The sequence below is a fragment of the Haliotis rufescens genome, unplaced genomic scaffold, assembly GCF_023055435.1.
Source record: "Haliotis rufescens isolate VD_foot unplaced genomic scaffold, xgHalRufe1.0.p SCAF_12, whole genome shotgun sequence".
NCBI classification, from domain to species: Eukaryota; Metazoa; Mollusca; class Gastropoda; order Lepetellida; family Haliotidae; genus Haliotis; species Haliotis rufescens.
The window spans coordinates 20,270,802-21,273,442 of record NW_025963802.1 but is presented as its reverse complement, the minus strand read 5'-3'; the positions used below and the strand labels follow the sequence as shown (position 1 = coordinate 21,273,442).

General features: G+C 39.5%; 5 protein-coding genes and 3 long non-coding RNA genes across 12 annotated transcripts; 4 read left to right on the top strand and 4 right to left on the bottom strand.

Annotated features, from left to right (window-relative positions):
* Positions 1–98,795: 98,795 nt before the first annotated feature.
* Positions 98,796–632,863, top strand: LOC124150005 (tyrosine-protein kinase receptor torso-like). Its single transcript, XM_046521879.2, has 23 exons — positions 98,796–99,187; positions 153,281–153,494; positions 226,569–226,658; positions 260,786–260,842; positions 291,456–291,534; positions 298,727–298,953; positions 301,651–301,780; positions 330,809–330,907; positions 372,000–372,076; positions 377,452–377,620; positions 379,620–379,837; positions 411,789–411,900; positions 412,170–412,223; positions 444,179–444,333; positions 461,268–461,487; positions 520,302–520,486; positions 551,163–551,271; positions 601,986–602,084; positions 602,323–602,384; positions 602,740–602,954; positions 603,638–603,775; positions 612,563–612,718; positions 632,424–632,863. The coding sequence occupies exons 2-23, from the start codon at positions 153,360–153,362 to the stop codon at positions 632,794–632,796; spliced, it is 3,159 nt and encodes a 1,052-aa protein (XP_046377835.1). The 5' UTR covers positions 98,796–99,187; positions 153,281–153,359; the 3' UTR covers positions 632,797–632,863.
* On the bottom strand, positions 220,864–222,584 carry LOC124150006. The gene is made up of 4 exons (XR_006863191.2): positions 222,427–222,584; positions 221,999–222,175; positions 221,365–221,455; positions 220,864–221,039 (listed from the first exon to the last, which is right to left on the bottom strand). It is a non-coding gene; the product is annotated as an uncharacterized LOC124150006 (long non-coding RNA).
* LOC124150007 lies at positions 368,380–377,442 on the bottom strand. Its single transcript, XR_006863192.2, has 4 exons — positions 371,230–377,442; positions 370,960–371,051; positions 370,494–370,689; positions 368,380–369,913 (listed from the first exon to the last, which is right to left on the bottom strand). It is a non-coding gene; the product is annotated as an uncharacterized LOC124150007 (long non-coding RNA).
* Positions 632,864–660,696: 27,833 nt separating the features above from the next.
* On the bottom strand, positions 660,697–982,203 carry LOC124149999 (SH3 and PX domain-containing protein 2A-like). 5 transcript variants are annotated; one of them, XM_046521873.2, is made up of 13 exons: positions 981,908–982,203; positions 980,969–981,055; positions 976,919–976,999; positions 919,570–919,645; positions 832,327–832,403; positions 814,170–814,267; positions 787,461–787,615; positions 769,125–769,235; positions 739,529–739,646; positions 719,988–720,258; positions 717,150–717,272; positions 679,989–680,084; positions 660,697–662,054 (listed from the first exon to the last, which is right to left on the bottom strand). In XM_046521873.2, exons 2-13 carry the CDS (start codon positions 981,032–981,034, stop codon positions 660,840–660,842), a joined length of 2,487 nt encoding a protein of 828 aa, XP_046377829.1. In that variant the 5' UTR covers positions 981,035–981,055; positions 981,908–982,203; the 3' UTR covers positions 660,697–660,839. The 5 variants fall into 5 exon arrangements, with proteins under 5 accessions (XP_046377829.1, XP_046377827.1, XP_046377828.1 ...); XM_046521871.2 differs by having other exon boundaries at positions 980,969–981,052; XM_046521872.2 differs by having other exon boundaries at positions 980,969–981,052; positions 981,792–981,914.
* On the top strand, positions 662,438–663,288 carry LOC124150003 (nuclear apoptosis-inducing factor 1-like). The gene is made up of 2 exons (XM_046521878.2): positions 662,438–662,693; positions 663,165–663,288. The coding sequence occupies exons 1-2, from the start codon at positions 662,527–662,529 to the stop codon at positions 663,286–663,288; spliced, it is 291 nt and encodes a 96-aa protein (XP_046377834.2). The 5' UTR covers positions 662,438–662,526.
* LOC124150001 (putative nuclease HARBI1) lies at positions 663,301–666,048 on the bottom strand. Its single transcript, XM_046521876.2, has 4 exons — positions 665,091–666,048; positions 664,581–664,703; positions 664,277–664,411; positions 663,301–663,949 (listed from the first exon to the last, which is right to left on the bottom strand). Exons 1-4 carry the CDS (start codon positions 665,642–665,644, stop codon positions 663,703–663,705), a joined length of 1,059 nt encoding a protein of 352 aa, XP_046377832.2. The 5' UTR covers positions 665,645–666,048; the 3' UTR covers positions 663,301–663,702.
* On the top strand, positions 839,653–841,049 carry LOC125378229. Its single transcript, XR_007220114.1, has 4 exons — positions 839,653–839,850; positions 840,208–840,273; positions 840,613–840,673; positions 840,919–841,049. It is a non-coding gene; the product is annotated as an uncharacterized LOC125378229 (long non-coding RNA).
* LOC124150000 (uncharacterized protein KIAA1958-like) lies at positions 909,281–911,807 on the top strand. Its single transcript, XM_046521875.2, has 2 exons — positions 909,281–911,189; positions 911,559–911,807. The coding sequence occupies exon 1, from the start codon at positions 909,443–909,445 to the stop codon at positions 910,577–910,579; it is 1,137 nt and encodes a 378-aa protein (XP_046377831.2). The 5' UTR covers positions 909,281–909,442; the 3' UTR covers positions 910,580–911,189; positions 911,559–911,807.
* Positions 982,204–1,002,641: the final 20,438 nt, after the last annotated feature.

The following is a 1,002,641-nucleotide window of genomic DNA, read 5'->3' as shown; positions in this document are numbered from 1 at the left end:
CCAGTGCAAACCATACGGAACAAGATGGCGTTAAATAACATACCTAAATACCAGTAGATTGGGTGGGTTAGGAATGATTAATAATACCTAAATACCAGTAGATTGGGTGGGTTAGGAGTGATTGATAATACCTAAATACCAGTAGATTGGGTGGGTGAGGAGTGATTTATAATACCTAAATACCAGTAGATTGGGTGGGTGAGGAGTGATTTATAATACCTAAATACCAGCAGAATGGGTGGGTTAGGAGTGATTAATACCATACCTAAATACCAGTAGATTGGGTGGGTTAGGAGTGATTAATACAATACCTAAATACAATTAGATTGGATGGGCTAGTAGTGATTAATACCATACCTAAGTACCAGTAGACTGAATGGGTTAGGGGTTATTAATACCATACCTAAATACCAGTATATTGGATAGGCTAGGAGTGATTAATATATTACCTAAATACCAGCAGATTGAATGGGTTAGGAGTGATTAACACCTTACCTAAATACCAGTAGATTGGATGTGTTAGGAGTGATTAATATATTACCTAAATACCAGTAAAATGGATGGGTTAGGAGTAAAGTTAATACCCTACCTAATTATCAGTAGATTGGATGGGGTAGGAGTGATAAATACCATACCTCAATACGAGTAGATTGGACGAGTTAGGAGGACATTTAATACCATACCTAAATACCAGTAGATTGGATTGGTTAGGAGTGATTAATACAATACCTAAATACAAGTAGATTGGATTGGTTATGACTGATTAACACCATACCTAAATACCATTTGAATGGATGGGTTAGAAGTAACGTTAATACCATACCTATATACCAGTAGATGGGATAGGTTAGGAGTGATTAATACCATACCTAAATACCAGTCGATTGGTTGGGTTATGAGTAAAAAATGCTATACCTAAATACCAGCAGATTGGATGGGTTAGAAGTGATTAATAATATACCTAAAAACCAGTAGATTGGAGGGGTCAGGAGTGATTATTACCATACCCAAATACCAGTAGATTGGATGGGTTAGGAGTGATTTATATCATACCTAAAAACCAGTAGATTGGATAGGTTAGGGGTGATGAATACCATACCTAAATACCAGTATATTGGATGTGTTAGGATTGATTAATAATGTACCTAAAATCCAGTAGATTGGATGGGTTAGGAGTAAAATTTATACCATACCTAAATACCAGTAGATTGGATGGGTTAGGAGTGATTAATACCATAACTAAATACCAGTAGATTGGATGGGTTAGAAGCGATTTATACCATACCTAAAGAGTAGTGGATTGTTGGGTTAGAAGTGATTAATACCATGCCTAAATACCAGTAGATTGGATGGGTTACCAAGGGATATATATATTTCTGTTAAGGTTCGTTTTTGAGGCTTTCATGAAATGAGGACAATTTTTAATTCTACTCCCAGAGCACATTTTCGTTTCTCTATCGAACCCTTTTGTCCTACATGCCCTTTTGCCAGTGTGTTGTATTTTATGCCGCCCTGAACAGTATTTCGGTTATAATACGGTCTTTCACCTTGGTGTAGGTAGAAAGCCCAAAACGACATTCTTGTAAAACAACGAGCACGGGTATGCTGCTGACAGACGCAGTCATAATATACCCACAACTTCACTATCAAGCCATCTCACGGCTCTCACTTGTGTGGGCGTGTCTGTCTTTGCGTCTCACGGGAAGTATGTCAACTAAGTAGAAGGTCCTTTCCTATCGCAAATATCACTTGGCAACTATCTGATGGCGAAATATATCTACACGTTCGTATAATGTGGGTATTTATCATTACTGTCTTTTCCAAAACGTTTACTGTGCTTGACAGTTTTGAGTCCTCCTCTTGAGAAGGCAAATATGCGTGCCACGCCGGACAAATTTGTCTTTTGTCTTGTCGGCCCAACGAAATAACTCTCGGGAACGTCCGGGCAACGTCTTGCCATACTGTATGCACAGAACGTTTGATAGTAGTCCTTAGTTGGTTGTTATTCCGGACCGTCAAATATTTAGACATGACTCTGTAATTGGTAAATACTTTGATGTAATAAAACAACTTGAGTCTTTGTCACAAGGAGTTTTGCAACATTTGCAGTCAGCCATCCTCAACGAGCAGCGTAACAATGTCCATTGTATTGAACATTTGCAGTCAGCCATCCTCAACAAGCAACGTAACTATGTCCATTGTATTGAACATTTGCAGTCAGCCATCCTCAACGAGCAGCGTAACTATGGCCATTGTAGTGAACATTTGCAGTCAGCAATCCTCAACGAGCAGCGTAACTATGGCCATCGTATCAAACATTTGCTGTCAGCCATCCTCAACGAGCAGCGTAACTATATGTCCATATTGTAGTGAACATTTGCAGTCAACCATCCTCAACGAGCAGCGTTACTATGGCCATTGTTTTGAACATGTGCAGTCATCAATCCTCAACGAGCAGCGTAACTATGGCCATTGTATTGAACGTTTGTTATCAGCATTCCTCAACGAGCAGCGCAACTATATGTCCATTGTATTGAACATTTGCAGTCAGCATTCCTCAACGAGCAGCGCAACCATATGTCCATTGTATTGAACATTTGAAGTCAGTATTCCTCAACGAGCAGCGCAACTTTATGTCCATTGTATTGAACATTTCCTGTCAGCCATCCTTAATGAGCAGCGTAACTATGTCCATTGTATTGAACATTTGCAGTCAGCATTCCTCAATGAGCAGCGCAACTATATGTCCATATTGTATTGAACATTTCCTGTCAGCCATAGTTAATGGGCAGCGCAACTATATGTCCATATTGTATTGAACATTTGCAGGCAGCCATCCTCAACGAGCACCGTAACTATGTCCATTATATTGAACGTTTGCTGTCAGCCATCGTTAACGAGCAGTGCAACTATGGCCATACTGTATTGAACATTTGCAGTCAGCCATCCCAAACGAGCAGCGTAACTATGTCCATTGTATTGAACATTTGCAGTCAGCCATCCTCAACGAGCAGCGTAACTATGTCCATTGTATTGAACATCTGCAGTCAGCCATCCTTAATGAGCAGCGCAACCATATGTCCATATTGTATTGAACATTCGCAGTCAGCAATCCTCAACGAGCAGCGTAACTATGTCCATTGTATTGAACATTTGCAGTCAGCCATTCTCAACGAGCAGCGTAACTATGTCCATTGTATTGAACGTTTGCTATCAGCCATCCTCAACGAGCAGCGTAACTATGTCCATTGTATTGAACGTTTGTCATCAGCCATCCTCAACGAGCAGCGTAACATGTCCATATTGTATTGAACATTTCCTGTCAGCCATCCTCTTCGAGCAACGTAACTATGTCCATTGTATTGAATATAATAATTGTCGTATAGTAATGGTCAGACTACATGGTGAATGTAGTACAGCAATGGTCAGACTACATGGTGACAGTAGTACAGCAATGGTCAGACAACATGGTAATAGCAGTAGAGCAATGGCCAAACTACATGGTAATAGTAGTACAGCAATGGCCAGACTACATGGTGATAGTATTACAGCAATGGCCAGACTACATGGTAATAGTAGTACAGCAATGGTCAGACTACATGGTGAAAGTAGTAAAGCACTGGTCAGACTACATGGTGAGAGTAGTACAGCACTGGTCAGACTACATGGTGATAGTAGTACAGCAATGGTCAGACTACATGGTGATAGTAGTACAGCACTGGTCAGACTACATGGTGATAGTAGTACAGCACTGGTCAGACTACATGGTAATAGTAGGACAGCAATGATCAGACTACATGATGATTGAAGTACAGCAATAACCAGACTACATGGAGATAGTAGTACAGCACTGGCCAGACTACCTTGTGATAGTAGTATAGCAATGACCAGACTACATGGTAATAGTAGTACAACACTGGTCAGATTACATGGTAATAGTAGTACAGCACTGGTCAGACTACATGGTGATAGTAGTATAGCAATGACCAGACTACATGGTAATAGTAGTACAGCACTGGTCAGATTACATGGTAATAGTAGTACAGCACTGGTCAGACTACATGGTGATAGTAGTACAGCAATGGCCAGACTACATGGTGATTGGAGTACAGCACTGGGCAGACTACATGGTAATAGTAGTACAGCAATGAACAGACTACATAGGGATAGTCGTGCAGCAATGACCAGACAACAAGGTGATAGTAGTACAGCACTTGTCAGACTACATGGTGGTAGTAGTACAGAAATGGTCAGACTACATAGAGATAGTAGTGCAGCAATGGTCAGACTACATAGGGATAGTAGTGCAGCAATGGCCAGATTACATGGTGGCAGTTGTACAGCAATGGTCAGACTACATAGGGATAGTAGTGGAGCAATGGTCAGACTACATACGGATAGTAGTGCAGCAATGGCCAGACTACATGGTGACAGTAGTACAGCACTGGTCAGACAACATGGTAATAGTAGTACAGCAATGGTCAGACTACATGGTGATAGTAGTACAGCAATGGCCAGACTACATGGTAATAGTAGTGCAGCAATGGCCAGACTACATGGTAATAGTAGTACAGCAATGGCCAGACTACATGGTGATAGTAGTGCAGCAATGGTCAGACTACATGGTGATAGTAGTACAGCAATGGCCAGACTACATGGTGATAGTAGTGCAGCAATGGTCAGACTACATGGTGATAGTAGTGCAGCAATGGTCAGACTACATGGTGATAGTAGTACAGCAATGGTCAGACTGCATGGTGAAAGTAGTACAGCAATGGCCAGACTACATGGTGATAGTAGTGCAGCAATGGTCAGACTACATGGTGATAGTAGTGCAGCAATGGTCAGACTACATGGTGAATGTAGTGCAGCAATGGCCAGACTACATGGTGATAGTAGTACAGCAATGGCCAGACTACATGGTGATAGTAGTGCAGCAATGGTCAGACTACATGGTGATAGTAGTGCAGCAATGGCCAGACTACATAGGGATAGTAGTGCAGCAATGACCAGACTACATGGTGACAGTAGTACAGCAATGGCCAGACAGCATGGTAATAGTAGTACAGCAATGGCCAGACAGCATGGTGATAGTAGTACAGCAATGGCCAGACAGCATGGTGATAGTAGTACAGCAATGGTCAGACAGCATGGTGATAGTAGTACAGCAATGGTCAGACAGCATGGTGATAGTAGTACAGCAATGGCCAGACAGCATGGTAATAGTAGTACAGCAATGGCCAGACTACATGGTGATAGTAGTGCAGCAATGGTCAGACAGCATGGTGATAGTAGTACAGCAATGGCCAGACAGCATGGTGATAGTAGTGCAGCAATGGTCAGACAGCATGGTGATAGTAGTACAGCAATGGCCAGACTACATGGTGATAGTAGTGCAGCAATGGTCAGACAGCATGGTGATAGTAGTACAGCAATGGCCAGACTACATGGTAATAGTAGTACAGCAATGGCCAGACTACATGGTGATAGTAGTGCAGCAATGGTCAGACAGCATGGTGATAGTAGTACAGCAATGGCCAGACTACATGGTAATAGTAGTACAGCAATGGCCAGACTACATGGTGATAGTAGTGCAGCAATGGTCAGACAGCATGGTGATAGTAGTGCAGCAATGGTCAGACTACATGGTAATAGTAATACAGCAATGGTCAGACTACATGGTGATAGTAGTACAGCAATGGTCAGACTACATGGTGATAGTAATACAGCAATGGTCAGACTACATGGTGAATGTAGTGCAGCAATGGTCAGACTACATGGTAATAGTAATACAGCAATGGTCAGACTACATGGTGATAGTAGTACAGCAATGGTCAGACTACATGGTGATAGTAGTGCAGCAATGGCCAGACTACATGGTGATAGTAGTACAGCAATGGTCAGACTACATGGTGATAGTAGTACTGCACTGGTCAGACTACATGGTGATAGTAATACAGCAATGGTCAGACTACATGGTGAATGTAGTGCAGCAATGGTCAGACTACATGGTAATAGTAATACAGCAATGGTCAGACTACATGGTGATAGTAGTACAGCAATGGTCAGACTACATGGTGATAGTAGTGCAGCAATGGCCAGACTACATGGTGATAGTAGTGCAGCAATGGTCAGACTACATGGTGATAGTAGTACAGCAATGGTCAGACTACATGGTGAATGTAGTGCAGCAATGGCCAGACTACATGGTGATAGTAGTACAGCAATGGCCAGACTACATGGTGATAGTAGTACAGCAATGGCCAGACTACATGGTGATAGTAGTACAGCAATGGTCAGACTACATGGTTGATAGTAGTACAGCAATGGTCAGACTACATGGTGATAGTAGTACAGCAATGGTCAGACTACATGGTGATAGTAGTGCAGCAATGGCCAGACTACATGGTGATAGTAGTGCAGCAATGGTCAGACTACATGGTGATAGTAGTACAGCAATGGTCAGACTACATGGTGAATGTAGTGCAGCAATGGCCAGACTACATGGTGATAGTAGTACAGCAATGGCCAGACTACATGGTGATAGTAGTGCAGCAATGGTCAGACAGCATGGTGATAGTAGTACAGCAATGGCCAGACTACATGGTAATAGTAGTACAGCAATGACCAGACTACATGGTGACAGTAGTACAGCAATGACAAGACTACCTTGTGATAGTAGTACAGCAATGGCCAGACTACATGGTAATAGTAGTACAGCAATGGTCAGACTACATGGTGATAGTAGTACAGCAATGGCCAGACTAAATGGTAATAGTAGTACAACACTGGTCAGACTACATGGTAATAGTAGTACAGCAATGGCCAGACTACATGGTGAAAGTAGTACAACAATGGTCAGACTACATGGAGATAGTAGTAGAGCAATAGCCAGACTAAATGGTGATAGTAGTAGAGCACTGGTCAGACTACATGGTGATAGTAGTACAGCAATGGCCAGACTACCTTGTGATAGTAGTACAGCAATGGTCAGACTACATGGTGATAGTAGTACAGCAATGGTCAGACTACATGGTGATAGTAGTACAGCAATGGCCAGACTACATGGTAATAGTAGTACAGCAATGGTCAGACTACATGGTGATAGTAGTACAGCAATGGCCAGACTACATGGTAATAGTAGTACAGCAATGGTCAGACTACATGGTGATAGTAGTACAGCAATGACCAGACAGCATGGTAATAGTAGTACAGCACTGGTCAGACTACATGGTGATAGTAGTACAGCACTGGTCAGACTACATGGTGATAGTAGTACAGCAATGGTCAGACGACATGGTGATAGTTGTACAGCAATGGCCAGACTACATGGTAATAGTAGTACAGCAATGGTCAGACTACATGGTGATAGTAGTACAGCAATGGCCAGACAGCATGGTAATAGTAGTACAGCACTGGTCAGACTACATGGTGATAGTTGTACAGCACTAGTCAGACTACATGTTGATAGTTGTACAGCACTGGTCAGACTACATAGAGATAGTAGTACAGCACTGGTCAGACTACATGGTGATAGTAGTACAGCACTTGTCAGACTACATAGAGATAGTAGAACAGCAATGGTCAGACTACATGGTGATAGTAGTACAGCAATGGTCAGACTACATGGTGATAGTAGTAGAGCAATGGCCAGACTACATAGTAAAAGTAGTACAGCAATGGTCAGATTACATGGTGATGGCAGTACAGCACTTGTCAGACTACATGTTGATAGTAGTAGAGCAATGGTCAGACTACATGGTGATAGTTGTACAGCACTGGTGAGACTACATGGTGATAGGTGTACAGCACTGGTCAGACTACATAGAGATAGTACTACAGCAATGGTCAGACTACATGGTGATAGTAGTACAGCACTCGTCAGACTACATGGTGAGAGTAGTACAGCAATGGTCAGACTACATGGTGATAGTTGTACAGCAATGGTCAGACTACATGGTGATAGTAGTAGAGCAATGGCCAGACTACATGGTGATAGCTGTACAGCAATGGTCAGACTACATGGTGATAGTAGTACAGCACTGGTCAGACTACGTGGTGATAGTAGTACAGCACTGGCCAGACTACATAGTAAAAGTAGTACAGCAATGGTCAGACTACATGGTGATAGTAGTACAGCAATGGTCAGACTACATGGTTGATAGTAGTAGAGCAATGGTCAGACTACATGGTGATAGTAGTACAGCACTTGTCAGACTACATAGAGATAGTAGTACAGCACTGGTCAGACTACATACAGATAGTAGAACAGCAATGGTCAGACTACATGGAGATAGTAGTAGAGCAATAGCCAGACTAAATGGTGATAGTAGTAGAGCACTGGTCAGACTACATGGTGATAGTAGTACAGCAATGGCCAGACTACCTTGTGATAGTAGTACAGCAATGGTCAGACTACATGGTGATAGTAGTACAGCAATGGTCAGACTACATGGTGATAGTAGTACAGCAATGGCCAGACTACATGGTAATAGTAGTACAGCAATGGTCAGACTACATGGTGATAGTAGTACAGCAATGGCCAGACTACATGGTAATAGTAGTACAGCAATGGTCAGACTACATGGTGATAGTAGTACAGCAATGACCAGACAGCATGGTAATAGTAGTACAGCACTGGTCAGACTACATGGTGATAGTAGTACAGCACTGGTCAGACTACATGGTGATAGTAGTACAGCAATGGTCAGACGACATGGTGATAGTTGTACAGCAATGGCCAGACTACATGGTAATAGTAGTACAGCAATGGTCAGACTACATGGTGATAGTAGTACAGCAATGGCCAGACAGCATGGTAATAGTAGTACAGCACTGGTCAGACTACATGGTGATAGTTGTACAGCACTAGTCAGACTACATGTTGATAGTTGTACAGCACTGGTCAGACTACATAGAGATAGTAGTACAGCACTGGTCAGACTACATGGTGATAGTAGTACAGCACTTGTCAGACTACATAGAGATAGTAGAACAGCAATGGTCAGACTACATGGTGATAGTAGTACAGCAATGGTCAGACTACATGGTGATAGTAGTAGAGCAATGGCCAGACTACATAGTAAAAGTAGTACAGCAATGGTCAGATTACATGGTGATGGCAGTACAGCACTTGTCAGACTACATGTTGATAGTAGTAGAGCAATGGTCAGACTACATGGTGATAGTTGTACAGCACTGGTGAGACTACATGGTGATAGGTGTACAGCACTGGTCAGACTACATAGAGATAGTACTACAGCAATGGTCAGACTACATGGTGATAGTAGTACAGCACTCGTCAGACTACATGGTGAGAGTAGTACAGCAATGGTCAGACTACATGGTGATAGTTGTACAGCAATGGTCAGACTACATGGTGATAGTAGTAGAGCAATGGCCAGACTACATGGTGATAGCTGTACAGCAATGGTCAGACTACATGGTGATAGTAGTACAGCACTGGTCAGACTACGTGGTGATAGTAGTACAGCACTGGCCAGACTACATAGTAAAAGTAGTACAGCAATGGTCAGACTACATGGTGATAGTAGTACAGCAATGGTCAGACTACATGGTTGATAGTAGTAGAGCAATGGTCAGACTACATGGTGATAGTAGTACAGCACTTGTCAGACTACATAGAGATAGTAGTACAGCACTGGTCAGACTACATACAGATAGTAGAACAGCAATGGTCAGACTACATGGTGATGGTAGTACAGCAATGGTCAGACTACATGGTGATAGTAGTACAGCAATGGTCAGACTACATGGTGATAGTAGTACAGCAATGACAAGACTAAATGGTGATAGTAGTACAGCAATGGTCAGACTACATGGTGATAGTAGTACAGCAATGGTCAGACTACATGGTGATAGTAGTACAGCAATGGTCAGACTACATAGAGATAGTAGCACAGCACTGGTCAGACTACATAGTAAAAGTAGTACAGCAATGGTCAGACTACATGGTGATAGTAGTACAGCAATGGTCAGACTACATGGTGATAGTAGTAGAGCACTGGTCAGACTACATGGTGAGAGTAGTACAGCAATGGTCAGACGATAGGGTGATAGTAGTACAGCACTGGTCAGACTACATGGTGATAGTAGTACAGCAATGGTCAGACGACATGGTGATAGTTGTACAGCACTGGTCAGACTACATGGTGATAGTTGTACAGCAATGGTCAGACTACATGGTGATAGTTGTACAGCACTGGTCAGACTACGTGGTGATAGTAGTAGAGCAATGGCCAGACTGCATGGTGATAGTAGTACAGCAATGGCCAGACTGCATGGTGAAAGTAGTACAGCACTGGTCAGACTAAATGGTGAAAGTAGTACAGCACTGGTCAGACTACATGGTAATAGTAGTACAGCACTGGTCAGACTAAATGGTGAAAGTAGTACAGCACTGGTCAGACTGCATGGTGATAGTAGTACAGCAATGGCCAGACTGCATGGTGAAAGTAGTACAGCACTGGTCAGACTACATGGTAATAGTAGTACAGCAATGGTCAGACTACATGGTGGTAGTAGTACTGCACTGGTCAGACTACATGGTGATAGTAGAAAAAGCACTGGTCAGACTATATGGTGGTAGTTGTACAGCAATGGTCAGACTACATGGTGATAGTAGTACAGCACTGGTCAGACTACATGGTGATAGTAGAACAGCAATGACCAAACAACATGGTAATAGTAGTACAGCAATGGCCAGACTACATGGTGATAGTAGTACAGCAATGACCAGACAACATGGTGATAGTAGTACAGCACTGGTCAGACTACATGGTAATAGTAGTACAGCAATGACCAGACTACATGGTGACAGTAGTACAGCACTGGTCAGACTACATGGTAATAGTAATACAGCACTGGTCAGACTACATGGTGATAGTAGTACAGCAATGACCAGACTACATGGTGACAGTAGTACAGCACTGGTCAGACTACATGGTAATAGTAATACAGCACTGGTCAGACTACATGGTAATAGTAGTATAGCAATGGTCAGACTACATGGTAATAGTAGTACAGCAATGGTCAGACTACATAGGGATAGTAGTACAGCACTGGTCAGACTACATGGTGATAGTAGTACAGCAATGACCAGACAACATGGTGGTAGTAGTACAGCACTGGTCAGACTACATGGTAATAGTAGTACAGCAATGACCAGACTACATGGTGATTGAAGTACAGGAATAACCAGACTACATGGAGATAGTAGTACAGCAACGGCCAGACTACATGGTGACAGTAGTACAGCAATGACAAGACTATATGGTGATAGTAGTACAGCAATGACCAGACTACATGGTGACAGTAGTACAGCACTGGTCAGACTACATGGTAATAGTAATACAGCACTGGTCAGACTACATGGTAATAGTAGTATAGCAATGGCCAGACTACATGGTAATAGTAGTACAGCAATGGCCAGACTACATAGAGATAGTAGTACAGCACTGGTCAGACTACATGGTGATAGTAGTACAGCAATGGTCAGACTACATGGTGAAAGTAGTACAGCACTTGTCAGACTACATGGTGATACTTGTACAGCACTGTTCAGACTACATGGTGATAGTAGTACAGCACTGGTCAGACTACATGGTGATAGTAGTACAGCAATGACCAGACAACATGGTGGTAGTAGTACAGCACTGGTCAGACTACATGGTAATAGTAGTACAGCAATGACCAGACTACATGGTGATTGAAGTACAGGAATAACCAGACTACATAGTGATAGTAGTACAGCAATGGCCAGACTACATGGTGATGGTAGTACAGCAATGGTCAGACTACATGGTGATAGTAGTACAGCAATGGTCAGACTACATGGTGATAGTAGTACAGCAATGGTCAGACTACATTGTGATAGTAGTATAGCAATGGTCAGACGGCATCATGCTGGCGTCAGCCTAAGGTCAAGTCCCAACTACCCTCAAGCATTCTTCATTTAACCCTAAAGTATTACGTTACATGGTTAGCCTGCAGTGTCGCACACTGCTTCCACAACGTCATGCTTCAGTGACCAACCGGCCATTCCGCAACCATACAACTGAAAAAGTTAAGTACCCTCTGATATCTTTCCATGAGTAATGAAACCAGTGCAGGAATGAAATTACTGACAAAATGAGTTCTGATAAACGAATGTGACCTGTAAGAACAACCCTCTGAAAATAAGAAATCAATGTCAGCTGAGGTCACGATATTGTTGCACAACCATCGCTGATGTTTCACCCCAAAACAATTTCCTCGTCGTCACGGCGTTGTTCTGGAGGTCGGCTGTCACTGCCCGGTAACAATTAATGGGGTTATCAACTGAGGTCTTGTGGCGCGTGGGTGGTTGTTGAAATGGGGGACAACAACTGGTTCCAGGACATCTCAAATGAAGTGATTACCCGTGAGATTCCCTTGCATGGTGACCAGGTAAAGCTTGCAAGAGGTGCGAGATGCGCCCCAAATCATTCCGAGCCTACCCAATAAGAACCAGTTGTTCGGAAGTTCCTGGGCGTATGGACCATGTCCCTGTGCATCAAAACCCACAGTCGCCCATACGTGACATGGAGCAGTAACCTGATTTCGTCCAAAGGATGAATTCTCCCTCAGGTCAAGGGAGATCATCCAAACCGTGGCAGGTCCTTCACAGCTTTGACCATGTTTTCTCACCCATTGGCCGATTACTGTGTAACATCGACCAAGTTAGACACCCGACTACTTTGGAGACAGCCCTGTGGAATACATTCCTATTACTAGCATCTTTGATATCCCCCAATGTTCAAAATGAATTATTAAACTTTGAAAGACAGTGGATTGAAACACACAAATTTGATACCTGAATATATTGCATTTTGGATTTCTGATGTCATCGTGAAACATAAACGGTCATATTCTACGATAGAACACAACTCTTGTAATAATCATCACTGTCATTATACAGATTCAATTAATGGTGACATGTTATTATCCATTTTATTACACACCTGTAGGTGCGAAACCCATTTGAAATAACTGGTATCAAACATATGTGTGAGATCGAATTCCAGGCCCGTGTTTGGCTACTCAATGGTGATGATCTTAGGTCAGATTATGACGGACTATACTCTTTTTATCTTTTTTAAGTCATTGGTAAGTTACTCGCACTTCTGTCGAATATTCAAATACGTCTGTGTTGAACATTAAAGTTTAGAGTGTTACTCCTTGGATGCCACAGCGACATATTTGTCCCTCCTCATCAAACCTCACTTCGAAGTTGAATAAATTAAAAATGCACAATCACACATCACTACACAGTTATGAATTCTGTGGGAAATTCCCTTTTCTGTGATATCATCCACTGTCATTTTAGGGAAAGCAAAATTACTGAAAGTGACTACTGAAGATTAGGTACATTGTAAATCTCGCCATTCACGTTCGTGCATTACTAAATCACCATTAACGGCGTTAACATCCCTGAATTCATCATACATTTTAGAATCTAATGGTCTCTGTCACCAATACAAACAGTGCGCAGGTTGTCAGTTTGTTTCTGATTAATTACATGACACATTTATATATATAAACTCTGCAAAAAAGAAACGCACAGGAAGATTTTAGGAATCTATTGTACCTAATAAAGTCGATATATATAATTTAGTATCATAGATACAAATAGGAAATGTTTTAGCTCGATGGTCACATGTTGTCGTTGTACAAAGGCATTGAAAACTGTTCATTGTCACGTCACACAAGGCCACAAAGTTGTGCTGAATTAAGTATCTCGTGTGACCGCCCCGGGAAGCAATCATTGGCCGGTTGTGGGAGTGTCTGTGGCATATTCTGACGTTGACGTTCACGTCGATCGAGTTCATCCCAGAGAAGTACGATTGGATTGAGATCTGGAGATCTCGACGGCCAGGGCAAAACGTTCATGTTGGCATTATGAAGGTAGTCTACCGTGACACGAGCTGTGTGCGGTGGAGCCTTGTCCTGTTGAAACAGCTCCCTCTGGCGGTCAATGATTGGAAGAAGGTGGGGTTGGAGAATTTGATTCATGCAGCGATTTGCTGTCAAATTACCCTAAACCACAACCAAGTCAGATTTCCTTGCGAAGCATATGTCCCCCCCGCCAAATTGTCGAATTCAGGTACACAATGTGGAGTAAAACGCTCATTTTGACGACGGTAAACACGTTGTCTTCCATCTGGCCGATGAAGATTCATCGCTAAACCACACTCGTCTCCAGTTTCTTAAAAAATTAAAAGCCACTACCACGAGTTATGAATGCCATAACTTGCACGTGCATTTTGCTTTTCTGTTTTCCTCTATGACATTTTTTAACAAGTGTGAAAACAATGCCGGTTAGGACATTGCAAATTGCAAATGGCTGCGTTTTGACGCACCGTTTGTCGAATATCAGGCCACCAACATTTTCCAATAACATATACACAGTAAAAAAAGTGTTGCACCCCCTATACTTTTTCATGGAGGGGTGTTTTGAAAGGGTGTAAAGATAACCGAATTAATATTATAACCAGGATTTCGTGTATACCAACAAACCAGTGTATTGTCTATACAATGAACTTAAATGGGGTATTCCATGACCTTATGGCATGTAATAATCTCATGCTGAACTTTTACGAAAAATGAACGAACAACGAAGACGCATTAAGTATGGTGACATCTCAATAATTTTTAGTGACCAAATTCATCCAATAGGGTAAGAATGTCATATGGAGATTTGACGAACACAGTAAGTCAATATCGAGAACTTCCACCAAGCACTTGGATCACAGCTTGAAGTCTTCGTCTCATACTCCTCACCAGACGTTGGCAGCTGCTGCCACTCCTCGTGTAATGCTGCTTCCAATTCACGCAAGTTCTGTGGAGGAGGGTCCCGACGATAAATCAGGCGTCCCAAAATGTCCCATACATGTTCCAGAGGATTAAGATCTGGACTCATTGCTGGCCATGGAATCTGCGTCAGAGCATTGTTGTGGATAACCTGGGTCACAGCTCGTGAACGATGTGGTCTGGCATTGTCATCCATGAATATCGGTCTGGTGGCCAGTGGATGATTGTCAAAATGGGGCACCACAACTGGATTCAGCACCTCTTGGATGTAGCGCTCCCCTGTCAAGTTGCCTCGTATGGTCACTAAATCAAGCTTACAATCAAATGAGAAGCATCCCCAGACCATAACAGATCCACCTCCATATGGTACAGTTGGCATGATGTTTCTTGCAGTATAAGCTGTTCCAGGACGCCTCCATACTCTCACTCTGCCATCCACAACATGCAGAAGGAACCTGCTTTCGTCCGACCAGTGGACTCTTCTCCAGGACCTCAAGTTCCAGTTCTGTCTCAGTCTACACCAGGCTAGACGTAGTCGTTTGTTGTTGTCTGTGAGTTTAGGTCGCTTGATAACCCTTCTGGACTTCAACCCTGCAGCTTTAAGACGATTTCTCACGGTCTGGGTACTGAACTGTTGACGAGGAAGCCAAAGACGTTTCAAGGTTGTGCTTGTAGCAAATGGATGACGCCTTACCACCCTCAACAACGCTCTTTCATCTCTAACTGTGGTCTTACGTGGTCTGCCAGAGGGTCTGCGATTCCTTACATCATTAGTTTGTGCGTGTTTTCTGACCAAACGGCTTATTGTTGAGTAGTGATGTCCGGTTCTTCTGCCAATCTCCTTGAACGAAAGACCTGCTCCATGAAGGCCAATAATCTGCCACTTGACTGCTTCTGACAATCGTCTACCCGGCATTGTGGGTTACAATAAACTGGGCTGTCAGAGAACATCTTTTATAGGCGATGTTGAGCTTAAGAAGATACTGCAATCTGCAAATGTCATGCACCATGCAATTCACGTGCTGATTGCTACGTTTTGGTGATCATCTTCCCTCCGAAAACATTACACATTTAACATCAGATCCCCAAGGAATACCTACCATTAAAACCAGAGTCGGGCGTTTTAAATGTTGTGATGTATCAAACGTATTAATGTGGGGGTGCAACACTTTTTTTACTGTGTATATATCCAATATATATGCCGCATGTTTTGTGAAGTCAGGTTCAATAACCTACGTACTACCTATGCGTTTCTATTTGTGCAGAGTATATACGATCCCTCGATCAACGAAAATCCTCCTGAAAATCTCGCGTTGTGTACAGGCCACTTCGTAAAAGTCGGTCACCGGCAGTGATGTTTGGTAATTTCTTTGAGGTGAAACTTTTTAACTCGGCATCCAGCGGGTTCTATGATCCTATCTTGTTTGTATTGTCATCATCGCCTTGGTAATCTACAGCTATAGAGAAAACATTTTGTGTAAGGTCACACATTATTTAGTAGTAGGCAGTACGTCGGGTGACGTCAATAACGACCATTGTTTTATGTATTAATGCGCCACTGCGATCATGAGAATACACAAAATGCATCGATTCGATGCCAAAAAGGTGCGATGTTTAGGATGTGTAAGAAACAGATTACTGCACGCGTGCTGTTTCTCAGGGGGTGTTTATCATTTTTTCCGGTGTATATGCTTACAAGCAGCTGACTCTGTGCTGCGGTTTTGTAATGATACCACGACCCCTGTGTGCTGACTTGACACATATATGGCTTCATATATGGAGCCCTTGCAAATAGGAATATGCACAAAATCAAAAGTGAGTGGAACGCGCGTTGTCAATTCTACAGCTACCACCACCATGCTACAACTGAATTCAATACGTGCACTCCTGATTCAGTTTAACTACACAGAAAACCATATAAAGCATTGCTGCACGAGCTCATGCTATAGTTGTAGTATTGTGCAAGTTGGTCAATGTAAAAGTAAGCAATAAAGTTAAAATTCTCTTATGTATAATTAGTAATTTGAATTCCCTTTCTTAAACCACCTGCGCGATTGGAAATGCTTACATCATATACCTGCATAGCCAGACAATGCATGTCCCCTGACACACCCAGTCCCAGTGTCGCATGAATGGATGTGCACGTCATGCAGTGCCAGCAATAATAGCAGAAAGGACGGCTAGAATTCGTCGCCTGAACAAAATATCCTTATTCTTGAACCCCTATACATCATTATATTCTCATTAATTGTAATAGCATTTGCTCGAAAAGTGTTTGGAATATAACATGAACAAACAAGTGCACTGAATGGATACTCGGCAGTTAAACATTGTCATACACAGCGCGTTGTAATACTTATCGGTTTGATGTCGGAATAATTGTATGTCACATTCCCTAGACATCCAGTTTTCAAAAACAGGGCATAAATTACATGCTGTCAAGATGCAAAGAATGTTATTTATTCTTCATTAATGATCAAAACGTACTAAAGACGGCAAAGTTCACATCTCCTATTCTATACTGAAATTTGTATCATTAGATGTATGCGTGATTGAGTTGTGTAGTTCCATGCCATGAAGATACGAGAAGCTTGCAGGACGTAGACGTGTATGTCTGCATATAAGACATCGTGCATTCTAAAAAATAGAAAGAGAGGCCTAACATCACTTATTTATTAATACGCAATACCCTATTATTCATAACACATTCTACGCGTGAAGATCCGGGTTTAAAACAGATCTTTGTAGTAAAAGCAACTAACGGTGCATGCTATCCTATCCCAAATGCGTAATAGATCATTTCAATCTACAGATGTCATTTTATAGCTGAGTCTGGCGTTAAACAACAAACAAAAACATTTAGGTATGACAGAAACCGATGACCGTGGGTTCGAATCCAGGTTCGCCCTGATTACGTTTCTGTTTGTGATCACCATACACGTGCTTGTGGGTTTTATCAAAGTGGTACACGTCTGAGACCTGCATCACTTCGGGCTTTCCTCCCACATTATGCTGATACGCGGTCATTTATTGGAATACTGTTCAAAGCGGCGTTAAACCCAACTCACTCACTCACTAACACGCTGTAATATTATTAAAACTGAAATTATGTTCGAAGCGACGAAAAAACAAAATGAGACACTCACTCACTCACAGGTCTACAGTAACCTTACAAACTTGCCTATTTTTATGGATGTTGTAGAAGTAATAATCTAGCTACACTAGCAAAGCGTTAAAATGGCGTTAGTCACACGAATGCTCAAGAATACATGAACTGGATAATGTTTTATTCTTATAACATATGGATTGTTTACAACTAGAGTCTCAGACCAATTGTATTACTAAATCAAAATAGTAAACATAATCCAATATATCTACACAATATGTTGGAGAGAATCAAGGGGTAGAATTGGTTCAAAGCAATATATTGGATCGTTTATATATATAGTCAGTTCTCAGTCAGTTAGTATAGGATGGAAACCCATCCATGCTAGCAATAAGACCAGAATGTTGTCTAAATCAACAATCCTTTCTTATTTTAATTCGAACTAGACGGAACATTCATGTTTTCTACAGAACTGTATAGATTTTCCGTCTTATATACGTCACAGTAAAGAACAACCATCTTCATAATTTATACATGAAAGGATCTGTACATTATTTGCCACACTGATTTTGATATTAAACATGTGAAATGCAGAAAGACCCAGAGTATGAAAGGTTACCATTACAGATCTGATTCCTACACATGAGACTTTTCTTTCCAGACCTTTTTGACATTCTGAGCACTTTCTTATTGAGACCACAAGACAAATGAACAATCGATACATTGAACCACGACGAGTTAAGCAAATTGCAGATGCCCATTACATTTGATTACATTTGATATAATATAACAGCAGTTCTATCAGTTCCTGGCACCGACAACCCGGTTCCAATTGCACGCACTGTACTCATTTTCAGATAGGCGTGGCATAATCTTTACGAGGTCTGACTGTCAAAATACTTTCGTGTGTTGTTTTTTTGCCACTGATACAGATGGATCACCCACAGCAGCCCCGAGTCAATGCCACCTGGGATAGAATGTATTGGATGATCAAAAACTAGTTCGGGACTACCACTCTTTGGCAAGTGTGCTCTGTACCTTGTGTACCAGTGCACTCGATGTTGAGACCTTACCAAGTCTTCCAAAGGACACGATACGGTCGTTTGTTTACCATCTCTTGTTTTTGGCAATATCTATATATGTAAGATTTTCCCCACGACACGAATACTTGACTTGACTGAATTGCGTTTTTTATTCTCAAATTGCAAATGGAGAATTCACGACTAAAGATATATTTTTAATGTACACTCTACAAATGATAAGTTGTAATCTCGAAAACAGCTACAGCTGAGTGAGTGAGTAGATATGATTTAACGCCGCCTTTCGAAATATTCCAGCAATATCACGGCGGGGGACACAAGAAATTGGCTTCACACATTGTACCCATGTCGGGAATCAAACCCAGGTCTTCGGCGTGACGAGCGAACGCTTCAACCACTAACCTACCCGACCGCCCCAGCTACAGCTGAACTGACATGCTTATCTTCATATGATGTACTTCGATAGGCATTTAGCTTAAAGAACACAGAGACACGAAACTGTTAAGGATGACATCTCCTTTCTTGTTGTAATGTCAGTAATGTATTTGTTGTGGACCTGAATGCAACTTTGTTGTGGTCCTTACCACACAAATAATCATCAATTGTAGGCGTCGACGAAAATACGCCATGCGAGATACCTTATCAAAGGTTTAGCGATCCAAGGTATTGCCTACACCGTATATATTATGAACACACTAGTGGGTGTAGGCCAGACAGCCCATTGCCATCAGAGGAGAGCAATCAACAGTTGATTACCAACTGTTGAGTCGTACAATGCCTGCAAAAAGTAATAAAAACTCATCATATCTGCTGGGAGTTTTTTAAATCTTTTTTATAATAATTGTGAAGCCGAGAATCTGAATCAACATCCCAAATACAGGTCATGTATTGTACCTTTCACCTCTGAAGAAATAGATATTGTTGGTGTGAGTCAGTCATGATAGGTACACGCCTCAGTGACGAGCTAGGATTGAATTTTATAATAGCAGATACCTGCGCCAGACAATTGAACAGAAATTTCAAATACGAACCCGTTATCACATATACACAGCATTTATCTTACAGAATGTGGTTGTTTGACGATTATACGATGGTTCGTTGATAAATTCTGAGCCACATAGAGAAGGAATTGCAAAATAGTGATTTTTTCTGTCGTAGGCATTAAATGATGTCACAATGATAGATCCACAAAACATTGAGTCAATTTGCTTCACTGTAACCAGTCAGTAAAATAAGCAGGGGTCTGTGGCCTTTGGAATCTTGTGAACCCAGGTTTCATGCATGAGCTTTACTCACAACTGAAAATCACGAACACTCATTACAGAGCTCCACTTTGTGAGAATAATAATTTGTTTTCTTGTGGAAGCGTCGACAATAAGTTTTATAATTTCAGGATAACAAAGTTTACTACAGTGCCTGCGTGGAAAATGTATCCATTAAAATGTCCATTTATCCAGATGCGCATATTAAGTTCCAAGGGGAACAACTCTTGGTGCATTGCGTGGAAAACGAAATGTCTAAGGGAGACAACTCATGATGTGTTGCTTCGTAAATCGAAAGCTGTTTTGCTGCATTATAAGGGAAAGGTGATTTAATCCAGGTTGGCTTGAATGTTCAACAGCCTCTTGATTTTATTCGCCATTGAGGAAGCAGCATTTTTTTTCAAAAGGAGGCGGTGAAATTCGAAGTTAAAAATGCCAGTGAAGAAATTGTTGAGGAGCACCCGAAAGTGAATGGTGAAGAAACCTGGGGAGGCAGTGGGACGGAAGCGGACGCGGCAAGCGAGACAGACACGTCCTAAAACCACAAGTTCCGTTTCAAAGAAAACCGGCCCGACGGACGTAGACAGCGTGGCGCCGGTCCCGGTCCTTACTGTAGCAATAGGTCTAATGAATACATCTTTTAAAACAAGTTCAGCAACCCATGCTTGCCGTTAAAGGGGTACTGATCTAAAGCAATTCCCTGGGACTGGCATCTTCCCGAGGCAAGGGAGTTAGCTGACTGTAAAAGTCAAGTTTCCACCCTTGCCGAACTAGGCTGGAATTCTGGAGATACATTTTGGAGAAGGATTATGTCCATTTCATCATGTTAAAGTTAACGTTGATTATAGCAAATATTTTGGTGATTTAGTGATACCCCATGATGTCAAAAACAACAAATCAGTTCATTGTACGGATATTCAGTGTTTCTCAACCGTATTTAAGGTCAAAACTTCTTATGCGATAAGTAGTGTGAAGACAGAGAGCTGGATCCACACCTCACTTACATGACTTACAGTGCCCAGACTCTTTCTCACCCGACAACATCTTCTGGGAAAACATGTTCACACTTTGTAGAGCACTTTGCGTCAAGTGAACAAGGTGTCGTAATGCAGGTTCACATGCAAACGTAGATCGTGTATGTACCTGTTCAAGGACAGATTGGGCAGTCCTCATTACACATGCTTTGAACATTCACTATCGCTCAAAAGTTCAAAGTGAATGTGAAATGTGTTTGAAAGATTTAGATAAATATACACATTTAAATGTACCCAACCCGTGAAGATCCGTGGTAGGATAGGTCTTCAGCAACCCATGCTTGCCGTAAAAGGCGACTATGCTTGTCGTAAGAGGCGACTATCGGGATCGGGTGGTCAGGCGCGCTGACTTGGTTGATGCATGTCATCGTATCCCAGTTGTGTGGATCTATGCTCATGATATCAGTCACTGGATTGTCTGGTCCAGACTCGATTATTTACTGACTGCCGTCATATATCTGGAATATTGCAGAGTGTGGCGTTAAACAACAAACAAACAAACATCTGGTTTTAAGGGGTTTCAAGACCCTTAACCTTGGTAACCATGGCAACAAGTATTGCAACATCAGCAAAACATTTGACATCAAAACATCAGTGGAGAAGAATATCACCATAGTGAAACATAAGAGTCAGTAAGACCTAAATTTTGGTACAATAGCTGCATGGTCCTTTTGATTCCTAAGGCAGATATAGAAAGTGCTTTTCGGCTCCTGATTGATTCTCCTTCTGATTTGGATTTACTTCGTCTTAAACTAGTATAGGCAATGGGGGTTCTAGCTCACTTCCACTGGAGCCAGATTTATACCCAATACCTATTCTACAGAGGTAATTTTGAGTAAAAAGGATGATGTAATTAACGATCGTCATGAGACTAAGCTAAATTCAGAGCTCCAGATAAGCTTTTGGCGTTGTTGGTATTTTACCCATGCATTTTAAAATCATTGGGTATCAGTAATTCTATCTGGGTTTTCAAATTTCTGTTACCCACTAGTTTTTACACATGTGGGTATTTAAGTTAAATATTTAAAAACACTATTCATCTAGTCCCTGCAAACTGGTGTCGTGTGGGTTCGAGAGCTTTATAGGACTCAAAAACACCACGATACTTCCACAAGAAAGTGTGATGGCAAATGATCATGATGAAACTGTCATAGTGGAGTTTGGCAAGGTTGACGGAATTTCAAAATAAGTTGCTGATTTGCTAATCAAATACGCAGGGTTACTACACAATATTTTGATGATACGCACAAGTTTTATTTTTGTAGCGTTTCTGTAATGTTCGTATTTGATACGCTTGGATTTTATTTTACTGCGTATTTCTGCATTTCTGATGCATATTTTACGCAGATACACAGCTTATCTGGAGCTCTGTAAATTGAAATGGAAAGGTCTCAGGCTCACCACCACCTGATCCATTTTCGAACCCTATCAATGCTTCTATACTACAGAGGTATTTTTAGTGCAAAAACGATGATGCGATTCAACTATCGTCATGAATCGTATTAAAAGAATCATCAATATTAATTAATAATGTATAAAATTCACTATAGCCCATGATTATGTCAACGCGCATGTTGACAGGGAATTAGCTCTTGGGGGAATAAATATTGTTAGTGCAAAACGATGATGCGATTCAACTATCGTCATGAATCGTATTAAAAGAATCATCAATATTAATTAATAATGGATAAAATTCACTATAGCCCATGATTATGTCAACGCGCATGTTGACGGGGAATTAGCTCTTGGGGGAAAAAAGAACAAATTCGACAGCACCGTCCCGGAACGCTTTATGCACAACATGTAAACAATAAACAACAATTGCACAATGAGCGGAATACCTGCTCTGACAACACAAACACAGCGATGAGCGGACCTTCCAGCTCAGGCACACATTTCCTACGAGCGGCACATCCTGCTCGAGGTCGTCCCTAAACCAGCACTCGGAATACCAAGCTTGACTAACACCATGTAATGGTAACACATATATAGTAATGAACAACAATGGACAGACAAAGAGACAATGACCTTGCTTTAGACATTGGACATATGGGCGTGATGAACCCACACAGTTCAGGGGATGACCAATTAAGGCAATAAATGCCATACTATAAAAAGCAGTAGTTAAAAGGAAGTGATATGGTAGTCCAGGCTGACTGACAGTCAAAATACAATAAAATGTTGGTGATGATTAACAATTGGGATTAGTGTCTTGGTGTCATAGTGTCATATACATGTCATGGCTACAGGGTAATTAGCCTTTGGAGTCAAATGTATTTCAGACAATGGTAGTAGTAAATCAGTCGCTATGACAATTATATTGGAAATTTATAGGAGCAATACAAAAATTAGCCACTACGGCTAAGATATCTACAGATGTGGCCAAGGGTTGGTTAAAGAAACAAGTGATGTAGCAAATATACATACCAGACACACGTTATATACCGAGGAAGAAGTTTGATATTTTTACAATGGTGACAATTCATCAGGGTGACCTCTTGTTTCTACCCCATGATAACATATTAATACGCTTTAACCGTAGTGGAAGCGGCTAGTCGGTACAAAGAGGCTGAACCATTAACCTCAAAGGAATCAACAGAAGTAGCTAATGCACTAAAAGTTGTTTCAAAAGTAGATCCTGGTCGCGAGTTTATGGGATCAGTAACTAAACTATTAACAAAGCACGTGTCACAATAAGGTGTGTTGAAAAAGAGAACGTAGCCAAGCTATTGTTGAAAGATTTAACCGGACATTAGCCGAACGTTTGTTTAGATATCAGTATGGGACTGAAATGAAATCAGATGGATTAAGATCAACCGAATGGGTGACACGATTATCAGCTGTTGTATCAGTGCTGAATAATGAAGTAACGAGATTAATCAGAAGAAACCATCCTATGTGATTAGAATTAAATCTGTTAATCTTCAGCACTGAAGAGAGGCAAAGAACAAAAACTTCCGGGTAGAATAAGAGTAAGATATTTATACCAGCCCGGTGGAACTCGAAGGAGGCTAACGACATGCAACCGATCTGATTTGGTCTCTTAAGATATATAACATTGGTCCGTTGGTTATGAAAGAAGGAGAGCCTAGTGTTTATTATCTTAAAGGTGGACCGTGCAGGGGATTTGTAGGAGAAGAGTTGCTCATAGTTCCCAACGATACAGTATTACCGCCCTGAGTAACCATAAGCATAGGCAGTTACACAATCCTTATCAATCCATCTCTTTGTATCTAAGGGGGATAATGATGTCTTGTTCATTCTTAATCCATATATCCTGTGATTGACACTTCTTAAAGTGTTCATCTCGTGTATGAATGTTCTACCATTGAATAATGCTTCTTTCTACTGTTCGTGTTTGATATGCTTTTTTACCACATACTTCTTAACACCCTTAGCTTTTCTTATCGTATTAACCATAAATCTTTCTAAAGCTAATGGATAACAGTTGTGGATATTCTAAGTCAACTTCTAGTATGTAGCCTTTATCGGAATCCGTGGGGATATTATTCACATCGATATTGTGAATATATCATTCACATAGACCCACTCAAACCCACCCGTGGTTGACTCATAGCCCATACATACAAATAGTTGTCATGAAGATATAATATCTGCATATCGGGTTTACTCAAATCATATCCTTCTACTAATTTATTATTAGCCTTAGAATACCTTTTCGCCGTCATCCATATACCACCTCTTAATCCTTTTCTCAAGAAACAAGTGCATATCATAATTGGTGAGTAATTTTAGTTCTACACCGGTCTTCTTCAACAATGCATCCCATGATAGTCCGGGACTGGAATAGTACCATGCCGGATCCAATCTGTAATTTTTTAAATAGGTCTTTCTAAATATCTCGAATATATCAGAGTAACAGTACATCGTTTTCTAAGTACAGATCGTGATAATCACCTAAATTCTTACAACCTAATATATCCCCCACCGTCAGAGCGTGTTCATAATCCGCATCGGTTGTTTTAGATTCTGTTAAGTTACTACAGGATGATTCAAGGGGTGGTAGTTTAGTTTCATCGAATCTAAACGAATTATCCATATATTCGTAAGGATATACACCTTTTCTCAACAATAAATGCAGACACCGATCAGTATATTGATTTGTAATAGCAAAGTCAAAGGGATTTTTCGCATTAGCTAAATTGTCCAGGGAAGATAACAGAAACTGTACGGAGTCTATGAATCTAGGTCCATTACTTTGTTTTGTTCTCGCTTTCCCATCCTTGTCCGTATAATGTATAGTTTTAGTCAACAAGAATGAGATATATCTTTCCATATTATTAGAAATGCACTTTAAGCCGCCATCGGTCTTTGAGATAGCTTGCATAATGAGATGAGAATCATATCCTCTAAGGTTATGAAACACAACAGGGATGGATATTGTTTGCGAATTCTATTTTAGTTTCAAGTTACACTCGTTATGCACAGCTCCCCCATAATTACCGGTTACATGACAATGATCTCTTATGGAATCCCCATTCAGGGGTTTATTACAAACATGACAACTCGTTGACTTCTTTTGGCCAACCAATCATCCCTCGTCATACACATGGGTTTCTTACGCAATAAATAAATTTTCCTCTTTTAAATTTTAACTAAATTTTAACTCTTTATATTTATATGTATAATGATAATTCCTATCTTTTTCGATCAGAAAATTTGTTTTGGGGATAGCTCGAAGGCCTATCCAGATTTTTGTCTGCGGGAAACTTCGCAGATATTATCATCATTCCGGAACAGTCATCGTCTTTATTTTTTACATTAATTATGCCTTTTTTCTTCTTATAATACGATGGGAAATCTATATAAGATCCACCTTTCAAAGGTACATAATTTGCTATATCTAAATATAAAGTATCAATTTTATCCACACCCCAAACCAAACCTCTCTTAGTCCAGCATTCTAAAGTTTCTTGTATCCGCTGAGTTGATGAGCTTATAGACACAGATTCGGTTATAACTTCTTGGTTGCCCCTGAAATAAGGTTCGGTATATTCGGCGCTATCATCTGCATTATTTTTACTCAGTGACATTTTAACCGTTAGCTGGTATTATATACTATTTAAATCATCTAACTCCTCATTTATTTTGCTTGATACGGTGGGTTTAACATCATTAACATCCATGTTGGAATTAACATCCATCTTCCAACCTCTTAGATATTTACCAACGCCAGCTGTGGGCACAAATCTTAACTCAGTGGGTTCAACAACCGGTTCAACAGCGGGTTCAACAAAATTCAGTAAAGCAATCAATTCAGCTTTTCTCATTCGTGAATAACCTCTCAGCCCACTTTTTTTTGCTTGTGCTTTGAGTTCTCTTACAGCCTGGGGTTTGTATTCCAAACCAAGTAAGGTAAACAATTCAACTTTTCTCATTCGAGAGTAACCACGTAGACCACATTGTTTTGCCAAAACCTTCAACTCTCTGACAAAAACCATTATGATGTAATGATATATGGAAAATGAGTCAAATATCTAAATGGTTATTTTTCATATATCTAAACACTTATTCTCCCCAACCTATTCCTCTTGTTGATGTAATCCCTCTTCCTTACGTAAATAATCTGGTTCCTGATCTTATCAGCGCAGTGTTTCTTGCATAAGCAGTAACAACTTTTGATCCCTATTTCATAGCGACTGATTTACGACACCCATTGTCTGAAGAACATTTAATTGCAAAGGCTCATTACCCTGGAGCCATGACATCTATATGCCTTGAAACACTTAATTGCTGTTATTTATAAGATGCTAATCCTAATTGTTAATCCCCATTTTTGTGTACATCGACAGTCTGCCATCCTGAACGAGATGTGCAAGTATGTCACTGATGAATTACTGTTTACATTTATATTTATTACTTACTCAATGTCAGGTCACTTTGGCTATATAAGCCTTGGTCCAGAGAGATTATTTATATATTGAAAAGAAGGGAAAAAAGAAGAAGAAAGGTCTTACCCTGAGCCTAGCTAGGGTTAGGCTGGGTGCTCCGGGGCACCTAGACAACAACCACTACCACTATGTGCTGACCTGGCACATAGTGTGTTTTTATGCATATATCTACATGTATACTGAGTCAAATTAAAAACTTCACATTTTTAAAAGTAATCCCATATATGATATCCAACGGACAAATGTATCAGAGAAGGTAATTTTAAATCATTAATGTCCAAAGAAGGATTTTAATTAACGGTGGTAACCATAATTTGTTCCAAACACCTACGGTATTCGGTAATAACATCAACAGTTTTAATCATAAGTCCCAACCACGAGAACCTGATGGCACACAAGTTCAGTAGCGTGTATGGCCACCATGTGCATTGACAACTGCCACACAATGCCTCCGCATGGACCTTGTGTATCTTGTGAACACATGATTGGGAAGACGACGCCATTGTTGCTGCAAAATGGTGCCAAGATCTTGCAAATTCTGTGGTTGGTTCTGGAGAGTGCGCAGGCTTCTGCCAAGAGCATCCAAGACGTGTTCAATGGGATTGAGGTCAGGAGACCTTGACGGCCAGTCCATGACGTTGACTCCCGCATTCTGAAGGTAATATCCTTGTCAAAATTGCTGTGTGGGGTCTGGAATTGTTGTGTTGGAAGATCAAACCGGGTCCATGTGCTGCCATAAAAGGCAGAAGTTCTGGTGCCAGTACCTGGTCGCGGTAAGCAGCAGCATTGAGGTTGCCACGGATGACAAGTAGCCTGGAACGTGCATTGCCACAGAAAGCACCCCACACCATGACACTTCCGCCTCGAAATCTGTCAACTTCCTGTACACAACACTGGGCGTAACGTTCATGACGGCGCCTCCACACCCTCGCTCTACCATCAGCAAATCGAACATTAAATCGGGATTCATCACTGAAGACGACTTGATCCAATTCCTCTGAGTCCATCTTAAGTGTTGCTGTGCCCACAATTGACGTTGACGTCTGTGTAATTGAGTCAGAATTGGCCCGCAGTATGGACGTCGTGCTTGAAGGTGAGCAGTTCTAAGATGGTTTCGAACAGTTTGCGCACTCAGTCTACCCTTAAACAGTTCGTTTCTGGTTGATGTAGCCGTCAAAAATCAGTTACGGAGGTGACGTAAGACAATCTGACGATCCTCTGCATGTGAGGTCACACGTGGTCGACCTGGCCGAGGGCGATCAGCGGTGGTATCCTGCTGTAGACGCCTCTGTAAATCATAAACAGTCCATCGACGACAACCCATCGTCCTTGCGACTTCAGCTACGGACACCCCTGTCTGCAACATGCCGATGGCACGTTCATGTTGCACATTTGAAAGGCGTGGCATGACAAATGGCCGTAAACACTTTTGTTTTCTTGTGTTTTTCTTTTTTTGTTTATGACTGCTAACAAGTATGGCTGAAAACACATGCGGTACTATGGGCACGTGACCAGTTGCACGTGAAAAACCACTTTTGCTACTATAGTGCTGTGCACATGATTTTGATCGATTAACCTGCACAAAAACGGGTGTTATATGAAGACAATACGTGGCCATTACTGTTTAAATACACAATACGGGCCCACAATGATAACTGGTCAAAATGTTAAAATTTTAGGATTGTGAAGTTTTTAATTTGGTTCAGTATATAAAGTAAAACTGTATATACCGCAAGCCATCATCTCTCACTTCCTGCTGAGAACCATACGTTGGCCTCTTGCAAAAACGAGTATGCAAATTATTCATTAACCAACGTAAGACCAACGCGCGTTGTTACCTATCCCACATACAGGACATGTGTAGTTAATGTTTCCCTGTGTAATGTTATAAGCATGAATTCAATATAGACCCATGCAACGCCTCCTGCAGAATAATTGGCTTCCCCATAAGTGTAAATCTACACAGATTCATTGTTGTTATACACCTATCACATCATTTGTCTAAATGCAAATCAGTCGAGTCTCTACTCAGCCAAAGTGTCATGGTTTTTAATAGCTGAGCAGTCAGGGTCATTAATAGCTGATAAGACTCAGCAATATTAATAGCTGATAAGACTCAGTGCAACATAGCAACTAAGTGTGTTGCCAGGTCATAGCCGTCATGGTTATTTTTAGCTCAAAGCTGATGCATTTTAGCTCATGGCTTATGCGTAATAATGTAGCTAAATATAGCTACACCAGTCAACCCAAACATTATACATGCTATCTCGCGGTCATTGTGATCCTCTGATGGTGTATAAAACTGATTTATTGTTGGCCTTTTACCAATTGGGTCAAGTGTCTTTCCATAAACTAGGAAGTATTCATGCATGGCAGATTCATCATCCTTAAACGTTTGAATTGAATGGTTTTGTTTACAAAGTTCATCATTAATAAAATCTAATCTCAGCATCCTCCTTCTTGACCATTGTGACTGGGCTGTTTCGATTTGTTCTAATGCTTTATTACATCATTTCCGCTCCTCTTCAATTTCTTTAGCGTTTGATTCTCTCATAGTAGAAAATAAGAAATTACTCCCCAAAAAAAGCTAGAGCATTAAAAATAGCTCCGCCGACCATCAACGCAATTGATGGCATTTTTATGTTTATAAAATATTCAAATGTTTAATTACTTCATTATGTCTTCTGGGATCAGCCCTTGTTTGATTTGCATATCTTTAGAAGCCATAGCTAGGCCTACATCTAGGACCATCATACCGATATCATAACCATTAAAATCTAGCTTGGGTGGTGTGGCTTTAGTAATCATTTTAGCTATACGGACATAGCCAATGGCCAAACCGCTAACCACTGCTGAATGATACGCAGCGTTTACCCACTTTTTACCGTCTGTAACTGGAGTAGTCATGCTTTTATAACATTACATGAGGACTTAACTCTAATTGAACCTCGACAGGCGGTGGTGTTTTCTCTTCTCAGGTCTTAAAAAACAACCATACCACCGCTTTAACGCCTATCACATAGGGAGCCTAAGTTTTAATCAGGTGTGTACTATGTTCAGTGTGAGCTTTTGTCTTCCTCGCTAGCGCACCCTTTTTACCAGCTGCGACCTTTCGAGGATTCTTAATCACTCTGACTTGTGCTGATTGAGCAATTGGAGCTTGTGGTGATTGTGTAATCGGTGTTTCGTCGTTCACTTGTGGTGTCACTTGTGGTATTTCCGCCTCCATTTTTAGTAAGTGGCCACGTATGTTTAAATTGACAATACTTAGTCGTTATTAAAGTGGTGGTCAGCGGCGCCAAGAACATTCTGTATCTACAGAGCTCCAGATAAGCTGCGTATCTGCGTAAAATATGCATCAGAAATGCAGAAATATGCAGTAAAATAAAATCCAAGCGTATCAAATATGCAACGAACATAACAGATACGCTACAAAAATAAAACTTGTGCGTATCATCAAAATATTGTGAAGTAACCCTGCATATTTGATTAGCAAATCAGCATTCCGTCAACCTTGACAAACTCCACGATGACAGTTACATCATGAACATTTGCCATCACACTTTCTTGTGGAAGTATTGTGGTATTTTTGAGTCCTATAAAGCTCTCGAACCCACACGACACCAGTTTGCAGGGACTAGATGAATAGTGTTTTTAAATATTTAACTTAAATACCCACATGTGTAAAAACTAGTGGGTAACAGAAATTTGAAAACCCAGATAGAATTACTGATACCCAATGATTTTAAAATGCATGGGTAAAATACCAACAACGCCAAAAGCTTATCTGGAGCTCTGATCTATGATAAAACTCACAGCTTACTGTGCTTAAAACGTGTTCAATGAATGGGTCTTTCTTGAGAGATTCGCATAAATAAGGGCGATTTTCTGCTTGGATAGGAAGAAACGTACTACTTAAAACTGTGTATATTTTTAACATAGCTTAACCTATTGTTTTAGTCATGGTAGCTCACGTGCATACAGTTTTTTAATTTCTTCATCGATGTAATTATTTTTTTCAGTGGTATAATTTTCTCCCAAGTATTGTTAGCATTTTGCACCAGCTACCAAAGCCGCGAATTTTTCTCGATGTTTATCTGTAACTACAGGTTCTGGCTCATCTTGGAGCAGTTGTTCAATAAGTTCGTCGCATTCCATAATGTAATACCCTCGCCGATATTTAAGTCTAACAAAATGAAATATGACATATCCAATACAGCCCGAAATAATAAACTGTTGCAAAAGAATGAGGATTTCAAACCACATTATTGCATAATCGGCACTAACATTCTATTTATCACATTTTCATATATTTTGCTATTTTTCTGTTATATTTTTCTTATATTTTGATAAATTTTTGCTAAGCAATTGCATAAGCAGCTGGTTGGTCAGTTTTTAATACGAGTTTACAGTGCTTCGATTCCGTTAACAGTTTTCTGACTTTATCTCGCTCGAGCTTGGTAGAAATAACATCATTTTCGCGTTGACATTTCTCAAATGAATCTCGGTCTTTGCAATAAAACAAGGCTACCATTATGGTCTGCTCTCTGAGATCTTTGTATTTTTGAGTAAGTAGCCAAACGTCCGAAGAATGCTTAATATGAAAGCATAGCTTTCTTTTTGGTTAGTTCTTTACTCACACTGCAGTCGTCTATTATGAAAATGGTTGATACTCCTTTGTATTTTTCATGACACACTCGTAAACAGTCTTGTAAACCATCGCCCAGATCTACTTTGTGCACCCCGGGATCATTATCTCTTGATTGGTGTGTTTTATTAACTTTTATAGTCGGGCTCAGAATAATAATATGGTGAAAATCATTCTGATAATGACTTTGTAAAATATCAAGAATAAAAGCTGTTTTTCCGCAACCTGTTTGCCTGCAGATTATAGCGCAGTGCGGGTTTTTTTATGTAAAAGATTATTAATAGATCTCTTGCACGAATCTTTCATTCTGTATATTAAGTTGCGACCGTGTGAACTTCTAGGCCTGTTGTGTTTCTTTTCCATTGGGTCAGGCTTGTAAGATGGGAGAGAAAGCACAACGGTTTTTCGACCAATCAGAGGGGCGCCCAAGGCAGAGACGGTCTCTGCCTAGCGTCTCATTGGTCAGATTTCGATCCTGTTTTGTTTTTTTAGTCTCTCGAAGTGGTGTATGTTGATCCACTTTCGGTCTGTGGGTTCATGGCTTCACGTATGGAAGTGAGTAGGTTATGGTACTCTCTCCGAACATGTCTGTCTTCCAGATAAAACGCCAACAGCCAACACAGCGTGACGAACATCATGAACAAAAACAAATGGTCCTTACGAATGATCTGATAGGGGCAATGCATCCCAATTTTCTCCCCCCCCCCCTTCCCAGGCCATTGTCCCATAGTCAGTCCTTTCTGGGTGTCAAAGTTGAGGTGTTGTTGGTTTCTGTAATTCAAGGTGAACCCTCGCACTTTGCAGACTGTGCTGCGCGTTCCATCGGGTCTTGGCTTCATTAACTCATAGCCATAGTTTTAGGGACCTCCTGACACAAACGTCTTGATGGTGTTTCCATTCAGTTCGTCTGTAAACTCACCCAACGAATTGCCCAGCTTTGGATTCTTTACTTTGGGTTGATGAATGTAAATGATGCTGTCCGTGTAGAAGTACAAGGCCCTGCGACCCACCAGGGTGAGGGCCTCATACAGCTTGAGACGTGCTTGTGCGGTGACCCAAGCAGCCATGGTGGCATTGAAATGAGGATGAGGGGTTTGGAATTCTTCCTTGCGTGTATAGGTCACTTACACCATATGTTCGTTGATGACGGTGATATCGTCGGTGGTATTTCGTTCATCTCTCAAAAGAGCAAAGTACTGGTTCGTTCATATAGACGGTCTGACTATAGTCTAAGCGCTGTCCGAACTTGCCCCAGATCAAATTAAGAAAGAGCTTGGTCTGAGCGCGGAGTCCTGGGTTCTTCTTGATGTTGTCCTTGTCCAATCGGATGCCTTCTTTCCCTTGATGTAAGCATCGTGATCAGTACACCCCTCGGTGTATCCACTGGCTTCGAGATTCTGCTTGAAAAAACGGTCGATATAGGAGACAAAGAGTCCTCCTTCCTGGGTGTTAGGGTCATACTTCTCAAAGATGTCGAAATGCCAAGCTTTGTAGATCTGAAGCACTTTGTAGCCATACTTCTCCATAACTTTATGGAGTTCTACAGTGGTGTACGTGCCCACCTCTCTTCGTCCGTGTGCTCGCAGGGCGTGTCTGACCGGGTATTGGCACACATGTGGCACAAAGGAGTGAGCAGTTTTCTACCCGATCTGTAGGGCAGTAGCTGATGGTAGAGCTGTCTCGAGTGTAGGACATGACATTGGATGCGACCTTTCAGATCAAACAACTTCTCCACAGGGGGTTGATGTAGAAAAACGGTCGGGTGTCCCGTGGGAAACTCTCCGGTCTTGCAAATGTGCGGATAAAGCGAACAGATATTGATATACTTGATGGTTTCACCTTTTTGGACTTCGTAGCACAATCGGGTGGCATTGGTTCGTCCTCCATAGAGGGTTTAGCGGCCAAGGTAGGTTGGTACAGTGGGGGCCCTGCAAGAAAACGCGCAAAGCTGGGTCTCACCATTGCTGGTCTTCCAATTTGTGCTCCCACAGGGTGACGATACGTTTCACATCAGGGTGTTGGTTCAAGAGACCCAGGCGATAGTTGGTGTAGGTATGACGTGCTCCCATCAATGTACCCAGGACGGCATGAGGTTCTCCACGTTCGGTCTTGTAACAGGAGCGGCACCCAGAAACAGCTTATGAATTCATAGACAGTGCCTGTCGCTGGATCTTAGCCATCCACACTGTAACGATGTTTACCCTCTCCGCACATGAACACCTTTTCACCTCCATTCTTTGCATGCTGGATGTGCAGATCGGGGTCGGTTTCAATGAGATAACATAACCAGTTCATACAGGCATTGGAATATTTTCTCTTGGGTTGGTAGCCTTTAGGTGGAAGAAAGCCTATGGTTTTGGGTTTCAGATCGTGTTTTCGGAAGGTTTTCATGCTGAGCGCAGGGAGTGTCATCACCTCTACAAAGGGATCCATGCGATCTGTTCTGATGAAGTTCTGTCAGAAGGTAGCACATCCACGTCTCAAAATAACGACATCACTCTGGGGAGTAGGCTAAGAGTTCTTCTTGCAAGTCAAACATGGCTCATTCTTGAACTTTCTTGGTATGCCACTGGAGGAAGGCGGTGTGTTCTGTGGGAGACATGCCATCGGGATCGCACATGTCGGCTGATGGATAGGGACCTCTGTAGGTCTGGTTGGCTTCGGTATTGAACAGCTGAGGAAAGTACCCTTTCTTCAGTTCATTCAGTTCAAAGGTCTCTGAAAATGTTTGCAGCGCCCAGGGTAGAAAATTCAAACTGTCTTTGAAACACAACCGTCCCACGGTCGCCTGTAAAATCTGTAGACCACTCCAAATCTTGGTTGGGAGTTTCACCAGATGTGAACGCATGCCCTTCATAATCAAGTGCAGATCATATCCTCGTGCATTATGAGCAATCGTATAAATAAGGTCCTCCTTCTCAGGCGGCTGGACGGGGTCTTCTTCTTCTTCGTCTCCTCCTCCTCCTCAAACAGGGAGGGCGTGTCCACCTCCATGGCATCTTCCCCTTTCCCCTCCCCTCCTTGGGTGATGGACATCGCTGACGCTTGAAGGGGGATTGCATGAGAGGGTTCCGTCATGTTTACGTGCATCCTCCTTCTGTTGTTTCTTCTTCTTCTTCTGCTTGGGTTTTTTGGCCAGGGTCATCAACCAGGCACACACATCTTCTAGTGTAGTGGGGCCTTGAAACACATTCTTGCGGCTGGGACCATAACCTTCTTGTCTCCTTTGACAGTCTTCGCACAACTCCTTTGTCACTTGACGATGCATCGTCCGCATCCTAAATGCCCCACGCACGAATTCGGGATGTGCACCCCTGTCTCTTGCATGCATTCAAAATCATAGAAGAGGTATTTGATGTTGTCTCATCGGACTTGGTTGTAGCATTCCTCCTCCTCCTCCTCCTCCTCCTCCTCTGCATCACCGGCTTCATGGAGGGGAGTGACGTAGCAGTGATGGTCTGGGGTCACAGGTTCTCGACACACTAAGCATGGACGTCGCTCATCTGAGCACTTGTGATGGGTCATGGGTGTCTTAAAGACGCGGACAAGCTGAAAACAGGTCGGGCACCTGTGAATCTATTGACAGGCGCTGGGTTTTCCTTCTGACTGTGACTGGAGATGTTGGGTGTAACAGCGTTGATTTTGGAACCATCGTTGACATGTCAAGCAAGGGATCCCATGATCTTCCTTGGGTCCGCAGTCGCCGGAGTGGAGGCAGTGGTGGCAGCGGTATTGCTTGGTGCAGGGATGTTTTTCGGGACAATCATAACTGTGGCCGCAGAGTTCGCAGTAATGGTTAGACTTATAAAAGGCTGCCATGGAAGTGATCACATCCTAGTGGTGATGATGATGGAATAAATGCAGCACGGTGGCGTTGGGTGGAGCCTCATCACACTTGTACATCAGTCTGCAGTCCATATCTTGACTGTAGATTTTCAGTTGATAGTTCATTTGGGCCAAGGCACGTCCCACGTGCCTTTAGCGTTGGCTCGATCCATTCTCATCAGTTTCACTCTGGTATTCGCATTCTTGGGTCAGAGGTTTGGGCTTCTGGGCATAATGCCGTTCCACCACAAGGGCCCTTGCCAAACATAATTGATCTTGGTTCATGATCTGTACAATGCCCTTTTTGCCTGCTAACCACGATTTCACTCCAACCACGTTTTTAGTGAGTGAGTGAGTTAAATTTTACATCGCATCGGCAATATTTCAGCCATATAGCGATGTGAACTAGGTTGAACAAGTTAGGCATTTAGATTATATATTAAAAGCTGTCATCGAAGGACAGTACAACAACCAGCAATATATCACAAATTATAATTTTAAAACTAGTTTTAGAGCAATAAAATAATCAGATACAATATAAACGATACAATATAAAAACGGGCTGTAGATCGCCAGCAACCAAAGTTAGGCCACCATACTAGGGACCATGGGGACTTACGGTACTTCTGCTACCTACATGGTACCCCAGCAGGATTTACACCATCCCTCTGGCCACTGGCGATTGTCAGACAGATTAGCCAAAGAGTTAAAATCAACAAAAATACTACGATAAAAAGCACAGAGAAAGGAAATGATACGTTGAATGATACTGGACTTACGTACCTTCCCAGGGGGACAATTGTTTTACGATACTTCAACCCCCTGTGAAGATACAGCCACCAACAATCTCAGTTATGATTTCATTTCACCAAATTAAAATTCATTTACTTTATACTATACATATTATTATCAAAATTTATCTATTAATTCTATTTCTTTTAAAAACCCGATGATTAAATGAGCACTGATTTGATTAAAAAGATCCTTTATAGAGGACACTTTGAAATATTTATCCCTTGTGATGGAAAAATCAATACAGTCAAGCAGGACATGCTTGACAGTGATTCTTTCATCACAAGGGATACAAAATGGAGGATCCTCACCTTTCAATAAAAATTCATTTGTATACCTGCTATGGCCAATACGACATCGTCGTAGTATGACCTCCTCAAATCTGGACTGACAACCCAAGTAGGTATAACCAATAGTGGGTTTAATTTCATGTAATTTATTGTCTACTTGGGCGTCCCACTTCTTCTGCATTAGATCTCTGATGTAAGATCCAATGACAGGTTTATAATCACTTTAAGGTAAAAGAAGTGGTGTCACAGATTTGTTGAGAGCTGCTTTTGCAGCAGTATCGGCCATTGTGTTCCCAACAATACCAACATGGCTGGGTAACCAACAAAAAACGATGTCGCACTGGCCAGTAGCAAGAACATTTAATAATTCAATAATGTCAATTAAAAGTGGATGTTTACAAGACTGATTTTTAATTGCCTGAAGACAAGAAAGAGAATCAGAAAATATAATAAATTGCTTATGTTTGGAATGTTTACTTATGTACTCTAATGCTGTTAATATGGACGTCACGCCGAAGACCCGGGTTCGATTCCCGACATGGGTACAATGTGTGAAGCCCATTTCTGGTGTCCCCCGCCGTGATATTGCTGGAATATTGCTAAAAGCGGCGTAAAACCAAACTCACTCACTCACTCACTGTTAATATGGCCTTGGATTCGGCCGTAAAAATGGAACAGTTATCTGGAAGTCTGGAAGATATAGTCCTGGATCCAATGATGGTGGCGCTGGCAACTGCGGCACCATCCTTAGATCCATCGGTAAATATAGATTTATAACTATCATATTTGGCTCTTAACTGATTATACTCTTGTTGATAAATAAGTTGATTTGTTTCAGATTTCTTCAATTTAGTTAATGATAGATCCACCTCTGGCTTAACTAACTGCCACGGTGGAGACGACAAAAGACGAGTTGGGGCTATATTTTCAAGTGTTATGTTAGCAGCAGAAATATCATGTTTGATTCTTATACCAAGGGGTGGAGTAAGAGACGATTTTGTATTATAGAGATCGGAATAGAGAGGATTAAAAACACAATGGAAAGCTGGATTGGAGTTATTAGACTGTAATTTGGAAATGTACTGTAAAGACAATTTAATGCGACGTTGCGTTAGTGACGGTTCATCTGCCTCTGCATATAGACTTTGAATCGGAGAAGTTCGAAAGGCTCCAAGGCAGAGCCTTAGGCCTTGATGATGAATTGTATCTAATTTTTTTAAATTGCTTTTACAGGCTCCACCATAGATGATGGAGCCGTAATCAAGTTTAGAACGAATGAGGGCTCTGTACAGTTGGAGGAGGGTTTTCTGATCCCCTCCCCATTTGGAATTTGAAACTACTTTTAATAAATCAAGAGCCTTCAGGCATTTGGTCTTTAAATAGTTAATATGCGGTAGAAAGGTCAAGTGATGGTCAAAAATAATACCAAGAAACTTGGCCTCCTTGACAACTTTGATCGGAGATCCATCTAAAACTAAATCAGGGTCATTATGTGTCCTATATTTCCTACAAAAATGAATGCAGTTGGTTTTAGCTTTGGAAAACTTAAAACCATTTTCGAGACACCATTTATGAATCTTATTTAAACATAATTGGAGTTGCCTTTCAATAGTACGCATGTTTTTACCACGACAAGAAATGTTAAAATCATCCACAAAAAGCGATCCATCAATTGAATCAGTTAAAACCTTTGATAAACTATTGATCTTAATGCTAAATAGTGTGACAGACAAAATACTGCCTTGTGGGACACCCTGATCCTGATTATAATGATCAGACAGGGTAGAACCCACGCGGACCTGAAATTGCCTGTCGGTTAAAAACTCAGATATGAATTGAGGCAAACGGCCTCGTAATCCAAAATCGTGTAAATCTTTTAAAATACCATGTTTCCATGCAGTGTCATATGCTTTTTCTAGATCGAAAAAGATAGACACTGCATGTTGTTTATTTATTATTGCATTTTTAACAAATGATTCTAATCGAACCAAATGATCGATGGTACTTCTATTTTTCCGGAAACCACATTGTATGTTTGTTATGAGATTGTTGGTCTCTAAGTACCAAACTAAGCGATTATTAATCATGCGTTCCATGGTTTTGCAAACGCAGCTTGTTAGTGATATCGGTCGATAATTTGAAGGGTCTGTATGATCTCGCCCAGGTTTGGGTATCGGGATAACTACAGCATCACGCCATGAAGGTGGAAATTTTCCAGATGTCCAAATTTGATCAAAAATAGTCAATAATGTTACTAAAGATGATTCTGGTAAGTGTTTCAGGAGTTGATAATGAATATAATCAGCTCCGGCAGCCGTATCGTGAGCTTGTTCAAGTGCTGTAAGGAGTTCATGAATAGAGAAAAGTTCATTATAATCTTCCCCGTTATCTGATTTAAAATTAATATTTTTCTTTTCTTGCTGTTTTTGATATTTTTGGAATTTAGGATCATAGTTAGACGAGGAAGAATGTTTAGCCAAAGTTTCACCAAGCTTGTTTGCAATATCAGATTTATCAGTTAGTAGGACATCCCCATTTTGTAGATGGTGGATACTGGATTTTGAACCCTTACCTTTAATTTTCTGAATCATGTTCCAAACTTTAGACATGGGCGTACGTGAATTGATTTTTGAGACATACGTTTGCCAAGACTGGCGTTTATTTTGCTTAAAAGTACGTCTCGCTTTAGCAGTTAACATTTTAAATTTATTCAAATTATGCACCATAGGAAGGCGACGGAAATAATTCTCAGCCTTTTTCCGTGCCTTCCTTGCTTGCTTGCAGTCAGTGTTAAACCATGGTTTACGGATGTGTGGATTTGCAGAGGACTTCGGAATACATTCATCAGCAATTTTGTTGAGTTCATCAGAGAATAATTGAACGGGGTCAGGAACGTCGATAAACATATCGGGTGTTAATTTGCTTGAAGACAGTACTTCAAACAAAGGCCAGTTTGCTTTCGAAAAATTCCATCTGGAGGATGGCGGAACATCAGTTGGTATAACAGGTTTTAGAATGGTTGGAAAGTGGTCACTTCCACAGAGGTCATCGTGGACTGACCACTCAAATTCATTCAGCAGATCTGGGTCTGTAATGGACAAATCAAGTGATGAGTAAGTACCTGTACCAGGATGTAGATAAGTTTTCGAACTGTCATTAAAAATGCATAAATCATTATTAGAAATAAAATCTTCTAGAATCTTTCCCTTACTACTTGTATGGACACTACCCCAGAGTGGATTATGCCCGTTCAAATTGCCCATTATGATACAGGGCTTAGGAAGCTGGTCATAAAGAGCTTGAAGATCACTTTGTTGAAGTGAAGAAGACGGAGGAATGTAAAGGGAGCACAAAGTAAAAACGACGTGCAAGGTGATGCGTGCTGCAACAGCTTGAAGAGGGGTAGTGAGAAGAACCGGACTATGAATAACGCCTTGCCTCACAAAGATGGAAGAACCCCCAGTTGCCTTAGCTCCTGGAGGAGAAAAGAAATGATATGAATCATATTTTCTGATATTGAGTTGATCAGTATTTTTCAAGAATGTTTCTTGTAAACAAAATGCTGATGGCTCCAAATCTTGAGTCAATAACTGCAAATCATTATAATTATTCTTAAGTCCTCTGCAATTCCACTGTAGTACATGGCTGTGACCATTCATGGTGGTTCAACCGGTGAACGCGAGCGTGATGGAGGGCCACTCCTAAGAACAGGGAGTGTAGGGCTGACCTCCATGTCCAAAGGTTCAAACTGATTGTGAACCTGGACAGGGGCTGAGAGGGAAGAAGGCACCTCCAAGTGTTGGAGGGCCTTGGTCTTTTTCCTCATCTGTCTCTTTTCATGTCTGGTTTTATGGGCAACGCCCTGGACTACTTCATTTTCCGTAACAGATTCTGGTTCGGATGTTATGTCTGGTTGTTGTGTCAGTTGGACATCTGTTTGTGTTTCTGATACTGAAGTTGATGGTACAGAGACAACTGGTTCAAGAATGATCCAATCATCATTGACCCAACTGATTGACGTTTGGCAAGACATAGAGACACTGGTCGGCTTAACAACGGGTCGATGAGGAGAGGAAACTGCAGCTGAATAGGTAACTGTTGAAGTAGCTGAAGAAGAGATAGGAACTTGTTTTTTGGCTTCGTGATATGGAATGTTATTAGTGTGTTTGATTTTCAGGATCTTTGATTCACGCTCAAAGACAGGGCATGACTTGGAAGAGGCTACATGCTCCCCGCTACAGTTTGCACACTTGAGAGTTTCAGATGTGCACTCGGAACTCTCATGAGCTCCACTGCAACGGAAGCAAATGGTCTTATTCCTACGACAGGACTTTGCCCCATGACCAAAGTTTTGGCACTTAAAACAACGGAGAGGGTTCGGTATGTATACCTCCACTACAATATTGAAATATCCCGCTTTAATGGATTTCGGAACAGTCGGACAGTAAAACGTAAACAGGTACGTATTTGTGTTGATAATAATGTTTTCTTGCTTTCTGGTGAAACACTTTATAGCCGTGACGCCTTGACTGGTAAGTTCAGCTACAATTTCCTCTTCACTCATGTATGAAAGACATCGAGCTCTATCTCTAATAATCCCTCTGCTTGAGTTCAGTGTCCTATGCACCGAGACAACAACCTGAGTATTAACAAACTGCTTGAGACCTAGCAGATTGACAGATTGTTGCCTCGTAGCACATTCCACCAACAGTGAACCATTACGGAGGCAAGTGACATTTTTAACTTCTCCATAGACACCTTGGATGCCCTTGGAGATAGCAAAAGGGTTCAGCTTCAATGGAAGACCGTCTGCAGAAGCAATGACGATAAACCGTGGCCAAGAATCAGAACTGTGTGAAGACACTTCTTCATCAGACTCAATATGTCTACGTTTGTTTGCTTTAGAAGAACCAGATTGATTGTGGAGAGACATGATGTGATAATAAAATTCGACAACCCTGCTCCCCACCCGCCATGGAGTGTCAACAAGGACGATGCTGCAGTGGAAGCCAGTCTGCGACACCAGGGCTACAGGGGTGTTATACTCCAGTACATAAAGACATGAATAGCTATGATAACTAAAAGAACAAGTGCCAGGCTGGTTCTGCCCATAACACGCGTCTCAAGAAACACAGAATTCAGGGGTCCGTATAACCAGATTGGCCCATGAGCCACCGCCTTCTGGCATAGGACTCTAGGCAAAATTTGTATTGTCAATATAAAATGTTGTACAAACAGCATCAAAATATTGCAAAAGCAAAATACATTCAACGTGAATATTTTCCATGCTCAGGGCATGGCGTGACCAGCCGATTGATAGAATCGGGCCCATTCTACCACCCGTCTAGGCGAAGTAGGGGTCAAAGTGGTGTGTTGGGCAAAAGGAACACCGGTTCCTGGCTCCAATGCCCTCAACCACCAGAATCCCGTCCTCCGCCGACACAGGGGCGCAACCCACGGCAAACAGGTTGCCCATTTTAGTCGCCTCATACGACCAGCAATGGGAGGCTGTGGAAATATTCTGCCCCGGTTCCACACGGGGGAAGAGCGATTAGCGTTACCCAGCACTCACCACGAGGAGGTTGCTCTTCACGAGTGCCAACCACGTTTTTAAGATGGTGGCCACCACTGCCTGATCCTAGCCTCTGCTACATGTACTAAGTTCACAACCATGGTGGCATCGATGGTAAGGTCTTGGTTGGACTTTTGAACCTTTTCCTCTACATGCAAGATATCTTGACCATGGCCATCTTCAAAGCGGCGAAATGGAATCCGTATGGCGGTGTTCAAAGCAGGGTGTTGGATACCTAGACCAATACAATCCCCTTCTGGCCTGACATCTGTTGATAGAAGTCCTCTATCACCGTGTCAAATAAAGGGGGTAGCTCTAGGGGAAGGCGGTCCGGTGGTATGGTTTCCAAGTAGTCTGGGTTCAATGTCAAACGATAAGTATGGTTAGCGCTTCTTAACCATCTGGATCAAGTCGTTCATCCCTCTCCAAACGATACGGTGTACTCTGTTTGCCCGTCATGATGACTATGAGTGCCTGATGAACGTCTGCCCTCATGTATATGGACAAACAAGAAGGTTCGGGTCTCTGATTGGTCGAAACCTCTGACCAATAAGACCCTAGGGTTTTTGACCAATCAGAGGGCGCGCTCGTCCTCTTCTGACCTCTTATTGGTCGAAGTGGGGCTGTAAAATCCATTTCCTATGGAAAAGAAACACAAAGGTCAGTCCGTTTTGGAAAAACAGGGCTGAGGCCGGCCGACAGAACGGATCAATTAGCGAGTTTTGGACCAATCAGCGTGCAGCATGTCGGGTGCACCGATATTCGAACCAGTCCTTCTCCTATAAAAAGGGATCCCTCGAGTGGAGTGAGTGTCACTTGTGAGTCATTCCCTATAGTGAACCATGCCAAGATGATGAACCATGCAGACATGCCATCAAGTCTTCCCGACTGGAGGATACACCCCGGCTACATTTCCCGGAGGAAAGACTCAAAGTAGGAGTGCCCCAGCTACATCCACTGGAAGAGGAGGAAAGGCTCCCCGTCAACAGCGACCCATGAAGGCTGCTTGTCAGACCTACCCGGCTACATCCCCCAGAGGAGGAAAAGGTACAGAAGGTATTAATATACGTATAGTGTAATCAGGGACGATGTCACCATCGGAGGAGTGGGTCGAATGGTCGAATGGTGCACCATCAGAGTGGATAGAATCATTGGCTCGTGCTGACGAGTTCAAGCCAAAGCCAGAACACCACAAGACACCATGCTACAACTGTAGCTACTTTGGTCGTTGGCCGCCATGCAGCTACCACTGAGTCCAATGGTCAAAGGATGACGTTTCCGGTTCCCGTTCCTGTTTCTTTTTTTTCATCCTCTTTCCTTCCAAACAGCCCTTTTCAGGCCATCCATCTCTCCCGAAAGATCGCTTTTCATCTTTGCTTTGACTACCTTCTGCCGCCACCACCACCCATCAAACCAAAACAGAGAACCTGCCTCCCTCCTTCCGCCTCCCCCCCCCCCCCCCCCCCCCCCCCCCCCCCGGAACCGGAAGTGCCGCCATCTTGGATGCGCACGCCTCCCGGAACCAGAAGTTCCGCCATCTTGGATGCGTACGCATTATTCACAATGTTCTCTTTGCGCATGCGCAGAACCACTTCCGGATACTAAACTCCTGTCCCCTACTACTACTGATAATATTCAAATCGAAAGTTCTCAATTCCAGTCAAAGATGAAAAATACAATAGTGGTAGAACAGAATCTTTCTCAACTTAACAATATAAAAAGTTAAAGCGGGGTATTATCTCAAAATGTCTGTGTTACATGTAAAACATCAACCTGTACATACCAGTACCAGATCGTTTCATATATAATTTAAGACAAAGTCTAAAAGATATGTATTTTCAAAAGTGGCACTCTTCACTAGGTTTACACAATAAGTTAAAGCATTTCACCTGTTTTAAATCATTCATTCTGACCGAAAAATATCTTTTGGATATAAATGTTAAGAAATTCCGAACAGCACTATCCCGTTTCAGATGTAGTTCTCGTGACCTTCTTATAGAAAAAGGTAGACATTTAGCGATACCAAGGGAAAACAGATTGTGTAAATATTGTACTTGCCAAGAGATAGAAGATGAATACCATTTTTTGCTAGTCTGTCCATTGTATGCAAATATCAGAAAACAATACATACAAAAATATTTTTATCTGAATATATCCTCATGTCATCTCAAAATGAAACATGAAGCAATCTTTCAATGTATATATATCATGCAATGAACATCAGATCCTCTGCATTATAGATGTGATATTTTGTTACGATATAAGTAATTCCTATTGCACCCATTGCTACTGTATGTATATATGTACTATAGGCCTATGCCCTTTTCAGTACTTGAAATAAAGATAAAGATTGACAAATGTCCCGGATCAAAATGATCACAACAAGGACATGAAAACCATTAGTCGCGAAACACATACAATTCGGAAAAACGCACCAAGTGCATTAACAAAAGAGCCATGGAGCTGCACGTACTGCACGTGCAGCAGCACTATGAAGGATATTAAAGTGCAGGGTTTTTGATTGCCTGGCATCTGCGTCAAATGAACAGTGACAGTTGAACAACATGCAAAGATTAACAGAAGAGCAAAGAAACAACGTCATAGGCCGCTTGCAGGCAGGGGAATCCCGATCAGCTGTAGTCAGGGTTTTAAATGTAGCGCCCTGTGCCATCACAAGCCTATGGGGTCGGTTTCAACAGCATAGTCAACACGTGATCGGCCAAGGTCGGGAGGACCAAGAGTAACCAACCCCGCCCAAGATCACTACATTCGACTGTGCCACCCACGTGAAAGGACGACCACAGCCACCTTAACCCTATCCCAAATACCCGGACTGCACAGAATCTCCGTCCAGACCGTACGAAAATGTTTAAGAGCAGCAGGTCTACGAGCAAGACTTCATGTTCGACGCGTCATATTGAGTCGACAACATCGTCAACAACGTCTTCATTAGTGTCGTCAACAAAGGGTATGGCCTCAACTGCAATGGAGAAATGTCTGGTTCAGTGAAAATTCAAGACTTCTCCTCCGTTGAGGGATTAAAGACAAGGGTCTACAGACGTCGTGGAGAACGTTACGCCGGAAGCTGCGCACAAGGAGTGGACAGGTTTGGTTGGGGTAGCGTTATGATGTGGGCGGCTATCTCCTCCAGGACAGGTTTGGTCCATATCCAGGCCAATCTTACGGCTCAACGATACATCAACGAAATTCTCCTACCTCACTTCCTCCAAAATGTAGCCATCGGCAACGATGTATTTCAGCAGGACACGCTCGACCACATACAGCACAGATCACAAGGTGGCTCATGGGCCAATCTGGTACTTTCGACCTCTGAGTTCTGTATGTCTTCAATTTCTTGTCATGGGCCGGACCAGCCTGGCATTTTATTTGATAGACAAATACAGCTATTCATGTTGTTTTTACTGGAGAATACCACCTCTGTATCCCTGATGTTTGCATGTTGGAGATCCGGTGCAATATAACATCGCTGTTTGTGGCACTCCATGGTGGGTGGGGAGCAGAGGTGTTGAATAAATTACTTTCATCATGGCTCACAACCACTCTGGTTCGAACCACAATGAAAAGAAGAGACGTCTGGAAACTGAGATTTTATCATCTGATGATGATGTTTCTGTTATACCAAATAATAATTCTTGGGCACGTTTTTTTAGTAGTTGAATCAAGAAATGAATTACCACTAAAAATAAATCCTTTTGCCATATCTAAAGCCATTGCAGGTATTTGTGGTAAAGTTAAGAATGTTTCACAGCTCCGGGGCGGTTCTCTTTGCTGTCTCTGCGCATAGAACGTTGAACTCGAGTCGGGGGATCATCCGCATCAGAGGCCGTTGTCTGGCGGAAATGACAGAAGATGATATTATCAACGAACTCAAAGATCAACATGTCACTTCAGTGAAACGTTTTACTAGAAAGGACGGAGAAAACATTATCAAAACAAATACTTATTTGTTCACATTTTCACTGTCGACCATACCACAATCAATTAAGGCAGGTTATTTTAACATCGGAGTGGAGGTGTATGTCCCCAATCCACTCCGATGTTACCAGTGTCAGAAGTTTGGACACGGCTCCGAATCATGCGATCGGCCGATTGTTTGTCACCGTTGTGGTGGAAATCATGATGCTTCAGATTGTACAGCTGACCCCAAATGTGCTAATTGTAAGGGTAAACATGTTGCATCTTCGAAATCCTGTCATCTTTTGAATCATGAAAAGGAAATTTTAACAGTCAAATGTCAAAACAACATTTCTTTTCAGGAGGCTAAAAAAGTCGTCACCTCCATCAGCCTTAAACCTATGCTGCTGCTGTCTCTCGACCTTCTACCACAAGATCTATAGAATGTCAAACTGACTTGACATGGGCACACTCTGAACACCCTGTGCCTATGGTTACAACATCAGAGAGTCAGACAAATGATTCAGATAATCAATCATGTGGCATCTCTCCAGCATCTCAGGTTGTGACTCAGACTATGGCCCCACCTAAACCAACTCCTGAATTACCAGCAACTATCAAACCATCGACTGAAATGCCCCAAAAACAAATGAAGAAACAAAACAAGAAAATTACTACTAAGATCCCTACTCTCACTGAAACATCTGTAGATGTTCATAATTTCTTTGATCCTCTCGAGATGGATGTTACTCCATCCTCCATGAGTGGTGACTATAGTATAGTTCGTATCATTCCTTCTCTCCTCCGGGCGATAAAGCTACTGGAGGTGCTACTATTTTGGTGCGGCGGGGCGTTGTTCACAGTCCTGTTCCGCTTGACACAAATCTGCAAGCAGTTGCAGTTAGACTTACACTGCATATTGCCTTCACACTTTGCTCCTTGTACATTCCACCTTCTTCAAATCTTCAGCAAAATGATCTACAAAAACTATACGACCAACTCCCAAAGCCCTGCGTCATCATGGGTGATCTAAATGGGCATAATCCTTTTTGGGGGGAAGTGCAATCATTAATCAAAAGGGAAAAGTGATCGAGGATTTTGTTTCCGATAATGATCTATGCATCTTTAATGATGACTCCGACACGTACTTACACCCTGCTACTGGCACAATTCATCTCTAGATCTGTCTCTGACGGATTCAGTTTTGTAAAACGAATTCTCCTGGTCAGTCCACGATGACCTATGTGGAAGTGACCATTTCCCCAGTACTTAAACCCATTAATCCCACTGATGATCCACTTTCACCTCGATGGAATTTTATGAAGGCTGATTGGCTTTTATTTCAATCTTTTTGCAAAGATAAATTACAACCTACGTCTTTTTAGAATGTTACTGACCCGATTCAGTTGTTCTCAGATCAACTGAATAAAATTGCTGATGAATCAATTCCTAAGTCCTCTGTCAACCCACGTGTTCGTAAACCATGGTTTGATGACACTTGCAAACAAGCTAGGAAATGTCGTAAGAAGGTGGAGAAACACTTCCGTAAACATCCCACTGTCCATAATTTAAACACTGTCAAAATTTCAAATGCTAAGGCAAGACGTCTATTTAAGCAAAGTAAACATCAATCATGGAGGAACTATGTCTCCAAAACAAACACTCGTACTCCTATGTCCAAGGTATGGAACATGATTAAAAAGATCAAAGGCAAGGGATCACATTCTACAATTAACCATATAAAGGATGGTGATACTATACTAACTGATAAATCTGCTATTGCCAATAGACTTGGGAAAACTTTATCTCAACATTCGTCTTCATCAAATCACGTTCCTGAATTTCAAAAGTATCAGCTCCAACAGGAAAAGAAAAAAGTAAATTTTACATCTGATAATGGTGGAGATTACAATGAAGTATTTTCACTAGATGAGCTATATAGTGTCTTAGGGCAAGCTCATGATACAGCAGCCGGAGCTGATAATATTCATTATCAGCTACTGAAACACTTGCCCGAATCATGTCTGGAAACTATGTTGACAATATTCGATGATATTTGGACTTCATGGCATAATGCCATTGTTATCCCAATACCCAAACCTGGGGGGGATCATTCTGATCCATCGAGTTATCGACCTATATCTCTAACTAGCTGTGTTTGTAAAACTATGGAACGCATGGTAAATAATCGATTAGTGAGGTACTTGGAAACAAATTATCCTCTTACCAATATACAATGTGGTTTCCGGAAAAACAGAAGTACTATCGATCATTTAGTGCGTTTAGAATCGTTCATTAAAAATTCCATTGTAAATAGACAACATGCTTTATCGATATTTTTCGACTTAGAAAAAGCTTACAATACAACAAGGAAACATGGTATTTCAAAAGATCTTCATGATTTTGGATCAAGAGGCCGTCTGCCTCATTATATATCACAGTTTTAAACAGACAGGCAATTTCAAGTCCGAGTTGGTACAACCCTGTCTGATCATTATAATCAGGATCAGGGTGTCCCACAAGGCAGTATTTTGTCACTTTATTCAGTATAAAAATTAACAGTTTGTCAAATGTTTTAAATGATTCAGTTAATGGATCACTTTTTGTGGATGATTCTAATATATCTTGTCGTGGTAAAAATATGCACACAATAGAAAGGTAATTACAATTATGTCTAAATAAAATTCACAAGTGGTGTCTAGAAAACGGGTTTAAATTTTCCAAATCAAAAACTAATTGCATACATTTCTGCAGAAAATATAAGCCACAGAAGGACCCTTGAACTATTTCTGAATGGCACCCCTATCAAAGTTGTTAAGGAGGCCAAGTTCTTGGGACTTATTTTTGACAACCACTTAACTTTCCTTCCACATATTAAATACCTTAAAGCTAAACGCCTAAAGGCACTCGATCTATTGTTATCTAGATTTGTTGAAAGTTGTTGCTAACACAAAGTGGGGAGGGGATCAAACAACCCTCTTACACTTATACAGGTCACTGATCCGGTCAAAACTTGATTATGGGTCCATCGTCTATGGTGGAGCCTGCAAAAGTAATTGACAAAAACTAGATACTATACATCATCAGGGCCTGAGGCTTTGCCTTGGAGCCTTTAAAACGTCTCCCATTCACAGTCTATATATAGAAGCAGATGAGCCTTCTCTTAAACAACGCCGTCTAAAATTATCTGTACAATACATCACTAAATTATTTTCTAATCAGTCAAATCCAGCTTTTGAATGCATATTCAATCCTCTCTACGAAGATCTTTACAATAAGAAATCAACACTCACTCCACCACTCGGAATTAGAATAAAATTTGCAAAATCAGCTTCAAATATTAAACTCCAAGATATAGCTCCTACTCAACTTTTCTCATCTCTTCCTTGGCAAATGGTAAAGCGAGAGGTAGACCTGACTGTAACAAAACTAAAGAAATCAGATACTAACCAATTAATTTACCAACAAGAATACCATCAATTAAGAAACACTTACGACACTTATAAATCTATATTTACAGATGGATCCAAGGATGGTGGCGCAGTTGCTAGTGCCACTGTCATTGGATCCAGAACAATATCGTCACGATTACCTGATAACAGTTAACCATATTTACAGCAGAAGCTCATGCCATTTTGACAGCACTAAAATATATCAGTCATCAATCCAAACATAAACAATTCATTATTTTTTCTGATTCACTTTCATGCCTTCAGGCGATTAACAATATGTCTTCGAAACATCCACTTTTAATCCAAATTCTTGAATTATTTAATGATCTTGCTACTGACCAATATGACATCGTCTTTTGTTGGTTACCAAGCCATGTTGGTATCACTGGTAACACAATGGCCGATGCTGCTGCTAAAGCAGCACTCACCAAATCTGTGACACCACTTCTGATCCCATACACTGATTATAAACCTGCAATTAGATCTTACATTCGTGATCTGATGCAAAAGAAGTGGGACACCCAAGTAGGTATCAATAAATTACATCAAATTAAACCAAATATCGGTTACACCTACTTGGGCTGTCAGTCCAGATTTGAAGAGGTCATTATGCGACGATGTCGTATTGGCCATAGCAGATATACAAATGAATAATTCTTGAAATGTGAGGATCCTCCGTTTTGTGTCCCTTGTGATGAAAGAATCACGGTCAAGCATGTCCTGCTTGACTGCATTGATTTTTCGTTTACAAGGGATAAATATTTCAGTGTTAAAACCATTAAGGTCTCTTTTAATGATGTATATTCTCGTTTAATATTATGTTTTTTTAAAGAAATCGAACTCGTTCATAAATTTTGATGTGTTTAACGTATTATGTTACATATTGGTAGTGCTAATTAATAACTTAGATTCTTAGTGGCTATACCCTCGAGGGGGGTTGAAGTAGCGTAAAATTATTGTCCCCCTGAGAGGGTATGTAAGTCCCATTCAGAAAGTGTTTTTATGCATGCCAGAATTTTAAAACGTAGAATTTTTGTCATTTTAGTATAAGGCTTAACTGGTAAACTATCGCCAGTGACTGAAGGGTTGATATAAATCCAGCCAGGGCCCATGCAGGAAGCAAAGGTACTGTAAGTCCCCATGGTCCCTGGTATGGTGATCTCTCTTAAGTTACTGACGATCTCTAGCCCATTTTTATATTGTGTTGTTCCTTTATACTTAATGCTTTTAAATGTTCCGCAACTAGTTTTAGATCTTATCTGTGATATTCTAGTTATCATACTCTCCTTCGATGACAGATTTTTATAAAGTTTAAATATATGTATATTTCATGTATAACTTCTCGTCACGATATGGCTGAAATATTGCCGATGTGACGTAAAACATTAACTCACTCACTCACTCTTCCTAACTATGAAGGTCCACCTCATGAGATGGATCGGCGCCTTCGACGTCAACCACGTGTTCAACAGACACTCCAGGAACTTCGAAACATGCTCCAGCAGATATGGACAGATATCCCACAGGACGCCTGGTCCATGCCATGAGACGAAGATGTGTTGCTTGCATCGCAACCAGAGGTGGACACACACGCTATTGATTTGTAAATTGACATTTTGGCATGTTCATGTTTGTTGTTGTTTTATGAAATCACACATTTTCTGAAGTCAGTATGGCAAATTAAACCATTTGACCACTTACAGGAGTCTTTTATCTGTTGCAAACCGAAATTGTTTCAGATTTGGTAAAAACCATAAGTTTGCATTAAATGTTATACAATGTCACAGGAACTTTTGTTGTTCAGTATATTATCATGGTTAGATACAAGTATCTACAATAGATAAGTATCCTATTGTCATTATAAATGTCAGAGCTACTTTAATCATTAGACTCTTGGGCCTAATTTTAGTGAAGAAACTTTATATAACAGTATAGATCTGACAGATACTAAAACTCTATATCACTTGACTTGCAACCATGATGAACATGTTGAATAGATGACAAGTATATTTAAAGTTAAGATACCTCATAAGTTTCCTATCACAAAAGATTTTAACATACATATATCATCTGACAATGTAAGCATCAATATCCATGTCCATGTACCAGTATCGCCATCTTCCCGAGGCAAGGGCGTTAACTGACTATAAAAGTCCAGTTTCAACCGTTGCCGAACTAGGCTTGATTTTCCAGGCTCGATCGTAGCACCACCGGTGGCTATTATGAGTTATGCCCCTTCTGTTCCTTCTGTTTACCAGTCCGGTTCTATCTCTCATATCACTTGCATTTGCTTCAACCAAAATGGCGGCGCAGCTTCGTGCAGTTTGGACAACATTCACACAAGAAATGTAATAAGTCAGAGCACCCAGAGCGCACCCGCGCTCCCAGACCATACTGCCATAAACCTCTACCCCCATTCCCCCAGACACAAGGACAACTGTCACAAGCGTGCAATGTCTGACCCTTTCCCCATAGTGAATCATATTGAAATGTTTTTACCTTGTACTTACCGACCTTTTGTTGAAAAAAACCAAAACAACATTGCAAACATATGACATACACAGTTATGGGTTTTCGGTCCACTTATGCAAGAAAGGTTAAAATAACATCGATTGCTACTTGTACACAACACCATAAAACTGTAAAATAACTACAAAGTCTGAGTTATAAGACAAATTCTTTGTTATTATTATCATTAAATTTCCAAATTGTAGTACATACATGGAATCAAGTCACAAAAACGCAACTGCTACAGAAAAGCATGTATTCCATGCAAAAGTTGACTTTTATGCAAGCCCCATGCATTTCACTATCCAAGAATGGGTATAAAAACATGTGCGTTAACGTGTCTTTCTTCAGTGCTGGCTGCATGTCTAAAATTAACTCGTCATCTGTGGAACTGTCAGTGTTTAACCTCTTTGCAAGAAGAGAACATCTGAAATGCTTGAGATTTTTTCATGGTCACTTATCAGTTGTGCACCTTTGACATCGGTCGATACGTCAAATACGATACGTCAACTGTTCCATGACTATTCCGCCCACCTGTGAAGAATAGTGGTTTGATTATTTCAATGAGCTCTTCCTTCGGCGTGTTCTTACGAATGCGAGGTTGCCTAATGCCTCCACCCATGGGCGATCTAACTTGGGGGTACCGACCATCACGATCATATACCGAAAATCCCACAAGTATAGCCCAATCTTCTTTTGATGCCATCTCTGCTTGGGCTTGCTTTCCTGCATGCCTAGTTAGGTTGGCTACGTAGGATGGGCCTAGCTTCCCTTTACTTTTCCGCAATCTGCTGGGGACCGCATCCCCTCCCTCAGTATCTTTATCATTGACCTCTGCCCTTCTGTGTAGTGTCATACGTCTTCGTCTGCAAGAGCTGTCTTTCTCTGTGCAGTGGTATCCAAAGAAGTAGCATCAGCTTCATCATCGGTCTCGTTGCTGTGCTTCTTTCTAGCGAAGTCTTTCGTGGCCAGACGGTCCCCTTTGATAGGTAGATAGTCACTGAGTTTGTCCTCTTCTATGACTACAATGACTGCGATATCAATCTGAAAACATAATTGTTATCTTTAATACAAGAAGTGACAGGCCTACACGGTTTCAGTGTTTACGAGAGTCTGGCATTATGCAGGAGTCAGCTAATGAACCCATCCCATTCCACCCTTCCTAGGGACCAAGGGATATTGTTAAACAGTAATATCGGTTGATTGTGGGGGTAATGTAATCAATGAGGAATGGGAGTTTCAAATACACACGCCTGAACTCTAAAGTGAACAGTACCAACATGTACGAGGGGTGTTCATTAAAGATTTCCCCTAAACCACTTAGGGTTATCATATTTGGTTGCAATTTCAAATGTGTAATGATACATGTATCTATGGGTTATGTCTGAATTTGCAGCACCGAACTATTAATCTTACCACTTTTACAGGTGTTATGATCGAGTAGGGTGTGACAATGGAGACAGTAGAATACCGAGCAGTGATTAGGTTTTTATATTTGAAAGGTCGCACACCAAAAGAAACTTTCGATGAAATGAAAGCAACTTATGGGGAAGATGCCCCATCATATAACGTTGTTAAACACTGGCATCGCCAGTTCAAGTGTGGTCGGACATCTGTGGAAACAGCTGCCATTCCTGGTCGCCCCCATTCAGCCATTGATGAGGACACTATCCATCAAGTGGAGACCGCCATTTTAGCAGACCGACGTATAACTGTTTGCGAGTTAGAACAAGATGTCAAGATCAGTGTAGGGTCTGTGGAAAAAATCATCCATGACAATTTGAATATGCATAAGGTGTCTGCACGATGGATTCCCAGGCTGCTCACACCTTTCCAAAAGCAGGAACGAGTCAATTGCTCAAAGGATCTTTTGGACATGTGCCAATAAAACCAGGCAAACTTTTTTGACAGACTTATCACACCGGATGAAACATGGGTCCATTACTATGATCCTGAGACTAAAGTTCAGTCGATGCAACGGAAGCATGTGGAGTCACCACCCCCAAAGAAGGCACGTGTCCAACCCTCTGCAGGCAAGGTCATGCTCACGGTGTTTTGGGACCGGCACGGAGTAGTGATGATGGATTCCTTGGCAAAGGGTACCACAATTACAGTAGCTTATTATGCTTTACTGCTGCGGAAATTGCGGGACGCTATCAAGCTTAAGAGGCGTGGCATGCTGACCAAGGGTGTCCGTCTCCTGCAAGACAATGCTCCAGTACACAACTCTCATGTTGCCCAGACAGAAGCGCCGTCCTGTGGCTATGTTATCCTTCCACATCCTCCTTACACCATCTGACTTCCACCTCTTTCCAACCATGAAGTCATTTTTGAAGGGAAAACGTTTCACAGATGATGAAATACTGATTTCTGAAGTCAAGTCCTGGTTTGAGACGCAAAATGAGGGCTTTTACAAGCGAGGTCTCCATAGTTCGACACGATGGGTGAGAGGGGATAACTCTTGGTTGTTCCTATGTGGAGAAAGACTAATACCTATGCCAAGTTTCATTCCACTAGGTCCATCGGAAGTGGGTCAGGGGAAATCTTTAATGAACACCCCTCGTATAACTCTGGTGGATGCAAATAGCGTGGGGACACAAGCTTTTTTGTTATATCATTTCCTGGTTTAAAATGGCATACATGTATGTATATTTGAATTAGTTTAGAGTAAAACTGTCCCATTGCTCGTCTGCATTACAGATCAATACATTTACGTTTATTCAGCACACAAATCAAACGTGATGCAATTTTAGCCCAAATCTCCAATTATTTTTTTCGAGTTCTCAGCCATGACTATTCCGCCCACCTGCAAAATTTGCACAAGTATCATTCACCCTCAATTTGCATGTATGCCAAGTCAACCTTATCTGCTTTCATTTTAGAGATTGTTTCACTTGGGATTCCCCATTTCCTCAAGAAACTCCACAGAGACATGTTCCTGCAATGTACAAAAGGGTAGCATTAAACGGGTTGTTCTAAAAAAACAAATCATCGGGATAAAAAGTGCATAAGTAATAAAAATGCACTAGAAATGCAGTACCTATACCTCAAACCAGAGATACCAGTTAGTCCACAATTATTAGTTATACCTGTAGTAACTTAGGGGAGAAGTCCTAAAGAAACGTTATTATAAGTCTCATCCCAAATACTTTGAAGCTGTCCTATTAGGTGAATTCGGACTAATGAGATGTCGTACTAAAGAGAGGTCGGAATAGTGGGAATTCCCCAAACTGACATGGACTCTTCTTAGAGGTGACAAAGTGACATTACCCTTTTTTTAAACTGACAGACAAGAGTTCTACAAAAGTGACAAGTAACAAGTAACAAATGGCATCTTGACAGAGTAATATAGGACAAGCAATAATGACAAATGGCATTTCTTTGTGTTCCGGATGCAATCAGGGCTTGAGCACCAGCTGACGTGTGCGTGCTACGCAGCTAATTAGGCCAAGACTGCATGACATTGTATAAATCTTTTATTGTAATATGCATGAATTGATAATTATGTATAGTACTATAAATCCTCGCATAATAGCCTATACATGCTATTATTTCGTCAGTGAGTTCCGTTAGTTCGTCGATTACACTAAGTCTAAAGCCTTTCTTTTCACTCCTGTGGTTGTAGAGATCAACGTTGTTTGGGAAGGGGTAGCCGTTTTCCAGTCAACAGCCCAGCCTTGTTAGAAGTGGAACTAAGTTGGCGATATTTAGTAATTAGAAGTGAGCTAGATTAGTAAATAAAAAGCTATATAAGGTTGTCTGCATGATGTCTTAAATAGTCACTTCCGCAAGTATGGCCGGATAAAATGTTAAATAATATTTGATTTACAATTCAGAGACTCACTGACTAACGTTTCTGACTCTACTGATGTCTGCTCCAACTCCGTGAACGGGTGCCTGGCGGGAAGCTAAATGCTTACAGCGCGCAGCGGATGTAGTTATGTGTACACACTGAAGCCCATTCGTCACCACTCGCCCCTTTCGTAACCTGCAAGAAGACTCGTCCCCCTATCGATGAATGTTATGTGCGAAAATACGACAAACCAATCAGAATGAGCGTATGATTTCAAGTTCTTCGTCAAAGAATCCCTCAGAAATAATTTTTGATTTTACATATGTCTTGCATCTAAAAATGTACCCAAGACACAGTTAAATGTGTTCAATCATACTGTATAATTCCGCATGTCCTGATATGCTTTAAATTGCATCTGAAATATATATAATATATTGGGATATGCCCCTTGGCGCTAAGACGGAACCCGGTCGCAAAAATGGCCATGAGAGGGGCACGAGTCGCTATTCGGCTTGTCCCGGAATAACACGAGTTGGTCACGAATGACTGAAGCCTTCCGGTCCGGATTGGCTGTGACGTCAGTAGTATCGGTAGATACGGTGTACTGGAAGTGCACGCGTGCCGCTATATTGGATATATTCCCAATACAATAGTACAGCGATACCATTATTTTGCATTAACATGATTAACGTTATTATCACAGTGAATTACAATGAAAAAACCCAGAACCAAGCCAATATTTATACAAGAATGCCTCCACACACAAAAAACGTAATGTACGTATTAGGCTATTATAACTATACATCAATGATTCGGCCCTGCCATTTAAAAAGAGAGACGTTTAAAAAGGAAAAAGATACACTGCTTAGTATTTAGCACATTATACGTGTGTACACGTTGACACAAACTGGCCACTGGGGTTGCAAATATATGGATGCTATAGACACCGTTGCCATAGTGATGTCCCCAGTAAATTGACTACATGTGGCAAAAATAAGCTCTTGGGGGATTGTCCTTTTCAATACATGACATAAAAAATTATGACATGATATATGACATGACACAGTGGTCACTGTATGTGAGTGACTATACAGTTCACTCTATATAGGCCTTCTGTGCGTGACTATGGGCACTGTATAATTATGTGAGTAACCATGCAGTGGTCAACGTGTGTGTGTGGTAGCTGTGTATGAGTGGGTGACTTTTCATTTGTCATTATGTGTGAGTTAGCCCCGATGTAGCACCCAATCAGCACTACTAATTCTCTGCTAATGGCTCATCAACCAAGCAGGTGATGCCTACTTTAGAATCAAAGCTCAATCTCCAACCTGTCGATTGCCAGGGCACTGATCTGGAAGTAATTCTGGTCACACCTGGTATGTCAATTTGAAACGAAAAGTATCTCGCATAATATAGAGGCATACAGTGAAAAATGATCTGACCAGTGGAAGTATTTGGCCGTCGCCAGAAAAGTATAGAGGTACACAGGGGAAATTGATCTCACCAGTGGCGGGTATGGGCCACCGTAGAAAACAGACTTTCCTCGATAACGCCAAAAGATGACAGAGAGTTTAAACATGAAGGGGTCATAACCCCGCTATTCTTAGCCGTAGGTTATTGTAACTCAGGTCACTTGGTGAGAATATAGCTGTGGATAAGGATAATATTTTTTCGTAGTGTTTTGTTCCCGAGGAGTGAGTGAGTGAGTTAAGATTTATAGTCACATCGGCAATATTTCAGCCATATCGTGACTAAATCAAGTTGTACATTAATAATACATAAATATAGACATTAAAATCTGTCGACAAAGACAGTAAAAACACTAGACTATCACAGATGTAGATTTAAAACTAGCATATCATCATAAAAAAATTTCAATTCAAAACAGTACACAATAAAAATGGGCTATAGATCACCAATAACCAAAGGAAGGTCACCATACTAGGTACCATGGGGACTTACGATACTTCTGCTACCTACATGGTAACCCAGCAGGATTTACACCATCGCTCTGGCTACTGGTGATTGTCAGCAATGTTAAGCCAAATAAAAAAACAACGAGAATTCTACGATTAAAAACATGGAAAACGAAAAATACTTTAAATGAAATAGGACTTACATGTATGTACCCTCTCAGGGGGAGAATTATTTTACGTTACTTCAACCCCCTTTGAAGGTACAGCCACTAAAAATCACAGTTATATAATCATTTTACCAAATTAAAATGACATGCTTTTTACAATACATTTGATCAAAATTTATCTATTAATTCAATTTCTTTTAAAAAAGCAATAATTAAATGAGTACTTACCTTAAAAAGATCCTTCATAGATGAAACCTGGAAATAATTATCCCTTGTGATGGAAAAATCAATACAGTCAAGCAGGATCCTCACCTTTTAACAAATATTCATGAGTATAACGAGAATGGCCAATTCGACATCTCTTAATACGACTTCTTCAAATCTTGACTGACAACCCAAGTACGTATAACCGATATTTGCTTTTATTGCATGTAATTTATTTATACCAACTTGAGTGTCCCACTTCTTCTGCATTAGGTCTTTGATATAACATCTAATAACAGGTTTATAGTCACTGTATGGTAGAAGAAGTGGGGTCACAGATTTGTTGAGAGCTGCCTTTGCTGCAGCGTCGGCCACAGTGTTACCCGTGATTCCAACATGACTTGGCAACCAGCAAAAGACGATGTCGTATTGGCCAGTTGCAAGGTCATTATACAATTCTAAAATATCTAAAATGACACGATAATGAATCTGAAAAGATGATGAACCGTTTACAACTGTAATGTTTTTGGATACATTCCAAAGCAGTTAATATTGCTTTGGCTTCAGCGGTGAAAATTGAGCTATGATCTGGTAAGCGGGATGATACGGTTTTGGATCCAAGACCAAGACAGAGTCGTAGGCCCTGATGGTGAATCGAATCTAACTTTTGTAAATTGCTCTTACAGGCTCCACCATAAACGATGGAGCCGTAATCTAATTTAGAGCGGATCAGAGACCTATACAAGTGTAGGAGGGTTGTCTGATCACCTCCCCACTTTGTATTAGCAACAACTTTCAACAAATCTAGAGCCTTCAGGCATTTAGTGTTAAGATAGTTAATATGCGGCTTAAAAGTTAAATGGTGATCGAAAATGAAACCCAGGAACTTTGCCTCTTCTACAACCTTGATAGGAGTGCCATGTAAAAATAGCTCTGGATCTTTATGATGTTTGTATTTCTTAACAGAAATGTATACAATTGGTCTTAGCTTTGGAAAACTTAAAACTGTTTTCGAGACACAATTTTTCGATTTTGTTGAGACAAAGCTGCAACTGTCTCTCGATGGTACGCATATTTTTGCCACGACATGGAATATTAAAATCGTCCACAAAAAGTGAACCATCAATGGAATCATTTAAAACCTTTGACAGACTATCAATCTTTACGCTAAACAGAGTTACAGACAAAATACTGCCTTGTGGGACACCCTGATCCTGATTATAATGGTCAGACAGGGTGGAACCCACACGGACCTGAAATTGTCGGTCTGTTAAAAACCGGGATATAAACTGAGGCAAACGGCCTCTTAACCCCAAATTATGTAGATCTTTTAAAATACCATGCTTCCAAGTGGTATCATACGCTTTTTCTAAATCAAAAAAGATTGATACTGCATGCTGATTATTTACAATTGCATTTTTGACAAAGGATTCTAAACGTACCAGATGGTCAATGGTACTTCTATTCTTACGGAAACCACATTGTATGTTACTTATAAGATTATTAGTTTCCAAGTACCACACCAGTCGATTGTTTACCATTCGCTCCATGGTTTTGCACACACAGCTGGTTAGTGATATTGGTCGATAATTAGATGCATCAGTATGGTCCCTACCAGGTTTAGGTATGGGTACAACTATTGCATTACGCCACGAAGGCGGAACATTTCGTGACGTCCAGATCTGATCAAATATATCAAGAAGTGTCTCTAAACATGAATTAGGCAAATGCTTCAGGAGCTGATAATGAATATTATCATCTCCCATTGCAGTATCGTGGGCTTGACCTAAGGCAGTATTTAGCTCGTGGAGCGAAAATACCTCATTATAGTCTTCTCCATTTTGAGAAGTAAAAATCAACCCTCTTCTTTTCCTGTTGTTTCTGAAAATTTTGAAACTTAGGATCGTAGTTCGATGATGAAGAGTGTTTGGCCAGCGTTTCGCCCAATTTATCTGTTAACAGATGGTCACCATCCTTGAGATGATGGACACTCGATTTTGAACCTTTGACTTTAATTTTAGCAATCATGTTCCACACCTTGGATATAGGCGTGCGAGAACTAATTTTAGAGACATAATTCCTCCAAGACTTACGCTTATTTTGCTTGAAGGTACGGCGTGCCTTGGCACTTGTAATTTTAACATGATCTAAATTATGTACAGTTGGATGTCGGCGGAAATATTTCTCAGCCTTTTTCCTTCTCTTCCTAGCCTGTTTGCACTCCATATCAAACCATGGTTTTCGAATGTGTGGATTTGCAGAGGACTTTGGAATGGTTATGTCGGCAATTTCATTTAAAATATCAGAAAACAACTCAATAGGATCAGTTGCATTCCTGAACACATCAGGCTTCAACCTACCAGTACAAAGTTCCTGAAAGGAAGGCCAGTTAGCTTAAGTAAAGTTCCACCTTGATGTTGGTGGAACATCAAATGGATTATTTACTGTTAGAATAGAAGTCATTGTGAACCGACCACGTAAATTCGTTTAAGAGATTGGAATCAGTAAGTGACAAATCTAAAGCGGAATAGGTACCAGTAGCAGGATGTAAGTATGTACTTGATCCATCATTGAAAATGCACAAGTGGTTATCGGAAATAAAATCTTCAAGGACCTTACCTTTAGGATTAACGGCAACACTTCCCCATAATGGATTATGTCCATTTAAATCACCCATGATCACGCATGGCTTAGGGAGCTGGTCATATAAAGATTGAAGATCCGATCGATGAAGCACAGAAGAAGGTGAAATGTACAGAGAACACAGTGTAAAGGTTATGTGCAAAGTCAGTCGGACAGCAACAGCTTGCAGATTGGTATGAAGTGAAACAGGGCTGTGGATCACTCCCTGCTTCACCAAAACAGAAGATCCTCCAGTAGCTTTAACACCTGGAGGAGAAAATAAATTATAGGAACTATACCGACGTAAATCAAAGTTGTCAGTCTGTTTGAGATATGTCTCCTGGAGACAGATTGCCGATGGGTTAAAATCTTGTATTAATAAATGAATTTCATTAAAATTGGTTCTAAGACCTCTGCAATTCCACTGAATCAGTGGATTCATAATGTTCAAGTTACTTGTGGGTGAACAGGAGATCTACGTCTCCCATTTCGAGGCGACTTACTTCTGTTGCGCCCATTAGGATGAGGAGAGACATCCATGTCCTCCAAAGATTGATATCTATTATAAATTTGAATAGGGTCACGGTGACCATTTGGTACACGATCTGATTGTTTTGAGTAGTCAACGTTTTTGTTTTCACTTTTAACAGCGGTTGGTTTTGTTGACGGTTCTTGCACTTGTGCTAATGTTGCCATCGGTGCTGTTGACACTGGAGCTGATATATCAGCTGTTTGGGATGATGAATTGGATTGTACAAAAGAATAGTTTTCTGTCGAGACCCATGTTATATCTGTCTGGCATTCAACAGACATGACTGATTTGGTAGGGATGCGTGTCACACCTGCTGAGTAGGACACAGCTGAGGTTGGAGAAACAGAAGCCATGATCAAACGCTTGGCTTCCGGGAAGGTTATATTCCTTTCATGTTTCAGTTTTACAATTTGATGCTGAATTTTGAATTTTGGGCATGACTTTGAAGCCACATGATCACCTGAACAGTTTGCGCAATGAGGATTTTTGGAACATTTTGAATCAGTATTGTGGTCATCCTCACCACACTGATGACATATCTTGCGACGGTTGCAAGATTGTGCACCGTGCCCGAACTGCTGGCATTTGTAACATCGAAGCGGGTTTGGAATGTATTGATCCACTTCAATGTTAAAATATCCCGCTTTTATATTTATGGGACGAGTAGGCTTTGCAAATGTCATGAGGTAAGTGTTTGAATTGAAGATTGCGTTATCCCTTTTATATGTGAAACGTTTCACATGTGTCACTCCCTGATCTCTCAGTTCATCAGCTATTTCGATTTCAGTCATATCAGAGAGACATTGTTCCCTATCTCTGATTATACCTTTGCTAGAATTCAAGGTTTTGTTGGCTGAAATCAACACTGGAGTGGAAACTAAATGTTTTGCAGCTAAGAAAGTTGTTGATTGTTTTGCCGTTTTGCATTCAACAAGCAGCAATCCAGACCTAATCTTTTTGACATCCTGGACATCTCCAGCAATGCCATACAGTGCCTTAGAAATGGCAAATGGATTTAATTTTAACGGTGTACCATCAGTGGCGGAAACCACTAAAAATCTAGACCAACTACCCGAAGAACGTTTCATGGTGGTTGTCTACTCATCTGAGGAATATTCCAACGAACGTTTAGTTTTTTTGGTTTAGCCATTTTGAGTTTATAAAAGGTTCACCATCCATGCTCCCCACCCACCATGGAGTATCACAGGGACAATGCTATACGCCAGTGGATCTCCAACTGGCAGCACCAAGGATACTGGAATGGTATACTCAAGCTGACAAATTAAGTAAAACTTAATGTAGTCCACCGGATTGGCCCATGAGCCACCGCCTTCTGGGCATAGGACTCTAGGCATATGAACGATTTGTCAATTAAAATATCAAGTTCTGTTACATAAACAATTTGTCAAGACCTAAAGTATGAAGGAAATTCGAATTCAAATTTTGTGCAAATAAAATAATGCACAGGGCTCGACATGACCAGCCGATTGATAGAACCGGGCCCATTCTACCACCCGTCTAGGCGAAGTAAGGGTCAAAGTGGTGTATTGGGCAAAGGAACACTGGTTCCTGGAACCAGTGCCCTCAACCACCAGAATCCCGTCCTCCGCCGACACAGGGGCGCAACCCACGGCAAACAGGTTGCCCAATTTGGTCGCCTTTTACGACCTGCAATGGGGTGCTGTGGAAACATTCTGCCCCGGTTCAACACGGTGGAAGAGCTATTAGCGCTACCCAGCACTCACCACGAGGAGGTTGCTCTTCACGAGTGCCTTGTTCCCGAGGAACCAAACTATTCCAACACAAATATCGATATATTGAAACTGCATACGTTTCGGTTTTTAAAAAAAACGTAAGAAATTATGAAATCGTACTTCATGAAAAAGGAAGTAATAGCGAAATTCATGGCCCTATCTAACCCACTAATTAGTCCCCAGATTCAATCATTCCAAAGGATTTCAAGGTAGGGGAGGAGAATTTTGGACGAATATTTACAAAATTCAGGAATTAAGTTATCTTCACCAGCTGCTTTATTATTTTTTAAGTTTGCAATGCTTTCTGGTATTTCTGATAGTTAACTGACAAAAAAAGTTGTCAAATGCATTCGATTCGTCGATATCATAACATCTATCCTCGTTCTCTGTAGAAGTTGAAAATAGATCCTTGAAATAGTTAAACCAATCATCAATTGGAATAATGTTTTTGTGTACAACAATTAGTATTTACGTGATAATGTAAACACTATCCAATATGTGGAAAGTTCACTTCGGCGTTCGTGTTTGCATATTTTCCAAAACATTCTAAACGAATCTTGGGTTATCAGCGACTTTTTGGAATGACCCTTGATGATTTGATGAAGGACAGATACTCGTGATCATTAATATGCTATTTGTGAAATTCATTTCTCTAAGTAAATATCCGAAATTTAGATTTCGAAACATCTGTAAATAACGCCGTGAATTGTGATTTAGTAATGTGTAAACAATGGCGACATTTACGATCAATCAGAGGTCAATTTGAAATTTTGCTTTGCCTAAAATGACAGTGGATGATATCATAGAACAGGGAATTTCCCACAGAATTCACAACTGTGAAGTGTATTTGTGTGCGTGATGTATGTTGAATTTTATAGCCGCGACTGAGCCAATATTTCGATAAAATCACCCGACATAGATAATAAATTGCAAAAAATGAAGGTTTGTGGCGTACAGGGCGTATGTGGGGGGAGATGCGGAGGTATTGTGAACATGACATGCGTACATTTCCATTAAATTTTAACGATACAGCCGATTTCAACATCGGCCAAGATGTCGATTGACGTATTTTGTCTATTTATAAATATGGTCCGGTGTTTCACTAATATTACTATCCTGCTTCAGGGGCCTGTGTTGTGGTACTGTATTCTAAAGGTGCTCCCCCTCGTTTTCGATTCTCTCATAAATATTCATGAGGGAATATTAAGAATCCCATATGAAGACCATCTGAGTGAGATTTTCCACAAGATAAACATGTGAGCACACAACGCTTTCGTCACGCCCAAGACCCGGTTCTATATTGTTTGTGTACCACTCTGTGGTACAAGGCGTTGGTTTACAGTTGACATTATGCAGAGCTAAACGACAAGTAGATCTAAACGAGTGTGAGGGGCTTGTAAACTTAATGAAAATAATAATGATTTACTGAGACTCCACCAAGATGACTGTTCAAGATTTATTCTTGCAGCCCGATATGCAAGAATTTCTATTAGCAACAGAGTCGGGTTCACATGGGATGTGATAGTCCTTAGAATAGTCATGCCTGGCCATGTCAAGTTCGTGGTGGCCTGTGGGGTGGCTAATCCCGCTTACCCTTACTTATAATTACTTACTTACTTACTTTGGAGATTTAACGTGCGCTTTCCGACTGATGCGTATTTCGCACACGGGCCCGGTCAGGCCATTTAATGTGTTTCCGAAAGGGGCGAAAGTGGTCTGTGCAACCCAAGAGGGGGGTTTAGGGGTTGCTTATATAGAATTTGGGAATTTTGAGATTTGGAATAGATGCCGATGGGATTGGGGAGGAGAACTAAGGGAGCTGGGTATGGTGGATGTTTGTTTGTTTATGTGATTTTGATTTGGTAGGTTATTGTGTTTTTAGATGCGTTTTATTAGTTCCGTTTTTATTAAGAATACGCCTAAGGCCTTGAAGTTTTCTAGTTTATTTTGTGGGTTTAGTATTGCTTCTAGAGTTAGAGCCTTGTTTAGATTGAGGGTGGTTTGTAATGCGGTTCGATGTGTTAGGTAGTGTGTGCAGTGGATGAGTGCGTGTTCTGGGGTTTCTGGTTGTTTGCAGTGTGGGCAGTTACCTGTAGTGTGTTTTTAAAAAAAATGTAGGTGGTTATTTAGGTTGGTGTGTCCTGTTTGGAGTTTAGTGATTACTCTGTCGATTTTTTTGGATGGATGGAGAATTTTTGGTTTGGTTAGTGGTTTGCTGAGCACTTTTTTGATTTGGCTATTTGAGTTTAGATATAGGTTATGCCATTTTTTGGTGATTTTTTGCTTGTTTACACTTTTAATTTCTGATTTTGAGATGGGTAAGTTTAAGCTTATTTCTGGGATTTTGAGGGATAGTTTAGCTGCTTTATCGGCGTTTTCATTACCGTATATTCCTACGTGGGCGGGTATCCACAAGAATGTTATTTGTTTGCCTGCCTTAGTTAGGTCGTTGGAGCTTTTAAGTATTTGATTTATTAATTTAGGTCGGTTTTTGGTATTTTTGTTTTGGAGGGCTTGCAGTCCACTTAGGGAGTGGGTAAGTATTAGGATTTTTTGTGTTTTTTGGATTCTTGATTATGGAGGGCTGAGGCCATGCCCATTAGTTCTGCCGTGAATATTGATTGGTTGTTTGGGAGTCGGAAGGATTGTGTGGTTTTAGTTGGTTGTGTGGTATGGACTCCGAAACCTGTGTGTTTGGAGGTCGGATCTGAGGATCCGTCCGTGTAATGAGTGAGTTAATATTTAAAGTCACATCGGCAATATTTCAGCCATTATAGTGACTATATCAAATTAGACAATACATCAATTTAGAATATAAACCTGTCGACAAAGGACAGTAAAAGTACTAGTTTATCACAGATGTCGGTTTAAAACTAGTAAATGATCATAAAACTTCACAATTCATATAATACAATACATTACAATACAACGTAAAATTGGGCTATAGATCACCAGCAACCAAAAGGTAGGTCACCATACCGGGGACCATGGGGACTTACAGTACCTTTGCTACCTGCAAGGACCCCGGCAGGATTTACACCATCCCTTCAGTTACTGGTGATTATGGACAAGTTTAGCCAAAATTAAAACAAACAAATATTCTACGGTTAAAAACCTGGTATATATAAATTACTTTGAATGAAGAGGGTTTACGCACCCTTTCAGAGGGACAATAATTTTACGCTACTTCAACCCCCATCAAGGGTACAACCACTAACAATCTCAGTTAAGAATTATATACTACCAATTTATAAAATATATAACTGTAGACATCAAAATTTATTAATCAATTCAATTTCATTTAAAAATCCAAGAATTAAATGAGAGTTTAGGTTAAAAAGATCCTTGAGTGATGAAACGTTGAAATATTGATCCCTTGTGATGGCAAAATCAATACAGTCAAGCAGGACATGCTTGACCGTGATTCTCTCATCACAAGGGATGCAAAACGGAGGATCCTCACCTTTCAATAAATACTCGTGGGTGTATCGGGAATGGCCAATACGACATCGTCTTAGAATGACCTCTTCAAATCTGGACTGGTAGGTGTAACCTATAGTTGGTTTAATTTCATGTAACTTATTGATACCTACTTGGGTGTCCCACTTCATTAGGTCTCGGATGTAATATCTAATAGCAGGTTTATAATCACTATAAGGGATTAGAAGTGGTGTCACAGATTTGTTGAGTGCTGCCTTTGCAGCAGCATCGGCCATTGTGTTACCAAAAATACCAACATGGCTTGGCAACCAACAAAAGACGATGTCATATTGGCCAGTAGCAAGATCATTATGTAATTCTATTATTTCAAGTAAAAGTGGATGATCATAGGAAATATTCTTAATAGCCTGAAGACAGGAAAGGGAATCAGAAAATATGATGAACTGTTTATGTTTAGATTGTGTATGTATATATTTGAGAGCTGTTAAAATTGCCTTAGATTCCGCAGTGAAAATTGAACTGGCATCTGGTATTCTTGATGATATGGTGTTGGATCCAATGACAGTGGCACTAGCAACTGCTCCACCGTCCTTGGATCCATCGGTGAATATAGATTTGTAAGTGTTATAGGAGCCTCTTAGTTCATTATATTTTTGCTGATAAAGTAACTGATTTGTATCTGATTTCTTTAGGTTGGTTAACGTCAGATCGACCTGTGGCTTTATAAACTGCCAAGGAGGGGAAGACAAAATTTGAGTAGGAGCTACAACTGTAAGGTTAATGTTAGCATAAAAAATGACAGGTTTTATTCTTATTCCAAGTGGAGGAATAAGCGCTGATTTTTTTCCATACAAATCCTCAAAAGAAGGGTGAAATACGCATTCAAATGCAGGGTTAGTTGGATTGGAATAAAGTTTTGTAACATATTGCAATGCTAATTTTAAGCGACGGTATTTCAGGGACGGCTCGTCGGCCTCCACGTACAGACTACTAATGGGAGAAGTTCTGAAGGCACCAAGGCAAAGCCTCAGACCCTGGTGATGAATGGTATCAAGCAATTTTAAATTACTTTTACAGGCTCCACCATAGACGACGGAGCCATAATCTAATTTAGAGCGAATCAGCGATCGGTACAGGTGGAGTAGAGTTTTCTGATCCCCAACCCATTTTGAATTTGAAACTACTTTCAGCAAATCTAGGGCCTTTAGGCATCTATTTTTTAAATATTTGATGTGAGGTAAAAATGTCAAATGTTTGTCAAAAATTATACCCAAGAACTTTGCTTCGTTGACAACCTTAATAGGATTGCCGTCCAAAACTAAATCTGGGTCTCCATGAGGCTTGTACTTTCTACAAAAGTGAATACAATTTGTTTTTGATTTCGAAAATTTAAAACCGTTTTCTAAGGACCATTTATGTATTTTATTTAGACATAATTGTAATTGTCTTTCTATAGTATGCATATTTTTACCTCGACAAGATACGTTAAAATCATCCACAAAAAGCGATCCATCAAGTGAATCATTTAAAATTTTCGAGAGACTATTTATTTTAATACTAAACAAAGTGACAGACAAAACACTGCCTTGTGGGACACCCTGATCCTGATTATAATGATCAGACAGGGTAGAACCCACGCGAACTTGAAATTGCCTGTCAGTTAAAAACCCGGATATAAATTGAGGCAAACGGCCTCGCAATCCAAAGTCATGTAAATCTTTTAAAATACCGTGTTTCCATGCAGTGTCATATGCTTTTTCTAGATCGAAAAAGATAGACACTGCATGTTGTTTGTTTATTATTGCATTCTTAACGAATGACTCCAGTCGAACTAAATGGTCAATGGTACTGCGATTTTTACGAAAACCACATTGAATATTTGTTATTAAATTATTAGATTCTAAGTACCATGTTAATCTATTATTGACCATGCGTTCCATGGTTTTGCAAACGCAGCTGGTCAATTAAATAGGTCTATAATTTGAGGGATCAGTATGATCCCGGCCTGGTTTTGGTATGGGAACAACTATGGCATCACGCCACGAAGAAGGAAATTTACCGGATGTCCAAATATCATCAAATATTAACAGTAGTGTTTCTAAACATGATTCTGGTAAATGTTTTAGGATTTGATAATGTATGTTATCAGTTCCTGCAGCAGTATCATGAGCTTGCCCAAGGGCAGTATGGAGCTCATGAATGGAAAATATTTCATTGTAGTCTTCTCCATTATCAGATTTAAAATGGATGTTTTTCTTTTCCTGCTGCTTTTGGTATTTTTGAAATGTTGGTACATAGTTAGTCGAGGAAGAATGTGTTGCCAAAGTTTCTCCAAGTTTATTAGCAATATCTGAACTATCAGTAAGCAATTCATCCCCATTTTTAAGATGGTGGATGCTGGCTTTGGAACCCTTACCTTTGATCTTTTGAATCATGTTCCACACTTTGGACATCGGGGTCCGTGAATTTATTTTTGTAACATAGTTCTGCCAGGATTGACGTTTATTTTGTTTAAATGATCGTCTGGCTTTAGCATTTAAGATTTTGTATTTATTTAAATTATGGACCATAGGATGGCGACGGAAATAGTGTTCAGCTTTTTTCCGTGCCTTCCTAGCTTGTTTGCAATCGTTTGTAAACCATGGTTTGCGGATGTGAGGATTTGTAGAGGACTTAGGAATACAGGTATCAGCTATTTTATTCAGTTCATCAGTAAATGTTTGTATAGGATCAGGTATATCAGTAAAAAGAGCAGGTGTTAATTTGTTGGAAGACAGTATTTCAAACAAGGGCCAATTTGCTTTGGAAAAGTTCCATCTGGTTGAAGGAGGGACGTCAGATGGGATAACAGGTTTTAATATTGTTGGGAAATGGTCACTGCCACAGAGGTCATCATGGACTGACCAATCGAATTCATTAAGTAGATCAGAATCTGTAAGAGATAAATCAAGGGATGAGTACGTACCCGTTTCAGGATGTAAATAGGGTTTGGGAAGCTGGTCATACAGCGCTTGGAGGTCATTTTGGCGCAGGGTAATAGATGGGGGAAGATAAAGAGAGCACAAAGTAAAAACAATGTGCATTGTGACACGTATAGCAACAGCTTGGAGAGGGGTAGTAAGAGGAACAGGACTGTGGATGACGCCCTGCCTCACCACAACAGAAGATCCCCCAGTAGCTTTGTCACCTGGAGGAGAAAAGCAATGATATGAATTGTAATGTCGAATATCTAATTTATCCGTTGTCTTCAGGAACGTTTCTTGCAGGCAAAATGCTGATGGTCTGAAGTCTTGAATCAATACTTGTAAATCATTAAAATTATTTCTAAGTCCTCTACAATTCCACTGTATGATGGGATTAAAACTCATGGTGGTTCAATGGGCGTTCGAGAATGGGAGGGTGGACCACACCCAGACACTGGTCGAGAAGGAGTAACCTCCATCTCCAGAGGTTCAAACGGATTATGAACCTCCACAGTGATTGGTGAAGAAGGAGGCACCTCCAAATGTTGGAGAGCCCTGGCCTTTTTCTTCATTTGTTTTTTTTCCGTTTTTGTCAAAGGCGCAACGCCCTTGAGTGTTTTCCCCTGTATTTCTGACATTTGGTCAGTTTGTATGAACTCTGTTTGTGAAGAAGCAGACATTGAAGTAGGGGTTCTGATCTGGCTGAGGTTAGTTGACACGTCTGAAATGATCCGTTGATCATGTAACCAAGAGATGTCTGTTTGGCATTGTGTTGAGGTTGTGAGAACTGTCTTGACTGGAACAGGAGTGGAGACTGCGGCGGAATAAGATTTTGAAACAGTTGTTTGAGACGGGGACTGAATGAATTTTCTGGCTTCATGATAAGTTATGTTTTGAGTGAATTTAATTTTCAGAATTTTGGATTCATGGTGAAACATGGAGCACGATTTAGAGGAGGCAACATGTTCACCAGCACAGTTGTTACATTTGAGTGTTTCATTAGTGCACTCAGAGCTCTCATGAGCCCCTGCACAACGTACGCATACAGTTTTGCGAGTGCATGATTTCGCACCGTGTCCAAATTTCTGGCACTTAAAGCATCGGAGTGGGTTAGGCACATACACCTCCACTCCGATGTTAAAGTATCCAGCCTTGATAGACTGTGGTAAATTCTGAAGGTCAAAAGTGACAAGATATGTGTTGGTTTTTATGATTAATTCATCTTGTTTTCTGGTGAAACGCTTTACAGCAGTAACACCTTGGGATCTTAGCTCCGCCACAATCTCTTCTTCACTCATGTCAGCCAGACAACGAGCATAATCTCTAACGATGCCCCGACACGAATTCAGTGTCCTGTGCACCGAGACAACAACCTTGGTGTTAACAAACTGCTGTATACCCAGCAGATTAACAGATTGCTGTCGCCGTGCACATTCAACTAGAAGTGAACCGCTTCGCAGGCGTGTGACATTTGTAACAGTTCCACAAACACTCTCAATACCTTTGGAAATAGCAAAGGGATTTAATTTTAATGGGTTACCATCAGCAGAAGTAATAACTAAGAACTTCGGCCAAGAATCATCATTGTGAGGTACTGCTTCTTCATCAGAAGAAACAGAGTCTACATGTCGACGTTTGTTGGTCTTGGATGAACCAGATTGAGTGTGGTGAGTCATGGTGTAATTTATAAGATTCGGCATCCCTGCTCCCCACCCGCCACCGAGTGTCAACAAGGACGGTGTTGCAGTGGAAGCCAGACTGCAACAACAGGGCTACAAGGGTGCTATACTCCAGAAAATACAGACTTGAAAAGCTGTGATATCTAAAAGAATACATGCCAGGCTGGTTCGGCCCATGACACATTTCTAAAGAAAACAGAAAACAGAGGTCTATATCACCAGATTGGCCCATGAGCCACCGCCTTCAGGCATAGGACTCTAGGCAAAATACATTATATCATAATTTAGATGATAATACTCCTGACTAAACGCTATGTGGAATAATGATGGTCTTGTGAAATGCAAATTTCCATGCACAGGGCATGACGTGACCAGCCGATTGATAGAATCGGGCCAATTCTACCACCCGTCTAGGGGAAGTAAGGGTCGAAGTGGTGTGTTGAGCAAAAGGAACACCGGTTCCTGGAACCAGTGCCCTCAACCACCAGAATCCCGTCCTCCGCCGACACAGGGGCGCAACCCACGGCAAACGGGTTGCCCAATTCGGTCGCCTTTTACGACCAGCAATGGGGTGCTGTGGAAATATTCTACCCCGGTTCCACACGGAGGAAGAGCTATTAGCGCTACCCAGCACTCACCACGAGGAGGTTGCTCTTCACGAGTGCCCCGTCCGTGTAAATGTGACACCAATTTGGCCAATTTTCGTGTATGTATGCTAGTGTGGTAGTTTTAGCTATGTTTGGGTCGGTTTGTTTATTTATTTGGCTAGCTAGTGTTGTGTCTATTTTGGGTATTTTAAGTTTAGGGGTAAAGATATTTGATTGTTTGCAGTTTTGTTTAAGATTTTTAATTTGGTGTTCATTTAGGTAGTTTGTTATTCTTTGGGATATTGGGGTAAGTAAGGGGTGTTTACGAGCTAGAGCTTGGTTTTTGGGGCTGATGTTTTGGTTTATTAAGTTTTGGATGAGAGGGTTTGATTGGGACGCGGCCCAGAAATTTAAGCTTAGTTGTTCCCTGCGTAGACTTAGTGGCATTTCTCCTGTTAAGGCCTGAAGTGAGGTGTAAGAGGTGCCATGTTGGGTGCGTGTAATTAGTTTGAGAGCCTGATATTGTATTGAGTCAAGTTTTTTAGATAGAGAGTTGTTAAGGGTGTTGTATATGGCGCAGCCGTAGTCTAGTTTTGATCTAATTAGTGATATGTAGAGAGAGAGGAGGGTATCTTTGGATGCTCCCCAGTTAGAGCCAGTTAGGCATCTTAGGGTGTTTAGGTCTTTACTGCATTTAGTTGTTAGGTTTTGGATGTGAGCATCCCAGGTGAGATGTTCATCGAAAATAAGTCCTAAGAATTTGGTTTGTTTTTTAAATTTGATTGTTTGATTGTTTAGCTGGAGGATTGGGGAGGCGGGTTTCATGTTTTTATGTTTGAATACTATTCCTGTTGTTTTTTCTGAGTTAAGGGAGAAGCCCTATTTGTCAGCCCATTGTTGTATTTTATTAAGAGATTTTTGGAGTAAATTTTGGACCATGTTCATGCTTTTAGTGCGGATCCAGATGGCTCCATCATCCGCGGATTTTGATGTGTTTACTTTAGGGGATAGGCCCTCGAATAGATCGTTTATCATTATATTGAAGAGGGTGGGGCTGAGGATACTGCCCTGTGGAGTACCATTTTCTAGGGGACATTGGTCCGATAGAGTTTGGTCTATACCCACGGTTATTTTACGATTGTTTAGGAAGTCCTGGATGTAGTTTATTATCTGATCTTTAAGTCCTATTTTTTTAAGTTTTTGTATTAGCCCATCGTGCCATACCATGTCGAAAGCTTTAGAGAAGTCTAAGAAGATGCCTGTGGTATATTGTTTATTTAGTTGTCCTGTCTTAATACCGCTTACCCTTCTGACCGCCCCTCTTAAATAGTGTCTCGAGTGCATTTAAAACAAAAGGTTGGTGCAACTGAGACAAGGATCGATTATGTGAGATAGAGATTACTACACGAGTGTCTGTCAGATACCATTGATCTTACAACGAGTTGTTTCAAAAGGTATCTAACGAGCGAAAGCGAGTTAGAAACTCTTTGTAACAACGAGTTGTCCCATGGCCAAAAGTTTTATATGCTGATTGGCAAAGCTAACACCTATTGTTTAACTGCATGCTTTGATTACCCTGCATACTCTCCCAGCACATGAACTGACAGAACTGCTTAGACCAGCAAAGAATAAATATAGAATAAATATAATATTAAATCAGGTGAGTTAAATAGGTTATTATCTCCATTTTGTGTTGTATTGAAATAATAAAGTATTTTTAAAGTGTTATATTAAGTAAACTAAATGTATGTAATCTAATGTTAATGTTGGTTATGTCTAATTATTTAAATCTGCATAAAGTAAGCTAAACAACCATAATGTATCACTAAAATATATTCTATCATTTCAATGAAATATGTGTGAAAGTGTTTTACTTCTAGAATGTTTTAAAAAGCTTTGTGTGACAGTTGGGAGTCACACCCTTGTATCACCTACAGGGTATGCATTGCATTGTTTATATTAGTTTAAGACTTCAGATGTAATCTTAATGTCATGACCACATTTAATGCAATATTATAATATCATTAATTTCTGTCTAATAGTATATGTAAATACAGAATGTGTAAGCGTTATGTACTTATATTTTGTATATATTATACAGCCAAATGAAAGTGAAGGAGTTATCCCCCTTGTGAGTATTGTGATTACCGTTGATGATAATGTTTTACCTATTATTTATTTTGTAATTATGTATTTCAGGGTGTCTGATATCTTAAATCTTTCATCTCCCTACACAAAGGGCATCGCAATAAAGACCTCAACCCCGTAGCATGTGTTTGTTCACTGTGACAAGACATACACTAAACTGCTACATTAACACATAGACATAAATATTACAGTTGCTTATTTAACGGGTGAAGATGAAAACTATATTTGATGGGGATTTATCACATGGGTTCGGTGTTTGGCACATACTAACGCTTAGTCTAGTCTTACTATTTTACAATATCATTAAAATCAGATCTTGATCTACGTTACCTCTAATGGGTTGAACGAGAACTAAGGTATGACTTTGATGAGATTGACTTTTTTCATGAAGACTGTGTGAGAGGCGGCCGCTAATTTCAGTATTCAAAATATAAATGAATCAAACGTAGGGAATATTCTAGGAAAAAAGCTGAAAGTATCACAATGTCACGTAGAAACTATTGGAATGAATTGTGGCTTGTTTGTTTTTCATAATCCGTTATCTGTCACGTCAGAATGGCTACTTGCTAATGTAGATGCAGTGTCAGGTGATAAGTTTACCCACACATGGAGAGAAGATGTTGGTCACATTTTTGGGTTTGCAGTTAAAGGGAGGTAACTCATATAGCATTGCCTCCTCAAAATGAAATATAGTTCAAAATAGTATATGATAATGGGTTTAGCCAAGGGACCGCCCAATCTGACAACGAAGTATGTGTGGGTTCTTGAGCCTCAATCATACGTCAGCTTTCTAAAACGATTCGGCTTCTTTTCTTTAACTTCACTCAACCAAATCGAGTAAAACAAACTCTGAACAGAACTCAAATATACCCTCGACAGTACACACATTTGGTTGTAGATTCACAACAATATTATAGGCGGCTACTTCGTTGTTTTCGGAACTCCCACATAGTATTCGTTTTGGATATATAGAAATCGGATATGCTTCGATGGATTGTTTGTTCACTATTTTCACCAGTGTCGAAAACTGAGAGTCCTCGACGCTTATTGGCTGATTAGAAATTTCACCTGACGCGCCCTTCTATATATGGCGGTGTCCTCAGATCTTCACATAAAGAGGTGGTATAATATGATCTCATTTTTAGTCAACCATTTATATGTACAGAAAATCACATACCTGCTAATTATTTTGCACGAGAACAATCTCGGATTTCACATTTCCTTCGGCCCCGTACTGCTTCCAGCAGAGGTATTAACCTGCAACCTCGGGGTATCGCGGTACTTGTCATGTACGCTGAACGGAACAAAATGCACTCGCTAATCTTTATGATTATTCGTGTTCTCTATATTAGATGTCATTTATTTTATCTAACAGTGCATATTTTACTGATAAAAGTTCACTATTTTACATCAGTAGCCCCGGGTAAAAGCCGGGCCTCGCGCTCAGTGTGACAAGGGAGAGAACTCCATCGTATCGCGGTACAGATAAAAGTTGTGTATCGAGGTCCGAATTGGACAAAAAGAGGACATACTGCTACAAACCACTTAGTATGATCATGCCAGACATCAGTGATTTGTCCAGACATGTGCAAAGATAGCACAGGTAAAATTCTAAATGTGTTATCAGTAATAGGTATTCAATGCATTTTTACCGAAAAGTAAGATTTTATTTTTTTTAAATGGAATACAATAGTTTGTCACAAAATGGAATTTTTTTAACAGTCAACAATAAATATATAAAAAGCATGTCTTCATCAGATGAATTATGCCGAACTTGCTTTCTCTGGATAGGCATTGATTGTTCTGTTACGTTTATTTCTACCATGTTTTTTTTGTAAATATACATTTGTTTCTAACTAAACCTCACCACTTTTCAATGGCAACCTTCATTTGCACAAGATCCCGCATGGCGGATTTCCCTGTTAAAGTCCCGAAGTTCTTTCCTGAAGTACATATAGATGTTGGTAATTTTACACAGGTAGATAGATCACAATAGTGCGAGTGTCAATGATTATGTCAAATGGTCACCACAACTCTTCAATCACTGTACTGACTTTACTGTCACCACCAAAGCTGAATTATCGGTAACGTGTCACTGTTAACCCACACTCAGCAACTATTCTCCCGTGATTCATGTAATGCACCTGGTAATAACTCTTTCAAGTTTGTATGTTATCTGATAATTAAGGATAATTACATGATGCCTGTTACATTGGTAATGATAGTATGCAAGGGTTAATAGCCAGATCTGTGGAAACGACACCAACTGTAATTGATGAAAAGTGTTAAATATTTGGTAGAAGTATTGTTCATTGCTGTCATGTGTAATATGAACAGAGGTGGCGAGTAACAAATAAGAAATGGTATGGTTGAGATTGGAAATACAATATGACAGATGTAGGTGTTCAAATATATTTAGAATATATGAGTATTCAGTAACCTTATGGAGTTATAATTGGGCAAGAAATGCTTATAACAGTAAAGCACCAACACATAGGGAGGGAAACAGATGAGCGAGTTCCATTAATGATTCAAAAAGATTCTGCTCTTCAGTCAAACACTTAGTTGGGAGAAAACATGTTTATCATTAATATCAACACAGACACCTGGTATTAACATGTTAAAGAACTATTTTTTCTACAGCAACCCATTTCATTTGAAAATTAGAGTTTGATATAATAAATCCTTCTATTGAGGATATTACCTTAAGTAATCATTAGGTTAAAATGGGAAAAGTTACCAACTATTGGCAATGTAATACCAGAATTATTTAAGCACTGTAGATTTTGTCAAAGCTTTGACTCTGTAAACGGTGACACGCCCTTCGTACTTCTTAGTCTGGAGGAATCAGCAGGAAAATGTTGAAATGTTTACAAGTTATATATGAACAAGTACAGGCTTTTGGAAGGAGCAATGGTAAGTATTCTGAAGATTTTGAATGAACTTTACTGGTTAGATAAGGACGTGTAGTAAGTCCTTTCCTCTTTACTTTTTTATCAAGAAACTGCCAAAGGAAATAGAAAATACTGCATATAAGATATACCCTAATATTGTTGGAATATTTGTTCTATTATTTGCTGATAATGATTTCGAGTGCTATACAATCACAAAGTGCTAAACAATGTTGTGAAAGATCTTGTTTAAGTGTTAGCAGCACACATTCTAAAGTAGTTGTATTTAAGAACTGAGGTGTGTTGAATCGGCTTTATATGCCAAAGCCTGTGTCAAAGTGACATCACACAAAGCCTGCTCTTTTTTAAACACATCCAGGAAGTCCCAGACGTTTGGGAGGTGTGCTGAAACATTAGCTAACATCCTGCAGTGCCAGCCGCACAAAAAATACAGTCAATACTTATAATTCAATTCGAAAACGAAAACATACAATAGTTTAACCAAAAAGAGTTGTTTATATCAAAGCAGACAAAAATGACGAGATTAATAAAAATTCCAGGTGTAGGAATACACCTGTATATGTGACATGAATCAGGTGATTGTTAAACTTATGCACATAATTTGACACGCCTACAAAGCCAGTAGCCAATCAACGGAGAATAGGATCAAAACAATATTCATAGAGCCTGTGAATAAAGGCAAGAGGCGAGAAGAACTGCAATAGTCAGAATGTAACTAATCGGAACAAATATGTCCGGGAAAGGGCGGCTGTTTCAAATGACATGGTCATTGTATTGTGTTTCAGTGATCAGTTACTATATTCAGATGCTAGTGTGGTGTGTAAACTTCCGGTCCGGTACACCACGGACGGTGATGGTATGTGACCAAAACTTCTGTATTGTTCTATGCTGTGAAGGCACTACGTAGAACTTTCCGGTAACTGGTCAAACTATGTAAAGGGACAAGAGCGTGTTTACGTATCTCTCACGCATTTCATCACATCGGAACCAGTTTTCATGCGAGGTTCGCTCATCAACCCCGTATTCCCTGCCGAGGGTGGCCCCTATTATGTTTCTAGGTTTGTCAGCACCATACCCGTGCTCGTGGGTTTCACCGAAGTGGTTAAACGTCTGAGACCTGCATCACTTCGGGCTTTCCTCCCACATTAAGCTGACACGCCGCGATATAACTGGAATACTGTTAAAGGCGGCGTTAAACCAAACTCACTCACTCACTCAATATCCAACGCTAAATATGTTCCAAATGCGCTCTGGAAATTGTGAAATAATGTAAATTTGTGTCGCAAAGCTGTGATAAGAGATAGAAAATTATAAACGCAGGTTCATCGTGATGCGTTAAAATTTGGTGTATATATTTATGTAGATATCATGTGTATGTGTTGTAGATGAGTCTGTTGCAACAGAACAACACACGTCACCGTGGCAACACAATTTAAGATCATCCGAGTTTGAGAGAAGTATATATTTCATAACCGTCCTGCGTTTGTGATGTGATTAGCTATTCTGCTCAGTTGCGGCTAGTCGAGCTCTACCGCCTGCAGGTCGATCATATTTAATGAAACCATCACATTTACGCATTCATGTTGCATTTTTGTACGTGTCGGTTCTATAAACATGAGAAAATGAACCTGATTAACATGGGCATTTGACTGGCAAACAGGGAAGTTTCTGGAGTGTGAATAAGCAGCAGCTCATCTGAGAAACTGGAAATTAAGGTATGTGTCTGATGAAACTGGTATTTATTATTCTATTTTGTGCTCTGTGTGCATTATCAACTGGGAAAACGAAATCGCATAGATAAAAGATCTAGACAAACTGGTTCTTGACATATTTCCCATGAAATTGAACAATTTAAAACTCCAACCGGAAATTTTCACGTGATTTGAAGAAATGCTATTACATGCAAACCACTTTTCACATGACCCCTTTTCTACGAGGAAAAGAGTGATCAAGGACCTTTTCAATAAATTCCTTCCTCACACATAGTGATGTCGAACGACAATGCCTTACAGGCATTGCATGCTAATTCTGTTACAGGAAACGGTAAAAAGCTAAGTTTTAACCATGGTATGTACTTTGCCATTCGTAGATATATTACAACAACATTGTGTACTTAAAACGTCTAAAGTTATAGCCGGGAGACTATACAAAGAAGGGGTGGGCACTAATTTGCGCTTTATGTACAATATATAGTCAGGGAGACTATACAAGAACTCCCTGAGTCTTTACATTATATGTGGTATACTTTCTGCGTTGTCACTAAAAGTAATCACACATAATAATGTAACGGGATTGTGTATGTATACGGGAAGACCAGACACAGTAGCAAATTCGAAGTTTGTGTCTGTTGATGGAAAAGCAGTATTTGTAATATAATAGATTTAGTAGTCATATTAATAGGGTAAAGGGGCTACTAGTTATCTGGTTCTATTGACATAGACGTTCGGTACTGTTAGGATGGTTATCAGATGCCGAACTATCATCATGTTTCCATGTTCAATGGAACACGTGATGTCACTTGTCAACCTGTAACCAAAACACATTCGGCACATATCATATATGTTGGAAACTAGTTGTTCAGGCACAAAATGGTATTCAACGCAGGTATTCACAGGTAGTCTGTGTTTTATTTGTGTGGTAGAGGAATATTAATGACATGCTGTAAATAATTGTGATAATTTGACATAAATACAAAGGTTTATTGGACAGATATCAATTATCACGGACGACTATGTTAAATACCCTAGTATATATCAGCAATTATGTTTTGGCGAGGCGGGTATTGAAGAAATAGGGAATGAGATGAATCTACTGACACTACTACATGGACATTGTCACCGTGTTGTAAATCTACTTTTGTCATGGTCTAGTGACTGCACCGTTTCCCCGCTTTATATCCGACACCGTTCAGCAAAGTCCGGCGGTCGTCGTTGTACAGTGTCATTGCATTCTAAAGTAGGGAATTAGTGACTCATATTTTGTTCTGTTGTAATTTAATGGCACACTCTTACCTTGTTTTGACTTTTGACTTTGATTTTTGTTATCTCTTATATGTTCGCTACGTTCTTCATGTTTTTGTAACTATAAGGGGAATGTGTATGTTCACTCGTGTTTCTCATGTATTTATTGTCATTTTTGTCTCCTCAGTAATTGTAAATAGCTTGTAAATCAGTAATGATACCATTGGATAGCTTATGTTCACCGCTTTATTTTTATCCCCCGTCCAACAAAGTTGGCGGGGGATATAGAAACGGGCTCCGTCCGTCCATCCGTCCGTCACGTTTCGTTTCCGGAGCATAACTCAGAAACCGTCCAATATTTTTCATGAAACTTTGCAGGTCTGTCAAGTACATGCTGAACTGGTGCCTTTTGCTATTTAGAAATTTTAGAATGTTTCATTTTTTTACGTTTCCATGGCAACAAGATGGACTTAGGTTCCAAACTCTTCTTTTTTTACAATTTCCATGACAAGTTCCACCTCGGTTAAAAAAGGTTAGGGTTTGTTTAGATTTAATTATGTCATAAAATCTGCAACAGGGGCGGGGGATATAGCCACGTTAGTGGCAAACTCTTGTTATACTTACATCTTCCGTATTGATATAGTAGTTACTTAGCTTTTCGCGTTTTTCACACACGGGCTATAGCCTTTGATTTATATCTCTATCTAGCTTGCAGAAGGGAACAGGCTGTATCTCTTTGCTTTGTCGAGAGCTAGCTTCGCCAGTGTGTCTGTTTTTCTTTTTCCGCGAATGTCTATGTGAGGCGGGATCCAACGTAGCTCGACCGGTTTCCCTTGATCAGATAGTTTTGTATATTTGTATAGAATGTGCTTTGGGTTTGGAGCTATGGATATGGATTCCGTAACCAGCACTGTTGTTGATAGGGTTCTTGGATCCAACATAGATATGGATCCATCGTATATATGGGCCCAGCTTTTGCAGGTAGTTTGAATTTTAGTGACAGCCACTGATCGTAGTAGGGATGGGGTTTTGATTTAGTGACCTCTGATGTGAAAAACAGTGTCAACTTTGGGAGTTTCAAAGTCAAGGGAGGGTGTAACTCTTTGTAGTGACTTTCCCAGATGGCTTTTATGAGGGATTTGTCCGAGCTAGGGCTTCATCTCGGGTGTTGTTTTCTTGCCATATTTTTAGCATTAGGGCTTTGTATTGTATTCTGTTGAGACGGCGCAAGACATTGTTTGATGCTGTGTGAAAGGCCTCACAACAATAGTCTATTTTGTATCTGATTAGTGATGTGTAGATGTCCAGCTGAGTGCTGAAATTGCCCGTAATATGTACAGGTCCTTATGACATCTGTTTTCAAGATGTTCTATGTGTTTGTTCAAAGTAAGGTGTTGATCTGTGATCACCCCTACAAATTTGCGGATTTTTGGAATTTGCTTTGCCTCTTTGCGATATAAAAGTCTCTGTCCCCTATCCTTTGAATAGAAATCCACAGTTTTCCCACTAGAAATCCGCATGGACCCCCATTTATTACCTCATTCATCTTCTCCGTCCAGGGCTGACTGGAGTTTTTTCGGATTTGTGAAATATCTCTGTGCTTTACCCACATTGCACCGCCATCAACGAGTTAAGTAGAAAAGCTGACCTGATCCAATAAATCATTGACCATGATGGTAAACAACTTGTCTTATAATGCTGGCTTATGGCGTGCCGTCGTCCAGTGACATATTATCAGACCTGTCTTGCAGGAAGCTGTCTATGAAGTTTGCCATGTTCCCTTCTACTCCTTTTTGTGCACGTTCGGTGAGGTGTTCGTCTTGCTATACCATGTCGAAGGCTAATCTGATTACAGTAATACTGCGGCTAGGTATTGTCTTTTAAATGAGCTTTCTATTTTTCATTTTTCGTCTTAGTATAAAATCTGGACATGTCCCTTCCTGAAGCCGCTTTGATAAGGTTTGTTGTGTTTAGCGGTTTTAAGGTGATGCATTTGTCTTTTTGTGACTTTTCATGTTTCCATGCTTTGTGGACTTCTCTTTTGGACCATATTGTGTTGTACAACTCAGTGGGTAAGTTTTTGGTATGATCAAGGAGATTTTTCAATATCTTGTAACTGGTTGTATCAGAACCGAGTGCAGTGCCTTTTTAGTATATTTTAAATTGTTTGATAGGCATTAATTAGAAGTTGACGGATGACAAGATAGACACAATTTTGATGGATAACAACTTCTTTAATACTGGGAAAATACCTGCTTCACCAGATCTGTGACATCCTTACTAAAACCAAATCGCAAACCCCTAACCTCACCAGAGCTGAGACTAAAGCTATTAAACAACTCCGAGATGACAACACCATCAAGATTGCCCCTGCTGACAAGGGCAAGGCCACAGTCATCATGGACACTAACCACTTCCATGAGTGAACAACATCCCCAAAGACCCCACCACGTGCACCTACTCCAAGATCAAGAAGGACCCAACCGCCAAACTCCTTCGCCAACATAAAACCCTCCTCAAACAACTGTCAATCACCCCCAACCACCCTATGCCAGAGCCACCATCAAAATCCACAAGAACCCTCCTAAAGCCCGTCTACTTGTGTGTTCCCGAGATACTGTCTTCTACAAAACGGCCCAACACCTAAACAGAATCCTTGCCCCCTTAGGAAAAACAGCCGACTCCTTCATCTCTGACTCCACAGACTTCTGCTCAAAACTCAAGAACATCACCGATCCAGATCAAATCATCAGTTACGACGTAGTAGACCTCTTCACCAACGTACCCATAGATTACACTCTGCAAATTCTCCGCCGTCGCATCACTGAAACTCCTCTTGAAACCAGCCTATCCACCGAATCCATCATCGCCCTCACCACCGCCTGTATCTCCTCTACCTACTTCACCTTGGGCGACGAGTACTATCAACAAATACACGGCCTACCCATGGGATCCCCACTCTCTCCTTTCCTTACTGAAATCTGCCTGACCTACTTCGAACAGCAAGCCCTCACAACATCCAACCTATTTGCTGGTACAGGAAAGTTGACGACACCTTTGTCATCCTAAAACAAGACCAAAACCGAACCCTGCTACTACAACATCTTCACCAACAACACCCCTGAGTACAGGTCACCATCGAAATAGAAAAGGACAACCGACTACCCTTCCTAGATGTCCTCGTCTCCAGAAGCCCAACAAACAGAATCCAAACCAGTGTCTACCGGAAGCCCACCCACACCGACCAGTGTATCCACTTCAACTCTAACCACCCTCTTAGAACCAAGACTGGCATCATCTCTACCCTCACCAAACGAGCCATCAACCTTTCCTCTGCTGACCCCAAACCTGAGATCGAACACCTCCGCAAAGTCTTCACCCACCTCAATAATTATCCACCCACCTCAACAATTATCCACCCACTCTCGTCGACAAAGTCATCGCCTCTGTACTCCATCCCACACCCAGACCTGCGACCCTTAAACCCGAATCAGCGCCCTTCCGCATCGTCCTTCCATTCATAGGAAAAGCCTCCCACACCATTAGCCGCCTCCTCAAACAGCAAGCCAACATCGACACCCACTTCACCAGCTCCAACTCCCTCAACACCCTGCTAGGAGCCAACGGCAGGAACACAACCAAACCCCAAGAGCCTAAAGGTGTAGTGTACAAAATTGACTGCTGCTGTGGACAATCTTACGTAGGTGAAACATCCCGCCCAATCAACACCAGAATGAAAGAGCATAAAACCTCCACCATCAAATCCGACAGCAAATCAGCCATCTCGGACCATATCAGCAACTGTCCCAATCACATCATCAACTGGGACAACGTCTAAATCCTCGCCAACAACCTCCATGATTTCACTAATTGAAAACTAACAGAAGCAGTCCACATTCGCCGCCACAAGCCATCAATCAACAGAGATCAAGGCTATTTCATCCAATCCGCCTACTATGAACTCATCAAACAATACTCACTTATCCTGTTTATTGTCTACATGTCCCTATTGGCTTCCACCTATGTGTTCTCTGTCCAGCGTGTTGTGACAGCATCATCCCTTTGTTGTCAACACCTACCAATGTTATCCCACTCATGTATGCAATTGTTGTTACTGTTAATCCTCCATGCACCTACTATATATATTCTGTACTATGTCCCTCATACCAGTCTTGTTTGACAACGGTATAAGGATCTATGCCGAAACGTCGCTTTTCCCAGTATTAAAGAAGTTGTTTTCCATAAAAATTGTGTCTATCTAGTATATTTTAGTAAATGGTATATTGTAGACCAGATGTTTGCTTTACTGCTGTTTTGCTGCCTGATGAATAAGCATTTTTTTCCGGTTGGAATTCCTTGCTGCAATTAATGGTGCGTTTTTTCGGTTGAGGGGGCTTTTCAAATTTATTTTTCAGCTGAGACAATAATTGCAGAAGTCAGACTTTGGCAAACAAGATCTTGATCATCCGAGGTAATTTTTGATCTGATCAACAGGTCATCATCATCATCATCATCATCATCATGTTCAGTGAAGACAAATATGACAAATGATTATAGTTTATTAAAGTTAAGGTTTTGTCGCCACGATGACCTGAAAACATAATACATTCTTCATAATCCATTTCCTCACATTTCCCAAAACTGGATTTATAAATAATTTATATTACAGTTTTATTCACGTTTGACAACTATAATACTAATGACAAAGTAAACACAATTTATAGACAGACATTTCTTTCAAGATGACCTTTGACAAAGTGGACACAATTAATGGATGGCAACTTCTTTGTTTTACATATTAAGATATCTGTACGACTGTTTTCTTATTTGGTTCTCAACAGTGGAAGAGTTAGACAATTCCAAGAAGATTTTTGATTCGATCAAAGCTTTAATTTCATTTACAATGAATGTGACCATAATGAGGTTTCATTTTTGGACGGACAGCCTCCGTGGTCTTGTGGAAGTGCATTGCCCAGTTGTGACAGCATGCAGCGTATGCCTGCCGACACTCAACTGTATGCGGTACAATCAATATAAGCTAAACAACCTGTAAATTATTTGTTAAATAAGCAAACGGTCATATCAATGAATCCTTATTAAATGAACAAAGCGAAATGTATTTTGTAAAGTGTTGTTGAAAGATTGTGTATTTCTTAAGCAGGAATGTTACAGTAGAACATTTTAGTATCTTTGATTGTCACCTTTCTTTTTGTCATTTGTCCTAGAAAATAAATGTGCTGAATATATTAAAAAATGAAATATATTATAAAAATATATTGAAGTAATTCTTCCTTTATTTTTTTCACACTAGTACGTCATGACAACCAGTTGCTGAGGTGCAGTATGTTGAAGCACCTTTAAAAAAACGTAAAACCTCAGTCTGAACGAATATATGTGGAACCTTTTCAGTTCAGTTGCGTTTACAATAGGCACCCTAAATAGTAATGCAATTTGTTTGTTTACTTGTTTAACGGCGCTCTCAGCAATTTTCAGCCTGGGCCACACACTCCAGTGAACACGTATCTAAACAATTGGGACACGATGACAAGCATCAACCAAGTCAACGATCCTGATTTGTCTCTTACGACAAGCATAGTTGCCTCTTACGATAAGCTTTGGCTGCTAAATAGTCTAACCAGAAATGTCTACATGGGCTGAATACAAAGCCCACAGGCAATATAAATACTACTGAATATAGACACCCACACCCCTCTTTAGGCATTATGTACAGTAGTTACGTTTTATTAGGCTGAAGATAAACCCCATAGGTGGGCATTATAAATAGTATTGATATTTTATTGGGCTGAACTTCGGACCAGCAGACGGAATCAGCAGGTCACACCGTGTAGTCAAATTTGCTCACACTTGAGCAATAACAGGCAGTAAATAGGGAAATTTGATTGTGGGAAACTTCATCAGGTGAATTACAGATAACATTTTACCTCATACAAATGTAAGAAAGTATAATGATACTGTTACTAAAAGAAATTTTCCCTCACCCAAGTGTTGGTCTGGAATGTGTCTGAGCTCCAAACTAGATGATTTTAGTTTTATGAATTTTGTTACCTCAGTTGATATCATTGGTTTAACTTAAACATGCTTACCTAATTCAAATTTACTGTCTTCAGTGAATTTGATGTATTCTTGAAATATGGTGAACGAATCTCAAAGTTCGGAAGTCTGTCGGGTGATGTTATAGTTCTGATCAGAAAATTCCTTTCTAGCTGTATAAAGTAGACAGAGATATGTGAAAGCGGCATATTGTTCGATAAAGATATGTCTGGATCACAAAATGATACGTGAAATATTTATTGAGACTCGACGATATGCAGGTATTTCAAGTGAAAGTAGAATTTGTCAGTGTTGCAACTTAAACAAATCATTTTGTTTTTGTTTGCGCCACATATTCGGAGCTATTTCGTAAGAAAATTAATACGTTTAGCAATTCTTTTTTCTCTAATAAACTTCAATGTACTCAACAGAAAATGCCATCCATTTGCGAAACGTATCAATGTATATATTTCAGGCTATGGATTTTAGAAAATCTGTGGGATAAACGTTTGTTTGTAATGCAAGACACTCAATAATGAACAATTTGTAATGTACTATAGGCCTGTGTCCTTTACGTATGTGAAATAAAGATTGATTGATATTGGGTGCAAAGATATCGAAGTAAGTGATCGGTTTAAACGACATCTCCCTAGGGACGGGATTTTAGCTTAAATTATAAAATGCAAAATGTAGTAAACAAATAATGAAATTTGTACTTTATATACTAAAATTGATTGGGGAGGACATGTGGAAAACGTGTGTTCTACACACTGTTTGACCTCTTTGAAAATGTTTGCAAAGGTTACTCCTTCAATATTCCTGCAATTACAATTTCACTAACTTGTACACTTTCAAAGGGGCATTCACATGGTACAACTAGTTGTATACAATTTGTTGCATGCAACACATTGCACCGTGTGAACAGGCATGTAGGTCCAACTTTTGACGTATGCAACTCTGAGTATGAGACGTGAGTTGTACAAATAGGATGTGTTCTGTTTTCAAGCGACAAGTTGTATGAACGCAGCCAATCAAGACGCGTATGAAAATCACCTGATATTTACACGTCAATTTGTAAATAAAAATGGCGACTCCGATTCACGTCGGTAACTTCTGCTTTTCGGTATACTAAGTGTCACTACTCAATAAAAGACCTATGAAAAGTATCTACGTAGAATAGCACTGTAACAAATTATACATTGTGACATTTGCATCGGTCTAATTCACCAGGGTTAATTAAAGTATTCATAGTGTTATTTAAAACGACAGTGACTGTACACTGTAGTGTAGACACAGATGAGATTAGGTCCATAATACGTTGTAAAATACATCATACACACAAGTACACATCACAGTTTTGGATTCTGTGATGTCATTAACAACTATTTTAGGTGTCCAACGAAAATATTGCCATTTCACCAATTCCCCGTGCTAAATGTGATTATTTTTTCAAATAACGTAGATCTGTAGTATATTTGTAAGACTGTACACCATGCTCAGGTACCTGTACGACCCGCACATAGACTGGGAGGAATATCAAGAAAAACGACATCTGAACTGAACGATGATTTTTTTTAGGTACATGGTCATGACGTCACTCCCGATGCTGGGGCATGTGACGCATTGGGTAGAAGCGCGTGCACATTGGCGCTCACAATATGTAAACAAACCTAACACAACAATAGCCACATGAGAAGTTCAATTACAAAAACATTGGGTGTCTGTTCTTTGTCAACACCAATCATTATTCCGAAAAGACTCCAATAACCCTGTATTCGTTTTCGAAACATAAAAACTCGGGACAGAACATCCATGTTGGATAATGTTGCAAAATCACGGTTCTTTTCGCGTCAGGCGAGATACCTGTCACATCACATGTATTTCACACTCAGCTACGATACAAACATCCCTGAACCCCATTATACCACTAACATTCAATTGACACATTGTCAAAGTCACTAATACAAACGGTCCAGTCAAATTCTAAAATATACTGGCTTGCTATGAAGCTCACCTCATCATGTTATATATTATTTGAAGAAAAAAGTTGTGTCACTTAAATACCTTGTTTTGTATGTTATATGTTTTACTTCAGTTTTGTGATATATTCTACATGTATGATGGCCATAGTTAGGCAGTACAGAATGAATGAAAGTGTTGTGTGGATGAAAGTGGGAAAATACTCAGAATCTGTTCATGTGGTTATTTTGTAGCAAGAAAGAGGATTGTCTCTCAGACACATCCAACGCAAGTCTAGAATGACAAGTCCTAATTGCCCTCAGCCCTGGGTCTGATTAAAAACATTGCTCTAGGCGCCATTTGGATTTTTTATATATGTATATTTTAAGAATGATACACTTTTTGTCTAGGACCACATTTTAATCTACTACCTGGAATCTAATCAGGGATTTTGAAACATTGTTTTATAGTAGTTGACCTAATTTTGCCATACGCAGAGTTTACTTTGCTCTTGCATATAACACATAGAGAAAGATGTTTTGTTTAAGTATTGAGCTGGATGACAACAGGTTTTAACTGTGTTGGATGTGAATTGCTGTGACGTAATAGCAAAGACATGTCAATGTTCGACCAGGGCTACTGTGCATCACTGAGGTGAACTTTCGATCTGTCCGAAGTCGAAGTCGCAAATACAGTATACACACAATCTTCAAAGACACATACACTACATGTTACATACCTGATGTGCAGAGTGAAACATCGTACCACGCAATTTCAGCCGAGATAGCGATGCGTTCGTTAGACGTCAACTAGATTGCGTCATGTGATCACATAAGCTCCTCCCATTGTAGACTTAAGACTACCATAGGTTTAAGGGCACAACAAATGTTTTGTGCAGTGGATCTACCTCCAACTATAAAATTACGCAGATATGTAGAATATTAAATTGCCTATCTGATGATGTTAATTTAACTGCAAACATTAAACCGGTTTGAAAAAAAGACACTGCTAATTGTTCTCCAATGGATGTGTATGCTTATACGAAAAATAGCTTGCGAAAAATCATGAACATTTATTTACCTCTATTACATCAAAAGACCTCTCAGAGATTTCTGTACACGCACAAAGAAAAGGGGGCATAACTCCGCTATTCTTAGTACCAGGTCATTTAACGCAGGTCACTTGGTGAGAATTTACCGTGGATAAGGGCAATATATTTTCGTGATGTTTTGTTCACGAGGAACCAAACCATTCCAACTCAAATATCAATTTTGAAACTGTACAGGTTTAAGTAGAACACAACTCATAAGAAATTACGCGCACCTTTTGAATCGTAAGACATCACATTTCTGTACATCAAAAGACATAAAAACAATTCCACGACCTAGACAATTATTTCTGAAAGTGTTTTAATATATTTAACAAAAATATTATCCATTGTTTAAGTAATATAGTCGGTTTTAATTGTAAAATAAAATGAAACGGCTGTTTATTAACCTGTTTATATGAAGTTACAGTATTGAATATTACATTCAAAAGAAAATACGTACATGTTGCAGTTTCACTTACATTTCATCTTTTAATACTTGTCTAAAGGTAAGAAATGTCCTATATGACACAAAACGTGTCGATTTCCTATGTAAACAATGTTAAAAAACCAAGGAGGTTATCAAAGGTTCGAGAAATGTGTAGCCTATATCTACGTATTATATGATATTGAAGATTGATATCCATAGTGAAAATAATCGAGGGACAAAACAATGTACAAGATTCGCTAAATCAAAATCATATCACGTATGTTTTTTTTAAATGAACATGTATATACCAAGCTGTAAATACATTTCTAATGTCGCATTTATAAAAAAGATATGAAAGAAAATGTTTTATTTAATATTACAGGTATATTTTCATCAAAGGTCTAAGTAAGGCAGGCAAACGCGTAATTCAAGGTGAGACAAAGGTGTACGTTTTCTAGTGGTTATAGTGTAACAAATTTGTTCAGATTTTTTTATTGGGGTGAAGATGGTTTGTGTTTGACATCTTAATTCACAGTTGATTATTTATTTATACAGGTATACAGGTACCTTGAAGTGCTGTTGAATGAAAATCAGGATATAATGCTACAGCTGGATAGTGCATGGTTTGTAAATAACTTGTCAACATATGTTACCAAAACAAGAAGATAAACTATCATTTTCATCTATTTATGTGTCATCCACATAGTGTGGTGTTTGTTGGGACAACTTCTGTGTAATTTACTACCATTTTAATAGCATGAGTAACAGAATTTGTTAGAAATGGATCAATAAATTAACACCTTTGACCTTTGGAACACAAAGATCGCCCATTATGTCACAATGACCATCGCCACCGCATGATTCATTGGAAAAATAGTGCCAGAACACGCGATGAAGTAAGCTAATCAGAATGCAGGAATTACAATGAACTTAACGAAATTTAATTATTGCACAAAAGTATAGTGAACTAGTCTTCATTGGGAGTTTTGAAAATTATACTTTTGAATTAAGTCCGGGTTTCAAAAGCCTAACTAGCGCCTAAAAGAACTAACGCAATACGGGTCATCCAATGAAAGGACCCTGAAACGTGCATACAAAGAATACAGTGGTTGTTATCCATAAACTAGTGTCACGTTTTCCTCATCAGTCATGTTTCGTTTTGAATATACGCGCCGGAAGTGGAGAGTTGTCCGGGGAGACAACCCTGTCTACTTTTCCTTAGGGGTTTGTAATATAGCCTGTACATGACTATTTTCTCCCGCTTTATAATACATGCTACTGACTATTTTACTAGTTAACTTGATTATCCAGAGAATGACGACTCTGACACTGACAGTCAATTTGATTAGGCGATTAGTCAAATTGACTAGTCTCATTAGTCAAACTGAATAGTTGCATTAGTTAAATTGACTTGTCACATTAATCAAAGTGACGAGGCTCTTCTGGCAACTTCACTTGACTAGTTCCTTCAGTCAAATTGATTAGTCACATTAGCCAAACTGATTAGTTGCATTAGTAAAACTGACTAGCCACACAGGTCAACATGACCACATAAGATTGTCATAATGACAAGGTACATAATTCTAATTAACGAATATCTTCAGTCAACTTGACTGGTTATATGAGTCACATTTACCATAATGACCTACTACATAAGTCACATTAACTTACCACATATATATATATATTGTTATTGTTTTTGTATTTAAGGGCAAATAATGATAAATGGGCATTTCACATCCCTGTCAACTGTTTTAGTCATATCACAGCGAGACAAGTGGAGTCAATAACCTTGTCCAAGGATACAACACAGGGACTTGCATGATATTGCCTCATGAAATGGAAAAATCGAACTGATTATTGATAACAAAAAGTGTTACAGGCATACTGTCTGTCAAAGAGTATTGATTTTCCTACAAAATAATCGGTATTGACCAGGATGATCATACTGCGGTCGAGACTTCCCCCTTCCCACACCCACACCCACACCACACCCACACCACACCACACCACACCACACCACGCCCACGCCAACACCACGCCCACACCAAACTCACGCCCACGCCAACACCACGCCCACACCAAACCCACGCCACACCACACCCACACCACACCACACCACACCACACCACACCACACCACACCACACGCCAACACCACGCCCACACCAAACCCACGCCCACGCCAAAACCAACACCACACCACACCACACCACACCACACCACACCACACCACACCACACCACACCCACCCTCACCTTCACATACACCAACACCCACCCATCCACCCCATCCCCATCCTTTCATTGAAATCAACTGTCCCATCCATTACGTCTTACTTGGAAGACGTAAAATCTCACAGCAGGTCTTACAAGGATACAGTAAGTAAGGAAAGTAAGACCACCCTTTGTATATTCAAAGCCGCTCCTGGCTTTCAGTACCTGCTGAAAGCTAAAAACCCGGTACAGAATAATGGGATGACGTCACCGGAGATTATAATTTGTGTTTCCAAGTGTCACGAACCTCCTAAGTCGGTGGATCTTCAATAATTGGTTAATTAGGTTGCGCAATTGTTGTTTCACTAAGTGACCTTGTCAAGATGACTAGGTTCTTCTTTCAGTGTGGATTAGGTATCTAAATCCAGAACTTTTAGACGCATGATTAGATAAATGACCTAATGCACTGCTGTCTGATGGCCATAGCCTTCTCTTTACGTCGTATACCCCTCCTGGTGAATTATCTGATTTTGCGTTCTATATCCGTGTTTCCTTATCCTTATGAAGCATCGATAGCGTGCTTGGATGACTTTCCTCGGGTAGTTACACATATGGGCATCAAAGGATGCGCAGCGTACATTGAGCGTGTCGCCTTCTGGCAGCTGCATATCAGACACTCTCATAATGTTTAATAGATAGACGTCTTCAATGTTAGATCGTTACCATCAGATATCACATAGAACAACTGACTGGCGGCTACTACTGATGAGGCAAAGATTTTTCTGTCACATACATATCAGGATAATAAGCTGATTAATTTTTCGGGTTCGATCATGTACCAACTTGCACAGATATTAGTCAGGGACTACAATGGATATTTAGCATTATGTCTTTTCTAAAACATACTTTAGTCACGAAGTGGACGATATTTGGGTACAAATTCACAAACGCAGTCGACCTCTAAAATTGTTGACAATATATCATTGTAAATGTTGACTGCATATGTATTGTTGAAACTGATTTTCTCGTTTCAACCTGCCTATTAAAATGATTTTAGTACCATGAATTTCAATTTTCAATTAAAATTAAACAGCTGGTAAAGTTTGTAAACAAGTACACACAATTAAAATGTTCATACTGCATTAAGTCTGCAAGATAAGCAGAAATTATTGCAAAACGCATTTCCGATGGACCAAACTAAGAACATATTGTTTTGCTGCCATTTCCGCTGTTGACTGCAAAGGCAATTTAGACTGGGACACTGACAATCTGAACTGCATCTTAGTCTATGTTTTGAATTATTTATGTTTCTGAATTGCTTGATGTAAAAACTACATTGCAAACTCTGATAGCATCGCCATAATATGCAAGATTATGAGTGATTTTGAAAGCACTTCCAACGAATACGTTGTAACCCGTTTTGAGGCGCTATTGATTAAACTCAGATAGCGATCAGTGGTATATGATATGCATGGGTTTAATAAATATATACATAGTATTTATCCATATTCATGGGATTTTATCGAAGACAATGAATTTTCCCGGAAAAATCGTGAAAAAAATATTTATTCACCCCTCCGGTCGGTCCCTAAGGGGCGACTGTCCTTGTCCTATGAGAAATCATGTGGTCAGGCTCACTGACATGGTTTATGTATGTCATCGTATTCAAATTGCGTACATCGATGCGCATGATGTCTGGTCCAGACTCGATTAGTTACAGACCACCGCCATACAGCTGGAATATTGCGGCGTTAAACGACACATATACATACCAAACAAACATTGGGTATGAATGGGTAGGGCGGGATATAAATTTCCTCCGTATTAGTGCAAACGGATTCCACACCACATATAATTAAAAAGGAAAAATAAACGATGAGTGGGAGTTTTTTGTCGTACAATCAAACACTGCAGGAGAATACACCACGAGGGGACAAACGATAGAGTTCTTAGTTCACATATCATTCAATACCTTTATGACAATAATTCTCAAAACTTTGTTAAAAACACTAAGTTCATGCTTCTGACAAGGGTTTTCAAAGTCAAGTTGTGCTTTCTTAGCCTTATACCTGTGTAATTGCTCTTATTGACTTCAATGAATGCTGAAGATGTTGAGTTAACGGTGGGGCAGTATCCTATTCAAGTTGTTATTGGTCCTCAGTCTTGTTGTGTCGTGATTCAAGTGATATAAAGAGAAACACCTAGTTGTGAAATTATGTTGTCGTTGAAGTCGCCAGTCCTGGTACCTTCTGGTGATGCATTCGTGGCTGCTATCCATGTTTTCTGCTTGTGGGAAAGTCCACTCAGAAAAGAGTATACTGACTCCGAGCCGATCAGTTCTTATTTTAGCCCCTTAATGCCGAGCAAAACCCGGAGCCTCCGGTCTCCGGGCGGACGCTCTACCACTAGACAACGGAGACGGTAAGTGGCATCTATACCGCGACTTTTCGCTATGGCATCGCATAGCGTCACATTTCTCCACATCATCCTCTGACTTATGTAGTATATGCAAGTAGTTTAAGAAGTACGCACACACTTTATAAGTGCAACTATCTTGAACGCCACTTTAAACACGATTTCACCACACCTTCTCTGATTTTTAAGGTGATTGCTCCCCGAACCTAAACATATCATTGGCTTCATATAGTTAATTCCGCTTCACTATTATAAATAAGTTAACAGGTTGCAGGAGTCATGTTCTAATCATGCCTTTATTTCAATGAAAAGGCATTGTTAATAGTTTTCGCTGTAACAAAAACACACGACCTTATTGTTGACAGTACTTCTTATTGAGTGCATCAGTCTGCAATGGCGCCTTTTTGCTCCCGTAGGACTGCAACCAATGTTTCTCATGCAGAAGACTACATTCAAAACGACGATATCAGACGACATGGTAACTGTGCATCTTCCACCTTCGATGACCAGACACAAAAAGGATCCGGGTCCCTACTATATTTGTTTGTTTGTTGTTTAACGCAGAACTCAGCAATATTCCAGCTATATGACTGCGGTCTGTAATTAATCGAGTCTGGACCAGATAATCCAGTGATTGATATCATGAGCATCGATCCACGCAATTGGGAAACGATGACATGCGTCAACCAAGTCAGCGAGCCTGACCCCCCGATCCCGTTAGTCGCATGGGTTGCTGAAGACCTATTCTATCCCGGATCTTCACGGGTCGTCCCTACTATATGAGGTGTCTCTATCATACAGACATCTCGTCGTCCACGGCATCCACGTCAATTTAAAAAGAGGATATTCCTACTAGAGTCTGCATTGATGATACTTCTGAGGAAGTCGCCAAACTGCCAGTGGCACGGTGGCAGCGATCATGTTCTACCATGGCTATCCCATGGTATTTATAATCGCCAACAGCCACAACTAGCCATCATTATTCCACAACCCATTATCCCCTTTGAAGTTCCAAGGCATCAAGGAAAGTACACTTTGGCCACAGCCTTTACCAAACAGGCCACTACAGCCAACCACCTTGATAGACCCAAACAATTTAACCACTTTGAGACAGTACCATCATCTCTACAAGAGATTCACGAGAGGAAGGACCTAAATTTAGCTTTGTGTTGGTACCTGATGCTTTAATCTTCAAATCATGCACCATACAAATTTGGGATGGGTAACAAAAGGTAAGGTTGGGTGCGGATAAGATATTGCAGAAGAGTATTAGACATCCACAATTTCATAGCCGTTTGCGTCTGATGATCAGATTTAGCACAGAGACAGAAGGCAATGCTTTCTGTCCTTTTCACATGATGTTTTCAGGACAAGCAGATGAAGCCATTGAACAACTCAGGGGCAAACATGGCAAGTAACTATTTTTATGAGCAAGTAATTTTAGTGGCGGTAGGAACTGTTGAAAATATGTTTGTAATAATTGTCAGTAGCAACACATGATTGAACTACTTTTAAAAATGCCAGATTTGAAGTGTAACAAGGGGAGTTTTAAAGAAAGATTTTGTACTAGTACCAGATTTATCTGCCCTTGTGTACATGGACATGGCACCCTTGATCATTTTCTAAAAGGCTGACTGTACCTGTTAAAGAGCAATAATGTTTTGCTTTCTGGACCGAAACAGGCCTCTTTTCAAGACATTTAACATTCATGCATGCAATTACATTAATTATAGCCGCTGCCGCTTATTTGACCCATTGCACTGCTTTTTACATTATAAACGTAAAACTGTATGTTTTAATATATTTTACAGATTAATCATTAATCTCGTTTGTTCATTTACTGATTTCACAAAATAATTTTCTTTGTTAACCTCTGCGTTTTAATTTGGAAATCACCTTGTAACACTACACTATTTATAGTGCCAGGAAGACCGGGTTTGCCATTCCCTCTATGGCATTTTATCCCCTTGGCCTTGTTTGCGCCAATCAAAACGCTACATCAGGATCTAGATCAACTATGGTGCTTCTGGAAAGAGATGAGGAATGACAGGCATATTTTGTATTATCAGGGACATTCAATATGCAACAACTGTAATGGCTGCGGTTGGGTGCACCAACATTGTCGTTTCTAACACGTGTGCTCAAAGTGCAAAAAGACCCATCAAAACTATCTGTGTTCAGATTTCAGCCAAACTTCAAGCAACAACAAGAGACATTTACTGAAAGCATTTTCATGCTTAGATAATACATATCAACTGAAAAATTATTCAATCACTGTGCTATTTCCATGACTGGTAACTTCATTCAGGGGCTCGAGCAAAGTTTTCAATTAGGCATAGAAAATCCTTCAACTTCTTCTACAGTGTGTGGTAATTTCCTGTCTATCAGAGGGTCCAGAAACATCAGATTGAAGCGGGAGTAGCAAGAGAAAGGGTTTGGCCCTGTTAACCGCCTTTCCTTACTATCGTGTGCGTTCGCTGGGCCTAGTGGAGGGGAAATACTCAAAGAGGCAACACCTTATTGGCACTGTTATGTGCAAGACCGACCTCGCTGATTGCTGCATGTTCCTGCCGATTAGTCCATCCCTGTGGCTCCTCCATGGCATTAAATAGCAAGGTCGATTGTTTTACTTGACACGCCTCGTATTTGGATGCAGATCAAGCTCGTACATAGCTGTGATAGTGGTGCCTTCATCTGCTCATGTTTAAAATATGTCAAGTACAAAGGTCAAGAACGAGGTTACCCATAACTCCTTCTTTATTATGACCTCCCGAGAGCATGTCAGTCAACCAGTCCTGTCAGTACGAGCAGTGATAGATCTAGCTACGTGGATCACAATGGCAATGCTTCAAACTTGAGTTTCTCTCATGATGAAGTGGAGAATGTGAAACATAAGCATGAAATTCCCAAGCGTTACAGAATTCCTAAACGATCTTAAAACAAAACAAATCATAGAAATGAAAGGTTTTATTCAGAATCGTCTCGCCCAAGTGAGCATATCTTGAGTTGTATACCGAGAGTGAGTCGATAGCAACGATATGTTTACCAAATCTAATCATTTTCGCAAACCAAATTGTGACCTAATCAAACCTTCACAGAAGAGGGGGGCGTTCTCAGTTATGAAAGTTTATGCAGTTTGAAACGAGACTTATCCCAACGATGATTATCTGCGGTTTTCGATCAGCAAATTAGATACAGACACGTAGGGTTTACCACCTCATTTATCAAAATTCTTTCACAGTAAATTCTCAAACCTTTTGATAAGATAATGTGTTAAATGAGAAGATCGCAATAATCAGGATAATCAACAACTGCAAGCCATGGGTGGGTGAGGGAGTGAGTGAACAGTAATACAGTTATGCGTATCAGCTTGTAGGAGGAAAGCCCAAAGTGGTGTAGGCCTAGAGGTTTACCATTTAGAGAAACCCACGAACACGGGAATGGTGCTGACATACCTGGAACAATAATCGGAGCGAACCGGAATTCGAACCCACCGTCATAGATTTCGGGTGTGTTCATTGTTCATTGTTCATCATGTTTTCGCACAGTCTGCTCGGTCAAGCCACGTGAGTGTGCTATCTCATTTGACCTGTCCGACACCTCTATGAAAAACCTGAAACAAAAAACTTTAGTGAGCTGTTGAGAAACGAAGACAAAACACAGCATTCAGAATTAAACGCCTACTGGTTTTTTTAAATATTAGAATGTTACAAATGCACGTGATAATTGAACACGTTTCATTATACGAAAGATCCGCCCATGCAATGTTAAACGGGAGCATCTCAATCGAACGCAACCAAATTCTGTGAAAACTTAATTGGACCTATACCCAACAGTTGGCTCTGATCAAATTGATCAATCTACACGACATCTTACAGAAATATTTTGAAATATTATCCGCATTGAATCTACGCCCCGTCAGAAGAATTACCAAGTCTCTGAAATATAGGCATTCAAGAATGCCGTCAGATTGCAGTGTGCAATGTGGTTGTCACATTAACTTGAACCCAATATGATATCCTATCAATGCTGGCCGATAGGGATGAACCGATTGCCTCGTCTTGATACCTTATTGCTAAGGAGATAAATGTTTTGGAATTTGTTGATTTGATACAGTTAAAACATTTTAAGATATGTTTTACTTTTTATCCCAAAATAGAGGAGCTTCAAAGATCAGTCTGAACTACTTGACAAGCGTTTGGTAGACAGTTTATGACCATGTTCAAAACTGATTTATGAAAACCTATAATATCGCGTATCGTTTATGTCTTTGTAAAAAATACAGTTTGTTCTATTTTTACATGCGAATTAAAATATATGTAATTACCAGATTAGAAACATCCACGAAACGCGTTTTGATCTGCCGTCACTGTGCTCATTAGAGATCCGTGAATCCTAACAGTTGTAACATTACCAGCATGATGTAGTTACTGGCGGGAACATCAAACTGATTTACAGCCGTTATTTCTCTACCCACCTATCAGTCTGACATGAAACAGTTTCAACGCTAAATATACACACATCATATTCCGCGGTACTTAAAGGTTGAACGTTCCTGCCACACTAAGGGGCACCTACTGACATGTGTACTTAACGAACGAATCAGGTAACGTGACATGAAAAAGTGTAAAGTGCAAGGACGTTTCGCGCTGTTGCACTTCTCGTTCTTCACAAATGAAAACCACGAGGGCCAGAGAAGCTTCTGTGCATTTGTTCACGTGATGTCCAGAAGGCGGGGTCTAACAGTACATTTGATGGGAGTCACAATGTGTCGCTACTGGTTAGAGCAATTCGCAGGCCATATTTGTGCTGCCTACACTTAGCCGAAGTGAACATTCGGTTCCGTACAGGTCATTTATTGATCTGAAGAAATTACCCAGGGAAAAAGAGTGCGAAGGGTTAAGGCTCTGCCGACCATAAATACACTTCAACAAACTTAAGCTTATAGGGACACTTAGGCATTGTAATGTGATGTGTATGTGACATGTTTGACACTACTGGATTGCCAACAAACGGATTCCGATTATGCACGGTATTTCACTTCCTAAAGTTTCAACAAACCTGTGACGTCAAGATTTACTGAAGTATATAAGAAGAGGATTATACATACTTGAACGTGCGTACCTAGTGACAACGATGTTGTTTGGTGAGTAAATGATTTATCATTATTCTTTGCCGCCTAGAGGTCGTCTGGCCCTTAACCTGTTGTAAACCATGTCCTGTATGTCTTGTTGTAGTTCTAATTAGGTGGATCCTATTGGTTCCATGTTTTCCCGTGGCCCGTTTAGTTTTTTGGACGCGAAGAACGATCGCTAAAACAAGCTTGGTAACAATTGAACTGTCAATACTTGACAATAATGAGTCGAATAAACTTACGGTTAAGTGAAATAGGCCACCAACTTGTCTTTACTTGCTGGTATGGGTAAGGGAAAGTTTGTATAATCAAGAAACAATAGTACTGTCAAAAAATACTTAGTTTATTTCGATGACTTGGGAAACACGACACAAGTCAAGATGGCATGTGAAATGAAGTGTGCCACAGGTCGCGAGCCTGGAATGCCATGTTCATGCCTGGACCCAAGTATTGAGTGAGTCCCCTAGACTTAACAGACCCAGGGAAATTCCTCGTTTACATTGGGACTGAAATATTAACAGCATAGTGATCAAAAGAAAATAGAATACGTTTCGTCTGCATTCTATTTTTAAACATTCCCTACTGTGCCTCTGCTTTGGACTCCTGGAAGGGACTTTGTTGTGTTGTAGCATTGTCTATCGTCCAAAATCAAGCAAAGTCCAGCAAAACGCGTACGTGACTATCACACAACACAATCTTGCCCTTTTTGAATATTGTTTTATCTAAACTATGAAAGCGCAGAAATGGTTGTACTCCTTTCAATTTCAAAGATTATAAAACAGTTAAAGTGCAATATCGGCTGCATTTAATCAAAATGAATATAAATCTTTGATAATTTCTTTAGAAATTATTTCATGTATCTTTACTGTTATCAGTGCTGTTTTCATAAACAATTTTATTTTGAAAGCAAGAAACAAACTCCTCGTCCTTCTATTTCAATTAATTCTGGTCCCTAAGTCTTAACTGCTAGACGCTTAACCGAACACTAACAAAGCAAAACAAAAATCCTTTGTGGACACTGGTTGGTTGCGTTTTGTTTTTTGGTTAGGGTTATCTAATTAAGACATGGCACCATCTCATGAGTAATGATATAATAGTGTTATTAAAATAATATATGCAAAGGTCTGGTCCAGTTTATACTTAAAAGTTTTCACCCAATCAAATGACCGCTGACCTAATTAATATGTGACTTGTGCAAATTGATCTGGCATATACACATATCTGACATTAACATAAAACCCCAAAGGTAAAATTTGTTCCAATTCAGCTTGTAGCTATAGGACTTAGAGATGTTTCATGCTCAGCCAATAAAATGACAGTTATACGTCTTTTCAATAATCTATATGTTTAATTAGGCGTCAACATTGCAATACGACAATGTAACATGTCATCATCGTCAGGGTATCACTTGAATGATGATCACGTGAGCTCATGTTTTGGCGTGTTATTTCAGTTGCAGCTTGACTATATATATATATATATTTAAAGTAATAATAAGCATAAGCGTTACTCTAGCAATAACATTGGTACAGCTGGTCGCTATTGCCTGATATCTTTTAGGTATGGAACAATATAACCAGTCACCGTCGAGGCCCCCACGCTCGCTCGGAAAACTATATTGACCACTCACAGTATGGCATATATGATATATGTATCCATTCTCTGTCAACTAAAGTTCGTTTCTAGGCATCAATAACGGTAATCTGACCCCGGTTACTGTAAATCACGGTGAGTTTTTCGATCTACAGATCACTTCACATATGATTTCGCAGATTAATGTACACAATATTGAATTAAATTTTGAATAAAAATAATAAAATAGGTTACAAACATAAGTCCAGATATACACGGGATACTGGTAACCATTAGTTATACGTCCCATTTGTCATACACCTTTAAACAACATAGGTCATGGCTGAATGCACTGATTGGTCTACCCTATTTTACCTAAATATTAGAATGGAGTGATCCATTAGAAAAGTGATCTATATGAGTGAATTTATATCCAAGGAATATTCGATAATGTAGTAAAATAAACACATAAATATATATAAATTCTTTATTATTATTATTAACAATGAATATCAGTCTTTGTTTAGCATAATATCAATAGCACTGTTCGTCTAAATTGTCTTTGCTTAGCACAATATCAGTAGCATTGTATGTTTGAATTGTCTCTGTCTTACTCCAACCCTGCATAGAAGCCTGCAGGTCAAAACATTACAAATAATTAACCTACCAATATCTTATTGTTTCATAAATATTGTTGCAAGACAAATAAACTAAATTCAACACAGCCTTTTTGTCAGATCATAACATTTCACAATACCACTCGGACTTGGCAATTAGTATCTTTACCTTGGTCTATGTTGTACTGCATTTAGGGCTGGTCCATTACTCAGTAGGTGTTGTCTTAATTTATCCTTTCCTGTCCTCCTCCCAAACTGTGTAACAACTGGGTTTATAGAGGTGTGTGACAAATGGGACGTGTAACTAATGGGATATAACCTGAATACTTTGTGTAACCAGACAGATTAATTTGCGTACTTCAGTAAAGATTTGTTGACCTGATATTTCCCGTGTTACGCGCACACGGCACACGGTAGTGTCTTTGGGGTGGGGCCAAAAAATATCAAAAATCGTTATGGCGTGTATGAATGTTAGACCGTACATATATGCTGTGATGCGTATCTGATACGTTTTCTAAATTATCTCCCAACGTATCGTGCATATTTTCATCTGTACATACAGAGACACGACCTGTTTCTTGAGCCCTGTAATATAATAATACATCAAGTCAGCTATAGAGCCTTGTTGCTCAACATGAGATCTGTACTGTAGTAATAACAGTGTATTACGCGGACACGTTGACTGAGTTACATGTACTCGCACTATAGCTGAGAATTGTTGGAAGCGGATTAAACTCAACCCAATTAGTGGTTAGATTACCTGCACATTACTGAACGTGTTCGTGCTCACATTTTTCAGAACATCTATCATGTCCAGTATACGAGGTTTTGGCTCACCTAAGCTTGTCTTGTCCGGGGACAACATCGTTTGTAAAATTTTAAACATATCTTCTCCCCAGAAACCACAAGACCAATCATGCTGAAACTTCACATATTTGTTCCCACATATTTGTCACGGCTGGCCTAGTCGTCTGAGGTGTCGCAATTAGCTGTGCAGAGTTGCATACCTTGGCACGCCCGAAACCAATGATAGTGGCCCCAATTATGTTTCTAGGTTTGTCAGCACCATACCCGTGCTCCTGGGTTTCACTGAAGTGGTAAACGTATGAGACCTTGCATCACTTCAGGCTTTCCTCCCACATTTGGCTGACACGCCGTGATATAACCGAATAATGTTAAAAGCGGCGTTAAACCCAACTCACTCACTCACTCACTAATCCTGACTCGAGGTAATTTCCTCTGAAATTCCCTCTGAGGAATGCATCAATGCATCAAGAATCAGTCAAATTCATTAGAATTACCGTTATATTTGCTGATCTTGTACTCTTAGTAATATTGATGTCATTTATGGTCTATTTCTACCAGGTGTCGTCATTTCTTGTTTAATTTGAATCTGTGACACTATTACCGGTGCTTCCGGTTTGTCACTTCCCTTTTATTGGATAATGGCGTCTCTTCTGGTCCATTTCTACCAAAAGACGCCATTTCCTGATTAGATGGACCTTGTACTGCTACTTCCGGTGCTGACGCCACTTCCGATTATGATGTAATTTCCTGTGATGACGTCACTTGCGGTTCTATCTCTTCAGGTTCTGACGTTACTTCCGGTCACTGGAGGCAGTCGGATCGTCGCCCCCCTTTTTTTCGATTGAAGGGAAAACTATTGTTTGATGATAGTTTGCGCGGCAACAACAGGCCCAAGGGAGTATATGCCCTCTAGGTCCGGTTGCACGTCACGCAAGTAAAAACTGGTGAAGGTGTTTTGTGAGGCCCACTGGCAGCCATACACTACTTGTTCTGCTAAGACTGATGTCAATGAAGCGGGACTCGTAGCTAGAGCTCTGATTTCATGAGCCGAGCAGGATCCAAGATGTGGGGTGGAATTCTGTGCCTGTGTATAACTTGCTGCAACGGTAGCCTTAAGCCAGCCCGCATTCGTAGCCTTGGTGACGTCTTTGTTGGAATCAGGCTTGCAGGATATAAAGAGTCTCCTTCGATGGCGTCTGTGTGGGTCTGTAGCCGAGAGATAGAACTTGAAAGCTCTGATTGGACACAAAAGTCTGTCTGGGAGATCCACTGTCGGTCTCAAGGCGGGAATGGTATAGCATCTATGGCCGCAGGTACCCATGGTGGTAGATTGATTTTTGCTACAAAATATGGTAGCAATCTTAGAATGATTGAGGTCCAATGTTGGTCATGAGTGAGACTAGAATTGTCCAAGGCATGGAGTTCTGAAACGCTAGCTGCTGTCGCCATGGCAAGGAGGAAGGATGCTTTCCTGGATTTTGCGAGTAAGATGGCCCTAGCCGTGGGTTCGTAAGGTTCCATTAAAACTGTTGACAACACAACGGATAGATAAAACTTTGGGAAGATACGAGGTGTGCGAACATCTTCTAGCAGAAAGGATCGCTTTAAGCTGGTTAGAATGGGATGGTTTCCAATTGAGAGTCTGTCATGTTGAAGTACAGATTGAAGAGCCGATCTGTAACCTTCTATCGTCCCATTTCGGAACTTATTGTCCTGACGTAGTAGAAAGTCCGCTACTGTCCGTGGATATGAGGATGGATGATTTGGAGAGACGTATCTTGCATGCCAGGATGGTGTAATAGATGGCCTTTATTTCCTTGCTAGTTGATATGAAGGATCCACTCTCTGGTGCAACTGATGGAGTCAGCTCATCCACTTCAGTCGAGTCTCCGCTCATGTCGGGACATGACGAAGCGTGGAAAACTGTGTTGTCAGTGAACCAATGTCAAAACCCTGGTAGATATAAAGGCACGCCCGTTCTGTATCGATGAGCGGTCGTGGGAAGACTTCAACAATGTATCAGGTAGGACAGGCTGTCAGATCGTCACGTACGAATCGTTTCCATCCCTTGGGCGTCGCATAAGCGTTCCCGTTGTTATATTGGGGGACGTTGGGGCGTGGTGTCTCGTTCACTGCGCGTGCAGGATGTCAACTGTAGTTTGGGAATCAGCCACATTGATGTACAGCGACAGGCGTCTGGTCGAGTGTTACGCATAAGCGATCATGCAAGCCAGCCTGTACAAATACACTGCATGGATCCCATTAGGTCAGATGACCTGATTACGTTCGAAGATGTTTACAGTCAGAGTTTTTGACACGCGACATGTAATTCGTCCTGCGCAGGAAACTGTACTCCTTATGCTGAGTCAACTCTGTTCAAGCTCGACATACGGCCAATAGCCTGTGAACCTTGTGGTTGACAGGCCAGTGGTGTGTCCGAGTTTTGATTAGAAACTGTGACATTGCCGGTGTAGGGGCATGTTGATCCCAATGAAAAGTGTGACGACTGATCCGATGTTGTGAATGATGACCCAGTTGAGGGTCTTTAGGTCGATTATCATCCTCATGTCGGTAGTATTCTTTTTCCGAACTGAGTTTTCAGTATGGGATGTTTCTTGAAATGCATTTTGAATCTGTGAGCCACGACATCTAGAATCCAGCGGTCGGACATAATCTGCTTCCAATTTTCGGTGTATGACAGAAGATGCCATCCCACTAGCCCCGAAGTCGGTATTATCTTGAAAGACGGTAGGCGTAAATCGCAGTCCATAGACATAACCATGTCAAAAGGGTACAAACGTTGGAATGGATGGCAAGTAAGTTGGCAAGTAAGTTGGCAAGTAAGTCAGCATCTGCGTTCACCTCTGCCACCCGATCTGCCCTGGTGATAGAATCCTCGTTTCTTGTCGTCGGACTGACGAAAAGATTCCTGAGAAGACTGACGCTTGTCTTCCCCCACCACGGTTGCAACAAATCCTTCCCGGAGGGAACAAACTTCTTCTTAAAAAGCTGTTAATATGACGAGTCCTTCTGATTCCAGGAACGCTTCTCGGGATGGGAAGATCCATGTGCCTTGGCCGCTAGGTTGATAGTTGATGCTTGGAATCGTTCCGTCGTATCTTGTCTGACCTCGTTTGTGACATGTCCCAATTTGCTGTTGAATGTATGGGGGGCAGATAAGTCTTCCTGCATTCTGACTGTAGTGTCTAGTAAGCTGTGGATGAGTCCGACTTGATCTGTCCCAATAGTCATAGGAGTCTCTCTGGGTATGCCTTCACAATATGTTTGTAATGGTGGAATGATGTGTCTGATTCCGGCTGGCTGGACGCTTGGCTGGTCGGTACGGTCAGCCGGGGTAGTCTGGGGTGTGTTGCAAAGACAGATGTCTGTCCCCCATGTGGTCTCTTGACCGGGGGACTCTTCTTCGCCAGAGCTGTGTGTCTACTCTTCATCATCTCTATATCTTCGTTTAAGGCTGAGAACCGAGTCTCAAACATGGCCTTCATCATCTCCTGCTGTTGCTTGAATAGTTGTTGTATCAGACTCATGGAGAGCGCAGGAGATGAATGTTCTGCTGGAGCAGGAGCAGGAGGCGCTGGCGTAGAATCAGAGGCTTGATTGGTGTCAGCTGCCGCGATGACTTCAACTATTCTCTTGGCGGCTTCACGCCTTTCAGCTCTAGTTACAGCCTCAGCTTACTTTATGAAGGCTTTCTTAGATCTTTGACGCACTGCTCGCCTCTTGCCTCCTCTGTACATATCACCTCTCTGCACTTCCAGCAGCTACTATGAGGATCTCCCGTGATCATAAAACGACCACACTTCTTGCAACCAGGAGTAGAGGGAGACTCCATTACAACCTCACAAACACACTTCACACAAGCTTATACTTACGTGAGTACCATCGTCACTACAATTAGTAGCTCTTGATATGACTTAATATATCTGTTCTAATAGAGCACAGGAAGGAAGGAGGTTCGCGCCATTAAGCACGTCATAGCTTGGGTTGCTATAGTGCTATATTGGGAACAACTAATTGTGTGTGATTAGCAGTGAAGAAGGCGTCTGTTGAAAATCTGAAAATTTTAGTTAGTGTGACTAAAGCCAAAATACAGAATTGATGGCAAAGATGTAATAGGGGTAGAGGATTCGCAAGAATTTCAAGAGTTCACTTTATTCGTTGTGGTTTTTTTTCAAACTTTAGCCCGAGTAATGAAAGCATGCTGTCCTTTGACACCCATCTTGGCAAAATCCTCCGACGTTTCGTATTTGAATACAGAAAAAAATTAAGATAACACATGTTTAAAGTCTTCCATGGCAGATATGGAAGAACCAGATAAATTGGGAATAACAGATCCCTTTCGTTTGTAAGCTGTAAGCTGTAAGCTGTGGTGTATTTCCTACAAAGGGAAACTGGAAGCAACTGGTTAATAAAACCATTTTTGAATGTGAAGAAAATATGTGGCGCAGAAAAGTTTCTGTCAATACAGGTCTTTCACGCTTCATGCTAATACACACAAAGCTTACTCACCATATATTATGGCAACTAGCATATCTGTACCCAGAACAGAGGTCAAGTTTAAAATTTTGTGTTAGAGTTTCATCACGAAACAAAACTTCCAGGGACTGTTTATTGTGTAACAAGCATGCCTTTGATTATGATAGTCACATCATATTACATTGTGAAGCTCTACTGCAGGAAATAAATAAACTTTTTTCAACTTTTATTGATCTGCTTGATGTTGAAACCTATGTTCAGTTGGGATTACAAGATTAAGAAGATATGTTGTCATTTTTCTTTGGTGCTGATACTCACTTCTCACAAAGTATTGATATAATTACATGGGAATCTTTTAAACTGATATTTTCTGCTTATGTTCTTACACTAAAGCCTTACCTTGATTATGTCATCTGATCTAACCTTTTGTACTGTGTGGATGGCATGACACTGGTGCTACTGTCTTGCACTGTATATATGTACAGGTAATATGAGTTTGTGTGAATACGTTTGATTATTTATGTATAATCTTCGGATTAACTTCTGGAGAAATAAAGAATCTCTCTCTCTCTATACGTAGATCACAGTGATGGGAAAATGAGCATTTCCTGGCGGCACAATGTATTCACATTTGAGGGGTCCCGCTATTTAGCGCCCGGAAACGTCCCACCAGAAGTGCTAAACTAACGCTTAGTCTCTGAGAATATATAATTTTGGTAGAAACAAATTATTCTTAAATATACTGAAAATGAGCCCCAGTGAGATGGGAGATTCAGAACCTGGTGAAAATGTTCATTTACGGCTCTTTCATGACAGAAAGAGCTGGGCGGAAGGGAAAATAATATGGTTTAGAAACTGTGAGGCAGACTACAGGTGTGCGGGGGTAAAATATTGAAGTGCAGTCAGTCAATGAAACATGCATTGTATGATCGTGAGAATATCCACTCTTAATGTCGTACGTGGCGCTAATTAGTAGGAAGAATGATACTTAATAATAAACTTTTATCTATAATTGTGTTCTTCTATTAATAGTAATAAAGTGTCATTAATGTGCATGGCATTATCACGTTGAAAACACAAAAAATGTAACTGATGTTTTAAATGAATTCCATTGACATCGACTACTCGGGTGGTCAGCAGATTAACACCTGGCTGAAGTTGCGCTACAGTTATTTCGTTAGTTCGCTAGTTACTCGGGATGCGAGCTTGTATGAAGCGTAAGTGTTGGTTGGTTCATTGGCAAGTGAGCAAAGGAAACGATGGGGAACTAAGTTTCAATTTCATTGATGATATTCACTCAGTTGTGGTGTATAAGTTTGACGTTTGGAATTCGTCTTTGTCATTACGACTAATAATCAGGGTAACGTACGTTTTATTTCGACGGGGGTCGTAACGTTGCTTGGGTAAAGAATAATGTATGTTTGTAGTGTCATATCCTGCATATTATTTCTTAAACAAAATCTTTTTCCGTGATAGCTATTATGTAAATTGTGTATCGTGATAGGTGAATTCCAAACTTATGAAATTGTACATGTAATGAAGGAAAATGAACATGTTTATCCTTGTTAAATTCTTATTTGAAACATCGCTTTCAAACTGACAACGGCATGTTTTATTGATTGATTACATTGTGCGTATTGCATTATTTAACTCCCAGACGTTACCGGACGTTCGATAGTAGAACCTGTTATAGCCGTTGTTCATCCATGCAACGAGAGACAAGTTTAAAGATCACATAAAAAAACATATTATTAAATCTGAACATATGTATATAAAATTATATAGATTTTAAATTCGGTTTCACACTAAATACAATGGATGAATGTAGTTTTGCTACGTTCCTGCTCTCAGACTGAGAAACAACCAGCAAATCTGAAACAAAAAGAGAAAAAGAAATTGAGTAGAAAACAGCCACCTATTGTCCCTTCACCTTCAGCGGTTACTTTACAGAACTCCTTTGGGCCTCTGGACATGGAGGTTACTCTGTCCTCACAGGACAGGCGGGGGAGTAGTTCCTCCTCACATTCACGCGAGCGATCTCCAATTGAGCCACCATGACTCAATTGTCTAATATAATGCAATGGAATTGCAGAGGACTTAGGCATAATTTTAATGAACTGCAGTTATTAACAATTGATTTAAATCCATCAGCAATTTGTTTACAAGAGACGTACCTTAAAAATACAGATAAGTTTGATTTAAAGCAATATAGTTCATATCATTCCTTCTCTCCTCCAGGAGATAAAGCTACTGGAGGTGCTTCTATTTTAGTGCGGCGGGGCGTTGTTCACAGTCCTGTTCCGCTTGACTCGACTCTGCAAGCAGTTGCAGATAGACTTACACTGCATATTGCCTTCACACTTTGCTCCTTATACATTCCTCCTTCTTCAAGTCTTCAGCGAAATGATCTACAAAAACTATATGACCAACTCCCAAAGCCCTGTGTCATCATGGGTGATCTAAATGGGCATAATCCTCTATGAGGAAGTTCAACCATTAATCAAAAGGGAAAAGTGATCGAGGATTTTGTTTCCGATAACGATCTTTGCATTTTTAATGATGACTCCGACACTTACTTACACCCTGCTACTGGTACCTATTCATCTTTAGATCTGTCTTTGACGGATTCAGTTTTGTTAAATGAATTCTCATGGTCCGTCCATGATGACCTATGTGGGAGTGACCATTTCCCCACGGTGCTTAAGCCCATTAATCCCGCTGATGATCCACCTCCACCTCGATGGAATTTTGTGAAGGCTGATTGGCTTTTATTTCAATCTTTATGCAAAGATAAATTACAACCTGCGTCTTTTCAGAATGTTACTGACCCAATTCAGTTGTTTTCAGATCAACTGAATGAAATTGCTAATGAATCAATACCTAAGTCCTCTGTCAACCCACGTGTTCGTAAACCATGGTTTGATGCTAATTGCAAACAAGCTAGGAAATGTCGTAAGAAGGCGGAGAAGTACTTCCGTAAACATCCCACTGTCCATAATTTAAATACTGTTAAAATTTCAAATGCCAAGGCAAGACGTCTATTTAAGCAAAATAAACGTCAATCCTGGCAGACTTATGTCTCAAAAATTAACTCTCGTACCCCTATGTCCAAGGTATGGAACATGATAAAAAAGATCAAAGGCAAGGGATCAAACTCTACAGTTAACCATCTGAAGGATGGCGATACTTTGTTAACTGATAAATCTGCCATTGCCAATAGCATTGGGGAAACTTTATCTCATCATTCTTCTTCATCTAATTACGCTCCTGAATTTCAAAAATTTAAGCTCCAACAGGAAAAGAAAAAAGTAAATTTTACATCTGATAATGGTGAAGATTACAATGAGGTATTTTCACTACATGAGCTATATAATGCCTTAGGGCAAGCTCATGATACAGCAGCAGGCGCTGATAATATTCATTATCAGCTGCTGAAACACTTGCCCGAATCATGCCTTGAAACTATGTTAAATATATTCGATGATATTTGGACATCTGGGATGTTTCCAGCTTCATGGCATAATGCCATTGTTATCCCCATTCCCAAACCTGGGCGGGATCATTCTGATCCATCAAATTACCGACCTCTCTCTTTAACTAGCTGTGTTTGTAAAACGATGGAACGCATGGTAAATAATCGATTAGTGTGGTACTTGGAAACAAATAATCTTCTTTCCAATATACAATGTGGTTTCCGGAAAAACAGAAGTACTATCGATTATTTAGTGCGTTTAGAATCGTTCATTGAAAATTCCATTGTAAATAGACAACATGCTGTATCAATCTTTTTCGATTTAGAAAAAGCTTACGATACAACATGGAAACATGGTATTTTAAAAGATCTTCATGATTTTGGATTAAGAGGCCGTCTGCCTCATTTTATATCCCAGTTTTTAACAGACAGGCAATTTCAAGTCCGAGTGGGTACAACCCTGTCTGATCATTATAATCAGGATCAGGGTGTCCCACAAGGCAGTATTTTGTCTGTCACTTTATTCAGTATAAAAATTAACAGTTTGTCAAAAGTTTTAAATGATTCAGTTGATGGATCACTTTTTGTGGATGATTTTAATCAATCTTGTCGTGGTGAAAATATGCACACAATAGAAAGGCAATTACAATTATGTCTTAATAAAATTAACAAGTGGTGTCTAGAAAACGGGTTTAAATTTTCCAAATCAAAAACTAATTGTATACATTTCTGCATAAAATATAAGCCACAGAAGGACCCTGAACTATTTCTGAATGGCACCCCTATCAAAGTTGTTAAGGAGGCCAAGTTCTTGGGACTTATTTTTGATCATCACTTAACTTTCCTCCCGCATATTAAATACCTAAACGCTAAATGCCTGAAGGCACTCGATCTATTGAAAGTTGTTTCTAATTCAAAGTGGGGAGGGGATCAAACAACCCTCTTACACTTATACAGGTCACTCATCCGTTCAAAACTTGATTGTGGCTCCATCGTCTATGGTGGAGCCTGTAAAAGTAATTTTAAAAAACTTGATACTATACATCATCAGGGCCTGAGGCTTTGCCTTGGTGCCTTCAGGACGTCTCCAATTGACAGTCTATATGTAGAAGCGGATGAACCTTCTCTTAAACAACGCCGTCTTAAATTATCTTTACAATATGTCACTAAATTATATTCAAATCAGTCCAATCCAGCTTTTAATTGCGTCAACAATCCTCTTTACCAAGATATTTACAATAAAAAGTCATCTCTTGTTCCACCACTCGGAATCAGAATCCAGTCTGCCTTGTATGCTTCCAATATTAAACTGCAAGATATAGCTCCAACTCAACTGTTTTCAACACCTCCTTGGCAAATGGTACGGCCAGCGGTTGACCTTACATTAACAAAATTAAAGAAATCAGCTACTAACCAATTAATTTACCAACAAGAATACCATCAATTAAGAAACACTTACGACACTTATAAATCTATATTTACAGATGGATCCAAGGATGGTGGCGCAGTTGCTAGTGCCACTGTCATTGGATCCAGAACAATATCTTCACGTTTACCTGATAACAGTTCAATATTCACAGCAGAAGCAAACGCCATTTTTACAGCACTGAAATATATCAGTCGTCAATCTAAACATAAAGAATTCATTATTTTTTCTGATTCACTTTCGTGCCTTCAGGCGATTAAAAATATGTCACCCAAACATCCTCTTTTAATCCCGATTCCCGAATTAATTAATGATCTTGCTACTGGCCAATATGACATCGTCTTTTGTTGGTTACCAAGCCATGTTGGTATCACTGGTAACACAATGGCCGATGCTGCTGCAAAAGCAGCACTCAACAAATCTGTGACACCACTTCTGATCCCATACACTGATTTTAAACCCATGATTCGATCTTACATCCGAGATCTTATGCAAAAGAAGTGGGACACCCAAGTAGGTATCAATTAATTACATGAAATTAAACCAAATATCGGTTACACCTACTTGGGTTGTCAGTCCAGATTTGAAGAGGTCATTATGCGACGATGTCGTATTGGCCATTCAAGATATACACATGAGTATCTTTTAACTGGTGAGGATCCTCCGTTTTGCATCCCTTGTGATGAAAGAATCACAGTCAAGCATGTCCTGCTTGATTGTAATGATTTTTCCATCACAAGGGATAAATATTATAGTGTCAAAACAGTCAAGGACCTTTTTAATCAAGTTAATTCTCATTTAGTATTGCACTTTTTAAAGGAAATTGATTTAATACATAAATTTTGATGTACATAATATGTTTTTATATATTGGTAGTGCTAATATATAACTTAGATTGTTAGTGGCTGTACCCTCGAGGGGGGTTGAAGTAGCGTAAATTTATTGTCCCCCTAAGAGGGTATGTAAGTCCCACATCATTTAATGTATTGTTATGCATACCAGAATTTTAAAACGTAGTTTTTTTGTCATTTTAATCTAAGGCTTAACTGGTAAACTATCGCCAGTGACTGAAGGACTGATATAAATCCAGCCAGGGTCCATGCAGGAAGCAAAGGCACTGTAAGTCCCCATGGTCCCTGGTATGGTGTTCTCCCTTTAGTTACTGACGATCTCTAGCCCATTTTTATATTGTGTTGTTAATTTTTTCTGCTTTTATATGTTCCTCAACTAGTTTTAATACACTCTGTGATATTCTAGTTATTGTACTGTCCTTTGCTGACAGGTTTTTTATACATTATATATACTTATTTGTTCTTAATGTATTAATTCTCGTCACGATATGGCTGAAATATTGCCGATGTGACGTTAAATATTAACTCACTCACTACGGTCCTGCTACAAGGCAAGAATTGAACAAAACTTGTTTCAAGACCACAAGGAGAGATTTATAAAACATAAAGGCTTGCACATGCACAGATGTATTATTTTGCAACGTTAGGGGAGAAAACTCAATTAAATATCAACATGTTCCAAAAAAAAGAAAAAAATCAAAACTTATAATCATGAGAAATAGGGGCAAACATATACTAGAAGGAATGTTCACGAAATAACTGTATAGTTTGTGTTGAGAAATAAATTAATCTGAATCTGACAAGTTCAATTGAGCGAGTTATTTCATAACATTAGTCTATAGATTTCAAGATATATTTTGAATAACAGTATCAATATTAAAATAAAACTTCAACGCATTTTATCTTGCTATTGATACTGTGAGACGGAGAGAGTCGCGAAAAGAGATACTCTACGAACAATTAAAAAGAATATTAGCTTTGGCACTCTTGAGGGTGCCAAGTCCTCCTTCCCCTGAATCCGGAATTCAAATCTCAAAAGCATATGTCCGAAGTCACTCTACAAATGCATAATAGAAGTTGAGTGGAATATCTGAATAAGGCGGATCCCTGGCCCAACCCACTCGCCAACAGAACGAGGAAACCAAGACATATCTAATGAATCTTTCAAAAGAATGTCGGGACAGATATTGCTGTCAGCAATAATTGATATATTACTAATATTTTGCTTCCTCACATAGATTGTTGTAATGTCATAACAACACCCTGTGCCAAAGTGAGTGTGTGAGTTCACGAGTGAGAGTGTGAGGTTTCATGCCGATTTTAGTAGTATTTACCCATCACTGCGGGAGGACATCAAGTATGTGAGAAATCCAACCTGGGCCTGTGACCAGCGATGGCTTTACCCACAGTATAAACAAAACACCCACCCACACCCACACCCACACCCACACCCACCCAACTCCTAAAACCAACATTTTCTCATGTATACGTGTATGTACGAACACTACTGCCTAGAAGTTCATTCCCCTTACACGCATGGGCAACGCGTTACGCAATCCGTGTGCACCCCGTTGGTCACTCGCGTGGAACCCGTCGGCTAAGCGTGTGATATACACCCGTGTGCAACGCGTGACATTCATTACAGGGGGGAACAAACTTTTGATCAAAGGAGGACCCATGTTAAGCTGAAATTGGAGGTGGTAACAAGGAGATAATATTTTATTTGTCGATTGTGTTGGGCTTACAAGCAATAATTGTCATTTGTGGTGACATGTAAACATAAAACGTCTCATTTAAAACATGAAGTACGAACGATAGTAAATAATAATATTCAAATCACATTAAAATACAATGATAATAAGATACATATGTAATCCTAAAGCCTGTGTTCCACATTCATAGCCAGGAGGAAAACTGATTAAACAAAGAGAAGAAGCTTGCTCTTACATATATGTAGAGACATCATCTGAATATGACTATTTATGTAATGTTACGATATTGTACCTATCATCACGAATTAATAAAAAAAATGGGCATAAAGTTCACGGAGACGAAGGCTATAGATACTACCATATTTGATAACATTTAATAATACATTCAGTTATTGATATATTAAATTGATTTGCGACATCAATAAACATTTCATGATAAAATAAATCAAATTTGTGATATGTGAAATATATGAATTATTGATATAAAATAAGGAATAAATAGTGAAAAGGCGCCCTTGGAAATATTGTTCTTTGTGGATTGTATTAAGTAACACGATTGCATCACGGTTACAGTGTTAATTGCTCGTATTTTTTCTGCGCTATCATTTCTTTCATCTTATGAAAAACTGTTTAAAAATGGCAACTTATAATTAACCAAAGTCATAATACTTACCCGACCTGTGTTTATTTATCTCTCTGTCATTATTATCGTTAACATGTTTCTTCTTTTATGTGTATATACTTATGCCATACATTGTACTGATTAAGGAATGACACATCATCGTAAGATATATGTACTCAATAATAGGTGCAGCACAACCGTACTTTCATTCTATAGCACAGAAAATCGTTACTCCGAATTACTGTGTAACGGTTCACCCCTTGTCTTCAGACGTGTCATTCAATCAAAAAAGTCAGGTGTGACAGTTATCACAATCTCATCGGTTATAAAGATTTGATACGTGCCGACTGACACTCTTGATGGGTCAGTGATTGAGACTACAGTATGTACGTATGATTTACATATGCTTCGGTCGTTTGAAGCCAGAAGGCAGGGGTATTCACGGGAAAGAAACCTACTCTCGCAGTTGAGCTGAAACGTCTCTCGCGGAATAGAGCTGATCAAGATATCAACTCTGCACACCAGAAACTGACTGAATTCATACAGCACGAAATGAACATCAAGTTAATGAGAATTAGAAGTGAACAGGGTGATAGCAACAATAAACTCTTCTGTAGAGTTTCTGGAAGAAGATTGGCCGCCTTGGTTTAGCAAATGACAGGAAATCGACTGATGTTATCCCCATTGAAACGTTAGACCACGACGGCTCCCGTGATAAGTGATACTGACGCTGAACTAGACCATTGGAAAATTCGTACTGCACGCTTTATAACGGTACCCAGAACTAGGACTTCGACCAAGTTCAGCAGTTCGCAAGTGAACGTGTGTAGCGACCAGAACTGGGATACGACCAGAACTGGGATAAACAGTCCACAATTTCGCAAAACCCCATTTACTGCGGTAATGCTTTCGGTTAGCTCTAAAACACATGGCGATATATATGCGGAATATGATTTAGTTTATATTTTGGGTGGGACCGTACTGAATATGATCTTCTGTATATTTCCATGTCCCATTCCAAATAAATAACGCACATTACATTCTTCACTATAAATTGGAAACATCTTCAGGTATTATTATTATTTTGTTATTTTGTACTTGACAAATATTCACACGCCTTTCTGTGCGGCAATTCACATTTATGCACAAATGTCAGTGTCTGTGCGATATTTCTTTTAACAAATTATGTTATAATTAGATCAATAATTGAAATCAAGGATGTGTTTCTACATCACATTGTGGTCACAATAGTATATAGAATGGAATGGAATCGTCCATATTAAAAAAGTAAAGGCGGTGCTTGAGGGGTTTCTGAAATATTTCGGATTGTGGCCGTTAAATAAAAGAGCCTCGACACATTATGCATTCCATTTAGATTTTGTTTTGTTTGTAACTGTAAACAATTTTCCGTAATTCTGTTGTTTGTGGCCCAAATTAACGTGCGTTCTCCTCCAATCCCACGATGTGAATAGAAATGCAAAACATGTATCCTCATTAATTTATTTAATGTAACTGTGCTGAAGGGAATCCTTGTAATTCACACATGAGTAGATGTGAGAAATCATATTTATATAATTTCAAAACAATTATTTCACTTGCCTCTGCATTTAGACAAGCTCTTTCCACTTCTTTTAATTAGTTCGATGGGTTAATTGTATATGGTTTGCCAGAAGATTGAGGCGAAAATTACACAAGATGAAAGTGTTTTATCATTCCTCTTTACAAAGTTACGGGAAAGTACACAGGTACATCGGACATAAAATATACATTACTCAGAATGAAACGCGGGGTGTCAGACATGTTATATACATCATTATAAATGAAAGACGCGGGGGAGTTTGTATATCGGATATAAACTATACATCACTCAGAACGATAGATAACGATAGAGGGTTTGTATCGGATGTATTATATTATACATACTTCAGAAAGCTGTAGATGCAGACCAATGTAAGCTTTGAAACATGCTAAGAAGTATGCAAGCTGGATATTGACGATTGTTTCAGAATGGCATTCTACCCACATATACAAGTTAGTGGTAACCTCAAATACCTCCTTAACTTAACCCTATCACATATACATGATGCAGGTAATGCGAGCTCAGAAGTTTGGTGTGCAAATTTATAATAAATGTATAAATATAAATGTATAACTAACAGATATAAGCGGTAAGACGGATATGACTCCTCATGCATGCATGCACCGGTAATCCAGACCTAACAGAAAGGAGTATATAGTTACTCCATAGTGTTTTAGGAACCAGGCAGCTTCGATTTGAAATAAAGGAAAGATATATTGAAGCAAGTCGAAATAATATATTTATATATCTAGCCTAAAATCACGATGATCCATGGACAGTGCATTGTGTATGTCTATGTTGGGCATTGCTTAAAATATACCCACCGCTTCGCTTGTCATGTTAGGCGACAATCGATGGTTGGTTGGTTGGTTGGTTGTTTAACGCCGCACTGAGCAATATTCCAGCTATATGACGGCGGTCTGTAAATAATCGAGTCTGGACCAGACAACACGGACAATCCAGTGATAGACATCATGAGCAACGATCCATGCATTTGGGATACGATGACATGCATCAACCAAGTCAGTGAGCCAGAACACCCGATCCCGTTAGTTGCCTTTTACGAGAAGCATAGTCGCCTTTAAGGGCAAGCATGGATTGCTGAAAAGACCTATTCTACCCCGGGTCTTCACGGGCACCACAATCGATGGACCGGGTGGGCATGCTTGTATAGTGACTTCGTTAATTGTGTGTCATGTACCCCGATATAAATACATGTAAATAAACGATTGGTTTAAGTATGAACAACGTCCCACGCCGACATGTACGATGTCTCGCAATCAACCAAATAACGAACCTGACTACCCGAGGCTCGTTAGTCGCCTCTTATTATACGATTCTAAGCCGGACTCCCCATCCGATCATGGGAATATTACCTGCATGGTCAGCTTTGCTGTTACTGGTTCTTGCAGTAAAATGTTGGTCCACATGGGCAGAGAGCAAAATAGTGATTGATATTATAAGCAAACATCCAGCACGTCGGAGGACGTTGAACCTCCGATCCATGAAGTCACCTAGTAAGACAATTAAAATTAAGCATGTGTTGCTGGGGACCACTTCTACACGAAATCAACTGCCTGAGTGGTCTAGTGGATAGACGTCTGCATAAGGAGTGAGTAAGTGGGTGAATATGTATTTACACTGCTTTTAGCAGCATTCCTGGAGTATCATGGCACGGGACACCAGAAATAGGGTTTACTCATTGAACACATGATGGGAATCGAACCCGGGCCTTCGACGTGACGAGCGAACGCTTTCACCAATAGGCTAACCAATCGCACCCCTGACAGCGGAAGGTAAGGTAAAATACACGGAATAAGATAGTACCCGTGCTTGGCGATTGGCTTTACGTGGATAAACGTGGATAAACACAGTACATATTCTGTTTTACAAAACTCATGTAAGAATCCATGTATTACCTTCACCCTCACTCGGTAAATACAAGAATTTCTGAATTCTGACACTCCTTGTGTAACACACTTACTGGTATAATACTCCCTATAAAAGTACCACTCATGACCTCCCTCAATATTTGCTAAGTTTGTGGTCCTAATCACTTTCAAAAGCTAAAATTAATTATAAATATTCAACAGTTAATAAATTTTAAAGGTGTTATGCCGCTTCTGCATGGTTTGATTACAGTAATACAAGGGTAAATATCTAATCGATAATTAATAAAAATCAGCTACAAGTATTCCATTATTTGTACATGTGAAAGGGCTATCCCATTTCTGGTCAAAGGGACATGAGTGATTATTGTAGATAGGTCTCTTTTAAATAGCAGTATTGACCCATTACATTAAGAGTCTGCTCATAAGTGCGAAATATTATTTACTATCATCAACCGACAAGAAATCTTAAAATTCCATTAAATGTAGATTTTAAAGGCATTATCCCACTTCTGGCCAAGCTGATATGAGTCATAAAATAGTAAAAAATCTCTTAAAATTAGTATTATTGACCCATTACATTCAGACCTTTGTTCATAGGTTTGAAATGTTATTTACTATCATCAACCGACAAGAAATCTTAAGATTCCATTAATTGTAGATTTTGAAAGGCATTATTCCACTTTTGGTCAAGGTGATACGAGTCATAATATAGTCAAAAATCTCTTAAAATTAGAAATATTGACCCATTACATAAAGATTCTGCTCACAAGTGCGAAATATTATTTACTATCATCAAGCGACAAGAAATCTTAAAATTCCATTAAATGTAGATTTTAAAGGCATTATCCCACTTCTGGTCAAGCTGATATGAGTCATAATATAGTAAAAAATCTCTTAAAATTAGAAATATTGACCCATTACATTCAGATTCTGTCCACAAGTGCGAAATATTATTTACTATCATCAACCGACAAGAAATCTTAAGATTCCATTAATTGTGGATTTTAAAGGCATTATCCCACTTCTGGTCAAGCTGATATGAGTCATAATATAGTCAAAAATCTCTTAAAATTAGAAATATTGACCCATTACATAAAGATTCTGTCCACAAGTGTGAAATATTATTTACTATCACCAACCGACAAGAAATCTTAAAATTCCATTAAATGTAGATTTTAAAGGCATTATCCCACTTCTGGTCAAGCTGATATGAGTCATAATATAGTCAAAAATCTCTTAAAATTAGAAATATTGACCCATTACATAAAGATTCTGTCCACAAGTGTGAAATATTATTCACTATCACCAACTGACAAGAAATCTTAAGATTCCATTAATTGTAGATTTTAAAGTCATTATCCCACTTCTGGTCAAGCTGATATGAGTCATAATATAGTCAAAAATCTCTTAAAATTAGTATTATTGACCCATTACATTCAGATTCTGTCCACAAGTGCGAAATATTATTTACTATCATCAACCGAGAAGAAATCTTAAGATTCCATTAATTGTAGATTTTAAAGGCATTATCCCACTTCTGGTCAAGCTGATATGAGTCATAATATAGTCAAAAATCTCTTAAAATTAGAAATATTGACCCATTACATTCAGACCTTTGTTCATAGGTTTGAAATGTTATTTACTATCATCAACCGACAAGAAATCTTAAGATTCCATTAATTGTAGATTTTGAAAGGCATTATTCCACTTTTGGTAAAGGTGATACGAGTCATAATATAGTAAAAAATCTCTTAAAATTAGAAATATTGACCCATTACATAAAGATTCTGTCCACAAGTGTGAAATATTATTTACTATCATCAACCGACAAGAAATCTTAAGATTCCATTAATTGTGGATTTTAAAGGCATTATCCCACTTCTGGTCAAGCTGATATGAGTCATAATATAGTCAAAAATATCTTAAAATTAGAAATATTGACCCATTACATAAAGATTCTGTCCACAAGTGTGAAATATTATTTACTATCACCAACCGACAAGAAATCTTAAAATTCCATTAAATGTAGATTTTAAAGGCATTATCCCACTTCTGGTCAAGGTGATATGAGTCATAATGTAGTCAAAAATCTCTTAAAATTAGAAATATTGACCCATTACAGTCAGATTCTGTCCACAAGTGTGAAATATTATTTACTATCATCAACCGACAAGAAATCTTAAGATTCCATTAATTGTAGATTTTAAAGGCATTATCCCACTTCTGGTCAAGCTGATATGGGTCATAATATAGTCAAAAATCTCTTAAAATTAGAAATATTCACCCATTACATTCAGATTCTGTCCACAAGTGCGAAATATTATTTACTATCATCAACCGAGAAGAAATCTTAAGATTCCATTAATTGTGGATTTTAAAGGCATTATCCCACTTCTGGTCAAGCTGATATGAGTCATAATATAGTCAAAAATCTCTTAAAATTAGAAATATTGACCCATTACATTCAGACCTTTGTTCATAGGTTTGAAATGTTATTTACTATCATCAACCGACAAGAAATCTTAAGATTCCATTAATTGTAGATTTTGAAAGGCATTATTCCACTTTTGGTCAAGGTGATACGAGTCATAATATAGTCAAAAATCTCTTAAAATTAGAAATATTGACCCATTACATAAAGATTCTGTCCACAAGTGCGAAATATTATTTACTATCACCAACCGACAAGAAATCTTAAAATTCCATTAAATGTAGATTTTAAAGGCATTATCCCACTTCTGGTCAAGCTGATATGAGTCATAATATAGTCAAAAATCTCTTAAAATTAGAAATATTGACCCATTACATAAAGATTCTGTCCACAAGTGTGAAATATTATTCACTATCACCAACTGACAAGAAATCTTAAGATTCCATTAATTGTAGATTTTAAAGTCATTATCCCACTTCTGGTCAAGCTGATATGAGTCATAATATAGTCAAAAATCTCTTAAAATTAGTATTATTGACCCATTACATTCAGATTCTGTCCACAAGTGCGAAATATTATTTACTATCATCAACCGAGAAGAAATCTTAAGATTCCATTAATTGTAGATTTTAAAGGCATTATCCCACTTCTGGTCAAGCTGATATGAGTCATAATATAGTCAAAAATCTCTTAAAATTAGAAATATTGACCCATTACATTCAGACCTTTGTTCATAGGTTTGAAATGTTATTTACTATCATCAACCGACAAGAAATCTTAAGATTCCATTAATTGTAGATTTTGAAAGGCATTATTCCACTTTTGGTCAAGGTGATACGAGTCATAATATAGTCAAAAATCTCTTAAAATTAGAAATATTGATCCATTACATAAAGATTCTGTCCACAAGTGTGAAATATTATTTACTATCATCAACCGACAAGAAATCTTAAGATTCCATTAATTGTGGATTTTAAAGGCATTATCCCACTTCTGGTCAAGCTGATATGAGTCATAATATAGTCAAAAATCTCTTAAAATTAGAAATATTGATCCATTACATAAAGATTCTGTCCACAAGTGTGAAATATTATTTACTATCACCAACCGACAAGAAATCTTAAAATTCCATTAAATGTAGATTTTAAAGGCATTATCCCACTTCTGGTCAAGGTGATATGAGTCATAATATAGTCAAAAATCTCTTAAAATTAGAAATATTGATCCATTACAGTCAGATTCTGTCAACAAGTGTGAAATATTATTTACTATCATCAACCGACAAGAAATCTTAAGATTCCATTAATTGTAGATTTTAAAGGCATTATCCCACTTCTGGTCAAGCTGATATGGGTCATAATATAGTCAAAAATCTCTTAAAATTAGAAATATTCACCCATTACATTCAGATTCTGTCCACAAGTGCGAAATATTATTTACTATCATCAACCGAGAAGAAATCTTAAGATTCCATTAATTGTGGATTTTAAAGGCATTATCCCACTTCTGGTCAAGCTGATATGAGTCATAATATAGTCAAAAATCTCTTAAAATTAGAAATATTGACCCATTACATTCAGACCTTTGTTCATAGGTTTGAAATGTTATTTACTATCATCAAGCGACAAGAAATCTTAAGATTCCATTAATTGTAGATTTTGAAAGGCATTATTCCACTTTTGGTCAAGGTGATACGAGTCATAATATAGTCAAAAATCTCTTAAAATTAGAAATATTGACCCATTACATAAAGATTCTGCTCACAAGTGCGAAATATTATTTACTATCATCAACCGACAAGAAATCTTAAAATTCCATTAAATGTAGATTTTAAAGGCATTATCCCACTTCTGGTCAAGCTGATATGAGTCATAATATAGTAAAAAATCTCTTAAAATTAGAAATATTGATCCATTACATAAAGATTCTGTCCACAAGTGTGAATTATTATTTACTATCACCAACCGACAAGAAATCTTAAAATTCCATTAAATGTAGATTTTAAAGGCATTATCCCACTTCTGGTCAAGCTGATATGAGTCATAATATAGTCAAAAATCTCTTAAAATTAGAAATATTGACCCATTACATAAAGATTCTGTCCACAAGTGTGAAATATTATTCACTATCACCAACTGACAAGAAATCTTAAAATTCCATTAAATGTAGATTTTAAAGGCATTATCCCACTTCTGGTCAAGGTGATATGAGTCATAATATAGTCAAAAATCTCTTAAAATTAGAAATATTGATCCATTACAGTCAGATTCTGTCCACAAGTGTGAAATATTATTTACTATCATCAACCGACAAGAAATCTTAAGATTCCATTAATTGTAGATTTTAAAGGCATTATCCCACTTCTGGTCAAGCTGATATGGGTCATAATATAGTCAAAAATCTCTTAAAATTAGAAATATTCACCCATTACATTCAGATTCTGTCCACAAGTGCGAAATATTATTTACTATCATCAACCGAGAAGAAATCTTAAGATTCCATTAATTGTAGATTTTAAAGGCATTATCCCACTTCTGGTCAAGCTGATATGAGTCATAATATAGTCAAAAATCTCTTAAAATTAGAAATATTGACCCATTACATTCAGACCTTTGTTCATAGGTTTGAAATGTTATTTACTATCATCAACCGACAAGAAATCTTAAGATTCCATTAATTGTAGATTTTGAAAGGCATTATTCCACTTTTGGTCAAGGTGATACGAGTCATAATATAGTCAAAAATCTCTTAAAATTAGAAATATTGACCCATTACATAAAGATTCTGCTCACAAGTGCGAAATATTATTTACTATCATCAAGCGACAAGAAATCTTAAAATTCCATTAAATGTAGATTTTAAAGGCATTATTCCACTTCTGGTCAAGCTGATATGAGTCATAATATAGTAAAAAATCTCTTAAAATTAGAAATATTGACCCATTACATAAAGATTCTGTCCACAAGTGCGAAATATTATTTACTATCATCAACCGACAAGAAATCTTAAGATTCCATTAAATGTGGATTTTAAAGGCATTATTCCATTTATGGTCGAGGCAATATGAGTCATAATATAGTCAAAAATCTCTTAAAATTAGAAATATTGACCCATTACATAAAGATTCTGTCCACAAATGTGAAATATTATTCACTATCACCAACTGACAAGAAATCTTAAAATTCCATTAAATGTAGATTTTAAAGGCATTATCCCACTTCTGGTCAAGGTGATATGAGTCATAATATAGTCAAAAATCTCTTAAAATTAGAAATATTGATCCATTACAGTCAGATTCTGTCAACAAGTGTGAAATATTATTTACTATCATCAACCGACAAGAAATCTTAAGATTCCATTAATTGTAGATTTTAAAGGCATTATCCCACTTCTGGTCAAGCTGATATGGGTCATAATATAGTCAAAAATCTCTTAAAATTAGAAATATTCACCCATTACATTCAGATTCTGTCCACAAGTGCGAAATATTATTTACTATCATCAACCGAGAAGAAATCTTAAGATTCCATTAATTGTGGATTTTAAAGGCATTATCCCACTTCTGGTCAAGCTGATATGAGTCATAATATAGTCAAAAATCTCTTAAAATTAGAAATATTGACCCATTACATTCAGACCTTTGTTCATAGGTTTGAAATGTTATTTACTATCATCAACCGACAAGAAATCTTAAGATTCCATTAATTGTAGATTTTGAAAGGCATTATTCCACTTTTGGTCAAGGTGATACGAGTCATAATATAGTCAAAAATCTCTTAAAATTAGAAATATTGACCCATTACATAAAGATTCTGCTCACAAGTGCGAAATATTATTTACTATCATCAACCGACAAGAAATCTTAAAATTCCATTAAATGTAGATTTTAAAGGCATTATCCCACTTCTGGTCAAGCTGATATGAGTCATAATATAGTAAAAAATCTCTTAAAATTAGAAATATTGATCCATTACATAAAGATTCTGTCCACAAGTGTGAATTATTATTTACTATCACCAACCGACAAGAAATCTTAAAATTCCATTAAATGTAGATTTTAAAGGCATTATCCCACTTCTGGTCAAGCTGATATGAGTCATAATATAGTCAAAAATCTCTTAAAATTAGAAATATTGACCCATTACATAAAGATTCTGTCCACAAGTGTGAAATATTATTCACTATCACCAACTGACAAGAAATCTTAAAATTCCATTAAATGTAGATTTTAAAGGCATTATCCCACTTCTGGTCAAGGTGATATGAGTCATAATATAGTCAAAAATCTCTTAAAATTAGAAATATTGATCCATTACAGTCAGATTCTGTCCACAAGTGTGAAATATTATTTACTATCATCAACCGACAAGAAATCTTAAGATTCCATTAATTGTAGATTTTAAAGGCATTATCCCACTTCTGGTCAAGCTGATATGGGTCATAATATAGTCAAAAATCTCTTAAAATTAGAAATATTCACCCATTACATTCAGATTCTGTCCACAAGTGCGAAATATTATTTACTATCATCAACCGAGAAGAAATCTTAAGATTCCATTAATTGTAGATTTTAAAGGCATTATCCCACTTCTGGTCAAGCTGATATGAGTCATAATATAGTCAAAAATCTCTTAAAATTAGAAATATTGACCCATTACATTCAGACCTTTGTTCATAGGTTTGAAATGTTATTTACTATCATCAACCGACAAGAAATCTTAAGATTCCATTAATTGTAGATTTTGAAAGGCATTATTCCACTTTTGGTCAAGGTGATACGAGTCATAATATAGTCAAAAATCTCTTAAAATTAGAAATATTGACCCATTACATAAAGATTCTGCTCACAAGTGCGAAATATTATTTACTATCATCAAGCGACAAGAAATCTTAAAATTCCATTAAATGTAGATTTTAAAGGCATTATTCCACTTCTGGTCAAGCTGATATGAGTCATAATATAGTAAAAAATCTCTTAAAATTAGAAATATTGACCCATTACATAAAGATTCTGTCCACAAGTGCGAAATATTATTTACTATCATCAACCGACAAGAAATCTTAAGATTCCATTAATTGTGGATTTTAAAGGCATTATTCCATTTATGGTCGAGGCAATATGAGTCTTAATATAGTCAAAAATCTTGTAAAATTAACAGTATTAACCCATTGCATTCACATTCTACTCACAAGTGCGAAATGTTATTTATTATCATCAGCCGAGAACAAATCTTAAGATTCCATTAACTGTAGATTTTAAAGGTGTTATCCCATTTATGGTTGAGCGAGTAAGTGACTATGGTTTTATGCTGCTTTTAGCAATATTCCAGCAATATCACTGGGGGACACCAGAAATGGGCTTCACTCATTGTACCCATATTGGGAATCAACCCAGGTCTTCGGCGTCACGAGTCAATGTTTTAACCACTAGGCTACCCGACCGCCCCCACTTATGGTTGAGGTGATATGAGTGATAAATAGAGGTTATCACGCGAGTGTGTTTTGGGATGGTAAATATCCTGTATTAGGAATAAACATTGTATTTAGTGAGCCTTGGCTTGTTAAATACATAGTAATTGATATTTCTCCAGATTCCCGATGGTTAATTCTGACTTGATCCCCGAATGACAAGGGCGATGCCATGTTTGTTTATAAACAGTGAAAGTAGTCCCAACTTGACCTTTGACAATTGCATCTCTATCCGCATATGACCCCAACGGATATCGTTTTTATCCATTGGCTTTATTCTGCTGAGAAACCTACCCATTATATGATAATACAGTATAAAATCTCATAAAATTAGAAATATTGACCCATTACATTCAGATTCTGTCCACAAGTTTGAAATGTTTTTTACTATCATCAGCTGAAAGAAAATCTTAAGATTCCATTAACTGTAGATTTTACAGGTGTTCTCCCTTTTTCTGGTCAAGGCCATATAAGTAATAATATATACTGAACAACAAAAGTTCCTGTGACATTAAATAAGATTTAATGCAAAGTTATGTTTTTTACCAAATCTGAAACAATTTCTGTTTGCAACAGAACAAAAGACTCCTGTAAATGTTCAAATGGTTTAATTTGTCATACTAAATGTTTCTGAATCAGCTCCAAGTCATATGGTCTATGGCGAATGTGGTAGATACCCGTTATATATTTGTTCATATTTACGTTTACTCAGATACTGGCTCAAAATAACAGAGATGTCGCTGGAACGAATCCCAAGAAAATGCTACGAAATGATTGTCTATCGTGAAAGTGTTGGTTACGTAACCTGGGCATCAAACATTAAGCATTTACTCTTCTCTCTCGGATTTGGATATGTTTGGCTAAATCAAAGCGTTGGAGACAAAATGTATTTTCTTAGCTCTTTTAAGCAGGTAGCAATTGATATGTTTACTCAAAACTGGAGGTCGTCACTAGATAACAGTACACGCTACGACGTCTATAAAACCTTTAAATATTGTCTAACACCAGAGGTTTACCTGCATACTATAACAGAGATAAAAATTAGAGACACATTTATTAAACTCAGGCTAGGGTTAAATGATTTGATGTGCAACAGGGGTCGCTTCTCCTCTATTCCTAAGGATATGCGTTTTTGTCCATTCTGCGAAAACCATATTGAAAACGAATTACACTTTTTGTTTATATGTCCAATTTACGACAACCTAAGATTGAAATATATGCCTGATATCACTAAGAACCACTATTCCATGAACAAAATATTATCTTTTAATGGTATCCCTAGTAAAAAATTAACTAAGATATTACAATACATCTATCAAAGTCTACGAGTGCGTAGTAAATTACTTAGTAAATCCGATATGTCCAGAAATAATTAGTTGTTTTGAAACTTTCGCATCTAGATCAGGAGTATCTACATTTCATTTTTGTCTGTTTGTTTCTACTAGAAATGCATATACATTTAAATTGTCAAATTGTCATGACATGATGAGTATATTACTGATAGATCCTTTTGTATTGAACGTCGTATGGCTGAAAGCCTTTGCGACGTAAAACTTCATATTTCCATTCCATTCCTTTTGTATTTTATACTACTACTGCTGCCACTGTGGTTATTACCACTGTTATTACAATACCTCTATTACATGTCAAGCATCATATTAGTTATCCAATAATTATATAATGCGCTGTACAGCTGTAAATGATATTGTTTATCTGTATGTGTATATGGGCCAATGGCCTTTCATACAATAAAGATTGATTGATTGACTTCAGAAAATGTGTGATTTCATAAATCACTTTCAAAACACTTTCAAAACACTTTCAAAGACATGTTAGGAGGGCTTACTTTGATCAGAAACATTATTCTTCAAGGTCAAATTGTTGGTTCTCAAACTTGCTCCAAGAGAGCATTGCTACCTTTTATTGGTGCATTCTCACGCAATTTATTTGGTGCCGCCCTGACAGCGACGTGAACATAATACGACAACATATCAATATCTTATCAAACAGAATGAGAGCTGAAGAAGCAGCTTTTAATGTGTCACAGGATTACATGGGTTCGTACATATCTAAGGCTAATGACAGAATGGATGGTTTGAAGCAAGGTATAATTCAAATAATTCCAGTAAAGTAAAATTATTTTTTTCTGCTACAACATTAACAATATGAGCTTATGACCTTGCTTAAATTTACACTGAAGTTCTCACACCCTTCATAGAGATAGTTCCTCCTTGGAATTCAAGTATCAACAATCTCCTGAGCAGTAAGAGATCTGAACAGACAACTACTCAGTAGTAATTAGGGAATCATCTTATGACATGTTTATGGCTAGTGTGTCAGGTCAGTGCTAGCAGTAGCTTGCCTGTATTCAGTTGTTTGAGCCCTCAACAGACCAATGAACCCTTCAGTATAAACTATCAATTTCCACTTTCCCCAGTTTGGCTTTAGCAAGTCTAGAAATAGACAAATACACATATCCATGGAAGGTGGTAATACATCAATCTATACAGATGTTCACAGGTCATAATCAACCTATGACATTTTATACACAATATCATCATACAATCTACACTTAATGGAATGTTAAGATTTCTTCTTGGCTGATGATAGTAAATCACATTTCAAACTTGTGAGCAGAACCTGAGTGTTATGGGTCAATATTTCTAATTTTAAGAGATTTTTTGCTATTTTATTACTCATATCCCCTCGACCAGAAATGGGATAACACCTATAAAATCTACAGTTAACGGAATCTGAAGATTTTCTTTTGGCTGCGGATAGTAAATCACATTCTAGCTTGTGAGCAGATTCTGAATGCTATGGGTTAATATTTCTAATTTCTTGTCGGTTGATGATAGTAAATAACATTTCAAACCTATGAACAAAGGTCTAAATGTAATGGGTCAGTATTTCTAATTTTAAGAGATTTTTTTACTATATTACTATTCATATAACCTTGACCAGAAGTGGGATAATGCCTTTAAAATCTACAATTAATGGAATCTAAAGATTTCTTGTCGGTTGATGATAGTAAATAATATTTCACACTTGTGGACTGAATCTTAATGTAATAGGACAATATTTCTAATTTTAAGAGATTTTTGACTATATTAATACTCATATCACCTTGACCAGAAATGGGATAACACCTTTAAAATCTACACTTAATGGAATCTTAAGATTTCTTCTTGGCTGATGATAGTAAATCACATTTCTAACTTGTGAGCAGAACCTGAATGCTATTGACCAATATTTTTAATTTTAACAGATTTTTTGCTATTTTATTACTCATATCCCCTAGACCAGAAATGAGATAACACCTATAAAATCTTCAGTTAACGGAATCTGAAGATTTCTTCATGACTACTGATAGTAAATAACATTTGAAACTTGTGAGCAGAATCTGAATGCAATGGGTCAATATTTCTAATTCTAAGAGATTTTCTACAATATCATTACTCATATAACCTTGACCAGAAATGGGATAACGCCTTTAAAATCTACAGTTAACGGAATCTGAAGATTTTCTTTTGGCTGCGGATAGTAAATCACATTCTAGCTTGTGAGCAGATTCTGAATGCTATGGGTTAATATTTCTAATTTCTTGTCGGTTGATGATAGTAAATAACATTTCAAACCTATGAACAAAGGTCTAAATGTAATGGGTCAGTATTTCTAATTTTAAGAGATTTTTTTACTATATTACTATTCATATAACCTTGACCAGAAGTGGGATAATGCCTTTAAAATCTACAATTAATGGAATCTAAAGATTTCTTGTCGGTTGATGATAGTAAATAATATTTCACACTTGTGGACTGAATCTTAATGTAATAGGACAATATTTCTAATTTTAAGAGATTTTTGACTATATTAATACTCATATCACCTTGACCAGAAATGGGATAACACCTTTAAAATCTACACTTAATGGAATCTTAAGATTTCTTCTTGGCTGATGATAGTAAATCACATTTCTAACTTGTGAGCAGAACCTGAATGCTATTGACCAATATTTTTAATTTTAACAGATTTTTTGCTATTTTATTACTCATATCCCCTAGACCAGAAATGAGATAACACCTATAAAATCTTCAGTTAACGGAATCTGAAGATTTCTTCATGACTACTGATAGTAAATAACATTTGAAACTTGTGAGCAGAATCTGAATGCAATGGGTCAATATTTCTAATTCTAAGAGATTTTCTACAATATCATTACTCATATAACCTTGACCAGAAATGGGATAACGCCTTTAAAATCTACAATTAATGGAATCTTAAGATTTTCTCTTGGCTGCTGATAGCAAAGCACATTTCTAGTTTGTGAGCAGAATCTGAATGCAATGGGTCAATATTTCTAATTTTTAAGTGAGTTGGGTTTAACACCACTTTTAACATTATTCCAGTTATATCACGGTGTGTCAGCTTAATGTGGGAGGAAAGCCCAAAGTGATGGTGCTGACAAACCTAGAAGCATTATTGGGGTGAACCGGGATTCGAACCAACCATCATGGTTGCTGGCGGATCCAAGGGACGCAACTCTGCACAGACACGGCCACCTGTGCCCCCTCTAATTTTAAGAGATTTTTAACTATATCATCACTCATCTGCCCTTGACCAGAAATGGGATAACACCTTTAAAATCTACAATTAATGAAATCTTAAGATTTCTTCTAGGCTGATGACAGTAAATAACATTTCAAACCTGTGAGCAAAGCCTGAACACTTTAAGTCAAGGTTTCTAATTTTAAGAGATTTTTTTACTATATTACTATTCATATAACCTTGACCAGAAGTGGGATAATGCCTTTAAAATCTACAATTAATGGAATCTAAAGATTTCTTGTCGGTTGATGATAGTAAATAATATTTCACACTTGTGGACTGAATCTTAATGTAATAGGACAATATTTCTAATTTTAAGAGATTTTTGACTATATTAATACTCATCTGCCCTTGACCAGAAATGGGATAACACCTTTAAAATCTACAATTAATGAAATCTTAAGATTTCTTCTAGGCTGATGACAGTAAATAACATTTCAAACCTGTGAGCAAAGCCTGAACACTTTAAGTCAAGATTTCTAATTTTAAGAGATTTTTTTACTATATTATTATTCATATAACCTTGACCAGAAATGGGATAACACCTTTAAAATCTACAATTAATGGAATATTAAGATTTCTTCTTGGCTGATGACAGTAAATAACATTTCAAACCTGTGAGCAAAGCCTGAACACTTTGAGTCAAGATTTCTAATTTTAAGAGATTTTTTTACTATATTATTATTCATATAACCTTGACCAGAAATGGGATAACACCTTTAAAATCTACAGTTAACGGAATCTGAAGATTTCTTCATGACTACTGATAGTAAATAACATTTGAAACTTGTGAGCAGAATCTGAATGCAATGGGTCAATATTTCTAATTCTAAGAGATTTTCTACCATATTATTATTCATATAACCTTGACCAGAAATGGGATAACGCCTTTAAAATCTACAATTTATGGAATCTTAAGATTTTCTCTTGGCTGCTGATAGCAAAGCACATTTCTAGTTTGTGAGCAGAATCTGAATGCAATGGGTCAATATTTCGAATGTTTAAGTGAGTTGGGTTTAACACCACTTTTAACATTATTCCAGTTATATCACGGTGTGTCAGCTTAATGTGGGAGGAAAGCCCAAAGTGATGGTGCTGACAAACCTAGAAGCATTATTGGGGTGAACCGGGATTCGAACCAACCATCATAGGTTGCTGGCGGATCCAAGGGACGCAACTCTGCACAGACATGGCCACCTGTGCCCCCTCTAATTTTAAGAGATTTTTAACTATATCATCACTCATCTGCCCTTGACCAGAAATGGGATAACACCTTTAAAATCTACAATTAATGAAATCTTAAGATTTCTTCTAGGCTGATGACAGTAAATAACATTTCAAACCTGTGAGCAAAGCCTGAACACTTTGAGTCAAGATTTCTAATTTTAAGAGATTTTTTTACTATATTATTATTCATATAACCTTGACCAGAAATGGGATAACACCTTTAAAATCTACAATTAATGAAATCTTAAGAATTTCTTCTAGGCTGATGACAGTAAATAACATTTCAAACCTGTGAGCAAAGCCTGAACACTTTGAGTCAAGATTTCTAATTTTAAGAGATTTTTTTACTATATTATTATTCATATAACCTTGACCAGAAATGGGATAACACCTTTAAAATCTACAATTAATGGAATATTAAGATTTCTTCTTGGCTGATGACAGTAAATAACATTTCAAACCTGTGAGCAAAGCCTGAACACTTTGAGTCAAGATTTCTAATTTTAAGAGATTTTTTTACTATATTATTATTCATATAACCTTGACCAGAAATGGGATAACACCTTTAAAATCTACAATTAATGGAATATTAAGATTTCTTCTTGGCTGATGACAGTAAATAACATTTCAAACCTGTGAGCAAAGCCTGAACACTTTGAGTCAAGATTTCTAATTTTAAGAGATTTTTTTACTATATTATTATTCATATAACCTTGACCAGAAATGGGATAACACCTTTAAAATCTACAATTAATGGAATATTAAGATTTCTTCTAGGCTGATGACAGTAAATAACATTTCAAACCTGTGAGCAAAGCCTGAACACTTTGAGTCAAGATTTCTAATTTTAAGAGATTTTTTTACTATATTATTATTCATATAACCTTGACCAGAAATGGGATAACACCTTTAAAATCTACAATTAATGGAATATTAAGATTTCCTCTTGGCTGATGACAGTAAATAACATTTCAAACCTGTGAGCAAAGCCTGAACACTTTGAGTCAAGATTTCTAATTTTAAGAGATTTTTTTACTATATTATTATTCATATAACCTTGACCAGAAATGGGATAACACCTTTAAAATCTACAATTAATGGAATATTAAGATTTCTTCTTGGCTGATGATAGTAAATAACCTTTCAAACCTGTGAGGAGAATCTGAATGCTATGGGTCAATATTGCTAATGTTAAGAGATTGTTGACTATATTATTACTCACATCCCCTCAACCAGAAGTGGCATAAATGTTATGCTTTCAAGAATGAAAGGAATCTTGAGAGTTTTGTTTTCTGAACATTGTCAATCACATTTACAACCTTTGAGAAACATGTACTTTGACAATAAGCTTTGAATATGAAACTACATAGTTTTAAAAAAAGCTTCGTCCCCTTCACAGCTGTAATAGGCTAACTGATCATCATGGAGGGACTGACTGCACAATGTATGACATTGTGCTAGGTCTGTATCTGCCTTGATAGAAACCACAGAAAAAAGGTAAAAAGTAAAGGTATAATGACTTACCTACACATTCTCGTCTTTCAAAGAAATATTATCTTAGAAACTTCAGCCACTTGGCCTTCAACAGCAAGGACCAGACGACCATTTTGATCAAGTTGTAAAGGGAGGATAACTCTTACTGTTGCTTTGTCTTGCAAATTTTAATGTCAATGATGACAGAGCATGAGATAACAAGTTCTCTATTAGTAATGGGTTTATTAAATATATGTTATCTGTCTTAAGTTGGTAATTTTGAAACCTTTCTAAATATTTCAATCATATTAAATAATATCATTTAGATTCCATATGGTCTCCCCAGAAATATGAGGGCATTTTGCTGGCAAAACGGTTTTGAAAGCTTCAACGTATATATGTCAATAAGCTACCAGGAATGGTTCAATGAGTTTCCCAGTTATTTTAATACTGACCAGGAAGGAGATTTTATCATACCGGTTATTACATATGTATTTTTTCCTTTAAAACAATGAGAAAAAGAATAGTGTTGTGGGTGAATCAAAGGAACATTAAAGAAATCTTTTTTTAACAAGAGAAATCTTTTTCAACAATTTCTACTCTAATATTTCTATATGTAATTAGTTTCTTTTATTTTTTAAGTTAGACTTCTAAGATGAAGCACAAACTTTCTCACATCCTGCATCTGCTATGCCTGGAAGCAGTTACATGTACCTCCACCATTAATATAAGAAAATAGTTGCTTTTATCATCATGTACACAATAATCAAATGGAGTGATTTTGAATAATTGTTACCACTAAAATCTAACATGATAATGATAGTAATATTTACAAAAAATGACTTTGGGACTTGAGAATACAAACAAAAATACACACATCAGTTGCCAGAGGGCTGTGAGGTGATGGGGCTTAGAAATCCCTTGAACAGTACAAATTTAACTGTACCCCTTTCAACTCTGACATGTTGAGTATTCATTGTTTGATGTTAAATGACACACTTAGTTATATTCAAAATAATTAATATTATTATATTGATGTACATACCCTCCCACATATATTTTGTGAACATCATGGCCTATTGTACAATGTCATGAGTATTTATTCCTAGACATTTACCTGCTGTTTTACTGTGTATGAGAAGAAATATGTCGAACTCTCATAACTCTTGCAAAATTGCATAACACAAACATCCTAGGAACTTGAATTATTACGCTTGTATCCCCACCAATGAGTGGCATAACAACTTTAAAATACATAAATTAGGGAATAATTTTATTTTCATTTGGCATTTGCATTTTTGTAGGAAACACTGTGTTCAGAAGTGGCCAAGATAGCTATTTAACAGAAAATTTACTCTGTTATTAAACATGTCACCACCTCACAAAGGTTATGATATGATAGACAATTAAATAATACATTTGGGAGTGATATCATGGTTAGAAATTAAACATGGCAATGGGCAGTAATTACAGATAATAAGCAACACGACCATATTTACAGGAATTGCATTTTGTCATGAGCGATATTGTATTCCGCTTTAGTTCCGCATTACCACTTTTATACGCTGCTATATTTAGCTGCAAATGTCGGACATCGAGTCAGTAGCATTGCCATTGGCGCACTTTGCAGAACGGAGTAAAAATACAAAACACAAGAAGTACAATTGATTTTGCTCTTATTAAATGTTTGTCAATTAAACACATAGTTGCATGCCACAGATATAATTCTCTACGGTGTTTATCCCAGTTCTGGTCGTATCCCAGTTCTGGTCGCTACAAACGTGTGCGTAACGGTTCAGCTGAGACTGATCAGCTCAATGTATCGGATCTGAACTGTACATCTGTTTTCCTGATGTCGAATTTTATGTCAATGTAGCCAGGTCCACCTTATAGTTACAACGCACAATATTTGAATTTAATGTCTGTTTATTAGTAGAATTACTAATAAGAATTTGTGAATAACAGGGTTAGATAAGGGCGGCAGTTCGCTAGCCTGCCTCTGACAAGAAAACTTGGAATATCTCGAGGCAGAAAGTAACTCAAGCAGCGTGCTTGGTGATGGGTGTTTTATCAAAAAAACTCGGCCAGGCAATAACAACCGAAATGTGAATCTTAGTTTGTGCGGAAACGGAATAAGGAAAACATTATTAAAACATAGATTCCACTTGCTCACACACTCCCCTGCTAAACCACGATGGTCTCCATCAAAGACAATCAACATCAAATTCGAACAAATATCGAACTATTAATACTGAACACTAGATTAAGAATCCTGAGAAACTTACTGGGGCGGAATGTAAACTGGTCAATCGTTAACTGATTGACAAAGTCCTGAGTAATGTCACTTCAACACCAATTTCGGCTCGTAAAATGGATTAGAGTTAAGTGAGTGAGATAATATTTAAAGTCACATCGGCAATATTTCAGCCATATCGTGACTAAGCAATTTATACTTAAAAAACAGTAATTTAGACTATATAAAAACCTGTCAGCAAAGGACAGTAAAATTACTAGACATCTCACAGATATCAATTTTAAAACTATACTAGCCACATAAAGAAACTGTGCACGGAGAAAATATATCCTGGATTGAAATACAACACAGCAAGAACAAAATGATGCAGACTCTGTAGCAGCTGAATGATCGGACCATAAGAAAATGTCAACGGGACCTGAACAACATCTGTTACGATGACGTCAGAAGATCAAAATGGAGTAGGGGGTCAAACGACAAAGTCACAAAGTCAATAACAGGTATGACCACCCTGTGCGTGAATCACAGCAGTGCATCGGCGACGCATGGAGTCCACCAAATGGGCATGGAAGGCCTGGGGAATGGCCTGCCAAATCCTCCTCAAATACTGTGCCAAGTCACGGACGTTATCTGGATGATGTGGAAGACGACGCAGACGACGCTCCATTTCATCCCACACATGCTCTATTTGGGAGAGATCTGGAGAAATTGCAGGTCATGGCAGTAACATGACATTGTTATGGTGAAGGAAATCCATTGCGACCCTAGCCGGGTGAGGACGAGCGTTGTCCTGTTGAAATGTCAATCCCGGGCCATGACGTTGCAGGAAAGGAATGACCACAGGCCTCAGAATCTGATCTCTGTAGCCAACACCGGTGAGATTGCCCTTAACAACCACCAAAGGGGTTCAGTGCCGTGCTGTTATCCCACCCCAAATCATCACAGAGCCACCTCCAAAACGATTCCTCTCCACAAGACAGTTGCGTGCATAACGTTCTCCCAAACGCCGGTAGACACGTTGGCGCCCGTCACTATGGGAAATGTTGAACCTCGATTCATCTGTAAAGACAACGTTGATTTCGCCACCATCTTAGACGCTTGACTCGATGACGGTGTGTAAGGATAGGACGTATGGCAGGGCGTTGTGGTCGAATCCCGTCCTGACGTAAACGATTCCTGACAGTGTTGGGATGGATACGGCGCAGTCCAGGAATTGTCTGAGACGTCGTTACTGCCGTTTGGAACCTGTGTCGGAGATGTGTAACTCGAATCCATCTGTCCTGTCTTGGCGTCGTTACTCGGGGACGTCCTGAACGTGGGTGGTCGGCAACGTCATTTGTGTTCTGATAACGCCTCACCAATGCCGATATCGTGTTACGATGGCATTGGAAATGTGTTGCCACCTGTTGTTGCCTCATTCCAGCTCGGATCATTCCAATGGCTTCATGACGCTGTGCAGCTGTCAATCTTGGCATGATTTGCTTGTGTCTGCGCCTGAGAAGTTTTGAATTTTTAAATGACCACAGATCATGCTTTCCAAAGTGACAGCGAATTTTGAGTTGCACATGCTGTGTACAGCTGCACAGGATGCACGTGCAGTAACACATTGCACGTCCATAGGCCCCCATCAATGACGTCATATCCCATGGCACGTGCATGAGCGTTTGAATGTCTCCAATAATTGCTGTGTTCAAACCTTTCATATATGGCCGGTGTGCCCTTATATCTATATTTTCTCCGTGCACAGTTTCTTTGTGTGGCTAGTATAGTATGTGACCATAAAAAGCTATAACTAACCCGAACAATTCATTGTAAAAACGGGCTATAGATCGCCAGCAATTGAAGGTAGATCACCATACTAGGGACCATGGGGACTTATAGTACCTTTGCTACCTACATGGACCCAAGCAGGATTTACACCATCCCTTCAGTCGCTGGCGATTGTATGCAAGTTTAGCCATTGATTAAAACAAACAAATATACTACGATTTAAAACCGATGTAAGAATAAATCTACTTTGAATGACGTGGCCTTACATACCCTCTCCAGGGGACAATCATTTTACATTACTTCAACCCCCTTCGAGGATACAGCCACTAACAATCTCAGTTATTACATTTATTCTGCCAATTATAAAAAGTATATTATACATGTATGCACAACATATTGATCAAAATTTATGGTACAATTCAATTTCTTTTAAAAAACCAATAACTAAATGAGAACTGATATTAAAAAGACCCTTTATAGATGAAACATTGCAATAAGTATCCCGTGTGATGGCAAAATCAATACAGTCAGGCATGCTTGACTGTGATTCTTTCATAACAGGGGATACAGAACGGTGATCTTCACTTTGTAACAAATACTCATGTGTATATCTGGAATGGCCAATACGACATCGTCGCATAATGACCTCTTCAAATCTGGACTGACAACCCAAGTAGGTGTAACCGATATTTGGTTTAATTTCATGTAATTTATTGATACCTACTCGGGTGTCCCACTTCTTTTGCATTAGATCTCGGATGTAAGATCTAATCACGGGTTTAAAATCAGTGTACGGGGTCAGAAGTGGTGTCACAGATTTGTTGAGTGCTGCTTTTGCAGCAGCATCGGTCATTGTGTTACCAATAATTCCAACGTGGCTAGGTAACCAACAAAAGACGACGTCGTGCTGGCCAGTCGCAAGATCGTTATGTAATTCACGTAAAAGGGGATGTTCAGATGAAATATTTTTAATGGCCTGAAGACAGGAAAGGGAATCAGAAAATATAATGAACTGCTTATGTTTAGACTGAGTATTAATATATTTGAGAGCTGTTAAGATTGCCTGTGATTCTGCTGTAAAAAATGAACTGTCATTTGGTAATCTGGATGATATTGTTCTGGATCCAATGACAGTGGCGCTAGCAACTGCGTCACCGTCCTTGGATCCATCAGTAAATATGGACTTGGAAGTGTTGTAAGAGCTTCTTAATTGATTATATTCTTGCTGATACATTAGTTGGTTAGTGTCTGATTTCTTTAGTTTAGTTAAGGAAAGATCTACTTGTGGCTTTACCAGTTGCCACTGAGGAGACGACAGTATTTGAGTGGGAGAGATGTTATTGAGGTCAATTTTTGCAGCAGATATTTCAGGTTTTATTCTTATTCCAAGGGGTGGAGTGAGGGATTGTTTCTTTTGATACAGATCCTTATACAGAGGATGAAAAACGCAGTCATATGCTGGATTAGATTGATTGGAAAATAGTTTTGTGACGTATTGTAATGATAGTTTATATGACGTTGTTTTAGAGATGGCTCATCGGCCTCCACGTACAGACTATTAACGGGTAAAGCCCAGAATGCATCAAGGCAAAGCCGTAGGGCTTGATGATGTATTGTATCTAATAATTTTAAATTACTTTTACAGGCTCTACCATAGATGATGGAGCCATAATCCAGTTTGGAGTAGATAAGGGCTCTGTAGAGTTGGAGTAGGGTTTTCTGATCCCCTCCCCACTTGGAATTTGAAACAACTTTCAACAAGTCAAGGGCCTTCAGGCATTTACTTTTCAAATACTTTATGTGCGGTAAGAAGGTCAAATGGTGATAAAAAATGATGCCCAAAAACTTGACCTCCTTTACAACTTTAATGGGATTATCATCTAAGACTAACTCTGGGTCTCTATGAGGTTTGTATTTCCTACAAAAGCGGATACAATTAGTTTTTGATTGTGAAAATTTAAAACCATTTTCTAACGACCACTAATGGATTTTATTTAGACATAATTGCAGCTGCCTTTCGACAGTATTCATATTCTTACCACGACATGATATGTTAAAATCATCCACGAATAATGATCCATCAATGGAATCATTTAAAACTTTGGAGAGGCTATTTATTTTAATACTAAACAAAGTGACAGACAAAATGCTGCCTTGTGGGACACCCTGATCCTGATTATAATGATCAGACAGCGTTGAACCCACGCGGACTTGAAATTGTCTGTCTGTTAAAAACTTGGATATAAATTGAGGCAAACGGCCTCGCAATCCAAAATCATGTAAATCTTTTAAAATACCATGTTTCCATGTAGTGTTGTATGCTTTTTCTAAATTGAAAAAGATAGACACTGCATGGTGGCTGTTGATAATTGCATTTTTAACAAATGACTCTAACCAGACTTAATGGTCAACAGTACTTCGATTTTTCCGAAATCCACACTGAATATTGGTAATTAAATTATTAGATTCAAGGTACCATACTGATGGATTGTTAACCATGCGTTCCATGGTTTTGCAAACGCAACTAGTCAATGAAATGGGTCTGTAATTAGAGGGATCAGTACGATCCCGTCCAGGCTTTGGAATGGGAACAACTATAACATCATGCCATGATTAAGGAAAGTTTCCGGATGTCCAGATTTCATCAAATAATGATAGAAGGATTTCCAAACATGTATCTGGTAAGTGTTTTAAGAGTTGATAGTGTATGTTATCAGCTCCTTTAGCAGTATCATGAGCTTGCCCAAGGGCAGTATGAAGCTCATGAATTGAAAATATTTCATTGTAATCTTCCGCATTATCTGATTTAAAATTAATAGATGTCTTTTCATGCTGCTTTTGGTATTTTTGGAATTTAGGGGCATAGCAAAGTGTGTAAAAATATGAACTAATATGACTATTGTGAAACTGAGCATAACCAGGTGTTAGTAGATCAAGGCGAATGTCCATGACCTATGACACGTTGACGACAGGTGAAAACAGGTGCTTGAAACCCACATGCATGTGATGTGTCAGTGGTTAGTGATTTGTGAGTGGCATTGTGGGATAGTTAATCATCGTCAAAATATCAGAACGTAAGAGTTACATATTCCCTTCTCAAACAACAACTTACATGTCATTATTATTATGTACATAAACATAGCTGTTATTTTTATTGTTGTTTTGATAACTTTTTCCAGGCTAATTTGCATAATGCCTATAGCCTGTTTCTGCCATGTCAATTTGGACTTAGTTTAATTTTTGAATGTTGAAAGTGCCTACAAATTACCTCCTGTAAAGTACATTTTGTATTGAGGACTGAGATAAAACCAGCAAATCCAGACTAGTACTTTTCCAGTTGTTTTGTTATTTCGTATTTACATCTACGTAATGCTTTGTGTTGATTATTAAATCCAGCAAAACATTTTTTTTTTCATTTCCAAGAGTACTTTAGGCTACCCAACCGCCCCCAAAAGGATTATGAACCTCGACAGGTGTTACAGCAGGAGAAGGCAACTCAAAGTGTTGAAGTGCCTTTGTCCGTCTTCTCAATTGCTTTTTCTCACTTTTCATCAAATGGGCTTCGCCCTGAACTTTTGAACTAACCTTAATACTATTTGGTTCTGGTGATTTAGATTGCAGATTCTGTGTTGATGGCATTTTCTGAGTTTCTGTCTGGGAAGCAGATGAGGATTGCGTTTTAGATATCTCAGTAGCTTCATGGATAATAAACTGGTCATCGTTGACCCAAGAGATATAAGTTTGACAAGCAAGGGAACACTGTCGTGGGTTTGATGGCTGGATTCAGGAAAGAGACTTGCAGCAGAATAGCTTTTATTGGAAGGGGTTTGTGACGGAATTTGAACTAACTTTTTGGCATCTAAATAAGAAACATTTTGGGTATGTTTTATTTTTAATATTTGGGATTCATGGATAAATATTGGGCAGGATCTGGACGAGGTTACATGCTCACTGTCACAGTTGGCACATTTGATCTGATTTGTGCACTCAGAACTCTCATGAGTCCCACTGCAACGCAAGCACCTTGCCTTCCGAGTGCAAGTTTTGGCCCCGTGTCCAAAGTTTTGACACTTGTAACCCCGGAGTGGATTTGGAACATAAACCTCCTCTCCAATATTAAAGTAACCAGCTTTGATAGATGTTGGAATTTTTCCAAGGCAGAAAGTGAAAAGATACGTTTGGGTGTTGTGTGATATTGCCATCCTCAGATTTTTGGGTAAACTTCTTAACAGCAGTGACTCCTTAGTGCTTTAATTCAGAAACAATCTCATCTTCTGTCATATCAGAAAGACATCGAGCGCGGTCATGGACAATGCCTCTGCTGGAATTCAGTGTCCTGCGCACCGAAACAACAACCTGGGTGTTAACAAACTGCTGTAGACCCAGCAGATTGACAGATTGTTGTCTCCGTGCAAATTCCACAAGGATGGAATCAGAACGAAGACGAGTGACATTTGTTACCTCTCCACAGGCACTTTGGATGCCTTTAGAGATGGCAAAAGGATTTAGTTTAAGTGGACTGCCATCGACAGATGCGATGACAATAAATCTTGGCCAATAATCTGCAATCTCATGTGATAGTTCTTCATCAGACGAATAAGAATCGACATGACGACGTTTGTTTGTTTTGATAGAACCAGACGAGTTGTGTTGAGACATGGTAGAAGTATATTATTCAGCACCTCTTCTCCCCATCCACCATCGAGTGTCAACAAGGACGGTGCACAGAGGAAGCCATCCTGCAACACCAGGGCTACAGAGGTGTGATACTCAAGCAATATCAACGCAGGTAGCTGTTTCTGTCAATAGATATAAAGTCAGGCTGGTTCGGCCCTTGACTACAAACTGAAGACAAACAGAACCAGGAGGTTAATAAAGCCAGATTGGCCCATGAGCCACCGCCTTCTGCCATAGGACTCTAGGCAACAATTGGTGATATAATTAGTTGTATCAATGTTCAGTACGAGAACACTTTTGGTAAGATATATATTTGTCAATATTCGTGCTTTCCATGCTCAGGGCATGGCGTGACCAGCTGATTCTACCACCCGTCTAGGTGAAGTAAGGGTCAAAGTGGTGTGTTGGGCAAAAGGAACACTGGTTCCTGGCTCCAGTGCCCTCAACCACCAGAATCCCGTCCTCCACTGACACAGGGTCGCAACCCATGGCAAACAGGTTGCCGAATTTTGTCGCCTCTTACGACCAGCAATGGGGTGCTGTGGACAAATTCTACCCCGAGTCCACACGGGGGGAGGGCAATTAGGGTTACCCAGCACTCACCACAAGGAGGTTGCTCCTCACGAGTGCCTGAATGGATTAGAATGCTTGCCAGCATTTACTCTTGGAGACGGACACAGCAGCAGCGGTTCTTGGTGGGGGATAACATCACCAGCTTCTGATGTTGTAACACCCCATGGAAGTACACACACGTCAAAGTCGCTATCGGCGCCCGAAGAAAGGCTCTCGTTATCACCAAAACCATCACTTTCAGAATCCATAAGGGTCTCAAAAGTGTTATCTGGCTTGGTGGGCAGTTGCTGATACTGACCCCGGACCACACGGGGAGACCGACGATTCACAGTTTTCGTTTCACCATATCCATCAGCTGGTTCAACCACATAGACACCAGAATCAAGTCTCTCTACAACTTATAGACACAACTGTCCCAAGCATCTTGAATCTCATTCCGACCTGGTGGACGATTCCGCAACCACACTCTTTCACCAGCAGACAGAGGTAATTCCTTAGCAAGGTGATCATGAGCATCTTTCCTTGCAGCAGCCTCTACCTTCATGCGCTCCCCTGCTTGTTGGTATGCCAGGCGAAGACGAAGTTGACGTAAGCTGACATAGTCCTCAGGAGCTTCAGAAAATGACTCTTTCTCATTGCCAAGAAGGATATCAACAGGGAGCCTTGGATCATGCCCAAACATAAGATAAAAGGGTAAGAACCCAGTTGATACATGTAGTGTTGAGTTGTAGATGGAAACCACTTCTGGTCAATGTTCTGGCAATCTCCTTTCTGTTTTGGTGGCAGAGTTCTCAAGAGATCATGCATGGTGCGATTGAATCTTTCACATTGCACATTGCCCTCCGGTTTGTATGGCATCGTGCGGCTCTTGTGAATTCCTTAAACCTTACAAAGCTGAGCTATGATGTTAGACTCAAAATTCCGGCCTTGATCGGAATGTATGCAGAGAGGTGCTCCATATTTCTAGATCCATTCACGAACCAGAACCTTGGCAGCGGTGATGGCAGTTTGATCCTTGGTAGGCACAGCTACTGTGTATTTGCTGAAAACATCTGTCATGATAAGTATGTTTTCCTTGCTATCAGATGATGGCTCTAAGAGAGTGAAGTCGATTGCAAGAATCTCATTTGGTTTTGAGGCTATAAGGTGATTCATGGGACTCCTTATCGGCAAGGGTAGTTTCGCTTATCCACATCGTTTACAGGACTTGCAGTGACTCTTAATGTCCTTGGACATCCTTGGCCAAAAGCATCGTGACCTAATCAGACTTGTGGTATGCTCCTCACCCTGATGAGCACACTGATCATGTAGACTGGTTAATACTGTCTTCTTGAGTGCCTGAGGGAGTACCAATTGCTTCAGCTTCCCTTGCTTTGGGTCAGTAACATGTCAATACAGCAAACCATTCTCTACTTGGATCCTGTATTTCTGTCTGAGGAGCAGCAGCACATCCTGACTTTCCCTTTCACGTTCTGCCTTTGTGTGAGATCTATCCTCCTTCCAATATTCTACAAATTTGCTGATTGTAGGATCTTTCTGCTGAAGTTCCACTAACTCAGTTGATGAGTATCCAGGCAAGGTTGACTGTGCGTTGCAAGAGACTACAGTGGGCTTTGTTCAGATTGTACCTCAACTATGTGAGAACTGATGATGAATTGACTGGAATATCTGAGCTTGACAGCCTTGACAGAGCGTCGGCAGCTTGATTTGATCGTCCTGGGCGAAACTTAATTTCAAAGTCAAACTGAGCAAGTTGTGCAGCCCACCTTTGCTCTACTGCTGCCAGTCTTGCTGAGGTCTGAAGGTAACTCAAAGGATTGTTCTCAGTTAAGACAACAAACTTTGCTCCATCTTGATCCTGCATGTGCACTGCCCCTGCCCTTGTAGACTAGCATCTTTTTCCACAATGAAAGGCTTTGCGAAGTTGGCGTAACCAAGCACAGGCAAAGAAGTGAGTTTCTCCTTGAGTTTGCTGAAGGACATCTGACAATCATCATTCCAAAGGTTCCTGATCTGCTGGTTGCGTGCTGTATGTGAGGTAGCTTTGGAAGCCTTACCGACTAGCTCATGCAGCGGTTTAACTATTTGGGCGAATCCTTTCACAAACCGTCTAAAGTAACTTTAGGAATGAACAGAGCTCCTTCACTGAGCTTGGGATCAGGATCAGTTGCAATGCCTTGGGATGAAACCACATGGCCCAAATATTTCACTTCACTCCTCAAGAAATTGTATTTCTGTGGTTTAAGCTTGAGTCCTTGCTGCCGCAATCTGTTCAGAACTCTATCCAATCTTTCCAAGTGTTCTGTGAGGGACTTTGAATATTCAATGAGATCATCCAGATACACCAGTAACTGGAATAACAATGTCATGTCTCCAAATGCAATCTGCATAAGCCTCTGGAAGGTGGGAGGGCTATTACACAACCCGAATGGCATCTGTATGTACTCAAACAGTCCCATGGGTGTGATAACTGCAGTCTTGTGGCGATCAGCCTCATCCATAGCAATCTGATGGAAACCGCTAGCCAAATCTATTGTACTAAACCATTTGGCTTTAGAGAGAGCATGGAATGATTCTTCAATACGCGGCAGGGGAAATGCATCACAAACTGTTTGGGAATTCAACCGACGATAGTCCACGCAAAGTCTTAAAGAGTTATCTTTCTTTCTCACTAACACGATAGGTGAGGCATATGGACATTGTGAGTCTTGTATGATACCTTTGGCAAGAAGTGACTTGATATGTTGTTTCACTTCCTCATATTGTGACGTAGGAATGGATCTTTATGGCTGATCAACTGGCATTTCATCAGTGGTATTAATCTTGTGTTTTACTGTATCTGTGCATCCCAGTTCTGTGTCATCAGTTACAGACAAGTCTGAATGTTTACGGAGAAGGTCCATGAGGGCTTCCCTCTCTTCAGGCTTCAGTCCACATTTGAGAGATCAATTAAGTCAAGAGCAGGATGACTGTCCTTTGTGTTTGGCTTGGTAGTCAACCGATGTGTGATTAACTCCTCATCTGGGGATACTCTATCAAATTCAACCTCTGCTTGATTTGGCAACATTGTTACTTCTCTGACCAGACCAATCTTTGTTCCACAGCGTCATGAACCCATTGGAATGATCCGAGCGGGAATGAGGCAACAACAGGTGGCAACACATTTCCAATGCCATCGTAACACGATATCGGCATTGGTGAGGCGTTATCAGAACACAAATGACGTTGCCGACCACCCACGTTCCGGACGTCCCCGAGTAACGACGCCAAGACAGGACAGATGGATTCGAGTTACACATCTCCGACACAGGTTCCAAACGGCAGTAACGACGTCCCAGACAATTCCTGGACTGCGCCGTATGCATCCCAACGCTGTCAGGAATCGTTTACGTCAGGACGGGATTCGACCACAACGCCCTGCCATACGTCCTATCCTTACACACCGTCATTGAGTCAAGCGTCTAAGATGGTGTCGAAATCATGTTCGCCAACCTCGAATAGGGTGGAGAAATGTTGTCTTTACAGATGAATCGAGGTTCAACATTTCCCACAGTGACGGGCGCCAACGTGTCTACCAGCGTTTGGGAGAACGTTATGCACGCAACTGTCTTGTGGAGAGGAATCGTTTTGGAGGTGGCTCTGTGATTATTTGGGGTGGAATAACAGCACGGCACTGAACCCCTTTGATGTTGGTTCAGGGCAATCTCACCGGTGTTGGCTACAGAGATCAGATTCTGAGGCCTGTGGTCATTCCTTTCCTGCAACGTCATGGCCCGGGATTGACATTTCAACAGGACAACGCAATAGATTTCCTTCACCATAACAATGTCATGTTACTGCAATGGCCTGCAGTTTATCCAGATCTCACCCCAATAGAGCATGTGTGGGATGAAATGGAGAGCCGTCTGCGTCGTCTTCCACATCATCCAGATAACGTCCGTGACTTGGCACAGGATTTGAGGAGGATATGGCAGGCCATTCCCCAGGCCTTCCATGCCCATTTGGTGGACTCCAAGCGTGGCCGATGCACTGCTGTGATTCACGCACAGGGTGGTCATACCTGTTATTGACTTTGTGACTTTGCCGTTTGACCCCCTACTCCATTTTGATCTTCTGACGTCATCGTAACAGATGTTGTTCAGGTCCCGTTGACATTTTCTTATGGTCCGATCATTCAGCTGCTACAGCGTCTGCATCATTTTGTTCTTGCTGTGTTGTATTTCAATCCAGGATATATTTTCTCCGTGCACAGTTTCTTTATGTGGCTAGTATATATGGATGTTAATGCAAGAAGCGCTGTTGTGAAGATAAATTTAAATACATTTGGCACATTAACATATTTCAACACCTTTTTAACGGTAAAATTAGATAATTTAAACGTCAGTAGCATATAACCGTTTCAATTAAAAGGTCTACAAATAGATGTATTACTTATAATAGAAAGTCCAGAAGGGTATTAAGTAAAGTACCGTAACTCGTTACGAAAAAATGATCTCTTGAAATTTAATATTGGACATTTCCCCACACCCCACTTTTTGTTTGATTTTGGTAAAATTTAACAAGAGGATGTTTGGTGGGGAATTTGAGGTATCTTGTCAAAGGGTGTTATTCTGTCATTACCCACTATTTAATTGACGATATTTGAAATGAATATAGACTGACATGTTGTCTGACTGCAGATAGGATTTGTTATCTTAACAATCACTGGGGGTTTCACATTAAGGGTTTTGATTTTTACAATTCCCCAAATTTTCCTGCTGAGTATTGGTGCTTAGTGATGTCAAAGGTAACATGTTATCATTAGAGGAAATTGGTAGTGAATACTTAATAACATGTATACAAGATATCTTCAGGAGTTTGACCCTTTCTTTCTCTGTGTGTAATTCTGATGGAAAGAAGTCACTCAACCAGTTCATGCATTCCATGGTAAAAGAAGATCAGACTTGGTTAGAATCCGTGTTAATCTGTGACAACTTCCCACCGGTGACATTTTAGTGAACGTGGCAAGTGGTGATAAAGTTTGATATTCATTTTATAATAATCTGTTAAACTGTACATAAATGTGTGTATTAAATCATAAAATTCAAAGGGATTGGTCCCTACACCCATCAAAATCTTAATGAATGAACATTAGTTTATTGTATGGATAATTTAGAGATCTCACTAAGAATATGTTTTGCATGCATGGAAGATGGGATTAAGGGAGAAGGGAAATATTTTCCTGAACGTTTCCAATAACTAGTAGAGGAAAATGGAAATGGCTGATCCTGTAGGGAGCGTCAAATCCGTCATAGATGTGACAGATCTCACTGGGTAACATTAAACAGGCTCATTACCTTGTGATCATGTTAACTTTTTTCTTAGCAGTTTAGAAGAAGAGAAGAAATTTGAAGTGAACTACATTGGAAAATGAAAGAAATTAATAGTCAATGTTTTTATCATAAAAAATCTCTGTTCAGTAAACATCAGTTATTATTTTAGTATTTTCAAGAGGAATCCCAAACCTTCTCTTACTCCGTTATGATAACTTATGTCAAAGTGAAAACAAAAAAACATTAACGTGCAACAAAACATTTTCCATGGACTTGTTTACTTGCTTAGTGTTGATATACATGTGTTCAGGTTAATTAAAACATATACTGTAACAGCTATAAATTCGTTCCTTTGTGAATGCGTGTAATACTTGCATATTGGCTCCCCAGTTCTTATAATGCTTCGTATGATAACAAATTTGTGTGTTTAATTAACCTATACTCTCAGGTCAGTGACTGATTTCAAACCGCATGTCTTTGTGTTACACAGCCGGTGTCCCAAGTCTCGTGTTGTTTCGCCCTCGCGATCAACGTTATCACATTTTAGGTCATAGACATCCTCTTATACACAACAGATGCGTTCTGGACATATTTTCTTTCGGCTCCATAGTCTGTACGGTCTTAAAAAATTGGGTTTTGCTATGTATGTGTGGCCAGTGTATCCACAATTAACTAGAATGTTTCATATCTACAAACATGTATATGCGTCAGTGTGGTTTATCAACACATGTATAACGCTTATTCACGCTTGGTGGCAGACTGAAATTGAACATTATGATAGGGTCAACATGGATAATAGATATAACTTTATTTGCTTTTCTGGCCACAGACCGTGGCACATGAAGATCATACATAAATATGTTTAAGTTACGTGGGCAGGAGGCTAGATTATTTACAGCAATACAGAGCAAATATTGTGTTCAATAAAAGAAAACGTTGATAGATGTTTTTTAACACACTTATTTTGTACTATTAAACAAACTACAATATGGGGTCATTTAATCCAAAGTACCAACTGTCAATCGTCTCAACAGGACCATAACTTTTGTTATATATCGACTCCCTATCTCTATGTCTAAAGTTGTTAATCGGTAACTGCGGTCCAAATGTTTCAACTTATTCATCTATTGTTGCAAACTTGACTGATTTGTTTACACGATGAAAATTCTAATTGATCACGAACAACTGAGGCAGTCAAGCACCTGTATAAGAATAGTAAAAGCAGCCATGTTACATATACACTGTCCAAAAAGCTGGCAATTTATTTCGCCGCAGTATAAGTGAAAAAAATGCTGATGTGACGTGACATTTAAACTTACAGACAATACAACCCGTGTGCAACCCGTTGAGCACCCGTGTCACATGCGTGTTGCACGCGTTTCTCAACGCATGTTAGGGGAATGAACTTTTAGGCTGTAGTGTATGTGATCATATTCTTAATAATGATGTTCTGTTTTTTACGCACATATAAAACTCATCTATTTTTCTTTGAAGAATTTTCCTGTTCTGCTGTTAAGAAGATTGAAGACGGATTCGAATTATTGTTCTAAGTTTTAAAAGAAAAGAAATCACATTCAAATTTGTTAATAAAATTCGTGCCTAGCACTTGCGTGTGTTCTTTAAACAAGCAGCGGTGACATGTAGGTTACAATCATTCCATGAGATGTATGGATGTTATATTTTTATTGCTAACTACTAGTTTTAGACATCATCTGTGATAAATCTAGTTATTTTACTGTCCTTCGTCGACAGGTTTTTATTTCGTATAATTATGTGTATTATTAATGTACTTCTCGTCACGATATGGCTGAAATACTGCCGATGTGACGTTAAATCTTAACTCACTCACTCACTCATGAGATGTATGTCAGCTTGATATTGAAAGACAAAACAATGGTATTTCGGTCTTGACGAGTATTATTTACACAGAAAGAAGATTGGCCAAACTGTTGTTAATAAATCTATAAAATCACATATATCTGTACCTGTATTGTTGCAGCAGCCTGACGGTGGATGGGCAAAGTAAACATCCTTGATTGAATTGTCATCTGACAGAGAAAGAAACCTTTTCGCGAACACCGGTATCATCACTATTTGATAGTGATTCATAAACATATGCTCGTGACATAGTCGGAATTGTACAGTGGACTCTTTTCTCTTTTATAAGATTTCTTTTGATAATGGGAATGGTTCTTTTTGTCGGTTCTATGTATAATACATTATTCTTTACTCAATACGTGATATATGTGGGTACTTACATTACATGAACGTGAGACCCGTGAAGATCTGGATTAGAATAGGTCTTCAGCAAGCCATGCGTGCCGTAACAGGCGTCCATGCTTGTCGTAAGAGGCGACTAACGGGATCGGGTGGTCAGGTTCGCTGACTTGGTTGATGCATGTCATCGTATCCCAATTGCGTAGATCGATGCTCGTGATATCAATCACTGGATTGTCTGCTTCGATTATTTACAGACCGCCGTCATATAGCTGGAAAATTGCTTAGTGCAGCGGTAAACAACCAAACATAAACGTGACAATTACTTCTAATGATAGACTGTAGCGGTCTCGATTGTATCATGATAACATGTACATAATGTCTGACATAAACCTAAACAAGTAAACAAACAAAAGGAATCAGAATTGACTCCAGTAAAGTGATAAAAACGATACCAGAGTTGTTTAAACATCAAGCTAGAGAAAGAAAACATATCTGGTATTTCTTTTCTTTTGTTAATTCCTGTTTGAAATTGTAAGTATATATGTATTCAGCTACCTGTATGAAACAGCTACCCCCGTGTGAAACAGCTACCCCGTTTTCTTATGTTAACCATGACCTGCCAGACCGATATACACCCTACAGTGAGTTAACAGACATTTGGGGCTTCTTTGGTTTCTGTTTGAGGCGGATATGATTTTGGAGTCAATGCCTCAAGACATTCAACACCTTTATCTCTGAAAGATGTAGCCAAACATTTTTTGGGAACCCAGAACACATTGTCTTTCAGAAGATCCAGTGTGCTGTGTGCAAGGATTGTTTTATTTGCAGCAAATCCTGGGGACAAATTATTTTTTGTCTGTATTCTTGGGAACAGATGATTATTTTCCACACCACTTGTAACAAATATAAAGAAAGGGTTTACGTACGCAATTATATATTTAAAGTGTTGATTCTGTGTATTAAATACGATTTTTACGTCCCGCGGTACCGCGTTGCTGAGTCCCGAATAACCTCTAAATAGACTCCAGAATCCCGCGTTCTTAAAAGTGGCTTTGCAGCCTCACTCTCATTAAATTTCATTGGTCTAATGCCATTCGACGACGTCTTCTTCCAAATCTCTTTTTAGAAACGGGTCACACGGCACGCGACAAACTGAAGTTCCAGTGGAATATTTTCTTTAACTGGGAGCACATGCCTTCAACAGACTTCAATTCAACGGGTATCCGTTTTCGGAAGCCTGTCACACAAATTTATCGATATTAAAACAATATTCTCAATGTTCAGTAAATCCTTTCGTTGGTACCTTGTCATTTTTCAATAATATTTTCATCGTGAACATAGCGAGAAGATGCACTTGTCTGTCGAGAGTGTGGTCTGTGCACGCTGGCTGATTGCGTTCACACACGGAATAACGTGGTCCGATATTGACAATGTACTTTTATAGTCGCTCACAGTTTAACTTTGTTTTAAAATACTTATGAATAGAGAACTGGCGCAACTCCCAGTTGTGTTAGTTGAAGGTAAGTCCCCGTTATTCAGACAGATAATCAGAGCTCCAGATAAGCTGCGTATCTGCGTAAAATACGCATCGGAAATGCAGAAATACGCAGTAAAATAAAATATAAGCGTATCACATACGCAACGAACATTACAGATAATCTACAAAAATAAAACTTGTGGGTATCATCCAAATATTGTGAAGTAACCCTGCGTATTCAAATAGCAAATCAGCAACTTATTTTGAAATTATAAACGGGCATTCAGTCAACCTTGCCAAACTCCACGATGACAGTTACATCATGATCATTTGCCATCACACTTTCTTGTGGAAGTATCGTGGTATTTTTGAGTCCTATAAAGCTCTCTAACCCACACGACACCAGTTTGCAGGGACTAGATGAATAGTGTTTTTAAATATTTGACTTAAATACCCACGTGTGTAAAAACTAGTGGTTAACAGAAATTTGAATACCCAGATAGAATTACTGATACCCAATGATTTTAAAATGCATGGGTAAAATACCCACAACACCAAAAGCTTATCTGGAGCTCTGGATAATATCGATTGTGTCAGGCATTGGACTAAATTATCTCTGATCTTCTGTTTATTAATAGCGAACAATAAGCAAGAAAAACAAACTTATGAGACGATGATAGGTGGGCTTCATACTGCTAAATGGCCAACTTAAAGCAACTATCCAGAATAAAGGGGCTCGCGCTCGTTTATGACCTCACTACGGTACTTTCAGATGTTTGTAAGATTTCTCACCCGAGCATAACTCGTTAATTGTTCAATATTTCTTTGTGAATCTCTGTATTGCCATCAATCAAGTGAAGAACTTGTGCTTTTTGTTTTGTATTTCACTGACATTCATGAATTGATGACGATTGTTTTCTGGTATTTTTCTTTAAAAGTCTTTCAATGTTACCATTCATGAATGCTCAGTTGAACATGGTTGAACATTTGTGGTTAAATCTGTACCATGGTATTCCATGGTGAAAATGAATGTTTTGCATGGTGTTCCATGGAGATTTTAGACTACCATTGAGATTTTAGACTACCATTATGAAGAAATAGACTGCAATGGCTTAGCATGGTATACCATGGCAATTGTAGTCTACCATGGTAAAACAATTAGCATACCATGGTGTTTATAAACTACCATGATAAAACAATCAGACTACCATGGCTTAGGATGGTGTACCATGGCGATTGGAGATTACCATAGTAAAACAATGAGGCTACCATGGCTTAGCATGGTATACCATGAAGATTGTAGACTACCATGGTAATACAATCAGGCTACCATGGCTTAGTATGATATACCATGACAATCGTAGACTACAATGGTGTGGTCCTGAGTGGAACCACGTGAATGGTCACTCAAAAATCGATACAGTTGGATGCAAATGAAGAAGGAAGTAACAGTACTGCAGTTTAGCTAGATATGATTAAATCAATTTAAAAATGCCTTTATCTCCAGTGTATGCTTTTCATTACCTGCACAACAAAACTAATGTTGCTGTTTCTTTCTTTGTTACAGGGACGCTCACATGTAGTGACATGCATTTGGAAATGACATCTTCTGATGTTCTCAGAGCTTTTTGACTGACAACTGAAGTATGGATATGATGTTCATTCTACATATTTTGAGTGTGATTGGTGTTGGAAATTTGTTGTCTTGGAGATGTACCGGTGAGAAAATATTCATGGAATACTTTGTGAAGGCGCAATGTCAGGCAAGGTGCAACAGATTGGTAAGTGTATTCATGTGTCCAAATAACATTGATGAAATGCAAACACACCCATATATCACACAAAGTCAAACATTATTCACATTTATTATTCTATCACAATAGCTGAGATATTATCACAACAATAAGCATGTTGGTTATATAAAGACCTGATTGCTTCTTTTCTTGTTTTCTTTTATACAGACTGTTTTTGAACATCAACATTGAATCTATAGATAGTCAGTGGTCAATATGAAAAAATAAATAACAATATGGTTTATTTTATCCAATTTTTCATTCACATAACACATATTCATAAAATTGGCATTCTAGTTCTGTTGCTTCAATGAAGTTCAACAGCAAAATGCAAAGACTTCAGAAGTAATATTTACTTTTAGAAATCCAAGTTAAGAAGCTATAATACTTTGCCCTGGTCAAGTATTTGACCTTAATGCTGCCAATATGCCCACTGAGACAAAAGATAAACCAGAAGAGGTATAAAGTTCACAAACATGAAGGCATGGAAAGGTCCAGTAAAAATGCTGCTTTACAGGATTTTTGGAGGCGAGCAGCGTATCCAAGGTTCGTATGGAGTGGCTAGTATAGCAGAAAGGACGACTGATAAATTCCACTTCGGGAAGATCTGTGGAATACGAACAACCTCTGGGATGAATGCACGCATGAGTCTGTTAAGCACCAGATGAGTTCCAATCAACAATCCATCCCTGGAAAACGGAATGGAGGGCGGATCTATATCCTTCAATAGTTCCATGTCAGAAGTTATTTTCTGTCATAGGTGTAAAAGGATATTCGCAACCATGAGAAATTGAGAATGTGATATTTGTTAGACCACATCTGTGTCTCCACTGGATGAATTTGTCTCATCTGTTGTCGTAAGGGTGAGTGGATGACGATCTCCATGATCTTGTAACATCAGTAGTGGCAGCTTGAGAGAACCCGCAGGCCTGCATTCTCTGGGAGATACTTTCCAGCCGATGAGGTGGAGGACAGGAAGATTGGTGTAAAATAGCCTCGACCTGGGTTGATGTGAGGTGGAAGAGGAAGTGGCTCGTCCATTAGGAGCAATAGTAGTCTGGGATACCATGTCCTGCTTGGTAAAGTTTGAGCAATGAGGATGACAGTGCAATTAGTCACTTCAATCTTCTGTATGACCTTGTCTAGGAGAGACCATGGATGGAACGCGTAGGCGAACAGGATGTCCATCCATGGATAGTGAGTGCATCTATCTGGAGAGCTCTTGGATCTGGAACAGGGCTGACGTAGACCGGAAGTTGATGGTTGAGACAGGTCGCAAAGAGGTCCAGATGCGGGGTGTCCCAAATGCAGGTTATCCAGGTAAAAACGTCTGGGTGAAGAGTCCACTCCATGGGTACGATCCTCCCTCTTCGTGATAAAGTGTCCGCTGGTATGTTGAGTTTGCATGGAATATGTTTCGCTTCCATCCGGCAGTTGAATGAGTCGGTTTAGGCAAATAGCGGAGTAGTTTCCGTCATCAGTGAACGGGACTTGGTTCTGCCCTGTTTCTGAATGTCGGCCACCACTGTCGAGGTAATCGGAATGGATGATTTGATGAGACGATCTTTCCAAGTCTGGAGAGCATAATGGATTGCTTTCATCTCTCTGTAGTTTATGTGTAGAGCTTTTTCCATCTCAGTCCATGAACCCTGAACTTGGAGGTAATCTGTGTGAGCTCCCCAATCTGAATCCGAAGTGTCTGTGAACAGGTGGTGTTCGGGAGCTGGTAATGTGAGAGGAATCCTGGACATGACATGATCTCGTTGAGTCCCCCAGATTAGATCTTGGCTCATGTGGAGAGGTATGAGTACCTGTGTATCCAAGGTCCGAGATCATAGGGAGTTGATCCAATTCTGCAGTGAGTGTAACTGTAATCGGCCTCTGTGAGTCATCTTGTAGTGAGGACAGCATTCCCATGAGAGACATCCACCATCTGATCGACCTGGTAGGTTGGTCTTAGGCTGAGTTGATCATGGTGATGGACTTGAACTGGTCCTCCGGGGGGGCAAAGATATCCCATGCGCAGAAGAAATCTGGCTCAGATGTAAACTATGTCTTGTACCTGACAAATCTCTGGTGAGGAGCCCCAGATAAGACATGAGTTGGGTGAGGAATGTCACATCCTGACTAAGCTGGGTGTGTTCCTGATTGGCGGCAAGGAAACCCTCTAGATAGCCATGAAGTCGTACCATCTTTAAATGGGCAAAGTTGATGACTGGAGCCTTTATTCTAGTGAATAGGCAAGGGCCTATTGATATGCAGTTTACTGCAAAACGGAGGTACCTTTGTGACGTGCGGTGAACTGGCACATGGAGACAAGCATCCTTAAGGTCGAGGCTGATAACCAAATCTCATGTTCAAATGATGAACGTAGCTTCCTGACTGATTCCATCTGAAATCTTGGAGGCAGGATCAGGTACTTCTTGTTGAGTGTTTTGAGTTTGATGATCATTCTCATCTCAGTGGAGTTCTTCTTTGGAACTAAAAACACCGGGGAGTAGAACCCCCTAAAAGAATCTGTCAATGACTTGTCGTAACGCCGGCATGCCTGGTAGGTTTCTTTTCCTGGCAGGATGTACTTCTTACAAGGCGGTTTATGGTAGGAGGAATCCCTGGCCGGTTCCCATGATCTTTTAGGAGGGAACTGCGATCCATGCGCCTTGATTCCAAAGTTGATTGCAGAGACTTGGAATCTCTCTGTCATGTCTTGTCGGACTTCATCCAAGATCGTGCCCACATGTTGTTGTTAAACAACATTGATGATGTGACTGGCTGTGACATAACTGTCTGTTTAGCATGCTTGCAGACAGCCCAAGATGTGACTTGAGACAGGAGTTGTTGTCGCTGAAGCCATAGAAGCTGGGAGGCAGTCCAGACTTGGCGAGGAACCCATTCAGATAAGTACTGATGTCCATAGAATAATTGTTGACGGTAGATAGGTCCTTGACTCGGCTAGCTGGGAGAGGAAGTTTGGTGTTAGGGGTCTTCACTATTTTGCTAAACTCATCATCAAATGGCTGTGTTCCCGGGAACAGTGATGCATGAGTTTGCTACAGCTTCTTCCTCTTAGTTGGGAGGGGAAGTTGGTCATCATGACAGAGCTTCTGCATCATCTCGATCATCTGGTAGAGGATCCTGGTGGTATAACTTGGCCAAGGTAGAGTACGGTGAATATGAGATTTTGATGAAGGAACATGGCATCAAGCATATTCAGGCATTCCGGAGGACACGACTGTTCTGTCCATGGCTGTGTAGTCGGCATGAAATGGTAGCTGGGGTCTATCATATCCACGAATGATAGTGCTGACCCATATTCCTGCAGATCAATGCTTCCATGGAGGCCTGCTGTTGGGCTAACAACTTCTCCAGGGTGCTGATCTGGAATTCCAAGGCTGAATCTGGTTGGGGTGTCGAAGGGGTAGACGGCGTAGAGATGGTCTCCTTGGTGGAAGATAGGATCGAGTCCGCCTTCTTCTTCGCAGCCTCCTTTTTGTTTGACGGTCACCTTGACTGAGGAAGGGACAGCGGGTTTGATAGTGACATGATCTTGCTTCTTGGATGCAGACAGCATTTATGAAGAAAAGAAATTGATAATTTGTGTTATATTAGTAAGCTGTGTAAATGGGGATGTTTCAAGAGTTTGCCTCAGTTTGATAGCCACACTTGGACTTCTCAGGAATGACATGTGTTTCCTTACCGCTGGGAAAGTTTGATGACACATTGATCTCTTATGTCAAAGGTCAGTGTCATGTTTGTTTGTGGCCTAACTTGTCTTTTGGTAGGGGGTCTAAGTTGGAAAAAGGTTGTTCATGATCTACATATACTACATTTTCTCTAAATTTCCTTTTTCTACAGAAGTTTTAGCAACTCTTATGCATATGGTAGTTATATCATTTTCATATTTTTGTCAATGTTATATTGAATTCCACCAAAGGTCGTCACATTTGGTTTATATGCTGAATAGCTCTTTGAAATGTCTTTAAAATATTTGTCACTGATATTGAAGGTCAAATTCACTTTCAGGATAAAACACTCTAAAGTGACAACTCAAGAGGGTTTGAAGTGTAAGGTCAAGGCAATAGGTGAAGGTCATTCATAAAGCATTTTTTTCATTATCACTAAAATGCCTATTTCTGGAGATATTTTTGAAGTACATGTATTATGGATGTAGTTCTTATATTATTTGAAAACACATATTTTAGCAGTGGTTACAAGTCACAGTGACCTACTTTCAATGAGGAGCATAAGCCATATTTTCATTGTTACATATAATTCTGGCTTAGGGCATCATAATTGGTTTATTTTCTGGATAGCCCTTTGGAATTGTTTTTGAAATAGTCGCTACTGATATTGAAGGTTAAATTAACTCTTGATGTCTTTCAGTAAAAATTTTACAGTAACTGAGAAATAGCTCACTGTAGTACAATGAAATCTGGTACCGGTACATGTCACCCTTAGGGTGGGGCATATTTTGTTTCGAACTTCAATGAAGCTAGTATATCTAGATATAATAAGTACTAGTACCGTTACAAATATTCTTATCATCTTACCAGGACCAAAGGCCCAAGTGAGCACATAGTCGATGACTTTATACTTTTTCTCAGGACAAACTGGAAGTCTGAACGTGAAATTTAAGGATATCATCACACTAGAACTGATGTTTGTTCATTAAATACACTTAAAAGAAACATCTAAAAAGAAATATATATGAAATTAAAAAATTGTCTTCTCCAAAAGTTAGTGCCTACAGATCACAGCTTTCAGAGGATATCTGGAAGGTTTCTGGAAAACGGAAACCTACACCTTTTTATGCTGTGGGAGGTCACTAAGGTGACTAGTCAAATTGTTCCATACGTAAAAAAATACTAGAATAGCAATACGCTGTAGTAATGTGCTACATGTGGTTATTATTATTCAAAATATATATATAGTAAAAGGTGCAACTGAAATAACAAGATATTGGAAAATATTGTTGCTAAAACAATTTCAGATAATTTCAGATACAATTTCTTCTGACCATTTCATCAAAATTCATTGAAGTTGTATCATTGTGTACTTTTTAACTGAATCACCAGTTGATTGGGAGAAAACGTGTGCCCAGCTGATTGCTGTTTCTGGTTTAGTTTATGAGAAAATACACATAGCAATCGTAATCACCGCATATAAAACAATACCTTGGAGAAAAGGAAATCATCATATCCAGTAATGTTTTATATCAAATTTCTTATTTTATTGACCAAGTTTGTCACCTGAATTCACTGAAGGGATATGATGTGTTTTCTTAAAGCGCACAACACTCAATAAATCTTTTTTACACTATAAATCATAAACAACTACTATTCTTATCTTTTTTTCAAACTGTGAAACGTACATCATAGATCATGTTAGGTAAGCAGAGCATGTACTGTTGTGTTGGTCATCTACCCCCAATGACTCCACCTCCGGTAACACTCAACAGCAGGAGACATTGCCAGTGCCGAGAGGACATCACTGTCCTCTGACAATGTTGATATTCTAATTTTTCTGAAAAAGAACCTGAAATTGAATTATTCTGACTGTGAAGTACATTGATTATTTTCTGGTGTTTGAATTTTGAAGTTTTCTGTTGTTTTGAAATTTGAAGTGTTTTCAAGGAAAAGTTGGAGAAAGTTCTACTTTAGAGCATAACAGCTTCAGTAGTCCTGTTATAATAAAGAATTTTGACTGTTCCAAAATCATGAAGGTCCAATATTGACATGCTTTAAGTCTTGAAACTTAATAAAATTTGGAGTACTGTTATCTGTTTTTGTTGTTGTATGGTTGCGAATCGAGAAACATATCTCATCGTGACCAGAATATTGAGATGTGTATAGTATCGTGACCTTCCTGTGTCATTGCTGCCCTAGTTACCATCCAGCTGCCTAACCTATTACCAGAGCTGATTGAACAATTTCTGATGAACTTTGTGGTGCACTGTCATTCAAGCTTAGGCTTAAGCTGTGCTACCATGAGATCCTACTCAGCAGGCATTCGATTTAACTATCTCGAATCCCTGGATCATTGAACAGCTTATAAGATTACAGACTATTTTAAAAGCAAATATTGACAGTAGCGAGTGGCTTCGCCTAGGTGAACACTACCAAGCTGACTGTCGTATATTTCCCGATGAATGTCAGTATGTCACGTGATTGCGTTGTGAATTGCGTGGAGACATACAGAACTACTTTAGGGGAATTCCTCAATGTCTAAAAATAACATTAAAAATAATTAGGGAAAACTGAGAGCGACATTGATTTAGGCTATGAATGACAGATCGGGAGTAGTGCACTTTACCGGGTGCACTTTTTCAGATCCAATTAGCGCTGTGGGGGCTCGAACGCGCTTCGCTGGCTCTGCTTATTAATGTGTTAATTAGCCAACGCTCTACCACTGGACCACAGGCACTATCACATGTAATCAGTGCTCGTTTAACTGGTCATTAGAGTCCCCATTGACATGCATGCGTATTTCAGTAAACAATGAATTGCGCATGCGTGTGACGTCACGGTCCACTCTCCCATTCATCTTTTCTTGAAACCACACCCGCAATTGTTTATGTCAACATGACCGACCAATGGTATTAACCGGATTTACGCTTGAAAAGGTAAGAATTTATGGCTAACCCTTGCCCAAAGCAAGCTAACCCTAATGACCGAAAAGGGGTTTGGGATCGTAAAGACGTGTAAGTTTCCCTAAGACCGAAAAAACGGGTGTTGGATCATAAAGACGTGTAAGTTTCCCTAAGATCGAGAACGGGTGTTTGATCGTAAAGATGTGTAAGTTTCCCTAAGACTGAGAACGGGTGTTTGATTGTAAAGATGTGTAGGTTTCCCTAAGACCGAAAACGGGTGTTGGGTCGTAAAGCGAGAGTCACCAGAGCGTGAGGCATGTTAACGGTATAACGAGACAGCGTTGGCACTATAGCGCAGTAATTGAGCGGATTGTAGAGCTCGGGCTGCGCCTGGTAAACTGCATTGTTGCCGACAGATCATGTATATGTCGGGTCACTGAAATGAAGCTTCCATTTAAAGCTATAACAGAGAATGCTCGACATGCCAAAAGAAATCACCAAGCTCCACACTATCGTGCCTCAGTAAATTCAACCGCGCTGCCTCAAGCGGTAATCCCCATCATCAGCAGCCGTAGTATGACTCAAACACACACCAAACGTTCACAGAACGTTAATATGTGTTCATTTTCAGCATGAGCCGGGTCTGGATATCTTTCCAATTCCAAAGCTACTTTACTGGGTGCAATTTGTATTTCAAGCGAATGACATTGCGGTAGCCGCCATTTTCTGCCGTTTGTAAAACCAAGGGATGTCACTCCAAATGGAATGTTTGGGACGGATGACGTCATGACTCACCGCATTGATGTAGTTCGTTTTCAATAATTAAAGTCTGATGTTTAATGGATTGTTTTGTTATGATTTATGTATCTGTCAATATAAGGATTGAAGTTGTTATTTGTTGACGTTCATCAGCTGATGAAGACAGTGCCTCACGTCAGCAAATTTACCATGAAGGGCTTCTCGCATCATGCAATTTGCTCACGTGAGGCACTGTCTTCATCGGCTGATGAAGGACAACAAATACAACTTCAATCCTTAATTCAAGACACTCCTTGGATGGCTCAAACCTGGAGACTTCCTATTACGTTGGAAATTCTTATATGTTCAGTACTCAGGCAAGGTTTATTTTAACGGTTGACTACTGTGATGTTACAATCAGTGTTCACCTTAGCATTCTACACATTTCTTAGATGTGGAGACATCATACTAACATCTGCTGACATACCAGGTCATGTGATTCAATTTTTGGGAAGATGGTGATCTGATTGTTTCGTTTGATATGTTAGAGTAGGGAAACCTTACATTTGCTTGTGCACAGAGAACTATTGCTGGTCTTTATTCTTTGCCATAATGTTTCTATTGTTTGCCTTACCCTCCATGTACATGTTTCAGTAAAATTTCATCTGTAGCACTTTTGTCTAATTTACTATTTTCTTGGGGATTCTCATCTAATAATTCATGCTGTTCGTTACAAGTCATGTAATTAATAACTTATCATTATGGCCTTAATGTCCTTCTATGAACCTCATTAGGATAATCTTACCCGCATAATAATAGTAAATTCTTTACTTTATACATTTTTTTGCAAGTGCAATTCAAATTTTGGTTATTACCGCATAGCCAACTGTCATGATTTCCTCTGGTAGCTCACAGTGGGTCCCAATCCTTGGGCGCATTTAAGCTCAAATATGTATGTATGTTTTCTAAGGTGCTATTTGATGTAGCCAAATATGCTCATGACTTTTCTATATCTGCATGTGTTATGCATTTGTATTTAGCTTCATCAAACCTAGGTGGGCATGATTGAAGCTCAATCATGTAGCACTTCATTTTTTAGGTAAGAATTCCCCAAATGCCAAAAAATCTTATATGTATTTCATGTAAAACATTTTTGTATCTTTTCCCTTGTTTGTTGGTCATTATATAAATTAAAATTTCACATTAAACTACGAGCGTTTAAATAATTTTTTATGTGACCGAGAATGCACTTCGCAAGTAATCAAATGTTATTAGTCATGTCAGTTTGGGGTAATTTCTTTTCAAAGGGAGGCTACTCTTAAAATCCTAAAGCAAAGAGGATGATTGTAATTTAATATTAACCAATTAGTTTGAATAGTTCAGCACACAAATAATTAGGTCTTTCAGGTATAACAGTATAGCTTCAACAAGCATGGTACCAGATATATGCTAGTATATCGTTATTATGGCAGAAATCAACAGTCTTGATACTCTCAATTGATGTTTATTGTCCGTTATTCCTTGACAATAATAAGTGGAAAGCTCATTCATTTGGATCTGTTAACATGCTTTTCCTTTGAACGTTAGTGTTGAATAAACAGTGTTGAGGTTCAAGAAACTAGAAAAATAACAAGAAAATGTGTTAAGTTACAGTGTAAACAGTGAATTGGCTAAGTTGTTACAAATACAAAATTCTACAAATATTATATCATTTGAAGATAAATGATAGCTTCAACATTACTTTAGATGTACACACATTGTATAAATATGAATAAGCAGGTTAAAAACTTACATCTGTGTTCTGCAATAGTTCATGACATGTTTCTCCAACATGGAGACCTTTCAAACTGAAGGTGACAGTGGATGAGGTCACATGACCAGAAACTAATCCCATGATGCAACACAACTGATTATAAGTCACAAAAGCTTTTGCCTGAACCTTGGATCAAACCCTGGACCTTTATGCTGCTAGTCATAGGCAAACAAAAGACATTGGCCAAATATTGGATCCGTCTCCACCTTTTCCGCATGTAGACATCATTCTTCTGGAATTGGCCAGGAGGTGGTACAGACACGCTAGTTTTCATCTGTAGGAGATGATTTGGAGTAAGTGGACATAGGTCATCAGGACTGTCAGATACTGTGGTTAGTGGCCGGGAATTGACAATTGCCTCAACTTCGCACATTAAAGTTCGGAACGATTCTTCATCCAAGCGTTCATTGAAATCCTTCAAGAGAGAAGTCAGGGTTTTTCTAACTGTTCTGATCATCCGTTTCCAGATGCCACCCATGTGACTGGCCGATGGAGGGTTAAAATTCCTTTTGATGCTACTTTTCAACAGGTCGGATTTGATACTATCTTGATCCATTTGTGACACAGCCTTCTGTAGTTCTCGTGAAGCGCCCGTGAAGTTGGTGCCATTGTCACACCATATCTCTGAGACTTGTCCTCTACGTGCTATGAAGCGTCTTAGAGCATGAATAAAAGAGTCAGTGTCAAGTGAATTTGCCATTTCAATGTGCACTGCTCGGCTAACTAAGCACGTGAAGAGTGACCCATAGCGTTTTACGTACTTGCGTCCATCTTTGATAACAAAGGGTCCGTAAAAATCCACACCGGTGAAGGTAAAGGGCGGAGCAGGATTGACTTTCCTAGATGGCAAGTCAACCATTTTCTGATCACATGTTGAACCATGCAGACGTTGGCAGGTAACACAGTGTGACAAGACGTTGCGGACAGCAGAGTTAGCCTTTATAATCCAGTAGGTTTCTCTCAGCATGGAAAGTACATGGTTACTCGTCCTGCATGGGCTTTCTTTATGTGCTGGTCTGTAATGATCAGTGACGTCACGTGACTTCTGTAAGGAAGTATAACTGGGTGCTTCATCTCCTTGAGGATATTAGCTCTGCCAATGCGACCCCCGACTCTGAGAATTCCACTTTCAAGGAATGGGTCAAGTTTATACACTGAACTTGTCCTTGGAACTCGGCCTCGTGTACCTTCACATCCTTGAAGCAGTTCAAACTCTTTGCTGAAGTGTATTGTCTGCACAAATTGAAGAATACTCTTCTCTGCTCGACTGAGGTCCTCCACAGAAAGAGATCTGTTGCTTTTAGCATGCTTCTTATTTTTGTATTGATGTTCATCGCTCCATGACTTGAGCGAGTCAAACAATCTGTGATATATGGCTACAGCACGCTTGAGACGATACCAGCTGGAGTAATGTTCCATCAATTTATATACAGTGTTGTGAGAGCAGTCATCCTGTGATGCATCGGTTGCTGTGACTGTTTCTTCAAGCATCTTCTCATCATGGATAAGAAGTGGCTGTACTGGCCATTCTGATTCTGGAGAAGAAAGAAATTTGGGCCCATGAAACCAGTTCATACAGGTAAGCAGGTGTGATGCAGATACACCTCTGGATGCAATATCAGCCGGATTGCTTTTTGAATCTACATACTTCCACTGAGTAGGTTCTGAAAGGTCTCTGATTTGCTTGACATGGTTGGCGACGAGGACTGGAAATCTCTTTGTTTCATTGCTGATATAGTGTAACACCATCGTTGAGTCTGTGTGGTAAGTGGCAGTTCCAGTTCCTTCATTAACAGTTGTCCGATGTGAATAGACACAGTGGCTGCAGTTCATTCCAACCTGGGAACAGTGATAGTTTTCACTGGAGCAAGCCTAGACTTTCCAATCAAGAAAGCTGTGTGAATATCGCCTTCATCGTTAGACATACGCAGATATGCTACACAACCGTATCCAACAGTGCTTGCATCGGAGAATACATGTAGTTGAACAGAAACAACATGTCCAAAATCAGCAGGTTTGAGACATCTGTCAATCCGTAGTGTATTCAAATGGTGAAGCTCTTCTATCCACTGCTCCCATGATGCCTTGTATTCCACGGGTATGTCATCATCCCATCCGAGCTGCTTGTTGATGCACAGATCCTGTAAAATCTTCTTGGCTGGTAACAAACCGGTGCAACAATTCCTAAAGGATCGTAGAGTGACGACATCGTAGACAAGAGTCCTCTTCGTGTGAATGGCTTACTCTTCAGATGAACTGAGAATCCAAAAACATCACCGCTGATATGCCACTGCATCCCTACAGCAGGTTCAACAGGCAGTTCGTCATAGTCTAAATCACGTGTTTGGAGTTCTTTTGAGTGATGTTCCTGTGGTATGGATCTGAGAAGATTGCCACTGTTAGCTGTGAACTTAGTAAGCTTGAAGCCACCTTCTGCACATGATTTCTGCAAAGAGTCCACTAAGTCAATAGCTGCCTCTTCCGTACATTCCAATTTGAGACAATCATCAACAGAAAAATTGTTGCAGATTGTGTCAGCAGCAAGGCTGCCATACTCCTCTTCAGCTTTCTTTGCAGCAGCTTTGAGAGCAAAGTTGGATATGCTGAGGGAAGAAACTGCTCCACAAACGTGAACAGCCATCCTATACTCATGTAGCTCCGAGTTCAAGTCACCCTTTGGCCACCACAGACAGCGTAACAGATCATGTTGATGAGGAGGAACACGAACTTGATAAAACATGGCTTCAATATCAGCCATGAAGGCAACTGGTTCATTTCTGAATTTGGTAAGAACACCTATCAGCGAGTTCGTGAGATCAGGTCCTTGCAAGAGCCTGTCATTTAAAGAAAACCCTTCAAACTTTGCTCTGCAGTCAAATACTACGCAGATTTTTTAAGGCTTTTTCAGATGGTATACACCATGGTGTGGCAGGTACCAAACCTTTCCTGGTACAGGTGCCAGCTCATCACTTGGTACCTTGTAGGCATATCCATTGGAAAGAAGACTATCCATAAAAGCAGTATAATGTTCATGATACTCATCATCGTGTAGCATTTTCTTCCTTTGCCACATTGCTCTCTTCTCGGTTTGCTTTCTGTTGTTGGAAAACTCAATGTCTGGATCCCTGAGAGGTAATGGCGATTCAAAGTGGCCGTTAACTTCCGCGATGCCTTTATTTGCCATGTCGATAAACTGTGTATCCTCTCTAGAGAAACCACGTTCACCAGGTAACATTCCTGTGTCCTTGGGATTAAAATCCATTTCGAACATATTCAGTATCACATCTGGGTTGAACTTGATATGAAGCGGCCCACTGACAGTCCATCCATGTCTGTAGAGTACGGCGAAAGGACCTTCACCTTGAGATGGAATCACTTGCTGAGGTTGAAGTGCAAGAGGACAGTTACTACCAATAAGAAGACCAATATCCAGATGAGGTAGGTATTTGGGCAACTTGTCAGCCATAGCACACAGATGAGGCCATTTCTTCAGAATGTCAGGATTGGGAATCTGACTATGACTTACAGGTATCTCCTCTCGAGTGAAAGTTTTGGGAGCGTCACTGCATTATCACCAATGAGATCTGACACAAGAAGATCTTCCACAACATGCGTACTCACAACATGAAGCCTGTGCATAGTCCGAAGTTTCAGTGAAGATTCTGTAGATGTAGTCTCAAGTCGCTGTCTAAGATCCTCCGTTATAAAGCAGCCAGTACTCCCGTTGTCAAGTAGTGCATAGATCTTCACCAGCTTGTCACTTCCCTTTAGTTGAATCAGAACTGGAAGAATAGCTTGTATCACAGTATCTGAAATAACAGGTTCAATGTTGTTGCATGAAGATGACACAGACTTCTCTTGATCTGGAGATACAAGAGAATCACAAGCTTCAGAAGACTTCTGATCTATGTTCTTACTTGCAGAACGGAAGTTCTCATCATGCAGTATTGTTGGATGACACTTTCCACACTTCTTACAGCTTTGTTTCTTCATACAGCCCTTTACCATGTGATTGAATCCAAAACATCCAAAGCACATTTTCTTCTCTTGAAGATATGTCCTCCGTTCACAGAGAGATTTCTGACCAAACTGTTTTCAGGATTCAATGTCATGAGGTTCAAACTGTCTACACCAGTCACGAAACTACTTGACTTGGCTCCATCTTTCTTTGAACTCTTGCCTTGTTTGGATCCCCAGTGAACTTGACTCTTGGATATAGCTTCCTTTCCAAACACAGGCTCCTTAGCAGATCTAGAAGCAAACTCAATGAAATGCACAAGATTTTCAAAGTCAACAGCCCTGTTGCTATGAAGTTGTTCTCTGGTCACATGATCATGCCCTTTATTCTGTAGATGCACTGGCAACTTCAACACAACAGCTTGCAAGTTAACAGAATGATTAAGAACAGTCATGTGTGACATAGTCTTCATTGCATGAAAACACTTGATGAGGAAGTGAGAGAATTGTTTAAGTCCATGACAATCATCATGCTTGATATGAGGCCATGATAGAACTTGATTAACAAAGGCAGTTGAAACTTTGTATGGGTCACCATACTCACTACTCATCAGGTCCCTGGCCTTAGTGTGTCCTTTGGTTCTCCCTCAAGCTGCTGCTCCAGGTAGGAGAGTCGATCTGTAGAGCTGCCAGTGTGAGGAACAATACGGGCATCAAAAGACATGATAAATGCACCATTCTGTAGGGTCTGTAGGGTCACCTTTAAACTTTGGCACCTTAGGCTGAGGTAACAACATAGCTGTTGCCATCTGTCTATGAGCTTGCAAAATCAGTTCATTCTGATCATGTAAATGCTGGGATGTATCTTCTGTCCTAGAGCTTTCCATACCAGGACATGTACACTTTGAAACGGATGGTTGAAAGTCAGAAGCATTAGGGTTAAACTCTTTCTGATGCACATTATCGTCCAAAGTTTCATGTTTGAATACAAGATGAGGTCTTTTGTCAAAATGTTTCATAATGGGGTTACCAATTTCAACAATACTGGCATCTGACAACTGGAGCTTAAAATCAGCACTATATGAACTACCCACTCCAAGACATTGGGGCATGTTGCCAGGAGATCTTAACATATCAGGCACAGTAGCTTTGATATCAGGCATAGAAGGCTTGACATCAGGCATGGAAGGCTTGACATCAAGAATGGAAGGCTTGACATCAGGCATGATAGGAGGGACACTAGGTCTTGATGCTACAGAGATCCTATTATCATGATCAACTAAAGTGTCAGACACATAAGGATTACACTCCACTACACCAGGCATATTAGTTCTTGTGTCTGCTTGTGAATCACCATAGACTTTCTCACGTGCCTGAGATTTAGCAATTTTAATGTCTAACTTCAAAGATTGCAATTTCTTAGACTCTTCAAGTAAAGACTTTTCAACTAAAAGTTCAGCCAACCTTGCACGCTCCTTTGTATATGCTGACCTGGTTGAACTCCTGGAATGTCTTGATGGCTTGAAACTTTTTGGTGACTTGAATTCTCTAGAAGACACACTTTCAAGGTGATCCGCCAGCACATTCTCCATGCGAGTAATCCAATTTTCTACTTCACTACGAAACTGTAGAATGGAAATCTCCCTCTCCTGGTGACGCATCTGCTCTGAACTCTGAAATAAGCTCTTCATAATAATTTGTGAAACATACAGAATACCTTCGACACAAGTCTTTAAATTCAACAAAGGTAAGCTTAACAACATGCAAATTGTCACTACTGCTACTGAACAAGAGTCTAGAAAGTTCTGTTCTCTTCTTAGTAAGAGAAGAGAGAACACCAGTCAGTCTGTTTTTCAACAAACGAATCTGTTCAGCTTTCCCTTTCTCAGTAAGTGTCCTTTGACGACCAGAACGACGCAGAATGTTCTCACCACCAGAAGCACTATCCTCCTGAATGTCATTACTCACTTCATTACCTTGTCCAGTCTCAATCACACTTGCACCTTGAGCTTGCTGTTTCTGTTCTGTAGCAGTCTCATCACCACTATCTATCAGCATCCTTTCTTCTGTGTCTATGCCTCTGTTGTCATCTAGAGCGTTGTCGTTGGGCAATACACTGTTAGGATTCATGATGTTGCAACAATCACAAAACTTCAATGAAAATTCACAAAATTCAAAATCCAAAATATGTGCAGTCTACGTTCTACAGTCTACACAATGTCTTCCAAAACATTTAGATGCAGGGAAGATAATCTTGAACTATATTATGGCAGAAATCAACAGTCTTGATACTCTCAATTGATGTTTATTGTCCGTTATTCCTTGACAATAATAAGTGAAAAGCTCATTCATTTGGATCTGTTAACATGCTTTTCCTTTGAACGTTAGCATTGAATGAACAGTGTTGAGGTTCAATAAACTAGAAAAATAACAAGAAAATGTGTTAAGTTACAGTGTAAACAGTGAATTGGCTAAGTTGTTACAAATACAAAATTCTACAAATATTATATCATTTGAAGATAAATGATAGCTTCAACATTACTTTAGATGTACACACATTGTATAAATATGAATAAGCAGGTTAAAAACTTACATCTGTGTTCTGCAATAGTTCATGACATGTTTCTCCAACATGGAGACCTTTCAAACTGAAGGTGACAGTGGATGAGGTCACATGACCAGAAACTAATCCCATGATGCAACACAACTGATTATAAGTCACAAAAACTTTTGCCTGAACCTTGGATCGAACCCTGGACCTTTATGCTGCTAGTCCAGTGACATAACCAACAGACCATTGTTAAGGCTGATATATGTACATGAAATTCATAACATTTTTGCATAACAGATTTGCAACATAAATTATACATTCTGCACTAACAATCGTAACCTGTAGTAATGTTTGTTGTTTTCTAAATTGTTTCGCCATGGTTTTCTATTTATTTCTGATCAACCAAATACGAACTTTAAACTTTAACCTAGAACAAGGCATGCAACTATTACTATTAAGCAAAACAAAACATCACAAAGTCTCTTATATGTTGATGTTTTTATTATAGAAAAGAACATGAACCATCCATATATGTTGTAGAATGGCAACTGCTGAAATGAACCTTTTATTTTCCCGGCATTTACAAAGCAAATGATAATTTCATGATAGAAATATTTCATATAAGGAATTTTTATTTTTGTTTGATGATTGTTCATTGTTGTCTGAATACACAAAGTCAATAGTACCTCAATTAAGAAATAAAGTTTGCCCTATCCCCATGTATAGTGTAATAAAGTATGGTTTTGCTCTGAACTATTATTGCTAAAGCACTGATGGGCTGTTCCACTTAACAACCAGTAACATTTTGTTAAAAAGACAAGTGTATTATGGGTCCGATCGAACACAATGTAAACATAGCCGACTTTTCGGTGTCATTGGTGTCACTGGTTATTATCCCCCGCCACGAAGTGGAAGGAGGATATGGGAATGGGTGCCGTCTGTTCGTCTTTCTGTCCATCCGTCTGTCCATCTGTCCATCACATTTTGTTTCAGGAGCAGAACACAAAAAACATGAGGGATATCTGAACCAAACTTGGCACAAAGATAGGTCTAGTGGTGAACTTTTAAATTTTTTTATTTTTTGAGTTTCCATGGCAAAGACTTTGACTTAGGCTGAAAATCACCAAACTTGGCACAGGTCACGAAAACCTTACAATATTTCTTCCAAACTTGGCATATACATAGGTCTGGTAGTAAACTGGTGCCTTTTGATAGTTTGGGAGATGTTTCCTTAGCAAGAGCATAACTCGGAAACCGTTTACATATTCTACAAAAACATCTACGCAGGGTTGTCTGAGAACCCTTACCATAATTACCTAATTGAGATGTATACCACTTGACAAATGAACTTGGTCAAGGTATATGGTGAATTATTGTGAAAACATAATTTACAAGTGGCACCCGAACCAGCCTACTTCCTCACAGTGGGTACCAGTAACATGAACAGTGGCACCTGAACCAGCCTACCTCCTTGCAGTGGGTAGTGGTAACATGAACAGTGGCACCTGAACCAGGATACCAGTAAGATGAATTATGTCGCCCGTAACATGAACAGGGGCACCAGAACCAGCCTACCTCCTCACAATGCATGCCGGTAACATGAACAGGGGCACCCGAACCAGCCCACTTCCTTGCAGTGTAAGTTTGTAGGTGTGTTTGATGTTTTGTGTTTCACAGGAAAGCTGAAACTTGAAGATTTCTTTAATGTGCAGAAAATGACTCAACTTATTCACTCTTCAATACACTGTCTTGGAGCTACACTGGACTTGTTGTTTACTGATCTGTGCTGTAGCATTCCAGACTCCAGTCTACGACTCAGATCATGAGATGATTGGTGCTGCCCTTCTCAGTACACCTCATAGTGGCCGCTGCCCTCTGATTATTGTTTAAGTAATAACACAACTCATTACTAATACAGTTACATATTCTATCTAAAACTGCAGATGGCAAAACAACACCAGTAATAACTTTTTTAGTGCTGCAATTACGCCATTTACAAAAAGGTCCAGTGAACACAGTTCACAGGGGCTAATGCACTGCGCACAACCGGACATGTAATATTGGCGGGGGATATGAGTTTTTCATGCTTGTTGTGAGTTGATGTGTTTCTGTTGTAAAAGTTTGTTTCCACCAAAAGTTAGCAGACTAAAGCAGCTGCAAGCCATGAAATAGTTACTTCACCAATTTGGTTGATATTGCGTCACCATGGGACGAACATAGCGAAGGAAGGGCAACAGAGGTCATTCTGTTTGATTGCAATATGTTGCTAAATGCTCTACACTGAGCAACAGGTGTACATGTGGTTATGAAACTCTTCAACGATTGCTCATAGACAGGAGCTGATAATGAAATTCAGTGCACATTGGTGTCTTGACCAGAGTCAAGATGTCAAAATGGCAGCATACATCGTGTACGGAAACCTATATGTTACAGCGGTATAACGTCTAGGTAATGACGACGAATACTTGTTTGGGGGTTCATGGGATTTATTCGGTCTGTTCATATCAGGGATATGGAGATCCCACCACAATATGGCTATGGATGATAATTCCCTAAAACATAATATAATAAGGTTGAATTAGTAATATACAATTACAAGAATCTATAACATGTATAATTAAACAAACATATTACATTTACTTGTTACCATGAGCATGAATTTAAGCATATATAATCAGAACAACCATCAGCTCTCTATATATTACAGCTACAAATCCCATTTATATGATACAATACACCTAAAAATACAACAATATATACATACAACTATTAGCACATAAATACCAACCTCGTCTCAGGGACGCAGGCTCATCACGTCAGTGCCAACAGTATGGCTTTATATGTGCCTCTATGCCTAATAATGAAATGACACAATTAAGTAAAATGTATATAATAAGCACACAGACGCTTTCTCTCTCTCACACATTCTCTCACACATTCTCACACACACACACACACAGTAATATAAACCTAATATTTATATGCACTACATCAGTACATATTTACTAATACTTTCCTAGAACTATGTACATAATCATCAACTAACTCATACAAGACTTAGTGTACTAAAATACTGTACAATATATTATTACATTTATAGCTGTAAGCTATAAATTATTGCTAATGATAAATCTATTCTAATAGGTACAGCTTCAAGCTATAAACTATATAAATTACTGAAAGCACCTTATAACAATATGGTTGCTTAACATTAAGTCATGGCTAGTGTAATTAGTATCACACTACTCACTTACGTATCATGACTTTGAAGAATAAGCAATATATTTACAACATTGCGTATCATGTGGATCATACTGCAAATTATACTATATAAGAAATATGCAATTAAAATGATAAAAGTGTACTCAACAAGACTAAAATATCAGATCCTAACCTCCTTATGATGAATATAAATACTAAAGAAGTCTAAATTAACTTACCCCAGTCAGTGCAGTGCAGTGAATCATGCAGAGTTGTAACGCAGCAGTGACCAGAGAAGAGAAATATTGAAGTGTTTAAAGCTAAAAACCTGGTCACATGCTACAGAAACAATAGAAAAGGCAATCACTGGCCAAGCTGTGGCTGGACCAGATCACTAAAGACTTTACATAACTATCCCCCTTACTTTACCTAAGGATTAGTAGAGAGTGCTCAGGTTAGCTTAAGGACCTATTACCATACTTAACTCAATTATTTACCTAAGTTTAAAATATGTAAGTTAAAATACATACTTTTTTACATTCTGCTACATTCTCCCCTGTCAGGAAAAACGTCGTCCCGACTTACAATTTCACATGGCTGGGTTGGTAGAACCAGTAATCAAAGATAACATGGCTCTGTATGCGTCTTCTGGAAGATTCTGCAAGAGTCCATCTTCGGCCAAGGTCTTGAGAAATGATGCTCTGCATTTCCAATCTGTTGATGTTGTTGGTACCATACTCTTACAGTAATCTCCACTCGTCATCCATGCAGGCTTGTGACGCTCTCTCAAGGATCTCCTAGGTGGCGGAGTTGGGAGAACTCTCCTAGGTGTCCTTCTTGGTGGTTCCGGTATCAGATCTTGTAATGGTTCCTGTTCCACGTTGATTTCCGTCTCAATCTCAGCTTGAGATACATTGCCTGCTGTGACCTCAGCACCCTCTCCCCTCGTCAAATCCATGGCATCAGTGGAAACAGATTCTTCTGGTCCATTGGATCCACTGGGTTCCATGTCTTCAATAACAGGACAAACATTGGGCGGAATGTTGGTCTCTGACAACTTGATGGCTGGGTCAACAGGCTGTGAAACTGTTAGCAGCATGGGGTAATCATCATCAGAATCACTTTCCGAATCTGACGGATCGGGCAACTTGTGTTCTTCAATCCTTTTCTCCATGCACGTCTTCCTAGGTTTAGGAACAGGAACAACTGGTGTATAATCCTGAGGCGAACCTAATGAACCAACTGGCAACAGCAAGTTCCTATGAAGTGTTCTGAATCTTCCTTCTCCATTTTCCTTCTGTACACGGTACACAGGAACATCTGGATTAGGTTGATCCACAACAACATAGGTGTCATTTTCCCACCTGTCTGCCAGTTTGTGCTTCCCATCAAAGGCAAGCTGTTTCACTAGGACGCGGTCCCCTGAACTAAGAGTAGCCCCTCTGATCTTGATGTTGTAGAGATCCTGTTGTCTTCCTCTCGCTTTCTCAGCTGCCACTGTAGCCAACTTGTACGAGTCTGAAAGGCGTTGTCTCAGTTCCTTGATGTAGTTGGTCTTGGACTGACTTCCTGGAGGCTCACCAATACCAAAAGCTACATCCACAGGCAGGCGCGGCTGTCTTCCAAACATGAGGAAGAAGGGACTCTCTCCTGTTGACTCATGTCGTGTAGAGTTGTAGGCGTGGACAAGTGGTGCAACGTAGGACTTCCAGTTGGTCTTCTGGGATGGCTGTAGGGACCCCAGCATACTGATTAAAGTGCGGTTAAATCTCTCAGTCATTCCATTTCCTTGTGGGTGATATGGTGTTGTCCTACTCTTGTCAATTCCAGCCAATTTACACAGTTCCTTGATAAGGTTGCTCTCGAAGTTGGCTCCTTGATCCGAGTGCAGTTTGAGGGGAAAGCCATAGTGAACAAAAAAATTGTTGAAAAGGACTTCTGCTGTGGTTTTGGCAGTCTGGTTCCTAGTTGGAAAGGCTTGGGCATATCTTGTGAAATGATCTGTTAGTACAAGAATGTGCTGGTATCCTCCTTTAGACATTTCAAGGGAAAGAAAGTCAATGCAAACTAGCTCCAAAGGCTGGCTTGTGGCGATAGATGTTAAAGGTGCCCTGTTCTCTGTAGGTTTTCTTCTGATGCACCTACCACAAGTCTTAATCCACTGATCCACGTCCTTTGCCATGCCTGGCCAGTAGAACCTGTCTCTGCACAATGCCAATGTTCTGTCTCTTCCCATGTGGCCAATATCATCATGTAATCCTGTCAAGACGACCTTGATGAAGTTAGCAGGCAGAACCAGTTGTTTCTTCTCAACCCCATCATGAACAGTTACACGGTAGAGAACTCCATGGCAAAGTAAAAGATGGTTGAATTCCCTGGACAGAGCTACTGGTATGTCTTCAGGCATGTTGCCTTGATGAATTCCAGCAATGACCTTGCGGAGAACTAGATCCTTATCCTGAGCTTTCCTCCAGTCCCTGAGAGACATAACGGCGATGTTCTGTTTGTTGTTGTCATCATCTTGAATAATTTCAGCAGATAAACACAAACTTTCCACATAAATTGGTGTCTGGCATCTGTTGCAAATAGCCTTGACGGATGTTGCAGCCATATCTTCTGTTTCCGGTTGTGGCAATCGTGAAAGTGCATCAGCATCTGCATTACTCTTGCCTGGACGGTACTTGATGTCAAAGTTGAATGAGGATAATGCAGCCAACCATCTGTGTCCAGTGGCGTCCAACTTTGCTGAAGTCAACACATACGTAAGGGGGTTATTATCAGTCATCACCGTGAAGTTGTGTCCATACAGATAGTCATAAAACTTTTCTGTGACAGCCCACTTCAACGCCAGGAACTCCAGCTTGTGTGCGGGATAATTCTTCTCGGCTTTGTTGAGACCTCTGCTGGCATATGCAATGACCCTCTTATGACCGTCTTGTTCCTGGTACAGTATTGCACCTAATCCATGGTAGCTGGCATCAGTGTGAACTTCAAATGGTAAAGCATAGTCTGCATAACCCAAGATGGGTGGAGATGAAAGAACATCTTTCAGTTGTTGGAATGCAGCTGATTGTTGTTGGCCCCATATCCACTTTGTCCTACTGTCTGTGTTCTTCTTGTAATGTTTCTTCTTCACTGTGGGAGGAAGTAACTCTGAAAGTGGACGGGCAATACGAGAGAAGTTCTTGACATATTTCCTGTAATATCCAGCAAATCCGAGGAATTGGCGGACTTCTTCTGAGTTCTTAGGAGTGGGCCAGTTAACAATCTTCTCAATCTTGGCAGGGTCTGTTTGGATCCCATCAGAAGATACAATGTGACCAACAAACTTGACTTGTTCCTGAAAGAAGTCACACTTTTTGGCAGCTAACTTCAGTCCACTCTCCCTCAGACGCTGAAATATCTTCTCCAGACGTAAAAGATGTTCTTCAAAGGAATCAGAAAATACAATCAGATCATCAAGATAAATCATGCAGATCTCCAAATGCAGTTCTCCTAGCATGTGCTCCATTTGCCGCTGGTAGGTAGCTGGTGCATTAACAAGTCCAAAGGGTAGCCGATTGTATTCATAAAATCCCAGTGGGCCGACTGTAAATGCTGTTCTTGCCTTGTGCTGTTCATCAACCTCAATCTGATGATATCCCGACTTCATATCCAAGACTGTAAAGAATTTTGATCCTGCAAGACGATCAAAAATATCTTCTATTCTTGGCAAAGCATATGCGTCTTTCACTGTTCGTCGGTTCAAAGATCTGAAGTCAATGCACATTCTCAAGGAGTTATCAGCCTTGCGAACAAGAACAACATTAGAAGCCCATGGACTGTGTGATCTTCTGATGATACCACATGCAAGCAGTTGTTGTAGATGGTCCTTCACCTCTTGGAACATTGAAGGTGGAATTCGTCTATGTCGTTGCTTGAATGGCGTATTATCTGTCAGTTCAATTCGGTGCTTGACTTCGGTATAATGTCCAATATCTAAGTCTCCAGTCGAAAAAATGTCACTGTATTTCTTCAACAAATCTTCTCCAAGCTTCTTCTGTTCATCTGTGACCTTGGGAGAAATCTTGACCTTGTCCAGTGGGTGTTCTTTCTTGTCAGATACCACTTGTTGCAAATCAAAAGGGGCTATCTTCTCAATCTGGACTGGTTGAATTTCGCAGATGATGGACTTGGGAGATACAACCACTGTCTGGTTTGTCAGGTTGGAAAGTTGAACTGGAACTTGAACCGTCTTCTTGTGTTGATAGCGGAATAAAGCTGGTGCTATCTCAAGTCCCGGTGATATGGAAGCTCTTTTAGTGGGTTGTATTATGACACAGGTGTCTCGGTAAGGCAATTCCTTGTAGATTGATGTCCTTACTGTCACAGTTGTATTAGGTGGTACCACTAATCTAGATGTTTCGCAGCTTCTCATTAGTCCAAGTTTCCCATCATTCCTAATCAACTCTTTGTCTTGCAGAACAATGCACCTAAATGCAAGATACCAGGGGGTGTGCATTTTGCTGTGCTGAAGGAAATTGGGTCCCACAGCTTCCCTGCAAGACTCAAGAACAGGAATGAGATAGTTGGTTCCCAGTAAGATAGGTACAGTCATATTATACTGACTGTCTGGGACAACCAAGAACAGACAGGTAGAAGAATGTCCAGGAGACATACCAAATGTTTCAACTGAAACTTCAACATAACCCTTATACGGCAAACTTTCACCATCTGCACATTCTATGTGAATAAAGTCTGAAAGAGGTTTTATCTCCAATGAAGATAAATACTCACGATGGAATGTCTCTGGGATGGTTGAAACTGATGAACCTGTATCTAACAGGGCTTTGTGAGAAATGCCATTGATATTAACCACGGCTTCATTTGCTGTCCCAATCAAACCAGCCGGTAGGTTAGGACGAACAAACTCGGTGGGGCTCTGTCTAAAAGAACATAATGTCTGCCCCTTGACATTGGCCCTCTCCCATTTAAATTACCACGCCTCAAGTGGTCAAGCCTGACCCTACAACCCCTTGAAATATGTCCATACTGTCCACATCTGTAACACTGTACACCGGATTGCAACTCGAAGTCTTGAGGCGGTCTTATGGTCATGTCAAAATCTTGGTTCCGTGATTTGGGAATAGAGTCATCAGTAAAACGGACTTGTCTGTTTTGCTGGAGCTGTGGTGAGTGACTGGATGACATCTGGCTCATCTTTGTCTCCATGTTGTCAATCTTAGCAGACAGCTGGTTAACCATGCCAATCAACATGGATACTTCTGATGTTGGCTCAGGGTGCATCAATGCCTTGGCTGGGATAGGTTTCTTCTGGGTCTCCAGTTTCCTCTGTTCCTGGTCATACTCAATCCGTCTCACAGCAACACGAAGCTTGTCAAAATCGTTAATCGTGTCAAACTTGTGGCCAGAGGAGTCCTTTAAATCTTGCCTGAGTCCGGACCAGAAAACAGTGCTGAGCACGGAGCTCGACCTGTCCTGCTGAATGTGACCTTGAGTAACAAGCCTGTCAAGCATGTCCTCAAGCCTACAACCCCACTTAGTGGCATCTTCTTTGTCACCTTGCCTTGCACTATAAAACTGTGCCATCAGAGCCTCACCTTGCTCTGTGACCGAAGAGCTGTACACATCTTAAGTTTAGTAAGAATGGAATTGACTGAGGCCGAATGACCAAGCCTCATAACGATGCGTGCAGCATCCCCTCTCAGAGCTCTCCTAAGATACTGCTTAATCTCTTCTTCAGAGAAAGATAAATCCGTTGACAAACTGTCAACTTCATACAGCCAAACATCAAAAGGCGTCTCACCTTTAGCTGTAGGGTCACCAGAAAAAACAGACACCCGAGGTGGCTGTTTAACACTGAGTGAACCTGTTAAACTCTGGGTGGGTGGAGTTGAATGGGAGGCAGAAGGGCTTGCTGTAGCTCCCTGAATGGCAATCATACCAGTTACCCATTCCCTAAGTTCATCTTCAGTTTTGCCTTTAGGTATCACACCTAACTTCTTGAAACTTTCAAGGAAGGAATCAAGTTCTTTAGATGATAACTGAGACATGGTGCGAGCAAATATCAAACTACAAGACAAAGCAAACTAAATGCTGACAGAATGTTGTAATTATTGAAACGCAGCGCAAGGATGTGAAGAAATCCACAAGTACATTGTTTGTATGCTAAATGATTACATATTGACTAGTTTGGATGTGTTCTACAACACAAAGAGAAATAATTTGTAAACTACGTAGTACTTGGCTTTTGTTTTAAATTTAAATTTAGTAAATTAGTAAAATTTTAATGTGCACAGATTAGTAACCCATCATATTTACAACCCAATATACAGATTCGAACCCAAGTGTACACAGATAGACTAAAGGACAGATATAGGACAGAAGAGCAAAGATGTGTGGTGCTGTGCCTTACCTAATGAACCAGTGTAATACTAAACACTATTTAATATGAAGGAGGTTAGGAATTACATACTTACCCAGAAATCAACAAAAATTATTACTGGAACTAACTCGGCAATAAACGCTTTTAAGGAGTATGCCGGATTACAACTTCTGATCAAATTCAACAATTGAACTGGCTTAAACTAAACTAAACTAAACTAAACTAAACTAAACTAAACTAAACTAAACAAGAATAACTTTACATGTTAATACATACCAGTTACGACAATGAGGAACTAATTATGAAAACTAATCAAGACTAACTAACATGTAAACTAATTAATCTAAACTAACTAGTCTAACATGACAGGTTATAGTAAATGCTAGCAAAGTATGAAGGCAGCAGGCTATACAAAAGTGCTGTAAATACTAAACCCAGTCACAGACTGGTCAATCACAGAACAAAAATGTATTCCGCACAACTAGTAGATGTGAACATCACAAACATAGTTGTATACTAACATGGACTTATATTACATGTAAATCACCAATATGAAGTCTTCTGAAACAATCTCAGATGATGATTACATGTTTATAGAATGAAGGTTACTAAGTGCACAGTCTTTTCTCACTTTATAAGAAACGTCAAAGATGAAATGTCTGCTCAAATATCACTTTGAGTAAATGCCAAGTCAATCACAGAGTCATATCCCACGGGACACATATCACACATAAAGTCAATGGGAGTCACAATCTAACATGGGACATCCTTGAACTCACTGTCACTGTTGTGGTTCATCTTGGGCTTCTCCTTCAGACAGACCGTCAGATCCCACCAGGGATGCCATTGTTACAGCCGTATAACGTCTAGGTAATGACGACGAATACTTTTTGGGGGTTCATGGGATTTATTCGGTCTGTTCATATCAGGGATATGGAGATCCCACCACAATATGGCTATGGATGATAATTCCCTAAAACATAATATAATAAGGTTGAATTAGTAATATACAATTACAAGAATCTATAACATGTATAATTAAACAAACATATTACATTTACTTGTTACCATGAGCATGAATTTAAGCATATATAATCAGAACAACCATCAGCTCTCTATATATTACAGCTACAAATCCCATTTATATGATACAATACACCTAAAAATACAACAATATATACATACAACTATTAGCACATAAATACCAACCTCGTCTCAGGGATGCAGGCTCATCACGTCAGTGCCAACAGTATGGCTTTATATGTGCCTCTATGCCTAATAATGAAATGACACAATTAAGTAAAATGTATATAATAAGCACACAGACGCTTTCTCTCTCTCACACATTCTCTCACACATTCTCACACACACACACACACAGAGTAATATAAACCTAATATTTATATGCACTACATCAGTACATATTTACTAATACTTTCCTAGAACTATGTACATAATCATCAACTAACTCATACAAGACTTAGTGTACTAAAATACTGTACAATATATTATTACATTTATAGCTGTAAGCTATAAATTATTGCTAATGATAAATCTATTCTAATAGGTACAGCTTCAAGCTATAAACTATATAAATTACTGAAAGCACCTTATAACAATATGGTTGCTTAACATTAAGTCATGGCTAGTGTAATTAGTATCACACTACTCACTTACGTATCATGACTTTGAAGAATAAGCAATATATTTACAACATTGCGTATCATGTGGATCATACTGCAAATTATACTATATAAGAAATATGCAATTAAAATGATAAAAGTGTACTCAACAAGACTAAAATATCAGATCCTAACCTCCTTATGATGAATATAAATACTAAAGAAGTCTAAATTAACTTACCCCAGTCAGTGCAGTGCAGTGAATCATGCAGAGTTGTAACGCAGCAGTGACCAGAGAAGAGAAATATTGAAGTGTTTAAAGCTAAAAACCTGGTCACATGCTACAGAAACAATAGAAAAGGCAATCACTGGCCAAGCTGTGGCTGGACCAGATCACTAAAGACCTTACATAACTATCCCCCTTACTTTACCTAAGGATTAGTAGAGAGTGCTCAGGTTAGCTTAAGGACCTATTACCATACTTAATTCAATTATTTACCTAAGTTTAAAATATGTAAGTTAAAATACATACTTTTTTACATTCTGCTACATATACACCTTCCACCATTATGTATGAAAATTACCATACAAAAAATGCAAGCTTCTGGCTTCTCCAAAACTGCTTCATTTTTGTCCTGGGTATTGCTAGATGTATCCCCCGGGACCGTGTTATGGGTTTTCGGATGCTTAAGAAACATTCGTAGTTTTCTTGCTAATCACAAGAACAACCTTAAAACATGTCAATCACTTATGAAAGACAACTTTATCTTAAAATCAAGCCATCATCTGAGTATTTATAATGTCTGTGTGACGCCCAAACCCTCGTTATAGCAGGAGTTCTCATATCAAACATGGCCGTCCGAGAACATATGATCCAACGATATTCACAAGAAGTATCAAACAATAGTTCATTGTTCATAATTCAAAGGACACAGCCTCCATTACATCAGGAGTAATAGCTCCCACCTCCACAATACTATGCATCTAGGATGGCTGATGTTTGAAAGAAGTGAGGTTTACCGCCTTGCACATATGTGCAGCTGGTTTGGAAGATGGGATACTATAAGTTTCACAACTGTTTTAATTGATAGTTGATAGTGATGAGGACTTCTTTTGAAAGGTTAACATTGATAGTTTGATGTTTGCTAAAATACAGGATTTATGGCAGTGATGTTAATAAAGGTAGTATTCTAAAGGTAATTTTTATCAACATTGTATTTATTTGAAAGGGGGATTGTGCTTTATGGTCAGAACACCATTTCAATATAGCTCTAAATATGAGCAAATTATTATCTGCCAGACTGATGTACAAAATATAGTTTGAGAAAGCATTTGACCAAAGTGGTGTTGAGTCAACATTACTTGTACAACCACTTTCACCTAGCCTGATTCCACTGCCAAAAGCAGAGAAACAGTCAAATTGTAAAAAGACCTTTGCTACTGAAAGGTCAAGGAAGCTAAAATGGTTGTGACACAAGGCTTGAAACTTAAAAGATTTAAATAGAAAAGAATATGAGAGTGAATATGAAAATATCTCAGAAATTGCTATATCAATCTTTTTATCACTGAGGAGTCCACAGGTCAATAGTACCATGCATATACTAAATGTTTTCATACATCACATGGATGTTTCACACCATACATTGTGCTTTAAAGTTAAGGGAATATTACATTGATGTCTTTGACTGCACTCTTATATCAAACAGTATACAAGGCAACTAAAACCACCTTATAAAACTCATAACATACTACATGTACTTTGGGTTCACTGGGAATGAACATGGTGAACAGTGCCCTGTAGTTTTGCTTGTTTTGTCCCCCCGAGATTGCCTTACAGTATTCTATAATCATACCAACAACAAAGACTTCAGGTTGAGGGACCATGTCCAGCAATTGCAGTTTACACAAACCATGATTGATGTCATTGCTTAAATAGCAGCCACGTGAAACAAAGCCTCTGGAATGTTTATTGCTTCAAGTGTCACTCCATCAGAAGAAGTACATTTGTCTCCATGACACATTTCAAGCTTGGCTTCCTTGATTTTTTATCCTTGTGAACAATCATACATATCCATGTTACGGATATAGGTATGTAGAAAAAATTACAAGTCTGCATAGATATCTTTTTCTTTCAGGCTGTCTCAACAGCAAATGCCATTGTTGCATATAAGTACAGTTAAGGAAGGATCCTAGTCAGAAATGAAAATAATTAAAATTTGGATTATAACAAAATGTTGACAAGATCTATCAAGTATGACAGTTTAAAAATGAAATGAAAAAGTGATGTCCCCATGCTTGTTTGGAAGTAAATCATTGTTAAAAGAATAACCTATTTTAAATATTGTCCAAATTTCACTTGTAGTGGCCATAAAATTTCTGAGTCCCGTGATAGGATACGAACCATGGACCTTCTGATCCGAGGTCGGACGCATTGTCCACTTGACCAAAGAGGTTAACCCCCATCAGCAAGCTGACAAGGTAAGGATGTCATCTGTGGGATGACTGCACGCCCAGCTACATACTCCCCCGTCAACAGAAGGCACGTAGGGTACTGAGGCTTATTTTGTTCAAATTTGATATGAACATGCTCAGCCAAACGTTGGGTGCCAATGTAGCGGCCATAAAATTTCCGAGTCCCATGATAGGATACGAACCACGGACATTCTGATCCAAGGTCGGACGCCTTGTCCACATGACCAAAGAGGTTAACCCCCATCAGCAAGCTGACAAGGTAAGGATGTCATCTGTGGGATGACTGCACACCCTGCTACACATTCTTCTAATGTCACTTTTATTGATAGAAATTTACTGATCAATATGAAAATGATCTTTTAATTCTGCATACAGTTGTCCAATTTTATAAGAATGATGAGAATAATTGATGTTGTTTTTTTAAATTGCCACATTTTTCCGAATCATGCATGATAATCTTATTATAAAGAGTTCATCATGTTTACCAATAATAGCCCAGAAACTCCATAATTCCAGTCTAGTCCGGCAAGTGTGGAAACTGGACTTTTAGTCAGTTAACTCTCTGTCCTCGGGAAGATGGGCAATTTATGGCACACATAAAATGATAAATGTTCGCTTTGCCTATGGAGGTACTCATATGGCAACTTAAAATTTTGTGTTGATGTAGTCTCCCATGATACTTAAAACTTCACTACCCTCCTGGTATTAAAGAGTGCCGCTGTAAGGAGCTCCACTGTGTCGTGTTACCTCTTCTTAAAATGTGGATACCAGTTTCTTCTTGGTTGAGTACTTTCTGGAATGTCTACTGTAATTGTATAAGAGTGGAACGAGGAAAATTCTTGTGCTCAAGTGCCTGTGCTGTGACAGCAGTTATGTCGGGACTTATTGTTTGCGAGGTTTCATGGCTTTTTAGAAGGAAGCAGCGTTTCTTCAAATCCCCTCCTGCCAAATCCTAACAGTGATGGGAATGAATTTTGATCAGAATAAGTTTTGTAAATACCATATTCACATAAATAATTTTATATAAAAAACATTTCTTATTATATTATATTTTACTTTCATTATCGTTTGTTTCAGTGAGCAAATTACCTGTTCATCACCGTTCATGTCCATAAGAGTTTTATGAACATTATCATTACTATGCAAAAGACATTCGTTAAGCCTTGCAATCTCATCATCGAAGCAGTCAGACTTAGGCCCAGTAAGACAAAATCGTCACCAAACCATCCAATATCAAACATACCATATTTTCTATTTGATGCTCTGGTGTTTATTAATTTCGTGAAAGCCATTTACCCGGCCTGTGTTAGAGACCTTGCTTGTATTGGGGACCAAGAATCTAATAGAGGACATATCGATATTGTATACAGTAGTTATGGGTGATCGGCAGCCATTTTTTAAGGATCAATATGTAGGCAATCAATGTATTCATATGTAGGTCGTCGGTGTAAAAAGGCTTGATATATTTAAAAGAGATTCAGTAGGCTACCTCTTTTTAACCAATCAGAATCAAGCATTCTTCAATGTCATGGTAGAATACATTGTTAGGTGTTTTTGTGTTCATCATAACACCATACAGTCACTCTGAGGTTGGTACACCAACACTGGTAACACCAGGGACCTACTTCGTTCTGGCGTCCACCAGTAATCAAAACCATCTAGTTCACCTGCAAAATAGGATTGAGACTGCAAAGTTGACATCCAACAGCATCCTTGGAATCTTACATCAAATTAGTGTAAGGACTGTGAGGCTGTGACCAGAATGTCCAGCTGTTCATCCAATTTTGCAGCAACATATTTGAACTGCATGCCAAGCATGGGCAAGACAACACCTGAGGTTCAGGTCACAGATGAGTCCAGGTTTTGTCTTGCTTAAGGGTGTTGGGAGGCATCACTTCAAATCACATGACCCCTCTGGTTGTCATCGAAGACAGTTTGACAGGTGTATGGTACCATGACAAAGTTATCAGTCCTAATGTCATCCTGTTCCTTCAGACCAATAAATGTAACATCATTTTCAGGGTTTGCCTTAGCATCTTAAAACTTCGGGTCATTTTGACTCTCCAGCTGACATGGAGTCAGAGTTTTGTAGTTGTTTTGCCTTCTCACTATACACCCACAATGAAGGCACACTTCAAATGAAACTGGCCCTCTTCTTTTCACTACAATCCCTTGAAACTATTTCTGGGTAAAGGTCATGACATAGACCTTCCTAAAAAGATCTCTCACATATATCTTTAGCATGAACTCTTCAATCAACTTCTGGATGCATGAGGTCGAGATGTGATCTTGGACGACGCCAAGTAACAATTTAGCAGGTACCCTGATGTGTGTTCTTATGGCAGAATAGGAACCACGAAACTCTAGTCTCTATAGTGCAACCTGCCATTCTTGCTAAGCCGTCTTAAAGGCCTGGACAGCTTGTTCAGCTAGGCCATTGAGGTATGATGAGGAGACACAAAGGCAACTCTGCTTATCGTAAACGTGACTTACGGGATCGGGTGGTCAGGCTCGCTGGCTTGTCATTGTGTCCCAATTATGTGGATTGATGCTCATGATGTCAAGCACTGTATTGTCTGGTTCAGACTTGAGTATTTACAGACCGCCGTCATATAGCTGGAATATTGCTGACTGCTGCCTTAAACAACAAACAAACAAACAAAACAAGTGTGATGCATGCCAATTTTGTTCATACATCTTGCAAATTGTTGCCAGGTGAAACATGTTCCATTATCTATGACAGTAGTTATTGGCGGTCCATATATAACAAAGGTACCCCTCTGGCTCTCTACTATTGCACTGGTTACAGATGTATTCAGTGAAAATACATCTGTACACTTTGAGTGAGCATCACTTAGGACCAAGAACATCTTCCCCATATAGAGGCCTGTACAGTCAAGGTGTAGCCTGCTCCATGGCTGTTCAGCCAGTCCCAAAGGAGTGGCCTAGCTTCAGCAGGTGATAGCTTAACTTTGCTGCTATACACTGCAGGTCCTACCTGTCACTTTAAGAGCTGAATCCATACCAGACCACCACACAAGTCCTCCAGCAATAAATTTAGTTTGTGACATGGCTGGAGGAGCTGCATGAAGTTCATCCATTACTCTAGAGCAGTCTTGTGGATATTTATTTACTCACCCAGTTCAACCTTAAGAGCACCCCATCTTGAGCAATCGGTTCATTCTTCGACTTGAAGTATGGTTTCAAAAAGTCATTAGATGGCATTTTGTCATGGAATCCACTCAAGATTCTTGAACCGTGATAGTGGAGGGTCCTTGTCCATCCATGACTTGATTTGTGTGATGTTCACTGGAAATGCCTCTTTATTTTTCAACAACATGATTGTTTCGCCGGGTATTGGTGGACTGACAACTGTCTTTGGAGTGGTAACCTGCTCAAGTCAGCATTTGCTAGTTTAAAGCCAGGTTGGTAGATAATGGTGTTGTGATATGATCCCATTTCGTTTTAGATCATAGATTAATATCTGGTTCGTTTCTGGACGAGTTACGATTTTAGTAGGTATTCATCTCTCACATGTCGATGACGCAATGTTGCTCACGTTTATTAAAAGTTTAAATTGAAGACTTGTTGTGTTCTGCCATTGACAGAAGCTATTACATGGTGGCAGCGGTGCAAAGAAGTCTACGCATCACCGACTCGATTTTGTTCATGCCTTTTGACATGTATTGAACTGTATGTACGTATCTGACAGTCGGCGTGCTGTTTCGACTACGCGCCATGTGGACTGAATCATGGATGTCACTGTGACCGTAACTATTCCCAGCTTTGTGCATGTAACCAGTAACTATCAGTATTTGGTATACAATCAGAACATTTCACGAACGAACATTGTACCGTAGCATATTTCTTCAGTGTGACTCATGACCTTTTTACTGAGTACACACTCCTTAGCGCCAAGTTTTCTTGTGAAGCGATTGTAAAATCACCATGGCAGAGTCAATACCGTCACCTTGCATGGACTGGTCACACCCGGACAGAGGTCAAGCTTTTAAGGAATTTAAGCAAACTAGTGAACTTTGGTTTAAGATTAAAGGTATCAAGCCAGAAGATCAACACAGTTACATTATTTTATAGTCTGGCAAGGAAGGTCTTAGAATGTTCAACACATGGAATCTAACTGATGAAAATTTAAACAATCCTGAGAATTAATGGCAAAAGTTTTTCTTCTCATATTGAACCTTCTGAAAATTTCAGAATTCATAGATTAGAGTTTCTTCATTAAAGGGTATTTTAATGTTGTTCGAGGACCATTTTGAAGAGATACTGAGGTGTTCTATAACCCTAAGATTACAAAAGTGGGATTGACTATCGAGGGCATGCCTAATCAACTATATAGTCAAGCATGTCAACAATGGGATGAGATTAAAAAACTCTCTTCTATAAGACGAAGCCCAGAACTTAACACGGTTGCAAAAGATCTGGCTCTTGGGGATGTATCGCTGGCTGAATTCCTTACCTCGAAGTATGTGCTGTGGACCGACATGCAAACCACAGATGATGACCAACTACATGGTAGTGGGCAGAGAATAGAGAATGCTAGTGAGGGTGTTACTATACAAATAATGAAGAAGGCCGAAACAGCTGGTAAAGTAAACTTATATTTGTATGTGATTATGGATGCCAAACTTAATATACAAAATGGAAGATTATTGCAAGAGATCTATTAATAATCTTTTACCTAAAGAACCTCACTGCACTATCATCTGCGGGCAAACACCTTTTATTCTAGATATTTCACAAAGCCAGTATCACAATTTTTTTGCCCATATTATTATTTTGTGTCCGACTATAAATGTTAATAAAACATACCTATCAAGAGATTGGGTAATGAAGGATCCCGAGGTGCACAAAGTTGATCCAGGTGATTGTTTACAAGACTGTTTACGAGTATGCCACAAAAAATCAGGAGAATCAACCCTTTTTATAGTAGACGACTGCAGTGCGAGTAAAGAACTTACTAAAAAGAAAGATATGCTTTCATATTTAGCATTCTCCGGACAACATTTGGAGCATAGTGTTTGGGTAATACATCTCTGGCCTGAATGATCTCAGAGTGCAGACAAGAAGGGTTGCCCTGTTTCATTGCAAAGACCAAGATTCATTTGAGGAATGCCTATCCAAAAATGATGTTATTTCAACCAAGCTCGAACGAGATAAGGAAAACTGCTAGCAGAAATGAAGCACTCTAAACTTGTCTTAAAAACTGACCAACCAGTTGCTTATACAATTGCTTAGCAAAACTTAGCATCTGCTTAGTAAATTTTAGCAACTGCTTAGCCAAATTTAGCAATTGCTTAGCAAAATTTAGCAACTGCTCAGCACATTTAACAATTGCTTAGCAAATTTTAGCGACTGCTTCGCAAATTTTAGCAACTGCTGAGCAAAATTTATCAATTGCTTAGCAAATTTTAGCAACTGCTTAGCAGAATATAGCAAAATATAGCAAAATGTGGTAAATTGAACACATGCAGCCATTGATATAATAATATGGTTGGAAGAGGTCCTGATGCAGTGGAAAAGTTCCTAGAATATCTACAACATGAAGAGAGAATAATCAGGGAACATTAATCGTGTAAGAAACCCATGTGTATGATGAGGGATGATTGGAGGGCCTATAAGAAGTCAAAGAGTTGTCATGTTTGTAATAAACCCCTGAGGATTCCATAAGAGATCATTGTCATGTCACGGGTCATTATCAGGGAGCTGTGCATAACGAGTGTAACTTGAAACTTAAAATGAATTCTCAAACAATACCAATCCCTGTTGTATTTCATAACCTTAGAGGATATGAGTCTCATCTCATAATGTAAGCTATCTCAAAGACTGATGGTGGTTTAACATGCATTCCTAATAATATGGAAAGATATATATAATTCTTGTTGAATAAAACTATATATTATACAGACTAGACTAGGAAAGCAAGAACAAGACAAAGTAATGGACCTAGATTAATAGATAGTGTATAGTTTCTGTTATCTTCCCTGGACAACTTAGCTAATGGAAACAAACCCAATGACTTTGCTATAACATATCAATATACTGATCAGTTAACTCAGCATTTGTTGCTGAGAAAACGTGTATATCCTTTGAGTAAACCTACTACGCACATATTATGTCTCGATGCCAACAATTTGTATGGATGGGCTATGAGTCAACCTTTACCGACGGGTGGTTTTGAGTGGGTAAAAAATATCGATGGGAATAATATTCCCACAGATTCCTATAAAGGGTACATACAAGAAGTTGACTTAGAATATCCAACAGAGTTACACAAAGACCATAACAGTTATCCGCTAGCTCCCGAAAGATAATGGTTGATAGAGATTGGATGTCAGAATATCAACATAACTTGATGGGAAAGACAAGGGTCAGCTCATGTAGAAAAACTTGTACCAAATTTGATGGAAAAAAAGTATATAGTCCACTGTAGAAATCTCCAGTTAAATCTATCATTAGGCTAAAGAAAATACGCAGAGTTCTTAAGTTTGATCTAAGACCTTGGATGGAGCCCTATATGAGACTGAACACAGATTTAAGAAAGATGGCTTCTAGCAATTTCGAAAAGAACCTATAAAAGCTCATGAATAACTCAGTATTTGGTAAAACTATTGAGAATCTAAGGAAGCGTGTTGATGTTAAATTGGTCAGATCTAATGAGGAAGAAAGACTAGTCCATCTTTTAACAGAAGTAACGTATTTGATAATGACTTAGAGGCAGTATATATGCGGAAGAGTAATATGAAATTCAACAGACCGGTGTACATTGGTATGAGTATTTTTGACTTGTCAAAACACTTAATGTATGACTTTTATTACAATGAACTTAAGAAGCAAAAGGGTGATAGTGTGAGGTGTTATATACCGACACAGATTCTTTGTTAATGGAAATACAAACCAAGGATGTGTATAAAGATATGGAAGAAAAAATAGATATGTACGATACGAGCGATTACCCAAAAGATAATTGCACAGGGCAGTAAATAAAAAGGTGTTAGGTAAGATGAAGGATGAATGTGCTGGGACTCCTATAGCGGAGTATGTTGGATTAAGACCTAAGATGTATTCTATAAAGAAGTTTGATAATGAAGAGATAAGAATAGCTAAAGGTGTTAAAAAGTATGTGGTAAAAAAGCAGATCAAACAAGAACAGTACCATATTTTCTTCGTAATGGAGAAAACACGACTCGGAGGTTTTGGTAGAGAATGTAAAACCTCGGGAGGAGGGATTTCCCGACTCCCGAGGTTTAACATTCTCTACCAAAACCGAGGAGGAGTTCAATCCGGCTTAGAAACCGTTAAACGTTTAGAATTACTGTAAATTTAATTGTCTCCCATTTAGGGCACTATAACAGGGATTTACTACCTCGCTATTGCCAGGATATGCGTATAGAAAGAACCCAAACCGTGCACGTGGGATGCATGTGGTAAGAACACGTGGTTGTCTTTCTCAGTTGAGTTCGAGATGTCGAGCGGGGAGGAAGGCGGAGACCTATTTCTGGAAGTAAGCGAGCAGCAGATTTGCGAACAAACTGGTAAGTTTAGTTCAATGTATAGGACAGTCCTTTACCAATATTTTATGATTATCACTGTTTCGAATATTATCTGTGAATAAAATGAAATGCCCTTAACAAGCGTATAGAAATGGTTAATTTTTACTATAAAAATGTATTTTGATGTAGCCATATTTTCTAAAGTGGCTTAATGCTTTATAGATGTTTAGAACATACGGTTGTATACTTTGTTGTAATTAACTATAACATATTTTTTAGGGCACCGAAGTAGTGCTGTCCGCATCTACAAACGCACCAGCGACGATCTAAAGTCCAAGGCTTCAGACATTATCGGAAGGAAGATTCCTAAATAGACGGAGACACCAACTTCAGTGACTGAGACAACTACTTCCGCAACTGAGACAGCTGCTTCTGCAGGTACTTCGGCAGGTACCTCTGTAGACTCATCGACTGAGGCAAGTCTGGAAGGTCTATCCCAAAAAGGGTCTCTCTACTTTACATTTAACTTTCATTAAAGGATGTTACTGGTTGTTGTTTTCTGTTGTCTTTGCAGAAGTCAGGGTATGTGCCTTTAAGTAAGACCCTGTGAAATCAGTGTGTATCGGGAATGTATTTTTTTCAGTGGCGAGACCTGGTATGGAGGTCTTACCTTTTTACAAAGACCCTGGGATGAGGTTTTACTAAATTTACAAATACCTCATCCCAGGGTTTTGGTAAAAATGTAAAACCTCTTCCCAGGTTTTACCATTGGCAGAAAACACATCTTTTCATAATGGCGATACCCACATAATAGGTTTCTTCAGTACAGTGCACGCTTTTTTTCTGTGTAGAAGGGGGTGCATATTATACATGCCATCATGAGTTTGTATTTTTTTGTCCCCAATGCAAAGACACTTCATGAGCACATAACACTGGAAATACCATGTCAACAAATCGATACTGAAGTGCGCAAATTAATCATGTAATTACACTGTCTAGTTATAAAAAGTGTTCATTGTATATCTGGACTTAGGTTTGTAACTTATTTCATTAATTATATTCAAAATTCCTTTTAATATTGTTTTAATTAATTTCAGCGAAATCGTGTGTGAAGCGATTGGAAGATTGTACAACTCACCGTTATTAACAGCAACCATGGTCAGATTACCACTACTGACGCCTTGAAACAAACTTTAGCTGACAGAGAATGGATACATATATCATAAATGCCATACTTTGACCCGTTAAAAGTCATATTTGTGTAGTTTGACGATTCTATGTCAGCATGTAGTTATTGCGATCACGTGTGTGGGAGCCTCGATGGTGACTGGGCAATTTTTATATAAAAAAATGACTGGCAATAGCGATCAGCTGCACCGAAGTGCTATGCTTAGGGTTATTATTACTTTAAATATATTTAGTAAAAGCTGCAACAAAATATATAGATATTGGAATATATTATTCCTGATAAAAAAATAGTTTCATGTAAAATTTTCCCCGATCCTTTAAAGTTATATCATTAGGTAAGTTTAAACCGAATCACCGGTAAATTCCAAGAAAATGTATGTACAGCAGATTGCTGTTTCCGGCTTAGTTTACGTGAAAATACACAAGGTTATCTTAATCCCTGGATGTAAAACAATGGCTAGCAGAACAAAAAATACAATTTGGACATGTCTGGTGATACTTTTATCTCAAATTTGTACTGACCAAGTTTCTTATCACCGGTTTGTTTACTGGAATTTGCTGAAGGGGTACAGTGTAATTTTTTTCGGTGCACAATATTGGAAAACAATTTTTTACAAAATACTGAATCCCCTAGAGAGGGGTGCACACTATACTCAAGAAAATATGGTATCAAGAAGCATTATTCAATGGAAGAACATTCAAACATGAGATGTATACTTTAAGAAGTTACAATCACAGGATATTTGGATTAAGAATGAACAAGACATCATTATCCCCCTTCGATACAAAGAGATGGATTGATAAGGATGGTGTAACTACCTATGGGATGGTGTAACTACCTATGCTTGTGGTTACAATATTGGAAAACAATTTTTTACAAAATACTGAATCCCCTAGAGAGGGGTGCACACTATACTCAAGAAAATATGGTATCAAGAAGAATTATTCAATGGAAGAACATTCAAACATGAGATCTATACTTTAAGAAGTTACAATCACAGGATATTTGGATTAAGAATGAACAAGACATCATTATCCCCCTTCGATACAAAGAGATGGATTGATAAGGATGGTGTAACTACCTATGCTTGTGGTTACTTAGGGAGGTAATACTGTATCGCTGGGGACTATGAGCAACTCTTCTCGTACAAATCCCCTTACGATAATATAGAAAAGGTTGGCCTTCTTTCATAACCCACCGACTAATGTTATATATCTGAAGGGACCAAACTGGATCAGTTGCATGACCTTGGCCTCCTTCGAGTTCACCGGGCTGGTATAAATATCTTACATATACTCTATCCGGAAGTTTTTGATCTTTGCCTCTCCGTGGTGCTGAAGATTCTGAAGTCACAGATTTCATTTTCATCGCATCAGATGGTTTCTTCCCATTTAATCTTGTTACTTCATCATTAACAGCTGATAATCATGTCACCCGTTCCGTTGATCTTAATCGATCGGATTTCATTCCCATACTGATATCCAAACCAACATTCTGCTAATGTCTGGTTAAATCTTTCAACAATAGCTTGGCTACTGTGGCCCTCTTTTTCACCATGCCTGACTGCAACATTTAACTTTCTTAATAGTTAGTTACAGATCCCATGAACACGCGACCGGGATCTGGTTCAAATAACTTAGGCCATTTTAGTGGTCCGCATTTATATATGCGGCTCAGTGCATTAGCTACTTCTGTTGAATGTTTTGAGGTTAATGGTTAAGCCTCTTTGTACCGACTAGCTACGTCTTCTACGGTTAAAGCAAATTTATATGTTTTGCATCTTACCTTATCATGCGGAAGAAACAAGGGGTCACCTGATGAACTTCATTAGTTATGGAAATATCAAACTTTTTCCTTGGTATATAATGCGGTGCTGTTAAGTATGTTTGCCATATTACTTTAACCAATCCTTGGCAACATCTTGAGATACACTACATTTCAAAAGTCACTTCCCCTGTATCGCGAAACTATTTCGCTATACGTTCGCGATAGTGCCGTGAAAGTATCGCAAAAGTGACTTGAAAGTGGCGCGATAATACCATGAAAGTGGCCAGAAAGTTGTGCGCTAATGCCGCGAAGTTTCGCGTAAGTGGCGCAAAAGTGCCGTGATAGTGTCGCAATAGTGCCGTGAAAGTGGCGCGATAGTGCCGTGAAAGTGGCGCGATAGTGTCGCAAAAGTCGGTAATGGTGCCGAGAAAGTGGCGCCATATTGGTACAGTGCATGTACACTTCAGAAATGCTGTCGTGCGTTACTTCCCCATGTACGAGTATGTCGGATGTATGTTCAATCTAACCTGGAGCTATACTCGTATAAGCCTGTTGCTCGTGTTATATTTAAAGAGGTGTAGGTGGTAGGTACATTAACAGTATAAAGCTTTACATGGATATGTTCTTAAAACTGTATTTTTTCCGCAAGGATGCATGACCTATTCTATATTAATCAATAAGAAATTCACTGACAAATGTTTATATTCCCTGATGTGTGTAACTCATTTGTATAAGTTATCAATAGTCTTCGGAATTGGGAGTAGTGTATGAGAACGCAATTCCCAGTGGTGCCTGAATACACTTTTTTTCTAGATTCACCCCGGTTTTGGTCCTCAGTTCATCTGATTCATATACAATAAGGACTTGCGTTCGTCCGAAAATGCCTGAAATGCTGAGTGTTAACAGTGGCCATCACAGTCTCTGTTTAGCATTTAGCATTCAGGATATATGAAAATACATTTCGGTTTGATGTGCTTATGAAAACGGAATAACTTTCCTCAAAACTAAGGAGAAACCAGGTGATACACGGATGATACATACATATAAGGAAGAGAATTTATGGATGGTAACTTTATTATGAGGAACACAATGTTTCGAAGTAATATTTACTCCTTCATCAGGTGAAGGAGTAAGTATATACTCCGAAACATTGTGTTCCCCAAATTAAAGATGTCTTCCTTATGTGTTGAACTTGTAAATGATTTTCAAAGACATGAGACATAGACAGTTTTAAAATGATAGGTCAAATACTGTGTTGTTTATCTGTTCCACATAGTGGTAAGTTGTAAGATGAGTTTCTTCTTGTTAATCAGACAAACTACTGCTACACTTGGTTTGTGCAAAAGTTGATGCACGTATACACGTGTCGAGTGTCTCAGATACGCAGGGTCTGCTTACTTACTTACTTAAATTTGGACTTTAACGTGCACTTTCCGACACATGCGTATTTCGTGCACGGGCCCGCCAGGCCATTTAGTGTTTGGTCGAAAAGGGTATGTCCGAGAAGGTGGGGCAACCTAGGGGGGCTTTTAGGGTTGTTTCCTTAATTTGGATAACAAATTTGGAATTTTGAAATATGCCATGCAAAAGGTGGAGGGGGGACTAAATGTAGTTTTAGTAGTTGTAGTTCTAAGTGTGTTTTTGTAGGTTTAGAGTTTTAAGGTTTATTGGCAGCTTGTTTTTTGTACTTTGTTAGATGCGGCCGAGTAGGCCTGTTTTGATTAGATATATGCCTAGTGCTTTAAAGGTTTGTAAGTCATTTAGGGGGTTTAGTACCGTTGCTAGTGTCATTTGATTGTTGCAGTTTAGTGTGGATTGGAGTGTTGTTCTATGTTGCTGGTATTGTGTGCAATATAGTATTACGTGTTCAGGGGTTTCTTTTAAGTTGCAGTGGGGGAATTTCCCAGATTGGTGTTTTTTTAATTTGGTGTAGGTGGGAGTTTAACTTAGTGTGGCCTGTTTGTAGTTTAGTTATTTCTGATAGTTATTTTGCCACTTTTGTGTTACTTTTAGTTTAATTTTTGTACATTGGTAGGTTGATGCTTACATCTTCTAATTTTAGTGCTGATTTGGCTGCTTTGTCTGCGTGTTACACTCCAACGTGGGCAGGGATCCGTACTATTTCCATGTCTTTACCTAGTATACGTAGATTGTTGGCGCTTTTAATTATCTGTTGAATTAGTTTTGGGCGCTTTTTTGTGTTTTAGTTTTTTTATAGCCTGGAGCCCACTTAATGAATCTGAAAGGATTAAGGTTTTTGGTGGCAGGGTCTGCAGATATAGTTGTGATTTGATGAATTCTTTATTCTCTAGACATTCGAGAGCAAACCAGACTGCAGCATTATTCACAATGAATATACTCAGAATATCTACTCCAATAAAAAAAAAGCACCCCACAGTTTATTATGTAACTTATAGCGAGACAACTCGGATTGTTAATTACATTGTCTTCTCACAATGCTAAGCAGGTGCACGAAATAACAAGAAGAGTCATGCGTTATATAACATCATAAACGTGGAGGATGAAATCCACCTTCCAGCAAATTGTAGGAGTAGGGTAGATTCAGCTGTGCAGGCAATTGAATAGTAGCGTTAACCAGTGGCATTTAAGATGTTTTTACATTTAAGAACATATGTAATACTCATGGTCGTTAGGACGGAAGCGCAACAGATATGAACGATATCGATAGGTTTGTGCAAGGATCAAGGATAACCATCTATTTGCGACACAAGATCTATACTGTATTTTTCAGTGAGTATTTGTACGTGGGCCTATGGCTATACTGAAAAATAAAGAATTGAATTGAAATAAAGAATTGAATTGAATTGACACAAGATCATATTTCTTCGTCAGCAACATCTCACATATCCTGTGGTATCGTGTTTGCTTAGAATATAGAACAATGACTTCAAACACATTACACTATGCAGTCATTTTGTCGTCTTGTTCTTAACATTCCTTCACTGAAATAGGATTGCTACGCAGTATTTAATTAACTTGTTATGTTGGATTCGAGACCAGAGAACATGTTATGTATCGATACCGGTTGTTTATTAATGTTCACTAAAGGAGGGAGGGCTACAATTGACAAGGACCTCTTGGCTACAGGTCATGAAAATATGTTTCTCATGTCGTTGTGTTTAGTTATACGTGTGCGCCTGCACTAATGAAGTAAGTGAATGTTAAGAAGACGAGATAACATGTACCTGTATCATCTATCACACAAAACAATGTAGGTATGGTTCGACACTGTTTTATAAAGTTTTGTAAAACAGATAGGACAAAACAAGCAAGTGCTGGCTTCTGTTGCTGCCTCTCCGAAGATCTGAATAAAAAGGTTATCATACTCATTGCCACATATTACGTTCTAAAATAGGCACATTTACAACGCGAGATTGTTGGCTCATTTTTTATGCACCACGCCATATATTTAAGGAGAGTAGGACATTTCCCCCACACTGACAGTCCCCTACTCGGACATTATCCCGTACTGACATTTCCTCACATTGAATATATTAATAATTTATATTACAGTTTCATTTACAGTTTGACAAACTATTATAATATAAACATGAAAAGTCATCATCACATGTCAAGTTCACTACATGTCACCAGCTGGAAGTGACATGGGAAATAGATTTTACTCTTTGTTCAGCTGTCCTTCATTTAAAGACACATTTGACAAAAAAAATGCACGAACTGGTTGAGTGACCTCCTTTCATCAGGTTGAAAGGATTACCCACAGAGAAAGAAAGGATTAGAAATCGACATGCTATTACGTATTCACTACCAACGTCCTCTAATATTAAACTGATACCCTTGGTATCCCCTAATGAGATCATGTATACCTTGTCACACCCGGTAATTGTTAAGATCACAAATCCTATCTACAGCGAGGCAGTCTATACATGTTTCAAATATCCTGTTATAATTAAGGATTGACTGTGTATTTTTTTCGGTTCATTGAGGTATGAATCGAAAAACCGATGTGCAAACTGTATGAATCTGCGTAGCGGATTCTTTCAAAAGTTTGCACATCGGTTTTTCGATTCATACCTCAATGAACCGAAAAAAATATAAAGTCAATGCTTATAATTAAATTGACAACGTTAAACATGTTTTATCTACAATAGTTTAACCCAAAACAGTTGCATATATCAAAACAGACAAAAATGACGACATTGATAAACATTCCAGGTGTAGGAATATATACAGTGACGTGACATGTATCAGGTGATCGTTTAATTTATGCACATAACTTAACACGCCTACACAGTCAGTAGCCAATCAACGGAGAGTGGGATTAAAACAATGTTCATTAGACCTGTCAATTAAGGCAAGAGGCAAAAAGAACTGCAACAGTCAGACTGTAACGAACCGGAAGAAATATGTCGACCGAGAGAAGGCGGCTGTTTCAAATAACATGGTCATTTACTGCGTGATTCAAACATTACTTCCCTGATTACGGTAAAACTCAGTTAGAGAAATGCTAGTTAGACATGAAACCCGAAGACATGAAAGTTGATCCGAGACGAGCGGGGAAAAAACAGTCGAGAGAGCCTGCACGTTTGCTGTTTCATTCGTTTTCGGTTTCAAACGGTTGTTTGGAAAATGAATATGCATGAAAGTCGCTAAATGTCCTGTGCATGACGATACACGTCTGCAGAAAGGGAATTCCCTCGACTGTAATATTGGGATTCCCCGACATTCCGCAGTAATAAAAGTAGTGCGCCGCGGTGGGCGTGGCTTAATTTTTTACATTCATTGGGAAATGAATGCAATAACACGTGACCAATTCAGCTAATCAGAATGCAGGAATTTCCATGAACACAACGAAAATTTAATTATTTAGTGGTGAATGCTAGAAAACACATCATGAAAGATATCCTGAGACGCCTCCAAATGTCCACTTCATAATTCTTACAAAAGTGATATTCTACAGTAATAACATTTGAAGGCTAATCCACAAATACCATGGCATCAATTGTTACGGAGTGGTGACCAGCATTCGTATATGCAAAAATTGCAAAAATCAAACTGCCGAGGATAGAATGCACTTTAAAGCGAGCTGCAATCTTCTTTCGGATATTAGATATTCGTTAAGGAGGTATTCATAATAATGAAAATTATTATCGAAATAAAATCAACTAAATTATCATTTTTAAAGTCTTAAATATTCTAGATTATGTCCCTAACTTACATTTAGCATCCGACAGTTATAGTTATAATTCACCCAATATGCTGCTGATAAGACAATAATATTTGAATGCGCCCTGGATTTAATTGGAGCATATGTTAACGTTGTATAGAGGTCTGACGTAAATTGACTATCGCCTGTCTGTAAAGTGTGACCCTCATGACGCCCTTATTTATTGTCACTGTCTTACTTAAACCATTCGAGTGACCCCGGTTTTCATTTCGTGTGACGGTGAGGCATTAAAACATTCTTACAGCCCTCACATACTTTGATTCGTCTCGATAAACATATCAATACAAAGCTTATGTAATCGGTAACGATGTAGTCTCACTAATAGGACTAACAGACGGGCGCCAAGCTTTAATGACAATACCCTAATTACTTCATGATATACATGACGATGAATGAGCGGCGACAGTCGGTTCAAATGTGTGCCTTTGTTGTCTATGCGTACGCTTATAGCACCTGGTCGTGTTTAAAGAACAGTTAACATTTTAGATATAATGGAGGGTTTACTACTGCTAAGCCCGAACGTAACGGTTGTGACAAGCATGATGATACATAAGCGATAATTCAAATACGAATGTACATATGTTGCTCTTTCTAAATAAGCACATTTACATTTACAAGCAAACATAATTTGACACAGTGTCATGATATTGCTGAATGGTTGCTTGGCCACCCATAGCAGGTGTTGGGTTGTCTGCAGGGCGTTATCAGGCGCCCTATGTTTTTCTTCTTAGGTGTCAGGCGACCCCCAGCATTCAGCTGCATGACCAGGGTTTCTGTAGCTTTTTGTTCCGTCTATACATGCGTGTCTGGTCGGACCCCGCTTGCTATTATTAGAATGTCAGCCTTCGACCTAGTTGGTTGTTTGGGATCCTGTGGAGCTGAAACCTCTGCTCACCATCGTGAGCTTCGCTCACTTGCCTGTGAGACGGCCCCTATAATCCTCTATTGTTTTACCGATCAACACGCTTCATTGGCTATCGTTTTACAAAAACGCTTGGGGTGTTCTCACTTTGCCAGCAGCTATTATTCTAGTTTAAAAATCAGTAGCCCGTGATAATCCTGTCATAGCGACTGATTTACGACACCCATTGTCTGAAGAACATTTAATTTCAAAGGCTCATTACCCTGGAGCCATGACATCTATATGCCTTGAAACTTTTAATTGCTGTTATTTATAAGATGCTAATCCTAATTGTTTAATCCCCATTTTTGTGTGCATCGATCGTCTGCCATCCTGAACAGGATGTGCAAGTATGTCACTGATGATTTACTGTTTACATTTATATTTATTACTTACTAAATGTCAGGTGACCTTGGTTATATAAGCCTTGGTCCAGAGGGAGAGAAGAAGAGGAAAAAAAAGGTCTTACCCTTAGCCTAGCTAGGGTTAGGCTGGGTGCTCCGGGGCACTTAGACAACAACCACTACCACTATGTGCTGACCAGGCACATAGTGTCTTTTGTATGTATATATCTACATGTATAAAGTAAAACTGTATATACCGCAAGCCATCGTCTCCGACTTGTCACTTCCTACTGAGAACCATACGTCGCCTCTTGCATATACGAGTATGCAAATTGTTCATTAATCAACGTCAGACCGCCACGCGTTGTTAATTCCTACAAAGAGGGACAGGTCAGCCGAAATTGCCTAGGCAGAAGGCGACCTCTTAAACACCTAATGCAACAACAACAACATAATCCCTACAACTATGGGGATTAACACTATAGACTGTTTCACTTTCACAGACTGACTATAGCCAGACTACAGCCTGTCTAGGTAGATATAACACAAAAAATGTATGTTGTAGTATAGGTTTTTATTAATTATTAATTAAAAATTACATTTATGTACAGATGTACAGATTTTCAAGACAATATAATACAGTAGTTTGTATTGATACAATAAAATGTATGTAGTAGTTTAGGTTTTTTATCAAATATTAATTAAAAAATCAATTTATGTTCAGATGTACAAATTTTCAAGACAAACTAATACAATATAGCTTGCAAAATTTATGTATGGCTACAGCAAAATCACTTAGAGTCCGACAAGGTGAGAAACAGCATCGCCATACTCGATGGGAGATTTAACACCAGCTGCGAGCAGTGCACTGTGCCTCGTCTTCTTGTCTTGACTCTGAACTTATGTCCACCATACACTAAACTCTGTCCGCCTCGCGAATTAGGGATGAACTTAACGTTTACCTGTGCATTTGCCATTTTGCAATAAATTCTCAAATGGCACCTCCATATATATACAGTGTATATACCCGTTATTTTAAACTCACTCAATTTGTCTGTTTGGAAAAGTATAGTTATCAGTGATTTATGTTCACATCAAATAATTTAGCCATATCTGTTAAGCTGAACACAGTTCACTTCACTAGTTAAGTTTGGCTCACAGTGGGTCACAGCTAAGTCATCAAGTAGCTCAGATAATCAGAACAGGCTATAGCAGGCAAAGTGAGAGTAAACCAAACGCTTTTCGCAATAGAGTGATTTGGTTTTCTTTTGACACTGTTTCTGGTAAATATTCCCTGGATAGAGAAGATATTGGCGACATGGGTTCCATGCATCGTTTGATATTTTTAAACAATTCAATTCACTAATTTGAGCTCGAACATATGTTTCAGAAAGTAAGAGAGGTTCTGATTACTCGCGAGTGTGTTATCGTATATGTCCAATTGGCTTGTTATAAGCTATAAGCTATAAATGTTTCGCCAACAGATGTATTCAAACTTCAAATGGTAAATTTCGAAATTCAAGCGTCTATACTGACTGCACTAACACCCGCCAACAATGTTAGTGAAATATTTAATATGCTACAGTTTCATAATAAAAGCGACCCAATCCTTTCCATATTCAAAAGAAAATCTCTGCTAAAAGCATTCTGACTGTATCGTGAGCATGTGTCACATATCAAATAGTGATGGTATCGGGCGTTCGTGAAATGTTAATTCAATGTAAGTGGAAAATAATACAACACAATCGTCTTGCCCCCTACCATCCCAGATAATATTTCCCCCGGGCCCCTTTCAAGGATGTTCTTTTAAACACATACATGCGTATCTAAAGAAAGAAGTCTGTGTAATTCTGTAATAATAATATTGCATATATTTAAGGCAAAGCCCGTACCTTATATACCTACATTAAACTGACACTTTTGCTACGTACACGTGTCACAAAATGAACCCATTAGACCACTTCAGAAATTGATTTATGAAATTGCGAAATGTCCGCGTCCAACGGGTCGATGCGTATGTGAACCAACTATTTAATTATCTGTTTTAGAACATTGAAATGTTTCTAACACTGACAACAGGTATAATAAGTGAATAGTTAGAAGGGGCACTACTTATCAGAACAAATCACTGAAATCAGTGAGTGAGTTGGGTTTAAATCCGCTAATCTCTAGCTTCTTCTCGGCAGTCTGACATTGGCCGCTTGGACACACCAGCTGCCGTGAGTCGATTTTGCTCGCTAACGCAACTGAGCTTGACAAGAGACTAGGCTACCATCTGCAAGGACAGCTAAATAATCTTGGAGGCAATATTTGTTTTACGCATTTTTCAACACTGATTGGTTACCTGTGATCTATGAAGATTTGGACAAAGGGCGCATGTTAATAAATTTCTTCAGCCTAAACAAACAGATAAAAAGAAAGACAGAAGCTCATCGGATGTCGTTATTTGGAAATACCCCTGGTGGTTATGGTTTATAATAAGAAAAGCATCCCTGCAGTGAAAGCATTTTCGGATTTCGGATTGCGTGGGTAAACTACTCCCTTGTTGTCATCCATGTTTTCAGGTATAACCCTACGCTTGTGTATTTGTCGTCATTCAGTTGATGCTCAGTTAATTTATTACAGGTATAATTACTGGAGGCACCACTTATAAAGGTTCCCATTAGGCATTTCGTGTGTCTGGGGTATTTATTCAATTCACATCAAGGTTTAAACGGAATCCCGGTTTGAAGTGAGATGATATGTATGTTATATAATATGCACGTTTCAGCCCAGCAAGAGGAGTGATCACTATCATTCCTCGCCATCAAAGGATCAGCAGAAATTACGTTGATTGAATAATCACTATTATTTTGCACAGTGGATTTGTCAAAAGTAAGCGTTTACATGTGTATGTTTACTAAAGCAGACGGAATACCCCAATATCTTGGCGTGAAGTGCCGATGTTAAAACAACATACTTTGTTCAAAGCCGATATAACGTTGATTGATTGCTCATTGTTATCTAACTCAATGGATTTTTTTAAAGAACTGTGGACATTATGAAAACAGTTGTCACGTGGGCTTTCTCAGCTGACCTTTGAGACTTGACACCTATGTGAAACAACTGAAACAAACTAAGTGATCAGTTGAGAAACCAAACACGGGTTATAATATTTGATTGTTACAGAGACACGTGACATCCAATAAGTTTCTTTGTACAGCTGTAGATGTGTGGAATATTGTTCCTTTATGTGAATATTTACGGTTGCATTCCTCGAACAAGGCAGCTCACTAAAAATATACATATAACTTTGGTAGGTTGTAATTATGATATTTACATTTTGTTTTCATTCATTTGCTGTAGCATTGAACAGAATCATTCTTGTTCCTCTACGTCTTGGTATGGAAGTTCTTCGATGCGCGATAGACGTTGTTTTCACAAGTCTTTTCCTTTGTATGCGTGTATATGTTACAGTCAATGTGTAAAATATGATTCACTCAGGCAATCTATAGAATGTCTAAATATTTCAGGCGATTGACTGAAAAATCTGTTCATTTATTTAACAGATTGACTAAAAATGACTAAGACGGTCAAAAGGGCTTAAAAACATCACAATAGATTAATTATGCTGGGATTAGAATCCAAACAATATAGAAATGTACTTTTTATATCCTTACATTTTCAGTCACTTGGTGAAGATATTAAACATAAAAATGTTTAGAATTCGTCATCATAATAATAAAGATGGGCATATTTTTCAGTCACTTTGTGAAATAACTGAATATCTAGGCGTTTAATAAATTTCCTAAGTGAAACTTTTGCACATTTTGACTGTAAAAATATAAACACCATAAAATAAGCAATGGGCAGGTGAATTATTTTCTTTGTGTTGCAAGTCAATATCACACAATTACCAAGCAAGTGACTTATCAAAACACCGTCACCATTAATGATGCCACCCACAAAGATACCTACATTTCCTTATTATTTCCAAAACTGTATTTCATTTTATTGATAAATGTGACCATACTGAGTGACAAACATTCATGCACAAAACATTAGTTGGTTATGAGGTTTCCTGACGGTCATTTTGGCCGACACATGATTGTGTTTAATTCTGTTCTATCTTTTTGTTGCCGTGAAAATCACCTCAGCTAAATAAAAGTGACAACTGCGCTTACGAATGGTGCAGCACAGGTCGCGAACTAGTCTAGAGCTAGTCTAGAGCTCTGCTATATCATCCGGGTACTCACAGGGAAAAACAATAAACAAAGGCAACAGCTCTCAGGGAATTGCTTTAGGTAATTGGCCATTTAACAGTATTCCAGTTATTTCACGGCGTGTCAGCTTATGTGGGAGAAAAACCCGAAGTGATGCAGGTCTCAGACGTTTACCATTTCGGTTAACCCCACGAGCACGGGTATGGTGCTGACAAACCTAGAAGCTTAATTGGGGTGAACCGGGTTACGAACCCACAATCATAGGTTTCTGGCGTGCCCAAGGGACGCAACTATGCACAGCGAATCGCAGCGCCTAAGACGACTGGGCCACCATGCACCCCACTGAAATCAAAATCGGGGCACCATGTTATAAATCCCGAAGACGTTCAAATAGCAGTTCATGGAAGATTTACATCTACTCATCAATTCTAAGAAAAGTACGTCTAATTGATTAAAATTTCTCAATCAAATCCAGTTATAATCAGCCTGATCAGTCTATGTAAATACATACATGTATATTCTAGTGTCTTCCTCTAAAACACGAAACCAGCTCTTCCCTAATTTTTTTTCAGAAGCTTCATATAAAGTTGTGTTATTTCAATGTGGTAACTGTACATGTATATCTTTGACTTGCAAATACCTGACTTGCATTTGCATGTGTTTGTGATGAATACGCTCTAACCTGATTCATGAGTATGATTCATTAACACATGCTTATGATATAGTCGGAATGGAATGGAAAAGAAGTAAATTATGGAAATGGTTTTGTTTATTTTGTTTCCAATAAAAAGCGTATTCTTTTACAATGTTAATAATCGTCCACACATCAAGAACAAGTCACTGTGTAATACAAATACCTAAGGACGTAATATTTGTGAAGGACTTCGTTTATCATAGGAAATCTTTAATAACCAAACGAATTTGTCCAGACTATTTCACATTATATTCAGAATGAAACATCACGAAACATTATGGGATACTAGACATGCACAAAACATTAGTTGGTTATGAGGTTTCCTGACGGTCATTTTGGCCGACACATGATTGTGTTTAATTCTGTTCTATCTTATTTGTTGCCGTGAAAATCACCTCAGCTAATGTGTGTACGAGTATTTGTGATTGGAGTCAGACCACAAGATCACCTTACATTTGCAGTCAAAATAAAGTATAGATATCGGTATTTGTAAAAGGAAAAGAAGCTTTACACCATGATCTTAAATAATGCAGACTAGCATGCCATGGAAAATGTAACTCAAAATCAGTCACTGAAAAAAGTAATACAATATATTGTACCGTACATTTAGCACAACTGTCACAAGATAGCGTGACTATTCTGTCTCGAAAGTAGCGCGAAAGTGGCGTGAAAGTGTCGTGATAGTGTCGTGAAAGTGGCGCGAAAGTGTCTCGAAAGTGGCGCAATAATTTGTAGTAGCATTGTTGGGGTATGAATCTGAGTGAGCCAGAACCCCCATTGCCTATACTACTCACACAGATTGTACTCAAGTGAAACCAATGACACAGATTGTATTCTAGTGACATAAATCACATATTGTACTCAAGTGACACCAATCACACAGATCGTACTCCAGTGACACCAATCACACAGATTGTACTCTAGTGACATCAGTCACACAGATTGTACTCTCATGACACCAATCACACAGATTGTACTCTAGTGACACCAATCACAGATTGAACTCTAGTGACACCAATCACACAGATTCAACTCAAGTCACCAATCACACAGACTACTATATTGACACTAATCACACAGACTACTCTAGTGACACCAATCACACAGATTGTACTCTTGTGACATCAATCTCACAGATTGTACTGTAGTGACACCAATCTCACAGATTGTACACAAGTGACACCAATCACACAGATTGTACACAAGTGACACCAGTCACATAGATTGTACTCTAATGACACCAATCACACAGATTGTACTCTAGTGACACAAATCACACATTGTACACAAGTGACACCAATCACACAGATTCTACTCAAGTGACACCAATCACACAGATTGTACTCTAGTGACACTAATCACACAGATTGTACTCTAGTGACACCGATCTTACCAATTGTACTCTTGTCACACCAATCACACAGATTTTACTCTAGTGACATCAATCACACAGATTGTACTCTAGTGACATCAGTCAGACAGATTGTACTCTAGTGACATCAATCACACAGATTGTACTCTAGTGACACCAATCACACAGATTGTACTCTACACTGATTCTCAGCTAAATGGTATATTTCACATATCAAATGTTGAGAAATATATTTCTTAATATTGAAAAACTTTTATTTTCAGTAAAAACAATATTCAGGCTTTCAGAATCAATCATTGGTGGGGGGACTCAAATGACATCAGAGTTTTTTTTAATAATAACGGAAATAACATATGTCAAATGTCCTATAGTCAGATATGTTAGACTGCATGTTATTGCAATCAAAATATATATCACACAGCATTTATAAACTTGCAAAAAGTGGTATTGTCATTTGAATAGGACTACATATTGTATTATTTTCAAACAAAGTCATTGCCTAAGGATCATTTGTCTCCAAATAGGACAGTGTCGCGGACACCTGTTCAAGAAACACATTTTCTACAGATATTAGCAAATAATAACAGACACGTATTGTCTATGAAAGGTTGTTCATTTTGCAAAAATAACTTGATAACAAACATTGGTACAAATATCGAACAAACTACTCACCAATTCCCTGGCCTTCAAGAATTGGTCTACTGAGAACACAGCAATAATCTTCAACTGCAAAACCTGATGTATCTGATGACAACCTGAATCAACTGCAAAACCTGACGTATATGATGACAACCTGAATCAACAACGTCTGAAGTTGAAACATTTATAAGAAAGATGAGGTTTATATTTTCTCCATATGACATTAAGCAGAAAACTATAACTGTGGTATCTGCCCCACAAAACACAGCCATCAAGGACACTCAATTCATGTTTCCTTTTCACAAAAGGACTGAATGACTCCTCTTGATTTATGCTTGGCCATCCAGAAAGAAGGAAATTTCTCACTCTGGAAAGGGTTAGATCTCTGTCTGTCCATTGTTTAATTTGCCACGATTTCACAGGAGAAGTGTCAATTGCTTCCTGTAAGAGGATTGTGTCCCAAGGTAGAGGTGGATTTGGTGGTGTGTATGGTAAGGGGAGATGACTCATACAGTCGGCATTCGCAAGGGAAGTACCTTTTCTGTACTCAATTGTATAGTTATATGCAGAGAGGGTTAATGACCAACGTTGAATACTTTCGAGGTGTTTGTGATCTGACAACAGAGTAAAGGAATGCACGTAGATATACTGATGGAACTTCTTAGTTCCAAAGATAATTGCTAGAGCTTCACGATCCAATTGAGAGTAATTCTTTTCTGCTTGTGACAGGGACCTGGATGCGAATGCTATTGGTTTCTCTACACCACCATCAGTCTGATGTGAGAGAACGGCACATACCCCATAGGGAGATGCATCACACGCCAATACAAGTTTCTTATGGGTATCATAATGCGTCAAGAGATCACAAGAAGACAAATGTCCTTTCACCATGTTGAAAGCTTTTTCCTGTTGAGCTCCCCATGACCATGTAACTTCTTTCCTGAGAAGCCGACGCAAGGGCACTAAGGTAGTGGCGAGATTAGGCAAGAAACGCTGATAATACTGCACAAGGCCAAGGAAAGAATTTAAGTTCAGCAACATTGCGTGGAGCTGGAGCCGAAACTATAGCCTTCACCTTTCCGTCAAGGGGATGCAAACCCTGCGCATCTATTTTGTGACCCAAATACTCTAATTTGCACTTCTGTGCGTTCAATCTGAGACCAGCCTTGCTAAGTCTGGATAGGACTTCCTTCATGTTTTCCAAATGTTCCTGTTCAGAGGCCCCGGTGACAAGAATATAATGCAAGTAGACACAGACATGAGGAATGTCTTTGAGCAAGCACTCCATAGTTCGCTGGAATACAGCTGGAGCTGCCGATATGCCATAGGGTAAGCGCTTGTACTGATAGAGGCCACGATGAGTGTTTATAGTCAAGAGCTTTTGCGACTCCTCGTCAAGGGTTAACTGTTGGTAGGCTTGACTTAAATCAAGTTTCGTGAAAGTCTTTCCACAAGACAAGGATGCGAACAGATCTTCGATCCGTGGAATGGGGTAAACATTAGTACGAGCGACCTTGTTGACAGTTAATTTGTCTCCGCAAATTCGTATGTTTCCATTGGATTTAACCACTGGTACTATTGGAGAAGCCCAAACAGAATATTGCACTGGCTTGATAATACCCTGTTTTTCAAGGCGTTCAAGTTCATTGTCAACCTTCTGACGAAGAGCGTAAGCATCATTCCTGTGCTTAAAAAATCTTGGCACATTTGAGGTGATCTCAATAGTGACACATCAGAATAAGAGTTCAAAATGTCTTGTAATCCTTCATTTCTCACACTCAAAATTTTCCCCCAATCTAGTCTGATGGCCTGAAGCCAATCTCTGCCAAGCAAGTTCTCGCCATCACCTTCCACAACTGTCAGCCGGAGAGTAGCCGACTGATTTCCATAATTTACTTTAACGTCTGTAGTACCTACTATCGGTATTCTCTCTCGGTTGCAGGACCGAAGAATAGCATTGGTCTCACTTAACTTGGGCCTGTCATCACCATCCTTCCACACAGAATGGAAAGTACTTGAACTGATCACGGAAGTTGCTGCGCCAGTGTCTAACTCCATAGCTAGCTTTTTCCCGTTAACTAACACTTCAATGAGATAGGGCTCCACTCTGTGTTGCTTACCACTCAATTTATTTTGAGCATGTCGAGTTTCTACCTTGAAAAGTCCATATTCATTGTTCTCGTCTTCCTGAGAAACATCGTCAGTACGATTAGCATGATTAGTGGAAGATCTGTTGTCGTTGTTATGGTTACCACGACCATGACCACGGCCCCTATCAAATGCTTTTTGAGGCACTGTGGTTGAAATCTGGGAAATTTGTAAAAAATACAAAGTGAATGTTCATTTGAATGCCTTCTCAATATGGGCGACGTCACGTGCAGCTACGTTGTACTGGCGCCTTGTTTTGCCAATAGCGACCGGTTCATCAATAAAGCAAAGCACATTGTCAAATTCTATCCAAATTTCATCAGGATGAGATGGCCACTTGTACGTACAAGTCTTGCCTTTGTCTTGTGTTTTCTCCATGAAAGTTATTTTGGTATCACCGTCATCTATGTCAACTTCGAGAACCTTCCCGATGAACCTGTTACCAACATATATGGCAGCCACAAATCTGCCAACAGCTGGGACAGCAGGTACATGTGGTGCAGCAGGCACAGCAGTTGCAGCAGGTACAGGGGATACAGAAGCCTGTGTGGGCTGCAGTATATGTGTTTCCTGGGATATGGTTTGGTCAACAGGGTGACGGCCCCAATCATCACATAAATCATTGCCGCTTAGACAACCTGTACAGTAGCATGATACAGTTCTTAAAAAAAAAGAACCCAATTCTGCTGCATGACTGTGTGCAACTTCATTGTTAGAGGGGGCGGTCGGGTAGCCTAGTGGTTAAAGCGTTTGCTCGTCATGTCGAAGACCCGGGGTTCGATTCCAGACATGGGTACAACGTGTGAAGCCCATTCTGGTGTCCCCCTCCGTGATATTGCTGGAATATTGCTAAAAGCTGCGTAAAACCATACTCACTCACTCACTCACTCATTGTTAGAGGTAGATATGTCCTGCGCAGCCCTCTCTGCTTCAGCAGTAGAGTAGAATCTATATTGGATTGATTTTTGATCGTGTCTCGCCCACTCATAAATATGGTGGGCATCTTGAATTGTCGCTTTTTCTTGTTTTACTGCGTCGGATGCCTGGCATTTACATGCACCTCCTAGTCCATCACAGGGACTTTTCCGTGGCCACACTCAAAATATTTCCAACGTGCCTCAAGCCCAAACAGCTCCTTATGTTTCAGAATGACATTAAACATGTACCGATTTCAGTACTGTGATGACGGGCTATCATTCCAATAGTGAACATGCGTTGCATAAGGGAAAGTGGTTTTCAGTTCAGGTAACATCAGTTTGAGGATTGTGAGTACCGCAGTCGAGTTGTGCTTATTGACATCAGACACACAGATAAAGTTTTTGTGTTCCAGTTTGTCCGACTTGTAGTATACCACTAAAGGGTGAAGCGTGACATTGTTGGGTTCCAGTATGCACTTTGGATTTCATCCATACTGGAACATGTAAAGTTCTCAGCAAAGTCCATTTGTATGATGATATGGCCATCTGGCAGTGTATCCTTCAATTCATGGATAGCTGCATATTGCAACTTGACTCTTCAAACGTGGTCACGGAACTCACCATATTGAATCAGCATATAATTCTTGAAGTCAGTGGCATTCTTTGTTATCTTCACCACCTTCATTTTCTTTTTTCCCACAACATCCACACGCTTCCACTCATCATATTCTAGGTCATCCTGAATGGTTTCAAGCATCTGATCCATTGCGTCCACGGATACACTGTCATACGCCATATCCGGTGATTTCGGAACTTGTAATCCAACACTTCTCAGACATTTGATTTTCATGGCCATATTCTGATGTTTGTTGCATAAGCAAGTGTTTCTTGAAATTTGTGATGTGAGCAAGATGTATCTTGGGGGTAGCTTACAGAATGATGCAAATGACAGTGTCATATTCTGGTTTTCAATCTTGAACTTAGCATACACCTCAGACAGATAATCATTAATTATTCTTGTTTGATGTTTGACACCATTTAGGCTCTTGGAATCTTCTTTGCCTGGCATACACACGCTCATATCATCTCTCTCCATGAATGAGACAACTTATCTCTTAATCTGCTCTCTTACGAGAGTGAGACAGGCTCTTCCTCGAATCTCTATTACCTTAGAGGTTGTACGAGTTAAACGTCTTCATGACAAGCCTGTAGCCTTGTTCAAACCCGACACACACCTGTACTTCTCAAGTACTTTCCCTCCAACAAGAGATGTCATCACATTCACTTTGCTTTGATTTTTGTTGGCTGCAACACTTTCTTTAATTTTTCCAATAAATACATCAGCCATTGTTAATTGTCTCACAACAGTGGCTGGCAATTGACTGGGACTCACACTGTTTTCTTGGAGATCATTTCTGGTTTTTGTTGAAGGTGTTGCTTCAGACTGTCGTTGAAGACTGTCTGTCGTCTGATCCGAGCTATTTTCAGTATTGTTCCCTTCGCGGTTACTCTGTTTCGGTGTCCCATACTTCGCCTTCATCCTCTGATATACTTTCTTCCATTTCTGTTGCTTCTTTTTGTAGCTAGAAAGTTGTTCAGTCAACCTGGGCGTGACCTTGACTGCCGAGATGCATCAGTACTGCTTGATACTGTGTCGACCTGGTCAGTTTTTGCATCAACGACCACATCTATGACGTCAACTACGCTGGGGTTCTGGGCCGGAAGATCGAAATCTAGCCATAATCAACTCTAAAATCTCTTCGCTTTCGTGAAGCTACAGTAAGACTGGTCACGGGATATTGCTATACTGGGACTCTCAAATAACAAGAAAAACCTAGAAATGTGTATACCGTAATCACACTAGTAATTTATTAGATGCTGAAGTATAGTATAGTTGCACAAAAGTACTTTACATTTAACAAATTTAATAACTCTAATACTTTAATATTTCATAGATGTACATTATAATTTCTACAAAAACAACAATAACTCATATCTTAAAATATAATGGTAAATACATAAATACATTCTATAATAAATTTGCGGTTGCACTGTCATACACCTTGTGTTCAAGTCATTCACTCCAAGTGGATCAGGTCACCAACGTGATCTGTGTACTCAACTTCACGGATGACGTTGTTGACGAGATTGTCTTACAGAGCCTGAAGACGGTTGTCAATCAGCCGGTATCTTTTCTTTCTGGGTGGTGCTGACCAATGGGCTCCAATTCGTTGAATGGCGACTTCTACGTTGGATTGTTCTCTTTGAAATAGCGTAACAACTTCAAAAATGTTCAGATGGCTCTTCCTGGCAAGTTTGTTGAGTTTGTGATACCACCCCTCGACGTTATTGTTAGTGCGAATGGTTACCAAAATGGTTCCAGATCTCAGGTCCGAATTTGCGTCCTTCCACCCACGTTGTCGTGACGTAGTCCATGAAGGCTGCGACCTTGGGACCCGCGGGACTGTCAGCGATGGCTTTGAGCCAGATGTCATCGACCTTGTCCAAGGGAAGCAGAGGCAACAGCCCCTGATCAAAGTGTTTGGAAAGGCACTCCGTACAGCATTGTGGGCAGCGATTTCAAAGTCTAACTGGAAAGTTCTTGGATAGAAGTAACAATTCTGCTGTTGAGCCATTAGACATAAATGTTCAAATGTCCTGGTGTACGTATCTTCGGACTTGTTCGGGAGCAGACAGTACACAAGGGGGAACATGTGGCCTTGGAATTCACCATGCAGTGTGTAGATCTGCTCGAACAGTCATGGAGCCGATGAGAAGGTGCGCACCAAACACTTCATCTGCTGCACACAGGTGCACTTTGTCTTTAAGATTATTATCATCATGATCATGTGCATTATTTTCTTACCTGCAAAGCCGCTTGAAGAATGCCGTTTTCAGTGATCACCTTGCACGGTATCAACCATGGTCACTCGAACTTGTGCGTTAGCCATTTTGACCATAGATAAATAAGTTGCACTCTTTATATATACCATCAAATACATACTGTATGTATTCTTAAGAAACAACTCTCCTCTAAACTCATCGGTATCATAACCCATATCAACTAAGAAACTAATTGTTTGTTCAATTAAGAAACTGATCATCTCTTCTCCTGTGTTTAAACATCCAACTGTATTATCTTTTACGAAACGACTCTCTAGTAAATCTCCTCTCCTCTCCTCTCCTCTGTTTGAACAGCACGGGCGCTAATCTAAACTACGGTAATCCGGTGTTTACTCATTTCTCGCTTTCGTAGGACAAATACCCCAACTTGGGTTTTTCGCTTTACTGATACTAGGGAAAATTGGATTTTCGCTAACCAGGCACGACACCTACGCTGGCACCTTGTGCTAGTTTCTGTGTTTTCTTTCGATCCCGGTATGCTTTACTATAGAGTTTATTCCTTTCTCGAACTGCTTTTTTTTTCTTTGTTTGCATTTGATCAATTGGTATTCTGTAACCTTTGACTCAAGCACGTTCTTTGGCTAGATATTGACTGTCATTTCGTTTCTTTCTTTTCTTGATACGCCTTTTGGTTTTCTGCATCTGTTTTCGCCATTTTCTAAAATCAAGCATAGAAAAAAACATGCTGAAACAGTCGTCGAAGTAAAAGAGATGTTTGTACTTATGAAATAGCCACCTTTTAATAATTTTCATACTTTATTCTTTGTGAAATATGCTAATTTCATCAGATACGTTATATAAATCATCAGATACATTGGCTGGTATTTAGGTGTTTAGACAGGAGCTTGAGTAAAATGTAGTACTTAGCCTATCAATGAAATGTATATCGACAGAAAACATCAGTAGAATGTTGTCTTCGCTTCAGAAAAATATCTAATCATTAAATTACATTCGTAAACTACGTTAGGTTGGCATCAGATAGGTTAGGTTTGAAAACATGCTCTTTGGGAAATGCTAAGTTACAGTAAGGGATTCATTTTTTTCATCCTAGTTAAGAGTAACTATTTTATCAAATAAATATAACCTATGGGGTGGCTTTCAATTCAGATCACCCATTTACAAAGATTACTTACCAGTTTGTAATGGATTGTTGAGAACCGAAACCAGGTTGCAGGACGTTCTTGACTGAAAATCGTAGGTGGAGAGGTGACACGGCGCGCATGTGCATTGTTAAGATTCAACTTATTGAGATTACTGAAGTTTGATGACCATCTTCTGATAGTGCTGGTGTTTTCTTACATATCTGACAAAATTGTATCTGATGACAACTTTGCGAATTGGTCAGATGTTTCGAAAGTATAATCATGTCAAGGTTTGGGATGGACATTTCTTATAGGTGACACGTTGTTTTATGAAAGTAACAAACACAACATGATATATTTTAGTTTATCAGGTGTGTGCGGGAATGAATCATGCTAACATATCTGATGAAAAGTTTCATACCCAGCAGGTATAATTTTGTGATTTTGTGATTCATGTTTTTTTTTTTAGTTGTTTAAGAAATTGATGATAAAAAGTGTTAAGACTATGCTTAAACAAATCATATCTGACACATTGTGTTAAAATGTTTGTTTAGTTGGTGTGTAACTCGTTCACACAAAAGTGACCAACGTATCTGATGGTAAAATCGGGGACAATAGAATATTTCTAGCCAAAGATAGTTTATCAGAACCATTGCTTGAAAACTGCTGGTAATGATGATGTATAATCATTATGCAGGAAAAGAAAATGTAAAGTGCAGTAAAAATGTGCAGAATATTTAATTATTCAGCCGTTAAGTCACACACTGAGCACGGGCACAAGACTCAGAACGACTTTATAAGCAACAATATAGACTGGTGAAGATACAAACTGAACGAAGTACATCAACATGTGTATGCATTTAGCCGTTCAGCTTGAATTATATGATTTGTAACAGAAAATATATTTTCAGCTAAGATATTACCCATGTTTTACGCAGGGGACAGCACAATTGTGTAATTTACCATTTAGCTGAGAATGAATGTCTAGTGTCTAGAGTCACACAGATTGTACTCTAGTGACAACAATCACACAGATTGTACTCTTGTGCCACCAATCATACAGAGTGAACTCTAGTGACACCAATCACACAGATTGTACTCTTGTGACCCCAATCACACAGATTGTACTCTTGTGCCACCAATCATACAGATTGTACTCTCGTGACACCAATCACACAGATTGTACTCAGGTGACACCAATCTCACAGACTGTACTCTCATGACACCAATCACACAGATTGTACTCTCATGACACCAATCACACAGATTGTACTCAGGTGACACCAATCTCACAGATTGTACTCCATTGAGCACCAGATTCACACCGATTGTACTCTAGTGGTACCAATCACACAGATTGTACACTAGTGACACCAATCACACAGATTGTACTCTAGTGACACCAGTCACACAAATTGTACTCTAGTAACACCAATCACACAGATTGTACTCTAGTGACACCGATCTTACCGACTGTACTCTTGTCACACCAGTCCCCCAGGTTGTACTCTAGTGACATCAATCACACCGACTGTACTCTAGTGACACCAATCACACAGATTGTACTCTAGTGACACCAATCACACAGATTGTACTCTAGTGACACCAATCACACAGATTGTACTTTAGTGACATCAATCACACAGATTGTACTCTAGTGACACCAATCTCACAGATTGTACTCTAGTGACATCAATCACACAGATTGTACTCTAGTGACACTAATCACACAGATTGTACTCTAGTGACACCGATCTTACCGATTGTACTCTTGTCACACCAATCCCCCAGATTGTACTCTAGTGACATCAATCACACAGATTGTACACTACTGACACCAATCACACAGATTGTACTCTAGTGACATCAATCACACAGATTGTACACTAGTGACAACAATCACACAGATTGTACACTAGTGACACCAATCACACAGATTGTACTCTAGCGACACCAGTCACACAGATTGTACTCTAGTGACACCAATCACACAGATTGTACTCATGTGACACCAATCACACAGACTGTACACTAGTGACACCAAGTGCACAGATTGTACTCTCCTGACACCAATCACACAGATTGTACTCTAGTGACACCAATCACACAGATTGTACTCTAGTGACACCAATCACACAGATTGATCTCTAGTGACACCAATCACACAGATTGTACTCTAGTGACACCAATCACACAGATTGTACTCTCCTGACACCAATCACAGAGAGTGTACTCTCCTGACACCAATCACACAGATTGTACTTTAGTGACATCAATCACACAGATTCTACTCTAGTGACACCAATCACACAGATTGTACACTAGTGACACCAATCACACAGATTGTACTCTAGTGACACCAATCACACAGATTGTACTCTCCTGACACCAATCACACAGATTGTACACTAGTGACACCAAGTGCACAGATTGTACTCTCCAGACACCAATCACACAGATTGTACTCTAGTGACACCAATCACACAGATTGTACTCTAGTGACATCAATCACACAGATTGTACTCTCCTGACACCAATCATACAGATTGTACTCTCGTGACACCAATCACACAGATTGTACTCTAGTGACATCAATCACACAGATTGTACTCTAGTGACACCAATCACACAGATTGTACTCTAGTGACACCAATCACACAGACTGTACTCTCCTGACACCAATCACACAGATTGTACTCTAGTGACACAAATCACACAGATTGTACTCCAGTGACATCAATCACACAGATTGTACACTAGTGACACCAAGTGCACAGATTGTACTCTAGTAACACCAAGTGCACAGATTGTACTCTCCTCACACCAATCACACAGATTGTACTCTAGTGACACCAATCACACAGATTGTACTCTCATGACACCAATCACACAGATTGTACTCAGGTGACACCAATCTCACAGATTGTACTCCATTGAGCACCAGATTCACACCGATTGTACTCTAGTGGTACCAATCACACAGATTGTACACTAGTGACACCAATCACACAGATTGTACTCTAGTGACACCAGTCACACAAATTGTACTCTAGTAACACCAATCACACAGATTGTACTCTAGTGACACCGATCTTACCGACTGTACTCTTGTCACACCAGTCCCCCAGGTTGTACTCTAGTGACATCAATCACACCGACTGTACTCTAGTGACACCAATCACACAGATTGTACTCTAGTGACACCAATCACACAGATTGTACTCTAGTGACACCAATCACACAGATTGTACTTTAGTGACATCAATCACACAGATTGTACTCTAGTGACACCAATCTCACAGATTGTACTCTAGTGACATCAATCACACAGATTGTACTCTAGTGACACTAATCACACAGATTGTACTCTAGTGACACCGATCTTACCGATTGTACTCTTGTCACACCAATCCCCCAGATTGTACTCTAGTGACATCAATCACACAGATTGTACACTACTGACACCAATCACACAGATTGTACTCTAGTGACATCAATCACACAGATTGTACACTAGTGACAACAATCACACAGATTGTACACTAGTGACACCAATCACACAGATTGTACTCTAGCGACACCAGTCACACAGATTGTACTCTAGTGACACCAATCACACAGATTGTACTCATGTGACACCAATCACACAGACTGTACACTAGTGACACCAAGTGCACAGATTGTACTCTCCTGACACCAATCACACAGATTGTACTCTAGTGACACCAATCACACAGATTGTACTCTAGTGACACCAATCACACAGATTGATCTCTAGTGACACCAATCACACAGATTGTACTCTAGTGACACCAATCACACAGATTGTACTCTCCTGACACCAATCACAGAGAGTGTACTCTCCTGACACCAATCACACAGATTGTACTTTAGTGACATCAATCACACAGATTCTACTCTAGTGACACCAATCACACAGATTGTACACTAGTGACACCAATCACACAGATTGTACTCTAGTGACACCAATCACACAGATTGTACTCTCCTGACACCAATCACACAGATTGTACACTAGTGACACCAAGTGCACAGATTGTACTCTCCAGACACCAATCACACAGATTGTACTCTAGTGACACCAATCACACAGATTGTACTCTAGTGACATCAATCACACAGATTGTACTCTCCTGACACCAATCATACAGATTGTACTCTCGTGACACCAATCACACAGATTGTACTCTAGTGACATCAATCACACAGATTGTACTCTAGTGACACCAATCACACAGATTGTACTCTAGTGACACCAATCACACAGACTGTACTCTCCTGACACCAATCACACAGATTGTACTCTAGTGACACAAATCACACAGATTGTACTCTAGTGACATCAATCACACAGATTGTACACTAGTGACACCAAGTGCACAGATTGTACTCTAGTAACACCAAGTGCACAGATTGTACTCTCCTCACACCAATCACACAGATTGTACTCTAGTGACACCAATCACACAGATTGTACACTAGTGACACCAATCACACATATTGTACTTTAGTGACATCAATCACACAGACTGTACTCCAGTGACACCAGTCACACAGATTGTATGATAGTGAGACCAATCACACAGATTATACACTAGTGACACCAATCACACAGATTGTACTCCAGTGACACCAATCACACAGATTGTACTCTAGTGACACTAATCACACAGATTGTACTCTAGTGACACCAATCACACAGATTGTACTCTAGTGACACCAATCACACAGATTGTACTCTAGTGACATCAATCACACAGATTGTACTCTAGTGACACTAATCACACAGATTGTACTCTAGTGACACCAATCACACAGATTGTACTCCAGTGACACCAATCACACAGATTGTACTCTAGAGACACTAATCACACAGATTGTACTCTAGTGAGACCAATCACACAGATTGTACTCTAGTGACACCAATCACACAGACTGTACTCTAGTGAGCATCAGATTCACACCGATTGTACTCCAGTGACACCAAGTGCACAGATTGTGTCACTTGATGTGCACCGGTGTGAGGTCACTTAGACAGAGAGAAGTAGGCAAGACAGAAGTGAACTAGGCGGAAATGAACTAGGCAGAAGCAAACTAGGCAGAAGTGAACTTAAGGCAGTAGTGAACTAATCAGAAGTGAACTAGGAGAAGTGAACTAGGCAGAAGTAAACTTAAGGTGGTTGTGAACTAGACAAAAGTGAACTTGGCAGAAATGAACTAGGCAGAAGCAAACTAGGCAATAGCAAACTAGGCAAAAGTGAACTTGGCAGTAGTGAACTAGGCAGAAGTGAACTAGACAGTAGTGAACTTGGCAGAAGTGAACTAGGCAGTAATGAACTAGGCAGAAGTGAACTAAGCGGTAGCAAACTAGGCAGAAGTGAACTAGGCAGTAATGAACTAGGCAGAAGTGAACTAGGCAGTAATGAACTAGGCGGTAGTGAACTTGGCAGTAGTGAACTAGGCAGAAGTGAACTAGGCAGTAATGAACTAGGCAGTAATGAACTAGGCAGAAGCGAACTAGGCAGTAGCGAACTAGGCAGAAGTGATCTAGGCAGTAATGAACTAGGCGGTATTGAACTTGGCAGTAGTGAACTAGGCAGTAACAAACTAGGCAATAGCGAACTAGGCAAAAGTCAACTTGGCGGTAGTTAACTTGGCAGAAGTGAACTAGGCAATAGCGAACTAGGCAGAAGTGAAATAGGCAGTAATGAACTAGGCAGAAGTGAACTAGGCGGTAGTGAACTTGGCAGAAGTGAACTAGGCAGTAATGAACTAGGCAGAAGTGAACTAGGCGGTAGTGAACTAAGCGGTAGTGAACTAGGCGGTAGTGAACTTGGCAGTAGTGAACTAGGCAGAAGTGGACTAGGCGGTAGTGAACTTGGGAGAAGTGAACTAGGCAGTAATGAACTCCCTTACAAAAAAAAAAGGCCAGAAAAGATGCATCCGAGACCGCCTTAATAATTCCCCGCAAGGCACATTTTTACCTTCTCTGCAGGGTCTTAAGGACGTCTCTAGATATTCCCGGCAAATGTCTCCACACCATCTCGGCAAACTACTCCAACTTGCAGCTTGCTGAGAAGTATCCAAGACTTCCTTACAGTACCTACTGAAGTAGTCTCCGATACTTCCTCAGAATTAACCCTATATGGCTAATTAAATATGCTTTGAACCATCTCGGCAAACCCACTTAGGAAGTCCCTGATTATTCTCCACAAACGTGTGTGACATAATCAAAGATGTTTCTAATGCATCCCCACAACACTTGCAAGGAAGTCTCCGAAGCGTCTTCGCAAACCTATCAGGGGTAATCAAATATGCTTTGAACCATCCCGGGAAACCTTAGGAAGTCCCTGAATAGTCTCTACAAACTATTATTAGGCAATCAAAGATGTTTCTGAAGCATCCCAGCAAAACTTGCAAGGAAGTCCCCAAAGCATCTTCTTAAACCTATCAGGGGTAATTAAATATCCTTTGAACCATCCCGGGAAACCTTCTTAGGAAGTCCCTGAATAGTCTCCACAAACTATTATTAGGTAATCAAAGATGTTTCTGAAGCATCCCAGCAAAACTTGCAAGGAAGTCCCCAAAGCATCTTCGCAAACCTATCAGGGGTAATTAAATATGCTTTGAACCATCCCGGGAAACCTTCTTAGGAAGTCCCTGAATAGTCTCCACAAACTATTATTAGGTAATCAAAGATGTTTCTGAAGCATCCCAGCAAAACTTGCAAGGAAGTCTCCGAAGCATCTTCGCAAACCTATCAGGGCTAATTAAATATGCTTTGAACCATCCCGGGAAACTTTCTGAGGAAGTCACTGATAAGTCCCCACAAACTTGTGTTATGCAATCAAAGATGCTTCTGAAGCATCCCCGCAACACTTGCAAGGAAGTCTCTGAAGTGTCTTCACAAACCTGTCATGGGTAATTTAACATTTCTTTGAACCATCCCGGCAAAGTTCTAAGGAAGTCTCCATAACAAACATGATTCAGAGACATTTTACCTTTCCATCATTTTCAGTAATACAAAAGATGTGCTTACATCATAATCTAGTCTTTCAACAGCATCCCAGAAGTGTCTGTGAAACATCCTTGCCAAACCTGTACTGTCAAAAATAAGATAACGAAGTTGTATAGTATTCTCTTTATTTGGAGTAATAACAGCAATAACAAGTAGCCAGAGGTGGACATCATCAACAGAAGATATCATTATATGGTAGCCATCATATGAAAGTGGAAGTCATCATATGAAAGTGGAAGTCATCCTTGTCCTGGCAGGGGTCGTCATGGAAGCTGTCCTTCAAGAGGCTGAAATGGGATCAAATGTTATTGTATATCAGTGACATAATGAGTGAGTGAGTATGGTTTTACGCCGCTTTTGCGCAATGTTCCAGCAATATCACGGCGGGGGACACCAGAAATGGGCTTCACACATTATACCCATGTCAGGAATCGAATCTGGGTCTTTGGCGTGACGGGCGAACGCTTTAACCACTAGGCTACCGGACAGCCCCCATCAGTGCCACTAACTAGTTACTTTATGTCAGACGTCAAGGAGACGCATTAAAAACTATTACAAAAATTACTTTTTGGGGGCTGCAAAATTACTGATGTTATGGTGAATGAAACAAACCATGGCTCATTCACTTGAAGGCATTCCTTAGCGTGCAGATCTTCTTGCTCCCCACAAAGTTCTAGTTGTTTTTTCTTTGCCGGTTTCAGAACTGATGAAAACAATAACATGTTACACTGGATGATAAATCAAAGCTTTATAATTCATGATACAGTAAAAATAAATTGCAAACAAGATAAGAGCATTAAAATTGCACTCAGGTGAAATGGTTCCAGTCCAAATGTATGATGATTTAAAAGTTACAAAACCTACCACTTGTACCAAAACTAGATTTTAAATGATGTCAATTAGTTAACATCTTGTGATTAGATATTCACTTAATATTGATATGTCCATGTAAGTTGACCAAAGCATTACACATTCAAATGTCATTGTGTTCTAGAAAAATGTAAAAAATGGTTTTGACATTTACAAGTACTCATATTTGCTCAAAAGTTAAACACAGGAAGGATATTTAGATTGTAACACCTACTGATTCCTTACAATGATTCTGATATTAAATTATAAAAATTAAACCTTTACCTTACAAGTCTGTGTGTGCACTTGGTAAGTACCAGTTAGTTTCATAACTTATTTAGTTACAGTTCCATTAACCTGAAATGAAATTTACCTGACACTTAACAAAGATACTGACCTTCGAGTACCACATCGGTGTCGGTAGCATCGTAAAAACACCAAGTTGCTGGCAACCAGGCAGCAACTGGCTTCTTCTTGATCCCTTTTCATGAAACAGGCACATCAGCAGGAGTTCACGTCTTCCTATGAAGTATCGTTCCTTTTTTGTCTTAAAAAATCACCACAAGGAAGGGGGCTGAAAAATCAAGTTGCATTCATTAATAACCTAAAACTAAAAGGCGGGTATTGCTGGTCACAAAACAAAGTTGACACTGGCAACTTTGCCAAAATTTCAACAACCTGGTGCCAGTCCAAAACGTAATTCTAGATCTATATCGCGATGGCGATGGAGCATGTCGACGGGGAAAACGATAAGACCACAACATTTACTGGGAACATATATCTATTTCAAACAAACGTTACAATACATGAGTTTCCCTTACTTACGAGTTCTTAAAAAAATATCAACCAATATCCTCGTTATAAAACAGCAGGTTACAAAATGGCGGCAATTCCCGTACTAATTACCATACAACTATGGACATTTGTTTGTAAAAAAAACTAAGTTTTAATTTCAAATACAACTTAAGACAAATATAGTTTAACATAATACAAATATATAATTTGTTATCTATTAATTCAATAAATTTATAAACTTATGACAACAGTCTGCGATCATATTTCACATTTCAGTGACCAGATACATAATTTGTTTTGAAAAAATACTATTTATCTCAGTCCCACATCGGTGCTCTCGGTAAATTTTACGGAGAACCACGATGTGATCAAAACATGAAATCTGAAAGGCCTGCGCAATATTACAAAATAACATCTGCGCCTATTTCTTTTTCATAAATAGTCCCAAATTAGATGAGTAAAGGGTCTAATATTGAAGTTTCTAACTGACTTATTCAGTTTGAGGTTCCAAATTAGAACATAAATTTATGATTTATAAATGGAGCTTGAAAAAAGATTTCTCTTTCAGCGAATGCTAAAACTAAGTTCAATATCTAAGTGAGAATTGGTTTGGATCGGGGGTCGTTTCGGTGGATTTATTTAGTATAATTGTTATGGAGACAATATAGAGGGCTATATGTAAAAAATATATTTATGTAACACAAACAGATCTAAAGTGTACCTACTGTTTGTTCAGGAGCACACGTTGTCATCCTTGCTGAACTCAGAGTCGGCGTAGATTCTATCTCGATGAAGGTTTGGTGACTCTCTTTTACAGTTTTTGATTCTCTTTCAAATTATTATTTTTTATCGATAGATTAAAATATTATTCACTAGATCTATTTCCCGCAATGTTATTGAAAATAGAATTCTCCGACACACACTTTGACAATGGGTCCACATCGAACAAGTCAAAGAGCAAAATAAAAACGTGTCAATCAAATCTTTAAATATATTTTACAAAGTAATAAATGAAATCAACAAAATTATTTATCTGTCTAAAAGTTGTCAAACTTAGATATAAGTTATCATTTCCATCTTTTCGTGCGATCGCGTGTGATGTGAGTCAAATGGCATCGCGGCTTTTAATACTTTATCGCCTCGATTTCTCCACAATGTTTAATGCCAAAATATATGCAAGAAAAATCTTTGTCTCAGCTCGTAACCTGGCACGATACATCCACGAAGTTTCATATTTTTAATATAGATCGCGATTTCCTGCTTAAAACATTCAGAACAACACGATTTAACAAAAACCTTTCGTCAAAGTCTGATATACACAAGTACCGTTGCTGTAATTGGTTGTATTAGGTCACGTGCTCAATTTGACCAATCACGAATCTTATAGCAGATTTCGGCAAGAAAGCGTCACCAGAAACCAATAAAATAGCATGTTAAAGTAATGTAAATACTCAAGGCGAGTTGACTATCGTGTAGATGACAAAATAAGCGTTGAAGATAATGGTGTGTCACATGGTACGTGTTATTCAAGGAGGGGGGGGGGGGGGGGGGTGAAGAGGGACCACACCCCATGGACAGAGTGATGTTTTTGAATTTTCTGATTGAACATTCATTCTAAGTATAATTTAACTTGAATAAACAGTATGACAGTCACTTGACTTGTATTTGAATTATGATTATAACCATTAAAACAGCCAATCATGTATTTCCTGGCACCCCTAAAAATGTAATGCCACACTTAATTTGGCATAATTGTGCCCATTGGCAAACTTAAAATAAATTTAATTTCGATCCCTGTCATGTATATCTTGAGCCACAAATCAGCCACTATGTCTACAAGTAATATTACTTTATGTTGCCTTTTCTTATATACCTTTTTCTGAGGAGACTGTGATATGGCACAAGGACACTGTTACTTTCTGATTGGAATTTATGAATATATTGTACATTTCTTTCTTTTTTCTGATTATTGCATACTGATAATTCCTGCATTTGTTATAACTGTATTTAATAGAAATATACCTCGAAGCATTAATTGTGTTGGGTATTTAATTATTAATGTCCTTGCTGACATATATAGGATTTCTAATTCATTGCATGTGATTGTATAAGATAAGAGCTTTAGTATTATCCTTAAAGAAAATTCAAAATAAATAATAATGATCATGTCATCTCTTCCAAGCAAGGGACCTAGTTTTCCGAGATCTTGACTAAAGCTCAATGTATTGATCTGTATCAATTGAAAGAAAGTCTTTGAAAGGTATACACTTACAAAAGTCTTCATATAGTTTTGGCTAGTGAGGATGCATTCACATCATCATTGCAAACCGGTTATCAAGTTGCCTTGTGAGGAAGTCTCTGAATAGTCTTTGCAAAGTTCTTTCGAAGATTTCCACAAGCAAAGAAGACTCCACAGTATCTTTTCAATTTTGTTTGTTTGTAAAGAAGTCTTCGAAAAGTCCCCACAAATGTTTTTGTGGGGTCTTCGTTAGTGAGAATGCACTCAATACATCCTTGCAAACAGTCAGCTATTTTATTGCCTTATGAGGAAGTCTCCGAATAGTCCTCACAAAGTCTTTGTGGGGTCTTTGCTAGCGAGGATGCACTGATACATCTTTGCAAACCTTCAGCTACTTTATGGCCCTTCTGAGGAAGTCTCCGAATAGTCTTTGCAAAGTTGATTTGAAGGTCTTCGCTAGCGAAGACGTATCCGAGACATCTTAAGAGATCTCCTAAGACATCCCCTGCTAGTGGAGATGCACTAGAAACGTCTTTGGTAGGTTAATGCCTTTGTGGGGAAGTATTTGATTAAATCCCAGAATAGTCTTCGATGGGTCTCCGCAAAGTCTCGGCTAGACGAGACCATAAAAATTGGCTAAAATTCCACAAAAGATGCATCAGGGCGGTCTTGGGGCGGTCTCGGATATATCTTTTCTGGGTTGTTTTTTTGTAAGGGCTAGGCAGAAGTGAACTAAGCGGAAGTGAACTAGGCAGAAGTGAACTAAGCGGTAATGAACTAGGCAGAAGTGAACTAGGCGGTAGTGAACTTGGCAGAAGTGATCTAGGCAGTGATGAACTATAGGCAGAAGTGAACTAGGCAGTAATGAACTAGGCAGAAGTGAACTAGGCAGTAATGAACTAGGCAGAAGTGAACTAGGCAGTAATGAACTAGGCAGAAGTGAACTAGGCAGTAATGAACTAGGCAGTAATGAACTAGGCAGTGATGAACTAGGCAGAAGTGAACTAGGCAGTAATGAACTAGGCAGAAGTGAACCAAGCGGTAGTGAACTAGGCAGAAGTGACCATGTTTCAGTCTATCTGGTTTCAATCATTCCAACATCCACACTCTTGTGCATCACAGGGGACTCACAATGGATGTTATTTGAGGTGAGGTGAGGTGAAATGGTGTTTAACGTCGCGTCCAAGATTATTGCACTTATATAGCGACGTGCATGTACGTGTATGTGGTTATGTGGCTGCTTGTACTAGTCTGGACTGATGCCGATTTATAGTGCTAGCTCACTGAGATACCATGCCGCAGTTTAACATGAATACCCCACTCAGACACAGTATACTGACTCCAAGCCAACCAGTCCTTGTTTTAGCCCCTTAATGCCGAGCGCCAGACAGGGTAACAACAAGTACCATCTTTTAATGTCTTTTGGTATGACGTGATCGGGGATCGAACCCCGGACCTTCCGCTCTCCGGGCGGACACTCTACCACTAGACCACGGAGGCGGTCAAATGTTATTTGAGTGGATTCTTAATTTTTCTGTGTATTGGACACAATATTTTGTCTTTGAAATATCCCTTATGAACCCTTGATTCTGAAGATTTTTTTCTTAAAAAATGTAATAGTCTGTGGTTTCAAACTTGGTAGAATGTCCTTATAATATTCAATTTTATCTCAAAGATTATTTTCCAAAATTGTCAAAATTAGTTGTACAGTGTGGATTACACAGAGCAATGCTTCTGTTGTGATGTACATATTACAGGCTTTCCATGCAATTTTTGGAATTGAATTGTGAGAATAAATTATTCCAACATAAGCTGGTATTTATGATTTCCTGATTTATGATTATTTTTGTCACTATCCCCATTCAACTTTGTGGACTGGAAAAAAATGTTGTGGTCTAATCATTTATACTATTTTAAAATTTGTGTGTTACAGTTTGGGCAGCAGCCAAGACTCGCAGCAACAGAATTCTTTGATGTCTATCCATCTTACATCTGTATTGACAGTCCTTTCAAATGCAGTCAGGTATGGCATTCAGTGTAAACTCCTTGATCAGGAAATGCCAGATAGTCTGATTCATGGCAGGTTCCGTCATTTGTTGAATGATGTCATTTTGATATCTGGTGTGGATGCTCACATAGCTGGACTCCAGTGTGACACGCCATGTCCATAAACACCACAGATACGTGTTCTTCTGTATGCATATTTTAAAATAGTTTATCTTTGCTGGAGGCATGTAATGCTTAATAGTGTAAAACATGAAATGACTGAGTCGGCAAAGTAATGAAAGTGACAACACCTAGCCTATCATGCATCATGAAATATATATGCAGTGGCCATACCTTTGAAACTCAATAATAGATTTGCAAATGACAGCACCAAGACTGTAGGGCTTAGAGTGACAGTATTGAAGAACACTGAATGCTTTCTACACAAACGCATCCTTCTAACCTCAAGGAAATCCAGGGAAGGAGATTCATTCATGACGAGGTTCAAATCTGATTTTATGGCTGCCTTGTCGTAAACCTATTTTTGGCCATTACTCAGCCATGTCTTACATGTGTAGTAAGAAATGGACTGAGGTTGGCGTCTAGACCTGGTAGTATGCCGGGGTTTCTGACGTAATCTTCAGTGAATCCATTTCAGAACTGAATATATATTAAGTCTTTGAAAGGCATTTAGAAGTGATACACATAAGGAAACAAATTTATGAATGTCAACTTCTTTATATTGAGGAACACAACTTTCAGAGTATATGCTTACTTCATCAGGTGAATGAATGATATGAGGCAGAGCATATATACGAGGGGCATTCACTAAGTTTTGCAACTTGAGCATTTGTGTTTACACAAACAATGTCAACTTGTGGCAGGTGTGACACTAGTTATAACATCAGGTTGACATGTGTCATATCAAGTTCCAGACACAACAATAAGTTAGATGTGATGGCTTCATTCACCTGAGGGTGCACATGGTCAGAATCATTGATTCTCTCAAACATGAACAACGCTCTGTAATAAAGTTCGTTACCAAGGAGGGATGCCAAGCAAAAGAAATCCATATGTGAATTATGTGAATGTGGATTCGAACAGTTAAATCACCCACCCTACAGCCCAGATTTAGCCCCCAGTGACTATTTCCTGTTCTGGCAAATGAAATCTGCCCCATGTGGTAGACGCTTCCAGGATGACGAGGACATAAAGGCTGCCACAGTACTGTTAGAGGGCCAATCTGCGGATTTCTATAAAAGTGGTATTAAAAGCTTGAAGGACAAATGGAATAAGTGTATTGAAGTGAATGGAGAATATATTGAAAAATAAAAGTGCAAAAGATATTCTGAGACTTGGTCTTATATTGAAGTTGCAAAACTTATTGAACGCCCCTCGTATGTACATGTAAGAACAACAAAAGTAATAAGATAACAAATGGTTGAAACTTAACAAGGGAAGCCCACAGATAATTGGCATTGATAGGTGATTAGCAATAGACAGTGGAAACCAAGACTTAACAGTAATTAGCGCTGATACATGTAGTTATGGACAACTGGAAGCAAGGACTAAATTATCAGTGATTGGTAATTACCCCCGGCCTCCCGTTTGCCCATTGTCCATTGCCAATTACCAATCACTGGTGTGAGGGGTGTTGTAGGTCGTAATGGAGTCTCCCTTTACTCCGGGTTGCAAGACGTGTGGTCGTTCATGATCATGGCAGATCCTCATCAGACCTGCTGGAAGTGCAGAGACGTCATGTACAGAGGAGGCTAGATGTGAGCAGTGCACCAACATCTAAGAAAGCCTTCTAAAAAGTAAGCTGAGGCTGTAACTAAGGCTAAAAGGCATGAAGCGGCCAAGAATAAAGTTGAAGCCATTACGGTTGTTGACTGATCAGACCCCTGACTCTACCCCAATGCCTCCTACAACTATTCAAGCAGAAAAACATCTCCTGCAATCTCCATGAACCTCATACAACAATTATTGAAGCAACAGCAGGAGATGATAAAGGCGATGTTTGAGACAAGGTTTTCTGCCTTAAACCAAGATATGAAGATGATAAGAATAGACAGACAGCCCTGGCTAAGAAGAGTTTCCCGGTCAAGAGACCGAGTAGTATAGGTAATGGGGGTTCTGGACCACTTCCACTGGAGCCAGATTTATATACCTATACTGCTACTACAGGTGGCATTTTTTATGTCAAAATGATTATGCGATTTAATGATAGTCATAAGTCATATTAAAAGAAACATCAATATTAATTAATAATGAATAAAATATACTATAGCCCACGAGGATATTGGAAAGGTGTAGGAGCAATAAAAAAATTAGCCACCACGGCTAAGGTATCTAAAGATGTGGCCAAGGATTGGTTAAAGAAACAAGCGATGTGGCAAATATATTTACCGGCACCGCGTTATATACCAAGGAAGAAATTTGATATATTTACAACGAATGAAGTTCATCAGGCTGACCTCTTGTTTCTTCCCCACGATTAGGTAAGACGCAAAACGTATAAATACGCTTTAACAGTAGTAGATGTGGCTAGTCGATACAAAGAGGCTGAGCCATTAACCTCGAAAGATTCAACAGAAGTAGCTAATGCACTGAGCATATATAAACGCGGACCACTAAAATGGCCTAAGCTATTTCAAGTAGATCCCGGTCGCGAGTTTATGGGATCGATAACAAAACTGTTAACAAAGCACGATGTCGAAATCAGGCATGGTGAAAGAAAGGCCCACCGCAGTCAAGCTATCGTCGAAAGATTTAACAGGACATAAGCGGAACGTTTGTTTGGCTATCAGTATGGGATCGAAATGAAATCCGAGCGATTGAGATCAACCGAATGGGTGACACAATTATCAGCCGTTGTATCAGCGCTGAATAATGAAGTAACAAGATTAATAGTGAAGAAACCATCCGATGCTATTAAAATGAAATCCGTGACTTCCGAATCTTCAGCACCGAGGAGAGGCAAAGAACGAAAACTTCCGGATAGAGTAAGGGTAAGATATTTATACCAGCCCGGTGAACTCGAAGGAGGCCTACGTCGTGCAACCGATCCGATTTGGTCTCTTAAGACATATAACATTAGTAGATTGGTTATGAAAGAAGGAGAGCCTATTCTTTATTATCTTGAAGATGGACCGGGTAGGGCATTTGTACGAGAAGAGTTGTTCATAGTTCCCGACGGTACGGTATTACCGCCATAACCATAAGCATAGGTAGTTACACCATCATTATCAATCCATCTCTTTGTATCTAAGGGGGATAATGATGTCTTGTTCATTCTTAATCCATATATCCTATGATTGTAACTTCTTAAAGAGTTCATCTCGTGTTTGAACGTTCTACCGTTGAATAATGATTCTTTATACTGTTCGTGTTTGATATGCTTTTTTACAACATACTTTTTAACACCCTTAGCTTTTCTTATCTCCCCATTATCAGACTTCTTTATAGAATACATCTTCTACATACAGGTCTTAATCCTACATACTCCGCTATAGGGGTCCCAGCACATTCATCCTTCATCTTACCTAACACCTTTTTATTTACTACGCTGTGCAGTGGATTATCTTTTGGGTAATCGCTCGTGTCGTACATATCTATTTTTTCTGCCATATCTTTATACACATCCTCGGTTTGTATTTCCATCAACAAAGAATCTGTGTCGGTATATAACACCTCGCATCTATCGCCGTATTGCTTCTTAAGTTCGTTGTAATAAAAGTCATACATTAAGTGTTTTGACAAGTCGAGAATACTCATACCGACGTACACCGGTCTGTTGAATTTTATATTACTTTTCTGCATATGCAACACGGCGTTATCGTTATCGAATATCTTGCTTCTGTTAAAAGCCGGACTGGCTATAAGTTTCCTGAGTCTTTCTTCCTCATTAGATCTGACTAATTTAACATCAACATGCTTCCTTAGATTCTCCATAGTTTTACCAAATACTGAGTTATTCATGAGCTTATACAGATTCTTTTCGAAATCGCTGGTAGCTATCTTTCTTAAATCTGTGTTCAACCTTATATAGGTCTCCATCCAAGGGCTTTGATCAAACTTTAGAACTCTGTGTATTTTCTTAAGTTTCATACCTAACGATAGATATAACTGGAGATTTCTGTAGTGAACTATATATTTTGTCTTATCCATCAAATTGGGTGCAAGTTTTTCTACGTTAGCTAACCTACTATTACCCATCAAGGAGCGTTGATATTCCGACATCCAATTTTTATTAACCATTAATCTTTCGGGAGCTAGCGGATAACTGTTATGGTCTTTATGTAACGAACTTGGATATTCCAAGTCAACTTCTAGTATGTACCCTTTATTCGCATCCTTCACATCGATATCATCGACCAACTCAAAACCACCCGTGGGTAAAGGTTGACTCATAGCCCATACGTACAAATTGTTGGCGTCGAGATATAATATGTGAGTGTCAGGTTTACTCGGATCGTATCCTTCCACTAATTTATTATCAGCCTTAGAATATCTTTTCACTGCCATCGATATACCCCCTCTTAATCCTTTCTCAATAAACAAGTGCATATCGTAATCTGTGAGTAGTTTTAGTTCTACGCCGGTCTTCTTCAACAATACATCCCACGATAGTCCGGGACTGGAATAGTACCATGCCGGGTCCAAGCTGTATTGTTTGAAACATGTCTTTCTAAATATCTCGAATATATCGGCGAGTAACAGTACATCGGTTTTTAAGTACAGATCGTGATAATCGCCTAAATTCTTACGACCTAATTTATCCCAGACCGTCAGAGCGTGTTCATAATCGGCATCTGTTATTTTAGATTCTGTTAAGTTACTATAGAATGATTCGAGGGGTGGTAATTCAGTTTCATCGCATCTAGACCAATCATCCATATATTCGTAAGGATAAATACCTTTTCTCAGCAACAAATGACGAGTTATCTTATCGGTATATTGATTTGTTATCGCAAAATCATAGGGATTGTTCGCATTTGCTAAATTGTACAGGGAAGATAACAGAAACTGTACGGAGTCTATGAATCTAAGCCCATTACTTTGCTTTATTCTAGATTTCCCATCCTTGTCCCTATAATGTATAGGTTTAGTCAACGAGAACGATATGTATTTTTCCATATTATTAGGAATGCACGTTAAACCGCTGTCGGTCTTTGAGATAGCTTGCATAATGAGATGTGAATCGTATCCCCTAAGGTTGTGAAACACAACGGGGATGGGTATTGTTTGAGAATTCATTTTTAGTTTCAAGTTACACTCGTTATGCGCGTCTCCCCGATAATTACCAGTGACGTGGCAATGATCTCTTACGGAATCCCCATTCAGGGGTTTATTACAAACATGACAACTCGTTGACTTCTTATAGGCCCTCCAATTATCCCTCGTCATACACATGGGTATCTTACGCGATAAATTTTCCCTGATTATTCTCTCTTCGTTTTGTAGATATTCTAGGAACTTTCCCGCTGCATCGGGACCTCTGTAAATCATGGGCGTGTTTGTTTTCCCATCATACCTTACAACTATATATCCAAACCCACGAGGAATATGTTCTTGAGTTTTATACGTAAAACTATCTTTATTATCAGTATTGCGTTCAGTATTTTCTATGGGTTTGATAAGCGCTTCGAAGTCGGCGTAAATTACATACGGTACTGGCATTTGATTACAATAATGTTCAAATTTTAATATATTTTTTCCCTCTTTAGGCATATCGATCCTGATAGCGGTCTGTCCAACACCTCTACAGTCTTCTTTATGCGCTTCTAATAGATCTTGTCTGCTGTACCCATGTAGGCATCTTTCGCAGAAATATTTCTTTTCCTTATGTTTTGTTTGATCGTATAATAGCCTGTTTTAACTCTTTATCCATGTATAATGATATTTACCATCTTTTTCGATCAGAAATGAATTGATTCTGGGGATATGTTCCGGAGCGGAGCTTATCCTGTGTACAACAATTCTTTTAGAATGTCCGAAAACATTTATAGCTAAATTATTTTGCTTTTCCACCTTATCAATTTGTGATATTGGTGTAGGTTCGTCTATACCATCGAAGTTGAGTCCATCGTTTTAGGGATAGCTAGAAGGTCTATCCAGATGCTTGTCTACGGGGAATAATGCAGATCTTATCATTCTTAAACAATCATCGGATTTATTTTTTACGTTAATTATGGCTTTTTTTCTTTATTATAATACAGGGGTAAATCTATATAAGATCCACCTTTGAAGGGCATATAATTTGCTATATCTAAATATAAACTATCCCTAACCCGAACCTCTATTAGTCCAGCGTTCTAAAGTTTCCTGTATCCTCTGAATTGATGTATCTAATGATGCGTTTATAGTATCGGATTCGGTTATAACTTCTTGATTGCTTCGGAAATATGGTTCGGTATATTCAGTGCTATCGTCTGTGTTACTTTTACTCAATAACATTTTAATCGTCAGCTGGTATTTTATACTATGTAAATCATCTAACTCCTCGTTAATTTTACTTGATATGATGGGCTTAATATCGTTAACATCCATGTTGGAATTAATATCCATCTTCCAACCTCTTAGATATTTACCAACGCCGGCGGTTGTGGGTACAAATATTAATTCTTCTTGTTGTTGAATATTATCATCATCATTATGTTCAATATCATTATTATCTAGTAAAGCGATCAATTCAGCTCTTCTCATTCGAGAATAACCTCTCAGCCCACTGTTTCTCGCTTGAGCTTTGAGTTCTCTAACAGTCTGGGGTTTGTTGTAATCCAAACCGAGTAAGGTAATCAATTCAGCTTTTCTCATTCGAGAATATCCATGTAGACCACGAGGTTTTGCCATAGCCTTCAACTCTCTGACAAAAACCATTGTGACCATGGTATATATACAAAATGATTCATTTGTCTAAATGGTTGTTTTTCATATATAAATACGTATTCTCCCCAACCTATTCCTCGCATTGATGTAATCGCTCTTCATAGCATAAATAATCTGCTTCCTGACCTTATCAGCACCGTGACTCTTACATAAACTGTAACTACATTTGACTCCAATCCCACATACAGAACAAACGTTATTTTTAAAACCCTTTCTGATGTTATAAGCGTGAGGGCCACAGTAAATACCCACAGATGGCTTCTGACATTGAATCGATTTCCCCATGAGTATATATTTGCACAGATTCATGGTTATACACATATCATATCATTTGTCTAAAAGGTAAATCACATCTACACTATTGATTAGGCAGTCAGCCAACGCTATTTATAGATTAGCTGTCATGGTGATTTATTGATTAGCTGTCACTCTGACTCCCCTAACTAGGTCATGGTATAGCTGACAATTGCAACAGCTGATAACCCCACTATCACAAATGCGACCTCGCAGTCTTTCTGAGCCTCTGACGGTGTATAAAACTGACTCATTGTTGGTCTCGATATTGGGTCAAGTTTTTTCCCATAAACGAGGAAGTATTCGTGCATGGCAGATTCGACATCCTTAAACGTTTGAATTGAATGTCCTTCCTTACACATTTCTTCATGAATAAAGTCTAATCTCTTCATTCTCTGCCGTGTATATTGTGACTGAGCTGCTTCGAGTTGTTCTAAAGCTTTGTTATGTCGTTTACGCTCCTCTTCAACTTCTTTAGCGTTTGATTCCCTCATACTAGAAAATAAAAAATTACTCCCCGAAAAAGCTAGAGCATTAACAATAGCTCCACCGACCAACATCGCAATTGTTGCCATATTTAATAATATAAAATATTCAAATGTTTAATTAATTACTTCATTATGTCTTCCGGGACAAGTTTTTGTTTGATGAGCATATCTTTTGTAGCCATAGATAATCCAATATCCAGAATCATCATACCGATATCAAATCCATTAAAATCTAGCTTGGGAGGTGTGGCTTTAGTAATCATTTTAGCTATACGGGCATAGCCAATGGCCAAGCCGGTGACCACCGTTGCGTTTACCAACATTTTACCATCTGTAACTGGAGTAGTCATGCTTCTTATAGCATTATATGGGGGCTAACCTCTAATTGAACTTGTTGTTGTGGCATCGGGGGTGACGTTTTCTCTTCTCCGGTCTTATAAAACAACCATACAGCCGCTATACCAGCAACTCCTACTAGTGCCCATGTCTTAATCGGATTAATATTTGAATTATTTATTAATTTCACTTTCCTCGCCAGTCCTCCCTTCCTCCCAGCTGCGATTTTCAAAGGATTCTTTGTCACTCTGGCTTTGAGTATTTTCTCATTCACATGTGGTGCAATCTGTGTTTGTGGTATTTCCTCATTCACTCGTTGTTCCGCAATCTGTTCCTCGTTCACAATCTGTGGTGTCACCTGTTGAGTCTCCATTATTATAAAGTGGGCACGTATGTTTAAATTGACAATACCTAGCCGTTATTAAAGCTGTGGTGAACGGAGCTAAGAACATTCCGTATCTATGATAAAACTCACAGCTCACTGAGCTTATAGTGTGTTCGATGAATGGGTCCTCCTCGAGAGATTCGCATAAATACATGTGATGTTCTGCCGGGATAGGAAGAAACGTACTAGCTACGACTGTGTATAGTTGTAATATAGCCGACCCTATCGTTTTAGTCATAGTAGCTCCCAGTCTAGACTCGTAACGCGCGTACAGTTTTTTAATCTCTTCGTTTGTCATGTTATCAATTTCTTTCGATGGTATAATTTTCCCCCAAATATTGGGAACATTTTCCACTGGCTACCAAAGCCCCGAGTCTTTCTCTATGTTTATCTAAAGATTTATCAACATGTTGATCTACATGAGATTCTTTGAGCATTTGTTCGATGAGTTCGTCGCATTCCATAATGTAATACCTAAGGAGATATTTAAGTCTAACATAATATAATATGGCATATCCAATACATCCCGTAATAATGAACTGTTGCGAAAGAATGATGATTTCGAGCCACATTTTATGTCATATTAACCGCTAATATTCAATTTATCGTAATTTGCTACATTTTGCTTCATTTTCCTATATTTGCTATAATTTTGCTATAATTTTGCCATAATTTTGCCACATTTTGCTAAGCAATTGCATAAGCAGCTGGTTGATCGGTTTTTAATACGAGTTTACAGTGCTTTGTTGCCGATAACAGTTTTCTGACTTTATCTCGTTCGAGCTTGGTATAAATGACATCATTTTCGCGTAAACATTCCTCGAATTCCATAGCGCGTACTTCGTGGTGAGGTATTCACCCATCGATACACTCCCGAGAGACAGATCTTTCACGACCCATTAACTTCCGGGCTTCGTTTTATAGAAGGGAGTTTTTTAATCTCATCCCACTGGTGATACGCTAGCATTCCTTGGCTATATAGTTGATTAGGAACGCCCTCGATAGTCAATTCTACTTTTGTAATCTTGGGATTGTAGAATTTCTCGGTATTTCTTTTAAACGCATAGGAGGGGTCCTCGAACAACATTAAAATACCCTTCAACGACCTCGTGGGGACGTTTAGATTGATATTCCACATCATATCTTTTTTGTCCCTTGTAATCTTTTGATGTCGAAGCACGCGATCGAACAAAATGGCTAAACTTCCTGTATACTGGTTACGAATTTGTCTGGCTAATTCGGGATCTGTTATCATATCGTACTCCAGCGAGATATTGTCAATGGAATAGCTAGCATCTTCACCAGCTCTGATTACTCTGCCGTAGTCATTAAAAGTGAGTTTGTATTCTAACCTATCGCCTAGGGATGCTTGATAAAAGGGCATGTGGGAATCTAGTAATTCAAAGTCTAGGGGAATATAGAATCGGTTACCTAATGCGTCGGCAACAGCCTTATCTTTTACGACCGTACCATCGCCATTTTCAGTGCCCACGTGCAATCTCAATGTGTTCCGATTACAAATACCTTTGTACTGTAAGTTTTCCCGCTCTTTATCCGTTCTCCAGAGATCCATGTAACAATAGTATACATCGCTATCGTTGATACTCAAAACCTCATTACGGCTAATTTTAATCGCGATTTTCTTAACGATAGCACGACCTATGTTCTGAACGGGCTCCCTGTTAACGTCAGTAGAAGTCAAAATAATCCTAAATGCTAGTCGGACAGTTCCCGGAACTAACACATCGTGTGCGCCGAGATTAGGAAAGCGAACCAGAAGCGTTTGATTCTGATCGATGGTACTAGGGTTATTAGTTATAGTTACAGACTGACGAATTGCTTTGACCCCTAATGGATCTCAAAGTCTACGTTGTGGGTTTAACTTGCGTCCGTATTGCGAAGACATTGTTATATTGAAATTATATAACCATATGTTTAATATAAAAAATGACTGATATTGATCTAGATAATTACGATAACCCGAATCCAATCGAAGAGGGTACTGAAGAAAACCAGCTTTAGTGGCATGAATCTTATGGATGAACTTTTGAACCCAACCGTAAATGATGAACTTTTAAAACCAGCCGTTGATGATTATTACGATACCTTTAAAGATGATAGTCCTATTGGTCATGAGTATTCAAAGTTTACAATAGATAGTAAAGGAATATTGCGACTGCGTGGCTCTCCGGATATTGATCTTATGCATTATCGTACTCGTAAGCCCCTAGCCTTGTCTACGATAGTCGGTAAACACGGCATCAGCATTGTTCGTGATGAATTAGTTTTTGTGGACTACCGACGAGAAAAACTTCCCGCGAAGACTACTAAGGTTCTTAGGACTGTGCGTACTGAACTCAGTAACATAGATGATTTGGAAGCTTCCTCGATGGTGGCCTCGGACGGACTCGGAGAAATCTTGGTCACCATTGATGATCCTCAGTTAGAGGTATCACCATCCTTAGAGTTCAGTATTAGGGAATTACAAGGTCTTGATAAGGCAATGCAAACAATGCGGGGAGAACTCATCAATAATATAGCCAAGATATCCGAAATCGACAAGCATATAGCTTATGAGAAAACAAAACTTGAACAGGCAGGCGATGAGTTCAGTAGACGCCGCGTAGCGGAAAGATTGCGTAACTTAGAAGATGAAAGATTGGCCCACCTCGAAGCTGCTTACAGTAATAGAGAGGCACTTCGTTCGCAAATCAGTCGAATTCGAGAAACTATCGATCGAGTCCTCAACAATGACACTACACTGGCCGATAAAATTAAAACATTGTTCAGAGAACAGGGAATAACAATTGCCAGTATTTTAACCGCGTTGGGATTTATTATATCGACTTTGACTCTCGCGTTAACCGGTGGCACAGGTGGTACAGGTGGTAGTACACCGCCTACGTCGGATGGTATAAAAGAGTGGATAAAAAAGCATTTAAAAGCATTAGGTTCAGCACTGGGAAAGCTCGCTGAGAAAGCCGCGGCCGCACTTCCCGGTATAATAGAAAGTGTTGTTTCCTGGCTATTGAATTTTTTAGCTAAGACCACCACTTGGCTTAGTCAAAACTTGTGGGCACTGATTGTAGCAATTGCAGGGCTGTTGTACGTATCCGCTAAGAACTATTTAACCTAATCAGTTCGCTAAGAACTATTTATCCAAATCAGTTCGCTAACCAAATCATGAGTAAACCAGCCGCGACTCCACCTAATACAAGCGCTGTTTTTTCATCGATATGTTGTTGATTTTTAGCCGCAATATGTGGTGTCACTTGTGCGTCAGTAGATGTTTGTGAAACATGTGGTGTTTGTGGCTTGACTATTCCCTTTTCACCTGTGATTGTTTGCGTTATTAATTCGGCATTCATATCTGAATTTATACCTGGTTTTTGTTGATCGGTAGCGACAACAATTTTATTATTATAACCTATCACATGACCGATCTTAAGTTCCATATTACTCGGAGACATGTATAGCCCCGGCGCATAAACGTAGTCCACTTTGGATTGAGCGTACTGTAATACATCTTGATAATGCTTTATAGACGATGGTATGTCAGCTGGTGAATTAATAGCGTGCTCCACGTTTGCGACAAACTGTTTTTGCGCATTGAGTGCCGTCCCAGAACCGATAATTGACGTTCGTGTTTGCGATTGTGCACCGAGAATTGCCCATACATAAGTTCTTATCGATTCATTAACTCTTTCAAATCCTGGGTTACTAAAATTATTTTCCGTTTTATCATTAAGAAATTCATTCCAAGCGTCTCCAGGTGGTTGCTCAACCTTTTGGACAGTGAAAGCAACACCACCCTTAAAGTTCATACGATCATCTCTCCACTCGTTACTCGAGAGAGCAAAGCTCAGAAGGAGCCAACCCCTTTTCAGTAAATCATCGCTGACTTCTTTAACAGAGTGTGCACCAGCGTATGGAATACCTAGACCATGGTTAACTCCACTCAGATGCCAATCTTTACTCGTAGAAACATTAAATTCATTACAAATACATTCGAAGGCCGTCTTATCATAATGATTATTTGTGGAATTCCACGCTGGATCCAGCGGTAATGGAGAATTAATTTCTTTAAGTATAAGTCTAATCTGATAGTACACGTGAAATAATATAACAGACTTATATAGTTTAAATCCTGGGGCATTAACAGATACGCCACATCCCGTTGTGGCACACCATATGGCAAAGTTTAACTGATTCTGCCAAAATTGCATCGGATGGTGATACCAGTTGTGTATGATTATATAGCTAGTTGCCGTGACTCTGTACTTTTCAAAGATATCAGGGAATTTAACGAAAAATTCAGCACCAGAGGCAGTTACTATAATCGATTGATTAGTAATGTAAGTTGATTTCATATTTAAGTTATGATATAGTATCATTGTATATTTAATATGTATGTTACACTCCCGGGAATAACAAATGGTCAGTCTATTCAACTGCTTCGTACTATCGATAACTCGGATGGTCAGCTTGAAGTCGCTCTATGCGATGTAACGTATTACCCTCGGTGGACCAATATAAATGCTGCGAAAAGAAATAATGAGATGATTATATTAGATGAAAAAAATATAATTGAAAAATTCATTATTATACTTGATGGGTATTACAGCGTATGCTCACTCAATGATGAAATTTTTAAGCCTAATGGAATTAGTCTAACACAAGATGAGTCGAATGGGACAGTGAAAATCAACACTGGAGAAAAAGGTGTACGGATTTTAGGGAACTTATCAGCTACACTTGGATTTGTACGCGGAATTTTATCAATATACAGATCAACATTTGATGGAGATACATTGCCCGATTTAGTTCCCTATAAAGAGTTGTGCATCCATCTTGATCAAATCAGTACGACAGATAATATTCAACTAGAAAGTCCCTCAACTCTGCTCAGATATATTCCAGTGAAAAATGAAAAATACAATAGCGGTAGAACGGAATCTTTCTCGTATTACAATATAAAAAATTAAAGCGTGGTATCATTTCAGACCTCAAAATTTCTGTATTAGATGTAAAACACCAACCTGTACATATAGGATACTTAAGTGTAACACTCCATATTATAAATAATGGTTGATTCCATATTTAAGTTATGATATAGTATCATTGTATATTTAATATGTATGTTACACTCCCGGGAAAAACAAATGGTCAGTCTATTGAACTGCTTCATACTATCGATAACTTGGCAGGACAACTCGAAGTCGCCCTATGCGATGTAACGTATTACTCGCTGTGGACTCAATATAAGTGCTGCGAAAGAAAATAATAAGATACATATAGCTGATGGAGTTAGTTTTGCCGAAATAATTACTATACCTGACTGGTATTACAGCGTATGCTCACTCAATGATGAAATTTTTAAGCCTAATGGACTTAGTCTAACACAAAATGAGTCGAATGGGTTACTGAAATTAGACACTGGAGAAAAGGCGGCAATGATTTTTTTGGACTTATCAGTTACACTTGGATTTGCACGCTTAATTGGCACAATATACAAGACATACTCACAGGGGGTTAATTTGCCCGATTTAGTTCCCTATAAAGAGTTGTGCATCCATCTTGATCAAATAAGCACGACGGATAATATTCAACTAGAAAGTCCTTCAACTCTGCTCAGATCTATTTCAGTGAAAAATGAAAAATATAATGGCGGTAGAACGGAATCTTTCTCATCATTACAATATAAAAAATTGAAGCGGGGTATTATTTCAGACCTCAAAATTTCTGTATTAGATGTAAAACACCAACCTGTACATATAGGATACTTAAGTGTAACACTCCATATTATAAATAATGGTTGATGCATCAGGCCCTGGAACGCTCAGACAATGTAATACAATTGCGCTTTCCGATCTCGGAGACACAGAAGGATTCGGTAAACCCGGTACCGATGGTAAGTTATATGCTTTACACTTACACGATAATGTATACAAGCGGAAAGAAGTTACATTCACGGGTAATCTAGAAGATTTAAGCGATGTTGACGTTGTTAGTAGACTCCTTAAGAAAAACACTTCGTACAATCTTACTCACAATGATGATAATAAATGGACTATGGTCGAAGCAAACATCGAGTGGCTATTGAATATTGTCATTACCCCACCGTATGCGATGATGGGTAAGGCACATAATTTAACAAAAGATAATAAATAGGTGCATCGTACTCGCGGCTTATATCCCATCAAAACGAAAAAGTGTGTTAGTCTCTCCCCTGCCAGAAAACCCAGGTCATATGTTATATAGTCGTCCGGCAATCCAAAATGTTAGTTTAAATTTGGTTACTGAATTCTGTGAAATTAAAGTTAACTTGAGTGTAATACCTAATCTTTCTACTCTTATTATTGAAGTCTTGTTCGGAGATGTACCGGTAGATGCCTTCGAAATATTACCAGGTCTATTGATTAAATGGCTCAAGAAACACGAGTCAATGTTGCAGTATTATTCATATCGGAGTATCGCCTGTTGCAACCCTCGAGGGGGTCCAAATTATTAAAAGTGGCAGTATTTCTCTTACTAAGATATTCTTGCCGTATAATATACATTTGATAAGGTTGATGTATACTCTCAAAACATTTAAGCAAGACCAATTAAAGACTATTATATGATCGTAATATACACTATGGGTTTATATCCAGCGCTTGATGAAGCATTTGAAAAGATGGATACTGTTGATGGATTTCGATTACATCAAATAAGCGACATAAAACATCGAATAGAGAAGGATAGGGAGTTGAGACTTGGATTGTATAAAAAGTATCGCAGAGCCGTGAATGCTCTGGACAGAGTTGACACCGCGCTTGTAGCAGCTGGCATGGGACTCGGTGTAGCAGGTGTTAGTTTATTATCAACTATAATCGCTGCGTCTATCGTGCTCGGCATGGAAATAGCGGCTGGAGTCTCAGGACTGGCAGGAATAGCGATAAAATTCATTTCTCGTAAGTTGCAAAAGAAAGCATTAAAACACGATAGTATTCGGATACTCGCCGAAGCAAAGTTGAACAGCATTGAGGATCATATTTTGACAGCAATGGTCGATTGTAAGATATCCGAGGATGAGTTTCTTTTAGTGCTGTCTGAACTCAGCAAATACAACGCAATGAAGCAGGAGATTCGATCAAATTCTCGTAAGACCAGTGGTATTAGCGAAGACGAGAAAAAAACAGTTCATAGAACAGGGGAGGCAACAAGCGCGTCAATTATTCCGTGCCAAAACCAAAGAACTGGTTGGAGATTAGAAATAGATTGCTTACTATCGTTAGATCACATTTAGACAAATGCTAACATAAATATATAATAATTGAGAAAACAATCGAAAAAGCTATTAAATGAAGAGAATTACCACAAGGTTTTTATTATATCAGTGATGTCAAACCAACCAAATACGGTTATCAATTGTTTCTTATCAATTTACAAGAAGAGTGTAGTTATATAGTCTGGTCTCCTAGTAAAATGAACGAAGAACTTAATAAAAATGTTGAATATCGCTTTATTGATAAAAATAATAAAGAATATTTTTATTACCATTTAGGCTCATCTAAAGCAATGATTGGCCCCAGGTATTGGTGGGCTGGAGTCAATTTAACTTAATCTCATGACGATCATTGAATCGCATAATCATTTTGACATAAAAAATGCCACCTGTAGTAGCAGTATAGGTATATAAATCCAGCTCCAGTGAAAGTGGTCCAGAACCCCCATTACCTATACTACTGACCGCATGGGGGACAGCCATCTGTTTTTGCAACACACATAGGGCCTACCCCAGCCAACCAAACCGATCAGCCGACCAGCCAGCCAGGCATTTAACAAAGATATGGAGATGATTAAGAAAAGATAGACAGCTCTGGCTAAGAAGAGTTTCCCGGTCAAGAGACCGTATGGGGGACAGTCATCTCTTTTTGCAACACACACCTACCCAAGCCCACCGTACTGACCAGCCAACCATCCAGACCAGCTGTCCAGCCAACCAGTCAGCCATACAGTAGGCCGGCTGACCAGCTGGGTATAAGCTTGCAAGCTTTTCCCTACTGTGATGTATGGTCAGCTAAATATTCGCTTGGGTCCCAGCAGGGTACCGCAACACCATAGTCCCCAGCTAAGACACCAAATGGTTGCCGCACAGACTCCACGGAAACCCAGCCGACCCCCCAACAGACCGTTAAGACACTGCATGGACACCAAGGTAAACCTGCTGACCATCCAGCCGACCATCCTACCGTATGATCACCATCAACCGACGGTATCCAAGCAAGCCGCACGGACCACACAGGACTGGCCAGCCGACCGAGATGAAGATTACTGTACAGGCTCTGTTATACAAAGGCAGCTATCACAAGCCTCAAGGACCTTAATCACCCGGAATCCTGGATACCAGCGGATAATACCTGCTTCAGGGATTACGGATCTGTCCTTGCTATCCAGATATTCAATGGACATTTGGCGCTTATATCAACTGGTTTGTCACCGGAATCAGACACATCAATCCACCATTACAGACATCATATGAAGGCATACCTGGAGAGACTCCTATTAGGACAGATCAAGTCGGACTCATCCACAGCCTCATAGACACCAGTCAGTGTCACAAATACCAGGAAAGATTCGTTCAAGAGCTGTTTCCAGCCAAACCAAGAGGTGGATAATGTCACTACCAATTTCTGCTCCCAAGACATTCAACAGCAAATTGGGACATGTCACAGACGACGTCAGACAAGATACAAAGGAACGATTCCAATCATCAACTATCAGCCCAGCTGCCAAGGCACATAGATCTTCCCATCCCCTGAAGCATTCCTGGTCTCAAAATATTGCTGTTATTGTACTTAATTGACATGCGTTGATGAGGTAGCAATTTAGGATATGTACTGCATTATACTTGCTTGGGAACATGATGGAATAGTTAAAAGCTATGAAACAGGATGAGTATTGGAAGGTTGCAGTTTTGGAATCAAGAAGTATTTGCTGTTCTACAGATGGTTTCTTGAGGTAGCATTTATCTCCGCTGATAACGTATATGAATCTGTACTTTTGAATGTTGTGTTATGTCTTGCCACGAACCCTTTATACTTAGCCAAGATAGGCACAACAGGGTTGAGCTCACAAGGCCTGTACGTAAGACAACGTGACCGTGTTGTACCGCCAGCGCATATGTCTTGTACTTTACTGGTTTCTTATTCAGCCGAATTTTCTTCATGAGTTGAACTTTCGTTTCAGATGGTCTGAAGTCGGCAATGTCATATATTCCAGTATGGTTGCCTTCAGACTACTCATGTTTGGGGCGACAGTATCTGATTCCCGGACGTTATATTAACTGACGTTATCAATGACAATGACACTGACCTTGTTTAAAATGGGCAATAGCTGATGTTCCAACCAGTCTATGAACACATCACACCCTATAATTTCCTTATGAAAATCACCCAGGTTTTTTTTTCGCCTCGGAAATTAGCACACATCCACCAATAAGCCCCATATCATGGGTTGCGGCGTGCAAAACAATGACACGATTGCATTTACCTGATGGTACTATGGGTGCTTTATTGTCCATCTGCCGATAGCCACATGCAGTCAGTGGAGTGATTCATCAAGGTAAATTATCTGGACGCCCTGACTGTCGTAGTTATGAATGGTCTGGAGGGAATGTGATCTCATAGACATGATAGAATATTTTCCCCTGAAAAGTGCTCGTCATCGCCCCATGCAGTGTATCGAAATCCCATCTCTTGGAGAGCAATAGTTAGTGCAGTCCGGGAAACATTAATTGTATCTTTAATTTCCCCCAAAATTCTACTACAAGTCAGGGTTACCTTCTTCTCATAAAGTTTGTACACTGTACGCCTAATCACCCTGTATCAAAGCTGTCTAATATCCTTTTACGTCACGGTTTTATTTTTGAGACCACCCGTATACCTGTTTTGTTATATTTATCAAACCGAAGACTTGATCGTATGAATTAAAAAACCCATAGCAGTTCATGTTTGGGTAGAGTCCGTTTCAGACTGTGATCATTGCACTTAGAATAAATGTTAACTTCCTGTTTTCGTTCGAATTTCTCTCCTCTCATCTTGTCGATAGGACTGATTGTGACTGAAATACTTCAAACCACAGGTAGGTCAATCGGTAGTTACTCGATATTTCAATAACAACAGTCTGTGAAAAATTATATCCTTTTTTTAACAGGCAAAAATCATTTTTGTAGCATTTCCGACAGTACTTTAAGAAGAAGATTCGTTTCAACAAGTGTCAGTCTTCTCAGGAATCTTTTCGTCAGTCCGACTACAAGAAACGAGGATCCTATCGCCAGAGGTGAACGCAGATTCTGACTTCCTTGCCACCCATTCCAACATTACAGACCCTTTCGACCTGGTTATGTCTATGGACTACGATTTATGCCTTCCGTCTTGCAACATAATGCCGACTCGGGGGCCAGTGGGAGGGCGTCTTTTGTCATATGCAAAAAATTGGTAGCAGATTACGCCCGACCGCTAAGTTCTAGACGTTGTGGCTCATGGATACAAACTGCATTTCAAGAAGTATCCTTTCCTATTGGACGCAGATTTTATCTAGTTGGAGCCAAGCCAGCGGCAGCAGATCTGGCTGTCAGGAAGCTCCTGAAGAAGCAAGCCATTCGGAGACTAACAGAGACAAATAAGATCTAGTAAAATCCTAGATATTTTTTGTATTTGTATACTTATCCTGCATTACTCCTTAATGCATATTACTGCTTGTTCTTGACAGAGAAAAGAGCTGTGTGATGGTCTTTGCTTGAAAAAGTTGTTCCAACTAGCTGAGAGGCCAACCCTATCATGCAGCTCCCATGTGACCAAAGGAAGTGACGTAACAGATCCTCACATTACTCTGGAGTCTGGACATCGAAGGAATTGTGGTGAGGTAGGTCTGACAAGAACTCTCGGTTAGGTCGAGACTGGAATACCGAGCCGTATGCAAGTGGGGCATGAACCTTCTGGTCCAGGGCTTACGCCAGGGGAGGTCGAAAGGTGACTGGCGACGAATGTGTTTGATCGCCAGAACACCTCTCCATGATGGCCAGTAGAGCTCAGTTGCTGTGTAGCGCCATGGTGGAGGCGATTGCCCGGGTCTCATGTGTGTTGTTGGAGCCTGGGGGTCCAATCCTGCGGCCTCGTAGGCCTGGAAAATGAAGGCTCATAGCAAGAGGGTGATCGTGTTGTGGCTACCTTCCGCTTGCGAGGTCACAGCTCTATGGCATTCCTTGGATCGTCTGATGGAGCAACAGAGTGCTCTAACCGGATATAGACGGAGCTCTAGTTCATCTACCGCTCGCACAATCAAAGAAAGGGGAGGGATGAGGAACGATCTATCTGGCTGTCATGGGAATTGATTCTTGGCGAAGCAGTCCCAGCACAGTCCAAGCTGCACGGCTCCGTGTGTTCCATGCACAAAGCGGACGTGTGTGACGTCCATGCGGGTAGCTCAATGACAAGGACTGCTGTGGCAAGCGCCAGTAGGAAGACCATTTGTTCATCAGATTGAAGGATGATGTTGCTTCGAGTGGCTCGAAGGCCACGTCTCTCAGCGAGTTGTGAATGACATTCAAGCCCCAAGCTGGTGTACGAGATTTCGCCTTTTGGTCTTCCAGCCTGAATGAGCGGAGCAGAGCCTGTAGTTCCGGGATTTACGTCATGCGCCGATCTTCCGGAACTGCCAGGACAGAGTTGAGCGCCACAAGGTAGGTCATTATGGTACTGCCCTTGAGCTTATGCTTGTGACGCAGATCGAGCATGAACTGAGCCAGGAATTGAGGCGATGCAGATGTGGGATCTTGTTGCTTGCCCCTGCAAAAGCTGTCAGCAGATTTGGCCAATCTGGAAGTGGCAGTGGGTTGGCGTCGGACAGCTCTCTGAGGTCGACGAACCAAGCTCTCACTGGCCACCAGGGCGTGACCAAAGTCAAATCGAGGTTCTGTGTCGATCTGCCCTTCTGGACGACTTTTGGAAGGAGTACAAGTGGCGGAAAAGCGTATATTTTTAGTCCTACCCCGGGGACATTGAAAGCGTCGACTGCCCAAGCCAGTGGATCCAGGACCTGAGATATGTAGGTCGGAATCTGGTAGTTTTGGCTGGTGGCGAATAGGTCTATGTTGGTGAGACCGTGGTCTCGACAAACAAGAGCGAAGGCGTCAGGGTGAAGCTTCCACTCTGTGGGAGCGACTTTGCCTGGCCGAGATAGAGCATCCACTATGTGTTGAACCTGGAACTGAATCAACCAGGTGAAGCAATTGGAACGTCTGTTCCTTGGTTCCGTAAGCACCATATGACGGTTATGTTGTCCGTTGAGATGGAGAGCCAGGCATGTCTGAGGGCCTGCTTCCAGTGAGAGATGGCCAAGATAATTGCCTCCAGTTTGAGGTTGTTGATGTGCCATAGGCGCTGATCGGCAGACCACAGCCTGAGGCGATCTGTCCCTTCAGGTGTGTGCCCCATCACTGCATGGGCACGTCTACGAATAGAGTGGTTGTAAGCCCTGTCAAGCAGACGCCGCCTAAGACATTTGATTCCACCGTCCACCCCCGGAGATGCTGCTTGAGATGTTCCAGGAGGACGATGGAACATCTGAACTGGGCGCAGTTTGAGCCTTCCTCTGTAAGTCAAGTCCTGCACTGAGGTTAGGAGGCCAAGGAGGACTTGCCATTGGCGCAGAGTGCGTGGTAGGTGGAGAGCTGGAGTCAGGTGCGCCTGCATGCGCTCCCACCTGTCTCTGGGTACGGGGAAGAGATCGAGGTCCATCAGGAAGAGGCCCCCGATGAACTGAATGCGATTTGAGGGTGTCAACTCTGACTTCCTGAGGTTGATCTTCCACCCCAATAGGTACAGGAGCCATGGGGTGAAGTCCCTGTGGCGCAGTAGAGTGACGGTGTCCCAATGATTCAGGAGACAGTCGTCTATGTATGCCTCGAACTGAATGTCCCGGAGATGGAGGTACGAGGCTATCGGCTTGGTAAGCCGTGTGAGTAGCCACAGTGCCGAAGAAAATCCAAATGGGGGAACCGCGTGTATAACCTCTATCGCTTTCTTGTCCAGCAGCCCCAAGATGTACTGGCTTAGTACTGGCTTGGTAGCTGCTGTTGAGTAGGGGGTAGGTGGCTATGGGCGACGACGTGAGCGGCGGGTCGTCTATAAGCGCTAGCTTGTACCCATGTCGGAGGATGTTGGTGACATATGGGTCCCCCAGGATCTCACAGTTCTGCCAGAACCGACCCAGTCTCCCACGTTCTGGAGTGTCGACTATTCACTTGAAGTCCCTGTGGTCGGTGTTACCCAACTTGGAAGGGCCGCGGCTGGACTGGTATGGGCCGCGGCGGGACTGGTATGCGCCCGGTGCCTTGCCTTTTCCTCTGCCTCTGCCCTGAGAGGTTGAGGTGGTGCTGCGTCACTTGGGCTTGAGGGTGTTGCAGCTGGTATGAGCCAGACTGGGACCCCTCAGCAAAGGCTGGCTGTGACACCCTAGTCAGGGTCTTGAGAGCTGTCTGTTCTTGGGCGAAGGCTAAGACTCGGGATCAAGTCATTGATGTACAGCAACAGGCTTCTGGTCGAGTGGTTGCAGTGTAACGCATAAGCAATCATGCAAGCCAGTTTGTAAAAATACACTGCACGTATCCTGTTGACCTGATTACGGTCGATGATGTTTACAGTCGTAGTTCTTGACATGTGACATGCCAGTCATCCTGCGCAGTAAACTGTAACCCCTTATGCTGAGTGGACTAGATCAAGCTCCACACACGGCCAATCCCCTGTGAACCCTGTGGTTGACAGACCAGTGGTGTGTCTGACTTCTGAGTAGGAACTGTGACACTGCCAGTGTAGGGGCAAGTTGATCCCCATGATAAGAGTGACAACTGGTCCAGTGTTGTAAACGATGACCCAGTTGGGTACCCGGAAGCATATGACGATTCTGTTGAACACCGAATCGGTCATTGGGTTGTGATCGTCAACTGTAGTCCAGACAATATCTACCAGACGCCGTAGTTAGGGAAATCTTTGAGTGTAGGTTCGCTTTCTCCGAGGAAACGTTCAACCAAAGTTGATAGATGAGGAGAATTGGCGGGAGATTTCCACAGAACCGTCACCACGAGGTAAGGCGCTTCCAGGATCCTGGGAAGTGTTCGAGCGTTGTTGTATGGATGCCAAACAAGTGTCCGTGTTGGAGCGCCGTTGTATGGACGCCAATCAAGTGTCCGTGTTGGAGCGCCGTTGTATGGATGCCAATCAAGTGTCCGTGTTGCAGCGCCGTTGTATTGACACCTATCAAGTGTCCAGCGACCACTCTGGTCTCAGTAGGTAGTTGGCCCTGGGGATCTGACAATCTCATAGGCCTGTAGAATGAGAGCACATAGCCACAAGGATATCGTGGAATGGCTAATCGTCTGTCTGCGTGGTTGTCCCGGGTGTGCGTCTGTAGAGGCGCACTTAGGAGAGGCGCAAGGATAGGCGCAATCAGAGACGCTAGGCTAGACGCTGTTATGGACGCTGTAGACAGTGCTTTTGTAAAGGCATCTGTATAGTTGTCTGACGAGGCACTGGCCACTGTATTGGCGCTGTTTAATGGAAAGGCGCTATCTGTATAGGCGCTAGTAGAGGCGTCTGCAGAGGCGCTGTGGATGGTGCTTGTAGATGCGTCTGTATAGGCGCTGGGGCAATAGGCGTCGGCGTCTGTTGTATGGCCCGCAAGTACTGGTTGTACTTGAGGAGAGGGGCATCCATCATAGGCGTCTGGGCCGTAGGCAGGGCGCCTGTTGGGCGCCATGCGTCTGGTGGACTGGATAGGCGCCGTTAAGATAGACACAGTAGTGGTCGTCAGGGAGCTCTTGGTAGAGTGAGTGAGTGTGGTTTTACGCCGCTTTTAGCAATATTCCAGCAATATCACGGCGGGGGACACCAGAAATGTTCTTCACACATTGTACCCATGTCGGGAATCGAACCCGGGTCTTCGGCGTAGCGTGCGAACGCTTTAACCACTAGGCTACCCAACCGCCCCCTCTGGGTAGAGACTGAGACCATGGGAACGACATTATGGTATTAATGAAGGTCGGGGAGTTGTTGTACGAGATAGCCAATCTGGTTGTGGGCGTATACTCTGATAAGTCAGACATCTGGTGCCAGTATTTTCCTGTTGCGTTCTCTGTTTCCTGGACATATGGAGGTACTGTCTGAAGCTGTGAGGGTAAGCAGAGACAGTCTGTACATCTGTGACCCTGGTGACATTTAGATGTACAAAACAGTCACAGGGGGTGGGGATCCCACGCCGACATATTACACTGGCACTTTGAGCATGAGGGCATGATATCTGCAATGAAGCAGTGTCAAATCACAATGCATCCCCTCTCGATTATGTATGCTATAATTTGTTTATTCCACTGTGTGGGTTTATAAAACAATTATTACGACAAACGTAAGACAACATACAAAACGAAGACAAAATACTTGTGAGGGTATGCCAGTGGTGGGGTACAAAGCAAGAAGAAATTAGAACGCAAGTCAGTTAATACTGTGCAGGACGAATTACATGTCACATATCAAGACCGACTCTAAACATCTTCGACCGTAATCAGGTAAACTGACCAAGTGGGATCGATGCAGTCTATATGTACAGACTGGCTTGCATGATCGTTTATGCGTAACACTACAACCACTTGACAAGATGCCTGTCACTGTACATCAATGTGGTCGACTCACAAACTACAGTGGACATCCGATGCCTGCACGCACAGTAAACGAGACACCATGCACCATCGTCACTCGATATAACAACTGGAATGCTTATGCGAAGCTCAAGGGATGGAAACAATTCGTATCATACGATCTTTCAGGCCAAGGAACCTTTTTTATATTCAATCTGTCCTACACGATACATTATTGAATTCTTCCCACGACCGTTCCTCGATACAGAATGGGTGCGCCTATGTGTCTAACAGGGATTTGGCATTGGTTAGCTGACAACACAGTTTTCCACATTTCGTCATGTCCCGACATGAGGGGAGAATTAACTAAAGTGGACGCGTACGAGCTGTCTCCATCAGTTGTCGGATGGAAGCGAGACATATTCCCAGGAACTGAACATCCTTGCCCACAGCCTTTCAGGCCAAGGGAGAATAGTGGCAACAGAATGGACCTTACATCCCCAGATCTTTGCTTGGATAACAATATTATGGGACACACCACACCTAGATCATTTGCCACCGGCAAGAACCATCAACTCCAGTTTATGTCAGCCCAGTTCCTGTCCCAAGGGCTCACCAGATCAATGCGCTATCGAAGGATTGGTTGGATCTATTTGAATAAACATTCCCACCATGGTCTTTCCTAGACAAGGTCATCCAGAAAGTGGAGAAGACGAATTGCATGATAATCCTGATAGCACCAATCTAGACAAGCAAAACGGGGTTCCCCAGATTATTAAGTCTACTAATGGAAGAACCTCACCAGTTACCTCTCCATCAAGATCTGTTTACGACAGCCCAAGTGAAATGATCGATCATTCGTCTCACATGTGTGTTATGTAGCCGGGCGTGGTGTCATGTGTCCAGCCACTGGGCTGCTAGTCAAAACATGAGGCAGTTCTTGAAGATGATGATGATTTTATTCTTTTGTAGTAGATGGTGGGAGGGAAGCTGTAAACAAGAGTCCTCCCTCCATAAAGAGTTCATGCAGAATATGTTATAATTTAATTTAAGCCAAAAGGAAACAGATTAATTTATAGGGATATGTTGGGGAGCACATGGTTGAAGACCATGTGCTCAATTAATGTAACACAAAATGTGTGAGCTGGCAAACATTTAGATATAACAAATTAAATAATAATGCAATTAAATATATTTTACTTTAATGATAAGCTGTGATACCCTTTCTATGAATATAATTGTTTCTAAAGCAGGATGGAAAGAGATAAGAATATTGAAATGTTTCTCACCTGTAAACAAGAGTCCTCCCTCCATAAAGAGTTCATGCAGAATGCATGAGGAGGGCAGGTGAGAAAGGAAGTTTAAAGAAGTGGACCAAAGGGCCAATCAGAAGAAAGGTAGCATCTGACAGATATTAAAGGAAGTCAAGATGCTTCAGTCACATAAAGTGGTGGACATATCTAAAAATAGATAGGGGGAAGTCCAGGTGAAGCTGGAGAAATTACAGAGGCTGCAAAAGGGTATCAGGTTGGTGTTAGTTGGCTGACATTCAACTGCAGACAAGGACAACATATAATGAACACAGAATGAAGTGATGGTGATAATAGATGAACATGTATATATATATATGTATAGAACGAATCTAAGGGGGTTATAAGTGGGTGGTACTTATGTGGCTATAACTCATTCAGAGTTAGCACCACCACCCGGCTACATACACCCCCACTTTGGGAAATGGCGACCTCGCCATTAAATAGCGGCAATGTATAATTACATCCTCACACCCAGACACTTTGTTTTACAACAAACTGCCCATCTGTCATCCACTTTGGCTTTGTTCGGGTTCGTCCAACTCGCCGAGGTGGTGGCTGTGGAGTTGACGGTCCTGAGCCAGGGATAGAACTGGTTGTTGCAGTTGGTGCTGGTGTGGATGGTGAAACTACGGGTGACACACTTGCAAATGGGGGGCTGATTGGTGGCAGTGCTGACACTGGGGATGATACCGACACTGGAGAAGGAGAACTCTCAATATCCATGTTGGTTGTTGAGATCTCCAGTGTTGTGTCAGTACTTGTGTCCTTAAGCTCGCCAGAAGATGGTGTTGAAGTAGTAGCAGTCGTCGTCGATGTCGATGGTGTGCGCCGTGGCCTGGGTATGGGCTGACCATTCGTACCAATGGGAAGGAGTAGATTACGGTGGAGTACACGACATTCTCTGGTTCCTTCCTTATGAACTTTAAACACAGGAATGTCGGCATGAGGTTGAGAATCAACCACGTAATACTCCTCTTCCCACCGGTTAGCCAGTTTTTGCTTCCCACGTATGTTGGCGTTACGCACCAATACAACGTCACCAACCTTGAGTGTGGCTCCGCGTGCCTTAAGATTATAGGCTTTGCGTTGTTTAGCCTGAGCCCTTTCAAGGTTTGCAGCTGCAAGCTCATAGGCAGTGTGTAATTTGCGCTCTAGATCAGCAGCAAACCGCGTATAAGCTGGTGATGAAATATTGGCCAGTGATGTACCAAAAGCAGCGTCAACAGGCAGCCTAGGTTGTCTGCCAAACATGAGGAAGTAGGGAGTGAACCCCGTTGACTCATGGAGGGAACAGTTATAGGTGATCTTTCCACTTTGCCTTTTGCTGCTCCTCCAGAGTGCCGAGCATCCCTAAGAGCGTCCGATTAAACCGCTCACATAGACCATTACCCATTGGATGATACGGAGTGGTCCGCGTTTTGAGAATACCCAATATGCTGCACAGCTGTTTGATGATATCACTCTCAAAGTTCCGGCCTTGATCAGAGTGCAACTTCTCTGGAATGCGATAGTGAACAATGAAGTGATCAAACAGTACTTTGGCTGTAGTACGTGCCGTTTGGTTGCGAGTGGGAATGGCAACAGCATATTTGGTGAAATGGTCCGTAATGACCAGGATATTCTCATAACCACCAGAGGAGGGCTCCAAGCTGAGATAGTCCATGCACACCAACTCCATAGGTTGAGTGGTTTGGATGCTAACTAATGGTGCACGCTCAGTTTGGTTAGGAGCTTTACGAAGTATACACCTCTGGCAGCAGCGAATCCTTTTCTCCACATCTGTGATCATTCCCGGCCAGTAAAACCGTGTCTGGAGAAGAGCCACGGTCCTGTCCCTACCAAGATGTCCCATGCCGTCATGTAGATGGGTAATGACCTCATCTCTTTTAGACTGAGGAACAATCAATTGATAGTAGGGTACTACACCATCTGAAAGTTGTTGCCTGTGGAGATGGCCATCTTTGACAGTGAGTGAGTCCCACTGCCTGAGAATGGATGCAGTGTCCCGGTCCATGTATTTGAGAGCCTCCTTGGTTGGACGCGTACCATTACGGATGAGTTCCAAAATCGAACAGATTGAGGAATCAGCTTGCTGATATGTTCTCATCCGTTGGCTAGCGACAACGTCAGAAGGTTCCATACCTTCGACCGCCAACATACAATTCATCACCTCCTGATTGAGGGAGAGTGTCTCCACGGCACATGATGAGATGAGTTGCCCATTACAGAGAGCAGACACACTTTGAATGTCCATGGACTCACGCGGCAACCTGGACAAAGCATCTGCATCAACATTCCTTGCACCCGGAACATACTCAAGGGAGAAGTCATAAGTAGCAAGTTCTGCGAGCCAGCGATGCCCAGTTGCATCCAACTTAGCAGAAGTTAGGACATACGTGAGGGGATTATTGTCAGTCTTTACAGTGAATGAGTTGCCATACAAGTAATCATGAAATTTCTTGGTGACAGCCCATTTTAGAGCCAAAAACTCTAACTTATGAGCAGGGTAATTGCGCTCGGCTTTGCTGAGACTGCGACTTGCATAGGCAATCACTCGCCTTTGATTGTCTTGGGATTGGTACAGTACTGCACCCAAGCCATCCCAACTTGCATCGATGTGCAATTCAAAGGGCAGAGTGAAATCAGCAAAAGCCAAAACGGGAGCACAAGAAAGCCTGCTAATAAGCTCCCTGAAAGCTGACTGTTGAGCATCCCCCCATACAAATGGTTGGTTTGACTTGATCTTGCGCTTGGATCTCCCGCCATGACCAGCAAGCAAACTGGTTAGTGGCTTGGCAACTTTAGCGTAGTCTGGAACAAAACGTCTAAAGTAGCCGGAGAATCCAAGAAAACGACGAACATCTTCGACATTACGTGGAATTGGCCAGGTCTTCAATACTTCAATCTTCTCAGGGTCTGTTTTGATACCCTCCTCGGAGATTACGTGACCTAGGTACTTAACGGAGGTCTGCAAGAATTGGCATTTTGACGGCTTTAGCTTGAGCCCGTTCTTGCGCAATCTTTGAAAGATTGCTCGTAATCTCTCAAGATGCTCATCAAAGGTCTTAGAAAACACAATGATGTCATCGAGATAAATGAGGCATTGGAGAAGATGAATGTGGCCAATACACCTCTCCATCAGGCGTTGGAAAGTAGCTGGAGCATTTGTCAGTCCAAAGGGCATAGAGTTACACTCGTAAAACCCAAGTGGGCCAACAGTAAAGTCAGTACGGGCCTTGTGCTCCTCATCCACTTCGACTTGCCAATATCCACTCTTAAGGTCAAGACAAGAGAAGTATTTTGCCCCGTGTAAAGCATCAAGAGTTTCCTCTATCCTTGGTAGAGCATATGAATCTCGAATTGTGCGACTGTTCAATTTTCTAAAGTCAATACAGAAGCGCAGACTCGAGTCATGTTTGCGAACCAGGACAACAGGCGAGGCATATGGACTAGCAGATGGACGGATAACTTTAGCATCTAACATCTGCTTTATATGGTCCTTGACCTCTTGATACATCGAGGGCGGAATACGTCTATGTCTTTCCTTAAATGGAGTCTCATCTGTGAGTTCTATTCGATGGGTGACCAAGTCAGTATGTCCCATGTCCATATCAGACTTGCTAAACACATCGTCAAACTCATTCAGTAGAGAGCGCAATTGAGTTATTTCATCTGGAGTGTGATTATCACCCAGAGAGTCCAGTTCAAATAACTCTTTTGGTAGTTTGGTAGGTACAGAGCCAGTATTACTGACGCCATCCTCAGGGGATAAGCCGTCCAACACAGTAACTTGTTCCAAATGACAAAGTACTGTTTTGGCTGGAATTGTCACAGCCTTGGTTGACGGGTTAGCGACCTCAACCTTGACCCGTGTTGTTGAGTGGGTAGACTGAAACCCAACAACACCAGTAACGAGGGTAAGTGAACCAGGAAGAACGGACTGTGTGGCACAAAACTCCATACCAATCTGTGGAGCACTACCCCTGCAAATACCTGTTATAATCTGGTTGCAAGACGGGGGTATGGTTATAGATTTAGTTGTCCGCACATTCTCAGTTCGGTTCAGGTCATTCCAACGCCTACTGAGCCACTGAATAGCCATGGTCCAAGGAGAAGAACTCCTAGATACCCTGTCACCAGGGTTGCTTTCACAAGCAGCACGCAGGACATTGGTCCCCAGGATAAGAGGTACCTGAGAGGTGAAGTCGGTAGTGGGCACCACAAGAATGAGTGCGGGTACCTCCATCACTTGACCCATGAAGTCAGGAGGTATAGCAATCCTAGCCTCAACATACCCCAAATAGGGTAGCTTGGCTCCCCCAGCTCCATGCACCTCTAGTAATGAGCTGATTTGGTGGAGTGGCAAGTGAGGGAGGTAAGCTCTGTAGAAGTTTTCAAAGATAGTGGTGACCATTGAACCAGTATCTATCAAAACATCACAGGCATGCTCCTCTACCTTCACATGCGCAATGTTTGGGTGCCCAACTAAATTGGAAGGCACCTTTCGTTGAGCGCTTTGGTTAGAGTCCTCAGACCGCTCCATAACTGGGACTCTTAGAAGTTTAAAGCAGGGCAATGCTGGTGACCCCTTTTGAGCCCTGGCCTTCCACAATCAAAACAGAAAACTGATGATTGTTGTGGAGGGGGTTTATCACCGACCTGCTTTACTAAAGGTTTATTTGTCTGGGCACCTCTGTAGGGAGCTTGGCCTTGACTCCTGGTGGGTGGTTTGTAAGAGGAGGCTTGAGCAGACCTGAGCTCAAGAGAGTGAACTTTGTCCCCGATAGACTTTAGACTCTTATCAAGGTCTTTAAGCCTAGAGAGCACATCCTCCATCTCCCGACCACATGGTACAGTAGTGGTAACGGGACACTGATGTGCCTCCTTAGGGGTAAGCAGTTCCTCCTCCACCCGACGTACAGCAAGCAGCAGTTGGCTGTACTCGAGACCAGAGTCAAAGTGATGACGAGTTGCCTGCTTCAAAGCATCCTGGGACAACCCCATCCAGAAACGGCTTCGAAGCAAGGTCATGGCAGCATTTGGTGGGAGCATTCCTGAGACTTCGATCTTTGAGATCAAGTCACGAAGTCTACAACTCCAAGCTGCAGCAGACTCGTTTATTTCCTGGCGAGCTGTGTAAAAGCGCTCCATGAGCGTCTCGCCAGGCATCACATTGCCAAAGACAATGTCCAACTGCTCTAAGGCAGAATCAAGGGTTGCCTCAGCAGGGAAACCACTGAGAAGATCTGCAGCAGAACCCTTGGCTGCTCTCCGCATGGCATTGAATATGGTGGTGTCAGAGTGAGCATTTTAACGTCGACACCCCAATATTTCAAGGCGCCACTGACTATATTTCACATCACCCTTTGCCCTATCCCCTGAAAATGTTGACAACCGGGGACTTGGTGCATTGATTATTGGCATGTACGAGGTGTGTGATATTGGCATAGTGGAATGCGGAGTTGCCAGGAACTGACTAGGCTGAGCAGTTGGAGTGTACCCAGGGTATAGAATGGGCATGGGTACATGTCTGTTGGACCAAGCCTCATTTGGTGCCCCAGTCGGACGTGTAATGACACGCGACTGCTGTGAGTAAGGGGTTGATGAACCCTGGGATTGATTATAGCTAAAGAGTGACCCGTAGGGCCTAGGCAAAGATTTCGGCAATTCTATCCTAGGGCTATGGTCTTGTGGGGGTATTGTCCGCTGGGAAGGCTCCATGGGTGACCATATATCAGACAACAAAGGAGATCCCAGAGGTGAATGTGTTAGCAGTGACGGTAGCCCAGGTGTATATGGTTGGGGAACAACCCTTTGGCTATCCACAGGAGGTGGAGGCACATGTGCACATCTCCAGACCCAACATCAGCTACATAAGTGGTCTGAGGTGGATGTGGATTAGCGTCATCTGCTAGACGGTAGAGTAAACTAGTACGGACTAAGGGATCAAGCTGATGGATGAAATCCGCAACCTGATCAACCTGTGATCTAACATCACTGTCCGACTGAGCCATGATGTGTATGATAATACAAGTATGACAAACTTCCAAAAAGGCAACAAGGATCCTATACGTTGGGACCCAACAACAATATTATGAACCGAGGCGATCGCAAAGTGCAAAAACTCCTAAGTATTAGGAAACCAAGTGCAGGGCTCCTACAAAAGCAAGGATACAAGATGGACTATGGTGTGATATGGGTAGACTTACAACTGCGGGGAACTAACCACTACCCCAGGTAAGCAACAAAGTTCAGTAACAATGCAAGTAGCCAAACAACAATCAGGATGTAGTCACCTGAAGGACAACTTATGCATGTACTGAGGTCAGGTAAAATGAAACACTAGCCAGATGATCCCAATGGAAATGAAATAATCAAGCAAGCAAAGGCTACGGTGTGAGACTAACCTGGCAACAACTACAAAGTCATCCCAGATACAAGAAGTAACTGCAAGTACTACAGACCAGACAACCACCGGAAATAAGTCAAGATGCAGCAATAACTGAGTTGTACATACAGAAAGTAAATGTAACAGTAGATACTGACTGAACTCCACTGTCACATATGTAACTTACATATGAGGGGAAACTATACAAATATCTCACATCACAGATATACTGTTCCTTGAGATAATAGATATGCAATTGAGGGAAATACTGAGGACCTAATCACTGATGGTGTTCAAATATTTCAAACAGAAGATCTGATATGACTGATGATAGTGATGAAGCCTATAATGGGATATGGTATATGATGAAATGAAGAAACAACACAAGACAAGACAAAATACTTATGGTAAACATGTTAGTGGTTTGCTGAAGAGAGATATGTCCACACGGAAGGAAAGACATCAGAAACAGCATGGAAAAAGAAGTACTGAGGATAGAGTCTGACACAGGTAAAGTAAGAAGGGTATCAATGCAAATATCAAAAGTATTGACAGAAAATATATCAAGTAAAAAAAAAACAACTTTGGATTTTGAAATTGAACTGTTTAAGTTAAATGTTAAATAATTTCAAATATAAATTTGGAATCAAAGTCAAATAATTACCAACTACACTTAATATTAACCTGAAATTTTGATCAGTGGTGAAATTTTGAATAGATATGAACTCCAATTAATTTTTCAGAATAAACTTGTCAGCGAGATGAAAATGAATCTATACTATATATATATATAATTTAAATAAACACTGTAGACATAGAAATGTGGTTGAAATAGAATTTGTACTATAATATAATCAATACTCTGTAAAAGTCAATAGGATTATAAATTTCAAACAAATATAAACATGATAAACATATAATATATATCACAGGATAAATAGAAATATACACGGTGGATCACAAATGTCTCGATAGTCAGGCTCAAAAGTCAATGTCCTGAATTTGTGAAACACAAAAAATCAAAAGTCACAAGGTCCATACACTTCATGAAACAATGAGGAATGAACTATTCATTCACATAAGTGTATAAGATGTCCTTGGAAACTGCATGAACTCTTCTATGTTGAATTCCATCTAATGAATGATGAACTGCCTCTTCTCACTGTACAAGTGATGGTGCTGATGAAACTAGCAGCCCCACGTTGGGCGCCATTTTGTAGCCGGGCGTGGTGTCATGTGTCCAGCCACTGGGCTGCTAGTCAAAACATGAGGCAGTTCTTGAAGATGATGATGATTTTATTCTTTTGGAGTAGATGGTGGGAGGGAAGCTGTAAACAAGAGTCCTCCCTCCATAAAGAGTTCATGCAGAATATGTTATAATTTAATTTAAGCCAAAAGGAAACAGATTAATTTATAGGGATATGTTGGGGAGCACATGGTTGAAGACCATGTGCTCAATTAATGTAACACAAAATGTGTGAGCTGGCAAACATTTAGATATAACAAATTAAATAATAATGCAATTAAATATATTTTACTTTAATGATAAGCTGTGATACCCTTTCTATGAATATAATTGTTTCTAAAGCAGGATGGAAAGAGATAAGAATATTGAAATGTTTCTCACCTGTAAACAAGAGTCCTCCCTCCATAAAGAGTTCATGCAGAATGCATGAGGAGGGCAGGTGAGAAAGGAAGTTTAAAGAAGTGGACCAAAGGGCCAATCAGAAGAAAGGTAGCATCTGACAGATATTAAAGGAAGTCAAGATGCTTCAGTCACATAAAGTGGTGGACATATCTAAAAATAGATAGGGGGAAGTCCAGGTGAAGCTGGAGAAATTACAGAGGCTGCAAAAGGGTATCAGGTTGGTGTTAGTTGGCTGACATTCAACTGCAGACAAGGACAACATATAATGAACACAGAATGAAGTGATGGTGATAATAGATGAACATGTATATATATATATGTATAGAACGAATCTAAGGGGGTTATAAGTGGGTGGTACTTATGTGGCTATAACTCATTCAGAGTTAGCACCACCACCCGGCTACAGTTACATACTATTGTTTTAGTTTGAGAACTGAATAGAGCTTGTGAAGTCACACTCTGAAATTATTTGAATGATTTAAAAACAGAACCTTTGACATACTCTCCCTTTCAAATGGAAGTGTTCATTTTAGGGTAGCTAGAGATATAGGACTAGGTTGTACTGCTTTAGACAGCATTTGGGATAAAATATGAATAGATAGATATTGATGAGGTCAGCTGTCACTTGATTTGGTAAAGCCAAGATAGTTCATGGTACAGTTTCTTATGAGAAGGTTTTGGTGCAATAAGTATTTGACAATATGTTTCACAGGAAGATTTTCTTCATTGCAATATGTTTATATTTCAGTGTTCACTGCCATGTGTTTTTCTTCACAATGACGTGTCATCCTGCCTTAACATTTGTGTAAGTACCAAATTGTTTGTCAGGAAATACAAAGCCTCTCAAAAGTTTTTATCAAGTTTGCATATGAGGGGATTTTACCCTTAGTTGAGATGCATGATATGCCAAGATTCAAACGACAACATTTTTTGTGCAAGCTACCAATTGCAAGGTGCTGGTGAGCCTATGATTGCATGACACAGTGTGTAATCTGTCCGTTTACTTTTGACATCTTCTTTGAGCCAGCAGCAAGGATGAGCCTGAGACACTTAGAAGTGTTCAGTGTATTTCTGGCTTTATGTCTTTAATCTCTTTCATCAATTGTGTTCAAAATTGCATTCAGTAGTGTTACAATGATTTTGCCTGAACTTGTGAAGTGATCGCGCCAACTCACCGCTGTTTACAGAAACCACAATCAATTTAACGCTTTAAATGCCTTAACATGAACCTTAGTGGTCAGAAAATGGACACATAATTCACAAATAGCTTTCACTAAAATCAAATTGTGCCATTTGTTTATTGTTGTTCTTCTCAGACACAACAAGAGCTAGCAAGGATTCTAAAATGACGTAACTGGAATCAGAGTTGTTCATGCCAGTGTAAATAAAAACATTAAAAATCTTCTATTTGTAAAAAAAGGCCTAGATAGGTGAAACTTTATGAAGATGTGTAGGGCAATAATGTAACTTGGTGAATGGAAATAGGACTTTTATATAGTGGAAAGTGGTTACCCGGGGTAGGTATCATTTACTCAGCAAAAACAATGCAAAGAGATGATATTTTGGTAGTATGTGTAGAAGACAAAGTCAAGTAACATCACCACAGGCCCGAAATTTATTCATACCAGCTAGTACCAGGTTTTATAATATGTTTTGTGATAAATAATTGTTGAGCATTTATTCGCTAGAGCCACATTTATGTTAATTATGTTTGTGATGCTCTTATTTATTTGATGTGTTTATAATAAGCTGAGACCTTGAGCTAATGTTATCCAAATGGGATAATGCAGTGTATAATAATATTAATAGGTAATATGTTGATAAGATAATAGTGTTATCTTATCTTACTTTCACAATCTCATTAAAATCAGACCTCAGTTCTTGCTACTGCTAAACGAAGATCTGAGGACATCCCATTAGGGGTCACGTCAGAACGACCTTTCATCCGACCAATGAGAGCATCGCTTACCAGATTATGAAAGTGACAGTTGGAATGTGATTTCTAATCATGCAACCTCGAAAACTTTAACTGCAAACGATAGTTACGGTTTTAACGACTGAATCCATACAATCTAGACCATCTATAAGCCATTCCAGAATGTTCTTTTGTTCAGGTTTCAAATTTGTAATCGAGAATTTGTCAAAATATGTTTCGAAGTGTAGTCTCCAATTTGAAATTAGTGCCGAAAAGCATGAGAAAGCTGCCTTCTGATTGGTCATTCCATTGGTCGGTCAAAGTTCGCCAAGGGCGGTCTGACATGACCTGTAATGGGATCTTCTCAGATCTTTGTTAAGCGGTAGCGAGAACTAAGATCTGATTTTATTGAGATTGCTTACTTTCATTACTTGCTTGGTTTGAATGCAGTATGACAAATTATGATATTTAAAGGATATATTTCTGAATTATCTGCCTTTGTTCACTGGTCAAATTAAAGAACATTGGAATTTTTCCTGACAGAAAGTCAAGTCAGCACATGAAATGGGATGTTAATTCCTGTCATCCGTCCATCTGATTGTCTGTCCATTATTAACTTTTGCATTTTTGACACTCACTATTTTCTTGTGTGTGCTAGAGGAAGCATTTATATTTTTGGTTTGAGTTTTTCTTTAGCACGCCTTTGATTGTAGTCATACTGTTGTCTTTGTCTTCAGTTATTGTTTATGTTGCTATTTACTAGTGATTCTTCTTTGAAGAAGTTCTTGTTTATTGTTTGAGTAAAATTCACGTAAGTATTTAGAAGGGTGATGTATTGTTAGACCAGTATAGGTGTGGCCTTAATGGCCGCTCATGGGAGTCCAGGAACCTTCCCCTAACCAAAAGGCAATGAGGGGTACAGACTGAAGTGGGGTCAAGCATTTCAGACCAGAGAGACCCAGAAGAAGGGAATCAACTTTTATGCCATGTCCGCGACAAGCTCCATGACAGACACAGAAGCATTCCCCAGCCAAATGGTCACAAGAGGAACTGATTGAAGCAGGATCAAGCATCATTGAAGTGAGAAGTGCAGAAGTTATTACCTCCACGGTACTGGCACTGGCAGGGGATGGGTTTGCAATAGACCTATAACTGTGGGTCCCATTGAAGATTTTCCCCAGATTAGCATTTGTCAGTCGACTTCGCGACCCGCACAGGTCGGGAGAAGAGATTTTAAAGCATTCAACTGGACCTGAAAGGTCACTGTATGGATGCGGTGGAAGTGAGGAGGAAGAAGGCAATCCAAGAAGTGTCCAGTATTCAGAACAGTTACCAGCAGTTTTCACACATCCAGCCAAGCCAATCGGGTACCTTGTGCGAATGAAGCCAATATTTCCCCATGTGAGGAATTGGCCTGCACCTTAAGATCATGAACCACACAGGGACCAGCCAGACTACAAAGCGTTGTTAGATCACAGTTACAACCATGGTTACCACCAGAGACTAATGTCTTACTTATGGATACAGAATCTGGCAATGGGAAAAACAATTTTCTTTCCAACATTTGATTATGAACCGGGTCATTCTTTGGCAGAGCTTACTTGAGCAGATCTACTACCTTATGACGGATCTAGGACCTATAGTGTAGAATGCCATGCTGCCTCGATATCAATACACATATATGCCCTACTCTTCCTTGGTCCAGATACACTTCAGTAGTTACCAACCAGGCACCTGAGGTCTTCAAGTATCAACAGTGGAGATAGTGAACCTCTTCCCCCAGTGATGTTGCAGAGGGGTTTAGTGCAGTAGATGGAACATTCCACAAACACATTCTGCGGGTTGTGAGGTATTCATTTCTGTCCTTGACACTCATATGGCGATGATATACGGACAAGATTTTCACCCCTGTGGGTGACACCGGGGTGTGTCTGTCCCTACCCACAGCAGCGGCATGCATGTATAGTGAGACTTTGGCACTATGGTTTTCCTTGTCCTTAGTCGTGCAGAGTTAGTAGCAGTGTAAGTTTCAGTGTATTAGAGGTGGAAAAGAAAGGTAAAGTTGCATAAGGCCAAGCTGACTGGCCAAGGCTATTGTATTAAACAATGGATGGGTCAAGAAACAATAGAAAAAAGAATGGAATTACCTGTCCACCCTTAAACTGAAATACCTAGGACCTAAAAGAGAAAAACTGAAAACTAGCCAAGTGGATGATACTTGACCATCGACAACTAATGGTCAATCAACCTGAAATGGACCCAAAGTTAAAATATAAAAAAATGAAATAAACATATAGACGCGTCTTGCCTGAGGCGGCCCAGGGACAGCAGAGTCCACGGGCTCCAGGGAGTGTTCTAGTTCGAATCCCACTGCTGACTCATGGCCCTTTGCGTTGTGTTTTATTTGATGTTAACTGTCTGTTTTAACCGTGAGTCAGCTAACTGGGGACACTCCTGTGAGACTCTGTAGTAGGTATAATGCATCCGGCGGGTGAAAAAGGACAAAAAGACCAGTTGAAAATCTAATGAATTTTTAATACAACAAAAGTAAACTGATTAACAAAATATAAAAGTAAGAAATCCAACAATCTATTCCTACCCTAAACCTACTTAAACCTAACCCTACTTCTCCCCGACGGAAACCCCCTTACACAAACTATATAAATCAATCTACCTACATCCTCATTTCTTCCCCACCCAGCTACATCAAACCTATTCTTAACTAGTGAGACGTCTTCTTAAACAAGAGAATGTAACTAACTGTCCCCGCACCCAAGTGGACTTGTGTGTCGGGGAATCCCGACCTCTTAAGACACTGAATGCTGCAGTACCAGGTCCTTATATACCACTAGGCTGACCCTTGACCCGATTAGGGAAAACTCCTGTCGTACAGCTGTTGGCTCCGCGCATCATAGCTCGTGGCGGAACATACAACATGCGGCTCGAGCACTCAAGTAGGAAAACACCCACCCCAAAACGACCAAAAGGAAACAGTTTATGGCCAAAACATGAGTAATAAGAGAGATAATTGACTACAAGATACTTACAACGTCCAGAGGTACTTATATCGAATTTATAGGATATTTCTTATAGGTTCTAAAAATAGCCACCCGATGTCCCTTACTTATGTTAAATTACGTGGTCTCCTACAAATATATACAACTGCCTGCCACAGTTGGACACCAGTTGGGATACCACTAGATGCTGCCTACTGAACATTGTCAGATGGATAATCATGTACCACCTGGGATCTAGTTGGCACATGATTGCCAACTGAGACACTGTCACCAGCTAGGACACAGATCAGGGGTCAGATCTACTAACTCATCTGCCTGACACAGTCGAAAGAATGAAGTGAAGCAAGATTCCAGTTCATCACCAATGGATTCTCCTTTTTTGTGGTTAATAGAAGAAATTCACCATCTTATGTTGGGTTTCAAGTCGAAGGTGAAGGAAGAAGTTATGCTACTGTAGTGGACATACAATTCCTGAGTACCAAGATTTTAGACCACATGTTTCCTTATCTGAGGTCAGATGCCTTGTACGCACCCAGCTACACGACAAATGTTGGCATAAACAGGTGGCCATGGACCAGTTTTCCACCTTGACACAAAGGAACTTCACTCTACTGTCATAGCAACTGATTTGGAAAAACTTTGTCTGAATGAACATTTAATTGTAAAGGCTTATTACCCTGTAGTCATGACATGTATAAATCTAGAATCACTTAATTGATGTTGAAAAGAAGACGAAGAAGTCCTCGGCAGTTATTCAGAGCATTTAATGGCAGTTAGTTCATCATCATAGGCAAGGCATGGCAGTTTGTCAACACACGCACACGGACTGCACGTGGACACATAAAAAAGTATGAACCGGGTGCATACAACTGTCGAACCGGAACGGAATGGCAGACAAACAAAATCACACCTGATGACATGCACACAGCATCAGCAATAGGCGAACAGCCCCACCATCCCTACCATCATTGAACAGCATTCATTCATTACTTTATTACAAAGCCACCCCCAAATTTAGAACAAAATTTGGAAAATTTGGAAAAAGAATAAAGTAATTCCCTTCAGGCAAAGTCAAAATTATCATTAAGGCAAACTGCATTAATGTCAATTCTGTTCAATGGCACCAAAACAAGGTCAGTCATTGGCAATACAATATAAAAGTCACATTTCAAAGGCACAGATAATCAGTTATCATCTGGTCATTCTGGGAGTCTGATCAGTCGCGTGACTGGTCGCGTAATGTCACAGTCACCCATCGTTACTGTAGCAACACAAACTCTGCCGTCACAACTGGGGTGGATCTTGGAAACTCTTCCAACTAACCAGGTGGCATGCACATTTTGTAGGTCAACTATAATCACAACATCCTTACAGTCAATGTCTCTCTGATCCTTCTTATCAGAAACCCATTTGCTTCTTAACTGCAAGTCTGGCAAATAATGTCTCAAATGATGCTTCCAAAAGTGATCTGCAAGGACCTGACTATAGCGCCACCTGCGCCTTCCTATGATTTCACTGGCAGGGTAGACCACCTGTGGAAGGGATTGATCCAGGCGTCCCATCAGCAGAACATTGGGGGTAATGGGGTCTATGTCACGCACATCACTAGACACATAACCTAATGGTTTAGAGTTCAAAATGCCTTCAATTTCAGCAAATACTGTTTGAAGTACAGGATCAGTGGCTGATTGGTCTCCCAAGATTACCTTGAGTCCATCCTTGATGCACTTAATCTCCTGTTCCCATGCACCACAGAAGTGTGGAACACTTGGTGGATTAAACCGAAAGGAGATTTTCTGTTATCTAGCTGTCAATTCAGTGAAGGAGTCATTGCAGCCCATGCCTCCTCAAGCTCTCTCTGACCGCCCCAAGAATATGTGCCTCTGTCACATAAAACTTCATAAGGCTTGCCACGTCTTGATATGAAACGTCTAAGTGACATCAAAAATGAATCAGTGTCCATTTTGTCCTATTTGTCAAGATAAACAGCTCTTGTTGTCATACATTTGTAAAGAATGCCCCATCTCTTTTCCAATCTCCAAGCAATCTTCACCATCAGAGGGCCAAAACAGTCAATTCCAGTTGAATAAAAAGCTGGCTTAAATAATCGAAGTTGTGCTGATGGCAAATCAGTTCTGCACTTGCGTTGATACTTGCGAATTGCCTCCCTTCCATGTATGATCCAGAAAGTTCTCATTTCCGCAAGCACCCAAGCATCATACCGGGTACTCCTTTATAAGGGGTTGGGTCATGGCATGCTTTGGATCCAACACTACAGGGTGCTTCACGTCTCCAGGTAAGTCTTCAGATCTGTGTAGTCTTCTGAATACACGGATAATCTTGTGGGTTGAATCATAAAAAGGATCAAGCTTCAACAACCGACTTCTGGAAGGTACGAGTTTCCCAGATTCCAATGCAGTAAATGCAACTGGAAAGCACTATCGCTGAGCAAGGCTGTAGAGATGCATTTCAGTTTGTGTTCTGGTATCAGCATCATCAGCCGCCCCATGAAGCACCTACATAGTCTTGGTGACGAGATCATTCCAATCTGTACAACTGTTGAGATCAACAGGTAGATCAACATTCAATGCAGACATCATGCACCTTGTTTTCTTTTCACTGTCATCTACAGTGTCTGGCTGAATTTCAATTGGCCACTGGTCAGAAGATAGATGTAAGAAGGTAGGACCATTTCTCCATCGGGATTGATCATCACTTATATCTATCAATTTCTTGCCTTTCAAGTCATCTGCTGGATTGGATGCAGTGTTGATGTAATACCATTGAGAGGATTCAGTAAGGGTCTGTATCTCCGCAACACGTGTTCCCACAAATACCTTATAACGGCAAGAGTCAGACTTGATCCATGTCAATACTGTTGTTGAATCACTCCAAAGCATGATTCTGTGGATTGGCAATGTAAGTTCACTGGACAATACATCTAACAATTGAGCTCCTGCAAGAGCTGCACATAACTCCAACCGGGGCATGGACAACTGGCGCTTTGGTGCGACTCTCATACGTGCTTGCAGAAAACTGACATGAATATCACCATCATCAACAGTCCTCATGTATGCAAACAGCTCCATATGTCCGCTCAGTTCTCAATGTAGCATAACAACGTGGAAGTCGCACTTCACTGACATTTGGAAGCTGCAACTCTCAAGTCATCCATCCGTCATATAGGACACCTTGTTCAATAGTTGCATCCCAGTCTCTCTTAACAGCCCACAGGTCCTGAACAATACACTTAGCTACGGCTAAGAAAGGCACCAAAAATCCAATAGGATCGTATTGGCCTGCAAGTATGTGATAAATCACTCTCAAGGTCAGTGAATCATGTTCTGTTAGCTTCTGCTTGTAACCCAGCTCATCAGTATTGATGTACCACAACAAATATAAGGTTCTCTCAGACTTATCATCTCCACCCCTGTTCAACCACATCTTGAATGAATCTGAACGGTCCTCGGATGGGACATCTTGCACAACAGAAGCATCATTACTGGTCCACTGTTGAACATGAAATCCTCCATCATCCAACAGATTCCCAATATCATGGAGCAAGGTTCTAGCATATTCACTAGTGTGCACACTGTCCAGGCAGTTGTCGACATAGAAAGCTTCCATAACAGATCTCTTGACATGTTCTTTGCCCGACCTGTGGTTCTTTACATGCCTCTGTGGGGCGAAAGGAGCGCATACTGGACTGCACGTTGTTCCAAATGTCAGTACTTGCCATTCATAAATGTCTGGTTCACCATGACATCTCATGTCATGCCACAGAAAACAAAGAAGTGATCTGTCCCTCTGCAAAAGTCGCACTTGATGGAACATAGCCTTTATGTCCCCAGCAATGGCAACAGAATGCTGTCGAAATCTCAAAAGAACTCCAAGTAGGGATGGTCCCAACTGTGGTCCAGGTAACAATTTCTTGTTGAGATTTTTACCGTCATGTTCATAAGAGCAATTAAACACCAAACTGTTTACCATTTTGTTCCACAACATGATGAGGAATGTACCATGACTCGGACGTCTTCCTGTCTTCCTTGTCACTAATAACTTGTACTAGTCCAGCATTAACTAACTTGTTAACAAGACCACTGTGAATTTCTGCCCTTGCTGGATGATTCAGTAAACAGCGCTCCATACGTTGAAGGGGACCATGGGTGGCCCAGTTGTCTATGGCGCCGTGTTTCGCTGTGCAGAGTTGCATCCCTTGGGCACGCCAGAAACCTATGATTGTGGGGTTCGAATCCTGGTTCGCACCGATTATGTTTCTAGGTTTGTCAGCACCATACCCGTGCTCGTGGGTTTCACCGAGGTGGTAAATGTCTGAGACCTGCATCACTTCGGGCTTTCCTCCCACATTAAGCTGACACGCCATGATATAACTGGAATACTGTTAAAAGCGGCGTTAAACCCAACTCACTAACTCACTCACCCATACGTTGAAGTGTTGGGATCATATCTTCTTTTGAAGCCTCAAACACTGTGTCCTCGATCTCAACAATGGAGTTGCATATCGGTAAACACCATTCACTTCCACTCTTTGAGTGTCAGTTTCTAGAATATGCATGGCAAGGTTATCCTGCTTTGACCTTATCACATCCTTCTTCAGATAAGGCATCATATCCATTTTCCACAATGCCTGAACGTCACTCATTAGACTAGTAGATTCCACCTCAGTGAATAATACTGTTTGGGTCCTAACTTGCTGCTGTACATTTTGTGTTCCTTGAAGTGACCAGCCCAGTCTGGTATGCACAGCGATTGGAGAACCACTTGGTTCACTTCTAACTGGCTCTTGAGGTACGATCAGTTCAGCCAAGTCTGAACCAATCAGAATGACTGGTTTAGCATTGTCAATATGGCACAAAGGTTAGTCTCTGATATGTGCCCACTGTTTCTGGAGTTCAGCCACTGGGTATGTATATTCAGATAAAGACAAGTTGCTCGATGTGAAGGCATTTAGCACATTGTATCTTGTTTCTGGCATACCCTTTGCAGATACCTGAACATTCACAGACTGTCCACTGCACAGATATGGCTCATGCCGAATTGTTGTAAGCAAAATGGTATCTGGTTTCTCCAAAAGATCAAGAGACTTCACAGCGGATTAAAAAATCATGGTTCTTTGAGATCAGTCATCAAGGAGTGCGTAAGCATTCATGCTTCGGCCTTGTCCGTACAAAGTAACCTCAACAACTTTCAACATGGTACTTAGGGCGTGGATGGCTGATCAAGATATACTTGTGCAGACAAGGAAGAGGTCTTTGAAAACATCACCTTCTGTGCAGTCATATGCCTGCATGCATCATGCATGGCAGTAAGATGCAACTCGGTACATCGTTGACACGGTGTCTTTAGGTTACAGTCCTCTGGTTTATGTTTTCTTGCACATCGAAAACATCGATCTCTCAACCAAGATTCAACTTCCAGATCAGAAAGCTTCTTAAACTCTGGGCATGTATTCAGAAAATGATCAGCTGATATACATTTAGGACAGTACCCCTTGTACTTTGGTTTGACCTTGACCTGTTGACCCTGTTGTCTGCCATTTGAAGCATTTTGTTGAGTGTAGAATGTTGATGCAGAACTTGTTTCATTACTTTGTTGGCTAGAGACAACTGTATGTCGAGACATTCGCTTATCAGACTTCATGGAGTCAGTCCTAGGCACTGCTTGATGAGATAATCTCTTGGCCCTTGATTTTGGCTGTAACCACTGGTCAAGGTTGGTCAAATTGTATGTTGCATTAGAACCAGAATCATACAGTCCCTGTTTAATACAGTACAGTACTAAAGTTATCACGCATCCCATGTGGAAGCTTGGAGATCAGAGTTGACACATGTGAAACACAATACAGTTCAGCTCCACTCTGCATGGATTTCAACATCTCAACTAACGACTGTATACATAAGGCAAAGTTCTCAAAGGCATCATAATCTCCAAACCTAATTGGTGGACTGTTAAGCAAGGCACTTATCTCACTCTGAATCCACTTGGCCCGCACTACTATGTGCGTTGCAATTCCTGCACAGCTTTTGTGTAAGGAGTAGGGTGAAACATGAAGACCTCAGCAAGCTGTCTTGGTTTATTACCAAGTTTATCTAATAATAGTTGATACTTGTAAGTTTCAGTCAGGTGAGGATGAACATCAGCTAGTGTCTCAAGTGCCATCTTCAGTAAGATAAAGTCTCGTTCCTTACCACTCTTGAATTCTGGTAGAGTAGGTTTAGGAATTCCATACACAGATGAAATCAGCATTGGCAATTCAACACTGGGAACATCTGAAGCAGTTGTGGGCTGAGGTACAATAGCAGGTGATTGATTGACATGGGAATCCTTATTCTGTCTATGTGCAAACACATCAGCACTTGGACGGAGAGTGTGATTATGGTCTACATATGAATGTTCAATTTCACGCTTGATATGTCTATCAGTGGTTGGTTCACCTTGATCAGTAAACTGCGTTGGGTATGTTACCTCAGTGTTAAGTTCCCTGGGATAGGATGTCTCACTCCTTTATCCTATCACCACTGTCAATCATTGATGAAATTAACTTTGCTTCTTTATACCTATTCTCAGCTTCTCTTAAGTTTCTTTCTTTAGCAACCTGTGACATCCTACTTTCCTTTTCTTTCTTGATAGTTCTCTCCAATCTCTCTAGCTCATGTCTAGTTTCGGATGCTTCATCCTCCATATGCTTAATGTGAACAGCTATATCTCTATCTTCTTCTAACTGCTTCTAAGTTCATCAAGTTCATGTTCAGACGTTTGCTTATCACTTAGTCTTGACAAAACAGACGAACAAGTAGAATGTGCACTTCCCACACTTATTTCCGATCGTGTAGTCATTATTTCATCAAGTTCATGATTCATGCCAACTACATAATCTGACAAATAGGCAGGTGGTTGTCTGGGCCTGGACGAAAACTAGACGGGGTGTCCCTCCTGCCAGCACGACCGTGTTTCACCGGGAATATCATTGTCATCACTGTCAAAGTTCATAATTAGGCACTGTACTTACATATCCAGCTAGCGGGACCATGAAAACAAGACGAAGAAGTCCTCAACAGTTTTTCAGACCATTTAATGGCAGTTAGTTCATCATCATAGGCAAGGCATGGCAGTTTGTCAGCACACGGACAGCACATGGTCACATAAAAAAGTATGAACCGCCTGCATACATCTGTCGAACCTGAACGGAATGGCAGACAAACAAAATCACACCCGACGACATGCACACGGCATCAGCAATAGGCGAACAGCCCCACCATCCCTACCATCATTGAACAGCATTCATTCATTACTTTATGACAGATGTTTATCACTAATAAGATGCTAATCCTAATTATCATAATTGCGGCCCAAACTGGACGCATGTGAGAGCGCTCTCCCAAATGTATGGATTTTTCGTAAATATTTGACAAAGCAAACATAAGAAGAAGAACATACGCCTTCCCCAAGAACTGAAGATAAATATAATAGATACCCGCGGTTGTACGTTTGTATTTTGTTGTACAGAGGAGAAAATACCATCTTGACATAGATATATGAAGAAATCTGGCAAGCAGGTTAGAAGCACAAGTGAGATACGAAAACCTTCAGGGTCACCTACAGATTCTCTGCCACCGAGAACACCGAGGCAGCTAGTACAGTCTACCATACAGATACCTTCCGTCTTTACATTTGAAGCCAGTGCACCTGAACATACATCTGAAAAACCGGACACTGAACCGGTAAGTGAGAAACAACACTGTGATCAAAATTAAAATCTCTCACAGGACAGTTTTTCTATGAACATGTGGGCTAATCAGAAGGATATATCGTATCCATCAACAATATTTGATTTTATTAATGATGCTTCCATTGACATTCTCACAACTAAACTCAGCAGAGCTCTCATGTTGCCCCTACTCCAAGACAAGTTTGCCAAGTTATTTAAGAGTGTAGCAAAGGATTTTATCGAAGGCCGAGCCAGAGATATTGTACAACCGCTAAAGCAAGCAATCATTGATCTTCGACATGAACTTGAGATGAAAACTGATGATCTTGTGCAGTACAGTAGAAGAAACACTCCACGAATTAGTGGCGTACCTGAATCAAAGGAAGAAAACACGGAGGCATTAGTGTTGGAGGTCCTCAGAGACTTACCTCGACTTACCTCGACAGATGCTACTGAGTTGGTAAGAAAAACATGGCTAGGAACAGACAGGTCATCATAAAATTTGTCAGCTATAGAAACAGGAACAAAGTAATTTCTAACAGAAGAATGCTGAGACAAGATAGAAGTTCAGTCTATATAAACGAGGACTTAACCAAGCATCAAAGTAAACTGTTCAAACTGACCTGAGACTTAAATGCAAAACAACTAATTTCTTCCACATGGACTTATGATGGCCGAGTGTATGTTGAGGAACAACCCGAGGGTGTTATGAGGGTGATTCTGTGAGAATCTGACCTGGACAGATATCGTTGATGTTATTGAGAACTTACATTACATTAGATTTGTACCCTGCACTGTATAGCTTCAGTTACAAGTGATTCGTACTGCGATGCAACAGTGATAGTTAAGGATCCACCAAAGCATATTTATCGTAATCTCATCAAAACTAACTACTGTCTCGTGTCTACACAATGGAAAACACTCCATGTATCTGTTGTAACTGTTAGTAAAGTCATGTACTATTATTGTATATAAACTTACCTGTGTCTCTACTTTCTGCCAGCTTCCCTGTGTATTCCTACTGAAACCTTCCTGTACCCTTTTCCTACTGCTTTCTGGTGTACACAGTTTTATGATGACTAACTGTCCTTGCCATAATTTCTTGTCAAGATCTGCATTGCCCGTTTTCTTAAATATGCATGATATTTTGTTCTTGCAGTTATCTGACTATTGTCAATGTTCCCAATATCACACAACCACACACCTATGAGAAGTATGTTTATATTCATCTTGCTGAATGGGTAATGATATAATTCCACACCGTCTGGTGATTGGGGTTTTCAATTGTATTTTGTGTCAAAAGAGCCAGCGTTGCACACATAAATTCAGCCTAGGTAGTACTTCATTCACTGTATCTTTTCTCAGCGAATTTTACAAATTGTGTGATATACTTCATGTCGAATCCAGAGTGGGCAGTGTGTTTGTATTTCTTTGTGTCATGCAAGCTCAGATCAGAAGCGCTAATGTAACAATTGTTATTGTTGCTTATGCTAGCCTGGGATGTTCATCAATGGTTTCAAATTATTTATGAGAGGAAATGGCTTACCGAAATGATATAAATAGTTTGGGTAGAATTCAAACCAATTAGAGATTAGTTCACATGTAGTTATGTATCACAATGACTTATGTTGTCAGAGAGCTGAAAGCTTTGGCAAAAGCAACGTGGTCTACGTGGATATTCTCGAATGAGAAAAGCTGAATTAATTGATTTCCTAGATAATAATAAATCAGTTGGCGATGTTGATAAACCCACTGTTGTTGATAATGATGAGTTAAAATTTGTACCCACAGCCGGCGTTGGTAAGTATCTAAGAGGTTGGAAGATGGATATTAATTCCAACATGGATGTTAATGATGTTAAGCCCATTGTATCGGGCAAAATTAACGAGGGGTTAGATGATTTAAATAGTATAAAATACCAGCTGACGGTTAAAATGTCATTGAGTAAAAGTAACGCAGACGATAGCGCGCTGAATATACTGAACCTTATTTCCGGAGCAATCAAGAAGTTATAACCGAATCCGATACTATAAACACATCATTAGATACATCAATTCAGAGGATACAGGAAACTTTAGAACACTTGACTAATAGAGGTTCGGGTTGGGGTGTGGATAAAATCGATAGTATATATTTATATAAGTAGCAAATTATATGCCTTTCAAAGGTGGATCTTATATAGATTTCCCCCTGTATTATAAGAAGAAAAAAGCCATAATTAATGTAAAAAATAAAGGTGATGACTGTTTAAGAATGATGATAAGATCTGCATTGTTCCCCGTAGACAAAAATCTTATTTGAGTGAATACCTTTCAGATTACAGCATTGTTTGTTTTACCGAGACACACCTAGATGACAGTATTAAAAATGAAGACTTGAGCTGGGAAATTTATTTTAACCGGTATGAAAAGACAGAAATATGTTTGGAGGTGGTGTTATGATATATGTAAATAAGCTGTTATCTTTTAAAAGAAGACATGAATTAGAAAACATGCAAGATGAATCGATATGGATTCAAATATGCTTACCTCAAAGCTCAATTTTATTGTGCACTGACTACAGACCAGAACATAATTCAGAGAATTTTTGGACTCGCTTAGATGATAGCATTGAAAATGCCCTGGATACTGTAAATCTTGAAATTAATGCGAGCGTGAATTAAATGTGAAAAATATGAGTGGTCTTTGCTCGCATTATTAAACATCACATTTATATCAACAATAAGACATTTTGGATAGCAGAAATACCAACTTAGACATACGCTGAAAACGAACAACTATGTATTCCACATCACTGTTTATTGAGCAGCACTTGTAACAAGTATATAAATAATGTCATTCAAATACTAATTACATCCTGTGAATTGTCACTGCTGGGGTCAAGACAAGAGTTTTACTCACTTATGTCATCACTGATGTAAGTCCAGACAGACGCCACCCATGCAACACGGTGTCCTTGTTCTTTGCGACTGCGTCACAGGTCGACATGAGCCAGCGCGCATGTATTGTTTTAGCGGAAGTACTCTACTCTACTCTAATAAGCGGTGCTATTTGGTGTGTGATTGGATTAATGTAAGATTGGATTAAGGTGAGGATTCTATTGTAAACTTGACAGAGGACAATTTTTTTAGATATAAATCCACTGATGCTTTAGAGGAGGGGCGCTAATACAAAAACTACAAAAAATATGTCTTAAAGGTCAAATAATTAACTACATCCAAAGTTTCCTAACAAACCGCAAAATCACCGTGGGCATAGACCAAACGCTATCGGACCAATGTCCGCTAGAAAATGGCACTCCCCAGGGCAGCATCCTAAGCCCCACACTCTTTAATATTATGATTAAAGATCTATTTGAGGGACTATCCCCCAAAGAAAACACATCAACATTCGCGGATGATGGAGCCCTCTGGATCTGCACTAAAAGCATTAAAATGGACCAAAACTACAAAAATCTCTAAATAAAATACAAAAATGGGCTGACAAATGGGGCTTCTCCCTAAACTCAGAAAAAACCACAGGAATAGTATATAAACACAAAAATATGCAACCCGCCTCCCCAAACCTCCAACTAAACAACAAACCAATCAAATTTCATAAACAAACTAAATTCTTAGGATTAATCTTCGATGAACATCTCACCTGGGATGCTCACATTAAAATCCTAGTAACCAGATGCAGCAAAGACCTAAACACATTAAGATGCCTAACCGGCTCCAACTGGGAGGGCCTCTAAAAATGCCCTCTTCTCACTCTATATATCACTAATTAGATCCAAACTAGACTATGGCAGTGCCATTTACGACACCCTAAACAACTCTCTCATTAAACAACTAGACTCAATCCAGTATCAGGCCCTAAAACTAATCACACGAACTCAATATGGCACCTCCTCCACCTCACTCCAGGCCTTAACAGAAGAAATGCCACTTAGGGAACAACTTATCCTAAACTTCTGGGCCGCGTCCCAATCAAACTCTCTAATTGAAAACTTAATAAAAAGCAATATTAAACCAAGCCCCAAATTAAAAAAAATCAGACCTCAGTTCTCGCTACCTCTAAACAAAGATCTGAGGACATCCCATTAGGGGTCACGTTAGAACGACCTTTCAGTCTGACAGTTTGAATGTGATTTTAAATCATGCAACCTCGAAAACTTTAACTGCGAATGATAGTTACGGGTTTAACGACTGAATCCATACAATCTACACCATCTATTAGCCATTCCAGAATGTTCTTTTGTTCAGGTTTCAAATTTGTAATCGAAAATATGTCAAAATATGTTTCGAAGCGTAGTCGCCAATTTGAAATTAGTGCCGTAAAGCACGAGATAGCTGCCTTCTGATTGGTCATTCAATTTGTCGGTCAAAGTTCGCGCAAGGTCGGTCTGACGTGACCCGTACTGGGATGTTCTCAGATCTTTGTTTAGCGGTAGCCAGAACTAAGATCTGATTTTAATGAGATTGAACCAAGCCCTAGCCCGGAAAAATCCACTACTTACTCCAATTTCCCAAAGAATAACCAATTACCTAAATGAACACAAAATAAATAATCTTAAACAAAACAATAAATCATCCAATATCTTCATTCCAAAACTTGAAATACCAAAATTAGACACAACACTAGCTCATACACTAAATAAACAGACCGATCCTAACATCGATAAAACCACCACACTAGCATACATACACGAAAATTGGCCAAATTGGTGTCACATATACACAGACGGATCCTCAGATCCGATCTCAAAACACACAGGTTTCGGAGTCCACATCGCACAACCAACCAAAAACAAACAATCTTACCGACTCCCAAACAACCAATCCATATTCACGGCCGAACTCATTGGCATGGCCTCAGCACTACACAATCAGCAAACTAAAAAACACCAAAAAATCCTCATCCTAATTGACTCCCTCAGTGGACTACAAGCCCTCAAAAATAAAAACACTAAAAAACACCCCAAACTAATAAATCAAATACTCAAAAGCTCAAACAACTTAACTAAGGCTGGTAAACAAATAGAGTTCATTTGGATCCCCACCCACGTAGGAATCTTTGGAAATGAAAATGCAGATAAAGCAGCAAAATTATCCCTTAAACTCCCAGAAATAAGCTTACACTTAAACTTACCCAGCTCAAAATCAGAAATCAAAAGTGTCACTAAACAAAAAATCAACAAAAAATGGCAAAATATATACCAAAACTCAAATAGCCAAATCAGGAAAGTACTAAAAAAAACTAAACCAAAAATACTACACCCATCCAAAAAAAATCGACAGAATAATTACTAATCTACAAACAGGCCACACCAAACTAAATAATCTCCGTAAAATAGTTAATCTACACACAACAGGAAACTGCCCACATTGCAAACAACAAGAAACACCAGAACAGTACTCATTCACTGCACGCACTACCAAACACACTGAACAACACTACAGACCACCCTAAATCTTAAAACCGCACTTACACTAGAATCAATCCTAAATCGACAATTTCTTTTAGAAAAATTCAAAGCCTTAGGCATATACCTAATTATAACAGGACTAATTAGTCGCATTTAAACCCCAAATAAAAGATTAAAACCAAAACTACCTAATCGAACAACCACCCAACACACACAGCTCCCTTAGTTCGTCCTCCCCCCACTCTTGGCATTCATTCCAAATCTCAAAATTTCAAAATTACTATATAAGCAACCCCTAAAACCTCCTCCTGGGTTGCACAAACACACTGTTCCCCTTTTCGGAAACACATTAAATGGCCTGGCCGGGCCTGTGTGCGACATACGCTTGCAGTTGGAAAGCGCACGTTAAATCTCCAATATAAGTAAGTAAGTAAGAGGAGGGAGTGTCGCATTTTGGGCTGGGGTCAGCGGTCGCATTCTTTTGGAGACGCATTAATTTCACGATTTACAGTATTTCGTGCAAGATTACTATTGTTAGTGACATAAATGAAAATATGTTATCATCTAGGAGTTAAATGTAAATGAATTACTAAATAGGAAAAATCTACACAATATCATAACTGAGCCTACCGGAATTACTGACTATCCAGTAGTTTATTGGATCCTATTATTATCAGTGAAGATATAAACATCATCGACAGAGGTGTAATTGATTTTGATAGTAAAATTAGCGACCATAGGGCAATTTACATTGAAATAGACACTAACTTGCAAACAAAATTAGCATATAAAACAGAAATTTCATGTTTTAAAAACGGTGACCATGATAAACTAAATTTACTCATTGAAAACACTTGCTGGAATGAATTATTTAGTCAAAATTCAAATGTTGATGAAGCATGTAGTCTGTTCTATAAATATTTGAATAAATATGTTAAAATATGCATTCCAACCAAAATAGTAACCATTCGTCCAAAGGACAAACCTTGGTATGATTTCAGTTAAGAGTAGAATTCCAGGAAAAGAGAAAAATTAAAAAAGAAGCCTACAAAAAGTAATAAGGAAAACGACATTCGGGCCTATAAAAATCAGAGGAACAAAGTAAATAACATGAAACTTCACACTAAAGGACATTTTTATTCAAACCTCGATGAATTGCTATCAGATTTACATGCAGAAAACAAACAACTGGAAAGTTTTAGGTTATATGTTGTGGAAAAACAATGGCTCAGCTAACATCATAGCCGCTCTTAAACAGTCTGATACGGACGAACACCCGGCAATTTTTACTGATATTGAAAAGGCAGAGAAACTGAATAAATATTTTCAATCTATATCTAATGTCCATGACACAAGAACAACTATGCCCGACTTCACATTTCGTACAGAGACAGAGATGAACAACATAGTCTTATCTGAAAAAAGAAATTGAAGACATTATACAATGTTTGCCTCTGAACAAAGCCTCCAGACTAGACAAAATTTGTCATAAATTATTAAAGAAAACTGTATATTCTATTAGCTAAGCATTATGTTTACTGTTCAATATGTCACTACAATCAAGTATATTTCCCCCAGTGTGGGAAAAAAGCAAACGTAATGCCATTATTTAAGAAAGGTAATCACACTATCATTTCTAATTATAGGCTGATATCACTCATTAGCTGTATAGGAAAATTGTTTGAGAGAGTTGTGTTCAAGCATTTATATATTTACTTTCATGAGAACAAATTGTTGTACAAGTACCAATCTGGGTTTCAGGCTGGTCACTCAACTGTCCATCAACTAATAGAACTTTATCATCAAATTTGTACAGCGTTAGATAACAAAGAAAACTATTGTATCGTATTCTGTGATGTATCAAAAGCCTTTGATCATGTATGGCACAGTGGGCTTGTGTATGAATTAGAGAGGTATGGTATAAAAGGCCAATTGTTACAATGGCTTACCAGTTACATAAGCAATCATAGCCAAAGTGTATTTGTCAATGGGGAAATATCCAAACCAAGATACATGAAGGCTGGCGTGCCACAGGGGTCCATGCTCATGGTCCTTTACTCTTTATTGTTTATGTAAATGACATTACTGATAAATTACTGTATGACAAGACTGTTTGCCGACGATACATCGATTGGCATGTCATATCCAGTGATAACAGTGTACTGGAACGTTCCTTAAGCACAAATTTAGCAATCTTAAGTGAATGGGCGAAACTTTGGCTAATAACTTACAATCCTGAAAAGACTAAATCTGTTTTATTCTCTCGCAAAGACAACATTGGAGGTCTAAAACTATATTTCAAAGGAAAAGAAATCAGCTCTGTAAATAGTCATAAGCACTTGGGTGTTATACTTGGAGCCAGTGGCAAATGGTCTTGTCATATAGATACCATAATAAAAACAACTTCCAAGATGATTTACTCGATGAGAAAACTCAAACATCTACTTCACAGAAATACTATTAACAATATATATACGCATGTGAGGTATGGGATGGTTGCACCGAAGGACAAAGTGAGAAATTAGAACAATTACAATTAGAAGCTGCACGCATTGTAACTGGTCTACCTAAATATGCCCCAAGCATTCATTATATTACGAAACACGTTGGGAACCCTCAGTTGAGCGTAGAAAGAAACGTAAATTTTGTCTTTTCTTCGAAATTAATCATAATATGGCCCCTTACTATCTAACAGATATTCTACTAAAAAACATTTGTTGCAAAAAACTCATACAGTCTCAGAAATTCTGAAAACATCAGTGTTCCTCTCACAAGACAAAGACATTCGTGTGAATCCTTTTACCAATCATCTATCCGATTGTGGAACTCTATTCCGTTATCAGATCTAAATTCTACGATTTCTTGTTTTTAAAATTCTTTACAAAAGCACCGCCCCACGTCACCTGGGTACTTTGCATATGGAAAAAGAAAATATGATATCTTACACACAAAACTGTGATACATGTGCAGTCAATTGAATTATGATTTATATAAAATTGGTATAAAAGATCACCGGACTGTACATGTTCAAATACATGTGAAAATGCATATCATTATCTCATGGAATGTACATTGTTTAGACATCAGCGTGAAATTATGTTTAACAGCCTTAAAAATATTGTTCATAACATACCTGTTGATGTACACCTACTGTTATATGGCAATGCAGATCACGTTACAGAAAATGAAGATATAATATATATATATTTAAGGCAGTACAACATTTATATACATGTATGAACAACTAAAAGATTTGTGTAAAGAACTGTTCATTCAACAATGGATCTCTCCCCTTCAAACTCTATCTCTCTCATTTTATGACTCTTCTATAGTGTTGTATGCATATAAATGGAATTTTAAATTGTGAAATTTTGTAAATACTAGGGAGAGGACAATTTAAGTTGATAGAACTTGTCCCCAAATGCCGTTCACTCCTTGTGAATAAATATGTTTAAATCAATCCTAATTGTTAATCCCCATTGCTTTGTACAATGTCCTGTCATAAGAACTATACATCCAATAAGAACTACAGTTTTAAACAACAAAAGTCTTGTGGTCAGGGCTGTAGGTGCTAATTACATGTACCTTTATGTTAATGGACTGGACGCTTTTTACTTTCATAAGAACTACATGATACTTGATGTCTGATTATGCGCCTTATTCTACTTCTTGATATAAGATAACATAACAGTCATACATATAATTTAACGAAGTCAAAGTCATCCATATCTTCATTAATGTTGTCATATATGCTCTCCATAAACAACTAGGTCATCAAGTCAAACACGTTTAGCATAGTAGCTCACGGCATCCAGGTTCTGCAAAGTAGTTTTTCTTGTCTTTGAAGTTGAATTTTCAGTTTTTCAAGACTGCTCATTCTCTCTATAGACTTGCTTTCTCAGGGGTGGGGCAACCCTGAAATCAATCTGACTCAACTTGGCATGGTCACACTTCTCAATGGAACTGATGATGTCATAAATTGGGTGATTATAAGGCAAGGATTTGTTGAGTTGGGAATGGAATCCTTCTAAGTTGTTGTTTGTTCATGGCCCAGTGGTCAGGTAGTGGTTCCATCGACTGATAGGGAAGAACCATAGTCAACTGATGTTGCCACATCATAGTCATTTAACTCCTCACTGTGTGGCACACCTCAGGAGTCACTTACATGGCTTCTATCCATGTGTCCTGCACCAGGTTGACAGGGAGGAGAGGACATCCAGCTGCACTCTGAATCAAGTCTTGGGGGTATAGTAATGTAAGGCCAAGAGTTTGAGTCTTTCTCAATATACTGTAAATCTTGAAATTAACGCGAGTGTGAATTAAAAGAGTAAAATGCGAGTGGTCTTTGCTCGCATTAATTAACTTAGCAATTATGTCTCCAAAATGACTATCAACAATAAGATGGAAATACCAACATGAATATTAAAACAAACACGGTTTATTGAGCAGCAACAAGTATATTACAATGTCATTCGAAGAAAAGGAATTACACAATAGGCATCCAGTGAGTTACACTTCTGGGGTCAAGAATTCTACCCACTTGTGTCAACTAGGCATCATTGACCACTCCAGCAGTCCAGACAGATGCCACCCACGCAACACCTCATCAAAGGCTGACATGACCCGACGGGCACCAATAGGCTTCATCGCACTCCTCAGATATACAGTCTTTGTCTTGTCATCTGCCTTCAAGTTTGTTGACACCTTCTCCTCATACCAATGCAAATTGTTTATGCGCTAGATAAAGGCAAATTATTTATGCACCAGGGAAGTGCAAATTGTTTTTGCTTCAGGGAAGTGCCAGAACTTGCTGTGCAACCAACAGTGGAACCAGTTAAAAGAGACAAATTCTCAGTGCTACATCTTCCATGACTCAGTGATACGAGATTGCTGACTGGTTGTTATGCCTGTCCCGTTACTCCATAACAAGTAATTTTTAGTGGTTTTTACTCATTCCTTTTGAGCGCTATGCATGTGCACTCTTCTGCGTGGAGTTAACTTTTCTTGTGTTCACGTGCAAAATGGTCTCCGAGCAGGCCATGTCTAAACCGCCAGATCCCCCCCTCCAGGGGTGAGACTGAACAGTAAATGGACTCATATAGCATATTGTGGAACCTTTAACATCCTGTCGTAATACTACGGGCTAAGGACAACGTTCAATGTCGCAGAGATACGGACACCGGTCAATGCCTATACAGTATACTAAATTGAAAGTTATGCTCGCTATACCAAGCTCTGTCACGTGAGATTTATGGAACTCCACACTGCCCATACTTAACAAGAATTAAAGATCACGAAACTACTGTGCCTAATCAAAACAAAGCTAACGATGCAAGCAATGGGGTGTCCAAAAACCCAGCATTTGTTGATACCTCTTTCCAGCCATTAAATGCTAATACGCCATCCTCCCACACAATTTCAGAGCTTTCTCGATTTTTATTGAAGAAAGACCTCCTTCTGTCCTGGCTCTGGTACTAAAACGATCGACCTGAAGCTTACGACATTTGGAAGGCAGGATTCATCAGCGTTATGGATGAGATGCAAGTGTCTCCTATTGAGGAACTAGACTTACTGTCAAATGGCTTGGGCCTGAGTCAGATAAACATGCCCTCAGCCTAAGAGCTGCGAATGTTCACGATCCTCGGAGAGGGCTAGACCGTGTGTGGGAGAGGTTGGACAAAAGGTATGGCTCTCCTGAATTTCTTGAATCTGCATTAAAGACTAGACTAGCCAACTTTCCCAGAACCACCAGCAAAGACAAAAAGAAGTTGTACACATTGTCTTATCTACTCTCTGAAATTGAAGCGGTCAAACAAAATGTGAAATACAAGCCACTCCTGTCCTATCTGGACACCTCTTCAGGCATAATACCTATTGTTAGCAAGTTGACTTAGGCCTCAAAGAAAAATGGACAAACCAAGCCTTCAAATACAAGGAGCGTCAAGGAGTTCCATTCCATCCATTTTCAATTTTTGTGGACTTTGTGAGAGAAGTCAGTAAGGTCAAGAATGACCCCAGTTTCGCCTATGAGAATGGTAACAGTTTCCCTCCCAGGAGAGAAAAACCCTTTGAGATGGAGCAGCATTCCAGAACAACAGTATCGTCTGTTACGTCTGAAGTGTTACGAGAAACAAAATCTGATGAAACTAAATCCGACTTGCGATGCCCATTGCATCATACCAGACACACTCTCAACCAGTGCAAAGGTTTCAGGGAAAAATTGTACGAGGAGCGAAAAGAATTCCTAAGAAACAATCGCATATGTTATCGATGTTGTGCTTCTACCAGCCACATTGCGAAAATGTGCAAAGATTCTTTGAAGTGTTTGGAGTGCAGTAGCTAGAACAAATGCAACTGCACTTCATGTAAGAAGTGAACTCGAGATGGCTCGAAACAGATTACCCATGGTGGATGACGGTGGGGAGAAAGTGACTTCAAACCAGGGTGTGAAGCATGATCCAGTCACAACAAAATGCACCCAAATTTGTGGTGAAACTTTTAGGGGCAAATCCTGTGCCAAGACTGTCCTAGTAAAGGTATACCCTAAGGGACAACAGGAACTAGCTGTGAAAATGTACGCTATGCTAGACGACCAGAGTAACGTCTCCCTAGCCCGTTCTAACTTTTTCGATCTCTTTGATGCAGGAGCTGACAATGTTCATTATACTCTCTCATCATGTGCCGGCACAGTAGAAACCTTTGGCAGGAGAGCAATGGGTTTTGTGGTTGAATCACTTGATTCTAGTGCCAGATCTCCCTAGCCTGATTGAATGTAATCAAATTCCCAGCCACAGTGAGGAAATACCTACACCTGAAGTGGCGAGACATCATTCCCACCTCATAGACATCGCTGGACATATCCCTCCCGTTGAGGACTCTGCCCACATCCTCCTGTTGATTGGAAGAGATATTGTACAAGCGCACCATGTGTTTCATCAACGCATTGGGATGGGAAATGCCCCCTACACAGAGAAGTTGTGATTAGGTTGGGTCGTAGTAGGAGAGACCTGTCTCGGAAAAGTGCACCAGCCTGACTAACTGTGAACGAGACCAATATCTTAACAAATGGCCGAGCTTCAATCTTCAACCCATGCCCAAATAAGTTCGACATAAGCAGTCATATTTTGGGAAGATGAGCAAAGTGAGAGATCAATATTCGAAGTGACAAAGGATGATGAAAAGCCAGGATCTTCCATCGAAGACAGAGAATTTATGCAAATCATGGATAATGAGATGTTCAAGGGCACCGAGGGAAACTGGGTGGCGCCTCTTCCATTTAGGTCTCCAAGACCAAGCCTGCCAAACCATAAGCCGCATGTGGTAAAGAGAGCTAAGACCTTAGATGGCAGTCTTCGCAGAGACCCAATTAAGAGACAGCACATGGTTGACTTTATGCAAAAGGTCATAGACAGCCAACATGCAGAACTTGCTCCTCCTCTCAAGAACACTGAAGAATGCTGGTACCTGCCCCTCTTTGGAGTGTACCATCCGAAGAAACCTAACCAAATACGTGTTGTATTTGATTCTTCTGCTCAATATGAAGGCATGTCCCTCAATTGCGTGCTCCTCCAGGGACCTGACCTAACAAATAGCCTTGTTGGGATTCTCCTTCATTTCCAAGGAGAACCTATAGCCATCATGGGGGATGTACAACAGATGTTTCTTTGTTCCATGTCTGTGAAGATCATCGGAACTACCTTCGGTTCCTATGGTACAGGGAAAACGACCCAAATAATGAACTAGTTGATTACAGGATGAAAGTGCATCTCTTTGGCAACAGTCTGTCACCAGCCGTAGCTACATATGGACTTTGGAAAACTGCCGAAGCAGGGAAGGAAATCTATGGAGAAGACGTTCGCGACTTTGTTCAGAACAATTTCTATGTCGACGATGGACTTGTATCCCTACCGACAACTCACCAGGCTATTGATCTCATGACAAGGACACAACATGCCCTACATGCATGTGGAAATCTGTGTCTCCACAAGATCGCTTCAAACAACTCAAGTGTGTTTGAGGCCTTTCCTGAAGATGATCGGGCTAAAGACTTAAGTTTTGAACTGGATTCACTTCCTCTTCAGGGGACCCTAGGAATGGCATGGGACATTAACTCCGACACATTCATATTCAAAGTGACACATGAAGGAGTATTGTCCATGTTAAATAGCTTGTTCGACCCTTTGGGATTTGCTGCTGCAGTGATCATCAAAGGGAAGATTCTCCTCAGAGACCTGATTTCCACCAAAGTTGATTGGGATGAATCCCTACCCCGAGAAAGTCAACATGATTGGGAGCATTGGAGGGACTCTTTAACCCGTCTTGAAGACCTCCAGATTCCTCTCACCTTTGTTCCTCACTCGCTCAAGTCTAGGATTAGGAAAGAAGTGCATGTTTATACAGATGCCTCAGAGAAGGCAATTGCTGCAGTGGCATACCTGCGGACCACAAGCACGGGGATGGACACTCATGTCGGGTTCATCTTAGGAAAGGCCAAAGTTGCCCCATCTCATGGTCATACCACTCCACGTCAAGAGTTGTGCACTGCAGTACTTGGAGTCAATGTTGCTTCTCTTGTTTGCAAAAGTTTGGACATACAGACAGACACAGTTTGCTACCATACAGATAGTCGTATCGTCCTTGGATACATACGCACCCAAACCAAACGATTCTCAGTTTACGTCAGCAACAGAGTATCTCACATTAGGAAACTGTCGAGACCGGAACAATGGAACTATGTTCCCACCGAAACTAACCCTGCAGACCAAGGGACAAGATAGGTTCCTGCTTACTTATTGGGAGAGAGCACTTGTATTAAAGGCCCTTCACAGCTCGTTAAGGGTCAGCAACTTGAAGAAAAAGTCTCCCACCAGTCTATCCCAGGAAAGGATCCAGAGCTTGTATCAGATGTAAATGTCCTCACCACTCGAGCTGCAGAGGGTGGTCACTCACTTGAATCTCATAGGTTCGCATGATTCTCAAGCTGGAACAGACTCATCAAGACTATGGCTTGTCTTAGGCAGCTGGCACTTCACCTTCAAAGAAGTGAACACAGTACCCAAGATTCATGTGTTGGAATCGTAGCCCGAAAGTCTTGTGCAAGAGCTCAGTGTTTCGTTATTCAGCAGATTCAATTTGAAGTGTATAAAAAAGAGATCAATTGTCTCAAGTCCAAGACTGCATTGCCTAAGGACAGTCATATACTAAGACTTTCTCCTGTTCTTGACAAAGATGGCATGCTCAGGATGGGAGGTCGTCCGCAATATGCAGATATTGTCGCAAACCAGAAAACTCCTCTCATTCTACTGGGAAAGCATCATGCTACTACTCTACTTGTTCGTCACTTTCATGAAAATGTGAGACACCAGGGTCGTCATCTAACAGAAGGTGTATTCAGATCAGGTGGGTTTTGGATAGCTGGTGGAAAGCGTGTGATAAACTCTCTTATTCACAAGTGCATCAAATGTCGTAAACTTAGGGGTAAAGGTGAATATCAAAAGATGTCAGATCTGCCACCTGATCACTTGACTCCCAGCCCTCCTTTTACCTGTGTCGGTGTGCACACCTTTGGACTATTGTGTCAAGGAAAACAAGAGGCCGACAGGCACACAACAAAAGATGGGCTATAATGTTTTTGTGTCTTGTGACAAGAGCTATCCACATCGAGGTAATCGAGAATATGGGCTCATCTGCCTTTATCAATGCTCTCAGGCGTTTTATGAGCTTTAGGGGCAATGTAAAACAATTCAGATCAGACCATGGTACAAACTTCATCGTGCGACTGATATCTTGAAGTGGATGCATTGAATGTTGAGGACCAAAGTTTTCAGGGATTTCTCAGTGATAGTCGAACAGAGTGGATCTTCAACACCCCATATTCCTCACAAATGGGAGGAGTATGGGAGCACATGATTGGGCTGACACGGCGGATTTTGGACTCCATGTTAGATGATATGACGCAGAAGGAACTAACACATGAGGTTTTGACCATGTTCATAGCTGAGGTGTGTGCAATCATCTACGTGGGTCCTATTGTACCCGTTTCTTCTGACCCTAATGATCCCTTTATTCTTACACCTGCCACCCTTTTTACTCAGAAAACTGATCATGTCACAGACTCTATGGAGACAATGGATATTAAGGACATGTACAGAGCTAAGTGGAAGAGGGTGCAAGTGCTGTCTGACACATTTTGGCATCGCTGGAAACATGATTATCTTCACACCATGCAACCAAGAAGGAAATGGACGGAGGATAGGCCAAACATTTGTGCTGGAGATTTTGTTCTTCTGAGAGAAAAGAACATTGCCAGGAATGAGTGGCCTGTAGGACTGGTAGAACGATGTATTCCAAGCTTGGACAACAAAGTGAGAAAAGCTATTGTGCGTGTGGTGCAACAAAGCAAAGTATCAACTTACACTCGTCCCATATCTGAGATGGTGGTCTTGTTGCCGTCAGAGGATAGGATCATGTGAAAAATGATATGTGACATTAACTGTTGCTTAGTGGACGTAGTGCTAGTTATCTCAATGATATTATCATTGACAACCCCGGGAACATTTGTTAACATTTTGTATAAGCATCATTTCAGTTAATGTGTTTGGTATTTCTATTGACTTTTCACAATGTCATTAGTAGTGACATCTAAGTTTAGATATCAGACAGGGAGTAACAAGTTATTTTTATTCACTCACTCCTTTTTAGCGGTATGCATGTGCACTCTTCTGTGTGGAGTTATCTTTTCTTGTGTTCATGTGCAAAATGGTCTCCGAGCAGGCCATGTGTTTGGATTCTCACCCGGTTTCGTTAGGTGATAAACCTCGCAAGCCGTAGGCAATCATAGTGTGAGTAATGTCATTACTGTACTACCATTATGCATATGCTCTTGTCAAATCTGACTTCTCATTCACTGTTGTGTATTATCTTAATGATGTTCGGTAATCTATGTATAGACTCTCACATCTCGACATTCCCTTTCACATGCATACGCAATATAGAATATTGACATTGTAGTTATTGGCTGTTTTGTTTGTTTCAGCCATTTACCCTGTACAAGAGTCGAGAACACGAAATACAACCAAAGTTATGCCAGTAACTCGAGTTTATCGTTTCTTGAGGCTCCCGACCCGTGGTTATCTAAACCGCCAGATCCCCTCCAGGGGGGAGATGGAACAATGCCTAAACATAATTCCATATGGAATCGTTATGAAAACTTCACACTTCGATCTTAGGTCACCGTAACACGTCTTGTGACTGTTCACACAAATTACTGCACAGATTTTATCTCATCCAACTAGTTACAATATAGTTACAGATGACCTTCCTCGGAGCGGTCATCCTAGGGTCACCACACCTCGACAAGATCGGCAGATTACCCGTCAACACCAGCGACATCCGTTCCTAACTGCAAGTGAAAGTCCTCGACAGACCATAGAAACACATAATCGACACATTAGCAGGGACACTCAACCTCAGATGTCGCCGGCCAGCACGTTGTCCTGTTCTCCAACCACGCCATCAACAAGCACGACTTCTGTGGGCACAGGGTCATCACAATTGGCGTCATCGTGAGTGGAGGCATGTCATCTTCTCTGATGAAAGTCGCTTTTGTGTCTACCATGCAGACAGAAGAGTCAGAATTTGGCGGCGTCGAGGTGATCGTTTTGCTGACAGAAACATTGTGGAAAGGGATCCATGGGGTGGACCTAGCGTGATGATATGGGCAGGGATTGGACTTAATGCGAGACTTGGACCCATGTGCTTTCTGAATGTTGGTCAAGGTCGGGGACTTGGCGTCACTGCTCAGCGGTATATTGACCAAGTGATCAGGTCCACATTGTTCCATTTTTTGCACAACATCAACAACACATTTTCCAGCAGGACAACGCTCGTCCCCATGTTGCCAGAGCTACCATGGCCTTTCTGCAACAACACAACATCCGTGTTCTACCGTGGCCAGCCCTCAGCCCTGATCTGAACCCCATCGAACACAGTTTTAGTGGAATCCTATGTCTACTGGACAATTGTTTTCTCAACATGCTCAATATGGATAGTAACTGATGTGATGTAGATATTTTGCTGGGGATTTTGACAATTCTACAAGTCATGACTGCGGAAGAATTCAGTTAACTCACATACGAGGGTAATGAACTCAGTATGGTCATCTGATATTTTTTTGCCATCATTGCTGAAGTATCTCATTTGGTGGACAAGTTTCTTGAAGTGCTTTTCATTTGTTTCCAAGCTCTTCTTATCCCTAGCCTCAAGTTTTGTGGACACAGACGGCCCACAGACCATGGTGGCTTACATCCAGAGACCTGGGGGAACGAGGTCGATTGATTTTGTGAGCGAGACATTACATTTGTTTGCCTGGATAGACTCAACCAGCTGCAGATTGAGACAGAACTAACAAAGAGAACTCACCGTACTGTTCAGCCACAAAGAGGGAGTGAGGAGCATGGGATGTGAAGATCAGATCAGTCTCACTATTGACAGGTAATGTGTCACTGTCCGTGAGAGGAGTAAGACGGCTGTTGGGTCAGCCCAGGATTGCCTACTCACACCTGGTGTGGACTTCATTGTCAGTTGGGTAGGAGTTAGAACTGGACTGGGCAGGTCCATTCATGACATTTTACCAACCACTGGAATGGGACCCAGTCTTGTGTTTACCCCTAATCATAATCTACAGGGCATGAGCATGAGTCATGGTAGTCATCTTATTTTGAGAAGATTCTCGGTGACCTCCAAAGAATGTCATGGCCACCAGAAACTTAACTGTCAAAACATTGAATATTTAATTTATGATTCTTAAAACATTTTCATTGATAAATAACGTAAACACTTCCTTCTTACTTGCCACTTACAATTTGTCAAGGTCATATCAAATGTCATTCACACATTTATAGACTTACAAACAGTAATGCAGACTTTATGTAAATATGTGCTACGGTAACATTACAATGGTTTCAATTTGAAATTTTCTTGCATTTGGGCATGCATTTTCTCAAAACAGAAGTTAACTGTAATTGATCAGACAACTTCTTCTTTTCTCTAACCAGTGTACTGCAAAAGATAACATCTAGGATCAATAATGAATATAGATACATATTGCTGAGGCCATCTATCACCTAATTTGGTAAAGTGAAATGGTGGAAAACTTTTGGGGTATTCAGGAAAAGGCGGTGAGGGGAACGCTTCTGTTTTGCAGGATTTTCCTTTCTTGTTTTTGATATGAACTATCAAAAACAAACAGTATCCATAACCTGAGATTACACTTGAACATTGTGCTGTTATATTTGTTTATGGAATGACATTAATTTGAGCTTATGTTTTGACATGTGGATGTTTGTAGAAGACCAGTATCTGTGATTCCAGTTGTGAGTTCTTCTACCAAAAGCTAAAGGAAAGGAAAGGAAAGGAAAACATGATTGGTGAGTAGAGAAGTATTTTGCTTGTGCACATGTTTGTGTGATAATTACTAAAAATACAAAACCTCTATTACGTCAGTGCCAGAAATAATGTATTATTGCATCAAATTTTCAACAGATATCCTCTTCACTGTCAAGTGCCCATAACTAAACTGGGCGGCAAAAGAAAGTATACCGGAAGGTCGAGTTCCATGATTGACAAAAAAATAACAAAAAGAGGTTTTGTTGTGAATTATAATATAATCTAGGGAGGGGTAAAAAATGATTGATCAACCACAGTTTGAATGAAATTGTGCAATCACAGGTAATGTAAGCTCAAGATAAACAATGGTGGGGTAAGAAATTTCATTTTCAATAGTTGCCGGAAATGTCACCAAAATTGTCAGACACATTACAAGTTCATTGTCGACACAGTTGCCTTCAATAGCATGTATGACCTCCAGCTGCCTCAATGCATGCTGTGATATGCCGCCTCATCGATGACGTCAGTCTTCTGATGACATGGACTGGAATCTGTTGCCACTCGTCTATCAGGGCCTGCTACAATTCTTGTCTGTTGACTGGAGGCTGATGGCATGCTCTAATCTGTCTGTCAAGATGATCCCACAGATGTTCAATAGGATTCATATCGGGTGAGTGGGCAGGCCAGGGCAAAACGTCAACGTTCTGCTGGTTTAAAAAGTTCCAAGTCAGTCTTGCAGTATGGGGCCTGGCATTGTGGTGTTGAAACAATGTCCCCTGCTGTTGGTTTTGTAAGAACAGAAGCACAACTGGCTGCAACACTTGGTCACAAATACCGCCCCACACCATGACACCTCCCCCGCCGAATGGATGGACCTCTCGAATACACGCCTGAGCCAAACGTTCCCCTCTGCATTGATAAACTCGTTCTCTGCAGTCATTTCGAAACAAGTTAAACCGACTTTCATCAGTAAACAGCACTCGACGCCAATTTCTCACTTGCCAGCGTCAAACCTGCCTCGCCCATCGCAGTCTCAGGCGTCGATGTTGAGCAGTCAGTACCATTCCTCGGAAAGGACGATACGCTTGGATTCCAGCAGCACGAAGTCGTCGTAGTACTGTACGTTGGCTAATGGGATGTCCCAATACTGTTGCTGCCGTTGCCGTTGCCGTCGCTGTTACAAATCTGTTTCGTAGGTGAATGAGCCGTATCTGACCGTCTTCCAGTGGTGTTGTCACTCGGGGTCGTCCGGTTCTAGGCCTGTCCTGTGTCGTCCCTGTCTGCCTGTACCGTTGAATCAGCCTGGCTATTGTCAATGGTGTCCAACCAAACCTTCTGGCAATTTGGACCTGTATTGCCCCCATTTCGGCCATACTGATGGCTCTCTCTCTCTGCTCCTGTGACTGTCGTAGCATTTCTTTTGTTTGCTTTCATCACGTGTGGTTATACCCTGCAGACGAACGCATTTATACAGCTAACATGCACATGCAGTTTGTGCCATAGACTGGAAACCTGTTTCACCTTTTTTTGGCACCACACGGTGGCGTGTTCGGGTGAGGTGTTTTTAGGTACCTGTTCCTGGGCAGTCATATTCCCAATACCCACTTTCCACTAGTTATCGCTGTTTTTAGGAAAATTACAAATTGCCAACCTTTTCCCGCTTAGTTTAGTTGTGACACTAATAGTAACTTCCTTCCTTAGACTCTCAAGCATGCCAAAACTGGAAGTCCTCACTTCTTCTTGTGTGTGCCATCCCAGTGACCATCCCAACATTATGAGAAAGTTTTCTTGGCCAGTGGGACACATCACGGGAAGCATGTCACGTCATGGACGAATGCCTCAGAGTTGCAATGAGCAACACGACAACGAAGTGCACAGTGTATTACGTCATTACGTCATGCTAGCGATGTTATTATATGGGTTATTATCCCCCGCCACAAAGTGGAAGGGGGATATAGGAATGGGTGCTGTCCGGCCGTCACATTTCGTTTCCGGAGCAGATCTTGAAAACCGTACCATATTTCTTCACCAAACTTGGCACATAGATAGATCTAGTGGTGAACTAGTGCCTTTTGATAGTTTGGGATTTAAAAAAAAATTTTTTTTCGAGTTTCCATGGCAACGACTTTGATTTAGACTGAAAATAGCGGTAGTCCTCGTTTCCGGAGCAGATCTTGAAAATCGTACCATATTTCTTCACCAAACTGAGCACATAGATAGATCTAGTGGTGAACTAGTGACTTTTGATAGTTTGGGATTTAAAAAAAAATTATTTTTCGAGTTTCCATGGCAATGACTTTGATTTAGACTGAAAATACCGGTATTCCTCGTTTCTGGAGCAGATCTTGAAAACCGTACCATATTTCTTCACCAAACTTGGCACATAGATAGATCTAGTGGTGAACTAGTGCCTTTTGATAGTTTGGGATTTTAAAAAAAATTATTTTTCGAGTTTCCATGGCAACGACTTTGATTTAGACTGAAAATAGCGGTAGTCCTCGTTCCCGGAGCAGATCTTGAAAACCGTACCATATTTCTTCACCATATTTTGCACATTGATGGGTCTAGTGGTGAACTGGTGCCTTTTGGTAGTTTGGAAATTTTTTTTAAAGTTATTTTTCGAGTTTCCATGGCAACGACTTTGATCTAGACTGAAAATGGCGGTAGTCCTCGTTTCCGGAGCTGATCTTGAAAAATGTACTATATTTCTTTACAAAAAGGCCCAGTGAACATAGTGCACAGGAGCTTATGCATTGCACACACCCGACATGTCATATTGGCGGGGGATGTGAGTATTTCATGCTTGTTTTGTGTTGGCCTTGTAAAAGGTTTTTAAGTATTAATTGACTATAGTCTGGAAGTTAATTTAAGGTAATGACGTTTACTACAATATCTGAAAACTATTGGACCTACTCCAGTCAAAGTTGGTATGAGATTATTAAACAGTCATACATAACTGGATATTACATTTAAAGATAATCGGTGCATGAATAAAAAATCGGTCTCTTTAGCTATCACTATATATCATCAACAATCAGACCTGTTTGTCACGGGTGGAACGAGCATTCATTGCAACAGCCATCTGCATAATGCTACCCCTGTGTCACAGGGCCATATGACACAGTTGAACCAATCAACTCTACTCGAAAGGTTGCACGGGAATCATGCACTAGCACTAGCTGTTAGCATTAGATTTCATGATGTCTCAGCGCAAGCATCTTTCTGCTGATGCGAAAGGTTTCGTTGTTAAAATATTTGAATACTTTAAGGCTGAAAGTGAAAGACGTTCGCCCTTCTTTGACATTTCAAAGTACATGAAAAGAACAATTCATGCGTCCCAGCTTCCAAAACAAACCGTAGTTAAGATTTTGAACTCTCATAAAAACACATGCTCCCCTGCACATCCCTTAGGGGGCATCTCAAAACAGGATAGGAAATTAAAGTTAGATTCCTTTGATAAGAAAGTTGTCAGGGACGTGATTCGGCGGTTAACACGAGAAAATGAATTTATTTCAACACTAAAACTAAAACAAATTCTCCTAACAAATCATGACTTAGATATTTCCAAATGGACCATTTGTAAACTCCTTTCCAAATTTGGATATCAGTACAAAATGACGAAAGGGTCGAAACTAGCAATGTGTGAACGACCAGATATCATTCTATTTCAACACTAAAACTAAAACAAATTCTCCTTACAGATCATGACTTAGATATTTCCAAATGGACCATTTGTAAACTCCTTTCCAAATTTGGATATCAGTACAAAAAGACGAAAGGGTCGAAACTAGCAATGTGTGAATGACCAGATATCATTCGTTTGTGTGAGACGCCCAACGCTATCACCGTATTCGTGTGTGCGTGATTCCCGTGCAACCTTTCGAGTTGAGTTGATTGGTTCAACTGTGTCAGATGGCCCTGTGATGCAAGGGTAGCATTATGCAGATGGCTGTTACAATGAATGCTCGTTCCACCCGTGACGAACAGGTGTGGTTGTTGATGAAATATAGTAATAGCTAAATAGACCGATTTTTTATTCATGCACCGATTATCTTTAAATGTAATATCCAGTTATGTATGACTGTTTAATAATCTCATACCAACTTTGACTGGTGTAGGTCCAATAGTTTTTCAGATATTGTAGTAAACGTCATTACCTTAAATTAACTTCCAGACTATTCCTAAACAACATGTTTCCAATTATCACTTGACTACCTAAACTACATGTTTCCAAGTATTAATTTACTACCTAAACTGTATGTTTCCAAGCCAGATTTATATACCTATGCTGCTACTACAGAGGGAATTTTTTATCTGAAAATGATGATGTGATTCAACAACACATACCATTATTTTGAACAAAGTGATATTTACTAGAGCACATATTTTGTTAGGGCTACCCAAGTTTCGGATATTTTTTTTTTCTTCGAGTCAAAAAAACGTGTCCTCCAGTATCTACAAAATAGGCAGGTCTAGACAGCAATGTATAGCAAACTACAATCCCAATACTACGAAGAAAAAGCTAGCATGCAAACCCAAAATAAAAGCAACAAGCACGAAGAATTTCCATTTAAACATTTGGTAGCCCAAAGTATATAGAGCAACAAATTTCGAGCACACACAATGGAGCAAAAAACAATGGAGGCAACATACCAATGTATGGGCCTATGAGCCACAAAATCTGTAGCACCCCACCTATTGCTAGAAAATGCATACCAGAGCAATCTGGTACCAGATATCGCCAATGTCTACATTTGTAGACGATTTGTACGCGTTTGGCTATCTACATCGCAAAGAATGTGTATACAGAAGGGGAAAATTGCTATGTACAACAGGAGAAGATAGTTCTGCACAATATATTGTATCGAGAATCTCTACAGCAGTGTGCAATTCGTCTATAGGTATTTCGGAAACATCTATCTTTGCTACAAACAAGCCTCAGTTTGTAGCAAAGATAGATGTTTCTGAAATACCTATAGACGAATTGCACACTGCTTTGCCAGATTTGGAAAGACAACTACTAGCACACGGCTATGGTTTGTATTCTATAGACTACACTAGGGACTTTTCGGGTACACTAGATAGAGAAGCTCTTGTCGAATATCTCTGCAAAGAACATGGTTTCCGAGAACAAGGCGACCTCGCAGCAGCTATGCAAGAAAATACCCCAACTATTCTCGCAAATACAGATAGCGTTGGAAAACACGTTTGTACATGGGTACACACCTACAGTGGCTATACAACAAGGACGAAGTTGTACAACAAAGTCCAATTTCGAAGCAGGAGAAATACGAGAACAACTTGGTGGACATATTGCAGACTATGTAGACTGTGCAAACAAACATTTGGGCAAGAAATTTATACACCCACAAGTAAAAGCTAGAGGCTGCACACATTTAGAAGTTTATTTGTATGCTTGCAAAGACGAATTGTGAGATACAGAAACAGAAGACTATTTGGTGGAAGATGCTCTACGGATCTTTTCCCAGCAAACAACCCTTTGTTTGTAGTACAACCACCCGCAAAACAATGAGAAAATCTTGCTAGTTGACTAGATCCTTGCTTTGTGCTAGCAGATTGCCCACAAGGAACTAAATTTGTAGCTTGGTATGCGAATACAACAACTGGAGGAATAGCTGGAGTACCAATTTGTCCAACAACTAAGTCTGTAGAAGACGACAGAAAATTGAATAGAGCTATACGATGGGCTACAGGAGATTTTGGTTTCCGAAACTGCCCAATATTCCAGGTAGAAATTCTATCTGCAAATGAAGAAGGTGTAGAACTAGGTCCTCTATGTTGCTATACAAAAGCAAAAGATACAAAAACTATCTTGTATGCATATATACAGCCCTACTCGTTCGCTACTGTCTTTCTCTGGGTTGTTTTCTGCTGTATTCGCATTTTCTTCTACATGACAAATGTCTCTTGGAATCCAGCAAGTTTCTCTTTCGAATTTGTCTACACGGCTTTCTACAAAGTCGTGGCAGTTGTCTAGCACTTTTGCAAGTTGCTTGTTCGACCAAACTGCACACACACACACACACACACACACACACACACACACACACACACACACACTGATCCTTGAGAAATTTCGAACATCAAGTTACTTGACTCTGACATTTGACCTTGAATGACCACCAACGGAAATATACTGTCTGAAATATATGACTTGAACCACTTCAAAGCTACATACATCTTCCCGAGGCAAGAGAGTTAACTGACTTTAAAAGTCCAGTTTCGACCCTTGCCGAACTAGGCTGGGCTTGATCCTAGCGCCACCAGTGCTATTACGAGTTATGTCCCTTCTAAGACGCTCCTAAAATGCATCAAATCACGTGAGCACCTTGATTAAAAACATGAAAAGATTTGGAAAATATCAGTTGAAATCGAGTTGCAGGTGCACATGCTTTGCAAATCCTGCAATCGACCGAAATCTGCACAACAGTTTACGAACCGGATTTTGTTGCGCGATTTTGATTGGACTATGCATAGACTCATTGGTCCAGCCAAAATGTAACTCCATAATACCAGCCTTGTTCGGCCTAAAATGTTGTTTGTAACAATAAGGTAACAGAACGAGTTTTTGTTAACTATCCAGGGTAATACCAGATATCAAAACTCATTCCTGGCACAAATGTAATAGAGGTTTTGTAAGAACGGGAATTCTGTCAACTGGAAGCATCTTTGTTATTATCTTATTAAAATGTTACAATCACAAACCACAGTACAGCAATGGCACCAGGTGCTTCCAAAACAGATGAAACAAATAACATGTAACATCTATGTTTCTGCATTGTTTGTTTTTCCATCTGTTTCAAATTTGGACATTTTCACAATCTCTTCTGATACTACAAATAAGCAGTATTTGTTTGCATATATCATCTTGAAAGACATCAAATATATGTGGTCTGTAAAGAAGATATAGATTATTATGTTTTGGATGCTGCTGCGGCCCACAAATGTGAAAATTCTTGATGTTTCATTGTAATCTTTTCCTGTTCTTTTGCATATTCTTGTTACATATTTTTTAAGTTTATGCATCTAATGTTGCAAATATTCCAGGGAAAATTCAGTTGAGCTGTAGAGCCTTGTTTTTTACTTGATTCTGAATAATTTTGACATGCATAATGTGAAATATTGTCTTAAATAACTGTAAAGGGATGACCAATGGTTGTTCTGTTTGTAGAATCATCATTAAATTTTTCATGTTAGACATTTTTATTACAGACACTCATATTGCTCGCAGTGGTCTTTATCTGGTGGATCCAGTGATCACATGTACATATTCTGCTAAAGGTCCTCCAGGGAGGAAGGATGTGTATGTTTCATACTTGAGGTGGAATGTTAAAGATAGAGACAGCAATACCTCAACAACGATACCTCTGTGTTTTCTTGTGTCCATGCAGATCACCACTGCAAGTGGTGACCTCTCACCTTGGAGACTGTTGGGAAAGGTAGGTCGGCTCCATAATCACATGGCCATTAGCCTTAGAAATTTGTTGCCCTGTGTGAAATAGAATTTGCTTTCAGATTTTGCCAAAGCATTTCTTTTTTGCGAAGATGAGTGAGCTTATGCTGTCAATAAGCACTTTACAAAACTGAATCTGCTATGGTATGTAGGTCAGAAACAGGGTTATGTGACATGTCAAATTCATTTGTCACATTATTCATAATAAAAGTTTTAAAATATAGTGAGTGAGTGAGTTGGGTTTAACGCCGCTTTTAACAGTATTCCAGTTATATCATGGATTGTCAGCTTTAGGTGGGAGGAAAGCCTGAAGTGATGCAGGTCTCAGATGTTTACCACTTTGGTGAAACCCACGAGCACGGGTATGATGCTGACAAACCTAGAAACATATTCGGGGCGAACCGGGATTTCGAACCCACAATCAAAGGTTTCTGGCATGCCCAAGGGATGCATGTCTGCACAGCGAATCAAAGCACTTTAGACGACTGGGCCAGCTGTGCCCCCTTAAAAATATAAGAAAGGATATCTTATCAGTGTAGCGGGCCTTAAACTGTCCAAGTCCTGTGATAGGATCTTCTGATTTGAGGTCTGATGCCTTGTCCAAATGACCAAAGAGTTTAAACCCATCAGCAAACTGACAAGATAAGGATTTCATCTGTGCAATGACTGCATACCCTGCTACATTCTCTCCCATCAACAGCAGGCACATCCCAGCATAATATTGACGATAGGCTACCTCTTCTGGTGAGGAAACAGTGTATTTATTGAATGCCTGATTGTCTTCTCTCATTGATGAATATTACTTAGTTAGTAAGGAAGCCTAACCCGATAGGCTAATAAACATGTGAAAGAAAGAAAGACCACACGGACACCAGTCTGGATACCGCTAGATAATGCCTACCTTTCTGCACATGCCATATATGTCAACCTGCTAGGAGTCTGATCTTGGCTTATCTAAACCAAGATGGACAAAGCTCAGACCTAGAAACCGAAAATTTCTTTTCTTCTAATTGAGACTTGACTCAGTCTAGTGGATGAAGAGTCCTTGCAATGGCACAAAAGCCTTCCATTTATGGAGCTTTAGTCAAGGTAGAATGAGCCTCAATGATGGTCTTTGCCACTCTTTTTGAGTACCCTTTAGCCACAAGGGACTTCTAGAGATGAACCAGAAGCATAGATGGAGGGTTTCCAGCGAGGGAGAAGGCATAGGCGTTGAGACTCTCCCACAATATGACCAGAGTCCCACGCCTCTTGAAATTGCAATTGGGTAGACGAATCTGGGCAGTTGCGTGTTGAATCTGAAACCCTGTTGACAGCTGCGCCTTCTGCCACGAAAAGAACTCATTCTAGCACTGATGAGAACATTCCGAACAAGTATTACCAGGTTTACAAACACCACGACGGTCACAGCATAACCCATGTGGATCCCAGGGTGAAAATATGACATGATTCTTGCAAGCTGGACGTTTAATCTGGTCTTCACCATAATGTTACAGGGAAGTACATGTGAATGCACTATCAGAAGTAATGGAAAAAAACAACTGTATTTTCTACATGATAAAACATCTCCACACGGAGGTGAAGAGAAAGGGAATGATGTGGCATAGGGTGTCAGGTGATCAGACCGCTTACATTAAGATGCATGGGATTGTAGTGAGTGACCCATTTGTTGGGTGATGACTTTGGTGATGTGAGGGGTGTTCAGGCAAATTGTTTTAGAAGCTGGAAACTTTGTCTTAGGATGTTTACACACAAGGATCGAAAGAAGAAGGAAGAAATATATTGTGTGAGATAGAATAAATATAATAATTGATATTAGGAGACAAATTAATATTCAAAAACATGACAAATTTGCCTTTACTGCTGTTGAAACAAAATTTAAGAATTTTAAACATATTTGCCCATCTTCAATTCATTCAAGAGAAAATATACACCTATAATATACACCCTAAAGCTTTGAAGCAGCACCGACTTCAGAGTCGCTGAAAACATGTCATGATCATTTCGAGTCAGTTGAAGGGACACAGAACAGTGCAAAGAAGATTGATAATGCCCTCTTAAATACATTAGAAAGAATTGCCCATTTAAATATTCAATCCATGCACACAGCCTACTTAAAAACTAAACTTAATAACTTTTTGAGTGAGTGAGTTAGTGAGTTGGGTTTAACACTGTTTTCAACAGTATGCCAGCTCGATGGGAGGCAAGCCTGATGTGAAGCGGGCCTTTGACGTTTATGACTTTATAAGTTGTGGCCACATTTATATGTAAATTTGACAGCTCTCTCTCTCTCTTTCTCTCTCTCTTTCTCTCTCTCTCTCTCTATCTCTCTCAAGCTGGTTTCCTCAGTCTCTCCTTCAGCTGATATATATTTAACATAATCATGTTTACACAATATGGTTGCAAGTGAAATCCATAACGTAGACTGCACGACCCATTAGGAGCCAAAGCAAGTCACCAGTCTGTATCTATAACTAATAATCCAAGTACCATTGATTAGAATCAGACACTTCTGGTTTGTTTTCCTCATCCTCATCACAACATGGGTCGAGCAACCAGTATCGTGGCAGTTAAGCCATTTTCCACGATTGTGTGCTTCACCATCGCAAGATCACCAAGGACAAAAGTGATATGCTGTAGAACATCAGTCTAAAGGTCTCTCATCTTCTGTTATTTTTTTCAGACAAACTTCAGCTTCATTCCTGCCACCAAACTCAGTGCAGGATTGCAGTTCCGCTTCAGTGTGACTGCTGTGGCAGAAAATGGCACCATAGATGTAACAAAGGTGACCCACTGGGCAGTCATGCCTCCAGGTAACATCAGACATAGTTAATGAATTCTGTGTTATGACTTAGTCTTTACACTTCTTTCAGCAAGATTCCCTCCATATCACCAAATGGGCTTCACACATTGCACCCATTATTGCCCAATGCTCTTCTCTGTTCAAGAGTATATCTGTGACCTGTTCCATGCAACAGGACCACATGTAAATGATACTGATGCCAAGGAAACTGCTCTTGAACTTTTTGAGCGCTAAATTTGAAGTTTTGAGGGTTTAAGCCATCAGACATCACTATTCCTAACCTTAATGTTAAGGAATGAAACAAACTTGCTTTTTTATTGTTATTTTGTGAAAACATGGAGAAAAGGTCCAAAAGTTAAAGGTTAAAATTTGGACACTCTCTCAAGATTTGTTCATGATACAGTTGTAAGATTTAAAGACAAAAACATTTGTCATTTATGTGAATATGGGTTTGGATTTTATCCTTTCATAGTCACTTGGGTATGGATTTAGCTGTTTGTGTATGAATATAGAGACTGTACAACATGTTTTTGGTCACAACTAAGACACTGACACATGTGATGATAAGTTCTTTATTGCTGACACAGTATTTTAATTTTAAAAACCAAATATGTGCATGTGGTTTTGATAACAATTATGACACATATATTCAATTTTAAGTGAAACTGTTTGGTATTGAATGAAAAAATGAAAAATCATACAAAATCAATCAACCACAAGCTGGTTACTAAGCGCCCTAATCATCTCAGCTTTAACATTGTGTAAGTCATATTTTATACAGTGCTACGGATTGCGAAATATGGTGATATTATAAAAGTGGTTACCGATCTTCTCAACCTTTTTCTGCCATATTGAACTTCATGCAAATTTTGGCGTTTTTTTTCTTATGCACTCATGTCACATACTCGTAACTATTTTAATATCGGACAGACAATTTGAAAAAGAAATCTGATCAGACTGCTCAGAAAGCTTTACTTGTCCCCACTGTAAGTTATTGACGTAAGAGTACAAATGTTTAGTCCACAATGGAAGGTTTTTGTTCAAGTAATGCATATGTTTATCGACTGTGTGTCATGGCAATTCAGCACAGTGCTAGAGATGAAACGACAGTGCAGATTGTCTTTCTGTTTATGATGTTGATTTACAGAAAATATTCAAATCAAAGATGTGGAAAGATAGCTATGATCGTTAATATTAAGGTTGTATTGTGTATATTTATGGGGAGGAAGTTCATGATCAAAACCTAAACATTGAATGTCCAAGCCCAAAGTGATCGACAGGGCACATTCACATCATATCTGTGCTGCTATTTCTTGTCTACCGGTTGTCTTACATGCTCGCCCGTCTAGACAAATAACTGCTACTTTTTTATATGAAATGACTAAGAGTCATGTGTTATTGCTCATACTACCTGATTGTGTGAATGACTTGCCCTAACTGTTTCACATTTTGTCACAAAAGGACATTTCAAAAGTATTGCCACGACATCTAACGTGAGACGACGCCATAGGACACAATTTTTTCAGTGTAAATGTGATTTCTTTTTTTGTTATATATAGTTTTATTTATGTTTTTTTTCACTCTGCATTATCTAAATTATGACATAGTACTAATTACTTTGCTTTGTATCCTTAGTATGAAATAGATTTTTAGTAAAATTAATATTTGTCTAAGAGGAAAATCAAAGCATTCTTGAGGTTCTTTTTTAACCATTTTAATTTGTATATCTTCCCTCCAAGCTGTAGTTTAGCTAGGCCAAAAGAAAAAAAGGAAAGACATAATAACTGAAAACCATTTATGTAAAAGATTTTGCTGGTTAAAATTTCGAAGTTCAATACCAAGAATATATTTTTCCTTTTATGACAAATAATTCCATTACTTTCATTGACCTACGATCATTATCTATTTCAAATTTTTCCTTCAGTAGAATCTGATGGAATGGGAAGCCACTGAAGTAAACTATCACATATGTCCTTGAATGTACATGTACATACCTAGGTGTAAATACACTTCTAAAATCGTGTTTATAAAACAATATGAAAGAAAAAGTTGTATTTCATGGACTGGCCATACAAGTATATTTTGAGCAAAGGTCTAAGTAAGACAGCCAAGTGAGGAATACTAGCTGAGACGAGGATGTATGTTTTCTAGTGATCAAAGTGAAAGTGAGTTTTGAGCACATGAACTGTATATACATTGAACTCTACTTTAATCAAAGTCATTCACATTTTCGTAATTTTCTCTTTCACTTAATCTAGATATTATTTATAATTGTACCGTAAAACAATAATACTGCCTTCTTTCACCTGTACTGTGCAAGTTATCGTTTCCTTGTATTAGATATAGCCTACTCTACTCTTCTTGAGCTTTCAAATTCAAGTATTAAAATTGTCCAATTACATCTCGTTTAAAGCTTTATATAAGTTAGATTTAAACCATTAACAACACATCATGATACCCGAAGTATCAATAATTGGTATGTGTGATTGCACAAAGAAGCAATGACATATAGCGTCCGAGTAGCGAGTGATCGAATATAGGTTTTTTTAATAGATTTGCTGCCCATGAAAATGTTTCAATGATTTTGATTGAATCTACATGTACTTACTCTTTGGTGGTATTACATTAGTATAATCTTGTTAGTTATTAAGAAATAATAATGATGTCTGTTATTGAGCGATGTCAATTTGAGTATTGTTACTACTGTTTAGCGAAGTGATATAGGTATATGAATCTGGCTCTAGTGGAAGTGGTCAAGAACTGCGTATAAGTTGAATCACATCATCACTTTGACATAAAAAATTCCCTCTGTAGTGATTCAACAATCGTCATGACTTTAAACTAAATTGTAATTAAAGAATTCTCTATTATTTTTACTCATACGCATACCATTATTTTGAACAAAGTGATATTCAACATTTTTACTAAGTTCTTCATTCATTTTACTAGGAGACCAGACTAAATACTCCTTTCTGAAATTGGAAAGAAATAATTGATGGTCGTATTTGGTTGGTTTGACATCATTGATATAATATATACCTTGTGGTAATTCTCTCCATCTGATAACTTTGCCCCTGAGCATAAATGCTTTGATAGCTTTTTCGAGTTCTTCCTTTGTAGGTTTGTAATACTCCATTATTATATTTTTATGTAAGCATTCGTTTTAATGTGATCCAACGATAGGAAGCAATCTATTTTTAATCTCCAACCAGTTCTTTGGTTTTGGCATGGAATAATTGACGAGCTTGTTGTCTCCCCTGTTCTATGAACTTTTTTTTCTCGTCTTTGCTAATACAACTGGTCTTACGAGAATTAGATCGAATCTCCTGCTTCATTGCGTTGTATTTTGTGAGTTCTGACAACTCTAAACGAAACTCCTCCTCGGATATCTTACAATCAGCCATTGCTGTTGAAATATGATCCTCAATGCTGTTCAACATTGCTTCGGCGAGTATCTGAATATTATCATGTTTTAATGCTTTCTTTTGCAACTTATGAGAAATAAATTTTATCGCTATTCCTGCCAGTCCTGAGACTCCGTCCGCTACTTCCATACCAAGTACGATAGGCGCGGCGATTATATTTGATAATAAACCAACACCGGCTACACTGAGTCCCTTGCCGGCTGCTACAAGCGCAGTGTCAACTCCGTCGAGAGCATTCGCAGCTCTGCGATACTTTTTATACAATCCAAGCCTAAACTCCCTCTCCTTCTCTATTTTGATGTTTTATATCACTTATTTGATGTAATCGAAATCCATCAACAGTATCCATCTTTTCAGATGCTTCATCGAGCGCCGGATATAAACCCATAACGTATATTATTATATCATATAATAGTCTTTAACTGATCTTGCTTAAATGTTTTGAAAGTATACATCAACCTTATTAAATGTATATTATACGGCATAAATATGTTAGTAAGAGAAATGCTATCACTGTTATTACCTTGGCCCCCCCTCAACGGTTGCAACAGGTGATGCTCCCATATAAATAATACTGCGACATTGACGTTGATGTTTCTTTAGCCATTTAATTGATAGACCTGGTAGTATTTCGAAGGCATCTACCGGTACATCACCAAACAAGACTTCAATAATAAGCGTAGAAAGATTAGGTATAGCACTCAAGTTCTGTTTTATATCATTGAATTCAGTAACCAAATTTAAATTAACATTTTTTACTGCCAGACGACTCAATAACATATGACCTGGGTTTTCTTGCAGGGGAGAGACTAACACACTTTTTCGTTTTGAGGGGATATAAGCCCTGAGTAAGGTCCCACTATTCATTATCTTAGTTAATTGATGTCCCTTACCCGTCATCACATATGGTGGGGCAATGACGATATTCAATAGCCACTCAATTTTTTCTTCGATCATAGTCCATTTATTATCATCGTTGCGAGTAAGATTGTATGAAGTGTTTTTATTGAGTCTACTAACGTCGACATCAATTTAAATCTCCTAGATTACCTGTGAATGCAACTTCTTTCCGCTTGTATACATTATCTTGTAAGTGTAAAGCGTATAACTTTCCATTGGTACCAGGTTTACCGAATCATTCTGTGTCTCCAAGATTGGAAAGTGCAATTGTATTACATTGTCTAAGGTTATGCGCTCAAGAACCAGATGAATCAACCATTATTTATAATATGGAGTGTTACATTCAAGTATCCCATGTGCACAGGTTGATGTTTTAAATCTAATACAGAAATTTTGAGATCTGAAATAATACCCCGTTTTAACTTTTTATATTGTAATGATGAGAAAGATTCCGTTCTACCGCTATTGTATTTTTCATCTTTGACTGGAATAGCTCTCAGCAGAGTTGAAGGACTTTCAAGTTGAATATTATCCGTTGTACTGATCTGATCAAGATGGATGCACAACTCTTTATAGGGAACTAAATCGGGTAATTTATCTCCATGCACTGTTTCGTTGGGTAGTATTATTGTTTTTCTTCTAAAAAATCCAAGTGTATCTGATAAGTACGCTTAAAATCAGCTTCCCATTCGACTCATTTTGTGTGAGACTATGTCCAAAAGGCTTAAAAATTTCATCATTGAGTGAGCATACGCTGTAATACCCATCAGATATAGTGCGCCAGTCTATACCTAGTATTAACTCATTATTACCTCTCACATCGCTTATATTGGTCCACTGCGGGTAATACGTTACATCGCATAGAGCGACTTCAAGCGACTTGGCGATAAAATGGTGTATGATTGGTTCCACAATCCAATGCAATTTTGGCAGAACCAGTTAAACTTTACCATATGGTGTGCCACAACAGGATGTGGTGTATCTCTTTATGCCCCAGAATTTGAACTAAATAAGTCTGTTTTATCATTTCACGTGTACTATCAGATTATACGTATACCCCGGTACTTAAAGAAATTAGTGCCCCATTACCGCAGGATCGAGCATGGTATTCCTCAAATAATCCGTACAATAGGTTCACGTATGAACGTATTTGTCAGGAATTTAATATTTCTACGAGTAAAGATTGGCGTCTGCGTGGAGTTAACCATGGTCTAGGTATTCCATTCGCTGGTGCACACTCTCTAAAAGAAGTCAGCGATGATTTACTGAAAAGAGGTCGGCTTCTTCAGAGCTTTTCTCTCTCGAGTAATGAGTGGAGAGATGATCCTATGAACTTTAAGGGTGGTGTTGCTTTCACCGTCCAAAAGGTTGAGCAACCACCTGGAAATGCTTGGAATGAATTTCTGTATGATAAAACAGAAAATAATTTTACTAACCCAGGAGTTGTAAGATTTAATGAATCAATAAGAACTTATGTATGGGCAATTCTTGGTGCACAATTGCAAACACGAACGGGAATAATTCGTTCTGGGACTGCGCTCGATGCACAGAAACCGTTTGTCGCAAACGTAGAGGATGCTATTAATTCACCAGTTGACATACCATCTTCTATGAAGTGTTATCAAGATGTATTACAGTACGCTCAATCCAAAGTAGATTACATTTATGGGGCAGGGCTATACATGTCTCCGAGTAATATGGAACTTAAGATCGGTCAAGTGATTGGTCATAATAATAAAATTATTATTGCTACCGATCAACAAAAACCAGGTATAAATTCAGATATTAACACCGAATTAATTACGCAAACAAACACAGGCAAAATGGCAATAGTCAAGCCACAGTCGACATAACAGTCATCTACTGACGCACAACCACAAGTGCTGCCACATATTGCCGCTAAAAATCAACAACATATCGAGAAAAAAAACAGCGCTTATAGTAGGTGGAGTCGCGGCTGGTTTACTCATGATTTGGTTAAATAGTTCTTAATGAACTGATTTGGATAAATAATCTTGAACGGATAAGTACAATAGCCCGGCAAACGCTACGATCAGTGCCCACAAGTTTTGACTAAGCAAAGGGGTGGTCTTAGCTAATAAATTCAAGAGCCAGGAAATTATACTCCCTATTATACCGGGAAGTGCAGACGCGGCTTTCCCAGCGAGCTTTCCCAGTGCTTCTCCTATAATGCTTTTAAATGCTTTTTTATCCACTCTTTTACATCCTTTTATTCACTGGGTGGTGTGGGTGGTCCACCACCACCAGTTAACGCGAGAGTCAAAGTCGATATAATAAATCCCAATGCGGTGAAAATACTGGCAATGGTTATTCCCTGTTCTCCGAACAATGTTTTAATTTTATTGGCAAGTGTAGTATCATCGTTGAGGACTTGATCGATAGTTTCTCGAATTCGACTGATTTGGGAACGAAGTGCCTTTCTATTACTCAAGGCAGCCTCAAGGCCGGCCATTCTTTCATCTTCTAAGTTACGCAATCTTTCTGCAACGCGGCGTCTACTGAATTCATCACCCGCCTGTTCAAGTTTTGTTTTCTCATAAGCTATATGCTTGTCGAGTTCGGATAGCTTGGCTATATTATTGATGAGTTCACCCCGCATTGTTCGCATTGCCTTGTCAAGACACTGAGTTCAGAAATTACCTAATAAAGGCTAGGGGCTTACGAGTACGAGAATTCATAAGGTCAATATCTGGAGAGCCACGCAGCCACAATATTCCTTTATTTGTGCAGCAAACAACAACAAACAATGGAATATAATATCATAATTTATTTACATTGGCGACAAAGGGGGGCTACCTCGGTTGCTGGTGCTAGTGGGTCGTAAACCCGAGTGATAGGAATAGAGAAAGAGTACCCCGAGGATCGTGGATCCTGGGTTGATAGCTTGTTAGTGGGTCGTCAACCCGAGTATTGTTGTGGATTAATCTGGGATCTAGGATCCCAGTATTAGTGGAGATGTACCCTTGGAGGTCGTGAAGCCCCGGGTGTTAAGTTAGGGAGAGGTATATGGTATGAGTTGGGGGCTACAGACGCCCTGCCTGATGGAGCAACCAAGGCAGCCTCACAAGGTGGTATGAAGGGGATGGATGGTGGGAGAAGCATAAACGAGATGGCTTTGATAGAAACGAGAATGAGCGGATGGTAGGTGAAGGGTTAAATAGACTTTGGTGAGTGACGTCAGAAGCATGGGTTTGCGCATGCGTTGCCGACAAAGAATTGAATTGTGGGATAGGTAAAGTGTAACCTGATCCATAGCAGAAAAATGGAGTACGATGTACAAGTGATGACAGTTCATAATAAAATATACAACGTTGTAGGATACATAAAGCGCAGGAAGCTGTGGCTAAGGTACTAGTTGTTTGTGCACAAACTAAAATAATAAATTTGACATTTTGTGCAGCAAACAACAACAAACAATGGAATATAATATCATAATTTATTTACATTGGCGACAAAGGGGGGCTACCTCGGTTGCTGGTGCTAGTGGGTCGTAAACCCGAGTGATAGGAATAGAGAAAGAGTACCCCGAGGATCGTGGATCCTGGGTTGATAGCTTGTTAGTGGGTCGTCAACCCGGGTATTGTTGTGGATTAATCTGGGATCTAGGATCCCAGTATTAGTGGAGATGTACCCTTGGAGGTCGTGAAGCCCCGGGTGTTAAGTTAGGGAGAGGTATATGGTATGAGTTGGGGGCTACAGACGCCCAAAGAGAGGTTGTGTAGCAACCGAGTGCCCCCAAGGAATAATATGTAATGACTTATAGCATATAATATGTAATGACTTATAACAAGTTTAATAACATCAGTTCTTGTACACGTGCCGTATAGTCTGTATCACAGCGAGCACTGGGGGCAGTAGCAAGGGTATGGAATTTATGGCACACTGTCTGTATATCCTCACTTTGCACATAGTGGATTCCCAATACTGTGCTCTACACGGTTGGGTACTACAGACACTACAGAAGAATCCTGAGATGATTTGGCACAAAGAACGATGGCACTAATAGTCATGAATAAACATGGGTTGAGAACTATGCTTCACAACCATCTAGATATATACACAGACTGACGAGGTAGACTACGGCGCCTCGACAGGTCGAAGTCGAGTCTTTGCATGCCGCACGGTACATAGGGAGATCTGGGCTTGGCGCAAGGTAGCTTCGGGGGTTCGTATGTACCGAGTAAAACAGTCAGAGCTCCACCGTCCTAGAGTCTTGATGAGGTGGTCCTCTAGATGAGCTTGAGCTGCCGTTGTGGCCGCGCCGATCCTGAAAGAGTGTCCTGAATACCCACTGGAACTAAAACCGGCGCGACACAAAATAATGCTAAGCCATCTCAGAAAGGTATTCCTGGTAATGGCTGTAAAGGAGCTGTCCACAAAGAGGGGGTCGGTGTTACATGCCCCACTCTGTCGTGTGATCCATACGAGTTGTGTCAGGCTGCGAAAGGGGCACACCAGGTTCTTCGTAGCGAACAATGAAATATGTACGCCTTGACGAAAGGGGTCGGTCTTGGACACTTTGAGTCGTAAGATGCACCTGGCACGATTTGAGTCGAATGTGATGTCTTCTACGCAGATGTTGGCATCGACTTCGAAACTGGATGAGCAGGTAAACTCGCCACAACGTAAAAATCCAAAGAAAGCAATGGTGCACATAGTCTCCATATTCAAGTCATTGTAAGGTCCTAGCACGCCCTGTCTTAGGAGAGTGACGATCCGACAGAGAATGTCATAGGTAATGGGAAGCCTCTTACTCTTGACGGGAGATTGTAACTTCTTGTATCCTCTCATCAAAGTCTGGATACGGGCGAAGGCACCAGAGGCTGGGGAATCGAACACAGTATGTAATCCGGCTTGCAAGTAAGTATACCTAATACCCGCCAGGTATGTTTTCACTGTCGTATAGGCAAGCTTAAGGACCCCGAAACAGTGGGCCAGAAAGTACTGGAGGTACGTCTCTTGCACTGGGGGCAGAGTGTCGGCTTCCATTGGAAACAGGTACACACGGATCATGAACTTGATGTAGCACTGTCCCCTGTGGCGCAAGTGTGTCTGGTGCGAGGGGTAATGGCGGCGGACCACAGGGTATTCAGATGGGTATTCAAATCCAGATGACTTGTGAACTGGGAGGGCATGGTGTGGCATCCTTCTCTGCTGATGGCGCTAGACTTCGGAATGTCTTGAGCTGCAAACGAGAGAGCGCATCAGCAATGTAGTTATGAATGCCAGGGATATGTTGTGCGATGACGACAAAGTTACCCTTAGCAGCAGTCCAGGTTAGTGTTCTCATTAAAGACATAATCTTAATACATTTGGATCTGCCTTTCCTAATGATATGAACTGTTGATATATTGTAACAGCGAAAGAGCACACGTTTTTGTGACCATCTATGTCCCCACAAGATGGCTGCCACAACAATGGGGTATAATTCCAGGAAGGCGAGGCTGTGCTCTACGCTCAATCCACTTAACAGTTTCGGAGGCCATTTGTCGGCGAACCAGGATCCTTGGAAATAACCCCCAAAGCCTACATTAGCGGCCGCATCCGTGTTCATGTCACAGTTAGAGGTGGCAGTACAGTCATGGAAGAATGACACTCCATTCCATTCTTTCAAGAAAGTGGCCCGCATGTGTAGGTCTTGGCGGCAGGCATGGGATAAGTACACATGATGGTGGAGTTTTCTCACTGTCTTAGAAAGGTCGATCAGGTAGGATAAGAAGGAACGGCCAGGGATAATGACTCTGCATGCATAATTTAGATGCCCCACTAGTGACACCAGTTCCCATTTGGTACACTTTTTCCGTCGAGAAAACTCGTCGACCAGTGCTGAAATTCTGGACAGCTTGTCTCGTGGTAGCTTAGCAGTCATTGAAAGCGAGTCGAGGACAATTCTCAGATATTCGATGACTGGAACGGGACCTGCTGACTTATGTTCAGCTAATGGTATTTGGAGTAGCCTAAAGAGTTTGCATAAAGTGTTCATGGTATTTTGGGCATCGGCAGTTGGCGCATCGATGGTGAGGACGTCATCAAGGAGGTGGAGAATATGTTTGACGTCATAATTGTTATGCAGAATCCAGCATACTGCTTCTGAGAGGGAGTCGAAAAGTTTTGGGCTTGATCTGCATCCGAATGCCAAACGTGTATAAAAATAAAACTCTTCTTCCCACTTGAATCCAAAGAACGGCCAGAACTTGGGTGCAATGGGTACCTGTTTAAAGGCGTCGGAAATGTCAACCTTGCACATCAAGGCCCCCGGTCCTTCTTCCAGAATAAGCGATATGGCGTTGTCAATGGTCACATAGGACAGGGATCACGAGTCTTTGTCAATTAGTTCATTTACACTTGGGATGTCTGGCTTGTCGTGAGGGGCTGATAGGTCCAAAATTAGTCTTTTCTTGCGGCTGTACTTGCCTTCGGCTAAACCTAGGGGACTGACTCTATAGATGGGGTAAGGTGACTTGGTGAAAGGTCCGATCACGTATCCCCTTGCCACTTCTGACTGGACCAGTTTTGTGATGGTAGAAGGCTCTCGTCGGGCACTCAGGTTGTTGGGACACTCGACAGTTGTAGTAGGCAGAGGAGCGATTAGAGGGTCAAAGCCCAGTGTAAGTCCATTGATTAGTTTGTTGGAGGAAATCTGGTTTGGATGAGATGAGAGTTCATATTTTAGATGGGTCACATTGATTGGTGTTAGGTTACCGGGTCCACGTGATAGTAGGGGAGCCAGCCCGTCTGGAGTCGGTCATGTCTTATGCTTCCTCTCCCTGCAATTCTGTTTTCCGTGGCTTGGGTCCTTACACAGAACACACACATGTTCGAAATAGCAGGTTTGTCGCTGGCAGCCCTGGTCATTGAAATTGTTGCACACTTCCCTGCCGTTGATGCGTACTTTGGGTCGACCTCTGGCGTCGACTTTTCCTTGGCGGTAGCTTGTTGAGGCCCTGCCAAACTGCCCGCTTGGACGTCTGATCCTTGGGTCCATGAGATTGGGGCATCCCTCCGAAGTGTGGGTGATGCTCTGGCATGATTGACAGGACCTTGCCCTCTGTCCTGTGGAACACATAGTATATATTCGTTTGTCCACCATGTCCCACCTAATAGGCGTACCTTTTTCTGCATAGGCTGCTACACGTGCGGCGAACAGTTTATGGTAGTCATAATGATTTGTCTTGCCGGGAAAGAGTTTAGCCAGTCCTACTACGGTCTGTTCGTGGTCGTCCAACTGTGCACGTAGTTCGTTGTTGTTTTCACAGTACACGTTCTTGTAAGCAGTGAATGCGATGATGAAGTCAGGTAGTGACAGAGACCTTCCTGGCTTGGTATCTTCACGTCCCTCTGTTTCACGTTCGCTGATGTCGAGATCTTGCTGTAGTAATAATGCCAAGTTGACGTATTTACCTTGTTTGATTTTTGTCTTGAGGTGGGCTGGAATGGTGTTGATCGGTGGCAGGGAGTCAGAAGGGACGGCCTGTGGCATCTGGAGGGTTGTTGGCTGATGTGTTGTTGTAGAATCCCCTTTTAACGAGTAGATAAGTGCTTTCAGTTCACGCACTTCATCGCGGAGAGACTTGTCATTCGCCATGTTGTTTACATCCGGGCATCTGGCAGGCATGTCGGAAAGCATGGGGGAGATGTCGTTACTGTCGTAGATTGAACCCGTGTCGACCGGAATGTGTGTTCTAGCTGCTTGGGCTAATTCGTTGACAGAAGGTAATAAGCTGCTAGCTGCACTTGTTGATGGCTGGTGATGAAGGTTGTCGTGTTGAGCCTCGTGTGTCGTATCATGGGTGTCGCTGATCACTTCGACTAATCTGCCACTTGACACGTTCTCGTTGTAAAGCTGGAGGAGGAATTTTCGAGTCCACGAGGTAGGCACTTTCATTCCCAGCTGTGATAGTCGGTTTCTCAGGTCGGCCGCAGTCAAATACGGGGGTGTTGCCCGGCTAGGTCGACTGGAGCGAGGTGTGAGGTCGCCATCTTGTTTGTTGTGATCTGGGGTCAAAGTTGAGCCGCTGACACTTTTGCCTTTACGAGGTCGTCTAGACGAAAGGGGTTGTTTCCCTCTCCTTGCAGACATGTTGGCCCAGAGTAGGACAATAGGCAACACGGTAATGGATGTCAAAATGACAGCGAGATTAAGGCCAATGACGAGAAGCATAAACGAGATGGCTTTGATAGAAACGAGAATGAGCGGATGGTAGGTGAAGGGTTAAATAGACTTTGGTGAGTGACGTCAGAAGCATGGGTTTGCGCATGCGTTGCCGACAAAGAATTGAATTGTGGGATAGGTAAAGTGTAACCTGATCCATAGCAGAAAAATGGAGTACGATGTACAAGTGATGACAGTTCATAATAAAATATACGACGTTGTAGGATACATAAAGCGCAGGAAGCTGTGGCTAAGGTACTAGTTGTTTGTGCACAAACTAAAATAATAAATTTGACATCTATCTATCGTAAACTTTGAATAGTCACGACCAATAGGAGTTTCCTTTAAGGCATGGTAATAATCATTAACGGCTGGTTTTAAAAGTTCATCGTTAAGATTCAAAAAGCTGGTTTCATCAGTACCCTCTTCATTTCTACTCGTGTTATCAAAGCTATCTAGATTAAAATCATCCATTTTTATATTAAACATAAGTAAACATAATTTTAATATAACAATGTCTTCGCAATACAGACGCAAGTTAAACCCACAACGTAGACTTCCATTAATGGTCAAAGCAATTCGCCAGTATGTAACTATAACTAATAACCCGAGTACCATTGATCAGAATCAAACACTTCTGTTTCGCTTTCCTAATCTAGGCGCTCACGATGTGTTAGTTCCAGGAACTGCCCGACTATCATTTACAGTTAGTTGAATTCTACCAACGCCAGCATAGAGCTCGTTCAAAACATAGGTCATGCTATTGCTAAGAAAATCGCGATTAAAATTAGTGGTCATGAGGTTTTGAGTATTGACGATAGCAATGTATATTTCTGTTACATGGACCTCTGGAGTACGGCTAAAGAGCGGGAAAACTTACAGTACCAGGGTATTAGTAATCAGAACACATTGAGACTGCATGTGGGTGCTGATAATGGTGTTAATACCATCGTAAAAGATCTCGCTGTTGCTGATGCATTAGGTAACCGATTCTATATTCCGCTCTACTTTGAATTACTAGATAGTCACATGCCCTTCTATCAAGCATCCCTAGGTGATAGGTTAGAATTTGGAACTCACTTTAAATGACTACAGCAGAGTAATCAAAGTCACTGGGGATAAAGGCTTGCTATTCTATTGGCAATATCTCACTGAAGTACGATATGGTAACAGATCCTGAATTAGCCAGACAAATTCGTAACCAGTATCCCGGAAGTGTAGCTATGTTGTACGATCGCGTGCTGCGACACCAAAAGATCACAAGGAATAAAAAAGATACGATGTGGAATATCAATCTAAACATCCCCACGAGATCGTTGAAGGGTATTTTAATGTTGTTCAAGGACCCTTCTGAAGCATTTAAAAGAAATACCGAGAAGTTCTACAATCCCAAGATTACAAAAGTAGAATTGACTATCGAGGGCGTGCCTAATCAACTATATAGTCAAGGAATGCTAGCGTATCAACAATGATATGAGATTAAAAAACTCCCTTCTATAAAACGAAGCCCAGAAGTTAACGCGGTCGTGAAAGATCTGTCTCTCGGGGATGTATCGATGGGTGCTATGGCTTGACATGCGAACCACGGATGATAACCAACTACACGGTAGTGGGCGGAGAATAGAAAATGCCCGCGAGGGTGTTACTATGCAGATAAACGAAGCTCCAGGAATCCGATGGCAAATTAAATATATATTTGTACGTGATTATGGACGTGCAACTTAATATACAGAATGTAAGATTTGTGCAAGCAATCTATTAATAATCATTTACCTAAAGAACCGCACTGCGCTATCATCTGCAGGCAAATGGGTTGTGAAAAAACAGCTATTATTCTAGATATTTTACAAAGTCATTATCGGTATGTTTTCGACCATATTAATTTTTGTGTGTCCGACTATAAACGTCAATAAAACATACCTATCAAGAGATTGGGTAATGAATGATCCTGGGGTGCACAGAGTTGATCTGGGTGATCGTTTACAAGACTGTTTACGAGTATGTCACGAAAAATACAAACGAGAATCAACCCTTTTCATAATAGTGAGTGAGTGAGTGAGTATGGTTTTACGCCGCTTTTAGCAATATTCCAGCAATATCACGGCAGGGGACACCATAATGGGCTTCACACATTGTACCCATGTCGGGAATCGAACCGGGTCTTCGGCGTGACGAGCGAATGCTTTAACCACTAGGCTACCCGACCGCCCCATGCACGGACGAGACAAATTGTTTATCATGAACGCACAGCATGGTTAATGCTCATCGACACACAACTAATTATCGATGCGACAGGACAACTGCATGCGTCAGTTGAACTGCGATCGAAGTGGTCGACGTATAGTTTAGTTACAGAGCAACTCGCAGTATACAAGGTAACTAAAACTCCATGTTTAATACTCTTCGACCCACCAGTAACTATTGATGCGACAGGACAACTGCACACGACAGTTGAATTGCGATCGAAGTGTAGACGGTATATAATTTAGTTTCAGAACGACTCAGCGTATCCAAGGTAACTAAAACAGCATGTTTAATGCGCTTTGACCCACAAGTAAGGATCGATGCGACAGGACAACTGCACACGTCAGTTGAACTGCGATCGAAGTGGTCGACGTATAGTTTAGTTACAGGGCAACTCGCAGTATACGAGGTAACTAAAATAGCATGTTTAATGCTCTTCGACCCACAAGTAAGTATCGATGCGACAGGACAACTGCACACATCAGTTGAATTGCGATCAAAGCGTGGTCGGCTTATAATGTAGTTACAGAACGACTCGTCGTATCCAAGGTAATGAAAAATAGCATGGTTAATGCTCTTCGACACACAACTAATTATCGATGCGACAAGACAACTGCACACGGCAGTTGAATTGCAACGAAGTGTGGTCGGCGCATAATTTAGTTACAGAGCAACTCGCAGTATACAAGGTAACTAAAAAATACGAGCAGTACTTCTTGTCTGAGACAATGTCGAAGGCGACCTGATCAAGAGGCTCGTAAGTCTAACTAGACATGTAGCGCAGAACGATATCGAGGTCCCAGGCCGGCAGTCGGAATTAATGTGACTCATCTTCAACCATGAAGTCACGTAGAATTTTCTGCAATTCCGGTATTTTAGTGAGCCTGTCGCCCGTAGGAGACGGTTCGTCTAGGTAGAAGGCAACCCTGATCGCCTGCCGATGGAGCCATTCTACGACCGTCTTCATGATCCGTGTGATGAAGTCTTCCCCCTACCGGCAGCTCGTCTAAAGGTAGTAGGCTCCGACGATGGTGACGGCGGGGGAAGGGACCTCACTACCTCCCCCGCTGGCTCGCTGTCGACAGCATAGCAAGCGGTTGTAGCTGGTGACGAACAGCAGTGTCAATGGATCCCAAATGCCTGTCTACTACAAGAATCTTGGAGGGCGCTGGTTTCTTGAAGAGTAGCCCCCAATCAAAGTCCCTACTCATGGGTGACGAAAACGCATGCCATAGATCAGGTAACGCGATCGAACAGGTGGTTTGCTGAAACTCTGCCCCGGCAGAGCAGAGGCAAGTTCTGGCCCATATCGTGAGCCATGGCTCTGAAGACATCGGGAGGAAAAGACTGAAGAGATAGCGGCGTTCCTCCAACCTTAAAGCCAGCACACGTCGGTTTGTCATCATCTTTTGATAACTCAGGCAGAAAAGTGAGATAGCCAAGCCATAGCCAGGCTGTCGTCACAATCCATCGTCGACGTCGATTGTGTAGATGTAGGTGAAGGTACTGGTGTACTGGTCGATGGTCCATGGACCCCCGACGTAGTCGAATCCTTCTTGGTCGACGCCGTCGAGGCGAGTACCGCCATCGTGATCTGGGCAATCGATCATTATCTCTACCACGCTGATCTTCCAATAACTGGGGATGAGGGCTACGATCTCTAACTGTAGAAGTACTACGATCCCCATCGTAGTTATCGTCCGAATCGAACTCCCGACGACCTCGAAGGCGACGAACGTCCTTGTGTCATTAACGGTCTCTCGACGAGGCACTCGACCTGTCGTCCCAGGGCGGGAACGACTTGTAGAGTGGGATCTGTGTTCACTGTTGACCTATCGTCGTTGGTAGGACGAGAGATGGACCGACTGGGGACCGTAGTCCCCTCATGGTCCTCGTCACGAGCCGGTCCCGTCGTAATGGGAGTGGCTGAGTGACGCTCTCGATCAACCGATTGACGAAGATCAGTTGTGCGGGTAGTATCATCAGCAGGCGAACGGTCACGTGTCTTGTCGAAAACATAAGTTGACTGGGGCGGGTCGTTATCAACTGATTCCTTGGGTGTGGCCGACGCGCCACCCCCAGGGCCAGATGTAGAGGCTGCAGGGATCCACCCGATGACCTACTCTGCTTGTAGCGCTGGTCAGTAGCCCGCTTCGCCAACGCACGAAGATACCAATTAAAGTTTATTAAAGTGATCACATTCTTTACAACGTTTATCCCACGAACACGTTGAAAATCCGTCCTTAATTATGCAGGAAGGACAATACTTGTGAGGATCTACTTTAGACAGTATACTTTGACACGAGGCAGAAAAGCCCAACATGTTGCCACGTGTATAATCAAGTCAAACAGTGAAACACGTGTTGAACACAAACAATGGATTACCAAGGATTACATTCCAGGAGTCTACAGGTAAGACATATTATTATTACTGTATTAGAACAACAACTGTAGACACATGATAAGTACTAGTAGAATACAAACTAGCAGTCTATCACAAAAGTCCTTCTCCAGCGACCAGCTCAGAGGCGCGCTTCGAGATTTGTGGCATGTCATAGGGAGGTGCGTGCGCAACCAGACGGAAACAAGTTTATTGTTTACATTCCAGCTTCTGGCTTCCTTTTAACGTACGACTAGAGGTATGAGATACCCATTTGTACGACTGAAAACAGACTAAAACAATATATTAAAATTTGAACATTATTGTAATCAAATGCCAGTACCGTATATAATTTACGCTGACTTCGAAGCACTTATCAAACCTATAGAAAATACCGAAAACAATACTGAATGTAGTTTTACGTACAAAACTCAAGAACATATTCCTTGTGGGTTACGATATATAGTTGTAAGGTATGATGGAAAAACAAACTCGCCCGTTGTTTACTCCGTACAGTTTCTGTTATCTTCCCTGGACAATTTAGCTAATGCGAACAATCCCGATGACTTTGCAATAACAAATCAATATACCGATCGGTTAACTTGTCATATGTTGCTGAGAAAAGGTGTATATCCTTACGAATATATGGATGGTTGGTCTAGATTCGACGAAACTAAATTACCACCCCTTGAATCATTCTATAGTAACTTAACAGAATCTAAAATAACCGATGCCGATTATGAACACACGCTGACGGTCTGGGATAAATTAGGTTGTAAGAATTTAGGTGATTATCATGATCTGTAGTTAAAAACCGATGTACTGTTACTCGCCGATATATTCGAGATATTTAGAAAGACATGTTTAAAACAATACGGCTCGGATCCGGCATGGTACTTGTTATGTGCAAGAGTTCTCATATATCATTGTCCTGTTTTCGTTCATTGTTTATCTTCAGTTATAGGCACTATTCCAAGTTAATTTGTGTATAACATTTGTGTTTACGTGAGTAACAATTTAATAGACGTAGGGATTATGTTTATTTGCCGTAAATTACCTTAAGTTTGTATTTCGATGACGGACTGCACAGAGCGACATGCCAGGCTACCGGGCCGCGCCATTTTGAGATCATGACGTCATCGATATTTGTGTTCCCTCGGTTACCTTACAATTATTGCATAAAGTGACGTATTTTAATTTCCTTTACTTCAGTCAGTTTCTTAATTGATTATATTAGTCGTATGCTTTGTGTTATAAAATAATATCTAAGTTAATATTCGTTCAGTGACCAGCTGTGACGTCACTTTTTGTTTACCGTTAGAGCCGATCAGCTGTTTGTGACGTCATTTGCTGTTTTTTCCGGTTAGATGAGTGAGTTTGAGAGAAGGACTGAACGGAGTCGGTCGCATGAGATTGTAAGTATGTATTAACACGCTGCCACCAATTCATTTTTGGCGCTGTTGGAGATAATACATTGTGTATGTATTAAGTAGAATAGTATATATATATAAATATTTATTAATATAGTTTGAGTGGTTAATTCATGTAAATAAACTACAGTTGTATTGTTGAACAAAGATATCTTGTTCTGTGGTTATTTGGAAAAGGCTAACTGTGACATCATGTATAAAAAAGCGAACCCCCCAGATCCGTCACAGTTTTTGGTGTCAGAAGTGGGATTAATTAATGAATAACAGTCTTGGGGAATTCATATTTTTGAATAAATATTGATAAATAACATATTTTTATTCTTCAACTATCAACAAATCTTGGCCATTCATACTTAATACATTACTTTGTTCTGCCATGGATAATAATTACAATCTTAGGTCACGCTCAGTTGTAGCAAACGCTCCTGAGAATGTCGAACCTCATGAGATTCCTACTTGTCAGGATTTTCAAAGTGATGACGTTGGTGGTTTGCCTCGTCCCTCTAGATCCTATAGTGAAGGATATATTGGTGTACCTGATAGGCAGTCCTATGATCATCCAGGACCTCAGCATGGCTGGTCTAATCCGTACATGACTACTCCAAATACAGAACCATTCATGGCGACTCTTTTAATTCAATTGTCTGACTCTGTTTTGAGCTTGGCGGACTGTGTAAACGCAATGCCAGTCAATTCAAACACAAACTCTGCTGCTGGTGTAGCGCGGGTTTCGTTGCACTTACCAATTGCCAAGTTCAATGGCAAAAATGATTTTGCAGCTTTTGAAGCGCAATTTAAACTTTTAGCCACTCAGTCCAAATGGGATGATTTTCAATCAGCCCAGATGATGGGATGTGCCATGGAGGGTATAGCCCAGGAGTTCTATGCTCGTTTACCTGAACATGAGCCTCAGAATTACCAGTGGTTGTGTAGAGCTTAGAGACAGCGGTATTGTTCTGTGCTGCCTGATGTGCGCAAGGAACAGTTACTCAATGGCGTCCGAAAATCAAATGAAAAAATTGAGGATCTAAGTGATGATCTTTGGCGTTTGTCTTGTGAGGCATATCCAGATTTTCCTTATGAGTTGCAAGAACGCATGGCTCTTGATGCTTTCAAGCGAGCAGTGAGTAAGGAACTTCGTTTGCGACTTGTCGACCGTGGAGTTTCTTCTCTACGACAGGCAGTTGAAACAGCACAGTTGTACGAGTCTGTTGTTGGCACTTCGGGGTCACATCACTCTGTGCTGGCTGTCAGTCCTTACCCATCTGCTGAGCGTCGTGTCAGATTTAGTTCTGAAAATGAAAGTAAAATTAATGAGCATTTGGAAACAAAGTTGGATACTCTGACAACTCAATTACAAGAATTGCAGAAAACAGTCAGCCAACTGGCTCAGCTGAAATTCAGTCAAGGCGCTGAACAATACAACAGAGGTCGCCCTCATTTGAGGCAGACCCTAAGCTTGCTATCAAGAAGTCCCAGTGTTGGACGATCTCGTTCAGCAAGTCGCACACGATCCAACTCTGTGTTTTATAGTTGCGGACACCCGGGCCACTGGGCAGCCGAATGCCCTAAGAATAGATCTGGCTCCCATTCGGGAAACGCCAAGCCACCAACCCGGGCTTAGGTCGGGATTTGGTGGAAAATTGTGTGCAAAATATTACCACAAAACCAAAACCTATGATAAATGATCAAGGGGAGGCACCTCCTAACATGACACAGGTCAATATTAGGCCTTGTTTTCAGATGGGTGATGAAGGTCATCTGATCAATATTGATATTAACGGGAATTATTTTACCCTGTTAATTAATTGACACAGGAAGTGAAATATCACTTATCTCACCTTCTTCTTTCCGGCGACTATCGAGAGGCATTTCCCTCAGTCCTGTTGATCTGAACTTGCGAGCAGTGAATGGAACGCCCTTTCCTGTTAATGGCATTTTTCAAGCTCCAGTCAGGTTATCTGAAAAGACAAACCCAGTTAGGGAGGAATTTATAGTGGCAGAAATTGAGAATAGTTATGAGGTGGATGGTATCTTGGGCATAGATATAATGCGCAAAGCTGGTGCCGTGGTTGACTTAGCCAATAGTAAAATAAAATTGTACGAAAATTGGCTACCTACATTTCAATCACAGAAAACAGCAATTGTCGCTGAAAATGTGGAATTGTCACCACAAACAGTATCTTTTGTAAAACTTAACCTGCCTTCAAGGTCACTAACTTCCTCTACTACTCTAGTTGAACCATGTAATGAGGTGTTAAATCCATTAGGATTACTTATGGGAAATGGTATTGTCAATAAAGCACGATCAGCTGTTGTGAAAGTTATTAATACAACTGACAAAACAATTTCTCTCACCTCTGGAAAAATACTGGCTCACTGTCACTCTGCCAAATCTGTCAATGAACTTCAACCTGGAAAGAAAACAAGATCAGTATGTAAGTTAAGCATACAAGGCACAGAGATTCCCAATTATCTTGCGGACCTCTATGATAGAAGTTCTAAAGATTTGAACGAGCTACAGCAACTTAATTTAAAAGAGTTACTTTGTAAACATGAGCACACATTTGCTAAGGATGATGATGATCTTGGCCGCACTAGTTTGGTTCAACATACTATTGACACGGGCGATGCTCGACCAGTCAAACATGCGCCACGACGCCAGTCATTTGCAAAACAAGAGGCTGAACGCTCCGAGATTGCCCGCATGTTAGACCAAGGGGTGATAACTCATTCCACTAGTCCATGGGCATCTCCTACAGTCTTAGTGCAACGTCCTGATGGCCGTTACCGATTTTGCTGCGATTTCCGCGCTCTAAATTGTTTGAGCAAAAAAGATGCCTATCCGTTGCCAAGAATAGATGACTGTATCGACAGTCTCGGAGGTGCAAAACTGTTCTGCACAATGGATTTTCAAACGGGATACTGGCAGGTAGAGATGCATCCCAAAGACCGAGAAAAAAAAGCTTTTGTGACAAGATCAGTCTTGTACGAGTGGACTGTCATGCCATTTGGTCTATGCAATGCACCTAGTGTATTCGAGAGGATTATGGAGACTGTCTTAAGAGGTATGCAGTGGATAGAATGTCTATGTTTTCTAGATGACATAATCGTCTTTGGTACCAACTTTGAGCAGACTCTAGCACGTCTTGAATCTGTCTTTGACAGACTCAGAGATGCGGGCCTTAAGCTAAAGCCAAAGAAATGTCACCTCTTTCAGACACAAGTCAAGTTCTTAGGACATGTCATTTCCTCACAAGGCATCCACACTCAACCAGATAAGATAGAGGCTGTACAAACCTGGCCAACGCCAAAGTGTAGGAAAGACATCCTCAGGTTCCTTGGACTTGCTAATTACTATAGGCGGTTTGTAAAGAATTTTGCCAAAATAGCAAGACCTCTTACCCGTTTGACCAGTCAATCAGTTGATTTTGAGTGGAGCAAGGAAGCTGATGTTCCATTCATGCAGCTAAAGCAATCACTCATCTCAGCTCCTATACTTGGATATCCTCGAGTAGACGGTCATTTGGTGATTGATACTGATGCTTCAGGTGAAGGGCTTGGCGCAGTGCTATCTCAAGAGCAGGAAGGCCAAGAGGTTGTGTTGGGATATCTCAGCAAGACCTTCTCACCTGCAGAGAGAAATTACTGTGTAACAAGGCGTGAACTCTTAGCAGTTGTCACCGCTTGTAGGCACTGGCATCCATATGTATTCGGACGACCTGTGATCGTTCGAACTGATAATTCAGCAGTAGCCTGGGCTAAAAAGATAAAGAAGCCTGTAAATCAAATGGCTCGTTGGCTTGAAGAATTGGGCAACTACGACTTACATGAGGTACATCGTCCTGGGCAAGTTCACTGGATCGCTGACGCCCTCAGTCGTAAACCTCCAGGTCCATGTTCACAGTGCAAGAGAGAAGATGGTACTTGCTGTGATCCGCCATTGTCACATCCTCATTATGTGGGGCAATCACCAGATCATAATCTGCAATCAAAAGTTTGACATTGACCCAGAACAAATGAAAACATTGCAAATGGATGACCATGAGATCTCAATCATTTACAAGGCTAAAGAGGCCAATATTAGGCCTGATTGGGAAGAAATCTCAGGTAATTCTGAAGCATGTAAAGCATTATGGGGACAGTTTAACAGACCTTCTATCAGAAATGGTGTTTTGCATCGCAAATTTGAGACCAGTGATGGAAAACAATGGCATTGGCAAATCATTGTGCCTGAGACAAAACGTCAGTCGATAATATATCACACCACCATGATAGCCCGATAGGTGTCGATCGCACCCATGGCAAGATCCAGCAGTCATACTACTGGGTTAGAATGAAGCATGATGTAAAGAATTATTGTCGTCAGTGTGATAAATGTGTCGCTAGAAAACATCCAGCAAAATGTCGAGCACCCATGAAGGAGTATCTAACCGGATCTCCCATGGAGCGTCTCACGACTGACATAATGGGTCCACTTGAATGCACTAAGTCCGGGAACCGATTCATTCTGGTTGTCACGGATGCATTCATAAAATGGACGGAGGCGTATGCGGTGCCAAACATTGAGGCAAAAACAATAGCCGCCAAGATTGTTGAGGAATGGGTGTGCCAATTTGGTGCTCCAGCTTTGCTGCACAGTGATCAAGGGAGACAATATGAAGCTCGTCTTTTCCAAGAGATGTGCAAATTGCTGGGTATGGTAAAAACGAGAACCACAGCTCTAAGACCTCAAGCCAATGGTCAGGTCGAGCGGTTCAACCGCACACTGAGCGCCATGCTAAGCATTTATGCAGATGGGAAACCCAGAACATGGGATCAACACCTTCTGTTTGTAATGGCTGCTTATAGGTCATCAAAACATGAGTCTACTCACTTCAGTCTGAATGAGCTAGTACTGGGTAGGGAGGTACGATTTCCCATTCATTTGTTAACAGGGAACCCTAACTCTACCAACATGGGGGTTGATGAGTATGATTCTGACTTGCAGGAAAAGTTTGATCATGCTTTTACAACTGCTTGTTCCCACCTGAAACATGCCTCAGAGGTGCGGAAGAAGAGATATGACCTTCATTCAAAACAATCAAACCTGCGAGTTGGTCAACCTGTTTGGTTATACAACCCAAACAAGACTATGTCAAAAAGGAAGAAATTTGTCACTTGTTGGAAAAAAGGTTGGGTCATTACAAAGAAAATTGATGACATTACCTTTAGGATCCAAGAGTGTCCAGACAATACACCTAGGGTGGTACATGTTGATAGACTAATACCATACCAGGGAAACGATCCGCCAACTTGGTGGATCTGTTAAGAATTATGATGAAAGAGTTATGACAAAATCAATTACAGATTATTTCTGATAGACATAATTACATAAAATAAACTTGAAAATTTCAAAAATGGTCGCACTAAAGATGCTGACCTTATTTGCCTTGCCTGTTCTTTTAATCTCTTTAGAGATTTATGAAAGATTTGAGCTTGTTTACTACATCAATAGTAGAGATGCATGTTGGATGCATGGTACATATAAGTATGCAGATGATGGAAAAGTTAAATAGTCAAGATAGTACCATCGAGGTGTTAGTGGGAGATTTAAAATTTGTGCTTGTCGGAAGCTTTCCCCACTAAACTTTTGTGTTGCTATGTTGAGTAAATAATTACTAGATATTTTTGGTGTTGGACCAAACCTAGGAATTATGATAACTTATAGTTTTGAAATGTTTTTATTGATGTTGGATTGTGTCAATATGATACAATAGATTTATCCCTATTATTCTAACAGGTATATGGAAGACCTTGAAGTCAAGGTAGACGACAGGGAGTTGGGGGAGTTAGATGGAGACATTGAGGGGGCGCCAGGGACAAATTTCATTAAATTTCGTCCAGGCATGACCTGTCCTGTGTGCAGGGAGGGAAACTACAAAAAGAAAAACCACCTCGATTCTCACTGGGCGCAGGTGCATCTGAGATTTCAGAAGCACTTTGCCTGCCCTCAGAGTGGTTGCCGAACAATTAAATCAACAAAAAGGGCCCTAAAATTCCATGCCGCAAATGTGCATATGAAGACAAGATTGATAAATGCGGAAGTTGAAAAGTTTTGTTCGGGGGCCGAGATAACAATGGAGACAAATGAGAACTTTATTGACCCTGGGACATTTGCCCTGTCCTGGCAAAAGTGGAGGCCACGAGGGGGTAGAGGTGGGACCAAGCAAGTGGCCAAACCGGTACAGAAAACCAACAGACCTATCAGCACCCGTTCCAGGGACTCCAGGTTCAGCATCTCTGGAAGCGAGCCTCCGAGGTCGCATTGCTGCTCTTGAAGAGCACAATGTGGCCCTGGAGAGTGCTCTAGCAGAGGCAAGGGCGGCTACTATGGAAGTCAGCATTAGATGGCCCAAGTTCGAGGACATACCGGACAGGAAGATAGACGAGTTTGTGAGAGACGGTTGGGAGAGTATGAGGGTGTTGCAGGCGGCAGAGGCGAAGAGATTGAGAGGAGAGAGAGAGCAGAGACGGGCAGCAGACAATGAAATCAGGAAATTGAAATGTTTTAAGTGGTGATTGTAAAATTGATTGTATGTGATATTGTTGTGATTTATGTGATTCTTTAGTATTCATTGTATAATAATTGTAAGTATAAAATCAACCGTTCTCTTATATGTGTCTCATTATCGCCCTTACAATATATCTTATTCTTATAACATCAGATTATTCATGTGTGCTAGAGTCATCATCGGGGGAAACTGATAATTTCAATCTCCAGCATGTTCAGTGTTTATGACAGATATTTTGTACTTGTTTCAGATAATTCTCCTTGTAAATGATATGTCCTGAAAGTATATTAGTATAAACTCGCGGACGAGTTAAGATTTAAAAAAGAAGGGATATTGTTATGTGCAAGAGTTCTCATATATCGCGCGTAACATTGTCCTGTTTTTGTTCATTGTTTATCTTCAGTTATAGGCACTATTCCAAGTTAATTTGTGTATAACATTTGTGTTTACGTGAGTAACAATTTAATAGACGTAGGGATTATGTTATTTGCCGTAAATTACCTTAAGTTTGTATTTCGATGACTGCACAGAGCGACATGCCAGGCTACCGGTCCGCGCCATTTTGAGATCATGACGTCATCGATATTTGTGTTCCCTCGGTTACCTTACAATTATTGCATAAAGTGACGTATTTTAATTTCCTTTACTTCAGTCAGTTTCTTAATTGATTATATTAGTCGTATGCTTTGTGTTATAAAATAATATCTAAGTTAATATTCGTTCAGTGACCAGCTGTGACGTCACTTTTTGTTTACCGTTAGAGCCGATCAGCTGGTTGTGACGTCATTTGCTGTTTTTTACAGCAGATGAGTGAGTTTGAGAGAAGGACTGAACGGAGTTGGTCGCATGAGATTGTAAGTATGTATTAACACGCTGCCACCAATTCATATTTGGCGCTGTTGGAGATAATACATTGTGTATGTATTAAGTAGAATAGTATATATATATAAATATTCATTAATATAGTTTGAGTGGTTAATTCATGTAAATAAATTACAGTTGTATTGTTGAACAAAGATATCTTGTTCTGTGGTTATTTGGAAAAGGCTAACTGTGACATCATGTATAAATAAGCGAACCCTCCAGATCCGTCACAGTACTATTCCAGTCCCGGAAGAAGACCGGTGTAGAACTAAAACTACTCACTGATTACGATATGTACTTGTTTATTGAGAAAGGATTAGGAGGGGGTATATCGATGACAGCAAAAAGGTATTCTAAGGCTAATAATAAATTAGTGGAAGGATATGATCCGAATAAAAACCTGATACACACATATTATATCTCGACGCCAACAATTTGCACGGATGGGCTATGAGTCAGCCTTTACCCATGGGTGGTTTTGAGTGGGTCGATATAAATGATATCGATGTGAATGAAATCCCCACAGATTCCGATAAAGGATGCATATTAGAAGTTGACTTGGAATAGCCAAATTCATTGCACAAAGACCATAACAGTTATCCGCTAGCTCCCGAAAGATTAATCGTTAATAAAGATTGGATGTCAGAATATCAACACTCCTTGATGGGTAATAGTAGGTTAGCTAACTTAGAAAAACTCGTACCAAATTTGATGGATAAGACAAAATATATAGTTCACTACAGAAATCTCCAGTTATATCTATCGTTAGGTATGAAACTAAAGAAAATACACAGTTCTAAAGTTTGATAAAAGCCCTTGGATTGAGCCCTATGTAAGACTGAGAGACAGAATTAAGAAAGATGGTTACCAGCAATTTCGAAAAGAACCTATATAAGCTCATGAATAACTCAGTATTTGGTAAAACTATGGAGAATCTAAGGAAGCGTGTTGATGTTAAATTAGTCAGATCTAATGAGGAAGAAAAACTCAGGAAACTTATAGCCAGTCCGGCTTTTAACAGAAGCAGGATTTTGGATAACGACTTAGCGGCGCTGCATATGAAGAAGAGTAATATAAAATTCAACAGACCGGTGTAAGTTGGTATGAGTATTCTTGACTTGTCAAAACACTTAATGTATGACTTTTATAACAACAAACTTAAGAAGCAATACGGCGATAGGTGCGAGGTGTTATGTACTGATACAGATTCTTTGTTGATAGAAATATGAACCGAGGATGTTTATAAAGATATGGCAGGAAAAATAGATATGTACGACACGAGCGATTACCAAAAAGATTAATCCACTGCACAGCATAGTAAATAAAAAGGTGTCAGGCAAGATGAAGGATGAATGTGCTGGGACCCCTATAGTGGAGTATGTCGGATTAAGACCTAAGATGTATTCTATAAAGAAGTCTGATAATGGAGAGATAAGAAAAGCTAAAGGGGTTAAGAACTATGTAGTTTAAAAGCATATCAAACACAAACAGTATAAAGAAGCAATATTCAGTGGTAGAACTTTCAAACACGAGATGAACTCTTTAAGAAGTGTCAATCACAGGATATATGGATTAAGAATGAACAAGACATCATTATCCCCCAGAGATACAAAGAGATGGATTGATAAGGATGGTGTAACTACCTACGCTTATGGTTATGGTGGTAGTACTGTATTGTTGGGAACTATGAGCAACTCTTCTCGCACAAATGCCCTGCCCGGTCCATCTTTAAGATAATATAGAATAGGCTCTCCTTCTTTCGTAACCAACCGACTAATGTTATATATCTTAAGGGACCAAGTCGGATCGGTAGCGCGACGTAGGCCTCCTTCGAGTTCACCGGGCTGGTATAAATATCTTACGCTTACTCTATCCGGAAGTTTTTATTCTTTGCTTCTCCTCGGTGCTGAAGATTCGGAAGTCAAAGATTTCATTTTAATCGCATCGGATGGTTTCTTCCCAATTAATTTCGTTACTTCATTATTCAGCGCTGACACAACAGCTGATAAACGTGTCACCCATTCGGTTGATCTTAATCGTTCTGATTTCATTTTGATCCCATACTGATATCCAAACAAACGTTCCGCTAATGTCCAGTTAAATCTTTCAACGATAGCTTGACTACGGTGGGCCTCTTTTTCACCACGCCTGAGTTGAGTTGATTGGTTCAACTGTGTAATATGGCCCTGTGACGCAGGGGTAGCATTATGCAGATGGCTGTTACAATGAATGCTCGTTCCACCCGTGACGAACAGGTCTGGTTGTTGATGAAATATAGTGATAGCTAAATAGACAGATTTTTTATTCATGCACCGATTGTCTTTAAATGTAATATCCAGTTATGTATGACTGTTTAATAATCTCATACCAACTTTGACTGGAGTAGGTCCAATAGTTTGTCAGATATTGTAGTAAACGTCGGTACCTTAAATTAACTTACAGATTATAGGATTTGAGGAGGTCATTTTACGTCGTTGGCCATCAAGATATACACATGAATATTTATTTAAAGGTGAGGATCCTCCATTTGGTATCCCTTGAGATGAGGGAATCACAGTTAAGCATGTCCTGTTTGACTATTGATTTTTTTCGTAACAAGGGATAAATATACTCAATTTTATGGTGCTCTATTAACTTCTATGAAATTGAGCTCAACTTTGGATGTGTATCCTTATGGTTACCTAATATTTTTGTCAAATCATTGGATTTTAGTGTTCAGTAGTTATGTAGAGTTGTGTTTATATTAATGCTGACAGCAACTTCTGTTAAGTGGCTATCATTGTTGACACGTTGGCTTCTTAACCTGGTGAGCTACAATGCTTTGGCACTATTTGTTCATGTAAAGCAAACACCTTTTTAGTTTAATACTATTTTGGGGAGCACCTCTACAAAAAAAATATTTCATTGTAAATTCTTTGCATTTAACTGATACTGAATATTTTTTCTTTTAATAAAGAACATATCATTTAATATTGATTGTAACATTATTAAAAGTAAATTTGAGTAGTATTATTACAATCTAATGTGTCATGCATATTTCCTGCTGAATATTCCTTTAATCCCTGCAGCCACCTCTGAACCTCAGGAGCCAAGAGAAGTCCGAGTTGTGAACCAGGAAGTCAGGCATGGTAAAGTTGCTGCTCTGGTTAGATGGAAGCCAGGCAAAAGTAAGTAATGATGGTAGTTGGAATTTAATATTACCACCTAATTCTTATTGTAGAGAGTGGACAAGACTCTGGGATAGAGACTGTATTTGTACAGAACAATGAGAAGTCTGATGAAGACTAGACCTGTACAACAGAGAGTGAACAACAAGTATTGTATGCAAAATTATGGATTCGTTTACATGAATTGACAAGATCTAATTATTATACCCCTGATCTAAACGGGCGGTGGTATATTGTTATATCAAGGAATTCCTTTATTGTGTGTGACTGATAAAAAAATTGAAAAATAGATGCTTTTCAAAGTTGCTGAACACTTTTCCTATCTATAGGAGAGGTGCAGTGCAAAGTTTCTGAAAAAATACACATTTTTTTACTTAGAATATTTTTACTGGGACATTTACATTTGTGCGACGGATAACTTAAAAACTACTTCATGGATTCTATTCCAATTGGGGGTACAATTTCTATATCAATAGGAGAGGTGCAGTGCAAAGTTTGATTCTTAAATATTGCTTTGAAGTCAGGGGTATCAAAGGGTAGCTACTCTAACCCTGGTCTATGAAACGTCACGTTTGTTTATAGTCTGCTTGGCCTGTCATAATGTAGCAAAGTGCAGTCAGAAGTACGCACAGCGAGTTTCTCAATATTCCCTATGGTTAATTTTGACTCGCTGCTAATTTTGTTTGTAAACACTGAAAGTAGTACCAACTTGACCTCTGATATTTGCATCTCTGTCTGCATGTGACTCCAATATCAATATCAGTTTTGTCTGTTGGCTTTATCCTGCCAAGAAACCTACCCATTATGTGATAAATGATTATATATGCTAGAAAATATCTATGAACACATATGGTCTACCAAGAATGCCAATAAGTAGTATAGGTAATGGTGATTCTGCCGCAACCCCACTGGAGCCAGATTTATATACACTACATTTCAAAAGTAACTTCCCCTGTATCGCGAAACTATTTCGCTATACGTTCGCGATAGTGCCGTGAAAGTATGGCGAAAGTGACTCAAAAGTGGCGCGATAATACCACGAAAGTGGTGAGAAAATTGCCGCGAAAGTTGCGCACTAATGCCGCGAAGTTTCGCATAGGTGGCGCAAAAGTGCCGTGATAGTGCCTTGATAGTGCCGTGAAAGTGGCGCAATAGTGCGGTGAAAGTGGCGCGATAGTGCCGCAATAGTGCCGTGAAATAGGCGCGATAGTGTTGCAAAAGTCGGTAATGGTGCCGAGAGTGGCGCCATTTTGGTATAGTGCATGTACACTTCAGAAATGCTGTCGTGCGTTACTTCCCCATGTACGAGTATGTCGGATGTATGTTCAATCTAACCTGGAGCTATACTCGTATAAGCCTGTTGCTCGTGTTATATTTAAAGAGGTGTAGGTGGTAGGTCCATTAACAGTATAAAGCTTTACATGGATATGTTCCTAAAACTGTATTTTTTCCGCAAGGATGCATGACCTATTCTATATTAATCAATAAGAAATTCATTGACAAATGTTTATATTCCCTGATGTGTGTAACTCATTTGTATAAGTTATCAATAGTCTTCGGAATTGGGAGTAGTGTATGAGAACGCAATTCCCAGTGGTGCTTGAATACACTTTTTTTCTAGATTCATCCCGATTTTGGTCCTCAGCTCATCTGATTCATACACAATAAGGACTTGCGTTCATCCGTAAATGCCTGAAATTCTGAGTGTTAACAGCAGCCATCACAGTCCCTGTTTAGAATTTAGCATTCAGGATTAAATATATGAAAATACATTTCGGTTTGATGTGCTTATGAAAACGGAATAACTTTCCTCAAAACGAAGTAGAAACCAGGTGATACACGGATGATACATACATGTAAGGAAGAGAATTTATGGATGGTAACTTTATTATGAGGAACACAACGTTTTGAAGTAATATTTACTCTTTCATCAGGTGAAGGAGTAAGTATACACTCCAAAACATTGTGTTCCCCAAATTAAAGATGTCTTCCTTATGTGTTGAACTTGTAAATGATTTTCAAAGACACGATACATAGACGGTTTTAAAATGATAGGTCAAATACTGTGTTGTTTATCTGTTCCACATAGTAGTAAGTTGTAAGATGAGTTTCTGCTCGTTAATCAGACAAACTACTGCTACACTTGGTTTGTGCAAAAGTTGATGCACGTATACACATGTCGAGTGTCACAGATACGCGGGGTCTGCTTACTTACTTACTTAAATTGGGACTTAAACGTGCGCTTTCCCACACATGCGTATTTCGCGCACGGGCCCGCCAGGCCATTTAGTGTTTGGTCGAAAAGGGTATGTCCGAGAAGGTGGGGCAACCTAGGGGGGCTTTTAGGGTTGTTTCCTTAATTTGGATAACAAATTTGGAATTTTGAAATATGCCATGCAAAAGGTGGAGGGGGGACTAAATGTAGTTTTAGTAGTTGTAGTTCTAAGTGTGTTTTTGTAGGTTTAGAATTTTAAGGTTTATTGGCAGCTTGTTTGTTGTACTTTGTTAGATGCGACCGAGTAGGCCTGTTTTGATTAGATATATGCCTAGTGCTTTAAAGGTTTGGAAGTCATTTAGGGGATTTAGTACCGTTGCTAGTGTCATTTGATTGTTGCAGTTTAGTGTGGATTGGAGTGTTGTTCTATGTTGCTGGTACTGTGTCCAATATAGTAATACGTGTTCAGGAGTTTTCTTTTAAGTTGCAGTGGTGGCATTTCCCGGATTGGTGTTTTTTTAATTTGGTGTAGGTGGGAGTTTAACTTAGTGTGGGCTGTTTGTAGTTTAGTTATTTCTGATAGATATTTTGTTACTTTTGTGTTACTTTTAATTTAATTTTTGTACATTGGTAGGTTGATGCTTACTTCTTCCAATTTTAGTGCTGATTTGGCTGCTTTGTCTGCGTGTTCGTTGCCAAACACTCCAACGTGGGCAGAGATCCGTACTATTTCTATGTCTTTACCTAGTATACGTAGATTGTTGGCGCTTTTAATTATTTGTTGCATTAGTTTTGGGCGCTTTTTTGTGTTTAAGTATTTTTATAGCCTGGAGCCCACTTAATGAATCTGAAAGGATTAGGGTTTTTGGTGGCGGGGTCTGCAGATACAGTTGTGATTTGATGAATTCTTTATTCTCTAGACATTCGAGAGCGAACCAGACTGCAGCATTATTCACAATGAATATACTCAGAATATCTACTCCAATAAAAAAAGCACCCCACAGTTTATTATGTAACTTATAGCGAGACAACTCGGATAGTTAATTACATTGTCTTCTCACAATGCTAAGCAGGTGCACGAAATAACAGGAAGAGTCATGCGTTATATAACATCATAAACGTGGAGGATGAAATCCACCTTCCAGATTCTTCGTCAGCAACATCTCACATGTCCTGTGGTATCGTGTTTACTTAGAATATAGAACAATGACTTCAAACACATTACACTATGCAGTCATTTTGTTGTCTTGTTCTTAACATTCCTTCACTGAAATAGGATTGCTACGCAGTATTTAATTAACATGTTACGTTGGATTCGAGACCAGAGAACATGTTATGTATCATGTCGTTGTGTTTAGTTATATGTGTGCGCCTGCACTAATGAAGTAAGTGAATGTTAAGAAGACGAGATAACATGTACCTGTATCATCCATCACACAAAACAATGTAGGTATGGTTCGACACTGTTTTATAAAGTTTTGTAAAACAGATAGGACAAAACAAGCCAGTGCTGGCTTCTGTTGCTGCCTCTCCGAAGATCTGAATAAAAAGGTTATCATACTCATTGCCACATATTACGTTCTAACATAGGAACATTTACAACGCGAGATTGTTGGCTCATTTTTTATGCACCACACCATATATTTAATGAGAGAAGGACATTTCCCCCACACTGACAGTCCCCTACTCGGACATTATTCCGTACTGACATTTCCTCACATTGAATATATCAAAAATTTATATTACAGTTTCATTTACAGTTTGACAAACTATTATATATACTATAATATAAACATGAAAAGTCATCATCACATGTCAAATTCACTACATGTCACCAGCTGGAAGTGACATGGGAAATAGATTTTACTCTTTGTTCAGTTGTCCTTCATTTAAGGACACATTTGACAAATAAATGCACGAACTGGTTGAGTGACCTCCTTTCATCAGGTTGAAAGGATTACCCACAGAGAAAGAAAGGATTAGAAATCGACATGCTATTACGTTTTCACTACCAACGTCCTCTAATATTAAACTGATACCCTTGGTATCCCCTAATGAGATCATGTATACCTTGTCACACCCGGTAATTGTTAAGATCACAAATCCTATCTACAGCGAGGCAGTCTATACATGTTTCAAATATCCTGTTATAATTAGTGGTGAATGCTAGAAAACACATCATGAAAGATATCCTGAGACGCCTCCAAATGTCCACTTCATAATTCTTACAAAAGTGATATTCTACAGTAATAACATTTGAAGGCTAATCCACAAATACCATGGCATCAATTGTTACGGAGTGGTGACCAGCATTCGTATATGCAAAAATTGCAAAAATCAAACTGCCGAGGATAGAATGCACTTTAAAGCGAGCTGCAATCTTCTTTTGGATATTAGATATTCGTTAAGGAGGTATTCATAATAATAAAAATTATTATCGAAATATAATCAACTAAATTATCATTTTTAAAGTCTTAAATATTCTAGATTATGTCCCTAACTTACGTTTAGCATCCGACAGTTATAGTTATAATTCACCCAATATGCTGCTGATAAGACAATAATATTTGAATGCGTCCCGGATTTAATCGGAGCATATGTCAACGTTGTATAGAGGTCTGACGTAAATTGACTATCGCCTGTCTGTAAAGTGTGACCCTCATGACCCTTATTTATTGTCACTGTCTTACTTAAACCATTCGAGTGACTCCAGTTTTCATTTCGTGTGACGGTGAGGCATTAAAACATTCTTACAGCCCTCACGTACTTTGATTCATCTCAATAAACATATCAATACAAAGCTTATGTAATCGGTAACGATTTAGTCGCACTAACAGAACTAACAGACGGGCGCGAAGCTTTAGTGACAATACCCTAATTACTTTATGATATACATGACGATGAATGAGCGGCGACAGTTGGTTCAAATGTGTGCCTTTGTTGTCTATGCGTACGCTTATAGCACCTGGTCGTGTTTAAAGAACAGTTAACATTTTAGATATAATGGAGGGTTTACTACCCTTACGCCCGAACGTAACGTTTGTCACAAGCATGATGATCATGTCAAGGATACATAAGCGATAATTCAAATACAAATGTACATATGTTGCTCTTTCTAAAAAAACACATCCAATTTACAAGCAGACATAATTTGACACAGTGTCATGATATTGCTGAATGGTTGCTTGGCCACCCATAGCAGGTGTTGGGTGGTCTGCAGGGAGTTATCAGGCGCCCTATTTTTTTCTTCTTAGGTGTCAGGCGACCCCGGCATTCAGCTGCATGACCAGGGTTTCTGTAGCTTTTTGTTCTGTCTTTAAATACGTGTCTGGTCGGACCCCGCTTTCTTTTATTAGAATGTCAGCCTTCGACCTGGTTGGTTGTTTTGGATCCTGTGGAGCTGAAACCTCTGCTCACCATTGTGAGCTTCGCACACTTGCCTGTGAGACGGCCCCTATAATCCTCTATTGTTTTACCAATCAACACGCTTCATTGGCTATCGTTTTACAAAAACGCTTTTCGCAATAGAGTGATTTGGTTTTCTTTTGATACTGTTTCTGGTTAATATTCCCTGGATAGAGAAGATATTGGTGACATGGGTTCAATGCATTGTTTGATATTTTTAAACAATTCAATTCATTAATTTGAGCTCGAACATATGTTCAAGAAAGTAAGAGAGGTTCTGATTACTCGCGAGTGTGTTATCGGATATGTCCAATTGGCTTGTTATAAGCTATAAGCTATAAATGTTTCGCCGACAGATGGATTCAAACTTCAAATGGTATATTTCGAAATTCAAGCGTCTATACTGACTGCACTAACACCCGCCAACAATGTTAGTGAAATATTTAATATGCTACAGTTTCATAATAAAAGCGACCCAATCCTTTCCATATTCAAAAGAAAATCTCTGCTAAAAGCATTCTGACTGTATCGTGAGCATGTGTCGATAAATCACTATCAAATAGTGATGGTATCGGGCGTTCGTGCTTCTAGCTTCTTCTCGGCAGTCTGACATTGGTCGCTTGGGCACACTAGCTGCCGTGAGTCCCTTTTGCTCGCTAACGCAACTGAGCATGACAAGAGACTACGCTACCGTCTGCAAGGACAGCTAAATAAACTTGGAGGCAATATTTGTTTTACGCATTTTTCAACACTGATTGGTTACCCGTGATCTATGAAGATTTGGACAAAGGGCGCATGTTAATAAATTTCTTCAGCCTAATCAAACAGACAAAAAGAAAGACAGAAGCTCATCGGATGTCGTTATTTGGAAATACCCCTGGTGGTTATGGTTTATAATAAGAAAAGCATCCCTGCAGTGAAAGCATTTTCGGATTTCGGATTGCGTGGGTAAACTACTCCCTTGTTATCATCCATGTTTTCTGGTATAACCCTACACTTGTGTATTTGTCGTCATTCAATTGATGCTCAGTTAATTTTTTACAGGTATAATTACTGGAGGCACCACTCAGATTAACTGATAAAGGTTCCCATTAGGCATTTCAGCCCGGCAAGAGGAGTAATCACGATCATTCCTCGCCATCAAAGGATCAGCAGAAATTACGTTGATTGAATAATCACTATTATTTTGCACAGTGGATTTGTCAAAAGTAAGCGTTTACATGTGTATGTTTACTAAAGCAGACGGAATACCCCAATATCTTGGCGTGAAGTGCCGATGTGAAAACAACATACACATGTACTTTGTTCAAAGCCGATATAACGTTGATTGATTGCTCATTGTTATCTAACTCAATGGATTTTTTTAAAGAACCGTGGACATTACGAAAACAGTTGTCACGTGGGCTTTCTCAGCTGACCTTTGAGACTTGACACCTATGTGAAACAACTGAAACAAACTAAGAGATCAGTTGAGAAACCAAACACAGGTTATAATATCCCGAAACGATAAATATATTTTGAAATATTTGATTGTTACAGAGACACGTGACATCCAATAAGTTTCTTTGTACAGCTGCAGATGTGTGGAATATTGTTCCTTTATGTGAATATTTACGGTTGCATTCCTCGAACAAGGCAGCTCACTCAAATATACATATAACTTTGGTAGGTTGTAATTATGATATTTGCATTTTGTTTTCATTCATTTGCTGTATCATTGAAGAGAATCATTCTTGTTCCTCTACGTCTTGGTTTGGAAGATCTTCGATGTGCAATAGACGTTGTTTTCACAAGTGAGTGAGTGAGTGAGTGAGTAGTATTTTATGCCGCTTTTAGCAATATTCCAGCAATATCACGGCGGGGACACCAGAAATGGGCTTCACACATTGTACCCATGTCGGGAATCGAACCCGGGTCTTCGGCGTGACGAGCGAACGCTTTAACCACTAGGCTACCCGACCGCCCGTTTTCACAAGTCTTTTCCTTTGTATGCGTGTATATGTTACAGTCAATGTGTAAAATATGATTCACTCAGGCAATCTATAGAATGTCTAAATATTTCAGGCGATTGACTGAAAAATCTGTTCATTTATTTAACAGATTGACTAAAAATGACTAAGACGGTCAAAAGGGCTTAAAAATATCACAATAGATTAATTATGCTGGGATTAGAATCCAAACAATATAGAAATGTACTTTTTATATCCTTACATTTTCAGTCACTTGGTGATGATATTAAACATAAAAATGTTTAGAATTCGTCATCATAATAATACAGATGGGCATATTTTCCAGTCAACTTGTGAAATAACTGAATATCTAGGCGTTTAATAAATTTCCTAAGTGAAACTTTGGCACATTTTGACTGTAAAAATATAAACACCATAAAATAAGCAATGGGCAGGCGAAATATTTTCTTTGTGTTGCAAGTCAAAATAGTGTAAACGAAAATCACACAATTACCAAGCAAGTGACTTATCAAAACACCGTCACCATTAGTGATGCTACCCACAAAGATACCTACATTTCCTTATTATTTCCAAAACTGTACTTCATTTTGTTGATAAATGTGATCATACGCCCTTATACTGTCAATAAAAGTGACAACTGCGCTTACGAATGGCGCAGCACAGGTCGTGAACTAGTCTTGATCTCTGCTATATCATCCGGGTACTCACGGGGAAAAAACAATAACAAAGGCAACAACTCTCTGGGAATTGCTTTAGGTAATTGCCCATTTAACAGTATTCCAGTTATATCACGGCGTGTCAGCTTATGTGGGAGGAAAGCCCGAAGTGATGCAGGTCTCAGACGTTTACCATTTCGGTGAACCCCACGAGCACGGGTATGGTGCTGACAAACCTAGAAACTTAATTGGGGCGAACCGGGTTACGAACCCACAATCATAGGTTTCTGGCGTGCCCAAGGGACGCAACTATGCACAGCGAATCGCAGCGCCTAAGACGACTGGGCCACCCATGCCCCCCACTGATACCAAAATCGGGGCACCATGTTTTAAATCCCGAAGACGTTCAAATAGCAGTTCATGGAAGATTTACATCTACCCATCAATTCTAAGAAAAGTTTGTCTAAATGATTAAAATTTCTCAGTCAAATCCAGTTATAATCAGCCTGATAAGTCTATGTAAATACATACATGTATATTCGAGTGTTTTCCTCTAAAACACGAAACCAGCTCTTCCCTAAGTTTATTTCAGAAGCTTCGTATAAAGTTGTGTTATTTCAATGTGGTAACTGTACATGTATGTCTTTGACTTGCAAATACCTGACTTGCATTTGCATGTGTTTGTGGTGGATACGCTCTAACCTGATTCATGAGTATGATCATTAACACATGCTTATGATATAGTCGGAATGGAATGGAAAAGAAGTAAATTATGGAAATGGTTTTGTTTATTTTGTTTCCAATAAAAAGTGTATTCTTTTACAATGTTAATAATCGTCCACACATCAAGAACAAGTCACTGTGTAATACCTAAGGACGTAATATTTGTGAAGGACTTCGTTTATCATAGGAAATCTTTAATAACCAAACGATTTTGTCCAGACTATTTCACATTATATTCAGAATGAAACTTATCACGAAACATTATGGGATACTAGACATGACAGTCATTTTGGCCGACACATGATTGTGTTTAATTCTGTTCTATCTTATTTGTTTCCGTGAAAATCACCTCAGCTAATGTGTGTACAAGTATTTGTGATGGGAGTCATGACCACAAGATCACCTTACATTTGCAGTCTAAATAAAGTATAGATATCGGTATTTGTAAAAGGAAAAGAAGCTTTACACCATGATCTTAAATAATCTCAAAATCAGTCACGGAAAAAAGTAATACAATATATTGTACCGTACATTTAGCACAACTGTCACAAGATAGCGTGACTATTCTGTCTCGAAAGCGGCGCGATAGTGGCGCGAAAGTGTCGTGATAGTGGCGTGAAAGTGGCGCGATAGTGCCGTGAAAGTGTCACAAAAGTGCCGCAATCTTGTAAAATGTTATCGCGCAATAGTTTCGCGTTAATGGCTCAAAGGTGGCGCGATAATTCCGCGTTAGTGCCGCAATAGTGGTGAGAAAATTTCGCGAAATTTTCGTAAAAATAGGGGAAGTTACTTATGAAATGTAGTGTACCTATACTGCTACTACAGATGGAATTTTTTATGCAAAAACGATGATGCGATTCAACGATAGTCATGATATTAAACTAAATTGTAATGAAAATATTCTCTATTATTTTTACTCATACGCATACCATTATTTTGAACAAAGTAATATTCAACATTTTTACTAAGTTCTTCGTTCATTTTGCAAGGAGACCAGACTATATACTCTTTTTCGAAATTGGAAAGAAACAATTGATGACCGTATTTGGTTGGTTTGACATCACTGATATAATATATACCCTGTGGTAATTCTCGCCATTTCATCATTATGTCCTGGAGCATAAATGTTGTTGACATTATTATATACTTATGTAAGCATTTGTCTAAATTATTGTAGTGTGATCCAACGTGATCAAGCAATCTATTTTTAATCTCCAACCAGTTCTTATCTCTCTCTCTTCCGAATAGGTAGTGGAAACGTCCTGTGCTGTTCCTAAAGAACAGAGAAAACAGCTCACCCAAACGCACCCTTATTCTGCGCATGCGCACCGGAACCATGTGACCAAGCCCATTAACTCATCACTCTCTCTTATTTCCTACTTAATGGTCGGAACACATCAGTGGAAAGAGGGGAAGGCCAGGAGGGTACTCATTTGTATGAGTCAGGATAAGAATAAATGATATTTTTACTCTAAAAAATACATATTTTATCTTATCCTGACTCATACTTATTGCTTGAATCTCACAGTAGGTGGTGGGTTCCACCTGTATGTGTGATTCAAGTCGATCTGTTCTATAAACCCCATAGGAACGTTGTTAATCTTCTGTGTAAATTCTATATTGGGGACCACCTTCCTTTTTTGTGAGCAGCAAAATGGAAGTAAATCATATAGATTTGTGGATTTATAAGGTTTCTAAGATTAAAATCTTGTTCACCTTAAATAATTAAAGTGTTAAGAGAAGAGCGATAATCTTAACACAATCATTTCCCACTCATGTGCTGAATTACATAGTAAAACAGGGGGCATGGACTCTCAGTCGTTGGTTATGGAACAGTAACCTGACGTCAACAAGTCTACGTGATATTGGGTGAGTGTGATCTTCTAATGTCGTCTGGTAGGATTCGTGAGTAGTTGTGCCACAACTAATGGTCCGAATTGGTGAATACCAGCTAAGTCTTCTGTAGCAAGGTCTCTGAGGTAGTGATTGGCGAAAACTGTATCTGATTTTCAGAAACAGCCTTCCATAATAGTTGTTATGGAGCAGTTGCCATGAAGTGCCAAAGTTGAGGCTAAGGCTCTTACTTCGTGAGGGTTGGAGACTGAAGGGGGGTCCAATCCCACTGCTCTGTATGCTCTGAGAATAACAGCTCTCATCCAAAATGAGATACCATATTTTCTTGAGTATAGTGCGCACCCATGTATAATGCGCACCCCCCTCTAGCGGGTTCAATATTTTAGAAAAAAAGAAATTTGAATATTATGCGCAGAAAAAAATTACACCGTACCCCTTCAGCGAAGTCCGGCAAACGAACAGGTGATGAGAAACTTCGTCAGTAGAAATTCAAAATTTGAGATAAAAAATCACCAGACATGTTGATTTACCGTTTAAATTGTATTTTTTGTTCAGCTAGGCATTGTTTTATATCCAGGGATTAAGATTACCTTGTGTATTTTCTCGTGAACTAAGCCAGACACAGCAATCAGCTGTACACACGTTTTCTTGAAATCTACCGGTGATTCGGTCAAGACACACCCAGTAATATAACTTTACAGTATTCTAATGCAAGGATCGGCAAAAGTTGCATCTGAAACTATTTTTTCATCAGGAATAATTTATTCCAATATTTACTTTTTAGCTTTTACTGAACCATATTTAAAATAATAATTACCCTAAGCGAAGCAGCTGATCGCTATTGCTGGGTATTATTTTTTACATGGAACCAGTCTGACCAGTCACCGTCAAGGCTCCCATGCACGTGATCGCGTGATCGCGAGAATTATGTGTTGACATAGAATTGTCCAACAAAAACAAATATGACTTTTAACGAATCAAAGAATGGCATTTATGATATATGTATCCATTCTCTGTCAACTAAAAGTCGTTTCTGGCTGCCGTAGCTAATGCCAGAAGAAATAGGGTTTTCTGCGTCAGGTGTTCAAAGTCGGCCTGTTGGAGCGGTTAGTATGCATCACTGGTTAGGTGATGTAGCACTATAGTTAGGTCCCATGCTGGGGCTCTAAATCTTTTCTGTTGGTCTTCAAGTCTGAAGGATCTGAGTAGGGCTATCAGCTCGGGAACTTTAGTAAGTTTTATCACGTTAGCCATTGTCAGTACAGAACTGAAAGCGGCAAAATAAGTGCCCAGTGTCGAACCTTTAAGATTCCTTGTACTTCGTAAGTGACATAGGTAATCTGCTACTTGTGGTATAGTAGCTTTGGCTGCAGAAAAACCCTTTGATGTTGCAATCTGGTCAAAACTTTTCCATTTATCGTCATAGAGATTCCTCGTTGATCTACGAAGTGCTAAGGAGACTGCCTTAGCTGCTCTCAAGGAATACCCACTTTTAATGAGACTGCTCTTGATATGCTCCATACGTGAAGTTCGTATAGATCTGGGCCCACTTGCACAAAGCGATCTTAGCTCTAAGACTATTGTAAGACTATGCTAAAGTATGGAAGTTACGATCATCTTAGCGCTAATATCACTTTGTGCAAGTGGGCCCTGGTCTTGGATGGACCTGATTGGAGTGGGGATGTAGCAGTAGATTTGGCCAGTTTGGAAGTTTTAATATTGGATTTCCTGCTAGTTCGACAAGATCTGGAAACCACGTTCTCGCCGGCCAGTAAGGCGCTAACAAAAGCAGTTGTAGGCTGCTCTTGTGTAGGATCTTTTGTAATATCTGTGGGTATCACGGCTGGTGGAGGAAACGCATACGCGTTTAGTCCCTCCCATGCTATTGACAGAGCATCGACTGACCAAGCTAGTGGGTCTGACACTGGTGATACAAATGTTGTTATCTGATTTTTGTATCTGGTTGCGAATAGGTCTATCTAATGGGCAACCTTTTTCTTTTATAACCAGTTGGAATGCTTCTGGGTGTAGCTTCCATTCTGTTGGTGATGGTTTGGCTGGTCTGGTGAAGGCGTCTGCTAAGACATTTGCCACTGCTGGTATATGTCTTGTCTTTATTGTTAAGTTCAGATTGTCTACTAGCTTGTAAAGTTGAAATGTCAACTTCAGGAGGGTCAAGGTTTATATTGCATACCACAGTTGAATTGTCTGTTCTGATCACCAGACGTTGGTTTCTTAACTGTGGGGCCATATAGGCAGAGAATAATTGACGTGCTTGTTGTCTCCCCTGTTCTATGAACTTTTTTTTCTCATCTTCACTAATACCACTGGTCTTACGAGAATTTGATCGAATCTCCTGCTTCATTGCGTTGTATTTTGTGAGTTCTGACAACACTAAATGAAACTCCTCCTCGGATATCTTACAATCAGCCAGTGCTGTTGAAATATGATCCTCAATGCTGTTCAACTTTGCTTCGGCGAGTATCTGAATATTATCATGTTTTAATGCTTTCTTTTGCAACTTATGAGAAATAAATTTTATCGCTATTCCTGCCAGTCCCGAGACTCTGGCTGTCAACATTACTCAGATACGCAACTACCGATATCACGAGTAGTGGAAACTAACTTTGGTTGTGACGTAGCGAGTCTGTCTGTGTGTCCCTCTCGCTGATGAGACAAGCGCACATGGCTGTGTAATTTTCCAGTTGAATGGTGTGGATTAAATATTATAGAAGCCAGAAGGAGTTTGAGTTATCATGGTAGCAGAGCGTGGTTATGAGAGAGTGTGAGTAGAGAAGCTTGAAGAATTACAGCGACAGCGTGAGTAAACAAACAAAAGAAAATGGCGTCGGGCAATTACAGAATGCCACCCGTGTTTACGGAATCTAAGCGATACGGGAGGTGGGTTGAAGAAGTCAGAGTGTGGCAGACAGTGACAGACTTGCCTGAAGATAAACAAGGGCCAGCTATAGCGCTATCATTACCTGAGAATGAAGGTGTCATTTTGATACGTGACAAGGTATTCAATGAACTGGGTGTTGGAATGTTGAACAAAAAGGAAGGTGTCAATACACTGATATCTTTTATGGATGATATTTACAAGAAAGATGAACTTTCAGAAGCATATGATGTGTACACAGAGTTTGACAGGTACAAAAGATCAAGAGATCAGTCTATGGACTTATATGTCACTGAATTTGAAAAGCTATACATTAAAACAAAAAAATTTAACATGAGCCTTCCAGAATCAGCGCTTGCTTTCAAGTTACTAGAAAACGCTTGCCTTGAATATAAGGACAGACAATTTGTTCTCACTGGTGTCAACTACGAAAATCATACAACATTGTTTAAACAAACAGCCATGTCCTTAAAGAAATTCTTTGGCAAGCAAGCGATGCCGCCATCAGAGGGTAGTGGTGCTATTCAGATAAAGACAGAACCAACTTATGTCGCAACCAACACAACCAATGTTGAGGAAGAGGAAACTGCATACTTTACTCGAAGTAGAAGGGGTAGACGTGGATATGGTTTCTTTGGCAGAGGAAACAATAACCATTCCAGCAGATCACAGGCAAGAAACAATGATGGACGCAGATTCCGAAGTGAACCATATGACAACCAGCGAGTACAGAATCCAATTGGACATGATGGACGTCCTCTTCGATGCAAGGTTTGTGAGTCAGTTTATCACTTCATCAAGGACTGCCCGGACTCATATGAAAATATGGAAAAGAGAAAGTTTCAAGACAAACAAGAAGAATTTGTGTTGTTTACTGGTAATAAGGGTGAGGAATTACAGGTTCTTGTTAATGAATCTTTAAACTCTGCAGTCTTGGACAGTGCATGCAGTTCTACAGTTGCAGGTGAAGCTTGGATGAACTGCTATATAGACACACTTGAGGATGACAAAGTGAGACAAGTAAATAGAACCAAAAGTGACTCTATCTTCAAGTTTGGGGGAGGAAGACTCCTCAAATCTATTGCAAAAGTAACTTTCCCATGTGAGATAGCAGGTGTCAACTGTACAATAACTACTGATGTGGTACAACTTCTACTTGGAAAACCAGCCATGAAAGCGGCGAAAGTTGTACTGGATTTAGAAAATGATAGAGCCTCGATTTTTGGAAAGGAAATCAACCTGCAATGTACGTCGTCAGGGCACAACTGTATCCCGATATTACATTCTACAATGCACGTGAATCAAACCTTCGAGGTCCTTTATTCCCAAAGTAGGCAGTCAAGGCAAAAGAAAAAAAAAAAGATTTTGAAATTGCATAGACAGTTTGCGCATCCATCAAGTAGACGACTCTTGATGCTGCTGGAGGATGCTGGGATCAAGGACGATACTAATCAGGCACTGGTTGATGAGGTAGCTCAGGAATGTGATGTTTGTCTCAAATTCAAGAAGACACCAGCTCGACCAGTTGTTTCTCTCCCTCTTGCGACAAAGTTTAACGAAGTGGTAGCAATGGATCTGAAGTTTTGGAAGACCGGTGTCTACTTCCTTCATCTCATAGACATGGCCACAAGATTTAGTCTGGCTGCTGTCATAAGGAAGAAAACTCCAGAGGTCGTCATTGATCAAATTTTGAAATTATGGATCGGGAGCGGACTAGGCACACCCAGGAAATTTCTAGCTGACAATGGTGGAGAATTCGCTAATGAAGAATATAGGGACATTGCGGAAAACCTGAATGTGGAAGTAATGAATACAGCTAGCTTTAGCCCTTGGCAAAATGGGCTCTGTGAAAGAAACCATGCTGTGGTTGATGACTGTGTCTCAAAACTTATGACTGACAACCCACGACTTGATCTAGAAACTGCACTGGTGTGGGCGATTAATGCGAAGAACTCATTACAGATGGTGCATGGATGGAGTCCTTACCAGCTTGTATTTGGAGCTAACCCAAACCTGCCATCGACTCTTGTTGATAGACCACCTGCATTGGAAGGTACCACTGTAAGTGAAATGTTTGCAAAACACCTAAACTCACTACATGCTGCAAGGAAAGCCTTCATTGAAGCTGAATCATCTGAAAGAATTAGACGGGCTTTACGACATAACATCAGGCCATCAGAGTCAGTCTATCAAACTGGTGATAAAGTTTACTTCATGAAGGAAAAGCAATGGAAAGGTCCCGGGAAGGTGCTGGGTCAAGATGGGAAAACTGTGTTCATTCGTCATGGAAGTACCTATGTTAGAGTCCCCACATGTCGTCTGTTAAAAATGGGTCAAGAATTTGAACAGTCCGATAGCCAAGACAGTGTTGACAAAGAGACCAGCAGTTCTGCAGATGCATTGCCACTTCAAACTGAAAAGACCAAGAGTAGTCGGACCAGTTCTGCGATGGTGGAAAGGGACATGCTATCAGAGGATGAACAGAGTCCATCAAGGAGAAATAGCCCATCTGAGGTAGTTGAAAATCACACAGCTGATGGTTTACCAAATCTACCAAAGCTTAATGACAAGGTGAAATATATTCTCAAGGAAGACCATATGTGGAGGGAAGCGGAAGTCATTAGTAGAGGAGGAAAAGCAACTGGAAAATACCGTGGGCGGTTTAATGTCTGTGAAAGAGGTGAATCAGATATGAAATCAGTGAATTTTGAAAAAGATGTCAGTCAGTGGCAAAAGGTTTAGGAGTTTGAAAGAGAAACTGACAGCAACATTGAAGAAGTTAATATTGCATCCTCCCGACATGATGATCAGTATGTCACACGCACCAAGGCATTGGAGCTTGAAAACTGGAAACAATTCAAAGTGTATAAAGAAGTACCTGATCAAGGGCAGTCAGCTATATCCACTAGATAGGTGGTGACAGAAAAGATGGATGGAAACAAGAAAGTAGTGAAAGCAAGACTGGTAGCTCGTGGGTTTGAAGAAGAACAAAACATTCAGAGTGATTCGCCAACAGCTGGGAAAGACACACTTAGGGCAGTTTTGGCTATGGCATGCTTAAATGTCATGGCAGTGTAAAACAATAGACATTAAAGCTGCTTTCCTACAAGGAAAAAAGATTGACAGAGAAATCTTCCTGAAGCCTCCAAGAGAATCTGATGGTGATGGGTGCTTATGGAAACTAGAAAAGTGTGTTTATGGTCTGAGCGATGCTTCAAGAACCTGGTATTTTAGAGTTTGTGAAGAATTAAAGAAACTGGATTGCAGACAATCAGAAATTGACCTTGCCTTATTCTACTGGTATGACAATGCAAGCTTTCTGGTCTATTTCTTATGCATGTGGATGACTTTATCTGGGCAGGAACAGAATACTTCGAGAAGAGAGTGATTGACGAAATGAGCCAGATGTTTCAAATAAGCAAACAAGCACATGGAATATTTAGATACATCGGACTTGAGATTCACCAACAGGAAGGAACCATTACAATGGACCAGCTATCCTATGTAGAGAATCTGACAAAGATTCCTATAAGCACAGCACGAGCCTCTAAGAAAAGTGCTCATCTGACAGATGAGGAAATTACACAGATGCGAAGCATTATTGGCCAGATCAGTTGGATCGCTAACCAAACCAGGCCTGACATCATGTTTGATTCCCTGGAGCTGAGCACAAGCATCAAAGAACCAACAGTAGAAGACCTGATAAAAGCCAACAAAATTGTAAAAAAGGTGAAGTCTGATGACTGCAAGATACGTTTCCAAAACATGGGTATGCCATGTGATCTGAGACTTGGCGTTTTCAGTGATGCCTCATATGGAAATCTTAGTGATGGAGTATCCAGTGCAGGTGGATATATCATTTTTCTGATTGGAAAAGACAGAAAATGCTGTCCTCTTGCATGGAAAGCCACAAAGATACGAAGAGTAGTGAGGAGTACTCTTGCTGCCGAGGCCCTGGCCATGGTGGATGGTCTGGATTCTGTTTGTTATTTAGGCCATCTCTTGAGTGAAATCCTGCACAATGGATCTAAGAAAAATGTTGTGCCAATAGACTGTTATATTGACAATAAGTCACTTTATGAAAATGTGCACTCCACCAAGACCGTCAGTGAGAAGCGTCTCCGGATAGATATAGCAGGCATCAAACAGATGCTACAGAGAGGTGAGATCTCTAAGGTAGTATGGGTTCAATCCTGTGACCAGTTGTCAGATTGCCTAACAAAGAAAGGCGCACCTTACATGAAGCTCCTTGAAACCATCAAGAGTGGACAACTCATGATCACAACAACATAGACTTGGTGAATCTGGAACATTTAGTGAAAATTGTATTTTTGATCATGTTTGTGACAATAACAACAAAAGGAAAAGAAGAAAAAAATGTGGACTTTATTTTAGTATTTTTAAATCAATGTCACTGTAAATAACCATATTTTAAATTAGTGCGCTTGCTCGTCATTTTAAAAGAAAAGGGGAATTTGTCAACATTACTCAGATACGCAACTACCGATATCACGAGTAGTGGAAACTAACTTTGGTTGTGACGTAGCGAGTCTGTCTGTGTGTCCCTCTCGCTGATGAGACAAGCGCACATGGCTGTGTAATGTCAAGTTGAACGGTGTGGATTAAATATTATAGAAGCCAGAAGGAGTTTGAGTTAACACCGGCCGCTACTTCCATACCAAGTATGATAGGCGCGGCGATTATAGTTGATAATAAACCAACACCGGCTACACGAGTCCCATGCCAGCTGTTACAAGCGCAGTGTCAACTCCGTCGAGAGCATTTTGAATTGAGTTGAATATTATCTGTTGTACTGATCTGATCAAGATGGATGCACAACTCTTTATAGGGAACTAAATCGGGTAATTTAATTCCATGTACTATATCATTGTGATGTATTAATCTTGGTCCTCCTCTTACAAATCAAAGTGTTTCTGCTATGCCCAGGGCAAGAAGTAAATTCTCTTCTCCAGCATCCCATTAGACTCATTTTGTGTGAGACTAATTCCGTTAGGCTTAAAAATTTCATCATTGAGTGAGCATACGCTGTAATACCCATCAGGTTTAACAATACTTAATTCACCTATTAAAAACCAATTATTTTCCAGCATTTATATTGGTCCACCGTGGGTAATACGTTACATCGCAGACAGCGACTTCAAGTTGACCAGCCGAGTTATCGATAGTATGAAGCAGTTGAATAGACTGACCATTTGTTATTCCTGGGAGTGTAACATACATATTAAATATACAAAGATACCATATCATAACTTAAATATGAAATCAGCTTACATTACTAATCAGTCGATTTTAGTAAGTGCCTCTGGTGCTATTTTTTTTGTTAAATTCCCTGATATCTTTGAAAAATACAGGGTCACAGCAACTAGTGGTAAAATGGTGCATGATTGGTTCCACAATTCGATGCAATTTTGGCAGAACCAGTTAAACTTTGCCATATGGTGTGAGTGAAGGATTGAGTATGGTTTTACGCCGCTTTTAGCAATATTCCAGCAATATCACGGCGGGGGACACCAGAAATGGGCTTCACACATTGTACCCATGTCTGGAATCGAACCCGGGTCTTCGGCGTGACGAGCAAACGCTTTAACCACGAGGCTACCCTACCGCCCACATATGCCCCAGGATTTGAATTAAATAAGTCTGTTTTATCATTTCACGTGAACTATCAGATTAGACGTATTCTAAAAGAAATTAGTGCCCCATTAGCACAGGATTGAGCATGGAATTGCACAAATAATCCATACAATAAGAGGGCCTTCGAATGTATTTGTCAGGAATTTAATATTTCTACGAGTAAAGTTTGGTGTATTAAAGGAATTAACCATGGTCTAGGTGTTTCGTACAGTGGACAAAGAACTGTTAAAGAAGAAAGTGATGATTTAGTTAAAAAAACTCATCAACCATTCAATCCATTTAAGTTGTTACAGAAAAACAATCTTTTTGTAAGATTGCATAATCTTTATCATGGCTGGGAACTTTGAGTAATGATTGGAGAGGAGATCTTATGAGTTTTAAGGGTGGTTTAGCTTATATTGTTACAAAATTGAACGATACCGCAAACGCTTGGAATGAATTTCTTAATGATAAAACAGAAAATAATTTTACTAGCCCAGGAGTTGTAAGAGTTAATGAATCAATAAGAACTTATGTAAGGGCAATTCTTGGTGCACAATCGCAAACACAAACGGGAATAATTGGTTCTGGGACGGCGCTCGATGCGCAAAAACTGTTTGTCGCAAACGTAGAGGATGCTATTAATTCATCCGTTGACATACCATCTTCTATAAGGCGTTATCAAGATGTATTACAGTACGCTCAATCCATAGGAAGACTATGTTTATGCGCTGGGACTATACATGTCTTCGAGTAATATGGAACTTAAGATCGGTCAAGTGATAGGCTATGATGATAAAATTGTTATTGCTACCGATCAACAAAAACCAGGTATAAATTCAGATATTAACACCAAATTAATAACGCAAACAAACACAGAGGAAACGGGAATAGTCAAGCCACAGACATCGAAACAGCCATCTACTGACGCACAACCACAAGTGTCACCACATATTACAGCTAAAAATCAACAACATATTGATGAAAAAACAGCGTTTATAGTAGGTGGAATTGCAGCTGGTTTACTTATGATTTGGTTAAATAGTTCTTAATGAACTGATTTGGATAAATAGTCTTAAGCTGATACGTACAACAGCCTAGCAGTTACTACGATCAGTGCCCACAAGTTTTGACTAAGCCAAGTGGTGGTCTTTGCTAATAAATTCAAGAGCCAGGAAACTATACTCCCTATTATACTGGGAAGTGCAGATGCGGCTTTCCCAGCGAGCTTTCCCAGTGCTTCTCCTTATGCTTTTAAATGCATTTTTATCCACTCTTTTAAACCATTTTTATCACTAGGAGGTGTACCATCTCCTGTACCGCCTGTACCACCGGTTAACGCGAGAGTCAAAGTCGATATAATAAATCCCAATGTGGTTAAAATACTGACAATGGTTATCCCCTGTTCTCTGAACAATGTTTTAATTTTATCGGCCAGTGTGGTATCATCGTTGAGGACTTGATCGATAGTTTCTCGACTTCGACTGATTTGTGAACGAAGTGCCTTTCTATTACTCGAAGCCGGGTCGAGGCGGGCAATCTTTCGTCTTCTAAGTTACGCAATCTTTCTGCAACGCGGCATTTACTGAATTCATCACCCGCCTGTTCAAGTTTTGTTTTCTCATAAGCTATATGCTTGTCGAGTTCAGATAGCTTGGCTATATTATTGATGAGTTCTCCCTGATTGTTTGCATTGCCTTGTGAAGACCTCGTAATTCCCTAATACTAAACTCCGAGGATGGTACCTGTAACGTGGAATTATCGTAGTAGGTATCCAAGATTTCTCCGAGTCCGTCCGAGGCCAGCTTCAAGCTTTCTTCCAAATTATCTTTATCTATAGCACCGAGTTCAGCACGCACAGTCTTAAGAACCTTAGTAGTCTTCGCAGAAAGTTTTTCTTGTGAGTAGTCTACAAAACCTAATTCATTACAAGCAGTGTTGATGCCATGTTTACTGGCTATCGTAGACAAGGCTAGGGGCTTAAGAGTACGAGAAGTCATAAGAACAATATCCGGAGAGCCACGCAGTCGCAATATTCCTTTACTTTCTGTCGTAAACTTTGAATAGTCACGACCTATTGGGCTTTCCTTTAAGGCATCGTAATAATCATTAACGGCTGGTTTCAAAAGTTCATCGTTAAGATTCATAAAGCTGGTTTCATCAGTACCCTCTTTAAAATCATCCATTTGTATATTGAACATAAGGTTACATAATTTCAACATAACAATGTCTTTGCAATACGGACGCAAGTTAAACCCACAACGTAGATTTCGGGATCCATTTGGGGTCAAAGCAAATAGTCAGTCTGTAACTATAACTAATAACCTGAGTACCATTGATCAGAATCAAACACTTCTGGTTCGCTTTCCTAATCTCGGCGCACATGATGTGTTAGTTTCAGGAACTGCACGACTATCATTTACAATAAGTTTGAATTCTGCAGACGCTAGCAGAAAGCTTGTTCAGAACATAGTTCGTGCGATTGTTAAGAAAATCGCAAATAAAATTAGCGGTAATGAAGTTTTGAGTATTGACGACAGCAATGTATATTTCTGTTACATGGATCTCTGGAGAACGGGTAAGGAATGGGAAAACTTACAATACCAAGGTATTTGTAATCGGAACATATTGAGACTGCATGTAGGTGCTCATAGGTGTGATAATAACGTCGTAGAAGATAAGGCTGTTGCTGATGCATTAGTTAACCGATTCTATATTCCCCTCTACTTTGAATTACTAGATAGTCACATGCCCTTCTATCAAGCATCCCTAGGCGATAGGTTAGAATACAAACTCACTTTTAATGACTACAGCAGAGTAATCAAAGCCACTGAAGATGGTACAAGCTATTCTATTGGCAATATCTCACAGGAGTTCGATATGATAACAGATCCTGAATTAGCCAGACAAATTCGTAACCAGTATCCCGGAAGTTTAGCTATTTTTGCACAATCTTGTGCTTCGACTTCGAAAGTTCACGAGGAAAAAAAAAGATATACGACGTGGAATATCAATCTAAACGTCCCCAGGAGATCGTTGAAGGGTATTTTAATGTTGTTCAAGGACCCCTCTGATGCATTTGCAAGAGATACCGAGAAGTTCTACAACCCCAAGATTACAAAAGTACAATTGACCATCGAGGGCGTGCCTAATCAACTATATAGTCAAGGCATGCGAGCATATCAACAGTGGGATGAGATTAAAAAACTCCCTTCTATAAAATGAAGCCCAGAAGTTAACGCGGTCATGAAAGATCTGTCTCTCGGGGATGTATCGATGGCTGAATTCCTTACCACGAATTATGCGCTATGGCTCGACATGCGAACCACGGACAATGACCAACTACACGGTAGTGGGCGGAGAATAGAAAATGCCAGCAGGGTGTTACTATACAGCTACCAAAGCACCAGGAAGCGGTTGGTAAATTAAACATATATTTGTACGTGATTATAGACGCGCAACTTAATATACAGAATGGACGATTAGTGCAAGCAATCTATTAATAATCTTTTACCTAAAGAACCGCACTGCGCTATCATCTGCTGGCAAACGGGTTGTGGAAAAACAGCTTTTATTCTAGATAATATACAAAGTCATTATCGGGATGTTTTTGACCAAATTTTTATTTTGTGTCTGACTATAAGCGTTAATAAAACATACCTATTGAGAGATTGGGTAATGAATGATCCCGGGGTGCAAAGAGTTGATCCGGATAATCGTTTACAAGACTGTTTACGAGTATGTCACGAAAAATACAAAGGAGAATCAACCCTTTCATAATAGACGACTGCAGTGCGACTAAAGAACTTAACAATGAGAAAGATATGCTTTCATATTTGGCATTCTCCGGTCAGCATATGGAGTAAACATTTGGGTACTTACTCATCTCAGAGAGCAGACCAAATGGGTAGCCCTGTTTCATTGCAAAGACCGAGATTCATTTGAGGAATGTTTACAAGAAAATGAATGTGATTTATACCAAGCTCGAACGGGATAAAGTCAGAACACTGTTAGGGGAAACGAAGCATTGTAAACTCGTATTAAAAACTGATCAACCAGCTGCTTATGCAATTGCTTAGCAAAAATAGCAACTGCTGAGCAAAAATATAGCAACTGCTAAGCAAAAATATTGCAAATATAGCAACTGCTAAGCAAAAATATAGCAAAAAATAGCCAATATATCAAAAATACGATAAATTGAACATTAGCGGTTATTATGTAATAATGTGGTTTGAAATCCTCATTCTTTCACAACAGTTTTTTATTATGGGCTGTATTGGATATGCCATATTCCATTATGTTAGACTTAAAAATCTCCTTAGGTAACCGGTATTACATTATGGAATGCGACGAACTTGTCGAACAAATGCTCAAAGAACCTGATCAACATGCAGATCAACATGTAGATAAACATAGAGAAAGACTCACGGCTTTGGTAGCCGGTGGAAAATGTTCCCAATATTTGGGGGAAAATTATACCACTAAAAAAATTGATAACATGACCGACGAGGAAATTAAAAAACTGTACACGCGTTACGAGTCTAGACTGGGAGCTACCATGACTAAAACAATAGGTTCGGCTATGTTACAACTATACACAGAACATCGCATGTATTTATGCGAATCTCTCGAGAAAGACCTATTCATCAAACACGCTATAAGTGCAGTAAGCCGTGAGTTTTATCATAGATACGGAATGTTCTTAGTGCCGGTGACCACTGCTTCAATAACGGCTAGGTATTGTCAATATAAACATAAGTGCCCACTTATTAATAATGGAGACTCAAGTGACACCACAACAGATTGTGGAAACACCACAAGTGAACGAGGAAATAACACCGATTGCGCAACAGATTGTGGAAACACAACAAGTGAATGAGGAAATACCAGCGACTGCACAATCACAAGCCAGAGTGACTAAGAATCCTCGAAAAGTAGCAGCTGGTAGGAAGGGTGCGCTAGCGAGGAAGTCAAAACTAATACACAATACTGAACAACATAATCATTCGATTAAAACTTGGGCTCCCTATACACTGGGGGTTGTTGCTATAGCAGCAGTATGGTTGTTTTATAAGACTGGAGAAGAGAAAACGTCACCAGCGATTGCACAATCACAACAACAAGTTCAATTAGAGTTAAGCCCTCATATAATGTTATAAAAGCAATGGCTACTCCAGTTACAGACGGTAAAATGTTGGTAAACGCAACGTATCAGTCAGCGGCTTGGCCATTGGCTATGCTCGTATAGCTAAAATGATTACTAAAGCCACACCACCCAAACTAGATTTTAATGGTTATGTTATCAGTATGATAGTATCATATATGATTGGCAATGGCTAAAAAAGATATGCTCATCAAACAAGGGCTGATCCCAGAAGACATAATGAAGTTATTAAAAATTTGAATATCTTATATTATTGAACATTTGAATATTTTATATTCATATAAAACATTTGAATATGGCAACAAATGCGATGATGGTCGGTGGGGCTATTGTTAAATGCTCTAGCTTTTTCGGGGAGTAATTTTTTATTTTCTAGTATGAGAGGAGGGGAGTGTAAACGACATAATAAAGCATTAGAACAACTCGAAACAGCCCAGTCACAATGGGCCCCGAAATAGGATGTTAAGATTAGATATTATTAATGATGAACTGCGTAAAGAGGGGCATTCAATTCAAACATTTAAGGATGTTGAATCTGCCATGCACAAATACTTTCTTGTTTATGGAAAGAAACTTGACCCAATACCGAGGCCAACAATAAGTCAGTTTTATACACTGTCAGAGGCTCAGAAAGACCGCAAGATAGCGTTTATAGTTTTGGGATTGACCACCGTGACTATTTTTAGCTATGTTCTATTGCGTGTCAACCATTAATAATAACCCTGACTACTCAGCTATAACGCTGACTGGCTGTTCAGCTATGACGAGCTGACTGTGGTCTATTTTCAACTAATCTATAAATAGCGATGACGACTATGACTCAACAGTGGAGATGTGATTTGCCTTTTAGACAAATGATATGATAGGTATATAACCATGAATCTGTGCAGATATACACTCATGGGGAAGTCAATTCAATGTAACCGATGGTGTGTGGGTGTTTACTGTTGTACCCATTCATATTACATCAGGCAAGGATATAAAAATTACTTTTGTTCTGTATGTGGGATAGGGGTCAAAGGTAGTTACTGTTTATGTAAGAGGCACGGCACTGATAGGGTCAGGAAGAACGTTATTTACGCTAGGAAGAGAGATTACATCAACGAGAGGAATAGGTTGGGGAGAATACGTGTTTAGATATGGAAATATAACCATTTAGACATTTGACTCATTTTGTATATAGCATTAAATCATAATGGTTTTTGTCAGAGAGTTGAAGGCTTTGGCAAAACAATGTGGTCTACATGGATATTCTCGAATGAGAAAAGCTGAATTGATTGATTTACTCGGTTTGGAATACAACAAACCCCAGACTGTTAGAGAACTCCAAGCTCAAGCAAAAAAAAGTGGGCTGAGAGGTTATTCTCGAATGAGAAAAGCTGAATTGATCGCTTTACTAGATAATAATAAATCAGTTGGCGATGTTGATAAACCCACTGTTGTTGATAATAATGAGTTAAAATTTGTACCCACAGCTGGCGTTGGTAAATATCTAAGAGGTTGGAAGATGGATATTAATTCCAACATAGATGTTAATGATGTTAAGCCCATCGTATTAATTAAGGAGGAATTAGATGATTTAAATAGTATAAAATACCAGCTGATGGTTAAAATGTCATTGAGTAAAAGTAACGCAGACGATAGCGCTGAATATACCGTACCTTATTTCCGGAGCAATCAAGAAATTATAACCGAATCCGATACTATAAGCGCATCATTAGATACATCAAATCAGAGGATACAAGAAACTTTAGAACGCTGGACTAATAGAGGTTCGGGTTAAGGTGTGGATAAAATCGATAGTTTATATTTAGATATAGCACATTATATGCCTTTCAAAGGTGGATCTTATATAGATTTACCCCCGTATTATAAAAAGTAAAAAGCCATAATGAATGTAAAAAATAAAGGCTGTTTCAGAATGATGATAATTGTTCCCCGCAGATTCTAAAATTGCATATAGGCCTTCTAGCTATCCCCAAAACGACGGACTAAACCTTGATAGTATAGACGAACCTACACCAATCTCACAAACTGATAAGGTGGAAAAGCAAAATAATTTAGCTATAAATGTTTTCGGACATTCTTCTGAATAAGCTCCGCCCCAGAACATATTCCCAGAATCAATTCATTTCTGATCGAAAAAGATGGATAATATCATTATACATGGATAAAGAGTTTAAGCAGGCTATTATGCGATCAAACAAAACATGCAAGATGCCTGCATGGGTAAAGCAGACAAGATCTATTAGAAGCGCATAAAGAAGACTGCAAAGGTGTTGGACAGACTGCTATCAGGATCGATATACCTAAAGAGGGAAAAAATATATTAAAATTTGAACATTATTGTAATCAAATGACAGTACTGTACATAATTTGTGCTGACTTCGAAGCACTTATCAAACCTATAGAAAATACTGACTGAAGCAATCAAGAAAGTTTTACGTACAAAACTCAAGAACATATTCCTTGTGGGTTTGGATATATAGTTGTAAGGTATGATGGGAAAACAAACCCGCCCGTGATTTCCAGAGGTCCCGATACAGCGGAGTATCTACAAAACGAAGAGAGAATAATCAGGGAAAATTTATCGCGTAAGAAACCCATGTGTATGACAAGGGATGATTGGAGGGCCTATAAGAAGTCAACGAGTTGTCGTGTTTGTAATGAACCCCTGAATGGGGATTCCGTAAGAGATCATTGCCATGTCACGGGTAATTATCGGGGAGCCGCGCATAACGAGTGTAACTTGATACGAAAAATGAATTCTCAAACAATACCTATCCCCGTTGTGTTTCACAACCTTAGAGGATATGATTCACATCTCATCATGCAAGCTATCTCAAAGACTGACGGTGGCTTAACGTGCATTCCTAATAATATGGAAAAATACATATAATTCTCGTTGACTAAAACTATACATTATACGGACAAGGATGGGAAAGCTAGAACAAAGCAAAGTAATGGACTTAGATTCATAGACTCCGTACAGTTTCTGTTATCTTCCCTGGACAATTTAGCTAATGCGAACAAACCCTGATGCCTTTGCAATAACAAATCAATATACTGATCGGTTAACACGACATTTGTTGCTGACAAAAGGTGTATATCCTTACGAATATATGGATGATTGGCCTAGATTCAACGAAACTAAATTACCACCCCTTGAATCATTCTATAGTAACTTAACAGAATCTAAAATAACCGATGCCGATTATGAACACGCTCTGACGGTGTGGGATAAATTAGGTTTTAAGAATTTAGGCGATTATCAGGATCTGTACTTAAAAACCGATGTACTGTTACTCACCCACATATTCGAGATATTTAGAAAGACATGTTTAAAACAATATGGCTTGGATCCGGCATGGTACTATTCCAGTCCTGGACTATCGTGGGATGCATTGTTGAAGAAGACCAGTGTAGAACTAAAATTACTCACCGATTACAATATGCACTTGTTTATTGAGAAAGGATTAAGAGGTGGTATATCGATGGCGGCGAAAAGGTATTCTAAGGCTAATAATAAATTAGTGGAAGGATATGATCCGAGTAAACCCGACACACACATATTATATCTCGATGCCAACAATTTGTACGGATGGGCTATGAGTCAGCCTTTACCCACGGGGGGTTTTAAGTGGGTCGATGTTCATAATAACGATGTGAATGATATCAGTGCGGATAAAGGGTACCTACTAGAAGTTGATTTGGAATATCCAACAGAGTTACATAAAGACCATAACAGTTATCTGCTAGCTCCCAAAAGATTAATGGTTAATAAAGATTGGATGTCAGAATATCAACACTCCTTGATGGGTAATAGTAGGTTAGCTAACTTAGAAAAACTCGTACCAAATTTGATGGATAAGACAAAATATATAGTTCACTACAGAAATCTCCAGTTATATCTATCGTTAGGTATGAAACTAAAGAAAATACACAGAGTTCTAAAGTTTGATCAAAGCCCTTGGATTGAGCCCTATGTAAGACTGAGAGACAGAATTAAGAAAGATGGTTACCAGCGATTTCGAAAAGAACCTATATAAGCTCATGAATAACTCAGTATTTGGTAAAACTATGGAGAATCTAAGGAAGCGTGTTGATGTTAAATTAGTCAGGTCTAATGAGGAAGAAAGACTCAGGAAACTTATAGCCAGTCTGGCTTTTAACAGAAGCAAGATATTTGATAACGACTTAGCCGCCCTACATATGCAGAAAAGTAATATAAAATTCAACAGACCGGTGTACGTTGGTATGAGTATTCTTGACTTATCAAAACACTTAATGTATGACTTTTAATTCAATGAACTTAAGAAGCAGTACAGCGATAGATGCGAGGTGTTATATACCGACACAGATTCTTTGTTGATGGAAATACAAACCGAGGATGTGTATAAAGATATGGCAGAAAAAATAGATATGTACGACACGAGCGATTACCAAAAAGATAATCCACTGCACAGCATGGTAAATAAAAAGGTATTAGGTAAGATGAAGGATGAATTTGCTGGGACCCCTATTGCGGAGTATGTAGGATTAAGACCTAAGATGTATTCTATAAAGAAGTCTGATAATGGAGAGATAAGAAAAGCTAAGGGTGTTATTAAGTATGTGGTAAAAAAGCATATCAAACACAAACAGTATAAAGAAGCATTATTCAATGGTAGAACATTCAAACACGAGATGAACTCTTTAAGAAGTGTCAATCATAGGATATATGGATTAAGAATGAACAAGACATCATTGTCCCCCTTAGATACAAAGAGATGGATTGATAAGGATGGTGTTACTACCTATGCTTATGGTTACTTAGGGAGGTAATACTGTATCGTTGGGAACTATGAGCAACTCTTCTCGTACAAATGCCCTACCCGGTCCATCTTTAAGATAATAAAGAATAGGCTCTCCTTCTTTCATAACCAACCAACTAATGTTATATATCTTAAGGGACCAAATCGGATCGGTTGCGTGACGTTGGCCTCCTTCGAGTTCACCGGGCTGGTGTAAATATCTTATGCTTACTCTATTCAGAAATTTTTGTTCTTTGCCTCTCCTCGGTGCTGAAGATTCGGAAGTCACAGATTTCATTTTAATCGCATCAATTATTCAGTGCTGATAAACGTGTCACCCATTCGGTTGATAATGTCCGGTTAAATCTTTCAACGATAGCTTGACTATGCCTGATTTCGACATTGTGCTTTGTTAACAGTTTAGTTACTGATCCCATAAACTCGCGACCAGGATCTACTTGAAATAACTTGGGCCACCCGGGTCTTCGGCGTGACGAGCGAACGCTTTAACCACTAGGCTACCCGACCGCCCGGAAAAACAAGAGATCAGCCTGATGAACTTCATTCGTTGTAAAAATATCAAACTTCTTCCTCGGGATATAACGCGGTGCCGGTAAGTATATTTGCCACATCGCTTGTTTCTTTAACCAATCCTTGGCCACATCTCTAGATACCTTAGCCGCAATGGCTAATTTTTGTATTGCTCCTATACCTTTCCAATATCCTCTCGGGCTATAGTAAATTTGATCCATTATTAATTAATATTGATGATTCTTTTAATATGAATCATGACTATCGTTGCATTGCATCATCATTTTTGCATAAAAAATTCCATCTGTAGTAGTAGTGCAGGTATATAAATCTGGCTCCACCGGGGTCTCGGCAGAATCAGCAATACCTAGACTACTCAATAATAGCCTGGTCAAATGACAGTGTTTAAAAAATATTCTTTCCATAAAAGGCAACTATGCTTGTCAACTTGGTTGATGCATGTCATGATATTCGAATCAGGTGGATCGATGCTCACGATGTCAATCATTGGATTGTTTGGTTCAGACTTGATTATTTACAGACAGCCGTCATATAGCTGGAATAGTGCTGAGTGTTGCGTTAAACAACAAACAAACAAACAAACAAACAACAAAATATCTTATACAAAGCTTAATATACAATAGCACTAACACGGTTATGTAAAACCTTATACTTTCGCTGGATAAACCAGAGCTTACAGTCTCAGTTTCATGACAAGAAATGTGCGAGGCAGTTATTCGATTTCAAACCCGCAACATATTTAGAGGAACCAATCATGAAATAAAATGCAAAAGAGTTTATTAACATATAGTAACACCGAGCCACAAAAGTGCATATATCTATCAACTGTATTACAATGCCACAATGAATATTCCTTGTGTATTCTGTGTACCCTAACTGGTTCTTGCCATTTCAGTCATTCCACATGTGCTGAGCACAAGCACTGATCACCTGGGTGCAAATCATGGGGGCGCGGAAACAATACACAAAGTCAAACAGCAATAATTCCTGTACATTTGCTCTGCAATGAGTTATAGAAAATTACTACCAAGACACTAACACCATATTTACTTGACAGAAAATTGAAAGGCACAAGAAATTACCTGTTAAACCCTACTCTACTGTGTGTGTGACCTCCGGACAAGCTTCTCTTGGTCTGTCTCGAAAACAGACGTTCTATATTTATAGAGGGTCCAGGGGAGGTAACTCCTCATATTCGGAAACTTGCTCCGTTCGCTCAAACTGTCCCCACCCTAATCCACAAACACACCGATGCCCCCTCAGGAAGAGATATGCATCAAAATGATCAAAAGTTGACTGACAGCTACATGTCAATCATCGGATTTTGTTCCATCATCCTCCTTCCAAAGAGAAGGTAGGCGTCAAAACTCGCCTAATTTATCAACAGCCACATATTTATCCATCACAGCTACAGTATATATACAGTGTGTACATTATTCCATATTTCAAATGAAAGATACATGTGGATATGCGGATACAAACATATACGGGTACTTTACAAAACCAGTGTGTACATTATTCTGTATTTCAAATGAAACATACATGCGGATACAAACATATACAGTTACTTTACAAAACCAGTGTGTACATTATTCTGTATTTCAAATGAAACATACATGCGAATTCAAACACATACTTTTATGTTACAAAACAATGTGAATACTATTTTATTGTTTTACATATACGTGATACGAAAAAATGAAATACTGAGTCTTTAAACCAAAAAGATCGAAACAAATTTACTTGCACAAATTTTAGAAAGTGAGAATGAAGCTTGCCTTAGAAATTCAGAACATATTATCCGTTAATCCTTTGATCACTGTTTTTTGCAACTCAACTGATCAATGTTCTCTTGCTGTGTTGCCATGAACATATCATAAAACATGTAATGCACTCACTACAAAAGACCTGGATTTTTTAGCCAGTCTCAGATTGAAAAATGTGACCACCATTAGCGTTGATCACTGCCACACATCTCCTGTACATTGAGTGGATCAGACGATTTGTGAAGGCCCTAGGGATCCTCCTGCACACATCCAGAGCAGCTGTGCATAGTTCATTGGCAGTTTCAACCTCATCCCACAAGTGTTCGATGGGGTTCAGATAAGGGCTGAGGGCTTGGCCATGGTAGTACACGGATGTTGTGTTGTTGCAGAAAGACCATGGTAGCTCTGGCGAGCTGGAAAATGTGTTCTGGATGTTGTGCAATAAATGGAACAACGTGGGGTCTGATCACTTGGTCGATATACCGCTGAGCAGTGATGCCGTGTCCCCGACCTTGACGAACATTCAGAAAGCACATGGGTCCAAGTCTCGCATTAAGTCCAATCCCTGACCATATCATGAGGCTAGATCCACCCCATGGATCCCTTTCCACAACGTTTCTGTCAGCGAAATGATCTCCTCGACGCCGCCAAATTCTGTCTCTTCCGTCTGCATGGGAGACACAAATGCGACTTTAATCAGAGAAGATGACACTCCTCCACTCACGATGACGCCAATTGTGATGACCCTGTGCCCACTGAAGTCGTGCTTGTCGATGGCGTGGTTGGAGAACAGGACGACGTGCTGGTCAGCGACATCTGAGGTTGTTGGAACGGAGACATCGGATCACAGTTAATGTGTCGATTATGTGTTCCTATGGTCTGTTGAGCACTTTCACTTACAGATAGGAACGGATGTCGCTGGTGTTGACGGGTAATCTGCTGATCTTGTCAAGTGTGGTGACCCTAGGACGACCGCTCCGAGGAAGATCATCTGTGGTCTGTGTAGCATTGTATGGATGCAGGAGACGGTAAATTGTGGTTATGTTAACGTTGAAATGACGGTCGACCTCTTTGACAAACTCTCCAGCTTCCAAACGTCCGATAGCCTGGTTCCTCTGAATTTGAGTAAGGCGTGGCATTGTTGACCAAGGAGTGGTAGGGCCAAGAATCGGCCACAGTTTTATGCCCACCACAGTTCGTGACAGTTCATGCATTTTCGATTTTGCGAGAAATGGGTGCATGATACCCACATATTCATTGAAATGGTGCGTTTTGGCAATTCGTTTTTTATATTGCGTTTTTACTCGGGGCTTCCAAAATGCAACCAAAAATATTGATAACACCATCAAGCTTCACTACATGCTAAAACTCGTATCAATTTATGGTTCCGTGTTTGTTACCTATTTGCTTAAAACCACTTGTGTTTCTTTTGCATGTGAGTATATATAAAAAGTAAGTATTCATTGCCTGATGCCGCACAACAGCACACCTGCCATGCGATAGTGACCTGTAAACAAACCAGACAATCAAGTGATCGATGGACCAGAAGATCCAGTGACAGTATGGTGTATTTACTGATATTGTTGAAACTATAAACAATGTTAATTTGGAATCAAAGATTCTCTAGCTTATAAGTACAGAAAAATGTTTCAGAAATAGATCCGAGTTGGCAACACCTTCCCAGCAGCTGCAATTCAGGACAATGCGCAGTCGTCGGAAAATCCGAGTTGAATGTCTGTGTCATTGTCCATATTTAAATCAATAAAAAACGGTGGAATACTTTCCTTCTGCAGACCATCATTTTGCCTGAATTCTACTTCTATGTTCAGGACATGTTTGCGCAGTTCTGCCACAGAGATGGTGTAACAGTAACAATATCCTCGTTCATGAGTCATTGCACATCCTTCAGCTGAAAAGATGTGTTTGTAATTGCTACATCTTTAGCTCACCAGGTCTGGGGGACCAAGGTGAGCATATGCCATACTGTGGCCGTGGTCCGTGTATGTCAACAATTTATTCAAACTACTTCTTCTTCTGAACCAAAAATTGGAAATTAACGTTATTTGACTGGAAGCATCCCCAGGTAGTGGGGATTCAAAATTTTACAAATGGTGAGGCTGACTCCCCTTGGAGGGTAAAAGGGGTAATTTGGTTATATTGCTTTAAGCGACTTCTTCTCTGGAACTAAGAGATAGATATCAACCATATTTGGTTGGAAGCATTCTCCGATGGTGAGGATTCAAAATTGTACAAATGGTGGGGCTGACCCCCCAAGGGGCTGAGGGCCATATCCAAATAGGGGTAATTTGGCTATATTGCTTGAAACTAGTTCTTCTCTGAGATAGATATCAACCATATTTGGTTGAAATCATCCCAAGGTGGACTCAGTTAAGATCACCACTGTAAAACCATATGTACAATTGCTGAGTTTAATGAGAGGAATGCACATATGCTACCAGGACTGGCCCTTCTATTCATCTGTCTGGCACTCACAAAGGAGTTAGAACCTTGACCACAACATGCAAAACAATCTTATTCCCACCCTATAATTAACAGATACATTGTATACATTTGTTTGTTATGAAGAGAATAATACATTTATGCCAATAGGGTTCCCCTGGGATCCAGCCTTGTCTCTGGAAACTTAGATCCTGGATCATAACATGGAAAAGGTTCGGATCGTTATGCTACATTTGTATCCAGAGAAATACACGTTCATGCTGTCAGATTTGCCATCCACCTATTTTAAATGCTGACAGGGTCAAAATTACGAAATATTTGCAGTATTATATATGTGTACAATGCTAATGTATATTTTGTCATGATTGCTTAAATATCCAGGTGAGCGATAGAAGCCCTATGGGCCTCTTGTTTTATATATTTCCCCAAATCAGTTTAGTTGGATTTAGATCAAAGTGGTATATGGTGGAAGACTGATCACCTCTTTTAACATGGTTTCAATTTGGTAGACTGGAGGTGTTTTTTTCACAAGATAGATCTAGTATAGAATGGATTTTGTTGCTTTCACTGAATGGTCAATATATTAGCTTTAAGCCATTTGACCATATAATCTTTTCTTGATGAAGATGTGGGACATTCTTTTGGGGATCTATGCAGCTATGATTAGGCACATTATCCATCACAATTACACATCTATTTGGCAAAGCTGGGTTCAGTTGTTCAGTCACATTTTCAATGAACACAGTTGAATTCATTTCAAAATAGTCGTCTCGTCCATGAGTAGATCGCGACCGAAAACCAGATTACACTCAGGTACAAATCCTAAAAGTGATCCATCATGTAACACAATGAATCTCTCTCCTGTTCCAAGGGGTATTTTCTGTGTGTATGTGGGATCTGGATGCTGCCATTGATAAGGGGATGTAGGATTTGCATTGACCCATGTTTCAAGCCATACAATTTCAAATACCTGTTCCCATTTCTGTCCAATTGCCCTTAGATTTTTGGTATATTTAGATATTCTCATTGCAAAAGTGTCACCCCTCTTACTAAGTGTTATATTTACATTGTTCAAACCTTTGTATTCTTAACCAAACTTTTGCTAATAGTGTGCCTAGACACAATAATTTCATATTGTTCTTTTAGGATTTCCTTAAGCTTTCTGGATGAAATGGGTACATTTGTTCCTGTGAAATATACGAATGACATCTCTCAACACTCGCGTGTAATAACTGTCTAGTTTTCCCTTCTTGGGTTTTGGGATGGCCCCCTTTGATTCCTCATCTGCAGGTTTAAAATGGTTATCAGGGGATATGGTTCAGAATAAAGTCCTTTTAGATATGGTAGTTGCATGAAATGTTCCCTTTGTGAAACAAGGAAGAGATATCAAAGTTCTTTCCCTTTTTGATTCACATTTTGAAAAACGATCCGCTTACAATTAAAATCCTTTTGACAACATATTTCCACATTACACAATATTTCTCGCCTATACCGATACTGCCGTCACAACTAGAGGTGTAGGGCGACCTAGGGTCATGCTTGCAGAAAGCATGTTTCACACACCTTATGTCATTGTTGTGAGATGTTAAATCGTCTGTTTGTATTTCCAACTACAGGCTCATGCCAATGTTCACACAATTACATGATAACAGTGAAGTAAATATTTTTATTCGGACATGAAAAATTACAAAACTGGTGTTTGTCCGATGAATGTGTGTTTAATGGAAAATAATTGTGAAGAACTGTGTGCCACAATGATACCTGATGGACTACAATTGGCGATTGTCCTGGATGGCAATAAGCAATTTTCCAGTTTTGCCATTTAGAGTTAAGACACGGGCTTGACAACATGTAAACAGATGATATATCTTATTTACTTTCTTCAGTTGTGATTTTAAGAAAATATCAAGTACATTCTCATCCAAGACTGTATCGCAGTTGTAGAGGTATTTATAGGATCGTGGTGTGACTTACAGGGTATATTCATCACGAATTGGTCACTTTGTGTGAGTGTGTTGCCAGCTTGAACCCTGATTATTTGGATGTTTACGATCTAGGTTCACATCTCAAACACTCAGATATGAACATTAACTGTGATCCTTTAATTTCCTTTTACAAGGATACTCTAATAATCTGTCACACAGTCCGGAATTTGGTATATATGATGTATTTAATTACTTGGTGTCGTTCAGGCCCGATTATAACAACAGAAAGCTTCGCGCCTTCAAGTCTTTTCAAGATTATCGCTTGTTTGCTGATGGACATGTCAACAGCGTGGAGTATGTATGTTGATGCCACCGACACCGTTGGTGTTTTTAAGGCATTTTACAGAGCCAACACAGCAGGACCAGACCTACTTAAAGTCTGACTTCTACAACCTATGGATTGCTGTTGACAAGCTGAATGTTGACATTAAGACTGGAGGGTGAGTCAACTGGTAATCTTGAACATTGAACTGGACTGAATAATGATGGTTAAAAATAAATATTTTGTCGGCCATCGAATGCATTGCATAATGATTAATACTTATGGTCAAGCAAAATTCCCCTTCAGTTTCAAAAGTGACAGAACCACTTGGGAACAATGTGCATATAAGTAGGTATGATTTTGCAGTAGATCCCTGCCAAAATTTATGTTTTTTATTTTATGTAAGTTTATACATAATACTGTAAAAGCAGTTATTGATACTGCTTATGCATGATGTTATATTTTACCTGTATGTTACAATATATTCAAACATTCCTTCTTCATAAGAAATAATTACATGCAGAAATTTTTATATTATTTCATAACTGATGGGGCTTGTAGGCACATAGCTGCAACCCTGTTTGATGTTGAAGCTTTCGAGAGAAAGAGTGTCACTGATGGCACATCCTTATGGATTAAACGACCAAGATGCCTTGATGAGCCTGTGCCTCTTGATCATCTATAAGTCAAGAAAATCAGGTACAAAGTAAAGAAGAAGAAGAAATGTAGGAACATATTGTAGATTCCTCTGTAACTAATAATGTATTCTTTCTGAAATATTGGTTTTGAATGAATGGCGAATCTCACTCGAGTGTCTTTTGATATGAAATATATCAGCAAGAGTTGATAGCGTCGGAGTAATTCCACTTTTATCGACTCGTGTTGCTATATTTGATATCAAAAGACACGAGGGTGAGATTTTATTTATCGCTCCACATCATTCTTCCAACTTTTTCAGTTTGTAGACAGTAATAAGCAGTGTCTTAAGTGAATAAAGTTTTGCTAACAGCTTCAGTAGCAGAGCCATTATTGTTGCAATTTCATTGCAGCGATGCCTATACAATGTAGATATCGTTTGCCAGTTTTGGATGATAAATCACAAACAACATTACATAAAGAGAGATATCTTTAATCAGCTGCTAAATAACCCATCTCATATGTGTTGCAGCTTTGGACAAACACTTGAAGCCATGAATGGTTACCTCTGCCAGGAAAATTTTGATCCTCGCCCAATAAATGACCGATCAGATCCATCACTGGAACAGATGGCTAATTTTGCAGCCTCCCTGAACCAGGTGGGAATCACCTATTCTATTTCAGTGTACAACATGTATCAGTAACTAATCAGTGATCATAGTGAACATTGACATGATCAATGTTAAGTATTCACATATAATGTTTTGGAAAAATAATTTATGTAGATTGTCTCACTTTCAAACATCATGAAATCTATGATCAGATACTGGTAAAATAACACACTCAGTATCAATATACATTCCCTTTTGGATAACATTTCTAATTTGTAATTCTGAAAAAATATGCATTTTTTTATGTTCATTACCCAGATGTATTTTATATTTTTTGCAGAGAACTTATGACAAACTTTCATAATTGCAGATAAATCCTAATGCCTGTGCCTTGGAAACCCTACTTAATCCAACTGACAGAGAGACTCAAGGGACAAAAATGAATGAGAAATGTGCTGCCATGTCCCTAATCAACAAACTAGAGGCCTTTGACTTGCCCCTGGACAGTGTTTTATCTAAGGATGTAGTTGATAAACTGAAGTATTGTAATGATGACATTAATTACATTGAACATGAAACTGCAGGGCAGAGTGAGAATCCTACATGGTCAGTTATGAGAAAAGGCATGGTAACAATTTGCAAGTTTAAATGTGTGTGCACTAGGGCAGACTCATTTGAAAAAACAGTAATATTGATTGTTCAAAGTTAGTTCAATGTTTGCTCCATGACAGTATTTATACTGGTTGCATTGAATATTGCAATGTACCATTTTCTCTTGTGTGGGATAGAAAAAAAGAAAGTAAGGCCAGAGAAATGTATATACAGATTGAGAGAAGGAGACATAAAAAACTGTCTGTGCAAATTTAAAGGTTTGTTGATTGATAAAGGACATCCTTTCCTTGGTACTTCAGTGGAAATTGCAAAGAAAATCATCATAATAAATAACTAGAGATTCTATGTCCATGGGCTTTGAAAGACTGTGATCCTAAAATTGCTGCAAAATGTAGGAGATGTTACCTGAAAGATGGTAATTGGTATCTTAAAGATGATAGTGATTATTATTACCAGATTCAGGGCCAGTTAGGTATATGGATTTCAGTCCTGTGATTTGGTAATATACACAAGATAAAGGTATATGTGCTATTAATGTGCCTTCTTGTGAACATTTCTTTGATTGTATTATTAGCAAAATCAATTTTTTTATTTTTTTTAAATTACTTTCTTCAATATTTCAGGCTATAAAAAAGTAAAACATGGTGCAGATTGATCCATGTGCTGCGTTTTCTAGTAATGTGAGAATTTGAAACACCAAATAAATCAGATAGCTGTTCCACATCATTAGCACGTCGTAGTCGCATGAGGGTGATGATGAGTTCCTCATACAGAGACAGAATTCTGGAAGGGCCTCTGCTGGATTTTTGCTGCAATGCAAAAACCTGAAATTGTACACAATGTACAAGTAAAAAAATTAAACATAATACTACGTCAGCACCATTTTCAGTCTACACTAACATTATAACAAACTATAAGGAAAATAACTGATTGATTGCCTGGTTAACCAGAGTGTGAGTATTCATTGGATGGTTTAGAACTGTTTGAACAATATAAATATCTTGCAGTATTAATAATATGTCTCAATATTCAGATAGATTCAGACAGATTTTTTACAGTGTTAGTGATCAATCGTTAATCATAATTTATTGATCACTGGAACATTACCATAATAAACTGAATATTTCTGATGCATACCCCTGAATGGAATGGTAAAGATCACATCATTTTATTTGTTATGTAACTGGGTACAAACTGACATGAACACTGATAATATAACTCACTCCATGGGCCATCTTGCTTTGTCTCCTGTGATAACAATATAAACCTGACATTTTTGGTTACAATGCCTCCCCAAAGACATACTAATGTAATACTTTGGGTATGTTAGATATGTTGGTATTTTATGATGTATATACATTCTGTCACAATAATATGTTATAAATGTACCTTTGTAAAACTTGCGGATTTGTTGTTTCTGATGATGTTATCCACAGTTAACTTTTTAATAACTGTTTTGAGGTTCTGCAGCGTCATCTGTGTATGTGCTGATGTTCTCAAAATACAAGCCAGTAACTGTGGAGGCGTCAGCTGTAGATTTGACAGTGTAGTAGGTGTCATTGGTCCAACAATGATCTTCTGACATCTGTTTAAAAAGATGAACATACTTGGACCTAAAAAATTATTTATAACCAAACATATACTGTCAGAAGCATGTAATTTACTGTTTTTTAAAGTTGAGACTTAAAATCAAGTCAGAATATCAGAATGAATTATTTAAAAAGTAACATGCCAGCTCTGTCTTTAAATTCATTTAAAAAAATATGTTCCCTGTTTTTGATTCCTCAAGAAGACAACTATTCATAATTATGTCACTCATTCAGTAAAAAATATACTAGGTTTTCGATATGCTTACATTTGGTAGTTGAGACATCACTCCCTTCAACTCTCTTCTTGCATGGGGTGTCAGAGGCCCCGGGATCTGCTTGCCTTTGACGAAGTGGTGGCCTGGATTTCAAAGGCGTGGAGTGCATAAGTGTACACAATGTCATCATTTCGGATATCGTGTTTCTGGGCTTTAGATCCTTGTCTGAGAAATTCCTTATATTAATCACTAACAATATTTATAATTTTAACATTTTGCTGGAGGAAAACATGACTTGCCTCAAATTCATAAAATACTCACCTACGAAGTGTTTTGAACAAATACGGATATGCCATGTGATGCTTTGGGCATAAATTCCCACTCGACCACGGGCCCTTGACCACCTCAAACAGTTTCGGAAAAGGAGTTAAATATACATTTTCAATGTCCTGGCGGCCCTTGCATCTGTGTTAAGGCATTTTCGGCTCCCCTTTCCGTTAACATCAGATAGTGGTCGGTATAGTTCTCAAGCATGTCAAAAGTTTGACAGCAGTTTGTTTGATGGTTTGCCCGTGGTCACATGGTTTTGCAAAGGGATGTCACTCTAACAGACTTATTTCGCAAAACTGGAGACTGGCTTATTGTCCTAGGTGGCAATTGTCCTGGATGGCAATTGTCTGGGTGGCAATTGTCCTAGATGGTGATTATCTGGGTGGCATTTGTCCTGGATGGCAATTGTCTGGGTGGCAGTTGTCTGGTCATCAATCGTCCTGGATGGCAATTGTCCGGGTAGCAATTATCCAAGGTGGCAATTGTCCTGTATGACAATTGTCTGGGTGGCAATTGTCCTGGATGGCAATTGTTTGGGTGGCAATTTTCCTGGATGGCAATTTTCCTGGTGGCAGCGTCTGGGTGGTAATTGTCCTGCTCTTTTCTTGGACTATGATGTACAGCATTCATGTAGATTGTGTTATAATGACTAGGAAATATACAAACTTGGTCATCATACACAAATATTTCATTGTAGGATGTGATCAAGTGTTTTCTATGCACAGATACGATGTTTAAACCAAATTGATCCAATTTTACAGAGGGTGGCTGCTTCTTTAAGCTCTACTGGATGGGTGATGGGGATATTAAAGATTCCTTTCAAGCAAGGGATGTACCGGTAAGTTATTCTTGACAGATTCATTTTTGGCACTATACCTATTTCTTATCGATTATCAGTTATCTCAAATCATCTAACATTAGCTAGACTTCATCATTCACACATGACAGAGGGAAAAACTGCAGATCAAAACATTCCTGGAATTTGGGAGGTGCCATTTTGGCTACTGATAGGAGACCCATGCATGTTCATAAACAGATATAATTCCTCTTTTCAATTTTGGCCCCTATATTCAATTGCTTTGGTTAGCCATCCATTGAATTGAGAGTGTCGCCTACTTGAGTTCCTCATATCTAATTGAGTTTATCTGTGCAGTGTGGCAGTGAATATTGCTTTTGCATATTGTAACTGTATTAATGATGAATGTAGCTGACAGAAATTTGTTGAGGTGTTCATAAAATGACAATTTCTTTTTGCCTATGGAGTTACTCCCATGATAATTCAAGTGGTGTTGTGTTGTAGTGGTGATCGCCCTAGATATTGAATTACCTCCCTTGTTCTGTTTATACTTAAAATTCCATCCGAGTGCTTGACATCTTTGTTACTCTCCATGGCCACTCTGAGGAGCTCCACAGTATTGTTACTTCCACAAACACGGCCATCTTCCAGTCGCTTCTCACTAGAGTACATTCTGGAACACCTACTGTGCCTATAAGAGCGAGCTGTGGAACATTTGAGGCCTCTTTAATATGACCTTCCTTGCGCCTATCTACTTATCAATTTTGGACAAGATGCATATTAGAAAACAACTTTTCTAACTGTTTCCATCACATCGATTACTCTATTCAAATTGGACCCCATACCTCATCGTAGATATTCACATGTGATAATTAATTGACATTCGTTTAGTGCACTGAGTTGTTAAATAGGGCCCGTAACTAGGGCTGACACATCATTTGATCATCGTACCATATATTTGACCCTTTGTAATGCCTTATATAATCGTAAGACTTATCCTGGGAAATTCAAGACTTTTCTGATTTCACAATCTAATTCTGTATGTACGATTACAATCGGACTGTAGCAGCTGTTAATTTGTTGGCAATTTTTTGGCAATTTGTTTTCACATAGAAAACAGCTATGAATCACTTCATATTCAGGTGATTGTTTTGACCTTGGTTAAGGTGAAGGTTAGATGGAGTTGAAACTCAAAATGATTGCAGTCTTGGAGTTGTTCTCTCTTTAAAGATTCCCCAAACAAGTCCATGTGCAGTCGGAATCAGTCACTCATTATCTCTCCCAGCCTAACCTGAGAAACCTAACTTCTGTAGTTTCACTGATAATATACCCTCGTTAATCTTAAACTAGAAACATAATTACTAATCTAATGTATATAACAATTTAGATTTTATAGTGCGAAAAAGCCCAAAATAACTGTGCTGTGATAACTGCAGTGGCAGATCCAAAGGGGTGTTATGGGGGTGGCCAGCCCACCTTTTTACATTTGATGACATTTGTATGTGCATTTCCTAGCATGATAACATGTTGATGTGGTTGTTAAAGTAAAATTATTGTTAATGGTTTACATGTAGTGTTTGTAATTTTGGGGGTAGGCTTTTGGCTGGGACCCATCCCTCACTGAGGTTACAAATAGCCTTAGAGGAACCCCGCCTTTTTTAAGACCCTTGAATTGGCCATGAACTATGTATCTGTTAACTAAAGCACACATGTACACAGGAAAGAAGTCAGGTTTTCCCGACGTGCACATGCTTTGAAGGGCTAGATACCATTATCTGCACAACTGATTATGGATAGTTGAAATGAAGAGGATGTCTGTTAAAAATCTGATTATGGGATTTATTGGCTATGGTATTCATAGGCATTATAGGATTTCTGTTTTAAAGTTGTCTTGCATTTAAGACATGTTTCCCAAAACAGAAAGTGATTTCATTTAGTTTGAAGTGCTTTTAACTTTGTTATTATGTAAGGACATGACCCCCTTTAGTAAGGTTGTGATATCTGGCATAATAGCCAAACTTGAAATTAAGACATGAGGTGTTATTTTGATGAAATGGTCGTGGAGGTGGAGGTACAAGGGGCTGGTGCAGGATCAATATCAGTGGAAGATGGTCATGCACCCAAAACATGGATCACTGGACCAATCATTACTATCCATTCTGTTACCAGGTGATTTTCTAATTGAAACGCAAAGCTTACCCATGCAGCTATCAGTTTGTAAAGAACTGATTTGTGAAAATAGTAAATCCCACACAACATCAATGAATAATTATGTAAAAATATGTTTGAAACACCAAGTCAATGCTCTCACGAATGCCTTGAAGTACCGTAAGTCACTGTCAAATGTCTTGTAAGAGGCATGTGCTCTTGAATCCTGAAAGTGTTGACAGGTGGCAGGAATTCAGTGTTTTCAGATAGATATTCTACCCACACTGGGCAAGTAGATAAGAAGATTAGGAGGTCATAAAAGGCCTCGAATTACTCTCATCTCACTCCTATACAGCCAGCCTTCAGGAAAATGTACATCACAAAACTTCTCTAATGTTGCAGTCTGTCCTGTTCATTGATACACAAGCTCCTTCCCAGTGTATGATAGCTTGGTATCCTCCCAATACAGTCAAGGGATCCTCCCAATACAGTAAAGGGAGCTCTGCAAGCGTGCAAACAAAGATACTCAAGCTTGTCCTAGCAATAGCCCATTTGTGGAGCTGGCTTATCTTATCGCTGCCACCAGTCAAAGCTCCCAACTGTGATATGTGACCACAACCATGCTTGGAGTTGAACTTGCAACCGACTGACCATTAGGCGACAATGTTTTTATTTCTTGGTTTACGGATTTCAAATTCATTTCAAAAGTAGGGTAGGCCAATTGAAAAGAAAAGAAAAAGCCTCTCAGATTTTTGTTACTTGACTTTTGTCCTAAAAGGTTAGGTAGGTATAAAAACAAAATATATTCTTGAGTAACAAAAGTAAATCAACTCAATCTTTCAAGAACATTTTATTATATCCCTGGCACTCAGCTTCTGCACAAATTGCAATATAACAATATTCATGTCATGGGTGGAAATGCATGAAAGACGCCTCTATTTTGGCAGCATGGGCGACAATTATATCTTTCAACACCAGCCAACCAGAAGATTTCTGCTGTAACTCCAAGTTCACAGAGACTCTTGTATGATAGACGAAGCCAACATTTATCAAGGAAATTATCTGCTTGTAAAATATCTTTGCTATCTACATGTTTGGCTGTACACCATTTGAAAGGTCTAATTAATCCTATTGTTTATAAATATGAAAGTTATGTGTAGCATATTATTTAAATAGTTCATTTACAACTTAATTAAGTTCTTTTTAAATTAAAATAATGTAACCCAGATTAAGGTCCATGGAACCAAAAATTTCACAATTGACGGAAAAAATAAGATTTCATAAAATCTACTTACCTATTTCTCTTTTATTTTCATTTTTCACGTAATCGGAAAATCATTTAAAAAGAGTTGCAAATAACATCTGTCATCACCCATTTCCCGATAATAGTGGCTGTCCTCTCACTAACATTGAGGAAATACCTCCGTTTTTGAAGCTTCGTATGAATAACACGTACGTCAAAGTCTGCCATGTCACTATCCATTAAAAAACTCATATTGTTTCACCGAGATAATGATAATACGGTTAACATCCACTGGAGTCTTTTCCTCCATGCGATTATATTGGATAAAAATTGGTTTCTAGTGACGCTTTCTTGCCGAAATCTGCTACAAGGTTCGTAATTGGTCTAATTTAAACATGTGACCTGAGGCAGCTAATCAAATTACAGCAATGGTACTGTACTTGTGTATAATAATTTTCAGATTTTGACGAAGGTTTTGGTTAAATCATGTTATTCTGAACGTTTTAAGCAGGAAATCATGACCTATATTAAAATATTAAAAATATGGAACTTGATTGATTTATAGTGCAAGGTTATGAGATGGGACAAAGATTTCTTATGCATATCATTTGACTTGCATTACATGCGATTGCACGAAAAGATGAAAATAATAACTTAGATGTCAGTTTGGCAACCTTAAGATATAGTTTTGTTGATGTTATTCATTACTTTGTATAATACATTTAAAGATTTGCTTGAAACGTCTTAATTTTGCTGTTTGATATGTTCGATGAGGCCCTGTTGTTGAAGTGTGTGTCTGAGAATTTTTTTCTTTAATAACATTGCGGAAAATAGTGAATAAGTTTTTATTCTAAATTGAAATGAAATATATATTTCAGACATTGCAAAATGTGAAAGATATATAAATGAATGATATGACAGATAAGTTAATAAAATTTTATACTATTTTGACATGACTTGGGCGGTCTACCTGCCTGCGGTGTCTTTTGTACCGGCCACAGGGCTGAAAGAGTTAAACTGGTCACCACTGCACTTTGCGCTGACAAGCTTTGATGGTATTAGAGAAGGATCCCAGCGAGAAATATTACAGTGACTTCCCTTTGCTTTACACTCGCAGAGGAAATGAAATCTTTTTTTTGTTTGAACTTTGTATTCATTTTTTTAAAGTAAAGATTGGCGGTTATGAAAAAAGGAATAATTTGTATTTGTATTTTTTTTCAACATTTGAACTTTGAAAGAGCGGTGCATTGGTAAACCAAGTAATTAAAAAAATGTTGCCTTATGTTTTCAAACAAGTGATGACTACCATGATGCTGGATATGTTACCCCATCTAAATTGTTCTTTGTTTGACAATTTGAAATTCTATTATATTTCAACTATCATGTAATTGGTATAGTAAGAATGTAAGTGGGAAGTTGCGGTAGATTCATTTGGGAAATCTAGTCAGTTGTAAACCTTTTCAAAATTCACTATGATTTTGCAAAGACATAAAAAAAATATAAATGCAGCTGCATTTGTGGTTAGAGGACAAATTTCAAGATTCTTGTAATGGTTGCTTTCACACTGATGGCAGCGATGTTACCAGGTGTGTACCAAAGGTGTCAGATGCTGAGAAGGAGCTTGAGTGATACTTAACCAAGGGAGATAACTCTAAATGAGACTTCCAGTGCAGGTAGGCCAGTTAATATTGTACATGGGCTTCATTTGCTGGCACTGACCATCACTTCAAATAAACCTACAAAAATATCTACTGCCAAGTAACATCACACCTCACAAAAACACCCTTTTGAACGCTTTGACTTTATGAAAAACACAGAAACAGCATAAACCTGTTCAAAGGTAAATGCAACCAATGTGTTGGAAACGACAAACAAATACATTCTTTCATACTGTTTTACTTGACACATATATTCAGGCTAAAATGTCTTGTTTTCCTATGTTACATGTTTATGCTAACTTAGTCAAAAAGAAGTGCTAAATATTATTAAAACTGAATTATACTAATATTGTTTTTGTGTTGTGTAGGAATGGCCTGAGTTTAAGTACGAGCTGGTAAACTTAATGTTCGGTCGGAACTACAGTGTCCAAGTGCATACGTTTGACAGATTTTATAAGGTCAACAGTAAGCCTGCCACAGTTCGCTTCCAAACCCTCAGCTGTCTTGACCATACAAACCATAGTTATACTATCTGCGGTAAGTATCCTCAGTAAACTTTCTTTCAACCTGAAATTTTGGGGAAGGAATTTTGTTAAGACATCAGAATGGAAAGAAAGTTAAGTTTTGTTCATCATTTTGAAGGAAATGAACTTTTTTTCAAATGTTCTACACAGAAGTTCCATGGCCAAGAAAGTTAAAACTGTTTGTGAAGGAGTGTAAAAATTGTGTTATTACAAGATTACATTATTTTCTGGTTTCTGGGATAGTTTGTAAAGGAACTTTATGCTGTTGATTTAGACTCTTGACATAAAGCAATCTGTTTACCGTAAATGTTGTTAAATAAATGGAGGGTACTGAGCCAAAGATTGTGTTGCTGAACACAGACTTTTACCATTTAATCCACTTTATTAGTATAATGAATAGGGGTGGGTGTAGGTCTCATATTAACTGTCATAATACTATTACAACAGTGAAAAAACAGTCATATTAACAGTTATATTGACACTATTGCAATGGTATTGTGATAGCATTATACATATCATACCTTTCTTTTATGATAATTCTTTTAGTAGGTTGCTAGGGTATTGTGTGACAGAGTAAAGCTAGGTTGCTCTATTTCCTGTTTGTGAGTTGGCTATCAATGATGAGCCTCTGTACATCATGGCTCTTTGTATCAGACTACCATACTTGTATATAGCTTTAAGAATTTAGATCAGGGTTAAACAATGATTACTTCACCAAGACTGAAGGTCCAAGTGAGCATATGTCTTGTGGGCAGTCTCTCCGTCTGTTCAACTGTTGTGTGCTGTCTATGCTACATTATACAACTATGCCCTTAAAAAATGTAGGTGATACTCGGAAATAACTTTAAATTCCCAAATCGTAAGAGAGATTAGTTTTTAGTAACATACTGAACCACAAAAGAAACATCACTTCATGAAAGTAATTCATGAAAGTTTCCCATTGAAATATCAATGCCTTTGTTTTAGGTATCTCACTTTTTACATTAATCTGTATCAAAATTTAATGTTAGCGGCCAAACGGTAACATAAATATGTGTATAGCTTTAAGAATAGCTTTTATAGCTTTATTTCAGTGATGAGGAAAGTTCACCTATCCAACTCCCTCAAGCTGTATGGTACAATATTGCTTTTCATTTTGTGTCTTGGGGTTTAGAGTTCCACTATCAGATTACAATGTCTTCATTTGAATTTAAACGAGACGAAACCTGTATGGTATATCCTGCTTAACACATGAAACACAGCTTTTGGAAAATACATTTTATGACTTTTTTAAGACCATGGGATGTAACTCCCAATGGAATTTTAGAGGTAGATGATATCACAACAAAAGCAACACTTTGTGTTAATAGAGTTTGATTTAAATAATTAAAGTTTTGTGTTTAAATGGATTGTTTTGTTATGATATTTGTGTAGGCTTGTGGTATAAAACCTAATGCGGGTCTCATAAAACCCCATGTACCCCTCGTGATCCTTATATTACTAACCTGTAAAGAGGATCTCAGTGATCAAACTTAAACAATGTGCACCTGATGGTTGTCTTCAATCAAGTGGCAGATAATTAAACTGGGAGTAATGTAGCTAGAGACATGTTAATGTGGTAGGAGGTTATAGTAGGCATGCATGTCGCCACAATGAGTTAATGGTTTCGCATTGGAAATGTGTGGTGCAAAGCAATGATCTTGCAAGTACTTGCAAGCACTTTTCTCATTGTTAAATATGTTTATCGCCTTTACTTTGTCATTATTGTTCAAAATGTAATTTAATTTGGTACATGCATAGAAATGTAGTGAAAACATGTTCTATCTTTAACACTATATTAAATTTTGATGATGTTTTGAGCATGCTCTTAAATTTTCTCAAAAAACAAATTTGGCTCTTTAATGACATTTTAAACTGTTGCCTACTTATTGAGGTGAGCTACATTGCCATGGCACTATTTTCATCTTTCATAGTATAAGATAGCCTGAATAAAAACATCGTCTTATTCTCATGCAATTGATTATATGATACAGAGCCTGATCCAGTCCGCAACCTCTCCACAACTATCGGCCACACATTCATGAACTCCAAAGGAAGATGTTTTGTTAATGTGACGTTGTCATGGTTGCAGCCTCTGTACGTGTCCAGTTATAATACTATCAATATGTTTGTGATCACATGGCACAAGAAACCACCCCTGCCTTACAGTGCACAGATTGAAGCTCACCACGGGGAGACAAGACTTTCAGGGGTAATGTATTTTCATTGCTTGATATGCCAAAGGGAAGCTACAGGCTCCCAAACAGGGTATGCCAGTGCTCATAAAGATAAACAGAAAATGAAAGTGAATTAAATGCCTTAAGGTATGCAGGAGCTTGTGGGCTATTAAAATACTAGTTATTATGACAGGTACCATTGCTTGGCTAAATGCAACTGCCACTGCCAAGCCCTGGTAGCATATTTGGCAGCTGCTACTTCCAAGCCCTGGTAGTATAATTGGCAACTGCTGCTGCCAAGCCCTGGTAGTATATTTGGCAATTACCACTGCCTGACCAAAAAAGCAACTTAAAGTAAAAAGCATATGTCACAATTTACTGATGCCAGCCCAAATGACAACTACCACTGGTGGGCCACAATATGTGGAAATAATGGTTACCAAACATAAGCAATACTTGTATTGTCCACTGAGAAGGTGACAGCTCTGAAAAGGTTCCTGCAAAAAAGTAGGTAACCATAAAACAAGTAACACCTAGAAAGTAAGTTGATTTGTTATTAGCACAGGTACCCCACAAGAGCCATGCGTAGGAGCAACTAAGTGTATCCCATACCAATGGCCATGCGAGATGCAGGGATAGCGTTCCCACCATGCTTGACTTGTATGGAAAATTTACCTTTAATGATGCTATTCCTAATTACTTTATAAACATTATCAGGGCATGTAATAGATTGTCAGTGAAGACACCCAGTCTTTTCTCCTGAGGTTGATGCCCTCCTAGGCATACTATGTCCTGTCTGATGCCATGATCACTATTGTTCCGCCAAGCTATTTTGTCAATTCTGTGATTAATGTTCTTCTGCATGCCTTCAATTTTGCTGGAACGCTAGCCTCGTGCCAGTAGTGCTCAGGAAGTATCTTGGACAAGATGATTCTGGAGTTGGGCAGATGGCGCTGTATCCTAAAGATTGACGCCACCATGTCAATTTACAGTTGGCTTCACTTGACTGCTCACAGATCATTGGAGCCAAGATGATGGTCATGGAGCTGCGCTGTGCTTCCTTGACCTGCACATAAAGGATTGGGTCGGGAGCAGTGTACCACATTCAGTGTAATTGTGGACATGCTTATATTGGCTCAACATCAAGGCCACTCAAAACCCAAATTAAAGAACATCAGAACTCAGTTTCCTTTATGAGACTTTTTCCCTGACAACCCGAGCCACAGCATCCAGTGCGACAAAATTAAATTAAATACTAATCTCAAAGACTTCGAGATAAGATAACTCCAAGAAGCAAATCTACTAATTCCCTATAAAGCGCCTGTAAAATATTACCCTAACAACTATGCATTTTACTACAAAGCAAACATGAAGCACTCATAAAAATAATATCTCTCACCCAGTACCGTATATGACCGCGTATAAGCCGAATTTTGAGAACCAGAAAAAAGATTCTGTAGAAAGGGGTCGGCTTGTCCACGGGATACACTTTCATGACAGTATTTTTCAGATTGTGATCTGTCAGAAACATCACCTGAATGACGGTCCGATAGATTACAACTTCCCGAAAGTTTGGATGTTGCCACGATTAGAGCCATTATTGTTATAAATTATCAATAAAGTTATTATTATACACCAATGTTGTCATTATTAAAAAAATGTTATGCATGTTACTACTTCCGATAATAAGTTTTCAATTGAATGTTCAAAGTTAATCGTTCTTCATAAACTCCACAATCTTTACATGTAACAATATATGTAATTCACAGCTATAATATATAATCCCCAGATGCAATCGCCAATAGCTATTACGTACGTTTTGCAAAGTTCATAAATTGATAGTTAACAAGTGTCTACCTTTATTGAAAGAGGCAAATATACAACAGTTTACTGTATCGGCGAGTTATTCCGTTCGCCATTTGCAAAAACATGTGATCAGCTGTTTCCTGTGACGTCACAAACGGTGACCACTGTGATTGCTTCCTGTTGTTTAAAAAGCAACACGGTACACAAGGAAATGAGCACTGATAATAACGGGCCGATTGGTATTGTCATGTTCAAGTTGTGGGTGCTTAGCGATCGTGTTGGGAGTAGGGGCTTAATTCCTTTGTTTTTGAGAGATTAGTTTAATAAACTGGAGAAGCCTGTGAGTAAGTGATGGTCATTTATGTGTTCATAGTATGATAGTTTGTTTAATTCAATTGGATTAACATACAATAATGGTGTAAAGGGGGTTATAAAAGTTGGTTTATTTTTACTGACTGACATTCTCATTATGAGTTTGAAATGAAAACGCCATGCTTACGATGCTGAATTCAAACTGCGAGTCTTCACTCTAGCTGATATATTTTCACACGGGTTCATAATTCTATATACACCGATTCACAAAATGGCGCTTCGTTGTTGATGGCAGTCCGACTTCACAGTGTTTTTTGCCTTTCAATTCCTGGTTCGGCTTATCTGCGGGTCATATCATTTTCTTTCGGTACATACTCTAGGCAGTCAATTCACTACAGTCCTGTCCTGTTGCTGGCAGACATTTGCATATGACGGAAACAGAATAATAAAAACTTCTTTTAACAGGAAGAAATAATTATTTCTAAATGTTACTAACATTAGGGTAATCCAAAATGATTGTAAAACTGATTGTAAATTTATCAACCCTCAACCCACAACACAAGGTGATGCACAGTCTATGATGCATTCTCAAGTTCAGTTATTGAACATCACTTCAGAACTGATCGTTTGTACTCTCCTAATTATGTCCTCTGCTTGCCATTTTGGATCGTCAAATCCTATGTGGAAATTATGATCGACTATCAAAACAATGTCCCCAATGGCTGGTTCTTTGTAGCCCACTTTGTAGTAGCCTGCTTTGACCTTGGCACTAGGGTTGGAACATATTCTCTGATGAATCTTCTGCAAAATGCTAATACGACTCACTGTGTAAACTCAAATCTCTGGTGAGACTTCTTGACTCAAGATCCCTGTGGTACCTCTGCTGTAGCTATTCCCATCATGATATGGTTTGGTGTCTGGGAATCATTTGTGGGATCTGCATACACTGTTGACATTTCATTCCTTGTCAAAGTTTGTTGTCCTATGGCAAACTCGCTTCGTCTGATTGATTAAGCTTTCATCGAATTCCTCCTTGATGGGGGCCTAGTGGTATATTGAATTTTCACTTTACATTGTGTAGCATACCAAATTCTTCTATGACTTTATGTCCATCCACCATCAATTTTTTAAACTCTCAATCTCAATATCTCAATATGTACTCCTGTAACTGTTGGGCATGCACTTTCACATGCCACCCTATATCAAGGAAACCTTTAAACCAAATTGTAATGAAGATATTCTCTATCATTTTTACTCATATGCATACCATTATTTCGAACATATATATATTCAACGTTTGCAAAGTTCTTCGTTCATTTTACTTGGAGACCGAATGAATACTCTTTTTTCTATTTCACAACTGTAAAGAAACAATAGATAACCATAGTTGAATGGCTTGACATCCATGTTACCGTAATATATATGCTTGGCAGCAATTCCCAACATTTTCATAATTTTGTCTCGGCGCATAAATGTTTCAGCAGCTTTTTCAAGTTCTTCTTTTATTGCCTTGTAATCGTTCATTGTTATGCACTTATGTGAACAATTATCTAAATAGAAATGTGCGTGCGTGTGCGTGCGCTAGTCAAGACTGATGCCGATTTATTGTGCTCGCCCACTGAGATACCATGCCGCAGTTTAACATGAATGAATACCACACTTCGAAAAAGTACACTCAGACTCCGAGCCGACCAGTCCTTGTTTTGACCCCTTAATGCCGAATGCCAGACAGGGTACCATCTTTTAACTTCATTTGGTATGATGCATCCGGGGATCGAACCACCGACCTTCAGCTCTCTGGGCGGACTCTCTAGGAGGTCAAGGCTGTGCAACTGATCCAGTTTGGTCTCTTAAGATATATAACATTAATTGATTTGTTATGAAAGAAGGTGAGCCTTTTTCCTATTATCTTATAGACGAGCCTTTCAGAGGGTTTGTGTGAGAATAGTTGCTTATGGTTAAAGTATTAAGTAACCATATGCAAAGGTAGTTACACCATCCTTATCAATCCATCTCTTGGTATCTAAGGGGGATAATGATGACTTGTTCATTCTCAATATCCGTTCATATATCCTGTGCTTGTCACTTCTTAAAGTATTCGGCTCATGTTTGAATGTTCTACTGTTAAATAATGCCTCTTAGTACTGTTCATGTTTTAGTTGATTTTTAATGAAACACTTCTTAACACCTTTAGCTTTTCTTATCTCATCATTGTCAGACATCTTTATAGTCTTCGGTCTTAATCCAACATACTCTGCAATAGGAGTTCCAGTACCTTCATCCTTCGTCTTTCCTAATACCTTTTTGTTTACTGTGGTGTGCAATGGGTTATCTTTTGGGTAATCGCTTGTATCATACATATCTATTTTTTCTGCCATATCTTTGTATACATCATCAGTTTGTATTTCCATTGACAAAGAATCTTTATCAGTATATAACACCTCACATCTATCACCATGTAGCTTCTTAAGTTCATTGAAATAAAATTCGCATATTACCGGTAAGTGTTTTAAGAAATCAAGAATACTCATACCAACATATACTGGTCTGTTGAATTTTATGTTACTCTTCCTCATGTAATGCCACTAAGTCATCATCAAATATCTTACTGCTGTTTAAAGCTAGACTAGCTATTAGTTTCCTAAGTCTTTCTTTCCTCATGAGATGTGACCAATTTAACATCATCAAGCTTCCTCAGATTCTTCATAGTTTTACCAAATACTGAGTTATTCATGAGCTTATGTAGGTTCTTTTCGGAATCTCTAGTAGCCATCTTTCTTAAATCTGTGTTCAGTCTTATATAGGACTCCATTAACAGCTTTGATCCAACTTTAAACTCTATGTATTTTCTTTACTTTCAAACATAATGATAGATACAGCTAGTGATTTCTGTAGTGGAATTTTGTCTGATGCATCAAATTTGTTTTTTCAAAGTTAGCTTTCTCAGTCTTACCCATTAAGTTATGTTGATATTCAGACATCCAGTTACTATTAACAAGTTATCTTTCAGGAGCTAGCAGATAACTATTATGGCGTTTATGTTAATTGTGGGGAATTCTAAGTCACCTTCTAGTCAGCACCCTTTATCAGAATCTTTGGGAACATTATTCACATCAACATTGTCTTCAAACTCAAAACCACCTGTGGGTAAAGGTTGACACAAAGCCCATCCATACAAATTATTGGCATCGAGATATTTATTATTGACCTTAGAATATCTTTTCGCTATCATTGATATACCACCTCTTAATCCTTTCTCAATAAACAAATGCGTATCATAATCAGTTAGTAGTTTCAGTTCTACACTGGTCTTCTTCAGCAATGTGTCACAGAGTTGTCATAAGACATCATTCTCAGAATTCACATCATTGCAGAGATAAAAAATAATGTGGCAAGGCTAGGACTATAGGTCAAAGATCTGGATACGATGAAACTCCGCGTGGATGATATTGAACAGAGTGTGAACTGTTAGTGCTAGCTATGAAGATTTTAAAGCCAACAAATCAAAGGTAGAGAAATAAATCAATATGATGAGGGCCCAACCTGATAAGCACAGTCCAGTCTTTGAAAAGCTCAAACTTGACAATGTCAACCTTCGGGAGTCTGTCGTTGACTTACGATGTAGGTCCATGCGTGACAATCTTGTGTTCACAAACATTCCTGAAGCCCCTCTGCAAGAGTTCGAGAAGGTCAAAAGGGACTTTATTAAGCATGAGCTCCATATGGATAGTGATTCTATTAAATTTAAACGGGTACACAGGATCGGGCGTAAAAACTATCAAGCAGGACTTGATGCATGGCCCCGCCCACTCATAGCCAAGTTTCTGTACACTCATGAGAGAGATGCAGTTAGGGGGCAGCTGAAAGGTTGAAGGGTACTAATTACAATATCAACGAGCAGTTCCCGGAAGAAGTGGGTAAATACAGATGGGATGTATTAATGCTACTACTGAGGGAAGCAAGGAGTTCTGGCAAGAGTGTGTACGTATCTGTAGACAGATTTTTTATTGATAATGTACCGCAGAAACCTGCTATACCAACCCCGTATCAGGCCCCCCAGCAGAGTTCATCTGCACAACCCAAGCCCAGCCGCAATTAGGAATACGTTGGTGGACAGAAGGCGATCACACCATGTCACCAGCCTGTCACCAAATATGCCCAACCACATACAGCCAGTGTGACTGCCTCTTACAGCGACGTGTACAGGCATAACCATGTACTGCAGGATATTCCGGTGAGGCAATTTCATTCTGTATGCTGTAGAGTATCAAATACTGTTGGTAACCGCGATAGCGGTCAAGTGTGGACCACATGGTGTGTGACCCAGTGTCCATAGTGCACAGGGAGGAAACTTTTTATAATGTTTTATGTCAAACCCCAATTGGGATCACTAAGACACTCCCTGACTCCACTGTATCCGCTGATGACTCTGTTTGTATGAAGTGGGTTGGTGATGAAACCCCACATTATCACCATACCGCAAAACATGACGCTGTCGATGCGATCGAGACCAGTAATGTTGGTTGTGCTACCCTCAGTCGCAATGTTGAACTGGGACTGAGAAGAACGAAAGATTATGCCGTAAATATGAATAATGTTTCGCAATATTGATGACTCTAGTTTTAACACTTCCAACTATGGGACTCCTAAACTGCCCAAATTACACCATTATACTGTAGATGCATCTATACCACCTCTAAGCATTACTAAGGATAATATCCAAGCTTCTGACAACCGCCCTACCTCTTTGCACTTTTTAAATTTGAATGTATGTGGAATAAGGAGGCGATTAGAATACCCCGAGTTCATGGATCTAATTGATAACGATGATATACTAGGCTTCCTGGAAACCAAAACTGATATATTGGATGATATCCATATTGAGGGTTACCATGTCAATCTCCAACATAGGAGCAGTGCTTTAAGAAGATCAGGAGGTGTCGGTTTTGCAATAAAAGAAATATATGCTAAATATGCCAACCCAATTGAGGAAATGTGTGAGTATATTCTCTGCGTAAAAATTTGATACCGAGCAATACCTGTATTTAGGAGTAGTATATATTCCACCCGAAAACTCTAAATACTTTAATGAAGATGAATACTATAAACTTGAAAAATCCATATTACATACTCTATCCTTGAGTGATTATGTTGTACTGATGGGCGATTTCAGTGCTAAAACTGTGTGACTATTGTACCATAGAGAAACACTTACTTGATAAGTTGGATATAGACATAAATTATTTGAGATCTGAACTCAAACCTGAAGTAGTACTCGATGATCTTTCTCTTCCAAGGGTTAGGTCGTCAAAAGGTACATCACGAGTTAATAACTCGGGTGCAAAATTGATAGAACTATGCAAGAATCAAAACTTATTTATATGCAATGGGTGTATGGGTCAAGATAAAATGGTTGGGAACACTACATGTCTGGACAAGAGTGTTGTAGATTATGTAATCTCATCGACAATGTGTTTTCCTTTATTTAAAGATTTTGAAATTAAGAGTTACTGTTAATTGTTTTCTGATGTACATTGCCCAATAAGGTTTTCTCTAGATAAATCAAAATGTTTTTCAAAAAAGAGAAAGCAAAAACCTTGGTTCGGTCACAAATGTAAAAAACAAAGGAACGACTTCCGTGAGGCTAAAAAGAAATTTAAGAAAACTAACACTATTGAAAATCGAAAGCTTTTACGAGAGCAATCGAAGGCATATAAGAACATAGTCCACGTGAATTCTGAAACCCTCGGAACAAAAATAAGAGTAAGGTAAATAACACTAAACCTGACATCGAAACATTTTTTGAATTGTATAAAGATATAAATAAAGACATGAATACAGACACAATTATTGATGAAGAATATCCAAATACTACTATGCACGATGATGAAATGCTCAATAGTGATATCACAATAGAAGAAACATCCCCAATAACTCCCCTCTGCTGACTTTGTCATCCTACATCCCAACAATGACCCCAGAACTCTATTGGACCACCTGAATTCCCACAACCCACGAATGCAGTTCACCATGGAGGAAGAAACCAATCGACAGCTCCCCTTCCTTGATGTACTTGATAATAACGACAAACTCTAGACCACTGTTTATCGGAAACCTACCCACAGAGATCAATACATACACTATGCCTCCAACCATCCACCTCAAGTCAAAAAAAGGAATTGTCTCAACCCTAGCAAGGTGAGCTCACAACATCTGTTGCACGAAGCAACATCTCACTACTGAACTAAGCCACCTCAAACAAGTATTTACACAGTATCACCTCTATCCTGAGCAACTAGTACAACAGACAATAAAGAACATCACCAAGAAATCTCAGAAATCCCCACATCAACAGTCTGCACCCTTTGTGATCAGCCTCCCCTACTTTGAAATAGTTAGCCACAAAATCCAGAGACTCTCAAAGAAACAGACCAAAATTGATGTAGTTTTCAAGAGAAGTCATACCATTCAGAACACAATTAGAGCCACAGGGAAACCACCATCCAGCCACAAGCTAGAACCATCAGGAGCAGTGTACCACATTCCATGCAATTGTGGACAAGCTTACATAGGAGAAACATCCATGACCCTCAAAACCCGAATAAAAGAACATCAAAGCTCAGTCTCCAAAGATGACTCTAAATCAGCTCTATCAGACCACATCCGTGACAACCCAAGCCAAAGCATTCAGTGGGAGAGAGTCACAACCCTCGCCACCAACCCCTAAGATTTCAAGATCAGGAAACTACAAGGAGCCATCAACATCAAAAGACTCCATCCGTCAATCAACCGTGACCAAGGCAAAACATACCCCCGACGTACCGTCAACTCATCAAAGACCCCAAAGACCCCAATCAGCCATAATAATATTTATGCATCATTTCATATAATTATAGTTTAGCAAGTAATACTTATCATCAGGTAAAATGCATATATAAAATATCAGTAGTTTCAGTTATAGCTTTTTAGATAGATGCTAGCATAACGTAACGGGAGCGCATCTCCTAGACATACTATTCAATAAGACAAGAGTTATGACTACATAGTTTAATAGATTTGAAGCTTTTAGATAAATACTAGCCTAAGGTATCAAGATCCCATCTCCCAGTCATAATATTCAAAAAGACAAAAGATATGTCTACATAGTCTTATAGATTGCCTTGAACTATTTTATTTAAGTAATTCTGTCATCACCTATATTAGAACATTCAGCAATTACTTCAATTTAGACTCATTAAGGATTAGCCCCCATACAAGCTCATCTATAGTGACACCATAATCTCTTTCCAAGCAACAAGATTAGTGCCAGTCCAACAGGATTAACAGGATTAAGTATTCCTCTCTGTCTAGCCATTCATTAACCATAGGGCACACCCCATCGTGTATCAACCAATCATATTCCTTTTTATTGTTCTAATTTTTGTTAAATACATACAGAAGCAAAATGTTAAGCAGAAGGGGTTTGACACTCATACCAAGCAGACCTCTCTCCCACAGCCCAGAGGGTTGTACCAACTCTCTGTTGCACCCTCAGCTATATTCTAAGATATTTTAAATTGTTCATTGTTAATCGTTCTTGTAAATAAAATTGTGATTAGTCTCCTGTGACTCCGGCTCTTTGCTGACTAATTCCCCAAAGAAAACCAGCACACCATTTGGAAGGTTTTGTTCATCATAATAATTTGGTGGAGAATCATCGATTTCGGAACCACGGAGCCCAGGAACTAACTATGACCAGCTACAAGAACCCATTGGAGGACATGTCCAACCGTGATCATCTGATGGAATAACAAGCAAGCTGCATCCACCTCTGACCTCAACACTGGATTAAAGACAATCAACTCCTCCAATATTGTAAGTACAGCATTACATTGTTGATTACTTGTCTTTCTTTAATTTAGAACGTTACATACTAATAGGTGCCATATATGGAGTCTGGAATGGAAAGTATCTTTGAAAGTGAAATTCCAACAGTGTCTTTAGTTACGCCCCTTGCCAAAAGTATAATTCAGGCAAAATTTGGCACAAAAACAACAAATTGTTTAGTAGATACAGGGGCATCCATTTGCTGTATTTCGTCTGCTTTTCTGAGCACAGCTTTTGAAAACCTTACTCTTGGAAACTCACCCTTTCCACAGGTTAAAGGTGTTGGCGGCGAATTGCATAAAGTGTAAGGTACAGTTGTGTTATATTTTGTCATTGAGGATCAGGAATTTTCTCAAAGATTCTATGTTCTGCCTATACTACCAGAGGCAGTGATACTAAGTGAGAACTTCCTTGATGATAATGATGCACTCTTAGATTATAGCTGTCATTCCTTGATACTTAACAACAGCACCTCAGATAGGCAATATATCATTTCATAGCCAATTCAGTGCAAGAGATTTGTGGATTAGCAAAAATAATAGATCAGATTTACATACCCCCTCAGAGTGAAATTCATTTCAAGGTTAGACTATCAGAGACCAAAGAGGATTCCCTCATCCTCATTGAACCAATTGCTTCCATCACTTCTCAATCTGAAGTAGCAGGTGGTAGAACTCTTTCCAAATTGAAAAGAAAATTGCTACGTTTAGGCTTTCCCAAGAAGAAAAGGTTCTAGACAAGGGTACAGTTGTAGGCAAATTTAGTTACATTGAGAAAGACTGTTTTTTAAATAGACTCTGACCAACCATTCATAAATACTGTTAACACTGACAATGAGAAGAGAGACTCCAGGGACTATGTTAAAATTGCACAAGAATTAGGATTTGATTTTACCAATACACAACTGACTCCAGACAATGACACAGACTACTGTAGACCATATCGCCAATCTCCCCATCTCCAAAAAGTCACTGATGAACTTATAGATGATTTTCTGAAGTATGATTTGATGGAGGAGTCTACTTCTATGTATTCAGCTCCCATTATCCTAGTCAAGAAACGTGATGGCTCATATAGATTTGTTTGGGATTACAGAAAGTTAAATTCTGTCACTTTACCAATGTCTTGGCCTCTTCCTGTTTTTGATGATGTTGTTGATCACATCTCCAATGCCCAAGCTAAGATCTTCTCAACTTTAGACCATGCAAATGGCTTCTTTTAAGTGCCATTACATGAAGATTCAAAGCATAAAACTGCTTTTGACCCGTGAAGATTCCGGGGTAGAATAGGTCTTCAGCAACCCATGCTTGCCGTAAAAGGTGACTATGCTTGTCGTAAAAGGCGACTAACGGGATCGGGTGGTCAGGCTTGCTGACTTGGTTGATGCATGTCATTGATCCCAATTGCGTGGATCGATGCTCATGATATCAATCACTGGATTGTCTGGTCCAGACTCGATTATTTACAGACTGCCGTCATATAGCTGGAATATTGCTGAGTGCGGCGTTAAACAACAAACCAACCAACCAACTAAAACTGCTTTTGTTACCCATCAAGGCCTTTATCAGTTCAAACGTTTGCCCCAAGGTTTGACAAATTCTCCACTTTGTTTTCAACAGCTCATGAGCAAAGTGCTAAGAAAATCGCTTTTTAAGGTTGCACTGATTTACATTGATGATTTGATAATTTACAGCAAAAACTTTGAAGAGCATCTCCAACATTTGGATCAAGTATTTTACTATCTGAAACAGGCAAAATTAACACTAAAGCCATCCAAATGCAACTTTGCAACAGACAAAGTTTCTTTTCTGGGTCATGTTTTATCATGTGGAGGTGTTCAAGTTGATGACAAAAAGATTGAAGCAATTAAAACCTTTCCAATGCCCAAATCACAAAAGCAGATTCGCTCCTTCTTAGGCCTCACAAACTTCTACAGGAAGTATGTGAAAAATTACGCTCACATAGCGCTTCCACTGAATGCTTTGCTAAAGAAGATATCAGAGGCAGGAGTAGGAAAGAAACCAAAGTTCCAATGGTCACTTGAATGTGATCAGGCATTCAATACACTCAAATATGCTATGAGTAATACACCTGTTCTGGCTTATCCAAATTTTGACAAAGAATTTCTTCTCGCAACTGATGCCAGTGATAAGAGCATAGGTTTTGTTTTGAGTCAAAAAGATGAGAAAAATAATGAACATCCAATAGCTTTTGATGGTAGAGCTCTTCATGGCAGCGAAAAGAACTGGAGCATTACAGAAAAGGAAGGCTTAGCCCTAGTTGAAGCAATTAGATCATTTCGTCCATACCTTACAAATTCCAAATTCACAGTCTACACTGATCATATATACTCACAAGCAAAAGAAACGCAAGTCGAGTATGCAGTATACATGTTATTTATTTTCAACAGGAGAGACAAGAAATACTAATAGGGCAAGATTGACAAAATTTGACTGAAGACACTTTAATGGATTAAAAGGCAGATGACATAATTGTTTTTTCAAATGTTAAGGGCTTACACACAGTTTTGGGTCGATACCCAAAATGTCAGTCAATTACATTGAGTGGATCAGACGATTTGTGAAGGCCCTAGGGATCTTCCTGCACACATCCAGAGCAGCTGTGCATAGTTCATCGGCAGTTGTAGGGACTGGGCACACATTTTGCAGACGCCTTTGAACCTCATCCCACAAGTGTTTGATGGGGTGAAGATCAGGGCTGAGGGCTGGCCACGGTAGAAAACGGATATTGTGTTGTTGCAGAAAGGTCATGGTAGCTCTGGCAACATGGGGACGAGCGTTGTCCTGCTGGAAAATGTGTTGTTGATGTTGTGCACAAAAATGGAACAACGTGGGGTCTGATCACTTAGTCGATATACCGCTGACCAGTGACGCCATGTCCCTGACCTTGACCAACATTCAGAAAGCACATGGGACCAAGTCTCGCATTAAGTCCAATCCCTGCCCATATCATGATGCTAGGTCCACCCCATAGATCCCTTTCCACAACGTTTCTGTCAGCGAAACGATCACCTCGACGCCGACAAATTCTGACTCTTTAGTCTGCATGGGAGACACAAAATCGACTTTCATCAGAGAAGATGACACGCCTCCACTCACGATGATGCCAATTGTGATGACCTGTGCCTGCTGAAGTCATGCTTGTCGATGCCGTGGTTGGAGAACAGGACAACGTGCTGGTCGGCGACATCTGAGGTTGTTGGAACGGAGACGTCGGATCACATTGTCCCGGCTAATGTGTTGATTATGTGTTCCTATGGTCTGTCGAGCACTTTCACTTGCAGTTAGGAATGGATGTCGCTGGTGTTGATGGGTAATCTGCCGATCTTGTTGAGGTGTGGTGACCCTAGGACGACCGCTCCGAGGAAGGTCATCTGTGGTCTGTGTAGCATTGTATGGATGCAGGAGACAGTAAATTGTGGTTATGTTAACGTTGAAATGACGGGCAACATCTTGGACAGACTCTCCAGCTTCCAAACGTCCGATAGCCTGGTTTCTCTGAATTTGAGATAAGCGTGGCATTGTTGACCAAGGAGTGGTAAGTCCAAGAATCGGCCACAGTTTTATACCCACTACAGTTCGTGACACTTCGTGCATTTTCGATTTTGCGAGAAATGGGTGCATGATACCCACATATTCATTTAAATGGTGTGTTTTGGCGATTCGGTTTTTTTGTTGCGATTTTACCCAGGGCTTCCAAAATGCAACCAAAAATATTGATAACACCATCAGGGTTCACTACATGCTAAAACTCGTATCAATTTATGGTTCCGTGTTTGTTACCTATTTGCTTAAAACCACTTGCTTTTCTTTTGCTTGTGACTTTGGCATTAAAATGGCTGAAATCCATCAAGGATGCCACAGGTAGGTAAGGGCGATAGTCTTTGGAACTTTCTACCTACACTTTTGACATTGTTCACCGCAGTGGCAAAGCCAATGGGAATGCCGATGCTCTCTCACGTAGGGAATATGAGGAAAATATTAACTGTAATGATCAGTCTTCTCAGTAACTTCAATTCAGCAAAGCAAATCAACTAGCAGTACCACAATCTTGCCAAACACACATTCCTCCACACAGGTCACACAGACAACTCAGACAGAGGATATTTGCACACCTATTGTTAATCACTTAGAATCAGACACACAGACAACACATTGGTCAGTCACCTTTGAATGTAATTTGTGAACTTTTGGCAATTAAATTTACAAAAACCAGCCCATACCATCCTCAAACAAACAGCTGTGTAGAAAGGCTCAATTCTTACATCAATCAATCACTAAGAGCCTATTGTAACAAGTCTCAAAATGATTGGCCCTGTTTTATTCCTGGCATCTTGATGGCCTATCGGATGGCCCCAAATTCATCAACACAAAAATCCCCATACGTTATGCTTTTTGGCCGAGAAATGAGAGCTCCACAAGATGTAGCATTAATTCCAAAAGAATATTTAGGCCACAATAACAAAAGTTATCTTTCAAATTTGCCTGAGGAGCTGGAAATCACCAGAACAATTGCAGCTGAAAACACTGCGTGGGCTAAGGTAATGTATTCTGAACAATATAGTCGAAAGGCTAAGGAACCAGAATTCGCCCCAGGTCAAAGAGTTTGGCTTTACTGTCAAAAAGTTGAAAAAGGCCTTTCCAACAAATTAACCAAGAAGTGGTATGGTAGCTATAATATCATCCATACAGGTCCAAATTATACCTACAAACTACGCCGAAGTTCTGACAACAAAATACACAAACCACTGGTCCATGCCAACTGTCTGAAGCCATGTTTTGATCCTGCTGATCGTCCACAGTATCCTCCAGAACCATACCTCAATGACACCAGTAACATAGATTCAGGAGTCATGGATGACAATGAGGAACCAGTCAATGATACTCAGGTTGACAGCAACAATTACCCATCAACAAGTTCAACTTACCAAGCCACTGATCAATCACCTCCACGACAGAAAGGTAACAAGGTCAATTCCAAAACTAAGGCAGGCACTTCCAGCAACAAAAATTCGAAGCAAAAGACCCCAACAAAGAAGAAAAACCCTGCTCCAAATACAACAGCAAAACCTGCAGGTTCCAGCACAACAATTACCAAGGAAAATCATGCCACACCAGGTCCTAGTGCTCCAACCAAGGTAAATGAAAAGGTAAACAAAGGGAAAAGAGGAGTGAATAGTAAGCATCACCAGCCAAAATGCAGAAAACAACTTGACAACAGCCAGGTACAACCTCCAAGTCAGAGTCCAACATCAGGTAATCAAACCAAGGATATCCCTCAGGTTTCCAATCCAGAGGACATCCACTCGATTGTAAGTTCCAAGAGAGCAAATGGTAAAATCTACTGCAGAGTGAAATGGAAGGATCAAGAAAGAGGAAACACATGGGAGTATGGCAGCAGCATTCCAGACTCGGAGAGAATTTCACATAAAAAAGAGCATGTCAGGTAAACGTAGGAAAAAGCTCCTCCAAAAGCATAAGTTCTTCAATCAGCCTAATCAAGATTCCAATGTGAATTCCATTCAACCCAGCTCACAAACACCTTGTTTCCAACCATACTCTAAACATTTGAGACAAATATCTCATGTTGTGGAAGAAGTAATAGGAATCGAAATTACCACTGATAACGACTGCTATGTAAAAATACATACTTCGGATCCCACATATGCACCTTCTATGGTTTACTTTGAATCTGTCTGCCTATGTCTTATAGCAAATTACCTAACTGAAAGTTGGAATGATCTCCTTGACGTCACAGATGAACTAATGCCAGAGCTTTTTGACCCATTCCCTAGACCATACCCACCCATATATGATTCCAAGAAGGTATATGACTGACAACTAGACTGTGATGTCATAGTGTACAAAACATATGACGATACGAGCCCATTCGCACCTTATTATTTGGATTACACAAATCATGTTTCAACGAGATGGGTAGGTGACTTACTGAGAAGAATACAAGCAATGCATGAAGAGAGTTATGGGCAATGAAATTATTCAAGGAGACTGCTACGTTATGACCTCACATACCCATAACAAAAATAACCATGATTACCACACACACTATTTTGAAAGTGTTCCTCCCCACCTTATACAGCGCTACCTCGATGACAAGGAAGGATATCGCTGAGTGGTTAAAACTCTATGGACACAAACCTCAAGATTATGCTCCGTATCATGTGTCTTAACTACTAATCTATAAATCCTAAAGGGTTATTTTTTTCCACATATAGAAAGGGGAAACATCAACACATTTAGATACCGTGCTACAACCACATGCCAAAGACCCAGTTTACCATACCAGGATCAACACCCTATATATGTCTGTAGATGCCAAATGAACATATTCTTGACCAAATTCAAAATCTTCTGAATAAACGGTGCAAATCCCTAAAAGGCTATTAGCTGTCTCTTGTTATGTTTATTTGTGTCAAGGTTTTTTACTTTGGTTATCTAACCTCACTAGTTGTGAACAAATAGCATCAGCCTGATCACCTGTGTTATATGTGTCACAACAAATTTTGAGCATTGACCTGATCAACCAATCTCAAAAGCAAAGTGAAACGAGCCAACCAAAGTGAACCATAACGAATTGAAATGAGTCAAACCGAAGCAAATCAAACCATAACGAAGCGAAATAACCGAATTGAACCGAACTGTATTGCGAATCAAAATGAAATTAACCAAACCAAAGCAAACCATACTGCGAATCAAATCGAAACTGTACTGAAGCGAATCAAATCGAAACTGTACTGAAGCGAATCAAACCATATCGAAGCAAAATAAACCGAATTGAATCGAACGAAACCAAACTGTATTGCATTGAAACGAACGAAAATCGAAGCGAAATGAATCAAAGTGACACAAACCGAATTGAAATAACGCAAACCTAACAAACTGAGATGAACCAAAACAAAGAAAAGGCAAACCAAAAAGTTACGAAAACTAACAAATAATTCTAAAAAGGATATACATAAGTTCCAACACTTTACTGATTGTATACCTTATTAGTGTAATTAATCAATGCACTTGTTATATGCACATGCACATATATGTATATATAATGTATCTAATGGTTGTATCCAAAAATAGAAGGATATCATTAATCCATGATATATACTTAGTGTAATTTGCCGCCAATACATTCTTCCTGGTCATGACACCATTTAGTAATAATTTTGTACTGATTTTTTACATCATAATTATCATATTTGTTTTATTTTCTACTTATTACATACAAACTGAGGAAGTATGGATATTTTTTATATATGACATATTATTTGAACATGCTAACTCTCTTTTCTTTGTTTTCCATGTAAAACCTCTATAACGGATAATGGACACAGCCAACTATCCTAAACCTCAAACCAGGATGTGGAACTACGAGGGGTGTTCATTGAAGATTTCCCCTGACCCACTTCTGATGGACCTAGTGGAATGAAACTTGGCATAGGTATTAGTCTTTCTCCACATAGGAACCACCAAGAGTTACACACTTCTCCCATTCTTTTATGCAACTATGGAGACCTGGCTTGTAAAAGCCCTCATTTTGCGTCTTAAACCAAGACTTGACTTCAGAAATCAGTGTTTCATCATCTGTGAAACATTTTCCCTTCAAAAATGACTTCATTGGTTGGAAAGAGATGGAAGTCAGATGGTGCAAGGTCAGGAGAGTAAGGAGGATGTGGAAGAATTTCATAGCCACAGGACCGCGCTTCTGTCTGGGCAACATGAGAGTTGTGTACTGGAGCATTGCCTTGCAGGAGACGGACACCCTTGGTCAGCATGCCACGCCTCTTAAGCATGATAGCATCCCTCAATTTCTGCAGCAGTGAAGCATAATAAGCTCCTGTAATTGTGGTACCCTTTGCCAAGAAATCCATCATAACTACTCCGTGCTGGTCCCAAAACACCGTGAGCATAACCTTGCCTGCAGAGGGTTGGACAAGTGCCTTCTTTGGGGGTGGTGACTCCACATGCTTCCATTGCATCGACTGAACTTTAGTCTCAGGATCATAGTGATGGACCCATGTTTCATCCTGTGTGATAAGTCTGTCAAAAAGGTTTGCCTGGTTTTTTTGGCACATGTCCAAAAGATCCTTTGAGCAATTGACTCGTTCCTGCTTTTGGAAAGGTGTGAGCAACCTGGGAATCCATCGTGCAGACACCTTATGCATGTTCAAATTGTCATGGATGATTTTTTCCACAGACCCTACACTGATCTTGACATCTTGTGCTAACTGGCGAACAGTTATACGTCGGTCTGCCAAAATGGCGGTCTCCACTTGATGGATAGTGTCCTCATCAATGGCTGAATGGGGGCGACCAGGAATGGCAGCTGTTTCCAAAGATATCCGATCACACTTGAACAGTGTTTAACAATGTCATATGATGGGGCATCTTCCCCATAAGTTGCTTTCATTTCAACTAAAGTTTTTTGGTGTGCGACTTTTCAAATATAAAAACCTAATCACTGCTCAGTATTCTACTGGCTCCATTGTCAAACCCTACTCGATCATAACACGTGTAAAAGTGGTAAGATTAATAGTTCGGTGCTGCAAATTCAGACATAACCCATAGATACATGTATCATTACACACATGAAATTTCAACCAAATATGATAATGGTTTAGGTGAAATCTTTAATGAACACCCCTCGTATCTCAAGGCCTCCTACATCACCCAAAAACCACCAGTACAGAGTGCCAAGACAAGCCAGCTCAACATCCAGATTCCCTGATGACAGCAGAAAGAACTTTTACATTATGTTTCCTTATACCAAAGAGACTCTATAATAATTGCTATTTACTAAACTACCAGTTTAACTTAATACATTGTCCATCTAAGCGGAGGGGAAGTTATCATGATATAACATTTATACTAAGTTTTCCTATAATAATTAGATCCACATCAAGTGCTTTTATGAGTTATCATGGTGTAATATTTATACATCATTTCATATAATTATAGTTTAGCAAGTAATACTTATCATCATATATAAAATATCAGTAGTTTCAGTTATTGCTTTTTAGATAGATGCTAGCCTAAGGTTACGGGAGCGCATCTCCTAGACATACTATTCAATAAGACAAGAGTTATGTCTACATAGTTTAATAGATTTGAAGCTTTTAGATAAATACTAGCCTAAGGTATCAAGATCCCATCTCCCAGACATAATATTCAAAAAGACAAAAGATATGTCTACATAGTCTTATAGATTGCCTTGAACTATTTTATTTAAGTAAATCTGTCATTACCTATATTAGAACATTCAGCAATTACTTCAATTTAGACTCATTAAGGATTAGCCCCCATACAAGCTCATCTATAGTGACACCATAATCTCTTTCCAAGCAACAAGATTAGTGCCAGTCCAACAGGATTAACAGGATTAAGTATTCCTCTCTGTCTAGCCATTCATTAACCATAGGGCACACCCCATCATGTATCAACCAATCATATTCCTCTTTATTGTTCTAATTTTTGTTAAATACATACAGAAGCAAAATGTTAAGCAGAAGGGGTTTGACGCTCATACCAAGCAGACCTCTCTCCCACAGCCCAGAGGGTTGTACCGACTCTCTGTTGCACCCTCAGCTATATTCTAAGATATTGTAAATTGTTCACTGTTAATTGTTCTTGTAAATAAAATTGTGATTAGTCTCCTGTGACTCCGGCTCTTTGCTGACTAATTCCCCCAAGAAAACCAGCATGCCATTTTGAAGGTTTTGTTCATCCGAACAGAACCATAATAATTTTACTGGCTTCATCCTTTGTTTATGTCACTGACTTCATCAATGATTGTCATCACTACCCTTGTGTGTACATAACAGGCTTCTCTACTCCAGTATAACAATATCTACTCTACTGTATAAACATTGTCTCCTACTTGTATATATACTTGCCAACCACATTCTGTAAATCACATGCTTGATAACGATGTTAGAACCTACACCGAAACGTCGCTCTTAATTGTAATAAAGAAGTTGTTCATCCATAAATTCTTATCCTTACTTAGTACTCCAACTTGTAAATGCCTATCAAAGAAGTTATGAAATGTTATGCCAAGGTAAACATAGCTATCTACTATCTCGAGGTGTTTTCCACCAAACATGAATTGGAGTTTACTTTGTTTAGCAGGGCCACTGCCAAATATAATAATTTTTTGTTTTTGAAATGTTAACATCTAGTTTCCATTTAGTGCAGTATATTTTAAACGAGTCAAGGGTTTTCTGTAAATCGGTGGGGCATCTACTAAATAAGACTGTATCGTCAGCATACAGTAAAGTTATAAATTGTAATAATACGTTTGCGTCATCACCAAGATTATAATCAACATTTACACCATGACACCATGTTCCAAAAGAGACTGCTTGAGGTCATTTATGTACAATGAAAATAGTAATGGGGATAAATTTTCCCCTTGTCTAACTCCGGAAAGGCTTGGGGAAAAAAGCTGATATTTCATTGTTTACAACAAGACATGATTTAATACCGCTGTACAAATTTTTAATTAGGATGAGAAATTTACCACTGACGCCACTTTTCAACAGTTAGGGCCAAAGACCTATTCTCCACACTTTGTCAAAATCCTCGGTGAAATCTATAAAAGCACAATACAACTTTTGTTTGTTATACTTAAGGCTCTGCATTAACATATTAATGATAAACCTGTTGTCAACTGTTGAGTAGTTTTTCCTAAATCCAGCTTGTGCGGGAGACAGGATGTTATTGTTATCAGTGAAAGATGACAATCTTGTATTTACCGTAGTATTCTCGTAAAAATTGAGATTGGTCTGTAAGAGTTTGGGTCTAGTGGGTTACCTTTCTTTTTAAATACTGGCTTGATCACACCGGTTAGACATGCATCTGGTATTTTTCCGGTATTGAACATGGCATTAAAGTAATTAAGATATACGGGAGCTAATAATTCTAAGGAGTTTACTATATACTCATTTTCAATGTGATCTATACCACAAGCTTTGTTATTTTTCAGGCTTTTTACAGCTTTGCGTATTTCTTCTATTGTGATATCACTATTGAGCATTTCATCATCGTGCATAGTAGTATTTGGATATTCTTCATCAATAATTGTGTCTGTATTCATGTCTTTATTTATATCTTTATAGAATTCATAAAATGTTTCGATGTCAGGCTCAGTGTTATTTACCTTACTCTTATTTTTGTTCAGAGCGTTCCAGAATTCCTGTGGACTCTGTTTTCGATTGGCTCTGTATAGATTACGTAAATCGTTTCTATGTTTCTTGATATGTTTGTCTAGGCATTTCTTATAAATGAATTTCTTCCAATCATCTTTTTACTCGTTACTCGAAAGAGCATAGTCCAGACCAAGCCACTCCCTTTTCTGGGGCATCAACTAAAATAATTGGGTGTGTGAGGTCAGTTACGTCTTTACTACTTTAGGATAAACCATTCCAGTCTTGTACTTGCATTTCTATTAAGAGTGCTTGTCATATTGAAGATATAATTTAGTGTCTTTGAGTATTTAATATGTATGTTACACTCCGGGAATAACAAATGTGCAGTCTATTCAACTGCTTCATGCTATTGATAGCTTGAAGATGCTCTCTGTGGTATGACATATTACACACAGTGGACCAACATAAGTATCACAAGTATCATAAGTTATTATTAATAGCTAAAGACTATCATGCTATATCTGATGGATATTAATTATTATGTATGCGCATTCAATGACAAATATTTGAAGTCTTACGGATATAGAATTACACTAAATGAGTCAAATGGAACACTGGCTTTAAGCAGTGAAAAATATTCTATAGCACTTGATACAGACTTGGCAAATTTACTTGTATTCTACAAGAAAAAGAAAGTGGAACCCAACACAATAGTGCGAGGAGTTAAATTACCCAATATAGTTCCCTATCAAGAGCTGTGCATCGATTTTGATGAGATTTGTACAACAGATAATATTCAGTGCGAAAGTCCTTAAACTCTACTGAGGGCTATTCCAGTCAAACATGAATAATACAATAGTGGTGGAACAGAATCCTTCTCATCATTACAGTATAAGAAGTTAAGACAGGGTATTATTACAGAGCTCAAATTTTCTGTTTTAGATATAAAGTATCAACCTCTACATAAAGGGTGTTTGTATTATAAATGGGTGGTCGGGTAGCCTAGTAGTTAAAGCGTTTGCTCGTCATGCCGAAGACCCAGGTTTGATTCCCGACATGGGTACAATGTGTGAAGCCCATTTCTGGTGTCCCCTGCCATGATATTGCTGGAATATTGCTTAAAGCAGTGTAAAACCATACTCACTCACTTGTATTATAAATAATATTTGATACTGCTGGCCCTGGAACGCATCACCTCAGACAATACAATACATTTTCACCTTCTGATCTTTGAGACACAGAAGGATTTGATAAACCTGGTATTGAAGGTGAGCTATATTCTTCACACCTTTAAGAAGGGGTACACAAGCGGAAAGAAGTTATATCTATGGCACCTATTTTTGTTGCACCAACTCAAGGAGATTTCAATGATGTTGTGGTTAGAGACCCGAGAAAAAATATCTTTCTTAATCTTGTCTTCATTGATGATAATTAAATGGATTATGCTCAAACCAAAAATGGACTGGCTACTAAATATCACCATTGGGTCACTACCCGGTATATGTTATGACAGCGGTGAAGGTGCATAATTTAACTAAGACAATGATTAGTGGGATTATGCTTGTGGTCTATATACCTTCAAAATATAAGAGTGTGTTCCCAACTCCAATACCGGAGAAACCAGGCTGTATGTTAAGGAGTCGTCCAGCATTCAAAGAAATTAGCTTAGATTTGGTTACTGAATTCATTGATGTATTAAATAACTTGAGAACTATGCCTCAAAGCCCAACACCTTTTGGTGGGTGCTCCAGAAGAGGGCCAAAGGATTAAATGGCAAAAAAACATGAACACCAACATTGTGTTATTTTTATGTGCCCATGCAGCATCATTTACCCATGTAACCCTTGAAGGTGTCCATTCACCTAAGAGAATGGCACCCAGGAGCCTTTTGCTCACTAAGATATTTATGCCCTATAATATACATCTTATAAGGTTAGTCTCAAAGCATTGTCACTTTGCCAATTAAAGATGCTTGAATAAAACAATATTATATATTATGGATTTATATCCTGCACTTGATGAAATATCTGGAAAGATGGATACTGCTTATTGATTTCGATTACATCATATAAGTGAAATAAACATCAACTAGAGAAAGAGCCTGATTCTTTAATTGGATTATGTAAAGAGTTGTGAATGTTCTTGATGGAGTTGACACTGCACTTATAGCAACTAGCATGGGGCTAGGTGCAGCTGGTGTTGGCTTATTATCAATTATAATCGCTGTGCCTATCATATTTGGCATAGAAGTAGCAGTTGGAGTCTCAACTGGCAGGAATAGCTCTTAAATTTATTTCTCGCCAGATGCAAAAGAAAGCACTAGAACATGATAGTATTTGTGTGCTGGGTGAAGCAAAGTTAAATGAGGATCATATCTCAACAGCACTTGCCGATGGCGAGATAATAGTTTCGTTTAGTGTAGTCAGAACTTACCAAATACAACACAATGAAACGAGATTCAATCCATTTCTTGTGACATTAGACCAGTGGCATTAGTGAAGATGAAAAAACAAGTTCTTAGAACAGGGGAAACAACATACATGCCAAGCATTCTGTGCCAAAACTAGAGATTAAGAATACATTGTTTCCTCGATATATGATGGCATCTTGAGAAATATTGATGTGATACATAACAATCCACTGATTGTCATCATGTAGTTGATAAAACTTAAGGCATTTTCTGTGCCTGACCTGACCTTGGTGCCACCGTCCCTTCATCGTCAATACTACTATTTGTTCAAATTAATCACGAAAGTGCATTGTAGGGACGAGCTAAGACATGTAAGCATAGCAAAAGTTTGGTGTCGCTGGTTATGTGAGGTGAGTTGTTTCTTGTCCTACAAGTAGCAAATTTGTTTCCACCATTAATATTTGCAGACTGCAGCAACTGCAAGCCATGAAATAGTGTGCTCACTGAGTTTATTGTGCTACTTGATACCATAACCAACGTCAATCAATGACCTTGGGTGTGATGTGGCATTTCCATGGGACAAACATGGCGGAGGAAGAGCAACAGCAGCCGTTTTGTTTGACTGCTGTTTATGTTCAGACTACCTCAGATGAAAAGATTAACAAACAATGATGTTTTGTGGGATATAATGGGCAGAGTGTGGATGATGCAGTCGGGGGCGATAAGCAAGGTCCTACCGCGGACTAGAAATCGCATACAGACCCTATCGCGGGTCAAGTTGTCCCTCCACCGTGCTTGGCAGACAGGACCCACAGCAAAGATACTGTCACTCCCCCCGCGGAAACAGCGGGCAGAAGAATTTGGGCTTCCGCTGTAATTAGCAGGCAGCCAGAGTATCATACACCCACCAGCATGGTGTTAAACCAAATCCCCCGACTGCACCATGCCCACTGTACCAAATTTATTGAAATAGAATAACAACAATAAGAACGATACATTTATAAACTTGATAAGACTTTGTACAATGTTGTTCACTGTGGAAAGAAGGCGCAACCTGACAATTGGGGTGGTTTGGGGGTGGAGGGTGGGGAAAGAGGTGAAATGCAAACCGCCGGACGCGTTGTGTTGTGTTGTTAGAATGACTTGACAGTTGGGGAGTAAAAGTAGTGACGTCACGAGACCACGTGTAGTGACGTCATGGGAGAAATGACGTATGTTGCCATGGGGAGTATTTTTGCGGGTCTTGTGAGAGGAGAATGTTTGTAAACAAATGGTGGAAAATGATAAATGGGAATAGTTACTAGTATTGGTTATGCGGAGCTGACCATAAACCGATTTAGCTAAATAATGCTAAATCATAATATTATTAAATGCAGTACACTGAGCAACAGGTGTATATGTGGTTATGACATTTTTCAAGGATTGCTCATTCCTTTTCCAGAGAGACTTAATTCGTAGGTAATAATATTTAAATATTTGACAAGTTTAAAGAAACTCTTTCACCAAAATTGATATGGATGAGACATCTTGCTTGTTTGCATGTTACCAAGGATACTGGGGAGGGGTTTTGAACAGAGCCATGATGTCAGTCCATTATGACTTATCTCAAAAAGTGTACTATAATACAAGATAAAGTACGGTTGGCGCCTTTGATCTTTTAGGTAGGCATCTTGGAACATGCATCTAGTGGATGTTTCTTGGAAAGAAGTGACTGCCCTGCACATGCACTAAGGTATTTGGCACAATATGCAGTATTCTAACAACTATTTAGGATGGCTAACCACGTAGAAGCCGCTTGTTAATAAGACGATTCAAGATCGGACAGACATTCAACTGTCATCACTAGGCAAATGTTTGATAAAATACATATGATTGACGACTCGCTACAGAATAGCCAATAGAATAGGCATATCACATAAGAGAGTTCAAAACATTTTGAGGAATGAACTGGTCATGAAATGCTCCAGGTTCATAATCTCTTGTGAGAACTTATTTTACTTTGAAGCAGACCTAACTGGTTTTGTTTAGGGATTTGTTACCATGAATGTGTTTTAGGTTCACAACTGTCAACCAGAGACTAAACAATAGTCAAAGTTGTGAAGAAGAATATAGCAAAGTCTGTTCCATCAGCTGAAAGCTGATGGCTTCAATGTTCTAGGATTTCATGGGGTCAATACAATGCTAATCTGTTTAAGTAGATTTTCACCTCTTCACAAACTTGAAGAAAGAACTGGTTAAGCATTTATGTAAAAGTTGATATGTCAATTTTGCTGTGGAGGACATTTTACACCACCTGGCAGATTCTTTGTGCACCAGTGTGATCTAGGCACTTCAGCATCGTTGGCAAAAGTGTGTGGTCCTCAGAAGGGATTATGTTAAAATATCGTTAGGAACCAAATCCATCAATGCAGTCCATAATAGTTAGGCTCAGAACTTTTCAGCAACCCCTCATAAGCAGTCGTTGTAGTCGTCCCTGATTTATCACTGAATCATGGAACATACATTTCTAGACATGAAAATAGATATACTATTGTTTAGGAAAAACGATATACTGCCTGTACACCAGTGTGACCATTAAAGGTGATGGCTTTACTGGTTGACGGTCTACAGACTTGACAGGAACACATACTGCTTGTCTGGCGCATGCCACATTTACTATCCATTTAACTTTGGACTGGGTCAGCGCACCTACCGGGTGAGTGAAGAATGATCAATTGAAAAAGTTTTCCCTTAGGGGCTGATCATTGGACAGCCAATAATTGTGCCTTGGAGGACTTATCTGCTTTGAAAGTGTGTAAGATTAAGAGTTACAAGTTACATTCATTTTTGCAGATTAGGTATCATTGATGAAAATTTCTTTCTTGTTTCATATTTGTATATTAATCCTGATTATTTATGCAAAATTGATTAAGTATCTATGTCACCAGCAGCTTGTGTTATATAACTGTTTCTATTGACATTTCAGGGTGTTGACATTTCAGGGTGTTGACAACCTGTTAAGGTCTTGTGGCAATGTAAATCAGGAAATTAAAATAACTAGACTCTCATGTAAATAGCATCACAAATATGTGGATTATCACTAACTAAACACTCACATTTTTCATTTCACTGACCTTAAACTTTGAAAACAGTATTTTTACCTCTAGTAACTTTTAGACTCACTAGGATGATAGCATTGAAAATGCCCTGGATATTTCATGCAAGGTTACCATCATTGACACAGATGAAAATATGTTATTGTATAGGAACTTATATGTAAATGAATCCATAAACTGAAAAATCTACTCAATATCATAACTGAGCCTATCAGTAGTTTAATATACCCCGACCTAAAATAGTGGGGGTACATTGTTATAACAAGGAGTTCTGTCTGTCCTTCCGAGATTCTTAGATAGATAGATTCTTTTCAAACTTGGTGAACACTTTTTATACCTATAGGAGAGGTGCAGTGCAAAGTTTCATTTTGATAAGTTGATTTTCTGAGAAAATATTGCTTTTTTCATGTTTTGAACTTAGAAATATGTTGGGCGTGGAAATTATGGGTATTAGTGAACCCTGCTCACTTTTTGTCTTGTTGGATCCTATTATCAGTGAACATATCAACAGTGGTGTGATTAATTTTGACAATATAATTAGCAAACATAGGTGAACTAACATAGAAATAAATACTAATTTCCAAATGAAATCAGCATATAAAACAGAAATTTCATGTTTTACAATGGTGATTATGATAAACTAAATTCGCTCATTGAAAATACTAGGTGGAAAGAGCTATTTAGTCAAAATTCAAATGTTGACAAACATGTATTCTCTTTTATGAACACTTGAATAAATATATTAAAATATGCATTCTAAACAAAATGGTAACCATCCGTCCAAGGGACAAACCTTGGTATGATTTCAGTTTAAGAAGAGAATCTAGGAAAGTGAAAGCTTAAAAAGGAAGGCTGACTAGTGTAAAAAGGTAAATGACATTCAGGCTTATAAACATTAGAGGAACAAAGTAAATAATATGAAATGTCAGGATAATTATTTTTATTCAAACCTCTGTGAATTGCTATCAGAATAACATGCAGAAAACAAAACCTCTTACTGGAAAGGTTTACACTATGTTGTGAAAATCTCTGGCCCTAAAAACAGTATGATACGGGCGAAACTTGACAATTTTTAGTGATATTGAAAAGGCAGAGAAACTGAATAAATATGTTAGATCTGTATCAAATGTAAACAATTCAAAAACATCCAAGCCTGATTTCACACTACATACAGAGACAAAGATGAACAAACTAGTGATTTCAAGAAAAGATGCTGAAGAAATAATAAAAATGTTTGCCTGTGAACAAAGCGTCTGGCCAGACAAAATTTGTCATAAATTATTAATGAAAACTGCATGTTCTATCCGCAAAGCATTATGCAAAGACAACCTTGACAAATATATTTCAATGGAAATGAAATCAGGTCTGTTAATAGTCATAAGCACTTGGGTGTTATTCTTGAAGCCAGTGGTAATTGGTCTTGTCACTTCCAAGGTGATTTATTCAATGAGAAAACTCAAACATTTACTTTATATTTATTACTCATGATGTCATTTCTGGAGATTTGAATATGCGCTCACAACTTTATGACTTGATATATTGGACAAAGTTACTTTTGAGAGGGGAGTGTCCAGTAAGTTGTTCCCCATAGATGTAGCCGGGCTATGCAGATAAATGCAGTGGACAAAAGCGGAAGAGATTAAATAGCTTTTTGCACTTTTTATAATTATGCTACTGTTAGCATTCCAAGTGAGTTTCGAATGAATAATGGGGCCAAGATAATGATATTGTTCAACCAAATCAATATTTTGGTCTTCTTTTTCTGAAATCTATAATCATTTCCTTTTTCTTTTTAATATTTAGAGTAAGAAAATTAATCTTGCACCATTGGACAAATTTTGAAATTTGGGAGCGATAATCAGTTTTAGGGAGCTTTATGAATGCTGCGTCATCTGCAAACTTTAAATTTACTGATACTGTCATTTGTGTATAAAATGAATAAAACAGGAGAGAGCAGACAATATTGGGGGCACCAGTAGATGAAAAGGTCACAGATGATTTGATACTATTTACAGTCACAAGGGGCGGTCGGGTAGCCTAGTGGTTAAAGCGTTCGCTCGTCATGCCGAAGCCCCGGGTTCGAATCCCGACATGGGTACAATGTGTGAAGCCCATTTCTGGTGTGCCCCGCCCTGATATTGCTGGAATATTGCTAAAAGCGGCATAAATCCAAACTCACTCACTCACACTACAGTCACAAACAGGTCTGTTCACAAGAAAAGATTCTATCCTTTTAATAATATGAATTAGCAGACATGTTAGATAATTTTTGCATAAGCAGATGTTGCTTTATGGTATTAAATGCAGAGGAGAAGTCGACAAACAAGATATGTATAAATGAATGGAAGTTTCACAATCTTTGTATATATTGTTTAACAGTGTAAGAGTGGCATCCTCGACTCCTCTCCCGGGGCTGTAGGCAAACTGACGTGGATCAAGTGAATGTTCTATCTGTCTAAAAAGTAAAATTTTAACAATATGTTCTTGGCATTTCATAGGTATTGATGTTAAAACGGGTCAGTAATTAACAGAAGGATTCAGAATTTTTGTAACAGGGATAACATAAGATGTCCTCCAAAGTAAAGGAATAACATTAGTTTCGACAGAAATTTGACAGATGTTTTTGAAAATATTATTCAGTTGATTACGACATTTCTTCAACACCATACTGCATAGATTATCAGGACCTGTAGCTTTGCGGACATTTATTTTAGAAAATGATTGTGGCACATCACAAGTAGTTACTTCTAGTGTTTCACAATCGGATAAAGCATTTCTAAACAACATTTCTTTTTCTTTACTGAAGTCTGTAGTGTCAAAGCGAGAGTAGAACATATTCAACTCATTGGCAAAGTTCAAGTTATCTGCAACACTTATTTCTGCTTGTTTCTTATCTGTCTCAATTATTGTCTTAACGCCCTTTCAAGCCCGTCAAAGATCACAATCAGCAAACTGTCTTTCTATTTTTGACTTGTATTGAAGTTTACATTAATCCATGGCATGTGATATTTCTTTCTGAACAGATTAAACCTTCAACTTGTCCCCAACACAAAAAGCTCTTTTCTTTCCATTTAGTATTGACTTAAGTTCTTTTGTCATCCACGGCTTATTGTTCAGAAAGATCTTGATAGTTTTTGAAGGCACAATACAGTCAATACAAAAGTTTATGTAATGAGTGACAACATCAAGCAACTCGTCAAGGTCCGTGCTAGATTTCTCAAACACATCCCAAGCTATACAATCAAAGCACCCTTTCAATTGATCAAGAGAATGTGATTTCACTGAGTTTAATGTTGGTTTGTCGGATTTTAATTTTTTCTTTTAGGTAGGGTCTAAATAGACTGAATTGTGATCAGATGTTCCAAGTGGAGCTTTGGCATTAGATTTGAAAGCGTCCTTGACATTAGCGTACCACAGGTCAATCGTCCTATCTTTCCTCGTTGGGGCATGTAACATATTGACTGTAGTGAGGCAATGTTTTCTTGAGACTGCAGTAATTAAAATCCCTTAGAATACATTTTAGTGCATCAACATAGAGGTCATCATGTTTATCCACACGTTTATAAATAATGTCAGCAGCCCATACACAACACTGACAAATATCTGTCCAAATTCTCTTGAAGATAGAAGGGTCATAATGAAACAGACAGTAACTCCACATCTTCGGTACACACCATGCCCCTTACTATAACGTGATTATATCACCTCTGGTTTACATATATACACACGCCATCTCCGATAGATTTTGCTGTTATGTTGAGGTCTCTATCATTTCTGAATGGTGTTTCGGAAACCATCAATTTTGAGACTAGAGTTCTCTATGTCAGCGTTTAACCAAGCTTTAGTGAAACAAAGTAGGCAGCTTTCTTGGAATTCATACATAAACTTCAAACAGGCTTGTAGTTCATTTAGTGACGTCTTAGAGAATGCACATTTGCCACCAAAATAGTAGGTCATGGAGATCTGGTTTTGCGTGATTTTATTCTTTCGCCTCAGTCTGTCTCTCTTACCTCATTTACGGCACAAGCCTGTCCTTTCGTCCTGTGTACATTATAAGGGTAATAACATATGCAAGTCTCTGACATTGGTGTATCCAATAAGCTAGAGTAACTGTTCCCTTTCGGAGCGTATGGTGATAGAGGCACGATGGCTGCCATGTTATGTTGTGAAAACAACAAAATTAACAATATCATCACTGTCACAGTGATAGTAGTCCTTTTCCCTATTGTAAATAACTGCAGATACAAGAATGACTTAGCAGCAATCACAATAAGCACAATATGCATAAAAATCATTGAGCGTTTTCCAACCGTGTGTGTCGCCACAGTGCAGCGCCACCTCAATCAACTTTAAGATTGTGAGAATATGCGGGAAATTCCAAACTTGACCCACCTGTTTGTAAAATGGACTTGTTCGACATTTCCAGGGTGGATTCTGTTCAGAGAGTCATCATTATGAAAATTTTGGTAAATATTTTTAAAACTTGTACATTTTATCAACATAATGTTGATATTTCGTATGAGAAATAAACCACTTGTGGTTGTTGTTTATCATACAATAAAACACTGCAGGGAGAATAAACTGATCGGGGGCTGCACACCTCATGGTTTATTCTTTCTGCAGTGTTTTATTGTATGATAAACAATTCTCTCTTGTTGTTATTTTCTTAAATATCAAATGTTCATAAGACCACACTACACATGTGAGATATGGGATGGTTGGGTGAGAAATTAGAACAATCACAATTAGAAGCTGCATGCATTGTTAGTGGTCTACCTATTTCATTATCAGACCGAAATTCTAAGATTACTTGTTGTAATGCTTCTTTTTAAAGCACCATCCAATGTCATTTGCATGTGTTAGAAAACACGTGCAGTCAATTAAAGTATGATTTATACTGAATTGGTGTAAAAGATCACCTGAACTGTACATGTTCAAATACATGTGAAAATGCATTGCATTATCTCATGGAATGAACATTGTTTAGACATCAGCGTGAAATTATGTTTAACAGCCTTAAAAATATTGTTCATAACATACCTGTTGATGTAAACCTATTGGTCTATGGCAAAACATAGTCATGTTGTTACAGATAATGAAGCTATGTTTAAGGCAGTCCAACAAAATATATATATGTGCTACTAAACAATTTCATTCAACAATGCATTTCTCTCCTCCTTCAAACTCCCTCCTTGCCTCCCCCCTCACCTTTTGCATCGTATCATATTGGCCAAGATAAGGTATTGAACTGGCCTTGTTTTCTGTTCTAAGCACAGATTTTGCAAATATTGAATGATTTTTTTGTCTTCCTCTAGCAACAAACACACCTGGTACTACCTAATCTTCACATGGATTCAGAATACCTTTTATCAGTAAAGGCTGTCAGCCAGGGCGGCAGAACATCGGCCACAGTACTCCTGGTACTTGGTGAGTGCATAATTCCAACGTATACCGGTACACAAATCTCATTACCAACTGCCCAAAGCTTGATGCATAATTTTCTGACATCTGAAATAATATAAGAGCTGTGCCCATAATGAAAATGGTCAATAAATAAACATTGTTTTGGAAAGGACAGTTCACTTTTATTTCTTGTGTGTGAATGTCTTGAGTTAATCAATACAGTAATCAGCTGCTGCATGAAATGGTTGATTTGTCAGATATTGTGTAATACCTTGTTGTGGATACTGTTTCAGGAGCTCCCTACAAAGGCATTATGGGTATGGCAGGAAGTAGCAATATATCAATAAGTAAGTAACCATATCTTTATACCGTTTGATGCCCACTCTCACAGGTGATGAGTCCAACAATTGCAACAAAACTGTTGGGAAATATATGGGAGTCTTTTGTGGCAGCCTGTTGATGGTGGTAAAATGATGAAGAAAGGTATAAGAGATTAAATAGTAAAATAAAGTGTAACTGCTTAAACCAGTTCATTTACTATAATTTAGAAGTAACTTGTATGCTATGGACTACTTTAAATAATGAAATTAATGCGAAAAATGTGAATGTCCTGAAGCAATGCATTCTTACCTATCATATTGGAGCTTTAGTTCAGGTTCTCTGCCCAGAAACATGATAGGCCATAACAAAGTGCCCAATAAACAATTTAAGGATTAGATGGTTTGCTTCTCATGAAGTAACTTGTCAAATATGGTCAGAATTCAGTATATGACATGGTAGGACAGCCTTGTTGTGAACGTGTTTTCTTGACATTCAGAAGATATCCCTGTATAGATTAATAATATTTGAAGCCCCTGTCATGCAGGATCATTGCTATAGGATGTATAAAACCTCAGTTATTCTATAAGTGCTGAAAAATCATGGTTAATGCATACTGCATGGAAAATACAAATCACACTAAACTGTGAATTAGGAAATATATCTTTGGTTTAAATTGTTACATGTTGACTTCCAAATTGAAACAATAAATTAACCCACATATCTATACATAAAAGAATTCAGTGTTAAACCAACAAACAACAAAGAAATTGTATACAAGTAACAATTATATTATTAAATTAACTAGGTATACAAATCAATACAAATTATTGCACTGCTATTACAATTTTAGTACACAATAGAGTGGCAGTGCAAAATTCAATGGCAGTAAAAAATACAAAAGCAGTGCATTGTGATAGCAATAAGTCAGTGATAATAATATTTCACCTAGCAACAACAGTGGTCAAGCTTCCATACAACCCTAGGCTGGATATCCAAGGTGAAAACAATGATCTTCACACGACAACTGGTCTTGATGTAATGTGAGATGTAATGTGATACATGCTCTTGACCCATTATATATAGTCTAAATACCTTCCGAAAGGTTCTATAAAGTGCTGAAGTAGTCTAGCTGTTCTAAAAGATTCCAGATTACACTTTACTCCTAAAGCATCTAAATATAGTAACTTCCACACCACTACTTACATTAGATAGTACTACATTCCTGACAACTAACATTTTCAAAACACAATGCTATGAGCTTCTACTGAATCTCGATAGAAATAATTACAACACTACACTGCCATGTAACATAATATTGATTGTATGTTAAAAGATGTAAAATGATTATGCTGTACTTTGAGATTAAGAAATATACTTTCAGATGAATACAGGTATTCACAGAGTATCATTGATGCAAAATAAATGTTCTGTCACTTGTTTGCTTGGACGACATTACGTCATTAATCAAATTAATTCGCACAACAACAAGTACCACAACATAGGCAAATATGTAGGTATTGGTTAGGCCACCGGATCTCGAATCGAATCTTTGAAATGGTCCTTTAAACAATGTCAGTTTTTGTTGAGGGTATCATAAAGTTGTGTAACTAATTTTGGCAGTTCAACCAAAAATATTTTTTTAATTTGAAGTTTACACTATATACGTTTTTTTAATTGGATGATAAGTTGCTCAACTGACCGTGAAATTGACATTCATAAGTGTATGAACGACACAATTTGATGTTCATATGTTTTTCATGAGACCGTGTTCTTGAAATAACGTAAACACTGGCGGACTACTTCCACATTCCTGGGAAAACCCCTGGGAATTCCCTAGTACGAATACGTACAGAAGCGTTCTTTGTGATCATTTAGACCCTATAATGTTGAACTCAGCGTTTTAGTATACATTGAGAAACATCAGAGTTTGACTGCACAGTCGTTCACAAATATCCTCCCTTCAACCCATCCTACTGAACAAAACGAAGAAATGCAGATCCAAACTATGGTAGTATCGACTCGATCTGTATCTAGGCCGGCAGTGACCGCCTACAGCAATCTATGAGTTTATTTTAGTGTCTATTTGACACATCTTTAATCACCTTTCAATGATCGGCCAATTGATCGATGATTACTAAAACATGTAACCTAGTTCATTAGCAACTCCCCAAATCTCTCCTGTCATGTTTATCGTGTCGGCCATCTTGTACTTAATGTAAATCTATTACGATGCGCTGTCATTGTGACTGACATACTGAGGTAGTTCTTAACAGACCTTTCTCATCTTATGGTGATATTATTTGAATACATGTGTTTCATAAGACGTTTCTGAAGAGCAAGTTGTGCATCCATACGCTCATGTCACCTCTCTTTTTGAGGAACTATTTTATTCCGCGATATAGCTGGTTGTTGTATGGCTGTCAGTGTAAACATGAAGTCACATGTACAAAATAAAATTTACCTTTGAGGTAAGAAAATGTAATTTACTTTCACTTTGGTTCATATTCCAATGAACTCACTCAAAATGAAAGTAAATTCTTAATTAGTCTCAACCATGTTAGTACCATAAAAATTTCTAATGATGAAGACAGCTCCTCATTTGCTTCTGGTGCATTGCCATGGTTGATGATACCGTCTTCAGGACGGAGTAAAGTGTCCTCACAATGGTCTTGAATCTTTGATGCAAATCATCTGGACTCTTGAATTGGGTTGAGTTGATGTGGCAAAGTCAATGAAATGAGCACCTGTTGAATGAAATGTCCAACCTATTGACTTTTATTCATGCTATTTCATGAAATTATTAGGCAATAATTGATAATTTGGCCAAGCATGAGTTCTAAACTGCTTACGTGTATTTGTTGTGTATTTTGTCTGGGGCATCTAGGACATTTTTACCATCCTCTGTCATGCCCCTGATTGCTGAAGCCCTTGTTTTCTTTTGCCAGGTAGCCCCCATCAATTAGACATGGGGCGAAGTTTGTGTCCAATGAGTTTAGGAGATAGTTTCCGAATCTCCATCAAATTTACTGTCTCTCTCTTCAGGCACTACTGCTTGTGCGTCGGCCATACTGATGAACTTGTTTAATATGTTATCCAGGTGGTCTTCCATCTGACCTGTTGACCATGTCACATGTGACAGTCTGTGTGACACTTTGTCAGACATGTCCATTGAGACTTATATTTGTAGTTGTTGTATGTGACTTCCTGTCATCTACACATGCGCAGTAATTATCTTCTCAACAATCATGCTTGTTGATGATCAGAAACAAACAATCCAGATATAACTGAGAAAGTTGAGTGACTATCTAGATGTATTTGAAGGTTTGGGGTGCCTACCAGGGACTAATGTAATCAAGCTGAAAGCTGAACACACTCCAGTGATTCCCATCCCCGAAAACTTGCTCTTGCATGCTCTTCGTCCCAAAGTCAAGGTGCATCTAGACAGAATGGAGAGCTCAGTTGTCACAGTGAGACAAGTAGGCCCAACTGAGTGGGTGGATGGCATGGAGGTAGTGGTGAAGCCAAACCAAGTTTAGATTTGTCTTTAGTTTGTAGAGAACACAACCCTATGAAGACCATTGAGGAAGTTGTAGTTCTTATGCTTAAGCTACAGTGTTTTGATGTTTCGTAATTGGATGCAGTTTCCTGATTTTGGCAGATTTATTTAGATGAAGAATCATCAAAGCTGTGCACTTTCAGTACCACCATTGAAAGGTATAATTTCATGAGAGTGCTGTTGGTGTTAAGCCTGCACCCAATATGGTAAAAGATTTGCCAGGTGTTGAAGCTAAAATGGATGATATAGTGGTGTGGGGTGTGGGCAAGACTTCTGCAGAGAGTGAGAGAGAATAACAGTTAAAGAAGTTCGGAGGCACTAGGACGGTCATGCATGGCTACAACTGCATCATTACAGGACTGCATCAGGACTAGAGCTACATTGATACAAATCATCTAGTATTGCCTACATCAAGTCTTCCCAACAGCCGAATATAAACAAAGATTCAGTTCAGTGATTTTATCTAAATGTCACATAATGCCTTTCAACCCTCTAAAAGTGAACTGAATGGGCCAAACCAATACTGTTGATGCCTGTTGATCAGTTGTATTTTAATGGATACATATCAGTCATAATCTGCATGCCCTCATAAGCATGACAACATCAACATTGGTACGGGGTAGCTTGGGGTCCTCAGATCAACTTGAGAAAATTTGATTTGACTGCAGAATCTAGTCAAGTTAAGATCCTATGTAGTTAGATGAAGTAAGAGTATCCGACAGTATCAAGTTAAGACCAGATGTTGTTAGATGAAGCAAGAGTATGAGATAGTCTCATGTTAAGATCACATGTAGTTAGATGAAGTAAGAGTATCAGATAGGCTCACGTTAAGATCACATGTAGTTAGATGAAGAAAGACTATCAGATAGGCTCACGTTAAGATCACATGTAGTTAGTTGAAGTAAGACTATCAGATAGTTTCAAGTTGACACTTCCGACTCCGTCAAATATGGCGGAATAATCATAAACAATAATTTATCCTGTAAAGAAAGAATCATGACATGTTGCTCAAAAGCAAGAAAAAGTGTTAATTCACTACGATCACTCGGCCTCAACGACTCAGACCTCCACCCAGTTGCATGTGTCAATATATGGAAAAGAATGATTTTATCTACAAGCTTTTATGGATGTGAATTGTTACCAGCCTTTTACGGTAAAGAACTTGAAATGATTGAATGTACACAACGTTACTTTGCTCGTCATATACAAGGATTTGGTAAAAGACATCCAACCGATTCGTCTATTTCTAACTTGGGAATGTGGTCAATGAATGGCTACATTGATAAATGTAGACTACAATTATTAGGAAGGCTCTGCAATAACGATTGTAACTCAATAACAAAAGACCTATTTTGTGCTCACATTGCTACCAACGCTTTTGTCAATATTAGCCGTCCAGTAAGCATATGCAACATCCTTCTATATACTGCTAAAAAATACCATTTGGATAACTATATAAAGGGATATACTGATAGCGGTTCGTTCCCAACAAAATCGGCTTGGCGAGCTCTTGTAATCAGACGTCTATCAGAGAATGAACAGTACATCTGGAGAGAGAGACTAGCACAGAGACCGGATCTTTCACGATACCATAAAATTCATAAACGGTTACAAATGCATGTTCTTTATAATGTAATGTATCTCTATCCACATCTAAGACAACCCCTGCAACTTTGTATTAAAATCGGATCAAGAGCAAAAGTGTCGAAAGAATGTAACCATTGCAATAGACATTGCTATGACTATGATTGCCATATTGTTTTGCACTGTGAAATGTTTATGCCTGACAGAAATAGTTTCTTCTCATGCCTAATTGATAAACTTGATGTAGATGTATACGTGAAAATAGATATGCTTGACGATGATGATATGCTTTCTTTCTTTCTCGGGGCAGATGTCCATGACTTGACAAACGAACTTGATTACGATACTTGGCAAAGCATCATACTGTCTTTCTGCCACTTCATATGGAATTTAAAGAAATACCTTATGTATATCTACTAGATACCTTACTGCTCTCAAAATGTACATTGTAAATTGTTTATTCATAGCAGTGTATAACATGATTTCTTTGTATATAGTCAAGTAATTTAATTGATGTATTGTAAATAATGTACTTGCCCATGTAAAATCTTCGGATTCAACTCTGGAGGAAATAAAGAAATTCATTCATTCATTCATTCATGTAGTTAGATGAAGTAAGAATATCAGATAGTCTCATGTTAAGATCACATGTAGTTAGATGAAGTAAGAGTATCAGATAATCTCAAGTTAAGGTCAAATGTAGTTAGATGAAGTAAGACTATCAGAAAGGCTCATGTTAAGATCACATGTAGTTAGATGAGGTGAGGTGAAATTGGGTTTAACGTCGCGTCCAAGATTATTGCACTTATATAGCGACGTGCATGCACGTGTGTGTGTGTGGCTGCTTGTACTAGTCCGGACTGATGCTGATTTATAGTGCTAGCTCACTGAGATACCATGCCGCAGTTTAACATGAATACCCCACTCAGACACAGTATAGTGACTCCGAGCCGACCAGTCCTTGTTTTAGCCCCTTAATGTCTAGCGCCAGACAGGGTAACAACAAGTACCATCTTTTAACGTCTTTTGGTATGACGCGGCCGGGGATCGAACCCGGGACCTTCCGCTCTCCGGGCGGACGCTCTACCACAAGACCACAGAGGCGGCAGTGTAGTTAGATGAAGTAAGACTATCAGATAGTCTGATGTTAAGATCACATGTAGTTAGATGAAGTAAGACTATCAGATAGTCTGATGTTAAGATCACATTTAGTTAGATAAAGTAAGAGTATCAGATAGTTTCAAGTTAAGGTCACATGTTGTTTGATGAAATAAGAGTATCAGATATTCTCATGTTTAGATCACATGTAGTTAGATGAAGTAAGAGTATCAGATAGTCTCAAGTTAAGGTCACCTGTAGTTAGATGAAATAAGAGTATCAGATAGTCTCAAGTTAAGATCGCATGTCCTTAGATGAAATAAGACTATCAGATAGTCTCAAGTTAAGATCACATGTAGTTAGATGATGTAAAAGTATCACATAGTCCCATGTTAAGATCACATGTAGTTAGATGAAAGATCACATGTAGTTAGATGAAGTAAGAGTATCAGATAGTCTGATGTTAAGATCACATGTAGTTAGATGAAAGATCACATGTAGTTAGATGAAGTAAGACTATAAGATAGTCTCATGTTTAGATCACATGTAGTTAGATGAAGTATGACTATCAGATAGTCTGATGTTAAGATCACATGTAGTTAGATAAAGTAAGAGTATCAGATAGTTTCAAGTTAAGATCACATGTTGTTTGATGAAATAAGAGTATCAGATATTCTCATGTTTAGATCACATGTAGTTAGATGCAGTAAGAGTATCAGATAGTCTCAAGTTAAGGTCACATCTAGTTAGATGAAATAAGAGTATCAGATAGTCTCAAGTTAAGATCACATGTCCTTAGATGAAGTAAGACTATCAGATAGTCTCGAGTTAAGATCACCTGTAGTTAGATGATGTAAAAGTATCAAATAGTCCCATGTTAAGATCACATGTAGTTAGATGAAAGATCACATGTAGTTAGAGGAAGTAAGAGTATCAGATAGTCTGATGTTAAGATCACATGTAGTTAGATGAAAGATCACATGTAGTTAGATGAAGTAAGACTATAAGATAGTCTCATGTTTAGATCACATGTAGTTAGATGAAGTAAGAGTATCAGATAGTCTCATGTTAAGATCACATGTAGTTAGATGAATTAAGAGTATCAGAAAGTCTCATGTGAAGATCACACGTAGTTAGATGAAGTGAGACTATCAGATAGTCTTAACTTAAGATGACATGTAGTAAGACGAAGTAAGAGTATCAGATAGTCTCAAGTTAAGGTCACATGTAGTTAGATGAAATAAGAGTATCAGATAGTTTCATGTTTCATCACATGTAGTTAGATGAAATAAGAGTATCAGATAGTTTCATGTTTGAGCACATGTTGTTAGATGAAATACGAGTATCAGATACTTATGTGAAGATCACATGTAGTTAGATGAACTGAGACTATCAGATAGTCTCATATTTAGATCACATGTAGTTAGATGAAGTAAGAGTATCAGATAGTCTTATGTGAAGATCACATGTAGTTAGATGAAGTGAGACTATCAGATAGTCTCATGTTTAGATCACATTTAGTTAGATAAAGTAAGAGTATCAGATAGTTTCAAGTTAAGGTCACATGTTGTTTGATGAAATAAGAGTATCAGATATTCTCATGTTTAGATCACATGTAGTTAGATGAAGTAAGAGTATCAGATAGTCTCAAGTTAAGGTCACCTGTAGTTAGATGAAATAAGAGTATCAGATAGTCTCAAGTTAAGATCGCATGTCCTTAGATGAAATAAGACTATCAGATAGTCTCAAGTTAAGATCACATGTAGTTAGATGATGTAAAAGTATCACATAGTCCCATGTTAAGATCACATGTAGTTAGATGAAAGATCACATGTAGTTAGATGAAGTAAGAGTATCAGATAGTCTGATGTTAAGATCACATGTAGTTAGATGAAAGATCACATGTAGTTAGATGAAGTAAGACTATAAGATAGTCTCATGTTTAGATCACATGTAGTTAGATGAAGTATGACTATCAGATAGTCTGATGTTAAGATCACATGTAGTTAGATAAAGTAAGAGTATCAGATAGTTTCAAGTTAAGATCACATGTTGTTTGATGAAATAAGAGTATCAGATATTCTCATGTTTAGATCACATGTAGTTAGATGCAGTAAGAGTATCAGATAGTCTCAAGTTAAGGTCACATGTAGTTAGATGAAATAAGAGTATCAGATAGTCTCAAGTTAAGATCACATGTCCTTAGATGAAGTAAGACTATCAGATAGTCTCAAGTTAAGATCACCTGTAGTTAGATGATGTAAAAGTATCACATAGTCCCATGTTAAGATCACATGTAGTTAGATGAAAGATCACATGTAGTTAGAGGAAGTAAGAGTATCAGATAGTCTAATGTTAAGATCACATGTAGTTAGATGAATTAAGAGTATCAGAAAGTCTCATGTGAAGATCACACGTAGTTAGATGAAGTGAGACTATGAGATAGTCCTAACTTAAGATGACATGTAGTTAGACAAAGTAAGAGTATCAGATAGTCTCAAGTTAAGGTCACATGTAGTTAGATGAAATAAGAGTATCAGATAGTTTCATGTTTCATCACATGTAGTTAGATGAAATAAGAGTATCAGATAGTTTCATGTTTGAGCACATGTTGTTAGATGAAATACGAGTATCAGATACTTATGTGAAGATCACATGTAGTTAGATGAACTGAGACTATCAGATAGTCTCATATTTAGATCACATGTAGTTAGATGAAGTAAGAGTATCAGATAGTCTTATGTGAAGATCACATGTACTTAGATGAAGTGAGACTATCAGATAGTCTTAGTTTAGATCACATGTAGTTAGATGAAGTAAGAGTATCAGATAGTCTTATGTGAAGATCACATGTAGTTAGATGAAGTAAGAGTATCAGATAGTCTCATGTGAAGATCACATGTAGTTAGATGAAGTAAGAGTATCAGAAAGTCTCATGTGAAGATCACATGTAGTTAGATGAAGTAAGAGTATCAGAAAGTCTTATGTGAAGATCACATGTAGTTAGATGAAGTGAGACTATCAGATAGTCTCATATTTAGATCACATGTAGTTAGATGAAGTGAGAGTATCAGATTGTCTTATGTGAAGATCACATGTAGTTAGATGAAGTGAGACTATCAGATAGTCTCATGTTTAGATCACATGTAGTTAGATGAAGTAAGAGTATCAGATAGTCTCATGTTTAGATCACATGTAGTTAGATGAATTGAGACTATCAGATAGTCTCATATTTAGATCACATGTAGTTAGATGAAGTGAGAGTATCAGATAGTCTTATGTGAAGATCACATGTAGTTAGATGAAGTGAGACTATCAGATAGTCTCATGTTTAGATCACATGTAGTTAGATGAAGTAAGAGTATCAGATAGTCTCATGTTTAGATCACATGTAGTTAGATGAAGTAAGAGTATCAGACAGTCTCATGTGAAGATCACATGTAGTTAGATGAAGTAAGAGTATCAGAAAGTCTCATGTGGAGATCACATGTATTTATATGAAGTAAGAGTATCAGATAGTCTTATGTGAAGATCACATGTAGTTAGATGAAGTGAGACTATCAGATAGTCTCATGTTTAGATCACATGTAGTTAGATGAAGTAAGAGTATCAGATAGTCTCAAGTTAAGGTCACATGTAGTTAGATGAAATAAGAGTATCAGATAGTTTCATGTTTCATCACATGTAGTTAGATGAAATAAGAGTATCAGATAGTTTCATGTATGATCACATGTTGTTAGATGAAATACGAGTATCAGATACTTATGTGAAGATCACATGTAGTTAGATGAAGTGAGACTATCAGATAGTCTCATGTTTAGATCACATGTAGTTAGATGAAGTAAGAGTATCAGATAGTCTCATGTGAAGATCACATGTAGTTAGATGAAGAAAGAGTATCAGAAAGTCTCATGTGAAGATCACATGTAGTTAGATGAAGTAAGAGTATCAGATAGTCTTATGTGAAGATCACATGTAGTTAGATGAAGTAAGAGTATCAGATAGTCTCATGTTTAGATCACATGTAGTTAGATGAAGTGAGACTATCAGATAGTCTCATATTTAGATCACATGTAGTTAGATGAAGTAAGAGTATCAGATAGTCTTATGTGAAGATCACATGTAGTTAGATGAAGTGAGACTATCAGATAGTCTCATGTTTAGATCACATGTAGTTAGATGAAGTAAGAGTATCAGATAGTCTCATGTTTAGATCACATGTAGTTAGATGAAGTGAGACTATCAGATAGTCTCATATTTAGATCACATGTAGTTAGATGAAGTAAGAGTATCAGAAAGTCTCATGTGAAGATCACATGTAGTTAGATGAAGTAAGAGTATCAGATAGTCTTATGTGAAGATCACATGTAGTTAGATGAAGTGAGACTATCAGATAGTCTCATGTTTAGATCACATGTAGTAAGATGAAGTAAGAGTATCAGATAGTCTCATGTTTAGATCACATGTAGTTAGATGAAGTAAGAGTATCAGATAGTCTCATGTGAAGATCACATGTAGTTAGATGAAGAAAGAGTATCAGAAAGTCTCATGTGAAGATCACATGTAGTTAGATGAAGTAAGAGTATCAGATAGTCTTATGTGAAGATCACATGTAGTTAGATGAAGTAAGAGTATCAGATAGTCTCATGTTTAGATCACATGTAGTTAGATGAAGTAGGAGTATCAGATAGTCTCATGTTAAGGTCACATGTAGTTAGATGAAATAAGAGTATCAGATAGTCTCATGTTTCATCACGTGTAGTTAGATGAAATAAGAGTATCAGATAGTTTCATGTTTGATCACATGTTGTTAGATGAAATACGAGTATCAGATACTTATGTGAAGATCACATGTAGTTAGATGAAGTGAGACTATCAGATAGTCTCATGTTTAGATCACATGTAGTTAGATGAAGTAAGAGTATCAGATAGTCTCATGTTTAGATCACATGTAGTTAGATGAAGTGAGACTATCAGATAGTCTCATATTTAGATCACATGTAGTTAGATGAAGTAAGAGTATCAGAAAGTCTCATGTGAAGATCACATGTAGTTAGATGAAGTAAGAGTATCAGATAGTCTTATGTGAAGATCACATGTAGTTAGATGAAGTGAGACTATCAGAAAGTCTCATGTTTAGATCACATGTAGTTAGATGAAGTAAGAGTATCACATAGTCTCATGTTAAGATCACATGTAGTTAGATGAAAGATCACATGTAGTTAGATGAAGTAAGAGTATCAGATAGTCTGATGTTAAGATCAGAATAAGTTCGATGAAAGATCACATGTAGTTAGATAAAGTCAGACTATCAGATAGTCTCACTTTAAGATCACATGTAGTTAGATAAAGTAAGAGTATCAGATAGTTTCAAGTTAAGGTCACATGTTGTTCGATGAAATAAGCGTATCAGATAGTCTCATGTGAAGATCACATGTAGTTAGATGAAGTGAGAGTATCAGATAGTTTCAAGTTAAGGTCACATGTTGTTTGATGAAATAAGAGTATCAGATATTCTCATGTTGATATCACATGTATTTAGATGAAGTAAGAGTATCAGATAGTCTCAAATTAAGGTCACATGTAGTTAGATAAAGTAAGAGTATCAGATAGTTTCAAGTTAAGGTCACATGTTGTTCGATGAAATAAGCGTATCAGATAGTCTCATGTGAAGATCACATGTAGTTAGATAAAGTAAGAGTATCAGATAGTTTCAAGTTAAGGTCACATGTTGTTCGATGAAATAAGCGTATCAGATAGTCTCATGTGAAGATCACATGTAGTTAGATGAAGTGAGAGTATCAGATAGTTTCAAGTTAAGGTCACATGATGTTTGATGAAATAAGAGTATCAGATATTCTCATGTTGATATCACAGGTATTTAGATGAAGTAAGAGTATCAGATAGTCTGAAATTAAGGTCACATGTAGTTAGATAAAGTAAGAGTATCAGATAGTTTCAAGTTAAGGTCACATGTTGTTCGATGAAATAAGCGTATCAGATAGTCTCATGTGAAGATCACATGTAGTTAGATGAAATAAGAGTATCAGATAGTCTTATGTTGAGATCACATGTAGTTAGATGAAGTAAGAGTATCAGATAGTCTGAAATTAAGGTCACATGTAGTTAGATAAAGTAAGAGTATCAGATAGTTTCAAGTTAAGGTCACATGTTGTTCGATGAAATAAGCGTATCAGATAGTCTCATGTGAAGATCACATGTAGTTAGATGAAATAAGAGTATCAGATAGTCTCAAGTTAAGATCACATGTAGTTAGATAAAGTCAGACTATCAGATAGTCTCACTTTAAGATCACATATAGTTAGATGAAGTAAGACCATCAGATAGTCTCAAGTTAAGATCACATGTAGTTACATGAAGTAAGAGTATCAGATAGTCTCAAATTAAGATCACATGTAGTTAGATGAAGTAAGTCTATCAGATAGTCTCATGTGAAGATCACATGTAGTTAGATAAAGTAAGAGTATCAGATAGTCTTATGTTGAGATCACATGTAGTTAGATGAAGTAAGGGTATCAGATACTCTCAAGTTAAGATCACATGTTGTTAGATGAAGTAAGAGTATCAGATAGTCTCATGTTGAGATCACATGTATTTAGATGAAGTAAGAGTATCAGATAGTCTGATGTTAAAATCACATGTAGTTAGATAAAGTAAGAGTATCAGATAGTTTCAAGTTAAGGTCACATGTTGTTAGATGAAATAAGAGTATCAGATAGTCTCATGTAGAGATCACATGTAATTAGATGAAGTAAGAGTATCAGATAGTTTCAAGTTAAGATCACATGTAGTTAGATTAAGTAATTAAGAGTATCTGACAGTATCAAGTTAAGATCAGATGTAGTTAGATGAAGTAAGAGTATATCAGATAGTCTCAAGTTAAGATAACATGTTGTTAGATGAAGTAAGAGTATTAGATAGTCTCATGTTAAGATCACATGTTGTTAGATGAAGTAAGAGTATCAGATAGTCTCATGTTAAGATCACATGTAGATAAATGAAGTAAGAGTATCAGATAGTCTTATGTTAAGATCACATGTAGTTAGATGAAGTAAGAGTATCAGATAGTCTCATGTGAAGATCACATGTAGTTAGATGAAGTAAGCCTATCAGATAGTCTCATGTTAAGATCACATGTAGTTAGATGAAGTAAGAGTATCAGATAATCTCATGTTCAGAACACATGTTGTTAGATGAAGTAAGAGTATAAGTTAGTCTCATGTTAAGATCAAATGTAGTTAAATGAAGTAAGAGTATCAGATAGTCTTATGTTAAGACCACATGTAGTTAGATGAAGTGAGAGTATCCGACAGTATTATTATGGAATGTTCGGATGAACAAAACCTTCCAAATAGCGTGCTGGTTCTCTTGGGGAATTGGTCAGCAAAGAGCCGGAGTCACAGGAGACTAATCACAATTTTATTTACAAGAACAATTAACAATTTAAAATATCTTAGAAAATAGCTGAGGGTGCCACAGAGAGTCGGTACAACCCTCTGGGCTGTGGGAGAGAGGTCTGCTTGGTATGAGAGTCAAACCCCTTCTGCCTAACATTTGGTTTCTGTATGTATTTAAAAAAAATTAGGACAATAAAATGGAATATGATTGGTTGATACACGATGGGCTGTGCCTTATGGTTAATGAATGGCTAGACAGAGGGGAATACTTAATCCTGTTAATCCTGTTGGACTGGCACTAATCTTGTTGACATATTTACTGGATGCTTTGAAAGAGATTATGGTGTCACTATAGACGAGCTTGTATTGGGGCTTATCCTTAATGCACTATAGACGAGCTTGTATGGGGGCTAATCCTTAATGAGTCCAAATTGAAGTAATTGCTGAATGTTATTGTAATATAGGTGATGACCGATTTACTTAAATAAAATAGTTTAAGGTAATCTATAAAACTATGTAGATATATCTTTTGTCTGGGAGATGGGATATTGATACCTTAGGCTAGTATTTATCTAAAAGCTTCAAATCTATTAAACTATGTAGACATAACTCTTGTCTTATTGAATAGTATGTCTAGGAGATGCGCTCCCATTACCTCAGGCTAGCATCTATCTAAAAAGCTATAACTGAAACTGCTGATATTTTATATATGCATTTTACCTGATGATAAGTATTACTTGCTAAACTATAATTATATGAAATGATGTATAAATATTACACCATGATAACTCATAAAAGCACTTGATGTGGATATAATTATTATAGGATAACTTAGTATAAATGTTATATCATGATAACTTCCCCTCCGTCTGAAAAAGTTTGGACCCCAAACGTGTAAAATAAAATAATTATGGCTCAGATGGACAATGTATTAAGTTAAACTGGTAGTATATTAAATAACAAATATTATAGAGTCTCTTTGGTATAAGGAATGTAAAAGTTCTTTCTGCTGTCATCAGGGAATCTGGATGTGGAGCTGGCTTGTCTTGGCACTCTGTACTGGTGGTTTATAGGTGATGTAGGAGGCCTTGGGATAGTTCCACATCCTGGTTTGAGGTTTTAAGGATATTGGCTGTGTCCATTATCTGTTATAGAGGTTTTGCATGGAAAACAAAGAAAAAGAGAATTAGCATGTTCAAATAATATGTCATATTTAAAAATTATCCACACTTCCTCAGTTCGTATGTAATAAGTAAAAAATAAAACAAATATGATAATTATGATGTAAAAGATCAGTACATAACTATTACTAAATGGTGTCATGACCAGGAAGAATGTATTGGCAGCAAATTACACAAAGTATACTAGCCACGTAAAGAAACTGTGCACGGAGAAAATATATTCTGGATTGAAATACAACACAGCAAGAACAAAATGATGCAGACGCTGTAGCAGCTGAATGATCGGACCATGAGAAATTGTCAACGGGACCTGAACAACATCTGTTACGATGACGTCAGAAGATAAAAATGGAGTAGGGGGTCAAACGACAAAGTCACAAAGTCAATAACGGGTATGACCACCCTGTGCGTGAATCACAGCAGTGCATCGGCGACGCATGGAGTCCAACAAATGGGCATGGAAGGCCTTGGGAATGGCCTGCCATATCCTCCTCAAATCCTGTGCCAAGTCACAGACGTTATCTGGAGGATGTGGAAGACGACGCAGACGGCGCTCCATTTCATCCCACACATGCTCTATTGGGGAGAGATCTGGAGAAATTGCAGGCCATGGCAGTAACCTGACATTGTTATGGTGAAGGAAATCTATTGCGACCCTAGCCGTGTGAGGACGAGCGTTGTCCTGCTGAAATGTCAATCCCGGGCCATGACGTTGCAGGAAAGGAATGACCACAGGCCTCAGAATCTGATCTCTGTAGCCAACACCGGTGAGATTGCCCTGAACAACCACCAAAGGGGTTCGGTGCCGTGCTGTTATCCCACCCCAAATCATCACAGAGCCACCTCCAAAACGATTCCTCTCCACAATACAGTTGCATGCATAACGTTCTCCCAAATGCCGGTAGACACGTTGGCGCCCGTCACTGTGGGAAATGTTGAACCTCGATTCATCTGTAAAGACAACATTTCTCCACCATATTCGAGGTTGGCGAACATGATTTCGACACCATCTTAGATGGTTGACTCGATAACGGTGTGTCAGGATGGGACGTATGGCAGGGCGTCGTGGTCGAATCTCGTACTGACGTAAACGATTCCTGACAGTGTTGGGATGGATACGGCGCAGTCCAGGAATTGTCTGGGATGTCGTTACTGCCGTTTGGAACCTGTGTCGGAGATGTGTAACTTGAATCCATCTGTCCTGTCTTGGCGTCGTTACTCAGGGACATCCTGAATGTGGCTGGTCGGCAACGTCATTTGTGTTCTGATAACGCCTCACCAATGCCGATATCGTGTTACGATGGCATTGGAAATGTGTTGCCACCTGTTGTTGCCTCATTCCCACTTGGATCATTCCAATGGCTTCTTGACGCTGTGCAGCTGTCAATCTTGGCATGATTTGCTTGTGATATGCTTGTGTCTGCGCCTGAGAAGTTTTGAATTTTTGAATGACCACAGATCATGCTTTCCAAAGTGACAGCGAATTTTGAGTTGCACATGCTGTGTACAGCTGCACAGGATGCACGAGCAGTAACACATTGCACGTCCTTAGGCCCCCATCAATGACGTCATATCGCATGGCACGTGTAGGAGCGTTTGAATGTCTCCAATAATTGCTGTGTTCAAACCTATCTTTCATATATGGAGGGTTTGCCCTTATATCTATATTTTCTCCGTGCACAGTTTCTTTATGTGGCTAGTATAAATTATGGATTAAAATTATCCTTCTATTTTTGGATACAATCATCAGAGTGAGTGAGTGAGTGAGTGAGTGAGTGAGTGAGTGAGTTTGGTTTTACGCCGCTTTTGGCAATATTACGGCAATATCACGGCGGGGGACACTAGAAATGGGCTTCACACATTGTACCCATGTCGGGAATCGAACGTCTTAGCCGTGATTTGCAAACGCTTTAACCACTTGGCTACCTGACCACCCCACAATCATAAGAGACATTATATATACATATATGTGTATGTGCATATAACAAATGCATTGATTCGTTTCGCTTTGAGTTTCGTTTGGTTCAATGCGATTGGGTTTGGTTTCGTTCAATTCGGTTTATTTTGCTTCGGTACAGTTTGCTTCGCTTCTTTACGGTTTGATTGGCAGTATGGTTTGCTTCGTTTAGGTATGGTTTCAGTTCGATTCTCAGTATGGTTTGCTTCGCTTCGGTACGGTTTTAGTTCGATTCGCAGTATGGTTTGCTTCGCTTTGGTATGGTTTCGGTTCGCTTTGGTTTGAGTCATTTTGATTAGATTCGCGATATGGTTTGAGTCATTTCGATTCGTTATGGTTTGCTTTGGTTTGACTCATTTCGATTCGTTATGGTTTGCTTTGGTTGGCTCGTTTCACTTCGCTTTTGAGATTGGTTGATCAGGTCAATGCTCAAAAATTTGTTGAGATACAAATAACTCAGATGATCAGGCTGATGCCATTTGTTCCCAACTGGCGAAACTGGTGACCCATAGTGAAAAGACTGGACACAAGTAAACATAGAAACAGCTAATAGCTGTTTAATGATTTGCACCGTTTATTTAAGAGATTTTGTATTTTGCACAAGAATATTTTCATTTGGCATCTACAGGTATATATGGGGAGTTGATCCTGGTATGTTTGAAGGGGACGACAGTCTGGGGTTGTAACATGGTAGTAAAAGGTGTTGATGTTTCCCAAGTCTTTATGTAGAAAAATAACCCTTTTGGATTTATAAATTGGTAGTTCATCTGGATCATATGGAGGATTATCTTCTCCACAGGACCACTTACAGAGATCCTTCCAGCTATCATCAAGGTAGCGCTGTATGAGGTGGGGAGGAACACTTTCAAAATAGTGTGTGTGGTAATCATGACCATGCATCTTTGTTGTTGGTATATGAGACCTTGACATAGCATTCTCCTTGAATAATTTCAATGCCCATAACTCTCTTTATTGAATTATCTACTTGTCGTAGGTGTTTTGGAATATACGGATATGGTTTGACATCTAATTCTACGCATGGTTTGGTGTTGTCTTGCTCGACTTTCCCTGACATTGTATTCCCTGACAGAACATTGACTGATTTATTGTCTTGTGCTGATTCCTTATGGTCGAAAAACTTATGATTCTTCAGTGGAAGTTTTCGTCGTTTTCCTGACATACTTCTTTTGAGGTGAAATTCTCTCAGAATGGAGTCTGGAATGCTGCTGCCATACTCCCATGTGTTTCCTCTTTCTGGATCCTTCCATTTCACTCTAGTAGATTTTGACATTTGCTCTCTTAGAACTTACAATTGAGTGGATGTCCTTTGGATTGAAAATTGGAGGGATATCCTTGGTTTGATTACCTGATGTTGGACTCTGACTGTTGTCAAGTTGATTTCTGGATTTTGGCTGGTGATGCTTACTATTCACTCCTCTTTTCCCTTTGTTTACTTTTTCATTTACCTTGGTTGGAGCATTATTTTCCTTTGTCATTGTTGTACTGGGACTTGCAGGGTTTTCTGTTGTACTTGGAGCAGGGTTTTTCTTCTTTGTTGGGGTCTTTTGCTTTGAAGTCTTGCTGCTGGAAGTGCCTGCCTTAGTTTTGGAAATGACCTTGTTACCTTTCCGTCGTGGAGGTGATTGATCAGTGGCTTGGTAAGTTGAACTTGTTGATAGGGAATTGTTGCTGTCAACCTGAGTATCATTGACTGGTTCCTCATTGTCATCCATGACTCCTGAATCTATGTTACTGGTGTCATTGAGGTATGGTTCTGGAGGATACTGTGGACGATCAGCAGGATCAAAACATGGCTTCAGACAGTTGGCATGGACCAGTGGTTTGTGTATTTTGTCGTCAGAACTTCAGGGTAGTTTGTAGGTATAATTTGGACCTGTATGGATGATATAATAGCTACCATACCACTTCTTGGTTGATTTGTTGGAAAGGCCTTTTTCAACTTTTTGACAATAAAGCCAAATTCTTTGACATGGGGCGAATTCTGGTTCTTTAGCCTTTCGATTATATTGTTCTGAATACACCTCCTTAGCCCGTGCAGTGTTTTCAGCTGCAATTGTTCTAGTGATTTCCAGCTCCTCAAGCAAATGTGAAAGATAACTTTTGTTATTGTGGCCTAAATTTTCTTTTGGAATTAATGCTACATCTTGTGGAGCTCTCATTTCTCAGCCAAAAAGCATAACATATGGGGACTTTTGTGTCGATGAATTTGGGGGCATCCGAGAGGCCATCATGATGCCAGGAATAAAACGGGGCCAATCATTTTGAGACTTGTTACAATAGGCTCTTAGTGACTGATTGAAAGATGAATTGAGCCTTTCTAGACAGCTGTTTGTTTGAGGATGGTATGGGCTGGTATGGGTAAATTTAATTGCAAAAAGTTCACAAATTGCTTTGATCAGTTTGGACATGAAGTTCTGACCTCTGTCTGAAATTAAGGTCCTTGGAGCGCCATAGCGACAAAATATTTCTCTGACGAGAACATCTGCTACTTCTTTGGCTTCTTGGGTCCGAAGTGGGAAGGCTTCACACGATCTAGATAATGCATCTGTGATGATCAAAATGTACTTGTACTTGTCTGGTGTTGTTGGCAGGGGACCGAGAATGTCAACGTGCCATCGGGTGAAGACCTCTTCTACAGGTAGTGGACGGAGTGGTGCCTTTTTGCCATGGTAGTGCCTCTGTTGACATACCTCACACATCTGGACATAAGTAGCAATATCGCTGTACATTTTGGGCCAGTAGTACTTAGGTCCCATGGTGTTGTGCATCCTTTCTTTCCCATGGTGGCAACTGCCAAACTCTGAGTCATGATAGGATTGCAGAACTTGATTCCTGAGGGTTCTTGGGACTGCCAGCTGTTTAATGAACTTGTCTGCATGGCCTTTCTGTCTTTGTGGAATGAATCGGTACAGGATGCCTTCATCAATTTCAAAAGTATTGCCTTCGATAAGAATCTTTTGATGAAATTTTTCATCTTCTGGAAGGACATCATCCTCTTTGTAGTCAAAGATTTGGATGAAATCTCGACAAATCCTTTGTAGGTGATGTAAATTTGGATGTTCTTTTATACTTACTTCAACCATTGTGTCTTGTATAATATCAGCATTTGTAGCATGTAATGCTGCAACAACATTAACTGGTACTGACTGATAATCCTCTTCATATTCAAAGGTGACTGACCAATGTGTTGTCTGTGTGTCTGATTCTAAGTGATTAACAATAGGTGTGCAAATATCCTCAGTGAGTTGTCTGTGTGACCCGTGTGGATGAATGTGCGTTTGGCAAGATTGTGGTACTGCTAGTTGATTTGCTTTGCTGAGTTGAAGTTACCGCATCTTCTTCTGTCTGATCATTACAGTTAATATTTTCCTCATATTCCCTACGTGAGAGAGCATCGGCATTCCCATTGGCTTTGCCGCTGCGGTGAACAATGTCAAAAGTGTAGGTAGAATGTTCCAAAGACCATCGTCCTAACCTACCTGTGGCATCCTTGATGGATTTCAGCCATTTCAATGCTATATGATCAGTGTAGACTGTGAATTTGGAATTTGCAAGGTATAGACGAAATGATCTAATTGCTTCAACTTGGGCTAAGCCTTCCTTTTCTGTAATGCTCCAGTTCTTTTCGCTGCCATGAAGAGCTCTACTACCAAAAGCTATTGGATGTTCATTATTTTTCTCATCTTTTCAACTCAAAACAAAACCTATGCTCATATCACTGGCATCACTTGCGAGAAGAAATTCTTTGTAAAAAATTTGGATAAGCCAGAACAGGTGTATTACTCATAGCATGTTTGAGTTTGTTGAATGCCTGATCACACTCAAGTGACCATTGGAACTTTTGTTTCTTTCCTACTTCTGACTCTGAGTGCTTCTTTAGCAAAGCATTCAGTGGAAGCGCTATGTGAGCATAATTTTTCACATACTTCCTGTAGAAGTTTGTGGGGCCTAAAAAGGAGCGAATCTGCTTTTGTGATTTTGGCACTGGAAAGGTTCTAGTTACTTCAATCCTTTTGTCATCAACTTGAACACCTCCACATGATAAAACATGACCCAGAAAAGAAACTTTGTCCATTGCAAAATTGCATTTGGATGGCTTTAGTGTTAATTTTGCCTGTTTCAGATAGTAAAATACTTGCTCCAAATGTTGGAGATGCTCATCAAAGTTTTTGCTGTAAATTATCGAATCATCAATGTAAATCAGCGCAACCTTAAAAAGCAATTTTCTTAGCACTTTGCTCATGAGCTGTTGAAAACAAAGTGGAGAATTTGTCAAACCTTGGGGCAAACGTTTGAACTGATAAAGGCCTTGATGGGTAACAAAAGCAGTTTTATGCTTTGAATCTTCATGTAATGGCACTTGGAAGAAGCCATTAGCAAGGTCTAAAGTTGAGAAGATCTTAGCTTGGGCATTGGCGATGTGATCAAGTACATCATCAAAAACAGGAAGGGGCCATGACATTGGTAAAGTGACAGAATTCAACTTTCTGTAGTCCCAAACAAATCTATATGAGCCATCACATTTCTTGACTAGGATAATGGGAGCTGAATACATAGAAGTAGACTCCTCGATCAAATCATACTTCAGAAAATCATCTATAAGTTCTTCAGTGACTTTTCCGAGATGAGGAGATTGGCGATATGGTGTACACTTAACGGGTGGGTGGTTGCCAGTGTCAATGATATGTTGGTGCATGTCAGTCTTTTCTAAATCTGCAAGACTCGTTGAAAACATGTCTTTATTTTGTCCCAAAAATCTAAGTAGTCTGTGTCGTTGGTCTGGAGTCAGTTGTGTATTGGTCAAATCAAATCCTAATTCTTGTGCAATTTTAACATAGTCCCTGGAGTCATTGTCCCTCTTCTCATTGTCAGTGTTAACAGTATTTATGAATGGTTGGTCAGAGTCTATTTCAAAAACAGTCTTTCTCAATGTAACTAAATTTGCCTACAACTGTACCCTTGTCTAGAACCTTTTCTTCTTGGGAAGGATTCACAAGCCTAAACGTAGCCGTTTTGCTTTTTGTTTTAGAAAGAGTTCTACCACCTGCTACTTCCGAATGAGCAGTGAGGGAAGCAATGGGTTCAATGAGGATGAGGGAATCCTCTTTGGCCTCTGATAGTCTAACCTTGAAATGAATTTCACTCTGAGGGGGAATGTAAATCTGATCTATTGTTTTTGCTAATCCACAAATCTCTTGCACTGAATTGGCTATGAAATTGATATATTGCCTATCTGTTGGTGTTAAATATAAAGGAATGACAGCTATAATCTATTACTGCATCATTGTCATCAAGGAAGTTTTCACCTAGTATCACTTCCTCTGGTAGTGTAGGCAGAACACAGAATCTTTGAGAAAATTCCTGATCCTCAATGACAAAATCTAACACAACTGAACCTAACACTTTATGCAATTCGCCCCCAACACCTTTAACCTGTGGAAAGGGTGAGTTTCCAAGAGTAAGGTTTTCAAAAGCTGTGCTCGGAAAAGCAGACGAAATACAACAAATGGATGCCCCTGTATCTACTAAACAATTTGTTGTTTTTTGTACCAAGTTTTGCCTGAATTAACACTTTTGGCAAGGGGCGTAACTAAAGACACTGTTGGAATTTCACTTTCAAAGTTACTTTCCATACCAGACTCCATATTTGCCATGACACCTATTAGTATGTACCGTACTAAATTAAAGAAAGACAAGTAATCAACAATGTAATGCTGTACTTACAATATTTGAAGACTTTTTCTTCCTTTGTTGGTGTCTTTGGAGGAGTTGGTTGTCTTTAATCCAGTGTTGAGGTCAGAGGTGGATGCAGCTTGCTTGTTATTCTATAAGATGATCACGGTTGGACATGTCCTCCAATGGGTTCTTGTAGCTGGTTGTAGTTAGTTCCTGGGCTCCGTGGTTCCAAAAACGATGATTCTCCACCAAATTATTATGGAATGTTCGGATGAACAAAACCTTCCAAATGGCGTGCTGGTTTTCTTGGGGAATTAGTCAACAAAGAGCCGGAGTCACAGGGGACTAATCACAATTTTATTTACAAGAACAATTAACAATATTCCTAGAAAATAGCTGAGGGTGCCACAGAGAGTCGGTTCAACCCTCTGGGCTGTGGGAGAGAGGTCTGCTTGGTAAGAGAGTCAAACCCCTTCTGCCTAACATTTGGTTTCTGTATGTATTTAAAAAAAATTAGAACAATTAAATGGAATATGATTGGTTGATACACGATGGGGTGTGCCCTATGGTTAATGAATAGCTAGACAGAGGGGAATACTTAATCCTGTTAATCCTGTTGGACTGGCACTAATCTTGTTGACATATTTACTGGGTGCTTTGAAAGAGATTATGGTGTCACTACCCTTATCAAAATGAAATGTCATTGAAAACTATTTTTTCCCCATTTATTTTTGTACCATTGAAACTCCATTTAAATGCCATTTTTCTTTCCTGTGGGATGGTTTATGCCCACTATGTACGATGTGTTGCTATGTGTAATACACCATTGACTTTCCATTTAAATACCATTTTTTCTCTCAAAACCACTAAAACTCCATTGACTCTCCATTTATTTAAGCCAAAATATTTATATTACCTTTTCCCTATATGGTAATATGCTAAGTACCCTAAAAATGGTATTTAAATGAAAAATAACTGTAAAATAAATGGTACCATTTTAAAAACAACCTGAAAATAAATGGTACCATTTAAAAAACAACTGAAAATAAATGGAAATTAAATGGTGTTATTTTTTAAGTAAAATAGCATTTAAGCAGAAATTAATTATTCTACTGGCTTAAAATCCTGTTTAAACTATGAATACATGAATGTCTCTCCTTTGGCCCGGCAAAATACAATGCCCTATAGAACCAATGCACGGCAGCGGTGACAATTATATTTGCATACAAATATATATAATGCAACAAATTGGATAGGCAGTTTGAACACATGAATTTACCATTGTACTTCCCAGTCATCGCAGATGCACCATCTGATCCAAGACCCACTTTTGTGGGGGGACACCACGTTTCTCCAATTCATCCAAAATTGCCACTGCAATTCCTTTCCCTGTCGTATCTGTGCACTCAATGTTTGTGAAAAAATGAGTGCTAGGCACCATATCTTCTATTATTTGGCAATAAATAACAAGGCTTTTGTGGTTGGTGATGTCTGTACTTTCGTCTGCCAAAGCAGTAACAAACGGTGATTTTTCTAACTTAATCCGCAATTCGTCCTCAATCACATCAGACATAGATTTTAGGAGATCATTGGCAGTGGTAAGCGAATCATAGTTGACTTTATCCTCCTTGAGAACTTTAATATTTTCTGTTTCAAATTCATGTAAAAAGTCAATAAAACTTTTAAATTTTGTCAGGGGGACGTTTTCACAAGCTAACCAGTGTACAGATTTCAACAAGGCGACAGCTGCTTTATCTTGTTTTGCTGTCATAAGTGCATGTGCTACCTGCAAATCTTCACGATGTTTCGGAGTCTGAATTGACAATTTATGATCATTATTATTTATATGCCTGGTTAAGGTACTATTTTGGAAATTTCTGCACTTAGCGTTATGTGTCATGACATTTGTTTTACCATTTTCGGTGCAAATTTAAGCTTGCAATACATGAAGTCGCTTTCCTTATCGTATAACAACCACGAGCGGTGTGCAGTTAGCCAATTTGACTGGAATGTTCTTACTTTCTGTTTTCTGACAGGTTCTTTGGTTCACTGAGACTCGCCGTGCTCAGTTTCACTTGTCTCAATTGTATCATTCTGACCAAACATCGATGACAAATATTTTGAGAATGTGACAGCTTTGCTACCTTTCTCGGCGGCATGGCGACTGCTAGAGAAATTATCAACAACAGAAACCGAAGTCATATACAAGCTTGCTTACGATTGGTCACTTGCTTATTGACAACTAATCAGCTATCGTGTTTTAAAGAAAAACGTCGCACATGCGTATTAAGTCATTTTTAGACCAGGACTTTCCATGGAAAATCGATTGACCAAAATCTTGTTTATGCACGCATTTAGACAAAAGAAAACTTTGTTAAAAACGTTGATATTGATTTTCCACAAAAAAAGGACATTAGTGTTTCATGAAAACCTTGCATCCTGGAGGACGCGCGTATAAAATTTTTTAATGCGTCAGAGACGTGGGACGCAGAGGTAGATTTATCCCTGATTAAATAATGCAATATTTGACGCAATCTGCAATTATTTTCAGAAACTCATATATAATTAACATGAGTATTACAGGGTACATGTGCATACATTATCATCTCAGTTGTTTTCTAGTTTTGGTCTCTTTATATTACATATTGTACATGTACATCTTTATGTAGCCATGTCCATGTATACCACTATAATATATATATATCCAAAAATGAGGTAAATGTTCACTCGGTGTACATGTAATATATAATAAAATAATAAAGTCCACGTTAGTCCATCATCTTCTTTATATCAGTTTCAGACATAGTACTTTCGCTGTCTCACGACAGCTCTTCAGTGTAACTCTGATGATGGACTAACATGGACTTTATTATTTTATATATATATATATATATATATATATAGTAATAATTAAATAAGTTGAGTAGGATTGAACAGAGTTTTAATAGGCTAGCACTTTCAACTTGTACCACGTACGAGTCTTATCAGGCCATAACGGAATAACGGACATGAAGTAGTAACATATAGTTACGTGACGTCATAACATTTAGGAAACTATGACGTCACAATACCAAGGTGACAATGGACAAATAACTTACGCCTTTACATTTAACTTACCCCCGGGTAGGCGCGTATTTATGAATGAAATGTTGCTCTTTTTGAAACAATGTAGGTTCATGATCAAAATTTAGCTTATATAGCGGGAAAACTAAAAAGTTGCCGTTTCCACATGCTTCTAAATGTTCACTGAGTGGAATCGTGCGGTTGTGTGGCTGCTTTATTTGTGAACGGTGAAGATTCATTCTTCTTTTTAATTTAAGTTCTGTCTTTCCGATATACTTTTCATTGCATCCACTGCAAACAATCAAGTAAATAACATTTCTAGTATCACAAGTCATATTTTGTTTTACAGTAAATTTAGTGTCCTTTGTAATTTGGACTGAACAGCCTTTAATTATAATGCTTCAAGTTAGGCAACGTTTGTCACCGCACTTAGAAACCTGTGGAGTGATGACAACAGAATCAAATTTAGAACTTGTCAAAATCTTTCTAAGATTTTTGGGTTGTCTTTGGCTGTTGATAATTTTGTATTTGCTCAATATCTTCTCCATTCTAATACTTTGATTCAAAATAGGCAGGTATCGTTGAACCATGGATAATGTCTTTTCATGATTAGGGTTGAAGGTAGATACTAGAGTTAAATTATTCCCCATATTGTTTTCTTCAGATTTTTCTCTCAGTTTTAGTTGCTTAATACTTAGCGCCTTCTGTATGCTATCTTCAATTAGCTTTGCGGGATAATTTTGATGCAGTAAGTTCAGCAAAGTGGGTAGTTTTAACATCATTCCCGGAAACAATGGTACAAATACGTCTTGCGAGACAGTAAGGGATATTTCGTTTTGTATGATACGGGTGACATGATCCGAAATCCAAATATTGGTGCGTATCAGTATCTTTATAAAAGATATCAGTTTGTACAAATCTCCCAGATATTAAATTGATTCTTACATCGAGAAAGGTTAAACTGGATTCGCTTTTTTCCATAGTGAAATTTAGTGAAGCATTAAGTTAATTTAAAATTTCATGAACAGCTGTAAGCTGACTTTCACTGGTTTTTAATATGATAAAACAGTCGTCTAAAAACCTTTTCCATGAATATTCAATTTGTTCTTTCATAGATTCACCAAGAGTATCTCTCACCTTATCATAAAACATATTCTCTAAAAATCCAAACACAAGGGTTGCATAAGTAGGGGCTACCTTAGTACCCATGGCTACTCCTTTCTTTTGTGAATAATAAGATCCATCAAAATAAAACATGTTATTGGTAATAACCAACTTCAATGCATCAATGATAAACTCATCCGAAAATCTATCTGATATTTCATGGCGGTATTCTTTCAGCCAGTATCTGATAGCTTCCAGTCCGAGCTCAGTTTCAATATTACTATACAAACTAACAACATCAAAACTAACTAACATAGATCCTTCCGGTACCTCAGTAGGTAATTTACATAAAAAATCAATGTCATCTCTGAGAAAACTTTTTACATGTTTACATAAAGGCTTAAGAATAATATCTATGAAATTGCTAAGACGCTGAGTACAGCTCTCGGGTCCTCCCACAATTTGTCTAAATGGTAAATCTTCGGGATTTTCAATAGAAATAACTTCACAATTTTTATCATTAATTTCCTTTTGAATACATTTACTTTTATGTACTTTGGGTAGGCCATAAAAATTAGCGGTTTTAGGTTCAAAATTGGTAAGATAGTCCTTTTCTTGGTCTAGAATTGCTATAATATTGATCATCATTTAAAATGAACATTATCTTTCTTTGATAAAATGATTTATTCATAATAAGAATAGCACCCCCTTCATCGGCTTCTTTAATAACGATGTCTGTATTATTTTTAAGATTAGTAAGGCCTTTCAATTCACATTCAGATAGGTTTTGTTTTGTTTGTTTTACATGAATAGGAGCACTTTCAAGTCTATCACAAAAGTCTTCCAAATATTTTTCTCTCCCGCATGGAGGTATAAAACTGGATTTTTCTTTTTCACCAGACTTTCACCATATTTCCTATTGCCTGCGTCATAATCCCATAGTGCTTACATAACTCTTGTCTTATTGAATAGTATGTCGAGGAGATGCGCTCCCATTAGCTTAGGATACTAGATAGTATCATATATATATACATACATGATGTATGTTGCAGTATATAAATATACTAACTGTGCATGCTTCAACCTCTCTGAAAAATGCTTCAGTAATAAATGGTGTGAGAAATAAATGGTATTTAAATGAAAAAAAATGCCGAGTTGGTTGTGTTACCATTTATATTTGATTTTGGAGAACATTTAAATTCCATTTATCTCAAAAATAGTGTTTCAATGGCCTAAGACTACCAGTAAACCTCCATTTATAATATACTGAATCAAATTAAAAACTTCACATTTTTAAAAGTAATCCCATATATGATATACAAAGGACAAATGTATCAGAGAAGGTAATTTTTAATCATTAATGTCCAAAGAAGGATTTTAATTAACGGTGGTAACCATAATTTGTTCCAAGCACCTACGGTATTCGGTAATAACATCAACAGTTTAAGTCCCAAGCACGAGAATCTGATGGCACATAAGTTCAGTAGCGTGTATGGCCACCATGTGCGTTGACAACTGCCACACAACGCCTCCGCATGGACCTTGTGATGCTTGTGAACACATGATTGGGAAGACGACGCCATTGTTGCTGCAAAATGATGCCAAGATCTTGCAAATTCTGTGGTTGGTTCTGGAGAGTGCGCAGACTTCTGCCAAAAGCATCCCAGACATGTTCGATGGGATTGACGTCAGGAGACCTTGACGACCAGTCCATGACGTTGACTCCCGCATTCTGAACGAAATTCCTTGTCAAAATTGCTGTGTGGGGTCTGGCATTGTCGTGTTGGAAGATCAAACCGGTTCCATGTGCTGCCATAAAAGGCAGAAGTTCTGGTGCCAGTACCTGGTCGCAGTAAGCAGCAGCATTGAGGTTGCCATGGATGACAAGAAGCCTGGACCGTGCATTGCCACAGAAAGCACCCCGCACATGACACTTCCGCCTCGAAATCTGTCAACTTCCTGTACACAACACTGGGCGTACTGTTCATGATGGCACCTCCACACCCTCGCCCTACCATCAGCAAATCGAAGATTTAATCAGGATTCATCACTGAAGACGACTTGATTCCAATTCCTCTGAGTCCATCGTAAGTGTCGCTGTGCCCACAATTGACGTTGATGTCTGTGTAATTGAGTCATAATCGGCCCGCAGTGTGGCCGTCGTGCTTGAAGGTGAGCAGTTCTCAGACGGTTTCGAACAGTTTGCGCACTCAGTCTACCCCTAAACAGTTCATTTCTGGTTGATGTAGCCGTCAAAAATCGGTTACAGAGGTGACGTAGGACAATCTGACGATCCTCTGCATGTGACGTCACACGTGGTCGACCTGGCCGAGGGCGATCAGCGGTGGTACCCGTTTGCTGTAGACGCGTCTGTAAATCATAAACAGTCCGTCGACTACAACCCATCGTCCTTGCGACTTCAGCAAGGGACGTTCCCGTCTGCAACATGCCGATGGCACGTTCACGTTGTACATTTGAAAGGCGTGGCATGACAAATGGCCGTAAAGACTTTTGTTTTCTTGTGTTTTTCTTTTTTTGTTAATGACTGCTAACAAGTATGGGTGAAAACACGTGCGGTATTATGGCCACGTGACCAGTTGCACGTGAAAAACCACTTTTGCCACTATAGTGCTGTGCACATGATTTTGATCGATTCACCTGCACAAAAACGGGTGTTATCTGAAGACAATACGTGGCCATTACTGTTTAAATACACAATAAGGGCCCACAATGATAACTGGTCAAAATGTTAAGATTTTAGGATTGTGAAGTTTTTAATTTGCTTCAGTACATAAATGGTATTTAAATGGTACCCTAAAAAAATGATTTTGATGTTCTCCACAATTCCGAGTATAAATAAATGGCATTAAAATGGTATTTCAATGATTTTGCCATTTAAAATGAAAGTAAATGAAAAATAAATTGAAAATAAATGGTGAAAAACCATTTCTTTTTGCTAAGGGTATAGACGAGCTTGTATTGGGGCTAATCCTTAATGCACTATAGACGAGCTTGTATGGGGGATAAACTTAATGAGTCTAAATTGAAGTAATTGCTGAATGTTATTCTAATATAGGTGAGGACAGATTTACTTAAATAAAATAGTTCAAGGTAATCTATAAGACCATGTAGATATATCTTTTGTCTGGGAGATGGGATATTGATACCTTAGGCTAGTATTTATCTAAAAGCTTCAAATCTATTAAACTATGTAGACATAACTCTTGTCTTATTGAATAGTATGTCTAGGAGATGCGCTCCCATTACCTTAGGCTAGCATCTATCTAAAAAGCTATAACTGAAACTACTGATATTTTATATATGCATTTTACCTGATGATAAGTATTACTTGCTAAACTATAATTATATGAAATGATGTATAATTATTACACCATGATAACTCATAAAAGCACTTGATGTGGATCTAATTATTATAGGATAACTTAGTATAAATGTTATATCATGATAGTATCAAGTTAAGATCACATGTTGTTAGATGAAGTAAGAGTATCAGATAGTCTCATGTTAAGATCACATGTAGTAATATGAAGTGGGATTGTCAGATTTAGTCTCAAGTTAAGATCACATGTAGTTACTTTTTGAGAGGTTAAGATAAATTCCATCTTCCCGAGGCAAGGGAGTCAACTGACTCTAAAAGTCCAGTTTCCATCCTTGCTATACTGGGCTGGAATTTCTGGGCTTGATTGTTATGCCACCAGTGGCTTTTACGAGTTATGTCCCTTCTATGCCCATCCTATTCACAATCAGATTCCACCTCCTATATCTCTTGCATTTCAACAAAATGGTGGTGCCCAATCAAGACGATCTGATTGATTAGGAAGAGAATATATGGATGTCAACTTCTTTATTATGAGGAACACAACGTTTTGGAGTATATGCTTACTCCTTTATAAAGAAGTTGACATCCATATATTCTCTTCCTTATGTGTATAACTTCGAAATGCCTTTCAAAGGCCTGATCTGATCAATTATCATCAAGATATATATTGTAATAAGACGGGTCCTACCTCGTGAAGTGCATCAAATCATTTCAGCACCTTGATTAAAAACATGAATAGATTTGGAAAATACCTGTCGACACATCTTTTGCAAATCCTACAGTTGACTTAAATCTGCACGTTGAAAGCCATGTTTACAAACCGGATGTTGATTTCGTTTCTAGATTTTGATTGGACTATGCATAGACTCGTTAGTCCAGCCAAAATATAACTCCATAATTGCAGTCTAGCTAGTATGGAAAGGGTGTATGCTGGACTTTTACAGTTAATTAATTCGCTTGCCACGGGAAGATGGATGAATTCTGGCTTCTACCTGCCCGCTGGGTCTCGTTAGCTGATGTGAGTCAATTTGCCAGCTAACACAACTGACCATGACAAGTGACTGGGCTACTGTCTGTGAGGATAGCAGAAATTCACTTTGAACTCTGAACATTGATTGGTTAACCATGATCTTTGAAGATTTTGATATTACATAGGGTGCATGTTAATTAATTTCCTCCAACTAAACAGACAAAAAGAACAGTGAAAGCTTATAGAATGCTAATATGTGGAAATACCCCTGATAGTTATAGTTAAATCAAAAGAGTATCCCTTCAGCGAAAGCATTTACAGATTTTTGATTACTTGGATGATGAGATGACTGAGTTGGATTGGATTCCATTTCTGTTTCATAGCTTGATATTTAATCATGTCATGTCATAATGTTATGTCAATAGATCTAGAATAGTAAAGATAAGCATTTAATTTATTTAACGTCGTAAATAAAATTGTTATTGTCTAATTCTGACTAACGGATGTAAACAGAACAAGAACATAATGTCATCAGTATCCTCAGCCGTTTTAAATATGTGCATAAATCAAACCATGTATATGTAATATACCTCATTATACCAAACAGTTTGGTGAGTACAACTGACATTATGACAGATGACTGCAAAATGAAACCTCATTTGAACCATAAATTAACTTTTAAACACAAAATCTAAAAAAAACCACCTCAATACCACAAATCACCAGTTCAGCATTTCCCTGATACAAAGAAATGAGAAACATTTGAGTTATTCTCTCGAAACAATCCCTTCCGTTGTTTGATAGGGATAAAAATGTCTTCCTTACTCCAAGTGGGGTAATTTGCAACTCACTGAAAGAGACAGTGCATTTCACATGAAAAGAACTATAGGTTTTATTTAATGTGAAAACATCAATTCAATTTTATTTTCACATACTCACATGCAATTAATGTATGCCCAAAGGAATATTTACATTTGGGAAATATGTAATGTTGTTTGTAAACTTGTTCTCAGACACACACCTGGTGAAGAGTGTGGACAAGAACGTCTACATGCTCGCCCTCCTGCCCGCCTGCCTTGCCTGTGTGGCAGCACTCATGTTCTTTATCTACCATAGACATTTCAAGACGAACTTAACCATGCAACAGACAAGATGTTCAGCCAAACAGGTATCTGAATTGAAACATTGATGTAGTATTTGTTTTGTGTTGGTAAAAGTGACAGACAAATGAGAGGTTTATGGTCTCAAGTTTAGGCCTCAAGCAGGCCAAAATATAAAATTACAGGTACGGTTATAGTTTTCTTTTCTTCAAGGAAATAACATTTAGAGCGGTAGGCAGCAGTATCCGGACAGCGGTAGTAGCTGGACACTCACCAAACATTTAACAGGCAAGCATAATCCGTTTTCCTCATAGGCCATTTACAAATTTGTCAGCTGGAGATAACTCTCTAAACAAACCATCCACGATCACCTTTCAAACATGATTGCCAGGCCCCTACATTTTCTTTCCTTATCGCTAAGCAACGCTGTTTTTGGTTTTAAGTTAGTGTATTACAAACGACTCATTTGTATTAACTTTGGTGTAGATTAAGACTTTAAGTAAATGTAACGACATTCCACGAAAGAAGACTCGAAAATTCAGTAAATATACTCAATATACTCACACCCAAAAGAAACGCAAGTCGAGTATGCAGTATACATGTTATTTATTTTCAACAGTAAAGACAAGAAATACGAAAAAGGACAAGATTGACAAAAATTTGACTGAAGACACTTTAATGGATTAAAAGGCAGATGACATAATTGTTTTTTTCAAATGTTAAGGGCTTACACAGTTTCGGGTCAATACCCAAAATGTCAGTCAATACCTGGTGTGACCACCATTAGCATTGATCACTGCCACACATCTCCTGTACATTGAGTGGATGAGACGATTTGTGAAGGCCCTAGGGATCCTCCTGCACACATCCAGAGCAGCTGTGCGTAGTTCTTCGGCAGTTGTAGGGACTGGGCGCACATTGTGCAGACGCCTTTGAACCTCATCCAACAAGTATTCGATGGGGTTCAGATCAGGGCTGAGGGCTGGCCACAGTAGAACACTGATGTTGTGTTGTTGCAGAAAGGCCATGGTAGCTCTGGCAACATGGGGACGAGTGTTGTCCTGCTGGAAAATGTGTTCTTAATGTTGTTAAAAAAATGGAACAATGAGGGGTCTGACCACTTGGTCGATATACCGCTGAGCAGTGACGCTGTGACCCCGACCTTGACCAACATTCAGAAAGCACATGGGTCCAAGTCTTGCTTTAAGTCCAATCCCTGCCCATATCATGACGCTTGGTCCACCCCATGGATCCCTTTCCACAGCATTTCTGTCAGCGAACGATCACCTTGACGCCGCCAAATTCTGACTCTTCCGTCTGCATGGGAGACACGAAAGCGACTTTCATCAGAGAAGATGACTCGCCTCCACTCACGATGACGCCAGTTGCGATGACCCTGTGCCCACTGAAGTCGTGCTTGTCGATGCCGTGGTTTGAAAACAGGACGACATGCTGGTCGGCAACATCTGAGGTTGTTGGAACGGAGACGTCGGATCACAGTGTCCCGGCTAATGTGTCGATTATGTGTTCCTATGGTCTGTCGAGCGCTTTCACTTGCAGTTAGGAACGGATGTCACTGGTATTGACGGGTAATCTGCCGATCTTGTCGAGGTGTGGTGACCCTAGGGTGACCGCTCCGAGGAAGGTCATCTGTGGTCTATGTAGCATTGTATCGATGCAGGAGACGGTAAAATGTGGTTATGTTAACGTTGAAATGACGGGTAACATCTTGGACAGACTCTCCAGCTTCCAAACGTCCGATAGCCTGGTTTCTCTAAATTTGAGTTAGGCGTGGCATTGTTGACCATAGAGTGGTAGGTCCAAGAATCGGCCACAGTTTTATACCCACTACAGTTCGTTACAGTTCGTGCCTTTTTCGATTTCGCAAGAAATGGGTACATGATACCCACATATTCATTGAAATGGTGCGTTTTGGCAATTCGTTTTTTATGTTGCGTTTTTACTCGGGGCTTCCAAAATGCAACCAAAAATATTGATAACACCATCAGGCTTCACTTCATGCTAAAACTCGTATCAATTTATGGTTCTGTGTTTGTTACCTATTTGCTTAAAAACACTTGTGTTTCTTTTGCGTGTGAGTATAGTACTGTTCAAGAGATGTCCATGTACTACCTTGCTGAAAAAAAGGGAGTACTTGGACATTTTCATTTTAAATATTCAGTTAAGTAACGTCTTTACATTTCAACATATAATACTTTATTTTTAGTGTACATAGTGATATATAAATTAATAAACCTTAATGCATGATTTATAAAATAAGATGGAAATGAAATCTTTATTTGCGTATATATCATAACAAAGTAATTATATATAGATGTCTACATTCAACCTATTCATATAATAAAGTAGATTTTCTTCAAAAACATTCTTAATAGTCTTTTTTTTATTATTTATTATTGTATTTTAATTTTACGGATTTTTAAATATCTGTAGAATCTATTCTATTTATTCAGATCTGCTAATATATTTTACGACAACATTTAGGAAGTAATGAAATAATAATTAATAATTTATGCATTTGTATAGCGCAGCATTCACTGTGCATAAGTGCTCTGTCCGCTCAAATCTCTAAAAAGGCGGTTGAAGCAGTCACCAGTCACAAAATTTTATCCAGAAAAGCTGCTCTATCTTATGTTATTCCTCAAGCTAGACTCTGTGATAAAAATAACAAAAAGTGCCAATGGAATATCAAAAAGTTGAAGAGGATCAACTGGCCCAATGGTTATACAAATTTCAAAGATTTGGTATGATCGTGTCAAAGTAGACTAAGTTCGTTGTAATAAAAGTCATACATTAAGTGTTTTGACAAGTCGAGAATACTCATACCGACGTACACCGGTCTGTTGAATTTTATATTACTCTTCTGCATATGCAACGCGGCTAAGTCGTTATCGAATATCTTGCTTCTGTTAAAAGCCGGACTGGCTATAAGTTTCCTGAGTCTTTCTTCCTCATTAGATCTGACTAATTTAACATCAACACGCTTCCTTAGATTCTCCATAGTTTTACCAAATACCGAGTTATTCATGAGCTTATACAGATTCTTTTCGAAATCGCTGGTAGCTATCTTTCTTAAATCTGTGTTCAACCTTATATAGGGCTCCATCCAAGGGCTTTGATCGAACTTTAGAACTCTGTGTATTTTCTTAAGTTTCATACCTAACGATAGATACAACTGGAGATTTCTGTAGTGAACTATATATTTTGTTTTATCCATCAAATTTGGTACGAGTTTTTCTACGTTAGCTAACCTACTATTACCCATCAAGGAGCGTTGATATTCCGACATCCAATCTTTATTAACCATTAATCTTTCGGGAGCTAGCGGTTAACTGTTATGATCTTTATGTAACGAACTTGGATATTCCAAGTCAACTTCTAGTATGTACCCTTTATTCGCATCATTATTATGAATATTATCGATATCATTACCTTCGATCCATTCAAAACCACCCGTGGGTAAAGGTTGACTCATAGCCCATCCGTACAAATTGTTAGCGTCGAGATATAATATGTGCGTGTCGGGTTTACTGGGATCGTATCCTTCCACTAATTTATTATTAGCCTTAGAATACCTTTTAGCTGCCATCGATATACCACCTCTTAATCCTTTCTCAATAAACAAGTGCATATCGTAATCTGTTAGTAATTTTAGTTCTACACCGGTCTTCTTCAACAATGCATCCCACGATAGTCCGGGACTGGAATAGTACCATGCCGGGTCCAAGCCGTATTGTTTGAAACACGTCTTTCTAAATATCTCGAATATATCGGCGAGTAACAGTACATCGGTTTTTAAGTACAAATCTTGATAATCGCCTAAATTCTTACAACCTAATTTATCCCAGACCGTCAGAGCGTGTTCATAATCGGCATCTGTTATTCTAGATTCTGTTAAGTTACTATAGAATGATTCGAGGGTTGGTAATTCAGTTTCTTCGAATCTAGACCAATCATCCATATATTCGTAAGGATATACACCTTTTCTCAGCAACAAATGACGTGTTATCTTATCGGTATATTTATTTGTTATCGCGAAGTCATCGGGATTGTTCGCATTAGCTAAATTGTCCAGGGAAGATAACAGAAACTGTACGGAGTCTATGAATCTAAGCCCATTACTTTGCTTTGTTCTAGATTTCCCATCCTTGTCCCTATAATGTATAGGTTTAGTCAACGAGAACGATATGTATTTTTCCATATTATTAGGAATGCACGTTAAACCGCCGTCGGTCTTCGAGATAGCTTGCATAATGAGATGTGAATCGTATCCCCTAAGGTTATGAAACACAACGGGGATGGGTATTGTTTGAGAATTCATTTTTAGTTTCAAGTTACACTCGTTATGAGCGGCTCCCCGATAATTACCCATGACGTGACAATGATCTCTTACGGAATCCCCATCCAGGGGTTTATTACAAACGTGACAACTCGTTGACTTCTTATGGGCCCTCCAATCATCCCTCGTCATACGCATGGGTTTCTTACACGATAATTTTTCCCTGATTATTCTCTCTTCATTTTGTAGATATTCTAGGAACTTTCCCGCTGCATCGGGACCTCTGTAAATCACGGGCGGGTTTGTTTTCCCATCATACCTTACAACTATATATCCAAACCCACAAGGAATATGTTCTTGAGTTTTGTAGGTAAAACTACTATCTTGATTATTATCTTGATTATTTTCTATGGGTTTGATAAGCGCTTCGAAGTCGGCGTAAATTACGTACGGTACTGGCATTTGATTACAATAATGTTCAAATTTTAATAAATTTTTCCCTCTTTAGGCATATCGATCCTGATAGCATTCTGTCCAACACCTCTACAGTCTTCTTTATGCGCTTCTAATAGATCTTGTCTGCTGTACCCATGCAGGCATCTTTCACAGAAATATTTCTTTTCTTTATGTTTTGTTTGATCGTATAATAGCCTGTTTAAACTCTTTATCCACGTATAATGATATTTACCATCTTTTTCGATCAGAAATGAATTGATTCTGGGGATATTTTCCGGAGCGGAGCTTATCCTGTGTACAACAATTCCTTTAGAATGTCCGAAAACATTTATAGCTAAATTATTTTGCTTTTCCACCTTATCAATTTGTGATATTGGTGTAGGTTCGTCTATACCATCGAAGTTGAGTCCATCGTTTTGGGGATAGCTAGAAGGTCTATCCGGATTTTTGTCTACGGGGAACAATGCAGATCTTATCATCATTCTTAAACAGTCATCGGATTTATTTTTTACGTTAATTATGGCTTTTTTCTTCTTATAATACGGAGGTAAATCTATATAAGATCCACCTTTGAAAGGCATATAATTTGCTATATCTAAATATAAACTATCGATTTTATCAACACCCCAACCCGAACCTCTATTAGTCCAGCGTTCTAAAGTTTCCTGTATCCTCTGAATTGATGTATCTAATGATGAGTTTATAGTATCGGATTCGGTTATAACTTCTTGATTGCTACGGAAATATGGTTCGGTATATTCGGTGCTATCATCTGTGTTACTTTTACTCAATGTCATTTTAATCGTCAGCTGGTATTTTATACTATGTAAATCATCTAATTCCTCGTTAATTTTACTCAATATGATGGGCTTAATATTGTTAACATCCATGTTGGAATTAATATCCATCTTCCAACCTCTTAGATATTTACCAACGCCGGCGGATGTGGGTACAAATATTAATTCTTGTTGTTGATTATCATCATCATTATCAACATTATCAATATCAACATCATCAATAGGTTGATTATTATCTAGTAAAGCGATCAATTCAGCTCTTCTCATTCGAGAATAACCTCTCAGCCCACTGTTTCTCGCTCGAACTTTGAGTTCTCTAACAGTCTGGGGTCTGTTGTATTCCAAACCGAGTAAATCCATCAATTCAGCTTTTCTCATACGAGAATATCCACGCAGTCCACTTTGCTTTGCCATAGCTTTTAATTCTCTGACAAAAACCATTGTGGTTGAATGGTATATGCAAAATGAGACAAATGTCTAATTGGTTGTTTTCATATATCTAAATACATATTCTCCCCAACCTATTCCTCTCATTGATGTAATCTCTCTTCCTAGCATAAATAATCTGGTTCCTGACCCTATCAGCACCGTGTTCCTTACATAAACAATAACGACCTTTGACCCCTATCCCGCATACAGAACACGTATAGTTAATGTTTCCGCGCCTGATGTAATAATTGTGTATGCCGCAGTAAAAAAAATCAACACAGCGTCGGTTACAAAGGGTAGTCTTTCCCATGAGTGTAAACTTGCAGTTATTCATGGTATATACATCTATCATATCATTTGTCTAAATGCAAATCACAGCTACACTGTGAGATATTGATTATGCTATTTATAGATCGCTCTAAACTAGGTCATGGTTTATGCATAGCCACAGCTGTCACTCTGACTTATGCATGGTATAGCTGAAAATCAATAGAGAAGTCAATCCAATAATAATAAATGCGACCTCTCGGTTCTTTTGAGCCTCTGACGGTGTATAAAACTGACTCATTGTTGGTCTTGGTATTGGGTCTAGTTTTTTCCCATAAACGAGGAAGTATTCGTGCATGGCAGATTCGACATCCTTAAACGTTTGAATTGAATGTCCTTCCTTAATCAGTTGTTCATGAATAAAGTCTAATCTTAATGTCCTATTTCTGGCCCATTGTGACTGGGCTGCTTGGAGTTGTTCTAAAGCTTTATTATGTCTTTTCTGCTCCGAACCTCTCATACTAGAAAATAAAAAATTACTCCCCGAAAAAGCTAGAGCATTAACAATAGCTCCACCGACCATCATCGCAATTGATGCCATATGTATAATAATATAAAATATTCAAATGTTTAATTACTTCATTATGTCTTCCGGGATAAGTCCTTGTTTGATGAGCATATCCTTCGTTGCCATAGCTAATCCAATATCCAGAACCATCATTGGTATGTCATATCCATTAAAATCTAGCTTGGGAGGTGTGGCTTTAGTAATCATTTTAGCCATACGGGCATAGCCAATGGCCAAGCCGGTGACCACCGCTGAATGATACGTCGCGTTTACCAACATTTTACCGTCTGTAGCTGGAGTAGTCATGCTTCTTATAGCATTATATGAGGACTAACCTCTAATTGAACTTGTTGTTGCGGCGGGGGTGACGTTTTCTCTTCTCCGGTCTTATAAAAGAACCATACAACCGCTATACCAGCAACTCCTACTAGTGCCCATGTTTTAATCGGATTAATATTTGAATTATTTATTAATTTTGCTTTCCTCGCCAGCCCTCCCTTTCTTCCTGCAGCTATTTTCAAAGGATTCTTAGTAACTCTGGGTTGTTTTTTTGTTTTCTCATTCACTGGTGGTGGTTCCTCATTCACTTGTTGTTGTGTGTTCACAATCTGTTGTTCCTCGTTCACAATCTGTGGTGTCACCTGTTGTGATTGTGTTTCCGCAATCTGTTGTGTCTCCATTTATATTATTAAGTGGGCACGTATGTTTAAATTGACAATACCTAGCCGTTATTAAAGCTGTGGTGAACGGAGCTAAGAACATTCCGTATCTATGATAAAACTCACAGCTCACTGCGCTTATAGCGTGTTCGATGAATGGGTCTTTCTCGAGAGATTCGCATAAATACAGGCGATGTTCTGCTGGGATGGGGAGAAACGTACTAGCTACGGCTGTGTATAGTTGTAATATAGAAGACCCTATCGTTTTAGTCATGGTAGCTCCCAGTCTAGACTCGTAACGAACGTACAGTTTTTTAATCTCTTCGTCTGTCATGTTATCAATTTTTTCAATGGTATAATTTTCTCCCAAATATTGGGAACATTTTCCACCGGCTACCAAAGCGGCGAGTCTTTCTCTATGTTTATCTAAAGATTTATCTAAAGATTTATCAGCATGTTGATCAACATCAGATTCTTTGAGCATTTGTTCGATGAGTTCGTCGCATTCCATAATGTAATACCTAAGGAGATATTTAAGTCTAACATAATATAATATGGCATATCCAATACATCCCGTAATAATGAACTGTTGCGAAAGAATGAGGATTTCGAACCACATTTTTATGTAATATTAACCGCTAATGTTCAATTTGCTACATTTTTGCTACATTTTTGCTACATTTTGCTACATTTTGCTATAATTTTGCTATAATTTGCTAAGCAATTGCATAAGCAGCTGGTTGATCGGTTTTTAAAACGAGTTTACAGTGCTTCGTTGCCGCTAACACTTTTCTGACTTTGTCTCGTTCGCCCTTGGTATAAATGACATCATTTTCGCGTAAACATTCCTCGAATGAATCTCGATCTTTGCAATGAAAAAGCGCTACCCATTTGGTCTGCTCTCTGAGATCTTTCAGGACAGAGTTGTATTTTTGAGTAAGTACCCAAACGCTATGTTGAGTATGCCGACCGGAGAATGCTAAATACGAAAGCATATCTTTCTTTTTTGTGAGTTCTTTACTCGCACTGCAGTCGTCTATTACGAAAAGGGTCGATTCTCCTTTGTATCTTTCGTGACATACTCGTAAACAGTCTTGTAAACGATCGCCCGGATCGACTCTGTGTACCCCGTCGTCATTCATTACCCAATCTCTCGATAGGTAGGTTTTATTAACGCTTATAGTCGGGCACAGAATAATAATATGATCGAAAACGTCCCGATAATGACTTTCTAAAATATCTAGAATAAAGGCTGTTTTTCCGCAGCCCGTTTGACCGCATATGATAGCGCAGTGTGGATCTTTAGGTAAAAGATCATCAATAGATTGCTTGCACGAATCTCCCATTCTGTATATTAAGTTGCGCATCCATAATCACGTACAAATATATGTTTAATTTACCAGCCGCTTCCTGGAGCTTCGTTATCTGTATGGTGGCACCCTCGCTAGCATTTTCTATTCTCCTCCCACTGCCGTGTAATTGGTCATCGTCCGTTGTTCGCATGTCGAGCCATAGCGCGTATTTCGTGGTGAGGTATTCACCCATCGATACACTCCCGAGAGACAGATCTTTCACGGCCGCGTTAACTTCCGGAGAACGTTTTATAGAAGGAAGTTTTTTAATCTCATCCCACTGGTGATACGCTAGCATTCCTTGGCTATATAGTTGATTAGGAACGCCCTCGATAGTCAATTCTACTTTTGTAATCTTGGGATTGTAGAACTTCTCGGTATTTCTTTTAAACGCATTGGAGGGGTCCTCGAACAACATTAAAATACCCTTCAGCGACCTCGTGGGAACGTTTAGATTGATATTCCACTCCGTATCTTTTTTGTCCCTCGTGATCTTTCGGTGTCGCAGCACGCGATCGTACAAAATGGCTAAACTTCCCGTATACTGGTTACGAATTTGTCTGGCTAATTCGGGATCCGTTATCATATCGTACTCCAGCGATATATTGTCAATGGAATAGCTAGCATCTTCATTAGCAGATCTGATTACTCTACCGTAGTCATTAAAAGTGAGTTCGTATTCTAACCTATCGCCTAGGGATGCTTGATAAAAGGGCATGTGGGAATCTAGTAATTCAAAGTCTAAGGGAACATAGAACCTGTTACCTAATGCGTCGGCAACGGCCTTATCTTTTTCGTTGGTATCAACACCATTTTCAGCACCCACGCGCAGTCTCAATGTGTTCTTATTACAAATACCTTGGTACTGTAAGTTTTCCCGCTCTTTATCCGTTCTCCAGGGATCCATGTAGCAATAGTATACATCGCTATCGTCGATACTCAAAACCTCATTACCGCTAATTTTAATGGCGATTTTCTTAACGATAGCACGACCTATGTTCTGAACGGGCTCCCTGTTAACGTCTGTAGAAGTCAAACTAATCGTAAATGCTAGTCGGACAGTTCCCGGAACTAACACATCGTGTGCGCCGAGATTAGGAAAGCGAACCAGAAGCGTTTGATTCTGATCTATGGTACTAGGGTTATTAGTTATAGTTACAGACTGACGAATTGCTTTGACCCCTAATGGATCTCGAAGTCTACGTTGTGGGTTTAACTTGCGTCCGTATTGTGAAGACATTGTTTATATTGAAATTATGTACCCTATGTTTAATATAAAAATGACTGATTTTGATATTAATGACTTTGATCTAAGTACCTTTTATGATCCGAATCGAACTGAAGAGGGTACTGATGAAACCAGGTTTAGTAGTCTTAACGATGAACTTTTACAATCGTCCGTCAATGATTATTACGATGCCTTAAAAGAAGATACCCCAATAGGCCGTGACTATTCAAAGTTTACGATAGATAGTAAAGGAATATTGCGACTGCGTGACTCTCCGGATATTGATCTTATGCATTCTCGTACTCGTAAGCCCCTAGCCTTGTCTACGATAGCTGCTAAACACGGCATCGGCACTGTTCGTGATAAATTAGGTTTTGTGGACTACCGACGACTTTCCGTGAAGACTACTAAGGTTCTTCGAACCGTGCGTGATGAACTCGTTAATACAGATGATTTGGAAGCAGCCTCGATGGTGGCCTCGGACGGACTCGGAGAAATCTTAGATACCTATTACGATAATTCCACGTTACAGGTACCATATTCAGAGTTTAGTATTAGGGAATTACGAGGTCTTGACAAGGCAATGCGAACAATGCGGGGAGAACTCATCAATAATATAGCCAAGATATCCGAAATCGACAAGCATATAGCTAAAGAGAAAACAAAACTCGAACAGGCGGGCGATGAGTTCAGTAGACGCCGCGTAGCGGAAAGATTGCGTAACTTAGAAGACGAAAGATCGGCCCGCCTCGAAGCAGCTTCCAGTAATAGAAAGGCACTTCGTTCACAAATCAGTCGTATTCGAGAAACTATCGATCAAGTCCTCAACGATGACACTACACTGGCCGATAAAATTAAAACATTGTTCAGAGAACAGGGAATAACCATTGCCAGTATTTTAACCGCGTTGGGATTTATTATATCGACTTTGACTCTCTCTTTAACAGGTGGTAGTACAGGTGGAGGCGGATCACCTCCTAGCGATAAAAATGGTATAAAAGAGTGGATAAAAAAGCATTTAAAAGCATTAGGTTCAGCACTGGGAAAGCTCGCTGAGAAAGCCGCGGCCGCACTTCCCGGTATAATAGGGAGTGTTGTTTCCTGGCTATTGAATTTATTAGCTAAAACCACCACTTGGCTTAGTCAAAACTTGTGGGGGTTGATCGTAGCAATTGCAGGGCTGCTGTACGTATTCGCTAAGAACTATTTAACCAAATCAGTTCGCTAACCAAATCATGAGTAAACCAACCGAGACTCCACCCACTACAAGCGCTGTTATTTCATCGATATGTTGTTGATTTTTAGCCTCAATATGCGGTGGTACTTGTGCGTGTGCGTTTGTAGATGGTTGTGCATTAGTAGAAGTTTTAGCGATAGTTGGTGTTTGCGGCTTGACTATTCCCTTTTCGCCCGTGATCGTTTGCGTTATTAATTCAACGTTAATATCTGAATTTATACCTGGTTTTTGTTGATTGGTAGCGATAACAATTTTATTATTATAGCCTATCACTTGACCGATCTTAAGTTCCATATTACTCGGAGACATGTATAGTCCCGGCGCATAAACGAAGTCCACTTTGGATTGAGCGTACTGTAATGCATCTTGAAAACGCTTTATAGACGATGGTATGTCAACTGGTGAATTAATGGCGTCCTCCACGTTTGCGACAAACTGTTTTTGTGCATCGAGCGCCGTCCCAGAACCGATAATGGACGTTCGTGTTTGCGATTGTGCTCCGAGAATTGCCCATACATAAGTTCTTATCGATTCATTAAATCTTACAAATCCTGGGTTAGTAAAATTATTTTCCGTTTTATCATTAAGAAATTCATTCCAAGCGTTTGCGGTATCGTTCATTTGTATAAATTTTGTAACAATATAAGCCAAACCACCCTTAAAACTCATAAGAGAACCTCTCCAATCGTTACTCGAAAGTTCCCAGCCATGATTAAGATTATGCAATCTTACAAAAAGATTGTCTATCTGTAAGAATTTAAATGGATCGAATGGTTGATTAGTTTTTTTAACTAAATCATCGCTGACTTCTTTAACAGTTCTTTGTCCGCTGTACGGAACACCTAGACCATGGTTTGCTCCTTTAATGCGCCAATCTTTACTCGTAGAAATATTAAATTCCTGACAAATACGCTCATATGCGGACCTATCATAATTATTATTTGTGGAATTCCACGCTCGATCCTGCGGTAATGGAGCATTAATTTCTTTAAGTATACGTCTAATCTGATAATACACGTGAAATAATAAAACAGACTTATTTAGCATAAATCCTGGGGCATTAACAGATACACCACATCCCGTTGTGGCACACCATATGGCAAAGTTTAACTGATTCTGCCAAAATTGCATCGGATTGTGAAACCAATCGTGCACCATTTTATCGCTAGTTGCCGTGACCCTGTACTTTTCAAAGATATCGGGGAATTTAACGAAAAATTCAGCACCAGAGGCAGTTACTATAATCGATTGATTAGTAATGTATCTCGATTTCATATTTAAGTTATGATATAGTATCATTGTATATTTAATATGTATGTTACACTCCCGGGAATAACAAATGGTCAGTCTATTGAACTGCTTCATACTATCGATAACTCGGATGGACAACTCGAAGTAGCTCTATGCGATGTAACGTATTACCCACTGTGGACCAATATAAATGCTATAAAAAATAATAATAAGATGAGTATACCAGGTGAAAACAATGGTATTGACAGAGAACTCATTATACCTGATGGGTATTACAGCGTATGCTCACTCAGTGATGAATTTTTTAAGTCTAATGGATTGAGTATCACACAAAATGAGTCGAATGGGACAGTGAAAATATACACTGGAGAAAAAGGTGTAATTATTTACGAGTACTTAGCAATTACACTTGGACTTGAACAGTCAGCATTATTACCACCCAAAAAAACAGTGACTGTATATGCATTACCCGATTTAGTTCCCTATAAAGAGTTGTGCATCCATCTTGATCAGATCAGTACGACGGATAATATTCAACAAGAAAGTCCTTCAACTCTACTCAGATGTGTTCCAGTTAAAGATGAAAAATACAATAGCGGTAGAACGGAATCTTTCTCAACATTACAATATAAAAAATTAAAGCGGGGTATTATTTCAGACCTCAAAATTTTTGTATTAGATGTAAAACACCAACCTGTACATATAGGATACTTAAGTGTAACACTCCATATTAAAAATAATGGTTGATTCCATATTTAAGTTATGATATAGTATCATTGTATATTTGATATGTATGTTACACTCCTGGGAATAACAAATGGTCAGTCTATTCAACTGCTTCGTACTATCGATAACTCGGATGGACAACTCGAAGTCGCCCTATGCGATGTAACGTATTACCCGAGGAAGACCAATATAAATGCTGCAAAAAATAATAATAGGATAAATATATTATCCGTACTTGGTACTGTCAAATACATTACTATACCTGATGGGTATTACAGTGTAAGCTCACTCAATGATGAAATTTTAAAGCCTAATGGAGTTAGTCTCTCACAAAATGAGGCGACTGGGACAGTGAAATACAACCATTCAGATGATATAATTGTATTGGGCCAACCAGGTAGAGAGGAATTTAGTCGCTTAGATGGTGCACATCCTTATATTAAATTACCCGATTTAGTTCCCTATAAAGAGTTGTTCATCCATCTTGATCAAATAAGCACGACAAATAATATTCAACTAGAAAGTCCTTCAACTCTACTCAGATCTATTCCAGTGAAAAATGAAAAATATAATAGCGGTAGAACGGAATCTTTCTCGTCATTACAATATAAAAAATTGAAGCGTGGTATTATTTCAGACCTCAAAATTTCTATATTAGATGTAAAACACCAACCTGTACATATAGGATACTTAAGTGTAACACTCAATATTAAAAATAATGGTTGATGCATCAGGCCCTGGAACAGTAAGACAATGTAATACAATTGCGCTTTCCGATCTCGGAGACACAGAAGGATTTGGTAAACCCGGTACCGATGGTAAGTTATACGCTTTACACTTACACGATAATGTATACAATCGGAAAGAAGTTACATTCACGGGTAATCTAGGAGATTTAAGCGATGTCGATGTTAGTAGACTCCTTAAAAACACTTCGTACAATATTACTCGCAACGACGATAATAAATGGACTATGATCGAAGCAAACATCGAGTGGCTACTGAATATCGTCATTACCCCACCTTATGTGATGATGGGTAAGGGACATAATTTAACTAAGATAATAAATAGGTGCATCGTACTCGCGGCTTATATCCCGTCAAAACGAAAAAGTGTGTTGGTCACCCCCCTGCCAGAAAACCCAGGTCATATGTTATATAGTCGTCCGGCCTTAAAAAATGTTACTTTAAATTTGGTTACTGAATTCGAAGATATTAAAGTTAACCTGAGTGCAATACCTAATCTTTCTACGCTTATTATTGAAGTCTTGTTCGGAGATGCACCGGAAGATGCCTTCGATATATTACCAGGTCTATCGATTAAATGGCTAAAGAAACACCAACGTCAACGTTGCAGTATTATTCATATCGGAGCATCGCCCGTTGCAACCCTCGAGGGGGTCCAAATTATTAAAAGTGACAGTATTTCTCTTACTAAGATATTCTTGCCGTATAATATACATTTGATAAGGTTGATGTATAGTCTCAAAACATTTAAGCAAGACCAATTAAAGACTATTATATGATCGTTATATACACTATGAGTTTATATCCGACGCTCAGTGAAGCATTTGAAAAGATGGATACCGTTGATGGATTTCGATTACATCAAATAAGCGACATAAAACATCGAATAGGGAAGGATAGGGAGTTGAGACTTAGATTGTATAAAAAGTATCGCAGAGCCGTGAATGCTCTGGACGGAGTTGACACCGCTCTTGTAGTATCTGGCATGGGACTCGGTGTAGCGGGTATCGGTTTACTATCAACTATAATCGCCGCGCCTATCGTGCTCGGCATGGAAATAACCGCTGGAGTCTCGGGACTGGCAGGAATAGCGATAAAATTCATTTCTCGTAGGTTACAAAAGAAAGCATTAAAACACGATAGTATTCGGATACTCGCCGAAGCAAAGTTGAACAGCATTGAGGATCATATTTTGACAGCAATGGCTGATTGTAAGATATCCGAGGATGAGTTTCGTTTAGTGCTGTCGGAGCTCAACAAATACAATAAAATGAAGCAGGAGATTCGATCAAAATCTCGTAAGACCAGTGGTTTTTAGCGAAGACGAGAAAAAAAAGTTCATAGAACAGGGGAGGCAACAAGCGCGTCAATTATTCCGTGCCAAAACCAAAGAACTGGTTGGAGATTAAAAATAGATTGCTTACTATCGTGTGATTACATTTAGACAAATGCTAACATAAATATATAATAATGGAGAAAGCTATTCAATGGAAAGAATTACCACAAGGTTTTTATTATATCAGTGATGCCAAACCAACCAAATATGGTTATCAATTGTTTCTTATCAATTTACAAAAAGAGTGTAGTTATATAGTCTGGTCTCCTAGTAAAATGAACGAAGAACTTAATAAAAATGTTGAATATCGCTTTATCGATAAAAATAATAAAGAATATTTTTATTACCATTTAGACTCATCTAAAGCATTGATTGGCCCCAGGTATTGGTGAGCTAGAGCCAATCTCATGACTATCGTTGAATCGCATCATCATTTTGGCATAAAAAATTCCATCTGTAGTAGCAGTATAGGTATATGAATCCGGCTCCAGTGGAAGTGAGCCAGAACCCCCATTACCTATACTACTAAGTTTTTTTCTTCCCTAATTCAACATTATTTTCAATTAGGAGATAAACATACTGTGTTTTCAATGTAGAGCAAGGTTACCTGTAGATTTAAGCATGCTAAATTGAATTTGGAACTGAACATGCAGCATGAGGTTTCAAATGTTAAATTTAACACCATGTAATCTACAAGGAACCTAGCTCTACATTGACAACACAGTATGTTTATCTCCATTCTACCATGACACTATAAAACGTGCAACCTCTGGTGTTAGCGAATATATTGAGTGAAGCGGCATGGTTTGATTCCAGTGTTTTGAATGAGTTATTGATCAGAATTTACGGATTCACTGTTAACAGCCTTTAACAAATGATGGTGCTCTCTATGCTCAAGGAGTTTGTTTATGCAGTAATACTTCACTCAAATTTATGACAGGCACTGAAAGCATGTAGGATGGCAATGTTGTAAGCTAACCTGTGGTGGGGACCCCTATTATGACATATCGCTCATTGTGACGCAGAAGATATGATGTCACAGCCCTTGCAGAGACCACAACTTTGCAGTTTGTAGCCTATTTATGAACATATAATTATTTAGATATGTCTACTGACAATGACTGTTAAGAAGTACTATTCCAAAAATATTAGCCTCTAAAGTGGTGCAGCTGTCAAAATAGGCTGTTTCAATCAGAGGGGGTTTATTGTGATTTGATACCTCCGACTGTCCAATCAAAATAAAGTATGTTCCAAATTCATGGTAGAATATTGCTTTAACAATATCTCATCGAGAATATAACAGGGACTTAAAGTTCTTTGAATAACATACCAGAAAATATTGTTCATTTATGGCATTCTATTGGAAGAAAAGATCTGCCTATTTAAAGATATATTTAATGCTCAAACGCACCAGTAAGCATAACAACATGTACTAACTTTTGACATCTTTTGGTATGACAACGGCTTTAAATTTCTGCTCTCCAGACAGATATTTTATCCACAAGATTATGGTCCCAAAAACATGGGTAGCATGGACATTCCTGAGTGTTATTGTTCTGTTGCATCGTGATGGTGATTTATGACATTCTGCTATATGTGTATTGTTGAAAGTAGCTATAGCCTTACTCTTTACGGTAATATGGTCCATAGGAACTGAACCCGCTCTATGGCAGTGTTGGGAGTGCAGGAAGCTTCCAGGAGGAACTGACAACATTGATAAGTGATGGCTATGAAATTGACCTAGCACGAATACACTTCATTAAAACACTGGGTGAGGGAGCATTTGGCAAAGTGATGAAAGCTGATTTGGAGTCACCTGACTATAAGAGGGACTCTGTGAAGAGGACAGTTGCAGTGAAAATGCTGAAAGGTGAGATATACTACATGGATAGGATACTTTACATTAATGTTGTAAGCCCTGAGAGGATTGTAGGACAAAAGCCCTCATTGACATAATCCCCTTAGGACAAAAGCCCCTTGGACAAAAGACCCTTGGACAAAAGACCCCTTGTATAAATCTCTTTGAGACAAAAGCCCTTATTTGACAAATGGGTCAAAAGCCCATACATTACTTACTTACTGTTGGAGATTAAACATGTACTTTCCGACAGTATGGGTATTTCGCACACAGGCCATTTAGTGAGGTGGTCAAAAGAGGTATTTTCGAAACGAAGGCAACCCGGATGGACTTAAGGGTTGTATCATGATATAACATTTATACTAAGTTTTCCTATAATAATTAGATCCACATCAAGTGCTTTTATGAGTTATCATGGTGTAATATTAATACATCATTTCATATAATTATAGTTTAGCAAGTAATACTTATCATCAGGTAAAATGCATATAAAAAAATATCAGTAGTTTCAGTTATAGCTTTTTAGATAGATGCTAGCCTAAGGTAATTGGAGCGCATCTCCTAGACATACTATTCAATAAGACAAGAGTTATGTCTACATAGTTTAATAGATTTGAAGCTTTTAGATAAATGCTAGCCTAAGGTATCAAGATCCCAAAGATATATCTACATAGTCTTATAGATTACCTTAAACTATTTTATTTAAGTAAATCTGTCATCACCTATATTAGAATAACATTCAGCAATTACTTCAATTTAGACTCATAAAGGATTAGCCTCCATACAAGCTTGTCTATAGTGACGCCATAATCTCTTTCAAAGCACCCAGTAAATATGTCAACAAGATTAGTGCCAGTCCAACAGCATTAACAGGATTAAGTATTCCCCTCTGTCTAGCCATTCATTTAGCATAGGGCACAACCCATCGTGTATCAACCAATCATATTCCTTTTTATTGTTCTAATTTTTGTTAAATACATACTGTAGCAAAATGTTAGGCAGAAGGGGTTTGACGCTCATACCAAGCAGATCTCTCTCCCACAGCCCAGAGGGTTGTACCGACTCTCTGTGGCACTCTCAGCTTGTAAATTGTTCATAGTTAAATGTTCTTGTAAATGGCTCTTTGCTGACTAATTCCCCCAAGAAAACCAGGACGCCATTTGGAAGGTTTTGTTCATCCCATAACAGTCCATAATAATTTGGTGGAGAATCATCGTTTTCGGAACCACGGAGCCCAGGAACTAACTACGACCAGCTACAAGAACCCATTGGAGGACATGTCCAACCGTGATCATCTGATAGAATAACAAGCAAGCTGCATCCACCTCTGACCTCAACACTGGATTAAAGACAACCAACTCCTCCAAAGACACCAACAAAGGAAGAAAAAGTCTTCAAATATTGTAAGTACAGCATTACATTGTTGATTACTGTCTTTCTTTAATTTAGTACGGTACATACTAATAGGTGTCATGGCAAATATGGAGTCTGGAATGGAAAGTAACTTTGAAAGTGAAATTCCAACAGTGTCTTTAGTTACGCCCCTTGCCAAAAGTGTAATTCAGGCAAAATTTGGCACAACAACAACAAATTGTTTAGTAGATACAGGGGCATCCATTTGTTGTATTTCGTCTGCTTTTCTGAGCACAGCTTTTGAAAACCTTACTCTTGGAAACTCACCCTTTCCACAGGTTAAAGGTGTTGGTGGCGAATTGCATAAAGTGTTAGGTTCAGTTGTGTTAGATTTTGTCATTGAGGATCAGGAATTTTCTCAAAGATTCTGTGTTCTGCCTACACTACCAGAGGAAGTGATACTAGGTGAAAACTTCCTTGATGACAATGATGCAGTAATAGATTATAGCTGTCATTCCTTTATATTTAACACCAACAGATAGGCAATATATCAATTTCATAGCCAATTCAGTGCAAGAGATTTGTGGATTAGCAAAAACAATAGATCAGATTAACATTCCCCTCAGAGTGAAATTCATTTCAAGGTTAGACTATCAGAGGCCAAAGAGGATTCCCTCATCCTCATTGAACCCATTGCTTACCTCACTGCTCATTCGGAAGTAGCAGGTGGTAGAACTCTTTCTAAAGCAAAAAGCAAAACAGCTACATTTAGGCTTGTGAATCCTTCCCAAGAAGAAAAGGTTCTAGACAAGGGTACAGTTGTAGGCAAATTTAGTTACATTGTGAAAGACTGTTTTTGAAATAGACTCTGACCAACCATTCATAAATACTGTAAACACTGACAATAAGAAGAGAGACAATGACTCCAGGGACTATGTTAAAATTGCACAAGAATTAGGATTTGATTTGACCAATACACAACTGACTTCAGACCAACGACACAGACTACTTAGATTTTTGGGACAAAATAGTGACATGTTTTCAAGTCTTGCAGATTTAGGAAAGACTGACATGCACCAACATATCATTGACACTGGCAACCACCCACCCGTTAAGTGTACACCATATCACCAATCTCCTCATCTCCAAAAAGTCACTGAAGAACTTATAGATCATTTTCTGAAGTATGATTTGATCGAAGAGTCTACTTCTATGTATTCAGCACCAATTATCCTAGTCAAGAAACGTGACGGCTCATGTAGATTTGTTTGTGACTACAGGAAGTTAAATTCTGTCACTTTACCAATGTCATGGCCTCTTCCTGTTTTTGATGATGTTGTTGATCACATCGCCAATGCACAAGCTAAGATCTTCTCAACTTTAGACCTTGCTAATGGCTTCTTCCAAGTGCCACAGGTAGGTTAGGGCGATGGTCTTTGGAACTTTCTACCTACACTTTTGACATTGTTCACCACAGCGGCAAAGCCAATGGGAATGCGGATGCTCTCTTACATAGGGAATATGGGGAAAATATTAAATGTAATGATCAGACAGAAGAAGATGCTGAGAAAAGAGTCTTCTCAGTTACTTCAACTCAACAAAGCAAATTAACTAGAAATACCACAATCTTTCCAAACACACACTCATCCACACAGATCACACAGACAGCTCAGACTGAGGATATTTGCACGCCTATTGTCAATCACTTAGAATCAGACACACAGACAACACATTGGTCAGTCACCTTTGAATATGAAGAGGATTATCAGTCAGTACCAGTTAATGTTGTTGCAGCATTACATGCTACAAATGCTGATGTTACTCAAGACACATGGGTTGAAGTAAGTATAAAAGAACATCCAAATATATGTCATCTACAAAGGATTTGTCCAGATTTCATCCAAATCTTTGACTACACTGAGGATGATATCCTTCCACAAGATGAAAAGGATCGTCAAAAGATTCTTATCGAAGCCAATACTTTTGAAATTGATGAAGGCATCCTATACCGATTCGTTCCACAAAGACAGAAAGGCCATGCGGACAAGTTCATTAAACAGCTGGCAGTCCCAAGAACCCTCAGGAGTCAAGTCCTGCAATCATACCATGACTCAGAGTTTGGCGGTTGCCACCATGGGAAAGAAAGGATGCACAACACCATGAGACCTAAGTACTACTGGCCCAAAATGTTCAGCGATTTTGCTACTTATGTCCAGACGTGTGAGGTATGTCAACAGACCAAGAGGCACTACCATGGCAAAAAGGCACCACTCCGTCCACTACCTGTAGAAGAGGTCTTCACCCGATGGCACGTTGACATTCTCGGTCCCCTGCCAACAACACCAGACAAGTACAAGTACATTTTGATCATCACAGATGCATCATCTAGATGGTGTGAAGCCTTCCCACTTCGGACCCAAGAAGCCAAAGAAGTAGCAGATGTTCTCGTCAGAGAAAATTTTTGTCGGTATATCTACTACAGAGTGAAATGGAAGGATCCAGAAAGAGGAAACACATGGGAGTATGGCAGCAGCATTCCAGACTCCATTCGGAGAGAATTTCACCTCAAAAGAAGTATGTCAGGAAAACGACGAAAACGTCCACTGAAGAATCATAAGTTTTTCGACCAAAAGGAATCAACACAAGACAATACAACAGTCAATGTTCTGTCAGGGAATACAATGTCAGGGAAGACAACACCAAGCCATGCATAGAATTAGATGTCAAACCCAGGGGTCTGGAAACCGTCATATGCGCCGGACATGTCAGATTGGGAATCTCAAATGTCCGGTTTAAAATATTGCTTACCGGATATTTAAATTTTTCTGTCCGGACATTCTTAAATTTTGACCGGACTTGATCAACAGTTAGGACTGAGCCGTTTCCGTCTGCAGTTGTAACACAATGAAGATAATCTACACTGACAAGCTTTATTTCTTTTGATTGCTGTAAATACATCGTACCTACATGATAGTCCAAGCGGTCAATCACTGTAATAGGCAATAAACTGAGTTGACACTAATTAATCGAGGATTAATTACTGAGAACGTTAATTTGAGTGAAAGGTGTTTACAACTGTACATAAATACCTTGCATCATCGATGTACCTAATTATCCTAAAAAATGCTATGATACGTAACTTCAGACAAGAAGCGAAAGCGTGACGACAGCCAGTCGACCGATGCAGATTAGTTGAGCGGATCTGCCAAACCCTCAAAGTCTGGACGATCATTTTGTATGTCGTGGCTAACAACTTTCACTTAGTTGACATACAATGAGGTTTTGCAGATTTTGTTGTTTTCAGTAGCTAATCGTATATTGAATCTTGATTGACCACCTTTTTGCTCTCTGTGACAATCGATATCAATTTTTTTTATGGTCAATAATTAAGTACAGATGAAAAAAGTATTCAAATATCGTATTTTCTTGAGTATAGTGCGCACTTTTTTTCGAAAAAATACAGATGTGTAGAAGGGGGGCGCATTATACACAAATTATGAGTTTGGATGTTTTTTTCCCCCATGGAAAGACATTACCGTGAGCATGAAACACCGGAAATACCATGTCAACAAATCCATACTGAAGTACGCAAAATAATCATGTAATTACACTGTCTGGCTATAAAAAGTGTTCTTTGTATATCTGGACTTATGTTTGTAACTTATTTCATTAATTTTATTCAAAATTCCTTATAATATTGTTTTTATTAATTTCGGCGAATTCGTGTGTGAAGCGATCGGAAGATCACACAACTCACCGTTATTAACAGCAACCACGGTCAGAATACCGCTATTGACGCCTTGAAACGAACTTTAGTTGACAGAGAATGGATACATATATCATAAATGACATACTTTGACTCGTTAAAAGTCATATTTGTTTTTGTTTGACGATTCTATGTCAACATGAAATTCTCGCGATCACGTGCGCGTGAGCCTTGACGGTGACTGGTCAGACTGGTTCCATGTAAAAAATAATACCCGGGAATAGCGATCAGCTGCTTCGCTTATTATTATTTTAAATATGTTTAGTAAAGGCTGCATATAATCAAGAAAATAATGGAATATATTATTCCTGATAAAAAAAAATAGTTTCAGATACAATTGTTGCCGATCCTTGCATTAAAAATCCTATAAAGTTATATCATTGGGTGTGTCTTGACCGAATCACCGGTCAATTCCTAGAAAACGTGTGTACAGCTGATTGCTGTTTCCGGCTTAGTTTACGAGAAAATACACAAGGTAATCTTAACCCCTATATATAAAACAATGCCTAGCAGAACAATAAATACTATTTAAATGGTAAACAAACATGTCTGGTGATTTTTTATCTCAAATTTCGAATTTGTACTGACGAAGTTTCTCATCACCCGTTCGTTTGCCGGACTTCGCTTAGAGGGTACGGTGTAATTTTTTTCCGCGCATAATATTCAAATTTCTTTTTTTCCAAAATATTGAACCCGCTAGAGGGGGGTGCGCATTATACATGGGTGCCCACTATACTCAAGAAAATATGATAACTATTGCTGTCAACGATATTTTAGTAATTGTGATTATATTATCTTGTTTTTAAATAATCTTTAGTTTAAAAAACCCTTTTTCCCGTGAGGTCACGTGATAACCAAATATGGGATAATAGTCTCGATCCAAATGTTACATTGCGTACACTAGAGCAGATATAACTCATGAATAATAATTAGACCCTTCACTATGTTAACAGATCGTTATTATAACAGAAACAAACGTATGTTTTCCATGTAAACTAATGTCCGAAAGAAATGATACCACACATTTTTCTAAATATTTTATTGTGAAGAGTTAATTTTCGTCTGAAAGGTACTTTTGCATATCCTACGTTCCAAACCAAACGTTTTCGGTCAATAAAACCGGGAACATTTGATCAATTGAGAAAAAAGCGTGCAATTTGCCCAAATGATGTTCCCGTAACACAAAATGCACGTGCATATCTACTGTCTAAAACTGCTGACCTGACACGTTGGGATCACAGCAACAAAAAGCACACAAAAGAAATGCCATGTTTGACAGCGATTGAGAGAGAGAGAGAGCCGTAGGAATGCTCCAACAGGGAGCTACGCACCGCGACGTCGCCAGAAGGTTAGGACGTGCGCACATAACCATCACCAGGTTAATGCAGCGGTTGCGTCAAACAGGTCTGACAGCAGACAGGCCGAGAACCGGGAAACCACGGGTGACCACGCCTATTGAAGACCGCCACATCCGGGTACTTATGGAACCGCTCCGTAACGGCGATGTTAACAGCATGGACGGCACTGGAACACGTGATAAGTCGATAAGTGTACAGGAGACTGCGGGCACATGGTATCCGAGCACGTCGCCCCTACCGTGGAGCGTTCCTGACACCTCAACACCGACTGACCCAGAACTTCCTAGTAAACGCCAACATTCATGTTTTACCATGGCCGGCATGTTCAGCTGGCATGAACCCAATCGAACACATGTGGGACATTCTCGGACGCAAAGTCAGGAATCGCCCTGTGCCTCCAGTTAACCTCCAGGAATTGGAACAATGCCTCCTCCATGAATGGCAACGCATCCCCCCCAACGTCATCAGACGTCTGACGTCATCAGCCTGTAGACGTGTACTAGCGTGTATTGACGCTCACGGTGGACATACAAGGTACTAACGTGACTTTGAGACGTGTGTTGTGACATTTTCCACACTTGACTCATCAACTGTGTTCAAATGAAATTTTCATTTTGGACCCCCCTGCGTCTTTACATGTCTGTTCTCATGATTGTAAAGGATTGATTACAATGAATTTTTGTACACATACTGTGAAAACATTACTCACAAGTCATATACCAATTTGAAATGTATGTATCGTTTAGTTTTTTTGTAATGTCCTTTCAAACACGTGGTATCGTTTCTTTTGGACATTAGTTTATATCTAAAATGATATTATTTGTTATTAATTGTCTGGTGAATTTAACAACTTAGATTGAAATAATTCATCATATTAAGAATACGTAACAACTTGTAATGTGTGTGAAAAGTCGTACTAAAATATGCTATTTGAAGGGGGTGTGGCCTAAATGCAAATGTCCGATTGGGATTTTAAATTTTCCGGACCCCTGGTCAAACCATATCCGTTTATTCCAAAACACCTACGAAAAGTAGAGGGTCATTTAATAAAGAGAGTTATGGGCATTGAAATTATTCAAGGAGACTGCTATGTCAAGACCTCACATACGAACAACAAAGATGATCATGATTACCATACACACTATTTTGAAAGTGTTCCTCCCCACCTCATACAGCGCTACCTTGATGATAGCTAGAAGGATATCTCTGACTGGTCCTGTGGAGAAGATAATCCTCCATATGATCCAGATGAACTATCAATTTATAAATCCAAAAGGGTTATTTTTCTACATAAAGACTTGGGAAACATCAACACCTTTTACTACCGTGTTACAACCCCAGACTGTCGTCCCAATCAACCATACCAGGATCAACTCCCCATATATACCTGTTGATGCCAAATGAAAATATTGTTGACCAAAATACAAAATCTCCTGAATAAACGGCTATTAGCTGTATCTTGTTATGTTTATTTGTGTCAAGTCTTTTCAGTTTGGGTCACCAGTTTCTCCAGTTGAGAACAAATGGCATCAGCCTGATCATCTGAGTTATTTGTATCACAAATTTTGAGCATTGACCTGATCAACCAATCTCAAAAGTGAAGTGAAACGAACCAAACCAAAGCAAAACATATCGCTAATCGAAATGAGTCAAACCAAAGCGAATCAAACCGAAATGAACCGAATTGTATCGCGAACTGTATCGCGAATCGAAATGAAATGTACCAAACCAAACCAAACTGCGGATCGAAACGAAACCGAACCGTATTGCGAATCGCAATGAAATTAACCAAACCAAAGCAACCCATACTGCGAATCGAACCCAAACCATACTGAAGCAAAATAAACCAGAATGAAATGAACGAAAATTGAAGCGAAACGAAGCGAAGCGAAACAAACCAAACTGAAATAAAGCAACCCTAAATGAACCAAAACAAAGAAAAGGCAAACCAAAAAGTTACAAAAACTAACAAATAATTCTAAAAAGGATATACAAAAGTTGTAACACTTTACTAATTGTATACCTTATTAGTGTAATAATCAATGCACTTGTTATATATGCTATATACTTGTATATATAATGCATCTAATGATTGTATCCAAAAATAGAAGGATATTTTTTTTCCATGATATACTTTTGTAATTTGCCGCCAATACATTCTTCCTGGTCATGACACCATTTAGTAATGCTTGTGTACCTAATAATGTACTGATTTTTTTTTACATCATAATTATCATATTTGTTTTATTTTCTAGTTATTACATACAAACTGAGGAAGTATGGATAATTTTTATATATGACATATTATTTGAACATGCTAACTCTCTTTTCTTTGTTTTCCATGTAAAACCTCTATGACGGATAATGGACACAGCCAACTATCCTAAACCTCAAATCAGGATGTGGAACTCGGTTCATTCTCAGGACGACGACCCCCTGTGTCGTATGAAAACAAACTAGCAAAAAGTGAGGTCGTCGTCCTGCGAATATTTTAATCCGCCAATCTAGTTGAACAATGGGTATCGAGTGTTATTTTAACAACTCAAGCAAGTAAAAAAGTGGAAATGGATTTGAAACGAACGAATGAAAGACAATAAGGATGGAATATTGATTTATTTACAAATAATTAGAATGTATATGTACAAGATGACGTACAAGTCATGGGCAATTAAGACAGTTTGAGAAGATGAGACACTGAGTCAGCAAAGAAAATTACGCTGACTTCATTCTGGATCAGTCTGGTCTTCAGTTGATCGATTCTGCGTTGTATATCACAGAACTTCTTCTTTTTTGGTGGGAGACATGGCCGGCCTGGTACTGTAGCAGATTACACTCTGTCTTCTGCTGTTCAGCTCCTAGAAATCTTATCAGCTCAAAGATGTTGGGAAGGGCTTTGCCGATGACTTTCTTTAAGCGTCCATGCTATCCCTCCAGGTGGTTATTGGTGCGAGGGCTGCCGTTGTTGAAATGGTTCCAAGGCTCCTGCTCTGTCTCAACCCATCTTGTTGGCGACGAAGGCGTGGAGGGTGTAGAGCTGGTAGAAGAGACGTGGAGTCGCGTAAAAGGTTCCATCTCCGTAGATGGTGTCGGCTGCACACAGAAATCCAGTCATTCCTCTTCCTTTTTCCAACTTGGTAGGTGTAGCCACCAGTACAAAGGTATCTACTGCCGCGTGCAGTTGGAAGAAACGTGTACTGTACCTGCACGTTTGCCATATCGAGAATGATGACAGACTACCTTACTTACTTACTTACTTTGGAGATTTAACGTGCGACAGACTACCATTTTTCGGAGATTTATAACAGAGTAACTGTTGAGTCAATCAGTTGAGTAAATGGTACTCACTAGATTATCAAAATCGGAGTTCATCAATTCAGTGAACACATTTCAGTTTTTGACACTAACCAAGGAGTTAATCCCCTCCTAAATCAACAGCACACATCAAAGGCGTACCGCCGGTCGTCGTCCTGCGAATGGAAAAATTCGCGGGGTCGTCGTCCTGAGAATACTCCGTGGAACTCAAGGCCTCCTACATCACCTATAAACCACCAGTACAGAGTGCCAAGACAAGCCAGCTCCACATCCAGATTCCCTGATGACAGCAGAAAGAACTTTTACATTATGTTTCCTTATACCAAAGAGACTCTATAATAATTGTTATTTACTAAACTACCAGTTTAACTTAATACATTGTCCATCTAAGCCATAATTATTTTATTTTACACGTTTGGGGTTTAGCCCCAATACAAGCTTGTCTATAGTGACACCATAATCTCTTTCAAAGCACCCAGTAAATATGTCAACAAGATTAGTGCCAGTCCAACAGGATTAACGGTTATCTCCCAAAACCCCTACATCCCATTTCCCCTACAACCCAGTTCCCCTACAATTAGTTAAAACAACACGCGGCATTTACCTGTCTGGCATTATGAACTCACCTAAAGGAGAGATTAATGTCTGGAGTAGAGGTAGTAGAAATGAAAGGGGTAGAGCTTTAGGGGATTAGGTGAGTGAGTGAGTGAGTTTGATTTTACGCCGCTTTTAGCAATATTCCAGCAATATCACGGCGGGGGACACCAGAAATGGGCTTCACACATTGTACCCATGTCGGGAATCGAACCCGGGTCTTCGGCGTGACGAGCGAACGCTTTAACCTCTAGGCTACCCGACCGCCCCTTAGGGGATTAGGGGACTTAAAGGAAAGTTTAAAAAAAAAAGAATTAATGAAAGTGTAATGAAAGATGCCTGTATGATGAGAAGACAATTTTTAGAAATTACAAAAATAACAATAGGAAGAAACAATTACAACACTGAGAAACTGAGATGGGACGATTTACAGTTGAGATGGCTAGGTTTAGTATATAGATACTTGAAACTGACTAACATGACGCCCCTTTCGGAAACACATTAAATGGCCTGGCCGGGCCCGTGTGAGAAATACGCATCAGTCGGAAAGCGCACGTTAAATCTCCAAAGTAAGTAAGTAAGTAAGTAAGTACTAACATGACGCGTCACAGGTCCCGTACTGTACACAACCCTCCGCGCCTACCAAGCTCGGTTCGCTCACCAGCTTAAACTGCACGGTTGTCAATCACCCAGGCCCCTGGGACTGACAAATATGAACTTGGAAATGGAGATGGCGGACTTATGTCAAGAAATTACAATTGTTGAGAGTTTGCCCAATTCTCAAGAGAACCAGCCCAGTTCTCGAAAGGGTCATCCCAACCCAAATGAAGGGAATCCCTTCACTTTGGTCACCAGAAAAACTGCCAAAAAAGCAGCAAACTTGACTTATAGTCAAGCCGCGCTAAATGTCCCTGACCGTCCCAGATTCACGTTCTCAGGAACTAAAAACAAAGAAAATATTGATTATAGTGCCCTATGGGCTCAAGGCATGCTTAAACGCAAACAGCCTCAATCTAGCCAACCTAAGGCTAAAATAGTACAGAAAAGACAAAGAATGGTCTCATCAGAATCAAAGACACAACAAAATAGAAGACCACAAACCAAATAGGAAAAAGTAGTCTTTAGCGCAGACTTCTCCCAAGATCTTAATAAGATCCTAACAGCTCAAGATATTGCCAAAGAGCTGAAGCACAACAATATTATTCGAATAAATAAGTGTGGAAGAGGGTATGTTGTTGTCGGGGACAACCTCACAGAGTCAATCGATATGCCCAAAAGCATAAACGGGATCAAACTAAAATGGGATACCCCAAAGTGGCCCAGCAATGTCAGATGTGCGGTACATCTAGACAAAAAAATTAATGACGACGAGCTTTATCAAATTGTCTGTCAAGCCTAAAAGAAAGTCACTCAACCTACAATCCTGTTGGCATTCAGTATCAAATCAATGGGCACAAACAACACACGGGTAGTAATACTCACATTACTTGGTCAGTCAGTCCCCGGCCACCTTAATCTAGGTGGTAAGGACATAGAAACTATGCCATACAGGAAAAGGTCAACCCAATGCACAAACTGTATGCTCTATGGACATACAAAAACATCATGTAACCAGCCTACCAAGTGCAAAAAGTGCTCCCGAGTTTCTTGCAAAGAAAACTGCAACACATGGTGTACAAACTGCAGCAAAGAGAGCCATTCATCCTTGGCGCCGAAATGTCCTAAGCGCTTGCTCATCAGCAAACGTATAAATAAAATACCTACTCAGCAATCTGAATCCAAATCTATTCAACCCACTGTGGTCGAAAAAAACCAAGACTACTGATCACTCTACTGAGCAACAATGGAATCTGTGAGCACTGAGCAAACAATCGAATCAGTGAGCACTGATCCGCCTGCTAACAGGCACAAAGCCACTGCAAAACGCAAGGGGGAAAAAGACCCAAGCTACCCAATCAAACCCCATGTCTTCTAATCCTCAAACTGAGGAACACAGCAAACGAAACAAGTCAGACAAAGAAAACACCAACTCATGGTAAACAAAAGGCTCAGAACAAAAACAAAGTTGTAGAGTTCATTGCCACGACATTGATCCAAATTACAAGCAGAAAAAAAATGAACAACGGCAGTCACACACATTATGACCATGTCCACAACACGTGGAGTTCAATTGATCTCACAATTGCCAACAAAAACCTCGCCTCACATTGCCAATGGCAAGTCCATGATGACACTGGGGGAAGCGATCACCTTCCTATACTCACCTACATAGGTATAGCCCACCACAATTAGAGGAACAGCCCAACCCTCAGCCCACATGGGATTATGCAAAGGCTGATTGGCCTAAATTCAGGAAGGAATGTATATCATTCAAGTCCTCAGAAATTGCCTTGGATGATCCTGATCTTTTTTGCCAAAATCTCACCTCAGCAATTATTGCCGCAGCTGAAAAATCAATTCCAAGTAAAGACCACAAAACTGGCAAAACTCTGGTACCATGGTGGAACAGGGAAATAGCAAAAGCTAGGAGAGTGAGAAAGAAAGCCCTTAATAGGTCAAAAAGGGATAAATCAGCCTTCGCCCAAGTCCGAGCAGCCAGGACAAAAGTAAGACAACTCATAGACGATTCTAAAAAAGAAAAAGAGTCATGGCAGACCTTCTGCAAATCCCTTAATGAGAAAACAAATGCTAAAACAGTCTGGAGCAAAATACAAAATACAAAAATTCCCAAGTTAGCCAACGCCCATACAGTCAAAGAAAAGGCCAACATTCTAGCTGAGCACTTCTCATCTGTCAGCAGCAACACAAATTGCAGCGAAGAATTCAAACAGGAAAAAATGCTTATGCCCAAGATCTCAAAACGGCTGCAAAGCAAGCATCTGGTATACAATATACCATTTACTGTGACAGAGTTTGATGATGCAATACAACATAGAAAAGGCACAGCACCTGGTCTTGACACAACCAGCTATGAGATATTGAAAAACCTACCTGATCAAACCAAAGGCTTACTCACTGAGTTGTATAACACGATATGGTCCAAAGGAGAAGTCCCAAAAGCATGGAAACATGCTGCAGTTATCCCGCTGCTAAAGCAAGGGAAAGACGAAGCCCTACCAAACTCTTATCGACCGATCTCACTAACCTCAAACATGTGCAAAGCCATGGAAGCCATGGTTACGAAAAGGCTCATGCATCTCCTTGAAACTGGCAACCACATAAAACCTGACCAAAGTGGCTTCAGGAAGGAACACTCGTGTCTAGATCATATTCTAAGACTGGAAAATGAAATAAAAAAAGCTCAATTAAACAGACAATAACTAGCCGCAGTATTTCTGGACTTCAGCAAAGCCTTCGACATGGTATGGCATGACGGACTCCTCTCAAAACTAGCACAAAATGGAGTAGAAGGGAACATGGCAAACTTCATAGACAGCTTCCTGCAAGACAGGTCGCTATCAGTTAAAATAGGGAACAATCGATCTGATCCTATGGCACTGGACAATGGCACGCCACAAGGCAGCATTATAAGCCCAACCCTGTTTAATATCATGATCAATGATCTTTTTGACCATGTAAACTCTCCTACCCAAACTTCTAAATTCGCTGATGACAGAGCAATATGGGTAAAGCACAGAGATATTTCACAAATCAGAAAAAAACTCCAGTCAGCCCTGGACGGTGTAGATCAATGGTGCATTAAATGGGGATTCACCCTTTCAAGTGAAAAAACTGTTGGAGTTCTATTCAAACGCCGTGGGAAAGATGCTATGATACCCCGTGTCTCCATAAAAGGCAAACCTATCAAATTCGAAAAATCTGCAATATTTCTTGGGGTGATCCTTGATCAACACCTCACTTGGCGCAAACATATAGAATATGTGGAAAACAGATGTCAAAAAGACCTGAACCTGTTATGGGCATTTCAGGCACATCTTGGGGCACATCGAGGGACACTCAGCTGGACCTCTACAAATCTCTTGTCAGATCAAAAATTGACTATTGTTGTGAGGCTTTTCATTCAGCATCATATACTGTCTTGAGGCACCTAGACAGAATACAATACAAAGCCCTAATTCTGGCCACAGGCGCAGCAACAGGCACCTCACTAGAAGCACTACAAGTAGAAACGGGAGAACTCCCATTGAAACTAAGAAGAGAGCAGGCAATATTATCATTCTGGGGACGAACATCAAACCCTTTGGTTAAAAAGATATGGCAAGACAAAAACACTCGAGATGAAGCCCCAGCTCGAAAAAATCCCTCACTAAAGCCATCTGGGATATTAGTACGTGAACTCATTCGAAGTCACAATTGTGATGACATTCAGCCTCCAGAAAGTCACTACAAAGGGTTACACCCTCCCTGGACTTTAAAAACTCCCAAAGTTGACACTGCTTTAACATCAGAAGTCACTAAAAGAGAAAACCAAACCCTACTACAATCAGTAGCTATCACTAAAATTCAAACTACCTGGGACAGCTGGGCCCATATATACACTGATGGATCCAAGAATCCTATCAACAACAGTGCTGGTTACAGGATCCATATCCACAGCTCCAAACCCCAAGCACATTCAGTTCGCTTGCCTGATGGTCAGTCAGTATTCACGGCTGAATTGAGGCAATTCATCATGCACCCAAACTCATATCGAAACTTCCGGAAACAAAGGCAGTCATCCTATCAGACTCGCTAAGTGCACTTCAGGCCATCAGTGGCAGAAACTCAAACTCCAGGCCAAACACAGTCAACAATATTCTATATACAAAACTATCGGACCAAGGGCAACAGGTGGAGCTGTGTTGGATCCCCTCTCACATAGATATTCATGGAAATGAAAAAGCAGACTCACTGGCGAAGCTAGCTCTAGACAAAGCGGATATACAGCCTATTCCCTTTAGTAAACTAAAGATAAAAAGCAAAATCAAAGCCTCCATAGCAGAAAGATGGCAAGCCAAATGGGATGCAAGTAGGATCGGCAGATGGCTATACAAAATTCAACCCAAGGTCCAACAAAAGCCAAACTCATACTCAAATGAAAGGAAAATTGAAATTGCTATCTCACGCCTCAGACTTGGTCACAAAAAGCACTATGACAAAGTTTGTTCATCTTGCAATCAGGCTGAAACCATTGAGCACGTGTTACCAGAATGTCAAGACCATGCCCCAGGCCGGGCTAGGTTAAAACAAGAATTGCAGTTAGATCCGCTATCTGTCATAGATCTCCTAAAGCCAAGCGATGCAATAGCGAAGTCCAAACTAACTCTATTTTTGAGAGATGGACACCTACTCGAACGTATATAAACAGAGCAGCCAAGGATAAAAATGAAATCACATCAATATAAGAAAATAGAAATCATATCAATACAAAAATGGAAATTATGTGAACACCAAACTCACAATAGATATGTGTACCCTTCTCACACACACGAGTCCCAAAGAGGGACAGGTCAGCCGAAATTGCCTAGGCAGAAGGCGACCTTTTAAACACTTAATGCAACAACAACAACTAACATGACATCAACATGGCTGGTCTTCACAATGTTGAGTTTGTTATGTCACAGAGAGGAAAGCCCTTAGTCCTATTTGATGGTTATCTTCACACTAAGAACGTAGAGAGACTGACTTGCGTACACTGGAAGTGTGTCAAGTCCACATGTAGAGGAAGACTCACGAGATTCTATACATGGATGGAACGTTCACTCCCTGCCCTGGACTGTGGAATCAAGTGTACATCATCCATGCAAGACTCGGAGCCACGACCTATCCCCTCATCTTCGCCTTACTCCCCGACCGTCAGACAGACACCTTCTCAAGACTCTTCAGGCTACTCAAGGATGAAGTTCAACAGAGACTAAACAGACCACTTGCCCCTTCATGCATCCAGACAGACTGTGAGATGGCTGCTATTCGTGCTGTCCAAGTCGTGTTTCCTACTGCCGATGTGAAGGGATGTTTCTTCCATTACTGCCAGGCGATATGGAGGAAGGCCCAGGATCTGGGACTAGCTGTCGTGTATCGAGAAGATCCTGAAGTCTGCAAGTGGATAAGAAGAGCAGCTGGCCTACCCCTACTCCTTCAGAACAAGATCCAGGACACGTGGGTTGACGCAATGGACAACACACCAGATGTACCAAGAGCTGTCGCCTTCAACGACTACATCATCACTATCTGGGTCGACCACGGAGCACGGTTCCCCCTACCACTGTGGAACCATCACGGTACAGGTCCCAGGACGAACAACAACCTTGAAGGCTTTCATAACCGACACAACCGAGGTCTCCCTCACCGACATCCCAACATCTACCGATTTGTGGAGGTAGTCAGGAAGGTGGAACAGGCAGAACGAACTAAGATTTTACAGCTCGACTTTGGAGCAGCTCCAAGAGGCAGGAAGAGAGGTGGAGAACCGTCGAGAGGTGAAATGCAGTTTCTAGATATGGTTGGCCATCTCCTCAGGCTGGGATAAAGAGAGAATTGAACATTTGAGATGAAATTTATTATAATGTATTATGAATTTTGAAAAATGAACATTTTATTATAACGTATTATGAATTTTGAATAATATCGTAATCGTAATTAAATATTTATCTCAATCTATTCGTGTTTCTTGGGTTGTTCCATTGTATGAAATAGGTAACAGACTAGGGATTAGCAGTGCCATGGACCGTGAACTTTGTTGTCTTAAGCTGTAGGGGAAATGGGATGTAGGGGTTTTGGGAGGTTACCGGATAAACAGGATTAAGTATTCCCCTCTGTCTAGCCATTCATTTAGCATAGGGCACAACCCATCATGTATCAACCAATCATATTCCTTTTTATTGTTCTAATTTTTGCTAAATACATACTGTAGCAAAATGTTAGGCAGAAGGGGTTTGACGCTCATACCAACCAGATCTCTCTCCCACAGCCCAGAGGGTTGAACCGACTCTCTGTGGCACCCTCAGCTATATTCTAAGATCTTGTAAATTGTTCATAGTTAATTGTTCTTGTAAATAAAATTGTGATTAGTCTCCTGTGACTCAGGCTCTTTGCTGACTAATTCCCCCAAGAAAACCAGCACGCCATTTGGAAGGTTTTGTTCATTCCATAACAGTTGCTTAACTATTTTCGATGGAGATTTTGGAATTTGAAATATGCCATAGCTAAAGGTGGGGGGACTGGGGAGTTTGTGTGGTTTTGAGTGTTAGTAGATTTCGGATTTTTGTTTTATTTGTAGATTGTTTGGAGTATTATAGACAATGACAGTTCTTGACCACTTCCACTAGAGCCAGATTTATATACTTATACTGCCACTACAGAGGGAATTTTTTATGTCAAAATGATGATGTGATTCAACGATCGCCATGATTCATATTAAAAGAATCATCAATATTAATTAATAATGGATCAAATTTACTATAGCCCACGAGGATATTGGAAAGGTATAGGAGCAATGCAAAAATTAACCACCGCAGATAAGGTATCTAAAGATGTGGCCAAGGATTTTCTAAAGAAACAAGCATTGTGGCAAATATACTTACCAGCACCGCGTTATATCCCGAGGAAGAAGTCTGATATTTTTTACTAAGTTCTTCGTTCATTTTACTAGGAGACCAGACTATATACTCTTTTCGAAATTTGAAAGAAACAATTGATGACTGTATTTGGTTGGTTTGACATTATTAGAGACTTGTGTATGCATTCGTTTAAATGTGATCCAATGATAGTAAATGTCGGGTTCTCGAATAAAGACATCAGTCTTCTTAGGCTTCATGATTCTTTAATATTGACAAGCGTCGGCATTGCATGTACAGATCTCAACATGTGGTCAAGCCAAGGGAGCTAATTCACTTTCACCCAGCTGCATACGGCTAAATACATATACGCCAAATAAGCTAACTCCACATCCTCCTTTCTGAGCTATTAAAGTCATTGATAAGCCTATTGTTACAAACCAGAAAATAACTTGTGAATCTGAATGACATTTTGAGTATTTCGCTAAACTAAGTTATCAACCTCATCTGTCAAATATTCATTCTCACATACAATACTTTTGACAAAAGAGTCTTTTCTAAAGAGCGAATGAATAAAGGTCAATGATTCAACATAACTGTTTAACCTCGTTACATTCACATTGATGAACACTAAACTTAAACAATAAAACTGGATTGATCAGAGATCAAGTCTCTGGGGAGGTCTGGAAATTCTTCCAACTCTGGTTTTAGTGTCTGAGTGTCTGTTTGGTGTTCCTGGTGAACACTGGGTTGTGATGTTGCAGTCCATATTGTGGTTGACCTCAGAGTCACAAACTTTGTCTCTTGAAGTTTCCAGTGTTGGAATCTTGCGTAGATCTGATTGGTTTCTTTGTACTTCCACATTTGGTGTGTTCACGATGTAGGATCTGGGGGTATCTGCTTTCCGAACAACTTTGCTCTTGGATTTGTTCAACCAGACAGAGTCGCCTGGATTCAACTCTGGGAGTGTTTTCACTCTGTGACGTAGATCATGGTTGTGTTTTGTTGCCAACTTCTGTTTTGAGTCGAGGTCTTGAAAGCGCTCGTGGTTAACACTTGTCGGCTGTAACTGAATCGGATGTTTCGGCAGACATGTTCGCAGTTTTCTGCCCATCAACAGTTCACTTGGAGATAATCTGCCTGTGAGAGGGGTTGTTCTATATTCCAACATAGCAAGATGAGGGTCTTCAGCTTTCCGCAACATTTTTTTACATGATTGCACCGCACGCTCTGCTTCACCGTTGCTTCTTGTGTACAACGGACTGCTGGTCACATGACTGAAGTTGTATTTGCTGGCGAACTCTCGAAATTCTGCTGATGCATACTGAGGCCCGTGTTCGGAAATAACTGTTTCCGGTATTCCATGTCTCGAGAATATCGACTTCAGATTGTTGTTGACGCTGGTTGAGGTTGTTGAGGACAGCTTAGCTATTTCAGCATATCTGGAGAAGTAATCAACCACAATCAGATACAAGGTTTTGTTCAGTTCAAACAAATCGGTCCCTACTTTCTGCCAAGGCCTTTCAGGTAAGGGTGTGGGCATCAGAGGCTCTTTCCGGTTTGGTCTGTATTTCGAACATACCTTGCAATTCTAAACGATTGACTTTAACTCGGTGCTAAGTCCTGGCCACCACAACGATGTCTGTGCTCGTTCCCTGCACTTTCGTATCCCTTGATGAGCTGCGTGGATTTTTTCCATCATTTCTGGGCGAAGTGTTTTGGAGATGACCAATTTGTTGTCCTTGAGAAGTAAGCCATTCACTACTGTCAGGTTGTTCCGAAACCTGTATAACCTCTTTTCCTCCCCCTGAAGAGAGTGATATGCAAGCCATCCATTTTGGACGAAACTGAAGATCCTAGGATATTCAGAATGCTGCTCTCTTGAGATTTGTTGCAGTTTTGCATCTGAAGCTGGTAAGTAACTGATAACAATTTCCACATACATTTCATGTATGTCTTCCAGTTTCTTTTCTGTTCTCAGTGGTATTTCCTCCACTGGAGCTCTGGAGAGGGTGTCAGCTACAGTCAAGTTCTTCCCAGGGGTGTAAAAAACTATGTAGCTGTATCTCATCAGTTGCATCCTAAACCGCTGTAGTCTAGGAGATAGGTCGTTGAGGCACTTGGATCCCAGGATTGCCACTAATGGCTTGTGATCTGTTTCCACTTGAAAGTGTTTGCCGAGAACGAAGTCATTGAAGCGTTCTGTCGCCCAGGTTATGGCCAATGCTTCTTTTTCAATCTGGGCAAATCGCTGTTCTGTCTCCGACAGCGATCTTGAAGCAAACATCACAGGTCGCTACGACTCATCTTCCTGTTGCTGCTGCAGCTCAGCTCCTATGCCATAGCTTGATGCATCCGCTGAAATCCTTGTTTCTTTCACAGGGTCATACATCGCCAATGTAGGAGCTTGACATAGCTGTGACTTAATCCTGTCAAACAATATCTGTTGAGCTTCTCCCCACAGGAAAGCACTGTCCTTGTGCAGGAGGTCCCTCAGAGGCTTTGTGTTCTCCGCCAGGGAACTTGAGAATTTGGACATCTGGTTTACCATGCCAAGGAATCTCCTCAACTTGGTTAGATCATTTGGTTGTTTCATGTTGTCGATCACACTAACCTTCTGAGGATCTGCTTCGACACCTTTTTCACTGATGATCTGTCCCAGGAAATGAAGTTTGGTTTTACCAAATTCACATTTGGCCTTGTTTAGGGTGATTCCGTTATCAGAGATCCTTTTCAGCATGTTGATCAGACGTTTATCATGTTCTTGTTGTGTTGTGGCGTAGATGAAAATATCATCAATCAGGCAGATGACACCTGGCAAGCCTTCAAGTATTTGTGACATCTTGCGTTGGAATATTTCTGGAGTGATGAAGGTTGTTAGTTCTGATGATTTTTCAGACAACTTGATTTGATAGAATCTGGAATTTGCGTCAAGATGAGAGCTTTGCATCCTTAATCTGTCCCAAGATGTGATCTACTGATGGCATTGCAAATATTTCCCTTTCGACACTGTTATTCAGCTGTGTAAGGTCTACTCATATGCGCACACCAGTCTTTCCCTTGGGTACCACAACCATTCCCGAGCACCAGTTGGTTGGTTCTGTGACAGGCTCAATGACAGCTGCATCCTGCATCTTCTGAAGTTCTTGTTTAACGTTTTCAAGTAGCGGGATTGCAACACGTCTTGATGCGTTCAGTGAAAAAGGGTCAGCATCCTCTTTCAACTGGATGTCATACTCACCAGGGATCTCACCAAGTCCTTCAAATATTTTGGGAAATTGTCCAACCACATCTTCAGTTGTGACTGTGTCAATGAACTTGATAAGTTCTAATGTGTTGATTGCAGGTCGTCCGAGGAGAGGGCGTTCTAGACCTTTCACAACGTAGATATCCTGGGTGGTAAGTTTTCACCTATCCTCAACTGCGAGCTGAAAACTCCTAACACTTCCAGTCTGGATCTCGCTGGGCCTAACAAACGTTTGTTGCACCTTTCAGCTGATAATACGATTGTTCAGGAATGGCAGTTACATTGGCCCCGCAATCTACTTTCAGCCTAAGTGAAGTTCCGTTGACGGAAGTGTTTGTCATCCATGGTCCATTGTTGTCGTTTCTGGACGCAGGCTCATTCAGTTCTCCGACAAAAATTTCTTCAACATCATCGCCATCAATGTTGAAATCCGTCACACATTCATCTACCTTTTTACTTTTAAGGCAGACTGAACTACAGTGTCCTTTTTTCTTGCACTTATGGCACTCTGCATCACGGGCTGGACATTCATTCCATTTGTGAGATGGTTTAGCACCACATTTCATGCAATAAGGTTTTTTAGGCTTCCACGGTCGTTCATTTGTCCTTTTCTTGTAGAAATTCTGAGTTTTTGAGACCTGGTATCTAGTAGACTTGTTTTGCTTCGAAAACTTTCGAGACTTGATTGCATCTATGGAAGCATTTGACATCTCTGATTTCCTGAGCTCTGACTGCTGATAAGTGATCATTTCCTTCTGACGAGCTAACATGACAGCTTTAGCTAAAGTCAGTTTATTGTCACTCTGCAATTTAGCACTTAGTGAAGTATCCCTGATCCAAACTACAATGCGATCTCGGATGAGGTCGTCATGCAAGTCACCGTATTCACAATGGCAGACCAATACGTGAAGAGAGTTAATAAAGGAATCTACTGTTTCACCTTCTTCTTGAACTCTTCCATTGAAGACTGCACGTTCATAAATCACATTTCGAGAGATTACAAAATGACTCTCAAATTTTTATCCAGCACAGTCTGATATGACTTAGATTCTTCAACAGTTAAGTGAAGTGCCGATAAAATGTCATCACCTTCATCCCCCATGTGATAGATAAGAGAATTTACTTGGACCTCTTCTGGTTCTTTGTGCAACGCTGACGACTGTCTGAAACGCTCGAACCTTCTTGACCATTTCGGCCACGTTTCTGGTTTAGTAAAATCAAACTGTTCGGGAGGAGAAACCCTATACGTCACTACAGGAACTTGTAACTGAGCTAGCCCTTGCCCTTCGTTATTAATTCCAACCTCAGCCATTTTACGCCAGTTTCAAACTTTTGGTTCATACGAGTCGAGATCAGTCTTGGTAATCAAACGTACATACTTTTGCTATTCGAGTTCATAGTGGGCTATCCGTGAGGAAAACATCCCACTCCTGACACCATGTCGGGTTCTCGAATAAAGACATCAGTCTTCTTAGGCTTCATGATTCTTTAATATTGACAAGCATCGGCATTGCATGTACAGATCTCAACACATGGTCAAGCCAAGGGAGCTAATTCACTCTCACCCAGTTGCATACCGCTAAATACATATACGCCAAATAAGCTAACTCCACAGTAAACAATCTATTTTTAATCTCCAACCAGTTCCTAGGTTTTGGCATGGAATAATTGACGCGTTTGTTGTCTCCCCTGATCTATGAACTTTTTTTCTCGTCTTCGCTAATACCACTGGTCTTATGAGAATTTGATTGAATCTGCTGCTTCATTGCGTTGTATTTGGTTAGTTCTGACAACACTAAACGAAACTCCTCCTCGGATATCTAACAATCAGCCAGTGCTGTTGAAATATGCCCCTCAATGCTGTTCAACTTTGTTTCGGCGAGTATCCGAATATTATCATGTTTTAATGCTTTCTTTTGCAACTTACAAGAAATATATTTTATCGCTATTCCTGCCAGTCCTGAGACTCCGGCCGCTACTTCCATGCCAAGTATGATATGTGCGGCGATTATAGTTGATAATAAACTAACACCAGCTACACCGAATCCCATGCCAGCTGCTACAAGCACAATGTCAACTCCGTCGAAAGTATTAACAGCTCTGCGATACTTTTTATACAATCCACGTCTAAACTCCCTCTCCTTATCTATTCGATGTTTTATATCACTTATTTGATGTAATCGAAATCCATCAACAGTATCCATCTTTTCAGATGCTTCATCGAGCGTTGGATATAAACCCATAATGTATATTATTATATCATATAATAGTCTTTAACTGATCTTGCTTAAATGTTTTGAAAGTATACATCAACCTTATTAAATGTATATTATGCAGCATAAATATCTTAGTAAGAGAGATGCTTTCACTTTTATTAACTTGGACCCCCTCAAGGGTTGCAATTGGTGATACTCCCACATAAATAATACTACAACGTCAACGCTCGTGTTTCTTGAGCCATTTAATTGATAGACCTGGTAATATCTCGAAGGCATCTACCGATGCATCACCAAACAAGACTTCAATAATAAGCGTAGAAAGATAAGGTATAGCACTCAAGTTCTGTTTTATATCATTGAATTCAGTAACCAAATTTAAACTAACATTTTTTTATGCTGGACGACTCAATAACATATGACCACAGGAGTCCGTATCTAAAAATAGACGCCCTCATGCATATTCATGACCATCTCCACACGCGAACCCGAAGGTGTCCACAGACACCACATGTTTCACAGCCATCTACTGACGCACAACCACAAGTGCCACCACATATTGACGCTAAAAATCAACAACAAAACGATGAAAAAACAGCACTTATAGTAGGTGGAGTCGCGGCTGGTTTACTCATGATTTGGATAAATAGTCTTTAACGGATAAATACAACAGCCCGGCAATTGCTATGATCAGTTGCCCACAAGTTTTTTCTAAGCCAAGTGGTGGTCTTTGCTAATAAATTCAAGAGCCAGGAAACAATACTCCCTATTATACCAGGAAGTGCAGATGCGAGATTTCCCAGTGCTTCTCCTAATGCCTTTAAATACTTTTTTATCCACTCTTTTACACCACCCTTATCACTAGGCGGTGTGCCACCTCCCATACCACCTCCACCGGTTAATGCAAAGGTCAAAGTCAATATAATACATCCCAATGCGGTTTAAATACTGGCAATGGTTATCCCCTGTTCTCTGAACAACGTTTTAATTTTATCAGCCAGTGTAGTATCAGCGTTGAGGACTTGATCGATAGTTTCTAAAATTCGACTGATTTGTGAACGTAGTGCCTTTCTATTACTAGAAGCCGCTTCGAGGCAGTCTTCTAAGTTACGCAATCTTTCCCCAACGCGGATCTACTGAATTCATCGCCTGCCTGTTCAAGTTTTGTTTTCTCATAAGCTATATAAGTTTGACTATATCATTGATGATTTCTCCCCGTACTGTTTGCATTGCCTGGTCAAGGCCTCGTAATTCCCTTATATTGTACTCAAAGGATGGTGGTACCTGTAACGTGGAATTATCGTAGTGTACTCACACGCAAAAGAAATGCAAGATTGACAAAAATTTGACTGAAGACACTTTAATGGATTAAAAGGCAGATGACATAATTGTTTTTTTCAAAGGTTAAGGGCTTACACAGTTTCGGGTCAATACCCAAAATGTCAGTCAATACCTGGTGTGACCGCCATTAATAAGCATTGATCACTGCCACACATCTCCTGTACATTGAGTGGATCAGACGATTTGTGAAGGCCCTAGGGATCCTCCTGAACACATCCAGAGCAGCTGTGCGTAGTTCATCGGCAGTTGTAGGGACTGGGCGCACATTGTGCAGACGCCTTTGAACCTCATCCCACAAGTGTTCGATGGGGTTCAGATCAGGGCTGAGGGCTGGCCACGGTAGAACACGGATATTGTGTTGTTGCAGACAGGCCATGGTAGCTCTGGCAACAAGGGGACGAGCGTTGTCCTGCTGGAAAATGTGTTGTTGATGTTGTGCAAAAAATGGAACAACGTGGGGTCTGATCACTTGGTCGATATACCGCTGAGCAGTGATGCCGTGTCCCCGACCTTGACCAACATTCAGAAAGCACATGGGTCCAAGTCTCGCATTAAGTCCAATCCCTGCCCATATCATCACGCTAGGTCCACCCCATGGATCCCTTTCCACAGCGTTTCTGTCAGCAAAACGATCACCTCGACACCGCCAAATTCTGACTCTTCCGTCTGCATGGAAGACACAAAAGCGACTTTCATCAGAGAAGATGACGCGTGTCCACTCACGATGATGCCAATTGTGATGACCCTGTGCCCACTGAAGTCGTGCTTGTCGATGCCGTGGTTGGAAAACAGGACGACGTGCTGGTCGGCGACATCTGAGGTTGTTGGAATGGAGACGTCCGATCACAGTGTCCCGGCTAATGTGTCGATTATGTGTTCCTATGGTCTGTCGAGCACTTTCACTTGCAGTTAGGACCGAGGAAGGTCATCTGTGGTCTGTGTAGCATTGTATCGATGCAGGAGACGGTAAAATGTGGTTATTGCAGGATATATTTCAGCGATGGCCCACCTCCCTGAGGAAGGTGGGCTATGTTGAAAGAATGACAAAGACGCAACAGTGGATTTAATGGCCGAGGGTGTGGAGGTTCTAAAGGGCTACCCCAAATTAGAAATGGAATAAATAGTATTTATGTGGCGACTTGAGTCGCCAAACATATTTGTTAATATCTAATTAATGCTAAGGCCCAAATGGCGGAAATGTCACAACCCGACCACAGCTGCGGGTCTAAATGGGAGCGAACGCCGCCAGGCCAAATTTAATTGTTAATATATACTTAATGCTACGGCCCAAATGACGGAAACGGCGCAACCCGACCACCGCTGCGGGTCTAAATGGGAGCGAACGCCGCCAGGCCAAATTTAATTGTTAATATATACTTAATGCTACGGCCCAAATGACGGAAACGACGCAACCCGACCAACGCTGCGGGTCTAAATGGGAGCGAACGCCGCCAGGCCCAGCTATGTGGCAACTTGCGTTGCCAAATATAATTGTTACTAGATTCCCGAGTGAAAACCCGGGAAAGACTGGGTTCCAGCTGGTAAGAAGGTAACCCAGTCTGGGTTCCCGCTGGAAAGCAGGTAACCGGAAACCCTAATTAGTATATATGTCAATATAAATTATGATAGAGGAGGTAGCCCAGATGAACCACGCCACTTAGCACCAAAGTGCTACCCCACACCCCACGGCCGCGGATGATGATACGCGTGCCCGCCATGATTGCCTCATAAGAAAGATGTCTTACCTTTATAACTACCTACTTGAAAATTTGGACCAAGGCATGATCGATATCCTTTACGAAAGCTCCTATCCCTTTACAACTAAGGTGGATTCCCTCCCACTGGAACCAGGACCGGTCAGTGGCCACAATTTTAGGATGGGGGATACATGAGAACTTAGGAAGGTCGCGGAGATGATTGGCTAACCGCCTATTGAGGAGCTGGCTGGTCTTCGTGGAGCCCAAATCGTTGGATCCCAAGTGTATTACGACAGCTGAAGGGCTGCGCCGCGTTGCCTCCACCTGAGCGTCGATCACCCTGTCCAGGTCATTCCACTGCAGTCCGCCCCTTGCCAACCACAAGATCTTTTTGTGGGGCACTAGCTCCGGGCGCTGTGGGGACAGCTGTTGCCTCGCCCTTGTCATAAAGCTTGAGCCCACCATCCAGACTGGAACAAATGTACTATAGTAGCATTTGGCAGTTATTAGTTATTTTCCTTTAGTTCTTGTTAACTAACATGAATAATTATGTCACAGGAAGACGTATATACGACTGATAGCATTCTGACTTCCACCTGCCGTATTGCTGGATGAGAATAACTTTCAGTACCTATTGAGCTGAGGGCCAAGGCCTTTTTTAGGACCGCTTGGAACTGATACCTGGTTAGCGGTGAATGATCAAAGTGGATAAATGCTGGGGCGGGGCCAGATGGGCGCACATTTAAGTATGCCTTAAGGGCAGCCACTGGGCAGGGTGATTTACCTGGTGTCGGCTCTATACCCACTGAATTGCCGTACCCATGTTGGTCGCCTTTTGAGTGTGGAAGGTGGATAGTAGCTTTCTCTGGTTCGCCTGATATACTTACGTTATTGATGGAGCAGCCTGGCTGTGATATCTTAGTTGGAACTAGTTCACTTACTCTAAAGAAGCCAAAGAAGGCTATACAATAGACAGCTCTGAAAAGGCATACCTCGTATGATGAGGAACAAACCTGTGTGAGATTGTTGATGACCACCTTCAACAGATCCAGAGTAATAGGTTTCCTTGTGTCCTGGCGCCCTCTTGACTTGTACATACCTGTTATTAGTTTAGTAACCAGGAAGTGATTGGTACAGTCTTCCATACCTTTAAATTTATGGTTGGCGGATATACCAGCGATATATGTTTTTACTGTGTTGGGAGAATGGTTGGTGACTGACAAATGAGCAATAAAGTTTACGACCTGATCTAGGGGGACTGGCCACGTTTCCGGAAGCTGATGCACCGATCTGAACTGCTGCAGCACGTTGATGCCTGTCCTGTAAGTCGACCAGGTATTTTCAGATAGTGACTGTAGTAGTAGCCTGTCTACTTCTTGCTTCAGATGTGCCATATGTTGTCTGGAACCGGCGTTGGCGCAGGCTCTGCTTCTGGTGCTACTGCCCGGAAACGATTGAACTGAAACCTCGAGAGTGCATCGGCTATAACATTGGAATTAGTTGCAATGTATTTTGACTTAAACAAAATGTTATAGTTAAGACAAAGGAGGATGAGGCGGCGGAGAAGATTCATCACCCGAGGGGCTTTGGTTGATTGCTTGTTGATGATTGCCACCACTGCCTGGTTGTCACAGTAGAACAGTATTTTCTTGTTCATCAGCTGTGTTCCCCATAGCTGAATGGTGCGGGCGATGGGAAAGAGCTCCAGAAAGGTCATGTCAAGTGTTGTCGCATCCTTAACCCAATGGTCAGGCCATCTACCGCAGAACCATCTGCCCTGAAGGTAGGCCCCAAAACCTATGCTCCCTGCTGCATCTGTGTAAAGCTGAAGGTGAGAGTTGTCCACCCACAGCTTGTCCTGAAATACTGATACACCATTAAAGTTCGTGAGAAATGTAAGCCACATTTGAAGATCCTGTTTTACCCATTCTGTGATTCGAATATGATGGACAGGTTGCTTACCTTGGCAGAGGAGGTCGATGAGTCTTCGACAGAATGCTCTACCCATTGGGATGGCCCTACACACAAAATTGAGCTTACCAATGAGTGACTGTAATTCTTTCTTTGTTGCCTTTGAGTTTGATGTGGCAAGTATGTGCCGAATTTGGGCTGTGATTTCACTGATCTTACCTTCCGGTATTCTCACCTGCATAGCTAGCGTGTCTATTTCGAGGCCCAGAAATGTAAGTTGAGACACTGGGCCTACTGTTTTATCCTGGGCAATGGGAATACCAAGCTGAGTTAGCATTTCTAATGCAGACTGCAAATAGGATTGGCATTATGTTGTGCCCTGCTGTCCCCCCGTCAGAAAGTCGTCAAGGTAATGCATAATCGGTATTGCTGGGATACGCTGACTTATGCACCATTGGAGGAATGAGCTGAAGGTCTCAAAAATAGCACATGATATCGGGCATCCAAACGGTAAGCATTTATCTAAGTAAAATTTACCTTTGAATTGGATACCCAGCAGTTCGAAATCATCCGGGTGCACTGGTATAATTCTGAATGCTGACTTGATGTCGAACTTTGCAAGCAGTGCTCCCTTTCCCAAGTGTTGCACCATCTGTACAGCTTCATCGAACTTGGCATAAGCGACGGAACATGCTTGCGGATCTATGTGGTCATTAATTGACCCTCCTTTGGGATAAGACAGATGATGAATTAGACGTAAATCATCGACTTTCTCACCTTGGCATTGTTGTGATTCTGCCTGTTTCTTTAGGATTAGACCTACAGGGGATACTTGCAAGTTAACAAAGGGGATAGTGATAAACGGTCCTGCCATTCTGTTAAGATCCAGTTCTTTTTTAAGCTTTTGTCTAATGATATCCTTCCTATCTTTATGGGTTGCGGATTGTAAATTACCTGCTAGCCGACTATGGCATGTACCTTGGAACTCGAGTTGGAAACCAAATGTAAAACCATCGAGCAAATATTGCGCATCCTCTGCGTTTAACTGAGAATAACGACACAACCATGGTGTTAACTTATCTAGTTTGACGGGAGTAGGAGCCAAAGACCTTACCTCTAGTTCCTCTGGTTGACTGCCTTGGGCCATTAAAGCGTGGGCTTGAGCCATTAAAGCGTGAGCTTGAGCTATTGATTGAGAGGGGGGGTCGTGTGACTCCCTGTCCTCGAAAGCAGGTCGACGCCCCATGAGCTGTTTCGCCGCACTTGCTGCATATGTGGGAGTACGCGCAGCTGTACTTTTTACACCCATGAGGTTTGTTGAATGCGTAGCATAGGTTAAGTGCAGGGTCTGAAACACTTGAAGCAGTCAGCTGACCGAATGAACCACCTACCTGTTGATGCCCCGACTGTGGGATCATGTATTTTAGCCATAGCTCACCTTCAATTTTGTCCCATTGTCGTAGAGGGTTTCTAGCCATCCTATGTCGAAATTGCTGGTCGTATAGACACCAGGCATCCGGTCCACATCCGGTTCAGTGCCGCTGAACGGATTGTTTCCATGTACGATTATAGGCTTTGCACTATCCGTAGACTGAAATGTTTGGCAAGGTATATGTTCATGTAAATATGGAAAGCGGATGTCCAGCTTCCCAGTGTTATTTTTCTCGTTGGCGCTTTGACAGGTTTAAATAGCACATTACCTGCAGTATTGGTTACCATAGTAAGCGCTTCGCTCTCCTCGGTGCTCGCGTCGTTGGGTAGAAGTGTCCCGATGTCCACATACTCACCTCGCCATACCCTTTCCCTTGTTTGTTGTTTGACGTGTGCATCGATAAACTCTGAGTTGAAGACGAGGGATTCCCCCGACGGACGATTTTCATTGGCTGACGTGTTCGGTATTGACACGTCACCCTGAGCCTCGATCTGAAAAGGCGGGTTAACCCCACCTGGACCCCAAGCATCGAGAGAATGTGAGGGAATGTCAGCACTGATGATGCTACGTTGTTGGCCCATGTTATTGGCCCCCGATTACCCCAAGAGCGCCCAGATTTGTTGCAGCTGCTGCGCTACTGATGCGTTTTGATGATTATGCAAAACGTGATCAGTTTGTTTGGGCGCAGGCGCGGTGGAAGCCAAAATGCCAGATGGTATTGACACACGATTATTTATGAAATATTGTAACTCACCGTCCGCTGTAGCACTTGGCACGATGGGGATCCCGTTCACCTCTCTTGGGGGTGGGGTGACAACTCGTGCCTGTTTGGCCCCTCTGACCAAGCGATGGTTTATGGCGGCTCTTCTTTTTGCGGGCATATCTATCAGATAGATCTATCAACGGTTGTGATAAGAGTATGACTAAACGTCAGCGAAGCTATAAGATAGGTCTATCAACGGTTGCGAGAAGGGTATGACTTATCGTCAGCGAATGTAGGATTGAAGGATGAGAGAAAAAACGTAAAAACGGAGAGAAAGTGGAAAAGCGGAGAGCGACAATGCGATGTACCACGGATGAACAGCTGTGCGAAAGTGATGAGTAGAGATGGTTACGTAATGAAAAAGCAGTGATTACGTCACCACGAGATGGTTACGTAACTTGCGAGGACACGCGCGTGCGATGACATAGCAGGAAGTAAGTAAAATTGTAAACATAAGATGATATACCTGCAATAAAAACATTTAGTCGCTAGTACTAAATGTAATTATGTTAACGTTGAAATGACGGGTAACATCTTTGACAGACTCTCCAGCTTCCAAACGTCCGATAGCCTGGTTTCTCTGAATATGAGTTAGGCGTGGCATTGTTGACCATAGAGTGGTAGGTCCAAGAATCCGCCACAGTTTTATACCTCCTACATTTCGTTACAGTTCGTGCATTTTCGATTTCGCAAGAAATGGGTGCATGATACCCACATATTCATTGAAATGGTGCGTTTTGGCAATTCGTTTTTTATGTTGCGTTTTTACTCGGGGCTTCCAAAATGCAACCAAAAATATTGATAACACCATCCGGCTTCACTACATGCTAAAACTCGTATCAATATATGGTTCTGTGTTTGTTACCTATTTGCTTAAAAACACTTGCTTTCTTTTGCATGTGAGTATAGGTATCCAAGATTTCTCCGAGTCCGTCCGAGGCCCAATTCGAGCTTTCTTCCAAACTATCTTTATCTATGGCACCAAGTTCAGTACGCACAGTCCGAAGAACCTTAGTCGTCTTCGCAGAAAGTTTTTCTCGTGAGTAGTCTACAAAACCTTATTCATTACGAACACTGTTGATGCCATGTTTTCTGGCTATTGTAGACAAGGCTAGGAGCTTACGTGTAAGAGAATTCATAAGATCAATATCGAAAAAGTCACGCAATCGCAATTTTCCTTTACTATCTATCGTAAACTTTGAATAGTCACGACCAATAGGAGTTTCTTTTAAGGCATAGTAATAATCATTAATGGCTGGTTTCAAAAGTTCATCGTTAAGATTCAATAGTGGTGATAATACCATCGTAGCAGATAAGGCCGTTGCTGATGCATTTGGTAACAGATTCTATATTCCGCTCAACTTTGAATTACTAGATAGTCACATGCCCTTCTATCAAGCATCCCTAAGCGATATGTTAGAATATGTACTCACTTTTAATGACTACGGCAGAGTAATCAAAGCTACTGAAGATGGTAGCTATTCTATTGACAATATCTCACTGGAGTATGATATGATAACAGATCCTGAATTAGCCAGAAAATCCGTAACCAGTATACCGGAAGTTTAGCCATTTTGTACGATCACATGCTTCGACACCGCCAGGAACAAAAGAGATACGACGTGGAATGTCAATCTAAATGTCCCAGCGAGATCGTTGAAGGGTATTTTAATGTTTGTTGAAGGACCCTTCTGAAGCATTTGCAAGAGATACCGAGGCATTCTACAACCCCAAGATTACAAAAGTAGAATTGACTATCGAGGGTGTGCCTAATCAACTATATAGTCAAGGCATGCGAGCATATCAACAGTGGGATGAGATTAAAAAACTCCCTTCTATAATACAAAGCCCAGAAGTTAATCCGGTCGTGAAAGATCTGTCTCTCGGGGATGTAATGATGGCTGAATTCCTTACCGCGAAGTACAATGACCGGCAGTTTGGGGAGAATAGAAAATGCCAGTGAGGATGTTACTAAACAGATAACGAAGCCTCAGGAAGCAGCTGGTAAATTAAACATATATTTGTACGTGATTATGGACGCAATAATCTTGTTACTTCATTATTCAGTGCTGAGACAATAGCTGATAATGGTGTCACCCATTCAGTTGATCTTATTCGTTACGATTTCATTTCAATCCCATACTGATAGCCAAACAAACATTCCGCTAATGTCCGGGTTAAATCTTTCAACGATAGCTTGACTACGGTGGGCCTCTTTTTCATCACGCCTGATTTCAACATCATGCTTTCTTAACAGTTTAGTTACTGATCCCATTAACTCGCGACCGGGATCTACATGAAATAGCTTAGGCCATTTTAGTGGTCGGCATTTATATATGCGACTCAGTACATTAGCTACTTCCGTTGAATCTTTAGAGGTTAATAGTTCCGCCTCCTTGTAGCAACTAGCCACATCCACTACGGTTAAAGCGTATTTATACGTTTTGCGTCTTACCTTATCATGGGTCAGCTCGATGAACTTCATTCGTTGTAAAAATTTCAAACTTCTTCCTCGGTATATAACGCGGTGCCGGTAAGAATATTTGCCACATCGCTTGTTTCTTTAGCCAATCCTTGGTCACATCTTTAGATACTTTAGCCGCAGTGGCTAATTTTTGTATTGCTCCTATACCTTTCCAATATCCTCGTAGGCTATAGTAAATTTGATCCATTATTAATTAATATTGATGATTCTTTTAATATGAATCATGGCGATCGTTGAATCACATCATCATTTTGACATAAAAAATTCCCTCTGTAGTAGCAGTATAGGTATATAAATCTGGCTCTAGTGGAAGTGGTCAAGAACTGTCATTGTCTATACTACTTTTGGTTATTTTAGATGCGGCCGGGTAGATCTGTTTTGATTAGGTATATGCCCAGTGCCTTATCTTATGGTGTTGTATGCAGTGTGCCCTGTTGTGTGCTTGTGATTAATGTCAGTGCTTGGTATTGGATGGAGTTCATTATTGTTCAATTCTGAGTTTAGAGTGTTGTAAATTTAACATCCATAGTCCAATATTGATCTAGTTAGTGATTTGTATAATGATCTTAGGGTATCTTTGGAGGCTCCCCAGTTGGTGCCAGTCAAGCCGCATAGTGTGTTTAGGTCTTTTGTCTATTTGTAAGTTTTTAATGTGAGCATCCTGGGTGCGGTGTTCATCAAAGATTAATCCCCCAAATTTAGGTGTTTTTTTTAAATTTATGTGGTTATTGTTTAATTCTAGTTTAAGTGTGTTCGCACACATATTTCTTTGTTTTAATACCATCCCTATAGTTTTTTCAGCTTTTAGGGAGAAGCCCAATTTATTTGCCCATGTTTGAATTTTGTTTAATGCCTTCAGCAATAATTTTTGGGCCCAGTTTATGCTTCTGGTGCGGTTCCAGAGGGCTCCGTCATCAGCGTATTTAGAAGTTTGAATTTTATTAGATATTCCTTCGAATAGGTTATTAATCATGATGTTGAACAGTGTTAGAATGCTGCCTCTAGGGGACATTGGTCGGGTAGCATTTGGTCTATTCCCACGGTTATTTTGCAATTTGTTAAGAAGTCTTGTATGTAATGTAACGCCGGAAGTGGGGCTAAGGTGAACACCTGACCAGCACCCAGAATTTTCCCGGCACGTTACAAAAACAAACAAATGTTAAAGTGACTTACAGGTCCTCTTAAGCGTAAAGACGCTGTCCGGACGCAAGCAATAGGCAATATACATTCTTAAAAAATAGAACAACAAGGGTTAAGCTAAAATATTTATTCAACCACACTAATTCAATATTCAGACATTTCATCTACAATATAATAGCGAAACCACATGAAAAATTAAGGGGGTTTCCCTCCATACGTGAGCACTGAGCACTTAATCACTACAAAATAGGAGACACTTCTATAACATCAAAAATCACCAAGAATCTAGACTATAAATTCTATTCAATACCATCCAACACCCAACCACATGTAACAGAGCACATGTTGCCCGCCCTGCACGTGCGTCCCACTTCAACTCCTGAGAGGTGTACACTCTTTCCAAACCAAATGCTGAACCCCGAATCTCCGTGTCAGTCACAACTTATAGCCTTGAATGCACCACGTGATCTCTATAATTGGCTGCCAGTCATGTGAAGGCTTTTCACTCAACCGGAGATGGCCGAACTAAGACGGACACAGCCAATCGTCGTTACACATGACACGGACACATTCTTCTCCATCTGATTGTCAAGGAGCAGACCAGTACATTCCGAGAGCAGGGGAGTAGGTTTGTCAGGTGTCACCTTGACTTAGTGTAAGATGGACACAGCCGATCGTCGTTACAGTAACTTATTATTAGCTCATTGGGTCCGAAGGATCAAGGTGAGCTTATGCCATACCATGGTGACACATTGTCGTCTGTCGTCCGTCAATCAGGTGTTGGGGATTCAAAATTGTACAAGTGGTGGGGCTGACCCCCCAAGGAGCGTTAGGGCCAAATAGGGGTAATTTGCCTATATTGCTTTAAACGACTTCTCCTCTGGAACTAAGAGATAGATATCAACCATATTTTGTTGGAAGCATTTTCCGGTGGTGAGGATTCAAAATTGTACAAATGGTGGGCTGATCCCCCAAGGGGCTGAGGGGTGGGGCCAAATAGGGGTAATTTGGCTATATTGCTTTAAATGACTTCTCCTCTGGAACTAAGAGATAGATATCAACCATATTTTGTTGGAAGCATTCTCCAATGGTGGGGATTCACAATTGTACAAATGGTAGGGCTGACCCCCTCAAAATTACGAAATATTTGCAGTATTATATACATGTACAATGCAAATGTATATTTTGTCATGATTGCGTAAATATCGAGGGGAGCGATACAGGTCCTATGGGCCTCTTGTTTGTCCTTTCAGTCCTTGAGTTTTAGAATTAGCCTGTTATGCCACACCATATCGAAAGCTTTTGAGAAATCTAGGAATATACCCACTGTGTTTTAATGTCCTGTTCCAAGCAAGCTAGATTATCTAAGGTTGAGCCATTATTTTGCATAAATTTGAGGTTAGGGAGATTGGTCTGTAAGAGTTAGCCTCGTTTGTCGGTTTATTTGGTTTTGGAATTGGTATGACCAGAGCCTCTTTCCATGTGGTAAGAACCTGACTGTTTTGGAAGATTAGGTTGTATAGTTTTAGAAGTGATTCCAGAACATTTTGGGGTAGTTGTTTAATTATTTGGCTAGAAGTTACATCTCCTCATTGAAGTTGCTATTGCTACTAATGGCTGAGAAATAGTTTGCTAGGTTGTTTGATTTTGGTTAGGGTTTGTTGAATTATTTATGTTTGGTGTTTTTTTGGTAGTTGTATCCCTCGTGTTATTGCGTGTATTTTGCACCATTCAGTTCTTGCGTCTGTTTGATGGTTTATTTCCTTGCAGAATTTTTCACAATTTTTGGCCTTTGCCGTTTGGACTAGATTTTGTACTTGGTGATTAAGTAGATGTGCTCGCTTTAGATGCTTGTTTAGCTTTGTTAAATGCCTTTTTACATATTTTTTTTTTCTGACTTTTTATATTTCCTCGGTCCACCAAGGTACTGTGGTTTTGCCTATTTTGGGTATTCTCTAAGGGATAGTTTCCTTTGCTATGTTAATTATGCATTCAGTTAAATTTAGGAAGTATTTTTCGGGGTTATCATTTTCTAGGTCTGCTGGGTGTACCTGTTCACATAATGTTTTGAATTTGTCCCAGTCTGCCTTATTGTAATGGAATTTTGGTTCTTGGGGTTCATCTGGGTGTTCTATGTTTATGTTTCCTATTGTAATGTGAATCGGAAAGTGGTCGCTACTGAATAGCTCTTCATGCACTTCCCACAATGTGCTTTGGGCGACATCAGGGATACATATTGTTAGGTCTATAGCCAATATAGTGTCATTTTTTTTATTATGTCTAGTTAGTTCATTATTGTTTAGGAGTATTAAGTTTTTTTCTTCGATCCAGTCGGTGATTAGTTTACCGTTTTTGTCTATTTTATCTTCCACGACCCAGGAGGGGTGATTGCGTCGAGGTTCCCCAAGAAAAGGGTGTTTTTTTAGATTTAGGGTTTCTATCCTCACTTTTAATGTGTTTCAGTATCCAATGGTAGATGTTTACTATGTTTATTTTTTTGTTCTGGTGACTTATTTGAAAACCATTTGCTTCTAGATTTGTTTTATAGGTATTTCTTAAAAGTTTATGTCCTCCCTGACATATATGATTAGGTTCTTCCTGGACAAGTTTTGTCTCTTTCGAGTCTTACCAGATTATAATTGGGAAGGGTGAATGTTGATTTTCTAAATTTAGTTTTTACATACATGAGCTATCAGCTGTTTATATAAGTAAATGTCTTTATAACAACATTAAATAAATGTTGTAAAAACACCCACAGGTTTAACCGACTTGTAAAATCAACCATTGATGAGGGATGCCTCAGTATTAATTTAAGAAACATCTAAATGATGTCTATACTGAACGGTAATTGATGTCATTTAAATTGCGTAAACTAAATGTCATTTAAATTCTCTTATCCTGTCCATCCACACTCATGTTTCAATCATATGCTCAGTCTGGAAAAGGAAATAGAAAAGCTCAATTAAACAGACAATACCTAGCCGCAGGACTTCAGCAAAGCCTTCGACATGGTATGGCATGACAGACTCATCACAAAACTAGCACAAAATGGAGTAGAAGGGAACATGGCAAACTTCATAGACAGCTTCCTGCATGACAGGTCGCTATCACTTAAAATAGGGAATAATCAATCTGATACTATGTCACTGGAAAAGGGCATGCCGCAAGGCAGCATTGTAAGCCCAACCCTGTTTAACATCAAGATCACTGATCTTTTTGATCATATCAACTCTCCTACCCAACCTTCTAAATTTGCTGATGACAGAGCAATATGGATAAAGCACAAAGTCCAGTCAATCCTGGATGGAGTAGATCAGTGGTCCAATAAATGGGGGTTCACCTTTTCAAGGGAAAAAACTGTGGGAGCTCCATTCAAATGCAGGGGAAAAGATGCTATGATAGCCCTTCTCTCCATAAAAGGCAAACCAATCAAATTTGAAAAATCTGCAATATTTCTTGGGGTGATCCTTGATCAACACCTCACTTGGCACACGTATACAATATGTGGCAACAGATGTCAAAAAGATCTGAACGTATTACGGGCAATTTCAGGCACATCTTGGGGCACTTTGAGGGACACTCAGCTGGACCTCTACAAATCACTTATCAGATCAAAAAAAGACTATGGTTGTGAGGCCTTTCACTCAGCATCAAATACTGTCTTGCGGTGCAGCAACAGGTACTTCACTAGAAGTACTACCAGTAGCTACAGGAGAACTCCCATTGAAACTAAGAAGAGAGCAGGCAATGTTATTGATCTAGGTACGAACATCAAACCCTTTGGTGAAAAAGATATGACAGGACAAATAAATCCGAGATGTCTTCACAGCTAATCAACAACTACTAGCACAGATTCATTCAAGACCTGTTTACAACCAAACGAAAAGGTTGATAATGTCATAATTGATATCTGCTCACAAGATATTCAACGGCAGATTGGGACATGTCATAGACGAGGTCAGACAAGACACAACTGAACAATCCAGGTGTCGACTATCAACCTAGCTGTCAATACACAGGGTTCTTCCTATCTGCGAAGGGATCAGAAGGACTCGTCATATATACCGCCACCTAAGAAGAAGTTTGTTCCCTCCAGGTAAGATTCGTTGCAACCGAGTCGGAGGTATGACATACATCTGTCTTCTCAGGACTCTGAGGCCAGTGGGAGGGCGTCTTCTGTCATACCCGAAAATTGGAAGCAGATTACGCTCAACCGCTGGGTTCTAGACGTAGTGGCTCATGGATAGCATTTCAAGAGGCATCTCATCCTGACATCTCAGGCCGTCGGCCATAGATTCATCTAGTGAGAGCCAATCTAGCAGCAACAAATCTGGCCATCAGGAAACTCCAAAAGAAGCGAGCCATTCTGAAACTATTGGAGATCAACAACACCAAAGGTTTTTTTATTCTAGGCCTCCTAGTCAATCCCTCCAGTCCCAGACCACTCTGGTTCAAGACATCGTACACATCGGAGTGCGTTTCAAACTCCACAAGGGATATCTATGTCCACCAGAGAATCGATTTGTCAAGACTATTACGATGATTCAATCCCTATCAATTCAACCCAGCAGGTCTTTAAGGTGGTGGATGTCTCTTCTAGGCAACCTAACATCTCTACAGGATATGACCTTCAGAGGAAGGTTGACATTTCGTCCTGTACAGACATGGATCAACTCACTACAATCCCACACCTAATAGTTCAAGACTCAGTTCAAGACTCAGTCCCTACTTATTGCATTGGATCTGCATTGGTGGACTTACAGAGAGCAAGTGATGAGTGACATTCCTCTGACTTCTCCAACGCCTGAACACCATCTATTACAGACGCGTCTGATTCGGATTGGGAGCCCATATGGACGATCTCATGGTACAAGGATCTTGGAACACGGTTAGAGGATTCTACATATCAACTGCAGGGAAACGAAGGCCATTTATTACACCATCCTGTCATGGGAAATAGGTCTCTTCCAATCATCCATCCTCATAGCCACGAACAACACCATAGTAGTGGCATACATTCAGAATCAAGGACCAACCAGATCCAGTTCTCTGATGATGAAGACTACAGGATTGTGGCCTTGGCAGTCTCCATCAGTTGCCGGATAGAAGGAAGACATATTTTCCGGTAAGCTGAACATGCTTGCCGACAGCCTTTCCCGTCAGGGGAGAATAGTGGCAACAGAATGGACCTTACATCCCTTGATCTTTGCTTGGATAACCAAGTTATGGGACACACCACATCTAGATCTCTTGCCACTTGCCTAAACCATCAACTTCCGGTTTATGTCAGTCCATTTCCAATCTCATTAAAATCAGATCTTAGTTCTCGCTACCACTAAACAAAGATCTGAGGACACCCTGTTACGGGTCACGTCAGCCGACCTTGCGCGAACTTTGACCAACCAATGGAATGACTGACAAGAAGTCGACATTAGCCAATCAGAAGGCAGCTTTCTTGAGCTTTACAGCACTAATTTCAAATTGGCGACTACGCTTCGAAACATGTTTTGACAAATTCTCGATTAAAAAATTGAAACCTGAACAAAAGAACATTCGTGAATGGCTAATAGATGGTCTAGATTGTATCGATTCAGTCGTCAAGCCCATAACTATCGTTCGGAATACCCGCATGATTAGGAATCACATTCCGACTGTCACTTTCATGATCTGGTAAGCAAAGCTCTGATTGGTCGGATGAAAGGTCGTTCTGACATGACCCCAAATGGAATGTCCTCAGATGTTTGTTTAGCGGTAGCAAGAACTAAGATCTGATTTTAATGAGATTGGTCCAGTTCCCGATCCAATGGCTCACCAGATCGATGCGCTATCGATGGATTGGAAGGGGCGATTTGCATACACATTCCCATCATGGTCTCTCCTAGACAAGGTCATCAACAAGGTGGAGGAGACGGATTGCATGATAATCTTGATAGCACCAATCTGGCTCAGCAGAGCGTGGTTCCCCAGATTATTAAGTCTATTAATGGAAGAACCTCTCCAATTACCTCTCTGTTGAGATCTGTTATGTCAGACCAGGTCAACATTTTCAACGACAATCTGTCCAGCCTACATCTAACCGCCTGGAAGTTATCACGCAAAGATGCAGATATCCGGGTACTCTTGACTTGCATCTGAAGCTGTCGAAAGATCATTCATCCTCTCTTATATATGACAACATATGGGATAAGTTCATCCAGTGGAGAAGACAACAAGGGATTAATCCTAATATAATGTCCATGCCTATGATAGCGGACTTTCTACAACATCCATGTCAGGACAATAAGTTTGGACGATAGAAGGTTACAGATCGGCACTTCACTCTGTACTTCCAACATGACGGACTCTCAATTGGAAACCATCCCATTCTAAACAGACTATTGAGATCATTCATACTAGAAGATGTTTGCACACTTCGTATCTTCCCTAGGTAGAATCTATCTGTTGTGCTATCGGCACTTTCAACAGAACCTTAAGATCCCCTGGCTGAGGCCACCTGACTCCAAAAATTCAGAAAAGCATCCTTCCTCCTAGCCATGGCGACAGCAGCAAAAGTTTCAGAACTTCAATTTTCAAATTCTACCTCTCAGCTACAGACCCACATAGACACCATCGAAGGAGACTATTGATATCCTGCAAGCCTCTTTTCCAATAAGGACACTTCAAGGACACAAGTCTCACTTCATGGACATCCCTTGGTGGAACAAGTGGTGTCTATGTGTCAGTGGGCCTCACAAAACACCGTCACCAGCTTTTACTTCCGTGACGTGCAGCCAGACCTAGAGGGCATATCTCCCTTAGGCCCATTGTCGTGGCGCAAACTATCATCCACCAATAGTTTCCTCCTTCTATTAAAAATGGAGGGTGGGGTGGGGGGATTTATTTGAATATCCTGTCTGTTAGGTGTAGTACTGATTAGGAACACCTTGAGTATCAACTGCTTCAAGAACTAGGTGCAGATGACCGGAAGTTACATCAGGATGTTACATCAGGACTGGAAATAACAGTACAAGGTCCATCTAATCAGGAAATGATGACTTTTGGTAGAAATAGACCATTAGAGGCGTCATTATCCAATAAAATGGAGACAAAATGAGGAACAGAAACTCCTTAATGAGTAACTTCAGCAATTCGTTGCAATATGGTGTATCAGAGTCAAAGTACAAGACTGTCAGATTAAAAGGTTTAAATAGCACTGATGTAATTGGTCCCCATCATAAAAGACTTTGACGTCAGAAAAATACAACTCTTTTCGAGTTCCTGTTCTGCCACTGACTGAAGGTGCATTTTCTACCTCATTTTCTGATGTAGATGTTGGCATCTTAGGGATTATATTCAGAATGGTCTAGATATCAGGCTCTGCTATCTACTTGATTGAAAAGAAGCATTATCAGAATTAATGTAAGCAATATCGTGTGTATAGCTACCAAGTGATAAGGAATAGTTTCAAATGTGATACAAATCATAACTATCACTAAAATTACGGTTCTCATTGGAATCACCACACAGCCGCTATTGGAACCAACAACATAGGCAACCAAACACATTCAGTCATGTCTCCGCATTGTGCTGAGCTACAACAAATACCAGCACAACAGCACGCGAAACCTTGGCTGTTGAGAAGAGAAACGGGAAAGTATTTTAATCAGCGCTTGTTTCCAGAGAATGTAATTCTTATTAAGAAATTTATGCACATTTAACATAAATTATATTTCCCCTTTAATACAGATTATATATTTTCATAAAAAATGTATTTTGTATGCATTATCGATGTATTTTGATGTGAGTCGAATGGAAAGCTTATCCATCATAGAGATTATAAATTACTGCACCCATAAGTTCATTAACTGTTAACATCTTAGAGCTAGATCTAGTATTTGCCAAATAATTGTTGATATAACTGATCTAATAAAAAGTTCTGTCTGGAATTCGTCTTTGCAATTGGCACTTATGCAATAATATTAATTTATATGCTTTTTCTTAACATATACCGGTGTGTGTTTTGGCTACCACACACTTGCCAAGATTGCTGGGATCTGGTGGGCAGATGGGCGAGATGTCAGATATTTTCGGCGTGTTCGGAGACTACTGCCCTTTTATAACTGATACAAGAAACAATGTCTCCGACTTACGATAACAAATTGCATATGAATACTGGTTGCTCAAAGCCATTGATTTTATTCTTAATAGTCAAGACTTCAAGTAACCAAAATAAATTACTTCACATGTCGCTTGTTTATTTATCACAGCCATTTCTCGCAAACTGTTTTTCCTGGAAAAGGTGTTGTCAATTAACTACGATCGTTTTTTGACGGATACAGCCAAAGGGATTTCAGGTACCCTAAGCCGGTGTGCACATATTCCGTGGTCGATTGCTGTCAAATCCGTACTGCCAGTTTGTTAGAAATAAGTCATCAGTCTGGGGATTGTGATGCATAAGCAGCCTAAGGTTGTTGTTATTGGTAGCTCCAATCTGTATCACACCGATGACCCTTTTTCTCTGCTAAGGTGATACTCTTGGCTTGATTGTTGTGAATTTTTGTAAATTCCGATGCTAATTGTTCATGTCGCAGTGCTATAATATACTTACACTGATTAAAGATCATTCTGCACATGATTTATATTTTTTTATTCTTTTAAAGTAATTTGTTACGAGTTTGAGCAATCAAATTACATTTTTCACCAGGGATAATATTGGCTGTTGAAACATATCAAGTCGAAGTCTTTATAGCAGTGTTTTAGGCCTCCGGCCCAGAGTATATGTTATAAGCATGAAAATTTATCTGATACATCACTATATAATATTTACACATGGATACATAGAGCATCAATAAAACACAAGGGACTACAAAGTAGCTCAATTATCTCCCTTTGACTGTTAACATGGTCAAGACATGCTTTGCTCACTGGTGTACTGCAAGTCTATTGTTTAATATTTTTGTAAAAGTTTGCCAATTACAGACAAAAAAGAGTTCACTCTATAGTTGATTGGACTGAACTTTTAACCATTTTCATAAAGAGGGAAAATAATAGTCTCAGCCCATGCTGAATATCAACTTGTCAAATTATAGATTCATATTATGCAGCATTTTATTGAAAACTTGGACTTACCATATTCGATGTAATAAGCACCCCACTAGCACCAATTCCTATTGATCATTGTACACAAAGACTTATTTATTTGTGTAAAATACGCACTCGTGTGTTATATGCACCCTTAATTACAGGCAAATAATTCTGGAAAAATATATCTGTCGTGAATAATATGCACAGATTTTTCTTTTATATCATTTCTGGCTGTCAGCGAAATTGCCACGAAATTTACGATTTTTCAACTCTTTTTTTTTTTCACCAAAATTATATTGTAATAAGAGACCCCTATTTCTAATTTGAGAGCACCTGGGCGCTTATTACGTTGAATACGATGTTCAATTTTGGAATATTTCATTAACCCTGTCAGTTTGCACTAAACTGGGTGGCAAAAGAAAGTATAGGTCGAGTTCCATGATCGATAAAAAAATAACAAGAAGAGGTTTTGTTGTGAATTATAATATGAATGAAATTGTGCAATCACAGGTAATGTAAGCTCAAGATAAACAATGGTGGGGTAAGAAATTTCATTTTCAAAAGTTGCCTGAAATGTCACCAAAAAATTGTCAGACACATTACAAGTTCATTGTCGACACAGTTGCCTTCAATAGCATGTATGACCTCCAGCTGCCTCAATGCATTCTGTGATACACCGCCTCATCGATGACGTCAGTCTTCTGATGACATGGACTGGAATCTGTTGCCACTCGTCCCTCAGGGCCTGCTGCAATTCTTGTCTGTTGACGGGAGGCTGATGGCGTGCCCTAATCTGTCTGTCAAGATGGTCCCACAGATGTTCAATAGGATTCATATCGGGTGAGTGGGCAGGCCAGGGCAAAATGTCAACGTTCTGCTGGTGTAGAAAGTTCCGAGTCAGTCTTGCAGTATGGGGCCTAGCACTGTCGTGTTGAAACAATGTCCCCTGCTGTTGGTTTTGTAAGAACGGAAGCACAACTGGCTGCAACACTTGGTCTCTGTACTGCACAGCGTTCAGGTTTGTCTGTATAATCACCAAATCAGTCTTCTGATCTCCACAAATACCGCCCCACACCATGACACCTCCCCGCCGAATGGATGGACCTCTCGAATACACGCTGGAGCCAAACGTTCCCCTCTGTGTGGATAAACTCGTTCTCTGCCGTCATTTCGAAACAAGTTGAACTGACTTTCATCAGTAAACAGCACTCGACACCAATTCGCATCTCAGGTGTCGATGTTGAGCAGTCAGTACCATTCCTCGGAAAGGACGATACCAGCAGCACAGGGTCGTCGTAGTACTGTACGTTGGCTAATGGGATGTCCCAACGCTGTTGCTGTCATTGCCCTCACTGTTACAAATCTGTTTCGCAGGTGAATGAGCCGTATCTGACTGTCTTCCAGTGGTGTTGTCTTTCGGGGTCGTCCGGTTCTAGGCCTGTCCTGTGTCCTCTCTGTCTGCTGTACTGTTGAATCAGCCTGGCTGGCTACTGTCAATGGTGTACAACCAAACCTTTTGGCAATTTGGACCTGTGTTGCCCCTATTTCGGCCATACCGATGGCTCTCTCTCTCTCTGCTCCTGTGACAGTCGTGGCATTTCTTTTGTTTGCTTTCATCACGTGTGGTTATACCCTGCAGACGAATGCATTTATACAGCTAACATGCACATGCAGTTTATGCCATAGGCGGGAAACCTGTATCACCATTTTTTTGTCACCGCACAAGCCCCGTCAAAGGTTGCGCGTTCGGGTGAGGTGTTTTTTGGTACCTGTTCCTGGGCAGTCATATTCCCAATACCAACTTTCCACTAGTTATCGCTGTTTTTAGGAAAATTACAAATTGCCGACCTATACTTTCTTTTGCCGCTTAGTTTATTATTATTTTTATCATAGTCTTTATTCTGAACAGTTAGTTCTTCTAAAAAACTATTTCTGCTTGTTGTAGAATTCCATGTAACTGTTACCAAGAAGAAAAAAATATGTATTTGGAAAAATGCTGATGATGTTTCTTTTGACATAATCTTTTTCTTTCTTTTTCATGTATAATATTCATGGTATTCTTATAGAACATGAATGTTCAATGATGGTTTAAATTAAAATTTTATTTTATCTTTAGACAAATTATTTTAGGAAGTGTTCTTAACTTATGTCTTCTTTGTAAGATTTGGTAATTTCCCCCAAACTCAAAATAGTCTAGGAAACATTATTCTGATCGAGTGATGATACTGGTTTCTTCTTATGAAGACATCTTTTTTTGTTCAAATCAATGTCATTTTATTGCATGTTTTTGAAAAATATTTGATAATCAAATTTTACAAAATGTTCATAATTACCCCTGGTCACTATTTACACTGAGCATCATTGTCCATGGTTTAGTGCCCGGAATGGTAGGTTCGTGGTTCGATCCATGTCATACCAAAAGATGCTAAGTATTGTTACCTTTCCATAGTGCTCAGCAGTAATTTAAGGCGATAAAACAAGGACTGGTCAGCTAATGTACTCTGTATTGAGTGGGGTATTCATGTTAGAAGTGCAACATTGGGAAAACGGCATCAGTTCAGACTAGCGCCAATATATCACAAACCCGACTCAAACTCACACGAGTTTACTCAGATGATGGGAGACAAAATACAAAACTACTAGGATGACAGTGGGAACGAAATGCGAATTACGTGAAAAGAATACAAACGAAATGTGATTCAAATGCGATAAAGAAAAAAGAGCAAATAAACATAGTGTTGTGACCACTTTCTCCTCTTTCTTTAATGTCAATGTTGATCACTAGAAGTGTCTTATTGCATCAGCCACTCTCCAGAACTTTGCCAGGCTGTTGGGTGTCGTGTCCTTGTGGATTGTCTGAGTGGCTGCACTGGAACCTGTCTTGGGTTGTTCTGAATCTCATGGTGAATGATGTCTTTGTCCTCATCACTATCCTCATCAGTGCTGTGAGGATTGTCCTTTTCATTTAAGCCTCTTATTGGCTCATTAGTTACCACAGATTCTGTTGACGGTTTGATCGGGTAACAGCAGACAATGGGAACATCGTAAGTTTTTGATTGGAATTGAGTCTTTGTGAACTTACGAAGTTGGCATTTGCAATTTTGCAATGTTGACAACCATGTATTTGTCTCTGGCATTTGTTTTCTCCTTCTCCCCTTTTATATATACAAGATCGCCAATTTGTATGTCTGATCGATCAAACAGAGTTTTGCCATGAGCCTTTGACTTATTGCTATATTGGTGGTTGTTAAGGCGGGTAAGATGCTGTTTCATGATGATGTCACTATCATCAATTGGTAGCTGTGCGCCAGTTATTTGGTACCGCTGATTGAATACTTCTCGGTTGGACATTCCACTCTTCCTCAGTCGGTTAAGATTAGCTGTTGCAAGTGCGAGAGTGGATCGAGACAAAGGACCTCCCTCTGGAGAGAGGTTTAAGCATTCTGGGCCAAGTTCAGAGATTACCTTTTCTGCAACCGGATTCTTGTTGGGGTTTTTGCAGGAGCCAATATAAAGAGTTTTCCCATGTTTTGACAGAACAGGATCTTTGACCAGAGCCTGAGACCCAGGTGCTTGATCAACTCTTATGATGAGTCCACTTTCACCCAGATTGCGAATATCTGCACAGAGACACAGAAGGGCGTCACATAGTTGGTCATGTTGCTCATTTTCCACGAAACATGTGAGAGTTAACGAGGATACTGTTTCTCGTAAGACAAAGATAAGTTGGCCATATCTTTTCATGATATCAGCTGCATAGGATGACCCAATGGTTGAAGGTGGAGTGGTTGAGCTTTGCATAAACAACTGTGCTGGAATGGTTTTGAGGGACTCACATTGATGGCAGGAGGAAGATACTTCTTGTAAGGCTTTGTCGAGGTCCAAGGCATGAAAGTACGAAAAAGCTGTTTTGTTTGGTAGATGCTTGGGCGGCTGAAGCGGATGTGGATAGCAGTCAGCAGACCATGAAGAACTGCTCTTGGGACAACCACACGTTCTTGTACTTTGTTGAAAGGCAAAGTGTCACGCACCACCAAAAGGCCATCTGAAGGAATGCACACTTCATTGAAATATTGCTTAAAATCTGGGATATTTGTAGCCTTTTTACTGGGTCTCGTGCCTTGAGTTAAGTGAGAAAGTGTTCGATGTAAATCTGGACACTCAGGTTGTGTGACATGCCAGGCAGTTCTGCTTGTAAAAGGCATGCTTATTCCTCCTTCAATAACTCCTTGACTGTTAACTCTCGAATGACAGAGTCTGAAAATTCATTCACAAACTTGCACACCTGACATCGTTGATCATTGCATTCCATGGGATTTCTGGTACTGTAGTGGGAGGAGATGTTAGTAGCTCCAGCGATGTGTGTAATCAGTACATTGTAGCGACTGATGGTCGACAGGAATGTGGTCACTCGTGAACTATTTGAGAACTCTCCTCATTGAAGTTTCTCAAGTGCTCGAACACAGGGCCGACTATCAGTGAGGATTTGAGTTTTCTGAGGGGAGGCCATGATGTATGGGGCGAAGTGTTTCACTGAAGCTCCTATTGCTAATGCTTCAACTTCACAGGGTACCCATGTTACCTGATAATGTTTCAGTTTTGCGTTATAAAATCCAGCCAGCATGACCTTGTCATCTCTGGTAGTATACAAGGTAGATGCGATTAAATGAGATTTCACGGATGCATCAGTGACAATAGTGAGGCTATCAGTAGGTCTGGGTATAGTGATGCATTTGTGATTTTGTAAAGAGTCTTGAGCCTTTTTGAAGGATGTTAGTGAAGTATCAGAACATCTTATTTTTTCAACCGATGATCGTCCAGCAGTCATCAAGTCAAGAGGATGGAGAAGATCTGCATAGCCTAGTAATACTCTGCTCATAGCCTTGTAGGCACCGACAAATGAACGTAACCCCTGGATGGTTGTAGGTGGTTCAATCGAAGCAAGGGCAGCTATTCTGTGACTACTTGCTGTCAATGTACCATTTCTCCAAATCCAACCAAGTATTGTGGTAGACAGTGGACAAATGTGCACAAGTTGTTTCGATGGAGAGCATCAAGAACAAGCCTCCAGTTTGAGAGAACGTCTTCAGGTGTATTCCCTCCACAAAACAGTTTAACTACTAGTCAATCCTGAACAAGGTGGCCTAGAACTCGACACATCAATTCTTCCAGACAGGTTTCTGATCCCGGCATTCCCATTGCACTTCGTGTGTAGACTCTAACGCCTTTATAGGGAGTACTGACACCACAAAAGCCTACAGAGGAGTGAGATAGTGCAATCTGATATAAGGCTTGCAACAGGTCAGTTTTGATGAGATATTTCCACTTCTCTATCTCATGTAGGACATTGTCAACATTGGGCATAAGCGCTGGCTGAGGTTTGATGTACTTCGCAACTTCACCAAATAACGTAACCAATCTGTAGCTGTCATTAGGTTTTTTTACTGGGAAGGATATGTTGAGATACTCAACGTTGATATTTACTTGTTTTGGTTTGGCAAACACTCCAATGTCTTAAAGTTCATCAAACTTGTCTTGGAGGGCATTGAGCATATCTTTGTTATAGTGAGGAAGCCTTCCCTTACGTTGTGGTGGGAGAGAGGGGCCCATGTTGACAACAGCCTCTAGCTTTCAACTTGCACTGTTGTACTTTGACACCTTTGGGTTGAAAACATCATCAAACTCCCGGTGCAGAGCAGCAAACTTATCAAATATTTCAGAAGATAGACACCCATCAGGATTGAGACACACAGCAGCAGAGTGTGGACCAGCAGCTTGATGGTGAGTCACAGATTGACGTTGAGTGTCTTGTGGTGTTTCTGGACTTACAATTGGACGGATTTGACAAAGGTGTTCATTACATTTGAGAACAATAGGTCGAGCTTGTTCAGGTTTTTTGTCTTGATTACTAGGACAGTCAAATCTGGGCTCTAAGGCCCAACTGGTATCGTGATCTGCCCACTGTATGGAGATCGATGAACTGGCCCGGGAGAATGGAAGTTTGAACTGGAGGACCTCTTGAGAAGGTATGCTTGAGTGCGACGTATGGTAGCATGACGATTTGGTTGTGGACCATAATGGATGACCTTGTGACCTCTGATGACGATTTGTCATTTAGCAGGATGAGTTGTGATGTCATTTGTGACATGGAAAGGATTACCAGCAAGTACATCGACGTCTAACTGTTTAACAACGAGGGCATCAAGTGTGAATGTGTCATTTTCTCTTGTAAGGGTATAATGGACTTCCCCAATGACATCAAGGGGTGTTATTCCATCAGCCTGGCGAGCCATCTGAAATGCAGGTGTTATGGGTAAGTTAAAAGCCTTGGCAAATGATGCTTGTACCATGTTTGAAGTTGCTCTGGTATCAAGGGTTAACCTCACTGGATGTTGTTCATAATAAGTATTGAGGAAAGGAGACTGAATTCATAACGTCAACACGGCTGGCGGTTGGTGTATCAAGTAATGGGATTAAAGTAAAGTCAATGTTAGATTTGGCTCCAATCACATCATCTACTTGCAAGTCAGGTTCTTCCTCAGCATTGGCCAATCTTGAATTGCTAAACAGTTGGCGTTTATCAGTGTCAGGAAGCTAACAGCATGTTTTCAGGCAGTGAGTAATTTAGGCTGGCCTACCTGCTGTCTTGCATAGGATGCAACTTTTGACAACTGGTTTGTTCTTTGAAAAGTTCTGCTTCTGGAAACAGGAATAGGCAGCTGAATGCAGAACCTTTGAGTCTTCAATGCTTTTCAGTTCATCCAGGAGAGAGAGCAAAGCCTGAGGTATTTCTGGCTTGATTGATAATCTAGTTTTGTGACGCAATTCGGGACCATACTATTGTTTTACAAGATTGGGCAATTGTGGATGGATGAGAGAAAGCCAAAGCACAACAATAGTATTTTCAAATGTTGGGGTCAAATCTTCATCTACATCTGGAACAAGACTGTGATGTGTTATACCGCCTTGAGTGGTAAGAAGATTGTCCTCGAAAAAGGCTGTGAGACGCTGGAAAAGGTCTTCATGGCATTCTCCAGGCATGAATTTAATGTCAGAGAGGTTAAGGAAATTAGCACCGGTTGACTGGAAGCCATAATGCTGGCAGATTTTCTGCCAAATGTCTCTCACTGATGTTGAATTCTTGATGATTGTGTTGCGGTTGATCACATTGCAAAAGTTGCATATTTGATCCAACATTAGATCAAGATGTACATTTTTCTTGGCTGCTGTTTTGCATCTGGCTTGAGGTATATCTTCACCATCATCTTGTAGGCCCCTATTTGGATGTGTAGTTTTTTTCTTCTCCCATGAAAAATGATCAGTCAAAAATGGAGCAAAATTGACATCAAGTGAGAGAATATATACTATATTTTGACGCCAGTTTTCAAGAGATGGGATTGTCTTATTTTTGGTTAATTGCCATTGTTTTGGAGTGCGAGGGGTAGCCATGATTACAGTCAATGCTAAAGAAACTTTTGGTGACCAAGTTGATTGATTTTCACAGAACAGGAACGGTGTTCTTCACAGGTAGCGGATTCAAGTTACGACCGACTTGAATGTTTTTCGTCGATCGTTTCAGGGCGAGTGAAAATGCCTTTTCAGAAGGTAAACTGGCTTATTGTGTGTATTCTTACTTGGAGGTAGTTAGGGGTGCCACCACGCCACTATATCACAAACCCGACTCTCCAACTCACACGAGTTTACTCAGATGATGGGAGACAAAATACAAAACAAGGATTACAGTGGAAACGAAATGCGAATTACGCGAAAAGAATACAAACAAAATGCGATTCAAATGTGATAAAGAAAAAAGAGAAAGTAAACATAGTGGCGTAGTACAAGCACCCGCACACAGGCACACACAAAACCCCTCCCCTCACCTCACCTCACCTGTTGTTATATCTTTCTTTCTTCATTGCATAAATCTTTTTATAACACACTATACACTACTGCCTAAAAGTTCATTCCCCTAACACGCGTTGAGAACGCGTGTAACACGCATGTGACACGGGTGCTCAACGGGTTGCACACGCGATTCACACCCGTTGGACACGGGTGTGCAACGGGTGTGAATCGCGTGTGCAACCCGTTGCACACGCGTGTGCCACGCGTGTAACACGGGACCGGGTTCCAGTTGAAGTTGACAAATTTATCAAATGAATAGTGAAATAAAACAAAACAGTGAGATGTGAAATTTGAGTTAATGAGCGGCCATTGAGCTGTGTTCACCAGACCGTAAATACAAGGTCGGCCCATCTTAATTAGTGTTCGGTTGCTAGACTTTTATGGCATGAACCATTCCACTAGGGTCCAGTCTAGCCATTGTGGCTAGCCGACAGTAGAACAGTAGTGAATTTAGATGCGAGTTTATTGCTAAGAAACCCCCGTGTTGACACGATTGTCGCGGGTTGGTAAATGTTCGCCATTAATAAAATAATTGTTTGTGGATTGCGAACATATTCATTTGCCCACACGAGTCATTCCATTTGATTGCAAATATAACGTTTTTCGTTCGCCAAATTTATGCTTTAGACAGTTCAATTATGACATAGCCGTCACCACTACTAATGTCTTATTATTTCATGTAGGAATATGTCCCATTTCCCCACACCCAACTTTCTGTGTTGTATTTTGAAAAATAAATAAAAGAAGGTTTTGTGTGGGACACTTTTATACTAATTATAAGAGGATGTTGTAAATGAATATGAACAGCCATGCTGTCTGACAGTTGATAAAATTTGAGATCTTCACAATCACCGGGTGTGACCATGTAGACAGAATCTCGTTAGGGTTTGTGATTTTTACATTTGCCCAATTACCATAGTGAGTATTGCTGGGGATACCAAACGTAACAGTTTATTATTAGAGGTTGTGAGTACCTATACCACGTAGATAGGATATCTTTAGGATTTTAATCCTTCTTTGAGGGGCATTTAGAAGTTGGAGTACTACGTTAGGATAAGATTTATGGGTGACTTTAATCCTTTCTTTCTCTGTGGGTAATCCTTTCACGTTCATTTGAGGAAGTCACTCAACCAGGTCATGACAGGTCGTGAGTTTACTTACTAACTACTGTGAGCGTTTTTGGCATGACATCTTTTCTTGTATAAACATAGAAACGATGCTCACTCACTCACTGTTAATCTTCTGCAGTTTGCTGGCAAAGTGGGGATAAACCTCAGTGTCAAAGACGATCAAACTTAGTTCGAATCCTTGTTTATATGTGACATCTCCCAAATGGGGACATTTTCATAAACTTGGCAAGTGATGATGAATTTTAATATTAATATTATTATAGTTTATGAAATTGTTAATAAAACTTTAATAAAATTGTGCTTCACTCTCACGAAAAATATATTGCCTGTGAGTAAATTTATTTGTCACGTTACATCGGCATTTTTCAGTGATATTGGGACTACATGAAACATGGCTGGTTTTACATTTCTGATACAGGTGCTTGACTGACTGAGTAGTTCATGATCAATAAGATATGTTTAAATCAGTCAAGTTTGCAACAATAGATGAATAAGTTGATACATTTGGACCGCAGTTACCGATTAACAACTTAAGACATAGAGACAGGGAGGAGATATATAACCAAACCTATGATCCTGTTGAGACAGTTGACAGTTAGAACGTTGGATTAAACGACAGTAACTAATTTGAACATTCCCCAGTTATATCATAAAATACATCATAACCCATAACAGTCCGAGAGACAGCTTCCAGACATATACTAGTATTGAAGGGACAATCGCTTTTGACAGTTTAAAAATAAACTCACCTTAAGGTGCTTGGCAAATCAAAACTGACCTCCCTGAATATGTTTTTTAGGTTTGACAGCAACTATGCTTGTGGATTTCAGAGATAGACATGATTGGTTAGCTAGATGTTATTACAATAAGCGAAAATGTCTTAAAAGTCCACAGTTGGTTTAATAGTACAAAAAGTGTGTTATAGATCTATCAACGTTTTCTTTTATTGAACATAATATTTGCACTATATTGCTGTAAGCTGTAAATAATCTAGCCTCCCCATGTACGTAACTTACATATATTTATGTATGGCCAGAACAGCAAATAGAGTTCTGGTAGATAGGTACCTCGGAGATATGCGCTTTCCGACTTAAGCCTATCTCGCACACGGGGAAGCACTTGTACTATTAGGGTAAAAAAGGGTAATGATTAAATAAAGAAGTGCAATCTATTTTCTATATATATTTGTAGATATGAAGCATTCTAGTTAATTGTGGATGCACCGGGCAGACAGAATTGTGTTTATTTCCAGGCCATCCTGATCGTCGTTTACTACTATAAGGTGTATGGTTGGAGGCAAGATCAAAGGCGCCGCACAGCATTTATTAGATAACAGACGGGGTCGTCCGTTTCGCTTTGAACAACCACCCCACCTGTCTGTAGGAGTTATATAATCGGTGCGCAAATAATTGTGTCAAGTCCACTGCCGGGCTGATGCGGTGTCAGTGTCAGCGATGAACATGAATGCTCAAATTATAGACTTGTAGCACTCACAAGTTGCTTAGCCAAATTATTTGAAAAGTGTATATTCAATTCTCTGATAACAGGAAATATAACCTTAGGAAAAGATTCAACATACAAACAATCAAATGTAGAACACAGTCCTATGCTTATTATCATTTTTTCTGGATATGATCAACCTGCGGAACCCTCTATCCGATGAAGTAACTAATGCTCGCTCATTAAAAGAAATCAAATCCTTAATTAATCGTTCTGATGCAATTATTAATAATTTTGACTTCAAATATTTTCATAGATCATGCCAAATTGTCCACTGTCGCCTTAGGCTCGGCTGCAGTGACTTAAACGCTGATAAGTTTAGACGACATGTATCAGACATACCAGACTGCACTTGTGGATATCACCTTGAAGATGCAATTCACTTTTTCTATAACTGTTAAAAAATACGATAATATCAGAAACACTGTGTATTTCTACACACATGGGTATGGTCTAAAAATAATATTACATGGCAGTAGTTAAGCAGTTCTACAAACATGACTCTTCTTAAATCAGTTCATGACATCATTGTCAAAAGCAAAAGGTTTGAGTAGCTTAAGTTTATGCATGTAGTAAAGGAAAACTGCATTACCTTATTTCAAAGACACCACTTGCTTGCTTTCATTTGTGCATTTTGTATGTTTATGTTCATCACTCTCTTATATATATCCAGCGGTTGTTAAGTTGTTACCTGGAGAGGTATTACATAAGCATGTTTTGCTTTTTTACCGATACAGATTTCTTTTGAAATAAAAACACGTTTAAGCCAACACAGCTAACGGTAAAACACATGATTGTAAACTATTCAAAAAGGGGCACTAATCTCTGGCTTCTTCTCGGGTGTCGGACTCAAACTCATTTATTCTTAGAATAACATGACATACAATTATCTACAATTTTTATTATGTACAATTTAATAAAAATAGGATACGTGGATACTAATACAATTTACCAATTGTATTGTACACATTGTTAAGGAATTTAGATAGGCCTTTAAGATTTCTTACACTGTTAGTGGTCATAATTTTCTTAAATGTTTGGAAACTTAAGATATTGCTTATTTAAGAGTTCATATCGCCGTTGGTGAAAAGCTTCACATCGGATTAATGCAATTCATCTCCCACGGCGATAGAATCACAGAGTGGACACTGGTTGTCTTCCCTGGGAATGTTCAGCCATCGACCAGTTTCAACTGGTACTCCTTGGTTAGAAAGTTCTGACTTTTAGTATTGGGAGAAATATTGATTTTGAGAGCAGTAGATATTTCGCAAATGAAGGTTGATTCTTCAGGTAGCACGACCTTTGGATTTCCGCTTGGGCTTACTAGCTGCCGTGAGTCAATTTGCTCGTTAACGCAACCGAGCGTGACAAGAGACTGGGCTACCAGTCTGCAAGGACAGCTAAATAAACTTACGCATTTTTGAAAACTGATTGGTTACCCGTGATCTATGAAGATTTCAACAAAGGGCGCATGGTAATTAATTTCTTCAGCCTAAACAAACAGACAAATAACGGCGAAAGCTCATCGGATGTCGTCATTTGGAAATACCCCTGATTGTTACAGTTTGATAATAAAAAAGTATCCCTGAGTGAAAGCATTTGCGGATTTCGGATTGCGTGGATGATACAATTACTACTCCCTTGTTGTCATCCACATTTTCTGGTATAACCCGACACTTGTGTATTTGTCGTAATTCACTTGCTGCTCAGTTAATGAATTTATAACATGTATACTTAGTTGTAGCACAACTCAGATTACCCGATAAAGGTTCAAATTTGGTCTTTCTTGTACGTGGGGTAATTATTTAATCTAAATCCAGGTTTGAAGTGAGGTGGAATGTGAGTTATGCACGTCGCAGCCCAGCAAGTGATGTATGATCAGTTGCTTTACTTTTTTTGTAAATCAACTGATCATTCCCAGACATCAAAGGATCAACAGGAAATACGTTGATTGATTAATTACTGTTATCTTGCACAGTGGATACGTCAAAAGTAAGTGTTTACATGTGAAGGTAGGGTTACTAAACCTAGGGAATACTCATATCATGGCGTGAAGTACAGATGTAAAAACAACATACAGTCAAGTCTCGTTAATCCGACACTCGTTAATCCGACGCTCGGCTTTATCCGACACAAATGATGGGAACCGATTGATTCAGCGCTATTTAGTCCCGTTAATCCGACATTCTCGCACTCCGACTCCGACACACCTAATTTGCAACGAATTACTGAAATCACTCATTAATCAGTCTCGTTAATCCGACACAGTGGTCAGCGTACTCCGTGGTCATCTGCCCGCGAGTACACAACCCCGTGTTTTGACACGCACCGGCTGCAGAGATTAACTTTAACAATTAACACTAGATGCCAGGATCATAAAGAATTTCAAGCTTTATTATAAGAAACAAATGAAATTACACCTCGACAATGTTGATGCTGAAGGACCATCGAATGTACTTTGTTCAAAGGGTAACCGATAATACACTGACTAGTTGTTCATTGTTATCTAACTCAATGTATGTTTTTAAGAACCGTGGACATTATAAAAATAGTTGTCACGTGGGCTTTCTCAGCTAACTTGGCACCTATGTGAAACAATTGAAACAAAATAAGTGATCAGTTAAGAAACAAACACGGGTTATACTATTCGATACATTTAAATAACGTTTAAAAACGATATATTTAAATATTTTAATATATTTCATATATATTCCAAATATTGTTTCCAAATATTGTTTCCAAATAATTATTATTAAAGTATTTGATTCTCACATAGACATTTTACATCGAATAAGTATTTTTGTACAGCTGCAGACGCAATGGATATTGTTCCTGTATGTTGATATTCCCGGATACATTATAACTTTGGTAGGTTGTTATAATGATATTTGCATTTTGTTTTCATTCATTCGCTGCAGCTTTGAACAGAATCATTCTTGTTCCTTTCCGTTTGGTTGGGAAGTTTTTCGATGCGCGATAGACGTATTTTCTTTTGTAAGCGTGTATATAGTACAGTCAATGTGTAAAATATGATTCACTCAGGCAATTTATTAAATATCTAAATATTTCAGTCATTTTACAAATTGACTGAATAATCCATTCATTTATTTAACCGACTGACTAAAAATGATAAAGACGACCAAGAGAGCTTAAACACATCACAATATATTAATTATGCTAAGAAAAGAAGCCAAACAATACAGAACTGTACTTGGTGATGGTATTAAACATATTTGGAATTCGTTATCATATTAATAAAGATGGACATATTTTTCAGTTAATTTGTGAAATAAACTGAATATTTAGGCGTTTTAATACATTTCCTTAGTGAAATCTGTTTACATTTTGAATGTAAACATATACACACGGTAAAATAAGCAATGTTCAGTGAAATATTTACTCTGTGTTGCAAGTCAAAATAGTGTACACGAAGATTGCACAATTACTAAGCAAGTGACTTATCAAAACTGCATCACCATTACCGATGCTCCCCACAAATATACCTACATTTCAAAAACTGTATTTCATTTTTGTTGATCAGTGTGACCATACGTCCTTCTACTTTCAATTAAAATGCGCTTACGAATGGCGAGCACAGGTCGCGAACAAGTCTAGATTTCTGCTATATCATCCGGGTACTCACTGGGAAAATACAGTAATGCACAGGTAACAACTACTCCCGCGGAATTGCTTTAGATCAGTGTCCTTTGTACGTTGAAATACTATATATTGTGAAAGACAAAATGATGTATCAAGGATCAAGTAGAAGATACATTGACCGTTGCGCTGGGAGTTTATTCAACAGACCCTGAAAATAACACTGCTGTATCTTATTATTTATTTTAGATGATGCAGGCAAAGCTCACTTCTCCTGGCGGCCATTATCAAACGGCCAGCTAAAACACAACCCCGCGCTTACGTCTACAGGTCTCTTCCTGTAGTACAGTAATTAGTATTCTCTCCCTCAAGTGTATCCTCAATGATATAACCCACCCTCATTAATTACATGCTGCTCTTTTCCAGCCTCACGGCTATGGAGCTGTGATAAAGAGTCCAAGTCATCATAAAGTAATCAGGGTCCAATAAAAACAATGCGCCGCCAAACCTCATACATATTATCACTGAAAGTCGTACTACAGACGGTTAATGTCAAATCACAATAAAAGCATTTCAATTGCAATAACATGTTCCAGGACCATGTATTCTCTTAATTAACACCATCGGATTTAGAAGCAATGGTCGTATAAAACAAAACAGATCTATTTAATCGCAACAGTATTCATGTTATTCCCACAAAATCACATAAAGAAAGGAGACATTAGGAAATACATGTGTATTATCATTTTTCGTCAGGATAACAAAATTTTCTCTCCTTGTTACCACCTCCAGGTTCAGCTTAAGACGGGTCCTCCTTTGGTCAAAAGTTTGTTCCCCCTCTAATGAGTGTGTCACGCGTTGCACACGAGTGGCGGACGGGGTGCACACCCGTGTGCAACGCGTTGCACACGGGTCTCACACGCGTGACCAACCCGATGCACACTGGTTGCGTAACGCGTTGCCCATGCGTGTAAGGGGAATGAACTTCTAGGCAGTAGTGTAGGTGTTTGGACCAAAGTATGGTCATCACATTATTTCCTCATAAATCAAATGAGCTACAGTACCTTGTGGCTCTATTTTAATAGGTATTCAAAACCCTTCCTTGTGTCTTAACCTTTTTTTCTGAAACATGACAAGATTTCGCAATATTTTATTTGAACCTTTCTTAGTACCTGCATGGCCTAGTGAATAGAGCCATCTGCGAGGAGTGCAGTTCTTTAGTCCCATGACTGCATCATGCCTAAAACATAAAAAGATACCATAACTGGCACTCAGCATTAAGGGATTGGTCAGCTCAAAGTCAGTGTAAGTGTGTTTGAGTGGGGTATCCATGTTAAAGTGTAGCATGATATCTCAATGGGCTACCACTATAAAACCGGACTTGCACAAGCAGCCACACACACGTCGCTTGAAATACTCAATGTGATTATGATATTTTGTTTAACTATTTAAAATGGTCAGAAAAAAATAAACTGTTTTCAATTTTTTTACAAATTTTGACTGACTGTATTATTTTCTAGATCATGCCACTGAAGATGAGAGACGGAGCCTTCTCCTTGAAATTGAGGTCATGAAACAGTTTGGAATGCATCAGAATGTTGTGAGCATGATTGGCTGCTGTACAACTGGCAGTCGTATCTGTCTTGTAATGGATTTTTGCCTGCTTGGAGACTTACGGAATTATTTGAGAGACTACAGGGAAAAGGTAAACACACATTATATACCTCCAGTGACATCATCTCATTGTTCTCCAGTCGGATTAAATCTCAAAAACTGAGACGTTATAACATCCCCAGGATTTTGTATTATATCCTGGAGATTTTATTAATACAACTTCAACTACAATTATATTGTAATATATGAATGTTTCTCACTAGAATTTTTTTCTTTTGCATTTGAAACACAATGTAATGAAATGTAAAATCAAATGACAAATGTTTTCTTTATATTCCCTTGGATTCGAGTTTTAAATCTCATAAAAACACTCTAACATGTTTTATCCTAAACATATAGACTTGTATTAAAAGTGTTATGTTTGGATTCCTAAATTGGAATGCAGAGGTTAACCCAGAAAGATGTATTTACAGAAGTAAAATGCGAAATCAGTAAATATCTACACAAGATCAATGAACATTCAACAAATTATATTATAATAAAAAAGATTAGGTTTACAATCATACAAGAAAATAAAATTGATCAAAATATTTGGCAGCAGCAATGAAATAATAAGGAGGATACAATCTTCACTTTCTAAAATGACCAAGAGTAGTTATCTTTCCTTCTGGATCCCGATTCCACCTGTCAGGGAGAAAGTTACTTGCGGCAAATTTGGCCATATGCAAGTTACTAGCCAAGAGGGCCAACAATCGGACACCACCCACGGATTCTACTCACCAGTATTCCTGGTCCCAAAGAAGAATTCTTCAGAAATGCGCTTGATCATATATCTAATAGTCCTAAACCAAGATTATTTGGAGAAACCTCCCAAGTTCCAGATGAAATCCATCAAGAAGTTAAAGAACACCTTAAGATAAGCACACTGGATGATAAGACTAGATCTCCAGGATGGCTATATCTTCACGTCTCCATCCACCAGTTCCACCAGTTCGAATCTTAGAACTACATTGGTGGCTCACTTGTCAGAATGTCATGCCCGGACTCACATATCCCCCTCCTCTACATCAGCTCTACACAGATGTGTCAGGAGAGGGATGGGGCGCCCACATGGATGACATTACGGTACAGGGAAAATGGTCCACCCAAGAAAAGGAGTTACACATTAACTGCCTAGAAATGTGGGTGACGTATCTAGCACTAGAAGCATGGCTAGATCATCTGCACCACTCTTCAGTAAAGCTTGCTAGAGACGACTTGACCATGATTGCTTACATACAGCACCAGGGAGGCATGAAGTCTTGAGGCCTACTCACACGGTCGGCCCATCGAATAGATACGCCGAATTCGACCAAGTCATATATCGTTTGAGTGATTAATCGAACAAAAGGGACAAATCGGCCGCTTGAAACCGCATCGATTGTGTTGCAAATGTGTAGAGTATGTTCTAGCTGATCGGCAAATTCGATGTGGTGCGGCCAATCAAATTGTGCTTTGAAGTCACATGATATTTGTTTACACACAAGCGGGAAACATGGCTTTATCTGCTGTGAAGAAACCATGCCTCGACTTTTCAAGAGAGGAGACCAAGTGTTTTTTGGCTCACTATCTCAGTCACAAAACCCTGTCAAATGTCTCAAGCCAGGATTATTCAAAAAGAGACAAGAGGAATGCTGCACTGATGGCGATAAGCTTGGCATTCCCGGAAAAGTCACTAATGAGTGAGTATGCAGACGACGTGTATTTTCAAATTTGTTGACAAATGTGATGCTGTGAGCTCTTGCACCTTGTAGCATGAAAGAATAACATGTACGATACAAATTTCCCTAAATGCCCTATTCCAAATATGAGCTGTCTTTGTACCTATGCTATGATAGGTGGAGCAAATATGTATGCAAAGCGGTGTGTCTGTCTCTGTAAAGGGGTGGAGGGTGGGGAGACACACCCCCTTGTTTATTAAACTTTCTGATTTGTCAGATTTCTACTTAGCATAACACGCCGTGATATAACAGGAATAATGTTAAAAGCGGCGTTAAACCCAACTCACTCACTCTACATAGCATAGGGTCTGCAACAGCTCCAATTGGTTTAAATACATGTAGTATCTTGCCCCATCATCGAAATAAATGCATACACTATCCAGACACTATCATTCTAACCCGGAATGGGTATGTAAAAATTGTTGAAACAACAATTAATAATAATACTGAAATGTTTCTGCATATCTGATCAGCTGACTAAACCAAGAGCTGTTAGGATATCTTGGGACACCCTTAGGAGAGAGATTTTCATACTTTTTGCACAATGTCTCTTTAGATAAATCAAAATTTGAAAATACAAGCAAATATTTGGAATTGTGACTCAGTTGTGGCCAATACTTGTAACTAGGCATGTGGTACATACTGAAATATTTGCAAGACACATTAAAAAAATGCTGATGCATTTTAACACAGACTAGCTAGACATTAAGTGGAAGTTTCATAAGCTGGTAATCATATTCTGGTATCTGAGTATAATAAGTGAAGTTTGATTTCTTTTAGATGATCAAGTGACAGAAAAGATTGCGAATATTCGCATATCCTACCCGAGGGAACTCAAGAAACATCTGGTAAGCAAGACAAGTGTCTCCACAACAGATGATGTGTACATGCCTGTACAGGATCACTTTGAGACCTGGGTCCTTTCTTGCATCCTCACATGAGGCAGCGTGCATCTGTAAAGAGCTTGACAACACAGGTACATGTGGTTTATGATGTTAAAGTTATTAATACATAATTTTGAGTTCCCACACATTCTAGAGTGATTTGAAGGAACCAATTCTATTAACTTAGTAATAGTCCATATTTAAGTTTTAATACTTAAACAATTTGTTTTATGGAATGAAAACATGCATATATTTCAAATTGAATACAACATTTGGTTTATTTGTTCCCAATGTAAACAGAGGTGATTATTTACAATTATCATCATGTACACTCATCTAAATGTGTAGAACATACCACATTCTGGATTGCACATGTACCATACTGACATTGGGTCAATGTATGTAACATACTGACACAGCTCAATGTTCAATACTCATGCAGCTCAATTTACCATACTGACACAGCTCAATTTACCATACTGACACAGCTCAATGCACAATACTGACACAGGTCTATTTACCATACTGACACAGCTCAATGTACCATACTGACACAGGTCAATTTGCCATACTGACACAGCTCAATGTTCAATACTGACACAGCTCAATCCTCGATACTGACACAGCTCAATGCACAATACTGACACAGCTCAATGTACAATACTGACACAGCTCTTTGCTCAATACTGACACAGCTCAATGCACCATACTGACCCAGCTCAAAGTACAATACTGACACAGCTCAATGCTCAAAACTGACACAGCCCAATGCATAATACTGACACAGGTCAATTTACCATACTGACACAGCTCAATGTACAATACTGACACAGCTCAATGCTCAATACTGACACAGCTCAATGTACAATACTGATGCAGCTCAATGCACCAAACTGACAAAGGTCAATTTACCATACTGACACAGATCAAAGCTCATTACTGACCCAGCTCAATGAACAATACTGATGCAGCTCAATGCTCATCACTCACACAGGTCAATTTACCATACTGACACAGGTCAATTTACCATACTGACACAGCTCAATGCTCAATACTGACACAGCCCAATGCATAATACTGACACAGGTCAATTTACCATACTGACACAGCTCAATGTTCAATACTGACACAGCTCAATGTACAATACTGACACAGCTCAATGCTCAATACTGACACAGCTCAATGTACAATACTGATGCAGCTCAATGCACCAAACTGACAAAGGTCAATTTACCATACTGACACAGATCAAAGCTCATTACTGACCCAGCTCAATGAACAATACTGATGCAGCTCAATGCTCATCACTCACACAGGTCAATTTACCATACTGACACAGCTCAATGCTCAATACTGATGCAGCTCAAATGACCATACTGACACAGCTCAATGCACAGTACTGACACAGGTCAATTTACCATACTGACACAGCTCAATGTACAAAACTGACACAGCTCAATGCACATTACTGATGCAGCTCAATGTACAATACCGACACAGCTCAATGCTCAATACTGACACAGCTCAATGTACAATACTGAAACAGCTCAATTTACCTTACTGACACAGCTCCATGTACAATACTTATGCAGCTTAATGCATAAAACTGACACAGGTCAATTTACCATACTGACGGACACATCTCAATGTACAATACTGACACAGCTCAATGCACATTACTGATACAGCTCAATGTACAATACTGACACAGTTTAATGTACAATACTGACACAGGTCAATTTACCATACTGACACATGTCAATTTACCATACTGTCACAGCTCAATGTACAATACTGACACAGGTCAATGTACAATACTGACACAGCTCAATGCACAATACTGACACAGGTCAATTTGCCATACTCACACAGCTCAATGCTCAATACTGACACAGCTCATTGTACCATACTGACACAGCTTAATGTACAATACTGACACAGCTCTTTGCTCAATACTGACACAGCTCAATGCACCATACTGACACAGCTCAATGTACAATACTGACACAGCTCAATGCTCAATGCTGACACAGCTCAATGCATAATACTGACACAGGTCAATTTACCATACTGACACAGCTCAATGTTCAATACTGACACAGCTCAATGTACAATACTGACACAGCTCAATGCTCAATACTGACACAGCTCAATGTACAATACTGATGCAGCTAAATGCACCAAACTGACAAAGGTCAATTTACCATACTGACACAGATCAAAGCTCATTACTGACCCAGCTCAATGAACAATACTGATGCAGCTTAATGGTCATTACTCATACAGGTCAATTTTCCATACTGACACAGCTCAATTTACCATACTGACACAGCTCAATGCACAATACTGACACAGGTCAATTGACCATACTGACACAGCTCAATGTTCAATACTGACACAGCTCAATGTACAATACTGACACAGCTCAATGCTCTATAATGACACCGGTCAATTTACCATACTGACACAGCTCAATGCGCAATACTGACACAGCTCAATTTACCATACTGACACAGCTCAATGCACAATATTCACACAGGTTGATTTACCATACTGACACAGCTCAATTTACCATACTGACACAGGTCAATGCTCAATACTGATGCAGCTCAATTGACCATACTGACACAGCTCAATGTACAATACTGACACAGCTCAATTTACCATACTGACACAGCTCAATTTACCATACTGACACAGCTAAATGCACAATACTGACACAGGTCAATTTACCATACTGACACAGCTCAATGTTCAATACTGACCCAGCTGAATGTACAATACTGACACAGCTCAATGCTCTATAATGACACAGGTCAATTTACCATACTGACACAGCTCAATGCACAATACTGACACAGCTCAATTTACCTTACTTACACAGTTCAATGCTCAATATTCACACAGGTCAATTTACCATACTGACACAGCTCAATTTACCATACTGACACAGGTCAATGCTCAATACTGATGCAGCTCAATTGACCATACTGACACAGCTCAATGTACAATACTGACACAGCTCAATTTACCATACTGACACAGCTCAATTTACCATACTGACAGCTCATTGCACAATACTGACACATGTCAATTTACCATACTGACACAGCTCAATGTTCAATACTGACCCAGCTCAATGTACAATACTGACACAGCTCAATGCTCTATAATGACACAGGTCAATTTACCATACTGACACAGCTCAATGCACAATACTGACACAGGTAAATTTACCATACTGACACAGCTCAATGTTCAATACTGACACAGCTCAATGTACAATACTGACACAGCTCAATGCTCTATAAGGACACAGGTCAATTAAACATACTGACACAGCTCAAAAAACAATACTGACACAGCTCAATAAACAATACTGATGCAGCTCAATGCTCAATACTCACACAGGTCAATTTTCCATACTGACACAGCTCAATGCACAATACTGACACAGGTCAATTTTCCATACTGACACAGCTCAATGTACAATACTGACACAGGTCAATTTACCATACACACTGACACAGGTCAATGTACCATACTGACACAGCTTAATGTACAATACTGACACATGTCAATTTACCGTACTGACACAGCTCAATGTACAAAACTGACACAGCTCAATGCACATTACTGATGCAACTCAATGTACAATACCGACACAGCTCAATGCTCAATACTGACACAGCTCAAGGAAAAATACTGACACAGCTCAATTTACCTTACTGACACAGCTCAATGTACAATACTGATGCAGCTGAATGCATAAAACTGACACAGGTCAATTTACCATACTGACACAGCTCAATGTACAATACTTATGCAGCTCAATGCAAAATACTGACACAGCTCAATTTACCATACTATCACAGCTCAATGCTCAATACTGACACAGCTCAATGTACAATACTGATGCAGCTCAATGCACAATACTGACACATGTCAATTTACCATACTGACACAGCTCAATTCACAAAACTGACACAGCTCAAATTACCATACTGACAGAGCTCAATGCTGATGCAGCTCAATTTACCATACTGACACAGCTCAATGTTCAATACTGACACAGGTCAATTCACCATACGGACACAGCTCAATGTGCAATACTGACACAGGTCCATTTACGATACTGACTGACACAGCTAAATATACAATACTGATGCAGCTCAATGCTTCATACTCACACAGGTCAATTTGCCATACTGACACAGCTCAATGTACAATACTGATGCAGATCAATGCACAATACTGACACATGTCAATTTAGTATACTGACATAGCTCAATGTACAATACTGACACAGCTCTACAATACTGATACAGCTCAATGCACCATACTGACACAGGTCAATTTACCATACTGACACAGCTCAATGTACAATACTGACACAGCTCAATGCACAATACTGACACAGGTCAGTTTGCCATACTCACACAGCTCAATGCTCAATACTGACACAGCTCATTGTACAATACTGACACAGCTTAATGTACAATACTGACACAGCTCTTTGCTCAATACTGACACAGCTCAATGCACCATACTGACACAGGTCAATGTACAATACTGACACAGCTCAATGCATAATACTGACACAGGTCAATTTACCATACTGACACAGCTCAATGTACAATACTGACACAGCTCAATGCTCAATACTGACACAGCTCAATGTACAATACTGATGCAGCTCAATGCACCAAACTGACAAAGGTCAATTTACCATACTGACACAGATCAAAGCTTATTACTGACACTGCTCAATGAACAATACTGATGCAGCTCAATGCTCATTACTCACACAGGTCAATTTTCCATACTGACACAGCTCAATTTACCATACTGACACAGCTGATTACACAATACTGACACAGGTCAATTGACCATACTGACACAGCTCAATGCTCAATATTCACACAGGTCGATTTACCATACTGACACAGCTCAATTTACCATACTGACACAGGTCAATGCTGAATACTGATGCAGCTCAATTTACCATACTGGCAGAGCTCAATGTACAATACTGACACAGCTCAATTTACCATACTGACACAGCTCAATTTACCATACTGACACAGCTGAATACACAATACTGACACAGGTCAATTTACCATACTGACACAGCTCAATGTTCAATACTGACCCAGCTCAATGTACAATACTGACACAGCTCAATGCTCTATAATGACACCGGTCAATTTACCATACTGACACAGCTCAATGCACAATACTGACACAGGTAAATTTACCATACTGACACAGCTCAATGTTCAATACTGACACAGCTCAATTTACCATACTGACACAGCTCAATGCACAATACTGACACAGCTCAATGTACAATACTGACACAGCTCAATGCTCAATACTGACACAGGTCAATTTACCATACTGACACAGCTCAATGCACAATACTGACACAGGTCAATTTACCATACTGACACAGCTCAATGCACAATACTGACACAGCTCAATTTACCATACTGACACAGCTCAATTTACCATACTGACAGCTCATTGCACAATACTGACACATGTCAATTTACCATACTGACACAGCTCAATGTTCAATACTGACCCAGCTCAATGTACAATACTGACACAGCTCAATGCTCTATAATGACACAGGTCAATTTACCATACTGACACAGCTCAATGCACAATACTGACACAGGTAAATTTACCATACTGACACAGCTCAATGTTCAATACTGACACAGCTCAATGTACAATACTGACACAGCTCAATGCTCTATAAGGACACAGGTCAATTAAACATACTGACACAGCTCAAAAAACAATACTGACACAGCTCAATAAACAATACTGATGCAGCTCAATGCTCAATACTCACACAGGTCAATTTTCCATACTGACACAGCTCAATGCACAATACTGACACAGGTCAATTTTCCATACTGACACAGCTCAATGTACAATACTGACACAGGTCAATTTACCATACACACTGACACAGGTCAATGTACCATACTGACACAGCTTAATGTACAATACTGACACATGTCAATTTACCGTACTGACACAGCTCAATGTACAAAACTGACACAGCTCAATGCACATTACTGATGCAACTCAATGTACAATACCGACACAGCTCAATGCTCAATACTGACACAGCTCAAGGAAAAATACTGACACAGCTCAATTTACCTTACTGACACAGCTCAATGTACAATACTGATGCAGCTGAATGCATAAAACTGACACAGGTCAATTTACCATACTGACACAGCTCAATGTACAATACTTATGCAGCTCAATGCAAAATACTGACACAGCTCAATTTACCATACTATCACAGCTCAATGCTCAATACTGACACAGCTCAATGTACAATACTGATGCAGCTCAATGCACAATACTGACACATGTCAATTTACCATACTGACACAGCTCAATTCACAAAACTGACACAGCTCAAATTACCATACTGACAGAGCTCAATGCTGATGCAGCTCAATTTACCATACTGACACAGCTCAATGTTCAATACTGACACAGGTCAATTCACCATACGGACACAGCTCAATGTGCAATACTGACACAGGTCCATTTACGATACTGACTGACACAGCTAAATATACAATACTGATGCAGCTCAATGCTTCATACTCACACAGGTCAATTTGCCATACTGACACAGCTCAATGTACAATACTGATGCAGATCAATGCACAATACTGACACATGTCAATTTAGTATACTGACATAGCTCAATGTACAATACTGACACAGCTCTACAATACTGATACAGCTCAATGCACCATACTGACACAGGTCAATTTACCATACTGACACAGCTCAATGTACAATACTGACACAGCTCAATGCACAATACTGACACAGGTCAGTTTGCCATACTCACACAGCTCAATGCTCAATACTGACACAGCTCATTGTACAATACTGACACAGCTTAATGTACAATACTGACACAGCTCTTTGCTCAATACTGACACAGCTCAATGCACCATACTGACACAGGTCAATGTACAATACTGACACAGCTCAATGCATAATACTGACACAGGTCAATTTACCATACTGACACAGCTCAATGTACAATACTGACACAGCTCAATGCTCAATACTGACACAGCTCAATGTACAATACTGATGCAGCTCAATGCACCAAACTGACAAAGGTCAATTTACCATACTGACACAGATCAAAGCTCATTACTGACACTGCTCAATGAACAATACTGATGCAGCTCAATGCTCATTACTCACACAGGTCAATTTTCCATACTGACACAGCTCAATTTACCATACTGACACAGCTGATTACACAATACTGACACAGGTCAATTGACCATACTGACACAGCTCAATGCTCAATATTCACACAGGTCGATTTACCATACTGACACAGCTCAATTTACCATACTGACACAGGTCAATGCTGAATACTGATGCAGCTCAATTTACCATACTGGCAGAGCTCAATGTACAATACTGACACAGCTCAATTTACCATACTGACACAGCTCAATTTACCATACTGACACAGCTGAATACACAATACTGACACAGGTCAATTTACCATACTGACACAGCTCAATGTTCAATACTGACCCAGCTCAATGTACAATACTGACACAGCTCAATGCTCTATAATGACACCGGTCAATTTACCATACTGACACAGCTCAATGCACAATACTGACACAGGTAAATTTACCATACTGACACAGCTCAATGTTCAATACTGACACAGCTCAATTTACCATACTGACACAGCTCAATGCACAATACTGACACAGGTAAATTTACCATACTGACACAGCTCAATGTACAATACTGACACAGCTCAATGTACAATACTGACACAGCTCAATGCTCAATACTGACACAGGTCAATTTACCATACTGACACAGCTCAATGCACAATACTGACACAGGTCAATTTACCATACTGACACAGCTCAATGCACAATACTGACACAGCTCAATTTACCTTACTTACACAGTTCAATGCTCAATATTCACACAGGTCAATTTACCATACTGACACAGCTCAATTTACCATACTGACACAGGTCAATGCTCAATACTGATGCAGCTCAATTGACCATACTGACACAGCTCAATGTACAATACTGACACAGCTCAATTTACCATACTGACACAGCTCAATTTACCATACTGACACAGCTCATTGCACAATACTGAAACATGTCAATTTACCATACTGACACAGCTCAATGTTCAATACTTACCCAGCTCAATGTACAATACTGACACAGCTCAATGCTTTATAAGGACACAGGTCAATTTACCATACTGACACAGCTCAATGCACAATACTGACACAGGTAAATTTACCATACTGACACAGCTCAATGTTTAATACTGACACAGCTCAATGTACAATACTGACACAGCTCAATGCTCAATACTGACACAGGTCAATTAAACATACTGACACAGCTCAATGCACAATACTGACACAGCTCAATAAACAATACTGATGCAGCTCAATGCTCAATACTCACACAGGTCAATTTTCCATACTGACACAGCTCAATGCACAATACTGACACAGGTCAATTTACCATACTGACACAGCTCAATGTACAATACTGACACAGGTCAATTTACCATACACACTGACACAGGTCAATGTACCATACTGACACAGCTCAATGTACAATACTAACACATGTCAATTTACCGTACTGACACAGCTCAATGTACAAAACTGACACAGCTCAATGCACATTACTGATGCAACTCAATGTACAATACCGACACAGCTCAATGCTCAATACTGACACAGCTCAAGGTACAATACTGACACAGCTCAATTTACCTTACTGACACAGCTCAATGTACAATACTGATGCAGCTGAATGCATAAAACTGACACAGGTCAATTTACCATACTGACACAGCTCAATGTACAATACTTATGCAGCTCAATGCAAAATACTGACACAGCTCAATTTACCATACTATCACAGCTCAATGCTCAATACTGACACAGCTCAATGTACAATACTGATGCAGCTCAATGCACAATACTGACACATGTCAATTTACCATACTGACACAGCTCAATTCACAAAACTGACACAGCTCAAATTACCATACTGACAGAGCTCAATGCTGATGCAGCTCAATTTACCATACTGACACAGCTCAATGTTCAATACTGACACAGGTCAATTCACCATACGGACACAGCTCAATGTGCAATACTGACACAGGTCCATTTACGATACTGACTGACACAGCTAAATATACAATACTGATGCAGCTCAATGCTTCATACTCACACAGGTCAATTTGCCATACTGACACAGCTCAATGTACAATACTGATGCAGATCAATGCACAATACTGACACATGTCAATTTAGTATACTGACATAGCTCAATGTACAATACTGACACAGCTCAATGCACGTTACTGATGCAGCTTAATGTACAATACTGATACAGCTCAATGCACCATACTGACACAGCTCAATTTACCATACTGACACAGCTCAATGTACAATACTGACACAGCTCAATGCACAATCCTGACACAGGTCAGTTTGCCATACTCACACAGCTCAATGCTCAATACTGACACAGCTCATTGTACAATACTGACACAGCTTAATGTACAATACTGACACAGCTCTTTGCTCAATACTGACACAGCTCAATGCACCATACTGACACAGGTCAATGTACAATACTGACACAGCTCAATGCTCAATACTGACACAGCTCAATGCTCAATACTGACACAGGTCAATTTACCATACTGACACAGCTCAATGTTCAATACTGACACAGCTCAATGTACAATACTGACACAGCTCAATGCTCAATACTGACACAGCTCAATGTACAATACTGATACAGCTCAATGCACCAAACTGACAAAGGTCAATTTACCATACTGACACAGATCAAAGCTCATTACTGACACTGCTCAATGAACAATACTGATGCAGCTCAATGCTCATTACTCACACAGGTCAATTTTCCATACTGACACAGCTCAATTTACCATACTGACACAGCTGAATACACAATACTGACACAGGTCAATTGACCATACTGACACAGCTCAATGCTCAATATTCACACAGGTCGATTTACCATACTGACACAGCTCAATTTACCATACTGACACAGGTCAATGCTGAATACTGATGCAGCTCAATTTACCATACTGACAGAGCTCAATGTACAATACTGACACAGCTCAATTTACCATAATGACACAGCTCAATTTACCATACTGACACAGCTGAATACACAATACTGACACAGGTCAATTTACCATACTGACACAGCTCAATGTTTAATACTGACCCAGCTCAATGCTCTATAATGACACCGGTCAATTTACCATACTGACACAGCTCAATGCACAATACTGACACAGGTAAATTTACCATACTGACACAGCTCAATGTTCAATACTGACACAGCTCAATTTACCATACTGACACAGCTCAATGCACAATACTGACACAGGTAAATTTACGATACTGACACAGCTCAATGTACAATACTGCGAAGCTCAATGTACAATACTGACACAGCTCAATGCTCAATACTGACACAGGTCAATTTACCATACTGACACAGCTCAATGCACAATACTGACACAGGTCAATTTACCATACTGACACAGCTCAATGTACAATACTGACACTGGTCAATTTACCATACTGACTGACACAGGTCAATGTACAATACTGATGCAGCTCAATGCACAATACTGACACAGGTCAATTTACCATACTGACACAGCTCAATGTACAAAACTGACACAGCTCAATGCACATTACTGATGCAGCTCAATGTACAATACCCACACAGCTCAATGCTCAATACTGACACAGCTCAATGTACAATACTGACACAGCTCAATTGACCTTACTGACACAGCTCAATGTACAATACTTATGCAGCTTAATACATACAACTGACACAGGTCAATTTACCATACTGACACAGCTCAAGGTACAAAACTGATGCAGCTCAATGCACAATACTGACACATGTCAATTTACCATACTGACACAGCTCAATGCACAATACTGACACAGGTCAATTTACCATACTGACACAGCTCAATGTTCAATACTGACACAGCTCAATTTACAATACTGACACAGCTGAATGCTCAATACTGACACAGCTCAATGTACAATACTGATGCAGCTCAATGCACCAAACTGACAAAGGTCAATTTACAATACTGACACAGATCAAAGCTCATTACTGACACAGTTCAATGAACAATACTGATGCAGCTCAATGCTCGTTACTCACACAGGTCAATTTACCATACTGACACAGCTCAATGTTCAATACTGACCCAGCCCAATGTACAATACTGACACAGCTTAATGCACAGTACTGACACAGGTCAATTTACCATACTGACACAGCTCAATGCACAATACTGACACAGGTAAATTTACGATACCGACACAGCTCAATGTTCAATACTGACACAGCTCAATGCTCAATACTCACACAGGTCAATTTTCCATACTGACACAGCTCAATGCACAATACTGACACAGGTCAATTTACCATACTGACAAGCAGACCTCTCTCCCACAGCCGAGAGTGTTGTACCGACTTTCTGTGGCACCCTCAGCTATTTTTCTAAGATATTGTAACTTGCTCATTCTTAATTGTTCTTGTAAATAAAATTGTGATTAGACTCCTGTGACTCCGGCTCTTTGCTGACCAATTCCCCAAGAAAACCAGCACGCCATTTGGAAGGTATTGTTCACCCGGAACAGTTCCATGATAATTTGGCGGAGAATCATCGTTTTCGGAACCACGGAGCCCAGGAACTAACTACAACCAGCTACAAGAACCCATTTGAGGACATGTCCAACCAAGATCATCTGATGGAATAACAAGCAAGCTGCATCTACCTCTGACCTCATCACTGGATTAAAGACAACCAACTCCTCCAAAGACACCAACAAAGGAAGAAAAAGTCTTCAAATATTGTAAGTAGAACATTACATTGTTGAATACTTGTCTTTCTTTAATTTAGTACGGTACATACAAATAGGTGTCATGGCAAATATGGAGTCTGGTATGGAAAGTAACTTTGAAAGTGAAATTCAAACAGTGTTTTTAGTTAAGCCCCTTGCCAAAAGTGTAATTCAGGCAAAATTTGGTACAAAAACAACAAATTGTTTAGTAGATACAGGGGCATCCATTTGTTGTATTTTGTCGGCTCTTCTTAGCACAGCTTTTGAAAACCTTACTCTTGGAAACTCACCCTTTCCACAGGTAAAAGGTGTTGGGAGCGAATTGCATAAAGTGTTAAGTTCAGTTGTGTTAGATTTTGTCATTGAGATCAGGAATTTTCTCAAAGATTCTATGTTCTGCCTACACTACCAGAAGCAGTGATACTAGGTGAGAACTTCCTTGATGACAATGATGCAGTCTTAGATTATAGCTGTCATTCCTTGATACTTAACAACAGCACCTCAGATAGGCAATATAACAATTTCATAGCCAATTCAGTGCAAGAGATTAGTGGATTAGCAAAAACAATAGATCAGATTTACATCCCCCCTCAGAGTGAAATTCATTTCAAGATTAGACTATCAGAGACCAAAGAGAATTCCCTCATCCTCATTGAACCCATTGCTTCCCTCACTGCTCATTCTGAAGTAGCAGGTGGTAGAACTCTTTCCAAAGTGAAAAGCAAAACTGCTACATTTAGGCTTATGAATCCCAAGAAAAAAGGTTCTTGACAAGGGTACAGTTGTAGGCAAATTTCTCTGTTTTTGAAATTGACTCTGACCAACCATTCATCAGTACCGTTAACACTGACAATGAGAAGAGAGACAATGACACCAGGGATTATGTTAAAATTGCACAAGAATTAGGATTTGATTTGACCAATACAACTGACTCCAGACCAACGACACAGACTACTTAGATTTTTGGGACAAAATAGAGACATGTTTTCAACGAGTCTTGCAGATTTAGGAAAGACTGACATGCACCAACATATCATTGACACTGGCGACCACCCACCCGTTAAGTGTAGACCATATCGCCAATCTCCTCATCTCCAAAAAGTCACTGAAGAACTTATAGATGATTTTCTGAAGTATGATTTGATCGAGGAGTCTACTTCTATGTATTCAGCTCCCATTATCCTAGTCAAGAAACGTGATGGCTCATATAGATTTGTTTGTGACTACAGAAAGTTGAATTCTGTCACTTTACCAATGTCATGGCCTCTTCCTGTTTTTGATGATGTTGTTGATCACATCGCCAATGCACAAGCTAAGATCTTCTCAACTTTAGATCTTGCTAATGGCTTCTTCCAAGTGCCATTACATGAAGATTCAAAGCATAAAACTGCTTTCGTCACCCATCAAGGCCTTTATCAATTCAAACGTTTGCCCCAAGGTTTGACAAATTCTCCACTTTGTTTTCAACAGCTCATGAGCAAAGTGCTAAGCAAATTGCTTTTTAAGGTTGCGCTGATTTACATTGATGATTTGATAATTTACAGCAAAAACTTTGAAGAGCATCTCCAACATTTGGAGCAAGTATTTTACTATCTGAAACAGGCAAAATTAACACTTAAGCCATCCAAATGCAATTTTGCAACGGACAAAGTTTCTTTTCTGGGTCATGTTTTATCATGTGGAGGTGTTCAAGTTGATGACAAAAAGATTGAAGCAATTAGAACCTTTCCAGTGCCCAAATCACAAAAGCAGATTCGCTCCTTCTTAGGCCTCACAAACTTCTACAGGAAGTATGTGAAAAATAATGCTCACATAGCGCTTCCACTGAATGCCTTGCTAAAGAAGCATTCGGAGGCAGAAGTAGGAAAGAAACCAGAGTTCCAATGGACACTTGAGTGTGATCAGGCATTCAACACACTCAAACATGCTATGAGTGATACACCTGTTTTGGCTTATCCAAATTTTGACAAAGGATTTCTTCTCGCAACTGATGCCAGTGATATGAGCATAGGTTTTGTTTTGAGTCAAAAAGATGAGAAAAATAATGAACATCCAATAGCTTTTGGTGGTAGAGCTCTTCATGGCAGCGAAAAGAACTGGAGCATTACAGAAAAGGAAGGCTTAGCTCTAGTTGAAGCCATTAGATCCTTTCGTCCATACCATGCAAATTCCAAATTCACAGTCTACACTGATCATATAGTATTGAAATGGCTGAAATCCATCAAGGATGCCACAGGTAGGTTAGGGCGATGGTCTTTGGAACTTCTACCTACACTTTTGACATTGTTCACCGCAGCGGCAAAGCCAATTGGAATGCCGATGCTCTCTCACGTAGGGAATATGAGGAAAATATTAACTGTAATGATCAGACAGAAGAAGATGCTGAGAAAACAGTCTTCTCAGTAACGTCAACTCAGCAAAGCAAATCAACTAGCAGTACCACAATCTTGCCAAACACCCATTCACCCAAACAGGTCACACAGACAACTCAGACTGAGGATATTGTCAATCACTTAGAATCAGACACACAGACAACACATTGGTCAGTCACCTTTGAATATGAAGAGGATTATCAGTCAGTACCAGTTAATGTTGTCGCAGCATTACATGCTACAAATGCTGACGTTACCCAAGACACATTGGTTGAAGTAAGTATAAAAGAACATCCAAATTTACGTCACCTACAAAAGATTTGTCCCGATTTCATCCAAATCTTTGACTACGAAGAGGATGATGTCCTTCCACAAAATGAAAAGGATCGTCAAAAGATTCTTATCTAAGCCCATTTTTAGTGTTCTCGCCGTGATATTCCCAGAATATTGCTAAAAGCGGACGCTCTACCACTAGACCACGGAGGCGGTCCTCACTCACTCTAATGATTGTATCAAAAAATAGAAGGTAATTTTTATCCATGATATACTTTGTGTAATTTGCTGCCGATACATTCTTCCTGGTCATGACACCATTTAGTAATAATTATGTTTGACATCTAATTCTATGCATGGTTTGGTGTTCCCTTGCTCGACATTCCCTGACATTGTATTCCCTGACAGAACATTGACTGATTTATTGTCTTGAGCTGATTCCTTTTGGTCGAAAAACTTATGATTCTTCAGTGGACGTTTTCGTCGTTTTCCTGACATACTTCTTTTGAGGTGAAATTCTCTCCGAATGGAGTCTGGAATGCTGCTGCCATACTCCCATGTGTCTCCTCTTTCTGGATCCTTCCATTTCACTCTGTAGTAGGTTTTGCCATTTGCTCTCTTGGAACTAACAATTGAGTGGATGTCCTCTGGATTGAAAACCTGAGGGATATCCTTGGTTTGATTACCTGATGTTGGACTCTGACTTGGAGGATGTACATGGCTGTCGTCAAGTTGTTTTCTGGATTTTGCTGGTGAAACTTACTATTCACTCCTCTTTTCCCTTTGTTTACTTTTTCATTTAGCTTGGTTGGAGCATGATTTTCCTTCGTCATTGTTGTACTGGGACTGGCAGGTTTTTCTGTTGTACTTGGAGCAGGGTTTTTCTTCTTTTGCTTCGGACTCTTGTTGCTGGAAGTACCTGCCTTTGTTTTGGAATTGACCTTCTTACCTTTCTGTTGTGGAGGTGATTGATCAGTGGCTTGGTAAGTTGAACTTGTTGATGGGGAATTGTTGCTGTCAAGCTGAGTATCATTGACTGGTTCCTCATTGTCATCCATGACTCCTGAATCTATGTTACTTGTGTCATTGAGGTATGGTTCTGGAGGATACTGTGGACGATCAGCAGGATCAAAATATGGCTTCAGACGGTTGGCATGGACCAGTGGTTTGTGTATTTTGTCGTCAGAACTTCGGCGTAGTTTGTAGGTATAATTTGGACATGTATTGATGATATAATAGCTACCATACCACTTCTTGGTTCATTTGTTGGAAAGGCCTTTTTCAACTTATTGACAGTAAAGCCAAACCGTTTGACCTGGGGTGAATTCTGGTTCTTTAGCTTTTCGATTATATTGTTCTGAATACACCTCCTTAGCCCGAGCAGTGTTTTCAGCTGCAATTGTTCTAGTGATTTCCAGCTCCTCAAGCAAATTTGAAAGATAACTTTTGTTTGCCAAAAAGCATAACGTATGGGGATTTTTGTGTTGATGAATTTGGAGCCATCCGATAGGCCATCATGATGCCAGGAATAAAACGGGGCCAATCATTTTGAGACTTGTTACAATAGGCTCTTAGTGATTGATTGATATAGGAATTGAGCCTTTCTACACAGCTGTTTGTTTGAGGATGGTATGGGCTGGTATGGGTAAATTTAATTGCCAAAAGTTCACAAATTGCTTTGATGAGTTTGGACATGAAGTTCTGACCTCTGTCTGAAATTAAGGTCCTTGGAGCGCCATACCGACAAAATATTTCTCTAACGAGATCATCTGCTACTTCTTTGGCTTCTTGGATCCGAAGTGGATGATGCATCTGTGATGAACAAAATGTATTTGTACTTGTCTGGTGTTGTTGGCAGGGGACCGAGAATGTCAACGTGCCATAGGGTGAATACCTCTTCTACAGGTAGTGGACGAAGTGGTGCCTTCTTGCCATGGTAGTGCCTCTTGGTCTGTTGACATACCTCACATGTCTGGACATAAGTAGCAATATCGCTGTACATTTTGGGCCAGTAGTACTTAGGTCTCATGGTGTTGTGTATCCTTTCTTTCCCATGGTGGCAACCGCCAAACTCTGAGTCATGGTATGATTGCAGGATTTGATTCCTGAGGGTTCTTGGGACTGCCAGCCGTTTAATGAACTTGTCTGCATGGCCTTTCTGTCTTTGTGGAACGAATCTGTATAGGATGCCTTCATCAATTTCAAAAGTATTGGCTTCGATAAGAATCTTTTGACGATCCTTTTCATTTTGTGGAAGGACATCATCCTCTTTGTAGTCAAAGATTTGGATGAAATCTGGACAAATCCTTTGTAGGTGACGTAAATTTGGATGTTCTTTTATACTTACTTCAACCAATTTGTCTTGAGTAACATCAGCATTTGTAGCATGTAATGCTGCAACAACATTAACTGGTACTGACTGATAATCCTCTTCATATTCAAAGGTGACTGACCAATGTGTTGTCTGTGTGTCTGATTCTAAGTGATTGACAATAGGCGTGCAAATATCCTCAGTCTGAGTTGTGATTTGGGCACTGGAAAGGTTCTAATTGCTTCAATCTTTTTGTCATCAACTTGAACACCTCTACATGATAAAACATGACCCAGAAAAGAAACTTTGTCCGTTGCAAAATTGCATTTGGATGGCTTTAGAGTTAATTTTGCCTGTTTCAGATAGTAAAATACTTGCTCCAAATGTTGGAGATGCTCTTTTTTTGCTGTAAATTATCAAATCATCAATGTAAATCAGCGCAACCTTAAAAAGCAATTTGCTTAGCACTTTGCTCATGAGCTGTTGAAAACAAAGTGGAGAATTTGTCAAACCTTGGGGCAAACGTTTGAATTGATAAAGGCCTTGATGGGTGACGAAAGCAGTTTTATGCTTTGAATCTTCATGTAATGGCACTTGGAAGAAGCCATTAGCAAGATCTAAAGTTGAGAAGATCTTAGCTTGTGCATTGGCGATGTGATCAACAACATCATCAAAAACAGGAAGAGGCCATGACATTGGTAAAGTGACAGAATTCAACTTTCTGTAGTCCCAAACAAATCTATATTAGCTATCACGTTTCTTGACTAGGATAATGGGAGCTGAATACATAGAAGTAGACTCCTCGATCAAATCATACTTCAGAAAATCATCTTTAAGTTCTTCAGTGACTTTTTGGAGAAGAGGAGATTGGCGATATGGTCTACACTTAACGGGTGGGTGGTCGCCAGTGTCAATGATATGTTGGTGCATGTCAGTCTTTCCTAAATCTGCAAGACTCGTTGAAAACATGTCTCTATTTTGTCCCAAAAATCTAAGTAGTCTGTGTCGTTGGTCTGGAGTCAGTTGTATTGGTCAAATCAAATCCTAAATCTTGTGCAATTTAAACATAATCCCTGGTGTCATTGTCTCTCTTCTCATTGTCAGTGTTAACGGTACTGATGAATGGTTGGTCAGAGTCGATTTCAAAAACAGAGTCTTTGTCAATGTAACCAAATTTGCCTACAACTGTACCCTTGTCAAGAACCTTTTCTCCTTGGGAGGGATTCATAAGCCTAAATGTAGCAGTTTTGCTTTTCACTTTGGAAAGAGTTCTACCACCTGCTACTTCAGAATGAGCAGTGAGGGAAGCAATGGGTTCAATGAGGATGAGGGAATCCTCTTTGGTCTCTGATAGTCTAACCTTGAAATGAATTTCACTCTGAGGGGGGATGTAAATCTGATCTATTGTTTTTGCTAATCCACTAATCTATTGCACTGAATTGGCTATGAAATTGATATATTGCCTATCTGAGGTGCTGTTGTTAAGTATCAAGGAATGACAGCTATAATCTAAGACTGCATCATTGTCATCAAGGAAGTTCTCACCTAGTATCACTGCTTCTGGTAGTGTAGGCAGAACATAGAATCTTTGAGAAAATTCCTGATCCTCAATGACAAAATCTAACACAACTGAACCTAACACTTTATGCAATTCGCTGCCAACACCTTTTACCTGTGGAAAGGGTGAGTTTCCAAGAATAAGGTTTTCAAAAGCTGTGCTAAGAAGAGCAGACGAAATACAACAAATGGATGCCCCTGTATCTACTAAACAATTTGTTGTTTTTGTACCAAATTTTGCCTGAATTACACTTTTGGCAAGGGGCTTAACTAAAGACACTGTTTGAATTTCACTTTCAAAGTTACTTTTCCATACCAGACACAATATTTGCCATGACACCTATTAGTATGTACCGTACTAAATTAAAGAAAGACAAGTATTCAACAATGTAATGTTCTACTTACAATATTTGAAGACTTTTTCTTCCTTTGTTGGTGTCTTTGGAGGAGTTGGTTGTCTTTAATCCAGTGATGAGGTCAGAGGTAGATGCAGCTTGCTTGTTATTCCATCAGATGATCACGGTTGGACATGTCCTCCAATGGGTTCTTGCAGCTGGTTGTAGTTAGTTCCTGGGCTCCGTGGTTCCGAAAACGATGATTCTCCGCCAATTTATCATGGACTGTTCCGGGTGAACAAAACTGTCCAAATGGCGTGCTGGATTTCTTGGGGGAATTAGTCAGCAAAGAGCCGGAGTCACAGGAGACTAATCACAATTTTATTTACAAGAACAATTAACAATGAACAATTTACAATTACTTAGAACAGAGAGTCGGTACAACCCTCTGGCTGTGGGAGAGAGGTCTGCTTGGTAACAGAGTCAAACCCCTTCTCTGCTAAAACTTTGCTACAGTATGTATTTAACAAAAATTTGAACAATGAAAAGGAATATGATTGGTTGATACACGATTGGTTGTGCCCTATGCTAAATGAATGGCTAGACAGAGGGGAATACTTAATCCTGTTAATCCTGTTGGATTGGCACTAATCTTGTTGACATATTTACTGGATGCTTTGAAAGAGATTATGGTGACACTATAGACGAGCTTGTGTTGGGGCTAATCTTTAATGCACTATAGACGAGCTTGTATGGGGGCTAATCCTTAATGCACTATAGACGATCTTGTATCATGGTGTAACATTTATACTAAGTTATCCTATAAAAATTAGATCCACATCAAGTGCTTTTATGAGTTATCATGGTGTAATATTTATACATCATTTCATATAATAGTTTAGCAAGTAATACTTGTCATCAGGTAAAATGCATAAATAAAATATCAGTAGTTTCAGTTATAGCTTTTTAGAGAGATGCTAGCCTAAGGTAATGGAAGCGCATCTCCTAGACATACTATTCAATAAATGCACAATGCACAATACTGAGGTAGCTCAATGCAGGATACTGACCTAGCTCAATTTACCTTCCTGACACAGCTCAATGTACAATACTGATGCAGCTCAATGCATAAAACTGACACAGCTCAATTTACCATACTGACACAGCTCAATGCTCAATACTGACACAGCTCAATGTACAATACTTATGCAGCTCAATGCAAAATACTGACACAGCTCAATTTACCATACTATCACAGCTCAATGCTCAATACTGACACAGCTCAAGGTACAATACTAATGCAGCTCAATGCATAAAACTGACATAGGTCAATTTACCATACTGATGCAGCTTAATGCTCAATACTGACACAGGTCAATTTACCATACTGACACAGGTCAATTTACCATACTGATGCATCTCAATGCTCAATACTGACACAGGTCAATTTCTACCATACTGACACAGATCAATTCTCAATACTGACACAGCTCAATGTACAATACTGATGCAGCTCAATGCATAAAACTGACACAGGTCAATTTACCATACTGACAAAGCTCAATGCCCAATACTGACACAGCTCAATGTACAATACTGATGCAACTCAATGTACAATACTGATGCAACTCAAAGCACCCTACTGACAGCTCAATGAACAATAATGATGCAGCTCAATTTACCATACTGACACAGCTCAGTATACAATACTGATGCTTAATACTGATACAGGTCAATATACAATACTGACTCAGCTCAATGCACAATATTGACACAGCTCAATGTATAGCACTGATGCAGCTCAATGCACTATACTGATACAGCTCAGTACACAATACTGACACAGCTCAATGCTCAATACTGATACAGGTCAATTTACCATACTGATGCAGCTCAATGCTCAATACTGATACAGATCAATGCTCAATACTCACACAGGTCAATAAACCATACTGACTGACACAGCTCAATGTACAATACTGATGCAGCTCAATGCACAATACTGACACAGGTCCATTTAACATACTGACTGACACAGCTCAATGTACAATAATGATGCAGCTCAATGCTTAATACTCACACAGGTCAATTTACCCTACTGACTGACACAGCTCAATGTACGATACTGATGCAGCTCAATGCACAATACTGACACAGGTCAATTTACCATATTGACACAGCTCAAAGTACAATACTGATGCAGCTCAATGCACAATACTGACACAGGTCAATTTACCATACTGACAGAGCTCAATGCTCAATACTGATTCACGTCAATTTACCATACTGACGCAGCTCAATGCTCAATACTGATACAGGTCAATTTACCATACTGACAGAGCTCAATGCTCAATACTGATTCACGTCAATTTACCATACTGACGCAGCTGAATGCTCAATACTGATACAGGTCAATTTACCATACTGACAGAGCTCAATGCTCAATACTGATTCACGTCAATTTACCTTACTGACGCAGCTGAATGCTCAATACTGATACAGGTCAATTTACCATACTGATGCAGCTCAATGCACAATACTGGCACAGGTCAATTTACCATACTGATGCAGCTCAATGCACAATACTGACACAGGTCAATTTACCATACTGACAGAGCTCAATGCTCAATACTGACACAGGTCAGTTAACCATACTGACACAGCTCAATGCATAATACTGACACAGGTCAATTTACCATACTGACACAGCTCAATGTACAATACTGACACAGCTCAATGTACAATACTGATGCAGCTCAATGCTAACAGGTCAATTTACCATACTGACACAGCTCAATGTACAATACTGATGCAGCTCAATGCACAATAATGACAAAGGTCAATTTACTATACTGACGCAGCTCTATGCTCAGTACTGACACAGCTCAATGTACAATACTGATGCAGCTCAATGCACCATACTGACGCAGCTCAATGTATAATACTGACACAGGTCAATTTAACATACTGATACAGCTCAATGCTCAATACTGACACAGCTCAATTTACGATACTGATGCAGCTCAATGCTAACAGGTCAATTTACCATACTGACACAGCTCAATGTACAATACTGATGCAGCTCAATGCAGTATACTGACACAAGTCAATTTACCAAACTGACACAGCTCAATGAACAATACTGACGCAGCTCAATGCACAATACTGACACAGCTCAATTTACCATACTGACACAGCTCAATGCTCAATACTGACACAGGTCAATTTACCATAGTGACACAGCTCAATGTACAATACTGATGCAGCTCAATGCACAATATTGACACAGGTCAATTTACCATACTGACACAGGTTAATGCTCAATACTGACACAGGTCAATGTACAATACTGATGCATCTCAATGCTCAATACTGACACAGCTCAATGTACAATACTGACACAGCTCAATGTACAATACTGACACAGGTCAATATACAATACTGACACAGCTTTATGAACAATACTGATGCAGCTCAATGCACCATACTGGTTAAATTCTGTCCCATTGCCTGTCAACTTGTCCATTGGTCATGAAATAGTCCTTAAATTCATCCCAGATGTCTCTGTCTACTAACTTGTGTGGTGTGAGGTTCAACATCAGATTGGGTACTGTAAACTTTATCTTTCTTGGTACGCAGGAAATTGTGTAAGACCACTGCAGCCATAATAGTTTTGACAGCATTGTCTGGTTTTTGTCTTATTGGCTTCTGAAATACCGGGAATCTGGTGATGAGATTGCCAAAGCCATTTTCAGACACTCTCCTTGCTCTGGACAACCTGTAATTGAAGATTCTTTTGTGTTCGGGTAGATCACATTGGGGAAATGGCTTCATAAGATATGTTTTCAGTGGAAAAGCTTCATCACCCACAAAAACATGCGCGTGTCCTCTTGTCATCCTGGAAGGGGCTTTGGTGATGGTATATTAATTGCATTAGCAGCAATACACTTCAACAGATCTCAATTTGCAAAGATCCCTGCATCTCCAGCTCTCCCATTGGCACCAACATTTACAAATGTAAATTTATAGTTGGCATCAATCCTAAAATAGCCCTTGTAGTTGTAAAATTGGGAACCACTATTAGCTGCAAAATGTTTCCCATCCATTGCACCAAAACAGTTTGGCAATTGCCACTTGTCTTCAGAGTCAGTCACGATGCTTTTCCATTCCTTTTGAGTGCTTGGCACCTGCAAAATTAGTGAAAAAGAATTTTTTTGTTAAAATGATGAGATATATTTATGTTTAAGAACTATTTTTTATGCTCTTTCAGGAATCCACAAATAGGCCAGATGAAGAAAGCCAGGATGAAGTTCAACTGTTCATACACCATCTGAAAATGAAACTGCTGCCCTTGCTCCATCTCTTCCACCCTTGCGAAAGACCACAGCAAAACTAACTCCCCAAGATAGATTCAGAGAGGCTGATTCAGGAGCACTATAGTGAATAAGCCCACAGAGGACAATCTTGGAGGGAATAAACAATTTCTTTTCCACTTAGGAGAAGAAATGAAGGAAATTACTCACAAGTGGCTTCTAAGACAACTCAAATTAGAAATGGAGCAGCTAGTATTCAACTTTCAGCGTCAACAGGCAGGATTAAATGAACCGTAAAATCTCATACTAAAATCATGAGGCATATGCTAGAAAACTGAATTATTGTCTTTATATTTTCATTTAAACTGTTTCATAGTTGTTTTATTTAAACATCTGATCACAAACGTTTGGTGTAGTTTGAATTTTAATAAATTTATTAAGCATAAATTCTTTTTGCAATCATACAGGATGGAGGTTAATCTAATATGCCGTGAGACTAAATTGTTCTACTAAGTCTAATTAATGAAAGCAGAAACAGACTTATGTAAATGTGATTGTGACACTACTTTTAACTGGGAAAGGTGTGTATAGGTATATTTCGATATTATATAGTACTGCATTCTTTATTGATTGTATGGTAACTATAAAGTTTTGTGTTATGTGAAACAAATTGCTTAGATCCCCAATCTAAATAACCATCAATCTATGTACTCATTAAGTGAATAATTAGATTAGTTGACTCCTAACTACTGATAATTTACCATCAAAATACATCAATGTTAACCACAAAATAGATAAATGAGGCCTGTTGTATTTTCTGTACCAATGGAGTTTTCTATACATTAGAATAAATTAAATAAAGATGATTTTGGAAACAAAATTAAATATTGATACCTATGATTGTTAATGGTTATCATATTTTACTGTGTTGTCATTCTTTTATTGTTCTGAGTATAACAAATGTTATATTTGGGATAACACTTTTTGAGTAGATTCCCTACTTTTTGGGGTTGGTTTACACTTGTCAGAGGGGTACACAAAATATGTGATCTAGACTACCAGTTGTACGACATCCATGTTGTGGCTGTGTTTGTTACATTTGACCACTTTCTAAATGGCATTGTGTGTTCATTGTTCTGAGTAGTCTGATTTCATCAAATTTTAATGTAACACAGACAAAAGATTAAATTATCTATGAAAGAAAACATATTCCCTTCCAAATTTCCAAACATTTCAACTGCCCTTGTTCAGGGAAATCCCTGCCTTCTAGATGCTGTTACACTCACTGGTGTGACATATTTTCATTCTTTCTGTTAATTATTAATACGTAAGGATAAGATATATGGTTGAACAACTTCTTTATTACATTAAAGAAGTTGTTCCACCTTAAATCTTACCGCTAGCCCTCCAGGTCGTTGCCTTTCCATGGACTGGGAGGGAATGTTCGATTAGGCATTTCCTCCTGGAAATATACAGAGTTCTGAAGAAAACAGAAGAGGAAGACTGTGTCATAATTCTAATAGACCCAGCATGTACCAACAGGGCTTGGTTGCTGTAGTTACTACCCCTCCTGATAGAAGAACCTCTGAAACTCCCAGTACATCACGATCTACTGAGAGAACTGAAATCAGGCATATTTTACGGCCGCCTCGACAACCTCCATCTTCACTCTTCGAAGTTATCTCATTTATATAGGGACATGGCTCCATTATGACAGGCTCGAAATTAAGACAAGAGATATTATTTGGATGAAATCGTCGCAGATGTGGTGGTACTGGTTGACTGCAGAAATGAGCTTAACCCCTGTTAAGCGACCCAAATTGCAGCAACTGCTGCCCTGCAACAACCATTGCCAAGCAACCCATGTTGCTATGCAGCTAGCGCTGCCAGGCAAGTACCATTGCCAAACCATGAGTGAGGGCAACTATTGTTGCCAAGCTGACCATTCGCTGTAAAGTGGACACTAAGCCATCTGCTGTAAAGCAGCATGGATAAATTGGTTCCTGCTGTAAAGCGGGCAACCCTATCCTATATAATTTATAATTTTGGATGTATCCAAAGACGCCAAAGTCCACCAGCACCCCGCCCATCCGCAACATTTTATTCATGACAACATCATTATGTACAAACATAATGCTCCAGTAAAGTTCCACCAAATTGACAACTGCAAAGCTTGAATAACTTGTAATTAAGGATAACAGGGTGGGTTGGTGGGTGCAAAAAACTATAGATGAATGCGCTAATATAACTATGTGTTGTACAGCTGAAAGCTGGAGAGCAAGTGCTGCATGAGCTGATGCCACGCTACAAGAAGTCATAGAAAATATAAACAAACGCTCCTATACTGGACGTGCCAAGAGCGGATCTAGGCCAGAGACGATGGCACCATGCGAATCAGCACGTAGCTTCTTGGAATGAAGGTATTTAGCTGTAATAATATTAGCAATGGTGCCAAGCCTGACATAAAGGCATTTAGTTCTAATCACTAAATGCTAATAAGATGCAAGCCGCCGGTTACTCTAAATCAGCTGCACAAAGTGTGGCAAGCTCATGGAGACCAGCATCATCTGCCCTGTATAATAACAGATGGGACACGTTCGTTGAGTGGAGAAGGAGAAGAAATTTATTAGAAGTGAAGATAACCATACCAATAGTTGCCGAATGTTTGCTATATCTTAGAAACAAGAAATTCAGACATGGCACTACAGATGCTACAGATCTGCCCTGGCATCAGTATTACAACATGACGACCTATTTATAGGTACGCACCCAATACTGAATCAACTCATTTCTTTGCACTGGAAGACATCAAAATACCACATATCTTTCCAAATGGGATTTATCTATGGTATTGTCAGCATTGATGAAACCACCTTTTGAGCCCATGAGGAGTAAGACATTACTATTAGTTTCCAGGAAAACTGCTTTTCTCCTCGTGTATCAGAACTACATGTACATGCTATTGACATTCCCACTGTAACTCATAATCAAGAATGGAAATCAGTATCCAGTAGCCAAAAACCAGTCATCGACATTTGGCCCACTCAGTCACATGCAATACACGATACCAGCCTTAAGTAAAAGTGTGGACCATCAAGACAGATTACTTTGTTCCATAAGAGCCTTGAAATACTTCATAACAGCTACTCAACACCACAGAAAGGAGAGAAAATGCCTTATTATCTCTTGCTAACCCTCATTGGAAAAGGACATAACCAAGGGTACTGTATTGGAAAGGGTCAGAGTGACGGTTGCAGATAGCTACAAACTGGCCCAAATCTCCAAAATCATATATCTTGCAACAAGCCTAGCCACATGGAATACAGTATCCACTGACCAAGTCGTTGCTAGCTGCTAATGGATGTCCCATAACCTGTTCTATCTATAACATTTACTGATCTGGATGGACAATACACTTGGGGATTCCTCTTCTGAGGAACTTGGGGGTGGGGGGGGGGGATGATGTGTGGTTGAGGGGTGAAGATTACAGACTACCTCATGAACACGTTGGCTTTTGTTCTTTGTTTGCTATTGTATACTAGGCAAGTCAAGTGGCAACACTGAAATCATAGATCGATGGGATGTAAAATGATATACGGTATCTACATGATAATGTAGGATGTATGATGTTCTACAACCGGAAGTTATGTCATGGGAGTCTTCAGAACCAATTTGTAGCCTAGAAGTGGTGATACTTCTGGAAGTGACGTCATAGAAGATATATAACCGCAAATGATGTCATAAGGAATTACTAAACCGGAACTGACGTCAGAAGTGATGTCATCACCGGAAGTGACATCATAATATGTCTAAGTATCACATTGATGGCTAAATGTTTAATGTATTAGTAATATGAGGTCATTTATGTCTAACCTAGAAGGTTATTAGACGTATCATTTTGTTTTTTGGTTCCTTTTTTAAACATTTATTTTGGTCATACTTCACAAAGCCAACTATCTACGGGATACTAGATACCAGATCCGACCGGTACCTCTGGTGTATACTGTCTGTATGTAATAGAGGTAGGTTATTCACAAACATTATCTAGCAATAGTTATCATAATTCTAAGAATACTACCTCTATTACATCAGGAATCAATCCCTCCCACCTTCCCGAAATATCTGCATCTAGATGATGAGGGTTATGTGTTGAAAGAAGTAAGATGTTCCTGCCTTGTGCTTGTGCAGTCATGGTCCCTGCAACGATAGGGCTTCCCTCACGACTATTAGATATGTTGCCAGTAAAGAGGACGTCTGTTTTGAACATTTATTAAAATGTTGTAGTGTGGTTCTCAGCATAAACAGAAATTTTTGGTTATGATATAATACAGGTTGTATTCTTAGAATTATACACAATGATAACAATTGTTAGATTTTGCATCAATAATCATCCACACGAACAGCTCAAGAGAAGGGATAGGAAGAGAAACAGTGGAAACTCACATACTGAATAACAGTTACATGTGTCATTATGTCTTTGAGAGGTCTTCAAAAGTTTGAACAGTAATGTGTGTATGTGTACTGGACCAATTTGTTGTTTTAAGCTGTAATTTGGGCAGACAAACAGAGATAGTTTATTTAAGTCTAATCTAAGGTTCAGCAATAATATAAGCAGGTTAAAACATTACAAATGTACACTGCCAGAGACTAGTATATATACAGAATAAAACAATACCTTCTTTCTTCACATGAAAGTTTAAAAAATCTGTTTAAAATATGGACATATAAAATTCAAAGTCTGAATTCATAATTCAGGCAAGCTCCAGAGCCTTAAGGTTCTGTTACTATGCTTTGAACTGTTGACTAAAACTGCAGGTTAGATACATTGTCATCGCACTATATTGTGGATCATTCATGCAACATACCACCAGTTTACCTGGCCCTGAAGAACCTGGAATATTGAGGAATGTATCATTAAATATCATTAACTCACTGACTCACTTGTGACATTATATATTCAGCATCTGAGTTGCATGCCACTCCATCATGCAATTCAGACAAGGAAACCCAAAGAACCAAGGCAGGTGAACTCTGACAGTGGGATCAGTCAGCATTCCAGTCAAGATCAAGGTAGGACATTCGTAAATAATTATTACCTTATCTGAACTGAAACATCAACAGTTTATCTGTCTATCAGTGATATTATTTCAACATTTCCTCCTACGAGGTTGCAAAGAATTTTGATCTGAGTTTATACAACAGCAGCCATATAAAAATATCAAATGCCCATTACCTTTTTGTGCCATTTCTATAGTAGCATTATTGTTGCAGAGGATGAAGCCTCCAGTTGAGATTCAAATAAAATATGTCATCTTGAATACTTTTATTAATGCATGATGAAACATGGATACATACAGTTAGAAAAGCCATTCAATTCTTGCGCAGGTTCATGGATCATTTTAAGGTTCAAGCGTATGTGGTTTTCACTGTTTACAAAGTCGATTGACCCAATCACTCTAATGTATAGAGCAGAGGTTAAGAATTATTAAGCAAGAAAAATGGGAATGTTTGCGGAACGAAACTGGTCCGAAAGATAATACAAAAGAGGATTGCTTTACCTTATGTACTTTCTCACAATTATGGAATTTGCTTTGCAGTTAGTGTGTATTGTATTTTTATCCCCCGCCCAACAGAGTTGGCGGGGGATATAGAAACGGGCTCCATCCGTCTGTCCGTCCGTCACATTTCGTTTCCGGAGCATAACTCATAAAACGTTCAATATTTTTTCATCAAACTGTCAGGTACAGGCTGAACTGGTGCCTTTTGCTATTTAGAAATTTTAGAAATTTTAATTTTTTATGTTTCCATGGCAACAAGATGGACTTAGGTTCTGTTAGGGTAGGGTTCGTTTCCGGAGCATGACTCATAAACCGTTCAATATTTTGTCATCAAACTTTGCAGGTCTGTCAGGTACATGCTGAACTGGTGCCTTTTGCTATTTAGAAATTTTAGAATTTTTTATTTTTTACGTTTCCATGGCAACAAGATGGACTTAGGTTCCAAACTCTTTCTTTTTTTACAATTTCCATGACAAGTTCCACCTCGGTTAAAAAAGCTTAGGGTTTGTTTAGATTTAATTATGTCATAAATTCTGCAACAGGGGCGGGGGATATAGCCATGTTAGTGGCAAACTCTTGTATTGTTTGTTTGGGGAATATTTTTAGTCTGACAGCCATGACCTTTAACAAGTGCAAAGGAATAGTTTTAAATTTGATATAAATGCAGTAAATATCGTTGTAACAGCGGTTCACATTGGAATCACCATGCAGACGCTATTGGAACTGAAAGCATTGGCAACCAACCAAATTCATTCATATCTGTTGAATTCTACATTTCGCAGCACTACAATGACACTTACTGTCATCACAGCAGGTTAAATATGGCTGACAGTAGAGGTGAAGAGAAACCCTTGTTCACAGAGAATGTAATTCAAATTCAGAAGTTAATGCATATTGAACGTACTGTAAATTATGATTTCCCCATCGGTATAGATTATTCATTTTCAGTAAAAATGAAATGTTTTGTATGCATTAATTGATGTATTTCAGTGGAAGTCGAATGAAAAGCATACCCAGGTGCCTTTTGATAGTTTGTGATTTTTAACAAAATTATTTTTTGAGTTTCCATGGCAACGACTTTGATTTAGACTGAAAATGGAGGTAGTCCTCGTTTCCGGAGCAGATCTTAAAAACCATACCATATTTCTTCACCAAACTTGGCACATAATGTCATCTCACAGTATTGAATACATTTCCTTTCTTGTAGGTTCTGCATTGCTTGAGTGTATGTTCCTCCAAAAGTGTCATGGACACAGTTGCTGCATTCACTGACTAACTTCATGCAGAAACACAACTCATTACAAATACAACAGTGTAACTGATCTTAAACCTACTGTAAGATACTGTATAAACTGTATAAACACTATATATTCTTGTCAACCATACTCTGTACTTCACTTGCTAGATAAGGTTGTTAGAACCTACACCGAAACCATCGCTCCTAATTGTAATAAAGAAGTTGTTCGTCCATATGTCTCATCCTTACTCATTACAAATACAGTTACATATTCTATCATAAACTGCAGATGCCAAAACAACACCAGTAACAACTTTTTTTAGTGCTGCAATTAGGCCATTTACAAAAAGGCCCAGTGAACATAGTTCACAGGAGCTAATGCATTGCACACAACCGGAGATGTCATATTGGCGGGGGATGTGAGTATTTCATGTTTGTTCAAAATTCTATCATTCAGTGTCAACATTAGGCAATTCCTCTGTAGCTGATTGGCACTTAAACAATGATATTAATTTATATGTATTCTAATAACATACACTAATACCAGATAACAATGTGTGTGTTTTGGCTACCCCACAGTTGCCAAGATTGTTGGGATCTGGTGGACAGATGGGCAAAATGTCAGACATCTTCAGCCTGTTTGGAGACCATACCTGACTACTGCCCATTTACTTGTGATAACTGATACAAGAAAAAATGTCTCCCAATACAAATAACAAATTTTGATGCATATGAATACTAGTTTCTCAAAGCCATGGATTTTATGCTATAATTTATAGTCAAGACTTTGAGACAGACAATCCAAAAGATATTCCTTCACATGTCACATTATTTGTTTATCACAGTCAATCTGATAAGGATTCATTTCATTCGCATAGTCAATGCATTTGGAGCCTATGCGGAAGCTATGCTACCAATACACCTTCATTTCAAACCCATTCAATGCTTTTTATTCAACTAGATTGGAGGGCCAGATTGGTACTTGTTACATACTTTCCATGAAGACAAGACAAAACAATTTATTCAATATGGAGGCCATTGGCCTAAAATACAGACATGTAGAAGTTAAATTTCTAAGCGCTATAATTTATATATATGGTACTAGGAGAAAGTACTTAAGGGTGTAATTAGTAGTTTTCATTGTATGCAGGAGTACATTAAGTGCTAATAAACATATTTCTTATATTTTGCACGTTTAATAGGTGTAAACAGAGATCAGTTATGGTTTGTGTATCTTAAGTGTTCATTATAATTCTTGCAAATACTCTACCTCTATTACATCATTGCCATAAATCCTGTTTTGTTGCTGCAGTCACACCATACTAAACTTTCAGATGTTCAACTGGGGTCCTCTTCACTGCTTACAGCTCTTCTGTGCTTGGAGGTGGGAAAACCTCACTTCTCTCCTGTGTGCTCTCCTGTGTGTAGTCTACGTAATTTTCTCTAGCACTTGGCTGTAGTCACACTATTCTAATATGTTCCAGTATAAGTTCCAATCCTACTAATGTATTACTAATTTTATGGGCTTGATTCGTATGTATTAGTAAGTGTTATCTTGCGATCCTTTCACAATGGCGTCCTTTCTTCCTCAGTCAGCATGTCACAAATGTGGCTGATTTATGATATCAAGCGACCCTCACATGGAGTGTTTGAAGAGCAGAGTGTCAATCTTTAAAGAGGTTGATCATTGTCCCCTCTCTCTCCCTGTCTCCAAGAAAGCTTAAAACCAAGCTAAATGACGCTATCACTGAGGCTAAAAGAAAGGATGTGGCCAAGAGAAAGGTTGATGAAATTATCTCCCAGACTGATAAACAACCTACCCCTCCGCGGGATCAGCCGTCTGACTCTCAACAGTCTTCTGTGCTGCCAGCACATGAAGAGTCTTCTGTCGCTCTGCTAGAGCAATTATTTGCTCCCAAAAGACGATGATGACCTTGCTGTTTGAGTCTTTCGGGTATATGGTCTTCTAAGCTTCTGTTAAAGAAACAACTCGGCCACTGTACAGTGCCCGCTTAGGCCGCTTGGATTTTCGATCGGTCATGGGACTATCTACACAACAGTATGACTTCGGCCACACAACTGGAAGCTTCGGTTACACAACTGCCAACCCGTTGACAGATCAGATCAGATCATAGACACGGTTAGACGATGACTTGCACGGGCATTGTGTGGGCTTGATCACTTGATCCTAGTTATAGTCTCTCACGGCTACAAACTACACTTCCAGACCTGATCTCTTCTCACATATCAACCCCGAGGAAAGGCAAGAAATTAAGAGCAGCCAATCTTGCCATCAACACATTATTCTTGAAACGAGTTATATGCATACTCCTGGACAAGGATGTTAGCAAGGGCTTTTATTCTCCAGTATTCCTAGTACTTAAGAAGAATACCACTAAAATGAAAATGATCATGGACCTCAAGATTCTGAACAAGGATTTTCTCATACCTCCTTCCAGATGGAAGACAGAAGCTAAGATCTACGCTGTATCAGGGAGTTTTGGCCTACGGCATAGATCTTCAAAAGACCTATCTCAATGTGCTGATTCATCCCTTATCTCAGAAATACCTCTGGTTTGCTTCCTACCCTTTGGAATCGCGATTGTCTCATGGGTGTTCACCAGAATAATGGCAAAAGTGATGAGCTATACCCATCTCCTTTTAGACCATCTTCCCGAGGCAAGCAAGTTAACTGACTATCAATCAAAGTCCAGTTTCCACCCTTGCCGAACTAGGCTGGTATTATGGAGTTACATTTTGGCTGGACTAACGAGTCTATGCATCGTCCCATCAAAAACGCGCAATGAAATCGAAATCCGGGTCGTAAACTGTCTAGCAGATTTTGGTCGATTGCAGGATTTGCAAAGCATATGTACCCCCAACTCAATGTCAACAGATATTTTACAAATCTTTATCATGTTTTTAATCAAGGCACTCACATGATTTGATGCATTTTGCGATGTAAGACCCGTTTTATCACAATATAGATCTTGAGTTTTGATCAGATCATCTTGACTGGGCACCGATGTTTTGTTTGAAGCAAATGCAAGTGATACGAGAGGTGGAATATGAATGATCCATAGGAGAAGCTTAGAAGGGACATAACTTGTAATTAAAGCTGCTAGCAGCAATGGCGGGCTCCAAGTAACACTGCGCACAAAAGTCCATGTTCGAATCCTTAAAGGGTTTCCTTGTACCAAATCCGTCGAATGTAGGCACCACTCATGTGCAGGGATGTCCAAGTCTGTTCTAAACCCATTTCCGACCTTAAACATGTTCGAATCCTTAAAGGGTTTGCTTGTACCAACTCCGTTCAAAAATAGTCACCTGACATCGCCGCTACGAATTGGCGTGTTCAAGGGGTGTCCCAAAAATATTAATCAAATATTACCACCAAGCAGTGTTACTTTTAGCATCCAACCAAGTACAAAAGATGAGGTACATATGTCCGACTAACTTCATGTCAACTTTCAATAGTTTCGGTGGAGAACCTTACAAGATATGATCTTTAAAGTAAAATTTCGGAACAAAAAAACATCAAAATAAAAATCCAATAGGGCCGTAACTAAGAAAGATATCCAAAAACGGCTAACAGAATTTGATGTATTATGTATGGAGACAATTCTCAGAAAGTTTGAAATCATTTCATGCAGTGGGTTCAGAGGAGATAGTATTTGAATACAGGTACCCCAAAAACCCTGTGAAAACCTTGAATCCAATATGGCTGCCAAACCATGCGACCAATGACCAAAGTCAAAGAACCAAAAATGTCAGGGAACTGAAGCAGCAGATACATGCAAGGTTTGAAATTAATAGGACAAGCGGTTGCGGAGCAATAGTGCAAAATACATCTTAAAAAAATACTTGTTTTTCAGTTATCTGCCCTTGGCCATTGGGGCTACAGCCTTGGGATAATTCTTGTGAATACCTCACCTCTATCACATCAGTGCCATAAATTCCTGTTTATGCTGAGAACCACACTATAAATTTTTATAAATTTTCAACAGACGTCCACTACACTGCCAATATATCCATAGTTGTGAGGGAAACCCTATCCCTTGCCAGAGGCGCCACTGCGCATGCGCAAGGCGGGAATCTAGTCACTTCTTTCCTGTGTGTCCTGATGACAACAAGGAAAATTTTTTTGTTGCACATCCGAACACGTGATTGCGTTCCACACTACAAGCATTAGATCATCTCAAGCTTCATAGATTACAAGCAAAGAGCAGTTCTACAAGCAGAACGGGGGTATAGAAGATCGGAGTCTCTAGTAAGTAATTAGTTAAGAAAGGTGTTGTGGGATGAGATCTTCATCTCATAAGCAGACACCTGTCTGTTCGGGCTGTGGACAACACCAAGCTCCGGGGGATCCTCACCCTAGATGTCTCGCATGCAAGAAAAGCAGCTGTACACAGAAGTCAAGGTGCAGTGATTGCGAGCATCTGTCAAAAGAAAAATTTGACAAGCTCTCCAAGGCATGGATCAAAAATCCCGATTTTAAGAAAGTCACTAGAGCATCTACATCAAGAAAACAAGTGATTAAGTCGAGGCGGCAAAAATTAATCATGTGGGTGACAAGCGAGTGTCGCGCGAGGGCGCCATCTCACCTTATGAGGAGAAGAGATCACGTCGCTCATCCCACTCTCCCTATAATGTTGAGGAGCAGATGCATGTTACCGGTCAATCAGAAAGTACCTCTAACTTGCATCCGGCAACGTCTGGTACGGTCGATCGTCGAGTTTGGACAGAAACTAACGACTTTCACCCTCTGCCGCGTTCCCCCTTTAACGTAAATGAGTTCACGGAAAGAATAACAAATTCTATGTCTGTTATGATTGACACACGCATGCAATCTATGTCTCGAGAAATCTCAGATCTAAAAGAATCAGTTAATCAAACTCGGCTTGGCCAATCAGGGATCGATCACGAGAGTAAACAGAGATCTAAGGCTGAATATGGCAGTACACCTTCATACAGCAGACATGTAAAGCAAGGTTACGATGAATCAGACTATGAGGACAGTAGGAGAATTATACTGAGAGACCGAGAATCTCATAGATCTTCTCCCTACCACGCATACCATAGGGATCACCGTGAATCACGGTCTTCACACCGAAGTATGCATAGAAATACGCACCAATCACCGTCAAGCCACTATGATAGACGCACTGACAAAGCTTGTGCATATCAGGATAGTAATCCTAAGCGTGCACCCTCTCATACTGCCACACAGTCCTGTTATACGGGCGAAGAAAGCGAGGGAAATATGACATCACCATACAGTTATAGACCACGTGATTCTCGCACAGCTTGTCGTAAATCAGACGGCCGGGATTACGATACCCTCAGTCATACGACCCACTCCCAGCACAGCCAGAGTAGGGGGTGCCGATCTACACAGGAGCATTCAGGCTATGGGGACACTGCTATGGAGGAGGATTTTAGATCAAACAATTACTCCCTTAGAGACATCTTAGCAGAACTTTATGAACTAATGCCCACATTAAAACCAGATCAGGACTGTACACCCGTTAAACCCTTGATTGAACGTGCAGGATATGAGGGACCTGATAAAGGGACCGAACCATACCATAAGCTTCCCCCTCCGTCATATTTGGATGACGTCATCAAGAAAATTGAAAATCAATTGAATTGTTCAGCGGGACCTAGTGCGAAACTGAGGCCTGTATTTATAAAATCTGCTTACAAAACACATGATGATCCGTTCTCACTACAGCCTAGCATTGATGAAGATTACTTCGATCTGGTTAAGAAACCTAACCCCAATATGCGCATTGATATGTCCAAGATCAAGAGCTTAGATAGGGTCAATAGACAAATGATGAATACCAGTTCTTACATCAACTGGTTAGCAGCTGGTATTCGCCATGTCATACCACCGTGCAACCAGAGCGAAGATCTTACCTTAGACACTTCCACGGAGATGACTAGTCAGAAGACGGGATTTATCCACAGCTCGTTAGACCACATACTGAAGATGCAGGAAGACCTCCTATCAACTCAAGTATGGATGTCATCGCAGTTTTTGATCATGCAAAGAAGACACTTACTTCAGCAAGTTCATCATGTGATGCCAGACCCCTTAAAGAGATCCATGATGTCACAGCCCATTACGTCATCGCAGATTTTCAACGGTAGACTGAAGTCGGTGAAGGAAGCCATTATCTCTTCAACTAACCAGAGATTTCAGGAATCCACCATCTCATTAGCATCCAAGTTACAGAGACAACCGGCGGCTACTCGACCCCAGCGACGGAGTCCTGGACCCCGACGTGAACAGCCCAACCGGGATTCTTTTCGAGCCTCTACACAGAGAAACAGATCGTATCAACCCAGGTACAAGAGCTCCAAAGTTGATCTTCCCACTTCACAGAAAGGACTTGGCAGAGGAAGAGGCAGTTCCCGTAGGGGCCCCCTCCGGAGATGACTTCACCATAAATCTACAGACCCATCCAGATCCTACCGACTTCGCCTGCCCTACGGACAACGATTTAGCATTACGGAAGACCAAGGACAAGTGTATTCCAAATGCAGTCGAACTAGCCAACCTTACAAACATCGACTCAAGACTTCCCAAGTTCAAATCTCATCCTATCCCAGGGCCTGTCGGGGGCCGTCTTATGCAGTACGCAGACAACTGGGAGACCATCACAGACGACTCATGGTTAATCGAAGTAATAAGAAGAGGCTACAAACTTCACTTCTTAAAACGACCAAAACTAGTCATTCATCCTACCGGACCCCGATTCCAGCTATCAGGACCCAAGCTCATCGCAGCAGAAGTGGCCATACAAGAATTACTCACAAAAGGAGCTATCAGCACCCTAGAGGAGTCAGACACCACCCTCGGATTCTACTCCCCAGTTTTTCTGGTACCGAAGAAGAATTCTTCAGAGATGAGATTAATAATAGACCTAAAAACTCTGAACAAAGATTACCTGGAAAAACCACCCACATTTCAGATGGAATCTATAAAGAAGTTAAAGAATTCCCTAAGACAAGCAGATTGGATGATAAGCATAGATCTCCAAGACGCATATCTTCACGTCCCCATCCATCCAAGCCATCGTCGATACCTACGATTCGCTGTCAACGGTCAGAGATACCAGTTCAGAGTACTACCATTCGGCATTTCCATCGCCCCATGGTTATTCACCAGGATCACCAATCCCGTCATTGGGTTCGCCCATATGAAGCTCATAAGGCTGCACGGATATATAGACGATTTCCTATCGGTCGATCAGGACAAATCACAACTCAGTCTAAACACAGTGTGTCTCATCCAACTTCTCACACATTTAGGTTTCCTGGTTCACTCTCAAAAATCAGAGCTAGTACCCACACAGACCATCACCTACATCGGCGCAAGATTTATTCTCGACAAAGGCATAGTCGCACCCCCAGAGGACAGATATGCAAGGGTACAGCACATGATTACGAGCGCACTCGATCAGCCCGTCAAGTCGAGAAGGTGGTGGATGTCTTGCCTAGGCACGCTCACATCTATCCAAGACCTAACCTACAGAGGCAGGCTACAATTGCGGTCCTTGCAGATTTGGATGAACACCACCAAGAACCTAGAGCTGGAAGCACTAATCCAACCCCCAGAAGTTCGAATCTCAGAACTCCTTTGGTGGCTAGATCGTCAAAATGTCATGCCATATGTATTCCACTAAACTACCCCACCCCACTACATCAACTCTACACAGATGCATCAGGAGAGGGTTGGGGTGCCCATATGGACGATGTCACCATTCAAGGGAAATGGTCCTCCAAAGACAAAGAGCTGCACATCAATTGTCTAGAAATGAGAGCAATATATCTAGCATTAACAGCTTGGCTAGATCGTCTACACCACTCGTCAGTGAAGATAGCTACAGACAACTCAACCGTGGTCACTTACATACAGCACCAAGGAGGCACAAGATCTCAGCCTTTACTGAAGGAGGTTACACGTTTATATGCCTTGGTAGACTCAGTGAGTTGCAAGATCGAAGTAAGACACATTCCGGGCAAGCTAAATATACTAGCAGATTACCTATCCCGGAAGAACAAGATAGTACCCACAGAATGGTCACTACATCCCGAGGTGTTCAAGTGGATAACCCAGGTATGGGACAGTCCAAACATAGATCTATTCGCCACATGTCTCAACAACAAACTACCAGTCTATGTCAGCCCAGTACCAGACCCACTAGCACTCCAAGTCGATGCGCTCTCCATGGAATGGAAGGGAATGTTTGCTTACGCATTTCCCCCATGGGCTCTCCTAGACAGAGAACTGAGGAAAATAGAGGAAACGGACTGTGTCATAATCCTCATAGCCCCGGCCTGGCCAAAAAGGGCTTGGTTTCCGAGACTCCTACAACTGCTGCTAGAAGTACCTCTGAAACTCCCAGTACGTCCCGACCTATTGAGACAACCAAAGACGGACATATTTTACGGCCGCCTCAACAACCTCCATCTTCACGCTTGGAAGTTATCTTGCGTAAGATGCAAGCAGCCGGTTACTCTGAATCAGCTGCACGAAGAGTGGCTAGCTCATGGAGACCAACCTCATCTGCATTATACAATAACAGATGGGACAAGTTCGTCGAATGGAGAAGAGGAAAACAGTTACATGGAGATATAACGATACCTATAGTAGCCGATTTCTTGCTCCATCTCAGAAATGACAAGAAATTACGACACGGCACTATCGAAGGATATAGATCAGCCCTGTCATCAGTATTACAACACGATGACCTATCTATAGGTACCCATCCAGTACTAAATCGACTTATGAAGTCTTTTGCCCTGGAAGATATAAAAGTACCACGTACTTTTCCTAAATGGGATCTATCTATAGTATTGTCGGCATTGATGAAAGCACCGTATGAACCCATGAGTAGTGCGACATTACTATCAGTCTCCAAGAAAACTGCTTTTCTCTTAGCCATGGCTACGGCGGCTCGCGTGTCAGAACTACACGCTATTGACATCTCCACTGTAACCCATACCAAAGAATGGAAATCAGTGTCGTTCAGATCGCTCCCTGAATTTATTGCCAAAAACCAGTCGTCAACCTTCGGCCCACTCGGACATCGGCAATACACAATTCCAGCCTTAAGTAAAAGTGTGGACTTCCCGGATAGATTGCTTTGCCCCATAAGAGCCTTGAGATATTTTATCACAGCGACTCAACCCCACAGAAAGCAGAGAAAACGCCTATTTATCTCTTGCAAGCCCTCGTCAGAAAAGGACATCGCAAAGGGCACTGTAGCGGGATGGCTAAAAACAGCTATCACAGATAGCTATAAAACGGCACAAATCTCCACTCCGATTTGGGGTAGCTGCAGACCCCACGAAATCAGAGCACTGGCAACAAGCCTAGCCACATGGAATACTGCATCCATCGAACAAATCGTGGCCAGCTGCCAGTGGAAGTCCCACAACACTTTTTCAAACTTTTACTTACGAGACATACAGACCGATCTAAATGGACTATACACTCTGGGGCCTTTGATGGCCGCCCAGGTGATAGTTACCAAATAAAGTAACCTGTTCCCTCCCTCTTCCAGGAAAGGGAAAAGAGAGGGGGGGGGGGGGTGAAGATTTCAGAAGTACCTCAGGAACTCAGGGTAAGTTGTACTTTGTTACTGGACTGCGCTATTGAGTTAGTAAAACAGGGCAAATGTCAACACTGAAATCAGAGATCGAAGGATTAAGTGATATACGGTAATCTACATGATAGGAAGGTTAATGTATTACCACCGGAAGTGACGTCATAGGAGTCATCACACCGGAGAAACGTTAAGATACGTTAAATATCACTATCCTAAAGGGCATAACGGTAAACCACGTCATAAGTGATACGGGAGAATAGTGACACCGGAAGTGACGTCACAGATGACGTCATCACCGGAAGTGACGTCACAGATGACGTCATCACAGGAAGCGACGTCACAAAAAGTCTAAGTATCACAAGGGAATATACATATACCCTTCACATGACGCCTTGAAAATTATATACGTCTAAGTCTTGTAAGTAGACTATTAGACACATCCGTTTAAGACCCCTTTTGGCATATAATCCTTGGTTTTACCACTCCACTAGCCAAATATCTATGGGATGCTAGATACCAGAACCCGCCGGTCCCTCTGGTGTATACTGGCACTGATGTGATAGAGGTGAGGTATTCACAAGAATTATCAAACAATAGTTATCATTGTGAATAATTCTAAGAATACCACCTCTATCACATCAGGAATTAATCCCTCCCACCTCCCCAAATATCTGCATCTAGTTGATGAGAGTATGGGTTGAAAGAAGTGACTAGATTCCCGCCTTGCGCATGCGCAGTGGCGCCTCTGGCAAGGGATAGGGTTTCCCTCACAACTATGGATATATTGGCAGTGTAGTGGACGTCTGTTGAAAATTTATAAAAATTTATAGTGTGGTTCTCAGCATAAACAGGAATTTATGGCACTGATGTGATAGAGGTGGTATTCTTAGAATTATTCACAATGATAACTATTGTTTGATTTTGGCGGAATCTAGTATTCAACGGTCTTCATACACAAACAAAATTTGAACATAATAGTGATTATGCTGCTAGCTCTGGTACAAAAATTGGCAGAATAAAAATAATATTAAATCAAACAATTACACTAGGGCTCTTCAGCCATTCGACTCGGTGACTCTTCAACAGGCTGTCACTTCTATATCAATTGAGCTACAGTCAAACGAATTAGCGTTCTGAGTTCATCAGGACCCCGGGTTTCTGTCGCATTGCTTAGATTAAGTGCTGAACCTGTTTCCAACCGCGTCCATGTTCGAATCCCCAAATGGTTTGGTTGTACCGACGCCGTCAAAGGTAAGGAAACGCTTGCGAGACATTGTCGCTACGAGACTGACGTGTCCGTGAACGTCCCGGGATGTTCTAGCCTATTTCAGATGCCGTCCAGGTTCGAATCCGCATATGGTTTGCTTGTACCAACGCTGGCAAACGTCATAAAAAGCTTGCGAGACATCACCACATGGGTCCCAGTGAGTTCTTCACCCATTTCCGACCTCGAATCATGTTCAAATCCTCAAAGGGTTTGCTTGTACCAACTACCTCAAAAGATAGTCACCGTTAGCAGGACATCACTGCTACGAAATTGGCATGTGCCAGAGTTAACCAGAGTGTTCTAAACCCTTTTACTACCAGACAAATCCCGATAAACGCCTCTTAAGACAAGCATGGGTTGCTGAAGACCAATTCTCACCCTCATCTTCAAGGGTAGTATACATACTGCAAAAGACACTTGATGGTCAAAGGGAAATAACCCTAGGTTTTCTGAGCGATGTATTCGGTGTTTGTCAATATTACCACCAAGCGGTGTTGCAACCAAGAACAAAAGATGAGGCAGATATGTCTGACTTACTTCATGTCAACTTTCAATAGTTTCTGTGGAGAACCTTAAAAAATATGATCTTTGTATAAAGTAAAAAATCGGTGAAGGAAATCATCAAAATCTAAATCCAATAGCGCCGTCACTAAGAAAGATATCCAAAAACGGCTAACAGAATTTAATGTGATATGTATGGAGACAATTCTCAGAAAGTTTGAAATCATTTCATGAAGTGGATTCAGAGGAGATAGTATTTGAATACAGGTACCCCAAAAACCCTGTGAAAACCTTGAATCCAATATGGCTGCCAAACCACGTGACCAATGACCAAAGTCAAAGAACAAACAATGTCAAGGAACTGAAGCAGCAGATACATGCAAGGTTTGAAAGTAAACGAACAAACGGTTGTGGAGCAGCAGGGCAAAATATATCGTCAAAAAATACTTGTTTTTCAGTTATCTGCCCTTGGCCTTTGGGAACGTAGGGAACCGCTTGTGAGACATCACCACATGGGTCCCGATGAGTTCTTAACACATTTCCGACCTTAAAACCTCATGTTCGAATCCTCAAAGGGTTTACTTGCACCAACTCCCTCAAAAGATAGTCACCGTTTGCAGGACATCACAGCTACGAAATTGGTATGTGCCAGAGTGTTAAACCCTTTTACCACCCAGACAATGTTCGAATCACGGTAATCACCTCTTAAGACAAGCATGGGTTGCTGAAGACCAATTCTAACCCTCATCTTCAAGGGTAGTATACATAATGCAGAAGACAATTGACAGTGAAAGGAAGTTAATCCTAGGTTTTCTGAGCCATTTATTCAGTATTTCGGTGAAAAAAATCATCAAAATCAAAATCCATTATAGGCGCAACTAAAAAAGATATCCAAAATCGGTTAAGACAATTTGTTGTGTTGTGTATGGAGACAATTTGAATGCATTTTATGCAGGGGTTTTAGTCAGTTGGCCAGGGGTGAAAAACAAGATTTTCGTTCCCACATTTTCCTGTATACCTTAAACCTTTTCTATTGCATAAAGGAGGTATCTGTACACAATTTTCATTGGGTAGTAAGCTTGCAAGTTTGTGCAGGAATTTTCAGGGGATCAAAATTGCATAAATTGAAGGAAAAATGCATAATTTGACAAAATTGGCTGTAACATTTTTATGAAGTCATTAAACTATCCAAATTATGTCTTTGATTACAGGTAATGTGTTCGGTTATCTGAATTTGGCAAACATTTTGTTTCATTTAACTGTAATTCTAATTCTCAGTGGTAACATTGGTAAAAATCATGTTTTTTTACTTCATTTTCAAATCTTGTGAGTAGGTGAAACACTAATTCCATTGAATTGTGGCAATAAAACCATTATAACTGGGTATTAAAATTTGCCTGAACCATTGTACTATCCTATTCAAAAAACAAAATGAAAATATATTACATAGGGGCAGAGATATTGTCTACAGTGTTACCCCATCCCCCAAAAACCAATTTTGACGAAAATTGCTTATTGAGATATGGTGGTAGATGATGTTGCTGTAGTGGATGGGTGGGATAATTGCAACAATGCATAAAAAGACCAAAATAGTAAACTCATGAAGAAACATGATGATTCAAGTTTTTCTGTGAGCATTTATGGTGGCCGTCTTGAATTTCAAGATGGCCGCCATTTTGACCTGTTTTCAAAATTAAGATCTAATATAGTTCTTCAACATGGTCATGTAATATATCATATGAAAGCTTTTGACATAGTCTTTTCAATGATGTAAGTATTCACTGACTTCTGTGGTAATCTTATCCCCCAATAATAGAACAAATGATATATCGAAAGCTCATTTCTCTAGCAACACCAACCAACCACCAAAGTCGTATTTTAATCTAATGGACATCGTTTCACTCAAAATTGTAGATGTACTGCACTTTTGTCTGAGCATTTCACTAGTTTATCGTTTGAGTGAAAAAAACACATGAGAATACTTGTAGTATTATGAAGTATTAAAAATAAAATGTGAAATAATGTCACCTCTAGTCACCGTCAGAGTCCATCTCATCTGGAGAGGTAGGTAAGTTGTTTCTGTTTAGGCATAACATAGCACAACTGCATCCAAGGGAACATCCCATGATGTTCTTGGCTCAGCTACACCTGGATGAGGAGCATTTGCTGCCTGTTGTGCATTTACAGGTGAGCAATTCTCTGTGAGCAGACGCAGTGCTGGCATTCGTTTCTGGGTCACTGGGATGGGTTCTATGCCATCCTCAGTAGACGACCACCTATACTCTTCTGGTGGTGGAATGTCAGCCTTTCCTTTGTGTGTAGAACACCACGTGATGCACTGGTGCTGACATCTGAGTAGAGGTTGTGTGGTGGGAGTTCCTCTAGGTCTCCAACTCTGTGGAACATGTCAGCTGTAAGTGTATTAATGCTAGTTGCAGTCGATGCTGGATTGTACACTTTGATGACAAGTGAGTATGTCTCTTTCATGTCGAAGGCACCAGTTTCTTCTGTTGGTTGCAACATATCTGGTTGTGCGATAAATATGTCCCAGGTCCACAACCAGTGACTGCATGGAATGATGGTAGAGCTGCTACAATTTCTGGGAGAATGAGAGATTGATGTACATCATCAACTGATATGCACCCATCCATATCTGAGCAGAAAACCGATGTTTATGATGTATCAACGGTACTAACACATCAGTGTCTCGGCTGTGAATGACACTGTGGTCGTATCTATTGCAGGAGGCATCCATGACATTGATCACCGTTCGTGTATCTGCCTCTTTATGTGTTGACCTTAGATTTGGCATTGCTTCAGATTGATCTATGGAAGATACTGCTGTATCTGGGCTGCTTAATCCACCAGCAATGATGATGAATTGATGATTATGATGGAGATGCTGTGCCTGTGCGTGCAATTCTGTGTTCAAAAATTGTATCAAATTTTGCTTGTTCGTTTCAATAAAAATTTGGACAATGAAGCCAGCAGAAGGATGTCTCATTTATCTATTATTCTTTGAATTTTCTTTGATCGATCACCTCTTTTTGTCCAAGTTGCAGATTTTACAGACTTTGCAACATTTTGGTCAAGTTTCACTGAAGTTCTTCAGCACATTCCAATTGAAAACATCAGCCAAATCTCCAAAGGTCCTAGCTTTGCTTGGTTTGCCTATAGCCTGTACAAGAGCCATGCCACCAATAACAATGCATGTTGTGTCATCAGTTGATGGTAGCATGAGAATTTGCAAGCAAATGTGATAATGCAGCTTTGTTGTACAAAGTAGGCCATCTGTTTGTTGCCAGGGAAGGTGGGGTCTGGGACAACTCGTGTTAGAAGATGTGGTACGTTTACTTCTCTTCCACTGTGGGTGGCACTCAGCAACCTTCTGAAAAGTTTTCTTCCTTGATTAAAGGTATTGGTTTGAGTTGACTTCTTTGATACCTGCATGGTGTACAGTGTGGAACATGTACTGTTGGACATATTTTCTGATATTTTGTCATGAATACTCTTAGCATTATCCGCCAAACGATTGTCAATGAACTCTGACAAAAGCTACTCACCTCGATTCATACCATGATGATGTAATATCTTCCTTAGATCAATCTGCAGCAATACCAAATCTACTATAAACACATGAAGAGGCAGATGCACGAATGATGCCTCCTGCAATGTACACGACCACATTGTCATTCACAACCGAGACACTGATGTGTTAGTACCGTTGATACATCATAAACATCAGTTTTCTGCTCAGATATGGATGGGTGCAGGTACTGCAAAGGACCCTCTATTCATACACCTTGATGATGTACATCAATCTCTCACTCCAGATGTTGTAGCAACTCTACCAGCATTCCATGCAGTCATGGTTGTGACACAACAAGCCAGTTCAGTGGCTATGGCAAGAAGTTGACCTGGAACATATTTATCGCACAACCAGATTTGTTGCAACCAACAGAAGAAACTGGTGCCTTTAACATGAAAAAGACAGAAACATTTGTCATCAAAGTGTACAATGCAGCATCGACTACAACTAGCATTAATACACTTACAGCTGACATGTTCCACAGAGTTGGAGACCTAGAGGAACTCCCACCACACAACCTCTACTCAGGTGTCAGCACCAGTGCATCACATGGTGTTCTACACACAAAGGAAAGGCTGACATTCCACCACCAGAAGAGTATAGGTGGTCGTCTACTGAGGATGGCATGGAACCCATCCCAGTGACCCAGAAACGAATGCCAGCACTGTGTCTAGAATTGCTCACCTGTAAATGCACAACAGGCAGCAGATGCTCCTCATCCAGGTGTAGCTGAGCCAAGAACATCATGGGATGTTCCCTTGGATGCAGTTGTGCTATGTCATGCCTAATCAGAAACAACTTACCTACCTCTCCAGATGAGATGGACTCTGACGGTGACTAGAGGTGACATTATTTCACAGCCCTTGACTCTGTGATGTAATTTTTTAATACTTCATAATACTACAAGTATTCTCATGTGTTTTTTTCACTCAAACGATAAACTAGTGAAATGCTCAGACAAAAGTGCAGTATATCTACAATTTTGAGTGAAACGATGTCCATTAGATTAAAAAAAGACTTTGGTGAAATTAGCTTTCGATATATCATTTGTTCTATTATTGGGGGATAAGATTACCACAGAAGTCAGTGAATACTTACATCATTGAAAAGACTATGTCAAAAGCTTTCATATGATATATTACATGACCATGTTGAAGAACTGTATTAGATCTTGTTTTGAAAACAGGTCAAAATGGCGGCCATCTTGAAATTCAAGACAGCCACCATAAATGCTCACAGAAAAACTTGAATCATCATGTTTCTTCATGAGTTTACTATTTTGGTCTTTTTATGCATTGTTGCAATTATCCCACCCATCCACTACAGCAACATCATCTACCACCATATCTCAATAAGCAATTTTCGTCAAAATTGGTTTTTGGGGGATGGGGTAACACTGTAGACAATATCTCAGGCCCTATGTAATATATTTTCATTTTGTTTTTTGTATAGGATAGTACAATGGTTCAGGCAGATTTTAATACCCAGTTATAATGGTTTTATTGTCACAATTCAATGGAATAAGTGTTTTACCTTCTCACAAGATTTGAAAATGAAGTAAAAAAACATGATTTTTACCAATGTTACCACTGAGAATTAGAATTACAGTTAAATGAAACAAAATGTTTGCCAAATTCAGATAACCGAACACATTACCTGTAATCAAAGACATAATTTGGATAGTTTAATGACTTCATAAAAATGTTACAGACAATTTTGTCAAATTATACATTTTTCCTTCAATTTTTGCAATTTTGACCCCCTGAAAATTCCTGCACAAACTTGCAAGCTTACTACCAAATGAAAATTGTGTACAGATACCTCCTTTATGCAATAGAAAAGGTTTAAGGTATACAGGAAAATGTGGGAACGAAAATCTAAACTAAGCCTCATTTCCGCTGGTGGCCAACTGACTATTTCAGAGGAGTAGGGATTTGAAGACTGGTACCCCGAAACACCTGTGAAAACCTTGAATCCGATATGGCTGCCAAACCACGTGATCAATGACCAAAGTCAAAGAACAAAAATTATCAAGGAACTGAAGCAGCAGATACATGCAAGGTTTGAAAGTAATCGGACAAGAGGTTGTGAAGCAGCAGGGCAAAATATATCGTCAAGAATACTTGTTTTTCAGTTATCTGCCCTTGGCCTTTGGGCCTACGGCCTTGGCTTTTTGGCGGGCACTAGTAGCCAACGGTCTACAAACACACACAAAATTTGAACAAAACTTGGGCCAGTGGTTATTTTGCTAGGTCTGGTACAAAAATCGGCGGAATAATAAATAATAATAAATAATAAATATAGCTGCAAGCAGCGATGGCGGGCTCCCGCTGGTTAGAATTGTAGAAGCGGATCCTGTTCTATTCATAGAAGTACTTTTGCAAAATTGCACTTTGGTTATACAGAGTACTAAAAACCTTTGAAACTGAGTTCTTAATTAAACTAATTTATTACCATTAAGGCATTTTCTTCTGTTGTTATATAAAAGCATTCGGATATGCGGAAGGATATGTGCTATACTGTGTACGAGTATAAGATGATCTGGATTATCAATAGGATATTTCACCGGTCTGTTTTGACCAAGAAAAAAATTCCCATTTTGGCTCTGGGTATGTTCAGGATGGAAGATACCAGCATGCAGGGGTGTTGGTGACTTGTTATTGTAATTGGCAGGACATGGATCTTGACATTTGACACGTGCTAAGGGATGAGATGGCTTGGGACATTATCTAACAGTAACAACACATGTCGGTGACCTCTTGTCATCTTCTTGTTGAAGCAATTCAAGCAATCAGCAAAGAAAACCCCAAGTCTTCCAAGCTTTTGTTATCAAAGTTTCAAAGAAAATTAGCTGTAAACGCAATAGCGATCATAACACTTAAGTAAGTAAAGAAAGGGACTGGTTTCTAAACGATAATGATATTGGTAAATAATACTTCCTTAAGTTGGCATTATATCAGGGATGTCTCAGAAACAAAATGGAATTTTCAATAATGAACAGGTTCGCATTATAAAAAGGTAATTTGATAGTGCGGAAATCCGTTCTAAGAAACCACTTGGTGTTACTTTGATACCAATGATTCAAGGTCATGGTCATTCATAATTGGCGCCCTATGAAGCTTCAAAAGTGTGGACCTTCTAAAACAGGTCATTTTTCCTGTTTACTTACAAGTCACTACCGGTAGCTAAGCTATCTTTGTGGAAATTTTCAAGAGATTCTGATCAGTAGTTTTTGAGGAAGGATATGTGCATTACTGTGTATCATTATAATATAGCCTTTATTAACTATGTGACATGTAACTTGTCCGTTTTGACTGAGAAAAACGGTCCATTTTGGCACAGGTCCAGTTTGGCATTATTAAGGGTGGTAACTCTATTCGTCCCATTGGCAACTGGAGCCTTCATTACCCGCCACTACAACAGTATCAACATCTGTAGCCGAGTATTATACTGCTCTCCTATCTCCTATTTTACCTAGTATCAGTGCCGGCCGAAAGAATAAGTGTTTGTGCGTTTAACACAATCTACCGGGAGCTTAATTAGCGCGTCTCGCAAAACGCTACCGTGGCTCACGCTCCAATATGCACTCGACTGACCCATCCTCGGTCAAGCTAACGCGCTGTGCGGTCAATAAACATGCATTCCGCAATTCTGTGTTAACTCTATTGACAGTGTGTATTGTGAATTCGCGCCAATGCAGATATGAGCTTCCACGTGGACCACTAACGAACAAAAAATACAATGTTGATATAGATCCATCTGAAAACATTAATGCTCTCCATACATCATGTCGTACAAGGTGTCTGGTTCTGTTATGTGTTTTACACACATCTGGATGTATCGTCCATACGTGCATGTGCGCGAAACTGCGTGCTTCCCGCTGGCAGAGAGTACAACATATAGCGCGAAGAAAATCCATACAGAAACAGACTATAGAAATCGCTACCGTCGAAACATGAAGTGAACCTGTCTGTTGTAGTAAGAAAATTATGACAAGTACGTTTAAAAGATAGTACATTAATCGGAGAGTTCAGCGATATCAAACTTTCAATCACAAACCTACCATAAATCCCTCAGTCTGAGCAGCAATTATGAAGGAGGTAACACCTCGGGCGGGATGTAGGTCATGTTTTGACTGAAGCACCCAATGCGCGGCTCTCGGACGACCCCGCTTATAGCTGTCTCGCCATACCATTACCGTGCACGTGGGTCACGTTCCAATATGCAACCGACCGACCGACCAACCGACCGACCAAGCCGCATGGGACTGAGGTACGCTAACACACTGTGAGGCCAATAAACATGTATGCGTAGTTCTTTGCTTAACTCTGTTGACAATGTGTATTGTGAATTCGCGCCAATTGATGCAGATGTGAGCTTTGACATAACAAAACATACGATGTCGATATTTACACCAAGCTACACTGTTTTCTATGCAGAACCGTTGAACATGCGAGCGCAAACGTAAATCTATTTCTATAGTCTGTTTCTGCTTGCGTTATCCGTCAGCTGTATAAACACTGTATCTCATTGACCCTGGTAACTGATTTCTGTAGTCCACACCTGAAAACTCTACACAAAGCTCACGTACGGCAGACTGTAGTTTGTTATATAAATAAACCCATACCACTGGTCTATCGACAATAATGTAGCGTATAGCGCAAAGAGGACACAGTATTGCTGTCGATTGAAGTGCAGTGAACGGGACTTATTTGTCAATTTACTGCTGCTTCTTTCAGTGTCTTTTACTTTAAAAATGTTTGAAGAGTTCGTAAAACACCTTTATCACCCCCACAAAATGACATTTTCAAAACATGTGAAATAAGAGTTTGATGTATGTAGGATTTGTGATTTGTGACTGCATTTCAATATCGAATTGCACATGTAAATACTAAAGATTGCCTAGTCTGTCAGTTATAAAATGATCTGGTTAGGAGCAATATGTTGAAAGATGTTGTTATACATAAATTATGCATCATTTCTCTCTCCGTAGTCTTATTTTCTATGTCACTACACTTGGGCTTGGTAACAGACATCCCCATTCTACATACACACACGAAATCTGGCCGAAATCGAACCGATTTTTAGAGTACCATTTTTAACACTCTGTAGCTCCGTTGTCCATTGAGCTACAGACAAACGGTTTGGTGTTCTGGAATCGCCAGGGTTAGGGCTATCAGGTCAACATAAGACATTCGTATATTTCTTGCAAAGTTGTTAGTATGGTACTTGGAGCCAAAGTATGGAGAGTTTGGAAGCTTTTGAGCTGGTAGTTTGAGCTGAGGAGATTTTGGGAGTCAAGTACTGAGAAATCTGCTAAAAAACAGTGCAAAAACACTTAATCCGATCTGGAGGCCAAACGAAGCAATTTCGCTACATTGGATGTGTAGAGAATTTGTTGGCCATCTGATTCCGCACTTGTTCAAGAATTTTGGAAGTCTTTGGAGCTTTCGTGGCGGAGTTATGAGGTGTTGAAATTGCGATTTTTAAAGTTGTTTTGAGTTGTCTGCCCTTAGTCTTTGAGTCTAGAGTCTTGAGATTTTTGTGGATATAACTTCAGTAGCTAAGCTATCTTTGTGGAAATTTTCAAGAGATTCTGATCAGTAGTTTTCGAGTTACGATTGGAACAAAAATCGGCGGAATAATAATAATAATAAAGAATAATAATAATAATAATAAATCGAACAATTACAATAGGGCTCTTGCCAGGATGGCAGGGAGCCCTAATAATGAATCGAACAATAACAATAGGGCTCTTGCCAGGATGGCAGGGAGCCCTAATAAATAACAATAATAATTAATCGAACGATTACAATAGGGCTCTACAGCCTTTCGGCTTGTAGCCCTAACAATAATAATAAATAATAAATCGAACGATTACAATAGGGCTTCCAGCCTTTCGGCTTGGAGCCCTAACAAATCGAACGATTACAATAGGGCTTCCAGCCTTTCGGCTTGGAGCCCTAATGATTACAATAGGGCTCTACAGCCTTTCGGCTTGGAGCCCTAATAACCACTGGTGGCGCTTCGATCTTGCCCAGAATTCCAGCCTAGTGCGGCAAGAGTGGGAACTGAACTTTTAAAGTCAGTTAACTCTCTTACCTCGGGAAGATGCATTTAGACAGACAGACAGACAGACAGACAGACACTGGCCCAAAATACAGTAGCATAGAGATATAACCATCTGCACAATATAGTTATACATAATACATACAGAAGTAGATGTGTATTAATATCAAAAATTATTTTGAAGAACAGTATTTCTTATTTGATTTACCTTCAGGAGGAATACACTTAGGTTATGCAATATTTAATAATCTTGTATTGAAATCAAGTCTATGAAAGAGTGTATTGATGGGGTGGCTATTTTACCAATTTATTTTATTTCTTGTGAAATTGTAAAGTTCCCACACACAAACATCATATAGGCCTACAATTCATCTTCAATAAACTATTTTCCCTAACTGAGACAATATGAATAGAGTTTTCCTTTGGTGTAGAATGGTGTCTTCCTTTATTTTGATTGCTTAAAAGTGATTTATAATGTTTATATATATAGTATGGGTCTGATAGGTTGTTGACTTTACCGCACCAGGTTTGCTGTAAATTGTCAAAGATTCTCTGCTTGAACAAATGTATAAACATATCTTTATTGCCTACTACCTGTGATATCCATGCTAACCCAAATCCAAATTTAAATGAAATATTCTTAATATGGGTGGCCCAAGTGGTCCTTCCAGTATCGTCTAACGCAGTTAACATCTTGTAGCACTGGTAGGGTAGGCTATCTGGGCTGAGTTGTAAAAGCCTCAACCAGTACTTTACAGCTCTTTTATGTATACGTCATATATGTACATTGCAGGGGTGCTCTACCACATTTGCAAAGGGCATAATATTACAAGTATTTTTTGAAACTTTCAGAAATGGTTTACATATTTTCTCTTGAACATCTTCAATTATTTTACAGAAAGTAGTTCCCCAAACTTCAGCCCCATAACACAGGATATGGGTTATCATAGTATAAAAAATCTTGTATAAATCCTTGCATGGCATCAGTCTCATTAAAATCAGATCTTAGTTCTCGCTACCGCTAAACAAGGATCTGAGGACATCCTATTAGGGGTCACCTAAGAACGACCTTTCATCCGACCAATCAGAGCATCGCTTACCAGATCATGAAAGTGACAGTCGGAATGTGATTTAGAATCATGCAGCCTCGAAAACTTTACAACGGAGTATTCCGAACAATAGTTAGGGGCTTGACGACTGAATCTACACATTCTAGAGCATATATTAGCCATTCAAGAATGTTCTTTTGTTCAAGTTTCAAATTTTTAAGCGAGAATTTGTCAAAATATGTTTCGAAGCTGAGCTGCCAATTTGAAATTAGTGCCGTAAAGCACGAGAAAGCTGCCTTCTGATTGGCTAATGTCGACTTCTTGTCAGTAATTCCATCGGTCGGTCAGAGTTCAGAGTTATCACTAAGATATGATTTTAATGAGATTGTGCATGGCATATAACCAACTTTTCCTCTGATATCTGTTTATGGCCACCACAGCTTTAGAACCAGCTAAACAGGTTACAGGCTACTTCCATGCCAAGTACGATAGGTGCGGCAATTATAGTTGATAATAAACCAACACCGGCTACACCGAGTCCCATGCCAGCTGTTACAAGCGCAGTGTCAACTCTGTCAAGAGCATTCACAGCTCTGCGATACTTTTTATACAGTCCAAGTCTCATCTCCCTCTCCTTCTCTATTCGGTGTTTTATGTCGCTTATTTGATGTAATCGAAATTCATCAACAGTATCCATCTTTTCAGACGCTTCATCGAGCGCCGGATATAAACTCAAAGTGTATATTATTATATCATATAATAGTCTTTAATTGGTCTTGCTTCAATGTTTTGAGAGTATATATCAACCTTATTAAATGTATATTATACGGCATAAATATCTTAGTAAGAGAAATGCTATCACCTTTATTAATTTGGACCCCCTCAAGGGTTGCAACGGGTGATACTCCCATATAAATAATGCTGCAACGTTGACGCTCGTGTTTCTTAAGCCGTTTAATTGATAGACCTGGTAATATTTCTAAGGCATCTTCTGGTGCATCTCCAAACAAGACTTCAATAATAATTGTAGAAAGATCAGGTATAGCGTTCAAGTCATCTTTAGTATCATTGAATTCAGTAACCAAATTTAAACTAACATTTTTTTATGCTTGACGACTCAATAACAGATGACCTGGGTTTTCTGGCAGGGGAGCGACTAAAGCACTTTTTCGTTTTGATGGGATATAAGCCCCGAGTACGATCCCACTATTTTTATTTTTATTAGTTAAATTATGTGCCTTACCCATCATCATATATGGTGGGGTAATGACGATATTCAGTAGCCACTCTATTTTTGTTTCGACCATAGTCCATTTATTATCATCGTTGCGAGTAAGATTGTATGAAGTGTTTTTATTGAGTCTACTAACGTCGACATCATTAAGTCTCATAGATTAACTGGCAATGTAACTTCTTTCCGCTTGTATACATTATCTTGTAAGTGTAAAGCTTATAACTTGCCATTGGTACCGGGTTTACCGAATTCTTCTGTGTCTCCAAGATCGGAAAGCGCAATTGTATTACATTGTCCTAAGGTTGTGCGATCCAGGGCCTAATGAATCAACCATTATTTATGATATGGAGTGTTACACTCAAGTATCCTATATGTACAGGTTGGTGTTTTACATCTAATACAGAAATTTTGAGGTCTGAAATAATACCCCACTTTAATTTTTTATATTGTAATGATGAGAAAGATTCTGTTCTACCGCTATTGTATTTTTCTTCTTTGACTGGAATAGCTCTAAGCAGAGTTGAAGGACTTTCGGGTTGAATATTATACGCTGTAATACCCATCAGGTATAATGTGTTGTTTTCTATTTATAAATATCTGAATATTTCTTCTCGCAGTACTTATATTGGTCCACCGCGGGTAATATGTTACATGGCAGATAGCGACTTCAAGTTGACCAACCCAGTTATCGATAGTATGAAGCAGTTGAATAGACTGGCCATTTGTTATTCCTTGGAGTGTAACATACATATTAAATACACAAAGATACTATATCATAACTTAAATATGAAATCAAATTACATTACTAATCAGTCGATTTTAGTAAATGCCTCTGGTGCTAATTTTTTGTTAAATTCCCTGAAATTCAGGGTCACGGCAACTAGCGATAAAATGGTGCATGATTGGTTTCTACAATCTGATGCAATTTTGGCAAAACCAGTTAAACTTTGCCGTATGGTGTTCCACAACAGGATGTGGTGTATCTCTTTATGCCCCAGGATTTGAACTAAATAAGTCTGTTTTATCATTTCACATGTACTATCATATTAGACATAGATATTAGAAATTAGTGCCCCATTACTGCAGGATCGAGCATGGAATTCCCAAAAAAATCCGTACAATAGGTTCGCGTATGAATGTATTTTTCAGGAATTTAATGTTTCTACGAGTAAAGATTGGCGTATTAAGGGACTTAACCATGGCCTAGGAGTTCCGTACAGTGGACAAAAAATTGTTAAAGATGAAAGTGATGATTTAGTTAAAAAAACCATTAACCATTCGATCCATTTAAGCTGTTACAGAAAAACAATCTTTTTGTAAGATTGCATAATCTTAATCATGGCTGGGAACTTTCGAGTAATGATTGGAGAGGAGATCTTATCAGCCTTAAGAGTGGTTTTAGCTTATATTGTTACAAAATTTGTGCAACTAAACGATACCGCAAACACTTGGAATGAATTTCTTAATGATAAAACAGAAAATAATTTTACTAGACCAGGAGTTGTAAGAGTTAATGAATCAATAAGAACTTATGTATGGGCAATTCTTGGTGCACAGTCGCAAACACGAACGGGAATAATTGGTTCTGGGACAGCGCTCGATGCGCAAAATGTCGCAAATGTGGAGGATGCTATTAATTCACTAGTTGACATACCATCTTCTATAAACCGTTATCAAGATGTATTACAGTATGTTCAATCCAAAGTAGACTACGTTTATGCGCAGGGACTATACATGTCTCCAAGTAATATGGAACTAAAGATCGGTCAAGTGATCGGCTATAATAATAAAATTGTTATTGCTTCCGATTATCATGGAACTGTTCTGGGTGAACAATACCTTCCAAATGACGTGCTGGTTTTCTTGGGGAATTAGTCAGCAAAGAGCCAGAGTCACAGGAGACTAATCACAATTTTATTTACAAGAACAATTAACAATTTACAATATACTTAGATAATAACTTAGGGTGCCACAGAGAGTCGGTACACACTCTGGGCTGTGGGAGAGAGGTCTGCTTGGTAAGAGAGTCAAACCCCTTCTCTGCTTAAAACCTTACTTACTTACTTACTTACTTTGGAGATTTAACGTGCGCTTTCCGACTGATGCGTATTTCGCACACGGGCCCGGCCAGGCCATTTAATGTGTTTCCGAAAGGGGCGAAGGTGGTCTGTGCAACCCAAGAGGGGGGTTTTAGGGGTTGCTTATATAGAATTTGGGAATTTTGAGATTTGGAATAGATGCCGATGGGATTGGGGAGGAGAACTAAGGGAGCTGGGTATGGTGGATGTTTGTTTGTTTATGTGATTTTGATTTGGTGAGTTATTGTGTTTTTAGATGCGTTTTATTAGTTCCGTTTTGATTAAGAATACGCCTAAGGCCTTGAAGTTTTCTAGTTTATTTTGTGGGTTTAGTATTGCTTCTAGAGTTAGAGCCTTGTTTAGATTGAGGGTGGTTTGTAATGCGGTTCGATGTGTTAGGTAGTGTGTGCAGTGGATGAGTGCGTGTTCTGGGGTTTCTGGTTGTTTGCAGTGCGGGCAGTTACCTGTAGTGTGTTTTTTAATTTTTTTTAGGTGGTTATTTAGGTTGGTGTGTCCTGTTTGGAGTTTAGTGATTACTCTGTCGATTTTTTTGGATGGATGGAGAATTTTTGGTTTGGTTAGTGGTTTGCTGAGCACTTTTTTGATTTGGCTATTTGAGTTTAGATATAGGTTATGCCATTTTTTGGTGATTTTTTGCTTGTTTACACTTTTAATTTCTGATTTTGAGATGGGTAAGTTTAAGCTTATTTCTGGGATTTTGAGGGATAGTTTAGCTGCTTTATCTGCGTTTTCATTACCGTATATTCCTACGTGGGCGGGTATCCACAAGAAGGTTATTTGTTTGCCTGCCTTAGTTAGGTCGTTGGAGCTTTTAAGTATTTGATTTATTAATTTAGGTCGGTTTTTGGTATTTTTGTTTTGGAGGGCTTGCAGTCCACTTAGGGAGTCGGTAAGTATTAGGATTTTTTTGTGGTTTTTGGATTCTTGATTATGGAGGGCTGAGGCCATGCCCATTAGTTCTGCCGTGAATATTGATTGGTTGTTTGGGAGTCGGAAGGATTGTGTGGTTTTAGTTGGTTGTGTGGTATGGACTCCGAAACCTGTGTGTTTGGAGGTCGGATCTGAGGATCCGTCCGTGTAAATGTGACACCAATTTGGCCAATTTTCGTGTATGTATGCTAGTGTGGTAGTTTTAGCTATGTTTGGGTCGGTTTGTTTATTTATTTGGCTAGCTAGTGTTGTGTCTATTTTGGGTATTTTAAGTTTAGGGGTGAAGATATTTGATTGTTTGCAGTTTTGTTTAAGATTTTTAATTTGGTGTTCATTTAGGTAGTTTGTTATTCTTTGGGATATTGGGGTAAGTAAGGGGTGTTTACGAGCTAGAGCTTAAAACCTGCCTACAGTATGTATTTAACAAAAAATTAAACAATAACAAGGAATGTGATTGGTTGATACACGATGGGTTGTGTCCTAAGCTAAATGGATGGCTAGACAGAGGGGAATACTAAATCCTGTTTATCCTGTTGGACTGGCACTAATCTTGTTGACATATTTACTGGATGCTTTGAAAGAGATTAGGGTGTCACTATAGATGAGCTTGTGTGGGGGCTAATCCTTAATGCACTATAGACGAGCTTGTATGGGGGCTAATCCTTAATGAGTCTTAATTGAAGTAATGTTATTCTAATATACCCCGGTAGGTGATGACAGATATACTTAAATAAATATCCTTTGTCTGGGAGATGGGATCTTGATACCTTAGGCTAGCATTTATCTAAAAGCTTCAAATCAATTAAACTATGTAGACGTAACTCTTGTCTTATTGAATAGTATGTCTAGAAGACGCGCCCCCATTACCTTAGGCTAGCAACCATCTAAAAAGCTTTAACTGAAACTACTGATATTTTATATATGCATTTTACCTAATGATAAGTATTACTTGCTAAACTATAATTATATGAAATGACGTATAAATAATACGCCATGATAACTCATAAAAGCACTTGATGTAGATCTAATTATTATGAGATAACTTAGTATGGATGATAACTTCCCCTCCGTCTGAAAAAGTTTGGACCCCAAACGTGTAAAATAAAAATAATTAAGGCTTAGATGGACAATGTATAAAGTTAAACTGGTAGTAGTGAATAATAATTATTATAGAGTCTCTTTGATATAAGGAAACATAATATAAAAATGCTGTCATCAGGGATTCTGGATGTGGAGCTGGCTTGTCTTGGCACTCTGTACTGGTGGTTTTATGGGTGATGTAGGAGGCCTTGAGTTCCACATCCTGGATTGGGGTTGTAAGATAGTAGGCTGTGTCCATGGAGGTTTTACATGGAAACAAAGAAAAGAGAGTTAGCATGTTCAAATAATATGTCATATATAAATACTTCCTCAGTTTGTCTGTAATAACTAGAAAAATAAAACAAATATGATAATTATGATGTAAAAGATCAGTACATCATTATTACTAAACAGTGTCATGACCAGGAAGAATGTATTGGCGGCAAATTACAAAAGTATATCATGAAAAAAATAGTAATATCCTTCTACTTTTGGATACCATCATTAGACGCATTATATATACATATATGTGCATGTGCATATAACAAGTGCATTGATTTGTTACATTAATACGGTATACAAAAGGTGTTAGAAAGGTGTATATCCTTTTTAGAATTCATTGTTAGTTTACGTAACTATTTGGTTTGCCTTTTCTTTGTTTTGGTTCATTTCGGTTGTTAAGTTTGCTTTATTTGAATTTGGTTTGTTTCGCTTTGATTTTCGTTCGGTTCAATGCGATAGGGTTTGGTTTATTTTGCTTCGGTACGGTTTGCTTCGCTTCGGTACGGTTTGCTTCGCTTCGGTACGGTTTGGGTTCCATTCGCAGTAGGGTTTGCTTCGCTTCGGTACGGTTTGGGTTCGATTCGCAGTATGGTATGCTTCGCTTCGCTTCGGTACGGTTTCGGTTCGATTCGCAGTATGGTTTGCTTCCCTTCGGTACGGTTTGAGTTCGATTCGCAGTATGGTTTGGTTTGTGTCATTTCACTTCGCTTTTGAGATTGGTTGATCAGGTCAATGCTCAAAATTTGTTGTGATACAAATAACTCAGATGATCAGGCTGATGTCATTTGTTCTCAACTGGCGACCCATAGTGAAAAGACTGGACACAAGAAAACATAACAAGATACAGCTAATAGCTGTTTCGTGATTTGCACCGTTTATTCAGAAGATTTTGTATTTTGATCAAGAATATGTTCAACTGGCATTGTTCGGTATGTACGGCGAGGTTATCATAGTATGGTAGATGGGTATGGTCTGTGGCTGAAATACGGTAGTAAAAGGTGTTGATTTTTCCAAAGTCTTTATGTGGAAAAATAACCTTTTTGGATTTATAAATTGGTGCTTCCTCTGGATCATATCGAGGATTATCTTCTAGACAGGACCAATTACGGAGATCATTCCAGCTATCATCAAGGTAGCGCTGTATGATGTTGGGAGGAACACTTTCAAAATAGCATGTGTGGACGGTATCAGGATGTTCTTTATATGAGACCTTGACATAGCAGTCTCCTTGAATAATTTCAATGCCCAGAACTCTTTCTATTATATGTTCTACTCTTCGTAGGTGTTTGGGAAAAAACGGATGTGGTTTGACATCTAATTCTATGCATGGTTTGGTGTTGTCTTACTTGACATTTCCTGACATTGTATTCCCTGACAGAACATTGACTGATTTATTGTCTGGTGCTGATTCCTTTTGGTCGAAAAACTTATGATTCTTCAGTGGAAGTTTTCGTCGTTTTCCTGACATACTTCTTTTGAGGTGAAATTCTCTCCGAATGGTGTCTGGAATGCTGCTGCCACAGGCAGTACAAATGAGCCAGAAAACACTGAGTTTATGTTAAACTAAGAAAAATGCTTCACAACAGCAAAATTCGATGGGCACAGTATTTAAATTACATAATTGGTGACCCGGAGTAAGTCTATCTGGCTAGCTTTCCAGCCGTTCAATCTTCAATATACTTCTCAGTGGTGCAAAAGCTCAAAGCTAAACTTAGTCTGCCTCAACACTCGAGATTCATAAAATCAAAATGCTACAGTCCAAACAAAGGTGATAATACATTCCGCAACACTGTAGGCGTTAAACGCTTTCATAATCATAGTCTTCGAATATATCTGACACATCACTCGGTTGAAAACACCGGGTTCAAAGACTTGGAAAATCTCAAAATAACACTAGCACATAGATTCTAGCAGAAAATGTCACCGTAAAACACACGCTATATCATTATGATAAACATGATAACCTAGACTAAAATGGTGTGACTTGGCAAAAACTAATACAATTATCTCACCATACCTAAGCTTGCCCTCGGAGCCAGACGCTCACTAAAGCTCGTGCGGCACGCACTGCCTTAAGTCAACTTTTCCAGAAGGCCTGGATGCAAAAACACCCGTATGAAACGAGGTACTATCCTGTTCCAGTCGTTGCTAGGGTAATCAGTTCTGTAAATTTCCGTTACATTGTCAATCACCCAGGTCCCTGGGACTGACAAATATGAACTTGGAAATGGAGATGGCGACTTATGTCCAGAAATTACAATTGTTGAGAGTTCGCCAAACTCTCAAGAGAACCAGCCCAGTTCTTGAAAGGGTCAGCCCAACCCTTCACTCTGGTCACCAGAAAAACTGCCAAAAAAACAGCCAACTTGACTTATAGCCGCGCTAAATGTCCCCGACCGTTTTCAGGACAGATTCACGTTCTCACGAACTAAAAACAAAGAAAGTATCGATTATAGCGCCCTATGGGCTCAAGGCATGCTTAAACGCAAACAGTCTCAATCTAGCCCACCTAAGGCTGAACTAGTACAGAAAAGACAAAGAATGGTCTCATCAGAATCAAAGACACAACAAAATAGAAGACCACAAACCAAATGGGAAAAAGTAGTCTTTAGCGCAGACTTCTCCCAAGATCTTAATAAGATCCTAACAGCTCAAGATATTGCCAAAGAGCTGAAGCACAAAAATATTATTCAAATAAATAAGTGTGGAAGAGGGTATGTTGTTGTTGGGGACAACCTCACAGAGTAAATTGATATGCCCAAAAGCATAAACGGGATCAAACTAAAATGGGATACCCCAAAGTGGCTTAGCAATGTGCGGTACATCTAGACAAAAAAATTAATGACGGCGAGCTTTATCAAATTGTCTTTCAAGCCCAAAAGAAAGTCACTCAACCTACAATCCTGTCGGCATTCAGTATCAAATCAATGGGCACAAACAACACACGGATAGTAATACTCACATTACTTGGTCAGTCAGTCCCCGGCCACCTTAATCTAGGTGGTAAGGACATAGAAACTATGCCATACAGGAAAAGGCCAACCCAATGCACAAACTGTATGCTCTATGGACATACAAAAACATCATGTAACCAGCCACCCAAGTGGAAAAAACTGCTCACGAGTTTCTTGCAAAGAAAACTGCAACACATGGTGTACAAACTGCAGGAAAGAGGGCCATTCATCCTTGGCGCCGAAATGTCCTAAACGCTTGCTCATCAGCAAACGTATAAATAAAATACCTACTCAGCAATCTGAATCCAAATCTATTCAACCCACTGAGGTCGAAAAAACCCAAGCGACTACAAATCACTCTACTGAGCAAACAATGGAATCTGTGAGCACTGAGCAAACAATCGAATCAGTGAGCACTAATCCTCCTGCTCACAGGCACAAAGCCACTGCAAAACGCAAGGGAAAAAGACCCAAGCTCCCCAATCAATCATCATGTCTTCTAATCCTCAAACTGAGGTACACAGCAAACAAATCAGTCAGGCAAAGAAAACACCAGCTCCTGGTTAACAAAAGGCTCAGAACACAAACAAAGTTGTAGAGTTCATTGCCACGGCATTGATCCAAATTACAAGCAGAAAAATGAGTGTCAAAGCCAAAGCCACCTGCATCCTCAAACTTGCTTCCAAAATAATGAAATACAAAGGAACAAAGAAACAGTTCCTAAATAGGGTATGCCCTAAAACTCAATAAGCGCTCATCTATAAACAATCATGGACTTGCTTTTACTACAGTGGAACGCAAATGGCCTTAAGAGCCACGGCAATGAACTGACTGCACTCATCAAAAAACAGGTGATGAAGCCACATGTCATTCTAATACAGTAGACTAAACTCAGTGAAAAAGCCAAATTCACACTACCTGGGTACACCAAATATAGAAAAGACAGAAAAAGACTTATGCCTGGCAACAAGGGACGAGAACTAATCACCCTTGTCCACGACAGCTGTACCTCCAAAAATATCAAATCAAACGTAGGAAACCTTGAAACCCCCTTGAATCTCCCTAAAACTGGCAAATGACAACGTATTACGCATAGCGAACATATATCACAGGGTTACCCATGAAACGAACATGGAAGAGCTAACAAGACTAGCTCAAATAGTAGGCAAAATGGGATAATCCTTGGTGACTTCAATGCCCACAGCCCTCTTTGGGAAGACAAGAATGATTCATGCAAATACGGCAAAATGGTAGAGAAATGGGTTGAGGACGACAATCTCATAACTCTGAACAAGGGCAGTCACACACGTTATGACCAAGTCCACAACACGTGGAGTTCAATTGATCTCACAACTGCCACCAAAAACCTCGCCTCACATTGCCAATGGCAAGTCCATGACGACACTTGGGGAAGCGATCACCTTCCTGTGCTCACCTACATAGGTAGCCCACCACAATTAGAGGAACAGCCCAATCCTCAGCCCACATGGGACTATGCAAAGGCTGATTGGCCTAAATTCAGGAAGGAATGTATATCATTCAAGTCCTCAGAAATTGCCTCGGATAATCCTGATCTTTTTTGCCAAAATCTCACCTCAGTAATTATTGCCGCAGCTGAAAAATCATTTTAAAAAAAGACCACAAAACTGGCAAAACTCTGGTACCATGGTGGAACAGGGAAATAGCAAAAGCTACGAAAGTGAGAAAGAAAGCCCTAAATAGGTCTAAAAAGGGATAAATCAGCCTTCGCCCAAGTCCGAGCAGCCAGGACAAAAGTAAGACAACTCATAGACGATTCTAAAAAAGAGTCATGGCAGACCTTCTGCAAATCCCTTAATGAGAAAACAAATGCTAAAACAGTCTGGAGCAAAATACACGCAATCAGGGGTAAGCGTAAACCCACAAAAATTCCCAAGTTAGCCAACGCCCATACAGTCAAAGAAAAGGCCAACATTCTAGCTGAGCACTTCTCATCTGTCAGCAGCAACACAAATTGCAGCAAAGAATTCAAACAGGAAAAAATGCTTATGCCTAAGATCTCAAAACAGCCGCAAAGCAAGCATCTGGTATACAATATACCATTTACTGTGACAGAGTTTGATGATGCGATACAACATAGAAAAGGCACAGCACCTGGTCTTGACACAACCAGCTACGAGATATTGAAAAACCTACCTGATCAAACCAAAGGCTTACTCACTGAGTTGTATAACACGATATGGTCCAAAGGAGAAGTCCCAAAAGCATGGAAACATGCTGCAGTTATCCCGCTGCTAAAGCAAGGGAAAGCGAAGCCCTTCCAAACTCTTATCGACCGATCTCACTCACCTCAAACATGTGCAAAGCCATAGAAGCCATGGTTACGAAAAGGCTCATGCATCACCTTGAAACTGGCAACCACATAAAACCTGACCAAAGTGGCTTCGGGAAGGGACACTCGTGTCTAGATCATATTCTAAGACTGGAAAATGAAATAAAAAAAGCTCAATTAAACAGACAATACCTAGCCGCAGTATTTCTGGACTTCAGCAAAGCCTTCGACATGGTATGGCATGACGGACTCCTCTCAAAACTAGCACAAAATGGAGTAGAAGGGAACATGGCAAACTTCATAGACAGCTTCCTGCAAAACAAGTCGCTATCAGTTAAAATAGGGAACAATTGATCTGATCCTATTGCACTGGACAATGGCACGCCACAAGGCAGCATTATAAGCCCAACCCTGTTTAATATCATGATCAATGATCTTTTTGACCATATAAACTCTCCTACCCAAACTTCTAAATTCGCTGATGACGGAGCAATATGCGTAAAGCACAGAGATATTTCACAAATCAGACAAAAAACTCCAGTCAGCCCTGGACGGAGTAAAATCAATGGTGCAATAAATGGGGATTCACCCTTTTAAGTGAAACAACTGTTGGAGTTCTATTCAAACGCCGGGGGAAAGATGCTATGATACCCCGTGTCTCCATAAAAGGCAAACCTATCAAATTCGAAAAATCTGCAATATTTCTTGGGGTGATCATTGATCAACACCTCACTTGGTGCAAACATATAGAATACAGAAGTCACAATTGTGATGACATTCAGCCTTCAGAAAGTCACTACAAAGGGTTACACCCTCCCTGGACTTTAAAAAATCCCAAAGTTGACACTGCTTTAACATCAGAAGTCACTAAAAAAGAAAACCCAACCCTACTACGATCAGTAGCTGTCACTAAAATTCAAACTACCTGGGACAGCTGGGCCCATATATACACTGATGGATCCAAGAAACCTATCAACAACAGTGCTGGTTACGGGATCCATATCCACAGCTCCAAATCCCAAGCACATTCCGTTCGCTTGCCTGATGGTCAGTCAGTATTCACGGCTGAATTGGAGGCAATTCATCATGCACTCAAACTCATACCGGAACTTCCGGAAGCAAAGGCAGTCGTCCTATCAGACTCGCTAAGTGCACTTCAGGCCATCAGTGGCAGAAACCCAAACTCCAGGCCATTCACAGTCAACAATATTCTATACGAATATACAAAACTATTGGACCAGGGGCAACAGGTGGAGCTGTGTTGGATCCCCTCTCACATAGATATTCATGGAAATGAAAAAGCAGACTCACTGGCTAAGCTAGCTCTAGACAAGGCGGATATACAGCCTATTCCCTTTAGTAAACTAGAGATAAAAAAAAATAAATCAAAGCCTCCATAGCAGAAAGATGGCAAGCCCAATGGGACGCAAGTAAGATCGGCAGATGGCTATACAAAATTCAACCCAAGGTCCAACAAAAGCCATACTCATACTCAAATGAAAGGAAAATTGAAATTGCTATCTCACGCCTCAGGCTCAGTCACAAAAAGCACTATGACAAGGTTTGTTCATCTTGCAATCAGGCTGAAACCATTGATCACGTGTTACTAGAATGTCAAGACCATGCCCCAGCCAGGGCTAGGTTTAAACAAGAATTGCAGTTAGAGAGAGAGAGAGAGAGATCCGCTATCTGTCACAGATCTCCTAAAGCCAAGAGATGCAATAGCGAAGGCCAAACTAACTCTATTTCTGAGAGATGGACACCTACTCGAACGTATATAAACAGAGCAGCCAAGGATAAAAATGAAATCATATCAATATAAGAAAATAGAAATCATATCAATACAAAAACAGAAATTATGTGAACACCAAACTCACAATAGATATGTGTACCCTACTCACACACAGGAGTCCCAAAGAGGGACAGGTCAGCCGAAATTGCCTAGGCAGAAGGCGACCTCTTAAACACTTAATGCAACAACAACTTATACCCCGGGGTAGATTCTGGGAACTCCAAGAGTATACCCCCGGGGGTTGATTCTTGGAAAGGGGGGTAGATTTTGGAAGGCCCCAGAATCTACCCGGGTATACTTTGAAGGGGGGGTATACTTTCAGACTTCACACCGGCATGGTACTACTTGAGCCCCGGACTATTGTGGGATGCATTGTTGAAGAAGACCGGTGTAGAACTAAAACTACTCACCGATTACGATATGCACTTGTTTATTGAAAAAGGATTAAGAGGTGGTATATCGATGGCGGCGAAAAAGGTATTCTAAGGATAATAATGAATAAGTGGAAGGATATGATCCGAGTAAACCCGATACGCATATATTATATCTTGACGCCAACAATTTGTACGGATGGGCTATGAGTCAACCTTTACCCACGGGTGGTTTTGAGTAGGTCAATGGAATATCCAAATTCGTTGCACAAAGACCATAACAGTTATCTGCTAGCTCCCGAAAGATTAATGGTTAATAAAGATTGGATGTCGGAATATCAATACTCCTTGATGGGTAATACTAGGTTAGCTAACGTAGAAAAACTCGTACCAAATTTAATGGATAAGACAAAATATATAGTTCACAACAGAAATCTCCCGTTATATCTATCATTAGGTATGAAACTAAAGAAAATACACAGAGTTCTAAAGTTCGATCAAAGCCCTTGGATGGAGACCTATATAAGGCTGAACACAGATTTAAGAAAGATTGCTACCAGCGATTTCGAAAAGAACCTATATAAGCTCATGAATAACTCAGTATTTGGTAAAACTTTGGAGAATCTGAGGAAGCGTGTTGATGTTAAATTTGGTCAGATCTAATGAGGAAGAAAGACTCAGGAAACTTATAGCCAGTCCAGCTTTTAACAGAAGCAAGATATTTGATAACGACTTAGCCGCGTTGCATATGCAGAAAAGTAATATAAAATTCAACAGACCGGTGAACGTTGGTATGAGTATTCTTGACTTGTCAAAACACTTAATATATGACTTTTATTACAACGAACTTAAGGAGCAGTGCGGCAATATATTTGAGGTGTTATATACCGACACAGATTCTTTGTTGATGGAAATACAAACCGAGGATGTGTATAAAGATATGGCAGAAAAAATAGATATGTACGACACAAGCGATTACCCTAAAGATAATCCACTGCACAGCGTGGCAACTAAAAAGGTGTTAGGTAAGATGAAGGATTAATGTGCTGGGACCCCTATTGCGGACTATGTCGGATTAGGAACTAAGATGTATTCTATAAAGAAGTCCGATAATGGAGAGATACTTGACTACGATGGGCCTCTTTTTAACCATGACTGATTTCGACATCATGCTTTGTTAACAGTTTAGTTACTGATCCTATAAACTTGCGACCAGGATCTACTTGAAATAACTTGGGCCATTTTAGTGGTCCGCGTTTGTATATACGACTCAGTGCATTAGCTACTTCTGTTGAATCCTTCGAGGTTAATGGTTCAGCCTCTTTGTACCGACTAGCCACATCCACTACAGTTAAAGCGTATTGATACGTTTTGCGTCTTTCCTTATCATGGGGAAGAAACAAGAGGTCAGCCTGATGAACTTCATTCGTTGTAAAAATATCAAACTTCTTCCTCGGTATATAACGCGGTGCCGGTAAGTATATTTGCCACATCGCTTGTTTCTTTAATCAATCCTTGGCCACATCTTTAGATACCTTAGCCCCTGTGGCTAATTTTTGTATTGCTCCTATACTTTTCCAATATCCTCGTGGGCTATAGTAAATTTGATCCATTATAAATTAATATTGATGATTCTTTTAATACGAATCATGACGATCGTGGAATCGCATTAGCGTTTACGTATAAAAATTTCCTCTGTAGTAGCAGTATAGGTATATAAATCTGGCTCCAGTGGGGTTGTGGCAGAATCACCATTACCTATACTACTTCTCCAACTCTCCTCAACTTCATGATTGACGACATATTCCCACCAATAACAATTAAGTTTAACACTGCAAAATTTGCTGATGACATTTCCTTTTGGACGTCGTCAACATCACTAAAAGAAATACAAAAAAGAATCCAACCTCTATTAAGTGATTTAGAATACTGGGCATCCCAGTGGGGATTCAAAATTAATACACAAAAAACCATCGGCTTACTATGCAAAAAATGACATATGCCAAATTCTACACCCAAACTAACTCTTAACAATGAAATTATTGCATTCAAAAAAGAAGCAAAATTCCTGGAAAACACCTTTGACCAACAACTAACATGGGCCCCCCACTTTCATAACTTGGTCAGCTCATGTCAGAAAAGACTTAAATCTAATGAGAGCCATCAGCAGCTCTGATTGGGGTGCCGACAAACAAACATTACTCAACATATACAAAACGCTCATTTTACCTAAAATAGACTATGCTGCTCCTAGACAAAAAACCTAGACAAAAAACTTAATTCTATACAATATAAAGCCCTCAAAATAGCCCTGGGGATCAGAACAGGTACCTCACTCAACACACTTCAACTCATATCCGGCACCACATCAATACAGCTAATACTTTTGTTTTATTAAAAATTCATTACAAAAAACTATACAATCAAAACAGACACCTACACCCAAACTGCACCCACTGTCATATCCCAGAAAATCTAGACCACATACTCAACCACTGCCCACAATACAAACAACAACAAACAGAATTATACAACTCCCTTCCCCCACAATACAAAAACAACATAACACTACTTTTACAACCCTCCAACGACATATCAAAGTACTCTTATCTAGCCAAGTTCCTAAAAACAACAAATCTCATCAACAAACTTTAGACCAGTCCCAACAAATTACAAGCCAAAATCTTTAACCAACTTTCACTTTAGGATGGGGGTGGAAATTCCAAGCGCGGATTGTCTTCTCTGACGTCCGCGTGAAACTATTGTCCATATCCAGCCCACTAAATAAAATATTCATTTAACCAGCCACTCTACCAAGCCAAGCTCCCCAGCAGACAGTGTCCATTCACCCCTGCCACATGCCTCCCTCCCCCCTCCCTCTTTACATTAAATACATCAGCCTAACTGATCTTATATTTATTAGTAGTGCTACCCCTTCATTATCCTTTATCTTAGACTAGGCTTCCTTGCAGTTCTCATCTGCCAATAAGTTTTCTTATCCCATTCAACCCCCTTTACTATTTTCTTTTCTACCTTTACCCCCCTCTAATTTACAGTTTTTTTGGCCAGCCGATTACTTGTTATTCCCAACTATTCATTTTTATCCTTAACCCGTCTGGCCCCGACTGCGAAATAGCCTACCACTGTAGTGGTCGTAAAATCACTAAAATCTCTCTCTCAGAGGTGTAGGTGAATTAGGGTGTAGGCAAACTGATGTCAAGCCGCTTGTGGAAGATTGGGATGATGATATTGTTTGGGATTATTTTTCATGTTGGTCAAACAAAGGCACTGCACAAGAGACGAGATATGATGTTGGTTTCTATGGGCCTAATTTGCTGAAACATAGGAGATGTTCAGGATCTTGAAAGTATACATCACTCTGTTCGAAACATGATCCTATCAAAGTTTTTCAAAGTTGTAAAAAATGGGGAATGTTTCCTAGTTGTGACTGATTTTTGAGATAGCTGAATTATGGTTCGTCTCTGTTTGTTTATGGGAGATTTTTCTCCAACGCCAGTGAAGAAATACCTGAAGAAGTAATGGATAGGGGAACCTACCTCAATCTGCTGAATTTGTCAGTGATGATGAAGACAGAGACCATATACCCATCATATATATATATATGTCAATGGGTTGTTATCAATGGGTATAGTTCAGACTTACGACCAGTCACGGCCGGAGTTCCACAAGGGTCAGTTTTAAGACCGCTACTCTTTTTAATCTTCATAAACAACATTATTGACGATATTGGTAGTAGTATTAGATTGTTTGCCGATGACACATCCCTATATGTCGTCGTACATGATCCACATACAGCAGCACATTGTCTGAATAACAATCTAATTAGAATATTCTCTTGTGCAGAAAACTGGCAGGTCGATTTCAACCCTAATAAAACAGTATCTATTCAATTTTCATGGAAGATTCTTCCTAATGTATAACCAGTTTTGAAAATGAATAACACTACTGTTCAGGAAGTTCATTCTCATGAACATCTCAGACTTACTCACAAAGAAGATTGTATGTGGAACAATCACATTGAAAGCCTAGTTAAGAAAGTCAGTCCAATGATTCACTATCTCAGGAGTTTCAAGTATCGTTTAAATAGAAAAACACCGGAAATTATGTATGAATTTTTCATATTTCCACCATTTGACTATTGTTGCCACATATATGACAACTGCACAGAAGAACAGGTTTTACTACTTGAAAAACTGAATCTAGATGCACTCAGAACTATTTGTGGGGCTGTTCGTGGAACTAGTCATGGTAAACTTTATAAGGAAACAAATATTCCTTCATTAGAAGAAAGAAGGCAGCATTTTCAAAAGTTAAATATCTTTTATGAAATGGTTAACAATCTAGTACCGGATTATCTCTCATCCTTAGTTTCAAATAGAGTGTCAGATGCAAGTGATTATAATTTGAGAAACAGCTCACAGCTGCAAAACATAAAGTGTAAAACAAATAATTATGCAAAATCATTTATTCCAGATACAGCTAATATTTGGAACTCACTACCTATTGAATACACCAATGCCAGTAGCTAAGGAAATTTTGATAGGAATGGTATATACTTTGATGTAAATTATGCTCAGGCTTGGCTGCAGTGATCTTAACGCCAACAAATTTGCACAGATTTATATCCGACAGCCCGAGATGTTGTTTTGGCTATCACATGTGTTTCACTTGATCAATCAGCGTCAAGTTACTTTATATAAGCTTGATTGATTAATAGAAATCAAAACAAAGTCTTCATTTGACTCATGTATTCAGAACCATGCTACATCCTGTTACAACGCATTACGTCACAGGAAGGTAATTCCCATGCTATATAGATTGTATAAGGGGATTCCACATGCACCAACATCTCCCTTTCTTTAAAGAACCTTTAAGATTAATATAGAACAATCTAAAATGTTGACAATACCATGCAATACCGGTAATGTATAAAGTTGATATATGTTGAATGCATTAAAGTTTGTTTTGCAGAGTCTCTTGAGTTTGTTATTATATAAACAATAAACAATAAAACAAACTATGAAAGCAGGTAAGACTGCATTAAGTGTAAATTGAAATTAAAGTCCTTAGGGGCAATATCAGTATTTTGGCACATGATAAAATCTCACTGATAATACTGTATAAAGTCAATGATCATCTTCATTGTTCATTGGCACAAGAGTCTTTTCCATTTATCTTTCCTCCAAACACATGAATATTGTCACTATATAAGCATAAACACAATTATGTTTAAAGGAGTAATAAATTCTCATTTTGAATGAATGATACAATTAAAGTCAATAAAAAAGTCATTTCCTTAAAAATTAAAACACACTTTGAAGCACTTTCAAACTTTGGAATAATATCAAACACTTTTACAGTTAATATGAATTTCTGCTGCACTTGACTACATCACAGAGTCTTTGAACTTTGCAGGGGCTGTCGTCTGTCGTCCACTTTTGGTCTTGACTGGAGTGTTGATAGGAGGTGATTTACTTCAATCAGCACTTGGTGGTGGTTTGATTGAAATACTGCTGATTTTCCCTCGAGATTTCTTTGGTGTGGTTATCTTCACTGGAGATGATTTTACTGAATCAGTAGTATCACTGGACTCAGGTTGTATATCCTGCCCTACTGTTGGCACTGGTGGAATAGATTTGAGAAACTTCCTATTCCTACGGTTTACCGTCATCTGTTTCTACAAGATATAAGCGAGCTCCTACTTTGGCTACACATGAACCTGAAATCCATGGTTGTTTTGGATTAGTTACAGGTTGCATTTTCACACTGTCACCTAACTTTAGCTGTGGAAGTGGTTTGGCATGTTTGTCGTAAGCTGCTTTAGCTTTCTGTCGCTTGTGTACGATGTTGTCGTAGACGTCAACAGATTGTGGTTTCAGCAATCCTTCAGCTGTTGGAATCGTTGTTCTCGTGCGACGTGACATTATCTTTTGCACAGGGCTTACTCCATAGCTGTCTGGAGTGTTTCTCCATTCAAGTAATGCCATTTGAACATCCTTGTTGTCATGTCTAGCTTTCTTGACTAGATTCTTTGCTATTTTCACTGCTGACTCGGCCTTTCCATTGCTTTGGCTGTGATATGGTTAGCTTGTCAAATGTTCGAATTCCCACTGACGTGTGAATGATGCAAATTCCTCACTCGTATATTGTGGTCCATTATCAATTACCAAGTCCGCAATTCCATGTCTTGCGAAGTGAGCTTTATTTGCGTTGATTACTGATGTGGCGGTTGTGTCACTTAGCTGGTCAAGTTCGAAGAAGTCACTGTGATAGTCGACAGTAACGAGATAACTATCTCAATAGAGTGTGAACAAGTCTTGTCCTACCTTGGACCATGGCAGTTGTGGTATCTTGTGAGTTATGAGTGGTTCTTTCTGTTGTTTAGCTTGAAATGCTGAACATGTTGTGCATTACTGTACATTGTCCTTGATTTCAGCCGACATACCAGGCCAGAAAAGAATATCTCTAGCCCGTCTTACACAGGCTTCAGCTCCTAAATGGCTGGAATGCGCTCTTGCGTTCATCTGTGGTGGCATTGTCACTGGTACGATGACATTCATGCCCTTGCAGAGGACACAATCTTGGACTGTCAGTTCGTCACGATACGCCTAATACTCGCGTATCTCTATTGGCACTTCGTCCCTCGTGTCAGGCCATCCCGACATCACTGTTGTCATGAGGGTCTGTAGAGCTTGATCTCTACCTGTTGCAACTTGAATTTGAGCATGTATGCTGCTTGAAAGTCTCATGTAGTCTACTTGATTGATTTGAGCGATCTTGTTGAACAACTCTTTCTCTTGAGTGATCTGAAACATTTGATACTCTGCATTATCAAGATTTTCCTTCGACTTGGTCTTGATATAGGCATGACTTAGCATATCGGCGATGTACATCTTTGAGCCTTGCAGATAGCTTACCGAGAGGTTATACTTCTGTAAGCGTAAGAGCATCCTCTGGAGTCTCTTCGGAGCTTTGTGAAGGGGTTTGAGAAAGATCTGAACTGGGGATTTGTGATCCGATTGAACGTTGATAACATCCTTGCCTTGAATGTACTTGTTGAATCTTACACAGGCAAACACAATCGCGAGACATTCCTTCTCGATTTGTGCGTAGGGACGTTCTGTCTGTGAAAGAGCTTTAGAGGCAAAAGCAACTGGCTGACCTTGCTGGAGCAAAGTAGCATCCAAACCTGATTCAGATGCATCACACTGAATGGTTACCTCATCATTCACATCATAATGCTTGAGCACTGGAGCTGTACTTATGAGAGACTTGATTGTGGAGAAGGCTTCTTCTTGTTGACTCTCCCACATGAATTCACATGACTTCTCGGTCACTCATCTGAGTGGTTCACACACATCTGAGAGTCTAGCAATGAACTTTGACAAGTAGTTGATGCATCCAAGCAATCGTTGAACTGCTTTCTTGTCGTTCAGACGAGGTAGATCGACTATTGCTGCAACTTTTGATGGATCAGGTTGTAGACCTTTGCTTGTGAGATGTTGTCCCATATATGGTACTGTACTCAGATATGGTCGAAACTACTTACGATTGAACTTGACGTTGACTTGTCTGGCTCGCTTGAATAGATTGAGGAGATTTCTGTTGTGATCCTTCTTGGCTTCTTCATGATTGTCACCAGAACCATAACACAAGACATCGTCATGGATTACGTCGACACCATTCAATCCCGACAACGCCTCTGTTTGTCTTCGTTGATATTCCTCAGGAGCACTGCTTATCCCTTGTGGCATCCTGAGATAGCGATATCTTCCAAACGGAGTCCAGAAAGTAGTCAAATGGGAACTAGGTTCGTCTAGCTTGACTTGAAAGAAACCATCCTTAGCATCCAGAACTGTGAATACTTTTGCCTTTGAGAGCTTAGGCAAAATCTCATCTATCACAGGCATTTGATACTTGGGCGTTTTATAGCTCGGTTTAAGTCCTTTGGATCAATACACACTCTGAGCTTGTGTGGCTTTTGAACTGCAACTAGACTGCTTATCCAGTCTGTGTGAGAAGTAACTTTGGCGATTATTCCATTTCGCTCCATATCGTCAATCTTCTCCTTGAGCTTGTCTCGAAGAGGAACAGGCACTCGACATGGCGCATGTTGGACAGGCTGAACACTTTCATCAATTTCAATATGGTACTCGCCTGGGAGGCATCCTAGGCCTTTGAATACATCACTGTATTCTTTGATTAAAATCTCTAAAGGAGGTATATCTTCCTCTGAGTTCACCTGGTTCACTATCTTGATCCAGTCCATGTTTACACATGTATTCCCATCGATGATCGGCCATGGAGCAGTTTCGATGATATCAAAGGTGATCCTGCTTCGATTGCCATTGTATTCTACATCAAGCGTGTAGGAGCCTAGAGGAGTGATAACTCTTCCATCATAAAACTTCATCTTGCTTCCATGTGGGTCAAGGTCGACATGATCTGTATGTAGAATGTCAATCAAATCTGCATACGACATAGCACTGCAACTCGCACCTGTGTCAAGTTGTGTTGTCTTGAAAGTATGTGAATGGGTAGTAGAGTACTTCATCTGTATCATAAATTGTGATTTGCGGTTTTCCTTGCATGTGGAACCTACTCTATGCACTGCAAACACAGATTCATCTTCATCAGACTCATCTTCACTTTCACTCTGATCCGTGTAATCTGCTTGATGAACAGTTCTATTTCTTTTCATGTAACAAATCTTGGAGAGATGATTAAACTTGCCACACTGTGAACACTTCTCACCATATGCAGGGCATACATTTCTGTTGATAGCGTGTCTGTTACCACAGTATTTGCATGATACATGTTGTCTGTTACCATGGTTACTTCTTGTGTAGCTTGTGTTGCTTTCACTCTGTGTCTTTTGTTGAGTCATTAATTTAGTCTTTTGTTTGTCATGTGTTCTTCTTTCTTTTACTTTCTGATGTGCATGTACTGTTTCTTGCTTTATTTCTGAATTAATTTCTTCTTTGTGTGCTTGTGAAAGTTCTGCAGCTCTCAACAATTCAATACATCTTTCTAGGTTCGGAACTGGTCTTTTTTTAAAAGTCTATCACGTGTGTGTTCATCTGTAGTACCTATCACTAGTCTATCTCTGATCAATCCAGATTCTGATGCATCAAATTCACATGTCTCTGCTAACTGACGCAATCTGAAAACATATTGATGTACACTTTCTTTGCTAGTCTGATCTGCATGTCCAAATTTCACACGTTCAAACAATAAATGTTTTTGTGGCAGAAAATGTCCATTTAGTTTAGTCAAAATCCGAGCAGGATCTTTCTTTTCTTCGTTAGTAACCCCTAAACTGTTCAAAACTTTGACTGTTTCTATCCCCATAACTCTACACAACGAGGGTACAATGTGTGAAGCCCATTTCTGGTGTCCCCCGCCGTGATATTGCTGGAATATTGCTAAAAGCGGCGTAAAACCAAACTCACTCACTCACTCTACACAACGCAGCAGCCTGAATTTCTTTGTTTTTCTCATTTAATTCAGTAGCAATAACGTAGAAGTCCCATTCTGCTTTAAAATTCTTCCAGTTAGAGGAAACATCACCCGTAAGATTCATTTCTTGCGGTGCGGGAATGTGATACGACGCCATTATGGAATCAACGTGTTCTCAACAACGAACGCTTGATAAGAGTTTGAAAGTTCTAAATATCTGCAATGTCAGGCGTTTACTGTGCTTTTAAGGTTCATCAACGGAATCAGCCACTTCTGACACCATGTTTCACTTGATCAATCAGCGTCAAGCTACTTTATATAAGCTTGATTGATTAATAGAAATCAAAACAAAGTCTTCATTTGACTCATGTATTCAGAACCATGCTACATCCGGTTACAATGCATTACGTCACAGGAAGGTAATTCCCGTGCTATATATAGATTGTATACGGGAATTCCACATGCACCAACAACATGGAAGATGCACTTCATTTCTTTCTTATGTGTCCCTTAAACAGTACACTATGTATTATTTCGTAAAAGGCCACGATTTTAATTAAATTCTAAATGGTAATTCTATTTAACAACAAATCTTGAAATTTTGAAATCAGTGCACAGTTTTTTTCTATCTTCTTGCCGATTTAGAGATTTTGTCTGAGATGTTGGCTTTGTTATATGATACTGCGATGTTGTTGTGCTGGATGTAAATAATAATGTAGCTGTAGTTACGAAAGATAATCCAGTAATTAAACACTTACAGAACAATACTTATCTTTAATGCCAATTATATAATGTATGCTATTTCTTATGTCACTTTCAATACATTGTAAATTGTATGTGTATCATGTTTGGGAGAGGCATTCAGATAAGCAAAATTTGTTTGTTTGCCAATCCCTCCACTTTATGGAAATAGAGGTTATCACACGAGTGTGTTTGGGGATGGTAAATATCCTGCATTAAGAATAAACATTGTATTTAGTGAGCTAATACAGGATATTTACCAAACACACAAGCGTGATAACCTCTTTATCATATAATGTCATTCTTTAATTCTGTGCTTCAAAATCGCTTTCCCTCTCTCTCAAACATTACCAAATCATTGCGAGTTTTCCTGGAATGCGCGCATTAATATTTATAACGTCACAGGGTAAGTGATGTGTCAGTCAGACAGTGACAGTAGCCAATATAGTTCCAACTGAAATTTGTTTCTTATACAGTGGCGAAGCAACATATACGCAAAACAACAATTGTTTTTAATTGCCTTTCGCGGCAATCCATCGGTCTGTCCGCTAGAGTAACTGCCCTTTGTCAAAGGGAAGCTACTCTAACCCTAGACGATGAGACGTCACGGCCACGGTCAGACGTTGTTGACATTCGGTCTGTCCTGTCATAACATTAAGAAGTGTAGTCAGATGTACACACAGCAACAAAACGAAACATGGTAACAATTCAAACATATTTCGGCCAAATCCAACTATTTTAATTTGTGGAGAAGGTTTCAAGCCGCAGAGGTCTACAAACAAAGATATGCATGGCTACTGATCCCGCTTGGCTAGGCCACGTGTCCTCGCAAAATTGTTTCGAAATTTATATCTCCAAAGTTGCCAAAACTTATAAAATACCTTAGCTATGTCACAGTTAGACACGATTTTCAGTATATTAGACTGTTCTTTTGATAATGATAGCAATTATCCCTGTAGTTTATCCATATTCCCGATGGTTTTTCTGACTCGATCGCCGAATGACGAGGGCAACGCCATGTTTGTTTATAAATAGTGAAAGTAGTCCCTACTTGACCTTTGATATTTGCATCTCTATCCACATATGACCCCAACAGATATCGTTTTTATCCGTTGGCTTTATTCTGCTGAGAAACCTACCAATTATATGATAAATATGTTCATATCAACTGAAAGAAGTCTAGTCGAATTGAGAATATAACTAAAGTCAAAATAAAACTTGCACAGGTTAAAATCCAGGGTCCTTCATCTTCGATCCGAAGTGCTACATGTTAAGTTTGCTGACGTGAGGCACTGTCTTCATTAGCTGATGAATGTCAACAAATACAACTTCAATATTTATATTGACAGACACAATCCATTAAACATCAAACTTTAATTATTTAAAGCAAACAGTATCAACGTGGAGAGATGGAGTGACATCCCTTGGTTTTACAAACGGCAGAAAATGGCGGCTACAGCAATGTCATTCACTTGAAATAAAAGTTGCACCCAGTAAAGTTAGAGTTGGAAAGAAATCCAGACCCGGCTAATGCTGCAAATGGATTGATATTAACGTACTGTGAACTTTGGGTGTGTGTTTGAGTTGGCTTCTGATTATGGGATTACTGCTTGAGATGGTGCGATTGGATTTCCCAAAGCAATACACGACAGTGTGGAGCTCCGCTCGATTGTAATCACGTAATCACTTGCATGTAAACAAGATTTGGTTCCATGCGTATACAAATTTTGGCGGAACTTTTACTACCAACATTTATTCCTTTGCAGGTGCATATCACGTCAAGGTTTGGTTCCTATCACACTGAAATTTGTTCTGGTCATGCAGGAACTTTCACACTAAATGTTCTACCTTGTGAAACGGTTATCTCCCAAAACCCCTACATCCCATTTCCCCTACAACCCAGTTCCCCTACAATTAGTTAAAACAACACGCGGCATTTACCTGTCTGGTATTATGAACTCACCTAAAGGAGAGATTAAGGTCTGGAGTAGAGGTAGTAGAAATGAAAGGGGTAGAGCTTTAGGGGACTAGGGGAAGTTGTTGTTTTTTTAAATAATGTAAGTGTAATGAAAGATGCCTATATGATGAGAAGACAATTTTTAAAAATTACAAAAATAACAATAGGAAGAAACAATTATTACACTGAGAAACTGAGATGGACGATTTACAGTTGAGATGGCTAGGTTTAGTATATAGATACTTGAAACTGACTAACATGACATCAACATGTCTGGGCCTCGCTATGTTGAGTTTGTTATGTCACAGAGAGGAAAGCCCCAAGTCCTATTTGATGGTTGGTTATCTTCACACTAAGAACGTCAAGAGACTGACTTGCGTACACTGGTAGTGTGTCAAGTCCACATGTAGAGGAAGACTCACGACAGTAGGAACCGTGATAAGGAATGATACAGAGGACACGTGGGTTGACGCAACGGACACCACACCAGATGTACCGAGAGCTGTCGCCTTCAACGACTACATCGTCACTACCTGGGTCGACCACGGAGCACGATTCCCCCTACCACTGTGGAACCATCACGGTAAAACAGGTCCCAGGACGAACAACAACCTGGAAGGCTTTTATAACCGACTCAACCGAGGTCTCCCTCACCGACATCCCAACATCTACTGATTTGTGGAGGTAGTCAGGAAGGTGGAACAGGCAGAACGATCTAAGATTTTACAGCTCGATTTTGGAGCAGCTCCAAGAGGCAGGAAGAGAGTGTACAGAGAGGTGGAGAACCGTCTTGAATAGACGAGTTGAATAGAGAGGTGAAATCCCCAATGCAGTTTCTAGATGCGGTTGGCCATTTCCTCAGGCTGGGATAAAGAGTGAATTGAACATTTGAGATGAAATGTATTATAATGTATTATGAATTTTGAAAAATGAACATTTTGTTATAATGTATTATGCATTTTGAAAAATGAACATTTTATTATAATGTATTATGAATTTTGAAAAATGAACATTTTATTATAATGTATTATGAAATTTGAATAATATCGTAATCGTAATTTAATATTTATCTCAATCTATTCGTATTTCTTGGGTTGTTCCATTGTATGAAATAGGTAATAGACTAGGGATTAGCAGTGCCATGGACCGTGAACTTTGTTGTCTTAAGCTGTAGGGGAAATGGGATGTAGGGGTTTTGGGAGGTTACCTGTGAAACTGTCAAGTATCTGAAAGCGGGATTTTATGATGGGGCTATATTAAAAATCTATTGGTTATTTTGTTTTTTGTTTTGTTTTTGGTACATGAATTTTATGCATGGAACAAATACTTGCAATTCCTTCAGTGTGTGAAAATTCCTATTAGACATTTCAATTAACATTTAAAAAAAAAAAAAATTCATTAAAACATAAATATATATATATCCTTTCTCTTTTCTCAGGTCCAATACACATCTTTGAACAACTGTTCTCTTTCATGAATGATAAATAAATATAAACTGAGTTTTTTTTATAAAGGCCAACATGCAGGTGCTAAGGTTATCATTGGCAATCCCTCATTGATTCACAATATGTTTATAATACCCCCAAGCATTTACCCTTACTCAATATGCAATAAACTCATGAAATATTCAAAGGTCAAGGTGTGGTATCACTTTCAGGTGAATATGGTGCTGACGGCTCGCAGGAGAGTCATTCAACCTTTGCATCCTCTATCCCATCATGTGATGATAAAGTCAATGCCGAAGTGTTTTTTGAAGGTATGTCCACTTTGACATCCATAATGTGAAAGACACTTTTACACCTGGACTACAGGTTTACATTGTTACAAAGGATGCAGCAATACCTCACTGGCAACAAAATTCACTACTATTGGTGTCAATGAGAAATCTTAAACCTTATTTCATTCAGCCCACATTTACAAGAGGTGGATAGTTTCTGCTCTGTTGTAGCTGTCATATTTTTTATAGCATTTGATGCATTGTATTTGTTTCACAGAAGAGAACTTCATTAACCAGACAACGCTGCTGTCATATGCACGTCAGGTTGCTCTTGGGATGGTAAGTGGTTTATGCAATGTTTATATTCAACATGTATGATGATCTATATCATGTTGAAATTTCTCTGACATGAGTGTCTTTATAGGCATTTAGAGGCACTATTATGGATATTAAAAACATTTATTCAGATGAATGAACAGGCAAGAAGTAGCCCAGAAATGTTATGTATGTATAATGAAGAAGTTGTTATGCATAATAATACTCCTTGTCATGAGTGTGTAATCGATGCGACTTCATAAGAAGTGTGTTTCCATCATTCCCTACATTGACTATACTGTTGTTAGGAATGTACATGAGATGGCACATATCACTTCATTATTGCCTCTTTTTATTTGAGAATAATGTTGTTTTTCAGGAGTTTCTATCACAGAAAAAATTTGTACATCGGGATTTAGCCACTCGTAATATATTAGTGTACAGTCACCGCCTGCTGAAGATATCAGATTTTGGTTTGTCACGTGATGTCTATGAGACTAACATCTACCAGCCCACTTCCGCCCGGAAACTCCCATACAAATGGATGGCACTGGAGTCTATATTTGACCATGTCTTCACAACAAAGAGTGATGTGTAAGCTATTCATTACATCCCATTGTATATATCACAAATGTATATATCTCAATTGGCTAAACAGATTGCAAATAGATTTATTTATACTTGTAAACATTTTCATTCAATAGCCATTATAGTAGCATGTTACAAAATATGTCATGTAGTAGGGCTGGGATGGGTAACTCGGGTACCCGGGTCGGGAGGGTACTGAGTAGGACCCGGGTACCCACAGGACTACCCTGACCCGTGGTTAGTCACGTGATATATTGTTTAATGACAAAAATTATCTGGAACACTATGGTTTCACTACAAGTCACTAATGCTCACATTTCTTTCTGACTATGCACCCATTCCTTCTGACTTTTCATATGGGTGAATAAAGATATAATTTAGGTCAACTTCAGAGTATGCATGACCAAATTGTTTAATACATGTTTCTAAATACGTTTTGCCAGGGCTATGGTAAAAAAATTCCCAATCGGACATTTTGTACCTATCTCTTGAGACCTACAGTGGATACCCGAGTAGGGTCGGGTAATAGGGGGTTGGGTACGCGGGTAGTAAATCTAGACTTGTCCCAGCCCTATTATGTAGACATTTCTTTTTAAATTTTGTGATGTCTTGTTTTCCTTTCTGTTATGACATTGCTAAGCTATTACAGAAACTGAAGGAGAGTTCTCTTTTATTTCTTGTGTTTGTAGGTGGTCTTTTGGAATACTTTTGTGGGAAATAGTAACACTTGGTGGTTGTCCATATCCTGGTATCCCCAACAAGGATCTGTTTCGGCTGCTAAAAGATGGCTATCGTATGGAAAAACCAGATAACTGCAGTCATGAAGTGTAAGTAGATCATTTAACTATTTACATTTTCTCATAAAGGCATGCAAGCACATATAGTTGTCTAAATGCAAAATCACATTGAAGTTTAACAAGCATCATACTTGAAACCATAAGCATAAATACAACTGGTGTCAAGGCTTCTGGTTGTGCTTGAGAAGGAGTAGGATGCGGGTTTGAGCTGCTCTGAGATACCCCATGGGCATTAAAGCAATCATCAACAAATGGCTACAAAATAACACAAAAAGACCTTCTACGTATGTCTATTTGTTGTAAGTTTCTTCATGGATTCTTGAGTGAGTAAACTTTAAAGATTTTGCACTGATATTACAACTGCAATCATGGCAGACACTAAGTCCAGGATAAGCACTCGCTCAATGGCTAATCAAGAAACTCTCATATTAAATGTTGAGAAACATATCTCTGAAAGGTTAGATGGCATTAAAGGTGATATTGACAAATGTTTGAGTAATTTTGAAACGAAATTGGGATGACAACAACAAGACGAGATCACGGAGGTACATGGGGAGGCAGACAGGTTGAAATGTCAAATTTAAGAGGAAACTGATAATTTTGAAATAACTTTTCTCCAAAAGGAAACCTGCGACAGGAAAACTATTTGTTATTTTATGGAATCTGAGAACAACCAAGTCAAGTGCCTGAGAAAGTACTGAGAAAATTGTTTGAGAATGAACTTAACTTTTCCGAAGCAACTGTGGATAACATCTACTTTATAGTAGCTCACCTTTTGCCTAGGAAACCCTTTCCAAATGACCAAAATCCAAACGCCCAAGCCCCAATCATTGCAAGTTTGTGTCTATCCCGGACAGAGACATGGTTCTCGGGGTTGATAGGCTGCTAAAGGGAAAGAGAATGTCCATCCTGCAGACCCTTCCACCCAAGACGAAGAAGCAGTGTGTTATTTTATATCGGAAATCTACAGAAATATATGTGCATCAACTTTGGGTGGACCATGTATTGGAGACACGTACTAGTGTAGCTCCCCCTGGGTCAAGCACACTGTGCTGAGTGGAATTCTGAACCCCCCATATCAAGCCTATTACCTCTGAACGGTGAACATCTACTGCATATCTAGAAGTTAATGTGATTCCCCTATTACCTCTGAACGGTGAACATCTACTGTATATCTAGAAGTTGATGTGATTCCCCTATTACCTCTGAACGGTGAACATCTACTGTATATCTAGAAGTTAATGTGATTCCCCTATTACCTCTGAACGGTGAACATCTACTGTATATCTAGAAGTTGATGTGATTCCCCTATTTCCTCTGAACGGTGAACATCTACTGTATATCTAGAAGTTAATGTGATTCCCCTATTACCTCTGAACGGTGAACATCTACTGCATATCTAGAAGTTAATGTGATTCCCCTATTACCTCTGAACGGTGAACATCTACTGTATATCTAGAAGTTAATGTGATTCCCCTATTACCTCTGAACGGTGAACATCTACTGTATATCTAGAAGTTAATGTGATTCCCCTATTACCTCTGAATGGTGAACATCTACTGCATATCTAGAAGTTAATGTGATTCCGCTATTTCCTCTGAACGGTGAACATCTACTGTATATCTAGAAGTTAATGTGATTCCCTATTACCTCTGCAAGGTGAACATCTACTGTATATCTAGAAGTTAATGTGAGTGCGAATTAAATGCGAAAAATGCGAGTGTTTTTTCTTCGGATTAATGAAACTCGCATTTATGTCTCTAAAATGACTATCAACAATAACACAGCCTCACTGCACACATTGGAAAGTGGAAATACCAATATATATACACAAACACGGTTTATTGAGCAGCAGTTGTAACAAGTACAGAACAATGTCATTTTAAGAATGAAGAATTGACCTTCACTTTGTGTGAGTTCATTGGAGTATGAACCTTTATAGAGTGAGGGCCAAACTGTATGAACGTCGGAGCTCTGACATTTCTCAATGTATACTGAAACACTGAGACCAAGAATTAAGGATTTTAAATGATCATAAAGAACGCTTATGCATGTTTTCATGCTAGGGAATTCCCAGGGGTTTCCCCAGGAATGTGGAAGTAGTCTGTCAGCATTTACGTCATTTCAAGAACACGATCTCGTGAAAAACGTATGAACATCAAATTGTGTCGTTCATACACTTAGAACGTCAATTTCGCGGTCATGTGACCGACCTCTCGTCTAATGGAAAAGCCGTATATCATGTAAACTTCAAATTAAAAAATTATTAGGAATTACACAATAGGCATCCGGTGAGTTATCATTGTGGTGGTCCAGAGTTCTACCCACTCGTGTCAAACTAGGCATCATTGGCCACTCCAATCAGTGAACTGTTGTTGGTTCAATGATTTTATTGCCTTTGAACTATCTTAATGGCTGTCAACAGAATAAATATAAACTGTGTGTTGTTTTTAGGAAAACACTGTGTATTATTATTACGGAAGTGCTTTACTCAGTGCTTATAAGCGGTGCTGATTGATTGGATTAATTTAAAGTTGGATTAAGGTAAGGATATGTATCATTCCACTGGGGATGTGGTGGTGGAAGTAGCATTTTTGGCTAGGGGTCAGCAGTTGTATTATTTTGGGGATGCATTAATTTCAAGATTTACAGTATATATAAATAATACAGACAACATCTATTAATTTCAGTGGATAGCATTTTCTGCCTATTTACAAGAAAGATGAGTTTCCCGAGTGTCACCAAAGACAGTGAATGTCTCTGTGTGTAATATTATTTGCACTATTGCAGACCTGTCAACCCTCCCGCATTTTGCGGGAGACTCCCGCAATTTGATGAAATCTCCCAGTCTCCCGCAGGATGGACTATTTCTCCCGCAAAACAGAATTTTTCATTATTTAAAAAATTCGCCTCCATTGTCCCGTGAGTAAAAACAATGAACGGGAAGTTTGCGTCCAGATCTGTCCGGTAGGCTCCCGGATTAGCGACCCTTATCACAGCCACCCGCAGGGGGACCCAGATGGGCCTTTGTCAAGTAATCAACTGGTAATTAAATTCATATGGTGAACGATTGAACAATGTAAACTGTTAAGAAAACTCGGATAGTCCTAACAGGTGACTGAAGGGTTGAACTTGAAATGAAAAATCAGCCAAGTATTCATCACTTCATGAAATGAACTGTTGTCTTCATGTTCTTAGCGTGTTTATTCTTCCATAATTTAAGAACGTAGATACATATGGCCAGTCCAGTTATACATAACGTTATTGGTTATCAGATTTGTCAGAAACTTTGTTAAAACATCAACATACCTCAAAGTTACGTCATTGAACTCTTGGAAATGAAAACAAAATAGGTCCTGCAAGCGCCGTCTTCAGAAACAACACTATGCGTGATTGGTTGATTCGGTAGTCGAAATAACAATGAGTTACACGATCAGGCTTCCTCACAGCTAGGATTTCAAAGTCAAAGTTTAAAGTGAAACTTATAAATTTCCTTTTGACTGTCATCGTGACTTGTGTGCACAGAAAATATCAAAACAGAACTTTATCAGATTTCACGAGAATGTATCATGTGATTATTTTACACGATTTGATTGGCTAATATTTTGCTTGCGTCCCCGATCTTCAATCTAATTTGCATACAACAGTACTAGTCAACCAATGAGATTAATACACATCAAGGTCAGATAGGTCAACAACGACAACGAGACTCATTTCATTCATAAATTGTAGTAAAACGTAATAGTACTTCCAAATATGGCATACATTTCTTGGAATGGAATAACGTGAACATTTCTAGGAAATTTAAGGAGCGAAGTAATGGGACTGTCAACAGACTACCGCAGACAAAAAAAACCCAGTATATCTTATTGAAATTAAGGGCGATGATGTTGCGTCAGGATAAATGCATTTGATATTTCTTTGGCGAATTTTGTAACCATCATCGCGCCAAATACTCAGAAAACCTGCATCGTAACGAAGCCTGACAACTGGTCAGATTGAACACGTCGTCAACTGGTCAAGCTACCGATTGTGAAATTTCAATACCTGTTCGCGTTTATCTGAGATGATCTTTGAACGAAAGTTATATGGGTAGATTGTGCTGGGTTTATTTTTGGAGGAGGAAAACGGAAACAGAAATTAAGCAAGCTGTACGTATAAGAAACTTATTGATTATTTATTGTTTCAAAATATTTGGTTTTCTTTGTAACATTATTAAAAATAAAAGTTGGAAATTATCTTATCTTCACTATCTTAAAAATCTCCCCCTTTGGTGTCAAATCTCCCCCATTTTGAAGTCAAATCTCCCACATTGTCATGATGAGGGGTTGACAGGTCTGCTATTGATGTGCACTCCACTTTCCAAAGGATCTGAATGACTACTTGGTAATATCCCAAGTATCTGTATTCTATATTATTAAACTTTTGAAAATACTATATCTACAGCATGCCACCACTGTCCAATGTCAAATATGTAGGAGATCACATAATTTAGTGTAATAACATAGGCGTAAGGGACATCTGGTGGCTATTTTTAGAACCAATAAGAAACATCCTATAAATTTGATGTAAGTACGTCTGGAAGTTGTATGTATCTTGTAGTCAATTATCTCTCTTATAACTCACACTTTGGCCATAAATCATACCTTTTGGTCATTTGGAGGGGTGAGTGTTTTCCTACTTGAGTGCTTGAGCCGCGTGTTGAATTTTCCGCCACGAGCTATGATGCGCCGAGCACAGTATGGTAGGAACGCCCTGATTGGTCGCGATCAGCGCTGCTGGCCAATGGCTGTATGACAGGAGTTTCCTCTGATTGGGTCAAGGGTCAGCCTAGTGGTATGTAAGGACCTGGTAAATGGGTGTCGTAAATCAGTCGCTATGACAACTTACCTCCATTACGTGAAGCTTGGACCCCAAGCTTACATGAGTCCAAATTGATATATGTGAACTTTTTCACCAACGAAAACAACCATGCAAATGTGAACAAAATCAGTTATATGAAATCCTTATGCAACAAATATATCTATGCAATGACTGTATGAAAGTGATCATCTAGCCAATTTGATTTAGTGCCAGTTTGAAAACTAACCAAGTGATCTTTGTAATGTGCAATTTCACTACAAGGTAATTGCCACTTTGCACAGGTTCAATAAATATATCATGGAGGTTCTTTGAATTCAGGAGTCTGGCTTGGCGGTGACTCAGTACCGAATAATGATAATGAGTAATGTCATAAAAAGTACAAATTAAACATCTCAGCAAATATTTCACATAAAGAAATTTGAAACAAGGAGTCTAACTTTACCTCGCGACTCAAACAGTACTTTTGGGTACTAATGCCCTTTTAAGTACAATGGGTGCTCTTCCCGTGTCTTTGACGGAGCTTGCCCAAATATTGTGGGTGCGATGCCCAAGAAAAAAAATTCCTAATTCCGACATCAAAACTCTGAAATGCTGAATACTGCTGTGCTGTTAATTACTTAATACTGACATACAATAAACATATGTTGCAGGGGTGGCTCACCCAAGAATATCCCTAATCTGAATTCAAAGTCCTAGACAATACATTCAATTTTGTACCAAACTGTGCACATTAATAACTTGTAACAAATACAAATTTTGTCGTTTAGATTTTTGAAATTACGAGTCGAGCTTTAAGGTGTGACTCGATAACCCTACAGCTTAGGTTTGTCTAGGCCCTAGTTGCAACTATATGTCTGGCGTGGCCTGGAGACATTTCAAAGATTCCCTACACAATAACTTCAAAGATCTAGCTTGACTAAAGATGTAATTTGGTGTATATTGCACATATACAAAACTGAATTTTGGAAAGACACATTTTGGCATTAATATACTGGCTTCGATTAAACATACCTGGTTGCACTATTCAACAGTCACACAATAAATATCCTTGATTGAGTCCATGTAAGTAAACACATATTAGTAAGTCCCCATGAGATATCTTGTACACAGTGTCCATCTTGTAGGTGCCCGTGAGGCGGTCTCTGTATTGTGCAGGGTCTGCATGAAGATGGCTGTGGTCGGGTCTCCGTGGGATAGGCGTGTATACTTCTTTTCTTAGGTCATGTGCAGGAACGACATCTTGAAGGGGAAGTCTTAGCAGTGTTGCTAAGATATTCGAGCAGGGTTTGGGATCGGAGAACTTGTTCTTGATTGGACAGGTTCTTGTTCTTTCTTCAATCTCATTATAGGCCGTTTCTTTATTCTTGGTGATTGGCTTTCAGGAAGGTAGTATATCCTTTTAATAAGAGACTGTCACTTCTTACTGTATTGTGAACCATATGCCATGCTGCAATGAGGTACAGGAAAGGACAGACTAAGAAGTCTGTCATACCCGATAGCGTGTGGTCTGATCTGACGTTGATTAATGAATAATTTCCATACTCGTATAAGCAAGGGGCCGACGTATGGTTCTCAGTAGGAAGTGACAACTTGGAGATGATGGCTTGCGGTATATACAGTTTTACTTTATACATGTAGATATATACATACGAAAGACACTATGTGCCAGGTCAGCACATAGTGGTAATGGTTGTTGTCTAGGTGCCCCAGAGCACCCAGCCTAACCCTAGCGAGGCTAAGGGTAAGACCTTTCTTTCTTCTTTTTCCTCAATCTCTCTCGATCAAGGCTTATTTAGCCAAGGTCACCTGACATTTAGTAAGTAATAAACATAAATGTAAACAGTAATTCATCAGCATGGCAGACGGTCGATGTACACAAAAATTAGGATTAACATCTTATAAATAACAGCAATTAAGTGTTTCAAGGCATATAGATGTCATGGCTCCAGGGTAATGAGGCTTTGCAATTAAATGTTCTTCATACATGGGTGTCGTAAATCAGTCGCTATGACACTTCTTTGATAGGCATTTAGAAGTTGGAGTACTAAGTAGGCTGTTGAATCCATCATGGAGTTGTCAACCTCTGCCTCTTCATGCACAGACTCCAGATTCAGGAATCAGTGACCAAGTTATCTTGAAGCGAGGTATTAGCACTTTTGTCAGGCTACAGAAGTAAACATATTACCATTAGGGAGGTAACTCTTATGCATGTCTCCATGTACAGATCTATTACATAACAGAATAATATAACAACATTGTAGCTATTACTTTGAAAAGATTAACTATAAAAAAATACAAACATATTTTAAAAAAACCCCTAGTAATATGTTTTCACAACAATGGTTTCCTGAAACATTTGTTATTGTCTCAAGGAACATGGGGAATTAAGTTGACACATGGTATACATGATACTGTTCACATTGATATATCTACTTTTCTACCTTTATATTACATAACTATTTAAACTGAAATGTGCCCTATTCTCATTCCTGATTCTGCAGGTACCACATGCATACTTTAACTTGTTTTATCTTCTGTGTTACACATGTGCGCTTTATGACAGTATAGGAACTTGCATCTATAGGTAGGTATGCTACAAAATTTCTTTGCACTGTGTTGATCCTCTGGATCAAAGTTGTCTGGTTCATTTGCTGTAGCAGGAACACGAGAGGCCTCAACGGTGACTGATCAATTGTTCCATATGTAAAACATGCCCAGCAATCTGCTGTACCAAAGTGCTACACTTATGGTTATTATTATTTTACATATATACAGTAAAAGCTTCAACTAAAATAACTTGATGTTGGAATATTTAATATCTGATAAAATATGAGTTTCAGATATTATTCATCCCACCAAATCACCAGTAGATTGGTAGAAAATGTGTATACAGCAGTTTGCTGGCTCAATTTACTAGAAAATGCACTCAGTAATCTATATTTCTGCATATAAAACAATGCCTAGCAGAACAGAAAATACAATTTAAATGATAAATCATCATGTTTAGTGATAAGATTTTCCCAAACAGATAAATTATCACATGAAATGTTGGTGGTATGATGGCTACCTAAGATCAATGTCATCTTTGAGATAAAACATGGTTGAATAATGTTTTGCACTTTAACTTGTACAATCCAGGGACTTGAGTAATTGTTCAACCTCAAGAAGTTGTCTGGACATAATGATTTCAACTGTATGCAGATAGTATACGTTTTCAAGATGTACTGCATTAGGCAGGTGTTATCTCAAACCAGAAGTGTGAAGTAAATTTAGCTTTCTTATGAAGGTAGCTGGAGGAGTGTCATGTACTGTTTAAAAGCTGTATTTCTCTACACTTGTGCAAATTTATTAAGCCAGAAGTACACATAATTAACCTTCTAAGGAATGTGCCTAGTGGAACAGACTTTCTTTTTTGACTTTGTCTTGCATTAGACTTAAGTTTTCTCAAACCTGAAAGGATGTATTAAAACAAAAATGATATAACGTTCTTGTTAGGTAACTGGAAGCATTGAATTCCTGTTTTAAAGTCATCAGATCCTGTGTTTTCTCTGACCACATGTAGTGTCAGACCAGAAATTAATGCATTTCAGTGTCAGACCAGAAATTAATACATTTCGGTTCCTCATTATGCTGGGAAGAGGCAGTCTGGTTTGATGTTGTTGCTGGCTTGTATTTCCATAAACCGAATATGTCATGTATCAGACTGGAAATACATTGTTATGAAATGATAGCTGGGACCTTTGGGACATAGCAGTGAAGAGGTACTTCTATTTATGCAAACATGTTTATAGTTATTTATATGGCTTATAGGTAGCACAAGGTTGTAGAGCAACAATGATTTACATCATTATTATCACATCTGATGTTTTGCCACAAAGCATTTTTAATTTTGGACCTTAATGTTACATCTCATATGTGAGAATGTCTGGAAGTAATGGTGATGCATTTTTCCAGCTATCAGATGATGTTGTCATGCTGGCACCCCAGGCCAGAAGACAGACCCTGTTTTGCTGAACTTCGGTACAAGATGGAGACACTGTTAGAGGCCACCCGCTCCTACATTGACCTCACAGTCAACGTAAGCCCTGACTACTACATGCAGGACTCTAGGTAATTAAGCCGTCCTATGTATACTAACAGAAAAACGTAACTGTGCTTCATGTAAACTTCAATAAATAAATTGATTCTGAAAGTAAATAATGCATCTTTCAATGCATAATCATGAAGACATTTCCTCGACTTTAAGGTCGTAATTCACAATGTGCATGTGCATGTTAATGCATGGCCTACAATTTGGATGTTTGTGTGTTTGTTGGGAGCATGATACAATGCCATGGCTTCCTGAAAATCAACATCTATTCTTGGATTGTTAGAAAATGAAGTTCCCAGACATTTTGATGTTCAACAAAAAACAATATCATCTCTTTGGTCGTCAACGTGTGATGTCATCTTACCAAAACAACCATATTAAGCATTCTACAGAATATATACCAAACTGTGACATGCTCACTTCTTTAGTAGCTTCCTGATAGCCAAATCTGCTGCTGCTAGCTTGGTTCCGACTAGATGAAATTTCAGGATGGGATGCTTTTTTGAAATGCAGTTTGTATCCATGGGCCACAACATCTAGCATCCAGCGGTTGGTTGTAACCTGCTTCCAACTTTAGGCGTATGACAGAAGACCCCCCTCCAACTGGCCCTGGAGTTGGCATTATGTTGATCCATGTGCCTTTGCAGCTAGGTTGATAGTTCATACTTCGTTCAGTTGGATCTTGTCTGACCTCGTCTATGACATGTCCCAATTTGCCGTTGAATCTCATGGGACCAGATATTGGTTGTGTCATTATCAACCTCTTCGTTCTGTTGAAAACTGCTCTTGAACAAATCTGTGCTAGTAGTTGTTGAGGCTGAACCCAGAGTAGCTGTGAAGACATCCAGACTTGGGTGGAGAGTAAGTCTTCCTGCATTCTGACTATGGTGTCTAGCAGGCTGTGAATGAGTCTGACTTGATCCGTCCTAAGATTTATAGGCCTCTCTCCGGATATGCCTTCATATGATGTCTGCAACAGTGGAATGATGTGAATGATTCCATCAACAAACTAGTTGATATAAGCACCAATGTCCATTGAATGTTTGGATGCCATGGACAGGTCCTTGATCCGTGAAGCAGGTTATGTGACAATAGTATTAGGGTTGCGTATTAGCTTCATAATGTCTTCGTCTAATACTTGATGATCCGGAAGTGGAGCATCGTGTGTTATATACAACTTCCGGTTCAATGTTAGTAATGGTAGCCGGTCATCATGTCTGAGTCCAATGATGTAAGCTTAGTCTTGGTTGGGTGGACGGTCTGGTACGATCCGAGCGGTCGGCTTGGGTACTGTCAGTTAATGGCAACCATACGGTTGAAGTGACGCTCCCATTACAGTCGGCTTGGTTACCATAGAGTCTGTGCGGTAACTGTACGGTGTCTTAGCTGGGGAGTATGGTACCCTCGCGAGACCTATGTGGAGATCTAGATGCCCGTGTATCATGGGAGGGTAAAGCTTGAGATCTTCTCCCTGGCTGGTCGGTATGGTCGGCTTGGCTACGCGGCTGGTCGGTAGGCCGTAAGGCCATGGCTGTGGTATAAACAGATGCGGCCTCTTGGCTGGAGGACTCTTCTTAGCCAATACCGTCTGCTTCTTCTTAAACATCTCCATATCCTGACTTATAGTTGAGAAGCATGACTCAAACATCGACTCCATCATCTCCTTTTGCTGTTTTGAAGAGTTTTTCTATCAAGTTCATAGAGAACACAGGAGATGATTCATTTGCCGGAGTAGGTGCTGAGATGGAGTCAGAGGCTAAGTCAGTGTCAGTAGCCGCAATGAAGGTGACTTTCTTCTTAGCTGCTACTCGTCTTCTAGCTTCAGTGAAAGCTTCATCTGTGCATTTTACCTCTCTGCACTTCCAGCAGTTGTTATGAGGATCTTACATGATCATAAAATGACCACACATCTTCCATGTAGGAGTAGTGGGAGACTCTGTTACGACCTCACAAATACCTCACACCTACTTTATACTTACGTAAGTATGACCGTCACTACAATTGATGTTAATATTGATTTAATGTGTCTGTTTTAGAAAACATTTAAAATAATCTTAGATTTATGTGACTACTACCAAGTACTAGATCATTACAACTATAACAATAGGTGTTGACTCTAGCACACACAGGAAAGAAGTGAGGTTTCCTGCCATTATGCACGTCTTAGCTTGGGTTGCTTTACTGCTATATTGGAAACAACTAATTGTGTAATTGACAGTGAAGAGGACGTCTGTTGAAAATCTGAAAATTTTAGTGTGACTGAAGCCAAACTACAGTATTTATGGCAAAGATGTAATAGAGGTAGGGCATCGCAAGAAATATATATTGCACACTTTTGTTATTTATTGAGTAACATGATGTGATCACGTGACTTGATCCAGTTGAAATGTTTATAATGAACTATGGTTATTACAAACTAAAATTAGTGGTCCCTTTGAGTTTGTTATAACCATAGTTTATTTTAGCTTATTTCTTTAGTGCCAATGTCTGAAGGCAACAGGGTGCCTGTTTACCCTGTGAAGTAGAAGTGCTATCCATTGCTATTAGTTCGTTAATCATCCAATCTGAGCTAAAAACATGTATCCTCATCGACAGCAGACCATGTGTATTGGCATTTGAGAAATTATGTCAAGGAGAGTTTTCTGCTTCACTTTGCCAAACATGGGAGTACATTGTTGTCCCAAGACAGGTATTACACTTCTTACTGCCTTACATATTCAAACTAAATCATCTTTCAGCTTATCAATTCAAACTAGTGTGTCACAGATACCTTTTTGCTTTGTATTTGGACAAGTCAATAGAGAATGACACGGTCACTTTGAATGACACTTTCCGTGAGAAAGACATATGGCAGAACAAAGCACCAGTGACCCTCCTGAAATTATTGGTTTTGCATTTGCATCAGATACCTTGCCACGTGAATGACAGTTCATTCTTTACATCCTACACTGCGGCTTGCATTGTAGGGGATGAGCGTAACTCCACCCTTTGTGAAGCGCTGATCCGCCTTTCCATTTAATTCCATCCTCTTGATGGTCCTCATGCTCTTATCTGATGCTCTTCTGCCCCGGGTTTCGTCAGACTTGAGAAAAATGAGCTTCTTCAACAGCACAGTTTGTCATTAGGAACAGGCTGAGTAAAAAACAGAAACAAGAACCCTGTGGCTGAGAAGGCCATAAGTAGTATAGGTAATGATGGTTCTGGCTCACTTCCACTGGAGCAGGATTCATATACCTATACTGCTACTACAGAGGGAATTTTTTATGCCAAAATGATGATGCGATTCAACGATAGTCATGAGATTAAGTTAGATTGGCTCTAGCTCACCAATTCCTGGGGCCAATCATTGCTTTAGATGAGTCTAAATGGTAATAAAAATATTCTTTATTATTTTTATCGATAAAGCGATATTCAACATTTTTATTAAGTTCTTCGTTCATTTTACTAGGAGACCAGACTATATAACTACACTCTTTTTGTAAATTGATAAGAAACAATTGATAACCGTATTTGGTTGGTTTGACATCACTGATATAATAAAAACCTTGTGGTAATTCTTTCCATTGAATAGCTTTCTCCATTATTATATATTTATGTTAGCATTTGTCTAAATGTAATCACACGATAGTAAACAATCTATTTTTAATCTCCAACCAGTTCTTTGGTTTTGGCACGGAATAATTGACGCGCTTGTTGCCTCCCCTCTTCTATGAACTTTTTTTTCTCGTCTTCGCTAATACCACTGGTCTTACGAGATTTTGATCGAATCTCCTGCTTCATTTTATTGTATTTGTTGAGCTCCGACAGCACTAAACGAAACTCATCCTCGGATATCTTACAATCGGCCATTGCTGTCGAAATATGATCCTCAATGCTGTTCAACTTTGCTTCGGCGAGTATCCGAATACTATCGTGTTTTAATGCTTTCTTTTGTAACCTACGAGAAATGAATTTTATCGCTATTCCTGCCAGTCCCGAGACTCCAGCGGTTATTTCCATGCCGAGCACGATAGGCGCGGCGATTATAGTTGATAGTAAACCGATACCCGCTACACCGAGTCCCATGCCAGATACTACAAGAGCGGTGTCAACTCCGTCCAGAGCATTCACGGCTCTGCGATACTTTTTATACAATCCAAGTCTCAACTCCCTCTCCTTCCCTATTAGATGTTTTATGTCGCTTATTTTATGTAATCGAAATCCATCAACAGTATCCATCTTTTCAAATGCTTCACTGAGCGTCGGATATAAACTCATAGTGTATATTACGTTCATATAATAGTCTTTAATTGGTCTTGCTTCAATGTTTTGAGACTATACATCAATCTTATCAAATGTATATTATACGGCAAGAATATCTTAGAAAGAGAAATACTGTCACTTTTAATAATTTGGACCCCCTCGAGGGTTGCAACGGGCGATGCTCCGATATGAATAATACTGCAACGTTGACGCTCGTGTTTCTTTAGCCATTTAATCGATAGACCTGGTAATATATCGAAGGCATCTTCCGGTACATCTCCGAACAAGACTTCAATAATAAGTGTAGAAAGATTAGGTATTGCACTCAGGTTAACTTTAATATCTTCGAATTCAGTAACCAAATTTAAAGTAACATTTTTTAAGGCCGGACGACTATATAACATATGACCTGGGTTTTCTGGCAGGGGGGTAACTAACACACTTTTTCGTTTTGATGGGATATAAGCCGCGAGTACGATACCACTATTTATTATCTTAGTTAAATTATGTCCCTTACCCATCATCACATAAGGTGGGGTAATGACGATATTCAGTAGCCACTCGATGTTTGCTTCGACCATAGTCCATTTATTATCGTCGTTGTGAGTAATATTGTACGAAGTGTTTTTAAGGAGTCTACTAACATCGACATCGCTTAAATCTTCTAGATTACCCGTGAATGTGACTTCTTTCCGATTGTATACATTATCGTGTAAGTGTAAAGCGTATAACTTACCATCGGTACCGGGTTTACCAAATCCTTCTGTGTCTCCGAGATCGGAAAGCGCAATTGTATTACATTGTCTTACTGTTCCAGGGCCTGATGCATCAACCATTATTTTTAATATGGAGTGTTACACTTAAGTATCCTATATGTACAGGTTGGTGTTTTACATCTAATACAGAAATTTTGAGGTCTGAAATAATACCACACTTCAATTTTTTATATTGTAATGACGAGAAAGATTCCGTTCTACCGCTATTGTATTTTTCATTTTTCACTGGAATAGATCTGAGTAGAGTTGAAGGACTTTCTAGTTGAATATTATCCGTCGTGCTTATTTGATCAAGATGGATGAACAACTCTTTATAGGGAACTAAATCGGGTAATTTAATATAAGGATGTGCACCATCTAAGCGACTAAATTCCTCTCTACCTGGTTGGCCAAATACAATTATATTATGTGCATGGTTGTATTTCACTGTCCCAGTCGCCTCATTTTGTGAGAGACTAACTCCATTAGGCTTTAAAATTTCATCATTGAGTGAGCTTATGCTGTAATACCCATCAGGTATAGTAATGGATTTGTTAGTACCAAGTACGGATAATATATTTATCCTATTATTATTTTTTATAGCATTTATATTGGTCCACCTCGGGTAATACGTTACATCGCATAGAGCGACTTCGAGTTGTCCATCCGAGTTATCGATAGTACGAAGTAGTTGAATAGACTGACCATTTGTTATTCCCAGGAGTGTAACATACATATCAAATATACAATGATACTATATCATAACTTAAATATGGAATCAACCATTATTTTTAATATGGAGTGTTACACTCAAGTATGCTATATGTACAGGTTGGTGTTTTACATCTAATACAGAAATTTTGAGGTCTGAAATAATACCCCGCTTCAATTTTTTATATTGTAATGTTGAGAAAGATTCCGTTCTACCGCTATTGTATTTTTCATCTTTAACTGGAACACATCTGAGTAGAGTTGAAGGACTTTCTTGTTGAATATTATCCGTCGTACTGATCTGATCAAGATGGATGCACAACTCTTTATAGGGAACTAAATCGGGTAATGCATCTCCATCAGATGTTGTCCTGAATATTGATAATATAAAGTCTCTTGATCTTTCTACCTGTGTAAATCCAAGTGTAATTGCTAAGTTCTCATGAATCCACATACCTTTTTCTCCAGTGCCGATTTTCACTATCCCATTCGACTCATTTTGTGTGATACTAATTCCATTAGGCTTAAAAATGTTATCATTGAGTGAGCATATATTGTAATACCCATCAGGTATATTAATGTTTTTTTCAATAATATTTTGTTTATCTGTTATAGACAACTCATTATTATCTCTCGCAGCACTTATATTGGTCCACAGCGGGTAATACGTTACATCGCATAGAGCTACTTCGAGTTGTCCATCCCAGTTATCGATAGTATGAAGCAGTTCAATAGACTGACCATTTGTTATTCCCGGGAGTGTAACATACATATTAAATATACAATGATACTATATCATAACTTAAATATGAAATCGACTCACATTACTAATCAATCGATTATAGTAACTGCCTCCGGTGCTGAGTTTACCGTTAAATTCCACGATATCTTTGAAAAATACAGTTTCACGGCAACTAACGATAAAATGATTGACGATTGGTTTAACCGTCCGATGCAATTTTGGCAGAATCAGTTAAACTTTGCCGTATGGTGTGCCACAACGGGATGTGGCGTATCTGTTAATGCCCCAGGATTTAAACTATATAAGTCTGTTATATTATTTCACGTGTACTATCAGATTAGACGTATACTTAAAGAAATTAGTGCTCCATTACCGATGGATCCAGCATGGAATCATACAAATAATCATTATAATAAGAGGGCCTTCGAACGTATTTGTAATGAATTTAATGTTTCTACGAGTAAAGATTGGCGCATTAGTGGACCTAGCCATGGTCTAGGTATTCCGTACAATGGACAAAGAACTATTAAAGATAAAAGCGATTATTTAATTAAAGCGGGTGTGATCCCTTCAGGCTTTGCTCTCTCGGATAAACAGTTTAGAGCAGATCGTATGAACTTTGAGAGTGGCATTCCTTATCTTATAACAAAGTTTGTGCATCCAAACGATACAACAGATGCTTGGAATGAATTTCTTAATGATAAAACAGAAAATAATTTTACTAACCCAGGATTTGAAAGAGTTAATGAATCGATAAGAACTTATGTATGGGCAATTCTCGGAGCACAATCGCAAACACGAACATCCATTATCGGTACTGGGACGGCGTTCGATGCGCAAAAACAGTTTGTCTCAAACGTGGAGGACGCCATTAATTCACCAGTTGACATACCATCGTCTATAAAGCGTTTTCAAGATGCATTACAGTACGCTCAATCAAAAGTGGACTTCGTTTATGCGCCGGGACTATACATGTCTCCGAGTAATATGGAACTTAAGATCGGTCAAGTGATAGGCTATAATAATAAAATTGTTATTGCTACCGATCAACAAAAACCAGGTATAAATTCAGATATTAACGTCGAATTAATAACGCAAACGATCACGGGTGAAAAGGGAATAGTCAAGCCGCAAACACCAACTATCGCTCAACCATCTACTAATGCACACGCACAAGTACCACCGCATATTGAGGCTAAAAATCAACAACATATCGATGAAAAAACAGCGCTCGTAGTGGGTGGAGTCTCGGTTGGCTTACTCATGATTTGGTTAGCGAACTGATTTGGATAAATAGTTCTTAGCGAATACGTACAACAGCCCTGCAATTGCTACGATCAACCCCCATAAGTTTTGACTAAGCCAAGTGGTGGTCTTAGCTAATAAATTCAATAGCCAGGAAACAACACTCCCTATTATACCGGGAAGTGCGACCGCGGCTTTCTCAGCGAGCTTTCCCAGTGCTGAACCTAATGCTTTTAAATGCTTTTTTATCCACTCTTTTATACCATTTTTATCGCTAGGAGGTGATCCGCCTCCACCTGTACTGCCACCTGTTAACGAGAGAGTCAAAGTTGATATAATAAATCCCAACGCGGTTAAAATACTGACAATGGTTATTCCCTGTTCTCTGAACAATGTTTTAATTTTATCGGCTAGTGTAGTGTCATCGTTGAGGACTTGATCGATAGTTTCTCGAATACGACTGATTTGCGAACGAAGTGCCTTTCTATTACTGGAAGCAGCTTCGATGCGGGCCAATCTTTCGTCTTCTAAGTTACGTAATCTTTCTGCTACGCGGCGTCTACTGAACTCATCGCCCACCTGTTCAAGTTTTGTTTTCTCTTTAGCTATATGCTTGTCGATTTCGGATATCTTGGCTATATTATTGATGAGTTCTCCCCGCATTGTTCGCATTGCCTTGTCAAGACCTCGTAATTCCCTAATACTGAACGCTGAATATGGTACCTGTAACGTGGAATTATCGTAATAGGTATCCAAGATTTCTCCGAGTCCGTTCGAGGCCACGTTAGAGGCTTCTTCCAAATCATCTGTATTAACGAGTTCTTCCCGCACAGTCCTAAGAACCTTAGTAGTCTTCGCGGAAAGTCGTTGGTAGTCCACAAAACCTAATTTATCACGAACAGTGCTGATGCCGTGTTTAGCAGCTATCGTAGACAAGGCTAGGGGCTTACGAGTACGAGAGTGCATAAGATCAATATCCGGAGAGTCACGCAGTCGCAATATTCCTTTACTATCTATCGTAAACTTTGAATAGTCACGGCCTATTGGGGTATCATCTTTTAATGCATCGTAATAATCATTGACGGTTGATTGTAAAATTTCATCGTTAAGATTCGTGCCACCAAAGTTGGTTTCATCAGTACCCTCTTCGTTTGGGTTATCAAAGTCATCAAATGTACTTAGATCTAATTCATTATGTTCAAAATTAGCCATTTTTATATTAAACATAGGGTACATAATTTCAATATAAACAATGTCTTCGCAATACGGACGCAAGTTAAACCCACAACGTAGACTTCGAGATCCATTAGGGGTCAAAGCAATTCGTCAGTCTGTAACTATAACTAATAACCCTAGTACCATAGATCAGAATCAAACGCTTCTGGTTCGCTTTCCTAATCTCGGCGCACACGATGTGTTAGTTCCGGGAACTGTCCGACTAGCATTTACGATTAGTTTGACTTCTACAGACGTTAACAGAGAGCCCGTTCAGAACATAGGTTGTGCTATCGTTAAGAAAATCGCCATTAAAATTAGCGGTAATGAGGTTTTGAGTATCGACGATAGCGATGTATACTATTGCTACATGGATCTCTGGAGAACGGATAAAGAGCGGGAAAACTTACAGTACCAAGGTATTTGTAATAAGAACACATTGAGACTGCGCGTGGGCGCTGAAAATGGTGTTGATACCAACGAAAAAGATAAGGCCGTTGCCGACGCATTAGGTAACAGATTCTATGTTCCCCTAGACTTTGAATTACTAGATTCCCACATGCCCTTTTATCAAGCATCCCTAGGCGATAGGTTAGAATACGAACTCACTTTTAATGACTACGGTAGAGTAATCAGATCTGCTAATGAAGATGCTAGCTATTCCATTGACAATATATCGCTGGAGTACGATATGATAACGGATCCCGAATTAGCCAGACAAATTCGTAACCAGTATACGGGAAGTTTAGCCATTTTGTACGATCGCGTGCTGCGACACCGAAAGATCACGAGGGACAAAAAAGATACGATGTGGAATATCAATCTAAACGTCCCCACGAGGTCGCTGAAGGGTATTTTAATGTTGTTCGAGGACCCCTCCGATGCGTTTAAAAGAAATACCGAGAAGTTCTACAATCCCAAGATTACAAAAGTAGAATTGACTATCGAGGGCGTTCCTAATCAACTATATAGCCAAGGAATGCTAGCGTATCACCAGTGGGATGAGATTAAAAAACTTCCTTCTATAAAACGTTCTCCCCGAAGTTAACGCAGTCGTGAAAGATCTGTCTCTCGGGAGTGTATCGATGGGTGAATACCTCACAACGAAGTACGCGCTATGGCTCGACATGAGAACAACGGACGATGACCAATTACACGGCAGTGGGAGGAGAATAGAAAATGCTAGCGAGGGTGTCACCATACAGATAACGAAGCTTCAGGAAGCGGCTGGTTAATTAAACATATATTTGTACGTGATTATGGATGCGCAACTTAATATACAGAATGGGAGATTCGTGCAAGCAATCTATTGATAATCTTTTACCTAAAGATCCGCACTGCGCTATCATATGCGGGCAAACGGGCTGCGGAAAAACAGCCTTTATTCTAGATATTTTAGAAAGTCATTATCGGGACGTTTTCGATCATATTATTATTCTGTGCCCGACTATAAGCGTTAATAAAACATACCTATCGAGAGATTGGGTAATGAATGACGACGGGGTACACAGAGTCGATCCGGGCGATCGTTTACAAGACTGCCTCCGAGTATGTCACGAAAAATACAAAGGAGAATCGACCCTTTTCGTAATAGACGACTGCAGCGCGAGTAAAGAACTCACAAAAAAGAAAGATATGCTTTCGTATTTAGCATTCTCCGGTCGGCATACTCAACATAGCGTTTGGGTACTTACACAAAAATACAACTCTGTCCTGAAAGATCTCAGAGAGCAGACCAAATGGGTAGCACTGTTTCATTGCAAAGATCGAGATTCATTCGAGGAATGTTTACGCGAAAATGATGTCATTTATACCAAGGGCGAACGAGACAAAGTCAGAAAAGTGTTAGCGGCAACGAAGCACTGTAAACTCGTATTAAAAACCGATCAACCAGCTGCTTATGCAATTGCTTAGCAAATTATAGCAAATTGTAGCAACTGCTTAGCAAAATTATAGCAAATTATAGCAAAAATGTAGCAAAAATGTAGCAAATTGAACATTAGCGGTTAATATTATATAAAATGTGGTTCGAAATCCTCATTCTTTCACAACAGTTCATTATTACGGGTTGTATTGGATATGTCATATTATATTATGTTAGACTTAAATATCTCCTTAGGTATTACATTATGGAATGCGACGAACTCATCGAACAAATGCTCAAAGAATCTGATGCAGATCAAAATGTAGATAAATCTTTAGATAAACATAGAGAAAGACTCGCCGCTTTGGTAGCCGGTGGAAAATGTTCCCAATATTTGGGAGAAAATTATACCATCGAAAAAATTGATAACATGACCGACGAAGAGATTAAAAAACTGTACGCGCGTTACGAGTCTAGACTGGGAGCTACCATGACTAAAACGATAGGGTCTTCTATATTACAACTATACACAGCCGTAGCTAGTACGTTTCTCCCTATCCCGGCAGAACATCGCCTGTATTTATGCGAATCTCTCGAGAAAGACCCATTCATCGAACACGCTATAAGCGCAGTGAGCTGTGAGTTTTATCATAGATACGGAATGTTTTTAGCTCCGTTCACCACAGCTTTAATAACGGCTAGGTATTGTCAATTTAAACATACGTGCCCACTTAATAATAATGGAGACACAATCACAACAGGTGACACCACAGATTGTGAACGAGGAACCACAGATTGTGGAACAACAAGTGAACACACAACAAGTGAATGAGGAACCACCTGTGAATGAGAAAATACTGAAAGCTAGAGTTACTAAGAACCCCAAAAAAATAGCTGCAGGAAGAAAGGGAGGACTGGCGCGCAAAGCAAAATTAATAAATAATTCAAATATTAATCCGATTAAAACATGGGCACTAGTAGGAGTTGCTGGTATAGCGGTTGTATGGTTCTTTTATAAGACCGGAGAAGAGAAAACGTCACCCCCGCCGCAACAACAAGTTCAATTAGAGGTTAGTCCTCATATAATGCTATAAGAAGCATGACTACTCCAGCTACAGACGGTAAAATGTTGGTAAACGCGACGTATCATTCAGCGGTGGTCACCGGCTTGGCCATTGGCTATGCCCGTATGGCTAAAATGATTACTAAAGCCACACCTCCCAAGCTAGATTTTAATGGATATGACATACCAATGATGGTTCTGGATATTGGATTAGCTATGGCAACGAAGGATATGCTCATCAAACAAGGACTTATCCCGGAAGACATAATGAAGTAATTAAACATTTGAATATTTTATATTATTAAAGATTTGAATATATTATATTCATATAAACATGGCAACAATTGCGATGATGGTCAGTGGAGCTGTTGTTAATGCTCTAGCTTTTTCGGGGAGTAATTATTTATTTTCCAGTATGAGGGAATCAAACGCTAAAGAAGTTGAAGAGGAGCGTAAACGACATAATGAAGCTTTAGAACAATACCAAGCAGCCCAGTTACAATATACACAGCAGAGAATGAAGAGATTAGACTTTATTCATGAACAACTGATTAAGGAAGGACATTCAATTCAAACGTTTAAGGATGTCGAATCTGCCATGCACGAATACTTCCTCGTTTATGGGAAAAAACTAGACCCAATACCGAGACCAACAATGAGTCAGTTTTATACACCGTCAGAGGAACAAAAGAACCGAGAGGTCACATTTATTATTATTGGATTGACTTCTCTATTGATTTTCAGCTATACCATGCATAAGTCAGAGTGACAGCTGTGGCTATGATCTATAAATAGAATAATCAATATCTCACAGTGTAACTGTGATTTGCATTTAGACAAATGATATGATAGATGTATATACCATGAATAACTGCAAGTTTACACTCATGGGAAAGACTACCCTTTGTAACCGACGCTGTGTTGATTTTTTTTACTGCGGCATACACAATTATTACATCAGGCGCGGAAACATTAACTATACGTGTTCTGTATGCGGGATAGGGGTCAAAGGTCGTTATTGTTTATGCAAGGAACACGGTGCTGATAGGGTCAGGAACCAGATTATTTATGCTAGGAAGAGAGATTACATCAATGAGAGGAATAGGTTGGGGAGAATATGTATTTAGATATATGAAAAACAACCAATTAGACATTTGTCTCATTTTGCATATACCATTCAACCACAATGGTTTTTGTCAGAGAATTAAAAGCTATGGCAAGGCAAAGTGGACTGCGTGGATATTCTCGTATGAGAAAAGCTGAATTGATGGATTTACTCGGTTTGGAATACAACAGACCCCAGACTGTTAGAGAACTCAAAGTTCGAGCGAGAAACAGTGGGCTGAGAGGTTATTCTCGAATGAGAAGAGCTGAATTGATCGCTTTACTAGATAATAATCAACCTATTGATGATGTTGATAATGATAATGATGATAATGATGATAATCGACATAATAATGATAATCAACATCAAGAATTAATATTTGTACCCACATCCGCCGGCGTTGGTAAATATCTAAGAGGTTGGAAGATGGATATTAATTCCAACATGGATGTTAACGATATTAAGCCCATCATATCGAGTAAAATTAACGAGGAATTAGATGATTTACATAGTATAAAATACCAGCTGACGATTAAAATGACATTGAGTAAAAGTAACACAGACGATAGCACCGAATATACCGAACCATATTTCCGTAGCAATCAAGAAGTTATAACCGAATCCGATACTATAAACTCATCATTAGATACATCAATTCAGAGGATACAGGAAACTTTAGAACGCTGGACTAATAGAGGTTCTGGTTGGGGTGTGGATAAAATCGATAGTTTATATTTAGATATAGCAAATTATATGCCCTTCAAAGGTGGATCTTATATAGATTTACCCCCGTATTATAAGAAGAAAAAAGCCATAATTAACGTAAAAAATAAATCCGATGACTGTTTAAGAATGATGATAAGATCTGCATTGTTCCCCGTAGACAAAAATCCGGATAGACCTTCTAGCTATCCCCAAAATGATGGACTCAACTTCGAAGGTATAGACGAACCTACACCAATATCACAAATTGATAAGGTGGAAAAGCAAAATAATTTAGCTATAAATGTTTTCGGACATTCTAAAGGAATTGTTGTACACAGGATAAGCTCCGCTCCGGAAAATATCCCCAGAATCAATTCATTTCTGATCGAAAAAGATGGTAAATATCATTATACGTGGATAAAGAGTTTAAACAGGCTATTATACGATCAAACAAAACATGCTAGAAAGAAATATTTCTGTGAAAGATGCCTGCATGGGTACAGCAGACAAGATCTATTAGAAGCGCATAAAGAAGACTGTAGAGGTGTTGGACAGAATGCTATCAGGATCGATATGCCTAAAGAGGGAAAAAATATATTAAAATTTGAACATTATTGTAATCAAATGCCAGTACCGTACGTAATTTACGCCGACTTCGAAGCGCTTATCAAACCCATAGAAAATACCGAACGCAATAATACTGATAATAGTTTTACGTACAAAACTCAAGAACATATTCCTTGTGGGTTTGGATATATAGTTGTAAGGTATGATGGGAAAACAAACCCGCCCGTGATTTACAGAGGTCCCGATGCAGCGGGAAAGTTCCTAGAATATCTACAAAATGAAGAGAGAATAATCAGGGAAAAATTATCGTGTAAGAAACCCATGCGTATGACGAGGGATGATTGGAGGGTCCATAAGAAGTCAACGAGTTGTCACGTTTGTAATAAACCCCTGGATGGGGATTCCGTAAGAGATCATTGTCACGTCACGGGTAATTATCGGGGAGCCGCTCATAACGAGTGTTACTTGAAACTAAAAATGAACTCTCAAACAATACCCATCCCCGTTGTGTTTCATAACCTTAGAGGATACGATTCACATCTCATTATGCAAGCTATCTCGAAGACCGACGGCGGTTTAACGTGCATTCCTAATAATATGGAAAAATACATATCGTTCTCGTTGACTAAACCTATACATTATAGGGACAAGGATGGGAAATCTAGAACAAAGCAAAGTAATGGGCTTAGATTCATAGACTCCGTACAGTTTCTGTTATCTTCCCTGGACAATTTAGCTAATGCGAACAATCCCGATGACTTTGCGATAACAAATAAATATACCGATAAGATAACACGTCATTTGTTGCTGAGAAAAGGTGTATATCCTTACGAATATATGGATGATTGGTCTAGATTCGAAGAAACTGAATTACCACCCCTCGAATCATTCTATAGTAACTTAACAGAATCTAGAATAACAGATGCCGATTATGAACACGCTCTGACGGTCTGGGATAAATTAGGTTGTAAGAATTTAGGTGATTATCACGATCTGTACTTAAAAACCGATGTACTGTTACTCGCCGATATATTCGAGATATTTAGAAAGACGTGTTTCAAAGAATATGGCTTGGACCCGGCATGGTACTATTCCAGTCCCGGACTATCGTGGGATGCATTGTTGAAGAAGACCGGCGTAGAACTAAAATTACTAACAGATTACGATATGCACTTGTTTATTGAGAAAGGATTAAGAGGTGGTATATCGATGGCAGCTAAAAGGTATTCTAAGGCTAATAATAAATTAGTGGAAGGGTACGATCCCAGTAAACCCGACACGCACATATTATATCTCGACGCTAACAATTTGTACGGATGGGCTATGAGTCAACCTTTACCCACGGGTGGTTTTGAATGGATCGAAGGTAATGATATCGATAATATTCATAATAATGATGCGAATAAAGGGTACATACTAGAAGTTGACTTGGAATATCCAAGTTCGTTACATAAAGATCATAACAGTTATCCGCTAGCTCCCGAAAGATTAATGGTTAATAAAGATTGGATGTCGGAATATCAACGCTCCTTGATGGGTAATAGTAGGTTAGCTAACGTAGAAAAACTCGTACCAAATTTGATGGATAAAACAAAATATATAGTTCACTACAGAAATCTCCAGTTGTATCTATCGTTAGGTATGAAACTTAAGAAAATACACAGAGTTCTAAAGTTCGATCAAAGCCCTTGGATGGAGCCCTATATAAGGTTGAACACAGATTTAAGAAAGATAGCTACCAGCGATTTCGAAAAGAATCTGTATAAGCTCATGAATAACTCGGTATTTGGTAAAACTATGGAGAATCTTAGGAAGCGTGTTGATGTTAAATTAGTCAGATCTAATGAGGAAGAAAGACTCAGGAAACTTATAGCCAGTCCGGCTTTTAACAGAAGCAAGATATTCGATAACGACTTAGCCGCGTTACATATGCAGAAGAGTAATATAAAATTCAACAGACCGGTGTACGTCGGTATGAGTATTCTCGACTTGTCAAAACACTTAATGTATGACTTTTATTACAATGAACTTAAGAAGCAATAGGGTGATAGATGCGAGGTGTTATATACCGACACAGATTCTTTGTTGATGGAAATACAAACCGAGGATGTGTATAAAGATATGGCAGAAAAAATAGATATGTACGACACGAGCGATTACCCAAAAGATAATCCACTGCACAGCGTAGTAAATAAAAAGGTGTTAGGTAAGATGAAGGATGAATGTGCTGGGACCCCTATAGCGGAATATGTAGGATTAAGACCTAAGATGTATTCTATAAAGAAGTCCGATAATGGAGAGATAAGAAAAGCTAAGGGCGTTAAGAAGTATGTTGTAAAAAAGCATATCAAACACGAACAGTATAAAGAATCATTATTCAACGGTAGAACGTTCAAACACGAGATGAACTCTTTAAGAAGTTACAATCATAGGATATATGGATTAAGAATGAACAAGACATCATTATCCCCCTTAGATACAAAGAGATGGATTGATAATGATGGTGTAAATACCTATGCTTATGGTTATGGTGGTAATACCGTACCGTCGGGAACTATGAACAACTCTTCTCGTACAAATGCCCTACCCGGTCCATCTTGAAGATAATGAAGAATAGGCTCTCCTTCTTTCGTAACCAATCGACTAATGTTATACGTCTTAAGGGACCATATGGGATCGGTTGCGCGACGTAGGCCTCCTTCGAGTTCACCGGGCTGGTATAAATATCTTACCCTTACTCTATCCGGAAGTTTTCGTTCTTTGCCTCTCCTCGGTGCTGAAGATTCGGAAGTCACTGATTTCATTTTAATAGCATCGGATGGTTTCTTCCCTATTAATCTCGTTACTTCATTATTCAGCGCTGATACAACGGCTGATAATCGTGTCACCCATTCGGTTGATCTCAATCGCTCGGATTTCATTTCGATCCCATACTGATAGCCAAACAAACGTTCCGCTAATGTCCTGTTAAATCTTTCGACGATAGCTTGACTGCGGTGGGCCTCTCTTTCACCACGGACGATTTCGACATCGTTCTTTGTTAACAGTTTAGTTACCGATCCCATAAACTCGCGACCGGGATCTACTTGAAATAGCTTAGGCCATTTTAGAGGTCCACGTTTGTATATGCGACTCAGTGCATTAGCTACCTCTGTTGATTCTTTCGATGTTAATGGCTCAGCCTCTTTGTATCGACTAGCCACATCCACTACCGTTAAAGCGTATTTATACGTTTTGCGTTTTACCTTATCGTGGGGAAGAAACAAGAGGTCAGCCTGATGAACTTCATTCGTTGTAAAAATATCAAACTTCTTCCTCGGTATATAACGCGGTGCCGGTAAATATATCTGCCACATCGCTTGTTTCTTTAACCAATCCTTGGCCACATCTTTAGATACCTTAGCCGTGGTGGCTAATTTTTTTATTGCTCCTACACCTTTCCAATATCCTCGTGGGCTATAGTAAATTTTATCCATTATTAATTAATATTGATATTTCGTTTAATACGACTCATGACTATCATTAAATCGCATCATCTTTTTTATACTTATAGAAGCAATGATTGGCCCCAGGTATTGGTGAGCTAGAGCCAATCTAACTTAATCTCATGACTATCGTTGAATCGCATCATCATTTTGGCATAAAAAATTCCCTCTGTAGTAGCAGTATAGGTATATGAATCCTGCTCCAGTGGAAGTGAGCCAGAACCATCATTACCTATACTACTCCATACAAGAGTTCGAGGACAACCCTACTATCACAACTGCCCTTGCTATTGCCATAGCTCGCCTAAACTTGTATATCTCTCTCTGTGCCTATCATCTCTTGAGATGTAGATGCAAAGAGACCAGTTGACTGACAGCTATCATGGAGCAATATGCTAGTTGTATCACAAATCACATTGACAATGAGAAATCCAAGGCCATCACTCTGTTCCATGCTTTAAACCAAAAGGAAAAGACAGTCACACCAATGCAGGTTTGCTTTAAATTAGAAAAGGGAGATATCTCGCTCACAAAACTCTTTTGCTCTTGAGTCACTGTTCGTTTGGTTGCATTTATTCTGCACCTGTGTGGAAATAAATTTTATAATAAGAGTTCTCTTGTGTCCTGTTGAATCCCAAGTTGTACAGTTCCTCCAACCTAAATCTAACAGCGCCAGTTCCGATTTCAAGCTTCTAATGCAGATGTATTGATAATTATCAACAAACTAAGAATGGAACCATTTGAGATAGATGCCATCAAAACCATAATCAGTCTTCAAACATGAGACGGGTGTTCAGTGGTCAGTTGGTGGTGCACTGCCAACAAGTCAAACACAAGTAAGGAAATATTTCCTTTGTCAACTTTAGTTCCAAAATCATTAAAAACATGTTTGAGTGCCATCTCAGGGTGGTCGAGCCACAGTGTCCTCACCCCGGCAGGAAGGATACAGCGGTGCTGCATGATGTTGGTGTTGAAGAGCAACTCTGCACCAGTTCCTACCGGACCCTGTCGTCACCATCAACTGGATTAAGTCGCTGATGCAAGCCTCAATTTTAATGGAACGTCATTCAGAATCCATGTAAAATCTATCGCCCACCTAAGACAAGTTGTGTCTCCGGACATTCAACATGCTGATCCGTGTGATCACACCCCTTTTCCCTGCGCAGATTGTTGATCTAGCCAGGAAAATTTATCAATGCGGATGCTGTTATCCCAGACATGTCAGAAACATGACAGTTGTCTGTTGAAAGAGCAGCTTGATAAACGTTTTTCTGTGCGTAACAGTACCTCTCGTCCATGGCATATTCATGTGCCAAGTGTTTACATGCAAGACATGGTTGCACTTAGAACACATGCAGCTGAAGGCAGAAATATCTTTGGTCAATTTGAACAATTACCAACAACAGGCGACTAGCATTGAGTGCGCAGATTGTCTGTCGTGGCAAGGGAGTGTGTGAGCCAACTAAATTATTTCACCTGGACTACTCTACCATCTGCTCCCCAATCTTAGGCCACCTCCATCCCATTGGCTGTTGGGATTCATCAAATCCCCAATGGGTATCTTTCCTAAAATCTATGACCATTTCCTTTGTTTTCTTGAAATTTAAAAACAGATAATTATCCTTAAACCAAGATGTAACAGCGAGGCTGTATGGTTTTGAAAGCGGATGAAAAATCAACGAACGCTATTCTTACATAGGATTTACCTTTATCGACATAAATTTTATGCAGGAGAGTCTCTTTTGCATCCTGAACACCTCTGTTGGGTCTATGTGCAAATTGCAAAGGGCCGAGAATATGTTGAACTTTGAAAAATAACAGTCCCTAAACTAACAAAACAAATTGACATGCACAATAGAACTAATTTTTTCCTCTTAATGCAGGTCCAAAATATTTCTCTGGACTCGGTATCTTCATCCATTTAAGAGGTAAATGCCTATGGCCATAATATGCAATGTCATTCATGTTGACATCACTGATGAACATGTATCATTAATATAAACAACATATCATTTATCCCATACAGTGAGGAGCAGGAGCCTAGTCAATCACCAACCAATCACTCTCCTGAACTGGTCACATTGGACACATCCTCAAGCAGAGGAAACAAGGAACATAACTTGGATGCCTATAGACCTGCAATGTCAGGAGACAGTGAAAGTGGAACTGAATGTAGTTATCATTCTGAAGACGATGTCAAATGTGCTGAACTTGAAAGGACATTAGAATATGATCTTGACCCTGAGTCAGACTGGTCTACAGGCAAGACTAGTGTAGCTGTTCCATTAGTGAAAACATCTTCATTGGGAAATGGTATGGTTAGCCTGCTGGGTAAGATTGCACTGGGCAGGCAGGCTGTCCGACTGAAGACTTTCCCTGACCGGGACATCCAAGATTAGTGAAAGCAACATTCCTGGAATTGGTGAAGGATTTCTGGCAGAATAAAGGTGTCACTTTTGCTACATATCAATGGATAAATCTTCACTATGAATACATATTTTATTACTTTTGTGATTGTGTGTGTTGCTCCTAGCACTGCTGCTTCATTCTATATCAAAAACCAAAGTTAAAGTCAAAGGTCAAGATCACAACAATCACATTTGTAGCTATTCTTGCTTAAAATGTTTTTCATATCACTCTTAACTGCTTAGAACATCATATGTACAGGTACAGTACAATGTATTTAGTATCTTTAAAAAACTCACAGAATCTACTTTCTGAAAAAATACATTAAATTTTAGGACATATGGCATTTTGGGCGATTCAATGGTTACCATGCATTTTCATTTGTGGCACAGAAATCTATTATATCATAAGTAAAATTTAATAATATTTGCACTTATTTTGGTATATTAACAAAAATATAAGCCAAGCATCATCGATGTAGAGCAGAGACTCTCCAATTAAAAAATTTAAATGTTGCTAGGATGACAGGAGTCGTACAATATGATTTTGGGTGTGTGTCCAAGATAACCAGGACTTTAAATGAATTTCTGATAATTCAATAAATCAAACATAACATTAATGGAGTACTTTATTTATATGTTTTAGTGATTGATTGCATAACATATAATGGAACTGTTTACAAACATGCACATACAATTGTTCAAAGTCAAGGTCACTTGGACAAGCTTGATAATTTCATAATCAGTTAAGTGTTTTGTACAGTATACCATTATGACTTGTAATTTGTAACTTACATATGGTACTTGATGATCATTTCAGACACAGGTGATTACTTTTCTATATTACAGTTATTATATTATTTAATTTTTGCAAGTTCTTTACAGATGTCATCTTCGTTTATAACGTTTTTATATAAATGCATGGCTGAGGTCGGTAAATGATCATTATATTGGCCTATGATTTCCAGACAGCATCCAAATAATGCATTGGCTGAAAAGAAACACCACCAGTGTGTCAGATACAAGTTTGAAACTTGAAACATTGAAACTATGACTGTGCTAAAACAATGCCATTTCTTAACTTTTAAACTGTCTCAATCAACTTAGTACCTTGTACTTCAGAGACATTTTTGACCTACACAAATACACAATGTCACTCTTTCCTGAAGTTGAGCACTAGGAATCAGTATAGTGCAGGTGGGTCAAATCTCTCATTTCTTGTGTAGCAGCATCTTTTGAAAAACATGTCAGGAAATAGGGATTTTTATCACCCAAGCATATAGTGTCTTGTTAATCCGACAATCAGCTTTATCCAACACTAATGATGGGAACCGATTAAATCAGTGCTTTTTAGACCCGTTAATCCGACAGTCTCACACTCCGACTCCAACTCCGACACACCTAATTTGCAACGAATTACCAAAATCACTCATTAATCAGTCTCGTTAATCAGACAATGATCAGCGTACTCCCTGGTCATCTGCACGCGAGTACACAGCCCTTGTTTTGATGCGAGAGGAGTCGGCTGGTAGCTGCATGTTACAACGGCTGCAGAGATAAACTTGCTTAACAATTAACAATTAATGAACAATTAGTTTTTGTATAATTATTTATCGTGTAGTTGTCCGATTTTCAATCACGAACGTCAATACTACTTCATTTCGTTTATCCGACATACTCATCAATCCGACATAATCATATGCAACCAATCATGTCAGATTAACAGGACTTGACTGGAATATAGTTGACGCCTCGTCCGTCTGTAATCATTTCACTTCCATTTCAGTATTTTTAAACAAAATATTGGCAGATATATCAAACAGATCCTGAAGTTTTGTTTGTCTGTTGTTTAACGCCGCACTCAGGAGTAGTCCAGCTATATGATGCCGGTCTGTAAATAATCGAGTCTGGACCAGACAATCCAGTGACTGACATCATGAGCCTCAATCCAAACAAATGGGATACGATGACATGCATCAACCAGGTCACTGAGCCTGACCACCCGATCCTGTTAGTCGCGTCTTACGACAAGCATAGTCGCCTTTTACAGCAATCATTGGTTGCAGGGTTGCCTTTTGCTATTTGTGGATTTTGGGCTTTTTATTTTTCTTGATTTCCATGGAAACAATTTGGACTTTGTCTCTAAAGGTGGGATGGATTTAATTTCTGGCGCACAACTCAAACCATTCAATATCTTTCAACGGAACTTGGAAGAAACATCAAACAGATCCTGAAGTGGTGCCTTTTGAAAACTGTGAAAGAATTTTGCTATTTAGGAATTTTTCAAAATTTGATATTTCCCTGTTACCATGGTAACAAGTTAGACTTAGCTGAAACGGAGGTAGGTGTTGTTTCCTGAGCAGAACTAAAACACTATTCAAAATTTTTCATCTGTCAACAGTTGTCAACTGGTACCTTTTGCTATTTAGAGATTTTTAGAATATATAATTTTTCTGTGTCCATGGCAACAAGTTTGATTTTGACTCTGTTCTTTGTGGTGTGTACCTGAAATAAAAATACTTACTTCCGAATCCCAATTCCTTGGTATAGTTTTGATAGCTCAATAACTACTCTTGTATACGGACATAGAAGTTCTCTCATCAACTGTTCTTAGCCATTCAAAATTCCCATGTGCTTAAACAGTGTCCTTAGAGCTTTTTTGTGTGTCTTTTCATACAGGTATGTAGTGAAGATGTTGTGTCTCATCTGGTGTGTGCAGCATGCATTGCTGGTAGACAAAGACACACTTGTACCCAAGATGTGACATATCTCAGTAACTTGTATGAAGTGTGCATGGTTCACTGTGGTGCCCATGTGTCCAGAAAATATTCCTTTGATGCCTCAAAGAGTATAATGGTACAACAGTACAACAGAAGTACCAGGTGCATGCAAGACTGCCAGTGCTTGTCACAGGGTCTGTGTAATAGTACATGTTCAGCCTATAAAAGCTTAAAAACATGTCTCTGAAGTACAAGATGAATAGCCTTTGTAGATTGTGACATATTAAACATGTGGTTCACATGAACTAGTCTCACCATTCATGTTCTAACACAGTTGTTCTTAGTTTCAGTGTTACAGGTTTCAAATTTTAAATTTGAATTCAACATTCATTCTGAAACATTGGTGGTATTTCTTTTCAGCTTTACTGATGTTATTTGTTTTATCTTTGCAAAGATATTTAGAAAGGTAAGGTGCAAACATGGTGTACCAGGTAATCATCTGTGTCTGAAATGATTACAAATGTAAGTGTACATTGGACATTATAATAGTATACTGTTCACAACACTTGGCTGATTATGAAATTATCAGATGTGTTCATGTGACCTAGACCTTGACATTGGACCACTTTGTATGTGCATGCTTGTAAACATTGGACCACTTTGTATGTGCATGCTTGTAAACATTGGACCACTTTGTATGTGCATGCTTGTAAACATTGGACCACTTTGTATGTGCATGTTTGTAAACATTGGACCGCTTTGTATGTGCATGTTTGTAAACATTGGACCACTTTGTATGTGCATGTTTGCAAACATTGGAGTTATATGTTATACAATTATTCACTAAACACATAAAAGCTATAATGTTCTTTTATATTTGTATTCTGTATTTGATATAATAAGCACCCAGGACACTCCCAAAATTAGAAATAGGGGGCTCTTATTAGAATATTATTTTGGTAAAAGATAGTAAATTTTGTGGTTTATGCTAACAGCCTGAAATGTTTATATACGACAGATTTTTTTTTCAGAATTTAATTTCCCATAATTAAGGATGCATATAACACACATATTATACATGAATAAATCAGTTTTGTGTACATTGATCAATCGGAAGGGGTGTTAATTGGGATTGTTCACAAGCCAATATATTAGCAAATATCATAATGGGTGCTTATTAGAGCGGGGCGCTTATTACGTCGAATACAGTATTACCAAACTTAGACAGCAATTGATGGAAACACCTCAAAAAGTCATATTGTACCACATGTCATCTCAGCAACATTGAACTTTGTAAAGCAGAGAGTCTCAGATGTAAAACGATGATGCTGGTCTTATGTGGCCTTATGTATACCAAAATAAGGGTGAAAATATTCAATTGGAGTCCGGATTAGCTACAAAACTGATGAATACGACCTTAAACTTTGATCTTAAAGATGTTTGCCCACATCTATTAATGATGCTGAATGCAAGATAACACGAACACTTAGAAACATCCTTGAAAAGCAATATTTAGTCAGAGAATGGCATGATATAATATGGATATCTGTGCAGTGTAATTGAAAATGCATGGTAGTCTGGAAAGATTGTTTTTTGGAACATTATAGATTCCAAACTTTCTGGTAGACCCATGTCTCCTTTATTTTGCAAGATGGCTGGAGATTGCCACTGGTCTACTGACTCCTGTTTTGTTTATGCATGCAATGAATATACTACCTATGTTTTGAACTACAAAGTCACAAACAGCATATGCAAGTGTCCTCTTGCTATGTAAAGTGAGTGAGTGAGTGAGTTGGGTTTAACGCTGCTTTTAACATTATTTGAGTTATATCACGGGGTGTCAGCTTAATGTGTGAGGAAAGCCCAAAGTGATGCAGGTCTAAGACGTTTACCACTTCGGTGAAAACCCACGAGCACGGGTATGGTGCTGACAAACCTAGAAACATAATTGGGGCGAACCGGGATTCGAACCCACAATCATAGGTTTCTGGCGTGCCCAAGGGATGCAACTCTGCACAGCGAATCGCGGCGCCTTAGACGACTGGGCCACCCGTGCCCCCCTGCTATGTAAAGGAAGAGTTCACACATTAATACATATTAGGCCATTTATTAACATTTGCTGTTTCACAGATCTGCCAACCCTATTTACTTCAAAGTTGTGAAAAAGAATCAAAAGTTTTAGTTGTCAAACAAGCAAAAAGATTGTGTTTTATAAAATAACTATCAATAAAGTCATGATCACCAATTTGACATAAACATTTCATCAAATCGGTGTGTCGAAGACCTAGCGAAATTCCTTGCATACTAAATCTAGAGACGTCCCTTGTCCTTGTTAGACAGATTTTGCTGAAAATATGTCCTTTTTTCTTCCCCAAAAAATAACAAAAAGCAAAGCTTCTAGCAGTCGATGGATTAAGACGTCAAATTAATTATTTTACCTAAGCATTGGTGCCAAACATTATGGACATGGCATGATGTCTGCTTTTTAAAAAGAATTCTTCTCCTCCGACTTTTCACTTTGGTACAACACATTAAACATAATGTCAGAATAAATAATACTGGGATATGCCTCTAACCTTGTATCAGTATTGGTGTTGGTGAAAAACAACCTGTATCACTGCAGAAATGCTTTAAGATTATCTAAATACAAATAATATTACTTTTTGCATGTTCTCATGTGCACAATATTCTAACTGGAATTATACACATAGGCTGACTTCTGGAGAAATGTCTCTATCGGTATGTTACACAGAGTTATATTTGGCTAAAGGAAGAGAAGCATCAACCAATTTAGAAATAATGACCTGTAACCTCTCCAAAATTATTATATGTTTGATGGTCATTCTAGCTAATGTTTGTAACTGTGTTTGAATCCTGCAACATACATTTATGTTATGTCAGATCAGGAAGATGATTCAAGGTCAAACAAAGACAAGCAACTGAAACAACAGAATAGCAAGATTCTAAACTCATCCACAATGTACATGTACAAGATTCTGTGGCTAAAACAGATTGTTTATGTTTAGGTGAGCTTAAGTTGTCAAGACCACAGTGAAAAAAAAGCAAGATCTCCTTTTGAGTAGCAACAAAAATCATATTTTTCACCCTAATATTAATAGCTATGTGCCTTCAATTGTCAAAGATTATTAACGTATATATTGTATTATATCGTATATATTGTATTATATCGTGATAAATGACAAATTTGTACATCGTTGCATGCTATTTACAGCTCAACAAAACTTGGTAGAAAAATAATAGGTTATACCTGTTTATCTTACACATTTACACAAAATTGCTGTTTAGTGCCATGTATAAGGTTAGCATGGTTAGTCTGTGTTGGTGTTTACGGTATCTATTCCTTTCAATAAAATCTTGTGGAAATTGAGTTAAAGAGTATATTTTTTTTCAGGTTGGTACTGCTTAATGTTAAATCTGTGAGTGATGGTGTTTTACAATGCTGTTGGGAACATTCACTATCATATAGGGCCATCAAGATGGTGCTTTAGAGATTGTACCCATGTGTGAATATAGTCAGGTGTGTAACAAATAAACACAATGACCACCTGGACCACTAAGGGTACCCTACAACCCTTCTTCAAACAGTTGGGGGGTTTTCATAGTAAATATTAAGATGTGTTGTTGTTCTTGTTCATCTTCTTGTCCACAGTATTAGATGAGTGATTGGACATAGCATCAAGTGTATAATATTCCACTCATTCTAGTTATTAAAAAATAGTGTTAAAAAAATTGAATTACATAGATACCTTTACTATTTTCTCTCCCACTGCATATATCAGTTCAAGTATGAACTAACAGGTGACAAGGGAACACTAGTGAGTTCATGTATTGATAGGACATCACCACCAAACCATGTTAAAATGAAGAAAACAAAGGCATGTTCAGTTGCATAACTACCGTATTTGACATACGGTATTCGACGTAATAAGCGCCCTGGGCGCTCTCAAAATTAGAAATAGGAGGCTCTTATTAGAATATCATTTTGGTGAAGAAAACATAAATGAAAGATAAATTTCGTGGTTTATGCTGAAAGCTGGAAATGTTTATGTACGACAGATATATTTTTCCAGAATTTAATTGCCCATAATTAAGGGTGCAGTTAACACACGAGTGCGTATTATACGCGAACAAATAAGTCTTGTGTACATTGATCAATCGGAAGGGGTGCTAATTGGGATTGTTCACTAGCCAATATATTAGCAAATATCGCCGTGGGCGCTTATTAGAGCGGGGCGCTCATTACGTCGAAAACGGTAATAAGCGCCCAGACGCTCTCAAAATTAGAAATAGGGGGCTCTTATTAGAATATAATTTTGGTAAAAAAAACAGTTGAAAGATTCCTGAACCTGAAATGACACAAAAGAAAAGTCTGTGCGTATATATACGACATATATATTTTCCAGAATTCAATTGCCCATAATTAAGGGTGCATATAACACACGAGTGCATATTATACACGAATAAATAAGTCTTGTGTACATTGATCAATAGGAAGGAATTGTTCACTAGCCAATATATTAGCAAATATCACCGTGGGCGCTTATTAGAACGGGGTGCTTATTACGTCGAATACGGTACTTGTTTATTGTCCCCCGCCGCGCGAAAGCGCGAAGCGGGGGATATAGTATGCACGACCGTCCGTACGTCCCACCTGTTTGTTGCCGCGATATCTCAAGAACTAAACACTGGATTGTCTTCATATTTGGAACTATGGTGTATATACAGACTCCGCAGACACCAGTGGGTTTTGGTGACCTTGACCCCATTTTCAAGGTCACAGCAGGCATATCTGCTTTTGGAGTTGGAAAACGGTGTTGCCGCGATATCTCAAGAACTAATCGCTGGATTGTCTTCATATTTGGTACTATGGTGTATATACAGACTCCGCAGACGCCAGTCGGTTTTGGTGACCTTGACCCCATTTTCAAGGTCACAGCAGGTAAATCGACTTTTGGAGTTGGAAAACGGTGTTGCCGCGATATCTCAAGAACTAATCGCAGGATTGTCTTCATGTTTGCAACTATGGTGTATATACAGACACCGCAGACACCAGTCGGTTTTGGTGACATTGACCCCATTTTCAAGGTCACAGCAGGCAAATCTGCTTTTGGAGTTTGAAAACAGTGTTGCCACGATATCTCAAGAACTAAACACTGGATTGTTTTCATATTTGGAACTATGGTGTATATACAGACTCCGCAGACACCAGTCGGTTTTGGTGACCTTGACCCCATTTTCAAGGTCACAGCAGGCATATCTGCTTTTGGAGTTGGAAAACGGTGTTGCCGCGATATCTCAAGAACTAATCGCAGGATTGTCTTAATATTTGGAACTATGGTGTATGTACAGACACCGCAGACACCAGTCGGGTTTGGTGACCTTGACCCCATTTTCAAGGTCACAGCAGGCAAATCTGCTTTTGGAGTTGGAAAACGTTGTTGCCGTGATATCTCAAGAACTAATCGCTGGATTGTCTTCATATTTGGTACTATGGTATATTTACAGGCGGGGGACATTTCGTCACTTCTGGGACAAATACTTGTTGCAAAAAGATACCAGCAAACAACTGAAACACAAAAGTGCAAGGAATTTGAATAAATTTCTTTTGCACATCCTCTATTATATTGCTATTACAACAATTTATTCAAACCCACAGCTAACTACATGTATAACACAGTTTGTGGTCAGTTCTTAATCCTAAATATGTCTCTCAATTGGGGTTAATGAAAAAAAACTTGAAGCCAGTTATGTGTGTTGACAACAATCCTATTTAACCTATGTATGTACTAATCATGATGATGCTTGTATACAATCTCATTAAATCTTCTGTTTAATCTGTATATTTATTGAAAATATAAAGGACAGCACGTACTATTGCATTTATGATTATGGTTAAGTCTTATGCAAGTCACTTCAAAGCATTTGTTTGGAATACATATGACATTATGATATAAATAAACTACTTCATATTTTGTATCTGTGACAAAATGATGTAGTTGATAGTATTAACAATGTTGTCATTCTAGGATTTATTTACAAAATGAGACACGTGTAATGAGGATGGGGTTAAAAACAAGACCCCCTTTAGACCCCTCTACATGTATCTTCAATGAATCAGTTGAGCTGAAATAATTATGGTTGTAGCATCAATATGCAGGACCAAAGTTAAAAGCCAATAATGATGCCTTGAATAACATTGCATCTTATAGCTATTGCCATTCCCAGTTTTTTTTTGTTCTTGAGAAAATAATATGTTTTTAACAAATTTTATTGAAATATCTTTAACATAAAACTAAAGATAATATCACATGAAAAGATGACTTCATAAAAAATATCCATACCAAACTTCAGCTTCATCAAGAGCATACAAAAAAATCTGAAAATCTGCTTTATAGCATTTATATATATATTGTGTTTAATTCTAAGAATGCTACCTCTATTACATTATAGTCATAAATCCTCGAATTTTGTACACTTATCCTATCTCGCGCTATTTATTTCATTTCATCATTCTTCTTTTGATCCTGGTGTGGAAACGTTCCAAAAAACAAGTTTCCTGCTTCAAAAAACATCTCACCCAAACACGTCCCAGTTGTCCCCTTGGCTACGACCATTAAGAATGGACTGTGTACTGCCTAATTCTCACGCAACTTGACAATCCAAGCTTACTCATTCTCTTTCTTATCGCCTTTGTGTGGAGACGTTTTTAATATTTCAAGAGTGAGTGAGTGAGTTTGGTTTTACGCCGCTTTTAGCAATATTCCAGCAATATCACGGCGGGGGACACCAGAAATGGGCTTCACACATTGTACCCATGTCGGGATTCGAACCCGGGTCTTCGGCGTGACGAGCGAACGCTTTAACCACTAGGCTACCCGACCGCCCCAATATTTGAAGAGAATTCAATATATTTTTGTATGTGTTGTATTAAATCTGCTCAACGGTTATGGTGGATGACAAGTAACGTACAGCTTGTGAGAAGTGCAAGCACGTTTTCAGTGCTGGACCAACATTCCATTTGTTGTGACTGTAATGGCCAGTGTAGAATATCTGAACAATGTAGCCAGTGCAAGAACCTAACTGAGGCAAACTTAATACTTTACTGACGTAAATGTCTGAAACGCAATCCAGATGAACATTCTAAGTTGTCTTCAAAAGGAGTTGGAACACGGCCCATCAGCTGATAAGAAACCTAAGCGAACCACTAATAGCCGAAGTCCCATCATCTACTTCGTCTATGTTAATTTTGGAGGAAGACTCTGTATCTGACTCCTTCCTCGTGCCGGTCTTCATCTGTGGTTGCACGAGTTTCGGCGGAGAGTCTGTTTTCTTCTCCATCATCGAACCAAGAGGATTGATGCATTCTTGTCATGATCTACATAGTCCTTTACGATCATCAGACGATCACAGGATCATGATCGTACCCCTCATCTTGCCTCTCGTCGATCGTCTTCTAAGGATCGTCGTCACTTCGACATCCAGGAGTGGAATCTACATACTCTACCTGAGCATACCGATCGCCAGGATCGGATTAACAATGACAAGTCTTGAATGATATCGAGGTACACTTTGTATAACCTCATGCTCTCATGGCAGGCGTGCTATAAGTCAGGCGACAATACGACAATCACAATGGGGATCTTTGTTTTCGCCTTGTTCATTGCTTTAATCGGTTTGAAGATGTCATGGCAGTCTAGATTGGCATTGTTGGACCTCCTATTACTCTACATCATTTGATGGCAGATGTGACAATAGTCAGGAAAGGGATCGTAATTGGGAACTTATGACGAATGTATGGAGCAGTTAGATAAGTCGATGGATCGGCAGCATTGTCCTTTCTCTTCATGGGAACACCGGACTCTATCATTGGCGTTCTCTCAGTCTGATAAAAAAAAGCTTTGCATTAGTACATGACACTTTATCCATGTGATGTTTTCTACGAGGGTACCGCTTCTTTACCGATGAATCTTTCTGCCGATGTTGAACCTACACCGATCAAACAGGGAGATGTGACAACTATGAGCAGGATATTTTCAAGATCAATACCCTCGTCCAAAGATCATCACATGGGACCGCTCGATTAGAGTATTGATAGGGTCGTCATATACTACCCACGTCCTGGAATCATCGATCACAACCATCATAATTTTCTCCTACGGATACAAACCGTGGCAAATGTTATTGCAGTTTATATTATTGTTTGATGTTTCTGTATCAGGAGAATGGGTGAATGATTGACAATCAGGATAGACATCATTAAGAGAATGAGGAGGAACTAGCTCATCTATCAATCTTTACCCAGTACAGTCGGCAGAGTCTCGACTAATTTCAAGACTTATTTACATGCATCAACTATCACAAAGGTCAACTTGCTAATGCACCGTTCACGTCACGCATTCTATAGGGAATTTGCTTATTTCCTTGGAACTCGGGCCCCACTTTATCTGTCTGCCATACAGTTCATACTGGATTGTCACTGGATAATGCACAGTTTCAGGTAACACTTTGTCATGGTCTTGATCACCCTGCTTCGTACGATCATTCGGCCAGGGAGTTATATGATCAGCCTCAATCTACAAGATGCAGCTTCGACTTTAACAGTGCTTTCTATGACCGTTCCTGCAGAAGACAATTGTAAGATAAAGACGTGACCCTGATTCCACCAGCACATCACCTATTCCTTGATGTCTCGACGGTCGGATAAGGAGTGTACTTTTAGATCTATGTGGGCAGGGCGTCAGTGTGCAGATGAACGGAATCGCCACGTCAACAACTTGGAGTTCAAAGTGGTGGTGTTAGCGCTAACACATGGGGCAGGAGTTCCTACGAGCATCCCATCTTTTTAATTGTATTACGTTTTGTCTTTTTGTTTGTTTGTTGTTTAACGCCGCACTCAGCAATATTCCAGCTCTATGATTGGGACCTGTAAATAATCAAGTCTAAACCAGCCAATCCAGTGATGGACATCATGAGCATCAATCCACGCAATTGGGATACGATGACAGGCATCAACCAAGTAAGTGAGCCTGACCACTCGATCCCGTTAGACGCCTCTTGCGACAGGCATTATCGCCTTTTAGGCAAGCTTGGGTTACTGAAGACCTACGGGAATTGTATTTACGTAGGTAGTGAAGGGAATGGGAGAAGTAGGAAGGATTTTGTGGTCGAAGGTTTGCCCCCTCTTGTTGTTTTGTTAAAATAAACTTTACATTAAACTTCACTTCCTGTTTTTTATCCCCTATAGTTACATGTAGAATTGATAGCCCGTCCAGGACCCTTACAGGACGTGTAGGAAAAGCATACTGTGAAGGGAGAACACACAACGCAATGCACTGCAGGAAACATCTGACCTTTGCCCTAAATCTATATTGTTCTGCTGTCACTGGGTGCCTGTTAGAGGGTGCCTACTACAGTAGAATAGATTGTTATGTGTCTGGGTGGGGGTGAAATTAGGATGTAAGTAGAATCATATAGGTAGATTTCTGAATATAGTTTGTTTGGAGTTGGGAGAAGTAGGGTTAAGAGTAGGCTAAGGGGCAGGTAATGTAGTAAATAATAGACAGTTTATAGGCTTTCTTCCATGTGATTGTTGAATTCCTCAATTTTATCTTTTGTTAAACATTTCACTTTGGTTATTTATTAAAATTCATTTTATTTTTGTCTTTATTCACCCATCGAATGCATGAACCCATACTACAGTCTCACAGGAGTGTCCAAGCTGGTTGACTCACGGTTCAACCCACACATTTACCATCTTAATAAACACAACGCAAGGGCTGTGAGTCAAGTGGGATTTGATCTAGACACTCCGCAGAGCCAGTGAACTCTGCTGGGCCGCCACAGGAAAGTCACACCTATTACAGTGTATACGTGATTATCCCGAAGTAGAAGGGGGATATAGGAATGGCTGCCATCCGTCAGTCACGTTTCGTTTCTGGAGCAGAACTAAAAAACCATAAGAGATATCTTAACCAAACATTACACATAGATAGGTCTAGTGGTGAACTGGTGCCTTTTGATAGTTTGGGATTTCTGTAAAAAGTATTTTTCGAATTTCACTGGCAATGACGTAGACTTAGACTAGAAATGGCGGTAGTCCTCGTTTCCGTAGCAGATCTTGAAAACTGTACAATATTTCTTCACCAAACCTGGCACATATTAAGATCTACTGGATATCTGGTGCCTTTTGATACTTTGGGATTTTTGAAAAAAAAAAATTTCAAGTTTCCCTGGCAATGACTTTGACTAACACTGAAAACTTGGCACAGATCTTGAAAACCATACGATATTTCTTCACCAAACTTGGCATATAAATAGGTCTGGTGGTAAACTGGTGCCTTTTGATAGTTTGGGACTTTTTATGAATGTTTCCTTAGCAAGAGCATAACTCTAAACCGTATATACATTCTACAAAAAAAACATCTACGCAGGGTTCTCTGAGAACCTAATTACCATAATTACCTAATTGAGAAGTATACCACTTGACAAAGGAACTGACTCAAGGTGGTTCACTTGTTCACGTGTTCGATCCCACGATGCTCATTTCGAAGATATGAAGAAGGATAAGTTTGTTGGTGTGGTTCATCTTTTGTGTTTCACAGAAACACACATCAATGATTACAGTGAAAGAGACATGCCAGAATATCAAGTCTATCCAGGAGACACTACACATGGTATTGCTATGTGATATAATGTCATATTGAATACATTTTCTTTCTTGTTGGCAAGTTCTGCATTGCTTGTGTGTATGTTCTCCAAAAGTGTCATGGACACGGTTGTCGCATTCACTTACTGATTTCATACAGAAACTTAAGGATCTCTCTGAGCAGCATGAATGTGAATATGTCCTAGTTACTGGGGATTTCAACTGTGATCTGAGTGAAAAACTGAAACTTGCAGATTTCTTTAATGTGCGGAAAATGACTCCTCATTCACTCTCTAACTCACTGTCTTGAAAGCTACATTGGACTTGTTGTTTACTGATCATGCCAGTGCTGTTGCATTCCAGACTCCAGTCTACTATACTACTCAGATCATTAAAAATTATTTCTGTATTTACTATTGATATTAAGATTGGTTATTCTAAGTAGTACTTGCTCAATGTCCGTTGAATAACTGTGGAAATACTTAGTTTTTCTGAGTATAGTACATGCGCGTTGTACGTTGAATAACTTTGTGTAGTTATTCTGAGCATGTTCACATTCTCATTTGCTGGGTAACTTTAAATGTACCATTCTGAGTGTATACTGCTCGATGTAAGTTGAATGTCTATGAGTATGTAGTGACGTATACGTTTGTTATATTGTGTCCGAAGTCCCAGACGGCCACCTTTATGGAGTCCGAGGCAAGGATAGTAAGTGATCTTGTGATACCCGACCCCAGGACGACAGACATTGCATGAAGTGGTGACACCTTGATTTGAGATCATAAGGCCTGTATGAGGCTCACGTGAACAATGTACAGTGATGATGGGAAGGAGACGGTGCATGAAGTGGTTACACCTTGATTTGAGACTATAAGGCATGTATGAGGCTCACGTGAACAATGTACAGTGATGATGGGAAGGAGACGGTGCATGAAGTGGTTACACCTTGATTTGAGACTATAAGGCATGTATGAGGCTCACGTGAACAATGTACAGTGATGATGGGAAGGAGACGGTGCATGAAGTGGTTACACCTTGATTTGAGACTATAAGGCATGTATGAGGCTCACGTGAACAATGTACAGTGATGATGGGAAGGAGACGGTGCATGAAGTGGTTACACCTTGATTTGAGACTATAAGGCCTGAATGAGGCTCACGTGTACAATGTACAGTGATGATGGGAAGGAGACGGTGCATGAAGTGGTTACACCTTGATTTGAGACCAAAAGGCCTGAATGAGGCTCACGTGAACAATGTACAGTGATGATGGGAAGGAGACAGTGCATGAAGTGGTTACACCTTGATTTGAGACCAAAAGGCCTGAATGAGGCTCACGTGAACAATGTACAGTGATGATGGGAAGGAGACAGTGCATGAAGTGGTTACACCTTGATTTGAAACTATAAGGCCTGAATGAGGCTCACGTGAACAATGTACAGTGATGATGGGAAGGAGACGGTGCATGAAGTGGTTACACCTTGATTTGAGATCATAAGGCATGTATGAGGCTCACGTGAACAATGTACAGTGATGATGGGAAGGAGACGGTGCATGAAGTGGTTACACCTTGATTTGAGACTATAAGGCCTGAATGAGGCTCACGTGAACAATGTACAGTGATGATGGGAAGGAGACGGTGCATGAAGTGGTTACACCTTGATTTGAGACTATAAGGCCTGAATGAGGCTCACGTGAACAATGTACAGTGATGATGGGAAGGTGACAGTGCATGAAGTGGTTACACCTTGATTTGAGACTATAAGGCCTGAATGAGGCTCACGTGAACAATGTACAGTGATGATGGGAAGGAGACGGTGCATGAAGTGGTTACACCTTGATTTGAGATCATAAGGCATGTATGAGGCTCACGTGAACAATGTACAGTGATGATGGGAAGGAGACGGTGCATGAAGTGGTTACACCTTGATTTGAGATCATAAGGCATGTATGAGGCTCACGTGAACAATGTACAGTGATGATGGGAAGGAGACGGTGCATGAAGTGGTTACACCTTGATTTGAGATCATAAGGCATGTATGAGGCTCACGTGAACAATGTACAGTGATGATGGGAAGGAGACGGTGCATGAAGTGGTTACACCTTGATTTGAGACTATAAGGCCTGAATGAGGCTCACGTGAACAATGTACAGTGATGATGGGAAGGAGACAGTGCATGAAGTGGTTACACCTTGATTTGAGATCATAAGGCATGTATGAGGCTCACGTGAACAATGTACAGTGATGATGGGAAGGAGACGGTGCATGAAGTGGTTACACCTTGATTTGAGATCATAAGGCATGTATGAGGCTCACGTGAACAATGTACAGTGATGATGGGAAGGAGACGGTGCATGAAGTGGTTACACCTTGATTTGAGACTATAAGGCCTGAATGAGGCTCACGTGAACAGTGATGATGGGAAGGAGACGGTGCATGAAGTGGTTACACCTTGATTTGAGATATATATATACTGAGTCAAATTAAAAACTTCCCATTTTAAAAGTAATCCCATATATGATATACAACGGACAAATGTATCAGAGAAGGTACTTTTTAATCATTTATGTCCTAAGAAGGATTTTAATTAACGGTGGTAACCATAACTTGTTCCAAGCACATACGGTATTCGGTAATAACATCAACAGTTTAAATCATAAGTCCCAAGCACGAGAATCTGATGGAACATAAGTTCAGTAGCGTGTATGGCCACCATGTGCGTTGACAACTGCCACACAACGCCTCCGCATGGACCTTGTGGTGCTTGTGAACACATGATTGGGAAGACGACGCCATTGTTGCTGCAAAATGGTGCCAAGATCTTGCAAATTCTGTGGTTTGTTCTGGAGAGTGCGCAGACTTCTGCCAAGAGCATCCCAGACGTGTTCGATGGGATTGAGGTCTGGAGACCTTGACGGCCAGTCCATGACGTTGACTCCCGCATTCTGAAGGAAATTCCTTGTCAAAATTGCTGTGTGGGGTCTGGCATTGTCGTGTTGGAAGATCAAACTGGTTCCATGTGCTGCCATAAAAGGCAGAAGTTCTGGTGCCAGTACCTGGTCGCGGTAAGCAGCAGCGTTGAGGTTGCCACGTATGACAAGAAGCCTGGAACGTGCATTGCCACAGAAAGCACCCCACACCATGACACTTCCGCCTCGAAATCTGTCAACCTCTGTACACAACACTGGGCGTAACGTTCATGACGGCGCCTCTACACCCTCGCCCTACCATCAGCAAATCGAAGATTAAATCTGGATTCATCACTGAAGACGACTTGATTCCAATTCCTCTGAGTCAAACGTAAGTGTCGCTGTTCACAATTGACGTTGACGTCTGTGTAATTGAATCAGAATCGGTCCGCAGTATGGCCGTCGTGCTTCAAGGTGAGCAGTTCTCAGACGGTTTCGAACAGTTTGCGCACTCAGTCTACCCCTAAACAGTTCATTTCTGGTTGATGTAGCCGTCAAAAATCGGTTACGGAGGTGACGTAAGACAATCTGACGATCCTCTGCATGTGATGTCACACGTGGTCGACCTGGCCGAGGGCGATCAGCGGTGGTACCCGTTTGCTGTAGATGCGTCTGTAAATCATAAACAGTCCGCCGACTACAACCCATCGTCCTTGCGACTTCAGCTACGGACGTTCCCGTCTGCAACATGCCGATGGCACGTTCACGTTGCACATTTAAAAGGCGTGGCATGACAAATGGCCGTAAAGACTTTTGTTTTCTTGTGTTTTTCTTTTTTTTTATTAATGATTGCTAACAAGAATGGCTGAAAACACGTGCGGTATTATAGCCACGTGACCAGTTGCACGTGAAAAACCACTTTTGCCACTATAGTGCTGTGCACATGATTTTGATCGATTCACCTGCACCAAAACGGGCGTTATCTGAAGACAATACGAGGCCATTACTGTTTAAATACACAATAAGGGCCCACAATGATAACTGGTCAAAATGTTAACATTTAAGGATTGTGAAGTTTTTAATTTGGTTCAGTATATATATATATATATATATATATATATATATATATATATATATATATATATATATATATGGTGTATATTGTATTGTGTACATGTGAGAAAACAGCTTCTGACTATGGTTCATACTATGTGTTTGAAGTATTGGTGAATTGATATGTTGATGGGGGGTGTTAGTTAGTGGATGCTGGTTGAACAGATGGGAGTATGTAAACTTTTAAGTTATTTATTAGTATTGTAACATTCCGGGCAGCCACGTTTGGTTATTTAGTTGAGGCAGAGAATAAACCACTAAGATTTAATTAGTTTACAAAAATATTTTAATAGATGTAGCACTGATAACTTTTCTCTACGCTGTTGCAGCGATCCATAAATAGCTGTGCCTCCTATTTGTACACATTGTTCATTATTAGAAACAATTTTTTTATGTAGGACAAGTCGTACTAAAGACAGTAAACTAGTGGAACTAATAGTCCAGTTTGGGTAAAATCGATTGGAGGCCTTCCGTGTTTGGTATATCAGTGTAAAGGGATATAAATAAATTTTTGTTGTGTTCATTGAAATTCCTGCATTCTGTTTGGCTGAATTGGTCACGTTTTACTGCATTCATTTCCAAACGAATGTAAAAAATTAAGCCACGCCAACCGAGGCCACTACTTTTATTACTGCGGAATGTCGGGGAATCCCAATATTACACTCGAGGGATTCCCTTTCTGCTCACGACTTCCATGAATATTCATTTTCCTAACTACCCTTTGAAACCGAAGGCCGAGAAAGAATGAAACAGCAAGCGTGTAGGCTCGCTCGCCTGTTTTTTCCCCGCACGCCTCGGTTCAACTTTCATGTCTTCGGGTTTCATTTCTAACTAGCATTTTTGCAACTTGGTTTTACCGTAATCAGGGAAGTAATGTTTGAATTTGGCGGTCACTGACCATGTTATTTGAAACAGCCGCCTTCTCCCGGACATATAAATTTCTTCCGGTTCGTTACAGTCTGACTGTTGCAGCTCTTTTCGCCTCCTGCCGTAATTGACAGGTCCAATGAACATTGTTTTGATCCTACTCTACGTTGATTGGCTACTGACTGTGTAGGCGTGTCAAGTTATGTGCATAAATTAAACGATCACCTTATTCATGTCACGCCACAGTAATAATGTATGTTTATCAATCTCGAATGTTTATCAATCTCGTTATTTTTTTCTGTTTTGATATATACAACTGTTTTTGGTTAAACTATTGTAGATAAAACATGTGTTACGTTGTCGAATTTAATTATAAGCAATGACTGTGTATTTTTTTCTGTTCATTTAGGTATGAATCGAAAAACCGATGCGCAAACTTTGGTAAGAATCCGCTGCGAGTTCCTGTGGATTTTAGTGAGGAGTTGTATACTTTTATTAGCGAAATCCATGGTAGGGTCATGGTTCACTTTATGGTAGAAATTAACATCATTAAGTTGACCTTTAGCCTCTGTTATGGAATCTGTGTTATAAAGAATAACAATCACTGATCACTAATCAGCTTTTCACAATTTCAGAGTTGTTTTGGAGACTATTAATGCCGTCCTTTGTGCTCGTGAAAGGTTGTTCCGTGTGAACGGAATGGAAGTTCCTTTTGAGGAACTGGTGTTTTACTGATTAGATAAATGCATCGAGCATCCTGTCTATGCCCGGATTTGGGGTCCAGGTACTTCGTGCATCAAACTTTCGCTCCAGGTCATTGAGGTCAACATTTGTACCTGTTGCATTAGTATCATGGAAGAAGTGAGAGATTCTCATCCTTTTAGGCTTTTAGATCGGTGTAACTTTTGCTGAGATCAGTTTCTAACGCTGTTGGGCTAAATGTGAGGCCCTTACTAACACTAAGCTCTATCTCATTAAGTTGATAATCAGACAGATTAATAACAAACGCATATTGGTAACGTTTGTTTTTAGCTGTTAAGATTCAGATTGAATAGTTGATGAGTAAGGTCTGTGTTGTCTTTACCGCTCACATTGAAGGCATTGGCTGGTTGCCTGAGGTTTTTTTCTAGCTGGTTATTTCCAGACTGACTTCTCAATCTCATTAAAATCAGATCTTAGTTCTCGCTACCGCTAAACAAAGATCTGAGGACATCCCATTACGGGTCACGTCAGAACGACCTTGCGCGAACTTTGACCGACCAATGAAATGACCAATCAGAAGGCAGCTTCTCGTGCTTTACGGCACTAATTTCAAATTGGCGACTACGCTTCGAAACATATTTTGACAAATTCTCGATTACAAATTTGAAACCTGAACAAAAGAACATTCTGGAATGGCTAATAGATGGTCTAGATTGTATAGATTCAGTCGTTAAACCCGTAACTATCGTTCGGAATACCCTGTGTTAAAGTTTTCGAGGTTGTATGATTAGAAATCACATTCCGACTGTCACTTTCATAATCTGGTAAGCGACGCTCTGATTGGTCGGATGAAAGGTCGTTCTGACGTGACCCCTAATAGGATGTCCTCAGATCTTTGTTTAGCGGTAGTGAGAACTGAGGTCTGATTTTAATGAGATTGACTGACTTCTATTCCTGCGTTTGAAAGAATGTCTCGAATTGTTGTTGAACCAGTTGTAGGAGCATGACCTTCTCAGCTCTTGGAGGCATGGTCTCACGGTAGGGTTACGCTGGATAGTTGTGGGTCTTAGGGTCGTATGGATTCATATTAGTAAACTCTGATTTGAGTTCATCCATCTGACTGACTGAATGACATCGTCATGTCACAGTTGTGAGTAAAATTTTAAAAAATTCAACAATATTTACATTGCCTTATTGAAAGTGATTTTGCGGTCATGATGGCTACTGGAAGTAACAAATATATTTCAAGGTGGCTTCTGTCCCAAAACTAATCAGTATGGCGGTTGTATCTGGACGCCAAATTTGGTGCTCTTATCCACCTTGTAACAATAATTTGGATAAGCCCCTTGATAATCGTATCATTGTGACACCACCCCATGACTTCAACAAACAGAGAGAGACTGTGCTGGATGATAGGATAACAACACACGGTAGAGGACTAAAAGATTTTATTATGGGAGAACAATAATGCAAACTTGTTTTTTAAGTAAGGCATACGTATAATAATGTATCTTGCAGGATCATGTTTTTGTTACGAATATAATAAAACAAATTAAATGTGTTGTTACTCATAAAAACAGATGTCTCCCCCTCCTTTTTTGATACATTAGTAGAAGTTGTTACTATAAATGTGTTTGCAAATCTGAAAAACAATAGCAGCAAAAAAATACTAGAAAAGAATCTGAATAATGCATTAATGAAGCAGGATTACAGTTGATGCTATGTTGACTCTTTATGGCGAAAGAGACTATTGAACTTGTAACAGCAGTTTGGATGACAGTTTGTATTGTTCAAGTAGATGAACCCATAATGAACAATCAGCAGTTTTAAGGTTAGTAGAAGGATTCTTAAAAACTTCCAAATTGTTTCCATGGAAATACAAGACATTGAAAAAAATGAAAAAGCAATAGTTGAGTATGTGGTCATTGCACATTCATACTTCATACAAAAATAAAACAATAGTTATCATTGTGAATAATTCTAAGAATACTACCTCTATTACATCATTGCCATAAATTCCTGTTTATGCTGAGAACCACATAATAATTATTGTATAAATTTTCAACAGACGTCCTCTTCACTGCCAACATATCTAATAGTTGTGAGGGAAACCCTATCCCATGCCAGGGGCGCGACTGCGCATGCGCAAGGCGGGAATCTCCTCACTTCTTTCAACCCATTATCCTCATCAACTAGATGCAGATATTTGGGGAGGTGGGAGGGATTAATTCCTGATGTAATAGAGGTAGTATTCTTAGAATTATTCACAATGATAAGTATTGTTTGATAATTCTTGTGAATACCTTACCTCTATTACATCATAGCCAGTATACACCAGAGGGACCGGTGGGTTCTGGTATCTAGCATCCCTTAGATATTGGCTTTGTGAAGTGGTGAACTCAAGGATTATATGCCAATAGGAGCTCAAACGGATTATGTCTAATAGTCTACTTACAAGGCTAGACATAGAGAAATTTCAAACGTCATATAATGGGTATAATATCCGTGTATATATCCACCACTGTGATACTAAGACATATTATGAAGTCACTTCCGGTGATAACGTCATCTGTGACGTCACTTCCGGTTGTCATTCCATGCCAACATTGTGGTATGATTTATGACGTGGTTTTCCGTTATGCCCTTTTGGATAGTGATATTTAACGTATTTAGACGTTAGTCCGGTGCGATGTCTCCCATGACGTCACTTCCGGTGGTAGTACATCATACATCCTAGATTATCATGTAGAGACCGTATATCACTTAATCCTTCAATCTCTGATTTCAGTGTTGCCACTTGCCGGGTTTACTAATTCAATAGTAAAACCCAGTACAAAGGTCAAAGGTTCATGAGGTATTCTGAAATCTTCAACACCCCCCCCCCCCCCCCCCCCCTCTCTCTCTTTTTCCCCTTTCTGGAAGAGGGGGGGGGGGGGGAGACAAGGTTACTTGGAGACTATCATCTGGGCTGCCACCAAGGGTCCCAGTGTGTATAGTCCATCCAGATCGGTCTGTATGTCTCATAAGTAAAAGTTTGAGAACCTGTTATGGGACTTCCACTGGCAGCTAGCTACGACTTGTTCAATGGATACTGTATTCCATGTGGCTAGACTTGTTGCAAGGGCTCTGATCTCGTGAGGCCTGCAGTTTCCCCAAGATGGTGTGGAGACTTGTGCCAGTTTATAGCTATCTGCGATAACCGATAACCGATCTGAGCCATCCCGCTACAGTACCCTTTGTAATGTCCTTTTCTGACGAGGGTTTGCAAGAGATAAATAGCCGTTTTCTCTGCTTTCTGTGGGGTTGAGTTGCTGTAATGAAGTATCTCAAGGCTCTTATGGGACAAAGTAATCTGTCCGGATAGTCCACACTTTTACTTAAGGCTGGTATTGTATATTGCCTGTGTCCGAGTGGGCCGAAGGTTGACGACTGGTTTTTGCAATAAATTCTGGGAGCGATCTGAACGATACTGATTTCCATTTCTTGGGTATGAGTTACAGCGGAAATGTCAATAGCGTGTAATTCTAATACACGAGCTGCAGTAGCCATGGCTAGGAGAAATGCAGTCTTCCTGGAGACTAATAGTAATGTCGCACCACTCATGGGTTCATATGGTGCTTTCATCAATGCTGACAATACTATAGATAGATTCCATTTTGGAAATGTACGTGGTACTTTATTGTCTTCCAGTGCAAAGGACTTCATGAGTCGATTCAGTACTGGGTGGGTACCTATAGATAGGCCATCGTGTTGTAATACTGATGCCAGGGCTGATCTATAGCCTTCGATAGTGCCATGTCGTAATCTCTTGTCGTTTCTGAGATAGAGCAAGAATTCAGCCACTATAGGTATCGTTATCTCCACGTTTAAATGCTTTTTCATTCTCTACTTGACAACTTGTCCCATTTGTTATTGTATAGGGCAGATGATGCTGGTCTCCATGAGCTTGCCACTCTTCGTGCAGCTGATTTAGAGTAACCCGCGGCTTGCATCTTATTCGAGATAACTTCCAAGCGTGAAGGTGGAGATTGTCGAGGCGGACGTAAAATATGTCCGTTTTCGGTTGTCTCAGTAGGTCGTGACGTAATGGGAGTTTCAGAGGTTCTTCCACTAGGAGGTGTAGTAACCTTGGAAACCAAGCCCTGTTTGGCCATGCCGGGGCTATGAGAATTATGACACAGTCTGTCTCCTCTATTTTCTTCAGTACTCTGTCTAGAAGAGCCCATGGGGGGAATGCGTACGCAAAGATTCCATTCCATAGAGAGAGCGTCGCCCTGGAGATCAAGCGGGTCTGGTACAGGGCTGACGTAGACTGGTAGTTTGTTGTTGAGACATGTGGCGAATAGATCAAGGTTTGGAGTATCCCATAGGTGGGTTTTCAACTTGAATACTTCGGGATGTAGTGACCATTCCGTGGGTACTATCTTGTTTTTCCGGGTTGGTCATCTGCTAGGATATTTAGCTTGCCCGTTATATGTCTTGTTTCGATTCTGCAACTCACTGAGTCTACCAAGGCATATAAACGTGTAACCTCCTTCAATAAAGGCTGAGACTTTGTGCCCCCTTGGTGCTGTATGTAAGCGACCACGGTCGAGTTGTCTGTAACGATCTTCACTGACGAGTGGTGTAGACGATCTTGCCATGCTTCTAAGGCTAGATATATCGCTCTCATTTCTAGACAATTGATGTGTAACTCCTTTTCTTGGGAGGACCATTTTCCGTGTATGGTAACATCGTCCATATGGGCACCCCAACCCTCTCCTGATGCATCTGTGTAGAGTTGATGTAGGGGGGTGGGGTATGCGAGTGGAATACCTGGCATGACATTTTGACGAGTCAGCCACCAATGAAGTTCTAAGATTCGAACTTTTGGAGGTTGGATTAAGGCTTCCAGCTCTAGATTTTTTGTGGTATTCATCCAATTCTGCAGGGGCCGTAATTGTAGTCTGCCTCTGTAGGTTAGGTCTTGGATAGATGTGAGCGTGCCGAGGCAAGACATCCACCAGCGTCTCGATTTGATGGGCTGATCGAGTGTGCTTGTTATCATGTGTTCTACTCTTGCATATCTGTCCTCTGGAGGTGTTACTATGCCCTTGTTGAGTAGAAATCTTGCGCCTATGTAGGTGATGTCCAGTGTGGGTACTAGCTCTGATTTTTTAGGGTGAACCAGGAATCCTAGGTGTGTTAGTAGTTGGATGAGGCACACTGTATTTAATCTGATTTGTGATTTGTCCTGATCGGCCGATAGGAAATCGTCTATGTATCCCTGTAGCCTTATGAACTTTATATGGGCGAATCCGATGACGGGATTGGTGATCCTGGTGAATAACCATGGGGCGATGGATATGCCGAATGGTAGTACCCTGAACTGGTATCTCTGACCGTTGACTGCAAAGCCTAGGTACCGACAATGACTTGGATGGATAGGGACGTGATGACGTCTTGGAGGTCTATGCTTATCATCCAATCTGCTTGTCTTAAGGCGTTCTTCAACTTCTTTATAGATTCCATCTGAAAACTGGGTGGTTTTTCCAGATAATTCTTGTTCAGGACTTTTAGGTCTATGATCAATCGCATCTCTGAAGAATTCTACCAGGAGTACTGGGGAGTAGAATCCGTGAGTGGTGTCTGACTCTTTTAAGATGCTGATTTTTGTATGGCCACTTCTGCTGCAATTAACTTCGGTCCTCATAGCTGGAATCGGGGTCCGGTAGGGTGGATGACTAGTCTTGGTCGTTTTGAGAAGTGAAGTTTGTATCCTTTTCTTACTACTTCGAGCAGCCATGAGTCGTCTGTGATGGTCTTCCAGTTGTCTGCGTACTGCATAAGACGACCTCTGACTGGTCCCGGGATAGGATGAATGCTGAACTTGGGTAGTCTTTGGTTGATGTCTGTGAGACCGGCTAGTTCGACTAGATTCGAGGTGGTTGTATCTTTGATCTTCTGTAGTTCTAAATCGTTCAGTTCAAAATATGAAGGCCGTCTCTGTATCCTGGTTGCCAACGGGATGGTGGTTTCTTGAAACTTCTGGCTAGTTGACGATGCAATGGCTTCCTTCACTGACTTCAGTCTTCCGTTGAATATCTGCGTCACTGTAATAGGCTATGACAGCATGAAACTTCTTAATGGTTCTGGGATCATATGATGAACTTGCTGTAGTAGATGTTTTCTTTGCATGAGCAGGAACTGTGCTGACATCCAGACTTGTGCTGATTGAAGATCTTCCTGCATCTTCAGTATGTGGTCCAGTGAGCTGTGGATGAATCCGGTCTGCTGTAGTGTCATCTCCGTCGGGGTGTCTAAGGGTAGACCTTCGCTCTGGTTGTTCGGGGGTATGACTTGGCAAACTCCAGCTGCAAACCAGTTAATGTATGAACTGATATTAATCATCTGTTTGTTGATGTAATCTAGGTCCTTGATTTTGGCCATGTCAACGCGCATTTTGGTGTAAGGTTTCTTAACCAGATCATAGAAATCTTCATCAATGCTCGGCTGTTGTGCGAAGGGGGCATCGTGTGTCCTGTAAGCACTCTTATTAAAGGCAGGCATACCCAGTCTAACATTATGTGCCGATGAAGCATTCAATGAATCTTCAATTTTCTTGATGACGTCATCAATATATGACGGACAGGGAAGGGTATGGAATTCTTCAGTCATACTGACAGGTTCTTCATACCCAGCATGTTCTAACAAGGGTTTAACGGGCGTTTTGTCCTTGTTATCTGGTTTTAAGGCGGGCATTAGATTATAAAGTTCTGCAATGATATCTTTAATGGAATAATTATTTGGTCTAGAATTATCCTCTGTAGTAGAGTCCCCATTGCATGAAGAACCAGTGTTAGCTACAGATCTGCACCCCCTACTCAGGCTGCCCTGGGAGTGGGTCATATGGCTGAGGGTCGTGTAATCCCGGTCATTTGATCTACAGCTAGCAGTGCGGGAATCACATGTTCTATAACTGTATGGTTGTGACGTAACATCTCCCTCACTTTCTCCGCCCGTATAACTGGACTGTGTGGCAGTATGAGATGGCGCACGCTTAGGAATTCTATCCTGATTTGCGCGAGCTTTGTCAGTTCGTCTATCATAGTAGCTAGAGGGTGACTGGTGTGTATTTCTGTGCATACTGCGATGCGATGCCCGTGATTCATGATCTGCCCTATGGTGTGCGTGATCTTTTTATAACTCTCCTGCTGTCCTCATAGTAATCTGATTCAGTGTGACCTTGTGCATGTCTGCTGTATGAGGGTGTTCTGCCATATTCAGCCTTAGATCTCTTTTGAATCTCGTGATCAATCCCTGATTGGCCATGCCGGGGTTGTGCAACGGATTCTTTTAGATATGAGATTTCCTGAGACATTGATTGCATACGTTTGTCAATCATAACAGACATTGAATTTGTTATTTTCTCCGTGAACTCATTTAAGTTAAAGGGGGAGCGTGGCATAGAGTGGAGATCAGTTGCTTCTTCCAAGCCTAGATTATCCACCTTACCATCGGCTACCGGATGTATGTGACAGACTACATTAAAGTCTAAAAGGTACATCGGCTCCTTAACTATATTGGGAGAGTGGGATGAGCGACGAGATCTCTTCTCCTGACAAGGGGGGCGGTCGGGTAGCCTAGTGGTTAAAGTGTTCGCTCGTCACGCCGAAGACCCGGGTTCGATTCCCGACATGGGCACAATGTGTGAAGCCCATTTCTGGTGTCCCCCGCCGTGATATTGCTGGAATATTGCTAAAAGCGGCGTAAAACCATACTCACTCACTCACTCACTCACTCACCTGACAAGGCGAGACGGCGTCCCCAAGCGACACTCGCTTGTTACCCACGTGATTATCTTTAGTAGTCACTGCGGTCTTAATCACTTTTTTACATGAAGCAGAAGAATATTTAGCTGATGCTCTAGTATTCTTTTTGTAATCAGGATCGTTGAGCCATGCCTTGGAAAGTTTTTCAAACTTCTCCTTCGACAAAGGTTCGCAATAACTGCATCTTGATTTTTGCGTGCGATTGCTTTTCTTGCATGATAGGCATCTAGGGTGAGGGTCACCAGGGATTTGATGTTGCCCACAGCCTGAACAGACGGGTATCTGTTTTTGAGATGAAGGTCTCATCCCACAACACGTTCTCTAACTAATTACTTACTAGATCTTTCAGCCTTCTTATACCCCTGTTCTCTGCTTGTAGAACTGCTCACTGCTTGTCTTTAGTGAAGCTTGAGAAGATCTAATGTGCTTGTAAGTGTGGAACAGCAATCACGTGTACAGATGTATGCAACAAAAATTTTCCTTGTTGTCATCTGGACACACAGGAAAGAAGTGAGAATATTCTTGCCTTGCGCATGCGCAGTGGCGCCCCTGGCGAAGTATAGGGATTCCCTCACAACTATTAGATATGTTGGCAGTGAAGAGGACATCTGTTGAAAATTTATACAAAATTAATAGTGTGGTTCTCAGCATAAACAGGAATTTATGGCAATGATGTAATAGAGGTAAGGTATTCACAAGAATTATATATGTTGAGAGTTGTGGCTCAGAAACAACAGTACTCTCATTTGAGACAATGTCAAAATTGTTTCCATGGAAATGTAACGAATAGTTCAGAAAAAATTCAAAATAGCAAAAGGCACAAGTTAAGCTGATGAGCAATGCATATGCCATGTTTCACTGGACTATGCTGAGGTTTTGTAAATTATGGCCCGGAAACAACCCCTAACTCGAAATTGTTTCCATGGAAACATAAAAACATTAAAAGAAATGGAAAATAATCAGGAAAATATAGGAACAATCTGAGTTACCTTAGCACAAGTTATTTGGGACCCGTGAAGATCTTCAGCAACCCATGCTTGCCGTAAGAGGCGACTCATGGGATCGGGCTGTCAGGCTTGGATGATGCATGTCATCTTATCCCAACTGCGTGGATTAATGCTCATGATGTCAATCACTGAGTTGGCTGGTCCAGCCTAGATTATTTACAGACCACCGTCATATAGCTGGAATATACTGAGTGAAGTGTTAAACAACAAACAAACAAGTTATTTGGAAATGTAACATATTCTCAACATGGCTTTGATTGCAGTACAGCCTTGTGTCTAGGTGGAAGTGTTGGTCTGAGCCTTGGAGTTGACACCTGATGTTCTTTAATAAACTCAGCTGGAGCCCAACCCTCACCACGTCCAGAAATTCTTATCAGCCACCATCCCTCATCACTTTTTTCAACAACATCCACAACTTCATCTTCATCAAAACCAATTTCTCCTTCATTCTCAGCTGTAAATATACTAACTGTCTTGAAGACAGTTTTGGTAGATTTTGAGAGAGCACTGGGATCAATATGATCTAATGCTGTAGGTAAGGGATAGGATGCTGAACCACTGCCATCTTTGACGTTTGATGCTTTGTTCTCAGTTGGAATCCCTTGTCTTGGAATATCAGATGCCCCTCCCAACACCAGCTGGCCATCAAGTGCATTGATAAGGCTACTGACCTTGTAACTGTTGTGTACACCTCTCAAATCAGGTTGTCTTATCTCTTTCACTTCTTTAGTTCTGCTTTCATATGACCTCACAACTCCTGCTGATTGCAGTACCCGGCTGTGAACTGACAGATGAGCAAAATCTTTAGGCTTTGGTCTTACTTGAGGTTTTAGGGCTCCAGTGGCTGATGGTTTCTTTCCAAACTTTGATGCTGCAGATTGTTTATGAACTGATTCTTTGTTTGGCTTCTTAATTCCACCAGTGACAAAACAGTGGCCATCCAATGTGTACTTCAATCCAGTTGCAGTAGATGAAACATGAGTTTGTTTGCTGGTAATATCATCTTTCTCTCCTCCTTCAAATATTGTTGAATTGATTGGCAACTGAGGGTGAAGTTTGGCTATTACAGGCTTCAGTGTTTTCAAATTCCCTCCCATGTTTGGTGGCACTGGTGAAAACATCTTTATAACTCGTTCCTCCGGTTGCTCTTGAGGTATGCTTTCATCAGAATGAGTTACACAGGATTCAAACTGTGTCTTTTGCACTTTGTTTAAACTAGTTTGTTCATTGTTGGCATGGTCCTGGCACATAAGGTTAATCGACTTTGATTTCTGTTTAGGCAACATTGGAGGTTTTGAACATGCTTGCCTTATCGGAGATGGTAGTGCCCCTTTCATACCAAAATGTAAGTGATGTTGAAAATGGTCATATTCCTTTTTCACAAATTCAGATACGTTTGCTGAAGATTGTTCAAAATGGTCATCAGAGCTAGACATATCATCACAGTCTGAACCAATCTGAAACACAATATTAATATCAATCAATCTTTATTCAAGCACCTGAGAGGCCACAGATGACAGAGGTGCATGTTGCACACCCTTTAAATATTATTTACAAATTTGGTTCTATATAACAGCGCATGGTATATGTACATGGCTAAGTTTTGTATTATTAATCTATCTTGACCATTTAACAATTGTCGGAATTTCACAATATTTGGATCATTAAAGTAGTATACATGTACAGGGTACCGTTTCACAATGCAGTCGTAAATTTACACGCTCGTAGATTTCACGCCATATTTGCGCAATGTCTATGCCATAGTCTAAGACTGTTTCACAAAGCTGCACTAAAACTGGCGTAACCTCGGCCAACTTACACACACGTAAAAAATACGATTGGAGCTCTTTCCCTTTGTGAGGTAGGAAAATCCGCACTAGAGTTGTCTACCGTGGCAGGTGCTCTGAGCAGACGACGAAGCGCAGTAAAATGGAGGACATTTGCGACAAGAAATCGAGGAAGAGAAACTTTTCGGCCACAGAAGTCAAAATTCTTACTGAAGAAGTTGGCAGCAATTCAGATGTGTTGTTTTCATCGTTTTCTTCTTGCATCACCAACAATCGGAAGAAGAAGATATGGGAGGATATTCTGACAAAGTGAGTGCATTTCACGGCATTGAACCCACATCTGTCATATGAAGAATGTGTTTTATTTGGAAGTGATAGAGCTATGCCATTTAGAGTTATCACGCTTGTTGTTACGCAGAAGTAAACAAATAGCGATAAAAGGTGACTAGATCTACTTGAACTTGCAAGAGGCCTATATTTCTTTGATAGTGCAATATTTGAAAAGGTGGGAATCATTGTTATTGCTAGGGATACAGATCTGAAATATGCATAAGTGCACACATATAAGAGGTCGCGGAAGTATCACTATTCTCACATTATGAATAGACTAAACATAAATTTCCTAAATGTCCGGCTCAGTGATTAGGAACAAAAAATGCCAGAATCACTTATTTTTAAACATCTTCATTTTTAATGGTAGACAACAACAAGGCAATTGTCAAACATGGGTGACATCGAGCAAAACATATTATATAATTTTGAAATAATTTTTGTTAACAGGATCAACGCCAATAACACGGAGGTAAGGACTGTGCCTCAGCTGAAAAAGAAATGGCAGGACCTCAGGGCTGCAGCCAAGAAGAAGGAGGTGACAAGGAGGAAGGAGATTGTGAGAACTGGTTGAGGTGGCCCTCCTACACAACTTACTACTGTTGAACAGAAGGTATGAAACACAACAGGAAGAATATGTCAGATCATATGTAATAGTCTAATTGCCCAAATGCATGACACATGGATTATGTATGAACATATGGATTGGGCCAGAAATTGTGATATGATACCTAGACAAACAAATGTTACCTCTCTTAGTTATTTGTGTTATATATAATGATATAAAAGACTTATAAAAAGCTTAAATTGACTTTATTTCTACTGGCATTGATCATGACAAAAGCTGTGTATTTTATATTTTTGTATAATATGTAATTATCTTAAGTTATGACTGTCTAGTAATACAGAGTAGAAAGTCACTTACATCTCATGATTTATATTCTTGTGCTTTTTATAAATGATGAAAACAATAGCATAAGGCTGTAATTTAAGTGAACTTATGCAAAATTAATTGATATCTTGCTGACAGTCCATCACAACCAGAGCTTGTTGTTGGGAAGTCAGCTGCACATGGCAACTCTGTGGCAGTTCCCTCTCCTCTGAGTAGCTCAATGCCCTGGGGAAGTGGTATTCTTTCATGGATGCACATGTTATGCAACAAGAAGCAAGCCCGGACAACACACAAACTCCTTTCTGGGGTTAATTGTAAGACACCAGTTGTCTTGTGAAGGCATCTGGAAATGTGATGAAACACATTTTCTGTATTATAAGTTATTTTCCCAACTTCTTCACAGACGCCTGTTAGACAGGCTATCAGTTTGTTCAAAATTAAGTTGATAATATTTTTTAACAATTCTTTCGGAATACTACAACAACTTAAAAAAGCTCAATTTGAGATAAGAAGTAACTTCATTTTTTTCCCCAAGTTTTCAACAATGATACAATGAATAGATACTATTACATGTTTTCCTCTTGTAACTCTACCTTCAATATTTAATTATTTCACTTACAATAATTTCTTGGTTACATTACCAACTTACTTTTGCCACTTAAAACCGTACCTAAATCTTGACTTGCACAAGCCAAATGCTCTCTCTATTGTGTTCCGTGTCTTGATATGGCATCTATTGTATTTCTCCTGTCCTTCTGAGCTGGGATTGAGCACAGGGGTCAGCAGCCATGGTCTGCAGGCATATCTGTAACATAAGTAATAAGGAAAACACTATATCCAGACAGGTCATCAAAATATTATCAATATTTTACTAAGTGCAGTTTTGTCAGATTTGTTTATCACACATTGTAAAATTCAACTGTATTTACCAAATGTAAGTGAAGTTCAGGTATATATGTTGTAGTTTTATTTACCCAGAGTCTCCAAGTAGCCATCCATCAATATTCTTCTTTTCAAAGTACTGACCAAGGGCAGAGTTATTCCATATATAACTGTCATGGACAGAGCCAGGCCACTTGAACACACAGTTTGTAAATCTGAGAGAAAAATAGAACAATTTATATCCATATAAATCCAACAGAAATCCAGTATTTAAAATGCACATGCATAATTTTATAAAGCTCATTTAGAGATCTACATCTGCCTACAAATAAACACTATTAATTCACATTTTAATTATGGAACAGTTACACTACATGGAAACAATGGAAATTTGAAAACATTATCACAATGGATTCATTTTTACTGGTATGCATCATGACTTATCTCGCCCAAAACGTTACCTAGGGGGCGCAGCATGCGTCAATGTCAAGGACATCTATTTCATGTTGTAATGTTTACATTTTGTCGTGCCTTGTTCAATAGGAATAGGAATAATTGATTCATGATAAAAGACACATCTACCATGTGTGTATGTATCTCACCTCATGTTGGCATCACATACTGCCTGTATGTTCAGTGCATGGTAACCCTTTTGACAAACGTAGGCTACTTCGTCACGTTTTGGCGCCATTATGGGTACGAGTGTGCAGTCAATTGCACCGAGTACTTTAGGGAATCCAGCAATGTCGAAGAATGATTCTTTGTTACTCTTCTGAGTGGAAGGCATTGTGGGAAATACAAAATCACCCATGGTTGCACATAATGCGTCTGTTGTTGCGCGGATTGCTCTGCAGATGGAGGATTTACTCACATCGTGGATATCGGCAATCTCACTGTAAAACCCACCCTTGGAGAAGTATCTCAGAGCAATTAAAACATTAAGGTAAGGTGGTATTGCATGGGAACGCTGGGTTTGATGTTCAAGTCTGTCACTCACTTTACCAATGATAGAAAATATCATGTGTCGTGATAGGCGGTACCTCTCGATGATGTCATGATCATCCAAATCATCGAGGGGGTTCGACCTGTCGCGGAAAACACATTCTCGCTTACATACTTTTTTGGCAATCTCGGCCGTGTTTAGATTGATCGCCATCTTTATCGCTTGCGTAAATATTTACACCACCCCAAGACCACACGTAGAGTTTACGCCAATTATACACGGACGTAATATTACACTAGCTTTGTGAAACGCCCCTAGTTCAGTATTTCCGGGTTACGCCAGTTTTACACGCACGTAAGACTTACGACTGCTTTGTGAAACGGTACCCAGGAATATATTTTTTTCTCACAGAGGAGTACAATGGACATACAAGTATAAAGTGATATTCATCCTCTATATCTTGGATATTACACATTTTACATAGTCATTCTGACCTTGGAGTTTTTGAAAATCTCCCCCTTTCGATGCATATATCATGAGAAGAACATAAAAAATCTTGCCAATGAATTATGGTATTTCTTTATATTTACATAATACAGATACTGTTAACTGTATATATGAGTTTTCAACATTCTATAATATTAGTAAAATCTAAATAATTTTTACATATTTGTATACTTATCCTGCATTATTCCGTATTGCATTCACTGCTGTCCTTTGACAGAGTGAGTGAGTGAGTGAGTATGGTTTTACGCCGCTCTTAGCAATATTCCAGCAATATCACGGCGGGGGACACCAGAAATGGGCTTCACACATTGTACCCATGTTGGGAATCGAACCCGGGTCTTCAGCGTGACGAGTGAACGCTTTAACCACTTGGCTACCCGACCGCCCCCCTTTGACAGAGAGATGAACTGTGTGAGATCCAGCTGCTGATGAAAAGTTGCTCCAACCGGTAGAAGGCAGCACCCCTCACACAGTCGGCACGTGACCAGGAAGTCATGACGTCACATCAAAACACATAGCTGCTTTAAACATAACATCTGAAACTTCGTTGGGAGGAATTGTAGTGAAGGGAGGGCACTTATGCAGGATAAGCATACAAATGTAAAAAATATTTAGATTTTACTAATTTTTTTAACTTATCCTGCATTACTCCGGATTGTATCTTTATTAGATGGCATGGCAAGTGGGCATACCTTCAGATGTGATGAAAAAGGCGTTTCCTAGACTTGCGACAGGCTTTAGTGCGTCTTAGGCAACCTTCAGTGCCTCTACTATGCATAATAAACGCTCCTCCTCATCCTTGGTACCCACAATGGACGAGGAGGGAGGAGATAATGAATGATCTATCAGGCTGTCCTGGGAGTTGATTCCTTACGATGAAGTCCCAGCACGGCCCATGATGAACGGCGCCGTGAGTACCGCGTTTGAACCAGACACAGGAGACGTCGAGGGCATGGAGCTCACTGACCCGAGTGGCAGTCGCCAAAACCAGTAAAAACACCATCTTCTTCCATAGGTTGTAGAAGGAAGACGAGTTGAGTGGTTCCGAAGGAGCTGTCGGAAGAGCGTTTAAGACCACATTCAGGTCCAACACAGGCAGTCTGAACTTGGGTCTCTGGTCTTCAAGACGATCGTCCGGGTTGGCAAGAACAGAGTTATTGTAAACAGGTATGTGGAGATTGGAGAGCCTTTCAACCGACGGGTGCTGCGCAAGTACAGAAGGAACTCAACCAGGAACTACGGTGATGCTGTCAACGGATCCTGGTGTTTGTCTCAACAGAATGCCCTGAATGAGCACCATTTTTCATCATACAGTCACCTTGTAAATGGGCGGTGGGCTGAAGCAATAGCCCTGGCCGTTCTAGCCGAATAGTCCTTGGCTCATGGATCTTTCTGCAGATGTGCCAGATGTGGGTGGAGCAGAAGGTTGGACCACACCGGAAGTTCCAGGGGGTTGTCTCTGCCGATTTTTCGGAGGTCGACAAACCAACTTCTGGCCGGCCACCAAGGCACGACCAAATTCAGTGTCAGGTGCGGAGTTGCCTGGATCTTTGAAGGACCGTGGGAAGGAGAATCCTTCCCAAGAAACTGAAGGTGTAGAGTGCCACAGCGGCAGGATCCAGCACCAGTGAAATGTAAGGCGACAGCTGGCAGTTCTGAGGTGTGGCGAACAGATTGTTGTTTGGGGTGTGGATCGTTTGACTTAGTCTGGCGAAGACCTCTGGGTGGAAGCCACCTAGTACGGCCTGGACAAAGACTGTGCCAGAACATCCTCTCAACCTGGTGAGTGTAAGACGAGAAAGTACAGGTCCAAGCTGACCACCAAGTTGGGGAAGTGGAAGGTCTGGTTTAGCAGGGATGGAGAGTCGAGAGTACCCATCCCAAACACCACACCATGGTGATGTTGTCTTGGACATGATCAGCAGGGCGTGACCGAGAATTCTCTGTGAGCAAGTGACATCAATGATGAGGGCTTTTATCTCGAGGCTGTTACTGTGCCCATGGTGTTGATCTCCAGATCAGTCTGTCACAACATGGTGTTGGCAATCCCAGAACACTAGCCACTGACAAGGTGGAAGCTTCAGTGGAAGTGCGTGAAGTCATGGTATATGAGGTCGTCTACAAGACTGCAAAGTTGAAAAGTCAGGGCGATGTGTGGAGAGGTGTGCTCATCTGCAAACAAAACTCCATGTAGACGAAATAAACCAGCTCTACAATCGACCACCGAGGCATAGACGTAACCGGGTAGTCAGAAGTTGAGGCAAGGTGTCCAGAAGAGAATGAGGAAATCTGCAAAACTCACACCGTAGATCGCACCGTACTACACAAAGTAATGTGATGGTTTCCATACCCTGAGTGTCTTATAAGTGCTCCTGTTCGTATATTGAAGTGATGATGAAGAACGACAATATGTAGGCATGTAGTCAACATGGGTCAATGGAACGGTCGTGGGATGAATTAGAAAATCAACGCTGTATCTGGTAGCCAAGGCTGAAAATATAAAGGTGTCGTAGTCTGAAAGATCAAAAGACCAAGATTCCCTTACGAAGGAAGGCAATCTTTTCCATCCCTTGAACGCTGTAAAAGCGATATCGTTCTTATAGCGAGGGGGCGATGAAATGTGGTGCCTCGTGGATTGCTGTGTTGGCAGCGGAGGTCTATCGTTTCCATCATCTGTACATGGATGGACTGCAACAGGCGTCTGATTGAATGGTTGCACCATGCAGACATGCAAGTATGCAAACCTATATGTAGAGTTACACTGCTTGCCATTGGGCAATCTCCACGCACAGACAATCCTCTATGAAATGTTTGGTGGACATACAAGTGGTGTACCCGAGTATTGCGAAAAAACGTGGGAGCACAGGGTGCACCATGGAAAACCCGGGGAGTGCCGAGGAAGAGCCTCTTTGAGGAACGCTGGGGCTAAGGCAGGGTAGAGGAGCGTTGTTGCTGACAATGTCAACAAAGATGACAGTGGATGTTGTCGTCGGATGGCGGGGCCGGTGCAAAGCGATATGTACACCGTGATATGCAAGACCAATCAACGATGATCACAAGAAGTGGGTAGCCGGTAGCCTATGATGAAGGGGGTCAAACAGTCTTAATAAGCCTGAACAGTGAAGATCTGCCAGTTCTAATACAGACGCTGTCCATCAGAAGCTCTGTTCCGATGGAAACCTGAATGTCGCAAAACAAAACGTCGTCTAGAAAACCATTGGGCAAGTTGAATCAGACCAGATGTCAACTGGTTGAACAGATTTCTCCCAGGAAGTTGAGCGATAGTCACGATCCCGACGATGTACGGATGAGCAGCGACAATTTCACCTTGCCTCTCCATGCGCAATCTATAAGATGTCAGTAATAAAAGGTGATGCCAGTGGCGCCGGAGAGGCAATTGCCGATGGCGCCCCTTTTGTCGAAGTAGAAGATAGGTTGAGATACTCAGGAGCTGGGAGTGCCGGGAAGCTTGACTCAGGTGCCGGGCGCGTCAAAATTGCCAGAAACGCCAGGAAGCTCAGCTGAGATACTCAGGCACCGGTGGTGTTGCTTTGCGGGAGTGCCGGTGGTGTTGGGAGCGCCAGGAAGCTCAGCTGAGATACTCAGGTGCCAGGAGGCGCTGGTGGTGTTGCTTTTTTGGAGCGCTAGTGGCGCTGGGAGTGCCGATGCCGCCCCTGCTGTCAACGTAGATGGTTGAGGAGACGAAAGACCGGTCCTGTTACGGGCGTCACCGGAAGGTGGTGTAGGAAGACCGCAGTCTCCGAGTTGTAAGCCATATCAGGGGATCAAAGAGCACATTGAGTAAGATACTGTGTCCTGGATTCTCGTATCGAGTTGAAGAAACACAGCGATGAAGGACTGCAACATCGGCACTGTACAGGGCATCGTACAATCACGGCAAAAGGGGCGGCCAGATTTGTTCCCGTGGCAACAAGTGCAGCGAGGCAGAAAATCTGGAATTCAAGCAAAAACATAACCCTGTGACAAAACCACAAAGTACGGGAAGCATAATGTAACTCAAAAACATTGTATTTTAATTAAGTTTATGAGAGAAAACAATTATGCTAAAAGGTAGTGAAAAGGCAAAGCTTTAAGCATGAAACATAACCATGTGGCAAAACCACAAAGTATGGGAAGGATAATGTAACTAAAAAACTTTGTATTTTGTTGAAGTTTATGAGAGCAAACAATTACGATGAAGGTAGCAAAAAGGCAAGGCTTTAAGCAAAAAACATAACCATGTGGCAAAACCACAAAGTACGGGAAACATTAATTAACTAAAAAACTTTGTATTTTAATTAAGTTTATGAGAGCAAACAATTATGCTAAAAGGTAGCAAAAAGGCAAAGCTTTAAGCAGGCCATAACAAAATACATAAATTTAATGTATTACCCAAGCCAAAGAAAGAATTCAAAATGCAGAACACGATATTACATGGCCATGTGGTGAATGGCAAAAATGGCGGGAAAGAAACAAATTGGTGGGAACAACATTGCGCCCATAAATTACTGTGACTAGAGCCACAAACGAGCGATAAATGTTACAATTTACGAATGGAAGACCCTAAATGTAACAGTCCATAAACAGGTAACAAAGTAGCAGCATACGATGAATGTAGAAACACGCAAAATATAGAAACAATAAGCTTTAATTTCCACAAGGGATACAAAGTACGTCCGTCTGTGGAGGTGACAAAGCAGTTATGTGTTTTGATGTGACGTCATGACTTCCTGGTCACGTGCCGACTGTGCAAGGGGTGCTGCCTATTGGAGCAACTTTTCATCAGCAGCTGGATCTCACACAGTTCGTCTCTCTGTCAAAAGACAGCAGTGCAAGCAATATGGAGTAATGCAGGATAAGTTAAAAAATTAAACATTTATTTGATAATGTCAATGAAAATGAAATTGCAGATAAATATCTTTTAGCCTCTGTAGAAGAGAACTGGTAAATACACTTTCAGATTATACAAATTGTTCATACCAAACATTTCCAAAACCTACATTGAATAACGTTTTTTTACATCAATTACCCAATAAGACTTTCCATTCGTAACTTATAACATCATCATATTGTAACATTTCTTATAACATTTCGAAGCGCTAAGAGGCTTTCCTGAAATGGCACCCAGGACCTGCAGGATGACCTTGAACCATGATATGACGTCAATGTGCAAAAATGATTTTCCTGGGTTATAAAGGAGATCTAGGTGATATGATATCCCTGAGATATTCTGTGCTATACATATTCTGATATCAAAGGAATTTCTCTTTTTGGGGGGCTCTTTTTTAAGTTTGTTGTTTAATGCTGAATTCAGCAATATTCCAGCAATATGAGGGCAATCTTCAAATAATCGAGTCTGTAAAACCAGGGTATTTTGGAAGAAGGGTTTTTAATATTAACTTAAAATATAGTTTTTTAAATCAGGCTTTAGGTTAAACTACAGATGGACATTAGAGTATCAGCCACAGGGCAAATGATTCTTGATTTTGCTTCTCTTAGTGAAAGAGATAATTTTTCATTAGTAAAATGAAATTAGAAGAATCTGTTCTTGCGATATAAATGTCAGAGGGCAAATAAAAGGATGGAACTAGTTGTCAGTCTTGATGTGATCAAATATTTCTGAGTACTACTGCTTGATTGGAATGTCTGATTAACATGATTAAGTATCTTTTCGGTGCCTTCCAGTCTGACAGAGTATTGGGTTTTCATCATAAAGTGGTAGTACAACATTATGAGTACGAACATTATGAGTATGTTCAGGTGACCAATGACTTAACTGAGTGGATTAATTAGGAGGAGTTTGATAGTAAAACTGATTGGATTGGAAATTGGGGTATTCTAATACCCGACAATGGGTCGGGTATAGGTGGACCCAAGTCGGTTTTAAAGGAATCGACAACCTGAGTAAGGGAGATAACTCCAAATGAAATTATTTGCAAGGTCAGATAACTCTTGTAAGCAATACACATGGCTGGGATAGAAATGGAAGAGCAATGTTTGAGTACTGCACAGTTTTACCTTGATATGGCTGAAAGGAAACTGCTAAGGGATCAACCATATGTTTGGGGGTTGTATGAAGACTAGATATCTTTTAGCTACAGCTGCAATAACAGATATTTGGTATGAGCCTAAACATTTTAAAAAACAAAAACACCTTGCAATAATGTAATTTTTGTGGCAGGCAATTTCTTTTTTTAACAACAGTCTGAACTATAACTATATTTTTCAAGAAATTTCTGAAACAATTATTTGGGTTAATATCCCAGATCCCCAGAATATGAAATGGTTGGTCCCTAAAATACACAGGAGGTTGATCCAACTCAATGCATTAACATCTTGGAATGAAACATATGGTCTAAAGTTCTCCCAATAAATCAAACAATAGTTATCATTGTGAATAATTCTAAGAATACTACCTCTATCACATCATTGCCATAAATTCCTGTTTATGCTGAGAACCACACTATAAATTTTGTATAAATTTTCAACAGACGTCCTCTTCACTGCCAACGTATCTAATAGTTGTGAGGGAAACCCTATCCCTCGCCCGGGGCGCCATAGCGCATGCGCAAGGCGGGAATCTCCTCACTTCTTTCAACCCATTATCCTCATCAACTAGATGCAGAAATTTGGGGAGGTGGGAGGGATTAATTCCTGATGTAATAGAGGTAGTATTCTTAGAATTATTCACAATGATAAGTATTGTTTGATAATTTTTGTGAATACCCTACCTCTATTACATCATAGCCAGTATACACCAGAGGGACCGGTGGGTTCTGGTATCTAGCATCCCTTAGATATTTGGCTTTGTGAAGTGGTAACCAAAGGATTACAAGGCTAGACATAGAGAAATTTCAAACGTCATATAATGGGTATAATATCCGTGTATATATGATACTTAGACATATTATGACGTCACTTCCGGTGATGACGTCATCTGTGACATCACTTCCGGTTGTCATTTCATGCCAACATTGTGGTAAATGTCTTCTATGATCTCTTATCACTTATGACGTGGTTTTCCGTTATGCCCTTTTGGATAGTGATATTTAATGTATTTAGACGTTAGTCCGGTGCGATATCTCCCATGACGTCACTTCCGGTGGTAGTACATCATACATCCTAGATTATCATGTAGATACTGTATATCACTTAATCCTTCGATCTCTGATTTCAGCGTTGCCACTTGCTGGGTTTACTAACCCAATAGCAAACTAAGTACAAAGGTCAACTTACCCTGAGTTCATGAGGTATTCTGAAATCTTCATCCCCCCTCCCTCTTTTTCCCCTTTGTGGAAGAGGGGAGAAACAACGTAACTTGGAGACTATCACCTGGGCTGCCACCAAGGGTCCCAGTGTGTATAGTCCATCCAGATCGGTCTGTATGTCTCATAAGTAAAAGTTTGAGAACGTGTTATGGGACTTCCACTGGCAGCTAGCTACTACTTGTTCAAAAGATACTGTATTCCATGTGGCTGGACTTGTTGCAAGGGCTCTGATCTCGTGAGGCCTGCAGTTTCCCCAAGCTGGTGTGGAGACTTGTGCCAGTTTATAGCTATCTGCGATAACCGATCAGAGCCATCCCGCTACAGTACCCTTTGTAATGTCCTTTTCTGACGAGGGTTTGCAAGAGATGAAAAGGCGTTTTCTCTGCTTTCTGTGGGGTTGAGTTGCTGTAATGAAGTATCTCAAGGCTCTTATGGGACAAAGTAATCTGTCCGGATAGTCCACACTTTTATTTAAGGCTGGTATTGTATATTGCCTGTGTCCGAGTGGGCCGAAGGTTGACGACTGGTTTTTGGCAATAAATTCTGGGAGTGATCTGAAAGACACTGATTTCCATTCTTGGGTATGAGTTACAGTGGAAATGTCAATAGCGTGTAATTCTGATACACGAGCCGCAGTAGCCATGGCTAGGAGAAAAGCAGTCTTCCTGGAGACTAATAGTAATGTCGCACTACTCATGGGTTCATATGGTGCTTTCATCAATGCTGACAATACTATAGATAGATTCCATTTTGGAAATGTACGTGGTACTTTATTGTCTTCCAGTGCAAAGGACTTCATGAGTCGATTCAGTACTGGGTGGGTACCTATAGATAGGCCATCGTGTTGTAATACTGATGCCAGGGCTGATCTATAGCCTTCGATAGTGCCATGTCGTAATCTCTTGTCGTTTCTGAGATAGAGCAAGAATTCAGCCACTATAGGTATCGTTATCTCCACGTTTAAATGCTTTTTCATTCTCTACTTGACAACTTGTCCCATTTGTTATTGTATAGGGCAGATGATGCTGGTCTCCATGAGCTTGCCACTCTTCGTGCAGCTGATTTAGAGTAACCCGTGGCTTGCATCTTATTCGAGATAACTTCCAAGCGTGAAGGTGGAGATTGTCGAGGCGGACGTAAAATATGTCCGTTTTCGGTTGTCTCAGTAGGTCGTGACGTAATGGGAGTTTCAGAGGTTCTTCCACTAGGAGGTGTAGTAACCTTGGAAACCAAGCCCTGTTTGGCCATGCCGGGGCTATGAGAATTATGACACAGTCTGTCTCCTCTATTTTCTTCAGTACTCTGTCTAGAAGAGCCCATGGGGGGAATGCATACGCAAACATTCCCTCCCATTCCATAGAGAGAGGGTCGCCCTGGAGAGCTAGCGGGTCTGGTACAGGGCTGACATGGACTGGTAGTTTGTTGTTGAGACATGTGGCAAATAGATCTAGGTTTGGAGTATCCCATAGGTGGGTTATCAACTTGAATACTTCGGGATGTAGTGACCATTCCGTGGGTACTATCTTGTTTTTCCGGGATAGGTAATCTGCTAGGATATTTAGCTTGCCCGGTATATGTCTTGCTTCGATCCTGCAACTCACTGAGTCTACCAAGGCAAATAAATGTGTAACCTCCTTCAATAAAGGCTGAGACTTTGTGCCCCCTTGGTGCTGTATGTAAGGGACCACAGTCGAGTTGTCTGTAGCGATCTTCACTGACGAGTGGTGTAGACGATCTTGCCATGCTTCTAAGGCTAGATATATTGCTCTCATTTCTAGACAATTGATGTGTTACTCCTTTTCTTGGGAGGACCATTTTCCCTGAATGGTAACATCGTCCATTTGGGCACCTCAACCCTCTCCTGATGCATCTGTGTAGAGTTGATGTTTTGTTTGTTTGTTTGTTTTTTGTTTAACGCCGCACTAAGCAATATTCCAGCTATATGACGGCCGTCTGTAAATAATCGAGTCTGGACCAGACAATCCAGTGATTAGTATCATGAGCATCAACCCACGCAATTGGAATTGATGACCGTGCATCAACCAAGTCAGCGAGCCTGACACCCGATCCCGTTAGTCGCCTTTTACGACAAGCATAGTCGCCTTTTACGACAAGCATAGTCGCCTTTTATGGCAAGCATGGGTTGCTGAAGACCTATTCTACCCCGGAATTTTTACGGGTCAGAGTTGATGTAGGGGGGTGGAGTATGAGAGTGGAATACCTGGCATGACATTTTGACGAGTCAGTCACCAATGAAGTTCTGAGATTCGAACTTGTGGAGGTTGGATTAAGGCTTCCAGCTCTTGGTCTTTGGTGGTACCCATCCAATTCTGCAGGTGCCGTAATTGTAGTCTGCCTCTGTAGGTTAGGTCTTGGATAGATGTGATCTTACTGAGGCAAGACATCCACCAGCATCTCGATTTGATGGGCTGATTGAGTGCGCTCGTTATCATGTGCTCTACTCTTGCATATCTGTCCTCTGGAGGTGTTACTATGCCCTTGTTGAGTAGAAATCTTGCGCCTATGTAGGTGATGTCCAGTGTGGGTACAAGTTCTGATTTTTTAGGATGAACCAGGAATCCTAAGTGTGTTAGTAGTTGGATGAGGCACACTGTATTTAATCTGATTTGCGATTTGTCCTGATCGGCCGATAGGAAATCGTCTATGTATTCGTGTAGCCTTATGAGCTTTATGTGGGCGAATCCGATGATGAGATTGGTAATCCTGGTGAATAACCATGGGGCGATGGATATGCCGAATAGGGTACCCTGAACTGGTATCTCTGACCGTTGACTGCAAAGCGTAGGTACCGACGATGACTTGGATGGATAGGGACGTGACGATAGGCGTCTTGGAGGTCTATGCTTATCATCCAATCTGCTTGTCTTAAGGCATTCTTCAACTTCTCAATAGATTCCATCTGAAAACTGGGTGGTTTTTCCAGATAATCTTTGTTCAGGACTTTTAGGTCTATGATTAATCGCATCTCTGAAGAATTCTTCTTCGGTACCAGGAATACTGGGGAGTAGAATCCGTGAGTGGTGTCTGACTCCTTTAAGATGCTGATAGCTCCTTTTGCAAGTAGTATTTGTATGGCCACTTCTGCTGCAATTAACTTCGGTCCTGATAGCTGGAATCGGGTCCGGTAGGGTGGATGACTAGTCTTGGTCGTTTTGAGAAGTGAAGTTTGTAGCCTCTTCTTACTACTTCGAGCAGCCATGAGTCGTCTGTGATGGTCTTCCAGTTGTCTGCGTACTGCATAAAACGACCTCCGACTGGTCCTGTGATTGTATGAATGCTGAACTTGGGTAGTCTTGGGTCGATGTCTGTGAGACCGGCTAGTTCGACTGGATTCGATGTGGTTGTATCTTTGATCTTCTGTAGTTCTAAATCGTTGTCCATTGGGCAGGCGATGTCGGTAGGATCTGAAGGGGTCTGCAGATTTCTGGTTGAGTCATTTCTGGCGGTATCCCCTTCGGAGACTGCCTCTGCCTCTGCTTCGTCCTCTCTGCGAAGTGGGATGATCATCTTTGGAGTTCCTATACTTGGGTTGAAACGATCTGTCCTTCCATGTAGAGGCTCGAAAAGAATCCCAGACAGGATTCACATGACGAGATCTAGGATTCTGTTGTTGATGCTGAATATCTGCAGGCGGTCTCTGTATCCTGGATGCCAACAAGATCGTGGATTCTTGAAACTTCTGGCTAGTTGACGATGCAATGGCTTCCTTCACTGACTTCAGTTTTCCGTTGATTATCTGCAACGCTGTAATAGGCTGTGACAGCATGGATCTTCTTAATGGCTCTGGGATCATATTATGAACTCGCTGTAGTAGATGTTTTCTTTGGATGAGCAGGAACTGTGCTGACATCCAAACTTGTGCTGATTGAAGATCTTCCTGCATCTTCAGTATGTGGTCCAGTGAGCTGTGAATGAATCCGGTCTGCTGTAGTGTCATCTCCGTCGGGGTGTCTAAGGGTAGACCTTCGCTCTGGTTGTTTGGGGGTATGACGTGGCAAACTCCAGCTGCAATCCAGTTAATGTATGAACTGAAATTAATCATCTGTTTGTTGATGTAGTCTAAGTCCCTGATTTTGGCCATGTCAAGGTGCATTTTGGTGTTAGGTTTCTTAACCAGGTCATAGAAATCTACATCAATGCTTGGCTGTTGTGCGAAGGGGGCATCGTGTGTCCTGTAAGCACTCTTATTAATGGCAGGCATACCCAGTCTAACATTGTGTGCCAATGAAGCGTTCAATGAATCTTCAATTTTCTTGATGACGTCATCAATATATGACGGACAGGGGAGAGTATGGAATTCTTCAGTCTTACTGACAGGTTCTTCATACCCAGCACATTCTAACAAGGGTTTAATGGGCGTTTTGTACTTGTTATCTGGTTTTAAGGCAGGCATTAGATTATGAAGTTCTGCAATGATATCTTTAATGGAATAATTATTTTGTCTAGAATTATCCTCTGTAGTAGAGTCCCCATTGCATGAAGAACCAGTGTTAGCTACAGATCTGCACCCCCTACTCAGGCTGCCCTGGGAGTGGGTCATATGGCTGAGGGTCGTGTAATCCCGGTCGTCTGATCTACAGCTAGCAGTGCGGGAATCACATGTTCTATTACTGTATGATTATGACGTAACATCTATCTCGCTTTCTCCGCCTGTATAACTGGACTGTGTGGCAGTATGAGATGGCGCACGCTTAGGAATTCTATCCTGATTTGCACGAGCTTTGTCAGTTCGTCTATCATAATGGCTAGAGGGTGACTGGTGTGTATTTCTGTGCATACTGCGATGCGATGCCTGTGATTCACAATCTACCCTGTGGTGTGCATGATAGGGAGGTAATCTATGAGATTCTCAATCTCTTCTTATGACTCTCCTACTGTCCTCATAATAATCTGATTCAGCGTGACCTTGTGCATGTCTGCTGTATGAGGGTGTTCTGCCATATTCAGCCTTAGATCTCTTTTGAATCTTGTGATCAATCCCTGTTTGGCCATGCCGGGGTTGTGCGACGGATTCGTTTAGGTATGAGATTTGATCGCATACGTTTGTGAATCATAACAGACATTGAATTTGTTATTTTTTCCATGAACTCATTTAAGTTAAAGGGGGAGCGTGGCATAGAGTGGAGATCAGTTGCTTCTTCCAAGCCTAGATTATCCACCTTACCATCTGCTACCGTATGTACGTTACAGGCTACATTAAAGTCTGAAAGGTACATCGGCTCCTTAACTATATTGGGAGAGTGGGATGAGCGACGAGATCTCTTCTCCTCAGAAGGCAAGATGGCGTCCCCAAGCGACACTCGCTTGTAACCTACGTGATTATTTTCAGTAGTCACAGCTGACTTAATCACTTTTTTACATGAAGCAGAAGAATATTTAGCTGATGCTCTAGTATTCTTTTTGTAATCAGGATCGTTGAGCCATGCCTTGGAAAGTTTTTCAAACTTCTCCTTCGACAAAGGTTCGCAAAAACTGCATCTTGATTTTTATGTGCAATGTCTTTTCTTGCATGATAGGCATCTAGGGTGAGGGTCACCAGGGATTTGATGTTGCCCACAGCCTGAACAGACGGGTATCTGTTTTTGAGATGAAGATCTCATCCCACAACACGTTCTCTAACTAATTACTTACTAGATCTTTCAGCCTTCTTATACCCCTGTTCTCAGCTTGTAGAACTGCTCACTGCTTGTCTTTAGTGAAGCTTGAGAAGATCTAGTGTGCTTGTAAGTGTGGAACAGCAATCATGTGTACGGATGTATGCAACAAAAATTTTCCTTGTTGTCATCTGGACACACATGAAAGAAGTGAGGAGATTCCCGCCTTGTGCATGCGCAGTGGCGCCCCGGGCGAGGGATAGAGTTTCCCTCACAACTATTAGATATGTTGGCAGTGAAGAGGACGTCTGTTGAAAATTTATACAAAAATTATAGTGTGGTTTTCAGCATAAACAGGAATTTATGGCAATGATGTAATAGAGGTAGGGTATTCACAAGAATTAAGTACATTTGGTACATGGAAACCATTGGATAGGAAATCCTAAGAGTTTTTTACCAGTAAAGCAATGCACATGTGTGTGTGAGATCTACAACCTTTGAGTATCCATGACTGTTGTTTCCCTCTCAATCCCAATAATGTGATGCCATGTTTGAAACCATTCATACCTATTTGATAAAAGATGGATACTGTATGTTATGTCATAAGATGAATTGAAAACCCTTACATTTTCATGTTATGATTATGTTATAATCTGGATTGGAAAAGGCTGGAAGAGTCTGATTGTGACCTATTTCATAATCATTCATGTACTAATTTTGCATCTCAGTTTTTAAAATTACAGTAAATATAACAGTATTTCTCTTAAAGATTATTGTCATGTGTAACAAGTCACATACTCACATAATGTTAAAGTTACTAATGATGTTACTTTGTTAGATAATAGACAGTAATTTGTTTCATGTGTTCGTCATGATGATATTTTAATCAAGTCTTTCTTCAAACTGTTACAGTATTTGCAAACAGAAATGGTTTGAGAAGATTTATTATTTAATAAATTAACTTGCTACTTGTCAGATACCTAGTACAAATGTGTTTAGAAAAAAGTTTGAATGTGTGGGCTGCTTAATTACAGAGATGCAGCACATAAAGTGAAAGAGAGTTTTTGAAAGTAAGAGAATAACATTGTCTAATAATATTTAAAAGAAGATTATACTTGGTAGTAGCACAAAGAAAGCTTTGTGATACACTAGACTGCCATAGATTACCTTTATGGAAGACTTTTTTATGTAAGAAGATGGTGCCCAGCCTTCATGACCATCTATCTCAACATACCACCAACCACCTGCTGCTTTCTCATGAACCTGAAATGTGAATTTTTTGTGCAAACACAACAGGCAATGAGATAGAATGAAAAAGATTTAATATACATGATAAAAACACACATACATCATAATGGTTTTGGCACGAACTTGGGAGCTGACTGATTCTTATCACAGACGAGGGCTGACCGAGAGCTAGGTGCTGCCCTGGAACCGCTACAAGGCTCAGACAGTGGTCTGCGGACCGGGGCTGCGACCTGAGCTCTGGTGATAGCTTATTACAAGGAGAGGGAACTACCGAGAGCTAGGCGAGGGTCCTGGGGCCGCTGCGGCGGCTCGGACGGTGGTCTGCGGACCCGGGCTGCGACCTGAGCTCTGGTGTAGACTTGGGGGAGAAAAGGACACTCTAGATGAGTGGAAATAGCCTGGCCAATGAAAGGCCAATCAGTCAGCCCCTGATAATAAAAGGCAAAATTGACAAAAATGTACATATTTACAAAGCAGCAGCAAATTGGTACAAAGGTGAAGACCTAAGCCGGTGAAGATAGGGTGAGCTGGCGGGTATGGCAATTATTGTAGCAAGTCTTGTTGTCCTTCTAGCTTTGGGAGAGAATGGAGAGACACAGGGCTTATGGGTAAATAGGCTCTTGTGTGCATGCCCAGAGGGGGAATTTGAAACCTTACAAGGGATAGTTGTAGGTGTAACATAAACACGTACATGTGAATAAAAATTTTTAATACTTTGGACATGCATATAGTAAGTAGAAACACAATATTGAATTTGCACAAACCACAATATTAAATTATCATTTCAGGACATTATTATCCTTAAACTGATGAACATATTGCAATTTCCTTCTTTACTTTGATCACACAGCTGCATATTATTTCTAATCCTGACACAAAATATTGTAATTTTGTCCAACAGCCAGGGGCGGGATCTGTATATTGGTGACCTGGATTGGATTACATCATGGGTTAGACTAATAGCTCATCAAGTGCCCCTCATGACTAAATCAGCTTTGTTATCCGTACTTTCACAAGGAAAGCTCTTGCTCCATGGTTAGGTACCTGTGTTGCATCATGATATGTGATGTTCAGATGTCCAAAATCCCAAGTTGCAGCTAATAACAAGACATACAAAATCACTTAGAATATAAGAAGCATCCTCTGCTTTAGGATGGGGCCCTTAACATCGAGGTACGTAACAGCATTTGAACCAGACTGCACACAGTGACAAGTCTTCTGGATCATCTTGCCCTTGGATCAATGACAGCAGTGGTTATATAGAAAACTGTCAATGTTCTTTCCCCAGCTGATCTTGGCTTTCCCATCTGATTCCCTATCGCATTAAACTTGGGTAACATCGAGCGTTTCCCCAATGTGAGATAAAGTGGCAAAGGTGATAAGGAACATCATCTTCTGCATCATGAACTGTATGGCTGTTTCTTCCAGTGGCTCCTCTGGCTCCTTTGCCAGATGTTGGTGGACCATGATAAGATACCAGGCTATAGGCCTCTTCTGGTCTTCCAACTCGAAACTTTCAGCATATCTGTTATATCGAGAGCTGTGATGATTTTCTGGAATCTGGGGACTGGCCAGTAGCTGGTGAGTAGAAGGCTGTCACATATAGGTTTGAAGTCCACATGAACAACAGCTACCGGTAAACATTGGAGCTGGATAAACCTGCTTTAATTGTGGATTGATGATCTTCTCCCAATAGGGAGTTTCAATATGGGATCTCCTTGGAGTCTTCCAATAAAGCCGGTATCAAGAGCAGTTGGATTGCCTTTGTCTCTCAGAAGTCCTGCAGCACTCTGAGAAAGCGTATACAGAGGATATTTCATGTGTCAGATGAAATATCATGTTTCTCTCATTGGTTCACCACCAATTGTATTTGCGACTAAAAAAAAAGGTTCGTGTTTGCAAAATTGTAAAAAATATAAACAAAGGGACGAAAAATATTGAGGGTCACGAAAGTTCTGTATCATACAAAAAGATATGATTATATATACAAAATCAACTTCAACAAAAAATATTCTTAAAAACTACAAAGAATACAAGCTGGACAAGTAACATAAATGGCCCTTTGCGAAACGATTGACGAGTTAATTGAGAAATTTACAGTTTATAACGAAACATTTTCTAGAGAATTACATAAATGACCATCTGTCATTATTTTGCCTTGTCAATGTGGAACTAATGTAAAAAGGTAGTCAACAGTTTGTGAACGGGCCCGACACTTATGATAAAGGGAGACAATTTGAGGGAAGGTAACTATTGTATGACAATAGTCCCGTCAAAGTGTTATGTTCACAGCAGTGAAATATCAAGTGTTGTGTTCAGGACAATGAAAATATCCCTTTTCTCAGCTTCGGACAACTCAGTCTTTCTCACTGAAGTATATAATAAATTCCCATAACATCCCATGAGTTGATGGTTGTTCTTGGTGAACAGGTATCATGTTGGACCCATGATGGCCACCAGGCACTCTAGGCTGTTGACGTGCAGTTCGTACTGAACACACACCAGAAACTGAGAGGTGGTCAATGTGGCCTCATCCGAGACTTCTGGTCATGCTGTGTAGGGAGAAAAATGTTTTGGAAAGAGGTCGCAAAATTCCAACTCAAATCCTTCTAATTGATGTTCACTTGTAGTCAAAATAAAAATATAGACTCAACAAATGTCAATAGCAGTGGAAATCTGTACAAATATTTAGCTTGTGAAGCAAAAAGTGGCAAAAATGCAGTCACTTGTAATACTTGGCACGAATGCAGATGAGGTAGCTTTGCAGGTGGCCAAATTTGCCAATATGAAAGAGTTTATCAAGTCTTTGCTGAAAGAACTCTCAGACAAATTAAGACAGAAAATAGACAGGCTGTTTTTAGTGCTATCAGAGACATCCAGTTGATGCTGGTCAAGAGACACATTTCAATCAGTTGTGACCTGTGAAACTTGAACTGGGTACAAGGGTCTTTGAACTTTGTATAAAACACAATGTACAGACCAGATTCGTTGAGAAGGAAAGACAGAACAAAAACAGTGAATGGAAACATATCAGTTTCGAGGAAATGCTGAATCTTGGATATATATTCACAGACGGACCTATTTGTCTACTTTCTTCTGTTGTGACCACTAATTGGAGGACAATATGCAGTGTGACAAGCTATAAATGTATAGTGTTATTACATTCTGTAAGTTCTTTCTTTAAACAAAAGGAACTATACATGTACTTTCATTATATATGTCCTTATGAAAACAATGAAGATTATTAATTCTTTTTTTCTTCTAACAGATACAAAAGCAAATCACTATATCACCTTTTATAAGCATAGAGAATTCCTATGTGGGAGTGAATTAAAATGTAATGTCACATCGACAATGTTCCAGCTATATCATGACGAGAACAATTTATACATATTTTTAATTGAACATAGCCTTACTATTACTCCTTTGTACAATGTGATTTATATGTTTATGTAAACCTGGAATAAAATACCAATTAAAGTAATATTTTAGTGGTTAGCTGAAATTGGTTTTAAACTAGAGTAGCCTCCCTTGTCTTGGGCATAGCGTGTAATTTGGTGACGTTTTCTCACATCTAGCATGCTGCGAGCCATTTGTTTTAATAACATAAATGGAATTATGTTTGTGCAAGGAAAGTGTGAGCAGTCATGGCCGAAAGTATAGCTGTAAAACCAAAATGAAAAAGGGTAGGGTCAAAGATGCCCAAAATTATAGACATGTTGCAGAAGCTGAGTTTATAAAGTTTCATTGCCTGTAAGTAGTCCACTCATCAAATGATCAAAGAGCCAAAATTTGGTGGGAAAGTCGCTGGGTTTCAGTGACAAGGTGCCGATACAGTCAAGAAATGGAGAGTTGATGGACTTGGAGAGGTAATGACTTGTCTACGCCTAGAAGCTAAGCGAGAAGATCTGAGTGAAATAGCAGCACTTCAGAGCCATATCATGGAACTGTTCTGGGTGAACAATTCCTTCCAAATGACGTGCTGGTTTTCTTGGGGAATTAGTCTCCTGTGACTCCGGCTCTTTGCTGACTAATTCCCCAAGAAAACCAGCACGTCATTTGCAAGGAATTGTTCACCCAGAACAGTTCCATGATAGTTTGGCGGAGAATCATCGTTTCCGGAACCACGGAGTCCAGGAACTAACTACGACCACCTACAAGAACCCATTGGAGGACATGTCCAACCGTGATCATCTGATGGAATAACAAGCAAGCTGCATCTACCTCTGACCTCAACACTGGATTAAAGACAACCAACTCCTCCAAAGACACCAACAAAGGAAGAAAAAGTCTTCAAATATTGTAAGTACTACATTGTTGATTACTTGTCTTCCTTTAATTTAGTATGGTACATACTAATAGGTGTCATGGCAAATATGGAGTATGGTATGGAAAGTAACTTTGAAAGTGAAATTCCAACAGTGTCTTTAGTTACGCCCCTTGCCAAAAGTGTAATTCAGGCAAAATTTGGCACAAAAACAAAAAATTGTTTAGTAGATACAGGGGCATCCATTTCTTGTATTTCGTCTGCTTTTCTGAGCACAGCTTTTGAAAACCTTACTCTTGGAAACTCACCCTTTCCACAGGTTAAAGGTGTTGGCGGCGAATTGCATAAAGTGTTAGGTTCAGTTGTGTTAGATTTTGTCATTGAGGATCAGAAATTTTCTCAAAGATTCTATGTACTGCCTACACTGCCGAAGGCAGTGATACTAGGTGAGAACTTCCTTGATGACAATGATGCAGTCTTAGATTATAGCTGTCATTCCTTGATACTTAACAACAGCACCTCAGACAGGCAATATATCAATTTCATAGCCAATTCAGTACAAGAGATTAGTGGATTAGCAAAAACAATAGATCAGATTTACATCCCCCCTCAGAGTGAAATTCATTTCAAGGTTAGACTATCAGAGACCAAAGAGGACTCCCTCATCCTCATTGAACCCATTGCTTCCCTCACTGCTCATTCTGAAGTAGCAGGTGGTAGAACTCTTTCCAAAGTGAAAAGCAAAACTGCTACATTTAGGCTTATGAATCCCTCCCAAGAAGAAAAGGTTCTTGACAAGGGTACAGTTGTAGGCAAATTTAGTTACATTGACAAAGACTCTGTTTATGAAATCGACTCTGACCAACCATTCATCAGTACCGTTCACACCACTGAGAAGAGTGACAATGACACCAGGGATTATGTTAAAATTGCACAAGAATTAGGATTTGATTTGACCAATACACAACTGACTCCAGACCAACGACACAGACTACTTAGATTTTTGGGACAAAATAGAAACATGTTTTCAACGAGTCTTGCAGATTTAGGTAAGACTGACATGCACCAACATATCATTGACACTGGCAACCACCAACCCGTTAAGAGTAGACCATATCGTCAATCTCCTCATCTCCCAAAAGTCACTGAAGAACTTATAGATGATTTTCTGAAGTATGATTTGATCGAGGAGTCAACTTCTATGTATTCAGCTCCCATTATCCTAGTCAAGAAACGTGATGGCTCATATAGATTTGTTTGTGACTACAGAAAGTTGAATTCTGTCACTTTACCAATGTTATGGCCTCTTCCTGTTTTCGATGATGTTGTTGATAACATCGCCAATGCACAAGCTAAGATCTTCTCTACTTTAGACCTTGCTAATGGCTTCTTAAAGCTTCCAAGTGCCATTACATGAAGATTCAAAGCATAAAACTGCTTTCGTCACCCATCAAGGCCTTTATCAGTTCAAACGTTTACCCCAAGGTTTGACAAATTCTCCACTTTGTTTTCAACAGCTCATGAGCAAGGTGCTAAGAAAATTGCTTTTTAAGGTTGCGCTGATCTACATTGATGATTTGATAATTTACAGCAAAAACTTTGAAGAGCATCTCCAACATTTGGAGCAAGTATTTTACTATCTGAAACAGGCAAAATTAACACTAAAGCCATCCAAATGCAATTTTGCAACGGACAAAGTATCTTTTCTGGGTCATGTTTTATCATGTGGAGGTGTTCAAGTTGATGACAAAAAAATTGAAGCAATTAGAACCTTTCCAGTGCCCAAGTCACAAAAGCAGATTCGCTCCTTCTTAGGTCTCACGAACTTCTACAGGAAGTATGTGAAAAATTACGCTCACATAGCGCTTCCACTGAATGCCTTGCTAAAGAAGCATTCGGGGGCAGAACTAGGAAAGAAACCAAAGTTCCAATGGTCATTTGAGTGTGATCAGGCATTCAACACACTCAAACATGCTATGAGTAATACACCTGTTCTGGCATATCGAAATTTTGACAAAGAATTTCTTCTTGCAACTGATGCCAGTGATATGAGCATAGGTTTTGTTTTGAGTCAAAAAAGACGAGAAAAATAATGAACATCCAATAGCTTTTGGTGGTAGAGCTCTTCATGGCAGCGAAAAGAACTGGAGCATTACAGAAAAGGAAGGCTTAGCTCTAGTTGAAGCCATTAGATCCTTTCGTCCATACCTTGCAAATTCCAAATTCACAGTCTACACTGATCATATAGCATTGAAATGGCTGAAATCCATCAAGGATGCCACAGGTAGGTTAGGACGATGGTCTTTGGAACTTTCTACCTACACTTTTGACATTGTTCATCGCAGCGGCAAAGCAAATGGGAATGCCGATGCTCTCTCACGTAGGGAATATGAGGAAAATATTAACTGTAATGATCAGACAGAACAAGATGCTGAGAAAACAGCCTTCTCAGTAACTTCAATTCAGCAAAGCAAATCAACTAGCAGTACCACAATCTTGCCAAACACCCATTCATCCACACAGGTCACACAGACAACTCAGACTGAGGATATTTGCACACCTATTGTCAATCACTTAGAATCAGACACACAGACAACACATTGGTCAGTCACCTTTGAATATGAAGAGGATTATCAGTCAGTACCAGTTAATGTTGTTGCAGCATTACATGCTACAAATGCTGATGTTACCCAAGACACATTGGTTGAAGTAAGTATAAAAGAACATCCAAATTTACGTCATCTACAAAGGATTTGTCCAGATTTCATCCAAATCTTTGACTACAAAGAGGATGATGTCCTTCCACAAAATGAAAAGGATTGTCAAAAGATTCTTATTGAAGCCAATACTTTTGAAATTGATGAAGGCATCCTATACAGATTTGTTCCACAAAGACAGAAAGGCCACGCAGACAAGTTCATTAAACAGCTTGCAGTCCCAAGAACCCTCAGAAATCAAGTCCTGCAATCCTATCATGACTCAGAGTTTGGCAGTTGCCACCATGGGAAAGAAAGGATGCACAACACCATGAGACCTAAGTACTACTGGCCCAAAATGTACAGCGATATTGCTACTTATGTCCAGACATGTGAGGTATGTCAACAGACCAAGAGGCACTACCATGGCAAGAAGGCACCACTTCGTCCACTTCCTGTAGAAGAGGTCTTCACCCGATGGCACGTTGACATTCTCGGTCCCCTGCCAACAACACCAGACAAGTACAAGTACAATTTGGTCATCACAAATGCATCATCTAGATGGTGTGAAGCCTTTCCACTTCGGACACAAGAAGCTAAAGAAGTAGCAGATGTTCTCGTCAGAGAAATATTTTGTCGGTATGGCGCTCCAAGGACCTTAATTTCAGACAGAGGTCAGAACTTCATGTCCAAACTTATCAAAGCAATTTGTGAACTTTTGGCAATTAAATTTACCCATATCAGCCCATACCATCCTCAAACTAACAGCTGTGTAGAAAGGCTCAACTCTTATATCAATCAATCACGAAGAGCCTACTGTAACAAGTCTCAAAATGATTGGCCCACCGTTTCATTCCTGGCATCATGATGGCCTATCGGATGGCTCCAAATTCATCAACTCAAAAATCCCCATATGTTATGCTTTTCGGCCGGGAAATGAGAGCTCCACAAGATGTAGCATTAATTCCAAAAGAAAATTTAGGCCACAATAACAAAAGTTATGTTTCCAATTTGCTTGAGGAGCTTGAAATCAATAGAACAATCGCAGCTGAAAACACTGCTCGGGCTAAGGAGGTGTATTCAGAACAATATAATAGAAAGGCTAAAGAACCAGAATTCGTCCCAGGTCAAAGAGTTTGGCTTTACTGTCAAAAAGTTGAAAAAGGCCTTTCCAACAAATTAACCAAAAAGTGGTATGGTAGCTATTATATCATCCATACAGGTCCAAATTATACCTACAAACTGCGCCGAAGTTCTGACGACAAAATACACAAACCACTGGTCCATGCCAACCGTCTGAAGCCATATTTTGATCCTGCTGATCGTCCACAGTATCCTCCAGAACCATACCTCAATAACCCCAGTGACATAGATTCAGGAGTCATGGATGACAACGAGGAACCAGTCAATGATACTCAGTTTGACAGCAACAATTCCCCATCAACAAGTTCAACTTACCAGGCTACTGATCAATCACCTCCATAACAGAAAGGTAAGAAGGTCAATTCCAAAACAAAGGCAGGTACTTCCAGCAACAAGAGTCCGAAGCAAAAGACCCCAACAAAGAAGAAAAACCCTGCTTCAAGTACAACAGAAAAACCTACCAGTCCCACGGCAACAATGAAGGAAAATCATGCCACACCAGGTCCTAGTGCTCCAAACCAAGGTGAATGAAAAGGTAAACAAAGGGAAAAGAGGAGTGAATAGTAAGTATCACCAGCCAAAATCCAGAAAACAACTTGACGACGGCCAGGCACAACCTCCAAATCAGAGTCCAACATCAGGTCTTCAATCCAGAGGACATCCACTCAATTGTTAGTTCCAAGAGAGCAAATGGCAAAATCTACTACAGAGTAAAATGGAAGGATCCAGAAAGAGGAAACACATGGGAGTATGGCAGCAGCATTCCAGACTCCATTCGGAGAGAATTTCACCTCAAAAGAAGTATGTCAGGAAAACGACGAAAACGGCCACTGAAGAATCATAAGTTTTTCGACCAAAAGGAACCAGCACAAGACAATAAATCAATGTTCTGTCAGGGAATACAATGTCCAGAAATGTCAAGCAAGACAACACCAAACCATGCATAGAATTAGATGTCAAACCATATCCGTTTTTTCCAAAACACCTACGAAAAGTAGATCATAAAATGGAAAGAGTTATGAGCATTGAAATTATTCAAGGAGACTGCTATGTCAAGGTCTCATATAAAGAATATCCTGGTCAATTCACATGCTATTTTGAAAGTGTTCCTCCCCACCTCATACAGCGCTACCTTGATGATAGCTGGAACGATCTCCGTAAGTGGTGCGGTCTAGAAGATAATCCTCGATATGATCCAGAGAAACCACCAATTTATAAATCCAAAAAGGTTATTTTTCCAGATAAAGACCTTGGAAACATCAACACCTTTTCCTACCGTATTTCACTCACAGACTGTATTCTACCATACCAGGATCAACGCTCCATACATACCGAACAATGTCAATTGCACATATTCTTGATCAAAATACAAAATCTCCTGAATAAACGGTGCAAATCACGAAACAGCTATTAGCTGTATCTTGTTATGTTTTCTTGTGTCCAGTCTTTTCACTATGGGTCGCCAGTTGAGAACAAATGGCATCAGCCTGATCATCTGAGTTATTTGTATCACAACAAATTTTGAGCATTGACCTGATCAACCAATCTCAAAGGAAACGAACCTATACCAAAGTAAACCGTATCACAAAAGCGAAGTGAAATAACCCAAACCATACTGCGAATCGAACCCAAACCGTACCGAAGCGAAGCAAACCCTACTGCGAATCGAACCCAAACCGTACCGAAGCGAAGCAAACCATACTGAGAATCGAACCCAAACCGTACCGAAGCGAAGCAAACCATACTGCGAATCGAACCCAAACCGTACCGAAGCGAAGCAAACCATACTGCGAATCGAACCCAAACCGTACCGAAGCGAAGCAAACCATACTGCGAATCGAACCCAAACCGCACCGAAGCGAAGCAAACCTTACCGAAGCAAAATAAACCAAACCCTATCGCATTGAACCGAACGAAAATCAAAGCGAAACAAACCAAATTCAAATAAAGCAAACTTAACAACCGAAATGAACCAAAACAAAGAAAAAGGCAAACCAAATAGTTACGAAAACTAACAATGAATTCTAAAAAGGATATACACCTTTCTAACACCTTTTGTATACCGTATTAATGTAATAAATCAATGCACTTGTTATATGCACATGCACATATATGTATATATAATGCGTCTAATGATTGTATCCAAAAGTAGAAGGATATTACTATTTTTTTTCATGATATACTTTTGTAATTTGCCGCCAATACATTCTTCCTGGTCATGACACCGTTTAGTAATAATTATGTACTGATCTTTTACATCATAATTATCATATTTGTTTTATTTTCCAGTTATTACAGACAAACTGAGGAAGTATTTATATATGACATATTATTTGAACATGCTAACTCTCTTTTCTTTGTTTCCATGTAAAACCTCCATGGACACAGCCTACTATCTTACAACCCCAATCCAGGATGTGGAACTCAAGGCCTCCTACATCACCCATAAAACCACCAGTACAGAGTGCCAAGACAAGCCAGCTCCACATCCAGATTCCCTGATGACAACATATTTATATTATGTTTCCTTATATCAAAGAGACTCTATAATAATTATTATTCACTACTACCAGTTTAACTTTATACATTGTCCATCTAAGCCTTAATTATTTTATTTTTTACACGTTTGGGGTCCAAACTTTTTCAGACGGAGGGGAAGTTATCATGGGATAACATTTATACTAAGTTATCCTATAATAATTAGACCTACATCAAGTGCTTTTATGAGTTATCATGGCGTAATATTTATACATCATTTCATATAATTATAGTTTAGCAAGTAATAATTATCATTTGGTAAAATGCATATATAAAATATTAGTAGTTTCAGTTAAAGCTTTTTTAGATGGTTGCTAGCCTAAGGTAATGGGAGCGCGTGTTCTAGACATGCTATTCAATAAGACAAGAGTTACGTCTACATAGTTTAATTGATTTGAAGCTTTTAGATAAATGCTAGCCTAAGGTATCAAGATCCCATCTCCCAGACAAAGGATATTTATTTAAGTATATCTGTCATCACCTACCGGGGTATATTAGAATAACATTACTTCAATTAAGACTCATTAAGGATTAGTCCCCATACAAGCTCGTCTATAGTGCATTAAGGATTAGCCCCCATACAAGCTCGTCTATAGGGCATTAAGGATTAGCCCCCACACAAGCTCATCTATAGTGACACCCTAATCTCTTTCAAAGCATCCAGTAAATATGTCAACAAGATTAGTGCCAGTCCAACAGGATAAACAGGATTTAGTATTCCCCTCTGTCTAGCCATCCATTTAGCTTAGGACACAACCAATCGTGTATCAACCAATCACATTCCCTTTTATTGTTTAAATTTTTGTTAAATACATACTGTAGGCAGGTTTTAAGCAGAGAGAAGGGGTTTGACTCTCTTACCAAGCAGACCTCTCTCCCACAGCCCAGAGTGTTGTACCGACTCTCTGTGGTACCCTCCGTTATTATCTAAGTATATTGTAAATTGTTAATTGTTCTTGTGTGAAACATTCTAGAGTAGTATAGATGATGGGGGTTCTGGCTCAATTCCACTAGAGCCAGGTTCATATACCTATACCACCAATACAGAGGGAATTTTTTTTTTCAAAATGATTATGCGATTTAAGAATCGTCATGATATCATATTAAAAGAATCATCAATATTAATTAATAATGAATAAAATTTATTATAGCCCACGAGGATATTGGAAAGGTATAGGAGCAATACAAAAATTATCCACCACGGCTAAGGTATCTAAAGATGTGGCCAAGGATTGGCTAAAGAAACAAGCGATGTGGCAAATATACTTACCAGCACTGTGTTATATACCGAGGAAGAAGTTTGATATTTTTACAACGAATGAAGTTCATCAGGCTGACCTCTTGTTTCTTCCCCATGATAAGGTTAGACGCAAAACGTATAAATACGCTTTAACCATAGTGGATGTGGCTAGTCGATACAAAGAGGCTGAGCCATTTACCTCGAAAGATTCAACAGAAGTAGCTAATGCACTGAGCCGTATATATAAACGCGGACCACTAAAATGGCCTAAGCTATTTCAAGTAGATCCGGGTCGTGAGTTTATGGGATCGGTAACTAAACTGTTAACAAAGCACGATGTCGAATTCAGGCTTGGTGAAAAAGAGGCCCACCATAGTCAAGCTATCGTCGAAAGATTTAACCGGACATTAGTGGAACGTTTGTTTGGCTATCAGTATGGGATCGAAATGAAATCAGAACGATTGAGATCAACCGAATGGGTGACATGATTATCAGCTGTTGTATCAACGCTGAATAATGAAGCAACGAGATTAATCGGGAAGAAACCATCCAATGCGATTAAAATGAAATCTGTGACTTCCGAATCTTCAGCACTGAGGAGAGGCAAAGAACAAAAAACGTCCGGATAGAGTAAGTGTAAGATATTTATACCAGCCCGGTGAACTCGAAGGAGGCCAACATCGCGCAACCTTAAGACATATAACATTAGTCGATTGGTTACGAAAGAAGGAGAGCCTATTCTTTATTATCTTAAAGATGGACCGGGTAGGGCATTTGTACGAGAAGAGTTGCTCATAGTTCACAACAATACAGTATTACCACCCTAAGTAACCATAAGCGTAGGTAATTACACCATCCTTATCAATCCATCTCTTTGTATCTAAGGGGGATAATGATGTCTTGTTCATTCTTAATCCATATATCCTGTGATTGTAACTTCTTAAAGAATGTTCTACCGTTTAATAATGCTTCTTTATACTGTTCGTGTTTGATATGTTTTTTTACCACATACTTCTTAACACCCTTAGCTTTTCTTATCTCCCCATTATCAGACTTCTTTATAGAATACATCTTAGGTCTTAATCCGACATACTCCACTATAGGAGTCCCAGCACATTCATCCTTCATCTTACCTAACACCTTTTTATTTACTACGCTGTGCAGTGGATTATCTTTTGGGTAATCGCTCGTGTCGATTTTTTCTGCCATATCTTTATACACATCCTCGGTTTGTATTTCCATCAACAAAGAATCTGTGTCGGTATATAACACCTCGCATCTATCGCCTTACTGCTTCTTAAGTTTGTTGTAATAAAAGTCATACATTAAGTGTTTTGACAAGTCAAGAATACTCATACCAACGTACACCAGTCTGTTGAATTATATATTACTCTTCTGCATATGTAACGCGGCTAAGTCATTATCAAATATCTTGCTTCTGTTAAAAGCCGGACTGGCTATAAGTTTCCTGAGTCTTTCTTCCTCATTGGATCTGACTAATTTAACACGCTTCTTTAGATTCTCCATAGTTTTACCAAATACTGAGTTATTCATGAGCTTATATAGATTCTTTTTCAACCTTATATAGGGCTCCATCCAAGGGCTTGATCAAACTTTAGAACTCTGTGGTTTTTTTTGGTTTCATACCTAAGGATAGATATAACTGGAGATTTGTGTAGTTAACTATATATTTTGTCTTATCCATCAAATTTGGTACGAGTTTTTCTACGTAAGCTAACCTATTATTACCCATCAAGGAGTGTTGATATTCCGACATCCAATCTTTATTCACCATTAATCTTTTGGGAGCTAGCGGATAACTGTTATGGTCTTTATGTAAGGAATTTGGATATTCCAGGTCAACTTCTAGTATGTACCCTTTATCGGAATCTGAGGGATATCATTCACTTCGATATCATCAACCCACTCAAAACCACTCGTGGGTAAAGGTTTACTCATAGCCAATCCGTACAAATTGTTGGCGTCGAGATATAATATGTGCGTGTCAGGTTTACTCGGATGATATCCTTCCACTATTTTATTATTAGCCTTAGAATACCTTTTTGCTACCATCGATATACCACCTCTTAATCCTTTCTCAATAAGCAAGTGCATATCGTAATCGGTGAGTAGTTTAAGTTCTACACCGGTCTTCTTCAACAATGCATCCCACGATAGTCCGGGACTGGAATAGTACCATGCCGGGTCCAAGCCGTATTGTTTTAAACATGTCTTTCTAAATATCTCGAATATATCGGCAAGTAACAGTACATCGGTTTTTAAGTACAGATCGTGATAACCACCTAAATTCTTACAACCTAATTTATCCCAGACCGTTAGAGCGTGTTCATAATCAGCATCTGTTATTTTAGATTCTGTTAAGTTACTATAGAATGATTCAAGAGGCGGTAATTTAGTTTCGTTGAATCTAGACCAATCATCCATATATTCGTAAGGATATACACCTTTTCTCAACAACAAATGACTGCACCGATTGGTATATTGATTTGTTATCGCAAAGTCATCGGGATTGTTCGCATTAGCTAAATTGTCCAGGGAAGATAACAGAAATTGTACGGAGTTTATGAATCTAAGCCCTTTACTTTGCTTTATTCTGGCTTTCCCATCCTTGTCCGTATAATGTATAGTTTTAGTCAACGAGAATGATATATATTTTTCCATATTATTAGGAATGCACATTAAGCCGCCATCGGTCTTTGAGATAGCTTGCATAATGAGATGAGAATCGTATCCTCTAAGGTTATGAAACATAACTGGTATGGGTATTGTTTGAGAATTCATTTTTAGTTTCAAGTTACACTCGTTATGCGCGGCTCCCCGATAATTACCCGTGACGTGACAATGATCTCTTACGGAATCCCCATTCAGGGGTTTATTACAAACATGACAACTCGTTGACTTCTTATAGGCCCTCCAATCATCCCTCGTCATACACATGGGTTTCTTACACGATAGATTTTCCCTGATTATTCTCTCTTCATTTTGTAGATATTCTAGGAACTTTCTCGCTGCATAGGGACCTCTGTAAATCATGGGCAAATTTCACAAGTTGGCGGAAGAGTTTTGTTAAATCGTGTTATTCTGAACGGTTTAAGCAGGAAATCACGATATATATTAAAAATATGGAACTTCGTGAATCCATCTTTATTATCTTGAGTATTGTGTTCAGTATTTTCTATAGGTTTGATAAGCGCTTCGAAGTCGGCGTAAATTACGTACGGTACTGGCATTTGATTACAATAATGTTCAAATTTTAATATATTTTTCCCCTCTTAAGGCATATCGATCCTGAAAGCATTCTGTCCAACACCTCTGCAGTCTTCTTTATGCGCTTCTAATAGATCTTGTCTGCTGTACCCATGTAGGCATCTTTCACAGAAATATTTCTTTTCCTTATGGGTTGTTTGATTGTATAATAGTCTGCTTAAACTCTTTATCCATGTATAATGATATTTTCCATCTTTTTCGATCAGAAATGAATTGATTCTGGGAATATGTTCTGGAGCGGAGCTTATCCTGTGTACAACAATTCCTTCAGAAGAATGTCTGAAAACATTTATAGCTAAATTATTTGGCTTTTCCACCTTATCAATTTGTGAGATTGGTGTAGGTTTGTCTATACAAAGTTGAGTCCATCGTTTTGGGGATAGCTAGAAGGTCTATCTTGGTTTTTGTCTATGGGGAACAATGCAGATCTTATCATCATTCTGAAACAGTCATCGCCTTTATTTTTTACATTAATTATGGCTTTTTTCTTTTTATAATACAAGGGTAAATCTATATAAGATCCACCTTTGAAAGGCATATAATTTGCTATGTCTAAATATAAACTATCGATTTTATCCACACCCCAACCTGAACCTCTATTCGTCCAGCGTTCTAAAGTTTCTTGTATCCTCTGAATTGATGTATCTAATGATGCGTTTATAGTATCAGATTCAGTTATAACTTCGTGATTGCTCCGGAAATATGGTTCGGTATATTCAGTGCTATCGTCTGCACTACTTTTACTCAATGACATTTTAACCGTCAGCTGGTATTTTTTATACTATTTAAATCATCTAACTCCTCATTAATTTTGCTTGATACGATGGGCTTAACATCATTAACATCCGTGTTGGAATTAACTCTTTCAACACCAGTCAACCAGAAGTGTTTACTGCTGGGACACCGAGTTCCCAGACTCTTGTGTGATAGATGAAGCCAACATTTATCAAAGAAAATATCTGCTTGCAAAATATATTTGCCACTACATGTTATACACCATTTGAAAGGTCTGATCCTATGGTTTATAAATATGAAAGTTATGTTTTTCACATTATTTAAAATAATGCATTTACAACTTATTTAAGTTTGTTGTATATAAAAAATGTAACCTAACACGTTGTTAACGTCTAGATTAGGGACCAAGGAAGCGAAAACTTGACTATTTTCGGCAAATATAAGATTTCATGAAATCCACTTACCTATTTCTGTTTTATTTTCATTGTTTATGTGATTGAAAATCATTTAAAAAAAGAATTATAAACAGTATCTATATCATCACCCATTTCCCAATAACAGCGGCTGTCCGCTCAGTAACATGAAGAAATACCCCCGTTTTCGAGGCTTCGTATGAAAGAATGGCATATGACACATCGCTGGAAAGCTTATTCCTTCATCTACATGCTCGTAACATCACCTGGTTTCGTAGTTATAACAAGCGATTTCATTGGATTAAAATTGGTTTCTAATGACGCTTTCTTGCTGAAATCTGCAACAAGTTTCGTGATTGGTCTATTTTGAGCACGTGACCTAAGGCAACCAATCAAATTACAGCTGTGATACCAAGCTCGTGTTTGATAAAACATAAGTTGGCGAAAGATTTTTGTTAAATCGTGTTATTCTGAACGTTTTAAGCAGGAAATCACGATTTATATTAAAAATATGTAACTTCGTGAATGTATCGTGCTAGGTTACGAGCTGTGACAAAGATTTTTCATGCATATATTTTTGCATTAAACATCGTGTCTGAGCCGAGAATTCAAGGCGACGAAAGCCGAGATGTCATTTGACTTACATTACACGCGATCGCACGAAAAGATGGAAATAATAACTTAGATGTAAGTTTGATTACTTTTAGATATATTTTTGTTGATTTTATTTATTACTTTGTATAATATATTTAAAGATTTGTTTAAAACGTCTTTATTTTGCTCTTGGACATGTTCGATGTGGACCCGTTGTCGAAATGTGTGTCCGAGAATTTTATTTTCAATAACATCGCGGGAAATAGTGAATAATTTTTTAATTTATTGATAAAAAATGATAAATTGAAATGGAATACGTATTTCAGACATAGTGAAATGTGATAGATTTAATAAATGAATGATATCACAGGTAGGTCCATAAAAATATATACTGTTTTGACGTGACTACGGCTTGGCTGGATAACCAGCCTACGGTGTCTGGGGACTCGATGCTTCTTGGCCGGATAACCGGCCTGCGTTGTTGAAAGAGTTAATATCCATCTTCCAACCTCTTAGATATTTACCTACACCGTCTGTAGGTACAAATTTTAACTCATCATCTGGTTGATTTTCATCGACATCATCTGGTTGATTTTTATCTAGTAAAGCAATCAATTCAGCTTTTCTCATTCGAGAATAACCCCTCAGCCCACTTTTTTTCACTCGAGCTTTGAGTTCTCTAACATTCTGGGGTTTGTTGTATTCCAAACCGAGTAGATCAATCAATTCAGCTTTTCTCATTCGAGAATAACCATGTAGACCACGTTGTTTTGCTAAAGCTTTCAACTCTCTGAAGAAAACCATTGTGGTATATATACAAAATAAGACATTTATCTAAATGGTTATATTTCCATATATCTTATTATCCCCAACCTATTCCTCTCGTTGATGTAATCTTTCTTCATAGCGTAAATAATCTGCTTCCTAACCCTATCAGTGCCGTGTTTCCTACATAAACAATAATGACATCTGACACCTATCCCACATACAGAACACGTATAATTTACATTTCCTTGTCTGATGTAAAAAGCGTGAGTACCGCAATATACACCAACGCATGGTTTCTGACATTGAATTGGCTTCCCCATGAGTGTATATCTGCACAGATTCATGATTATACACCTATCATATCATCTGTCTAGGGGCGGTCGGGTAGCCTAGTGGTTAAAGCGTTCGCTCGTCACGCCGACGACCCGGGTTCGATTCCCGACATGGGTACAATGTGTGAAGCCCATTTCCGGTGTCCTCCGCCGTGATATTGCTAGAATATTGCTAAAAGCGGCGTAAAACCATACTCACTCACTCATCTGTCTAAATGAAAAGCACATATTGAGTCTCTCAACCAGCCAGATCTATTTATAGCTTGTGCATAATTGTGTAGCTATGAATAGCAACTGCAGACAACCCAAACACTATAAATGCTATCTCACGGTCCTTCTGAGCCTCTGACGGTGTATAAAACTGTTGGCCTCGGCATTGGGTCAAGTGTCTTTCCATAAACGATGAAGTGTTCATGCATGACAGATTCAACATCCTTAAAAGTTTGAATTGAATGTCCTTGTTTACGCAGTTCATCATTAATAAAATCTAATCTCTCCATTCTGCGCCTGGCCAATTGTGACTGGGCTGCTTCGAGTTGTTCTAATGCTTTATTATGTCGTTTACGCTCCTCTTCAACTACTTTAGCGTTTGATTCCCTCAGAGTAGAAAATAAATAATTACTCCCCGAAAAAGCTAGAGCATTAACAATAGCTCCACCGACCATCATCACAATTGTTACCATGATGTTTCGAACTGTGTTCAATAATACTATGTTTATAAAATATTCAAATGTTTAATTACTTCATTATGTCTTCTGGGATAAGCCTTTGTTGCCATTGCTAATCCTATATCAAGAATCATCATGCCGATATCGTAACCATTAAAATCTAGCTTTGGTGGTGTTGCTTTAGTAATCATTTTAGCTGTACGGGCATAGCCAATAGCCAAGCCGCTGACCACCGCTGAATGATATGTTGCGTTTACCAACATTTTACCGTCTGTAACTGGAGTAGTCATGCTTTTAATAACATTACATGAGGGCTTAACTCTAATTGAACCTCATCTAATTTTTGAACTTGTGACGTTTTCTCTTCTCCGGTCTTATAAAATAACCATACCGCCGTTATAGCAACAACCCCTAGTACGTAGGGGGCCCAAGTTTTAATCGGACGACTTCGTTCAGTATTATGCATTAGTTTAGCCTTCCTCCCTTCCTACCAGCTGCAACTTTTCGAGGATTCTTAGTCACTCTGACTTGTTGTGGTGATTGTGCAATCGCTGGTATTTCCTCATTCATTTGTGGTATTTCCTCGTTCACTTGTTGTGATACAATCGGGGTTTGTACTTGTTGTTTTTCCATCTCTATTATTATTAAATGGGCACATATGTTTAAATTGACAATACCTAGCCGTTATTAAAGCTGTGGTGAGCGGGGCTAAGTACATTCCGTATCTATGATAAAACTCACAGCTTACTGAGCTTATAGCGTGTTCAATGAATGGGTCTTTCTCGAGAGATTCGCATAAATACATGCGATGTTCTGCCGGGATAGGGTATAGTTGTAACATAACCGACCCTATTGTTTTAGTCATGGTAGCTCCCAGTCTAGACTCGTAATGCGCGTACAGATTTCTTCGTCAGTCATGTTATCATTTTTTTCGATGGTATAATTTTCCACCGGCTACCGGGGGGTCTTTCACTATGTTTATCTAAAGATCTATCTACATCTTGATCTGGTTCTTTGAGCATTTGCTCGATGAGGAGATATTTAAGTCTAACATAATGGAAAATAACATATCCAATACAGCCAGAAATAATAAACTGTTGAGAAAGAATGATGATTTCAAACCACATTATTACATAACAACCGCTAATGTTCAATTTACTATATTTTTGCTTTAATTACTATATTTTTGTTATATTTAGCTAAGCAGTTGCTATATTTGCTAAGCAGTTGCTACATTTTGCTAAGCAATTGCATAAGCAGCTGGTTGATTGGTTTTTAATACGAGTTTACAGTGCTTCGTTGAAGCTAACAGTTTTCTGACTTTATCTCGTTCGGACTTGGTATAAATAACATCATTTTCGCGTAGACATTCCTCGAATGAATCTCGGTCTTTGCAATGAAACAGGGCTACCCATTTGGTCTGCTCTCTCAGATCTTTCAGGACAGAGTTGTATTTTTGAGTAAGTACCCAAATGCTATGCTGAGTATGTCTTCCGGAGAATGCTAAATATGAAAGCATATCTTTCTTTTTGGTAAGTTCTTTACTCGCACTGCAGTTGTCTATTATGAAAAGGATTGATTCTCCTTTGTATTTTTCATGACATACTCGTAATCAGTCTTGTAAACGATCGCCCGGATCATCTTTGTGCACCCCGGGATCATTCATTACCCAATCTCTCGATAGGTATGTTGTATTAACGCTTATAGTCGGGCACAAAATAATAATATGATCGAAAACATCCCGATAATGACTTTGTAAAATATCTAGAATTAAAGCTGTTTTTCCGCAACCCGTTTGCCCACAGATGATAGCGCAGTGCAGGTCTTTAGGTAAAAGATTATTAATAGATTGCTTGCACGAATCTTCCATCTGTATATTAAGTTGCGCATCCATAATAACATACAAATATATATTTAATTTACCATTGGATTCCTGGAGCTTCCTTATCTGTATAGTGACACCCTCGCTAGCATTTTCTATTCTCCGCCCACTACAGTGTAGTTGGTCATTGTCCGTTGTTCGCATGTCGAGCCACAGCGCGGAATTCATGGTGAAGTATTCACCCATCGATACACCCCCGAGAGACAGATCTTTCGCGACCGCGTTAACTTCTGGGCTTCGTTTTATAGAAGGGAGTTTTTTAATCTCATCCCATTGTTGATACACTAGCATACCTTGACTATATAGTTGATTAGGAATGCCCTCGATAGTCAATTCTACTTTTGTAATCTTGGGATTGTAGAATGTCTCGGTATTTCTTTTAAATGCTTCAGAAGGGTCCTCGAACAACATTAAAATACCCTTCAATGATCTCGTGGAGACGTTCAGATTGATATTCCACATCGTATCTTTTTTGTTTCTCGTGATCTTTTGGTGTCGCAGCACTCGATCGTACAAAATAGCTAAACTTCCGGTATACTGGTTACAAATTTGTCTGGCTAATTCAGAATTTTTTTATTTTTTTATTTTTTTTTTTTTATTGTTCCTGGTAAAAGTACATCATGTTTGGATGAGAGTCAAAATACATGACCAGGGTTTTTTCAGAAAGTACATATCATTCGCACACATCCATACACACATTCACACTCACTAGAAGCTTTAGTACTTATGAAGACAGGATGCAGGATATATATTTAGTAAAGTTTTGGAATAGCAAATGTTTATATTTTCAAAAGGTTTTCATAAGGAGCCCATTTCGTATAGAATTCAGTCTGTTTGGCTTTATAAAAGTGTCTATATTTTTCTAGTTGGTAATAATATTTATCCTCATTTTGGAAATGTGTACTGGTTGGTTGGTTATTTTTCATTTTGCATCTACAAATGTGAAATTTGGCCAATAAAAGTATCAGATCAAAAATATCATCAGTGTGGAAATGTTTTGAAAAGCCAAAAAGAATTAGGTCTGAAGTAAGATTTATCTTGCCAGTATGTGGACACTTGGATTCAATCCATTGTGAAAATCTTTTCCAGAAATTTTTGCTTACCCTACAGTCCCAAAACAGATGTTGGATAGATTCTGGCTCGGCATTACAGAAAGTACATAGACAGTTGTCAACAATATGTATCTTGAGTAGATAAGTATTAACAGGTAGAATTCTATGGAGCAATCTAAGCTGAAACCATCTAAGTTTAGGGTCTGGAGTAGTTTTGTGCGCTCTGATAAATAAGCTAGGCCAGTTCATATCCATTAAAAGTTCCTCTTCCCACTTGTCAATAACTTTTAAGCTTTCATCGGTTTGACTTATTACATAGTAATATTTCTTTGAGCCTTTTTTACATGAAAAGAGATTGGCAATAGATATATTTGTATTGTTTGTTGTTTCCAGATGCAGGTCTTTATTAATGCCTAATTGTATCATGTATGTATTTACTGATCTTGTAATACCATAAAGTTCAAGAAAATTTATATTGAAGTATTTATTACTGAATTGTTGCAATGTCATAAAATTTCCATCATTGTTTAGCAAGCAATGTATGCTGTGTATATTATTGAGATGAAAGGTTTTGTTATCTAATGATTTGCCATTTATAATAATGTTTTTATTGTATAGCAGAGGTTCCCTTAGGAACTCTTCATAATTATTGGGTTTTATTTTATTGCTATATTTAGAAAAGGCAGTAAAACAATCTTTCCAAAATTGGTTTTTAGTTTTTTTAGCAAGCTTAAGTGGAAAATCACTTCCCATAAATAGTAGATCAGGAAATTCAGGAGTAGTATCAGTCATTAAAATTTTCCATTTCTTTTCCAAATCAACATTTAGTAACTTATTTATCCAGATTATTTTCAAAGCGTCAACATATGCAAAAATATCTATCATACCAAGTCCTCCAAGGGAAATAGGTTTACAAGCAACTGTTCTCTTTATTTTGTCTGGTTTATTATCCCATCAAAACTTGAAAAGAATAGTATTTATCTTTCTAAGGAATTCATCTGGGGGACTAGGAAGGGTAAGGAAAAGGAAATTAAGTTTTGAAATGAGCATTGATTTGATAATTGCAATTTTGCCTAATGGGGTTATAATTCTTTTCATCCATCTCTTGATGGTTTGTTCAATTTCAAAGATTTTGCTTTCAAAGTTAAGTTTAATCATTTTATCTCGATTAGTAGAAAAAATTATGCCTAGAATTCTAAAGGTTTCAGGGTTCCATTCAAGGTTTAAGTCTTGTCTAAATTTAATATTACTATTCTTCTTGGAGCCTATCCAGATTATTTGAGTTTTATCAAAATTTATTCTTAATCCAGAGATATTTGCAAAGATATCAAGAGTGTCTATGGTAGCCTCGAAGGATCTCTTAGAACCGTCCAAAAGAAATTCTATATCATCTGCATATTGCACAATTAAATAATCTTTACCGTTTATAGTTAAGCCCTGAATATCTTTATTTTTTTTCACAAGAATTGCGAGGATTTCTGCACAAAGCAGAAAAATATAAGGAGATAATGGATCCCCCTGCCTACAGCCACGGGCGACTGGTATCCAAGGTGACATATTTCCATTTATAATTAGGCTAGACCTGATATCTTTATAGAGTATAGATATCCATTTAGAAATGCTTTTGCCAAATCCAAAAAATTTCAGGGTTTTAAAGATGAAAGACCAGGAGACAGAGTCAAATGCTTTCTCAAAATCAACTAGAAGTAGCATACCTGGCATTTGTTTAGATTCTGTGTATAAGAGTAGATCATATATCAGGCGGATGTTGTCTCCGATATATCTTCCAGACATGAAGCCAGTTTGGTCTTCACTGATTATCTGAGGCAATACTTTTTTAAATCTATCTGCAATCACAGAAGATAAAAGTTTATATATGGAGTTTAACAGGGTAATCGGGCGCCAATTTTTTATGAATTGTCTCGGTTTATCTTTTTGGGGGATACAGGTGATGATGCCTTGCTTCTGGGTGATTGACAAGTTTCCAGTTTCATAGCTATAATTAATTGTTTTAAGTATGAAGTCTCCCAGTTCAAGCCAAAACATTTTGAAAAATTCATATGAAAAACCATCTGACCCTGGACTTTTGTTATTCTTGGATCTTTTAAGAGCTGCTAGCAACTCATTCTTAGTAATACATCCTTCGATAAGATCAGATTCAGATGTTTTAAGTTTAGGAACATCATATTCTAGAAGTAGATCATCAAGGTCTATATCATTAATCATGTGATCTCTAGAAGTATACAGGTTTTGATAGAAATTGGTTGCTTCATGTATAATATCCTTGGTGTCATTTAGTACAGTTCCATCTTTTGTTTCTATTTCCTTCATATTTTTGCTGATATAGTTTCTACTTTCCAGATTACAGAAATATTTACTTATAGTTTCACCTTCATCTATCCATCTTGCCTTTGATCTCACTAATATACCATCTAATCTTTTTTTTCGCAATTGTTGCAATTCAATCTTTTTAGTTTCTAAATCATTAGCAGTATTTTCATCATAATTGTTTTCTAGTACATCAATTTCTGCTGTTAAGTCATTTTCTTTTTTGGTCATTTGTTTTTTTATAAATGAAGAATAGGCTATTGATTTGCCCCTAATTTTCATGAGGAGAGTTTCCATAAAAAGGTGATCATCAATCTGGAATTGCAGGTTATCATTAGGGACTTGGTCAATGGCATCCTGATTATAGACTGGTATAGCATATTCTTTCTTTACATCAGATATTACCTGTTTTATTTGTTCAAAATACTTGTGATCTTGTAGCAAGGAGTTGTTAAATTTCCAATAGGTTTTCCTTTTGGTGTTTCTTTCAATATTCATGGTAAAATTTATAAATGAATGGTCTGTTCTGTACCCTGGATTTATCTTGACATTGGTAACATTACTACACAGATTTTCAGAAACAAGGAAAAAATCTGACCTGGCCTGTTTTATAGGATTTGAACGTCTCCATGTATATTGCCTTGAGTCTTGGTTATTATCTCGCCAGATGTCAATTAGGTTAAGTTCTCCTATCAGTTCTAAAAGCTGTTCTCTGGCCTTAGGGTTGTTAATATTTTTGTAATTGTTTGTATCTTTATCAGGGTCAAGCACCAGATTAAAGTCTCCACCTAATATGTAACTGCTATTTCCATATTCCTTAAATTTTGTCAATATCATCTTATAGAAATCAGGTGTGTCGGTGTTTGGGCCATAAATAGTTCCAACCGTCATTCGATTACCATTCAAAGTTATGTCAATCGATAAAAAGTTGCCGGAGCCATCTTCAATACACGGTGAATCTTATACTCTACGTTACAGTCTAATAATAGAGCTACACCTCTAGCTTGGCTAGAATGACAGTTAAGAATCACATCATAGCCCCACATGGATCTTACATATTTTTCTTCCCCAAATGTGAAATGTGTATCTTGCAAAAAATATAACGTACATTTTTTGGAATGCAGAAAGTTGAATATGTCTCTTCTCTTATTTATATCCCCAAGCCCTCTACAATTTAAAGATCCAAAACATAAATTATTAGCCATTTTCTAAAATCGAGTGAAAAAAATCTAAAGCTTCTAGCAGCATACATTCATACCTTTCGTACATCAAGCACACCTGGAAAATAAAATGAAACAAATTACACACAACCAGTAGGCGATGTTGTCCCTGCAAAACTGCCTTCGTTTTTTTTAAACACTAGATGGATACAAGCCAAGTCCAAGGCAAAAAAGAAAAAGAAATAAAGAGTCACTGTGAGGGCACCGGAAGTAAACAGATCCGAGGGTTAGCTCCTTACAACGCCGAACACTCTGAGCATCGCGTGTATAAACACTAGGAGCGAATCCTTCCAGTCAGCTGTTAGCGAGAAAAAACAAAGCATAATTCACATTCGCAATTTTTTCCACTGTCATTTAACAAAAAAAAAGATGCATTTTGATCATATAAGGTATCTATACCCCCATAGGGTCAGATCTTGACTTAAGTTTCCAGCATCCCTACACTGGGTGACTGTAGCCACCGAAAAGCTAGCACGGTTTCAGAGTCTGACAATAGATTAAAGGGGAAAGCGTTCTTCTAGCTCGATATTATGCCACCGAGACTCCTTGTCATATCGATACTGTAGCATCACATCACCGCCTTTCTCGAATATCCGGGTTTGGACTTTGTGAGTTTCTCGTAGATTTTTCCCTTTTGCGACAAGTTTGCTCCTCAGTTTTTTCAGTTTTACGGGTAGATCCGATCTAATTGATTTCTTCTGATCTCTGAGCACAATGGAGTGTTTGAAGCTTGCGTAGAATACATTCTGCCTATCTGTCATTCTGACAAACTTGACAATCACGGGTCCCGGCCCGGAGGACGGCCATGTTGGGTCTGTACCATGTCTAGGCAGTCTATGCACGTTCACTAACAGCATCTCGCGTGCGTTGTCAATTCCCATGTCTTCAAACAATTTTCTGGTCGATATCTCCGGGTTGTCTGTAGTCGGGGTACCATAGATGAGAAGATTGAGCTTCCTGCTGTATAGTTCCTGTGTAAGCAGTCGTTTCTCGAATTCCTCACGAAGACTTGCTATGTCGTCGGCAGTTGTTTTGATAGCTTTTTTATTGGTCTCAATTTGTGCCGCGTTAAATTCCACAGTCTTTAGTATATCAGCTGTCGTGGTTCGAAGTTGCGTGAACTCCGTTTTCAGCGAGTCAATTTGGCTACCAATTTCATCCGTTTGCCTGCGAAGTGTATCACTTATAAACTGCTTCAACTCGGCCGCCATGTTGTCGGGTGGACTCGGGTCGACTGTATCATCACGACTGTCGACATTGTCGGCTGTTTGCCTCGCCTTACTGAGATACCCGTCGACTTTAGGCTGATTAGCAACAGTAGCTTCGTCTTGCTGTTTGTTTCGAGTACCCCCTCGCCTAGTACTTGACATGTTTTAGGTGGTTAGGCAGTTTGCCGTGAGCGAGACGAAATTAGCGGCCTCTCGCCATGGACACCTTACCGGAAGTAATTCAGGATCTGTTACCATATCATACTCCAGTGAGATATTGTCAATGGAATAGCTAGCATCTTCAGCAGCTCTGATTACTCTATCATAGTCATTAAAATTGAGATCGTATTCTAACCTATCACCTAGGGATGCTTGATAGAAGGGCATGTGACTATCTAGTAATTCAAAGTCAAGCAGAATATAGAATCGGTTACCTAATGCATCGGCAACAGCGAGATCTTTTACCATGGTATTATCACCATTATCAGCACCCACACACAGTCTCAATGTGTTCCGATTACTAATACCCTGGTACTGTAAGTTTTCCCGCTCATTATCCGTTCTCCAGAGATCCATGTAACAGAAATATACATCGCTATCATCAATACTCAAAACCTCATTACCGCTAATTTTAATAGCGATTTTCTAAACTATATCACGACCTATGTTCTGAACAGGCTCCCTGCTAGCATCTGTAGAATTCAAACTAATTGTAAACGTAAATCGGACAGTTCCCGGATCTAACACATCATGAGGACCTAGATTGGGAAAGCGAACCAGAAGTGTTTGATTCTGATCAATGGTACTCGGGTTATTAGTTATAGTTACAGACTGGCGAATTGCTTTGACCCCTAATGGATCCCGAAGTCTCGTTGTGGGTTTAACTTGCATCCGTATTGCGAAGACATTGTTATATTAAAATTATGTTTACTTATGTTTAATATAAAAATGGATGATTTTAATCTAGATAACATACCGATACTAGTACAATCGAGGAGGGTACTGATGAAACTAGCTTTGGTGGCATGAATCTTAGCAATGAACTTTTACATATCAACCGTTAATGATTATTACGATACCTTTAAAGATGTTAGCCCAATTGGTCGTGACTATTCAAAGTTTGAATTAGATGGTAAAGGAACATTGCGACTGCGTGGCGCTCCAGATATTGATCTTATGAATTCTCATACTCGTAAGCCCCTAGCCTTGTCTACGATAGCCGCTAAACACGGTATCAGCACTGTTCGTGATGAATTAGGTTTTGTAGACTACTCACGAGAAAAACTTTCCGCGAAGACTACTAAGCTAAGGTTCTTCGGACTGTGCGTGATGAACTTGGTACTATAGATAATTTGGAAGAAAGCTCGAAGGTGGCCTCGGACTGACTCGGAGAAATCTTGGATACCTACTATGATAATTCCATGGTCAGTGTACCATCCTCGGAGTTCAGTATAAGGAAATTATGAGGTCTTGACAAGGCAATGCAAACAATGCCGGGAGAACTCATCATTATATAGCCAAGCTATCCGAACTCGACAAGCATATAGCTTATGAGAAAACAAAACTTGAACAGGTAGATGATGAATTCAGTAGACGCCGCGTTGCAGAAAGATTACGTAACTTAGAAGATGAAGCCTCGAGGCTGCTTCCAGTAATAGAAAGGCGCTTCGTTCACAAATCAGTCGTATTCGAGAAACTATCGATCAATTCCTCAACGATGACACTACACTGGCCGATAAAGTTAAACCATTGTTCAGAGAACTGGATAACCATTGCCAGTATTTTAACCGCATTGGGATTTATTATATTGACTTTGACTCTCACGTTAACCGGTGGTAGCAGACCACCCACTCTGCCTAGTGATAGAGGTGGTGTAAAAGAGTGGATAAAAAAGCATTTAAAGGCATTAGGAGAAGCACTGGGAAAGCTCGCTGGGAAAGCCAGGTCTGAACTTCCAGGTATAATAGGGAGTATTGTTTCCTGGCTCTTGAATTTATTAGCTAAGACCACCACTTGGCTTAGTCAAAACTTGTAGCACTGATCGTAGCAATTTCCGGGCTGTTGTACGTATCCGCTAAGAACTATTTAACCAAATCATGAGTAAACCAGCCGCGACTCCACCTACTATAAGCGCTGTTTTTTCATTGATATGTTCTTGATTTTATAGCTGCAATATGTGGTGGTACTTGTGGTTGCGCGTTAGTAGATGTGTTAGTAGATATTGACTATTAGCTTGACTATTCCCGTTTCACCTGTGTTTGTTTACATTATTCATTCGGTGTTAATATCTGAATTTACACCTGGTTTTTGTTGATCGGTAGCAATAACAATTTTATTATTATAACCTATCACTTGACTGATCTTAAGTTCCATATTGCTAGGAGACATGTATAGTCCTGGCGCATAAACATAGCTAGTCCACTTTGGATTGAGCGTACTGTAATACATCTTGATAACGCTTTATAGAAGATGGTATGTCAACTGTTGAAATAATAGCATCCTCCACGTTTGCGACAAACTGTTTTTGTGCATCGAGTGCCATCCCAGAACTGATAATTCCCAGTCGTGTTTGCGATTGTGCACCAAGAATTGCCCATACGTAAGTTCTTATTGATTCATTAACTCTTACAACTCCTGGGTTAGTAAATTTATTTTCTGTTTTTATCACTAAGAAATTCATTCTAAGCGTTTGCGGTATCATTCATAGTCTATCAGTTGTACAAATTTTGTAACAATATAAATTAAACCACTCTTAAAACTCATAATATCTCCTCTCCAATCGTTACTCGAAAGTTCCCAGTCGTGATACCAATGATGCGTTTTTAAATAAAGATCATGTATTCTTACATAAAGTTTGTTTGTCTGTAACAACCTAAATGGATTGAATGTTTTTTGGTGAATTTCTTCAACTAAATCATCACTTTCTTCTTTAACAGTTATTTTTCCATTGTACGGAACACCTAGACCATGGTTAAGTCCTTTAATACGCCAATCTTTACTAGTAGAAATACCAAATTTCTGACACATACGCTCATATGCGAACCTATTGTACGGATTATTTGTGAAATTCTATGCTCGATCCTGTGGTAATGGAGCACTAATTTCTTTAAGTACACGTCTAATCTGATAGTACACGTGAAATGATAAAACACACTTATTTAGTTCAAATCCTGTGGCATAAAGAGATACACCACATCCTGTTGTGGCACACCATATAGCAAAGTTTAACTGATTCTGCCAAAATTGCATCGGATTGTGAAACCAATCGTGCACCATTTTATCGCTAGTTGCTGTGAACCTGTATTTTTCAAAGATATCAGGAAATTTAACAAAAAAATTACCACCAGAGGCACTTACTAAAATCGACTGATTAGTAATGTAAGTTGATTTCATATTTAAGTTATGATATAGAATCATTGTATATTTAATATGTATGTCACACTCCCAGGAATAACAAATGGTCAGTCTATTCAACTGCTTCATACTATCGATAACTCAGCTGGTCAACTTGAAGTCGCTCTATGTGATGTGAAGTATTACCCACAGTGGACTAATATAAGTGCTGTGAGAAGAAATAATGATATACAACTATATGATAATGATTCCTTCACTAACATTGTTATACCTGATGGGTATAACAGCGTATGCTCCCTCAATGATGAAATTTTAAAACCTTTGGGAGTTAGTCTCACACAAAATGAGTCGAATGGGATGCTGATTTTGAACTGTGGAGAAAAGCAAGGAATTCTTCTCCCATACTTAGAAGTTACACTTGGATTTAATCTCAGAACGGGAATAATGGGACCCAACGAAACACGGCATGGAGAAAAATTACCCGATTTAGTTCCCTATAAAGAGTTGTGCATCCATCTTGATCAGATAAGCACGACGGATAATATTCAACTCGAAAGTCCTTCTACTCTGTTGAGAGCTATTCCAGTCAAAGATGAAAAATATAATAGCTGTAGAAGGGAATTCGTCTCAACATTACAATATAAAAAATTAAAGCGGGGTATTATTTCAGATCTCAAAATTTCTGTATTAGATGTAAAACATCAACCTGTGCATATAGGATACTTGAGTGTAACACTCCATATTATAAATAATGGTTGATTCATCAGGCCCTGGAACGCATAACCTTAGACAATGTAATACAATTGCGCTTTCCGGTCTCGGAGACACAGAAGGATTTGGTAAACCCGGTACCGATGGTAAGTTATACGCTTTACACTTACAAGATAATTATGTATACAAGTGGAAAGAAGTTGTATTCACAGGTAATCTAGGAGATTTAAGCGATGTCGACGTTAGTAGACTCCATAAAAACACTTTGTATAATCTTACTCTCAACGATGATAATAAATGGACTATGGTCGAAGCAAACTTCGAGTGGCTACTGAATATCGTCATTACCCCACCTTATGTGATGATGGGTAAGGCACATAATTTAACTAAGATAATAAATAGTGGGATCGTACTCGGGGCTTATATCCCATCAAAACGAAAAAGTGTGTTAGTCTCTCCCCTGCCAGAAAACCCAGGTCATATGTTATATAGTCGTCCAGCAGTAAAAAAAGTTAGTTTAAATTTGGTTACTGAATGCAATGATATCAATGATAACTTGAGTGCAATACCTAATATTTCTACGCTTATTATTGAAGTCTTGTTCAGAGATGCACCGGAAGATGCCTTCGAAATATCACCAGGTCTATCGATTACATGGCTCAAGAAACATGAGCGTCGACGTTGCAGTATTATTCATATTGGAGCATCACCCATTGCAACCCTTGAGGGGGTCCAAATTATTAAAAGTGACAGCATTTCTCTTACTAAGATATTCTTGCCGTATAATATACATTTGATAAGGTTGATGTATACTCTCAAAACATTGAAGCAAGACCAATTAAAGACTATTATATAATATAATAATATACACTATGGGTTTATATCCGGCGCTCAATGAGGCATCTAAAAAGTTGGATACTGTTGATGGATTTCGATTACATCAAATAAGCGACATAAAACATCGAATAGATAAGGAGAGGGAGTTTAGACTTGGATTGTATAAAAAGTATTGTAGAGCCGTTAATGCTCTCGAAGGAGTTGACATCGCGCTTGTAACGGCTAGCATGGGACTCGGTGTAGCCGGTGTTGGTTTATTATCAACTATAATCGCCGCGCCTATCGTACTTGGCATGGAAATAGCCACCGGAGTCTCAGGACTGGCAGGAATAGCGATAAAAATCATTTCTCCTAAGTTGCAAAAGAAAGCATTAAAACATGATAATATTCGGATACTCACCGAAGCAAAGTTGAACAGCATTGAGGACCATATTTCAACAGCATTAGCTGATTGTAAGATATCCAAGGATGAGTTTCGTTTAGTGCTGTCACAACTCACCAAATACAACACAATGAAGCAGGAGATTCGATCCAATTCTTGTAAGACCAGTGGTATTAGCGAAGATGAGAAAAAAAAGTTCATAGAACAAGGGAGACAACAAGCGCGTCAGTTATTCCGTGCCAAAACCAAAGAACTTGTTGGAGATTAAAAATAGATTGCTTCCTATCTTTGGATCATATTTAAATGAATGCTTACATTAGTAAAAATATTGATGATTCTTTTAATACAATATCATGACGATTGTTAAACTGCATTATCATTTTGACATAAAATATTCCCTCTGTATTGGTGGTATAGGTATATGAATCTGGCTCTAGTGGAAGTGAGCCAGAATCCCCATCATCTATACTACTTTCTCGATTTTGTGTGGATAGATTCCCTGGGGTCCCGAGACAATGATATAAACACAGTGAAATTCGGGGATGGAATGAGACTGGACTTCAGTCGCTCTGCTAGAGGGAAGTTAAGCAAACTGACAATTGAGATGTGGGTTTATGGCAGCATAGGGCTTTTGAAAGACATGACAAGTTGCAACGAGGTAGATACCACAGCTGTGATGGATTACCTGAAGTATATGCAGGACATATGTCGTCAAGCATAAAAATATATCTGGCCATCAATTCTCTTATATGGCCCGGAATATAGGGAGAAAGTGGAACAGGAAAACTTGCATTGGGCTACAACTTTTTCGAATGAATCTACTTCTGCGTTCTCTATGAACATGTTGTAACGGCTCTTCTTCAACAAGCAGAAGAAGATGATGAAGCCACTGTTTGAGTCCCACTTCTCAGCTATATCTCAGGGGATGGAGATGATTAGAAAGAAGGAGACAATGTTTGCTAAGAAGAGTCCCCCGGGCAAGAGGCTGCATTGGGGATCTGTTCAGACCACAGCCACAGCCATACGGCCTACCCCAGATACGGACCAGCCGGGTAGAAGCTAGATCTCTGCTTGGGTCCCGCAAGGCCTTCTTCCTCATCTAAGACACGTACCGTACGGGCACCACACGGACCCCATGGTAGCCCAGCAGACCGCATGGTCACCATCAACTGACGGAACCCAAGCCGACCGCTAAGACTGCATGGGACCATCTAGGGCCTACTGACCAAGACAGAGAATACATTAAGGGACAGCCTAGCAGTTTGATGGAGGACCATCACAAGCCGTACAGACCTTACTCATAGCGGAAACCTGGACACCAGCAGATGATGAACCGCATGGTGAACATGTTATGACGAACATCCACCCCTCCCGGGAGTTACCTATAATGATTCTGAGGCGGAATCGGACCTAGATGAAGAGGTAAATCAGTCTGACGATTCACCAAAGTGGGATTATACAGAGGGATACAGCTTTGTGGAACTCATTGCGGAGTTATATCACCTCATGCCTGTACTCAAACCTCCAGTGACAGAAAATCCACCATCAAAGATGCCGGAATTTGGACGATGTCATGCTCCTACATCATCTCAACATATCCACCAAACATTGCCATGGCCGAGTTATGGTGGTACATCAGGCTTCTGAAAGTCTACACAAGCTCAGACATGATGACTGGCTACACAGCTAGCCTTACCTGCATTGAAGCGGAAGTTGTTTAAAACCCATGAATCTCCACTTCCAAACCACCAAGTTTTGGATGAGGAATACTGAAGTCATGTTACCTTCTTCCTGGATTAAAGACCTGTCTATGACATCCAGACATTTGTGCATATATCAACTGGTTTGTGGCCGGTATCAGGGCACATCATTCCACCGTTGCAGACATCATATGATGGCATATCCGGAGAGACTCCTATGATTATTAGGACTGATCAGGTCGGACTCATCCACAGCCTGCTAGACACCATAGTCAGAATGCAGGAAGACTTACTCTCCACCCAAGTCTGGATATCTTCACAGCTACTCTGGGTACCGCGTCAAAAACTACTAGCACAGATTTGTTCAAGAGCTGTTTCCAACCAAACGAAAAGGTTGATAATGTCGCAACCGATATCTGCTCCCAAGATGTTCAATGGCAAATTGGGACATGTCATAGACAAGGTCAGACAAGATACAACCTTACGATTCCAGGTGTTGACAATAAACCTAGCTGTCAAGGCAGATGGATCTTCCTATCCCCCGAACGTTCCTGGGATCAGAAAGACTCGTCGTATAAACAGCCACCTAAGAAGAAGTTCATTCCAAACACCGAGTCAGAGGTACGAAAAACAACAGTCTTCTCAGGATTCGTTTCTTTAGCTCGACTACAAGAAACGAGGATCCTATCGCTGAGGCAGGTCCAGGGGCAGAGGTGAACACAGGTTTTGACTTCCTTGCCACCCATTCCGATGTTATAGACCCTTTTGACCCGGTGTTGTCTATGGACTGCAATTTACGCCTACGGTCTTTCAACATACCGGGGCCAGTGGGAGGGCGTCTTCTGTCATACACCGAAAATTGGAAACAGATTACGCCCGACCGCTGGGTCCATGATGTTGTGGCTCATGGATCCAAAGTGCATTTCAAGAGGCATCCCATCCTGGCATATCAACCTACAAGACGCCTATCTTCACGTCCCAATACACCCATCATCACAGAAGTACCTGCGCTTCACAATCAATGGTTGACGCTACAAGTTCCAGGTCTTACCATTTGGGATATCAATAGCCCCTTGGGTGTTTACCAGGATTAGGGCCCCAGTCATCAGGTTTGCCAACCTCCAGGTAGTACGAATGCATGGGTCTCTGGACGATTTCCTGGCAGCAGACCAAGAGGAAGCTCAGTTGCACCAGAACATGCTATTTCTGGTTCAGCTTATGACCTACCTAGGCTTCCTAGTCAATCCCTCAAAGTCCGAGACCACTCCAGTTCAAGATATTGTATACATTGGAGCGTGTTTCCAACTCCACAAGGGATATCTATGTCCACCAGAGGATCGATTCTTCAAGACTATTACGTTGATTCAATCCCTATCAATTCAACCCAGCAGGTCTCTGAGGTGGTGGATGTCTCTTCTAGGCAACCTAACGTCTTTACAGGATATGTACTTCAACATGACGGACTCTCAATTGGAAACCATCCCATTCTAAACAGACTAATGAGATCCTTCCTACTAGAAGATGTTCTGACAATCTGGGTAATGCAGAGGGCTGCAGTGTTGGGGAGTTCACATTCTCCGAAAAGTTCTCTGTGGGTTTGACTGTAGGCAGTGCTTCCTGGGAGAAGTCCCATTCACTGTCTGGGCTGCCAGGTCTTATACAGTTGAGTAGATTGGGGAGTAACTACAACAGAGTGGAGAAGCCAGTTATGTACATAATGCAGGTGATGTAAGATTACAATCCTAACAGGTGAAGTCAAAAGTATAAGACTAGAACTGATTGGAATCTTTGATGAGTGGATGGTAACACATTTGATTGATGAGCCTTTTGATGTGGATTGGTTCTTGGAATTTTCTGATTTTGAAATCTTTGAAGTTGTTTGTAAGGGATGTCACGGATATGGTCTGATAAAGCTAAGAGTCAACTTTGGAAACTCAGCTTTTATGTTCTTTTATTCAGGTTTTGAGGGTCCTTGATGTTTAACCAATATAAGCATTTACACAGAATGTGGTACACTGTCCCAAATAGTTCTTGCTGGTTGGTGTATAGTGGTTTTTGTTTGGCTTTTATTGTGTTTTGAAGGCTGTTACTTCTCTTGAAAACTACATCAATGAATAAAGACAAACCCCAGAAACCTATCATCATTGACCTAGCAGACAAAGGCAAGGCAAATTAACTGTCATCATGGATACCACCCACTTCAATGCCTAACTGACATCATCCTCAACAGTCATCCACCTACAAGCATCTCAAGAGGAACAACAGTCTGTGAACAATTCATGCACAATCATGACAGGTTTGCCGCAGGTTGAGTTCATTAGCAGTCAAAGAGGTACTCTCCAGGTCCTCTTTCAGGGATATCTCCACTACAAGAACAAAGTAAGACAAACTGGTACTCATTGGCGATGTACCGTTAAGACCTGCATTGGCAAATGTACAACAGGTGGAAATTTTGTTAGAAATTTCACTGTACACCACCACCCACCAGAAGACACCAGCAGAATCCAGTTCCTTGGCAGCTTAAGGAGGAGAGCAAGAGAAGAACCAACCACTCCTATGCCAGCCCTCTACAACGACGAGGTCTTGAGACATGATCCGGAGGCTGCAGCTATATTTCCCTCCTTCAGCTCAGACGGCGTGTTTCGGGGTGTTTCTTCCAGTGGATCCGACGAGCTGCTGCCTTGCCTCTGCTGCCTCTTCAACAGGTTCAGGATGCATGGATTGACTCCATGAACCAGTCTCCCGATGTACCGAATGCTGACGAATTTCAACGACAAACTGGGTGGATTATGAAGTCAGATTCCCTCTTTTGCTGTGGAACCATCAAGAAGTTTGAGAAATCTGAGAAGACCAAGCTATCTCAGTTAGACCTAGGTGCAGCTCCACCAGCAAGAAAGCGTGTGTACAAGGAGATTGACAATCGACTTTCCAGACTGAAGGATCAGCTATCCCAGGGTGTCAAGACACCACTCCAGTTCTTGGATGCTGTTGGCAAACTTCTGAAGATGGATTAAGGTTGTGTCAGTGTGACAACCTCGATGTGAACTGTGATGTGAACTGTGATATTAACTTTAACTGAACTCTAAGTGGCGAATATGTTAAAACAATGGATTTAAGGGATGGATGAATTAAAATGTTGAATGAAATAATGTAAAAGAGGGTATCAAGCATCTTGAGTCATTTCTTTTGTCTATAATAAGACAAGTCCATTTTCATGATAGGGGTTAATTACCTGATTATCATGTGCAACCAGGTATGACATTGTTGTTTTAATAAGGTGTCTCACAACTGGGCTGTCTTACTAATGGGAGGGAAACACAGGATGTGAGGTATTATTTGTTTTATCATGTAGGCTGGTTTGACAACTTGTTGCAGTGAATTCAGGAAATATGCTTCCTTACTTCTATTGTTTGTTGTTGGTCTGCAGGAATATATGCTTCATGAAACAATTGCGAGTGTGTGTCACTCACAGTTTTTGCTGTTCTTTCCTGCTTGCTCTACTTTCCAGATTTACAGTATATATCATCTCTTTAAAATAAAAAAAAGCTCAGAGATGTAAGGGGTTTCCCATACTTTTTACCAAGAATATCCTTGTCGGCACATTTATTAGCAAGCATCGATTATCATTTTCAAAACTTTCATTATTATTCTGCTTCAAATTATTTTCTCCTGTATCATGAGGACCTTCAATCCTGGTGAGCAAAAAAGATATGGGTAAACTCACAGTAACAATCCTGCCTGCACTGAAGCTGATACCATCTCCAACACTGTCTTGAAAATCAGCCACAGTTATGTAACTATCTGGTTGTTCTTGGATGTTGACATCACAAACTATGACAGTCTTGGTCTGAAACGAAGTACAATATCAGTGACATGTACATGCTTATGGTAACCATGACAGCACTGAAGATGTTTGCACCTGGGTCTACTGGTAAATGTTCAAGTTTTGCCTCAGTACATAAAGGCCGTGGCTATTGTGAAGTGAGTTCAGATTATGAGTGAGTTTGGCTGATTGCCACTTTCAACAGAATTTCAAATTCATGGCATGAGAGCTTGGTGTGTGAGGAACTATAACCAGGGTATTTTGGAAAAAGGTTAACTTAATATGTCGTTTATGAAATTCTATCAAGTTCTAGGTTAAAATATGAAATGGACATGGGAAGGGTGAATGTACTGGGAGGAGGTTATTGACTCTTTTCTCTTAGTGACAACTTCTCATCAGTAAAAGGGAATTAGCAGGATGAAGAGTTATTTTAGACAAGAAGAGTTTGACAGCATAAACTGAATCTGTCACTTGGGGAAATGGAAATTAGCTTCTATTGAAATAAGCGTATGAGTCATTTTATATGACTTTAAACATTATTTTGGTGGGAGGAGCTAAAATTATCATCGATAGTATCTTGTTAGCTGTCCGGGTGTGGTGCGGGGATTTGGAAACTCACGGCTGAACAGAGAGGTTCACTGTATATTGGACGTCCAGATCAGAAAACGTTAAGAGTTGATAAGAAGTACTATCAGACTCTTCGATGCATCTCTTAGGTGTTGTAAATGAATAAGTCAGGCTACAAGAAACCATCTGAGGACCTTGCGTGTATATTTATGTACAATTCCTTCATAAATAAATAGACTTGAGCAACCAAGCTGACTTGTACTTTTGAGAGAGCTACATCATTCCCAGAACCAAGGAGTGGTTGATCAGAACAAGTGACCAAGGGAGATACGTATAAAGGACTGTCAGAAATGCTAGAAAAATGCTCTTTCCCTGATGAAAAAGGATAGAATTTTTCACAGACTGTTGTTATTGAAATATCAAACAACTACTGATCGACCTACCTGTGGTTTGAAGTATTTCGGTCACAAGGAGTGCTATCGACAATTTTACAGGAGGAAAATTCAAATGAAAACAGCAAGTTTGGATTTATTCTAAGTCCAGTGATGGCAGTCTAAAACGAATTATAGAAATATGCGCATGTGACTCTGTTATAATGATAATAATGCAGTCTTACGAAAACACCTCATCAACACACAAAAAATCACATGGAGAAAATGCTAGATGTGCATCTTCAAAAATAACCAAGAAGCCTATAGGGCCTGTATCGCTCACCTGGATATTTATGCAATCATGACAAAATATACATTTGCACTGTACATGTATATAATACACCAAATATTTTGTAATTTTGACTCTGTCAGCATTGAAAATGGGTGGATGGCAAATCTGACAGCATGAACATGTATTTCTCTAGATACAAATGCAGCATAAAGATCTGAAGATTAAAGGTATTATTCTCTTCATAACAAACAAATGTATACAATGTATCTGTTTATTATAGAGTGGGGATAACAGCCGTTTGCATGTTATGGTCAAGCTTCTAACTCCTTTGGGAGTGCCGCACAGATGAACAGAAGGGCCAGTCCTGGTAGCATATGTGCATTCCACCGTATACACTAGGAAATGCATATAGATCGATATGGGAAACCATTTAGTAATTTAGATAGGGTGAATTACCGAACTGCCCAAGCTATGGGGTTTTCAATTCATTCCATCAAGTTTGCAGTATGATAAATAAAACTAAAAAGGTATAGGGGGTATCAAAAACAAAACCGGGACATAAAAGGATATTTGACACAGGGTGACTAGGTGTAAAGTGTACAAGCTTTATTAGCAGAAAGTACCCCCCAATTTTCAGGGGGAAATATTCCATCATGTCTATGAGGTCACATTATCTCCACACCATTCATAACTATCACATCCAGGGCTTCCATATCATTTACCTTGATGAATCATTCAACTGACCACATGTGGCTATTGGAGGATGGACAAAAAGCACCCACGGTACCATCAGGTAAAGGCAATATTGTCATTGTTTTGCACGCCACAACTCATGATCTGGGGTGTATTGATGGATGTGTGCTAGTTTTTTAGGTAAAAGGAAATTACAGGAGGAGATATGGTTGGAACATCAACCATTGCCCATTTCAAACAACCTCAGTATCATAGTCATGGATAATACCAGTTAATACAACATCCAGGAACCAGATACAGTCGCACCACATGAGTAGTCTGAAGGTGACCATTCAGGAATATATGACATTGTCGATGTGGGTTTCTAGAATTGAGGATGTCACCTAATCACCAGCACAGTTAGTGATCTAACCCATTCAGCCACCGAGGCTTCCACAAAAATGAAAGTCCGACAACTGGTAGTCTAGATCAGATACGGCCATGGGAGCCGTGCAAATTTACACTTGTCAGTGGGGTACACAAAGCATGTGATCTAGAATACCAGTTTAGTTTTTGAATTACTGTTCTGTCTTTCAATTCAGACATTTAGAGAGATGAACAGCAAATGCACTTGATGGACTTCTTAAATTTTTTGCACTTTCACAACTAATGAACAAAAGAATAAGAAAAAAGAGGGCATGTCATGGTAAGTGGTAAAGCATACATGCAAGTTATTAGTGTATTGCATAGAAGGAAGTGAATTAAAGCATGCCAGTTACCATGCCGTTGTATTGTGACTGGAGGGGAATACATGGATGCAGTGGTTAACATACTTACCTCAACAGAGTTTGGGCGTGGTGGTGGTGGTCTGAGACTCCCACCTGTTTTTAGAGATCTGGTCTTTTTAACTTCACTGTAGATCCCCTGTTTTGGACCCCCTGATATCACCTCAGCTGTGTGTCCATCATTCAAAGATATTCCATCTTCAGTTTGTATGAGTTTGCTGATATTTGACAATTTGCCTATTATCTCCACTTCACCAATTGGATCATTGTTGTTTATTTTACAGAGGTAAGCAGCTGGGACCCATCCCTCCTCACTTTGATGTCTGCAATATAGAAAACAACTAGTGCAACAACACTGTGGCTACATGTTCATAAAAATTCACTTCACCTTAGCTAAAAATGACAACAAAAACATTTGGTTCATGTCAGCATAAATATGAAGAAATGCAAATAACCAAACATCATTATTGTTTGTATAGTCAAACGCAAAAGTTGTTGTGACTTGGATGTTTTCACTGACAAACCTCTATGTGAATATTTGGATTTGGAGAAAATTTTATTGAAAAAGCTAAAAAAACAACAACCAATCAAATAATGCTGATAAAGCATGGTCTTTTTAAGAAATAACAAATATTCATTTGAAATTCCTTCAAATATTCTCAAATAAAGAATGAACAAGATGCCATTATTTCTGCTGAACACAAAATGAGGTGAGCTTGATGAACTCCATTAGGTATGGGTATATTATTGTCATAGCGACTGATTTACGATACCCATTGTCTGAAGAACATTTAATTGCAAAGGCTCATTTCCCTGGAGCCATGACATCTATATGCCTTGAAACACTTAATTGCTGTTATTTATAAGATGCTAATCCTAATTGTTAATCCCCATTTTTGTGTACATCGACCGTCTGCCATCCTGCTGATGAATTACTGTTTACATTTATATTTATTACTTACTAAATGTCAGGTGACCTTGGCCATATAAGCTTTGGTCCAGAGAGATTGAAAAGAGGAAAAAAGAAAGGCTTTACCCTTAGCCTAGCTAGGGTTAGGCCGGGTGCTCCGGGGCACCTAGACAACAACCACTACCACTATGTGCTGACCTGGCACATAGTGTCTTTTGTATGTATATATCTACATGTATAATGTAGAACTGTATATACCGCAAGCCGTCATCTCCAAGTTGTCACTTCCTACTGAGAACCATACGACGACCCCTTGCATATACGAGTATGCAAATTATTCATTAAACAACGTAAGACCACCACGCGTTGTTATTATTATGAGTTGTAGCAGGAGTTCATCAACTTCATATCTTTTTGTGTTCAGCAGAGACAATGACATCTTGTTCATTCTTAATCCATATATCTTATGTTTTTCACTATATATATATATATACAGTAATAATTAAATAAGTGGAGTAAGATTGAACACAGTTTTAATTGGCTAGCGCACGTACGAGTCTCATCAGGCCATAACTGAATAACAGACATGTAAGTCTGACATACATGTCCCTTATTCAGTTATGGCCTGATGAGACTCATACATGGTCAGAAAACAGAAATAGAAATGTAAGCTAATCGCAGATCTTGTAACATTATTTTGTCAATTTCATTACAGGAAATGCAGAAAACGCTAAAAGTTTGAGCGAGAAGAATAAGATTAAACACCAAACACAGGAAGTGACAGTATTTCAGAAGGATGTAATTTACCAATTATGTTCAGGCAGGTATGTATTTAGAAGACATCGTATTACACTAGTGGATTACACTATTAAACAATAAGGAATGAACTTCACAATTGTTTATGACATAAGCACCAGTAGGCCTACATTGCGTAATAACTTAAACTGATCACTGGAGCTAACAGAATGTTAAGGGTTTAATAGAAGATGGAGACTTCCGAAGGTTATAGGTGTGCATGGTGACTCTTAACTTCAGTCTACGGACATTTACAAGCGATCCCTATGCCGTTTGGCACACTCGTCACATTCCATAAGCTACAAGATACCGAGTGGTGAGGAATGAGCCAATATGGCACTAACTGAAAATGGTTCCAGTCGTCAAACTCACGGGTACGCATGAATGAACATGGTATTTAATAATTCGTCAATGATTTTTGTGACAGAAAAGTGTGGTAGGGAACACTGTAAAGATAATGTGGATCATACTCAGGAACGAGGTAGGCATAAGCATGGCTAGTGACGCAACAAGGTTGAGTCAGCTTCTGAATCATTACTGAACAAGCATGAAATACTCATATCCCCTGCCAATATGACATGTCTAGTTGTGGGCAATGCATTAGCTCCTGTGAACTATGTTGACTGGGCTTTTTGTGTAAATGGCCTAATTTGTTAAAAGTTATTACTGGTGTTGTTTCCCATCTGCAGTTTATGATAGAATATGTAACAGTATTTGGAATGAGTAAGGATGAGACAAATGGACAAAAAACTTTTTTATTACAATTAGGATCGATGATTTCGGTGTAGGTTCTAACACCGTTATCAAGCAAGTGGAGTACAGAGTATGGTTGACAAGAATATACAGGATAGGAGGTAGTGTTTATAAAGTTGAGTAGGTTTAAGATCAGTTACACTGTTGTATTTATAATAAGTTGTGTCTCTGCACAAAGTTAGTCAATGAATGCAACAAATGTGTCCATGACACTTTTGGAAGAACATACACACAAGCAATGCAGAACTTACCAACAAGAATGGAAATGTATTCAATACTGCGAGATGACATTATGTGCCAAGTTTGGTGAAGAAATATGGTACGGTTTTCAAGATCTGCTCCGGAAACGAGGACTACCGCCATTTTCAGTCTAAATCAAAGTTGTTGCTATGGAAACTCAAAAAATTATTTTTTTTAAATCCCAAACTATCAAAAGGCACCAGTTCACCACTAGACCTATCTATGTGCCAAGTTTGGTGAAGAAATATGGTTCTGTTTTCAAGATTTGCTCCGGAAACGAGGACAACCGCCAGTTTCCATCTAAGTCAAAGTCGTTGCCATGGAAACTAAAAAAATATTGTTTTTAAAAATCCCAAACTATCAAAAGGCACCAGTTCACCACTAGACCTATCTATGTGTCAAGTATGACGAAGAAATATGGTACATTTTTCAAGATCAACCGCCATTTTCAGTCTAAGCCAAAGTCGTTGCCATGGAAACTTGAAAAATAATTTCTTCAAAAATCCCAAACTATCAAAAAGCACCAGTTCACCACTAGTCCTATCTATGTGCCAAGTTTGGTGAATAAATATGGTACGGTTTTCAAGATCTGCTCCGGAAACGAGGACTACCGCCAGTGTCAGTCTAAATCAAAGTCGTTGCTATGGAAACTCAAAAAATAATTTTTTTTAAAATCCCAAACTATCAAAAGGTACCAGTTCACCACTAGACCTATCTATGTGACAAGTTTGGTGAATAAATATGGTACAGTTTTCAAGATCTGCTACGGAAACGAAATGTGACAGACGGACGGACGGACGGACGGACAGTTTCCAGTAGCCAAAATATTCGACGCTAAACCATTTCATCCTACTTTCTTGACGTTTCTGTATGAAGAATATTAGGAGCTGCTATAGAATCTATGATTGCCACTAAATGGGTACCTAACCCTAAAGATCGTAAAGGGGATCCAAGGGCTAAGGATTGAGTTCGGTAAAACCTACCCTAACTCCGGTGACATTGGATGTGTTTAGCACCAACATAATATACCCAATTGAAAAAATAGTATATGTATATTAGTTCCTGTTTTTAATCATTTTAGCCACTTGAATTAAGAAAAAAATGAAATAAAAAATATTGAATCACTCGGCTTATTTAACGATAGATGACTGAGCAGAGCTGATGCACACTCGATGACCCCTGACAAAATAAACAAAATACTACAAATCACGTGATGGGGGCTGATATCTGTGTGCATAAATGAAGAATGAAGGAAGAATGAAGGATATGGTTAAGGTTGGACTACATCTGAAAATAATTCACTGGGGACCAGGCCCCGCCCAACATCCCTAGGATGGTTCATGACTTGGGCACTCAGAGCTACTGTGTCCAATTGCAAAGAGAAGATTATTGTTTGACGAAGACTGTTAACTGTTAACAGGTTCCCTGCCTCCTGAATTTGTTGAAACTGAGTTCCAAGAATCTACACAAGCCTTGTTTGATTTAAACATCAAACAATAGTTATCATTGTGAATAATTCTAAGAAATACCACCATAGGTGTGAGGAAAACCCTATCACTTGCCATGTACGCTACTGCACATGCGCAAGGCGGGAATCTAGTCACTTCTTTTCAACCCATTATTCTCATCAACTAGATGCAGATATTTGGGGAGATGGGAGGGATTATTCCTGATGTGATAGAGGTGGTATTTCTTAGAATTATTCACAATGATAACTATTGTTTGATAATTCTTGCAAAATACTACACCTCTATCACATCATTGCCAGTATACACCAGAGGGACCGGTGGGTTCTGGTATCTAGCATCCCTTAGATATTTGGCTAGTGAAGTGGTAAAACTTAAGGATTATATGCCCCAAAAAGGGGTAAACGGCGGTGTCTAATGGTCTACTTACAAGACTAGACATATATAATTTTCAAATTTCGTCATATGAAGGTTATATAATATATACTCCCTTGTGATATTTAGACATATAATGACGTCATTCCATGTGATGAGTCATCTGTGACGTCACTTTCGTTGATGACGTCATGTGATGATGGTATGTGTCTTCCATTTCCATATCACAATGACGTAATTTACCGTTATTCCCTTTTTTGGATAGTGGTATTAACGTATCCTGAGGTTAGACCGGTGGGTTGTCTCCTATGACGTCACTTCCGGTGATAGCAATCATATTTGGCTACTGTATATCACTTAATCCTACGATCTATGATTTCAGTGTTGCCTGCCCTGAGCTTTGCACAGTAAGAAAGGTCAACTTACCCTGAGTTCATGAGGTACTTGGACCGGGAGGGGAACAAGGTTACTTGGCGACTATCACCTGGGCTGCCACCAGTGGTCCCAGAGTGTATAGTCCATCCAGATCGGTCTGTATGTCTCGTAAGTAAAAGTTTGAGAAAGTGTTGTGGGACTTCCACTGGCAACTTGCCACGACTTGTTCGATGTATACTGTGTTCCATGTGGCTAGACTTGTGGCGAGGGCTCTGATTTCGTGAGGCCTGTAGTTTCCCAAAATCGGAGTGGAGACTTGTGCCAGTTTATAACTTTCTGAGATTACTGATTTTAGCCATCCCGCTACAGTGCCCTTAGTGATGTCCTTTTCTGATAAGGGCTTGCAAGAGATAAATAATCGTTTTCTCTGCTTCCTGTGGGGTGAATGAAATATCTCAATGCTCTTATGGGACAAAGTAATCTGTCCGGGAAGTCCACACTTTTACTCAAGGCTGGAATTGTATATTGTCTGAGTCCGAGTGGGCCAAAGGCTGACGACTGGTTTTTGGCAATAAATTCTGGGAGCGATCTGAACGACACTGATTTCCATTCCTGGGTATGGGATACAGTTGAGGTGAGGTGAAATTGAGTTTAACGTCGCGTCCAAGATTATTGCACTTATATAGCGACGTGCATGCACGTGTATGTGTGTGTGTGGCTGCTTGTACTAGTCCGGACTGATGCCGATTTATAGTGCTAGCTCACTGAGATACCATGCCGCAGTTTAACATGAATACCCCACTCAGACACAGTATACTGACTCCGAGCCGACCAGTCCTTGTTTTAGCCCCTTAATGCCGAGCGCCAGACAGGGTAACAACAAGTACAATCTTTTAACGTCTTTTTGTATGACGCGGCCCGGGATCGAACCCTGGACCTTCCGCTCTCCGGGCGGACGCTCTACCACAAGACCACGGAGGCGGTCGGATACAGTTGAGATGTCAATAGCGTGTAATTCAGACACGCGAGCCGCCGCATCCATGGCTAAGAGAAATGCAGTTTTCTTGGAAACTAATGATAATGATGCACTACTCATGGGTTCATATGGTGCTTTCATTAATGCTGATAATACTATGGACAGATCCCATTTAGGGAAAGTACGAGGTACTTTGATGTCTTCCAGAGCTAAAGTCTTCATTAGCCGATTTAGTACAGGGTGTGTACCTATAGATAGGTCATCGTGTTTTAATACCGATGCTAAGGCTGACCTATATCCTTCGATAGTGCCGTGTCGTAATTTCTTGTCGTTTCTGAGATATAGCAAGAATTCAGCCACTAAAGGTATCGTAATTTTTCCGTCTAACTGCTTTCCCATTCTCCACACGACGAACTTGTCCCATCTGTTATTGTAAAGGGCAGATGAAGCTGGTCTCCATGAGCTAGCCACTCTTTGTGCAGCTGATTTAGAATAACCGGCGGCTTGCATTTTACTCGAGATAACTTCCATGCGTGAATATGTCAGTCTTTGGTTGTCTCAATAGATTGTGACGTACTGGGAGTTTCAGAGGTAATTCTATCAGTAGTTGTAGTAATCTCGGAAACCAAGTTCTGTTCGGCCATGCCGGGGCTATGAGGATAATGACGCAGTCTGTTTCCTCTATTTTCTTCAGTACTTTGTCTTGGAAAACCCAAGGGGGAAATGCGTACGCGAACATCCCCTTCCATTCCATGGAGAGTGCATTGACCTGGAGTGCTAGTGGATCTGGTACTGGGCTGACGTAGACTGGTAATTTGTTGTTGAGACTTGTGGCAAAAAGATCTAGGTTCGGAGTATCCCATAGATGGGTTGGTTATCCACCTGAACACCTCGGGATGTAGTGACCATTCCGTGGGTACTATCTTGTTCCGTTGGGATAGGTAATCTGCTAAGAGTCTACCAAGGCATATAAACGTGTAACCTCCTTCAGTAAAGATAGGGATCTTGTCTCTCCTAGGTGCTGAATATAAGCGACCACGGTTGAGTTGTCTGTGGCGATTTTTACTGACGAATAGTGTGGCTGGCATGACATTTTGACGATTTAGCCACCAATGGAGTTCTGATATCTGATCTTGTGGAGGATATATATAGTAGGTGGAGGATTAACAGTAGAGGATTAACAGTAACAACAATTGCATACATGAGTGGGATAACATTGGTAGGTGTTGAGTCTTCACCCACCTCAACAATTATCCAGCCAATCTCGTCGACAAAGTCATCGCCTCTGTACTCCATCCCACACCCAGACCTGCCGGGCTCCTCATACCCTGCACGTTCTAACAAGGGTTTAGAAGTCTTATCCTTTTCTGATTTTAATGACGGCATTAGCTCATAAAGTTCAGCAACGATGTCTTTAAGAGAATAATTGTTAGGTCTGAATTCATCATCAATAGTAGTGTTCCCATAGCTTGAAAAGTCAGTAAGACCTAAAGACCCGCACCCCCTATTCTGATTGCGCTGGGGGTGAGACGAATGGCTGGGGGGTGCGTAATCCCGACTGTCGGACCTACTATAAGCTGAGTAGGAGTCACGTGTTCTGTAAGTGGAGGAAGGTGACGTAATCCTTGTCTCACTTTTTCTGTCCCTTGATCTGGATTTAGATACCGTATGGGAAGGCGAACGCCTAGGTTTTCTATGCTGATATGCACGGTCTATGTCAGATGTTTTGTCATAAGAGCTAGAGAGAGATTGATGTTTATCTCTATGCCTAGTCCGTGATTCACGGTGCGCCCTATGATGTTCATGGTAGAGAGATAATCTCTGATACTCTCTGTCTCTATGAATGACTCTCCTATTGTCCTCATAATCTGATTTAGCGTAGCCTTGTGTATTTCTGATATGAGGGTGTGCTCTCATAAACAGCTTTAGATCTTTGTCTAAATTCAATATCAACCCTAAATTGGCCATGCCGGGTTTGAGACACAGAATCTTTTAGCTCTGATATTTCTTGAGCCATAGATTGCATTCGATTGTCAATCATAACAGACATTGAATTAGTTAGCTTGTCCGTGAACTCATTTAAGTTAAAGGGGTGACGCGGCAGAGGGGGAACGTCGTTTTTACGACGATCGGCAATGCCTAACGCCGCCGGATGTTAGTTAGGGAGATCTTCGAACTTGGTAAAATACATCTTTGGGTGGGTGGGATGAGGCACGAGGTCTTTTAACTTCATCCTCTCGCGACACTCTCTTGTCACCCACGTGATCAAAAACCTCCGATGGTTTAATCACTTACACTTTCACAAAATTACCTTCAGCAGAACGTGACTAATATAAGAACTTAGACTCGTCAAGAATGGCCGGAATCAGACACATCATTCCACCATTACAGACATCTTATGAAGGCATAACCGGAGACAGGCATATGACTATTAGGACTGATCACAAAATTCCAGATGGAATCCATATGGAAGTTACGGTCAACGTTGAAGACAGGAGACTGGCTTATCAGCTTCGATCTACAGGATGTCTATCTTCAAGTCCTGACAAACCCAGTGTCACGCAAATTTCTCAACTCATTTCAAAAGTGAGGCAGGCCAATTTAAAAAAAAAGAAAAAAAAGCCTCTCTTTTTTACTTGAATTTTGTCCTAAAAAGTTAGGTAGGTATGAAAAAAAATATCCTGGCGTAACAAAAGTAAAATAACTCAAGAACATTTTATTATATCACTGGCACTCAGTTTGTGCACAAATGGCAACATAACAATATTCATGTCATGGGTGGAAATGCATGAAAGACGCTGCTATTTTGGCAGCATGGGCAACATTTAACTCTTTCAACACCAGCCAACCAGAAGATAAATGCTGTGACACATGCAAGTTCCCAGAGACTCTTGTGTGATAGATGAAGCCAATATTTATCAAGGAAATTATCTGCTGAAATTAACATCTTTGCTACTACATGTTTGGCCATACACTATTTGAAAGGTCTAATTAATCCTATTGTTTATAAATATGAAAGTTAGATCTTTGTGTATTACGTACATTATTTAAAAAATTCATTAACAACTAAATAAAGTTCGTTTTGAATAAAAATAATGTAAGCTAAAACATTCATAACGTCCAGATTAAGGACCAATGAAGCGCAAATTTAACGATTTTTTCGGCAAATATAAGAATTTATAAAATCCACTTACCAATTTCTTTTTTATTTTCATTTGTCTACGTTGTTGGAACATTATTTTAAAAAGAATTACAAATAATATCTGTCATCACCCATTTCCCGATGATAGTGGCTGTCCACTCACTTATATGAGGAAATACCTCCGTTTTCAAAGCTTCGTATGAATAACACATACATCGAAGGCTGCCATGTCAGTATACATTAAAAAAAATTACATTGTTTCACCGACAAAATCTGCTACAAGGTTCGTGATTGGCAGCCAATCAAATTACAGCAACGGTAATTATCAGACTTTGGCGAAAGGTTTGGGTTAAATCATGTTATTCTTAACGTTTAAGCATGATACCGCGATCTATGTTAAAAATGTGGAACTTTATGGATGCATAGAGCTAGGTTACGAGCTCTGACAAAGATTTCTTATGCATATATTTTGGCATTAAGACATCGTGTCCGAGCCGAATAATAACTAAGATGTCACTTTGGCAACTTTTATAGATATATTTTTGATGATTTTATTACTTTGTAAATAAAGACGTTTCAGCACGTGAAACTTCTTTATTTTGCTGTTTGACATGTTCGATGAGGACCCGTTGTCGAAGTGTGTCCGAGAATTTTATTTTCAATAACATTGCGGGAAATAGTGTCTAGTGAATACATTTTTAATCTACAGATAAAAAAATGATAAAATCAAATGGAATACGTATTTCAGACATTGTGAAATGTGATAGATTTAATAAATGAATGATATGACAAGTAGGTTAATATAATTATAAACTATTTTGACGTGACTTGGACGGTCTACCGTGCGGTGTGACTTGTGGCTTTGAACAGCCAACAGTGTTGAAATGGTTAAACTGGTCACCACTGCGCTTTGCGTTGACAAGCTTTGATGTTATTAGAGAAGGATCCCAGCAAGAAATATCAGAGTGACTTCCCTTTGCTTTACGCTCAACGAGGAAATGAAATCTTTTTTTGTTTGAACTTTTTGTCAAAAAGATCGGCGGTAATAAAAAAAGGGTAATTTTAATTTTTTTCTTTTTTTAACATTTGGACTTTGAAAGAGCGGCGCATCCGTAAACCAAGAAATAAAAAAATTGTCGCCCTATGAATGGTCGACGTTAGTAGTTCCAGGTCTTACCATTTGGGATATCGATAGCCCCTTGGCTATTTACCAGGATTATAGCGCCAGTCAACAGGTTTGCCCATCTCCAGCTAGTTCGAATCCATGGATACCTGGACGAGACCTAGAGGAAGCTCAGCTACACCAGAACATGATATTCTTTGCCCAACTTATGACATACCTAGACTTCCTAATCAATCCTTCCAAATCAGAGACCACTCCTGTTCAAGACATCAAATACATTGGAGCAAGATTCCAACTAATCAAAAGATATCAATGCCCACCAGAGGTTCGATTCGTCAAGACTATCACGATGATTCAATCACCATCAAGTCAGGCCAGCAAGATCTGCATTGCTTATCCGACGCCCGAACACCATCTATTCACAGACGCGTCAGATTCGGGATAACGAGCTCATATGGACAATCTCACACCTCACATAGATCTCTTTGCCACCTGCCTGGATCACCAACTTTAGGTTCTATGTCAGACCAGTTCCTGACCCAAGAGCTCACCAGATCGACGCACTATCGATTGACTGGATGGGTCTATTTGCTCACGCATTCCCACCTTTGTCTCTCCTAGACAAGGTCATCCACATTGTATGATAATCCTGAAAGCACCAATTTGGCCCAGCAGGGCAAGGTTCACCAGATTATTATGTCTTCTTATGGAAGAACCTATCCAGTTACGTCTCCGTCGAGATCTGCTATGACAACCCAAGTTCGACAATCTGCCCAGCCCATATCTAACTGCCTTGAAATTATCATGCAGAAGATACTCTGAGCTTGCCTTTGAAGCTGCGGCAAGATCATGGAGACCTTCATCCTCACTTTTATATGACAACAGATGGGACAAGTTTGTCCAGTGGAGAAGATGACAAAGGATTGTAACTAATGCTGTATCTATCCCAAGGGTAGGGGATTTTCTAATACATCTACGTCAGGACAATAAATTCCAACATAGGACGATAGAAGGTTACAGACCTGCCCTTCACTCTATTCTACAGCATGACGGAAACCATCCCATTCTAAACAGACTAATGAAAACATTTTTACCACAAGTTGTTCACACACCTCGTATCTTCCCCAAGTGGAATCTTTCCGTGGTACTATAGGCACTTTTAACGGAACCTAACAATCTCCCAGCTAAGGCCACCTTTCTCCAAAAACCCCAAAACTTCCTTCCTCCTAGCCATGGCGACAGCAGCAAGAGTTTCAGAACTCCATGCCTTGGACTATTCTAAAAAGTTTACGTAATGATTATGCTGCATCTTAGAAAAAATGACATATTGAGAGCCATTGGAATCTGAATCTGGTACCTTGAATCACGTAAACTCAACATCCACAGTAACACCTAATGGCAAGTGAGTAGAAGGTATCAAAAGAACAACCATGTCAACCGTGACAACCTCTCACCAAGACAAGGATTAAAATCACACATCTTTGACACAGGTTTCTAATAAAAACTCTCACAGTCTGTACCATCCCTGGCAACAGAGGCTTGTCTGCAAAGGATAGTCATGTCATGTGTGAGAGGCGCCCAGTCATAAGACCCATCCTGATGACATAACATTGACATCTCCAGTTATGCAGAAAACTTTTGTGGCTGACAGTAGGTCAGTGGGTCCTCTTCACTGATAAGTCATGTTTCTTCTTCACCTATCTGATGGAGGATACATGTCTACAGGCGCTGAGGATGATGTCTGGGATGAAATGGAATGACATTTGAAATGTCTTCCAGACCCTACAACAATGTTGCAGGAACTCAAGCTTATCCGTCCTCAGATATGGAATGCAGTTCCCCAGATCTTTCTTCAATGTTCAGTGACCTCAATGAGTTTAACCTGTCAGACCTACATCAATGCGGAAAGCAGACACTCCCTACTGACTGTGTTAACTTGCTTCTGAACCTACTTGTCTAACATGACTCATTTGTATATGAAAAGAGAGCTCACATGTCTGTTGCTATTTATTGTACCTTCAGACATTGTTCTTTCCAAGTGATTTCCTTGTATCCTGGCAACAGATTCTTACCACACCTCGGTTTAAGGGATGATGTAGGCCATTCAAATCAAAAGGCACGTTTGTTGTTTCATTCCATTTATTGTAGGATGTAGGATAAGAATTACACACAAGATGTATTTCTGTTGCCCGACTATTATATTCAAGATGCATATCTAGTGATGTACTGAAGAGCCCAGTAATACTTCAGGTCAGTTCTGACTTCTAACTTTTAGTTGTCAACTTCCAAAATAGAGAGAGAGAACCTTTCTGGTCAGCGGGGAGATTTGAACTTCCGCTCCCTTCTCTGACAATTAACAAAATACTATCATCCTCCATCATGCTAATTTTCAGCTCACAAAGGGCTACCGAAAGAAGTCTCAACAATTTAACAATAAATTGTATATTTATATACTTACCCTGTTTCAAGTTGTGCTCCAGAAATTACTTCTACCCACATCCTTTTGAGACTAGGTCCAAATTGTTTCCATGGAAATCGAGAAAAATAAAAGTGCCAAAAAAACACAAACAGATAAAAAGGCAAAACTTCAGGATCTGTTTGATATATCTGCTAATTTTTGTTGAAAAATATTGAACGTTTTTTTAGTTGTGATATGGAAACAAATACACCCCCTTATGATACTAAGTACTAATAGTTTCCATGAAAATCAAGAAAATTGAAAATGCCAAAAAATCTGTAAATAGCTAAGGCACCACTTCAGGGCCTGTTTGATATATCTGCTAATTTTTGTTGAAAAATATTTAGGTTTTTTTTAGTTACCCTTCGGAGACGAAATGATTACGGAAGGATAGACAGACTAGGCATCAACTATATCCCCATAGTTAGATAAGCCGATCTCATAGATATCTCATGAAATCTGTATCAAAATGTAATGTGAGGTAGATAAGCCGGACCTCCAGCCTCTGTCTTTGTAAATAGAATATCAACAAATCTGTATTGAATTACACAAGTTAATCCTGTCATTACACCATTGGTAATAAAAAGTGTTTATAGTATATCTGGACTCATGTTTGTAATGTACAAAATCTATTTTATTAATTATAATGAAACTTTCATTCAATAACATTTACATTAATTTCAGCAAAATCGTGTGTAGCTTCAGTACTTACAACTTCTGTTTGCCCCATTCCATAAGGTCCCCTTTACCAACTCACAGTTATTTACAGCAACCATGATCATGTTACCGCTATTGACACTTTGAAATGAAACTTAGTTGACAGAGAATGGATACATATATCATAACTGCCATACTTTGATTTCGTTAAAAGTAATATTTGTTGTAGTTTGACGATTAAATGTCAACATATTGTTTCTGTGAGGGAAATAGCAAGATCGGGCGAAACCTCAAAGGTGATTTGTCAAAGTGTTTGATGCTAAAAAAGTATCTGACACAACACAAAAGTGCTACTGCATAACCCTGGTAATGGTTATCATTATGTTGAAGATACATAGTAAAACCTGCAATACTAATAACATGATATCAGAATATATTATTCGTAGTAACAAAGTAGTTTAAGATACTATTTTTTCCGATCACTGCATCAAAATTCCTTTCTGTTATATTATTAGGTATGTTTTAATGTAATCACTGGTAAATTGGGAGAAAAGTGTGTACAGCTGATTGCTATTTTCGCTTAGTTTATGAGACAATAGACATGGTAATCTTTATCCCTGCATATCAAACAATGCCTAGCAATATAGGAAATACAGCTGAAATGGTAAATCATCATGTCTTGTGATGTTTTATAGCAAATGTCACATTTTCATTGACAAAGTTTGTTACAGCGTTTTACATTCACCTGAAGCGATACGGCGTAGTTTTTTAACAACAGAAAAAGAGTTTGATGAAAGTGTAACCCATAACCGCTTTCTGTTTGTTCGTTTGTTGTTTAATGCTGCACTCAGCAGTATTCCAGAAATATGACGGTGGTCTGTGTAAATAATCGAGTCAGGATCTGACAATCCAGTGATTGATATCATGAGCATCGATCCCCAAATTGGGATCGATGACATGCATCAACCAAGTCAGTGAGCCTGATCACCCAATCCAGTTAGTCGCCCCTCACGACAAGCAGGGACGGCTGAAAACCTATCTACCCCGGATCTTCACGGGTCCCGACCTGTAGAGGTTATGAATTCTCTGATGAAATCCTCCTTGGGGCACTTATTGCATTTTCCTTGCTCAAGAAAATCTACATGACATAGATGTAACCATTTTCCTTAATAAAAAATGTTACCACACAAAAAACTTCGTTTTTGTATGATATACGACCACCCTTACAGGGCCTCACCCTCCACGGCGCGTCACGCGAGGGGAAGCAACTCTCACCCAAATCACTTTCCATATGTCTAATGCTGACGGACTGTGGGTAGGTGGGTGGCCGTGCCCCAAGGAGGATTTCATCAGAGAATTCTTAACCTCTACAGGTTTGTAAAATTCTCTTTCAGATTAAATCCTCCTTGGGGCACTTGTGGCATCAAGATAGACTCCTAAAGATAATCTAGGAATGCGTGTGCGACCTTAGGACGGTAAGAGTCCGGCAGGCGAATACTGACCCTGTCCCGGTGGAAGACAGTTAGTTCGGGATCGGCTGACATCGCATGAATGTCGCTTACCCGTCTGCCGGACGTTACCGCCACAGCTGAAGAGAGAGAGACGACAGATAGAACAGGAGGCTGAGCCAGAAACCTGAGACCTGAGTCCGGGGGAATGCCAACAGAACTCTGTCCGTCCAATCTAGCTGGAAGGCGTCCGGGTTGAATGCCAACAGAACTCTGTCCGTCCAATCTAGCTGGAAGGCGTCCTGTGCCACCGACCTCGGGTCAGGGACTCGGGAGCAGAACGTTGGTGTCTTGTGATTCACCCCAGACACAAACAGATCCACCTGGAACGACCCGTATAACAGGGAGATAATCCCGAATATCCCCGGGTCGAGCCTCCACTCATGAGGAGTGAGGATCCGGTGAGACAGAGCGTGCGCACGGACGTTGTCCACCCCCGGGAGATAAACAGGTAGCACCCTGATATCATGAGAGTCGCACCATAGTAGGAACTGCTACGTCTCTTGGAGAAGCGATGGAGACACCGTTCCTCCCTGCTTCCGGATGTAAGTCATCGCCGTTTGGTTGTCCATCTCTAGACAAACCTGTTGGCCACGAAGCAGGTCCAAGGAGAGTTGGAACACCAACCTGACCGCTCTCAGTTCTAGCACATTGATATGCAGTTGGATCTCCTGCTGGGACCAAAGCCCCGAGCCAGTGTGATCGTTCAGAACGCCTCCCCAGCCGGAGAGTGACGCGTCTGTTTGAACTGTGAGAGACGGAACGGGAGTGTCGAGGGGGAGCCCCCGGGACAGATTCCTGACCTCGGTCCACCACTGGAGGTGTGTAATGAGCCACTGCGGAGCCTCGAGATCTTCCGAGTTCACCCAAAGTCGACGGAGCGCTTGTTGAATGGGTCTCATTCTCAAACGCGCCTGCCAAAACACATCCACTGTCGCCGCCATGTTGCCCAGTAACTGGAGCCATGTACGAGCAGTGTGTCTTGTGGACAGAAGGAACTGAGAAGTAACACTTCTGACCTTGACTATGCGATCTTGTGAGAGAGATACAAGTCCGCTCACTGTGTTGAAGTTCGCCCCTAAGAAGACAAGATTCTGAGTAGGGCTCAGATCTGACTTCTTGAGATTGACTATCCACCCTAGAGTGATCAGAATGTCTATCACTTCCTGTGTAGCTATCTGACTCAGGGATTGCGATAGAGCTCTAAGTAACCAGTCATCGAGGTACGGATGGCAGAACCGACCTTTCGACCTGGCCACTTGGGCAGGAATCAACATCAGCTTGGTGAACACCCTCGGGTCCGTGAAGATCCCGAATGGTAGAACACTGAACTGATAACACCTCCCGTCGAAAGAAAACCTCAGGTATTTCTTGAACTCGGGGTGTATGGGTAAGTGGAGATAGGCATCTTTTAGGTCTATTGACATAGACCTAAAAGATGCCTGTCTCGACAGCTGAGATCACTGAGCGCAGTGTCTCCATCCTGAAGGACGGTACCTCTATAAGCTTGTACAGCCTTCTCAGATTGAGAATAGGCATGAACCCTCCGTCTTTTTTGGTGACTAGGAAATATGTCGAGTAGAACCCCTCGCTTTCCTGTCCCACTGGAACCGGTTCGATCGCAGCTTTCATAAGAAGTGCGTCGACCTCGGCACGGAGGAATTCCGCCTTCTCTCGGGTAGCAGGCACCAGAGTGTGCTTTATCCCGGAGAAGGGGGGCAGATGATGTTTCCACCGAGGCAAATGGCCATCCCTTAGAGTGGACAGGGTCCAGGGATTTGATGTAACTGTCTCCCATTCCTTCAGGAATAGAGCCAGTCGGCCGCCAACGTGGACATCCAGCTTGATGTCCAGTCGGCAGTTCGATAACATGCGACTGTGGGTCCACCCGGGGCTCTTCGGGGGCTAATGGGAATGCCATGCCCCGGCCTCTGCCTCGCTTGCTCCTCCCGGCGCCCTTACCTGAAGGAAGTGGCTGCTTCCAAGTAGGTGTGGACTTCTGACCCGTCGCGTCAGCGTAGGAGGAGTCAAGCGGAGAGGTCCGCTTACACGGTTTAACGCTTGGTACCTCCAACAAGGCCTTAGAGTCCTTGATGGAAGCATACCATTGAGCGGCCTCTCGGACCACCTGCTGAGCCCCAGGGAAGAGGGTGGCACCCATCTTATACAGCAAAGCACGGAGGTCTTGGCGTGTGGAAGTCGAGTATTTAGATAGCGACATCCCCAGCCTGCGCATGCCCATAACAGCTCACATCATCTGCAAGGCAAAGCTACGGAAAGCATCCCTCGCGAGATGACTATGAACCTCTGTCAGTTGCGCAGCCAACTCCGAAGAGTCAGCCGGCCCCTCCCCCACTAGCTCCCTCTGTACAGCAGACAGAAAGGCGGAGTGTACGGATATGCGAAGCTGTTGGCATGCATTACGGTATTGCTCCTCGAAGCATATGTATACAGCCTTCAGCTCCGCACCGCACATGGGAAAGGGGGGCAACCGCCGTTCCTGCTTGGCCTTAGCCAAGGTGGGGGTCGAAGACCCCTCCAGGGTGACAAAAGTCCAGACACACTCGTCTACCACTGGCACCTCGAAATCACCGTCCTCTGCCAACAGGTACCGCTTAATGAGTTCAGGCAGGTCGAACTTCCTGTGGGCACCCGAAAACAGAGGATCGATGACCTCGTGTGCCAAGGAGGACAATATGCGGAGCCGCACCTGGGGCGCCTTGCTAGGAGCAAAGGCGTCCCCTGGGAGGCGGAACTAAGTCGGATCCGACGCGGGCATGGGCGCAGCCACCTGAGGCAGTACCTGGACAATCTTGTCCCGTACGTGCCTCAACAAGGATGCGAAGGAAAATCATCCCGAAGCCTCAGAGTCATCCACTCCCTCCTCCGTCCTCGAGAGAGTAAGCGGACGAGGTAGGAATGGGACGCCCGAAGGCCTGGGCCTTCACATCCCTGGGCTGCACCCGGCCCGAAGCCGAGTCCCGGTCCCGGTCCCGAGGTGCCGGGGGTTCAAGGGAACCCACTTGGCTCTGGGCCACAGATCCACTAGCGGAAGCCTTGGCCTCGGAGAAGGCGTCTGACTCCGCTAGGGAAAAAAGGTGAGGAGGAAGTGAACGGGCCAGCCCCCGCCACCCCTCCGCTGGGGAGCGACGTCGAGCCAGAGCCGCAGTCCGGTCTCAGATCGTCCCCGAGGTCTAGTGGCCTGCCTCGGCCGACGACGGGCATTCCACAAGACCTCGAAGCCGCGTCCGGCACCGACAACGGGGAAGGCCCAGCCCGCAGCTCCTCTTGAAGTTGGGACTTGACCTCCTCCATCATCGACTTAAACAAAGCAGTGATGTCTGCCAAAGAGGGTGCAGGAGAGGGTGCAGGTGTTGGAACCTCGGGGACCCTAGAGCCCTCTCCCCCGGCCCTCGGAGAGGGGGCGGAGGACACTGTTGCAGAAGGCGTAGGTTTAGCCTTACTTTTACCCTTTTTAGAGGGGGGGGGGGGAATGGCCTCAAGTAGACTCTTATAATGGATGAGGTCGGCGTGCCGCCGCTTCATAGTTTTGGGGGTAAATGCCCGGCAGATGGGGCATGACTAGTCATCATGCACCTTTTCAACCAAACACTTCAGGCAGCTTTCATGCTGGTCCTGGGGTGGGATGTTTGACCCACATCCCGGACAAAGTTTGAAGGTCTGTGAAAAAGACCATAAATTCTGAGTTGGGTGGGGTGGGAATAGTATATCAGTGCGATATTAAAGGTCAGAAAGATACATGCAAAATTGTGAAAACAGAAGCAAAGGCGTAATGTAGAATGCGATTTGTAACGCGATACTAATAGCCAATGTCCGTAGTATAATTTGTTTAACACCAAGTGGGCGTGTTACGCGCTAAGGTGGAAAAAACCTGTAAAAAAGGTAAGTGTAGTTTTAATCTAGCACACCACCTTGGGTTTATGTAAAGGAAAACCTGTAGTTCAATTCTGTATGATATAACAACAACCCAACCGTTTGTGTCAGACAGTGGAACCACACAATGGACGCCATTATGGCCATTTGAATTCAAATGTACCGTACACGTGGTGTTTCTTCTATCAGAATTACAACACTATAACTTTACAATGCGAGGTATTACGCCTTTGCAAGGAAAGAAATGTACCATACATACAGTTTGGTCAGTCATGGTGTCTCAGTGAACGATTTCGTTGTTGAAACTTTTCTTGAATAATCAAAACGTCTTGTCAGTCGTATGACATAAGGAAAGTGATTTGGGTGAGCGTTGCTTCCCCTGGCGTGACGCGCCGTAGAGGGTGAGGCCCTGTAAGGGTGGTCGTATATCATACAAAAACGAAGTTTTTTGTGTGGTAACATTTTTTATTAAGGAAAATGGTTACAACTTTGTCATGTAGATTTTCTTGAGCAAGGAAAATGCAATAAGTGCCCCAAGGAGGATTTAATCTGAAAGAGAATTGGCTTATCTATGGTCAGATATGGTAGTAATTTCTTCCCATAACCAACAGTAAAGACCATTGTTCACTCTGGGTACTTCACATTGACTTGTGATGATATTTTTTTCAGCAGGCAAAAGGTTACTTCAATTTAATGTCACAACAGCCACAAGACAACCAGGCCATGTCAAAAGCTCACTGGACTTAGGTGAGCTTAAGAAAGGAACAAATGACCATGACAATTTATTTAACCTTTTCTGAGCAGAGCCACATCATGAAGACTCCACACATCAAGCTTTGGAATGACAGCTCAACATGGTAGTATCTGAATGTAATGAATCATAACATTGTTTACATGATGTATAGCAAATGAAACACTTACCTAACAAGCCACCAGCCTACTAGGTTTTTCTCCACAACTTCAACAACAGAGCCTCTGTCTAAACACAGTTCATCTTCTCTGCCAGATTGGAATGGTTCGATACAGATATACTTCCATTCTGTCATAACACATGAAAAGAAAAAATGAGATTACGTTTCATGACAAAACATGAGTAGTATAGATGATGGGGGTTGTGGCTCACTTCCACTGGAGCCAGATTTATACCCAATACTGCTACTATAGAGGGAATTTGTCATGAGACTAAACTAAATTGTAATGAAAATATTCTCTATTATTTTTACTCATACGCATACCATTATTTGGAACAAAGTGATATTCCAAAAAATTTCTAAGTTCTTCGTTCATTTTACTAGGAGACCAGACTATATACTCTTTTTCGAAATTGGAAAGAAACAATTCCCTGTGGTAATTCTGGCCATTTGATTTTTTATATACTTATGTAAGCATTCGTTTAAATGTGATCAAACAATCTATTTTCAATCTCCAACCAGGTCTTTGGCTTTGGCACGGAATAATTGATGCGCTTGTTGTCTCCCCTGCTCTATGAACTTTTTTTTCTCGTCTTCGCTAATACCACTGGTCTTATGAGAATTTGATCGAATCTCCTGCTTCATTGCGTTGTATTTGGTTAGTTCTGACAACACTAAACAAAACTCATCCTCTGATATCTTACAATCAGCCAGTGCTGTTGAAATATGATCCTCAATGCTTTGCTTCGGCGAGTATCCAAATATTATCATGTTTTAATGCTTTCTTTTGCAACTTACGAGAAATAATTTTTATTGCTATTCCTGCCAGTCCTGAGACTCCGGCTGCTACTTCCATACCAAGTACGATAGGCGCAGCGATTATAGTTGATAATAAACCAACACCGGCTATCCATCAACAGTATTCATCTTTTCAGATGCTTCATTGAACACCGCATATAAACCCATAATGTATATTATTATATCATATAATAGTCTTTAATTGGTCTTGCTTAAATGTTTTGAGAGTATACATCAACCTTATTAAATGTATATTATGTGGCATGAATATCTTAGTAAGCGAAATGCTTTCACCTTTATTAACTTGGACCCCCTCAAGGGTTGCAACGGGTGATACTCCCATATAAATAATACTGCAACGTTGACGCTCGTGTTTCTTGAGCCATTTAATTGATAGACCTGGTAATATTTCGAAGGCATCTTCTGGTGCATCCCCAAACAAGACTTCAATAATAATTGTAGAAAGATCAGTTATAGCATTCAAGTTCTGTTTTATATCATTGAATTCAGTAACCAAATTTAAACTAACTTTTTTAATGCTGATCGACTCAATAACATATGACCTGGGTTTTCTGGCAGGGGAGGGACAAACACACTTTTTCATTTTGAGGGGAAATAAGCCCCGGGTACGATCCCACTATTCATTATCTTAGTTAATTGATGTCCCTTACCCGTCATCACATATGGTGGAGCAATGACGATATTCAGTGGCCACTCGATTTTTGCTTCGACCATAGTCCATTTATTATCATCGTTGCCAGTAAGATTGTATGAAGTGTTTTTATTGAGTTTACTAACGTCGACATCACTTAAATCTCCTAGATTACCTCTGAATACAACTTCTTTCCGCTTGTATACTTTATCTTTTAAGTGTAAAGCATATAACTTGCCATCGGTACCGGGTTTATCGAATCCTTTTGTGTCTCCAAGATCGGAAAGTGCAATTGTATTACATTGTCTAAGGTTGCATTCCAGGGCCTGATGAATCAACCATTATTTATAATATGGAGTGTTACACTCAAGTATCCTTCATGTACAGGTTGATGTTTTACATCTAATACAGAAATTTTGAGGTCTGAAATTATACCCCGCTTTAACTTTTTATATTGTAATGATGAGAAAGATTCCGTTTTACCGCTATTGTATTTTTCATCTTTGACTGGAATAGCTCTTAGCAGAGATGAAGGACTTTCAATTTGAATATTATCCGTTGTACTGATCTGATCAAGATGGATGCACAACTCTTTATAGGGAACTAAATCGGGCAATTTAACTCCATGCAATGTTTTGTAGGATGGTAATGATGTTATTCCTACTCTTACAAATCCAAGTGTAGCTGCTAATCCATATTCAAGAAGTAAATTCTTTTGTCCACTGTTTAAAATCAGCATCCCATTTGACTCATTTTGTGTGAGACTAGCTCCCAAAGGCTTAAAAATTTCATCATTGAGTGAGCATACGCTGTAATACCCATCAGGTATAATGATGGGTTTGATTCCACTATTGGTTCCACTTAGTGCAAACCCATTATTTCTTCTCAGAGCACTTATATTGGTCCACTGCGGGTAATACGTTACATCGCAGAGAGCAACTTCAAGTTTCCAGCCGAGTTATCGATAGTATGAAGCAGTTGAATAGACTGGCCATTTGTTATTCCTGGGAGTGTAACATCTTTCTATATCATAACTTAAATATGAAATCAACTTACATTTTGAATCAGTCAATTTTAGTAAGTGCCTCTGGTGCTAAGTTTATTGTTCATTTCCCTGATATCTTTGAAAAATACAGGGTTAGGGCAACTAGCGATCAAATGGTGCATGATTGGTTCCACAATCCAATGCAATTTTGGCAAAACCAGTTAAAATTTGCCATATGGTGTGCTACAACAGGATGTGGTGTATCTCTTTATGCCCAAGGATTGGAACTAAATAAGTCTGTTTTATCATTTCCAATGTACTATCAGATTAGATGTATACTTAAAGAAATTAGTGCCCCATTACCGCAGGATCGAGCATGGAATTCCTCAAACAATCCGTACAATAGGTTCGCATTGAGGTTGTTACAGACAAACAAACTTTATGTAAGAATACATGATCTTTATTTAAAAACACATAATTGGTATCACGGCTGAAAACTTTCGAATAGCGATTGGAGAGGAGATAATATGAGTTTTAAGAGTGGTTTCATTTATATTGTTACAAAATTTGTGCAACTAAACGATACCGCAAACGCTTGGAATGAATTTCTTCATGATAAAACAGAAAATAATTTTTCTAAACCAAAAGTTTGATGAGTTAATGAATCAATAAGAACTTATGTATGGGCAATTCTTGGTGCACAATCGCAAACAACGGGAATAATTGGTTCTAGGACATCGCTCGATGCGCAAAAACAGTTTGTCGCAAACGTAGAGGATGCTATTAATTCACCAGTTGACCAACCATCTTCTATAAAGAGTTATCAAGATGTTATGGGGCAGGTATATACATGTCTCCGAGTAATATGGAACTGATCAAGTGATCAGCTGTAATAATAAAATTGTGGTTGCTACCGATCAACAAAAACCAGGTATTAATTCAGATATTAACACCGAATTAATAACGCAAACAAACACAGGCGAAATGGGAATAGTAAAACCACATGTTTCACAGCCATCTACTGACGCACAACCACAAGTGCTGCCACATATTACAGCTAAAAATCAACAACATATCGATGAAAAAACAGCGCTTATAGTAGTTGGAGTCGCAGCTGGTTTACTCATGATTTGGATAAATAGTACAACAGCCCGGCAATTGCTACGATCAGTGCCCACAAGTTTTGACTAAGCCAAGTGGCGGTCTTAGCGAATAAATTCAAGAGCCAGGAAACAATTCTCCCTATTATACTGGGAAGTGCAGATGCGGCTTTCCCAGCGAGCTTTCCCAGTGCTTCTCCTATTGCTTTTAAATGCTTTTTTATCCACTCTTTTACACCATTTGGCCTTGGTGGTGTGGGTGGTCCACCTCCACCGGTTAACGCGAGAGTCAAAGTTGATATAATAAATCCCAATGCGGTTAAAATACTGGCAAAGGTTATCCCCTGTTCTCTGAACAATGTTTCAATTTTATCGGCCAGTGTGGTATCATCGTTGAGGACTTGATCCATAGTTTCTCGAATTCGACTGATTTGTGAACGAAGTGCCTTTCTATTAGTGGAAGCCGTTTCGAGGCGGGCAGATCTTTTGTCTTCTAAGTTACGCAATCTTTCCGCAATTCGGCGTCTACTGAATTCATCGCCCGCCAGTTCAAGTTTTGTTTTCTCATAAGCTATATGCTTGTCGAGTTCAGATAGCTTGGCTGTATTATTGATGAGTTCTCCCCGCATTGTTTGCGATATTATTCACATCGACCCACTCAAAACCACCCATGGGTAAAGGTTGACTCATAGCCCATCCGTACAAATTGTTGGCGTCGAGATATAATATGTGCGTATCGGGTTTACTTGGATCATAACCTTCCATTAATTTATTATTAGCCTTAGAACACCTTTTTGCTGTCATTGATATACCACCTCTCAATCCTTTCTCAATAAACAAGTGCATATCATAACAACAATGCATCCCACGATAGTCTGTGACTGGAATAGTACCATGCCGGGTCAAAGCCGCATTGTTTTAAACATGTCTTTCTTAATATCTCGAATATATCGGCGAGTAACAGTACATCGGTTTTTAAGTACAGATCGTGATAATCACCTAAATTCTTACAACCTAACTTATCCCACACCATCAGAGCATGTTAATAATTTGGCATCAGTTATTTTAGATTCTGTTAAGTTATCTAGACCAATCATCCATATATTCGTAAGGATATACACCTTTTCTCAACAACAAATGACGAGTTATCTGTTCAGTAGATATTGATTTGTTATTTCTAAGTCATCGGGATTGTTCGCATTAGCTAAATTGTCCAGGGAAGATAACAGAAACTGTGCGGAGTCTATGAATCGAAGTCCATTACTTTGTTTTGTTCTTGCTTTCCCATCCTTGTCCATATAACGTATAGTTTTAGTTAACAAGAATGAGATATATTTTTCCATATTATTAGGAATGCACGTTAAGCCGCCATCAGTCTTTGAGATAGCTTGCATAATGAGATGAGAATCATATCCTCTAAGGTTGTGAAACACAACGGGGATGGGTATTGTTTGAGAATTCATTTTTAGTTTCAAGTTACACTCGTTATGCGCGGCTCCCTGATAATTACCCGTGATGTGACAATGATCTTTTACGGAATCCCCATTCAGGGGTTTATTACAAACATGACAAATCGTTGACTTCTTATAGGCCCTCCAATCATCCCTCGTCATACACATAGGTTTCTTACGCGATAAATTTTCCCTGATTATTCTCTCTTCATTTTGTAGATGTTCTAGGAACTTTTCCGCTGCATCGGGACCTTTGTAAATCACTGGCGGGTTTGTTTTCCCATCATACCTTACAACTATATATCCAAACCCACAAGGAATATGTTCTTGAGTTTTGTATGTAAAACTACATTCAGTATTGTGTTCGGTATTTTGTATTGGTTTGATAAGTGCTTCGAAGTCAGTGTAAATTATGTACGGTACTGGCATTTGATCCTATATTGATATATTGATCCTGATAGCAGTCTGTCCAACACCTCTGCAGTCTTCTTAAGGGGCTTCTAATAGATCTTGTCTGCTGTACCCATACAGGCATCTTTCGCTGAAATATTTCTTTTCCTTATGTTTTGTTTGATCGCATAATAGCCTGCTAAAACTCTTTTTCCATGTATAATGATATTTACCATCTTTTTTTATCAGAAATGAATTGAATCTGGGAATATGCTCTGGAGCGGAGCTTATCCTGTGTACAACAATTGAATTGAAGCATCTTATGATGTGCTTATAGAATCAGATTCGGTTATAACTTCTTGGTTGCTCCGGAAATAAGATTCGGTATATTCGGTGTCATTTTTACTCAATGACATTTTAACCGTTAGATGATTTAAATAGTATAAAATACCAGCTAACTCCTTGTTAATTTTGCTCGATACGATGGGCTTAATATCATTAACATCTATGTTGGAATTAATATCCATCTTCCAACCTCTTAGATATTTACCAACGCCGGCTGTGGGTACAATTCTTAATTCAACAACGGGTTGATTTTTATCAACATCAACTGTTTGATTTTTATCAACATCAACATTCAGAAAATCAATCAATTCAGCTTTTCTCATTCGAGAATAACCTCTCAGCCCACTTTTTTCCACTTGAGCTTTGAGTTCTCTTACAGCCTGGGGTTTGTTGTATTCCAAACCGAGTAAATCAATCAATTCAGCCTTTCTCATTCAAGAATAACCACGTAGACCACGTTGTTTTGCCAAAGCTTTCAACTCTCTGACATAAGTCATTGTGATATATAACTACATGTGAACTAATCTCTAATTGGTTTGAATTCTACCCAATCTATTTATCTCATTGTGGTAATCCTTTTTCCTCTCATAAATAATTTGAAACCGTTTTTTGTCAGCATCGTGACTCTTACATAAACAGTAACTGCCTTTGACCCCAATCCCAAATTACAGAACACGTATGATTAACATGCCCTTTTCTAATTGCAATGGCATGTATCCAACAATATATTCCGATGAAACATCTTTTGCATTGAATTGGTTTTCCCAGTGGTGTAAATTTACATCTGGATGTGCCCCTCGCCATTGTGATAAATATTACACTTCTAGTATCATTTGTCTAAATGCATGTCAGCGCGACATAGCTGAGCAGTCATAGCTTATGCATAATAATGTAGCTAAATATGGACACACCAGTCCAACCAAAAACTATAAACGCTATCTCGTGGTCTTTCTGAGCCTCTGACGGTGTATAAAACTGAGAGAGTGTTGGCCATGGTATTGGGTCAAGTGTCTTTCCGTAAACAAGGAAGTATTCATGCATGGCAGATTCAACATCCTTAAACGTTTGAATTGAATGTCCTTGTTTACACAGTTCATCATTAATAAAATCTAATCTCTCCATTCTGCGCCTGGCCCATTGTGACTGGGCTGTTTCGATTTGTTCTAATGCTTTATTATGACGTTTACGCTCCTCTTCAATTTCTTTAGTGTTTGATTCCCTCAGAGTAGAAAATAAATAATTACTCCCCAAAAAGATAGTTCATTAACAATAGCTCCACCCACCATCATCGCAATTGGTGCCATACTATATGTTTATAAAATATTCAAATGTTTAATTACTTCATTATGTCTTCTGGGATAAGCCCTTGTTTGATCAGCATATCTTTTGTAGCCATTGCTAGGCCTACATCTAGAACCATCATACCCATATCATAACCATTAAAATCTAGCTTGGGTGGTGTGGCTGTAATAATCATTCTAGCTATATGGGCATAGCCAATGGCCAAGCCGCTGACCACCGCTGAATGATATGTTGCATTTACCAACATTTTACCGTCTGTAACTGGAGTAGTCATTGCTTTATAACATTACATGAGGGCTTAACTCTAATTGAACCTTATCTAATTTTTGAACTTGTGGTGTTTTCTCTTCTCCGGTCTAATAAAACCATACAGCTGCTATAGCAATACCCCTAGTACATAGGGAACCCAAGTTTTAATAGTGCTATGTTCAGTATTGTGTATTAGTTTTGCCTTCCTCACTAGCCCACCCTTCCTACCAGCTGCGACTTTTCGAGGATTCTTAGTCACTCTGACTTGTGGTGCAATCGCTTGTGGTGTTTCCACAATCGCTTGTGTTTCCTCGTTCACTTGTTGTATTTCCATCTCCAAGTGGGCACGTATGTTTAAATTGACAATACCTTGCCATTATTAAAGCGGTGGTAAGTGGCGTTAAGAACATTCCGTATCTATGATAAAACTCACAGCTTACTGCGCTTATAGCGTGTTCAATGAATGGATCTTTCTCGAGAGATTCGCATAAATACATGCGGTTTTCTGCCGGGATAGGAATACTAACGTACTAGCTACATCTCTGTATAGTTGTAACATTGCCGAACCTATTGTTTTAGTCATGGTAGCTCCCAGTCTAGACTCGTAATACACGTATAGTTTTTTAATTTCCTCGTCGGTCATGTTATCAATTTTTTCAGTGGTATAATTTTCCCCCAAATATTGGCAACATTTTCCACCGGCTACCAAAGCCACGAGTCTTTCTCTATGTTTATCTAAATATTTATTTACCATAGGTTCTGGCTCATCTTGGAGCAGTTGTTCTATAAGTTCATCGAATTCCATAATGCCTAAGGAGATAGTTAAGTCTAACATAATGAAATATTGCATATCCAATACAGTCCGAAATAATAAACTGTTTCGAAAGAATGAGTATTTCAAACCAAATTATTACATAATCACCGCTAATGTTAAATTTTGCTATATTTTTTATATATTTTTGCTATTTTTGCTATATTTTTGCTAAATTTTGCTCAGTAGTTGCTATATTTTGCTCAGCATTTGCTATAATTTTGCTAAATATACAGTGCTTCGTTTCCGCTTACAGTTTTCTGACTTTATCCTGCTAGAGCTTGTTAGAAATAACATCATTTTTGCCTAGACATTCCTCAAATGAATCTCGGTTTTTGCAATGAAACAGGGATGCCCATTTGGTCTGGTCTCTGAGATCTTTCAGAACAGAGTTGTATTTTTGAGTAAGTACCCAAACGCTATGCTCCATATGCCGACCGGAGAATGCTAAATATGAAAGGATATCTTTTTTTTTGGTAAGTTCCTTACTCGCACTGCAGTCGTCTATTATGAAAAGGGTTGATTCTCCTTTGTATTTTTCGTGCCATACTCGTAAATAGTCTTGTAAACAATCGCCCGGATCAACTTTTTACACCCCGGGATCATTCATTACCCAATCTCTCGCTTATAGTCCGGCACAGAATAATAATATGGGCGAAAACATCCTAATAATGACTTTGTAAAATATCTAGAATAAAAGCTGTTTTTCCACAACCCGTTTGCCCACAGATGATAGCGCAGTGTGGTTCTTTAGGTAAAAGATTATTAATAGATTGCTTGCACGAATCTTCCATTCTGTATATTAAGTTGCGCTTCCATAATCATGTACAAATATATGTTTAATTTACCAGCCGCTTCGAAGAGCTTCGTTATCTGTATAGTAACACCCTCACTGGCATTTTCCATTCTCTGCCCACTACGGTGTAGTTGGTCATCATCTGTAGTTCGCATGTCGAGCCATAGCGCATACTACGTGGTACGGAATTCAGCCAGCGATACATCCATGAGAAACAGATCTTTCACGACCTCGTTAACTTCTGGGCTTTGTTTTATAGAAGGGAGTTTTTTAATCTCATCCCACTGTTGATACGCTAGCATTCCTTGACTATATATTTGATTAGGTACACCCTCGATAGTCAATTCTACTTTTGTAAACTTGGGATTGTAGAACTTCTCGGTATCTTTTTGAAATGCTTTAGAAGGGTCCTCGAACAACATTAAAATACCCTTCAACGATCTAGCGGGGACATTTAGATTGATATTTTATGTCGTATCTTTTGTTCCTGGTGATCTTTCGGTGTTGAAGCACGCGATCGTACAAAATGGCTAATCTTCCGGTATACTGGTTACGAATTTGTCTGGCTAATTCAGGATCTGTTATCATATCATACTCCAGTGAGATATTATCAATAGAATAGCTAGCCATTTCACCCACAGCAAGTTTGATTACTCTGCCGTAGTCATTAAAAGTGAGTTTGTATTCTAACATATCGCGTAGGGATGCTTGGTAAAAGGGCATGTGACTATCTAGTAATTCAAAGTCGAGTGGAATATAGAATCGGTAACCTAATGCATCAGCAACAGCCTTATCTTCTACGATGGTATTATCGCCACTATCAGCACCCACACGCAGTCTCATTGTGTTCTGATTACAAATACCTTGGTACTGTAAGTTTTCCCGTTTTTTAGCCGTTCTCCAGAGATCCATGTAACAGAAGTATATATCGCTATCCTCAATACTCAAAACTTCATTACCGCTAATTTTGATCACGATTTTCTTAACAATCACACGACCTATGTTCTGAATAAGCTCTCTGTTAGCGTCAGCAGAAGTCAAATTAATTGTAAATGATAGTCGTGCAGTTCCTGGAACTATCACATCGTGAGCGCCTAGATTAGGAAAGCGAACCAGAAGTGTTTGATTCTGAGGAATGGTACTCGGGTTATTAGTTATAGTTACAGACTGGCGAATTGCTTTGAACCCTAATGGATCCCGAAGTCTACGTTGTGGGTTTAACTTGGGTCCGTATTGCGAAGACATTGTTATATTCAAATTATGTAACCTTATGATTAACATAAAAATGGATGATTTTAACTCTTTCAACACCGTAGGCCGGTTATCCGGCCAAGAAGCATCGAGTCCCCAGACACCGCAGGCCGGTTATCCGGCCAAGCTGTAGTCACGTCAAAATAGTATATATTTTTATGGACCTACCTGTAATGTCATTCATTTATTAAATCTATCACATTTCACAATGTCTGAAATACATATTCCATTTCAATTTAACATTTTTATTGTTAAATTAAAAAATTATTCACTATTTCTCGCGATGTTATTAAAAATAAAATTCTCGGACACACATTTCAACAACGGGTCCACATCGAACATGTCAAAGAGCAAAATAAAGACGTTTTAAACAAATCTTTAAATATTTTATACAAAGTAATAAATAAAATCAACAAAAATATATCTAAAAGTAATCAAACTTACATCTAAGTTATTATTTCCATCTTTTCGTGTGATCGCGTGTCATGTAAGTCAAATGACATCTCGGCTTTCGTCGCCTTGAATTCTCGGCTCAGACACGATGTTTAATGCAAAAATATATGCATGAAAAATCTTTTTCACAGCTCGTAACCTAGCACGATAAATTCACGAAGTTCCATATTTTTAATATATATTGGGATTTCCTGCTCAAATCGTTGAGAATAACACGATTTAACAAAATTCTTTCGCAAACTTCTGTAATTTATCGAACACGAGCTTGGTATCACAGCTCTAATTTGATTGGCTGCCTTAGGTCACGTGCTCAAAATTGACCAATCACAAAACTTGTAGCAGATTTCAGCAAGAAAGCGTCATTAAAAACCAATTTTAATCCAATGAAATTGCTTGTTATAACTACAAAAAAAAAACAGTCGATGTTACGTGCGTGTAGATGAAGGAATAAGCTTTCCAGCGATGTGTCATATGCCATTCTTCGACGAACGTGTTATTCATACGAAACCTCGAAAACGGGGGTATTTCTTCATTTTACTGAGCGGACAGTCGCTGTTATCTTGAAATGGGTGATGACAGAAACTATTTATATTTCTTTTTAAAATGATTTTCCAATTACGTAAACAATGAAAATAAAACAGAAATAGGTATGTGGATATTATGAAATATATTTGCCGAAAATTGTCAAGTTTTCGCTTCCTTGGTCCTTAATCTGGATGTTAACAACGTGTTAGCGTACATTTTTTATTTACAACAAATTTAATTAAGTTGTAAATGCATTATTTTAAATAATGTGAAAAACATAACTTTCATATTTATAAACCATAGGATCAGACCTTTCAAATGGTGTATAACATGTAGTAGCAAATATATTTTACAAGCAGGTATTTTCTTTGATAAATGTTGGCTTCATCTATCACACAAGAGTCTCTGGGAACTCGGTGTCCGCGCAGTAAACACTTCTGGTTGACTGGTGTTGAAAGAGTTAATCTAGATAACATAACTGATACTAGTACAACCGAAGAGGGTACTGATGAAACCAGCTTTATGAATCTTAATGATGAACTTTTGAAAGCAGCCGTTAATGATTATTACGATGCCTTTAAAGAAACTCCTATTGGTCGTGACTAATCAAAGTTTACGATAGATAGTAAAGGAATATTGCAACTGCTTGGCTCTCCGGATATTGATCTTATGAATTCTCGTTCTCGTAAGCCCCTAGCCTTGTCTACGATAGCCAGTAAATATGGCATCAACATTGTTCGTAATGAATTAGCTTTTGTAGACTACTCACGAGAAAGACTTTCTGCGAAGACTACTAAGGTTCTTTAAACTGTGCGTACTGAACTCGGTGCCATAGATAAAGATAATTTGGAAGAAAGCTTGAAGCTGGCCTCGGACGGACTCGGAGATATCTTGGATACCTATGTCATAGCGACTGATTTTCGACACCCATTGTCTGAAGAACATTACCCGGATTCTCCACCAAATTAACAACGCGAGTGGTCTGATGTTGATTAATGAATAATTTGCATGCTCGTATATGCAACGGGCGGACGTCCGGTTCTCAGTAGGAAGTGACAACTTGGAGACGATGGCTTGCGGTTTATACAGTTTTACTTTATACATATGTAGATATATACATACAAAAGACACTATGTGCCAGGTCAGCACATAGTGGTAGTGGTTGTTGTCTAGGTGCCCCGGAGCACCCAGCCTAACCCTAGCTAGGCTAAGGGTAAGACCTTTCTTTTTCTCAATCTCTCTGGACCAAGGCTTATATAGCCAAAGTCACCTGACATTTAGTAAGTAATCAATATAAATGTAAACAGTAAATCATTAGTGACATACTTGCACATCTCGTTCAGGATGGCAGACGGTCAATGTATACAAAAATGGGGATTAATAAATAGGATTAGCATCTTATAAATAACAGCAATTAAGTGTTTCAAGGCATATAGATGTCATGGCTCCAGGGTTATGAGCCTTTGCAATTAAATGTTCTTCAAACAATGGGTGTTGTAATTCAGTCGCTATGACAGAAGCAAGATATTCGATAACGACTTACACTACATTTCATAAGTAACTTCCCCTATTTTCGCGAAATTTTCTCGCCACTATTGCGGCACTAACACGGAATTATCCCGCCACTTTCGAGACACTTTCGCGCCATTTTCGCGATAACATTTTACAAGATCGCGTCACTTTCGCGCCACTTTCGAGACAGAATATTCACGCTATCTTGTGACAGTTGTGCTAAATGTACGGTACAATATATTGTATTACTTTTTTCCTTGACCGATTTTGAGTTACAATTTCCATGGCATGCTAGTCTGCATTATTTAAGATCATGGTGTAAAGCTTCTTTTCCTTTTACAAATACCGATATCTATACTTTTAGACTGCAAATGTAAGGTGATCTTGTGGTCATGACTCCAATCACAAATACTCGTACACACATTAGCTGAGGTGATTTTCACGGCAACAAATAAGATTGAACAGAATTAAACGCAATCATGTGTCGGCCAAAATGACCATCAGGAAACCTCATAACCAACTAATGTTTTGTGCATGTCTAGTATCCCAAAATGTTTCGTGATAAGTTTCATTCTGAATATAATGTGAAATAACTTCTTTGAGTGGCATTTAGAAGATGGAATGGTAACTAAGACAAAATTGTTATGGATGAGCAACTTCTTTATTACAATTGGGCGATGTTTCGGTGTAGATTCTAATACCGTTATCAAGCAAATGATGTACAAACTAGGTATGAGCATCTTATATATACATAACAATAGATAGATGTTTATATAACAGATACGGTTGATGTACACTGATTGATAGGTAGTTATGATAAACAAGTTTATACAAGAGATAGGGTTGATGTACAGTGATTGATGGGTATGGAATTAACACAAGGATTACTAAGAAGGAATGTATGGGAAGCCAGTGGGGAGATAATAGTTCAGTGTTGTTTTGGCGAGCTGATGAGATCATGGTAAGCTGGAGGGATGTAGTATCCTTGATCTCTGTTTATGGCTGGCTGAATTCTTTTGATGTAAATGGCTTCTCTAAATTTTCTGAGCTTGAAGTCTTTCTGGTTTGTTGTTAAGATGTTGACGTTGTCCCACTTAATAATGTGGCTGGGGTGGATTTGGGTGTGGTCAGAGATAGCAGATTTAGAGTCTTTTTTTTTTAGGACAGAGGTATGATGTTCTTTTAAGCGTTGGTTGAGAGGTCTTGAAGTTTCACCTACATATGAGTCGCCACATTCACACTCTATATGGTACACAACACCAGCTGGATCTGTTGGCGTGTGCTTGGTGGTTTACCTGTGGCATTGAGGAGGTTCTGAATTGTCTGGCCTCTCTGGAACACAATGTCTATATTGGCTTCATGTTTAAGTAGTCTGCGGATCTGATGGCTGGTAGTTCCTATGTAGGGCAGGTGAACAGGTCTACAACATCCTAGCTAACTAGGGTGCCAGGGTTGGAAATGGTGCTGATTTTCCTGCAAAATTCTGTGGAGTCTGCAATGAAGGTTGCTTGATAACGGTGTTAGAATCTACACCCAAACGTCACCCAATTGTAATAAAGAAGTTGCTCATCCATAACAATTTTGTCTTAGATAATGTGAAATAGTCTGGACAAATTCGTTTGGTTATTAAAGATTTCCTATGATAAACGAAGTCCTTCACAAATATTACTTCGTTAGGTATTTGTATTACACAGTGACTTGTTCTTGATGTGTGGACGATTATTAACATTGTAAAAGAATACGTTTTTTATTGGAAACAAAATAAAAAAAAACATTTCCATAATTTACTTCTTTTCCATTCCATTCCGACTATATCATAAGCATGTGTTAATGAATCATACTCATGAATCAGGTTAGAGCGTATCCACCACAAACACATGCAAATGCAAGTCAGGTATTTGCAAGTCAAAGACATACATGTACAGTTACCACATTGAAATAACACATCTTTATACGAAGCTTCTGAAATAAACTTAGGGAAGAGCTGGTTTCGTGTTTTAGAGGAAGACACTAGAATATACATGTGTGTATTTACATAGACTTATCAGGCTGATTATAACTGGATTTGATTGAGAAATTTTAATCAATTAGACGTACTTTTCTTAGAATTGATTAGAAGATGTAAATCTTCCATGAACTGCTATTTGAACGTCTTCGGGATTTATAACATGGTGCCCCGATTTTGATTTCAGTGGGGGGCATGGGTGGCCCAGTCGTCTTAGGCGCTGCGATTCGCTGTGCATAGTTGCGTCCCTTGGGCACGCCAGAAACCTATGATTGTGGGTTCGTAACCCGGTTCGCCCCAATTAAGTTTCTAGGTTTGTCAGCACCATACCCGTGCTCGTGGGGTTCACCAAAATGGTAAACGTCTGAGACCTGCATCACTTCGGGCTTTCCTCCAACATAAGCTGACATGCAGTGATATAACTGGAATACTGTTAAATGGGCAATTACCTGAAGCAATTCCCTGAGAGTTGTTGCCTTTGTTATTGTTTTTCCCTCTGAGTACCCGGATGATATAGCAGAGATCTAGACTAGTTCGCGACCTGTGTTGCGCCATTCGTAAGCGCAGTTGTCACTTTTATTGACAGTATAAGGGCGTATGGTCACATTTATCAACAAAATGAAATACAGTTTTGGAAATAATAAGGAAATGTAGGTATCTTTGTGGGTAGCATCATTAATGGTGACGGTGTTTTGATAAGTCACTTGCTTGGTAATTGTGTGATTTTCGTTTACACTATTTTGACTTGCAACACAAAGAAAATAATTCACCTGCCCATTGCTTATTTTATGGTGTTTATATTTTTACAGTCAAAATGTGCAAAAGTTTCACTTAGGAAATTTATTAAACGCCTAGATATTCAGTTATTTCACAAATTGACTGAAAAATATGCCCATCTTTATTATTATGATGACGAATTCTAAACATTTTTATGTTTAATATCTTCACCAAGTGACTGAAAATGTAAGGATATAAAAAGTACATTTCTATATTGTTTGGATTCTAATCCCAGCATAATTAATCTACTGTGATGTTTTTAAGCCCTTTTGACCGACTTAGTCATTTTTAGTCAATCTGTTAAATAAATGAACAGATTTTTCAGTCAATCGCCTGAAATATTTAGACATTCTATAGATTGCCTGAGTGAATCACATTTTACACATTGACTGTAACATATACACGTATACAAAGGAAAAGACTTGTGAAAACAACGTCTATCACGCATCGAAGAACTTCCCAACCAAGACGTAGAGGAACAAGAATGATTCTCTTCAATGCTACAGCAAATGAATGAAAACAAAATGCAAATATCATAATTACAACCTACCAAAGTTATATGTATATTTTTAGTGAGCTGCCTTATTTGAGGAATGCAACCGTAAATATTCACATAAAGGAACAATATTCCACACATCTGCAGCTGTACAAAGAAACTTATTGGATGTCACGTGTCTCTGTAACAATCAAATATTTCAAAATATATTTATCGTTTCGGGATATTATAACCCGTGTTTTGTTTCTCAACTGATCACTTAGTTTGTTTCAGTTGTTTCACATAGGTGTCAAGTCTCAAAGGTCAGCTGAGAAAGCCCACGTGACAACTGTTTTCGTAATGTCCACGGTTCTTTAAAAAAATCCATTGAGTTAGATAACAATGAGCAATCAATCAACGTTATATCGGCTTTGAACAAAGTATGTTGTTTTAACATCGGCACTTCACGCCAAGATATTGGGGTATTCCGTCTGCTTTAGTAAACATACACATGTAAATCCACTGTGCAAAATAATAGTGATTATTCAATCAACGTAATTTCTGCTGATCCTTTGATGGCGAGGAATGATGGTGATCACTCCTCTTGCTGGGCTGAAACGTGCATATTATATAACATACATTTCACCTCACTTCAAACCAGGATTCGGTTTAAACCTGGATTTGAATTGAATAAATACCCCAGACACACGAAATGCCTAATGGGAACCTTTATAAGTTAATCTGAGTGGTGCCTCCAGTAATTATACCTGTAATAAATTAACTGAGCATCAATTGAATGACGACAAATACACAAGTGTAGGGTTATACCAGAGAACATGGATGACAACAAGGGAGTAGTTTACCCACGCAATCCGAAATCCGAAAATGCTTTCACTGCAGGGATGCTTTTCTTATTTTAAACTATCACCACCAGGGGTATTTCCAAATAACGACATCCGATGAGCTTCAGTCGTTCTTTTTGTCTGTTTGTTTAGGCTGAAGAAATTTATTAACATGCGCCCTTTGTCCAAATCTTCATAGATCACGGGTAACCAATCAGTGTTGAAAAATGCGTAAAACAAATATTGCCTCCAAGTTTATTTAGCTGTCCTTGCAGACGGTAGCCTAGTCTCTTGTCACACTCAGTTGCGTTAGCGAGCAAAATCGACTCACAGCAGCTGGTGTTGTATTATTTTCCACCTACATGGAATTAACATTTCACGAATGCCCGATACCATCACTATTTGATAGTGATTTATAGACACATGCTCACGATACAGTCAGAATGCTTTTAGCAGAGATTTATTTTTGAATATGGAAAGGATTGTGTCGCTTTTATTATGAAACTGTAGCATATTAAATATTTCACTAACATTGTTGGCGGGTGTTAGTGCAGTCAGTATAGACGCTTGAATTTCGAAATATACCATTTGAAGTTTGAATCTATCTGTAGGCGAAACATTTATAGCTTATAGCTTATAGCTTATAGCAAGCCAATTGGACATATCCGATAACACACTCGCGAGTAATCAGAACCTCTCTTACTTTCCTAAACATATGTTTGAGCTCAAATTAATAAATTGAATTGTTTACAAATATCAAACGATGCATGGAACCCATGTCGCCAATATCTTCTCTATCCAGGGAATATTTACCAGAAACAGTGTCAAAAGAAAACCAAATCACTCTATTGCGAAAAGAGTTTTTGTAAAACGATAGCCAATGAAGCGTGTTGATCGGTAAAACAATAGAGGATTATAGGGGCCGTCTCACAGGCAAGTGAGCGAAGCTCACGATGGTGAGCAGAGGTTTCAGCTCCACAGGATCCCAAACAACCAACTAGGTCGAAGGCTGACATTCTAATAAAAATAAGCGGGGTCCAACCAAACACGCATTTATAGACGGAACAAAAAGCTACAGAAACCCTGGTCATGCAGCTGAATGCCGGGGGTCGCCTGACACCTAAGAAGAAAAAAATATGGCGCCTGATAACTCCCTGCAGACCACCCAACACCTGCTATGGGTGGCCAAGCAACCATTCAGCATTATAATGACACTGTGTCAAATTATGTTTGCTTGTAAATGTAAATGTGCTTATTTAGAAAGAGCAACATATGTACATTCGTATTTGAATTATCGCTTATGTATCCTTGACATGATCATCATGCTTGTGACAACCGTTACGTTCGGGCGTAGCGGTAGTAAACCCTCCATTATATCTAAAATGTTAACTGTTCTTTAAACACGACCAGGTGCTATAAGCGTACGCATAGACAACAAAGGCACACATTTGAACCGACTGTCGCCGCTCATTCATCGTCATGTATATCATGAAGTAATTAGGGTATTGTCATTAAAGCTTCGCGCCCGTCTGTTAGTTCAGTTAGTGAGACTACATCGTTACCGATTACATAAGCTTTGTATTGATATGTTTATCGAGACGAATCAAAGTATGTGAGGGCTGTAAGAATGTTTTAATGCCTCACCGTCACACGAAATGAAAACCGGAGTCACTCGAATGGTTTAAGTAAGACAGTGACAATAAATAAGGGCGTCATGAGGGTCACACTTTACAGACAGGCGATAGTAAATTTACGTCAGACCTCTATACAACGTTAACATATGCTCCGATTAAATCCGGGGCGCATTCAAATATTATTGTCTTATCAGCAGCATATTGGGTGAATTATAACTATAACTGTCAGATGCTAAACGTAAGTTAGGGACATAATCTAGAATATTTAAGACTTTAAAATTGATAATTTAGTTTTAGTTTAATTTTATTTCGATAATAATTTTTATTATTATGAATACCTCCTTAATGAATATCTAATATCCGAAAGAAGATTGCAGCTCGCTTTAAAGTGCATTCTATCCTCGGCAGTTTGATTTTTGCAATTTTTGCATATACGAATGCTGGTCACCACTCCTAACAATTGATGCGATGGTATTTGTGGATTAGCCTTCAAATGTTATTACTGTAGAATATCACTTTTTGTAAGAATTATGAAGTGAACATTTGGAGGCGTCTCAGGATATCTTTCATGATGTGTTTTCTAGCATTCACCACTAATTATAACAGGATATTGGAAACATGTATAGACTGCCTGGCTGTAGATAGGATTTGTGATCTTAACAATTACCGGGTGTGACAAAGTATACTTGATCTCATTAGGGGATACCAAGGGTATCAGTTTAATATTAGAGGACGTTGGTAGTGAATACGCAATAGCATGTCGATTTCTCATCCTTTCTTTCTCTGTGGGTAATCCTTTCAACCTGATGAAAGGAGGTCACTCAACCAGTTTGTGCATTTTTTTGTCAAATGTGTCTTTAAATGAAGGACAGCTGAACAAAGAGTAAAATCTATTTCCCATGTCACTTCCAGCTGGTGACATGTAGTGAACTTGACATGTGATGATGACTTTTCATGTTTATATTATAATAGTTTGTCAAACTGTAAATGAAACTGTAATATAAATTATTAATATATTCAATGTGAGGAAATGTCAGTACGGGATAATGGTCGAGTAGGGGACTGTCAGTGTGGGGGAAATGTCCTACTCTCCTTAAATATATGGTGTGGTACATAAAAAAAATGAGCCAACAATCCCGCGTTGTAAATGTGCCTATTTTAGAACGTAATATGTGGCAATGAGTATGATAACCTTTTTATTCAGATCTTCGGAGAGGCAGAAACAGAAGCCACCACTTGCTTGTTTTGTCCTATCCGTTTTACCAAACGTTATAAAACAGTGTCGAACCATACCTACATTGTTTTGTGTGATGGATGATACAGGTACATGTTATCTTGTCTTCTTAACATTCACTTACTTCATTAGTGCAGGCGCACACGTATAACTAAACACAACGACATGAGAAACATATTTTCATGACCTGTAGCCAAGAGGTCCTTGTCAATTGTAGCCCTCCCTCCTGTAGTGAACATTAATGAACAACCGGTATCAATACATAATATGTTTTCTGGTCTCGAATCCAACGTAACAAGTTAATTAAATACTGCGTAGCAATCCTATTTCAGTGATGGAATGTTAAGAACAAGACGACAAAATGACTGCATAGTGTAATGTGTTTGAAGTCATTGTTCTATATTCTAAGCAAACACGATACCACAGGATATGTGAGATGTTGCTGACGAAGAAATATGATCTTGTGTCAATTCAATTCAATTCTTGATTTCAATTCAATTCTTTATTTTTCAGTACTCACTGAAAAATACAGTATAGATCTTGTGTCGCAAATAGATGGTAATCCTTGATCCTCGCACAAACCTATCGATATCGTTCATATCTGTTGCGCTTCCGTCCTAACGACCATGAGTATTACATATGTTCTTAAATGTAAAAACGTCTTAAATGCCACTGGTTAACGCTACTATTCAATTGCCTGCACAGCTGAATCTACCCTACTCCTAATGAATACAATTTGCTGGAAGGTGGATTTCATCCTCCACGTTTATGATGTTATATATAACGCATGACTCTTCCTGTTATTTCGTGCACCTGCTTAGCAATGTGAGAAGACAATGTAATTAACTATCTGAGTTGTCTCGCTATAAGTTACATAATAAATGGTGGGGTGCTTTTTTTTATTGGAGTAGATATTCTGAGTATATTCATTGTGAATAATGCTGCAGTCTGGTTCGCTCTCGAATGTCTAGAGAATAAAGAATTCACCAAATCACAACTATATCTGCAGACCCCGCCACCAAAAACCCTAATCCTTTCAGATTCATTAAGTGGGCTCCAGGCTATAAAAAAACTAAAACACAAAAAAGCGCCCAAAACTAATGCAAAAGATAATTAAAAGCGCCAACAATCTACGTATACTAGGTAAAGACATAGAAATAGTAAGGATCCCTGCCCACGTTGGAGTGTTTGGCAATGAACACGCAGACAAAGCAGCCAAATCAGCACTAAAATGGGGGCATTCATTACATTCAATTTCCATCAATTTCATTCATTCACCTGGGCCTCAAAACATTCTCCCCTGGAGAAACTGTTTTGGCCCCCCAAAATTCACAAGTACCCGGCGCACTACAGGGTAACCCTAGGACACAGTCCGGCGCGTTACCACTTGGCCCCAGGGTACCATCTCACTTTTCCTGCATACAGCCCCCCATGTATGCCAAACTCGTATATATGTACATCTTAATAAATCATAATTTATTTTACATCTTGTTGTGTTATTTTTGCATAAAATGTCAATATAGTTATTTAGTAGTTTATGCAATAATAACATTCCTACTGCATCTATACTTTCGTATTTGCCATATTATCTTTCTTACTTTCAACCACATGTGTCACATAGAGTTACGTCCCTTCTTTACCCCATTCCGTCGGGTACTAAACTTGTTTGTTTATACATTGCAGCTAGAGTTTCTTTTTTTATTTACCTTCATGCCACATGCATCATTTCCATTACAATTAACTATGGCCTAATATTTCTTGTATTCCTGTCTCTATTAATAAATGCTTACACTGGAACATTGTCCCATAATGCACTGCATTTCCGCCCAGCCTCGTCTTCACATTCCATTGTTGTTTCACATCGCCATCTTGTCTATAAGTACGCTGCTAACACTTGAAAACCCACCCACCTCCCTTACAACTTTACACTTTTTCTACACATTGCTCATGTACCAGACGCCGACAGCATTCGTTACAACTCTCATTTTCCCACTATGCATCTACTACTTGCCATCCTCCTCCATCCAAATTTCAACTACTTAATTTGGGCACTCATGGCAGCAGCCAGCACCATCATCTTATTATTAATCACTTCACATTCTCTTGTAACTACCTCTTACTTCGGGACTGTATGCAGATATGGGCCTCAAAACATTCTCCCCTGACGAAACTGTTTTGGCCCCCCAAAAGTCACAAGTACCCGGCGCGCTACAGGGTAACCCTAGGACACAGTCCGGCGCGTTACCACTTGGCCCCAGGGTACCATCTCACTTTTCCTGCATACAGCCCCCCATGTATGCCAAACTCGTATATATGTACATCTTAATAAATCATAATTTATTTTACATCTTGTTGTGTTATTGTTGCATAAAATTAGAAGAAGTAAGCATCAACCTACCAATGTACAAAAATTAAATTAAAAGTAACACAAAAGTGGCAAAATAACTATCAGAAATAACTAAACTACAAACAGGCCACACTAAATTAAACTCCCACCTACACCAAATTAAAAAAAACCAATCCGGGAAATGCCCCCACTGCAACTTAAAAGAAACTCCTGAACACGTAATACTATATTGCACACAGTACCAGCAACATAGAACAACACTCCAATCCACACTAAACTGCAACAATCAAATGACACTAGCAACGGTACTAAACCCCCTAAATGACTTACAAACCTTTAAAGCACTAGGCATATATCTAATCAAAACAGGCCTACTCGGCCGCATCTAACAAAGTACAACAAACAGGCTGCCAATAAACCTTAAAATTCTAAACCTACAAAAACACACTTAGAACTACAACTACTAAAACTACATTTAGTCCCCCCTCCACCTTTTGCATGGCATATTTCAAAATTCAAAATTTGTTATCCAAATTAAGTAAACAACCCTAAGAGCCCCCCTAGGTTGCCCCACCTTCTCGGACATACCCTTTTCGACCAAACACTAAATGGCCTGGCGGTCCCGTGCGCGAAATACGCATGTGTCGGAAAGCGCACGTTAAAGTCCCAATTTAAGTAAGTAAGTAAGCAGACCCCACATATCTGAGACACTCGACATGTGTATACGTGCATCAACTTTAGCCCAAACCAAGTGAAGCAGTACTTTGTCTGATTAACGAGCAGAAACTCATCTTACAACTTACCACTATGTGGAACAGATAAACAACACAGTATTTGACCTATCATTTTAAAACCATCTATGTCTCATGTCTTTGAAAATCATTTACAAGTTCAACACATAAGGAAGACATCTTTAATTTGGGGAACACAATGTTTCGGAGTGTATACTTACTCCTTCACCTGATGAAGGAGTAAATATTACTTCGAAACATTGTGTTCCTCATAATAAAGTTACCATCCATAAATTCTCTTCCTTACATGTATGTATCATCCGTGTATCACCTGGTTTCTACTTAGTTTTGAGGAAAGTTATTCCGTTTTCATAAGCACATCAAACCGAAATGTATTTTCATATATCCTGAATGCTAAATGCTAAACAGAGACTGTGATGGCCGCTGTTAACACTCAGCATTTCAGGCATTTATGGATGAACGCAAGTCCTTATTGTGTATGAATCAGATGAACTGAGGACCAAAATCGGGGTGAATCTAGAAAAAAAGTGTATTCAGGCACCACTGGGAATTGCGTTCTCATACACGACTCCCAATTCCGAAGACTATTGATAACTTATACAAATAACAAGTAACTCACACACATCAGGGAATATAAACATTTGTCAATGAATTTCTTATTGATTAATATAGAATAGGTCATGCATCCTTGTGGAAAAAATAAAGTTTTAAGAACATATCCATGTAAAGCTTTATACTGTTAATGGACCTACTTCATTCGTTGTAAAAATATCAAACAATAGTAACCATTCTGAATAATTCTAAGAATACTACCTCTATTACATCATAGCCATAAATTCCTGTTTATGCTGAGAACCACACTACAAATGTTGTATAAATTTTCAACAGACGTCCTCTTCACTGCCAACATATCTAATAGTTGTGAGGGAAACCCTATCCCATGCCAGGGGCGCCACTGCGCATGCGCAAGGCGGGATTCTCCTAACTTCTTTCAACCCATTATCCTCATCAACTAGATGCAGATATTTGGGGAGGTGGGAGGGATTAATTCCTGGTGTAATAGAGGTAGTATTCTTAGAATTATTCACAATGATAACTATTGTTTGATCATTTTTGTGAATACCCTACCACTATTACATCATAGCTAGTATACACCTGAGGGACCGGTGGGTATCTACCATCCCTTAGATATTTGGCTTTGTGAAGTGGTAACCCAAGGATTGTATACCAAAAGGGGTCAAACGCAATATGTCTAATAGTCTACTTACAAGGCTAGAAATTTCAACGTCATATCGTCATATAATGTGTATGATATCCATGTATATATCCACCACTGTGGTACATAGACATATTATGACGTCACTTCCGGTGATGACGTCATCTGTGACATCACTTCCGGTTGTCATTCCATGCCCACTTGTGGTATATGTCTTCTATGATCTCTTATCACTTATGACGTGGTTTTCCGTTATGCCCTTTTGGATAGTGATATTTAACGTATTTTGACGTTAGTCCGGTGCAATGTCTCCCATGACATCACTTCCGGTGGTAGTGCATCATACATCCTAGATTATCATGTAGATACCGTATATCACTTAATCCTTCGATCTCTGATTTCAGTGTTGCAACTTGCCTTGTTTACCAATCCAATAGCAAACTAAGTACAAAGGTCAACTTACCCTGAGTTCATGAGGTATTCTGAAATCTCACACACACACAACAAGGGCTGATCTATAGCCTTCGATAGTGCCATGTCGTAATCTCTTGTCGTTTCTGAGATAAAGCAAGAATTCAGCCACTTTAGGTATCATTATCTCCACGTTTAAATGCTTTTTCATTCTCCACTCGACAAACTTGTCCCATCTGTTATTGTATAGGGCACACGATGCTGGTCTCCATGAGCTTGCAACTCTTCATGCAGCTGATTTAGAGTAACCGGTGGCTTGCATCTTATTCGAGATAACTTCCAAGCGTGAAGGTGGAGATTGTCGAGGCGGCCGTAAAATATGTCCGTTTTCGGTTGTCTCAGTAAGTCGTGACGTGAGTTTCAGAGGTTCTTCCACTAGGAGGTGTAGTAACCTTGGAAACCAAGCCCTGTTTGGCCATGCCGGGGCTATGAGAATTATGACACAGTCTGTCTCCTCTATTTTCTTCAGTACTCTGTCTAGAAGAGCCCATGGGGGGAATGCGTACGCAAACATTCCCTCCCATTCCATAGAGAGAGCGTCGACCTGGAGAGTTAGCGGGTCTGGTACAGGGCTGATGTAGACTGGTAGTTTGTTGTTGAGACATGTGGCGAATAGATCTAGGTTTGGAGTATCCCATAGGTGGGTTATTCATTTGAATACTTCGGGATGTAGTGACCATTCCGTGGGTACTATCTTGTTTTTCCGGGATAGGTAATCTGCTAGGATATTTAGCTTGCCCGGTATATGTCTTGCTTCGATCCTGCAACTCACTGAGTCTACCAAGGCAAATAAATGTGTAACCTCCTTCAATAAAGGCTGAGACTTTGTGCCCCCTTCACTGACGAGTGGTGTATAGACGATCTTGCCATGCTTCTAAGGCTAGATATATCGCTCTCATTTCTAGACAATTGATGTGTAACTCCTTTTCTTGGAAGGACCATTTTCCCTGTAGGGTAACATCGTCCATATGGGCACCCCAATTGCAACCCTCTCCTGATGCATCTGTGTAGAGTTGATGTAGGGTGGTGGGATATGTGAGTGGAATACCTGGCATGACATTTCGACGAGTCAGCCACAAATGAAGTTCTGAGATTCGAACTTGTGGAGGTTGGATTAAGGCTTCCAGCTCTAGATTTTTGGTGGTATTCATCCAATTCTGCAGGGGCCGTTATTGTAGTCTGCCTCTGTAGGTTAGATCTTGGATAGATGTGAGTGTGCCGAGGCAAGACATCCACCAGCGTCTCGATTTGATGGGCTGATCGAGTGCGCTTGTTATCATGTGTTCTACTCTTGCATATCTGTACTCTGGAGGTGTTGAGTAGAAATCTTGCGCCTATGTAGGTGATGTCCTGTGTGGGTACTATTTCTGATTTTTATGGTGAACCAGGAATCCTAAGTGTGTTAGTAGTTGAATGAGGCACACTGTATTTGATCTGATTTGCGATTTGTGCTGATCGTCCGATAGGAAATCGTCTATGTATCCATGTAGCCTTATGAGCTTTATATGGGCGAATCCGATGATGGGATTGGTGATCCTGGTGAATAACCATGGGGCAATAGATATGCCGAATGGAAGTACCCTGAACTGGTATCTCTGACCGTTGACTGCGGAGCGTAGATAACGACGATGACTTGAATGGATAGGGATGTGAAGATAGGCGTCTTGGAGGTCTATGCTTATCATTCAATCTGCTTGTCTTAAGGCATTCTTCAACTTCTTAATAGATTCCATCTGAAAACTGGGTGGTTTTTCCAGATAATCTTTGTTCAGGACTTTTAGATCTATGATTAATCGCATCTCTGAAGAATTCTTCTTCGGTACCAGGAATACTGGGGAGTAGAATCCATGAGTGGTGTCTGACTCCTTTAAGATGCTGATAGCTCCTTTTGCAAGTAGTTTTTGTAATGGCCACTTCTGCTGCAATTAACTTCGGTCCTGATAGCTGGAATCGGGGTCCGGTAGGATGGATGACTAGTCTTGGTCGCTTTGAGAAGTGAAGTTTGTAGCCTCTTCTTACTACTTCGAGCAGCCATGAGTCGTCTGTGATGGTCTTCCAGTTGTCTGCGTACTGCATAAAACGACCTCCGACTGGTCCCGGGATAGGATGGATGCTGAGCTTGGGTAGTCTTTGGTCGATGTCTGTGAGACCTGCTAGTTCGACTGGTTTCAATATGGTTGCACTTTGATCTTCTGTAGTTCTAAATCGTTGTCCATTGGGCAGGCGATGTCGGTAGGATCTGAAGGGGTCTGTAGATTTCTGGTTGAGTCATTTCCGGCGGTATCCCCCTCGGAGACTGCCTCTGCCTCTGCTTCGTCCTCTCTGCGAAGTGGGATGATCATCTTTTGAGTTCCTATACTTGGGTTGAAACGATCTGTCCTTCCATGTAGAGGCTCGAAAAGAATCCCGACCAGGATTCACATGACGAGATCTAGGATTCTGTTGTTGATGCTGAATATCTGCAGGCCGTCTCTATATCCTGGATGGCAATGAGATCGTGGATTCTTGAAACTTCTGACTCGTTGACGATGCTTGGCTTCCTTCACTGACTTCCGTCTTCCTTTGAATATCTGCAATGCTGTAATAGGCTGTGATAGCATGGATCTTCTTAATGGCTCTGGGATCATATGATGAACTCGCTGTAGTAGATGTTTTCTTTGCATGAGCAGGAACTGTGCTGACATTCAAACTTGTGCTGATTGAAGATCTTCCTGCATCTTCAGCATGTGGTAAAGTGAGCTGTGAATGAATCCGGTCTGCTGTAGTGTCATCTCCGCGGGGGTGTCTAAGGGTAGACCTTCGCTCTGGTTGTTTAGGGGTATGACGTGGCAAACTCCAGCTGCAATCCAGTTAATGTATGAACTGATATTAATAATCTGTTTGTTGATGTAGTCTAAGTCCCTGATTTTGGCCATGTCAAGGTGCATTTTGGTGTTAGGTTACTTAACCAGATCATAGAAATCTTCATCAATACTCGGCTGTTGTGCGAAGGGGGCATCGTGTGTCCTGTAAGCACTCTTATTAATGGCAGGCATACCCAGTCTGACATTATGCGCCGATGAAGCGTTCAATGAATCTTCAATTTTCTTGATGACGTCATCAATATATGACGGACAAGGGAGGGTATGGAATTCTTCAGTCTTGCTGACAGGTTCTTCATACCGGGCACGTTCTAACAAAGGTTTGACGGGCGTTTTGTCTTTGTTATCTGGTTTTAAGGCGGGCATTAGATTATAAAGTTCTGCAATGATATCTTTAATGGAATGATTATTTAGTCTATAATTATCCTCCGTAGTAGAGTCCCCATTGCATGAAGAACCAGTGTTAGCGATAGATCCGCACCCCCTACTTAGGCTGCCCTGGGTCATATGGCTGAGGGTAGAGTAATCCCGGTCATCTGATCTACGGCTAGCAGTGCAGGAATCACATGTTCTATTACTGTATGATTGTGACGTAACATCTCCCTCGCTTTCTCCGCCCGTATAACTGGACTGTTTGGCAGCATGAGATGGCACACGCTTAGGAATTCTATCCTGATTTGCACGAGCTTTGTCAGTTCGTCTATCATAGTGGCTAGAAGGTGACTTGTGTGTATTTCTGTGCATACTGCAATGTGATGCCCGTGATTCACGATCTACCCTGTGGTGTGCATGGTAGGGAGGTAATCTATGAGATTCTCGATCTCTTTTTATGACTCTTCCACTGTCCTCATAATGATCTGATTCAGCGTGACTTTGTGCATGTCTGCTGTATGAGGGTGTTCTGCCATATTCAGCCTTAGATCTCTTTTGAATCTCGTGATCAATCCCTGTTTGGCCATGCCGGGTTGTGCAACGGATTCTTTTAGATATGAGATTTCCTGAGACATTGATTGTATACGTTTGTCAATCATTACAAACATTGAATTTGTTATTTTCTCCGTGAACTCATTTAAGTTAAAGGGGGAGCGTGGCATAGAGTGGAGATCAGTTGCTTCTTCCAAGCCTAGATTATCCACCTTACCATCGGCTACCGGATGTATGTGACAGGCTACACTAAAGTCTGAAAGGTACATCGGCTCCTTAACTATATTGGGAGAGTGGGATGAGCAACGAGATCTCTTCTCCTCAGAAGGCAAGACGGCGTCCCCACAAGACACTCGCTTGTTACCCACGTGATTATCTTTAGTAGTCACAGCGGACTTAATCACTTTTTTACATGAAGCAGAAGAATATTTAGCTGATGCTCTAGTATTCTTTTTGTAATCAGGATCGTTGAGCCATGCCTTGGAAAGTTTTTCAAACTTCTCCTTCGACAAAGGTTCGCAATAACTGCATCTTGATTTTTGCGTGCGATTGCTTTTCTTGCATGATAGGCATCTAGGGTGAGGGTCACCAGGGATTTGATGTTGCCCACAGCCTGAACAGACGGGTATCTGTTTTTGAGATGAAGGTCTCATCCCACAACACGTTCTCTAACTAATTACTTACTAGATCTTTCAGCCTTCTTATGCCCCTGTTCTCTGCTTGTAGAACTGCTCACTGCTTGTCTTTAGTGAAGCTTGAGAAGATCTAGTGTGCTTGTAAGTGTGAAACAGCAATCACGTGTACAGATGTATGCAACAAAATGTTTCCTTGTTGTCATCTGGACACACAGGAAAGAAGTAAGGAGATTCCCACCTTGCCGCATGCGCCCCTGGTGAGGGATAGACTTTTCCTCACAACTAATAGATATGTTGGCAGTGAAGAGGACATCTGTTGAAAATTTGTAAAAAATTGTCGTGTTGATCTCAGCATAAACAAGAATTTATGGCTATGATGTAATAGAGGTAGGGTATTCACAAGAATTATCAAACTTCTTCCTTGGGATATAACGCGGTGCCGGTAAGTATATTTGCCACATCGCTTGTTTCTTTAGCCAATCCTTGGCCACATCTTTAGATACCTTAGCCGCAGTGGCTAATTTTTGTATAGCTCCTATACCTTTCCAATATCCTTGTGGGGTAAAGTAAATTTTATCCATTATTAATTGATATTGATGATTCTTTTAATACGAATCATGACGATTGTTTGTGTGCAGTATTGGGTATATATCTGGCTCCAGTGGAAGTGAGCCAGAACCCCCATCATCTATACTACTACCTTAAAACTACAAAATAGTGCCACAGTGACTTTTTTCAGGTAAATCATTCAATTAGCCATTGCGAAAAACCGAATAGATTTGACTTTTCAAAATATAAAATATATGTTCCTACCTTCCCCAGGTTTAGCTCTTGTTGTTGAATCTTCTCTGAATCCCTCATTTGATTGCAGGAATGTGCTTGGTACCCATCCTTGCTGATCTTCAGTACTGACAAACCACCATCCTGGAACATTTAATCACAACTTTGAACCTTTTTACATATTTAGACATGTAACAATATTTCTGTCTATCATATTTAGCTTGATGGTGATGCTAACTCTTCATCCTTGATCATCTTCATTTATTTTCATAAATGCTGCCTTTATCTTCAGAGAGAGAGAGAGAGAGAGAGAGAGATTACTTGTGTGTCAACACGTACATGAACTGAAATATATACACACACCACATACATACACTGCTACAAACACACACCACATACATACACTGAAACATATACACACACCACATACATGCACTGAAATATATACACACACCACATACATACACTGCTACAAACACACACCACATACATACACTGAAACATATACACACACCACATACATGCACTGAAATATATACACACACCACATACATACACTGCTACAAACACACACCACATACATACACTGCTACAAACACACACCACATACATACACTGCTACAAACACACACCACATACATACACTGAAACATATACACATACTGCATACATACACTGAAACATACACACACACCACATACATACACTGAAACATACACACACCACATACATACACAGAAACATATACACATACCGCATACATACACTGAAACATACACACACCACATACATACACAGAAACAAACACACACCACATACATACACTGAAACATATACACACCACATATATGCACTGAAACATATACCCACACCTCATACAAACACTGAAACATACACACACCACATACATACACAGAAACATATACACATACTGCATACATACACTGAGACATACACACACCACATACATACACTGAAACATACACACACCACATACATACACAGAAACATATACACATACTGCATACATACACTGAAACATACACACACACCACATACATACACAGAAACAAACACACACCACATACATACACAGAAACATATACACATACTGCATACATACACTGCTACAAACACACACCACACACATACACTGAAACATATACACATACTGCATACATACACTGAAACATACACACACACCACATACATACACTGAAACATACACACACCACATACATACACTGAAACATACACACACCACCTACATACACAGAAACATATACATTCCACATACATACACTGAAACATACACACACCACATACATACACTGAAACATACACACACCACCTACATACACAGAAACATATACATTCCACATACATACACTGAAACATATACACACCACATACCTACACTGAAACATATACACACCACATACATACACTGAAACATATACACACCATATACATACACTGAAACATACACACGCCATATACATACACTGCTACAAACACACCACAGACATACACTGAAACATACATTCACTGAAACATATAAAACACCACATACATATACTGCTACAAACACACACCACATGCATACACTGAAACATATACACATAATATACATACACTGAAACATATAAACACACCACATACATAAACTGAAACATACACACACCACCTACATACACAGAAACATATACACACACCACATACATACACTGAAACATATACCCATACCACATACGTACACTGAAACATACACACACCACATACATACAGAGAAACATACACACACCACATACATACACTGAAACATATACGCACCACATACGTACACTATCATATACACACCACATACGTACTGTAACCTTAGGTTCCGGGTACTTTACCCTTCTACCTATGGTCACTTGTCCTTATCTACTACTCCTTGGTTCTAGGGATGATGTAGCTCTCTCAAAATCACAAGTCAGATGGTTTGCTCCAGTCCTTTTTATTTATGATAGAATTAATCATAAATATGCACACATGGTCCTCAGATATGTTCTTGTTGTTGCCTGATATAAATACAACACATACCTAGATGATGCTTTGAAAGGCCTGATGGTTTTTCTGTTGAACGTTTAACTCTGTTTCATTTCTGACTCTGGATCCCAAAACCACAGTGAACCTTTCTATTCAGCTGTATGCTCCCGACTTCCCGCACCACTCTCGGACAACTAACAAAATACTATCGATGATAATTTTAGCTCCTCCCTCCAAAATCACATTTGACATCATGAGAAATGAATCATGAGGGTCATTCCCCAATTTCCATAGTTATTAGTTTTACCATCAAGCTTTTCTTGACTAACCACTTTGATTACCTCTTTAGGGTCATTGGTCAACTTGGACATACTCATATAACCAAATCAAATGGGTACCTCTGCCAGACTGGAAGGCACCAAAAAGATACCCAATCCTGTTATTTAGACATTCCAATAAAGCAGTAGTATTCAGAAATACTTGATCACCACTAATCTAACAATCCCTAATCTATCCATCTGTCTCTCTTCTGACATCTTTATTGCAGGACCGTATTCTACCAATTTCCTCAGACCAACGAAAAGTTATCTCTATCACTCAAGAGAAGCAAAATCCATAATCATATGCCCTGGGGGTTATGCCCTCACCCTGTACGGTCACTTCTCTCATATGCATCCATATTTTTACCCAAAAGCTTAATTTAGTAAACTACATTTTAAGTAAATACTAAAATATGGAATCCCCAAAGCATACACTAACCCTACATTTGCAAATGAAACGAGTTGGTCTTCCGCAGAAAAGAATTACATCGTATCCCTTCTATAATCTCAGGTAAAGGAACATGATTTATTACCATTTAAATTTATTTCCTGTTCTGCTAAGCATTGTTTTACATGCAAGCTGCAATCAGCTGTACACACATTTTCTCCCAATCTACTGGTGATTAGGTTAAGAATTACCCAAATTTACCCTTTGGTACAGCTGATCGGTATTGCTGGATATTTTTTACGTGTGGAACAATTTGAGCAATCACCGTTGAGGCTCCTAAACTAGCTATCGCAAAAACTTCATGTTGACATATGATAGTCAAACTACAACAAATATATCTTTTAATGAGCCAAAGTATGGCATTTATGATACTTGTATGATCTATTCTCTGTCAACTGAACTTCATGTCAATAGTGATCCTCTGAGCGTGGCTGTGCAATCTACCGATCACTTCACACACAATTTTGCTAAATTGAATGCAAACAATATGGAATGAAATTTGTAACAAGCATGAAATACTCACATCCCCCGCCAATATGACATGTCGGGTGTGTGCAATGCATTAGCTCCTGTGAACTATGTTCACTTGGCCTTTTTGTAAAGAAATATAGTATGTTTTTCAAGATCTGCTCTGGAAACGAGGACTACCTCCATTTTCAGTCTAAATCAAAGTCGTTGCCATGGAAACTCGAAAAATAACTTTTAAAAAAATCCAAAACTTTCCAAAGGCACCAGTTCACCACTAGACCTATCAATGTGCAAAATATGGTGAAGAAAAATGGTACGGTTTTTCAAGATCTGCTCCGGAAAAGAGGACTACAACCATTTTCAGTCTAAATCAAAGTCGTTGCCATGGAAACTTGAATTATTATTTTTTTAAAAATACCAAACTATCAAAAGGCATCAGTTCACCACTAGACCTATCTATGTGCCAAGTATGACGAAGAAATATGGTACGGTTTTCAAGATCTGCTCCGGAAACGCGGACTACTGCCATTTTCAGTCTAAATCAAAGTCGTTGCCATGGAAACTAAAAAAAATTGTTTTTAAAAATCCCAAACTATCAAAAGGCACCAGTTCACCACTAGACCTATCAATGTGCAAAATATAGTGAAGAAAAATGGTACGGTTTTCAAGATCTGCTCTGGAAACGAGGACTACCACCATTTTCAGTCTAAATCAAAGTCGTTGCCATGGAAACAAAAAAAATATTGTTTTCAAAAATCCCAAACTATCAAAAAGCACCACTAGACTTATCTATGTGTCAAATATGACGAAGAAATATGGTACGGTTTTCAAGATCTGCTCCGGGAACGAGGACTACTGCCATTTTCAGTCTAAATCAAAGTCGTTGCCATGGACACTCAATCGTGGCGGGGAATAATAATATAGCTTACAAACATAAGGCCAGAAATACGTCGAACCCTTTATATAACCAGAGAGTGTAATTACAAGTTAAATTTGCGTACTTCAGTACAGATTTCTTGACATGGTATTTTCGGTGTTACGTTCTCAAGGTTTTTGTGTGGGGAAAAAAGACATAAAACAAAAATTCCACCCAGGGTATAGGGCAACCCCCCCCCCAATTCTAGGTACGAAAAACTTGCCTTTATCCACAGCGATATATGGTACATACTTTGAAACATACACACACCACATACATACACTGAAACATATACCCACACCACATACGTACACTGAAACATATACACACACCACATAGGTACACTGAAATATACTGAACAACAAAAGTTCCTGTGATATTGAATAAGATTTAATGCAATGTTATGTTTTTACCAAATCTGAAACAATTTCAGTTTGCAACAGATAAAAGACTCCTGTAAGTGTTCAAATGGTTTAATTTGCCATACTGACTTCAGAAAATATGTGATTTCATAAAAATGTCAATTTACAAATCAATGGCATGTGTGTCCACCTGTGGTTGCGATGCAAGCAACACATCTTCGTCTCATGGAATGGACCAGGCTTCACGCAAAGTCCTGTGGTCTGGATCTGTCCATATCTGCTGGAGCATGTTTCGAAGTTCCTAGAGTGTCTGTGGAACAAGTGGTTGATGTCGAAGGCGCCAATCAATCTCATTCCACATGTGCTCAATTGGTGAGAGATCAGGGGAGAGAGCCGGCCAGGGGATGACATTCACATTGTTTTGTTAAAGAGAATCCTGAACAAGATGAGTAATATGAGGCCGGGCGTTGTCATGTTGAAAGGTAATGCCTGGGCCATGACGACGCAAAAACGGTAGAACAACAGGGCCGATGATCTCGTCGCGGTAGCGCTGTCCATTGAGATTTCCCTCTACCACTATCAAACGGGTCCTCTGTCTTGCTGTAATCCCACCCCATACCATAATGCTGCCACCCCCGAACCGATCTTCTTCAAAGGCACAATGATTGGCGTATCGTTCACCTCGACGTCGGTACACTCGAATCCATCCATCGCTGTGGCTAAGGTGAAAACGAGACTCCTCAGTGAATAGAAATTGACCCCACTGCATGGCCATCCAGCAAAGACACTGTCTGCACCACTGTAGACATGCTTGACGGGGGTTTCCTGTCAAAATGGGACATCTGGCGGGTCTTGTGGCAACAATCCCTGCACATCTGAGGCGACGACGTACGGTTTGTGGAGATATTCGTCGAAAGCCAGGGATGCTTCTTGCAGTCACTGTTGCTGGCTGGAATCGATTTCGTAGGTGTGTTGTTCAAATACAGTTGTCTTGTCGATTATTGGTTACGCGTGGCCTGCCACTCAGAGGATGTTCTCTGACTGCATTCGTCTGTTGCCAACGTTGCCATAAACACCAAATGGTGTTTCTGTGGACGTTAAATTGTCTTGCAACATCACGTTGCCTCGATCTTGCTTCAAGCATTCCAATGGCTCGCAGACGCTCAATTTCGGACAGGCATGGCATTTTGTAATGTTGAATAATTGCATAATTATGTTGTTTTTCTGAGTGGTTGTTGTCAGCACGATGCTTAACAATGAATCCTGTTATTGCACATATTTTTATACCCATTCTTGGGTAGTGAAATACATGGGGCTTGCATAAAAGTCAACTTTTGCATGGAATATGCATGCTTTTCTGTAGCAGTTGCATTTTTGTGACTTGATTCCATACATGTACTAAAATATTGAAAACCAAACTTTATTTGTTTGAAAAATACACTAAAATATTGGTGTCACAGGAACTTTTGTTCTTGAGTATATATCCACACACCACATACATACACAGAAACATATACCCACACCACATACTTACACTGAAACATACACACACCACATACATACACCACATACATACACTGAAACATATACCCACACCTCATACATACACTGAAACATACACACACTACATACATACACTGAAACATACACATTCACCACATACATACACTGAAACATACACACACAACACATACATACACTGAAACATACACACACACCACATACATACACTGAAACATAGACCCACACTTCATACATACACTGAAACATACACACACCACATACATACACTGAAACATATACCCACACCTCATACATACACTGAAACATACACACACTACATACATACACTGAAACATACACATTCACCACATACATACACTGAAACATACACACACACCACATACATAACTTGAAACATACACACACACCACATACATACACTGAAACATAGACCCACACTTCATACATACACAAACATACACATACACACACTGAAACATACACACACACCACATACATACACTGAAACATACACACACTACATACATACACCACATACATACACTGAAACATACACATACACCACATACATACACTGAAACATACACACACACCACATACATACACTGAAACATACACACACACCACATACATACACTGAAACATTCACTGTGTCACACATCTGTGGGGTGAGTTTGACGGTGTTGATTATTTACGGAGGTGTGTATGTATGTAGATATGTAGTAGATAGTACATAGTTATATGTAGTTATATGTTGTCAGCCTGCAACAATGAAATTGAAACAAAAGGAAACATAACCTAACAAATAGGTAAACAGTTCTATTATATGGTCTCTGGTTACAGTCACTCTTTATAAACAATTATATCACTTCCATTTATAACTCTTCAATATCTCAAGATACATGAACACAAATCATAATACAATTATTCATTTACTTTGTTGCAAATACAATACAGCATGTAACTTTAGGCTGGTTGGTTTGTTGTTTAACGCCACACTCAGCAATATTCCAGCTATATGACGGCGGTCTGTAAATAATCAAGTCTGGACCAGACAATCCAGTGATTGATGTCATGATCATCGATTAACCCAATTGGGATCGATGACATGTATCAACAAAGGCAGCAAGCCTGACCACCCGATCCCGTTAGTCGCCTTTTTCGACAAGCATAGTCACTTTTTACGACAAGCATGGGTTGCTGAAGACCTATTCTACCCCGGAATCTTCACAGGTCTGTAACTTTAGGAATTACATAATACATAATAATACATTACATTGTACATATAAAGTATCTGATATGTTCCATACCAGATATGTGATACGTTTTGGTAATGAAGTAGATACAGCAAAATGGATATAACTGAGCACAGCAAGATAGGTTGCAATCGTGGAACCAGCAAGGTGACGGGCCTGATGAGAGAAAAACCAAAAAGTCAGCAACCTGGGGAACAGTGGCCTCCATCGGAACGATGTCCCCGGACAAGCAGAAGGCCTGGAATGAACGCCACTTGTCACCATATAGGGAACGAGTGGAGGAACGATGACCTCAGTAGACAGCCACCGCAGCACGAACCAAAAACCCTTCAGCGATCAGGGACTTCAGGAGACACGCCAGACGTGCAGATTGTTACCGTCAGGGTCTGGATGCGGCTGTCTGGTGTGAGGATTGAGCAGCAGATTTGGCCACAGGCTGAAGGAGGCCGTGAAACCAAATCCAGCTAAGACATTGCGACAACCTGGAATGTGATGGGCTTTGAGCAGACTGTGGAGTTGTCCGACGCGATCAGGAGACAGCTGTTGCAGAGGAGCTGACGCCGAAGGTGAATCACCCAAATGACTGTCGCCAACTCCAGATTGCTGATGTGACCAATTGTTGACTGGAAGTGGTTTCCTAGAGAAGGTGGGCGCCCCATCCTTGTACAGACGCGTCTACCAAGAGATGGCGGGTAGCCTCAAATATTATCATAGAGGAACCACTCAAGATGTTCGATGCCAGGCAAGGAACAGGTGTAATTCCCTCGGCAGAGGATAGGAGAAACCGCTAAATGGGACACAGTTGAAGAGGATCCCTGGACATAAGATCTTGAGCTGAAGTCAACAAGCCGAGAAGGCCCTGCCACTGCGGAGTAGAACAAGAGGTTGAGAGAGGGCTCTTCTGACCTCGGATTGGATAGAGCGAACCGATCCGGCGGATCCTGTATCAAGGCGAGTTCTGTCAGAAAGGGACCGCCTATGAAAGTGATCGTCAAAGTGGGCTCTGAACCGAATCCCCCTCTGGTGAAGGAACACAACGATGGGTTTGGTGTGAATAACCACTGAGCCATGGAAATGCCAAATGGGAGCACTTTCCACTCTAAGTGTTGTCCACGGATGATGAAGTGGAGGAAACGACGATGCGCTGTATGAATGGGAATATGCATGTAGGGATCATGTAGGTCCAGACTGATCAGGTGGTCCAATCGGTTGAAGGAGTTTGCACAGAGAACGGATGGAGATTATCTAGAAATGTGGCTGCGGCACGAGATAGCAGAGATTGACTGGTGCCAGATTGTGGATCATCCGCAGTTTTGACTAACCCTTCTTGGGCACAAGGAAGACATGAGAATAAAACCATGGTTGGATGGAGTCAGCTTCCAGGAGATCCACCGCATTCTTGGCGATTAATAAGTCTATATTGGCCTGAAAAGGTTGAGTAGGATAATACTGTGATCACAATCCAGGTAGTATGATGCCACCCAAGGTGAAGAAGAAGTATCAAATCCTAGACCATGCCCTTAAAAGGGAGAAGAGACAACTTCTTGCCCACAAGAAACCAGTGAACGGTTATCACAATGATGTTTCACCTCTAGTTGGACTGTGAATAATGTAAATGGAAATGTTAAACATGAAACTGGACAAATAAGAAAATAGCAATATTCCAGCAATATCACGGCGGGGGGACACCAGAAATGGGCTTCACAAATTGTACACATGTCGGGAATCGAATACGTGTCTACGGCATGAGGAGCAAACGCTTAAACCACCAGGTTACCCGACCACCTCAACAGCAGATGAAGGATTGGTGTGGACAAAATAGGAAAGTGATCCCAGATTGTCTTTCAAAATTTGTGCACTAATTATTTTTAAAACATTTTTAATTTCTTGCATAAGTTACTTTGATCTTGACAAGATCAAAATAGATCCAAATTAAATTGAGGAGATTAAATTATGCAGTCCAATTCATTTCAGCCAGTCTGTCTAAAATCTGGTCCTATTTTTCAGGCAATAATAAATTAATGAAAATTTAAGAAAAAATACACCTTGCCTGAGTGAATCAGTCAATATGAACATTGACTAAAATTTTCAGTCAATATAAATATTGGCCTGTTTCTAGACACTGACTGTAACATATGTAAGTATAATCTGTTACATGCAAAAACAAATAACATAAATAAATCCATTTATCTACATGGAATGATTGTGGGGTTCAATTTGCATTTATTTAACCATCAGAAGATTTGATGATAAACTTTCTAAATTCATATTTGCTATATGATAATAATATCTACAAAATATACTTTATACTACAGGTGTCTTGAAATACTGTTGAATGAAAATCAGGATACTTAGATACAGCAGGATAGTGTGTTGGTTTGTATGGGAAATAATTTGTCAACATTAAAATATATATAATGTTACTAAAACAAGAAGATAAAACTATGACTTACATCTATTTATGCATCATACACATTTTGTGGGGTAGTCCGTATGATTTGTTTTTTGTTGTGACAAATCTCTGTAATTTACTACTATTTTAAGAGCATGAGTATCAGAATTCTGTAAGAAATGATGGATCAATGAATTAACACCTGTGATGACTCAGAGCATTTAATATATGAGTAAATCTCTTATTTCTATGATGACTAGTATGTATATTGCAACTGAGTAACTGAGTGCTTAATAGATGCATGGTAGATTTTCATTTGGCCTATTTCTAAAAAATAATATAAATTTAAATATTCAGATGCAACTTTAATTTTGATATAAAAAGTAACATTTAAAATCAGTTGTTTTATTATTTTGAACGTTATTTCTTCTTAAAATATTTGTAAAGGCACTGATGTATAGTTACTTTTTAGATCATTGGTAAAGGCCTGTCAAAGATGTCTGTGTGCTGCAAATGTAGGCATATCACTAATTTTATCAAATTGAAGTCCATGGTAGTATTTGTTGAGATCTGAATGCATGAATTGTTGTAGGAAATAACACAAAGGCTGATAAATAAAATGAGTTTGCATTATTTCATTAATGCAATATGTTAGCCCAGACTGACAGAATGCCTCGCTGTTTTCTGACGTAGAAAATACCGTGGCAATATACCGTTTTTCACGACGTTTTCCCCGCTATCTTCCATAGTGACAATTTGTCTTGTAGTTGAAAACTCAACAAATGTTGATATTATAAACTAATAATCACTACAAAATATGTGCTAGTTAAAAATATTCAGTTGTAAACGACCGCTTTTGAACGAAGGTGCAACAGGATAACTCTTTAGCTTGGCTCCATCTTTACATGTCAGTAGTTGGCGCAGCGCGCACAGATCCGAGAACCAGACCGGAAGCGACAGTGTGGACCGTTGCTTATATCATTTCAAAAGGAGAGTTATTGCCCTTTGGAACAAAAAGATCGCTCATTAAAGTTGTCATGGAATATGTGTACTGGAGTTTTCATTTATCGTAAGTACAATATTATCTAGATACGCCTAATGTACTTTAAAACATCTAGTTCTCAAGGTTTTTGTGTGGGGAAAAAAAGACATAAAACAAAAATTCCACCCAGGGTATGGGGCAACCCCCCCAATTCTAGGTACGAAAAACTTGCCTTTATCCACAGCGATGTGTGGTACATACTTTGAAACATACACACACCACATACATACACTGAAACATATACCCACACCACATACGTACACTGAAACATATACACACACCTCATACGTACACTGAAATATACTGAACAACAAAAGTTCCTGTGACATTGAATAAGATTTAATGCAATGTTATGTTTTTACCAAATCTGAAACAATTTCAGTTTGCAACAGATAAAAGACTCCTGTAAGTGTTCAAATAGTTTAATTTGCCATACTGACTTCAGAAAATGTGTGATTTCATAAAAATGTCAATTTACAAATCAATGGCATGTGTGTCCACCTGTGGTTGCGATGCAAGCAACACATCTTCGTCTCATGGAATGGACCAGGCTTCGCGCAAAGTCCTGTGGGATCTGTCCATATCTGCTGGAGCATGTTTCGAAGTTCCTAGAGTGTCTGTGGAACAAGTGGTTGATGTCGAAGGCGCCAATCAATCTCATTCAACATGTGCTCAATTGGTGAGAGATCAGGGGAGAGAGCCGGCCAGGGGATGACATTCACATTGTTTTGTTGAAGAGAATCCTGAACAAGATGAGTAATATGAGGCCGGGCGTTGTCATGTTGAAAGGTAATGCCTGGGCCATGACGACGCAAAAACGGTAGAACAACAGGGCCGATGATCTCATCGTGGTATCGCTGTCAATTGAGATTTCCCTCTACCACTATCAAACGGGTCCTCTGTCTTGCTGTAATCCTACCCCATACCTTAACGCTGCCGCCCCCGAACCGATCTTCTTCCAAGACACAATGATTGACGTAACATTCATCGCTGTGGCTAAGGTGAAAACGAGGCTCCTCAGTGAACAGAAATTGACCCCACTGCATGGCCATCCAGCGAAGACACTGTCTGCACCACTGTAGACATGCTTGACGGGGGTTTCCTGTCAAAATGGGACGTCTGGCGGGTCTTGTGGCAACAATCCCTGCACATCTGAGGCGACGATGTACGGTTTGTGAAGGCCAGAGATGCTTCTTGCAGTCACTGTTGCTGGCTGGAATCGATTTCGTAGGTGTGTTGTTCAAATACAGTTGAATTGTCGATTATTGGTTACGCGTGGCCTGCCACTCCGAGGATGTTCTCTGACTGCATTCGTCTGTTGCCAACGTTGCCATAAACACCAAATGGTGTTTCTGTGGACGTTAAATTGTCTTGCAACATCACGTTGCCTCGATCCTGCTTCAAGCATTCCAATGGCTCGTAGACGCTCAATTTCGGACAGGCATGGCATTTCGTAATGTTGAATAATTGCATAATTTTCTTGTTTTTCTGAGTGGTTGTTGTCAACATGACGCTAAACAATGAATCCTGTTATCGCACATGTTTTTATACCCGTTCTTGGGTAGTGAAATACATGGGGCTTGCATAAAAGTCAACTTTTGCATGGAATATGCATGCTTTTCTGTAGCAGTTGCATTTTTGTGACTTGATTCCATACATGTACTACAATATTGAAAACCAAACTTTACTTGTTTGAAAAATACACTAAAATATTGGTGTCACAGGAACTTTTGTTCTTGAGTATATATCCACACACCACATACATACACAGAAACATATACCCACACCTCATACATACACTGAAACATACACACACTACATACATACCATCAAACATATACCCACACCATATACATACACTGAAACATATACACACCACATACATATACACCACATATATACACTGAAACATACACATACACCACATACATACACTGAAACATACACACACACCACATACATACACTGAAACATACACTGTGTCACACATCTGTGGGGTGAGTTTGACGGTGTTGATTATTTACGGAGGTGTGTAAGTATGTAGATATTTAGTAGATAGTACATAGTCACATGTAGTTATATGTTGTCAGCCTGCAACAATGAAATTGAAACAAAAGGAAACATAACCTAACAAATAGGTAAACAGTTCTACTATATGGTCTCTGGTTACAGTCACTCTTTATAAACAATTATATCACTTCCATTTATAACTCTTCAATATCTCAAGATACATGAACACAAATCATAATACAATTATTCATTTACTTTGTTGCAAATACAATACAGCATGTAACTTTAGGCTGGTTGGTTTGTTGTTTAATGCCGTCTAGCAATATTCCAGCTATATGACGGCGGTCTGTAAATAATCGAGTCTGAACCAGACAATCCAGTGATTGATGTCATGAACATCGATCCATGCAATTGGGATCGATGACATGTATCAACCAAGTCAGCAAGCCTGACCACCCGATCCCGTTAGTCGCCTTTTACGACAAGCATGGGTTCCTGAAGACCTATTCTACCCCGGAATCTTCACAGGTCTGTAACTTTAGGAATTACATAATACATAATAATACATTACATTGTACATATAAAGTATCTGATATGTTCCATACCAGATACGTGATACGTTTTGGTAATGAAGTAGATACAGCAAAATGGAGATAACTGAGCACAGCAAGATAGGTTGCAATCGTGGAACCAGCAAGGTGACAGGCCTGATGAAGAAAAACCAAAAAGTCAGCAACCTGGGTAACAGTGGCCTCCACCGGAACGATGTCAGAAGGCCTGGAATGAACGCCACTTGTCACCATCTAGGGAACAAGTGGAGGAGCGATGAGCTCGGTAACCAGCCATGGCAGCACAAACCAAAAACCCTTTAGCGACCAGGGACTTCTGGAGACACGCCAGATGTGCAGATTGTTACCATCAGGGTCTGGATGCGGCTGTCTGGTGTGAGGATTGAGCAGCAGATTTGGCCACAGGCTGAAGGAGGCCGTGAAACCAAATCCAGCTAAGACATTGCAACAACCTGGAATGTGATGGGCTTTGAGCAGATTGTGGAGTTGTCCGACACGATCAGGAGACAGCTGTTGCAGAGGAGCTGACGCCGAAGGTGAATCACCCGAATGACTGCCGCCAACTCCAGATTGCTGATATGACCAATTGTTGACCGGAAGTGGTTTCCTGGAGAAGGTAGGCGCCCCATCCTTGTACAGACGCGTCCACGAAGAGATGGCGGGTAGCCTCAAATATTATCATAGAGGAACCACTCAAGATGGTCGATGCCAGGCCAGGAACAGGTGTAATTCCCTAACCGCTAAATGGGACACAGTTGAAGAGGATCCCTGGACATAAGATCTTGAGCTGAAGTCAACAAGCCGAGAAGGCCCTGCCACTGCGGAGTAGAACAAGAGGTTGAGAGAGGGCTCTCCTGACCTCGGATTGGATAGAGCGAACAGATCTGGCGGATCCTGTATCAAGGCGAGTTCTGTCAGAAAGGGACCGCCTATGAAAGTGATCGTCAAAGTGGGCTCTGAACCGAATCCCCCTCTGGCGAAGGAACACAACGATGGGTTTGGTGTGAATAACCAAGGAGCCATGGAAATGCCAAATGGGAGCACTTTCCACTCTAAGTGCTGTCCACGGATGAAGTGGAGAAAACGACGATGCGCTGTATGAATGGGAATATGAATGTAGGGATCATGTAGGTCCAGACTGATCAGGTGGTCCATCGGTTGAAGGAGTTTGCACAGAGAACGGATGGAGATTATCTAGAAATGTGGCTGCGGTACTAGATAGTGGAGATTGACTGGTGCCAGATTGTGGATCATCCAGAGTTTTGACTAACCCTTCTTGGGCACAAGGAAGACATGAGAATAAAACCATGGTTGGATGGAGTCAGCTTCCAGGAGATCCACCGCATTCTTGGCCTTCATTAAGTCTATATTGGCCTGAAAAGGTTGAGTAGGATAATACTGTGATCACAATCCAGGTAGTATGATGCCACCCAAGGTGAAGAAGAAGTATCAAATCCTAGACCATGCCCTTAAAAGGGAGAAGAGACAACTTCTTGCCCACAAGAAACCAGTGAACGGTTATCACAATGTTTCACCTCTAGTTGGACTGTGAATAATGTAAATGGAAATGTTAAACATGAAACTGGACAAATAAGACATTAGCAATATTCCAGCAATATCACGGCGGGGGGACACCAGAAATGGGCTTCACAAATTTGTACACATGTCGGAATTCGAATACGTGTCTTCGGCGTGACGTGCTAGCGCTTTAACCACCAGGTTACCCGACCACCTCAGCAGCAGATGAAGGATTGGTGTGGACAAAATAGGAAAGTGATCCCAGGTTGTCTTTCAAAATTTGTGCACGAAGTGTATCCAAATCCACAAAACCAGAAATACATGGGACATGTTGGGATCTAATGATCAAACTCAGTTTTTTGTGTGAAAATTCTGTGAAAGAAAAGGAAATCCATAATTAAAGTTGTCTTGAAATATGTGTACTGGAGTTTTCATTTATCGTAAGTACAATATTATCTAGATACGCCTAATGTACTTCAAACATCTAGTATATTTTGTTACTTATTTATCAGTTGCTTATGTGCATTGTTATGTTGATACATGTGACATATTCATATATTGTCAAGCAAAGAAATATTGGGGCAACTTCTCGTTCTTCAAACGAGGCCTCTTCCTAAACACTAGTTGAAAAATATGTGTAATAATTTAAGTTTTATCAATATAATCTGATTATTGTGTGGTATATATCTAACTGATGAACGCAAATGACCAAAACTGAACAAATATCTGTAATTTTCGGACTGAACTGAAAGAATCTTGTCGCTAATTTAGTATTTATGTGTCGTTACTATTACATTAACCCAAACTGTTGTACCGCTGTTCTGCCGTAAATATATACAACAAAATACACATTGACCACAAATGCATTGAATGTGTCACATGTACACATGACTATGTGCTTTGCTATTTATAGCGCAACCCTAAATAAGCTCCGCCAACTGTGATTGATGCAGACCCCAATCACTATTGATTCGAATTTTTATGATAAAACTACAGAAAGTCTGATCAAGTCTGGACAAGCAAATCCAGTGATTGATATCATGAGCATTGATCCACACAACTGGGATACCATGACATGCATCAACAGAGTCATTGAGCCTGACCACCTGATCCCGTTTGTCGTTATGACAAGCGTGGGATGCTGAAGACCAATTCTAACCACGGGTTGATTAGACTTAGTGAAAAGCTGATGTTGACTATAGCACACAGGAAACAAGAGTCATCCGAAGATGACATATCCCCCCGACGTGGCATGTCGGTAAACTGTGTGTACCTTCAAATGTATTTAGATTGGCAAGGAAATCTTTTTCCTTGATGCCAAAACCAGAAATATAATGAAGGTTATTAAATATCGGTTCATGTAGCTCACTTGCTGATGATCTCATGAAATTGTAATAACAATAACTTCGCAGATTCGCATATGATCACCTCTGTAGTAGCCTCATGACACAAAGGCATAAAGAGAATGTACTAGGTCATGTAGCTCACATCATATATAGTATATGATATCGGTAAATAGTACACCTTAGAATTATATGTCAGTGGCTACAAATTAAAAAGATTAAAATCTATCAATAACAAACTGCACTACTAGTGAACATGATTGATAAAGTTTGGTGAATCTCTGTCACATGGTTTAGAAGATATGCTCCAGACGAGGACATTACCCTAAGTTCATCAATTTTCAATTTAAATTGAAAAAAGAATATTAACAGAAAAAGCACCACTACATAACCTGCTTGATAGGTGTAAAAACTTTTGAGAAGCTAAGTTGTATGGTCCGGACAAGAGCACTATCCTCAAATTTCCTAAGTTCATCATATTTCCATGGAAACAACAAACATATAAAATTCTAAAAATCTCTAAATAGCAAAAGGCTCTTCTACTGAGCCTGATTGTTAAGTGTACCAAGTTTTGGGAAGCTAGATTGTACGGTTTAGGAAATATGCTCCAGACAAGAGCACTACCCTCAAATTTCCTAAGTTCATCATATTTCCATGAAACGACAAAAATATAAATTCGAAAAATCTCTAAATAGCAAAAGGCACTGCTACTGAGCCTGATTGTTAAGTGTACCAAGTTTTGGGAAACTAGGTTGTACGGTTTAGGAAATATGCTCCGGACAAGAGCACTACCCTCAAATTTCCTAAGGTCATCATATTTCCATGGAAACGACAAAAATATAAAATTCTAAAAATCTCTAAATAGCAAAAGGCTCTTTTACTGAGCCTGATTGTTAAGTGTACCAAGTTTTGGGAAGCTAGATTGTACGGTTTAGGAAATATGCTCCAGACAAGAGCACTACCCTCAAATTTCCTAAGTTCATCATATTTCCATGAAACGACAAAAATATAAATTTGAAAAATCTCTAAATAGCAAAAGGCACTTCTACTGAGCCTGATTGTTGAGTGTACCAAGTTTTGGGAAGCTTGGTTGTACGGTTTAGGAAATATGCTCCGGACAAACAATGATTGCAGACAGACGGACGGACGGATGGACATACTGATGGCTATATCCCCCCGTCATTATATGTCGGGGGGATAAAAAGTGAGGATTTTCCTGCATTAAGCAAGCAAAAGAGCTGGATGTTAACTGGCAGTCTTATTGATGTGACAACAAGTTCAAAATCTGTAGAATAGTTTTGGTGTGATTGCAGGCAAGATACAGGAATTTGGCAAGGATGTAATAGAGCTAAAGTATTAGTAAGAATTATAGGTTTCTGGCATTCCCAAGGGACACAAGTGGTTGCCTTGTTGTCGGTGTAAGACAATCTCAAGAAGTTATAGCATGAAATTGCAAGCCAAACATGATCAGATGTGACAACAAAATGTTGATGTTTACATCTGGGCACACAGGTAAGAAGTGACATTTTTACGTCTCGCATGTCGCACTTCCTGCCGATGATAGCATTTTCCTCACAACTATTAGATATATATGGCAGTGAAGAGGGCGTCTTGAAAAATTATATGGTGTGATAGCAGCCAAAACAGGTATTTATGGCTATGATGCAATGGAGGTTAGGTATTCAAAGGAATTATATGCTGTCTGGTTGTATATTTGGTTAAATTCAGCCAGCAAGCATGGACAGTACTGTACAAAATACATGCAAACAGTTGAGGGTGTACTTATTATTCTTTGCAGTTAGGCTTAAAACTTTTCAGTGAGCCCTTGTATATAACCAAATATGAAGTGGGAATTCAACGTATCAATGAAATTATAGCACATTTTCTCATTGAAATTCTCATATTAAACTTATTGAAAGTTTGTCACTATGACCTACAACTGACATAAGATTGTCAGCATTTGTCAAATGTAAGTATTCAAATATTATATATATATATACCACCATTAAGTACATGCATAAGACTTTAAAAAATTCTTCAGAAGAACACACTTGAATGAAAATAATGCATATACTTTACAGATGAATTTAACTGTTTATGGACAAAGGATTCTGATCGTGGACAATAGACAACAAAAGCTCACAAGCCAAGGTGAGGTGAAATCACTAACCACTCTCACTCTGTTCCATAACTTCCAACACCATCCCAGCTTGAAGATCAATTTCTCCTATCTCTTGTTTTGTATAATTTGAGACAGCTACATACTGCTTGAGTTGTTTTGGTTTAGAGATCTTGTTGAGCTTTGACAACATATTTCGGTCATACCTGTAAAAAAGACAAAAATTATAGGATTGAGTTAGCTGTTAAAGATGTTGCTTGAAACACAGTATAAATCTATGAAGTCATCATGTACACAGAAGAGTGAAATAAGATTCACCTAACCTACAATCTTCCTAATATAGTCCAATATACAATGTCATCTCAAAGAAATTGCAATAAAAAACATTGCAACTACTTCACAAGTAGTTCACATTCCTTAATAAAATATCACAAGTATAAGAATTTACTCACTCACGAAACCATCTTAATATTGAATTGATAAAAATAACAAATATCATACATGTCTCGTCCAAATATGGAGAGAGTTCAACGTAAACAAGATGGAGGATCAGTATGACGTCAATGTTGGGCAATTTGGACAATAACCACAATCAGGTAAATTTATCGCAAGCATAGTTTTTAAGAAATGCTTAAATTTGTTAGGAAAATGATAAAAATGTTGCTGATTCAACATCTTTGGATGAATTATTGTGAGTTTTTTTTCACACTTGGTGATCTAACAGATTCATGCTTATCATTTAGTAACTTGCAACTGTGAAAGACACCAAATTTATGTGTAAATAGTAATAAATAGAATTCTTTTCAGGCTATTATTTCAAATGGATCTGGGTGTGCATTGAAAGCATGTCCAAAATGATAGACAAGCAACAGTTAATTACGAGGGTAGTGAGAATGTCAACAAAGTGAGTCTTTTATCGTGGCGATGACACTCACACTGTGGAAGGACAGACAGAACATCAAGAGTGTAGGCGAGTTTATATAAACCCAAACAACATTTCAGCATCTATAGAAGACCCCCAATATCAGTGGAACAAACAGCCAGAATCATTGACTTCGATCCATGGAAAGAAAAGACTGTTTATTCTGTGGTCAGTCAGGAAAATGAGACTGTCATAAGAAATGACATTAAAGGAGATTTCTAGTAAACTATAAATATGGGATTAAATCATTTAAAGAGCATATTAAAAATTCTAAAGGCAATATTTGTGACAAAAACATTCAAACCTACTTGTATTCCGTAGGTTCTGACATCACTTTCGGTCACTCAACTAATGATGCTCCTTATCGAATCCTCGCCCCCACCCCTTTTTTTCCCGATAGAAGGGGCAAAACTATTGGTGGATGATAGTTTGTGCCGCAACATTGGGCCCAAGGGAATATATGCCCTCTAGATACAATCGCACGTCACACAAGTAAAAACTGGCGAAGGTGTTTTGTGAAGAGCCGATCTGCAACCTTCTATCGTCCCATGTCGGTATTTATTGCCCTGACGTAGATGTAGTAGAAAATCCGCTACCATAGGGATGGATATACCATTAGTTATAAAGCCTTATACAGCGTTCGAGCCAAGCTCAGAGTATCTGGATGTCTGCATTTTCTGCGTGATAACTTCAAGGCGGTTAGATGTAGGCTGGGCAGATTGTTATGGAAAATGTTGGACTTGGGTTGTCTCAACAGATCTCGACAGAGATATAACTGGATAGGTTCTTCCATTAGAAGACCTAATAATATTGGGAACCAAGCTCTGCTGAGCCAGATTGGTGCTATCAGGATTATCATGCAATCCGTCTCCTCCACCTTGTGGATGACCTTGTCTAGGAGAGACCATGGTAGGAATGCGTATGCAAAACGACCCGTCCAGTCCATCGATAGCACATCGATCTGGTGAGCTCTTGGGTCGGGAACTGGACTGATATAAACCGGAAGTTGATGGTTCTGGCAGGTGGCAAAGAGATCTAGGTGTGATGTGTCCCATAACATGGTTATCCAAGCAATGATCTGGGGATGTAAGGTCCATTCCGTTGCCACTATTCTCCCCTGGTGGGAAAGGCTGTCAGCAAGGATGTTCAGTTTCCCGATATATGTCTCGCTTCCATCCGGCAATTGATGGAGTCTGCCAAGGTAAACAATTGTGTAGTCTCCGTCATCAGGGAGTTGGATCTGGTTCCTCCTTGTTTCTGGAAGTAAGCCACTACTGTGGTGTTGTGCGTGGCTGTGAAGATGGATGATTTGAGAGACGTCCGTGGCTATGAGGATGGCGTAATAGATGGCCTTCATCTCCTTGCAGATGATATGAAGGCTCTTCTCTCCGATGCTCCAAGATCCCTGTACCGTGATATCGTCCATATGGGCTCCCCATCCTGAATCTGACGTGTCTGTGAATAGATTGTGTTTGGGCTTCGGAGAAGTCAGAGGGATGCCGCTCATCACATGCTCTCTGTGAGTCCACCAATGCAGGTCAATAGTGAGGTGATCCATGTTTGTAGGGGACGTAACATCAACCTTCCTCAGAAGGTCATATTCTGTAAAGACGTTAAGTTGCCCAGAAGAGACATCCACCATGTCACTCAGTGACCTGCTGGGTTGACTTGATAGTGATTGAATCATCATGATAGTCTTGACAAATCGATCTTTTGGTGGGCATAGATATCCCATGAGTAGTTGGAAACACGCTCAGATGTATATGATGTCGTGAACCAGAGTGGTCTCGGACTTGGAGGAACTGATTAGGAAGACTAGGCAGGTCATAAACTGAAATATCATGTTCTGGTTAAACTGAGCTTCCTCTTGATCTGCAGACAGGAAATCGTCCAGGTATCCATGGATTCGTACTAGCTGGAGGTGACTGATGACTGCCGCTGTAATCCTGGTAATTAGCCAAGGGGCTATGGATATCCCAAATGGTGATGATGGATGTATCAGGACTCATAGGTAAGCTTCTTGTAGGTCGAGCCTGATGAGCCAATATGTTGTCTTCAACGTCGACTGCGACTTCCGTACAGATTTCATCTTGTACTTTGGCAGAGGTACCAGGAATTTCTTGTTGAGGATCTTTAGGTCGATTATCATCCTCATGTCCAGAATACTGGAGAATAAAAACCTTTGGTTTTGTTGGTCTGCGCTACTCTCCAAATGGCTCACTTCTTTAGTAGCTTCCTAAGGCCAGATCCTCTGACACTAGCTTGGCTATGACTAGATGAAATCTGCGTCCAAGTTTTCAAGATAGAATGTTTCCTGTAATGCAGTTTGTATCTGTGAGCCACAACGTCTAGAATTCAGCGGTCAGGCGTAATCTGCTTCCAATTTTCACGGAATTTGACAGATGGCGCTCTGCCACTGGCCCGGAGTTGGCATTATGTTGAAAGACGGTACGCGTAAACAGTCCATAGATATAACCAGGTTGAAAGGGTCTATAACGTCAGAGTGGGTGGCAAGGAAGTCAGAATCTGTGTTCACCTCTGACCCCAGATCTGCCCAGGCGATTGGACTGACGAAAGATTCCTGAGAAGATTGGTGCGTGTAGTATCCACAACACGGTTGGAATGAATCTTTCCCGGAGGGGACAAACTTCTTCTTAGGAGACTGTTTATATGACCAATCCTTCTGATCCAAGGAAAGCTTCTGGGGATGGGAAGAATTATGTGTAAATATCTGGATGCTGATGACAGATCCTGTATCACGGGAGGGAAAAGCTTGCGAGCTTATACCTTGCTGGTTGGACGGCTGATCTGTCAGTTGGCTGTACAGACGATCGGTTGGCTGGACAGCTGGCTGTCTGGAGGGTTGGTTGGTCGGTACAGTCAGCTGGGGTAGGCCTTATGGCCATGTGTGTTGCAAAGACAAATGGCAGTCCCCCATGCGGTCTCTTGACGGGGGAACTCGTCTTAGCCAGAGTTGTCTGTCTACTCTTCATCATCTCAATATCCTCGTTTAAGGCTGAGAATCGAGTCTCAAACATGGCCTTCATCATCTCCTGATGCTGCTTGGATAGTTGTTGAATCAGACTCATGGAGAGCGCAGAGCTGATTGTTCTGCTGGAGTAGGAGTATGAGGCACTGGGGTAGAATCAGAGGCCTGATCGGTGTCGGCTGCAGTGATGACCAACTTTTCTCTTGGCCCCTTCACGCCTCTTAGCCTTAGTTACAGCCTCAGGCTTTCTTGGCGCACTGCTCACATCTTGCCTCCTCTGTGCTTATCGTCTCTCTGAACCTCCAGCATGATCCATGAGGATCTCCTGTTATCATAAACCGACCAGACATGTAGATATATCTAGGGCCCAGACAAACCTAAGCTGTAGGGTTATAGAGTTCACCCTAATGCTAGACTCGTAATTTCAAAAATCTAAACGACAAAATTTGTCATTTGTTACAAGTTATTAAAGTGCACAGGATTTTTTTTTTTTCTTTAGCACAGCTCCCACAAGCTCCGTCAAAGACATGGACAGAACCTTCAGTGACACATTTATTGAATCTGTGCAAAGTGCTAATTACCTTGCATTTAAATTGCACATTACAAAGATCACTTGGTTAGTTTTCAAACTGGCACTGGCGCTTTCATACCATCATTGCATAGATTGCATTTGTTGCACCTGGATTTCAACGATATCATGAACTGATCTCAAGTGAATATGTACTCATTTGCAATGTTGTTTCCTTTTGTGTAAAAGTTCACCCATATCAATTTGGAGTCATGTAAGCTTGGGGTCCAAGCTTCACAGAAGGGAGGGAAGTTGTCATAGGGACCTATTTGGGACACTCATTGTCTGAATGAACATTTAATTCCAAAGGCTAATTAGCCTGGAGCCATGACATCTATATGCCTTGAAACACTTCATTGATGGTTTTCTTTTGTAAGATGCTTATCCCACATCATGTACATCGACTATCTGCCATCCTGAACGAGATGTGCAAGTATGTCACTCATGAATTACTGTTGTTTATATTTATGACTCACTAAATGTCAGGTGAGCTTGGCTATATAAGGTTCGGTCCAGAAAAGAAAATCAGCGAAAGACAGAAAGGTCTTAGCCTAGCATGGGTTAGGCTGGGTGCTCCGGGGCACCGAGACAACAACCACTACCAGTATGTGCTGACCGGGCACATAGTGTTTTTTGTATGTATATATCTACCTGCATAAAGTAAAATTTTATATACCACAAGCAATGTTGTCACTTCCTACCTAGAACCATACGCCGTCCCCTACCATACGAGTATGCAAATAACATTAATCAACATCACACCAGGGCGTTGTTACAGTATCTAAACAATTTATCAGGTTAATGCTATGAAAATTAGGATTCAGCTCAATCATGATAAAATTGATATCATTTATAAACAAAAATGCCACATCTTGTGTTATCCAAAATGGCCATTTTTCAGACTTTTTCCACATTTAGTGACATCTTCATTTACACATGCATTGCACACGATTTTATTCACATCGTGACTCCCGTGAATCTCGTCACATGAATCGCTATAAAACCTCGATGAAACGTTAGTGGCACTCATTGTTGAAAGGAAAATACTGGACGCTACACGATTTAAATTATTGGTCGACGCAGAGGAAAGCCTCAAAATGCCAGACATGAAGCCATTGGCATGTTAAGGGCAGGGATGAGCTTGAGACAAGTTGGGAGACACTTTAATGTGCATTACAGCACCATTTCCCGTCTACAGACACGTGTTGCACAGACTGGGACCGTGAAAGATCGAGGCCACAGCGGCAGACCCCGTAAAACCACAGCAAAGGAAGATCGCTACATTTTGACGTCATCAAGACGTAATTGACTAAACAGTGCACCAAAACTTCATCGCGCAACTGGAACACGTGTACATGCACAGCTTGTCCGTAATCGCCTCCATTCAGCCGGTTTGCGGGCTCGACGTCCACTTCGACACATCCCCTTAACGCCACGTCACATCAAAGACCGAGTCGCATGGACACGGATCAACCAAAGATGGCGCCATGCACAATGGAGACAAGTGTTATTCACAGATAAATCCTGCTTCTGCCTTCGGTTTACGGATGGAAGAGCCCGCGTATGGCGACAACATAGAGAGAGATTTGACCCTAATAACGTCATTCAACATGATCGATAAGCAGGAGGAAGTGTAATGGTTTGGGGAGGAATCCACTGGGGTGGGAAAACAGACATCATTGTGCTGAACAACACTCTGACTGCCCAACAGTACTGCGATCAGGTGATAATGCCAGTGGTTCTAATGTTCATGAGAGCTCACCCTGGACACATCTTCCAACAAGACAATGCACGCCCCCACACAGCTCGACTGACTCAGAATCTGTTGCAACAACACAACTTTGACGTCCTCGATTGGCCGGCTAGATCTCCAGATCTTGCTCCAATTCAACACCCCTGGGATACCCTTGGGAGATGTTTAAGAAGGAACCATCCTAACCTAACGTCAACAACATTCGTGACCTTGACCTTGCCCTCCAACAAGCATGGGCAACCATCACTGTTGGTGAGATGAGGAAGCTCATTAGAGGAATGCGTAAAGGTTGTGTGGCGGTACAACAGGCCGGTGGGCGTCACATTCGCTACTGAGGGATAGCCACAGTCATGTGTGAAAATGGTCAACAAACCCCCATGTCCTATGAGTGACTTTTCCTTATCTCTCCTATTGCTGTCACAACTGTGTCGAACATACATGAATGTCACATTGAACAACACAATGGTCAAGATAATAAAAAAAAACATTTCTCTGTTGAGTTTTCTTATTTTGTGTATTTAAATACGGTGTAGCTAAACTTTTGTTACTGAGTATATGTATATCTTGCATTAAGCACTCCCTTTGATGCTTAATGCAATCTGTCTTCTAGTTGGCCACCCTGGTCCTCTACAGGTAGCTTCCTTCCATACCTGACTTCCTCCTCACTCCATGTGCTGCTGTTGAGGAGGAAGGATATTTTCTTTTCTTCAGGTATGGAATGGCCACTTTTCAATCTGTTTTCATCTGCTTCTGTCAGTAATTAATATCTATATTAGGGTGCTGAATTAAATTGAAAAACATACATAAAATCATTTAAAGTAATATTAAATTAGTAAATGGAATATTGATATTATAAAACTTGTTTGTAAAATAATTAACCACAAGGTCCATTTTGGCCCATGTGCTTTTTCAAGTGTCCTATAGTCAACTGATAGTAGTAATTAAACATTAAAGTAAGTTTTATAATGGTTACAAAATGGCTTTTGTATTTATATATACTCACACGCAAAAGAAATTCAAGTCGAGTATGCAGTATACATGTTATCTATTTTCAACAGTAAAGACAAGAAATACTAATAGGGCAAGATTGACAAAAATTTGACTGTTGACAGTTTAATGGATTAAAAGGCAGATGACATAATTGTTTTTTTCAAATGTTAAGCGCTTACACAGTTTCGGGTCAATACCAAAAATGTCAGTCAATACCTGGTGTGACCACCATTAGCATTGATCACTGCCACACATCTCCTGTACATTGAGTGGATGAGACGATTTGTGAAGACCGTAGGGATCCTCCTGCACACATCCAGAGCAGCTGTGCGTAGTTCATCGGCAGTTGTAGGGACTGGGTGCACATTGTGCAGACGCCTTTGAACCTCATCCCACAAGTGTTCGATGGGGTTCAGATCAGGGCTGAGGGCTGGCCACGGTAGAACACGGATGTTGTGTTGTTGCAGAAAGGCATGGGAGACACATAAGCGACTTTCATCAGAGAAGATGACACGCCTCCACTCACGATGACGCCAATTGTGATGACCCTGTGCCCACTGAAGTCGTGCTTGTCGATGCCATGGTTGGAGAACAGGACGAGGTGCTGGTCGGCGACATCTGAGGTTGTTGGAACGGAGACGTCAGATCACAGTGTCCCCGGCTAATGTGTTGATTATGTGTTACTATGGTCTGTCGAGCACTTTCACTTGCAGTTACGAACGGATGTCGCTGGTGATGACGGGTAATCTGCCGATCTTGTTGAGGTGAGGTGACCCTAGGACCGCTCCGATGAAGGTCATCTGTGGTCTGTGTAGCATTGTATCGATGCAGGAGACGGTAGATTGTGGTTATGTTAACTTTGAAATGACGGGCAACAAGTTGGACAGACTCTCCAGCTTCCAAATGTCTGATAGCCTGGTTTCTCTGAATTTGAATTAGGCGTGGCATTGTTGACCAAGGAGGGGTAGGTCCAAGAATCGGTCACAGTTTAATACCCACTACAGTTCATGACAGTTCGTGTATTTTCGATTTCCCGAGAAATGGGTGCATGATACCCAAATATTCATTGAAATGGCGCATTTTGGCGATTCGTTTTTTTATGTTGCGTTTTTACTCGGGGCTTCCAAAATGCAACCAAAAATATTGGTAACACCATCAGAGTTCACTACATGCTAAAACTCGTATCAATTTATGGTTCCATGTTTGTTACCTATTTGCTTAAAACCACTTTTGCGTGTAAGTATACAATATTTTGGGTATCTGTAGATGCAATTCTATATTCTTCTATATTGATGTCTTTTGGTATTTCTTCTATTTCTTGTTCTCTCTTTTTCCTTTCCTCCTTTTCTTTTTATATTCTTTGTTTGTGTATTTTTGCAATATTTTCTTTCCATAGATTGCTATCCAACCAGTCTTCAATGTCTTGCAATCTTTGTTCTCTATTGGATCTGGAAAGAGTGGTTATTTGTCTTTTGGTTTCCATTTCTATTGCTTGGAACTGGGAGATTTCATTCCCAATGAAATGAGATTTGTTTTCCGGAATATCCGGAGAAGTATGGAAGGGTTTGTATCTGCCTTGGATATTTTTGTTGGTTGTTTGGATGGTGCAAGAATAGTTTTGGAATCCTTTGCTTTTGTATAGCATCGAAGTGGACCAAACTCTACACCTTTATTTGTAGAGGCGTTCTACAACACCAATATTACAAAAGTAGAATTGACTAATGAGGGCGTGCCTAATCAACTATATAGACAAGGCATGCGAGCATATCAATAGTGGGATGAGATTAAAAACTCCCTTCTACAAAACGAGGCCCAGAAGTTAACGCGGTCGTGAAAGATGTCGATTGCTGAATTCCTTACCACGTAGTATGCGCTATGGCTCGACATGCGAACTACAGATGATGACCAACAACACCGTAGTGGGCAGAGAATGGAAAATGCCAGTGAGGGTGTTACTTTACAGATAACGAAGCTCTTCGAAGCGGCTGGTAAATTAAACATATATTTGTACATGATTATGGACGCGCAACTTAATATACAGAATGGAAGATTCGTGCAAGCGATCTATTAATGATCTTTTACCTAAAGAACCACACTGCGCAATCATCTGAGGGCAAACGGGTTGCGGAAAAACAGCTTTTATTCTAGATATTTTACAAAGTCATTATCGGGATGTTTTCGCCCATATTATTATTCTGTGCCGGACTATAATCGTTAATAAAACTTACCTATCGAGAGATTGGGTAATGAATGATCCCGAGGTGTACAAAGTTGATCCGGGCGATCGTTTACAAGACTATTTACGAGTATGGCACGAAAAATACAAAGGTGAATCAACCCTTTTCATAGTAGACGACTGCAGTGCGAGTAAAGAACTTACCAAAAAGAAAGATATGCTTTCATATTTAGCATTCTCCGGTCGGTATATGGAGTATAGCGTTTGGGTACTTACTCAAAAATACACCTCTGGCCTGAAAGATCTCAGAGAGCAGACCAAATGAGTTGCCTTGTTTCATTGCAAAGACCGAGATTCATTTGAGGAATGTCTACGTGAAAATGATGTTATTTCTACCAAGTTCGAACGGGATAAAGTCAGAAAACTGTTGGCGGAAACGAAGCACTGTAAACTCGTATTAAAAAACGATCAACCAGCTTCTTATGCAATTAATTGCTTAATTAACTGCTGAGCAAAATATAGCAAAAATATGATAAATTGAACATTAACGGTTATTATGTAATAACGTGGTTTGAATTCCTCATTCTTTTACAACAGTTTATTATTTCTGGCTGTATTGGATATGCAATATTTCATTATGTTAGACTTAAATATATCCTTAGGTATTACATTATGGAATGCAATGAACTTATCGGACAAATGCTCAAAGATGAGCCTGATCAACATACAGATAAACATAGAGAAAGACTTGCAGCTTCGGTAGCCGGTGGAAAATGTTCCCAATATTTTGGGGGAAATTATACCACCAAAAAACTTGATAACATGACCGTCGAAGAAATTAAAACACTGTAGGCGCGTTACAAGTCTAGACTGGGAGCTACCATGACTAAAACAATAGGTTCAGCTATGTTACAACTATACACAGTTGTAGCTAGTACGTTTCTTCCTATCCTGGCAGAAAATCGCATGTATCTATGCAAATCTCTCAAGAAAGACCCATTCATCGAACACGCTATAGGCGCAGTAAGCTGTGAGTTTTATCATAGCTACGGAATGTTCTTAGCACCACTTACCACAGCTTTAATAACGGCTATGTATTGTCAATTTAAACATACTTGCCCACTTATTAATAATGGAGATGGAAATACCGCAAGCGAACGAGGAAACACAAACAAAACTAAGAATCCTCGAAAAGTTGCAGCCGGTAGGAAGGGTGCACTAGCGAGGAAGGCAAAGGCCTACAATACTGAACATAGCCCGATTAAAACTTGGGCTCCCTACGTACTAGGGGTTGTTGCTATAGCAGCGGTATGTGTTTTTAAGACCGGAGAAGAGAAAACACCACAAGTTCAAAAATTAGATAAGGTTCAATTAGAGTTAAGCCCTCATAAAAACATGACTACTCCAGTTACAGATGGTAAAATGTTGGTAAACGCAACATATCATTCAGCGGTGGTCAATGGCTTGGCCATTGGCTATGCTCGTATAGCTAAAATGATAACTAAAGCCACACCATCCAAGCTAGATTTTAATGGTTATGATATCGGTATGATGGTTCTCGATATAGGATTAGCGATGGCAACAAAAGATATGCTGATCAAACAAGGGCTTATCCCAGAAGACATAATGAAGTAATTAAACATTTGAATATTTTATAAGCATATAAACATATCATGGCATCAATTGCGATGATGGTCGGTGGAGCTATTGTTAATGCTCTAGCTTTTTCGGGGAGTAATTTTTTATTTTCTAGTATGAGGAGAGGAGCAGAAAAGACATAATAAAGCATTAGAACAACTCGAAGCAGCCCAGTCACAATAGGCCAGACAGAGGATGTTGAGCAGGGATCCGGAAAATTTAAAATCCAAATCGGACATTTGCATTTAGGCCAAGCCCCCTTCAAATAGCGTATTTTCATACGACTTTTCACACACATTACAAGTTGTTACGTACAGTGTTCCCTCGTTATTGAGCCCTTCGGCTATATCGCGGTAAAGCATGGCTCGCAAAATTTACTAACATTTTTAGTAAACTCAAGTTTTCCAATGACACGATGTTTTCCCCCCATCTCAGAAAACAATATCAGCTGATCACCGCGATCACGTAACACCGGAAATACAAGTCAACAAATCCGAACTGAAGAACGCAATTTAATCCTATCATTATAATATCTGGTAATAAAAAAATTGTTCACTGTTTATCTGGACTAGAGTTTGCAAGATATTTGATTAATATTATTCAGTATTTCATTCAATAATTATAATAATGTTTACAATAATTTTCGGCGATATCGTATGCGAAGTGATCGGATGATTGCACAACTCACCGTTATTTACAGCAACCACGGTCAGATTACCACTATTGACGCCTTGAAACAAACTTTAGTTGCAAGAGAATGGATACACTTATCATAAATGCAGTACCATGACTCGCTAAAAGTCATATTCGAGGCAGTTTGACTATTAAATGTCAACATAACGTTTTCGCAATCGAAATACATGTAGCGCGAGAAGTCCCTAAGGTGACTGGTCAAAATGGTTCCATACGTAAAAAAATATCCTGCATACCATCTGTACCAAAGTGCTATGCTTATGGTTCTTATAATTTTAAGTATATATGGTTGAAGCTGCAACTAAAATAACATGATATTGGAATATACTCTTCCTGATAAAAAAATAAATTCAGAAACAATTTCTTCCCACCACTTCATCAAAATATCTTAAAGTGGTATCACTGTGTACGTTTTAACTGAATCACCGGTACATTGGGAGGAAACGTGTGCACAGCTGATTGCTATTTTTGGCTTAGTTTACGAGAAAATACACAAGGTAATCTTAATCTCTGCATATAAAACAATGCCTTTGAGAGCAGGAAATACATTTTAAATGGTAAAATCATCATGTCTAATGCTCATCAAATATTTGGACCCCGAAGGTAGGGTTGTTTGTTTTTTAAAATGTCCGGACAGAAAAATTTAAATGTTCGGCTGGCAATATTTTAAACCGGACATTTGACATTCCCAATTGGACATGTCCGGCGCATATGACCGTTTCCGGACCCCTGATGTTGAGATTAGATTTTATTAATGATGAACTGTGTAAGCAAGCACATTCAATTCAAACGTTTAAGGATGTTGAATCTGCCATTCATGAATACTTCCTTGTTTGTGGAAAGACACTTGACCCAATACCGAGGCCAACAAAAAGTCATTTTTATACATCGTCAGAGGCTCAGAAGACCGTGAGATAGCATTTATAATGTTTGGGTTGTCAGCAGTTGCAATTTTCAGGTACACAATTACGCATAAGCTATGATCTATTGCCTTTTAGACAAATGATATGATAGGTGTATAAGCATGAATCTGTGCAGATTTACACTCATGGGTAAGCCAATTCAATGCAACCGGCGTTGCGTCGGTATATACTGCGGCACTCATGCTTATTACATCAGACAAGGAAATGTAAATTACACGTGTTCTGTATGTGGGATAGGAGTCAAAGGTCGTTATTGTTTATGTAACACGGCGCTGATAGGGCCAGGAAGCAGATTATTTACGCTAGGAAGAGAGATTACATCAATGAGAGGAATAGGTTGGGGAGAATATGTGTTTAGATATATGGAAATACAACCATTTAGACATTTGACTCATTTTGTATATACCATTAAACCACAATGGTTTTCGTCAGAGAGTAGAATTAAGGCTTTGGCAAAACATCGTGGTCTAAGTGGTTATTCTTGAATGAGAAAAGCCGAATTGATTGATTTACTCGGTTTGGAATACATCAAACCCCAGACTGTTAGAGATCTCAAAGCTCAAGCGAAAAAAAGTGGGCTGAGAGGTTATTCTCGAATGAGAAAAGCTGAATTGATCCCTTGAATGAATGTTGATAAAAAATCAACCAGATGATAAAAATAATCACACCCGTTGAGTTAAGATTTGTACCCACAGACGTTGTTGGTAAATATCTAAGAGGTTGGAATATGGATATTAATTCCAACATAGATGTTAATAATGTCGAGCACATCGTATCGAGCAAAATTAATGAGGATTTAACTGGTATTTTATACTATTTAAATCATCTAACAGTTAAAGTATCATTGAGTAAAAATGACACCGAATATATACTGAACCTTATTTCCGGGGCAAACAAGAAGTTATGTATAAGCGCATCATTAGATGCATCAATTCAACGGATACAAAAAACTTTAGAACGTTGGACTAATAGAGGTTCGGGTTGGGGTGTGGATAAAATCGATAGTTTATATTTAGATATAGCAAACTATATGCCTTTCAAAGGTGGATCTTATATAGATTTTACCCCGTATTATAAAAAAGCTATAGTTAATGTAAAAAATAAAGGCGATGGCTGTTTAAGAATTACGATAGGATCTGCATTGTTCCCCACGGACAAACATCCGGATGGTATAGACGAACCTACACCAATCTCACAAATTGATAAGGTGGAAAAAAAAAATAATTTAGCTTTCAATGTTTTCGGACAATCTTCTAAAGGAATTGTTGTACACAGGATAAGCTCTGCCCCAGAACATATTACCAGAATCAATTCATTTCTAATAAAAAAAGATGGTAAATATCATTATACATGGATAAAGAGTTTAAGCAGACTATTATGAGATCAAACAAAACATGATGGAAAGAAATATTTCTGCGAAAGATGCCTGCATGGGTACAGCAGACAAGATCTTTTAGAAGCGCATAAAGAAGACTGTAGAGGTGCTGGACAGACTGCTATCAGGATTGATATGCCTAAAGAGGGAAAAAGTATATTAAAATTTGAACATTATAGCAATCAAATGCCAGTACCATACATAATTTACGCTGACTTCGAAGCACTTATCAAACCTATAGAAAATACTGAACACAATACTGAATGTAGTTTTACGTACAAAACTCAAGAACATATTCCTTGTGGGTTTGGATATATAGTTGTAAGGTATGATGGGAAAACAAACACTCCCATGATTTACAGAGGTCCCAATGCAGCGGGAAAGTTTCTAGAATACCTACAAAATGAAGAGAGTATAATTAGGGAAAATGTATCGCGTAAGAAAAACGTGTATGACGAGAGATGATTGCATTCCTAATGATATGGAAAAATATATCTCATTCTCGTTGACTAAAACTATACATTATACGGACAAGGACGGGAATGCCAGAACAAAACAAAGTAATGGGCTTAGATTCATAGACTCCATACAGTTTCTGTTATCTTCCCTGGACAAATTAGCTAATGCGAACAATCCCCATGACTTTGCGATAACAAATCAATATACCGATAAGATAACTCGTCATTTGTTGCTGAGAAAAGGTGTATATCCTTACGAATATATGGATGATTGGTCTAGATTCAAGGAAAATAAATTACCACCCCTTGAATCATTCTATAGTAACTTAACAGAATCTAAAATAACAGATGCCGATTATGAACACGCTCTGACAGTGTGGGATAAATTAGGTTGTGAGAATTTAGGTGATTATCACGATCTCTAATTAAAAACCGATGTACTGTTACTCACCGATATATTCGAAAGACATGTTTAAAACAATACGGCTCGGACCCGGCATGGTACTATTCCAGTCCCGGACTATCGTGGGATGCATTGTTGAAGAAGACCGGTGTAGAACTAAAATTACTCATCGATTACGATACGCACTTGTTTGTTGAGATAGGGTTAAGAGGTGGTATATCGATGACGGCGAAAAAGGTACTCTAAGGCTAATAATAAATTAGTGGAAGGATATGATCCGAGTAAACCTGACACGCACATATTATATCTCGACGCCAACAATTTGTATGGATGGGCTATGAGTCATGGTGGTTTTGAGTGGATCGATGTGAATGATATCCCCACAGATTCCGATAAAGCGTACATACTAGAAGTTGACTTGGAATATCCAACAGAGTTACACAAAGATCATAACAGTTATCCGCTAGCTCCTGAAAGATTAATGGTAAATAAAGATTGGATGTCGGAATATCAACACACCTTGATGGGTAATACTAGGTTAGCTAACGTAGAAAACTCGAACCAAATTTGATGGATAAGACAAAATATATAGTTCACTTGAGAAATCTCCAGTTATATCTATCGTTAGGTATGAAACTAAAGAAAATACACAGAGTTCTAAAGTTGATCAAAGCCCTTGGATGGAGCCCTATATGAGGCTGAACACAGATTTAAGAAAGATAGCTACCAGTGATTTCGAAAAGAACCCATATAAGCTCATGAATAACTCAGTATTTGGAAAAACTATGGAGAATCTAAGGAAGCGTGTTGATGTTAAATTAGTCAGATCTAATGAGGAAGAAAGACTTAGGAAACTTATAGCCAGTCTGGCTTTTAACAGAAGCAAGATATTCGATATCCACTTAGCCGCACTACATATGCAGAAGAGTAATATAAAACAGACCAGTGTACGTTGGTATGAGTATTCTTGACTTGTCAAAACACTGAATGCATGACTTTTATTACAATGAACTTAAGAAGCAGTACGGCGATAGGTGCGAGGTGTTATATACTGACACAGATTCTTTGTTGATGGAAATACAAACCGAGGATGTGTATAAAGATATGGCAGTAAAAATAGATATGTACGACACGAGCGATTACCCAAAAGATAATCCACTGCACAGCGTAGTAAATAAAAAGGTGCTAGGTAAGATGAAGGATGAATGTGCTGGGAGTATGTCGGATTAAGACCTAAGATGTATTCTATAAAGAAGTCCGATAATGGAGAGATAAGAAAAGCTAAGGGCGTTAAGAAGTATGTAGTAAAAAAGCATATCAAACACGAACAGCATAAAGAAGAATTATTCAATGGTAGAACATTCAAACATGAGATGAACGCTTTAAGAAGTGTCAATCACAGGATATATGGATTAAGAATGAACAAGACATCATTATCCACCTTAGATACAAAGAGATGGATTGATAAGGATGGTGTAACTACCTTTGCTTGTGGTTATGGTGGTAATACTTTATTGTTGGGAACTATGAGCAACTCTTCTCGTACAAATGCCCTGCCCGGTCCATCTTTAAGATAATAAAGAATAGGTTCTCCTTCTTTCGTAACCAACCGACTAATGTTATATATCTTAAGAGACCAAATCGGATCGGTTGCGCGACGTTTGCCTCCTTTGATTTCACCGGGCTGGTATAAATATCTTACGCTTACTCTATCCGGAAGTTTTTGTTCTTTGCCTCTCCTCGGTGCTGAAGATTCGGAGGTCACAGATTTCATTTTAATCGCATCGGATGGTTTCTTCCCATTTAATCTTGTTACTTCATTATTTACAACAGCTGATAATCATGTCACCCATTCGGTTGATCTTAATCGTTCCGATTTCATTTTGATCCCATACTGATATCCAAACAAACGTTCCGCTAATGTCCGGCTAAATCTTTCAACGATAGCTTGACTACGGTGGGCCTCTTTCTCACCACGCCTGACTGTGACATCGTGCTTTGTTAACAGTTTAGTTACTGATCCCATAAACTCGCGACCAGGATCTACTTGAAATAACTTGAGCCATTTTAGTGGTCCGCATTTATATATGCGGCTCAGTGCATTAGCTACTTCTGTTGAATCTTTCGAGGTTAATCGTTCAGCCTCCTTGTAGCGACTGGCCACATCCACTACAGTTAAAGCATATTTATACATTTTGCGTCTTACCTTATAGTGGGGAAGAAATAAGAGGTCAGCCTGATGAACTTCATTTGTTGTAAAAATATCAAACTTCTTCCTTGGGAAATAACATGGTGACGGTAAGTATATTTGCCACATTGCTTGTTTCTTTAGCCAATCCTTGGCCACATCTTTAGATACCTTAGCCGCGGTGGCTAATTTTTGTATTGCTCCTACACCTTTCCAATATCCTCGTGGGCAATAGTAAATTTGATCCATTATTAATTAATATTGATGTTTCTTTTAATACGAATCATGAGGATCGTTGAATCACATCATCATTTTTGCATAAGAAATTCCCTCTGTAGTAGTGGTATAGGAATATAAATCTGGCTCCAGTGGTAGTGGTCCAGAACCATCATTACCTATAAAACTTTATATCATAGAAGCATTGATTGGCTCCAGACAGTGGTGAGCTAGAGTCAATTTAGCTTAATCTCATGATGATCATCGAATCACATCATCATTTTGACATAAAAAATTCCCTCTGTAGTAGCAGTATAGGTATATAAATCTGGCTCTGGTGGAAGTGGTCCAGAACTGTCATTGTCTATACTACTCAATTCTATATTCATCATTATTCTTGTATGTTTTTTGGATTTCTTCTATTTCTTGTTCTCTCTTTTTCCTTTCCTCCTTTTCTTTTTGTATTCTTTGTTCGTGTATTTTTTCAATATTTTCTTTCCATAGATTGCTATCCAACCAGTCTTGCAATCTATGTCTTGCAATCTTTGTTCTCTATTGGATTTTTCTTTTGGTTTCCATTTCTATTGCTTGGAACTGGGAGACTTTGTTCCCAATTCTATTGGATTTGTTTTTCCGGGATATCCATTCTATGTATTCTGTGCTTGGGAGAAGTATGGAAGGGTTTGTATTTGCCTTGGATATTTTTGTTGGTTGTTTGGATGGTGCAAGAATAGTTTTGGAATCCTTTGCTTTTGTATAGCATCGAAGTTGACCAAACTCTACACCTTCGTTTGTAGAAGATAGGATGTCTATACAAAATATTGGACAAGCGTGAAACCCAAAGTCTCCAATTGCAAATTCTACTGCTCTTTCCCATTTCTTCGGATCTTCTACTGTCTTTTTTTTCGAATGTATATGTATCCCTGCTATTCTCCTAGTTTTTGTGTGTGCATACCATGCTGCAAATATCTTCCCAAGAGGTCTAGAGGCGATTATACAACATCTATCCAATTTCTTTGACAAGTTTCTCCATTGGTTTTCTGGTGGTTGTTCGAGAAATATTGTTCTTCTTTAGGGGATACCAACTCTAGAATTTCGTCTACAACCCAAGGTCCTATGTCTTCGTCTGGTGCATACACAGATACTTCTATTCGAGAACAACCTCTTTTCTGTACGTCTTGATGCAAAAATGTTTTTCGTAGGTGTCTATTTGGGCAATCTACGTATTCGCAAAGATTTGCTCCTATTGGATTCCGAACATCCCTCGCTTCGAAATTGGAAACAACTTTGTTGTATATCTTCGCGGAAAATGTTCTATTGTTCCTATTGTATACCCAAGTACAGACGTTTTCTTCTACAGACACGGTATTGTCTAGAATTGTCCCTTCTTTTTCTCCTTCTTTAGGAGAAAGTATCCCTGGCTTTGTAGGTATTCCACTAGTTTTTCCCTATCTAGCACACTAGAAAAGTCTCTAGTATACTCTATGGAATGTATCTCGTTTCCGAAGGAATATAGTTGCGTGTGTAGTGCATCCAACCCCTTTTGTGTTTCCTCCAGGGACAACTCGGAGACATCTATTTTGCATACAAATATACCTTTGGGTTCATCGTTGGAAAATCTTTCCATCCATTTTTTCTACACTTTGTATTTTGTTTGTTTTTGTATTTGTTGTATTGTGTCTCGTATTTTGCTTCCAGAGCCTCCTATATAGGAAATTGTATTTGCAATAGTAGCATGCACGCGACATCCATATACTTTCTGCGTTGCTATTTGTATTTCTTGTAGTATACGTTTTGCAGATCCATTTTCTCCAGTTGTACAAGACACAGATCCTCGTAGAGATACTATATCGTTTTCTTCTAGATAGCCAAATACATACATATCGTCTACAAATGTTGGTAGGCCCTCCAAAGGTTCTAGATGTGTTCTGCCTAGATTTCCTTCCAAATAGTCTACCTTGGATATATCTGGTAGCAAGTTGTCTTTGTATGCATTCTCCACTGGTATATGTTGGAACACAGACATTTCTGCATGTATGCCCATGCTCTCCATAGTTGTATATTTCACTTCTTCCATTTTTTGTTCTATACTATAGTTGGGCACAAATGTTCAATTGGGAATTTGTTGGGCACAGTGTATGCTTTCGGCAACATCCTATTTCTCTAGTGGAAAAATATTGTAGGGGGGTGCTATAATCGGGGGTGCCAAAGAAGAAAAATGCACTCTCTTGAATACAAATCATGATGACCGTTGAATCGCATCATCATTTTTGCATAAAAAATTCCCTCTATAGTAGCAGTATAGGTATATAAATCTGGCTCCAGTGGAAGTGGTCGAGAACCATCATTACCTATACTACTCACCCTCCCGGCAACTGCAGTTCATCTCGGGAAGCTGTTTGTTCCTCCGGACAGGTGGAAGAATATACTTGTGTCGTTAGCACTCAGACATTCTCTACATGTTCGACAATGGCAACAGTTGCTCGGTCTGTTGACGTCAGCACAAGCTCCCACCCAGAGAGGTCGACTACAGCCACGGCCAATTCAGCGCTTTCTGAGGCCTTATCTTCAGATCGATGATAATTGGGTCCTGATTCAGCTCCCGTTATACCTGTACGGACATCTGCAATGGTGGCTATCCAAGACATATGTCTGCTCCGGAGTTCCCCTGGAACCTTTTCTACCAAAGCACCACCTGTTCATGGAAGCATCGACAGTGGGTTGGGGAGCCCACCTGCAGTATCTTCATACATCAGGACTTTGGACAGCAATAGAATCGACCCTCCACATCAACAATCTCGAATTCAAGGCGGTCATTCTAGCGATCTCCCATTGTGCAGAAGTTCTTCGGTCATCTTGACACATGATTCAGTCCGACAATGCCTCAGTCGTTTGGTACATTAACAAGATGGGATCCACCAAATCAGACTCCCTGCTGGCCCTGATGATGGCCTTCTTTCAGCTGATCGATGCTTTGGGTATCAACAACAGAGCTTTACACATTCCGGGAGTCAGCAACATCATAGTAGACTCCCTGTCCCGTCCAGATTGACCATCCTCGACAGAATGGCATCTACATCCGAAGATGTCCTATGGGATTTGCCACCACTACCATCACCCAGAGATCAACGTATTCGCCTCCAGGTTCAACACACAACTCCCCACATTCGTCTCTCTGATTCCGGATAAAGAGGCATGTGAGTACAACACCATATCTCGACGCTTACGCCCTCCCACCAACAGAGCTTCTACCATGGGGGATTCAGAAGGTGATTGTGCCTTACTGGCCAGTGAGCGAGTGAGTATGGTTTTACGCCGCTTTTAGCAATATTCCAGCAATATCACGGCAGGGGACACCAGAAATTGGCTTCACACATTGTACCCATGTCGGGAATCAAACCTGGGTCTTCGGCGTGACAAGCGAACGCTGTAACCACTAGGCTACCCGACCGCCCCCCTTACTGGCCAGCTCGCAGCTGGTTCATTGTGTTGGTAGACCTTGCAAAGGGAAGTCATCATCTGCTTCACGAAGAGGTCTTCTCCTTCAACCTCGCTCACGCCTACATCCATCGCTGGACACATTACATCTATGCATCTGGCTCATTTCCAGAAGTCCTTAGTTGCAAAAGGGTACTCATCGAAAATCTTCAGTATCTTAGCTCCACCAGGAAGCTTAAGGGCTCAACATTATCCACATATCTAGGAGCTCTTAATTCAGTCATTGCTATCACAATGGTTGTGAAGATCACTGTAGTCCCAGAACTTCAAGCTCTTCTCCACTCCCATAAACTTGCTAACCATTCGTCCAGATTTCTTGAGATGTAAACGTTATCCTTCGACACTTGACATCAGCAGAATACAGTCTCAAAACAGTCTTCCTTCTAACTTGGCTACTGCTGTGAGGGTCAGCAAGATACACACCTTGGATGTCAACAGAATTCGATTCGAGGGGCACAGCCATGGCAAGGTCCATCTGGGTCTTCGATGGGACTTCATCGTGAAGAACTAACTCCAAGAAAGAGAATGGTGAGACAGAAGTCAAGTGGTCGGATTGAGGTCAGCATGCTGCACGAGATTCCGGTGCATGACCTAATTGCTGGAACGGTCACCATGATAATGCAGGGGTGTTGGGTATACAGAAGCTTTGAAGCTGGAAACTTTGTTTTAGGATGTTTCCACACAAGGATTGGAAGAAGGATGAAATGCATAGAGTGAGAAAGGATAAGTTTTATAAATATACAATTTACTGTAAAATTTACAATTGTATGGTTGACAGTAAGAAAACTTCTATTGATAATGTGAAAGTTTAGTTTAGTGTGATACAGCTAAAATACAGGATTTATGGCAATGTTGTAATTGAGGTAGAGGATTCATAAGAATTATTTACCTTTTAAAATATATTTTTTCATTACTTTTCCTTTAAGTCGCACCCTTTTATCAATGCTCAAGTGTTGAGCAGTATTCTGGTTTCAGGGGGAGCATGGCTTCTATTCTTTTTTGTCCATATGCCTTATGGTTTCAGTGTATGGATGGTGATTCATCAAAACTGAAAGAACAGGTAGCTAGAAATTGATAATACTAGCTCGTGGTAGTGTGATAGCAGTGTGATTACAAAACCAGGTGCTAGAGAAACAAGTCTGCTAAAGTACGAGGGGTGTTCATTAAAGATTTCCCCGACCCCCTTCTGATGGACCTAGTGGAATGAAACTTGGCATAGGTATTAGTCTTTCTCCACATAGGAACCACCAAGAGTTACACACTTCTCCCATCGTTTTATGCAACTATGGAGACCTCGCTTGTAAAAAGCCCTCATTTTGCGTCCCAAACCAGGACTTAGACTTCAGAAATCAGTGTTTCATCATCTGTGAAACGTTTTCCCTTCAAAAATGATTCATGGTTGGAAAGAGGGGGAAGTCAGATGGTGCAAGGTCAGGAGAGTAAGGAGGATGTGGAAGGATTTCATAGCCACAGGACCGCGCTTCTGTCTGGGCAACATGAGAGTTGTGTACTGGAGCACTGTCTTGCAGGAGACGGACACCCTTGGTCAGCATGCCACGCCTCTTAAGCTTGATAGCGTCCCGCAATTTCCGCAGCAGTGAAGCATAATTAGCTCCTGTAATTATGGTACCCTTTGCCAAGAAATCCATCATTACTACTCCGTGCTGGTCCAAAAACACCGTGAGCATGACCTAGCCTGCAGAGGGTTGGACACGTGCCTTCTTTGGGGGTGGTGACTCCACATGCTTCCATTGCATCGACTGAACTTTAGTCTCAGGATCATAGTGATGGACCCATGTTTCATCCTGTGTGATAAGTCTGTCAAAAAAGTTTGCCTGGTTTTTTTGGCACATGTCCAAAAGATCCTTTGAGCAATTGACTCGTTCCTGCTTTTGGAAAGGTGTGAGCAACCTGGGAATCCATCATGCAGACACCTTATGCATGTTCAAATTGTCATGGATGATTTTTTCCACAGACCCTACACTGATCTTGACATCTTGTGCTAACTGGCGAACAGTTATACGTTTGTCTGCCAAAATGGCGGTCTCCACTTGATGGATAGTGTCCTCATCAATGGCTGAATGGGGGCGACCAGGAATGACAGCTGTTTCCACAGATGTCCGACCACACTTGAACTGGCGATGCCAGTGTTTAACAACGTCATATGATGGGGCATCTTCCCCATGAGTTGCTTTCATTTCATCGAAAGTCCTTTTGGTGTGCGACCTTTCAAATATAAAAACCTAATCACTGCTCGGTATTCTACTGGCTCCATTGTCACACCCTACTCGATCATAACACCTGTAAAAGTGGTAAGATTAATAGTTCGGTGCTGCAAATTCAGACATAACCCATAGATACATGTATCATTACACATGTGAAATTTCAACCAAATATGATAACCCTAAGTGGTTTAGGGGAAATCTTTAATGAACACCCCTCGTAGATGTTTACTTCTCATGAAAGAAGAGACAAATTTGCACACAGAAGAGTGATATGCTAATTGGTGCTATTATGGGAAATATCAGTTATGTATAGTTGACAGTGGAGATGACTTCTATTGAAAATTTGAAAATTTAGTCATATAGTGTGACAGAAATATGGCACTGATGAAATAGAGGTAGAGGATTTGTAAGAATTATCCTTAGTTGCAAAAGGGTACTCATCGAAATTCCACCAAACCTTTGTACGACCATAAACGGAAAGCCTTCGAGGGATATTACAGTAGCAGGATTATCGGCACTCCTGCTACTGCATCCCCACAGCAAGTTGCAGACTATCTTCAGTATCTTAGCTCCACCAGGAAGCTTAAGGGCTCAACATTATCCACATATCTAGGAGCTCTTAATTCAGTCATTGCTATCACAATGGTTGTGAAGATCACTGTAGTCCCAGAACTTCAAGCTCTTCTCCACTCCCATAAACTTGCTAACCATTCGTCCAGATTTCTTGAGATGTAAACGTTATCCTTCGACACTTGACATCAGCAGAATACAGTCTCAAAACAGTCTTCCTTCTAACTGTGAGGGTCAGCAAGATACACACCTTGGATGTCAACAGAATTCGATTCGAGGGGCACAGCCATGGCAAGGTCCATCTGGGTCTTCGATGGGACTTCATCGTGAAGAACTAACTCCAAGAAAGAGAATGGTGAGACAGAAGTCAAGTGGTCGGATTGAGGTCAGCATGCTGCACGAGATTCCGGTGCATGACCTAATTGCTGGAACGGTCACCATGATAATGCAGGGGTGTTGGGTATACAGAAGCTTTGAAGCTGGAAACTTTGTTTTAGGATGTTTCCACACAAGGATTGGAAGAAGGATGAAATGCATAGAGTGAGAAAGGATAAGTTTTATAAATATACAATTTACTGTAAAATTTACAATTGTATGGTTGACAGTAAGAAAACTTCTATTGATAATGTGAAAGTTTAGTTTAGTGTGATACAGCTAAAATACAGGATTTATGGCAATGTTGTAATTGAGGTAGAGGATTCATAAGAATTATTTACCTTTTAAAATATATTTTTTCATTACTTTTCCTTTAAGTCGCACCCTTTTATCAATGCTCAAGTGTTGAGCAGTATTCTGGTTTCAGGGGGAGCATGGCTTCTATTCTTTTTTGTCCATATGCCTTATGGTTTCAGTGTATGGATGGTGATTCATCAAAACTGAAAGAACAGGTAGCTAGAAATTGATAATACTAGCTCGTGGTAGTGTGATAGCAGTGTGATTACAAAACCAGGTGCTAGAGAAACAAGTCTGCTAAAGTACGAGGGGTGTTCATTAAAGATTTCCCCGACCCCCTTCTGATGGACCTAGTGGAATGAAACTTGGCATAGGTATTAGTCTTTCTCCACATAGGAACCACCAAGAGTTACACACTTCTCCCATCGTTTTATGCAACTATGGAGACCTCGCTTGTAAAAAGCCCTCATTTTGCGTCCCAAACCAGGACTTAGACTTCAGAAATCAGTGTTTCATCATCTGTGAAACGTTTTCCCTTCAAAAATGATTCATGGTTGGAAAGAGGGGGAAGTCAGATGGTGCAAGGTCAGGAGAGTAAGGAGGATGTGGAAGGATTTCATAGCCACAGGACCGCGCTTCTGTCTGGGCAACATGAGAGTTGTGTACTGGAGCACTGTCTTGCAGGAGACGGACACCCTTGGTCAGCATGCCACGCCTCTTAAGCTTGATAGCGTCCCGCAATTTCCGCAGCAGTGAAGCATAATAAGCTCCTGTAATTATGGTACCCTTTGCCAAGAAATCCATCATTACTACTCCGTGCTGGTCCAAAAACACCGTGAGCATGACCTAGCCTGCAGAGGGTTGGACACGTGCCTTCTTTGGGGGTGGTGACTCCACATGCTTCCATTGCATCGACTGAACTTTAGTCTCAGGATCATAGTGATGGACCCATGTTTCATCCTGTGTGATAAGTCTGTCAAAAAAGTTTGCCTGGTTTTTTTGGCACATGTCCAAAAGATCCTTTGAGCAATTGACTCGTTCCTGCTTTTGGAAAGGTGTGAGCAACCTGGGAATCCATCATGCAGACACCTTATGCATGTTCAAATTGTCATGGATGATTTTTTCCACAGACCCTACACTGATCTTGACATCTTGTGCTAACTGGCGAACAGTTATACGTTTGTCTGCCAAAATGGCGGTCTCCACTTGATGGATAGTGTCCTCATCAATGGCTGAATGGGGGCGACCAGGAATGGCAGCTGTTTCCACAGATGTCCGACCACACTTGAACTGGCGATGCCAGTGTTTAACAACGTCATATGATGGGGCATCTTCCCCATGAGTTGCTTTCATTTCATCGAAAGTTTCTTTTGGTGTGCGACCTTTCAAATATAAAAACCTAATCACTGCTCGGTATTCTACTGGCTCCATTGTCACACCCTACTCGATCATAACACCTGTAAAAGTGGTAAGATTAATAGTTCGGTGCTGCAAATTCAGACATAACCCATAGATACATGTATCATTACACATGTGAAATTTCAACCAAATATGATAACCCTAAGTGGTTTAGGGGAAATCTTTAATGAACACCCCTCGTAGATGTTTACTTCTCATGAAAGAAGAGACAAATTTGCACACAGAAGAGTGATATGCTAATTGGTGCTATTATGGGAAATATCAGTTATGTATAGTTGACAGTGGAGATGACTTCTATTGAAAATTTGAAAATTTAGTCATATAGTGTGACAGAAATATGGCACTGATGAAATAGAGGTAGAGGATTTGTAAGAATTATCTATGTTGTATTTGAAGTATTTGTATTACTGGCTTTTTGACACCACAGCCGCGGAGAGACCATGTTGCCCCTTGACTAGATATCGATTTATATCGATGGCTTCTTCTAATTTTTACAAGAAAAAATACATTTAACTTTCTACAACACCTCAGTCCACCTTAATCATCATAGTTGGCCAGGACCTGCGACAGTATGTTTAAAACGTTTACACCTGTATTCTAGTGATTGTTTACTAGTTATTACCAACTATATCATAGTTGAATCTTGTGTGAGAAATGGCTGAACATAATATTTATTGTCGATTGAAAGGTTTTAAATTATGAAATATCCATGATGTGTTTTGCGGTAATAATTGTCAATGATAGATTATGTTTTATTGAAATGTGTAAATATTGATGTGATGTAGAGTAATTATTGTAAAAGTATGGTGGAAGAGCACTATTAGTGAAGCACCAGAGAGCCAAACTAAGTATATACAGAGATTCATAGATTGTTGATTTATCGCCTCAGCTGTGGAATTGCAGCGTCCATCCTCTAGATATGGACATTTTTCTGGTGAACATCAGTGTTAAGAGTCTGTACATTACAGAAGACTATTGTTACTGTGGTTTCAGAGGAGATGCAGAAATAACTGCCACATCAAAAGAAACCCCCTAACCTTTCACAAGCAGTCCTATTCAGATGAGCTAGAAAGACAAAACTTACTCTTCAACTTTTGGAGCCTCCAGGTCTTCATCTTCAACCTCAAAAAAAGATAAGACTTCCTCACACTGAGATATTTGTTCTGGGAGGTCTAAAAGCAGCTGCAAGAGATAACACATTAAGATCAGATCAGTACGAAGATCATGATGCAGTCATCCCTATATAACGCCCTTCAGCGATACTACGGATTAGGTTTAACTGCGGGGTGTAATCACTAGCATATCAATGAATTACACAAGTTATTCCTGTAGATACACTACATATAGTCATAAAAGGTGTTTATTGTATATCTGGACTTGGGACTTATGTTTGTAATCTTTTTGATTAATTTTAGTCACTTTTGCATTCAATAATAACTGTGTGCATTAATTTTGTCTAAATTGTGTGTGAAATGGCATGCTTACTTCACCTCATTCCCTCTGATACAAGTTCCTACCCCGTAACAAATGCGAGATGCAACGGGGCCAACATGCGTTCTGCTTAGGTAAAAAAGCTCATGAATTCATCACTGATTTATGGATTGCTCTTGAACAAGATATTTTGTCAAATCAAATGATACATGATCACTATTCTGTGGAAAGTTACCTTGTGGATAAGATATAAGACATACATGCAGAACCAGAACACTGTTGTATTTGTAATGAGTTGTGTTTCTGCATGAAGTTAGTCAGTGAATGAAACAACTGTGTCCATGATACTTTTGGAGGAACATGCACTCAAGCAATGCAGAACTTACCAACAAGAAAGGAAATGTATTCAATACTGTGAGAAGACATTATGTGCCAAGTTTGGTGAAGAAATATAGTACGGTTTTCAAGATCTGCTCCGGAAACGAGACTACCGCCATTTTCAGTCTAAATCAAAGTCGTTGCCATGGAATCTCAAAAAATTAAATTTTTTTAAATCCCAAAATATCAAAAGGCACCAGTTCACCACTAGACCTATCTATGTGCCAAGTTTGGTGAAGAAATATCGTTTGGTTTTCAAGTTCTGCTCCGGAAACGAGGACTACCGCCATTTTCAGTCTAAATCAAAGTCGTTGCCATGGAAACTCAAAAAATTTAAAAAAAATTAAATCCCAAACTATCAAAAGGTACCAGTTCACCACTAGACCTATCTATGTGCAAAGTTTGGTGAAGAAATATGGTACGGTTTTCAAGATCTGCTCCGGAAACGAAATGTGACCGACGGACGGACGGCACCCATTCCTATATCTCCCTTCCACTTCGTGGCAGGGGATAATAATACTTTACATACACAGTGTTCAACAATGTAACTAAAATCAGTCTGCAACGCTATTTTGAAAACCCCGCCCTCTGCTTGCGGAAGTTGACACATCGTTTGTTAGCACCCTATCGCCTGTGGGGAGAGCTTATAAAGCCCATATAACACAGGCCTGGACTTTCTCTATTTTTAGATATATCCACCACCCCATATTACGGTTTAGCATCTTGACTTTATGTGACACCTGTAAGTCAGATGTTACCTGTTTTCTGACAGGCCTTTGATCCTCTTCTTTGAAGAGGAACTCTCATGGATAGGTATTTTCTTTAGTATAGTGCACACTTTTTTTCCAAAAAACACAGCTGTGTAGAAGGGGGTGCGCATTATACACAAATTAATGAGTTTTGATGTTTTTTCCCCCATGGAAAGACATTACTGTGAGCACGTAACACCGGAAATACCATGTCAACAAATCCATACTGAAGTTCGCAAATTATTCAGGTAATTACACTGTCTGGCTATAAAAAGTGTTCTTTGTATATCTGGACTCATGTTTGTAACTTATTTCATTTATTTTATTCAAAATTCCTTTTAATATTGTTTTAATTAATTTCGGCGAAATCGTGTGTGAAGCGATCGGAAGGTCGCACAACTCACCGTTATTAACAGCAACCACGGTCCGATTACCGCTATTGACGCCTTGAAATGAACTTTAGTTGACAGAGAATGGTCATATATCATAAATGCCATACTTTGATTCGTTAAAAGTCATATTTGTTTTTGTTGGACGATTCTATGTCAACACGTAATTCTCGCGATCACGCAATCACGTGCACAGGAGCCTTGACGGTGACTGGTCAGACTGGTTCCATATAAAAAATAATACCCGGCAATAGCGATCAGCTGCTTCGCTTAGGGTTATTATTATTTTAAATATGTTTAGTAAAAGCTGCATCTAAATTAACAAGATATTGGAATATATTATTCCTGATAAAAAAATAGTTTCAGATACAACTTTTGCCGATCCTTGCATTAAAATCCTGTAAAGTTATATCATTGGGTGTGTATTGACCGAATCACCGGTAGATTCCAAGAAAACGTGTGTACAGCTGATTGCTGTGGCCGGTGTCCCGGTATAAACTCTGCCCCGTACAAATTCTCCCCCCGGAGAGTTTATACCGGTACAGATTCTCCCCCGGAGAATCTGTTCTGAAATAAAATCTCCCCCGGGCGGGTGTGTTTCGCGCCCCCCTCAGTATAAAGTCTCCCCCCTGATTATTCGGTTTGTTGCAATGTCTTTCAGTACTATATTCTTTAAATAGTTATCTTTAATGTAAGGAGGGTTACTTTAAAAAATAGATTATGAAATATGGTCATAATGAATTGATATTTCAGCATATTTTATTTGGTAACTGTACCTTCCATCCTAAAATAATTATAAGACATAATCATACCAAACAAATTTGAATGAAATGACTTAATGTAACAAATACATGTACGGTTACTGTTGTAACAGAATTCAGAAATCTTATTAATCCTCGGAAACATTCGGTTTTACCAATAACTACGTAAAAACTGTCAACATATCCACGCGCGCCTCCAGCTCAGGCTGTCCGTTATACTCTGATTTAAGATCTAAAATATATTCCTTAATACAGGCTACGATTTGAAAATGGTATCAGTGTAATATCAGTGGCTAGAATATCATGGTGCAAGCAGGTTTCTGTTAAACATACAACATCATAACTATCTAATTCAGCACTGATAAAATCTACTTTGTCTTTAAGACTGCGTACGTTTAGATATATAATCTTTAAATCTGGACTATGCAAAGGTCCTGGATTCGGATGGATATCACCGCAGCCGAAGAGAAAAAGTAAAACTAAGAATGATAATCGGAAATTAGATAAGCAAAGTAACCCAAAATATAGAGAAATGTGTATCATCTTCCCGAAATGATAAGCATGTAGAATAGATTTTAAAAAAAACCCACCCCAGCCTGTATTGAATAACATCAACCGGCATCGTCAAAGCAAAGTGTACATGTAATTGTTACAATCGGGCTGGCCGTGAATCTTAATGAAGAACACCTTGTTAAAAAGACACACCGAAACTGATTTGCATAACTGATGACCACAACCATCAAAATAGTAAAAATGATACAGTATAACCTCATACTGAAGAGAAAACAAGAAAAACACAGAGAAGTAAAATAGCACGTCATATAGAAATGAGATAAAGTAATCTGAGAAGGGATTCATACGTTATATACAACTTAAAAAAATAATATTATGAAAAACGAAAGGAAAAGTGCCCCCCCCCCCCCCCGAAAAGAAAAGAAAGAAAAATACCCCGCAAAATCAATCAAAATCAAAATCAACAAATAAAAGGAAACAACCACACACACACAAGTAACTAAATGTATATTTAGATAAATATATAACCCAGAACAAATAAAGGAGAGAAAAAAATAAATAAAAAATACATTTTTTTATTAAACAAATAAACATTCAAACCTTGAGGAATATGAAAAGCCAATGTGTAATACTAAAGCAAGAAGACACGATAAACTGTACCAACATTACAATGTTCCCCGATGTGCATGCTTTACCTGGGCTACATACGGGTGATCTAAGTTAGAAATATATGACTGATATAAATTCTTTATACACGGTAATATCGAATATTCTTGGATTATCTTTTTTTTCAAATGTGCTCCATTCAAGAAAAGTTATATAGAATTATATATTTACTCTCCCCCATGTATTTTGCTCTTTTATGTAAAAGCTTTTTCACCTTACACATTTTAATTACAGATTCCTTTGTTTTGATTTTAATGCAAACAACCCAGGCTTTTGAAATGCTATACAAAAAGTATGCTCAAAAGTTCGGCGACTTTGTTTCCATAGTGCGCGGTTTGGCGCGGTTTCACCAATTGCAAACCGCTAGGGGCTAGCGTTTGGTAAAACCGCGACAAATCGAAACAGTTCATTTATGATGACGATGTAGTATTTCCATTGGCGCGGTTAGGACCGTTCGGCTAAAAAAAAAAATCGAACAGTGCTCGATTATCTTGAACTGCGTGGTTAGCCCAGCAGTTCTACCCGAGCCAAGGGTAATTTTACAGAATAAGGCCTAATATCTTGGAAAAAAACCTTGCATAGCGGTTTGACTTGAGGTGCGCCGTTTGAATATATACAGAGTTTTGTATTACATTTCAACCGCCTCCCAAAACGGGCCCCTAACCGCGTGGCGAACTGACTGAATGAAAGTGTTTTTCATTCAAAAGAAACACGCCAGAAAGATATATTCTTAATTGAATACTGAATTTTATGATTTTTAATATAGCTATTGTTGCTTGCATTATTGAAAAGTAAGCTTATAAACGTAATATTAATTTATGAATGTAGTACAAACCAACAAAATCATTTTCAAACGAACTATTCCAACGTGTCTGTAGATGACTAGCCATCAGTTCATGTGGGTGTCACTGCTGGTGTCATCCTGAGAAAATGGGGCTGGCGTGTCACGCTGAGGTGTTTTCATGTAGGGAGGGCGGTTGTGGGCAACGGGCATGTCAAGTTGCTGCCCATCACACATAATACGTGTACAAATACCTAAAGGGTTAGAACATTTGCTATCATTTGCTTGTATCGTTCGTCAACACATTGCCATACAGTTCTTCAGTGTTACCAAATCTTCTCGTGATGGATGCCAGCGAAGTATCTCGCCTTGTAGACTACATCGCCTCTACTACGTACCCAGAAGACTTCTCCAAAGATCAAAAGAGACGTCTACGTGAGAAGGCAGCCTCTTTCACAGTTGCTGACAGAGTTCTCTACCATCTAGGCAATGGGGAGAAGAAGCAGAAGGTCGTCGTTGGTGAAGAAGAGAAGATGAAGATCATAGAGACTCTCCACAGCAGCATTGTCGGTGGTTGTCACTTCGGGCAGAATGCAACCATTGCCAAGGTCACCGAGCGGTACTGGTGGCGCAGTATGAGTAATGACGTCCGTGAGTTCTGTAAGCGTTGCCCTGCTTGCCAGAAAGCGAACCCCAACAACAGACCCCAAGTGGCAAGCTTACACCCTGTCCCTGTTAAGGAACTTTTTCATCGATGGGGTATTGACCTTATTGGACCACTTAAAGAAACTGTAGATGGGTTCAGGTATATCATCGTTGCCACCGAGTACCTTACCAGATGGGTGGAGGTTGCTGCACTTCCAGACAAGAAGGCCATCAGCATTCATCAGTTTCTGATGCAGCTAGTGTACAGATACGGGGCCAGTCAAGTACTCCTGCACGACCAGGGAAGGGAATTTTGCAATTTTCTTGTGAAGGATCTCTGTAACATTTTAGCTACTGACCAAGCCACTACGTCCCCGTATCACCCCCAGTCCATTGGTCTCACCGAAAGATTTAACCAGACCATGATCACCCAGCTGATGAAGATGGTTAACAAGGACGCAGACGACTGGGACAAGTTCCTTCAACCCGTTGCCTTTGCCTACCGGACCAACATCCAGGCGTCTACTAAGACGTCTCCGTTGAGCTCCTGTATGGCCAGAAAGCAAGACTTCCCATCGACCTTGAAGAAGCGAAGGATGACAAAGCTGTCTGGGATGTTGACAACGAAGCCGTCGCTGACCGCATGACGAAACTTGCTGACGTGATGCCCTCAAGCCGTGCAACAGCTAGAGACAACATCGAGAAGGCACAGTCAAAACAGAAGAGGCGATACGATCTTAAACACAGCTCGCCCGTTTTCCAGGTAGGATTTTTAAGCTCTATTTCAAAACAATCATCTGTTAGTAGCAGTAGCAATTTGGGAGAAAGCCTAGCGTGTGTAAAACTAATGGTTACAAACTGTTAAATTAACAAAACAAGTATGGGACTGCGTTATTTTAGAATAATTACTTTCTTAAGAAATATATTCTTTTTGAATGCAGATATATTCTTATGATATTAGGTTATTAGAAATCAGTGGTGCTGAAAGTTTCTTTGTGTTACAGGTCGGGCAAAGAGTCACCATCATCAACAGGAGACGAGACACAAGGATGGGACACAAGCTCGCTCCCCGGTACTTCGGCCCGTACGTCATTCACGAGTCCCCCGGCAAGGGGGTGTATCTACTTAGAAGCGGCGAGAAAGTCCTCAAGTCACGCTACAACGCCACTCACCTTAAGATATGGCATGATCCGCTCGTCACAGATGCCCCTGCCGAAGGCGACACAGTCCCCGTTACAACTGATGACGCTGCTACAGACGTTACAGCTAAGGAGGACTCTGCAGATACGTTCTGGGTTAAGGACTTAAACTTACGATTGTCAGACAGAGATGACATTGAGTCCGGGCAGTGGGTAAATGACCGAGTCATTGACGCTACATCTAAACTTGTGACATCCAGCACCGGGCTAGTGAACCAGTCGTCTCTTCTCTCACAGACAGAATTTAAGCCCATCCATCGCGACACCGTGCAGATCCTCCATAACACTGACCACTGGGTGACGGTATCAAGCAACGACCGTGGCGTGATGTATGCTAACAGCACGAAGAGAGCTGTTAGCGACCACATCAATAAACAGTTGAAGCAGATCTTCCAAAATAAACGTGACAGTAGTGGTAACCTTACAGTTGAACTGCTTCCTTGCCAGTTGCAGACAAATGGTTCAGACTGTGGCATCTTTGCCATTGCTAATGCAGTTGAACTTTCCCTAGGTAACAGTTTGCACTCCTGCAGATACGACATTGCAAAGATGAGACCCCACCTAGCGCAGTGCCTGATCGCACACGACGTCAGTCCTTTTCCAAAGACTGTGACGCGTGGACGCCCGCCGAAGTCAAAGATCATCACGCTATAGTTGTGTAACCGAAAGTTGTACTGTAAATACAAACCTAACACTGACATATTTAAACTAGAAATTATGTCCAATGAACATGATGTATTGAAGCAATTGACCTTGAATTTGTTTTCCAAAATATGCTATCATGCTTATGAAAGTGCTATCCATAAATACAGAGTTTGTTGTTTCTAATACAGTTTTTGTTGTCTGTATACAGTTTTTTAATATACCAGTTTGAGTCTACTTGTGAACACAATCGATGGTTGAAATGTAAGTCTAAGAACAAAACATGAACTAATTCTCAAGAACTCCTTCATCTTTGACTGACTGATGTATTTTCAATCTTTATTCAGCACTGAAGAGGCACCATGCCTATAGTACGAAGCATTAAGTTTATGAAAAATCAGCATTGATTTTGACTCCATAAACTGTCATAAAGTATTCATAAAGTATCAGGGGTCATTTCAACTTGCAAAATGATTGACATAGTCCTTTATAGAGCGAGGATAGGCCTGTTTTCCCACCCGATTGACTGATATTACATGGTGTAGAACGGTTAATGGTTAAGCATGCATGTTACACTAATACGCGATATTTCATAAGAAAATATCATATCTCCGTTAAAACATAAAACCAATATTTATGAGTATATAAGACTTTATCACTGTATCCAATTCCAAAATTTTAGATATAAACTTAGAACAGTTCAGTTTAAAATTCTTCAACCTTTAATTCATCACAGGATGTGTAGCTAGACGACGGGAATTTATAGTCTTGACTGTTTTCTTTGATGAGAATGTTTCTCACCGACCTTAGTGTGTAGGGGTGTGATATCCTGGGCAGGAAATGACAGTGTTTTGACTACTCGTCTTTCATTAATTAACGTGTTGGGCATCCCTAATGAACCTTTACTAATTCATGTTAAACCAACACAGGATGTTTTCTGGAAGTGGACAATCGTGAATGTCATAGGGCTGACACGACACGTGTTAATAACTTCTAAAGTTACTAAACAATCTTTGTACCTAACGACTAGCATATAAACTAAACATCGTCTCTATCAGAAGTGATTTGCTTGTCTATAGATGTAAACACATTTGATGATACATCTGTGTGTTTAAAGTTGATTTTGACAGCCCGGGCCAAGTCGGACAGAACACAAACACTTCTGATAGAGACTGTTGATAATGTAGAGGGAAAAGCGCTTCACTTTGAGCACCTTATTTTTTTAAATACCGCGATCTGAGACACTATAAAGTGGTATTAAGGTAGATATAATACTAGTCTATAGGTGTGAGTCCATTTCATGTTACATCTGTGAGGTTTAAGTTGATCTTGACAGCCCGGGCCAAGTCGGACCGAACACTTGTGAGACAGTTGAGAGTATGGGGAGAAGAGGTCTACTATAACAAACGTGTCTGCTTTAAATACGATCAACAGTGACATTATAAAGTGGTATTTACTTAGCAATAGTATGTTCCTATAAATATAAACGCCACGCCGACAGATGGAAATTTGTATCAGGATAGCTGGAAGTATTTGATATGTTTCAAATCTTATTTCGTTTAACGATTGATCTTTTACATGTTACCTAGATCAGCGACGCTTACATCTCATTTTTGGTTGGTGCTTGTTCATAAATCTCATGTGTCTATGTTGCATCAATGATATGTAGGTATGATCACCGATAATGAAGAAATTAGCCAATAACACTTTGGTCCGTCTTGGCCCGGCTGGCCCGACTTTTAGGCAATACCCTCAACTATTGACTAACTTACTTACTTACTTTTGAGATTCAATGTGCGCATTCCGACTGATGCGTATTTCGCACACGGGCCAGGCCATTTAATGTGTTTTCGTCCTATGGAAACTCAAACAGCTAAACCTAATCTAACCGATGATGAAGATTTCTCCACTACTGAGGAAACAATAGACACTACTCCCACTAAAACAAACCAAAATTCCCTCTCAGCCCCAAAAAGGAAGAAATAACTAAACCGCAAAACTCCCCAACCAGCCAACACCCAAAACCTAAATAACCTCCTAAATACTCCTAGTATACATGCATAGTCAAAACTCACCAAAAGCTAGCATGAAATCCTTCCACAAAGTAGCTTTCAATATAAAATTAACCGATCTTTCCTTCTTCCTCTTTAACCTCCACCTAAAAGAAGTCACCGAATAAAATAAAAACTAAAAATTAAATCACCTATCACCCGAACCCAATAATGGAAGGACTAAATATTTTTAAGTGGAACGCCAACGGACTCACCTCCCGCGGCCATGAACTAAAAACTAAATTTAAACTAAATAAAGGCCCTCACATTGCTTGTATCCAGGAAACCAAATTCTCAAAAAAATCCAAATCCACACTACCTAACTACAACTAAGTTAGAACTGACAGAGCTAAACCAAAAACAAGAAGAGCCGCAGGAGGACTAATCATATTTATCAGGGAAGATATAAATTACGAAGAAATAAAAATAGACACGCCAAACCTAGAAGCCAACTGCATTAAAATCACATTAAATAACCGAAAAATAAACATCATAAATATATACCACTGGGCGGAACAAAAAGTCCAACCTGAGGATCTAAACAAACTACTTCAAATAAGCGATAAATCTACTATATTCCTAGGAAACTTAACGCTCACCATCCTACAGGGAGCATAGATGATAAAATAGATAATCATGGCAAATTAATCTCCGAATGGATAGAAACAAACGACCTAGTACTCATAAATGACAACCAACCCACGAGTTACGATAAGATAAACCAAAAAATGTCGGCTATCGACCTAACCATATGCACCGCAGATCTATCTCAAAGTACTCAATGGGAAGTGCACGACGTCCCGCTAGGTAGTGACCACTTCCCGATAAACATAACCATAGTAAATACAAACGTACCAATCCAAACAGAAAACCAAGAACCAAAATTCTATTACAATAAGCTAACTGGGACCAATCCCAAGATATCTGCAACGAAGCTAACTTAAACGAAATAGAAAATAATGACCCAGAAACCTATTGTAAAAACCTAACAGACTAATATATAATAAAGGCAGCCAAAACCTCCATCCCCTTCAAAACATCAGGCAAACCCACGGTACCATGGTGGAATGAGGAAATAGAACAGACTAGACGAAAACGTAAATCAGCCTTCAATAAAGCAAAACGCGACTACACACATCTAAACTTAGCCCACGAACTAAACCACCAGGTTCAAAAACTAGTCCAAATAGCCAAAAGTAGAGACTGGAAAAAATTCTGCGAATGTATAAATAACCGTACAGATGCCAGAACGGTCTGGCGCAAAATCCACGCCATTAGAGGCTTAAAACGACATAAAAAACTAACATTAACAACTCAACCAACCCCGCCCAAAAAGCAAATAATCTCGCCAACCACTTTTCGGCCGTTAGCAGTAGCACCAACTACAGCCAAAAATTCCAAGATAAACTTAAAACAAAAAACAAACCCACAAAAGAACCAAACAATAACAATCTAGAAATAAACCAACCCTACAAAATGGAGGAGCTCCTCTACGTAATCCAAAACAGGAAAAAGGGCACAGCCCCAGGATTAGACCTAACTTCTGAACAAATAATTTAAAAAAACAACCTAAAACTATATCCTACTCCCTGGAAACAGGCCCTAGTCATACCAATCCCTAAACCTAATAAACCAGCTAATCAAGCTAACTCATATCGACCAAAATCTCAACTTCAAACTTATGCAAAGTAATGGAATCAATGGCTAAAAATAGATTATAACATTACCTAACCCAAAATAACATCAACTATTGAACTGCATGGCAAGTATTTATAAAACGACCGGGGGAGGAAATATTCTGGGGGGAGACTTTATTTCGTAGGGTGGGGGAGAGTTTATTTCGAGAGGGGCGGAACTGTACCGGTATAAATTCGCCGGGGGGAGACTTTATTCTGGGGGCGAATATATTTCGTGACACCGGCTTAGTTTACAAGATAATACACAAGGTAATCTTAATCCCTGGATATAAAACAATGCCTAGCTGATCAAAAAATACAATTTAAACGGTAAATCAACATGTCTGGTGATTTTTTATCTCAAATTTTGAATTTGTACCGACGAAGTTTCTCATCACCCGTTCGTTTGCCGGACTTCGCTGAAGGGGTACGGTGTAATTTTTTTCTGCGCATAATTTCTTTTTTTTCCAAAATATTGAACCTGCTAGAGGGGGGTGCGCATTATACATGGGTGCGCACTATACTCAAGAAAATACAGTACAACTTTGCAGAATTGGAGAGGTAACAAGATCGTTAATGCAAATATTGTATTCAAAACATTGAAAGCGGTGCGTAAAGGTTAATTTGCACTTTAGTTCTGTTAATTAAAGGCTGAAATGAAAATACAGCAGAAGCAGAGACTTTATATATATAGAGGTTCCATATATGGTCCCTTTTGGTGGAGATGTGTTAAAACAAAAATCACACCTTTGCAAGTAAGCCTCTGTTCAGGGGCATAGTTAGCTGCACATGTTTTAAAACTAATAATCTTGACACTGCAACTTTACAGATTTTAATACCTAAGTTCAAAATGGGAAACAAAATTAGAAAACTTTGTAACAAGTTAACACTTCTCCAGCTGCTTTGAATTAAACCAAGAAGCAACAGTTGACACTAAAACGCGCAACTTCCAATAGAGACTAATTCACAGAATTATTACTACAAATTCATTTCTACAAAAAATAAGCAAGCATGACAACAGTTCATGAACTTTATGCGAAAATTAACCTGAAACATAAGAACACATTTTCTTCACTTGAAACAAAACACAGGAATTAATACAGTAATTTGTAAAATGGTACAAAAGTAGTTATCGATTTAGATCGCAGATCATTCATACTTGGTAACCCTGAACATAATCTACTGTTAAACCACTCATATGCAATCACAATTCAATACATATATATATATGTAATAGCTATGTAATCTTGTTCCTCTTAATGTCTCAGCGGGCGCACGTTACAATTTAACAACTTCTTCACAGCTACAGACTGCAAATGCTAGAACAGTTAACTACTACAAATCATATTTACCGGATACAGTGCGAATGTGGAATAAATTACCGGATAATGTTAAGTAACAAAATACTGCATATAACTTCACTAAAAGTGACAGAAAATCTTAAAGTTTTTGGCTTCAACTTAGACTATGGTACCCGTTTCTGTCAAATCATCCATTCCTGCCTCAAGTTAGGATGCAGTGATTTAAATGCACAGTAATATTATAGACGAATCCATGTGTCTACTACCTGCTCCTGTGGATGCCATTATGAGGATCCTACACATTATTTCTTTTCATGTCGTAACTACAGCAATCTTCGGAACAATATGTACTACTATATAAAAGGATATGACTTGGATTCAGTATTATATTTAAATGCCACTATAGCTACTGATATTAACCTTGCTATTGCACAATTTGTTCATTTGTTCATTGCAAAATCTAAAAAGATTTAAAATATAAATATGTTCCCTTCCTTACGATTACATCAATCAAATAGTTGTTTGTATGCGTGACATGCTAGCTGCTATGTAGAGGTATAGGTGTACAAGCATATATGTGTGCATGTACATATGCATGGATGCACCGGTTTGCTTATGTACCGACATGTATGCGTGTATTTGTGTGTGACTTGTATTTTCACATCATAACAGTGGGTACAATTAATCTAATTTAATTGTATAGTTTACTCTTATTAATTGTTAAATGTCCTTTGTAGGGAGAGGTGTTTCAATAGGATTTGCCTGTTCACTAATCCCATTCCTTTTTGGGGGAAATAAATAGTTTTAATCATAGTCAATATAGTCTGGAAGTTAATTTAAGGTACCAACGTTTACTACAATATCTGAAAAACTATTGGATCTACTCCAGTCAAAGTTGGTATGAGATTATTAAACAGTCATACATAACTGGATATTACATTTAAAGACAATCGGTGCATGAATAAAAAATCTGTCTATTTAGCTATCACTATATTTCATCAACAACCAGACCTGTTCGTCACGGGTGGAACGAGCATTCTTTGTAACAGCCATCTGCATAATGCTACCCCTGCGTCAACTCAACTTGAAAGGTTGCACGGGAATCAAGCACGCATGAATACGGTGTTAGCATTGGGCATCTCAAGCAGTTATTTAATAATATTTATCCAATTAGTTTTGCATTCTTTTTCAGGTCAGTGTTATTGACTTGAATGTATCATTCCTTGCTACATATTTTTATATTTCATGCATCATGTTATTAGGTGTAATATATCATATGTAATTATTCATTTAGACAAATCATTGCTTTATGGTTTCAAAGAAAATATTTTAATCGAGACTTTCGGGGCTGTTTCGGAGGAAAGAGAATCAAATTCTGAGCCAAGAATTGCACAAAGTGGACAAGATCTTATTACGAAATGTACTACAAAGCAAGAACCTGAAATTCGTAGACGATTCCTAGAAATTCTTTGATAAACAAATTTTTTCTCACGAATCCCATGAACTACAAGATTGTTTGGGAATCAAATAAGATATATTTAAGATTCTTAAGAAATGATTAAGAATATGTACGAATATGTAAGAATTCATAAACATGGTAATTCGGGCTATTACATGTCGTAGTGAAACAGGGGTATATGTATTGCACTATTCTTGGTCCCACGAAATGCCCTCGTCGTCAGATTCGGAGTCTGTGCTGTCACCTAAATGAACAACAACAGGCTGGACAGTATCTGGTCAGATACAGTCTTGTTTCCAATACTCTTCCTCAACTTTGATAACATGTTGCACACAGTTTGCCCAACGTACATCTGTAATTTCTCCCATCCCTTTAAAGACAATCTGCTTGACATCTGCAAGCTTGAAGGTCTTATTTTACCCCAGATTAGTTCGATGGGATTCAAGTCACAATGGTAAGGAGGAAGTCTAAGCACTTCATGACCGTGTTCCCTCAACATGTTGTCAATCAAATAAGAGGGCGGTGGTTTGTTCTGAAGAACCAGTTGGTAGTAGTCAGTTTTTTGGCTTTCGTGGGCCGAGCAATGCGGTTGTTGTCCAACCACTGACATATCTCACCTTTGGTGGAATTTGAGGTTGGACAATGGTTAATAGGATCTCGACAACTGTGATAGGGAGCATTGTCCATAACCACCAAGGCTTTATCAGGCAGTGCTAAGAGGAGCTGCTCCTCAACATACGCAGTGAAAACCTGACTATTCATCTCGGTATGATTGTCACTGCCATCTGTAGATCTGGATCTGAACACCTCTGTGGGAGCCTGCATGGAGGACAATCAGGCGCTCCCCTTTACCAGGGGGGATCTTGCACTGTGGCTCTCTGGTATCTGGGTGAGACCATTGGTAAGCCGCTGTGTGGCAGGCGTTAATCCAGGTTTTGTCCAAATAGACAGGCTCATAGCCTTCTTCTCGTTTCTTTTTAATAGTGCGCAAATAATTGGTACGCAAACGAATGATATCTGGTCGTTCACACATTGCTAGTTTCGACCCTTTCGTCTTTTTGTACTGATATCCAAATTTGAAAAGGAGTTTACAAATGGTCCATTTGGAAATATCTAAGTCATGCTCTGTAAGGAGAATTTGTTTTAGTTTTCGTGTTAAAATAAATTCATTTTCTTGTGTTAACCGCCGAATCACGTCCCTGACAACTTTCTTATCAAAGGAATCTAACTTTAATTTCCTATCCTGTTTTGAGATGCCCCTTAAGGGATGTGCATGGGAGCATGTGTTTTTATGAGAGTTCAAAATCTTAACTATGGTTTGTTTGGGAAGCTGTAACACATGAATTGTTCTTTTCAAGTACTTTGAAATGTCAAAGAAGGGCGAATGTCTTTCACTTTCAGCCTTAAAGTATTCAAATATTTTAACAACAAAACCTTTCGCATCAGCAGAAAGATGCTTGCGCTGAGACATCATGAAATCTAATGCTAACACCATATTCGTGCGTGCGTGATTCCCGTGAAACCTTTCGAGTTGAGTTGATTGGTTCAACTGTGTCATATGGCCCTGTGACGCAGGGGTAACATTATGCAGATGGCTGTTACAAAGAATGCTCGTTCCACCCGTGACGAACAGGTCTGGTTGTTGATGAAATATAGTGATAGCTAAATAGACAGATTTTTTATTCATGCACCGATTGTCTTTAAATGTAATATCCAGTTATGTATGACTGTTTAATAATCAGACTATAGATGTAAATGAACAGAAACTGATTTAAGTTTTGAACACCTGTTAAACATCATCAGACAAACACATAAATAGAAAAGAATACATATGGTGAAGATTATTTTTGTCTGTCCAAATGGGAAATGCTGTTTGGTGACAACTCTACTTATTCAGTAACAACATGTTTGATCAAACTTAACACTTCTTCATCTACCACTACCCCTTTCCTACTCCTCTACAATTCACTATATCAACTTCCTATTATATGAAAACAAGGTTTTTACAATCTAGCAAACAGTATCCTCTAGCCAGGTAGGCATGTAAGGGCTCTCATGAAATAGTGGCTTCTACATGCCATAATAAACCCTGGAAAAAGTGACAAACAATTGCGGGGCTTTATCAGTCTGCTCATCCGTTGGGTCACCATGTCTACAACTTATGTCAACATTGACCATGCCTTGAGTTGTCTTCTCAGAGGATTAATCCCTGTCAGATTGCGAGATGTTGTTCATTTTGCAACTACAAGGCAGAACTGAAGCAATCTCATGTGAGCGAGGGACATTAACAAACACTTTATTAAACCAAACATGATAGTCACACGCATCAAATTCTTTTTGCATCCTATATAAGTTAGGCATTGAGCTTCCACAGACATTATATAATCGAACTATATCCATTTACAATGTTCGACTACCGTTCAATAGATCGAGGGTCCACATGAGCGAGACGCACCCGACTACTTTCGCAACTTCCAATTTGATTTAACGTAAAAGGATAAGCGTGGTGAAATGAAGTCAGTTTAATCTATCTGGACAGATATCTAGACTTACTTGGGATGATCCGGTTGTGCCATCAGTTTCCACTGCGAAGGGTATTTTGTGGCACTGTTGTTTGTTCACGACTGCACAACCAAATCACTCAAAGTGAACATTTCCGATACAAATCATTCGAAAGCTCCGTAGAAGTGTGCCTGATTTCTGATTATGTGGCCCAAAATATCCCAAAGGTGAACAATAACATTCCCTATCTCAAGCGTAAAACGCTGAGTAGATCAAGGTTGTCTTTTCTTATTCCGGTGGTGACCTTGCCCTTCGTTTGAAGCTGTCACTGAATCCAAGCAGACTTAGCGTGTTGATTTTCACGTCTTCAGTAAAGGGTGGTACAGTAAACATGAATGTCTTTGGCGAACACTCTGATTTCTCTCTTCCAAAATGGTACGGACATGATATAAATTCAAATGATACATCAAGGAAACCGAACCATCTTGAATGCACAGACCCCGGCAGTGCGAGTGACCGACTGTTGGTCCGATATTCAAAGCGCGGCGCTAATGTGACTTTTCAAATTTTCTTATAGGTGTCCTGTTCTCTTAAGTTAAGGGTCTTGAGCGACGGTGCTGTTATGTCTGCAAACACAACTGCAGGCGCATGTTGTTAATGCGTATGCATAGGAATGTAAACAATGCCCATATTTGGGTACATATCAATATTCATGCACAACCAGATTTTGCAACCGGTTTCAGTTTGGTCTGTCAACGAACAAAAGTTGTTACGTATTTACACTTACATACATATTTAACGTGGGTAATAAATAAAATACCACTCTCATTCTCGTTAGATACTATTTTTACGCAACTCGTGAACTTTCTATGGTATCTTTCGCTCGGTCAGATACCATAGAAAGTCCACTCGTTTGGTAAAAATGGTATCTAACGAGAATGAGTGTAGTATTCTCTATATACTTTATGATGTTATGAATTTGGTCATTTTACTTGCAGTTCAAGCTTCCTTTCTCACCTGCCCTCCACATGCATTCTGCATGAACCCTTATGGAGGTATGACTCTTCTGTACAAGTGAGAAATATGCCAATATTCCTTTTCCAACCTGCTATAGAAATGAATGCTGGTAACCGACCAGTTATCGCTAATTTTATCATGTTATTTCTGACATATTATATGTACATAGTTGACTGTACCAATAACTTTAATTTTTGTGAAACTATTAGCTAATGCACTTATTTCTGTCTGTGGAAAAGATTCAGTTGATTTCTGTTATAAAGCTATGATAGGGAATCAAAACAGTTGAAATAGAATTTTCCCATTGACTTACTGTACCACTTATCGCCATCGTGTTAACAGCACGTGATCATGCGCAATACTTCAGTTATACAAATTACATTTTTTAGGATCTCAAATTTGTTATTCATCACATGCTTATCCTCAAAACTATGAACAATGGATTTCGCGATATATACAGGTTAATGTGCATTTTTGGAAATATAGCTCAAATAGGTTTCAGAAATATATTTTAGGGAAGAAATGACAGACAGATAGAAAGCAATGACAGAAATGAAAGTGCATCATCGTTTTGTTTGATTTATATTTTCATGTGAATTAGTAACGTGACAATGCCCACATATCTTTTCTTAAGTTGTATTTGAGCAAGGTGATTATGGTAGTTTTTTTTAAATATTTCCTCACAAGAGTCTGTTTTGTTCATCATTTTGGATAAATATTTCTCTCTTCTAATGAAAACGATCAAACGTAAAATGAGATGCGATCACATGCGTGTTATATTATAGGGAGTTGGCAATAATTGGTCCTCGGCAATAACTGGTCGCTAGCCAGTATTCTTATTAAAAGAGTATCACAGCTTTTCATTGAAGTAAAATATATTCTATTGCAGTATTATTTAATTTATTCTATCGAAATATTTGCCATTTTACTCAATTTGTTACATTTAGTTTTCAACAATGTGCTACCCCATTGGGCCCTATGTATGTGAAGAGTGAAGACCATATACACTCTGCAGAGACAGTGACAGCTAACAATTCAGTGTTGTAAAGAAGAACATCTGCAGTGCAGAATACATACTGACCTGGCAATATTCATCAATAGGTTTTAACCGCTTTAAGGCCACCTCTCGGATGTGACTGCGTCCAAACAAGATCTTTCCTGAAAATGATCAAAGATATGCACATGAGATTGAAAAGTGTTTTAACCTGAAGAGTGTTTGCATTACATGGAAAAACAGAAACAAATCTCCCAGTTCTCTATCTAACCCTGAATTTCATCACTTCGGTCTGGAACCTATGCCCCATATAGTACAACTTTTACACATAAGGAACTGTGTCCAACTAGCTACCATCATTACAAAGCATTTCTGTTTCAATAACATCACTTCCAATTTGTTAAAACATGTGAAATGAAGTACAACTTTGAAAGAAAAGGTAACATGTCTGTAGCTACCTTCATTATTTGTGACCAACTTGTGTCATTCCAGAACAAGACAATTGACAGCTTGAGCCCCCTGGAGGATTTCATTTTGGTGTGTGAATATCACAACTCCTTCAAATGAGAACAATAACTCTATTTCTATTAGTCCAACTAGTACTAATTGTTATAGTAGCACTCACTTATTACTGTTTTACAAAGAATTAAACCTCTTGATACATTAAAACAATATTAGAGTCATTTGTGGAAATATATCTCAATAATTATACTCAGCTGTTTATCTTTTATTTCCAAATGTATCTTTCTTAATATACCCTTCAAAAGAAGTAGGGGATACTCGGAAATAACTTAAAAATTCCAAAAATTGTAGACATTAGTTTCTAGTAATAGTTGTATGATAATGAACAACTTGTTAAAACATTACAACCGGTAGTGAAATGTGACAGTACATGTTATGACTGCCAACTATCTTGAAGGATGATGGGAAGATGGGAAATTTCAAAGATGACCGTTTGCATCAATTGTGCATAATACAGCCAGGATCAATAAGATTGACAGAAATGTGGTCCAGAGAGACTAATCAACCTTCCTTGAAAGTGTCAAAATCAGGAATGACACCCCATACATGTGTGTAACGCTATTACATGAGGTGTAGTATAGACAATGACAGTTCTACCTCAACCCCACTGGAGCCAGATTTATATTCCTATACTGCTACTACAGAGGGAATTTTTTATGTCAAAATGATGATGCGATTCAACGATCGCCATGAGATTAAGCTAAATTGACTCTAGCTCACCACCACCTAGAGCCAATCAATGCTTCTATGATATAAATTTTTATAGACAATGACAGTTCTGGCTCACTTCCACTGGAGCCAGATTTATACACCTATACCACCACCACCACAGGAATTTTTTATGTCAAAATGATGATGCGATTCAACAATCATCATGATTCGTATGAAAAGAATCATCAATATTAATTGATAATGGATAAAATTTACCATAGCCCACGAGGATATTGGAAAGGTATAGGAGCAATACAAAAATTAGCCACTGCGGCTAAGGTATCTAAAGATGCGGCCAAGGATTGGCTAAAGAAACAAGCGATGTGGCAAATATCTTTATCGGCACCTCGTTATATCCCGAGGGAGAAGGTTGATATTTTTACAACGAATGAAGTTCATCAAGCTGACCTCTTGTTTCTTCCCCATGATAAGGTAAGACGCAAAACGTATAAATACGCTTTAACCGTAGTGGATGTGGCTAGTCACTACATTTGGAGGCTGAACCATTAACCTTGAAAGATTCAACAGAAGTAGCTGATGCACTGAGCTGCATATGTAAACGCGAACCACTAAAAGTTATTTCAAGTAGATCCTGGTCGCGAGTTTATGGGATCAGTAACTAAACTATTAACAAAGCACGATGTCACAATCAGGCGTGGTGAAAAAGAGGCCCACCGTAGTCAAGCTATAGTTGAAAGATTTAGCCGGACATTAGCGGAACGTTTGTTTGGATATCAGTATGGGATTGAAATGAAATCAGAACGATTGAGATCAACCGAATGGCTGACACGATTATCAGCTGTTGTATCAGCGCTAAATAATGAAGTAACAAGATAAATCGGGAAGAAATCATCCGATGCGATTAAAGTGAAATCTGTGACTTCCGAATCTTCAGCACCGAGGAGAGGCAAAGAACAAAAACTTCTGGATAGAGTAAGTGTAAGATATTTATACTAGGCCAGTGAACTTGAAGGAGGCAAATGTTGTACAACTGATCCGATTTGGTCCCTTAAGATATAAAACATTAGTCGGTTGGTTATGAAAGAAGGAGAGCCTATTCTTTATTATCTTAAAGATGGACCGGGTAGGGCATTTGTACAAGAAGAGATGCTTATAGTTCCCAACGATATATCCTGTGATTGACACTTCTTAAAGCGTTCATCTTGTGTTTGAATGTTCTACCGTTGAATAATGCTTCTTTATACTGTATGTGTTTGATATGCTTTTTTACCACATACTTCTTAACACCCTTAGCTTTTCTTATCTCACTTCTTAGAATACATCTTAGGTCTTAATCCGACATACTCAGCAATAGGGGTACCAGCACATTCATCCTTCATCTTACCTAATACCTTTTTATTTACAACGCTGTGCAGTGAATTATCTTTTGGGTAATCGCTCGTGTCGTACATATCTATTTTTTCTGCCATATCTTTATATACATCGTTGGTTTGTATTTCCATCAACAAAGAATCTGTGTCGGTATATAACACCTCGCACCTATCGCTGTACTGCTTCTTAAGTTCGTTGTATTAAAAGTCATACATTAAGTGTTTTGACAAGTCAAGAATACTCATACCAACGTACGCTAGATCTGACGTTCATTAGATCTGACTAATTTAACATCAACACGCTTCCTTAAATTCTCCATATAGTTTTACCAAATACTGAGTTATTCATGAGCTTATATAGGTTCTTTTCGAAATCACTGGTAGCCATCTTTCTTAAATCTGTGTTCAGCTCCATCCAAGGGCTTGGTTCAAACTTTAGAACTCTGTGTATATTCTTTATTTTCATGCCTAATGATAGATATAACTGGAGATTTCTATAGTGAACTATATATTTTGTCTTATCCATTTTATCCAGTTCTTCTACGTTAGCTAACCTAGTATTACCCATCAAGGAGTGTTGATATTCCGATATCCAATCTTTATTCACCATTAATCTTTCCGGAGCTAGCGGATAGCTGTTATGGTCTTTGTGCAACTCCTTTGGATATTTCAACTTCTAGTATGTACCCTTTATCAGAATCTGTGGGGATCGATATCACATCGATATCATTCACATCGATCCATTCAAAACCACCCGTGGGTAAAGGTTGACTCAAAGCCCATCCATACAAATGTTGGCATCGAGATATAATATGTGCGTATCGGGTTTACTTGGATCATATCCTTCCACTAATTTATTATTAGCCTTAGAATACCTTTTCGCTGTCATCGATATACCGCCTCTTAATCCTTTCTCAACAAACAAGAGCATATCGTAATCGGTGAGTAATTTTAGTTCTACACCCGTCTTCTTCAACAATGCATCCCATGATAGTCCGGGACTGGAATAGTAGCATGCCGGGTCCAAGCCGTATTGTTTTATACATGTCTTTCTAAACATCTCGAATATATCGGCGAGTAGCAGTACATCGGTTTTTAAGTACAGATCATGATAATTGCCTAAATTCTTACAAGCTAATTTATCCCAGACAGTCAGAGCTTGTTTATAATCGGCATCAGTTACTTTAGATTCTGTTAAGTTACTATAGAATGATTCAAGGGGTGGTAATTTAGTTTCGTTGAATCTAGATAAATCATTCATACATTTGTAAGGATATACACCTTTTCTCAACAACAAATGATGAATTAACCGATCAGTATATTGATTTGTTAATGCAAAGTCATCGGGATTGTTCGCACCAGCTAAATTGTCCAGGGAATATACCAGAAACTGTACGGAGTCTATGAATCTAAGCCCATTACTTTGTTTTGTTCTGGCTTTCCCATCCTTGTGCATATAATGTATAGTTTTAGTCAACGAGAATAAGATATACTTTTCCATATTGTTAGTAGGGCTTCAACAAGTACTCGAGTACTCGGGGCCGGGTCGGTTTTACTGGGACTCGAGTCCGTTATCAAGGACTCGAGTACTCGATAAGGGGTTATCACTCTGTTTCAATGTTCAATTGTTCATCAATATATTGATTAAAGCTTCAAAAAATATTGTTTGAATAATGTATTCTTTGTAGAAAGTAGATGTACATTAGAACAATTGAGAATGTCACATAAAATAGACGTAATTATTGTTTTTCCTTCCCGACTTTAAGAAATTGAATGTATCAAGGCGATTATTGCTTCTTTGCTCCGACTCAAATGCCAAGTGTATTCCCTTACACACATTAACAACTGATTAGCTGATATATATGTGTTATTTCAGTGCTTACAAATCAAGCGACAGGTCGACAGTTTGGTACAGTTTGAAAACGTGACCAACTCATGAATGAATGAACTTATAGTACTTCATTTCCATATTTAGCGGCCTTAGTCTTGCAGCCTAGCAGCTGTGTATACGTGTATGTCACGTGATGCACATTATCGATTTTCTTCCTGCGAATTATTGTTCGTGCTTGTTGGCAGGTGTCGAATAAAACGCTGATCGTCAGAAAAAAACTTGGTTTGTGTTCAATATGTATTGTAGTATTTGTAGACGTGACGTATTGTTTTTGAAGGTTGTGATTAAGATTAGTGCAGTTACAAGCAAACATTAACACTGAACACTTCCATACACTTTGACAGATAAACAAGTTCCTCGGACGCTCTCTATTTACATTTCAATGCAGTTCAATTATACTTATAACATGTTTTAATACTTTTAGATGGCAATTTTGAACTAATGAACCAATATTCTTAAAGGACGTCCTATTTTCGGGTACTCGAGTACGAGTTGAGTTTCACCCCTCGGGTACTCAAGTCCAAAAACTTGGACTCGTGGAAGCCCTAATTGTTAGGAATGCACGTTAAACCACTGTCTGTCTTTGAAATAGCTTGCATGATGAGATGAGAATCATATCCTCTAAGGTTATGAAACACAACAGGGATGGGTATTGTTTGAGAATTCATTTTTAGTTTCAAGTTACACTCGTTATGAGCGGCTCCCCGATAATTACCCGTGACGTGGCAATAATCTCTTACGGAGTCCCCATTGAGGGGTTTATTACAAACATGACAAATCGATGATTTCTTATAGGCCCTCCAATAATCCCTCGTCATACACATGGGTTTCTTACGCGATAAATTTTCCCTGATTATTCTCTCTTTGTTTTGTAGGTATTCTAGGAACTTTCCCGCTGCATTGGGACCTCTATAAATCATGGGCGGGTTTGTTTTCCCATCATACCTTACAACTATATATCCAAACCCATAAGGAATATGTTCTTGAGTTTTGTACGTAAAACTACATTCAGTATTGTGTTCGGTATTTTCTATAGGTTTGATAAGTGCTTCGAAGTCAGTGTAAATTATGTACGGTACTGGCATTTGGTTGCAATAATGTTCAAATTTTAATATATTTTTTCCCTCTTTAGGCATATCGATCCTGATAGCAGTCTGTCCAACACCTCTGCAGTCTTCTTTATGCGCTTCTAAAAGATCTTGTATGCTGTTCCCATGCAGGCATCGTTCGCAGAAATATTTCTTTCCATCATGTTTTGTTTGATCTCATAATAGTCTGCTTAAACTCTTTATCCATGTATAATGATATTTAACATCTTTTTCGATTAGAAATAAAGTTGATTCTGGGAATATGTTCTGGGGCAGAGCTTATCCTGTGTACAACAATTCCTTTAGAAGAATGTCCGAAAACATTTATGGCTAAATTATTTTGCTTTTCCGCCTTATCAATTTGTAAGATTGGTGTAGGTTCGTCTATACCATCAAGGTTGAATCCATCGATTGGGGGATAGCTCGAAGATCTATTTGCAATTTTAGAATCTGCAGGGAACATGGCAGATCTTATCATCATTCCGAAACAGTCATCGCCTTTATTTTTTACATTAATTATGGCCTTTTTCTTTTTATAATACGAGGGTAAATCTATATAAGATCCGCCTTTGAAAGGCATATAATTTGCTATATCTAAATATAAACTATCAATTTTATCCAAACACCAACCCGAACCTCTATTAGTCATACGTTCGAAAGTTTCTTGTATCCATTGAATTGATGCATCTATTGATGCGCTTATAGTATCAGATTTGGTTATAACTTCTTGATTGCTCCGGAAATAAGGTTAGGTATATGGGCTCAACATCATTAACATCTATGTTGGAATAATTATCCATATTCCAACCTCTTAGATATTTACCAACACCGTCTGTGGGTACAAATCTTAACTCAACGGGTTGATTATTTTTATCATCTGGTTGATTTTTTATCAACATTCAGTAAAGGGATCAATTCAGCTTTTCTCATTCGAGAATAACCTCTCAGCCCACTTTTTTTTGCTTGAGCTTTGAGATCTCTAACAGTCTGGGGTTTGTTGTATTCCAAACCGAGTAAATCAATCAATTCAGCTTTTCTCATTCGAGAATATCCACGTAGACCACGTTGTTTTGCCAAAGCCTTCAACTTTCTAACAAAAACCATTGTGGTTTAATGGTATATACAAAATGAGTCAAATGTCTAAATGGTGGTATTTCCATATATCTAAACATGTGTTCTCCCTAACCTATTCCTCTCATTGATGTAATCTTTCTTCCTAGCGTAAATAATCTGCTTCCTGGCCCTATCAGCGCTGTGTTTCTTACATAAACAATAACGACCTTTGACTCCTATCCCACATACAGAACAAGTGTAATTTACATTTCCTTGTCTGATGTAATAAGCATGCCGGTTGCATTGAATTGGCTTACCTATGATTGTAAATCTGCACAGATTCATGGTTATACACCTATCATATCATTTGTCTAAAAGGCAAATTACACCTCCAATGGTGAGCAGTTGAGTCATTGCTATTTATAGCTTAGCCAGTCAGCGGGACAGAGCTTATAGTAGTCAGGGTTATTAATAGCAGATAAGACTCAGCCCGACATAGATCACAGCTTATGCGTAATTGTGTAGCTGGAAATTGCAACTGCTGACAACCCAAACATTATAAATGCTATCTCACGGTCTTTCTGAGCCTCTGACGATGTATAAAAATGACTTATTGTTGGCCACGGTATTGGGTCAAGTGTCTTTCCATAAACAAGGAAGTATTTGTGCATGGCAGATTCAACATCCTTAAACATTTGAATTGAATGTCCTTGTTTACGCAGTTCATCATTAACCCTTTGGCCCAGACTGCCCGTTTTATTGGGCTGCATAAACCATAGCCCAGTCCATGGCTGCCCAATAAATCGGGCAGCTACTGTCCAAGTCCCTCACACGGCTGACCGCTAAATTGGGCGGCACGTACGTGTTTACAAAATCGCTTTCTACTTCCTTTCTCGTGTGTAATCTCGTTCTAAAAATAGAAACGAGATCTACACGCAAATTATACGTTATTCCATGGAATTTCCCAGTCTTTTGGGCGCGAAGATCGAGGATATGTTACGTGTTTTCGCGACAGGTATATTTTCTTGCTTGAATCCGTAAATCTAGCATAATGACGGCCAACTACGATTTGGATAGCGATCAGATGTCTAATAATGACTTTATCGGGAATAATAATGTGTTCGATTTGAATAATTTACGGGAAGGGGAGAGGGAATTTCGCGAATATTTTGTTGAAGATTTTGACGAGGTGTCACCCCCCCACCCCACCCCAACTTTCAAGAATGGGAGATGCAGAGGGACTACAACGGTGGAGACATGAGGAATTTTGAAGAGAAGACCGGACCCAAGAATACTTATTGACATGGTGAGTGAAGAGAGTCGTGCTATTGATTTTTTCCAACTGTTTAACAATGATTCTGTGTTTGAACAGATTATCAGGGCGACGAATGAGAATGCAGCCTATACAAGTGAACGAGCGATCACAACAACAACAAAGGTGAGTGGCATGACATATCTTTTTCTTTTTTTAAATTTATTTATCTGATAGCAATCCGAATTGTAGTTTGCCGGTTTGTCATATGTCTTTGTATTTTGCTCAATTTGTTTAAAATTTATTTCCATATTCATGTTTGTTTTCTTGTTTTTTTACATCTTAGTTTAAATTTTAGTAACTGTAATAATTATTTATTTATTACTTGATTTAATTAAGTACTGGTTTAATTTATTAAGCAATTGTAAATAGCAGTGTATTGTAAATATGTTATCACAACTTGTATATTTGTAGAACTTGAATTTATGATCTTTCCGTCCTTTTACAATCTTTCCCTCCTTTCAGAACAATCTGTGATATCTTCCCTGTGATGTCTTTCTTATAGGAGCTGTGGTTCAATGTTCAGGTAATGTGATAAATTACTATTTATTAACTTAAGTACTTAATTTTTGTTTCAAATCCAGAAAAAGAACAAAATAAATCTGATATTTGTGTTTTTACCTGTGTTAACGAGTTTACCTGCGTTAACATGTTTACCTGTGTTAAAGAGTTTACCTAAGAGGCTGTAAGTGTATTATAAGTATTATGTGACATCTTTTTAGAAAACAAAGTCAGTACCAAGTTTTGTAAACTTGTTTTTTTTGTTTACAGATGTGCATGAAGAGGATTTACCTGTAACACCTGGGATTACCTGTGCCGTCCAAGATGACAAGACCACCGCGTTATGTTTACCTTGTATCTGTGATTTATTTTTGTGATTTTTAATACATTTTGAGCCCAAATTCATTGTCTGTTATCATTTTTTCAGTGTTTTCAAGTTTTATTTCACTTGTAAACACCTGTAATTAGAAAATAACAAAGGTTAGAGACAATAACAACAAAGAATATTACAGTATACTTAATCCTCTTTACAATGATATATGATAAGTATATATTAAAAGCATGTTTCTGGTAGAAAAAGTGCATCAAAAATGATAGTATGATTTTCCAATAATACTGCCAGGGAGGCCAGTGTACAGGCCTTGTCAGTGTGAGGGACTGCAGAGTTTCACAGGACATAACTCTGGGGCAATCTAATCTCAACATCCTCTGTCTGGCCAATTGTGACTGGGCTGCTTCGAGTTGTTCTAATGCTTTATTATGTCTTTTCTGCATCTCTCCTTTCATATTAGAAAACAAACAAGTGCAAAAATGAGCGTGGCTCACTAATACCCCCGACCCGCCTAGTGTGTCAGTAGTTACAAATTAAATAGCTAGGATAGGGTTAACTTAGGGTTTGAAAAATTCATTAAAAAATGGAAAATTAATAAAAACAATTTTTTTTCTTTGGACTGCACCCCTCCATATGACGCAGATTATATGTACTAAGTTTGAGATGAATCTCCTGAATAGTTTAAGAGAAATCGCGCAGAAAAGTTTTTCGGACGGACGTTAGGGTTTGAAAAATTCATTAAAAAAAATTAAAATTAATAAAAACAATTTTTTTCTTTGGACTGCACCCCTCCATATGACACAGATTATATGTACTAAGTTTGAGATGAATCCACCGAATAATTTAAGAGAAATCGCGCAGACAAAGTTTTCGGACGGACGTAAGGGTTTGAAAAATTCATTAAAAAATGGAAAATTAATAAAAACATTTTTTTTCTTTGGACTGCACCCCTCCATATGACACAGATTATATGTACTAAGTTTGAGATGAATCCCCTGAATAGTTTAAGAGAAATCGCGCGGACAAAGTTATCGGATGGACGGACGGAATCTTGGTATAACTATATACCCTTGACATTTTGTCGGGGGTATAAAAGTTACTCCCCGAAAAAGCTAGAGCATTAACAATGTAGCTCCACCGACCATCATCACAATTGATGCCATGATATGTTTATATGTTTATAAAATATTCAAATGTTTAATTACTTCATTATGTCTTCTGGGATAAGCCCTTGTTTGATTACCATATCTTTTGTTTTCATTGCTAATCCTATATCGAGAACCATCATACCGATATCATAACAGCGTTTGCGTTTACGGCGTCCCATATACAAAAATACGCACTGAAAAAAAATAGGACGCAAAAAAACCAACCTTCACGCGTCCCCTTACGCGTTTTTTATTTTGAAAAAAGTTCACTTCATGCATAACTTATTTTTGTTTTGTTTCGTGTTCCTCTCGCTCCCAAAACCCATGTGATAATGTGTATCCAATATTCGCTGGGTTCCGGTGCAAGCCATATTTCGGCGGGAACACGGGAAACTGAGAGGTATCCGATGACGTTTCTCTTCCATGTCGTATCCGTAATGGCATCGCTGATTGGTTTACAAAACGGAAATAGAAATGTAAGCCAATCGCAGACCTTGTTAACAGTATTTTGTCAATGTCAAGGACTAAAGTCCAAATGGCATCCCCGAAACTTTGTCAAAAGAAAAATTGGTTTCAAGAAGGTTTGCTTGAAGAGCCAATATACTCTTTCAACACTGTAGGCTGGTAGACCAGCCATGTCGTAGTCACGTCCAAATATAGGGTATATCTATATAATTTTATGAACCTACCTGTCATATCATTCATTTATTAAATCAATCACATTTCACAATGTCTGAAATACGTATTCCATTTCAATTTATCCTTTTTTATCGAAAGATTAAATGATTCACTATTTCCCGCGATGTTATTGAAAATAAAATTCTTGGACACACACTTCGACAACGGTCCACATCGAACATGTCAAAGAGCAAAACAAAGACGTTTCACGCAAATCTTTAAATCTAGTATACAAAGTAATAAATAACATCAACCAAAATATATCTATAAGCTAGGATTATTTCAATCTTTTCGTGCGATCGCGTATAATGTAAATCAAATGACATCTCGGCTTTCGTCGCCTAGATTTCTCGGCTCGGATACGATGTTCCAATATGCCTGAAAAACCTTTGTCACAGCTCCTAACCTAGAACGATACATCCACGAAGTTCCATGTTTTTAATATAGATCGTGAGTTTCCTGCTTGAAACGTTCAGAATAACAAAAAACTTTCGTCAAAATCTTTGATTACACACGTGCCATTGCTGTAATTTGATTGACAGCCTTAAGTCATGTACTCTAGTTTGACCAATCACCACCCTCGTAGCAGATATCGGCAAGAAAGCACGTGACAAACTTACAGCGACGAAAAGACTTGGCGAGGTTAGTGTAGATGAAAATATAAACTTTCTAATACGAAGCTTCGAAAACGGATGTATTTCTTCATGTTACTGACAGCTGCAGGTATCGAGAAAATTGGTGATGACAGATACTATTTACAATTATTTATAAAATACTTTTCCGATCAGGTAAACAATGAAAATAATAAAGAAATAGGTAAGTGGATTTTATGTTTGTTTATATTTGACAAAAATCGTAAATTTACCCTTCCTTGGTACTCAATCTGGACGTTTGAATGTGTTAGCTTACATTGGTTTTTATTTACAACTTACTTAAGTTGTAAATGCTTTATTTAAACAATGTGATAAACATAAATATGTATAAACAGTAGGATTAGACCTTTCAAATGGTGTATAACATGTAGTTGCAAAGATGTTTTACTAGACTAACATTTAGTCTATGAAATCTTATATTACACAATACCCTTCTCAACTCTAAAAATAAATATATAATTTTCCCCTTTGCTGATTTCCTAGCTAGAGCTGGCTTGACTTGCTTTTGTATACGTTTCTAGATTGGTGTTGTTTTCACAAAATATTTATATTCCACAGTCATGGTGCAGGACTAATGTTTTACAAGCAGATATTTTCCTTGATAAATGTTGGCTTCATCTATCACACAAGAGTCTCTGGGAACTTGGTGTCACAGCAGATAAAGCTCCTGGTTGACTGGTGTTGAAAGAGTCAAGTGGCTAATCTATGAAGATTTCAAAGATGTTTTGTGTAAACACATAAAAACTGAGACTTAAAGATTTTAACCACACCCTTATTTATGCTCAGAATGGCCTAAAGTTCACCATTTCAGGTCCACATTTAACAAAATTTCTGGGGGGGGGGCATGCCCCCAAACCCCCCTAGATAGCTTCGTGCCTACGGCGCTCGTGGATACTGCGTCACAGGGGACCCCGTTATTTTGGAACACAACGCAAACACTGCATAACCATTAAAATCTAGCTTGGGTGGTGTGGCTTTAGTAATCATTTTAGCTATATGGGCAAAGCCAATGGCTGCTGACCACCGCTGTATGATACGTTGCATTTACCAACATTTTACCATCTGCAACTGGAGTAGTCATGTTTTTATAACATTACATGAGGGCTTAACTCTAACTGAACCTCATCTAATTTTTGAACTTGTGGTGTTTTCTCTTCTCCGGTCTAAAAAAAACATACCGCTGCTATAGCAACGCTCCCTAGTACATAGGGAGCCGAAGTTTTAATCGGGCTAAGATCAGTATTGTAGGCCTTTTCCTTCCTCGCTAAGTGCATCCTTCCTACCAGCTGCGACTTTTTGAGGATTCTCAGTCACTCTGCCTTGTGGTGCAATCACTTGAGGTGTTTCCACAATCGCTGGTGTTTGTGGTGCAATCGCTTGTGTTTCCTCGTTCGCTTGCGGTATTTCCGTCTCCATTATTAATAAGTGGGCACATATGTTTACATTGACAATACCTAGCCGTTATTAAAGCTGTGGTAAGTGGCGCTAAGAACATTCCGTATCTATGATAAAACTCACAGCTTACTGCGCTTATAGCGTGTTCGATGAATGGGTCTATCTCGAAAGATTCGCATAAATACATGTGATTTTCTGCCAGGATAGGAAGAAACGTACTAGCTACAACTGTGTGGAGTTGTAACATAGACGAACCTATTTTTTTAATCATGGTAGTTCCCAGTCTGGACTCCCAGTTTTTCGTCGGTCATGTTATCAATTTTTTTGGTGGTATAATTTCCCCCAAAATATTGGGAACATTTTCCACCGGCTACCAAAGCCGCGAGTCTTTCTCTATGTTTATCTGTATGTTGATCAGGCTCATCTTTGAGCATTTGTTCGATAAGTCCATTGCATTCTATAATGTAATACCTAAGGATATATTTATGTCTAACATAATGAAATATTGCATATCCAATACAGCAAGAAATAATAACTGTTGTAAAAGAATGAGGATTTCAAACCACATTATTACATAATAACCGCTAATGTTCTATTTATCGTATTTTTGCTATATTTTTGCTATATTTGCTATAATTTTGCTATATTTTTGCTATATTTTGCTAAGCAATTGCATAAGAAGCTGGTTGATCGGTTTTTAATACGAGTTTACAGTGCTTCATTTCTGCTAACAATTTTCTGACTTTATCCCGTTCAAGCTTGGTAGAAATAATATCATTTTCGCGTTGACATTCCTCAAATGAATCTCGGTCTTTGCAATGAAACAAGGCAACCCATTTGGTCTGGTCTCTGAGATCTTTCAGGACAGAGTTGTATTTTTAAGTAAGTATCCAAACGCTCAATATGCCGTCCGGAGAATGCTAAATATGAAAGCATATCTTTCTTTTTGGTAAGTTCTTTACTCGCACTGCAGTCGTCTATTATGGAAAGGGTTGATTTTCCTTTGAATTTTTCGTATCATACTTGTAAATAGTCTTGTAAACGATCGCCCAGGTCAACTTTGTACACCCCGGGATCATTAATTACCAAATCTCTCGATAGGTATGTTTTATTAACGCTCATAGTCGGGCACAGAATAATAATATGGGCGAAAACATACCGATAATAACTTTGTAAAATATCTAGAATAAAAGCTGTTTTTCTGCAACCCGTTTGCCCACAGATGATAGAGCAGTGTGGTTCTTTAGGCAAAAGATTATTAATAGATCGCTTGCATGAATCTTCCATTCTGTATATTAAGTTGCAGGTCCATAATCACGTACAAATATACGTTTAATTTACCAGCTGCTTCCTGGAGCTTCGTTATCTGTATAGTAACACCCTCACTGGCATTTTTTAATCTCTGCCCACTACTGTGTAGCTGGTCATCGTCTGTGGTTCGCATGTCGAGCCATAGCGTATACTTCGTGGTAAGGAATTCAGCCATCGTCACACCCCCGAGAGACAGATCTTTCACGACCGCGTTAACTTCTGGGCTTCCTTTTTTAGAAGGGAGTTTTTTAATCTCATCCCACTGTTGATATGCTCGCATACCTTGACTATATAGTTGATTAGGCACGCCCTCAATAGTCAATTCAACTTTTGTAATCTTGGGGTTGTAGAACGCCTCGGCATCTCTTGCAAATGCTTCAGAAGGGTCCTCGAACAACATTAAAATACCCTTCAACGATCTAGCGGGGACGTTTAGATTCATATTCCACGTCTTATCTCTTTTGATCCTGGTGATATTTCGGTGTCGAAGCACGCGATCATACAAAATAGCTAAACTTCTGCCAACTGGTTATGAATTTGTCTGGCTAATTCAGGACCTGTTATCATATCATACTCAAGAGAGATATTGTCAATAGAATAGCTAGCATCTTCAGTAGCTTTGATTACTCTGCCGTAGTTATTAAAGGTGAGTTCGTAGTCTAACCTATGGCCTAGGGATGCTTGCTAGAAGGGCATGTGACTATCTAGTAATTCAAAGTCGAGCAGAATATAGAATCGGTAACCTAATGCATCAGCAACAGCCTTATCTTCTACGATGGTATTATCGCCACTATCAGCACCCACACGCAGTCTCAATGTGTTCTGATTACAAATACCTTGGTACTGTAAGTTTTCCCGTTCTTTAGCCGTTCTCCAGAGATCCATGTAACAGAAGTATACATCGCTGTCGTCAATACTCAAAACCTCATAACCACTAATTTTAATCACAATTTTCCTAACAATCGCACGACCTAAGCTCTCTGTTAGCGTAGGCAGAAGTCAAATAAATTGTAAATGATAGTCGTGCAGTTCCTGGAACTAACACATCGAGTGCCGAGACCACCCACACCACCTACTGATAAAAATGGTGTAAAAGAGTGGATAAAAAAGCATTTAAAGGCATTAGGAGAAGCACTGGGAAAGCTCGCTGGGATAGCCGTGTCTGCATTTCCCAGTATTGTTTCCTGGCTCTTGAATTTATTAGCAAAGACCACCACTTGGCTTCGTCAAAACTTGTGGGCACTGATCGTAGCAATTGCCGGGCTGTTGTACAAATCATGAGTAAACCAGCCGCGACTCCACCTACTATAAGCGCTGTTTTTTCATCGATATGTTGTTGATTTTTAGCGGCAATATGTGGTGGCACTTGTGGTTGTGCGTCAGTAGATGGTTGTGAAACATGTGGTGTCTGTGGCTTTACTATTCCCGTTTCGCCTGTGTTTGTTTGCATTATTAATGTCAACTGGTGAATTAATAGCATCCTCTACGTTTGCGACAAACTGTTTTTGCGCAACGAGCACTGTCCCAGAACAAATTATTCCTATTCCTTATGTAATTGCCCATACATAAGTTCTTATTGATTCATTAACTCTTACAACTCCTGGGTTAGTAAAGTTATTTTCTGTTTTATCATGAAGAAATTCATTCCAAGCGTTTGCGGTATCGTTTAGTTGCACAAATTTTGTAACAATATAAGCTAAACGACTCTTAAAACTCATAAGATCTCCTCTCCAATCGTTACTTGAAAGTTCCGAGCCATGATTAAGATTATGCATTCTTACAAAAAGATTGTTTTTCTGTAACAACTTAAATGGATCGAATGGTTGATGAGTTTTTAAAAATAAATCATCACTTTCTTCTTTAACAGTTTTTTGTCCACTGTACGGAACACCTAGACCATGGTTAAGTCCTTTAATACGCCAATCTTTATTCGTGGAAACATTAAATTCCTGACAAATATGTTCATACGCAAACCTATTGTACGGATTATTTGTGGAATTCCATGCTCAATCCTGTGGTAATTTCTTTAAGTATATGTCTAATCTGATAGTACGCATGAAATGATAAAACAGACTTATTTAGTTCAAATCCTGTGGCATAAAGAGATACACCACATCCTGTTGTGGAACACCATATGGCAAAGTTTAACTGGTTTTGCCAAAATTGCATTGGATTTTGGAACCAATCATGCACCATTTTATCCCTAGTTGCTGTGACCCTGTATTAGATAACGGGAAATTTAACGAAAAACTTAGCACCAGAGGCACTTACTAAAATCGACTGATTCGTAATGTAAGTTGATTTCATATTTAAGTTATGATATAGTATCTTTGTATATTTAATATGTATGTTACACTCCCAGGAATAACAAATGGTCAGTCTATTCAACTGCTTCATACTATCGATAACTCGGCTGGGGAACTTGAAGTCGCTCTCTGCGATGTAACGTATTACCCGCGGTGGACCAACATAAGTGCTGCGAGAAAAAATAATTACTTATTACTAAATGAAGCCAAAAGAGTAATCAAAACCATCATTATACCTGATGGGTATTACAGCGTATGCTCACTCCATGATGAAATTTTTAAGCCTTTGGGAGCTAGTCTCACAGAAAATGAGTCGAATGGGATGCTGATTTTAAACACTGGAGAAGGGGGTGTAATTCTTCTCCCGTACTTCGCAGATACACTTAGATTTTTTGGACAAAAAGTAATAATACAACCTAACGGAACATCGCATTAAATTGCCTGATTTAGTTCCCTATAAAGAGTTGTGCATCCATCTTGATCAGATCAGTACAATGAATAATATTCAATTTGAAAGTCTTTCTACTCTGCTAAGAGCTATTCCAGTCAAAAAAGATGAAAAATACAATAGCGTAAGAACAGAATCTTTCTCATCATTACAATATAAAAGTTAAAGCAGGGCATTATTTCAGATCTCAAAATTTCTGTATTAGATGTAAAACATCAACCTGTACATAAAGGATACTTGAGTGTAACACTCCATATTATAAGTGATGGTTGATTCATCAGGCCCTGGAATGCAACCTTAGACAATGTAATACAACTGCACTTTCCGATCTTGGAGACACAAAAGGATTCGATAAACCCGGTACCGATGGCAAGTTATACGCTTTACACTTACAAGATAATGTATACAAGCGGAAAGAAGTTGTATTCACAGGTAATCTAGGAGATTTAAGTGATGTCGACGTTAGTAGACTCAATAAAAACACTTCATACAATCTTACTCCCAATGATGATAATAAATGGACTATGGTCGAAGAAAGAATTGAGTGGCTACTGAATATCGTCATTGCTCCACCATATGTGATGACAGCTAAGGGACATCAATTAACTAAGATAATGAATGGTGGGATCGTACTCGGGGCTTATGTCCCCTCAAAACGAAAAAGTGTGTTAGTCGCTCCCCTGCCAGAAAACCCAGGTCATATGTTATTGAGTTGTCCAGCATTAAAAAATGTTAGTTTAAATTTGGTTACTGAATTCAATGATATAAAACAGAACTTGAATGCTATACCTGATCTTTCTACATTTATTATTGAAGTCTTGTTTGGAGATGCACCAGAAGATGCCTTCGAGATATTACTAGGTCTATCGATTAAATGGCTCAAGAAACACAAGCGTTGACGTTGCAGTATTATTTATATGGGAGTATCACCCGTTGCAACTATCATGATATAACATTTATACTAAGTTTTCCTATAATAATTAGATCCACATCAAGTGCTTTTATGAGTTATCATGGTGTAATATTTATTCATCGTTTCATATAATTATAGTTTAGCAAGTAATACTTATCATCAGGTAAAATGCATATATAAAATATCAGTAGTTTCAGTTATAGCTTTTTAGATAGATGCTAGCCTAAGGTAATGGGAGCGCATCTCCTAGACATACTATTCAATAAGACAAGAGTTATGTCTACATAGTTTAATAGAAGCTTTTTAGATAAATGCTAGCCTAAGGTATCAAGATCCCATCTCCCAGACAAAAGATATGTCTACATAGTCTTACAGATTACTATTTTATTTACCGGTTAGTAAATCTGTCATCAGCTATATTAGAATAACATTCAGCAATTACTTCAATTTAGACTCATTAAGGATTAGCCCCCATACAAGCTCGTCTATAGTGCATTAAGGATTAGCCCCAACACAAGCTCGTCTATAGTGACACCATAATCTCTTTCAAAGCACCCAGGAAATATGTCAACAAGATTTAATAGTGCCAGTCCAACAGGATTAACAGGATTAAGTATTCCCCTCTGTCTTAACCATTCATTAACCATAAGGCACAGCCCATCGTGTATCAACCAATCATATTCCATTTAATTGTTTTTAATTTTTTTTAAATAAATACAGAAACCAAATGTTAGGCAGAAGGGGTTTGACCCTCATACCAAGCAGATCTCTCTCTCACAGCCCAGAGGGTTGTACCGACTCTCTGTGGCACCCTCAGCTTTTTTCTAGGTAATTGTAAATTGTTCATTGTTAATTGTTCTTGTAAATAAAATTGTGATTAGTCTCCTGTGACTCCGGCTCTTTGCTGACTAATTCCCTCAAGAAAACCAGCACGCCATTTGGAATGTTTTGTGCATCTGAACAGAACCATAATTCCATAATAATTTGGCGGAGAATCATCGTTTTCAGAACCACGGAGCCCAGGAACTAACTACGACCAGCTACATTGGAGGACATGTCCAACCGTGATCATCTGATGGAATAACAAGCAAGCTGCATCCACCTCTGACCTCAACACTGGATTAAAGACAACCAACTCCTCCAAAGACACCAACAAAGGAAGAAAAAGTCTTCAAATATTTTAAGTACAGCATTACATTGTTGATTACTTGTCTTTCTTTAATTTAGTACGGTACATACTAATAGGTGTCATGGCAAATATGGAGTCTGGAATGGAAAGGCAACTTTGAAAGTGAAATTCCAACAGTGTCTTTAGTTACGCCCCTTGCCAAAAGTGTAATTCATGCAAAATTTGGCACAACATCAACAAATTGTTTAGTAGATACAGTGGCATCCATTTGTTGTATTTCGTCTGCTTTTCTGAGCACAGCTTTTGAAAACCTTACTCTTGGAAACTCACCCTTTCCACAGGTTAAAGGTGTTGGCGGCGAATTGCATAAAGTGTTAGGTTCAGTTGTGTTAGATTTTGTCATTGAGGATCAGGAATTTTCTCAAAGATTCTATGTACTGCCTACACTACCAAAGGCAGTGATACTAGGTGAGAACTTCCTTGATGAAAATGATTATAGCTGTCATTCCTTGATACTTAACAACAGCACCTCAGATAGGCAATATATCAATTTCATAGCCAATTCAGTGCAAGAGATTTGTGGATTAGCAAAAACAATAGATCAGATTTACATCCCCCCTCAGAGTGAAATTCATTTCAAGGTTAGACTATCAGAGGCCAAAGAAGATTCCCTCATCCTCATTGAACCCATTGCTTCCCTCACTGCTCATTCTGAGTGAGTGAGTATGGTTTTACGCCGCTTTTAGCAATATTCCAGCAATATCACGGCGGGGGACACCAGAAATGGGCTTCACACATTGTGCCCATGTCGGGAATCGAACCCGGGTCTTCGGCGTGACGAGCGAATGCTTTAACCACTAGGCTACCCGACCGCCCCGCTCATTCTGAAGTAGCAGGTGGTAGAACTCTTTCTAAAGCAACAAGAGTTTGCCACTAACGTGGCTATATCCCCCGCTCCTGTTGCAGAATTTATGACATAATTGAATCTAAACAAACCCTAACCTTTTTTAACCGAGGTGGAACTTGTCATGGAAATTGTAAAAAAAAGATGAGTTTGGAACCATGTCCATCTTGTTGCCATGGAAACATAAAAAATAAATATTTCTAAAATTTCTCAATGGCAAAAGGCACCAGTTCAGCATGTACCTGACAGACCTGCAAAGTTTGATGAAAAAATATTGAAGGGTTTATGAGTTATGCTCTGGACACACCCTACCCCCACAGAACCTAAGTCCATCTTGTTGCCATGGAAACGTAAAAAATAAATATTTATAAAATTTCTCAATAGCAAAAGGCACTAGTTCAGCATGTACCTGACAGACCTGCAAAGTTTGATGAAAAAATATTGAACGGTTTATGAGTTTTGCTCCGGAAACGAACCCTACCCTCACAGAACCTAAGTCCATCTTGTTGCCATGGAAACGTAAAAAATAAATATTTATAAAATTTCTTAATAGCAAAAGGCACCAGTTCAGCATGTACCTGACAGACCTGCAAAGTTTGATGAAAAAATATTGAAGGGTTTATGAGTTATGCTCCGGAAACGAACCCTCACAGAACCTACGTCCATCTTGTTGCCACTGAAACGTAAAAGATAAAATTTTATAAAATTTCTCAATAGCAAAAGGCACCAGTTCAGCATGTACCTGACAGACCTGTAAAGTTTGATGAAAAAATATTGAAAGGTTTATGAGTTATGCTCCGGAAACGAAACGTGACGGACAGACAGGGGGTATGGACGGACGGACGGACGGAGCCTGTTTCTATATCCCCCGCCCAACAAAAAAAAGCAAAACGGCTACATTTAGGCTTATGAATCCTTCTGAAGAAGGGAAGGTTCTAGACAAGGGTACAGTTGTAGGAAAATTTAGTTACATTGACAAAGACTATGTCTATGACATAGACTCTGACCAACCATTCATAAATACCATTAACACTGGCAATGAGAAGAAAGACAATGACACCAGGGACTATGTTAAAATTGCACAAGAATTAGGATTTGATTTGACCAACACACAACTGACTCCAGAACAACCAAGACAGACTACTTAGATTTTTGGGACAAAATAGAGACATGTTTTCACCGAGTCTTGCAGATTTAGGAAAGACTGACATGCACCAACATATCATTGACACTGGCAACCACCCACCCATTAAGTGTAGACCATATCGCCAATCTCCCCATCTCCAAAGAGTCCCCAAAGAACTTATAGATGATTTTCTGAAGTATGATTTGATCAAGGAGTCTACTTCTATGTATTCAGCACCCATTATCCTAGTTAAGAAACATGATGGCTCATAGATTTGTTTGTGACTACAGAAAATTGAATTCTGTCACTTTACCAATGTCATGGCCTCTTCCTGTTTTTGATGTTGTTGATAACATCGCCAATGCACAAACTGAGATCTCCTTAACTTTAGACCTTGCTAATGGCTTCTTCCAAGTGCCATTACATGAAGATTCAAAGCATAAAACTGCTTTTGTCACCCATCAAGGCCTTTATCAGTTCAAACGTTTGCCCCAAGGTTTGACAAATTCTCCACTTTGTTTTCAACAGCTCATGAGCAAAGTGCTAAGAAAATTGCTCTTTAAGGTTGCGCTGATTTACATTGATGATTTGATAATTTACAGCAAAAACTTTGAAGAGCATCTCTAACATTTGGAGCAAGTATTTTACTATCTCAAACAGGCAAAATTAACACTAAAGCCATCCAAATGCAATTTTGCAATGGACAAAGTTTCTTTTCTGGGTCATGTTTTATCATGTGGAGGTGTTCAAGTTGATGACAAAAAGATTGAAGCAATTGGAACCTTTCCAGTGCCCAAATCACAAAAGCAGATTCGCTCCTTCTTATGTCTCACAAACTTCTACAGGAAGTATGTGAAAAATTACGCTCACATAGCGCTTACACTGAATGCTTTGCTAAAGAAGCATTCAGAGGCAAAAGTAGGAAAGAAACCAAAGTTCCAATGGTCACTTGAGTGTGATCAGGCATTCAACACACTCAAACATGCTATGACTAATACACCTGTTTTGGCTTATCCAAATTTTGACAAAGAATTTCATCTCGCAACTGATGCCAGTGATATGAGCATAGGTTTTGTTTTGAGTCAAAAAGATGAGAAAAATAATGAACATCCAATAGCTTTTGGTGGTAGAGCTCTTCATGGCAGCGAAAAGAACTCGAGCATTACAGAAAAGGAAGGCTTAGCCCTAGTTGAAGCCATTAGATCATTTCGTCCATACCTTGCAAATTCCAAATTCACAGTCTACACTGATCATATAGCAATGAAATGGCTGAAATCCATCAAGGATGCCACAGGTAGGTTAGGACGATGGTCTTTGGAACTTTATACCTACACTTTTGACATTGTTCACCGCAGCGGCAAAGATGGGAATGCCGATGCTCTCTCACGTAGGGAATATGGGGAAAATATTAACTGTAATGATCAGACAGAAGAAGATGCGGTAACTTCAACTCAGCAAAGCAAATCAACTAGCAGTACCACAATCTTGCCAAACGCACATTCATCCACACAGGTCACACAGACAACTCACTGAGGATATTTGCACACCTATTGTTAATCACTTAGAATCAGACACACAGACAACACATTGGTCAGTCACCTTTGAATATGAAGAGGATTATCAGTCAGTACCAGTTAATGTTGTTGCAGCATTACATGCTACAAATGCTGATATTATACAAGACACAATGGTTGAAGTAAGTATAAAAGAACATCCAAATTTACATCACCTACAAAGGATTTGTCGAGATTTCATCCAAATCTTTGACTACAAAGAGGATGATGTCCTTCCACGAAATGAAAAGGATCGTCAAAAGATTCTTATCGAAGCCAATACTTTTGAAATTGATGAAGGCATCCTATACAGATTCGTTCCACAAAGACAGAAAGGCCATGCGGACAAGTTCATTAAACAGAACAGAAATCAAGTCCTGGAATCCTATCATGACTCAGAGTGTGTAGAAGGGGTAGCGCATTATACACAAATTAATGAGTTTTGATGTTTTTTCCCCCATGGAAAGACATTACTGTGAGCACGTAACACCGGAAATACCATGTCAACAAATCCATACAGAAGTTCGCAAATTATTCATGTAATTACACTGTCTGGCTATAAAAAGTGTTCTTTGTATATCTGGACTTTTGTTTGTAACTTATTTCATTAATTTTATTCAAAATTCCTTTTAATATTGTTTTAATTAATTTTCGGCGAAATCGTGTGTGAATCGATCGGAAGATCGCACAACTCACCGTTATTAACAGCAACTACGGTCAGATGACCGCTATTGACGCCTTGAAACGAACTTCAGTTGACAGAGAATGGATTCATATATCATAAATGCCATACTTTGATTCGTTAAAAGTCATATTTGTTTTTGTTAGACGATTCTATGTCAACACGTAATTCTTGCGATCACGTGTACGGGAGCCTTGACGGTGACTGGTCAGACTGGTTCCATGTAAAAAATAATACCCGGCATTAGCGATCAGCTGCTTCGCTTAGGGTTATTATTATTTTAAATATGTTTAGTAAAAGCTGCATCTAAATTAACAAGATATTGGAATATATTATTCCTGATAAAAAATAGTTTCAGATACAACTTTTGCCGATCCTTGCATTTAAAATCCTGCAAAGTTATATCATTGGGTGTGTCTTGACCGAATCACCGGTAGATTCCAAGAAAACGTGTGTACAGCTGATTGCTATGTCCGGCTTAGTTTACGAGAAAATACACAAGGTAATCTTAATCCCTGGATATAAAACAATGCCTAGCTGAACAAAAAATTCAATTTAAACGGTAAATCAACATGTCTGGTGATTTTTTTATCTAAAATTTCGAATTTGTACTGACGAAGTTTCTCATCACCCGTTTGTTTGCCGGACTTCGCTGAAGGGGTAAGGTGTAATTTTTTTCTGCGCATAATATTCAAAGTCACAAATATCTATAATAAACAGAATACAGTCATGCCCCGCTTATACGGACTTCAAATATCCGGAAACCTCGGTTCCCGGACGATTTTCATTTAAAACGAAATAATTACTATATAAATTTTCGAAACCTGGAGAGAGGTGTGTGGGGGGGGGGGCACTTATTTGGGGAGGGGCGCTTATTGGGTCAAATACGGTAATTCCAAAAGAAAATTTAGGCCACAATAACAAAAGTTACCTTCATTTTTGCTTGAGGAGCTGAAATCACTAGAACAATTGCAGCTGAAAACACTGCTCGGGCTAAGGAGGTGTATTCAGAACAATTTAATCGTAAGGCTAAAGAACCAGAATTCACCCCAGATCAAAGAGTTTGGCTTTATTGTCAAAAAGTTGAAAAAGGCCTTTCCAACAAATTAACCAAAAAGTAGTATGGTAGCTATTATATCATCCATACAGGTCCAAATTATACCTACAAACTACGCCAAAGTTCTGACGACAAAATACACAAACCACTGGTCCATGCCAACCGTCTGAAGCCATATTTTGATCCTGCTGATCGTCCACAGTATCTTCCATAACCATACCTCAATGACACCAGTAACATAGATTCAGGAGTCATGGATGACAATGAGGAACCAGTCAATGATACTCAGCTTGACAGCAACAATTCCCCATCAACAAGTTCAACTTACCAAGCCACTGATCAATCACCTCCACTACAGAAAGGTAACAAGGTCATTTCCAAAACTAAGGCAGGTAATTCAAGCAACAAGAATTCGAAGCAAAAGACACCAACAAAGAAGAAAAACCCTGCTCCAAGTACAACAGAAAAACCAGCAAGTCCCAGTACAACAATTACGAAGGAAAATCATGCCACACCAGGTCCTAGTGCTCCAACCAAGGTAAATGAAAAGGTAAACAAAGGGAAAAGAGGAGTGAATAGTAAGCATCACCAGCCAGAATCCAGAAAACAACTTGACTACAGACAGGTACAACCTCCAAGTCAGAGTCCAACATCAGGTAATCAAACCAAGGATATCCCTCAGGTTTACAATCCAGAGGACATCAATTGTAAGTTCCAAGAGAGCAAATGGCAAAATCTACTACAGAGTAAAATGGAAGGATCCAGAAAGAGGAAACACATGGGAGTATGGCAGCAGCATTCCAGACTCCATTCGGAGAGAATTTCACCTCAAAAGAAGTATGTCAGGTAAACGACATAAACGTCCACTGAAGAATCATAAGTTTTTCGACCAAAAGGAATCAGCACAAGACAATAAATCAGTCAATGTTCTGTCAGGGAATACAATGTCAGGGAATATTGAGCAAGACAACATGAAACCATGCATAGAATTAGATGTCAAACCATATCCATTTATTCCAAAACACCTAAGAGAAGTAGATCATTCAATAAAGAGAGTTATGGGCATTGGAATTATTCAAGGAGACTGCTATGTCAAGGTCTCATATACCAATAACAAAGATGATCATGATTACCTCACACGCTATTTTGAAAGTGTTCCTCTCAACCTCATACAGCGCTACCTTGATGATAGCTGGAAGGATCTCCGTAAGTGGTCCTGTGGAGAAGATAATCCTCCATATGATCCAGATGAACTACCAATTTATAAATCCAAAAGACTTTGGACAAAGACTTTGGAAACATCAACACCTTTTACTACCGTGTTACAACCCCAGACTGTCGTCCCCATCAACCATACCAGGATCAACTCCCCATATATACCTGTAGATGCCAAATGAAAATATTCTTGTGCAAAATACAAAATCTCCTAAATAAACGGTGCAAATCACTAAACAGCTATTAGCTGTATCTTATTATGTTTACTTGTGTCCAGTCTTTTCACTATGGGTCACCAGTTTCGCCAGTTGAGAACAAATGGCATCAGCCTGATCATCTGAGTTATTTGTATCAAATTTTCTTTGTTTTCCATGCAAAACCTCTATAACGGATAATGGACACAGCCAATATCCTTAAACCTCAAACCAGGATGTGGAACTATCCAAAGGCCTCCTACATCACCCCAAAATCGTCAGTACAGAGTGCCAAGACAAGACAGCTCCACATCCAGATTCCCTGATGACAGCAGAAAGAACATTTACATCATGTTTCCCTATACCAAAGAGACTCTATAATATTTGTTATTCACTATACTACCAGTTTAACTTAATACATTGTCCATCTATTAATGCCATAATTATTTTATTTTACACTTTTTCAGATGGAGGGGAAGTTATCATGATATAACATTTATACTAAGTTTTCCTATAATAATTAGATCCACATCAAGTGCTTTTATGAGTTATCATGGTGTAATATTTATACATCATTTCATATAATTATAGTTTAGCAAGTAATACTTATCATCAGGTAAAATGCATATATAAAATATCAGTAGTTTCAGTTATAGCTTTTTAGATAGATGCTAGCCTAAGGTAATGGGAGCGCATCTCCTAGACATACTATTCAATAAGACAAGAGTTATGTCTACATAGTTTAATAGATTTGAAGCTTTTAGATAAATGCTAGCCTAAGGTATCAAGATCCCATCTCCCAGACAAAAGATATGTCTACATAGTCTTATAGATAACCTTGAACTATTTTATTTAAGTAAATCTGTCATCACCTATATTAGAATAACATTCAGCAATTACTTCAATTTAGACTCATTAAGGATTAGCCCCCATACAAGCTCGTCTATAGTGCATTAAGGATTAGCCCCAATACAAGCTCGTCTATAGTGACACCATAATCTCTTTCAAAGCATCCAGTAAATATGTCAACAAGATTAGTGCCAGTCCAACAGGATTAACAGGATTATGTATTCCCCTCTGTCTAGCCATTCATTAACCATAAGGCACAGCCCATCGTGTATCAACCAATCATTTTCCATTTTATTGTTCTAATTTTTTTTAAATACATACAGAAACCAAATGTTAGGCCGAAGGCGTTTGACGCTCATACCAAGCAGATCTCTCTCTCACAGCCCAGAGGGTTGTACCGACTCTCTGTGGCACCCTCAGCTTTTTTCTACGTAATTGTAAATTGTTCATTGTTAATTGTTCTTGTAAATAAAATTGTGATTAGTCTCCTGTGACTCCGTCTCTTTGCTGACTAATTCCCCCAAGAAAACCAGCACACCATTTGGAATGTTTTGTTCATCCGAACAGAACCATAATAATTCCATAATACAACCCTTGAGGGGGTCCAAGTTAATAGAAGTGGAAGCATTTCTCTTACTAAGAAATTTATGCCGCATAATATACATTTAATAAGGTTGATGTATACTCTCAAAACATTGAAGCAAGACCAATTAAAGACTATAATATGATATAATAATATACATTATGAGTTTATATCCGGTGCTCGATGAAGCATCTGAAAAGATGGATACTGTTGATGGATTTCGATTACATCAAATAACCAACATAAAACATCGAATAGAGAAGGAGTGGGAGTTTAGACTTGGATTGTATAAAAAAGTATCGCAGAGCTGTGAATGTTCTCAACAGAGTTGACACTGCACTTGTAACAGCTGGCATGGGACTCGGTGTAGCCGGTGTTGGTTTATTATCAACTACAATCGCCGCGCCTATCGTACTTGGTATGGAAGTAGCAGCCGGAGTCTCAGGACTGGCAGGAATAGCGATTAAATGTAAGTCTCGTAAGTTGCAAAAGAAAGCATTAAAACATGATAATATTCGGATACTCACCGAAGTAAAGTTGAACAGCATTGAGGATCATATTTCAACAGCACTGGCTGATTGTAAGATATCCGAGGAGGAGTTTCGTTTAGTTTTGTCAGAACTAACCAAATACAACCCAATGAAGTAGGAGATTCGATCGAATTCTCGTAAGACCAGTGGTATTAGCGAAGACGAGAAAAAAAAGTTCATAGAACAGGGGAGACAACGAGCGCGTCAATTATTCCGTGCCAAAACCAAAGAACTGGTTGGAGATTAAAAATAGATTGCTTACTATTGTTGGATCACATTTAAATGAATGCTTACATTAGTAAAAATATTGAATATCACTTTGTTCAAAATAATGGTATGTGTATGAGAAATAATAGAGAATATTTTCATTGCAATTAAGTAGTCTCATGACAATCGTTGAATCGCATCATCATTTTGACATAACAAATTCCCTCTGTAGTGGTGGCATAGGTATATAAATCTGGCTCTAGTGGGGTTGCGGTAGAACTGTCATTGTCTATAAAAATTTATATCATAGAAGCATTGATTGGCTCCAGGTGGTGTGAACTAGAGTCAATTTAGCTTAATCTCATGACGATCATTGAATTACATCATCATTTTCGACATAAAAAATTCCCTCTGTAGAGTAGTATAGGAATATAAATCTGGCTCCAGTGGGGTTTGAGGTAGAACTGTCATTGTCTATACTACTTGAGGCACGTGCAAACTATAGGATGTGTTTTGATGTGAAGTTTTCCAGACATAAACGTTCTTGCATAGGATGTTTGTTGTCACTCTAATACTTGGTATTAACATTTATAATTCATATAATTCTTTTTTTTTTTGGAGAGTATATGTGACCCACCGTGAGATAAGGGACCTTATATGGGTGAGAAATTACACTTTGACTTCCCATTATTTATAAAAATGATATTAGGTTCATCAAAATACAATTACAAGCTTTAATTCATATTTATTACAGAGATACAAGGCTTCGAACATTTGGACTCATTTTCTGTAAAGTCCCTTAATTCAGGCTTCATGACAATCCTGATCCATAAGCTGACATTCAAATTGTAGTGAAAAGTGCTCTCAGTTATGACGTGTGTTAAATATAAATAAATATCCTGAAATTTAAGTTTATTTGAATCAAAATGTTTGTGAACGGTTTATTATACAAAGGAGTCAAAACCCTTTCACAAAATACTTACAGAGTGACATTGGTCTGAAATAAATCAAAATAATTACTTCACTTACTTCCCTATGATTCATATTCAAAATTCAACTTTCCAAAGGGAGGTAGAAGGTACAGTTAGGTCATATCATACCTCATAAGCCACTTTAGCCCAGATTAGAATTTTTAAGTTAAAGAGATTACATTCCAAGGGAGATAACTCTTAACATTATATTTATTTTGACCATATTCATTCTATCACTCAATATCACATGTTAATAATGTACATAATCCTAACATTACAGTTATGTTACTGTGTCATTCATTGTACAGTATACAGATCTCTCAAACCATGACTATTTTATCAATGATTACACCAACTGTATCATCTTTTTTTAATAATCCATTCACAGGAAAAAAAGCCTTCGTAGTTAAAAGTAAGGGACAAGGGAACATCTGTACATACTTTAATAAGTGCTTGTAGAGTAGTAACTCTGTTATCTTATTCTTTTTTGGCCTTTGGTTCATCTGGCTTTGGACAAACTAGATCTTGACACAGACTTATATATAGGTCCGTGATGACAGTGTTGCCGGATCTGATCATGAAGATACCCCCCCATACTCAAGGGAGAGTCCTTGTGGTTACTTAGTTGTGGATGTCAATGACCTCACTTTATCAGTGTTACTTGCTGCAATTATTGTAAATCACACTTTAACACTGCTGGGGAAGTCCCATACAAACACCACACCTGGTGCATCTGAAGACATCCTGAAGTGTTGGATCCATATGATAGGCCTGTTGTTTCTTCTAGCTCATGGAGAGTAATACAGCGGTTTTCCATCACTAGTTTGTGTACAGTGTCAATGTTTTCAGGGCTGGTACTGGTTGATGGCCGTCCGGACCGGGCATAGTAATAGTTTGACCGAAGCCCTGGCAAAATGTAATTTAAATACTCACATAAAACGATCTGGCCCTGCATACTGAAGTTGACTGAAGTTTTATCTCTATTCAAACATATAAAGCCAGGAAGGAATGCGTGCAATGTTTGCCATTAAACAATATATCCCATGACTAACCATGGGTCTGGGCAGTCCTGAGGGTATCCGAGTAGTATAGGTAATGATGGTTCTGGCTCACTTCCACTGGAGCCGGATTCATATACCTATACCATCACTATAGAGGGAATTTTTAATGCCAAAATGACTATCGAGTCAACGATAGTCATAAGATTCAGCTAAATTGACTCCAGCTCACCACCACCTGGAGTCTATGATACAAAATTTTTATAGGTAATGATGGTTCTGGCTCACTTCCACTGGAGCTGGATTCATATACCTATACTGCTACTACAGGGGGCATTTTTTATGCCAAAATGATTATGCGATTCAACGATAGTCATGAGTTGTATTAAACGAAACATCAATATTAATTAATAATGGATAAAATTTACTATAGCCCACGAGGATATTGGAAAGGTGTAGGAGCAATAAAAAAATTAGCCACCGCAGCTAAGGTATCTAAAGATGTGGCCAAGGATTGGTTAAAGAAACAAGCGTTGTGGCAAATATATTTACCTGCACCGCGTTATATACCGAGGAAGAAGTTTGATATTTTTACAACGAATGAAGTTCATCAGGCTGACCTCTTGTTTCTTCCCCACGATAAGGTAAAACGCAAAACGTATAAATATGCTTTAACAGTAGTGGATGTGGCTAGTCGATACAAAGAGGCTGAGCCATTAACCTCGAAAGAATCAACAGACGTAGCTAATGCACTGAGTCGCATATATAAACGCGGACCACTAAAATGGCCTAAGCTATTTCAAGTAGATCCCGGTCGTGACTTTATGGGATCGGTAACTAAACTGTTAACAAAGCACGATGTCGAAATCGTCCGTGGTGAAAGAGAGGCCCACCGTAGTCAAGCTATCGTTGAAAGATTTAACAGGACATTAGCGGAACGTTTGTTTGGCTATCAGTATGGGATCGAAATGAAATCCGAGCGATTGAGATCAACTGAATGGGTGACACGATTATCAGCCGTTGTATCAGCGCTGAATAATGAAGTAACGAGATTAATAGGGAAGAAACCATCCGATGCGATTAAAATGAAATCTGTGACTTCCGAATCTTCAGCACCGAGGAGAGGCAAAGAACGAAAACTTCTGGATAGAGTAAGGGTAAGATATTTATACCAGCCCGGTGAACTCGAAGGAGGCCTACGTCGTGCAACCGATCCCATATGGTCCCTTAAGACGTATAACATTAGTAGATTGGTTACGAAAGAAGGAGAGCCTATTCTTTATTATCTTAAAGATGGACCGGGTAGGGCATTTGTACGAGAAGAGTTGTTCATAGTTCCCGACGGTACGGTATTACCACCATAACCATAAGCGTAGGTAGTTACACCATCATTATCAATCCATCTCTTTGTATCTAAGGGGGATAATGATGTCTTGTTCATTCTTAATCCATATATCCTATGATCGTAACTTCTTAAAGAGTTCATCTCGTGTTCTACCGTTAAATAATGATTCTTTATACTGTTCATGTTTGATATGCTTTTTTACAACATACTTCTTAACACCCTTGGCTTTTCTTATCTCTCCATTATCGGACTTTTTTATAGAATACATCTTAGGTCTTAACCCCACATACTCCTCTATAGGGGTCCCAGCACATTCATCCTTCATCTTACCTAATACCTTTTTATTTACAACGCTGTGCAGTGGATTATCTTTTGGGTAATCGCTCGTGTCGTACATATCTAATTTTTCTGCCATATCTTTATACACATCCTCGGTTTGTATTTCCATCAATAAAGAATCCGTGTCGGTATATAACACCTCACATCTATCACCGTATTGCTTCTTAAGTTCGTTGTAATAAAAGTCATACATTAAGTGTTTTGACAAGTCGAGAATACTCATACCGACGTACACCGGTCTGTTGAATTTTATATTACTCTTCTGCATATGCAACGCGGCTAAGTCGTTATCGAATATCTTGCTTCTGTTAAAAGCCGGACTGGCTATAAGTTTCCTGAGTCTTTCTTCCTCATTAGATCTGACTAATTTAACATCAACACGCTTCCTTAGATTCTCCATAGTTTTTACCAAATACTGAATTATTCATGAGCTTATATAGGTTCTTTTTGAAATCACTGGTAGCCATCTTTCTTAAATCTGTGTTCAGCTCCATCCAAGGGCGTTGATCAAACTTTAGAACGCTGTGTATTTTCTTTAGTTTCATGCCTAACGATAGATATAACTGGAGATTTCTGTTGTGAACTATATATTTTGTCTTATCCATCAAATTTGGTATGAGTTTTTCTACGTTAGCTAACCTACTATTACCCATCAAGGAGTGTTGATATTCCGACATCCAATCTTTATCAACCATTAATCTTTTGGGAGCTAGCCGATAACTGTTATGGTCTTTATGTAACGAACTTGGATATTCCAAGTCAACTTCTAGTATGTACCCTTTATTCACATCATTCACATTGATATTATGGATATTATTCACATTGATATCATCGACCCATTCAAAACCACCCGTGGGTAAAGGTTGACTCATAGCCCATCCATACAAATTGTTAGCGTCGAGATATAATATGTGCCTGTCGGGTTTACTCGGATCGTATCCTTCCACTAATTTATTATTAGCCTTAGAATACCTTTTCGCTGCCATCGATATACCACCTCTTAATCCTTTCTCAATAAACAAGTGCATATCGTAATCTGTGAGTAATTTTAGTTCTACGCCGGTCTTCTTCAACAATGCATCCCACGATAGTCTGGGACTGGAATAGTACCATGCCGGGTCCAAGCCATATTGTTTTAAACATGTCTTTCTAAATATCTCGAATATATCGGCGAGTAACAGTACATCGGTTTTTAAGTACAGATCGTGATAATCGCCTAAATTCTTACAACCTAATTTATCCCACACCATCAGAGCGTGTTCATAATCGGCATCTGTTATTTTAGATTCTGTTAAGTTACTATAGAATGATTCAAGGGGTGGTAATTCAGTTTCTTCGAATCTAGACCAATCATCCATATATTCGTAAGGATATACACCTTTTCTCAGCAACAAATGACGAGTTATCTTATCGGTATATTTATTTGTTATCGCAAAGTCATCGGGATTGTTCGCATTAGCTAAATTGTCCAGGGAAGATAACAGAAACTGTACGGAGTCTATGAATCTAAGCCCATTACTTTGCTTTATTCTAGATTTCCCATCCTTGTCCCTATAATGTATAGGTTTAGTCAACGAGAACGATATGTATTTTTCCATATTGTTAGGAATGCACGTTAAACCGCCGTCGGTCTTTGAGATAGTTTGCATAATGAGATGTGAATCGTATCCCCTAAGGTTGTGAAACACAATGGGGATGGGTATTGTTTGAGAATTCATTTTTAGTTTCAAGTTACACTCGTTATGAGCGGCTCCCCGATAATTACCCGTGACGTGACAATGATCTCTTACGGAATCCCCATCCAGGGGTTTGTTACAAACGTGACAAATCTTGGACTTCTTATGGGCCCTCCAATCATCCCTCGTCATTCGCATGGGTTTCTTACACGATAATTTTTCCCTGATTATTCTCTTCATTTTGTAGATATTCTAGGAACTTTCCCGCTGCATCGGGACCTCTGTAAATCACGGGCGGGTTTGTTTTCCCATCATACCTTACAACTATATATCCAAACCCACAAGGAATATGTTCTTGAGTTTTGTACATAAAACTATTATCAGTATTGCTATGGTTGGTATTTTCTATGGGTTTGATAAGCGCTTCGAAGTCGGCGTAAATTACGTACAGTACTGGCATTTGATTACAAAAATGTTCAAATTTTAAAATATTTTTTCCCTCTTTAGGCATATCAATCCTGATAGCATTCTGTCCAACACCTCTACAGTCTTCTTTATGCGCTTCTAATAGATCTTGTCTGCTGTACCCATGCAGGCATCTTTCGCAGAAATATTTCTTTCTAGCATGTTTTGTTTGATCGTATAATAGCCTGTTTAAACTCTTTATCCATTTACAATGATATTTTCCATCTTTTTCGATCAGAAATGAATTGATTCTGGGAATATGTTCCGGAGCGGAGCTTATCCTGTGTACAACAATTCCTTTAGAATGTCCGAAAACATTTATAGCTAAATTATTTTGCTTTTCCACCTTATCAATTTGCGATATTGGTGTAGGTTCGTCTATACCATCGAAGTTGAGTCCATCGTTTTGTGGATAGCTAGAAGGTCTATCCGGATTTTTGTCTACGGGGAACAATGCAGATTTTATCATCATTCTTAAACAGTCTTCGCATTTACTTTTTACGTTAATTATGGCTTTTTTCTTTTTATAATACGGGGGTAAATCTATATAAGATCCACCTTTGAAAGGCATATAATTCGCTATATCTAAATATAAACTATCGATTTTATCCACACTCCAACCAGAACCTCTATTAGTCCAGCGTTCTAAAGTTTCCTGTATTCTCTGAATTGATGTATCTATAGATGAGTTTATAGTATCGGATTCGGTTATAACTTCTCGATTGCTTCGGAAATATGGTTCGGTATATTCGGTGCTATTGTCTGCGTTACTTTTACTCAATGACATTTTAATAGTCAGCTGGTATTTTATACTATGTAAATCATCTAACTCCTCGTTAATTTTGCTGGATATGATGGGCTTAATATTGTTAACATCCATGTTGGAATTAATATCCATCTTCCAACCTCTTAGATATTTACCAACGCCGGCGGATATGGGTACAAATATTAATTCTTGTTGTTGATGTTGAATATCATCATCATCATCATCATCATTATTATCTAGTAAAGCGATCAATTCAGCTCTTCTCATTCGAGAATAACCTCTCAGCCCACCGTTTCTCGCTCGAACTTTGAGTTCTCTAACAGTCTGGGGTTTGTTGTATTCCAAACCGAGTAAGGTAATCAATTCAGCTTTTCTCATACGAGAATATCCACGTAGTCCACTTTGCTTTGCCATAGCCTTCAACTCTCTGACAAAAACCATTGTGGTTGAATGGTATATGCAAAATGAGACAAATGTCTAATTGGTTGTTTTCATATATCTAAATACGTATTCTCCCCAACCTATTCCTCTCATTGATGTAATCTCTCTTCCTAGCATAAATAATCTGGTTTCTGACCCTATCAGCAGCGTGTTTCTTGCATAAACAATAACGACCTTTGACCCCTATCCCGCATTCAGAACACGTATAGTTTATGTGTCCGCGCCTGATGTAATAATTGTGTATACCACAGTAAATATCAACACAGCGTCGGTTACATAGAGTAGTCTTACCCATGAGTGTAAATTTGCAATTATTCATGGTTATAAATCTATCATATCATTTGTCTAAATGCAAATCACATCTACACTGGTGAGATATTGATTATGCAGTCAGCCAACGCTATTTATAGATCGCTCTAAACTAGGTCATAGCCACAGCTGTGGTTATTTATGAGTAGTCATGGTATAGCTGAAAATCAATAGAGAAGTCAATCCAATAATCACAAATGCGACCTCACGGTTCTTTTGTTCCTCTGACGGTGTATAAAACTGACTCATTGTTGGTCTCGGTATTGGGTCTAGTTTTTTCCCAAAAACGATGTAGTATTCGTGCATGGCATATTTGACATCCTTAAACGTTTGAATTGAATGTCCTTCCTTAAGCAGTTTTTCATGAATAAAGTCTAATCTCTTTATTCTCTGCCGCGTATATTGTGACTGGGCTGCTTGGAGTTGTTCCATTGCTTCGTTATGTGGTTTACGCTCCTCTTCAACTTCTTTAGCGTTTGATTCCCTCATACTAGAAAATAAAAAATTACTCCCCGAAAAAGCTAGAGCATTAACAATAGCTCCACCGACCATCATCGCAACTGTTGCCATATAAAATGTTCAAATGTTCGATAATATAATATATTCAAATGTTTAATTACTTCATTATGTCTTCCGGGATAAGCCCTTGTTTGATGAGCATATCCTTCGTTGCCATTGCTAATCCAATATCCAGAATCATCATACCTATATCAAATCCAATAAAATCTAGCTTGGGAGGTGTGGCTTTAGTAATCATTTTAGCCATACGGGCATAGCCAATGGCCAAGCCGGTGACCACCGCTGAATGATACGTCGCGTTTACCAACATTTTACCCTCTGTAACTGGAGTAGTCATGCTTATTATAGCATTATATGCGGGCTAACCTCTAATTGAACTTGTTGTTGCGGCGGGGGTGACGTTTTCTCTTCTCCGGTCTTATAAAAGAACCATACAGCCGCTATACCAGCAACTCCTACTAGTGCCCATGTTTTAATCGGATTAATATTTGAATTATTTATTAATTTTGCTTTGCGCGCCAGCCCTCCCTTTCTTCCTGCAGCTATTTTTGGGTTTTTTTTAGTAACTCTGGGTTGTTTTTGTGTATTCACATGTTGTATTTTCTCATTCACTGGTGGTGGTTCCTCATTCACTCGTTGTTCCGCATTCACTTGTTGTTGCGTGTTCACAATCTGTTGTGGTGTCACCTGTTGAGTCTCCATTATTATTAAGTGGGCATGTATGTTTAAATTGACAATACCTAGAGATTCACATAAATACATGCGATGCGGGAGAAACGTACTAGCTACGACTGTGTATAGTTGTAATATAGACAACCCTATCGTTTTAGTCATGGTAGCTCCCAGTCTAGACTCGTAACGCGCGTACAGTTTTTTTATCTCTTCGTCGGTCATGTTATCAATTTTTTCGATGGTATAATTTCCCCCCAAATATTGGGAACCCGTAATAATGAACTGTTGCGAAAGAATGTTGTGATTCCATGCTGTATCCAGCGGTAATGGAGCACTAATTTCTTTAAGTATATGTCTAATCTGATAGTACACGTGAAATAATATAACAGACTTATATAGTTTAAATCCTGGGGCATTAACAGATACACCATTGTGGCACACCATACGGCAAAGTTTAACTGATTCTGCCAAAATTGCATCAGACGGTTAAACCAATCGTCCACCATTGTATCGTTAGTTGCCGTGAAACTGTATTTTTCAAAGATATCGTGGAATTTAACGGTAAACTCAGCACCAGAGGCAGTTACTATAATTGATTGATTAGTAATGTAAGTTGATTTCATATTTAAGTTATGATATAGTACCATTGTATATTTAATATGTATGTTACACTCCCAGGAATAACAAATGGTCAGTCTATTGAACTGCTTCATACTATCGATAACTCAGATGGACAACTCGAAGTAGCTCTATGCGACGTAACATATTACCCACTGTGGACCACTATAAATGCTGCAAGAGGTAATAATAATGAGACAGAAATAAATGGTACAAAATACATTATACCTGATGGGTATTACAGCGTATGCTCACTCAATGATGAAATTTTTAAACCTAATGGAATGAGTCTCACACAAAATGAGTCGAATGGGATAGTGAAAATATACACTGGAGAAACAAGTATACTTATTGGTAAGAACTTAGCAATTACACTTGGATTTGGACAGCCAGTATCAGTAACATTACCACCCAACACAACAGTGACTGTATATGCATTACCCGATTTAGTTCCCTATAAAGAGTTGTGCATCCATCTTGATCAAATAAGCACGACTGATAATATTCAACTAGAAAGTCCTTCAACTCTGCTCAGATGTGTTCCAGTGAAAAATGAAAAATATAATAGCGGTAGAACGGAATCTTTCTCATCATTACAATATAAAAAATTGAAGCGTGGTATTATTTCAGACCTCAAAATTTCTGTATTAGATGTAAAACACCAACCAGTACATATAGGATACTTAAGTGTAACACTCCATATTATAAATAATGGTTGATGCATCAGGCCCTGGAACGCTCAGACAATGTAATACAATTGCGCTTTCCGATCTCGGAGACACAGAAGGATTTGATAAACCCGGTTACAATGGTAAGTTATACGCTTTACACTTACACGATAATGTATACAAGCGGAAAGAAGTCACATTCACGGGTAATCTAGAAGATTTAAGCGATGTCGACGTTAGTAGACTAATTAAAAACACTTCGTATAATATTACTCGCAACGACGATAATAAATGGACTATGGTTGAAGCAAACATCGAGTGGCTACTGAATATCGTCATTACCCCACCTTATGTGATGATGGGTAAGGGACATAATTTAACTAAGATAATAAATAGTGGCATCATACTCGCGGCTTATATCCCGTCAAAACGAAAAAGTGTGTTAGTTACCCCCCTGCCAGAAAACCCAGGTCATATGTTATATAGTCGTCCTGCCTTAAAAAATATTACTTTAAATTTGATTACTGAATTCGATGATATCAACGATAACTTGAGTGCAATACCTAATATTTCCACGCTTATTATTGAAGTCTTGTTCCGAGATGTACCGGTAGATGCATTCGAAATATTACAAGGTCTATCGATTAAATGGCTCAAGAAACACGAGCGTCAACGTTGCAGTATTATTCATATCGGAGCATCGCCCGTTGCAACCCTCGAGGGGGTTCAAATTATTAAAAGTGGTAGTATTTCTCTTTCTAAGATAGTCTTGCCGTATAATATACATTTGATAAGGTTGATGTATAGTCTCAAAACATTTAAGCAAGACCAATTAAAGACTATTATATGATCGTAATATACACTATGAGTTTATATCCAGCGCTCGATGAAGCATTTGAAAAGATGGAAACTGTTGATGGATTTCGATTACATCAAATAAGCGACATAAAACATCGAATAGAGAAGGATAGGGAGTTGAGACTTGGATTGTATAAAAAGTATCGCAGAGCCGTGAATGCTCTGGACGGAGTTGACACTGCACTTGTAGTATCTGGCATGGGACTCGGTGTAGCGGGTATCGGTTTACTATCAACTATAATCGCCGCGCCTATCGTGCTCGGCATGGAAATAGCAGGAAAGACCAGTGGTATTAGCGAAGACAAGAAAAAACGTTCATAGAACAGGGGAGACAACAAGCGCATCAATTATTCCGTGCCAAAACCAAAGAACTGGTTGGAAATTAAAAATAGATTGCTTACTATCGTTTGATCACATTTAGACAAATGCTTACATAAATATATATAATAATGGAGAAAGCTATTAAATGGAGAGAATTACCACAAGGTTTTTATTATATCAGTGATGTCAAACCAACCAAATACGGTTATCAATTGTTTCTTATCAATTTACAAGAAGAGTGTAGTTATATAGTCTGGTCTCCTAGTAAAATGAATGAAGAACTTAATAAAATTGTTGAATATCGCTTTATCGATAAAAATAATGAAGAATATTTTTATTACCATTTAGGCTCATCTAAAGCAATGATTGGCCCCAGGTATTGGTGAGCTAGAGCCAATTTAACTTAATCTCATGAGTATCGTTGAATCACATCATCATTTTGGCATAAAAAATTCCCCCTGTAGTAGCAGTATAGGTATATAAATACGGCTCCAGTGGAAGTGAGCCAGAACCCCTATTACCTATAAAAATTTGTATCATTGGCTCCAGGTGGTGGTGAGCTGGAGTCAACTTAACTTAATCTTATGACTATCGTTAAATCGCATAGTCATTTTGGCATAAAAAATTCCCTCTGTAGTAGCAGTATAGGTATATGAATCTGGCTCCAGTGGAAGTGAGCCAGAACCATCATTACCTATACTACTATCCGGGTCCTACTCAGAAACCACCCGACCCGAGTACCAGAGTTACCCATCCCAGCAGTACTAGGTGGGGGAAAAGTAGAGTAGGTATTGAATAGGTTTGTTTTATAGACGTTTTACTTTTGGGAGTTAAATAAGAGGGGTGGTTAAGAGTACAAGTTTAAGTTATAAGGTTGAATAGGTTTAGGTTTAGGTTTACGTCGGTAGGTTATAGATAAGAGAAGGATTTTGCCCGTTGTTTTTTTCTGTTAAATAAACCATAAATCCAACTTCATTCTTTGTGTTTTGTTTATAATTAGAATTGGTAACCCGGTCAGGAGCCTCCTAGAACGTAGAGACAAAAGAATACTGCACAGGGAGAAGAGAACACAACGCAAAGCACCGCAGTATAACATCTGACCTTTTGTCAACTATCTCTATAAGTCTACTGTCACTGTGCGCCTTTTACAGGCTTTAGAGGGCCCCTATTACAGATTTGGTGCCGAGACCAGGATCGGGTTATATTTTTCAATTTCTAGTTATAGTCTGTTTCTGAAAACTAAATTCAAATTCAAATGAAAATATGACTGAAGGTTTAGGTTTAACTTGGTCAGTTTTGTTTGCCTGAGACTGATGATGATCATTTTCTTGGTAGTGCCGGTGTTAATCCACAGGAACCACTTATCGTTTTGACAAGTGAGTTACCACCACCTCGGCAAAATATGTATCCTACATCTACACCGTACTCACCCCTTTTGTAGGAGATGCTGTCGGTTTAAGGAGTGGACAGGCTGGCAGGGATATATATTTGGGGTCAAGCTATAATGCACCTGCACATCAGAATGCTGATTATCGGTTGTTGGGTCACTCTTTACCAGACGGCATCATGACGGGTGGCCGTTCTGTTCATTTCAGTACACCAGAAATGTCACAAGATAGGTCAAGGGTTCATTTTCCAAGACCCAGAGGTTGTGATAGTGCAAGGTCATTAAATACAGCGGGCACCGTTTTGTCAGAATTTGAGAAGACTAGGGTTTCTCATCGGGATGTTAGACCTGACAAATTTGACGGGACGTCATGTAATTGGCAAGATTATATTGTTCATTTTGAACAAGTTTCTTCATGGAATGGGTGGACCAAGTATGAAAAGGCTCAACAACTTAGTATGTGTTTGAGAGGCGCAGCACAAAAACTTTTGAGTACTCTTACGTTAGGACAACTCAATAGTTATCAGGCGGTCAAAAGTGCATTGAGTCAGCGTTTCAACCCAGTAGAACGTAATGTAGCCTATAGAAGTGAATTCCGAAATAATCGACACGGTCATGATGAAACCGTTTCGGATCATGGGTATCAGCTCCGTAGATTAGCAAATTTAGCTTACCCTACCAGCACTTATTCATCACTAGAGGTACATTTAATTGATCAGTTCTTAACTGGCCTGCATAGCTTTGACATGAGGAAACATGTCACCTTTGCACATCCCCAAACACTTGAAAATGCTATTTCATATACCATGGAGTTTGAAGCAGTCGATGGTAGCAGGAGAAAAAAACCTGAAACTTTAGACAGAGTAGCAGGAATCAATCAAATTGTTCAACCAGTTGGTAGTACTGGGGTGACACTTGAGGCAGTTGCCAAGTTGATCGATGATCGTCTGGAAAGTTTCAAAAGTAGTTTACGTAGTGTTAGGCCCAATACCTGCTGTCTGCAATCAACCAGGTCATTTTCGTGATAGGTGTCCTTACTTATCAAAGCTAGGTTTACCAGATCAGTCTGTCACCAATAAACCTGAATCGGGAGGCTGAGATCAAGGCCGGGATTTCAGCCAATGTTGGACAGATGTGTAGGCCATGCGAAGATGTAGTTCCGGTGAAGTTATCTTCACCTGATGTGAAAGACAACCTATTTTAACTGTTGATGTTGGAGTGCAAGTAGATTTACCTAAGTTGGTAGGGAATAGTGTAGATCCCTTGGTGAAGCAATCTTCACTCCATGGTGTTGGGTTGGGGGAGAGGTTTACTTTGTCAGCATCATGTGTAGGGAAACCGATGAAGTCATCTTCGTCAACACGGACTGGTATGTCTAGTCCACGGGAGAAAATTGTTTTGCATTCTTTGAAGCCTCAGAAATGTTTGTATATAGATGTTCTGATGAAAGGGGTTACCTCAAGACTGTTGTTGGATACTGGGTCTCCAGTCTTGATTATCTCACAAGATGATGTTCTTAAACTGGGTTTACAGGATGATAAGCTGAAGGAAGTTCATAAAGATTTCTTTACGGCCAACGGTACACCTATAGTTGTTCATGGTTCTGGTTCAGCACCGAGGAGAGGCAAAGAACAAAAACTTCCGGATAGAGTAAGCGTAAGATATTTATACGAGCCCGGTGAACTCGAAGGAAGCCTACGTCGCGCAACCGATCCAATTTGGTCCCTTAAGACATGTAACATTAGTCAATTGGTTATGAAAGAAGGAGAACCTATTCTTTATTATTACCACCATAACCATTAACGTAGGTAGTTACACCATCCTTATCAATCCATCTCTTTGTATCTAAGGGGGATAATGATGTCTTGTTCATTCTTAATCCATATATCCTGTGATTGACACTTCTGAAAGCGTTCATCTCATGTTTGAATGTTCTACCGTTGAATAAGGCTTCTTTATACTGTCCGTGTTTGATATGCTTTTTTACCACATACTTCTTAACACCCTTAGCTTTTCTTATCTCTCCATTATCAGACTTCTTAGAATACATCTTAGGTCTTAATCCGACATACTCAGCTATAGGGGTCCCAGCACATTCATCCTTCATCTTACCGAACACCTTTTTATTTACTACGCTGTGCAGTGGATCATCTTTTGGGTAATCGCTCGTGTCGTACATATCTAATTTTTCTGCCATATCTTTATACACATCGTTGGTTTGTATTTCTATCATGGGATAACATTTATACTAAGTTATCTTATAATAATTAGATCTACATCAAGTGCTTTTAGGAGTTATCATGGTGTAATATTTATACATCATTTCATATAATTATAGTTTAGCAAGTAATAATTATCACTAGATAAAATGCATATATAAAATATCAGTAGTTTCAGTTAAAGCTTTGTAGATGGTTGCTAGCCTACGGTAATGGGAGCGCGTCTTCTAGACATACTATTCAATAAGACAAGAGCTACGTCTACATAGTTTAATTGATTTGAAGCTTTTAGATAAATGCTAGCCTAAGGTATCAAGATCCCATCTCCCAGACAAAGGATATTTATTTAAGTATATCTGTCATCACCTATTGGGGTATATTAGAATAACATTACTTCAATTAAGACTCATTAAGGATTAGCCCCCATACAAGCTCGTCTATAGTGCATTAAGGATTAGCCCCCATACAAGCTCATCTATAGGGCATTAAGGATTAGCCCCCACACAAGCTCATCTATAGTGACACCCTAATCTCTTTCAAAGCATCCAGTAAATATGTCAACAAGATTAGTGCCAGTCCAACAGGATAAACAGGATGTAGTATTCCCCTCTGTCTACCCATCCATTTAGCTTAGGACACAACGAATCGTGTATCAACCAATCACATCCCTTTTATTGTTCAAATTTTTGTTAAATAGATACTGTAGGCAGGTTTTAAGCAGAGAAGGGGTTTGACTCTCTTACCAAGCAGACCTCTCTCCCACAGCCCAGAGTGTGTACCGACTCTCTGTGGCACCCTCAGTTATTTTCTAAGATATTGTAAATTGTTAATTGTTCTTGTAAATAAAATTGTGATTAGTCTCCTGTGACTCTGGCTCTTTGCTGACTAATTCCCCAAGAAAACCAGCACGTCATTTGGAAGGTATTGTTTACCCAGAACAGTTCCATGATAATTTGGCGGAGAATCATTGTTTCCGGTACCACGGAGTCCAGGAACTAACTACGACCAGCTACAAGAACCCATTGGAGGACATGTCCAACCGTGATCATCTGATGGAATAACAAGCAAGCTGCATCAACCTCTGACCTCAACACTGGATTAAAGACAACCAACTCCTCCAAAGCACCAACAAAGGAAGAAAAAGTCTTCAAATATTGTAAGTACGACATTGTTGATTACTTGTCTTCCTTTAATTTAGTATGGTACATACTAATAGGTGTCATGGCAAATATGGAGTCTGGTATGGAAAGTAACTTTGAAAGTGAAATTCCAACAGTGTCTTTAGTTACGCCCCTTGCCAAAAGTGTAATTCAGGCAAAATTTGGCACAACAACAACAAATTGTTTAGTAGACACAGGGGCATCCATTTGTTGTATTACGTCTGCTTTTCTGAGCACAGCTTTTGAAAACCTTACTCTTGGAAACTCACCCTTTCCACAGGTAAAAGGTGTTGGCGGCGAATTGCATAAAGTGTTAGGTTCAGTTGTGTTAGATTTTGTCATTGAGGATCAGGAATTTTCTCAAAGATTCTATGTTCTGCCTGCACTACCAGAAGCAGTGATACTAAGTGAGAACTTCCTTGATGACAATGATGCAGTCTTAGATTATAGCTGTCATTCCTTGATACTTAACAACAGCACCTCAGACAGGCAATATATCAATTTCATAGCCAATTCAGTACAAGAGATTAGTGGATTAGCAAAAACAATAGATCAGATTTACATCCCCCCTCAGAGTGAAATTCATTTTAAGGTTAGACTATCAGAGACCAAAGAGGATTCCCTCATCCTCATTGAACCCATTGCTTCACTCACTGCTTATTCAGAAGTAGCAGGTGGTAGAACTCTTTCCAAAGTGAAAAGCAAAACTGCTACATTTAGGCTTATGAATCCCTCCCAAGAAGAAAAGGTTCTTGACAAGGGTACAGTTGTAGGCAAATTTAGTTACATTGACCAAGACTCTCTTTATGAAATCGACTCTGACCAACCATTCATCAGTACCATTCACACCACTGAGAAGAAAGACCATGACACCAGGGACTATGTTAAAATTGCACAAGAATTAGGTTTTGATTTGACAAATATGCAACTGACTCCAGACCAACAACACAGACTACTTAGATTTTTGGGACAAAATAGAAACATGTTTTCAACGAGTCTTGCAGATTTAGGAAAGACTGACATGCACCAACATATCATTGACACTGGCAACCACCCACCCGTTAAGAGTAGACCATATCGCCAATCTCCTCATCTCCAAAAAGTCACCGAAGAACTTATAGATCATTTTCTGAAGTATGATTTGATCGAGGAGTCTACTTCTATGTATTCAGCTCCCATTATCCTAGTCAAGAAACGTGATGGCTCATATAGATTTGATTGTGACTACAGAAAGTTGAATACTGTCACTTTACCAATGTCATGGCCTCTTCCTGTTTTTGATGATGTTGTTGATCACATCGCCAATGCCCAAGCTAAGATCTTCTCAACTTTAGACCTTGCTAATGGCCTTTATCAATTCAAACGTTTACCCCAAGGTTTGACAAATTCTCCACTTTGTTTTCAACAGCTCATGAGCAAAGTGCTAAGAAAATTGCTTTTTAAGGTTGCGCTGATCTACATTGATGATTTGATAATTTACAGCAAAAACTTTGAAGAGCATCTCCAACATTTGGAGCAAGTATTTTACTATCTGAAACAGGCAAAATTAACACTAAAGCCATCCAAATGCAATTTTGCAACGGACAAAGTATCTTTTCTGGGTCATGTTTTATCATGTGGAGGTGTTCAAGTTGATGACAAAAAGATTGAAGCAATTAGAACCTTTCCAGTGCCCAAATCACAAAAGCAGATTCGCTCCTTCCTAGGTCTCACAAACTTCTACAGGAAGTATGTGAAAAATTACGCTCACATAGCGCTTCCACTGAATGCCTTGCTAAAGAAGCATTCAGAGGCAGAAGTAGGAAAGAAACCAAAGTTCCAATGGTCACTTGAGTGTGATCAGGCATTCAACACACTCAAACATGCTATGAGTAATACACCTGTTCTGGCGTATCCAAATTTTGACAAAGAATTTCTTCTTGCAACTGATGCCAGTGAATCTTGCCAAACACCCATTCATCCACACAGGTCACACAGACAACTCAGACTGAGGATATTTGCACACCTATTGTCAATCACTTAGAATCAGACACACAGACAACACATTGGTCAGTCACCTTTGAATATGAAGAGGATTATCAGTCAGTACCAGTTAATGTTGTCGCAGCATTACATGCTACAAATGCTGATGTTACCCAAGACACATTGGTTGAAGTAAGTATAGGTTTTGTTTTGAGTTTTGAGTTTTGAGTTTTGTTTTGAGTCAAAAAGACGAGAAGAATAATGAACATCCAATAGCTTTTGGTGGTAGAGCTCTTCATGGCAGCGAAAAGAACTCGAGCATTACAGAAAAGGAAGGCTTAGCTCTAGTTGAAGCCATTAGATCCTTTCGTCCATACCTTGCAAATTCCAAATTCACAGTCTACACTGATCATATAGCATTGAAGTGGCTGAAATCCATCAAGGATGCCACAGGTAGGTTAGGACGATGGTCTTTGGAACTTTATACCTACACTTTTGACATTGTTCACCGCAGCGGCAAAGCCAATGGGAATGCCGATGCTCTCTCACGTAGGGAATATGAGGAAAATATTAACTGTAATGATCAGACAGAACAAGATGCTGAGAAAACGGTCTTCTCAGTAACTTCAACTCAGCTAAGCAAATCAACTAGCAATACAATCTTGCCAAACACCCATTCATCCACACAGGTCACACAGACAACTCAGACTGAGGATATTTGCACACCTATTGTCAATCACTTAGAATCAGACACACAGACAACACATTGGTCAGTCACCTTTGAATATGAAGAGGATTATCAGTCAGTACCAGTTAATGTTGTCGCAGCATTACATGCTACAAATGCTGATGTTACCCAAGACACATTGGTTGAAGTAAGTATAAAAGAACATCCAAATTTACGTCACCTACAAAGGATTTGTCCAGATTTCATCCAAATCTTTGACTACAAAGAGGATGAAGTCCTTCCACAAAATGAAAAGGATCGTCAGAGGAGAGGATCCAGAAAGAGGAAACACATGGGAGTATGGCAGCAGCATTCCAGACTCCATTCGGAGAGAATTTCACCTCAAAAGAAGTATGTCAGGTAAACGACGTAAGCGTCCACTAAAGCATCATAAGTTTTTCGACCAAAAGGATTCAGCACAAGACAATAAATCAGTCAATGTTCTGTCAGGTAATTCAATGTCAGGAAATGTCCAGCAAGACAACACCAAATCATGCATAGAATTAGATGTCAAACCATGTCTGTTTTTTCCAAAACACCTACGAAAAGTAGATTATAAAATGGAAAGAGTTCTGGCCATTGAAATTATTCAAGGAGACTGCTATGTCACGGTCTCATATAAAGAATATCCTAATCAATTCACATGCTATTTTGAAAGTGTTCCTCCCCACCTCATACAGCGCTACCTTGATGATAGCTGGAATGATCTCCGTAATTGGTCCTGTCTAGAAGATAATCCTCCATACGATCCAGAGGAAGCACCAATTTATAAATCCAAAAGGGGTATTTTTCCACATGAAGACTTTGGAAACATCAACACCTTTTACTACCGTATTTCACTCACAGACAATAGTCCCCATAGACCATACCAGGATCAACTCGCCATACATACCGAACAATGCCAATTGAACATATTCTTGATCAAAATACAAAATCTCCTGAATAAACAGTGCAAATCACGAAACAGCTATTAGCTGTATCTTGTTATGTTTTCTTGTGTCCAGTCTTTTCACTATGGGTCGCCAGTTGAGAACAAATGGCATCAGCCTGATCATCTGAGTTATTTGTATCACAACAAATTTTGAGTATTTACCTGATCAACCAATCTCAAAAGCGAAGTGAAATGACACAAACCAAACCATACTGCGAATCGAACCCAAACCGTACCGAAGCGAACCGAACCATACTGGGAATCGAACCAAAACCGTACCGAAGCGAACCAAACCATACTGGGAATCGAACCCAAACCGTACCGAAGCGAACCAAACCCTACTGCGAATCGAACCCAAACCGTACCGAAGCAAAATAAACCAAACCCTATCGCATTGAACCGAACGAAAATCAAAGCGAAACAAACCAAATTCAAATAAAGCAAACTTAACAACCGAAATGAACCAAAACAAAGAAAAGGCAAACCAAATAGTTACGAAAACTAACAATGATATACACCTTTTGTATACCGTATTAATGTAACAAATCAATGCACTTGTTATATGCACATGCACATATATGTATATATAATGCGTCTAATGATTGTATCCAAAAGTAGAAGGATATTACTATTTTTTTCATGATATACTTTTGTAATTTGCCGCCAATACATTCTTCCTGGTCATGACACCGTTTAGTAATAATTATGTACTGATCTTTTACATCATAATTATCATCTTTGTTTTATTTTCCAGTTATCACAGACAAACTGAGGAAGTATTTATATATGACATATTATTTGAACATGCTAACTCTCTTTTCTTTGTTTCCATGTAAAACCTCCATGGACACAGCCTACTATCTTACAACCCCAATCCAGGATGTGGAACTCAAGGCCTCCTACATCACCCATAAAACCACCAGTACAGAGTGCCAAGACAAGCCAGCTCCACATCCAGAATCCCTGATGACAGCATTTTTATATTATGTTTCCTTATATCAAAGAGACTAATAATAATTATTCACTACTACCAGTAACTTTATACATTGTCCATCTAAGCCTTAATTATTTTTATTTTTACATGTTTGGGGTCCAAACTTTTTCAGACGGAGGGGAAGTTATCATGGGATAACATTTATACTAAGTTATCTTATAATAATTAGATCTACATCAAGTGCTTTTAGGAGTTATCATGGTGTAATATTTATACATCATTTCATATAATTATAGTTTAGCAAGTAATAATTATCATTAGGTAAAATGCATATATAAAATATCAGTAGTTTCAGTTAAAGCTTTTTAGATGGTTGCTAGCCTAAGGTAATGGGAGCGCGTCTTCTAGACATACTATTCAATAAGACAAGAGCTACTTCTACATAGTTTAATTGATTTGAAGCTTTTAGATAAATGCTAGCCTAAGGTATCAAGATCCCATCTCCCAGACTTACTTACTTACTTACTTTGGAGATTTAACGTGCGCTTTCCGACTGATGCGTATTTCGCACACGGGCCCGGCCAGGCCATTTAATGTGTTTCCGAAAGGGGCGAAGGTGGTCTGTGCAACCCAAGAGGGGGGTTTTAGGGGTTGCTTATATAGAATTTGGGAATTTTGAGATTTGGAATAGATGCCGATGGGATTGGGGAGGAGAACTAAGGGAGCTGGGTATGGTGGATGTTTGTTTGTTTATGTGATTTTGATTTGGTGAGTTATTGTGTTTTTAGATGCGTTTTATTAGTTCCGTTTTGATTAAGAATACGCCTAAGGCCTTGAAGTTTTCTAGTTTATTTTGTGGGTTTAGTATTGCTTCTAGAGTTAGAGCCTTGTTTAGATTGAGGGTGGTTTGTAATGCGGTTCGATGTGTTAGGTAGTGTGTGCAGTGGATGAGTGCGTGTTCTGGGGTTTCTGGTTGTTTGCAGTGTGGGCAGTTACCTGTAGTGTGTTTTTTAAATTTTTTTAGGTGGTTATTTAGGTTGGTGTGTCCTGTTTGGAGTTTAGTGATTACTCTGTCGATTTTTTTGGATGGATGGAGAATTTTTGGTTTGGTTAGTGGTTTGCTGAGCACTTTTTTGATTTGGCTATTTGAGTTTAGATATAGGTTATGCCATTATCCCAGACAAAGGATATTTATTTAAGTATATCTGTCATCACCTATTGGGGTATATTAGAATAACATTACTTCAATTAAGACTCATTAAGGATTAGCCCCCATACAAGCTCATCTATAGGGCATTAAGGATTAGCCCCCACACAAGCTCATCTATAGTGACACCCTAATCTCTTTCAAAGCATCCAGTAAATATGTCAACAAGATTAGTGCCAGTCCAACAGGATAAACAGGATGTAGTATTCCCCTCTGTCTACCCATCCATTTAGCTTAGGACACAACCAATCGTGTATCAACCAGAATAGATCACATCCCTTTTATTGTTCAAATTTTTGTTAAATAGATACTGTAGGCAGGTTTTAAGCAGAGAAGGGGTTTGACTCTCTTACCAAGCAGACCTCTCTCCCACAGCCCAGAGTGTGTACCGACTCTCTGTGGCACCCTCAGTTATTTTCTAAGATATTGTAAATTGTTAATTGTTCTTGTAAATAAAATTGTGATTAGTCTCCTGTGACTCTGGCTCTTTGCTGACTAATTCCCCAAGAAAACCAGCACGTCATTTGGAAGGTATTGTTTACCCAGAACAGTTCCATGATAATTTGGCGGAGAATCATTGTTTCCGGTACCACGGAGTCCAGGAACTAACTACGACCAGCTACAAGAACCCATTGGAGGACATGTCCAACCGTGATCATCTGATGGAATAACAAGCAAGCTGCATCAACCTCTGACCTCAACACTGGATTAAAGACAACCAACTCCTCCAAAGCACCAACAAAGGAAGAAAAAGTCTTCAAATATTGTAAGTACGACATTGTTGATTACTTGTCTTCCTTTAATTTAGTATGGTACATACTAATAGGTGTCATGGCAAATATGGAGTCTGGTATGGAAAGTAACTTTGAAAGTGAAATTCCAACAGTGTCTTTAGTTACGCCCCTTGCCAAAAGTGTAATTCAGGCAAAATTTGGCACAACAACAACAAATTGTTTAGTAGACACAGGGGCATCCATTTGTTGTATTACGTCTGCTTTTCTGAGCACAGCTTTTGAAAACCTTACTCTTGGAAACTCACCCTTTCCACAGGTAAAAGGTGTTGGCGGCGAATTGCATAAAGTGTTAGGTTCAGTTGTGTTAGATTTTGTCATTGAGGATCAGGAATTTTCTCAAAGATTCTATGTTCTGCCTGCACTACCAGAAGCAGTGATACTAAGTGAGAACTTCCTTGATGACAATGATGCAGTCTTAGATTATAGCTGTCATTCCTTGATACTTAACAACAGCACCTCAGACAGGCAATATATCAATTTCATAGCCAATTCAGTACAAGAGATTAGTGGATTAGCAAAAACAATAGATCAGATTTACATCCCCCCTCAGAGTGAAATTCATTTTAAGGTTAGACTATCAGAGACCAAAGAGGATTCCCTCATCCTCATTGAACCCATTGCTTCACTCACTGCTTATTCAGAAGTAGCAGGTGGTAGAACTCTTTCCAAAGTGAAAAGCAAAACTGCTACATTTAGGCTTATGAATCCCTCCCAAGAAGAAAAGGTTCTTGACAAGGGTACAGTTGTAGGCAAATTTAGTTACATTGACCAAGACTCTCTTTATGAAATCGACTCTGACCAACCATTCATCAGTACCGTTCACACCACTGAGAAGAAAGACCATGACACCAGGGACTATGTTAAAATTGCACAAGAATTAGGTTTTGATTTGACAAATATGCAACTGACTCCAGACCAACAACACAGACTACTTAGATTTTTGGGACAAAATAGAAACATGTTTTCAACGAGTCTTGCAGATTTAGGAAAGACTGACATGCACCAACATATCATTGACACTGGCAACCACCCACCCGTTAAGAGTAGACCATATCGCCAATCTCCTCATCTCCAAAAAGTCACCGAAGAACTTATAGATCATTTTCTGAAGTATGATTTGATCGAGGAGTCTACTTCTATGTATTCAGCTCCCATTATCCTAGTCAAGAAACGTGATGGCTCATATAGATTTGATTGTGACTACAGAAAGTTGAATACTGTCACTTTACCAATGTCATGGCCTCTTCCTGTTTTTGATGATGTTGTTGATCACATCGCCAATGCCCAAGCTAAGATCTTCTCAACTTTAGACCTTGCTAATGGCCTTTATCAATTCAAACGTTTACCCCAAGGTTTGACAAATTCTCCACTTTGTTTTCAACAGCTCATGAGCAAAGTGCTAAGAAAATTGCTTTTTAAGGTTGCGCTGATCTACATTGATGATTTGATAATTTACAGCAAAAACTTTGAAGAGCATCTCCAACATTTGGAGCAAGTATTTTACTATCTGAAACAGGCAAAATTAACACTAAAGCCATCCAAATGCAATTTTGCAACGGACAAAGTATCTTTTCTGGGTCATGTTTTATCATGTGGAGGTGTTCAAGTTGATGACAAAAAGATTGAAGCAATTAGAACCTTTCCAGTGCCCAAATCACAAAAGCAGATTCGCTCCTTCCTAGGTCTCACAAACTTCTACAGGAAGTATGTGAAAAATTACGCTCACATAGCGCTTCCACTGAATGCCTTGCTAAAGAAGCATTCAGAGGCAGAAGTAGGAAAGAAACCAAAGTTCCAATGGTCACTTGAGTGTGATCAGGCATTCAACACACTCAAACATGCTATGAGTAATACACCTGTTCTGGCGTATCCAAATTTTGACAAAGAATTTCTTCTTGCAACTGATGCCAGTGAATCTTGCCAAACACCCATTCATCCACACAGGTCACACAGACAACTCAGACTGAGGATATTTGCACACCTATTGTCAATCACTTAGAATCAGACACACAGACAACACATTGGTCAGTCACCTTTGAATATGAAGAGGATTATCAGTCAGTACCAGTTAATGTTGTCGCAGCATTACATGCTACAAATGCTGATGTTACCCAAGACACATTGGTTGAAGTAAGTATAGGTTTTGTTTTGAGTTTTGAGTTTTGAGTTTTGTTTTGAGTCAAAAAGACGAGAAGAATAATGAACATCCAATAGCTTTTGGTGGTAGAGCTCTTCATGGCAGCGAAAAGAACTCGAGCATTACAGAAAAGGAAGGCTTAGCTCTAGTTGAAGCCATTAGATCCTTTCGTCCATACCTTGCAAATTCCAAATTCACAGTCTACACTGATCATATAGCATTGAAGTGGCTGAAATCCATCAAGGATGCCACAGGTAGGTTAGGACGATGGTCTTTGGAACTTTATACCTACACTTTTGACATTGTTCACCGCAGCGGCAAAGCCAATGGGAATGCCGATGCTCTCTCACGTAGGGAATATGAGGAAAATATTAACTGTAATGATCAGACAGAACAAGATGCTGAGAAAACGGTCTTCTCAGTAACTTCAACTCAGCTAAGCAAATCAACTAGCAATACAATCTTGCCAAACACCCATTCATCCACACAGGTCACACAGACAACTCAGACTGAGGATATTTGCACACCTATTGTCAATCACTTAGAATCAGACACACAGACAACACATTGGTCAGTCACCTTTGAATATGAAGAGGATTATCAGTCAGTACCAGTTAATGTTGTCGCAGCATTACATGCTACAAATGCTGATGTTACCCAAGACACATTGGTTGAAGTAAGTATAAAAGAACATCCAAATTTACGTCACCTACAAAGGATTTGTCCAGATTTCATCCAAATCTTTGACTACAAAGAGGATGAAGTCCTTCCACAAAATGAAAAGGATCGTCAGAGGAGAGGATCCAGAAAGAGGAAACACATGGGAGTATGGCAGCAGCATTCCAGACTCCATTCGGAGAGAATTTCACCTCAAAAGAAGTATGTCAGGTAAACGACGTAAGCGTCCACTAAAGCATCATAAGTTTTTCGACCAAAAGGATTCAGCACAAGACAATAAATCAGTCAATGTTCTGTCAGGTAATTCAATGTCAGGAAATGTCCAGCAAGACAACACCAAATCATGCATAGAATTAGATGTCAAACCATGTCTGTTTTTTCCAAAACACCTACGAAAAGTAGATTATAAAATGGAAAGAGTTCTGGCCATTGAAATTATTCAAGGAGACTGCTATGTCACGGTCTCATATAAAGAATATCCTAATCAATTCACATGCTATTTTGAAAGTGTTCCTCCCCACCTCATACAGCGCTACCTTGATGATAGCTGGAATGATCTCCGTAATTGGTCCTGTCTAGAAGATAATCCTCCATACGATCCAGAGGAAGCACCAATTTATAAATCCAAAAGGGGTATTTTTCCACATGAAGACTTTGGAAACATCAACACCTTTTACTACCGTATTTCACTCACAGACAATAGTCCCCATAGACCATACCAGGATCAACTCGCCATACATACCGAACAATGCCAATTGAACATATTCTTGATCAAAATACAAAATCTCCTGAATAAACAGTGCAAATCACGAAACAGCTATTAGCTGTATCTTGTTATGTTTTCTTGTGTCCAGTCTTTTCACTATGGGTCGCCAGTTGAGAACAAATGGCATCAGCCTGATCATCTGAGTTATTTGTATCACAACAAATTTTGAGTATTTACCTGATCAACCAATCTCAAAAGCGAAGTGAAATGACACAAACCAAACCATACTGCGAATCGAACCCAAACCGTACCGAAGCGAACCGAACCATACTGGGAATCGAACCAAAACCGTACCGAAGCGAACCAAACCATACTGGGAATCGAACCCAAACCGTACCGAAGCGAACCAAACCCTACTGCGAATCGAACCCAAACCGTACCGAAGCAAAATAAACCAAACCCTATCGCATTGAACCGAACGAAAATCAAAGCGAAACAAACCAAATTCAAATAAAGCAAACTTAACAACCGAAATGAACCAAAACAAAGAAAAGGCAAACCAAATAGTTACGAAAACTAACAATGATATACACCTTTTGTATACCGTATTAATGTAACAAATCAATGCACTTGTTATATGCACATGCACATATATGTATATATAATGCGTCTAATGATTGTATCCAAAAGTAGAAGGATATTACTATTTTTTTCATGATATACTTTTGTAATTTGCCGCCAATACATTCTTCCTGGTCATGACACCGTTTAGTAATAATTATGTACTGATCTTTTACATCATAATTATCATCTTTGTTTTATTTTCCAGTTATCACAGACAAACTGAGGAAGTATTTATATATGACATATTATTTGAACATGCTAACTCTCTTTTCTTTGTTTCCATGTAAAACCTCCATGGACACAGCCTACTATCTTACAACCCCAATCCAGGATGTGGAACTCAAGGCCTCCTACATCACCCATAAAACCACCAGTACAGAGTGCCAAGACAAGCCAGCTCCACATCCAGAATCCCTGATGACAGCATTTTTATATTATGTTTCCTTATATCAAAGAGACTAATAATAATTATTCACTACTACCAGTAACTTTATACATTGTCCATCTAAGCCTTAATTATTTTTATTTTTACATGTTTGGGGTCCAAACTTTTTCAGACGGAGGGGAAGTTATCATGGGATAACATTTATACTAAGTTATCTTATAATAATTAGATCTACATCAAGTGCTTTTAGGAGTTATCATGGTGTAATATTTATACATCATTTCATATAATTATAGTTTAGCAAGTAATAATTATCATTAGGTAAAATGCATATATAAAATATCAGTAGTTTCAGTTAAAGCTTTTTAGATGGTTGCTAGCCTAAGGTAATGGGAGCGCGTCTTCTAGACATACTATTCAATAAGACAAGAGCTACTTCTACATAGTTTAATTGATTTGAAGCTTTTAGATAAATGCTAGCCTAAGGTATCAAGATCCCATCTCCCAGACTTACTTACTTACTTACTTTGGAGATTTAACGTGCGCTTTCCGACTGATGCGTATTTCGCACACGGGCCCGGCCAGGCCATTTAATGTGTTTCCGAAAGGGGCGAAGGTGGTCTGTGCAACCCAAGAGGGGGGTTTTAGGGGTTGCTTATATAGAATTTGGGAATTTTGAGATTTGGAATAGATGCCGATGGGATTGGGGAGGAGAACTAAGGGAGCTGGGTATGGTGGATGTTTGTTTGTTTATGTGATTTTGATTTGGTGAGTTATTGTGTTTTTAGATGCGTTTTATTAGTTCCGTTTTGATTAAGAATACGCCTAAGGCCTTGAAGTTTTCTAGTTTATTTTGTGGGTTTAGTATTGCTTCTAGAGTTAGAGCCTTGTTTAGATTGAGGGTGGTTTGTAATGCGGTTCGATGTGTTAGGTAGTGTGTGCAGTGGATGAGTGCGTGTTCTGGGGTTTCTGGTTGTTTGCAGTGTGGGCAGTTACCTGTAGTGTGTTTTTTAAATTTTTTTAGGTGGTTATTTAGGTTGGTGTGTCCTGTTTGGAGTTTAGTGATTACTCTGTCGATTTTTTTGGATGGATGGAGAATTTTTGGTTTGGTTAGTGGTTTGCTGAGCACTTTTTTGATTTGGCTATTTGAGTTTAGATATAGGTTATGCCATTATCCCAGACAAAGGATATTTATTTAAGTATATCTGACATCACCTATTGGGGTATATTAGAATAACATTACTTCAATTAAGACTCATTAAGGATTAGCCCCCATACAAGCTCATCTATAGGGCATTAAGGATTAGCCCCCACACAAGCTCATCTATAGTGACACCCTAATCTCTTTCAAAGCATCCAGTAAATATGTCAACAAGATTAGTGCCAGTCCAACAGGATAAACAGGATGTAGTATTCCCCTCTGTCTACCCATCCATTTAGCTTAGGACACAACCAATCGTGTATCAACCAGAATAGATCACATCCCTTTTATTGTTCAAATTTTTGTTAAATAGATACTGTAGGCAGGTTTTAAGCAGAGAAGGGGTTTGACTCTCTTACCAAGCAGACCTCTCTCCCACAGCCCAGAGTGTGTACCGACTCTCTGTGGCACCCTCAGTTATTTTCTAAGATATTGTAAATTGTTAATTGTTCTTGTAAATAAAATTGTGATTAGTCTCCTGTGACTCTGGCTCTTTGCTGACTAATTCCCCAAGAAAACCAGCACGTCATTTGGAAGGTATTGTTTACCCAGAACAGTTCCATGATAATTTGGCGGAGAATCATTGTTTCCGGTACCACGGAGTCCAGGAACTAACTACGACCAGCTACAAGAACCCATTGGAGGACATGTCCAACCGTGATCATCTGATGGAATAACAAGCAAGCTGCATCAACCTCTGACCTCAACACTGGATTAAAGACAACCAACTCCTCCAAAGCACCAACAAAGGAAGAAAAAGTCTTCAAATATTGTAAGTACGACATTGTTGATTACTTGTCTTCCTTTAATTTAGTATGGTACATACTAATAGGTGTCATGGCAAATATGGAGTCTGGTATGGAAAGTAACTTTGAAAGTGAAATTCCAACAGTGTCTTTAGTTACGCCCCTTGCCAAAAGTGTAATTCAGGCAAAATTTGGCACAACAACAACAAATTGTTTAGTAGACACAGGGGCATCCATTTGTTGTATTACGTCTGCTTTTCTGAGCACAGCTTTTGAAAACCTTACTCTTGGAAACTCACCCTTTCCACAGGTAAAAGGTGTTGGCGGCGAATTGCATAAAGTGTTAGGTTCAGTTGTGTTAGATTTTGTCATTGAGGATCAGGAATTTTCTCAAAGATTCTATGTTCTGCCTGCACTACCAGAAGCAGTGATACTAAGTGAGAACTTCCTTGATGACAATGATGCAGTCTTAGATTATAGCTGTCATTCCTTGATACTTAACAACAGCACCTCAGACAGGCAATATATCAATTTCATAGCCAATTCAGTACAAGAGATTAGTGGATTAGCAAAAACAATAGATCAGATTTACATCCCCCCTCAGAGTGAAATTCATTTTAAGGTTAGACTATCAGAGACCAAAGAGGATTCCCTCATCCTCATTGAACCCATTGCTTCACTCACTGCTTATTCAGAAGTAGCAGGTGGTAGAACTCTTTCCAAAGTGAAAAGCAAAACTGCTACATTTAGGCTTATGAATCCCTCCCAAGAAGAAAAGGTTCTTGACAAGGGTACAGTTGTAGGCAAATTTAGTTACATTGACCAAGACTCTCTTTATGAAATCGACTCTGACCAACCATTCATCAGTACCGTTCACACCACTGAGAAGAAAGACCATGACACCAGGGACTATGTTAAAATTGCACAAGAATTAGGTTTTGATTTGACAAATATGCAACTGACTCCAGACCAACAACACAGACTACTTAGATTTTTGGGACAAAATAGAAACATGTTTTCAACGAGTCTTGCAGATTTAGGAAAGACTGACATGCACCAACATATCATTGACACTGGCAACCACCCACCCGTTAAGAGTAGACCATATCGCCAATCTCCTCATCTCCAAAAAGTCACCGAAGAACTTATAGATCATTTTCTGAAGTATGATTTGATCGAGGAGTCTACTTCTATGTATTCAGCTCCCATTATCCTAGTCAAGAAACGTGATGGCTCATATAGATTTGATTGTGACTACAGAAAGTTGAATACTGTCACTTTACCAATGTCATGGCCTCTTCCTGTTTTTGATGATGTTGTTGATCACATCGCCAATGCCCAAGCTAAGATCTTCTCAACTTTAGACCTTGCTAATGGCCTTTATCAATTCAAACGTTTACCCCAAGGTTTGACAAATTCTCCACTTTGTTTTCAACAGCTCATGAGCAAAGTGCTAAGAAAATTGCTTTTTAAGGTTGCGCTGATCTACATTGATGATTTGATAATTTACAGCAAAAACTTTGAAGAGCATCTCCAACATTTGGAGCAAGTATTTTACTATCTGAAACAGGCAAAATTAACACTAAAGCCATCCAAATGCAATTTTGCAACGGACAAAGTATCTTTTCTGGGTCATGTTTTATCATGTGGAGGTGTTCAAGTTGATGACAAAAAGATTGAAGCAATTAGAACCTTTCCAGTGCCCAAATCACAAAAGCAGATTCGCTCCTTCCTAGGTCTCACAAACTTCTACAGGAAGTATGTGAAAAATTACGCTCACATAGCGCTTCCACTGAATGCCTTGCTAAAGAAGCATTCAGAGGCAGAAGTAGGAAAGAAACCAAAGTTCCAATGGTCACTTGAGTGTGATCAGGCATTCAACACACTCAAACATGCTATGAGTAATACACCTGTTCTGGCGTATCCAAATTTTGACAAAGAATTTCTTCTTGCAACTGATGCCAGTGAATCTTGCCAAACACCCATTCATCCACACAGGTCACACAGACAACTCAGACTGAGGATATTTGCACACCTATTGTCAATCACTTAGAATCAGACACACAGACAACACATTGGTCAGTCACCTTTGAATATGAAGAGGATTATCAGTCAGTACCAGTTAATGTTGTCGCAGCATTACATGCTACAAATGCTGATGTTACCCAAGACACATTGGTTGAAGTAAGTATAGGTTTTGTTTTGAGTTTTGAGTTTTGAGTTTTGTTTTGAGTCAAAAAGACGAGAAGAATAATGAACATCCAATAGCTTTTGGTGGTAGAGCTCTTCATGGCAGCGAAAAGAACTCGAGCATTACAGAAAAGGAAGGCTTAGCTCTAGTTGAAGCCATTAGATCCTTTCGTCCATACCTTGCAAATTCCAAATTCACAGTCTACACTGATCATATAGCATTGAAGTGGCTGAAATCCATCAAGGATGCCACAGGTAGGTTAGGACGATGGTCTTTGGAACTTTATACCTACACTTTTGACATTGTTCACCGCAGCGGCAAAGCCAATGGGAATGCCGATGCTCTCTCACGTAGGGAATATGAGGAAAATATTAACTGTAATGATCAGACAGAACAAGATGCTGAGAAAACGGTCTTCTCAGTAACTTCAACTCAGCTAAGCAAATCAACTAGCAATACAATCTTGCCAAACACCCATTCATCCACACAGGTCACACAGACAACTCAGACTGAGGATATTTGCACACCTATTGTCAATCACTTAGAATCAGACACACAGACAACACATTGGTCAGTCACCTTTGAATATGAAGAGGATTATCAGTCAGTACCAGTTAATGTTGTCGCAGCATTACATGCTACAAATGCTGATGTTACCCAAGACACATTGGTTGAAGTAAGTATAAAAGAACATCCAAATTTACGTCACCTACAAAGGATTTGTCCAGATTTCATCCAAATCTTTGACTACAAAGAGGATGAAGTCCTTCCACAAAATGAAAAGGATCGTCAGAGGAGAGGATCCAGAAAGAGGAAACACATGGGAGTATGGCAGCAGCATTCCAGACTCCATTCGGAGAGAATTTCACCTCAAAAGAAGTATGTCAGGTAAACGACGTAAGCGTCCACTAAAGCATCATAAGTTTTTCGACCAAAAGGATTCAGCACAAGACAATAAATCAGTCAATGTTCTGTCAGGTAATTCAATGTCAGGAAATGTCCAGCAAGACAACACCAAATCATGCATAGAATTAGATGTCAAACCATGTCTGTTTTTTCCAAAACACCTACGAAAAGTAGATTATAAAATGGAAAGAGTTCTGGCCATTGAAATTATTCAAGGAGACTGCTATGTCACGGTCTCATATAAAGAATATCCTAATCAATTCACATGCTATTTTGAAAGTGTTCCTCCCCACCTCATACAGCGCTACCTTGATGATAGCTGGAATGATCTCCGTAATTGGTCCTGTCTAGAAGATAATCCTCCATACGATCCAGAGGAAGCACCAATTTATAAATCCAAAAGGGGTATTTTTCCACATGAAGACTTTGGAAACATCAACACCTTTTACTACCGTATTTCACTCACAGACAATAGTCCCCATAGACCATACCAGGATCAACTCGCCATACATACCGAACAATGCCAATTGAACATATTCTTGATCAAAATACAAAATCTCCTGAATAAACAGTGCAAATCACGAAACAGCTATTAGCTGTATCTTGTTATGTTTTCTTGTGTCCAGTCTTTTCACTATGGGTCGCCAGTTGAGAACAAATGGCATCAGCCTGATCATCTGAGTTATTTGTATCACAACAAATTTTGAGTATTTACCTGATCAACCAATCTCAAAAGCGAAGTGAAATGACACAAACCAAACCATACTGGGAATCGAACCCAAACCGTACCGAAGCGAACCGAACCATACTGGGAATCGAACCAAAACCGTACCGAAGCGAACCAAACCATACTGGGAATCGAACCCAAACCGTACCGAAGCGAACCAAACCCTACTGCGAATCGAACCCAAACCGTACCGAAGCAAAATAAACCAAACCCTATCGCATTGAACCGAACGAAAATCAAAGCGAAACAAACCAAATTCAAATAAAGCAAACTTAACAACCGAAATGAACCAAAACAAAGAAAAGGCAAACCAAATAGTTACGAAAACTAACAATGATATACACCTTTTGTATACCGTATTAATGTAACAAATCAATGCACTTGTTATATGCACATGCACATATATGTATATATAATGCGTCTAATGATTGTATCCAAAAGTAGAAGGATATTACTATTTTTTTCATGATATACTTTTGTAATTTGCCGCCAATACATTCTTCCTGGTCATGACACCGTTTAGTAATAATTATGTACTGATCTTTTACATCATAATTATCATCTTTGTTTTATTTTCCAGTTATCACAGACAAACTGAGGAAGTATTTATATATGACATATTATTTGAACATGCTAACTCTCTTTTCTTTGTTTCCATGTAAAACCTCCATGGACACAGCCTACTATCTTACAACCCCAATCCAGGATGTGGAACTCAAGGCCTCCTACATCACCCATAAAACCACCAGTACAGAGTGCCAAGACAAGCCAGCTCCACATCCAGAATCCCTGATGACAGCATTTTTATATTATGTTTCCTTATATCAAAGAGACTAATAATAATTATTCACTACTACCAGTAACTTTATACATTGTCCATCTAAGCCTTAATTATTTTTATTTTTACATGTTTGGGGTCCAAACTTTTTCAGACGGAGGGGAAGTTATCATGGGATAACATTTATACTAAGTTATCTTATAATAATTAGATCTACATCAAGTGCTTTTAGGAGTTATCATGGTGTAATATTTATACATCATTTCATATAATTATAGTTTAGCAAGTAATAATTATCATTAGGTAAAATGCATATATAAAATATCAGTAGTTTCAGTTAAAGCTTTTTAGATGGTTGCTAGCCTAAGGTAATGGGAGCGCGTCTTCTAGACATACTATTCAATAAGACAAGAGCTACTTCTACATAGTTTAATTGATTTGAAGCTTTTAGATAAATGCTAGCCTAAGGTATCAAGATCCCATCTCCCAGACTTACTTACTTACTTACTTTGGAGATTTAACGTGCGCTTTCCGACTGATGCGTATTTCGCACACGGGCCCGGCCAGGCCATTTAATGTGTTTCCGAAAGGGGCGAAGGTGGTCTGTGCAACCCAAGAGGGGGGTTTTAGGGGTTGCTTATATAGAATTTGGGAATTTTGAGATTTGGAATAGATGCCGATGGGATTGGGGAGGAGAACTAAGGGAGCTGGGTATGGTGGATGTTTGTTTGTTTATGTGATTTTGATTTGGTGAGTTATTGTGTTTTTAGATGCGTTTTATTAGTTCCGTTTTGATTAAGAATACGCCTAAGGCCTTGAAGTTTTCTAGTTTATTTTGTGGGTTTAGTATTGCTTCTAGAGTTAGAGCCTTGTTTAGATTGAGGGTGGTTTGTAATGCGGTTCGATGTGTTAGGTAGTGTGTGCAGTGGATGAGTGCGTGTTCTGGGGTTTCTGGTTGTTTGCAGTGTGGGCAGTTACCTGTAGTGTGTTTTTTAAATTTTTTTAGGTGGTTATTTAGGTTGGTGTGTCCTGTTTGGAGTTTAGTGATTACTCTGTCGATTTTTTTGGATGGATGGAGAATTTTTGGTTTGGTTAGTGGTTTGCTGAGCACTTTTTTGATTTGGCTATTTGAGTTTAGATATAGGTTATGCCATTATCCCAGACAAAGGATATTTATTTAAGTATATCTGTCATCACCTATTGGGGTATATTAGAATAACATTACTTCAATTAAGACTCATTAAGGATTAGCCCCCATACAAGCTCATCTATAGGGCATTAAGGATTAGCCCCCACACAAGCTCATCTATAGTGACACCCTAATCTCTTTCAAAGCATCCAGTAAATATGTCAACAAGATTAGTGCCAGTCCAACAGGATAAACAGGATGTAGTATTCCCCTCTGTCTACCCATCCATTTAGCTTAGGACACAACCAATCGTGTATCAACCAGAATAGATCACATCCCTTTTATTGTTCAAATTTTTGTTAAATAGATACTGTAGGCAGGTTTTAAGCAGAGAAGGGGTTTGACTCTCTTACCAAGCAGACCTCTCTCCCACAGCCCAGAGTGTGTACCGACTCTCTGTGGCACCCTCAGTTATTTTCTAAGATATTGTAAATTGTTAATTGTTCTTGTAAATAAAATTGTGATTAGTCTCCTGTGACTCTGGCTCTTTGCTGACTAATTCCCCAAGAAAACCAGCACGTCATTTGGAAGGTATTGTTCACCCAGAACAGTTCTATAATATTTCCATCAACAAAGAATCTGTGTCGGTATATAACACCTTGCATCTATCAGTTCGTTGTAATAAAAGTCATACATTAAGTGTTTTGACAAGTCAAGAATACTCATACCAACGTACACCGGTCTGTTGAATTTTTTTATTACTCTTCTGCATATGTAGTGCGGCTAAGTCATTATCAAATATCTTGCTTCTGTTAAAAGCTGGACTGGCTATAAGTTTCCTGAGTCTTTCTTCCTCATTAGATCTGACTAATTTAACATCAACACGCTTCCTCAGATTCTCCATAGTTTTACCAAATACTGAGTTATTTCATGAGCTTATATAGATTCTTTTCAAAATCGCTGGTAGCCATCTTTCTTAAATCTGTGTTCAGCCTTATATAGGGCTCCATCCAAGGGCTTTGATCAAACTTCAGAACTGTGTATTTTCTTTAGTTTCAAACCTAACGATAGATATAACTGGAGATTTCTGTAGTGAACTATATATTTTGTCATATCCATCAAATTTGGTACGAGTTTTTCTACATTAGCTAACCTAGTTCTACCCATCAAGGAGTGTTGATATTCCGACATCTAATCTTTATTCACCATTAATCTTTCGGGAGCTAGCGGATAACTGTTATGATCTTTATGTAACGAATTTGGATATTCCAAGTCAACAACTAGTATCTACCCTTTATCGGAATCTGTGGGGATATTCACTTCGATATCATTCACATAGACCCACTCAAAACCACCAGTGGGTAAAGGACTCATAGCCCATCCGTACAAATTGTTGGCGTCGAGATATAGTATGTGCGTGTCTGGTTTACTCGGATCATATCCTTCCACTAATTTATTATTAGCCTTAGAATACCTTTTCGCTACCATCGATATACCACCTCTTAATCCTTTCTCAACAAACAAGTGCATATCCTAATCGGTGAGTAAATTTAGTTCTACACCTGTCTTCTTCAACAATGCATCCCACGATAGTCCGGGACTGGAATAGTACCATGCTGGGTCCAAGCCGTATTGTTTTAAGCATGTCTTTCTAAATATCTCGAATATATCGGTGAGTAACAGTACATCAGTTTTTAAGTACAGATGGTGATAATCACCTGTATTCTTACAACCAAATTTATCCCACACTGTCAGAGCGTGTTCATAATCCACATCGGTTATTTTAGATTCTTTTAAGTTACTATAGAATGATTCAAGGGGTGGTAATTTAGTTTCGTCGAATCTAGACCAATCATCTATGTATTTGTAAGGATATACACCTTTTCTCAACAACAAATGATGAGTTAAGCGATAGGTATATTATTGCAAAGTCATCGGTATTGTTCGCATTAGCTAAATTGTCCTGGGAAGATAACAGAAACTGTACTGAGTCTATGAATCTAAGCGCATTACTTTGTTTTGTTCTGGCTTTCCCATTCTTGTCCGTATAATGTATAGTTTTAGTCAACGAGAATGATATGTATTTTTCCATATTGTTAGGAATGCACGTTAAACCACCGTTGGTCTTTGAAATAGCTTGCATGATGAGATGAGAATCATATCCTCTAAGGTTATGAAACACAACGGGGATGGGTATTGTTTGTGAATTCATTTTTAGTTTCAAGTTACACTCGTTATGAGCAGCTCCCTGATAATTACCCGTGACGTGACAATGATCTCTTACGGAATCCCCATTCAGGGGTTTATTACAAATATGACAAATCGTTGACTTATTATAGGCCCTCCAATCACCCCTCATCATGGGTTTCTTATGCGATAATTTTACCCTTATTATTCTCTCTTCTTTTTGTAGGTATTCTAGGAACTTTCCCGCTGCATCAGGGCCTCTATAAATCACGGGTGGGTTTGTTTTCCCATCATACCTTACAACTATATATCCAAACCCATAAGGAATATGTTCTTGAGTTTTGTACGTAAAACTACATTCAGTTTTGTGTTCGGTATTTTCTATGGGTTTGATAAGTGCTTCGAAGTCAGCGTAAATTACGTACAGTACTGGCATTTGATTACAATAATGTTCAAATTTTAGTATGTTTTCTCCCTCTTTAGGCATATCGATCCTGATAGCAGTCTGTCCAACACCTCTACAGTCTTCTTTATGCGTTTCTAATAGATCCTGTCCGCTGTACCCATGCAGGCTTCTTTCGCAGAAATATTTCTTTTCCTTATGGGTTGTTTGATCGTATAATAGTCTGCTTAAACTCTTTATCCACGTATAATGATATTATCCATCTTTTTCGATTAGAAATGAATTGATTCTGGGAATTTGTCCTGGGGCAGAGCTTATCCTGTGTACAACAATTCCTTTAGAAGAATGTCCGAAAACATTTATAGCTAAATTATTTTGCTTTTCCACCTTATCAATTTGTGAGATTGGTGTAGGTTCGTCTATACCATCAAAGTTGAGTCCATCGTTTTGGGGATAGCTTGAAGGTCCATCCGGATGATTGTCCGTGGGGAACAATTCAGATCTTATCGTAATTCTTAAACAGCCATCGCCTTTATTTTTCACATTAACTATAGCTTTTTTATAATACGGGGTAAAATCTATATAAGATCCACCTTTGAAAGGCATATAGTTTGCTACATCTAAATATAAACTATCGATTTTATCCACAACCCAACCCGAACCTCTATTAGTCCAACGTTCTAAAGTTTCTTGTATCCGTTGAATTGATGCATCTAATGATGCACTTATAGTATCAGATTCATTTATAACTTCTTGATTGCTCTGGAAATAAGGTTCAGTATATTCGGCGTCATATTTACTCAATGACATTTTAACTGTTAGCTGGTATTTTATACTATTTAAATCGTCTAACTCCTCATTAATATTGCTCGATACGATGGGCTTAACATCATTAACATCCATTTTGGAATTAATATCCATCTTCCAACCTCTTAGATATTTACCAACAGCATCTGTGGGTACAAATCTTAACTCATCATCTGGTTGATTTTTATCAACATCATCTGGTTGTTTTTTATCAACATCATATGGTTGATTTTTATCTAGTAAAGCGATCAATTCAACTTTTCTCATTCGAGAATAACCTCTCAGCAAACTTTTTTTCGCTTGAGCTTTGAGTTCTCTAACAGCCTGGGGTTGGTTGTACAAAACTCAAGAACATATTCCTTGTGGGTTTGGATATATAGTTGTAAGGTATGATGGGAAAACAAACCCACCCGTGATTTATGGAGGCCCTGATGCAGCGGGAAAGTTCCTAGAATACCTACAAAAAGAAGAGAGAATAATAAGGGTAAAATTATCGCATAAGAAACCCATGACGAGGAGTGATTGGAGGGCCTATAATAAGTCAACGATTTGTCATATTTGTAATAAACCCCTGAATGGGGATTCCGTAAGAGATCATTGTCACGTCACGGGTAATTATCAGGGAGCCGCTCCTACAGACAAGGATGGGAAAGCCAGAACAAAGTAATGAGCTTAGATTCATAGACTCTGTACAGTTTCTGTTATCTTCCCTGGACAATTTAGCTAATGCGAACAATACTGGTGACTTTGCAATAACAAATCAATATACCAATCGGTTAACTCATCATTTGTTGTTGAGAAAAGGTGTATATCCTTACAAATACATAGATGATTGGTCTAGATTCAACGAAACTAAATTACCACCCCTTGAATCATTCTATAGTAACTTAACAGAATCTAAAATAACCGATGCTGATTATGAACACGCTCTGACGGTGTGGGATAAATTAGGTTGTAAGAATTCAGGCGATTATCACCATCTGTACTTAAAAACCGATGTACTGTTACTTGCCGATATATTCGAGATATTTAGATCTCAACGGAGCTGACACTGAGCTTGTAACAGCTGGCATGGGACTCTGTGTAGCCGGTGTTGGTTTATTATCAACTATAATCGCGGCGCCTATCGTACTTGGCATGGAAATAGCTGCCGGAGTCTCAGGACTGGAAGCAATAGCGATAAAATTTATTTCTCGTAGGTTGCAAAAGAAAGAATTAAAACATGATAATATTCGGATACTCACCGAAGCAAAGTTGAACAACATTTTTCAACAGCACTGGCTGATTGTAAGATATCCGAGGAGGAGTTTCGTTTAGTTTTGTCACAACTCACCAAATACAATGTAATGAAGCCGGAGATTCGATCAATTTCTCGTAAGACCAGAAAAAAAAGTTCATAGAACAAGGGAGACAACAAGCGCGTCAATTATTCCGTGCCAAAACCAAAGAACTGGTTGGAGATTAAAAATAGATTGCTTACTATTGTTGGATCACATTTAAACGAATGCTTACATTAGTAAAAATATTGATGTTTCTTTTATTAGATCTCATGGCGATCATTGAATCACATCATCATTTTGACATAAAACATTCCCTCTGTAGTAGCAGTATAGGTATATAAATCTGGCTCTGCTGGAAGTGGTCCAGAACCCCATCATCTATACTACTTGGTCTATGGTGACATCAGATAAGCTTAAATTGTTACTAGCATCGAAGTCACAAGAACATGTGAACTCAGCACATCGTAGAAAACCAAAGAAGGCAGTAGTGCACATGGCCTCCATTACCAGATCATTGAGAGGTCCGAGCACCCCTTTTCGTAGTGTACACACAATCTTCTTCAGAAGATCGTAGGTTATGGGTAAGCGTTTAGGCTTCTTGAATCCATGAAGTGGGGTTCGTAGCTGATTTAGCCCACCAGTAGACACTAAATCGAACACTGTATGCACACCTGCCTTCAGATAGGTAAACCGAATACCTGCAAGATACGATTTGACAGTGACATACTGTAGTTTTGCCTCACTGAAACAAAAGGCCACATATTGTTGCAGAAGTGCAGAATTTACTGGTGGCAGACCCGTGCTGCCCATGTAAGGCTTGAGCATGTAGAGTACAGGCTATATCTCAGGAGAAAGGCAACGTATGACTGAAAGCCAGAAGCATAGGTGGTCTTGTGTTCTGGCCCCCACTGCCGCATCCCATAGGGTGTCTAGGTGTCTTGCCAAATCCATATCAACTGTGAGTGTTGTGGACATGGTGTTGCTTGGAGTGCTGCCTGTGGAGCAAGTTTCCGAAATCTGGCAATCTGTAACCGAGATAGACAATCAGCAATTTGATTTGACATGCCTGGTACATGTTTGGCACATATCACGAAATTGTCAAAGGCTACTAGTGAGGTTACCATACGAATCATAGGCATAATGTTTTTGCATTTAGATCTACCCTTGTTGATTATGTTTACTGTCGATTCATTGTCACATAAAACGGCTGCTACTACAATGGGATACAGTTCAAGTAGCACCATGGATCGACTGTTGTTTTGGCAATGGCCTTGCATAGATAGTGGCCAAGGTGACGAAAACCAAGCACCCTGGAAATAACCTCCAAAACATAAGGTAGATGCGTCGGTATACAGTTCCATGTCAGAAGCCTATGTCCTGGAAGAGTCATGAAAGAAAGAAACACCATTCCACTTCTGGAGAAACACATGCCACATGTGCAGATCAGAACGACATTCAGCAGAAATGTTCACTCTGTGGTGCAGTTTTTTAACGGATTTAGATAGATCAATGAGGTAAGACACAAAGGATGTTCCTGGCACAACCATTTTGCAGGCATAGCACAGATGTCCTATCAGAGACAGTAGTTGGTACACTTTCTCTTGTGACTGAACTCTTGCACCAACTCCGATATTCTAGCCAACTTGTCCAGGGGTAGTCAGGCAGTCATGGTATTGGAATCTAAAATGATACCTAAATATTCCATCTCACAGGCCGGACGAGCAGTTTTATGTGGGGATAAAGGAACTTGCAACTTGTTGAAAGTGGCTGTTAGGGTGTTCTTGGTAATAGAAGCTTGGTAGTTGGGTTCATCAATGGTGAGGAAGTCATCCAGCAAGTGTAAAACGAAATGGACCTTGTAATTGTTTGTGAGGATCCAAACAATGGCTTGTGATACGCAATCAATGAACGAGGGCTAGACCGACATCCAAATGCTAGGCGCTTGAAAAAGTAATACTGATTGTCCCATCAAAATCCGAACAGTGACCAATAATCTGGGTGTATGGAAATTTGCTTGAAGGGGTTTTTAATATCCACCTTACACATACTCGCGCCTTTGCCTATTCGGTTCAGTTCCAGTATGGCATCATTGATTGTCACGTAGGTTAAAGAGCACATGTCCTTGTCTATCATACCATTAATGCTAATAATGTCGTAGTTGTCATGTGGGGCTGAAAGGTCCCGAATCAGTCGTATTTTATGGCTGTATTTCCCTTCTGCGATGCCAAGGGGGCTGACACGGAACACATGGTAAGGTGGAACTGAAAAGGGTCCAATATTGTAGCCCCGATCTAATTCTTGACGGACAAGGTGTGTTACGGTATCAGGTTCTTTCCGGGTGCTCAGATTGTTTTTGCACTCCCAGGTAAAATTGGGCACTGTTGCAACCAGAGGGTGAAAACTGTGAGTCAGTCCATCACACAAGTATTTCACAAAGGTCTGATCGGGGTGACGCCTTAGTTCCTCTTTTATGATGTTGGTATTTAGTGGTGTCAATTCCTCAGCCAATTGTCACTTGTTGATGCCATGCCCCTTATTGGAAGCAGTGTTGGATTTTTTGCAAACCAATTTATTGTGACTCTTTCCGAAACAAGTGGAGCACACATGTAGAAAGTTGCAGCGAATACGCATGCAGCCACTATCATTGAAATTGTTGCAAACTTCCTGTCCCTGGTACCAAAATTTTTGTTGACCATGTGAATCGGTGGAGCTGTTTGCAGTGCTTGTGGAGGTAACATTCTTTTTTCCCAAAGGTATGTCGTGGGCTGACTTGTTCGCAGGTGTTCGTCAACACGGATGGACATGTCGCTGAGTCATGGCTGATGCTACTGCACAGGTCACATGACCTACAGCGAAGGCCAGAAGTACAAGTGGTATAAATTCTGGTGTCCAGAATGCTCCAGGTGATGTGCGTACCTCTCTCAGCCAGAGCTGCCACACGAGCCGGGAATCTCTTGTCGTATTCATAATGTACATGTCCTCCATATAAAGTGTGGAGTTCTGCCACTGTGCGTTCATGTTGCTCTAATTGCTCTCTCCTATTTGGCCAAGGCTCACAGAAAATATCCTTGAATATCTTGAAAGCTCTGCTGAATTCAGCAAAGTTCAAATTCCTGGTGGTACGTGGGTCAAGTTTTAACACGTATTTGCATGAACCTGTCTCTTCAGCAAGTCTATTAATCACCTGATTCTTGACATGGTAACAGGAGAGAAGCCAAATTGATATATTTACCTTTGTGTATTTTACGCCTTGTACTTTCATCAACAGAGCTGACATGGGGCACAGAATCTGACAAAACACATTGCGCTGGACTGGTCTGTGATATAGGCAAGGCTATGTTTTTTCCACTGGGAGCTCCAGCGGATAGACGCTGTGTAAGGGATGTAATCATATCTCTCATTTCTCTCATGACTCCCATCAATTCCACATTTGCTGACGATAACTGGTTGCCTGCTGTTGTCACTTTTGCCGGGATAGCTAGTAGAGTTGTCAGAATTCTCGCTGTTTACATGACTGTACTGGAGAGTAGCATCACAGGAAGGAACAGCATGTCTACAGACGACAATGAGGAATCGGGGGAGGCATGTTGAACAGCGCTGGCTCCTCCACTGACCATGAGGTTCTCATTAAAATTCTCCTTGTACAGTTGTAAGATCGTCTTTCTTCCCCATGATGCAGGCACTGTGATACCTAAGGAGCGCAGCCTCTGTCTCAGGTCAACTGTTGTCTCATAAGGGACGGCTCTGCCTGTCGCACTCTCTCTGACCTGTGACCCAACATGGCGACTGTTGTCGGAAGTTTCACTTGTTGCAGATGAAATTTTTTCGACAGGAACAGCTGTCCTGGTTCTCCTTGACGTCCGTTTCGGTGCCATTCCCGGTGTTTTAGGTACCTTGCTGACATGCAGGAGGTGGTGTGTGCAAGCAGCAGTAGGTCACAATAAAGGTATGGCAAATATTGTAGCGAGTCTTGTTGTCCTTCTTGCTTTGGGAGAGGAATGGAGAGAGGGCTTATGGGTAAATAGGCTCATGTGTGCATGCGCAGAGGGGGAATTTGAACCTTACGAGAGATAGTTGTAGGCGCAACATCAACACGTACATGTGAATAAAAAATTTATAATACTCTGGACATGCATATAGTAAGTAGAAACAAAATATTGAATTTGCTCAAACCACAATATTAAATTATCATTTTATGCATCTAATGATGAACTTATAGAATCAGATTCGGTTCGGTATATTCAACGCTATCATCTGCGTTATTTTTACTTAAAGACATTTTAACTGCTAGCTGGTATTTTTTACTATTTAAATCATCTGACTTCTCATTAATTTTGCTCGATATGATGGGTTTAGCATCATTAATATCCATGTTGCAATTAATATCTATCTTCCAACCTCATAGATATTTACCAACTGTGAGTTCTCTAACAGTCGGGGGTTTGTTGTATTTCAAACCGAGTAAGGTAATCAATTCAGTTTCTCTCATCCGAAAATAACCACTTAGACCACGTTGTTTTGCCAAACTTTCAACTCTCTGACATAAGTCGTATTGTTTTGGTATACACAAAATAAAACAAATCTCTAAATGTTTTTTCTAAACACTGATTCTCCCCAACCTATTCCTCTTATTGATGTAATCCCTCTACCTAGCGAAAAAAATCTAGTTTTGTATCTTGTCAGGTCTGTGGGAATTGCATAAACAATAATGACCTTTAACCCCAATTCCGAATACAGAACATGTGAAGTAAATGTTACCTTGCCTTATTGAGTAAGAATGAATGCCACAGCCAACGCAACGCCTATTACAGATTTGGGGCTTCTCCAAAACCGTTAATCTACACTGGTTCAACGTCATGGCTGTTAATACACCTCTAGTATCATTTGTCTAAATGCTTATCAGCCGAGCCATGTTGCCAGCTCATGGCAGTGGCAGTCAAGCCCAGCGCAATTAATGTTATCTCGCGGCATTTCTGTCCCTCTGACGTTGTATAAAACTGAAAGATTGTTGGCTTTGTGCCAGCTTGGTCAAGTGTCTTTCCGTAAACAAGGTACTATTCATTCATGGCAGTTTCAACATCCTTGAACGTTTGAATTGAATGATTTTTCCTACGAAGATCTTCATTGATAAAATCAAGCCTCTGCATTTTTTCCTAGCCCCATTGTGACTGAGCGGTTTCAAGTTGTGTCATTTCCGCTCCTCTTCAATTTTCCTTGCGCTTGATTCTCTCATAGTAGAGAATAAAAAATTACTCCCTGAAAAAGCTTGAGCATTAACAATAACTCCACCGACCATCATTGCAATTGATGCCATACTATGTTCATAAATATTCAAATGTTTAATTATTTAATTTTGTCTTCTGGATAAGCCCTTGTTTCATTAGCATATATTTAGTAGCAATAGCTAGGCCTACATCTAGGATCATCATACCAATATCATAACCATTAAAATCTAGCTTTGGTGATGGTGCTTTAGTAATTATTTTACTTTAATAAGCGCCCTCTTAAGCCTGTAAAAGGCGCTCAATGACAGTAGAACTATAAAAATAGTTGACAAAAAGGTCTGATGTTTACTGCGGTGCTTTGTGTTTTGTTCTCTTCTCCCTGTGCAGTATTCTTTTGTCTTTATGTTCTAAGAGGCTCTTGACCGGGTTACCAATTCTAATTATAGATAAAGCACAAAGAGTGAAGTTTGATTTAAAGTTTATTCAACAAAAAAACAACAGGGGGCCAAATCTCCATTTAATTATAACCTACATATTTTTCCCCCTTCCCAACCAATGTAACCCAATTCAACCTTATTTCTTAAACTTGTTCTTTCAACCACCCCTCTAACTTAACTCCCGAAAGTAAAATGTCTCCAAAACAAACCTATTTAATCTCTACTCTATTTTTCCCCCACCTATACCTCCTAATCTAATATCCCAACAAATGCCCTATAATAAATAATAAATGGTCCTGATTCAGGGCGCGGGAGCCGACTGCATCTTACCAGATACTGGTGAGCGACAACTGATGATTCCCTTCCCAGGATAGGCTTATAAAGCCTACACACGGACCATGTGACCAGGAAAAAGGACACAACCAATGAACATGCTCCTTACATCTCGGCTCTCCCAATCATGGCTTCTGCCTAGCCGAGCATGCAAGAAGCGTGGCATTTTCCCAGCCACCATGCCGACGTGGGTATAAGCTGCTACAAAAAGGACTACAAAGATAGGTACTACGTCACCCGTTCAACTCCCCTTAAACTAACCCACCAAGTTCCAAAATATATCTATTTACCCAAAATAATCCCCAGTCGACCACATTACCTATACGAGCATAGCCTATAGCTAAGCCACTAACAACTGCTGAATGATATGCTGTGTTTAACATTTTTCTGTCTGTAACTGGAGTAGTCATGTTTTATAACATAATATGAGGATTTAACTCTAATTGAACAGCGTCCAATTTTTGAACTGGCGATGTTTTCTCTTCACCATTAGATTTACCAGTCTTAATAAACCATACCACTGCTATAACAACTCCTAGTGCATAGGGAGCCCAAGTTTTAATCCGTTCAGCTGATGTACTGTGTACACTGTGTTCGCTCTGTAGTTGTAGTTTTGCCTTCCTGGCTAAAGCCCCCCTTTTACCAGCTGCTACTTTTTGGGGGTTCTTAGTCACTCTAACAACTTGTGGCGTTTCCACATTCACTTGTGGTGTTTCCGCTTTTATTATCATTACAAGTTCTTAGGCGTTAGTGTCGAATAAAGCAGATTGTTGGATTAACGAGTGTTGGATTAACAAGACTTGACTGTAATACACTATCCGATATTTAAGTCTAGCACACAGTCAATTTAGCAACTGAGTAAATTTTGCTAAGCAGTTGCTAAAATGTCCTACGTAGTTGCTAAATTTTGCTAAGCAGTGGTTAAATTTGCTATGCAGTTGCTAAAATTTGCTAAGCAATTGAATAAGCAGATGGTTAGTCAGTTTTTCATATGAGCTTAGAGTACTTTGTTTCCGCTAACAGTTTTCTAACTTTATCTCGCTTAAGCTTTGTAGAAATAACATCATTTTCGTGTAGACATTCCTCAAATGAATCTGTGTCCTTGCAATGAAATAGTGTAACCCATCTTGTCTGCTTTCTGAGATGTTTTAGAACTGAGTTGTATTTTTAAGTAAGTACCCAAACACTATGCTCCATCTGTTGACCGGATAATACTAAATATGAAAGCATATCTTTCTTTTCAGTAAGTTCTTTACTAGCTCTGAGGTCATATATTATGACAAGGGTTGGCTCTCCTTTGAATTTTTCATGACATACTCGTAAACAGTCTTGTAAACGATCACCTGGATCAACTTTGTGCAGCTTGGATCCTTCATTACTCAATCTATGTATGTTTTATTAATATTTATAGTCGGACACAGAATAATAATATGGGCAAAAAGATTGTGATAATGACTTTGTAAAATATCTAGAATAAAAGATATTTTTCCGCAGCCCATTGCCCTCAGATGATAGCGCAGTGAGGTTCTTTAGGTAAAAGATTATTAATAGATCTCTTGCACAAATCTTCCATTGTGTATATTAAGTTGCGTATCCATAATCACGTACAACTATTATTTCGGCCTTCTTCATTATTTGTATAGTAACACCCTCACTAGCATTCTCTTTTCTCCACCCACTACCATGTAGTTGGTCATCATCTGTGGTTCGCATGTCGAGCCATAGCGCATACTTTGAGGTAAGGAATTCAGCCAGCAATACATCCACAAGATCCAGATCTTTTGCAACCGCGTTAATTTCTGGACTATGTCTTATAGAAGGGAGTTTTTTAATCTCATCCCACTGTTGATATGCTCTCATGCCTTGACTATATTGTTGATTAGGCACGTCCTCGATAGTCAATTCTACTTTTGTTCCACGTCGTACCACTTTTATCACTGATGATCTTGTGATGGCGAAGCACCAGTCATACAAAATGGCTAAACTTCCTGTATACTGGTAATTTGTCTCGCTCATTCAAGATCTGTTATCATATCAGTGAGATATTGTCAATGGAATAGCTAGCTTCATCAGTGGTTTTGATTACTCTGTGGTTGTTAATAAAAGTGAGTTTTTATTCTAACCTATCACCTCACCTAGAGAGACACATCAACCTCACGACCAGAGACTGTCAGGCATCTCAAGACTTGAACTTTGAACAGGATAGGCATCTTGTCATCAATGTGTATTAACAATTCAAATAAAAGTAGGCATGTTCCTTTTAAGTCCTTGTTGACATTACATAAGTGCATAGGCATATTACCTCTACGGCCTTGTTATCAATTCATAACTGCCTGGGCATATTACCTCCACATCTTCATTGTCAATAAATCACATGTTCCGAAATTCCTGGAGTGTCTGTGGAACATGTGGTTGACCTCGAAAGGCGCCTATCCATCTCATCCCACATGTGCTCGATTGGTGAGAGATCAGGGGAGCGAGCCGGCCAGGGGATGACATTCATCTTGTTTTGTTGAAGAGAATCCTGAATCCTGTCGAGCAATATAAGGCCGGGCGTTGTCATGTTGAAAGGTAATGCCTGGGCCATGACGACGCAAAAACAGTAGAACAACAGGGCTGATGATCTCGTCACGGTAGCGCTGTCCATTGAGATTTCCCTCTACTACTATCAAACAGGTCCTCTGTCTTGACGTAATCCCACCCCATACCAAAACGCTGCCGCCCCCGAACCGATCATCTTCCATGACACAATGATTGACGTAACATTCACCTCGATGTCGGTACACTCAAATCAGTCCATCGCTGTGGCTGAGGTGAAACGTGACTCGTCAGTGAATAGAACTTGTCCCAACTGCATGGCCGTCCAGCGTAGACGCTGTCTGCATCACTGTAGACATGCTTGACAGTGGTTTCCTGTCAACTGGGACGTCTGGCGGGTCTTTTGGCGACAATCCATGCACATCTGAGGCGACGACATACAGTTTGTGAAGATATACGCTTCTTGCAGTCACTGTTGCTGGCTGGAATTGATTTCGTAGGTGTGTTGTTCGAATACAGTTGACCTGTCGATTATTGGTTACGCGTGGCCTGCCACTCCGAGGATGGTCTCTGACTGTATTCGTCAGTTGCCAACATTGCCATAAACACCAAATAGTGTTTCTGTGTACGTTAAATTGTCTTGCAACATCATGTTGACTCAATCCTGCATCAAGCATACCAATGGCTCGCAGACACTCAATTTCAGCCAGGCATGGCATTTTGTAATGTAATAATTGCGTAATTTTGTTGTTTTTCTGAGTGGTTGTTGTCAGCACGATGCTAAACAATGCATATGGAATCCCGTTAACGCACATGTTTTTATACCCATTCTTGGGTAGTGAAATGCATGGGACTTGATTCCATACATGTACTACAATATTGAAAGCCAAACTTTACTTGTTTGAAAATATACACTAAAATATTGGTGTCACAGGAACTTTTGTTGTTGAGTATATATTCAACGTTTTACCAATAACAGGCATCAAGCAAGGTATGACTACTGTAACAATTAACCAAAATGAGCTACATTGACAGAATGTTAGATAGCTGCTAGCATGATGCATGGAAGCCTCTGATCTCTCTGTATGGCTTTCTCCTTGTCAACAGCCAGTGAGCATGGATATACTCTTTGGCATACTGGAGTGTGATCTACAGACATCTGTTTTGACATTGGAAGAGAACTGGAGAGTACAACCATCTCCCAACATGTCACAGTGTTGGAAATTGGCATCAGTACCTTAATCCTTGCCAAACTGTTTTAGACTAGTAAGGACTAGTGGACTAAAACTGTTAGTTTCTATCGCTGTGTCAACATCGTTACTTTTTCCAGAGAGAATTTGAAATGTTTATATTTGATCTTCAGTCACACCAGTTTCCAAACAAAGCTTCAATTCTTCTGTTTTCTCCATTCCAAAAGCAAGGTTGATTGGTAATCTTAGTTCATGTCCAAATATGGAAGAAGGGTGTCTGGCCAGTGGTCTCATGGTGGATGCAGTTGTAAGCATGAACAAAAGGTCCCACATAATTCTTCCAATCCCATTCTTGTCAGGTTTGAGGGTGCCTAGCATGTCACTGAGGGTCCTGTTGAATATCTCACACATGCCGTTACCCATAGGGTGATATGTGAAGGAGAATGTCCGAAAACTCGCTATTAGTTTCGCACGTGAAGCAGGTTGTCGGCCTAACGGCCTCCAACCTGCTTCACGTGCGAAACTAATAGCGAGTTTGAGGACATTCTCCTACTTAAAACAAAACTCTCTCCAAAACTGTCCACCAAACTAATGTACTCACATAATTATCGTGCGATACTAATGGAGGTCACGTGTATCATCACTTCCTCGATCAAATGATTATGATCGACTCGATGAAACGGAGCAATGCACGTGCTAAACTATTGGAGGACCACATGCATACGAGTCGTGGAAAGAAATTTGGTCCGTATGGGAGACAACATGTCGGATTGTGGTGATGAATTGTTCGTGACTCAGAACACATTTTGTAATCAGTCTGATGTGGTTGTGAACTCTCATTTTGAAACATTGCTTTATATGGATAACTTTCAAGAAGATTATTGTCAGAATTTTGAATTAGGCCGGTTATTTTCTGATGAGAACACTGACACTGCACCGTATAATACAAGTCAGGATAACTTTGATGATAATTGCGACACCGAACTATACTTGGCAAGTCAGATGATAGAAGAATCAGGAATTATTGGCACACGGGTGTCTAAGAGACAGTTACATTCCGAAATACTAGATTCGTTAAAAGGTGACAATGAAAGTTTTGAGAAAGCCGTACAGGTTACACAGTTGGGAACCAATCTAGACAATGAAAAGCTTCGGTTCGGTACTCCCCTTTCTGAAACGGATATGGTGCATTTGTGCGATTCGGCATACTCTGTGAACACTGAACATAAGAGTAGATGGGCTTTGAATATTTTCAAAAATTGGGTTGTTGAGAGGCAAAAACGCAGTAATAATGAAATTCCAATAGCAAATCAAAACATAGTATCGTTAGCTGAAGACGAAAATGATCTGAACAGAACACTGATGTTATTTCTGTCGGAGGTTCGAAACCAAAAGCGTGAAGAGTACCGCGGCAACACTCTGTACGAAATTGTGTCTTCTCTTCAGTATTACTTAAGAAGGAATGGGGTTGTCGTCAATTTCTTTGAGTCATCTTGTTACACCGGTATGCGATCCGTTCTTGATGCAAAGATGAAATTACTAGCTCGAAAAGGGATAGGGGTTGAAAAACGACAAGCGGATGTCATCACTGAACAGCAGGAAGATGTACTTTGGGAAACAGGTATACTCGGAGAAGATACACCACAGAAGCTCTTGGACACCCTCGTCTATTTAATCGGGTTGAACTTTGCTCTTAGGGCAGGAGATGAACACAGATACCTACGCAGTGGTTCAAATTCACAGTTACAGTTGTTGATGTCAAGCAATGGCGTCAAACAATTGAAATATACTGAGGACATTTCCAAAACGAACAGAGGGGGCTGAAGCACAGGAAGGTTGAAAGGAAACACGTGACCATCTCTAGTAATGAGGAAAACCCTGGAAGATGCCTCGTCAGACTGTACCAAAAGTATATGTCATTAAGGTAAATATAATTCTCTCACAAGTTCACAACTAATATTGTGAAAAGGAAGAGGTAGTTCCTATGCGACGTTTGTGTCTGCGAGTTCTATATGTCTGTCAGTCAGCGAGTTCTACCTGTCTGTGTAACGTAATGTGCACCTGATTAACATATTTTGGATGACTTTACCTTACGTTCTAATGTTCTTATGCACTATGTACTTTGTACGGCCAGCTGCATGAATTGATGACAGTTCACTTTGTTTTCAGACCAGTACATGGAAAGTGTGACGCCTTCTATTTGCGCCCGTTACGATACACTGCAGGCAAGGTTTGGTTTGCTGATGAGGCCGTTGGGATTCATCCACTCCGGTCAACTGTCAGCTGTCTCTGTAAGGCCGTTGGGTTCAGCGGATTTTACACAAATCACTCCCTCAGAGCTACAACAGCAACTCGGCTTTACGACAGCGGAGTAGACGAACAGCTAATTGCCGAGAAGACGGGACATAAATCGATTGCAATTCGAAGTTACAAGGTCTAAACTTTACCTATACGTTTGTGTATTTCCCACAATTTTTAAATGTGGTATATTGCGTTTTCTAATCTGCTTGTAGTTGCAACATTACCGTGGATGTTAGATGACGCGATAATGCATTTTAGCAATCGCCAGACTTCGGATCAACATCCCCGGGGTTCGAATCCCAAATAATATTTCTATATATTCAGTGGTCACACCCACTGTCAGTATACTATATATATCTTGGAGCTGCTATTTTTTGCGTGACAAGCCCCCGTTGTACTACTAAAACTAAGATGACGAGGAAATAAAAGTTGCATTTTGATATAATGCAAAATTAAATGTTTATGTGATATAATCAAGCAAAATAAGCTTTTCTTTTATCAGAGGACGTCCAAGGAAATGGCGGATACAGTAGACTCAATCGTGCAGAGAAAATCAAGACGTCCCAGTGCTTCTGTAACTGGTCCCCCTGTTATTGATGCCGCAATCTTTGATCCGCCAGGCAATCAACCATCGACAAGACCGACGCTTGGCCCATCAAAAGGCGAACAGGCTCCCTACACAAGTGACAGACGCAATTTCACAATGAAACTTGGTGACGGCACAACATTTTCTGTGAAATTTTGAATTTATGTTCAGGATAAATATTTCTGAAATCATTTGTTTTGTTGTCTTTGTCTTATAATATACGTAGACTGTCAGTTTGTCTCTCCCGAAACAAACCTACCACCTGCATGACTGAAAACGCAGAGCTTGTGCGTTACTAATGTACTGTAAATTATTCAACTAATGGAGGTTGAACTATTGGAGGTTATCTGTAAATTATCTCAGTAATGGAGGATGTCGTCCACTATTGGAGACCTCCTAAAATGACTAATGTTCATGTAGTTTTGTTTTAAGACTTCTTAATGTTCAGTAGTAAGTCGCACAATTCCTTCACAAGGTTGCCCTCGAAGATGCTCCTTGGTCCGCGTGGAGATGCTGTGGCATTCCATAGTGTTGTGGGTGTAGAAGGCCTTCGCAGTTGTCTTGGCTGTCTGGTTCTGTGTGGGAATTGCCATGGCATACCTTGTAAAGTGGTCTGTAATTACGAACACATTCTCATATCCTCGGGAAGATTCCAGTGAAAGGAAGTCAATACACACTAACTCCAGAGGTTGGCTGGTGTTGATACTCACAAGAGGTACTCTGACATACTTGGCCAGAAGAATCCTTCCCGTAGCAGTGATAGGGTGAGGTCTCTTCCAGGGTTCCACTTCGTCATTGCATCCTATCATGGCTCTTTCTACACAGGAGGCAGGGAGTACCAGCTGTAGCCTTGAACAGGGATGCATCGTTCTTTGCAGGTGGAATCATCGCTTTCTCTGGCTTAAGACCAGATCTCACACTGGCTATCCATGGTCGGAGGGTTGGATCCTGATACTGTGCCTTCCTCCAGTCTCTGTTGGTCATGACTGGAGACTGGATGTATGGTCCTTTGAACAGGTCAATATTTATGACAGCTGATAGGCACAGGGATTCTACACAGGGTTGAGAATGGATTACATTAAACGCAGCCTTGAACGATTCTCTAGGAACCTCTTCCTCTCTTGATATCCCTGGTAGCCTGGACAATCTGCATCGGCACTACACAATGTTAAAGTTATAAGCTGCAAGTTCAGCTAACCAATGATGACCAGTAACATCGAGTTTGGCTGTGGTGAGCACGTAAGTAAGTGGATTGCTGTCTGTAAATAATGTGAAAGTATTTCCGTACTTTTTTTCATGTATTTTTTGGAACAAGGAATTCTTCAGAATAGAAACCACCGTTCATATATGAGTTGGCTAGTGCAGTGGCCAACTTAGCCCTTCCCAGATGGAATCAACAGGTGAAATGTGATGGGCTGTGTGAGATAGGATTTTTTGATGGGACCTAAGATAACAATTGGTATCTCTGGGTGAGATGGTAACTGGTAATTGAGTAACGGCGGATTGTCATCCGTCTTAGTGTGAGTTAGCTGTATCAATCGCAACCTTGCTGATGCATGAAGGCTGAGGCAGAGTCGTGGTGTGGATGGTGTGTGGCGAAATCTGAGCGTTCAGGCCTGGGGGTAATGATTGTAGCATCTTGCTGAGCCATCAGTACATTAGCCATGATCATGCAGAAAAGAAGTATCCCTGCCAGATTGTCATAGTCCTGTCAAACCCATGTAATGCCAGATGCACAAGTTTTCGCAGCATATAGGAAATCGTCCTGTTGTTGATTTGTAGGCAAGGATGAATGAGTATGTCAGATAAATGAAATTAAGTAGTATCAACATTTGTGATCGAAAATCAGACAACTACACGATAGATAATAACACAAACATGCTGTAATAAAAAAATAAAAAATGAAATATTCATAGTCATGTTACATTGCAAGCGGAATATGTTTTCTAATCATGTTCTTCTGTTAGTCATGTTATTGGTCTGTCAAAGTTCACAAAAGGTTGTTCTGTCTTGAGCTGTAATGGGATGTCCTCAGTGGTAGTGAGAACTTGTATTCTGTTTTGTTTATTTAAAGCATTAATTTTTAATAGTTAAGCAAGTCTACCTCCACAACCATTGTAATGCGCCGACTCGTCTTGCATCAAAACATGGGCTGTGTACTTGCGGAAGCAGATCAGCACGAAGTACGCTGATCACTGTGTCGGATTAACGAGAATGATTAATGAGTGATTTCGGTAATTCATTTCAAATTAGGTGTGTCAGAGTCGGAGTGCGAGACTGTCGGATTAAAGTGTCTAAATAGCACTGTTCCCATAATTTGTGTTGGATAAAGCCAACTGTAGGATTAACGAGATTTGACTGCATGTTTAAACAAGAGGCCCATAGGCCCTGTATCGCTCACCTGGATATTTACGCAATCATGACAAAATATACATTTGCATTGTACATGTATATAATACTGCAAATATTTCGTAATTTAGCATTTAAAATGGGTGGACAGCATGAATCTGACAGCATGAACGTGTATTTCTCTACATACAAATGTAGCATAAAGATCTGAACCGTTTCCATGTTATGATCCAGGATAAATCATATCAAAGGTATAACTCTCTTCATAACATACAAATATATACAATGTATCTGTTTATTATAGGGTGGGGATAATATCAGTTTGCATGTTATGGTTACGGTATGCCGGACAGATGAACAGAAGGGCCAGTCCTGGTGGCATATGTGCATTCCTCTTATAGGTTATAGACCGGTGAAGATCCAGAGTAGAATATAGTCCAGTAATTAAAAGGTCCAGGTTCAACAAAATTGACGGAAAAGGTTTATTACTTGATTTTGGTGCCTTGGCACCTATACATTAAAATAAAAAATAGTTTACCAAAATCGGACATGGGGAACCATCCGAAAATAGGTCAAATCATAGATGGCCGCCAACAAAAGTAATAATAGTCATAAACGTGGAACCAATAACAATAAAAACATTTATGATGAGTCTATCTATATTAGCTTGCCAGGATAAATGCAAAGAAATGTATATTTAATAATTTTGAAAGGAAAATTCACATAGAAATTTTAAATAATGCTTCAAAATGACGAAAAAGTACATAAATTTGTTAATATCGGTAATTCTTGCAGAACATGAACCGATTTATCATAATGTTGACGTTTTACATATAAAATCATACCGTTTATTGTCTTCACTTAAATAATCAAGTTAGAAACAAATATAATTGAAAAAACTTCTTCAAAATGGCGGCCGAGCATACAATGTTTTAAAGATAGACCTCAAAACATAAAGGTATGTATAAGCTATTTTTCTTTTATAGCTAAAATGAAAACTTGTATAATATATAGTTGATTGGCTCTAGAGAGAAATAACTGATGAAAATATGAACAAATATAAATATAAAATTTAAAACAGAGCCTTAAAATTAAAATCAACATTTGTTTCAAGGAAAATCAAGGGAGATAACCCAAACTCCGGGAAGCAGTTATTTTTCTCAAATGGTATTAGCTTCTCAGAAACTTTATTAAAAGTTAATTCAGAAGATATAATCAAGACATTTAGCACAAAAATCATTTGCTATAATCGGAAAAGCAACATTTGTATCTGTACACATGTCAACCATATTTCTATCAACTGTTACTATTCGCAGGTGACTATTCTCAACTGAAGGTGTCCTATGTAGATCACAGATGGCGACTTGTTTGCTATGTATTGAACCAGTTAACCTGGACAAACCCCAGGTTTATGTGAAGTTGACAGCAAAATGCTGCTGTAGCATTAATAACGCAAACAGACTGCACAAATTAGATGCACCAGACATCATATACAACTGTAGCCTGTTGGTACACAGACAGTGTCGAAGGATGCATATAAATCCAAAGGCAATCAAAGTAGCTGAAAACTCTTCGATCATATGTTTAAGCCTTAAATATTAAAACTCACTGTTTTCTATGTGGTACTTGTATTGACCAGGATGTTGCATACAAACATCCATATAGAAGTGTACTTCAGCCGTGCGATGGCTCTTGAGTTACTCAACATATGTCTGCAACATACTGTGTCAACAGGCAAGATGATTGGGCCAAGATAGAACAGTCAAGTATCGTGCCCATATACGATCTACCAGCTGAAGAAGCTATCCATCACCATGCTTGTGATAAGAATTTTCGGAGAAGGACAAGTATACCTGCAGCTTATATTGAACATGAGGAGGCTCCACCAAAGAAACGGAGACTTGATCGACTGAAGTGTATGTCCAAGATGACAGCAATTGAGATTGCCATTTATTACTTGGAAGAGAATGATGATGAAACGATTCCTTTGGACAATTTGCATCACATTATGAAGTCAGTGAGTGCACTGAGTGATGATCAACTACACACTACATCTCAGCTGAAAAGGGAATTCATGAATTACTATGGGAACAAGGTATTCATAACTACAATCAGGCAACAACCTAACATTGCATCTCTTACAGCATATGAAAATGTTGCAAAGGTGGACAAATCTGACATGGACAGTTTGATTAAAGTTGGGGGAGGATACGTTCATACGCAGGTAGAGACCATGTCGAAACATGTTGATGTGTATCTCGACAATGAGCAGATGGCATTGATTGACACCAATCTTGATTACCTCCCACATGCATTACGCATCCTCCTTCAAGCATCATCAAGAGCTGAAACAGTAAACCCCATACTGCGTCATTGGGTCAGGCAATAATGCATTCGACATGTCCCCATCATTTCTGCCTCCTCGACAAGTTTGACAAAGTATCACACTATAACACAAATATGGTCATTGTAATTTAGTGGATATGATAAGTCAACTCGGTTTCAGCTCCTCGTAAATTTAGAAAATTCTCGGTGACCACTCATGGTGTTCACCTAATCAGAGACATTGCAGATACATTCGTGCAATACCAGGCTGGTTATATAGATCATGTCAGCAAAAGGTTTGATGGCACTGGCTCAATCCATGCCATGGGCGAGATGGTGAAACGGAGGGTACCAAGAGTTAAGGTGGACTTGGATGATGTTAAAAAAATCAACAGTGTCAAACTATTCTCACAAAGAAATCCAAAGGCAGTGCTGGCGAACATTATCTATCCACCAATTGGTGACTTCTGTCTTGATGAAAAGAATATCAAACTAGATATTTTGTGGAGTGCGCCACATCTGTGGGTGTTGACCACTGTGTTCCATTTGCATGCAGTTGCTCCATTTTGACATTCCATACCCCAGGAAGAGCTCTGAGATATTCGTGTCGATTATCAACGTGACACCAAGTGTCAAATCCTGTGTCAGATCAACGCTGGAGTATATTTCCAAACATGCCAGACGACATGGAATCACACCGGTTATTACAATCGACCAGCAACTTTGGTGAATTGCATACATGATCATCGAATCACGGCCAGCTGAGAGCCCCTTGCATCAAATAGCCCTGGTCTTGGGGGGGATTCCATACTTAGATGAGTTTTGTGGGTACAGTTGGGAATCTGATGGCTGGATCTGGGTTAAAGAAGATCATCACTCAAGTATATTCAGAGGGTAGTACAGATCAGATGTTGTCCGGCAAATCAGTGTCACAAGCTGTGCGGGCTCATTTCTTGAGGAACCACTTCTGCAATGCTCTTATTGTGTTTGATGGTTATTGTGGTGTTTTTCGACCAAGGATGAGACCCATCAGAGAAGAACTGGAAGTGAGATTGGAGTGGATGTGGATTTCACAGCAGACATGATTCTGAAAATGAAAGAAACAAACAGAAATTCATCAGTCTGTTGGGGTCAAAAATCGAAAAAGGTGGGTTTTCAGATTAAACACTCATCCGGAGATGCTGACTATGACATTGCAATGTCTGCCTGTACATTGGCTCAAACACAGCCTGTGGTAGTGGTAGGGAATGACACAGACCTTCTCATCCTGTTGCAATATCACTTCAGACCCGATACCATGAGGCCATCTTTCTTCAGACAAGTACAAAGATCATTTCTGACAAAATTCACTGAGAAGGTATGTATCAAACTCAAATTACCTACCCCTTCGACACCTTCCACCGACATCAGATGCTGCCAGATTGCCCAGCCAACGAGTCTGACTCCAAGTGCAGACCTGGCTAGGCAACAATATGGATGCGACAGAATGGGGCTGGACGCTTCACAAGAGCAACAAGGGCACTATATTGAAACCAATCACAAGGCACCAAGCTGTCACTCCTAAATATCTGTTGAAAATAATCAGATACAATTGCACTGGAAAGTGTGATGAAAACACATGCTCATGCAGAATTGTTTTGTCTACAATATACCTCAGCATGGGGACAACGCAAAGGGATGACATGTTCAAATGAACCAAGTCATGACTTTTCTGACATTACTGAATAATCGTCTCTTCATGTCCAGTATATGAGTGTGAATATAAAGACTGTCTTGAACTTTAGACATTTAAACTGATAGTAAGTTTGACTTGTAAACTGTAGTATTGCAGGGTTATTCCCTCTTTATTATCCCGTGTTAAGTATTTTGTAGTCCGATATGGAACAATTGCATTTTTTCACATTTCGGGCAGCCGTAATTTATTTCTGTGTAAGATTTCAATTCAAAATTGTTAAATATATATTCTCCTGTCTTGATCCTATGAAGTTGATTAAAATTAGAGTCATCATCCATGTTTAGATTTTGATTGATTCATTTTTTTTTACTTTTTCGATTTTCGTTTGTATTGATGGCGGCCATCTTGGATTTGACCTATTTTGGGTGTTTCCCCAAGTCAAATTTTGGTAAACTATTTTTTTTTTTAAAGTAGACCTATCAAGGCAGTGAAATGTGTTAAAAAACCTTTTCCGTCAATTTTGTCGAACCTTCATGAAAAATAAACCTTTAATTACTGGACTAAATAGGTCTTCAGCAACACATGCTTGCTGTAAAAGGCGACTATGCTTGTCGTAAGAGGCAACTAACGGGATCGTGTGGTCAGGCTCGCTGACTGGGTTGATATATGTCATCGATCCAAATTGAGTGAATCCATGCTCATGAAAGCAGTCACTGGATTGTTTGGTCCAGACTCGATTATTTTCAGACCGCCATCATATCATATCAGCTGGAATATTGCTGAGTGCGGCATTCAACAACAAAACAACCAACCAACATATGGTTATACGGTGGGGATCTTAACTGTGTCCAAGTTATAAACTCTTTCCAGCCCCGCCTCTTAGCTTCCGGGGGTGGGGGTAGGGTTCAGCCCCTCCTTTCCTCTAGTTGGAATCGCCACCATTGGAGAACGCTTCCAACCAAATATGGTTGATAACTATCTCTAAGTTCCAGAGAGGAAGTCGTTTAAAGCAATAACGTCAAATTACCCCTATTTCGGCCCGCAGCCCCTTGGGGGATGATCAGCCTTTCCCTTTGTGCAATTTTGAATTCTCACCACCGGAGAATGCTTCCAACAATATATGGTTGATATCTATCTCTTAGTTCCAGAGAAGATGTCGTCCCCACCACCTAGGAATGCTTCCAGTCAAATTTCGTTAATTTCCAATTAGTGTTTCAGAAGAAGAAGTCGTTTGAATAAATTGTTGACGGACGACGGACGCCACGGTATCCCATAAGCACACCTTTGCCCTTCGACCCAAAGCTGAGACTTTGGCATGCCATGAGGTATTCCTATGAACTCATCAGGATGACTTACCAGTGAAGAGGACGTCTGTTGAAAATCTGAAGTTTTATTTAGTGTGATGTTAACCAAATTGCAAGAATATTGGCTATGATGTAATAGAGTTAAGGTATTTGAAGGATTGTGATACTTGTTTCAATTCAGATTCTTGTGATGCTCTGTATTTCTTTTTGCTTTTTTTGTTCAGTCAGATTGATAGCTTATAAAAATGTGTATGACCTCAGTCTTTGTGCATACCTGGCAAGATTGGTATTATTCTTTGAGATGGCTCCATCACACCAGCCTCAATAGGAAACTTGTTCAATACTGTGCCCTGAAAAAACAAAAATAGTGCTTAATAAAAATGTACCAAGGGCAGTACATTTACATGTTGTACTACAGTCCCATCACTTGTACGAAGAACCGATACTCAAGCAATAGTTTTGCACTTTATAACATGGCAAGTCCGCATCCCCATTATTTCCCTCAAACAAAAATCTTCTCAAACAAGAGAGATGAAATTTATCCCTCATTGAAATTTGTTTGACAGTTCTAGTCTGCAACAAATTCATTCCAAGTGAAGGTCATTCAATTCAACAATTGTGACAACAGAAAACATCAAGGTCATTCAACAAATTACAACATGGATTTCAAAACTTCCTGAAATGCAGATTAATCCAATGCAATATTCATTTTTCATTCTGTTGTAAATCTCTACTGAACCAAATTTTTTAGCAAAACCTAATTATTTGAGCATACACTGAAACCTAAAATATGACGCTGTGCAATATTAATTTTGAAAGTTTGTCACACCATAATGCAGCACCTGAACTCAATTCACTTGTGCAATGACGCACGTGAAAAAGTGTTCACTTTTTAAGAGCATGGTCATCACATGACACTTTCTGCCACAACAGTAACCTGAATACCAATGCTAAATTGCACAAAAAAACATGGGCTGCTAGCTTGGAACGCCTGAAAATTTTTCACTTATCCTAAAATTCAGGAATATATTTGGAAAGTGAGCCACAAAGGAGGCAGTACTGGCATCCACGACAGTAGTGGGTTTAGCAAATATTGATGTTATTTATAGATCTAAAATGCATATTACACTACCAGGAATAACAAATGGTCTGTGTGTACAATGCCTCAATCTATTGATATCTTGATGGGACAGCTCGAAGATGCTCTTTTCGAGATATTACCCACTGTGGACAAACTACAAAGGCTGGTGTAATAGCACATGTACAATTAATGATGAAATTTTTAAACCTCACAGGGCTTGTCTCACACTTAATCCAGCAAATGGACATTGACACCTGGTAAAAATCTTCATCACTTCCCAAGGAGACACCTTGGGTTTACAGATATATCAGAATTGGGTATTAGGAAATTCCAGGTTGGTGTTGGATTACCTAAATCAGTTCCCAACAAAGAAGTCCGCGTTCACCTCATTCATGTCAGTACAACGGAAAATACATGAACATCCATCAACACTCCTCGGGACCGTTCCCACCAAAGGAGAAAAATAGAACAGCGGTAAAACAGATATTTCTCATCATTCCATGTTTGCATGTAGAGATTGTGGCATGTAGTTGTTTTGGGATACAACCTGGTTTACGGTTGCTTAGCAAATGAGCTTGTATATTTGTTTGTTGTTGATATATACTGAACAGCATTGAAAACGCACCACCATGAAAATGGATGTATTTTTATCCGGGCTTAAGTCATATGAAAATATATAAGTGAATGAGTAATATACAACGTTCTGGACGAAGCATGAAGAAGAACACATTCCTAATTTTTTTATGAGCGACATTGCCAAAACGCAACAAATTGCGTGCACATCATGGAAAACGTGTTTTGTTTCACGGGAAGCATGCAGAATAGGGCTATAAAAAAAAGACTTTAAAAAGCCACATCACTTGATGCTGCAGACGTAAAGGGTACTGACACAAGAAATGCAAAGTTTAACAGCAGAGGAACGTGAACGTGCCTTGGGCATGCTTCAAGTTGGTACGTCAAGTAGAGTCATTGCAGAACGGTTTCAATGCCATCATTCAACAGTCCTCAGGCTACTGAGCAGATACCAGCAGACAAGAACCACCAGAGATCGACCACGTCCGGGTCAACGTCGTGTAACTACACCACATCAGGATCGCCATATTGTTCGTCGGCATCTTCGTGATTGTACACTTCCGGCTACCAGGACTGCAGCAACCGTACAAGGCCAACAGGGCTGACACCGTACGTTGTTGTCTCCGCTCAGCAGGACTACGTGCTCGACGTCCATATGTTGAACCCATACACACTGATCGACATCGAAATGAACGTCCGCGTTGGGCCAAAAGGCATTGTCATTGGAGATTGCGGCAGTGGCATGGTGTGCTGTTCTCTGAGGAGTCCCGTTTTCATTTACGGAATGCTATCGTTCGACTGCGAGTGTGGCGTCGACGTGGAGATTGTTACCACAATGACTGCGTTGTACAGACAGATCGATGGGGGGGGAGGGAGTGTCATGGTGTGGGGCGGCATCAGTCATAACCATCGAACAGAGCTCCATGTTTGTCATGGAAGAGTTAATGCCCTTTACTACAGGAATAACATATTGGCAAATCACGTCATTCCATTCTTTCATCAGCACCAGGATATGCACACCTTCCAGCAAGATAATGCAAGAGCGCACACAGCACGTGTTTCAACACAGTACCTTGCGAACAATAATGTGCCTCTGCTTCCATGGCCAGCCCTGTCCCCCGATCTATCGCCAATTGAACATCTATGGGATTACCTGGGCCAACGCCTCTAACGTCGTCCACAAGTACAGAGCCTGAGAGAACTTGAAGATACACTACGTCAAGAGTGGAATGCCCCAGAACACTATTCGCAGACTTTTTCGATCAATGAGAAGACGTTGCATGGCCTGTGTTGCTGCCAATGGCGGACATACAAGATATTGACTTTTCAATTTAACCCTATGTGTCTTCCTTACACTGATGACGTAAATGTAATTACTGTGTGGTATTCCTGTTTCCTTTGTCATCTTTCTTAATAATCCGTCTATGTCTGTTCTAATTAAAATCGGTCATTGCTCAAGTTGTTTTTGTAATATTTCAAGATTTATTGCTGGTGCGTTTTCAATGCTGTTCAGTGTATTAGTGATCATTGTATTTGACAACTGGGATCTTAACTTTCAGATTGCCTCTCTTCAAATTAACTCATGGGGATGAATGGATTGTAGTGAGTGAGTATGGTTTTACGCCGCTTTTAGCAATATTGTACTTACTGTGTTCCCTCCTACACTTTTTTTGTGACAAACAGGCCTGGAGTCATTTGCGCCATATCGGCTCATCCCTTACCACTCTTGTAGATTACGGAGTGGGACATCATGCCAACCCATAACCTTCGTAAGTCTCTGTCACCGATTTGACCCTTTCCGTTCAGTTGCATGACGTCTCAAGCATGACAAGGTAAATTTACACTTAGCTTAACAGTGTGGATGTAGCTCCGTCAGTTTGCTGTTGGGCTAACAATGCAAAGGTTGCAAGGTCGTGTCCTACGGATTCTTGCAAAAACTGGTTGCTTGTCTTTGAGGCAGAGAACGTTCTCAAAAGAAGTTTTGATACTGTATTTTATAGGTGCTTCCAACTCACAATATTTACATGACGATGGTAAGATTACTGCCATAGACACTTTCAAACAAACTTTAGTTCACAGGGAATGGTGTAATATATCATAAATGCCAGACTATGAATTGTTAAAAGTCACATTTGTTGTACTTTGACTAATACATGTATATATCAACATAATATGTTTTCCCGATTGCAACTGCGAAAGCCTCAATGGTGACTGGTCAAATACTTTATGACGTTAAAAATATCTGGCACCAGCAATCAGCTGTATCAAAGGGCTATGTTCCATGGAATGGTTGATGACATCAACATATGCTTTGACGATCTCAAGATTTGCTGTACAAATTTCAAAGGCAGTGCAAGTTCGATGACAGTATCAAATCTAAAAGCAGTGGAAATAATATTCACCTAGTAGCAACATTTGTCAAACTACCAAGATAGGCCAAGGCTAGATACCCAGGGTAAACAGTGTTCTTCACACAACGGCTTGTCTTGCTGTAGCGTGATATGTAATATGTGAAATAAGAGAGGCATGCACTCGTCCCCTTATCTAGTTTAACTAGCATCCAAAACTTTCTAGTGCTTTATCAGTCCTTGCTGTATTAGAAGTTTCCAGATAATTCTACCTTACACTTGATTACACTAGCATCTAAATATAGTAACTTCCACACCACTGCTTACTAATTATTGTCAAAACAAATTGCTATAAACTTCAACTGAATCTCAGCAGAAACAACATAATATAATTAGGCATTGTTTAACAACAAATTGCACTGCCAAATAACACTCTCACCCTTCAGAGAAAGAAAGTTTGAACATATTGAGAACTTTCTTTGCTAATACAAGTTACAAAAATTGTCAAGTACAGAAAATAATAGTACACATTACACATGCTAACAAGCATGAAATACTCACATCCCCCGCCAGTATGACATGTCGGGTGTGTGCAATGCACTAGCTCCTGTGAACTATGTTCACTGGGCCTTTTTGTAAATGGCCTAATTGCAGCACTAAAAAAAAGTTATTACTGGTGTTGTTTTTCCATCTGCAGTTTATGATAGAATATGTTACTGAATTTGTAATGAGTAAGGATGAGACATATGGACAACAACTTCTTTATTACATTTAGGAGCGATGGTTTCGGTGTAGGTTCTAACACCATTATCAAGCAAGTGAAGTACAGAGTATGGTTGACAAGAATATATATTGTTTATACAGTTGAGTAGGTTTAAGATCAGTTACACTGTTTTATTTGTAATGAGTTGTGTTTCTGTATGAAGTTCGTCAGTGAATGCAACAACTGTGTCCATGACACTTTTGGAGGAACATACCCACAAGCAATGCAGAACTTACCGACAAGAAAGGAAATGTATTCAATACTGTGAGATGACATTATGTGCCAAGTTTGATGAAGAAATATAGTACGGTTTTCAAGATCTGCTCTGGAAACGAGGACTACCGCCATTTAATCAGTCTAAATCAAAGTCGTTGCCATGGAACCTCGAAAAAATTGTTTTTAAAAATCCTAAACTATCAAAAGGCACCAGTTCACCACTAGATCTATCTATGTGTCAAGTTTGGTGAATAAATATGGTACGGTTTTCAAGATCTGCTCCAGAAACGAGGACTACCGCCATTTTCAGTCTAAATCAAAGTCGTTGCCATGGAACCTCGAAAAATAATTTTTTGGAAAATCCCAAACTATCCAAAGGCACCAGTTCACCACTACATCTATCTCTGTGCCAAGTTTGGTGAAGAAATATGGTACGGTTTTCAAGATCTGCTCCAGAAACGAGGACTACCGCCATTTTCAGTCTAAATCAAAGTCGTTGCCATGGATACTCGAAAAATATTTTTTTGGAAAATCCCAAACTATCAAAAGGCACCAGTTCACCACTAGATCTATCTATGTGCCAAGTTTGGTGAATAAATATGGTACGGTTTTCAAGATCTGCTCCGGAAACGAGGACTACCCCCAATTTCAGTCTAAATCGAGGTCGTTGCCATGGAAACTCGAAAAATAATTTTTTGGAAAATCCCAAACTATCAAAAGGCATATGTGACGGACGGACAGACAGACGGACGGAAGGCACCCATTCCTATATCCCCCTTCCACTTCGTGGCGGGGGATAATAATGCAAAATTGTCACAAAAATGCAGATCATGTTTGCATGTATGCAGTCAAAACTGATCACATTCAACGAACTAGTGATAATGCAACAGCAACAATGTTGCCTTTGATATGCTTGATGTCCAAATAAAATTCCTGCAAAGACAGGCTCTAGCACATTAGGCCTTGACTTTTGTTACACATTTTATGAAGAAAGGTCAGTGGATTGTAGTCAGAGTACACTGGAATAAGAAACCAAGTAAAAGTACTACCAAAGTATGTACACTTCAATTTGTTGCATAGCTAATAAAGCAAGAGTTTTTATTTCAATGGTGGAATCATTTTCAGATGTTTGTCAAATGTTTGTGATTTATAACAAACATGATGATCGAGGAGTGATGCATAAACAGGACAGCTCCAGCGCCAATGTCACTAACATCTACTGCCAATTTGAATGTTTTTTCCCAGTTTGGGGCTTTGAGATGAGTCATGAGAAAGGCTTTAATTTTCTCAAAAGCAGTCTGACAATTATTGTCCCAAACAAATTTTATCATTTTGCCCAGCAAATAAGTGAGAGGGGCTACTACATATACGGTAGTAACCAGCCATACCCAGAAATCCCAGTTCCTTATTATTTTATGGGAACTTGGAATTTTGAAATAGCTTCCACTTTTGCTTGAACAGGCTTTACCTGATCTTGGCCAATGACACGACCTAAAAATTGTACATGTGCCTGTGCAAATTAACTTTTCACTAAAATAATAGTTAACTTGGCTTCAGTGAGTCTCTTGAAGAAGGCACAGGTGTTTGTCCCACTTCGCGGAATGGCTGATGACATCATGAACGTAGGCTTCGACACCCTCAAGATTGGCTGCAATGTCATTGACGCTAGAAGGTGGCTGGAGCTTTCTTGAATCCAAATTGCATAACTTTGTATTGATAAAGTCCATCAGGAGTCACAAAAGATGAGACCCACTTGGCACGCTCAGTCAGTGGAATTTGCCAAGACACCTTCAATAGGTCAAACTAGCACTCCTGAACTGACTCCCTCCCAGCAAACCACAACAAATGAATGACTTCATCACAGTCATTTTCATTCGAAAAACAGCAAGTCCTTATCATATTTTTAAGAGTCCAATGAAACTACTCAAAAGCTCCTTGAGATTCAAGATGTATATGCAATAGCATTAACCTGTTATGCCTAACTAATGCACAGCATTGCCTGTTGGAAAAAACACCTGACATGAAGTTAGTGCCCTGATCTGACTGAATAGTGTTAGGCAAATCAACCATGGTGAAAAACTTTACCAATGCCTTGATTATAACTTGAGACATAATTGTCCGCAAAGGAATAGCCTATGCAAACCTTGTGGAAGCACACATGATAGTAGGCATGTTCTGACTTCCTGCCCTAGTTTTTGGCAAAGGACCAACACAATCAGTGATGACCCTGCTGAAATGTTGTTAAAAGGCTGGAATGGGTTTCAAGGTGCGACAGGGATTTTTCTGATAAAGTAGTATAGGTAATGGGGGTTCTGCCGCAACTCCACTGGAGCCAGATTTATATACCTATACTACCACTACAGATGGAAATTTTTATGTGTAAACGCTGATGCGATTTAACGATCTTCATGAGATTCAACTAAATCGTAATGAAAATATTCTCTATTATTTTTATTAATACGTATAACATTATTTTTAACAATGTGATACTCAACATTTTTACTAAGTTCTCGTTCATTTTACTAGGAGACCAGACTATATACTCTTCTTGGTAATTGGAAAGAAACAATTGATTACCGTATTTGGTTGGTTTGACATCACTGATATAATATATACCTTGTGGTAATTCTCTCCATTTGATAATTTTGTCCCTAAGCATAAATGTTTCGATAGCTTTTTCGAGTTCTTCCTTTGTTGGTTTGTAATTCTCCATTATTATATATTTATGTAAGCATTCTTCTAAATGTGATCTAATGATAGTAAGCAATCTATTTTTAATCTCCAACCAGTTCTTTGGTTTTGGCACGGAATAATTGACGCGCTTGTTGTCTCCCCTGTTCTATGAACTTTTTTTTCTCATCTTCGCTAATACCTCTGGTCTTATGAGAATTTGATTGAATCTCCTGCTTCATTACGTTGTATTTGGTGAGTTCCGACAACACTAAACGAAACTCCTCCTCGGATATCTTACAATCAGCCATTGCTGTTGAAATATGATCCTCAATGCTGTTCAACTTTGCTTCGGCGAGTGTCCAAATATTATCATGTTTTAATGCTTTCTTTTGCCACCTACGAGAAATGAATTTTATCATTAATCCTGCCAGTCCTGAGACTCTGGCGACTATTTCCATGCCAAGTACGATAGGCGCGGCGATTATAGTTGATAATAAACTGACACCGGCTACACCGAGTCCCATGCCAGCTGTTACAAGCGCGGTGTCAACTCCGTCGAGAGCATTCACGGCTCTGCGATACTTTTACAATACAAGTCTAAACTCCCTCTCCTTATCTATTCGATGTTTTATGTCGCTTATTTTATGTAATCGAAATCCATCAACAGTATCCATCTTTTCATCGAGTGTCGGATATAAACCCATAGTGTATATTATTATATCATATAATAGTCTTTAATTGGTCTTGCTTAAATGTTTTGAGAGTATACATCAACCTTATCAAATGTATATCATATGGCATGAATATCTTAGTAAGAGAAATGCTGTCACTTTTAATAATTTGGACCCCCTCAAGGGTTGCAACAGGTGATGCTCCAATATGAATAATTCTGCAACGTTGATGTTGGTGTTTCTTTAGCAGTTTAATCGATAGACCTGGTAATATTTCGAAGGCATCTTCCGGTGCATCTCTGAACAAGACTTCAATAATAAGCGTAGAAAGATTAGGTATTGTACTCAAGTTCTGTTTAATATCATTGAATTCAGTAACCAAATTTTGACTAACTTTTTTTACTGCCGGACGACTATATAACATATGACCTGGGTTTTCTGGCAGGGGAATGACTAACACACTTTTTCGTTTTGATGGGATATATGCCCCGAGTACGATCCCACTATTTATTATCTTAGTTAAATTATGTGCCTTACCCATCATCACATACAGTGGGGTAATGACGATATTCAGTAGCCACTGGATGTTTGCTTCGACCATAGTCCATTTATTATCATCATTGAGAGTAAGATTATACGAAGTTTTTTTATGGAGTCTACTAACGTCGACATCGCTTAAATCTCCTAGATTACCTCTGAATGCAACTTCTTTCCGCTTGTATACATTATCTTGTAAGTGTAAAGCATATAACTTACCATCGGTACCGGGTTTACCAAATCCTTCTGTGTCTCCGAGATCGGAAAGGGCAATTGTATTACATTGTCTGAGCGTTCCAGGGCCTGATGAATCAACCATTATTTATAATATGGAGTGTTACACTCAAGTATCCTATATGTACAGGTTGATGTTTTACATCTAATACAGAAATTTTGAGATCTGAAATAATACCACGCTTCAATTATTTATATTGTAATGATGAGAAAGATTCTTTCTACCGCTATTGTATTTTTCATCTTTAGCTGGAACAGCTCTGAGTAAAGAGTAGAGAGTAGAGAGACTTTCGAGTTGAATATTATCCGTCGTACTGATCTGATCAAGATGGATGCACAACTCTTTATAGGGAATTAAATCAGGTAATTTAACTCCATGCACTGTTTCGTTGGGGTATATTTCTGATTTTCTAAAAAAAACTACAACCTTTTCTCCAATGCTTAAAATCAACATCCCATTCGACTCATTTTGTGTGAGACTAATTCCATTAGGCTTAAAAATTTCATCATTGAGTGAGCATACACTGTAATACCCATCAGGTATAATAATGTATTTTTCAATACTATCATGGACTGTTATGGGTGAACAAAACCGTCCAAATGGCGTGCTGGATTTCTTGGGGGAATTAGTCAGCAAAGAGACGGAGTCACAGGGGACTAATCACAATTATATTTACAAGAACAATTAACAATGAGCAATTTACAATATCTTAGAATATAGCTGAGGGTGCCACAGGAGTCGGTACAGCCCTCTCGGCTGTGGGAGAGAGGTCTGCTTGGTAACAGAGTCAAACCCCTTTCTGCCCTTACTTACTTACTTACTTACTTACTTTGGAGATTTAACGTGCGCTTTCCGACTGATGCGTATTTCGCACACGGGCCCGGCCAGGCCATTTAATGTGTTTCCGAAAGGGGCGAAGGTGGTCTGTGCAACCCAAGAGGGGGGTTTTAGGGGTTGCTTATATAGAATTTGGGAATTTTGAGATTTGGAATAGAAGCCGATGGGATTGGGGAGGAGAACTAAGGGAGCTGGGTATGGTGGATGTTTGTTTGTTTATGTGATTTTGATTTGGTGAGTTATTGTGTTTTTAGATGCGTTTTATTAGTTCCGTTTTGATTAAGAATACGCCTAAGGCCTTGAAGTTTTCTAGTTTATTTTGTGGGTTTAGTATTGCTTCTAGAGTTAGAGCCTTGTTTAGATTGAGGGTGGTTTGTAATGCGGTTCGATGTGTTAGGTAGTGTGTGCAGTGGATGAGTGCGTGTTCTGGGGTTTCTGGTTGTTTGCAGTGTGGGCAGTTACCTGTAGTGTGTTTTTTAATTTTTTTTAGGTGGTTATTTAGGTTGGTGTGTCCTGTTTGGAGTTTAGTGATTACTCCTTTCTGCCCTAACATGTGGTTTCTGTATGTATTTAACAAAAATAGAACAATAAAAAGGAATATGATTGGTTGATACACGATAGGTTGTGCCCTATGCTAAATGAATGGCTAGACAGAGGGGAATACTTAATCCTGTTAATCCTGTTGGACTGGCACTAATCTTGTTGACATATTTACTGGATGCTTTGAAAGAGATTATGGTGTCACTATAGACGAGCTTGTGTTGGGGCTAATCCTTAATGCACTATAGACGAGCTCGTATGGGGGCTAATCCTTAATGCACTATAGACGAGCTTGTATGGGGGCTAATCCTTAAAGAGTCTAAATTGAAGTAATTGCTGAATGTTATTCTAATATAGGTGAAGACAGATTTACTTAAATAAAATAGTTCAAGGTAATCTATAAGACTATATAGATATATCTTTTGTCTGGGAGATGGGATCTTGATACCTTAGGCTAGCATTTATCTAAAAGCTTCAAATCTATTAAACTATGTAGACATAACTCTTGTCTTATTGAATAGTATGTCTAGGAGTTGCGCTCCCATTACCTTAGGCTAGCATCTATCTAAAAAGCTATAACTGAAACTACTGAAATTTTATATATGCATTTTCCCTTATGATAAGTATTACTTGCTAAACTATAATTATATGAAATGATGTATAAATATTACACCGTGATAACTCATAAAAGCACTTGATGTGGATCTAATTATTATAGGAAAACTTAGTATAAATGTTATATCATGATAACTTCCCCTCCGTCTGAAAAAGTTTGGACCCCAAACGTGTAAAAAATAAAATAATTATGGCTAAGATGGACAATGTATTAAGTTAAAACTGGTAGTATAGTAAATAACAATTATTATAGAGTCTCTTTGGTATAAGGAAACATAATGTAAAAGTTCTTTCTGCTGTCATCAGGGAATCTGGATGTGGAGCTGGCTTGTCTTGGCACTCTGTACTGGTGGTTTATGGGTGATGTAGGAGGCCTTGAGTTCCACATCCTGGTTTGAGGTTTAGGACAGTTGGCTGTGTCCATGGAGGTTTTACATGGAAAACAAAGAAAAGAGAGTTAGCATGTTCAAATAATATGTCATATATAAATACTTCCTCAGTTTGTCTGTAATAACTAGAAAATAAAACAATTATGATAATTACGATGTAAAAGATCAGTACATAATTATTACTAAATGGTGTCATGACCAGGAAGAATGTATTGGCGGCAAATTACACAAAGTGTATAAAAAAATATCCTTCTGTTTTTGGATAGAAGTGAGTGAGGACCGCCTCCATGGTCCAGTGGTAGAGCGTCCGCTTTTAGCAATATTCCAGGAATATCACTGCGGGGGACACTAGAAATGGGCTTCACACATTGTACCCATGTCGGGAATCGAACGTCTTCGGCGTGACGTGCGAACACTTTAACCACTAGGCTACCCGACCGCCCCACAATCATTAGAGACATTATATATATGTGTATGTGCATATAACAAGTGCATTGATTCGTTTCGCCTCGGTTTTCGTTCGGTTCAATGTGATAGGGTTTGGTTTATTTTGCTTCTGTCCGGTTTGCTTTGCTTCGGTACGGTTTCGGTTTGATTGGCAGTTTGGTTGGCTCCGTTTTGGTACGGTTTCAGTTTGATTCGCAATATGGTTTGCTTTGGTTTGGTTTATTTCAATTCGATTCATGATACGGTTCGGTTTCGTTGGCTCGTTTCGATTCGTGGTTTGATTCACTTTTATTTGACTCATTTCGATTCGCGATATGGTTTGCTTTGGTTTGGTTAATTTCACTTCGCTTTGAGTCATTTTGATTAGACTCGCAATACGGTTCATTTTGGTTTGAGTCATTTCGATTCGTTATGGTTCGTTTTGGTTGGCTCGTTTTACTTCGCTTTTGAGATTGGTTGATCAGGTCAATGCTCAAAATTTGTTGTGATACAAATAACTCAGATGATCAGGCTGATGCCATTTGTTCTCAACTGCAGAAACTGGTGACCTATAGTGAAAAGAATGGACACAAATAAACATAACAAGATACAGCTAATAGCTGTTTAATGATTTGCACCGTTATTTAGGAGATTTTGTATTTTGCACAAGAATATTTTCATTTGGCATCTACAGGTATAAATGGGGAGTTGATCAACGTATGGTAGATGGGGACTACAGTCTGGTGTTGAAATACGGCAGTAAAAGGTGTTGATGTTTCCAGATTCTTTATCTGGAAAAATAACCCTTTTGGATTTATAAATTGGTAGTTCATCTGGATCATATGGAGGATTATCTTCTCCACAGGACCACTTACGGAGATCCTTCCAGCTATCATCAAGGTAGCGTATATGAGGTGGAGAGGAACACTTTCAAAATAGCATGTGAGGTAATCATGATCATCTTTGTTATTGGTATATGAGACCTTAACATAGCAGTCTCCTTGAATAATTTCAATGCCCATAACTCTCTTTATTGAATTATCTACTTTTCGTAGGTGTTTTGGAAAAAAAGGATATGGTTTGACATCTAATTCTATGCATGGTTTGATGTTGTCTTGCTCGACATTTCCTGACATTGTATTCCCTGACAGAACATTGACTGATTTATTGTCTTGTGCTGATTCCTTTTGGTCGAAAAACTTATGATTCTTCAGTGGACGTTTTCGTCGTTTTCCTGACATACTTCTTTTGAGGTGAAATTCTCTCCGAATGGAGTCTGGAATGCTGCTGCCATACTCCCATGTGTTTCCTCTTTCTGGATCCTTCCATTTCACTCTGTAGTAGATTTTGACGTTTGCTCTCTTGGAACTTACAATTGAGATGTCTTCCGGATTGAAAAAGCTGGTGATGCTTACTATTCACTCCTCTTTTCCCTTTGTTTACCTTTTCATTTACCTTGGTTGAAGCACTAGGACCTGGTGTGGCATGATTTTCCTTCATAGTTGCCGTGCTGGAACCTGCAGGTTTTGCTGTTGTATTGGGAGCAGGGTTTTTCTTCTTTGTTGGGGTCTTTTGCTTCGAATTCTTGTTGCTGGAAGTGCCTGCCTTAGTTTTGGAATTGACCTTGTTACCTTTCTGTTGAGGAGGTGATTGATCAGCGGCTTGGTAAGTTGAACTTGTTGATGGGGAATTGTTGCTGTCAAGCTGTGAATCATTGACTGGTTCCTCATTGTCATCCATGACTCCTGAATCTATGTTATTGGTGTCATTGAGGTATGGTTCTGGAGGATACTGTGGATGATCAGCAGGATCAAAATATGGCTTCAGACGGTTGGTATGGACCAGAGGTTTGTGTATTTTGTCGTCAGAACTTCGGCGTAGTTTGTAGGTATAATTTGGACCTGTATGGATGATATAATAGCTACCATACCACTTTTTGGTTAATTTGTTGGAAAGGCCTTTTTCAACTTTTTGACAATAAAGCCAAACTCTTTGACCTGGGGCGAATTCTGGTTCTTTAGCCTTTCGATTATATTGTACTGAATACACCTCCTTAGCCTGAGCAGTGTTTTCAGCTGCAATTGTTTTAGTGATTTCCAGCTCCTCAAGCAGATTTGAAAGGTAACTTTTGTTATTGTGGCCTAAATTTTCTTTTGGAATTAATGCTACATCTTGTGGAGCTCTCATTTCTCGGCCAAAAAGCATAACATATGGGGCTTTTGTCTTGATGAATTTGGGGCCATCCGATAGACTTTCATGATGCCAGGAATAAAACGGGGCCAATCATTTTGAGACTTGTTACAATAGGTTCTTAGTGATTGATTGATATAAGAATTGAGCCTTTCTACACAGCTGTTTGTTTGAGGATGGTATGGGCTGGTATGGCTGAATTTAATTGCCAAAAGTTCACAAATTGCTTTGATAAGTTTGGACATTTGTTCTGACCTCTGTCTGAAATTTAGGTCCTTGGAACGCCATACCGACAAAATATTTCTCTGACGAGAACATCTGCTACTTCTTTGGCTTCTTGGGTCCGAAGTGGAAAGGCTTCACACCATCTAGATGATGCATTTGTGATGACCAAAATGTACTTGTACTTGTCTGGTGTTGTTGGCAGGGGACCGAGAATGTCAACGTGCCATCGGGTGAAGACCTCTTCTACAGGTAGTGGACGGAGTGGTGCCTTCTTGCCATGGTAGTGCCTCTTTGTCTGTTGACATACCTCACACGTCTGGACATAAGTAGCAATATCGCTGTACATTTTGGGCCAGTAGTACTTTGGTCGTATGGTGTTGTGCATCCTTTCTTTCCCGTAGTGGAAATAGGTGTGCAAATATCCTCAGTCTGACTTGTCTGTGTGACCTGTGTGGGTGAATGAGTGTTTGGCAATATTGTGGTACTGCTTGTTGATTTGCTTTGCTGAGTTGAAGTTACTGAGAAGACCGTTTTCTCAGCATCTTCTTCTGTCTGATCATTACAGTTAATATTTTCCTCATATTCCCTACGTGAGAGAGCATCGGCATTCCCATTGGCTTTGCCGCTGCGGTGAACAATGTCAAAAGTGTAGGTATAAAGTTCCAAAGACCATCGCCCTAACCTACCTGTGGCATCCTTGATGGATTTCAGCCAATTCAATGCTATATGATCAGTGTAGACTGTGAATTTGGAATTTGCAAGGTATGGACGAAAGGATCTAATGGCTTCAACTAGAGCTAAGCCTTCCTTTTCTGTAATGCTCCAGTTCTTTTCGCAGCCATGAAGAGCTCTACCACCAAAAGCTATTGGATGTTCATTATTTTTCTAAACTTTTTGACTCAAAACAAAACCTATGCTCATATCACTGGCATCAGTTGCGAGAAGAAATTCTTTGTCAAAATTTGGATAAGCCAAAACAGGTGTATTAGTCATAGCATGTTTGAGTGTGTTGAATGCCTGATCACACTCAAGTGACCATTGGAACTTTGGTTTCTTTCCTACTTTTGCCTCTGAATGCTTCTTTAGCAAAGCATTCAGTGTAAGCGCTATGTGAGCGTAATTTTTCACATACTTCCTGTAGAAGTTTGTGAGACCTAAGAAGGAGCGAATCTGCTTTTGTGATTTGGGCACTGGAAAGGTTCCAATTGCTTCAATCTTTTTGTCATCAACTTGAACACCTCCACATGATAAAACATGACCCAGAAAAGAAACTTTGTCTGTTGCAAAGTTGATTTGGATGGCTTTAGTGTTAATTTTGCCTTTTTCAGATAGTAAAATACTTGCTCCAAATGTTGGAGATGCTCTTCAAAGTTTTTGCTGTAAATTATCAGATCATCAATGTAATCAGTGCAACCTCAAAAAGCAATTTTCTTAGCACTTTGCTCATGAGCTGTTGAAAACAAAGTAGAGAATTTGTCAAACCTTGGGGCAAACGTTTGAACTGATGAAGGCCTTGATGGGTGACAAAAGCAGTTTTATGCTTTGAATCTTCATGTAATGGCACTTGGAAGAAGCCATTAGCAAGGTCTAAAGTTGAGAAGATCTTCGCTTGGGTATTGGCGATGTGATCAACAACATCATCAAAAACAGGAAGAGGCCATGACATTGGTAAAGTGACAGAATTCAACTTTCTATATGAGCCATCACGTTTCTTGACTGGGATAATTGGAGCTGAATACATAGAAGTTGACTCCTCAATCAAATCACTTTCACTTTGGAAAGAGTTCTACCACCTGCTACTTCAGAATGAGCAGTGAGGGAAGCAATGGGTTCAATGAGGATGAGGGAATCCTCTTTGGCCTCTGATAGTCTAACCTTGAAATGAATTTCACTCTGAGGGGGGTTCAAATCTGATCTATTGTTTTTGCTAATCCACAAATCTCTTGCACTGAATTGGCTATGAAATTGATATATTGCCTATCTGAGGTGCTGTTGTTAGGTATCAAGGAATGACAGCTTTAATCTAAGACTGCATCATTGTCATCAAGGAAGTTCTCACCTAGTATCACTGCTTCTGGTAGTGTAGGCAGAACATAGAATCTTTGAGAAAATTCCTGATCCTCAATGACAAAATCTAACACAACTGAACCTAACACTTTATGCAATTCGCCGCCAACACCTTTTACCTGTGGAAAGGGTGAGTTTCCAAGAGTAAGGTTTTCAAAAGCTGTGCTCAGAAAAGCAGACGAAATACAACAAATGGATGCCCCAAATTTTGCCTGAATTACACTTTTGACAAGGGACGTAACTAAAGACACTGTTGGAATTTCACTTTTGTAAGGTTTATGTTTAAAGTTCCTATTTATAGACTTGACGTGCCAAGAACGATAACTCTATTAAATTTTTGTTATGTGGCTGAGTGAGAGGCACGCTTGTGTCTGTTGTTGAAATGCGGAGCGTAGAAAACGGTATGTAAACTTTATTTGTGTAACTATTTAGTGAACATCTCTGTTATTATGATATCTAACGTTTAGAATTGTATTTTGGGTAAAATGTAATGTTTTTGATAGATTATTTATCGAAAAGCAAATTTGTGTTGTTAGAATCATTTTTTGCATTAATTGTCTGCTATATACATTGTGGTTTTATTTAATTTTGCAGTCAATCCTATCCTTCTGAATATCTCGACCATATCTCGGAATAAATCAACGGTTGGAGAGGAATTGTCGTTCACTCTTAATTACAACATTGACATTTTTAACAACGCACAGCTCGACAGCAGGCAGTCGCCTCTCGCCGCCAGCACAGATCGCTCCCTTCGCACGTGCTGTACGCACAGTTCGACCGCGTAGGGAAGACGGCTTGTGACAGATTGTAGTGAGCCAAGGGGTGTATAGCTCGACCGTTTGTTTACATTTCGGAGGTGCTGTCAACTGAAGTACAGTTTGTCCGCATTATGATGAAATCATTTTGAATGATTATTTGACTTTATGAAGATGTTATTGAAACATTATTCTTCAAATTAATGAATTGCACATTAGAAATAGACTTCTATTTTGTGTAAATTATACATTGACCTTGATGTTTTGCAGATTATTTATGGACGTTATTTGAATAATTTGCAAACAATGACAGAAAGAGACATAGATATTGAATCACATTGGAGTACACACACCGTTGAATCTACAACTAGAAAAAGAACAATGACAACCAAGGGGCTCTTATATAACCTTGATTTGAAGATACATGGACTTAAACAAGTTTATTCAAAATTAAACAAGAAAGAAAATGAAATTGACAAGATGCTGCTTACTAAAGACTATGATAACTTTGAGCAAGTGAGATCGCAATACACTGAATGGATGATCATGTACGAGGACCTGTTGAAAGATAAGGAAGAATTTCAGTGTTTGATTTCTTCATATAATGATATCCCTGAACATTACTTTGAATTTGGTGATGATTGTAATAACAAAGTGAAACATCTCCAAACTTTCAAAGACAATGTCGACACATTTCTCCAGGAGCTTGATCAACATAAACAGAAATCAGCTGTTGCTCCACTTTCAAGAAAAGACAAGTTGGTTACAGAAAAGTCAAGGTCATCGATGTCAAGAACCTCATCGGCAAGAATAAAAGAAGAACAAATGAAAGCAGAATTGATAGCAAACGAAGAAATTCTTGAAGAAAAGGAGAGAATTGAACTTGAGAAAGTGAAACTCAAAATGGCTGAAGAGAAACTTGAAATTCACAGACAAAAGTTAATAGTTGGGCGGTTAAGGCAAAAATTGTGCACTTTGGGTTAAAAGCACCAAACTTGGCACACTTATACATTGAACCATTCCAAACATTTCTGGATATGGATCCACATTAGCAGCGCCCCCTGGTGGCTGAAAATCCAAGATGGCCACCAACTCGGCTGAAGTCTCTACTGATGTCAATCTATGCTCACTGTATCATAAATATCTGGTCAAATTCAGTAGTTTTTTTAGGGTTAGTTAAAAAATGATGTATCTAACCATTATGCGGCGTGTGCTGTTTTAGAGCTGCCTGTGTGGGAGGAATGTTTTCAATTGGCCTAGATCTTCTTGAAAACAGATGTTGTCTGGCTTTCGTTGAAGTTCCAAGTCACACTAGTTCTGTCATACATTAGAATGACAAACTGCTCAAGGAGCTGCATGACGCTGTCAGAGATATCTGCCGGGGCATCTGCTAGTGACAGGAATGCATTGGTGGCTTCAGGAAATATATTCCATGTATCCCAAGCAGTTTTCTTTCCTCTTCCAGCAAAGAATGAAGTGACATCACAACCGGTGAAGGCATGAAACAGTGACAATGCCTTTGCTTTCCGTGGGCCTAAGGCTGTTCCAATTTCATGTGCAGCTATGTATCGGTTGTGCTTTCCTACCCCAAATGATATCCATACTTCATCAACTGGTATCTGCTGGATGTTAGTTACCATTATAACACCAACATCTGTGTCTGCAGTCCCAATCATCACCTTCTTGTGACCACTGTGTGCAGCAGCTGATAGGTGCAATACAAGACGGGTGTCAGCTTCTTCATGTGAGCACATCTCTAGAAGTCTTCTGTCGGCTGTTTCAGGTGATGCCACAACTCTTGTCTCAAGGGTGCTGTAAATTTGCTTTCCTTCAAATTGTACTACGTGACATGTTCCACTAGCAATGCAAAAAGCTCAGTTTTGTTCTCATTAACTCGCAGGAAGCTTTGCCAGTTACTTGGCACAAGTGATGATGGTTTGAAACCATCCGTAAAACCATGCCACGTTTTTCTCTGGTTGATGCTTTAAGGCTGTCTATTTTGTAGATGTCCCAAACGATGACCAGTCTGTCCACATGTTCAAGATATTGGAAAATGTATGGTAGAAATACATTGTGGATATAATCTTGAAATGTTATGAAGCATCCGCACAATCGTGGCGCCATCAAGCATCACTGCAGAAACTTCTGGCCTAGCATCAGGTGGCTCTGCTTGTAGGTTTTCAAGTTGTACAAGAAGGTCTGCTTTGTTGCCAGATCTTATTTCTCCCAACTTTGACAATGAAGGAGGCCATGGCTGATTTTCATGCTTGAAGAAATCTTCAATGTTGCCTTCCCTTGACTGACATGCTATGTACAACCTGGAAAAAAGAGCACAGTCGCCCTTGAGAGCTGCAACCTGAGTCTTCTGAGGGGGATGAGCCTTCCGTCTTGAAAATAGTGGCATCCTGGTTTTTTTTATTGGTTCCTTTATTGGTTTTCATCTGTCCACAAACCTTTCTTTGGTAAAACTTTCGTATTGCTCCCGGCCTACTTTGCATCCGTTTCTGATCGTCTCCACTACATCAGATTCCATAATGTCCCTGGTATCTAGTGTCAACAGATCACCACTGTCCTCACTGAAAGGATTTTCCATGTTGTTTATGACATTTAAAAGTGATGAAACTTCCTTTGCAAATGTCATCTGTACAGCAGCTGCTTGTTCATGATGTTTGTCATTTTCTTTATTCCCTCTGACGTATTCAAACTCTTCAATCATTCTAGACACTTCTGGTCCAGCAACCATCTATCTTCTGAGAGCTGATGGGTTATCTGTTAGTCCAACTGCACCTCCATCTCCTTTTACCAGAGCATTGACTTGTTCATGAGCCTGATCTAGTGCCATAGCAGATAATGGTCTGTTTTATGTGCTGCAGGGAAATCGAATAATGTTCTATTGCTTGAAGAAAGTACACAAAAAAGGGAAACCATTGCCAAACTGCCATTAGTATATACTAATGTACCCCCATCCTGTTTAACCAAGACGGATCACTATATGCCACCTTTAAAAGGACCTTTCACCCAAAATATACATTATGATAACTCAATGCTTGATCAGGAGTATGAGTGGTTGGAACCCATGAAAGAACTACTTGGAAAACAAGGTCCGGAATTGCTGACAAGATTTGATTCTTTAGTCTTGTTGTGTGTACAGCTGCAGAATTTGAACCAAGTTCATGAAGTCTACACGAGTATAGATCCCGTAGATCTGCCATACGAAATACAGGCTTTGCTTCAAATGAATTCCTAAAAGTTTCTATGTGGGAGACGAGTTCGGCAAAGGCTATACCATGAAGAGAAGCATCACTTGAATTCGATGATCCATGGCTGCCTTAGTTTTGGAATTGACCTTGTTACCTTTCTGTTGAGGAGGTGATTGATCAGCGGCTTGGTAAGTTGAACTTGTTGATGGGGAATTGTTGCTGTCAAGCTGTGAATCATTGACTGGTTCCTCATTGTCATCCATGACTCCTGAATCTATGTTATTGGTGTCATTGAGATATGGTTCTGGAGGATACTGTGGATGATCAGCAGGATCAAAATATGGCTTCAGACGGTTGGTATGGACCAGAGGTTTGTGTATTTTGTCGTCAGAACTTCGGCGTAGTTTGTAGGTATAATTTGGACCTGTATGGATGATATAATAGCTACCATACCACTTTTTGGTTAATTTGTTGGAAAGGCCTTTTTCAACTTTTTGACAATAAAGCCAAACTCTTTGACCTGGGGCGAATTCTGGTTCTTTAGCCTTTCGATTATATTGTACTGAATACACCTCCTTAGCCTGAGCAGTGTTTTCAGCTGCAATTGTTTTAGTGATTTCCAGCTCCTCAAGCAAATTTGAAAGGTAACTTTTGTTATTGTGGCCTAAATTTTCTTTTGGAATTAATGCTACATCTTGTGGAGCTCTCATTTCTCGGCCAAAAAGCATAACATATGGGGCTTTTGTCTTGATGAATTTGGGGCCATCCGATAGACTTTCATGATGCCAGGAATAAAACGGGGCCAATCATTTTGAGACTTGTTACAATAGGCTCTTAGTGATTGATTGATATAAGAATTGAGCCTTTCTACACAGCTGTTTGTTTGAGGATGGTATGGGCTGGTATGGCTGAATTTAATTGCCAAAAGTTCACAAATTGCTTTGATAAGTTTGGACATTTGTTCTGACCTCTGTCTGAAATTTAGGTCCTTGGAACGCCATACCGACAAAATATTTCTCTGACGAGAACATCTGCTACTTCTTTGGCTTCTTGGGTCCGAAGTGGAAAGGCTTCACACCATCTAGATGATGCATTTGTGATGACCAAAATGTACTTGTACTTGTCTGGTGTTGTTGGCAGGGGACCGAGAATGTCAACGTGCCATCGGGTGAAGACCTCTTCTACAGGTAGTGGACGGAGTGGTGCCTTCTTGCCATGGTAGTGCCTCTTTGTCTGTTGACATACCTCACACGTCTGGACATAAGTAGCAATATCGCTGTACATTTTGGGCCAGTAGTACTTTGGTCGTATGGTGTTGTGCATCCTTTCTTTCCCGTAGTGGCAATACCGTATTTTCTTGAGTATAGTGCGCACCCATGTATAATGCGCACCCCCCTCTAGCGGGTTCAATATTTTGGAAAAAAAGAAATTTGAATATTATGCGCAGAAATTTTTTACACCGTACCCTTTCAGCGAAGTCCGGCAAACGAACGGGTGCTGAGAAACTTCGTCAGTACAAATTCGAAATTTGAGATAAAAAATCACCAGACATGTTTATTTACCATTTAAATAGTATTTATTGTTCTGCTAGGCATTGTTTTATATTTAGGGATTAAGATTACCTTGCGTATTTTCTCGTAAACTAAGCTGGAAACAGCAATCAGCTGTACACACGTTTTCTTGGAATCGACCGGTGATTCGGTCAAGACACACCCAATGATATAACTTTATAAGATTTTTAATGCAAGGATCGGCAACAATTGTATCTGAAACTATTTTATTTATCAGGAATAATATATTCCATTATTTTCTTAATTATATGCAACCTTTAATAAACATATTTAAAATGATAATAACCCTAAGCGAAGCAGCTGATCGCTATTCCCGGGTATTATTTTTTACATGGAACATGTCTGACCAGTCACCGTCAAGGCGCACGCGCACATGATCACGTGATCGCGAGAATTTCATGTTGACATAGAATCGTCAAACAAAAACAAATATGACTTTTAACGAGTCAAAGTATGTCATTTATGATATATGTATCCATTCTCTGTCAACTAAAGTTTGTTTCAAGGCGTCAATAGCGGTATTCTGACCGTGGTTGCTGTTAATAACGGTGAGTTGTGCGATCTTCCGATTGCTTCACACATGATTTCGCCGAAATTAATAAAAACAATATTACAAGGAATTTTTAATAAAATCAATGAAATAAGTTACAAACATGAGTCCAGATATACAAAGAACACTTTTTATAGCCAGACAGTGTAATTACATGATTATTTTGCGTACTTCAGTGTGGATTTGTTGACATGGTATTCCCGGTGTTTCATGCTCACGGTACTGTCTTTCCATGGGGGAAAAAAACATCCAAACTCATAATTCGTGTATAATGCGCACCCCCTTCTACACAGCTGTGTTTTTTCGAAAAAAAGTGCGCACTATACTCAAGAAAATACGGTAGGTGTGCAAATATCCTCAGTCTGACTTGTCTGTGTGACCTGTGTGGGTGAATGAGTGTTTGGCAATATTGTGGTACTGCTTGTTGATTTGCTTTGCTGAGTTGAAGTTACTGAGAAGACCGTTTTCTCAGCATCTTCTTCTGTCTGATCATTACAGTTAATATTTTCCTCATATTCCCTACGTGAGAGAGCATCGGCATTCCCATTGGCTTTGCCGCTGCGGTGAACAATGTCAAAAGTGTAGGTATAAAGTTCCAAAGACCATCGCCCTAACCTACCTGTGGCATCCTTGATGGATTTCAGCCAATTCAATGCTATATGATCAGTGTAGACTGTGAATTTGGAATTTGCAAGGTATGGACGAAAGGATCTAATGGCTTCAACTAGAGCTAAGCCTTCCTTTTCTGTAATGCTCCAGTTCTTTTCGCAGCCATGAAGAGCTCTACCACCAAAAGCTATTGGATGTTCATTATTTTTCTCATCTTTTTGACTCAAAACAAAACCTATGCTCATATCACTGGCATCAGTTGCGAGAAGAAATTCTTTGTCAAAATTTGGATAAGCCAAAACAGGTGTATTAGTCATAGCATGTTTGAGTGTGTTGAATGCCTGATCACACTCAAGTGACCATTGGAACTTTGGTTTCTTTCCTACTTTTGCCTCCGAATGCTTCTTTAGCAAAGCATTCAGTGTAAGCGCTATGTGAGCGTAATTTTTCACATACTTCCTGTAGAAGTTTGTGAGACCTAAGAAGGAGCGAATCTGCTTTTGTGATTTGGGCACTGGAAAGGTTCCAATTGCTTCAATCTTTTTGTCATCAACTTGAACACCTCCACATGATAAAACATGACCCAGAAAAGAAACTTTGTCTGTTGCAAAGTTGATTTGGATGGCTTTAGTGTTAATTTTGCCTTTTTCAGATAGTAAAATACTTGCTCCAAATGTTGGAGATGCTCTTCAAAGTTTTTGCTGTAAATTATCAGATCATCAATGTAATCAGTGCAACCTCAAAAAGCAATTTTCTTAGCACTTTGCTCATGAGCTGTTGAAAACAAAGTAGAGAATTTGTCAAACCTTGGGGCAAACGTTTGAACTGATGAAGGCCTTGATGGGTGACAAAAGCAGTTTTATGCTTTGAATCTTCATGTAATGGCATTTGGAAGAAGCCATTAGCAAGGTCTAAAGTTGAGAAGATCTTAGCTTGGGTATTGGCGATGTGATCAACAACATCATCAAAAACAGGAAGAGGCCATGACATTGGTAAAGTGACAGAATTCAACTTTCTATATGAGCCATCACGTTTCTTGACTGGGATAATTGGAGCTGAATACATAGAAGTTGACTCCTCAATCAAATCACTTTCACTTTGGAAAGAGTTCTACCACCTGCTACTTCAGAATGAGCAGTGAGGGAAGCAATGGGTTCAATGAGGATGAGGGAATCCTCTTTGGCCTCTGATAGTCTAACCTTGAAATGAATTTCACTCTGAGGGGGGTTCAAATCTGATCTATTGTTTTTGCTAATCCACAAATCTCTTGCACTGAATTGGCTATGAAATTGATATATTGCCTATCTGAGGTGCTGTTGTTAGGTATCAAGGAATGACAGCTTTAATCTAAGACTGCATCATTGTCATCAAGGAAGTTCTCACCTAGTATCACTGCTTCTGGTAGTGTAGGCAGAACATAGAATCTTTGAGAAAATTCCTGATCCTCAATGACAAAATCTAACACAACTGAACCTAACACTTTATGCAATTCGCCGCCAACACCTTTTACCTGTGGAAAGGGTGAGTTTCCAAGAGTAAGGTTTTCAAAAGCTGTGCTCAGAAAAGCAGACGAAATACAACAAATGGATGCCCCAAATTTTGCCTGAATTACACTTTTGACAAGGGACGTAACTAAAGACACTGTTGGAATTTCACTTTTGTAAGGTTTATGTTTAAAGTTCCTATTTATAGACTTGACGTGCCAAGAACGATAACTCTATTAAATTTTTGTTATGTGGCTGAGTGAGAGGCACGCTTGTGTCTGTTGTTGAAATGCGGAGCGTAGAAAACGGTATGTAAACTTTATTTGTGTAACAATTTAGTGAACATCTCTGTTATTATGATATCTAACGTTTAGAATTGTATTTTGGGTAAAATGTAATGTTTTTGATAGATTATTTATCGAAAAGCAAATTTGTGTTGTTAGAATCATTTTTTGCATTAATTGTCTGCTATATACATTGTGGTTTTATTTAATTTTGCAGTCAATCCTATCCTTCTGAATATCTCGACCATATCTCGGAATAAATCAACGGTTGGAGAGGAATTGTCGTTCACTCTTAATTACAACATTGACATTTTTAACAACGCACAGCTCGACAGCAGGCAGTCGCCTCTCGCCGCCAGCACAGATCGCTCCCTTCGCACGTGCTGTACGCACAGTTCGACCGCGTAGGGAAGACGGCTTGTGACAGATTGTAGTGAGCCAAGGGGTGTATAGCTCGACCGTTTGTTTACATTTCGGAGGTGCTGTCAACTGAAGTACAGTTTGTCCGCATTATGATGAAATCATTTTGAATGATTATTTGACTTTATGAAGATGTTATTGAAACATTATTCTTCAAATTAATGAATTGCACATTAGAAATAGACTTCTATTTTGTGTAAATTATACATTGACCTTGATGTTTTGCAGATTATTTATGGACGTTATTTGAATAATTTGCAAACAATGACAGAAAGAGACATAGATATTGAATCACATTGGAGTACACACACCGTTGAATCTACAACTAGAAAAAGAACAATGACAACCAAGGGGCTCTTATATAACCTTGATTTGAAGATACATGGACTTAAACAAGTTTATTCAAAATTAAACAAGAAAGAAAATGAAATTGACAAGATGCTGCTTACTAAAGACTATGATAACTTTGAGCAAGTGAGATCGCAATACACTGAATGGATGATCATGTACGAGGACCTGTTGAAAGATAAGGAAGAATTTCAGTGTTTGATTTCTTCATATAATGATATCCCTGAACATTACTTTGAATTTGGTGATGATTGTAATAACAAAGTGAAACATCTCCAAACTTTCAAAGACAATGTCGACACATTTCTCCAGGAGCTTGATCAACATAAACAGAAATCAGCTGTTGCTCCACTTTCAAGAAAAGACAAGTTGGTTACAGAAAAGTCAAGGTCATCGATGTCAAGAACCTCATCGGCAAGAATAAAAGAAGAACAAATGAAAGCAGAATTGATAGCAAACGAAGAAATTCTTGAAGAAAAGGAGAGAATTGAACTTGAGAAAGTGAAACTCAAAATGGCTGAAGAGAAACTTGAAATTCACAGACAAAAGTTAATAGTTGGGCGGTTAAGGCAAAAATTGTGCACTTTGGGTTAAAAGCACCAAACTTGGCACACTTATACATTGAACCATTCCAAACATTTCTGGATATGGATCCACCTCAGCAGCGCCCCCTGGTGGCTGAAAATCCAAGATGGCCACCAACTCGGCTGAAGTCTCTACTGATGTCAATCTATGCTCACTGTATCATAAATATCTGGTCAAATTCAGTAGTTTTTTGAGGGTTAGTTAAAAAATGATGTATCTAACCATTATGCGGCGTGTGCTGTTTTAGAGCTGCCTGTGTGGGAGGAATGTTTTCAATTGGCCTAGACCTCCTGAAAACAGATGTTGTCTGGCTTTCGTTGAAGTTCCAAGTCACACTAGTTCTGTCATACATTAGAATGACAAACTGCTCAAGGAGCTGCATGACGCTGTCAGAGATATCTGCCGGGGCATCTGCTAGTGACAGGAATGCATTGGTGGCTTCAGGAAATATATTCCATGTATCCCAAGTAGTTTTCTTTCCTCTTCCAGCAAAGAATGAAGTGACATCACAACCGGTGAAGGCATGAAACAGTGACAATGCCTTTGCTTTCCGTGGGCCTAAGGCTGTTCCAATTTCATGTGCAGCTATGTATCGGTTGTGCTTTCCTACCCCAAATGATATCCATACTTCATCAACTGGTATCTGCTGGATGTTAGTTACCATTATAACACCAACATCTGTGTCTGCAGTCCTAATCATCACCTTCTTGTGACCACTGTGTGCAGCAGCTGATAGGTGCAATACAAGACGGGTGTCAGCTTCTTCATGTGAGCACATCTCTAGAAGTCTTCTGTCGGCTGTTTCAGGTGATGCCACAACTCTTGTCTCAAGGGTGCTGTAAATTTGCTTTCCTTCAAATTGTACTACGTGACATGTTCCACTAGCAATGCAAAAAGCTCAGTTTTGTTCTCATTAACTCGCAGGAAGCTTTGCCAGTTACTTGGCACAAGTGATGATGGTTTGAAACCATCCGTAAAACCATGCCACGTTTTTCTCTGGTTGATGCTTTAAGGCTGTCTATTTTGTAGATGTCCCAAACGATGACCAGTCTGTCCACATGTTCAAGATATTGGAAAATGTATGGTAGAAATACATTGTGGATATAATCTTGAAATGTTATGAAGCATCCGCACAATCATGGCGCCATCAAGCATCACTGCAGAAACTTCTGGCCTAGCATCAGGTGGCTCTGCTTGTAGGTTTTCAAGTTGTACAAGAAGGTCTGCTTTGTTGCCAGATCTTATTTCTCCCAACTTTGACAATGAAGGAGGCCATGGCTGATTTTCATGCTTGAAGAAATCTTCAATGTTGCCTTCCCTTGACTGACATGCTATGTACAACCTGGAAAAAAGAGCACAGTCGCCCTTTAGAGCTGCAACCTGAGTCTTCTGAGGGGGATGAGCCTTCCGTCTTGAAAATAGTGGCATCCTGGTTTTTTTTATTGGTTCCTTTATTGGTTTTCATCTGTCCACAAACCTTTCTTTGGTAAAACTTTCGTATTGCTCCCGGCCTACTTTGCATCCGTTTCTGATCGTCTCCACTACATCAGATTCCATAATGTCCCTGGTATCTAGTGTCAACAGATCACCACTGTCCTCACTGAAAGGATTTTCCATGTTGTTTATGACATTTAAAAGTGATGAAACTTCCTTTGCAAATGTCATCTGTACAGCAGCTGCTTGTTCATGATGTTTGTCATTTTCTTTATTCCCTCTGACGTATTCAAACTCTTCAATCATTCTAGACACTTCTGGTCCAGCAACCATCTATCTTCTGAGAGCTGATGGGTTATCTGTTAGTCCAACTGCACCTCCATCTCCTTTTACCAGAGCATTGACTTGTTCATGAGCCTGATCTAGTGCCATAGCAGATAATGGTCTGTTTTATGTGCTGCAGGGAAATCGAATAATGTTCTATTGCTTGAAGAAAGTACACAAAAAAGGGAAACCATTGCCAAACTGCCATTAGTATATACTAATGTACCCCCATCCTGTTTAACCAAGACGGATCACTATATGCCACCTTTAAAAGGACCTTTCACCCAAAATATACATTATGATAACTCAATGCTTGATCAGGAGTATGAGTGGTTGGAACCCATGAAAGAACTACTTGGAAAACAAGGTCCGGAATTGCTGACAAGATTTGATTCTTTAGTCTTGTTGTGTGTACAGCTGCAGAATTTGAACCAAGTTCATGTAGTCTACACGAGTATAGATCCCGCAGATCTGCCATACGAAATACAGGCTTTGCTTCAAATGAATTCCTAAAAGTTTCTATGTGGGAGACGAGTTCGGCAAAGGCTATACCATGAAGAGAATCATCACTTGAATTCCATGATCCATGGCTGTCTCTGAGCTGTGCACGTTTGTATAGCATAGCTAAACATCTTGCATGGTACTGAGCATCAATTGCCACCATATCTCCAGCTGACAGTTTTGCAAGAAGTTTTGTATCATTGAGTTCTGTTGCACATTTTCTTACTTTGAAATCAACATCAAAAGTAGATGCTTTATGAAGACCTGCGGTACCACCAATGTCATCACAAAAGATACATATGTCAGTGTGGTCCTGTTTCAATGTTACATCAGAAAACAAACTCCTGGTCTTCACTGGACATGGTTCAATACTTTCTTCATTCTTTCGTTTACTAGCTCTTTCAAATCTCAAATTACTTACTTTGTTTCTGCATGATTTGTGCCATACTGCATGATGAACACTTAATGTATTCTCAACCCCACACCCATCATCAAGGTGTTGAACGCTGAAATTAAATGGTAACGCATTAATCTCGCTTGAACTGTAGCAGATGTTCTGCAACATACTTGTACCCAGCACCAACATCTTTTCTTTGGATTTAGCAGGACATTGCAATGGTTCTTGACTGTTATTCTGGCAGAAAATACATTGTTTCCAATCTATAGGACTGCTTGACTGCACAGAACACATTTCTGAGTCAGCACTCCTAAGCCTGTGTTCTTTTGACATGGCCATTGGCTTTCATTGTATACATCTTGATGACTTTTAACTGTAAATAAACACAAAAAAAGGCATTATTTACCTCTGTATGGCATATCACTGTTCGGGGAAATGAAATATAAAATAGAAGTCCTTTTATCTATGTTTGCACTAAATTTCCTTGTGTTCACTTCAGGTCTCCTTACATGAGGAGAATGAGTGGTTATGAAAATAGCATATTGGAGAAAAGATTTGATGGCCAAATTTCAAACTGTAAGTGATTGAAATATCTATTTATACCTTATTTTGCTCAAATTTAATCTAAATTTCCCAGTAAGTCAAATTAAACATTCAATCGAGTAGACTACACAGTATTTGCCAAAGACTTTTGTGAACCACTCATCAGGATGAAACTGTATGTTATTTCAAAGGTAAAAAGATATATAGTACAACTTATTTGTGCCAGAGATTTAGTTCTAAAATGGTTCTTTGTTCTGATATCTTATTGACTGATGCTTGATAATGTTTAGATACTTACCGTTCAGGTTTAACTGCCACAATAATGCTCTCCAAAATGTGTCGTCTGCTACAAGCAGCCATCTTAGATTCTTCAGGGGAGATAATTCTGATACTACTTGCAAAACAACTGATGTCATTTAGCATTTCTAAACACCCTCAAACAAGCAAAAATATGGATATATATTTCAAATGCACAGTATCAGATGTTCATTCGACAATTTAAGACAAAGGTATTGCTGAACACTGAGGACAATGATGAAAGAATGAACTAGCTAGAGCAGTTTACTTCCGGTGATGCTAGGAAGATAGTAAGCAGTTATGTTTGCCTTGATGCCAATATTGGATTCCCTGCTGCTATGAATGAGTTAGAGGATAGATATGGACATGAAGATGTGATTGTGAACACCTTCAACAAGAAAGCATTCGACTGGCCTTTGATCAGAGCAAACAACTCTAAAGCTCTTGATGAGTATGCTATGTACCTAACTGAATGTAAGAACGCTGTGCATGGTTCTGACATTTTGAACAACACTGACAACATTAGAAGACTTGCTGGTAAATTGCCCTATCAATATCAAGAACGTTTTTGGACTGTAGTACAGAATGTGAGGGAAAGAGGAAGTTCAGTTTGATTTGACCACCTTGTTGACTTTGTCGAAGAGAAGCTAAGAAGCTAAGAAGGCAACTGACCCATTGTTTGGGAAAGAAGCTCTAAAACACACTCGGACAGTCAAATGAAAGGCAAGATGACTTCTCGGACCTTTCAACCAAAGTCCAAGTTAAGTGTTGCAACCGATGTCAACTCGAACAAACACAACACATCTTCATCTGGTAATCAACCATCCTCAACTATTGGAAAATGTTCATACTGTGACTCGAACCAACATGCAATTAATGACTGTAACCAGTTTTGTCGTTTGGACTATAATGAGAAGAGGAACTTTGTGAAAGGCAATGGAGTTTGCTTTCTATGTCTTCGTCGTGGACATATCAGTAGGAGCTGTCGAAGCAATAACCTGTGTTCCATATGTCAAGTCGACACAATACCCACTTTCACAACGACCAGTTACAGCATCAGAATGACAGTGCAGCAACGTTGACGAACGCCATGAACTCCTGTGTCAGCACCGATATGGGGGTCGGTACTGAAGTGAATGAAGAATGTACTATGGTGATAGTTCCAGTGAAAGTTTCCTTGCAAGGTAGATTCCAAGTGATAGAGACATATGCCTTCCTCGACCCAGGAAGCAGTTCAACGTTTTGTACAGAGTCGCTCATGAAGAAGTTAGGAGCAAGTGGTAAACAAATGAAAGTAAACATCAACAGCATGGGTAATCCTCGAACCATGACAACCTATGCACTTCATGGTTTACAAGTGAGCAGCCTTTCCATGAATCAGAAGATTAATCTGCCCAAGGTATACAACGTCGACAATCTTCCCGTGACTAGGACACAGATTCCAACCAAAGATGATGTGCTTGAGTGGCCACATTTGAAGGATATTCCTATTTCGAACATTGATGCTGAAATTGAATTGATGCTCGGCAACAATGTACCTGATGCGAACACACCCCTGGAAGTGCACACTGGCCATGCGCATGCACCTCATGCAACTCGAACCCAGCTTGGTTGGACACTGTGGAACGTCACTCGACATGCTACAGCTAATGCATGTAACCTACTACCTCGATGTACAGTTAACAGAGTACAAGTCGAAGCTGTACAAGACCATGAAGACATGAACGAACTCGATCGCCTGGTGAGAGAGTCATACAACCTTGACTTTCCTGAGAGACTAATCAATGATATTAAACAGTACTCACAGGAAGACAAACTTTTTCTGAGGAGGATAGAAGAATCTATCAAGTTTGTCAATGGACATTACGAAATGGCTCTGCCATTCAGACAGGTGAATGTAACATTTCCTGACAACTACGATCAAGCCCACATACAGCTTGGACGATTGAGGAGAAAGATGGAAAGAAATTCCAAGTTTCACAAAGAATATGTAACTTTCATGCAGAAAATGTTCGAGAAGGGATATGCTGAAGTTATCCCTGAAGAGGAGGCTGAACCTTGTGACGGACACACATGTACATCCCACACCATGGTGTGTACCACCCACAGAAGAAGAATCTCAGAGTTGTCTTCAACTGTGCAGCAGAGTATGATGGGACCTCTCTGAACAAGCAACTGATATCTGGCCCGACCTAACCAGTAACCTGATAGGAGTACTCATGAGGTTCAGGCAAGGAAAGTATGTAGCCATAGGTGATATCGAGGCCATGTTCTACCAGGTGCGTGTAACTGAAGAACATTGGAACTACCAACGCTTTCTCTGGTGGAAGAACGATGACTACACCTATCAAGTGTAGAATGAGAGTGCACATGTTTGGAACTACCTCCTCGCCATCATGTGCTAATGCAGCGCTCTTGAAGACAGCAAGTGATCATGAACATGAATTCAAAGCTGAGATTGTTGACATAATTCGACAACTATCAAGAGAAGATACAGTTGAACATGCACTGGGAGTGACATGGACTGTGAACACTGATATGCTGGGCTTCAAAGTAAAAATCAAGGATGACAGTTGCACAAGAAGGAACATCCTTTCTGTCGTAAGCTCTGTGTATGATCCGTTAGGACTAGTATCGCCGTTCATTCTGAAGGCCAAGATTCTCCTTCAAGACATCTGCAGAGAGAGACTTGACTGGGATGACGAAGTATGTGGAGAAAACCTGAAAACATGGAAGCAATGGATAGCAGATCTTCCTCAACTAGAGCAACTGAAGATACCTCAATATTACAGACCTATAGACTTTGGAACAACTACAGCGTGCCAGCTACATGTGTTCCGTGATGCCAGCAACAAGGGGTATGGTGTTGCTATGTACCTCAGGTTTTTCGATGTGAAGGAGGAATTTCATTGCTCACTCATCTTCTCCAAAGCAAGAGTGACACCCTTGAAGAAGATAACCATCCCCAGGTTAGAACTGACAGCAGCCTGTGTAGAAGTAAGACTGAGCCATGTGATCATGAAGGAGATACAGCACAAGGTAGATTACATTCTGTACTGGACTGACAGTATGGCAGTTATCCGCTATGTCAGAAATGAAGTTTCGAGATTCAAGACCTTCGTTGCCAATAGAATAGCTGTAATTCATGATGGCTCAGATCCTCATCAATGGAGATACTTGCCAAGTGTGGAAAATCCTGCGGACCCAGCATCTCGTGGACTGGATATGAAAAGTTTCAAGAAAGTTGCACTTATGTGGTTCAATGGACCCGAATTCCTACTGAAACCGGAATCAGAGTGGCCAAGCCTTGGTGTAACAGGTGACATGGACCATGGATCCAGAACTAAAAGTAACTACCAACACAACCACGGTTAACAGCATGGAAGATGAGGAACTCGACAGACTTATCAAGTACTGTTCCACATGGACAAAACTCAAACGATTCGTGAGTTACTTCCTTCGGTTCAAAGACTACTTGCTGAAACAAACACGCAACTCAACAAAGAATGAAATCGTACGGAAATCACCTCGTCTCACAGCTGAAGTTCTGCAACGATCCGAGCTAGCCATCTTCAAACATGTGCAACATTGACACCTTTCAGATGTCACCAGTGCCCTCAAATGTGACAAGCAAGGACAAGTCAACAGACAGATTCGGAAGCTGGACCCTTTCATCATTAATGACTTGGTATGAGTGGGTGGACGCTTACAGAGGTCAGAGCTGCAGTATGAAAGCAAACATCCTCTGCTGTTGCCAAAGGAATCTCGGGTTACACAGCTGATTGTACAACATGCTCACGAGGTTGTTGGACACATGGGAAGAGCTGCGATCATGGTACACCTCCGACAACAGTACTGGATAGTCGGACTTGGACATCTTATAAAAGATAACTTCCAGATGTGTCATCTGTAGGAGGTATGCTGCAACACAAAAGAGACAGAAGATGGCAGATCTGCCAACAGACAGAGTGATATCTGATGAAGCTCCTTTCTCTCGTGTTGGGGTCGACTTCTTTGGACCCTTCATTGTCAAAAGAGGAAGAAGCAATGTGAAACGATATGGTGTTGTGTTCACTTGCCTCGCAGTACGAGCAGTACACCTTGAAGTTGCTGCATCTCTCGACACAACATCATGCATCAATGCATTTCGACGTTTCATTGCTAGGAGGGGAGTTCCAAAGAAGACATGGTCTGAAAATGGTACCAACTTTGTGGGATGTAAGAGAGAGGTGGAAGAGTCAATCAAGGAGTGGAATTTACATCAGATTGAACAGACTTTGTTGAAGAGCTCCATTGCCTGGGAGTTCAACCCACCGATGGGGTCGCACTACGGAGGCGCCTGGGAAAGGATAATAAGAAGTGTAAGGAAAATCTTGTTCTCACTTCTTCATACCCAGGTAATTCGACTAGATGACGAGGGACTTCACATTCTGTTTTGTGAAGTAGAGACTATCGTGAACAGTAGACCAAGTGTCAAGTGACCTTGAGGACCTGACTCCACTTACACCGAACAACCTGTTGATGATGCAAACAGGAATGACTTTGCCACCGGGACTCTTCACCAAGAATGACTGCTATATTCACAGGAAGTGGAGGCAAGTACAATACCTGTCAGACATGTTCTGGCAAAGATGGCACCGAGAGTACCTGACGACACTTCAGGAGAGACAGAAGTTGACCCGACAACAGAAAAACGTTGCTGTTGACGACATCGTGTTGGTTATGGACAACCTTCCTTGGAATGCATGGTGTCTTGGACGCATAATGGAAGTGTACCCTGACAAGAAAGGACTTGTTCGAATCGTAAAAGTGAAGACTGCTACTATAATGTTGACACACCCAATAGACAAATTGTGTGTGATTCTCGATCAGACTGTGACATGCACAAATGATGTGATTGTGATTGGGTTCAAAATAGACTCGAAACAGAATAGGAGACTGTTAAAAGTCTTTCGACCATTTCTAATGTAAACATAAACTGTTAATGTAAAATGGACACTTGTGTTCATAGCAACATGAGACTTTTGAAATTCATTATATTTTGTTTGTATTTTTCAAGATGTGTAATAATTGTTTTCGTTTGACTGCACAATTAGGGGGTCGGTGTGTAAGGTTTATGTTTAAAGTTCCTATTTATAGACTTGTATGAGCGCATGAGAAGAGCGTGCCAAGAACAATAACTATTATTTTGTTATGTGGCTGAGTGAGAGGCACGCTCGTGTCTGTTGTTGAAATGCGGAGCGTAGAAAAAGGTATGTAAACTTTATTTGTGTAAAAAACTTAGTGAACATCTCTGTTATTATGATATCTAACATTTGGAATTGTATTTTTTGTAAAATGTAATGTTTTTGATAGATTATTTACTCAAATTTGTGTTGTTAGAATCATTTTTTGCATTAATTGACTGCTATATACATTGTGGTTTTATTTAATTTTGCAGTCAATCCTATCCTTCTGAATATCTCGACCATATCTCGGAATAGATCGACGGTTGGAGAGGAATTGTCGTTCGCTCTTAATTACAACTTTCAAAGTTACTTTCCATACCAGACTCCATATTTGCCATGACACCTATTAGTATGTACCGTGCTTATTAAAGAAAGACAAGTAATCAACGATGTAATGCTGTACTTACAATATTTGAAGACTTTTTCTTCCTTTGTTGGTTGTCTTTAATCCAGTGTTGAGGTCAGTGGTGGATGCAGCTTGCTTGTTATTCCATCAGATGATCACGGTTGGACATGTCCTCCAATGGGTTCTTGTAGCTGGTCGTAGTTAGTTCCTGGACTCCGTGGTTCCGAAATCGATGATTCTCCGCCAAATTATCATGGACTGTTATGGGTGAACAAAACCGTCCAAATGGCGTGCTGGATTTCTTGGGGGAATTAGTCAGCAAAGAGACGGAGTCACAGGAGACTAATCACAATTTTATTTACAAGAACAATTAACAATGAGCAATTTACAATATCTTAGAATATAGCTGAGTGTGCCACAGAGAGTCGGTACAACCCTCTGGGCTGTGGGAGAGAGGTCTGCTTGGTATCAGAGTCAAACCCCTTTCGGCCCTAAGTAGTAGTATTATAGATTTTACGACCGCTTCAGCCGTTGGCTATTTCGCAGTCGGGGCCAGACGGGTTTAGCAATAATAAATAATAGTGGGTAATACATAAGTAATCGGCTGGCCCAAAAAAATGTAAGTTTAGGGGGGTTAAAGAAGAAAGAAATATAGTAAAGGGGTGTGAAGGGAAAAGAAGTTTAGCAGTAGTAATGTAGAGCTGAGAGAAACCTAATCTAAGGGAAGTAACTAGTGCAGAGACTTGATATAATATAAAATCAGTTAAGCTGATATGCTAAATAATAATATGTATTATAAATGAAAAATAACAGTGGGGAAGGTGAAAAACCTATCATAAAAAGTGTGGACTTACTGGCTGGGGTAGGGAGTCAGGAGAGGGGGGGGTGGGTATAGGCCGTGCGCGTGGGAGCTGAGCTGACGTCGGAGAAGTCGGTCCGCGCTGAGAATTTGGATCCCGATCCCGATTCGGCCCTAACATGTTTCTGTATGTATTTAACAAAAATTAGAACAATAAAATGGAATGTAATTGGTTGATACACGATGGGTTGTGCCCTATGCTAAATGAATGGCTAGACAGAGGGGAATACTTAATCCTGTTAATCCTGTTGGACTGGCACTAATCTTGTTGACATATTTACTGGATGCTTTGAAAGAGATTAGGGTGTCACTATAGACGAGCTTGTGTTGGGGCTAATCCTTAATGCACTCTAGACGAGCTTGTATGGGGGCTAATCCTTAATGCACTATAGACGAGCTTGTATGGGGGCTAATCCTTAATGAGTCTAAATTGAAGTAATTGCTGAATGTTATTCTAATATTGGGGATGACAGATTTACTTACATAAAATAGTTCAAGGTAATCTATAAGACTATGTAGACATATCTTTTGTCTGGGAGATGGGATCTTGATACCTTAGGCTAGCATTATATCTAAAAGCTTCAAATCTATTAAACTATGTACTCAACATGGCACCTCCTACACTTCACTCCAGGCCTTAACAGGAGAAATGACACTAAATCTACGTAGGGAACAATTAACCCTAAATTTCTGGGCCGCGTCTCAATCCAACCCCCTAATCCAAAACCTAATAAACAAAAATATCAGCCCCCAAAACCAAGCCCTAGCTCGAAAACACCCTCTACTTACTCCAATATCCCAAAGAATAACCAATTACTTAAATGAACACCAAATAAACAATCTTAAACAAAACTGTAAAAAATCAAATAACTTCACCCCAAAACTTAAAACACCCAAAATAGACATAACACTAGCTAGCACAATAAATAAACAAACCGACCCAAACATAGCAAATACCACCACACTAACATACATACATGAAAATTGGCCAAATTGGTGTCACATTTACACAGACGGATCCTCAGATCCGATCTCCAAACACACAGGTTTCGGAGTCCACATCACACAACCAACTAAAGCCGCACAATCCTACCGACTCCCAAACAATCAATCAATATTCACGGCCGAACTAATGGGCATGGCCTCAGCCCTTCATAATCAACAATCTAAAAAACAACACAAAATCCTAATACTAACCGACTCGCTCAGTGGACTACAAGCCCTCCAAAATAAAAACACCAAAAACCGCCCTGAACTAATAAATCAAATACTAAAAAGCTCAAACAATTTAACTAAGGCAGGCAAACAAATAGTATTCATTTGGATCCCCGCCCACGTAGGAATATACGGCAATGAAAACGCTGATAAAGCAGCTAAACTATCCCTTAAAATCCCAGAAATAAGCTTAAACGTACCCATCTCCAAATCAGAAATTAAAAGTGTCAACAAACAAAAAATCACCAAAAAATGGCATAACCTATATCAAAACTCAAATAGCCAAATCAAAAAGGTTCTTAAAAAAACCCTAACCAAACCAAAAATTCTACATCCGTCCAAAAAAATCAACAGAGTAATTACCAAACTCTTAACAGGACATACCAACCTAAATAACCACCTCAAAATAATAAGAAAACACGCAACAGGAACCTGCCCACATTGCAAACAACAAGAAACCCCAGAACCGAACTCATACACTGCATGCACCCACTACCTAACACACCGAACGACACTACAAACCACCCTAAATCTAAATAAGGCTCTTACTCTAGAAGCAATCCTAAACCCACAAAATAAAAATAGAAAAATTCAAAGCCTTAGGCGTATACTTTATCAAAACAGGACTAATAAATCGCATTTAAAACCCCAATAAACTACCAAAACCAAACCACATAATCAAACTAACAAACTTCCATACTCAGGTCCCTTAGTTCGCCCCCCAAACCCTCTTGGCATTTTTTCCAAATCTCAAAATTCCAAAATTCTATATAAGCAACCCCTAAAACACCCCTACTAGATTGCCAAACAACTTTTTCCCCTTTTCGGAAACACATTAAATGGCTTGGCCGGGCCCGTGTGCGAAATACGCTGCAGTTGGAAAGCGCACGTATAATCTCCAATATAAGTAAGTAAGTAAACTATGTAGTCATAACTCTTGTCTTATTGAATAGTATGTCTAGGAGTTGCGCTCCCATTACCTTAGGCTAGCATCTATCTAAAAAGCTATAACTGAAACTACTGAAATTTTATATATGCATTTTACCTGATGATAAGTATTACTTGCTAAACTATAATTATATGAAATGATGTATAAATATTACACCATGATAAGTCGTAAAAGAACTTGATGTGGATCTAATTATTATAGGAAAACTAAGTATAAATGTTATATCATGATAACTCCATCATTTTCACCTAATATAAATATCTCATTATTTTCTCTCACAGCATTTATATTGGTCCACCGCGGGTAATACGTTACATCGCATAGAGCGACTTCAAGTTGTCCATCCGAGTTATCGATAGTATGAAGCAGTTCAATAGACTGACCATTTGTTATTCCCGGGAGTGTAACATAATATTAAATATACAATGACACTATATCATAACTTAAATATGAAATCAACTTATATTACTAATCAGTCGATTTTAGTAAGTGCCTCTGGTGCTATTTTTGTTGTTGAATTCCCTGATATCTTTGAAAAATACAGGTTCACGGCAACTAGCGATAAAATGGTGCACGATTGGTTCCATAATCCAACGCAATTTTGGCAGAATCAGTTAAACTTTGCTAAATGGTGTGCCACAACAGGATGTGGTGTATCTCTTCATGCCCCAGGATTTGCACTTAATAAGTCTGTTTTATCATTTCACGTGCTCTATCAGATTAGACGTATACTTAAAGAAATTAGTGCCCCATTACCGCAGGATCGAGCATGGAATGCATCAAATAATCCATAAAATAGGTTCGCGTATGAATGTATTTGTCAAGAATTTAATATTGCTACGAGTAAAGATTGGCGTATTAAAGGAATTAACCATGGTCTAGGTGTTCCGTACAGCGGACAAAAAAGAATGCGATGATTTAGTTAAAAAAACTAATCAACCATTCAATCCATTTAAGTTGTAACAGAAAAACAATCTTTTGGAAGATTACATAATCTTAATCATGGCTCGGAACTTTCGAGTAACGATTGGAGAGGAGATCTTATGAGTTTTAAGGGTGGTTTGGCTCATATTGTTACAAAATTTGTGCAACTGAACGATACCGCAAAAGCTTGGAATGAATTTCTTAATGATAAAACAGAAAATAATTTTACTAACCCAGGAGTTGTAAGAGTTAATGAATCAATAAGAACTTATATATGGGCAATTCTCGGTGCACAATCGCAAACACGAACATCCATTATTGGTTCTGGGACGGCACTCGATGCGCAAAAAACGTTTGTTGCAAACGTGGAGGATGCTATTAATTCACCAGTTGACATACCATCTTTTATAAAGCGTTATCAAGGTGTATTACAGTACGCTCAATCCAAAGTAGCCTACGTTTATGCGCCGGGACTATACATGTCTCCCAGTAATATGGAACTTAAGATCGGTCAAGTGATAGGTTAAAATAGTAAAATTGTTATTGCTACCGATCAACAAAAACCAGGTATAAATTCAGATATAACAACTGAATTAATAACGCAAACAAACACAGGCAAAAAGGGAATAGTCAAGCCACAGATATCTACTAACACATCTACTGACACACAACCACAAGTGCCACCCCACATTGCAGCTAAAAATCAAGAACATATCGATGAAAAAACAGCGCTTATAGTAGGTGGAGTCGTGGCTGGTTCACTCATGATTTGGTTAAATAGTCTTTAGCAGATCGTACAACAGCCCTGCAATTGCTACGATTAGTGCCCACAAGTTTTGACTAAGCCAAGTGGTGGTCTAAGCTAATAAATTCAAGAGCCAGGAAACAATACTCCCTTTTTATTTCGGGAAGTGCAGACGCTTCCCAGCAAGCTTTCCCAGTGCTCAACCTAATGCTTTTAAATGCTTTTTTATCCACTCTTTTATACCACCCCTATCACTAGGGGATGTCGGAGGTGTGGGTGGTCTACTGCCACCGGTTAACGCGAGAGTCAAAGTCGATATAATAAATCCCAATGCGGTTAATACTGGCAATGGTTATCCCCTGTTCTCTGAACAATGTTTTAATTTTATCGGCCAGTGTAGTGTCATCGTTGAGGACTTGAGTTTTGTTTTCTCATAAGCTATATGCTTGTTGAGTTCGGATAGCTTGGCTATATTATTGATGAGTTCTCCCCACATTGTTTGCATTGCCTTGTGAAGACCTCGTAATTCCCTAATACTGAACTCTGAGGATGGTACACTGACCGTGGAATTATCAGAGTAGGTATCAAAGATTTCTTCGAGTCCGTCCGAGGCCACCTTCGAGCTTTCTTCCAAATTATCTATGTTACCGAGTTCATCACGCACAGTCCGAAGAACCTTAGTAGTCTTCGCGGAAAGTTTTTCTCATCGTGAGTAGTCTACAAAACCTAATTCATTACGAACAAAGTTGATGCCATGTTTAGCGGCTATCGTAGGCAAGGCTAGGGGCTTACGAGTACGAGAATTCATAAGATCAATATCTGGAGCGCCACTCAGTCGCAATATTCCTTTACTATCTATCGTAAACCTTGAATAGTCACGACCAATTGGACTTTCTTTTAAGGCATAGTAATAATCATTACCGGTTGATTGTAAAAGTTCATCGTTAAGAATCGTAAAGCTGGTTTCATCAGTACCCTCTTCGATTGTACTAGTATCAGTTATGTTATCCAGATTAAAATCATCCATTCTTATATTAAACATAAGGTTACATAATTTCAATATAACAGTTAAACCCACAACGTAGACTTCGAGATCCATTAGGGGTCAAAGCAATTCGTCAGTCTGTAACTATAACTAATAATCCGAGTACCATCGATCAGAATCAAACGCTTCTGGTTCACTTTCCTAATCTCAGCGCACACGATGTGTTAGTTCCGGGAACTGTCCGACTGGCATTTACGATTAGTTTGACTTCTTCCTGACGTTGACAGGGAGCCTGTTCAGAACATAGGTCGTGCTATCGTTAAGAAAATCGCGATTAGAATTAGCGGTAATGAGGTTTTGAGTATTGACGATAGCAATGTATACTATTGTTACATGGATCTCTGGAGAACGGATAAAGAGCAGGAAAACTTACAGTACCAAGGTATTTGTAATCGGAACACATTGAAATTGCGTGTGGGTGCTGAGGATGGTGATAATACTGTTGTAAAAGATCTCGCTGTTGCCAGCGCATTAGGTAACCGATTCTATATTCCGCTCGACTTTGAATTACTAGATTCCCACATGCCCTTTTATCAAGCATCCCTAGGCGATAGGTTAGTATACGAACTCACTTTTAATGACTACAGCAGTGTAATCAGAGCTGATAATGATGCTAGCTATTCCATTGACAATATCTCGCTGGAGTATGATATGATTAACAGATCCTGAATTAGCCAGACAAATTCGTAATCAGTATACCGGAAGTTTAGCTATTTTGTACAATCTCGTGATCGAAAGATCACAAGAAACAAAAAAGATACGACGTGGAATATCAATCTAAACGTCCCAACGAGATCGTTGAAGGGTATTTTAATGTTGTTCGAGGATCCCTCCGATGCATTTAAAAGAAATACCGAGAAGTTCTACAATCCCAAGATTACAAAAATTGACTATCGAGGGCGTTCTTAATCAACTTTATAGTCAAGGAATGCTAGTGTATCAACAATGGGATGAGATTAAAAAACTCCCTTCTATAAAACGAAGCCCAGAAGTTAACGCGGTCGTGAAAGATCTGTCTCTCAGGGGTGTATCGATGGGTGAATACCTCACCACGAAGTACGCGCTATGGCTCGACATGCTTACCACGAACGATGACCAACTACACGGCAGTGGGAGGAGAATAGAAAATGCTAGCGAGGGTGTCACTATACAGATAACGAAGCTCCAGGAATCAGCTGGTAAATTAAACAAATATTTGTACGTGATTATGGATTTGCAACTTAATATACAGAATGGACGATTTATGCAAGCAATCTATTGATAATCTTTTACCTAAAGAACCGCACTGTGCTATCATCTGCGGGCAAATGGGTTGTGGAAAAACAGCTTTTATTCTAGATATTTTAGAAAGTCATTATAGGGACCTTTTCGATCATATTATTATTCTGTGCCCGACTATAAGCGTTAATAAAACATACCTATCGAGAGATTGGGTAATGAATGACAACGGGGTACACAGAGTTGATCCGGGCGATCGTTTACAAGACTGTTTACGAGTATGTCACGAAAAATACAAAGGAGAATCAACCCTTTTCATAATAGACGATTGCAGTGCGAGTAAAGAACTCACCAAAAAGAAGGATATGCTTTCATATTTAGCATTCTCCGGTTGACATACTCAGCATAGTGTTTTGGTACTTACTCAAAAATACAACTCTGTCCTGAAAGATCTGAGAGAGCAGACCAAATGGGTAGCCCTGTTTCATTGCAAAGACCGAGATTCATTCGAGGAATGTTTACGTGAAAATGATGTTATTTATACCAAGTCCGAACGAGATAAAGTCAGAAAACTTTTAGCAGCAACGAAGCACTGTAAACTCGTATTAAAAACCGATCAACCAGCTGCTTGTGCAATTGCTTAGCAAAATTATAGCTAAAATAGCAACTAAGCAAAAATATATAGCAAAAATAGCAAAATTATAGCAAAAATATAGCAAATATAGCAAAAATAGCAAAAATACGATAAATTGAACTTTAGCGGTTATTTTGTAATAATGTGGCTTGAAATCCTCATTCTTTCGCAACAGTTTATTATTACGGGCTGTATTGGATATGCCATATTTTATTATGTTAGACTTACATATCTCCTTAGGTATTACATAATGGAATGCAACGAACTCATTGAACAAATGCTCAAAGAACCAGATCAAAGACTCTCGGCTTTGGCAGCCGGTGGAAAATGTTCCAAATATTTGGGGGAAAATTATACCATCGAAAAAATTGATAACATGACCGATGAAGAAATTAAAAAACTGTACGCGCGTTACGAGTCTAGACTGGGAGCTACCATGACTAAAGCAATAGGTTCGGCTATATTACAACTATACACAGTCGTAGCTAGTACGTTTCTTCCTATCCCGGCAGAACATCGCATGTATTTATGCGAATCTCTCGAGAAAGACCCATTCATTGAACACTGCTATAAGCTCAGTGAGCTGTGAGTTTTATCATAGATATGGAATGTTCTTAGCTCCGGTGACCACCGCTTTAATAACGGCTAGGTATTGTCATTTTAAACATACATCCCCACTTAATAATAATGGAGACTCAAGTGACACCACCACAGATTGTGGAGACACAATCACAACAAGTGAACGAGGAAATAACTCCATTTGCACAATCACAACAGATTGTGAATGAGGAAATACCACAAGCCAGAGTGACGAAGAAGAACCCCCAAAAAATCGCAGCCAGTAGGAAGGGCGGGCTGGCGAGGAAAGCGAAAATAATGCATAATTCAAATATTTAACATAGTCGTCCAATTAAAACTTGGGCAGTAGTAAAAGTTGTTGCTATAGCAGCTGTATGGTTGTTTTATAAGACCGGAGAAGAGAAAACGTCACCCCCGATTACACAACAAGTTCAATTAGAGGTTAGCCCCGATATAATACTATAAGAAGCATGACTACTCCAGTTACAGATGGTAAAATGTTGGTAAACGCAACTTATCATTCAGCGGTGGTCAGCGGCTTGGCCATTGGCTATGCCCGTATAGCTAAAATGATTACTAAAGCCACACCACCCAAGCTAGATTTTAATGGTTATGATATCGGCATGATGATTCTTGATATTGGAATAGCAATGGCAACAAAAGATATGCTCATCAAAACAAGGGCTTATCCCAGAAGATATAATGAAGTAATTAAACGTTTGAATATATTATATTCATATAAACATGGCATCAATTGCGATGATGGACGGTGGAGCTGTTGTTAATGCTCTAGCTTTTTCGGGGAGTAATTTTTTATTTTCTAGTATGAGAGCTTCGGAGCAGAAACAACATAATAAAGCATTAGAACAACTCGAAGCAGCCCAGTCATAATGGACCAGGAATAGGATATTAAGATTAGATTTTATTAATGGAGAACTGCGTAAGCAGGGACATTCAATTCAAATGTTTAAGGATGTTGAATCTGCCATGCACGAATACTTCCTTGTTTATGAAAAAAACTTGACCCAATGCCGAGACCAACAATAAGTCAGAGGAACAAAAAAAACGAGAGGTAGCATTCATAATGTTTGGGTTGACTGGTGTGGCTATTTTAGGTTACACAATAACTACGCATAAACCATGACCTAGTTAGGGTGGGCGAGGGAGTCACTCTGACTGCTAATCTATAAATAGCCATGTCACCCTGACTTACCAGTGGAGATGTGATTTGCATTTAGACAAATGATATGATAGATGTATAACCATGAATCTGTGCAGATTTACACTCATGGGGAAGCCGACTCAATGCAACCGACGTTCTGTTGGTATTTACTGTGGCATCCACTCATATTACATCAGGCAGGGAAACATTAACTATACATGTTCTGTATGTGGGGTAGGGGTCAAAGGTCGTTATTGTTTATGTAAGAAACACGGTGCTGGTAGGGTCAGGAACCAGATTATTTACGCTAGGAAGAGAGATTACATCAATGAGAGGAATAGGTTAGGGAGAATACATATTTAGATATATCAAAAACAACCAATTAGACATTTGACTCATTTTGCATATACCATTAAACCACAATGGTTTTTGTGAGAGAGTTGAAGGCTTTAGCAAAACAACGTGGTCTACATGGATATTCTCGAATGAGAAAAGCTGAATTGATAGATTTACTCGGTTTGGAATACAACAAACCCCAGACTGTTAGAGAACTCAAAGCTCAAGCAAAAAACAGTGGGCTGAGAGGTTATTCTCGAATGAGAAAAGCTGAATTGATCGCTTTACTAGATAATAATCAATCCGATGATAATAAATCAATTGACAATGTTGATAAAAAACAACAAGAATTAAAATTTGTACCCACATCAGCCGGCGTAAATATCTAAGAGGTTGGAAGATGGATATTAATTCCAACATGGATGTTAATGATTTTAAGCCCATCATATCGAGCAAAATTAACGAGGAATTAGATGATTTACATAGTATAAGATACCAGCCGACGATTAAAATGTCATTGAGTAAAAGTAGCACAGACGATAGCACTGAATATACCGAACCATATTTCTGGAGCAATCAAGAAGTTATAACTGAATCCGATACTATAAACACATCATTAGATGCATCAATTCAGAGGATACAGGAAACTTTAGAACGCTGGACTAATAAAGGTTCGGGTTAGGGTGTGGATAAAATCGATAGATTATATTTAGATATAGCAAATTATATGCCCTTCAAAGGTGGATCTTATATAGATTTACCCCCGTATTATAATAAGAAAAAAGCCATAATTAATGTAAAAAATAAAGGCGATGACTGTTTAAGAATGATGATAAGATCTGCATTGTTCCCCGCAGATTCTAAAATTGCAAATAGACCTTCTAGCTATCTTCAAAACGATGGACTCAACTTTGATGGAATAAACGAACCTACACCAATATCACAAATTGATAAGGTGGAAAAGCAAAATAATTTAGCTATAAATGTTTTCGGACATTCTAAACGAATTGTTGTACACAGAACAAGCTGCGCTCCAGAAATTATTCCAAGAACCAATTCATTTCTGATCGAAAAAGATGGAAAATATCATTATACATGGATAAAGAGTTTAAACAGGCTATTATACGATCAAACGAAACATATGGAAAAGAAATATTTTTGTGAAAGATGCCTACATGGGTACAGCAGACAAGATCTATTAGAAGCGCATAAAGAAGACTGCAGAGGTGTTGGACAGAATGCTATCAGGATTGATATGCCTAAAGAGGGGGAAAATATATTAAAATTTGAACATTATTGTAATCAAATGCCAGTACCGTACGTAATTTACGCTGACTTCGAAGCACTTATCAAACCTATAGAAAATACTGAACGCAATAATCAAGATATTCGAGATTTGTGGCATGTCATAGGGAGGTGCGTGCGCAACCGGACGGAAACAAGTTTATTGTTTACATTCCAGCTTCTGGCTTCCTTTTAACGTACGACTAGAGGTATGAGATACCCATTTGTACGACTGAAAACAGACTAAAACAATATATTAAAATTTGAACATTATTGTAATCAAATGCCAGTACCGTATATAATTTACGCTGACTTCGAAGCACTTATCAAACCTATAGAAAATACCGAACACAATACTGAATGTAGTTTTACGTACAAAACTCAAGAACATATACCTTGTGGGTTTGGATATATAGTTGTAAGGTATGATGGGAAAACAAACCCGCCAAAGATTTACAGAGAGAATAATCAAGGAAAATTTATCGCGAAAGAAACCCATGTGTATGACGAGGGATGATCAGAGGGCCTATAAGAAGTCAACGAGTTGTCATGTTTGTAATAAACCCCTGAATGGGGATTCTGTAAGAGATCATTGCCACGTCACTGGTAAAAATCTGGGAGCCGCGCATAACGAGTGTAACTTGAAACTAAAAATGAATTCTCAAACAATACCCATCCCCGTTGTGTTTCATAACCTTAGAGGATACGATTCTCATCTCATTATGAAAGCTATGTCAAAGACCGACGGCGGCTTAACGTGCATTCCTAATAATATGGAAAAATACATATCATTCTCGTTGACTAAAACTATACATTATACGGATAAGGATGGGAAAGCCAGAATGAAACAAAGTAATGGGCTTAGATTCATAGACTCCGTACAGTTTCTGTTATCTTCCCTGGACAATTTAGCTAATGCGAACGATCCCGATGACTTTGCAATAACAAATCAATATACCGATTGGTGCCGTCATTTGTTGTTGAGAAAAGGTGTATATCCTTACGAATATATGGATGATTGGTCAAGATTCAACGAAACTAAATTACCACCTCTGGAATCATTCTATAGTAACTTAACAGAATCTAAAATAACAGATGCCGATTATGAACACGCTCTGACAGTGTGGGATAAATTAGGTTGTGAGAATTTAGGCGATTATCACGATCTGTACTTAAAAACCGATGTACTGTTACTCGCCGATATATTCGAGATATTTAGAAAGACATGTTTAAAACAATACGGCTTGGACCCAGCATGGTACTATTCCAATCCCGGACTATCGTGGGATGCATTGTTGAAGAAGACCGGTGTAGAACTAAAACTACTCACCGATTACAATATGCACTTGTTTATTGAGAAAGGATTAAGAGGTGGTATATCGATGGTAGCGAAAAGGTATTCTAAGGCTAATAATAAATTAGTGGAAGGATATGATCCGAGTAAACCCGACACACACATATTATATCTCGACGCCAACAATTTGTATGGATGGGCTATGAGTCAACCTTTACCCACGGGTGGTTTTGAGTGGGTCGAAGTGAATGATATCCATAATATCAATGTGAATAAAGGGTACATACTAGAAGTTTACTTGGAATATCCAAATTCGTTACATAAAGACCATAACAGTTATCCGCTAGCTCCCGAAAGATTAATGTTTAATAAAGATTGGATGTTGGAATATCAACACTCCTTGATGGGTAATACTAGGTTAGCTAACGTAGAAAAACTCGTACCAAATTTGATGGATAAGACAAAATATATAGTTCACTACACAAATCTCCTTATATCTATCGTTAGGTATGAAACTAAAGAAAATACACAGAGTTCTAAAGTTCGATCAAAGCCCTTGGATGGAGACCTATATAAGGCTGAACACAGATTTAAGAAAGATAGCTACCAGCGATTTTGAAAAGAACCTATAAAAGCTCATGAATAACTCAGTATTTGGTAAAACTATGGAGAATCTAAGGAAGCGTGTTGATGTTAAATTAGTCAGATCTAACGAGGAAGAAAGACTCAGGAAACTTATAGCCAGTCCGGCTTTTAACAGAAGCCAGATTTTCGATAACGACTTAGCCGCGTTGCATATGCAGAAGAGTAATACATGTATAAAATTCAACAGACCGGTGTACGTTGGTATGAGTATTTTTGACTTGTCAAAACACTTAATGTATGACTTTTATTACAATGAACTTAAGAAGCAATACGGCAATAGATGCGAGGTGTTATATACCGACACAGATTCTTTGTTGATGGAAATACAAACCGAGGATGTGTATAAAGATATGGCAGAAAAAATAGATATGTAAGACACGAGCGATTACCCTAAAGATAATCCATTGTACAGCGTAGTAAATAAAAAGGTGTTAGGTAAGATGAAGGATGAATGTGCTGGGACCCCTATAGCGGAGTATGTCGGATTAGACCTAAGATGTATTCTATAAAGAAGTCTGATGATGGAGAGATAAGAAAAGCTAAGGGTGTTAAGAAGTATGTGGTGAAAAAGCATATCAAACACTAACAGTATAAAGAAGCATTATTCAATGGTAGAACGTTCAAACACGAGATGAACTCTTTAAGAAGTTACAATCATAGGATATATGGATTAAGAATGAACAAGACATCATTATCCCCCTTAGATACAAAGAGATGGATTGATAAGGATGGTGTAACTACCTATGCTTATGGTTATGGTGGTAATACTGTATCGTCTGGAACTATGAGCAACTCTTCTCGTACAAATGCCCTGCCCGGTCCACCGTTAAGATAATAAAGAATAGGCTCTCCTTCTTTCATAACCAATCGACTAATGTTATATGTCTTAAGGGACCAAATCGGATCGGTTGCGCGACGTAGGCCTCCTTCGAGTTCACCGGGCTCGTATAAATATCTTACGCTTACTCTATCCGGAAGTTTTTGTTCTTTGCCTAACCTCGTTGCTGAAGATTCGGAAGTCACAGATTTCATTTTAATCGCATCGGATGGTTTCTTCCTGATTAATCTCGTTACTTCATTATTCAGCGCTGATACAACAGCTGATAATCGTGTCACCCATTCAGTTGATCTCAATCGCTTGGATTTCATTTTAATCCCATATTGATAGCCAAACAAACGTTCCGCTAATGTCCTGTTAAATCTTTCGACGATAGCTTGACTACGGTGGGCCTCTTTTTCACCTGATTTTGACATCGTGCTTTGTTAACAGTTTAGTTACTGATCCCATAAATTCACGACCAGGATCTACTTGAAATAGCTTAGGCCATTTAAGTGGTCCACGTTTATGTATGCCGCTCAGTGCATTAGCTACTTCTGTTGAATCTTTCGAGGTTAATGGCTCAGCCTCTTTGTATCGACTAGCCACATCCACTACAGTTAAAGCGTATTTATACGTTTTGCGTCTTACCTTATCGTAGGGAAGAAACAAGAGGTCAGCCTTGATAAAAAAACCTTCATTCAGCCATTTAAATCATAACTGGAATGATCTTTAGAAGAAATTTGCTCAGCCATAGCACGAGTTACAACACACAAAGGAAAAATACCTTGAATTTCTTTTTCAAGATTTTCAGTACTTTCCGAAGTGCTTGGCTCAAGACCAACAACCCAACATTTTCCCACTGCAAAATCATTCACAATAAGCAAGTCAACACTTTTAACAGGGAGAGTTTCTATAACTCTCACCTTGACCAATCCAGATCTGTCTTAAAATTAAAAAAATAGATAGGCGCAGAAGTAAAATCGCATAAGCCCCTTAACAGAACCTCTGACTTCGCTGATGACTCTTGAGAAAGTGGCAAAGTACCACCCAAAAGCAGAGTTTGAAGAGCACCAGAATCCCTCAAAGTTGCAGCCTGGTGTAAATGATCCACTTTCTGCTCATTAAGACATGTCCACATGTCTGTTGACACACAATGCTTAAATCCTCCAGCAAAACCAACTGCTTCAAACTGTCAAAATCACCATTGACATCCTTGGTAGAACACCACCTATCCAAGGTCGTTAACTTTTTTTGACAGGGGGGGCAAATAAGATTATTCAGAAATTATTCGAGTGTTCTATTGCCCTCTCCGTGGAATCGTTCAGCCAAAGTTGATTACACAGAAAGAATTGGCAGGAACTTTCACAGAACCCTCTCCATGAGGCCAGGCGCTGCTAAGGGCTTGAGGAAAACGTTGGACCTCTGTTGTATGAAAGCCAATTGTTTGTCCAGCGACCGCTCTGATCTCGTGAGAGTTGTTGGCCTTTGGGGGATCCAAGCCCGTAGAATGAGAGCACAAAACCACAAGGAGATCGTGTTACGGACAACTTTTCTCTGCAAGGTCATCCCTCCAGTGTGTACTATGTCCGCCAACACCAAAGCATGGATGGGGAAATCATCCTTCCTCAGCCGAGGAACCTTGAACACTGACTATATCATAAATTCTTCGTCCAATGCTGAGATCGGATCCTTCAGCTCGGATTTTGCAGGCTTGGACCAATAGTTTTTCATTTATTCATGTCTGCTGGAACATGAACTACATCACCTGCAACCTGGAAGGATCCACATAGGGAGCCTGGATGAGCTGTTTAGGTGCTTTGAGTGCCAGTGATGCTGTGTAGCTGCTCAAGACCACTGGTGCTGGCGCTGATGACAGGTGTGGGAATCTTTTGGATGTTTGCAATGTCCTAATGCGAAAGGCACCCTTTGTAGCTGCTCATGAGCTTGTTGTGAACGGAGCTTTTGAGTCACCCTCAGGTACTAGGAGAAGGCTGTGGGAGAGAGGGTGACATTTGTACACTCCAGGCACAAAGGGTGGGGGTTCCAGCCAGATTTGTTACCATGGCACTGATTACAAAGGGACATAAATCTGCAATGAAGCAGGTGTAGTCACAATGTGTTCTCACTATGATTATGTGTGTATGTAATATTCTAAATCCCAGAACCTGGAGGTAAAGGTATAAGATTACGCAAAGAAAGGTGAGTGAGCGAGTGAGTTGAGTTTACCGCCGCTTTTAAACAATATTCCAGTAATATCACGGCGTGTCAGCTTAATGTGTGAGGAAAGACCCAAGTGATGCAGGTCTCAGACGTTTACCACTTCGGTGAAACCCACAAGCACGAGTATAGTGCTGACAAACCTAGAAACATAATCTGGGCGAACCGGGATTCGAACCCTAAATCATAGGCTTCTGGCGTGCCCAAGGGACGCAACTTTGCATGGTGAATAGCGGCGCCTTAGACGACTGGGCCACCCGTGCCCCCCGCAAAGAAAGGTGAGATAAAACACTTAAATAACCATAGGGACGCATAGGTACAATAATGTATAAGAAGTACCAAGCAGCAAAAAGAATACAAAACGCATGACATGAAGAAAACTTGACCACAAAGTCAATTCAAAATGGCTAATTGGAACAACAACACGTTTGATACGTACCATGACAAAAGTTCACGGCGTTGTTTCTGATCATTTAGACCCTTTACTCTTGGACTCTGTGTTTCATTGAGAAACATCCAAGTGGTTGACTTAAAGAATATCGCCACAACTCCTCCTGGTGAACAAACGAAGAAATGTACATCCAAACATTCGTAGTATTGACTAGATCCGTGTCTAGACTGACAGTGACAGTCTACAGTAATCTACGAATTTATCTCAGTCTCTAGTGGACACATCTTTATCATCACTTCTCAATGATCGGCCAATTTGTCAATGATGACTGACACATGTTACCGCAGGTTCAATAACAACTTCAGAAATCTCTCTCATTGATGTTTTGTACTTGATGTACATGTATTGTGATACGCAATTATTGTGACTGACTTACTGAGGTAGTTCTCAACAAACCTTTCTCATCCAATCATGATGTTATTTGTAGGGCAAGTTAAGCATACATATGCTCTTGTTACATGAGGAACTATTTTATTCCACGATACAGCTGGTTGTCGATGGCTGTTAGTGTAAAACTGAAGTCACACATACTAAATAATACTGTGTATAGATTTGGGCCTACATTCTTCAAGTTACAAAATAGTGATTACATGTGACCCAAGCAGCAGTATTGGAAGCCATTCGACTCCTTGCTGTAAGAGAGGAGAACACCACAGTGGCGCGTGTTACTCTTCACAGTAAGACCCAGGACCGTGATGAAACTGCTCGTTCCTTTGGTTCTAGGCTTTGGGGTCAAGCTGGAACGTGCAAGTTTGTCATTAAATGCCCAGGCTGTCACTATGAGGTAAACTACACTGAGGCTATTTTGTGGGATGTGCTCACATGTGGCCTGAATGACCCCGAAATCCAGTTAGACCTCCTTGGTGACAAAAACAAATACATGACTCTTGAGCAGGCCTTCAAGTTTGTAGAAACCAAAGAAGCTGGTAAGCGTTCAAATCACAACTTTTTTACTCTCAAGGTGCTGAAGCAGTCGGCAGCACTTATGGCACAGCAAAACTAAAAAGTGTGATAAATCTGAAGTATGCCACTGCTGTAGCAAGAAGGGGCACGGAAAGTCTGCAGCCCCAAAAATCAGAAAGAAAGAATGCCCAGCCTATGGTCATACTTGCATGCTGTGCAGTCGATCCAATCACTTTGATTCTGTGTGCCGCAGCAGAAACAAGCAAAAATTGGAGAAACCTAGTAAAACACCAGAGGAATATGAAGGTGCAATCTTTGATACACTGTGTGCAGTCACAAACCTTGGCTGGCATCGTGGTAAAAGAGCCATCACCCTTGCCCACCACCTGTATGACCAACTGTCTGACACATGGATAAGACAAGCCTCTCAACCTCGGCCTTTTACTCATCTCACTGCAAAAGTTCTTGGGGAAGATTATGCTTACCACACACCTGTACCAGTTCCTCTCTTCTGGCAAGATGATGTCAAAACTGGCTTGGATCAAGACGTCCGGCTAAGTGTGATCGAGCCAGTACCAATAGGTGAACCTGTCACATAGAATAGTTGTTTGTCCCAAGAAGAATGGTAAACCAAGACGCCTGTTGACTTTCAAGCTCTTAACGCACATGCAGTCAGAGAAACACACCACACACAGTCCCCATTCCACCATGCCAGATCTGTACAGCACGGCAAAAAGAAGACTGTATTTGATGCTTGGAATGGTTACCATAGCGTACCCATTCGGGATGAAGACAAACATCTGACGACATTCATCACACCCTTTGGGAAGACGCAGATATCTCACCAAGGATACATTGCCTCAGGAGATGGTTACACCCAGCGTTTCGATGAGATTGTTGCTCATGTACCTGACAAAACCAAGTGCGTAGATGATGCACTCCTCTGGGCTTATGACATTGCAGAATGGTTCTTCCAAGCTTGTGGATGGCTTGACATCTGTGGTAGAAACGGCACGAAACTGAACCCTGAGAAGTTTGCCTTTGCTCAGGATACAGTTGAATTTGCACGCTTTGAGATAACACATGACTGTGTTCGGCCCTCGAAAAAGTACCTCCAAGCCATCTTGGACTTTCCCACACCAAGAAATATTACAGACATGTGGTCACGGTTTTGCCTAATCAACCAGGTATCTTATGCTTTCTGCATGGAAGAGAGGATGCAACCATACTGTCAGCTATTGAAGCCTGGGACACCTTTTCGATGGGATGATCACTTAGACATGTTGCTTCAGGAATCAAAGGCAGTCATTGTCAGCAAGATTGAGGAGGGTATACAAATATTTGACAAACGGAAGCCGACATGCCTTGCTACTGACTGGTCAAAAGGTGGAATTAGATTTTGGCTATTCCAAAAACATTTCAAATGCCCCAAGACAGTGCCTTTGGTTGGCAGTCGATTCACCTATGCTGCTGAATCCCGCTACGCCCCTGTGGAAGGAGAGGTATTGACAGTTGCTGAGGCACTGGACAAAGCCAGGTACTTTGTTCTCGGCTGTAACAATCTCACTGTTGCGGTCGACCACAAACCACTCCTCAAACTGTTTGGTGACCGATCCCTTGAACATGTCTCCAATGCTCGACTCCGAAACCTAAAGGAAAAGATATTGCGCTATAAATTCCAGATGGTTCATGTACCTGGTGCAAAACACCGCGCTGCTGATGCTGTCTTCCGCCATTCAACTGGCCACCCTGAGAAAAAGGTGTTAATAGATGATGTCGCAGCCATCTGCCATGATGACGACTTGCTTGAACCCCAACTTTCTCAAATGTCAGTCACATGATCCTAGCCTCAATAAGATGCAGTGAGAAGCCTGACAGCTGTGTCGTCGATCAGCTCCCTCCAGTCCATCACCTGGGACAAGGTTCGGATAGCAACAAGCAGTGACAAGGATATGGTGAAGCTGGTGGAGATGATTGAATCAGGGGTGCCAGAATTCCGCCATGAATTACCAGCATCACTTCGCGATTACAATCAGTCTCGTGAGCATCTTCATACAGTGGATGGGGTTGTCATATACAAGGATGGAATCATGATTCCCCCATTACTACGACAGGATGTCGTGACTGCACACCACTCTGCTCACCAAGGTGTGATGTCAAGAGCTGAAGCATCTGTCTTCTGGGCTTGAATCACGATTGCAACCGTATGGCCCCCTCCCAACCTTGTGGCCCACCCATGCCACCTGTCTACCCAGTCTACCCATTTCAATGTGTGTGTGCTGACTTTTTCCATTACAAAGAGGTCAACTGCTTAGTGGTGGTCGACAGATACTCTGGCCTACAGTTGAAAGAACCTCCAGTGGTGCATCTGGCATGATTGATTGTCTATGCCTAACATTTGTTATCTTTGGCAATGAGCTATCTTCTGATGGTGGCCCTGAATTCAAGCCTCAGCTACCAGAGAGTTCCTTCGAACATGGGGTGTGCATCATCGCCTGTCACCTGTTGCCTTCCCATACAGCAATTGTCGAGCAGAGGTCGGTGTCAAGACTGTGAAAAGATTGATAATGAACAACACTGGACCTAACAGGGAACTTGACACTGAGGCCTTCCAACGTGCAATGCTACAATACAGGAACACTCCAGACAGAGACACATAGTTATCCCCTGCGATGTGCGTCTTCGGTAGACCCCAAAGAGAAACCGACATATGAGGACGGCTGAACGGCTTACTGAGCACACCAAACAGCTACCGCCCCTTGTTGTTGGGAATCTCATCCGAATCCAAAAACAGTTCCTCATCTACTGAAATGGGACAAAACTGGATATGTGATCAAAGTTTGTCAATTCGACCAGTATTTTGTACGTGTGGGCGGCTCAGGCAGAGTAAGTCTGTGCAACAGGAAATTCCTCCACAAATACGCTCCTGTATATCCACCCACACCCACAGTCACAGTTGCTGATCATTTGCCAGGTCATATTCACTCAACATCACCATCTGGTCTCAATGGTACACAATACCGACCTTTCTTGCAGAAGGCCTAATCCAGGCCCAGCAATGCCAACAGTAATCAGCCTGTTGCCCCCTCGCAGAAGGAATTAAACTTGATTGAACCATCATCCTGAGCCGTGCCAACAACGATGCCGTCCCTATTACCCTGCTTTCAACACCAGACTGTTGCTCCTCAACAACCTGCCGCACCGTCGTTGAGAACAACACCAAATACAAAAATGCTACCATCCCCATGTCCTGCCCCAGTGGATGTTGAACCCAGACGTTCTACTCGGAGAAAGATTGCACCCTCGTGGCTAAGTGACCATATTCATGCTATTTGAGTGGAATATTCCCTGGACTGTAGGGCTGCAATTCTGAAAAAGATTATCAGACATGCATGTGTTATATGACATTCATGTCATCCTTCTCTTCCATAGATATGGAGGATTGGAACATTCACAATATGTGACATCAACACACTTGAAGACATTTCAGTTCATTTAAAAGTCTTATTTAGTCCTTGTCATACCTTTTGCAAGATCTACCAATGACTTGGGTAGGGTAGGGTAGAGACATTATACAATCATGTGTTAAATTAAGTTATGTTTCCTGTTCTGTGTTCCGGATCTCCATCATTTGTGATGTCGAATAAAGATATCTCAAAACAGTACAACACCTACTCATCTAATAAGAGTCAAAACACTGAGAATACCATGTCAACAAATCCATACTGAAGTACACAAATTAATCTTAAACCTTGCATGTAAATCTTTGAATCATGCACAGTCTCTCATGAAATGCGGTTAGGTGATCGGTCCCCAACTAGCCCTGAGGCTCGTCCCTCGGTATATACCCTCTACCGCATCACAGTTACACTAGCCTGTCAGCTCCAAGAAAGAGAATGATGTGTCAAAGGGTGTCAGGTGATCAAACCACTTACATCACGATGCATGGGATTGTAGTGCATGACCCATTTGTTTGGGTGGTGACTCTGGTGATGTGAGGTGGCGTTTGGGCGAAATGGTTTTAGAAGCTGGAAACTTTGTTTCAGGATGTTTTCACACTAGGACCGCAAGAAGAAGAAGGAAATGCATGGTGTGAGATAGGATAAGCATAAAAATATCAAATTTAATGTAAAATTTTGATGTCAAGTTGGTGACAATTCAGAACTATGTGTGCAGATAATTCTTATGCCCAAGATGGCAGAGAATTTTGGAACAGAAACCCCCGCCCAATACCCAGGTTCAACCTTTGTAAAATTATAATCGCCAACAGTCAACTCGACATTCACTCTAGCAAATTTGGAGGTATACCATTTTTTATTTCTCAGAAACCAACTGAAAACAAAAAAATGGCCTAAGATATATTTTCACACTCAATGCTGTTAGTTTGAGCCTGTGCTAGTACATGTGTCTTTGCTATCTCTATTGCTGGTGTGTTGGTGTTAGTTTTTATTGCCTTCACTGATTAGTACTCACTCATGTGCTTTTGTTCCAAAAACAGTTCTATCTCTAAGTTAGTCAGATATTTACGATCCCTCACAAAAAGCTTGAGTTCAGTGATAAGTTTACTTATGACACCATGTAGTGTTTCTTAACTTCTTGGGGAATGCCCAACGACACCAGTATCAACATTATTTCAACATTTATTGTGACCATGTGTGATTTACATGGAAGGCACCATTCCTGTAACAAGAACAAGGTGTTGATATTTGGTAAAGTGACAATGTACAGAGCTGCTAAATATAGCAGGCATAGCAATAATTACACTGAGGGCATAATGCAGGGCAAATGCAGTGCTGGGCAAAGACCCTCATCGCTCAATAAATAAACAATATTCAAAGATTGCTACAGTGTTTGAGATCCATTTATATCTTTGGAAATTTTGCTCACAATGTGATTATTGTCAGTGGCATGCCTTTAATGACATTTTCAAAACTGTAGTATCAACGAAGACAGAGTTGAGATGCTTGATAAATGTTACTAGCATCTGTACCGAAACATCAAATTGCAAGAATAAAGAGGCTGAAATTCGTAACTCAGCTGTGTTTTCATCAATTTCAGTGTGGTAGGGGATAATACAATACCTGTAGATCAAAGAAACGACTGTATCTCCTGTAGATAACATGCTGACCACCCTCTGACCAAGTAACATGGATGACATACACCTGTAAAGAAACAATCATACATATTTACTGACATCCTTCGAAGCCTATAGTGGCAAAAACAGATGCCACATTTAGACACTTTCTGCTGTTTTTATTGTAGCATACAAAATAACTGAGTATGGTTTTACTAACAATTATTCTATGTGCTTCTATGATGAGTTGTGTGAGGGTCCCTTCCTTCCAAATCACAATATTAATTGTCTCTCAATACACCAGTCAATACTGTCATTTGGTCTATATGGTAGATTGGGGCAGATTCGTGGGTAAACCGACCGTGGCCAATATGACATCATCGCAAAATGACCTGATGTCTTGACTGACAACCCAAGTAGGTTTGATCCATTGTAGGGTTAAATTCATGAAGTCTATTGATTCCTACATGGGTGATCAACCTTTTTTGCATGAGATCCCGAGTATAACTCATGATGGTTGGTTTGAAATCGTTGTACGGGATAATGAGTGGAGATAACGGTTTGTCAAGAACTGCTTTAGATGCAGCATAGGCTTTTAAGTTACCTGCTATGCCTACATGACTTGGAAACCAGCCAAAGACAATGTCACATTGGCCAGTAGAAAGATCACTAAAATGTACATAAATGTCTAGGGTTATGGGATGATATTAGGTTACACTTTTAAGTGTTGAAGGCAAGATAATGAATCTGAAAAGATGATGAAATGTTTAGACTGGTTTTGTTGTTTAATATAGGTCAAAGCTGTTAAGATAGCTTTGGTCTCAGCAGTAAAGACTGAACTATTATCTGGGATTATCGAGGAGATAGTTCTGGATCCAATGATGGTGACACTTGCAACTTTGCCACCATCCTTGGACCCGTCAGTAAAAATGTTTGCAATTGGTAAAATAATTGTTGACAAACCAAAGAATTTGTTCCAGACTTTTTGAGATGGGTTAGAGTGCGGTCTATCTCTGGCTTCAACATCTGCAAGGGAGGAGAAGACAGAAGTCCGTAGCGTGATATAGTGTTAAGATCTATTTTAGCTGCAGTGATGTGTGGTTGAATTCTAAATTCCAAGTGGTGGAACCAGATGTGACAAATGTGTAATGTGAGGTAATAGATTGTTGACATGCATGTATCGATATATTAAAGTATTGATGCATTTAGGTATTGATGTTGTGATGTATTAATGTTCTAATGTTGATGCTATGATGTATTGATATATGATGGATTTAGAATACCTTTGGACACTCCGGCACATGCCAATTTCATAGTGAAAATGTCCCGCAAGAGGTGCCTACATTTGATGGCATTGGTACAAGCAAACTATACTCAACAACAAAAGTTCCTGTGACACCAATATTTTAGTGTATTTTTCAAACAAGTAAAGTTTGGTTGTCAGTATTGTAGTACATGTATGGAATCAAGTCACGCAACTGCTACAGAAAGGCATGCATTCCATGCAAAAGTTGACTTTTATGCAAGCCCCATGCATTTCACTACCCAAGAATGGGTATAAAAATATGTGCGTTAACGGGATTCCATATGCATTGTTAAGCATTGTGCTGACAACAACCACTCAGAAAAACAACAAAATAACGCAATTATTCAACATTACGAAATGCCACGCCTGTCCGAAAATGAGCGTCTGCGAGCCACTGGTATGCTTGAAACAGGATCGAGTCAACGTGATGTTGCAAGACAATTTAACGTCCACTGAAACAGCATTTGGTGTTTATGGCAACGTTGGCAACAGACGAATGCAGTCAGAGACCATCCTCGAAGTGGCAGGCCACACATAACCAATAATCGACAAGACGACTGTATTCGAACAACACACCTATGAAATCGATTCCAGCCAGCAACAGTGACTGCAAGAAGCATCCCTGACCTTCAACAAATATCTTCACAAACCGTACGTCGTCGCCTCAGATGTGCAGGGATTGTCGCCAGAAGACCCGCCAGACGTCCCATTTTGACAGGAAACCACCGTCAAGCACGTCTACAGTGGTGCAGACAGCGTCTACGCTGACGGCCATGCAGTGGCGACAAGTTCTATTCACTGACGAGTCTCGTTTTCACCTAAGCCACAGCGATGGACGAATTCGAGTGTACCGACGTCGAGGTGAACGTTATGTCAATCACTGTGTCATGGAAGAAGATCAGTTCGTGGGCGGCAGTGTTATGGTATGTGGTGGGATTACAGCAAGACAGAGGACCCGTTTGATAGTGGTAGAGGGAAATCTCAATGGACAGCACTACCGCGACGAGATCATCAGCCCTGTTGTTCTACCGTTTTTGCGCCGTCAAGGCCCAGGCATTACCTTTCAACATGACAACGCCCGGCCTAATATTCTCTTCAACAAAACAACGTGAATGTCATCCCCTGGCCGGCTCGCTCCCCTGATCTCTCACCAATCGAGCACATGTGGGATGAGATGGATCGGCGCCTTCAACGTCAACCAACGTCAACTTCGAAACATGCTCCAGCAGATATAGACAGATATCCCACAGGACTTTGTGCGACGCCTTGTCCATTCCATGAGACGAAGATGTGTTGCTTGCATCGCAACCAGAGGTGGACACACACGCTATTGATTTGTAAATTGACATTTTGGCATGTTCATGTTTTTTATGAAATCACGCATTTTCTGAAGTCTGTATGGCAAATTAAACCATTTGAACACTTACAGGAGTCTTTTATCTTTTGCAAACCGAAATTGTTTCAGATTTGGTACAAAACATAACTTTGCATTAAATCTTATTCAATGTCACAGGAACTTTTGTTGTTCAGTATAATTTTTGAGAATTCTAACATGGTCGAAGTTGGAAATGGGTTCAGAACACCCTGGGACACCCAGACACATGCCAATTAAATAGCAGCGATGCCTTACATGTGACGGCATTGGTACAAGCAAACCATGTGAGGATTCAAACATGGTTGAGGTCTGAATCAATTGTTTCATAATGCTATAGTGCACTTATGGTAATTAATATTTTAAATATACACATAGTAAAAGCTGCAACAAAATAACTGGGTATTGGAATATATATTTTTTCTGATAAAATAATACCAAATCACAGGTAGACTGGTAAAAAATGTGGGTGCAGCTGGTTGCTATTTCCAGCTTAGTTTATGAGAAAATATACAAAATGGCAAACAGAAAATACAATTTCAATTATAAATCATCATGTCTTGTGATAATTTATCTCAAATATCAAATTTTTATTAACCAAGTTATACCTTGATTTACCTGAAATCTCTGAAGGGATACTATGTAGTTTTCTATTGTACATAATATGCCCTAGACAGATACCTTCACCCTTTCAAATCATGTAATAGGGTATGCATTAACCAACAACAAAAACAAAAACATGTCAGTTTGGCTGCAGCTCTTTATTATATATCCCTTTTTATATATATCATTCTTCTATCCTCCGTTAGGTGTCGCTTCATGCAGCACAGAATAGCACTGAAACCAGTCCAAAATGATTGTCCATAATACGCAAATTTTGATTCCTGTAAGAAATTGCCAACCCAGATTTCAATACTTTCTAAGTGTGAGCAGTGTTTTCCTTTAACGTTTTGGGCCTAATTATCTTCCTTGGTGTTAGAGGGTGTTAGTCACAGCAGCAGCTGACAACCCAAGAGCAATACCAAGTCTTGTCGCAAATGTCTTTGGCATTATGTATACTACACTCGAAGATCAGAGTTAGAATTGGTCTTCAGCAACCCATACTAGCAGCAGCAAACTTTTCACACCCCTCCCACCCTCCCACCCTCCCAGTGGTACTACTGTCTTGTGGCATGGCAAAACAGGGGCTTTTATGTACGCTCCTTTAACCGTTAAATCATTGCATGATGTAAGTCACTGCATGATGACAGCAAATTCATGTCGGCATTATAAGCATGCATGTGATAAAGTTTCCAGCCCTGTACACTTTTTGTTTATTCAAGTTTATTGCAAGCTAGTAGATAATTATCCGAAGTTTAGATAAAGTGTACGGTACATACATAGTGTTTCCTTGGATGTCGCCTCTTCTCCACACCAACAACTGTGACTTTCCTTATCGTCTTCATATTCTGTGTGAAGAAACACTGCTAACAAGAATGAAACAAATGTTATATTTGAGATAACGCTTTCTGAGTAAAGTATGGCTTCTCGTACCATTTTGGGTTGAGTCCCGTTCGTGATTTGAACCCACACAGCCAGATTTAGGCACCTAATTTAAGCGCACAAAGTCAGTGATCTAACCCACTCAGCCATCGAGGCTTCCACAAAAATGAAAATCCGACAACTGGTAGTCTAGATCACATACTTTGTGTACCCCTCTGACATGTGTAAAAGTATGAGAATCTGTTCTTTACTCAGAAAGTGTATAACAGCAAAACAGCTAAGGCTTTTGGGGGCACTTAACTTTTAGATATCATTGGGACACTGTTATTTATATATAAAACTCAAAACTGAGAACTCCTGACAGGACTAAGTCTTTGAAAGGCGTTTAGATCTAGAAGTGATACACATAAGGAAGTGAATTTATGGATGTCAACTTCTTTATTATGAGGAACACAACGTTTCAGAGTATATGCTTACTCCTTCATCTAGGGCTAATCTTGCTCAGTACACTCGTGAATCAAGTCAGACAAGGGATGTCCGACGTTTTCATTGGCTGTTCAGATACAATTAAATAGATCTTTTGCTGTTGACATGTACGGTACAGTTAAATACAGTTATAGGCCTACAGCAACATGACTATTATATTTTAACCCACAGTTGAAAATGTGATTCTTCGCTAAACTTCTAAGTTGTTCCCCAAATCATAATGACAATAAAGACCTTCTAGTGATCTTTTCTGAGATTTTGATACTTCAAGACATCTTATATTGATACATTCTATTTCCCAGCTATCTGATTCTTGTGACAACAGTTGTAAAAATAACGAAAATCCTTACAAGCCGGACCTGCTCCGGAAAGAATCCAGTATGTTAGCTGGGCTCCGTCTCTTCATATGTACCGCTGTTGACTGGGATCCTGTCTACTTAAACTAGTAAACAGGAAAGCTGGGCCCCGTCTCTAAAATATCGCCATATGAAAGCCGGACAGACCAAAGAGACGATGGCTGTGTTCGAAATATTAAACATACACTGTGTTATGTAATTTTTCATTGGTCGCTATTTTTAGACGAAGCGCTGCCACAATTAGAAACGTCACAAACTTCTTTAAAGGGGCACTGATCTAACGCAATTCCCTGGACTGGTTGTTGCCTTTGTTATTGTTTTTCCCCCCGTGAGTACCCGGATGATACGCAACGCAACTGAGCGTGACCAGAGACTGGGCTACCGTCTGCAAGGACAGCTAAATAAACTTGGAGGCTGGAGGCAATATTTGTTTTACGCATTTTTGCATAAACACTGATTGGTTAACTGTGATCTATACAGATTTCGACAAAGGGCGCATGTTGATTAATTTCTTCAGCCTAAACAAGCAGACAAAAAGAACAGCGGAGCTCATCGGATGTCGTCATTTGGAAATACCCCAGATGGTTATAGTTTTATACTAAAAAAAGTATCCATGCAGTGAAAGCATTTTCGGATTTCGGCTTGTGTCGATAATACGATTACTACTCCCTTGTTGACATCCACGTTTTCTCGTATAACCCTTCACTTGTGTATTTGTCGTCATTCACTTGATGCTCAGTTAATGAATTTATTACAGGTACAATTAGTGGTAGCACCACTTAGATTATCTGACAAAGGTTCCCATTTGGCATTTATTGTGTCTGGGGTAATTATTCAATCTAAATCCAGGTTTGAAGTGAGGTGAAATGTGTGTTATGTAATATGCACGTGGCATCCCAGCAAGAGATGAATGATCAGTTGATTTTTTTGTTTGTAAATCAACGGAACGTTCCTAGTCATCAAAGGATTAACAGAAAATACGTTGATTGATTAATCACTGTTATCTTGCACAGTGGATATGTCAAGAGTGAGTGTTTACATGTCTAGGTTTACTAAAACAAAGGGAATACACTCATACCATGGCCTGAAGTGCCGATGTAAAAACAACATACTTTGTTCAAAGGGTTAACTTATAATACGTTGATTGATTGATCATTGTTATCTATCACTGAATGATTTTTTTAGGAACCGTGAACGTTATGAAAATAGTTGTCACGTGGGCTTTCTCAGCCGACCATTGAGACTTGACACCTATGTAAAACACCTGAAACAATCCAAGTGATCAGTTGAGAAACGAACACGGGTTATAATATCCCGAAACGACATATATCTTTTAAAATATTTGATTGTTACTGAGACACGTGACATCGAATAAGTTTCTTTGTACATCTGCAGACGAGTGGGATATTGTTCCTTTGTGTGGATATTCACGGATACATTCCTCGAACAAGGACGCTGCCTAAAATTTATACACATAAATTTGGTAGGTTGTAATTCTGATATTTGCATTTTGTTTTCCTTCATTTGAACCGATTCGTTCTTGTGTCTCTACGTCTTGGTTGGGAAATTCTTCAATGCGCGATAGACGTTGTTTTCACAGGTCTTTTCCTTTGTAAGCGTGTATATATTACAGTCAATTTGTAAAATGTGATTCTCTCAGGCAATTTATAAAATGTGTAAATATTTGAGTCATTTTGACTAAAAAATCTGTCCAGATTGATTAAGACGATCAAAAGGGCATACAAACATCACAACAGATTATGTAGGATTAGAAGCCAAACAACATAGAAATGTTCTTTTCTCAACGTAACATTTTCAGTCTCTTGGTGATGACATTAAACATCAAAATGTTTGGAATTCGTTATCATAATAATACAGATGGAAATGTTTTTCAGTCACTTTGTAAAATAACTGAATATTTAGACGTTTAATAAATTTGTTACACATTTGACAATAAAAAAAAATACACACTATAAAAAAAGCAATGCTCAGGTGAAATATGTACTTTGTGTTGCAAGTCAAAATAGTGTAAACGAAAATCGCAAAATTACCAAGCAAGTGACTTATCAAAACTTCGTCACCATTACCGATGCTACCCACAAAGATACCTACATTTCCTTATTATCTCGAAAACTGTATTTCATTTTGTTGATCAATGTGACCATACGCCCTTATTACTACCCATAAAAGCGACTAATGCGCTTACGAATGGCGCAGCAGAGGTCGCGAACTAGTCTAGATTTCTGCTATACATCCGGATACTCACTGGGAATTTTTTTTTAAAAAGGCAACAACCAGTCCCGGGGAATTGCGTTAGATCAGTGCCCCTTTAAGTTCTTTGTTGGATGTGCCGCCATCTGCTGCAGCAAAGACCTTCCAAAAGTATTGTCTTCATACATTTGAAGTACATGATATCAATATGTAAGAGAAATAAAAAAACAAAACATAGTCTAGCCTATTCTTTGCATAAACATTTCGCACGTTTTCGAATACACCCCCAATTTGTGCTGTGCGAGACAACTACTTATTATACACCAAGTCTTGTCAGAAAACGTTGAGCGAATGAAATATTCTTAGGTATTTGAACGAGATACGCATGTAGGAAATTTATATGTTTGTACTCCCTAAAATTGGCGTAAAAGTCATGCTTGTGAAAAAGTTCGAATCACTGATGCATGTTCAGTTCTGTTTGTTCTTGACCTCAAGTCATGATTTTTTATGGAATTGCGCTAATTGTTTTCATGAGAGTAGGCAATATAAGAATGCATCCACACACCAAAAATTTGTATTCTGAGGGTGATACTTTTGAGGAAAGCTCCCATGGCGTAAAAGTCATGCTTGTGAAAAAGTTCGAATCACTGATTCATTGTCAGTTCTGTTTGTTCTTGACCTCAAGTCATGATTTTTGATGGAATTTGTGCCAATTGTTTTCATAAGCGTCGGCCATATACGAATGCATCCGCACACCAAAAATTTGTATTCTATGGCTGATACTTTTGAGAATAGCTCCCATGGCGTAAAAGTCATGCTTGTGAAAAAGATCGAATCACTGATTCATGTTTAGTTCTGTTTGTTCTTGACCTCAAGCCATGATATTTGATGGAATTGCGCCAATTTTTTTTTATGAGTGTCGACCATATAAGAATGCATCCATACACCAAATATTTGTATTCTGAGGGTGATACTTTTGAGGAAAGCTCCCATGGCGTAAAAGTCATGCTTGTGAAAAAAGTTCGAATCACTGATACATGTTCAGTTCTGTTTGTTCTTGACCTCAAGTAATGATTTTTGATGGAATTGCGCTTATTGTTTTCATGAGAGTAGGCAATATAAAAATGCATCCATACATCAAATATTTGTATCATGAGGCTGATACTTTTGAGGAAAGCTCCCATGGCGTAAAAGTCATGCTTGTGAAAAAAATTCGAATCACTGATACATGTTCAGTTCTGTTTGTTCTTGACCTCAAGTAATGATTTTTGATGGAATTGCGCTTATTAATTTCATGAGAGAAGCCGCAAAATAAGAAAGCATCCATACACCAAAAATTTGTTTTCTGAGGCTGATACTTTTGAGGAAAGCTCCCATAGCGTAAAAGTCATGCTTGGGGAAAAGTTCAAATCATTGATGCATGTTCAGTTCTGTTTGTTCTTGACCTCAAGTCATGATTTTTGATGGAATTGCGCCAATTTTTTCATGAGTGTCGACCATATAGAAATGCATCCACACACCAAATATTTGTATTCTGAGGCTGATACTTTTGAGAAAAGCTCACATGGCGTAAAAGTCATGCTTGTGAAAAAAGTTCGAATCACTGATGCATGTTCGGTTCTGTTTGTTCTTGACCTCAAGTCATAAATTTTGATGGAATTGCGCCATTTGTTTTCATGAGGGTCGGCCATATAAGAATGCATCCACACACCAAATATTTGTATTCTATGGTTGCTACTTTTGAGGATAGCTCCCATGGCGTAAATGTCATACTTGTGAAAAAGTTCGAATCACTGATGCATGTTCAGTTCTGTTTGTTCTTGACCTCAAGTCATGATTTTTTATGGAATTGCGCTAATTGTTTTCATGAGAGTAGGCAATATAAGAATGCATCCACACACCAAAAATTTGTATTCTGAGGGTGATACTTTTGAGGAAAGCTCCCATGGCGTAAAAGTCATGCTTGTGAATAAGTTCGAATCACTGATTCATTGTCAGTTCTGTTTGTTCTTGACCTCAAGTCATGATTTTTGATGGAATTTGTGCCAATTGTTTTCATAAGCGTCGGCCATATACGAATGCATCCGCACACCAAAAATTTGTATTCTATGGCTGATACTTTTGAGAATAGCTCCCATGGCGTAAAAGTCATGCTTGTGAAAAAGATCGAATCACTGATTCATGTTTAGTTCTGTTTGTTCTTGACCTCAAGTCATGATATTTGATGGAATTGCGCCAATTTTTTTTTATGAGTGTCGACCATATAAGAATGCATCCATACACCAAATATTTGTATTCTGAGGGTGATACTTTTGAGGAAAGCTCCCATGGCGTAAAAGTCATGCTTGTGAAAAAAGTTCGAATCACTGATACATGTTCAGTTCTGTTTGTTCTTGACCTCAAGTAATGATTTTTGATGGAATTGCGCTTATTGTTTTCATGAGAGTAGGCAATATAAAAATGCATCCATACATCAAATATTTGTATCATGAGGCTGATACTTTTGAGGAAAGCTCCCATGGCGTAAAAGTCATGCTTGTGAAAAAAATTCGAATCACTGATACATGTTCAGTTCTGTTTGTTCTTGACCTCAAGTAATGATTTTTGATGGAATTGCGCTTATTAATTTCATGAGAGAAGCCGCAAAATAAGAATGCATCCATACACCAAAAATTTGTTTTCTGAGGCTGATACTTCTGAGGAAAGCTCCCATAGCGTAAAAGTCATGCATGGGGAAAAGTTCAAATCATTGATGCATGTTCAGTTCTGTTTGTTCTTGACCTCAAGTCATGATGTTTGATGGAATTGCGCCAATTTTTCATGAGTGTCGACCATATAGAAATGCATCCACACACCAAATATTTGTATTCTGAGGCTGATACTTTTGAGAAAAGCTCACATGGCGTAAAAGTCATGCTTGTGAAAAAAGTTCGAATCACTGATGCATGTTCGGTTCTGTTTGTTCTTGACCTCAAGTCATAAATTTTGATGGAATTGCGCCATTTGTTTTCATGAGGGTCGGCCATATAAGAATGCATCCACACACCAAATATTTGTATTCTATGGTTGCTACTTTTGAGGATAGCTCCCATGGCGTAAATGTCATACTTGTGAAAAAGTTCGAATCACTGATGCATGTTCAGTTCTGTTTGTTCTTGACCTCAAGTCATGATTTTTGATTGAATTGCGCCAATTTTTTCATGAGTGTCGACCATATACGATTGCATCCACACACCAAATATTTGTATTCTGAGGCTGATACCTTTGAGGAAAGCTCCCATGGCGTAAAAGTCATGCTTGTGAAAAAGTTCGAATCACTGATACATGTTCAGTTCTGTTTGTTCTTGACCTTAAGTCATGATTTTTGATGGAATTGCGCTAATTGTTTTCATGAGAGTAGGCAATATAAGAATGCATCCATACACCAAATATTTGTATCCTGAGGGTGATACTTTTGAGGAAAGCTCCAATGGCGTAAAAGTCATGCTTGTGAAAAAAATTCGAATCACTGATACATGTTCAGTTCTGTTTGTTCTTGACCTCAAGTAATGATTTTTGATGGAATTGCGCTTATTAATTTCATGAGAGAAGCCGCAAAATAAGAAAGCATCCATACACCAAAAATTTGTTTTCTGAGGCTGATACTTTTGAGGAAAGCTCCCATAGCGTAAAAGTCATGCTTGGGGAAAAGTTCAAATCATTGATGCATGTTCAGTTCTGTTTGTTCTTGACCTCAAGTCATGATTTTTGATGGAATTGCGCCAATTTTTTCATGAGTGTCGACCATATAGAAATGCATCCACACACCAAATATTTGTATTCTGAGGCTGATACTTTTGAGAAAAGCTCACATGGCGTAAAAGTCATGCTTGTGAAAAAAGTTCGAATCACTGATGCATGTTCGGTTCTGTTTGTTCTTGACCTCAAGTCATAAATTTTGATGGAATTGCGCCATTTGTTTTCATGAGGGTCGGCCATATAAGAATGCATCCACACACCAAATATTTGTATTCTATGGTTGCTACTTTTGAGGATAGCTCCCATGGCGTAAATGTCATACTTGTGAAAAAGTTCGAATCACTGATGCATGTTCAGTTCTGTTTGTTCTTGACCTCAAGTCATGATTTTTTATGGAATTGCGCTAATTGTTTTCATGAGAGTAGGCAATATAAGAATGCATCCACACACCAAAAATTTGTATTCTGAGGGTGATACTTTTGAGGAAAGCTCCCATGGCGTAAAAGTCATGCTTGTGAATAAGTTCGAATCACTGATTCATTGTCAGTTCTGTTTGTTCTTGACCTCAAGTCATGATTTTTGATGGAATTTGTGCCAATTGTTTTCATAAGCGTCGGCCATATACGAATGCATCCGCACACCAAAAATTTGTATTCTATGGCTGATACTTTTGAGAATAGCTCCCATGGCGTAAAAGTCATGCTTGTGAAAAAGATCGAATCACTGATTCATGTTTAGTTCTGTTTGTTCTTGACCTCAAGTCATGATATTTGATGGAATTGCGCCAATTTTTTTTTATGAGTGTCGACCATATAAGAATGCATCCATACACCAAATATTTGTATTCTGAGGGTGATACTTTTGAGGAAAGCTCCCATGGCGTAAAAGTCATGCTTGTGAAAAAAGTTCGAATCACTGATACATGTTCAGTTCTGTTTGTTCTTGACCTCAAGTAATGATTTTTGATGGAATTGCGCTTATTGTTTTCATGAGAGTAGGCAATATAAAAATGCATCCATACATCAAATATTTGTATCATGAGGCTGATACTTTTGAGGAAAGCTCCCATGGCGTAAAAGTCATGCTTGTGAAAAAAATTCGAATCACTGATACATGTTCAGTTCTGTTTGTTCTTGACCTCAAGTAATGATTTTTGATGGAATTGCGCTTATTAATTTCATGAGAGAAGCCGCAAAATAAGAATGCATCCATACACCAAAAATTTGTTTTCTGAGGCTGATACTTCTGAGGAAAGCTCCCATAGCGTAAAAGTCATGCATGGGGAAAAGTTCAAATCATTGATGCATGTTCAGTTCTGTTTGTTCTTGACCTCAAGTCATGATTTTTGATGGAATTGCGCCAATTTTTCATGAGTGTCGACCATATAGAAATGCATCCACACACCAAATATTTGTATTCTGAGGCTGATACTTTTGAGAAAAGCTCACATGGCGTAAAAGTCATGCTTGTGAAAAAAGTTCGAATCACTGATGCATGTTCGGTTCTGTTTGTTCTTGACCTCAAGTCATAAATTTTGATGGAATTGCGCCATTTGTTTTCATGAGGGTCGGCCATATAAGAATGCATCCACACACCAAATATTTGTATTCTATGGTTGCTACTTTTGAGGATAGCTCCCATGGCGTAAATGTCATACTTGTGAAAAAGTTCGAATCACTGATGCATGTTCAGTTCTGTTTGTTCTTGACCTCAAGTCATGATTTTTGATTGAATTGCGCCAATTTTTTCATGAGTGTCGACCATATACGATTGCATCCACACACCAAATATTTGTATTCTGAGGCTGATACCTTTGAGGAAAGCTCCCATGGCGTAAAAGTCATGCTTGTGAAAAAGTTCGAATCACTGATACATGTTCAGTTCTGTTTGTTCTTGACCTTAAGTCATGATTTTTGATGGAATTGCGCTAATTGTTTTCATGAGAGTAGGCAATATAAGAATGCATCCATACACCAAATATTTGTATCCTGAGGGTGATACTTTTGAGGAAAGCTCCAATGGCGTAAAAGTCATGCTTGTGAAAAAGTTCGAATCACTGATGCATGTTCAGTTCTGTTTGTTCTTGACCTCAAGTCATGATTTTGGATGGAATTGCGCAAATGTTTTTTTATGAGTGTCGACCATATAAGAATGCATCCACACACCAACTATTTGTATTCTGAGGCTGATACTTTTGAGGATAGCTCCCATGGCGTAAAAGTCATGCTTGTGAAAAAAGTTCGAATCACTGATACATGTTCAGTTCTGTTTGTTCTTGACCTCAAGTCATGATTTTTGTGGGAATTGCGCTTATTAATTTCATGAGAGAAGCCGCAAAATAAGAATGCATCCATACACCAAAAAATTGTTTTCTGAGGCTGATACTTTTGAGGATATCTCCTATGGCGTAAAAGTCATGTTTGGGGAAAAGTTCAAATCATTGATGCATGTTCAGTTCTGTTTGTTCTTGACCTCAAGTCATGATTTTGGATGGAATTGCGCCAATTTTTTCATGAGTGTCGACCATATAGAAATGCATCCACACACCAAATATTTGTATTCTGAGGCTGATACTTTTGAGAAAAGCTCCCATGGCGTAAAAGTCATGCTTGTGAATAAGTTCGAATCACTGATGCATGTTCAGTTCTGTTTGTTCTTGACCTCAAGTCATGATTTTGGATTGAATTGCTCCAATTTTTTCATGAGTGTCGACCATATAGAAATGCATCCACACAACAAAAAATTGTTTTCTGAGGCTGATACTTTTGAGGAAAGCTCCCATAGCGTAAAAGTCATGCTTGTGGAAAAGTTCAAATCATTGATACATGTTCAGTTCTGTTTGTTCTTGACCTCAAGTAATAATTTTTGATGGAATTGCGCTTATTGTTTTCATGAGAGTAGGCAATATAAGAATGCATACATACACCAAAAAATTGTTTTCTGAGGCTGATACTTTTGAGGAAACCTCCCATAGCATAATAGTCATGCTTCGGGAAAAGTTCAAATCATTGATGCATGTTCAGTTCTGTTTGTTCTTGACCTCAAGTCATGAATTTTGATGGAATTGCGCCAATTTTTCATGAGTGTCGACCATATAGAAATGCATCCACACACCAAATATTTGTATTCTGAGGCTGATACTTTTGAGAAAAGCTCACATGGCGTAAAAGTCATGCTTGTGAAAAAAGTTCGAATCACTGATGCATGTTCGGTTCTGTTTGTTCTTGACCTCAAGTCATAAATTTTGATGGAATTGCGCCATTTGTTTTCATGAGGGTCGGCCATATAAGAATGCATCCACACACCAAATATTTGTATTCTATGGTTGCTACTTTTGAGGATAGCTCCCATGGCGTAAATGTCATACTTGTGAAAAAGTTCGAATCACTGATACATGTTCAGTTCTGTTTGTTCTTGACCTCAAGTCATGATTTTTGATTGAATTGCGCCAATTTTTTCATGAGTGTCGACCATATACGATTGCATCCACACACCAAATATTTGTATTCTGAGGCTGATACCTTTGAGGAAAGCTCCCATGGCGTAAAAGTCATGCTTGTGAAAAAGTTCGAATCACTGATACATGTTCAGTTCTGTTTGTTCTTGACCTTAAGTCATGATTTTTGATGGAATTGCGCTAATTGTTTTCATGAGAGTAGGCAATATAAGAATGCATCCATACACCAAATATTTGTATCCTGAGGGTGATACTTTTGAGGAAAGCTCCAATGGCGTAAAAGTCATGCTTGTGAAAAAGTTCGAATCACTGATGCATGTTCAGTTCTGTTTGTTCTTGACCTCAAGTCATGATTTTGGATGGAATTGCGCAAATGTTTTTTTATGAGTGTCGACCATATAAGAATGCATCCACACACCAACTATTTGTATTCTGAGGCTGATACTTTTGAGGATAGCTCACATGGCGTAAAAGTCATGCTTGTGAAAAAAGTTCGAATCACTGATACATGTTCAGTTCTGTTTGTTCTTGACCTCAAGTCATGATTTTTGTGGGAATTGCGCTTATTAATTTCATGAGAGAAGCCGCAAAATAAGAATGCATCCATACACCAAAAATTTGTTTTCTGAGGCTGATACTTTTGAGGATATCTCCTATGGCGTAAAAGTCATGTTTGGGGAAAAGTTCAAATCATTGATGCATGTTCAGTTCTGTTTGTTCTTGACCTCAAGTCATGATTTTGGATGGAATTGCGCCAATTTTTTCATGAGTGTCGACCATATAGAAATGCATCCACACACCAAATATTTGTATTCTGAGGCTGATACTTTTGAGAAAAGCTCCCATGGCGTAAAAGTCATGCTTGTGAATAAGTTCGAATCACTGATGCATGTTCAGTTCTGTTTGTTCTTGACCTCAAGTCATGATTTTGGATTGAATTGCTCCAATTTTTTCATGAGAGTCGACCATATAGAAATGCATCCACACACCAAAAAATTGTTTTCTGAGGCTGATACTTTTGAGGAAAGCTCCCATAGCGTAAAAGTCATGCTTGTGGAAAAGTTCAAATCATTGATACATGTTCAGTTCTGTTTGTTCTTGACCTCAAGTAATAATTTTTGATGGAATTGCGCTTATTGTTTTCATGAGAGTAGGCAATATAAGAATGCATACATACACCAAAAAATTGTTTTCTGAGGCTGATACTTTTGAGGAAACCTCCCATAGCATAATAGTCATGCTTCGGGAAAAGTTCAAATCATTGATGCATGTTCAGTTCTGTTTGTTCTTGACCTCAAGTAATGATTTTTGATGGAATTGCGCTTATTGTTTTCATGAGAGTAGGCAATATAAAAATGCATCCATACATCAAATATTTGTATCATGAGGCTGATACTTTTGAGGAAAGCTCCCATGGCGTAAAAGTCATGCTTGTGAAAAAAATTCGAATCACTGATACATGTTCAGTTCTGTTTGTTCTTGACCTCAAGTAATGATTTTTGATGGAATTGCGCTTATTAATTTCATGAGAGAAGCCGCAAAATAAGAAAGCATCCATACACCAAAAATTTGTTTTCTGAGGCTGATACTTCTGAGGAAAGCTCCCATAGCGTAAAAGTCATGCTTGGGGAAAAGTTCAAATCATTGATGCATGTTCAGTTCTGTTTGTTCTTGACCTCAAGTCATGATTTTTGATGGAATTGCGCCAATTTTTCATGAGTGTCGACCATATAGAAATGCATCCACACACCAACTATTTGTATTCTGAGGCTGATACTTTTGAGGATAGCTCACATGGCGTAAAAGTCATGCTTGTGAAAAAAGTTCGAATCACTGATACATGTTCAGTTCTGTTTGTTCTTGACCTCAAGTCATGATTTTTGTGGGAATTGCGCTTATTAATTTCATGAGAGAAGCCGCAAAATAAGAATGCATCCATACACCAAAAATTTGTTTTCTGAGGCTGATACTTTTGAGGATATCTCCTATGGCGTAAAAGTCATGTTTGGGGAAAAGTTCAAATCATTGATGCATGTTCAGTTCTGTTTGTTCTTGACCTCAAGTCATGATTTTGGATGGAATTGCGCCAATTTTTTCATGAGTGTCGACCATATAGAAATGCATCCACACACCAAATATTTGTATTCTGAGACTGATACTTTTGAGAAAAGCTCCCATGGCGTAAAAGTCATGCTTGTGAATAAGTTCGAATCACTGATGCATGTTCAGTTCTGTTTGTTCTTGACCTCAAGTCATGATTTTGGATTGAATTGCTCCAATTTTTTCATGAGTGTCGACCATATAGAAATGCATCCACACACCAAAAAATTGTTTTCTGAGGCTGATACTTTTGAGGAAAGCTCCCATAGCGTAAAAGTCATGCTTGTGGAAAAGTTCAAATCATTGATACATGTTCAGTTCTGTTTGTTCTTGACCTCAAGTAATAATTTTTGATGGAATTGCGCTTATTGTTTTCATGAGAGTAGGCAATATAAGAATGCATACATACACCAAAAAATTGTTTTCTGAGGCTGATACTTTTGAGGAAACCTCCCATAGCATAATAGTCATGCTTCGGGAAAAGTTCAAATCATTGATGCATGTTCAGTTCTGTTTGTTCTTGACCTCAAGTAATGATTTTTGATGGAATTGCGCTTATTGTTTTCATGAGAGTAGGCAATATAAAAATGCATCCATACATCAAATATTTGTATCATGAGGCTGATACTTTTGAGGAAAGCTCCCATGGCGTAAAAGTCATGCTTGTGAAAAAAATTCGAATCACTGATACATGTTCAGTTCTGTTTGTTCTTGACCTCAAGTAATGATTTTTGATGGAATTGCGCTTATTAATTTCATGAGAGAAGCCGCAAAATAAGAAAGCATCCATACACCAAAAATTTGTTTTCTGAGGCTGATACTTCTGAGGAAAGCTCCCATAGCGTAAAAGTCATGCTTGGGGAAAAGTTCAAATCATTGATGCATGTTCAGTTCTGTTTGTTCTTGACCTCAAGTCATGATTTTTGATGGAATTTGCGCCAATTTTTCATGAGTGTCGACCATATAGAAATGCATCCACACACCAAATATTTGTATTCTGAGGCTGATACTTTTGAGAAAAGCTCACATGGCGTAAAAGTCATGCTTGTGAAAAAAGTTCGAATCACTGATGCATGTTCGGTTCTGTTTGTTCTTGACCTCAAGTCATAAATTTTGATGGAATTGCGCCATTTGTTTTCATGAGGGTCGGCCATATAAGAATGCATCCACACACCAAATATTTGTATTCTATGGTTGCTACTTTTGAGGATAGCTCCCATGGCGTAAATGTCATACTTGTGAAAAAGTTCGAATCACTGATGCATGTTCAGTTCTGTTTGTTCTTGACCTCAAGTCATGATTTTTGATTGAATTGCGCCAATTTTTTCATGAGTGTCGACCATATACGATTGCATCCACACACCAAATATTTGTATTCTGAGGCTGATACCTTTGAGGAAAGCTCCCATGGCGTAAAAGTCATGCTTGTGAAAAAGTTCGAATCACTGATACATGTTCAGTTCTGTTTGTTCTTGACCTTAAGTCATGATTTTTGATGGAATTGCGCTAATTGTTTTCATGAGAGTAGGCAATATAAGAATGCATCCATACACCAAATATTTGTATCCTGAGGGTGATACTTTTGAGGAAAGCTCCAATGGCGTAAAAGTCATGCTTGTGAAAAAGTTCGAATCACTGATGCATGTTCAGTTCTGTTTGTTCTTGACCTCAAGTCATGATTTTGGATGGAATTGCGCAAATGTTTTTTTATGAGTGTCGACCATATAAGAATGCATCCACACACCAACTATTTGTATTCTGAGGCTGATACTTTTGAGGATAGCTCACATGGCGTAAAAGTCATGCTTGTGAAAAAAGTTCGAATCACTGATACATGTTCAGTTCTGTTTGTTCTTGACCTCAAGTCATGATTTTTGTGGGAATTGCGCTTATTAATTTCATGAGAGAAGCCGCAAAATAAGAATGCATCCATACACCAAAAATTTGTTTTCTGAGGCTGATACGTTTGAGGATATCTCCTATGGCGTAAAAGTCATGTTTGGGGAAAAGTTCAAATCATTGATGCATGTTCAGTTCTGTTTGTTCTTGACCTCAAGTCATGATTTTGGATGGAATTGCGCTTATTGTTTTCATGAGAGTAGGCAATATAAAAATGCATCCATACATCAAATATTTGTATCATGAGGCTGATACTTTTGAGAAAAGCTCACATGGCGTAAAAGTCATGCTTGTGAAAAAAGTTCGAATCACTGATGCATGTTCGGTTCTGTTTGTTCTTGACCTCAAGTCATAAATTTTGATGGAATTGCGCCATTTGTTTTCATGAGGGTCGGCCATATAAGAATGCATCCACACACCAAATATTTGTATTCTATGGTTGCTACTTTTGAGGATAGCTCCCATGGCGTAAATGTCATACTTGTGAAAAAGTTCGAATCACTGATGCATGTTCAGTTCTGTTTGTTCTTGACCTCAAGTCATGATTTTTGATTGAATTGCGCCAATTTTTTCATGAGTGTCGACCATATACGATTGCATCCACACACCAAATATTTGTATTCTGAGGCTGATACCTTTGAGGAAAGCTCCCATGGCGTAAAAGTCATGCTTGTGAAAAAGTTCGAATGACTGATACATGTTCAGTTCTGTTTGTTCTTGACCTTAAGTCATGATTTTTGATGGAATTGCGCTAATTGTTTTCATGAGAGTAGGCAATATAAGAATGCATCCATACACCAAATATTTGTATCCTGAGGGTGATACTTTTGAGGAAAGCTCCAATGGCGTAAAAGTCATGCTTGTGAAAAAGTTCGAATCACTGATGCATGTTCAGTTCTGTTTGTTCTTGACCTCAAGTCATGATTTTGGATGGAATTTCGCCATTTGTTTTCATGAGGGTCGGCCATATAAGAATGCATCCACACACCAAATATTTGTATTCTATGGTTGCTACTTTTGAGGATAGCTCCCATGGCGTAAATGTCATACTTGTGAAAAAGTTCGAATCACTGATGCATGTTCAGTTCTGTTTGTTCTTGACCTCAAGTCATGATTTTTGATTGAATTGCGCCAATTTTTTCATGAGTGTCGACCATATACGATTGCATCCACACACCAAATATTTGTATTCTGAGGCTGATACCTTTGAGGAAAGCTCCCATGGCGTAAAAGTCATGCTTGTGAAAAAGTTCGAATCACTGATACATGTTCAGTTCTGTTTGTTCTTGACCTTAAGTCATGATTTTTGATGGAATTGCGCTAATTGTTTTCATGAGAGTAGGCAATATAAGAATGCATCCATACACCAAATATTTGTATCCTGAGGGTGATACTTTTGAGGAAAGCTCCAATGGCGTAAAAGTCATGCTTGTGAAAAAGTTCGAATCACTGATGCATGTTCAGTTCTGTTTGTTCTTGACCTCAAGTCATGATTTTGGATGGAATTGCGCAAATGTTTTTTTATGAGTGTCGACCATATAAGAATGCATCCACACACCAACTATTTGTATTCTGAGGCTGATACTTTTGAGGATAGCTCCCATGGCGTAAAAGTCATGCTTGTGAAAAAAGTTCGAATCACTGATACATGTTCAGTTCTGTTTGTTCTTGACCTCAAGTCATGATTTTTGTGGGAATTGCGCTTATTAATTTCATGAGAGAAGCCGCAAAATAAGAATGCATCCATACACCAAAAAATTGTTTTCTGAGGCTGATACTTTTGAGGATATCTCCTATGGCGTAAAAGTCATGTTTGGGGAAAAGTTCAAATCATTGATGCATGTTCAGTTCTGTTTGTTCTTGACCTCAAGTCATGATTTTGGATGGAATTGCGCCAATTTTTTCATGAGTGTCGACCATATAGAAATGCATCCACACACCAAATATTTGTATTCTGAGGCTGATACTTTTGAGAAAAGCTCCCATGGCGTAAAAGTCATGCTTGTGAATAAGTTCGAATCACTGATGCATGTTCAGTTCTGTTTGTTCTTGACCTCAAGTCATGATTTTGGATTGAATTGCTCCAATTTTTTCATGAGTGTCGACCATATAGAAATGCATCCACACAACAAAAAATTGTTTTCTGAGGCTGATACTTTTGAGGAAAGCTCCCATAGCGTAAAAGTCATGCTTGTGGAAAAGTTCAAATCATTGATACATGTTCAGTTCTGTTTGTTCTTGACCTCAAGTAATAATTGTTGATGGAATTGCGCTTATTGTTTTCATGAGAGTAGGCAATATAAGAATGCATACATACACCAAAAAATTGTTTTCTGAGGCTGATACTTTTGAGGAAACCTCCCATAGCATAATAGTCATGCTTCGGGAAAAGTTCAAATCATTGATGCATGTTCAGTTCTGTTTGTTCTTGACCTCAAGTCATGAATTTTGATGGAATTGCGCCAATTTTTCATGAGTGTCGACCATATAGAAATGCATCCACACACCAAATATTTGTATTCTGAGGCTGATACTTTTGAGAAAAGCTCACATGGCGTAAAAGTCATGCTTGTGAAAAAAGTTCGAATCACTGATGCATGTTCGGTTCTGTTTGTTCTTGACCTCAAGTCATAAATTTTGATGGAATTGCGCCATTTGTTTTCATGAGGGTCGGCCATATAAGAATGCATCCACACACCAAATATTTGTATTCTATGGTTGCTACTTTTGAGGATAGCTCCCATGGCGTAAATGTCATACTTGTGAAAAAGTTCGAATCACTGATACATGTTCAGTTCTGTTTGTTCTTGACCTCAAGTCATGATTTTTGATTGAATTGCGCCAATTTTTTCATGAGTGTCGACCATATACGATTGCATCCACACACCAAATATTTGTATTCTGAGGCTGATACCTTTGAGGAAAGCTCCCATGGCGTAAAAGTCATGCTTGTGAAAAAGTTCGAATCACTGATACATGTTCAGTTCTGTTTGTTCTTGACCTTAAGTCATGATTTTTGATGGAATTGCGCTAATTGTTTTCATGAGAGTAGGCAATATAAGAATGCATCCATACACCAAATATTTGTATCCTGAGGGTGATACTTTTGAGGAAAGCTCCAATGGCGTAAAAGTCATGCTTGTGAAAAAGTTCGAATCACTGATGCATGTTCAGTTCTGTTTGTTCTTGACCTCAAGTCATGATTTTGGATGGAATTGCGCAAATGTTTTTTTATGAGTGTCGACCATATAAGAATGCATCCACACACCAACTATTTGTATTCTGAGGCTGATACTTTTGAGGATAGCTCACATGGCGTAAAAGTCATGCTTGTGAAAAAAGTTCGAATCACTGATACATGTTCAGTTCTGTTTGTTCTTGACCTCAAGTCATGATTTTTGTGGGAATTGCGCTTATTAATTTCATGAGAGAAGCCGCAAAATAAGAATGCATCCATACACCAAAAATTTGTTTTCTGAGGCTGATACTTTTGAGGATATCTCCTATGGCGTAAAAGTCATGTTTGGGGAAAAGTTCAAATCATTGATGCATGTTCAGTTCTGTTTGTTCTTGACCTCAAGTCATGATTTTGGATGGAATTGCGCCAATTTTTTCATGAGTGTCGACCATATAGAAATGCATCCACACACCAAATATTTGTATTCTGAGGCTGATACTTTTGAGAAAAGCTCCCATGGCGTAAAAGTCATGCTTGTGAATAAGTTCGAATCACTGATGCATGTTCAGTTCTGTTTGTTCTTGACCTCAAGTCATGATTTTGGATTGAATTGCTCCAATTTTTTCATGAGAGTCGACCATATAGAAATGCATCCACACACCAAAAAATTGTTTTCTGAGGCTGATACTTTTGAGGAAAGCTCCCATAGCGTAAAAGTCATGCTTGTGGAAAAGTTCAAATCATTGATACATGTTCAGTTCTGTTTGTTCTTGACCTCAAGTAATAATTTTTGATGGAATTGCGCTTATTGTTTTCATGAGAGTAGGCAATATAAGAATGCATACATACACCAAAAAATTGTTTTCTGAGGCTGATACTTTTGAGGAAACCTCCCATAGCATAATAGTCATGCTTCGGGAAAAGTTCAAATCATTGATGCATGTTCAGTTCTGTTTGTTCTTGACCTCAAGTAATGATTTTTGATGGAATTGCGCTTATTGTTTTCATGAGAGTAGGCAATATAAAAATGCATCCATACATCAAATATTTGTATCATGAGGCTGATACTTTTGAGGAAAGCTCCCATGGCGTAAAAGTCATGCTTGTGAAAAAAATTCGAATCACTGATACATGTTCAGTTCTGTTTGTTCTTGACCTCAAGTAATGATTTTTGATGGAATTGCGCTTATTAATTTCATGAGAGAAGCCGCAAAATAAGAAAGCATCCATACACCAAAAATTTGTTTTCTGAGGCTGATACTTCTGAGGAAAGCTCCCATAGCGTAAAAGTCATGCTTGGGGAAAAGTTCAAATCATTGATGCATGTTCAGTTCTGTTTGTTCTTGACCTCAAGTCATGATTTTTGATGGAATTGCGCCAATTTTTCATGAGTGTCGACCATATAGAAATGCATCCACACACCAACTATTTGTATTCTGAGGCTGATACTTTTGAGGATAGCTCACATGGCGTAAAAGTCATGCTTGTGAAAAAAGTTCGAATCACTGATACATGTTCAGTTCTGTTTGTTCTTGACCTCAAGTCATGATTTTTGTGGGAATTGCGCTTATTAATTTCATGAGAGAAGCCGCAAAATAAGAATGCATCCATACACCAAAAATTTGTTTTCTGAGGCTGATACTTTTGAGGATATCTCCTATGGCGTAAAAGTCATGTTTGGGGAAAAGTTCAAATCATTGATGCATGTTCAGTTCTGTTTGTTCTTGACCTCAAGTCATGATTTTGGATGGAATTGCGCCAATTTTTTCATGAGTGTCGACCATATAGAAATGCATCCACACACCAAATATTTGTATTCTGAGACTGATACTTTTGAGAAAAGCTCCCATGGCGTAAAAGTCATGCTTGTGAATAAGTTCGAATCACTGATGCATGTTCAGTTCTGTTTGTTCTTGACCTCAAGTCATGATTTTGGATTGAATTGCTCCAATTTTTTCATGAGTGTCGACCATATAGAAATGCATCCACACACCAAAAAATTGTTTTCTGAGGCTGATACTTTTGAGGAAAGCTCCCATAGCGTAAAAGTCATGCTTGTGGAAAAGTTCAAATCATTGATACATGTTCAGTTCTGTTTGTTCTTGACCTCAAGTAATAATTTTTGATGGAATTGCGCTTATTGTTTTCATGAGAGTAGGCAATATAAGAATGCATACATACACCAAAAAATTGTTTTCTGAGGCTGATACTTTTGAGGAAACCTCCCATAGCATAATAGTCATGCTTCGGGAAAAGTTCAAATCATTGATGCATGTTCAGTTCTGTTTGTTCTTGACCTCAAGTAATGATTTTTGATGGAATTGCGCTTATTGTTTTCATGAGAGTAGGCAATATAAAAATGCATCCATACATCAAATATTTGTATCATGAGGCTGATACTTTTGAGGAAAGCTCCCATGGCGTAAAAGTCATGCTTGTGAAAAAAATTCGAATCACTGATACATGTTCAGTTCTGTTTGTTCTTGACCTCAAGTAATGATTTTTGATGGAATTGCGCTTATTAATTTCATGAGAGAAGCCGCAAAATAAGAAAGCATCCATACACCAAAAATTTGTTTTCTGAGGCTGATACTTCTGAGGAAAGCTCCCATAGCGTAAAAGTCATGCTTGGGGAAAAGTTCAAATCATTGATGCATGTTCAGTTCTGTTTGTTCTTGACCTCAAGTCATGATTTTTGATGGAATTTGCGCCAATTTTTCATGAGTGTCGACCATATAGAAATGCATCCACACACCAAATATTTGTATTCTGAGGCTGATACTTTTGAGAAAAGCTCACATGGCGTAAAAGTCATGCTTGTGAAAAAAGTTCGAATCACTGATGCATGTTCGGTTCTGTTTGTTCTTGACCTCAAGTCATAAATTTTGATGGAATTGCGCCATTTGTTTTCATGAGGGTCGGCCATATAAGAATGCATCCACACACCAAATATTTGTATTCTATGGTTGCTACTTTTGAGGATAGCTCCCATGGCGTAAATGTCATACTTGTGAAAAAGTTCGAATCACTGATGCATGTTCAGTTCTGTTTGTTCTTGACCTCAAGTCATGATTTTTGATTGAATTGCGCCAATTTTTTCATGAGTGTCGACCATATACGATTGCATCCACACACCAAATATTTGTATTCTGAGGCTGATACCTTTGAGGAAAGCTCCCATGGCGTAAAAGTCATGCTTGTGAAAAAGTTCGAATCACTGATACATGTTCAGTTCTGTTTGTTCTTGACCTTAAGTCATGATTTTTGATGGAATTGCGCTAATTGTTTTCATGAGAGTAGGCAATATAAGAATGCATCCATACACCAAATATTTGTATCCTGAGGGTGATACTTTTGAGGAAAGCTCCAATGGCGTAAAAGTCATGCTTGTGAAAAAGTTCGAATCACTGATGCATGTTCAGTTCTGTTTGTTCTTGACCTCAAGTCATGATTTTGGATGGAATTGCGCAAATGTTTTTTTATGAGTGTCGACCATATAAGAATGCATCCACACACCAACTATTTGTATTCTGAGGCTGATACTTTTGAGGATAGCTCACATGGCGTAAAAGTCATGCTTGTGAAAAAAGTTCGAATCACTGATACATGTTCAGTTCTGTTTGTTCTTGACCTCAAGTCATGATTTTTGTGGGAATTGCGCTTATTAATTTCATGAGAGAAGCCGCAAAATAAGAATGCATCCATACACCAAAAATTTGTTTTCTGAGGCTGATACGTTTGAGGATATCTCCTATGGCGTAAAAGTCATGTTTGGGGAAAAGTTCAAATCATTGATGCATGTTCAGTTCTGTTTGTTCTTGACCTCAAGTCATGATTTTGGATGGAATTGCGCTTATTGTTTTCATGAGAGTAGGCAATATAAAAATGCATCCATACATCAAATATTTGTATCATGAGGCTGATACTTTTGAGAAAAGCTCACATGGCGTAAAAGTCATGCTTGTGAAAAAAGTTCGAATCACTGATGCATGTTCGGTTCTGTTTGTTCTTGACCTCAAGTCATAAATTTTGATGGAATTGCGCCATTTGTTTTCATGAGGGTCGGCCATATAAGAATGCATCCACACACCAAATATTTGTATTCTATGGTTGCTACTTTTGAGGATAGCTCCCATGGCGTAAAT

Bases quoted from the DNA above. Each gene is read 5' to 3' on its own strand.
- LOC124150005 (XM_046521879.2), top strand. From the start codon at position 153,360: ATGGATATGATGTTCATTCTACATATTTTGAGTGTGATTGGTGTTGGA. The intron at 226,659-260,785 runs GTATGGCATTCA...TTTATATTTCAG, and splicing joins GTCCTTTCAAATGCAGTCAG to TGTTCACTGCCATGTGTTTT. The intron at 372,077-377,451 runs GTAAGTTATTCT...TGTGTTGTGTAG, and splicing joins TTCAAGCAAGGGATGTACCG to GAATGGCCTGAGTTTAAGTA.
- LOC124150003 (XM_046521878.2), top strand. From the start codon at position 662,527: ATGGAGGACATTTGCGACAAGAAATCGAGGAAGAGAAACTTTTCGGCC. The intron at 662,694-663,164 runs GTGAGTGCATTT...TTTTGTTAACAG, and splicing joins TGGGAGGATATTCTGACAAA to GATCAACGCCAATAACACGG.
- LOC124149999 (XM_046521873.2), bottom strand. From the start codon at position 981,034: ATGAAGACGATAAGGAAAGTCACAGTTGTTGGTGTGGAGAAGAGGCGA. The intron at 977,000-980,968 runs GTATGTACCGTA...GTTTCTTTACAG, and splicing joins GACATCCAAGGAAACACTAT to GTGTATGTCATCCATGTTAC. The intron at 769,236-787,460 runs GTTAGTGATTTC...TAAATGTTCCAG, and splicing joins TATGGAACAGAGTGAGAGTG to GATGGTGGTTTGTCAGTACT.
- LOC124150000 (XM_046521875.2), top strand. From the start codon at position 909,443: ATGCACGTGCTAAACTATTGGAGGACCACATGCATACGAGTCGTGGAA.
- LOC124150001 (XM_046521876.2), bottom strand. From the start codon at position 665,644: ATGGCGATCAATCTAAACACGGCCGAGATTGCCAAAAAAGTATGTAAG. The intron at 664,412-664,580 runs GTAAATAAAACT...CTTATGTTACAG, and splicing joins TGGCTACTTGGAGACTCTGG to ATATGCCTGCAGACCATGGC. The intron at 663,950-664,276 runs GTACGGTTTTAA...TCACATTTCCAG, and splicing joins TTGTGCAAGTCAAGATTTAG to ATGCCTTCACAAGACAACTG.